Raw genomic sequence first — 1,153,433 nt, 5'->3', positions numbered from 1 at the left:
TTCCATTCTATTCCACGTTTCATTCCATTCCACATTCCATTCCATTACACTTCCCATTCCATTCCACTACACATTCCATTACATTAGATTCCACCTTCCATTCCACTTTACATTCAATTCCATTCCACATTCCATTCCACATTCCATTCTATTCCATTCCACATGCCATTCCATTACATTCCACATTGCATTCCAAATTCCATTCCATTCCATTCATATTCCTTTCCACGATCCACACGATTCCACATTTCCTTCCACATTCCATTCCATTCCATTGCACATTCTTTCCACATTCCATTCTATTGTATTCCACATTCAATTGCATTCTCTTCCATTCCACATTCCATTCCACATTCCATTCAATTCCATTCCACATTCCATTCCATTCCATGCCACTTTCCATTCCTTTCCATTCCACATTAAATTCCATTCCATTCCACACTGCATTCCATTCCATTCCTTTTCACATTCCATTCCATTCCATTCTTCATTCAATTCCATTTCATTCCACATTCCATTGTTTTCCATTCCACATTGCCTTCCATTCCATTCCATTCCACTTTCCATTCCATTCCATTCCACAACCCATTCCACATTCCATTCAATTGCATTCCACATTCCTTTCCATTCCATTGCATATTCCATTCCACGTTCCATTCCATTCCATTCCATTCCGAATTCCATCCCATTCCAATCCATTCCGTTCCTGATTCCTTTCCATTCTGTTACACATTCTATTCCATATTCCATTCCATTCAATTCCACATTCCATTCCACATTCCATTCCATTCCATTCCATATTCCATTCCATTTTGTTCCATTCTATGTTCCATTCCACGTTCCATTCCACATTCCATTCCAGGTTCCATTCCAGGTTCGATTCCAAGTTCCATTCCCCGTTTCATTCCATTCCATTCCGCGTTCCATTCCACATTGCATTCCACTTTCCATTCCACATTCCCTTCCACATTTCATTCAACATTCCATTTCACATTCCACTCTGTTCCATTCCACATTCCTTTCCACATTGTATTCCTTATTCCATTCCGCATTCCATTCGATTCCATTACACATTCCAATCCACATTGCATTCCATTCCAGTCCACATTCTAATTGGCATTCCTTTCCATTCCATTGCACATTCCACTGCTTTTCAGTCCACATTCCTTTCCACTTTCCTTTCCACGATCGATTCTATTGCATTCCACATTCCATTCCACATTCCATTCCAGAACCGATTCCACATTCCATTCCATTCCATTCCACATTCCATTCCACATTGCATTCCATTCCAGTCCTCATTCAATTCCACATTCAATGCCATTCCATTCCACATTCCATTCCATTCCAATCCATTCCGCATTCCATTCCATTCCATTCCACATTATATTTTACTTTCCATTCTACATTCCATTCCACCTTCCATTCCACATTCTATTCCAGGTTACATTCCAGATTCGATTCCAAGTTCCATTCCACGTTCCGTTCCATTCCATTCCACGTTCCATTCCACATTCCATTCCACGTTCCATTCCACATTCCTTTCCAAGTTCCTTTATACGTTGCATTCCACATTCCATTCGATTTCATTCCAAGTTCAATTCCATGTTCCATTCCATTCCATTCAACTTTCCATTCCATATTATATTGCACATCACATTCCACGTTCCATTCCATGTTCCATTCCACGTTACATTCCACGATCCATTCCATCTTCCATTCCATATTCCATTCCATTCCATTCCACTTTCCATTCCACATTTCATTCTCATTCCATTGCATTTCATTCCACATTGCATTCCACATTCCCTTGCATTCCAATTCACAGTCCATTCCACATTCCATTGCACATTCCATTCCGCAGTCCATTCCAAATTCCATTCCACATTGCATTCCACATTCCATTCTCATTCCATGGCATTTCTTTCCAGTTTCCATTCGACATTCCATTCCACATTCCATTTCATTCCATTCCACATTCCATTCCATTCCATCCCACATTCCATTCCATTCCATCCCACATTCCATTCCACATTCCATTCCACTTTCCGTTCCATTCCATTCCAAATTCCATTCCATTCCTTTCCATTCCATGTTCCATACAACTTTCCGTTAAATTCTATTCCACATTCCATTCAACATTCCAGTCCATTTCATTCCAATGTACATTTCATTCCACAATTCATTCCATTCCATTCCACATTCCATTCCACATTCCATTCCACATTCCATTCCATTCCACATTCCATTCAATTGAATTCCATTCCATTCCATTCCATGTTCCATTCCACATTCCATTCCATTCCATTCCATTCCACATTCCATTCCATACTCAGTTCCACATTCCTTTCAACATTCCATTCCAATCCATTGCACATTATATTCCACGTTCCATGCCACGTTCAATTCCAATTTCCTTTCCACGTTCCATTCCACGTTCCATTCCACTCGATTTCACTTTCCATTTCACATTCCATTCCACTATCCATTTCATTGCATTACATTCCTCGTTCCATTCCACGTTCCATTCCACGTTCCATTCCATTCCATTCCACATTCCATTCCATATTCCATTGCATTCCAATTGACATTCCATTCCATATTCCATTCCATTCCATTCCACATTCCATTCCGCAGTCCATTTTGCAGTCCATTCCACCTTCCATTCCACATTGCATACCACGTTCCATTTTCATTCCATTGCATTTCGTTCCACATTCCATTCCACAATCCATTGCATTCCAGTTCACATGCCATTCCAGATTCCATTCCATGCCACATTCCATTCCACATTCCATTCCACTTTGAATTCCGCAGTCCTTCCCTTTGCTTTCCACTTTACGTTCCTTTCCAATCCACATTCCTTTCCACATTTCTTTCCATTCCATTCCACATTCCATTACACATTCCATTCCACATTCCTTTCCATTCCATTCCACATTCCATTCCATTCCATTCCAGGTTCCATTCCAATTACCATTAAATGCCATTCCACATTCCATTTCAATCCATTCCACATTCCATTCGATTTCAATCCACATTTCATTCCACATTTCTTTCCATTGCCTTCCACATTCCATTCCACATTCCATTATTTTCCATTCCACATTGCATTCCATTCCATTACATTCCATGCCACGTTCCATTACATGTTCCATTCCATTCCACGTTCCATTCCACACTCAATTCCACATTCCATTCGACATTCCAGTCTGTTCCATTCCACATTTGTTTCCACACTGTATCCCACATTCAATTCCGCACTGCATTCCACGTTCCATTCCACATTACATTACACATTCACTTCCATTGCATTTCACTTTCCATTCCACAGTCCATTCCGTCCCATTCCAAGTTCCATTCCACATTCCATTCCACTTTCAACTCAATTCCATTCCACATTCCATTCGACGTTCCATTGCATGCCATTCCACGTTCCTTTCCACATTTCGTTGCATTCCGTTCCAAGATCAATTCCACACTCCAATCCACATTCCATTCCACATTCTATTGCTTTCCATTCCACATTCCTTTCCACAATCCACTCCACATTCTAATCCACTTTCCATTCCACATTCCATTTAAATCCCTGCCACATTCCATTCCACATTCCATTCCATTCCATTCCATTCCACATTCCATTCCACATTCCATTCCACATTCCATTCCATTCCATTCCACATTCCATTCCACATTCCATTCCACTTTCCATTCTGTGTTCCATTCGATTTCATTCCATGTTCCATTCCACATTACATTCCACTTTCCATTCCACATTCCATTGCAAATTCCATTCCACTTTACATTCCGTTCCATTCCAAATTGCATTCCACTTTCCATTCCATTCCGTTCAACCTTCCATTCCATTACCGTCCACATTTCACTCCTCATTCCCTTCCTTTCCATTCCACATTCTATTCCAATTTCCATTCCATTCAATTCCACGTTCCATTCCACGTTTCATTCCACATTTCATTCCACATTCCATTCCACATTCCATTCCGTTTCATTCCGCATTCCATTCCACGTTCCATTCCACATTCCAATCAATTCCATTTCATATTCCATTGAACATTCCACTCCTTTCCATTCCACAATCCTTTCTCATTCCATTGCATTACATTCCACATTCCATTCCACATTCCATTCCATTCCATTCCACATTTCATAACACATTCAATTCCATTGCATTCCACTTTCCATTCCATGTTCCATTCCACGTTCCATTCCACGTTCCATTCCACGTTCCATTCCACGTTCCATTCCATTCCATTCCACGTTTTACTCCATTGCATTCCATGTTCCATTTCATTCCGTTCCACATTCCATTCCACATTCCATTTCACAATCCGTTCCATATTCTATTTCATTTTCCATTCCATTCCATCCCATTCCTTTACACATTCCATTCTATTCCATTCCACATTCCATTCCATTCAATTGCACATTCCTTTCCACCTGCCATTCCACATTCCATTCCATTCCATTCTATTCCACATTCCATTCCATTGCACAATCCATTCCACATTCCATTTCACATTCCATTCCACGTTTCATTCCATTGCATTCCACATTCCAATCCATTCCATTCTTCACTCCACTCCATTCAATTCCACATCCCATTCCATTCCATTCCATTCCATTCCATTCCATTCCATTCCACATTCCATTCCATTCCATTCCATTCCATTCCATTCCACATTCCAGTTAATTGCATTCCGCAATCCATTCTATTCCATTTCATTTGATTCCACATTCCACTTCATCCAATTCCATTCCACATTCCATTCCATTCCACATTCCATTCCGTTGCAATCCACATTCAATTCCACGTTCCGTTCCACGTTGCGTTCCATGTTCCATTGCACATCCTATTTCAAATTCCATTCCTTTCCATTCCACATTCCATTCCATTCCATTCCACATTCCATTCCATTACATTCCACATTCCATTGCTCGTTCCATTCCATTCCATTCCATGTTCCTTTCCATGTTCCATTCCACATTCCATTCCACATTCCAATCCATTCCATTCCACATTCCTTTCCAAACAATTTCAAGTTCCATTCCATATTCCATTCCACTTTCCATTCCACATTCTATTTCACGTTCCATTCCACAATCCATTTCACATTAAATTCCACGATACATTGCACATACCATTCCACATTCCATTCCATTTCATTCCATTCCACTACACATTCCATTCCACATTGCTTTCCACATTCCATTTCACGTTCCATTCTACATTCCTTTCCGAGTTCCATTCTACGTTCCGTTCCCCATTCCATTCCATTCCATTCCAAGTTCTATTCCACATTCCATTGCATTCCATTCAATATTCCATTCCATATTACACTGCACATCACATTCCACATTCCATTCCACATTACATTGCACATTCCTTTTCCTTCCGTTCCACATTCCATTCCAAATTCCATTTCACATTACTTTCCCCGTTCCTTTACACTCCATTCCACATTCCATTCCACTTTCCATTCCATTCCATTCCACTTACCACCGCACATTCCATTCCACATTCCTTTCCACGTTCCATTACACATTACATTCCTCGTTCCTTTCCATGTTCCGTTCCACGTTTCATTCCATTCCATTCCATTTTCCATTCCTAATTTCATTCCATTCCATTCCACGATCCATTCCACATTCCATTCCACATTGCATTCCACATTCAATCCCGTTCCATAACACATTCGTTTCCACATTCAATTCCACATTCCATTCCGTTCTAATCCACATGCCACTTCACATTCCATTCCACATTCCATTCCACATTTTATTCCTCATTCCAGTCCACATTCCGTTCCATTCCATTCCACATTCCATTCTACATTCCATTCCATTCCACATTCCTTTCAAAATTCCATTCCATTCAATTCCACATTCTCTTCCACATTGCATTCCACATTTCATTCCATTATATTTCACATTCCATTAGACATTAATTCCATTCCATTCCACATTCCATTAGACATTCATTCCATTCCATTCCGCATTATATTCCACATTCCATTCCACATTCCCTTCCTCAGTCGATTCCATTCCATTCCACATTCCATTCCACCTTCTGTTCCATTCCTTTCCACGTTTGAATCCACCTTCCCTTCCACCATTTGTTCCATTTCTTTCCACGTTTGATTCCACCTTCCATTCCACTTTCCATTCCACGTTCCATTTGATGTTCCATTCCATTCCATTCCACTTTCCATTCCAATTTCCATTTCACATTCCATTCCATTCCGTACCATTCCAGTCCTCATTCCATTCCATTCCATTCCTTTCCACATTCTACTCCTTTCCATTCAACATTTCAATCCACATTCCATTCCACTTTCTATTCCACATTCCGTTCCACATTCAAATCCACGTTCCATTCCATTGCATTCTACATTCCATTCCACGATCTATTCCACAATCCATTCCACGTTCCATTCCATTACATTCCATTTTCCATTCCACATTGCATTCCATTCCATTCCAGACTGCATTCCACTATCCATTCCACATTACATTCCACTCCATTCCACATTCCATTCCACTTTCCATTCCATGTTCCATTCCACGTTCCATTCCATTCCATTCTACGTTCCATTCTACATTACATTCCAACCAATTCCACGTTCCCTTTACTTCCAATCAACGTTCCATTCCACATTACATTCCACATTCGATTCCACAATCTGTTCCATTCCATTCCATTCCATTCCACGTTCCATTCCACATTCCATACCACATTCCATTCCATTCCATTCCACAATGCATTCCACATTCCTTTCCACATTCCATTCCACATTCCATTCCATTCCATTCCATTCCATTCCACATTCCAATCCACATTCCATTCCACATTCCATTCCATTCCATTCCACGTTCCATTCCACATTCCATTCCTCATTCCATTCCATGTCCCTTTCCATTCCATTCCACGTTCCATTCCACTTTCCATTCCATTCCATTCCAAGTTCCATTCCACATTCCATTGCAGTTTCCATTCCGTGTTCCATTCCACGTTCCATTCCACGTTCCATTCCACGTTCCACTCCGTTCCATTCCACGATCCATTCCACATTCCATTCCATTCCATTACAATTTCCATTCCAGATTCCATTCCACTTTCCATTCCACGTTCCATTCCACATTGCCTTCCATTCCACGTTCCATTTCACGTTCCATTGCAAATTCCATTCCACATTTCACTGCGTTCCATTACACGTGCCACTCCACATTGCATTCCACATTCCATTACACATTCCATTCCATTCCATTCCTGATTCCATTCCATTCCATTCCACATTCCATTGAATTCCATTCCACATTCCATTCCGCATTCCATTCCATTCCATTCCACATTATATTCCACGTTACATTCCGTTCCATTCCACATTCCATTCCACATTCCAATCCATTCCATTACATATTCCATTCCATTCCATTCCACATTCCATTCCACGTTCAATTCCGTTTCATTCCACGCTCCATTCCACCTTCCATTCCACGTTCCATTCCAAGTTCCATTCCACGATCCATTCCATTCCATTCCACGTTCCATCCCACGTTCCACTCCATATTTCATTCCACATTACATTAAACATTCCATTTCACATTCCATTCCATTCCATTCAACATTGCATTGCTTTGCAGTCCACATTCCTTTCCAAATTCCATTCCATTCCATTTAAACGTTCCCTTCCATTCCATTCCACATTCCATTCCACCTTCCATTTCTTTCCACATTTCATTCCACATTCCATTCCACACTCCAGTCTGTATTCCTTTCCATTCCATTCCAAATTGTTTTCAACATTCTTTTCCATTCCTTTCCACATTCCATTCCTCTCTATTCCACATTCAAATCCATTTCATTCCAATAACATTCCATTCCTTTCCATTCCACATTATATTCCACTGTCCATTCCACATTCCATTCCACATTCCATTCTACTTTCCTATTCTACTTTCCATTCAATGTTCCATTTTACATTCCATTCCATTCCATTCCACTTTCCTTTCCATTCCACATTCCACTCCATTCCATTCCACATTCCATTGCATTCCATTCCTTTCTATTCCACATTACTTTCGACTTTCCATTCCATGTTCCATTGCACATTCGATTCCTCCTTCTATTCTACGTTCCCTTCCATGTTCCATTCTGGATTCCATTCCATTCCATTACACGTTCCATTGAACGTTCCATTCCACATTCTGTTCCACATTACACTCCACATTCCATTCCATTCCATTCCACGGTCCATTCCTCTTTCCATTGCATGTTCCGTTCCATGTTCCATTCCATAAAATTTCACATTCCATTCCACTCCCTTCCATTCCATTCCACATTCCATTCCACATTCCTTTCCATTCCATTCCATATTCCATTCCGTTCCATTCCACATTCCATTCCATTCCATTGCACATTACATTCCACTTTCCATTACCTTCCATTCCACATTCTTTTCCATTCCATTCCACATTCCATTCCACGTTCCATTCCGCGTTACATTTCGCTTTCCATTCCATTCCATTCCATCCTGGATTCCATTCCATTCCATTTGACATTCTATTCCACATTCCATTCCATTCCATTCCACATTCCATTCAACATTCCATTGCATTCCACTCCATATTCCACTCCGTTCCATTCCACATTACCTTCTTTTGCGTTCCACGTTACATTCCACATTCCATTCCAACTTCCATTCCACATTCCATTCAATTCGATTCCAAATTCCATTCCATTCCATTCCACATTCCATTCCACTTTCCAATCCATTATATTCCACGTTCCATTCCACATTCCATTGCCCATGTCATTCAACTTTCCATGCCCCTTGCCATTTCCATTTCCACGTTCAATTCCATTCAATTCCCCTTTCCATTCCACGTTCCATTCCACATTCCATTCGTTTCCATTCCTCATTCCTTTCCATTCTATTTCACATTCCATTCCGTTCCATTCCATTCGACATTCCATTCCACGTTCCTTTCCACGTTGTATTCCATCTTCCATTCCACGTCCTGTTCCATGTTCCGTGCCTTTCCATTCCACATTCCATTCCATTCCATTCCACATTCCATTCCATTCCATTCCACATTCCATTCCATTCCATTCCACATTCCATTTCACATTCCAGTCCTCATTCCATTCCATTCCACTTTCCAATCCATTCAATTTCACTTTCCATTCCATATTCCATTCCAAATTCCATACCACATTCCATTCCAGTTCCATTCCACGATCCATTCCACGTTCAATTACAGGAACCATTGCACTTTTCATTGCACATTCCATTCCTTTCCATTACATTCCATGCCACATTGCCTTCCACATTCCATTCCACATTCCATTCCACGTCCCATTCCACATTCCTTTCCATGTTCTATTCCACGTTCCATTCCACTTTCCATTCCATTTCATTCCACATTCCATTCAACGTTACATTCCTTTCCATTCAACTTTCCATTACACATTCCACTGCACATCCCATTCCTCTTTCCATTCCATGTTCCATTCCATGTTCCATTCCACCTTCCATTCCACGTTCCATTCCATTCCATTCCACGTTCCAATTCATTCCGTTCCACATTCCTTCCTCATTGCATTTCACATTTCTTTCCACATTCTACTTCACTTTAAATTCCATTCGTTTCCATTCCATTCCATATTCCATTCCATTCCGTTCCACATTCCATTCCATTCCATTCCACATTACATTCCACATTCCATTCCATTCCATTCTATTCCACATTCCTTTCAATTCCATTCCACATTCCATTGCACATTCCATTCCATTCCACTCCACATTCCATTCCACATTCCATTCCATTCCTTTCCATTTCACATTGCATTTCACCTTCCATTACACATTCCATTCCATTCCAATCCACAATCCATTCCACGTTCCGTTCCACGTTCCATTCCACATTGCATTCCACATTTCATTCCGTTCCATTCCACATTTCATTACACATTCCATTCCACATTCCATTCCAAATTCCATTCCACATTGCATTCCATTCCGTTTCACTTTCCATTCTCATTCCATTGCATTCCATTCCACATTCCATTCCACATTCCATTCCACATTACATTCCATTCCATTACACATTTCATTCCACTATCCATTCCATTCCATTCAACATTCCATTCCACATTACATTACATGTTCCATTCCATTTTCCATTCCACGTTCCAGTCCGCGTTCCATTCCATTCCATTCCTTTCCACGAACCATTTCATTCTGTTTCTCACTCCACATTCCATTTCACTTTCTCTTCCACATTCTATTTCACTTTCCATTCCACTCCATTACACATTCCAGTCCATTCAATTCCACATTCCATTCCACTTTCCATTCCACATTCCAGTCCCTTCCATTTCACCTTCCATTCCATGGCATTCCACATTCCATTCCACATTCCATTCCATTCCATTTCACTTTCCATTCCATTCCATTCAACATTCCATTCCACAATACTCTCCATTCCATTCCACATACCATTCTACATTCCATTGCATTTCATTCCACATTCCATTCCATTCAATTCCACATTCCTTTCCATTCCATTACACAATCCATTCCTCATTCTGTTCCACATTCCATTCCAGGTTACATTCAATTCCATTCCACGTTCCAATCCAATCCATTCCACTTTGCATTCCATTCAATTCCACATTCCATTCCATTACATTCCATCCCTTTCCACATTCCATTCCATTCCATTCCATTTGACATTCCAATCCATTCCATTCCACATTCCATTCCAAATTCCAATCCATTCCATTCCACATTCCATTCCATTCCACATTCAATTTCATTCCATTCCATTCCATTCCACATTCCATTCCATTCCATTCCACATTCTATCCCACATTCCATTCCATTCCATTCCACATTTCATTACGCATTACATTCCATTCGATACCAGTTTACACTCCATTCCATTCCACATTCCTTTCCATTCCATTCCAGATTACTTTCTGCATTCCATTTCGCAATCCATTCCAAATTCCATTCCATTCCATTCCACATTCCATTCCATTCCATTCAGCGATTCATACCACAATCCATTCCATTCCATTCCACATTCAATTCCACATTCCATTCCACTTTCCATTCCATGATCCATTTCACTTTCCAATCCAAGTTCCATTCCATTCCATTCCATATTCCATTCCGTTGCTTTCCACTTTCCATTTCATTCAGTTCCACTTTCCATTCTAAATTCCATTTCACATATTGTTCCACACCCTATTTCACTTTCCATTCCATTCCGTTACACATTCCATTCAATTCAGTTCCACATTCCATTCCATTCCATTCCACATTTCATTCCACATTCCAATCCATTCCTTTCTACGTTCTGTTCTACGATCCATTCCTTTCCATTCCACATCCCATTCCATTCCGTTCTACATTCAATTCCATTCTACTTTCCATTCCATTGTATTCGACATTCCATTCCATGTTCCATACCACGTTGAAATCCATGTTCTATTCCTTGTCCCATTCCACGTTCCATGACTTTCAATTCCACATTCCATTTCATTCCATTCCACATTCCATTCCATTCCATTCCACATTCCATTCCATTCCATTCCACATTCCATTACATTCCACATTCCATTCTTTTCCAATACACGTACCATTCGACATTTCGTTCCTCTGTCCATTCCATTCCACTCCACGTTCCATTCCACTTTCCCTTCCATTCCATTCCACGTTCCATTCCACTTTCCATTCCATTCCATTCTGCAATGCATTCCACATTCCATTGCACATTGCATTCCACATTCCATTCCATTCCATAAAGAGTTCCATTCCACATTCCATTCCAAATTGCATTCCGTTCTATTCCACATGCCCCTCCAGATTCCAGTCCACATTCCTTTCCATACCATTCCACATTCCATTCCAGATTCCATTCCATTCCACATTCTATTCCACATTACATACCACATTCCATTCCACATTCCATTCCACATTCACTTCCACATTCCATTCAATTCCTCTCCACATTCCATTCAAAATTCCATTCCATTCCATTCCACATTCCATTCCACATTCCATTCCATTCCATTCCACATTCATTTCCACTTTCCCTTCCACATTCCATTCCATTCCATTCAAGATTCCTTTCCACATTCAATTCCATTTCATTCCACATTCCTTTCCACATTCCATTCCATTGCATTCCACGTTCCATTCCACTTTCCTTTCCACATTCCTTTCCACGTTCCATTCCGTTGCATTCCACATTCCATTCCACATTCCATTCCATAGTCCATTCCATTCCACATTCCATTCCACATTCCATTCCACATTCCATTCCATTCCATTCCACGTTCCATTCCACTTTCCATTCCATTCCATTCCACGTTCCATTCCACATTCCATTGCGCGTTCAATTCCACGTTCCATTCCACAGTCCATACCACGTTCCATTCCATTCCATTCCATCTTCCACTCCGTTCCATTCCACGTTCCGTTCTACATTCCATTCCATTCCATTCCACTTTCCTTTCAACATTCCAAACAGATACCATTGCACGTTCCATTCCACGTTCCATTCCATTCCATTCCAGGTTCCATTTCACTTTACATTCCATTCCACGTAGCATTTCACATTCCATTCCACATTACACTCCATTCCATTCTAAGTGCCACTCCACATTCCATTCCACATTCCATTCCATATTCCATTCCATTCCATTCCACATTCCATTCCATTGCATTCCACATTCCTTTACATTCCATTCCAGATTCCATTCCGCATTCCATTCCATTCCATTCCACATTCCATTCAATGTTAAATTCCATGGTCCATTCCATTCCATTCAAAGATCTATTCCACCTTCCATTCAACTTTCCATTCCATGTTCCATTCCACTCAATTCCACATTGCCTTGCATTCCATTCCACATTCCCTTCCACATTCCATTCCACATTCCATTACAATCCATTGCACATTCCATTTCACATGCCATTTCACAGTCCATTCCACATTCCATTAAACGTTCAATTCCATTCCATTCCACGTTCCATTACATTCCATTCCACGTTCCTATCCATTCCACATTCCATTACACATTGCCTTGCATTCCATTCCGCATTCCATGCCACATTCCATTACACATTCCATTTCAATCCATTCCATTTTCCATTTCACGTTCCATTCCACAGTCCATTCCACATTCCATTAAACATTCCATTCCATTCCATTCCACGTTTCACTCCAGTTTACATTCCTTTCAATTCCACGTTCCATTCCCCTTTACGTTGCACATTCCATTCCAAGATGCATTCTACTTTCCATTCCACGTTACATGCCATGTACTATTCGAAGTTCCATTCCATTCCATCCCACGTTACCTTCAACATTGCATTCCATCCCATTCCACATTCCATTCCATTCCATTCCATGTTCCATTTCACATTCTATTCCACATTCAATTCTACAATCCATTCCGTTCCATTCCATTCCATTCCACATTCCATTCCACCTTCCATTCCACATTCCATTCCGTTCCATTCCACATTCCATTCCACATGCCTTTCCACATTCCACTCCATTCCACTCCATTCCACTCCATTCCACATTCCATTTCACACTCCATTCCACTTTCCATTCCATTCTATTCCACATTCCATTCCACATTCCATTCCACATTAAATTCAATTCCATTCCACGTTTCATTCCACATTCCATGCCACATTCCATTTCATTCCTTTCCAGTTTCCATTCCACTATCCATTCCATTCGATTCCACGCGCAATTCCACGTTCCTTTCCACTTTCCATTCCTTTCCATTAAACGTTCCATTCGACATTCCATTGCACTATCCATTCCACGTTCCATTTCATTGCATTCCACGTTCCATTCCACATTCCATTTTACTTTACATTCCAAGTTCCATTCCACGTTACTTTCCACGTTCCATTCCAATTTCCATTCCACTCCATTCCGTGTTCCATTCCACATTCCATTGCACATTCCACTCCATCTTCCATTCCACATTCCATTCCATGTTCCATTCCACATTCCATTCCATGATCCATTCCATTCCATTACACGTTCCATTCCACATTCTATTCCATTGAATTCCAAGATCCATTCCACATTCCATTCCATGTTCCATTCCACATGCCTTTCCACATTCCACTCCATTCCACTCCATTCCACATTCCATTTCACACTCCATTCCACTTTCCATTCCATTCTATTACACATTCCATTCCACATTCCATTCCACATTAAATTCAATTCCATTCCACGTTTCATTCCACATTCCATGCCACATTCCATTTCATTCCTTTCCAGTTTCCATTCCACTATCCATTCCATTCGATTCCACGTGCAATTCCACGTTCCATTCCACTTTCCATTCCTTTCCATTAAACGTTCCATTCGACATTCCATTGCACTATCCATTCCACGTTCCATTTCATTGCATTCCACGTTCCATTCCACATTCCATTTTACTTTACATTCCAAGTTCCATTCCACGTTACTTTCCACGTTCCATTCCAATTTCCATTCCACTCCATTCCGTGTTCCATTCCACATTCCATTGCACATTCCATTCCATGTTCCATTCCACATTCCATTCCATGATCCATTCCATTCCATTACACGTCAAATTCCACATTCTATTCCATTGAATTCCAAGATCCATTCCACATTCCATTCCACGTTCCATTCCAGATTCCATTCCAAATTCTCTTCCACTTTCCGTTCCATATTGCATTCCACATTCCCTCTCACATTCCATTCCGTTCCATTCCAGTTTCCATTCCACATTCCATTGCATTCCATTCCACAACCCCTACCACATTGCATTCCATATTCCATAACAGTACATTCCACATTCCATACCACATTCCATTCCATTCCATTCCACCTTCCATTCCATTACATTTAACATTCCATTCCACTTTACATTCCATTCCACTTTCAATTACACGTCCCATTCCAATCCATTCCACGTTCCATTCTACGTTACATTAGAGGTTCCATTACATGTTCCATTCCGCGTTCCATCCCATTCCATTCCACGTTACATTTCATATTCCACTCCATTCCTTTCCGTGGAATGGAAAGTGGAATACAATGTGGAATGGAATGGAATAGAGTGTGGAAAGGAATGGGATGGAATATAGAATGAAATCGAGTGTGGAATGGATTCCATTCCATTTCACACTCCTTCCACACTCCATTCCACATTCCTTTCCACACTCCATTCCGTGGAATTGTATGGAATATGGAATGGAATAGAATGGAATGGAAAGTTGAATGGAATGTGGAATGGAATGCAATGGAATGAGGAATTGAAAGTAGAATGGAATGGAATGGAACGTGGAAAGGAATGTGGAATGGAATGGAAAGGAATGTGGAATGCAACATGTAATGGAATGGAGTGTGGAATAGAATGTGGAATGGAATGGAATGGAATGGAATGCAATGCAAAGTGGAATGGAATGGAATGGAATGTGGAATGGAAGGGAATGGAATGTGGAATGGATTAGAAAGGAATATGGAATGTGGAATGCAATGGAAAGAATGGGGAATGGAATGTGGAATGGAATGGAATGGAAAGTGGTACGGAATTTGTAATAGAATGGAATGGAATATGTAAAGGAAAGGAATGTGTAGTAGAATGGAATGGGATGAGGAATTGATTGGATTGGAGTGTGGAACGGAACGTGGAATGGAATGTGGAATATAAATGAATGGAATGTGGAATGGCCTGTGGAATGGAATGGAATGGAATGTAGAATGGAACGTGGAATGGAATGTGGAACGGAAGGTGGAATGGAACGTGGTATGTTATGGAATGTGGAATGGAATTGAATGCAATGAAATGGAATGTGGAATGGAATGGAAAGGAATGCGGAATGTAATGGAATAGAATGTGGAATGCAATGGAATGGAATGTGGAATGGAATGTGGAATGGAACACGGAATGGAATGGAAAGGAAGGTGTAATTCAATGGAATGGAATCTGGAATGGAACTTGGAATGGAATGGAATTGAATGGAATGGAACGTGGAATGGAATGGAATGGAATGTGGAATGGAATGTGGAATGGAATGGAACAGAACGTGGAATGCAACGTGGAATGCAATGCAAAGGAATGTGAAATTGAATGGAATGGAATGTGGAATGGAATACAAAGTGCAGTTGAATGGAATGGAATGTTAAAGGGAACATGGAATGGAATGGAATGGAATGTAGAATGGAATGTGGAATGGAGTTGAATGGAATGTGTAATGGAATGGAATGGAATGTGGAATGGTATGGAATGGAATGGAATGTTGAATGGAATGCGGAGTGGAAAGTAGTGGAATGTGGAATGAAATGTGGATCGGAATGGAATGTGGAATGGAGTGGAATGGAAAGGAAAGGAATGTATAGTGGAATGGACTGTGGAATGGAATGGAATGCAATGTGGAAGGGAATGGAATGTGGAATGGAATGGAATGAAATGGAATACGGATTGGAATTGAATGGAATGGAATGGAATGTGGAATGTAATGTGGAATTTAATCGAATCAAATGAGGAATGGAATGTGATATGGAATGGAATGGAACGGAATGGAATGGAATGAGGAATGGAGTGCAATGGAATGGAATGGAATGTGAAATGGAACTTAAAATGGAAAGCAATTGATTGTGGAATGCAATGGAATGGAATGGAATGTGGAATTGTGTGGAATGGAATGGACTGGAATTTGGAGTGGAATGGAATGGAAAGAAAAATGCAATGTGGAATGCAATGGAATGGAATGGAATGGAATGTGAAATGGAATGTGGAATGCAATGGTATGGAATGGAAATGAATCTGGAATGGAAGGTGGAATGAAATGGAATGGAATGTGGAATGGAATGTGGAATGGAATGTGGAATGGAGTGGAATGGAATGTGGAATGGAATGGAATGGAACGTGGAATGGAATGCGGAAAGGAATTTGCAATGGAATGCAATGAGTAATGGAATGAGATGGAATCTGGAATGTAATGTGGAATGGAATGGAATGGAATGGAATATGGAATGGAATGTTGAATGGAATGGAATGGTATGGAATGTGGACTCGTATGGAATTCAATGGAGTGGACTGCGGAATGAAATGGAATGGAATGTGAAATGGCATCGAATGGAATATGGAATGGAACGTGGAATGGAATGGAATGGAATCTGGAATGGAATGTGGAATGGAATGGACTGGAATGTGCAAGGGAATGTGGAATGGAATGGAATGTGAAATGGAATGGAATGGCATGGAATGTAGAATGGAATGTGCAATGGAATGGCATGGAATGTGGAAAGGAATGGAATTGAATATGGAATGGAATGGAATAGGATGTGGAATGGAATGTGGAATTGAATGTGGAATGTAATGGAATAGGATGTGGAATGGAATGTGGAATGGAATGTGGAATGGAATGGAATGAAATGTGGAATTGAATGGAATTCGGAATGGAATGGAATGGAATGTGGAATGGAATAGAATGGAATGTGGAAGGGAATGGAATTGAATGTGAAATCGAATGGAATGGAAAGTGGAATGGAACATGGAATGGAACGCGAAATGGAATATGCAATGGAATGTGGAATGGAATGGAATGGAATGTGGAATGGTATACGGAATGGAATGAAATGGAATGGAATGTGAAACGCAATGGAATGCAATGTGGAATACAATAGAAAGGAATCTGGAATGGAATGTGGAATGGAATGGAATGTAGAATGGATAGGAATGTGGAAAGGAATGGAAGGGAATGGGGAACGGAATGGAATGGAATGTGGAATGGGATGTGGAATGGAAGGAAATGGAAAGTGGAATGGAATAGGATAGAATGTGGAATGGAATGTGTACTGGAATGTAGAATGAAAGGAATGGAAAGTGGAATGGAAGGGAATGGAATGTGGAATTCAATGGAATGGAATGTGGAATGGAATGTGGAATGGATTGAGGAATGGAAAGTGGAAAGTAACGTTGAGTGGAACCTGGAAAGGAACTTGTAATGCAATGTGGAAAGGAACGTGGAATGGAACATGGAATGGAATGTGAAATAGAATTTGGAATGGAATGTGGAATGCAATCTAATGGAATGGAATGGATTGCTATGTGAAGTGGAAAGGAATGGAATGAGGATTACAATGGATGGAATGGAATCAAATCTGGAATGGAATGGAATGGAATTTCAAATGGAATGGAACGTGGAATGGAATGGAATGGAATGAAATGGAATGGAATGGAATGTGGAAAGGAATGGAATGGAATGTGGAATGGAATGGAATGAAATGTGGAAGGGAATGGAATGGAATTTGAAATGGTATGGAACGTGGAATGGAATGGAATGGAATGGAATGGAATGTGGAAAGGAATGGAATGGAAGGTGGAATGGAATGGAATCGAATTTGGAAAGGAATGGAATGGAATGATATGTGGAATGGAAAGGAATGTAACATGCAATGGAATGTGGAAAGGAATGGAATGGAAAGATATGTGGAATGGAAAGGAATGTAACATGCAGTGGAATGTGGAAAGGAATGGAATGGTATGTGGAATGGAATGAGGAATGGAATGGAACACAATGGAATGGAATGTGGAATGGAATGGAATGTGGATTGGAATGGAACTGATTGTGGATTGGAATGTGGAAAGGAATGTGGTATGAAATGGAATGGAATGTGAAATGGAATGAGGTATGGAACGTGAAATGGAATGGAATGGAATGTGGAATGGAACGCGGAGAGGAAAGTGGAATGGAACGTGGAATGGAATGGAAAGGAACGTGGAATGGAACATGGAATGCAATGGAATGGAATGTGGAATGTAATGGATTGGAATGGAATGGAATGGAATTTGAAATGAAATGGAATGGAATGTGGAATGGAATGGAATGGAAAGTGGAATGAAATGGAATGGAATGTGGATGGAAAGTGGAATGTAATGGAAAGGAATGTGGAGTGGTATATTAACTGGAATGGAATGGAACATGGAACGGAAATTGGAATGGAATGTGGAATACAAGGTGGAATGGAACGTGGAAAGTAATACAATGCAATGTGGAATGGAATGGAAAGGAATTTGAAACGGAATGTGGAATGGAATGGAATGTAAAGTGGAACGGAATGGAATGTGCAATGGAATGGAATGGAATTTTTAGTGGAACGTGAAATGGAATGGAATGGAATGCGGAATGGAATGTCAAATGGAATGGAATGTAATGAAATTTGAAATAGAATAAGGAACGGAATGTTAAATGCAACGTGGAATGGAATGGAATGGAAAGTGCAATAGAATGGAATGGAACGTGGAGTGGTATTGAAAGGAATTTAGAATGTAATGGAATTGAAAGTGGAATTCAATGCAATGTAACGTGGAATGGCATGGAATGGAATGGAATCTGGAATGGAATGGAATGGAAAGTGGAATGGAATGTGGAATGGAATGTTTAATGGAAAGGAATGTGGAATGTAGTGGAATGGAATGTGGAATGGAAAGTGGCATAGAAAGTGGAATGGGATGTGAAATGGAATGGAATGGAAGGTGGAATGGAATGGAATGGAATGTGGAAAGGAATGTGGAATGGAATGCAATGGAACGTGGAATGCAGCGGAATGGAATGGAATGGAATGGGGAATGGAATAGAATGTGGAATGGAACAGAATGGAATGTGGAATGGAATGTGGAATGGAAAGTGGAATGGAATGGAATGGAATTTATAATGGAATGGAAAGGAATGGTATGGAATGAGGAATGGAATGGAATGGAATGTGCAATGGAATGTCGAATGGAACGTGGAATGGAATGTGGAATGCAACGCGGAATGGAATGGAAGGGAATGTGGAATGGAATGTGGGATGGAATGGAATGGAATGTGGAATGGAATGTGGAATGGAATGGAATGGAATGTGGCATGCAATGTGGAATGGAATGTGGAAAGGAATGGAATGGAATATGGAATGGAATGTGAAATGGAATGGAGTGGAAAGTGAAATGTAATGTGGAATGGAATCTGAAATGGAATGTGGAATGGAATGTGGAATGGAATGTGGAACGGAATGTGGAATGGAATGCAATGGAACGTGGAATGGAAAGTTTAATGGAACATGGAATGCAACGTGGAATGTAATGTGGAATGGAATGGAATGGAATTGAATGTGGAATGGAATGGAATGCAAAGTGTAATGCAATGTGAAATGGAATGTGGAATGCAAGGTTGAATGGAATGGAATGGAATGTGGAATGGAATCAGGAATGAAATGTGGAATGGAATGTGGAGGGGAACATGGAATGGAATGTAATGCAATGTGGAATAGAATGTGGAATAGAACATAGAATGGATGTGGAATGGAACAGAATAGAATGCAATGTGGAATGAACTGTGAAATAGAATGTGGAATGTAATGTGGAATGGAATGCAATTGAATGTGGAATGGAATGGATTTGAATGTGGAAAGGAATGTGGAAGGGAACGCAATGCAACGTGTAAAGGAATGGAATGGAATGTAGAATGGAATGTGGAATGGAAAGAAATGGAATGTGTAATGGAAAGGAATGTAATGTGGAATGCAGTGGAATGGTATGGAATGTGGAATGGAAAGAAATGGAATGTGTAATGGAAAGGGATGTAATGTGGAATGCAGTGGAATGGTATGGAATGTGGAATGGAATGGAATAGAATGGAATGGAATGTGCAATGGAATAGAATGGAATGGAATGTTCAATGGAATGGATTGGAATGCGGAATGGAATAGAATAGAATGTGGAATGGAATGGAATGGAATGTGGAGAGGATTGGAATGGAATGGAATGTGGAATGGAATACAATGGAATAGAATGTAATGGAATACAATGTGGAATGGAATGTGGAATGGAATGGAATGCAATGGAATGTGGAATGGAATGCAATGTGGAATGGAACGTGGAATGCAACGTGGAATGGAATGGAATGGAATGGATTGTGGAATGGAATGTGGAATGGAACGTGGAAAACAACGAGGAATGGAATGGAATGCATTGTGGAATGGAATGTGCAATGGAATGGAATGCAATGTTGAACAGAATGTGGAATAGAATGTGGAATGGAATGGAATGGAATGTGGAATGGGAAGTGGATTGGAATGGAATGGAATGTGGAATCGAATGGAGTGGAATGTGGAATCAAATGTGGACTGGAATGCAATGGGATGTGCAATGGAATGTGGACTGAAATGGAATGGAATGTGGAATGGAATGTGGAAAGGAATGTGGAATAGAATGGAATATAATGTGGAATGGAATGTGGAATGGAACGGAATGGAAAGTGGAAAGGATTGTGGAATGGTATGTAGAATGGAATGTGGAATAGAACATAATGTAATGTGGAATGGAATGTTACATGGAACGTGGAATGGAAAGTGGAATGGAATGGAATGGAAAGTGAAATGGAACATGGAATGCAACATGGAATGGAACGTGGAATGGAACGTGGAAAAGAAAGTGAAATGGAATGCGCAATGGAATGTGGAATGGATCGTGGAATGGATCATGGAATGGAATGTGCAATGCAATCTGAAATGGAACGTGGAATGGAATGGAATGGAATGTGGAATGTAACGTGGAATGGAATGGAATGGAACTTGGAATTGAATGTGGAATGGAACATGGAATGGAATGGAATGAGAAATGGAATGGAAAGGAACGTGGGATGGAAAGGGGAATGAAATGTGGAATGCAACATGTAATTGAATGTGGAATGGAATGTGGAATGGAAAGTTAAGGAATATGGAAAAGAATGGAATGGAATGTGGAAAGGAATTTAATGGAATGCAGAACGGAATGTGGAATGGAATGGAATGTGGAATGGAATGGAATTTAATTGTATGGAATATGGAATGGAATGGAATGGAATGGATTCTGGAATGGAATGTGGAAAGGAATGTGGAATACAACGAAATGGAATGTGGAATGTAATGTGGAATGGAAACTAGAATGGAATGTATTGGATTGTGGAATGGATTATGAAATGCAATGTGGAATGGAAAGTGGAATGGAACGTAATGGAATGTGGAACGGAAAGGGGGATGGAATGTGGAATGGAACGTGGAATGGAACGTGGAATGGAATGGAATAGAACGTGGAATGGAACACGGAATGGAATGGAATGGAACATGGATTGGAATGTGGAATGGATCGTGGAATGGATCGTGGAATGGAAAGTGGAATGGAATGGAGTGGAACGTGTATTGGAAAGTGGAATGGAATGTGGAATAGAAAGTGGAATGGAATGTGGAATGGAAAGTGTAATTGAAAGGAACGGAAGGTGGAATGGAATGGAATGGAATGTTGAATGGAATGGAATGGAAAGTGGAATGGAATGAAATGGAATATGGAATGCAATGGAATGGAATGTGACATGGAATGTGGAATGGAGTGGAATGGAATGTGGAGTAGAATGTGGAATGGAATGGAATGGAATGCGGAATGAAATGGAATGCAATGATAAGGAATATGGAATGCAATGGATTGGAACGTGGAATGGAATGTGGAATGGAACGTGGAATAGAAGGTGGAATGGAATGGAATGGAAAGTGGAGTGGAACGTGGAATGGAATGTGAAATGGAAAGTGGAATGGAAATGAATGGAATGTGCAATGGAATGCAATGGAATATGGAATGGAATGGAATGGAATGTGGAATAGAATGTGGAATGCAATAGAATGGCATCTGGAATAGAATATGGAATGGAATTGAATGGAAAGCATTATGGAATGGAATGAGAGGGTATGGAATGTGGAATGGAACGGAAGGGAATTTGGAATGGAATGGAATGGAACGTGGAATGGAACGTGGAATGGAATGTGGAATGGAAAGGAATGGAACGTAGAATGCAATGCGGAATGGACAGGAATGGAATCCAACAGATGGAATGTGGAATGGAATGCGGAATGGAATGTGGAATCAAATGTGGAATGGAATGCAATGGAATGTGGAATGGAATGTGTAATGGTCTGCGGAATGGAATGTGGAAACGAATGTGGAATGGAACGGAATGGAATGTGAAATGGAATGGAATGAAATGTGGAATGAAATGTGGAATGGAATGGAATGCGGAATGGAATGTGGAATGAAATAGAATGGAGTGTGGAATGGAATATAGAATTGAATATGGAACAGAATGTGGAAAGCAATGTGCAATGGAATGTGGAATGGAATGTGGAAAGGAACGTGTAATGGAACAGAATGGAATCTGGAATGGAATGTGGAATGGAGTGTGCAACTGAATGTGGAATGGAATTTGGAACGGAATGAGAAATGGAATCTGGAATGGATTGAAATGGAATGTGGAATGGAACGTGAAATGAAATGGAATTCAATGTGGAATTGAATTCGTAATGCGATGCCATGGGACGTGGAATGCAACGTGGAATGGAACGTGCATTGGAATGGAAAGGAATGTGGAATGGAAAGTGGAATGGAATGTAGAAAGATATGGAATGGAATTTAGAGTGGAACGTGGAATCGAATGGGAAGGAATGGGGAATGGAATGGAATGGAATGTTCAATGGAATGTGGAACGTAATGTGGAATGGAATGTGGAATGGAATGTGGAAAGAAAAGTGTAATGGAACGGAATGGAATGTGAAATGGAATGGAATGGAATGTGGAATGGAATGTGGAAGGAAATGGAATGCAATTTGGAAAGAAATATGAAATGCAATGTGGAATGTAATGTGGAATTGAATGTGGAATGGAATGTGGAATGCAATGGAATGCAACGTGGAAAGGTATATGAAATGCAATGTGGAATGTATTGTGATATGTAATGTGAAATTGAATGTGGAATGTAATGTGGAATTGAATGGAGTGGAATGTGGAATGGAATGTGGAATGGAACGGAATGTTATGTGTAATGGAATGTGGAATGGAAAGTAATGGAATTGAATTTATTGTGGAATGGAATGTGGATTGGAAAGTGTGATGGAACGTAATCAAATGTGGAATGCAACGTGGAACGGAATGTGGAATGGGACGTGGAATGCAATGGAATGGAATCTGGAACGGAACTTGTAATGGTATGGAATAGAACGCGAAATGGAACGTGGAATGGAATGCGGAAAGGAACTTGGAATGGAATGTGGAATGGAACGTGGAAGGAAATGTGCAATGGAATGTCGAATGGAACTTGGAACGGAATGGAATGCAACATAGAATGGAAAGTGGAATGGAATGTGGAATGGAATGTGAAATGGAATGGAATATAACACGGAATGGAATGGGATGGAATGTGCAATGGAATGAAATGTTATGTGGAATGGGATGGTATGGAATGTGGAATGGAATGGAATGGAATATGGAGTACAATGTGGAATGGAATGAGGGACGGAATGTGGAATTGAATGGAATGGAAGGTGGAATGGAATGTGGGATGGAATGTTGAATTGAATGGAATGGAAAGTGGAAAGGAATGGAATGTAATGTGGAATAGAATGGAATGGAATGCGGAATAGATAGGAATGGAATGTGGAATGAAATGGATTGGAATGGAATGAGGAATTGAATGGAATGCAATGGAATAGAATATGGAATGAAAAGGAAAGGAACATGGAATAGAATGCGGAATGCAATGAGTTATGGAATGTGGAATGTAATTGAATGTAAAGTGATATATAATGGAATAGAATGTGGAATAGAATGGAATGGAACAGAATGTGGAACACAATGGAATGCAATGGAATAGAAAATGGAATGGAACGGAATGGAATGTGGAAGCCAATGTAATGGAATGGAATGTGGAATTGAATGGAATGGAATGTGTAATGCAATGGAATGGAATGTGGAATGGAATGGAATGGAAGGTGGAATGGTATGTGGAAGGGAATGTGTGATGGAATGCAATAGAATGGAACGGAAAGTTGAATGGAATGGAATGGAATGTGAAATGGAATGGAATGGAATGGAATGGAATGGAATACATAATGGTATGGAATGGAATTTGGAATGAAATATAATGGAATGGAAAGGAATGTGGAATGGAATGCAATGGAATAGAATGGAATTTGGAATGGAATGTGGAATGGAATGTGAAATGGAATTTGGAGAGGAGCGTGGAATGGAATATGGAATGGAATGGAACGGAAAGTGGAATGGAACGCCTAATGGAAGGTGGAATGGAATGTGTAATGTAATGGAATGGAATATGAAATGGAATGGAATGGAATGTGAAATAGAACGGAATGGAATTGAAGGTGGAATGGAATGTGGAATGGAATGAAATGGAATCTGGAATGGAATGGAATGGAATGTGGAATGGAATGGAATGGCAGTTGGAATGGTATGTGGCACGGAATGTGGAATGGAATGTGGAATGGAATGGAATGGAATGGAATGTGGAATGGAATGGAATGGAATGTGGAATTAAATGGAACGGAATGTAATGAGGAATGGAATGTGGAATGGAATGTGGAATGTAATGGTATGGAATATGGAATGGAACGGAATGGTATGCGAAATGGAATGGAACATGTAACGGAATGGTATGGAATGTGGATTGGAATGGAATTGAATGTGTAATGGAATGGAATGGAATGAAATGGAAAGTGAAATGGAATTTCAAATGCAATCTGAAAAGGAATGTGGAATGGATTGTGGAATGGAGGGAAATGGAACGTGGAATGGAATGGAATCGATCGAGGAGTGGTATGGAATGGAATGATGAATGGAATGTGGAATGGAAGGTGGAATGCAACGTGAAATGGAAAATGGAATGGAATAGAATGGAACGTGGAATGCAATGTGGAATGGAATGGAATGGAATGGAATGGATTGTGGCATAGAATGTGCAATGGAATGTGTAATGGAATGGAATGGAATGTGGAATGGAAAGTGGAGAGTAATGGAAATGTACGTGTAATGTAATGTGTACTGGAAAGGAATGGAATGTGGAATGGAACCCAATGGAATGTGGAATGGAATGTGGAATGGAATGGAATGGAATGTTGAATGGAATGTGGAATGGAATGGACTGGAATGTGGAATGGAATGTAGAATGGAATGTGTAATGGAATGGAAAGTAATATGGAATGGAATGTGGAAAGGAATGTGAAATGCAACCTGGAATGGAAATGAATGGAATAGAATGGAAAGTGGAATGGAATGGAAGGCATTGGAATTTAATGCAGAATGGTATGGAATGGAATGAGGAATAGAATGGAATGGAATGGAATGTGGAATTGAGTGGAATGGAATGTGGAATGGAATGGAATGGAAAGTGGAATGGAATGGAATACAACATGGAATGAAATGTGGAATTGAATAGAATGTGGAATGGAATAGCGAATGGAATGGACTGGAAAGTGGAATGGAATGGAGTGGAATGCAGAATGCAATGTAATGGAATGTGGAACGGATTGGAAGTTGGAATGGAATGCAATGTAACGTGGATTGGAATGGAATGGAATGGGATATGGAATGCAATGGAATGGAATGGAATGGAATGTGAAATTGAATGCGGAATGGAAGGAAATGGAACGTGGAATGTTATGGAATGGGACGTGGAATGGAATGGAATGGAAGGAGGAATAGAACGTGTAATGCAACGTGGAATGGAATGCGGAATGGAATGTGGAATGGAATGTGGAATCGAATGTGGAATGTAATGGAATTGAATGTGGAATGGAAAGTGGAAAGGAATGGAATGGAATGTGGAATGGAATATAATGGATTGTGGAATGCAATGTGGAATGGAATGCAATGGGACGTGGAATGGAAAGGAATGGAAGGAGGAATGGAACTTGGAATGGAATGGGGAATGGAAAGTGGTATGCAATGTGGAATGGAATGGAATGGAATGTGGAATGGAATGTGGAAAGTAATGTGGAATGGAAATTGGAAGGGAACGGAACGAAATGTGGAATGGAATGTGGAATGGAATGTGGCATGGAACATGGAGTGTAACGTGGAATGGAATGGAATGGGACATGGAATGGAAAGTCGAATGGAGTGGAATGAAAAGTGGAAAGGAACGCGGAATAGAACATGTAATGGAAAGTTTAATGGAATGTGGAATGTAATGGAATGTAATGTGGAATTGAAAGTGGAATGGAATGCAATGAAATGTGGAATGGAACGGAAGGGAATGTGGAATGGAATTTGGAATGGAATGTGGAATGGAATGAAAAGTAATGGAATGTGGAATGCAATGGAATATGGAATGGAATGGAATGTTCAATGGAATGGAATGGAAAGGAATGGAATGTGGAATGGAATGGAATGGAAAGTGGAATTGAATGGAATGGAATGGAATGTGGAATGGAATGGAAAGGAAAGAGGAATGGAATCGAAAGTGGAATGCAATATGGAATGGAATGGAATGGGGAATGGTTTGGAATAGAGTGGTATGGAATATGGAATGGAATTTAATGGAATGTGGAATGGAACTTGCAATGGTATGGAATAGAATGCGCAACGGAACGTGGAAGGGAAAGTGGAATGGAACGTGGAATGGAATGTGAAATGGAAAGTGGAAAGTAATGTGCAATGGAATGTGGAATGGAAAGTGGAATGGAAGGTGGATTGGAATGTGGAATGGAATGGAATGGAAGGTGGAATGGAACGTGGAATGGAAGGTGGAATGGAACCTGGAATGGAAGGTGGAATGGAACGTGGAATGGAATGGAATGGAACGTGGAATGGAACGTGGAATGGAACATGGAATGGAACGTGGAATGGAAGGTGGAATGGAACGTGGAATGGAATGTAATGGAACGTGGAATGGAATGTTGAATGGAATGTGGAATGGAATGGATTGGAATGTGTAAAGGAATGTAATCGAATGTGGAATGGAATGTGGAATGGAATGGAATGCAATGCGGAAAGGAATCTGGAATGGAATGGAATGGAATGTGGAAAGGAATGTGGAATAGAATGTGGAATGGAATAGGATGGAATATGGAATGGAATGTGGAATGGAATGTAATTGAAGGTGAACTGGAATGTGGAATGGAATGTGGAATGGAATGTGGAGTGGCATGTGGAATTGAACGGAATGGAACATGGAATACAATGTGGAATGGAACGTGCTATGGAACGGAATGGAATGTGGAATGGAACGTGTAATGGAATGTGGAAAGGATCGTGGAATGGAGTGGAATGGATTGTGGAATGGAACATGGAATGGAATGAGGAATGGATGGTGGAATGCAATGGAATGGAATGTGGAATACAACATAGAATGGAAAGGAATGGAATGTGGAATGGTACGTGAAATGGAATGTGGAATTGATCGTGGAATGGAATGGAATGGAATGTGTAATGGAACGTGGAAGGGAATGGAATGGAACGTGGAATGGAACGTGGAATGGAAAGTGGAATGGAATGTGCAATGTAATGTGGAATGGAACGTGGAATGGAATGGAATGGAAAGTGGGGTAGAACGTGTAATGTAACGGAAAGGAACGTGGAATGCAATGTGGAATGGAAGGTGGAATGGAATGTGGAATGGAATGGAAAGGAACGTGGAACAGAACGTGGAATGGAATCTGGAATGGAACAAGGAATGGAAGGGAATGGCACGTGGAATGGAATTTGGAATGGAATGTGGAATGGAATGTGGAATGGAATGGAATGGAATGGAATGTGGAACGGAATGTGGAAAGGAATGTTGAATACAAGGAAATGGAATGTGGAATGGAATGTGGAATGGAAAATAGAATGGAATGTATTGGAATGTGGAATGGAATGGGAAATGGAATGTGGAATGGAAAGTGGAATGGAACTTAATGGAATGTGGAACGAAAACGGGAATGGAATGTGGAATGGAATGTGTAATGGAATGTGGAATGCAATGGAATAGAACGTGGAATGGAACATGGAATGGAATGGAACAGAACATGGATTGGAATGTAGAATGGATCGTGGAATGCAAAGTGGAATGCAATGGAATGGAACGTGGATTACAAAGTGGAATGGAATGTGGAATAGAAAGTTGAAAGGAATGTGGAATGGAACATATAATGTTAAGGAATGGAAGGTGGAATTGAATGGAAAGGAATGTTGAATGGAATGGAATGGAAAGTGGAATTGAATGAAATGGAATGTGGAATGAAATGAAATGGAATGTGACATGGAATGTGGAATGGAGTGGAATGGAATGTGGAGTAGAATGTGGAATGGAATGGAATGGAATGCGGAAATAAATGGAATGCAGTGCTAAGGAATATGGAACGCAATGGATTGGAACGTGGAATGGAATGTGGAACGGAACGTAGAATGCAAGGTGGAATGGAATGGAATGGAAAGTGGAGTGGAACGTGGAATGGAATGTGGAATAGAACATGGAATGCAATGTGAAATGGAAAGTAGAATGGAAATGAATGGAATGTGCAATGGAATGTAATGGATTATGGAAAGGAATGGAATGGAATGCGGAATCGAATGCAATGAGAGAGTATGGAGTGTGGAATTTAACGGAATGCAATTTGGAATGGAATGGAATGCAATGTGGAATGGAATGCGGAATGGAATGTGGAATGGAAAGGAATGGAATGTAGAATGGAATGCGGAATGGACAGGAATGGAACGGAATAGAATGGAATGTGGGAAGGAATGCGGACTGGAATGTGGAATGGAATGTGGAATGGAACGGAATAGAATGTGGAATGGAATGTGTAATGGACTGTGGAATGGAATGTGGAAACGAATGTGGAATGGAACGGAATCGAATGTGAAAAGTAATGGAATGAAATGTGGAATGGAATGGAATGGAATGTTGAATGGAATGTGGAATGAAATGGAATGGAGTGTGGAATGGAATGGAATGGAATGTAGAATTGAATATGGAACAGAATGTGGAATGGAATGTGCAATGGAATGTGGAATGGAATGGAATGGAATGTGGAAAGGAACGTCTAATGAAACGGAATTGAAAGTGGAATGGAATGTGGAACGGAATGTGGAATGGAATGTGAAATGGAATGGAATGGAATGTGGAATGGAATGGAATGGTATATGGAATAGAATGGAATGCAATGGAAAGAGGAATGAAAAGTGGAATGGAAAGTGGAATGTAATGGTATGGAATGTGGAATGGAACGGAATGGAATGAGAAATGGAAAGGAACGTGGAAAGGAATGGAATGGAATGTGGATTGGAATGGAATTGAATGAGTAATGGAATGGAATGGAATGGAATGGAATGGAATGGAAAGTGAAATGGAATTTGGAATGCAATCTGAAAAGGAATGTGGAATGGAATGTGGAATGGAAAGTGGAATGGAGTCAAATGGAATGTGGAATGGAATGGAATGTATCGAGGAGTGGAATGGAATGGAATGTTAAATGGAATGTGGAATGGAAAGTGGAATGCAACGTGAAATGGAACATGGAATGGAATGGAATGGAACATAGAATGCAATGTGTAATGGAATGGAAAGGAATGTGGAATGGAATGTGGAGAGGAATGGAAATGTACGTGTAATGGAATGTGGAGTGGAAAGTGGAATGTAATGGAGTGGAACGTAGAATGCAATGTAATGGAATGTGGAATGGAATGGAACTTGGAATGGAATGAAAGTCATGTGGATTGGAATGGAATGGAATGTGGAATGGAATGGAATAGCATGTGAAATGGAATGTGGAATGGAAGGAAATGGAACGTGGAATGTTATGGAATGGGACGCGGAATGGAATGGAATGGAAGGAGTAATGCAACGTGTAATGAAATATGAAATGGAATGCAGAATGGAATGTGGAATCGAATGTGGAATGTAATGGAATTTAATGTGGAATGGAAAGTGGAAAGGAATGGACTGGAATGTGGAATGGAATATAATGGATTGCGGAAGGTAATGTGGAATGGAATGGAATGCGACCTGGAATGGAATGGAATGGAAGGAGGAATGGAACTTGGAATGGAGCTTGGAATGGAATGGGGAATGGAATGTGGAATGCAATGTGGAATGGAATATGGAATGGAATGCAATGCAATGTGGAATGGAAAGTGGAAAGTAATGTGGAATTGAAATTGGAACGGAAAGAAATGTAATGTGGAATGGAATGTGGAATGGAATGTGGCATGGAACATGGAGTGTAACGTGGAATAGAATGGAATGGGAAGTGGAATGGAATGTGGAATGGAAAGGAAAGTAATGGAATGTGGAATGTAATGGAATATGGAATGGAATGGAATGGAATGTGCAATGGAATGGAATGGAAAGGATTGGAATGTGGAATGGAATGGAATGGAAAGTGGAATGGATTGGAATGGAATGGAATGTGGAATGGAATATAAAGAAAGTGGAATGGAATCGAAAGTGGAATGCAATATGGAATGGAATGGAATGTGGAATTGTTTCAAATGGAATGGTATGGTATATGGAGTGGAATTTAATGGAATGTGGAATGGAACTTGGAATGGTAAGGAATAGAACACGCAACGGAACATGGAACGGAAAGTGGAATGGAAAGTGGAATGGAATGTGAAATGGAAAGTGGAAAGGAATGTGCAATGGAAAGTGAAATGGAAAGTGGAATGGAATCGAATAGAACGTGCAATGGAACGTGAAAAGGAAAGGAATGCAATGCTGAATGGAATGTGGAATTAAATGTGGAATGGAATGGAATTTGGAATAGAATGGAATGAAATGTGGAACAGAAAGTGGAACGGAACGAGGAATGGAACGTGGAATGTAACAAGGAATGGAACGTGGAATGGAAAGTTCAATGGAACGTGGAATGGAATGGAATGGAATGTGGAATGGAATGGAAAGGAATGTGGAATGGAAATTCGAATGGATTGGGAAAAGGAACGTGGAATGGGATGTGGAATGGAATGTGGAATGGAATGTAATGAAATGTGTAAGGGAATGGAATGGAAAGTGCAATGGAAAGGAATGGAATTTGAAATGGAAAGGAATGGAATGTGGAATGCAATGGAATAGTATGGAATGTGCAATGGAATAGTATGGAATGTGCAATGGAATGGAATGGAATGGAAAGGAACGTGGAATGGAATGGGATGGAATGTGGAATGGAAAGGAATGCAATGTGGAATGGAATGGAATGGAATGTGGAATGGAATAGAATGCAATGTGGAATGGCATGGAATGGAATGTGTTATGGAATGAAATGGAACATGGAATAGAATATGGAATGGAATATGGAACGGAATGTGGAATGCAATTTAATGGAATGTGGAATGTAATGGAGTGAGATGTGGAATAGAATGGAATGGAATGGAATGCGGAATGGAATGGAATGTGGAATGTATTGGAATGGAAAGGAATGTGCAATTGAACAGAATGTAATGTGGTATGGAATGGAATAGAATATGGAATGGAATGGAATGGAATATGGAAGAGAATGTGGAATGGAATCTGGAAAGGAATGTGGGATGTAATTGAATGTAATGTGGAAAGGAGTGGAGTGGAATGTGTAATAGAATGGAATGGAATGCAATGTGGAATACAATGGACTAGAATTGAATGGAATGCTGAATAGAATGGAATGGAATGTTTAATGCAATGTAATGGAATGGAATGTGGAATGGAATGTTTAATAGAATCTGATGGAATGTGGAATGCAATGTGGAATGGAATGGAATGGAATGTGGAATGGAATAGAATGCAATGTGGAATGGCATGGAATGGAATGTGGTATGGAATGAAATGGAACGTGGAATAGAATATGGAATGGAATATGGAATGGAATGTGGAAAGCAATGGAATGGAATGTGGAATGTAACGGAATGGAATGTGGAATAGAATGGAATGGAATGCAATGCAGAATGGAATGGAATGGAATGTGGAATGTATTGGAATGGAAACGAATGTGCAATTCAACAGAATGTAATGTGGTGTGGAATGGAATGTAATGTGGTGTGGAATGGAATGGAACATGGAAGAGAATGTGGAATGGAATGTGGGATGTAATTGAATGTAATGTGGAAAGGTATGGAGTGGAATGTGTAATAGAATGGAATGGAAGGCAATGTGGAATAGAATGGACTAGAATTGAATGGAATGCCGAATTGAATGGAATGGAATGTTTAAGGCAATGTAATGGAATGGAATGTGAAATTGAATGGAATGGAATGTGGAATGGAATGAAAAGGAAAGGGGAATGAAATGGAGTGGAAAGTGAAATGGAATGTGGAATGGAATGTGAAATGGAATGTGGAAGGTAATGGAATGGAATGTGTAATGGAATGAAAAGGAATGTGGAAAGGAATGTGGAATGGAACCGAATGGAATGTGGAATAGAATGTGGATTGGATTTTGGAATAGAATATGGAAATGAACGGAATGGAATGTGGAAAGGAATGTGGAATGGAATGTGAAATGGAAAGTGGAATGGAGTGTGGAATGGAAAGCGTAATGGAACGGAATGGAAGGCGAAACGGAATGTGGAATGAAATGTGGAATGGAATGTCAAATGTAATGAAATGGAATGTGGTATTCAAGCTGGAATGGAATATAATGGAACGTGGAATGGAAAGTGTGATTGAATGTTTGGAATGTGGAATGGATTGTGGAATGGAATGTGGAATGGAATGGAGTGGAATCATGAATGGAATATCAAATGGCATGGAATGGAATGTGGAATGGAAGGCGAAATGGTATGTGGATTGTAATGTGCAATAGAACGTGGAATGGAAGGTGAAATGGTATGTGGATTGGAATGTGCAATAGAACGTGGAATGAAACGTCAAATGGAAAGTGGAATGGAATGGAATGGAACGTGTAATGGAATGTGGAATGGAATGGAACGTGTAATGGAATGTGGAATGGAATGGAATGGAATGCGGAATGGAATGTGGAATGGAATGGAATGGAATGTGGAATGGAATGGAATTGAAAGTGGAAAGTAATGTGGAATGGAATGTGGAATGTAACGGAATGTAATGTGGAAAGTAATGTGGAATGGAATGTGGATAGGAAAGTGGAATGGAATATAATGTAATGTGGAATGGAACGTGGAAAGAATAGAATGGAACTTGGAAATGAACGTGGAAAGGAAAGTGGAATGGAATGTGGAATGTAATGGAATGCAATGTGGAATGCAATGGAAAATTAAGTGGAATGGAATGGTAAAGTCTGTGGAATGGAATGGAATGGAAATTGGAATGGAATGTGGCATAGAATGTGGAATGGAATGTGGAATGGAATGTGGAGTGGAACGGAATGGAATGTGGAATGGAATGTGGAGTGAAGTGTGGAATGGAAGGAGGAATGGAACGGAATAGAAAGTGGAATGGAACGTGGAATGGAATATGGAATGGAACGTAAAATGGAATGGAATGGAATGTGGAAAGGAACGTGGAATGGAATGTGGAAACTATTGGAATGTGGAAAGTAACAAAATGCAATGTTTAATGGAATGGAATGGAAAGTGCAATTGAATGAGGAATGGAATGGAATGGAATGTGAAATGGAATGTGGAGTTGAATGGAATGGAAGGTGGATTCGAACTTCGAATGGAATGTGGAATGGAACGGGGAATAGAACGTCGAATGGAATGGAATGGGATGTGGAATGGAATAGAAAGGAATGTGGAATGGAAGGTGGAAAGGAATTGACTGGAATGTGGAATGGAATGTGAAATGTAATGTGGAATGGAATGTGAAATGGATTGCGGAAGGGAATGTGGAATGGAATTTAATGGAATGTAGAATGGAATGTGAAAAGCAATGTGGAATGGAATGTGGAAAGAAAAGTGAAATGGAATGTGGAATGGAATGTGGAATGGAATGCTATGGAATGTAGAACGGAATGTGGAATGGAATGGAATGGAATGTGGTATGGAATGTGGAATGGAATGTGGAATAGAAAGTAATGCAATGGAATTAAATTGGAATGGAATGTGGAATGGAATGTGGAAGGGGACGCAATGGAATGTGAAATGGAATGTGGAATGCAAAGTGGAGTGGAAAGGAATGGAATGTGGAATGGAACTTGTAATGGTATGGAGGCGAACGTGCAATGGAAGATGGAATGGAACGTGAAATGAAACGTGCAATTGAGTGTGGAATGCAACTTGGAAAGGAATGTAAAACAGAATGCGGAATGGAAAGTGGAATTGAATGGAATGTGGAATGGAACGTGGATCGGAATGCAATGAAATGGGGAATGGAATGTGGAATGGAATATGGAATGGAACATGGAATGGCTTGGAAGGGAACGTTGAATGGAATGTGTTGGAATGTGGAATGGAATGTGTAATGGAATGGACTGTATTTTGGAATACATAGGATTGGAATGGAATGGAATGCGGAATGGAATAAATTTGAATGCAGAATGGAATGGAATGGAATGTGGAATGCAACTGAATGAAATGGAATGGAATATAGAATGGAATGTGGAATACATAGTGGAATAGAATGTGGAATGGAATGGAATGGAATGGAATGGAATGTGGAATGGAATGGATTGGAATGTAGAAAGTAATGTGGAATGGAATGGAATGGAATGCGGAATGAAATGGATTGGAATGTAGAAGGGAATGTGGAATGGAATGCAATGAAATGTGGAATGGAACGGAAAGGAATGTGGAATGGAATGTGGAATGGAATGGAATGTGGAATGGAATGGAATGGAATGGAATGTGCAATGGAATGGAACGGAATGGAATAGAATGTGGAATGGAATGGAAAGGAATGGATTGGAATGTGTAGTGGAATGGAATGGAAAGTGGAATGGAGTCGAAAGTGGAGTGGAATATGGAATGGAATGGAATGTGGAATGGTTTGGAATGGAATGTTATGGAATATGGAATGGAATTTAATGGAATGTGGCATGGAACTTAGAATGTTATGGAATAGAACGTGCAATGGAACGAGGAAGGGAACATGGAATGGAACGTGGAAAGGATTGTGGAAAGGAAAGTGGAAAGGAATGTGCATTGGAATGTGGAATGGAAAGTGGAATGGAATGGAATGAAAGGTGGAATGGAACGTGCAACCGAATGGATACCAACGTTGAATGGAATGTGGAATTGAATGTGGATTGGACTGGAATGTGGAATGGAATGGAATGAAACGTGGAAAGGAACGTGGAACGGAATGGAATACAAAGTGGAATGGAAAGTGGAATTCAATGTGGAATGGAATGGAATGGAATGTGTAATGGAATGGAATGAAACGTGGAACGGAACGTGGAATGGAATGAGGAATGGAAGGTGGAATGTAACGAGGAATGAAACTTGGAACGGAAAGTGCAATGGAAGGTGGAATGGAACGGAATGGAATGTGGAATGGAATGGAATGGAACGTGGAATGGAACATCGAATGGAACGTGAAATGGAATGTGGAAAGGTTTGCGGACTGAAAGGTGGAATGGAATGTGGAATGGAATGGAATTGAATGTGCAATGGAAAAGAATGGAATGTGTAATGGAAAGGAATGGAATGTGGATATCAATGGAATTGTATGGAATGTGGAATGGAATGGAATGGAATGGAATAGAACGTGGAATGGAATGGGATGGAATGTGGAATGGAAAGGAATGCAATGTGGAATGGAATAGAATGCTATGTGGAATGAAGTGGAATGGAATGTGGAATGGAATGCATTGGAACGTGGAATAGAATGTGGAATGGAATGGAATGGAATGGAAAGTGGAATGTAATGGAATGGAATGTGGAATAGAATGGAATGCAATGGAATGCTGAATGGACTGGAATGGAATGTGGAATGCAATGGAATGCAAAGTTATGTGTAATTGAATGGAATGCAATGTGGTATGGAATGGAATAGTGTATGGAATGGAATGAAATGGAACCTGAAACAGAGTGTTGAATGGAATGTGCAATGGAAAGAGGGATGTAATTGAATGTAATGTGGAAAGGAATGGAATGGAATGTGTAATAAAATTTAATGGAATGGAATATGCAATAGAATGGAATGGAATTGAATGGAATGACGAATCGAATGGAATGGATTGTGGAATGCACAGTAATGGAAAGGAAAGTGAAATAGAATGGAATGTAATGTGGAATGGAATGCAATTGAATGGGAATGTAATGGAGTGGAATGTGGAATGGAATTGAATGGAATGTTGAATTGAATTTAATTGAATGTGGAATGGAATGGAATGGAATGGCATGTGGAATGGAATGTGGAATGGAACTTGGGATATAATAGAATGGAATGTGGAATGCAATGGACTGGAATGTGGAATTGAATGGAATGGATTGTGGAACGGAATGGAAAGTGAAATGGAATAGAATGGAATGTGGAATGGAATGGAATGGAATGTGTAATGGAATGGAATGGAATGCAAAGGAAAGTGAAAAGGAATGTGGAATGGAATGTGAAATGTAATGTGGAATGGAATGTGGAATGGAAAGTGCAATGGAATGAAATGGAACGTGGAATGGAACGGAATGGAATGGAACGAGTAAAGGAACTTTGAATGGAACGTGGAATGGAATGTGGGATGTAATGTGGAATGGAACATAATGGAATGTGGAATGGAATGTGGAATGGAATGGAATGTTGAACGGAATGAGAAATGGAATGGAATGGAATGTGGTTGCAGTGTGGAATGGAATGTGGAATGGATAGTGGAATGAAACGTGAAATGGAATTTGTAATGGAACGGAAAGGAATTTGTAATGGAATGTGGAAAGGAACGTGAAACGGAATGTGTAATAAAATGGAACGTGGAATGGACTCTGGAATGGAATTGAAAGGCATGTGGAATGGAATGATTTGGAATGTGGAAAGGAATGTGGAATGGAATGCAAAGGAATGTGCAACGGAACGGAATGGAATGTGGAATGGAATAATGGAAAGTGGAATGGAACAGAATGGAATGTGGAATGGAAAGTGGAAAGGAAGGTGGAATGGAATATGGAATGGAACATAATGGAAAGTGGAATTGAATGCGGAATGGAGTGTGGAATGGAATGGAATTGATTGTGGAATGGAATGGAATGGAATGGTATTTAATATGGAATGTAATGGAAAGGAATGTGGAAAGGAACGTGGAAAGGAATGTGGAATGGAACGTGGAAAGCAGTGTGGAATGAAACGTGGAATAGAAAGTGGAATGGAAGGTGGAACAGAATGGAATGGAATGTTGAATGGAGTGGAATGCAATGTGGAATAGAATTGAATGGGATGTGGAATGGAACTGAATGGAATGTGGCATGGAATGGAATGAAATTTGGAATGGAATGTGGCATGGAACGGAATGGAATAAAATTTTGAATGGAATGGACTGGAATTTGGAATGGAATGGAATGCAATGGAATGGAATGTGGAATGGAAAGGAATAGAATATGGAATGCAATGTGGAATGGAACGGAATGCAATGTGCTATGTAACGGAATTGGATGCTGAATGAAATGGAATGGATTATGGAATGCAACGGAATGGAATATGGAATGGAATGGAATGAAATGTGGAATGGAAAGATATGGATTATGGAATGGAATGGAATGTGGAATGGAAAGTAGAATGGAACGTGGAATGGAATTGAAGGGAAAGTGGAATGGAACGTGGAATGGAACATGGAATGGAATGGAATGGAATGGAAAGCAATGGAACGGAATGTGGAATAGAATGGAATGGAATGGAATGGAATGTGGAATGGAATGTGGAATGGAATGTGGAATGGTATGTGGAAAGGAACGTGGAATGGAATGTGGAAGGGAAAGCGGAATGGAAGGTGCAATGGAATGTGGAATGGATTGTGGAACGGAAAGGAATGGAAAGTGGAATGAAATGTGGAATGGAATGCAGTGCAATGGGGAATGGAATGGGGAATGGAATGTGGAATGCAGTGTAAGGAAACTGGAATGGAATATGGCATGGAAAGTGGAATTCAATGGTTTGGAATGTGGAACGGACTGTGGAATGGAATGGAAAGGAATAAGGAATGGAAAGTTTAATGGAACGTGGAGTGGAAGGTGGAATGGTATGTGGAATGGAATGGAATGTAATTGAATGTGGAATGGAATAGAATGGAATGTGTAATGGAATGTGAAATGGAATGGGGAATGGAATGTTGAATGGAATGGAATGGAATGTGCAATGGAATGTGGAATGGAATGTGGAATAGAATGTGCAGTAGAATGTAGAATGGAATGTGGAATGGAATGGAATTCAACGGAATGTGGATTACAATGTGAAAAAACTGTGGAATGGAATGTGGAATTGAATGGATTTGAATTTGGAATGGAATGGATTTCAATGTGGAAAGGAAAGTGTAAGGGAATGCAATGCAATGTGGATTGGAGCGGAATGGAACGTGGAATAGAATGTGTAATGGAGAGTGGAAAGGAATGGAACGGAATGTGGGATGGAACGTGGAATGGTGTGTGCAATGGAATGTGGAACGGAACGGAATGGAATTTGTAATGGAACGTGGAGTGGAGTGTGGAATGGAATGTGGAATGGAATGGAATGGAATGTGGAATGGAACATGGAATGTAATGTGGAAAAGAACGTGGAATGGAAATTGGAATAGATTCGAATGCAACGTTAAATGGATTGGAATGCGATGTGGAATGGAACGTGGAATGGAACGTGGAATGGAACATGGAATGGACGTAGAATGGAACGTGGAGTGGAATGGAATGGAGCATGGAATGGAACGTGCAATGGAACGTGGAATGGAATGTGGAATGGAATGTGGAATGGAATGTGGAAAGGATCGGAATGTGCAAAGGAAAGGAATGGAATGTGGATTGGAAGGAAATGGAAGGAGAAATGGAATGTGAACTGGAATGTGACACGGAACGGAATGGAACGTGGAATGAAATGGAATGGAACGTGGAATGAAATGTGGAATGGAACGTGGAATGGAATGTCGGATGCAATGGAATGCAATGTTGAATGCAATGTAATAGAATGTGGAATGGAATGTGGAATGGAATGGAATGGAAAGTGAAATGGAATGTGGAAAGGAATGTGGAATGGAAAGGAGTGAAATGTCGAACAGAATGTGGATTTTAATTGAATGGAATTTGGAATGGAAAGGAATGGAAATTTGAATGGAATTTGGACTGGAATGCATTGGAATGTGGAATGCATTGTGGAATGGAATGCAATGGAATGTGGAATGGAAGGTGGAATGGATTGTGGAACGGAAAGTGGAATGTAATGAGGACAGTAAAGCATCGGAATGTGGAATCGAATGTGGAATGGAGTAGAATGGAATGTGGAATGGAATGTGGAACGGAATGTGGACAGGAATGCAATGCAAAGGGCAACGGAATGTGGAATGGAATGGAATGGAATGTAGAACGGAATTTGGAATGGAATGGAATGGAATGTGGAATGGAATGCGGAATGGCGTGGAATGGATTGTTGAATGGAGTGGAATGGAATGTGGAATGGAACGTGGAATGGAATGTGGAATGAAATGTGGAATGGAATGGAATCGAAAGTGGAATGGAACGTGGAATGACATGTAATGCAACGTGAAATGGAAAGTGGAACGGAAAGTGGAAAGGAATATGGAATTGAATGTGCAATGTATTGTGGAATGGAACGTGGAATGTAAAGGAATGGAAAGTGGAATGGAACGTGGAATTGAATGAATGGAATGTGGAGTGAAACATGGAATGGAATGTGTAATGAAACGTGGAATGGATCATGGAATGGAACGTGGAATGGTATGTAGAATGGAAGGTAAAGGAATGTTGAATGAAAGGGAATGGAATGTGGAATGGAATGTGGAATGGAATGTGGAAGGAAGGTAGAATGGAACGGAATGGAATTTAATGGAATACAGAATGGAATGTGGAACGGAAAGGAATGGAATATGAAACGGAATGTGGAATGGAATGGACTGTGTAATGGAATGTAATTTAATGGTAGGGAATATGGATTGGAATGGAATGTAAAGTGCAGTGGAATCTGGAATGGAATGGAAAGGAACGTGGAATGGAACGTGCAACAGAATGTGGGATGGAACGCAGAATGGAAAGTGGAATGGAACGAGGAAAAAAATGTCGAATGGAATGCAGTGGAATGTAGAATGGAAGGGAAAGTAATGTGTAATGGAATGTGGAATGGAAGATAATATAATGTGTAACGGAATGTGGAATGGAAAGGAATGAAATGGAATGGAATGTGGAATACAATGGAATGGAACATGGATTGGAATGGAATGGAATGTGTAATGGAAAGGAATGGAATGCGGAATGCCATGGAATGGTATGGAAAGTTGAATTCAATGGAATGGAATGGAATGGAATGTGCAATGGAACGGAATGGAATGTGGAATGAAATAGAATGGAATGTGGAACAGAATGGAATGGAATGTGGAATTGAATGGAGTGGAATCGAATGTGGAATAGAGTGGAGTGGAATGGAATGGAAAGTGAAATGGAATGTTGAATGCAATATGAAATGGAATGTGGAATGGAAGGTGGAATGGAAACTGGAATGCAATGAAATGGATCGTGGAATGGAATGGAATGGAACGTGGAATGGGACGTGGAATGGAAATTGGAATGGAATGTGGAATGGAAAGGGGTGGAATGTGGAATGGAATGTGAAATAGAATGTGCAATGGAATGTGGAAAGGAATGGATTGGAATGTGCAGTGGAATGTGGAACAGAATGCAATGGAACGTGCAATGGAACATGGAACCGAATGTGGAATGTATCGTGGAATGGAATGTAGAACGGATCGTGGAAAGAAATGTGGAATCTAAAGGAATGGAATGGAATGTGGAATGGAATGTTGAAAGGAAAGGAATGGAATGAGGAATGGAATGTGGAATGTAATGCAATGGACTGTTGAATGGAATGGAATGGAATGTGGAGTGTAATGGAATGGAAGGTGGAATAGAATGGAATGGAATGGAATGGAATGCGGAATAGAATGGAATGGAATGGAATGGAATGCGGAATTGAATGGAATGGAATGTGGAATGCAATGAAATGGAATGGAATGTAGAATTGAATGGAATGGAATGTGGAATGTAATGGAATAGAAGGTGGAATAGAATAGAATGGAATGGAATGTGGAATAGAATGGAAGGCAATGGAATGGAATGCGGAATGGAATGGAATGGAATGTGGAATGCAACAGAATGGAAAGAAATGTGGAATTAATTGCAAAGGAATGTGGAATGGATTGGAATAGAATTGTCAATGCAATGGAATGAAACGTCGATTAGAATGTGGAATGTCATGTGGAATGGAATGTGGAATGTAATGGAATGGAATGTGGAATGGAAAGTAATAGAAAAGAAGGTGGAGTAGAATGGAATGCAATGGAATGCAAAGCAGAATGGAATGGAATAGAATGTAGAATAGAATCTTGAGTGGAATGTGGAATGGAATGTGCAATGGAATGCGGAATGGAAAGGAATGTAATTTGGAGTGAAATGTGGAATGTAATGTGGAATGGAATGTGGAATGGAAAGTGGAATGGAATGGAACGGAATGTGGAATGGAATGGAACGGAATGTGGAATGGAATGTGGAATGGAATGAAATGGAACATGGAATGGAACGTGGAATGGAACGTGGAAGGGAACTTGGAATGGAATGAAATGTGGAATGGAATGTGGAATGGAATGCGAAATGGAATGTGGAAAGGATTGCTGAATGGAATGTGGAATGGAATGGAAAGGAATGTGGAATGGAATGTGGAATGGAATCTGGAATGGAATGTGGAATGGAATGTCAAAGTAAATATGAAATGGAATAGAATGGAATGTGGAAAAGTATGGAATGGGATGTGAAATTGAATGGAATGGAATGGAATGCGGAACAGAATGAAATGGAATGGAATGGAATGCGGAATGGATTGAAATGGAATGTGGAAAGCCATGTAAAGGAATGCAATGTGAAATGGAATGGAATGGTATGTGGAATGTACCAGAGTGGAATGTGGAATTGAATGGAATGGAAAGTGGAATGGAATGTGGAATGGAATGTGGAATGGAATGGAATGGAAGGTGGAATGGAATGGAATGGAATCTGAAACAGAATGGAATGGAATGGAATGTGGAATGGAATGTGAAAAGGAAGGTGGAATGGAATGGAATGCGGAATGGAATGGAATGGAATGTAGAATTGAATATGGAAAGGAATGCAATGGAATGTGGAATGGAATGTGGAATGGAATATGGAATTAAATGAGGAATGGAATGGAATGGAATGGAATGGAATGCAATGGAATCTATAGTGGAATGGATTGGAATGAAATTCGGATTAGATTTGAATGGAATGTGGAATGGAATTGAATGGAATTCAATGTGAAATTGAGTGTAATGGAATGAAATGGAATGTGGCATAGAATGTGGAATGGAATGGAATGGAATGGAATGTGGAATGGAATGGAATGGATTCTGGGATGGAATGGAATGAAATGGAATGTGGAATGGAATGGAATGGAATGTGGAATGAAATGGAATGGAATGTGGAATGGAATGCGAAATGGAATGTGGAATGGAATGTCAAATGGAATGTGGAAAGGATTGTTGAATGGATTGTTGAATGGAATGGAAAGGAAAGTGGAATGGAATGCGGAATGGAACCTGGAATGGAATGTGGAATGGAATGTCGAAGTGAATATGAAATGGAATGGAATGGAATGTGGAATGGAATGTGGAATGTAATGGCATGGAATGTGGATTGGAATGTGGAATAGAATTTGGAAAGTAATGTGGAATGGTATCGAATGCAGAATAGAATGGATTGGAATGTGGAAAGGAATGTGTAATGGAATGCAAAGGAATGCAGAATGCAAAGGAAAGGAATGTGGAATGGAATGTGGAATGGAATGTTGAAGGGAACGGAATGGAATGTGGAGTGGCATGGGGAATGGAGTGTGAAATGGAAAGTGGAACGGAAAGGAATAAAAAGTGGAATGGAATGTGGAAGGGAGTGTGGAAATGGAATGGGGAATGGAATGGAAAGGAATGTGGAATGGAATGTGGAATGGAATGTGCAATGGAATGGAGTGGATTGTGGAATGGAATTGAAAGGAATGGTATGAAATTGGAATGGAATGCAACGGAATGTGGAATGGACCTTGGAAAGGATGTGGAATGGAACATGGAATGGAAGATGGATTGGAATGCAATGGAACGTAGAATGGAATGGTATATGGAATGGTTTGGAATGTTTAAAGGAATGGGATGGAAAGTGGAATTAAAGTTGGAATAGAATGGAATGGAATGTGGAAAGGAATGTGGAAAGGGGTGTGGTGGAATATGGAATGGAAGGTGGAATGGAATGTAATGTGGAATGGAATGCAATGGAACACGGAATTGAAAGTGGAATGGAATGTGGAATGGAATGTATTGGATCATGGAATGGAACATGGAATGGAATGGAAAGGAACGTGGAATGGAAAGTGGAATGGAATGTGGAATGGAACGTGGAATGGAATGGAACGGAATGTGGAATGGAATGTGGAATGGAATGTCGAATGGAATGGAATGCAATATGGAATGGAATGTGGAATGCAACGTGGAATTGAATGTGGAATGGAATGTGGAATGGAAAGTTATGTAAAGTGGAAAGAATTCGAATGGAATGTGGAAAGGAATTTAATGGAATGCAGAATGGAATGTGGAATGGAATTGAATGGAATGTGGAAGAGAATGTGGAATGGAATGGAATGTGGAATTTAATGGAATTTAATGCTATGCAATATGGAATGGAATGGAATGTAGCATGCAGCACAATCTGGAAAGGAATGAAACGCAAAGTGGAATGGAAAGTGGAATTGAACGTGGAATGGGACGCGGAATGAAACGTGGAATGGAACGTGGAATGAAATGTGGAATGGAATGGAATGGAATGTGGAATGGAAGAGAATGTAATGTGGAATGGAAGGGAATGTAATGTGTAATGAAACGTGGAATGGAATGGAATGAAATGGAATGGAATGCGGAATGGAATGGAAAGGAATGTGAAATGGAAAGAAGTGGAATGTGGAATGGAATGCAATGTTACGGCATGTGGAAAGGAATTGAATGGAATGGAATGGAATGTGGAATAGAATGAAATGAAACGTGGAATGGAATGTGAAAGGGAAAGTGGAATGGAACGTGGAATGAAATGTGGAATGGAATGTGGAAAGGAATGGAAGGTGGAATGGAATGTGAAATAGAATGTGGAATTTAATGGAATGCAATGGGGAATGGAATGTGGAATGGAATGGATAATGGAATGAGGAATGTAACGGAATGCAATGCAGAATCGAATGGAATGGAATGCTGAATGGAATGTCAAATGGAATGGAATGGAATGTGGAATGTGTTGTGGAGCGGAATGTGGAATGAAAAGGAATAGAATGTGGAATGTAATGTGCAATGGAATTTGGAAAGGAATGGAACGAAACAGAATGGTATGTGGAATGGAATTCTACGGAATGTGTAATAGAAAGGAATGGAATGTGGAATTGAATGGAATGTTATGGAATGTGGAATGGAATTGAATGGTATGGAATGGAACGTGGAATGGAATGGAATGCAATGAGGAATAGAATGGAATGAAATGGGCAATGGAAAGTGAAATGGATTGCGGAAAGGAAAGTGGAATGGAATGCGGAATGGATTGTGGAATGGAAAGTTATGGGATGTGGAATGGAATGGAATGGGATGTGGAATGGAATGGAATGGAATGTGGAATGGAATGGAAAGGAATATGGAATGGAATGAAATGGAATGTTGAAAGGAATGAGGAATGCAATGTCGAAAGGAATGTGGAAAGGAATGGAATGGAATGTGGAATGGAATGGAATGCAATGTGGAAAGGCAGGGAATAGGATGGTATGTGGAATGGAATGGAATGGAACGGGGAATGGAATGTGGAATGGAATGTGGAATGGAAAGTGGAATGGAATGTATTGTAATGCAATATGGAATGAAATGTGAAATGCAATGAAAAGGAATGCGGAATTGAATGGAATGGAATGTGGAACAGAATGGAACGTAGAATGGAAAAGAATGCAATGTGGATTTTAATGGAATGGAACATGGAATGGAATCTGAAATGGAATGTATAATGGAATGTGGAATGGCATGAAATGGATCATGGAATGGAATGAATTGGAATGTGGAATGGAAAGGAATAGGAAGAGGAATGGAATGTTTAATGGAACGTGGAATGGCATGTGCAATGGAATGCTGAATGGAACGTGGAATGGAATGGAATGGAATGCGGAATGTAATGGAAAGGACGGTGGAAAGGGATGGATTGGAATATGGAATGTAACATGGAATGGAACGTCGAATGGAACGGAATGGAACGTATAACGGAATGTGGAATGGTAAGGAATTGAATGTGCAATGCTATGGAATTGAATGTGGAATGCAACGTGGAATGGAATGTGGAATGGTATGGAATGGAATGTGGAATGAAATGTGGAATGGAATGGAAAGGAATGCTTAACGGAATGTGGAACGGAATGGAATGGAATGTGGAATGGATTGTGGAATGGAATGTAATGGAATGCTTAACAGAATGTGGAATGGAATGGAATGGAATGTGGAATGGAATTTTGAAAGGAAGGTGGAATGGAATGTAGAATGAAATGTGGAATGGAGTGTGGAATGGAATGTGGAATGGAATGGAATGGAATGTGGAATGGAATGAGGAATGGATTGTGGAATGGGTTGTGGAATGGACAGGAATTTGATGTGGAATGGAATGTGAAATGGAATGTGCAATGGAATGGAATGGATTATGGAATGGAATGGAATGGAATGGTATGGAATATGGCATGGATTGTGGATTAGAACAGAATGGAATGGTAAGTAATATGAAATGGAATACATGGGAATGTGGAATTGAACGTGGAAAGGAACGGGGAATGGAACATGAAAAGGATCGTGGAATGCAAGGTGCAATAGAATGGAATGGATCGTTTAATGGAATGTGGAATGGAATGGAATGGAATGTGGAATGGAATGTGGAATGGAAAATGTAATAGAAAGTGGAATAATAAGTGGAATGGAACGTGGAATGTAATTGAATGGAATGTGAAATGGAATGGAACGGAATGTGGAATAGAATGGAATGGAATGGAATGTGGAATAGAATGGAATGGAATGGAATGCGGAATGGAATTGAATGGAATGTGGAATGCAATGTAATTGAATGGAATGTGAAATGGAATGGAACGGAATGTGGAATAGAATGGAATGGAATGGAATGTGGAATAGAATGGAATGGAATGGAATGCGGAATGGAATGGAATGGAATGTGGAATGCAATGTAATGGAATGGAACGTGAAATTGAATGGAATGAAATATGAATTTGAATGAAATGGAAAGTGGAATGGAATGGAATGGAATGCTTAACGGAATGTAGAATGGAATGGAAAGGAATGTGGAATGGAATTTTGAAAGGAAGGTGGAATGGAATGTGGAATGAAATGTGGAATGGAGTGTGGAATGGAATGTGGAATGGAATGGAATGGAATGTGGAATGGAATGAGGAATGGATTGTGGAATGGAATGTGGAATGGACAGGAATTTAATGTGGAATGGAATGTGAAATGGAATGTGCAATGGAATGGAATGGATTGTGGAATGGAATGTAAAGGAATGGTATGGAATATGGCATGGATTGTGGATTAGAACGGAATGGAATGGTAAGGAATATGAAATGGAATACATGGGAATGTGGAATTGAACGTGGAAAGGAACGGGGAATGGAACATGGAATGGATCATGGAGTGGAAGGTGCAATAGAATGGAATGGATCGTATAATGGAATGTGGAATGGAATGGAATGGAATGTGGAATGGAATGTGGAATGGAAAGTGTAATAGAAAGTGGAATAATAAGTGGAATGGAACGTGGAATGTAATTGAATGGAATGTGAAATGGAATGGAACGGAATGTGGAATAGAATGGAATGGAATGGAATGTGGAATAGAATGGAATGGAATGGAATGCAGAATGGAATGGAATGGAATGTGGAATGCAATGTAATGGAATGGAACGTGAAATTGAATGAAATGAAATATGAATTTGAATGAAATGGAAAGTGGAATGGAATGGAATGGAATGCTTAACAGAATGCGGAATGGAATGGAATGGAATGTGGAATGGAATTTTGAAAGGAAGGTGGAATGGAATGTGGAATGAAATGTCGAATGGAGTGTGGAATGGAATGTGGAATGGAATGGAATGGAATGTGGAATGGAATGAGGAATGGATTGTGGAATGGAATGTGGGATGGAAAGGAATTTAATGTGGAATGGAATGTGAAATGGAATGTGCAATGGAATGGAATGGATTGTGGAATGGAATGGTAAGGAATATGGCATGGATTGTGGATTAGAACGGAATGGAATGATAAGGAATATGAAATGGAATGCATGGGAATGTGGAATTGAACTTGGAAAGGAACGGGGAATGGAACATGGAATGGATCGTGGAATGGAAGGTGCAATAGAACGGAATGGATCATATAACGGAATGTGGAATGGAGTGGAATGGAAAGTGTAATGGAATGTGGAATGGAATGGAATGGAATGTGAAATGGAATGTGGAATGGAAAGTGTAATAGAAAGTGGAATAATAAGTGGAATGCAACGTGGAATGTAATTGAATGGAATTTGAAATGGAATGGAAAGGGATTTGGAATAGAATGGAATGGAAAGGAATGTGGAATAGAATGGAATGGAATGAAATGCGGAATGGAATGGAATGGAATGTGGAATGCAATGTAATGTAATGGAATGTGAAATTGAATGGAATGAAATATGAATTTCAATGAAATGGAAAGTGGAATGGAATGGAATGGAATGCTTAAAGGAATGTGGAATGGAATGGAATGGAATGTGGAATGGAATGTGGAATGGAGTGTGGAATGGAATGTGGAATGGAATGGAATGGAATGTGGAATGGATTGAGGAATGGATTGTGGATGGAATGCGGAATGGAAAGTAATTTAATGTGGAATGGAATGTGAAATGGAATTTGCAATGGAATGGAATGGATTGTGGAATGGAATGTAATGGAATGGTATGGAATATGGCATGGATTGTGGATTAGAACGGAATGAAATGGTAAGGAATATGAAATGGAATACATGGGAATGTGGAATTGAATGTGGAAAGGAACGGGGAATGGAACATGGAATGGATCGTGGAATGGAAGGTGCAATAGAATGGAATGGATCGTATAACGTAATGTGGAATGGAATGGAATGGAAAGTGTAATGTAATGTGGAATGGAATGGAATGGAATGTGCAATGGAATGTGGAATAGAAAGTGTAATAGAAAGTGGAATAATAAGTGGAATGGAGCGTGGAATGTAATTGAATGGAATGTGAAATTGAATGGAACGGAATGTGGAATAGAATGGAATGGAATGGAATGTGGAATGGAATGGAATGGAAAGGAAAACAATGTGGAATGGAATGTGGAATGGAATGTGGAATGGAATGAGGAATGGAATGGAATGTGGAATGCAATGGAATGGAATTGAATGTGAAATTGAATGGAATGAAATATGAATTTGAATGAAATGGAAAGTGGAATGGAATGGAATGGGGATTGGAATGGAATGGAATGTGTAATGGAAAGGAATGGAAAGTGGAATGGAATGTGGAATGGAATGTGGAATGGAATGGAATGTTATAGAATATGGAATGGAATGGAATGGAATGTCGAATGGAATAAGGAAAGGAATGGAATGGAATGTGGAATGGAACGTGGAAAAGAACGTGGAATGGAACGTGTAATGTAATGGAATAGGACGTGGAATGGAATGTGAAATGGAATGTAATGAAACGTGCAATGGAATGTGAGATGGAATGGAATGGAATGTGGAATGGAATGTACAATGTTATGTGCAAAGGAATGTGGAATGGAATGTTGAATGGAAAGTGGAATTGAATGGAATGGAATGTGGAATGGAATGGACTGGAATGTGAAATGGAATGTAGAATGAAATGTGGAACGGAATGTGGAATGGAACGTAGAACGGAAATTCGAATGGAATGGAATGGAACGTGTAATGGAATGTGGAAAGGAATGAAATGGAATGTGCAATGGCACGTGTAATGGAAAGTGGAATGCAATGGAATGGAATCAGGAATGTAATGTACAATGGAATGGAATGGAAAATGGAATGGAACGAGGAATGAAACATCGAATGGAATGGAATGGAACGTGTAATGGAATGTGGAATGAAATGGAAAGGATTTTGGAATGTAATGTGTAATTGAATGTGGAATGTAATGGAATAGAATGTGGAATGTGGAATAGAATGTGGAATGGAATAGAATGGAATGTGCAATGGAATGTGAAACGGACTGGAATGGTATGTGGAATGGAATGTGGAATGGACTGGAATGGAATCTGAAATGGAATTTTGAGTGAAAGGTGGAGTGGAATGTGGAACGGAATGGAATGGAGTGTGTAATGGAAAGGAATTGAATGTGCAATGGAACGTTTAACGGAATGTGCAATGGAATGGAACGGATTGTGGAATGGAATGGAATGGAATTGTATGGATTATGGCATGGAATGTGGATTGGAATGGAATGGAAATTTTTGGAATACGGAATGGAACTAAATGGAATGTGGAATGGAACGCGGAAAGGAACAGGGAATGGAATGAGTAATGGAACATAGAATGGAAGGTGGAATGGAAATTAATGGAACGTGGAATGCAATCTGGAATGGAATGGAATGGAAAGTGTAATGGAATGTGGGATGAAATTGAATGGAATGTGGAATGGAATGTGGAATGGAAAATGGAATAGAATTTGGAATGGTACTTGCAATGGAATGTGGAACGTAATTGAATGGAATGTGGAATGAAATGGAATGGAATGTGGAATAGAATCGAATGGAATGGAAAGCGGAATAGAATGGAATGGAATGGAATGGAAAACGAAATGGAATGGAATGGAATGTGGAATGTAATGGAATGGAATGGAATGTGAAATTCAATGAAACGGAATGTGGAATGGAATGGAATGGTATGGGGAAAGGAATGGAATGGAATGTGGAATGGAACGCAACGGAATGTGGAAAGGAATGTGGAATGGAATGTGGAAAGGAATGTGCAATGTAATGGAATGGAGTGTGGAATGGAATTGTATGGAATGTCGAATATAATGGAATGGAATTGAATATGTAATGTAATGGAATGGAATGTGGAATGGAATGGAATGTGGAACAGAATGGAACGTGGAATGGAATGGAATGCAATGTGAATTGGAATGGAAAGGAATATGGAATGGAATGCAATGGAAAGTGAAATGGAATGTTTAATTGAATGAGAAATGGAAGGTGGAATGGAATGTGGAATGGTATGTGGAATGGAACGCAATGGAATGCAGAATGGAATGTGGAATGGAATGAGGAATGGAACGTGGAATGGAACGTGGAAAGGAATGAAATGCAACATGGAATGGAATGTGGAATGGAATGGAATGGAACGTGGAATGGAATGTGCAAGGGAATGTGGAAAGGAATGGAATGAAATTTCGAATAGAATGTGGAGTGGAATGGAATGGAATGTAGAATGCAATGAAATGGAATCTGTAATGGATTCTTAAGTGGAATGTGGAATGGAATGTGAATTGGAACGAAATGGAATGTGGAATGGAATGTGGAATGTAATGTGGAATGGAAAGGAATGCACAGACATATGTAATGAGGAATGGAATGTGGAAACGAAAGTGGAATGGAATGGAATGGAATGTGGAATGGATCGTGGAATGGAAGGGAATGGAACGCGGAATGGAACTTGGAATGGAACGTGGAATGGAACATGGAATGGAGAGTGGAATGGAACGTGGAATGGAATGGAACATGGAGTGGAACGTGGAATGCACCGTGGAAGGGAACGTGGAATGTAATGAAATGTGGAAAGAAATGGAATGTGGAATGGAATGCTGAAAGAATTGTGGAATGGAATGGAATGGTATAGAATATGGAAAGGAATGGAATGGAATGCGGAATGGAACATGGAAAGGAACATGGAATGGAACATGGAATGGAATGGAATGGAACGTGGAATAGAAGGTGGAATGGAATGGAATGAAAAGTGCAATGGAAATGAATGGAATGTGTAATGGAAGCGAATGGAATGTGAAATGCAATCGAATAGTATGGATTGTGGAATGGAATGGAACGTGAAGTGGAATGGAATGGAATGTGGAATGGAATGGTTTGGAATGTGGAATTGAATGCAATGGAACATGGAATACAAAGTGAAATGGAATGTGGAAAGTAATGTGGAATGGAATGGAATGGAATGTGGAATCTAATGTAATGTAATGTGGAATAGAATGGAAAGGAATGAAATGGAATGGGGAATGTACTGGAATGGAATGTGGAATGCAATGGAATGGAAAGGAATGTGGAATTGAATGGAATGTAATGTGGTATGGAGTGGTATACTATATGGAATGGAATGGAATGAAACGTGGAATGAAAGTGGAATGGAATGAGGAATGGAATGGAATGGAATGTGTAATAGAATGGAATGAAATGGAATGTGGAGTAGAATGGAATGAAATTGAATGAAATGTGGAATCAAAAGGAATGGAATTTGGAATGCAATGTAATGGAACGGAATGTGAAATGGAATGGAATGGAATGTGGTATGGAAGAGAATGGAATGTGGAATGCAATGTAATGGAATATGGAATGGAATGGAGGGGAATGTGGAATGGAACGGAATGGAATGTGGAAAAGAATGGAATGGAAGGGAATGTGGAATGGAAAGAGGAATGGAACGTACAATGTAATTGAATGGAATGTGGAATGGAATGGAATGGAATGTGAAAAGGAATGGAAAGTGGAATGGAATGGAATGGAATGTGGATGCGAACGGAAGGGAATATGTAATGAAATGGAATGGAATGGAATGGAAAGTGAAATGGAATGTGGAATGGAATGTGAAATGTAATGTGGAATTGAATGTGGAATGGAAAGTGGAATGGAATAGAATGGTAAGTGGAAAGGAATAGAATGGAATGGAAAGTGAAATGGAATGGAAAGGAAAGAGAAATGGCATGGAATGGAATGTGGAATTGAATAGAATGTAATGTGGAATAGAATGCAATGGAAAGGAACGTTGAATGGAATGGAATGGAATGTGGCATTGAATGGAATTAAATGTGGAATGGAATGGAATGGAATGCAATGTGGAGTGGAATGGGGAATGGAATGGGATGGAATGTGAAATGGAATGTGAAATTGAATGTGGAGTGGAATGGAATGGAACTGGATGGAAAGGAATGTTTAATGCAATGGAAAGGAATGTGGAATGGAATGTGGAAGGGAATGTGGAATTTAACAGATTGCGTAATGGAATGTAAGGGTATGTGTAATGGAATAGAATGGAATGTATAATGGAATTGAATGGAATGTGGAATCGAAAGGAATGCAATGTGGAATGGAATGGAATGGAATGTGGAATGGAATGTTAAATGGAACGTGGAATGGAATGTGAAATGGAATGTGGAATGGAATGCAATGGAATGCGGAATGGAATGGAAAGGAATGTGGAATTCAATGGAATGGAATGGAATATGGAATGGAATGGAATTGAAAGGAACTGGGAATGGAATGGAAAGGATTGTGGAATGGAATATGGAATTGCATGGGATGAATTGTGGAATGGAATGTGTAATTGTAAGGACTGGAATGTGGAATGAAATGTGGAATGGAATGGAAAATGGAATGGAATGCAATGGAATGCAATGTGTTATGGAAAGGAATTGAATGGTATGGAATTTGGAAAGGAATGTGGAATGGAATGGAGTGGAATGTGTAATGGAATGTGGAATGGAATGGAATGGAATGTGGAATGGAATGGAATTGACTGAGAAATGAAAGTGGAATGGAAAGTGGACTATACCATGGATTGGAATGTGGAATGGAATGGAATGGAATGGAAGGGAATGTGGAATGGAAAGTTGAATGGAATGGAGTGAAAAGAGAAATGGAATGTGGAATGGAATGGAATGTGGAATGGAATGGAAAGGAATGGAATGTGGAATGGAATGGAATATGGAATGGAATGTGGAATGGAATGGATTGGAATGTGGAATGGAATGAGGAGTGGAATGGAAATGAATGTGGAAAGGAATGAGGGATGGAATTGAATGGAATTTGGAATGGAATTGAATGGAATGTGGAATGGAAAGGAATGGATCGTGGAATGGAACGTGGAATGGAACGTGGAATGGAATGGAATGGAATGTGGAATGGAATGTGGAATGGAATTGAATGGAATGTTGTAAGGAATGAGAAATTTAATTTAATGGAATGTGGAATGGAATATGGAAAGTAATGGATTGGAATGTACAATGGAAAGTGGAATGCAATGCAATGGAATGGAATGTGGAATGGAAGGGAATGGGATGTGAAATTCAATGGAATTGAGTGGAATGTGGAATGGAATGGAATGGAAAGAAACGTGGAATGGAATGGAATGGATTGTGGAATGGAATATGTAATGGAATGGGATTCAATGTGGAATGGAATGTGAAATGGGATAGAATGGAATGGAATGTGGAATGGAATGTGGAATGGAATGTGGAATGGAATGAGGAATTGAATGGAATGGAATGTGTTGGAATGTGCAATGGAATGGATTGGAATGTGGAATGGAATGTGGAATGGAATGGATTAGAATGGAATGTGGAATCCAAGGAAATGGAATGGAAAGTGTAATGGAAAGGAATTGAATGGAATGTGGAACGGAATGGAAAGGATTCTGGAATGGAATGGAAAGTAATATGGAATGGAATGGAATGGAATGGAATGTGGAATAGTACGGAATGGAATAGAATGGAATGAATTGAGGAATGGAATGGAAATTAATGTGGAAAGGAATGGAATGGAATGTTGAATAGAATTTGGAATAGAATGGGATGGAATGTGGAATGGAATGTAGAATGGAATGTGGAATGGAACGGGGAATAGAATGGAATATAATGGAATATGCAACCGAATGGAATTAAATGTGGAACGGAATGGAAATGAATGTGCAATGGAATGTAGAAAGTAGTGGAATGGAAGGTGGAATGGAATGTGGAATGGAAAGGAATGAAATGGAATGTGGAATGGAATAGAATGGAATGTGAAATGGAATGTGGAATGGAATGGAATGGAATGTGGAATGGAATGAAATGGAAACTGTAATGTAAAGGAAAGGAATGTGGAAAGGAATAGAATCGAATGTGGAATGGAATGGAAAGGAATGTGAAATGGAAGTGAATGGAATGTGGAATGAAATGGAAAGGAATGTGGAATGAAATTGAATGGAATGGAATATAATGTGGAATGGAATGTGGAATGCTAAGGAATGCAATGTGGAATGGATTGTGGAATGGAATGGAATGGAATATGGAATGAAATGTAATGGAATTGAATGGAATGGAATGTGGAAGGGAACGGAATGGAATGTGGAATTCAGTGGAATGGACTGTTGAATGGATTGGAATGGAAAGTGGAATGGCAGGTGGAGTGGAATTTGGAATGGATTGTGGAATGGAATAGAATTGAATGTGGAATTGAATGGAATGGAATGGAACGAAGATTAGAATGTGGAATGGAATGTGGAATGGAATGGAATGTGGAATTCAATGGAATGGAAATTAATGTGAAATGGAATGGAATGGATTTAGGAACTGAATGGAATTGAATGTGGAATGGAATGGAATGGAACGTGGAATAGGATGTGGAATGGAATGTGGAAGGTAATGTGGACTGGAAAGAGGAAGGCAATGTTGAATAAATAGGAATGGAATGTGGAATGGAATAGAATAGAATGGAATGGGTAATGGAATGTGGAATGGAATGGAATGTGGAATGCAATGGAATGGAATGTGGACAGAATGGAATGGAATGTGGAAAGGAATGGAATGTGAAATGGAATGTGAAACGGGATGTGGAATGGAATGTGAAATGGAATGAGGAATGGAATGTGAAATGGAATTTGGAATGGACTGTAAAATGGAATGTGGAATGGAATGAAATGGAAAGTGGAATGGAATGGAATGGAACGTGGAATGGAAGGGAATGGAATGCCGAATGGATTGGAATGGAACATGGAATGGAATGGAATGGAATGCCGAATGGATTTGAATGGAACGTGGAATGGAATGGATGGTAGCATGCAATGGAAGGGAACCTGGAATGAAATGGAATGGAATGTGGATTCGAATGGAATGGAATGTGGAATGCAATGAAATGTAATGCGCAATGGAATGTGGAATGTAATTGAATGCAATGAGGAATGGAATGTGGAATGGAAAGGAATATGGAATGGAATGGAATGGAATGAAATGCAATGTGTTATGGAATGGAGTTGAATGGAATGGAATTTGGAAAGGAATGTGGAATGGAATGGAATGGAATGTGGAATGGAATGTGGCATGGAATGGAATGGAGTGTGGAATGCAACGTGGAATGGAAAGTGAACTAGAACGTGGAATGGAATGTAGAATGGAATAGAATAGAAGGGAATGTGGAATGGAAAGTGGAGTGGAATGTAGTGCAATGATAAATGGAATGTGGAATGCAATGGAATGTGGAATGGAATGGAAAGGAATGGAATGTGGAATACAATGGAATTGAATGGAATGGAATGTGGAATGGATAGGAATGGAAAATGAAAGGGAAGGGAATGGAATGGAATTGAATAGAATGTGGAATGGAATGGAATGGAATGGAGTGGAATGGGATGTGGAATGGAATGGAATGGAAAGTGGAACGGAAGGGGATGGAATGGATTGTGGAATGGAATGGAAAGGAACGTGCAATGGAATGGAATGGAATGTGGAATGGAATGTGGAATGGAATGGATTGGAATACGGAATGGAATGGTATGGAATGTGGAATGGAATGGAATGGAATGTGGAATGGGATGTGGAATGGAAAGCAATGGAATGTGGAATTGAATGGAATGGAATGTGGATTGGAAAGGAATGGAATGGAATGTGGAATGGAATGCAAGGCAATGTGGATTGGAATGTGGAATGGAATGTGGAATGGAAAGTGTAATGAAATAGAATGGAATGTTGAATGGAACGTGGAGTAGAATGGAATGGAAAGTGGAATGGAACTTGGAATGGAACCTTGAATGGAACATGGAATGGAAAGTGCAATGTAATGTGGAATGGAAAGGAATGGAATGTCGAATGGAATGGAATGGAACATGGAATGGAATGGAATGGAATATGGAATTGAATGTGGAATAGAATGGAATGGAATGAGAGTAGAATGTGGAACGGGATGTAATGGAATGCGGAAGGGAACGGAATGGAAAGTTATGCAATGCGGAATGGAGTGGAATGCAATGGGGAAAGGAATTTATTGGAATGCGGAATGTAACCTGGAAAGGAATGTGGAATGGAATGGAAAGGAATATGGAATGGAAGGGAATGGAAAGAGGAATTGAATAGAATGGAAAGGATTGGAATGAGGAATAGAATGGAATGGAATGTAGAATGGAAAGGAATGGAATGTGGAGTGGAATGGAATTGTATGGAAGGTGGAATGGAACGGAAAGTAATGTGGAATAGAATGGAATTGTATGTAATGTGGAATGGAATGGAATGGTATGGAATGGAATGTGAAAAGAATTAGCATGGAGTGAGGAATAAAATGGAATGGAATATAGACTTTAATGGAATGGAATGGAATGTGGAATGGAATGGAAAGGAATGGAATGCGGCAAAGAATGGAATGGAATATGGAAAGGAAGGGAATGGAATGGAAACGAACGTGGAATTGAATGGAATTGTATGTGGAGTGGAATGCAATGGAAAGTGGAATGGAATGTGGAATGGAATGCAATGTGAAATGGAATGTGGAATGGAATGGAAAGAAATTGGAATGGAATGGAATGGAGAAAGGAAAGGAATGGAATTTGGAATGGAATGGAATGGTATGGAATGTGGAATGGAAAGGAATGGAATGGAATGGAATGTGGAATGGAAAGGAATGGAATGTGGAATGTCATGTAATGTAATCTGGAATTTAATGGAATGGAATGGAAGGTGGAACGCATTGGAATGGAATGGAATGCGCAATGTTATGGAATGGAATGTGGAATGTAATGGAATTGAATGGAATGCTATGGAATGTGGAATGGAAAGGAATGGAATGTGGATAGATGGAATGGTATGGAATCTGCAATGGAACGGAATGGAATGGAATTTGGAATGGAATGCAATGGAAGGTGTAAAGGAAGGGAATGGAAGGTGGAATTTAATGGAATGCAATGGAATGTGGAAGGGAGTGGAATGGAATTGAACGCGGAATGGAATGGAATGGAATCTGGAAGGAAAAGGAATTGAATGTGGAACTTAATGGAATGGAATGGATTGTGCAATGGAATGGAATGGAATTGAATGCAGAATGGAATGGAATGGAATGCGGAATGGAATGGCTTGGAATGGAATGTGGAATGGAAGGAATTGAATGTGGAATGGACTGTGGAATGGAACGTGGAATGCAATGTGCAATCGAATGTGGAATTGAAAGTGGAATTGAAAGGAAAGGAAAGTAGAGTACAATGTGGAATGGAACGGAATGGAACGTGGAAAGGAATGTGGAATGGACGGCGGAATGGAACGTGAAATGGAAAGTGGAATGGATTGGCATGGAAAGTGGAATGGAATGTGGAATGGATGGTGGAATGGAATGCTAGGCAATGTAGAATGAAATGTGATAAGGAATGTAATGGAATGTGGAATGGAATGTGGAATGGAATGCAATGGAATGAGGAATGGAATGTATTGGAATGTGGAAAGGAATGTAATGGAATGTGGAATGGAAAGGAAGGGATTATGGAATGCAATGTGGAATGCAATGTGGAATAGAAAGTGGAATGGAATGGAATGGATTGTGCAATGGAACGTCAAATGGAATGGAAGGTAACGTGGAATGGAACTTGGAATGCAACGTGGAATGGAACGTGGAATGGAATGTGGAATGCAGCATGGATTGGAATGTATAAGGGAATGTGGAATGGAATGTGAAAAGGAATGGAATGGAATGGAATGTGAAATGGAATCTGGAATGGAATGTGAAATGAAATGGAACGGAATGTGGAATGGAAGGGATTGGAACGTGGAATGGAATGTGGAAAGGAATGGAATGGAATGGGAATGGAAAGTGGAATGGAATGCAGAATGGAATTTGGAATGGAATGGAATGGAATGTGGAATGCAATGGAATGTGGAATGGATTGTGGAATGGTATGTGGTGTGGCACGTGGAATGGAACGCAGTGCAATGTGGAATGGAATGTGGAATTTAATGTGAAATAGAAAATGGAATGGAATGCAATGTGGAATCGAACATGGAATGAAATGGATTGGAGCGTGGAATGCATCATGGAATGCAACGTGGAATGGAATGTGGAAAGGAAAGTGGAATGGAATGGAATGAAATGTGGAAAGGAAAGCGGAATGGAATGGAATGGAACGTGGAATGGAATGTGGAATGGAATGGAATGTGGAATGGAAGGTGGATGGAATGTGGAGTGGAATGGAATGGAAAGTGGAATGAAATGGAATGGGATGTGGCATCTAATGTGGAATGGAACGTGGAAAGGAATGGAATGGAACGTGGAATGGAATGTGGAATGGAAAGGAATGGAATGTGGCATGGAATGTGGAATGGAACGTGGAATGAAATGGAAAGGAATGTGGAATGAAACATGGAAAGGAATGGAACGGAATGTGGAATGGGATGAGGAATGGAAAGTGGAATTTAATGTGGAAAGGAATGTTGAACGGAAAGGAAAGGAATGTGGAATTTAATGTGGAACGGAATGTGGAATGGAACGGAATGCAATGCGGAATGGAATGTGGAATAGAATGGAATGGAATGTTGAATGGAATGGAATGGAATGTGGAATGGAAGGGAATGGAATGCCATGGAATGTGGAATTGAATGGAATGGTTTAAGGAATGGAATGGAAAGTGGAATGGAATGTGGAATGGAATGAAATGTGAAATGGAATGAGTAATGGATTGGAAAGGAATTTGAAATGGAAGGGAATGGAATGTGGAACGGCATGGAATGGAATGGATTGGAATGTGGAAAGGAAATGAATGGAATGTAGAATGGAAAAGAATGGAATGTGGAATGGAATGCAATGGAATGGTATGGAAAGTGGAATGGAAAGGAATGGAATGTGGGATGCAATGGTATGGAATCTGGAATGGAAAGGAATGGAATGTGGAAGGCAATGGAGTGGAATGTGGAATGGAATGGAATGCAATCTGGAATGGAAGGTGGAACGGAATGGAATGGAATGTGGAATAGAATGAAGAATGGAAAGAATGGAATCTGGAAGGGAATGGAAAGGAATGGAGTGGAATGGAACGTGAAATGAAACGTGGAATGGAAAGTGGAATGGAATGAGGAATGAAATGGAAAAGAATGCGGAATGGAAGGTAATGGAATGTGGAATGGAATGCAAAGGAATGTGGAATGGAATGGAAAGGATGTGGAATGGAAGGTGATGGAAAGTGGAATGGAATGTGGAATGGAATGGAATGGAAGGGAACGGAATGTGGAATGTTATGGAAAGAAAACTGGAATGGAACATGTAATGGAATGGAATGGAACGTGGAATAGAAAGTGGAACGGAACGAGGAAGGGAATGGAACGCAACGTGGAATGGAACGTGGAATGGAATGTGGAATGTAAGGTGGAATCCAAGTGGAATGGAATGTAATCGAATGTGGAATGGAATGGAATGCATTGAGCAATAGAATGGAAAGGAGTGTTGAATATAATGTGGAATGGAATGGAAAGGAATCCAGAATGGAGTGGAACGGGATGGAATGGAATGCAATGCAATGGAAAGTGGAATGGAACGTGGAATGCAAAGTGGAATAGAATGTGGAATGGAAAGGAATCGAATGTGGAATGGAAGGGAATGGAATGTGGAATGGAATGTGTAATGGAATGGAATGGAATGTGGAATGGAATGTAACGGAATGTGGAATGCAATGTGGAATGGAATGGAACGGTATAGAAAGGGGAAAGGAATGGAATGGAATAGAATGCTATGTGGAAAGGAATGGAATGGAATGGAAAGTGGAATTGAATGCAATGGAAAGTGGCATGGAATGGAATGGAATGCGGAATATAATGGAATGGAAGGTGGAATGGAATTGATGGTGGCATGCAATGTTATGGAACCTGGAATGGAATGTAATGGAATGCGGAATATAATGAAAAGGAAGGTGGAATGGAATTGATGGTGGCATGAAATGGAATGGAACCTGGAATGGAATGCAATGTAACGTGGAATGGAATGGAATGGAATGTGGAAAGGAATGGAATGGATTGTGGAATGGAATGAAATGGAATGTGAAATGAAATGTGGAATGTAATTGAATGGAATGAGGAATGGAATGTGGATTGGAATGGAATGTGGAATGGAAAGCTATGGAATGAAATGTGTGATGGAATGGAGTTGAATTGAGTGGAATTTGGAGTGGAATGTGGAAAGGAATGGAGTGGAATATGTAATGGAATGTGGAATGGAATGGAATGGACTGTGGAATGCAATGTGAAATGGAATGGAATGGAGTGTGGAAGGCAACGTGGAATGGAAAGTGGACTAGAAAGTGGAAAGGAACATGGAATGGAATGGAATTGAAGGGAAAGTGGAATGGAAAGTGGAACGGAATGGAGTGTAATGATAAATGGAATGAGGAATAGAATGGAATGTGGAAAGGAATGGAATGGAATGTGGAATGGAATGGAATGGAATGTGGAATTGAATGTGGAATGGAATGGAATGGAATGTGGAATGGAAGTTGCAATGGAATGGAAATGAATGTGGAATGGAATTGAATGGAATGTTGAATGGAATGGAATGGACCATGCAATGGAACGTGGAATGGAACGTGGAATGGAATGTAACTGAATGTGTAATGGAATGTGGAACGGAATTGAACGAAATGTGGAATGCAAAGTGGAATGGAATGGAATGGAATCTGGAATGGGATGGAATCGAAGGTGGAATAGAATGTGGAATGGAACGTGGAATGGATTGAAATGGAATGTGACATGGAATTTGGAATGGAATATGAAATAGAACGTGGAATGGAAAGAAATGTGGAATGGTATGTGAAATTCAATGTGTAATGGAAAGGAATGGAATATGGAATGGAATGAAATGGAATGGAATGGGATATGGAATGGAATGGAATATGGAATGTAATAGAATGGAATGTGGAATGCAATGGAATGGAATCTGGAATGGAATGGAATGGAATGAGGAATAGAATTGAATGGAATGGAATAGAATGTGGAATGGAAATGAATGTGTAATGGAATTTGTAATGGAATGGAATGGAATGGTATGAGGAACGGAATGGAATGTAATGTGAAATGGAATGGAATGGAATGTGCAATGGAATGGTATGGAATGTGGAATGGAATGGAATGGAATGGAATATGGTAAGGAATGAAATGGAATGGAATAGAATTTGGAATGGAATGGAATGGAATGTAGAATGGAATGGAATGGAATGTTTAATGAAATGGAATGGAATGTGGAATGGAATGGAATGTAATGAGGATTGGGATGTGCAGTGGAATGGAATGAAATGGATTGGAATGTTGAATGGAATGCAATGGAATTTGCAAAGGAATGGTATATGGAATTGAACATGGAGTGGTATGGAATGTGGAATGGAATTGAATGAAATGTGGAATGGAATTGAATGGAATGGAGTGTGCAATGGAATGGAATGGAATGTGGAATGGAATGGAATTGAATGGAATGTGGAATGGAATAGAATAAAATGGAATGTAAAATGGAATGAAATGTGGAATGGAATGTGTAATGGAATGGAAATAAATGGAATGTGGAATGGAATGGAATGTTGAACGGATTGCAATTGAATGTGGAATGGAATGGAATGGAATGGAAAGTAGAACGGAATGCAATGGAATGGAATGGAATCTGGAATGGAATAGTATTGAATGAGGAAAGTAAAGTAATGCAATGAAATGGAATTAAATGGAATGTCGAAGGAAATGGAATGTGAAATGAAATGGTAAAGAATGTGGAATGGAATGTAATCAAATGGGGAATGGAATAGAATGGATTGCGGAATGGAATGTGGCATGGAATAGAATGGAATGTGGAATGGAATGTGGAATGGAATAGAATGCAATTTGGAATGGAGTGTGGAATGGAATGGAAAACAATATTCAATGTAATGTAGAATGAAATGGAAAGTGTAATGGATTGGAATCAAACGTGGAATGGAATCGAATGGAAAGAGGAATGGAGTGGAATGGAATGGAATGGTTTGTGGAACGGAATGGAACGTGGTACAAAATGGAATGGAACGTATTGTGGAATGGAACGGTATGGAACGTGGAATGGAATGGAATTGAATGAGGAATGGTATTTGGAATTGAATGAATAGTGGAATGGATTTGAATGGAATGGAAAGTGGAATGAAATGTTTATTGGAATCTGATGGAATGCGGAATTGAATGTGGAATGGAATGGAATGGAATGTGGAAAGGTATGTGGAATGGAATGTGATGGAATGTGGAATTGAATGTGGAATGGAATGGAATGGAATGTGGAATGGAATGTGGAATGGAATGGAATGCAAAGTGGAATTGAATGGAATAGAATGAGGAATGGAATGTGGAATGGAGTGGAATAGAAAGTGGAAAAGAATGTAGTAGAATGTGTAATGGAACGTGAAATGCAACGTGGAGTAGAACGTGGAATGAAATGTGGAATGGAACATGGAATGGAATGGAATGGAACGGGCAATGGAATGGAATGTGGAATGGAATGTAAAGGAATGGAATGTAGTTAAACAAGACGTGGAATGGAATGGAACGTGAAATAGAATGGAATGGAATAAGGAATGGAATGTAATGGAATGTGGTATGGAATGGAATGGAATGTGGAATGGAATGCGGAATGGAATGGAATGGAGTGTTTAATGAAATCTGGAATGGAATGGAATGGAATGTGGAATGGAATGGGGAAAGGAATGTGGAAAGGAATGTCGAATTGAATGGAATGGAAAATGGAATGCAATATGGAATGGAGTGTGAAATGTAATGCAGAATGGAACGCAATGGAATGTGGAATGGTATGTGGAATGGAAGGGAATGGAACGTAGAATGGAAAGTGGAATAGACTGCGGAAAGAAAAGTGGAATGGAACGGAATGGAAGGGGGAATGGAATGTGGAATGGAATGTAGAATTGAAAGTGAAATATATTGGAATTGAATGTGGACTGGAACGTGGAATAGAATGGAATGGGACGTGGAATGGAACGTGGAACAGAACGAGGAATGGAATGGAAGAGAACTTGGAATCATATGAGGGATGGAATGTGGAAACTAATGCAATGGAATGTGGAACGGAATGTTGTACAGAATGGAATGGAATGCGGAATGGAATGGAATGGAAAGTGAAATGGAATGTGGAAAGGAATGTGAAATGCAATGTGGAATTGAATGTGAAATTGCATGGAATGGAATGTGGAATGCAATCTGAAATAGAATGTGGAAAGGAATGTGAAATTGCATGGAATGGAAAGCGGAATGGAATGGAATGGAATGTGGAATAGATCTTGTAATGGCATAGCGAGGGTAACGTGGAATTTAACGTGGAATGGAATGGAATGGTAGGTGGAATGGAATGGAATGGAATATGGAATGGAATGTGGAATGGAATATGGAATGGAATGGAACGGAATGTGGAATGTAATGTGGAACGGAATGTGGAATGGAATGTGGAATGGAATGTGGAAAGAAATGTGGAATGGAACAGAATGCAATGTGAAATGAAATGGAACGCAATGTGGAATGGAATGGAATGGAATCAGTAATGGAATGCAGTAGAATGTGGAATGGATTATACAACGAAATGTGGAATGGAATGTGGAATGGAATGTGGAAAGGAATGTGGAATGTAACGGAAAGTAATGTGAAATTGAATGGAATGAAATGTGGAATGAAATATGGAATGGAATGGAAAGTGGAATGAAATGGAATGGAATGTGGATTGGAATGGAATGGAAAGTGGAATGGAATGTGGAATGGATTATGGATGGAATGTGGAATGGAATGTGGAATGGAATGGACTGCAATTTGGAATGAAATGTGGAATGGAATGTGGAATGAAATGTGGAGTAGAACGGAATGGAATGTGGAGTAGAACGGAATGGAATGTGGAACGGAATGTGGAGTAGAGTGTGGAATGGAATGTTGAACGGAACGGAATGGAAAATGGAATGCAATGTGGAATGGAATGTTGAATGGAACGTAAAATGGAATGGAATGGAATGCGGAATGGAACGTGGAATGGAATGTGGAAAGAATTGGAAAGTGGAAAGTAGTGGAATGTAATGTGGAATGGAATGGAATGGAATGGGCAAAGGAATGGGGAATGGAATGGAAAGGAATGTGCAATGGAATGTGGAAAGGAATGGGATGAAATGTGGAATGGAATGTGGAATGGAATGGACTGGTTGTGGATTGGGACGTGAAATGGAACGTGGATAGAAACGTCAAATGGAATGGAATGGAATGTGGAATGGAATGGAATGTAATGTGGATTGGAATGTGGAATGGAATGGAAAGTGGAATGGAATGGAATGGAACGTGGAATTGAATGCGATGGAATGTGGAATGTGGAATGGAATGGAATGGAATGTAGAGGGGAATGGAATGGAATGTGGAATGGAATGGAATGGAAAGTGGAAAAGAATGTGGAAAGAAATGTGGAATGGAATCTGGAATGTAAATGAAATGAATGTGGAAGTGTATGGAATCGAACGTGGAATAGAGTGGAATGGAATGTGGAAGCGAATGGAAAGGAATGGAAAGCGGAATAAAATGGAATGGAATGGAATTGAATGCGGAATGGAATGGAATGCAATGTGGATTGCAATCTACGGGAATTGAATGTGAAATTGAATGGAATGTTATGTGGAAAGAAACGGAATGGAATGTGCAATGGAATGGAATGCAATGCGGAATGGAATGGAATTGAATGTGGAATTGAATGTGTAATGGAATGTATAATGGAATAAAATGGAATGGAATGGAATGTGGAATGAAACCGAATGTAATGTGGAAAAGAATGGAATGGAATTCAATCAGGAAAGGAAAGTGGAAAGTAATCGAATGGAATGTGGAATGGAATGGAATGGAATGTGAAATGGAATGGAATGGAATGTGAAAGGGAATGTGGAAAGGAATGTTAAAAGCAATGGATTGGAATGTGTAATGGAAAGTGGAATGGAATAGAATGGAATGTGGAATCGAATGTGGAATAGAATGTGGAATGCAATGGAATGTGGACTGGAATGAGGAATGGAATGGAATGGAAAGTTTAAATGGAATGGAATGGAATGTGGAAGGAAATGTGGAATGGAATAGATTGGAATGTGGAAAGGAATGTGGAATAGAATGTGGAATGGAATGGAATGTGGAATAGAATGTGAAACGGAATGGAATGTGGAATGGAATGGAATTGAACGTTTAAATGGAATGTAATGGAATGTGGAGTGGAATGGAATGCAATGTGGAATGGAATGTCAAATGGAGTGGAATGGAAAGTGGAATGCAATGGAATCCAACGTGGAATGGAATGGAATGGAATGGAATGGAATGTGGAATGGAATGGAATGTGGAATGGAATGCAAAGAAATGTGGAATGGAATGTGGAATGCAATGCGGAATGGAAAGCAATGGAATGTGGAATGGAATGTGGAATGGAAAGTGTAGTGCAATGGAATGGAATGTGGAATGGAAGGTGGAGTGGAATGGAATGGAACATTGAATGGATCTTGGAATGAAACCTGGAATGGAACGTGGAATGGAATGTTGAATGGAATTTGGACTGGAAAGGAATGGAATGTGGAATGTAATGTGGAATGGAATCTAAAGGAATGTGGAATGGAATGGAATGGAATGTGGAATTGATTGTGGAATGGAATGGAATGGAATGAGAATAGAATATGGAATGGAATGTAATTTAATGCGGAATGGAACAGAAGGGAAAGTTATGGAATGTGGAATGGAGTGGAACTCAATGTGCAATGGAATGGAATGGAACGTGGAATGTAACGTGGAATGGAATGTGGAATGGAATGGAAAGGAATGTGGAATGGAAGGGAATAGAAAGTGGAATGGAATAGAATGGATAGGATTGGAATCTGGAATGGAATGGAATGGAATGTAGAATGCAAAGTAATGGAATGTGGAATGGAATGGTATTGTATGGAAAGCGGAATAGAAAGGAATGGAATGTGGAATAGAATGGAATGATATGTAATGTGGAATGGAAAGGAATGGAATGGAATTGAATGGAATGGAATGTGGAATGGAATGTGGAATGGAATGTAGAATGGAATGTAGAATGGAATGTGGAATGGAATGCAAAGGAATGTGGAATGGAATTGAAAGGATGTGGAAAGGTAGGTGAAGGAAAGTGGCATGGAATGTGGAATGGAACAGAATGGAATGGAATGGAATGGAATGGAATGGAATGGAATGGTATGTGGAATGCTATGGATAGGAACGTGGAATGGAACGTGGAATGGAATGGAATGGCACATCGAATGGAAAGGGAAAGGAAAGTGGAAGGGAATGGAACGGAACCCGGAATGGAATGTGGAATATAACGTGGAATGGAACTTGGAATGGAATGAAATGAAACATAGAATGGAACGTGGAATGGAACGTGGAATGGAACGTGGTATGGAAAGAGGAATGGAATGCGGAAAGGAAAGGAATGGAATGTGGAATGGAATGGAATGGAATGTGGAATTGAGTGGAAAGCAATGTGCAATGGAATGGAATGTAATTTCAATATAATGTGGAATGGAATGGAAGGGAATCCAGAATGGAGTGGAATGGAAAGGAATGGAATGGTATGGAATGGAAAGTGGAATGGACCGTGGAATGCAAAATGGAATGGAATGTGGAATGGAAAGGAATCGAATGTGGAATAGAAGGGAATGGAATGCGCAATGGAATGTGTAATGGAATGGAATGGAATGCATTGGAACGTGGAATGGAATGTAATGGAATGCCAAAAGGAATGTAATGGTATGGAATGTGGAACGGAATGGAATGGAATCGAATGCAATTTGGAACGGAATGGAATGAAATGTTGAATGGAATGGAATCGAATGTGTAATGGAATGGAATGAAATGGAATGCGGAATTTTATGGAATGGAATGCGGAATGGTAAGGAATGGAATGTGGAATGGAATGGAATGGTATGGAATGGAATGGAATGCAATGTGGATTTCAATTGAATGGAAAGTGTAATTTAATGGAATGGAATGTGGAATGGAATGGAATGGAATGGAATGGACGGTGTAATGGAATGTTGATTGGAATGTGGAATGGAACATGGAATGGAATGAAATGGAACGTGGAATGGAATGGAATTGAACGTGGAATGGAATGCGAAATGGAACGTGGAATGAAACGTTGAGTGGAACGTGGAATGGAATGGAATGTTGAATGGAATTGAATGGAAGTGGAATGGAATGGAATGGAATATGGAATGTAACGTGGAATGTAAAGAAACAGAAGGTGGAATGGAACGTGGAATGGAAACACTAAATGAACGTAGAGTGGAACGTGGAATGGAATGGAATGGAACGTCAAATGGAAAGTAGAATGGAACGTGGAATGGAATGAGGTAAAGAATGTGGAAAGGAATGGAATGGAATGTGGAATGGAAGAGTGTATTGGATGTGGAATGGAATATAATGGAATGTGGAATGGAATGTGGAATGGAATGGAATATGAAAGGGAATGTGGAAAGAAATCTGGAATGGAATGTGGAAAGAAATGTGGAGTGAAATGGAATTGAATGTGGAATGGAACATGGAAAGGAATGTGGAAAGGAATGTGGAATGTAATGGAATGGAAGATTGAAAGGAATGGAATGGAATGTGGTATGTAATGGGGAAAGGAATAGAATGGATTGTGGAATGGAATGTGATATGGGATGTGGAATGAAACGAAATTGAATGTAGAATGCAATGTGGAAAGCAATGGAATGGAATGTATAATGGCCTGCGGAATGAAATGTGAAAGGTAATGTCGAATGCAAAGTGGAATGGAATGTGAAATGAAATCGAATGTAATGTGAAATGGAATGTGCAATGGAATGGAATGTGGAATGGAATGTGGAATGGAATGGAATGGAATGTGGAATGGAATGTGGAATGCAATGCAATGGAAAGTGGAAGAGAATGTGGAATGGAATGTGGAATGCAATGCAATGGAATGTGGAACAGAATGTGGAATGGAATGCGGAATGGAATGTGGAAAGGAACCTGGAATGGAACGTGAAAAAGTATGGAATGGACTGGAATGTGGAATGCAAAGTGGAATGGAAGATGGAATGGAATGTGGAATGGGACGTGGAATGGAAGGTGCAATGGAATGTGGAATGGAACGTAGAATGGAACATGGAATGGAAAGTGGAATGGAATGTGCAATGGAATGTGGAATGGAACGTGGAATGGAAAGGAATGGAACGTGGACTGGAACGAGGAATGGAATGGAATGGAACGTGGAATCGAATGTGGAATGGAATATGAAATGGAACGTTGAATGGACTGAATTGGAAAGTGGAATGGAATGTGGAATGTAATGCAAGGCAGTGTGGAATGGAAAGTGGAATGGAATGGAAAGGAATTTCGAATAGAATGTGAAATGGAATGGAATGGAATGTGGAATGGTATGTGTAATGCAATGAAATGGAACGTGGAATGGAACCGAATGGAATGTGGAATGGAATGTGGAATAGAAAGTGGAATGGAATGGAATGGAATGTGCAACGGAACGTGGAATGGTATGGAATGGAACATGGAATGGAAATTTGAATGGAAATTGGAATGGAACGTGGAATGGAATGTGGAATGCAACCTGGAATGAAATGTGGAATGGATGGTGGAATGGAATGGAATGGAATGTGGAATGGAATGAAATTTTATGTGGAATGGAAAGTGGAATGGAAAGGAATGGTATGTGGAATAGAATGTGGAAGGGAACGGAATGGAACGGAGTGGATTTTCGAATGGAAGGTGGAATGGAATGTGGAATAGAACTTGGAATGGAATGTGGAATGGAAGGTGGAATGTAATGTGGAATGTAACGTGGAATGGAAAGGAATGCTATGTTTAATTGAATGTAGTGGAATGTGCAAAGGAATGGAATGGAATGTAGAATGGAACGTGGAAAGGAATGTGGAATGGAATGTGGAATGGTATGTGTAAGGTAATGGAATGGAATGTGGAATGGAAGGAAATGGAATGTGGAATGGAAGGAAATGGAATGTGGAGTGGAAAGTGCGATGGAAGGGAATGGAATGGAATGAAACGTAGAATGAAATGGAATGGAAAGTGGAATGCAATGGAATGGAATGTGGAATGGAAAGGAATGGTCTGAAATGTGGAATGGAATGGAATGGAATAGAATGGAATGGAATGAAATGGAACGTGGAATGGAAGGTGGAATGGAATGTGGTATGGAATGTGGAATGGAATGGAAAGGAATGTGGAATGGAAAGGAAAGGAACGTGGAATGGAATGTGTAATGGAAAGGAATGGAATGGAACGGAATGGAATGGAATGGAATGGAACGTGGAATGGAATGGAATGGACCATGGAATGGAATGGAATGGAATGTGGAATGGAATGGAATGCAATGTGGAATGTAATGGAATGTGGAATAGTATGCGGAATGCATTGTGGAATGGAATGGAAAGGTCTGAAATGTGGAAAGGATTGGAATGGAATGTGGAATGGAATGGAATCGAGGGTGGAATGGAATGGAATGGAATGGAATCCGGAATGGTAAGGTATGGAAGGTGGAATGGAATGGAATGGAATGGAATGGAACGTGGAATGGAACGCGGAATGGAACGTGGAATCAAACGTGAAATGGAATGGAATGGAATTTTGAACGGAATGCAATGGAATTTGGAATGGAATGGAATGGAATATGGAATGTAACGTGCAATGGAATGGAATGGAACGTGGAATGGAAAGAGGAATGGAACCAATAATGTAACGAAGAATGGAACGTGGAATGGAATGGAATGGAATGTCTCATGGAACGTAGAATGCAACGTGCAATGGAATGGAAAGGGACATGTAATTGAATGTGGAATGGAATGTGAATATAATGGAATGGAACGTGGAATTGAATGGAATGGAATTTGGTATGGGATGTGAAATGGAATGGAACGGAATGTGGAATGAAATGTGGAATGGAACAGAATGGAATGTAAAAGGGAATGTGGAATGCAATATGGAGTGGAAAGTGGAAGAGAATTGGAATGGAATCAGAAATGGAATGTGGAATGGATCTTGGAATGGAATGGAATAGAATGTGGAATAGAACGTGTAATGGAATGGAATAGAACATGGAATGGAATGTGGAATGGAACGTGGAATGGAATGTGGAATGGAACCTGGAATGGAATGTGCAACGGAAAGTGGGATGGAACATGGAATGGAATGTGGAATGCAATGTGGAATGGAACATGGAATGGAATTGAATGGAATGTGCAACGGAACTTAGAATGGAATGCAAAGGAATTTGGAATGGAACCTGGAAAGTAATGTGGAATGGAACTTGGAATGAAAAGTACAATGGAATGTGGAATGGAATGTGGAATGCAATGAAATGGAATTTGGAAAGGAATGTGCAATGGAATGTCAAATGGAACGTTTAATGGAATGGAAAGGAAAGTGGAATGGAAAGTGGAATGGAACGTGGAGTGGAACTTGGAATCGAATGGAATGGAAAGTTGAATGGAAACTGGAATGGAATGAAATAGAATGTGGCATGGAATGTGAAATGAAACGTGGAATGGAATGGAATGGAATGAGGAATGGAGTGGAATGGAATGTGGAATGCAATGGAATGGAATGGAACGTGGAATTGAATGGAATGGAATGGAACGTTGAATGCAATGGAATGGAATACAACGTGGAATTGAATGGAATTGAACAGGGAAAGGAATGTGGAATGGAAAGTGGAATGGAATGTGGAATGCAATGGAAAGGAAAGTGGAATGGAATGGAATGGAATGGAAAGTGGAATAGAATAGACTGGAATGGAATGTGCAATGGAATGTGGAATGGAATGTGGAATGCAATGGAATGGAATGTGGAAAGGAATCGAATGTGGAATGGAAAGGAATGGAATGTAAAGGGGAATCGTATGGAATGAAATTGAATGGAATGCAGAAAAGAATGGAATGGAATGTGGGAAAGAATAGAACGTGGAATGCAATGAAGTGGAATGGAATGCGGAATGGAATTGAATGGAAGGGAATGTGGAAAGGAATGGAATGAAACTGAATGGAATGTGGAATGGAATGCAGTGAAATGTTTAATGGAAGAGAATGTGGAATGGAATGAAATGGAATGGATTATGAAATGGAATAGAATGTGGAATGGAATGAATTGGAATGCAAAGTTTAACGGAATGGAACGTAATGTGTAATGGAATGGAATGGAACTGAATGGAATGGAATGTGGAATGGAATGGAGTGGAAATTGGAATGGAATTTTTAACAGAATGGAATGGAATGGAATGTGGAATGGAATGGAATGGAACTGAATGGAATGTGGAATGGAATGGAGTGGAAAGTGGAATGGAATAGAATATGGAATGGGAAGAAATGGAATGGGATGTGGAATGGAATGGAATGGAATGGAATGTGGAATGGAATGGAATGGAATATGGAATGGAATGGAAAGGAATGGAATCTGGAATGGAATGTGGAATAGAAAGGGATAGAATGGAATGGAAAGTGGAATGGAATGGAATCTAACCTGGACTGGAATGTGGAATGCAATGTGGACTTCAATGTGGAATGGAATGGAATGGAATGTGGAATGGAATGGAAGGGAATGTGGAATGGAAATTCGAATGGAATTTAACGGCATGTGAAATGGCATGTGAAATGGAAAGTGGAATGGAACGTTGAATGGAACATGGAAAGGAACATCGAATGGATTAGAATGGAACAAGAAATGCAATGGAAAGGAACATGGAATGGAATGGAACGGAATGTCCAAAGGAATGTGGAATGGAATGGAATTGAATGCGGCATGGAATGTGGAATGGAATGGAAAGGAATGTGAAATGGAAAGAAATTGAATGTGGAATAGAATGTTGACTGGAAAGGAATGGAATTGAATATGAAATGGAATGGAATGGAATGTGGAATGGAATGTGCAAAGGAATGGAATGGAGTGGAATGTGGATTGGAACGTGGAATGGAATGGAATGGAATGTGGAATGGAATGGAATTTGGAATGGAATGGAATGGAATGGGAAATTGAATGGGATGCAATATAGATTAGAATGAGGAATGGAATGGAATGGAATTGAAAGAGGAATGCAATGGAAAGGAATGTGGAATGGAATGGGAATGGAATGAAATGGAATGTGGAATGGAATGGAATGGAATGTGAAATGGAATTGACTGGAATGTGGAATTGAATGGAATGGAATGGACTGGAACCTTCAATTGAATTCAATTGAAAGGGGAATGGAATGTGGAATGGAATGGAATGGAATGAGGAATGGAAGAGTATGGAATTTCAAACAGAATGGAATGGAATGGAATGCGCAATGGAATCTAGAATGGAATGTGGTATGCAATGGAATGGAATGTGGATCGGAATTGAACTTGGAATGCAATGGAACGGAACGTGGATTGGAAAGGAATGGAATGGAATGTGGAATGGAATGGAAAGTGAAATGGAATTTGGAATGGAATGTGGAATGGAATGTGGAATGGAAAGTGGAATGGAATATGGAAAGTAATGTAGATTGGAATGTGGAAAGGAATGGAATGGAATGTCCAATGGAATGTGGAATGGGATGCAATTAATGTGGAATGGAATGGAAAGGAATGTGAAATGGAAAGAAATGGAATGTGAAATGGAATATGGAACGCAATGAAATGGAATTGAAAGTGAAATGGAATGGAAAAGAATGTGGAATGGAATATGCAAAGGAATGGAATGGAGTGGAAGGTGGATTGGAATGTGGAATGGAATGAAATGGACTGTGGAACGGAATGGAATGCTATGTGGAATCTAATGAAATGAAATGTGGAATGGAATATCAGATGGAATGGAATGCAATGTTGAATGCAATGGAATGGAATGTGGAATGGAATTTGTAATGGAATGGAATGTAAAACGGAATGTGCTAAGGAATGTGGAATGGAATGGAATGGAATGTAGAATGGAATGTGGAATGGAATGTGGAATGGAATTGAATGTAATATGGAACGGAATGTGGAATGGAATGTAGAATGCAATGGGATGAAATGTGCAATGGAATGTGGTTTGGAATTGAATGGAATGTGGAATAGAATGGAATGGAATGTGGAGTGGAATGTAGAATGGAACGTGGAACGGAATGTAGAATGGAATGTCGACAGCAATGCAATGGAATGTGGAACGGAATGTGGAATGGAATGGAATCGAATGTGGAATGGAATGAGGAATGGAATAGAATGGAATGGAATGTGGAACGGAGTGCAATGGAAAAGAATGAAACGTAAGGTAATGTGGAATGGACCGTGGAACGAAAGGTGGAGTGGAATGGATTGGATTGTGCAATGGAATGGAATGTAACGTGGAATGGAAAGGAATGGAATCTGTAATGGAAAGGAATGTAATACGGAATACAATGTAATGGTAAGGAATGTGGAATTGAATAGAATGGAATGGAATGGAATGTGCAACGAAACGGATTGGAATGTGGAATGGAATAGAATAGAATGTGGAGTGGTATGGAATGGAATGTGGAGAGGATAGGAATGTATTGGAATGTGGAATGGAATGCAATGGAATACAATGAAATGGAATGCTATGTGGAATCAAATGTGGAATGGAATGGAATGCAATGGAATGTGGAATGGAAAGGAATGTGGAATGGAACGTGGAATGGAACATGGAATGGAATGTGGAATGGATTGTGGAATAGAATGGAATGCAATGGAATGGAAAGAAATGGAATGCAATGCGGAATGTAATGTGGAATGGAATGGAATGCAATGGAATGTGGAATGGGATGGAACGTGGAATGGAACGTGGATTGGAGTGGAATGGAATGTGTACTGGAATGAAATGGAATGTTGAATGGAATGCTGAATGGAATGGAATTGAATGTGGAATGGAATGGAATGGAATGTGGAATGGAATGGAATGGAATGTGGAATGCAATGTTGAATGGAATGTGGAAAGGAATGGAATGGAATGTGGAATGGGATGGAATGGAAATTGGAATGGAAATGAAAGAAACGTGGAATGGAATGGAATGGAACGTGGTATGGAATGTGGAATGAAACGTGGACAAGAACATGGAATGTAATGTGGAATGTAATGGAATAGAATGTGGAATGGTATGGAATGTGGAAAGGAAAGTGGAATACAATGGAATGGAATGTGGAATGGCATGGAATGAGAAGTGGAATGGAATGTGGAATGCAATCTGGAAAGGTATGTGGAATGGAACAGAATGGAATGTGGAATGGAATGTGGAATAGAGTGTGCAACTGAATGTGGAATGTAATGTGGAATGGAATGTGAAAGGGAATCTGGAATGGAATGGAATGGAACGTGGAATGGAATGGAATGGAATGTGAAAAGGAATCTGGAAAGGAATGGAATGGAATGTGGAATGGAATGGAATGGAACGTGGAATGGAATGGAATAGAAGTTGGAATGGGATGTGGAATGGAATCTGGAAAGGAATGTGGAATGGAACGGAATGGAATGTGCAATGAAATGTGGAATGGAGTGTGGAATGGAATGTGGAATGCAACGGAATGGAATGTGGAATGGAGTGTGGAATGGAATGAGGATTGGATGGAATGGAAAGTGGAATAGAATGTGGAATGGAATGTAGCATGGAACGTGAAATGGAAAGGAGTTGACCGTGTAATTGAACGTGGAATGAAATGGAATTGGGCGTGGAATGGAACGTGTAATGGAACGTGGAATTAAGAGGAATGGAACGTTTAATGGAATGTGGAATGGAATGTGGAAATGAATGGAATGGAATGTGAAAAGCAATGTGGAATGCCATGGAATGGAATGGAATGTGGAATGGAACGGAAGGGAATGTGGAATGGAATGTGGAATTGAATGTGGAATGAACGTGGAATGGAACGGAATGAAATGTGAAATGGACTGTGGAATGGAATGGAATGGAATGTGGAATGGAATGAGAAACGGAATGTGGAATGGAATGTGGAATGGAAGGTGGAAAGGTATGTGGAATGGAAAGGAATAGAATGTGAAATGCAATTGAATGCAATGTGGAATGGAATGGAATGGAATGTGGAATGGAATGTGGAAAGGAATGGGGAATGGTACGGAATGGAATGTGGAATCGAATGTGGAATGCAGTGTGGATTGGAATATTGAATGGAATGTGGAATGCAATGCGGAAAAGAATGTGGAAAGGAATGTGGAATGGAACGGAATGGAATGTGCAATGGAATGTGGAATGGAGTGTGGAATGGAATGTGTAATGGAACGCAATGCAATGTGAAGTGGAATGTGGAATGGAATGTGGAATGGAATGTCAAAATAATGCAACGGAATGTGGAATTTAACTTGGAATGGAATTTAATGGAAAGTGGAATGGAATGTGGGATGGAATGTGGAATGCAATGTGGAATGGAATGGAAAGGAATGTGCAAACGAATATGGAATGTAATGTGGAATTGAATGCGGAATGGAACGCAATGGATTGTGGAATGGAATGTGGAATGGAATGTTGAACCGCATGAAATGGAAAGTAGAATTGAATGGAATGGAATGTGGAATGGAATGGAATGGAACGTGGAATGGAACGCGGAATGGATTGTGGAATGGAAGGTGGAATGGAATGTGGAATGGAATGGATTGGAATTTGCAATGGAATGTGGAATGGAATGGAAAGGATTGTGCCAAGGAATATGGAATGGAATGTGGAATGCAATGTGGAATAGAACGCAATGGAATGTGGAGTGGAATGTGGAATGGACTGTGGAATTGAATGTGGAATGAAAAGAGGAGTGGAATAGAATGGAAAGCGGAATGGAACGTGGAATGGAACGTGGAAAGGAAAGTGGAATGGAAAGGAATTGCAAGTGGAATGTAGTGTGGAATGGAATGGAAAGGAATGTGGAATGGAATGAAGAAAGCAAAATGGAATGGAATGGAATGGAATGGATTGTCAAATGGAATGTGGAATGGAATGTGAAATGGAATGTGGAATGGAATGCGAAATGGAATGTGGAATGGAATGTGAAATGGAATGTGGAATGGAATGTGGAATGGAATGAAATGGAACGTGTAATGGAACGTGGAATGGAATGTGGAATCGAATGGAATGGAATGTGGAATGGAATGTTGAATGTAATGGAAAGGAATGTGGAATGGAATGTGCAATGGAAAGGAACGGAAGGTGCAAAGGAATGTGGAATGGAATGTGGAAGGGAATGCTTGGTATGTCAAATGGAATGTAGAATGGAATGTGAAATGGAATATGGAAAGAAATGTAGAATGGAATGGAATGGAACGTGGAATGGAATGGAATGGAATGTGGAATGGAACGTGGCATGGAACGTGGAAAGGAAATTGGAATGGAATGGAATGGAATGTGGAATGGAATGATGAACGGAATGTGGAATGGAATGGAATGGAATGTGGAATGGAATGTGGAATGGAAAGTGGAATCGAACGTGGAATGGAATGGGATGGAACGTGGAAGGGAACGTGGAATGGTACGTTGGAATGGAACTTGGAATGGAAGCAGGAATGGAATGGAAAGGAATGTGGAATGGAATGTGGAATGGAATGTGAAATGCAATGTGGAATTGAACGGAATGGAATGTGAAACGGTACGTGAAATTGAATGGAGTGGAACGTGGAATGGAACATGGAATGGAATGGAACGAGACATGGAATGGAACGTGGAATGGAACATGGAATGGAATGTGGAATGGAATGTGGAATGCAATGTGGAATGGAATGAGGAATGAAATGTGAAATGGAATGGAATGGAATGTGGAATGGAATGGAATGGAATGTGGAATGGAATGTGGAACGGAATGTGGAACATTCTGTGGAATGGAAGGTGGAAAGGAATGTGGAATGGAAAAGAAGGGAATGTGAAACGGAATGGAATGGAATGTGGGATGGAATGTGAATGGAATGTAATGTGGAATGGAATGTGGAAAGGAATGTGGAATGGTATGGAATGGAAAGTGAAATGGACTGTGCAATGGATTGTGGAAAGGAATGAGGAATGGAATATTGAATAGAATGCGGAAAGGAATGTGGAAAAGAATGTGGAATGGAAAGGATTGGAATTTGGAATGGAACATGGAATGCGACGTGGAATGGAAAGTGGAATGGAATGGGAACGAAGTGTAATGGAATGAGAAATGGAAAGCAATGGAATGGAAAGGAATGGAATGTGGAATGGAATTGAATCGATCTTGGAATGGAACGTAAAATGGAACGTGGAATGGAATGGAATGTAATGAGGAATGGAGTGAAATGTGGCATGGAATGTAAGGGAAAGTGGAATGAAATGTTGAATGGAATAGAATGGAATGCAGAATGGAATGGAATGGAATGTGAAATGGAATGCTGAACGGAATGTGAAATGGAATGTGTAATGGAGTGGAATGGAATGTGGAACGGAGTTTTGAACGGAATGTGGAATGGAATGTATAATGGAATGTGGAAAGGAATGTGTAATGGAACGGAATGAAATGTGAAATGGAATGTGGAATGGAATGGAATGGAATGTGTAATGGAATGGCATGGAGTGTGGAACGGAATGTGGAACAGATTGTGGAATTGAGTGTGGAATGGAATGTGGAAAGGAATCTGTAATTTAACGGAATGGAATGTGAAATGGAATGGAATGGAATGTTTAATTGAATGTGGAATGAAATGGAATGGAATGTGGATTGGAGTGAGGAAAGGAATGTTGATTGGAACGGAATGGAATGTGGAATGGGATGTGGAATGAAAGGTAGAATGTAATGTGGAATAGAATGTGTAATGGAATGCGGAATGGAAAGTGGAATGGAATGCGGACTGGCGTGGGAAATGTAATGTGAAATACAACGGAATGTAATGTGTAATGGAATGTGGAATGGAACTCAACGGAATGTGAAATGGAATTTGGAATGGAATGTCTAATGTAATGGAAAGGAATGTGGAATTGAAAGTGGTATGGAAAGGAATGGAACGTGGAATGGAATGTGGCATGGAATGGAATGGAATGTGGAATGGATTGTGGAATGGAATGTGGAATGTATTGTGGAGTGGAATTTGGAATGGAATGTGGAATGGAATGTGGATTGGAATGTGGAATGGAAAGTGGAATGGACCGTGGAATGTAATGGAATGGAACGCGTATTGGAATGTGGAATAGAATGGAATGTGGAATGAAATGTGGAATGGAATATGGAATGAAATGTGGAAAGGAAAGGAATGGAATTTGGAATGGAATGTGCAATGGAATGGAATGGAATGGAGTGGAATGAGGAACGGCATGTGGAATGGCATGTGGAATGGAACGGAATGTAATGTGGAATGGAATGGGGATTGGAATGTTAAAAGGAAAGTGGAATGGAATGGAATGGAATGCGGAAAGGATCGTGAAAGGTTATCGAATGTAACCTGGAATAGAACGTTGAATACAATGTGGAAAGGAATGTGGAATGGAATGCAATGGAAAGTGTAATGGAATTTAATGGAATTTGGAATGGAATATGGAATGGAATGCGGAATGAAATGTGGAAATGAATATGGAATGCAATGGAATGGAATGTTGAATGGAATGTGGAATGGAGTGTGGAAAGGAAGGTGTAACGCAACAGAATGGAATGTGAAACGGAATGTGGAATGGAACGTGGAATAGAAAGTCAAATGTAATGGAATGGAATGTTTAATTGAACGTGGAATGGAATGGATTGGAACGTGGAATTGAATGTGGGATGGAATCAAATGGACTGTGGAATGGCTTGTGGAAAGCAATGTACTGGAATCTGCAATGCAATGTGAAATCGAGTGTAATGGAATGTGAAATGGAGTTTGGATTGCAATGGGGAATAGGAAATGGAATGGAATGGAGTGGAACGTATAATGGAATGTGGAATGGAATGCAATGGAATGTGGAATGCAATGGAATGGAATGAAGAATGGAATGTGGAAAGGAAAGTGGAATGGAATGGAGTGGAATGGGGAATGGAAAGTGGAATTTAATTGAATGGACCTTGGAATGGAACTTAGAATGGAACGTTGAATGGAATGTGGAATGGAATGGAATAGAATGTGGAATGGAATGGAATGGAATGTGGAATGGAATGGAATGTGGAATGAAAAGTGGAATGGAATGGAATGGAATGGGGAATGGAACAGAATGGAATGTGAAATGGAATGTGGAATGGAATGGAATGCAATGTGGAGTGGAATGGAGTTGAATGTGGAATGCAATGTGGAAAGGAATGTGGAATGGAACGGAATCGAATGTGTAATGGAATGTGGAATGGAAAGTAATGGAATGTAGAATGGATTGTGGAACGGAATTTGGAAAGGAATGTGGAATGGAAAGTATAAAGGAATCTGTAATGGAACGGAATGGAATGTGAAATTTAATAGAATGGAACTTGGAATGGAATGTTTAATGGAATGGAATGGAATGTGGAATGGAATGGAATGGAATGTGGAAAGAAATAGAATGGAGTGGTATGGAATGTGGATTGGAATGGAATGGAATGTGGAATGGAATGGAATGGAATGTGGAACGGAATGAAATGGAATATGGAATTGAATGGTATGGAATGTGGAACGAAATGGAATGGAATGTGCAATGGCATGTGGAATGGAATTGATTGGAATGTGGAATGGAACGTGGAATGGAACGTGTAATGGAACGTGCAATGGAAAGTGGAATAGAACGTGGAATGGAATGACTAATAGAATGGAATGGAATATTGAATGGAATGGAAATTAGTGGAATGTGGAATGGAATGGACTGGAAAGTGGAATATAATGGAATGGAAAACGGAATGGAATGGAAAGGAATGGAATGTGCAATGGAATGGAATGGAATTTGGAATTAAATGGAATGGAATGTGGAATTGAATGGAATGGAATATGGAATGGAATGGAATGGAATGAGGAATTGAATGGAATTGAATGTGCAAAGGAATGGAAAGGAATGTGGAATGGAATGGATTGGAATTGAATAGAATGTGGACTGGAAAGGAAAGGAATGGAACGGAATGTGGAATGGAATGGAATAGAATGGAATGGAATGGAATGTGGAATGGGATGGAATGGTTTCTGGAACACAGTGTAACGGAATGTGGATTGGATTACGGAATGGAATGTGGAAATTTATGTAGAATGGAATGAAATGGAATGTGGAATAAATTGGAATGGAATGTGGAATGGAATGGAATGGAAAAGAATGTGGACTAGATTGGAATGGAATGGAACTGAATGGGGATTGGAATGGAATGGAATGTGGAATGGAATGTGGGATGAATTGGAAAGCAATGTGGAATGGAATGGAATGGAATATGGAATGGAATGGAATGGAATGTGGAATGGAATTTTGAATGGAAGGTGGAATGGAATGTGGAGTGGAATGTGGAAAGGAAGGTGGAATGGAATGGAATGTGGAATGTAATTGAATGGAATGTGGAATGCAACGTGAAATGGAATGGAATTGAATGTGGAAATCAACGTGGAAAGGAATGGAATGGGACAAGGAATGGAACGTGGAATGTAACATGGAATGTAATGGAAGGGAATGTGGAATGGAATGTAGAATACAATGTGGAAAGGAATGGAATGCAACATGGAATCGAAAGTGGAATGGAAAGGAATGGAATGGGGAATAGAAAGGAATGGAATATGGAATGAAACGTGGAATGGAACATCGAATGGAATGGAATAGAACGTATAATGGAATGTAGAATGGAAAGAAATGGAACATGGAATGGAATGTTGAATGGAATGTGGAATGTAATGGAATGGAAAGTGGAATGGAATTTTGAATGGAAGGTGTAATGGAATGTGGAATGGAATGGAATGGAATGTGGAATGGAATGTGGAACTGAACGGAAGTAATGTGGAAAGGTATGTGTAATGGAATGTGGAAAGGAATTTAATGGAACGTGGAATGGAACGTGGAATGGAATGGTATGGAACGTGGAATGGAACGTGAAATGCAATGTGGAATGGAATGTTTAATGGAATGGAATGGAATGTGGAATGTAATGTGGAAAGAAACGTGTAATGGAACGGAATGGAATGCGGAATGGAATGGAAACTGGATTGGAATGTGGAATGGAACGTGCAATGGAAAGTGGAATGGAACTTCGAATGGAATGGAATGGAATGAGGAATGGAATGGAATGGAATGTGGAATGGAATGTGGAATGGAATGGAATGCAATCTGGAATCTAATATGAAATGCAATCTGGAATGTAATGTGGAAGGGAATGTGAAATTGAATGTGTAATGGAATGTGGAATGGAATGGAATGGGATTTTAATTAAATGTGAAATGGAATGGAATGAAATGAGCAACGGAATGTGGAATGGAATATGGAATGGAATGTGGCACAGAATGTAATGGAATCTAATTTATTGTGGAATGGATTGTGGAACGGAATGTTTAATGGAAAGTGTAATGCAACGTAATGGAATGTGGAATGCAATGAGGAATGGAATGTGAAATGTTACCTGGAATGGAATGGAATGGAAAATGGAAAGGAAGTTGGAATGGTACGGAATACAAAGAGCAATGGAACGTGGAATGGAACGTGGAATGGAACGTAGAATGGAATGTGGAATGGATTGTGGAAGGGAATGTGCAATGGAATGTGGAATGGAACGTGGAATGGAATGGAATGGAAAGTGGAATGGAACGTGGAACGGAATGGAATGCAACGTGGAATGGAATGCGGAATGGAATGTGGAATGGAAAGCGGAAGGGAATGGCATGGAATGTGGAATGGAATGGAATGGAATTTGAATGGATTGGAATGGAATTCGGAATGGAATGAATTGGAACATGGAAGAGAATATGGAACGCAATGCGGAATGGAATGTGGAATGGAAGGGAATGGAATGTAGTATAGAAATGAATGGAATGTAACGGAATGCGGAATGGAATGGAATTGAATGTGGAATGCAATGGAATGGAATGGAATGGAATGAGGAATTGAATGGAATGGAATGTGGAATGGAATGGAATAGAATGTGGAATGCAATGGAATGGAACGTGGAATAGAATGTGGAATGGAATGTGTAATGGAATGTGAAATGTATTTGAATGGAATGTGGAATGAAACTGAATGTAATGTGGAGTAGAATGGAAAGGAATGTAATGTGGAAAGGAAGGGAAAGCAGTGGAAAGGAATACGGAATGGAATGTTTGGAATGTGGAATTAAATGGAATGGAATGGAATGTGAAACTGAATGGAATGGAATGTGGTATCGAATAAAATGGAATGTAGAATGGAATGTGGAATGCAATGGATTGGAATGTGTAAAGGAATGTGGTACAGAATGTGGAATGCAATGGAATGGAATGTGGAATGTAATGTAGAATGGAATGGAAAGGAATATGTAATGTGGAATACAATGTGGAATGGAATGGAATGGAATGCAATGTGGAATGGAATGTGTAATAATCTGGATTGGAATGTGGAAGGGAATTTTGAATGGAAGGCGGAGTGGAATGGGGAGTGGAATGGAATGGAATGTGGAATGGAACGGAATTGAATGTGGGATGGAATGTGGAATGGAATGTGCCATGGAATGGAATGGATTGTGTTATGGAATGGAAAGGAATGCTATGGAATATGGCATGGATAGTGGATTGGAATGCAATGGAATTGTATGGAATACGGAATAGAATGGAATCGAATGTGAATGGGAATGTGGATAGGAACAGGGAATGGAACATGGAATGGAACGTGGAATGGAAGGTGGAATGGAATGGAATGGAATGTGGAATGGAATGTGGAAAGTAATAGAATGGAATGTGGAATGGAATGGAATGGAACATTGAATAGAATGGAACAGAATGGAACTTGGAATAGAAGGAATGGAATGGAATGGAATGCAGAATGGAATGGAATGGACAGTGGAATGCAAAGGAATGGAATGTGGAATGTAACGTAGAATGGAATGGCATGGAGTATAGAATGGAAGGTGGAATGGAAGGTGGAATGCAATAGAATGGAACGTGTAATGGAATGTGGGATGGACTGAAATGGAATGTGGAATGGAATGTGGAATGGAATGATGAATGGAAAGTGGAATGGATTGGAATGGAATGAGGAATGGAATTGAATGGAATGTGAAATGGAATGTGGAATGGAATGTGGAACGGAATGATGAATGGAATGTGGAATGTAACGTGGAAAGGAATGGAATGGAATATGGAATGGAACGTGGAATGGAATGCCGAATGGAATGAAATGGAAAGTGTAATGCAATGTGGAAAGAAATGGAACTGAATTTGGAATGGATTGTGGAATTGAATGTGGAATGTATTGGAATGGAATGTGGAATGTGCAATGGAATGTGGAATGGAATCGAATGGAATGAGGAATGGATGGTGGATTGGAATGGAATGGAATGTGGAATGGAATTTTGAATGGAAGGAGGGGTGGAATGTGGAATGCAATGGAATGCAATGTGGAATTGGATGTGGAATTGAAAGTGGAATGGAACGGAAGTAATGTGGAAAGGTATGTAGAATGGAATGAGGAAAGGAATGTGGAACGGAATGAAATGGAACATGGAATGGAACGTGGAAAGGAATGGAATGGATCGTGGAATGGAACGTGGAATGCAACATGGAATGTGATGTTTAATGGGAAGGAATGGAATGTGGAATGGAACGGAATGGAATGGAATGTGGAATGGTATGTAATGTAATGTGGAATGGAAGAGAATGGAATGTGGAATGGAATGGAATGGAAAGTGGAATGGAATGGAATAGAATGTGGAATGGAATAGAATGGAATGAGGAATGGAATGTGGAATGCAATGAAATGCAAAGGAATGTGGAATGTAATGGAATGGAATGGAATGTGGAATGTAAGTTGAAATGCAATGGAATGGAAGCTGAAGTGGAATGAGGGATGGACTGTGGAATGGATTGTGGAATGGAATGGAATGGAATGTGGAATGGAATGGAATGGAAGGTGGAATGGAAGGTGGAATGGAATGGAATTGAAAGTAGAATGGAATGTGAAATGGAATGGAATGGAACGTGGAATTGAGTGGAATAGAATGTGGAATGGAGTCGAATGGAATGTGGCATGGAATGGAATGGAATTGAATGGAATGTGGAATGGAATGGGATGGAATGTGGAATGCAATAGAAAGGTAAGTGGAATTGAATAGAACGGGATGTGGAATGGAATGGAATGGGATGTGGAATAGAATGTGGAATGGAAAGTAAAAGAATGTGGAATGGATTGTGGAATTGAATGGAATGGAATGTGGAATGGAATGGAATGAAACGTGGAAAGTAACGTGTAATGGAACAAGGAAGGTAATGTATAATGGAAAGTGGAATGGAAGGTGGAATGGAATGGAATTGAATGCATTGTGGAATGGAATGTGGAATGCAATGGAATGGTATGGAAGGTGGTATGTAAATGAATGGAATGGAACGGAATGTGCAATGGAATGGAATGGAATGTGGAATGCAATAGAAAGAATGTGGAATGGAATGGAATGGAATGTGGAATGGAATGGAATGGAATGGGGAACGCAATGGAAAGGAATAGAATAGAATGGAATGGAATGGAAGTTGGAATGGAACGTGGAATTGAACGTGGTATGGAATGTGGAATGAAACGTGGAATGGAATGGGAAATCGAATGTGGAAGGGAACGTGGAAAGGAATGGAATGGAACATGGAATAGAAAGTGGAATGAAATGTGGAATGGAATGGAATGGAATGCGGAAAGTAATGAGGAATGGAATGGAATGGAATGTGGTTGGAATGTGGAATGGAATGTGGAATGGACTGTGGAATGAAACGTGGAATGCAATGTGTAAGGGAAAGGAATGGAATGCGGAAAGGAATGCGGAATGGAATGGAATGGAAAATCGAATGGATTGTGGAATGAAATGAAATGGAATGTGGAATGTAATGTGCAAAGTAATGTGGAATGGAATGGAGTGGAAGATGGAACACAATGTGGAATGGAATGCAATGGAATGTGGAAAGGAATGCCGTGTAATGTGGAAAGGAATGTGGAATGGAATGGAATGGAATGTGGAATGCATTGTGGAATGGAATGTGTAAGGCAAAGGAATGAAATGTGGAATGGAATGTGGAATATAATATGTAATGGACAGGCGAATGGAATGGAATGGAATGTGGAATGGAACGTGGAATGGATTGGAATGGAAAGTGGTGTGGAACGTGGAATGGAACGTGGAATGGAACATGTAACGGAATGAGTAATGGAATGGAATGGAATGTGGAATGCAATGTGGAAAAAAGTGGAATGCAATGTGGAATGGAATGGAATGGAATGTGGAATGGAATGGAATGGAAAGGAATGCGGAATGAAATGGAAAAGATTATGGAATGCAATATGTATGGAATGGGATGCAATGTGGAATGGAATGTGGAACGGGATGGAATGGAATGTGAAACGGAAAGTCGAATGGAAAGAGAAACTGAATGGAATGGAATGTGTAATGGAATGTGGAATGGAACGTGGAATGGACTGGAGTGGAATTGAATGTGTAATTCAATGAAATGGAATGGAATGTGGAATGGAATTGAATTGAATGGAATGTGGAACAGAACGGAAAGGATTTTGGAATGCATTGCAATGTAATATGGAATGGAATGGAATGGAATGGAATGTGGAATAGAATGGAATGGAATGGAATGGAATGGAAAGTGTAATGGAATGGAAATTATTTCGGAATGGAATGGAATGGAATGTTGAATGGAACTTGGAATGGAACGGGAGGGAATGTGGAATGGAATGTGGAATAGAATGGGGAATGGAATGGAATATAATGGAATATGCAACCGAATGGAATTGAATGTGGAACGAAATGGAATGGAATGTGGAATGGAATGTAGAAAGTAAGGGAATGGAAGGTGGAATGGAATGTGGAATGGAATGGAATGGAATGTGCAGTGGAATAGAATGGAATGTGAAATGCAATGTGGTATGAAATGGAATGGAAAGCGGAATGGAATGACATGAAATGTGGAATGGAGTGGAATGGAACGTGGAATGAAATGGAAAGGAATGTGGAATGAAATTTAATTGAATGGAATGCAATGTGGAATGGAATATGGAATGCTATGGAATGGAATGTGGAATGGATTGTGGAATGGAATGGAATGGAATGTGGAATGAAATGGAATGGAAAGGAAAGGAATGGAATGTGGAATGGAATGGAACAGAATGTGGAATTCAATGGAATGGAATGTGGAATGGAATGGAATGGAAAGTGAAATGACATGTGGAATCGAATGTGGAATGGAATGTGGAATGGAATCGAATTGAATGTGGAATAGAATGGAATGGAATGGAACTAAGAATGGAATGTGGAATGGAATGCGGAATGGAATGAAATGTGGAATGCAATGCAATGGAATATAATGTGGAATGGACTGGAATGGAATGTAGAATTGATTGGAAATGAATGTGGAATGGAATGGAATGGAATGTAGAATTGATTGGAAATGAATGTGGAATGGAATGGAATGGAATGTAGAATTGATTGGAAAAGAATGTGGAATGGAATGGAATGGAACGTGGAATGGAATGTGGAATGTAAAGTGAAAAGATATGAGGATTGGAACGAGGAATGCAATGTTGAATGGAATGGAACGGAATGTGGAATGGAATGGAATAGAATTGCATGGGTAATGGAATGTGGAATGGAATGTGGAATGGAATGTAATCTGGAATGCAATGGAATACAATGTGGACGGCCTGGAATTGAATTTAGAATGGAATGGAATGTGCAATGGAATGTGGAATGGAATGTGAAATGGAATGTGGAATGGAATGTGAAATGGAATGTGGAATGGAATGTGCAATGGAATGTGGAAGGGAATGTAAAATGGAATGTGGAATGGAAAGTGGAATGGAATGAAATGAAACGTGGAATGGAATGGAATGGAAACTGGAATGGAATGGAATGGAATGTTGAGTGGAAAGTGGAATGGAATGGATGGTAGCATGGAATGGAATGGAACCTGTAATGGAATGGAATGGAACCTGTAATTGAATGGAATGGAACGTGGAATGGAATAGAATGGAATGCGGAATGGAATGGAAAGGAATCTGGAATGGAATGAAACGGAATGTGCAATGGAATGATTAATGGAATTGAATAGAATAAGGATTGGAATGTGGAATGAAATGGAATGTGGAAAGGAATGGAATGGAATGAAATGTGATATGGAATGGAGTTGAATGGAATGGAAATTGGAATGGAATGTGGAATGGAATGGATTGGAATGTGTAATGGAATGTGGAATGGAATCGAATGGAATGTGGAATGGAATGAAATGGAGTTTGGAATGCAAAGTGCAATGGATCGTGGACTAGAAATTGGAATGGAATATAGAATAGAATGGAATGGAACGGAAAGTGTAATGGAAAGTGGAATGGAATGTAGTGCAATGATCAATGGAATGTGGAATGGAATGGAATGTGGAATGGAATGGAAAGGAATGGAATGTGGAATGGAATGGTATGGAATGGAATGGAATGTGGAATGGAATGGATTGGAATGTGGAATGGAATGGAATGGAAAGTGAAATGGAAGGGAATGGAATGGAATGGAATAGAATGTGGAATGGAATGGAATGGAATGGAATGGAATGGGATGTGGAATGGAATTTAAAGGAACCTGGAATGGAAGGGAATGGAATGGACTGTGGAATGGAATGGAATGGAACATGGAATGAAATGGAATGGAATGTGGAATGGAATGGAATGGAATGTGGAATGGAATGGAATGTGGAATGGAACTGGAATGGAATGTCGAATGAAAAGTGGAATGGAACGGAATGGCATGTGGAAAGGAACGTGGAAAGGAATTGCATGGAATCTTGAATGGAATGGAATGGAATGTGGAATGGAATGTGGAATGCAATGGAATGGAATGCGGAGTGGAATGTGGAATGGTACTTGGAATGGAACCTGGAATATAATATAAAGTGGAATGGAATGGAAAGGAGTGGAATGTGGAATGGAATTGAAATAATGGAATGGAATGTGGAATGGAATAGAATGGAATGGAATGTGGAATGCAATGTGGAATCGAATGGAAAGGAATGTGGAGTGGAATGTGGAATAGAATGGTTTGGAATGTGGAATACAATGTGGAATGAAATGGAATCAAATGTGGAATGGAATGGTATGGAATGTGGACTGGAATAGAATGTGGACAGGAATGGAATGGAATGTGGAATTCAATGGAATGCAATGGCATTTGGAATGGAATGGAATGGAATGGCATAGAATGGAATGCGGGATCTAATGTAAAGCAATGTGGGATGGGATATGGAATGGAAAGTGATGCAATGCGGAGTGGAATGTGGAATAGAATGGAATGGAATGTGGAATGAAATGTTCAAAGTAATGGAGTGCGGACTGGAGTGGAATGTAAACTGGAAAGGTATGGAAAGTGGAATGGAATGGAATTGAAAGTGGAAGGAAATATGGAATTGAATGGAATGGAATGGAATGGAATTAGGAATGGAATGGAAAGGAATGTGGAATGGAATGGAATGGAATGTGGAATGGAATGCGGAATTGAATTGAATGGAAAGTGTAATGTAAAGGAATGCAATCTGGAATGGAATGCAATGGAATGTGAAATGCAATGGAACGTGAAATGGAATGGAATTGAATGTGGAATGTGAAATGGAATGTGGAATTCAAAGAGAAACTTAATGCGGAAAGGAATGTGGAATGGAAAGTGAAATAGAATGTGGAATGAAATGTGAAATGGAATGTGAAATGGAGTGTGAAATGGATTGTGGAATAGAATGAAATAGAACATGGAATGGAATGGAAAGGAAAGTGGAATGGAAAGGAATGGAATGTGGGATGCAATGGAACGGAACGTGGAAAGGAATGGAATGGAATGTGGAATGGAATGTGGAATCGAATGGAATGGAATTTGGACTGGAATCGAATCAAATGGTATGAAAAGTGGAATGTAATGGAATGTGGAATTTAATGTGGAATGGAATGGAATGGAACAGGAACTGGAACGTGGAATGCAACGTGGAATGGAACGCGCAATGGAACGAGGAATGGAATGAGAAATGCAATGGAATGGACTGTAGAGTGGAAGGGAAGGGAATGCAGAATGGAGTGTGGAATGGAGCGTGCAATGGAAAGTGGAATGGAATGGAATTGAACGTGGAATGGAATGGAATGGAAAGTGGAATGGAATGCAATGGAGTATGGAATGGAAGGGACTGTAATGCGGAATGGAATGTGGAATGGAATATGGAATGGAAAGTGGAATGGAATGGAATGGAACGTGCAAAGAAATGGAATGGAACGCGGAATGCAAGGGAATGGAAAGTGGAATGGATTGGAATGGAATGGAATGTGGAATGGAATGGAATGGAATGTGGAATTTAACATCGAATGCAACATGGAATGTAATTGAATGGAATGAGAAATGGAATGTAATGGTATGTAGAATGGAATGTGGAATGGGAAGTGTAATGGAATGGAATGGGATGTGGAATGGCACGTGGAATGGAACGTGGAGTGTAATGTGCAATGGAATGTGGAAAGTAACTTGGAATAAAATGGAATGGAATGCGGAATGAGACATGGAATTGAATGGAATGCAACGTGGAATGGAATAAGCAATGGATCGTTAAATGGAAAGTGGAATGGAATGCAGTGGAATATGTATTGCTATGTGTAACGGAATGTGGAATGGAAAGTGGAATGGAATGGGGAATGGAATGAGGAATTGAAAGGAATGGAATGTGGAAAGGAAAGGAATGGAATGTGTAATGGAATGGAATGGAATGAGGCCTGGAATGGTATTAAATGTAATGAATGTGGAAGGGAATGTGGCAAGGAATGTGGAATGGAATGTGAATGGAAGGGAATGGAATGTGGAATGGAAAGTGGAAAGGAATGGTATGGAATGTGGAAGGTAACGAGGCATGGTATGTGGAATGGAAAGTGGAATGGAATGGAATGGAATTTGGAATGGAATGTGGAAAAGAATGGAATGGAATGAAGAAAGGAATGTGGAATGGAATGTGGATTGCAAAGTGAAATGTAATGGAATGGAATGTAGAATGGAACATGGAATGGAATGGAATGGGATGTCTAATGAAATGTGCAATGGAATGGAATGGAATGTGGAACGCAAAGTGGCATAGAATGTGGAATTGAATGGAATGGAATTTTGAATGGAATGTGGAATGGAATGGAATGGAATGTGGAAGGGAATGTGGAATGGAATGTGGAAGGGAAAGTTGAATGGAATGGAATGCATTGTGCAATGGAATGTGGAATGGAATGGAATGGAATCTAATGTGGAATGGAACACGGAATGCAATGGAATGGAAAGTGGAATAGAATGTCGGATGGAATGGAATGCAATGTTGAATGCAATGGAATTGTATGTGGAATGGAATGTGGAATGGAATGGAATGGAATGTGGAACAGAATGTGAAATGAAATGTGGAAAGGAATGTGGAACGGGATGGAATGTTGAATGTAATGTGGAATGGAATGAAATGGAATGTGGAAGGGAATGTGAAATGGACTGTGAAATGGAAAGTGGAATGGAATAAGGAATGGTGTGGAATGGAATATGGAATTGAATGTCATGGAAGGTGTAATAGAATTTGGAGTGGAATGCAATAGAATATCGAATGGAATGGAATGCATTGTGGAATGGAATGGAAAGGAATGTAGAATCGAACGGGGAATGGAATGTGGAATGGAACGTGGAACGGAATGGAATGTGGAATGGAACGTGGAAAGGTATGGAATGGAAAGTGGAATGGAACATTGAATGGAATGAGGAATGGAACGTGGAATGTAATGTGGAATGGAAGATACAAAAGAAAGTGCAATGGAATGTGGAATGGAACGTGGAATGGAAAGAAATGGAAACTGGAATGCAACATGGAACGGAATGGAATGTAACATGGAATGGAATGGGGAATGGAATGTGGAATAGAACGTGGAATGGAATGTGGAATGGAATGTGGAATGGAATTGAACGGAATATGGAATGGAAAGTCTAATGGAATGTGGAATGTAATGGAATGAAATGTGGAATGAAATGTGGATTGCAATTGAATGGAATGCGGAATGGATTGGAATGTGGAATGGAATGTGGACTGGAATGCATTGGAATGTGAAATGGATTGTGTGATGGAACGGAATCGAATCTGGAAAGGAAAGTGGAAAGTAATGTGGACAGGAATGCAATGGAATGTGGAATAGAATGTGGAATGGAATGGAATGGAATGTGGAATGGAATATGGAACGGAACGGAATGGAATGTGGAATGGAATTTGGAACGGCGTGGAATGGATTGTGGAATAGAGTGGAATGGAATGTGGAATGGAATGTGGAATGAAATGTGGGATGGAATGGAATGGAAAGTGGAATGGAACGTGGAGTGGAATGAAATGGAATGTGGAATGGAAAATGGAATGGAAAGTGGAATGGATTATGGAACAGAAGGTGAAATGGAACTTGGAAAGCAATATGCAATGGAATGTGGAAAGGAACGTGGAATGGAATGGAATGGAAAGTGGAATGGAACGTGAAATTGAATGCATGGAATGTGGAGTGAAATTGGAATCGAATGTGAAAAGGAATGTGGAATGGAACGTGGAATGCCATGTAATGGAATTTGGAATGGAACGTGGAATGGAATGGAATGCAATGTGGAATAGATTGTGGAATGGAATGGAATGGAATGGAACGTGGAATGGATCGTTGAATGGAACGTGGAATGGAATGCGGAGTGGATAGGAATGGAATGTGGAATGGAAGGGAACGGTATGTTGAATGGAAAGAAATGGAATGTGGAATGAAATGGAATGGTATGGAATGTAGAATAGAATTAAAAGGAATGGAATGGAATGTGGAATGAAATGGAAAGGATTGTGGATGGAATGGAATGGATTGTGGAATGGAATGGAATGGAATGTGGAATGGACTGGAATGGACTGTGGAATGGAATGGAATGGAATGGAATTTGGAATGGAATGGAATGGAATGGAATGTGGAATGGAATGGAAGGGAATGTGGAATGGAATGTGGAAGGGAATGTGGAATGTATTGTGGAAGAGAATGTGGAAGGGAATGGAATGGAATGTGGAATGGAATGTCAAATTGTAGGGAATGGAATGTGGATTGCAATGTGGAGTGGCATGTGGAATAGAACGGAATTTAATGTGGAATGGAATGTGGAATGGAAAGTTTTATGGAACGGGATGGAATGTGGACTGCAATGTGCAACGGAATGTGGAATGGATCGTGGAATGGATTGGAATGGAATGTGGAATGGAACGTGGAATGAAATGGAATGGAATGTGGACTGGAATGTGGAGTGGCATGTGGAATAGAACAGAATGGAATGTGGAATGGAATGTGGAATGGAACGTGTTATGGAACGGAACGGAATGTGGAATGCTATGTGCAATGGAATGTGGAATGCATTGTGGAATGGAATGGCAAGGAATGTGAAATGCTATGTGCAATGGAACGTGGAATGCATTGTGGAATGGAATGGAATGAAATGTGGAATGGAACCTGTAATGGAACGGAAAGGAATGTGGAATGCAACTTGGAAAGGAATGGAATGGACAGGGGAATGGAATGTCAAACGGTATGTGTAATGGAAAACAATGGAATGTGGAATGGAACGTGGAATGGAATGGAATGGAATGTGGAATGGAATGTGGAATGGAATGGAATTGAAGGTGGAATGGAATAGATTTGAATGTGGAAAGGAATGTGGAAGGGTATACAATGGGATGTGGCATGGAATGGAATGGAATGTGGAATCAAACATGAAATGGAATGTGGAATAGAAAGTGGAATGGATTGGAATGGAACGTTAAATGGAATGGAATGGAATGTGGAATGGAAGGGAATGGAATGTGGAATGGAAAGTTGAACGGAATGGAATGCATTGTGCAATGGAATGTGGAATGGAATGGAATGGAATCTAATGTGGAATGGAACACGGAATGCAATGGAATAGAATGTGGAATAGAATGTCAGATGGAATGGAATGCAATGTTGAATGCAATGGAATTGTATGTGGAATGGAATGTGGAATGGAATGGAATGGAATGTGGAACAGAATGTGAAATGAAATGTGGAAAGGAATGTGGAACGGGATGGAATGTTGAATGTAATGTGGAATGGAATGAAATGGAATGTGGAAGGGAATGTGAAATGGACTGTGGAATGGAAAGTGGAATGGAATAAGGAATGGTGTGGAATGGAATATGGAATTGAATGTCACGGAAGGTGTAATGGAATGTGGAGTGGAATGCAATAGAATGTTGAATGGAATGGAATGCATTGTGGAATGGAATGGAAAGGAATGTAGAATCGAACGGGGAATGGAATGTGGAATGGAACGTGGAATGGAATGGAATGTGGAATGGAACGTGGAAAGGTATGGAATGGAAAGTGGAATGGAACATTGAATGGAATGAGGAATGGAACGTGGAATGTAATGTGGAATGGAAGATACAAAGGAAAGTGCAATGGAATGTGGAATGGAACGTGGAATGGAAAGAAATGGAAACTGGAATACAACATGGAACGGAATAGAATGTAACATGGAATGGAATGGGGAATGGAATGTGGAATAGAACGTGGAATGGAATGTGGAATGGAATGTGGAATGGAATTGAACGGAATATGGAATGGAAAGTCTACTGGAATGTGGAATGTAATGGAATGAAACGTGGAATGAAATGTGGATTGCAATTGAATGGAATGCGGAATGGATTGGAATGTGGAATGGAATGTGGACTGGAATGCATTGGAATGTGAAATGGATTGTGTGATGGAAAGGAATCGAATCTGGAAAGGAAAGTGGAAAGTAACGTGGACAGGAATGCAATGGAATGTGGAACAGAATGTGGAATGGAATGGAATGGAATGTGGAATGGAATATGGAATGGAACGGAATGGAATGTGGAATGGAATTTGGAACAGCATGGAATGGATTGTGGAATAGAGTGGAATGGAAAGTGGAATGAAATGTGGGATGGAATGGAATGGAAAGTGGAATGGAACGTGGAGTGGAATGAAATGGAATGTGGAATGGAAATTGGAATGGAAAGTGGAATGGAATATGGAACAGAAGGTGAAATGGAACTTGGAAAGCAATATGCAATGGAATGTGGAAAGGAACGTGGAATGGAATGGAATGGAAAGTGGAATGGAACGTGAAATTGAATGCATGGAATGTGGAGTGAAATTGGAATCGAATGTGAAAAGGAAGGTGGAATGGAACGTGGAAAGCTATGTAATGGAATTTGGAATGGAACGTGGAATGGAATGGAATGCAATGTGGAATAGATTGTGGAATGGAATGGAACAGAACGTGGAATGGATCGTTGAATGGAAGGTGGAATGGAATGCGGAGTGGATAGGAATGGAATGTGGAATGGAAGGGAACGGTATGTTGAATGGAAAGAAATGGAATGTGGAATGTAATGGAATGATATTGAATGTAGAATAGAATTAAAAGGAATGGAATGGAATGTGGAATGAAATGGAAAGGATTGTGAATGGAATGGAATGGATTGTGGAATGGAATGGAATGGAATGTGGAATGGACTGGAATGGACTGTGGAATGGAATGGAATGGAATGTAATTTGGAGTGGAATGGAATGGAATGGAATGCGGAATGGAATGGAAGAGAATGTGGAAGGGAATGTGGAATGGAATGTGGAAGGGAATGTGGAATGTATTGTGGAAGAGAATGTGGAAGGGAATGGAATGGAATGTGGAATGGAATGTCGAATTGTAGGGAATGGAATGTGGATTGCAATGTGGAGTGGCATGTGGAATAGAACGGAATTTAACGTGGAATGGAATGTGGAATGGAAAGTTTTACAGAACGGAATGGAATGTGGACTGAAATGTGCAACGGAATGTGGAATGGATCGTGGAATGGATTGGAATGGAATGTGGAATGGAACGTGGAATGAAATGGAATGGAATGTGGACTGGAATGTGGAGTGGCATGTGGAATAGAACGGAATGGAATGTGGAATGGAATGTGGAATGGAACGTGTTATGGAACGGAACGGAATGTGGAATGCTATGTGCAATGGAATGTGGAATGCATTGTGGAATGGAATGGCAAGGAATGTGAAATGCTATGTGCAATGGAATGTGGAATGCATTGTGGAATGGAATGGAATGAAATGTGGAATGGAACCTGTAATGGAATGGAAAGGAATGTGGAATGCAACTTGGAAAGGAATGGAATGGACAGTGGAATGGAATGTCGAATGGTATGTGTAATGGAAAAGAATGGAATGTGGAATGGAACGTGGAATGGAATGGAATGGAATGTGGAATGGAATGTGGAATGGAATGGAATTGAAGGTGGAATGGAATGTGGAATGGAATGTTGAATGGAATGGAATTAAAAGTGAAATGTAATGTGGAATGGAATGGGCTGGAATGTGGAACGGATTGTGGAATGGAATGTCAAATGGAATGGAATGAAATGTGGAATGGAATGGAATGGAATGGAATGTGGAATGGAATGGATTGGAATGTGAAATGAAATGGAATGGAATGTAATATGGAAGGGAATCGAATGGATTGCAATGTGGATCGGAATGGAATGTGCAATGGAATGGAATGGAATGTGTAATGGAATCGAACGGAATGGATTTGGAAAGGAATCGAATGGAATGGAATGTGGAATGGAATAGAATGCAATGTGGAATGGAGTATAGAATGCAATGGGGTGCAATGTGGAATGGAATGTGCAATGGAATGGAATGGAATGTAGAATGGAATGGAATGTGGAATAGAATGGAATGGAATGTGGAATGGAATGGATTGGAAAGGAATGTGGAATGGAATGGAATGGAATGGAAGGTGGAATGAAACTGAACTGAATGGAATTGAATGTGGAATAGAATTGAATTGAATGTGGAAAGAAATGTGGAATGGGAAGTGGAATGAAATGGAATGGAATGTGGAATGGAATGTGGAATGGAATGGAATTATATCTCGAAAGGAATGGAATGGCATGTGGAATGCAAAGGAATGGAATGGAATGGAATGTGGAATGGAATGGAATGTAATATTGAACGGAGTTGAATGGAATACAGAATGGAATGCAATGGAATGGAATGGAATGGAATGGAATGGAATGTGGAATGGAATGGAATTTAATTTAATGGAATTGAATGTGGAATGGAATTTAATGTGTAATGGAATGGAATGGAATGGAATGTGAAACAGAATGGAATGAAATGTGGAATGGAATGCGGTATGGAATGTGGAATGGAATCGAATGTGGAGTGGAACGGAATGGAATGTGTAGTGGAATGGAAAGGAATGTGGAATGGAAAGGAATGGAAAGTGGAATTGAATTGAATGGAATGGAATGTGAAATGGAATGTGAAATAGAAGATGAAAAGGAATGAGAAATGCAGTGGAATGGAATGTGGAATGGAATGTGGAAAATAATGGATAGGAATGTGGAAAGGAATGTGGAATGGGATGGAATGGAATTTAATGTGGAATGGGATGGGATAGAATGGAATGTGGAATGGAATGGAATGGAACGTGAAATGGAACGTGGAACAGAACGTGGAATGGAATGAGGAACATGGAATGCAATGGAATGTGGAATGGAATGGAATATAATGTGGAATGGAATGTGGAATGGAATGGAATTGAATGAAATATGGAAGGGAATGGAATGGATTGCAATGTGGATTGGAATGGAATGAGCAATGGAATGGAATGGAATGTGTAATGGGAACAAACGGAATGGAATTTGGAATGCAATGGAATGGAATGACGTGTGGAATGGAATGGAATGGAATGTGGAATGGAATATGGAATGGAATGGGATGCAATGTGGAATGGAATGTGGAATGGAATGGAATGGAATGTGGAATGGAATGGAATGGAATGTGGAATGGAATGGAATGGAATGTGGAATGGAATGGAATGTGGAATGAAATGGAATGGAATGTGGAATGGAATGGAATCCAATGGAATGTGGAGTGCACTTGAATGGAATAGAAAGTGGAATGGAATGCAATGGAATGGAATGTGGTATGGAATGGAGTGTGGAATGCAATGTGGAATGGAATGGAGTGGATTAGAATGGAATGGGGAATGTAATGAAATGGAATGGAAAGTGGAATGGAATGGGGTTAGTAATGAAATGGAATGGAATGGAATGTGGAATGGAATGGAATGGAATGTGCAATGGAATCTAATGAAATGTGGTGTGAAATGGAATGGAATGGAATGGAATGTGGAATGGAATGGTATGGAATGCAATGTAGAATGGAATGGAATCAAATGTGGAAGGGAAAGGAATGTAGTGTAATTTGGAAAGAAATGTGGAATGGAAAGAAATGAATGTGGAATGCAATAGAATGGAAAGTGGAGTGGAAAGGAGTGGAACGTGGAATGGAACACGGAATGAAACATGGAATGCATCGTGGAATGGAATGTGGAAGGGAAAGTGGAATGGAATGGAATGGAATGTGGAATGGAAGGGAATGGGAAGTGGAATGGAAAGGAATGGAATCTGGAATGGAATGCAATGGAATGGAAGGTGGAATGTAATGTGAAATGAAACGTGGAATGGAAGGTGAAATGGAATGAAAAGGATTGTGCAATGGAATGGAATGGAATGTGGAATGGAATAGAATGGAACGAGGAGTGCAAAGTGGAAGGGAACGTAGAATAGAATGGAATGCAACGTGAAAAGCAATGGAATGGAAAGTGGAATGGAATGGAATGGAATGTTGAATGGAATGGAATGGAACATGGAATGGAACGTGGAATGCAATGGAATGGAACGTGGAATGGAACGTGGAATGGAACGTCCAACGGAACATGGAAGGGAACGTGGAATGTAATGGAATGGAAAGTGGAATGCAATGTGTAAAGGAAAGTGGAATGTAATGGAATGGACTGTCAAATGGAATGGAATGGATTGTTTTATGGAATGTGGAAAGGAATGTGGAGGGGAATGTGGAAAGGAAAGTGGAATGAATGTGGAATGAAACAAGCAATGAAATGGAATGGAAAGTGGAATGGAACGTGGAATGGAAAGTGAATAGGAACGTGTAATGGAATTTGGCATGGAATGAAATGCAATGGAATGGAATGTGGAGTAGAATGTGGAATGGAATGTGGAATGGAATGGAATGGAATGTGGAATGAAATGTGGAATGGAATGAGGAATGGAATGTGGAATGGAATGCGGAAGGGAACTGGAAATGGAATGGAATCGAATGTGGAATGGAACGTGGAATGGAATGGAGTAGAACATTGAATGGAACGTGAACTGGAATGTGGAATGGAAAGGAAGTGAACGTGGAATGGAATGTGGAAAGGAATGGAATGTGGAAAGGAATGGAATGCAATGCAATGCAATGTGGAATGGAATGGAATGGTATGTGAAATGGAATGTGGAATGGAACGTGGAATGGAAAGAGAATGGAAAGTGGAATGGCATGGAATGGAACGTGGAATGGAATGTGGAATGGAATCAAATGGAATGTGCAACGGAATGTGGAATGGAATGGAATGTGGAATGGAATGTGGAATGCTGTCTGGAATGAAATTTTAGGATGGATGGGATGTAATGGAATGTGGATTAGAATGGAATGGAATGTGCAATGGACTGGAATGGAATGTGGATTGGAATCGAATGGAATGTGGAATGGAATGTGAAATCGAATGGAATGGAATATGGAATGAGGAAAGGAATGTGGAATGGAATGTGGAATGCAATGTGTAATGGAATGGAATGGAATGTTGAATCGAATGTGGAATGGAATGAAATGAAATGTCTAATGAAATGTGGAATGGAATGGAATTGAATGTGGAATGGAATGGAATGGAATGTGGAATGGTATTCAATGGTATTTCGAATGAAATGTAATGGAATGTGGAATGGAATGGAAAGGAATGTGAAATGGAAAGTAGAATGGATTGGAATGGAATGTGGAAAGGAATGGAATGGATTGTGGAAAGCAAGGGAATGGAATGGAATGGAATGTGGAATAGAATGGAATGGAATTGAATGGAATTGAATGTGGTGTGCAATGCAATGGAATGTGGAATGGTATAGAATGGAATCTGTAATGGAATGGAATTTGGAATGGAATGCAATGGAAAGTGGAATGGAATGGAATGGAACCTGTAATGGAATGGAAAATAATGGAATGTGGAATGGAACGGAATGGAAAGGAATGTAAAGTGGAATGGAATGTGGAATGGAAAGGAATGGAAATTGGAATGGAATTTGTAATGGAATGGAATAGAATGTGGAATGGAATGGAATGGAATGTGAAATAGAATGCGGAATGGAATGTGGACTGTAACAGACTGGAATGTTGAATGGAATGGAATGGAATGTGGAACAGAATGCAATGGAATGGAATGTGGAAAAGAGTGGAATAGAATGGAATAGATTTCGGAATGGAATGGTATGGAATGTGGAATGGAATGGAATGGAATGTGGAATGGAATGGAATGCAATGTGGAATGGAATGGAATTGAACGGATTGAGGAATAGAATGGAATGGAAAGGAATGTGGAATGGAATGTGGAATGCAACAGAATGGAATGTGGAATGGAATGTGGAATGAAATGGAACGGAACGTTGAATGGAATGTGGAATGGAATGTGCAATGGAAAGGAATGGAAAGTGGAACAGAACGGAATGCAAAGTGGAGCTGAATGAGGAATGGAAAGTTGAACGGCAAATAATGGACTGTGGAAAGGAATGGAAAGAAATGGTATGGAATATGGAATGGAATGGAATGGAATGTGGAATGGAACGTTTAAAGTAACTTGGAATGGAAAGTGCAATAGAACGTGCCATGGAAGGTGGAATGGAATTGATTGGAACGTAGAATGGAATGTGGAATGGAAAGGAATGGAACATGTAATGGAATGTGGGATTTAATGGAATGGAATGTGAAATGGAATGTCTAATGGAACGTGAAATAGAATGTTGAATGTAATGTGGAATGGAATGTGGAATGCAATTGAATGGAATGTGGAATGGAAAGTGGAATGGAACGTGGAATGGAGTATAATGCAAAGTGGAATGGAACGCAGAATGAAAGGAAGAATGGAATGGAAGGGAAAGGAATGTGGAATGGAATGCAATGAAATGGAATGAAATGTGGAATGGAATGTAATAGAATGTGGAACGGAATGGAATGAAATGTGGAATTCAATGGAAAGGTTCGTGGAATTTAATGTGGAATGGAACGTGGAATGGAACGTAGAATGGAGTATGATGGAAGCTGGAATGGAACGCAGAATGGAAGGTAGAATGGAATGGAATGGAAAAGAATGTGGAATGGAATGGAATGGAATATTGTGTGGAATGGAATGGAATGTGCAATGGAATTTGGAATGGAATTGTATGGAATGGAATAGAATGGAATATGGAATGGAACGGAACGCAATGTGGAATGGAATAGCATGGAACGGAATGGACTGGAATGGAATGGAATATGGAATAGAATGGAATGGAATGTGGAATGGATTGTGGACTGGAATGGAAACGAATGTGGAATGGAATGTGGAAAGGAATGGAATGGAATATGCAAAGGAATGTGGAATTTTATGTGGAATGGAATGTGGAATGGATTGGAATTGAATGTGGAATGGAACGTGGAATGGAATGTGGAATGGAACATGGAATGCAACGTGTATTGGAATTTAAAGGAACATGGAATAGAACATGGAATGGAATGTGGAATGGAATGTGGAATGGAATGTGGAATGCAATGGAACGGATTGTGGAAGGGAATGTGGAATGGAAGGGAATGGAACATGGAATGGAATGGAAAGAAACGTTGAATATAATGTGGAATGGAACTTGGAGTGTAATGTGGAATAGAATGTGGAATGGAAAGGTATGGAACATGGAATGGAATGGAATGGAATGTGGAATAGAATGAAATGCAATGTGGAATTGAATGGAATGGAATGTGGAATGGAAAGGATTGGAAGTTGGAATGGAAAGTGGAATAGAATTTGGAATTGAATGGAAAGGAAAGGAATGGGATGTGGAATGGAATAGAATGTGGAATGGAATTGAATGTGGAATGGAATGGAATGTGGAATGGAATGGAACGGAATGTGGAGTGGAATGGAATTGAATGGAATGTTGAATGGAATTTGGAATCGAAAGGAAATGAATGGAATGGAATGTGGAATGGAATGGAATGTGGAATGGAATGGAATGCAGAATGGAATGGAATGGAAAGTGGAAAGGAACGGAATGGAATTTGGAATGGAATGTGGAATGGATTGGAATGGAATGTAATAGAATGGAATGTGGAATGGAATGGAATGGACTGGAATGAGGAAAGGAAGAGAATGGAACGCAATGTGGAATGGAATGGACTGGAATATGGAATGGAAGGAAATGGAATGTGGAATGGAATGGAATGTGGAATGGAATTGAATGGAATACAGAATGCAGTAGAAAGCAATGCGGAATTCAATGGAATGTAGTGTGGAATGGAATGAAATGCAATGTGGAATGAAATGTGGAATGGAATGGAATGGAATGTGGAATGGAAGGTGGAATGGAATGGATTGCAATGGAATGAAATTTGGAATGGAATGGAAAGGAATGTGGAATGGAATGGAATATAGAATGGAATGCAATGCAATGTGGAATGGAATGGAATGGAATGTGTAATTGAATTGAATGGAAAATGGAATGGAATGGAATGGAATTTGGATTGGAATGTGGAATGGATTAGAATGGGCAGTGAATTGAATGGAATGTGTATGGAATATGGAATGGAATGGAATGGAATGGAATGGAAGGTGGAATGGAAAGGACTGGAATGTGGAATGGAATGGAATAGAATGAGTAGCGGAATGGAATGGAAAATGGAATTCAAAGGAAAGGATCTTGGAATGGAACGTGGAATGAAACATGGAACGGAAAATGGAATGGAAAGGAATGGAACTTCAAATGGAATGTGGGATGGAACGTAGAAAGGAATGGAAAGGAATGGAATGGAATGGAATGGAATGGAAAAGAATGGAATGGAATGTGGAACGGAATGGAATTGAATGTGGAGTGGAAACGAATGTAATGTGGAATGGAATTTCGAATTAAATGGAATGAAATTGAATGGAATCTGGAAAGGAATGGAATGTGGAATGTAATGGAATGCAATGTGGAATGGAATGTGGAATGAAATGGAATGGAATGTGGAATGGAAATGAAGGGAAGGTGAAAATTAATGTGGAATGGAATTTAAGGTGGATTGGAATAGAATGCAATGTGGAATGGAAAGGAATAGAATGTGTAATGGAATGGAATGGAATGTGGAATGGAATGGAATGCAACGTGGAATGGAATGTGGAATGGATTGGAGTGGAATATGTAATGGAATGTGGAATGGAATGGAATGGAATGGAATGTGGAATGGATGTGGAATGGATTAGAATGGAATGGAAATTAATGTGGAATGGATTGTGGAATGGATTGGAAGGGAATGTGAAATGGAGTGTGAAATGGAATGGAATGGAATGGAATGGAATGTGGAATGGAATGCAATGTGGAATGGATTGGAACGGAATTGAATTGAATGTAAAGTGGAATGGAATGGAATGGAATGCAATATGGAATGGATTGGAACGTAATTGAATGGAATGGAATGCGGAGTGGAATGGATTGGAATGTGGAATGGAATGGAATGTGGAATGGAATGTGGAATGGAATGGAATGGAATGTAGAATGGAATGCGTAATGGAATGGTTTGGAATGTGGAATGTAATGGAACGGAAAGTGGAATGGAATGCAACTGAATTTTGAATGGAATGGAATGTAAGATGGAATGTGATGGAATGGAATGAAATGTGGAATGGAATGTGATGGAATGCAATGTGGAATGGAATGGAATGGAATGCGGAATGAAATGGGATTGAATGTGGAATGGAACTGAATGGAATGGAAATTGGAATGGAATGCAATTGAATGTGGAGTGGAATGGAATGGAATGGAAAGTGGAATGGAATTTGGAATTGAATGGAAACGAATGGAATGCGATGTGGAACGGAATGGAATGTGGAATGGAATGTGGAATGCAACGGAATGGAATGTGGAATTGAATGGAATGGAAGGTGGAATGAAACGTGGAATGGAATGGAATGGAATGTGGAATAGAAAGTGGAAAGTAATGTGGAATGCAACGGAATGGATTGTTGAATGGAATATGCAATGGAATGCGGCATGTAATGGAATGTAAAGTGGAATGGAATGGAATAGAATGTGGAATAGAATGGAATTATGTACTATGATGTAGAATGGAATGTGGTATGGAATGTAAAGGAATGTGGAATGGAATGGAATGGAATGTGGAATGGAATGGAACGTGGAATGTAATTGAATGTAAGCTGGATTGGAATGGAATGGAAAGTGGAGTGGAATGGAGTGGAATGGAATGGAAAAAATTGCGAAATGGAATGCGGAATGGAACGGAACGTGGAAAGTTATTGAATGTAAGGTGGATAGGAATGGAATGGAATGTGGAGAGGAATGGAATGGAAATTAAAAGTTTTCAAAATGGAATGTGGAATGGAATGTTAAATGAAACGGGGAATGGATTGAAATGGAACGTGGAATATAATGGAATGGAACGTGGAATGGAATGCAATGGAATGTGGAATGGAACGTGGAATGGAATGTGCAATGGAATGTGGCATGGAATGGAATGGAATGTGGAATGGTATGGAATGGAATGTGGAATGGAATGCAATGGAACGTGCAAAGGAATGTGTAATGGAATGTACAAAGGAATATGGAATGGAAAGGAAAGGATTGTGGAATGCAATGTGAAATGGAAAGTGAAAAGGAACGTGGAATGGAATGAAATGGAAAGTGGAATGGAATGCAATGGAAATTAATGGAACTTGGAATGGAACATTGAATGGAATGTGCAATGGAAAGGAATGGAATGGAATATGGAATGGAATGTGGAATGAAATGGAATGGAATGTGAAACTGAATGTGGAATGAAATGGATTGGAATGTGGAATGGAATGTGGAATGGAATGGAATGGAATATGCAAAGGAATGTGGAATTTTATGTGGAATGGAATGTGGAATGGAATGGAATTGAACGTGGAATGGAACGTCGAATGGAATGTGGAATGGAACGTGGAATGCAACGTGGATTGGAATGGAAAGGAAAATGGAATGGAACATGGAATGGAATGTGGAATGCAACGTGGAATGGAATGTGGAATGGAATGGAACCGAATGTGGAAGGGAATGTGGAATGGAATGGAATAGAACATGGAATGGAATGGAATGAAACGTGGAATGGAATGTGGAATGGAACGTGGGGTGTAATGTGGAATGGAATGTGGAATGGAAAAGAATGGAATGTGGAATGGAATGGAATGGAATGTGGAAAGGAATGTGCAATGGAACGTAGAATGGAACATGGAACGGAACGTGGAATGGTATGTGGAATGGTATGTGGAATTGAATGTGGGATGTGGAATTGAATGTGGAAAGGCATGTGGAAAGGAATTGAATTGAATGTGAAGTGGAACGGAATGGAATGGAATGTGGAATGGAAGGTGGAATGGAATATTCAATTGAAAGGAAAGGAAACTGGAAATGAATGGAATGGAACGTGGACTGGAATGGTATGGAATGGATTGGAAAGTGGAATGGAAGTTGGAATGGAACATGGAATGGAATGGAATGGATCGTCGAATGGAAAGTGGAAAGAAACGTGGAAAGGAAGGTGGAATGAAACGTGGAATGGAATGGAACAGAATGTGGAATGGAATGTGGACTGAAATGTGGAATGGAAATTTGAATGGAATGGAAAGGAATGTAGAATGGAATGCGGAGTGGAATGTATAATGGAATGTGGAATGCAATTTAATGGAATGTGGAATGGAATCTGAAATGGAATGTAATGGAATGTGGAAAAGAATGTGAAATGGAATGGAATGTGGAATGGAAAGGAATGGAAAGTTTAAATGGAATGGAATGAAATGTGGAATGGTAAGTGCAGTGGAATGGAATGCACTGTGAAATGGAATGTGGAACTGAATGGAATGGAATATGGAATGGAATTTTCAATAGAGTGTGGAATGGAATGTGGAATGGAATGTACAGGAATGGAAAATGGGACGTGGAAAGGAAAGTGGAAAGGAACGTTGAATGCAACGGAATGGAATGTGGAATGGAATGTGGAATGGAACACGGAATGATATGAAACGGATTGTGGAATGGAACATGGAATGGAATGTGGAATGGAATGTGGAATGGAATTGAAGTTGGGAAGGAATGGAATGGAAAGTTGAGTGGAATGTGTAATGGAATGGAATGGAACATGGAATGGAAAGTGGAATGGGTCGTGGAGAGGAAAGTGGAATGTCATGTGGAATGGAATGTGGAATTAAATATGAAATGGAATGTGAAATGGAATTGTATGCAACATTAAATGGAACGTGGAATGTAAAGGAATGGAAAATGGAATGGAATGTGGAATGGAAAGTGGAATGGAACGTGGAATTGAACATGGAATGGAATGGAAAGGAATGTGGAATGCAATGTGTAATGGAATGGAATGGAATGTGGAATACAATATAGAATGGAATGGAAGGGAATGTGGAATGAATGTAGAATGGAAAGGAATGGAATGTGGAATGGACTGTTGAATGGATTGTGGAATTGAATGGAAAGGAATGTGGAATGCAACGTTGAATGGAATGTAGAATGTAATGGAATATAATGTGTAATGAAATGTGGAATGAAACAGAATGCAATCTGTAATGGCATGTGGAATGGAATGTGGAATGGAATGGAATGGAATGTGGAATGTAATGTGGAAGGGAACATGGAATGGAAATTAATGGAATGTGGAATGCAAGGGAATGGAAAGCGGAAAGTAATGTGGAATGGAATGACATGGAATGTGGAATGGAAAGGAATGGAATGTGGAATGGAATGTCAAATGGATTGGAATGGAACGTGGAATGGTATGTGGAATTGAATGTGGAATGGAATGTGGAAATGAATGTGGAATGTAATGGAATTAAACATGGAATGGAACATGGAATGGAATGGAATGCAATGTGGAGTGGAATGTGGAATGGAAACTGGAATGGAATCGAAAGGAATGTGGAATTGAATGGAATGGAACGTGGAATGCAATGTGGAATGGAATGTGGAATGGGACGATGAATGGAATGGAATGCAACTTGGTATGGAATGTCGAATGGAATGTCGAATGGAATGGAACAGAATGTGGAATGGAATGTGGAATGGAATGGAATGGAACGAGGAATGGAATGTGGACTGCAATGCAAAGGAATGTGGAGTGGAATGTGGAATGGAAGGTGGAATGGAAAGGAATGGAATTTGGTAAGGAATGTGGAAAGGAATGTGGAATCCAATGGAATGGCAAGTGGAATGGAATGGAATGGAATGTGAAATGAAATGGAATGGAATGTGGATTGAAATTTGGAATGGAATGTGGAGTGGGATGTGGAATGGAATGGAATGGAATGAAATGAACAATTGAATGGAATGGAATTTTGAATGGAATGGAATGGAATGTGGAATGGAATGGAATGAGGAATGGAATGGAATAGAACGTGGAATGGAATGTGGAATGGAATCGATTGGAATGTGGAATGAATTGGAATGGAACGTGGAATAGAAAGTGGAATGGAATGTGGAATGGAATGGAATGGAATGCGGAATGGAATGGAATCGAATATGGAATACAATGGAATGGAATGGAATTTAATGCAGAATGATATGGAAAGGAATGTGGAATGCAATGCGGAATGGAATCGAATGGAACGTGGAATCTAATGGAACGGAATGTGGATTGGAGTGGAATGGAAAGTGGAATGGAATAGAAAGTCAGAAGGAATGGAATGGAATGTGGATAGGAATGGAATGGAATGTGGAATGGAATGTGGGATGGAATGGAATGGAATGTGCAATGGAATGTGGAATAGAATGTTATGAATTGTGGAATTGAATGTGAATTTTAATGGAATGGAACGTGGAACATAATGCGGAATGGAACGTGGAATGGAACGTGGAATGGAAAGGAGTGAAATGTTGAATGGAATGGAATGGAAGCTACTGGAATGTAGATAGGAATGGAATGGAATATGGAATGGAACTGAATGGAATGGAATGGAATTTGAAATGGAATGGAATGGAATGTGGAATGCAATGGAATGGAATGTTAAAGGGAAGGTGGAATTGAAGGTGGAATGGAATGTGGAAAGGAACGTGGAATAGAACGTGGAACATAAAGTGGAATGGAAAGTGGAATCGAAAGTGGAATGGAATGGAAAGCAATGTTGAATTGATTAGAAAGGAAGCTGGAAAGGAATAAAATGGAATGTGGAATCGAATGGAATGGAAAGTGGAATCATATGTGGAAGGGAAGGGAATGGGATTTGAAAAGGAATGTGGAAAGGAATGGAATGGAATGTGGAATGGAATGGAATGGAATGTGGAATGGAATGTGGAATGGAATAGAATGCGAAATGGAATGAAATGGAATGTGGAATGGAATGCGACATGCAATGTAAACGAATTTGTAAGGGAATGGAATGGAATGGAATGTGGAATGGAAAGAAGTGGGATGGAATTGAATATAATGCAATGTGGAATGGAATGGAATGGAAAGTACAATGGAATGGAATGGAATGTGGAATGAAATGTGGAATGGAATGGAAAGGAATGTCGAATGGAATGGATTCAAATGTGGAATGGAATGTGGAATGGAATGGAATGTGGAATGGAATGGAAAGGAATGTGGAATGGAATGCAATGGAATGGAATGTGGAATGCAATGTGGAATGGAATGGAATGGAAAGTGGAATGCAATGGAATGGAATATAGAACGTAATGGAATGAAATGTGGAATGGAATATGGAATCTAAAGGAAGGTGAAAGGGAATGGATTGGAATGTGGAATGTAAAGTTAAATGGAATGGAATGAAATGTGCAATGGAATGCAATGTGGAATGGAATGTGAATTGGAATGTGAAATGCAATGGAATGAAAAGTGGAATAGAATGTGGAAAGGTATGGAATGGGATGCGAAATGTAACGGAATGTAACAGAATCTGGAATGGAATGGAATTGAATGTGGAATGAAATGCAATGGAATGTGGAATGGAATGGAATAGAATGGAAAGGAACATGGAATGGAATGGAATGGAATGGAATGGAACATGGAATGGAATGGAATGGCTAATGGAATGGAATGAAAAGGAAAGTGGAATGGAATGGAATGGAGTGGATTTCACAAAGGAATGAAATGGAGTGTGGAAAGGAATGGAATGGAAAGGAATGGATTGGAATGTGGAATGGAATGGAATGGAATGTGTAATGGAATGGAATGTGGAATGGAATGGAATGGAAAGGAATGGATTGGATTGTGGAATGTTATGGAATGGAATGTGGAATGGAATGGAATAGAATGTAATGTGGAATAGAATGGAATGGAAAGGAATGGAAAGTTGAATGGAATGGAAGGGAATGAGGAATGGAATGTGGAATGGAATGGAATGTGGAATGGAAAGGAGTGGAATTTGAAAAGCAACGGAATGGAATGGAATGTGGAATGCAATGGAATGGAATGTTGAATGGAATTTCAAATGGAATGTAATGGAAGGAGAAATGGAATGGAATGGAATGGAATGGAATGGAATGGAATGTCGTATTGAATGGAATGGAATGTGGAATGGAATGGAATGAAGTGGAAGGTGGAATGGAATGGAATGGAAAGTTAAATGGAATGTGGAATGGAATGGAATGGAATGGAAAGTAACGTGGAATTGAAGGAAATGGAATTGAAATGAATATTTAATGGAGTGAAATGGAATGGAATGTGGAATGGTATGGAATGTGGAATGAAATCTGGAATTGAATGGAATGGAAAGTGGAGTGGAATGGAATGAAGTGGAATGTGGACTCGAAAGGAATGGAATGGAATGAGCAGTGAAATATGGAATATATTGTAATGGAATGGAATGCGGAAAATAATGTGGAATGGAAAGGAATGGAATGAAGAAAGGAATGTGGAAAGGAATGGAAAGGAATGTGGAATGGCATGTGTAATGGAATGGAATGAAATGTAGAAAGGAATGCGGAAAGGATTGGAATGGAATGTGGAAAGGAAAGAAATGGAATGGAATTTGGAATGGAACGTGGAATGCAACATGGAATAGAAAGTGGAATATATCGTGGAATGGATCGTGGAATGGAATGAAATGGAAAGTGGAATGTAATGGAATGGAATGTGTAATGGTATGAAATGGAATGTGGAATGCAATGGAATGCAATGTGGAATGGAATTTAATGTAATGGAAATTGGACAGGAATGAAATGGAATGTAATGGAATGTGGAATGCAAAGGAATGGAATGTGGAATGGAATTGAATGGATTGTGGAATGTAATGTGGAATGGAAAGTGGAATGGAATGGAATGGAACGTGGAATTGAACGTGGAATGGAATGTGGAATGGAATGAAATGTGGAATGGAATGCAATGGTAAGTGGAATGGAAAGTGGAATGCAGAATAGAATGGACTGGAATGTGGAATGGAATCGGGAATGGAAGGTGGAATGGAAAGTGGAATGGAATGGAATGGAATGTGGAATGCAATGTGGAATACAATGTGGCATGGAATGGAATGGAATGTGGAATGGAATGGAATTGAATGTGGTACGCAATGGAAAGGAATGTGTTAAGGAATGGAATGCAGTGTGGAATAGAATTGAATATGCAATGAAATGGAATGGAATGGAATGTGGAGTGGAATGGAATTGAATGTGGAGTTGAATGGAATGGAATATGGAATGGAATGAAATGGGAGGTGGAATGGAAGGGAATGGAAAGGAATGTGGAATGGAATATGGAATGCAATGGAAAGAAATGTGGAAAGTAAAGGAATGGAAAGTGGAATGGAATGTGCAATGGAATGGAATGGAATGTGGAATGGAATGTGGAATGGAATGGACTGCAATGTGGTTTATAATGGAATGGAATGGAAAGTGGAATGGTATGTATAATGGAATGTGGAATGGAATGTGCAGTGGAATGGAATGGAATGTGGAAAGAAATGTGCAGTGGAATTGAATGGAATGTGGAAAGAAATGTGCAATGGAATGGAATAGAATGTGGAATGGAATGGAATGGAATGTGGAATGGAATCCAATGGAGTATGAAATGGAATGTGGAATTGAATGTGGAATGGAATGTGGAACGGAATGGAATGGAATGTGGAATGGAATGGAATGGAGTGTGGAACGGAACGGAATGGAATGGATTGTGGAACGGAATGGAATGGAATGTGGAACGGAACGGAATGGAATGGAATGGAATGTGGAAAAGAAAGTGTAATGTAATGTGGAATGGTATGTGGAATGAAAAGGAATGGAGTGTGGAATGGAATGTGGAGTGGAATGGAATGGATTGTGGAATGGAATGGAATGGAATGTGGAATGGAATAGAATGGAATGCGGAATGGTATGGAATGGAATGTGGAATGGAAGAGAATGGAATGTTGAATCGAATGTGGAATGGAATGGAATGGAATGTGGAATGGAATGAAATGGAATGTGGAATGGAATGTGGAATGGAATGTGGAATGGAATGGGTTGGAATGTGGCATGGAATGGAATGGAATGTGGAGTTTAGGAATGGACTGTAATGGAGAATGGAATGTGGAATTGAATGGAATGTGAAATGGAATGTTGAATGCAATTGAATAGAATTTGGAAAGGAATGTGGAATGGAAAGGAATGGAATGTGCAATGGAATGGAATGGAATGTGGAATGGAATGGAATGGAATGTGGAATGGAGGAATGGAATGGAATGTGAAATGAAATTTGGAAAGAATGGAATGGAATGTGGAATGGAATGGAATGGAATGTGGAATGGAATGTTTGGAATGTGGAATGGAGGAAAGGAAAGGAATGGAATGTGGAATGGAATGAAAGGGAATGGAATGTGCAATGGAATGGAATGGAATGTGGAATGGAATGGAATGGAATTGAATGTGGAATAGAGGAATGGAATGGATTGTGAAATGGAATTTGGAATGAATGGAATGGAATGTGGAATGGAATGGAATGGAATGTGGACTGGAATGTTTGGAATGGGGAAGGGAGGAATGGAACAGAATGGAATGTGGAATGGAATGGAAGGGAATGGAATGTGGAAGGGAATTGAATGGAATTTAGAATGGAATGAAAGGGAATGGAATGTGGAATTGAATCGGATGGAATGTGGAATCGAATGGAGTGGAATGTGGAATGGAATGGAATGTCGAATGGAATGGAATAGAATGGAATGTGGAAAGGAATGTGGAATGGAATGTGGAATGGAATGGAATGGAATGCGGAATGCAATGTGTAATGGAATGGAATGGAATGTGGAATGAAATGGATTGTGGAATGGGATGTGGAATGGAATGGAATAGAATGTGGATTGGATTGTGTAATGTAATGCAATGGAATGTGGTAAGAATGGAATGGAAGGTGGAACGTAGTAATGGAACGGAAAGTGGAATGGAATGTGGAAAGGAATTGAAAGGAATGTGGAATGGAATGTGGAATGGCATGGAATGGAATGTGAAATGGAAAGTGGAATTGAATGCAATGAAATGGAATTTGGAATGGAATGGAATTTGGAAAAGAATAGAGTGGAATGGAGCGTGGAATAAAATGGAATATCGAATGGAATGGAACGGAATATGGAGTGGACTGGAATGGAATCTGGAATGGAATGGAATGGAATGTCGATTGGAATGCAACAGAATCTGGAATGGAATGTGGAATGAAATGGAATGGAATCTGGAATGGAATGTGGAATGAAATGGAATGGAATGTGGAATGGAATGTGGATAGGGATGGAATGCAATGGAATGGTATGCGGAATGGAATGAAATGGGATGTGGAATGGAACGTGAAAAGGAATGGAATGGAACGTGTATTGGAACGTGGCATGGAATCTTCCGAATGTGGAATGGAATGGGATGGAATGTGGAATTGAATGTGGAAAGTATTGAAATGGAATGTGGAATATAATGGAACGTGGAATCGAATGGAATGGAATGGATTGTGGAATGTAACGTGGAATGCAATGGATTGGAACGTGGAATAGATTGGAAAAGAATGTGGAATGGAATGTGGAATGGAACGTGGAATGGAATGGAATGGAAGGTGGAATGGAATGCGTAATTGAACGTGGAATGGAACTTGGAAAGGATAGTGGAAATAAACGTGGAATGGAATGGAATGGAATATGGAATGGAATGTGGAATGGAATGGAATGGAAGGAGGTATGGAAAGTGGAATGGATCATGGAATGGAATGGAAGGGAATGTGGAATGGAATGCAATAGCATGTGAAATGGAATGTGGAATGGAATGGAATGAAATGTGGAATGGAATGTGGAATGGAACAGAAAGGAATTTGGGATGGAACGTGGAATGTCACGGAATAGAATGTGAAATGGAAAGGAATGGAATGTGGAATGGAATGTGGAATGAAATGTGGAATGGAGGGTGGAATGGAAGGGATTGGAATTGAATGGAATGGAAAGCGGAATGGAACGGAAAGGAATGTGTAATGGAATGGAATGGAATGTGGAATAGAAAGTGGAATGGAAAGGAATGGAATTTGAAATGGAATATGTAATGGAATGTAAAGGACTGGAATGTGGAATGGCATGTGGAATGGACGGGAAGGTTATTTGGAATGGAATGTGGAATATAATGGAATTTAATGGGCAATGAAAGGTGGAATGGAATGGAATATGGAATAGGATGTGGAACGGAATGGAGTGGAATGTGGTATGGAATGGGAAATGGAATGTTAAAAGGAATTGAATGGAATGTGGAATGGTATGTGGAATGGAATGGAATAGAATGAAGGTTAGAATGTGGAAAGGAATGGAATGGAATGTGCAATGGAATGGAATGGAATGTGGTATGGAATGTGGAATGGAAAGTGGAATGGAATGTGGAATGGAATAGAATGGAATTTGTAATGGAATGGAAGGGAATGTGGAATGTATTGGAATGGAATGTAGAATGGAATGGAATGGAATGTGGAATGGAATGGAATTGAATGTGGAATGGAACGGAAGGTAATGGGGAATGGTGGAATGGAATAGAATGGAATGTGGAATGCAATGAAAGGGAATGGAATGTGGAATGGAATGGAATGGAATGTGGAATTGAATGGAATAGAATGTGGAATGGAATGGAATGTCGAATGGAATGCAATGGACTGTGGAATGGAAAGGAATGGAATAGAATGTAGAATGGAATGTGGAATGGAAGGGAATGGAATGTGGAATGGAATGTAGAATGGAATGGAATGGAATATGGAATGGAAAGTGGTAAAGAAAGGAATGGAATGTTGAATGGAATGTGGAATAGAATGGAATGGAATATGGAATGGAATGGAATGGCATTTGGAATGGATTGGAATGTGGCATGGAATGGAATGGAATTTGGCATTTAGGAATGGACTAGAATGTGGAACGGAAAGTCGAATGCAATGGAATGGAATTTGAAATTGAATGTGGAATTGAATGGAATAGAATGTGGAATGGAATATGGAATGGATTGGAATAGAATGTGCAATGGAATGGAATGGAATGTGAAATCGAATGGAATGTGGAATGCAGGAATGGAATGGAATGTGAAATGGATTTTGGAAAGAATGGAATGGAATGTGGAATGGAATGGAGTGGAATGTGGTATGGAATGTTTGGAAAGTGGAATGGAGCAATGGAACGGAATGGAATGTGGAATGGAATGAAAGGGAATGGAATGTGGAATGGAATGGAATGGAACGCGGAATGGAATGCAGTGGAATGTGGAATGGAGTGGAACGTGAAATGGAATGGAATGGAATGTGGAATGTAATGGAATGTGTTATGGAGTGTGAATTGGAATGTGAAATGCAATGGAATGGAAGGTAGAATAGAATGTGGAAAGCTATGGAATGGGATGTGAAATGGAATGTAACGGATTCTGGAATGGAATGGATTTGAATGTGGAATGGAATGGAATAGATCATGGAATGAAAAGGAAAGGAATGTGGAATGGAATGGAATGGAGTGGTTTTCAGAAAGGAATGAAATGGAATGTAGAAAGGAATGGAATGGAAAGGAATGGATTGGAATATGGAATTGAATGGAATGGAATATGGAATGGAATGGAATGTGGAAAGGAATGGAATGGAATGTTGAATGGAATTTGAAATGGAATTTAATGGAAGGTGAAAAGGAATGGAATGGAAAGTGGAATGCAATGGAATGGAATGCAGAATTGAATGGAATGGAATGTGGAATGGAATGGAATGAAGCGGAAGGTGGAATGGAAAGGAATGGAATGTGGAATGGAATGTGAAATTTAATGGAATGGAAAGGAAAGGAAAGTGGAATTGAATGAAATGGAATAGAAAGGAATGTGGAATGGAGTGAAATGGAATGGCATGTGGAATTGTATGGAATGTGGAAAGAAATGTGGAATTGAATTGAATGTGGAATGGAATGGAAAGGAATGTGGAATTAAATGGAATGGAGTGGAATGTGGACTCGAATGGAATGGAGTGGAATGTGCAGGGGAACATGGAGTTTATTGGAATGGAATGGAATGTAGAAAGTAAAGTGGAATGGAAAGGAATGGAATGTAGAATGGAATGTGGAAAGGAATGGAAAGGAATGTGGAACGGAATGTGGAATGGAATGGAAGGACATGTAGAAAGGAATGCGGAAAGGATTGGAATGGAATGTGGAAAGGAAAGACATGGAATGGAATGTGGAATGAAATGTGGAATGGAACGTGGAATGGAACACGGAATAGAAAGTGGAATATATCGTGGAATGGAGAGTGGAATGGAATGAAATGGAAAGTGGAATGTAATGGAATGGAATGTGTAATGCTAAGAAATGGAATGTGGAATGCAATGGAATGGAATGTGGAATGGAATTTATTGCAATGGAAAGTGGACTGGAATGAAATGGAATGTAATGGAATGTGGAATGGAAAGGAATGGAATGTGGAATGGAATTGATTGGAATGTGGAATGTAATGTGGAAGGGAAAGTGGAATGGAATGGAATGGAATGGAACGTGGAATGGAACGTGGAATGGAACGTGGAATGGAATGTGGAATGGAATGGAATGTGGAATGGAATGGAATGGAAAGTGAAATGGAAAGTGGAAAGTGAAATATAATGGAATGGAATGTGGAACGGAATCGGGAATGGAAGTTGGAATTGTAAGTGGAATGGAATGGAATGGAAGGTGGAATGGAATGTCTAAAGAAATGTGGAATGGAATGGAATGGAATGTGCTATGCAAAGGAATGGAATGTGTTATGGAATGGAATGCAATGCGGAATACAAATGAATATGGAATGGAATGGAATGGAATGGAATGTGGAGTGGAATGGAACGGACTGTGTAGTTGAATAGAATGGAATGTGGAATGGAATGGAATTGAAGATGGAATGGAATGCGGAATGGAACGGAATGGAAAGGATTGTGGAATGGAATATTGAATGCAATGCAATGGAATGTGCAAAGGAATGGAATGGAATGTGGAATGGAATGGCCAATAGAACGGAATGGAATGTGGAATGGAATCTGGAATGGAATGGACTGCAATGTGGAATGGAAAGTGTAATGGACTGTGGAATGGAATGGAAAGGATTGAGAAAGTGGAATGGAATTGATTGGGGTGCAACGTTTAATGGAGAGGAATGGGTTGTGGAATGGAATGGAGTAGAATGTGGAATGGAAAGGAGTGGAATGTGGCATGGAATGGAATGGAGTGTGGAATATCATGTGGAATGGAATGTGTAATGGAATGTGTAATGGAATGCAATGGAATGTGAAATGGAACGGAATGGAATGTGGAATGGAATGTGGAATGGAATGGAATGGAATGTGGGATGTAACGGAATGGAATGGAATGTGTAATGGTATGTATAATGGAATGTGGAAAGGAATGTGCGGTGGAATGGAATGTGGAAAGGAATGTGGAATGTAATGGAATACAATGTGGAATATAATGGAATAGAATGTGAAATGGAATGGAATGGAATGTGGAATGGAATCGAATGGAGTATGAAATGGAATGTGGAATTGAATGTGGAATGGAATGTGGAACTGAATGGAATGGATTGTGGAATGGAATGGAATGGAATGTGGAATTTAGTGGAATGGAATGTGGAAAGGAATGGAATGGAATGGAATGGAATGTGGAATAGAAAATATAATGGAATGTGGAATGGAATGTGGAATGAAAAGGAATGGAGTGCAGAATTGAATGTGGAGTGGAATGGAATGGATTGTGGAATGCTGTATAATGGAATGTGGAATGTTATGGAATGGAATGTGGAATGGAAGAGATTGGAATGCTGAATGCAATGTGGAATGGAATGGAATGGACCATGGAATGGAATTGAATGGAATGTGGAATGAAATTGAAAGGAATGTGGAAGTAAATGGAATGGAATAGAATGCGGAATGTAATGTGGAAAGGAATGGAATGGAAAGTGGAATGCAAAGTGGAATGGAATGTGGATTGAAAGGTGGAATGGAACGGAATGGAATGTGGAACGGAAAGTGGAATTTAATGGATTGCAATGTGGACTGGAATGTGGAATGGAATGTGGAATGAAACGTGGAATGGAAAATAATGTAACGTGGAATGGAAAGGAATGTAATGTGGAATGGAATGTAGAATGGAATGTGGAAAGGAATGTGCAGTGCAATGGAATGGATTGTGGAACGGAATGGAATAGAATGTGGAAAGTAATGTGGAGTGGAATGGAATGGAATGTGGAATGGAATAGAATAGAATGTGGAATGGAATGTGGAATGGAAAGGAATGTAATGTAGAAGGGAATGTGCAATGGAATGTGGATTGGAAAGTTGAATGGAATGGAATGGAATGTAAAATGGAACGTGGATGGGAACAGAAAGGAATGTGGAATGGAATGTGGAATAGAGTGTGGAATGGAACGTGGAATGGAATGGAATGGATTGTGGAATGGAATGTGGAATTGAGTGTGGAATGGAACGTGGAATGGAATGGAGTGGAACGTGGAATGGAATGGAATGGATTGTGGAATGGAATGTGGAATTGAGTGTGGAATGGAACGTGGAATGGAATGGAGTGGAATGTGGAATGGAAAGGGGAATAGAATGTGGAATGGAATGCAATGGAATGTGGAATGGAAAGTTGAATGGAAAGAAATGGAATGTAATGAAATGTGGAATGGAATGGAATGGAATGTGGAATGGAATCTGGAATGGAAAGTGGAATGGAAAGTGAAATGGAATGTGGAAAGGAATGGAATGGAATGTGGAATGGAAAGTGGAATAGAGTGTGAAATGGAATGCAATGGAATGTGGAATGGAATGTGGAATGGATTTAATGGAATGTGGATTGGAAAGTGGAAAGGAAAGTGGAATGGATTGTTTAATGAAATGAGGAATGGAACGGAATGGAATTGGAATGGAATGTGGAATGGTGTGTGGAATGGAGCTTGGAATGGAATGCAATGGAAGATGCAATGCAACGTAGAATGGCATTGAATCGAACGTGGAAGGGAATGTGGAATTGACCGTGGAATGGAATGTAGTGGAAAGTGTAATGGAACGTGGAATGTATCTTGGAATGGAATGGAATGTGGAATGGAACGTGAAATGCAATGGAATAGAACGTGGAATGTAACGTGGAATGGAACATGGAATGGAATGTGGAATTGAACGTGGCATGGAATGTGGAATGGAATATGGATGGAACGGAATGGAATGTGGAATGGAATGTAGAATTGTGTGTGGAATGGAACGTCAATGGAATGGAATGGAATGTGGAATGGAACGTGTAATGGAACGTGGAATGGAATGGAATGCAATGTTGAATGGAACGTGGAATGCAAAGGAATGGAATGGAATGGAATGTGGAATGGAATGGAATGGAATGGAATGGAATGTGGAATGGAATGTGGAATGGAATGGAAAGGAATGAGGAAGGGAATGTGAAATGGAATGTGGAATGGAATGTGGAATGGAATGGAATGAAACGTGGAATGAAATGTGGATTGGAATGGAAAGTAATGTGGAATAGAATTTAATGGAAAGTGGAATGGAACGTGGAATGGAATCGAATGGAATGGAATGTGGAATGGAATGGAATGAAATGTGGAATGGAATGTTGATTGAAATGGAATGGAATGTGGAAAGGAATGGAACGGACTGCGGAATGGAATGTAGAATGGAATGTGGAATGGAATGTGGAATATAATGGAATGGAATTTGCAATAGAATGTTGAATTTCATGTGAATTGGAATGCAATGGAATGTGGAATGGTATGTGATATGAAATGCAATGGAGTGAGACTGGAATTTGCATTGGAATGTGGAATGGAATGTGGAATGAAACGTGGAATAGAACGTAATGTAATGTGGAATGGAAAGTTGAAAGGAATTTAGAATGGTATGTGGAATGGAACGGAAAGGAATGTAGAATTGAATGTGGAATTAAGTGTGGAATGGAACGTGGAATGGAAAGGAATGGAATGTGGAATGGAAAGTGGAATGGAACGTGAAGTGGAATGGAACGTTAAATGGAATGGAATGAAATGCGTAATGGAACGTGGAATGGAAGGGAATGGAATGAACAGGAATGTGGAATGGAATGGAATGGAATGGAATGTGGAAGGGAATGTGGAATGGAATGTGAACTCTAGTGTGGAATGGAATGGAATGAAAAGTGGAATGAAAGGTGGATTGGAATGGAGTGGAATGTGGAATGGAATGGACTGGAATGTGGAACGGAAGGTGAAATAGAATTTAATGCAAATTTGAATGGAACATGGAATGGAATGGAAAGGAATGGAATGGAATTTAGAATGGAATGGAATGGAATGTGGAATGGAATGGAATGGAATATGGAATGTAATGTTGATTGGAATGCAATGGAATGTGGAATGGAATGGAATGGACTTCGGAAAGGAATGTGGAATGGAATGTGCAATATAATGGAATGCAATTTGGAATAGAAAGTGAAATGGCATGTGAATTGCAATGCAATGGAATGTGGAAAGAAATGCAATGGAATGAGATTTTCATGTGGAATGGAATGTGGAATATAAAGTACAATGGACTGCAGAATGGAATGTGGAATGGAATATGGCATGGAATGTGGAAAGGAATGGAATGGAATGGAATCTGTAAAGGAATGTGGAAAGGAATGTGGAATGGAATGTGGAATAGAACGGAATGGAATGTGGAAAGGAATGTGAAAAGGAAAGCGGAATGGACTGTAATGGAATGTGGAATGCAATGCGAATTGGAATGTGTAATGGAAGGTGGAATGGAATGGATAGGAATGTGGCATGGAATGTGGAATGGAATGGAGTGGAATGTGGAATAGAATGTGGAATGGAATGGAATGGAATGCTGAATGGAATGGAATGGAACGTGGAATGGAATGTGGAATGGAATGTGGAATGGAACGTGGAATGGAATGTGGAATGGAATGTGGAATGGAACGTGGAATGGAAGGTGGAATTGAATGGAATGGAAAGTGGAATGGAACGTGGAATGGAATGTGGAAAGGAACGTGGAATGGAATGTGGAATGGAACGTGGAATGGAAATGAGTGGAATGTGCAATGGAATGGCATGGAATGTGGAATGTAATGTAATGTGGATTTGAATGTGGAATGGAATGGAATGGAATGAGGAATAGAATGTGGAATGCAATGGAATGGAATGTGGAATGCAATGGAATGGAATGGAATGTGGAATGGAATGGAATGGAATGTGGAATTGAATGTGGAAAGGAATGTAATGGAATCTGGAATAGAATACGGAATGGAATGGAATGGAATGAGGAATGGAATGAAATGGAATGGAATGCGGAATGGAACGAAATGGAATGAGGAATGGAATGAAATGGAATGGAATGCGGAATGGAACGAAATGGAATGCTATGGAATGTGGAATGGAATGGAATGCAGTGGGGAATGGAACGTGGAACGAAAAGGAATGGAATGTGTAATGGAAAGGAATGGAATGCGGAATAGTATGTGGAATGGACAGGAATGGAATGGAATGGAATGGAATGCGGAATGGAATGTGGAATGGAATGGAATGGAATGTGGAATGAAATGAGGAATGGAATGGAATGAATGTGGAATGGAAGGTGGAATGGAATGGATTGGAAAGTAGAATGGAGTGTGGAATGGAATGTGGAATGGAATGGACAGAAATGGAATGGAATGGAATGCGGAATGGAATGCTGAATGGAATTGAATGGAACGTGGAATGGAAGGTGGAATTGAATGGAATGGAAAGTGGAATGGAACGTGGAATGGAATGTGGAAAGGAACGTGGAATGGAATGTGGAATGGAATGTGGAATGGAAATGAGTGGAATGTGCAATGGAATGGCATGGAATGTGGAATGTAATGTAATGTGGATTTGAATGTGGAATGGAATGGAATGGAATGAGGAATAGAATGTGGAATGCAATGTAATGGAGTGTGGAATGCAATGGAATGGAGTGCGGAATGCAATGGAATGGAATGGAATGTGGAATGGAATGGAATGGAATGTGGAATTGAATGTGGAAAGGAATGTAATGGAATCTGGAATCGAATACGGAATGGAATGGAGTGGAATGAGGAATGGAATGAACTGGAATGGAATGCGGAATGGAATGAAATGGAATGCTTTGGAATGTGGAATGGAATGGAATGCAGTGGGGAATGGAACGTGGAACGGAAAGGAATGGAATGTGTAATGGAAAGGAATGGAATGTGGAATAGTATGTGGAATGGACAGGAATGGAATGGAATGGAATGGAATGCGGAATGGAATGTGGAATGGAATGGAATGGAATGTGGAAAGAAATGAGGAATGGAATGGAATGAATGTGGAATGGAAGGTGCAATGGAATGGATTGGAAAGTGGAATGGAGTGTGGAATGGAATGTGGAATGGAATGGACAGAAATGGAATGGAATGGAATGCGGAATGGAATGTGGAATGAAATGTGGATTGGAATGTGGAATTAAATATGGAACGGAATGGAATGGAATGTGGAAAGGAATGTGGAAAGTAATGGACTGGAATGTGGAATGGATTGTGGAATGCAATGTGCAATGGAACGCAATGGAATGCGGAATGGAAAGTGGAATGCAATGTGTAATGAAACGTGTAATGGATCATGGAATTGAATGGAATGGAACTTGGAATAGGATGTGGAATGGAATGGAAGGGAATGTGGAATGGAATGTGGATTGGAATGTGGAATTAAATATGGAACGGAATGGAATGGAATGTGGAAAGGAATGTGGAAAGTAATGGACTGGAATGTGGAATGGATTGTGGAATGCAATGTGCAATGGAACGCAATGGAATGCGGAATGGAAAGTGGAATGCAATGTGTAATGAAACGTGTAATGGATCATGGAATTGAATGGAATGGAACTTGGAATAGGATGTGGAATGGAATGGAAGGGAATGTGGAATGGAATCTGGAGTGGAATGGAATGGAATGTGGAATGGAATGTGGAACTGAACGGAATGTAATGTGGAATGCAATGTGGAATGGAAAGTGGAATGTAATGGAATTTGATGTGGAATGGAATGTGGATTGGAATGGAACCTATTGTGGAATGTAATGTGGAATTGAGTGGGGAAAGGAACATGGAATGGAAAGGAATGGAATGTGGACTAGAACGTGGAATGCAATGGAATAGAAAGTGGAATGGAAAGGGAAATGGAATGGAATGGAATGGAACGGAATGGAATGTGAAATGCTATGGAATGGAATGTGGAATGGTATGTCCAATGGAAAGTGGAATGGAAAGTGAAATGGAATGTTGAAAGGAATGAAATGGAATGTGGAATGGAATGTGGAATGGAGTGTGGAATGGAATGTAGAATGGACTTTAATGGAATGTGGATTGGAAAGTGCAATGGAATGTGGAATGGATTGTGGAATGGAATGTGGAGTTAAGGGAATGGAATTTGGAATGTAATGTGGAAAGGAGTGTGGAATGGAACTTGGAATAGAATGCAATGGAATGTGGAATGCAACGTGGAATGGCATGGAATGGAACGTGGAATGGAACGTGGAATGGAACGTGGAATGGAACTTGGAATGGAATTGAGTGGAAAGTGGAATGGAATGTGGAATGGAACTTGGAATGGAACTGAGTGGAAAGTGGAATGGAATGTGGAATGGAACTTGGAATGGAATGGAATGGAATCGGGAATTGAACGTGAAATGTAATGGAAAGGATAACTTAATGTAATGTGTAATGGAACGAGGAATGGAATGTGCAATTGAACGTAGCATGGAATGTGGAATGTAGTGAGGAATGGAACATGGAATGGAAGACAATGGAATGTGGAATAGAAGGTGGAATGGAACGTTTAAAGGACCGGAATGGAATGCAGAATGGAATGGAATGGAATGGAATGTCAAATGGAATGCAATGGAATTTGGAAGGGAATGTGGAACGGAATGTGGAATGGAATGTGGAATGGAATGTAATGAAATGTGGAATGAAATGTGGATTGGAATGGAATGGAATGTGGAATGGAATGGACTGGAATGTGGAATGGAATGTGGAAGAGGATTTATTGGAAAGTGGAATGGAACGTGGAATGGAATGGAATGGAATGGAATGGAAAGTGGAATGGAATGGAATGGAATGGGGAATGGAATGTGGAATAGAAAGTGGTATGCAATTTGGAAAGGAATGGAGTGAAATGTGGAATGGAATGTTGATTGGAATGGAATGGAATGTGGAATGGAATGGAATGGACTACAGATGGAATGTGGGATGGAATGTGGAAAGGAATGTGGAATATAATGGAATGGAACTTGGAATAAAAGGTGGAATGGCGTGTGAATTTGAATGCATTGGAATGTGGAATGGAATGTGCAATGAAATAAAATGGAATGAGCGTGGAATGTGGAATGGAATATAGAATGGAATGTGGAGTGGACAGCGGAATGGAATGTGGCATGGAATATAGAATGGAATGGAATTGAATGGAATGTGGAATGGAATGTGAATTGGAATGCAATGGAATGTGGAATGGAATATGGAATGAAATGCAATGGTATGAGAATGGAATGTGGACTGGAATGTGGAATGGGATGGAATGGAATGAGGAATGGAATGTGGAATGGAATGGAATGGACTACAGATGGAAGGTGGAATGGAATGTGGAATGGAATGTGGAATATAACGGAATGGAAATTGGAATAGAAGGTGGAATGGCATGTGAATTTGAATGCATTGGAATGTGGAATGGAATCTGCAATGAAATAAAATGGAATGAGCATGGAATGTGGAATGGAATATGGAATGGAATGTGGAGGCGACTGAGGAATGGAATGTGGCATGGAATGTGGAATGGAATGGAATTGAATGGAATGTGGAATGGAATGTGAATTGGAATAAAATGGAATGCGGAATGGAATATGGAATGAAATGCAATAGTATGAGAATGGAATGTGGAATGGAATGTGGAACGTGTTGGAATGGAATCAGGAATGGAATGTGGAATGGAAAGTGTAATGGAATGAAATGGAATGTGGAATGCAATGTGAAATGGAATATGTAATGGAATGGAATGGAATGTGGAAAGAAATATGAAATGGATTGTTTAATGGAATGGAATGTGAAATAGAATGGAATGGACTTGAATGTGGAATGGAATGGAATGGAAAGTGAAATAGAATGTGGAAAGGAATGTGAAATGGAATGTGAAATAGAATGGAATGGAATTGAATGTGGAATGGAATGGAATGGAAAGTGAAATATAATGTGGAACGGAATGTGAAATGGAATGTGGAATGGAATGTGGAACGGAAAGTAATGGAAGGTGGAATGGAATGGAAAGGAACGTGGAATGGAATGGAATGTGGAATGGAACTTGGAATGGAATGTGGAATGGATCATGGAACGGAAAGTGGAATGGAATGTGGAATGGAATGTGGAATGCAATGGAATGGAATGTGGTATGAAACGTGAAATGGAATGGAATGGAATGTGGAATGGAATGTGGAATGTAATGCCATGGAATGAGAATGGAATGTGGAATGGAATGAAATGGAATGTGGAATGGAATGTGGAATGGAAAGGAATAGAAGTTGGAATGGAACGTGGAATGGAACGGAATGGAATGTGGAATGGACTGGAAGGGAAAATGAAATGAAATGAAATGAAATGGAACGTGGAAAGGAATTGGATGAAACGTGGAAAGGAATGGAATGTGGAATGGAATGAAATGGAATGGAAAGAGGGATGGAATGCAATGGAACCGAATGAAATGGAATGTGGAATGGAATGGAATTGAATGTGGAATGGAAATTGGAATGGAATAGAAAGCAATGTGGAATGGAATGGAATGGAATGGAATGTGGAATGGAATGGAATGGAATGTGGAATGGAAGCGAAAGGAATGGCAAGGAATTTGGAATGGAATGTGTAATGGAATGAAATGGAATGCAACGTGGAATGGAATGGAATGGAATCTGGAATTGAATGGAGTAGAATGGAATGCGGAAGGGAATGTGTAGTAGAATGTGTAATGGAAAGTGGAGTGGAATGGAATGGAATATGGAATGGATACTGGAAAGGAATGTAATGGAAAGTGCAATGTAACGGAATGGAGTGTGGAATGGAATGGAATTGAACACAAAATTGTGGAATGGAATGGAATGCAAAGTGGAATGGAAAAGAATGGGTAATGGAATGGGATGTGGAATGCAATGTGGAATGATAAGAAATGGAATCGAATCCGGAATGGAAAGGAATGGAATGTGTAATGTAATGGAATGGAATGTGGAACGGAATTTGGAAAAGAACGGAATGGAATTCAGAATGGAACGTGGAATGCAATGGAATGTGTAATGGAACGTGGCACGGAATGGAATGGAATGTGGAATGGAAAGTGGAATGGAATGGAATGGACTGTTGAATGGAATGGAATGGAATGAGGAATGGAATGGAATGGAATGGCATGGAATGGATTGGAATCAAATGGGATGGAATCTGGTTTAGAATGGAATGGAATGTGGAAGGCAGTCGAATGGAATATGTAATGTAATATGGAATAGAATAGAATGTGGAATGGAAAGTGGAATGAAATGGAAAGGAAAGTGGCATGGAATGGAATACATTGTGGAATGGAATGGAATAGAATGGAATGGAAAGGAATGTGGCATGGAATCGAATGAAATATGTAATGGAATGGAATGCCATAGAATGTGGATTGGAATGGAATTGAATGTGGAATGGAATGGAAGGGAATATGGAATGGAATGTGGAATGGAATGGAATGGAATGTGGAATGCAATGGAATGAGGAATGGAATGGAAATGAATGGCATGGAATGCAATGCAATGGAATGTGGATTTGAATGGATTGGTATGTTTAATGGAATGGAATGGTATATGCAATGGAATGTGAAATGGAATGGAAAGTGGAATGGAACGTGGAATGAAATGGAAAGGAATGTGGCATGGAATGGAATGCATTGTGGAACGGAGTGGAATAGAATGGAATGGAATCGAATGGAATGTGGAATGGAATGGAATGCATTGCAATATGGAATGGAATCGGCTGGAATGGAATTGAACGTGGAATGGAATGGAAGGGAAAATAGAATGGAATGTGGAATGGAATGGAATGGAAGAGAAAGTGGAATAGAATGGAATAGAATGGAATGCCATGGAATGGAGTGGACTACAATGGAATGTGGAATGGAATGCAATGCTATGTTGAATGGAATGTGAAATGGAATGTGGAGTGTAATGGAATGAAATGGTATGTGTAATGGAATGGAATGGAAAGTGGAAATGAATGAAATTGACTAGAATGGAATGGAATGGAATGTGGAATGGAATGGAAAGGAATGTGGAATGGAATGGAATGGAATGGAATGTATAATGGAATGTGGAATGGAATGTGGAATGGAATGGAATGTGGAATGCAATGGACTGTAATATGGTTGGAACGGAATGGAATGTGGATTGGAATGTAATGTGGAATGGAATGGAATGGAATGGAATGTGAAAATGAATGTGCAATGGAATGTGAAATGGAATGTGGAATGGAATGTGGAATGGAATGAAATGGAACCTGGAATGGAATGGAATGGAATGTGGAATGGAATGGAATGGTACATGAAAGGGAACATGGAATGTAACGTGGAACGCAATTGAAAGGAATGTTGAATGGAATCGAATGGAATATGGAATAGAATGGAACGGAATGGAATGTGGAATGGAATGTGGAATGGAATGTGAAATGAAATGTGGAATGGAACGTTATGGAATGTGGAATGGTATCTGGAATGGAATGTTGAATGGAATACAATGGAACATGAAATGGAATGACGAATGCAACCTGGAATGGAATGCAATGGAACATGGAATGGAACACTGAAAGTAACGTGGAATGGAACGTGGATTGGAACGTGGAATGGAATGGAATGGAATGTGGAATGGAATGAGGAATGGAATGTGGAATGGAATTTAGTGGAATTTGGAATGGAAAGAGGGAAGCAACGTATAATTGAATTGAATGGAACGTGGAATGGAACGTGGAATGGAACGTGGAAAGGAATGTGGAATGGAATGGAATGGAATGTGGAATGGAATATGCAATGGAACGGAATGGAATGTGGAATGAAATGTGGAATGGAATGTGGAATGGAACGTGGAATGGGTTTGAATGGAATGTGGAATGAAATGTGGAAAGGAATGGGAAATGGAAAGTGGAATCAAATGTGGAAAGGAATGAGGAATGGAATGGAAGCGATTGTGGAATGGAGTGGAATGGAACGTGGAAAGTAACGTGGAAAGGAAAGTGGAATGGAATTGAATGGAATGTTGGATGGAATGGAATGGAATGTCGAATGGACTGTGGAATGGAATGAGGATGGGAATAGAATGGAACGTGGTATGGAATTTGGAATGGAATATGGAATAGAATGTGGAATGCAATTGAACGGAATGTGTAATGGGACATGAAATGGAATGTTTAATGGAATTGAATGGAGTATGGAATTGAATGGAATGGAATGTGGAATGGAATCTAATTAAATGTGGAAGAGAATGGAATGTAAAGGTAAGGAATGTGGAATGGAATTGAATGCAATGTGGAAAGGAATGTGTAATGGAATGGAATGGAACATGGAATGGAACGTGCAATGGAACGTGGAATGGAATGAGTAATGTAATGGAAAGGAATGTGTAATGGAAGTGAATGGAATGTTGAATGGAATGTGGAAGGAATGTGGAATGGAATGTGGAATGGAATGGATTTGAATGTGGAATGGAATTGAATGGTACGTGGAATGTAATGGAATGGAATATGGAATGGAATGGAATGGTACGAGGAATGGAATGGAATGGAATCTGGAATGGGAAAGACAGGAATGTGGAATGGAATGTGGAATGGAATATGGAATGGAATGTGGACTAGAATGGAATGGAACGAGGAATGGAATGGAATGGAAAGTTGAAAGGAATGGAATGGAATGTGGAATGGAATGGAACGGAATGGAATGTGGAATGGAGTGGAATGGAATGTGAAACAGAATGTAGAATGGAATGGGATGGAATTTGCAATGGAATATTTAATGGAATGGAATGAAATACGGAATGGAATGTGCAATAGAATGGGATGGAATGTGGAATGGAATGTGGAATGGAAAGGAATGCAATGTGGAATGGAATGGAAAGGAAAGTGGAATGAATATGATAGGAATGGTATAGATTGTTGAAAGGAATTGAATGGCATGTGGAATGGAATGTGGAATGGAAAGTGCAATGAAACGGAATGGAATGTGGAGTGTAATGTTCAATGAAATGGAATGGAATGTGGAATGGAGTGGGGTGGAATGGAATGGAACATGGAATGGAACGGAATGTAATATGGAATGGAATAGATTGCAATGGAATATGGAATGGAATGGAATGGAATGCAAAGTGGAATGGAGTGGAATGGAATTGAATGGAATGGAATGTGTAATTGAATGGAAAGTTGAATGGAATGGAAGGGAATCGAATGTGAAATGGAATGGAATGGGATGCCGAATAGAATGTGGAATGGAATGTGGAATGGAATGGAATGTGTAATGGAATGTTATGGATTGTGTATTGGAATGGAATGGAATGTGGAATGGGAACGAATGGTATGTGGAATGGAATGGAATGGAATGTGGAATGGAATGTGGAAAGGAATGGAATGGAATTGAATGGAATGGAATGTGGAATGGAATGTGGAAAGGAACAGAATGGAATGTGGAATGGAATGAGAAATGGAATGGAATGCAATGTGGAAAGGAATGTGGAATGGATTGGAAAGATATGTGGAATGGAATGTGGAATGTCATGGATTGGAATGTGCAATGGAATGTGGAATGGAATGTGGAATGGAATGGAATGGAATGTGGAATGGAATGAGTAATGGAAAGGAATGGAATGCAGAATGGAATGTGGAATGGAATGGAATGGAATGGAATGTGGAATGGAATGGAATGGAATGTGGAATTCAGTGAAATGGAATGGAATGGAATGTAGAATGAAATGGAATGGAATGGAATGTGAAATGGAATGGAATGGAATGTGGAAGGGTTTATGGAATGGAATGTGATGAAATGTGGAATGGAATGTGGAATGTGGAATGGAATGGAATGGAAGGGAATGTGGAATGGAGTGTGGATTGGAATTTGGAATCGAATGTGGAATGGAATGAAATGGAATGTGGAATTGAATGTGGAATGTAATAGAAAGGAATGTGGAATGTAATGTGGAATGGAATGTGGAATGGAATGGATTGGAATGTGGAATGGAAAGTGGAATGGAATGGAATGGAATGGAATGTGGAATGTTGTGCAATGGAATGTGGAATTCAATGGAATGTGGAATGGAATGGAATGGGTTTGGAATGTGGAATGGAATGGAATGGAATGTGGAATGGGATGGAATGTGGAATGGAATGGAATGGAATGTGGAATGGAATGGAATGGAATGTGGAATGGGATGGAATATGGAATGGAATGGAATGGAATGTGGAATGGAATGGAATGGAATGGAAGTGAATGTCTATCGAAGGGGAATGGAATGTGGAAGGGAATGTATTGGAATGTGGAATGGAATGGAATGTGTTAGGGAAAGTGAAATGGAAAGTGGAATGGAATTAAATGCAATGTGGAATGGAATGGAATGGAATGTGTAATAGAATGGATTGGAATGTGGAATGGAAAGGAATGGAATTTGGAATGGAATGGAGTGGAAAGTGGAATGCAACTGAATGGAATGTCATGGAATGTGGAATAGAATTGAATGGAATGAGGAATGGAATGTGGAATGGAGAGTGGAAAAGAATTGAATGCAATGTGGAATGGAATGTGGAATGGAATGGAATGGAATGTGTAATGGAATGAGAAATGGAATCAGAAATGAAACTAAAAGGAATGTAATGTGGAATGGATTGTTGAATGGAAAGGAATGGAATGTCGAATGGAATGTGGAGTGGAGTGGCTTGGAAAGTGGAATGGAATTGAATGGAATGTGGAATGCAATAGGGAAAGTAATGGAATGGAATGCGGAATGGAATGGAATGGAATGCGGAATGGAAAGGAATGGAATGGAACGGAAAGTGGAATGGAATGGAATGGAATGTAGAATGGAATGGAATGGAATGTAGAATGTAATGGAATGGAATATGGAATGGAATGTAGAATGGAATGGAATGGAATGTGGAATGGAATGTGGAATGGAATGGAATGAAATGCGGAATGGAATGTGGAATGGAATGGAATGGAATGTGTAATGGAAAAGAATGGACTGTGGAATGGATCTGAATGGAACGTGTAATGTAATGGAGTGGAATGTGGAATGCAATGGAATAGAAAGGAATGGAATGTGGAATGGAATATGGAATGGAAAGTGCAATGGAACGAAATGGAATGTGGAATGCAATGGGATGGAATGTGGAATGGAATGTGGAATGGATGGCAATTGAATGGAAAATGGAAGGGAAAGTGCAATGGAGTGGAATGGAATGTGGAATGGAATGGAATGGAAGATGAAATGGCAAGGAATGGAATGGAAAGGAAAGTGGAATGGAATTGAACGGAATGTGGAATGGAATGGAAATTGTAATTCAATGGAATGGAATGTAGAATGGAAAGGAATGGAATATGGAATGGAATGGAGGAGAATGTGGAATGGAATGGAATGGAATGTGGAATGCAATGGGATGGAATGTGGAATTGAATGTGGAATGGAATGGAATTGAATGGAATGTGGAATGGAATGTAATTAATGGAATATGGAATGGAATGCAATTGAATGTGGAACAGATTGGAATGAAAAGTTTAATGGATTGTAGACGGTAATGGAATGTAATGTGCAATGGAATTTGGAATGGAATGGAATGTAATGTGGAGTGGAATGTGGAATGGAATGTTATGGAACGTGGAAGGGAATTGAAAGGATGTGGAATGGAATGGAATGGAATGTGGAATGCAATGGAATGGAATGGACTTGAATGATGACTGGAATTTAAAGAATGTGGAATGAAATTGAATTGAATGGAATGGCATGTGGAATGGGATGTGGAATGGAATGGAATGGAATGTGGAATGGATTGTGTAATGGAATGTGGAATGGAATGGAATGGAATGTGGAATGGAATGGAATGGAACGAAATGTGGAATTTAATTTAAAGGAATGTGGAATGAAATTGAATGGAATGTAATGGAATGTGGAATGGAATGTCGAACGGAATGGAACGGAATGTGGAATGGATTATGGAATGGAAAGTGGAATGGAATTCTTGGAATGTGAAATGGCATGTAATGCAATGTGGAATGGAATGGAAAGAACGTGCAATGGAATGGAATGGAATTGAATGGAATATAGAATTGAATGCAACGTAATGTGGAATGGAATTGTGTGGAATGTGGAATGGAATGGAATGGAATACGGAATGGAATGGAATGGAATGGAATGTGGAAAGGAATAGAATGGAGTGTAATGTAATGGAAAGTGGAATGGAATGGAATGTGAAAAGGAATGGAATACAATGGAATGTGAAATAGAATGGAAGGGAAAGTCGAATGGAATGGAATGGAATGTGGAATGGAATGGAATGTGTAATGTAATCGAATGGAATGTGAAACGGAATGGAATGGAATGTGGAATGGAATGGAATGGAATACTGAATTGAAAGGTATGGAATGTGGAAAGGAATGTGGAATGGAATTTAATGGAAGGTCTAATGGAACGTGGAACGGAATAGTGTGTAATGGAATGTGGAATGGTAGGGAATGGAATGTGGAATTTAATGTGGATAGGAATGTGGAATTTAATGTGGAATGGAATGTGGAATTGAATGGACTGGAAAGTGGAATGGAAAGCCATGGATTTGTATGGAATGTGGAATGGAAAAGAATGGAATGTGGAATGCAATGTAATTGAATATGGAATGGAATGTGGAATGGTATGTGGAAACGAATGTGGAATGCAATGGAATGGAATGTGGAATGGATTGGAAAAGAATGGAATGGAATGAGGAATGGAATGTAATGGAGTGTGGAATGGAATGTGAAATGGAATGGAATGGAACGTGTAATGGAGCGTGCCACGGAACGTGGAATGGTACGTGGTATGGAACGTAAAATGGAAATTGGAATGGAATGAGGAATGGAATGGAATGGAATGTGCAATGGAATGGAATGGAAAGTGGAAAGTAATGCAATGGAAGGGAATGTGGAATGGAATGTGGAATGGAACTGAATGGAATGTAGATTGGAATTGAATGGAATGTGGAAAGGAATGGAGTGGAATGTTGAATGGAATGTAACCTGAAATGGAATGGAATGCAATTTGGAATGTGAAATGGAATGTGAAATGTAATGTTGAATGAAATGTGAAATGGAATATGGAATGGATTTTGGAATTTAATGTGGAATAGAATGTGAAATGGAATTAAGAGAAACGTGGAATGGAATGAAATAGAACGTGGAATGGAATGGAATGGAACGTGAAATTAACATGGAATGAAATGGAATGGAATGTAGAATGGAATGGAATGGAAAGTGGAATGGATTGGAATGGAATGTGGAATGCAATGGAATGGAATGTGAAAAGTAATTTGGAATGGAATGGGCAATGGAGTGTGGAATATAACGTGGAATGGAATGTCAAATGGAATGGAATGGAACATGTAATGGAATGTGGAATGGAATGAAATGGAATATATAATGGAATGTGGAATGGAATGTGGAATGTAAGGGAATGCAATGTTGAATGTAATGGAATGGAAGGTGGAATGGGATGGAATGGAATATGGAATATAACTCGGAATGGAACATCCAATGGAAAAGAATGGAACGTATAATGGGATGTGGAATCAAACGGAATGAAATGTGGAAATGAATGTGTCATGAAACGTGGAATGGAATGGAACGGAATGTGGAATTGAATGTGGAATGGAATGGAATGAAATGTGGAACGGAATGTGGAATGGAGTTTAAAGGAATGTGGGATGGAATTTTGAATGGAAGGTGGAATGGAATGTGGAATGGAATGTGGAATGGAGTGTGGAATGGAATGTGGAACGGAACGGAATGTAATGTGGAATGGAATGTGGAATGGATTCTGGAATGGAATGTGCAAAGGAGAGGAATATATTTTGGAATGGAATGTGGAATGGAATTTGGAATGGAATAGAATGGATTGTGGAATGGAATGGTATGGAATCTGGCATGGATTGTGGATTAGAAAGGAATGAAATGGTAAGGAATATGGAACGGAATGGAAGGGAATGTGGAATTGAGCGTGGAAAGGAACAGGGAGAGGAACATGGAATGTAACGTGGAATGGAAGGCGGAATGGAATGGAATGGTAAGTGTAATGGAATGTGAGATGGAATGGAAGGGAATGCGGAATGGAATATGGAATGGAAAGTGGAATAGAATGTGGAATGGTAAGTGGAATGGAATGTGGAATGTAATTGAATGGAACGTGGTATGGAATGGAATAGAATGTGGAATAGAATGGAATGGAATAGAATGTGGAACAAAATGGAATGGAATGGAATGTGGAATAGAATGGAATGGAATGCGGAATGGAATGGAATGGAATATGAAATGCAATGTAATGGAATGTAATGTGAAATTGAATTGAATGGAATATGAATTTGAGTAAAATGGAATGTGGAATGGAATGGAATGGGGAATGGAATGGAATGGAATGCGGAATGGAATGGAATAGAACGTGGAATGGAATGTGGAATGGAATATGCAACGTAATGGAAAGGAATGTGGAATGGAATGGAATGAATGTTGAATGGAATGGAATGGAATGGAATGTGCAATGTAATGGAACGGAATGTGGAATGGAATGGAATGGAATGTGGAAAGGAATGGAATGGAATGTGGATCAGAATGGAACATGGAATGGAATGGAGAGAATGTGGATTGGAACGGAATGGAATATGTAATGGAATGGAATGCAATGGGATGGAAAGTGAAATGGAATGTTTAATGGAATGTGAAATGGAAGGTGGAATGCAATGTTGAATGGAAAGCCGAATGCGATGAAATGGAACGTGGAATGGAAAGGAATGGATGGTGTAATGTAATGGAATGGAAATTGGAATGGAAGGTGGAATGGAACGTGGAATGAAACGCGGAACGGAATGTGGAATTGAGTGGAGTGGAATGCGGAATGGAATGGAATTTGGAATGGAATGAGGAATGAAATGGAAAGGAATGTCGTTGGAACGTGGAATGGAATATGGAATGGATTGTGGAATAAAATGTGGAATGCAATGTGTAATGGAACGGAATGGAATGTAGAATGGAATGTGGAAGGGAATGCGGAATGGAACGTCGAATAGAATGTGGAATGTAATGTGGAATGGAAAGTGGAATAGAAGGTGGAATGGAATGGAATGGAACATGGAATGGAATGTGTAATGGAAAGGAATGGAATGTGGAATGGAATGTGCAATGGAACGTGGAATGGAATGGAATGAAATGTCAAACGGAATGTGGAGTGGAAAGGAATGGAATGTGGAATGGAATGCAATGGCAAGTGTAATGGAATGTGAAGTGCAATGTGGAATTGAATGTGGATTGGAACGGATTGGAATGTGGAATATAATGCGGAATGGAATGGAATGCACTGTAGAAAGTAATAAGGAATGGAATGTGGAATGGAAAGTGGAATGAAATGGACTGGAATGCGGAATGGAACATGGAAAGGAATGCAATGCAACGTGAAGTGGAACGTAGAATGCATCGTGGAAGGGAAAGTGGAATTGAATAAAATGTGGAATGGAATGGAATGGAAAGTGGAATGGAATGTGAGATGGAATGTGGAATGGATTGTGGAATGGAATGGAATGGTATAGAATATGGAATGGAATGGAATGGAATGTGGAATGGAACGTGGAAAAGAACGTGGAATGGAACGTGGAATGTAATGGAATGGAAAGTGGAATGGAATGTGAAATGGAATGGAATGGTACGTGCAATGAAATGTGGGATAGAATGGAATGGAATGTGGAATGGTATGAAATGGAATGTGGAAAGCAATGTGGAATGGAATGTGGAAGGCAACGGAATGTAATGTGGAATGGACTGTGAAATGGAATGCGGAAATGTAAATGGAATGGAATGCAATGGAACGTGGAAAGGAATGTGAAATCGAATGTGGAATGGAAAGTAGAGTAGAATGGAATGGAATGTGAAATGGAATGGAATGGAATGTGGAATGGAATGTGGAATGGAATGTGAGGGAATGCGGACTGGAATGGAGAGGAATGGTATGGAATGTGGAATGGAATGGTATGGAATGTGGAATGGAATGAAATGGAGTGTGGAATGGAATGGAATGGAATGTGGAATGGAACGGGGAATGGAATGTAATGGAATTTGGAATGGAATGTTGAGTGCAATTGAATGGAACGTGGAATAGAATGGAATGGAATGTGGAATGGAATGCAACGGAATGTGTAATGGAATTTAAAGGTATGAAATGGAATTTGAAATGGAATGGAATGGAATGTGGAACGGTATGGAATGGAATGTGGAATAGAATGTGGACAGATATGGAATGGAACGAGGAATGGAATGGAACGCAATGGAACGTGCAATGGAATATGGAATGGAATGTGTAATGGAATATGGAATGGAATGTGAAATGAAATGTAGAATAGAATTTGTAATAGAATTGAATGGAATGCAATGTGGAATGGATTTTGGAATGGAATGGAATGGAATATGGAATGGAATGGAATGGGATGTGGAATGCAATGGAATGTGGAATGGAATGCAACGTGGAATGGAATGAAATGGAATATGGATTGGAACAGAATGGAATGCGGAATGGAATGGAATGGAATGGAAAGCGAAATGTAATGTGGAATGGAATGTGAAATGGAATGTGGAAGGGAATGTGGAATGTAATGCAATGGAACGTGGAATGGAATGGAATGAAATGTGGAATGGAGTGTGGAATGGAATGTGGATTGGAATGGGATGGAATGTGGAATGCAATGGTATGGAATGTATAATGGAATGGAGTGGAATGGAATGGAAAGAGAAATGCAATGGAATGGCATGTGAAATGGAATTCAATGGAACTTGGAATGGAATGGAATAGAATGCGGAATGGAATGGAAAGCAATGTTGAATGGAAATTGGTATGGAATTTAATGGAAGGTTGAATGCAATAGAATGGATTGGAGAATTGAATGGAATTTAATGTGGAAAGGAATGGAATGGAATTTAATGTGGAAAGGAATGGAATGGAAAGTGGAATGAAATGAAATGGAATGTGGAAAGGAAAAGAATGGAATGTGGAAAGCAATGGAATGGAAACGAATGGAATTTGGCATGGAATGGATGGGAATGTGGAATGGAATGTGGAATGGAATGGAATGTGGAATGGAAAGGAATGGAATGAGGAATGGAATGCAATGAAAGACGGAATGGAATGGAATGGAATGGAATGTGGAAAGGAAAGGAATTGAATTTGGAAACGAATGCAATGAAAGTCGGAGTTGAATGGCATGGAACGCATTGTGGAATGGAATGGAATGGAATGCAATGGAAAGAGGAAAGGAATGGAATGTGGAAAGGAATTTAATGGAATGTGGAATGGAATGGAATGGAATGTGAAATGGTATGGAATGCAATACGGAATGGAATGGAATTGAAAGGAGTGGAATGTGGAATGGAATGGAAAGGAAAGTGGAATGTAATCTGGAATGGAACGGAATGGAAATGAATGGAATGTGGAATGGAATGGAAGGGAATTTGGAAAGTAATGTGGAATGGAATGGAATGGAATGTGGAATGGAATGGAATGGAATTTGCAAAGGTATAGGATGTAATTGAATGTGGAATGGAATGCAATGGAATGGAATGTGGAATGGAATGTGATGGAATGGAAAATTTGATGCAATGTGGAATGGATTGGAACGGATTGGAATGGAATGTGGAATGGAATGGATTTTTAAATGGAAATAGAATGGAATGCTTAATGGAATGGAATGCAATGTGGATTGGAATCGAATGGAATGTGGAATGGAATGGAACACAATGTGGAATTCAGGGTGGAATGAAATGGAATGGAATGTGGAATGGAATGGAATGGAATGGAATGGAATCTGGAATGCAATCGAATGGAAAGGAATGGAGTGTTTATTGGAATGGAATTGAATGTGGAATGGATTGTGGAATGGGACAGGGAATGGAATTTAATGGAATCGAATGAAATTTGGAATGCAATGGAATGGAATGGAATGGAATGTGGAAAGGAATGGAATAGAATGGAATGTTGAATGGAATGGAATGGAATGTGAAAAGGAATGTGGAATGGAACGTGGAATGGAATGGAATGGAATGTAGAATGTACTGTGGAACAGGACGTGGAATGGAAAGCAATGTAATGCGTTGGAAAGTGCAATGGAATGGAATGGAAAGGAATGTGGAATGGAATGGAATGGAACGGAATGGAATGTGGAAAGGAATGTGTAATGAAATTGAATTGGATGAGGAATGGATTTTGGAACGGAATGAAATGAAACGCATAGTGGAATGTAATGGATCGTGGAATGGAATGTGGAAAGGAATGTGGAATGAAAGGGAATGGAATTTGGAATGGAATGAGGAATGGCACGTGTAATGGAATGGAATAGACGTGGAATGGTACATGGAATGGAACGTGGAGTGGAATGTGGAATAGAACGCAGAATCGAATGAAATCTAACGTGGAATAGAATGGAAGGTGGAATGGAATGGAATGGAACGTGGAATGGAAGGGAATGGAACGTTGAACGGAACGGAATGGAAAGTGGAATGAAACGGAATGTGGAATGGAGTGGAATGGAACGTGGAATTGAATTTGGAATGGAATGGAATGGAATGTGGAATGGAATGGAGTGGAATGTGGAATAGAATGTCGAATGGAATGGAATGGAACGTGGAATGGAATGAGGAATGGAACACGGAATGGAATGGATTGGAACGTGGAATGGAACGTGTAATGGAACCTGAATGGATGGTGGAATGTAATGTCTCACGGAATGGAACGTGGAATGGATTGGAATGGATCGTGGAATGCCATGTGGAATGCAATGGAATGGAATGTTGAATGGAATGGAATGGAATGTGAAATGGAATGTGGAATGGAATGTGGAACAGAATGGAATGGAATAGAACTTAATGTGGAATGGAATGGAATGTCGAAGGGAATGGAATGGAACGGAACAGATTGTGGAATGGAATGGAATGTGTAATCGAATGGAATGGAATGTGCAATGGAATGGAAGGGGATGTGGAATGGAATGGAATGGAAAGGAATGTGGAAAGTAATGGAATATGAAATGGACTGGAATGGAATATGGAATGGATTCGAATTGAATATGGAATGTAATGGAATTGAATGTGGAATGGAATGGAATGTGTAAAGGAATGCAATGAAATACGTAAAGAAATGTGGAATGGAATGCAACGTTAGGGAATGGAATGTGGATTGGAATGGAATGGAATATGGAAAGGTATGGAATGGAATGTAATGAGAAATGGAAATAGATTGGAATATGGAATTGAATGCAATGGAATGTGAAGTGGTATGGAATGGAATGTGGAATGGCATGGAATGAAATGTGGAATGGAATGGAATGGAATGGAACGTGAAATGCAATTGAATGGAATGGAATGGAAGGTGGAATAGAATGCAATGGAAAGTGGAATATAACGGAATTGAATGTGAAATGGAATGTGGAATGGAATGGAATGGAATGTGGAACTGAATGGAATGGAATGTAGAAGGGAACATGGAATGGAATGCACTGGAATTGAATGGAATGTGGAATGGAATGGAATGGAATGCGGAATGCAATGGAATTGAATGGAGCATGAAATGGAATGCAAAGGAATGTGGAATGGAATGGAATGCAGCGTGGTATGTAATGTAAAGCAATGTGGAATGCAACGTGGAATGGTATGGAAAGGAATATGGAATGGAATGGAATGGAATGTGAAATGCAGTGTGTTTAGGAATGGAATGGAATATGGAAAGGAACGTGGAAGGGAATGGAATGCAATGTGGAATGGAATGAAATGGAATGGAATGTGGTATGGAATGGAATGGAATGGAACAGAATGTGGAAAGGAATGGAATCGAATGGAATGTGGAACGAAATGAAATGGAATGTGGAATGGTATGGAATGGAATGTGGAAAGCAATGTATTGGAATGTGGAATGCAACGTGGAATGGAATGGAATGGAACGTGGAATGGAATGTGGAATAGAATGGAATGTGTAATGGAATGGAATGGAATGGAACGGAATGTAGAATGGAGAGGAATGGAATTCAATATGAAATGGAAATAGAATGGATTGTTTAATGGAATGGAATGGAAAGTGGAAAGGAATGGAATGGAATGTGGAATGGAATGGAATGCGGAATGGAATGTGAAATGGAATGTGGAATGGAAAGAATGTAATTTGGAATGGATTGGAATGGAATGTGGAATGGAATGTGCAATGGAATGGAATGGAATAGAAATTAATGTGGAATGGAATGGAATGTTGAAGGGAATGGAATGGAATGGAATGTGAAATGGAAAGTGGAATGGAATGTGGAATGGATTTGAAAGAAATAGAACGTAATATGGTATGGAATGGAATAGAATGGAATCTGGAATGGAATGGAATGGAACGGAACCGATTGGGGAATGGAATGGAATGTGGAATGGATCGGAGTGGAATGGTTTGGAATGGAATGTGGAATGGAATGCAATGGGATGTAGAATGAAATGGAAACGAATATGGAATGGAATTGAATACAGAATGGATTGGAATGGAATATGGAATGAAATGCGATGGAATGTGGAATGGAATGGAATCTGTAGAGGAATGCAATGAAATACGTAAAGAAGTGTGGAATGGAATGGAATGTGGAAAGGAATGGAATGGAATGTAAAGTGAAATGGAAATAGAATGGAATGTGGAATGGAATGAAATGGAATGTGCAATGAAATGGAATGGAATGTGGAATGGAATGCGGAATGGCATGGAATGGAATGTGGAATGGAATGCAATGGAATTTGGAATGTAATGGAATGGAAAGGAATGTGAAATGCAACTTAATGGAATGGAAATGAAGGTGGAATATAATGCAATCGAATGAGGAAAGGAATGTGGAATGGAATGGAATGGAATGTGGAATGGAATTGAAAGGAACGTATTATGGAATGTGGAATGGAATGTTGAATGGAATGCAGTGGAATTGAATGGAATGTGGAATGGAATGGAACGGAAAGTGGAATGCAATGGAATTGAATTGAGTGTGTAATGGAATGGAAAGGAATGTGGAATAGAAAGGAATGCAACGTAGAATGTCATGTAATGGAATGTGAAATGCAATAGAATTGAATGGAGTGTGAAATGGAATGGAAAGCAATGTGGAATTGAATGGAATGCAACGTAGAATGTAATGTAATGGAATGTGGAACGGAATGTGAAAGGGAAAGGAATGGAATGTGTAATGCACTGAAATGTAATGGAATGTGGAATGTAATGGAATGGAATGGAAGAGAATGTGGAATGGAATGGAACGGAATGGAAGGTGGAATGAAATGAAATGGAATGTGGAATGAAATGGAATGGAATGTGGAAAGCAATGGATTGGAATGTGGAACTCAATGTGGATTGGAATGGAAGGTGGAATGAAATGAAATGGAATGTGGAATGAAATGGAATGGAATGTGGAAAGCAATGGATTGGAATGTGGAACTCAATGTGGATTGGAATGGAATGGAAAGTGGAATGGAATGTGGAATAGAATGGAATGTGTAATGGAATGGGATGGAATGGAATGTGAAATGGAGAGGAATGGAATTTAATATGAAATGGAAATAGAAAGGAAATTTTAATGGAATGGAATGGAAAGTGGAATGGAATGGAATGGAATGTGGAATGGAATGGAAGGCAGAATGGAATGTGGAATGGAAAGGAATGGAATGTGGAATGGATTGGAATGGAAAGTGAAATGGAATGTGTAATGGAATGGAAGGGAATGTGAAATGGAATGCAATGGAATGTGAAATGGAATGGAATGGAAATTGCGATTGAATGTGGAATGGAATGGAATGGAAAGGAGTGGAATGTGGAATGCAATGGATTGTAATGGAATGTGAAATGGAAATAGAATGGAATGTTTAATGGAATGTGGAATGGAATGGAATGGAATGTGGAATGGAATGTGGAATGGAATGTGGAATGAAATGGAATGGAATGTGAATGGAATGAAATGGAATGTGGAATTGAATGGAATGTAATGGAATGCGGAATGCAATGAAATTGAATGGAATGGAATGGGGAATGGAATGGAATGGAATGTGCAATTGAATGTGGAATAGAAAGTGGAATGCAACGTGGAAATGAAAAGAGTGGAATGGAATGTCGAATGGAATACAATGGAATGGAATGTGGAATAGAATGGAATGTAAAGGAATATGGAATTCAATGGAATGGAATGGAATGTGGAATGGAATGTGGAATGAAATTGAATGGAATGTTAAATGGAACATGGAATGGAATGGAATGGAACGTGGAATGGAATGGAATGGAATGTGAAATGGAAAGTGTATTGGAATGTAAAGGAACACGAAATGGAATGGAATGGAACTTGGAATGGATAGGAACGGAACGTGGAATGGAATGGAATGGAATGTGGAATGCAAAGGAATTGAAAATGGAACGCAATGGAATGGAATGTGCAATGCAATGTAATGGCACAGAATCTGGAACGGAATGTGGAATGAAATGGCATGGAATGTGGAATGCAATGTAGAAAGTAATGGAATGGAATGTGGAATAGAAGGTGTCAGAGAAGGGAATGGAAAGTGGAATGCAACGAAATGCAATGGAATGTGGAATGGAATCGAGTGGAATGGAACGGAATGTGGAATGGAATGCAATGGAATTGAACGTGGAATGGATTTGAATGGAATGTGGAAGGCAGTGGAATGGAATGTGGAATGGAATGGAAGGGAATGGAGTGGGATAGACAATGGAATGCAATGTAATGGAATGCAAAACGAAAATAGAATATTTTGTAGAATGGAATTCAATGTTTACTGGAATGCAATGGAATGGAATGTTTATTAGAATGGAAGGGAATGTGGAATGGAATGCAATGGAACTTTGTATTGAATGTGGAATGTAATGGAATGGAATGTGGAATGGAATGGAATGGAATGTGGTGTGTTATGGAATGGAATGGAATGGAATGTGGAATGCAATGGAATGGAATGGAATGGAATGTGGAATGGAATGGAATGGAATGTGGAATGAAACGTGGAATGGAATTGGAACGGAATGGAATGTGGATTGGAAGGCAATGGAATGGAATGTGGAATAGAATGCAATGTAATGGAATACGGAACAGAATGAATAGTGGAATAGAATGTAGAAAGCAATAGAATGGAATGTGGAATGTAACATGGAATGGAATGTAATGCAACGTCGAATGGAATGGAATGGAAGATGAAATTGAACGTGGAATGTAATGCAATGGAACGCGGAATGGAATGGAATGGAACGGGAAATGCAATGGAAAGGAACTTGGAATGGAATGGAAGGGAATGTGGAAAGTAAGGGAATTGAAACTGGAATGCAATGGAATGGAAAGTGGAATGGAATAGAACCGCATGGAACATGCAATGGAATGTGGAATGGAATGGCATGGAATGTGGAATGGAATGGAATCTAATTTGGAATGGAAGGGAATGGAATGTGGAATGGAATGTGGAATGGAATGGTATGGAATGTGGAATGGAAGGGAATGGAATGTGGAATGGAGTGGAACGGAGTGTGGTATGGAAAGTGGAATGGAATGGAACGGAATGAATTGGAATTTAGAATGGAATGTGGAATGGAATGGAATGAAATGTGGAATGGAATGTGGAATGGAATGGAATGGAATGGAATGTGGAATGGAATGGAACGGATTTTAATGATATGGGGAATGGAATGGAACGGAATGTGGTATGCAATGCAATGGAATGTGGAATGGAATGCATTGGAATATGGAATATAATTTGGAATGGAATGGAATGGAATGTGGAATGCAATGTGGAATGGAATGGAATGGGATGGAAAGGAATGTGTAATGGATTGTGGAATGGAATGGAAAGGAATGTGGAATGGTAAATGGAATGGAATGGATTGGAATGGAACGCGGAGAGTAATGGAAAGGAATGTGGAATGGAAGGGAATGAAAAGTGGAATGGAATGGAATGGAATGTAGAATGGAATGGAACATAATGTGGAATGGAATGTGCAAAGGAGTGGAATGGAATGTGGAATGGAATGTGGAATTGAACGGAATGGTATGTGGAATGGAATGTAGAATGGAATAGAATGGAATGTGAAATGCAACGTGTAATGGATTGGAAACGTATGTGGAAAGGAACGCGTAATGGCATGTGGAATGGAAAGTGGAATGAAATGGAATGTGGAATGGAATGTGTAATGGAACGTTGAATTTAATGGAAAGTGTAACGGAGTGTTGAATGGAATGGAATGTGTAATGGATTTTGGAATGGAATGTGGAATGCAATGTTGAATGGAATGGAAAGGAATGTGGAATGGAACGTGGAATGGAATGGAATGCAATGTGTAATGGAATGGGGAATGGAATGTAATGGAATGAAAAGGAACGTGGAATGGAATGGAATGGAATGTGGAATGGAATGGAATGTGGAATGGAATGGAATGTGGAATCGAATTTAATGGAATTGAATGGAATGGAATGTGGAATGGAATGGAATGCAATGTGGATTGGAAACGAATGAAATGTGGAATGGAATTGAATGAATTGTGGAATGAAATGTGCAATGGAATTGAATGCAATGTGGAATGGAATGTGCAATGGAATAAAATGGAATTTGGAATGGAATGCAGAATGAAATGGAATGTAGAGTGGAATGGAATGTGGAATGGAAAGGAATGGAAAGTGGAATGGAATGTTGAATGGAACGTGGAATGGAATGGAATGGAAAGTGGAATGTATTGGAATGAATTGGAAAGTGGATTGCAATGCAATAGAATGTGGAATGGAATGGAATGGAATGGAATGGAATGGAATGGAAAGGAATGGAATGGACCGGAATAGAATTTGAAATGAATTGGAATGGAATGTGGAATGGAATGGAATGGAATGTGCAATGGAATGGAATGGAAAGTGGAATGGAATGGAATGGAATGCAATGTGGAATGGAATCGAATGGAAAGAGGAATGGAATGGAATGTTATGTGGTACGGAACAGAATGGAATGGAATGGAACGTGGAATAGAACGTTGAACGGAATGGAATGGAACTTGGAACGGAATGTGTAATGGAATGGAATGGAATGTGGAATGGTACGTCGAATATAATGTAAAATCAAACGTGGAATGGAAAGTGGAATGGTATGTGGAATGTGGAATGGAATGGAATGGAAAGTGTTATGCAATGGAATGGAATGTGGAATCAAAAGTGGAATGGAATGGAATGCAATGTGGAAAGGAATGTGGAATGGAATTGAATGGAATGTGAAATGAAATCGAATGGAATGTGGAATGGAATTTGGAATGGAATGTTTAATGCAATGGAATGGAATGCAACGTGGAATGGAATGGAATGGAATGTGGAATGGAATGGAAATGGAAGTAGAATGGAATGGAATGCTATGTTGAAAGCAATGTGGAAGGGAGTGGAATGGAAAGTGGAACGGAATGTGGAATGGAAAATTGATTGGAATGATATGCAATGTGCAATGGAATGTGGAATGAATTGGAATAAAATGTGGAATAGAATGGAATGGAATGTGGAATAGAATGGAATGAATTTGAATGTAATATGGAATGGAATGGAATGGAATGTGGAATTAAATGGAGTGGAAAGTGAAATGGAAGGTGGAATGCCATGGAATGGAATCTGGAATGGAATGTGGAATGGAATGGAAAGGAATGTGGAATGCAATATGGAATGGAATGGAATGTGGAACGGTAAGTGTAATGGAATGCAGAGGAATGTGGAAAGGAATGTGGAATGCAATGGAACATTGAATGGAATGTGGAATGGAATGTGGAAAGAAATGTAACGGAAGGTGGAATGGAACGTGGGAAGGAACGGGGAATGGAACGTGGAATGTAAAGTGGAATGGAATGTAGAATCAAACGTGGAATAAAAGGAGGAATGCAATGTGGAAATTGGAATGGAATGGAATGGAATGTGGTATGGAATGGAATGGAATGTGGAATAGAATGTGGAATGGAATGGAATGTACTGTGGAAAAGAATGTGAAATGGAATTGAATGGAATGTGGAATGAAATCGAATGGAAAGTGGAATGGAAATTGGAATGGAATGTGGAATGCAATGGAATGGAATGCAATTTGGAATGCAATGGAATTGAATGAGAATGGAATGGAATGGAATCTGGAATCGAATGGAATGGAATGTAGAATGGAATGGAATGCTAGGTGGAAAGCAACGTGGAAGACAGGGGAATGGAATGTGGAACGGAAAGTGGAATGGAATATGGAATGGAATGGAACTGAATGTGAAATGGAATGTGGAATGAAATGGAATAAAATGTGGAATGGAATGGAATGGAATTTGGAATAAAATTGAATGGAATGTGGAATGGAATGGAATGCAATGTGGAATGGAACAGAATGGTAAGTGGAATGGAAAGTGGAATGGAATGGAAGGTAGCATAGAATGTGGAATGGAATGTAATGGAATGTGGAATGAAATGCAGAATGGAAAACAAAGGAATGTGGAATATAATGTGGAAAGGAATGTAATGGATCGTGGAATGAAATGGAAAGTGGAATGAAACGGAACGTGGAATGGAATGCAATGGAATATGGAATGGAAAGTGCAATGGAAGGTGGCATGAAACATGGAATGGAACTTGGAATGGCATGGAATGGAACGTGGAATTGAATGGAATAGAACGTGGAGTGGAAAGGAATGGAACGTGGAATGGAATGGAATGAAATGCAGAATGGAATGGAATGCAATGGAATGTGGACTGGGATGGAATGGAAGCTAATGGAATGTGGATTGGAGTGGAATGGAATCTAGAATGGAATGTGGAATGGAGTGGAATCAAATGTGGAATGGAATTTTGAAAGGAATAGAATGGAAAGTGGACTGGAATATGCAATGGCATGGAATGGAATGTGGAATGAAATGGAATGGAACATGGAATGGAAAGTAGAATGGAATGGAATGGAATGTGGAATGGAATGGAATGTAACGCAGAATAGAATGGAAGCGAACATGGAATGGAATGGAATGCAATGCAGAATGCAGTGGAAAGGAATGGAAGGGAAGGTGGAATGGACCGGAATGGAACGTGGAATGGAATGTGGAACGTTGAATGGAATGGAATGTGGAATGGAATGCAATGGAATGTGAAATGGAATGTGGAATGGAATGGAATGCTACGTGGAATGGAATGTGGAATGTAATGGAATGGAATGGAACGTGGAATGGAATGGAATGCAGTGTGAATGGGATGGAATGTGAAGGAATGTGGAATGGAATGGAACGGATTGTGGAATTGAATAGAATGGAATGTTTCATGGAATGTAATGTAAAGTGGAATGGAATGGAATATGGAATGGAATGGAAAGGAATGTGGAGTGGAAAGGAATGGAAAATGGAATGGAATGTGGAATGGATTGGAATGGGAAAAGGAATGGAACGTGGAATGGAACCAGGAATGGAATCTGGAATGTGGAATGGCATGGAATGCTGTGTGTAATGGAAAGGAATGGAAGGTGGAATGGATTAGAATGGAATGTGGAAGAGAATGGAATGGAATATGGAAAAGAATGGAATGGAATGTGGAATGGAATGAAATAGAATGAGGAATGAAATGCGGAATGGAATGGAATTGAAAGGGGAATGGAATATAGAATGGAATGGAATGGAATGTGGAATGCCATGGAATGGATTCAAATGGATTGTGGAATGAAATGAAATGTATTGTGGAATGAAACGTGGAATGGCAAAGAATAGAATGTGGAATGGTATGGAATGGAATGTGGAATGGAATGCAGTGAAATAAGTAATGGAATAGAATGGAATGTGGAATGGAATGGAATGGAATGGAATGTGGAATGGAATGGAATGGAATGCGGAATGGAATGGAATGGAATGCAGAAGGGAATGGAATGGAAGGGAATGTGGAATGGAATGCAATGGAATGGAATGCAATGTGGAATGGAATGTGGAATGGAATGGAATGTGACATGGAATGGAAGGTAGAATGGAATGGAATGGAATGTGGAATAGAATTTGGAATGGAATGGAATTGAATGTGGTGTATAATGGAATGGAATTTGGAATGGAATGGAAAGGAAATTGGAATGGAATGGAATGGAACGTGGAATGGAATGGAATACAATCGTATTGAATGCAATGGAATGAGGAATGTTATGGAATGTGGAATGGAATTTGGAATGCAATGGAATGGAATGTGGAATGGAATGGAAAGGAATGTGGAAAGGAATGGAATGCAATCTGGATTGGAAATGAAATGTGGAATGGAATGTGCAAAGGAAAGGAGTGGAATGAGGAAGAGAATGGAATGGAGTGTGGAAAGGCATGGAATGGAATGGGGAATGGATTACGGAATGTAATGGAATGGAATGTAGAATGGAAAGTGGAATGGAATGGAATGGAATGTGGTATGGAATGGAATGGAATCGAATGGGATGTTGAAGGAAATGGAATGGAATGTACAATGAAACGTGGAATGGCATGGAATAGAATTTGGAATGGTATGGAATGGAATATGGAAAGGAGTGGAATGGAATGTGGAATGGAATCAATTGGAATGTGGAATAGAATGGAATGGAAAAGAATATGGAATGGAATGGAATGTGGAATGGAACAGAATGGAATGGAATGTGGATTGGAATGCAGAATGGAATGGGAATGGAATGGAATGGAATGTGGAATGGAATGGAATGGAATGGAATGTGGAGTGCAATGGAATGGAATGGAATGTGGACTGGAATGGAATGGAATGGAATGGATTGTGGAATAGTATATGGAAAGGAATGGAATGGAAAGGGGAATGGAATGTAGAAAGGAATGTGGAATGGAGTGTGGAATGGAATGGAATGTGGAATGGAATGGAATGCAACTTATAACAGAATGGAATGGAACGTGGAATGGAATGGAATGGAATGTGGAATGGAATGGAATTTAATAGCATGGATTGAAATGGAATGAGGAATGGAATGGAATGTGCAATGGAATGGAATGTGGACTGGAAAGGAATGGAATGTGGAATCAAATGGAATGCCATCTGGAATGGAGTGGAAAGTGCAATGGAATGGAATGGAAACTGGAATGGAATGGAATGGATTGCAAACACGTATGCGATAGAATGAAATGGAATGTTGAAAGGAATGGAATGGAAAGTGGAATGGAATGACGAATGGAATGTGGAATGAAATGTGGAATGGAAGGGAATGGAATGTGGAATGGTATGGAATGGAATGTGGAATAGAATGGAATAGAATGTAGAATGGAATGGAAAGTATAATGGAATGCACTGGAATAAGGAATGAAATCTGGAATCGAATGGGATGGAATGTTGAATGAAATTTGGAATGGAATGGAATGGACGGTGGAATGGAATGGAATGGAACCGAATGGAATGTGGAATGTAATGGAATGTAATAATGTGGAATGAAATGGGGAATGGCATGGAATAGAATGTGGGATGGTATGGAATGGATTGTGGAATGGAATGGAATGGAATGTGGAATGGTATCGGATGGAATGTAGAATGGAATGGAATAGAATGGAAGGTGTAAAGGAATGGAATGGAATGGGGAATGGAATGGAAAGGAATGGAATGTGGAATGGAATGCAATGGAATGGAATGGAAAGTGGACTTGAAAGTGGAATGCAATCTCATGGGAAGTGGAATGGAATATAGAATCGAATGGAAAGGAATGTGGAATGGAATGTGGAGTGGAATGGAAGTGGATGCGGAATGGAATGGAATGGAACTTGGAATGGAATAAAATTGAACGTTGAATGGAATGGAAAGGAAACTGGAATGGAATGGAATGTGGAATGGAACGTGTTATGGAAAAGAATGGAATGAGGGATGGAATGGAATGTAGAATGGAATTTGGAAGAGAATGGAATGTGGATTTGAAAGGAATGCAATCTGGATTGGAATGGAATGTAGAACGGAAAGGAATGGTATGTGGAGTGGAATGGAATGGATTGTGTAAGGGAATGCAATGGAACGTGGAATGGAATACAATGGAATGTTGAATGGAATTTAATGGAATGTGCACTGCAATGGAATGGAACATGGAATGGAATGGAATGGATTGTGGACTGGAATGGATTGGAATGGAATGGAATGTGAAATGGAATGGAATGGAATGTGGAAGGAAATGTGAAATGGCATGGAATGGAATGGAATGTGGAATGAAATGGAATGGAAAGTGGAATGAAATGGAAGTGAATATGGAATTGAATAAAATGTAATGTGGAATGGAATGGAATGGAATGGAATGTGGAATGGAATGGAATGGAATGGAATGGAGTTTGGACTGGAATGCAATGGAATGGAATGGAATGGAATGTGGAATATAATGTGGAAGGGAATGGAATGGAATGGAAGGGAAGGTGAAATGGAATGGTAAGGATTGGAATGCAATGTGAAATTGAATGGCATGGAATGTGAAATGGAATTGAATGGAATGGAATGTGGAATGTAATGGAATGGAATCTAGAATGCAATGTGGCATGGAATGGAAAGGAATGGAATGGAATTTGGAATGGAATGGAATGGAAAGTGGAATGGAATGGAATGGAATGTCTAATGGAATGGAATGGAATATGGAATGGAATGGAAGGTGGAAAGGAATGTGTAATGGAATGGAATGGAACGTGTAATGGAATGTGGAATGGAAAGGAATGGAACGGGGAATGGAAAGTGGAATGGGATGGAAGGGAATGTGGAATGGAATGTGATGTGGAATGGAATGGAATGTGAAATGGAATTTAATGGGTTGTTGAATGGAATGTGGATTGGAATGGAATGGAATATGGAATGGAATGTGAAATGGAATGTGGAATGGAATGTGAAACGGAATGTGGAATGGAATGTGGAACGGAAAGTGCAGTGGAATGGAATGGAATGTGGAAATGAATGTGGAATGGAATGCGGAATTGAATGGCATGGAATGTGAAATGGAATGGAATGGAATGGGGAATGCAATATGGAATGGAAAGGTATATGGAATGGAATGTGAAATGGAATGGAATGGAAAGTAGAATGGAATGTGGAATGGAATGGAATGGAATGTGGAATAGAATGTGGAAAGGAATGTGGAAAGGAGCAGAATGGATCGTGGAATGGAATGTGGAATCTACTGTGGAAAGGAAAGTGAAACGGAACGTAATGGAATGAGGAATTTAACGTGCAATGGAATGAAATGGAATATGTAATGGAATGGAATGGAATGTGGAATAGAATGGAATGGAATATAACGTGGAATGGAATGGAAAGGAATGTGGAATGGAATGGAATGGAATCTGGAATGGAAAGGAATCGAATGTGGAATGGAATGTGGAATGGAATGGAATGGAATGTGGAACGGAATGTGGAATGGAGGGTGGAATGGAATGTGTAATGGAACGGAATGGAAAGCGGAATTGAATGTGGAATGGAGTGTGGAAAGAAAAATGGAATGGAACGGAATGGAATGTGGAATTTAAAGTGGAAAGAAATTGAATAGATTGTGGAATGGAATTGAATGGTATGTGGAATGGAATGTGGAATGGAATTGAATGGAATGTGGAATGGAATAGAATGGAATGAAATGGCATGTGGAAGGGAATGTAAAATGGAATGTAGAGTAGAATGTTGAATGGAATGACATGGAACGTGGAATGCTATGGAATGGAATGTGGAATTGAATGGAAGGGAATGTGGAATGGAACATGGAATGGAAAGTGGAATTTAACGTAGAATGGAAAGTGGAAAGGAATGGAATGGAATTTAGAATGGAATGGAATGGAATGTGGAATGGAAAGTATTAATGGAATGCAATGTAACGTGGAATGGACTGTGGAATGGAATGGAATGGAATATAGAATGGAATGTTGAATGGAAAGGAATGGAATGGAAAGAATGTGCAATGGAATGCAATGCAGTGGAATGGAATGTGGAATGGAATAGAATGGAACGTGGAATGGAACATGGTATGGAATGTGCAATGGAACGTGGAATGGAAAGTGGAATGGAATGAGGAATGGAACTGAATGTAATGTGGAATGGAAAGGAATGGAATATAGAATGGAATGTGGAAAGGAATGGAATGGAAGGTAATGGAATGTGGAATGGAATGGAATGGAACGTGGAATGGAATGGAAAGGCATGTGCAATGGAATAGAATGGAATGGAATGAGGAATGCAAGGTAATGGAATGGAATGGAATGAGGAATGCAAGGGAATGGAATGTGGAATGGAAAGTGTAATGGAATGGAATGGAATGGAATGGAATGTGGAATGGAATGGAATGGAAAGTGGAATGGAATGCAATGGAATAGAATACGGAATGGAATGTAGAATGGAATTGAATGGAATGTAGTATGCAACGGAATGGAATGGGGAAAGGAATTGGGTGGAATGTGGAATGGAATGGAACCTGAAATGAAATGCAAAGGAAAGTGGAATATGAAATGGAATGTGGAATGCAAAGTGGAATGGAATGTGAAATGGAATATGGAATGGATTGTGGAGTGTACTATTGAATAGAATGTGAAATGGAATGTGGAATGGAATGAAGTGGAACGTGGAATGGAATTAAATGGCACATGAAATGGAATGGAATGGAACGTGAAATGGAATGTGAAATGGAATGGAATGGAATGTGGAATGGAATGGAATGGAATGTGGAATGCAATGGAATGTGGAATGCAATGGAATGGAATGTGGAATGGAATGGAATGTGGGATGGAATGGAATGGAATGTTGAATGGAATGGAATAAACGTGGAATGGAATGCAATGGAATGTGGACTGCAATGTAATTAAATGGAATGTGGAAAGGAATGAAATGGAAAGGGGAAATAAATGGAATGGAATAGAAAGGAATGGAACAGAATGTGGAATGGAATGTAAAGGAATGGAACGGAATGTGGAAAGTAAAGGAATGGAATTTAATGTGGAATGGAATGGAATGGAATGAGGAATGGAATGGAATGGAATGGAAAGTGTAATAGACTGTGGAATGGAATGTTGAATGGAACGGATTGTGGAATGCAATGGACTATAATGTGGATGGAATGGAATGGAATATGAAAGGAAAAGGAATGAAATTGAATGAGGAATGGTATGTGGAACAGAATGGAATGGAATGTGGAAAGGAATGTGAAATGGAATGTGCATTGGAAGGTGGAATGGAATGAAATGGAAAGTGGAATGGAATGGAATGGACTGTGGAATAGAATGGAATAGTACATGGAATGGAACATGGAATGCAATGTGGAAGGAATTCAATTGAATATGGAATGGAATGGAATGGAATATGGAATGAAATGGAAAGGAATGTGGAATGGAAAGTAACTGAAGGTGGAATGTAATTTGGAATGGAATGTGGAATGGAATGGAATGGAATGGAACATGGAATGGAATGGAATGTGGAATGGAATGGAATGGAATATGGAATGGAATGGAATGGAGTGGAACGTGGAAGAGAATGGAATGTAATGTAGAATGGAATGGAATTCAGAATGGAATGGAATGGAATCTGGAATTCAATGGAATGTATCGTGGAATGGAACGTGGAATGGAACGTGGAATGGAACGTGGAAGGTAATTGAATGGAACGGTGAATGGAACGTGTAATGGAATGGAATGGAATGGAATTGGGAAAGGAATGGAATTCAATGTGGATTGGAATGGAAAGTAATGTGGAATGCGATTTCGGATGGAATGGAATGGAATGGAATGGAATGTGGAATGGAATGGAATCTGGAATGTAATTGAAAGAAATCTGGATTGGAATGGAATGGAATGTGGAGTGGAATGGAATGGAATGGAAATGATTGAGAAATGGAATGTGGACTGCAATGTGAAATGGAATGTAAAATGGAACGCGGAATGTATTGAAATGGAACGTGCAGTGGAATGTGTAGTGGAATGCAATGGAAATTGGAATGGAACGTGGAATGGAACGTGGAATGGAATGTGCAATGGAACGGGGAATGGAATGGAATGGAATGTGGAATGGAAAATGGAGTGGAATGTGGAATGGAATGCAATGGAACGTGCAAATGAATGTGGAATGGAATGTGTAATGGAATATGGAATGCAACAGAATGGATTGTGGAATGGAATGGAATGGAATATGAAATGGAATGTTGAAAGGAATGTGGAATGGAATGAGGAATGGGATGTAGAATGGAATAGAACGGAAAGTGGATTGGAATGTGCAATGGAAATTGGAATGGAACGAGGAATGAAACATCGAATGGAATGGAATGGAATGTGGTATGTAATGGAATGGAATGTGGAATGGAATGGAATGTGGATGGAACGTGGAATGGATTCTGGAGTGGAATGTGGAATAGAATGTAATGAAATGGAATTTAATGTGGAATGGAATTTGGAAAGGAATGTGGAATGGAACGGAATGGAATGTGGAATTGAAGATGGAATGGAATGTGGAATGGGACGTTCAATGGAAAGTAATGGAATGTGGAATGGAACTTGGAATGGTATGGAATACAACCCGCAATGGAACGTGGAAGGGAAATTTGAATGGAACGTAGAATGGAATGTGGAATTGAACGTGGAAAGGAATGTGCAACGGAATGTGGAATGGAAACTGGAATGGAATGGAACGTGGAATGGAACGTGTAACGGAATTGAATGCAACGTGGAATGGAATGTGGAATTGAGTATGGAATGGAATTGAATGGAATGTGGAATGAAATGGAAAGAAACATGGAATGGAATGTAGAACGAAATGGAATGCAACATGGAATGGAATGTGGAATAGAATGTGGAATGGAATGGAATGGAACGTGGAATGGAATGGAATGCAACGTGGAATGGAACATGGAATGTAACGAGGAATGGAACGTGGAATGGAAAGTGCAATGGAGGGTAGAATGGAATGGAATGGAATGAGCAATGGAATGGAATGTATCGTGGAATTTAACGTGTAATGGAACGTGGAATGGAACGTGGAATGGGATGTGGAATGGAATGGAAAGGAATGTGGAATGGAATGGAATGGAACGTGCAATGCAAAGGAATGGAATGTGTAATGGGAATGTAAGGAATGTGGAATGCAAAGGAATACTATGGAATCTGAAATGGATTGGAATGCAATGGAAAGGAATGTGGAATCGAATGGAAAGGAATGTGGAATGGAAAAGAATGGAATGTGGAATGGAATGGAAAGCAATGTGGAACGGAATGCCATGGAACATGGAATAGAATGTGGAATGGAATGTGGAATGGAAGTTGGAATGGAATGGAATGGAATGTGTAATGTAATGGAACGGAATATGGAATAGAATGGAATGGAATGGAAAGCGAAATGCAATGGAATGGAAAGTGCAATGCAATGGAATGGAAACGAATGTGGAATTGAATGGAATAGAATGTCGTATGAAAAAGAATATTATATGGAAAGGAATGGAATGCAATGGAACGTGGAAGAGAATGTGGAATGGAATGTGCAATGGAATGTAGAATGTAATTGAATGGAGTGTTCAATGGAATGGAATGGAATGTGGAATAAATGGAATGGAATTGAATGGAATGCGGAACGGAAATGAATAGATTGTGGATTGGAATGGAATGGAATGGTGTGGAATGTGGAATGGAATGGAATGGAATGTTGAATGGAATGGAAGGGAATTTGGAATGGAATGTGGAATGGAATGGAATGGAATCTGGAATGGAATGGAATGGAATGGTATGGAATGTGGAAATGAATGGAATGGAATGTGAAATGGAATGTGGAATGGAATGGAATGTGGAATGGAATGAAATGAAAAGGTATCGAATGTGGAATGGAATGGAACGGAATGCGGAGTGGGATGTGGAATGGAATGGAATGGAACATGGAATGGATCATGGAATGGAATGGACTGGAAAGTGTAACGGAATGTGGAATTGGTCGTGGAATGGAATGTGGAATGCAATGGAAGGGAATGTGGAATTGAATGTGGAATGGAATGGAATGGATGTGGAATGGAATGTGCAAAGGAATCAAACGGAATGTGGAACGGAATGTGGGTTGGAATGGAGTGGAATGTGGAATGGAATGGAATGGAAAGTGGAATAGAATGTTGACAGGAATGCAATGGAATTTTGAATGGAATGTGGAATGGAATGGAATGTGGAATGTAATGTGTAATCGAAAGTGTAATGGAGTGGAATGGGACGTGGAATGTAATGTGGAATGGAACGGAATGGTATGTAGAATGGAATGTGGAATGGAAAGTGGAATGTAAATTGGAATGGAATGGAATGGAATGGAGTGGAATGTGGAGTGCAATGTGGAATGGAATGTGGAATGGAATGGAATGGAATGTGGAATGGAATGTGGAATGGAATGTGGAACGGAATATAAAGTGGAATGGAATGTGGAATGGAATGGAAAAGAATGTGGAATGTAACGGAATAGAATGAGGAATGGGATGGAATGGAATGTGGAATGGAACGTGGAATGGAATGAAGTGGAATGTGGATTGGAATTGAATTCAATGTGGAATAGAATGGAATGGAATGGAATGTGAAATGGAATGTGTAACGGAATGCAGAAACGAATGTGGAATGGAATGAAATGGAACGTGGAATGGAGTGTAGTGGAACGAGGAATGGAATGCAATGGAACGTGGTTAGGAAGGTGGAATTCAATGTGGAATAGAATGTGGAATTGAATCTAATGGAAAGTGAAATGGAATGTGGAGTGGAATGGAATGGAATGTCGAATGAAAAGTGCAATGGAATGGAATGGAATGTGGAATGAAACGGAATAGAACTTGGAATGGAACGTGGAAGGGAATGGAATGAAATGTGGAATGGAATATGGAATGGAACGTGGAGTACAATGTGGAATGGAATATTGTACGGAGTGGAATTGAATGTGGGATGGAATGTGGAATGGAATGGAATGGAATGTGGAACGGAATGGAATGAAATGTGGAATAGAATGGAATGGAATGGAATGCGTAAAGGAATGGAATGGAATGGAATGGAAACTGGAATGGAATGGAATGGAAATTGGAATGAAATGGAAGGGAATGTGGAATATAATGGAATGGAATGTGGAACGGAATTGAACGGTATGTGGAATGGAATGTTGAATGGAGTTGAATGGAATAGAATGAAATGAAATGGCATGAGAAATGGAATGTGGAATGGAATGTGAAATGGAACGTGGAGAAAAATGTGGAATGGAATGAAGTGGAACGTGGAATGGTATGGAATGGAACGTGAAATTGAATGGAATGGAATGTGGAATGAAACGTGGAATGGAACGTGGAATGGAACGTAGAATGGAACGTGGAAATTAATGGAATGGAAAGTGGAATGGAATGGAATGGAATGTGGAATGGAAAGTGGAATTGAATGCAATGGATTGTGGAATGGAAAGTGGAATGGAATGGAATGGAATGTGGAATGGAAAGTGGAATTGAACGCAATGGATTGTGGAATGGAAAGTGGAATGGAATGGAATGGAATGTGGAAAGGAATGGAATGGAATATGGAATGCAATGTGGGATGGAATGGAATGGAATGAGGAAAAGAATTTGGAATACAATGTAATGTGGATTAGAATGTGAAATGCAATGTGGAATCGAATGGATTGGAAAGTGGAATGGAATGTAATCGAATGTGGATTGGAATGGAATTCGTTTGTGTGGATTGTGCAATGGAATGGAATTGAATGTGGAATGGAATGGAATGGAACATCAAATGGAACGTGGAATGGAACGTGGAAGGGAACGTGGAATGAAACATGGAATGGAATGTGGAATGCAAAGGAAGGGAATGTGGATTGGAATGGAATGGAATGTGCTTCGGTATGGAATGGAATGTGAAACGGAATGTAGAATGGAATATGGAATTGAATGAAATGGAAAGTGGAATGGAATGGAATGGAACGTGGAAAGGAATGAAATGGGACGTGGAACAGAAGGTGGAATGGAACATGGAATGGAATGTGTAATGCAATGCGGAATGGATTGTGGAATGGAATGGAATGCAACATGAAATGGATCCTGGAATGGAGTGGCATGGAAAGTGTAATTTAATGTGGACTTTCTCGTGTAATGGAACGTGCAATGGAAAGTAGAATGGAACGTGGAATGGAATGACAAATTAAATGGAATGGAATGTGGAATGGAATGGAATTCAATGGAATGTGGAATGGAATGGAATTTAATGGAATGTGGAATGTAATGTGGAATGGCATGCGGAATGGAAAGTACTGGAAAGTGGAATAGAATGGAATGGAACGTGGAATGGAATTGAATGTGCAATTGAATGGAATGGAATGTGGAATTGAATGGAATAGAATGTGGAATGGAAAGGAATGGAATATGGAATGGAATGGAACGGAATGTGCAATAGAATAGAATTGAATGAGGAATGGAATAAAATTGAACGTGGAATGGAATGGAATGGAATAGAATGTGGAGTGGAATGGAATGGAATAGAATGGGATATGGAATGGAATGGAATGGAATGGAAAGTGGAATGAAATGTGGAATGGAATGGAATGGTATGGTTTGTGGAATAGAATGGAATGGAATGTGGAATGGAATATGAAATCGAATGTGGAATGGTATGTAGAATGGAATGTAATGGGACTTGGAACGGATTGGATTGGAATGTGGAATGTAATGGAATGGAACTGAATGTGGACTGCAATGGAATGGAATGGAACAGAATGTGGATTGGAATGGAATGCAGTGTGAAATGGAAAGTGGGATGAAATGGAAAGGAATGTGGAATGGAATGGAATGGAAAGTGGAATGGAATGGAATGGAATGTGATTGGAATGGAATGTGGAATGGAATTGAATGGATTTTGGAACGGAATGTGGAATGGAAAGTAATTTAATGTGGAATGGAATGTGGAATGGAAGATGGAATATTATGGAATGGAATGTGGAATGGTATGTGGAAAGGAATGTGGAATGGAAGGGAATGGAATGCGGAAAGGAATGTTGAACGGAATGTGGAATGGAATGGGGCATGGAATGCAATGGAAAGTGGAAAATAATGTGGAATGGAATGTGGAATGGCATGGAATGGAATGTGGAATGGAAAGTGGAATGGAATGTGTAATGGAATGTGGAATTGAACGGAATGGAAAGTGGAATTTAATGTGGAATGGAATGTCGTGGAATGTAGAATGGAAACGTATGGAATGTGGAACGGAATGTGGAATGGAATGGAATGCAATGTGGTGTGGAATGAGGAATGGAATGTGGAACACAATGGAACATGGAATGGAATGGAATGGAATGTGGAATGGAATGGAATGGAATGCAATATAGAATGCAAACGAAAGGAAATGAATGTGGAATAAAATGCGGAATGGAATGGAATGTGGAAAGGAATGTAGAATTTAATGAATTGTAAAGTGGATTGGAATTTTGAAGGGAATGGAATGTGAAATGCAATGGAATGGAAAGTGGAATTCAATTTATCGGAATGGAATGTGGAATGGAATGGAATAGAATGTAGTAGGGAATGTTTAATAGAATGCAAAGGAATGGGATGTGGAATGGAATGTAACGGAATGTGGAATTGAATGGAATGGAATGGAATGTTGAAAGGAATGGAATAGAATGCCAAGGAATGTAATGTGCAATGGATTGGAATAGAATGTGGAAAGTATATGAAATGGAATGTGATGCCATGTGGAATGGAATGTGGAATAGAATGCAATGGAATGTGGAATGGAATGTGAAATGGAATGGAATGTAAAAAGGAATGGAATGGAATGTGGATTGGAATGGAATGGCATCGAATGTGTAATGGAATAGAATGGAATGGAATGGAATGTGGAATGGAACCGAAGGGTATGTGGAATGGAATGGAATGGAATACGGAATGGAAAGGAATGGAATATGGAATGGAATGGAATGTAATGGAATGTGGAATGCAATGTAAAATGCAAAGGAATGGAATTTGGAATGTGAATTGGAATGTGGAATGGAGTGTGAAATGGAATGTGGAATGGAATGTGGAATGGAATGTGAAACGGAATGTGGAATTTAATGTGGAATGGAATGAAACGGAACCTGGAAAGGAATGGAATGTAACGTGGAATGTAATGGAATGTGAATGGAACGTGCAATGGAATGTGGAATGGAATTGAAAGGAAAGTGAAACGCAATGGAATGGAATGTGGAAAGTAATGGAATGGAATGGAACGTCAAAGGGAATGGAATGGAAGGAGGAATGTGAAACGGAATGTGGCATGGAATGTGGAATGGAATGTGGAATGGAGTCGAATGGAATGTGGAATGGGAAGGAATGGAATGTGGAATGGAATGAGGAATGGAATGTGGAACGGAATTGAACGGAATGTGGAATGAGAAGGAATGGAACGTGGAATTGAATGGAATGGAATGTGGAATGGAATTGAAGGGAAAGGAATGTGGTACAGAATGCATAATGGAACGCGGAATGGAATCGAATGCAATGTGGAATGGAATGGAACGTGAAATGGAATTGAAACGGAATGTGCAATGGAATATGGAATGGAATGTGAAATGGAACGTAGAATGGAATGTGAAAGGGAATGTGGAATGCAAAGTGAAATGGAATGAAACGAAAATAGGATTGGAATGGAATGCAACGTGGAATTCAATGGAATGGAACGTGGAATGGAACTTGGAATGGAACATGGAATGGAATGGAACGGAATGTGGAATGCAATGGAATGGAATGTGGAATGGAATGGAATGGAATGTGGAATGCAATGGAATGGAATGGTATGGAATGAGGAATTGAATGGAATGGAATATGCAATGTAAAGTGGAATGGAATGGAATGAAACGTGGAACAGAACTTGGAATGGAACTCGTAGTGTAACGTGCAATGGAACGTGGAATGGAATGTGGAATGAAACGTGCAATGGAACGTGAAATGGAACGTGGAATGGAATGAGTAATTGAATGGAATGGAGTGTGGAATGGAAGGGAATGGAATCCGGAATCGAATGTGGAATGGAATGTGGAATTGAACGTGGAATGGAATGGACTGGGACGTGTATTGGAATGCAATGGAATGTGTAATGTAATGGAAAGGAATGGAATGTGGAATGGAATGGAATGGAATGTGGAATGTGAAATGGAATGCGGAATGAAATGTGAAATGGAATGTGAAATGCAATGTGGAATGGAATGTGAAATGGAATGTGGAATGGAAACTGGAATGGAATGAAATGTAACGTGGTATGGAATGGAATGGAAGTGGAATGTAATGGAATAAAATGTGGAATGGGACGTGGAATGGAATGGAATGGAATGGAATGTGGAATGGAATTTGGAATGGAATGTGGAATGGAATGTGGAATGCAATGGAATGGAATGTGGAAAGAATGAAATGGAATGGTATGGAATGAAATGGAATGGAAATTAGAATGGAATGTGGAATGGAATGGAATGGAACGTGGAATGGAATGTGGAATGGAACATATAAAGGAAAGTGCAATGGAACTTGCAATGGAAAGTGGAATGGAACGAGTAATGGAATGGAATGGAATGTGGAATGGAATGTGGAAAGGAATGGACTGTAACGTGGAATGAAATGGGATGGAATGTGGAATGGAATGGAATGGAATGTGGAATCGAAAGTGGAATGGAATGTGGAAGGGAATGTGGAGTGAAATGGAAAGTGGAATGGACGGTGGAATGGAATCTATTTCAATGTGGAATTGAACGTGCAATGCTAAGGGATGGAATGTGGAAAGGAATTTGGAAAGCAATAGAATGAATTATGGATTGGAATGTGGAATCGAATGGAATGAAATGTGGAATGGAATGGGAAATGGAATGTGGAATGGAATGGAATTGAATGGAATGGAATGTGGAATGCAATGTGGAATGGAATGGGATGCAATTTGGAATGGAACGGAATGGAATAGAACAGAATAGAATGAAATGTGTAACGGAATGGAATGGAATGTGGAATGGAATCTGGAATGGGACGGAATGGAATGTGGAATGGAATAGAATGGAATGGAATGTGGAAAGGAATGGAATGGAAAGGAAAGTGGATTGGAATGGAATGGAAAGGAATGGAATGTGGAATGGAATGGAATGGAATGGAATGTGGAATGGAATGTGGAAAAAATGGACCGTAACGTGGAATGGAATGAGATGGAATGTGGAATGGAATGGAATGGAATGTGGAATGGAAAGTGGAATGGAATGTGGAAGGGAAAGTGGAGTGAAATGGAAAGTGGAATGGACTTTGGAATGGAATCCATTTCAATGAGGAATTGAACGTGCAAAGCTAAGGGATGGAATGTGGAAAGGAATTTGGAAAGCAATAGAATGAAATATGGATTGGAATTTGGAATCGAATGGAATGAAATGAGGAATGGAATGGGAAATGGAATGTGGAATGGAATGGAATTGAATGGAATGGAATGTGGAATGCAATGTGGAATGGAATGGGATGCAATTTGGAATGGAACGGAATGGAATCGAACAGACTATAATGGAATGTGTAATGGAATGGAATGGAATGTGGAATGGAATCTGGAATGGGATGGAATGGAATGTGGAATGGAATGGAATGGAATGGAATGTGGAAAGGAATGGAATGGAAAGGAAAGTGGATTGAAATGGAATGGAAAGGAATGGAATGTGGAATGGAATGGAATGGAATGGAATGTGGAATGGAATGGAATGGACTGGAATGGAATGGAATGGAATGGAATGGAATGGAATGGAATGGAATGGATTGGAATGGAATGGAATGGAATGGATTGGAATGGAATGGAATGGAATGGAGTGGATTGGAATGTGGAATAGAATTGAATGGAATGTGGAATGGAAAGTGGAATGGAATGGGATGGAATGTGGAATGGAATCTGGAATGGAATGGAATATAATGGGGAATGGAATGTGGAATTTAATATCTAATGGAATGCGGAATGGAATGTAACGGAATGTGTAGTGTAATGGAATGCAATTGTATTGAATGTGGAATGGAATGGAATCGAACATGGAATGGAATGCAATTCAATGTTGAATGGAATGTATAATGGAATGTGGAATGGAATGGAATGGAATGTGGAATGGATTGGAATGGAATGGTATGGAATTTGGCATGGAATGGAATGCAAGGTGGAATGGAATGTGGAATTGAATGGAACAGAATGTGGAATGCAATGTGGAATGGAACATGGAATGGAATGGAATGGAATGTGGAATGTATTGGAATGGAACGGGGAATGGAATGAGGAATGGATTAGAATGGAACATGAAATGAAACATGGCATGGAACGTGGAATGCAACGTGGAATGGAAAGGGCAAAGGAACGTGGAATGGAAGATGGGATGGAATGAGGAATGGAATGGAATGAAACGTGGAATGGAAAGGAATGAATGTGGAATGGAACGGAATGGAATGGAATTGAATGTGGAATGTAATGGAATTGAACGTGGAATGGAAAAGAATGGAATGTGGAATGGAACGTAATGGAATGGTATGTGGTTTGGAATGGAATAGAATGTGGAATGGAAGGTAATGGAATGTGGAATGGAATGCGGAATGGAATGGAATGGAATGGAATCGAATGTGGAATGGTATGGAATGGAATGTTTAATGGAATGGAATGGAATGGAATGTTCAATGTAATGTGGAGTGGAATATGGAACGGAATTGAATGGAAAGTTTAATAGAAAGGAATGGAATGTGGAATGGAATGCAATGGAACGTGAAATGAAATGGAACGTGAAATGGAATGGAATGGATTATGGACTGTGAAATGGATTGTGGAATGGAATGTGAAATGGAATGTGGAATGGAATGTGGAATGGAATGCGAAATGGAATGGGGAATGTTATGTGAAATGGAATGTGGAATGGAATGCGGAATTGAATGAAATTGAGCGTGGAATGGAATGGAATAGAATGTGGAATTTAATGGAATGGAAAGTGGAATGGAATGGAACGGAATGTCGAAAGGAATGGAATATGATGTGGAATGGAAAGGAATGGAATGTTGAATGGAATGGAATGGAAAGTGTAATGGAATGTGGAATGGAATGCAATGGAATGCGGAATGGAATGATATGGAATGTGGAATGGAATAGAATGGAATGGAATGTGGAATGGAATGTGGAATGGAAGGGAATGTGACATGGAACGGAACGTGGAATGAAACGTGTAATGGAAAGTGCAATGGAACGTGGAATTTGAAGTGGAATGGATTGCCTAATGGAATGGAATCGAATGTGAAATGAAAGAGAATGGAATGAGGAATGGAATGTGGAAAGGCATCTGGAATATAATGGAAAGGAAAGTGGAAATGAATGCAATGCAATGGAATGTAGAATGGAATGGAATGGAATGTGGAATGGAATGGAATAGAATGTGCAATTGAATGGAATGGAATGGAATGTGGAACAGAATGTAATGGAATGTGGAATGAAATGGAACGGAATGTGAAATTGAATGGAATGGAATGCGGAATAGAATGGAATGGAAAGTGGAATGGAATGGAATGGAATGTGGAATGGATTGGAATAGAATGGTTCGGAATGTGGCATGGAATGGAATGGAATGAGCAATGTAATAGAAAGGAATGTGGAATGGAATGAAATGGAATTGTATGGAATGAGGAATGGAATGGAATGGAAAGTGGAATGGAATGTGGAATGGAAAGTGGAATGGAATGGAATGGAATGTGGAAAGGAATGGAACGGTATGTGGAATGCAAGGTGAGATGGAATGGAATGGAATGTGGAATGGAAAGTGGAAGGTAATGAAATGTGGAATGGAATGGATTGGAAAGTGGAATGGAATGTGGAATCAATGGAATGGAATGTGGAATGGAATGGAATTGGTTTGTATGGAATGTGGAATGGAATGCAACTGAATGTGGAAGGGAATGTGGATTGGAATATAATGCAATCTGGAATGGAATGGAATGGAATGTGAAATGGAATGTGGAACGGAATGTGAAATGGAATGTAGAATGGAATGTGGAATGGGATGAAATGGAACGTGGAATGCAATGGAATGGAAAGTGGAATGGAATAAAATGGGAGGTGGAATGGAAGGTGGAATGGAATGTGCAATGGAAGGTGGAATGGAACGTGGAATGGAATGTGCAATGGAATGTGGAATGCAACATGGAATGGAATGGAATGGAACGTGGAATGGATCGTGGAATGGAATGGACTGGAAAGTGTAACGGAATGTGGAATTGGTCGTGGAATGGAACGTGGAATGGAATGGAATGGAATGTGGAATTGAATGTGGAATGGAATGGAATGGAATGTGGAATGGAATGTGCAAATGATTCGAACAGATTACGGAACGGAATGTGGATTGGAATGGAGTGGAATGTGGAATGGAATAGAATGGAAAGTGGATTGGAATGTTGACAGGAATGCAATGGAATTTGGAATCGAATATGGAATGGAATGGAATGTGGAATGTAATGTGTAATCGAAAGTGGAATGGAATGGAATGGGACGTAGAATGTAATGTGGAATGGAACGGAATGATATGTAGAATGGAATGTGGAATGGAAAGTGGAATGTAAATTGGAATGGAATGGAATGGAATGGAGTGGAATGTGGAGTGCAATGTGGAATGGCATGAAACGGAATGTGGAATGGAATGTGGAATGGAATGAAGTGGAATTTGGAGTGAAATGTGGAATGGAATGTGTAACGGAATGGAGTGGAATGTGGAATGGAATGAAATGGAGTGGAATGTGGAATGGAATGGAATGGAATGTAGAATGGAATGTGGAATGGAATGTTGAATGGAATTCAATGGAAAGTGGAATGGAATGGAATGGGATGTAGAATGGAATGTGGAATGGAATGGAATGGAATGTGGAATGGAATGTTTTATGGAATGGAATGGTATGTTGAATGGAATGGAATGGAATGGAATGGAATTGAAAGGAAAGAGGAGTGGAATGTGGAATGGAATGGAAAGGAATGTGGAATGGAATGGAATGTGGAATGGAATAGAATGGAATGTGGAATGGAATGGAAAGGAATGTGAAAAGGAATGGAATGGAATGTGGAATGGAATGGAATAGAATGAGGAATGAATCGTGGAATGCAGAGGGAATGAAAAGTGGAATGGAGCGTGGATTTGAACGTGGAATGGAATGGAATGGAATGTGGAGTGGAAACTGCAATGGAACGTGGAATGGAACGTTTAATGGAATGAAATGTAAGGCGGAGTGGAAAGTGGAATGGAACTTGTCATGGAAGGTGGAATGGACCGTGAAATGGAAGGTGGAATGGAAGGTGGAATGGAATGGAATGCAATGTGGAATGCAATGGAAAGGAAAGTGGAATGGAATAGAATGGCATGTGGAATGGAATGGAATATAATGTAATGGAATGTGGACTGGAACGTACAATGGAATGAAATGGAAGGTGGCATGGAATGCAACGGAATGTGAAATGCAATGGATGGAATGTGGAAAGGAAAGTAATGTAATGCAATTGAATGGAAATAAATGTGAAATGGAATGGAATGGAATCTTTAATGGAATGGAATGGAAGGGAATGGAATGTGTAATGGAAAGGAATGGAACGTGGAATGAAATGTGGAGAGGAGTGTGGAATGGAATGGAATGAAATGTGGAATGCAAAGGAATCGAATGAGGAATGGAATGGAATGGAATATGGAATGGAATGGAAAGTAATGCAATGTGGAATGGAATGGAATGGCATGGAAGGTGGAAAGGAATGTAATGGAATGGAATGGAATGTGCAATGGAATGGAATGGAATGTGGAATGGAATGTGAAATTGAATGGAATGGAATGGAATGTGAAATGGAATGGAATGCAATGGAATGTTGAATGGAATGGAATAGAATGTGGAATGGAAAGTCAAATGGAACGTGGAATGGAATGGAATGGAATGTGGAGTGGAAAGTGGAATGCAACGTCGAGTGGAACTTTTAATCGATTGGAATGCAATGTGGAAAGGAATGAAATGGAAGGTGGAATGTAATGGAATGGAATTTGGAATGGAATGGAACGGAATGGAATTGAATCGAAATTTGGATTTCATGGAATGGAATGTGTAATGGAAGGGAATGGAATTTGGAAAGGAATGTGGAATGAAATGGAATGGAATGTGGAAAGAAAAGGAATGGAACATGGAATGGAATGTGGAATGGAATGTGGAATGGAATCTGGAATAGAATGTGGAATGGAATGGAATGAAATGTGGAATGGAATGGAATGGAATGTGGAATGGAATGGAATGGAATATGGAATGGAAAGGAATGGAGTGCAATGTGGAATGGCATGAAACTGAATGTGGAATAGAATGTGGAATGGAATGAAGTGGAATGTAGAGTGAAATGTGGAATGGAATGTGGAACGGAATGGAGTGGAATGTGGAATGGAATGAAATGGAGTGGAAAGTGGAATGGAATGGAATGGAATATAGAATGGAATGTGGAATGGAATGAAACGGAATGTGGAATGGAATATGGAATGGAATGGATTGGAATGTGGAATGGAATGGAATGGAACGTGGAATGGAATGTGGAATCGAATGTGGAATGGAACGTGGATTGGAAGGAAGTAGAACGTTGAAAGAAATGGAGTGGAATGTGGAATGGAAAGGAATGGGGTGCAATGTGGAATGGCATGGAATGGATTGTGAAATGGAATGTGGAATGGAATGTGGAATGGAACGTGGAATGGAATGGAATGGAATGTGGAATGGAATGGAATGGATTGCAATGGGGAATGACATGGAATTGAATGTGGAATGGAACATGGAATGGAATGTGTAATGGAATGAGGAATGGAATGGAATGGTATGTGGAATGGAATGAGGAATGGAATGGAATGGAACGTGGAATGCAATGGAATGGAATGTGTAATGGAATGGAATGGAATGCAGTGGAATGTGGAAAGGAATGTTGAATGGAATTTGGAATGCAATGTGGAATGGTATGGAATTTGGAAAGGAATGTGGAATGGAATGTGGAATGGAATGGAATGGAATGGATTGTGGCGTTGAATGGAATTGAATGGAAGGGAATGTGTAATAGAATGAAATGGAATGTGGAAAGGAATGGAATGGAATGGAATGTGGTATGGAATGGAATGCAATGGAATGGAATGTGGATTGGAATGCAATGCAATGCAATTGAATGTGGAATTGAATGGAATGGAATGTGGATAGTAATCTTAAATGGCATTGAATGGAATGTGGATTGGAATATGGAATGGAAAGGAATTAAATTTTTAATGCAATGTGGAATGGAAAGTGGAATCGAATGTGGAAAGGGATGGAATGTAGAATGGAATGCAATGGAATGTGGAATGGAATGGAGTGAAATGCAGAATGGAATGTGGAATGGAATGGAGTGGAGTGAGGAATGGAATGGAAAGGAATGTGGAATAGAAGGTGGAATGGAAAGAAATGCAGTGTTGAATGGAATGTAGAATGGAATGCAATGGAGTATGGAATGGAATGGAGAGGAATGCAGAATGGAATGTGGGATGGAATGGAGTGGAGTGAGGAATGTAATGGAATAGAATGTGGAATGGAATGGAATGTGAAATGGAATGGAATGGAACGTCGAATACAATGGAATTGAATGTGGAATGCAATGGAATGAAATGTGGAATGGAACGTCGAATGGAATGGAATGGAACGTGGAATGGAATGGAAGGGAATGTTGAATGGAATGGAACGGAATGTGGAATGGAATGGAATGGAATGGAATGTAGAATGGAAAATAATGGAATGTGGAATGGAATGTGGAATGGAGTGGAATGGAATGTGGAATGGAATGGAATGGAAGGTGGAATGAAATCTAATGTAATGTGGAATGGAACGGAATGGAATGGAATGTACAATGGAATTGAAAGGAATGTGGTATGGAACGTGGAATGGAATGTGTAATGGAATGTGGAATGGAATGAAAGGCAATGTGGAATAGAATGCAATGGAATGCGGATTGGAATGGAGTGGAATTTGGAATGGAAAGTTAAATGGAATGGAATGGGATGTGGATTGGAATGAAATGGAATGCGGAATGGAATGGAGTGGAATGAGGAATGGAACGTGGAATGGAATGGAATGGAGTGTGGAATGGAATGGAATGGAATGGAATGTGAAACGGAAGGGCATGGAATGTGGAATGGAATTGAATGGAATGTGCAAAGCAATGGAATGGAATGTAGAAAGGAATGTGAAATGGAATGTGCAATGGAATTGAATGGAATGTGTAATGGAATGGAATGGAATGTAGAATGGAATATGGAATGGAATGGACTGGAATGTGGAATGAAAGGACGCATGGAATGGAATGGAATGTGGAATGGAATGGAATGGATTGTACAATGGGGTGGAATGGTATGGAATGGAATATGGAATGCAATGGAATGGAATGGAATGTGGAATGGAATGCATTCCACATACCATTCCATCCCTTTCCACCTTCCATTCCATTCCTTTCCACGTTCCATTCCATTCCACATTCCATTCCACATTCCATTCCAAATTCCGTTCCTCACTCCATTCACTTCCATTCCACATTCCATTCCATTCCATTACTCATTCCATTCCACGTTCCATTCCATTCCATTCCATTCCACATTACTTTCGAAGTTCCATTCCACGTTCCATTCCACATTTCATTCCACATTTTATTCCACCTTCCATTCCAATCCCTTCCACGTTCCATTCCACCTTCCAATTCCCATTCCATTCAACTTTCCATTCCATTCCAATCCATTACACATACAATTGCATTCCATTCCATTCCATATTCCATTCGAGTCTACAATCCATTCCATTCCATTCCATACCCCATTCCATTCCATTCCTTTCCATTCCACTTTCCATTCCATTCCAAATTACATTCAATTCCACATTCCCTTCCATTCCATTCCACATTCTGTTCCAAAATCCATTCCATTCCAATCCACATTCCATTCCATTCCATTCCACATTTCACTCCATTGCATTCCACATTCCATTCAATTCCATTCTACGTTATATTCCATTTTCCATTCCACTTACATTTCCACTCCATTCCACATTCCATTGTATTGCATTCCACGCTTCATTTCATTCAATTCCACATTTCATTCCACATTCCATTTCACATTGCATTCCAACTTACATTTCACATTCCATTCCTTTCCTCATTCCATTCCATTCCATCCAGATTCCATTCCATTGCATTCCACATTCCATTCCATTCCACATTCCATTCCACATTCCATTCCATTCCATCTCATTCCACATTCCATTCCTTTACATTCCACTTTGCATTCCACATTGCAGTCCACATTCTGTTCCACATTCCATTCCACATTCCATTCCCTGTTCCATTCCATTCCATTCCACCTTCCTTTCCATTCCATTCCACATTCAATTCCATTCCATTCCAAATTCCATTCCATTCCATTTCACATTCCATTCCATTCCATTGCATTCCACTTTCCATTTCATTCCACATTCCATTCCACATGCCGTTCTTCATTCCATCCCATTCCATTCCATTCCACTTTTCATTCCATTCCATTCCATTCCACATTCCATTCCACATTCCTTTAAACCTGCCATTCTACGTTCCATTCCATTCCATTCCACATTAAATTTCATTCAATTCCACATTCCATTCCATTCCATTCCACATTCCATTCCATTCCACTCCAAATTCCAATCCATTCCATTCCATTCCATTCCACATTTCATTCCATTCCATACCTCATTCCGTTCCATTTGATTCGACATTCCATTCAATTCCATTCCACGTTCCATTCCAATACACACCACGTTCCATTCCATTCCATTCCACATTCCATTCCACATTCCATTCCGTATTTCATTCCCTTACATTCCACATTCCATTCCATGTTCCATTCCACGTTCCATTGCACTTTCCATTCCATATAATTCCACATTCCATTCCACGTTGAATTTTGCGTTCCATTCCATTCCATTCCACATTCAATTCCATTCAATTCCACATTCCATTCCATTCCATTCCACATTCCTTTCCATTCCACTCCAAATTCCAATCAATTCCATTCCATTCCATTCCACATTCCATTCCATTCCATACCTCTTTCCATTCCATTTGATTCAATATTCCATTCCATTCCATTCCACGTTCCATTCCAGTACATACCACGTTCCATTCCATTCCATTCCACATTCCATTCCACATTCCATTCCGTATTTCATTCCCTTCCATTCCAGATTCCGTTCCATGTTCCATTCCATGTTCCATTGCACTTTACAGTCCATTTAATTCCGCATTCCATTCCACGTTGCATTTTACATTTCATTCCATTCCATTCCACATTCAATTCCACATTTCATTCCATTCCATTCTACTTTCCACACAATTCCTTTCCATTCCATTCCACATTCCATTCCATTGCATTTCACTTTCGATTCCACATTTCATTCCATTCCACTGCACATTACTTTCCATTCCATTCCACATTCCATTTCATTCCACTCCACATTCGATTCCACATTCCATTCCACATTCCATTTCACATTCCCTTCCACATTACATTTCACATTCCACATTCCATTCCATTCCATTTCACGTTCCATTCCTTTCCACATTCCATTCCACATTCACATCCATTCCATTCCTTTCCATTCCATTCCATTCCATTCACCATTCCATTCCATTCCAATCAATTCCACGTTTCATTGCATTCCATTCCACATTCCATTCCATTCGTTTCCATTCCATTCCCTTCCACATTCCATTCCATTCCATTCCATTCCGCAATCAATTCCATTCCACTAAACTTTCCTTTGCATTCCATTCCACTTTCTATTCCACATTCTTTTCCATTCCCTTCCACATTCCATTCCATTCCATTCCAAATTAGATTAAATTTCATTCCACTTTCCTTTCCATTCCATTTCACGTTCCATTCCATTCCATTCCATTCCATTCCAGGCCACATTCCAACCCATTACATTCCTAATTCCATTCCATTACTTTCCACATTCCATTCCACATTCCATTCTACATTCCATTCCACATTCCACTCTATTCCATTCCTTTCCTCATTCCTTTCCTTTCCATTCCACTTTCCATTCCATTACATTCCACATTCCATTCCATTCCACATTCCATTCCACATTCCATTCCATTCCATTCCACATTCCATTCCACGGTCCATTCCATGTTCCATTCCACATTCCTTTTAACTTTCCATTCCAAGTTCTATTCCATGGTCCATTACACGTTCTCTTCCATACCATTCCACATTCCATTCCATTCCTTTGCACATTCCATTCCACATTCCATTGCATTCCATTCCACATTCCATTCCTTTCCATTCCATTCCACATTCCTTTCCAATCCATTCCACCTTCCATTCCGCATTCCCTTCCATTCCATTCCATTCCATTCCAATCCATTGCATTCCACATTCCATTCCATTCCATATTCCATTCCAGTCCATTCCATTCCATATTCCATTCCATTCCATTCCATTCCACATTCCATTCCGTTCCATACCGCATTCCACTCCACATTCGATTCCATTCCACATTCCATTCCATTCGTTTCCATTCCAGTCCAAACTCCATTCAAATCCATTCCACATTCCATTCCATTCCTTTCCGCATTCCAGTCCATTCCATTCCACATTCCTTTCCACATTCCATTCCCTTCCATTGCACAATCCATTCCATTCCATTCCACATTGTATTCCATTCCATTGCAGATTCCATTCTACTTTCCATTCCACATTCCATTCCATACGTATCCACATTCGATTCCACATTCTATTCCACATTCCATTCCAAATTCCATTCCATTCCATTCCGCATTGCATTCCGCATTCCATTTTATACCATTTTACATCTCATTCCACTTTACAATCCATTCCATTACACATTTCATTGCATTCCATCCCGAATTTCATTCCATTCCTTTCCGCATTACATTCCATTCCATTCCACATTCAATTGCATTCCATTCTGCTTTCCATTCCATTCCATTCTGCATTCCATTCCATTCAATTCCATTCCACATTCCATTCCATTCCATTTCTTTCCACTTTCCGTTTCATTTCATTACACATTTGAATCCTTTCCATTCCATTCCATTCCACATTCCATTCCATTCCATTCCATTCCACATTCCATTCCATTCCATTCCAATCCATTCCACAAGCCATTCCACATTCCATTCCATTATATTCCATTCCGATCCACATTCCATTCCATATTCCATTCCATTCCACATTGCATTCCACATTCCATTCTTCCATCCATTCCACTTTCTGCTACATTCCTTTCCATTGAACAATCTATTCCATTCTATTCCACATTCCATTCCACATCCCTTTCCACGTTGCATTCCACTTTCCATTCCATTCCTTTCCACATTCCATTCCACATTGCATTCCATTCCATTCCACATTCCATTCCGCATTCCATTCCATTGCTTTCCACATTCCTCTGCATTCCATACCATTCCACTTTCCACTCCATTCCATTCCACATTCCACACCACATTCCACTCCATTCCATTCCTCATTCCATTCCACATTCCAGTTCATTCCTTTCCACGTGCCATTCGACATTGCATTCCAATTTGCATTCCACATTCCATTCCTCTCCCTTCCACCTTCGATTCCATTCCTTTGCATTCCGCATTCCATTCCATTCCATTCCACATTAAATTTCATTCCATTTCAATTTCAATTTCATTCCATTGCATTCCATTCCAATTTCCATTTCATACCATTCCATTCCACTCCACAATCCGTTGTATTCCATTACACATTCCATTCCATTCCATTCCTCGTTCCAGTCCATTACATTCCAAGTTCCATTCCATATTGCATTCCACTTTCCATTCCATTCCATGCCACATTCCATTCCACTTTCCATTCCATTCCATTCCACATTCCTTTCCAAACCATTCCACATTCCATTCCATATTCCATTTCATTCCATTCCACATTCCATTCCAAATTCCATCGCACATTCCATTCCATTCCACATTCCACTCCATTCCATTCCATTCCACAATCCACTCTATTTCATTCCACATTATATTCCCCATTCAACTCCACATTCCACTTCTTTCAATTCCGCATTCCACTCCACATTCCATTCCAGATTCCATTCCTTGACATTCCACATTGCACTTCATTCCATTCCATTCCATTCCACATTCCCTTCCAAATTCCCTTGCATTCAATTCCACATTCCGTTCCTTTCCATTCCATTCCATTCGATTCCATATTCCACTCCATTCCTTTCAATTCCATTCCATTCCACATTCCATTCCACATTCCCGTCCATTTCATTCCACATTCCATTCCTTTCCATTCCATTTTATTCCACATTCAATTGCTTTCCATTCCATTGAATATTGCATTCCCTTCCATTCCATTTGAAATTCAATTCCATTCCATTCCACATTCCATTCCATTCCTTTCCACATTCCTTTCCACATTGCCTTCCATTCCATTCCACATTGCATTTCTTTCAATTCTATTCCATTCTGTATTCCATTCCATTCCATTCCACATTCCATTCCAATCCATTTCACTCCATTATATTGCATTAGATTCCTTTCCACATTCCTTTCAACACCATTACATTCCACATTGCATTCCATATAATTTCATTTCATATTCCATTCCATTCCATTCCATTCCTCATTCCATTCCTTTCCATTCCACTTTCCATTCCTTTCCATTCCTTTCCATTCCACATTGCTTTCAATTGCATTCCATTCCACATTCCATTCCACATTCACATCCATTCAATTCCACATTCCATTCCTTTCAATTAAATTCCATTCCACATTCCATTCAATTCAATTCCGTTATATTCCATATTCCATTGCATTCCACCCCACATTTCATTTCTTTCGTTTCTATTCCATTCCCATCCACATTCCATTCCATTCCATTCCATTCTGCAATCAATACCATTCCATTCCACATTCCATTCCATTCCATTCCTCTTTCCATTCCACACTACTTTCAATTCCTTTCCACATTCCATTCCATTACATTCCAAATTGGATTCAATTTCATTCCACATTCCATACCATTCCATTGCACTTTCCCTTCCAATCCATTCCATTCCACTCCACATAGCAACTCATTACATTTCTAATTCCATTCCATTCCTTTCCACATTCCATAGCACATTCCATTCAAAATTTCATTCCATTCCACATTCGACTCTCTTCCATTCCATTCCACATTCCATTCCTTTCTACTCCACTTTCCACTCCATTCCTTTCCACATTCCATTCCACATTCCATTCCATTCCATTCCACATTCCATTCCATTCCATCTCACATTCCATTCCATTCCATTCCACATTCCATTCCATTCCATTCCACATTCCATTCCATTCCATTCCACATTCCATTCCATTCCATCTCACATTCCATTCCATTCCATTCCACTTTCCATTCCACATTCCTTTACATTCCATTCCAAATTCCATTCCACATTCCTTTCCATTCCATTCCAAATTGCATTCCACATTACTTTCCATTCCATTCCACATTCCATTCCATTAAATTGCAGTCCACATTCCATTCCTTTACATTCCACATTCCATTCCATTCCATTCCACATTGCATTCCATTTTCCATTCCACTTTCCATTCCATCTTCCATTCCACGTTCTTTTCCACGTTCCTTTCCACTTTCCATTAAATTTTGCAGTCCACATTCCATTCTGCGTTCCCTTGCATTCCATTCCACATTCCATTCTGCGCCATTCGACATTCCACATTCCACTCTATTCCACTCTACATTCCACTCTATTCCACATTCCACTCTATTCCGTTTCAAATTCTATTACATTCCATTACAAATTCCACCCCTTTCCATTCCATTCCACATTCCATTTCATTATATTCCTTATTCCTTTCCATTGCATTCCACAGTCCATTCCATTCCATTCCACATTCCATTCCATTCCGTTCCACATTCCTTTCCACATTTCATTCCACGTTCCACTCTACGATCCATTCCATTCCATTCTAAATTCCATTCCTCATTCCATTCCATATCAGTCCACATTCCAGTCCACATTCCACTCCTTGCCATTCCAGATTCCATTCCATTCCATTCCACACTCCACTGCATTACCTTCCACATTCCATTCCAAAATCCACTCCATTGCATTCCGCATTCCATTCCATTGCATTTTACCTTCCATTCCATTTGATTACACATTCCACTACATTCCATTCCCCTTTCCATTCCACATTCCATTGCATGTTCAATTCCACATTCCATTCCATTCCATTCCATCTGCCACTTCATTCCATTCCTTTCCACATTCCATTCCATTCCATTCCATGTTCCATTCCATTCCATTCCACATTCCATTTCACAATCCACTTCGTTCCATTCCATTCCACATTCCACTCCATTCCATTCCACATTCCAGTCAAATGCATTCCATTCCAAATTCCATTCCACATTCCATTCCATTCCATTCCACATTCAATTCCACTTTCCAATCCATTAAATTGAATTCCACATTCCACTACATTCCATTCCCCTTTCCATTCCACATTCCATTGCACATTCCATTCCATATTCCATTCCATTTCATTCCATCTGACACTTCTTTCCATTCCTTTCCACATTCCATTCCATTCCATATTCAATTCCATTCCATTCCACATTCCATTTCACAATCCACTTCGTTCCATTCCATTCCATATTCCACTCCATTCCATTCCACATTCCATTCCATATTGCATTCCATTCCACCTTCCACTTCATTCCATTCCATTCCACCTTACATTATAATTCATTTCAATTTCCATTCCATTACATTGAATTCCATTCCACATTCCATTCAACATTCCATTCCATTGCATTCCACATTCCATTCCACGGTCCATTCCATGTTCCATTCCACAATCCTTTCCACTTTCCATTCCACGTTCTATTCCATGATCCATTACAAATTCCATTCCATTCCATTCCACATTCCATTCCATTCCTTTGCACTTTCCATTCCACATTCCATTGCATTCAATTCCACATTCCATTCCTTTCCATTCCATTTCACATTCGTTTCCATTCCATTCCACCTTCCATTCCGCATTCCCTTCGATTCCATTCCATTCCATTCCATTCCATTCCAATCCATTGCATTCCACATTCCATTCCATTTATTCCATTTCAAATTCCATTCCAGTCCATTGCATTCCATTCCATATTCCATTCCAATCCATTCCATTCCACATTCCATTCCGTTCCATACCACATTCCTCTCCAAATTCCATTCCATTGCACATTCCATTCCGTTCCTTTCCATTCCAGTCCAAGCTCCTTTCAAATCCATTCCACATTCCATTCCATCCCATTCCACATTCCAGGCCATTCCATTCCACTGTCCTTTCCACATTCCACTCCATTGCATTGCACAATCCTTTCCATTCCATTCCAGATTGTATTCCATTGCGTTGCAGAATCCATTCTACTTTCCATTCCACATTCCATTCCATACGTTTCCACATGCGATTCCACATTCTATTCCACATTCCATTCCTCATTCCATTCCAAATTCCATTCCATTCCATTCCGCATTGCATTCTGCATTCCATTTTTAACCATTTTACAACCCATTCCACTTTAAAATCCATTCCATTACACATTTCATTGCATTCCATCCCGAATTTCATTCCATTCCTTTCCACAATCCTTTCCATTCCATTCCACATTCCATTCCATTCCATTCCACATTCCATTCCATTCCATTTCTTTCCACTTTCCGTTTCATTTCATTACACATTCCAATCCTTTCCATTCCATTCCATTCCACATTCCATTCCATTCCATTCCATTCCACATTCCATTCCATTCCATTCCACTCCATTCCACAATCCATTCCACATTCCATTCCATTATATTCCATTCCGATCCACATTGCATTCCATATTCCATTCCATTCCACATTGCATTCCACATTCCATTCTTCCATCCATTCCACATTCTGCTACATTCTCTTCCATTGAACATTCTATTCCATTCTATTCCACATTCCATTCCACATCCCATTTCACATTGCATTCCACTTTCCATTCCATTCCTTTCCACATTCCATTCCACATTGCATTCCACTTTCCATTCCATTCCATTCCACATTCCAATCCACTTTCCATTCCATTCCACATTCCTTTCCAATCCATTCCACATTCCATTCCACGTTCCATTTCATTCCGTTCCACATTCCATTCCACATTCCATTCCATTCCACATTCCACTCCATTCCATTCCATTCCACATACCACTCTATTTCATTCCACATTATATTCCCCATTCAACTCCACTTTCCACTTCATTCAATTCCACATTCTATTCCACATTCCATTCCAAATTCCATTCCATGACATTCCACATTGCAATCCATTCCATTCCATTCCATTCCACATTTCCTTCCAAATTCCCTTCCATTCAATTCCACATTCCGTTCCTTTCCCTTGCATTCCATTCCATTCCATATTCCATTTCATTCCTTTCAATTCCGTTCCATTCCACATTCCATTCCACATTCCCGTCCATTTCATTCCACATTCCATTCCTTTCCATTCCATTTCATTCCATTCCTTATTCCATTCCATTCCACATTCAATTGCATTCCATTCCATTGAACGTTGCATTCCCTTCCATTCCATTCCAAATTGCATTCCATTCCATTCCACATTCCATTCCATTCCTTTCCACATTCCTTTCCACATTGCCTTCCATTCCATTCCACATTGCATTTGTTTCTATTCTATTACGTTCCATATTCCCATCCATTCCATTCCACATTCCATTCCAATCCATTTCAATCCGTTATATTGCATTAGATTCCTTTCCACATTCCTTTCCACCCCATTCCATTCCACATTGCATTCCATACCATTTCATTCCATATTCCATTCCATTCCATTCCTCATTCCATTCCTTTCCATTCCACTTTCCTTTCCTTTCCGTTCCACATTCCTTTCCATTGCATACCATTCCACATTCCATTCCATTCCATTCCACATTCCATTCCATTTCATTCCACTTTCCATTCCGCATTCCTTTCCATTCCATTCCAAATTCCATTCCACATTTCTTTCCATTCCATTACAAATTGCATTCCACATTACTTTCCATTCCATGCCACTTTCCATTCCATTAAATTCCTGTCCACATTCCATTCTTTACATTCCACAATCCATTCCTTTCTGTTCCACTTTCCATTCCATTCCATTCCACATTCCATTCCATTTCATTCTACATTCCATTCCACATTCCATTCCACATTCCATGCTACATCCATTCCACATTCCATTCAATTCCATTCCACTTTCCACTCCATTCCATTCCATTCCACCTTCCATTCCATTCCAATACATATACCTTTCCATTCCATTCCACATCACAATCCATTACATTCCATTCCATTTCACATTCCATTTCATTCAATTCTATGTACCATTCCACATATCATTCCATCCCATTCCACATTGCATTATATTCCATTCCATTCCATTTCTCATTGCATTCCACATTCCATTCCATTCTATTCCACGTTCCATTACTTTCCATTCCACATTCCATTTAACATTCCATCCCATTCCTTTTTACATTCCATTTCATTCCATTCCATTCCATTCCACATTCCATTCCATGGTCCATTACACAATCCATTCCACGTTCCATTCTATTCGATTCCACATTCCTTTCCACATTAGATACCATTCCACATTCCATTCCATTCCATTGCAATCCATTCCACATTCCATTCCACATTCCATTCCATTCCATTCCACATTATATTCCATATTCCATTCTACATTCCATTCCACATTCCACGCCATTCCAATCCATTCCACATTCCTTTCCTTTCCATTCCTCATTCCCTTCCATATTCCATTACATTCATTCCAAATTCCATTCCACCTTCCATTCCAGATTCAATTCCGTTGCATTCCACTTTCCATTCAACATTAAATTCCATTCCATTCCATTCTACATTCCATTCCAAATTCCATTCCATTCCTTTCCACATTCCTTTGCTTTCCATACCATTCCACTTTCCACTCCATTCCATTCCACATTCCATTCGTCATTCAACATCATTTCTATGCACGTTTCATTCCACATTCCATTCCACATTCCATTTCATTCCATTCCAAATACCATTCCATTCCATTCCTTTCCTTTCCATTCCATTCCATTCCACGTTCCATTCCACTCCATCTCATATTACATTCCACGTTCCATTCCACGTTCCCTTCCACTATCCTTTCCACGTTCCAATCCCAGTTCCATTCCACGTTTCATTCCATTCCATTCAACGTTCCATTCCACGTTCCATTTCACCCTCCATTCCACGTTGCATTCCATTCCATTCCTCTTTCCATTTCACATTCCATTCCATTCCTTTCCATTCCCCTTTGGATTCCATTCCTTTCCTCTTTCCATTCCACATTCCATTCCAACTTCCATTCCATTCCAACTTCCATTCCATTCCATTCCATTCCACATTCCATTAAACATTCCTGTCCTTTCCATTCCACTTTGCGTTCAACATTCCATTCCATTCTGCATTCCATTAAACATTCCTTTCCTTTCCATTCCACTTTCCATTCGACATTCCATTCCATTCAATTCCACTTTCCATTATGCATTCCATTCCTTTCCATTCCATTCCACATTCCATGCCATTCCATTCCACATTGCATTCCACGTTCCATTCCATTCCTTTCCACATTCCATTCTATTCGATTCCACATTTCATTCCACGTTCCATTCCATTCCATTCCATGTTCCATTCCACATTCCTTTCCATTCCATATTCCATTCCATGCCACTCCATGTTCCATTCCAAACTCCATTCCATTCCATTTCACATTCCATTCCATTCCTTTCCAGGTTCCATTAAATTCCTTTCCACTTTCCATTCGACATTGTATTCCATTCCATTCCACATTCCATTCCGCATTCCATTCCTTACCATTCCATTCCACTTTCCATTCCAAACTCCATTCCATTCCATTCCACATTCCATATTCCATTCCATATTCCCTTCCATTCCATATTCCATTCCATTCCATTCTACATTCTATTCCGTTCCTTTCCCTTCCATTCCACATTCCATTCCATTGCACTCCCCATTCCATTCCTTTCCATTCCACAATCCATTCGACATTCCATTCCATTTCATACCACTTTCCATTCCGTTCCATTCCACCTTCCATTCCAGGTTCCATTCCACGTTCCATTCTACGTTCCATTCCATTGCATTCCACGTTCCATTCCGTTCCATTCCACTTTCCATTCCATTCCATTCCACGTTCCATTCCATTCCACTCCATTCCACGTTCCATTCCTCATTTCATTCCACGTTCCATTCTACATTTCACACCATTCCATTTCATGTTCCATTCCACATTTCTCACCATTCCATTTCATATTCCATTTCACATTCCTTTCCATTCCAATTCACATTCCATTCCGTTTTCCATTCCTCAATGCATTCCATTCTGTCGCACATTCCATTCCATTCCATTTGAAATTCCATTCCATTCCTTTCCATTCCATTCCACCTCCTTTTCCATTCCATTCCAAATTCCATACCATTCCATTCCATTCCACATTCCATTCCATTTCATTCCACGTTCCAGTCCACGTTCCATTCCACGTTCATTACACATTCCATTTCACATTCCATTCTATCCCATACCATATTCTCTTCCACGTTCCGTTCCTTTCCATTCCATCTTCGATTCCACATTCTATTCCATTCCATTCCATTTCACATTCCATTCCACATTCCCTTACCTTCCACTCCATTCCATTCCACATTCCATTCTGCATACCATTCCATTCCACATTCCCTTAAATTCCAACCCATTCCTGTCCACATTCCATTCCATGTTCCATTACTTTCCATGCCACTTTCTATTCCACATTCTATTCCATTCCATTCCTTTCCATTTCACATTCCATTCCACATTCCCTTCCATTCTATTCCATTCCATTCCACATTCCATTCCACATTCCATTGCATTCCATTCCACATTCCACTCCCTTTCATTCCACATTCCACACCATTCCCAGTCAAATTCCATTCCACATTCCACTCCATTCCATTCCACATTCCATTGCACATTCCATTCCACATTCCTTTCCACATTTCATTCCATTCTTTTAAACATTCCACTCCGTTGCATTCCATTTCACATTCCATTCTATTCCATTGCACATTTCATTCATTCCTTTTCAAATTTCATTCCATTCCTTTCAATTCCATTCTATTGCACATTCCATTCCATTCAATTCCACATTCCATTCCTTTCCATTCAATTCCGCAATCCGTTCCATTTCATTCCACATTCCATTCCGTTCCGTTCCCTTCCATTCCATTCCACTTTCCATTCCATTCCATTCCACATTCCATTACATTCCTTTCCACATTGCATTCCACATTGTGTTCCATTCCATTCCACATTCCATTCTATTCCATTCCACATTCCACTCTATTCCACTCTACATTCCACTCTATTCCACATTCCACTCTATTCCATTTCACATTCCATTCCATTCCATTACACATTTCACCCCATTCCATTCCATTCCACATTCCATTTCATTATATTCCTCATTCCATTCCATTCCACATTCCATTCCACAGTCCATTCCATTCCATTCCACATTCCATTACATTCTGTTCCACAGTCCATTCCATTCCATTCCACATTCCATTCCATTCTGTTCCACATTCCTTTCCACCTTCCATTCCACGTTCCATTCTACGATCCATTCCATTCCATTCCAAATTCCATTCCTCATTCCATTCCATATCAGTCAACATTCCCGTCCACATTCCACTCTTTGCCATTCCAGATTCCATTCCATTCCATTCCACACTCCACTGCATTAGATTCCAATTTCCATTCCACTTTCCACTCCATTGTATTCCGCATTCCATTCCATTGCATTCCACATTCCATTCCATTTGATTCCACATTCCACTAAATTCCATTCCCCTTTCCATTCCACATTCCATTGCACATTCCATACCATATTCCATTCCATTCCATTCCATCTGCCAATTCATTCCATTCCTTTCCACTTTCCATTCCATTCCATTCCATATTCCATTCCATTCCATTCCACATTCCACTCCATTCCATTCAACATACCAGTTGAATTACATTACATTCAACATTGCATTAAACATTCCATTCCACTTTCGATTCTATTCCATTCCACATTCCATTTTACATTCCATTCCACATTCCATTCCATTCCATTTCACATTCCATTCCATTATATTCCACATTCCATTCCATTACATTCCATGTTCCATTTCACGTACCATTAAACATTACATTCCACTTTCTATAAAATTTTCCTCTCCAATCCATTCCACATTGCATTCCACATTCCATTTCATTCCATTCCATTCCACATTTCATTCCATTCCACACCCCATTCACCTCCATTCCGCTCCACATTCCATTGCATTCCACATTCCATTCCAAATTCCATTCCTTTCCACATTCCATTCAACTTTCCATTCCATTCCTTTCCATTCAACTTACCATTGCATTACATTTCATTGCACATATTAAAATGCATTCCACATTCCATTTCATTCCGCTTTCCATTCCATTCCATTCCCCTCAATTCCATTCCACATTCCATTGCATTTCATTCCAGACAGCATTTCATTACTAATTCCATTCCAATCCATATTCCATTAAACATTATATTCCTTTCCATTCAATTCCATTTGACATTCCATTCCATTCCATTCAATTCCACATACCATTCCATTCCATTCCACATTCCATTCCATTCCATTCCATTCCAAATTTGATTCCATTCCATTTCACTGGAATGTGGAAAGGATTGTGGAATGGAATGGAATGGAATGTGGAATGGAATGGAATGGAATGGAATCTGATGTGGAGTGGAATGGAATGAAATGTGGAGCAGAATTGAATGGAAACTGGTATGTAATTAAATGGAATGTGGAATGTAATTTAATGTAATATGGAATGGAATGTGGAATGTAATGGAATGGAATCTGGAATGGAATGTTGATTGGAACGTGGAATGTTATGGAATGGAATGTGAAATGGAACAGAATGGAAAGGAATGGAATGTGGAATGGAAAGTGGAATGGAAGGTTGAATGGAAAGTGCAAGGGAATTTGGAATTCAATATAATGGATTGTTGAGTGGAATGGAATGGATTGGAATGGAAGGGAAAGTGGAATGCAATGCTATGGAATGGAATGGAATGTTTAATGGATGGTGCAATGGAATGCAATGGAAAATGGAATGGAATGTGGAATGGAATGGAATGTGGAATTGATTGGAATGTGGAATAGAATGGAATGCAATGTGGACTGGAATGTCATGGAATATAGAATGGAATTGAATGGAAATTGGAATGGAATGTAGAATGGAATGGAAAGGATTGTAGAAAGGAATATGGAATGGAAGGTAGAATGGAATGTGGAATGGAATGGAATGGAATGGGAAATGCAACGTGGAATGGAACGTGGAATGGAAAGTGGCATGGAATGGAATGGACTGTGGAATGGAAGGGAAGGGAATGAGGAATGGAATGGAAGAGAATGTGGAATGGAATGGGAGGGAATGGAATGTGGAATGGAATGGAATTGAATGGAATGTGGAATGGAACGGTAAGGAATGTGTAATGGAATACGAAATGGAATGAGGAATGGATTGGAATTGAATGAGGAATGCAACATGGAAAGTAATGGAATGGAATTTAATGCAAAGGAATATGTAACGGAATTATATGGTATGTGGAATGGAATTAAATGGAACGTGGAATGGAATGGAATGGAATATGTAATGGAATTGAATGGAATGTGGAGCAGAATGGAATGGAACGTGGAATGGAACATGGAATGGATCGTGGAATGGAATGGAATGCAATGAGGAATGGAATGCAATGGTATACGGAATGGAAAGGAAGGGAATGCTAAATGGAATTGAATAGAAGGGAATGTGGAATGGAAAGGAATTGAATGGAATGTGGAATGGAATGCAATGGAATGTGGAATATAATGGAATGGAACGTGGAATGGAATGGAGTGGAAAGTGGAACGGATAGTAATGGAATGTGGAATGGAATGGAATTGAATGTGGAACAGAAAGTGGAGTGGAACGTGGAATGGAACGCAATGGAAAGTGGAATGGAATGGAATGGAATGTGGAGTGGAATGGAATGGAATATGGAATGGAATGGAAAGGAATGTGGAATGGAAAGGAATTGAAGGGAATGTGGAATGGAATTGAATGGAATCTGATGTGGAGTGGAATGGAATGAAATGTGGAGCAGAATGGAATGGAATGGAGTGTGGAATGGAATGGAATGTGTGTTGTAATGGAATGGAATGTGTAGAGGAAAGGAATGGAATGTGGAATGGAATGCAATGGAAAGGAACGTGAAATGGAATGGAATTGAATGTGTAATGGAATGGAATGGAATGCGGAATGAAATGTGGAATGGAACGTGGAGCGGAATGAAATGTGGAATTCAATGTGGAATGGAATGGAGTTGAATGGAACGTGGAATGGAATGGAATGGAATGTGGAATGAAATGGAATGTTCAGTGGATTGTGGAATGGAAAGGAATGGAATGTGGATTGGAATAGAATGGAATAGAACGTGGAATGGAATGGAAAATAATGCGAAACGGAAAGTGGAATGGAATGGAATGTGGAATGGAATGGAATGAAATGGAGTGTGGGATGGAATGGAATGTGCATTGCAATGGAACGGAATCTGGAAAGGAATGGAATGGAATGTGGAATGGAATGGAATGGAATGGAATGTTAAATGGAATGGAATGAAAAGTGAAATGGAATCTGGAATGGAATGTGGAATGGAATGGAATGGAACGTTGAATGGAATGGAATGGAACGTGGAGTGGAACGTGGCATGGAACCTGGAATGGCTCATGGAAGGGTATGAAATTGAACGTGGAATAGAAGGTAAAAGAATGTGGAATGCAATGGATTGGACTGTGGAATGGAATGGAATGGAACATGGTATGGAAAGTGGCATGGAAAGTGGAATGGTAAGTGGAAGGGAATGCAATGGAATGTGGAATAGAATGGAATGAAACATAGAATGGAATGGAATGAAACACGGAATGGAACAGAAGTTGGAATGGAATTGAACGGAATATAAAATGGAATGGAATGGAATGTGGAATGGAATGGAATGGAACGCGGAATTGAGTGGAATTTAATGGGGAATGGAATGTGGAATGGAATGGAACAGAATGTGGAATTCAATGGAATGCAACAGGAATGGGATGTGGAATGGAATGTGGAATGGAAAGGAATTGAATGGAATGTGTAATGGAATGCGGACAAGAATGCAGAATGTAATGGAATAGAATGTGGAATAGAAAGGAATGGAATGTGGAATGGAACGTGGAATAGAATGTGGAATGGAATTTGGAAGAGAATGGAATGGAATATGGAATGGAAAGAGGAATGGAAAGGAATGGAATGTGGAATGGATTGTGGAATGCAATGTTAAAGAGAATGGAATGGATTCTGGAATGGAATGCGGAATGGTACGTGGAATGGAAAATTGAATGGATGGAATGGAAAGTGGAAAGGAAAGCGAATGGAATGGAATGGAATATGGAATGGAAAGTGGAATGCAATATATAGGAAGGCGGAATGCAACGTGGAATGGAATGGAATGGAAAGTTGAATGGAACATGGAATGGAACGGAATGGAACGTGGAATGGAATTTGGAATGGAACGTGGCCTGGAATGGAATGGAATGGATTTTGTAATGGAATGAAATGGAATGGAATGGAACGTGGAACTCAATGGAATGGAATGTGGAATGGAATGGAAAGAATGGAATGGAAATTGTAAAGGAATGGAGTGAAATGTGCAATGGAATGGAGTGGAATGGAATTTGTAATGGAAAGGAATGGATTGAAATGTGGAATAGAATACAAAGGAATGGTATGTGGAATGGAAGGGAATGGAAAGTGGAATGGAATCTGGAATGCAATGGAATGGAAGGGAATGGAATGTGGAATGGAATGTGTAACGCAATGGAATGGAATGTAGAATGGAATGTGGAATGGTAGGTGGAATGGAATGGAAAGGAATGTGGAATGCAATGTAGAATGGAATGTGGAAATGAATGCAATAGAATGTGGAATGGAAAGCGGAATGGAATGGAAAGTGGAATGGAATGGAATGAAATGAGGAATGGTATGAGGAATGGAGTGGAATGGAATAGAATGTGAAATGGAATGTGGAATGGAATGAGGTATGATATGTGGAATGAAATGTGGAGTGGAATGTGGAATGGAGTGGAATGGAATTTAATGTGCAATGGAATGTGGAATGCAACGTGGAATGGAATGGAATGGAATGTGTAATGGAATGAAATGAAATGTGGAATGGAATGTGAAATGCAATGCAAAGGAAAGTGGAACGGAACGGAAACCAATGGGGAAAAGAATGTGGAATAGAATGCAAAAGAATGTGAAATTGAATGTGGAATAGAATGTGGATTGGAATGTGGGATGGAATGGAATGGAATGGAATGTGGAATGGAATGTTGAATGCAATAGAATGGAGTGAGGAATGGAATGTGGAATGAAATGCAGAATGGAATGTGGAGTGGAGTGGAATGTAATGGAATGCAGAATGGAATGTGGAAAGGAATGAAGAACGGAAAGCGGAATGGAATGTGGAAAGGAATGAAGAACAGAAAGTGAAATGGAATGTGGAATGTAAAGGAAAGCAATGTGGAATGCATTGTGGAATTGAAGGTGGAAAGGATTGTAATGTAATGTGGAATGGAATGTGGAATGGAATTGAATGGAACACGGAACGGAACATGGAATGGAACGTGGAATAGAATGTGGAATGAAACGTGGAAAAGAATGGGCAATGGAATGTGGAATGTAACGTGGAATGTAATGTGGAATAGAAAGTGGAATGGAGTGGAATGGAATGTGGAATCGAATGTGAAATGGAATGTGGAATGGAACGTGGAATGAAATGGAATGAAACGTGGAATGCAATGGCATGGAACGTAGAATGGAATGTGGAATGGAATGTGGAATAGAACGTGGAATGGAACGTGGAACAGAATGGAATGTAATGAGGAATGGAATGTTTAAAGGATTGGAATGGATTGCGGAATGGAACGTGGAATGAAATGCCTAACGGAACGCAATGGAACGTTGAATTAAATGGAATGGAATGTGGAATATAATGTGAAATGGAATGTAATGCAATTTGGAATGGAATGTTAAATGTAATGGTATGGGATGGGGAATGGAATGTGGAATGGAATGTAATGAAATGCTGTATGGAATGTGCAAAGGAATGTGTAATGGAATGAGGAATGGAACGCAATGGAATGTGGAATGGAATGTGAAATTCAACGTGGAATGGAATGGAATGGAAAGTGGAATGGAATGGTATGCAATGTGAAATGTAACTTGTAATGGAATGGAATGGAATGTGGAATGGAATGGTATGGAGTTTGGAATGGAAAGGCATGGAATGTGGAATGGAATGGTATGGAATTTGGAATGGAAAGGAATGAAATGTGGAATGAAATGAGGAATGGAGTGGAAAGGGATGGAAAGTGGAATGGAATGTGGAATGGAATGAGGAATGGAATGTGGAATGGAATGTGGAATTGAATGTGGAATGGAATGCGGAATGGAATGCGGAATCGAATGTGGAAAGCAATTTGGAATGCAATGTGGAATGGAATAGAATTTAATGTGCATTGGAACGTGGAATGGAAAGGAATCTAACGTGGAATGGGACGTGAAATTGACTGTGGAATGGAATGTGGAATAGAATGTGGATTGGAAGGTGGAATGGAATTTAATGGAACGTAATGTGGAATGGAATGTGAAATGGAATGGAATGGAATGTGGAGTGGAATGAAATGGAATGTGGAATGGAATGTGGAATAGAATGTGGATTATAATGTGGAATGGAATGGATTGGAATGGAATAGAATGTGGAATGTAATGTGGAATGGAATGGAACAGAATTAGGAATGCAATGTGGAATGAAATGTGGAATGGAATGTGGAATGGAGAGGAATGGAATGTGGAATGGTATGACAAATGGAATGTGGAATGGAATATGGAATTGAATGTGGAATGGAATGTGGAAAGCAATGTGGAATGGAATGTGGAATGGAATGGAACGGAATGTGTAAAGTCACGTGGAATGCAAAGGAATGGAATGGGGAATGGAACGTGAAATGTAATCGGGAATGGAAGGAGGAATGCAAAGCACAATGGAAAGTGGAATGGAAAGTGGAATTGAATGGAATGGAAAGTGGAATATAACGTGGAAAGGAAAGTGGAATTGAACATGGAATGCAATGGAATGGAATTTGAAATGGAATGTGGAATGAATGTGGAATGGAAAGTGGAATGGAACGTGGAATGGAATGGAATGCAATGTGGAATGAAATGTGGAATGGCAAGTGGAATGGAATTTCGAATTGAATGGAATGGAATGTGGAATAAAACATGGAATGAAATTGAATGGAACCTGGAATGGAAAGTGGAATGGAAAGTGTAATTGAATGTGGAATGAAATGTGGAAAGGAATTGAATGGAATGTGGAATGGAATGTGGAATTGAGTGTGGAATGGAATCTAATGGAATGTGGAATTTAATGTGGAATAGAATTTAATGGAATGTAGAATGGAAAGTGTAATGAAATGTGGTACCCATTATAGAATGGAATGTGTAATGGAACGGATTGGAATGTGGTATGCAATGTGGAATGAAGTGTGGATTGGAACTTGGAATGGAATGCAATGGAATGTGGAATGGAATGTGGAATGGAATGGAATTGAACGTGGAATGCAATGTGGAATGGAACATGGAATGTAATGGAATGGAACGTGGAATGGAATGTGGAATGCAACTTTGAATGGAATGGAATAGAATGCAGAATGGAACGTGAAATGGTATGTAAAGGAAAGTGGAATGTACAGGGGAATGCAACCTGGAATGGAATGTTAAATTGAACGTGGGATAGAATGTGGAATGGAAAGTGTTATGGAACGGAATTGAATCTGGAATGGAATGTGGATTTGAGTGTGGAATGGAACTTGGGATACAATGTGGAATGGAATGTGGAATAGAATGTGAATGGAATGTGGAATGCAGTGTGGAATTCAATGTGGAACTGAGTGTGGAAGGGAACGTGGAATGTAATGGAATTGAGTGTGGAATGGAAAGTGTAATGGAATGGAATGGAATGTGGAATGGAATGTCGAATGGAATGGAAAGGAATGGAATGGAATGGAATGTGGAACAGAATTTAATTGAAAGTGGAATGGAACGTGGAATGGAATGGAATGGAATGGAATGGACTGTGGAATGGAATGTGGAATGGAATGGAATGGAATGCAAGGGAATGTGGACTGGAACGTGGAATGGAATGTGGAATGGAATGGAATGGAATTGAACTTGGAATATAAATTAGAATAGAACGTGTAATGGAATGTGGAATTGAACGTGGGATGGAATATGGAATGGTATGTGGAATGGAATGGAATGGAATGTGGAACGGAACGTGGAATTGAGTGTGGAATGGAACGTGGAATGGAATGGAATGTATCGTGGAATGGAATATGGAATCGAATGTGGAATGGTACCTAGAATGGAACGTGGAATGGAAAGGAATGGAATGTGGAATGGAATGTGGAATGGAATGGAACGGGATGTGGAACGAAATGTGAAATGGAAAGTATAATGGAATGGAATGGAAAGTGGAAAAGAATGGAACGAAATGTGGAATGGGATGTGGACAAGAATGGAATAGAATGTGGAATGGAAGGTGGAAAGGTTCCTAGAATGGAACGTGGAATGGAAAGGAATGAATGTGAAATGGAATGTCTAATGGAATGGAATGGAATGGAATGTGAAATGGAATGTGGAATGGAAAGTGGAATGGAATGGAATGGAATGTCAAATGGAACATGGAATGCAATGGATTGGAAAGTGGAATAGAAAGTAGAATGGAATGTGGAATGTAACGTGGAATGTAATGGAATGGAAAGTGGAATGGAACGTGGAAGGGAATGTGGAATGGAATATGCAATGGAATCGAATGACAAGTGGAATGAAATGTGGAGTGGAATGTGTAATGGAATGGAATGGAATGTGGAAAGGAATGGAATATAATATGTAATGAGATGTGGAATGGAATGGAATGCAATGTGGAATGGAATGTGGAATGGAATGGAATGGAATGGAATGTGTAATGGAAAGTGGAATGGAATGGAATGTGGAATGGAATGGAAAGGAACCTCTAATGGAAATTGGAATGGAATGGAATGGAAAGTGGAATGGAAATAATTGGAATGGAAAGTGGAATGCAACATGGAATGAAATGAGGAATGGAGCGTGGAATGGAAAGGGGAATGAAATGTGGAATGGAACACGGAATGGAATGGAATGGAATAGAATGTGGAACGGAATGCGGAATGGAATGTGGAACGGAACGTGGAATGGAACGTGGAAAGGAATGGAATGGAACTTCGAATGGAACATGGAATGTCATGGGGAATGGAACGTGGAATAGAATGTGGAATGGAAAGGAATGGAAAGTGGAATAGAATGTGCATTGGAATGGAAAGGAAACCGGAATGGAATGGAATGCAATGGTGTGGAATGTGGAATGGAATGGAATGGAACGTGGAATGGAACGTGGAATGGAAAGTAGAATGGAATGTGGAATGGAAAGTAATGGAATGTGGAATGGAAGGGAATGGAATGTGGAATGGGAGGTGGAAAGGAATGGAATGGAATGGGATGGAATGGAATGTGGAAGCAAATGGAATTGAATGTGGAATGGAAAGGAACGGATTGTGAAATGGAATGGAATTTCATGGAATGTGGAATGGAAAGAAATGGAATGTGCAATGGAATGGATAGTGCAATGGAATGGAATATGGATTGGAATGTCTTTCGAATGTGGAATGCAATGGAATGGAATGGAATGGAATGTGAAATGGAAAGCGGAATAGAATGTGTAATGGAATAAAATGGAATGAGGAATGGAATGAAATGGAAAGTTGAATAGAATGGAATGGAACGTGCATGGGAATTGAATGGAACGTGGAATGGAATGTGAAATGTAACGAGGAATGGAATGGAATGGAACACGGAATGGAGTGGAATGGAATGTTAAATGGAATGTGGAATGGAATGGATTGGAATGTAGAATGGAATGTGGAATGGAATGGAATGTGGAATGTAATGGAATGGAAATTGGAAGGCAATATTGAAGGGAATGTGGAATGGAATGGAATGGAATATGCAAAGGAATGTGGAATGGAATGTGCAATGGAATGGAATGCAACGTGGAATGTATTGGAATGGAATGTGGAAAGGAACGCAGAATGGAATGGAATGTAAAATGGAATGGAACGTGGAATACATCATGGAATGGAACGTGGAATGGAACGTGGAATGGAATATGGAATGCAACGTGAAATGAAATTGAATGGAACGTGGAATGTAATGGAATGGATAGTGCAAAGGAAAGTGGAATGGAATGTGGAATGGAACGTGGAATAGAACGTAGAAATGAATGGAATGGAATGTTGAATGGAAAATGCAATGGAATGGAATGGCGTGTGTAATGGAATCTGCAATGCAACGTGGAATGGACTGAAATGGAATGTGGAATGGAATGTGGAATGGAATGTAACAGAATGTGTTATGGATTGTTGAATGGACTGTGGAATGGAATGTGGAATGGAATGCAAAGGAATGTGGAAAGGAATGTGGAATGGAATTTGGAATGGAATGTGGAAAGGAACAAAATGCAATGTGGAACAGAATGTGGAATGGAATGTGCAAAGGAACGTGGAATTGAATGCAATGGAACGTGGAATGGAACGTGTAGCGGAATGGAATGGAACGTTGAATGGAACGTGGAATGGAACGTGGAATGGAACGTGAAATAGAACGTGGAATAGAACGTTGAATGCAATGGGCAATGGAATGTGGAATGGAAAGTGGGATGGAACGGATTGAAATCTGGAATGGAATGTGGAATTGAGTGTGCAATGGAACGTGGAATGCAACGTGGAATGCATTGTGGAACTGAACGTGGGATGGAATGCTTAATGGATTGTGGAATGCAACAGATTGGAATGTGGAATGGAATTTGGAATTTAGTGTGCAATAGAATGTGGAATGTAATGGAATGGAATGTGGAATGGAACGTGGAATGGAATGGAATGGAATGGAATGTGTAATGGAATGGAATGGAATGTGGAATGGAAAGTGGAATGGAATGGAATGAAATGTGGAATGAAATGTGGATTGGAATGCAATGGAATGTGGAATGGAATGGAATGGAAAGTGGAGCAGAATTTAATGGAAAGTACAATGGAAAATGGAATGGAATGGAATGGAATGGAGTGGAATGTGGAATGGAATGTGGAATGGAATGGAATGGAATGCAATGGAATGTGGAATGGAACGTGGAATGGATTGTGGAATGGAAGGTGAAATAGTATGGAAATGATCGTGGATTGTAACGCAGAATGGAACGCAGAATGGAATATGGAATGGAATTTGGAATGGAAAGTTATTGAATGTGGAATGGAATGTGGAAATGAGAGTGGAATGGAAAGTGGAATGTAATGGAATGGAATGTGGAATGGGACGTGGGATGGAATAGAATGGAATGTGGAATGGAAAGTGCAATAGAATGGAATGGAATGGAATCCAATTTGGAGTGGAATGTGGAATGGTGTGTGGAATGGAATATGGAATGGGACTTGGAATGGAATGTGGAATGGAGTGCAATGAAATGTGGAATGAAATATGTATTGGAATGGAATGGGTTGCCGAATAGACTGGAATGGAATGTGGAATGGAACGTGGAATGAAATGGAAAGGAAAGTGGAATGGAATCTGGAATGGAATGTGGAATGGAACCTGGAATGGAACGTGGAATGGAACGGAATGGAATGTGCAATGGAATGTGGAACGGAATGGAATGGGATGTGGAATGAAATGAGGAATGTAATTTGAATGCAATGTGTAACGGAATAGATTGGAATGTGGAAAGGAATGTAATGTAATGTGCAATGGGATGTGGAATCGAATGGAACGCAATGTGGAATGGGATGTGGAATGGAATGGAACGCAATGTGGAACGGAAAGTGTAATGGAATGGAATGGAATATGTAATGGAAAGTGGAATGCAATGGTACGGAATGTCGAAAGGAAAGTAGAATGGAATGGAATGGAAAGTGGAATGGAAATTGGAAAGGATCGTGGAATGGAACATGGAATGGAATGTGGAATTGAGTGTGGAATGGAATGTGAAATGGAAAGTGGAATGGAACGTGTAATGGAATGGAATGGAATTGAATGTGGAACGAAATGTTGAATGGAACGTGGAATGGAAGGTGGAATGTAATGTGGAATGGAAAGGAAAGGAATGTGGAATAGAATGTTGTTTGGAATGGAATGGAAAACGAAAAGCAATGGTATGGAATGTGGAATGGAAAGGAATGGAACGTGGAATGGAACGTGGAATGGAAGGTGGAATTGAACGTGGAATGGAATGTGGAATGGAATGGAATGGAATATGCAATGGAAGGGAATGGAATGTCGAATGCAATGTGGAATGGAATTTGGAATGGAATGTGGAATGGAATGTGAAATGGAATGTGGACAGGAATGCAATGCAATATGGAAAGGAAAGTACAATGGAATTTGTTATGGAATGGAATGAATTGTGGAATGGAATGTGGTGTGCAATGGAATGGCATATGGAAGGAAATGCCATGGAATGTGGAATAGAATGTGGAATGGAAAGTGAAATGGAATGGAAGGGATTGTGGAACGGAACGTGGAATGTAATGTAATGGAACGTGGAATGTAATGTAATGGAACGTGGGATGGAATGTGCAATGTAACGTTTAATGGAACGGGGAATGGAATGTGGAATTGAATGGAATGGAAAGTGGAACGGAATGGAATGGAATGTGGAATGGAATGGAATGGAATGTGGAATTGAATGTGAAATGGAATGTGGAAGGAATGTGAAATGGAATGTGGAATGGAAAGTGGAATTGAATGGAATGGTATCTGGAATGGAATGTCTAATGAAATGCAATGGAATGTGGAATGGAATGAAATGAAATGTGGAATGGAAAGTTGAATGGAACGTGGAATGGAACGTGGAATGCAATGTCATGGAATGTGAAATGGAATGTGGAAGGGAAAGTGGAATAGAACGGAACATATTGTGTAATGGAATGTGAAATGGAATATGGAACGGAAAGTGGAATAGTACGAAATATATTGTGTAATGGAATGTGGAATGTAATGTGGAAAGGAAAGTTTAATCGAACGGAATGGAATGTGGAATGGAACGTGGAATGGAATGCAATGGAACGTGGAATGAAACGTGGAAATGAACGTATAATGGAATGTGAAATAAAATGGAATGGAATGATGAATGGAATGGAATGGAATGAGGAATGAAGAGTAGAACGGAATGTGGAATGAAATGTGGAATGGAATGGAAAGGAATGTAGAAAGAAATGTGGAGCAGATTGTGGAATCGAAGGTGGAATGGAATGGAATAGAATGTGGAATGCTATGTAAAGGAATGTGGAATGGAATGTGGAATAGAATTTGGAAAGGAACGTGGAATTGAATGGAAAGGAATGTGGAATGGAATGGAATGGAAAGTGCAAAGGTATGTGGAATGTAATGCAATGGAATGTGGAATGGAATGGAATGGAATGTGGAAAGGAAAGTGGAAGGGAACAGAATGGCATGTAGAATGGAATATGGAATCGAAAGTGGAATGGAATGGAATGGATTGTTGAATGGTATGGAATGGATTGGTATGGATTGTGGAAAGGAATGGAATGGAATGTGGAATGGAATGTGGAATGGAACGTGGAATGGCATGTGGAATGGAATATGGAATGGAATGGAATGGATTGTGGCATGCAATGTAGAATGGAATGTGGAATGGAATGGAATGGAATGTGGAATGGAATGTGAAATGGAATGGAATGGAATGTCAAATGGAATGTGGAATGGAATGGAATGAAATATGGAATGGAATGTCGAATGGAATGTGGAATGGAATGTGGAATGAAAAGGAATGGAATGTGGAATGAAATGTTAAATGGAAAATGGAATGGAATGTACAACAATGTGGAATGGAACATGGAATGGAATGGAAAGGAACGTGCACTGAATAGAGGAATGGAACACAGAATGGAAAGTGGAATGGAATGTGGAATTGAATGTGGAATGGAATGGACTGGAATATGGAAAGGAATGTAGACTGGATTGTGCAATGGAATGTTATAGAACGTGGAACGACATAGAATGGAATGAGGAATGGAATGTGGAATGCAAAGGAATGCACTGTGGAAGGGAATGTGGAATGGAGTGGAATGTGGAAAGGAATGTGTTGGAAAGTGGAATGGAATGTGTAATGGAATGTGTAATGGAATATGGAATGGAAAGGAATGGAATATGTAATGCAATGTGGAATGGAAAGTGAAATTGAATGGAATGCAAAGTGGAATGGAACGTGCAATGAAATGGAATGGAACGTGGAAAGCAAATTGGAACAGAACGTGGAATGGAAGGTAGAATGGAATGAGGAATGGAGCGTGGAATGGAATGTGGAATGGAACGTGGAATGGAATGGAATGGAATGTGGAAAGGAACGTGGAATGTAATGGAATGGAAACTGGAATGGAATGTGGAAAGGAACGTGGAAAGGAAAGTGGAATGGAATCTGGAATGGAATGGAATGGAATGTGGAATGGAACATGGAATGGGTTGTGAAGTGGAACGTGGAATGAAATGTCAATGGCATGTGGAATGTACAGGAATGGAATGTGGAATGCAATGGAAAGGAATGTGGAATGGAATGAAATGGAATGTCTAATGCAATGTGGAATGGAATGGAATGGTATGGTTAATAGAATGTGGAATGGAATGTAATGGAATCCTATATGGAATGGAATGGAATGGTATAGAATGAGGAATCGAATGGAATGGAACGTGGAATGGAATGTGGAATGGAACGTGGAAGGGAACGTGGAATGGAATGTTTAATGCAATTTGGAATGGAACGGAATGGAATGCGGAATGGAATGGAATGGAATGGAATGTGCAATGCAATTTGGAATGGAATGGAATGGAATGGAATATGGAATGGAATGAAATGTTGAATGGAATGTGGACTGGAATGGAATGGAATATGGAATGGAAAGTGGAATGGAAAGTGGAATGAAACGTGGAATGGAATGGAAGAGAACGTGGAATGGAATGTGGAATGGAATGGAATGGAATGTGGAAAAGTATGCAATAGAATGTGGAATGGAATGTGGAAAGGAATGAATTGGAAAGTGGAATGGAATGTGGAATGGAATGGAAGGCAATGTGGAAGGGAATGTGCAATGCAATGTGGAATGTAATGTAGAATGGAATTGAATGGTACGTGGAATGGAAGGTGGAAATGAATTCCATGGAATGTGTAAGGGAATGCGGAAATCAATGTGGAATGGAATATGGAATGGAATGCAATGGAATGTGGAATGGAATGCAATGAAATGTGGAATGGAATGTGAGAATGAAGGGAAAGGAATGGAATGGAATTTGGAAAGGGACGTGGAATGGAACGTCGAATGTAATGGAATGGAAGGTGAAATGGAAGGTGGAATGGAATGGAATGGAATGTGGAAGGTAAAGTGGAATGGTATGTGAAATGGAATGGAATGGAATGTGCAATGGAATGTGGAGTGTAATGGAATGGAATGTGGAATGGAATGGAATAGAATGTGTAATGGAATGTGTATTAGAATGGAATGCAACGAGGAATGGAATGTGCAATGGAATGTGTAATGCAACGTGGAATGAAAGATCGAATGGAATGGAATGGAAGGTGGAATGGAATGTGGAATGGAATGGATTGCAACGTGGAATGGAATGGAATGTGGATTGGAATGTTAAAAGGAATAGAATGTTTAAATGGAATGGAATGGAATGTGGAATGGAAGGTGTACAGTAAAGGAATGCTATGTGGAATGGAATTTGGAATGGAATGGAAAGGAATGTGGAATGTAACGTTCAACTGGATGTGGAATGGAATGTGGAATGGAACGTGGAATGGAATGGAATGGAATGTGGAATGGAAGGTAATGGGATGTGGAATGGAATGTGCAATGGAATGTGAAATGGATCGCAGAATGGAATGGAATGGAATGTGGAATGTAATATGGAATGGAAAGTGGAATGGAACGTGCAATTGAACGTGGAAGGAACGTGGAAGGGAATGGAATGGAACGTGGAATAGAATGTGGAATGGAATGCAATGGAAGGTGGAATGAAACTTGGAACGGGACGTGGAATGGGACATGGAATGGAATGGAATCAAACGTGTAATTGAATGTGGAATGGAATGGAATGTGATGTGGAATAGAATGGAAGGGAATGTGGAATGGAAAGGAATGGAAGGAGAAGTGGAACATGGAATAGAAAGTGGAATTCAACGTGGAATGTAACGTGGAATGGAATGGAATGTGAAATGGAATGGAATGTGGAATAGAATGGAATGGAATATAGAATTCAATGGAATGGAATGTAATATCGAATGGAACGTGGAATGGAATGGAAAGGAACGTGGAATGGAATAGAATGGAATGTGAAATGGAAAGTGGAATGGAATGTTATGGAGCGTGAAATGGAATGGAATGGAAGTTGGAATGGATAGGAACGGAACTTGGAAAGAAATGGAATGGAATGTGGAATGGAAAGGAGTTGAAAGTGGAATGGAATGGAATGGAATGTGGAATGGAACGTAATGCCATGGAATGTGGAATGGAATGTGGAATGAAATGGCATGGAACGTGCAATGCAATGTGGAATGGAATGGAATGGAATGTGGAATAGAACGTGTAAGGGAAGGGAATGGAATGTGGAATGAAATGAAGTGGAATGGAATGTGGAATGGAATAGAGTGGAATGAAATGGAATGTGGAATGGAATGCAATGGAATGGAACGTGCAATGTATTGGAATGGAAAGTGGAATGGAATGCAGAATGGAAGGGAATGGAATGTGAAATGGAATGAACTGGAAAGTGTTACGGAATGTGGAATAGAATGGAAGTGAATGGAGTGGAATAGGGAAGGGAATGGAATATAATGGAATGTGATATGGAAATAGAATGGAATGTTTATTAGAATGGAATAGAATGTTTATAAGAATGGAAAGGAATGGAATGTTTATTAGAACGGAATGGAATGTGGAATTTAATGGAATGGAACTTTGTATTGAATGTGGAATATGAAGGGATGGAACATGGAATGGAATGGAATGGAATGTGGAATGGAAAGGAATGGAATGGAATGTGGAATGGAATGGAATGCAATGTGGAATGTAATGGAGTGGAATTGAATGGAATGGAATGGACTGTGCAGTGGAATACAAATGAATGGAAAGTGGAATAGAATGGAATGTAATGGCATATGCAAAGTAATGCAATGGAATGGAATGTGGAATGGAATGCAGAATAAAATGGAAAGGAATGTGGAATTTAACGTGGAATGGAATGCAATGCATCTTGCAATGCAATGGAATGGAAGGTGAAATGGAACGTGGAATGTAATGGAATGGAATGTGGAATGTAATGGAATCAAACGTGAAATGGAATGGAATGGAACTTGGAATGGAATGGAGCAGAACATGGAATGGAATGGAAGGGAATGAGGAACGTAAGGTAATTGAAACTGGAATGCAATCGAATGGAATGTGAAATGGAATGGAATGGCATTGAATGTGCAATGGAATGATGAATGGAATGGCATGGAATGTGGAATGTAATGGAATGGAATTTAGTGATATGTGGAATGCAATGGCAAGGAATGAGGAATGGAATGTGGAATTGAATGGAATGGAATGTGGAATGGAATGCATTGTAATGTGGAATGTATTGTGGAAAGGAATGGAATGGAATGTGGAATGCAATATGGAATGGAATGGAATTGGAAGGAAAGGAATGTGTAACGGATTGTGGACTGCAATTGAAAGGAATGTGGAATGGAAAATGGAATGGAATGAAAAGGAATGTGTAATGGAATGGAATGTGGAAAGGAATGGAATGTGGAAAGTAATGGAATGGAATGTGGAATGCAATGGAATGGAAAGTGGAATGGAATGGAATGGAATGTAGAATAGACTGGAATATAATGTGGAAGGGAATGTGGAAAGAAATGAAATGAAATGTGGAATGGAATGTGGAATTGAATGGAATGGTATGTGGATTGGAATGTGGAAAGGAAGAGAATGGAATGTGAAATGCAACGTGTAATGGAATGGAATGGTATGTGGAATGGAACGTGTAATGGGATATGGAATGGAAAGTGGAATGAAATGGAATGTGGAATGGAACATTGAATGGAATGGAATGTGGCATGGATTGTTGAATGGAATGTGGAATTCAATGTTGAATGGAATGGAATGGAATGTAGAATGGAATGTGGAATGAGATGAAAAGGAATGTGGAATGGATTGGAATGGATTGGAATGGAAAGTGTAATGGAGCATGGAATAGAGCACAATGAAACGTGGAATGGAGCCTAGAGTTGAATGTCGAATGGATCGTGGAATGGAATGAATGTGGAAGAATTGTGGAATGGATCATTGAATGGAATGGAATGTGGAAGGGATTGTGGAATAGAATGTGGAATGGAATGGAATGGCACATGGAATGGAATGTTGAATGTAATGGTACCAAAAGTGGAATGGAAATTTTTGTAATGTGGAATGGAATGTGGAATGGAAAGGAATGGAATCTGGAGTGGAACGAGGAATGGAATGTGCAAAGGAAATGTATGGATTGTGGAATGGTTTGCGGAATGGAATGGATTGGAATGTGGAATGGAAAGTGGAATGGAATTTGCAAAGGAAATGTATGGAATGTGGAATGGTTTGTGGAATGGAATGGATTGGAATGTGGAATGGAAAGTGTAATGGAATGTGGAATGGAATGTGGATTGGAACGTGGATTCCAATATGGAAAGGAATGGAATGTAATGCAATGTTGAACGGAATGGAATGGAATGGAATGGAAAGGAGTGGAATGTGGGATGGAATGGACTGGAATGTGGAAAGGAATGGAATGTGGAAAGGAATGGAATGGAATGAAATGTGGAAAACAATGTGGAATGGAACACAAAATATAATGGAATGGAAAGTGGAATGGAATGGAATGGAATGTGGAATGGAATGGAATGGAAATTGGAATGGAATGGCCTGCAGTGTGTAATGGAATGGAATGGAAAGTGGAACGGAATGCACTGGAATGTGGAATGGATTGGAATGGAATGTGGAATGGAATGGAATGTGGAATGAAAAGTAGAATACAATTGAATGAAATTTGGAAAGGAATGGAAGGGAATGGAATGTGGAATGGAATGGAATTGAATATGGAATGGAATGTAAAGGAATGTGTATTGGAATGGAATGGAATGTGGAATGGAATGCAAAAGAATGTGGAATGGGTTGTGGAATGCAATGGACTGGATTGGAATTGAACATGGAATGGAATGGAATGGAATTTGTAATGGAATGGAATGCAATGTGGAATGGACTGGAATGGAATGTGGAAGGCAATGTGTAATGGAATGGAATGGAATATTGTATGGAATGTGGAATGGAATGGAATGGAAAGTGGTACGGAATGTGGAATTCAATGGAATGGTAAGTGGAAAGGAACACAGAATGTAATGTGGAATGGAATTGAATGGAATGTGGAATGGTAAGTGGAATGCAATGGAATGGAATGTAGAAAGGAACGTGGAATGGAATGTGGAAAGATATGTGGAAGGGAACGTGGTATGGAATGGAATGTGGAATGGAATATAGAATTGAATGGAATGCAATACAATGTGGAATGCAATGGAATGGAATGTGGAATGGGATGTGGAATGGAATGGAACACAATGTGGAATGCAAAGTAATGGAATGTTGAATGGAATGCAGAATGGAATGGAACAGAATGTGGAATGGAATGTGGAATGGAATGGAACGGAATGTGGAATGCAACATGGAATGGAATGTGTAGTGGAATTGAATGGAATGTGGAATGGCATATGGAATGGAATGGAATGTAGAATGGAACGTGGAATGGAATGTGGAATGGAATGTGGAATGGAAAGTGGTATGTAAAGAAATGTGGAATGGAATGTGGAATGGAAAGCAATGGAATGAGTAATGGAACATGGAATGCAATGGAGAATGGAATTGAATGGAATATGGAATGGTATGAGGAATGGAATGGAATGGACTGTAGAATGGAATGTGGAATGGAATGTGGAATGGAAAGTGGAATGGAATGGAATGGGATGTGGAATGGAATGGAATGGAATGTTTAATGGAATGGAATGGAATATTGAATGGAATGGAATGCAACGTGGAATGGAATGTGGAATGGAATGGAATGTTGAATGGAATGTAGAATGGAATGGAGTTCAATGTGGAACAGAATGTTAGGGAATTGAATGTTGAATTGAAAGGAATGTAATCTGGAATGAAATGTTGAATGGAATGGAAAGGAATGTGGAATGGAATGTGGAATGGAATGGAAAGGAATGTGGAATGGAATGTGGAATGGAATGTGGAATTGAATGGAAAGGAATGTGGAATTGAATGGTATGCAATATGGAATGGAATGTGGAATGCAACGGAAAGGAATGTGGAAATAAATGGAATGGAATGTGGAATGGAATGCAATGGAAAGTGCAATGGAATGGAATGGAATGTGGAATGGAATGCAATGGAAAGTTCAATGGAATGGAATTGAATGTGGAACGGAATGTGGAATGGAAAGTGGAATGGAATGTGGAATGATACGTGGAATGGAATGGAATGTGGAAAGGAATGTGGAATGGAATGGAATGTGGAACGGAACGTGGAATGGAAAGTGGAATGGAATGTGGAATGATACGTGGAAAGGAATGGAACGTGGAAGGGAACATGGAATGGAATGGAAAGTAATGTTGAATGGAATGTGGAATGGAATATGGAATGGAACGTGGAATGGAATGGAGTGGAATGTGGAATGGAATGGACGGGAATTTAATGGAATGTGAAATGGAGTGGAATTGTATGTGGAATGGAATGTGGAATGCAATGGAATGGAATGTTTAATGGAATGTTTAACGGAATGGAATGCAATGGAATGGAATGTGGAAATTAATGTAATGGAATGGGATGGAACTGAATGGAATGAAATGTGAAATGGAATGGAGCGGAATGTGGAATGGAAAGTGGAATAGAAGGGCAAGGAATGTGGAATGGAACGTGGAATGGAATGAAATAGAATGTGGAATGGAACGTGGAAAGGAATGCGGAATGGAATACGGAATGGAATGTGGAATGGAACATGGAATGGAATGGAATGTGGCATGGAAAGTGAAATGAAACGTGGAATGGAATGGAATATGGCATGGATTATGGAATCGAAAGTGGAATTCAAAGTGGAATGGAATGGAATGGAATGTGCAATTGAATGTGGAATGGAATGAAAGGGAAAGTGCAATGGAATGTGGAATGGAATAGAATGGAATGTGGAATGAAAGGTGAAATGGAATGTGGACTGGAAGGTGGAATGGAATGGAATGAAATGTGGAATGGAACATGGAATCTAATGGAAAGCAACGTGGAATGGAAAGAGGGGTAGAGAGAAAAGGAACGTGGAATGGACATGGAATGGAACGTGGAATGGAATGTGGAAGATGGAATGGAATGGAATGGAATATGTAATGGAATGGAAAGGAATGTGGAATGGAATGGAATGGAACGTAGCATGGAATGGCATGGAAAGTGGAATACAATGTGGAATGGAATGGAATGCAATGTGGAATGGAATGTAGAAATGAAAGGAATGTGGAGTGGAATGGAAAGAAATATGGAGTGGAATGTGATGGAATGGGCAATGGAATCTAATGGAATGGAATTTGCAATTGACTGTCGATCAGAATGGAATGGAAGGTGGAATGGAATGGAGTGGAAAGTGGAATCAAACGTGGAATGGAAGGGAGTGCAAGGTGGAATGGAATGTGGAATGGAACGTCGTATGGAACATGGAATGGAATGTGAAATGGAAAGTGGAATGTAATGCAATGTAATGTGGAATGGAAAGAAATGGAATGTGGAATAGAATGGAATGGAATGTGAAACGGATTGGAATGGAATGTGGAATGGAATAGAATGGAATGTGGAAATGGAATGTCGAATGGAATGGAATGGAAAGTGGAATGAAATGGAATGCAAGGAAGAATCCAACGTGGAATGGAATGGAATGGAACGTGGAATGAAACGTGGAATGGAATGGAATGCAATGTGGAAAACACCATGGAATGGATTATGGAAGGCAACGTCGAATGGAAAGTGGAATGGAATGTGGAATGTGGAATGGAACAGAATGCAATTTGGAATGGAATGGAATGGAATATGGAATGGAATGGAATGGAACGGAATGTGGAATGGAATTGAAGGCAATGTAGAATGCAAAGTGAATTGGAAAGGAATGCCATGTGGAATAGAATGTGGAATGGAATAGAATGGAATGTGGAATGGATAGGAATGGAATGGAATGTGGAATGGAACTTGGAACAGAATGGAATGGAACGTGGAATGCAACCTGGAATGGAATGTGGAATCTAATGTGGATTGGAACGTGGAATAGAATGTGGAAAGTGGATTGGAATGGAATGGAATGCGGAATGGAATGAAATGGAATGTGGAATAGAATGCAATGGGATGTGGCATTGAATGGAATGGAAAGTGGAATGGAATGTGGAATGAAATGGAATGCAAATTGTAATGGAATGTGGAATGGAATGGAATGTGGAATGGAATGGAAGGGAATGTAGAATGGAATAGAATGGAATGTGGAATGAAACGTGGAAAGGAATGGAATTCAATATGGAAAGGATTGTGGATTGGAAGGGAATGGAATGGAATGGAACGTAGAATGGAATGGAAAGGAATGTGAAGTGGAAAGTGAAATGGAAAGTGGAATGGAAAGTGGAATGGAATGTAATATGGAATGAAATTTGGAATGCAACGTGGTATGGAGTTGAATGTGGAATTGATTGTGGAATGGAATGGAATGGAATGGAATGTGGAATGGAATGGAATGGAATGTGGAGTGGAGTGAATGGAACGTGGAATGAAATGGAATGGAATGGAATGTCGAATGGAATTGAAAGTGGAATGGAGTAGAATGTGGAATGCAATAGAATTGAATGTGTCATGGAATGGAATGGAATGCGAAATGCCATGGAATGGAATTCAATGTGGCATGGAATGGAATGTATTACGGAATGCCATGGAATGGTATGGAATGGAATGTGGAATGGAATGGAATGGAACATAGAATGGAATCTGCAATGTGGAATGGAATGGAATGGAGTGTTTAATGCAACGGAATGCAATATGGAATGGAAAGGAATGGAATGAAATGTGGAATGTCATGTGGAAATGAATAGAATCGAATGTAGAATGGTATGGAATGGAATGTGGAATGGAACTTGGAACGGAATGGAATGGAACGTGGAATGCACTGGAATGGAATGTGGAATGGAGTGAATGGAACGAGGAATGAAATGGAATGGAATGGAATGTCGAACGGAATTGAATGTGGAATGCAGTAAAATGTGGAATGGAATGGAACGGAATGTGTCGTGGAATGTAATGTAATGCAGAATGCAATGGAATGGAATTGAATGTGGCATGGAATGTAATGTAATGCGAAATGCCATGGAACGGAATGGAATGGAACGTGGAATGGAATGTGGAATGGAATGGAATACAACGTGGAATGGAAAGTGGAATGGAATGGAATGGAATGTGGAATGCAATGTGGAATGGAATGGAATGTGGAATGTAAAGCAATGGAATGTGGAATAGAATTGAGTGGAATGGAAGGTGAAATGGAATGGAATGGAATGTGGAGTGGAATGGAATGGAATGTGGAATTGAATGTGGAATGGAATGTGGAAAGCAATGTGCAATGGAAAGGAAAGGAATGTCATGGAAATTGAAATGGAATGGAATGAAACGTGGAATGGAATGGAATGGAATTTGGAATGGAAAGGAATGTGGAATGGAATGGAATGGAATGAAATGTGTAACGGAATGGAATGGAATGGATGGAATATGGAATGCAATTTGTAATGGAATGGAATGTGGAATGGAATATAATGGAATGGAATGGAGTCTGGAATGGAATGTGGAATGAAATGGAATGTGGAATGCAAACTGAAATGGAATGGAATGTGGAAAGCAATGGAAAGGTATGTGGAATGGAGTGGAATGTGGAATGCAATGGAATTCAAAGTGGAATGTAATGGAATGTGGAATGCAGTGGAATGGAATGTGGAAAGGAATATGGAATGGAATGTGGAATGGAATGGAATGCAGTGGAATGGAATGTGGAATGGAATATGGAATGGAATGTGGAATGGAATGAAATGTAATGTGGAATGGAGTGGACTTTAATGCAATGTGAAATGGAAAGGAATTCAATGTGGAATGGAATGTGGAATATAATGGAATGCAAAGTGGAATGGAACAGAATGGAATTGGGAATGGAATGGAATATGGAAAGGAATGTGGAAGGGAACGGAATGCAATGAAATGGGATGTGGAATGGAATGGAAAGTGGAATGGAATGGAATGGAATGTGGAATGGAATGGAATGGAATGTGGAATGGAACGGAATGGAATGTGGAATGGCATGTGGAATGGCATGTAGAATGGAATGTGGAATGGCATGGAAAGGAATGGATTTTGCAATGAAATGGAATGGAATGGAATTGAATGTGGAATGGAATGGAATGGAATATGGAACGGAATGGAAGGGAATGGGGAATGGAATGGAGTGGATTGGTATGGAATGTGAAATGGAGTGGAAGGGAATGTTGAATGGAATGGAATGGAATGTGGAATAGAATGGAAAGTAGAATGGATTGGATTGGAATGGAAGGTGGAATGGTATGGAATGGGACGGAATGTGGAATTGAAGGGAACAGAATGTAAAGGAATGGAATGGAATGGAATGTGCAATAGAATGGAATGGAAGGTGGAATGGAATTTGGAAAGGAAAGGAATAGAACGTGGAAAAGAACGGAATGGAATGTGGAAACGAACGTAGAATGGAATGGAAAGGAACTTGGAATGCAAAGTGGAATGGAATGGAATGTAACGTGGAATGCAACTTGGAATACAACGTGGAATGGAAAGTAGAATAGAATGTGGAATGTGGAATGGAAGGGAATGTCATGTGGAATGGCATGGAATGGAATGTGGATTGGAAAGGATTGAAATGTAAGGTGGAAGGGAATGGATTCGAATGTGGAATGGAATTGAATGGAATGTGAAATAGAATGTGCAATGGAATGGAATGCAATGTGCAATGGAATGTGGAATGGAATGGAATACTTTGTGGAATGGAATGGAATGGAAATTGAAATGGAATTGAATGGAAAGTGGAATGGAATGCAAAGGAAAGTGGAATGGAATGGAATGGAATGTCCAATGGAATTCGGAATGGAATGCGGAATGCAATGGAATGGAATGGAATGTGGAATGGAATGGAATATGGAATGGAAAAGAATGGAATGTGTAGGGGAATTTAACGGTATTTGGAATGGAATCTCTAATGGAATGGAATGGAATGGAATGTGGAATGGAATGGAATGGAATGTGGAGTGGAATGGAATGGAATGTTGAACGGAATTTCGAATGGAATGGAATGGAAAGTGGAATGTAATGGAATGCAACGTGGAATCTAACGTGGAATGGAATGGAAGGGAACGTGGAATGAAACGTGGAAAGGAATGGAATGGAACGTGGAAAGCACTGAGGAATGGATCATGGAAGGCAACGTGGAATGGAAAGTGGAATGGAATGTGGAATGCGGAATGGAACAGAATGCAATTAGGAATGGTATGGAATGGAATATTGAATGGAATGGAATGGAAAGGAATGTGGAATTGAATTGAAGGCAATGTGGAATGCAAAGTGAAATGGAATGGAATGCAATGTGGAATGGAAGGTGGAATGGAATGGAATGGAATGTGGAATGGATTGGAATGGAATGGAATGTGGAATGGAACCTGGAACAGAATGGAGTGGAACGTGGAATGCAACCTGGAATGGAATGTGGAATCTAACGTGGATTGGAACGTGGAATAGAATGTGGAATGTGGATTGGAATGGAATGGAATGAAATGGAATGTGGAATGGAATAGAATGGAATGTGGAATGGAATGGAATGGAATGTGAAATGGAAAGGAAAGGAATGGAAATTCGAATGGAAAGAAAAGGAATGGACTGGAAAGGAACGGAAATTCGAATGGAAAGAAAAGGAATGGACTGGAAAGGAACGGAGTGTCGAATGGAAAGGAAAGGAATGGACTGGAATGGAATGGAATGGAATGGAATGCAATAGAGAGTGGAATGCATTGGAATGGTACGTGCAATGGAATGGAATGGAATGAAACGTGGAATGGAATGGAATGGAAAGGATGGAATATGGAATGCAACTTGGAATGGAATGGAATGTGGATAGGAATATAATGGAATGGAAAGGAATCTGGAATGGAATGCGGAATGAAACGGAATGTGGAATGCAATGTGAAATGGAATGGAATGTGGAAAGCAATGGAAAGGTATGTGGAATGGAATGGAGTGTAGAATGCAATGGAATTCAAAGTGGAATATAATGGAATGTGGAATGCAGTGGAATGGAATGTGGAATGGAATATGGAATGGAATGTGGAAAGGAATGGAATGCAATGGAATGGAATGTGCAATGGAATATGGAATGGAATGTGGAATGGAATGGAATGGAATGTAGAATGGAGTGGAGTTTAATGCAATGTGAAATGGAAAGGAATTCAATGTGGAATGGAATGTGGAAAGTAATTGAATGCAATGTGGATTGGAATAGAATGGAATTTGGAATGGAATGGAATATGGAAAGGAATGTGGAAGGGAATGGAATGCAACGGAATGGAACGTGTAAAGGAATGTAATGGAATGGAATGGAACGGAATGTGGAATAGAATGGAATGGAATGTGGAATGGAACGGAGTGCAATGTGGAATGGAATGTGGAATGGCATGTGGAATAGAATGCGGAATGGCATGGATTGGAATGGAATTTGCAATCGAAAGGAATGGAATGGAATGGAATGTGGAATGGAATGTGGAATGGAATGGAATGGAATGGGGAATGGAATGGAATGGAAAGGGGAACGGAAGGGAATGGATTGGTATGGAATGCGAAATAGAGTGGAATGGACTGTGGAATGGAATGGAATGGAATGTGGAATAGAATGGAAAGTGGAATGGAATGGATTGGAATGGAACGTGGAATGGTATGGAATGGAACGGAATGTGGATTTGAATGGAACAGAATGTAAAGGAATGGAATGGAATGGAACGGAATGCAATGTGGAACAGAATGGAATATAAGGTGTAATGGAATATTTAAAGGAAAGGAATGGAACGTTGAATGGAACGGAATGCAATGTGGAAACGAACGTAGATTGGAATGTAATGGAACTTGGAATGTAACATGGAATGGAAAAGAACGTAACATGGAATGGAATGTGGAATACAACGTGGAATGGAAAGTAGAATGGAATGTGGAATGTGGAATGGAATGGAATGTCATGAGGAATGGCATGGAATGGAATGTGGATTGGAATGGATTGAAATGGAAGGTGGAATGGAATGGATTGGAATGTGGAATGGAATTGAATGGAATGTGGAAAGGAATGGAATGGAATGTGGAATGGAATAAAAACGAATTTCGAATTCAATGTGGAATGTAAAGGAGTGAAATGTGAAATGGAATGGAATGGAATGTGGAATGGAATGGAATGGAATGTGGAATGGAATGGATTGTAATGGAATGGAATGGAAAGTGGAATGTAATGGAATGGAATGTGTAATGGAATGGAATGGAATGTGGAATAGAAAGTGGAATGGAATGGAATGCAATTTGGAATGGAATGTGGAATGTATTGGAAAGGAATGGAATTTGAATGGAATGGAATGGAAGGCGGAATGGAATGGAACGTGGAATGGAATGGAATGGAATTTGAAATGCAACGTGGAATTAAAGGAATGGAATGTGGAATGGAATGTGGAATGGAATGGATTGGAAAGTTGTATGGAATAGAATGTGGAGAGGAATGGAATGGAATGTTGAGGGGAACGTGGAATGGAATGGAATGGAATGTAATGGAATGTGTAACTCAGTGGAATACAATGTGGAATGGAATGGAATGGAAACTGGAATGGAATCGAATGGAATGTGGAGTTGAATGGATTGGAATGGGGAATGGAATGGAATGAAATAGAATGGAATGTGGAATGTAATGCAATGGAATGGAATGGAATGTGGAATGGAATAGAAAGGATTGAAATGGAATGTGGAAAGCAGTGTAATGGAATGTGGAATGGAATGTGGATTGGAATGAAATTTGGAATGGAATGGAATGGAAAATATAATGGAATGGAATGTGGAATTGAATGTAATACAATTTGGAATGGAAGGGAATGTGGAATGGAATGTAATGCAATTTGGAATGGAATGGAATGAGGAATGGAATGGAATGCAACGTGGAATGGAATGGAATGTGGAATGGAAGGGAATTGAATGGAATATGTACTGGAATTGTATGGAATGGAATGTGGAATGGAATGCGGAATGGAATGGAATGGAATTGAATGTGGAATGGAATGGAATGGAATGTGGATTGGAATGGAATATGGAATTGAATGGAATGTGGAATGGAAAGTGGAGTTGAATGGAATGGAACGTGGAATGGAATGGAACGTGGAATGGAAAGGAACGTGGAGTGGAATGGAATGTGGAGTGGAATGGAACCTGGAATGAAATGGAATGGAATGCAACGTTGAATAAAATGGAATGTAGTGGAATGTGTAATGGAATGGAATGTGGAAGGGATTGGAATGCAATGGAATGGAATGGAAGGTGGAATGGGATGGAATGCAACTTGGAATTTAATGCAATGGAACATGGAATGGAATGCAATGGAAGGTGGAATGGAATGGAATGGAAAGTGGAATGGAATGTGTTTCAATGGAATGTCGAATTGAATAGAACGTGGAATGGAATGGAATGGAACATGGAATGCAATGGAATGGAACATGGAATGGAAACGAATGGAATGTGGAATGGAATGGAATGCAATGGAATGGAATGTGGATTTAAACGTGTAATGGAAAGTGGAAAGCAATGGAATGGAAAGGAATGGAATGAGGAATGGAATGTGGAATGGAATGGAATGGAACGGAATGTGAAATGGAATGGAATGTAACATGGAACGGAATGGAATGCGATGGAATGGAATGTGGAATGAAACGGAATTGAATGTGGAATGGAATGGAATTGAATGTGGAATAGAATGGAATGAAATGCAATGTGGAATGTAATGGAATACAATGTGGAATAAATGACATGGAAGATGGAATATAATGCTATGGAATGGAATGTGGAATAGAATGGAATGAAATAAATGTGGAATGTAATGGAATACAATGTGGAATAAATGAAATGGAATGTGGAAAGTAATGGAATGGAAAGGAATGTGGAATGGAATAGAATAGAATGAGCAATGGAGTGGAATGGAATATGGAATGGAATGGAATGGAATGTGGAATGGAAATTGGATTTGAATGGAAAGGAATGGAAGGGGATGTGGCATAGAATGGAATGTGGAAGCAAATGGAATATGGAATGGAATGGAGTGGAATGGAATGCGGAATTGAATGGATTGTAATGTGGAATGAAATGGAATGGAATGTGAAATGGAATGGAATGGAACGTGGAATGGAATGTGGATTGGAATTGAATCGTAAGTGGAATACAATGCAATGGAATGGTATGTAAGCTGAAACGGATTGGAAAGAAATATGTAATGGAATGTGGAATGGAACGTGGAACGGACTGCGAAATGGAACTTGGAATTGAGTAGAAAGGGATGTGGAATGGAAAGTGGAATGCAATGGAATAGAATGCGGAATGGAATGGAATGAAATGCAGAACGGAAAGTAATGCAATGTGGAATGGAATGCAATGCTATGGAATGTGGAAAGGAATGGAATGGAATGCAATGGAATTTGGAATGGAATGGAATGAAACTTGGAATGGAATGGAATGGAAAGTGGAATGGAATGGAATGGAACTTGGAATTGAATGGAATGGAATGTGGAATGGAATGAAATGGAATGTGGAATGGACTAGAATGGAATGTGGAAAGGAATGGAATGGAATGGAATTGAATGGAATGTGGAATGGAATGGAATGAAATATGGAATGCAATGGAATGCAATGGAACGTGGAATGGAATGGAATGGAATGTGGAATAGAATGGAATGGAATGTGGAATGGAATGAGGAATGCAATGGAATGGAAAGTAGAATGGAATGAGGAATGCAATGGAATGGAACGTGGAATGGAACTTGGAATGGATCGTGGAATGTAATGTGGAAGGAATGTGGAATGGAATGGAATGGAATGTGGAATAGAACGTGGAATGGACTGGAATGGACTGTGGAATGGGATGAGGACTGGAATGTAATGGAATGTGGATTGGAATGTGGAATGGAAAGTGGAATGGAATGTGGAATAGAGCGGAATGGAATGTGGAATGGAAAGTGGAATAAAATGTGGAAAGGAATGGAAAGCAACGAGGAAAGAAATGTGGAATGGAATGGAATTTAATCTGGAATGGAATTTGGAATGGAATGGAAAGGAATGTGGCATCGAATGTGGAGTGGAAAGGAATGGAATCAGGAATGGAATAAAATGGAATGAGGAATGGTATGTGGAACAGAATGGAATGGAATGTGGAATGGAAATTTGAATGGAATGGGGAATGGAATGTGGAGTGCAAAGGAATGGAATTTGGAATGGAATGCTGAATGGAAAGTGGAATTGAATGTAATGGAATGTGGAATTGAAAATGGAATGGAATGGAATGGAACGCGCAGTGGAAAGTGGAATGGAATGTGGAAACGAACGTGGAATGCAACGTGGAATAGGATGGAATGGAAAGTAGAATGGAATGGAATGGAAAGAGGAATGGAATGTACAATGGAATGGAATGGCATGTGGAATGGAATGGAATGGAACGTGGAATGGAATGAAACGTGGAATGGAAAGCAGAATGGAATGGAATGGAATGTGGAATGGAATGGAACTGATTGTGGATTGGAATGCAATGGAATGTGGAATGGAATGGAATGAAAAGTGGAATGGAATGGAATGAAATGTGGAATGGAAACGAATATGGAGTGGAATGGAATGGAATGTAATGTGGAATGCAATTTAATATGAGTGGAATGGAATGGGATGTGGAATGGAAAGGATTGGAATGTGGAATGGAAAGTGGAATGGAATGGACTGGAATGTGGAATGGAATGGAATGTGGAATGGAATGAAATGTAATGTGGAATGGAATGGGATGTGGAATGTAAAATGGAATGGAATGGAATAGAATGTGGAATGGAATGGAATTGAATGCGGATTGGAATGGAATGGAATGTGGAATGGAATGGAATGTAAAGTGGAATGGAATGCAATGCAAAGTGGAATGGAATTGAATGAGGAGTAGAATGGAATGGGATGTATAATGGAGTGGACTGGAATGCGGAATGGAAAGTGGTATGGAATGGAGTTGAATGTGGAATGGAACGGAATGTGGAATGGAATGGAATGGAAAGTGGAATGGAATCAATGTGGAATGCAATGGAATGGAATGTGGAATGGAATGGAATGGAATCAATGTGGAATGGAATGGAATGGAATGTGGAATGGAATGGAATGGAATGTGGAATGGAATGGAATGGAATCAATGTGGAATGGAATGGAATGGAATGTGGAATGGAATGGAATGTGGAATATAATGCAATGGAATGTGGAATGGATTGGAAGGGAATGGAATGTGGAATGGAAAGTGGAATGGAATTGAATGTGGAAAGGTATGTGGAATGAAAGGGAATGAAATGTGCAGTGGTATGTGGAATGGACTGGAATGGAATGGAATATGGAATGGAACGTGGAATGGAATTGAATGGAATGTGGAATGGAAGGGAAACGAATGGAATAGATTGTGGAATAGAATGGAATGGAGTGTGGAATTGAATGTGGAATGGAATGGAACAGAATGAAATAGAATGTAGAAAGGAATGTGGAATGGAATGGAATGAAATGTGGAATAGAATGTGGAATGGAGTGGAATGTAACGGAATGGAATTTAATGATATGTGGAATGGAATGGAATGGAATGTGGAATGGAATGTGGAATGGAATGGAACGGAATGTGTAATGGAATGCATTGGAATGTGGAATGTATTGTGGAATGGAATGGAATGGAATAGAATGGAATGGAATCGAATGGAATGGAATGTGGAATGGAATGGAAAGGAATTTGGAAAGTAATGGAATGGAATGTGAAATGGAATGGAATGGAAAGTGCAATGGAAAGGAATGTAATGTAGAATAGAACGGAATATAATGTGGAATGAGATGGAAGGGAATGTAGAATGGAATGGAATGGAATGTGTAATGGAATGTGGAATGGAAGAGAATGGAATGTGGAATGAAGCGTGGAATGGAACGTCGAATGGATCATGGAATGGAATAGAATATGGAATGGATTGCGGAATGGAACGTTGAATGTAATGGAATGTGCAATGAATAGTGGAATGGAATGTGGAATGGAATGTGGAATGGAAGGTGAAATGGAATGGAATGGAATGTGGAATGCAATGTGGAATGTAATGGTTTCAAAGGTGGAATTGAAATGATTGGAATATGGAATGGAATGTGGAATGGAATGGAATGGAATGTGAAATGCATTGTGGAATGGAATGGAATGAGATGGAAAGGAATGTGGAATGGATTGTGGAAAGGAAAGGAAAGGAATGTGAAATGGATAATGGAATGGAATGGAATGGAATGGAATGTGGAATGGAATGGAATGTTGAAATGAATGGAATGGTATGTGGAATGGAATGTGGAATGGAATAAATTGGAATGTGAAATGCAACGTGTAATTGAATGTAATGGTATGTGGAATGGAACGTTGAATGGAATGGAATGTGGAATGGATTGTTGAATGGAAAGTGGAATGCAATTTTGAATGGAATGGATTGGAATGCAGAATGGAATGTGGAATGAGATGGAAAGGAATGTGGAATGGAATGGAATGTGTAATGGAATGTGGAATGGAACGGAATGGAATGTGGAATGGAGCGTGGAATGGAATGTGGAATGGAAAGTGGAATGAAATGTGAAATGGAATGGAATGAAATGTGGAATGGAATGGACTGGAATGCGGAATGGAATGGAATTGAATGCGGAATGTAATGGAATGGAACTTGGAATGGATTGGAATGGAATGCAAGGTGGAATCGCTTGAAACGGACTGTGGAATGAAATGTGGAGTGGAATGGAATGGAAAGTGGAATGAAATGTGGAATGGAACAGAATGGAATGGAAAGGAATATGGAATGGAATGGAATGGATTGTGGAATGTAATGTGGAATGGAATGTGTAATGCAATGGAATGGAATGTGGAATGCAATGTGGAATGTAATTGCATCAAATGTGGAATAGAATTGATTGGAATGTAGATTGGACTGTGGAATGGAAAGGAATCGAACGTGGAGTGGAACGAGTAATGGAATTTGCAAAGGAAATGAATGGAATGGGCAATGAGTTGTGGAATGGATAGGAATGGAATGTGGAATGGAAAGTGGAATGGAATGTGGAAAGGAATGTGAAGTGGAACGGGGAAGGGAATGTGGATTGCAAGGTGGAAAGGAGTGGAATGGAATGCAATGTTGCACGGAATGGAATGGAATGGAATGGAATCGAATGGAATGTGGAAAGGAATGGAATGGAATGTGGAATGGAAAGGAATGTGGAAAGGAATGGAATGGAATGGAATGTGGAATGGAAAGTTGAATGGAACGTGGAATGGAATGGAATGGAATGGAATGTGGAATGGAATGAAATGGAATGTGGAATGGAATGGAATAGAAATTGGAATGGAATTGACTACAGTGTGTAATGGAATGGAATATCAAATGTGGAATGGAATGCAATGGAATGTGGAATGGAACGGAATGGAATGCGGAATGTAATGGAATGTGGAATGGAAAGTGGAATGGATTGGAATGGAATGTGGAATGGAATGGAAAGTTGAATGGAAGGTGGAATGGAATTGAATGGAATGTGGAGTGGAATGGAAGGGAAGGGAATGGAATGTGGAATTGAATGGAATTGAATATGGAATGGAATGGAATGGAAATGTGGAATGGAATGGAAGGGAATGGAATGTGGAATGGAATGGAATTGAATATAGAATGGAATGTAAAGGAATGTGGATTGGAATGCTATGGAATGTGGAATGGAATGTGGAATGGGATTTGGAATGCAATGGACAGGAGTGGAATTGAATGTGAAATGGAATGGAATGGAATCTTTAATGGAATGGAATGGAATGGAATGTGAAATTGACTGGAATGGAAAGTCTAAGGCAATGTGTGATGGAATGGAATGGAGTGTGATATGGAGTGTAGAATGGAATGGAAGGTAAATTACAATGGAATTGAAAGGAATGTAGAATGTAAAGTGCAATGGAATAGAATGGAATGTGTAATGGAATGGAATGGAATGTGGTATGGAATGTGGAATGAAATGGAATGGAATGTGTTATGGAATCTGGAATGGAATGTGCAATGGAATTGAACGGAATGTGGAATGGTATCGGGAATGCAATGGAATGGAATGTAGAATGGAACGTGGAATGGAATGTGGAATGATATGTGGAATGGAACGTGGTAAGGAATGGAATGTGGAATGGAATATGGAAATGAATGGAATGCAATACATTGTGGAATGCAATGGAATGGAATGTGGAATGGAAGGGAATGGAACGGAATGTGGAATGGAATGTGGAATGGAATGGAATGGAATGTGGAATGGAAAGTGGAATGGAATGTAGAATGGAATGGAATGGAATGTGGAAAGGAACGTGGAATGCAAGGCCGAGTGGAATTGAATGGAATGTGGAATGGTATGTGGAATGAAATGGAATGGAAAGGAATATAGAATGGAACATGGAATGGAATGTGGAATGGAATGTGGAATGGACAGTGGTATGGAAAGTAATGTGGAATGAAATGTGGAATGGAATGCAATGGAATGAGTAATGGAACACGGAAAGGAATGTGGAACGGAATTGAATGGAATGAGGAATGGTATGTGGAATGGAATGGAATGGACTGTAGAATGCAAAGTGGAATGGAATGTGGAATGGAACGTGGAATGGAATGGAATGGGATGTGGAATGGAATGGAATGTGGAATGGAATGCAATGGAATATTGAATGGAATGGAATGCATTGTGGAATGGAATGGAATGTGGAATGGAATGTAGAATGGAATGGAATGGAATGTGGAATGGAATGGAAGGGAATGGAATGTTAAATTGAAAGGAATTGAATGTGGAATGGAATGGAATGGAATGTGGAATGGCATGGAATGGAATGTGGAATGGAATGTGTAATGGAATATGGAATGGAATGTGGAAATGAATGGAACGGAATGTGGAATTGAATGGAACGGAATGTGGAATGGAATGTGGAATTGAATGGAATGTGTTAAGAAATGGAATGTGGAGTGGAATGGAATGGAATGTGGAAAAGAATGGAATGAAATGTGAAATGGAATGCAATGAAAAGCGGAATGCAATGAAATGGAATGTGGAATGGAACATGGAATGGAAAGTGGAATGGAATGTGGAATGAAACGTGGAATGGAATGGAATGTGGAAAGGAATATGGAATGTAATGGAATGTGGAATGGAACATGGAATGGAAAGTACAGTGGAATGTGGAAAGTTACGTTGAATGAAATGCAAATTGGAATGGAATGTATTGGAAAGTGGAATGGAATGGAATGGAATGTGGAATGGAACGTTTAATGTAACGCAATGGAAGGTGGAATGGAATGGAATAGAAGGTGGAATGCAATGCAAACGAATATGGAATGGAATCGAATGCAGTGTGAAATGGAATGGAATGGACTGTGGAATGGAATGGAATGGAATCTGAAATGGAACAGAATGGAATGTGGAATGGACTGGAATGTGGAATGGAAAGTGGAATGGAATTTAATGGAATGAGGAATTAAATGTGGAGTGGAATGGACTGGAATGAAATGTGGAATGGAATGGAAGGCAATATGCAATGCAATAGAGAATGGAAAGTGGAAAGGAATATGGAAGGGAAAGTGGAATGCAATGCATTGGAATATGGAATGGAATCTGGAAGGGAATGGAATGGAATATGCAATGGTATAGGAAATGAAATGTGGAATGGATTGTGGAATGGAAAGTGGAATGCAATCCATTGGAATGTGGAATGCAAGGTGGAATGGAATGGAAGGCAATGTGGAATGGAATGGAATGGAATGGAATGGAATGTGGAATGGAATGGAATGGAATGTGGATTGCAATGGAATGTAACGTTGAATAGAATCAAATGTAAAGGAAAGTGGAATGGAATGGAATGGAATGTGGAATGGAATGGAAAGTGGAGTGGATTCTGGAATGGAATGTGGAATGGAATGTGGAAAGGCATGTGGAATGGAAAGTAATGCGATTTTGAAAGGAATGTGGAATACAATGGAATGAAATGTGGAATGGAACGTGGAATGGGATGTGGAATGGAAAGTGGAAAGCAATGCAATCGAATGTGGAATGGAATGTGAAATGGAATGGAAAGGAATGGAATGGAATGTAGAATGGAATGGAATGGAATGTGGATAGGAGTGGAATGGAATGGAATATGAAATGGAATGGAATGGAATATGAAATGGAATGGAATGTGATTTGGATTGGAATGGCATGCAAATTGGAATGGAATGGAAGGGAATGGAATGTGGAATGGAATGGAATTGAATTTCAATTGGGACAGAAAGCAATGTGGAATGGAATGGAATGGAATGTATAATGGAATTGAATGGAACGTGGAATGGAATGGAATAGAATACAGAAAGGAATTTGGAATGGTATGTGGAATGGAATGTGGAATGGAACGTGAAATGGAATGGAATGTGAAATGGAATGAAAGGTGGAAAGGAATGTAATGGAATGCGGAATGGAAAGTGGAATTTAACGTGGAATGTAATGGAATGGAATGTGGAATGGAATGGAATGGAATGTGGAATGGAATGTGAAATGGAAATTGGAATGGAATGCAGTGTGAAATGGACTGGAATGGAATGTGGAATGGAACGCAATGGAATGTGGAATGGAATGAAATGGAATGTGGAATGGAAAGTGGAATGGATTTGAATGGAATGTGGAATGGAAAGTGGAATGGAATCTGTAATGGAATGGAATGGAATGGGGAAAGGAATGGAATGGAACGTGTAAATTAACAGAATGGAATGTGGAATAGAATGGAATGGAATTTGGAATGGAATGTGGAATATCATGGAATGGAATGTGGAATGGAATGGAATGGAATGAGGAATGGAATGTGAAATGGAAAGGAAAGGAACGTCGAATGGAAAGTGGAATGGAATGTGGAATGGAATGGAATGGATTGTGGAATGGAATGGAATGGAAGAGTGCAATGAGGAATGGCATAGAATGGAAATTGTAATGGGATGTTTAATTGAATGTGGAATGGAATGTGGAATGGAATGGATTGGAATGTGGATTGGAATGTGGAACGGAATGGAATGGAAAGTGGAATGGAATGTGGAATGCAATGTGAAATGTAACGTGGAATGGAAAATGGAATGGAATTCAATGAAACGTGAAATGGAAAGTGGAATGGAATGTGTAATGGAATGAGGAATTGAATGTGGAATATAATGTGGAATGGAAAGGAATGAGACATGGAAAGGAATTGAATGGAATTGGAATGGAATGGAATGGAATGTGGAATGGAGTGTTGAATGGAATGGAATGGAATCAGGAATAGAATTTGGAATGGAATGGAATTGAATATGGAATAGAATGGATTGGTATGGTATGGAATGTGGAATGGAATGGATTGCAATCTGGAATGGAATGTGGAATTGAGTTGAATGGAACATGGAATGGAAGGTGGAAGGGAATCGAATGGAATCTGGAATGGAAGGGAAGGGATGTGGAAAGGAAAGTGGAATGGAATGGAATGGAATTGAATGTGGCATCAAATTCACTGGAATGTGGAATGGAAAGGAATGGTGTTTGGAATGGAAGGGAATTATATGAAAAGTTGAATGGAGTGGAATGGAATGGTAAGCAAAGTGGAATGTAGTGGAATGGAATGGAATGCGGAATAGAATGGAATGTGTAATGGTACAGAATGGAAAGTGGAATGGAATGGAATAGAATGTGAAATGGAATGTAGAATGGAGTGAAATGGAATGTGGAATGGAATGGTTTAGATTTCAGAATGGAATGTGTAATGGAAAGTGGAATTGAATGTGGAATGGAATGGATTGGATTGCGGAATGGAATGTGGAATGGAATGTGGAATTGAACGGAATGGAACATGGAATGGACTGTGGAATGGAATGTGGAATGGAAAGTGGAATGGAACTTGTAATGGAATGGAAAGGAACTTGGAATGGAATGTGGAAAGTAATGTGGAATGGAACGTTGTATGGAATGTGGAAGGTAATGTGGAATGATAAGGAATGGAATGTGGAATGGAATGGAATGGAACATGAAATGGAATGGAATGTAACGTGAAAGGGAAAGGAGTGGAATGGAATGGAATGTGGAATGGAACATGGAATGGAACGTGGAAAGAAATGGAACGGAAAGGAATGGAATGTGGAATGGAATGTTGAATGGAATGGAATGGAACGTTAAGGAATGTGGAATAGAATGGAATATAATATGGATTGGAAAGGAATGCAAAGGAATGGAATGTGGAATGCAATGGAATGGAAATTGGAATGGAATGGAATAGAATGTGGAATGGAAAGGAATTGAATGTGGAATAAAATGGAATGGAATGCAATGTGGAAAGTAATGGAATGCAACGTGTAATAAATGAAATGGAATGTTGAATGTAATGGAATGGAAGGGAATGTTGAATGCAACTGTGTGTGGAATGGAATGGAATGTGGAACAGAATGGAACGGATAGTGGAATGGAATGTGGAATGGAATGGAATATGGAATGGAATGTGAAATGAAACGAGGAAAGGGATGGAGTAGAATATAGAATGGAATGTGGAAATGAATGGAATGAAATATTGAATGGAATGGAATGGAATGTGAAACTAAATGTGGAATGGAATGGAACGGAACTTGGAATGGAAGGTAACGTGGAGTGGATCGTGGAATGGAACGTGGAAAGGAACATGGAATGGAGCGTGGAATGAAATGGAATGGAACGAGGAATGGAACGTGGAATTGATTGTGGAATGGAAAGTGGAATTGAATGTGGAATGGAATGGAATGGAATGTGGAATGGAACGGAATATGACATGGAAAGGAACGTGGAATGGAATGGAAAGGATGGTGGAATGGAACGTGGAGTATAATGTGGAATGGAATGGAATGGAACGTATAATGGAACGGAATGGAATTGAATGTGGAATGGAATAGAATGGAAAGGAATGGAACGTGGAATGGAAGGTGGAAAGGAAAGGAATGGAACGAGGAATGGAATGTGGAATGGAATCTGGAACGGAATGGAATGGAATGGGGAATGCAAAGGAATGGAATGTGGAAAGGAATGGAATGGAATATGGAATGGAACGGAATGGAATTGGGAATGAAATGGAATGGAAAGGAATGTGGAAAGCAATGTAATGGAATGGAATGGAATGCAATGGAATGTGGAATGCAATGGAATAGAATGTGGAACATGGAATGGAAGGTGGAATGGTATGGAATGGAACATGGAGGGGAAAGTGTATGGAACGTGGAATGGAACGTGGAACGGAATGGAATGCAATGTGGAATGGAATGGAATGGAAGGAGGAATGGAATGGAATGGAAGTTGGAATGGAATGGAATGTGGAATGGAAAGGAATGTGGAAAGTAATGGAATGGAATGTGGAATGGAATGGAATGGAATATGGAATGGAATGTGGAATGGAATTGAATGTAATGTGGAATGGAATGCAATGGAATGTGCAGTCGAATGTGGAATGGAAAGGAATGGAACGTGGAATGGAAAGTAGAACATAATGTGGAATGAAATGTGGAATGGAATGTGGAATGGAATGTGTAAGGCAATGGAACGGAATGTGGAATGGAATGTAATGGAAGAGTGCAAAGTGGAATGGGATAGAATAGAATGAGGAATGGAATGTGGAATGGAATGTGAAATGGAATGAAGTGGCATGTGGAGTAGAATGTGGAATGGAATGTGGAATGGAATGGAGTGGAATGTTGACTGGAATGGAAAGGAGAGGAATTTGGAATGGAATGGAATATGGAATGGAATGTGGAATGGAATGAAATGGAATGTGGAATGAAATGTGGAATGGAATGGAATGGAATGGAAAGTGGAATGGAAAGTGGAATCGAATGTGGAATGGAACGTGGATTGGAACGAAATGACGCATGGTAGGGAATGGAATGGATTGTGGAATGGAATGCAGCGGAATGTGGAATGGAATGGAATGGAATGAAATGCATATTGAAGTAGAATGGAATGGAATTTTGAATGGAATGGAATGGAAAGGAATGTGGAATGGAACAGAATGGAATGTGGAAAGGAAGGCGGAATGGAATGAGGAATGGAAAGTGGAATGCAATGTGGAAAGCAATGAAGTGGAATGTGGAATGGAATGTGGAATGAAATGGAAAGGAACGTTAAATGGAATGTGTAATGGAATATGGAATGGAATGGAATGGAAGGTGGAATAGAACATGGAATGGAACGTGGAAAGGAACATGGAATGGAAAGTGGAATGGAACGTGGGATGTAATGTGTAATGGAATGTGGAAAGGAAAGAGGAATGGAATACAATTGAATTTGGAATTCAATGTGGAATGGAATGGAATACTATGTGGAATTTAATGGAATGAAATGAGGAATGTAATGGAATGGAACGTGGAATGGAATGGAATGGAAAGTGGAATGGAAAGAAATGGAATGTAGAATGGAATGGAATGGAATGTCGAATGGAATGGAATGAGGAAAGGAATGGAATGGAATGAAATGGAATGCAAAATCGAATGGAATGAAACGGAAAGTGAAATGGAATGGTACAGAATGTGGAATGGAATGGAATGGATTGCGGAATGGAATGCCATGGAATGGAATCTGGAATGGAATGGAAAGTGGAATGAAATGGAATGGAATGTGATAAGAAATAAAATGGATTACGCAATGTAATGGAATGGAATGGAACATGGAATGTAAAAGAATGTAACATAATTTAATGGAATGGAATGGAATGGAATGTGGAGGGGAATGCAATGGAATGTGGAATGGAATGTGGAATGGAATGCAATGGAAAGTGGAATGGAAATAGGAATAGAATGAAATGGAATGTGGAATGGAATGCAATGGATTGCAGAATGGACTGGAATCGAATGGAATGTGGAATGGAATGGAATGTAAACGAAAGGAATGTAATGTTTAACGGAATGCAATGGAATGTGAAATGGAATGGAATGGAATGGAATGTGGAATGGAATGGAATGGAATATGTAATGGAATGGAATGGAAAGGAATGTGGAATGGAATGGAATGGATAGGAATGGAATGTGGAATGGAATGTGGAATGGAAAGGAATGGCAAGTGGAATGGAATGTGGAATGCATTGAGGAATTGAATGTGGAATGGAATATAATGGATTGTGCAATGCAAAGGAATGGAATGTGGAAATGAATGGAATGGAATATGGGATGGAATGGAATGGAATGGAATGGAATATGGAATTGAATGGAACAGAATGTGCAATGGAAAGTGGAATGGAAGGTGGAATGGAAAGGAATGGAACGTGGATGGGAAAGTGGAATGGAACGTGGAACGGAACGTGGAATGGAATTGAATGCAATGTGGAATCGAATGTGGAACGGAATGGAATGGAAAGGAATGTGGAATGGAATGGAATGGAATTTGGAATGGAAAGTGGAATGGAATGTAATGGAATGTGAAATGGAATGGAATGGAATGTTGAATTTAATGTGGAATGGAAAGGAATGGAACGTCGAATGGAATGTGGAATGGATTGTGGAATGGAATGCGGAATGGAATGTGGAACGGAATGTGCAATGGAATGTGGAATGGAATGGAATGGAATGTGGAATGGAAAGAAATGGAATGTGGAATGGAATGGAATGTAATTTGGAATGGAATGGAAAGTGGAGTGGAATGGAATGGAATGGAATGTGGAATGGAATGTGGAACGGAATGCAATGGAATGTGGAGTGCAATGAAATTGAATGTGGAATGGAACGTGGAAAGGAATGGAGTGGAATGTGGAATGGAATGAAATGTAAGTTGGAATGGAATGCAATGGAACGTGTAATAGAATGGAATGGAATGGAATGTGGAATGGAATGGAATGCGGAACGGAATGGAATGTGGAATGGAAAGGAATGTGGAATGGAATGGAATGGAATGTGGAATGGAAGGGAATGGAATGAGGAATGGAATGTGGAATGGAAAGAAATGGAATTTGGTATTGAATGGAATGGAATGTTGTGTGGAATGTGGAAAGGAATGGAATGGAATGTGGAATACAATTGAACATGGAATATAATGGAATAGAATATGGAAAGCAATGGAATGGAAGGTGGAATGGAAAGTGGAATGGAATGGAATCTAATGTGGAATGGAATGCAATAGAATGTAAGGTTGAATATCATGAAATTGAATGTGCAATGGAATGGAGTGGAATGTGGAATGGAATGGAATGGAACATGGAATGGAATGGAATTGAATGGAATGTGGAATGGAATGGAATGGAATGTGGAATGGAATGTGGAATGGAATAGAATGGAAAGTGGAATAGAAAGTGGTAAAATAGAAGGTGGCATATAATGGAATGGAATGTGGAATGGAATTTAATGGAAGGTGGAAAGGAATGCGGAATGGAATGGAATGGAATGGAATGGAAAGTGAAATGGAATGGAGTGGAATGTGGAATGGAATGGAATAGAATGGAAAGTGGAATGGAATGCGGAATGGAATGTGGAATGGAAAGAAATGGAATGTGGAATGGAGTGGAATGGAAAGGAATGGAATGTGGAATGGAATTTGGAATGGAATGGAATGGAACATGGAAAGCATAGTACAATGGAATGTGCAATGGAATGTGGAATGGAATTGAATGGTATGTGGAAAGGAATGGAATGGAACTTGGAATGGAAAGGAACGTGGAATGGAATGGAATAGAACGTGGAATGAAATGGAATGGAATGTGGAATGGAATGGAATGCCATCTGGAATGGAACGGAATGTGGAATGGAATCGAATGGAATGGAATTAGGAACGGAATGGAATGGAATGTGGAGTGGAATGGAATGGAATCTGGAATGGAATGACATGGAATGTGGTACGGAATGGAATGGAATATGGAAGAGCAAGGAATGGTATGTGGAATGGAAAGGAAATTGGAATGGAATGGAATGGAATGTGGAACGGAAAGGAAAGGAATGTGGATTGGAATGGAATGAAATATGGACTGGAATAGAATGGAATGGAATGGAATGTGTAATGGAATGCGGAATGGAATGGAATGCAACTTGGAATAGAATGGAATGGAACGGAACGTGGAATTGAAAGGAATGGAATGGTATGGCATGGAATGGAGTGAGTAATGGTATGGAATGTTGAATCGAATGGAAAGGAATGTTGAATGGAATGGAATGGAAAGTGGAATGGAATTAAATGGAATGTTAAATGGAATGGAATGGAATGTGGAATGGAAGGGAATGGAAAGTGGAATGGAATGGAATGTGCAATGCAATGGAATGGAATATGGAACAGAATGGAATGGAATTGAATGTGGACTTGAATGGAATGAATAGAATGGAATGTGGAATGGTATGGAATGCAATGTGTAATGGAATATGGAATGGCATTAAATGTAATATTGAATGTAACGGAATGGAATTTGAGATGCAATGGACTGTAATTTGGTATGAAACGGAAGGGAATGTGGAATGGAATGTGGACGGGAAAGGAATGGAACGGAATGGAATGTGGAATGGACTGGAGTGGAATGTGGAATGGAATGGAATGGAATTTGTACTGGAATGAAATGGAATGTGGAATGGAATGGAATAGAATGAGGACAGGAATGGAATTGAATGGAATGTGGATTGGAATCTCATGGAATGCAATATGGGAAGGAATGGAATGTTTAATGGAATCTAATGGAATGTGGAATGGAATGTGGAACAGAATGTAATGGAAAGTGGAATGGAATGTGGAATGTAATGGAATGTAATGTGGAATTGATTGTGGAATAGAATGGAATGGAATGTGGACTGGAAAGGAAGAGAATGGAATGTAGAATAGAATGCAATACAATGTGGAATGGAATGGAATGAAAGTGTAGTGGAATGTGGAATGTAACGGAATGGAATGTGGAATGGAATGTGGAATGGAATGGAATGGAATATGGAACGATATGTGGATTGGAATGGAATGAAATGCGGAAGGGAATGTAGGGAAACGTGTAATGGAATGTAGTGAAATATGGAATGGAAAGTGGAATGTCTTCGAAAGAAATGTGGAATGGAATGTACAATGGAATGGAATGGAATGGAATGGAATGTGGAGTTGAATGGAATGGAATGGAATGTGGAACGGAATGGAATGGAATAGAATGTGGAATGGAATGCAATAGAATGTGAAATGGAATGTGGAATGGAAAGTGGAATGGAATGTGGAATGGAATGTAAAGTGGAATGGAATGTGCAATGGAATGGAATGGAATGTGGAATGGAATATGCAATGGAATGGAATGGAATGTGGAAGGGAATGTGGAAAGCAATGGAAATGAATGGAATGTGGAATGGAAAGGAATGGAATGTGGAATAGAATGGAAAGAAATGGAATAGAATGGAATGGAAAGGAATGTGGAATGGAATGGAATGGAATGGAATGGAATGGAATGGAATGGAATGGAATGGAATGTGGAATGCAAAGGACAGCAATTTGGAATGCAATGGAATGGAATGTGGAATTGAATGGAATTGAATTTGGAATGCAATTGAATGGAATGGAATATGGACTGGAATGGAATGGAAAGGAACGTTGAGCGAAATTTGGAATGGAATGGAATGGAATGGAAAGTGGAATGCAATGTGCAATGCAATGGAATGGAGTGGAATGTGGAATGGAATCTGGCATGGAATTGAATGGAATGTGGAATGGAATCGAAAGCAATGTGGACTATAATGGAATGGAATGAGGAATGGAATGAAATAGATTGTGGAATGTTATGTGGGATGGAATATGGAATGGAATTGAATGTAATGTGGAATGGAATGTGGAATTCAAAGTGGACTGGAACAGAATGGAATGTGGAATGGAATGGAATGGAATTTGGAATGGAATGCAATGGAGATTGGAAAGGAATCGAATGGAATGGAATGCGGAATGGAATGTGGAATGGAATGTGAAATGGAATGGAACATGGAATCGAATGTGGAATGCAATGCAAAATGGAATGGAATGTGTAATGGAATGGAATGTGGAATGGAATGTGGAATGGAATGGAATGGAATGTGGAATGGAATGCAATGGAATGTGGAATGGAATGGAATGGAATGTGGAATGGAATGGATTGGAACGTGGAATGGAAAGCGGAATGGAATGGAATGGAGAGTGGAATGGAATAGAATGGAACGTGGAATGGAATGTGGAATGGAAGGTGGCATGGAATATGGAATGTCACATGGAAGGGAATGGAATGGAACGTGGTAATGAATTGTACGGAATGTGGAATGTAATGGAAAAGAATGTGGAATGGAAAGGAATGCAATGGAATGTGGAATGGAATGGAAAGGAATAGAACGTGGATTGGAAAGTAATGGAACGTGGAATGGAAAGTGGCATGGAACGGGGAGTGGCAAGTGGAAGGGAATGTAATGGAACGTGGAATAGAATAGAATGGAACGTGGAATGGAATGGAATGGAAATTGGAACGGTATGGAATGTGGAAGGGAACAGAATGGAATGTGGAATGGAATGGAATGGAATGCGGAATGCAATACACAGCAGTTTGTAATGCAATGGAATGGAACGAGGAATGGAATGGAATTTAACGTGGAATGGAATAGAGTGGAATGTGGAATGGAATGGAATGGAATGGAATGTGGAATGGAAGGGAATTGAATGTGGAATGGGAAAAAATAGAGTGTGGAATGCAATGGGAATAGAATGGAATGTGGACTGGAATGGAATGGAGAGTGGATTGGAATGGAATGGACAGTGGCATGGAATGGAACGTAATGTGGAATGGAACATGGGATGGAATGGAATGGAATGTGGATTGGAATTGAAAGGAATGGAAAGGGGAGTGGAATGGAATTTGTAATTGAGTGAAACGGAATTTGCAATTTAATGGAATGAAATGGAATGTGGAACGGAGTGGAATGGAATGTGGAAAGGAATGTAGAATCGAATGGGATGGAATGTGGAATGGAATGTTTAATGGAATGGAATGGAATATGGAATGGAATGGAATGGAAAATGGAATAGAATGGAATGCAATGGAATGGAATATGGAATGGAATGGAATGGAATGCAATGTGGAATGGATTGGAATGGAATTGAATGGAATGGAATGTGGAATGGAAAGGAAAGTGGAATGGAATCAAATGGAATCGAATGTGAAATGATATAGAAGGGAATGTCGCATGGAATGAAGAACGGCATGTGGAATGGAAAGAAATTTGTAATGGAACGGATTGGAATTTGTAATGGAATGGAATTGAATGTGAAATGGAAAGGAATGGAATGTCCAATGGAAGGGAGTGGAATGGAATGGAATGCAATGGAATGTGGAATGGAATCTGGAATGGAATGGAATGGAATGTGGAAAGGAATGAGAAATGGAACGGAATGGAATGTGGAATTGAATGGAATGGAAGGTGGAATCGAATGGAAAGTGGAATGGAATGGAATGGAATAGAATGTGAAATAGAATGGTATGGAATGTCGAATGGAATGTGGAACGGAATGTGGAATGGAATTGAATGTGTAATGGAACGGAATGGAAAGAGTAATTGAATGGAATTGAATGTGGAATGGAAAGGAATGGAATGTCAAAAGGCATAGAATGGAATGGAAAGGAATGGGATGGAATGTGGAATGGAATGAAAAATGGAATGGAATGGAATGGAATGGAATGTGGAATGGGATGCAATGAAAGGTGGAATGGAGTGTGGAATGGAATGGATTGGAATATGGAATGGAATGTGGAATGGAAAGGAATGGAATGTGGAACGGAATGGAATGGAATGAGGAATGCAATTGAACGGAATGGTATGAAATGTGGAATGCAATGGAATGGAATGGAATGTTGAATGCAACGGAATGGAATATGGAATTCAATGGAATGGAATGGAATTTGGAATGGAATGGAATGGAATGTGGAGTGAAATGGAAAGGATTGTGGAATGGAATATGGAATCGAATGGGATGTAATGTGGCATGGAATGTGAAATTGAATGGAAAGGAATGTGAAATGTAATGTCTAAAGGAATGGATAGGAATGAGGAATGGAATGTGGAAAGGAATGGAATGGAATGGAATGTGGAATGGAATGGAATGGAAAGTGGAATGGAATGGAATGGAATGGAATGTGGAATGGAATGCAAAGGAATGGAATGTGGAAAGGGATGGAAAGGATTCTGGAATGCAATGGAATATAATATGGAATGGAATGGTATGGAATGAAATGTGGAATAGAATGGCATGGAATGGAATGGATTGGATTGGGGAATGGAATGGAAATTAAAGTGGATTGGAATGGAATGGAATGTTGAATGGAATTTGGAACGGAACGGGATTTAATGTGGAATGGAATGTGGAATGGAATGGAATGGAATGTGGAAATGAATGGAATGTGGAAAGGAATGGGATGGAATGTGGGGTGGAATGGAATGGAAAGTGGACTGGAATTGAAGAGAATGTGGAATGAAATGGAAAGGATTGTGGAGTAAAATTGAATGGAATGAAATGTGGAATGTGGAATGGAATGTGGAATGGAATGAAATGGACTGTGGAATGGATTGTGGAATGGAATGGAATGGAATGGAATGTGGAATCAAATGGAATGGAATGGAATGGAATGGAATTGAATATGGAATGGAATGGAATGGAATGGAATGGAACTTGGAATGGCATGTGGAATGGAGTGTGGAAAGGAATGTGGAATCTAATGGAATGGAATGTGGAATGTGGAATGAAGAATGGCATGCCGAATGGAAAGGAATGTGGAATTCCATGGAATGGAATGGAATGCGGAATGGAATGGAATGGAATGGAATGTGGAATGGAATGGAATGGAATTTGGAATTGAATGGAATTGAATGTGGACTGGAATGGAATGGAACATGGAATAGAATGCGGAATGGAACGTGGAATGAAATGTGGAATGGAATATGGAATGGAATGGAGTGGAATGTGGAATGGAATGGAATGGAAAGGAATGTGGAATGGAATTGAATGGAATTGAATGTAATGGAATGTGGAATGGAAGGGAATGGAATGGAATGTGAAATGGAATGGAAGGAAATGTGGATTGGAATGGAATGGAAAGGAATGGAATGTGGAATCAAATGAAATGGAATGTGTAATGGAACGGAATGGAATGGAGTGTGGAATGGAATGGAATGGAACATGGAATGTAATGGAATGGAATGTGGAATGGATTGGAATGGAATGGAATGTGGAATGGATTGGAACTTGGAATGAAATGGAATAGAACGTGGAATGGAATGAAATAGAATGTGGAATTGAACGCAAAGGAAATTGGAATGGAACGGAATGAAATTCAGAATGGAATGGAATGGAACATGGAATGGAATGGATGGTGGCATGGAATGGAAAGGAATGTGGAATGGAACGAAAAGTTAAATGGAATGGAATTGAATTCAACGTGTTATGGAATGGAATTGAATGGAATGGAATTTTGAATAGAATGTGGAATGGAATGCAGTGGAATGTGTAATGGAATGTGGAATCTAAAGGAATGGAATGTGGCATGGAAAGGAAAGGAATGTGAAATCGAATGGGGTCGAATGTGGCATGGAATGGAATGCAGTTTGGAATTAATGCGGTGGAATGTGGAATGGCATGGAATGGAATGTGGAATGCAGTGTGGAATGGGAAGTGGAAAGGAATGTGGAATGGATTTGGAGAATGGAAAGTGGAATGGAATGGAATGGAATGTGCAATGCAATTTGGAATGGAATGGAATGGAATGTGGAATGCAATGCAATGTGCAATGGAATGGGGAATGGAATGGAATGGAATGTGGAATGGAATGGAAGGGAACGTTGAAGGGAATGTGGAATGGAATGGAATTCAATGAGGAATGGAATGTGCAATGCATTGTGGAACGGAACGAGGAATGGAAAATGGAATGGATTGGAATGGAATGTGGAAAGAATTTGGAATGGAAGGGAATGGAAAGTGGAATGTAATGGAAAGTGGATTGGAATGTGGAATGGAATGGAATGATATGTGGAATGGAATGTGCAACGGAATGGAATGTGGAAAGGAATGTTCAGTGGAATGTGGAATGGAAAGTGGAATGGAATGGAATGGAATGTGGAATGGAATGTGGAATGGAATGGAATGGAATGTGGAAAGGAAAGTTGAATGGAAAGCGGACTAGAATGTGGAATCGAATGTGGAATGCGATGGAATGGAAGGGTATGTGGAATGAAAAGTGGAATGGACTGAAGTGGAATGAGAAATGGAATGTGGAATGGAATGGAATGAGGAATGGAATGGAAAGGAATGGAATGTGGAATGGAATGGAATGGAATGGACTGGAATGGAATATGGAATGGAATGTGGAATGGAATGGAATGGAATGTGGAATGGAATGTGGAATTTAATGGAAATGAGTGTGGAATGGAGAGCAAAATGGAATTGAATGGAATGTGGAATGGAATGGAATGTGGAATGGAATGGAGTGGAATGGAATGTGAAATGGAAAGGAAAACAATGTGGAATGGAATGTGGAATGGAATGAGGAATGGAATGGAATGTGTAATGGAACTTTATGGAATGTGTAATGGAAATTTATGGAATGTGTAATGGAATTGAATGGAATGTGGAATCGAAAGGAATGGAATGTGGAATGGAATGGAATGGAGTGGAATGGAATGGAATGTGGAATGGAATGGGGAATGGAATGTGGAATGGAAGGGAATGGAATGGAATGTGGAATGGAAAGGAAAGGAATGTGGAATTCCATGGAAAGGAATGGAATGTAAATAGGAATGGAATGGAATTGAATGGAATGGAATATGGAATGGAAAGTAATGGAATGGAATGGAATGTGGAATCTTATGGAATGGAATGTGTAATGGAATGGAAAGTAATGGAGTTTGGAATGGAATGGAATGGAACGTGGAATGGAATGGAATGGAATGTGGAATGGAATTGAATGGAATGGAATGTGGAATGGAGTGGAACGTGGAATGCAATGGAATAGAACATGCAATGGAATGGAATTGAAGGTGGAATGCAACGCAATGGGAAGTGGAATGGAATAGAATGAAATGCAGGATGCAATTTAATGGAACCGGGAATGGAAAGGAATGCAATGTGGCCTGGAATGGAATGGAATGGAATGTGAAATCGAACGGAGTGGAATGTGGTATGGAATGGAAAGGAGTTTGTAATTTAATGCACTGGAAAGTGGAATGCAATGGTATGGAATGTGGAATGGAATGGAATTGAATGTGGAATGGACTTGAATGTGGAAAAGAGTGGAATGGAATGTGGAGTGGAATGGAATGGAGTGGAATGGAGTGGAATGGAATGGAATATGGAATTCAGCGGAATGGAATGGAATGTGGAATGGAATGGAATGGAATTTGGAGTGGAATGTGAAATGGAATGCAAGGGAATGGAGAATGCAATGGAATGGAATGGAATGTGGAAGAGAATGCAATGTGGTATGGAAAGGAATGGAACGTGGAATGGAATGGAATGGAAAGGAACGTGGAATGGAATGGAATGTGCAATGGAATGGAATGGAATGTGGAATAGAATAGAATGGAATTGAATGTGTAATAGAATGCAATGGAACGTGGAATGGAATGGAATGGTATATGGAATGCAATGGAATGGAATATGTAATGGAATCGATTGAAATGTGGAAAGGAATGGAATGGAATGTGGAATGCAATGTGGAATGAAACGTGGAATGCAATGGAATGGAACACGGAATTGAACGTAGAATGGAAAGTGGAATGCAACATGGAATGGAATGTGGAACGTGGAATGGAATGGAATGGAAGGTGGATTGGAATGGAATTGAATGTGGATTGGAATGGAATGGAATGGAATGGAATATGGAATGGCATGGAATGGAATGTGCAATAGAATGGAATGGAATCGAAAGTGGAATGGAGGGAATGCAATGTGGAATGGAATGTGGAAAGGAATTGAAAGGAATGGAATGTGGAATAGAATGGAATGGAATGTGGAATGGAATTGAATGGAATGAGGAATGTAATGGAATGGAATGTGGAATGGAAAGTGGCATGGAATGGAATGGAATGTGGAATGGAATGGAATGGAATGTGAAATGGAATGGAATGCAATGGAATGGAATGCGGAATGGAAGGGAATGGAATGTGAAATGGAATGGAATGCAATGGAATGGAATTCAGAATGGAACAAAATGGAATATGGAATGGAATGGAATGTAATATGGAATAGAATGGAATGGAATGGAATGTGAAATAGAATGGAATGGAATGGAATGGAATATGAAATAGAATGGAATGGAATGGTATGGAATAGAATGAAATGTCAAATGTAATGGAAATTAATGTGGAATGCAATAGAATGGAATGTTGAATGGAATTTGGAATGGAATGGGATGGAATGTGGAATGAATGTAGAATGGAATCGAATGCAATGGAATGCGGAATGGAACGGAATATAATGGAATATGGGAGCGAATAGAAATGAATGTGGAAAGGAGTGGAATGGAATGTGGAATATAATGTAGAAGGTAATGGAATGGAATGTGAACTGGAATGTGGAATGGAATGGAATGGAATGTGGAGTGGAATAGAGTGGAATGTGGCATGGAATGTGGAATGGAAAGCAATGGAAAGTGGAATGGAATGGATTGGAATGTGGAAAGGAATGGAATGGAAAATGGAATGGACTGGAATGGAATGTGGAATGGAATGGAAAGGCATATGGAATGAAATTGAATGGAATGGAATGGAATGTGGAATGGAACGTGGAATGGAATGGAATGTGGAATGGATTGTGGAATGGAATGGAAAGGAATTTGTCATGGAATGCAGAATGGAAAGGAATGGAATGTGGAGAGGTAAGTGGAATGGAAAGTGGAATGGAATGGAATGGAACGTAGAATGGAATATGCAATGGAATGCAGTGGAATGAAATGTGGAATGGAATGTGGAAATGAATGTGGAATGGAACCTGGAATGCAAAGGAATGGAATGCGGAATGAAGCCTGGAATGTAACGTTTTGGAACGTGGAATGGAACGTGTAATACAACTTGGAATGGAACGGGGAATGGAATGGAAAGTGGAATGCAATGTGGAATGGAACGTGGAATGGAACGTGGAATGGAATCTAATGGAATGGGGAATGGAATGGGGAATGGAATTAAATGGAATATGGAATGGAATGTAGAATGGAATGGAATGGAATGTGGAATGGAATTCAATGGAATGTAAAATGGAATTTGGAATGGAATGTGGAATGGAATGTTATTGAATGTGGAATGGAATGGAACAGAATGTAGAATGGAATATGGAATGGAATGGAATGGAATATGGAATGCAATGTGGAATGGAATGGAATGGAATGGAATGTGGAATGGATTGTGGAATGGAATGGAATAGAATGGAACAGAATTTTTAAATGAATGTGTAATGGAATGTGTAATGGAATGTGGAATAGAACAGAATGGAATGTGGAATGGAATGTGGAATGGAATGTGGAAAGGAATGTGGAATGCAAAGGAATCTAATGTGGAATGAAACGTGGAATGGAATGGAATGGAAGGTGGAATTCAATGGAATGGAACGATGAATGGAATGTGGAATGGAATGTGGAATGGAAAATGGAATGGAAAGTGGAATGGATTGGAATGGAACGTGCAAATTAATGTGGAATGGAATGGAATGGAATGTTGAATGGAATGGAAGGGAATGTGCAATGGAATGTGGAATGCAATATGGAATCTAACGCGAAGGATTCTGGCATGGAATTTGGAATGGAATGTGAAATATAATGTGGAATAGAATGGAATGGAATATGGAATGGAATGTGAAAGAGAATGTGGAATGGAAGGGAATGGAAATTGGAATGGAATGGAATGGAATGTGGAAAGGAATGGAATGGAGTATGGAATGGAAAGGAATGCAATGTGCAACGGAATGGAATGGAAAGTGGAATGGAATTGAAAGGAATGTGGATTGAAATTGAAAGGAATGTGGAATGAAATTGCATTGAAAGTACTTGAATGTGGAGTGGAATGTGGAATGTTATGGAATGGAATGTGGAATGAATTGTGGAATAGAATGGCAAGGAATGGAATGTAATATGGAATGAAATGGAATGGAATGGAAAGTGGAATGGAATGGATAGGAATGCACAATTTAATAGAATTTAATGTGGAATGGAATGGAATGGAACATGGAATGGCATGTGTAATGGAATGTGGAATGGAATGGAATGCAATATGGAATGGAATGGAAGGGAATGGAATGAAGAATGGAATGGATTGGAATGGAATGAAGAATGGAATATGGAATGGAATGTGTAATGGAATGGAATGGAATGAGGAATGCAATTGAACGGAATGGTATGAAATGTGGAATACAATGGAATGGAATGGAATGTGGAATGCAATGGAATGGAATATGGAATTCAATGGAATGGAATGGAATTTGGAATGGAATGGAATGGAATGTGGAGTGAAATGGAAAGGATTGTGGAATGGAATATGGAATTGAATGGGATGTAATGTGGCATGGAATGTGAAATTGAATGGAAAGGAATGTGAAATGTAATGTCTAAAGGAATGGATAGGAATGAGGAATGGAATGTGGAAAGGAATGGAATGAATGGAATGTGGAATGGAATGGAATGGAATGTGGAATTCAATGGAATGGAATGGAATGTGGAATGGAATGCAAAGGAATGGAATGTGGAAAGGGATGGAAAGGATTCTGGAATGCAATGGAATATAATATGGAATGGAATGGTATGGAATGAAATGTGGAATAGAATGGCATGGAATGGAATGGATTGGATTGGGGAATGGAATGGAAATTAAAGTGGATTGGAATGGAATGGAATGTTGAATGGAATTTGGAACGGAACGGGATTTAACGTGGAATGGAATGTGGAATGGAATCGAATGGAACGGAATGTGGAATGGAATGGAATATAACGAAATATGGAACCGAATGGAATTGAATGTGGTACGGAATGGAATGGAATGTGGAATGGAATGCAGAAGGTAGTGGAATGGAATGTGGAATGGAATGAAATCAAGGCGGAATGGAATAGAACGGAATGTGGAATGGAATGTGGAATGGAATGGAATGGAATGTGGAAATGAATGGAATGGAATGTGGAAAGGAATGGGATGGAATGTGGGGTGGAATGGAATGGAAAGTGGACTGGAATTGAAGAGAATGTGGAATGAAATGGAAAGGACTGTGGAGTAAAATTGAATGGAATGAAATGTGGAATGTGGAATGGAATACGGAATGGAATGAAATGGAATGTGGAATGAATTGTGGAATGGAATGGAATGGAATGGAATGGAATGTGGAATCAAATGGAATGGAATGGAATGGAATGGAATGTGGAATGGAATGGAATGGAATGTGGAATGGAATGGAATGGAATGTGGAATTGAATGGAATTGAATATGGAATGGAATGGAATGGAATGGAATGGAATGGAACTTGGAATGGCATGTGGATTGGAGTGTGGAAAGGAATGTGGAATCTAACGGAATGGAATGTGGAATGTGGAATGAAGAATGGCATGCGGAATGGAAAGGAATGTGGAATTCCTTGGAATGGAATGGAATGCGGAATGGAATGGAATGGAATGGAATGTGGAATGGAATGGAATGGAATTTGGAATTGAATGGAATTGAATGTGGACTGGAATGGAATGGAATGTGGAATGGAACGTGGAATGAAATGTGGAATGGAATATGGAATGGAATGGAGTGGAATGTGGAATGGAATGGAATGGAGTGGAATGTGGAATGGAATGGAATGGAAAGGAATGTGGAATGGAATTGAATGGAATTGAATGTAATGGAATGTGGAATGGAAGGGAATGGAATGGAATGTGAAATGGAATGGAAGGAAATGTGGATTGGAATGGAATGGAAAGGAATGGAATGTGGAATCAAATGAAATGGAATGTGTAATGGAAAGGAATGGAATGGAGTGTGGAATGGAATGGAATGGAACATGGAATGTAATGGAATTGAATGTGGAATGGAATGGAATGGAATGGAATGTGGAATGGATTGGAACTTGGAATGAAATGGAATAGAACGTGGAATGGAATGAAATAGAATGTGGAATGGAACGCAAAGGAAATTGGAATGGAACGGAATGAAATTCAGAATGGAATGGAATGGAACGTGGAATGGAATGGATGGTGGCATGGAATGGAAAGGAATGTGGAATGGAACGAAAAGTTAAATGGAATGGAATTGAATTCAACGTGTTATGGAATGCAATTGAACGGAATGGAATTTTGAATAGAATGTGGAATGGAATGCAGTGGAATGTGTAATGGAATGTGGAATCTAAAGGAATGCAATGTGGCATGGAATGGAAAGGAATGTGAAATCGAATGGGGTCGAATGTGGCATGGAATGGAATGGAGTTTGGAATTAATGCGGTGGAATGTGGAATGGCATGGAATGGAATGTGGAATGCAGTGTGGAACGGGAAGTGGAAAGGAATGTGGAATGGATTTGGAGAATGGAAAGTGGAATGGAATGGAATGGAATGTGCAATGCAATTTGGAATGGAATGGAATGGAATGTGGAATGCAATGCAATGTGCAATGGAATGGGGAATGGAATGGAATGGAATGTGGAATGGAATGGAATGGAACGTTGAAGGGAATGTGGAATGGAATGGAATTCAATGAGGAATGGAATGTGCAATGCATTGTGGAACAGAACGTGGAATGGAAAATGGAATGGATTGGAATGGAATGTGGAAAGAATTTGGAATGGAAGGGAATGGAAAGTGGAATGTAATGGAAAGTGAACTGGAATGTGGAATGGAATGGAATGGTATGTGGAATGGAATGTGCAATGGAATGGAATGTGGAAAGGAATGTTCAGTGGAATGTGGAATGGAATGTGGAATGGAATGGAATGTGGAATGGAATGTGGAATGGAATGGAATGGAATGGAATGGAATGTGGAATGGAAAGTTGAATGGAAAGCGGACGAGAATGTGGAATCGAATGTGGAATGCGATGGAATGGAAGGGTATGTGGAATGAAAAGTGGAATGGACTGAAGTGGAATGAGAAATGGAATGTGGAATGGAATGGAATGAGGAAGGGAATGGAAAGGAATGGAATGTGGAATGGAATGGAATGGAATGGACTGGAATGGAATATGGAATGGAATGTGGAATGGAATGGAACGGAATGTGGAATGGAATGTGAAATTTAATGGAAATGAGTGTGGAATGGAAAGCAAAATGGAATTGAATGGAATGTGGAATGGAATGGAATGTGGAATGGAATGGAAAGGAATGCAATGTGAAATGGAAAGGAAAACAATGTGGAATGGAATGTGGAATGGAATGAGGAATGGAATGGAATGTGTAATGGAACTTTATGGAATGTGTAATGGAAATTTATGGAATGTGTAATGGAATTGAATGGAATGTGGAATCGAAAGGAATGGAATGTGGAATGGAATGGAATGGAGTGGAATGGAATGGAATGGAGTGGAATGGAATGGAATGTGGAATGGAATGGGGAATGGAATGTGGAATGGAAGGGAATGGAATGGAATGTGGAATGGAAAGGAAAGGAATGTGGAATTCCATGGAATGGAATGGAATGTAAATAGGAATGGAATGGAATTGAATGGAATGGAATATGGAATGGAAAGTAATGGAATGGAATGGAATGTGGAATCTTATGGAATGGAATGTGTAATGGAATGTAAAGTAATGGAGTGTGGAATGGAATGGAATGGAACGTGGAATGGAATGGAATGGAATGTGGAATGGAATGGAATGGAATGGAATGTGGAATGTAATGGAATGGAATGGAATGTGGAATGGAGTGGAACGTGGAATGAAATGGAATACAACATGGAATGGAATGGAATAGAATGTGGAATGCAACGCAATGGGAAGTGGAATGGAATGGAATGAAATGCAGGATGCAATTTAATGGAACCGGGAATGGAAAGGAATGCAATGTAGCCTGGAATGGAATGGAATGGAATGTGAAATCGAACGGAGTGGAATGTGGTATGGAATGGAAAGGACTTTGTAATTTAATGCACTGGAAAGTGGAATGCAATGGTATGGAATGTGGAATGGAATGGAATTGAATGTGGAATGGACTTGAATGTGGAAAAGAATGGAATGGAATGTGGAATGGAATGTGGAGTGGAATGGAATGGAATGGAATGGAATATGGAATGCAGCGGAATGGAATAGAATGTGGAATGGAATGGAATGGAATTTGGAGTGGAATGTGAAATGGAATGCAAGGGAATGGAGAATGCAATGGAATGGAATGGAATGTGGAAGAGAATGCAATGTGGTATGGAAAGGAATGGAACGTGGAATGGAATGGAATGGAAAGGAACGTGGAATGGAATGGAATGTGCAATGGAATGGAATGGAATGTGGAATAGGATAGAATGGAATTGAATGTGTAATAGAATGCAATGGAACGTGGAATGGAATGGAATGGTATATGGAATGGAATGGAATGTTGAATTTAATGTGGAATGGAAAGGAATGGAACGTCGAATGGAATGTGGAATGGATTGTGGAATGGAATGTGGAATGGAATGTGGAACGGAATGTGCAATGGAATGTGGAATGGAATGGAATGGAATGTGGAATGGAAAGAAATGGAATGTGGAATGGAATGGAATGTAATTTGGAATGGAATGGAAAGTGGAGTGGAATGGAATGGAATGGAATGTGGAATGGAATGTGGAACGGAATGCAATGGAATGTGGAGTGCAATGAAATTGAATGTGGAATGGAACGTGGAAAGGAATGGAGTGGAATGTGGAATGGAATGAAATGTAAGTTGGAATGGAATGCAATGGAACGTGTAATAGAATGGAATGGAATGGAATGTGGAATGGAATGGAATGCGGAACGGAATGGAATGTGGAATGGAAAGGAATGTGGAATGGAATGGAATGGAATGTGGAATGGAAGGGAATGGAATGAGGAATGGAATGTGGAATGGAAAGAAATGGAATTTGGTATTGAATGGAATGGAATGTTGTGTGGAATGTGGAAAGGAATGGAATGGAATGTGGAATACAATTGAACATGGAATATAATGGAATAGAATATGGAAAGCAATGGAATGGAAGGTGGAATGGAAAGTGGAATGGAATGGAATCTAATGTGGAATGGAATGCAATAGAATGTAAGGTTGAATATCATGAAATTGAATGTGCAATGGAATGGAGTGGAATGTGGAATGGAATGGAATGGAACATGGAATGGAATGGAATTGAATGGAATGTGGAATGGAATGGAATGGAATGTGGAATGGAATAGAATGGAAAGTGGAATAGAAAGTGGTAAAATAGAAGGTGGCATATAATGGAATGGAATGTGGAATGGAATTTAATGGAAGGTGGAAAGGAATGCGGAATGGAATGGAATGGAATGGAATGGAAAGTGAAATGGAATGGAGTGGAATGTGGAATGGAATGGAATAGAATGGAAAGTGGAATGGAATGCGGAATGGAATGTGGAATGGAAAGAAATGGAATGTGGAATGGAGTGGAATGGAAAGGAATGGAATGTGGAATGGAATTTGGAATGGAATGGAATGGAACATGGAAAGCATAGTACAATGGAATGTGCAATGGAATGTGGAATGGAATTGAATGGTATGTGGAAAGGAATGGAATGGAACTTGGAATGGAAAGGAACGTGGAATGGAATGGAATAGAACGTGGAATGAAATGGAATGGAATGTGGAATGGAATGGAATGCCATCTGGAATGGAACGGAATGTGGAATGGAATCGAATGGAATGGAATTAGGAACGGAATGGAATGGAATGTGGAGTGGAATGGAATGGAATCTGGAATGGAATGACATGGAATGTGGTACGGAATGGAATGGAATATGGAAGAGCAAGGAATGGTATGTGGAATGGAAAGGAAATTGGAATGGAATGGAATGGAATGTGGAACGGAAAGGAAAGGAATGTGGATTGGAATGGAATGAAATATGGACTGGAATAGAATGGAATGGAATGGAATGTGTAATGGAATGCGGAATGGAATGGAATGCAACTTGGAATAGAATGGAATGGAACGGAACGTGGAATTGAAAGGAATGGAATGGTATGGCATGGAATGGAGTGAGTAATGGTATGGAATGTTGAATCGAATGGAAAGGAATGTTGAATGGAATGGAATGGAAAGTGGAATGGAATTAAATGGAATGTTAAATGGAATGGAATGGAATGTGGAATGGAAGGGAATGGAAAGTGGAATGGAATGGAATGTGCAATGCAATGGAATGGAATATGGAACAGAATGGAATGGAATTGAATGTGGACTTGAATGGAATGAATAGAATGGAATGTGGAATGGTATGGAATGCAATGTGTAATGGAATATGGAATGGCATTAAATGTAATATTGAATGTAACGGAATGGAATTTGAGATGCAATGGACTGTAATTTGGTATGAAACGGAAGGGAATGTGGAATGGAATGTGGACGGGAAAGGAATGGAACGGAATGGAATGTGGAATGGACTGGAGTGGAATGTGGAATGGAATGGAATGGAATTTGTACTGGAATGAAATGGAATGTGGAATGGAATGGAATAGAATGAGGACAGGAATGGAATTGAATGGAATGTGGATTGGAATCTCATGGAATGCAATATGGGAAGGAATGGAATGTTTAATGGAATCTAATGGAATGTGGAATGGAATGTGGAACAGAATGTAATGGAAAGTGGAATGGAATGTGGAATGTAATGGAATGTAATGTGGAATTGATTGTGGAATAGAATGGAATGGAATGTGGACTGGAAAGGAAGAGAATGGAATGTAGAATAGAATGCAATACAATGTGGAATGGAATGGAATGAAAGTGTAGTGGAATGTGGAATGTAACGGAATGGAATGTGGAATGGAATGTGGAATGGAATGGAATGGAATATGGAACGATATGTGGATTGGAATGGAATGAAATGCGGAAGGGAATGTAGGGAAACGTGTAATGGAATGTAGTGAAATATGGAATGGAAAGTGGAATGTCTTCGAAAGAAATGTGGAATGGAATGTACAATGGAATGGAATGGAATGGAATGGAATGTGGAGTTGAATGGAATGGAATGGAATGTGGAACGGAATGGAATGGAATAGAATGTGGAATGGAATGCAATAGAATGTGAAATGGAATGTGGAATGGAAAGTGGAATGGAATGTGGAATGGAATGTAAAGTGGAATGGAATGTGCAATGGAATGGAATGGAATGTGGAATGGAATATGCAATGGAATGGAATGGAATGTGGAAGGGAATGTGGAAAGCAATGGAAATGAATGGAATGTGGAATGGAAAGGAATGGAATGTGGAATAGAATGGAAAGAAATGGAATAGAATGGAATGGAAAGGAATGTGGAATGGAATGGAATGGAATGGAATGGAATGGAATGGAATGGAATGGAATGGAATGGAATGGAATGTGGAATGCAAAGGACAGCAATTTGGAATGCAATGGAATGGAATGTGGAATTGAATGGAATTGAATTTGGAATGCAATTGAATGGAATGGAATATGGACTGGAATGGAATGGAAAGGAACGTTGAGCGAAATTTGGAATGGAATGGAATGGAATGGAAAGTGGAATGCAATGTGCAATGCAATGGAATGGAGTGGAATGTGGAATGGAATCTGGCATGGAATTGAATGGAATGTGGAATGGAATCGAAAGCAATGTGGACTATAATGGAATGGAATGAGGAATGGAATGAAATAGATTGTGGAATGTTATGTGGGATGGAATATGGAATGGAATTGAATGTAATGTGGAATGGAATGTGGAATTCAAAGTGGACTGGAACAGAATGGAATGTGGAATGGAATGGAATGGAATTTGGAATGGAATGCAATGGAGATTGGAAAGGAATCGAATGGAATGGAATGCGGAATGGAATGTGGAATGGAATGTGAAATGGAATGGAACATGGAATCGAATGTGGAATGCAATGCAAAATGGAATGGAATGTGTAATGGAATGGAATGTGGAATGGAATGTGGAATGGAATGGAATGGAATGTGGAATGGAATGCAATGGAATGTGGAATGGAATGGAATGGAATGTGGAATGGAATGGATTGGAACGTGGAATGGAAAGCGGAATGGAATGGAATGGAGAGTGGAATGGAATAGAATGGAACGTGGAATGGAATGTGGAATGGAAGGTGGCATGGAATATGGAATGTCACATGGAAGGGAATGGAATGGAACGTGGTAATGAATTGTACGGAATGTGGAATGTAATGGAAAAGAATGTGGAATGGAAAGGAATGCAATGGAATGTGGAATGGAATGGAAAGGAATAGAACGTGGATTGGAAAGTAATGGAACGTGGAATGGAAAGTGGCATGGAACGGGGAGTGGCAAGTGGAAGGGAATGTAATGGAACGTGGAATAGAATAGAATGGAACGTGGAATGGAATGGAATGGAAATTGGAACGGTATGGAATGCAATGGAATGTGGAATGGAATGGAATGGAATGGAATAGAACGTGGAATGGAATGGAATGGAACGTGGAATGGAAAGTGGCATGGAACAGGGAGTGGTACGTGGAAGGGAATGTAATGGAACGTGGAATAGAATAGAATGGAACGTGGAATGGAATGGAATGGAAATTGGAACGGTATGGAATGTGGAAGGGAACAGAATGGAATGTGGAATGGAATGGAATGGAATGCGGAATGCAATACACAGCAGTTTGTAATGCAATGGAATGGAACGAGGAATGGAATGGAATTTAACGTGGAATGGAACGGAGTGGAATGTGGAATGGAATGGAATGGAATGGAATGTGGAATGGAATGGAATTGAATGTGGAATGGGAAAAAATAGAGTGTGGAATGCAATGGGAATAGAATGGAATGCGGAATGGAATGGAATGGAATGTGGAATGCAAAGGACAGCAATTTGGAATGCAATGGAATGGAATGTGGAATTGAATGGAATTGAATTTGGAATGCAATTGAATGGAATGGAATATGGACTGGAATGGAATGGAAAGGAACGTTGAGCGAAATTTGGAATGGAATGGAATGGAATGGAAAGTGGAATGCAATGTGCAATGCAATGGAATGGAGTGGAATGTGGAATGGAATCTGGCATGGAATTGAATGGAATGTGGAATGGATTCGAAAGCAATGTGGACTATAATGGAATGAAATGAGGAAAGGAATGAAATAGATTGTGGAATGTTATGTGGGATGGAATATGGAATGGAATTGAATGGAATGTGAAATGGAATGTGGAATTCAAAGTGGACTGGAACAGAATGGAATGTGGAATGGAATGGAATGGAATTTGGAATGGAATGCAATGGAGATTGGAAAGGAATCGAATGGAATGGAATGCGGAATGGAATGTGGAATGGAATGTGAAATGGAATGGAACATGGAATCGAATGTGGAATGCAATGCAAAATGGAATGGAATGTGTAATGGAATGGAATGTGGAATGGAATGTGGAATGGAATGGAATGGAATGTGGAATGGAATGCAATGGAATGTGGAATGGAATGGAATGGAATGTGGAATGGAATGGATTGGAACGTGGAATGGAAAGCGGAATGGAATGGAATGGAGAGTGGAATGGAATAGAATGGAACGTGGAATGGAATGTGGAATGGAAGGTGGCATGGAATATGGAATGTCACATGGAAGGGAATGGAATGGAACGTGGTAATGAATTGTACGGAATGTGGAATGTAATGGAAAAGAATGTGGAATGGAAAGGAATGCAATGGAATGTGGAATGGAATGGAAAGGAATAGAACGTGGATTGGAAAGTAATGGAACGTGGAATGGAAAGTGGCATGGAACGGGGAGTGGCAAGTGGAAGGGAATGTAATGGAACGTGGAATAGAATAGAATGGAACGTGGAATGGAATGGAATGGAAATTGGAACGGTATGGAATGCAATGGAATGTGGAATGGAATGGAATGGAATGGAATAGAACGTGGAATGGAATGGAATGGAACGTGGAATGGAAAGTGGCATGGAACAGGGAGTGGTACATGGAAGGGAATGTAATGGAACGTGGAATAGAATAGAATGGAACGTGGAATGGAATGGAATGGAAATTGGAACGGTATGGAATGTGGAAGGGAACAGAATGGAATGTGGAATGGAATGGAATGGAATGCGGAATGCAATACACAGCAGTTTGTAATGCAATGGAATGGAACGAGGAATGGAATGGAATTTAACGTGGAATGGAACGGAGTGGAATGTGGAATGGAATGGAATGGAATGGAATGTGGAATGGAATGGAATTGAATGTGGAATGGGAAAAAATAGAGTGTGGAATGCAATGGGAATAGAATGGAATGCGGAATGGAATGGAATGGAATGTGGAATGCAAAGGACAGCAATTTGGAATGCAATGGAATGGAATGTGGAATTGAATGGAATTGAATTTGGAATGCAATTGAATGGAATGGAATATGGACTGGAATGGAATGGAAAGGAACGTTGAGCGAAATTTGGAATGGAATGGAATGGAATGGAAAGTGGAATGCAATGTGCAATGCAATGGAATGGAGTGGAATGTGGAATGGAATCTGGCATGGAATTGAATGGAATGTGGAATGGATTCGAAAGCAATGTGGACTATAATGGAATGAAATGAGGAAAGGAATGAAATAGATTGTGGAATGTTATGTGGGACGGAATATGGAATGGAATTGAATGTAATGTGGAATGGAATGTGGAATTCAAAGTGGACTGGAACAGAATGGAATGTGGAATGGAATGGAATGGAATTTGGAATGGAATGCAATGGAGATTGGAAAGGAATCGAATGGAATGGAATGCGGAATGGAATGTGGAATGGAATGTGAAATGGAATGGAACATGGAATCGAATGTGGAATGCAATGCAAAATGGAATGGAATGTGTAATGGAATGGAATGTGGAATGGAACGTGGAATGGAATGGAATGGAATGTGGAATGGAATGCAATGGAATGTGGAATGGAATGGAATGGAATGTGGAATGGAATGGAATGGAACGTGGAATGGAAAGCGGAATGGAATGGAATGGAGAGTGGAATGGAATAGAATGGAACGTGGAATGGAATGTGGAATGGAAGGTGGCATGGAATATGGAATGTCACATGGAAGGGAATGGAATGGAACGTGGTAATGAATTGTACGGAATGTGGAATGTAATGGAAAAGAATGTGGAATGGAAAGGAATGCAATGGAATGTGGAATGGAATGGAAAGGAATAGAACGTGGATTGGAAAGTAATGGAACGTGGAATGGAAAGTGGCATGGAACGGGGAGTGGCAAGTGGAAGGGAATGTAATGGAACGTGGAATAGAATAGAATGGAACGTGGAATGGAATGGAATGGAAATTGGAACGGTATGGAATGCAATGGAATGTGGAATGGAATGGAATGGAATGGAATAGAACGTGGAATGGAATGGAATGGAACGTGGAATGGAAAGTGGCATGGAACAGGGAGTGGCACGTGGAAGGGAATGTAATGGAACGTGGAATAGAATAGAATGGAACGTGGAATGGAATGGAATGGAAATTGGAACGGTATGGAATGTGGAAGGGAACAGAATGGAATGTGGAATGGAATGGAATGGAATGCGGAATGCAATACACAGCAGTTTGTAATGCAATGGAATGGAACGAGGAATGGAATGGAATTTAACGTGGAATGGAATAGAGTGGAATGTGGAATGGAATGGAATGGAATGGAATGTGGAATGGAAGGGAATTGAATGTGGAATGGGAAAAAATAGAGTGTGGAATGCAATGGGAATAGAATGGAATGTGGACTGGAATGGAATGGAGAGTGGATTGGAATGGAATGGACAGTGGCATGGAATGGAACGTAATGTGGAATGGAACATGGGATGGAATGGAATGGAATGTGGATTGGAATTGAAAGGAATGGAAAGGGGAGTGGAATGGAATTTGTAATTGAGTGAAACGGAATTTGCAATTTAATGGAATGAAATGGAATGTGGAACGGAGTGGAATGGAATGTGGAAAGGAATGCAGAATCGAATGGGATGGAATGTGGAATGGAATGTTTAATGGAATGGAATGGAATATGGAATGGAATGGAATGGAAAATGGAATAGAATGGAATGCAATGGAATGGAATATGGAATGGAATGGAATGGAATGCAATGTGGAATGGATTGGAATGGAATTGAATGGAATGGAATGTGGAATGGAAAGGAAAGTGGAATGGAATCAAATGGAATCGAATGTGAAATGATATAGAAGGGAATGTCGCATGGAATGAAGAACGGCATGTGGAATGGAAAGAAATTTGTAATGGAACGGATTGGAATTTGTAATGGAATGGAATTGAATGTGAAATGGAAAGGAATGGAATGTCCAATGGAAGGGAGTGGAATGGAATGGAATGCAATGGAATGTGGAATGGAATCTGGAATGGAATGGAATGGAATGTGGAAAGGAATGAGAAATGGAACGGAATGGAATGTGGAATTGAATGGAATGGAAGGTGGAATCGAATGGAAAGTGGAATGGAATGGAATGGAATAGAATGTGAAATAGAATGGTATGGAATGTCGAATGGAATGTGGAACGGAATGTGGAATGGAATTGAATGTGTAATGGAACGGAATGGAAAGAGTAATTGAATGGAATTGAATGTGGAATGGAAAGGAATGGAATGTCAAAAGGCATAGAATGGAATGGAAAGGAATGGGATGGAATGTGGAATGGAATGAAAAATGGAATGGAATGGAATGGAATGGAATGTGGAATGGGATGCAATGAAAGGTGGAATGGAGTGTGGAATGGAATGGATTGGAATATGGAATGGAATGTGGAATGGAAAGGAATGGAATGTGGAACGGAATGGAATGGAATGAGGAATGCAATTGAACGGAATGGTATGAAATGTGGAATGCAATGGAATGGAATGGAATGTTGAATGCAACGGAATGGAATATGGAATTCAATGGAATGGAATGGAATTTGGAATGGAATGGAATGGAATGTGGAGTGAAATGGAAAGGATTGTGGAATGGAATATGGAATCGAATGGGATGTAATGTGGCATGGAATGTGAAATTGAATGGAAAGGAATGTGAAATGTAATGTCTAAAGGAATGGATAGGAATGAGGAATGGAATGTGGAAAGGAATGGAATGGAATGGAATGTGGAATGGAATGGAATGGAATGTGGAATGGAATGGAATGGAACCTGGAATGGAATTGAATGGAAGGGAATGTGGAATGGAATGGAATGGAATGGAATGTGGAATGGAATGGAATGGAATGGAATTTAATGGAATGTTGAAAGGAATGGAAAGGAATGGAATGGAATGTGGAATGGAATGGGATGTGTAATGGAAAGTAAAGGAATGTGTAATGGAATGGAATGGAATGTATAATGGAATTGAGTGGACTGTGGAATCGAAAGGAATGTCATGTGGAATGGAAAGTGCAATGGAATGTGGAATGGAATTGAGTGGAGTGAGGAATGGAATGGAAAGTTCAATGGAATGGAATGCAAAGTGTTATAGAACGAAATTGAATGGAATGGAATTTGGAATGGAATGTTGAACGGAATGGAGTGGAATGTGTACTGGAATGTGGAATGGAATGGAATGAAATGTGGAATGGAATGGAATGCAGTGTGGAATGGAACATGGAATGGAAAGTGGACTAGAACGTGGAAATGAATGTGGTATGGAATGGAATGGAAGGGAATGTGGAACGGAAAGTGGATTGCAATGGAGTGGAATGAGAAATGTAATGTTGAATGGAATGGAATGTGGAATGGAATGGAAAGGAAATGAATATGGAATGGAATGGAATGGAATGGAATATGGAATGGAATGTGGAATGGAATGAATGGAATGTGGAATGGAATGGAATGGATCATGGAATGGAACGTGGAATGGCACGTGGAATGCAATGGAAAGGAATGTGGAATGGAATTGAATGGAATGTGGTATGGAATGATAAATTGAATGGATTGGAATGTGGAATGGAATGTGAAATGGAATGGATTGGAATGTGGAATGGAAAGTGGAATGGAATGGAATGGAATGTGGATTGGAAGGGAATTGAATATAGAATGGAATGGAATGGAATGGAATACGGAATGGCATGGAATGGAATGTGGGATGGAATGGATTGGAATGTGGAATGTAAAGTGGAATGGAATGGAATGTGGATTGGAAGGGAATTGAATGTGGAATGGAATGGAATGGAATGGAATAGAAAGTGGAATCGAATGGAAATTAATGTGGAATGGAATGGAATGCAAATTTGAACGGAATTTGAAATGTAATGCGATGGAATGTGGAATTCAATGTGGAATGGATTCGAACGGAATGGAATGTAGAATGGAATGGAACATAATGGAATACGGAACCGAATGGAATTGAATGTGGAATGGAAAGGAATGGATTGTGGGATGGCATGAAGAAGGCAATGGAATGGAATGTGGAATGGCATGTGGAATCCAGTGGAATGGAATGTGGAATGTAATAAAATGGAATGTGGAATGGAAAGAGGAATGGAATGGAATATGGAATGGAATGGAAAGTGGAAAAGTATGGAATGGAATGTGGAATGAAATTGAATGGATTGTGGAAAGAAATGGAAAGGAATGTCGAATGAAATTGAATTGAATGAAATGAAATGTGGAATGGAATGTTCAGTGGAACGGAATGGAATTTTGAATGGACTGTGGAATGGAATGGAATGGAATATGGAATGGAATGTGGAATGGAATGGAATGGAATGTGGAATGGAATGTCGAATTGAATGTGGAACGGAATGTGGAATGCAAAGGAATGGAATGTGGGTTGGAACGTGGAATGGAATGGAGTGGAACGTGGAATGGAACCCGGAATGGAATGGAATGGAAGTTTGAGAGGAATGTGGAATGGAATGTGGAATGGAACGCGGAGTAGACTGTGGAATGGATTGGAATGGAACGTGGAAAGAAATGTGGAATGGAATGTGTAATGGAATGGAATGGAATGTGGAATGGAATGCAATGTAATGTGGATTGAAATGGAATGGAATGAAATGTGGAATGCTATGGAACGAAATGCAATGTGGAATGGAATAGAATGGAACGTGGAATGGAATGGAATGAACGTGGAGTGCAATGGAATGGAATGGAATGTGGAATGGAAAGGAACTGAAAGTGCAATGGAATGGAATGGAATGGAATGTGAAATGGAATTTGGAATTGAATGGAAAGGAATGGAATGTCATGTTGAATGGAATGGAATATGGAATGGAATGGAATGGAAAGTGGAATGGAAAGTAATGGAATGTGGAATGGAATGGGGAATGGACCGGAATGGAATGCAATGTGGAATGGAAGGGAATGGAATGTAATGTGGAATGGAATGGAATGGAATGTGGAATGTAATGGAATGAAATGTGGAATGGAATGCAATGTGGAATGGAATGGATTGGAATGCAATGTTGAATGGAATGTGCAATGGAATTGAATGGAATGTGGAGTGGAATTGAAAGCAATGTGGAATTTAATTTGGAATGGAATGGAACGGAATGCGATGGAATGTGAAATGGAATGGAATGTGGAATGGATTGGAAAGTAATGTGGAATGGAATGGAATGGATTGTGAAATGGAATGTGGAATGGAATGGAATTGAATGTGGAATGGAATGGAACGGAATGTGGAATGGAATGTGGAATGGTATGGAATGTGCAGTGGAATGGAATGGAATGTGGAATGGAATAGGGAACGGAATGGAATACAATGGATTGGAAGGTGCAATGGAATTGAATGGAATGTGTAATGTAATGGAAAAGAATGTGCAATGGAATGGAATGGAATGTGGAATTCAATGGAAAGTATCGCGGAATGGAACGTGGATTGGATCATGGAATGGAACGTGGAATGGAATGGAATGGAACATGGAATGTAACTTGTAATGGAACGTAGAATGGATTGGAATGGAATGGAATGGAAAGGAATGGAGTGGATTGGAATGTCTAACGGAATGGAATGGAATATGTTGAGGAACGGAATGGAATGGAATGGAATGTGGAATGGAATGGAATGGAATGGAATGAGGAACTGAATGGAATATAATGTGGAGTGGAATGGAATGGAATCTGGAATGGAATGACATGGAATGTGGTACAGAATGGAATGGAATATGGAAGAGCAATGAATGGAATGTGGAATGGAAAGGAAATTGGAATGGAATGGAATGGAATGTGGAACGGAAAGGAATGGAATGTGGATTGGAATGGAATGAAACATGGACTGGAATAGAATGGAATGTTGAATGGAATGCCGAATGGAATGGAACGGAGTGTGGAATGGAATGGAATGGAATGTGGAAAGAATGAGGAATGGAATGGAATGGAAGATGGAATGGAATGGAATGGAAGGTGGAAAGGAATGGAGTGGAATGTGGAATGGAATGGAATTGAATGTGGAATTTAATGTGGAATGCAATGGAATGGAATGTAGAATGAATTAGAATGGAATCGAATGTAATGTGGAATGAAATGTGGAATGGCATGGAAAAGAATTTGGAATGGTCTGGAATGGAATGTGGAAAGGTGTGCAATCTGGAATGGAATGGAATGTGGAATTGAATGGAATAGAATGTGGAATTGAATGGAATGGAATTTAGAATGGAACCGAATGGAATGTGGAATTTAATCTGGAATGGAATGGAATGGAATGTGGAATGAAATGGAATGGAATCTAATGGAATGTGGAATGAAATGTGTAGTGGCATGGAATAGAAGGTGGAATGGTCTGGAATGGAATTTGATATGGAATGGGATGCAATGAGGAATGGAATCGAATGGAATGAGAAATGGATAGGAACGGAGCGGAATGGAATGGAATGTGGTATGGAATGCAATGGAATGCAGAATGGAACGGAATGGTTTGGAATGTGGAATGCAATACGGAGTGTGGAATGTGGAATGGAATGGAATGGAAAGTGCAATGCAGTGCAATGGAATGGAATATGGAACGGAATGGAATTGAGTGGAATGAGGACTGGAATGGAATGGAATATGGAATGTGGAATGTGGAATAGAATGGAATGCAACGTGGAATGGAATGTACAATGGAATGGAATGGAATGTGAAATGGAATGAGGAATGGAATGGAATTGAATGTGGAATGGAATGAAATGGAAATTGGAATGGAATGGAATGCAACTTGGAATAGAATGGAATGGAACGGAACGTGGAACTGAAAGGAATGGAATGGTATGGCATGAAATGGAGTGAGGAATGGTATGGAATGTTGAATTGAATGGAAAGGAATGTGGAATGGAATGGAATGGAAAGTGGAATGGAATTAAATGGAATGTTAAATGGAATGGAATGGAAAGTGGAATGGAAGGCAATGGAAAGTTGAATGGAATGGAATGGAATACTGAATGGAATGGAATGCAATGTGCAATGCAATAGAATAGAATATGGAACGGAATGGAATGGAATTGAATGTGGACTTGAATGGAATGAATGGAATGGAATGTGGAATGGTATGGAATGGAATGTGGAATGGAATATGGAATGGCATTAAATGGAATATTGAATGGAACGGAATGGAATTTGAGATGCAATGGAATGCAATGTGGTATGAAACGGAAGGGAATGTGGAATGGAATGTGGAAGGGAAAGAAATGGAACGGAATGGAATGTGGAATGGACTGGAGTGGAATCTGGAATGGAATGGAGTGGAATTTGTACTGCAATGAAATGGAATTTGGAATGGAATGGAATAGAATGAGGACAGGAATGGAATTGAATGGAATGTGGATTGGAATCTCATGGAATGCAATATGGAAAGGAATGGAATATTTAATGGAATCTAATGGAATGTGGAATGGAATGTGGAACAGAATGTAATGGAAAGCGGAATGGAATGTGGAATGTAATGGAATGTAATGTGGAATTGATTGTGGAATAGAATGGAATGGAATGTGGACTGGAAAGGAAGGGAATGGAATGTAGAATAGAATGGAATACAATGTGGAATGGAATGGAATGAAAGTGTAGTGGAATGTGGAATGGAATGGAATAGAATGTGGAATGGAATGGAATGGAATATGGAACGATATGTGGATTGGAATGGAATGGAATGTGGAAGGGAATGTAGGGAAACGTGTAATGGAATGTAGTGGAATATGGAATGGAAAGTGGAATGTCTTCGAAAGAAATGTGGAATGGAATGTACAATGGAATGGAATGGAATGGAATGGAATGGAATGTGGATTTGAATGGAATGGAATGGAATGTGGAACGGAATGGAATGGAATGGAATGGAATAGAATGTGGAATGGAATGCAATAGAATGTGAAATGGAATGTGGAATGGAAAGTGGAATGGAATGTGGAATGGAATGTGGAATGGAATGTAATGTGGAATGGAATGTGCAATGGAATGGAATGGAATGTGGAATGGAATATGCAATGGAATGGAATGGAATGTGGAAGGGAATGTGGAAAGCAATGGAAATGAATGGAATGTGGAACGGAAAGGAATGGAATGTGGAATGGAATGGAATGAAATGGAATAGAATGGAATGGAAAGGAATGTGGAATGGAATGGAATGGAACGCGGAATGGAATGGAATGGAATGTGGAATGCAAAGGACAGCAATTTGGAATGCAATGGAATGGAATGTGGAATTGAATGGAATTGAATTTGGAATGCAATTGAATGGAATGGAATGTGGACTGGAATGGGATGGAAAGGAACGTTCAGGGAAATTTGGAATGGAATGGAATGGAATGGAAAGTGGAATGCAATGTGCAATGCAGTGGAATGGAGTGGAATGTGGAATGGAATCTGGCATGGAATTGAATGGAATGTGGAATGGAATCGAAAGCAATGTGGACTATAATGGAATGGAATGAGGAATGGAATGAAATAGATTGTGGAATGTTACGTGAGATGGAATATGGAATGGAATTGAGTGTAATGTGGAATGGAAAGGGGAATTGAAAGTGGACTGGAACAGAATGGAATGTGGAATGGAATGGAATGGAATTTGGAATGGAATGCAATGGAGATTGGAAAGGAATCGAATGGAATGGAATGCGGAATGGAATGTGTAATGGAATGTGGAATGGAATGGAACGTGGAATGGAATGTGGAATTCAATGCAAAATGGAATGGAATGTGTAATGGAATGGAATGTGGAATGGAACGTGGAATGGAATGGAATGGAATGTGGAATGGAATGGAATGGAATGTGGAATGGAATGGAATGGGATGTGGAATGGAAAGCAGAAAGGAATGGAATGGAGAGTGGAATGGAATAGAATGGAACGTGGAATGGAATGTGAAATGGAAGGTGGCATGGAACGTTTAATGTCACATGGAAGGGAATGGAATGGAAAGTGGAAATGAATTGAACGGAATGTGCAATGTAGTGGAAAAGAATGTGGAATGGAAAGGAATGCAATGGAATGTGGAATGGAATGGAATGGAATGGAGTGGAATGGAATGGAATAGAATGTTGAATGGAAAGGAATAGAAGGTGGAATGGAAAGTGGCATGGAAAGGGAGTGGCACGTGGAAGGGAATGTAATGGAACGTGGAATAGAATAGAATGGAACGTGGAATGGAATGGAATGGAAATTGGAACGGTATGGAATGCAATGGAATGTGGAATGGAATGGAATGGAATGGAATGGAATGGAGTAGAAGGTGGAATGGAATGGAATGGAACGTGGAATGGAAAGTGGCATGGAACAGGGAGTGGCACGTGGAAGGGAATGTAATGGAACGTGGAATAGAATAGAATGGAACGTGGAATGGAATGGAATGGAAACTGGAACGGTATGGAATGTGGAAAGGAACAGAATGGAATGTGGAATGGAATGGAATGGAATGCGGAATGCAATACACATCAATTTGGAATGCAATGGAATGGAACGAGGAATGCAATGGAATTTAACGTGGAATGGAATGGAGTGGAATGTGGAATGGAATGGAATGGAACGTGGAAAGGAATGGAATGGAACAGGGAATGGAATGGAATGGAATGTGGAATGGAATGGAATTGAATGTGGAATGGGAAAAAATAGAGTGTGGAATGCAATGGGAATAGAATGGAATGTGGACTGGAATGGAATGGAGAGTGGATTGGAAAAGAATGGACAGTGGCATGGAATGGAAAGTAATGTGGAATGGAACGTGGGATGGAATGGAATTGAATGTGGATTGGAATTGAAAGGAATGGAAAGGGGAGTGGAATGGAATTTGGAATTGAGTGAAATGGAATTTGGAATTTAATGGAATGGAATGGAATGTGGAACGGAGTGGAATGGAATGTGGAAAGGAATGTAGAATCGAATGGGATGTAATGTGGAATGGAATGTTTAATGGAATGGAATGAAATGTGGAAAGGAATGTGCAATGGAATGGGCTGGAATGTTGAATGGAATGTGTAATGGAATGTGGAAAGTAATGTAATGGAATGTGGAATGGAATGGAATGGAAGGTGGAATGGAATGGCAAGGAAAGTGGAATGAAATTGAATGGAACGTAATAGAATGTGGAATGGAATAGAATGGAATGATGAATGGAAAGTGGAATGGAAAGTGGAATAGAACGAAATGGAATGTGGAATGTAATGTTGAATGGAGTGCAAGGGAATGTGGAATTTAATGGAATAGGATGGGGAATGGAATGGAATGGAATGTGGAATGGAATGTGGAATGGAATGGAAAGGAATGGAATGGAATATGGAATGAAATGGAATGGAATATGGAATGGAATGGAATGCAATGGAATGGAATATGGAATGGAATGGAATGGAATGCAATGTGGAATGGATGGGAATGGAATTGAATGGAATGGAATGTGGAATGGAATGGAAAGTGGAATGGAATCAAATGGAATCGAATGTGAAATGATATGGAAGGGAATGTCGAATGGAATGAAGAACGGCATGTGGAATGGAAAGAAATTTGTAATGGAACGGATTGGAATTTGTAATGGAATGGAATTGAATGTGAAATGGAAAGGAATGGAATGTCGAATGGAAGGGAGTGGAATGGAATGGAATGCAATGGAATGTGGAATGGAATCTGGAATGGAATAGAATGGAATGTGGAAAGGAATGAGAAATGGAACGGAATGGAACGTGGAATTGAATGGAATGGAAGGTGGAATCGAATGGAAAGTGGAATGGAATGGAATGGTATAGAATGTGAAATAGAATGGTATGGAATGTCGAATGGAATGTGGATTGGAATTTGTAAAGGAACGGAATGGAAAGCATAATTGAATGGAATTGAATGTGGAATGGAAAGGAATGGAATGTCAAAAGGCATAGAATGGAATGGAAAGGAATGGAATGGAATGTGGAATGGAATGAAAAATGGAATGGAATGGAATGTGGAATGGGATGCAATGAAAGGTGGAATGGAGTGTGGAATGGAATGGATTGGAATATGGAATGGAATGTGGAATGGAAAGGAATGGAATGTGGAATGGAATGGAATGGAATGAGGAATGCAATTGAACGGAATGGTATGAAATGTGGAATGCAATGGAATGGAAGGGAATGTGGAATGCAACGGAATGGAATATGGAATTCAATGGAATGGAATGGAATTTGGAATGGAATGGAATGGAATGTGGACTGGAATATGTAATGGAATGGAAGGGAATGTGGAATGGAATGTGGAAAGGAACGTGGAATAGAATGTGGAATAGAATGTGTAATGGAATGGAATGGAAGGTGGAACAGAATGAGGAATGGAAGGTGGTATGGAATGTGGAATAAAATTTGGAATGGAACGGAATGGAAAGTGGAAAGGAATGTGGAATGGAATGGCATGGAATGTGAAAAGGAATGGAATGGAATGTGGAATGGAAGGTGGAATGCGATGGAATGGAATGAGGAGTGGAATGTGGAATGGAACGTGGAATAGAATGAAACGTGGAATGGAATGGAACGAAATGGAATGTGGAATGGAATTGAATGGAATTTAATGGAATGTGGAATGGAGCGGAATGGAATGGAATGTGGAATGGTATGTGGAATGCAATGGAATGGAAAGTGGAGTGGAATGTGGAATGGAACGTGGAATAGAATGTAACGTGGAAAGGATTGGAATGTGGAATGGAATGTGGAATTCAATGTAATGGAATTTGGAATGGAATGGTATTAAATGTGGAATGGAATGGAATGGAATGTGGAATGGAATGTGGAATGGAATGGAATGGAACATGGACTGGAACGTGGAATGCAACGTGCAATGGAACGTGCAATGGAACGTGGAATGTAACGTGGAAAGGAATGAGTAATGCAATGGAATGTAATGTGGAACGGAAGGGAATGGAATGCGGATTGGAATGTGGAATGGAATATGGAATGGAAAGTGGAATGGAATGCAATGGAATGGTGAAAGGAATGGAATGGAAAGCAGTGTGGAATGGAAGGGACTGGAATGCGGAATGGAATGTGGAATGGAATATGGAGTGGAATGTTGAACGGAATGGAATGGAATGTGCAATGGAATGAATGCAACGTGGAATGGAATGCAATGGAATGTGGAATGGAATGGAATGGAATGGAATGTGGAATTGAATGGAATGAAAAGTGTAATTGTATGAAACGGAGTGGAATGTGGAATGGAATTGAATGGAATGTGAAATTGAATTGAATAGAATGTGGAATGGAATGGAATGGAATGCAGAACAGAATGTAATGGAATGTTGAATGGAATGTGGAATGCAATGGTATGGAGTGTGTAATGGAATGGAATGGAATGGTATGGGATTTGGAATGGAATGGAAGGGAATGTGGAATGGAATGGAAAGCAAAGAAATGTGGAATGGAATGGAATGAAATTTGGATGGAAATGTGGAATGGAATGGAATGGAATGAAAAGGAATGTGAAAGGGAATGGAATGGATAGTGGAAAAGATGTGAGTGGAAAGAGGCAAGGAATCGAATGGAATGCAATGGAAAGGAATGGAATGGGGAATGGTATGGAATGGAATGGAATGGAAAAGAATGTTGAATGGAATGGAATGAAATGTGGAATGGAATGGAATATCGAATGCAATGGAATGTGGAATTGAATCTGTAATGGATGGAATGGAATGGAATGTGGAATGGAATGCAATGTGGAATGGAACAGATTGGAACGTGGTATGGAACGTAGAATGGAACGTAGAATGAAACAACAATAGAACGTGGAATGGAACGTGGAATGTAATGAGGAATTGAAAGTAGTGGAATGTGGAATGGAAAGGAACGGAATGTGTAATGGAATGTGGAATGGAATCTGCAATGGAATGGAAGGCAGTGCGGAAGGTAATGGAATGGAACGTGGAAGGGAATGGAATGGAATTTGGAATGAAGGATAATGGAGTGGAAATTGGAATAGATTTTAATGGAATTAGGAATGGAAAGTAATGGAATGTGGAATGGTAAGTGGAAAGGAATGGAGTGAATTTTGGAATGGAATGGAAAGGAATGTGGAATGGAATGGAATGGAATGTGGAATAGAACGGAAAGGAATTGTAGGGAATGTGGAATGGAATGGAATGGAACGTAAAATGCAAAGCGGAATGGAAGGTAGAATGGAATGGAAAGGAACGTGCAATGGAATGTGGAATGGAACATGGATTGGAATGTGGAATTGAAGGGAATGAAATGCGGAATGGAATGTCAAATGGAATGTGGAATCGAATGGAATGGAACGCGGTATGTAATGGAATGGAACGTTTAATGGAATGGAATGGTACGTGGAATGGAATGGATGGAATGAGGAATGGAATTTACTTCAAGATGGAATGGAATGGAATGGAATGGATTGGAATTTGAATGGAATGGAATGGAATGGAATGTGTAGTGGAATGGAATGGAAGGGGGAATTGAATGCAATTGAACGTGGAAGGGAATGGAATGGAACTTGGAATGGCACATGGAATGGAATGTGGAATGGAATGTGAAATGCAATGTGGAATGGAATGTGGAATGGAATGGAATGTAAAGTGGAATGGAATGGAATGGAATGAAGATTGGAATGTGGAATTGAATGTGGAATGGAATGGAAAGTAATGGAATGGAAAGGAATTTGAAATGGAATGGAATGGAATGCGGAATAGAATGGAATTGAGTGGAATGTTGAATGGAATGGAATGTTGAATAGAATGGAATTGAGTGGAATGTTGAATGGAATGGAACGGAATGTAGAATGGAATGTGGAATGGAATGTGGAATGGAATGTGCAATGGAATGTGGAATGGAATGCAATGGTGTGGAATGTGGAATGGAATGGAATGCAATGCGGAATGGAATGTGGAATGGAAAGGAATAGAACGGAATGGAATGCAAAGTGGAATGGAATGGATTGGAATGGATGGAATGTGGAATGGAATGGAATGGAATGTGGAATGTAATTGAATGGAATGTGGACTGAAAAAGAATGGAATCGAATAGAAAGTGAAATGCAATGGAATAAAATTTGCAATGCAATTCAACGGAATATGGAATGGAATGGAATGGAATGTGGAATGGAATGTAAAGGAATGTGGAATGGAAAGTGGAATGGAGTGGAACGGAATGTGGAATGGAGTGGAATGTATTGTGGAATGGAATAGAAGGGAATGGAATGAGGATTGGAATACTATCGAAACGAATGAAATGGAACGTGGAATGGAATAGAATAGAATGGGGAATGAAATGGAATGGAATGCGGAATGGAATGGAATGGAATGGAATGTTGAATGGAATGGAATGGAAAGGAATTGAAGGTGGAATGGAATGAAAGGGAATGTGGAAATGAATGCGGAATGGAATGGAATGGAATCTGGAATGTAATGCAATGGAATGTGGAATGGAAGGGAATGGAATCTGGAATGGAATGTGGAGAAGGAATGGAAAGGAATGTGGAATGTAATGGAAAGGAAAGTGGACTGGAATAGAATGGAATCGAATGGAAAGTGAAATGGAATGGAATGGAATTTGCAATGCAGTTCAATGGAATATGGAAGGTAATGGAATGGAATGTAGAATGGAATGGAAAGGAATGTGGAATAGAAAGTGGAAGGGAATGGAACAGAATGTGGAATGGAGTGGAACGGATTGTGGAATGGAATGGAATGGAATGAAATATGGATTGGATTTTAGTGGAAACTAATGAAATGGAATGTGGAATGGAATAGAATGGAAAGGGGAATGAAATGGAATGGAATCTGGAATGGAATGAAGTGGAATGTAATGTGGAATGAAATGGAGTGGAAAGGAATGAAAGGTGGAGTGGAACGGAATGGGATGTGTAATGGAATGTGGAACGGAACGGAATGGAATGGAATGTGGAATGGAATGGAATGGAAAGGAATGGAAGGTGGAATGGAATGGAAGTGAATGTGGAATGGAATGTGGAATGGAACGGAATGGAATGTGGAATATAATGGAATGGAATGTGGAATGGAATGGAATGGAATGTGGAATGGGATGTGAATTGGAATGCAATGGAATGGAATGGAAGGTGGAATGGAATATGGGATAGAATGGAATGTGGAATGGAATGCAACGGAAAGGAATGGAATGTGAAATGGAATGAAAGGGAATGTGGAATGGAATTTAATGGAATGGAAATTGGAATGGAATGAAAGGGAATGTGGAATGGAATATAATGGAATGGTATGTGGAATGGAATGGAATGCAATGGAATGGAATGTGGAATGGAATGGAATGCGGAATGAAATGCAATTGAATGTGAAATGGAATGGAATGGAATGTGGATTGCAATGAGAAATGGAAATAAATGAAACGCGAATGGAATGTGGAATGGAAAGGAATGGAATTTGGAGTGGGATGTGGAAAGGAATGTGGAATCAATTGTGGAAAAGAATGGAATGCAATATGAAATGGAATGTAGTATGGAATGTGCAATGGAATGGAATGCAATGTGAAATTCAATGGAATGGATTGTCCAATGGAATGGAATGGAGAGTGCAATGGAATGGAATCGAATGTGGAATGGAATGGAAAGCAATGTGGAATGGAAAGGAACGGAATGTGGACTGGAGTGGAAAGGAATGGAGTGGAATGTGGAATGGAATTGAATGTGGAATGGATATGAATGCAATATGGAATGGAATGGAATGGAATGTAGAATGGAATGTGGAATGGAATGTGGAATTGAATTGAATGGAATGTGGAATGGAATGGAATGGAATGCGGAATGGAATGGAATGCAGAGTGTAATGTGGAATGGAATGGAATAGAATGTAGAATGGAATGTGGTATGGAATGGAATGGAAAGTAGAATGGAATGCAATGGATTGTGGAATGGAATGGAATGGAATGGAATGGAATACGGAATGGAATGGAATGGAATGAAATATAGGCTGGTATGGAATGTGGAAAGGAATGGAATTGCATGGAATGTGGAATGCAATGGATTGGAACGGAATGGAATGGAATGGAAAGGAAGGGAATGCAGAATGGAATGTGGAATGAATTGGAAAGGAATGTGGAATGGAATGGAAAGGAATGCAATGTGGAATGGAATGGATTGGAATGTGGAATGGAATGGAATGTGAAAAAGAATGGAATGGAATGTGGAAAGAAATGGAATGGAATGTGGAATGGATTGGAATGGAATGTGGAATGGAATTGAATGGTACGTGGAATGGACCGTGGAATGCAACGTGGAATGCAAAGTGGAAAGGAATGCGGAATGGAAAGTGGAATGGACCGTGGAATGGAAAGTGGAATGGAATGGAATCGAATCGAATGGAATGTGGAAAGGAATGGAATAGAATGTGTTATGGAATGTGGATTGGAATGTGGAATGTAATGGAATGGAAAGTGGAATGGAATGAAAAGGAATGTAGAATGGAATGTGGAATGGAAGGTAATGAAATGTGAAATGGAATGCAACTGAATGTGGAATGCAATGTGAATTGGAATTGAATGGAATGAAATGGAATGTGGAGTGGAATGGAATGATATGTGGAATGGAAGGTGGAATGGAATGGAATGGAATGTGAAATGGAATGGAATTGAATGGAATAGAATGAGGAATGGAATGGAATGGAATGTGAAATGGAATGGAATGCAAGGTTGAAAGGAATGCAATGGAGTGGAAAGTGGAATGGAATGGAATGGAATGTGGAATGGAATGTGGAATGGAATGTGGAATGGAATGGAATGATATGTGAAAAGGAAGAAGGAATGGAAAGGAATGGAATGTCAAAAGGAATGGAATGGTATGTAATGTAATGTGGAATGGAATGGAATGGAATGTGGAATGGAATACAATGGGAATTGAAATGGAATGGAATGGGGTGGGAAATGGAATGGAATCAAAGGTTGAATGGAATGGAATGGAGCAAAAAGCGGAATGGAATGGAATGGATTGTGGAATGTAATGTAGAATGAAATGGAATGGAATGTGGGATGGAATGGAATTGAATGCAGAATGCACTCGAATGGAATGTGGACTGGAATTTAATGGAATGGAGTGGAACATGAAATGGAATTGAATGCAATTTGGAATGGAATTCAAGGGCTTTGGAATGGAATGGAATGGAATGGAATGGAATGTGGAATGAGATGTGGAAAGGAATGGAATAGAATGTGGATTGGAATCGAATGCAATGTGGAATGTAATTGAAAGGAATGGAATGTGGCCTGGAATATAATGTGGAATGGAATAGAATGAAATGGAATGGAATGTGGAATGGAACGTGGAATGTAATGTGTAATGGAATGGAATGGATTGTGTAATGGAATGGAATTGAATGCGGAAAGGAATGTGGAATGGAATGGAATGGAATGTGGAATGGAATGGAATGGAATGTGGAATCGAATTTAATGGAACGTGGAAAAGAATTTGGAATGGAATGGAATTGAATGTAGAATGGAATGTGGAATGCAAAGGAATGGAATGTGGGAGGGAATGGAATTCAACAGGGATTGGGATGAGGAAAGGAATGTGGAAAAGAATGGAATGGATTTTGCAATGGAACGAGACATGGAACGTGGAATGTAATGGAATGGAACTTGGAATGGAAAGTAGAATGGAACGTGGAGTGGAACGTGGAATGTAACATGGAATGGAATGGAATGGATAGTGAAATGAAATGGAACGTGGAATGGAAGGGAACGTGGAATGGAATGGAATGGAAGGTGGAATAGAATGGAATGGAATGTGGAATGGAATAGAATGGAACGGAAAATGGACTGAAAGGGAATGGAATGGAATGAAAAGTGGATTGGAGTGGAATGGAATGTGGAATGGAATGTGAAATTGAATGGAATGGAATGTGGAATGGAATGGAATGGAATGTGGATTGGAGTGGAATAGAATGTGGAATGCAATGTGAAACGGAATGGGTTCGAATGTGGAATGCAATGTTGAATGGAAAGGAATGGAATATAGAATGGAATGTGGAAAGACATGTAATGGAATCTGGAATGGAATGTAGAAAGGAATGGAATGGAATATCGAATGGAATTAAATGTAACATAGAATGGAAAGGAATGGAAAGTGGAATGGAATGGAATGGAATGTGAAATGGAGAGGAATGGAAAGGAATGTGGACTGGAATGGAATAGAATGTGGAATGGCATGGAATGGAATGTGGAATGGAATGGAAAGTGGAAATTAATGGAATGAAATGTGGAATGAAATGGAATGGAATGGAATGTGGAATGGAATGAAATGGAATGTAGAATGGAATGTGGAATGGAATGGAAAGGAATGTGGAAAGAAATTGAATGGAATGTGGAATGGAAAGGAATTGAATTTGGAAAAGAATGGAATGGAATGTGGAAAGGAATGGAATGGAATGTGGAACAGAATGGAATGCAATGTGGAATGGAATGTGACATTGAAAGTAATGGAGTGGAATGGAACATGAAATGGAATGGTATGGATTTCAGAATGGAATGGAATGGAATGGAATGTGGAATGGAATGGAATGGAATGGAATGTGGAATGTAATGTGGAGTGGAATGGAATGGAATGTGAAATGAAATGGAAAGGAATGGAATGGAATTGAAAGAGAATTGGAATGGAATGGAATGTGGAATGGAATGTGTAATGGAATGGAATGTGGAATGGAATGTGTAATGGAATGGAATGGAATTTGGAAAGGAATGTGGAATGGAATGTAAAGGAATATGGAATGGAATGTGGAATGGATTGGAATGGAATGAGAAACGAAATGTGGAATGGAATGGAATGGAATTTGCAATGGAAAGTGGAATGGAATGGAATGGAATATGGAATGGATTTTAATGGAATAGAACATGGAATGCAATCGAATGGAATGTGGCATGGAATTTAGAATGGAATGTGGAATGCAGTGGAAAGGAATGCAATGTGGAACGGAATGGAATGGAATGTGGAAAGGAATGGAATGGAATGTGGAAGGGAATGGAATAGAACGGGGAAGGTAAAGGAATCCTATGTTGAATGCAATGTGGAATGGAATGGAATGGAATGTGGAATGGAATTGGGAATGGAATGGAATGGAACGTGAAATGCAACGTGGAATGGAATGGAATGGAATGTGGAATGGGATGTGGAAAGGAATGGAATGGAATATGGAATGGAATCGAATGCAATGTTGAATGTAATTGAAAGGAATTGAATGTGGACTGGAATATAATGTGGAATGGAATAGAATGGAATGGATTGGAATGTGTAATGGAATTTGGAATGTAATGTGTAATGGAATGGAATGGATTGTGTAATGGAATGGAATTGAATGCAGAACGGTATGTGGAATCGAATGGAATGGAATGTGGAATGGAATGGAACGGAATGTGGAATGGAATGTAATGGAATGTTAAATGGAATGTAGAATGGAATGGAATGTGGAATGGAATGTAAAGGAATGTTGAATGGAATGTGGAATGGAATGTAATGTGGAATGGAATGGAAAGGAACATGGAATTGAATGTGGAATGGAATGGAATGGAATGTGAAATCGAATTTAATGGAATGTGGAAATGAAGTTGGAATGGAATGGAATTGAATGTAGAATGGAATGTGGAATGCAAAGGAATGGAATGTGGGAGGGAATGGAATTCATCAGGGATTGGAATGTGGAAAGGAATGTGGAAAAGAATCGAATGGATTTTGCAATGGAATGAGACATGGAACGTGGAATGTAATGGAATGGAACTTGGAATGGAAAGTGGAATGGAACGTGGAATGGAACGTGGAATGGAATGGAATGGAACGTGGAATGGAATGGAATGGAACGTGGAATAGAATGGAATGAAATGTGGAATGGAATAGAATGGAATGGAAAATGGACTGAAAGGGAATGGAATGGAATGAAAAGTGGATTGGAGTGCAATGGAATGTGGAACGGAATGTGAAATTGAATGGAATGGAATGTGGAATGGAATGGAATGGAATGTGGATTGGAGTGGAATAGAAAGTGGAATGGAATGGAAAGAAAGGAGGAATGGAATGGAATGTAATGAGGAATGGAATCTGGAATAGAATGGAATGCAATAGAATGGTAAGGAATGGAACGTGGAATGGAAATGAGTGGAATATGGAATGCAGTGGAGTGGAATATGGAATGGAATGTAATGGAATGGAATACGGAATGGAGTGGAATGGAATATGGAATGCAATGGAATGGAATGGAATGTGGAATGGAATGGAGTGGAATGCTGAATGGAAAATAATAGAATGTTGAAAGGAAAATAATGGAATGGATTGTGGAATGGAATGTGAAATGGATTGTGGAATGGAATGAGTAATGGAATCGAATGGAATGTGGAGTGGAAAGTGTTGGAATGTGGAATGGAATGTGAAATGGAATTGAATGGAATAGAATGTGGAATGGAATGGAATGTGGAATGTAATTGACTGGAATGGAATGTGAAATGGAATGGAATATGTACTGGAATGTGGAATGGATTGTGGAATCGAATGTGGACTGAAATGGAAAGTGGAATGGAATGAAATGGAATGTGTAATGGAATTTAATGGAAAGTAGAATGGAAAGGAATGGAATGTGGAATGGAATGGAATGGAATGTGAAATGAAACGTGGAACGGATTGTGGAATGGAATGAGAAATGGAATGGAATGGAATGTGGTGTGGAATGGAATTGATTGGAATGTGGAATGGAATAGAATGTGGAATGGAAATGAATGGAATGTTAAATGGAACTTGGAACAGAAAGGGGGATGGAGTGTGGAATGGGAAAAGGAATGGAATGGAATGTGGAATGGAATGGAACGGAATGTGGAATGGAACGGAATGGAAGCTGTAATGGAATGGAATGGATTACCATGTGGAATGGAATGGAATTTCCAGTGGAATGGAATGGAATGTGAAATGGAATGGAATGGAACGAAATTTGGAATGAAATGGAATGGAAAAGAATGTGGAATTGAATGGAAAGGAATGTGGTGTATAATGAGGAATGGAATGTGATGCAATGTTGAATGAAATGTGGAATGGAATGGAATGGAATGTGGAATGGAATGGAAAGTGGAGTGGAATGGAATGGAACGTGGGACGTAACGGAATGGAATGGAACGTGCAATGGAAACGAACGAAATGAAATGGAATGTGGAATGGAATGGAATGGAATGGAGTGTGGAATGGAATGGAATGGAAAGTGGAATTGAATGTGGAATGAAATGGGATGAAATTTGGAATGGAATCTGGAATGTAGTGGAATGAATTGGAAAGTGGAATGGAATGGAATGGAGTGAAATGGAATGTGTAATGGAATGCAATGGAGTGGAATGAAATGTTGAACGGAATGGAATGGAATGGAAAGTGGAACAGAATGTAGTGGAATGTGGTATGGAATGTGAAATGGAATGTGATGGAATGTGGAGTGGAATGTGGAACGCGATGGAATTGAATGGAATGTGGAATGGAATGGAATGTAGTGGAATGTGGAACGGAATGTAACGGAAAATGGAACGTAATGGAATGGAATGTGAAATGGAAATTAGACGGTATTAGACTGGAAAGTGGAATGGAATGTGCAGTGGAATGGAATGGAATGTGGAATGGATTTGAATGGAATGGAAATTGGAATGGAATGGAAAGGAATGGAATGTGGAATGGAATGGAATGGAATATGGAATGGAATGCAATGTGAAATGGAATATAGAATGGAATGGGATGCAATGTGGGATGGAATGTGGAATGGAATGGAATGGAATGTGGAATGGAATGGAATCTGGAATGGAATGGAAAGGACTGTGGAATGGAATGTGGAATGGAATGTGAAATGGAATGGAATGGAATGTGGAATGGAATCTGGAATGGAATGAAATGGAATGGAATGTGGAATGGAGTGGAATGCAAGAATGAATTAAATGGACTGGAATTTCGAATGGAATGTAATGGAATGTGTAATTTAATGGAATTTGGAATGGAATGTTGAATGGAATGGATTGTCGAATGCAATGTAATGTAATGTGTAAAGGAATGGAATTTGGAATGGAAGGTAGAATGGAATGTGGAATGGAATGTGTAATGGAATGGAATGGAATGGAATGTGGAATGGAATGGAATGAAATTGGATGTTCAACGGAATGCAATGGCACGTGGAATGTAACGGAATGGAATGGAATGTGGAACGGAATGCAATGGAAAGTGGAATGGAATGAAATGTGGAATGAAGGGTAGAAGGTAATGGAATGGAAAGTGGAAAGGAATGGAATGTGAAATGGAGTGGAATGGAATGTGGAATGTGAAATGCAATGTGGAATGGAATGTGAAATGGAATGTGAAATAGAATGTGTAAAGGAATGTGGAATGGAATGAAAAGGAATGTGGAATGTAATGGAAAGGAACGTGGAATGGAATGTGGAATGTAATGGAAGGGAACATAGAATGGAAAGTGGAATGGAATGGAATGGAAAGTGGAACGGAACGTGAAATATAATGGAATTGAACATAGAATGTTCATGGAATGGAACATGGAATGGGATGGAATGGAATGTGGAATGGAATGTGTAATGGAATCTGTAAAGGAATGGAATGTAATCTGGCATGGAATTTCGAATGAAATATGGAATAGAATGTGGAATGGAATGGAATGGAATGTGGAATGGAATTTGAAATGGAATGTGGAATGGAATGGAATGGAATGAGGAACGGAACGGAATGTAATGTGGAAAGTAATGGAATGGAATATGGAATGGAATGGAATTGAATGGAATGCAATGTATTGGAAAGTGGAATGGAATGGAGTGCAATGTGAAATGGATTGGAATGGAATGTGAAATGGAATGTGGAATGCAATGGAATGGAATGTGTAATGGAATGGAACGGAATGGAATGTGGAATGGAATGGAATGAAATGTGGAATGGAATGGAACGGAATGGAATGTGAAATGGAATGGAATGGAAAGTGGAATGAAATGGAATGCAATGCGGAATGGAAAGTTGTAGGGAATCTCGAATGGAATGTGCAATGGAATGGAGTGGAATGGAATGTGGAATGGAATGGAGTGGAATGGAATGTGGAATGGAATGGAATTGAATGTGGAATTGAAAGGAGTGGAATGCAACGTGGAATGGAATTTGAAATGGAACTTGGAATGGAATGCAATGGAACGTGGGATGGAATGTGGAAAGCAATGGAATGGAATGGGGGTTGGAATGGAATGGATTGTGGAAAGGAATGGAATGGAATGTAGAATGGAATTTGAAATGGAATGGAATGGAATGTGGAATGGAATGGAATTGAATGGAATGGAATTGTATGGAAAGTTGAATGGAATGGAATGGAATGTCGCATGGAATGTGGAATGGAATGGAATGGAACGTGGAATGGAACGTAGAATGGAAAGTGGAATGGATCATGCAATAGAACGTGGAAGGGAATGTGGAATGGAATCAGTTATAGTATGGAATGGGGTGTGGACGGTAAGGGATTGGAATGCAGAATGGAATGCGGAATGGAATATGGAATGGAATGTGGAACAGAATGGAAGGGAACGTGGAATGGAATGGAAAGGAACTTGGAATGGAATGGAATGGAATGGAGTGGAACGGAATGGAATGTGCAATATAATGGAATGGAATGTGGAAGGGAATGGAATGGAATGCGGAGTGGAATTTAATGGAACGGAATGTGGAATGGAATGTAATGGAATGTGGAATGCAATGTGAAATGCTGTGAAATGGAATATGGAATTGAATGCAATGGAATGTGGAATGGTATGTGGAATAGAATGAAAAGGAATGTGGAATCGAATGTGGAATGGAAAGGAATGAGATGTGGAAAGGAATGTGGAATGGAACGGAATGTGGAATGTAATGTGGAATGGAAAGTGGAAAGGAATGTGGAATAGAATGGAATTGAATATGGAGTGGAATGGAATGTGGAATTGAATGGAATATAGAATGGAATAGAATGGAATGGAATGGAATTGAATGGAATGGAATGTGGAATGCAATGTTGAATGCAATCTGGAATGGAATGTGGCATGGAATGGAATGGAATTGAATAGAAATTGGAACGGAATTGAATGGAAAGTGGAATGGAATGTGGAATGGAATGGAATGTGGAATGGATTGTGGAATGGAATGGAATAGAATGTGGCATGAATTGGAATGGAATGTGGAAAGGACAGGATTGGAATGGAATGTGGAATGCAATGGAATGTAATGAAATGGAAGGTGGAATGAAACGTTGAATGAAATGGAGTGGAATGTGGAATGGAATGAGGAAGGGAACGGAATGGAATGTGGAATGGAATGCAATGGAATGTGGAAAAGAATGGAATGGAATTGAACGTGAAATGCAGTGGAATGGAATGGAATGGAATTTAATGTGGAAAGGAATGGAATAGAATGGGGAACGGAGTGTGGAATGGATAGTGGAATGGAATGGAATGTGCAATGTAATGTGGAATGGAAAGTGGAATGTAATGGAATCGAATGTGTAATGCAATGTGAAATGTATGGGAACGGCATGTGGAATACTATGCAATGGAAAGTGGAATGCAATGAAATGGAATGGAATGGAATGTGGAATGGAATGCAATGCAATGCGGAATGGAATGGAATGGAATGTGGAATGGAATGGAATTGCATGTGGAATGCAATGGAATGGAATGCAGTGTGGAATGCAATGGAATGGAATAGAATGGAATGTGGATTGGAATGGAATGTGGAAAGGAATGTGGAATGGAACGTAGAATGGAAAAGAGTGGATTGGAATGCAATGGAATGGATTGTGGAATGGAAAGGAATGTGGAAGAGAATTTGGAATGGAACGTGGAATGGAATGGAATGGAATGGAATGTGCAATGGAATTGAACGAAATCTGGAAAGGAGTGGTATGGAATGGAACGTGGAATGGAAACAAATGGAATGGAATGTAAAGTGGAATGGAATGGAATGTAAAGTGGAATGGAATGGAAAGTTTAATGGAATGCATAGTGGAAAGGAATGGAAAGTGGAATAGAATGGAACGTGGAAAGGAATGGAAGGGACGGGGGAACGGAATGGAAAGGAATGGAATGGGAAATGGAATGGAATGGACTGTGGAATGGAATGGAAAGGAATGGAATTAGAAATGGAATGGAATGGAATGTGGAAAGGAATCCTATGGAATGGAATGTGTAATGGAAACGAAAGGAATGGAATGGATAGTGGAATGGAACGGAATGTGCAATGGAATGGAATGCAATGTGAAATGGAATGGAATGCAATGTGAAATGGAATGGAATGAAATGTGGAATGGAATGGAATGGAATGAGGAATGGAAAGGAATTGAAATCGAATGGAATGGAATGAGGAATGGAATGGAGTGGAATGTGGAGTGGAATGGAATGGAAAGGAATGTGGAATGGAATGGAATGGAATGTGGAATGGAATGTGGAATGGAACGGAATGGAAAGGAATGTGGAATTGAATGGAATGGAATGGAATGTGGAATGGAATGGAATGGAATGGACTGGTATCTGGAATGGAATGGAAAGGTATGTGATGTGGAAACAGAATGCAATGTGAAATGCAAATAGAATGGGATATGGAATGAAATGGAATGGAATGTCGAATGGAAAGGAATGGAATGTGGAATGCAACGTGGAATGGAATGTGGAATGGAATTGAATGGAATGTGGAATGGAATATTAAATGGAATGTGGAATGGAATGGAATGGAATGTGGAATAGAATGCGGAATGGAATGCGGAATGGAACATGGAATGGAATGTGGAATGGAATGTGGAATGGAATGGAATGGAATGGAATGTTTAATGGAATTTGGAAGGGAATCTCGAATGGAAAGTGGAAAGGAATGGAATGGAATGCAATGTGGAATGGAATGTGGAATGGAATGTGGAAAGGAATGGAATGTGGAATGGAATGGAATGGAATTTGGAATGGAATGGAACGGAATGTGGAATGGAATGGAATGGAATTGAATATGCAAGGGAATGGAGTTGAATGGAATGGAAAGTGGAATTGAATGGAATGGAATGTGTAATAGAACGGAATGGAATGTGGATTGTAATGTGGAATGGAATGGGGAATTAAATGGAATCGAATGGAATTGAATGTGGAGTGGAATGGAATGGAATGTTGAATGGAATGTGGAAAGGAATGGAATGGAATGTGGAATGGAATGGAATGGAATGTTAAATTGAATGGAATGGAATGTGGAATGTAATTGAATGAAATGTGGCATGGAATGGAAGGGAATATGGAATGGAATGTGTAATGGAATGGAATGGAATCTGGAATGGAATCTAATGGAATGTGGAATGGAAAGGAATGGAATTTGGAATGGAATGGAATGGAATGGAAAGGAAGGTGGAATGCAATTGAATGGAAAGGAATGGAATGTTGAATGTAATTGAATGGAATATGGAATGGCATGCAACGTGGAATCGAATGGAATGGAATGTGGAATCGATTCTAATGGAATGTGGAATGGAATGGAATTGATTGTTGAATGGAAAGTGGAATGACATGGAATGGAATGTGGAATGGAATGGAATGCAATTTGGAATGGAACGTTTAATTGAACGTGGAATTGAATGGAATGGAACGTGGAATGGAAAGTGGAATGGAATGGAATGTAACGTGGAATGGAACTTGGAATGGAACGTGGAATGAAAAGTGGAATGGAAATGAATGGAATGGAATGGAATTGAAAGCGGAATGGAATGTGGAGTGGAACGTGGAATGGAATGGAATGGAATGAAATGGAATGTGGAGTGGAATATAGAATGGAATGTGGAATGAAAGGCAATGGAATGCGGAATGGAATGTGAAATGGATTGGAATTCAATGTGGAATGGAATGGAATTGAATGTGCAATGGAATGGAAAGGAATGGAATGTGGAATGGAATGAAATTGAATGGAATCTGGAAAGGAATGTGGCATGCAAAGGAATGGAACTTTGAATGGAATGGTATGGAAAGTGGAATGGAGTGGATTGGAACGTGGAATGGAATGTGGAATGGAATGGATAGGAATGAAATGCAAAGTGGAATGGAATGGAAGGTGGAATGGAATGGAATGGAATGTGGAATGGAATGCGGAATGGAATGGAACGGAAAGTGGAATGTAAAGTGGAATGGAACGTGGAATGGAATGGAATGGAATGTGGAGTGGAATGTGGAATTGACTGGAATGGAATGTGGAATGGAATGGAATGGAATGTGGAATGGAATGGAACAAGATGGAATGTGGAATGGAATGCGGAGGAATGGAATGGAACTGAATGTGGAATGGAAAGTGGAACGGAATAGAATGGAATGGAATGTGGAATGAAATGGAATGGAATGGAAGGTGGAATGGAATCGAATGGAAGGGAATGTGAAATGGAATGGAATGGTATGGAATATGGAATGGAATGAAATGGAAAGGAATGGAATGGAGTGGAATGTGGAATCTAATGGAATGTTGCAATGGAACGAAATGCAACGTGGAATGGAATGCAATGGAATGTGGAATGGAATGTGGAATGGAATGGAATGGACTGTGGAATGGAATTGAATGTGCAATGGTATGGAACGGAATGAGAAGTGGAAGTAGTTTGGAATGTGAAATGTAAATAGAATGGAATGCGGAATGGAATGGAATGCAATGTGGAATTGAATGGAATGGAATATGGAAAGGAAAGTGGAAGGGAATGGAATGGAACAGAATGTGGAAGGTAATGGACCGTGGAATGGAATGGAACGTGGAATGGAATGGAATGGAAACTGGAATGGAGTGGAAAGGAAAGTGGAATGGAATGGAATTTAACGGAGAGGAATTTGGAATGGAATATGGAATGGAACGTGGAATGAAATGCAATGGAGCAGAATGGAATGTGGAATGGAATGTGGAATGGAAAATGGAATGGAATGGAAAGCAATGGGATGAAATGTGGAATGGAATTAGGAATGGAACGTGGAATGGAATGGAAAGGAATGTAGAATGGAATGTGATATGGATTAGAAAGGTATGTGGAATCGAGTGGAATGGAATGTGGAATGGAACGTGGAATGGGCTGGAATGGAAAGTGGAATGGAATGTGGAATGGAATGGAATGGAATGTGCAATGGAATGGAAGGAAATGTGGAATGGAATGGAATGGAATGGAATGTGGAACGCAATGGAATGTAAAGAATGTTATAGAATGGAACGTGGAATGGAAAATGGAATGGAAAGGAATGGAATGTTGAATGGAAAGTGGAATGGAAAGTGGAATGGAATGGAATGGAATGGAATGTGGAATGGAATGGAATGCAAGGTGGAATGGAATGTCATGGAATGGAATGTAGTTAGTGTTAGAGTGGAATGTGGAATGGAAGGGAATGCAATGTGGAATGGAATGGAAAGTAAGTTGTAATGTATTGTGGAATGGAATCGAATAGGAATGTGGAAAGGAATGCGGAATGGGATGGAAAATGGAATGCAATGGGAAGGAATGTTTTATGCAGTGGAATGGAATGAGGACTGGAATGGACTCGAATGTGGAAAGGAATGCGGAATGGAATGTGGAATGCAAGGTGGAATGGAATGGAATGGAATGCGGAATGGAATGGAATGAGTAATGGAATGTGAAATGGAACGTGTAATGGAATTTGGAGTGGAATGTGGAGTAAAACGGAATGGAAAGTGGAATGCAATCTGGAATGTAATATAATGGAATGTGGAATGAAATGCGAAACTGAATCAAATGGAATGTGGAATGGAATGGATGTGTAATGGAATGGAATGGAATGTGGAATGGAATGGAATGGAATGTGAAATGGAAATAGAATTGAAGGTGGAATGGAATGGAATGGAATGTGGAATGGAATGGAATGGAATGTGGAATGGAACCTGGAATAGAATGGAATAGAATATCGAATGGATTGGAGTGGACTGGAAAGTAGAATGGAATGGAAAGGAATGTGGAATTGAATGTAGTATGGAATAGAATGGAATGTGCAATGGTATGGAATGGAATTTGGAATGGAACGTAGAACGGAATGGAATGAAATGTGGAATTGAATGTGGAATGGAATGGAATGGAAACTGGAATGGTATGGAATGGATTGGAATGTGGAATGCAAAGGAAAGGAATGGAATGGAATGGAATGTGGAATGGAAATTGGAACTCATTTGAGTGGAATGTAGAATGGAATGTGGAATGGAATGGAAAGGAATGTGGAATGAAATGTGAAAAGCGTTGGAAAGGAATGTGAAATGGAATTGAATGGAACATGGAATGGAACGTGGAATGGAATGGAATGGAATGTGGAATGGAATGGAATAGAATGTGGAATGGAATATGGAATTGAATGGAATGGAATGTGGAATGCAATGGAATGTGGAAGGAAATGGAATGGAACGTGGAATGCAATGGAATTGAAAGAAGAATGGAATGGAATGTTTAATGGAGTGGAATGGAACTTGGAATGGAATGTGGAATGCAATGGAATGGAATGGAATGTGGAATAGAATGGAATGGAAAGGAATGTGGAATGGAATGGAATGGAATGTGAAATGGTATGTGGAACAGAATGGATTGCAAGGTGGAATGGAATGTAATGATGGAATGGAATGGAATAGAAAGTGAAATGTAATGGAATGGAATGGAATGGGAAATGCAATGGAATGTGGAATGGAATGCAATGGAATGTGGAATCGAATTTGGAATGGAATGGAATGGAATGGAATGGAATGTGGAATGGAATGGAATGTGGAATATGGAATAGAATGGAATGTGGAATGGAATGGAATGGAATGGAATTGAATGGAATGTGGTTTGCAATGGAATTGAACGGAATATGGAATGGAATGGAATGGAAAGTGGAATGGAATGGAATGGAATGTGGTACGGAATGAGGAATGGAATGGAAAGCAATGGAATGGAATTTGAAATGGAATGGAATGGAATGTGGAATGGAATGGAATGGAATGCAATGTGAAATGGAATGGAATTGAAAGTGGAACGGAATGTAATGAAATGTGGAATAGAATGGAAAGGAATGGAATGGGAAATCTAAGGGAACGGAAGGTGAAATGGAGTGGAATGGAATGTGGAATGGATTGAAATCGAATTTGGAATGGATTGGAAAGGAATGTGGAATGTAGTGGAATTTAATGCAATGTGAAATGAAATGGAATGAAACGAGGAATGCAATGGAATGGAATGTGCAATGGAATGAAATGGAATGTGGAAGGAAGTGCGGATTGGAATGCGGTATGGAATGGAATTGAATGGGTAATGGAATGGAATGGAATGTGTAATTGAATGAAGAATGGAATGGAATGCAATGTGAAATTGAATGGAATGGATCTGGAATGGAATGGAATGTGGAATGGAAGGAAATGCAATGTGGAATGGAATGGAATGGAATTGAATGTGAAATGGAATGGAATGCAACTGAATGTTATGTGGAATGGAATGAGAAATGGAATGTAATGGAATGTGGAATTAAAGAAGAATGGAATGGAATGGAATGTGGAATGGAATGGAATGGAATGTGGAAAGGAAAGGTATGGAGTGAGACGTGGAATGGAATGGAATGGAATGTGGAATAGAATGGTATGGAATGGAAAGTGGAATGGAAGGGAATGGAATGGAATGTGGAAAGGAAGGGAATGGAATATGGAATGGATTGGGATGGAATGTAGAATGGAATGGAATGTAGAATGGAATGGAATGCAATGGAATGTGGACTGGGAGGGAATGGTATGTCAAATCGAATGCAATGGAATGTAGAATGGATCGGAATGCAAAGTGGAATAGAACGGAATGGAACGTAATGGAACGTAGAAGGGAATGTAACGGAATGTGTAATGGAAGAGAATGGAATGGAATATGGAATATAATGGAAGGGAATTGAATGGAATACGGAATGGAAGGGAATGGAATGTGGAATGGAATGGAATGGAATGCAGAATGGAACGTGGAATAGAATGGAATGGAAAGTGGAATGGAATAGAACGTGGAATGCAGTGGAATGGAAGGTGAAAAGGAAATTGGAATGGAATGGAAAGGAATGTGCAATGGAATGGAGTGAAATGTAGAATGGAAAGTGGATGATATGTGGAATGGTATATGGATTGGAATGGAATGGAATGTGGAATTGAATTTGGAATGGAATAGAACGGAATGGGGAATGGAATGGAATGGACTGGAATGTGGAATGGAATTGTATGGAAAGTTGAAAGGAATGGAATAGAATGGAATGTGTAATGAAAAGGAATAGAATGTGGAATGCAATGGAATGGAATTGAAAGGAATGTTCAATGGAATGGAATGGAATGTGTAATGGAATGGAATAGAAAGGAATACGGACTGGAATGGAATGGAATTTGGAATAAAATGTGTTGGAATGTGGAATGGAATGTGGAATGGAATGGAATGAAATGTGGAATGGAATGTGGAATGGAATGGAATGTGGAATGGAATGGAATGTGGACTGGAATGTGTAATGTAGTGAAATCGAATGTGTAATGGAAGGGAAAGGAATGGAATGTGAACTGGAAAGGAATGGAATGGAATAGAGTGAAACTGATCATGCAATGGAATGGAATGTTAAATAGAATGTGGAATGCAATGGAATGGAATGTGGAATTGAATAGAATGGAATGTGGAATGGAAAGGAATGGAATGGAATGGAATGTGGAATGGAATGGAATTTGGAATGGAATGGAATGGAAAGGAATGTAATATCGAACGGAATGGAAGGTAACGTGGAATGGAAAGTGGAATGGAATCTAATGTAATGTGGACTGAGACGGAATTGTTTCGAATGGAATGGAAAAGAATGTGGAATTGAATGGAAGGGAATGTGGAATGGAATGTGGAATGGAATGGAAAGGAATGTGGAATGGAATGGAATGGAATGTGGAATACAATTCAATGGAATATGGAATGGAATAGAACGGAATGTTGAATGGAATATGGAATGGAATGGAATGGAATGTGAATGGATTGGAATGTGAATGGAATGAAATGTGAATAGAATGGAATGGAATGGAAAGTGGAATGGATTGTGGAATGAAATTAAATGGATTATGAAGTTGAATGGAATGAAATGTGTAATGGAATGGAATGGAATGTGGAACGGAATGTGAAGTAGAATGGAATGGAATGTGGAATTGAATGGAATGGAATGTGGAATGGAATGTGAAATGGAAAGGAATGGAATGGAATGGATTCTGGATTTCAATGGAAAGGAAAGGAATGTGGAATGGAATGGAATGGAATGAAATGTGGAATGTGAAATATAATGGAATGTTGAATGGAATGTGGAATGGAATGGAAAGGAATGTGGAATGAAATGGAATGGAATGGAATGTGGAATGGAATGAAATGTGGAATGTGAAATATAACGGAATGCGGAAAAAAAAGGAATGGAATGCAACGAGACATGGAATAGAAGGTAAAGTGGAATGGAATGGAATGGAATGCGCAATGGAATGTATTGGAATGTGGATGGAATGGAAAGGAATTGAAAGTGGAATGGAAGGGAATGGGAACAGGAAGGGAATGGAGTGGAATATGGAATGGAATGCAATGTAAAGAAATGTGAGATGGACGCGAATGGAATGTGGAATGCAATAGAATGGAATATGCTATGGAATGCACTGGAAGGTGGAATGGAATGCAATGGAAAGTGGAATGGAATGGAATTGAATGGAATGGAATGGAATATGGAATGGAATGGAATGGAATGTGGAATGGAATGGATTGGAATGTGGAATCGAATGGAATGGAATGCGGAGTGGATTGTGGAATGTGGAATGGAATGTGGAATGGAATGGAATGGAACAGAATGTGGAATGTAATGGAATGGAATGGAATCAGAAATAGAATGGAATGTAATGTGCAATATAATGTGGAATGGAATGGAATGGAATGGAATGGAATGTGGAACAGAATGGAATGTAATCGAATGTGAAATGAAATTGAATGAGTAATGGAATGGAAAGGAATGTGGAATGGAACTGAGTGGAATGTGGAATTGAATGCGGAATGGAATGGAATGTGGAATGGAATGGAATGCAATGTGGAATGGAACGGAATGGAACGTGGAATGGAATGGAACGGAATACGGAATGGAATGGTATGGAATGTGGAATGGAATGGGATGGAATGAGCAACGGAATGTGGAATGGAAGGGAACGGAATGTGGAATGGAATGGAATGGAATGTGGAGTGGAATGGAATGCAATTGAATGAAATGTGGAATGCAAGTGAATGGTATGTGGAATGGAATGGAATGGAATGTGTAATGGAATGTGGAAAGGAATGTGGAATGAAATGTGGAATGGAATACAATGGAATGTGGAATGGAATGAGGAATAGAATGTGGAATGGAATGGAATGGAATGTGGAATGGATCGTGGAATGGAACGTAGAATGGAACTTGGAATGGATAGTGGAATGGAATTTAATGGAACGTGGAATGAATCGTGGACAAGAACGTGGAATTGAAACTGGAATGTAAAGGAATGGAACATGGAGTGGAACGTGGAACGGAACGTGGAATGTAATGGAATGGAATTTGGAATGGAATGGACAGTGGATTTCAATGTAATGTAAGGTGGAATGGAACGGAATCGAAAGTGGAATGGAATGGAACTTAGAATGGAGTGGAATGGAACATGGAATGGAAAGTGGAATGGAATGGAAGGAACGTGGAATGGAAAGGAATTTGGAAGGCGATGGAATGGAATGGAATGGAATAGAATGGAATGGAATGGAAATTGGAATAGAATGTAGACTGGGATCTAGAATGGAATGTGGAAAGGAATGGAATGGAATGGAATGGAATGTAGAATGGAACGTGGAATGGGATGGAAAGTGGAGTGGAATGGAATTCAGAATGCAATTTGGAATGGAATGGAATGGAATGGAATGTGGAATGGGATGGAATGGAAGGGAGTGGAATGTGGAATGGAATGGAATGGAATGAAAAGGAATCTGGAACGGAATGGAATGTGCAATGGAATGGAAAGAATGTGAAATGGAATGGAATGGAATGTGGAATGGAATGCGGAATCGAACGGAACCGAGTGTGTAATAGAATGGAATGGCATATAGACATCAATGGAATGGAAAGCAATGGAATGTGAAATGGAATGGAATTGAAAGTGGAAAGGAAAATGGAAATGAATGGAATGGAATGTGAAGTAGAATGAGGAATGGAATGGAATAAAATGTGGAATGGAATTTAATGGAATGTGGAATGGAATGGAATGAGGAAGGGAATGGAATGTGGAATGGAATGGAATGGAATGGAATGTGGAATGTAATGGAGTGGAAGGTTAAATAGAATGGAATGGAATGGAATTTGAATGGAATGGAATGGAATGGAAAGTGGAATGGAATGGAATGTAGTGTGGAATAGAATTGAATGTAATGTGGAATGCAATGTCGAATGGAATGGAATGGAAAGTGGAATGGAAGGTGTAATGGAATGGAATGGAATTTAGAATGGAATGTAGAATGCAATGGAATGGGATGTGGAATGGAATGGAATGGTATGAGGATTGCAATGTGCAATGGAATGTGGAATCTAACAGAATGGAATGTGGAATGGAATGGAATGGAATGTGGAATGGGATGGAATGGAAGGGAGTGGAATGTGGAATGGAACGGAATGGAATGAAAAGGAATCTGGAACGGAATGGAATGTGCAATGGAATGGAAAGAATGTGAAATGGAATGGAATGTAATGTGGAATGGAATGTGGATTCGAATGGAATCGAGTGTGTAATAGAATGGAATGGCATATGGACTTCAATGGAATGGAAAGCAATGGAATGTGAAATGGAATGGAATTGAAAGTGGAAAGGAAAGTGGAATTGAATGGAATGGAATGTGAAGTAGAATGAGGAATGGAATGGAATAAAATGTGGAATGGAATTTAATGGAATGTGGAATGGAATGGAATGAGGAAGGGAATGGAATGTGGAAGGGAATGCAATGGAATGGAATGTGGAATGGAATGGAGTGGAAGTTTAAATGGAATGGAATGGAATGGATAGTGGAATGGAATGGAATGCAGTGTGGAATAGAATTGAATGTAATGTGGAATGCAATGTCGAATGGAATGGAATGGAAAGCGGAATGGAAGGTGGAATGGAATGGAATGGAATTTAGAATGGAATGTGGAATGCAATGGAATGGGATGTGGAATGGAATGGAATGGTATGAGGATTGCAATGTGCAATGGAATGTGGAATCTAACTGAATGGAATGTGGAATGGAATGGAATGGAATGCAAAATGGAATGGAATGGAATGTGGAATGGAATCGAATGGAATGGATTCTGGAATGGAATGTGGACAGGAATGAGGAATGGAATGGAATGGAATGTGGAATGGAAAGGAATGGAATGTGGAATGGAATGGAATGCAATGTGGAATGGAATGGAATGGAACGTGATGTGGAATGGAATGGAAGGGAATCTGGAATGGAATGTGTAATCAAATGGAATGGAATGGAATGTGGAATGGAATGGAATGGAACGTGAAGTGGAATGGAATGGAAGGGAATCTGGAATGGAATGTGTAATCAAATGGAATGGAATGGAACGGAATGTTAAATGGAATGGAATGGAATGAGGAATGGAATGGAATGGAACATGGAATGGAAGTGAATGGAATGGAATGTGGAATGGAATGGAATGTAATGGAGTGTGGACAGGAAAGGAATGGAATGTGGAATGCAAAGTCGAATGGAATTGAATGGAAAGTGGAATGGAATGTCGATTGGAATGGAATGGAATTCCGAATGGAATGTGGAATGGAAAGGAATGGGATGTGGAATGGAATGGAATGTGGAATGGAACGTGCTATGAAATGTGGAATGGAAGAGAATTGAGTGTGGAATGGAATGGAATGGAATGGAATGCTGAATGGAGTGGAATGGAATGTGGAATGGAATTGAATGGAATGGAATATGTAATGGAATCTGGAAAAGAATGTGGAATGAAATGGAATGGAATGTGGAATGGAATGGAATGGAATGTGGAACAGAATGGCATGGAATGCGGAATGGAATGGGTTGGAACATGGAATGGAATAGAATGGAATGGAACGTGGAATGGAATGGAACGTGAAATGGAATGAAATGGAAAGTGGAATGGATCTTGGAAAGGAATTTGGAACGGAAAGTGGAAAGGAATGTTGAAGGTCGAATAGAATGGAATGGAATATGGAAGGGAAAGGAATGGAATATGGAATGGAATGGAATGGAATGTGTAATGGAATGGAATGGAATATGAAATGGAATGCAATGGAATGTGCGATGGAATGTGGAACGGAATGGAATACAAGGTGAAATGGAATGGAATGGAGTGTGGAATGGAACACAGAATGGTATGGAATGGAATGGGGAATGGATCATTGAAAGGAATTGAATGGAACGTGGCATGGAATGTGGAATGGAAGGTGAAATGGAACGTGGAATGGAAAGTGGAATGTGGAATGGAAAGGAATGAAAATTGGAATGGAATGTGCAATGGAATGGAATGGAATGTGGAATGGAATGTGCAGTGGAATGGAATGTGAAACGGAATGTGCAGTGGAATGGAATGTGGAATGGAATGCAATACAATGTGGAATGGAATGGAATGGAATGGATTGTGGAATGGAATGGAATGGAATGTGGAATGGAACGTTAAATGGAATGGAATGGAATGAGGAATGGAATGGAATGGAACGTGAAATGGAATGGAATGGAATGGAATGTGGAATGGAATGGAATGGAATGGAGTGTGGACTGGAATGGAATGGAATGTGGAATGCAATGTCGAATGGAATTGAAAGGAAAGTGGAATAGAATGTGGCTTGGAATGGAATGGAATTCAGAATGGAATGTGGAATGGAATGGAATTGGATGTTCAATGGAATGGAATGTGGAAAGGAACGTGCAATGAAATGTGGATTGGAACAGAATTGAGTGTGGAATGGAATGGAAAGGAATGCAAAATTGAATGGAAAGGAATGTGGAATGGAATCAAATGGAATGGAATGTGTAATGGAATCTGTAAGGGAATGAGGAATGAAATGGAATGGAATGTGGAATGAAATGGAATGGAATGTGGAACGGAATGGAATGGAATGTGGAATGGAAATTGGAATGGATTGGAAAGGAATGTGGAATGGAATGGAGTGGAATGATGAATGGAATGTTGAATCTAATGCAATGGAATTTGGAATGGAATGTGGAATGGAATGTGGAACGGAGTTGAATGGAATGTGGAGTGGATTGGAATTGAATGTGGAATGAGATGGAAGAGAATGTAGAATGGAATGGAATGTGGAATGGGATGGAAAGGAATGTGGAATGGAATGGAATGGAATGAAATGTGGAATGCAAAGGAATGAAATGGAAAGGAATGTGGAAAGTAAAGGATTTGAATGTGGAAAGGAAAGTGGATTTGAATGGAATGGAATGGAATGTGGCAAGGAATGGAATGGAATTTGGAATGGAATGTGGAATGTAGTGGAATCTAATGTGGAATGGAGAGTGGAATGGAATGGAAAGGAATGTGGAATTGAATGGAAATGAATCTGGAATGGAATCCAGTTGAATGGAATTTGGACTGGAATGGAATGGAATGGAATGTGGAATGGAATGGAATGGAATGTGGAATGGAATGGAATGGAATGTTTACTCAAAAGTGTAATGGAATATGGAAATGAATAGATTGGAATGTGGAATGGAATGGAATGGAATGGAATGTGGAATGGAAAGGAATGGAATGGAATGGAATGTTGAATGGAATGGAATTGAATGTGGAATGGAATGGAGTGGAATCTGGAATGGAATGGAATGGAATAGAATGGAATGTGGAATGGAATGTGGAAAGGAATGGAATGGAATGGAATGTGGAATGGAATGGAATGGAATGTGGAATGCAATGGAATATGGAATGGAATGGAATGAATGGAATTGAATGGAATCAAATGGAATGGAAGAGAATGGAATGGAATTGAATATAAATGAATGGAATGTGGCATGGAATGCGGAATGGAATCCTCAATGGACTGTGGAATGGAATGCAATGTGGAATGGAATGTGGAATGTAATGGAATGGAGTGTGCAATGGAATGTGGAATGGAATGGAATGGAATGTGGAATGGAATGGAATAGAATGTGAAATGGAGCGTGAAATGGAATGGAATGGAATGGAATGTGGAAGGGGATGTCGAATGGAAGGTGAAATGGAATTGAATGGAATTTATTGGAATGTGGAATGGAATGTGGAATGGAATGCGGAATGTAATGGAAAAGAACGTGGAGTGGAATGTGGAATGGATTCAAAAGGACTGTGGAATGGAATGGAATGGAACGTGGAATGGAGTGTGGAATGCATTGGAAAGGAATGTGGAATGCATTGGAATGGAACGTGGAATGGAATACAATGGATTTTATAATGGAATGGAATGCAAAGGAATGTGGAATGGTAAGGAATGGACTGGAATGGACTGTGTAATGGAAAGGAATGGAATGGAGTAGAATGTGGAATGGTATGGAATTGATTGGAATGCAATGTGTAATGGAAAGGAATGGAATGGAATGAAATGTGGAATGGAATGGAAAGGAATGTGGAATGGAATGTGGAATGGAATGGAATGGAATGGAATGGAATGGAATGGATTGTGGAATGGAATGGAATGGAATGGATTGGAATTGAATATGGAATGGAATGGAATGTGGATTGGAATGGATTGTGTAATAGAATGGAATGGAATGTTGAATGGTATGTGGAATGGAATGGAATTCAATGTGGAATTCAATGTGGAATGGATTGGAATGGAATGGAATGGAATCGATTGTGGAATGGATTGGAATGAAATGTGGTATGGAATGGAATGGAATGTGAAATGGAATGTGGAAAGAATGGAATGGAAGATGGAATGGAATGTGGAATGGAATGTGGAATGGAATGGAATAGAATGGAATGGAATGGAATGTGGAATGGAATTGAATTTAATGTTGAATGGAATGGAAGGGAATGGAATGGAATTTGGAATGGAATGCAATGGAATGTGGAAAGGAATGGAATGAAATGTGGAATGGAATGGAATGGAATGAAACGTGGAATCGTATGTAATGGAAAATAGAATGCAAAGTAATAGATTGTGGAATGCAATGGAATGGAATGAAATGTTGAATGCAAAGGAATGGAATGGAATGGAATGGGTAATGGAATGGAATTGAATGTGGAATGGAATTTCGAATGGAATGGAATGGAATGGAATGTGGACAGAATGCAATGGAATGCGGAATGGAATGTGGAATATAGTGGAATGGAATGTGGTATGGAGTGTGGAATGGAATGGAAAGGAATGTGGAATGGAATGGAATGGAATATGGAAGGGAACTGAATGCAATTGAATGTGGACTGAAATATAACGGAATGGAATGGAATGGAATGGAATGTGCCTTGGAATGTGAAATGGATTGTGCAATGGAATCTGGAAAGGAATGAGGAATAGAATGGAATGGAATGGAATGGAAAGGAATGTGGAATGGAGTGTGGAATGCAATGCAATGCGGACTGGAATTGAATGGAATGGAATGGAATACGGAATGGAATGCAATGGAATTTGGACTGGAATGGAATGGAATGGAATGGAATGTGGAAAGAAATGGAATGGAATGTGGAATGGAATGTGAAATGGAATAGAATGGAATGTGGAATGGAAGGGAATGGAATGTAATGGAATGTGGAATTGAATGGAATGGAACGTGGAATGGAAATTGGAGTGCAATGGAAAGGAATGTGGAATAGAATGGAATGCAATGTGGAATGCATTGGAATGTAATGGAATGTGGACTGCAATGCAATGAAACCGAATGCAATGTGGAATTGAATGGAATGTGGAATGGAATGGAATGGAATGGAATGTGGAATCGAAGGGAATAGAATGTAATACAATGTGGAATGGAATGGAAAAGAATATGGAATGGAACATGGAATGAAATGGAAAGGAAAGTGGGATGAAATGTGCAATGGAACGTGGAAACGAATGGAATGGAATATGGAATGGAATGGAATGGAAAGGAATGTGAAATGAAATGGAATGGAGTGTGGAATATAATGGAAAGAAATGAAGAAATGTGGAATGGAATGGAATGGAATGTCGAATGAAATGTGGAACGGAATTCAATGGAATAGGGAATGGAACATGGAATGGAAAGGAATGTGGATTGCGATGGATTGGAATTGAATGGAATGTGGAATGAAATAGAATGGAATGTGGAATGGAATGGAATGGAATGGAATGTAGAATGGAATGAAATGGAATTTGGAAAGGTATAAGAAAAGGATCGTGGAATGGAATGGAATGGAGGATGGAATGGAACGGAATGGATGATGGAATGGAATGGAATGGAAAGTGGCATGGAAAGGAACGTGGAATGGAATGGAATGGAAAGTGGAATGAAATGGAATTGAATGAAATGTGGAAGGGAATGGAATGGAAGGTGGAATGGAATGGAATGGAATGGAATGCGAATGGAATGGAATGTGGAATGGAATGGAGTGAAATGTGGAATGCAATGGAATGAATATGGAATGCAATGGAATGGAATGGAATGGAATGTGGACTGGAATATGGAATATAGTGGAATGTGGAACGGAATCTAATGGAAAGGATTGGAATTTAGTATTGAATGGAATGTGGAATGGAATGGAATTCAATGTGGAATGTAAAGTTGAATATAATGGAATGTGGAATGGAGTGGAATGCAAAGTGGAATGGAATGGAATTGAATGTGGAATGGAATGAGGAATGGAATGGAATGGAATGTGGAATGGAATGGAATGGAATTGAATGTGAAATGGAATGGAATGGCATGTGAAATGGAAACAGAGTGAAATGTGAAATTCAAATAGAATGGGATATGGAATGGAATGGAATGGAATGTGGAATGGAATGGAATGGAATGTTGAATGGAATATGATATGAAATGGAGTGGAATGTGGAATGGAATGTGAAATGGAATGGAATGGAAAGTGGAATGGAATGGAATGGAATGTCGAAAGGAATGGAGTGGAATGGAATGTGGAATGCAATGGAATGGAATTGAATGGAATGGAATGTGGAATGGAATGGAATGCAATGTGGAATTGAATGTGGAATGGAATGGAATGGAATGTGGAATTGAAAGTGGATTGGAATGGAATGGAATGTGGAACGGAATGTGGAATGAAAACGGGTATGGAATGGAATGGAACAGAATGGAATGAGGAATGCAATGTGGAATGTAAGATGGAATGGAACGGAATGGAATGGAATGGAATGTGGATTGGAATGGAAAGGAATAGAATGTGAAATGGAATTTGGAATGGAACGTGGAACGGAATTGAATGGAAAGGAATGTGGAATGGAATGGAAATCAATCTGGAAAGGAATGGAATGGAATTGAATGGAATGTGAAATGGAATGGAGTGGAATGGAACGGAAAACAGAATGGAATGCAGTGGAATGTGTAATAGAATGGAATGGAATGGAATGGAATGTGAAATGGAATGGAATGGGATGTGGAATGGAACGGAATGCAATGTGGAATGGAATGTGGGAAGGAATGGAAAGGAATGCGGAATGCAATGGAATAGAATGTGGAATGGAATGGAATGGAATGTGGAATGGAATCTAAAGGAATGTGGAATGGAATGGAATTGAATTTCGAATGGAATGCAATGGAAAGGAAAGGAAGGTGGAATACAATGGAATGGAATTTGGAATGTAATTGAATGGAATATGGAATGGAATGTAACGTGGAATAGAATGGAATGGAATGTGGCAACGAATAGAATGTAATGTGAAATGGAATTTCAAAAGGAATGGAATGGATCGTGGAATCGAATATTGAATGGAATTGAATGTGGAATTGAATGGAATGTGGAATAGAATGTAGAATGCAATGGAATGGGGAATGGAATGGAATGGAACATGGAATGGAATGGAATGGAACGTGGAATGGAAAGTGGAAACGAACGTGTAATGGAATGTGGAATGGAATGTGGAAAGGAAACTGGAATGGAATGAGGAATGGAATGTGGAATGGAACGTGGAATGGAATGTATAATGGAATGCTGAATGGAATGGAATGGAATGTGGAATGGAATGCAACATGAAATGGAAAGGAACGTGGAATGGAAAGGAAAGGAAAGTGGAATCGAATGCAATGGAATGTGGAATGCAATAGTATGGAAAGTGGAATGGAGTGGAATGCAACGTGGAATGGAATGTGGAATGGAATGGAGCGAACTAGAATGCAAATTGGAATGGAATGAAACGTGAAATGGAAAGGAAATGAATGTGGAATAGAATGTGAAATGGAATGGAATGTGAAATGGAAATAGAATGGAATGGGAAATGGAAATAAAATTGACTGTGGAAGAGAATGGAATGGAATGTGGAATGGAATGGAATGGAATGGAATGGGACATGGAATGGAATTGAATGGAATGTGGAAAGGAATGTGTAATGGAATGGAATGGAATGTTGAATGGAATGGAATGGAATGTTGAATGCAATGGACTGGAATGGAATGTGGAATGGAATCAAATGGAATCGAATGAAATGGAATGTGGAATGGAATGAAATTGTGTTAGGAATAGAATGGAATGCAATGTGGAATGGAAAGTGGAGTGAAACGGAATGGAATGTGGAACGGAATGTGGAATGGATAGTGCAATGCAATAGAATGGAATGGAATGGAATGTCGAATGGCATGTGGAATGGAACGTGTAATGGAATAGAATGTAACAGACTGGAATCTGGAATGGAATGCGGTATGGAAAGTGGATTGGAATGGATTGGAATGGAAAGGAATGTGGAATGGATTGTGCAATGAAACTTAGAATGGAATGGAAAGGAATGTAGAATGTAATGTGGAATAGAATGGAATGGAATGCAAAGAATGTAATGTGGAATGGAATGGTAAGGATTGTGGTATGGAATGGAATGTGGAATGGAAGGGAAATGAATGGAATCGAATGGAATGGAATGCAGAATGGAATGTGGAATGTAATGGAATGGAATGGAATGGAATGTGGAATGAAATGTGGAATGAAATCTGGAATGGAATGTGGAATGGTATGAAATGGAATTGAATGTGGAATGGAATGTGGATTGGAATGTGGAATGGAATGGAACGTGGAATGGAACGTGGAATGGAATGTATAATGGAACGTGGAAACGAATGGAATGCAATGGAATGGAAAGTGGAATGGAAAGAAATGCAATGGAATTTAATGTAGAATGAAATGGAATGGAATGGAATGTAGATTGTAATGTGAAATGGATTGGAATGGAATATGGAATGGAATGTGGAATGGAACGGAATGTGAATTGCAATGGAATGTAAACGAATGGAAAGTAATGGAATGTGGAATGGAATGGAATATGGAATGGAATGGAATATGAAATGGAATGGAATGGTATGGAATTGAATGTGGATTGGAATGGAATGTGGAATGGAATGGAATGGAATGTGGAATGGAGTGGAATGGAATGGAATGGAAAGGAATATGGAATGCAATGGAATGGAATAGAACGGAAAGTGGAATGGAAAGGAATGGAATGTGGAGTGGAAAGGAATGGAATGGAATATGGAATGCAATGGAATGGAATGGAATGGAAAGTTGAATGGAGAGGAAGGGAATGTGGAAAGTAATGGAATGTTGAATGGAATGGAATGTGGAATGGAATGGAATGTGGAATGGAATGGAATGGAATGTGGAATGGAACGGAATGGTATGTGGAATGGAACAGAATGGAATGGAATGGAATGTGGAATGGAATCGAATGGGATATGGAATGCAAGGGAATGGAAAGCAATGGAATGAGCAATGGGATGGAATGGAATGTGGAATGGAAGGGAATGGAATTGAATGGAATGTGGGTTGCAGTGGAACGGAATATGGAATGGAAGATAGGATGGAATGGAATGGAATGTGGAATGGAACATGGAATGCAATGAAATGGAACGTGGAATGGAATGGAAAGTAATGTGAAAAGAAATGATGAATGGAATTGAATAGAAATGAATGGAATGTTGATTGTAATGGAATGGAAAGTGGAATGGAATGTGGAAAGGAATGGAATGGAACGTAGAATGGTATGCGGAACGGAATGGAATGGAATGTGGAATGGAATGGAATGCAACGTGGAATGGAATGTGCAATGGAATGTGAAATGGAATGGAATGGATAGTGGAACGGAATGAGTAATGGAACATGGAATGGAATGGAATGAAACATGGAATGGAACGTGGAATGAAACGTAGAGTGGAACGTGTAATGGAAAGTGAAATGGATCATAGAATGGAATGCGGAATGGAACGTGGAGTGGAATGGAATGTAATGGAATGTGGAATGGAATGGAATGGATTGTGGAATGGAGTGGATATGGAATTTAGAATAAAATGAATTTTAATGTGGAAAGGAATAGATTGGAAGGGAACGAATTGGAATGTGGAATGGAAGGGAGTGGAACATGGAATGGAATGTGAAATGGAATGTGGAGTAGAATGGATTGGACTGTGGCATGGAATGCAAAGGAATGGAAAGTGAAATGGAAAGGAATGGACTGTGGAATGGAATTGTGTCGAATGTGGATTGGAATGTGGAACGGAATAGTATGGAATGTGGAAGGGAAAGGAATGGAACGTCTAATGGCATGTGGAATGCAATGGGGAAAGAAATGGAATGGAATGTGGAATGGAATGAGGAAAGGAACATGGAATGGAATGGAAAGGAACGTGGAATGGAACGTGGAATGGAGTGTGGAATATAATGGAATGGAATGGAACGGAATGTGGACTTGAATAGAGAGGAATGTAACCTAATTTGGAATGGAATGCTAAGAAGTGTGGAATGGAATGTGGAATGGAATGGAATGGAATGAAATGGAATGTGGAATGGAATGTGGAATGGACTGGAAAAGAATGTGAAATGGAAAGGAATGGAAGGTGGAAGGGAATGGAATGTGGAATGCGTTGAAATGGAAAGGAATGTGGATTGCAATGGAATGGAAAGGAATGTGGATTGCAATGGAATGGAAAGGAATGGAATGTGGATTGGAATGGAATGGAATGTAATATAAAAGGGAATGGAATGGAATGTGGAATAGAAGGGAATGGAATGGAAAGGAATGTGGAATGGAAAGGAATGAAATATGTAATGGAATGAGGAATGGAAAGGAAAGGAATGTGGAATGGAACGTGGAAAGGAATGGAATGGAACGTGGAATGGAATTGAATGGAATGTGTAATGAAAAGAGGAATGGAATGGTAAAGAATGGAATGGAATATGGAACGTAATGGAATGGAATGTGGAATGCTATGGAGTGGAATGTGGAATGGAATGTGGAATGTAGTGGAATCGAATGTGGAATGGAGTGTGGAATGGAATAGAAAGGAACGTGGAATGGAATGGAATGGAATCTGCAATGGAATGGAATGGAATGGAATGAGGAATGGAATGTGGATTGGAATGTTGAATGGATTTCAATGGAATGTGGAATGGAAGGGAATGGAAGGCGGAATGCAATGGAATGGAATGTGGAATTGAATGGAATCGAATGGAATGTGGAATGGAAGGGAATGGAATGTGGAATGGAATGGAATTTGGAATGGAATGGAATGGAATGGAAAGTGAAATGCAATTGAATCGAATGTGGAATGGAATGGAATAGAACGTGGAATGGAATGGAATGGAACAGAATGTGGAATGGAATGGAATAGAATGTGGAATGGATTAGAATGTAATGTGGAATGGAATGAAATGGAATGGAATATGGAATGGAATGGAATGGAATGGAATGTGCAAAGGAATGTGGAATGGAATGCAATTTGGAATGGAGTGGAATGGAATGGAATGTGGAATGGAATGGAATGGAATAGAATGTGAAATGCAATGGAATTGAATGTGAAATGCAATGGAATGGAATGTGAAATGGTAAGGAATGGATTGTGGAATGGAATGGAATAGAAGGTGGAAAGGAATTTGAAATTGAAGGCAATGGAATGTGGAATTGAATGAAGAATTGAATGGAATGTGGAATGGAATGGAATGTGGAATGGATAGGAATGGAAACTGCAATGGAATGGAATGGAATTCGGAATCGAATGGAATTGAATGGAATGTGGAATGGAATGGAAGGTAATGGAATAGAAAGGAATGGTATGTGGAATGGAAAGGAATGGAATATGGTATGTAAAGTGTAAAGGAATTGAACGGTATGTGGAATGGAACGTAGAAAGAATGGAATGAAACCTGGAATGGAATGGAATGGAATGTGTAATGGAATGAGGAATGAAATGGAATGGAATGGAATGGAATGTGGAATGGAATGGAATGGAATGTAGAATTGAATGTTGAGTGGAATGGAATGGAATGTTAAAAGGAATGTGGAACGGAACGGAATAGAATAAGGAGTGGAATGGAATGGAACGATTAATGGAATGTAGAATGAATTGTGGAATGGAATGGAATGGAATGTGGAATGGAATGTGGAATGGTATGTGGAATGGAATGCAATAGAACGTGGAATGGAATGAGGCATGGAAAGTGGAATGGAATGGAATGGAAAGTGGAATGGAACGTGGAATGGGACTTGGAATGGAAAGTGTAATGGAATGGAACGTGCAATGAAATGGAATTGAAAGCGGAATGTAATTGAACAGAGGCTGAAGTGGAGTGGAATGGAACGTGGAATGGAATGTGGAATGCAATGGAATGGAATGTTGAGAGGAATGGAATAGAATGTTGAAAGAAATGTTAAATAGATTGTGGAATGGAATGGAATGGAATGGAATGTGGAATGGAACCTGGAATAGAGAGGAATGGAATATGGAATGGAATATGGAATGGCAGGGAATGGAAAGTGGAATGGAATGGAATATGGAATGGAATGAAATGGAATGTGGAATGGAATGGAATGGAAAGTGGAATGGAATGTGGAATGGAATAGAATGGAAATGAATGTTGAATGGAATGTGAAATGGAATGGAATGGAATGTGGAATGGAATGGATTGGAATGGAAAGTTGAATGGAAAGGAATGGAATGTGGAATAGAATGGAATCGAAAGTGAAATGGGATTGAATGGAATGGAATGGAATGTAGAATGGAATGGAATGGAATATGGAATGGAACGGAATGGAACGTGGAATGGAATGGAATAGAATGAAAATTCGAATGGAATGGAAAGTCGAATGGAATGGAATTGAAAGTTCAATGGAAGGGAATGGAATGGAATGGAATGTGAAATGGAATGGAATGGAATATGGAAATGAATGTGGAAAGGAATGGAATGGTATGTGGAATGAAACGTGGAAGGGAATGGAACGGAACGTGGAATGGAATGGAATGGAATGTGTTATGGAATGAGGAATGGAATGGAATAGAATGGAAAGGAATTTGGAATATAATGGAATAGAATGTGGAATGGAAAGTGGAATGGAATGGAAAGGAATATGGAAAGGAATGTGGAACAGAATGGCATAGAATGTGGAATGGAATGGAAATTATCGTGGAACCGAATGTGGAATGAAAAGTGGAATGTAATAGAATGGAATGTGAAATGGAATGGGGAATGGAACGTGGAATGGAGTGGAATGGAAGGTGAAATGGAATGAGGAATGGAGTGGAATGCAATGTGGAATCGAATGCGGAATGGAATGGAATGAAATGTGGAATGGAATGTGGAATAAAATGCAATGGAACGTGGAATGGAATGAGGAATGGAATGTGGAATGGAATGAGGAATGGAACATGGAATAGAATATGGAATGGATCGTGGAATGGAACGTGGAATAGAATGAGGAATGGAACATGGAACAGAAGATGGAATGGATCGTGGAATGGAACGTGGAATGGAATGTGGAATGGAATGGAATGAAAAGTGGAATGGAAAGTGGAATGGAATATAGAATGGAATGGAGTGGAACGTGGAATGGAATGAGGAAAGGAAAGTGGAATAGAATGCAATGGAACGTGGAATGCATCATGGAAAGGAATGAGGAATGGAACGAGGAATGGAAGGTGGAATTGAAAGTGGAATGCAATGGAACGGATAATGGAGTGTAATGGATCCTGGAATGGAATGTGGAATGCAATGGAAAGGAATGGAATGTTTAAAAGAATGGAATGGAATGGAAAGTGGAATGGAACGGAATAGAATGGAATGGAATGTTCACTGGTATTTGGAATAGAAAGCAATGTAATGTGGAACAGAAGGCAATGATGGAATGGAATGGAATGGAATGTGAAATGTAATGGAATGGAATGGAATGTTTAATGGAATGAAATGTGGAACAGAATGGAATGGAATGTGGAATGGAATGGAATGGAATGGAATGTGGAATGGAATGGAATATGTAATGTGGAATAGAATGGAATGAGGACTGGCATGGAATAGAATGGAATGTGGAATGCAAAGGAATGGAATGGAATATGGAATGGAATGGAATGGAATGTGGGATGGAATGTGGAATGGAAAGGAATGGAATGTGAAATGGAATGTGGAATTGAATGGAAAGGAATGGAATGGAATTTGGTATGGAATGGAATGGAAAGTGGAATGGAATGGAATGCAATACAATGTGAAATGGAATGGAATTGAATGTGGAATTGAATGGAATTAAATATGGAATGGAATGGAAAGGAATGGAATGTGAAATGGAATGTAATGGAATGTGAAATGGAATGGAAAGGAATGTGGAATGGAATGGAATGGAATGTGGAATAGAATGTGGAATGGAATGTGGAATGGAATGGAATGGAAAGTCGAATGGAATGGAATGTGGAATATGGAATAGAATGGAATACAGAATGGAATGGAATGGAATGTGGAATGCAATGGAAAGCAACGGAATATGGAATGTGGAACGGAATGGAATGGAATGTGGAATGGAATGTGGAATGAAATGTGGAATGGAATGTGGAATAGAATGGAATGGAATGTGGAATGGAATGTGGAATGGAATGGAATGGAATGGAATGCAAGTGAAATGGAATGGAAAGGAATGTGGAATGGAATGAAATGTAATTTGGAATGGAACGGAATGGAATGTGGAATGGAGTGGAATTTAACGCAATGTGATATGGAATGGAACGAAATGTGGAATGGAATGCAATGGAATTTCCAATGGTATGAAATGGAATGTGGAATGGAATGCTGAATGGATTGGAATGGCATGTGGAATAAAATGGAATGGAATGTGGAATGGAAAGAAGAATGGAACAGAATGGAATGTGGAATGGATTGGAATGGAATCTGGAAAGGAATGGAATGGAATGGAATGTGGAATGGAAGGGAATGCAATATGGAATGGAAAGGAATGGAATTGAATGTGGAATGGAATCTTAAGCAATGTAATGGTATGTGGAATGCAATGAGGAATGGAATGTAATGACATGTAGAATTGGATTAAGAGTGCAATGGAATGGAATGTGGAATGGAATGGACTGGAATTTAGAAAGGAACGCTATGGAATGGAATGTGGAAAGGAAAGGAATGGAATGTAATATGGAATCGAATGGTATTGAATGGAAATTGTGATGGAAGGGAAAGGAATGTGGAATGGAATGGAATGGAATGTGGAATGCAATGGAAAGTAATGGAATGTGAAATGGAACGGAATGGAATGTGGAATGGAATTGAATGGAATTTTGCTTGGTATGGAATGGAATGGAATTGAAAGTGGAATATAATGGAATGTGGAATGGAAGGGAAGGGTATATGGAATCAAATTGAATGGAATTTGGAAGGGAATGAGGAAAGGATTGAAATGGAATGTGGAATGGAATGTGGAATGGAATGGAATGGAATGGAATGTGGAATGGAATGGAATGGAATGTGGAATGGAAGGGAGTGCAATGTGGAATGGAAAGGAATGGAATTGAATGTGGAATGGAATCTTAAGCAACGTAATGGTACGTGGAATGGAATGAGGAATGGAATGTAATGAAAAGTAGAATTGGATTAAGAGTGCAATGGAATGGAATGTGGAAGGGAATGGACAGGAATTTGGAAAGGAACGCTTTGGATTGGAATGTGGAATGGAAAGGAACGGAATGTAATATGGAATCGAATGGTATTGAATGGAAATTGTGATGGAAAGGAAAGGAATGTGGAATGGAATGGAATGGAATGTGGAATGCAATGGAAAGTAATGGAATGTGAAATGGAACGGAATGGAATGTGGAATGGAATTGAATGGAATTTTGCATGGTATGGAATGGAATGGAATTGAAAGTGGAATATAATGGAATGTGGAATGGAAGGGAATGGAATATGGAATCAAATTTAATGGAATTTGGAAGGGAATGAGGAAAGGATTGGAATGGAATGTGGAATGGAATGTGGAGTGGAATGGAATGGAATGGAATGGAATGTGGAATGGAATGGAATGGAATGTTTAATGGAATGTGGAATGGAATGGAATGTGGAATGAAACGTGGAATGGAACGGAATGCAAAGTGGAATGGAAAGAGGAAGGGAACATGGAAGGGAATGGAATGGAACGTGGAAACGAACGTGTAATGGAAGGTGGAATGGAATGGAATAGAACGTGGAATGGAATGTGGAATAGAATGGAATCTAATGGAATGAAATGCGGAATGGAAGGTGGAATGAAATTTGTAATGGAACATGGAATAGAATGGAATGGAAAGTGGAATGGAATGTGGAATGGAATGGAAGGTAACGTGGAATAGAATAGAATGGAATGTGGTGTGGAATGGAATGGAATTTGGAATGGAATGGAATTTCGAATGTTGAATGGAATGGAATGTAGAATGGAATGGAATGGAAGGTGGAAAGGAATGGAATGGAATGGAATGGAATTTGGAGTGGAATATAATGGAAAATGGAAATGAATGTTATGGAAATCAATGTCAAATTGAATAGAATGGAATGCGGAATGGAATGGATTGGAATGTGGAATGGAAAGGAATGGAATGGGGAAAAGTAAACAATGGAGTGTGGAATGCAATGTGGAATGGATTGGAAACGAAACCAAGGTGGAATGGAAAGGAATGGAACGTGGAATGGATTGGAATGGAATTTGGAATGGAAGGTGGAATGGAATGGTATGGTATAGGCAATGGAATGGAATGAAATGTGGAATGGAATGGAAAGGAATGGAATGTGGACTACAAAGTAATGGAATGGAAAGGAATGGAATGGAATGTGGATTGGAAAGTGGAATGGAATGGAAAGGAATGTGGAATTTAATGTGCTACGGAATGCAAAGGAATGTGGAATGAAATGGAATGGAATGTGGAACGGAATGGAATGGAATGGGATGTGGAATGCAATGAAAAGGAATGGAATGGAATGGAATGTGGAATGGAATGGAATGGGGAATAGAATGTGGAATAGAACGTTGAATGGAATGGAACGGAATATTATGGAAAGTTTAACGGAATGTGGAGCAGAAAGTGTAATGGAATGTAAAGGAATGTGGAATGAAAAGTGGAATGGATGGGAATGGCATGTGGAATGGAATGGAATGGAATGTGCAATGGAATGGAATGGAAAGTGGAATGGAATGGACTGCAAAGTGGAAAGGAATGGAATTGACTGCAAAGTGGAAAGGAATGGAATGGAATGTGGAACGGAATGCAGAGGAATGGGTAGTGGAATGTGGAATAGACTGGAATTAAATGGAATGGAATGTGGAATGGAATGGAATGGAATGGGGAATGGAATGGAATGTAATTTGAAATGGAAATACAATGGAATGTGGAATGGTATGGAATGAAGTGTGGAATGGAATGGAATGGAATGTGGAATATAATGAGGAATGGATTGCGGAATGGAATGGAATGGAACTTGGAATGAAACGTCGAATGGAACGTGGAGTGGAACGTGGAATGGAAAGTGGAATGGAATGTGAAATTGAATGTGGAATGGAACGTGGAGTGGAAAGTGGAGTGGAAAGTGGAATGGAATGGAGTAGAACATAGAATGGAAAGGAAGGTTGAATGGAATGGAATGGAAAGTGGAAAGGAATGGAATGGAACGTTGAATGCAATGGAAAGGAAAGAGAAATGGAATGGAACGTGTAATGGAATATGGAATGGAATGGAATGGCAGGTAGAATGGAATGTGGAATTGGAAGGAATGCAATGTGGAATGGGATAGAATGCAATGTGGAATGGAATGTGGAACGCAATGGAATGGAACGTAGAATAGAATGACGAATGGAACTTTGAATGGAAAGGAATGGAATGTGGAATGGAATGGAATGGAATGTCGAATCGATTAGACTGGAATTGAATATGGAATGCAATGGAATGGAAAGAAATGGAATGTGGAATGGAATGGAATGGAATGTGGAATGGAACGTGGAATGGAATGGAATGTAACATGGAATAGACTGTAGAACGGAATGGAATGGAACATGGAATGGAAAGTGGAATGGAATGTTGAATGGAAATTGGAATGGAATGTGGAATAGAAAGGAATGGAATGTGGAACGTAATGTGGAGTGGAATGGAATGGAACATGGAATAGACTGTAGAACGGAATGGAATGGATCGTGGAATGGAAAGTGGAATGGAATGTGGAATGGAAATTGGAATGGAATGAGGAATGGAATGGGATGTGGAATGGAATGGAATGGAATGTGGAAAGTCATGAGGAATGGATTGTGGAATGGCATGAGGAATGGAACGCGGAGTGGAATGTATTGGAACGTGGAATGGAACGTCAAATGGAACGTAGACTGGAACGTGGAATGGAAAGTGGAATGGAAACTGAAATGGAACGTGGAATGGAGCATGGAGTGGAACGTGGAATGGAAAGTGGAATGGAATGGAATGGAACACGGAATGGAATGGAAGGTGGAATGGAATGGAATGGAATTTGGAAAGGAATGGAATGGAATGTGGAATGGAATGGAAAGGAAAGAGAAATGGAATTGAACGTGGAATGGAATGTGGAATGGAATGGAATGGAATGTGGAAATGAATGAGGAATAGAAAGGAATGGAACGTGAAACGGAATGGAACGTGGAATGGAGTGGAATGGAATGTGAAATGGAACTTGGAATGGAATGGAATGGAATGTGGAATGGAATGGAGTTGAAAGTGGAATGGAAAGTGGATGGTATGTGGAACTGCACGTGGATTGGAATGGAATGAAATTTGTAAATGAATGTGGAATGTAATGGAATGGAATGTGGAATGGAATGGAATGCAATGTGCAATGGAAAGGAATGGAATGTTGAATGGAATGGAAAGGAATGGAATGGAATGGAATAGACTGTGGAATGGAACGGAATAGAATGTGGAATGAAACGGAATGGAATGTGGAATGGAATTGAACGGAATTTTCAATGGAATGGAATGGAATGAAACGCGTAATGGAATTGAATGGACTGTGTAATGGAATGGAATAGATTGGAATGTGGAATGGAATGGAATGTGGAATGAAATGTGGAATGGAATGGAATGGAATGTGGAGTGGAATGTGGAATGGAACGCGGAATGGAATGGAATGGAATGTGGAATGGAATGTGTAATGTAATTAAATCAAATATGTTATGGAAGGAAATGGAATGGAATGTTAACTGGAATGGAATGGAATGGAATGTGCAATGGAACGAAATTGAATGTGGAATGTAATATGGAATGGAATGGAATGTGAAATAGAATGTGGAATGGAATAGAATGGAATGTGGAATGGAATGGAATGTGGAATGGAATGGAATTGAACGGAATGTGGAAAGGAATGGAATGGAATAGAATGTGGAATGGAAATTAATTAAATGGGACGGAATTTGGAATGGAAAGGAATGGAATGGAATGTGGAATGGAATGGAATGGAAAGGTATGGAATAACGAACGGAATGGAAGGGAAGGTGGAATGGAAAGTGGAATGGAATCTAATGGAAAGTGGAATGGAATCTAATGGAATGTGGAATGGAATGGAATGTTTTGGAATGGAATGAAAAGGAATGTGGAATTTAAAGGAATTGAATGTGGAATGGCATGCGGAATGGAATGGAAAGGAATGTGGAATTGAATGGAATGGAATGTGGAATGGAATGGAATGGAATGTGGTATGGAATCGAATGGAATGTAGAATGGAGTGGAATGTGGAATGGAATGTGGAATAGAATGGAATGGAATGTGGAATGGAATGGAATGGAATTTGAAATGGAAATAGAATGGAAAGGAATGTGGAATGGAATGAAATGTAATTTGGAATGGAATGGAATGGAATGTGGAATGGAAGGGAATGCAATGTGGAATGGAAAGGAATGGAATTGAATGTGGAATGGAATTGAATGCAATGTAATGGTATGTGGAATGGAATGAGGAATGGAAAGTAATGGAATGTAGAATTGTATTAAGAGTGCAATGGAATGGAAAGTGGAATGGAATGGACAGGAATTTGGAAAGGAACGCTATGGAATGGAATGTGGAATGGAATGGAATAGAATGTAAAATGGAATGGAATGTTATTGAACGGAAATTGGGATGGAAGGGAAAGGAATGTGGAATGGAATGGAATGGAATGTGGAATGCAAGGGAAAGGAATGGAATGTGAAATGGAACGGAATGGAATGTGGAATGGAATTGAATGGAATTTGGCATGGTATGGAATTTAATGGAATGAAAAGTGGAATATAATGGAATGTGGAATGGAATGGAATGGAATATGGAATCAAATTGAATGGAATTTGGAAGGGAATGAGGAAAGGATTGAAATGGAATGTGGAATGGAATGTGGAATGGAATCTGGAATGGAATGGAATGGAATGGAATGGAATGGAATGTTTAATGGAATGAAATGGAATGTGGAATAGAATGTGGAATGGAATGGAATGTGGAATGGAATGTTGAATGGAATGGAATGCAACGTGGAATGGAATGTGGAATGAAATGTGGAATGGAACGGAATGCAACATGAAATGGAAAGAGGAAGGGAACGTGGAAGGGAATGGAATGGAACGTGGAAATGAACGTGCAGTGGAAGGTGGAATGGAATTGAATGGAACGTGGAATGGAATGTGGAATAGAATGGAATCGAATGGAATGAAATGCGGAATGGAATGTGGAATGGAATTGAACGTGGAATGGAATGTGGAATAGAATGGAATCGAATGGAATGAAATGCGGAATGGAATGTGGAATGGAATTTGTAGTGGAACGTGGAATAGAATGGAATGGAATGTGGAATGGAATGGAATGGAAAGTTGAATGGTATGTGGAATGGACTGGAATTGAATGTGGAATTGAATGAGGAATGGATTGGAATGGAATGGAATGGAATGGAATGTGGAATGGAACATGGAAAGAAATGGAAAGGCTAATGGAATACATCGGATTGTGATGTGTAATGGAAGGAGGAATGGAATGGAATAGAGTGGAAAGGAATGTGGAATGTGGAATGGAATGAAATGTGGAATGGAATGAGGAATGGAATTGAATGCAATGTGGAATGGAAGGGAGTGGAATGTGGAACGGAATGTGGAATGTAGTGGAATGCAATGTGGAATGGAGTGTGGAATGTAATGTACAGGAATGTGGAATTGAATGGAATGGAATCTGGAACAGAATGGAAAAAAATGGAATGGAATGTGAACTAGAATAGAACGAAATGGAATGGAATGTGGAATGGAAAGGAAAGGAATGTGAAATGGAATGTGGAATGGAATGTGGAATGGAATAGAATGGAATGTGGATTGGAATGGAATGGAATGTGGAATTGAATGGAATGGAATGTGCAATGGAACGTGGAAAGTAATGGAATGGACAGTGGAATGGAATGAAATGTAATGTGTAATGGAATGAGGAGTGGAATGGAATAGAGTGGAATGGAATGTGGAATGTGGAATGAAATGGAATGTGCAATGGAATGTGGAATGTGGAATAGAATGGAATGTGCAATGGAATGTGGAATGGAATTGAATGGAATGTGGAATGGTAGAGAGTCGAATGCGGAACGGAATGTGGAATGTAGTGGAATGGAATGTGGAATGGAGTGTGGAATGTAATGGACAGGAATGTGGAATTGAATGGAATGGAATCTGGAATGGAATGGAATGGAACGGAATGTCGGCTGGAGTGGAATAGAATGGAATGGAATGTGGAATAGAATGGAGTGGAAAGTGGAATGGAATCTGGTAAGGAACGTGTAATGGAATGGAATGGAATGGATTGGAACGGAAAGGAATGGGGAATGTATTGGAAAGGAATTTGGAAGGGAATGGAATTTAATGGAATAGAATGGAATGTGGAACGGAATGTAGAATGGAATGAAATGGGATGTGGAAAGGAATGTGGAATGGAATGGAATGTGAAATGGAATTTGGTATGGAATCTGGAATTTAATGTGCAATGGAATGGAAAGGAATGGATTGGAATCAGGAATGGAATGGAAAGTAATGTGGAATGTAGGGGAATGGAATGTGGAATGGAGAGTGGAAAGGAATAGAAAGGAATGTCGAAAGCAATGGAATGGTATCTGGAATGGAATTGAATCGAATGGAAAGGGGACTGGAATGGAATGTAATTGAATGTGGAATGGAATGGAATGGAATGTGGAATGGAATGAAATGGAATCTGGAATGGAAAGTGGAATGGAATGTGGAAAGGAATAGAATGGAATGGGAAAGAAATGTGCAATGGAATGGAATGTGATGTGAAATGGAATGTGGAATGGAATGGAATGGTATGGAACGTGGAATGGAAAGGAAAGGAATGGAATGGAATGTTGAATGGAATGGAATTTAAGGTGGAATGTATTGGAATGGAATCTGGAATGGAATGGAAAGGAAAAGAATCGAATGTGGAATGGAATGTGGAAACGAACGGAATGGAATGGAACACAAAGTGGAATGGAATGGAATGGAATGTGGAATGGAAAGGAATGTGGAATGGAATGGAATTGAATGGAATGGAATGGAATGGAATGGAAGAGGATGGAATGGAATGGAATTTGAAGGAATTGAATGTGGAATTGAATGTGAAATGGAATCCGGAATTGACTGTGGAATGGAATGTGGAAAGGAATGGAATGTGGAATGGAATGTGGAATTTAATGGAATGGAATGGAATGGAATGTGGAATGGAATGGAATGGAATGGATTGTGAAATGGAATGGAATGGAATGGAATGGCATGTGGAATGGAATAAAATGGAATGGAATGTAATTGAATGTGGAATGGAATGGAATGTGAATTTGAATGGAATGGAATGTGGAATGGAATGGAATGGAATATGGAACGGAATGTGGAGTGGAAAGGAATGGAATGTGGAATGGAATGGAATGGAATGGAATGTGGAACGGAATGTAATAGAATGTGGAATGCAATGGAGTGGAATGAAATGTGGAATGCAAAGCAATGAGGAATGGAACGTTTAATGGGATGGAATGGAAGATGGAATACAACATGGAATGGAACATAGATCGGAACGTGGAATGTATCATGGAATGGAGTGGAATGGAAAGTGGAATGGACTGGAACGTGGACTGGAATGGAAAGGAATGTGGAATGGAATGGTTTGGAACGTGAAATGGAATATTATGGAAATTGGAATGGATTGGAATGGAACGTGGATGGAATGTGGAATGGAATGGAACAGAATGGAATGCAAAGTGGAAAGGAATAGATTGTAAAATGGAATGGAAGTGAACGTAGAATGGAATATGGAACGTAATGGATTGGAATGTGGAATGGAATAGTATGTGAAATGGAAGTAGAATGGAATATGAAATTGAAATAAAATGGAATGGAATGGAATGCAGAATATAATGCAATGGAAAGTGGAAAGGAACGTGGAATGGAACGGAATGGAATTTTGAATGGAAGGAATGGAATGCCAATGGAATGTCGAATGGAATGGACTGAAATGGAATGAGGAATGCAATGGAATGGAATGGAGTGGAATGAAATATGGAATGGAATGGAATAGAATGTGGAATGGAATGTGGAATGGAATGTGGAATGGAATGGAATGGAATGGAAAATGGAATGGAATGGAGTGGAATGGAATGGAATGGAATGTGGAACAGAACGGAATGGAATGTGGAATGAAATGAGGAATGGAATGCAATGGAATGTGGAAAGGAATGGAATGGAATGGAATGGAATGTGGAATGGTATGGAATGGAATGTGGAATGGAATCTGGAATGGAATGGAATGGAATGTAGAAAGGAATCTAGAATGGAATGGATTGGAATGTGGAATGAAATGGAATGGAATGAGGAATCGAATGTGCAATGGAATGGAATGTGAAATGAAAATAGAATGGAATGTGAAATAGAAATAGAATGGAATGTGGAATGGAATGGAATTGAATGGGGAAAGGGATGCAATGGAATGTGGAATGCAACATGGGATGGAATGGAATAGAAAGTGGAAAGGAATGTGTAATGGATTTGAATGGAATGTGGAATGGAATGGAATGGAATGTCGAATGGAATTGACTGGAATGGAATGTGGAATGCAATGGAATGGATTGGAATGGAATTTAAAGTGGAATGGAATGGAATGGAAAGAGGAGTGGATTGTGGAATGGAAGGTGGAATGGAATGGCATGGAATGGAATGTGGAATGGAATGGAATTGAACGGAAGTAGGAATGGAATGGAATGGAACGTGGAATAGAATGGAATGGATAGTGGAAGTCAAAGGAAAGGAAAGTGCAATGGAATGGAATGGAACGTGGAATATAATGGAAATGAATGTGGAATGGAATGGAAAGAAATGGAATGTGGACTGGAATAGCACGTGGAATGTAATGGAATTGAAGGTGCATTGGAATATGGAATAGAACGGAACGCCAGGTGGAATGGAATGTGGATTGGAATGTGGAATTGAATGGAACAGAATGTGGATTGGATCGTGGAACGGAACATGGAATGGAATCTAATGGAATAGAATGGAATGTGGGACGGAATGTGGAATGGAAACTGGAATGGATTGTGGAATAGAATGGAATTTAATGGAATGTGGACTGGAATGGAATGGAATGAGAAATGAAATAGAATGTGGAAAGGAATTGAATTGAAAGTAATGGTATCTGGAACGGAATGTGGAATTGAATGGTATGGAAGGGAATTGAGTGGAAGGGAATGTGCAATGGAATGTGGAATGTAACATGGAATGGAATGTGGAATGGAATGGAATGCAATGTGGAATGGAATGGAATGGAATGTGGAATGGAATCTGGAATGGAATCTGGAATGGAATGTGGAATGGAATGGAATGAAATGGAATGTGGAATGGAATGGAATGGAATGTGGAATGGAATGGAAAGGAATGTGGAAAAGAATTGAATGGAATGTGGAATGGAATGGAATGGAATGTGGAATGGAATGGAATGGAATGGATTATGCAATGGAATGGAATGGAATGGATTGTCGAATGGAATGGAATGCAATGGAATGGAATGTGCAATGGAATCTGCAATGGAATGTGGAATGGAATGGAATGTGGAATGGCATGGAATGTAATGGGATGGAATTTGGAATGGAACGTGGAATGGAATGTGGTATGGAATGGAATGGAATGGAATTGAGTGGAATGGAATGTGGAATGGAATGGAATGGAATGTGGAATGGAATGTAACGGCATGTGGAATGGGATGCGGAGTGGAACGGAAAGGAATATGGAATGGAAAGTGGAATGGAATGGAATGTGGATTGCAATGGAATGGAATCGAGTGGAATGTGGAAAGGAATTGAATGGAATGTGGAATGAAATGGAATGGAATGGAATGTAGAATGGAATGTGATGGAATGTAGAATGGAATGCGGATTGGAATGGAATGTGGAATGGAATGGAATGGAACGTGGGATGGAATGGAGTGGAATGTGGAATGGAATGTGGAATGGAATGGAATGGAATGTTGGAATGGAATAAAAAATTGAAAGTGGAATGGAATGCAATGGAACGTGGAATGGAAAGTGGAATGCAAGACGGAATGGAACTTGGAATGGATGGTGGAACGGAATGGAATGGAACGTGGGATGGAATGGAACGTGGAATGGAATGGAATGGAACGTGGAATGGAACGGAACGTGGAATGGAATGGAATGGGACGTAGAATGGAATAGAATGTGAAATGGAGTGGTATGTAACGTTGAATGGATTTTGTAATGGAATGGAATGGAAGGTGGAATGGAATGAGGAACGGAATATGGAATACAATGGAATGGAACATGGAATATAACGTGGAATGGAACATGGAATGGAACGTGGAATGTATCGTCGAATAGGATGGAATGGATCGTGGAATCGAATGGAACGTGGAATGGAATGCATTGGAATGTGGTATGGAATGTGGAATGGATTGGAATGGAATGTGGAATGGAATTGAATGGAATGTGCAATGGAAAGGAATGGAATGCAATGTGGAATGGAATGGAATGGAATGGATTGTGGAATGGAATGTTGCATGGAAAGGAATGGAACGTTGAATGGAATATTATGGAAAGTGGAATGTAGTGGAAGGCAACTTGGAATGGAATGTGGAATGGAATGCAACGGAATGGAAAGCAAAGTGGAATGCAATCGAAAGTGTAATGGAATGGAATTTAATGTGGAATGGAATGTGGAATGTAATGGAATGGAAAGTGGAATGGCATGTGGAATGGAACCTGGAATGGTATGTAATGGAATGTGGAATGGAATTTGGAATGGATTGGAATGGAAAGTGGAATGGAATGGAATGGAATGGAATGGAGTGGAATGTGGAATGGAATGCAATGGAATGGAATGGAATGGAGTGTGGAATGGAATGTGGAATGAAATGGAATGGAATGGAATGTGGAATGGAATGGAATGGAATGCTATGGAATGTGGAATGGAGAGGAATGGAATGGAATGGAATGGAATGTGTAATGAAATGAAATGTGGAATGGAAAGGAATTCAATGTATAATGGAATTCCATTCCATTCCATTCCAGTCCGAATTCCATTCCATTCCATTCCATTCCACATTCCGTTCCACATTCCATTCCATTCCGTTTCACATTCCATTCCATTCCATTCCACATTCGGTTCCACATTCCATTCCATTCCGTTTCACATTCCATTCCATTCCATTCCACATTCCATTCCACTCTCCATTCCATTCCACATTCCATTCCACTTTCCATTCCTTTCCATTCCATATTCCATTCCACTTTCCATTCCAATCCATTCCACATTCCATTCCACATTCCATTCAATTTCATTTCACTTTCAATTCCGTTCCATTCCACATTCCATTCCACATTTAATTCCATTCCATTCCGTATTCCATTCCATTCCATTCTGCAGTCCATTCCTTTCCATTCCACTTTGCATTGCATTCCATTCAATTCCACATTCCTTTCAAATCCATTCCACATTCCATTCCACCTTCCATGCCATTACATTCCGATTTCCTTTCCACATTCCATTCCTTTCCATTCCACAATCCATTCCTCATTTCATTCCATTCCATTCCTCATTCCATTCCACATCCCATTCCATTCCATTCCACATTGCATTCTTTTCCATTCCAGATTCCATTCAATTGCATTCCACGTTCCATTCCACATCCCATTCCATTCCATTCCACTTAGCGTTCCACATTTCATTCCACATTTCCTTCCACATTCTATTCCACATTCCCTTCCAGTCCATTCCACCTTCCATTCCACATTGCATTCTATTCAATTCCACATTCCTTTCCACATTCCATTCCACATTCCATTCCATTCCATTCTATTCCACATTCCTTTCCATTCCATTACACATTCCATTCCATTCCACATTCCACTCCATTTCATTCCACTTTCCATTCCATTTCACTCCACATTCCATTCCAGTCCATTCCACATTCCATTCCTCATTCCATTCCACATTCCATTCCACATACCATTCCAAGGCATTCCACATTCCATTCCATTCCATTCCACATTCTATTCCACGTTCCATTCCACGTTCCATTCCACGTTCCATTCCACCTTCCATTCCACATTCCATTCCATTCCATTCCACATTCCATTCCATTCAATTCCATATTTCATTCCATTCCATTCCTTTCTGTTCCATTCCACATTCCGGTGTACATTCCATTCCATTGCATTCCACATTCCATTCCATTCCATTCCACATTCAATTCTATTCCACTCCACATTTCATTCCACTTTCCATTCCATTCCATTCCACATTCCATTCCACTTTTGATTCCATTCCATTCCACATTCCATTCCACTTTCTGTTATATTCAATTCCATTCCACATTCCAATCCACATTCTATTCCATTCTATTACATTCCATTCCGCATTCCATTGCACATTCCATTCCGTTCCATTCCGCATTCCATTCCATTCCATTCCATTCCACATTCCATTCCATTCCACGTTGCATTCCATTCCACATTTCATTCCATTCCATTCCACAATCCATTCAACATTCCATTCCATTGCATTCCACATTGTATTCTAGATTCCATTCCACGTTCTATTCCACATTCCATTACGTTCCATTCCAAGATCCATTCCACATTCCGTTCTACAATCAATTCCACGTTCCATTCCACTTTCCATTCCATTGCATTCCACTATCCATTCCATATTACATTCCATTCCTTTCCACTTTTTATTCCACATTCCATCGCACATTCCATTCCACGTTCCATTCCTCATTCAATTCCATTCCATTCCACATTCCATTCCATTGCATTCCACATTCCATTTCACATTCCATTCCATTCCATTCCATTCCCCATTCCATACCACATTCCATTCCATTCCATTGCACATTCCATTCCACTTTCCATTCCATTCCATTCCTCATTCAATTCCACATTCCTTTCCAAGTTCCAGTCCATATTCTATTACACGTTCCATTCCATTCCATGTTGCATTCCACATTCCATTCCACATTCCATTCCACATTCCACTCCATTCCATTCCAGATTCCATTGCACTTTCCATTCCATGCTACATTACATTCCACATTCCATTCCACATTTCATTTCACATTCTATTCCATTGCATTCCGCATTCCATTCCATTCCATTCCACATTCCATTCCATATTCCGTTCCATTCCTTTCCACATTCCTTTCCACATTCCATTCCACGTGCCATTCCATTCCAAACCACGATCCATTCCACGTTCCCTTCCATGATCCATCCATTTCATTCCACGATCCATTCCACTTTCCATTCCATTCCATTTCACTTTGCATTCCACATTCTATTCCACATACCTTTCTGTTCCATTGTGCATTCCATTCCAAACTCCATTCCACATTCCATTCCTCTTTCCATTCCATTCCATTACACATTCCATTCCACATTCTATTCCACATTCCATTCCGTTCTATTTCACGTTAGTTTTCACATTCCATTCCACATTCCGTTCTATTCCTTTCCACATTTCTTTCCATATTCCATTCCACTTTCCATTCCACTTTCCATTCCATTCCATTCCATTCAACATTCCATTCCATTCCATTCCACGTTGAATTCCATTCCATTCCTTCCAATTCCATTCCACATTCCATTCCATTCCATTCTATTCCACATTCCTTTCCATTCCATTCCACATTCCATTCCATTCCACATTCCTTTCAACATTCCATTCCACATTCCATTCCATTCCGTTCTATTCCACTTTGCCTTGCATTCCACGTTTTATACCATTTCATTCCACATCCCATTTCGATCCATTCCACATTCCATGCCATTCAATTGCTTATTTCATTCCATTCGTTTGCATTCCACATTCCATTCCATTCCATTTCCTTGCCATTCCATTCCATTGTATTCCACTTTCCATTTCACATTCCATTCCACATTCCATTTCATATTCCAGTGTGCATTCTATTCCACGTTCCATTCAATTTCATTCCACTATCCATTCCATTCCATTCCACATGCCATTTCATTCCATTCCTCATTCCATTCCACATTCCATTCCACATTACATTCCATTCCATCCCACATTCCTTTCCATTCTATTCCACATTCCATTCCTTTCCATTCCACATTGCATTCCACATCCCATTCCATTCCATTCCACATTCCATTCCACATTTGATTCCTTTCAATTCCACTTTCCATTCCACATTCCATTCCACTTTCCATTCCACATTCCTTTCCATTCCATTCCACATTCCATTCCATTCCATTTCACATTCCATTCGACATTCCATTCCTTCCCATTCCATTCCACATTTCATTCCATTCTATTCCATATTCCATGCCATTCCATTCCACATTCCATTCCATACCATTCCACTTTCCAATCCACACTCCTTTCCACATTCCATTCCATTCCATTCCTTTCCATTGCACGTTCCATTCGACGTTCCATTCCACATTATCTTCCATTCCGTTACACATTCCATTCCACATTCCTTTCGATTCCATTACACTTTCCATTCCACATTCCATTCCACATGACATTGGGTTCCATTCCACATTCCATACCACATTCCATTACACATTCCTTTCCATTTCATTCCACATTCCAATCCACATTCCATTCCATTGCATTCCACATTCCAATCCATATTCCATTCCATTCTATTCCACATTACCTTAAATTCCATTTCACTTTCCATTCCATTCCATTGCTTTCCTCATTACAGTCCATTCCATTCCGCATTCCCTTCCATTCCATTCCACTCCATTCCATATTCCATTCCATTCCATTCCTTTCCACATTACATTTTGTTCCATTCCACATTCCATTCCGTTACTTTCCAATTTCCATTCCATTCCACTCCACATTCCATTTCATTCCATTTCATTCCATTCCACGTTCCATAGGATTCCTTTCCTTTCCACATTCCATTACTTTCCATTCCGCATTCCTTTCCACTTCATTCCACATTTCATTCCACATCACTTTCCATTCCAGTCCACATTCAATTCCATGCTCCATTCCACGTTAGTTTCCAGGTTCCATTCTATATTCCATTCCACATTCCATTCCTTTCCACATTCCATACCTTTCCATTGAATTCCATTCCACTTTCCATTCCATTACATTCCACATTCCATTCCATATTCCATTCCACTTCAGTCCACATTCCATTCCACATTCCATTGCATTTCATTCCACATTCCATTCCACATTCCATTCCATTCCACTCCACATTCCTTTCCACATTCCATTCTATTCTTATACACATTCCATTGTATTCCATCCGACCTTCCATTCCATTCCACATTCCATTCCACATTCCATTCCACATTCCATTCCACATTCGATTACATTCATTTCCACATTCCATTCCATTTCATTCCACATTCCATTCCATTTCATTCCACATTCCATTGCACATTCCATTCCATGTTCCATTCCATTCCATTCAGCGTTGCATTCTACCTTCAAATCCACGCTCCATTCAACGTTACATTCCACGTTCCATTCCATTCCATTCCACCTTCCATTCCACATTCCTTTCCATTCCACTCCACATCCCATTTCACATTCCAGTCCAGCACATTCCACATTGCATTCCTCATTCCATTGCATTCCTTTCCACTTTCCATTCCATTCCCCTCCACATTCCATTCCACATTTCATTCCATTGAATTCCATTCCATTCCACGTTCTATTGCACGTTCCATTACATTCCATTCCACTTTCCATTCCACTTTCCATTCCATTCAATTCCACATTCCTTTCCACATTCCCTTCCACATTCCATTCCACTCCACATTCCACTCAATTCCATTCCACTCAACATTACACTACATTCTACAACTTTTCTCATTGCATACCTTTCCATTCCACATTTCATTCCACGTTCCGTTACACTTTCCATTCCACATTCCATTCTACACTCCATTCCATTCGTTTCCACATTCCATTCCACATTTCATTCCACATTCCATTGCAGGTTGCATTCCACATTTCGACCGCATTCCATTCCACTATATTTCTTCTTCCATTCCACATTCCTTTCCATTCCATGCCACATTGCATTCCACATTCTATTTCATTCCATTCCACATTTAATTCCACGTTCAATTCTACATTCCACTCCACGTTCCATTCCACATTCCTTACCACGTTCCAGCCCATTGCTTTCCACATTCCACTGCACATTCCAATACATTCCATTCCACATTCCATTCCACATTCCATCTCACATTCCATTCATTCCATGCCACATTCCATTCCAAATTTAATTTCACATTAAATTCTTTGTTCCACTCCAAGTTCCATTCCACGATTCATTCCACGTTCCATTCCATGTTCCATCCCATTGCATTCCACATTCCACTGCACATTCCAATACATTTCATTCCACATTCCATTCCACATTCGATCTCACATTCCATTCCACATTCCAATAAATTGCATTCCTCATTCCATTCTACGTTCCATTCCACGATCCTCTCCACGTACCATTCCATTCCATTCCACTTTTCATTTCATTCCATTCCACATTCCATTCCACATCCCATTTCACATTCCATTCCACATTCCATTTCACTTTCCATTGCAATTCATTACATTCAATTACATATTGCATTCCATTACAGTCCACATCCCTTTCCGTTCCCTATTCCATTCCTTTTCATTCCACATTCCATTCCACATTTCATTCCATTCCATTCTTTTCCACATTCCATTCGATTCCACTCCACATTCGATTCCATTCCATTCCACGTTCCATTCCACATTCCATTCCACGTTCCATTCCACCTTCCATTCCATTCCATTCCATTCCACATTCCATTCCATTCCATTCCACATTCCATTCCATTACATTGCATTCCACATTCCATTCCATTCCATTCTACATTTCATTCCTTTCCATTCCATTCTATTCCACATTCCATTCCATTCCATTCTTTTCAACATTCCATTCCATTCCATTCCACTTTCCTTTCAATTACATTCCACATTCCATTCCGCATTCCATTCTACATTCTCTTCCACATTCCGTCCGACACTGGATTCCACATTCCATTCCTTTCCATCCCACATTCCATTACATTTTCCTTTCCATTCCTTTCCACATTCCATTCCACAATCCAATCCATTACTTTCCACCTTCCATTCCGTGTTCCATTGCATTGTCCATTCTACGTTACTTTCCACGTTCCATTCCAATTTCCATTACATTCCATTCCATATTCCATACCATTCCATTCCATTCCTCATTCCATTCCACATTCCTTTCAACATTCCCTTCCACATTCGATTCTATTCCATTCCACATTCCAATCCACATTCCATTGCATTCCATTACACATTCCATTCCATTCCCCTCCACATTCCATTCCACATACCATTCCATTCCTCTCCACATTCCATTCCAGATTCCATTCCATTCCATTCAAAATTCCATTCCACATTCCATTCCATTCCATTCCACCTTCCATTCCACGTTTCATTCCATATTCCATTCCACATTCCATTCCACATTCCATTGTGTTCCATTCCACATTCCATTCCTCATAACTTTCCACAATCCATTCCACATTCCATTCTATTCCATTCCACATTCCTTTCCATTCCACTCCACATTGCATTTCACATTCCAGTCCAGCACATTCCACATTGCATTCCACATTCCATTGCCTTCCTCCCCACTTTCCATTCCATTCCACTCCACATTCCATACCACATTCCATTCCATTCCATTCCATTCCATTCCACGTTCTATTGCATGTTCCATTAGATTCCCTTCAATATTCCTTTCCACATTCCTTTCCACTCAATTCCACATTCCATTCCACATTCCATTCCACATTCCATGCCATTCCACTCCTCATTCCACTCAACTCCATTCATTTCACATTACATTGCATTCTACACCATTTCACATTCCATTCCATTCCATTCCTTTCCATTCCACATTCCATTCCACATTACGCTCCACTTTCCATTCCACATTCCATTCTACACTCGATTCCATTCGTTTCCACATTCCATTCCACATTTCATTCCACAGTCCACTGCACGTTCCATTCCACATTCCAACCACATTCCATTCCACTATATTCCTTCTTCCATTCTACATTCCTTTCCATTCCATGCCACTTTCCATTCCACATTCCATTCCATTCCATTCCACATTTAATTCCATGTTCAATTCCATGTTCCACTCCATGTTCCATTCCACGATCCATTCCACTTTCCATTCCACGTTCCATCGCATTGCATTCCACATTCCGCCGCACATTCCAATACATTCCATTCCACATTCCATTCCACCTTCCATCTCACATTCCATTCCACATTCCAATCAATTCCATTCCGCATTCCATTCTAAGTTGCATTCCATGATTCATTCCGCGTTCCTTTCCACGTTCCATTCCGTTCCATTCCACTTTCCATTACACATTCCATTCCACATTCCATTTCACATTCCATTCCACATTCCGTTTCACTTTCCATTCCATTCCATTCCATTCCAATACACGTTGCATTCCATTACAATCCACATTCCTTTCTGTTCCATTCCACATTCCATTCCGTTCCACTTTCCATTCCTTTCCTTTCCATATTGCAATCCATTTCATTCCACATTCCATTACACATTTCATTCCATTCCATTCTATTCCACATTCCATTCGATTTCATTCCACATTCCATTCCATTCCATTCCACGTTCCATTCCACATTCCATTCCATGTTCCATTCCACAATCCATTCCATTCCAATCCACATTCGATTCCATTCCATTCCACTTTCCATTCCATTGCATTCCACATTCCATTCCATTGAATTTCACATTCCATTACATTACATTGCATACCACATTCCATTGCATTCCATTCTGCACTCCATTCCTTTCCGTTCCATTCTATTCCACATTCCATTCCATTCCATTCTATTCCACATTCCATTCCATTCCCTTCCACTTTCCATTCAATTACATATCACATTCTATTCCACATTCCTTCTACATTCTATTCCACGTTCCATCCCACATTGAATTCCACATTCCATTCTTTTCCATCCCACATTCCATTACATGCTCCATTCCATTCCATTCCACATTCCATTCCACTTTCCATTACATTACATTCCACCTTCCATTCCATGTTCCATTGCACTTTCCATTCCACCTTACTTTCCACGTTCCATTCCACATTCCATTCCATATTCCATACCATTCCATTCCATTCGTTTCCACAATCCATTCCATTCCATTCCTCTTTCCATTCCACCTTCCGTTCCATTCCACGTACCATTGCACTCTCCATTCCGCATTCCATTCCACATTCCACTCCGTTACATTCCACATTCTATTCCACACTGCATTCCACATTCCATTCCACATTCCATTCCTTTTCATTCCACATTCCATTCCACATTCCATTCCGTTCCATTCCAAATTCATTTCTACATTCCAATCCATTCTCTTATATATTCCATTCCATTCCATTCCATATTTCATTCGACATTCTATTCCACATTCCATTCCACATTCCATTCCATTCCGTTCCACATTCTATTCCACATTCCATTCCACATTCCATTCCGTTCAATGCCGTGTTCCCTTCCACATTCAATTCCACATTCCATTCCACATTCCTTTCCACATTCCATTCCACATTCCATTCTACGTTCCATTCCATTCCATTCCAAATTCCATTCCATTCCATTCCACTTTCCATTCCATTCCATTCCACATTCTATTCCATTCCATTCCATTGTCTTCCATATTCGATTCCATTTCATTCCACATTCCATTCTGTTACATTCCGCATTGCATTCCACATTCCATTCCACATTCTATTCCACGTACCATTCCACTCCATTCCACATTCTATTCAATTCCATTCCACATTCCATTCCATTCCATTCCACATTCCATTCCATTCCATTCCATTCCACATTCCATTCCATTCCATTCCACATTCCATTCCACGTGTCATTTCATTCCAATCCACATTCCATTTCACATTTCATTCCACATTGCATTCCACATTGCATTTCACATTCCATTCCACTTTGCATTCCATTCAATTACACATTCCATTCCACATTCCATTTCATTCCATTCCACATTCCATTCCATTCCCATCGACATTTCATTGAACGTTCCATTCCGCGATGCATTCGATGTTCCAATCCGCTTTCCATTCCATTCCATTCCACATTTCATTCCATATTCCATTCCATTCCATTCTACATTCCGTTGCAAATTCCATTCCATTCCATTCCAGATTCCATTCCATTAATTTCCACATTCCAATCATTTCCAAATTCCATACCAAGTTTCATTGCACAATCCATTCCACTTTCAATTCCGTTCCATTCCACAATCCATTCCACATAGCACTCCACATTGCATTCCACATTCCCTTCCACATTCCCTTCCGCATTCCATTCCATTCCATTCCACATTCCATTCCATTCCATTCCACATTCCATTTAACATTCCATTCCGTTCCATTCCACATTCCTTTCGAGATTCCGTTCCACATTGCATTCCACATTCCGTTCCACATTCCTTTCCATTCCATTCCTTATTCCATTCCATTCCATTCCACATTCCATTCCATTCAATTCCACATTCCATTTCATATTACATTCCATTCCATTCCACATTTCATTCCAGATTCCATTCCTCTTTCCATTCCACATTCCGTTCCACATTCCACTCCATTGCATTCCGCATTCCATTCCATTCCATTTCATATTCAATTTCACTTTCCATTCCGCTTTTCATTTCACATTCCATTCCATTCCATTTCCCATTAAATTGCATTCCATTCCACATTCCATTCCACTTTTCATTCCATTCCATTCCACATTCCATTCCTCTCTACATTCCATTCCACATTCCATTCCATGTTCCATTCTGCATTTCATTACACATTCCATTCTACTTTCTATTGCGCTCCATTCCACATTTGATTCCACACTCCACTCGACATTCCATTCCACATTCCATTCCACATTCCGTTCCACATTCCATTCCATTCCATTGCACATTCCATTCCACTTTCCATTCCATTTCATTTCACATTCCATTCCCTTCTATCCCACATTCCATTAAATATTCCATTCCATGTCCCATTCCACGTTCCATTCCACGTTCCATTCCATTCCATTCCTCATTCCATTCAACATTGATTTCCATTCCATTCCACTTTCCTTTCCAAATTCCATTCCACATTCCATTCCACATTACATTCCGTTCCATTCAACATTCCATTCCACATACCATTATATTCCATTCCACATTCCATTCCATGTTCCATTCAACATTCCATTCCACATACCATTATATTCCATTCCACATTCCATTCCACGTTCCATTCAACAATCCATTCCACTTTCCAGTCCATTTCATTCCACATTCAATTCCACATTCCATTCTGTTTGATTCCACATTGCATTAAAGATTGAATTCCACATTCCATTCCATTCCATTCCTCGTTTCATTACAGGATCCACTCCATTCTATTCCACTTTCCATTGCACTATCCATTCCACATTCCATTCCACATTCCATTCCACATTCCATTTCACAATCCATTCCACATTCCGTTTCACATTCCATTCTATTCCATTTAACATTCCATTCCACATTCCATTCCATTCCACATTCCATTCTACATTGCATGCTACATTCCATTCCATTCCATTCCACATTCCACTCCAATTTCCATTCCACATTCCATTCCATTCCATCTAACATTCCATTCCACATTCCATTCCATTCCATTCTGGGTTGCATTCCACGTTGCATACCACATTCCATTACATGTTCCTTTCCACATTGCATTCAATTCCGTTCCACATTCCATACCATTCCATTCCATTTCATTTCACAATCCAGTCCATTCCATTCCACATTCCATTCCATATTCCATTCCACATTCCTTACTGTTGCATTACACACTGCATTCCGCACTCCATTCCACATTCCATTCCACATACCATTCTTTTCCACTCCACATTCAATTCCACATTGCATTTCAGTTTCTGTTGCATTCCATTCCACATTACTTTGCATTCCATTCCACATTCCTTTCCATTACATTCCACATTCCGTTCCACATTTTATTCCATCTTTCTTTCCACTTACCATTCCGTTGCATTCCACATTCCATTCCACTTTCCATTCCACTTTCCATTCCATTCTATTACACATTTCATTCCATTCCATTCCACATTCAATTACACGCTCCAGTCCACGTTACATTCCATTTTCCTTTCCACTTTCCATGGCATTCCACTTCACGTTCCATTCCACTTTGCATTACATTACATTCCACTTTCATTTCCACATTCAATTCTACATTTCATTCCACTATATTTTCCGTTCTATTCCACATTCCATTCCACATTCCATTCCACATTTCATGTCATTCCATTCAACATTGCATTCCACATTCCATTCAACAGTCCATTCCACATTTTATTCCATTCCATTCCACATTCCTTTCCACATATGATTCCATTCCATTCCACATTCCATTCCACATTCCGTTCCACATTCCATTCCACATTCCATTCCATTCCTATTCCATTCCTATTCCATTCCATTCCATTCCATTCTATTGCACATTCCATTCCATTGCATTCCACTTTCCATTCCATTCCATTCCACATTCCACTCCACATTACAGTACTTTTCATTCCACATTTCATTCCACATTCCATTACATTCCAGTACGCATTACATTCCACATTCCATTCATCATTCCATTCCACATTCCATTCCATTCCATTCCACATTCCGTTCCACATTTCATCGCATTCCATTCCACATTCCTTTCCATTCAACTCCACCTTCCATTCCACATTCCTTTCCACTCCATTCCACATTCCATTGCACATTCCATTCCACATTATATTGCATTCCACATTCCATTCCACATTCCATTCCATTCCATTTCACATTCCATTTCATTCCATTCCACATTCCATTCCAAATTCAATTTCTCTTTCCATTCCATTCCATTCAAATCCACATTCCATTCCATTCAATTCCACATTCCATAACATTCCATTCAATTCCATTCCACATTCCATTCCATTCCACTCCACATTCCATTACACATTCCATTGAAATTTCCATTCCATTCTATTCTATTCCACATTGCATTCCATTCCATTCCACATTCCATTCTATTCCACATTGCATTCCATTCCATTCCACATTCCATTCCATTCCATTAAGCATTCCATTCCACATTTCATTCCACGTTCCATTCCACATTCTATTCCTTTCAAATTCAGGTTCCATTCCTTTCCATTGCATTCCACATTGCATTCCACATTCCATTCCATTCCATTCCACATTCCATTCCACATTCCATTGCATTCCATTTCACATTCCTTTCCATTCAACTCCTTCTTCCATTCCACTTTCCGTTCCATTGCATTCCAGATGCCATTCCACATTACATTCCACATTCCATTCAATTCCATTCCACATTTCATTCCACGTTCCATTCCATTCCTTCCCAAGTTCCATTGCACTTTTATTTCCACTTTCCATTCCACATTCCATTCCGTTCCATTCCACATTCCCTTCTGTTCCATTCCACATTCCATTCTACATTCCGTTCCATATTCCATTCCACATTCCACTCCACATTCCATTCCACACTCCATTCCATGATCCACTCCATTCCTCTTTCCATTCCACATTCCATTCCACATTCCATTCCATTCCATTCCACATTTCATCCCATTCCATTCCAATCCACATTGCTTTCCATTCCTTTCCAAGTTCAATTCTGTTCCACATTCCATTCCATTCCATTCCACATTCCATTCCACATTCCATTGCACATTCCATTATATTCCATTCTATTCCTACTTCCATTCCATTCCATTCCACATTCCATTCCATTCCCTTCCACATTCCATTCCACATTCCATTCCTTTCCATTCCACATTCCATTTCACATTCCATTCCACATACCATTCTCCGTCCATTCCATTTCATTCCACATTGCATACCATTCCATTCCAATCCAAATTCCATTCCTTTCCATTCTACATTCCATTCCATTCCTTTCCACATTCCATTCTTTCAATTGTGCATTCCATTCCATTATATTGCATTCCAGTTTCCATTCCATTCTATAGTGCATTCCATTCCATTGCATTCCATTCCATACCACATTACATTCCACATTCCCTTCCAAATTCCATTCCACGTTCCGTTCCATTCTATTCCACATTCCATTCCATTCCATTCCCATTCCATTCCACATTCCATTCCATTGCATTCCACGTTCCATTGCATTCCATTCCATTCCACGTCCCATTCCATTCCATTTCACACTCCATTCCATTCCATTCTACATTCGATTCCATTCTATTCCACTTCACATTCCATTCAATTCCACATTGCTTTCCATTCCATTCCATTCCATTCGATTCTACATTCCATTGCATTCCATTCTACATTCCATTGCATTCCATTCCACATTCCGTAAAATTCCATTCCACATTCCATAAAATTCCATTCCACTGCGAATTCCATTCCTTTTCATCCACATTCCATTCCCTTGATTGCATATTCCATTCTACGTTCCATTTCACAATCCTTAACTTTCCATTCCAATTTCATCAATTTATATTCCATTCCACTCCAGATTCCATTCCTTTCCCTTCCAAATTCTATTCCACATTACATTCCTTTCCATTCCACATTACATTCCACATTCCATTGCACTTTCCATTCCTCTTTCAATTCCACATTCCATTCCACTTTCCATTACATTCCATTACACTTTCATTTGCACGTTCCATTCTACATTACCTTCCACATTCCATTGCACGTTTAATTCCATTCTATTCCATGTTCCATTCCACGTTCCATTCCAAGTTCAATTTCACGTTCCATTCCATTCCATTCCTCGTTCCTTTTGACATTCCATTCCTTTCCGTTCCACTTTCCATTCCAAATTCCGTTGTACATTCCATTCTAGTTTCCATTTCGCTCCATTCCACATTCCATTCCACATTCCATTCCAAATTCCATTACATTCCTTTCCACATTCCATTCCATTCCATTCCACTTTCCTTTCCATATTGCATTCCATTCCAGTCCACATTCCATTCCACATTCCATTCCATACCATTCCACATTTCATTCCATTCAATTCCACTTTACATTACATTCCATTAAACATTCCATTTCCACATTCCATTACTTTCCATTCCACATTCCATTCCACATTCCATTCCAGATTTCATTCCACGTTCCATTCCATTCCATTCCATGTCCCTTTCCACTTTCCATTCCTTTCTATTCCACGTTCCATTGTATTTTAAATTGCCCATTGCATTCCACGTTCCATTTTATGTTCCATTAAACTTTCCTTTCCATTCCACTCCACGTTCCATTCCGTGTTCCATTCCATTCAACTCCACTTTCCTTTGCACATTGCATTCCACGTTCTATTCCACATTGCATTCTGTTCCATTCCACATTCCATTCCAAATTCCCATCCACATTCCATTACACATTCCTTTGCATTCCTTTCCACATTCCATTACACATTCCATTCCACACTCCATACCACATTCCATTGCATTCCCTTCCGTATTCCATTCCACATTCCATTTCATCCATTCCACATTGCATTCCACATTCCTTGCCACATACCAGTCCGTTCCATTGCACATTCCATTCCACATTCCATTCCATTCATTCCACGTTGCATTCCACGTTCCATTCCTCATTCCATTCCGTATTCCTTTCCACGTTCCATTCCATTACATTCCATGTTCCATTCAACGTTCCATATAATTCTATTTCACGTTGCATTCCATATTCCATTCCTCATTCCTTTCCACATAACATTCCACGGTCGATCCCACTTTCCATTCCACGATGCATTCCACGTTCCATTCCACGTTCCATTCCATTCCATTCCACATTCCTTTCCAAATTCCATGGCACCTTCCATTCCCTTCTATTCTATTCCACGTTCCCTTCCTTTCCATTCCACATTCCACTGCATTCCATTCCACGTTCCATTCCACTTTTCATTCCACATTCCATTCCACGTTCTACTACACGTCCCATTCCTTACCATTCCATGTTCCATTCCACGTTCCATTCCATTCCATTCCACTTTTCATTTCAAATTCCATTGCAATTTCCATTCCATTCCATTCCACATTCCCTTCCACATTCCCTTCCACATTCCATTCCATTCCATTCCACATTCCATTCCATTCCATTCCACCTTCCATTCCATTACATTCCACGTTACATTCCGCTTTAAATTCCACGTTTCGTTCCATTCCAATCCACGTTCCATTCCATTCCATTTCACGTTCCATTTCATTGAATACCACGTTCCATTTCATTCCATTTCACATTCCATTCCACATTCCATTTCACATTCCTTTCCATTCCATTCCATTTTATTCCACATTCCATTCTATTGCCATCCATATTCCATTCCATTCCTATCCACGGTCCATTCCATTACACTTTCCATTCCATTGCTTTCCACGTTCCCTTCCATTCCATTACACTCTCCATTCCCAATTTCATTCCACCTTCCATTCCATTCCATTCTATTCCACATTCCATTGCATTCCATTACATTCCACATTCCATTCCACATTTCATCCCACGTTCCATTCCATTCCATTCCACGTTCCATTCCACGTTCCAGTAGGCAGTCTATTCCACGTTCCGTTCCATTCCTTTCCATGTTCCGTTTCATATTCCATTCCATTCTATTCCACATTCCATACCACTCCATTCCATGATCAGTTTCATTACATTCCACGTTCCATTCCACATTCCATTTCACATTCTATTTCACATTCCTTTCCACCTTCCATTTCATTCCATTCCATTCCATTCCACATTTCATTTCATTCCATTCCACTTCACATTCCATTCAATTCCACTTTGCATTCCATTCCGTTACATTCCATTCCACATTCCGTTCCATTCCAATACATTACATTACACATTCCATTACTTTCTGTTACATTCCATTCCACACTCCATTTCATACGATTCTGAGTTCCCTTCCATTCCATTCCATTCCACATTCCATTTCATTCCATTCCATCTTCCATTCCATTGAAATTCACTCCATTCCACATTCCATAATATTCCTTTCCATTCCGCATTCCATTCTCTCTAAATCCACATTCCATTCCGTTTCCTTCCACATTCCATTCCAGTCCTTTCCGTTCCATTCCATTCCACATTCCATTCCACAGTCCATTGTCTTCCATTGCACATTCCATTCCATTCCATTCCACATTCCATTCCACGTTCCATTCCAAGTTCCATTCAAACTTCCATTCCACGTTCCATTCCATTTCATTTCATGTTCCACTCGACATTCCATTCAATTCCATTCCACTTTCCATTCTACATTCCAACGCACATACCATTCAATTCCATTCCACATTCTATTACACATTCCATTCCATTCCATTCCACTTTCCATTCCTTTCCATTCCATTCCAGATTCGATTCCATTGCATTCCACAATCCATTCCACATTCCATTACTCCTTACATTCCACGTTCCATTCTGTTGCATTCCACCTTCCATTCCAGATTCCATTCCTCATTAGTTTCCATTCTATTCCATTCCACATTACAATCCATTCCACTCAACATTCCATTCCATTTATTTCCACCTTCCTTTCCATTCCATTCCGCATTCCATTACATTCCATTTCACATTCCATTCCACTTTCCATTCCATTCCATCCCACATTCCATTCCACTCCATTCCACATTGCATTCCATTCCATTCCAAAACATTCCACATTCCATGCCATTCCATTCCACATTCCTTGACATCCCATTCCATATTCCATTCCATTCCATTCCATTCCTCATTCAATTCCATTGCACATTCCATTCCCTTCCAATCCACGTTCCATTCCATTCCATTGCATTCCATTCCTCATTCGATTCCATTCCATTCCACATTCCATTGCATTCCACATTCCATTCCATTCCATTCCACATTCCATAGCATTAGATTCCACATTCAATCCACATTTCGTTCCACATTTCTTTCCGTTCCATTCCACATTCCATTCCTTTCACTTCCATTTCATTTCACATTCCATTCCCCTTGCCCTTCCACATTCCACTACATTCCATTCCATCTTCCTTTCCGTTTAACTTTCCATTCCACATTCTCTTCGATTTCATTCCACATTCCATTCCATTCCACATTCCGTTTCATTCCATTCCAGTACGCATTCCATTCCATTCCATTACACATTCCACTTCATTCTACATTCCAAACCATTACGTTCCACATTCAGTGCACATTTCATTCCACATTGCATTCTATTCCATTCCTCATTCCATTCCACTTTCCATTCCATTGCATTCCATTCCTTTCCACATTCCATTCCATTCCATTGCATTCCATTCCACATTCCCTTCTACATTCCATTCCACTTTCCATTCCATTCCATTCAATATTCCATTGTATTCCATTTCACATTCCTTTCCATTCCACATTGCATTCGTTTCCATTCAGCATTCCCTTCCACTTTCCATTTTGAATTCCATTGCACATTGCATTTCACATTCCATTTCACATTCCATTCCTTCCTGTTCCACTCCACATTCCATTCCATTCATTCCTTTCCACTTTCCATTCCGTTTCATTCCACATTCCATTTCACATTCCATTACGTTTCAATCCACATTCCTTTCCACCTTGCATTCCACTTTCTCTTCCACATACATTCCTTTCCATTGCACATTCCATTCCATTTCATTCCACATTCCATTCCACATTCCATTCCACATTCTCTTCCACGTTCCATTACATTTCATTCCACATTCCATTCCACATTCCATTCCATTCCTTTCCACATTCCATTCCACATTCCATTCCACATTCCATTCCATTCCTTTCCACATTCCATACCACTTTCCATTCCATCCTATTCCACATTCCATTCCATGACATTCCACTTTCCAGTCTATTCCACATTCCATTCCATGACATTCCACATTCCATTCCACATTCCATTCCACATTCCATTCCATTCCATTCCAAGTTCCTTTCCACGTTCCATTAGACGTTCCGTTCAACATTCCATTCCACGTTCCATTCCATTGCATTCCACATTCCATCCCATTTCATTCTAATTTCCTATCCATTCCATTCCGCATACCATTCCATTCCATTTCACATTCAATTCCACATTCCATTCCACATTCCATTCCACATTCCATTCCACATTCCATTCCACATTACATTCTTCTCCATTCCACATTCCATTCCATTCCATTCCATTCTGCATTCCATTGCATTCCATTCCACATTCCATTCCATTCCATTCCATATTCCATTCCATTGCATTCCATTCCACATTCTGTTCCATTGCACATTCCATTCCTTTCCAAGCCACATTCAATTCCATTCAATTCCATTACATTCCCCATTCCATTCCATTCCATTCCACATTCGATTCCGTTTCATTCCATTCCAGTTACTATTCCATTCCACATTGCATTCCATTCAATTCCACTTTCCATTCCGATCCATTCCATTCCAGTTCACATTGCTTTCCATTCCGTTCTCTTCCACATTTTATTCCATTCCGCATTCCATTCCATTTCATTCCACATTCAAATCCATTTCATTCCCTTCCATTGCACATTCCATTCCTTTCCACATTCCTGTTCATTCCATTCCATTCCAAAATCTATTCCATTCCACATTCCATTCCACATTCCATTCCACATTCCATGAGACGTTCCATTCCACGTTCCATTCTCCATTCCTTTAAATGTTGCATTCCACGTTGCATTCCACATTCCATTCCTCTTTCCATTCCATGTTCCATTCCAGTTTCCATTCCCTGCCGTTCCACATTCCATTCCATTCCAGTCCATATTCCATTCCACATTCCATTCCATTCCATTACACATTCCTTTCCAATTTCCTTTACATTCCATTCCACATTCCAACCCATTCCATTCCACTTTCCATTTCACTTTCCAGTCCATTCCATTCCACATTCCATTCAACATTCCATTGCATATTCTATTCCATTGCATTCCATTCCACAGTGCATTCGGCATTCCATTCCACTTTCCGTTTCACATTCCGGTCCATTCCATTCCACATTCCTTTCCACATTCCATTGCATATTCTATTCCATTCCATTCCATTCCACATTGCATTCGGCATTCCATCCCATTCCACATTCCTTTCCACATTCCATTCGATTCCACATTACATACACCATTCCACTCCATTCTATTCCACATTCCATTCCATTGCATTCCACTTTCCATTCTAATCCATTCCACCTTCCATTCCACGTTCCATTTCACATTCCATTCCACATTCTATTAACCATACCATTCCATTCCATTCCACGTTGCATTACACATTCCATTGCAATCCATTCCACATTGCAGTCTACCTTCCATTCCCAATTCCAGTCCACATTCGAATACAATCCATTCCACGTTCCTTTTCACATTGCACTCCATTCCATTCCACTTTCCATTCCACACTCAATTCGACATTCCATTACACATTCCATTCCATTCCATTCCACTTTTCATTCCATGTTCCATTCCACATGCCATTCCATTCCTTTCCACATTCCATACCATATTTCATTCCATTCTATTCTACATTCCATTCCATGACATTACACTTTCCTTTCCATTCCACATTCCATTCCATGATATTCCACATTCCATTCCACATTCCATTCCAGATTCCATTCCATTCCATTCCAAGTTCCTTTCCACATTCCATTATACGTTCCATTCAACGTTCCATTCCACGTTCCATTCCATTCCATTCCACATTCCATCCCATTTCATTCCAATTTCCTATCCATTCCATTCCACATTCCATTCCACTCCATTCCACATTCCTTTTCAAATTCTATTCCATTGCATTCCACATTACATTCCTCTCCATTCCACATTCAATTCCATTCCACTCCATTCTGCATTCCATTGCTTTCCATTCCACATTCCATTCCATTCCATTCCATATTCCATTGCATTGCATTCCATTCCACATTCTGTTCCATTCCACATTCCATTCCTTTCCAATCCACATTCAATTCCCTTCAATTCCATTACATTCCTCATTCCATTCCATTCCATTCCACATTCAATTCCATTTCATGCCATTGCAAATTCTGTTCCATTCCACATTGCATTCCATTCAAATCCACATTCCCTTCCAATCCATTCCATTCCAGTTCACATTGCTTTCCATTCCATTCTATTCCACATTTTATTCCATTCTGCATTCCATTCCATTTCATTCCAGATTCCAATCCATTTCATTCCTTTCCATTGCACATTCCACTCCATTACATTCCACATTCCAGTCCATTCCATTCCATTCCACAATCTATTCCATTCCACATTCCGTTCCACATTCCATTACACGTGCCTTTCCACGTTCCATTCTGCATTCCTTTCCACGTTGCATTCCATGTTGCATTCCACATTCCTTTCCTCTTTCCATTCCATGTTCCATTCCAGTTTCCATTCCATTCCATTCCACCTTCCATTCCATTCCACTCCATATTCCATTCCACATTCCATTCCATTCCATTCCACATTCGATTCCAATTTCCATTACATTCCATTCCACATTCCATTCCATTCCAATCGACTTTCCATTTCACATTCCAGTCCATTCCATTCCACATTCCATTCCACATTCCAGTGAACATTCTGTTCCATTCCATTCCATTCCACATTGCATTCGGCATTCCATTCCCTTCCACATCCCTTTCCACATTCCATTCCATTCCGCGTTACATAAAACATACCATTCCGTTCCATTCCACATTCCATTCCATTGCATTCCACTTTCCATTCTAATCCATTCCACCTTCCATTCCACGTTCCATTCCACGTTCCTTTACACGTTCTATTAACCATACCATACCATTCCTTTCCACTTTACATTACACATTCCACTGCAATCCATTCCACATTGCATTCCACTTTCCATTCCAAATTCCAGTCCACATTCCGTTCCATTCCATTCCACATTCCATTTCACATTGCATTCCATTCCATTCCACGTTCCATTCCACACTCTATTCGACATTCCATTCCACATTCCATTCCATTCCATTCCACTTTCCATTCCACCTTCCATTCCACATTGCATTCCCTTCCATTCCACATTCCATTCCGCATTCCATTCCATTGCGTTCCACATTCCATTCCATTCCACTCCACATTCAATTCCACATTTCCTTCCATTCCATTGCACATTCTATTGAAAGTTAAATTCCATTCAATTCCTCGATCCATTCCACGTTTCATTACACATTCCATTCCACATTACATTGCATTCCATTCCACATACCATTCCATTCCATTCCACATACCATTCCATTCCATTCCACATTTCATTCCACATTCCTTTCCACATTCCATTTCGCATTCCATTCCGTATTCCATTCCATTCCATTCCACATTCCATTCCACCTTGCATTCCATTCCATTCCACATTCCATTCCACAGTCCATTCTGCATTCCATTCCATTCCATTCCACATTGCATTCTGCATTCCATTCCATTCCATTCCATTCCTGTCCATTCCGCATTCCATTCCACATTCCATTCCTTTCCATTAAACATTCCTTTCCATGTTCCATTCCACGTTCCTTTCCATTCCATTCCACATTGCATTCTGTTCCATTCCACATTCCATACAATTCCATTCCATTCCATTCCTCATTCCACTCCATTCCATTTCATGTTCTCTTCCAGACTGCATTCCATGCCATTCCATATTCAAATACACATTCCATTCCATTCCATTCCACATTTCATTCAATTCCATTCCATTCGGCATTCCATTCCATAGCATTCCACATTCTATTTCTCATTCCATTCCATTCCATTCCACATTTAATTCCAGATTCCATTCCATTCCATTCCACATTCCCTTCCATTCCATTGCACTTTCCATTCATTTCCATTCCACATTCAATTCCACATTCCATTCTACGTTCCATTCAACTTTCCATTACATGTTCCATTCCACTTTCCATTTCACGTTCCATTCCACGTTCCATGCCATTCCATTCCATATTCCTTACCAATGCATTCTGTTGCATTCCGCATTCCATTCCATTCAATTCCACATTGTCCTCCACTATCAATATCATTCCCTTCCACATTCCACTTCATTCCATTCCACATTCCAGTCCATTCCATTCCACTTTCCATACTTTTCAATTATAGATTCCATTTCACATTCCATTCAACTTTCTATTCCACATTCCATTCCTCATTCCAATCCAAGTTCCATTAAATTCCATTCCACTTTCCATTCCACGATCGATTCCACAGTCCACTCCACAACTCATTCCATTCCATTCCATGTTCCATTCTACGTTCCATTGCACTTTCCATTCCATTCCATTCCACGTTCCATTCCACATTCCATTCCACATTCCACTACACGTTCCATTCCACTTTCCATTCCACATTCCATTCTACGTTTCAATCCAAGCTCCATTTCACGTTTCATTCCATTCCATTCCACGTTCCATTCCACAATCCATTCCATTCCATTACACTTTCCATTCCACATTCCAATCCACATCCCATTCCACATTCCAATACGTTCCATTCGACATTCCATTTCACATTCCATATCACATTATATTACATTCTTTCCACATTACGTTTCACATTACATTCCACATTCCATGCCGTTATATTCCACATTCCATTCCACATTGCTGGCCACATTCCATTCCACGTTCAATTCCACATTCCTTTCCACATTCCATTCCATTCTATTCCACGTTCCATTCCACCTTCCCTTACACATTCCATTCCACATTCCATTCCACTTTCCATTCCACTTTTCATTCCATTCCATGCCACCTTCCATTCCGCATTCCATTGTACATTCCACTTCAAGTTCCTCTCCACATTGCATTCCAAGTTCCTTTCCATGTTCTATTGAACGTTCCATTCCATTCCATTCCATGGAATGGAATGGAATGTGGAATGGAACTGGTATGGAATGGAAAGTGGAATGTAATGGAATGGAATGTGGAATGGAATGTGGAATGAAACGGAATGGAAATGAATGTGGAATGGAATGTGGAATGCAATGGAATGTGGAATGCAATGTGGAATGGAACGGAACGGAAATGAATGTGGAATGGATTGTGGAATGCAATGGAATTGAATGTGGAATGGAATGTAATGGAAAGTGGAATGGAATGTGCAATGCAATGTGGACTGGAATAGGATGGAATGTGGACTGGAATAGAGTGGAAGGTGGAAGGGAATGGAATGGAATGTGAAAAGGAACATGGAATAGAACGTCGAATGGAATGTGGAATGGAACATGGAATGCAATGTGGATAGGAATGGGGAATGGAAGGTGGAATGGAACGTCTGATGGAATGTGAAATGGAATGTGGAATGGAATGTGGAATGGAATAGATTGTGGAATGGAATGGAATGGAATGTGGAATGGAATGTAATGGAATGGAATGGAATGGATTGGATTGTGGAATGTAATTGAATGGATTGGAATGTAGAATTGAATGGAAAGGAATGTTGACTGGAATAGAATGTGGAATAGATTGGAATGGAAGGCAAGTGAAATGGTATGGAATGGAATGGAATGGAATATGGAATTGAATTGTATGGAATGTGTAACGGAATAGATTGTGGAATGGTATGAAATGGAATCGAATGTGGAGTAGGATGGAATGGAATGAGGAATGCATTGTAATGGAATGGAATGGAACGTGGATTCGAATTGAGTGGAATGTGGAATGGAACAGAATATGGAATGGAATGGAATGGAATGGAATGTGGAATGGAATCAAATGGAATGTGGAATGGAATGCAATTGAATGCGGAATGGAATGGAATGTAATGGAATGGTGAATGGAGTGGAATGGAATGTGGAATGGAATATGGAATGGAATGTAAAGGAATGGTGAATGGAGTGGAATGGAATGTGGAATGGAATATGGAATGGAATGGAATGGAACGTGGAATTGAATGGATAGGAAATTGGAATGAAATGGGAAGGAATGTGGAATGGAATGGATTCTAATGTGGAATGAAAAGGAATGGCAAGTGGAATGGAATGTGGAATGTAATGGAATGGATTGGAATGTGGAATGGAACATGGAATGGAATGGAATGAAACGTGGAATGGAATGAACAATGAAATGTGGAATGTCATGAAATGGAATGTGGAATAGAATGGAAAGGAATGTGATATGGATTGTGGAATGGAATGGAATGGAATCTGGAATGGAATGTGGAATGAAATGGAATGGAATGTGGAATTGAATGTGTAATGGAATGGAATGGAATGTGAAAGGGAATGTGGAATGGAATGTGGAAAGGAATGTGGAATGAAATGTAATGGAATGTGGAATTAAATTGTGGAATGTAATGGAAGGGAATGTGGAAAGGAAAGGAATGGAGTGTGGAATGGATAGGGATGGAATGGAACTTGAAATGGAATGTGAAATGCAATGTGGAATGGAATTTGAAATGGAATGTGGAATGGAATGTGCAATGGAATGTAATGCAATGTGGAATGGAATGGAATGTGAAATGGAATGCAAAGAATTATGGAATGGAATGGAATTAAAGGTGGAATGAAATGCAGAAGGGTATGCGGAATGGAATGGAATGCAATGTGGAACTGTATGGAATGCAATGGAATGGAATGTGGAATGGAATGGATTGGAAAGTGTAATGGAATGGAATGTGGAATGGAATGTAATGGAATGTGAAATGGAATGGAATGCAATGGAATGTGGAATGGAATGCAATGTGGAATGAAATGGAACGGAATGTGGAATGGAAGGTTAAATGGAAAGGAATGTTTAATGGAATGCAGTGGAATGTTGAATGGAATGGAATGGAATGTGGAAGGGAAACTGGATTTGATTGTGGAATGGAATGAAACGGAATGTGGAATGAAACGGAATGGAATGTGGAATGAAAGGTGGATTGAATGTCGAATGGAATGGAATGGAATGTGGAATGGGATGGAATGGAATGTGGAATGCAATGGAGTGTGGAATGGAATAGAATGGAATGGAAAGAGGAATGGAATGGAATGGAAGGTGGAATGGAATGTGGAATGGAATGTGGAATATAATGGAATGGAATGATGAATGGAATGTGGAATCGATTGAAATGGAACGTGGAATGGAATGGAATGCGGAGTTGAAAGAGTAATGGAATGGAATGGAAGGTGGAATGGAATCTGGAATGGAACATGGAATTTAACGTGGAATGGAACGTGGAATGCAATGGAATTTAATGCAAGTGTTATGGAATGGAATGGAAAGGAATGTGGAATGGAATCGAATGTGGAATGGAACGTGGAATGGAATGTGGAAGGGAATGTGCAGTGGAATGTGGAATGGAATGGAATGGAATGTGGAATGGAATAGAATGTGGAATGGAATGGAATGGAAATTGGAATGGAATGGAACTGAATGGAATGGAGAATGCAATGGAATGGAATGTGGAATGGAAAGGAATGTGGAATGAAATAGAATGGAATGGAAATTGAATGGAATGGAATGGAATGTGGAATGGAGTGGAATGGAAATGATTGGAAAGGGAATGGAATGGAATGGAATGTGGAATGGAATGGAATGGAATGTGAACTGGAATGTGCAATTGAATGGATTGGAATGGAATGGAATGTGGAATGAAATGGAATGGAAAGTGGAATGGAATGGAATGGAATGTGTAACGTAACGGATTGGAATGCAATATGGAATAGAATGCAATGGAATGTGGAATGGAACGTGGAATGGAATGTAATGGAAAGCGGAATGGAACGTGGAATGGAACGTCTAATGGATCGTTGAATGGAACTTGGAATGGAATGGAATAGAACGTGGAATGGAATGTGAAATGGAATGTGGAATGTAATGGAATGGATTGTGGAAAGGAATGGAATGGAATGTGGTATGCAATGTGGAATGGAATGGAATGGAATGTGGAATGGAATGTGGAATGTAATTTAATGGAATGTGAAAGGGAATGTGGAATGGAATGTGGAATGGAATGTGGAGTGGAATTGAATGGAATGTGGAATGAAATGGAATGGAATGTTGAATGGAATGGATTGTAATGTGGAATGAAATGGAATGGAATGTGGAATGGAAGAGAATGGAATGTGGAATGGAATGGAATGGAATGGAATGGAATGTGGAATGGAATGGAATGGAATGGAATGTGGAATGGAATGGAATGTGGAATGGAATGTGGAATGGAATGCAATGGAATGTCGAATGGAATGCGGAATGGAATGTGGAATTGATGGAAAGGGATGTGAAATGGAATGGAATGGAATGTGAAATGGAATGTGGAATGGAACAGAATGGAAAGTAATGTGGAATGGAAAGTCGAATGGAATGGAATGTGGAATGGAAGGTGGAATGAAACGGAATGGAATGTGGAATGGAAGGAGGAATGGAATGTGCAATGGAATGTGGAGTTGAATTTAATGGAATGTGGAATGCAATGTGGAATGGAATGGAATCAAATGTGGAATGGAATGTGGAATGGAATGGAATCGAATGGAATATGTAATGGAATGGAATGGAAGGGAAAGTTGAATGGAATGGAATAGAATGTGGAATGGAAAATGGAATGTAATGGAATGGAATGTGGAATGGAATGTGGAACGGATTGGAATGGAAAGTGTTGTGGAATGGAATGTAATGCGGAATTGAACGTGGAATGGAATGAATTGGAAGGTGGAATGGAATGTGGAATGGAACGTGGAAAGAAACGTTGAATGGAACGTGGAATGAAATGTTGAATGGAACGTGGAACGGAATGGAATGTAAAGGAAAGTGGAAAGAAATGGAATGGAAAGGAATGTGGAATGGAATGGAATAGAATGTGGAGTGGATTGGAATGGAATGTCGAATGGAACGTGGAATGCAACGTGTAATGGAAATTGGAGCGGAATGTGGAATGCAATGTGTAATGGAACAGAATGGAATGGAATGTGGAATGGAAAGGAATGTCGAATGGAATGGAATGTGGAATGGAATGGAATTGAATGGAATGTGGAATGGAATGGAATGGAATGTGGAATGGAAAGGAATGTGGAATGGAATAGAATGGAAAGGGAAAGAAATGGAATGGAATGGAATGTGGAATGGAGTGGAATATGGAATGGAGTGGAATGGAATGGAATGGAAAGAGTATGGAATGTAATGGAATGGAATGGAATGTGGAATGGAATGGAAGGTGGAATGGAATGGAATGGAATGTGGAATGGAATGTGAAATTGAAAGAAATGGAATGGTATGGAATGTGGACTGTAATGGAATGGAATGTGGAATGGAATGGAATGTCATGTGGAATGGAATGGAATGGAATGTGAAGTAGAATGGAATGGAATGCAATATTGAATGGAATAGAAAGGAATGTGAAATAGAACGTGGAATGGAATGGAATGGAACGTGGAATGGATCGTGGTAAGGAACGTCTATAAGAAGGTGGAATGGGCCTTGGAATGGAATGGAATGGAAAGTGGAATGGCATGTAGAAAGGAATGTGGAATGGAATGGAATGGAATGTGGGATAGAATGGAAGGGAATGTGGTATGGAATGTGGAATGTAATGGAATGGAATGTGTAGTGGAATGCGGAATGTAATTTTTTGGAATGTGGAAAGTTTTATGGAATGGTATGTGTAATTAAATGGAATGGAATGTGGAATGGAATGGAAAGGAATGTCAAATGGAAAGAAATGGATTGTGGAATGGAATATAGAAGGGAATGCAATGGAACGGAATGTGGAATGGAATGGAATGGAATGCAGTATGGAATGTGGAATAGAATGGAAATGAATGTCAAATGGAAAGAAATGGACTGTGGAATGGAATATGGAAGGGAATGGAATGGAATGGAATATTGATCGGAATGTGGAATGAAATGGAATGGAATGTGGAATAGAATGGAATGGAATGGAATGGAATGAGGAATAGAATGTGCAATGGAATGTGTAATGTAATGCAGTGGAATGTGGAATGGAATGGAATGGAATGTGGAAAGGAATGGAATGGAATGGAAGGTGAAATGGAATGTGCAATGGAATGTGAAATGGAATGTGGCATGGAATGTTTAACGGAATGAAATGGAACGTGGAATGGAATGGAATGGAAGATGGAATGGAATGGAATGGAACGTGCAATGGAACCTGGAATGGAACATGGAATGGAAGTTGGAATGGAATGTGGAATGGAATGTAGAAAGCAATGGAATGGAATGTGGAAAGAAATGTGGAATGAAATGGAATTGAATGCGGAATGGAATGTGGAACGGAATGCAATGTATTGCGGAATGGAATGTGGAAAGAAATGGAATGGAAGGTGGAATGAAATAGCAAGTGGAATATAACGGAATGGAAAGTGGAATGGAACATGAAATGGAACGTCTAATGGAACGTGGAATGGAAAGTGGAATGGAATGTGGAATGGAGTGGAATCCAATGTGTAATTGAATGTGAAATGGAGTGGAATGCAATGTTTAATGGAATGGAATGGAGTGTGGAATGAAATTTGGAATGCAATGGAATGGAATGGGGAATAGAATGTGGAGTGGAATAGAATGGAATGTGGAATGGAATGTTGAGTGACATGTGGAATGGAAAGTGGAATGGAATGGAAGGGAATGTGGAATGGATTTTGGAATGGAATGTGAAATTGAGCAGATTGTAATGTGGAATGGAAATTGGAATCAAATGTGGAAAAGAAAGTGGAATGGAATGGATTTGAATGGAATTTGGAATGGAATGTGGAATGGAATGTTAAATGGAATGTGAAATGGAATGTGGAACTGAATGTGGAATGGAATGTGGAATGCAATATGGAATGGAATTTAATGGAATGTGGAATGGAATGGTATGGAATGTGGAATGGAATAGAATGTGGAATGGAATGAAATGGAATGGAATGTAGAATGGAATGGAATGGAATGGAATGTTGAGTGGAATGGAATGGAATGGAATGGAATGTGGAATGGAATGGAATGGAATGGGATGGAATGTGGCATGCACTCATCCCAAAGAAGTTTTTATGTGAAGATATTTTCTAGACAGAAGCATTCTCAGAAACTTCTTTGTCATTTGGGTTTTGAACTCACAGAGTTGAAACTTCCTTTTCATAGAGTAGTTCTGCAACACTCTTGTTGTGGAAACTGCAAGTGGATATTTAGTTCGATTACTGCATCTAGTGGAAAAGCAAATACATTCAGATGAAAACTAGATAGAACCGTTCTCTAGAAACTTCTTTGTGATGTGTGCATTCTACTCACAGAGTTGAACCTTCTTTTTGATAGAACAGTTTTGAAACACTCTTTTTGTGGAGTCTACAAGTGGATATTTGGAGCGCATTGAAGCCTATGGTGGAAAAGGAAATATCTTCATATAAAAACTAGATAGAAGCATTCTCAGAAACTTCTTTGTGATGTGCGCATTCAACTCACAGATTTGAAGCTTCCTCTTGATATAGCTGTTTTGAAACACTCTTTCAGTAGAATCTGCAAGTGGATATTTGGAGTGCTAAGAGGCCAACACTGGAAAAGGAAATATCTTCACATAAAAACTAGACGGAAGCATTCTCAGAAACTTCCCTGTGCATTATGCATTCAAGTGACAGAGAGGAATCTTCCTTTTGAAAGCACAGTTTTAAAACACTATTTTTGTAGAATTTGCTAATGTATGTTTGGAGCGATTTGAGGCCTATGCTGGAAAACGAAATATCTTCTCATAAAAACTAGACAGAAGCATTCTCAGAAACTTCTTTGTGATGAGTGCATTCAACTCACACACTTGAACCTTCATTTTGAAAGAGCAGTTTTGAAAAACTCTTTTTGTAGAATCTGCAAGTGGATATTTTGAGCGTTTTCAGGCCTTTGCTGGGAAATGAAATATCTTCACCTGAAAACTACACAGAGGCATTCTCAGAAACTTCTTTGTGATGTGAGCATTCAACTCACCGAGTTGAACCTGCCTTTTGATAGAGCAGTTTGGAAACAATCTTTTTGTAAAATCTGAAAGTAGATATTTGGAGCCATTTGAGGCCTATGCTGGAAAAGGAAATATCTTCACAGAAACCCTAGACAGAAGAAGTCTCAGGAACATCTGTGTGATGAGTGCATTCAACTCAAGGAAGTGAACCTTCCTTTTGATAGAACAGTTTTGAAACACTCCTTTTGTAGAATCTGCAAGTGTTTATTTGGAGTGCTTTGAGGTCTATGATGGAAAAGTAAATATCTTCACATAAAAACGAGACAGAAGCATTCTCAGAAGGTTCTGTGTGATGAGTGCATTCAGCTCACACACTTGAACTTTCCCTTTGATAGAGCAGTTTTGAAACACTCTTTTAGTAGCATCTATAAGTGGATATTTGGAGGGCTTTTATGCCAATGTTGGAAAACGAAATATCATCACAGAAAAACTAGGCAGAAGCATTCTCAGAAACTTCTTCGTGATGAGTGCATTCAACTCACAGAGTTGAACGTTACTTTTGATAGAACAGTTTTGAAACACTCCTTCTGTAGGATCTGCAACTGTTTATTTGGAACGCTTTGAGGCCTATGTTGGAAAAGGAAATATCTTCACATAAAAGCTAGACAGAAGTATTCTCAGAGACTTCCCTGTGCTATGTGCATTCAACCCACATAGATGAACCTTCCTTTTGATAGAGCAGTTTTGAAAATCTCTTTTTGTAGAATCTGCAAGTCAAAATTTGGAACGCGTTGAGGCCTATGCTGGAAAAGGAAATATCTTCACATAAAAACTACATAGAAGCATTCTCAGAAATTTATTTGTGACATGCACATTCAACTCACGGAGTTGAAGCTCCCTTTTGATATAGCTGTTTTGAAACACTCTTTTACTAGAATCTTCAAGTGCATATTTGGAGTGTTAAGAGGCCAACACTGGAAAAGGAAATATCTTCACATAAAAACTAGACAGAAGCATTCTCAGAGACTACCCTGTGCTTTCTGCATTACACCCACATATGTGAACCTTCCTTTTGATAGAACAGTTTTGAAAATCTCTTTTTGTAGAATCTGCAAGTCTACAGTTGGAACGCTTTGAGGCCTATGCTGGAAAAGGAAATAGCTTCACATAAAAACTAGATGGAAGCATTCTCAGAAACTCCTTTGTGAGGTGCACATTCAACTCACAGTGTTGAAGCTTCCTTTTGATATAGCTGTTTTCAAACACTCTTTTAGTAGAATCTTCAAGTGGATATTTTGAGTGTCAAGAGGCCAACACTGGAAAAGGAAATATCTTCACATGAAAACAAGACGGAAGCATTCTCAGAAACTTCCCTGTGCTTTATGCATTCAAGTCACAGAGAGGAACCTTCCTTTTGAAAGCGCAGTTTTGAAACACTCTTTTTGTACAATTTGATAGAGGACGTTTGGAGCGATTTGAGGCCTATGCTGGAAAATGAAATATCTTCCCATGAAAACTAGACAGAAGGATTCTCTGAAACTTCTTTGTGCTGTGTGCATTCAACTCACAGAGTTGAACCTGCCTTTTGAGAGAGTAGTTTGGAAACAGCCTTTTTGTAAAATCTGCAAGTGGATATTTGGAGCGATTTGAGACCTATGCTGCAAAAAGAAATGCCTTCACATGAAACCTAGACAGAAGGATTCTCAGAAACTTCTTGGTCATTTGGGGATTGAACTCACAGAGTTGAACCTTCCTTTTCATAGAGCAGTTCTGCAACACTCTTTTTGCGGAAACTGCATGTGGATATTTGGTGCAATTTTGGCATCTAGTGGAAAAGGAAATACATTCAGATGAAAACTAGATAGAACCGTTCTCAGAAACTTCTTTGTGATGTGTGCATTCTACTCACAGGGTTGAATCTTCCTTTTGATAGAACAGTTTTGAAACACAATTTTTGTGGAGTCTGCAAGTGGATATTTGGGGCGTTTTGAAGCCGATGCTGGAAACGGAAACATCTTCACCTAAAAACTAGATAGAAGCATTTTCAGAAACTTCTTTGTGATGTGCACATTCAACTCACAGAGTTGAAGTTTCCTTTTGATATAGCTGTTTTGAAACTCTCTTTCAGTAGAATCTGCAAGTGGATATTTGGAGTGCTAGGAGGCCAACACTGGAAAAGGAAATATCTTCACATAAAAACTAGATGGAAGCATTCTCAGAAACTTCCCTGTGCTTTATTCATTCAAGTCACAGAGAGGAACCTTCCTTTTGAAAGCACAGTTTTGAAAAACTATTTTTGTAGAATTTGCTAGTGGATGTTTGGAGCAATTTGAGGCCTATGCTGGAAAACGAAATATCTTCCAATAGAAACTAGACAGAAGCATTCTCAGAAACTTCTTTATGATGAATGCATTCAACTCACAGAGTTGAACCTTCATTTTGAAAGAGCAGTTTTGAAACACTCTTTTTGTAGAATCTGCAATTGGATATTTTGAGCGTTTTGAGGCCTTTGCTGGGAAATGAAATATCTTCACCTGAAAACTACACAGAAGCATACTCAGAAACTTCTTTGTGATGTCTGCTTTCAACTCACAGAGCTGAACCTGCCATTAGATAGAGCAGTTTGGAAACAGTCTTTTTGTAATACCTGCAAGTGGATATTTGGAGCGATTTGAGGCCTACGCAGCAAAAGGAAATATCTTCACAGAAACCCTAGACAGAAGCATTCTCAGGAACTTCTGTGTGATGAGTGCACTCAACTCACGGACTTGAACCTTCCTTTTGATAGAACAGTTTTGAAACACTCCTTTTGTAGAATCTGCAAGTGTTTATTTGGAGCACTTTGTGGCCTATGATGGAAAAGGAAATATCTTCACATTAAAAATGAGACAGAAGCATTCTCAGAAACTTCTGTCTGATGAGTGCATTCAACTCACACATTTGAACTTTCCTTTTGATAGAGCAGTTTTGAAACACTCTTTTAGTAGCATCTGTAAGTGGATATTTGGAGAGCTTTTATGCAAATGCTGGAAAACGAAATATCATCACATAAAAACTAGGCAGAAGCATTCTCAGAAGCTTCTTCGTGATGAGTGCATTCAACTCACAGAGTTGAATGTTCCTTTTGATAGAACAGTTTTGAAACACTCCTTTTGTAGGATCTGCAACTGTTTATTTGGAGCGCTTTGAAGCTTATTTTGGAAAAGGAAATATCTTCACATAAAAACTAGACAGAAGCATTCTCAGAAACTTCCCTGTGCTTTCTGCATTCAACTCACATAGTTGAACCTTCCTTTTGATAGAACAGTTTTGAAACACTCTTTTCATATAATCTGCACGTCGACGTTTGGAACGCTTTGAGGCCTATGCTGGAAAAGGAAATATCTTCACATAAAAACTAGATAGAAGCATTCTCAGAAACTTCTTTGTGATGTGCACATTGAACTCACAGAGTTGAAGCTTCCTTTTGATATAGCTGTTTTGAAACACTCTTTCAGTTGAATCTTCAAGTGGATATTTGGAGTGTTAAGAGGCCAAAACTGGAAAAGGAAATATCTTCACATAAAAACTAGATGGAAGCATTCTCAGAAACTTCCCTGTGATTTATGCATTCAAGTCACAGAGAGGAACCTTCCTAATGAAAGCACAATTTTGAAACACTCTTTTTGTAGAATTTGCTAGTGGATGTTTGGAGCGATTTGAGGCCTATGCTGGAAAACGAAATAGCTTCCCATAAAAACTAGACAGAAGCATTATCTGAAACTTCTTTGTGCTGTGTGCATTCGACACACAGAGTTGAACCTGCCTTTTGAGAGAGTAGTTTGGAAACAGCCTTTTGGCAAAATCTGCAAGTGGATATTTGGAGTGATATGAGACCTATGCTGAAAAGAGAAATATCTCCACATAAACCCTAGACAGAAGCATTCTCAGAAACCTGTTGGTCATTTGCGGGATTGAACTCAGAGAGTGGATCCTTCCTTTTCATAGAACAGTTCTGCAACACTCTTGTTGTGGAAACTGTAAGTGGATATTTGGTGCGATTGCGGCATCTTGTGAAAAAGGAAATACATTCAGATGAAAACCAGATAGAACCATTCTCAGAAACTTCTTTGTGATATGTGCATTCTACTCACAGAGTTGAACCTTCCTTTTCATAGAACAGTTTTGAAGCAGTCTTTTTGTGGAGTCTGCAAGTAGATATTGGAGCGCTTTGAAGTCTATGGTGGAAAAGGAAACATCTTCACCTAAAAACTAGATAGAAGCATTCTCAGAAACTTCTTTGAGATGTGCACATTCAACTCACAGAGTTGAAGCTTCCTTTTGATATATCTGTTTTGAAACACTCTTTCAGTACAATCTGCAAGTGGATATTTGGAATGTTAAGAGGCCAACACTGGAAAAGGAAATATCTTCACATAAAAACTAGAAGGAAGCATTCTCAGAAACTTCCCTGTGCTTTATGCATTCAAGTGACGGAGAGGAACCTTCCTTTTGAAAGCGCAGTTTTGAAACAATCTTTTTGTACAATTTGATAGGGGACATTTGGAGTGATTTGAGGCCTATGCTGGAAAATGAAATAGCTTCCCATAAAAACTAGACAGAAGCATTCTCTGAAACTTCTTTGTGCTGTGTGCATTCAACTCACAGAGGTGAACCTGCCTTTTGATAGAGTAGTTTGGAAACAGCCTTTTTGCAAAATCTGCAAGTGGATATTTGGAGTGATATGAGACCTATGCTGAAAAAAGAAATATCTCCACATAAACCCTAGACAGAAGCATTCTCAGAAACCTGTTGGTCATTTGGGGGATTGAACTCACCGAGTTGATCCTTCCTTTTCATAGAAGAGTTCTGCAACACTCTTGCTGTGGAAACTGTAAGTGGATATTTGGTGCGATTGCGGCATCTTGTGGAAAAGGAAATACATTCTGATGAAAACTAGATAGAACCATTCTCAGAAACTTCTTTGTGATATGTGCATTCTACTTACAGAGTTGGACCTTCCTTTTCATAGAACAGTTTTGAAACAGTCTTTTTGTGGAGTCTGCAAGTAGATATTGGAGCGCTTTGAAGTCTATAGTGGAAAAGGAAACATCTTCACATAAAAACTAGATAGAAGCATTCTCAGAAACTTCTTTGAGATGTGCGCATTCAACTCACAGAGTTGAAGCTTCCTTTTGATATATCTGTTTTGAAACACTCTTTCAGTAGAATCTGCAAGTGGATATTTGGAGTGTTAAGAGGCCAACACTGGAAAAGGAAATATCTTCACATAAAAACTAGACGGAAGCATTCTCAGAAACTTCCCTGTGCTTTATGCATTCAAGTGACAGAGAGGAACCTTCCTTTTGAAAGCGCAGTTTTGAAACACTCTTTTTGTACGATTTGATAGGGGACGTTTGGAGCGATTTGAGGCCTATGCTGGAAAATGAAATATATTCCCATAAAAACTAGACAGAAGCATTCTCAGAAACTTCTTTGTGCTGTGTGCATTCAACTCACAGAGTTGAACCTGCCTTTTGATAGAGTAGTTTGGAAACAGCCCTTTTGTATAATCTGCAAGTGGATATTTGGAGCGATTTGAAACCTATGGTGCAAAAAGAAATGTCTTCACATAAACCATAGACAGAAGCATTCTCAGAAACTTCTTGATCATTTGGGGATTGAACTCAAAGAGTTGAACCTTCCTTTTCATAGAGCAGTTCTGCAACACTCTTGTTGCGGAAACTTCATGTGGATATTTGGTGCAATTTTGGCATCTAGTGGAAAAGGAAATACATTCAGATGAAAACTAGATAGAACCGTTCTCAGAAACTTCTTTGTGATGTGTGCATTCTACTCACAGGGTTGAAACTTCCTTTTGATAGAACAGTTTTGAAACACTCTTTTTGTGGAGTCTGCAAGTGGATATTTGGGGCTCTTTGAAGCCGATGCTGGAAACGGAAACATCTTCACCTAAAAACTAGATAGAAGCATTTTCAGAAACTTCTTTGTGATGTGCACATTCAACTCACAGAGTTGAAGCTTCCTTTTGATATATCTGTTTTGAAACACTCTTTCAGTAGAATCTGCAAGTGGATATTTGGAGTGCTAAGAGGACAAAACTGGAAAAGGAAATATCTTCACATAAAAACTAGACGGAAGCATTCTCAGAAACTTCCCTGTGCTTTATGCATTCAAGTCCCAGAGAGGAACCTTCCTTTTGAAAGCGCAGTTTTGAAACACTATTTTTGTAGAATTTGCTAGTGGATGTTTGGAGCGATTTGAGGCCTATGCTGGAAAACGAAATATCTTCACATAAAAACTAGACAGAATTATTCTCAGGAACTTCTTTGTGCTGTGTGCATTCAACTCACAGACTTGAACCTTCATTTTGAAAGAGCAGTTTTGAAACACTCGTTTTGTAGAATCTGGAAGTGGATATTCTGAGCGTTTTGAGGCCTTTGCTGGGAAATGAAATATCTTTACCTGAAAACTACACAGAAGCATTCTCAGAAACTTCTTTGTGATGTGTGCATTCAACTCACAGAGTTGAACCTGCCTTTTGATAGAGCAGTTTGGAGACAGCCTTTTTGTAAAATCTGCAAGTGGATATTTCGAGCAATTTGAGGCCTATGCCGCAAAAGGAAATATCTTCACAGAAACCCTAGACAGAAGCATTCTCAGGAACTTCTGTGTGACGAGTACATTCAACACACGGACTTGAACCTTCCTTTTGATAGAACAGTTTTAGATCACTCCTTTTGTTGAATCTGCAGGTGTTTATTTGGAGCGCTTTGAGGCCTATGATGGAAAAGGAAATATCTTCACATAAAAACGAGACAGAAGCATTCTCAGAAACTTCTGTGTGATGAGTGCATTCAATTCACACATTTGAACTTTCCCTTTGATAGAGCAGGTTTGAAACACTCTTTTAGTCCCATCTGTAATTGGATATTTGGAGGGCTTTTATGCCAATGCTGGAAAACGAAATATCATCACAGAAAAAGTAGGCAGAAGCATTCTCAGAAACTTCTTCATGATGAGTGCATTCAACTCACAGAGTTGAACGTTCCTTTTGATAGATCAGTTTTGAAACACTCCTTTAGTAGGGTCTGCAACTGCTTATTTGGAGTGCTTTGAGGCCTACGTTGGGAAAGGAAATATCTTCACATAAAAACTAGACAGAAGCATTCTCAGAAACTCCCCTGTGCTTTCTGCATTCAACCCACATAGTTGAACCTTCCTTTTGATAGAACAGTTTTGAAAATCTCTTTTCGTAGAATCTGCAAGTCGACATTTGGAACGCTTTGAGGCCTATGCTGGAAAAGGAAATATCTTCACATAAAAACTAGATAGCAGCATTCTCAGAAACTTCTTTGTGATGTGCGCATTCAACTCACAGAGCTGAAGCTTCCTTTTGATATAGCTGTTTTGAAACACTCTTTTAGTTGAATCTTCAAGTGGATATTTTGAGTGTTAAGAGGCCAAAACTGTAAAAGGAAATATCTTCACATAAAAACTAGACGGAATCATTCTCAGGAACTTCCCTGTGCTTTGTGCATTCAAGTCACCGAGAGGAACCTTCCTTTTGAAAGCACAGTTTTGAAACACTCTTTTTGTAGAATTTGCTAGTGGTTGTTTGGAGCGATTTGAGGCCTATGCTGGAAAACGAAATATCTTCCCATAAAAACTAGACAGAAGCATTCTCAGAAACTTCTTTGTGCTGTGTGCATTCAACTCACAAAATTGAACCTGCCTTTTGATAGAGTAGGTTAGAGACAGCCTTTTTGTAAAATCTACAAGTGGATATTTGGAGCGATTTGAGACCAATGCTGCAAAAAGAAATATTTCCACATAAACCCTAGACAGAAGCATTCTCAGAAACTTCTTTGTCATTTGGGGATTGAACTCACCGAGGTGAACCTTCCTTTTCATAGAGCAGTTCTGCAACACTCTTGTTGTGGAAACTGCAAGTGGATATTTGGTGCAATTGTGGAATCTAGTGGAAAAGGAAATACCTTCAGATGAAAACTAGATAGAACCATTCTCAGAAACTTCTTTGTGATGTGTGCATTCTACTCATAGAGTTGAACCTTCCTTTTGATAGAACAGTTTTGAAACACTCTTTTCGTGGATTCTGCAAGTGGACATTTGGAGCGCTTTGGGGCCTTTGCTGCGAAATGAAACATCTTCACCTGAAAACTAGACAGAAGCATTCTCAGAAACTTCTTTGTGATGTGTGCATTGAACTCACAGAATTGAAGCTTCCTTTTGATAGAGCTGTTTTGAAACACTCTTTCAGTAGAATTTGCAAGTGGATATTGGGATTGTTAAGAGGCCAACACTGGAAAAGTAAATATCTTCACATAAAAACTAGACGGGAGCATTCTCAGAAACTTCCCTGTGCTTTATGCATTCAAGTCACAGAGGGGAACCTTCCTTTTGATAGCACAGTTTTGAAACACTCTTTTTGTAGAATTTGCTAGTGGATGTATGGAGCGATTTGAGGCCTATGCTGGAAAACGAAATATCTTCCCATAAAAACTAGACAGAAGTATTCTCAGAAACTCCTTTGTGGCGAGTGCATTCAACTAACAGACTTGAAACTTCCTTTTGAAAGAGCAGTTTTGAAACACTCTTTTTGTATAATCTGCAAGTGGATATTTTGAGCGTTTTGAGGCTGGGAAATGAAATATCTTCACCTGAAAACTACATGGAAGCATTCTCAGAAACTTCTTTGTGATGTGTGCATTCAGCTCACAGATTTGAACCTGCGTTTTGATAGAGCTATTTGGAAACAGCCTTTTTGTAAAGTCTGCAAGTGGATGTTGAAGCAATTTGAGGCCTATGCTGTGAAAGGAAATATCTTCACAGAAACCCTAGACAGAAGCATTCTCAGGAACCTCTGTGTGATGAGTGCATTCAACTCATGGACTTGAGCCTTCCTTTTGATAGAACAGTTTTGAAACACTCCTTTTATAGAATCTGCAATTGTTTATTTGGAGTGCTTTGAGGCCTATAATGGAAAAGGAAATATCTTCACATTAAATACGAGACAGAAGCATTCTCAGAAACTTCTTTGTGCTGTGTGCATTCAACTCACGGAGTTGAACCTGCGTTTTGATACAGTGGTTTGGAAACAGCCTTTTTGTAAAACCTGCAAGTGGATATTTTGAGCGATTTGAGACCTATGCTGCAAAAAGAAATATCTCCACATAAACCCTAGACAGAAGCATTCTCAGAAACTTCTTTGTCATTTGGGGATTGAACTCACAGAGTTGAACCTTCCTTTTCATAGAGCAGTTCTGCAACACTCTTGTTGTGGAAACTGCCAGTGGATATTTGGTGCGATTGCGGAATCTAGTGGAAAAGGCAATTCATTCAGATGAAAACTAGATAGAACCATTCTCAGAAACTTCTTTGTGATGTGTGCATTCTACTCACAGAGATGAACCTTCCTTTTGATAGAACAGTTTTGAAACACTCTTTTCGTGGTGTCTGCAAGTGGACATTTGGAGCGTTTTGAGGCCCTTGCTGGGAAATGAAATATCTTCACTTGAAAACTAGACAGAAGGATTCTCAGAAACTTCTATGTGAAGTGCACATTCAACTCATAGAGTTGAAGCTTCCTTTTGATATAGCTGTTTTGAAACACTCTTTCAGTAGAATCTGCAAATGGATATTTGGTGTGTTAAGAGGCCAACACTGGAAAAGGAAATATCTTCACATAAAAACTAGATGGAAGCATTCTCAGAAACTTCCCTGTGCTTTATGCATTCAAGTCCCAGAGAGGAACCTTCCTTTTGAAAGCGCAGTTTTGAAACACTCTGTTGTAGAATTTGCTAGTGGATGTTTGGAGCGATTTGAGGCCTCTGCTGGAAAACGAAATATCTTCCCATAAAAACTAGACAGAAGCATTCTCAGAAACTTCTTTGTGATGAGTGCATTCAACAAACAGACTTGAAACTTCGTTTTGAAAGAGCAGTTTTGAAACACTGTTTTTGTAGAATCTGCAAGTGGATATTTGGAGCGTTTTGAGGCCTTTGCTGGGAAATGAAATATCTTCACCTGAAAACTACACAGAAGCATTCTGAGAAACTACTTTGGGATGTGTGCATTCAATTCAGAGAGTTGAACCTGCCTTTTGATAGAGCAGTTTGGAAACAGCATTTTGTGAAATCTGCAAGTGGATATTTTGAGGGTTTTGAGGCCTATGCTGCAAAAGGAAATATCTTCACAGAAACCCTAGATAGAAGCATTCTCAGAAACTTCTGGGTGAATAGTGCATTCAACTCACGGACTTGAACCTTCCTTTTGATAGAACAGTTTTGAAACACTCCTTTTGTAGAATCTGCAAGTGTTTATTTGGAGCGCTTTGAGGCCTATGATGGAAAAGGAAATATCTTCAAATAAAAACGAGACAGAAGCATTCTCAGAAACTTCTGTGTGATGAGTTCATTCAACTCACACACTTGAACTTTCCTTTTGATAGAGCAGTTTTGGGACACTCTTTTAGTAGCATTTGTAAGTGCATATTTGAAGGGACTTTATGCCAATGCTGGAAAACGAAATATCATAATTAAACTAGGCAGAAGCATCCTCAGAAACTACTTCATGATGAGTGCATTCAACTTACAGAGTTGAAAGTTCCTTTTGATAGAACAGTTTTGAAACACTCCTTTTGTAGGATCTGCAACTGTTTAATTGGAGGGCTTTGAGGCCTATGGTGGAAAAGGAAATATCTTCACATAAAAACTATACAGAAGCATTCTCAGAGACTTCCCTGTGCTTTCTGCATTCAGCTCACATAGTTGAATCTTCCTTTTGATAGAACAGTTTTGAAAAACTCTTTTCGTAGAATCTGCAAGTCGACATTTGGAAAGCTTTGAGGCCTAGGCTGGAAAAAGAAATATCTTCACATAAAAACTAGATAGAAGCATTCCCAGAAACTTGCTTGTGATGTGCACATTCACCTCACAGAGTTTAAGCTTCCTTTTGTTATAGCTGTTTTGAAACACTCTTTTAGTAGAATCTTCAAGTGGATATTTGGAGTGTTAAGAGGTCAACACTGGAAAAGAAAATATCTTCACATAAAAACTAGATGGAAGCATTCTCAGAAACTTCCCTGTGCTTTATGCATTCAAGTCACAGAGAGGAACCTTCCTTTTGAAAGTGCAGTTTTGAAACACTCTTTTTGTAGAATTTGCTAGTGGATGTTTGGAGCGATTTGAGGCCTATGCTGGAAATTGAAATATCTTCCCATAAAAACTACAAAGAAATATTCTCAGAAACTACTTTGTGATGAGTGCATTCAATTCACAGACTTGAACCTTCATTTTGAAAGAGCAGTTTTGAAACATTCTTTTTGTAGAATCTGCAAGTGGATATTTGGAGCGTTTTGAGGCCTTTGCTGGGAAATGAAATATCTTCACCTACAAATTATACAGAAGCATTCTCAGAAACTAATTTGCAATGTGTGCATTCAACTCACAGAGTTGAACCTGCTTTTTGATAGAGCAGTTTAGAAACAGCCTTTTTGTAAAGTTTGCAAGTGGATATTTGGAGCGATTTGAGGCCTATGCTGCAAAAGGAAATATCTTCCCAGAAACCCTAGACAGAAGCATTCTCAGGAATTTCTGTGTAATGAGTGCATTCAACTCACGGACTTGAACCCTGCTTTTGATAGAACAGTTTTGAAACCCTCCTTTTGTAGAATCTGCAGGTGTTTATTTGGAGCTTTTTGACGCCTGTGATGGAAAACGAAATATCTTCACATAAAAATGAGACAGAAGCATTCTCAGAACCTTCTGTGTGATGACTGCATTCACCTCACACACTTGAACTTTCCTTTTGATAGAGCAGGTTTGAAACACCCTTTTAGTAGCATCTGTAAGTGGATATTTGAAGGGTTTTTATGGCAATGCTGGAAAAGGAATTATCATCACATAAAAACTAGGCAGAAGCATTCTCAGAAACTTCTTCATGATGAGTGCATTCAACTCACAGAGTTGAACATGCCTTTTGATAGAACAGTTTTGAAACACTCTTTCAGTAGAATATGCAAGTGGATATTTGGAGTGCTAAGAGGCCAACAATGGAAAAGGAAATATCTTCACATAAAAACTAGACAGAAGTATTCTCAGAAACATCCCTGTGCTTTCTGCATTCAATCTACATAGTTGAACCTTCCTTTTGATAGAAAAGTTTGGAAAATCTCTTTTCGTAGAATCTGCAATTCGACATTTGGAACGCTTTGAGTCCTATGCTGGAAAAGGAAATATCTTCACATAAAAAATAGATAGAAGCATTCTCAGAAACTTCCCTGTGCTTTATGCATTCAAGTCACAGAGAGGAACCTTAATTTTGAAAGCACAGTTTTGAAACACCCTTTTTGTAGTATTTGCTAGTAGATGTTTGGAGCGATTTGAGGCCTATGCTGGAAAACGAAATATCTTCCCATAAAAACTAGACAGAAGCGTTCTCAGAAACTTCTTTGTGATGAGTGCATTCAACTCACAGACTTGAACTTTCGTTTTGAAAGAGGAGTTTTGAAAACACTCTTTTTGTAGAATCTGCAAGTGGATATTTTGAGCGTTTTGACACCTTTGCTGGGAAATGAAATATCTTTACCTGAAAACTACAGAGAAGCATTCTCAGAAACTTCTTTGTGATGTGCACATTCAACTGACAGAGTTGAAGCTTCCTTTTGATATAACTGTTTTGAAACACTGTTTCAGTAGGATCTGCAAGTGGATATATGGAGTGTTAAGAGGCCAACACTGGAAAAGGAAATATCTTCACATAAAAACTAGATGGAAGCATTCTCAGAAACTTCCCTGTGATTTATGCATTCAAGTCATAGAGAGGAACCTTCTTTGTGAAAGTGCAGTTTTGAAACACTCCTTTTCCAACATAGGCCTCAAAGAGCTCTAAACACTTGCAGATTCTAAGAAAACAGTGTAGAGTGGATTGGAGATTCCAATCCATTCCATTCCATTGCATTCTACTCACAGAGTTGAACCTTCCTTTTGATAGAACAGTTTTGAAACACTCTTTTTGAACAATCTGCATGTGTTTATTTGAAGCGCTTTGAGGCCTAAGTTGGAAAAGGAAATATCTTCCCATAAAAACTAGACCGAAGCATTCTCCGAAACTTCTTTGTGATGAGTGCATTATTCTCACAGAGTTGAACCTTCCTTTGATAGAATAGTTTTGATACACTCTTTTTGTAGATTCTGCAAGTGGATATTTGTGCGCTTTGAAGCCTATGTTGGAAAAGGAAATTTCTTCCCATAAAAACTATATCGAAGCATTCTCAGAAACTTCTTTGTGATGAGTGCATTCTACTCACAGAGTTGAACCTTCCTTTTGAGAGAACAGTTTTGAAACACTCTTTTTGGAGATTCTGCAAGTGTTTATTTGGAGCTCTTTGAGGCCTATGCTGGTAAAGAAATTATCTTCACATAAAAACTAGACAGAAGCATTCTCAGAAACTTTTTCTGATGTGTGCATTCAACACACCAAGTTGAACCTACCCTTTGGTATAGCAGTTTTGAAACACTCTTTTTCTAGAATGTGCAAGTGGATATTTGGATTGTTAGGGGGCCAACACTGGAAAAGGAAATATCTTCCCATAAAAACTAGACAGAAGCATTCTCAGAAACTTCTTTGTGATGAGTGCATTCAACTCACAGACTTTAACTTTTCTTTTGAAAGAGCAGTTTTGAAACACTCTTTTTGTAGAATCTGCAGGTGGATATTTTGTGTGCTTTGAGGCCTAAGGACCAAAAGGAAATATCTTCACATAAAAACTAGACAGAAACATTCTCCAAAACCTCTTTGTGATGTGTGCATTCAAATAACAGAGTAGAACCATCCTTTTGATAGTGCAGTTTTGAAACACCCTTTTTGTAGAATCTGCAAGTGGATATTTGGAGAGATTTGAGGCCTATACTGAAAAAGGGATATCTTCACATAAAAACTAGAGAGAAGCATTCTCAGAAACTTCTCTGTTCTTTATGCATTCAACTTACAGACTTTAAACTTCCTTCTGAAAGAGCAGATTTGAAACACTGTTTTTGTAGAAACTGCAGGTGGATATTTGGAGCGCTTTGAAGCCTATGTTGGAAAAGGAAATTTCTTCCCATAAAAACTATATCGAAGCATTCTCAGAAACTTCTTTGTGATGAGTGCATTCTACTCACAGAGTTGAACCTTCCTTTTGAGAGAACAGTTTTGAAACACTCTTTTTGGAGATTCTGCAAGTGTTTATTTGGAGCTCTTTGAGGCCTATGCTGGTAAAGAAATTATCTTCACATAAAAACTAGACAGAAGCATTCTCAGAAAATTTTTCTGATGTGCGCATTCAACACACCAAGTTGAACCTACCTTTTGGTATAGCAGTTTTGAAACACTCTTTTTCTAGAATGTGCAAGTGGATATTTGTATTGTTAGGGGGCCAACACTGGAAAAGGAAATATCTTCCCATAAAAACTAGACAGAAGCATTCTCAGAAACTTCTTTGTGATGAGTGCATTCAACTCACAGACTTTAACTTTTCTTTTGAAAGAGCAGTTTTGAAACACTCTTTTTGTAGAATCTGCAGGTGGATATTTTGTGTGCTTTGAGGCCTAAGGAGCAAAAGGAAATATCTTCACATAAAAACTAGACAGAAACATTCTCCAAAACCTCTTTGTGATGTGTGCATTCAAATAACAGAGTAGAACCATCCTTTTGATAGTGCAGTTTTGAAACACCCTTTTTGTAGAATCTGCAAGTGGATATTTAGAGAGATTTGAGGCCTATACTGAAAAAGGGATATCTTCACATAAAAACTAGAGAGAAGCATTCTCAGAAACTTCTCTGTGCTTTATGCATTCAACTTACAGACTTTAAACTTCCTTCTGAAAGAGCAGATTTGAAACACTGTTTTTGTAGAAACTGCAGGTGGATATTTGGAGCGCTTTGAGGCCTATGCTGGAAAAGGAAATATCCTCACATAAAAACTAGACAAAAGCATTCTCTGAAACTTGTTATGATGAATGAATTCAGCTCACAGAGTTGAACCTTCCTTTTGATGGAACAGTTTTGAAACCCTCTTTTTGTGGAATCTGCAAGTGGGTATTTGGAGCGCTTTGTGGCCTATGTTGGAAAAGGAAATATCTTCACATAAAAACTAGACGGAAGCATTGTCAGACACTTCTCTGTGATGAGTGCATTCAACTCACAGAGTTCAACCTTCCTTTTTGTAGAACAGTTATGGAACACTCTCTTTGTAGAATCTACAAGGGATCATTTGGAGTACATTGAGGCCTATGCCGGAAAAGGAAGTATCTTCCCATAAAAAAATAAGCAGAATCATTCTGAGATACTTTTTTGTGATGAGTGCATTCGACTCACAGACTTGAACCTTCCTTTTGATAGAGCAGTTTTGAAACACTCTCTTTGTAGAATCTGCAGGTGGATATTTGGAGCACTTTGAGGCCTGTGCTGGAAAAGAAAGTATCTTCCCATAAAAACTAAGCAGAATCATTCTTAGAAACATTTTTGTGATGAGTGCATTCAACTCACAGACTTGAACATTCTTTTTGATAGAGCAGTTTTTAAACACTCTTTTTGTAGATTCTGCAAGTGGGTATTTCAAGCGCTTTGAGGTCAAAGATGGAAAAGGAAATATCTTCATATAAAAACTAGACAGAAGCATTCTCAGAAATTACTTTGGGATGAATGCATTCAACTCAAAGAGTTGAACCTTCCTTTTGATAGAACAGTTTTGAAACACTTTTTTTTGTAGAATCTGGAAGTGGATATTTGGGGCAACTTGAGGCCTATGCTGGAAAAGGAAATATCTTCACATAAAAACTAGATGGAAGCATTCTCAGAAATTTCTTGGTGATGAGTGCATTTAACTCACAGGTTTGAACTTGCCTTTTGATAGAAGAGTTTTGAAACACTCTGTAGAATTTGCAAGTGGATATTTGGAGAGATTTGTGGCCTGTGCTGCATAAAGGGAATATCTTAACTTAAGAACTAGACAGAAGCATTCTCAGAGACTTCCCTGTGCTTTATGCATTCAAATCACAGGCTTGAACCTTCGTTTTGATAGAGCAGTATTGAACCACTCTTTTTGTATAATGTGCAAGTGGATATTTTGAGCGATTTGAGGCCTATGATGAAAAAGGAAATGTCTTCACCTAAAAGCTAGACAGATACATTCTCAGAAACTTCTGTGGGATGAGTACATTCAACCAACAGAGTTGAACCTTCCTTTTGATAGACTAGTTTTGAAACACGCTTTTTGTAGAATCTGCAAGTGGATGTTTGGAGGGCTTTGAGGCCTATGCTGGAAAAGAAAATATCTTCACCTAAAAACTAGACAGAAGCATTCTCAGAAATTTCTTTGTGATTAGTGCATTCAACTCACAGGGTTGAAAGTTCCTTTTGATAGAGCAATTCTGACACAATCTTCTTGTAGAATCTGCAAGTGGATATTTGGATCGCTTGAGGCCTATGCTGGAGTAAGAAATAATTTCACATAAAAACTATATTGAAGCATTCTCAAAAACATCTTTGTGATGTGTGCCTTCAACTCAAGAATTGAAACTTCCTTTTGATAAAGCAGTTTTGAAACACCATATTGTAGAATCTGCAAGTGGATAGTTTTAGCACTTTGAGGCCTAGCCTGGAAAAGGGTATATCTTCACATAAAAACCAGACAGAAGCATTCTCAGAAACTTCCCTGTGATTTATGAATTCAACCCACACACTTGAACCTTCCTTTTGATAGAACAGTTTGGAAACACACTTTTTGTAGAATCTGGAAGTGGATATTTGGAGCGCTTTGAGGCCTATGCAGGAAAAGGAAATACCATCACATAAAAACTAGACAGAAGTATTCTCAGAAACTTCTTTGTGATGTGTGCATTCAACTCACAGAGTTGAACCCTGCTTTTGAAAGAGCAGTTATGAAACACCCTTTTTGTAGGATCTGCAGGTGGATATTTTTGGTGCTTTGAGGCCAATGCTGGAAATGGAAATATGTATTCATAAAAACGAGACAGAAGCATTCTCAGAAACTTCTCTATGTTTTATGATTTCAACTCAGAATGTTGAACCTTCCTTTTGATAGCGCAGTTTTGAAACACTCTTTTTGTAGAATCTGCAAGTGGATTTTTGGAGTGCTTTGAAGACTCTGCTGCAAAAGGAAACATCTTCATAAAAAATTGGACAGAGGCCTTCTCGGAAACTACTTTGTGATGAACGCATTCAGCTCACAGGGTTGAACCTTCCTTTTGATAGAACAGTTGTGAAGCACTCTTTTAGTAGAATCTTCAAGTGGATATTTCGAGTTCTTTGAGGCTTATGATGGAAAAGGAAATATCTTCACATAAAACCTAGACGGAAGTATTCTCAGAAACATCATTATGATGAGTGAGTTCAACTCACAGAGTTGAACCAACCTTTTGATTGAACAGTTTTGAAACACTCGTTTTGTAGAATCTGCAAGTGGATATTTGGAATGCTTTGAGGCCTATGCTCGAAAAGGAAATTTCTTCATATAAATATTAGACAGAAGCATGCTCAGAAACTTCTTTGTGATGAGTGCTTTGTACTTATAGACTTTAAATTTCCTTTTGATAGAGCAGTTTTGAAACAGTCTTTTTGTAGAATATGTGAGTTTATATTTGGTGCGATTTGAGGGCTAAGCTGGAAAAGGAAATATCTTCACATAAAAACTGGACAGAAGTATTCTCCTATCTTCTTTGTGATGTGTGCATTAAACTAACAGAGTAGAACCTTCCTTTTGATAGAGCAGTTTTGAAACACCCTTTTTGTAGACTCTGCAAGTGGATATTTGGAGCGATTTGAGGCCTATGGTGAAAAAGGGGATATCCTCGCATAAAAACTAGATAGAAGCATTCTCAGAAACTTCCCTGTGCCTTATGCATTCAACTCACAGATTTAAAACTTCCTTTTGAAAGAGCAGATTTGAAACACTTTTTTTGTAGAAACTGCAGGTGGATATTTGGAGCGCTTTGAGGCCTACGCAGGAAAAGGAAATATCCCCACATAAAAAGTAGACAAAAGCATTCTCCGAAACTTCTTTGTGATGAATGCACTCACCTCACAGAGTTGAACCTTCCCTTTGATGGAACAGTTTTGAAACACTCTTTTTGTAGAATCTGCAAGTGGATATTTGGAGGGCTTTGAGGCCTATGCTGGAAAAGGAAATATCTTCACATAATAACTAGACGGAAGCATTCACAGAAACTTCTCTGTGATGAGTGCATTCAACTCACAGAGTTCAACCTTCCTTTTGGTAGAACAGTTATGAAACACTCTCTTTGTAGAATCTACAAGAGATTATTTGGTACTCATTGAGGCCTATGCTGGAAAAGAAAGTATCTTCCCATAAAAACTAAACAGAATCATCCTCAGAAATATTTTTGTGATGAGGGCATTCAACTCACAGACTTGAACCTTCCTTTTGATAGAGTAGTTTTGGAACACTCGTTTTGTAGAATCTGCAAGTGGATATTTGGAGCACTTTGAGGTCTATGCTGGAAAAGGAAATATCTTCACATCAAAACTAGACAGAAGCATTCTCAGAAATTTCTGTGTGATGAGTGCATTCAACTCACAGACTTGAACATTCCTTTTGATAGAACAGTTTTGAAACATTCTTTTTGTAGAATCTGCAAGTGGGTATTTGGAGTGATTTGAGGCCTATGCTGCAAAAAGTGAAATCTTCACATAAAAACTAGACAGAAGCATTCCCAGAAACTTCCCCATGCTTCATGCATTCAACTCACATACTTGAACCTTCCTTTTGATAGAGCAGTTTTGAAACACTCTTTTTGTAGAATCTGCAATTGGATATTTGGAGCGATTTGAGGCCTATGATGAAAAAGGGAATACCTTCACCTAAAAACTAGACAGAAGCATTCTCAGAAACTTGTTTGTGATGAGTTCATTCAACCCACAGAGTTGAAACTTCCTTTTTTTAGAACAGTTTTGTAACACTCTCTTTGTAGAATCTGAATGTGGATACTTGGTGCACTTTGAGGCCTATGCTGGAAATGGAAATATGTTCTCATAAAAACTAAGCAGAAGCATACTCACAAAGTTCTTCGTGATGAGTGCATTCAACTCAGAGACTTAAACCTTTCTTTCGATATAGCAGTTTTGAGACACTCTTTTTGTAGAATCTGCATGTGGATATTTGGAGAGCTATGAGGCCTACGCTGTAAAAGGAAATATCTTCACATAAAAACTATACAGAAGCATTCTCAGAAACATCTCTATGATGAGTGCATTGTACTCACAGACTTGAACTTTCTTTTTGATAGAGCAGTTTTGAAACACTCCTTTTGTAGAATTTGCAAGTGAATATTTGGTGTGCTTTGAGGCCTAATCTGGAAAAGGAAATATCTTCACATAAAAACTAGACAGAAGCATTCTCTGAAACTTCTTTGTGATGCGTGCATTCATCTAACAGACTAGAAACTTCCTTTTGATAGAGCAGCTTTGAAACACCCTTTTTGTAGAATCTGCAAGTGGATATTTGGAACGATTTGAGGCTTGTGGTGTAAAAGGGAATATCTTCACATAAAAACTAGATGGAAGCATTCTCAGAAACTTCAGTGTGCTTTATGCATTCAACTCACAGACTTGAACCTTCCTTTTGAAAGAGCAGATTTGAAAAACTCTTTTTGTAGAAATTGCAAGTGGATATTTGGAGCGCTTTGAGGCCTATGCTGGGAAAGGATATATCCTCACATAAAAACTAGACAAAAGCATTCTCCGAAACTTCTTTGTGATGAATGCATTCAGCTTACAGAGTTGAACCTTCCTTTTGATAGAACAGTTTTGAAACGCTCTTTTTGTAGAATCTGCAAGTGGATATTTGGAGTGCTTTGAGACCTATGCTGGAAAAGGAAATATCTTCACATAAAAATTAGACAGAAGCATTCTCAGACACTTCTCTGTGATGAGTGCATTCAACTCACAGAAATCAACCTTCCTTTTGGTAGAAAAGTTTTGAATCACTCTCTTTGTAGAATCTACAATAGATTATTTGGAGCGCTTTGAGACCTATGATGGAAAAGGGAATATCTTCCCATAAAAACTAAGCAGAATCATTCTCAGTAACATTTTTGTGACGAGTGCATTCAACTCGGAGACTTGAACATTCCTTTTGATAGAGCAGTTTTGAAACACTCTTTTTATAGAATCTACAAGTGGATATTTGGAGCAATTTGAGGCCTATGCTGGAAAAGGGAATATCTTCACATAAAAACTAGACAGAAGCATTCTCAGAAATTTCTTTGTGACGAGTGCATTCAACTCACAGGGTTGAACTTTCCTTTTGATAGAACAGTTTTGAAACACTCTGTTTGTAGAATTTGCAAGTGGATATTTGGAGCAATTTGAGCCCTATGCTTCAAAAAGGGAATATCTGAACATAAGAACTAGACAGAAGCATTCTCAGAGACTTCCTTGTGCCTTATGCATTCAACTCACAGGCTTGAACCTTCCTTTTGATAGGGCAGTTTTGAAACACCCTTTTTGTAGACTCTGCAAGTGGATATTTAGAGCGATTTGAGACCTATGGTGAAAAAGGGGATATCTTCACATAAAAACTAGATAGAAGCATTCTCAGAAACTTCCCTGTGCTTTATGCAGTCAACTCACAGACTCGAAACTTCCTTTTGAAAGAGCAGATTTTAAATACTCTTTTTGTAGAATCTGCAAGTGGATATTTGGAGCGCTTTGCGGCCTGTGCTGGAAAAGGAAATATCTTCACATAAAAACTAGTCGGAAGCATTCTCATACACTTCTCTGTGATGATTGCATTTAACTCACAGAGTTCAACATTCCTTTAGATAGAACAGTTTTGAAACACTCTAGTGGTAGAATCTGCAAGAGATTATCTGGAGCGCTTTGAGATGTGTGCTGGAAAAGGAATTATCTTCCCATAAAACATGAGCAGAAGCATTCTCAGAAACATTTTTGTGATGAGTGCATTCAACTCGCAGACTTGAACCTTCTCTCTGATAGAGCAGTTTTGAAACACTCTTTTGGTAGAATCTGAAAGTGGATATTTGGAGCACTATGAGGCCTTTGTTGGAAAAGGAAATATGTTCACATAAAAACTGGACAGAATCATTCTCAGAAACTTCTTTGTGATGTGTGCATTCAACTCACAGTGTTGAACCTTTCTTTTGAAACAGCAGTCTGAAACACACATTTAGTAGAATCTGCAAGTGGATATTGGGAGCGCTTTGAGGCCTTTTATGGAAAAGGAAATATCTTCACATAAAAACTAAACAGATGCATTCTCAGGAACTTCTTTGTGACGTGTGCACTCAACTCACAGAGTTGAACATGACTTTTGATAGAGCAGTTTTGGAACATCCTTTTTGTAGAATCTGCAAGTGGATATTTGTAGCGCTTTGAGGCCTCTGCTGGAAAAGGAAATATCTTCACATTAAAACTACAGAGAAGTATTCTGAGAAACTTCTTTGTGATGAGTACATTCCGCTAATGCAGTTGAACCTTCCTTTTCATAGAACTGTTTTGAAACACTCTTTTTGTAGAATCTGCAAGTGGATATTTGGAGAGCTTTGAGGCCTATGATGGAAAAGAAAATATCTTCACATAAAAACTAGACAGAACCATGCTCAGAAACTTCTCTGTGATGAGTGCATTGAAGTCAAAGAGTTGAACCTTCCTTTTGATAGAGCAGTTTTGAAGCACCCTTTTTGTAGAATCTGAAATTGAATATTTGGAGCTCATTGAGGCCTATGCTAGAAAAGGGAATACCTTCACATAAAAACTAAAGAAAAGGATTCTCAGAAAATTCTTTGTGATGTGTGCATTCAATTCACAGAGTTGAACAGTATTTTTGATGGAGCAGTTTTGAAACACCCTTTTTTCAGAATCAGCAAGTGGATATTTTGAGCGCTTTGAGGCCTATGCTGGAAAATAAAATATCTTCACATAAAAACTAGACTGAGGCATTCTCAGAAACTTCTTAGTGATGAGTGCATTCAACTCACGGATTTGAACCTTCGTTTTGATAAATCGGTTGTGAAGCACACTTTTTGTAAAATCTGCAGGTGGATATTTGGAGTGCTTTGAGGCCTACACTGGAAAAAGGAATATCTTCACATAAGAACTTGACAGAAGCATTCTGAGAAACTTCCCCGTGCTTTATGCATTCAAATCAAAGAGTTGAACCTTCCCTTTGATAGCACAGGTTTGAAACACTCTTTTTGTAGAATCTACAGTTGGATATTTTGAGTGCTTTGAGGTCTATCCTGGAAAAGGAAATAACTTCACATAAAAACTAGATTGAAGCATTCTCAGAAACTTCTTTGTAATGTGAGCATTCAACTCATAGAATCGACCAGTCCTTTTGACAGAGCAGTTTTGAAACACCCTTTTTGTAGAAACTGCAAGTGGATATTTGTAGCCCTTTGAGGCTTATGCTGTAAAAGGAAATATCTTCACATAAAAACTAGACAGAAGCATTCTCAGAACCTTCTTTGTGATGATTGCATTGAACTCACTGAGTTGAAACTTTCTTTTCATAGGACAGTTTTGAAACACTCTTTTTGTAGAATCTGCAAGTGGATTTTTGGAGCGCTTTGAGGCCTACCCTAGAAAAGGAAATATCTTCACATAAAAACTAGACAGAAGAATTCTCAAAAACATCTAGGTGATGAGTGCATTCAATTCACGGAATTGAACTTTCTTTTCAATAGAGCAGTTTGAAATACTCTTTTAGTGGAATCTGAAAGTGGATATTTGGAGTGCTATGAGGCATTTGCTGTCAAAGGAAATATCTTCACATAAAAACTAGACAGAAGCTTTCTCAGAAACTTGTTTATGATGCCCGCATTCAACTCACAGAGTTGAAACTTCCTTTTGAAACAGCAGTTTTGAAACACACTTTTAGTAGAATCTGCAAGTGGATATTTGAAATGCTTTGAGGCCTGTGCTGGAAAAGGAAATGTCTTCACAGAAAAACTAAACAGAAGCATTCTCAGAAACTTCTTTATGATGTGGGCCTTAAACTATCCGATTTGGACCTTCCTATTGATAGAACAGTTTTGCATCACTGTTTTTACAGAATCTGCAAGTGTATATTTGGAGCGCTTCGAGGCTTATGAGGTAAAAGGAAATAACTTCACATAAAAATGAAACAGCAGCATCCTCACCAACTTCTTCATGATATGTGCATTCAACTCACAGAGTTGAACCATACTTTTGATACAGCATTTTTGAAACACCCTTTTTGTAGGCTCTGCAAGTGGATATTTTCAGTGCTTTGAGTCCTATACTGGAAAAGTAAATATCTTCACATAAAAACTAGATGGAAGCATTCTCAGAAACTTCTTTGTGATGAGTGAGTTGAACTGACAGAGTTTAACTTTGCTTTTTAAGAGCAGTCTTGAAACACCTCTTTTATAAAATCTGCAAGTGGATATTTGGAGTGCTTTGATGCCAATGATGGAAAAGGAAATATCTTCACATAAAAATTAGACGGAAGCATTCTGATAAACTTCTATGTGATGAGTGCATTCAAATCTCAGAGTTGAACCTTCGTTTTGAAAGAACAGTTTTGAAACACTCTTTTTGTAGAATCTGCAGTTGGATATTTGGAGCAATTTGAGGCCTATCCTGGAAAGGGTTATATCTTTATATAAAAACTAGACAGTAGCATTTTCAGAAACTTCTTTGTGATGAGCACATTCATCTCACAGACGTGAGACTTCCTTTAAATAGAGAAGTTGTGAAACACTCTTTTTGTAGAATCTAAAAGTGTATATTTGGAGTGCTTTGAGGCCTATGCTGGTTAAGGAAATATCTTCACACAAAAATTAGACAGAATCATTCTCAGAAACTTCTTTGTGATGAGCTCATTCACCTCGCAGAGTTAAGCCTTCCTTTTGATAGAGAAGTTTGAAACACTCTTTTTGTCGGATCTGCAAGTGGATATTTGGGGTGCTATGAGGCTTACGCTGGAAAAGGAAATATCTTCACATAAAAACAAGACAGAAGCATTCACGAAAATTTCTTTTTTATGAGTGCATTCAACTCACAGAGTTGAACCTTCCTTTTCATAGAACAGCTTTGAAACACTCTTTTTGTAGAATCTGCAAGTGGATATTAGGAGCATTTTGAGGCCTATGATGGAAAAGGAAATATCTTCACATAATAACTAGACAGAAGTATTCTCAGAAACTTCTCTGTGATGAGTGCACTGAACACCCTGAGATGAAACTTTCTTTTTATAGAACAGTTTTGAAACTCTCTTTTTGTAGAATCTACAAGTGGATATTTGGAGCCCTTTGAGGCCTATGCTGGAAAAGGAAATATCTTCACATAAAAACTAGACAGAAGAATTCTCAGAAATATCTTTGTGTTGAGTGCATTCAACTCACAGACTTGAACTTTCCTTTTGATAGAGCAGTTTTGAAAAATTCTTTTGGTAGAATCTGAAAGTGGATATTTGGAGTGCTATGAGGCTTATGCTAGAAAATTGAATATCTTCAAATAAAAACTAGACAGAGGCATTCTCAGAAAATTCTTTGGGATGTGTGCATTCAACTCACAGAGTTGAACCTTACTTTTGAAACAGCAGTTTTGAGACACACTTTTAGTAGAATCTGCAAGTGGATATTTGGAATGCTTTGAGGCCTATGCTCGAAAAGTAAATATCTTCTCATAAAAAATAGGCAGATGCATTCTCAGAAAGTTCTCTGTGATGAGTGCTTTCAACCCACAGAGTTGAGATTTCCTTTTGATAGAACAGTTTTCAAACACACTTTTTGTAGAATCTGCAGGAGGATATTTGGAGTGGTTTGAGACCTATGATGGAAAAGGAAATATTTTCTCATGAAAACAAAACAGAAGCATTTCAGAAACTTCTTTGTTATATGTGCATTCAACTCACAGAGGTGAACCATACTTTTGATAGAGCAGTTTTGAAACACCCTTTTTGTAGTATCTGCTAGTGGATATTTGGAGTGCTTGGAGGCCTATACTGGAAAATTAAATATCTTCAAATAAAAACTAGACAGAAGCATTATGAGTAACTTCTTTGTGATGAGTGCATTCAACTCACAGAGTTTAAAATTCCTTTTCATAGAGCAGCTTTGAAACACCCTTTCTGTAAAATCTGCAAGTGGATATTTGGAGCTCTTTGAGGCCTATGCTGGAAATGGAAGCATCTTCACATAAAAACTAAACAGAAGGATTCTGGGAAACTTCTATGTGATGAGCCCATTCAACTCTCAGATTTGAACCTCCTTTTGATAGGACAGTGCTGAAACACTATGTTTCAATAATCTGCAAGTGGATATTTGGAGCACTTTGAGGCCTATGCTGGAAAAGGAAATATCTTCACATTAAAACTAGACAGTAGCATTCTCAGAAACTTCTTTGTGATGAGCACATTCAACTCACCAATTTGAGCCTTCCTTTTGATAGAGCAGTTTTGAAACCCTCTTTTTGTAGAATCTGCAAGTGGATATTTGGAGGACTTTGAGGCCTATGCTGGAAAAGGAAATATCTTCACATAAAAACTAGACAGAAGAATCCTCAGAAACTTCTTTGTGATGAGCACATTCAATTCACAGAGGTGAGCGTTCCTTTTGATAGAGCAGTTTTGAAACACTCTTTTTGTAGAATCTGCAAGTGGATATTTGGAGCGCTTTGAGGCCTATTCTAGAAAAGGAAATATCTTCACATAAAAACTAGACAGCAGTATTCTAAGAAACTTCTCTGTGATGAGTGCATTGAACTCCCTTAGTTGAACCTTTCTTTTGATAGAACAGTTTTGAAGCTCTCTTTTTGTAGGATCTGCAAGTGGATATTTTGAGCGATTTGAGATCTAAGCTGGAAAAGGAAATATGTTCACAAGAAACTAGACGGAAGAATTCACAGAAACATCTTTATGATGAATGCACTTAACTCACAGACTTGAACTTTCTTTTAATAGAGCAGTTTTGAAACACTCTTTTGGCAGAATCTGAAAGTGGATATTTGGAGCGCTATGAGGCCTGTGCAAGAAAAGGAAATATCTTCACATAAAAAGTAGATGGAAGCATTCTCAGAAACTTCTTTGTGATGTGTGCATTCAACTCACAGAGTTGAAACTTCGTGTTGAAACAGCAGGTTTGAAACACACTTTTTGTAGAATCTGCAAGTGGATATTTGGAATGTTTTGAGGCCTATGCTGGAAAAGGAAATATCTTCACATAAAAACTAAACAGAAGCATTCTAAGAAACTTCTTTGTGATGTGTGCATTCAACTCATAGGTTTGAACCTTACTTTTGATAGAGCAGTTTCGAAACACCCTTTTTGTAGTATCTGCAAGTGGATATTTGGAGCGCTTTGAGGCCTATGCTGGAAAAGGAAATATCATGACATAAAAACTAGACGGAAGCATTCTCAGAAACTTCAATGTGATGAGTGCATTCAACTAATGGAGTTGAACTTTCCATTTGATATAGCAGTTTTGAAACACCATTTTTGTGGAATCTGCAACTGGATATTTGGAGTGCTTTGAGGCCTATGCTGGAAAAGGAAATATCTTCACATAAAAACTAGAGAGAAGCATTCTCAGAAACTTCCCTCTGCTTTATGCATTCATCTCACAGACTTGAACTTTCCTTTTGATGCAGCAGTTTTGAAACACTCTGTTTGTAGAATCTACACGTGGATATTTGGAGCGCTTTGAGGCCTATGATACAAAAGAAAATATCTTCACATAAAAACTCAATGGAAGCATTCTAAGAAACTTCTTTGTGATTACTGAATTCAACAGACAGACTTGAACCATCCTTTTGATAGAGGAAATTTGAAACACTCTTTTTTTAGAATCTTCAAGTGGATATTTGGAGCAATTTGAGGCTTATGATTGAAAAGGAAATATCTTCACATAAAAACTAGACAGAAGCATTTTCAGAATCTTCTCTGTGATGAGTGCATTCAACTTACACTGTTGTACTTTTCTTTTCATGTAACAGTTTTGAAACACTCTTTTTATAGAATATGCACGTGGATATTTGCAGCTTTTTGAGGCCTATGCTGCAAAAGGAAATATCTTCACACGAAGACTAGGCAGAAGCATTCTGAGAAATTTCTTTGTGATGTGCACATTCAACTCACAGAGTTGAACCTTCCTTTTGATAGAACACTTTTGAAACATTCTTTTTGTAGAATCTCCAAGTTATTATTTGGAGTGCTTTGAGGCCTTTGCTGGAAAAGGAAACAACTTCACATAAAAACTAGATTGAAGCATTCTCAGACACTTCTTTGAGATGTGTGCATTCATCTTACAGGCTTGAACCTGCCTTTTGATAGAGCAGATTTGAAACACTCTTTTTGTAGAATCTGCAAGTCGATATTTGGAGCACTTTCAAGCCTATGCTGGAATAGGAAATATCTTCACATAAAAACAAGACAGAAGCTCTATCGGAAACTTCTTTTAGATGAGTGCATTCAACTCACAGAGTTGAACCTTCCTTTTGATAGAACGGTTTTGAACCACTCTTTTTGTAGAATCCGCAAGTGGATATTTGGAGGGCTTTGAGACCTATAATGGAAAAGGAAATATCTTCACATAAAAACTAGACAGAAGAATTCTCATAAACTTCTCTGTGATGAGTGCATTGAAATCCCTCAGTTGAAATTTTCTTTTGATAGAAAAGTTTTGAAATACTCTTTTTGTAGAATCTGCAAGTGGATATTTGGAGCGCTATGAGGCCTATGCTGGAAAACGAAATGTCTTCACATAAAAGTTATACAGAAGAATTCTCAGAAACAACTTTGTGATGAGTGCATTCAACTCACAGATTTGAACTTTCCTTTTGATAGAGCAGTTTTGAAAAACTCTTTTGGTAGAATCTGAAGGTGGATATTTGGAGCGCTATGAGGCCTATGCTATAAAAGAAAATATTTTCACATAAAAACTAGACAGAAGCATTTTCAGAAACCTCTTTGTGATGTGCACATTCAACTCACAGAGTTGAACCTTGCTTTTGAATCAGCAGTTTTGAAACACACTTTTAGTAGATTCTGCAAGTGGATAGATTGAATGCTTTGAGGAATAAGCTGGAAAAGGAAATATCTTCACATAAAAACTAAACAGAAGCATTCTCAGAAACTTCATTGTGATGTGTGCATTCATCCACAGAGTTGAAGCTTACTTTTGATAGAGCAGTTTTTAACCACCCTTTTTGTAGAATCTGCAAGTGGATATTTGGAGCACTTTGAGGTCAATGCTGGAAAAGGAAATATCTTCACATAAAAAATAGACAGAAGCGTTATCAGAAACTTCTTTGTGATGTGTGCATTCAACTAACACAATTGAAACTTCCTTTTGATAGAGCAGTTTTGAAACACCCTTTTCGTACAATCTGCAAGTGTATATTTGGAGCGCTTTGAGGTCTATGCGGGAAAAGGAAATATCTTCACATAAAAACTAGACAGAAGCATTCTCAGAAAGAGTGCATTAAACTGACAGAGTTGAAACTTCCTTTTGATAGAATACTTTGGAAACACTGTCTTTGTAGAATCTGCAAGTGGATACTTAGAGTGCTTTGGGGCCTATGCTGGAAAAGGAAATCTTCCCACAAAAACTAGACAGAAACATTCTCAGAAACTGCTTTGTGATGAGTGCATTCAACTCGCAGAGTTGAACCTTCTTTTTGATAGGACAGTTTTGAAACAGTCTTTTTGTTCAATCTGCAAGTTTATATTTGGAACGCTTTGAGACCTATAATGGAAAAAGAAATATCGTCACATAAAAACTAGACAGATGCATTCTCAGAAAGTTCTCTGTGATGAATGCGTTCAACTCACAGAGTTGAACTTTCCTATTGATAGAAGAGGTTTGAAACACACTTTTTGTAGGATCAGCAATTTATATTTGGAGGGCTTTGCGGCCTATGCTAGAAAAGAAAATATCTTCACACAAAAACTAGACAGAAGTATTCTCAGAGACTTCTTAGTGATGAGTGCATTCAACTCACACAGTTGAACCTTCCTTTTCGTAGAAGTGTTTAGAAACACTCTTTTTGTATAATCTGCATGTGGATATTTGGAGCGCTTTAAGGCCTATGATGGAAAAGGAAATATCTTCACATAAAAACTAGAAAGAAGCTTTCCAAGGAACTTCTCTGTAATGATTGTATTCAACTCACAGATTGAACCTTCCTTTTGATTGAGCAGCTTTGGAACACCATTTTTGTAGAATCTGCAAGTGGATATTTGCAGCAATTTGAGGCCTGTGCTGGAAAAGGAAATATATTCACATAAAAACTAAACAGAAGCATTCTCAGAAACTTCCTTGTGATGTGTGCATTCAACTCACAGAGTTGAACCATACTTTTGATAGTGCAGTTTGGAAACACCCTTTTGTAGAATCTGCAAGTGGATATTTGGAGCGCTTTGAGGCCTATACTGGAAAAGTAAATATCTTCACATAAAAACTAGACAGAAGCATTCTCAGAAACTTCTTTGAGATGAGTGCATTCAACTCACAGAGTTTAAACTTTCTTTTGATAGAGCAGTTTTGAAACAACCTTTTTTAAAATCTGCAAGTGGATACTTGGAGCACTTTCCGGCCTATGCTGGAAAAGGAAACATCTTCACATAAAAACTAGACAGAAGCATTCTCAGAAACATCTTTGTGATGAGTGCATTCAACTAACGTAGTTGAACCTTCCGTTTGATATAGCAGTTTCGAAACACCATTTTTGTGGAATCTGCAACTGAATATTTGGAGCACTTTGAGGCCTATGCTGGAAAAGGAAATATCTTCACATAAAAACTACAGAGAATCATTCTCAGAAACTTCACTGTGCTTTACGCATTCAACTTACAGACTTCAACTTTCCTTTTAATAGAGCAGTTTTGAAACACTCTTTTTGTAGGATCTGCAAGTGGACATTTGGAGCACTTTGAGGCCTATTCTGGAAACGGAAATATCTTCACACAAAAAATTAATGGAAGCATTCTAAGAAACTTCTTTGTGATGAGTGAATTCAATCACAGGCTTAAACCATCCTTTTGATAGAGCAATTTTCAAACACTCTTTTAGTAGAATCTGCAAGTGGATATTTGGAGGGCTTTGAGGCCTATGCTGGAAAAGGAAATATCTTCACATAAAAAATAGACAAAAGGATTTTCAGAAACTTCTTTGTGATGAGTGCATTCAACTCAAAGAGTTGCACCTTCCTTTTGATAGAACAGTTTTGAAACACTCTTTTTGTAGAATCTGTAAGTAAATATTTGCAGTGCTGTGAGGCCTATCTTGCAAAAGGAAATATCTTCACATAAACACTAGACAGAAGAATTCTCAGAAACTTTTTGTGATGTGTGCATTCAACTCACAGAATTCAACCTTCCTTTGATAGAACAGTTTTGAAACACTCTTTTTGTACAATCTGCAAGTTGATATTGGAGAACTTTGAGGCCTGTGCTGGAAAAGGAAAGAACTTCACATAAAAACTAGATGGAAGCATTCTCAGAAACTACTTTGGGATGTGTTCATTCAACTCACAGGTTTGAACCTTTCTTTTATTAGAGGAATTTTGAAACACTCTTTTTGTAGAATCTGCAAGTGGATATTTGGAAAACTATGGGGCTTATGATGGAAAAAGAAATACCTTCTCATAAAAACTAGACAGAAGAATTCTCAGAAACTTCTCTGTGATGACTGCATTCAACTCATAGAGTTGAACCTTCCTTTTGACAGAACGGTTTTGAAACACTCTTTTGAACAATCGGCAAGTGGATATTTGGAGTGCTTTGAGGCCTATGCTGGAAAGGGAAATATCTTCACATAAAAACTAAGCAGAAGCATTCTCAGAAACTTCTTTATGATGAGTGCATTCAACTAACAGATTTGAACCTTCCTTTTCATAGAGCAGTTTTGAAACACTCTTTTTGTAGCATCTGCAAGTGAATATTTGGAGCGCTTTGAGGCCTAGGCTGGAAAAGTAAGTATCTTCACATAAAAACTAGATAGGAGCATTCTCAGAAACTTCTTTGTGATGTGTACATTCAACTCACGGAGTTGAACCTTGCCTTTGATAGAACAGTTTTGAAACACTATTTTTGCAGAATCTGCAAATGAATATTTGGAGTGCATTGAGACCTACGATGGAAATGGTAATATCTTCACATTAAAACCAGACAGAAGCATTCTCAGAAACTTCTCTGTGATGAGTGCATTCAACTCACAGAGTTGAACCTTCCTTTTGATATAACAGATTTGAAACACTCTCTTTGTAGAATCTGCAAGTGGATATTTGGAGCTCTTTCAGGTGTACACTTTAAAAGGATATATCTTCACATAAAAAATAGACAGAAGCATTCTCCGAAACTCCTTTGTGATGAGTGCATTCAACTCACAGATTTGAACCTTCCTTTTGATAGAGCAGTTTTGAAACACTCTTTTTGTAGAATCTGCAAGTGGATATTTGGAGCGCTTTGAGGCCTATGCTGGAAATGGAAACATCTTCACATTAACAATAGTCAGAAGAATTCTCAGAAACTACCTTGTGATAAGTGCATTTCACTCACAAATTTGAACCTTCCTTTTGATAGAACAGTTTTGAAGCACTCTTTTTCTAGAATCTCCAAGTGGATATTTTGAGCACTTTGAGGCCTATGCTAGAAAAGGAAATATCCTCACATAAAGACTAGTCTGAAGAATTCTCACAAAATTCTTTGTGATGAGTGCATTCAACTCACAGAGTTGAAACTTCCTTTTGATAGAAAAGTTTTGAAACACTCTTTTTGTAGAATCTGGAAGTGGATATTTGGAGCACTTTGGGGCCTATGATGGAAAAGGAAATATCTTCACATAAAAACTAGACAGAAGCATTCTCAGAAACTTCTCTGTGATAAGTGCATTCATCTCACAGAGCTGAAACTTCCTTTTGAAAGAACAGTTTTGAAACACTGTTTTTGTACAATCTGCAAGTGGATACTTGGAGCACTCTGAGGCCTATGCTGGAAATGGAAATATCTTCACATGAAAAATAAACAGAAGCATTCTCAGAAACTTCTTTGTGATGAGTGCATTCAACTCCCAGACTTGAACCTTCCTTTTGTTAGAGCAGTTTTGAATCACTCTTTTTGTAGAGTCTGCAAGTGGACATTTGGAGCGCTTTGAGGCCTATGCTGGAAAACTAAATATCTTCACATAAAAACTAGACAGAAGTACTCTCATCAAATTCTTGGTTATGAGTGCTTTCAACTCACAGAATTGAAACCTCTTTTTAGTAGAACAGTTTTGAAACCCTCTTTTTAAAGAATCTGCAGGTGGATATATAGAGTGCTTTGAGGTCTATGATGGAAAAGGAAGTATCTGTGATGGGTCCATTCAACTCACAGACTTGAAGCTAACTTTTCATAGAGCAGTTTTGAAACACTCCTTTTGTAGAATTTGCAAGTGCATGTTTGGAGCGCTTCGGGGCCTATGCTGGAAAAGGAAACATCTTCTTACAAAAATTAAGTAGAAGCTTTCTCCAAAACTTCTTTGTGATGTGTGCATTCAACTCACAGAGTTGAACCTTCGTTTCGGTAGAACAGTTTTGGAAAACTCTCTTTGTAGAATCTGCAAGTGGATATTTGGAGCGCTTTGAGGCCGATGCTGGAAAAGGAAATATCTTCACATAAAAACTAGACAGAAGCATTCTTAGAAACATCTTTTGATGAGTGCATTAAACTCACAGACTTGGATCTTCCTTTCCATAGAGCAGTTTTGAAATACTCTTTTTGTAGAATCTGCAAGTGGATATGTGGAGCACTTAGAGGCTGATGTTGGAAAAGGAAATATTATCACATAAAAACAAGACAGAATCATTCTCAGAAAATTTTCTGCAATGAGTGCATTCAACTCACAGAGTTGAACCTTCCTTTTGAGAGAACAGTTTTGAAACATTCTCTTTGTAGAATCTGCAAGTGTATATTTGGAGAGCTTTGGGGACTATGCTGGAAAAGGAAATATTTTCACATAAAAACTAGACAGAAGCATTCTCAGAAACTTCTTTGTGATGTGCACATTCAACTAACAGTGTTGAACCTTCCTTTTGATAGAGCAGTTTTGAAACACCCTTTTTATGGGATCTGCAAGTGGATATTTGGAGAGCTTTGAGGCCTATGTTGGAAAAGGAAATATCTTCACATAAGAACTAGACAGAGACATTCTCAGAAACTACCCTGTGCTTTACGAATTCAACTCACAGACTTGAACCTTCCTTTTGATAGAGCAGTTTTGAAACACTCTTTTTGTAGAATCTGCAAGTGGATATTTGGAGCGCTTTGAGGCCTATGCTGTAAAAGTGAATATCTTCACATAAAATCAAGACAGAAGCATTATCAGAAACTTCCTGTGCGTTGTGCATTTATCTCACAGACTTGAACCTTCCCTTTGATAGAGCAGTTTTGAAACACTCTTACTGAAGAAACTGCAAGTGGATATTTGGACCGCTTTGAGGTCTATGCTGGAAAAGGTAATATCTTCACATAAAAATTAAGCTGAAGCATTCTCAGAAACTTCTTCATGATGAGTGCATTCAACTGACAGACTTGAACTTTCCTTTTGATAGAGTCGTTTTGAAACACTCTTTTTGTGGAATCTGCAATTGGATATTTGGAGCGCTTTGAGGCCTATGCTGGAAAAGGAAGTGTCTTCACATAAAAACTAGACAGAAGCATTCTCAGAAACTTCTTTGTGATGTGTGCACTCAACTCACAGAATTGAACCTTCCTTTAGGTAGAGAAGTTTTGAAATACCCTTTTTGTAGAATCTGAAAGGGGATATTTGGATCGCTTTGAGGCCTATGATGGAAAAGGAAATATCTTCACATAAAAACTTGACAGAAGCATTCTAAGAAATTTCCCTATGCTTTATGAATTCAACTCACAGACTTGAACTTTCCTTTTGATTGAGTAGTTTTGAAACACACTTTTTATAGAATCTGCAAGTGGATATTTGGAACATTTTCTGGCCTTTGCTGGAAAAGGGAATATCTTCACATAAAACCTAGACAGAAGCATTCTAAGAAACTTTCCTGTGCTTTATGAATTCAACTCACAGACTTGAAGTTTCCTTTGATAGAGCAGTTTTGAAACACACTTTTTGTAGAATCTGCAAGTGGATATTTGGAGCACTTTCTGGCCTATGCTGGAAAAGGGAATATCTTCACATAAAATGTAGACAGAAGCATTCTCAAAAATTTCACGTTGCTTTAGGCATTTAACTCACAGATTTGAACCTTCGTTTTGATACAGCAGTTTCAAAAAACTCTTATTGTAGAATCTGCATGTGGATATTTGGAGCGATTTGAGGCCTATGCTGGAAAAGGAAATATCTTCACATAAAAACTAGACAGAAACATTCTCAGAAACTTCTTTATGATGAGTGCATTCATCTCACAGAGTTCAACATTACTTTTGATAGAACAGTTTTGAAACACTCTTTTTGTAGAATCTGCAAGTGCATATTTGGAGCATTTTGAGGCCTATGATGGAAAAGGAAATATCTTCATATAAAAACTAGACAGAAGCATTCTCAGAAATTTCTCTGTGATGACAGCATTGAACTCACAGAGTTGAACTTTCCCTTTTAAAGAACAGTTTTGAAACACTCTTTTTGTACAATCTGCAAGTGGATATTTGGAGCGCTTAGAGGCCTATGCAGGAAAAGGAAACATCTTCACATAACAGCTAAGCAGAAGCATTCTCAGAAAGTTCTTTGAGATGAGTGCATTCAACTCACAGACTTGAGCCTTCCTTTTGATAGAGCAGTTTTGAAACCCTCGTTTTGTAGTATCTGCAAGTGGATATTTGGAGCGCTTTGTGGCCTATGCTGGAAAAGGTAATATCGTCACATAAAAATTAAGCTGAAGCGTTCTCATAAACTTCTTCATGATGAGTGCATTCAACTGACAGACTTGAACCTTCCTTTTGATAGAGCCGTTTTGAAACACTCCTTTGTGGAATCTGCAATTGGATATTTGGAGTGCTTTGAGGCCTATGCTGGAAAGGGAAATATCTTCACATAAAAAATAGACAAAAGCATTCTCAGACAGTACTTTGTGATGAGTGTATTGAACTCGCAGAGTTGAACCTTTCTTTTCATAGAGCAGTTTTGAAACACTCCCTGTGTAGAATCTGCAAGTGGATATTTGGGTGCATTGAGGCCTATGATGGAAAAGGAAATATCTTCATATAAAAACTAGACAGAAGCATTCTCAGAAACTTCTTTGTTATGAGTGCATTCAACTCACAGACTTGAACCTTCCTTTTCATACAGCAGTTTTGTAAGACACTTTTTGTAGAATCTGCAAGTGGATATTTGGAGCGCTTTGAGGCCTATGCTGGAAAGGGAAATATCTTCAAATAAAAACTAGACAGCAGTATTCTCAGAAACTTCTCTGTTATCAGTGCATTGAACTCACAGAGATGAATCTTCCTTTTGATAGAAGAGTTTTGAAAAACTCTCTTTGTAGAATCTTCAAGGGGATATTTGGGGTCCTTTGAGACCCATGCTGTAAAAGGAAATATCCTCACATAAAAACTAGACAGAAGCATTCTCAGAAACTTCTTTGTAATGTGTGCATTCAACTCACAGAGTTGAACATTCGTTTTGATAGAGCAGTTTTGAAACACACTTTTTGTAGAAACTGCCAGTGGATATTTGGAGATATTTGAGGACTATGCTGGAAAAGGGAAAATCTTCTCATAAAAGTATTAAAGAAGCATTCACAGAAACTTACCTGTGATTTATGCATTCAACTCACAGACTTGAACCTTCCTTTTGATAGAGCAGTTTTGAAATACTGTTATTGTAGAATCTGCAAGTGGATATTTGGACAGCTTTGTGTTCTATGCTGAAAAAGAAAATATCGTCACGTAGAAACTAGACAGAAGCATTCTCAGAAACTTCTTGGTGATGAGTGCATTCAAATCACAGAGTTGAAACTTCCATTTGACAGAACACTTTTGAAACACTCTTTTTATGGAATCAGCAAGTGGATATTTGGAGGGCTTTGAGGCCTACGATGGAAAAGGGAATATCCGTGATGAGTGCCTTCAACTCACAGACTTGAACATTCCTTTTGATAGAGCAGTTTTGGAACACTCCTTTTGTAGAATCTGCAAGTGGATATTTGTAGCACTATGAGGCCTACACTGGAAAAGGAAATATCTTCACATAAAAACTAGACAGAAGTACTCTCAGAAACTTCTTTGTGATGAATGCATTCAGCTCACAGAATTGAAGCTTCCTTTTGATAGAATAGTTCTGAAACATTCTTTTTATAGAATCTGCAAGTGGATGTTTTGAGGGCTTTGAGGCCTATGCTGGAAAAGGAAATATCTTCATATAAAAAATAGACAGAAACATTCTCAGAAAATTCTTTGTGATGAGTGCATTCAACTCAAAGACTTGAACCTTCTTTTGATAGAGCAATTTTGAAACACTTTTTTGTGGAATCTGCAAGTGGATGTTTGGAGCAATTTGAGGCCTATGCTGGAAAAGGAAATATATCCACATAAAAAGTAGACAGAAGCGTTCTCAGAAACTTCGTTGTGATGTACGCATTCAACTATCAGAGTTGAACCTTTCTTTTGATAGAGAAGTTTTGAAACACCCTTTCTGTAGAATCTGCAAGTGGATATTTGGAGCGCTTGAGGCCTATGCTGGAAAAGGAAATATCTTCGCATAAAAATTAGACCAAAGCATTATCAGAAACTTCCCTGTGCTTTATGAATTCAACTCACAGACTTGAACATTCCTTTTGATAGCTCAGGTTTGAAACACTCTTTTTGTAGTGTCTGCCAGTTGATATTTGGAGAGCCTTGAGTGCTATGCTGGAAAAGGAAATATCTTCACAGAAAAACTAGACAGAAGCAATTTCAGAAACTTCTTTGTGATGAGTGCATTCAACTCAAAGACTTGAACCATCTTTTGATTGAGCAATTTTGGAACACTCTTTTGTAGAATCTGCAAGTGGATATATGGAATAATTTGAGGCCTATGCTGGAAAAGGAAATATCTTCACATAAAAAGTAGACAGAAGCGTTCTCAGAAACATCTTTGTGATGTATGCATTCAACTCACCTTGTGGAACCTTCCTTTTGATATAGCAGTTTTGAAACACCCATTCTGTAGTATCGGCAAGTGGATATTGGGAGTGCTTGAGGCCTATGCTGGAAAAGGAGATATTTTCCCATCATAATTAGACAGAAGCATTGTCAGAAACTTCCTTGTGCTTTATGAATTCAACTCACAGTCTTGAACATTCCTTTTGATAGTTCAGTTTGAAACACTCTTTTTGTAGTATCTTCAATTTGATATTTGGGGCGTTTGAGTGCTGTGCTGGAAAAGGAAATATCTTCACATAAAAACTAGACAGAAGAATTCTCAGAGACTTCTTAATGGTGAGTGCATTCAACGCACACAGTTGAACCTTCCTGTTGATGGAACAGTTTTGAAACACTATTTTTGTAGGATCTGCAAGTGGATATTTGGAGCGATTTCAGGTCTATGATGGAAAAGGAAATATCTTCACTTATAAATTAGACAGAAGCATTCTCAGCAACTTCTCTGTGATGAGTGCATTCAACTGATAGTGTTGAACCTTCGTTTTGATAGAACAGTTTTGAAACTCTCTCTTTGTAGATTGTGGAAATGGTACTTGGAGCGCTTTGATGCCTATGCTGGAAAAGGAAATATCTTCACATAAAAAATAAACAGAAGCATTCTCAGAAACTTCTTTGTGATGAGAGCATTCAACTCATGGATGTGAACCTTCCTTTTGATAGAACAGTTTTGAAGCATTCTTTTTGTAGAATCTGCAAGTGGATATTTGGAGCGCTTTGAAGCCTATGCCGGAAAAGGAAATATCTTCACATAAAAACCAGACAGAAGCATTCTCAGAAACTTCTTTTCGATGAGTGCATTCAACTCACAATGTTGAACCTTCCTTTTGATAGAAGAGTATTGAAACACTCTTTTTGTGGAATCTGCAAGTGGATATTTGGAGCCCTTTGGGGCTTATACTGGAAAAGGAAATAAATTCACATAAAAACTAGATTGAAGCATTCTCAGAAACGTCTTTCTTATGTGTGCATTCAACTCACAGACGTGAACCTTCCTTTTCATAGAGCTGTTTTGAAACACCCTTGCTGTACAATCTACAATTGGATATTTGGAGCGATTTGAGGCTTATGATGGCAATAGAAATATCTTCACATACAAACAAGTCTGAAGCATTCTCAGAAATTTGTTTTTGATGTGTGCATTCAAATCGCAGTGTTGAACCTTCCTTTTGATAGAGCAGTTTTGAAACACACTTTTTGTAGAATCTGCAAGTGGATACTTGGAGCGATGTGACGCCAGTGCTGGAAAAGGGAATATCTTCACATAAAAACTAGACAGAAGCATTCTCAGAAACTTCTCTGTGCCTCATAAATTCAATTCACAGACTTGAAACTTCCTTTTGATAGAATAGTTTTGAAACACTCTTTTTGTAGAATCTGCAAGTGATTTGACTGATTTGAGGCCTATGCTTGAAAGCGAAATATCTTCACATGATAAGCAGACAGAAGCATTCTCAGAAACTTCTTTGTGATGTCTACATTCAACTTACAGAGTTGAACATTCCTTTTGATAGAGCTGTTTTGAAACACCCTTTCTGTACAATTTGCAATTGGATATTTGGAGCGATTTGAGGCCTATGATGGAAATAGAAATATGTTCACATACAAACAAGACAGAAACGTTCTCAGAAACTTCTTTGTGATGAGTGCATTCAACTCATGGTGTTGAACCTTCTTTTCGGTAGAACAGATTTGAAACACTCTCTTAGTAGAATCTGCAAGTGGATATTTGGAGAGTTTTGAGGCCTATGCTGGAATAGGAAATACCTTCACAAAAAAACTAGACAGAAGCATTCTCAGAAACTTTCTGTGAAGAGTGCGTTCAACTCACAGATTTGAACTTTCCCTTTTGATCAAACAGTTTTAAAAAAACCCTTTTGGGGAATCTACAGGTGGATATTTGGAGTGCTTTCAGACCTATGCTGGAAAAGGAAATCTCATCACATAAAAACTAGACAGAAGCATTATCAGAAACTACTTTGTGATGGGTGCATTCAACTCACAGTGTTGAACCTTCCTTTTGATAGGACAGCTTTGAAACACTCTTTTTGTAGAGTCTGCAAGTGGGTATTAGGAGCGCATTGAGGCCAATGGTGAAAAAGGCAATACCTTCACATTAAAAGTAGACAGAAGCATTCTCAGAAACTTCTTTGTGATGAGTGCATTCAGCTCACAGAGTTGAACTTTATTTTTGATAAGGCAGTTTTGAAACACTCTTTTTGTAGAATCTGCAGGTAGATATTTGGAACACTTTGAGGCCTTTGCTGAAAAAGGAAATATCTTCACATAAAAACTGGACAGAAGCATTCTCGGAAACTTCTTTGTGATGAATGCATTCAACTCACAGAGTTGAACCTTCCTTTTGATAGAGCTGTTTTGAAACACCCTTTCTGTACAATCTGCAATTGGATATTTGGAGCGATTTGAGGCATATGCTGGAAAAGGGAATATCTTCACATAAAAACTAGACAGAAGCATTCTCAGAAACATCTTTGTGATGCGTTCATTCAACTCACATAATTGAACATAACTTTTCATACAGCAGTTTTGAAACAGTCTTTTTGTAGAATCTGCAAGGGGAGAAGTGGACCAATTTGAGGCTTTCATTGGAAAAGGGAATATCTTCACATAAAAACTTGACAGAAGCATTCTCAGAAACTTCTTTGTGATGTGTGCATTTAGCTCAAAGAGTTGAACCATCCTTTTGGTAGAGCAGTATTGAAACACTCTTTTTGTACAATCTGCAATTGGATATTTGACCTATTTGAGGCCTTCATTGTAAACGGGAATGTCTTCACATAAAAACTAGACAGAAGCATTCTCAGAAACTTCATTGTGATGTGGGCATTTAACTCACAGTGTTGAACCTTTCTTCTGATTGAAGAGTTTTGAAACACTCTTTTTGTAGAATCTGCAACTGGATATATGGACTGCTATGAGGCCTTCATTAGTAATGGGAATAATTTCGAATAAAAACTAGATGGAAGTATTCTCAGAAACTACTTTGTGATGTGTGCATTCTACTCACATAGTTGAACCTTCCTTTCAATAGAGTAGTTTTGAACACTCTTTTTGTAGAACCTGCAAGGGGATATTTGGAGCGTTTTGAGGCCTTCGTTGGAAATGGGAATATCTTCACATAAAAATTGGACAGAAGCATTCTCAGAAAATTCTTTGTGATGTGTGAATTGAACTCACAGATTTGAACCTTCCTTTGGATAGACCAGTTTTGAAACACCTTTTTTGTAGAATCTACAAGAGAACATTTGGAGTGCTTTGAGGCCTACACTGGAAAAGGGAATATCTTCACATAAAAACTAGACAGAAACTTCTATGTGATGTGTGCATTCAACTCACAGAGTTCAAATTTCCTCTTGATATAGCAGTTTTGGAACACTCTTTTGTGGATTCTGCAATTGGATATTTGAAGCATTTTGAAGCTTTAGTTGGAGAAGGGAATATCTTCAAATAAAAGCTAGACAGAACAATTCTCAGAAACTACTGTGGGATGTGTGTATTCAACTCACAGAGATGAACCTTTCTTTTGAGAGAGTAGTTTTGAAACATTCTTTTTGTGGAATCTGCAAGTGGACATTTGTAGTGCTTTGAGGGCTATGGTGGAAAGGAAATATCTTCAAAATAAATCTAGACAGAAGCATTCTCAGAAACTTCTTTGTGATGTTTGCATTCAACTCACAGAGTTGAACATACCTTTTCACAGAGCAGTTCTGAAACACTCTTTTTGAATAACGTGCAAGTGGATATTTAGACCGAATTGACACCATCTTTGGAAAAGGGAATATCTTCACATAAAAACTACACAGAAGCATTCTCAGAAATTATTTTGTGATGTGTGCATTCAACTCACGGAGTTGAACCTTCCTTTTGATAGAGCAGTTTTGAAACCCTCTTTTTGTATAATCTGCAAGGGGATATTTTGACCGTGTAGAGGTGTTCGTTGGAAACGGGAATATCTTCACATAAAAACTGCACAGAAGCATTCTCAGAAACTACTTTGTGATGTGTGCATTCTACTCACAGAGTTGAAACTTCCTTTAGATAGAGCAGTTTCGAACCACTCTTTTTGTAGAATCTGCAAGGGGATATTTGTAGCGTTTTGAGGTCTTTGTTGGAAACGGGAATATCTTCACATAAAAACTGGACAGAAGAATTCTCAGAAATTCCTTTTGATGTGTGCATTCAACTCACAGACTTGAACATTCCTTTTGATACAGCAGTTTTGAAAGAACTCTTTTTTGGAACCTGCAAGAGGACATTTTAGGCGCTTTGAGGCCTTCGGTGGAAAAGGAAATATCTTCTCATAAAAACTAGACAGAAGCATTCTCAGAAATTTCTTTCTGATGTGCACATTCAACTCACAAAATTGAACCTTCTTTTTGATAGAGCAGTTTTGAAACACTCCTTTTGTAGAATCTGCAAGGGGATATTTAGACCGATTTGAGGCCTTTGTTGGAAATGGGAATATCTTCACATAAAAACTGTACAGAAGCTTTCTCAGAAACTTCTTTGAGATGTGTGCATTCAACTCTCAGAGTTGAAGCTTCCCTTTTATAGAGCAGATTTGAAACTCTCTTTTTGTACAATTTGCAATGGGATATTTGGACAGTTTTGGGACTTCTTTGGAAACGTGTATATCTTCAAATAGAAACTAGACAGAAGCATTCTCAGAAGCTTCTTCATGATGAGTGTATTCAACTCACAGAGTTGAGCCATCCTTTTGATAGTGCAGTTTTGAAACACTCTTTTTGTAGAAACTGGAGGTGGTTATTTGGAGTGCTTTGAGACCAATGGTACAAAAGGAAATATCTTCACATAAAAACTAGACAGAAGCATTCTCATAACTTCTTTTTGATGTGTCCATTCAACTCACTGAGTTGAACCTTCCTTTTGATAGACCAGTTTTGAAACACTCTTTTTGTAGAATCAGCAAGTGTATATTTTGAGTGCTTCAAAGCCTTCACTGGAAATAAAAATATCTTCAAATAAAAACAAGACAGAAGCATTCCCAGAAACTACTTTGTGATGTATGCATGCAACTCAAAGAGTAGAACATTTCTTTTGATAGAAGAAATTTGAAACACTCTGCTTTTAGATTCTGCAAGTGGACATTTGTAGAGCTTTGAGGGCTGTGGTGGAAAATGAAATAACTTCAAATAAAAACTAAACAGAAGTATTCTGAGAAACTTCTTTGTGATATTTGCATTCAGCTCACAGACTTGAACCTTCCTTTTGATAGAGCAGTTTTGAAACACATTTTTTGTAGAATCTGCAAGTGGACATTTCGGGGGCTAGGAGGCCTTCGGTGGAAAAGGAAATATCTTCACATAAAAACTAGACAGAAGCATTCTCAGAAACTTCTTGGAGATATGTGCATTCAACACACAGATTTGAACCTTCCTTTTGATAGAGCAGTTTTGAAACACTCTTTGTAGAATCTACAAGTGGATATTTCGAGCACTATGAAGCATTTGCTGGAAAAAATATCTTCAAATAAAAAGTAGACAGAAGCATCCTCAGAAAGTACCTTCTGATGTGTGCATTCAACTCACTGAGATGAACCTTCCTTTTGATAGAGCAGTTTAGAAACACTCTTTTTGTAGAATCAGCAAGTGTATGTTTTGAGCACTTCAAAGCCTTCATTGGAAATGACAATATCTTCAAATAAAAACAAGACAGAAGCATTCTCAGAAACTACTTTGTGATGTGTGCATGCAACTGAAAGAGTAGACCATTTCTTTTGATAGAATAAATTTGAAACAGTCTGCTTTTAGAATCTGCAAGTGGACATTTGTAGAGCTTTGGGGGCTGTGGTGGAAAATGAAATAACTTCAAATAAAAACTAGAAAGAAGAATTCTGAGAAACTTCTTTGTGATATTTGCATTCAACTCACAGACTTGAACTTTCCTTTTGATAGAGCAGTTTTGAAACACTTTTTGTAGAATCTGCCAGTGGACATTATGGGCGCTTTGAGGCCTTCGGTAGAAAAGGAAATATCTTTACATAAAAACTAGACAGAAGCATTCTCAGAAACTTCTTGGCAATGTGTGCATTCAGCACACAGAGTTGAACCTTCCTTTTGATAGAGCAGTTTTGAAACACTCTTTTTCTAGAATCTGCAAGTGGATATTTGGAGCACTATGATGCATTCGCTGGAAACGGGAATATCTTCAAATAAAAAGTAGATAGAAGCATCCTCAGAAAGTACCTTGTGATGTGTGCATTCAACTCACTGAGATGAACCTTCCTTTTGATAGAGCAGCTTTGAAACACTCTTTTTATAGAATCTGCAAGTGCATATTTGGAGTGAATAAGCCTATTCTGGAAAAGGAAATATCTGCCTATAAAAAGTAGAGAGAAGCATTCTCAGAAAAATCTTTGTGATATGTGCAATCAACTTTCACTTTTGAAACCTCCTTTTGATAGAGCAGTTTTGAAACACTGTTTTTGCAGAATCTGCAAGAGGATATTTGGAGCGGTTTGAGGCCTATGCTGGAAAAGGATATATCTTCCCATAAAAAGTAGAGAGATGTATTCTCAGAAACTTCATTTTGCTGCGTGCATTCAACTCACAAAGTTGTACCTTCCTTTTGATAGAACAGTTTTGAAACACTCTTTTTGCATAATCTGCAACTGGATATTTGAAGCCCTTGAAGGCCTATGCTGGAAAAGGAAATATCTTCACATAAAAACTATACAGAAATATTATCAGAAACTTCTTTGTGATGTGTGTATTAAATTCACAGAGTTGAACCTTCTTTCTGATAGAGCAGTTTTGAAATACTCTTTTTGAAGAATCTACAAGTGGATATTTGGAGCAACTGTGGCCTTTGGGGGAAAAAGAAATATCTTCATATAAAAACTAGACAGAAGCGTTCTCAGAAACTAATTAGTGATGTGTGCTTTCAAATCACAGACTTGTACCTTCCTTTTGATAGAGCTGTTTTGAAAGACTCTTTTTGTAGAATTTGCAGTTGGTTATTTGCAGCACTTTGAGGCCTATGCAAGAAAAAGAAATATCTTCACATAAAAACCAGACAGAAGCGCTTTCAGAAACTTCTTTGTGATGTGTGCCTTCAGCTCACAGAGTTGAACATTCCTTTTGATAGGGCAGTTTTGAGACACTCTTTTTTAGATTCTGCAAGTAGATATTTGGATCTCTTTGATGCCTATGATGGAAAAGGAAATATCTTCACATAAAAACTAAAGAGAAGTGGTTTCAGAATCTTCTTTGTGATGTATGCGTTCAACTCTCAAAGTTGAATCATCCTTTGTATAGCGAAGATTTGAAACACTCTTTTTGTATTATCTGCAAGTGGATAGTTGGAGTGCTTTGAATCCTAAGCTGGAAAAGGCAATATCTTCACATAAAAACAAGAGAGAAGCATTCTCAGAAACTTCTTTGTGATGTGTGCATTCAACTCACAGAGTTGAACCTTCCTTTTGATAGTGCAGTTTGGAAGCACTCTTTTTGTAGAATCTGCTACTCGATACTAGGGGCATCTTGAGGCCTATGCTGTAAAAGGAAATATTTTTCCATAAGAACTAGACAGAAGTATACTCAGAAACTTCTTTGTGGTGTGTGCATTCAAATCACAGAGATGAAATTTCCTTTAGATAGACCAGTTTTGAAATACTATTTTTGAAGTATCTGCAAGTGGATATTTGGAACGCTATGAGGCCTGTGCTTGGAAAAGGAAATATCTTCACATAGAAACTAGAAAGGAGCATTCTCAGAAACTTATTTGTGATGTGTGTGCTTTCAACACACAGAGTTGAACCTTCCTTTTGATAGAGCAGTTTTGAAACACTCTTTTTGTAGAATCTGCCAGAGGATATTTTCAGCGCCTTGAGGACTGTGCTGGAAAAGGAAATATCTTCACATAAAAACTACACAGAAGCATTCTCAGAAACTTCTTTGTGATGTCTAAATTCAAGTCATAGAGTTGAACATTCCTTTTGATGGCGCAGTTTTGAAACACTCTTTTTATAGAATCTGCAAGTGGACATTTGGAGTCCTTTAAGGACAATGCTTGAAAAGGAAATATCTTCACCTAAAAACTGGACAGAAGCGTTCTCAGAAACTTCTTTGTGATGTGTGCCTTCAGCTCACAGAGTTGAACCTTCCTTTTGATAGAGCAGTTTTGAAACACTCTTTTTTTTTCGAATATGCAAGTGAATATTTGGAGTGATTACAGATTCTGGGGGAAAATGAAATATGTTCATTTAAAAACTAAACAGAAGTTTTCTCAGAAACTAATTTTTGATGCGTGCTTTCAACTTCCAGATTTGTACCTTCCTTTTGACAGAGCAGTTTAGAAAGACTCTTTTTGTAGAAATTGCAAGTGGTTATTTGCAGCGCTTTAAGGCATATCGTGGAAAAGGAAATATCTTCACATAAAAATTATACAGAAGCATTCTCAGAAACTTCTTTGTTATATGTGGCTTCAACTCACCGAGTTGAACAATACTTTTGATAGAGCAGTTTTGGAACACTCTTTTTGTAGATTATCCAAGTGGATACTTTGATCCCTTAGATGCCAATGATGGAAAAGGAAATATCTTCACATAAAAATTATACTGAAGCGTTTTCAGAAACATCCTTGAGATGTGTGCATTCAACTCACAGAGTTGAACTTTCCTTTCAATAAAGCAGTTTTGAAACACTATTTTTGGAGAATTTGCAAGTGCATATACGGAGCGCTTTGAGGTCAATCCTGAAAAAGGATATATCTTCACAAAAACTAGACAAAAGCATTCTCACGAACTTCTTTGTTATGTGTGCTTTCAATACACTGAGTTGAACGTTCCTTTTGAGAGAGTAGTTTGAAACACTCTTTTTGTAGAATCTCCATGTGAATATTGCGAGCAGTTTAAGGTCTAAGCTGGAAAAGGAAATATCTTCACATAAAAAGTAGATAGTAGCATTCTCAGAAACTTCTTCATGATATATGCATTCAACTAACGGAGTTGAACCCTTTTATTGATAGAGCAGTTTTGAAACACTCATTTTGTGGAATCTGCAAGGGGATATTTGGAGCGCTTTGAGTTCTAAGCTGGAAAAGGGAATATCTTCACATAAAAACTAGACAGAAGCATTCTCAGAAACTTCTTTTTGATGTGTGCATTCAACTCACAGAGTTGAACATTCTTTTTGATAGAGCAGTTTTGAAACAGTCTTTTTTAAAATCTGCAAGTGGATATCTGGAGCGCTTTGAGGCCTATGCTGGAAAAATAAATATTTCTCATAAAAAGTAGAAAGAAACATTCTCAGAAACTTCTTTGTGACGTTTGCATTCAACTCACAGAGTTGAACCTTCCTTTTGATAGAGCAGTTTTGAAACGCTCTTTTTGTAGTATCTGCAAGTGGATATTTGAAGCCCTTTAAGGTCTATGTTGGAAATGGAAATATCTTCACATAGAAACTAGACAGAAGCATTCTCATAAACTTCTTTGTGATGTGTGCATTCAATTCACAGAGCTGAAACATCCTTTTGAAAGAGCAGGTTTGAAGCACTCTTTTTGCAGAATCTGCAAGTGGTTATTTTGAGCGCTTTGAGGCCAATGCTGTAAAAGGAAATATCTTCAACTAAAAACCAGACAGAAGCATTATCAGAAACATCCATGAGATGTGTGTATTCAATTCACAGAGTTGAACCTTCCTTTCGATAGAATAGTTTTGAAACACTCTTTTTGTAGAACCTGTAAGTGGATATTTGGATCGCTTTGCGGCCAATGCAGGAAAAGGAATTATATTCACATAAAAACTAGACAGCAGCATTCTCACAAACTTCTTTGTTCTGTGCACATTCAACACACAGAGTTGAACCTTCTTTTTGGTAGAGCAGTTTTGAAACAATCTTTTTTCAGAATCTCCAAGTCAATATTTGGAGCGCTTAGAGGCCTATTCTGGAAAAGGGAACAGCTTCATTTAAAAACTAGAAAGAAGCATTCTCAGAAATTTCTTTGTGATGTCTACATTCAAGTTATAGAGTTGAAACTTCATTTGATAGAACAGTTTAGAAACACTCTTTTTTTAGAATCTGCAAGTGGATATTTGGAGCAATTTCAGGCCAAACCTGGAAAAGGAAATATCTTCACATAAAAACTAGACAGAAGCATTCTCAGAAACTTCTTTGTGATGCATGCATTCAACTCACAGAGTTGAACCTTCCTTTTGATAGAGCAGTTTTGAAACACTCTTTTTGCAGAATTTGCAAGTATATATGTGTTGCGCTTTGAGGCCTATGCTGGAAAAGGAAATAACTTCCCATAAAAAGTAGAGAGAAGCATTGTCAATAACTTCTTTTTGATGTGTGCATTCAACTCACAGAGTTGAACCTTCCTTTTGATAGAGCAGTTTAGAAACCCTCTTTTTTTAGAATCGGCAAATGAATATTTGAAGCCCTTTAAGGCCTATGCTGTAAAAGGAAACATCTTCACATAAAAAACTAGACAGAAGCATTCTCAGGAACTTCTTTGTGATATGTGCAGTCAATTCATAGAGTTGAACCTTCCTTTTGATAGAGCAGTTTTCAAACACTCTTTTTGTAGAATCTGCAAGTGGATATTTGGAGCGATTGCGGCCTCTGGTGAAAAAGGAAATATCTTCATATAGAAACTAGACGGAAGCCGTCTCAGAAACTAATTTGTGGTGTGTGTTTTCAACTCACAGACTTGTACCTTCTGTTTTGTAGAGCAGTTTTGAAACACCTTTTTTGTAGAATTTTCAATTGGTTATTTACAGTGCTTTGAGGCCTATGCTGGAAAAGGAAATATCTTCACATAAAAACAAGAGAGAAATGTTTTCACAAACTTCTTTGTGTTGTGTGCATTCAACTCCCAGAGTTGAACTTTTCTTTTGATAGAGCAGTTTTGAAACACTGATTTTAGAGGATCTGTAAGTGTATATATGGAGCGCTTTGAGGACTATGCTGGAAAAGGAAATATCTTCACATAAAAACAAGACAGAAGCATTCTCAAAAATTTCTTTGTGACATGTACATTCAACTTATAGAGTTAAACCGTCCTTTTGATACAGCAGCTTTGAAACACTCTTTTTGAAGAAGTTGCATGTGAATACTTAGAGCACTTTGATGCCTAAGCTGGAAAAGGAAATATCTTCACATAAAAACTAGAGAGCTGCATTTTCAGAAACTTCTTTGCGATGTACGCATTCAAATCACAGAGCTGAACCACCCTATTCATACAGCAGTTTTGAAACACTCTTTTTGCAGAATCTGCAAGTGGATATTTGGAGCGCTTTGATGCCTAAGCTGGAAAAGGGAATATTCTCACATACAAACAAGAGAGAAGCATTCTCAGAAACTTGTTTGTGATGTGTGCATTCAATTCACAGTGCTGAACATTCCTTTTGATAGAGCAGTTTTGAAACACTCTTTTTCTAGAATCTGCAGGTGGATATTTGGAGCACTTCGAGGCCTATGCTGGAAAACGAAATATCTTCACTTAAAAACTATACAGAAGCATTCTGAGAAATTGCTTTGTGATGACTTCATTCAATTCACAGAGTTGAATCTTCCTTTTGATAGAGCAATTTAGAAACACTATTTTTGTAGAATCTGCAAATGAATATTTGGAGCGCTTTGAGGCCTATGCTGGAAAAGCGAATATCTTCACCTTAAAACTAGACCGAAGCATTCTAAGAAACTTCTTTTTGACGTGTGCATTCAACTAACAAAGTTAAAACTTTGTTTTTATAGAGCAGTTTTGAAACACTCTTTTTGTAGAATCTGCAAGTGGATATTTGGAGTGTTTTGAGGCCAATGCTGGAAAAGGAATTATATTAACATAAAAACTAGACAGCAGCATTCTCACAAACTTCTTTGTTCTGTGTGCATTCAACATGCAGAGTTGAATCTTCCTTTTGATAGAGCAGTTTTGAAACAATCTTTTTGCAGAAACCCCAAGTCAATATTGGGAGCGCTTGGAGGCCCATTCTGGAAAAGGAAACATCTTCATATAAAAACTAGACAGAAGCATTCTCAGAAACTCCTTTGTGATGTCTACATTCAAGTCATAGAGTTGAACCTTCCTTTTGATAGAGCAGTTTTGAAACACTCTTTTTGTAGAATCTGTAAGTGGCTATTTGGAGCGATTGTACCTCTTGTGGAAAAGGAAATATCTTCATATAGAAACTAGACGGAAGCCTTCTCAGAAACTAATTTTTGATGAGTGTTTTCAACTCACAGACTTGTACCTTCTGTTTTATAGAGCAGTTTTGAAACACCTTTTTGGTAGAATTTTCAATTGGTTATTTGCAGCGCTTTGAGGCCTATGCTGGAAAAGGAAATATCTTCACTTAAAAACTACAGAGAAGCGTTTTCTCAAACTTCTTTGTGATGGGTGCATTCAACTCCCAGAGTTGAACTTTCCTTTTGATAGAGCAGTTTTGAAACACTGTTTTTAGAGGATCTGCACGTGTACATATGGAGTGCTTTAAAGACTATGCTGGAAAAGGAAATATCTTCACATAAAAACAAGATAGAAACATTCTCAAAAATTTATTTGTGACGTGTGCATTCAACATATAGAGTTATATCGTCCTTTTGATACAGCAGCTTTGAAACACTCTTTTTGTAGTATTTGCGTGTGAATACTTACAGCACTTTGAGGCCTAAGCTGGAAAAGGGAATATCCTCACATAAAAACAATAGAGAAGCATTCTCAGAAACTTCTTTGTGATGAGTGCATTCAATTCACAGTGCTGAACTTTCCTTTTGCTAGAGAAGTTGTGAAACACTCTTTTTCTAGAATCTGCAAGTGGATATTTGGAGCACTTTGAGGCCTATGCTGGAAAAGGAAATATCTTCACTTAAAAACTAGACAGAAGCATTCTCAGAAACTTCTTTGTGATGTCTGCATTGAATTCACAGAGTTGGACCTTCCTTTTGATAGAGCAGTTTTGAAACACTATTTTTGTAGAGTCTGCAAGTGAATATTTGGAGCGCTTTGAGGCTAATGCTCTAAAAGTAAATATCTTCACCTAAAAGCTAGACAGACGCATTCTAAGAAAATTCTTTTTGATGAGTGCATTCAACTAACAAATTTGAACTTTTTTTGATAGAGCAGTTTTGAAACACTCTTCTAATAGAATCTGCAGGTGAATATTTGGAGTACTTTGAGGCCAGTGCTCCAAAAGTAAATATCATCAAATAAAAACTAGACAGAAGCATTGTCAGAAACAACTTTATGATGTGTGCATTCAACTCACAGAGTTGAAGCTCCTTTTTGATAGATTAGTTTTGAAACACTCTTTTTGTAGAATCTGCAAGGGGATATTTGGACTGATTTGAGGCATTCGTTGGAAACGGGAATATCTTCACTTAAAACTAGACAGAAGCCTTCTCAGAAACTTCTTTGTGATGTGTGCAATCAACTCACCTAGTTGAACCTTCCTTTTTTGATAGAGCAGTTTTGAAATACTCTTTTTGTAGAATATGCAAGTGGACATTGGGAGCACTTTGAGGCCTTCTGAGGAAAAGGAAATGTCTTCACATAAAAACTAGACAGTAGCGTTTTCAGAAACTGGTTTGTGATGTGTGCATTCAATTCACTGAGTTGAACTTTCCTGTTGATCAGCTGTTTTGAAACACTCTTTTTGTAAAATCTGCAAGTGGATATTTGGAGTGCTTTGAATCCTTCATTGGAAAAGGGAATATCTTAAAATAAAACAAGACTGAAGCATTCTCAGAAACTTCTTTGTGATGTGCACTTTCAACTCACAGAGTTGAACCTTCCTTTTGATACAGCAGATATAAAACACTGTTTTTCTAGGATCTGCAATGGACATTTTTAGTACTTTGAGGGCTATGTTGGAAAATGAAATATCTTCAAATAAAACCTAGACAGAAGCGTTCTAGAAATATCCTTGTGATGTTTGCATTCAACTGACAGAGTTGAACATACCTTTTAATAGAGGAGTTGTGAAACACTCTTTTTGAGAAACCTGCAAGTGGAAATTTGAAATGATTTTAGGCCTTTGTTGGAAACGGAATATCTTCACATAAAAACTAGACAGAAGCATTCTCATAAACGTCTTTGTGATGTGTCCATTCAATTCACAGAGTTGAACTTTTCTTTTGATAGAACAGTTTTGAAACAATGTTTTTGTAGGATCTGCAGTAGGATATTTGGACATATTTGAGGCCTTCTTTGGAAACTGGAATATCTTCACATAAAAGCTGGACAGAAGCATTCTTAGAAATTTCTTTGTGATATGTGCACTCAACTCACAGAGTTGAACCTTACTTTTGCTATATCAGTTTTGAAACCCACTTTCTGTAGATTCTGCAAGAGGACATTTGGAGGGCTTTAAGGCCTTTGGTGGAAAAGGAAATATCTTCACATACAAACTAGACAGAAACATTATCAGAAACATCTCTGAGATGTGTGCATTCAACTCAATGATTTGAGTCTTCCTTTTGATAGAGCAGTTTTGAAACACTCTTTTTGTAGAATCTCAAAGTGGATATTTGGAGCTGTTTGAATCCTTCATTGGAAACGGGAATATCTTCAAATAAAAACAAGACAGAAGCATTCTCAGAAACTACTTTGTGATATGTATATTCAACTCACAGAGTTCAACCCTTCTTATGATAGAGTAGTTTTGAAACGCTCTTTTTGTAGAATCTGCAAGTGGACATTTGCAGCTCTTTGAGGGCTCTGGTGTAAAAAGAAATATCTTCACATAAAAACTAGACAGAATCATTCTCAGAAACTTCTTTGTGATGTTTTCATGCAACACACAGAGTTGAACATATCTTTTCATAGAGCAGTAGTGAAACACTCTTTTTCAAGGACTTGCAAGTGGTTATTTGGACAGATTTGAGGCCTTCATTGGAAACAGGAATATCTTCACAGAGAAACTAGACAGAATCATTCTCAAAAACTTCTTTCAGATGTGTGCATTCCCCTCACAGAGGTCAACATAACTTTTCATAGAGCAGTTTTGAAACACTCTGTGGAATCTGCAAGTGGATATTTAGACCTCTTTGACGCCTTCTTTGGAAACGGGAATATCTTCACATAAAAACTAGACAGAAGCATTCTCAGAAACTTCTTTTTCATGTGTGACTTCAACTGACAGATTTGAAACCTCCTTTTGATAGAGCAGTTTTGAAACATTTTGTGTAGAATCTGCAATTGGACAGTTTGAGGGCTTTGAGGCCTTTGGTGGAAAGGGAAATATCTTCACATAAAACTAGACAGAAGAAATCTCAGAAACTTCTCTGTGATCTGTGCATTCAACTCACAGAGATGAACCATCCTTTTCATAGAGCAGTTTTGAAACACTCTTTTTGTAGAATCTGAAAGAGGACAATTTGTAGGACTTTGAGGGCTGTAGTGGAAAAGGAAATATCTTCCAATAAATACCAGACAGAAGCATTCTCAGAAACTTCTTTGAGAAGTTTGCATTCAACTCACAGAGTTGAACATTCCTTTTGATAGAGCAGTAGTGAAACACTCTTTTTGAAGAACCTGCAAGTGGATATTTGGACAGATTTGGGGCCTTAATTAAAAACAGGAATATCTTCACATAAAAACTGGACAGAAGCGTTATCAGTAATTTCTTTGTGATGTATGCTTTCAATTCATGGAGCAGAACATAAGTTTCCATGGAGCAGTTTTGAAACCCTCTTTTTGTATAATCCACAAGTGGATATTTGGACCATTTCAGGGCTTCATTAGAAACGGAATTATCTTCCCATAAAAACTACACAGAAGCATTCTCAGAAACTTCTTTGTGATGGGTGCATTCAACTCACAGATTTGAACATAACTTTTCATAGAGCAGTTTTGAAACAGTCTTTTTGTAGAATCTGTAAGGGGATATTTGGACCGATTTGAGGCCTTTGTTGGAAACTTGAATATCATCACATAAAAACTAGACAAAAGCATTGTCAGAAACTTCTTTGTGATGTGTGCATTCAACTCAAAGATTTAAACCTTCATTTTGATAGAGCAGTTTTGAAATCTTTTTTTGTGGAATGTGAATGTGGACAATTGGAGCGCTTTGAGGCCTTCAGTGGAAAAGGAAATATCTTCACATAAAAACTAGACTGAGCATTCTCAGAAAGTTCTTTCTTTTGTGTGCATTCAACTTACAGAGTTGAACCTTCCTTTTGATAGAGCCGTTTAGATACAGTTTTTTGTGGTATCTGAAAGTGGACATTTGGAGCACTTTGAGTTCTCTGGTGGAAAAGGAAATACCTTCACATGAAAACTAGACAGAAGCATTCTCAGAAACTTCTTTGTGAAGTGTGAATTCAACTCACTGAGTTGAATCTTCCTTTTGATAGAGTAGTTTTGAAACAGTTTTTTGTAGAATCTGCAAGCGGATATTTAGAGGGCTTTGAAGCCTTTGTTTGAAACGGGAATATCTTCAAATAAAAACTAGACCGAAGCACTCTCAGAAACAACTTTGTGATATGGCCATTCAACTCACAGAGTTGAACCTTTCTTTTGATAGAGCAGTTTAGAAACTCTCTTTTTTGTAGAATCTGAAAGAGGACCTTTGTAGCACCTTGAGGGCTATCGTGGAAAAGGCAATATCTTCAACCAAAGACTACACAGAAAAATTCTCAGAAACAACTTTGGAATGTTTGCATTCAACTCACGGAGTTGAACATACATTTTCTTAGTGCAGTTGTTGAACACTCTTTTTGAAGGACCTGCAAGTGGATATTTGGAAGGATTTGAGGCCTTCATTGAAAATGAGAACGTCTTCACATATAAACTAGACAGAAGGATTCTCAGAAACTACTTTGTGATGTGTGCATTCAACTGATGGAGTTGAACATAACTATTCATAGAGCAGTTTTGAAACACTCTTTTTGTAGAATCTGCAAGTGGATATTTGCAGTGCTTTGAGGAGTATGGTAGAAAAGGAAATATCTTCATATAAAAACTAGACAAATCATTCTCAGAAACTTCTTTGTGATGTTTGCATTGAACTCACAGAGGTGAACAAATCTTTTCATAGAGCAGTTGTGAAACATGCTTTCTAAGAACCTGCAAGTGGATATTTGGACCGAATTGAGGCCCTCTTTGGAAACGGGTATATCTTCACATAAAAACTAGACAGAAGCATTCTCAGAAACAACTTTGAGATGTTTCTCACAGAATTGAACATAATGTTTCATAGAGCAGTTTTGGAACACTCCTTTTCTAGAATCTGAAAGTGGATATTTGGAGTGCTTTGAGGCCTATGGAAGAAAAGGAAATATCTTCTCATAAAAACTAAACGGAAGCATTCTCAGAAACTTCTTTTTGATGTGTGCATTCAACTCACAGAATTGAACCTTCCTTTTGATAGAACAGTTTTGAAACACTCTTTTTGTATAATCTGCAAGTGGATATTTGGAGCGCTTTGAGGCCTGTGGTAGAAAAGGAAATAACTTCACTTAAAAACTACACAACAGCATTATCAGGAACTTCTTCTTGATGTGTGCATTCTACTCACAGAGTTGAACCTTCCTTCTGATAGAGCACTTTTAAAGCACTCTTTTTGTAGAATCTGCAAGTGGATATTTGGAGTGCTTTGAAGCATTCTTTGGAATCGTGAGTATTTTCAAATAAAAACTAGGCAGATTCATTTTCAGAAACTACTTTGTGATGTGTGCATTCAACTCACAGTGTACAGCCTTCTTTTTGATAGAACAGTTTTTAGCAATCTTTTTGTGGAATTTACAAGTGGATATTCAGAGCGTTTCAAGGATTATGGTGGAAAAGGAAATGTCTTCAAATAAAAACAAGACAGAAGCGTTCTCAGAAACTTCTTTGTGATGTGTGCATTCAACTCACAGTGTTGAACCTTCCTTTAGATACAGCAGTTTTGAAAAACCCTTTTCGTAGATTCTGCAAGGGGATATTTAGACCTATTTGAGGCCTTCCTTGGAAACGAGCAGATCTTCACATAATAACTAGACAGAAGCATTCTCACAAACTGCTTTGTGATGTGTGCATTCAACTCATAGATTTGAACATAACTTTTCATAGAGCAGTTTTGAAACACTCTTTTTGTAGAATCTGCAAGTGGACAATTGGAGCACTTTTAGGAATTCGGTGGAATAGGAAATATCCACATAAAAAGTAGACAGAAGCATTATCAGAAACTTCTTTGTGATGTATGCATTTAACTCACAGAGTTCAACATAATTTTTAATAGAACAGCTTTGAAACACTCTAGTTGTAGAATCTGCAAGTGGACATTTGGAGCACTTTTAGGCATTCAGTGGAACAGAAAACATGTTCACATAAACACTAGACAGAAGCATTCTCAGAAACTTCTTTGTGATGTGTGCATTCAATTTACTGAGCTGAAACTTCCTTTTGATAGAGCAGGCTTGAAAGTCTCTTTTTGTAGAATCTGCAAGTGGATATTTGGAGCACATTGAATCCTTCCTTGGAAACGGGAATATCTTCAAATATAAACTAGACAGAAGCATTCTCAAAAACTGCATTGTGATGTGTGCATTCTTCTCACAGAGTTAAACTTTCCTTTTGATAGAGCAGTTATGAAACACTCTTTTTGTATAAACTGCAGGATGCTGTTTGCACCATTTTGAGGCCTTCATTCGAAACGCATATACATTGACATAAAAACTAGACAGAAGCATTCTCAGAAACTTTTTGTGATATGTGCATTCAACTCACAGATTTTAACATTCCTTTTGATAGAGCAGTTTCAAAACACTTCGTTTGTAGAATCTGCAAGTGGACATTTGGAGCGCTTTGAGGCCTTCTGTGGAAAAGGAAATATCTTCACATAAAAACTAGACAGAAGCATTCTCAGAGACTTATTTGTGATGTGTGCATTCTGCTCACAGAGTTGAACATACCTTTTCATAGAGCAGTTTTGTAACACTCTTTTTGTAGAGTCCGCAAGGGGATATGTGGATCGATTTGAGGCCTTTTTTGGTAACGAGAATTTCTTCACATAAAAAATTGAGGGAAGCATTCTCAGAAACTGCTTTCTGAAATGTGCATTCTACTCACAGAGTTTTACCTTCCTTTTGATACAGCAGTTTTGAAACCCCCTTTTTGTAGAATCTGCAAGTGGATATTTTGAACGCTATGGTTCCTTCATTGGAATCCGGAATATCTTCAAATAAAAAATAGACAGAAGCATTCTCATAAACTACTTTGTGATATGTGCATTCAACTCACAGAGTTCAACCTTTCTTTTGATGGAGCAGTTTCAAAAAACTCTTTTTACAGAATCTGCATGTGGACAATTGTAGTGCTTTGAGGGCTATGGTGTGATAGGAAATATCTTCAAATTAAATCTAGACAGAAATATTCTAAGAAACTTCTTTGTGATTTTTGCATGGAACTCACTGAGTTGAACATTCCTCTTCATAGAGCAGTTGTGAAACACTGTTTTTGAAGAACCTGCAACTGTATACTTAGACAAATTTGAGGCCCTCATTGGAAACGGGAATATCTTCACATAAAAACAAGACAGAAGCATTCTCAGAAATGTCTTTGTGATGTGTGCATTCAACTCACAGAGTTGAACCTTCCTTTTGATAGAGCAGTTTTGAGACACTGTTTTTGTAGAATCTGCAAAGCGATATTTGGACTGATTGCGTTCCTTCATTGGAAAGGGGAATATCTTTACAAAAATCTAAGCAGAAACATTCTCACAAACTCCTTTGTGATGTGTGCATTCAACTCACAGAGTTGAAAATACCTTTTCTTGGAGCAGTCGTGAAACACGCTTTTTGAAGAATCTGAAAGTGGATATTTGGGCCAATTTGAGGCCCTCATTGGAAACGGGAATACCTTCACACAAATACTACACAGAAGCATTCTCAGAAATGTCTTTGTGATGTGTGCATTCAACTCACAGAGTTGAACCTTCCTTTTGATAAAGCAGTTTTGAGACACTGTTTTTGTAGTATATGCAAAGTGATATTTGGACCGGTTGCATTCCTTCGTTGGAAAGGGGAATATCTTCATAAAAATCTAAGCAGAAACATTCTCACAAACTCCTTTGTGATGTGTGAATTCAACTCACAGGATTGAGAATACCTTTTCATAGAGCAGTTGTGAAACACGCTTTTTGAAGAACCTGCAAGTGGATATTTGGGCCAATTTGAGGACTTCGTTGGAAACGGGTATATCTTCACATAAAAACTAGACAGAAGCATTCTGAGAAACTTCTTTGCGATATGTGCATTCAACTCACAGAGTTGAAACTTCCGCTTGATAGAGCAGTTTTTAAACACTCTTTTTGTAGAATCTGCAAGGGGATATTTGAACTGATTTGAGCCCTTCGTTGAAAACGGGAATATCTGCACATAAAAACTGGACAGAAATATTCTCAGAAACTTCTTTCTGATGACGTCATTCAACTCACAGATTTGAACCTTCCTTTTGATAGAGCAGTTTTGAAACAATTTTTTGTAGAACCTGCCAGTGGACATTCGGAGTGCTTTGAGGACCTCAGTGGAAAAAGAAATATCTTCATATAAAAATTAGACAGAAGCATTCTTTGAAACTACCTTTTGATGTGTGCATTCAACTCACAGAGTTGAACATTCCTTTTGATACAGCAGTTTTAAAACACTCTTTTTGTACAATCTGCAAGTGGACATTTGGAGCGGTTTGAAGCCTTCTTTGGTATCGTGAATATCTTCAAATAAAAACTAGACAGAAGCATTCTCAGAAAGCCCTTTGTGGTTTGTACATTCAACTTACAGAGTTGAGCTTTCCTTTTGATAGAGCAGTTTTGAAACAATGTTTTTGTAGAATCTACACGTGGGTATTTGGAGCGCTTTGAGGCCTATGTTAGTAAAGGAAATAACTTCACATAAAAACTAGACAGAAACATTGTCAGAAACTTCGTTGAGATGTGTGCATTCAACTCACAGGGTTGAATGTAACTTTTCATAGAACATTTGTGAAACATTGTTTTTGAAGGACCTGCAAGTGGATATTTGGACTGATTTGAGGCTTTCATTGGAAACGGAAATATCTTCACCTAAAAATTCCCCAAAAGCATTCTCAGAAACTTCTTTGTGATGTGTGCATTCAACTGACAGAGTTGAACATAGATTTTCATAAAGCAGTTTTGAAACACTCTTTTTGTAGAATCTGCAAGTGGATATTTGCACTCCTTTGAGGCCTTCATTGGAGACGGGAATATCTGCACATAAAAACTAGAGAGACACATTCTCAGAAACTTCTTTGTGGTGTGTGCATTCAATTCACAGAGTTCAACCTTACTTTTGATAGAGCAGATTGAAACACTCTTTTTGTAGAATCTGCAAGGGGATATTTGGACCGTTTTGAGGCCTTTGTTGGAAAGGGGAATATCTTCACATAAGAACTACACAGAAGCATTCTCAGAAACCTCTTTGTGATGTGCGCATTCAACTCACAGAATTGAACCTTCCTTTTTATAGAGCAGTTCTGAAACACTTTTTGTGTAAAATCTGCTAGTGGATGTTTGCAGAGCTTAGAGACATTCAGTGGAAAAGGAAATATCTCCACATAAAAACTGGACAATAGCATTCTCAGAAACTTCTTTGTGATGTGTGCATTGAACTCACAGAGTTGAATCTTCCTTTTGATAGAGCAGCTTTGAAACTTTCTTTTTGTGGAATCTGCAATTGGACATTTGCAGCACTTTGAAACCTTCATTGGAAACGGGAATATCTTCCACTAAAAACAAGACAGAACCATTCTCAAAAACTGCTTTTTGATGTGTTCATCCAACTTACATAACTGAATGTTACCTTTCATAGATCAGTTTGGATACACTCTTTTTGTCAAATCTGCAAATGGACATTTGTAGTGCTTCATGGGCTATGGTGGAAAATGAAATATCTTCAAAGAAAATTAAACAGAAGTATTCTCAGAAACTTCTTTGTGATATGTGCATTCAGCTCACAGAGTTGAACATAACTTTTCATAGAGCAGCTTTGAAACCATTTTTTGTAGCATCTGCAAGTGTACATTTGATCACTTTGAGGCCTTCAGTGGAAAAGGAAATATCTTCACATAAAAACTAGACTGAAGCAGTCACAGAAACTTCTTTGTGTTGTGGGCATTCAACTGACAGAGTTGAACCTTCCTTTAGATAGAGCTGTTTTGAAACACTGTTATTGTAGGATCTGCAAGTGGATATTTGGAGGGCTTTGAGTCCTATGCTGGAAAAGGAAATATCCTCACATAAAAACTAGACAGAAGCATTCTCAGAAACTGGTTTGTGATGTGTGCATTCAACTCACAGAGTTGAACCTTCCTTTTGATAGAGCAGTTTTGAAACACTCTTTTCGTAGAATCTGAAAGTGGATATTTAGAGAGCTTTGTGACCTATGCTAGAAAAGGAAATATCTTCACATAAAAACTAGACAGAAGTGTTCTCAGAAACTTATTTGTGATGTGTGCATTCAACTTACAGAGTTGAACTTTCCTTTAGATAGGGTAGTTTTGAAACACTGTTTTTGTAAAATCTGCAAGTGGATATTTGGCAGGCTTTGAGGCCTTTCCTGGAAAAAGAAATATCTTCACATAAAAACTGGACAGAAGCGTTCTCAGAACCTTCTTTCTGATGTGTGCATTCAACTCACAGGGTTGAATCTTACTTTTGATAGAGCAGTATTGAAACACACTTTTGGTAGAATCTGCAAGTGGATTCTTAGAGCACTTTGAGTCCTGTGATAGAAAAGGAAATATCCTCACATAAAAACTAGACAGAAGCATTCTCAGAAACTTCTTTGTGATGTGTGCATTAAACTCACTGAGTTGAACTTAACGTTTCATAGAGCAGTTTTGAATCACTCTTTTTGTAGAATCTTCAAGTGGACATTTTGAGTGCATTGACGCCTTAGGTGGAAAAGGAAATATCTTTACACAAAAACTACAGAGTAGCATTCTCAGAAATTTATTTATGATGCATGCATTCAACTCATGGGGTTGAACGTTCACTTTCATATAGCAGTTTTGAAACTCTCTTTTTGTAGAATTTGCAAGGGGATATTTGGAGTGCTTTTAGGCCTAAGGTAGAAAAGGAAACATCTTCATATTAAAACTACACAGAAGCTTTCTCAGAAACTTCTTTGTGATGTGTGCATTCAACTGACACGGTATAACCTTCCTTTTTATAGAGCAGTTTTGAAACACTCTTTTTGTAGAATCTGCAAGTGGTTATTTGGAGTGCTTTGAAGCCTTCATTGGAAACGGTAATATCTTCAAATAAAAACTAGACAGAAGCATTCTCAGAAACTACCTTGTAATGTGTACTTTCAACTCACCAAATTGAGCATTTCTTTTGATAGAGCAGTTTTGAATCTCACTTTTTGTAGAATCTGCCAGTGGATATTTGGAGTGCTTTGAGGCCTACATTAGGAAAGGAAATATCTTCACATAAAATCTAGAGAGATGCATTCTCAGGAACTTCTTTGAGATGTGTGCATTCAACTCACAGGGTTGAACCTTCCTTTTTATAGAGCAGTTTTGAAACACACTTTTTGTAGAATCTGCATTTGGCTATTTGGAGAGATATGAAGCCTTCTTTGGAAACGGGAATTTCTTCAAATAAAGAAGAGACAGAAGCATTCCCAGAAACTGTTTTGTGACGTGTACATTCAACTCACAGAGTTGAACCTTTCTTTTGATAGATCAGTTTTGAAACACTCTTTTTGCAGCATCTTCAAATGGTTGCTTGTAGTGCTTTGAGAGCTGTGGTGGAAAAGGAAATATCTTCAAATAAAAACTACACAGAAGTATTCTCAGAAATTTCTTTGTTATGTGCACATTCAACTCACAGAGTTGAACACACCTTTTCATAGAGCAGTTGTGAAACTCTTTTTGAAGGACCTGCAAGTGGATATTAGGACCGATTTGAGGCCTTCATTGGAAATGGGAATGTCTTCACATAAAACTAGACAGAACCATTCTCAGAAACTTCTTTGTGATGTGTGAATTCAATTCACATTGTTGTGCATAACTTTTCATAGAGCAGTTTTGATACACTCTTTTTGTAGAATCTGCAAGTGGATATTTAGATGACTTTGAGGCCTTCATTGGAAAAGGGAATATCTGCAGATAAAAACTTGACAGAAGCATTCTCAGAAACTTCTTTGTGATGTGTGCATTCAACTCACAGAGTTGAAGCTTCCTTTTGATAGAGCAGTTTTGAAACACTCTTTTTGTCGAATCTGCACGGGATATTTTGACCGTTTTGAGGCTTTCAATTTAAACGGGAATACCTTCACATAAAAACTAGAGAGAAGCATTCTTAGAAACATCTTTGTGATGTGTGTATTCAACTCACGGAGTTGAACGTTTATTTTGATAGAGCAATTTTGTAACACATTTTTGGTAGAATCTGCAAGAGGACATTTCGAGCCCTTTGAGACCTTTGGTACAAAAGGAAATATCTTCACATAAATACTAGACAGAAGCATTGTCAGAAACTTTTTTGTGATGTGTGCATTCAAACTCACAATGATGAGCCTTCCTTTTGATAGAGCAGCTTTGAAAGACTCTTATTGTAGAATCTCCAAGTGGATATTTGGAGCTCTTTGAATCCTTCATTGGAAACAGGAATATCTTCAAATAAAAATTAGACAGAAGCATTCTCCAAAACTACTTTGAGATGTACGCTTTCAATTCATGGAGTTGAGCCTTTCTTTTGATAGAGCAGTTTTGAAAAATCTTTTTGTAGAATCTGCAAGTGGATATTTGGACCTCTTTGAGGCTTTTGCTGGAAACGGGAATAATTTCACACAGAAACTAGACAGAAGCATTCTCAGAAACTACTTTGTGATGTGTGCATTCAACTCACATATTTGACCCTTCCTTTTGATAGAGCAGTTTTCTAACACGCTTTTTGTAGAATCTGCAAGTGGATATTTGGAGTGCCATGAAGCCTATGGTAGAAAAGAAAATGACTTCACATAAAAATTGGACAGCAACATTCTCAGAAACTTCCTTACGATGTGTGCGTTCCACTAACAGAGTTGAACCTCTCCTTTGAGAGAGCACTTTTGAAACAGTCTATTTGTAGAATCTGCAAATGGACATTTCTAGCACTTTGAGAGCTATGTTGTAATTGGAAATATCTTCATATAAAAACTAGGCAGAAGCATTCTCAGAGACTTATTTGTGATGTGTGCATTCAACTCACAGAGGTGAATATAACTTTTCATAGAGCAGTTTCAGAGCACTCTTTTTGTAGAATCTCCAAGTGAATATTTGGACCACTGGGAGGCCTTTGTTGGAAACTGGAATATCTTCACATGACAACTAGACAGAAGCATCCTCAGAAACTTCTTTGTGATGTGTGCACTCAACTCACAGAGTTGAACGTTCCTTTTGATGGAGCAGTTTTGAAATACTCTTTTTATAGAATCCGCAAGTGGATATTTGGAGCACTTTGAAGCCTTCGTTGAAAACGGAAATATCTTCAAATAAAAACCAGACAGAAGCACTCTCAGAAACCACTTTTTGATGAGTGCATTTATCTCACAAAGTTGAAACTTGTTTTAATAGAAAAGTTTTGAAACACTCGTTTTGTAGAATCTGCTAGTGGACATTTGTAGAGTTTTGAGGGCTATGTTGGAAAAGGAAATATCTTCAAATAAAAACTAGATAGAAGCATTCTCAAAAAATAATTTGTGATGATAGCATTGAACTCACAGAGTTGAAAATACCTTTTCATACAGCTTTTGTGAAACACTCTTTTTGAAGATCCTGCAAACAGATAATTTGAACGCTGTGAGTCCTTCGTTGGAAACTGGAATACCTTCACATAAAAACTAGACAGAAGCATTTTCAGAAACTTCTTTGTGATGTGTGCATTCAACTCACAGAGATGAACATTCCTTTTAATAGAGCAGTTTTGAGACACTCTTTTTGTAGAATCTGAAAGAGGACATTTCTTGGACTTTGAGGGTATGTTGGAAAAGTAAATACCTTCAAATAAAAACTAGAAAGAAGCATTCTCAGAATGTACTTTGTGATGCGTGCATTCAACTCACCGAGTTGAACATAACTTTTCATAGAGCAGTTTTGAAATCCTCTTTTCGTAGAATATGCAAGTGGATATTTCGACTGATTTGAGGCCTTTGTTGCAAATGGGATTATCTTCACATAAAAATTAGACAGAAGCATTCTCAGAAACTTCTTTGTGCTGTGTGCATTCAACTTATGAAGTTTAACCTTACTTTTATTAGAGCAGTTTTGAAACGTTTTTTTGTGGAATGTGCAAGTAAACAATTGGAGCACCTTGAGGCCTTTGGTGGAAAAGGAAACGTCTTCACATGAAAACTAGACAGAAAAATTCTCTGAAACTTCTCTGTGATGTGTGCCTTCAACACACAGAGTTGAACCTTCCTTTTGATAGGGTAGTTTTGAAAAACTTCTTTTGTAGAATCTGCAAGTTTACATTTGGAGAGTTTTGAGGCCTTCGGTGGAAAAGGAAATATCTTCACATAAAAAGTAGACAGAAGCACTCTCAGAAACTTCTTTGTGATGTGTCCATTCAACTCACAGAGTTGAAACTTCCTTTTGATAGAGCAGTTTTGAAAAACTTTGTAGATTCTGCAAGTGGATATTCGGAGCGTTTTGAAGCCTATGGTAGAAAAGGATATATCTTCACATAAAAACTAGACAAAACATTCTCAGAAACTTCTTTGTGATGTGTGCATTCACCTGACAGAGTTGAACCTTCCTTTTGATAGAGCAGTTTTGAAACACTCCTTTTGTAGAATCCGCAAGTGTATATTTGGAGTGCTTTGAAGCATTCGTTGGAAACGGGAATATTTTCAAATAAAATCTAGACGGAAGCATTCTTAGAAACAACTTTGTGATGTGTCCATTCAACTCACAGAGTTGAACCTTCCTTTTGATAGAGCAGTTTTGAAACACTCCTTTTGTAGAATCTGCAAGTGTATATTTGGAGTGCTTTGAAGCATTCTTTGGAAACGGGAATATTTTCAAATAAAATCTAGACAGAAGCATTCTTAGAAACAACTTTGTGATGTGTGCATTCAACTCTCAGAGCCGAAATTTTTTGTTGATAGAACAGCTTTGAAACACTCTTTTTGTAGAATCCCAAAGAGGACATTTGTAGCACTTTGAGGGCTATAGTGGAAAAAGGAATATATTAAAATTTAAACTAGACAGAAGCATTTTCAGAAACCTCTTTTTGATGTTTGCATTCAACTCACCGTGTTGAACACACCTTTTCATAGAGCAGTTGTGAAACACTGTTTTTGAAGAAACTGCAAGTGGCTATTTGGACCGATTTGAGGCCTTCATTGGAAACGGGAATATCTTCATATAAAAACTAGACAGAAACATTCTCCAAAACTTCTTTCTGATGTGTGCATTCCACTCAAATAGTTGAACATTCTTTTTGATACAGCAGTTTTGAAACACTCTTTTTGTAGGATCTGCATGGGGATATATGGACTGTTGTGAGGCCTTCGTTGGAAACACGAATAACTTCACATAAAAACTAGACAGAAGCTTTCTCAGAAACTTGTTTGTGACGTGTGCATTCAACTCACAAAGTTGAACCATTCTTATCATAGAGTAGTTTTGAAAACTCTTTTTGTAGAATCTGCAACTGGATATTTTGACCACTTTGAGGCTTTTGTTGGAAACGGGAATATCTTCACATAAATACTAGACAGAAGCATTCTTAGAAACTACTTTGTGATGTGTGCATTAAACTCACAGAGTTGAACCTTCCTTTTGATGGAGCAGTTTTCTAACACTGTTGTACAATCTGCAAGTGGATATTTGAAGCACTGTGAAGCCTACGATAGAAAAGAAAATAACTTCACATAAAAACTAGACAGAAGTATTCTCAGAAACTTCTTTGTGAGGTGTGCATTCCACTCACAGAGTTGAACCTTTCCTTTGATAGAGCAGTTTTGAAATACTCTTTTTGTAGAATCTGCAAATGGACATTTCTAGTGCTTTGAGTGCTATGTTCTAAATAGAAATATCTTTTAAAAAAACTAGACAGAAGCATTCACAGAAACTTTTTTGTGATGTGGGCATTCAACTCACAGAGTTGAACATACCTTTTCATAAAGCAGTTATGAAACACTCTTTTTGAAGAGCCTGCAGGTGGATATTTGGACCAATTTGAGTCCTTCGTTGGAAGCGGGAATATCTTCACATGAAAACCAGACAGAAACATTCTCAGAAACATCTTTGTGATGTGTGCATTCAACTCACAGTGTTTAACATAACGTTTCATAGAGAACTTGTGAAACACTCTTTTTGTAGAATCTATAAGTGGATATTTGGACCTCTTTGAGGCCTTTGTTGGAAACGGGAATATCTTCACATAAAAACTAGACAGAAGCATTCTCAGAAACTTCTTTGTGATGTGTACATTCGACTAACAGAGTTGAACATAGCTTTTCATAGAGCAGTTTTGAGACACTCTTTTTGTAGAATCTGTAAGTGGATATTGGGACCACTTAGAGGCCTGTTTTGGAAACGGGATTATCTTCACATAAAAATTAGACAGAAGCATTCTCAGAAACGTCTTTTTGATATGTGCATTCAACTCACAGGTTTGAACAAAACTTTTCATAGAGCAGTTTTGAATCAATATTTTTGTAGAATCTGCAGGGGGATATTTGTACCATTTTGTGGCCTTTGTTGGAAATGGGAATATCTTCACATAAAAACTAGACAGAAGCATTCTCAGAAACGTCTTTGTGATGTGTGCATTCAACTCACAGAGTTGAACCTTCCTTTTGATAGAGCAGTTTTGAAACACTCTTTTTGTAGAATCTGCAACTGGATATTTTGAGTGCTTTAAGGCCTTTGATAGAATAGGATATATCTTCACATAAAAACCAGACAGAAGCATTATCAGAAACTTCTTTGTGATGTGTGCATTCAAATCACAGATTTGAACCTTCTTTTGATAGAGCAGTTTTGAAACACTTTTTGCAGAATCTACAAGTGGACATTTGTAGTGATTTGAGGGCTGTGGTGGAAAGGGAAATATCTACAAATATAAACTAGACAGAAGCATTCTCAGAAACTTCTTTGTGATGTTTGTGTTCAACTCACAGAGTTGAAGATACCTTTTCATAGAACAGTTGTGAAACACTCTTTTTGAAGAACCTGCAAGTGGATATTTGTTCTCATTTGAGGTCTAGGTTGGAAACGAGAATATCTTCACATAAAAATAGACAGAAACATTCTCAGAAAATACTTTGTGATGTGTGCATTCAACTCACAGAATTGAACACAACTTTTCCTAGAGCAGTTTTGAAACACTCTTTTTGTAGGATCTGCAAGTGGATATTTGGATCGCTTTGAGGCCTTCGTTGGAAACGGGAGTTTCTTCACATAAAAACTAGACAGATGCATTCTCAGAAAAATCTTTGTGATGTGTGCATTCAACTGACAGTGTTGAACCTTCCTTTTGATAGAGCAGTTTTGAAAACCCCATTTGTAGAATGTGCAAGTGAGTATTTAGAGTGCTTTGAAGACTTCGTTGGAAACCAGAATATCTTCAAATAAAAACTAGACATAAGCAGTCTCAGAAACTACTTTGTGATGTGTGCATTCAACTCACAGAGTTGAAACTTTCTTTTGATAGAGCAGTTTTGAAACACTATTTTGTTAAAATCTGCAAGTGGATATTTGGAGTGCATTAAATCCTTCATTGGAAACGGGAATATCTCCAAATACAACTAGTCAGAAGCCTTCTCAGAATCTGTTTTGTGATGTATCCATTCAACTCACACAGTTGAACCTTTTTTTTGAGAGAGCAGTTTTGGAACTCTCTTTTTGTAGAATCTGCAAGTGGACCTTTGTAGCGCTTTGAGGGTTATGGCGGAAAAGGAAATATCTTCAAATAAAAACTAGACAGAAGAATTCTCAGAAACTACTTGGTGATGTTTGCATTCAACACACAGCGTTGAACATACCTTTTCTTAGAGCAGTTGTGAAACGCTCTTTTTGAAGAATCTGCAAGTGGATATTTGGACTGATTTGTGGCCTTCATTGGAAACAGGAATATCTTCACATAAAAACTACACAGATGCATTCTCGGAAACTTCTTTGTGATGTGTGCATTCAACTCGCAGAGTTGAACATTCCTTTTGATTCAGCAGTTTTGAAACACTCTTTGTAGAACCTGCAGGTGGATATTTGCACCGTTTTGAGGCCTTAATTAGAAACGGGAAAATCTTCACTTAAATATTAGACAGAATGATTCTGAGAAACTTCCTTGTTGTGTGTTCATTCTACTCACAGAGTTGAACTTTTCTTTTGATAGGGCAGTTTTGAAACCCTTTTTTTGTAGAATCTGCAAGTAGACATTTGGAGTGCTTTGAGGACTTCTGTGGAAAATAAAATATCTTCATATAAAAACTAGACAGAAGCATTCTCAGAAACTTCTTTGTGATGTGTGCATTCAAATCACAGAGTTGAACCTTCATTTTGATAGAGCAGTTTTTAAACACTCTTTTTGTAGAATCTCAAAGTGGATATTTGTAGCACTTTGAAGACTTCATTGGAAACGGGAATATCTTCAAATAAAAACTAGACAGAAACATTCTCAGAAACTACTTTGTGATGTGTGCATTTAACTGACAGCGTTGAACATTTCTTTTGATAGAACAGTTTTAAAACACTCTTATTTTAGAATCTGAAAGGGACATTTGAAGTGCTTTGTGGGCTATGGTGGAAAAGGAAATAACTTCAAACAAAAACTAGAGAGAAGCATTCTCAGAAATTTCTTTGTGATGTGTGCATTCAAATCACGAAGTTGAGCATATCTTTTCCAAGAGCAGTTTTGAAACACTCTTTTTGGAGAATCTGCAAGTGGATATTTGGACCGCTTTGAGGTCTTCATGGAAAAGGGACTATCTTCATATAAAAACCGGACAGAAGCATTCTCAGAAACTTCTTTGTGATGTTTGTATTCAACTCACAGTATTGAACCTTCCTTTTCAGAGAGCTGTTTTGAATCACTCTTTTTAAAGAATCTGCAAGGGGATATTTGACCGATTTGAGGCCTCTGTATAAAAACTATGAGGCCTTCGTTAGAAACGGGAATATCTTCACATGAAAACTAGACAGAAGCATTTTCAGAAACTTCTTTGGGATGTGTTCATTCAACACACGGAGTTGCACCTTCCTTTAGATAGAGCAGTTTTGAAACACTCTTTTTGGAGAATCTCCAAGGTGATATTTGGAACTTTTTAAGGCATTGGTTGTAAACGGGAATATCTTCCCATAAAAACTAGGCAGAAGCAGACTCAAAAACTTCTTTGTGATGGGCGAATTCAACTCACAGAGTTGAACCTTCCGTTTCATAGAGCAGTTTTGAAACATTTGTAGAATCTGAAAGTGGACATTTGAAGCACTTTGAAGATTTGGTTGGAAACAGGAATGTCTTCAAATAAAAACTAGATAGAAGAAGTCTCAGAAAACTCTATGCTATGTGTGCATTCAAATCACAGAGTTCAACCTTTCTTTTGATAGAGTAGTTTTGAAACACTCTTTTTGTGGATTCTGCAAGTGGACATTTGTAGCGCTATGAGGGCTACAGTGGAAAAGGGAATAACTTCAAAAAAAAAACTATACAAAAGCCTTCTCAGAAACTACTTTGTGATGCATGCATTGCACTCACAGATTTGAATATAATTTTTCATAGAGCAGTTGTGAAACACTCTTTTTGTAGAATCTGCAGGTGGAAATTTGGACTGCTTTGAGGCCTTCGTTGGAAACGGGAATATCTTCACATGAAAACTAGACAGAAACATTCTCAGAAACTTCTTTGTGATGTATACATTCAACTCACAGAGTTAAACTTTCCATTTGATAGACTAGTTTTGAAACACTCTTTTTGTAGAATATGCCGGTGGATATTTGGAGTGCTTTGAGGACTATGGTAGGAAAGGAAATATCTTAACAAAAAAACTAGGCAGAAGCATTCTCAGAAACTTCTTTGTGATGTGGGCATTCAACTCACCGGGTTGAATCTTCCTTTTGATAGAGCAGTTTTGAAACACTCTTTTTGTAGAATCTGCAAGTGGATATTTGGAGCGCTTTGAAGCCTTCATTGGAAAAGGGAATATCTTCAAATAAGAACTAGACAGAAGCATTCTCAAAAAGTACTTTGTGATGTGTGCATTCAACTCACAGAATTGAGCCTTCCTTTTGATAGAGCAGTTTCGAAAAACTCTTTTTGTGGAATCTGCAAGTGGATATTTGGATCGCTTTGAGACCTATGGTAGAAAAGGAAATACCTTCACATAAAACCTAGACAGAAGCATTCTCAGAAACTTCTTTGTGATGTTTGCATTCAACTCACAGAATTGAATATACCTTTTCTTAGAGCAGTTGTGAAACACTCTTTTTGAAGAACGTGGAAGTGGATATTTGGACCAATTTGGGGCCTAGTTTGGAAACAGAAATATCTTCACATAAAACTAGACAGAAACATTCTCCGAAAAATGTCTGTGATGTGTGCATTCAACTCATGGAGTTGTGCACAACTTTTCATAGAGTGGTTTTGAAGCACTCTTTTTGTTGAATCTGCAAGTGCATCAAGTGCATATTTGAACTGCTTTGAGGCCTTCGTTTGAAGTGGGAGTTTCCTCTCATAAAAAATAGACAGAAGCATTGTTAGAAACTTCTTTATGTTGTGTGCATTCAACTCATGGAGTTCAACCTTCCTTTTGATAGAGCAGTTTTGAAAACCCCATTTGTACAATGTGCAAGTGGATATTTGGAGTGCTTTGAAGACTTTGTTGGAAACGGGAATATCGTCACATAAAAACTTGACAGAAGCATTCTCAGAAACAACATTGTGATGTGTGCGTTCATCTCACAGAGTTGAAACTTCCTTTTGATAGAGCAGTTATGAAACACTCTTTTTGTAGAATCTGCAAAGTGATGTTTGCACCATTTTTAGGCCTTCATTGGAAACGAGTATATCTTCACATAAAAACTAGACAGAAGCATTCTCAGAAACTTCTTTGTGATGTGTGCATTCAGCTCACAGAGTTGAACATTCCTTTTCATAGAACAGTTGTGAAACAATCTTTTTGAAGAACTTGCAAGTGGATATTTGGACCGACTTGAGGCTCTCATTGGAAACGGGAATATCTTCCCATAAAAATTAGACAGAAGCATTCTCAGTAATTTCTTTGTGATGTGTGCATTCAACTCCCAGATTTGAACGTAACTTTTCATAGAGCAGTTTTTTGCCACTCTGTTTGTAGAATCTGGAATTGGAAAGTTAGGCCGCTTTGAGTCCTTCGTTGGAAACTGGAATATTTTCACATACAAACTAGACAGATGCATTCTCAGAAAATTTTTTGTGACGTGTGCATTCAACTCACAGATTTGAGCCTTCCTCTTTGATAGAGGATTGTTGAAACACTCTTTTTGTAGAATCTGCAAGTGGATATTTGGAGCACTTTGAGACCTATGATTGAAAAGGAAATGTCTTCAAATAAAAACTAGACGGAAGTGTTCTCAGAAACTTCTTTGTGATGTGTGCATTCAACTCAGAGTGTTGAAATTTCCTTTTGATAGAGCAGCTTTGAAACACTCTCTTTGTAGAATCTGCAAGTGAATATTTGGAGTGCTTTGAAGACTTCATTGAAAACGGGAATATCTTCAAGTAAAAACTAGAGAGAAGCATTCTCAGAAACTACTTTGTGATGTGTACATTCAACTCACAGAGTTGAACTTTTCTTTTGATAGAGCAGTTTTGAAACACTTTTTTTTTTCAGAATCTGCATGTGGACATTTATAGCATTTTGAGGGCTATGGTGGGAAATATCATCAAATAAAAACTAGATAGCAGCATTCTCAGAAACTTCTTTGTAATGTGTGCATTAAACTGACAGAGTTGAACATTCCTTTTCATAGAGCATTTGTGAAACACTCTTCTTGAAGGAACTGCAAGGGTATATTTGGACGGATTTGAGGCCCTCGTTGGAAACGGGAATATCTTCACATAAAATCTAAACAGAAACACTCTCAGAAACTCCTTTGTCATGTGTGAATTCAACTCATAGGGTTGAACATACGTTTTCATAGAGCAGTTGTGAAATACGCTTTTTGAAGAACCTGCAAGTGGATATTTGGACTGGATTTGTGGTCTTCATTGGAAACGGGATTATCTTCATCTAAAAACTAGACAGAAGCATTCTCAGAAACTTCTTTGGGATGTGTGCGTTCAAATCACAAAGTTGAACCTTCCTTTTGATAGAGCAATTTTGAAACACTCCTTTGTAGATTCTGCAAGTGGACATTTGTAGCCCTTTGTGGGCTTTGGTGCATAAGGAAATATCTTGAAATAAAAACTAGGCGGAAGCATTCTCAGAAACTTCATTTTGATGTTTGCATACAACTCACAGCGTTGAACATACCTCTTCATAGAGCAGTCGTGAAACACCCTTTTAGAAGAAACTGCATGTGGATATTTGGACCCTTTTGAGGCCTTCGTTGGAAATGGGAATATCTTCGCATAAAAACTAGACAGAAGCATTCTCAGAAACTTCTATGTGATGTGTGCATTCAACTGACAGAGTTGAACTTTCCTTTTGATAGAGCAGTTTTGAAACACTCTTTTTAGAATCTGCAAGTGGATATTTGGACCACTTTGAGACTCTTCATTGTAAATGGGAATATCTTCAAATAAAAACTAGACAGAAGCATTTTCAGAAACTTCTTTGTGATGTGTGCATTCAACTTACAGAGTTGAACCTTCCGTTTGATAGAGCCTTTTGAAAAACTCTTTTTGTAAAATCTGCAAGTGGATATTTGGACTGCTTTGAAGCCATCATTGGGAATATCCTCACATAAAAACTCGACAGAATCATTCTCAGAAACTTTTTTGTGATGCGTAAATTCAACTAACGGAGTTCAACTTTCCTTTTGATAGAGCAGTTTTGAAACACTCTTTTTGTAAGATGTGCAAGTGGATATTTGCACCGTTTTTGAGACCTTCGTTGGAAAGGGGAATATCTTCATGTAAAAACTACAGAGAAGCCTTCTCTGAAATTTCTTTGTGATATGCACATTCAACTCGCAGAGTTGAACCTTCCCTTTGATAGAGCAGTTTTGAAACCCTCTTTCTGTAGAATCTGCAAGTGGACATTTGTAGCTCTTTGAGGCCTTCCTTGGAAAAGGATATATCTTCATATAAAAACTATACAGAAGAATTCTCAGAAACTTCTTTGTGATGTTTGCATTCAACTCACAGAGTTGAACATAACTTTTCATAGAGCAGTTTTGAAATTCTATTTTTGTAGAATCTGCAAGTGGAAATTTGAAGCCCTTTGAAGCCCTCATTGGAAACGGAAATATCTTGGAATAAAAACTAGACAGAAGCATTGTTAGAAACTACTTTGTGATGTGTGCATTCAACTCAGAGAGTTGAACATTTCTTTTGATAGAGCACTTTTTAAACCCTCTTTTTGTAGAATCTGCAAATGTACATTTGTAGTGCTTTGAGGGCTATGGTGGAAAAAGTAATATCTTCTTATAAAAACTAGACAGAAGCATTCTCAGAAACTTATTTGTTATATTTGCATTCAAGTCACAAAGTTGAACATACCTATTCATAGAGAAGTTGTGAAACACTCTTTCTGTAGGATCTGCAAGTGGATTTGGACCGCTTTGAGGCCTTCATTGGATATGTGATTATCTTCACATAAAACTAAACAGAAGCATTCTCAGAAAATTCTTTGTGATGTGTGCTTTCAACTCACAGAGTTGAACATAACTTTTCATTGAGCAGTTTTGAAACACTCCTTTTGTAGAATATGCAAGTGGACTTTTGAAGCGCTTTGAGGCCTTCAGTGGAAAGGGAATTATCTTCACATAAAATCTGGTCAGAAGAATTCTCAGAAACTGCTTTTTGATGTGCACATTCAACTCACAGTGTTGTAACTTTCTTTTAATGGAGCAGTTTTGAAACACTCTTTTTGTAGAAACTGCAAGTGGATATTTGGTGCTCTTTGACCTCTATGATGGAAAAGGAAATATCTTCACATAAAAACAAGACAGAAGTATTCTGAGAAACTTATTTGGGATGTATGCATTCAACTCAAAGCATTGAGCCTATCTTTTTATTGAGCAGTTTTGAATCTCCCTTTTTGCAGAATCTGCAAATGGGTGTTTGGAGAGCTCTGAATCTTACTGTGGAAAAGGAAATATCTTCACATAAATACTACACAGAAGCATTCTGTAAACTTCTTTGTGAGCTGTGCGTTCAACTCATAGACTTGAACTTATCTTCTCATTAAGAAGTTTTGAATCTCTCATTTTGTAGAATCTGCAAGTGGATATTTGGAGCCCTTTGCATAATATGGTGGAAAAGGAAATATCTTCAAATAAAAACTACATAGAAACAATCAGAGAAACTACTTTGTGATGTGTGCATTCAGCTCACTGTGTTGAACCTGTCTTTTGATTGAGTAGTTTTGAATCTCTCTTTTTGCAGAATCTGCAGGTGGATATTTGGAGCCCTTTGAGGCTTATAGTGGAAAAGCAAATATCTTCACATAAAAATTACACAGAATGATTCTGAGAAACTTCTTTGTGATGCGTGCATTCAACTCCCAGAGTTGAACCCATCTTTAGATTGAGCAGTTTTTAATCTGTCTCTTCCAGAATCTGCAAGTGGATATTTTTAGCCCTTTGTGGCCTATGGTGGAAAAGGAAATATCTTCAAATAAAAACTACACAGAAACTTTTGGAGAAACTTCATTGTCATATGTGCATTCATCTCACAGGGTTGAAGCTAACTTATGCTTGAGCAGTTTTGAAAGTCTTTTTGTACAGTCTACAAGTGGATATTTAGAGTGCTATGAGGCCCACCGTGGAAAAATAAATATCTTCAGACAAAAACTACACAGAAGAATTCTGAGAAACTTCTTGGGATGCGTGCATTCATCTCACAGAGTTGAAATTTTCTTTTGATTGAGCAGTTTTGGAACACTCTTTTTGTAGAAGCTGCAAGTGAATATTTGCAGTCCTTTGTTGCCTATGGTGGAAAAGGAAATCTCTTCACATGAAAACTGCACAGAAGCATTCTGAGAAACTTCTTTGTGATGTGTGCATTCATCTCACAGAATTGAAACTTTCTTTTGATTGAGCAGTTTTGACACACTCTTTTCGTAGAATCTGCAAGTGGATAATTGAAGCCCTTTGAGGCCCACTGTGGAATAGGAAATATCTTCACATAAAAACTACTCAGAAGCATTTTGAGAAACTTCTTTGTGATGTTTGCATTCAACTCACAGAGTTGAATCTATCTTTTGATGGAGCAGTTTAGAATCTCTCTTTCTGTAGAATCTGCAAGTGGATATTTAGAGCACTTTGTGCCCTGTGATGGAAAAGGAAATAACTTCAAATAAAAACTACACAGAAGCATTCTCAGAAATTTCTTTGAAATGTGTGCATTCAATTCACAGAGTTGAACTTATCTTCTTATTGAGCAGTTTTGAATCTCTCTTTTTGAAGGATCTACAAGTGGATATTTGGAGCCCTTTGCGACCTATTGTGGAAAAGGATATATCTTCAAATGAAAACTACTCAGAAGCATTCTAAGAAACTTTTCATGATGTGTGCATTCAGCTCAATGAGTTGTTCCTACCTTTCTATTGAGCCGTTTGGATTTCTCTGTTCATAGAATCTGCAAGTGGATATTTGGAGCGCTGTGACTCCTACTGTGGAAAATAAAATACTTTCAAATAAAACCACACAGAAGCATTCTGAGAAACTTCTTTATGATGTGTGTATTCAACTCACAGAGTTGAACCAATCTTTTGATTGAGAAGTATTGAATCTCTCTTTTTGGAGAATCTGCAATTGGATGTTTAGAGAGCTTTGAGGCTTTGTGTAAAAGGAAATATATTCACATAAAAAGTACACAGAAACATTCTGAGAAACTTCTTTGCAAGGTGAACATTCAAATCACACAGTTGATCTTATCTTCCCATTGAGCAGTTTTGAATCTCTCTTTTTGGAGAATCTGCAAGTGGATATTTGGAGCCCTTTGTGCCGTATGGTGGAAAAGGAAATATCTTCAAATAAAAAGTACAGAAAATCATTCAGAGAAACTTCCTTGTGATGTATGCATTGAACTCATAGAGCTGAACCTGTCTTTTGATTTAGTCATTTTGAATCACTAACTTTGCAGAATCTCCAGGTGGATATTTGGAGACATTTGAGGCCTAATGTGGAAAAGCAAATATCTTCTCATAAAAACTACACAGACGCATTCAGAAAAACTTCTTTGGGATGTGTGCAATCAACTCACAGAGTTGAACCTTCCTTTTGATTGAGCAGTTTTGAATCTCTCTTTTGCAGAATCTCCAAGAGGATATTTGGAGCCCTTTGTGGCCTATGGTGGAAATGGTTATATCTTCAAATAAAAACTGCACAGAAACATTCTGAGAATCTTTTTGAGGAGTGCACTCATCTCACAGGGTTGAACTGATCTTATCATTGAGAAGTTTTGAAACACTCTTTTTGTAGAATCTGCAAGTGAATATTTGGAGCCCTTTGAGGCCTACCATGGAAAACCAAATATCTTCAGATAAAAAAATACACAGAAGCATTCTGAAAAACCTCTTTGTGATGTGTGCATTCAACTCACTGAGTTGAAACTTTGTTTTGATTGAGCAGTTTTGAAACAATCTTTTTCTAGAATCTGCAAGTGGATAATTTGAGCCCTATGAGGCCTATTGTGGAAAAGGAAATATCTTCAGATAAAAACTATTCAGAAGCATTCTAAGAAACTTCTTTGTGATGTGTGCATTTAACTCACAGAGTTGAATCTATCTTTTGGTTGAGCATTTTAGAATCTCTCTTTTTGTAGAATCTGCACGTGGATATTTGGAGCCCTTTGGACCCTATGGTGGAAAAGGAAATATCTTCAAATAAATGTTACACAGAAGCATGCAGAGAAACTTCTTTGTGATGTATGCATTCAACTCACAGACTTGAACCTATCTTTTGATTGAGCAGTTTTGAAACTCTTTTTGCACAATCTGCAGGTGGATGTTTGGAGGGCTTTGAGGACTATTGTGGAAAAGGAAATATCTTCACATAAAAACTACACAGAAGCATTCTGAGAAACTTCTTTGTGAGGTGTGCATTCAACTCACACTGTTGAACTTATCTTCTCATTGAGCAGTTTTGAATCTCTCTTTTTGCATAATCTGCAGGTGGCTATTTGGAGCCCTTTGAGGCCTACTGTGGAAAAGCAAATATCTTCACGTAAGAACTACACAGAAACATTTTGAGAAATTCTTTGGGATGTGTGCATTCAACTCACAGAGTTGAAACTATCTTTTGATAGAGTAGTTTTGAATCTCTCTTTTTGCAGAATCTGCAAGTGGATATTTTGTGCCCTTTGAGGCCTATTGTGGAAAAGTAAATATATTCACATAAAAACTGCACAGAAGCATTCTGAGAAACTTCTTTGTGATGTGTGGAGTCATCTCACATAGTTTAACCTTTCTTTTGTTAGAGCAGTTTTGATTCACTCTTTTTGTAGAATCTGCAAATGGATAGTTGGAGTCCTTTGAGGTGTAATGTCGAAAAAAAAATCTTCACAAAAAAACTACACAGAAGGATTCTGAGAAACATCTGTGAGATGGGTGCATTCAACACACATAGTTGAACCTATCTTTTGATTGAGCAGTTTTGAATCTCTCTTTTTGTAGAATCTGTGAGTGGATATTTGGAGTGCTGTGAGGTCTACTTTGGAAAATCAAATATGCTCATATAAAAACTACACACAAGCATTCTGAGAAACTTCTTTGTGATGTGTGCATTCAACTCAAAGAGTTGAAACTACGTTTTGATTGAGCAGCTTTGAATTTCTCTTTTTGCAGAATCTGCAAGTGGATGTTTGGAGAGCTCTGAGGCCTGTTGTGGAAAAGGAAATATCTTCACATGAAAACTACACAGAATAATTCTGGGAAACTTCTTTGTGAGGTGTGCATTCAACTCACAGAGTTGAACTTATCTTCTCATTGAGCAGTTTTGAATCTATGTTGTTGTAAAGTCTGCAAGTGGATATATTGAGCCCTTTGAGCCCTATGCTGGAAAAGGAAATGTCTTCAAATAAAAACTACACAGAAGCATTCAGGGAAATTTCTTTGTGAGGTATGCATTCAACTCACAGTGTTGAACCTATCTTTTGATTGAACAGTTGTGAATCTCTCTATTTGCAGAATCGGCAGGTGGATGTTTTGCGCCCTTTTAGGTCTACTGTGTAAAAGAAAATATCTTCACATAAAAACTATCCTGAAGCCTTCTGAGAAACTTCTTTGGGATGTATGCATTCAACTCACAGAGTTGAACCTTTCTTTTGACTGAGCAGTTTTGAATCTCCCTTCTTGCAAAATCTGCAAGTGGATATTTGGAGCCCTATGCACCCTATGGTGGAAAAGGAAATATCTTCATATAAAAACTACACAGAGACATTCTGAGAAAGTTCTTTGTGATGTGTGCATTCATCTCACAGGTTGAACCTATCTGATGATTGAGCAGCTTTGAAGCACTCTTTTTGTGGAATCTGCAAATGGATATTTGGAGGGCTTTGAGGCCAACCGTGGAAAAGCAAATATCTTCAGATAAAAATTACACAGAAGCACTCTGAGAAACTTTTGTGTCATGTGTGCATTCAACTCACAGAGTTGAACCTATCTTTTGATGGAGCAGTTTTGAATGTCTCTTTTTGCAGAATCTGCAAATGGATGTTTCGAGATCTTTGAGGATTGTGGTGTAAAAGGAAATATCTTCACATAAAAACTACACAGAAGCATTCTGAGAAACTTCTTTGTGAGGTGTGCATTCAACTCACAGAGTTGAACTTATCTTCTAATTGAGCAGTTTTGCATCTCTCATTTTGTAGAATCTGCATGTGGATATTTGGAGCCCATTGTGACCTATGGTGGAAAAGGAAATATGTTCAAATAAAAACTACACAGAAGAATTCAGAGAAACTTCTTTGTTATGTAGGCATTCAACTAACAGGGCTGAACCCATCTTTTCATTGAGCAGTTTTGAATCTCTCTTTTTGTAGAATCGGCAAGTGGATTTTTGGAGACCTTGGCGCCCCATAGTGGAAAAGGAAATATCTTCAAATAAAAACTACACAGTACTATTTAGAGAAACTTCTTTGTGATGTATGCAATCAACTCTCAGAGTTGAACCTATCTTTTGATAGAGCAGTTTTGAATCTCTCCTTTTGCAGAATATGCAGGTGGATATTTGGAGCCTTTTGAGGCCTACAGTGGAAAAGCAAATCTCTTCACATAAAAACTACACAGAAGCATTCTGAGAAACTACTTTGGGCAGTGTGCATTCAACCCACAGAGTTGAACCTATCTTTTGATTGAGCAGTTTTGAATCTCTCTATTTGCAGAATCTGGAAGAGGATATTTGGAGTCCATTGGTCCCATGGTGGAAAAGAAAATATCTTCAATTAAAAACTACGCAGAAACATTCAGAGAACCTTCTTTGTGATGTGTGCATTCATCTGATAGGGTTCAACCTATCTTATGATTGAGGAGTTTTGAAACACTCCTTTTACAGAATCTGTGAGTGGATATTTGGTGCGCTTTCAGGCCTATCTTGGAAAAGCAAAAATCTTTAGATAAAAACTACACAGAAGCATTCTGAGAAACTTCTTTGTGATGTGTGCATTCATCTCACAAAGTTGAACTTTTCTTTTGATTGAGGAGCTTTGAAACACTATTTTTGTAGAATCTGCAAGGGGATATTTGGAGCCCTTTGAGGTCTATTGTGGAAAAGGAAATATCCTCACATAAAAACTACACAGAAGCTGTCAGAGAAACTTTTTTGTGATGTGTGCATTCATCTCACAGAGTTGAACATTCCTTTTGATTCAGCTGTTTTGAAACACTCTTTTTGTAGAATCTACAAGTGGATAATTGGAGCCCTTTGCGCCCAATGGTGGAAAAGGAAATATCTTCAAATAAACCCAGAAACTTTTTCGTGATGTGTGCATTCAACTCACAGAGTTGATCCTATCTTTTGATTGAACAGTTTTGAATCTCACTTTTTGTAGAATCTGCAAGTGCGTATTTGTATTCCTTTGTGCCGTATGGTGGGAAAGGAAATATCTTCAAATAAAAAGTACATAGAAGCATTTTCAGAAACTTTTTCTTGATGTGTGAATTCAACTCACAGAGTTGAACCTATCTTTTGATTGACCAGTTTTGAATCTCTCTTATTGTAGAAACTGCAAGTGGATATTTGGACCTCTGTGAGGCCTATGGTGGAAAATCAAATATGTTCACATAGAAACTTCACAGAAGCATTGTGAGAAACTTCTTTGTGATGTCTGCATTCAACTCAGAGGATTGAGCCATCTTTTGATTGAGCAGTTTTGAATCTCTCTTTTTGAAGAATCTGAAGAATCTGCAAGTGGATGTTTGCCGAGCTTTGAGGCCTATTATGGAAAAGGAAATATCTTCACATAAAAACTACACAGAAGCATTCTGAGAAACTTCTTTGTGATGTGTGCACTCTTCTCACAGAGCTGAGAATTTATTTTGATTGAGCAGTTTTGAAACACTCTTTTTGTAGAATCTGCAAGTGGATAATTTGAGCCCTTTGAGCTTTACTGTGGAAAAGCAAATATTTTCAAATTAAAACTAACCAGAAACATTCTGAGAATCTTCTTTAGGATGTCTGCATTCAAATCACAGAGTTGAATCTATGCTTTGATTGAGCAGTTTTTAATCTCTCTTTTTGCAGAATCTGTTAGTGGATATTTGGAGCCCTTTGCAGCCTATGGTGGAAAAGGAAATATCTTCAAACAAAAACTACACAGAAATAGTCTCAGAAACTTCTTTGTGATGTGTGCATTCATCTCACAGGGTTGAACCTATCTTACGATTGAGCAGTTTTGAAACACTCTTTTTGTAAAATCTGCAAGTTGATATCCGGAGCGCTTTGAGGCTTACCGTGGAAAAACAAATATCTTCAGATAAAAACTACACAGAAGCATTCAGGAAAACACTTTGTGATGCGTGCATTCATTTCACAGAATTGAAACTTTCTTTTGATTCAGCAGTTTTGAAACACTGTTTTAGTAAAATATGCAAGAGGATATTTGGAGCCTATTGAGGACTATTGTGGAAAAGGAAATATTTTCACATAAAAACTACACAGAAGCATTCTGAGAAACTTCTCATTGATGTGTGCATTCATCTCAGAGAGTTGAAACTTTGTTTTTATTGAGCAGTTTTTAAACACTCTTTTTCTAGTATTTGCAAGCGGATAATTGGAGCCCTTTGATTCCTACTGTGGAAAAGGAAATATCTTACCATAAAAACTACTCAGAAGCGTTCTGAGAAACTTATTTGCGACGTATGCATTCAACAGACAGAGTTCAACATATCTTTTGATTGAGCAGTTTTGAATCACTCTTTTTTTAGAATCTGCAAGTGGATATTTGGAGCCCTTTGAGACATATTGTGGAAAAGGAAATATCTTCACATAAAAACTACACAGAAGCAGTCAGAGAAACTTATTTTTGATGTGTGCATTGATCTCACAAGGTTGAACCTATTTCATGATTGAGCAGTTTTGAAACACTCTTTTTGTGGAATCTGCAAGTGGATATTTGGATCGCTTTCAGGCCTACCATGGAAAGGCAAATATCTTCAGCTAAAAACTACACAGAAGCATTCTGAGAAACTTCTCTGTGATGTGTGCATTCAATTCACATATTTGAACCTCTCTTTTGAATGAGCTGTTTTGAATCTCTGTTTTTGCAAAATCTACAAGTGGATGTTTGGAGAGCTTTGAGACCTATTGTGGAAATGGAAATATCTTCACATAAAAACTACACAGAAGCATTCTGAGAAACTTCTTTGGGATGTGAGCACTCAACTCACAGAGTTGAACTTATCTTTTGATTGAGCAGTTTTGAATCTCTCTTTTTGCAGGATCTGCATGTGGATATTTGGAGCCGTTTGTGGCCTATTGTGGAAAAGGAAATTTCTTCAAATAAAAACTACTCAGAAGCATTCTGAGAAACTTCTTTGTGATGTGTATTCATCTCACAAGGTTGAACCTATCTTATGATTGAGCAGTGTTGAAACATTCTTTTTGTGGAGTCTGCAAGTGGATATTTGGAGTGCTGTGAGGGCTTCTAGGGAAAATCAAATATGTTCACATAAAAATTACACAGAAGCATTCTGAGAAACTTCTTTGTGATGTGTGCATTCAACTCACAGAGTCGAACCTATCTTTTGATTGAGCAGTTTTGAATCTCTCTTTTTGCAGAATCTTCAAGTGGATGTATGGAGAGCTTTGAGGCCAATTGTTGAAAAGGAAATATCTTCACATACAAACTAAAAAGAAGCATTCTAAGAAACTTCTTTGTGAGGTGTGCATTCAACTCACAGAGTTGAACTTATCTTCACATTGAGCAGTTTCAAATCGCTCTATTTGTAGAATCTGCAAGTGAATATTTGGAGCGTTGTGAGGCCTGCTTTGGAAAATCAAATATGTTCACAGAAAGACTACACAGAAGCATTCTGAGAAACTTTTTCTGATGTGTTCATTCATCTCAAAGTGTTGAACCTATCGTTTGATTGAGCAGTTTTGAATCTCTCCTTTTGCAGAATCTGCAAGTGGATGTTTGCGGATCTTTGAGGCCTATTGTGTAAACGGAAATATCTTCACAAAAAAACTACATGGAAGCATTCTGAGAAACTCCTTTGTGAGGTGTCCATTCAACTCACAGAGTTAAACTTATCTTCTCATTGAGCAGTTTTGAGTCTCTCTTTTTGTGGAATATGCAAGTGGATATTTGGAGCCCTTTGCACCCTATGGTGGAAAAGGAAATATCTTCAAATAAAAGCTACACAGAAGCATACAGAGAAACTTTCTTGTGATGTGTGCTTTCGTTTCACAGAGTTGAACCTTTCTGTTGATTTAGCAGTTTTGAAACACTCTTTTTGTAGAATCTGCAAGTGGATAATTCGAGACCTTTGAAGCCTATTGCAGAAAAGGAAATATCTTCATATAAAAACTACTCAGAAGCATTTTGAGAAACTTCTTTGTGATGTGTAGATTCAACCCACAGAGTTGAACCTATGTTTTGATTGAGCAGTTTTGATACACTCTTTTTGTAGAATCTGCAAGTGGATATTTGGAGCGTTGTGAGGCCTACTGTAGAAAATCAAATATGCTCACATAAAAACTACACAGAAGCATTCTGAGAAACCTGTTTGTGATGTGTGCATTCAACTCACAGAGTTGAAACTTTCTTTTGATTGAGCAGTTTTGAATCTCTCTTTTTGCAGAATCTGCAAGTGGAAGTTTGGAGAGCTATGAGGCCTATTGTGGAAAAAGCTATATCTTCACATAAAAACCATACAGAAGCATTCTGAGAAAGCTCTTTGTGATGTGTGCATTCAGCTCACAGTGTTGAACTTATTTTCTCATTGAGCAGTTTCGAATCTCTCTTTTTGTAGAATCTACAAGTGGATATTTGGAGCCCTTTGTGCCCTATGGTGGAAAAGGAAATATCTTCAAATAAAATCGACACAGAAGTATTCAGAGAAACTTCTTTGTGATGTATGCATTCATCTCACAGAAGTGAACTTATGTTTTGATTGATGAGTTTTGAATCTCTCTTTTTGCAGAATTTGCAGTTGGATATTTGGAGCACTTTGAGGCCAATGGTGGAAAAGCAAACATCTTCACATGAATACTACACAGAAGCATTCTGAGAAACTATTTTGGGATGTGTGCATTCAACTCCCTGATTTGAAACTTTCTTTCATGGAACAGTTTTGAATCTCTCTTTTTGCAGAATCTGCAAGTGTATATTTGGAGCCCTTTGCAGCCAATGGTGGAAAAGGAAATATCTTCAAATAAAAACTACACAGAAACATTCTGAGAAACTACTTCCTGTTATGTGCATTCATCTCACAGGGTTGAACATATCTTATGATTGATCAGTTTTCAAACACTCTTTTTGTAGTATGTGCAAGGGGATATTTGGAGCGCTTTGAGGCCTACCATGGAAAAGCCAGTATCTTCAGATAAAAACTACACAGAAGCATTCTGAGAAACTCCTTTGTGATGTGTGCATTCATCTCAGAGTTGAACTTTTCTTTTGATTGAGCAGTTTTGATACACTCTTTTTGTAGAATCTGCAAGTGGATAATTGGAGCCCTTTTTGACCTATTGTGGAAAAGGAAATATCTTCACATAAAAAGTAGACAGAAGCATTCTGAGAAACTTCTTTCTGATGTGTGCATTCAACTCACAGAGTTGAATCTTTCTTTTGATTGAGCAGTTTAGAAACTCTTTTTGCAGAATCTGCAGGTGGATATTTGGAGCCCTTTGAGGCCTACTGTGGAAAACCAAATATCTTCACATAAAAACTACACAGAAGAATTCTGAGAAATTTCTTTGGCATGTGTGCATTCACTCATAGGGTTCAACTTATCTTTTGATTGAGCAGTTTTGAATCTCTCTTTTTGCAGAATCTGCAAGTGGATATTTGGAGCCCATTGCGGCCTGTGGTTGAAAAGGAAATATCTTCAAATAAAAACTACACAGAAACATTCTGAGAAACTTCTTTGGGATGTGTGCCATCATCTCACAGGGTTGAACCTATCTTCTGATTGAGCAGTTTTGAAACAATCTTTTTGTATAATCTGCAAGTGGATATTTGGAGCACTTTGAGGCCTACTGTGGAAAAGCAAATATCTTCAGATAAAAACTACACAGAATCATTCTGAGAAACTTCTTTGTGATGTGTGCATTCATCTCAGAGCTGAACTTTTCTTTTGATTGAGCAGTTTTGAAACTCTCTTTTTGTAGGAACTGCAAGTGAATATTTGCAAATTTTTGAGGCCTGGTGTGGAAAAGGAAATATCTTCCCATAAAAACCAGATAGAAGCATTCTGAGAAACTACTTTGTGATGTATACATTCATCTCACAGAGTTGAAAGTTTCTTTTGATTGAGCAGTATTGAAACATCCTTTTTGTAGAATCTGCAAGTAGATAATTGCAGCCCTTTGAGGCCTATTGTGGAAAAGGCAATGTCTTCACATAAAAACTACTTAGAAGCCTTCTGAGAAAGTTTTTGTGATGTGTGCATTCAACTCACAGAGTTGAAAATATCATTTGATTGAGCAGTTTAGAATCTCTCTTTTTGTAGAACCTGCAAGTGGATATTTGGAGCCCTTTGCACTCTGTGGTGGAAAAGGAAACATCTTTAAATAAAACCTACACAGAAGCATTCTCAGAAACTTCTTCCTGATGTGTGCATTCAACTCACAGAGTTGAACCTAATTTTTGATTAAGCTGTTTTGAATCTCTCTTTTTGTAGAATCTACAAGTGGATATTTGGAGTGCTGTGAGGCCTTCTGAGGAAAATCAAATATGTTCACAGAAAAATTACACAGAAGCATTCTGAAAAACTCCTTTTTGATGTTTGCATTAAACTCACTGAATTGAACCTACCATTTCATTGAACAGTTTTCAATCTCTTTTTGCAGAATCAGCAAGTGGATGTTTGGAGAGCTTCGAGGTCTATTGTGGAAAAGGAAATATCTTCACTTAAATACTAAACAGAAGCATTCTGAGAAACTTCTTTGTGAGGTGTGAATTCAAAACACAGTGTTGAACTTATCTTCTCATTGAGCTAATTTGAATCTCCCTTTTTGTAGGATCTGCAAGAGGATAGAAAAAATATATCTTCCAATAAAAGCAACATAGAAGCATTCAGAGAAACTTCTTTGTGATGTATGCATTCAACTCAAAGGGTTGAACCTATCTTGTGATTGAGCAGTTTTGAATCTCTCTTTTTGTAGAATCTGCAGGTGGATATTTGGAGCCCTTTGAGGCCTACTGTGGAAAACCAAATACCTTCGCATAAAAATTACACAGAAGAATTCTGAGAAACTTCTTTGGGATGTGTGAATTCAACTCACATTGTTGAACCTATCTTTTGACTGAGCAGTTTTGAGTCTCTCTTTTTGCAGAATCTGCAAGTGGATATTTGGAGCCCTTTGTGGCCTACGGTGGAAAAGGAAATATCTTCAAAAAAAAAACTACACAGAAACATTGTGAGAAACTTCTTTGTGATGTGTGCATTCATCTCACAAGTTTGAAGCTATCTTATGATTCAGCAGTTCACACTTTTTTAAATTAATTTATTTATTATTATTATACTTTAGGTTTTAGTGTACATGTGCACAATGTGCAGGTTAGTTAAATATGTATACATGTGCCATGCTGGTGCACTGCACCCACTAACTCCTCACCTAGCATTAGGTATATCTCCCAATGCTGTCCCTCTCCCATCCCCCCACCCCACAACAGTCCCCAGAGTGTGACGATCCCCTTCCTGTATCCATGTGTTCTCATTGTTCAATTCCCACCTATGAGTGAGAATATGCAGTGTTTGGTTTTTGGTTCTTGCGATAGTTTACTGAGAATGATGATTTCCAATTTCATCCATGTTCCTACAAAGGACATGAACTCATCATTTTATATGGCTGTATAGTATTCCATGGTGTATATGTGCCACATTTTCTTAATCCAGTCTATCATTGTTGGACATTTGAGTTGCTTACGTGTGCATGTGTCTTTAGAGCAGCATGATATATAGTCCTTTGGGTATATACCCCATAATGGGATGGCTGGGTCAAATGGAATTTCTAGTTCTAGATCTCTGAGGAAATGCCACACTGACTTCCACAATGGTTGAACTAGTTTAGAGTCCCACCAACTGTGTAAAAGTGTTCCTATTTCTCCACATCCTCTCCAGCACCTGTTGTTTCCTGACTTTTTAATGATCGCCATTCTAACTGGTGTGAGATGGTATCTCATTGTGGTTTTGATTTGTGTTTCTCTGATGGCCAGGGATGGTGAGCATTTTTTCATGTGTTTTTTGGCTGCATAAATGTCTTCTTTTGAGAAGTGTCTGTTCATGTCCTTTGCCCACATTTTGATGGGGTTGTTTTTTTTCTTGTAAATTTGTTGGAGTTCATTGTAGATTCTGGATATTAGCCCTTTGTCAGATGAGTAACTTTGAAAATTTTCTCCCATTTTGTAGGTTGCCTTTTCACTCTGATGGTAGTTTCTTTTGCTGTGCAGAAGCTCTTTAGTTTAATTAGATCCCATTTGTCAATTTTGGCTTTTGTTGCCATTGCTTTTGGTGTTTTAGATATGAAGCCCTTGCCCATGCCTATGTCCTGATTGGTAACGCCTAGGTTTTCTTCTAGGGTTTTTATGGTTTTAGGTCTAACGTTTAAGTCTTTAATCCATCTTGAATTGATTTTTGTATAAGGTGTAAGGAAGGGATCCAGTTTCAGCTTTCTACATATGGCTAGCCAGTTTCCCAACACCATTTATTAAATAGGGAATCCTTTCCCCATTGCTTGTTTTTCTCAGGTTTGTCAAAGATCAGATAGTTGTAGATATGTGGCATTATTTCTGAGGGCTCTGTTCTGTTCCATTGATCTATATCTCTGTTTTCGTACCAGTACCATGCTCTTTTGGTAACTGTAGACTTGTAGTATAGTTTGGAGTCAGGTAGCGTGATGCCTCCAGCTTTGTTCTTTTGGCTTAGGATTGACTTGGCGATGTGGCTCTTCTTTGGTTCCATACGAATTTGAAGTAGTTTTTTCCAATTCTGTGAAGAAAGTCATTGGTAGCTTGATGGGGATGGCATTGAATCTGTAAATTGCCTTGGGCAGTATGGCCATTTTCACGATATTGATTCTTCCCACCCATGAGCATGGAATGTTCTTCCATTTGTTTGTATGCTCTTTTATTTCCTTGAGTAGTGGTTTGTAGTTCTCCTTGAAGAGGTCCTTCACGTCCCTTGTAAGATGGATTCCTAGGTATTTTATTCTCTTTGAAGCAATTGTGAATGGGAGTTCACTCATGATTTGGCTCTCTGTCTGTTGTTGGTGTGTAAGAATGCTTGTGATTTTTGTACATTGATTTTGTATCCTGAGACTTTGCTGAAGTTGCTTATCAGCTTAAGGAGATTTTTGGCTGAGACAATGGGGTTTTCTAGATATACAATCATGTCGTCTGCAAACAGGGACAATTTGACTTCCTCTTTTCCTAATTGAATACCGTTTATTTCCTTCTCCTGCCTAATTGCCCTGGCCAGAACTTCCAACACTATGTTGAATAGGAGTGGTGAGAGAGGGCATCCCTGTCTTGTGCCAGTTTTCAAAGAGAATGTTTCCAGTTTTTGCCCATTCAGTATGATATTGGCTGTGGGTTTGTCATAGATAGCTCTTATTATTTTGAGATACGCCCCAACAATACCTAATTTATTGAGAGTTTTTAGCATGAAGCGTTGTTGAATTTTGTCAAAGGCATTTTCTGCATCTATTGAGATAATCATGTGGTTTTTGTCTTAGGTTCTGTTTATATTCTGGATTACATTTGTTGATTTGTGTATATTGAACCAGCCCTGCATCCCAGGGATGAAGCCCACTTGATCATGGTGGATAAGCTTTTTGATATGCTGCTGGATTCGGTTTGCCAGTATTTTATTGAGGATTTTTGCACCAATGTTCAACAAGGGCATTGGTCTAAAATTCTCTTTTTTGGTTGTGTCTCTGCTCGGCTTTGATATCAGGATGATGCTGGACTCATACAATGAGTTAGGGAGGATTCCCTCTTTTACTATTGATTGGAATAGTTTCAGAAGGAAGAGTACCACCTCCTCCTTGTACCTCTGGTAGAAATTGGCTGTGAATCCATCTGGTCCTGGACTTTTTTTGGTTGGTAAGCTATTGATTATTACCACAATTTCAGCTCCTGTTATTGGTCTATTCAGAGATTCAACTTCTTCCTGGGTTAGTCTTGGGAGAGTGTATGTGTCATGGAATGTATCCATTTCTTCTAGATTTTCTAGTTTATTTGCATAGAGGTGTTTGTAGTATTCTCTGATGGTAGTTTGTATTTCTGTGGTCTCAGTGGTGATATCCCCTTTATAATTTTTATTGCATCTATTTGATTCTCCTCTCTTTTTTTCTTTATTAATCTTTCTAGCGGTCTTTCAATTTTGTTGGTCCTTTCAAGAAACCAGCTCCTGGATTCATTAATTTTTTGAAGGGTTTTTTGTGTCTCTATTACCTTCAGTTCTGCTCAGATTTTAGTTATTTCTTGCCTTCTGCTAGCTTGTGAATGTGTTTGCTCTTGCTTTTCTAGTTCTTTTAATTATGATGTTAGGGTTTCAATTTTGGATCTTTCCTGCTTTCTCTTGTGGGCATTTAGTGCTATAAATTTCCCTCTACACACTGCTTTGAATGCATCCCAGAGATTCTGGTATGTTGTATCTTGGTTCTCGTTGGTTTCAAAGAACATCTTTATTTCTGCCTTCATTTTGTTATGTATCCAGTAGTCATTCTGGAGCAGGTTGTTCAGTTTCCATGTAGTTGAGCGGTTTTGAGTGAGATTCTTAATCCTGAGTTCTAGCTTGATTGCACTGTGATCTGACAGATAGTTTGTTATAATTTCTGTTCTTTTACATTTACTGAGGAGAGCTTTACTTCGAAGTATGTGGTCAATTTTGCAATAGGTGTGGTGTGGTGCTGAAAAAAATGTATATTCTGTTGATTTGGGGTGGAGAGTTCTGTAGATGTCTATTAGGTCCGCTTGTTGCAGAGCTGAGTTCAATTCCTGGGTGTCCTTGTTGACTTTCTGTCTCGTTGATCTGTCTAATGTTGAAAGTGGAGTGTTAAAGTCTCCCTTTATTAATGTGTGGGAGTCTAAGTCTCTTTGTAGGTCACTCAGGACTTGCTTTATGATTCTGCGTGCTCCTGTATTGGGTGCATATATATTTAGGATAGTTAGCTCTTCTTGTTGAATTGATCCCTTTACCATTATGTAATGGCCTTCTTTGTCTCTTTTGATCTTTGCTGGTTTAAAGTCCGTTTTATCAGAGACTAGGATTGCAATCCATGCCTTTTTTTGTTTTCCATTTATTGGTAGATCTTCCTCCATCCTTTTATTTTGAGGCTATGTGTGTCTCTGCACATGAGATGGGTTTCGTGAATACAGCACACTGTTGGGTCTTGACTCTTTATCCAATTTGCCAGTCTGTGTCTTTTAATTGGAGCATTTAGTCCATTTACATTTAAAGTTAATATTGTTATGTGTGAATTTTATCCTGTCATTATGATGTTAGGTGGTTATTTTGCATGATAGTTGATGCAGTCTCTTCCTAGTCTTGATGGTCTTTACATTTTGGCATGATTTGCAGTGGCTGGTACTGGTTGTGCCTTTCCATGTTTAGCACTTCCTTCAGGAGCTGTTTTAGGACAGGCCTGGTGGTGACAAAATCTCTCAGCATTTGCTTGTCTGTAAAGTATTTTATTTCTCCTTCACTTATGAAGCTTAGTTTGGCTGGATACGACATTCTGGGTTGAAAATTCTTTTCTTTAAGAATGTTGAATATCGGCCCCCACTCTCTTCTGGCTTATAGAGTTTCTGCTGAGAGATCCACTGTTAGTCCGATGGGCTTCCCTTTGTGTGTAACCTGACCTTTCTCTCTGGCTGCCCTTAACATTTTTTCCTTCATTTCATCTTCGGTGACTCTGACAATTATGTCTTGGAGTTGCTCTTCTCGAGGAGTATCTTTGTGGCGTGGCATTCTCTGTATTTCCTGAATCTGAATGTTGGCCTGCCTTGCTAGATTGGGGAAGTTCTCCTGGATGATATCCTGCAGAGTGTTTTCCAACTTGGTTCCATTCTCCCCGTCATTTTCATTTACACCAGTCAGACATAGATTAGGTCTTTTCACATAGTCCCATATTTCTTGGAGTCTTTGTTCATTTCCCTTTATTCTTTTTTCTCTAAACTTCCCTTCTCGCTTCATTTCATTAATTTCATCTTCCATCACTGATATCCTTTCTTCCATTTGATCACATCGGCTCCTGAGGCTTCTGCATTCTTCACGTAGTTCTGGAGCCTTGGTTTTCAGCTCCATCAACTCCTTTAAGCACTTCTCTGTATTGGTTATTCTAGTTATACATTCTTCTAAATTTTTTTCAAAGTTTTCAACTTCTTTGCCTTTGGTTTGAATATCCTCCCATAGCTCAGAGTAATTTGATAGTCTGAAGCCTTCTTCTCTCAGCTCATCAAGGTCATTCTCCATCCAGCTTTGATCCATTGCTGGTGAGGAACTGCGTTCCTTTGGAGGAGGACAGGCACTCTGCTTTTTAGAGTTTCCAGTTTTTCTGCTCTGCTTTTCCCCATCTTTGTGGTTTTATCTACTTTTGGTCTTTGATGATGGTGATATACAGATGGGTTTTTGGTGTGGATGTCCTTTCAGTTTGTTAGTTTTCCTTCTAACTGACAGGACCCTCAGCTGCAAGTCTGTTGGAGTACCCGGCCGGCTGTGTGAGGTGTCAGTCTGCCCCTACTGGGGGGTGCCTCCCACTTAGGCTGCTCAGGGTTCAAGGGACAGGGTCCCACTTGAGGAGGCAGTCTGCCCATTCTCAGATCTCCAGCTGCATGCTGGGAGAAACACTGCTCTCTTCAAACCTGTCAGACAGGGACATTTAAGTCTGCAGAAGTTACTGCTGTCTTTTTGTTTGTCTGTGCTCTGCCCCCAGAGGTGGAGCCTACAGAGGCAGGCAGGCCTCCTTGAGCTGTGGTGGGCTCCACCCAGTTCGAGCTTCTCAGCTGCTTTGTTTACCTAAGCAAGCCTGGGCAAAGGCAGGCGCCCCTCCCCCAGCCTCACTGCCACCTTGCAGTTTGATCTCAGACTGCTGTGCTAGCAATCAGTGAGACTCCACGGGTGTAGGACCCTCTGAGCCAGGTGCAGGATACAATCTCCTGGTGCGCCATTTTTTAAGCCCTTCAGAAAAGCACAGTATTCGGGTAGGAGTGACCCGATTTTCCAGGTGCCGTCTTTCACCCCTTTCTTTGTGTAGGAAAGGGAACTCCCTGACCCCTTGTGCTTTCCGAGTGAGGCAATGCCTCGCCCTTCTTCAGTTCACGCACGGTGCATGCATCCACTGACCTGCGCCCACTGTCTGGAACTCCCTATTGAGATGAACCTGGTACCTCAGATGGAAATGAAGAAATCACCTGTCTTTTGCATAGCTCACGCTGGGAGCTGTAGACCAGAGCTTTTCCTATTCGGCCATCTTCAGTTCACACTTTTTATAGAACCTGCAAGTGGTATCTTGTGTGCTTTTTGCCCATGGTGGAAAAGGAAAGATCTTCAAATAACAAAATTAACAGAAGCATTCTCAAAAACTTCTTCATTATGTGTACATTCAACTAAGAGTGTTGAATCTATCTTTTGACTGAGCAGTTATGAGTCTCTCTTTTTGTAGAATCTGCAAGTGGATACTTGGAGCACTGTGAGGCTAACTGGAAAATCAAATATGTTCACATAGAAACTACACAGAAGCATTCTGACAAACTTCTTTGTGATGTGTGCATTGAACACACAGAGATGAACCAATCTTTTGATTGAGCAGTTTTGAATCTCTCTTTTTGTAGAAATTACAAGTGGATGTTCAGAGATCTCGGATGCCTATTGTGGAAAAGGGAATATCTTCAAATAAAAACTACACAGAAGCATTCTGAGAAACTTATTTGTGAGGTGTGCATTGAACTCACAGAGTTGAACCTATCTTTTGATTGAGCAATTTTGAATCTCTCTTTTTGCAGAATCTGCAAGTGGATATTTGGCACCCTTTGCAGCCTATGGTGAAAAAGGAAATATCTTCCAATTAAAACTACAGAAAAAATTCTGAGAAACTTCTTTGTGATGTGTGCATTCATCTCACAGATTTGAAACTTTCTTTTCATTGAGCAGCTTGGAAATACTCTTTTTGTAGAATCTGCAAGTGGATATTTGGAGCCCTTTGAGGCCTATTTTGGAAAGGGAAATATCTTCACCTAAAAATTAGACAGAAGCATTCGTAGAAATTTCTTTGTGAAGTGTGAATTCAACTCACAGAGTTGAACTTATCTTCTCATTGAGCAGTTTTGAATATCTCTTTTGTAGAATCTGCAAGTGGATATTTGGAGCACTTTGCACCCTATAGTGGAAAAGGAAATGTCTTCAAATAAAAACTACACAGAAGCATTCTCAGAAACTTCTTTGTGATGTGTGCATTCAACTCACATGGTTGAATCTGTCTTTTGATGAGCAGTTTTGAATCTCGCTTTTTGCAGAATCTGCAGGTGGATATTTGGAGCCCTTTGTGGCCTACTGTGGAAAAGCAAATATCTTCACCTAAAAACTACACAGAATAAGTCTCAGAAACTTCTTTGTAATGTGTGCATTCATGTCACAGGGTTGAACCTATCCTTTGATTGGGTAGTTTTGAATCTCTCTTTTTGCAGAATCTGTAAGTGGATATTTGGAGCACTTTGCAGCCTACCGTGGAAAAGGAAATATCTTCAAATAAAAACTACACAGAAACATTCTGAGAAACTTCTTTGTGATGTGTGTAGTCATCTCACAGGGTTTAACTTATCTTAAGATTGAGCAGTTTTGAAACACTCTTTTTAAAGTATTTACAAATGGATATTTGGAGTGCTGTGAGGCCTACTGTGGAAAAGCAAATATCTTCAGATAAAAACTACACAGAAGCATTCTCAGAAACTCCTTTAGAATGCATGCATTCATATTACAGGGTTGAACCTATCTTATGATTGAGCAGTTTTGAAACGTTTTTTTCCTAGGATCTGCAAGTGGATATTTGGAGTGCTTTTTGCCCTGTGGTGGAAAAGGAAATATCTTCAAATAAAAACTACACAGAACCTTTCTCAAAAACATCTCCATGATGTGTGCATTCAACTCACAGAGTTGAATCCATCTTTTGATTCAGCAGTTTTGAATCTCTCTTTTTGTAGAATCTGCAGGTGGATATTGGGAGCGTTGTCAGGCCTAATGTGGAAAATCAAATATGTTCACGTAAAAACTACACAGGGGCGTTCTCAGAAACTTCATTGTGATGTGTGCATTCTACTCAGAGCTGAACCTATCTATTGATTGAGCAGTTTTGAATCTCTCTTTTTGCAGAATGTGCAAATGGATATTTGGAGCCCCTTTTGGCCTATGGTGGAAAAGGAAATATCTTCAAATAAGAACTACACAGAAACATTTTGAGAAACTTCTTTGCAATGTGTGCATTCATCTTACAGAGTTGAACCTATCTTTTGATTGAGCTGTTTTGAATCTCTCTTTTTGCAGAATATACAGGTGGATATTTTGAGCCCTTTGAGGCCTACTGTGGAGAAGCAAATATCTTCACATAAAAATTACACAAAAGCATTCCAAGAAACTTCTTCATGATGTGTGTATTCAACTCATAGTGTTGAACCAATCTTTTGATTGTGCAGTTTTGAATCTCTCTTTTTGCAGGATCTGCATGTGGATATTTGGAGCCCTTTGCAGCCTATGGTGGAAAAGGAAATATCTTCAAATAAAAACAACCCAGAAACATTCTGAGAACTTCTTTTTGATGTGTGGATTCATCTCACAGTGTTGAAACTTTCTTTTGATTGAGCAATTTTGAAACAGTCTTTTGGTAGAATCTGCATGTGCATATTTGCAGCTCTTTGTGGCCTATTGTTGAAAAGGAAATATCATCACATAAAAACTACAAAGAAGCATTCTGAGAAACTTATTTGTGATGTGTGCATTCATCTCACAAGTTTGAACTTATTTTATGATTGAGCAGTTTTGAAACACTCTTTTTGTAGAATCCGAAAGTGGATAATTGGAGCCCTTTGAGGCCTATTGTGGAAAAGGAGATATCTTCAAATAAAAACTACTCAGAAGCATTCTGAGAAACTTCTTTGTGATGTGTATTCATCTCACAGGGTTGAACCTATCTTATGATTGGGCAGTTTTGAATATCTCTTTTTGTAGAATCTGCAAGTGAATATTTGCAACACTTTGAGGCCTACCGTGGAAGAGCAAATATCTTCAGATTAAAAATACACAGAAGCATTCTGAGAAACTTCTTTGTGATGTGTTCATTCATCTCACACAGTTGAACGTTACTTTTGATGGAGCAGTTTTGAAACTCTGTTTTTTTAGAATCTGCAAATTTATATTTGGAGCCCTTTGAGGCCTATTGTGGAAAAGGAAATATCATCATAAAAACTACACTGAAGGATTCTGAGAAACTTCTTTTTGATCTGTGCATTCATCCAACAGAGTTGAATCTTTCTTTTGATTGACTAGTTTCGAAAGAGTCTTTTTGTAGAATCTGTAAGTGGATAATTGGGGCCCTTTGAGGCCTATTTAAAAAAAATAGTTTCATATAAAAACTACTCAGATGCATTCTGAGAAACTTCTCTGTGATGTGCGCATTCAACTCACAGAGTTGAACCTATCTTTTGTTTGAGCAGTTTAGAATCTCCCTTTTTGTAGAGTCTGCAAGTGGATATTTGGAACCGTTACACCCTATTGTGGAAAAGGAAATATCTTCAAATAAAAACTACACAGAAGCATTCAGAGAAACGTTTTTGTGATGTATGCATTCAACTCACAGAGTTGAACCTATCTTTTGATTGAGCAGTTTTGAATCTCTCATTTTCGGAATCTTCAAGTGGATGCTTGGAGAGCTTTGAGGCCTATTGTGGAAAAGGAAATGTCTTCACACAAAAACTACACAGAAAGATTCTGAGAAACTTCTTTGTGACGTGTGCATTCAACTCACGGAATTGAAATTGTCTTCTCATTGAGCAGTTTTGGATTTCTCTTTTTGTAGAATCTGCAAGTGGATATTTGGAGCCCTTTATGCCCTATGGTGGAAAAGGAAATATCTTCAAATAAAAACTACACAAAAGCATTAAGAGAAACTTCTTTGTGATGTATGCTTTCAACTAAGAGAGTTGAACTTATCTTTTGAATGAGCAGTTTTGAATCTCTCTTTTTGGAGAATCTGCAAGTGGATATTTGGAGCCCTTTGCAGCCTATGGTGGAAAAGGAAATATCTTCAAATAAAAACTACACAGGAGCATTCTCAGAAACTTCTTCGTGATGTGCGCATTCAACTCACCGTGTTGAACCTATCTTTTGATGGAGCAGTTTTTAATCTCTATTTTTGTAGTATCTGCAAGTGGATATTTGGAGCGCTGTGAGGTCTACTGTGGAAAATCAAATATGTTCACCTAACGACTACACAGAAGCATTCTGAGAAACTTCTTTGTGATGTGTGCATTCAACTCAAAGGGTTGAACCTATATTTTGATTGAGCAGTTTAGAATCTCTCTTTTTTAGAATCTGCAAGTGGATATTTGGAGTGCTGTGAGGCCTACTGTGGAAAATTAAATATGTTCACATAAAAACTATACAGAATCACCATGAGAATCTCTTTTGATGTCTACATTCAACTCACAGAGTTGAACTTATCTTTTCATTGAGCAGTTTTGAAACACTCTTTTTATCCAATCTGCAAGTGGATATTTGGAGCCCTTTGCACCCTATGGTGTAAAAGGACATATCTTCAGATAAAAACTACCCAGAAGCATTCTCAGCAACATCTTCGTGATGTATGCATTCAAGTCACAGAGTTGAAACTATCTTTTGATTTTGCTGTTTTTGAATCTCTCTTTTTGTAGACTCTGCAAGTGGATATTTGGAGTGCTGTGAAGCCTACTGAGGAAAATCAAATATGTTCTCACAAAATCTACACAGAAGCATTCTGAGAAACTACTTTGGGATGTGTGCACTGAACTCACAGAGTTGAACCTATCTTTTGATTGAGCAGTTGAGCAGTATTGAATCTCTCTTTTTTCAGAATCTGCAAGTGGATGTTTGAAGAGCTTTGAGGCCTATTGTGCAAAAGGAAATATCTTCACGTAAAAACTACACTGAAGCATTCTGAGAAAATTTTTGGGAAGTGTGCATTGAACTCTCAGAGTTGAACTTATCTTCTCATTGAGCAGTTTTGAATCTCTCTTTTTGTAGAATCTGCAAGTCGATATTTGGAGTGCTGTGATGCCTAATGTGGAAAATCAAATACGTTCACATAAAAACTACACAGAAGTATTCTGAGAAACTTCTTTGTGATGTGTGCATTCAGCTCACAGAGCTGAACTTATCTTTTGATTGAGCAGTTTTGAATCTCTCTTTTTGCAGAATGTGCATGTGGATATTTGGAGCCCTTTTTGACCTATGGTGGAAAAGGAAATACCTTCAAAGAAGAACTACACGGAAACATTCTGAGAAACTTCTTTGTGATGTGTGCATTCATCTCACAGAGTTGATCCTATCTTTTGATGCAGCTGTTTTGAATCTCTCTTTTTGCAGAATCTACATGTGGATATTTTGAGCCCTTTGAGGACTACTGTGGAAAAGCAAATATCTTCATACAAAAACTACACAGAAGCATTCTGAGAAACTTCTTTGGTATATTTGCATTCAACTCATAGAGTTGATTGAACCTATCTTTTGATAGAGCTGTTTTGAATCTCTCTTTTTGCAGGATCTGTATGTGGATATTTGAAGCCCTTTGCAGCCTATGGTGGAAAAGGAAATATCTTTAAATAAAAACAACACAGAAATATTCTGAGAAACTTCTTTTTGAAACTTTCTTCTGATTGAGCAATTTTGAAACCGTCTTTTTGTAGAATCTACATGTGGTATTTGGAGCCCTTTGTGGCCTATTGTGGAAAAGGAAATATCTTTACATAAAAACTACACAGAAGCATTCTGAGAAACTTCTTTGTGATGTGTGCATTCATCTTACAGAGTTGAACCTTTCTTTGGATTGGCAGTTTGGAAACACTCTTTCTGTAGAATCTGCAAGTGGATATTTGAAGCGCTTTGAGTCCTATAGTAGAAACGGAAATGTCTTCACATAAAAACTACACAGTAGCATTCTCAGAAACTTCTTTGTGATGTTTGCATTCAACTCAAAGAGTTGAAACTATCTTTCAATTGAGCAGTTTTGAATCACTCTTTTTGTAGAATCTGCAAGTAGATATTTGGTGTCCTTTGCAGCCTATTTTGGAAAGGGAAATATCTTCACATAAAAACTACACAGAAGCATTCTCAGAAACTAATTTATGATGTGTGTATTCATCTCACAGAGTTCAATCTTTCTTTTGATTGAGCAGTTTTGAAACACCGTTCTTGCAGAATCTGCAAGTGAATTTTTGGAGCACTTTGTGGCCTGTTGTGGAAAAGGAGATATTTCCACATAAAAACTGTACAGAAGCATTCTGAGAAACTTCTTTTCAATGTGTGCACTAATCTCACAGAATTGAAACTTTCTTTTGATTGAGCGGTTTGGAAACACTTTTTGGAGAATATGCACGTGGATATTTGGAGCGCTTTGAGGCCTATGTTGGAAAAGGAAATATCTTCACACAAAAGCTACACAGAAGCATTCTGAGAAACTTCTTTGTGATGGGCGCATTCAATTGATGGAGTTGAACCTATCTTTTGAATGAACAGTTTTGAAACTCTGTTTTTTGTATAATCTGCAAGAGGATATTTGGAGCCCTTTGTGACCTATGGTGAAAAAGGAAATACCTTCATATAAAACTACACAGAAGCATTCTGAGAGACAACTTTGTGATCTATGCCTTCATCTCACAGAGTTCAAATTTTCTTTTGATGTGCAGTTTTTAAACACTCTTTTTGTAGAATCTGCCAGTGGATATTTGCAGCCCTTTGAGGCCTATTTCCGAAAAGGAAATATCTTCCTATAAAAACTACACAGAAGCATTCTGAGAAACTTCTTTGTTATGTGTGCATTCATCTCACTGAGTTGAACATTTCTTTTGATTAAGCAGTTTGGAAACACTATTTTACAGAATCTGCAAGTAGATATTTGGAGCTCTTAGAGGCCTATTGTGGAAAAGGAAATATCTTTAAATAAATACACAGAAGCATTCTGAGAAACTTCTTTGTGATGTGTGCATTCATCTCACAGATTTGAACCTTTCTTTTGATTCAGCAGTTTGGAAACACTCTTTTTGTAGAATGTGCAAGTGGATATTTGGAGTACTTTGATGCCTATTGTCTAAACGGAAATATCTTCACATAGTAACTACACAGAATGATTCTGAGAAACTTCTTTGTGATGTGTGCAATCAACTCACATTGTTGAACCTATCTTTTGATTAAGCAGTTTTGAATCTCTCTTTTTGTAGAATCTGCAAGAGGATATTTGGAGTCCTATGTGGACTATTTTGGAAATTGAAATATCTTCACATAAAAACCACACAGAAGCATTCTGAGAAACTCCTTTGTGATGTGTACATTCATCTCAGAGAGTTGAAATTTTCTTTTGATTGAGCAGTTTTGAAGCACTCCTTTTATAGAATCTGGAAGGGGATATTTTGAGCAATTTGAGGCCTACAGTGGAAAAGGAAATATCTTCCCATAAAAGCTACATGGAAGCATTCTCAGAAACTTCTTTGTGATGTGTGCATTCGTCTCACAGAGTTAAAGCTTTCTTTTGATTGAGCAGTTTTGAAACAATCTTTTTGTAGAGTTTGCAAGTGGATATTTGGAGTGCTTTGAAGCCTATTGTAGAAAAGGAATTATCTACTCATAAAAACTACACAGAAGCATTCTGAGAAACTTGTTGTGATGTGTGCCTTCATCACACAGAATTGAAACTTTCTTTTGATTGAGCAGCTTTGAATCTCTCTTTTTGTAGAATCTGCAAGTGGATAACTAGAGCCCTTGCGGCCTATTTTGGAAGGGAATTATCTTCCATAAAAACTACACAGAAGCATTCTGAGAAACTTCTTTGTGATGTGTGCATTCATCTCACAGAGTTAAACCTTCCTATTGATTGACCATTTTGGAAACACTCTTTATGTAGAGTGTGCAAGTGGATATTTGGAGCGATTTGAGGCCTATAAGGAAAAGGAAATATATTCACATAAAAATTACACAGAAGCATTCTGAGAAACTTCTTTGTGATGTGTGCCTTCATCAAACAGGGTTGAACATTTCTTTTGATTGAGAAGTTTTGAAACACTCTTTTTGCAGAATCTGTAAGAGGATATTTGGAGCAGTTTGAGGCCTAATGGGAAAAGGTAATATCTTCACATAAAAACTACACAGAAGCATTCTGAGAAACTACTTCATGGTATCAGCATTCATCTCACAGAGTTGAACGTTTCCTTTGATTGAAGAATTTGGAAACCCTCTTTATGTAGGATCCGCAATAGGATATTTGGAGTTATTTGAGTTCTATTGTGGAAAAGGAAATATCTTCAAATAAAAACTAGAGAGAGCCATTCTGAGAAAATTCTTTGTGATGTGTGCATTCATCTCACAGAGTTGAAACTTTGTTTTGATTGAGCAGTTTTGAAACATCCTTTTTATAGAATCTGCAAGTGGATATTTGAAGGGCTTTGAGGCCTACTGTGGAAAAGGAAATATCTTCACATAAAAACTACACAGAAGCATTCTGAGAAACTTAGTTGTGAGGTGTGCATTCATCCACAGAGTTGAAGTTTTCTTTTGATTGATCAGTTTTGAAACACTGTTTTTGTATAATCTGCAAGTAGATATTTGGAGCACTTTGAGGCCTATCGTGGAAACGGAAATATCTTCACATAAAAACTACACAGAAGCATTCTGAGAAACTTCTTTGTGATGTGTGTATTCTTCTCACAGAGTTGATCTTTTCTTTTGATGGAGCAGTTTTGAAACACTCTTTTTTTAGTATCTGCAAGTGGATATTTGAAGCGCTTTGAGGACTATTGTGGAACAATAAATATCTTCACATAAAAACTACAAAGAAGCATTCTGAGTAACTTCCTTGTGATGTGTGCATTCATTTCACAGAGTTGAACTTTTCTTTTGATTAAGCAGTTTTGAAACACTCTTTTTGTAGAATCTGCAAGTGGATATTTGGAGCACTTAGAGGCCTATGGTGGAAAATGAAATTTCTTTACATAAAAGCAACACAGAAGCATTCTGAGAAACTCATTTTTATATGTGCATTCATCTCCAGGAGTTGAATTTTTCTTTTGATTGGGCAGTTTATAAACACTCTTTTTGTAGAATCTGCAAGTGAATATTTGGAATGCTTAAATACCTGTTGTGGAAAAGGAAATATATTCGCATAAAACTACACAGAAGCATTCTGAGAGACATCTTTGTGACGTGTGCATTCATCTCACAGAGTTGAACTTTTCTTTTGATTGAGCAGTTTTGAAACACTCTTTCTGTAGAATCTGCAAGTGGATATTTGGTGCGCTTTGAGGCTTATGGTGTATAAAGAAATATCTTCACAGAATATCTACAAAGAAGCATACTGAGAAACAACTTTGAGATGTGTGCATTCAACTCACAGAGTTGAACTTATCTTTTGACAGAGCAGTTTTGAAACTCTCTTTTTGTAGAATCTGCAAGTGAATATTTGGAACCCTTTGCAGCCTATGGTGGAAAAGGAAATATCCTCCAATGAAAACTCTACAGAAACATTCTGAAAAACATCTTTGTGATGTGGGCATTCATCTCACGGAGTTCATGCTTTCATTTGATTGAGCAGTTTTGAAACATTATTTTGGAGAATCCAGAAGTGGATATTTGGAACTCTTTGAGGCCCATTGTGGAAGAGGAAATATCTTCACATGAAAACTACACAGAAGCATTATAAGAAATTCCTTTGTGATGTGTGCATTCATCTCACAGAGTGGAAGTTTTCTTTTGATTGAGCAGCTTTGAAACACTCTTTTTGTAGAATCTGCGAGTCAATATTTGGAGAAATTTGAGGCCTATTGTGGAAAAGGAAATATCTTCACAAAAAAATACACGCAAGAATTCTGAGAATCTTCTTTGTAATGTGAGCATTCAACTCACAGCGTTGAAACTAACATTTGATAGTGTAGTTTTGAAACTCTTTTTTTGCAGAATCTACAAGTGGATATTTGGAGCCATTTGCAGCCTATGGTGGAAAAGGAAATATCTTCACATACAAACTACACAGAAGCTTTCTGAGAAACTTCTTTTTGATGTGTGCATTCATCTCACAGAGTTGAAACTTTCTTTTTGTGGAGCAGTTTTTAAACGCTCTTTTTGTAGAATCCCCAAGTGGATATTTGGAGCGCTTTGAGCTACACTGTGGAAAAAGATTTGTCTTCAAATAAAAACTACACAAAATCATTCTGAGAAACATCTTGTGTTGTGTGCATTCATCTCACAGAGTTGTAACTTTTATTTGATTAAGCAGTTTTGAAACACTCTTTTTGTAGAACTTCCAAGTGGATATTTTGAGTGCTTTGAGGCCTATGGTGGAAAGGGAAATATCTTCACATAAAAATTACACAGAAGCATTCAGAGAAACTTCTTGGTGATGTATTCATTCATCACACAGAGTTGAACCATTCTTTTGATTGAGTAGTTTTGAAAAACTTTTTTGTAGAATCCGCAAGTGGACATTTGAAGTGCTTTGAGGCCTATTGTGGAAAAGGAAATATCTTCACATAAAAATTACACAGAAGCTTTCTGAAAAACTTCTCTGTGATGTGTGCCTTAATCTTGTGGAGTTTAAATTTTCTTTTGATTAAGCAGTATGGAAACACTTTTTTTGTGGAAACTGCAAGTGAATATTCAGAGCACTTTGCGGCCTATGGTGGAAAAGGAAGTATCTTCACATAAAAACTAGACAGAACCATTTGGAGAAACTACTTTGTGATGTGTGCACACATCTTCCAGAGTTGAACCTTTCTTTTGAATGAGCAGTTTTGAAACACTTTCTGTAGAATCTTCAAGTGGATATTTTGAATACTTTGAGATCTTTGTTGGGCTAGGAAATATCTTCACATAAAAACTAGACAGAAGAATTCTGAGAAACTTCTTTGTTACATGTGCATTCAACTCACAGGTTTGAGCGTTTCTTTTCATTCAGCAGCTTGGAAACAATCTTTTTGTAGTATCTGCAAATGGATATTTAGAGGGCTTTGAGGCCCACAGTGGAAAAGGAGATATCTTCACATAAAAACTAGACAGAAGCATTCTGAGAAACTTCTTTGTGATGTGTGCATTCATCTCGCAGATTTGAACATTTCTTTTGATTGATCAGTTTTTAAACACTCTTTTTCTAGGATCTGCATGTAGATATTTGGAGTGCTTTGAGGCCTTGGGTGGAATAGGAAATGTCTTCACATAAAAAGTAGACAGATGCATTCTGAGAAACTTCTTTTTTTTAATTGTACTTTAAGATTTATGGTAGATGTGCACAATGTGCAGATTAGTTACATATGTATACATGTGTCATGCTGATGTGCTGCTCGCATTAAGTCCTCATTCAGCATTAGGTATATCGCCTATTGCTATCCCTCCACCCTCCTCCCACCGCACAGCAGTCCCCAGAGTGTGATGTTCCCCTTCCTGTGTCCTTGTGTTCTCATTGTTCAATTCCCACCTACAAGTGAGAACATGCGCTGTTTGGTTTTTTGTCCTTTCAATAGTTTACTGAGAATTATGATTTCCAATTTCATCCATGTCCCTGCAAAGGACATGAACTCGTCATTTTTTATGGCTACATAGTATTCCATGGTGTATATATGCCACATTTTCTTAATCCAGTCTATTACTGTTGGACATTTCGGTTGGTCCCAAGTCTTTGCTATTGTGAATAGTTCCACAATAAACATATATGTGTGCATGTGTCTTTATAGAAGCATGATTTATATTCATTTGCATATATACCCAGTAATGGGATGGCTGGGTCAAATGGTATTTCTAGTTCTAGATCCCTGAGGAAGAGCCACACTGACTTCCACAATGGTTGAATTCGTTTACAGTCCCACCAACAGTGTAAAAGTGTTCCTATTTCTCCACATCCTCTCCAGCACCTGTTGTTTCCTGACCTTCTAATGCATGCCATTCTAACTGGTGTGAGATGGTACCTCATTGTGGTTTTGATTTGCATTTCTCTGATGGCCAGTGATGGTGAGCATTTCTTCACTTTTTTTGGCTGCGTAAATGTCTTCTTTTGAGAAGTGTCTGTTCATGTCCTTTGACCACTTTTTGATGGGGTTGTTTCTTTTTATCTTGTAAATTTGTTTTAGTTCATTGTAGATTCTGGATATTAGCCCTTTCTCAGATGAGCATGTTGTGAAAATTATCTCCCATTTTGTAGGTTGCCAGTTCACTATGATGGTAGTTTCTTTTGCTCTGTAGAAGCTATTTAGTTTAGTTAGATCCCATTTGTCAATTTTGACATTTGTTACCATTGCTTTTGGTGTTTTAGACATGATGTCCCTGCCCATGCCTATATCCTGAATGGTAATGCCTATGTTATCATCTAGGGTTTTTATGGTTTGGATTCACAGCCGAATTCTACCAGAGGTACAAGGAGGAACTGGTACCATTCCTTCTGAACCTATTCCATTCAATAGAAAAAGAGGAAATCCTCCCTAACTCATTTTATGAGGCCAGAATCATCCTAATACCAAAGCTTGGCAGAGACAGAACAAAAAAAGAGAATTTTAGACCATTATCCTTGATGAACATTGATGCAGAAATCCTCAATAAAATACTGGCAAACAGAATCCAGCAGCACATCAAAAAGCTTATCCACCATGATCAAGTGGGCTTCATCCCTGGGATGCAAGGCTGGTTCAATATACACAAATCAATAAATGTAATTCAGCATATAAACAGAACCAAAGACAAAAACCATATGATTATCTCAATAAATGCAGAAAAGGCCTTTGACAAAATTCAACAACGCTTCATGCTAAAAACTTTCAGTAAATTAGGTATTGAAGGGACGTATCTCAAAATAATAAGAGCTATCTATGACAAACCCACAGCCAATATCATACTGAATGGGCAAAAACTGGAAGCATTCTCTTTGAATACTGGCACAAAACATGGATGCCCTCTCTCACCACTCCTATTCAACATAGTGTTGGAAGTTCTGGCCAGGGCAATTAGGCAGGAGAAGGAAATAAAGGGTATTCAATTAGAAAAAGAAGAAGTCAAATTACCCTGTTTGCAGAGGACATGATTGTATATCTAGAAAACCCCATTGTCACATCCCAAAATCTCCTTAAGCTGATAAGCAACTTCAGCAAAGTCTCAGGATACAAAATCAATGTACAAAAATCACAAGCATTCTTATACACCAATAACAGACAAACAGAGAGCCAAATCATGAGTGAACTCCCATTCACAATTGCTTAAAACAGAATAAAATGCATAGGAATCCAACTTAAAAGGGACGTGAAGGAACTCTTCAAAGAGAACTACAAACCACTACTTAATGAAATAAAAGAGGAAACAAACAAATGGAATATCATTCCATGCTCACGGGTAGGAAGAATCGATATTGTGAAAATGGCCATATTGCCCAAGGAAATTTATAGATTCAATGCCATCCTCATCAAGCTACCAATGACTCTCTCCACAGAATTGGAAAAATCTACTTAAAAGTTCACATGGAATCAAAAAAGATCCTGCATCGCCAAGTCAATCCTAAGCCAAAAGAGCAAAGTTGGAGGCATCATGCTACCTGACTTCAAACTATACTACAAGGCTACAGTAACCAAAACAGCATGGTACTGGTACTAAAACAGAGATCTAGATCAATGGAACAGAACAGAGTCCTCAGAAATAACACTGCATATCTACAAATATCTGATCATTGACAAACCTGAGAAAAACAAGCAAAGCTGAAAGGACTGCCTACTTAATAAATGATGCTGGGAAATCTGGCTAGCCATATGTAGAAAGCTGAAAATTGATCTCTTCCTTACACCTTATACAAAAATTAATTCAAGATGGATTAAAGACTTAAACGTTAGACCTAAAACCATAGAAACTACTTTTTGATGTGTGCATTAAAATCACAGTTTTGAACTTTTCTTTTAAATGAGCAGTTTTGAAACAGTCTTTTTGTAGAATCTGCAACTTGATATTTGGAGCGCTTTGAGGCCTATGGTGGAGAAGGAAATATCTTCACATAAATACTAGACAGAAGCCTTCTGAGAAACTTCCTTGTGATGTTTGCATTCATCTCACACAGTTGAAACTTTCTTTTGATTGAGCAGTTTTGAACAACTCCTTTTGCAGAATCTGCAATTGGATATTTGGAGCACTATGTGGCCTATGGTGGAAAAGGAAATATCTTCGCATAAAAACTAGACACAAGCATTAAGAGAAACTTCTTCATGATGTGCACATTCAACGCACAGAGTTGAACCTTTCATTTGATTGAGCAGTTTTGATATACTCTTCTAGAATCTGCAAGTGGCTATTTGGAGTGCTTTGCAGCCCATAGTGGAAAAGGAAACATCTTCACATTAAAACTACACAGAAGCATTCAGAGAAACTTCTTTCTGATGTGAGCATTCAACTCACAGAGTTGAACCTTTCCTTTTATTGAGCAGTTTGAAAACAGTCTTTTTGTAGTATCTGCAAATGGATATTTGGAGCGCTTTGTGGCCTACAGTTTAAAAGGAAATATCTTCACATAAAAACTAGACAGAAGGATTCAGAGAAACTTCTTTGTGATGTGTGCATCCATCTCACAAATTTGAAACTTTCTTTTTATTGAGCAGTTTAAACACTGTTTTTGTAGAATCTGCAAGTGGATATTTGGACAGCTTTGCGACCTATAGTGGAAAAGGAAATATCTTCTCATAAAAACTACACAGAAGCATTCAGAGTAACTTCTTTGTGATATATGCATTCATCTCACGGAGTTGAAACTTTCTTTTGATTCAGCAGTTTTGAAACACTCTTTTTGTGGAATCTGCTAGTGGATATTTGGAGCGCATTGAGACCTAGGATGGAAAAGGAAATATCTTCATTTAAAAACTAGACGAAAGCATTCTGAAAAACTTCTTTGTGATGTGTGCATTCATCTCAGAGAGTTGAACATTTCTTTTGATTGAGCAGTTTGGAAACAGTCTTTTGGTAGTATCTGCAATTGGATATTTGGAGCGCTTTGAGGCCTATGGTGGAAAAGGAAATATCTTCACATAAAAACTAGACAGAACCATTCTGAGAAACTTCGTTGTGATGTGTGCATTCAACTCACAGAGTTGAACGTTTCCTTTGATTGCACAATTTGGAAACAGTCTTTTGTAGTATCTGCAAATGGATATTTGGAGAGCTTTTAGGCCTATGGTGGGAAAGGAAATATCTTCAAATAAAAACTAGATAGAGGCATTCTGAGAAACTTCTCTGTGATGTGAGCATTCATCTCACAGAGGTAAACATTTCTTTTGACATAGCAGTTTTGAAACACTCTTTTGGTCAAATCCGCAAGAGGTTATTTGGAGCACTTTGAGGCCCATGGTGGAAAAGGAAATAACATCACATAAACACTAGACAGAAGCATTCTGAGAAAATACCATGTGATGTCTGCATTCCTCTCAAAGAATTCAACATTTCTTTGGTTTGAGGACTTTTGAAACACTCTTTTTGTAGAATCTGCAACTGGATACTTGGAGAGCTTTGAAACCTATGGTGGAAAAAGAAATATCTTCACATAAAAACTAGACAGAAGAAATCTGAGAAACTTCTTCGTGATGTGTGCATTCCACTCACAGGGTTGAACCTTTCTTTTGATTTAGCAGTTTGGAAACAGTATTTTTGTAGTATATGCAAATGGTTATTTGCGGTGATTTGAGGCCTATAGAGGAAAATGAAATATTTTCACATAAAAACTAGACAGAAGAATTCTGAGAAACTTCTTTGTGATGTGTGCATTCAATTCACAGAGATGAAACTTTCTTTTGATTGAGCAGTTTTGAAATCCTTTTTCATAGATACTGCAAGTGGATATTTGGAGCTCTTTGAGCCCTTTGGTGGAAAAGGAAATATCTTCACATAAAAATTAGACAGAAACATTCTGAGAAATTTCTTTGTGATGTTTGCGTTCATCTCACAGAGTTGAACTTTTTTTTGATTGAGCAGTTTTGAAACACTCTTTTTGTAAAATCTGCACGTGGATGTTTGGAGTGCATTGGGGCCTATGGTGGAAAAGGAAACATCTTCACATAAAGACTACACAGAAGTAATCTGAGAAACTTCTTCCTGATGTGCGCATTCAACACACAGAGTTGAAACTTTCTTTTGATTGAGCAGTTTTGAAGCACACTTTCTGTAGAATCTGCAAGTGCATATTTGGAGCGATTTGAGGCCTACAGTGGAAAGGGAAATACCTTCATATAAAAACTTGACTGAGGCTTTCTGAGAAGCTGGTTTTAATGTATACATTCATCTAACACAGTTGAACTTGTCTTTTGTTTAACCAGTATTGAAACACTCTTTTTGTAGAATCTGCAGGTGGATACTTGGAGGGCTTTGAGGTCTATGGTGGAAAAGGAAATATCCTCACATAAAAACAAGACAGAAGCATTCTGAGAAATTTCCTTGTGATGTGTGTATTCAACTGACACAGTTGAACCATTCTTTTGATTGAGCAGTGTGGAGACAATCTTTTGGTAGTTTCTGAAACTGGATACTTGGAGCACTTTGAGGCCTATGGAGGAAAAGGAAATATCTTCACATAAAAACTAGACAGAACCATTCTGAGAAACTTCGTTGTGATGTGTGCATTCAACTCACAGAGTTGAACGTTTCCTTTGATTGCACAATTTGGAAACAGTCTTTTGTAGTATCTGCAAATGGATATTTGGAGAGCTTTTAGGCCTATGGTGGGAAAGGAAATATCTTCAAATAAAAACTAGATAGAGGCATTCTGAGAAACTTCTCTGTGATGTGAGCATTCATCTAACAGAGGTAAACATTTCTTTTGACATAGCAGTTTTGAAACACTCTTTTGGTCAAATCCGCAAGAGGTTATTTGGAGCACTTTGAGGCCCATGGTGGAAAAGGAAATAACATCACATAAACACTAGACAGAAGCATTCTGAGAAAATACCATGTGATGTCTGCATTCCTCTCAAAGAATTCAACATTTCTTTGGTTTGAGGACTTTTGAAACACTCTTTTTGTAGAATCTGCAATTGGATACTTGGAGAGCTTTGAAACCTATGGTGGAAAAAGAAATATCTTCACATAAAAACTAGACAGAAGAAATCTGAGAAACTTCTTCGTGATGTGTGCATTCCACTCACAGGGTTGAACCTTTCTTTTGATTTAGCAGTTTGGAAACAGTATTTTTGTAGTATATGCAAATGGTTATTTGCGGTGCTTTGAGGCCTATAGAGGAAAATGAAATATTTTCACATAAAAACTAGACAGAAGAATTCTGAGAAACTTCTTTGTGATGTGTGCATTCAATTCACAGAGATGAAACTTTCTTTTGATTGAGCAGTTTTGAAATCCTTTTTCATAGATACTGCAAGTGGATATTTGGAGCTCTTTGAGCCCTTTGGTGGAAAAGGAAATATCTTCACATAAAAATTAGACAGAAACATTCTGAGAAATTTCTTTGTGATGTTTGCGTTCATCTCACAGAGTTGAACTTTTTTTTGATTGAGCAGTTTTGAAACACTCTTTTTGTAAAATCTGCACGTGGATGTTTGGAGTGCATTGGGGCCTATGGTGGAAAAGGAAACATCTTCACATAAAGACTACACAGAAGTAATCTGAGAAACTTCTTCCTGATGTGCGCATTCAACACACAGAGTTGAAACTTTCTTTTGATTGAGCAGTTTTGAAGCACACTTTCTGTAGAATCTGCAAGTGCATATTTGGAGCGATTTGAGGCCTACAGTGGAAAGGGAAATACCTTCATATAAAAACTTGACTGAGGCTTTCTGAGAAGCTGGTTTTAATGTATACATTCATCTAACACAGTTGAACTTGTCTTTTGTTTAACCAGTATTGAAACACTCTTTTTGTAGAATCTGCAGGTGGATACTTGGAGGGCTTTGAGGTCTATGGTGGAAAAGGAAATATCCTCACATGAAAACAAGACAGAAGCATTCTGAGAAATTTCCTTGTGATGTGTGTATTCAACTGACACAGTTGAACCATTCTTTTGATTGAGCAGTGTGGAGACAATCTTTTGGTAGTTTCTGAAACTGGATACTTGGAGCACTTTGAGGCCTATGGAGGAAAAGGAAATATCTTCACATAAAAACTAGACAGAAGCATTCTGAGAAACTTCTTTGTGAAGTGGGCATTCAATTCAGAGAGTTGAAACTTTCTTTAGGTTGAGCAGTTTTGAAACACTCTTTTTGTAGAATCTGCAAGTGGATATTTGGAGAACTTTGTGGCCTCTAGTGGAAAACAAAATATCTTCACATAAATACTACAAAGAAGCATTCTGAGAAACTTCTTTGTGATGTGCACATTCATCTCACAGAGTTGAACCTTTCTTTTGATTGAGCAGTTTTGAAACACTCCTTTTGTAGAGTCTGAAAGTTCATATTTGCAGCACTTTGAGTGCTAAGATGGAAAAGAAATATCTTCACATAAAAACTAGACAGAAGCATTCACAGAACCTTGTTTGTGATGTGTGCATTCATCGCACAGATTGGAACCTTACTTTTGATTGAGCAGTTTTGAAACACTCTTTTTGTAGAATCTGCAAGTGGATATTTGGAGCGTTTTGAGGCCTAAGGTGGAAAAGGTAATATCTTCACATAAAAACTAGATAGAAGTATTCTGAGAAACATCTTAGTGACGTGTGCATTCATCTCACAGAGTAGAAGCTTTCTATATATTGAGCAGTATAGAAACCCTCTTTTTATGGATTCTGCATGTGGGTATTTGGGGTGCTTTGCAGCCCATGGTGAAAAAGGAAATATCTTTACATAAAAACTAGACAGAAGCATTCTGAGAGACCTCTTTGTGATGTTTGCATTCATCTCACAGAGTTGAACCTTTCTTTTGATTGAGCAGTTTTGAAACACTCTTTTTGTAGAATCTGCAACTTGATATTTTTAGCGATTTGTGGCGTATGGTGGAAAAGGAAATAACTTCGCACAGAAACTAGAAAAAAGTGTTCTGAGAAACTTCTTAGTGATATGTGCATTCAACTCACAGAGTTGAACCTTTCTTTTGATTGAGCAGTTTAAAAACACTCTTTTTGTAGAAACTGCAAGTGGATATTTGGAGAGATTTGCAGCCTATGGTGGAAAAGGAAATATTTTAACATAAAAACTAGACAGAAGCATTCTGAGAAACCTCTTTGTAATGTGTGCATTCATCTCACAGAGTTGAAACTTTCTTTTGATTCAATAGCTTTGAAACACTCCTTTGTAGAATCCGCAAGTGGATATTTCAAGTGCTTTGAGGTCTATGATGGAAAAGGAAATATCTTCATTTAAAAGCTAAACAGAAGCATTCTGAGAAACTTCATTGTGATGTGTGCCTTCGTCTCACAGAGTTGAAACTTTCTTTTGATAGAGAAGTTTTCAAACACTCTTTTTGGAGAGTCTGCAAGTGGATATTTGGATCGATTTGAGGCCTACGATGGAAAAGGAAACATCTTCACTTAAAAACAAGACAGAGGCATTCTGAGAAATTTCTTTGTGATGTGTGCATTCATCTCACAACGTTGAACACTGCTTTAGATACAGCAGTTTTGAAGCACTCTTTTTGTAGAATCTGCAAGTAGATAGGGGCCTAAGGTGCAAAAGAAATATCTTCACATAAACACCAGATAGAAGCATTCTGAGACACACCTTTGAGATGTGTGCATTCATCTCACCGGGCTGAACTTTTATTTTGATTGAGCCGATTTGAAACACTGTTTTTGTAGAACCTGCAAGTGGATATTTGGAGGTCTTTGTGGCCTTTAGTGGAAAGGGAAATATCTTCACATGATAATTAGACAGAAGCATTCTGAGAAACTTCTTTGTGATGTGTGCATTCATCTCACAGATTTAAACCTTTCTTTTGATTGAGCAGTTTTGAAATACTCTTTTTGTAGAATTTGCAAGTGGATATTTTGAGGGCATTGAGACCTATGGTGGAAAAGGAAATATCTTCACATAAAAATTAGAAACATTCTGAGAATCTGCTTTGTGATGTGTGTGTTCATCTGACAGAGTTGAAGATTTCTTTTGACTGAGCAGTTTTGAAACACTCTTTATAGAAACTGCTGGGGATATTTGGAGCACTTTGGGGCCAATGGTGGAAAATGAAATATCTTCACATAAAAACTACACAGAAGCTTTCTGAGAAACTTCTTTGTGATGTGTGCATTCATCTCACAGAGATGAACCTTTCTTTTGATTGAGTGGTTTTGAAAAACTCTTTTTGCAGAATCTGCAAATGTGTATTTTGAGGGCTTTGTAGACTATTGTCGAAAAGGAACTATCTTCACATAAAAACTAGACAGAAGCATTCTGAAAAACCTCTTTGTGATGTGTGCATTCAACTCACAGAATTGAACCTCTCTTTTCATTGAACAGTTTTGAAACACTCTTTTTGTGGAATCTGTAAGTGGATATTTGGAGCGCTTTGAGGCCTATGGTAGAAAAGAAATATCTTCACATAAAAACTTCACAGAAGAATCTGAGAAACTTCTCCATGATGTGCACTTTCATCTCGAAGAGTTCAAACTTTCTTTTGATTGAGCAGCTTTTAAACACTGTATTTGTAGAATCTGCAATTGGAGATTCTTTGAGTTCTTTGAGTCATATGGTGGAAAAGGAAATGTCTTCACATAAAAACTACACAGAAGAATTCTGAGATACTCCTTTGTGATGTGTGCATTCATCTTACAGTGTTGAACCTTTCTTTTGATTGAGCAGTTTTGAAACACTCTTTTTGTAGAATCTGCAAGTGGATATTTGGAGTGCTTTGAGGCCTATGGTAGAAAAGGAAATATCTTCACTTAAAAATGACACAGAAGCATTATAAGAAATATCTTTCTGATGAGTGCATTCAACTCACAGAGTTGAACCTTTCTTTAGATTGAGGAGCTTGAAACACTCTTTCTTTAGAGTCTGCAACTGTATATTTGGAGCGTTTTGTGGCCTATGTTGGAAAAGGAAATTTCTTCAAATAAAAGGTAGACAGAAGCACTCTGTGAAACTTCTTTGTGATGTATGCATTCATCTCACAGATTTCAACCTCTCTTTTGATTGAGAAGTTTTCAAACACTCTTTTTGTTGAATCTGCAAGTGGATATTTGGAGCGCTTTGAGGCCTATGGTGGAGAAGGAAATATCTTCACATAAAAACTAGACAGAAACATTCTCAGAAACTTCTTTGTGATGTGTGCATTCAACTCACAGAGTTGAACTTTTCTTTTGATTGAACAGTTGTTAAACTATCTTTGTGTAGAATCTGCAATTGGATATTTGGAGCCTTTTGAGGCCTATGGTGGAAAAGGGAACACCTTCACGTAAAAACCAGACAGAATCATTCTCAGAAACTTTTTTGTGATGTATGCATTCACCTCACAGAGTTGAACCTTTCTTTTGTTTGAGGAGTTTTGAAACACTCTTTTCGTAGTACCTGCAAGCAGATATTTTGAGTGATTTCTGGCCTATGGTGGAAAAGGAGATACCATCACATAAAAGCTAGACAGAAGCATTCTAAGTAGCTTCTTTGTGATGTGTGCATTCATCTCACAGAGTTCAACCTTTCTTTTGATTGAGCAGTTTTGAAACACACTTTTTGTGCAATCTGAAAGTGGATATTGGGAGCCCTTTGGGGCCTATGGTGGAAAAGGAAATATCTTCCCAATAAACTAGACAGAATCATTCTGAGAAACTACTTTGCTATGTGTGCATTCATCTCTCAGAGTTGAATCTTTCTTTTGATTTAGCAGTTTTGAATCACTCCTTTTGTAGAATCTGCAAGTGGATATTTGGAGCACTTTATGTACTATTGTGGAAAAGGAAAAATCTTCTCATAAAAACAAGACAGAAGCATTCTGAGAAACTACATTGTGATGTCTGGTTTCAACTCACAGAGTTGAAACTTTCTTTTGTTTGAGCAGTTTTTAAACACATTTTTTGTAGACTCTGCAAGTAGTAATGAGGAGCACTTTGTGGCCTAAGGTGGAAAAAGAAATATCTTCACATAAAAACTGGACAAAAGCATTCTGAGAAACTTCTTTTTGATGTGTGCATTCATCTCACCAACTTGAAAATTTATTTTTATTCAGCATTTTTGAAACATTCTTTTTGTACAATCTGCAAGTGGATATTTGGAGAGCTTTCAGACCTATGTCGGAAACGGAAATATCTTCACATAAAAACTAGACAAAAGCATTCGGACAAACATCTATGTGATATTTGCCTTCATCTCACAGAGTCAAACCATTCTTTTGATTGAGCAGTTTTTAAACAATCTATTTGACGAATCTGCAAGTGGATATTTGAAGATCTCTGAGGTCAATGCTGAAAAAGGAAATATCTTCATATAAAGATCAGAAAGTAGCAGTCTGGGAAACTTCTTTTTCTTGTGCGCATTCATCCCAAAGAGTTGACCATTTCTATTTATTGAGCAGTTTTGAAACACTGTTTTTTTAGAATCTGCAAGTGGATATTTGGAGCACTTTGAGTCCTTTGGTGGAAAAGGAAATATCTTCACATAAAAATTAGACAGAAGCATTCTGAGAAACTTCTTTGTGATGTTTGTGTTCATCTCACAGAGTTGAACCTTTCTTCTGATAGAGCAGTTTTGAAACACTCTTTTTGTAGAATCTGCAGGTGGATATTTGGAGCACATTGGGGCCTATGATGGAAAAGGAAACATCTTCAAATAAAAACTACACAGTAGTAATCTGAGAAACTTCCTTGTGCTGTTCGTATTCAACTCACAGAGTGGAAACTTTCTTTTGATTGAGCAGTTTTGAAACAGTCTTTTTATAGTATCTGCAAATGGATATTTGAAGTGGATTGAGGCCTATGGTGGAAAAGGAAATATTTTCACGTAAAAACTTGACAGAAGCATTCTGAGAAAGTTTTTGGGATGTGTGCATTTATCTCACAGAGTTGAAACCTTCTTTTGATTGAGTAGTTTTGAAACAGTCCTTTTGTACAATCCACAAGTGGATGTTTGGAGCGCCTTAGGGCCTATGGTGAAAAAGGTAATATCTTCCCATAAAAACTAAACATGAGAATTCTGAGAAACTTCTTTGTGATATTTGCATTCATCTCTCAGTGTTGAATCTTTTTTTTTAATTGATCAGTGTTGAAACAGTCTTTCTCTACAATCTGCAATTGGATATTTGGAGCGCTTTGAGGCCTATGCTGGGAAATGAAATATCTTCACATGAAAACTAGACTGAAGATTTCTGAGAAAGTTCTTTGTGATGTGTGCATTCAACCCACAAGTTTGAACATTTATTTTGATTGAGCAGTTTTAAAACACAGTTTTTGTTGAATCTGAAAGTGGATATTTTGCATGATATGCAACATTTACTGGAAAAGGAAATATCTTCACATAAAACCTTGACAGGAGCATTCAGAGAAACTACTTTGTGATGTGTGCATTCATCTCACACAGTTGAACCTTTCTATTAATTAAACAGTTTTGAAGCACTCTTTTTGTAGAATCTGCAAGTGGTGATTGGAGCACTTTGAGGCCTATGTTGCAAAAGGAAATATCTTCACGTAAAAACTAGACAAAAGCATTTTGAGAAAGTTCTCTGTTATGTGCCCATTCATCTCACAGAGTTGAAACTTTCTTTTGATTGAGCAGGTTTGAAACACTCTTTTTGTAGAATCTGCAAGTGCATTTATGGATCACTTTGAGTCCTGCAGTGGAAAAGGAAATATCTTCACATAAAAACAAGACAGAAGCATCCTGAGAAACTTCTTCGTGATGTGTTCATTGATCTCACAGTGTTGAACCTTTCTTTTGATTGACCAGTTTTAAAACACTCTTTTTGTAGAATCTGCAATTGGATATTTAGAGCATTTCAGGCCCATGGAGGAAAAGCAATTATCTTCACATAAAAACTAGAGAGAAGTATTCTAAGAAATTTGTTTGTGATGTGTGCATTCATCTCACAGAATTTAACCTTCCTTTTGACTGAGCAGTTTTTAAACACTCTATTTGTAGAATCTGCAAATGGATATTTGGAGCACCTTGAGGTCAATGGTGGAAAAGGATATATCTTCATATAAAAATTAGACAAAGCATTTTGAGAAACTTCTTACTGATGTGTGTGTTCATCTCACAGAGTTGAAGATTTCTTTTGGTAGAACAGTTTTGAAACACTCTTTGTTGAATCTGCCTTTGGATGTTTGGAGCGCTTTGGGGCCTGTGATGGAAAAGGAAATATCTTCACATAAAAACTACTCAGAAATAATCTGAGAAACTTCTTTGCGATGTGTGCATTCAACTCACAGAATGTAGCATCTTCAAATGGATATTTGGTGCGGATTCAGGCATACGGTGGAAAAGGACATATCTTCACATAAATACTAGACAGAAGCATTCTGAGAAACTTATTTGTGATGAGTGTATTCAACTCACAGAGTTAAAACTTTCTTTTGATTGAGCAGTTTTGAAACACTCTTTTGCAGAATCTGCCTGTGGATGTTTGCAGATCTTTGGGGCCTATGGTGGAAAAGGAAATATCTTCAGAAAAACTAAACAGAAGCATTCTGAAAAACTCCCTTTTGATGTGTGCATTCAATTCACAGAGTTGAACATTTCTTTTGATTGAGGAGTTTTGAAACACTCTTTTTGTAGTATCTGCCAATGGATATTTGGTGGAGATTGAGGCCTATAGTGAAAAACGACATATCGTCACATAAATACCAGAAAGAAGCATTCTGAGAAACTTATTTGTGATGTGTGTATTTAACTCACAGGGTTGAAACTATCTTTTGATTAAGCAGTTTTGAAGCACTCTTCTTGTAGAATCTGCAGATGGATATTTGGAGCGCTTTGAGGCCTATGATGGAAAAGGAAGTATCTTCATATAAAAACTTGACAGAAGCATCTGAGAAACTTCTTTTTGATGTATGCATTCATCTCACAGAGCTGAACCCTTCTTTTGATTGAGCAGTTTTGAAACAGTCCTTTTGTAGGATCTGCAAGGGGATGTTTGGTGAGCCTTGGGGCCTTTGGTGGAAAAGGAAATATCTTCACATAAAAACTAAGCAGGAGCATTCTGAGAAACTTCTTTGTGATGTTTGCATTCATCTCACAGAGTTGAATCTTTCTTTTAATTGACCTTTGTTGAAACACTCTTTTTGTACAATCCGCAAGTGAATACTTGGAGCGCTTTGAGGCCTATGGTGGAAAAGACATATCTTCACATACGAAGTAAACAGAAGTACTCTGAGAAACTTCTTTGTGATGTGTGCATTCACCTCACAGTGTTGAACCTTTCTTTTGGTTGAGCAGTTGTGAAACACTGTTTTTGTAGAAACTGCAATTGGATATTTGGAGTACTTTGAGACCTATGTTGGAAAAAGTTAATATCTTCACATAAAAAAGAGACAGAAGAATTCTGACAAACTTCTTTGTGATGTGTGCATTCATCTCACAGAGTTGAATTTATCTTTTGATTGATGAGTTTCGAAACACTCTTTTTGTAGAATGTGCAAGTGGATATTTGGAGCACTTTGCGGCTTATGGTGGAAAAGAAATATATTCACATAAAAACTAGAAAGAAGCATTCTGAGAAACTTCTTTGTGATGTGCACAGTCATCTCACAGAGTTGAACCTTTCTTTTTATTGAGCAGTTTTGCAACACTCTTTTTATAAAACCTGCAAGGGGATTTTTAGAGCGCTTTGAGGCCTATGGTGGAAAAGGAAATATTTTCCTATAAAAATTACACAGAAGCATTCTGAGAAACTTCTTTTTGATGTCTGCATTCTACTAACAGAGTTGAAGCTTTCTTTTGACAGAGCAGTTTTGAAACACTCTTTTTGTAGTTTCTGCAAGTGGATATTTTGAGTGCTTTGCCACCTGTGGTGGAAAGGAATATATCTTTACATAAAAACTAGACAGAAGCATTCTGAGAAACTACTTTGTGATGTGTGCATTCATATCTCAGAGTTGAACCTTACTGTCAGTTGAGCAGTTTGGACATACTGTTTTTGTAGAATCTGTAAGTGGGTATTTGGAGCCCTTTGCTTCTTACAGTGGAAAAGGAAATATCTTCACATAAATCTAGAAAGAAGCATTCTGAGAAACTTCTTTGTGATGTGTGCATTCATCTCACAGAGCTGACCCTTTCTTTTGATAGAGCAGCTTTGAAAAACTCTTTTTGTAGAATCTGCAAGTGGATATTTGGAGCGCTTTGTGACCTGTAGTCGAAAAGGTGATATCTTCACATAGAAACTAGACAGAAGCATTCTAAGAAACTTCTTTGTGATGTGTGCCTTCATCTCCAGAGTTGAACTTTCTTTTGATTGAACTGTTTGGAACCAGTCGTTTTGTAGAATCTGTGAAGGGGTGTTTGTGAGCCCTTTGAGGCCTATGGGGTAATAGGAAATATCTTCAAATAAAAACTAAACAGAAAATTTCTGAGAAAATTATTTCTGATGTGTGCTTTAATCTCACAGTGTTGAAACTTTCTTTTGATTGGGCACTTTGGAATCAGTCTTTTCGTAGAATCAGCAAGTGGATATTTGGAGCGCTTTGAGACCTATGGTGAAAAAGAAATATCTTCACATAAAAAATAGAAGCATTCTGAGAAACTTCTTTTTGAAGTGTGCATTCATTTAACAGACTTGAACCTTTGTATTGATTGAGCAGTTTGGACACAGTCGTTTTGTAGACTCTGTAGAGGGATATTTTTCAGACCACTGAAGCCTCTGGGGAAATAGGAAATATCTTCAGATAAGAACTAGACAGAAACATTCTGAGAAACTGCCTTCCGATGTGTGCATTCATCTCACAGAGTTGAACCTTTCTTTTGATTGAGCAGTTTGGAAACTGTCTTTCTGTACTATCTGCAAATGGATATTTGGAATGCTTTGAGACATATGTTGAAAAAGGAAATATATTCACATAAAAACTTGACAGAAGCATTCTGAGGAACTTCTTTTTTATGTGTGCATTCATTTCACAGTGTTGAACCTTTCTTTTGATTGAGTAGTTTTGAAACACTCTTCTTGTAGTATCTACAAGTGGGTATTTGTAGTGTTTGGGACCTATAGAGGAAAGGATATATCTTCACCTAAAACCTAGACAGAAGCATTCTGAGAAACTTCTCTGTGATTTTTGCATTAATCTCACCGAGTTCAACCTTTTTTTTGATTGAGCAGTTTGGAAACCCTCTTTTTATAGAATCTGCACGTGTATATTTGGAGTGCTTTGTAGCCTATAGTGGAAAAGAAATAACTTCATGTAAAAACTAGACAGAAGCATTCTGAGTAACTTCTTGTGACTTGTGTGTTCATCTCACAGGATTGAATCTTTCTTTTGATTGAGCAGTTTGGAAACATTCCTTTTGTAGAATTTGCAATTGGATATTTGGAGGGCTTTGCAGACTACAGTGTAAAGGGAAATATCTTCACATTAAAATTAGACAGAAGCACTCTGAGAAACTTCTTTGTGATGTGTGCATTCATATCACAGAGGTAAACCTTTCTTTTGATGGAGCAGTTTGGAAACAGTCGTTTTGTACAATCTGCAAAGGGACATTTGTGAACCTATTGAGGCCTCTGGGACAATAGGAAATATCTTCACATAAAAACTAGACAGAAACTTTCTGAGAAACCTCCTTGTGTTGTATGTGTTCATCTCACAGAGTTGAAACTTTCTTTTGATTGAGAAGTTTTGAAACACTCTTTTTATATAATCTGCAAGTGGATAGTTGGAGTGCTTTGCAGCCTATAGTTGAAAAGGAAATATCTTCACGTAAAAACTAGACAGAAGCATTCAGATAAACTTCTTTGTGATGTGTGCATTCATCTCACAGAGCTGAACGTTTCTTTATTTTGAAAAGTTTTGAATAAGTCGTTTTCTAAAATCTGCAAAGGGATATTTTGGAGCCCTTTGTGGCCTCTAGGGAAACCGAAAATAATTTCACATAAAAAATAGACAGAAACTTTCTGAGAAATTTCTTTGTGATGTGCACCTTCTTCTTACAGAGCTGAAACTTACTTTTGATTGAGCAGTTTGGAAACAGTTTTTTGCAGAATTGGCAAATGGATATTTGGAGTGCTTTGTGGCCTCTGGTGGAAAAGGAAATATCTTTACATAAAAACTAGAGAGAAGCATTCTGAGAAACCTCTTTGAGGTGTGTGCATTCAACTCACAGAGTTGAACCTATCTTTTGATTGAGCAGTTGGAAACTTTCTTTTTGTAGCATCTATAAATGTATGTTTGGAACGCTTAGAGGACTATATTTGAAAAGGAAATATCTTCACATAAAAACTAGACAGAAGCATTCTGAGAAACTTCTTAGTGATGTGAGCATTCATCTGGGGGAGTTGAAAGATTCTTTTGATTGAGCAGTTTGGAAACAATCTTTTTGTAGTATCTGCATGTGGATATTTGGAGCGCTTTGTGGCCAATGGTGGAAAAGGAAATATCTTCACACAAAAACTAGACTGAAGCATTCTGAGAAACTTCTGTGTGATGTGTGCATTCATCCCTCAGAGTTGGACTTTTCTTTTCATTGAATAGTTTCGAAACACTCTTTCTGTAGAATCTTCAAGTGGATATTTGGAGAGCTTTGCAGCCTCTTCTGGAAAGTGAAATATCTTCACATAAAAATTAGACAGAAACATTCTGAGAACCTTCTTTTTGGTGGGTGCGTTCATCTCACCAAGGTGAATGGTTCTTTTGATTCAGCAATTTTGAAACACTCTTTTTGTAGAATCTGCCATTGGATTTTGCAGCACTTTGAGGCCTACGTTCAAAAGGAAATATCTTCACATAAAAACTAGACAAAAGCATTCTGAGAAACTTCATTGTGATGGATACATTTTTCTCAAAGACGTGAAGCATTCTTTTGATTGAGTAGTTTTGAAACACTCTTTTTGTAGAATCTGCAGGTGGACATTTGGAGCGCTTTGAGGCCTATGGTGGAAAAGGAAGTACCTTAACATAAAAATTAGACAGAAGCATTCTGAGAAACTTCTTTGTGATGTTTGCATTCATCTCACTGAGTTGAACCTTTCTTTTGATTAAGCAGTTTTGAAACATTCTTTTTGTAGAATCTGCAAGTGGATATTTGGAGCGATTTGTGGCCTACGATGGAAAAGGAAATATCTTCACATAAAAACTAGACAGAAGCATTCTGAGAAACTTCTTTCTGATGAGTTCATTCAACTCACAGAGTTGAACAACTGTTTTGTTTGAGCAGTTTGAAAATAGTCATTTTGTAGTATCTGCAAATTGATATTTGGAGTGCTTTAAGGCCTGTGGTGGAAAAGGAAATATCTTCACGTAAAAATTGGACAAAAGCATTCTGAGAAACTTCTTTGTGATGTGTGCATTTCCCTCACAGATTTGAACATTTCTTTTGATTTAGCAGTTTTGAAACACTCTTTTTGTGGTATCTGAAATTGGATATTTCGAGTGCTTTGCAGATTCCAGTGGAAAAGGAAATATCTTCACATAAAAACTCGACAGAAGCATTCTGAGAAACTGCTTTGTGATGTGTGCATTCATCACACCGAGTTCAAACTTTCTTTTTATTGACCAGTTTTGAAATACTCTTTTTGTTGGATCTGTAAGTGGATATTTGTTGTTATTAAAGGCCTTTTTTGAAAAAGGAAATACCTTCATATAAAAACTAGACAGAAGCATTCTGATAAACTTCTTAGTGATGTGTGTATTCATCTCAAAGAGTTTAACCACACTTTTGATTGAGCAGTTTGGAAACAGACTTTTTGTGGTATCTGCATGTGGATATTTAGAGCACTTTGATGCATATGGTGGAAAAGGAAATATCTTAACATTGAAATTAGAAAGAAGGATTCTGAGAAACTTCTTTCTGTTGTTTGCATTCATCTCACAGGGTTGAACCTTTTCTTTGATTGAACGTTTGTGAAACACTCATTTGTAGAATCTGCAAGTGGATATTTGTAGTGCTGTGAGGCCTATGGTGGAAAAGGACATATCTTCACATAAGAACTGTAAAGCAGGTTTCCTAAAAACAGCCTTGTGATGTGTGCATTCATCTCACAGAGGTAAGGGTTTATTTTCTCTGTTCAGTCTGGAAAATCTGTTCTTGTACAATCTGAAAAGGGGTATTTTGAGCAATTTGAGGCCTATGTTGACAAAGGAAATATCTTCACATACAAAGTAAAAAGAAAGTTTCTCAGATACTTCTTTGAGATATGTGCATTCATCTCACAGAGTTGAACCTCTCTCTTGATTGAGCAGTTTGGAAATGGTATTTTTACAGAATCTGCAAATGGATATTTTTGAGCACTTTGAGGCCTAGGCAGAAAAATAAGTATCTTCAAAGAAAACTATAAAGAAGGTTTCTGAGAAACTGTTTTGTGATGTCTTCATTCATCTCACAGAGGTAAATGATTCTTTTCTTTAATCAGTTGGGAAACTGTTTTTTTAGAATCTGCTAAGGGATATTTGTGAGTGCATAGAGCCTCATGGTGAAAAAGGAATTGTCTTCACATAAAAACTAGACAGAAGCCTACTGAGAAACTTCTTAGTGATGTATGCATTCATCTCACAGAATTGAAACTTTCTTTTGATTGAGCAGTTTGGAAACATCTTTTTGTGGAATCTGCAAAGGGATATTTCTGAGCACTTTGAGGCCTATGGTGAAAGAGAAAATATGTCCACATAAAAACTAGACTAAAGAATTCTGAGAAACTGCCTTGTGATGTATGCATTCATCTCACAGATTTCAACAATTCTTTTGATTGAGCAGTTGGGAAACCGTCTGTTTGTAGAATCTGCAAAGGTATATTTGTGAGTGCTTTGAGGTCTATGGTTAAAAGGAAATATCTTCACATAAAAACTATAAAGAAGATTTGTGAACAACCTCTTTGTGATGTGTGCATTCATCTCACAGAGTTGAACCATTCCTTTGACTCAGCAGTTTGGAAACAGTCTTTTTTTAGGATCTGTAAAGGGATAATTTTGAGCACTTTGAGGCCCGTGGTGAAAAAGGAAACACGTTCACATTAAAACAAGATAGAAGCTTTCTGAGAAACAACTTTTTGATATATGTATTCATCCCAGAGAGGTGAACCTTTCTTTTGATGAGCAGTTTGGAAACAGTATTTTGTAGAATTTCCAAATGGTTATTAGTTAGCACTTTGTGTCCTACGTTGAAAAAGGAATTATCTTTACATAAATACTAGACAGAATATTTCAGAGAAACTGCTTTGTGATGTGTGATTTCATCCCACAGAGTTAACCATTTCTCTTCATTGAGCAGATTGGAAATTCTGTTCTTGTAAAATCTGCAAAGGGATATTTGACAGCGCTTTGAGGCCTATGGTGAAAAAGGAATTATCTTCATGTAAAAATTGGACAGAAGCTTTCTGTGAAACATCTTGGAGATGCGAGAATTCATCTCACAGAATTGAAACATCCTTTTGATTGAGCAGTTTGTAAACAGTATTTTGGTAGAATCTGCAAAGGGATATTTGTGATGCTTTGATGCCTATGGTGAAAAAGGAAATATTTTCACATGAAAACTAGAGAGAAGCATTCTGAGAAAACTCCTTGTGATGTGTGCATTCATCTCACAGATTTGAACCTTTCATTGGATTAAGCAATTTGGATACAGTATTTTTGCAGAATCTGTTAAGGCATATTTTTGAGAGCTTTGAGGCTTATGATGAAATAGGAAATATCTTCACATAAAAACTAGACAGAAGCTTCCCAAGAAACTTCTTTGTGATGTGTGCATTCATCTCATAGAGCTCAACCATTTTTTTGATTGAACAGTTTGGAAACAGTCTTTTTGTAGTATCTGCAAAGGGATATTTATGAGTGCTTTGAGGCCTATGGTGAAAAAGGAAACATATTCACATAAAAAGTATAAACAAGGTTTCTCAGAAACAGCTTTGTGATGTAAGCATTCATCTCACAGAGGTAAACTTTTCTTTTCTCTGGTCAGTCTGGAAACTGTTCTTGTAGAGTCTGCAAAGGGATATTTATGAGTCCTTTGAGGCCTAAGGTGAAAAAAGAAATATCTTCACATAAAAATTAGAGAGAGGCTTTCTGAGAAACGTCTTTGTGATGTGGGAATTCATCTCACAAAAATGAAACTTACTTTTGATTGAGCAGTATGGAAACTATCTCTTTGTGGAATCTGCAAAGGGATATTTATGGGCATTTTGAGGCCAATGGTAAAAAAGGAAATGTATTCATATAAAAGGTATAAAGAAGGTTTCTTAGAAACAGCTTTGTGATGTGTGCATTGATCTCACAGAGGTAAATGTTTATTTTCTCTGATTAGTCTGGAAACTCTGTTCTTGTAGAATCTGCAAAAGGATATTTGTGAGTGCTTGGAGGCCTATGGTGAAAAAGAAAATATCTTCACATAAAAACTAGACAGAAGCTTTCTTAGTGGCTACTTTGTGATGTGTGCAATCATCTCACAGAGTTCAACCATTATTTTGATTGAGCAGTCTGGAAACTGCCTTTTTGTAGAATCTGCAAGGGATATTTTTCAGGACTTTGAGTGCTGTGGTGAAAAAGGAAATATCTTCACATAAACAATGGACAGAAGATTTCTGAGAAACCTCTTTGTGATGTGTGCATCCATCTCACAGAGTTCATACATTTATTTGGTTGAGCAGTTGGGAAGACGTCTTTTTGCAGAATCTGCAAAGGGATATTGCTGAGCACTTTGAGGCTTATGGTGAAAAAGGAAATACCTTCACATAAAAACTATAAAGAAGGTTTCTGATAAAATTCTTTCTGATGTATGCATTCATCTCATGGAGTTGAACTATTTTTTTGATTGAGCTGTTTGGAAAAAATCTTTTGTAGAATCTCCAAAGGGATATTTTTGAGCGCTTTGAGTCCTAGGGAGAAAAAAGAAATATCATCACATAAAAAGTATAAAGAAGGTTTCTGAGAAAGAATTTTGTGATGTGTGCATTCATCTCACAGAGGAAAACATTTGTTTTCTGTGATCAGTCTGGGAAATTCTGTTCTTGTAAAATCTGCTAAGGGATATTTGTGAGCAGATGGAGGCCTATGGTGAAAAAGGAAATGTCTTCATATAAAAATTAGAGAGAAGCCTCCTGCAAAACTACTTAGTGATGTGTGCATTCATCTCACAGTTTTGAAACTTTCTTTTCTTTGAGCCGTTTGGAAACAGTCTTTTTGTAGAACCTGCAAAAGGCTATTTGGAGCACTTTGAGGCCTATGGTGAAAAAGGAAATATATTCACATAAAAACTAGACTGAAGGTTTCTGAGAAACTTCTTTGAGGTGTGTGCATTCATCTCACAAAGTTCAATAATTCTTTTTATTGAGCAGTTTGGAAACAGTCTTTTTGCAGAATCTGCAAAGAGATATTTGTGAGGGCATTGAGGCCTATGGTTAAAAAGGAAACATTCACATAAAAACTTAATAGAAGCTTTCTGAGAAACTTCTTTTTGACATGTGCATTCATCTCACAGAGTTGAAACTTTCTTTTGATGAGCAGTATGGAAACAGACTTTTTGTAGAATCTGAAAAGGAACAATTTTGAGCACTTTGCATCCAGTGGTGAAAAATGAAATACCTTCACATGAAAACTAGACAGAATGTTTCTGAGAAACTGCTTTGTGATATGTGCACTCATCTCCCAGATGTTTCTGTTTCTTTTCATTGAGAAGATTTGAAACTCTTTTCTTGTAAAATCTCCAAAGTGATATTTATGAGCCCTTTGAAGCATATGGTGAAAAAGGAAATATCTTCATATAAAAACTACACAGAAGCTTTCTGAGAAACATTCTGGTGATGTGAGCATTCATCTCACAGAGTTGAAACATTCTTTTGATTGAGCAGTGTGTGAAGAGTCTTTTTGTAGAATCTGCAAAGGAATATTTGTGAACCTTTTGAGGCCTATGGTGAAAAAGGAAATATCTTCACATAAAAACTAGAGAGAAGCTTTCTGAGAAACCTCTTTGTGGTGTGCATACATCTCACAGAGTTGAACCTTTCTTTTGATTAAGCAATTTGGTAAAAGTATTTTTGTAGAATCTGTAAAGGGATATTTGTGAGTACTTTGAGGCCAAGGGTGAAAAAGCAAGTATCTTCACTTAAAATCTAGACAGAAGCATTCTGAGAAACTTCCTTGTGATGTGTGCATTCATCACACAGAGTTAAACCTTTGTTTTGGTTGAGCAGTTTGGAAACAGTCTTTTTGTAGAATCTGCAAATGGATATTTGGAGCGCTTTGAGGCCTATGGTGAAAAAGGAAATATATTCACATAAAAACTAGACTGAAGGTTTCTGAGAAACTTCTTTGAGATGTGTGCACTCATCTCACCATGTTCAATAATTATTTTTATTGAGCGGTTTGGAAACAGTCTTTTTGTAGAATCTGCAAAGGGACATTTGTGAGGGCTTTGAGGTGAGGCCTATGTTGAAAAAGGAAATATCTTCACAGAAAAACTATAAAGAAAGTTTCTGAGAAACTTCTTCATGATGTGTGCATTCATCTCACAGAGTTGAAACATTCTTCAGATTGAGCAGTTTGAAAACAGTCCTTTTGGTACAAACTGCAAAGGGATATTTAGGAGCACATTGAGGCCTATGGTGAAAAAAGAAATATCTTCACATAAAAACTAGAAAGAAGCATTCTGAGAAGCTGCTTTAAGATATGTGTATTCATCTCACAGAGGTAAATATTTCTTTTCATTGAGCAGTTTGTAAACTCTGTTATTCTAGAATCTACAAAGGGATATTTTTGAGTGCTTTGAGGCCCACATTGAAAAAGGGACTATCTTCACATAAAAACTAGTGAGAAGCTTGCTGAGAAACTACTTTCTGATGTGTGCATTCATCTAACAGAGTTGAAACTTTCTTTTGATTGAGCAGTTTGGAAAGTCTTTTTGTAGATTCTGCAAAGGTATATTTGGGAGCACATTGAGGACTATGTTCAAAAAGGGAATATCTTCACATAAAAAACGAGAAGGAGGTTTTCTGAGAAACTTCTTTGTGATGTGCACATTCGTCTCACAGTGTTGAACCACTCTGTTTATTGAGCAGTTTGGAAACATTCTTTTCATAGAATTTGCAAAGGGATATCTGGGAGCACGTTGAGGCATATGGTGAAAAAGGAAATATCTTCACATAAAAAGTATAAAGAAATTTTCTGAGTAACTCCTTTCTGACATGTGCATTCATCACACAGAAGAAAAGTTTCCTCCCATAGAGCAGTTAGTTTTTATGTGAAGATGTTTCCCTTTTCACCATAGACCTCAAACTGCCTATATATATCCCTTTGCAGATTCTACAAAAAGACTCTTTCCAAATGGCTCAAAGAAAGTTTCCACTCTGCGAGATGAATGCACACATCACAGAGAAGTTTCTCAGAAAGTTTCTGTCTACTTTTTATTTGTTGATACTCCCTTTTTCACCATAGGCCTCAAACCACTCATAAATAACCCTTTGCAGATTCTACAAAAAGACTGTTTCCAAACTATTCAATCAAAAGAAAGGTTCAACTCTGTGAGGTGAATGCACACATCACAAAGAAGTTTCTCAGAAAGCTTCTGTCTAGTTTTTATTTGACGATGTTTCCTTTTTCAATATAGGCCTCAAAGTGCTCACAAGTGTCCCTTTACAGAATTTACAAAAAGACTGTTCCCAAACTGCCCAACCAAAACAAAGCTTCAACTCTTTGAGATGAATGCACACATCACAAAGAAGTTTCTCAGAAAGCTTCTGTCCAGTTTTTATTTGAAGGTATTTTGTTTTTCACCATAAGTCTCAAAGCATTCAAATTATCACTTTGCAGATTCTACAAAAACATTTTCCAACCTGCTCTATCTAAAGAAAGGTTCAAAGCTGTGAGAAGAAAGCACACATCAAAAAGAAGTTTCATAGAATGCTTCTGTCTAGTTTTTATGTCTAGACATTTCCTTTTTCACCATAGGCCAAAAAGGGATCCCAAATATCCCTTTGTACATTCTACAAAAGGACTGTTTCAAAACTGCTCAATCCAAAGACAGTTTCAACCCTTTGGGATGAATGCACACGTCACAACGAAGTATCTCAGAAAGCTTCTGTCTAGTTTTTGTGTGAAGATATTTCTTTTTTCACCATAGGCTTCAAAGAGCTCACAAATATCACAAAGCAGGTTCTACAAAAAGACTCTATCCAAACTGGTCAATGAAAAGAACACTTGAAATCTGTGAAATGAATGAGCACATCACAAAAAATTTTCTCAGAAAGCTTCTGTCTAGTTTTTATGTGAAGATATTTCCATTTTCACCATAGACCTGAAATCACCTACATACGTCAATTGCAGATTCTACAAAAAGATTGTTTCCAAACTGCTCAATCAAATAAAGCTTTCTACTCTGTGAGATGAATGCACACATCACAGAGAAGTTTCTCAGAAAGTTTCTATCTAGTTCTTGTTTGTCGATACTCCTTTTTTCACCATAGGCCTCAAACTGCTCATAAATAACCCTTTGTAGATTCTACAAAAGGACTGTTTCCAAACTGCTCAATCAAAAGAAAAGTTCAACTCTGTGTGATGAATGCACACATCACAAAGAATTTTCTCAGAAGTCTTCTGTCTAGATTTTATTTGTGGATATTTCCTTTTTCACAACAGGCCTTAAAAAGCTCACAAATATCCCTTTGCATATTCTACAAAAAGACTGCTTCCAAACTACTCAATGAAAGAAAATTCAACTCTGTGAGATGAATGCACACATCACAAAGTGGTTGCTCAGAATACTTCTGTCTAGTTTTTATATGAAAATATTTCCTTTTTCACCACATGCCTCAAACCACACAAAAACATCCCTTTGCAGATTCTCCAAAAAGACTGTTTCCAAACTGCTCAATCAAAAGAAAGATTCAACTCTTTGAGATGCATACACCCATCACAAAGAAGTTTCCCAGAAAACATGTGTCTAGTTTTTATGTGAAGATATTTCCTTTTTCACTATAGGCTCAAAGCCTTCACAAATATCACTTTGCAGGTTCTATGAAAAGACTGTTTCCAAACTGCTCAATCAAATGAAAGTTTCAACCCTGTGAGACGAATGCACGCATCACAAAGAAGTTTTTCAGAAAGCTGCTGTCTACGTTTCATTTTTCGATATTTCCGTTTTCACCATAGGACTCAAACCACTGAAACATATCACTTTGCAGATTCTACAAAAAGACGGTTTCCAAACTGCCCAATGAAAAGAAAGTTTCAACTCTCTGAGACGAATGTGCACATCATGAAGAAGTTTCTCAGAATGCTTCTCTCTAGGTTTTATGTGAAAATATTTCCTTTTTCACTGCAGACCTCAAACCACTCATAAATATCCCTCTGCACATTCTACAAAAATACTGTTTCCAACCTGATAAGTCAAAAGAAAATTTCAACTCTGTGAGATGAATGCACACATCACAAGGAAGTTTCTCAGATTGCTTCTGTCTACTTTTTATGTGAAGGTATTTCCTTTTTCACCGTATGCCTCAAAACGCCTTCAAATATCCCTTTACAGATTATACAAAAAGAGTCTTCCCAAGCTGCTCAATCAAAACAAAGGTTCAACTCTGTGAGATGAATGCACACATCTCAGAGAAGTTTCTTTGAAAGCTTCTGTATAGTTTTTATGTAAAGATATTTCCTTTTACACTATAGGCCTCAAAGAGCTCAAAAATGTCTCCTTACAGATTCTACAAAAATACTGTTTTTGAACTGGTGAATCAAAATAAATGTTCAACTCTGTGAGATGAATGCACACATCCTAAGGAAGTTTCTCAGAAACCTTTTTAATAGGTTTAGGTGAAGATATTTCCTTTTCCACCATAAGCCTGAAAGCATTCACAGATATCTCTTTGCAGATTGTACAAAAAGACTATTTAAAAACTTCTCAATCAAAACAAAAGGTCAACTATGTGAGGTGAATGCACACATCACAAAGAAGTTTCTCAGAAAGCTTCTGTTTAGATTTTATTTGTAGATAATTCCTTTTTCACCATAGGTTTCAAATTGCTCACAAATATTCCTTGCAGTTTCTAAAAAAGACTGTTTCCAAACTACTCAATCAAAAGAGAGTTTCAACTCTGTGAGATGAACACACACATCACAAAGAAGTTTCTCAAAAACCTTCTGTCTAGTTTTCATGTGAAGATAACTCCTTTTTCAACATAGGCCTCAATGGGCTCACAAATATCCCTATGCAGATTCTACAAAAAGACTGTTTCCAAACTCCTCAATCAAAAGGAAGATTCAACTCTGTGAGATGAATGCACACATCACAAAGAAGTTTCTCAGAGAGCTTCTGTCTAGATATTATTTGTGGCTATTTCCTTTTTCACCATAGGCCTCAAAGGGCTCACAGATATCCCTTTGCAGATTCTATAGAAACACTGTTTCCAACCTGCTCAATCTAAAGAGGGGTTCAACACTGTGAGCTGAATGCACACATCCCAAAGAAGTTTCTCAGAATGCTTCTGTCTAGTTTTTATGTGAAGATATTTCCTTTTTCACCATAGGCCTCAAATCGCTCACAAATGTCACTATGCAGATTCTACATAAAGACGGTTTTCAAACTGCTCAATGAAAAGAAAGGTTCAACTCAGTGAGATGAAAGCACACAACATGACGAAGTTTCTCAGAATGCTTCTGTCTAGTTTTTGTATGAAGATATTTACTTTTTCATCATAGGCCTCAAAGGGTTCACAAATATCACTATGCAGATTCTACAAAAAGAATGCTTCCAAATAGATCAATCAAAAGGAAACTTCAACTCTGTGAGATGAATGCACACATCACAAAGAAGTTTCTCAGAAAATTTCTGTCTAGCTTTTTTGTGAGGATGTTTCTTTTTTCACCATAAACCTCAAATTGTTCACAAATACAACTTTGCAGATTATACTAAAAGCTCCCAAACTGCTCAATCAAAACAAATGTTCAACCCTATGAGGTGAATGCACACAGCAAAAGGAAGTTTCACAGAAAGCTTCTTTCTAGCTTTTATTTGTGGATATTTCCTTTTTCACCTTAGGCCTCAAACTGCACACAAATATATTTTTGCAGATTCTCCAAAGAGACGTTTCCAAACAGCTCAATCAAAAGACAGGTTCAACTCTGTGAGATGAATGCACACATCACAAAGAAGTTTCTCAGAATGCTTCTCTATAGTTTTTTTTTGCGAATACATTACCTTTTTCACCATATGCCCCAACATTTTCACAAATATCCCTATGCAGATTCTATAAAAAGACTGCTCCCAAAATTCTGAATCAAAAGGAAGCTTCAAATCCGTGAGATGAATGCATACACACCAAAGAAGTTTCTCAGAAAGATTCTGTTTAGTTTTCATGTGCATATATTTCCTTTTTCACCATATGCCTCAAAGCGCCCAGAAATATCACTTTGCAGATTCTACCAAAAGACTACCAAAAGACTACCAAAATTCTACCAAAATGCTCAATCAAAAGAAAGGTTCAAACCCATGAGATGAATGCACCCATCACAAAGAAGTTTCACAGAAAGATTGTGTCCAAATTTTATTAGTGGATATTTCCTTTTTCACAATAAGCCTGAAAGGGCTCACAAAAATCCTTTGGCAGAATCTACAAAAAGGCTGTTTACAAACTTCTCCATCAAAAGAAAGTTTCAACTCTGTGATGAACGCACACATCACAAAGAAGATTCTCAGAAAGATTCTGTCTAGTTTTTATGTGAAGACATTTCATTTTTCACCATAGATGTCAAACCTCCTTCATATATACCTCTGCAGATTATTCAAAAAGCCTGCTTCCAAACTGCTCAATCAGAAGAAAGGTTCCACTCTGTGAGATGAATGTACACGTTACGAAGAAGTTTCTTAGAATAGTTTTGTCTAGTTTTTATGTGAAGACTTTTCCTTTTTCACTGTAGGCCAAAAATGGATCGCAAATATCCCTTTGCAGATCCTACAAAAAGATTGATTCAAAACTTCTCAATCAAAACAAAGGTTCAACCCTGTGAGACAAATGCACACATCACAAAAAAGTTTCTCAGAAAGCTTCTATCTAGTTTTTATGTGAAGATATTTCCTTTTTCACCATAGACCTCAAAGCTCTCTCAAATGTCTCCTTGCAGATTCTACAAGAAGACGGTTTCCAAACTTCTCAATCAAAAGGCAGGTTCATATCTGTGAGGTAAATGCACACATCACAAAGAAGTTTCTCAGAAAGCTTCTATCTAGTTGTTATGGGATGATATTTCCTTTTTCACCATAAGCTTCAAAGCCTTCAGAAATATCAGTTTTCAGATTCTACAAAAAGTGTGTTTCCAAACTGCTCAATGAAAAGAAAGGTTCAACTCTGAGAGATGAATGCACACATCACAAAGAGGTTTCTCAGAAATCTTCTGTCTGGTTTTTATGTGAAGATATTTCGTTTGTCACCATAAGCCTCCTATCACTCACAAATATCCCTTTGCAGATTCTACAAAAAGACTGTTTCCAAACTGCTCAATCAAGAGAATGGTTCAACTCTGTGACATGAAGGCACACATCACAAAGAAGTTTCTCAGAAATATTCTGTCTAGTTTTTATGTGAATATATTTACTTTCTCACCATATGCCTTAAGACACTCTCAAATATCTCTTTGGAGATGCTCCAAAAAGATGGTTTCCAAACTGCTCAATCAAAAGAAAAGTTCAACTCTGTGAAATGAATGCACACATGACAAAGATGTTTCTCAGAAAGTTTCTGTGTAGATTTTATTTGTAGATATTTCCTTTTTCACCATAAGCCTCAAACTGCTCACAAATATCCCCTTGCAGAATCTACAAAAAGACCGTTTCCAAACTGCTCAATCAACAGCAATGTTTAAATCTGTGAGATGAATGCACACATCACAAAAAAGCTTCTCAGAAAGGTTCTGTCTATTTTTTATGTGAAGATATTTCCTTTTTCAACATAAGTCTCAAATCGTTCACAAATATCATTTTGAAGATTCTACAAAAAGACCGTTTCCAAACTGCTCAATCAAAAGAAAGGTTCAACTCCGTGAGATGAATGCAGACATCACAAAGAAGTTTCTCAGGAAGATTCTTTCTAGTATGTATTTGCAGACATTTCCCTTGTCACCATAGGGCTCAAACCGCTCACAAATATCCATTTATAGATCTACAAAAACTCTTTCCAAACAGCTCAATTAAAAGAAAGGTTCAACTCTTGAGATGAATGCACACATCAAATAGAGGTTTCTCGGAAAACTTCTGTCTAGTTTTTATGTGAATGTATTTCCTTTTTCACCATTAGCCTCAAAGCTTTCACAAATGTCCCTTTTCAGATTTTACAAAAAGACTGTTTCCTAACTGCTCAATCAAAAGATCAGTTCCAAACTGTGAGATGCATGCTGACATCACAAAGAAGTTTCTCAGAAAGATTCTGTCTAGTTTTTACCTGAATATATTTACTTTCTCACCTTAGGCCTCAAACTGCTCACAAATATCCCTTTGCAGGTTTTCCAAAAAGACACTTTACAAACTGCTCAATCAAAAGAAAGTTTCAACACTGTGATATGAATGCTCACATCAAAAAAATAAGTGTCTCAGAAATCTTCTGTCTAGATTTTATTTGTGGATATTTCCTTTTTCACCATAAGCCATAACCTGCTTAAAAATATCCCTTTGCAGATTCTACAGAAAGACAATTTACAAACTCCTCAATCAAAAGAAAGTTTCAACTCTGTGAAATGAATGCTCACATCACAAAAAAGTGTCTCAGTAAGCTTCTGTCTAGATTTTATTTGTTGATATTCCCTTTTTCACTTTAAGCCATAAATCACTTAAAATATCCCTTTGAAGATTCTACAAAAAGACTGTTTCCAAGCTGCTCAATGAAAATAATGGTTCAACTCTGTGAGTTGAATGGGCTCATCACAAAGAAGTGTCACAGAAAGATTCTGTCCAGATTTTATTAGTGGATATTTCCTTTTTCACCATAAGCCTGAAAGGGCTCACAAATATCCTTTGGCAGAATCCTTAAAAAGACTGTTTACAAACTGCTCAATCAAAAGAAAGATTCAGCTCTGTGTGATGAATGCACACATCACAAACAAGGTTCTCAGAAAGATTCTGTCTAGTTTTTATGTGAAGATATTTCCTTGTTCACCATAGGCCTCAAAGCGCTCCAAATATCCAATTGCACATTCTACTAAAAGACTTTTTCCAAACTGCTCAATCAAAAGAAAGGTTCAACTCTATAAGATGAAAGTGCACATTACAAAGAAGTTTCTCAGAAATATGTGTCTAGTTTTTATGTGAAGATAGTTCCTTTTTCACCATAGGCCTCAAATGGCTCACAAACATCCCTTTGCAGATTATACAAAAAGACATTTTCCAAACTCCTCAATCAAAAGAAATGTTTAAATCTGTAAGATGAATGCACACATCACAAAGGAGACTCTCAGAATGCTTCTGTCTGCTTTTTATGTGAAGATATTTCTTTTTCAGCATAGGCTTCAAACCACTCAGAAATATCCCTTTGCAGATCGCACAAAGAGACTGTTTCCAAACTGCTCAATGAAAAGAAACTTCAATTCTGTGACGTGAATGAAAACACTACAAAGAAGTTTCTCAGAATGCCTTGGTCTAGTTTTTATGTGAAGATATTATCTTTTTCACCATAGGCCTCAAACTGCTCACAAATATCCCTTTGCAGATTCTACAAAAAGACTGTTTGCAAACTGCTCAATGAAAAGAAACCTTCAACTGTGTGAGACGAAAGCACACATCCCTAGAAGTTTCTCAGAATGTTTCTGTCTTGTTTTTATGTGAAGATATTTCCTTTTTCTCCATAGGCCTCAAATTCTCCCAAATATCCATTTGCAGATTCCACAAAAAGATTGTTTCCAAACTACTCAATCAAAAGAAAGGCTCAACTCTGTGATATGAAAGCCCACATCACAAAAATTTCTTAGAAAGCTTCTGTCTAATTTTATGTGTAGATATTTCCTTTTTCAGATTAGGCCTCAAAGTGCTCAGAATTACCCCTTGCAGATTCTACAAAAAGACTGTTTCAAAACTGCTCAATCAAAAGAAAGGTTAAACTCTGTGAGAGGAATTTTTTCACCACTTGCTTCAAAGTGCTACAAATATCCATTTGCATATTCTATGAATAGACTGTTTCCAAACTGCTCAAAATCAAAACAAAGTTTCAACTCCGTGATATGAATGCACACATCACAAAGAATTTTCTTAGAAATCTTTTGTCTAATTTTTATGGGAAGATATTTCTTTTTCACCATAGGCCTCAAAGAGCTGCAAATATCCACTTGCAGATTCTACAAAAATACTGCTTCTAAACTGCTAAATCAAAGGAAAGTTCAACTGTGTGAGATGAATGCACACATCACAAAGAAGTTTCTCAGAAAGCTTCTGTCTAGTTTTTATGTGAAGATATTTCCTGTTTCACCATAAACCTCAAAGGGCTCACAAATATCCCTTTCTGGATTCTACAAAAAACAGTTTCCCAACTGCTCAATCAAAAGAAAGTTTCAACTCTGTGAGGGGAATGCACACATCCCAAATAAGTTTCTCAGAAATCTTCTATCTAGTTTTTATGTGAAGATATTTCCTATTTCACCATAAGCCTCAATGGGTTCACAAATATCCCTATGCATATTCTAAAAAAAGACTGTTTCCAAACTGCTCAGTCAAAAGAAAGTTTTAACTCCATGAGATGAGCACACACATCACAAAGAAGTTTATGAGAATGCTTCTGTCTAGTTTTTATGTGAAGATATTTCCTATTTCACCATAGGCCTCAAAGTGCTCACAAATATCCCTTTGCAGATTTTATAAAAAGACTTTTTCCAAGCTCCTCTGTCTAAAGAAAGTTTCAACACTGTGAGATAAATGAACACATCACAAATACGTTTCTCAGAATGCTTCTATCTAGGTTTCATGTGAAGATATTTCTTTTTCACCATAGGGCTCAAACCGCTCAGAAATATCCCTTTGCATATTGAACAAAAACACTATTTCCTAACTACTCAATGAAAAAAAAGATTCAACTCTGTGAGGTGAATGCAAACATCACAAAAAAGTTTCTCAGAAAGCGTCTGTCTAGTTTTCATGTGAAGATATTTCCTTTTTCACCATAGGCCTCAAAGCTCACGAAATATCCATTTGCAGATTATACAAAAAGACTGTTTCCAAACTGCTCAATCCAAAGAATGGTTCAACTCCTGAAATGAAAGAACACATCACAAAGGAGTTTCTCAGAAAGCCTCTGTCTTGTTTTTATATGAAGATATTTCCTGTTTCACCATAGGCCTCAAAGTGCTCTCAAATATCCCTTTAAAATTCTGTGAAGAAAGTCATTGGTAGCTTGATGGGGATGGCGTTGAATCTATAAATTACCTTGGGCAGTATGGCCATTTTCATGATATTGATTCTTCCTACCCATAAGCAAGGAATGTTCTTACATTTCTTTGTATCCTTTTTTATTTCATTGAGCAGTGGTTTGTATTTCTCCTTGAAGAGGTCCTTCACGTCCCTTGTAAGTTGGATTCCTAGGTATTTTATTCTCCTTGAAGCTATGCAGCCATAAAAAATGATGAGTTCATGTCTTTGTAGGGACATGGATGAAATTGGAAATCATCTTTCTCAGTAAACTATCGCAAGAACAAAAAACCAAACACTGCATATTCTCACTCATAGGTGGGAATTGAAAAGTGAGTACACGTGGACACAGGAAGGGGAACATCACCCTCTGGGGACTGCTGTGGGATGTGGGGAGGGAAGAGGGATAGCATTAGGAGATATACCTAATGCTAAATGACAAGTTAATGAGTGCAACACCTCAGCATGGCACATGTATACATATGTAGCTAACCTGCACATTGTGCGCATGGACTCTAAAACTTAAATTATAATAATAATAAAATAAAAATAAATATAAAAATAAATAAAAAAAGAAAAAAATATCCCTTTGCAGATTCTACAAACAGACTGTTTCCCAACTGCTCAATCAAAAGAAAAGTTCAACTCTGTGAGATGAAAGCACACATCCCAAAGTTGTTTTGCATAAAACTTCTGTCTTGTTTTTATGTGAAGATATTTCCTATTCCACCGTAGGCCTCAAAGGGCTCACAAATATCCCTTTGCAGATTCCAAAAAAATACTGTTTCCAATTGCTCAATCAAAAGAAAGGTTAAGCTCTTTGGGATAAATGCACACATCACAAAAAACTTTCTCAGAATGCTTCTGTATAGTTTTTATGTGAAGATATTCCCTATTTCACCATAGTCCTCAAAGGGCTCAAAACTATCCCTTTGCAGATTCCACAAAAATACCGTTTCCAAACTGCTTTATGAATAGTAAGGTTCAACTCTATCAAATGAATGGAAAAAATCACAAAGAAGCTTCTCAAAAAGTTTCTGTCTAGTTTTCATATGAGGATGCTTCCTATTTCACCATAGGCCTCAAAGGGCTCAAAAATATCCCTTTGCACATTCTACAAAAAGACTGCTTCCAAACTGATCAATCAAAAGAAAGCTTCTACTCTGTGAGAAGAAAGCACACGTCATAAGGAAGTTTTTCTGAATGCTTCTGTCTAGTTTTCTGTGAAGATATTTACTTTTTCACCATAGGCTGCAAACTGCACACAAATATCCCTCTGCAGATAGTACAAAAAGACTGTTTCTGAATTGTGCATTCATAAGGTTCTACTCTGTGAGATTAATACACACGTCAGAAATAAGTTTCTCAGAATGCTTCTGTCTATTTTTTATGTGAAGATATTTCTTTATCTCCATAGGCCTCAAAACGCTCAGATATATCCCACTGCAGATACTACAAAAAGACTGTTTCCAATCTGCTCAATAAAAAGAAAGCTTCTATTCTGTGACAAGAAAGCACACATCATAAGGAATTTTCTCAGAATGTTCTGTCTAGTTTTTAAGTGAAGATATTTCCTATTTCACCTTAGGCCTCAAAGGGCTGACAAATATTCCTTTGCAGATTCTACAGTAAGATGGTTTCCAAACTGATCAATGAAAAGAAAGTTTCAACTCTGTGCAAGGAATGGACACATCACAAAGACGTTTCTCAAAGTTCATCTGTTTAGTTATTATGTGAAGACATTTCTTTTTCAACGTAGGCCTCAAACCACTCAGAAATATCCCTTTGCAGATTTTATAAAGAGACAGTTTCCAAACTGCTCAGTCAAAACAAAGGTTCAGCACTGAGATGAATGCACACATCACAAAGACGTTTCTCAGAACGCTTCTGTTTAGTTTTTATGTGAAGATATTTCCTTTTTCACCATAGACCTCAAAGCACTCCAAATATCCATTTGCAGATTCTACAAAAAGAGTGTTTCCAAACTGCTCAATCAAAAGAAAGATTAAACTCTGTGAGATGAATGCAAACATCACAAAGTAGTTTCTCAGAATGCTTCTGTCTAGTTTTTATGTGAAGATATTTCATATTTCAACATAGGCCTCAATGGGCTTAGAAATATGCCTTTGCAGATTGTCCAAAGAGACTCTTTCCAAACTGCTCAATCAAAGGAAACGTTCAACATGTGAAATGAAAGTGCACATCACAAACAAGTTTCTCAGATGGTTTCTTTCTAGTTTTAATGTGAAGATATTTCCTTTTTCACCATACGCTTCAGTGGGCTCAAAAATATCTCTTTGCAGATCCTACAAAAGGCCTCTTTCCAAACTGCTCTAACAAAGGAAAGTTTCAACTCTGTGAGGGGAAATCACACATCACAAATAAGTTTCTCAGAAAGCTTCTGTCTAGTTTTCATGGGAAGATATTTCCTATTTCACCTTAGGCCATAAAGGGATAAAAAATATCCCTTTACAGAATCTACAAAAAGACTCTTTCCAAACTGCTCCATCAAAAGAAAATTTCAACTGTATGAGATTAATGGATGCATCACAAAGCAGTTTCTCAGAAAGCTTCTGTCTACTTTTTATGTGAAGATATTTCTTTTTCACCATAGGCCTCAAACGTCTAAGAAATATCCCTTTGCAGATTGGACATAAAGACTGTTTCCAAACTTCTCAATCAAAAGAAATTTTCAACTCTGTGTGATGAATGTACACATCACAAAGAACTTTCTCAGAATGCTTCTGTCTAATTTTTATTTGAAGATATTCACTTTTTCACCATAGTCCTTAAACCGCTCCCAATTATCCCTCTGCATATAATACAAAAAGACTGCTTCCAAACTGCTCAATGAAAACAAAGTTCAACTCTGTGGGATAAAAGCACACATCACAAAGACGTTCTTCAGAAAGTTTCTCACTAGATTTTATGTGAAGATATTTAGTTTTTCACCACAAGCCACAAAGCGCTCCAAATATCCATTTGCAGATTCTTCAAAAAGACTGTTTCCAAACGGATCAATCAAAAGAAAGGTTCAACTCTGTGAGATGAATGCAAACATCACAAAGAAGTTTCTCAGAATGCTTCTGTCTAGTTTTTCTGTGAAGATATTTCCTATTTCACCATGGCCCTCAATGGGCTCACATATATCCTTTTGCAGATTCTACAGAAAGACTGTTTCTGAACTTCTCAATGAAAAGAAATGTTCAACTCTGGGAGATGAATGCACACATGAAAAAGAAGTTTCTCAGAATGCCTCTGTGTAGTTTTTATGCTTAGATATTTCTTTTTCACCATAGACCTCAAACCACTCAGAAATATCCCTTTGCAGATTGTACGAAAAGATGGTTTCCAAACTGCTCAATGAAAAGAAAGGTTCAACTCTGTGACATGAATATGCACATCACAAAGAAGTTTTTCAGAAAGCTTCTGTTTAGTTTTTAAGTGAAAATATTTCCTTTTTCACCATAGGCCTCAAAGCCCTCCAAATATCCTTTTGCAGAATCTACAAAAAGAGAGTTTCCACACTGTTCAATGAAAAGAAAGATTCAAATCTGAGAGATGAAAGCACACATCACAAAGAAGTTTCCCATAATGCTTCTGTCTACTTGTTTTGTGAAGATATTTTCTATTTCAATATAAGCCTTTGCAGACTCTACAAAAAGACAGTTTTCGAACTGCTCCATGAAAAGAAAGTTTCAACCCTGTGAGACGAATGCACAAATAATAAATTAATTTCTCATAATGCTTCTGTCTAGTTTTTATGTGAAGATATTTCTTTTTCACCATAGGCATAAAACCGTTCAGAAATATCCCTTTGTAGATTCTACAAAAAGACTGTTTCCAAACTGCTCAATCAAAAGAAAGGTTCAACCCTGTGAGATGAATGCACATATAGCAAAGAAGTTTCTCAGAAATATTCTGTCTTGTTTTTATGTGAAGATAATTCCTTTCTCAACATAGGCCTCAAAGTGATCCAAACATCCATTTGCAGATTCTACAAAATGACTGTTTCCAAACTGATCAATCAAAACAAATTTTTAACTCTCTGAGATGAAAGCACACATAACAAAGAAGTTACTCAGACAGCTTTTCTCTAGTTTGTATGTGAAGATATTTCCATTTCACCTGAGGCCATAAAGGGCTCACAAATATTCCTTTGAAGCTTCTACAAAAAGACTGTTTCCCAAGTGCTCAATCAAAAGAAAGGTTCAACTCTGTGAGATGAATGCACACATCACAAAGAAGTTTCTCAGAATACTTCTGTCTAGTTATTATGTGAAGATATTTCCTTTTTCACCACAGTCTTTAAACTGCTCAAAAATATCCCTCTGCAGATACTACAAAAAGACTATTTCCAAACTGGTCCATCAAAGAAAGTTTTAACTCTGTGAGATGAATGGACTCATCACAAAGAAGTTTCTCTGAATTCTTCTGTCTAGTTTTTATGTGAACATATTTCCTTTTTCACCGTAGGACTCAAATTGCTCCAAATATCCATTTGCAGATCCTACAAAAAGAATGTTTCCAAACTGCTCAATCAAAAGTTAGGTGCAACTCTGTGAGACAAAAGCACACATCACAAAGAAGTTTTTCAGAAAGCTTCTGTCTACTTTTTATATGAAGGTATTTCCTTTGGCACCATAGGCCTTAAACTGCTCACAAATATAACTCCACTTATACTTCCAAGAGACTTTCTCCAAATTGCTAAATCAAAAGAAACGTTCAACATTGTGAGATGAATGCACACATCACAAAGAAGTTTCCCAAAATGCTTCTGTCTAGTTATTTTGTGAAGATATTTCCTTTTTCACTATAGTCTTTAAACCACTCAAAAATATCCCTCTGCAGATACTACAAAAAGACTGTTTCCAAACTGATCCATCAAAGAAAGTTTCAACTCTGTGAGATGAATGGACTCATCACAAAGAAGTTTCTCAGAATTCTTCTGTCTAGTTTTTATGTGAACATATTCCCTTTTTCACCATAGGACTCAAATTGTTCCAAATATCAATTTGCAGATTCTACAAAAAGAATGTTTCCAAACTTCTCAATCAAAAGAAAGGTGAAATTTTGTGAGACAAAAGCACACATCACAAAGAAGTTTCTCAGAAAGCTTCTGTTTACTTTTTATATGAAGGTATTTCCTTTTGCACAATAGGCCTTAAACTGCTCACAAATATAACTCCGCTTATACTTCCAAGAGACTTTCTCCAAATTGCTAAATCAAAAGAAACGTTCAAATTTGTGAGATGAATGCACACATCACAAAGAAGTTTGTCAAAATGCTTCTGTCTAGTTTTCATGTGAAGATATTTATTTTTCACCATTGGCCTCAAACCACTCTGAAACATCCCTTTGCAGTTTGTACAAAAAGACTGTTTCCAAACTGCTCAATGAAAAGAAATGGTCAACTATTAGAGATGAGAGGAAATGTCACAAATAGTTTTCTCAAAAAGCTACTGTCTAGTTTTTATATGAAGATATTTCCTTTTCCACTACAGGCCTCAAAACGCTCCAAATATCCATTTGCAGATTCTACAAAAAGACTGTTTCCAAACCGCCCCATAAAAAGAAAGGTTCAACTCTGTGAGAGGAAAGTGCACATCACAAAGAAGTTTCTCAGAAAGCTTCTATCTAATTTTTATGTGAAGATATTTCATATTTCAACATAGGCCATAAGGGGCTCACAAATATCCATTTGCAGATTCTAAGAAAATACATGTTCCAAACTGCTAAATCAAAAGAAAGGTTTAACTCTGTGAGATGAGTGGGCACATCACAAAGAAGTTTCTCAGAAAGCTTCTGTCTAGTTTTTATGTGAATATATTTATTTTTCACCATAAGCCACAAAAGGCTAAGAAATTTCCCTTGGCAGCTTCTACAAAAGACTGTTTCCAAACTGCTCAATCGAAAGAAAGGTTGAATTCTGTGACATGAATTGACACATCACAAAGAAGTTTCTCAGAAATCTTCTCTCTAGTTTTTATGTGAAGATTCTTCCTTTTTCACCATTGGCCTCAAATAGCTCCAAATATCCATTGGCAGATTCTACAAAAAGACTTTCCAAACTGCTCAATCAAAAGAAAGGTTCAGTACTGTGAGAAGAAAGCACACATCACAAAGAAGTTTCTCAGAAATCTTCTGTCTAGTTTTCATGTGAAGATATTTCATATTTCATCACAGGTCATAAAGAGCTCACAAATATCTCTTTGCAGATTCTACAAAACGACTGTTTCCAAACTGCTCAATCAAAAGAAAGGTTCAACTCTGTGACATGAATGGACACATCACAAAGAAGTTTTTCAGAATGCTTCTGTCTAATTTTTTATGTACAGATATTTCGTTTTCACCGTAGACCTCAAATGGCTCAGAAATATCCCTTTGCAGATTTTACAAAAAGACTATTTCCAAACTGCTCAAACAAAAGAAAGATTCAACTCTCTGAAATGAAAGCTCACATCACAAAGAAGTTTCTCAAAATGCTTCTGTCTAGTTTTTATGTGAATATATTTCCTTTTTGACCTTAGGCCTCAAAGCTCCCCAAATATCCATTTGTAGACTCTTCAAAAAGACTGTTTCCAAAGTGATCAATCAAAAGAAAGGTTCAACTGTGTAGGATGAAAGCACACATCACAAAGAAGTTTCTCAGAAAGATTCTCTCTAGTATTTATGTGAAGATATTTCCTATTTCTCCATAGGCCTAAAGGGGATCACAAATATCCCTTTGCAGATACTACAAGAAGACTGTTTCCAAACTGCTCAATGAAAAGAAAGGATCAACTCTGTGAGGTGAATGCACAGATAAAAAAGAAGTTTCTCAGAATGCTTCTGTCTAGTTTTTATGTGAAGATATTTCTTTTTCACCACAGGCCTGAAACCACTCAGAAATATTCCTTTGCAGATTGCACAAAAAGAATGTTTCCAAACTCTTCAATGAACAGAAAGTTTCAACTCTTTGATATGAATGCAAACATCACAAAAAGTTACCTCTAAAAGCTTCTGTCTGGTTTTTACGTGAATATTTACTTTTTCAGCATAGGCATCACCCCGCTCACAAATATACATTTGCAGATTCTATACAATGACTTGTTCCCAAACTGCTCAATGAAAAGAAATGTTCAAATCTGTGAGATGAAAGCATGCATCACAAAGAAGTTTCTCAGAAAGTTTCTGCCTAGTTTTTAGGTACAGATACTTCCTTTTTCACCTTATGCCTCAAAGCGCTCCAAATATCCATTTACTGATTCTACAAAAAGAGTGTTTCCAAACTGCTCAATCAAAGGAAATGTTCAACTCTGTGAAATGAAAGCACACATCACAAAAAGTTTCTCAGAATGCTTCTGTCTAGTTATTATGTGAAGACATTTTCTATTTCACTATAGGACTCAAAGAGCTCAGAAATATCCCTTTGCAGATTCTACAAAAGGACTGTTTCCAAACTGCTCAATCAAAAAGAAGGTTCGCAAGCATCACAAAGAAGTTTCTCAAAAATCTTCTGTCTAGTTTTTATGTGAAGATATTTCCTATTTCATCATAGGTCTCAAAGGGCTCAGAAATATCCCTTTGCAGATTCTATGAAAGGACTCTTTCTGAACTACTGAATGAAATGAAAGTTTCAAATCTGTGGGATGAATGCACACATCACAGAGAAATTTCTCAGAATGCTTCTGTCTGATTTTTATGTGAAGACATTTCTTTCTCACCATAGGCCTCAAACCACTCAGAAATATCCCTTTACAGATTGTGCAAAAAGACTGTTTCTAAACAGGTCAATGAAAAGGAAGATTCAACTCTGGGAGATGAATGCAAACTTCACAAAGAAGTTTCTCAAAAAGCTTCTGTCTGGTTTTTATGTGAAGGTATTTCCTTTTTCACCATAGGCCTCAAACTGCTCACAAACACCTCTTTGCAGATTCTACAAAAAGACTGTTTCCAAACTGCACAATGAAAAGAAAGGTTAAACTCTGTGAGATGAAAGCACACATCACAAAGAAGTTTCTCAGAATGCTTTTGTATAGTTTTATGTGAAGAAGTTTCCTTTTTCACCATAGCAATCAAAAGAACGGTTCAAATGTGTGGGATGAATGCACACATCCCAAAGAAGTTTCTCAGAAAACTTCTGTTTAGTTTTTTGTGAAGATATTTCCTTTTTCACCATGGGCCTCAAAGTGCTCCAAATATCCAGTTGCAGATTCTACAAAAAGAGTGTTTCCAATCTGCTCAATCAAAAGAAAGGTGCAACTCTGTGAGGTGAAAGCACACGTCACAAAGAAGTTTCTTAGAAACCTTCTGTCTAGTTTATATGTGAAGATATTTCATATTTCAAAATAGGCCTCAAAGGGCTCAGAATTATACCCTTGCAGATGCTACAAAAAAGAGTGTTTCCAAACAGCTCAATCAAAAGAAAGATTTAACTTGGTGAGATGAATGCACACATTACATAGAAGTCTCTCATGATGCTTCTGTCTAGTTTTTTTGAGAAGCCATTTCCTTTTTCACTATAGGCCTCAGTCTGCTCATTAATAGCCCTCTGTAGATACTAGAAAAAGAGTCTTTCCAAACTGCTCAATCAAAATAAAGGTTCAAATCTTTGAGATGAAAGCCCACGTCACAAAGAAGTTTCTCAGAAAGTTTCTGTCTAGTTTTTATGTGAAGATATTTCCTATTTCACCTTAGGCCTCAAAGGGATCACAACTATCCCTTTTCAGATTCTACAAAAAACTCTTTCCGAACTGCTTCATCAAAGGAAAGGTTCAATTCTGTGAGATGAATGCACACATAAAAAATTAGTTTCTCAGAATGCTTCTGTCTTGTTTTTATGTGAAGATATTACTTTTTCACCATAGGTCTCAAACCGCAAACAGATATTCCTTTGCAGATTGCACAAAAAGTATGTTTCCACACTTCTCAATGAACGGAATGTTTCAACTCAGTGAGATGAATGCAAACATCACAAAGAGTTTTCTCAAAATACTTCTGTTTAGGTATTATGTGAAGATATTTACTTTCTCACCATAGGCCTCAAACTGCTCACAAATATCCCTTTGCAGATTCTACAAAATGACTTGTTGCCAAACTGCTCAATGAAAATGAAGGTCCAAATCTGAGATGAAAGCACGCATCACAAAGAAGTTTCTCAGAAGTTTCTGTCTAGTTTTTATGTGCAGATATTTCCTTTTTCACCATAGGCCTCAAAGCATTCCAAATATCCATTTGCAGATTCTACAAAGAGTGTTTCCAAACTGCTCAATCAAAAGAGAGGTTCAACTCTTTGAGATGAAAGCACACAGTACAAAGAAGATTTTCAGAAAACTTTTGTGTAGTTTTTATGTGAAGACATTTCCTATTTCACCATAAGCCTCAATGGGCTCACAAATATCCCTTTGCAGATGCTACAAAAGGACTCTTTCCAAACTGCTTAATCCAAGGAAAGTTTCAACCCTGTGACATGAATGCACACATCACAAAGAAGTTTCTCCTAATGCTTCTGTCTAGTTTTTATGTGAAAATATTTCCTATTCACCATAGGCATAAAACGTTGCAAATATCCATTTGCAGATTCTACAAAAAGACTGTTTCCAACCTGCTCAATCAAAAGAAAAGTTCAACTCTGTGAGATGAAGGCACACATGACAAATAAGTTTCTCAGAAAGCTTCTGTCCTGTTTTTATTTGAAGATTTTCCCTATTTCACCATAGGCCTGAAAAGGCTCACAAATATCCTTTTGCATATTCTAAAAAAAGACTGTTTCCAAACTGGTCAATCAAAAGAGAGGTTCAAATATGTGTGATGAATGCACACATCACAAAGAAATTTCTCAGAATGTTTCTGTCTAGTTTTTATGTGAAGATATTTCTCTTTCACCATAGGCCTCAAATGGCTCAGAAATATCCCTTTGCAGCTTGTACAAAAAGACTGTTTCCAAACTGCTCAATCAAAAGAAAGTTTCAACACTGTGAGATGAATGCACACATCACAAAGAAGTTTCTCAGAAAGCTTCTGTTTAGCATTCATGTGAAGATATATCCTTTTTCACCATAGGCCTCAATGGGCTCAGAAATATCCCTTTGCAGATTCTACAAAAGGACTGTTTAGAAAACTGCTTCATCCAAAGAAAGGTTCAACTCTGTGAGTTGAATGCATACATCTCAAAGAAGTTTCTCACAACGGATCTGTCGAGTTTTTTTTTGTGAAGATATAACCTTTTTAACCATAGGTCATAAACTGCTCATGAATATCCCTCTGCAGATACTACAAAAAGACTGTTTCCAAACTGCTGCATCCAAAGAAATGTTCAAATCTGTGAGATGAATACACCCATCACAAAGAAGTTTCTCAGAATGCTCCTGTCTGGTTTTTATGTGAAGATATTTCCTTTTTCACCATGGGTCTCAAAGTGCTCCAAATATCCATTTACAGACTCTACAAAAAGAGTGTTTCCAAACTGCTCATTCAAAAGAAAGGTTCAACTCTGTGAGATGAAAGCACGCATCACAAAGTAGTTTCTCAGAAAGCTTCTGTCTAGTTTTATGTGAAGATATTTCCTATTTCACCGTAGGCAATAAAGAGCTCAAAAATATTTTTTGCAGATTCTTCAAAAAGATTGTTTCCAAACTTCCCAATCCAAAGAAAGGTTCAACTCTGTGAGATGAATGGACACATCACAAAGAAGTTCCTCAGAATGCATCTATCCTGTTTTATGTGAAGATATTTCTTTTTCATCCTAGGCCTCAATGGGCTCAGAAATATCCCTTTGCAGATTCTAAAAAAGAACTGTTTCCAAACTGCTCAATCTAAAGAAAGGTTCACCTCTGTGAGTTGAATGCACACATCACAGAGAAGTTTCCCAGAATGCTTCTGTCCACTTTGTATGTGAAGGTATTTCCTTTTTCACCATAGGCCTCAAACCGTTCACAAATATCCCTCTGCAGATACAACAAGAGGACTGTTTCCAATCAGCTAAATCAAAAGATAGGCTCAACTCTGTGAGATGAAAGCACACATCCCAAAGAAGTTTCTCAGAAAGCTTCTGTCTAGTTTTTATGTAACAATATTTCCTATTTCACCACAGGCCTCAATGGACTCAAAAATATCCCTTTCAGATTCTACAAAAAGAGTGTTTCTGAACTTCTCAACGAAATGAAAGTTTCAACCCTGTGAGGTGAATGCACACATAAAAAAGAAGTTTCTCAGAATGCTTCTGTCTAGTTTTTATGTGAAGATATTACTTTTTCACCATAGGCCTCAAACTGCTCAGAAATATCCCTTTGCAGATTGAACCAAAAGACTCTTTCCATACTGCTCAATGAAAAGAAATATTCATCTGTGTGAGATGAATGCACATATAAAAAAGAAGTTTCTCAGAATGCTTCTGTCTAGTTTTTTTGTGAAGATATTTCCTTTTTCACCATAGTCCTTAAACCATTCACAATTATCCCTCTGCAGATACTACAAAAAGACTGTTTCCAAACTGCTCTATGAAAAGAAAGGTTCAACTCTGTGAGATGAATGCACACATCAGGAAGAAGTTTCTTGGAATGATTCTGTCTAGTTTTTATGTGAAGATAATTCTTTTTCACTACAGGCATCAAACGGCTCAGAAATATCCATTTGCAGATTGTACAAAAATACTGTTTCCAATCTGCTCAATCAAAAGAAAGGTTCTGCTCTGTGATATGAATCCAGGCATCACAAAGACGATTCTCAGAAAGCTGCTTTTTAGTGTTTTTGTGAAAATATTTCCGTTTTCACCATAGGCCTAAAAGCGCTGCAAATATCCATTTGTGGATTCTACAAAAAGACTGTTTAGAAACTGCTCAATCAAAAGAAAAGTTAAACTCTGCGAGATGAAAGCACACATTGCAAAGCATTTTCTCAGAAAGATTCTGTCTAGTTTTTATGTCAACGTATTTCCTGTTTCATCATAGGCTGTGAAGGGCTCACAAGTATCCATAAGCATATTTTAAAAAAAGACTGTTTCCAAACTGCTCAAACCAAAGAAAGGTTCAACTCTGTGAGATGAATGCACACATCAGAAAGAACTTTCTCAGAATGCTTCTGCCTAGTTTTTATGTGAAGATATCTCTTTTTCACCTTAGGTCTCAAATGGCTAAGAAATATCCCTTTGCAGATTTTACAAAAAGACTGTTTCCAAACTGCTCAATAAAAAAAGTTTCAACACTGTGAGATGAACACACACATCAAAAAGAAGTTTCTCAGAAAGCTTCTGTTTTCTTTTTGTTCGAAAATATTTCCCTTTTCACCATAGGCCTCGATGAGCTCAGAAATATCTCTTTGCAGATTCTACAAAATGACTGTTTAGAAAACTGCTGGATCCAAATTACTCCATTATGGCTCACACACTGCAGCCTTAACCTCCCCAGGGTTAAGCTATTCCTCAAGGGATCCTACAGCCTCGGCCTGCCAAAGTGTTGGGGTTAAAGGCGTGAGCCACCAGCACCCGGCCTGAGTTAATACATCTGGTCTCACTACGTCTTAACCACACACCCATGAAGAACTCAAGTCAAGAGAGAGTTGGCAAAAGACTCTCAGCATTCTTTCCCAAAAGCAGTGAGGTGGATGGCAGATGTGTGTCCCGAGCTCCTGGGGTTTTAGGTGACCATGTGTAGAGGAGAGATTTCCAATGTTTCCAGAGAGGCACGAGCCACAGTTATTCAGGGCATCCGAACACGAGATGGGGTTTCTGACAGAAACTTAAGGGCCAGGAAGGGCCAGAATCTGCCAAGACCCATGTCCCAGGGTGAGGCCAATGGAACCCAAGGTAGAGGGAGTCAGCGGTCCTCACAGAGAGGACTCCAGCCCTAGGCCCCGCTGTGCAGACCAAATCAGAAGGAAGAGAGTCCTTTGTCCTACATGCCACATCCCTCCACTGAATTTGGGAGTGGATCTGTTTCCCAAACATGAGGTGACATTCGCTTTGCAATGGATCACAAGGGGCCGGGCTTTCCAGAGTCGGCAGGATAAAGAAGTCATTCTGGCTCGGCCACCCCCATCCCCCAGTAACTGGTGAATTTAAATGAGCCGAGGCTGGCCGGGCCGGAGCAGCTACAGGGGGGAGGGGGGTGGGTGGGGTGGGGGTTTCCTGAGGCACTGCAGAAATTGGGCCTTTGCCTCGAGGATGACAGTGCTGCAGGAACCCTTCCAGGCTGCTATATGGCAAGCACTATACCACTATGCTTACCGAGATGGGGTTTTCCTCACAGAACGCCTTTATGCAGAAGTACACTCAGAAGAAGCCTTGTTTTTAATGGCGACCTGTTCTTACCTCCCAGGAAAGGGCTATAAAGCATATAGACTCTTGAAAAGACACAGTTGTCCTACACCACAATGCAAATACCTGCTTGCAAAATGTTGTGTTGATCTCAGTAAGCTTGCAGACTGGGAACAAATCTTATCTGGTGGAGTGTTTAATAAGGAGAAAAGCCATGATGATATTGCTAGTGAGTTTGGTGATTCAGTTTGCTTTCCCCTTCCATTGTTGGGATGTGTATATTGCAAGACAATATACAATTGCAAGATGTGTATATTGCAAAGGATAAGAATGTTTCCAAAAGAGACTTAGTTTAAATCCTTTCCTCTGTTATCCCTTTGAATCATTATGTGAAATAGGTGAAAAGCCAGATCCTGACCAAACATGTAAATTCACATCTTTACAGAACTTTAGCAACTGTCTGCCCAACTTTGCACAACACAAGTACCTAACCACAGTTTATGTCACAGACAGCCCGAGACCATTCTTATGGAAACACCCCAGGACACAATTGAATTAAACAGAGTCAATTTAGAATCTTCCAATTCAAAGTACTCCTTGAATACAGATTCCCCAGTGTCTTTTATTGATTCAGCTGTAATTTCACCTGAAACTATCCCACTGGGAACAGGAAGTTCCATATTATCTAAACAGGTTCAAAATAAACCAAAAACTGGTCGAAGTTTATTAACAGGACCAGCAGCTCTTAGTCCATTTACCCCAAGTTTTGGGATTTTGCCATTAGAAACCCCAAGTCCTGGAGATGGATCTTATTTACAAAACTACACTAATACACCTTCTGTAATTGATATGCCATCCACTGGAGTCCCTTCAAAAAAGTCTGTTGCCAGAATTGGCCAAACTGGAGCAAAATCTGTCTTCTCGCAGAGTGGAAATAGCCGAGAGGTAACTCCAATTCTTTCACTAACAGAAAGTTCTGGTCCATAAATAACTACAACAACTCAGGTAATGAGCCCCACTATGACATCTCCCCCAAATGAACTGCATCGAAGAAGTTCATGACTCTTTACTAGTGACAGTTCCACAACCAAGGAGAATAAGAAGAAATTAAAAATGAAGTGTCCACCTAAAATCCCAAACAGAAAAACAAAAAGTAAAACTAATAAAAGAGGAATAACTCAATCTAATATAATTGACAACCTGGAAATTACAAAATTGGACTCTTCCATCAATTCAGAAGAGGAAATATCCACAATCACACCTCAGATTCAGGCTTTTAATCTACAAAGAGCAGCAGCAGAAGGCTTGATGAGCCTTCTTCGTGAAAGGGGGAAAGGTTATTTAGCTTTATGTTCATACCACTGCAAAGAGGCTATAAATATTTTGAGCCATCTACCTTCTCACCACTTCAATACTGGTTGGGTACTGTGCCAAATTGGAAGGTCCTATTTTGAACTTTCAGAGTACATGCAAGCTGAAAGAATATTCTCAGAGGTTAGAAGGATTGAGAATTATAGAGTCGAAGGCATGGAAATCTACTCTACAACACTTTGGCATCTTCAAAAAGATGTCGCTCTTTCATTTCTGTCAAAAGACTTAACAGAGATGGATAAAAATTCGCCAGAGGCCTGGTGTGCTGCAGGGAACTGTTTCAGTCTGCAACGGGAACACGATATTGCAATGAAATTCTTCCAGAGAGCTATCCAAGTGGAACCAAATTATGCTTATGCCTATACTTTATTAGGGCGAGGGTTTGTCTTAACTGAAGAATTGGACAAAGCATTAGCTTGTTTTTGAAATGCTTTCAGAGTCAATCCTAGACATTACAATGCATGGTAAGTGGTAATGAATTGTAAAGACAAAGTCTTGTTGATGGTGCTGCTAGTAACTAATTTTTCTTGTTAGATAGCTCTTTATTGTCATGAATTTGGTTACTAATACTTACGAATGGTACATACTGGTCAATAACTTCAAACTAACTTTTTTTATGAAATGTATGTCTTTAACAAACTCTTCAGTTAACTAATGATAATAGAATACGAGATGCTTATACTCAACAGTTTCAGTCTTCTACAAAACTTTTGCAGATACTGTAGTTGTGTTTTGTTTGTTTGCTTGTTTAGTTTTGTTACTTGATTTGTTACATTTTCTTCGAACACAAAAATGGTGATTGGGACAAAAAGTGCTTGGGAAATTGCAAAGGAATAGCATAATTCACTTATTGGATAATAGAAAAAAACACTGAAAAAGTTCACCGGTTGCTTTTTGAAAATGTTCCAGTTTATTGAGTTACTATTAAGAACTTAATGTATCCTTTATTTAGCAGTATCTCTGTTTTACTTTTTTGTATTTGTGTATAAGTAGACACATAGGAAATTACTACCCAGGTCATATTGTTATCAACTAAATAACATATGAAAAAGTTTGGTCCTACTTCTGCCTCAACAGCATACTTACTGTTGGCATTTATTGTATTTCTCTGGACTGACTTAAAAGTTTAAATATCAAGAGAAGGCAAGGCATGGTGGCTCATGCCTGTCATCCCAGCACTTTGGGAGGCCAAGGTGGGCAGATCACAACGTCAAGAGATCGAGAACATATGGTGAAACCCCGCCTATATTAAAAGTATAAAAATTAGCTGGGCATGGTGGCAGGCGCCTGTAGTCCCAGCTATTCAGGAGGCTGAGGAAGGATAATCGCTTGAACCTGGGAAGTGGAGGTTGCAGTGAGCCAAGGTTATGCCATTGCACTCCAGCCTGGGCGACAGAGTGAGATGCTGTCTCAAGAAAAAAATAAAATAAAAATAAAATAAAATAAATATCAAGAGAAAGTATAATTCTGAAGTAGTAACTCTGCAGAAGCTTTTTTGTCAGATACAGTTATCTTTGGGGTTAGTTATTATAGCAGTTGAGTTTTAACACTTGATTTGCTTCTAAATCTGAAGTATTATATTACTAAAATATTTTTTGATTTGTGATTATGTTGTTTAATGGATTATATATCATTTTGCAGTAGTAGTTGCAGTGCCTGAAAGATTGCCAGAAAAATAGTGCTAGCTATTGCTAAACAATGTAACAATCAACTTGCCAATATTGCCATCTCTTCCAATAGCTATGTTCTCCATAATATTTTAAGAACTCAGTTCTTCATAAGGCTTGTGTTGTTTTTGATTTTTTCCCAAGTCTGGTGGATGCTTGTGCTGTTCTTTTTTAAATGTGTATTGTCTGTCCAGCTATTCCGCAGGAGTCACATTCTTAAAAACCTTAACCATATCAAAATTGTGTTTAAAGGAGGACTATTCAGACTGGCAAGCTTTTAGTAGTAGGAGTTTAAATGCTGACGTATTTAGGTAACTCTAAATACTGAGCAACTTTATTCTATCTACAAAATAGGTAGTCTTTCTTTTCTTTTCACTTTCACTATCATTAGCACCATGTTTAATACCTTTTCTTCATCTATAACACAATTATAACGATATACACAGCCACTCAAATAAAGCAGATATATTGTGCTTTAAAAAAAAAGAAGTCATTATATGGCACACAATGAGGTGTGACTCAAATCTAGAATCTCCAGTGAAAACCAATGAAACAGGGTCAAATCACGTGTCTACTAAAAATAAAAAAATGAGCCAGGTGTGGTGGTGCTGAGGCAGCAGAATCACTCTAACCCAGGGGACAGAGGTTGCAGTGAGCTGAGATCACGCCACTGTACTCCAGCCATGGGGGTACAGAACAAGACCCCATCTCAGAAGCAAACAAACACAGAAAGCCAATAAAGGTGTTTAATTCAACGTGTCAGGCTCAGGTCTCTTGACAGGATACATCCAGTACCCGGGAAAACGTTGATGGGTGGGGTGGATTCTATTTTGTGGCCTCAAGGAAGGGTTTGAGAGACAGTCCCACAAACGTTGACGGCAAACCTGACGGCCTAAAGAAGCCCCTCCGCCCAAGAAGTGATATTCATTTGTATCCTGTAGCCACTCACGAGGGAGAATCGGGCTCTCTACAGACCCCCAACCCCCACCCCACACCACCCCAACCCCCCCCCAGCTTCGTGAAATGAGCTCTCGCTCCGTCAGGCTCTATTCAGGCCGTGTGGTTTTGTAACCTCCAGTGTGTGTGCCTGGGTTGTGGGGTGGGGTTGGGGCGGCTGTGTACAGAGGAGGGGATAAAGCGGTGGTGTCCCGTGGGTGCCCAGTACATGGGACGTGAGTGGGGTGGCCAGAGCCTAGGGAACTCATTGCCTGTCAGGACGTCTCCTCTCTTGATCCCCTCTCTGACCTACGCTCCACATCTTTGCAGTTCAGTGGGGACCTTGTGGGTGGAAGTCACCATCCCTTTGGACTTTAGCCGAGGAAGGCCAGGCTCCCAAGAGTCTCCCCGGAGTCAGGGCCTTGGCCAGGCTCACAAGGATGCTGAAGGTAACGGTTGGTGACAGTGATGTAAGTTGGAGGCCTCGGCCCAATGCAGAGGTATCCATTTGACCTCGGTGGGACAGGTCAGCTTTGTGGAGTCCCGTGCATCCTTCCAGAGACTCATCCAGAGCTAGCAAGCATGGTCCTGAGGATCCCAGCTCCCATCAGAAGCACTTTTGTTCACACAGAATCCTGGGCAGGAAAGTTCTCAGCAGGTTTAGACCTCCTAGCCAAAAAGCCAAAGCCACTTCTGGGATTTTTTTTCAAAGAGCCAGTGGTTCCACAATGGGCCGTGGGTAGTTGTGGAAATGGAGAGAAGTGTTTGCAGATACATATTTCAGACAGAACGGACAGGGCTTGGTCAAAGGTCATGAAGGACATGAGCAGATGCACATTGAGAAAACCCTCCCAGCATCCTAGGTGAAGAGAGGTATGATTCTTTGAGACAGCCAAGCTAGATGCAACCCCAGATTTTAGGGTTGGATCTTTATTAATATGTACTATCTATAAGGTATCCAAGTACAGAAATCAACTCTCCAGTTCTGTACAGTATTTTGTACGGAGATCAAATCTGGGATGTCTAAAGTTAAGAATTCAGACCATGGTAATGGATTAGATTAGATGTACTTGAACTTATTTTGCCAAGAAAGAGAGGGCGGGAGATAGAAAGAGCCAGAGAGTGAGCGAGCAAGAGAGAGAGACACACACAGAGACAGAGACAGAGAGACAGACAGAGAGAAACAAAGATACACAAAGAGAGAAAGACAGAGAGAGACAGAGAGATAAAGACACAGAGAAAGACACAGATGGAAAGAGACAGAGAGAAACTGAAAGAGAGACAGAGGCAGAAAGAGAGAGAGATAGAGAGAGACAGACCGACAGGCCGACAGACAGGCAGAGAAAGAGAGTAAGACAGAAAGCAGACACACACACACACAGAGACAGAGACAGTTGGGGAGACAGAGAGAAAGAAAGAGAAAGACAGACAGAGGGAAAGAGACAGAGAGAGAAAGAGACAGAGAGAGGGGGAGACAGAAACAGACAGAGAGAGAGACAGACAGGAAGAGAAAGACAGTAAGACAGAAGACAGACACAGAGAGAGAGAGACAGTAAGACAGAAGACAGACACAGAGAGAGAGAGACAGAGAGACAGAGACAGAGAGACAGACAGGCAAAGAGAGAGAAAAAAACAGACAGACAGGGAGAGAGAGAGACAGACAGACAGGGAGAGAGAGAGAGAGATACTGACAGACAGGCAGAGAAAGAGAATAAGACAGAAGATAGACACAGTGAGAGAGACAGAGACAGCGAAACAAAGAAAGAAAGAGAGATACAGACAGACAGACAAAGAGACAGACAGAGAAAGGCGAGACGGACAGAGAGAGACAGAGAGAGAGAAAGAGAGAGAGAGAGAGAGAGGCAGGCAGAGAAAGAAAGAAAGAAGACAAACACCGTGAGAGAGACAGGCAGAGAGAGAGTCACACAGAGACAGAGAGACAGAGAGAAAGAAAGAGAGAGACAGAGATAAAGACAGAGATGAACAGAGAGAAACAGACAGACAGGGAGAGAGAGAGACAGACAGACAGGCAGAGAGAGAGAGACAGAAAGGCAAAGAAAGGGATTAAGACAGAAGACAGACACAGTGAGAGAGACAGGCAAAGAGAGAGAGAAAAAAATAGACAGACAAGCAGAGAGAGAGAGACAGAGAAAGAGAGACAGAGAGTCAGAGACAGGAGGAGGAATGGCGTGGTCAGGAAATAATTACACATATTTTATAACGCTTTTGATTCCGTAAAGGGTGGCCAGGGTGTGCTTTGAAAACAACAACAACAGCAACAAGAGCAGCAGCAGCAGCAGCAAGAGCAGCAGCAGCATTCGCTTATGGATTTCTAGAAAATAAGATGTTCTGAAGTAAACAACCGGCTCTCACTACACGTTGAGAGATTCACAAAAGCGCTAGTTAACAACAGGAGAAAACAGCAGCTAACATGTCTTAAGGAAAAGATACGTCTTCCTGAAAATTGGGGATTTCTACTTCACCTGAAAAGAAATACATACGAAAAAGGAAAAACACGAACAAAACAAAACAAAACAACAAACATGGGCCAAGGCGCCGTCCCTGGAAATCTTAAGTGAGCAAAGTATTAGTTTTCAGAAAACGTTTCTATTATGGGCAAATACTAACAACGCCCAGACTATAGCTGTGATGCCATTCCCATTGTGAAACTACTGGCTGATGGGCGGAGAAACTAAAACATCATGATAAAAGGTGATGGAGACCCAGCCAGGGTGAAGCTTTCGTAGGGAGGGAGGCCTGAGGAGGGAAGTGGGGGGAAAAAACCCCACAACAGCAGACCCGCCCGCTTGCCCACGCGGGTCAAGGGCTATGCCATCGGCCCGAGCTCCCTCCAGGGAAGTGGGACCGTGCCACCCCCATCTTCAAAAATGGTGGCCACCGAGTGAGGCCTGATGCCCACCGTTGCAAATGTCAGCCTGGCAAGAATGAGATTGCCGGTAAGGGGTGGGGGAAGGGGAGAGAAGACGGAGGCACACCGGGGTGGCTCTGGAAGGTTTCCAAGCGGGGTGTTGGGAGGCGGTGGGTGGGGGGTTTGGGGGGAACCCACCTAACTGACTCACTAAATGAAGGTAAAGGGACGTGGGTAGTGGGGGGAGCCAGGAGGCAACTTGAAAATTAAAGTGACCCCTCCTAAAACCCAAGTAGAAGAGTCTATGCGCATGAAAGAAACCAACACACAAAGAAAACTAAAGCGCTGATCAAAGAACAATAGGGCCCCCGCCAGGGCGGAGGTTCCCTAGGCAACCAGGGAGAGAGGGAGGGACCTCCAGAAGGGAGAGAGAGAAACCCGTTGCCCAGGCTCAGTGAAGTAAGCAAGAACTCCCTCCATGTCACCTAGACTTTCAAGAACAGTGGCCGCTAGATGATGCCCGAAGACAACCGATGCCTGCAAGTGTCAGTCAGCATGGAAAAGAATGTATTTATTTATTTATTTATTTATTTATTTATTTATTTATTTGTTTGTTTAGGGACAGAGTCCTACTCACTCTACAGCCTGGGCTGTAGTGCAGTGGCACGATCTCGGCTCACTGCAGTCTCCGCCTCCCAGGTTCAAGTGATTCTCCCACCTCAGCCTCCCGAGTAGCTGGCATTACAAGCGCGTATCCCACCGTGCCTGACTCAGTTTAGTATTTCTTGTAGAGACGGGGTTTTACCGTGGTGGCAAGGCTGGTCTCGAACTCCCAACCTCACATGATCCCCCGCCTCGGCCTCCGGAAGTTCTGGGATGACAGACATGAGCCACTACGCCTGGCCTTAACCATGTATTTTTGAGTCGAGGAGCTTATCAGGGAAATACGAGAAGTAGGGATGCCACATGTGACAGAGAGAAAAGTCTGAAAATACCCCTTCCATCCAAGTGGGGACCCGGCCTCGACCTCCCAAAATCATACACCAAGTGGTGAAGCGTAGCAAGGCCCGTCTGTCTCGATTCCTCTCGGCCTCTCTAAGCAGGTCCTTCTCACTTTCGTGGAAGGGGCAGGGCCCTCTCCGTCATGGGGGGTCTGACAGACTGACAGAGAAAGAGACAGACATAGAAAGACAGAGATGGACAGAGAGAGACAGAGAGAAACAGACAGAAAGAGAGAGAGACAGAGACAGAGACAGAGAGAAACAGACAGACAGGGAGGGAGAGAGACAGAGAGAGAGACAGACAGACAGACAGAGACAGACGGAGAGGAAACAGAGAGAGAGACAGAGAAAGACAGAAACAGACAGACACACAGAGACAGACAGAGAGAAACAGAAAGAGAGAGACAGAGAGAGAGAGAAAGGGTGGGAAAGAGAGACAGACAGACAGGTAGAGAAAGAGAGTAAGACAGAAGACAGACACAGTGAGTGAGACAGGCAGAGAGAGAGAGAAAGAGACAGAGAGAAAGAGAGAGACAGACAGAGAAATAGACAGACAGAGAAAGACAGAGATGGACAGAGAGAAACAGAAAGAGAGAGACAGAGATAGAGAAAGAGACAGAAACAGACAGACAGGGAGGGAGAGAGACAGAGACAGACAGAGAAAGACAGAGACAGAGAGAAACAGACAGAGAGAGACGGAGAGAGTGAGAGATATATAGAGAGAAACAGAAAGAGAGGGGGAGAGAGAGACAGGCGGGCAGAGAAAGAGAGTAAGATAGAAGAGAGACACAGTGAGAGAGACAGGCAGAGGGAGAGAGAGACAGAGACAGAGAGAAAGAAACAGAGAGACAGACAGAGAAAGAGACAGACAGAGACGGACAGAGAGAAACAGCAAGAGAGAGAGACAGAGAGAGCGAGAGTGAGAGAGAGAGAGAGAAACAGACAGGGAGGGAGAGAGACAGACAGAGAGAGAGAGATCGACAGGCAGAGAAGAGAGTAAGACAGAAGATAGGCACACAGAGAGAGAGAGAGTGAGGAAAGAAAGAAAGAGAGAGACAGGCTGGGCGCGGTGGCTCATTCCTGTCATCCCAGCACTTTGGGAGGCTGAGGCGGGTGGAACACGAGGTCAGGAGATCGAGACCATACTGGCTAACTCGGTGAAATCCCGTCTTTACTTAAAATACAAAAAATTAGTCGGCCTTGGTGGCAGGCGCCTATAGTCCCAGTTACTCGGGAAGCTGAGGCAGTAGAATGGCGTGAACCTGGGTGGTGGAGTTTGCAGTGAGCCGAGATGGTGCCACTGCACTCTAGCCTTGGCGACACAGTGAGACTCCATGTGAAAAAAAAAGAGAGAGAGAGACAGACAGACAGAGAAAGAGACAGACAGAGACAGACAGAGAGAGACAGAAAGAGACAGAGCGAGAGAGAACAGAAAGGCAGGAAGAGAGAGAGACAGACAGGCAGAGAAAGAGAGCAAGACAGAAGACAGACACAGTGAGAGAGACAGGCGGAGAGAGACAGACAGAAAGAGAGACTGACAGAGATGAGACAGAGAAACAGAAACAGACAGAAAGAGAGACAGACAGACAGAAAGTGAGGGAGAGAGGGAGAGAGACAGAAAGGGAGGAAGAGGGACAGACAGAGAGAGAGACAGACGGGTAGAGAAAGACAGTAAGACAAGATAGGCACAGAGAGAGAGAGTGAGAGAGACAGACAGAGAGACTCAGAAAAAGAAAGAAAGAGACAGACAGAGAAAAACAGAGACAGACAGAGAGAGACAGAGAGAAACAGAGACAGACACAGAGAGAGAGAAACAGACAGAAAGAGAGAGACAGAGAGAGAGAGAAACAGACAGGGAGGGAGACAGAGAGAGATAGACAGGCAGAGAAAGAGAGTTAAACAGAAGACAGACACAGTGAGACAGGCAGAGGGAGAGAGACAGAGATAGAGAGAAAGAAAGAGACAGACAGACAGAGAAAGAGACAGATAGAGAAAGACAAAGACAGACAGAGAGAGACAGAGAGAAACACAGAGAGAAGGTCCTAGACGAGTAGCAATATAATGCCTGTTCTTTCATTTTCTCTTTCTTTTCTGGTTTTCTTTTCTTTTCTTTTTTCTTTTCTTCTCTTCTCTTTTCTTTTCTTTTCTTTCTTTCTTTCTATTTATTTATTTAGAGACCGAATCTCACTCTGTCGTCCAGGCTGTAGTGCAGTGGCGCCATCCCGGGTCACTGCAACCTCCGCCTGCCAGGTTCAAGTGATTATCCTGCCTCAACCTCCAGAGTAGCTGGGATTACAGGTGCCTGCTCCACCGTGCCCGACTCAGTTTCGTATTTTCAGTAGAGACGGTGTTTCACCATGTTGGCTAGGCTGGTCTTGAACCCTTGAATTCGTGACCCACCCAACTCGTCCTCCCAAAGTGCTCAGATGACAGACGTGAGCCACTGCTTTCAGTGTACAGTGCCATTTATTAGAAATCACTCATGGGAACACGCACTTATAGGTCACGTGTAGATATTTTATTTATTTACTTATTTATTTATTTATTTTTTGCACTGGAAGGTGGGGGGATGGAGTTTCGCTCTTGCTGCCCAGGCTAGAGTGCAATGGCATAGGGGACTCAAAGAGTCAACCTATGGCAGAGAGGACACGTCATTCTGAGTGTAAGGGCCGCAGTGAAAGGTGGCAGGGCCGGCACTTTTAAAGGCTGAAATCCCTGCGGCTCAGGCCTGTCGTCCCAGCACATTGGGAGGCCCAGGAGGGCAAATCACTTCAGGTCAGGAGTTCAATACCAACGCAGCCAACATGGAGAAACCCCATCTCCACTAAAAATAGAAAAATTAGCCTTCTGTCATGGTGCGCATCTGTAATCCCAGCTACCGAAGAAGAATCACTGGAACCCGGAAAGCACAGGTTTCAGTGAGCCAAGACAGCGCCACTGCACCGCAGCCTGGGTGACAGAGCGAGAGAGACTCAGTCCAAAAAAAGAAACGAAGAAAAAAAGAAAGAAGAGGCCCAAATACTACATTGTCGCTGAATGTTCCCCCAAAAGGCCGGAAACCCCCTGACTCAGGTCAAGGAGGTGGTGTTTCGTTTCACTTCTCTCTCTCTCTCTCTTTCCTTCTCTCCCTCTCTCTCTCTTTCTCCTCTAACTTTCATTTCTTGTTCAAGCATACATGTGCAAGATTGTTACATAGGTAAATTTCTGATGGGAGATTCAGTGTGCAAATGATTTCATCACCCAGACACTGAGCGCAGTACTCGACAGTTTTCATGCTTCGTTTTGTTTTGGTTTCTCCTGAAGCTGTCTCTCCTTCCACCCCTGCTCCCTCAAGTAGGCTCCCGCGTCTCTCGTGTCCCTCGTTCTGCCCACGCAGAACTCTCATCTATAAGTTCCCACTTATGGATGAGAACACGCGGTATTTAACTGATTGTTGCTTTCATCTTCGGTGGTGGTGGTGAAAGAGGCATGACACTAAATCGACCCTTAGGACGTTCCCCTCTGTCCCCACCCCACTCCCCCTCCCCCTACACACCCTCATTCCTGCACACACTCCTCAAACGCAGGAAAGGAAGAAAGACAGAAATTAAAGTAAGAGGTCAGCCTCCAAGGTGGTGGAGGGAGGGGATTTCAAAGGGTGAGCAAGCGATGGGGGTCAGGGGATATCTTGGCTGAGCTTGCAACAATAGGGGAAAGAGTTTCCAGCCCCACCACATCCCGTAATCCTCAGCCGTAGCCAGCCTCTGTGTGGGGTTGTGCCTGTAAAAGCTTCTGAATGGAGAGAAACCCAAGGTAATGGAAGGCATCAGCTCCAAGTCCAGGAAGCGAATAGGGCTTTGTGCATTTGAATGGGGCTTTAGAAGGCAGTGCTGCGGCTTCCAAAGCATTGCACCTCGCCTTGCCTCATCTCGCCCAGAGCGAGACTCCGTCTCAAAATCAATCAATCAATCACTAATAAAAAATTCATCAATGAAAGAAAGAAAGAAAGAAGAAAGAAAGAAAGAAAGAAAGAAAGAAAGAAAGAAAGAAAGAGAGAAAGAAAAAAGAAAGAAAGAATCAGTACAGTGGTCGTGGTCGTGAATCATTCCCCAGAGTCCAGGCGCAGTGGCTCACGCCTGTCACACCAGCACTTTGAGGCACCGGGTCAGGAGGGTTGCAACAAAATGATGAAACCCTATCTGTGGTAAAACATTGAAAAATGAAGGCCAGGCTCGTTGGCTCATGCCTGCCATCCTAGCACTTCGGGAGGCCAGGGAGGGCAGATCACCTGAGGTCGGGAGTTCAAGACTAGCCTGACCAACATGGAGAAGCCCCGTCTGCACTAAAAATACAAAGTCAGCCAGACGTGATGGCGCATGCCTGCAGTCTCAGCTGCTGGGGAGGCTGATGCAGGGGAATCACTTGAACCAAGGAGGCAGAGGTTGTGGTGGGCCAAGATCGTGCCATTGCACTCCAGTATGGGCAACCAGAGAGAAATTCTGTCTCGGGAAAAAAAATAAATAAATAAATAAAAATTATCTGAGCACAGTGGCACGTGCCTGTGGTCCCAGGTACTCTACTCTGGAGGCTGAGGTGGAGGGATTGCTTGAGTCCAGGAGCGTCCACACTGCAGTGAGTGAGTTATGGTGGCACCACTGCCAGGTTGACAGAGTGAGATGCTGCCTCTAAATCGGTCAATCAATCAATCAGATCACTGGAAGGTACTGTCTGTGTCTTATTTTCAAAGGGTGTCTCTTTAGGCCAAGCAGGCATGGTGCCTCACGCTAGTAATCCCAGCACATTGGGAGGCTGAGGCAGGAGGAAAGAAGGAAGGGAGGAAGGGAGGAAAGAAAAAAGGCAGGAAGGCAGTCAGGCAGGAAAGGAAGGAAGGAAGGAAGGAAGAAACAAAGAAACAAAGAAACAAACAAAGAAATAAGAAGGAAAGAAAGAAAGAAAGAAAGAAAGAAAGAAAGAAAGAAAGAAAGAAAGAAAGAAAGAAAGGGAGGGAGGGAGAAGAAGAGAGAAGAAAAGAGAAGAAAAAGAAAAGAAAAGAAAACGGGGAGGGGCATATCTCCTTGACTGGTGACTGCCCAGGATACAGCTGACTGAAGCCTCGACCTGTGGGGCCTCAAGTGTTCTTCTCCTTATCTCAGCCTCCCGAGTAGCTGCGACTACAGGCAGGTATTACCACGCAAAACTAATCTTATAAAAATATTATAATTATTATTGAGAGAGAGTCTTGCTCTGTCTCAATAATTGCCATGGCATGATCTCAGCTCACTGCAACCTCGGCCTCCCCAGTTCAAGCAACTCGCCTGCCTCAGTCTCCTGAGTAGTTGTGATTACAAGCCTATGCCACCAGAACTGGTAATTGTTCTATTTTTCATAGAGATGGGGTTTCACTATGTTGGCCAGCCTGGTCTTGAATTCCTGGCCTCAAGTGATAAACCCACCTTGGCCTCCCAAAGTGCTGGAATGACAGGCGTGAGCCACTGTGCCCAGCCCAGATGGTCTTTTTTATAAATTGTAGAGAAGGAGTTTTGTCAACCACAGGGTGGAGGGTGGGGTGGGTTTTACTCAGACTGCGTACTGTGAAAAGGGTAAATTAGTGTGGTTTGTGAACTAGATGTGGAAATTGTGTGTGTGTATGAGAGACAGAGACCAATCCCACCATGAGGACGCGGAAATGGTGTTTGATTTGGGTACCTGTCTATTCACCTGTCTGTGTGTAGATGACTGAAGATTCCACAAATGAAGGTCAGCAGTATCTATTGAGCTGTTTCTCCCTCTCATGCATCTCATGTATGTGGTGGAGAAAGGAAAGAAAAGAGGTTCTGATGGGAAGTTGTCTTCATGCCTGAGGAAGCTGAAGGCAGGCTGACGGGACGGAGGACATCCTATGTGACATTTCCATACCTGGACACCCTTTACAATGCTGGGGCTGCCAGTCCACCCTGTATGTCAACATACCCCCAAGAACAGCATGGTCCGGGGTGGCCCAGTCTCATCCCATCCGGCCCACCCGGGGTATCTGGTGGAAGTCTTCACTGGAGGATTCGACACCATGGAATACTATGCAGCCATAAAAAATGATGAGTTCATGTCCTTTGTAGGGACATGGATGAAACTGGAAACCATCATTCTCAGCAAACTATCGCAAGGACAAAAAACCAAACACTGCATGTTCTCACTCATAAGTGGGAATTGAACAATGAGAACACATGGACACAGGAAGGGGAACATCAAACACTGGGGACTGTTGTGAGGTGGGGGAAGGGGGGAAGGATAGCATTAGGAGATATACCTAATTCTAAATGACGAGTTATTGGGTGCAGCACAACAACATGGCACACGTATACATATGTAACAAACCTGTACGTTGTGCACATGTACCCTAAATCTTAAAGTATAATAATAATAAAATTTAAAAAAAAGAAAAAAGAAAGCGTCATCGCAGTTCCCTTGGGGTCACCAGGCAACGGCCAGCCGGGAGAGGGTGGTGGGACATGAAGGGGGACGGGGCATTAGCCTCAGAGCTCGCTGGAAGGTGGCAGGTAGCCAGTGGGGGACACTGAGCCAGAGACGTCTGGCAGGATACAGATCTGGAAGGTGCATCAGTCCTCTCCCATACTTCTCCCACGGAAAATCCCACAGCGGCGGTGGGAGCCTTGGCTGGGGGAGAAGCAGGGACAAGGGGGAGAGGGAAGGAGGCCCCCGGGAGGATTTAGCACAGAAAACCCACCCAGGCAAGCTCCCTCCGTCCTATCGGGTCCAAGGTACACCCTGGGAGGTGGCAAGAGAAACGTTCACCCCATACTTTTTGTCTTTCTCTTTATTTTTTTTTGTCTTTTCCATTTTACAAGAGATGCTCATTTCAACAACCAGGCGGTGGATGTGACGGGAGAAGTGTCAAGGCCAGGAGACCAACCTGATCAACTGAGCAACACAAGTAGGAGAGCCCAGCTGAAAAAAATGAAAAAAAAGGGGGAGGAGGAGGAAAGAAAAGAAAAGAAAAAAGAAAAACAATCACCAAGAAAGTTAAAATTCTCTAATGGTGTAGGCACAAAAAAGAGTGATTTCACGTCTTTTCCCACAACATGGATAGAGCTGGAAGCAAGTATGTACCCAGTGAACTGCCTTCTGCTTAAAAGTGGGAGGTAAACAGTGGGTACGCACACGGTCATCAAGATGGAAATAACAGACACTCCAAAAGGGAGGAGGAGGACAACAGGGGGACGAGGGATGAATAAATCGCCCGTAAGAGACAACGTTCGCCACGTGGGTATCGGATACACTGGAGGTCCACTTCTACATCCGGAGGCAGTAGTATGCTGATCTAACAAACAAGTAGGTACACCCCCTAAGTCTGTAAAATACCAAAACAACGACGACAGCACCAGCAGCAGCAGCAGCAACAACAACAGCAACAGAACAGAAGCTGGAACACAAAACCACCACCACCACCACCACAATCACCAGTTGGGGGTTGGGGGAGGGTGGCCGCGCTCCAGGCCTTCAGGCTCAGTCCCCTTGGGTTTAAAAAACAAAACAGCAGACTCATTCCTGCCTGTAGGCAGGAAAAATCCAATCAAAGTTCTCCATTGCTAGAAAGGGAAGTAGAATACGGAGAAGGGCTTATTGATCTTGTGATCGATCGCGGCCATACATGTAGGAAAAAATTAAATACAGACAGCAACACTTTCTACACTGTTCAAAAGCATCGTAGATCAGACGCACCACACTCCATGGGGCTTGTGCCACTAGAAAGAAAAGACAGGCTGGGCGCGATGGCTCATTCCTGTCATCCCAGCACTTTGGGAGGCTGAGGCGGGTGGATCACGAGGTCAGGAGATCGAGACCGTCCAGGCTAACACGGTGAAACCCTATCTCTACTAAAAATGCAGAAAATTAGCTGGGCCTGGGGTGGGCGCCTGTATTCCCAGCTACTCGGGAGGCTGAGGCAGGAGGATGGTATGAACCCGGGAAGCGCAGCTTGCAGTGAGCCAAGATAGAGCCACTACACTCTGGCCTGGGCTAAAGAGCAAGACTCCGTCTCAAAAAAAAAAAAAAAAAAAAAAATCCAAGCATATTGCTGCATGCCTGTAGTCCCAGCTACTCAGGAGGCTGTGGTAGAACAATCACTTCACCCAGCAGTTTGAGGCTGCAGTGAGCTATGATCATGCCACTGCACTCTGGCCTGGGTGACAGAGAGAAACCCCTTCTCAAAACAAAGAACAACCAAAAACTTTCAAGAATACTCAGAGATAGTGTAGGTTTGGTTCCAGACAACCACAATAAGGCAAATGTTACAATCAAATTAGTCACATAAACATTTTGTTTCCCAGTATTTATAAAAGTTGTGCTTAAACTGTGTTGTAGTCTAATGAGTATTTAATAATTATTAATTAATTAATTAGTAATCACATTATGTCTAAAAATCCATGTACATACCTTAACTTAAAATATCTCATTGCTGAAAAATACTAATGAATATCTGAACCTTACCAAGTCATAATCTTTTTGCTGGTGAGTGAAGGGGCGGCCTGCTCCTCCACACTTGTGGGTATTTCTAGTCAAGTGGGAAGAGAAACTGAGAAAATAATTAAGACACAGAGACAAAGTATAGAGAAGCACTAGCAGGCCCAGGGGACCAGCACTCAGCATACCAAGGACCTGCACAGGCACCGGCCTCTGAGTTCCTTCAGTTTTTATTGCTTATTATTTTCATTATTTGAGCAAAAAGGAATGTAGTAGGAGAGCAGGGTGATAATAAGGAGAAGTTTTTATTGCTTATTATTTTCATTATTTGAGCAAAAAGGAATGTAGTAGGAGAGCAGGGTGATAATAAGGAGAAGATTTTATTGCTTATTATTTTCATTATTTCAGCAAAAAGGAATGTAGTAGGAGAGCAGGGTGATAATAAGGAGAAGGTCAGCAAAAACATGTGAGCAAAATAATCTATGTCAATTAAGTTCAAGGGAAGGTACTATGACTGGACGTGCACGTAAGCCAGATTTATGTTTCTCTCCACCCAAACATCTCAGTGGAGTAAATAATAACAAAGCAGCATTACTGCAAACATGTCTGCCCTCCCATCATAGGGCGGATTTTCTCCTATCTCAGAATTGAACAAATGTACAATCGGGTTTTATACTGAGACATTCAGTTCCCAGGGGCAACCGGGAGACAGTGGCCTTCCTCTATCTCAACTGCAAGAGGCTTTCCTCTTTTACTAATCCACCTCAGCACAGACCCTTAACGGGTGTCAGGCTGGGGGACAGTCACGTCTTTCTCATCCCATGAGGCCATATTTCAGACTTTCACATGGGGAGAAACCTTGGACAATATCCCGCTTTCAAGGGCAGAGTTCCCTGCGACTTTCTGCAGTGCATTTTGCCCCTCGTTTATTAAGATTAGAGAATGGCGATGACTTTTACCAAGTATACTGCTTGTAAACATTTTGTTAACAAGGCACGTCCTGCACAGCCCTAGATCCCTTAAACCTAGATTTCATACAACGCATGTTTTTGTGAGCTCCAGGTTGGGTCTGAGTGGCTGGGGCAAAGTGGCTGAGGCAAAGCGGCTGGGGCAAAGCTACAAATTAACAACATTTCACCAAAGCAATTGTTTAAAGTACAAGTCTTTTTCAAAATGGAGTCTCTTATGTCTTTTCTTTCTATATAGACACAGTAACAGTCTGATCTCTCTTTCTTTTCTCTACAGTGAGGGTCTTGCCTCTATGTTGATGGCTGCTGACTGATCAGTATGGGGGCTGCTGAAGTTTGGGTACCTGTGTCAATTTCTTAAAACAATGAAGTTTGTTCCTTTCACAAAAGATTTCCCTATAGCATGTGATGCTGTTTGATAACATTTTATCCACAGCAGAACTTCCTTCAAAATTGGAGTAAACCCTCTCAAACCCTGCTGCTGCTTTATCCACTAGGTTTATGGAATATTCTAAATCCTTTTTTGTTATTTCAACAATGTTCATAGCATCTCCACCTGGAGTAGATTCCATCTCAAGAAAATATTTTCTTTGCTCATCCATAAGAAGCAACTCGCCACTTGTTCAAGTTTCATCATGAGTTTACAGCAATTTAATCTTATCTTAAGGCCCTAATTCTAATTCTGATTGTCATGCAATGTCTACCACATCTGTAGGGACTTCTTCCACTGACATCCTGAGCCCTCAAAGTCATCCATGAGGGCTGGAATCAACTTCTTCCAAACTCCTTTTAATGTTGATATTTCAACCTCCTCCCATCAAACACAAATGTCCTTAATGGCATTTGCTATTAAGGACATTTGTGATTCACAGGAGGAGTTTGAAATATCATGAAGGGATTAATGGTGAAACCTTTCCAAAAGGTTTTCAATTCAGTTTATCCAGACTCATCAAAGAAATTACTATCTATGACAGCTATACCTTTACAAAATGCATTTATTATTTAATAAAAACACTTGAAAGTCAAAACCACTCTTTGATCCACAGGCTGAAGGATAGATATTGTCTTAGCAGTCAGGAACATAACATTAATTTCCAAGTACATCTCCATCTAAGCTTCTGGGTAGATAGGAGAATTATTAATAAGCAGCAATCTTTTTTCCTTTTTTCTTTTCTTTCCTTTTTTTTCTTCTTTATATAATTTCCCTCTTGTTGCCCAGGATGGAGGGCAGTGGCGTGGTCTTGGCTCACTGCAACTTCCGCCTCCAGGGTCCAAGCCATTCTTCTGTGTCAGCCTCCCAAGTAGCTGAAATTACAAGTACCACCACCATGCCCGGCTAATTTTTTTGTATTTTTATTAGACATGGGGTTTCATAAATTTCGCCAGGCTGGTCTCCAACTTCTGACCTCAGGCGATCCAACCACCTCGGCCTCCCAAAGTGCAGGGATTATAGGTGTTAGCCACTGCACCAGGCCAAGCAGCAATCCCTTTAAAGGACTCGTTTTTTTTTTTTTTTTTTTCTGAGCAGTAGGTCTCAATAGTGGGATTAAAATATTCAGTAAACCATCCTGTTAACAGTTGTGTTGTCACTCAGACTGTGATGTTCCATTTCTAGAGCACAGAAAGGATAGATTTTGAATAATTCTTAAGAGCCCTGAGATTTTCAGAGTGGTCAATGAGCATTGGCTGTAACTTAAAGCCACCAACTGCAGTGGTCCTCAAAGACAGTCAGCCCATCCTTTGAAGTTTTGAAGCCAAGTGTTGACGTCTCTCTAGTGATGAAAATTTTACATCTTCAGTAAGCTTAATCATTTCTAGCTCTTTACTTAAAGTGAGAGACGTGCAATTCTTCCTTCCATTTGAGCTCTTTGAGGCCACTGTGGTTACTAATTAACACCCCCAGTGGGTGTCATCCTCCTCCCTCCTCAATAGAGTTCACCCACAGCTCTGCGTGGGGAACGGGGCTTTCTGCACCACACACGCCCTGCATGCCTGGGGCTCTCCCACAGTGGGCTTTCATGAGCCAGGGAGCAAGGGCCGTCCCCCCGCTCCAGCCCAGCCAGGCTGTGCAGGCAGAAGGAATCTCTCAACCTGCCATTGCACGTGGGAATTTTTGTGTTCACTGCCCTGGCTCCTCTGGAAGTAGGACTGTCTCACCCTCAGACACCTCGGTCGCCTCCACATCCCAACAAATGCCAGGAGGACAAGGATCCACAGCACGGCAGCCTGCTGGGCGCGTGCTCAGTGGGACAGCTTGGGCCCCCTCAAGCTGAGTCACAAGGGCAAGGTGTGTTTGCACCACCCACGTCCCACCGGAGTCCACGGTGGGTCTGGAGCCCCAGGTCGCCAGGGCGGGATGGGAAACCAAAGACGGGGCACCTCCACCTCCGAAGCTAGCGACCCCGGACGCCTCCGCATCAAGCACAGATGCAAGCCATCCAGGCACCTCTCAACCGCTCCGGGAGCCGGGGCGCTCCTCTAAACTCACCTCCAGCCTGTTAGATGAGCTCCTGTCAACCCCAGAGTTTCAGCAAAAGGCACAACCTTTCCTAGGTCCGGCGCCACTGGGGAAGCTGAAGGAAGTGGAAGAGCCCGTTCCGCTGGAACCACTCCTCAGCCAGGAAGAAGACCGGGCTCTGCTGGAGAAGCTTTAGGACGCGGGGTGGGGGCGGGGTGGGGGCAGGGCGGCCGCCTCTCTTTCGCGGTGAACCTCTGACTCGGTATGGAGAGGCATGTCTTCCCTTCCAGCTGACCTGCCTAGGATCGCTGAGTTCCAGGTCCCATGAGAGACTCCACTCAGAGGAGGGCTGTCATTCTTTCCTGAGCATCCCGGGGATCCCAGGGCCCGTCCAGGTACTGGGAGGTAGAGTGTCTACTGCTCATGCGCGGGTGAGCAGGCAGCAGCCTACGTTTTCTAACCAGCTCAGGCGGAGCTCTCATCCCTTCCCTCTTGCGCCCCCGCCGCGTTCTTCACTGGGGCGGGCGGAGACCTCCATCCCGGGAAACACTGGCCTGGGTAGGTGCCAAGCCTACTCTTCTTTCCGCGTCTCGCCACCTCTGTCTCCCCGCCCCACCGTCACTCGCCTACCCTTGCCCAGCCAGCTTCCTCGGCATCACCGTGGAGTGCCTGATGGCTAAATGCAGACCCGAGACCCCGCGCAAACCGGGTTGCTGCCCTTTATACGCGGGAGGGAACTCAGGCAGAGATGGGGAGAGGAATGGAGACAGAGAGGGAGGGAGCGATGGAGGGAGAAAAGAACGGATGGACCCAGGGACCTTAGAAGGTTTGGAAGGATAGGAGGGAGAGAGGGAAGGAGGGAGGGAGGGAGGAAGGGAGGAACTGAGGGAGGGACGGAGGGAAAGAGGGAGGGAGGGTGGGAGCAAGAAACAAAGAGGGGAAGGCAGAGAGAAAAGCGGTCTTCTTCCTCCAGGACCAGCAGGATCTTGCACTCCGGGAAAATGTTGGGTGCCCAGGGCAGGCTAAGTGCTCAGCCCACAGCCGCGTCAGCCTGTGGGGCTCTCACCGGCCCTCTGGATCGCCAGCCTGGGTTACTTCATCTGGTAGCGATTCAGACGAATTTCGTCTCCAAAGGAATAAGCGAACTACCCAGAGAGCAATGAGCCGAGACTCGGGTGATTGTCCATTTTTCATCCACATGGTTCACAGATGAGATAGCCCCACGTTGAGCCTGCAACGGAGCGCGAGGTGGATAGTCCCGCCCACACAGGAGTCACACTCAGGCCGACTGAAGCATGGTTTCGGGTTCCACGTTCCTTTGTCTTCTGCAAGGGGGCCTGTTGCTCATGTGTCTCTAGCCCACTAAAGCGTGACCATTTTGACTGTTTGTTTCCCGAGCTCTGTGGGGACACAGAAACCTCCAGAGAATAGTGGAAAAGCAGCATCGTGTTTTTGCTCTCCTTTCCAGTTTCCTCTTTGGAAACAGGTCATAGTGGAGACTCCCCATTTCTTACGAAACAGGAAACCATCGTCAGGCCGTGATGCACTGAGCGTTTCTTTTCTCTGTAGTTTCGCTCTCGTTTTCTACATGAAAACGAGCGAGATTCGTAAGGAATCAGAAAAGAATTTATGGTACACAAGTCTTGACTACTGTTGCATTCCACTTTGAAATCACTTTGAGCTAAAACAACAGTTTTCCAAGATTTAAAGAAAAATAGATTTTATAAAAGGGATTCTTTTATTCACTCAATACATAATTTAAGTTACTGAGAGTAACAAGTGATATTTTTTCCACTATAATTTGCTCTGATGAAAGAAATAATTCTTTTAACTCCTCACAAATGCTACATTTTCAGGACTAAAGGAATAATCAGTAGGCATTCTTTCTTCTTGATCTAAGTTATTTGTCTCTAGAATATGTCAAGTAAGCTTTTAAAGATTCAGGGAGGGGCAGTTTCATGATTTTTTTCACTCAGAAAATTTTGAGGTGGCTCCTCTGGCTTCATCGCTTCACTGTGATCTTTTTCTTCCTCTTCTTTGCTATCTTCTTCCATTTTTTCACCCTCCTCACTGTCTAGAGGCTGAAGAATAAGCTGATTACCCACAAATACATAAGTGGTAATTCTCTGTTTAACTATTTCTTTTCCTTTTGGGTGGAGCCCTTTGAGGAATCCCTTTGGCCTGCATCTCATCATTTATGAAATTTCTAAGTGTGGGTCGAATGTAAATACAAGCCGAGTCCTATAGATTCCTGACAGTGATTCCTTACCGATTTATAGTGGTGAGGGTTAGATTTAATTTTATATAAGGGTTAAATAATAGTTAAGCTTATGTAACCTGATCTGAATTTGCATTTCCTCTATGAAAACTTCATTTATCTAATAAGGAAATCAAATGATTGTAGACCTATTTACCTTACTTTTGTTGCCATCACTGTTGCTGTGTTGCTGTATATATATTCTGGGCAATAAATGAGTGTAATAACAATACAAAATATTGAATAATTTAGATTTTAAAAGTCCCAAAAACTTTATGAAATTTTACAGCACTGCTACTTTTGCTTTTGAATCTCTTTCCAAAAGACTTGAGTAAAATATCGACTTCTCTCATATAGATTTTAAGAGCAAAGCAAGTGAATTATTAAAATAGGAAGTATGTACTTAATGCAGCTTTTTATATGGACCCTTTACAATTTCAGTATTTTTAAAAATGAGGTTATCTTAACTCTCTAGAATTTTTTTTTATTATTATACTCTAAGTTTTAGGGTACATGTGCACAATGTGCAGGTTAGTTACATATGTATACATTTGTAATGCTGGTGTGCTGTACTCATTAACTTGTCATTTACAAGTAGGTAAATCTTCTAAAGTTATCCCTCCACCCTCCGCCCACCGTACGACAGTCCCCAGAGTGTGATGTTCACCTTCCTGTGTCCGTGTGTTCTCATTGTTCAGTTCCCACTTATGAGTGAGAACAAGTGGTGTTTGGATTTTTGTCCTTGCAATAGCTTACTGAGAATGATGATTTCCAATTTCATCCATGTCCCTACAAAGGACATGAACTCACCATTTTTTATGACTGCATTGTATTCCATGGTGTATATGTGCCACATTTTCTTAATCCAGTATATGATTGTTGGAAATTTGGGTTGGTTCCAAGTCTTTGCTATTGTGAATAGTGCCACAATAAACATACGTGTGCATGTGTCTTTATAGCAGCATGATTTATAGTCCTTTGGGTATATACCCAGTAATGGGATGGCTGGGTCAAACGGTATTTCTAGTTCTAGATCCCTGAGGAATCGCCACACTGACTTCCACAATGGTTGAAATAGTTTACAGTCCCACCAACAGTGTGAAAGTGTTCCTATTTCTCCACATCCTCTCCAGCACCTGTTGTTTCCTGAATTTTTAATGATCGCCATTCTAACTGGTGTGAGATGGTATCTCATTGTGGTTTTGATTTGCATTTCTCTGATGGCCAGTGATGGTGAGCATTTTTTCATGTGTTTTTTGGCTGCATAAATGTCTTCTTTTGAGAAGTATCTGTTCATGTCTTTCACCCACTTTTTGATGGGATTGTTTGTTTTTTTCTTGTAAATTTGTTTGAGTTCACTGTAGATTCTGGATATTAGCCCTTTGTCACATGAGTAGGTTGCGAAAATTTTCTCCCATTTTGTAGGTTGCTTGCTCACTCTGATGGTAGTTTCTTTTTCTGTGAAGAAGCTCTTTAGTTTAATTAGATCCCATTTGTCAATTTTGGCTTTTGTTGCCATTGCTTTTGGTGTTTTAGACATGAAGTCCTTGCTCATGCCTGTGTCCTGAATGGTAATGCCTAGGTTTTCTTCTAGGGTTTTTATGGTTTTAGGTCTAAAGTTTAAGTCTTTAATCCATCTTGAATTATTTTTTGTATAAGGTGTAATGAAGGGATCCAGATTCAGCTTTCTACATATGGTTAGCCAGTTTTCTCAGAACCATTTATTAAATAGGGAATCCTTTCCCCATTGCTTGTTTTTCTCAGGTTCGTCAAAGATCAGATAGTTGTAGATATGTGGTGTTATTTCTGAGGTCTCTGTTCTGTTCCATTGATCTGCATCTCTGTTTTGGTACCAGTACCATGCTGTTTTGGTTACTGTAGGCTTGTAGTATAGTTTGAAGTCAGGTAGCGTGATGCCTCCAGCTTTGCTCTTTTGGCTTAGGATTGACTTGTTGATGTGAGCTCTTTTTTGGTTCCATATGAACTGTAAACTAGATTTTCCAATTCCGTGAAGAAAGTCATTGTTAGCTTGATGGGGATGGCATTGAATCTATAAATTACCTTGGGCAGTATGGCAATTTTCACGACATTTATTCTTCCTAACCATGAGCTTGGAATGTTCTTCCATTTGTTTGTGTCCTCTTTTATTTCATTGAGCTGTGGTTTATAGTTCTCCTTGAAGAGGTCCTTCACATCCCTTCTAAGTTGGATTCCTAGGTATTTTATTCTCTTTGAAGCAATTGTGAATGGGAGTTCACTCATGATTTGGCTCTCTGTTTGTCTTTTATTGGTGTATAAGAATGCTTGTGATTTTTGTACATTGATTTTGTATCCTGAGACTTTGCTGAAGTTGCTTATAAGCTTAAGGAGATTTTGGACTGAGAAAGTGGGGTTTTCTAGGTATACAATCGTATCATCTGCAAACAGGGACAGTTTGACTTCCTCTTTTCCTAATTGAATACCCTTTATTTCCTTCTCCTGCCTAATTGCCCTGGCCAGAACTTCCAACACTATGTTGAATAGGAGTGGTGACAGAGGGTATCCCTGTCTTCTGTTAGTTTTCAAAGAGAATGCTTCCAGTTTTTGCCCATTCAGTATGATATTGGCTGTGGGTTTGTCATTGATAGCTCTTATTATTTTGAGATACGCCCCATCAATACCTAATTTATTGAGAGTTTTTATCATGGAGGGTTGTTGAATTTTGTCAAAGGCCTTTTCTGCATCTATTGAGATAATCATGTGGTTTTTGTCTTTCCTTGTGTTTATAGGCTGGATTAAATTTATTCATTTGTGTATATTGAACCAGGCTTGCATCCCAGGGATGAAGCCCACTTGATCATGGTGGATAAGCTTTTTGATGTGCTGCTATATTTTGTTTGCCAGTATTATATTGAGGACTTTTGCATCAATGTTCATCAAGGATATTGGTCTAAAATTCTCTTTTTTGGTTGTGTCTCTGCCCAGCTTTGGTATCATGATGATGCAGGCCTCATAAAATGAGTTAGGGAGGATTCCCTCTTTTTCTATTGATTGGAATAGTTTCAGAAGGAATGGTACCAGTTCCTCCTTGTACCTCTGGTAGAATTCGGCTGTGAATCCATCTGGTCCTGGACTCTTTTTGGTTGGTAAGCTATTGATTTTTCCTCAATTTCAGAGCCTGTTATTGGTCTATTCAGAGATTCAACTTCTTCCTGGTTTAGTCTTGGGAGGGTGTATGTGTCGAGGAATTTATCCATTTCTTCTAGATTTTCTAGTTTATTTGTATAGAGGTGTTTGTAGTATTCTCTGATGGTACTTTGTATTTCTGTGGGATCGGGGATGATAACCCCTTTATCATTTTTTATTGCGACTTTTTGATTCTTCTCTATTTTCTTCTTTATTAGTCTTGCTAGTGGTCTATCAATTTTATTGATGTTTTCAAAAAACCAGCTCCTGGATTCATTGATTTTTTGAAGGATTTTTGTTTCTCTATTTCCTTCAGTTCTGCTCTGATTTTACTTATTTCTTGCCTTCCGCTAGCTTTTGAATGTGTTTGCTCTTGCTTTTCTAGTTCTTTTAATCGTGATGTTAGGGTGTCAATTTTGGATCTTTTCTGCTTTCTCCTGTGGGCATTTAGTGCTATAAATTTCCCTATACACTGCTTTGAATGTGTCCCAGAGATTCTGGTATGTTGTGTCTTTGTTGTCATTGGTTTCAAAGAACATCTTAATTTCTGCCTTCATTTCGTTATGTACCCAGTAGTCATTCAGGAGCAGGTTGTTCAGTTTCCATGTAGTTGAGGGGTTTTGAGTGAGTTTCTTAATCCTGAGTTCTAGTTTAATTGCACTGTGGTCTGAGAGACAGTTTGTTATGATTTCTCTTTTTTACATTTGCTGAGGAGAGCTTTACTTCCAACTATGTGGTCAATTTTAGAATATGTGTGGTGTGGTGCTGAAAATAATGTATATTCTGTTGATTTGTGGTGGAGAGTTCTGTAGATGTCTATTAGGTCCGCTTGGTGCAGAGCTGAGTTCAATTCCTAGGTACCCCTGTTAACTTTCTGTCTCGTTAATCTGTCTAATGTTGACAGTGGAGTGTTAAAGTCTCCCGTTATTATTGTGTGGGAGTCTAAGTCTCTTTGTAAGTAAATCAGGACTTGCTTTATGAATCTGAGTGCTCCTGTATTGGGTGCATATATATTTAGGATAGTTAGCTCTTCTTTTTGAATTGATCCCTTTACCATTATGTAATGACCTTCTTTGTCTCTTTTGATCTTTGTTGTTTTAAAGTCAGTTTTATCAGAGAGTAGGATTGCAACCCCTGCCTTTTCTTGTTTTCCATCTGCTTGGTATATCTTCCACCATCCTTTTATTTTGAACTTATTGTGTCTCTGCACGTGACATGGGTTTCCTGAATACAACACCCTGATGGGTCATCACTCTTTATCCAATTTGCCAGTCTCTGTCTTTTAATTGGAGCATTTAGTCCATTTACATTGAAAGTTATATTGTTATGTGTGCATTTGTTCCTGTCATTATGATGTTAGCTGGTTATTTTGCTCGTTAGTTGATGCAGTTTCTTCCTAGCCTCGATGGTCTTTACAATTTGGCATGATTTTGCAGTTGCTGGTACTGGTTGTTCCTTTCCATGTTTAGTGCTTCGTTCAGGAGCTCTTTTAGGGCAGGTCTGGTGGTGACAAAAATCCCTCAGCATTTATTGTCTGTAAAGTATTTTATTTCTCCTTCACTTACGAAGCTTAGTTTGGCTGGATATGACATTCTGGGTTGAAAATTCTTTTCTTTAAGAATGAGGAATATTGGCCCCCACTCTCTTCTGGCTTGTGGAGTTTATGCTGACAGATCTGCTGTTAGTCTGATGGACTTCCCTTTGTGCGTAACCCGACCTTTCTCTCTGGCTGCCCTTACCATTTTTTCCTTCATTTCAACTTTGGTGAATCTGAAAATTATGTGTCTTGGAGTTGCTCTTCTCGAGGAGTATCTTTGCAGCGTTATCTGTATTTCCTGAATCTGAATGTTGGCCTACCTTGATAGATTGGGGAAGTTCTCTTGGAAAATATCCTGCAGAGTGTTTTCCAACTTGGTTCCATTCTCCCCGTCACTTTCAGGTACACCAATCAGATGTAGATTTGGTCTTTCCACATAGTCCCATATTTCTTGGAGGGTTTGTTTGTTTCTTTTTATTATTTTTTCTCTAAACTTCCATTCTCGCTTCATTTCATTCATTTCATCTTCCATCACTGATACCCTTTCTTGCAGTTGATTGCATCGGCTCCTGGGACTTCTGCATTCTTCACCTAGTTCTCGAGCCTTGGATTTCAGCTCCATCAGCTCCTTTAAGCACTTCTCTGTATTGTTTATTCTAGTTATACATTCGTCTAAATTTTTTTTCAAAGTTTTTTAACTTATTTGCCTTTGGTTTGAATTTCGTCCTGTAGCTCAGAGTAGTTTGATCATATGAAGACTTCTTCTCTCAACTCATCAAAATCATTCTCCGTCCAGCTTTTTTCCATTGCTGGTGAGGAACTGTGTTCCTCTGGAGGAGGAGAGGCACTCTGCTTTTTAGAATTTTCAGTTTTTCTGCTCTGTTTTTTCCCCATCTTTTTGGTTTTATCTATTTTTGGTCTTTGATGATGGTGATGTACAGATGGATTTTTGGTGTGGATGTCCTTTCTGTTTGTTAGTTTTCCTTCTATCAGACGGGACCCTCAGCTGCAGGTCTGTTGGAGTTTGCTAGAGGTCCACTCCAGACCCTGTTTGCCTTTATAGCAGCAACAGTGGCTGCAGAACAGCGGATTTTCGTGAACCGCGAATGCTGCTGTCTGATCGTTCCTCTGGAAGTTTTGTCTCAGAGGAGTACCCGGCCGTGTGAGGTGTCAGTCTGCCCCTACTGCGGGGTGCCTCCCACTTAGGCTGCTTGGAGGTCAGGGATCAGAGACCCACTTAAGGAGGCAGTCTGCCCGTTCTCAGATCTCCATCTGCATGCTGGGAGAACCAATGCTCTCTTCAAAGCTGTCAGACAGGGATATTTAAGTCTGCAGAGGTTATTGCTGTATTTTTGTTTGTCTGTGCCCTGCCCCCAGAGGTGGAGCCTACAGAGGCAGGCAGACCTCCTTGAGCTGTGGTTGTCTCAACCCAGTCCGACTTCCCCGGCTGCTTTGTTTATCTAAGCGAGCCTGGGCAATGGCGGCACCCCTCCTCCAGCCTCGCTGCTGCCTTGCAGTTTGATCTCAGACTGCTGTGCTAGAAATCAGCGAGACTCCATGGGTGTAGGACCCTCTGAGCCAGGTGCAGGATATAATCTCCTGGTGTGCCGTTTTTTAAGCCTGTCAGAAAAGTGCAGTATTAGGGTGGGAGTGACCCGATTTTCCAGGTGCTGTCTGTCACTCCTTTCTTTGACTAGGAAAGGGAACTCCCTGACCCCTTGCACTTCCCATATGAGGCAATGCCTAGCCCTGCTTTGGCTCACACACGGTGCACTGTACCCACTGTCCTGTGCCCACTGTCTGGCAGTCCCTAGTGAGATGAAACCGGTACATCAGATGGAAATTCAGAAATCACCCATCTTCTGTGTCACTCACCCTGGGAGCTGTAGACCTCAGCTGTTCCTATTTGGCCATGTTGGCTGCCCCCACTCTCTAGAATTTTAAAATTATATTTAGAAATGTTTTCTCTATAGTTCACTGTATAAAGTATTTGGTTTTTTTAGAAAAGCAAAATCATCATTATGTGTGACTCTTGATAGGCCACAGAACGAGTGAATGAGCATGAGTGAGGCCACTTTCTTAGATGTCTGTAAGTAGAAGGGCCATGGTAGACCTGGTCAGCAGATGCACTTTAGCAGACGGAACTTCTAGTTTCCCTGAATGTTCATCCTTGACAAGGTAGGGCTGAGCCTACATTTGCTTTGGATCTTTCTAGTACAAGAAATATTCACAGAAATTGTATGTAGATAGATTTTTTTTTTTTTTGGAAAATCCTGTTCAGAATCATAATGTAATCTTTGGGACTCATGCCATGCTCATTTGACTTCTTCCCATATTTTTTATGTTTCTTTTGGTAAAACTATAATGGTTTTCATTTTTTACTTAATATCACACAATTAAACTGTCCATATTTGAGGTTTATTGTAGCTTATCAGTGATAAAAAACAGGTAGTAACTGCCATTGTTTGTTTGTTTGTTTTCCTAATAAGGCCTGAAAACAGCCATTCCTTATTAAGAAAGTGTGCAATGTAATATATTTGCTAGAGTTACATGGATTATATATTTCTTAAAGGGAAAAATTTGAGAGTATCATGGATTGCCACCAGGATTATTATTACAGTAGTTGCTCAGATCAGGTTAAGGAAGCCCAATCAATGTATAGTGAAAGGATTATTATCTCTCTGCTAAGATTCAGATACAGTTTCAAAAATCTCAGCCCCAGTAATTCCACAACATCTGAAAACAAGTGTTTGTGATCATGTGTAAGCATGAAATTGTTCCAAGTAATTGAGGATATTTTAGTTATGTGAAAGACAGTATCAATGGAAGGTTATTTGTTTTATACCAGTGGCTAGGATGGTGGAATTGGGGTTATTTCTACAGTTATTCTTAGATGATTAGTAAACTGTTAAGAAATGTCCCATATCATTTGTATCTAGGAAAGAAAAAAATCAGTATCATACTGTTGTCATCTGTCAGAAATGTTCACTTTATTCTGAATTAAATGTGGCTTTTGAAGTTACCTTGAATTCCTGGTGACCACACGTTTTTATCTGGAAAACCTGGGGAAAGTTGTCTGTCCCATCTACCCTGCTTTTTTTTTTTTTTTTTTTCTCGGTTGGAACTGCTGTTTAGATGATGCTTTTACTATTTAGGACAGAGTTTTTGTTAAGAATATATTTGAAGATAGGCTTTTCCGTATTGTCTTTCATTCTTTGACTTTGGCAAAGTGTACAGTAGATTTTCATGATCATTGCATACTTCTTGTAACTGAAATGTATTTTTATATTTTTAAATGCATTCATTTTGCACTTGTGACTTTATTATTGACTTTAAGAGGTAGAAATAAAAAATGAAAATTTAAAAATACGAAAATGAATGAGATCCACACACCTGCCTGTGTGAGACTATCACGGCAACAGCGACACCCACAGGCATTGCTGCCTTCATGGAGTGGGCATGGAAAACTCAAGACTATCATGGAGGTTCAGTTCTACACGCCACCCTTCCAAGGTGGTTTCTCCCTGAAATCGTGTGTGAGCCCAGAGAGAAACTTCCAGTTTCTGTAGAATTCTGGAGAACTCAGAGAGCCAGCCCCGGAAGCCCCCCTTTCACGGCTGATCTGGCCCCACCTTCACCTACCACACAAGGCCCTGGTCTGTGGTTTCTGGCTTCAGAGGGCCGGTTACCCAGGGCCCTTAGGTGCTCATGCGTATTCGTGAAGGGGTGAAGCTGGTGGGTCTTTATAAGGGCCACTGGCGGTGTTGGACTCCTGACTGGCCTGTGTGCAGTACAAAGGCCAACTGAGGCACGTGGGAGCCGCCAGCCACTCTCTGCCCATGTCTGTCCATGAAATTCTGGCCAGGTGCCCTCGCGATGGCTCTCCCGACACCTTCTGACAGCCCCTTCCCTCCAGAAGCCTGAGGACGAGGACAGCAAAGGAGACTCGTTTGTAACCTGAACAAAAAAGATGACCTGCCAGCATGCTTTGAGCATAACCCTTACCCGAACTGGCCAGAGATACCTGTCTTTTAGAGTCCAGGATTCAGATTTCGTGTCAGAATCGAAAGTTCAGGCATCCAGGCCAGGGTGGCAGGGAATCCGTGCATGCAGGCAGCCTGTGCAACATGGCCCACCAAGATGCCACCCTCCCTCCTTTGTCACCTTCACCCCCACCAGGGCGTGGGGAACAGGGGGCTTTCGTGAGCCAGACAGCAAGGCTCGCCCCTCTGTTGCAGCCCAGTGAGGCTTTGCAGGCAGAAGGAATCTCCCAACCTGCCGTGGCACACGGAGATTTTGGGTTTGCTGCCCTGCCTTCTTCAGAAGTGGCGCTGTCCCACCCTCAGACACCTGGGTGACCTCCGCACCCAAACTGATGGCAGGGGGACCAGGATCCGCACTACTGTGGCTTTCTGGGTGTGTGCTCCATGGGACAGCTTGGGCTGCTCACGTTGAGTCAAACAGATGGCAGGGGTACCAGGACCCGCAGCAAGGTGGCCTTCTGGGTGCCTGCTCAGTGGGACAACTTGAGCCACTCAGGCTGAGTCACAGGAGCAAGGTGTGCTTGTACTGCACACGTCCCAAGTGAGTCCATATTGGGGCTGGGGCCAGGGTCTCCAGGTCGCCAGGGTGCTTGGGGACACGAAGCCGAGGCACATCTACCTCCGCAGCTGATGCCCATGGAGGCCTCTGCATGTCAGAAGCAGATGTAAGCCATCCAGGCACCCTCCCAACCGCTACAGGAGCTGAAGCATTCATCTGCACTCACATCCACCCTGTTATATGAGCTCCTGTCGACCCCAGAATTTCAGCAAAAGGCACATCCTTTCCTAGCAACAGAGCCACTGGGGGAGTTGAAGGACGTGGAAGAGCCCACATTTCTGTAACCACTCGTCAGCCAGGAAGAACACTGGGCTCAGCTGGAGGAGCTTTAGGACGCGGAAATGGGACAGGATGGGGGAAGGGGGGTGGCCCTCCTTTTGCGGTGAATCTCTGGCTCGGTATGGAGACCTGTGTCTTCCCTTCCAGCTGACTTGTCTAGGATCCCTGAGTCCAGGTCCAGCGAGAGACTCCACAGAAAGGAGGGCTGTCATTCTTTCCTGAGTATCTCAGGGATTTCAGAGCCAGCACAGGTACTCAGAGATGGGCCGTCTACTGTGCATGCGTGGGCCCGCAGGCAGCCGGCTAGGGTTTGGGACCAGCCCAGGCAGGGCTCTCCTCCCTTCCCCACCCCCCCACACCATATAACCCCCCTGCCCCCGCGTCCTTCAGTTGTGTAGGCGGAGATCTCCACCCTGGGAAACACCGGCCGGGGCAGCGGCCAGGCCTGCTCTCCTTTCCGCAGCTCAACTCCACTGCCTCCCTGCTCCACCATCACTCACCCACACGTGCCCTGCCATCTTCCCCGGCATCACGTGGAGTGCCTGGCAACTAAATGTAGACCCCGAGATCTCGCACAACCTGTGGTTCTGCCCTTTCTAGGCGGGAGGGAAGCCAGACAGAGTTGGGGAAAGGAATGGAGACAAAGTGAGTGGGAGTGACAGAGGGAGGAAAGGGCGGATGAACAGAGGGACCTTGGAAGGGATGGAGGGAGGGAAGGAAAGTAAAAGAGAAAAAGGGAGGGAGGGAAGGAGGGAGAAAGGGAGGTATGGATGGAGGGAGAGAGGGAAGGAGAGAAGAACAGAGGGAGGGAGGGAGAGAGGGAGAGAAGGAAGAATAGAGGGAAGGATGGACAGAGGGAGAAAAGAAGCAAGAAACAGAGAAAGGAAGGCAAAGAGAAAAGCCGTCTTCTGCCTCCAGGACCAGCAGGACCTCGAACTCCGGGAAAATTTTGGGTGCCCAGTGCAGGCTGAGTGCTCGGCCAAAGGCCGCGTAGGCCGACAGTGCCCTCAACGGCCCTCAGGATTACCAGCCTGGGTTAAATCAACTGGGAGCGATTCAGACGAATTCCGCCTCCCAAGGAATGAGTGAATTCCTGAAAGAGCAGAGCTGAGACTCGAATGGTTGTATGTTTTTCATCCACATGGTTCACAGATGACATATCCCCACACTAAGCCAGCAACAGAGTGCGAGGCAGATACTCCCATCCACACAGGAGTCACACTCAAGCCGAGTGAACCATGATTCCGGATTCCACGTTCCTTTGCCCTCTGCAAAGTGGTCTGTTGCTCACTGGCCTCTGGCCCCCGAAAGCATGACCATGTTGACTGTTTGTTTCCCGAGCTCTGTGGGGATACAGAAACCTCCAGCGAAGCATGGAAAAGCGGCATCGTGTCTTTGCTCTCCTTTCCAGTTTCCAAACAGGCCATTTTGGAGACTCCCCATGTTGCAGGAAACAGGAATCTGTCGTCAGGCTGTGATGCCGCAGTCCCCTGCCCTGGCTCCAGGCCCACCAGGCGGCCTCCCTTTCACTGACCCTCCAGGCCTTCCACTGGCTCACGAGCTCCCAAGATTACAACACATGGGTCCGGCTCAGGAGAGGGTGTATTTGGAGGCGTTAGGGCTCAAGGCCCACAGTCCTGGGATCACCTCTGGTCCTCTGCCTTACCGCGGAAAAATTGTTTTGGATCCCTCGCTGCCCCTCCTGCAAGGCCCGCTCTTGCCCCACACACCCAGAGCCGCCAGGGCTGCCCAGGGTCGAACAGCCTGCTCAGCCCTTTTTCTCACAATGCCCACACCATCATCACTTGTCCCGAAGAGGACCTGCCTGTGGCCAACGGGACTAGAAGGCCCTGCTTTGCCCCAGCTGGCACTAGAGCCCCAGCAGCCTGATCCCGGGAAAGAGGGGCTGACAGATACCCAGACACACCACACCAACAGCACGAGCAAACCCACCGTGACACACACACAGATACACACAGGTGCACGTGCACAGGCACACATGCACACACTCGGACACACACACAAGGACATACAGACAAAGACACAGACACAGCTTGAAAGAGAGCTAGGGAGACCGGGATGGAGAGATAGGAATGTGGGGAGAGAGAGAAAGGTGGAGGAGGAGAGAGACAGAAGGTGACAGAAGAGTGAGAGGTGGAGGGGGAAATAGAGAAAGGGAGATGGTGAGGGAGTTGTAGAGCAAGAGAGACAGAGCCTTGGAGAGGGAGGCTCTGCTCAGGTAGACAGGGCACCTTTGAGCAGGCCGGGGTGAGGTGGAGGGTGCTTGGGCCAGGCTAGAACAGGGGGTCAGGACTGCCCAAGCGGGAAAACCAACGGAGCCCTGAGACGTGTTTTTTTTTTTTTCTTGGATTGATTGGTTGCTTTGGGGATGCATTTCGTAGGGTCCTTCTGCCTCCTTGGTGTGGTGGTCCCTGAGATTTGTAGAGTGCACCCGTCCATCTGGTGGAAGCAGTGGCTCTGAGCATGTCCATGTGGTCAGGCCTGGGTCTCTCTCGTGTCCTGAGGACTAGAGTTTACACAAAGTCGGTGGCAATGGGAAATAGGGTGCACAGGGACGGATTTCTTCGTGGCCGGTAAAGACAATGTCCTTCCCTCGGGGAAAGCAGCCCACGTGTTCTGGAGCGGAGGTCTTGGCTAGCGACTGTGGGACCTGCTGCCCCAGCTTGGATGGTTGCAGTGGCGCTTGATCAATGAATTGAATTGCCTGGGGTCCGGGGAGTGGGAAGACACCCCAGAGGGCAGTAAACCCTAGCCTGTGCCTTCAGGGTCTAGTACTTGCCACAGCGCCCCGGCTGGAGCCGGGATCCTGGTGGGGCTGTAGCCAGGCGGAAGAGGTGGGATGCTGCCCCCTGGCGGTATTGCAGCTGCGGATCCCCACGAGGAGGTTTCATCTCGACATAAATCTTTTTCTTTCTTCAGCTGATATGTATCCTTAATTTTAGATTAGTGGTAACTGCACAAATTTAGAGGCACAAAATATGATTGCCCACACCTTATAATCGCATTACCACTTCGCATTACCATCACCTTTCCCCCTCCTCACCACCCTCAACCCGTAGACTAGGTCTCGCCATGTTGCCCAGGCTGGCCTCAAACTCCTGGGCTTAAGTGATATGCCTGCGTTGGCTTCTCAAAGTGCTGGGATCAGAGGTGTGAGTCCCCATGGACAGACAACCACCAACAAGTTTTGATTCAGCAGCACTGTGTCGTGGAGCTAAGGACCCACAAATTTAGAAAAGTTTTTAAATATCATAATTTTTCTGTGAGGAAATAGTATTTGGTATTACATTTTTAGACTCTTTTATAATGTTCTGTTTTTTCCACTGAGCACAGGACTAAGTAGTAATTGGAAAATCACAGCATAAGTCATATTACTTTTTCTAATACATAGTCCTTGGCTGTTCTCTAAGCTAAACCTGATCACCTATATTGAGAAAAAGAAAAAGCCTCAGAGTGTGAGGAGACAGGAGATAGTAGCCAAACATCCAAAGAGGTGGGAGTGAATAAGGCAGATGACACGGATGAGATGTCCAAAGGTCAAGGAGAAAGTCAGATCTTAAAGTGTGGTTTGCGAAGTTTTGCTCCAATGGAAATCTTTTCTGAGAAGCCCTGATTTCTTTCTCTTGCTTTCATTAGAGACAAACATCTTCTGACCCATGCTCTTCAATTTTCTAGGACTGGACTTCCCCTTCAATGATCATTCATCTAAGTTACAAAGAAAATCAAACTCTTTGCATGGCTTGCAAGTGACTGGAGGACCTGACTGCTTGCTCTTTTATTGCTTTTGAGGACATGGGACCATCTGTGATCTTTAAGGAACTCTATGTTAAACATTTTCTAATTTCCATTTTGAATCTTGTCTAAAATGTGTAAGAGTAGTGGAGATATTGGGATTTGGTTTAGAAATTGCAGAGACACCACATCCAGGTGTCATATGTTTTCTGCTTTATAATTTCATACCTGTGAAGGTTTCAAATGTGATTCTATGGAAATTCATACTCAATAATTTTATCAGAACACTAAGCATCTGCGCCATATAATAAAACCTAATGTTATTTTACTTCAAAATTTTAAGTTTTTGGTATGTATTGAGGCTAAAACTGTAAACACTCTGTGCCATAATTCCTAAACTGTAATATGGTTTAATGTATCTACTTTCTACATTTAAAACATGTACTTTGCCATTGAGTAACTTAGAATATTGCTGAGCATGTATTAAATACCCATTTGTTTCCTGATTTTTAAATAGTTAACATTTTATAATTTTCTCTTGTTTAGTTTGAAGCTTGCTAGGATTTTGTCATTGATATGTATGTGTGTGTATATATATATATATAAACACACACAAGTATATACACAACAACTTATGTAATTGATATATATGTATATGTTTTATATATGTGTATACACACACTTATGTGAATATATGCATGTGTACATAACATTAATTTTTTGACCAATAAAAATTGCATAATTATGTTTTGACTACATTATAATAATTTGATATGTATATATATTGTAAAAGGTTTAATACAATTAAGTTGATGAAAATTATGTCACCTCACATGGTTATGATTTTGCAGTGAGAGCATTTGAGGTCTCCTACTGTTGTAGCAAATTATAAGCATAAAAAACACTGTTATTAACTACATTTTAAAGCTATACATTAGACCCCCAAAACTTATTTATCATATAACTGAAAGTTGGTACTCTTTGAACACCTTATCATTTTTTCTACCTCCAGGCCTGGTCTTTACCATTGTACTCTCAGCTTCTGTGAGTTCAGGCTTTTTAAATTCTCAATTTAAGTGAGAACATACAGTGTTTGTTTTTCTGTGCCCTACTTATTTTGTGTAGCATAATGTACTCAGGTCCATTCATGTTGTTGAAATAGCAGAATTTCATTCTTTTTTATGGGTGAATAATATGTGGTTGTCTATTTATACCACATTTTCCTTATCCATTCATCATCTACAGATAAGTCATTTTTTTAAAAAATACTACCCTTGACAGTTGTGAATAACGCTTCATTGAATAGAGGGGTGCAGATTATTTTTGAGATGCTGATTTTATTTTGTTTATAGACAGAAGTGGAATTTCGGGATTGTATGATAGTTCAATTTTTGAAAATAACCTGCATACTAATTTTCATAATGACTCTTCCAGTTTACAACTCATTAAGACTGTACAGAAATATTTTGTCACATCCTTGTTAACACTTGTCATATTTCTTTTTTTGATATTAGCCATTCCAACTGCTGTAAAGTGATATCTTTTGATTTGCAATTTTCTCATGAATGGTAATGTTTAGCATATTTCTACACACCTTTTGGACATTTGAATATGTTTGTAAAAAATATTTAGTCTTGGTCGGTGGAGCCAAGATGGCTAAATAGGGACAGCTCCAGTCTACAGATCCCAGCTTGAGTGACGCAGAAGATGGGTGATTTCTGCATTTCCAACTAAGGTACCAGGCTCACCTCACTGGGGAGTGCTGGTCAGTGGGTACTGGACAGTGGGTACAGTGCGCCACACATAAACCAAAGCAGGGCGAGGCATCGTGTCACCTGGGAACTGCAAGGGGTCAGGGAATTCCCTTTCCTAGTCAAAGAAAGGGGAGACAGATGGCACCTGGAAAATTGGGTCACTCCCACCCTAATACTGCACTTTTCCAACCGGCTTCACAAATATCACACCAGGAGATTATATCCTTCACCTGGCTCAGAGGTTCCTACATCCACAGAACCTCGCTTATTGCTAGCACAGCAGTCTGAGATCAAACTGCAAGGTGGCAGTGAGGCTGGGGGAGGTGTGCCTGCCATTGCTCAGGCTTGAGTAGGTAAACAAAGTGGCTGGGAATCTCGAACTGGGTGGAGCCCACCAGAGCTCAAGGAGGTCTGCCTGCCTCTGTAGGCTCCCCCTCTGGAGGCAGGGCACAGACAAACAAAAGACAGCAAAAACCTCTGCAGATATTAATGTCCCTGTCCCACAGCTTTGAAGAGAGTAGCTGTTCTGCTAGCATGCAGCTTAAGATCTGAGAATGGGAAGATTGCCTCCTCAAGTGGGTCCAAGACCCCTGAGTAGCCTAATTGGGAGGCACCCCCCAGTAGGGTTGGGCTGACACCTCACACGGCCAGGTACTCCTCTGAGACAAAACTTCCAGGGGAAAGATCAGGCAGCAGCATTTTTGGTTCAACAATATCCGTTGTTCTGCAACTACCACTGCCAATACCCAGGCAAACAGGGTCTGGAATGGACCTCCAGTAAACTCCAACAGACCTGCAACTGAGGGTCCAGACTGTTAGAAGGAAAACTAACAAACAGAAAGGACATCCACACCAAAACCCCATCTGTACATCACCATCATGAAAGACTAAATGTAGATAAAGCCACAAAGATGAGGAAAAAAAGAGCAGAAAAACTGGAAACTCAAAATCATAGTACCTCTCCTCCTTCAAAGGAATGCAGTTCTTCACCAGCAATGGAACGTAGCTGGATAGAGAATGACTTTGACGAGTTGAGAGAGGAAGACTTCAGAAGATCAAACTACACCAAGCTAAAGGAGGAAGTTCAAACCAATGGCAAAGAAGATAAAAACTTTGAAAAAAATTAGACAAACGGATAACTAGAATAACCAACGCAGAGAAGTCCTTAAAGGACCTGATGGAGCTGAAAACCATGACACCAGAACTACGTGATGAATAAACAAGCCTCCGTAACCAAAGCGATCAACTGGAAGAAATGGTATCAGCGATAGAAGACGAAATGAATGGAATGAAGCGTGAAGAGAAGTGTAGAGAAAAAAGAATAAAAAGAAAAGAACAAAGCCTCCAAGAAATATGGGACTATATGTAAAGACCAAATCTACATCTAATTGGTGGAGCTGAAGGTGACGGGGAGAATTGAAACAAGTTGCAAAACAATCAGCAGGATATTATACAGGAGAAATTCCCAAATCAAGCAAGGCAGGCCAACATTCAAATTCAGGAAATACAGAGAACACCACAAAGATACTCCTCGAGAAGTGAACTTTAAGACACAACATTATCAGATTCACCAAAGTTGAAATGAAGGAAAAAATGTTAAGGGCAGCCAGAAAGGTCGGATTACCCAAAAAGGGAAGCATATCAGACTAACAGCAGATCTGTTAGCAGAAACTCTACAAGAAAGAAGAGAGTGGAGGCCAATGGTCAACATTCTTAAAGAAAAGAATTTGGACCCAGAATGTCATATCCAGCCAAACTAAGCTTCAGAAGTGAAGGAGAAATAAAATCCTTTACAGAAAAGCAAATGCTGAGAGATTTTGCCAGCACCAGAAATGCCATAAAAGAGCTCCTGAAGGAAGCACTAAACATGGAAAGGAACAACCGGTAACAGTCACTGCAAAAACATGCCAAATTGTAAAGACCATGCAGGCTAGGAAGAAATTGGATCAACTAATGAGCAAAATAACCAGCTAACATCATAATGATAGGATCAAGTTCACACTTAACAATACTAAACTTAAATGTAAATGGGCTAAATTCTTGAATTAAAAGGAACAGACTGGCAAATTGGAAAAGAGTGAAGACCCATCAGTGTGCTGCACTCAGGAAACCCATCTCACGTGCAGAGACACACATAGGCTCAAAATAAAAGGATGGAGGAAGATCTACCAAACAAATGGAAAACAAAAAAGGCAGGGGTTGCAATCCTAGTCTCTGATAAAACAGACTTTAAAACAACAAACATCAAAAGAGACAAAGAAGGCCATTACATAATGGTAAAGGGATCAATTCAAAAAGAAGCGCTAACTATCCTAAATATATATGCACCCAATACAGGAGCACCCAGATTCATAAAGCAAGTCCTTAGTGACCTACAAAGAGACTTACACTCCCACACAATAATAATGGGAGATTTTAACACCCCATTGTCAACATTAGACAGATCAACGAGACAGAAAGTTAACAAGGATACCTAGGAATTGAACTCAGCTCTGCACCAAGCGGACCTAATAGGCAACTACAGAACTCTCCACCCCAAATCAACAGAATATACATTATTTTCAGCACCACACCACACCTATTCCAAAATTGACCACACAGTTGGAAGTAAAGCACTCCTCAGCAAATGTAAAAGAACAGAAATCATAACAAACTGTCTCTCAGACCACAGTGCAATCAAACTAGAACTCAGGATTAAGAATCTCACTCAAAACCGCTCAACTACATGGAAACTGAATAACCTGCTCCTGAATGACTACTGGGAACTTAACGAAATGAAGGCAGAAATAAAGATGTTCTTTGAAACCAACGAGAACCAAGACACAACATACCAGAATCACTGGGACACCTTCAAAGCAGTGTGTATAGGGAAATTTATAGCACTAAATTCCCACAAGAGAAAGCAGGAAATATCTAAAATTGACACCCTAACATCACAATTGAAAGAACTAGAGAAGCAAGAGTAAACACATTCAAAAGCTGGTGGAGGGCAAGAAGTAACTAAAATCAGAGCAGAACTGAAGGAAATAGAGACACAAAAAACCCTTCAAAAAATTAATGAATCCAGGAGCTGATTTTTTGAAAAGATCAACAAAATTGATATACCGCTAGCAAGACAAATAAAGAAGAAAAGAGAGAAGAATCAAATAGACGCAAAAAAAAAAAAATGACAAAGGGGATATCACCACGGATCCCACAGAAATACAAGCTAGCATCAGAGAATACTATAAACACCTCCACATAAATAAACTAGAAAATCTAGAGGAAATGGATAAATTCCTCAACACATACACCCTCCCAAGACTAAACCAGGAAAAAGTGGAATCTCTGAATACACCAATAACAGGCTCTGAAATTGAGGCAATAATTAATAGCTTACCAACCAAAAAAAGTCCAGGACCAGATGGATTCAGAGCCGAATTCTACCAGAGGTACAAGGAGGAGCTGGTATCATTCCTTGTGAAATTATTCCAATCAATAGAAAAAGAGGGACTCCTCCCTAACTCATTTTATGAGGCCAGCATCATCCTGATACCAAAGTCGGGCAGAGACACAACCAAAAAAGAGAATTTTAGTCCAATACCCTTGATGAACATGGATGCAAAACTCCTCAATAAAATACTGGCAAACCAAATCCAGCAACACGTCAAAAACCTTATCTACCATGATCAAGTTGGCTTCATCCTTGGGGATACAAGGCTGGTTCAACATACGAAAATCAATAAATGAAATCTAGCATATAAACAGAACGAAAGACAAAAACCACTTGATTATCTCAATAGATGCAGAAAAGACCTTTGAAAAAATTCAACATTTCATGCTAAAAACTCTCAATAAATTAGGTATTGATGGGACTTTTCTCAAAATAACAAGAGCTATCTATGACAAACCCACAGCCAATATCATACTGAATGGACAAAAACTGGAAGCATTCCCTTTGAAAACTGGCACAAGACAGGGATGCCCTCTCTCACCACTCCTATTCAACATAGAGTTGGAAGTTCTGGCCAGGGCAATCAGGCAGAAGTAGGGAATAAAAGGCATTCAATTAGGAAAAGAGGAAGTCACACTGTCCCTGTTTTCAGATGACATGATTGTATATCCAGAAAACCCCATCATCTCAGCCCAAAACTTCCTTAAGCTGATAAGCAACTTCAGCAAAGTCTCAGGATAAAAAATTTATGTGCAAAAATCACAAGCATTCTTATACACCAATCACAGACAAACAGAGAGCCAAATCATGAGTGAACTCCCATTCACAATTGATTCAAAGACAATAAAATACCTAGGAATCCAACTTACAAGGGATAGGAAGGACCTCTTCAAGGGGAACTACAAACCACTGCTCAATGAAATAAAATAGGATACAAAAATGGAAGAACATTCCATTCTCATGGGTAGGAAGAATAAATATTGTGAAAATTGCCATACTGCCCAAGGTAATTTATAGATTCAATGCCATCCCCATCAAGCTAATAGTGACTTTCTTCACAATATTGGAAAAAACTACTTTAAAGGCCATATGGAACCAAAAAAGAGCCCGCATCACCAAGTCAATCCTAAGCCAAAAGAACAAAGCTGGAGGCATCACACTGCCTGACTTCAAACCATACTACAAGTCTACAATCACCAAAACAGCATGGTACTGGTACCAAAACAGAGATATAGACCAATGGAACAGAATAGAGCCCTCATAATGCCGCATATCTACAACTATCTGATCTTTGACAAACCTGAGAAAAACAAGCAATGGGGAAAGGATTCCCTATTTAACAAATGGTGCTGGGAAAACTAGCTAGACACATGTAGAAAGCTGAAACTGCATCCCATCCTTACACCTTATACAAAAATTAATTAAAGATGGATTAAAGAGTTACATGTTAGACTTAAAACCATAATAACACTAGAGGAAAACCTAGGCAATACCATTCAGGACATAGGCATGGGCAAGGACCTCATGTCTAAAACACCAAAATGAATGACAACAGAGGCCAAAATTGGCAAACAGGATCTAATTAAACCAAAGAGCTTCTGTACAGCAAAAGAAACCACCATCAGAGTGAACAGGCAGCCTACAGAATGGAAGAAAATTTTTGCAATCTACTCATCTGACAAAGGGCTAATATGCAGAATCTACAAAGAACTCAAACAAATTTACAAGAAAAAAACAAACAACCCATCAAAAAGTGGGTGAAGGATATGAACAGACACTTCTCAAAAGAAGACGTGTTTGCATCCAAAAAACAGATGAAAAAATGGTCATCATCACTGGCCATCAGAGAAATGCAAATCAAAACCACAATGAGATACAATCTCATGCCAGTTAGAATGGCGATCATTAAAAATCAGGAAACAACAGGTGCTGGAGAGGATGTGGAGAAATAGGAACACTTTCACACTGCTGGTGAGACTGTAAACTAGTTCAACCATTGTGGAAGGCAGTGTGGCGTTTCCTCAGGGATCTAGAACTAGAAATACCTTTTGACTCAGCAATCCCATTACTGGGTATATACTCAAAGGATTGTAAATCATGCTGCTATAAAGACACATGCACACGTATGTTTATTGCGGCACTATTCACAATAGCAAAGACTTGGAACCAACAGAATGTCCAACAATGATAGAGCGGGTTAAGAAAATGTGGCACATATACACCATGGAGTACTATGGAGACATGAAAAAGGATGAGTTCATGTCCTTTGTAGGGACCTGGATGAATCTGGAAACCATCATTCTCAGCAAACTATCTCAAGGACAAAAAACCAAACACCGCATGTTCTCACTCATAGGTGGGAATTGAACAATGAGAACACATGGACACAGGAAGGGGAACGTCACACACCGGGGACTGTTGTGGGGTGGTGGGAGGGGGGAGGGATGGCATTAGGATATATTCCTAATGCTAAATGACGAGTTAATGGGTGCAGCACAACAACATGGCACATGTATACATATGTAACAAACTTGCAAATTGTGCACATGTACCCTAAAAGTTAAAGTATAATAATATTAAAAAATAATGTTTAGTCTTTTGCCTATTTTTTAGTTGGGTATTATAATTATTATTGTTTAGTTTCTGATTTATATGAGTTTCTGCTGTATTTTGAATGCTATCCTCTTATCATATATGGTTTGCAAATATTTTATCCCATCTTAAATGTTTTCTTATTTTTTGCTGTGCACAATTGTTTAATACACTACAGCTTTATGTCTGGTTTTATAGCTATACTTTTGATATCATATTTAAAAAAATTGCCAAGGACAGTATCATGGAGGCTTTTCATATGCTTTTTTAAAGATTTTCTTTTAAGAATTTATGTATTAAATTTAAGTCAATTTTTGTGTCTGGCGTAAGAAATATGATCAAGTTTTATCATTGTGCTTGTGAGTATCCAGTTTTCCCAGCACTAAGTATTGAAAAGGCTACACTTTTTGTATTGCTTATTCATAGGGCTCTTGTCAAAAATTAACTTTAGATGCATAGTTTTACTTCTGGGCTCTGTATTCTGTTCCATTGGTTTTTGTGTGGGTTCCTATAAACATACCATTCTATTATGTTTACTGTAGTCTTGAAATGTAGTTTTAAATAATAAAGTATAATGTCCCCAGTTTTCGTTTTATTCCTCATGATTGCTTTGGCCTTTCAATATTTCTGATAGTTTTATATACATTGCAGAATTTATTTTCTATTACTGTAAAAAGTGGCACAGGAATTTTGATAGGAAGTTGAATTAATCTACAGATTGATTTGGATAATATGGCTCTTAGACAATATTCTTCTAATCCATAAACATGCAATATATTTACATTTATTTGTGTTTTTTTAATTTTTTTCATCAACATATTTTATTTTTTATTGTAAAGATCTTTCACCACACTGGTTAAATTTACTGCTGAGAAATCTATTATTTTGTTGCTATTGTAAATGAGATATTTTTTCTTTTTTATTGGTTTGTTGCTAGCATATAGAAACAAAACTGATATTTGTATGTTAATTGTATATTCTGCTTATTTACTGAGTGCATTTATTAGATGCACTATTTATATACAGATGCACTAAATGCACTATTTAAATGTATTATTTATGTTTTTTATATATAATATTATGTCATCTACAAACAGTGACGTTATTTCTTCTTTTCAATTCGGATCTTTTAGCTTTTCTTGCTTAATTTTTTGACGTAGGACTTAATTAGTCTATGTTGGACTTCCAGTTCTATGTTAAAATAGAACCGTTAGAATGGTCATAATATAGACTTGCATTGGTGTTTGTGCATTTGAAGGAGCAAACACCTCTTTTCATTTTTTTGTTGTTGTTATTTTGTTTTTCAGATGGAGTCTCGCTTTGTCACACAGGCTGGAGCACTGTGGCACGATCTTGGCTCACTGCAATCTTCACCTCCTGGGTTCAAGCAATTCTCTGCCTCAGCATCCCGAGTAGCTGGGATTACAGGCGCCAACCACCATGTCTGACTAATTTTTGTATTTTTAGTAGGGACAGTGTTTCACCATCTTGTCCAGGCTGGTCTTGAACGCCTGACCTCGGCCTCCCAAAATGCTGGGATTACAGGTTTCGGCCACAGTGCCCAGCCACCTCTTTTCATTTTTATAAACTGGTTTTAGTAGGTAAATATCTTCATCTGTCGGGTCTCAAGGCTGATGAGATCTTTACTGGGTTTGCAGTAAAAAGTCTTGTAGCTGCGTCACAAGGTGGCTGCCGAATCTGAAGTGAGTTTTACCTTTAGTGGGTTTGTTGCCCGGAGCACGTGTGGTTGTGAGTTCTGTCATGTTTTTGGGCAGGCTGGATTGTTTTCAGGGTTTTGTTCTGTGGAGCAGGCACTAGGGCAGGTTCTGCTATATGCTGGGCCTAATAGCAGATGTGTGGGTGAGTGTGGCTCCCACTGAGTACCTAGAACGGTTTCCTCAGTTTATCTACAAACAGTGATTTTTGAACTGTTTTGTGTGAGTCACGAGTATGACGTCCCCAGCTTTTTTCTTATTCCTCATGATTGGCTTGGCCGTTCAGCCTACATTGTAGGCTTACATTTTCTATTACTATAAAAAGTGGGACAGGGATTTTGATAAGGATTTGAGTTAACTTACAGATTGCTTTGGATAATATGACACCTTATTAACCAAAGGGCCTGCCTTCTCAAAATGACCCTTTTTGATCTTGAGTTTTAGCAAGGTTTCATAATGCCCTGTATCCCAAAGCTCACTATATTGCCCAGGCTGTTCTTGAACTCCTGGCGTGGCAGTCCTCCCACCTCAGGCTCCTGAATGGAGGAGATTACTGTCATGAGCCACTGTGCCTGGATCTCTCATAAAGTTACTTTGGTTGATGGATGGCTGACTAGTTTTTATTGCTGCAGGAGAATACAAAAGTAGGGACCTCCTATTCCACCACCTTGATAATGTCACTGTCTCCATACATTTCTTCCTAATTTTGTTCTCTTGTATGTTTTTGTGTTATTTTAGGTTCAAATATTAAGACCAATAGGCTAGGACTTATACATTGTGTGAAAAGTAAATTAGATAGCCAGTAGGAACCCTATATATATTATAATATTATAATATTCTCCTATAAGATTAAGTTTAGTGCAGGCAAAAAGGGCTCCTTAAAATTTTCATTCACTTTTTTCATCCTCTATCCAAACTATAATGTAATTTGTGCCCCAATTTTTATTTTATCAATTACTTTTAACAATATTTCATAAAATTTATATTTTTTCTTTATTTAGAAATGTAAGGCTATTATTTGCTTTTAAAGGCTGTAATACAGTTTTTTTATTTTGTGAAATAATAGCACCAATATTATAAATATTTATAGTGTAAATACTTATTCATTAAAATCTTCCCATTAGAGAATTTCATTAATTATTGTAGTGTGTTTCTGTAAAATTGTACTGCCACACACTACAGGGCAATGATTCAAAATGCCTGGTCTTCACAGATGCACAGTCACAGTTGAACATTGTAGTTATTTACAAAAAATATTTTCTAGTGTTATATCAATGTTCCAAACAAGTTTTTATGGGTAAATATTTCTCCCATTCTAGTTTTGCAATTGCATGTTAATTGTATTTTTATTTTAGGGTAGGTTCATTGACATTGGTTTATAGTATTTTTGATTTTAACTAAGTATTATTGTGGATGACTGTGTGCAGCAACTTTTAATGTATAGTTTATGTCAATGTGCAGTTTAATTACAATATTAATCAGCCATATATTTATTCACAATTCAAGTTTAACAAACTTAATGAAAACTAAGCAAACTAGCATTACATGATAATGCCCCAATCAGCTATCTTATACTTAAGCAAATTCACCAAAAAATAGTTTGTAGCTTTATTGCTGCTTTTGTTCAAACTATGGTTTATATTCCCTATGACCAAGGAAATTTCTGATATTTTCCTACCACGCTAAAGAAACAGACAAAAAGACAGTGATCATACTTTGAAGTAGCAGTTTGTGTAGAGCCCCAGATATTCCATCTGTAAACCACTATGCTCATATTTCTTTGTTTTAATAAGGCTGTAGCCCAAAACCTTACATTTTTGTGGAAATTAAAGCTTTTCATTTCCATACAAAAGACAGGACAGCCCCATGATCTAAATCCAAGGGTGATGGCTTAGAGTGAGGACCATTTCTTGTTGACATGGAGATGGTTGAGTTGGTCTACAATAAATCTATCGGAGAGGCAGGTTGTGGTAAGTTGGAAGTGTTGGCTGCCTTCATGGTCTCAAAGTTCCCTGTCAAGTTCACCTCAGCACTGCTGTACTCCTGTTCTGATGTCAGGTTGGGAATGCTTGGCCAGTAGTGGTTCTCCACATGGTCCTCAACTGCCAGTGATTACCTGATCCACTGCCTGCCAGAAATGCAACTGTAGCAGAGGAGGCTGGTAAGGGGACAGAAGCCAGAGATAGTAACAGGCCCACTGCCTGGTGGGGGAAGACAGCAGTGGGCTCTCAATCCTAGCTCACATGCCAAGTGCCATTCTCATCCCAGCACCCAGTTGTGTCTCCCATAATGTGCACTGCCTGGCATGAGGTAAATGGAGAGCCCAGCTAAGGCCTAAAGTTGAAAAGGGGCTTTCCAGAGACCCACGTGTGCTGGACATCTCACCAGCCCTGGAAAGAGTCTTTGTCCTTGTGGCCACAGATAGACAATGATGGGAGCCTGCCCACATTTCAGGGCCTTCTGGAGTCTTCACTTGAGAGTTCAGCTCTGGCAACAGAGGACACTTCTGGTGTCCAGAGAGTCTCAGTGCCTGGCGGAAGTAAAACCGATTGATGGCATCTGTTGGTTTCTGGGAGCACTGCTTGGCCATCCTTATCTGTGGGCCCCAGCCAAGGCACTGCAGGAAGCCTGGTCTCTGGCTAGCATTCTGGACTGTGAAACAGCATGGCTGCAGCTAGCACTGGATGGAGAGAGTACAGTGTGGTGAAGTGGGGATAGTGGGCATTCTGCCACATGGCCTAGGGTTTCTCGTGACTCTGGACTGCCCAGGTGCAGTGAACAGAAGGGAATCAGGGAGTGGAGACCATTTCTAGGCCACAGCTCAGGGAGAGAGAACCCAGGCTGAGCCTGGTGATGGTCCTGAGTTGAGGAGATAACCTCGGAGTCCAGGGAGACCAAAGAAGCTCAGATAAACTCTGCAGGGCAGAGTATTCAGGGCATGAAAAGGACAAAGTCACAAAATGAAAACGCTCCAGAATCTTCAGTTAAATACTGATCAGCACATGTACGTGTGTAAACTACAAGTCTGGGGGAAAAATACCTGAAGGAAACAGAAAGAACAATGCTTGAACCTCCCACAGAACCAGGCATATTTGGTGTTCCCACCAGCAAGAGTGGACAAATCTTATACTTCCCGGACGATTGGATGGAACACTCAGAAAAGAATTGCCTCAGCAGTGTGAAAGATTAGATCTAGGCCGAGGCTGCTAAGGTCCTAAATAACAAGACCTGAAAGAAAACCCTCAAAGAACCAAAATTTTCCAGATAATTTAACTGCATCCTAGAACATAGCTCAATAATATTTATAGGAACCCAACAATATCCAACACACAATAAGATATATTTCATGTTGTCTGCCATCCAGGTGAAAATTACCAGGCATGTGAAGAAAAAGGAAATGTCTCAATAATGAGAAGAAAACTTGATCAATAGATGCAGAAATTGCAAATAGGATGTAATTAGTAGGCAACGATATTAAAACAGTTATTGTAATGATAACATTCCACAAGAAGAAAGTAAAGGGAAGCTACAACATGGAAGTAGAGACATGGAAGACCCAGCTTGAACTTCTAGAGATGAAAAATACAATGTCTGAGATGAAAAATATACTAGATGGCATTTAAAATAGAATAGATGTTATAGAAAAAAGGATTAGTCAACTGGAAGATGTAGCAGTAGAAACTATCAAAAAATGGAACATGGAGAAAATAATGGAAAAAATTGAACAGAAAATCAGCACCAACAGGACTAATATATGTGTAATTGCAGTTCCTGAAGAAGGTGGGGAGGAGTAGGAGAAAAAATATTTGAAAAAACTGTGGCTGAAAAATTTTAAATTTGAGAATAACTGTAATCCCAGAGATCTGAGAACCAATGGACCCTTAGCACAAGAGACATGAGGATGACACACTAAAGCACATCATAATCAATTTGCCCCAAACCAGTGACAAAGAGAAAATCTGAAAAGTTACCAAAGGGAAAAGGACATTATACAGAGAGGAACAAGGATGAAAATGGGCTGAGCGTGGCGGCTCACACCTATAATCCCAGCACTTTGGGAGGCTGAGACAGGATGATCACTTTAGCCCAGGAGTTCAAGACCAGCCTGGGCAACATGGCAAAACCCCGTCTCTACTAAACACACAAAAATTAGCAGGGCATGGTGACACGCATCTGTAACCCCAGCTACTCAGGAGGCTGAGGCAACGAGAATCGCTTGACCCTGTGAGGCAGAGGTTGCAGTGAGCTGAGATGGTGCCATTGCACTCCAGCCTGGGCAACAGAGCGAGATTCTGTCTCAAAAAAAAAAAAAAAAAAAAAGATGGCAGATTCTGCTTAGAAACAACGCAAGGCCAGATGTGGTGGTGCATGCCTGTTATCCCAGCAATTTGGGAGGCCAAGGCAGGATGATCACTTGAGCCCAGGAGTTCTAGACCAGCCTGGGAAATATGGCAAAACCTGGCCTCTACATAAAATGCAAAAATTAGCTGGGTGTGGTGGCGCATGCCTGTAGTCCCAGCTACTTGGGAAGCTGGGGTGAGAGGATTGCTTGAAACCAGGAAGTAAAAGTTTCAGTGAGCTGAAATCATGCCACTGCGCTGCAGCCTGGGTGACAGAGCGAGACCCTGTTTCAAAAAAAAAAAAAAAAAAAAAAAAAAACAGAAACAATGCAAACCAAAGGATTGTAGAGTGACTTCTATAAAATACTTAAGGATAAAACGATTGTCAGTCTAGAATTCTACACCCAGCAAAAATATTTTTCAAAGATGATAGTGCAGTAAAGACTTTCAGACATTGAAAAGCTTGAAGAATACATTACCAGCAAGTCCTCACTGCAAGGAATATTAAAGGAAATCCTTCAGGCAGAGGGAAAGTGAAACCAGATGGAAGTCCAGATGTACACCAAAGAATGTAGAGCACCAGAGATGGCAAATGTTTGAGCAAAAATACAACATTAAAAAGCATTTTTAAAAGATAATTGACTGTCTAAGGCAAAAAATGATAACAAATTAATGTGAGTTTACAGCACATATAGAAGTAAAATGCATGAAAACAATAACACAAAACCCAAAAGGAGGGAAATGAACGGGCACTCTTTTAAGTTTCTTATCTGCTATGTGAAGTGGTATAATGTAGATGGCAGCCAATGCTAAGTTAAAAACATATACTCTATTATTCTGTTCTTGCACTGTTATAAAGAAATGTCTGACACTTCTCAAAATAAGACATTTATGCAGCCAAAAATCACATGAAAAATTGCTCATCATCACTGGCCATCAGAGAAATGAGAATCAAAACCACAATATCATCATTGGCCATCAGAGAAATGCAAATAAAAACCACAATGAGATACCATCTCACACCAGTTAGAATGGCGATCATTAAAAAGTCAGGAAACAACAGGCGCTGGAGAGGATGCGGAGAAATAGGAACACTTTTACACTGTTGGTGGGACTGTAAACTAGCTCAACCATTGTGGAAGTCAGGGTGGCGATTCTTCTAGAAATACCATTTGACCCAGCCATCCCATTACTGGGTGTATACCCAAAGGATTATAAATCATGCTGCTATAAAGACACATGCACACGTATGTTTATTGCCACACTATTCACAATAGCAAAGACTTGGAGTCAACACAAATGTCCAACAATGATAGACTGGATTAAGAAAATGTGGCACATATACACCGTGGAATACTATGCAGCCATAAAAAATGTTGAGTTCATGTCTATTGTAGAGACATGGATAAAGCTGGAAACCATCATTCTGAGCAAACGACTGCAAGGATAAAAAACGAAACTCCACACGTTCTCACTCATAGGTAGGAATTGAACAATGAGAACACATGGACACAGGAAGGGGGACATCACACACCGGGGACTGTTGTGGGTTGGGGTACTGGGGGAGTAATGGCATTAGGAAACATACCTAATGCTAAATGACGAGTTAATGGGTGCAGCAAGCCAACATGACACATGTATTCATATGTAACAAACTTGCACATTGTGCACATGTACCCTAAAACTTAAAGTATAATAATAATTAAAAAATAAATAAATAAACTAAAAAAAAAAGAAATGTCTGAGACTGGGGCTGGGCATGGTGGTTTACGCCTGTAATCCCAGCACTTTGGGAGGCTGAGGCAGGTGTATTATGAGTTCAAGAGATTGAGACCATCCTGGCCAACATGGTGAAACCCTGTCTCTACTAAAACTACAAAAAAAATTAGATGGGCTTGGTGGCATATGCCTGTAGTTCCAGCTAAGCCACTTGGGAGGCTGAGGCAGCAGAATCACTTGAACCAGGGAGGCAGAGGTTGCAGTGAGCCAAGATCGCACCACTGCACTGCAGCCTGGGCGACAGAGTGAGACTACGTCTCAAAAAAAAAAAAAAATCTGAGACTGGGGAATTTATGATGAAAAGAGGTTTAATTGGCTCACAGTTCTGCAGGCTGTACAGGAAACGTGATTCTGTCATCTGCTTGGCTTCTGGGGAGGCCTCAGGGAGCTTACAATCATGACAGAAGGCAAAGGGGAAGCGGGCGCATCTTATGTGACTGGAGCAGGAGGAAGAGAGAGAGGAGGAGTTGCCACACACTATTAAACAACCAGATCTTGTGAGAACTCACTTGCTATGTGGTACCAAGCGGGGATGGTGTTAAACCATGAGAAACTGGCTCCATAATGCAATCACATCCCTGCAGTCCCCACGTTTGGCATTGGGGATTAGATTTCCACATGAGATTTGGGTAGGGACACAGATCCAAACCATATGATATACCATAAACCATAGAGTAATGATTAAAACTCAAAACCAAACCAAGCAAAAATAGTTATATGTAAAAGGCCAACAAAGAAGATTAAATGAAATAAAAATACTCAACAAATTCAAAAGAGGTCAGAGAAAGAGGAAAAGGACAACAAACTACAGATGGGACAAATAGAAAGCAAACAGGAAAATGACCAATTAAAACAAACTCTCCGGCATTCCACCAGTTGCGTGTGGTTATTTAGCAACTCTCTACCTCTGACAACAATACCTGTCACACAGGGTAGTCATCAGAACTTGCCACATGTGATATGGAAACCCTGCCTTTTGCAGACCTGCAATCATTATACATTAGCTCGTAATGTTGGTAGGAGAGACACAGGTCTCTGTGTTGGTCATGCTGAGAGCTCCCTTCTCATTGCTCTGTTTTCCTCCTACTTTGGTCCCTTCCTGTACTTCCACACCCCACACCATCTAGTTGGAGAAGATTCTCAGCCTCCCAGTCTGCAAATGTTCAATGTCCATGAACCAAATAGCCAACAAATGTACTTCTGTACGTTTATCTGCTACCCAGGGATCCAGGAGAAATGCTTTCCTTCCTGCAAGAAGTCCGTGGTTGCTGATGCCAAGAATGTGCTCTCTCTGTCCTCTTCTCTTTTCTGATCTGCATATTCTCAGCTGTTCTGCATTTCTGGGAAGACTTTACACGGGGACAACTATGAGTTTTTGTAAGAAGATGAGAAGTCACCACTTTGGGAACCATCCATTAGACGTTCCAATATTGCTGCAGACAGGGACTCTAGCATGTTCTCTTCTTCTCTGACACCCACCCCTTCCCCCATTGGCCACAGCAACTTGGGCTTGCTCTTCAGTTATGGCAGTACCTACCCCTGGGGAACTGTGAATTGTTTTACACCCTATCTAATAACACAGTGTGTCCTTATACAAAGTAAGTATTCAATATACATCTATTGAAGGGATTTCATCACAGTTAAATCTGTGGAGAGTTCAGCAGATAAGTGAGTTGCTCAAGATGGTCAGAGGCTCTCTTATTCCATTTGGGCTACCGTAACAAAATACCTTAGCCTAGGGGGCTTATAAGCAGCAGAAATATATGTCTCATAGTTCTGGATGCTGGCAAGTGGAAAGTCAAGGTAGTGGCAGATTGGGTGTCTGTTGAGGGCCTGTTCCTTATGGAGGGCACCTCCTAGCTGTGTCCTCACATGGTGGAAGGAGAGAACAAGCTCCCTTGGTTCCCTTTTACAAGGCCACTTATCCCATTCATGGGGTCTTTGCTTTCATGATTAAATCACTTCCTAAAGTCTTTGCCTCCTAATTCAAACCTAACCTATCAGGGGTTAGGTTTCAACACACGGATTTTAGGGGCACAAAAACATTGACTATAGCAAAGAAATAGATGTACCTGGGTCTGGGACCTTCTGGGTCCAGCTCCATTATGACACCCACACTGCCCATGGTCTCCCACATGATGTAATTCTGTCCTGTGACATTGTGCCCATGAGGCAGGGATGCAGTAGAGGCCTCTGCAGACATGGCTTGTTCTTGGGACTTCGGCCTGGCTTTGTGCTGCCAGCCTGGAAGGAATCCACCAGCTGCCCACTCTCATACCTGATTCAGGTTCTTGGGTCCCTCCAGGCACATGTCAGATAGTCCACTCAATTTTTTACTTGCCCCACCTCCATGGGTTCCCTTCTGAACTCAGGGACCATGGAGGGAGGTGGGAGTCTCTGTTTTTAGTTGATGCTCTTGTCTCCTATTTGGGAACAATGCCCAGGCAAGGGAATCTCTTTCCTACTGTTTTCTAAGAACATCAGGGGCTTCCTCCAAACTCTTCACCTACTCCCTCCACTAATCCTTTCTCCCTCAGGGACACAGGGCACAAGCCCACTTCCTGTGTGAAGATCCTGCCACAGGGTGGCTCTTTGGTTTTCTGCAGACATCCAGACAAGAAGCTAAAGGTGAATGCACTCCGGAATCCAGGAGCACTGGCGATTTTCTCACCTTAGCTCAGAGAACATCCCCACAGATACCCCTCGCCCCACCACAGGCCCCCTGAATCCATACCATAAAATGTATGTCATTTTGTTCAAATAAGGACCCAGCTGAGTATTTAATCCCTATTTAAAGATGATGTTTATTTTATTTTTGAGTTTAAATTAGTCAGCCTCAGGAAACAGAATTAGATAAGGCTGGGATTTAGCTCCCCTGGAATAATTCATTTCACATCAAGCCTTCTTAACTCTTTGGCTGCAGAGGGAAAGTGTCTGTGTCTTTCTCTACAGAGTTTCCCAGGGCTGGCCAGGTGAACAGACATGCTCCCTCCTCCCCGTCCTGTCAGCCAGGGCACGGTGTGTGCTTATGATGCATGGAGTTAGAATACTAGCCTTTTCATCACAACAGTCTTAAATCCTCACACAGGGAAATAGAGATAATATACAAGTAGGAAAAAAAAGAAAAATAAGCAGTCTTGAATTCTGCTACCTAAAGATAACCATTGTTACCATGTAGGCAAGCTTCCTTTCATGCTGTGTCAATTGTTTAAAAAATATGGCTCAATATTACAAACACACAGAACTATGTAGAGGATAATGACATCAAACTTTCATGTACCTCCCAGTTAAAATTCAAACGTGGTAGTTTTGGATGCATTTGCTCCAGAGTTTAAGGGAAGAAAACTACGGATTCAGCCTTGTTTATGCTGACTCTGGAGTTATATGTCCCTTTTCTAGTCCATTTACCGCCTCCTTCCCCACTATCCTGAAGTCAATGTGTGTCTTTGCATCCATGTTTAATACCTAGTGTGCCTGTCCATGAAGAATAGATAGTGCTCTTTGGTCTGTTTTTGCAATTTTATACAAATATCTGTCCGTACGTACTCTCCTGAAAGTTGCTTTTCCCTTCAACAATGTCTTCCAGATGAATCTAGAATTCTGCATTTCTCATGAGGAGAGGACGAGCGACCCCCCCTGCAACCCCCACCCCAAGGTGATGCTGATGTTCTGGTCCAAGGCCTGCACACAACCTGGTGAGGCTTGGAGTCTTGGGACAGGTCTGTTGTCAGCCCTTCCTTCCTAGGAAGCACAGCCAGATGACCTTGGGGCTGGAGACCTCACTAGGCCCCTCGCCAGCAGTGCGCACATCCGTCTTCACTCATCTTCATCAATATTTGTTATCACACTTTCTGATATTGTCTGTGGATTTTGCTGTGCAGCTGAATGCCTGCCTTGTTTTTCCCAGCCTTTTGGGTCTCCTCCTCTGTGAATTGCTCCTGTCCCATATGTCTGTTGGGTTTTGGCTTCTCTTTCCTGACTTGTAAGTGCTTTTTTTTTTTTTTTTAGGTGGTGTTTTGCACTTGATGCCTAGGTGGGAGTGCAATTTCATGATTGCAACTCACCACGACTTCTGCCTCCTGGGTTCAAGCGATTCTCCTGCCTCAGCCTACTGAGTAGCTGGGATTACAGGTAAGTGCCACCACGCCCGGCTAATTTTGTATTTTTAGTAGAGACAGGGTTTCTCCACGTTGGTCAGACTGGTCTTGAACTCCCGACCTCAAGTGATCCAACCGCCTCAGCTTCCCAAAGTGCTGGGATTACAGGCATGACCCACCACGTCTGGCCAATTTTGATTTTAATGATCTGGATATTAATGCTTTTTTGGCCAAATACCTTACAAATATGTTTTCCCTTTTGGTGCACTATATTAGTCCATTTTCACACTGCCAATAAAGAGATACCCCAGACTGGGAAGAAAAAGAGGTTTAATTGGACTTACAGTTCCACATGACTGAAGAGGCCTCAGAATCATGGTGGGAGGTGAAAGGCACTTCTTACATGGCGGTGGCCAGAGAAAAATGAGGATGATGCAAAAGTGGAACCCCCTGATAAAACCGTCAGTTCTCATGAGACTTAATCACTACCAGGAGAACAGTATGGGGGAGCCGCCCCCATGATTCCAATTATCTCCCACCAGGTCCCTCACACGACACAGGAGAATTGTGGGAGGACAATTCAAGATGAGATTTGGGTGGGGACACACAGCCAAACCATATCATGCACTGTCTTTGTCTTTTAACTTTATTCATTGCCTCTTTTGTCACATCAAAGCTTCTACATTTAATACGATTGAATTTATCAGTAATTTCTTTTATGGTATCTGTGTTTTGTGTCATATTAAAAAAGCTTTTCTCTGCTTAGTGTCATAAAATCTGTCCTCTGTTTTCTTCTAAAAATTGGAAATCTGCTTTTCACGTTTTGTTTTATTTCCTTTGTTCTTTGATTCATAGGGATATGAGGTAGAAATCTCTATTACTTAACTCTCGTTTTGTAACAAATAACCCCACAACTCAGAGGCCTACGACCATAGGTCACCATTTCTCACTCATGGGCATGGGTTTCTTGGGAGGTTTCAGCTCGAACTGTGGTGGCTGAGCTGGATCTGCTCCAAGTGTCTCTGATCCTCCTGGGTTTGGGGCCTGCCAGGGTGCCTTATTCTCATAGCAATGGCAGGAGTGCAAAGAACAAAGGGAAATGTGAAGGTCTCTGATCTCACCACCCAGGCTGAGAATGGGCAGACTACCACTTTACCACATCCACTGGCCAAAGTGAATCACGTGGCCAAACCAGAAGTCAAGGGCAGGAAGTTTACGTATGAATCCCATCTCCACGTGCTATGATTTCCTGGGCTTTCAACTTCTTAAGGCTGAATTGTTTTATTCTCACCTCCCCAGACTGCAGAAAACACATTTTCTCCAGGACTCGTTGAGCCATAGGGCAGCATGATTGTAGTTGATAAGGACTAGACGGAACTCAAGTCTCCAGCCTCTGTGCAGTGGGCAGGTGCCATTTGGCCACTGAGGCCACTTCCTTCCCCTTGTCCCCATTTAGGTCCTCTGTTCTGCTCCAATCTCCCTGTCATTCTTCCCAGGCCTTCCAGGCATCAGCCTCTTAATAGTTCCTGGCTTTGTTCCCTCTCTATTATGTGAGGGTTTCCATCTTTATTTGGTGTAGGAGGACTGGACTGAGTCAACTCAGCCTGTCATGTCCCCACTCTCAGCACCTGGGTACCCCTGAGTGCTCAGCATAAGTGGTGTCCCTTGGTGCCTCCCTCCATGGCATGTTCTGAAGGCATAGGAGCTGGACTGATATTCGGGACACCTAAACCTTTGTTCCACTTCAGCCATGACAACTTCATTGGTCTAGGCAAATCATGGCAGCTCTCTATGCCTCATTTATTTATTCCTCACACAATGGAATGACATAACCCTCAGTGCTTACCTAAAGGAGGATAAATGATTCCCCTGCCTTCTCCCCATTTCTGCATTTGCCAGAGCATCAGATTTTTGTGTCTGGACAAAAATATAGGGAAGGAAGAGCAGGTAAGCTTTGAGCACAAAGAGGGCGTTTAGGGATTTCACTTAAGGAAAGAAAGCCAGGGGGCAGAGAGGGGTGGTGGAGCATGATCTTGGGCCAATGGTGAAGAACCAATGAAGTGCAATTGCATGGGTTAAGTTGTGTAGCAGCCTGGGTTCCATCAAGAGATAGAAACCACATAGTGGGTCTAAAGGGGAAATGTAGTATAAAGGATTGCAACTATGATAAAAGAGTCACGGTAAGACATAAAGCAACTCTGCCTTGTGCCCTAGTGCAGAGGGAGGTATCCAAGGAAGTACAGATTTGAAAGGTGTTTGGACGTCATAAAATATGGTTCAGCCACCACATAAGAGACGTTTGTGGATTTGGGCAGGCTGGAGCTCGTCAGCAGCTTTTGCACAAGCACTAGGCCACCCACTGGAGTGCAGGTGAGGGAGCCTGCTGTCAGCCACTGGTGCAGGTGAGGGAGCCAGCTGTGAGCTGCTGGAATGCAGGGGAGGGAGCTGGCCATGAGCCGCTGTTGTACAGGGGAGGGAGCAGGCCATGAGCCGTTGTGGCAGATGAGGGAGCTGGCCACGAGCCACTGGAGTGCAGGTGAGGGAGCTGGCCGTGAACCGCTGGTGCACGGATGCATGGCGGGAGTCTGGCTGCCTTTGTAGGGAAGGAAGCCTCCAGAATGCGTGAGTCCCGCAGGGTCTGGCAGAAGAAATGGCAGCTTTGTGTGCACCCTCTAGAATACAGGTCACTGTGTGCAGATTGCACAAGGGGTACTAGAGGGGGTCTGGGAAAATTTCAGGAACTTTCTGATCACATGGTCCCTGCTGCGTTTTGGTTTCCATGTCAAGATATTGCAAGCCAAGGCTACAAGGTGGCTGAGGGACCACGCCTAGGTCTGTGGTTGGGGCTTGAATATGATCAAGGCCCAGCCAGAGAGCTCCTGACACCTGCAGTCTCTCCATCCTCTACCTAGATGCCTGCAGAATGTTCATTTCCAGAGGGTATATTGAACGGTGTTTCCCAGTTTATCACAGTGCACTTATTGAAACGTGCACTAGGAGCTGGGAGGCAACAGACTGAAAACTGACACTGGAGACGCTGGCTCATAGCAACGAAGAGAAGCTGAAAAGGAGTGGGAAGGAACTAACTGTAATTTTACATCAATGATCTGCATCTTTGTTTCGATGGTTTGGGGCAACCGAAATGACTATTCTTTCTACCTTGCTAGTTCAGACACAGCCTTTTTTTTTTTTTTTTTTTTGAGATGAAGTCTCACTCTGTCACTCAGGCTGGGGTGCAGTGGCCTGGTTTCGGCTCATTGAAATCTCTGCCTCCCAGGTCCAAGTGATTCATCTGCCTCAGTTCCAGAGTAGCTGGGGCTAACAGGCACCCACCACAATGACCGGCAAACTTTCGTATTATTGGTAGAGATAGGGTTTCTCCATGTTGGTCAGACTGGTCTTCAACTCCTGACATCAGGATATCTGCCCGCCTATGCCTCCCAAAATGCTGAGATTACAGATGTGAGCCACTGTGCCCGGCCACCTGAGACATTTTGGGCAACAGCTGTGACAGAAGAAATGTGTATCCCTTCCGGGCAGGGGATTTAAGAAGTGGTTCATGGCTGTTTGTGTTTTCTTTGCTCTGTTTCTGGAACTGTGGGAGCATCTTCTGGGATAAGGTCTATCTGTTTGAGTCTCTGAATGACTACGACCACCAGAGCCCCCTTGTTGACCCGTGATGGATGTGAAATTAATTGAGAAGTCAAGGCCGGGTGCGGTGGCTCACACCTGTAATCCCAGAACCTTGAGAGGCTGAGGTGGGCAGATCATAAGGTCAGGTAATCAAGACCATCTTGACTAAGACGGTGAAATCCGGTCTCTACTAAAAATACAAAAAAATTAGCCAGGTGTGGTGGCAGGCGCCTGTAGCCCCAGCTACTCAGGAGACTGAGGCAGGAGAATCTCTTGAACTCAGGAGGTGGAGGTTGAAGTGAGCTGAGATTGCACCACTGAACTCTAGCATGGGCGACACAGCGAGACTCCATCCACTGCACCACACCCCCTGAAAAAAAAAAAAGAAAAGAAGTCAACTTTGCTGTTGAAGCCACTGAGGTTTGGGGGCTTTTTTGTCACACTGCGTCACCTGTCCTGACGAATGCATGACTCATTTCATCCTTGCCACAGCCCCTGAGAGAAGGGGCTTCATCCTCATTTCACAAATGAAGAGTCAAGTCTCAGAGAGGTTAGGAGCATGAGCAAGGTCACACAGTGAGGGGTGGAGCTTGGATTTGAATCCAGGTCTGTCTAACCTCAAAGACTGAAGTGGGATGAAAATAAGTTGCCATTGTTGTTTGCCTGTCACCCAGGTGATGTAACTCTTGTCTAGGCTCTGCCTACGGGGGCTTTGTGACATATCTCTGCACTGATCACCTAGGTGATGGGACTCTTTTCTAGGCTCTTCTATCCTTGGATTGTAAACTTGCAGGATCTTGGACTCATATCCTTTCAGGGATCATAGAAGTGAACACATCAAAGCTGCCATGATAAAGTTGTGGAAAAGTGGGCAATATTGCCAAATGCAAAATATCTGGGCTATATTTTGGTCTGAGATAACCATTTGAGATTCCTGGAAGTTAGGGAATGTGGAGGCCAACTCCCATAGGGATGTCGTATAAGACTCCAATTCCTAAGTCAATGATCTCAACACTGTGGATCAGCACTCTCCCTGTAATTGGACATCTTCACTCATTTTGTGCTGCTATAACAGAATACCATAGACTAGAGAATCTATAAAGAAAATAAATTTATTTCTTAGAGTTCTGGAGGCTAGGAAGTCCAAGGATGAGGGCTCTGCATCTGGTGAGGGCCTTCTTGCTGTGTTATCTCATGGCTGAAGGCAGCTGGGCAAGACTTTGAGAAAGAAAGAGAGCAAAAGGGGCTGAACTTGCTTTTTATACAAGCCCACTCCCAAGGTAACTAACCTACCTCCAAGATAACTAACTTATTCCTGACATAGTGACATTAATCCATGCATGGGGACTGAATCTCATAAACCAATCACTCTTATTAGGGCCCACGTCTCAACACTGTTACATAGAGGATTAAGTTTCCAAAAATTGAGCTCTGGGGGACAAATGCAGACCTTACATGGGGGATTGATGAGTATATGGGAGGGACCAGTCATGAATATTTTGGCTGAGAGTTGTGTTTGGGAGCTGAAGCCATGCTCCATCATGGCAGGGCACACATAGACCTTTGAATGCTCTGAGGAATGAATATTGAACAGTGTAACTCACGGCAGAAGGTGGAATATTTAAAAAGCAGAAATGCCTGGGTCAACTAAAAGAGTGAACAAACAGCCTGTAGCCTGTGGCTGGCTCCTCTTCTCTTCCCATCTCCACCTTTCACCTTTCTCTCTTTCCCTCCCTCCCTCTCATTCTCCCTTCCTTCCGTTCCTCATTCCTTCCTTTCTTCCTTCCTCTGCCTTCTTCTTTCTCTCCCTCCCTGCTTCCTTGTTTCTTTCCTTCTTTCCGTTTCCCTGTTTCTCTCCCTCCTTCCTTCTTTCTCTCTCATTTCCCTCTCTCTTTCTTTCTCTCTCTCTCGATCTTTCTCTTCCTCCATCCTTCCTTCTCTCATTCTTTCCTTCCTTCTCTCTTTCCTTCTTTACCCCCTTATTTCCTTCCTTTCTTCCTTCCTCCTTCCTGCCTTCCTTTCTTCTCTCTTTCTTTGACTGATGTGTTCTGAGCCCAAGCACCCTGTGGGGTAGTAAGTGGTACCAAAATTGACTCAATAATCAAGAAGAAATAGAAAACCTAAGAAGTACTATAACATGAAGAACATAAAACCTCTAGTAAAATAAAATCTTTCAGAAAGGAAGGACAAGGCCCAGATGATTGTATGAGCAAATTTTACAGACTTTCAAAGAATGGATCATTCTAATTATGATGCCCCAAACAACTGTAGCTAGGAATATTAATGCTTGATTTTTCAAGAGCTTCATTTCCTAAAATCTGTAGGATCAAAGGTAGATTGGCATGTGTTGGAAATTCTCAAATGTTGTGCAGTTCCTTGGAGTCTTAGCATTAAAAAAGAAAGGCCTTGCTTGCATTAACTTTGAATTTTGTAACAGTTACCAGTTAATAGAGATACTCTATGAATTTATATACATTCTGATTTTATAGGAATGGAGGCATATCAGACAATTGCCACTGCACCCAGATTTTTTACTTTGTAACATATCTTGGACATCATTTTTGAGCATCCTTTTAAAATTTATTTTTTCAAATAGCGGCATAGTATTCTATCATATGAATAACCATAATTTCAATAAACAGTAAGGTGATAATCATTAATGTGATTGATAAACATTAAGGTGATTTCTAGACTTTTGTTAATTAAAAAGATGGTATAATACTTTCTCCCATTCATACATAATTCCAGGCATCATGAGTATGTCTGTAGGGTAAATTTCTGGAAAGGAAATTGCTGAATCAGAGGGTATTTCCATTTATAATTTTGTTATATATTGTTTAATCACAATTGATATAGTTTGTACTAATTTATAATCACAGTAACAAGATGTGAGTAACACTTCAAACTCCACAAATTCACTGCCAGTGCTTGAAGTCTTGATGCATATTGCCAGCCTTCCTTCAAGTAAAATTCTATAAATGGCAGACGTTACATTTCCAGATAGCTTTGTGGTAACCAAAAAAGAATTGATTTATTAGCAATTTGTGTATCACATTGAGACAAAATACATTTGTAATAAATATCATTATTGTTACGTACTTAAAACATCCCATGTATTGCAAAATCATACTTTACATGGGGCCAAGCTGGCCGATTAGAAGCAGCTGTGGCCCGTGGCTTTCACAGAGAGCAATGAAAACCGTGAGTGAATTCAGCACCTTCAATTGAGGTATTCAGGTTCTTGCATTGGGACTGACAAGGCAGACAGCTCGACCCACAGAGAGTCAGGAAAAGAAAGTGAGTCAATGATCCACCCAGGTGTGGCACGGAGCTAGCTGAGCCCTCACTCGCAGGCAAGGGAGGCTATGAGTAATTGTGTGACTCTGCCCGGGAAACCATGCTTCTGCAATGGATCTTTGTAACCTGCAAATCAGGAAGTCCCTTCATGAGCTCAGCCACCATGGCCTCGGGTCTGAAGCAAAGAGCTGTGTGGAGTCTCAGCAGCATGCTTGCTGGCTTACTGGGGCATGCATGGAAACCCAGGAATTGTGTATACTCTGCCCTGAGAATTCCAGCAAAGCGAGAGATATATCTGTGCATTCCCTTAGGAAGGGGGCTGAATCCAGGGAGCCAGGTGACATCATTCTGAGGCCCCACTCCCACAGCACCTCGCAAGACCCATTGGCTTGGAATCCCACTTGGCCAGTCGCAGCAGGATGGAGAAAGCCAGAGGTAGACCGAGTTTGCAGGGGGAGAGGCAGCTGCTCTATCTTTGGTTTGAGTTTACCACTCTAGCCTGCTGGCACCAGGGAACAGGAAGAGTCCCCTATAACATAGTACAGCTGTTGTGACTGATCGTGGCCAGGCTGCTTCTTTAAGTGAGACCAAAATCCATCCCTCCTCACTGGACAGGGCCTCCCCATAGAATTTTAGCAACTCCAGCCAGAGTTCTATGGACAGAACTCTAATTTTTCCCTGGGATGAAGTCCACAGGGAGAGGGGTAGCTGCTGTCTCTCCAGTTCAGCCAACTGAACTTTTCCAGCCTGCTGGCTCTGAAGAGTCCTGGGGGTCAGAACAACACACCTGCTCTGCCAAAGGTCAGCCAGACTGCTTCTTTAAGCAGTCCCTGATCCTGTTCCTTCCTCCTGACTGGGTGAGACCTCCCAACCGGGGTCTCCAGACACCTCCTACAGGAGGGTTCCAGCTGGCATCAAGTCAGTAATCCCTTGGACTGGTGCTTCCAGAGGAAGGAACAGGTTGCCATCTTTGCTGTTTTACAGCCTTCACTGGTGATACCTCCAGGTGCAGGAGAGACTGATGTGACTAGGGTCCACAGTGGACCCCCAAAAACCACAGCAGCCCTAGCCCTAGGGAAGAGTGGTCTGACTGTTAAAAACAAACAGAAAACAACAACAACATCAACAAAACGACCCCATGAAAAACTCTGTACAAGTCAGCAACGTCAAAGACCAAAGGTAGATAAGCCCACAAAGATGAGAAAGCATCAACACAAAAACGCTGAAAACTCAAAAAGGCAGAATGCCTCTTCTCCTCTAAATGACAACAACACCTCCCAAGCAAGGGCACAGAACTGACCCGAGGCTGAGATGGCTGAATTTACAAAAGTAGGCTTTAGGAAGTGGGTAATAACATACTTCTCTGAGCTGCGGGAGCGCGTTCTAACTTAATGCAAGTAGCTAAAAATCATAAAAGAACACAGTAGCTGATAACCAGAATATTCAGTTTAGAGAGGAACATAACTCACATGATGGAGCTGAAAAACACAACATGAGAACTTCACAACACAACCACAACTATCACTCACAGAATAGGCCAAGTGGAGGAAAGAATCTCAGAGCTTCAAAACTATCTTTCTGATATAAGACAGGAAGAGAAGAATAGAGAAAGAAGAATAAAAAAGAACAACAAAACCTTCAAGAAATATAAGATTATGTAAAAAGACTGAACTTAAGACTGATAAGGGTAACTTGACCCACCATGATCAAGACGGCTTCATCCCTGGGATACAAAGTCGGTTCAACAAAGGCAAATCTATAAATGTAATTCATCACGTAAACAGAACTAAACACAAAAACAACACGGTTATCTCAATAGATGCAGAAAAGTCCTTCAAAAAATTCAACATCCCTTCATGTTAAAAACTCTCAATAAGCTAGGTATTGAAAGATCACTACTCAAAATAATAAGAGCCATATATGACAGACCCACAGCCAATATCATACTGAGTGAGCAAAAGCTGGAAGCGTTCCCCTTGAAAACTGACACAAGAAAAGGATGGCCTCTCTCACCACTCCTATTCAACGTAGTACTGGAATTTCTGGCCAGGGCAATCAGGCAGGAGAAAGAAATAAAGGTATTTAAATAGGAAGAGATGAAGTCAAATTATCTTTGTTTGCAGATGGCATGATCCTATATCTAGAAAACCCGATCATCTCAGACCAAGAGCTTCTTAAGCTGATAAACCACATCAACAGAATCTCAGGATACAAAATCAGTGTGCAAAAATTGCTAGTATTCCTATAAACAAACAATAGGCAAGTAGAGAGCCAAATCGTGAATGAAATTCATTCACAATCGCTACAAAAAGAATAAAACACATAGGAATACAGCTAACAAGAGAAGTGAAGAACCTCTTCAAGGAGGACTACAAACCACTGCTCAGAGAAGTCAGATAGGACACAAACAAATGGAGAAGCATTCCATGATCATAGATAGGGAAGAATTCATTCCTGAAAATGTCCATACTGCCCAAAGTAATTTATAAAAGAATTCAATGCTATTCCCATTAAACTACCAATGAAATTCTTCACAGAATTAGAAGAAAGTATTTTTAAATTCTCATGAACCAAAAAAGAGCCCAAATAGCCAAGGCAATTCTAAGCAAAAAGAACAAAGCTGGAAGCATTACACTACCCAACTTCAAACTACACTATAATGCTACAGTAACCAAAACAGCATGGTACTGGTACAAAAACAACCAATGAAACAGAATAGAGAACTCTGAAATAAGACCATACACATACAACTATCTGATCTTTGACAAATCTGACAAACACAAGCAATGGGGAAATGATTCCTTATTTAATAAATCATGTTGGGAAAACTGGCTAGCTATATGCAGAAACTGAAACTGGACTTCTTCCTTATACCTTACACAAAAAATAACTCAAGTTGGAATAAAGACTTAAACATAAGACCTAAAACCATAAAAACCATTGAAGAAAACCTAGGCAATACCATTCAGGACATAGGCATGGGCAAAGACTTTGTGACTAAAACACCAAAAGCAATGGCAACAAAAGCCCACATTGACAAATGGGATCTAATTAAACTAAAGAGCTTTTGCACAGCAAAATAAACTATCATCAGAGTGAACAGACAACCTACAGATTGGGAGAATATTTTTGCAATCTATCTGTCTGACAAAGGGCTAATATCCAGAATCTACAAAGAACTTAAACAAATTTACAAAGAAAAAAAAGCCCCATCAAAAAGTGGCCAAAGGAAACAAGCAGACACTTCTCAAAAGAAGACAGTTATGTGGCCAACAAACATGAAAAAAAGCTCATCATCACTGGTCATTAGATGAATGCAAATCAAAACCACAATGAGATACCATCTCACGCCAGTTAGAATGGCGATTGTTAAAGTCAGGAAACAGCAGATGCTGATGAGGCTGTGGAGAAATAGGAATGCTTTTACACTGTTGGTAGGAGTGTAAATTAGTTCAGTCATTGTGGAAGACAGTGTGAAAATTCCTCAAAGATGTAGAACCATAAATACCATTTGACCCAGCAATCCCATTATAGGGTATATACCCAAAGCATTATAAATTATTATAGTATAAAGACACATGCACTTTATGTTTATTTCAGCACTGCATATTTATTTCAGCGCTATTCACAATAACAAAGACTTGGAACCAACCCAAATGCCCATTAATGATAAACTGGATAAAGAAAATGTGGCACATATACACCATGGAATACTATGCATTTATGTCTTTTCCAGGGACATGGATGAAGCTGGAAACCATCATTCTCAGCAAACTAACACAAGAAAAGAAAACCAGGCCAGGAGCACTGACTCATGCCTGTAGTCTCCGAACTTTGGGAGGCTGAGGAGGTGAGTTTGAGATCAGCCTGATCAACATGGAGAAGCCCCGTCTCTACTAAAAATACAAACAATTAGCCAGGCATGTTGGCACATACCTGTAATCATAGCTACTTGGGAGGCTGAGGCAGGAGAATCGCTGGAACCCAGGATGCAGAGGCTGGGTTGAGCCGAGATCATGCCATTACACTCCAACCTGGGCAACAAGAGTGAAACATTGTCTCAAAAAAAAAGAGAGAGAGACAGAGAGAAAGAAAAAAAAAAAGAAAAGGAAACCAAACACTGCATTTTCCCACTCATAAATGGGAATTGAACAATGAGGACACATGGACAAAGGGAGGGGAACATCACACACTGGGGCCTGTCATGGGGTGGGAGGCTAGAGGAGGAATAGCGTTAAGAGAAATACCTATGTAGATGACGGGTTGATAGGTGCAGCAAACCACCATGGCACTTGTATAACTATGTAACAAACCTGCATGGTCTGCCAATATATCACAGAACATAAAGTACAACAAAGAAAACTTTACATAAATACATAAAGTCTAGAACAGCTAATACATTATAATGAAAAGTCAACAATAATCTCAGCTCAAAGAGAACACCATAAAATTATGAAGAGCTCTCAACAAATCTCTAAATTTATGTCCTCATAAGATTACATTTCTATTTCTTCTTGAATAATTTCCCCATTTTAGCTATGATTTGGTGATAGTAAGATGGTAATTCTGAAGAGAAAATTCTCCTAACCCTTCATTGAGAAAATTCTGCCTCATTTCACCACACACCTGAGTCTTAAGCAGTCACTTCTAAAGTAGCTGAATAATAGATCCTCACCCAGCTGAGTCTATGAGTTGAATCCATGTACGTGAGATAAGGCCCCCAAGGAGAGGTAATAAGCTGTGAATGCCATCAGTTCATCTTTCCTCAGGCCTATATTTGTCATTGTCACTTGTAGTAGCAGGACAGCCCTGGCATTGGGATTTGTAGTAACAGAGAGTATCGAAGGGAAAACTGAACTTCCCTAATTTTTGGAGAAAAGCAGATTGGAAGCAGATGAGTTCCAACGTTTTCCATGTGTGAGGTCATTGTCCCAGGTAGTCTTGCTCAGCACATTTCTTGTCAGCAAAACAGAAGTCAAACGATATTTCTACCTTCCAAGAGAATAGAACATAATGTCAGATTTTCTCATGGATTCCCACAAGTTCAAGAAACTTTCATGGCCTTATTTAACTGCTTAAGCATTTCAACTAAAAAATTGTCTTTCAAATACACAGGAATATGTTTGGAAAAATTTTAACCAGAAAAAGTTGGAATTCTAAAGTAAAAAATTCATGAGGCCATAAAAATTTTTACATCTTTTAATTTATATGTCAACTGGGGAAAGAAAAACATTCTTTGAAGTTTCCTTTTATACCATTAAAGACTTATTCTTTATTTCAGCAATACAGGGTGACTTATTCAGGTTGAATCTTGAAGGTAAACTTTAACTTAATTTTAAGTTCTGGCTAATTTTTAAGCATTTCTCAGTCACCTACCATGATTTCATCTCAGAAACCAAAATCTCAATTTCATTTAGACCTTTGAAATATTAAAACAAAAGGTTAAATGCTTCAAAATAATATTCATGTAGAGACTTACATATGTGGACCAGGAATCTCCAGGTATTACAAAGTTTATGAGAACATAACAAATGTTGATACACACACTTAATTCTGAAATAAAAACTTACAACAAATAAAATTAACAAATCAAGAAAATTTTGTAGGTTACACATTTTATGTCTAAAAATATAGGTATGAAACACTCAAGGATGGATAAAAGAAGAAATCACAATAGAAAATAGAAAATATCTAGAGACAAATTAAAAACATGAAATCCCAAAAGTTAAGAAATACATCAAAAACAGTACCATAAGGGAAAAATTTATAGCTATAAGTGATTATAAAAAATAAGATACCGAATCAACAACTTTACTCCTAAGGAACTAAAAACAGAGGGAAAAAGAGGGACTATTAAAGAGGGACAACTAAAAGCTAGCAAAATTAAAAAAATGATAAAGATAACAGTGGAAACAAGTGAAATAGAGAATAGAAAAACAATATCAAAACTCAACAAAACCTAGTTTTTTCTCTGAAGAAGATCAAAACTGACAAAATTTTATCTAGATTGAGTAACAAAAAAAGGCAATATTCAAATTATTAAACTCAAAAATAAAATGAGTACATTACTAACAAATTTTTGGAGTAAAAAAGGGATGTAGGAGAGTACCATAAGGAACTATACATTAAAAAATTGAATAGTCTAAATAAAATGAACAAATTCCTAGAAACAAAAAACCTACTAAGACTGAATCAGAAAAGTTGAATAAACCTAAACCTATTCAGCAAGGAGATTCAGCAGGAAGATTGCATCAGTAATCAAAAACCCAGCAACAAAGAAAAGCCTGGAGCAGAGGGCTTCACTGTTGAATTCTACCCAATGTTTAAAGCAGAATTAACACCACTTTTTCAGAACTTTGAAGACGAGATAATTTTTTCTAACTTATTCTATAAGTCCAATATTACCCTGACACCAAGCCAGACAAAGGCACCATAAGAAAACTACAAACATCCCTTATAAATGCTGATGCAAAAATCCTCAACGAAATACCAGCAACTCAAACTTAGCAGTACATTAAAAGGATTATACACTATGAATGAGTATAATTGACTCCTGAAATAAAAGTATGTTCCAACACATGAAAATCAGCATAATATCACATTAACATAAAGAAGGAAAAAATCCTCATGTCATCATCTTAATCAAAGAAGAAAAATCATTTGTCAAAATTTAACCCACATTCATGATAAAATATAAACTATAAAAAGAAAGAAAACACCTTAACATAATGCTATACAAAAAACAAAACAAAATAAAAAAACACAGGTAACATGGTGAAAGACTGAAAGCTTTTACCCTAAGAGCAAAAACAAGGATGACTGGTTTTACTACTTCTATTTAATATAGTACTGAAGGTTCTGGTTAGTTAAAACAGTAAGGTGAGTAAAATAATTAAAGACATTCCAATTTTTTTAAAAAGTAAAATTATCTGTTTGCAGATGACATAACTTTATATATTAAAAATCTTTTAGTTTCTGTGAAATAAACTGTCAGATGCAATAAATAAAATTCAGCAAAGCTGCATGATACAAAATAATACACAAAAATCAGTTGTATTTCTACAATAACAATAAACTATCTGAAGAATAAATCAAGACAACAGTATCCTGTATGATAGCATCAAAAGAATAAAATACTGAGAAACCCATTTAACCAAGGAAATGAAAAACCTGTGCAACAAAAACTATAAACATGGCATGAAAGTATTAAAGATGACACAAATAACTGAAAAGACATCATGTGTTTATGGACTGGAAGACAAAATCTTGTCAAGGTGCCATTGTTATCTATAGTCTTCTACAGATTCAATAAAATCACTACAAAAATTCCAATATTTGTAAAAATAGAAAAACCTATTCTAAAATTCAGATGAAATCTCGAAAAACCCCAAGCGGCCAAATCAGTCTTAAAAACTAACAAAGTTAGAGGACTAACACCTCCTGGTTTCAAACTTCAGTAAGCAAAACAATGCTGTAACAGCATAGAGACGGACACAAAGACGAATGCAATAAAAATAAAGAAAAAAATATATAGTCACGATTTTTAACAAGGGTGTCAACACTGTTCAATGGGGAAAGGACGATACTTTTTTAAATGGTGTTAAAAACAGATATTTACATCTATCTATCTATATATTTATATGTATATATATACATATCCCAAATTAGCTTTTTGTCTGTCATGTACGTTGCAGATATGTTTTCCCAGTCTGTTGACTTTTGACTTTGAGGCAGTTTTCTCTCATACAAAATTTTAATTTTTTGGAGTCAAATACAACCTTGGCGCCGATCTGGTTCCCGTACTGCCCGGCCTGCGTGAGCACGTTTTCCCTCATGGCCAAGGCGGGATTAGAGCGGCAGGAGAAACGCGAGAAGGTGGAGCAGACGCACAGCTACCCAGCCCGCCCTCCATCAACGCTGAAATAGCCCCGCACCCACCTCCCTCAGCCTTGGATTTGGCTCCCAGAATAAGCAAAAGCTTTACTTCCACACAGGTGTACCCACCTGTTCCCTTGGCGTTGAACGTCTGTTGGAGAGCTCAGCTGTCCTGCTGTGGTCCTTTCCACGTTGGGGAAAGCTGGTCAGCTGGAGAACTTCCTCCCACATCTTTAGTAAGACTAAATCCCTAGCTGAGCTGAAACTGAATTTTCCTCCCATGTGGGAGGAGAAGACTCTTGTTTCCATATTCACAGAGTGCCTTTGCACCTGTCATAGATTGATGACGTATTGTTGTAATTGATGAGTCTTTTCATCTATTAGGAGATCTATGCTTAGGAAAGGTCTTCCGAATGTTAACTCAACAGGATTTAATTATAAGTTTTACTTTGGAGCAGTCCAAATCCGCAGTAAGCTATGGGTGTTAGAGATAGTCAGGCGTCTGATTTAGCTGGAGTCTTCTTTAGAGTAGCATTAGCCCTTTCACCTTTTCAGAGGACTGCATTCTGCACACAGAGTGAAGGTAATATTGGATTCTTAAAGCTGAGGATAGGTGTTGGGATACACCTGCTGTGAAAGACAGGCCATTGCCACTTTGCAGGCTTTTAGATTACCCAAACTGAGGAGTTATTTCTTCTGGTAAACATTTTTCAGATGGGGTGGGGAATGCCTCGATCTAACCAGTGAAGTTATCAGTAAGCATTAGCAAATATTTGAATCTCCTGCAGAAAGGTATCTGAGTAAATTAGAGTTGCCAGTTCTTACCTGAATAGGTTCCTCAATTTTGCACAGGTTTACCTGGAGAAGGAGAAAATTGCTGGCCGTTTGGGTCATGTCAGGCACAGAGATCACAGGGCTGAATCACCTGTTTTGGTGTCCTGAAAAGATTTTCCCCTATAAACAAATGAGACATTAACAGAAGCCAAGAATCCCTTCGAGGGTGAAAAGAATCATGAAAGTGCTGAATTATATTCCTATGATTGGTACTTGGCATTAGCAATTTATTACCATCATTCAGCCAGCCAGAGGGGCCCTGGACTGAAGTGCAAACCCTGGCCCATTTTTGTTCTTCTTCAGAGTGTTCTGGCCCAGTTCTACGTATGCTGTCCAGCACGCCCATAAGCTTCATTGGCCCTTTCAGTGCAGGGGCCTTGGCTGTGGCATCTACAAGGGCATTTCCTTTTACATAGTCAGTCTCTCTTTTGATGTCCTCTGCAATTAATTATAGTCACTTTTTGGCAGCAAAGCAGCATTCTAACAAGCTCAAAATTTGAATGATATTGTATGGAAAAGCCCTTGGGGGTCAGGAGTCCCTACCCATTCCAAATTGCAGCATAAGCATGAAGCACTAAAAAGTCATACTTGGAATCAGTGTAAATGAGAACTTTTAAATCCTTTCCCAACTGCAGGGGCTGAGTAAGTTCAATTAACTCAGCTTTTTGAGCTGAGGTCGAGGCCAGCAATGCTTGTGCCTACTACTAATAGCATATCTACCCCTCCCGTTTTCCTGATGCATAAAACAACTTACATCTGTTAACCAACCTTCCTTGGGATGGTCAAGGGGCTCATCCTTCTTAAGTCTGGCCTGCTAGAATAAGTTTGTTTCATAACCTGTGACATGCTTTGACTGTGTCCCGAGTCAAATCTTATCTTGAATTGTAGCTCCCATAATTCCTATATATCATGGGAGGGACCTAGTGGGAGGTAATCAAATCGGGGGATGGGTCTTTCCCATGCTGTTCTCGTGACAGTGAATAAGCCTCATGAGATCTGATGGTTTATTTATTTATTTTTTAGACATAGTCTTGCTCTGTTGCTGAGCTGGAGTGCATTATCATGACCTTGGCTCACTGCAACCTCTGACTCCTGGGTTCAAGCGATTCTCCTGCCTCAGCCTCCCGAGTAGCTGGGATTACAGGCGACTACCACCATACCTGTCTAATTTTTGTACTTTTAGTATAGATGGGGTTTCACCATGTTTGTCAGGCTGGCCTCGATCTCCTCACCTCAGATCATCCACCGCATTGGCCTCTCAAAGTGCTGGGATTACAGCTCATGGTTTTATAAAGGGGAGTTTCCCTACACAAGCCCTTTTGCCTGCTGCCATGTAAGAGATGTGACATGGCTCCTCATTTGCCTTCTGCCATGAGTGTGAGGCTTCCCTGACCATGTGGAACTGTAAGTCAATTAAACCTCTTTTCTTTATAAATTAACCAGCCTCAGATATGTCTTTATTAGCAGCATGACAACAGACTAATACAACCTGTATGCCAGAAAGGCTAGAAGCACCTGTGGACTCTGGCAGATAAGTAGCTGGGTTTATGATTTGGCAGGCTTTAAGGGTTATGTCTGGAATATCTAGCAATAAGGCCTGATACTTTCGTAAATGTTCTCTTATTATCCACTGCTGCCCTTTAGCTTCTAGGACCACCTTCCATTGGTGTGGAGTCAAAAACCTGTAGGTGCTGTTCTAATGTTAATTTATTAGCTTTGCCTGCTAGAAAAGTGGTAGCAGCAATAGCTCTAAGACATCAAGGCCACCCTGAGTCCACCTGGTCTATCTGCTTAGAAAATTAGGCTACTGTCCTTGGAATGTCCCCCAGTTTTGGGACAAGATTACCGAAGGCCTATGCCTTGCTTTTTGGTCACATAAAGAACACATGGTTCATCCAACTTGGGGACTCCCATGGCTGCAGCAGAGCCCAATTTCTCTTTGAGAGTATTGAAGGTTTGCTTGCAGTTCTCATTACATTCTAGGAGCTCTAAATCTTTCCTTTAGTGTATCATATAAAGGCTTGGCTACATGCCCAAATCTGGGCACCCATAAGCAGCAGTATCCAGCCGTCTTCTAAAAAAGCCCACAGTCATTTTTTGGACAGGGACTCTTGGGTGACTAAAATAACTTTTTTATCTTCTAGGGATGTTGTTCAGTTCCAGAGGTTAAGACAGATTCGAAATATTTAAGTCTTTCAGTCAAAATCTGAGCTCTGTGTGGTGATGCCCTATATCTGCAAGTTCCCAGGAAATTTACCAACTTAACATTATTATTATGAGTCTTCTTTAGTTGGGCTAGCAATGAGCAAGTCACCTACATACTGAATAATTGTGTCCCTTTCCAATTGTAGATTTTTAAGTCCTTAGCTAGAGCATTTTCAAATAAGTGGGGGCTATCTCAGAACCCTTCAGAGATGACTGTCCAGGTTAGTTTTGAGGCTAAATGCATATCTGGATCAGTCCATTCAAAGGCAAACATATTATGAATTTGGATGCATTGAGATCCAGAAAAGTGCATCTTTCAGATTTAGGAATGTAAACCAGCTTGCATCCCCTGGAACTTGGTAAGTATTGGGGACAATGAGGTGTATGGAGACAACTGCATTTCTTAATGCTCTAAGGGTTCTGACAAATCTGTACTTGCCATTAGGCTTTTTATCTGGTAACATGAGAGTATTGTAAGGAGACTCTCATTGCCTTAATAACTCATATGGCAAGAATTTGGCAATAAGGGGTTGAATTTCCCCTCATGCTTCTTGCCTTAAAATGTATTGTCTCTTCTGAGGTCGAGGAGAACTAGGCTGAAGTTGGATTTGAATGGGTGAGGTGTTTAGTGCGTTTCCCAGAGCCTGTGTGGACCAAACCTCAAGATTTATTTGAGACAACACCTCAGGTGGTAATTGTGACAGCTCATTCTTAACTTCTTTCTTCCCCTGAGGGGTCAGGAACAAAAGTAACAGTTTATATGCTTTATGATCTGTGAAGGTGACAATGACTTGGTCCCCTGAGTCAATAAACCTCTCCCCAGTAAGAGGTCAGGCAATCAGACAGTACTAAAAAGGCAGGCGAGAAACCTAGAGGCTCTGGAGGACAACTTAGAAGATACAAGAAGGAGTGTTTTGGGGCTTGTCCATAATGAGAAGACAGGAGCCCATTGTATTAAATCAGGATAGAGTAATCTGCTCCCACACATAATACGAAGTTAATACTCCTACTTGCTACTTCAAGAGTCATCTGAGGCTCCTCCATCTCTCAATAGCTAGTAGTCCAATGGAAGCGGAGATAGGAAATATCAGGCCCTGCCACTTTTGAGTCTGCTGGGCTCTGATGATGGCTCCTTTGCAAGCACAGTGCATTCCTTCGGCAGTGGCTGACCTTCCTACAGAAGACACATTGATTTATATCCAAGGTGCAGTGGCCCAAAGGTACAGACTGGGACTTTCACATTCTCACTTCCTCTGTGAGGGCCAGGGGTTAAGGGGCTGCCTCTGAAGTGGTGGAGAGCACAAGGCTGCAGCTAGAAGCTGGGCGTCTTGGAACATTTGCTTTATTTTTTGTTTTCTTTGCCCAATTCCTGTGATGGAAAACTGCAAAATCCAAGTCTAAAATCTGATCCATGGGAGTCTGGAAGCCTACGGCTGCTTTTGGCAGCTTCCTGCAGATATCAGAAGGAGACCGCGCTATAAATTAAACTCCTGGCAATGCCTGTCCCTTTTTGGAGTCAGGGTCAGTGTTAGTGTATTCCCTCAAGGTCTAAATTATCCACCTTTGTAATAAGGCAAGTTTTCATCTTTTCCCTGAGTAATTTTCCAGACTTTATAAAAACTAAAAAGCTGTATCACACTTTTTTATTATTCCTTCACAGAGTCAAACGATCATAATTTTTTCTCTATATATCCCACTTTCTTCCTAATTCATTTGTTTTTTCTAGATTCTAGTTCTTTTGGGTCCTAGTAAGGCACTGCTGTGCCTCCTACTTGATAGGTGTCAGGCCCCTGTTTGCAGGCTGCCACCCTATTAGCATGTGCTCTAGCCACTCCCATAATGCACTGCTTTTCTACCATGCAGCAGATAAAGATAAATATATGCAAATCCTTCCTGGTCAGATCATACTTCAAGGTTAGCCTTTTAAATTTGTCTATGAATTTTCCTAGAACCTCTGAAAACTGTTTTAGTTTTTCCTTGCACATGGCTACTTCAGATATAGAAAAGTGTACATATACATATATATTGTGGGGAAAAGAAAGATAGATCAGACTGTTACTGTGTCTATGTAGAAATAAGTAGACATAAGACACTCCATTTTGTTCTGTACTAAGAAAAATTCTTCTGCCTTGAGATGCTGTTATTCTGTAAACTTAGCCCCAACCCTGTGCTCACAGAAACATGTGCTGTGTCGACTCAAGGTTTAATGGATTTAAGGATATGCAGGGTGTGCTTTGTTAAACAAATGCTTGAAGGCAACATGCTTGTTAAAAGTCATCACCACTCACTATTCTCAAGTACCCAGGGACAAAAAACACTGCGGAAGACCACAGGGACCACTGCCTAGGAAAGCCAGGTATTGTCCATTGTTTCCCCCCATGTGTTAGTCTGAAATATGGCCTCATGGGAAGGGAAGGACCTGACCATCCTCCAGCTCGACACCTGTAAATGGTCTGTGCTGAGGAGGATTAGTAAAAGAGGAAAGCCTCTTTGCAGTTGAGATAAGACAAAACCATCTGTCTCCTGCTCGTCCCTGGTCAATGGAATGTCTCAGTGTAAAACCCAGTTGTATATTCCATCTACTGAGATAGGAGAAAGCTGCCTTAGGGCTGGAGGTGATACTGGAGGCAATACTGCTCTTTAAGGAATTGAGATATTTATGTATATGCACATCAAAAGCACAGCACTTTTTTCTTTACCTTGTTTATGATGCAGAGACATTTGTTCACATGTTTTCCTGCTGGCCCTCTCTCCACTGTTACCCTATTGTCCTGCCACATCCCCCTCTCTGAGAAATGCCTGATAATGATCTATAAATACTAAGGAAACTCAGAGACTAGTGCCGGCGCGGGTCCTCCGTATGCTGAGCACTGGTCCCCTGGACCCACTTCTTCTCTGTACTTTGTCTCCGTGTCTCTTTTCACAAGTCTCTCGTTCCACCTGATGAGAAACGCCCACAGGTGTGGAGAGACAGGCCACTCCTTCAACATAGTGTCCCTATTATCATTTGTCACTTCCCAGAGAGGGCAAACATTCAACTTTGCCAGCTGATAAGAGGCCGCACTGCATGTTGTTCTGGTGAAGCTCGGGTGTTTCGAGAGTGGGGTATGTACGTAAGACAGAACTCAAAGGGCAGGGAGAAGATGATGACTGGACACTAGATAACCCTGGAAAACTAGAAGAAATTAATAACATGTTGCACACCTCACTAGAATTGGAAGGAGTCTGACTGTGTTCTTATGGGGTTCTTGGACTGGCAGGGGGAGTTCAGCCCCAGCTAAGAAAAGCCTAATATTAAGAGTAACTTGCATTAAAAGGGTAATCAATTATGTGCCATCCCTATTTTGTCTTTTCCTCCATCAAACATATAGAAGCCCATTTTAATTTTTATCCTGACCAAGCATCAGAGAAGCCTGTATATAATGTATTTCCTCCCTCTTAGTTTCTCTTCTATAAAACCAATGAAGCTGCAAAATAGGAGTTAGATAAAACAGGGGAAATGGGAAGGCTGCAACTTGTATATTGTAATGAATTAGTCCACTTTTCTTTTTTTTATATTCTTTAAGTTTTAGGGTACATGTGCACAATGTGCAGGTTAGTTACATACGTATACATGTGCCATGCTGGTGTGCTGCACCTGTATTCCACTCCGCTCCACTCCAATCCATTCCATTCCACTCCTTTCTATCAACAGGACCTCCCTCTGTCACACAGGCTGAAGTGCAGTGGCACAATCTCAGAACAAATTTCTCTATTCCATTCCATTCCATTCCGTTCCTTTCCATGCTCTTCCTTTCTGTTCCATTCCACTCCACTCCTCTCCACTGTATTCCATTACAGCCGTTTCCATTCCACTCCATTCCACTCCTCTCCACTCCACTGCACACCACTCCACTCCATTCCACTCCATCCCATTCCATTCCACTCCATTCCACTGCACTCCACTCCAACCCACTCCACTCCAGTTCATTCCATTCCATTCCATCCCATTCCATTCCTCTCCATTCCGCTCCACTCCACTTCACTCCACTCCACTCCAGTCCACTTCTTTCCATTCCATTCCATTCCATCCGATTCCATTACTCTCCATTCCACTCCACTCCATTTCACTCCACTCCACTCCAGTCCACTCCTTTCCATTCCATTCCATTTCATTTCATTTCATTTCATTCCATTCCATTCCATTCCATTCCACTGCATTCCATACCATTGCTTTCTTTCGAGAGTGTCTCACTCTGTCACACAGCCTGTAGTGTAGTGGCACAATCTCAGCTCCCATTACATTATTCCAATCCTTTCTATTTCATTCCATTCAATTCCATTCCATTCCACTACATTCCATTCCATTGCATTCGATTTCATTCCATTCCTTTCAATTACATTCCTTACCATTCCATTGCATTCCATTCCACTCTACTCTGCTTCACTCCACTAAACTCCATTCCATTCAATTCCATTCCACGCTACTCCATTCCACTCCACTCCACTCCATACGATTCCAATCCATTCCATTCCATTTCATTTCATTGCATTGCTCTCCATTCCATTCCACTCCACACCATTTCATTCCACTCCACCCCAATCCATTCCACTCCACTCCACTACATTCCAGTCCACTCCACTTCATTCCATTCCATTCCACCCCACTCCATTCTACTCCACTCCACTCCATTCCCCTCCATCCATTTCCATTCCGCTCCGTTCCACTACAGTCCACTTCACCCCACTCCACTCCACTCCATTTCACTCCACTCCACTCCAGTCTACTCCTTTCCATTCAATTAAATTCCATTCCATTCCACTGAATTCCATTCCATTCCTTTCTTTCGAGAGTAGCTCACTCTGTCACCAGCCTAGAGTGCAGTGGCACAATCTCAGCTTGCATTCCATTCCATTCCATTCTGTTCTGTTCCATTGTTTTCTGATCTTTTCTGCTTCGCACCACTCTGCTCCCCTCCCATCCACTCAATTCTATTCCATTCCATTCAATTTCATTTCATTTCATTCCATTCCATTCCATTCCATTCCATTCCACTCAATTCCATTCTGCTCCACTCCATTCCATTCCATTCCATTCTATTCCATTCCATTCCACTCCTTTCTTTCAAAAGGATCTCCCTCTGTCACACAGGATGTAGCACAGTGGCACAATGTCAGCACACATTTCACCATTCCATTCCATTCCTTTCAGTTATTTTCCCTTCCGTTCTGTGCCGTTCCACTCTGTTCCACTCCAATCCACTCCACTCCACTACAATTCGTTACATCCGATTCCATTCCACTGCATTACGCTCCTCTCCACTCCACTGCACTGCACTCCACCCCATTCCACTCGATCCCATTTCATTCCACTAAATTCCACAGCACTACACTCCACCCCATTCCACTCCACTTCTTTCCATTCCATTCCATCCCATTCCATTCCTATCCGTTCAACAACACTGCACTGCACTCCACAGCAGTCCACTCCATTCCATTCCGTTCAATTCCATTTCACTGCATCCCATTCCAATACTTTCTTTCGAGAGAATCTGACTCTGTCACCCAGCCTGTGGCACAGTGGCATAATCTGAGCACACATTTCATTATGCCATTCCTTTCCATTCAATTCCATTCCATTCCAATCCATTCAATTTCATTCATTTCAATTCAATTCCATTCCATTCTACTGCATTCCATTCTATTCCTTTCTTTCCAGAGTATCTCAATCTGTCACCCAGCCTGAATTGCAGTGGCACAATCTCAGCTCACATTCCATTCCATTCCATTCCATTTTGTTCCATTCTGTTTTGCTCCGCGCCTCTCCACTCCACTCCAAACCACTCCCCTCCATTCTATTCCATTCCATTCCATTCCATTCCATTAAACTCAATTCCACTCCGTTCCACTCCAGTTCATTCCATTCCATTCCATTCCATTCCAGTCCTTTCTTTTGAAAGGATTTCCATCTGTCAAACAGGCTGCAGCGCAGTGGCAGAATCTCAGCACACATTTCTCCATAAAGTTCTGTTCCACTCCGTCTGTTCCGTTCTGATGCATTCCATTCCGTTCTGTTCCACTCCGTTCCACTCCACTCCACTACTTTCCATTACATCCTATTCCATTCCACTCCATTCCACTCCCCTCCACTCCACTGCATGCCACTCCATTCCACTCCATCCCATTCCATACCACTCCATTCAACTGCACTCCACTCCATCCCACTCCATTCCACTTAATTCCGTTCCATTCGATCTCATTCCACTCCTCTCCATTCCACTACACTCCACTTCACTCCAAACCACTCCAATCCACAAAATTCCGTTTCATTTCATTCCATTCCATTCCATTCCACTGCATTCCACTCCATTGCTTTCTTTCGTTAGTATCTCAAACTGTCACCCAACCTGGAGCACAATGGCACAATCTCAGCTCACATTTCATTATGCCATTCCATTCCATTCCGTTCCGTTCTGTTCCAATCCATTGCATTCCATTCCTTTCCGTTCCATTCCACTGCATTCCAATACACACATTTCCTTTCCATTGCATTTCATTCCATTCCTTTCTTTTGAAAGTTTCTCACTCTGTCACCCAGCATGGAGCACAGTGGCACAATCTCAGCTCACCTTTCTTTATGCCATTCCATTCCACTACATTCCTTTCCATTCCATTCCACTGCATTTCTTTCCATTCCATTCCATTCCATTCCATTCCACTACATTACATTACATTCCCTTCTTTCGACTGTATCTCACTCTGTCACCCAGGCTGCAGTGCAGTGGCACAATCTCAGCTCACATTCCACTCCGTTCTGTTCCATTCCTAACCGTTACATTCTGTTCTGTTCCATTCCTAACCGTTACATTCCGTTCTGTTCTGTTCCGCTCCACTCCACTCCAATCTGCTCCATTCCATTCCATTCCATCCCACTCCACTCCGTTGCATTATATCCCATTCGATTCCACTCCATTCCACTCCAATGCACTACACCCCACTCCACTCCAATCCACTTCACTGGATTCAACTCCATTCCCTCCATTCCATTCTGCCCCATTACATTCAACTCCATTTCACCCTACCCCATTCCATTCCACTCCACTCCACTCCACTCCATTCCACTCCACTCCATTCTATTCCATTCCATTCCATTCCACTCCACTACATTCCATTCCACTCTACTCGACTCCACTCTAATCCACTCCATTCCATTCCATTCCACTCCACTCGATTCCATTCCATTCCATTCCACTCCATTCCATGCCACTCTATTCCATTCCACTCCACTGCACTCCACTCCAATCTACTCCACTCCGTTATACTCCACTCCATTCCATTTCATTCCATTCCATTCAATACCAGTCCTCTGCACTCCACTCCAATCAATTACATTCCACTTCAGTGCACTCCACTCCACTACACTACTTTCCACTCCACGCCATTCCATTCCACTCAACTCCCCTCCAATCCACCACACTCAATTCACCTCCAGTCCACTCCATTCCACTCCATTCCATTCCATACCACTTCACTCCACTCCACTCCACTCCATTCTACTCCCTTCTATTCCATTCCATTCCATTCCATTTAATTCCATTCCTTTCTATTTCAATCCACTCCACTCGACTCCACTCTGATCTACTCCATTCCCCTCCACTCCACTCCATTCCATTCCACTCCACTCCTCTCCATTCCAATTCATTCCATTCTATTCCATTCCACTCCACTCCACTCCATTACAATCCACACCACTCCACTCCACTCCTTTGCATTCCACTCCACTCCACATCACTCCACTACAGTCCTTTCCATTTCACTCTATTCAACTTCACTCCACTCCATTCCACTACGCTCCAATCCATTCCATTTCTTTCCACTCCTATCCACTCCACTTTATTCCATTCCACTCCACAGCTCTCCATTCCACTCCACTCCACTCCATTCCTCTTCTCTCCACTCCTCTCCACTCCAATCCACTCCATTCCTCTCCATTCCATTCCACTCCTCTCCACTCCATTCCACTCTGTTCCATTCAATTCCTTTCCAATCCACTCCATTCCATTAAATTCTTTTCTTTCCGTAGGGTCTCACTTTGTCACAAAGGCTGGAGTACAGTGGCTAAATCTCAGCTCACATTTCTTTTCACATTTCCATTGCATTCCATTCCATCCCTTTCCATGCCATTCTATTTCACTCCACTTCACTCCACTCCACTCCATTCCATTCCACTCTATCGCAATCCATTCGAGTCCCCTCCATTCCACGTGATTCCATTCCATTCCTTTCCACTCCACTCCCGTCCACTCTATTCCATTCCACTCCATTCCACTTAACTCCATTCCACTCCAATCCACTCCATTCCATTCCAATCCATTCCACTCCACTCCCCTCCATTCCACTCCACTCCATTCCACTCCACTCCATTCTATTTCATTCCACTGTACTCCACTCCACTCTACTCCACTCCACTCTGTTCCATTCCATTTCATTCCATTCCACTCCATTCCATTCCACTCCACTCCTTTCCAGTAAATTCCATTCCATTCCACTCCACTCCACTCAACTCCATTCTATTCCATTCCTTTCCACTCCAGTCCATTCCATTCTGCTCCACTCCATTCCATTTGATTCCATTCCACTCCAATCCAGTCCATTCTCCTCCACTCTAGTCCACTGTACCCCACTACATTGTACTGCATACCACTCCTTTCCTTTCCATTCCATTCCATTCCATTCAATTCCATTCCACTCCACTGCATTCCATTCCGTTCCACTCCACTACATTCCATTCCATTCCATTCCTTTCCATGTCACTTCATTCCTTTCCATTTCACATCATTACGCACCACTCCACTCCACTTCATTCCACTCCACTGCACTCCACTCCATTCGACTCCATTCCACTCAACTCCATTCAACTCCAATCCTCTCCACTCCACTACACTGAATTTCATTCCACTCCATTCCACTCCATTACATTCCATTCCACTCCAATCCACTGCGCTCCAGTCCACTCCACCGTATTCTATTCCACTCCATTACATTCACCTCCATTCTACTCCACTTAACTACGTTCCACTCCACTTCATTCCATTCCTTTCCATTCCATTCCACTCCACTCCATTCCATTCCACTCCATTCCACTACTCTCCATTCCATTCCACTCCACTCCACTTCGTTCCATTAGACCACTCCGCCCAACTCCATTCCACTCCACTGCATTCCATTCCATTCCACTCCTTTCCACTACATTCCGTTACACTCCATTCCACCCCACTTCATTCCCTTCCACTGAATTGATTCCATTCCATTCCCCTCTACTGCACTCCATTCTGCTCCACTCCACTCTAATAAACTCCATTCCATTTCATTCCACTCTACTCCTTTCCATTCCATTCCATTCCACTCCATTCCACTCCACTCCATTCCACTCCATTCCACTCCATTCCAGAAAACTCCATTCCATCCCACTCCACTCCACTCCACACCATTCCATATCAATCCATTGCACTTCACTCCACTCCATTCCACTCCATTCCATTCCATTCGATTCCATTCCATTCTACTCCACTCCACTCAACTCCACTCCATTCCACCTCACTCCCTTCCATCTCATCCCAATTCTTGCCACTCCATTCCATTCAATCCCGTTCCCCTCCACTCCACTCCATTTCCTCCATTCCAATCCATTCCACTCCATTCCACTCCACTCCATTCCAATCCATTACACTCCATTCCATTCCATACAATTCCATTCCACTCCGTTCCTTTCCACTCCAATACTTTCCAGTTCACTGCACTCCATTTCACTCCACTCCACTCTTCTCCCCTCCACTGAAGTACATTCCATTCCTTTCCAGTGCATTCCATTCCAGTCCATTCCACTGCACTCCACTCCACTCCCGTCCATTCCACTGCATTCAATTCCACTCCATTCCATTCCACTCAATTCCACTCTATTCCAATCCATTCCACTCCACTCCTCTCCATTACATTCCACTGAACTCTACTCCACTCCTCTCCATTCCACTCCACTCCACTTGCATTCCACTCCACTTCATTCCATTCCGTTCTACTACACTCCACATCACTCCATTCCATTCGACCCCGATCCATTCTACTCGATTGCACTCCACTCCACTCCACTCTACTCTACTCCACTCAACTCCATTGCATTCCACTCCACTCCATTCCATTCCACTCCACTACATTCCATTTCATTCCATTAAACTGCACTCCACTCCACTCCATTTCAATCCATTCCATTCCATTCCAATCCATTACTTTCCATTCCATTCCATTCGACTCCACTCCCCTCCATTCCACTACACTCAATTCCCCTCCACACCATTCTATTCCATTCCACTAAACTGCACTCCATTCCACCACAGTCCACTCCATTCCACTCCACTCTACTCCATTCCATTCCATTCCACTCCATTCCATTCAACTCTACCCTTTTCCACCCCACTCCACTCCATTCCACTCCACTCCACTCTACTCAACTCAACTCCATTCCACTCCGTTCCATTCCACTCCATTCTATTCCACTCAATTCCATTCCTCTGCATTCCAATGCACTCACGTCCATTCAACTCTATTCCACTGTATTCCATTCCACTCCATTCCATTCCACTCAATTCCACTCCACTTCATTCCATTTCACTCCACTCCATTCCATTCCATTACACTCCACTCCACTACATTCCACTCCACTCCACTCCACGCCATTGTACTTCACTCAACTCCTTTCCATTCCATTCCATTCAACTACATTCCACTCCACTGCAATTCATTCCACTCCACTCCATTCCATTCCATTCCATTCCATTGCATTCCATTCCACTCCATTCCATTCCATTCCACTCGATTTCATTCAATGCCACTCCATTCCTGTCCACTCCACACCACTCCACTCCACTCCATTTAACTCCATTGCACTCCATTCCGTTCGACTGCATGGCACTCCACTCCATTCCATTACATTTCTCCCCATTCCACTCCAGTACAATGCATTTCATTCCTCTAGACAACACTCAATTCCACTCCATTCCATTCCACTCCAATCCACTCCATTCCGTTACATTCCATTCCATTCCACTCCACTCCATTCCTATCCATTCCACTGCATTCCACTCCACTCCCTCCATTCCATTCCATTCCACTCCTTTCCACTAGACTCCATTCCAATAACTTCCACTCTACTCCATTCCATGCCATCTAATTCCATTACAATCCATTCCATTTGAATCCACTCCATTAAATTCCATTCCATTCCATTCCATTGCACCCCAGTCCACACCATTCCTGTCCATTCCCCTCCATTACCCTCCACTACACTCCATTCCATTCCTCTCCATTACACTCCACTCCACTCCATTGCACTCCATTCCACTCCATTCCATTCCACTCCACAGCCTTCAAGTCTGCTCCATTCCATTCTACTCCACTCCATTCTACTCTACTGAACTCCATTCCAGTCCATTCTGCTCCACTACACTCCATTGTATTCCACTCCTCTCCATTCCACTCCATTCCTCTGCATTCTGCTTCATTCCATTCCACTCCATTTCACTCTTCTCTAATCCATTCCATTCCATTCCACTCCCCGCCACTAAATTCCACTCCTCTCCTGTCCATTCCATTCCACTCCATTCCATTCCATTCCACTAAACTCGGTTGCACTCCATTCCTTTCCAGTCCACTCCTTTCCAGTCCATTCCATTAAACTCCATTCATATCCATCTTCATCAGTCCACTCCACACCACTTCATTTCATTCTATTCCATTCCACTCCAGTCCATATCTCTCCATTCCTCTCCATTCCACTCCAATCCACCCCATTCCATTACAAGGTATTCCTTTCCACTCCATTCCATTCCACTCCATTCCAGTCCACTCCACTCCATTCCACTCCACTCCACTCAACTCCTTTCCATTCCACTCCACTCCATTCCATTCCACTCCAATCCATTCCACTCTACTCCATTCCAGTCCACACCACTCGATTCCACTCTGCTCCACTCCATTCCACTCCTCTCCACTCTATTTCAATCCATTCCATTCCATTCCCTTCCCTTCCACTCCATTCGAAGCCATTCCACTCCAATCCATTCCACTCCATTCCATTCAATTCTGCTCCATTCCACTCCACATTATTCCACTCCATGCCATTTCCTTCCATCCCATTCCACTCCATTCCTTTCCATTCCACTACATTCCACTACATTACACTGCTCTCCACTCCATTCCATTCCATTCCATTCCACTCCGCTCCATTTCCCTCCATTCCATTCTAATCCACTCCATTCCATTCCATTCCACTCCACTCCACTCCACTCCACTCTATTCCACTGCACTCCACTCCATCACATTCTATTCCTTTCCACTCTATTTCATTACACTCCACTCCATTCCATTCCACTCCACTATATTCCACTCTACTCCACTTCACTCAACTCCATACCATTCCTCTCCACTCCATTCCGTTATACTCCACTACATTCCATTTCATTCTATTCCACTGCACTCCACTCCAATCCAATCCATTCCCTTCCAATCCATTCCATTCCACTCCAATCCTTTACACTACACTACAACCCACTGCACCCCACCTCCCTCCACTCCATTTCTCTGCATTGCAATCCAATACATCCCATTCCATTGTATTCCATTCCATTTCACTCCACTCCACCCCACTCTATTCCATTCTACTCTACTCCATTCCGTTCCATTCCATTCCATTCCATTCCACTCCATTCCATTCCATTCCACTCCACTCCATTCCATTCCATTCTACACCACTCCACTCCACTCCATTTCATTCCACTCCGTTCCATTATCCTCGATTCCACTTCACTCCATTCCTCTCCACCCCATTCTATTCCATTCCAATAAAATCCACTCCATTTCTCTCCACTCCACTCCGTTCCACTCCACTCCACTCCATTCCCTTCCATTTCATTCCATTCCACTCCATTCAATTCCACTCCACTCGTTTCCAATCCACTCCACTCCATTCAACTCCACTCCAACCCACTCCACTCCATTCCATTCCATTCTATACCACTCCACTCCACTCCATTCCATTACACTCCATTCCATTTTCCTCGATTCCACTTCACTACATTCCTCTCCACCCCATTCTATTCCATTCCAATAAAATCCACTCCATTCCTATCCACTCCACTCCGTTCCACTCCACTCCACTCCATTCCCTTCCATTTCATTCCATTCCACTCCATTTAATTCCACTCCACTCGTTTCCAATCCACTCCACTCCATTCAACTCCATTCCAACCCACTCCACTCCATTCTATTCCATTCCATTCCATTCCACTCCTCTCCATTCCAATCCATTCCACTGCATTCCACTCCACTCCAGTCCATTCCACTCCACTCCACTGCATTCATTTCCAATCCATTCCTTTCCACTCATTTCCACTCCACTCCCTTCCGTTCCACTCCATTCCATTCCATTCCATTTCATTCCACTACACTCAACTCCATTCAACTCCACTCCACTCCATTGTACTCCACTCAACTCCATTATATTCCATTCCATTCCATTCAACTCCGTTCCACTCCACAGCATTCCATTACACTCCACTACTCTCCTTTCAATTCCAACCCATTCCACTCCATTTCATTAAATGCCACTCCATTCCAGTCCTTTCAACTTCATTCCACACCACTCCACTCTACTCCATTCCACTCCATTGCAGTCTATTCCATTCAACTGCATTCCATTTCCTCCATTCCATTCCATTACTCTCCACCCCACTCCACTCCATTATATTCCATTCCATTGCAATCCATTCCATTCCATTCCATTCCTCTCCACTCCACTCCATTCCACTCCAGTACATTCCATTCCATTCCAGTAAATTCCATTCCATTCCACTCTACTACATTCCACTCCACTCCTCTCCGCTACATTCCTTTCCATTCCACTGCCCTATATTGCACTCCAATCCATTCAATTGCATTCCACTGCATTCCATGCCTTTGCATTCCACGCCCCTCCGTGCCACCCCACTAGATTCCACTCCCATCCATTCTATTCCAATCCATTCCATTCCATTCCATTCCACTAAACTCTGCTTCATTCCATTCCAGTACATTCCATTCCATTCCAGTAAACTCCACCCCATTCCATTCCTATCCAATGCAATCCACTCCACTCCTTTCCCTTCCAATCCATTCCACTGCAATCCATTCCATTCCACTCCTCTCCACTCCACTCCATTCCACTCCTCTCCACTCCAATCCATTCCACTCCTCTCCACTCCACTCCATTCCACTCCTCTCCACTCCACTCCATTCCACTCCAATCCACTCCACTCCACTCCACTCAACTCCATTTCATTCCATTCCATTCCATTCCACTCTACTCCATTCCACTCCAATCCATTCCACTCCACTCCATTCCATTCCCTTCCGTTCAACTCTATTCCACTCCACTCTACTACATTCCACTCCACTCCACTCCACTACATTCCTTTCCATTCCACTGCACTCTATTGCACTCCAATCCATTCCATTGCATTCCACTGCATTCCATGCCATTGCATTCCACTCCCCTCCATGCCACCCCACTAGATTCCACTCCCATCCATTCTATTCCAATCCATTCCATGCCACCCCTCTAAATTCCACTCCACTCAACTCCATTCCACTCCACTCCCTTCCTTTCTACTCCATTACATTCCATTCCAGTCCACTCCATTCTATACCATTCCACTCCAGTTTATTCCACTCCATTCCATTCCATTCCATTCCACTCTAATCCATTCCATTCCATTAGACTCCATTCCACTTCTCTCCACTCCTCTCCATTGCAGTCCATTCCTCTCCACTCCATTCCGCTTCATTCCACTCCACTTCATTCATTTCCATTCCTCTCCATTCCACCCCTCTCCAACCCATTCCATTACACTGAATTCCACTGCATTCCACTCCATTCTAATCTACTCCACTCCATTCCACTCCACTCAATTTCATTCTATTCCTTTCAATTCCATTCCATTCCACTCCACTCCACTCCACTCAATTTCCTTCCACGCCCCTGCCCTCCACTCCACTCCATTCCACTCCACTCCGTTGCGTTCCTTTCCACTCCATTCCACTGCAGTCTAATCCAATCCACTCTACTCCATTCCATTCTATTCCGCTGCATTCCATTCCATTCCACCCCACTATAATACACACCATTCTACACAATTTCATATCCTTAAATTTCACTCCACTCCATTCCATTCCATTCCACTGCATTCCATTCCATTCCATTGTATTCCACTCCACTGCCCTCAGATCCACTCGATTCCATATGATTCCATTCCACTAGAACACATTCCATTCTATTGCATTCCATTCCACTCCACTCCATTCCATTCCACTGCACTCCACTCCATTACATTCCACTCCATTCCATTCATTTCCAATCCATTCCATACCACTTCATTCCATTCCATTCTTCTTTACTCCTGTCCACTCTACTCTACTCCACTCCACTCCATTGCTTTTCATCCTTTCAAGTCCATTCCTATCCACTCCACTCCATTCAACCCCAATCAACCCCATTCCACTTCACCCCCTTCATTCCATTCCTTCCCACTCCTTTGTATTCCATTCCAGTCCACTCTATTACACTCCACTCCATTTCACTCCATTCCAGTCCATTACCCTCCATTCTGTTCCACTCCATTCCACTTCACTCCACTACATTCCACTCCACTCCAGTACATTAAATTTCATTCCATTCCCCTCCACTCCACTCATTCCAAGACCATTCCGTTCCATTCCACTCCATTCCACTCCACTCCATTCCATTCCATTCTGCCCAACTCCATGCCACTCCATTCTTTGCCCTTCTTTCCACTCCACTCCATTCTACTGCACTCCATTCCATTCCATTCCACTCAATTCCATTCCATTCCACTCCACTCGTCTCCATTAAATTCTACTCCAATCCTCTCCTTTCCACACCACTACACTCCACTCCATTCCACCCCACTCCATTCCATTCCACTCTACTCTATTCCATTCCATTCCATTCTAATCGAATCCACTCCATTCCATTCCACTTCTTTCCACTCCATTCTGCTCCATTCCACTCCACTCCACTTCATTCCATTCCATTTCATTCCACTGTACTCCAGCCCACTCCTTTAAATTTCACTCCATTCTAATCCACTCCTTTCCATCCCACTCCATTCCATTGCATTCCACTGCATTCCATTATACTCCACTCCACTCCATTCCATTCCACTCCACTCCATTCCTTTTCACTCCACTCCACTCCATTCCAACCCACTCTACTCCATTCCATTCCATTCCTCTCCATTCCACTGCACTCCATTCCACTCGATTCCACTACATTCCTTTCCCTTCCAGGCCAATCCACTCCACTGCTCTCCATTCCATTTGATTCCTCTGCACTCCACGCCACTCCATTCCATTACAAACCATTCCACTACACTCCATTCCATTCCACTCCACTCTGCTCCTTTCCAATCCACTCCATTCCATTCCACTCCATTCCATTCCACTCCACTCCACTCCACTGCTCTCCATTCCACTGCATTCCATTGCACTCCACTCCATTCCATTCCTCTCTCCTCCATTGCATTCCATTAAATTCCGCTCCATTCCACTCCACTCCATTCCACTCCATTCCACTAAATTACACTGCATTCCAGTCCACTCCACTTCATTCAATTCCAGTCAATTCCACTGCACTCGACTCCATTCCATCCCAATCCATTTCACTCAAATCCATTCCATTTCACTCCACTCCACTCCATTCCAATCCATTCCACTCCATTCCACTCCAGTCCACTGTATTCCGTGCCATTCCATTCCATTCGAACACATTCCATTTCATTCCACAACATTCCATTCCATTCCACTTCATTCAAGTCCATTACACTCTTTCTACTCCACTCAACTCCATTCAAATCCATTCCCATGCATTCCACTCCATTCCATTCCACTCCATTCTATTTCACTCCATTCCATTCTATTATACTCCACACCAATCCACTCCATTCAATTCCACTATTTTCCACTCCACTCCTTTCCATTCCTCTCCACTCCACTACACTCCATTACATTTCTTTCCATTCCACCCCATTCCACTCGTTTCCATTCCATTCCACTGTATTCCATTCCACTAAAATATTTTCCATTCCTATCCATTTCATTTCATTCCACTCTCCTCTATTCCATTCCATTCCACTCCAATGCACTCCACTCCACTCCATTCCACTCCACTCCCCTACATTCCATTCCATTCCACTCCATTCCATTCCATTCCACTGCATTCCATTCTATCCCATTCCATTCCACTGCATTCCATTCTATTCCATTCCACTCCACTCCACTCAATTGCACTCCTTTCCATTTCATTCTATTCCACTCCACCCCATTCCATTTCATTCCATTCCATTCCATTCCACTCCATTGCACTCCACTCCATTCCTTTCCATACAACTCTCTTCCACTCCATTCCATTCCACTCCACTTCATTCCAGTCCACTGCACTCCATTCCACTCCACTCCACTTTAATACATTACATTCCTCTCCACTTCACTCCATTCTATTTCATCCCATTCCATTCCATTGCATTCCATTCCACTCCTCTCCATTCCAGTTCACTCCATTCCATTCCACTCGACTACTGTAAATTCCATCCCACTCCACTCCACTCCTTTCCATTCCATTCCACTGAATTTCACTCCATCCACTTCACTCCAATCCATTCCACTCCATTCCATTCCACTCCACTCCATTCCATTTGATTCCATTTCACTGCATTCCACTCCACCCACTCCTCTCTGCTCCATTTCTTTCCATACCATTCCACTACACTCCACTCCACTCTATTCCATTTAATTCCACTCCACTCCATTCCACTCCACTCTGCTACATTCCATTCCACTCCACTGCACTCCAGTACACTCCAATCCATTCCACTCCATTCCACTCCACTCCACTCCATTCAACTTCACTCCATTCCGTTCCTCTCCACTCAACTCCACTGCTCTCCATTCCACTCCATTCCACTACACTCCACTCCATTCCATTCATCTCTACTCCATTGCATTCCATTGAATTCCACTCCATTCCACTCAATTCCATTCCACTCCATTCCACTCCATTACACTGCATTCCAGTCCACTCCATTTCATTCAATTCCATTCCATTCCACTGCACTCCACTCCATTCCATTCCAATCCATTCCACTCAGCTTCATTCCATTTCACTCCACTCCATTCCATTTCACTCCACTCCATTCCATTCCAACCCATTCCATTCCGTTCCACTCCAGTCCACTGCATTCCATGCCATTCCATTCCATGCGAACCTATTCCATTTCATTCCACAACATTCCCTTCCATTCCACTCTATTCCAGTCCATTACACTCTTTCCACTCCACTCAACTCCATTCAACTCCTTTCCCATCCATTCCACTCCATTCATTTCCACTCCATTCCATTCCACTCCATTCCATTCTGTTATACTCCACGCCAATCCACTCCATTCAATTCCACTCTTTTCCACTCCACTCCTTTCTATTCCTCTCCACTCCACTCCACTCCACTCCGTTCCTTTCCATTTCACCCCATTCCATTCGTCTCCATTCCACTCCACTGTATTCCATTCCACTAAAATCTTTTCCATTCCTATCCATTTCTTTCCGCTCCATTCCCCTGCATTCCACTCCAATGCACTACACTCCGATCCATTCCACTCTACTCCATTCCACCCCAATCCACTCCATTCCACTCCACTCCACTACATTCCATTCCATTCCATTCCATTCCATTCCATTCCATTACACTCCATTCCATTCCATTCCACTGCATTCCATTCTATTCCATTCCAGTCCACTCCACTCAATTGCACTCCTTTCCATTACATTCTATTCCACTCTACCCTATTCCATTCCTTTCCATTCCATTGTATTCCGTTCCACTCCACTCAATTCCACTCCACTCCACTCCCTTCCATTCCATTCCATTCCATTCCACTCCATTGCACTCCACTGCATTCCTTTCCATACAACTCCATTCTCCTCCATTCCATTCCACTCCACTTCATTCCAGTCCACTGCACTCCATTCCACTCTGCTCCACTTCAATACACTTCATTCCTCTTCCCTCCACTCCATTCTATTTCATTCCATTCCATTCTATTCCTCTCCACTCCACTCCAATCCACTCCACTGCACTCCCTTCGATTCCTCTCATCTCAATTCCACTCCACTCCATTCGATTCCATTATTTTCCTCTCCACTCCACTCCACTGCAATCCATTCCATTCTGCTCCTCTCCACTCCACTCCATTCGATTGCACTCCAATCCACTCCACTATATTCCATTCCACTCCACTTCATTCTCTTCCAATCCATTCAATTCCATTCCTTTCCAGTCAATTCCATTCCACGCCACTACACTACACTCCTCTCCATTCCACTTTACTCCACTCCTTTCCCCATCACTCCACTCCACTCCACTTCACCCCACTCCATTCCATTTCATTCCACTCCTTTCCATTCCATTCCACTCGACTCCACTGCACTCCATTATATTCCTTTCCACTCCATTCCCGTCCACTCCACTCCATTCCATTCGATTCCATTGCACTGCACTCTACTTCACTCAATTCCTTTCCACTCCATTGCACTTCATTCCTTTCAATTCCAATCCATTCCATTCCAATCCATTCCACTCCGTTGCATTCCACTCCACTCCACTCCATTTCATTCCAATCCACTGCACTCCATTACACTCCACTCCACTCAATTGTAGTCCACTCTACTCCATTCTATTCCACTCCATTCCATTCCACTCCACTACATTTAACTCGATTCCACTCCATTCCACTCCATTCCACTACACTCCACTCCATTCCATTCCATTCCACTGGACTCCACTATACTCCATTCCATTCCAAACAATTCCGCTCCACTCCATTCCACTCCACTCCACGACAACCCATTATATCCCACTCCATTCCGTTCCACTCCATTTCACTCCACTCTACCTTATTCCACTCCACACCATTCCATTCCATTCCACTCAACTCCAATCCATTCCGCTCCACTCCATTCCACTCCACTCCGCTCCAATCCACTTAAATCTATTCCATTCCACTGCACTACACTCCATTCCAATCAATTCAAGTCCATTCCACTCCACTCTACTCTTTCCAATTCCACTCAATTCCATTCCACTCCATTCCACTCCACTCCATTCCATTTACTTCCAATCCACTCCACCCCACTCCATTCCATTTCCCTCTATTCTACTCCACTCCATTACATTACACTCCATTCCATTTCATTCCACTACATTCCGTTCCATTCCACTCCATTCCATTCCTTTCCGATTTGCTCCATTCCAAACCATTCGATTCCACTCCACTCCATTGTATTCCATTCCATTCAAATCCATTCCACTCTACTCCACTACATTCCACTCCACTCCATTCTATTGCAATCTGTTCCATGCCACTCTACTAAATTCCACTCCACTCCACTCAATTCCACTCCACTACATTCCTTACAACTCTATTCCATTCCACTCCACTACACTCCATTCTATTCCATTACACTCTATTTTATTTCATTCTATTCCATTCCATTCCAATCTATTCCTTTCCATTCCAATCCATTCCTTTCCCTTCCACTCCATTCCACTTCACTCCACTCTACTCCAATCCACTCCATTCCACACCATTCCATTCCACTCCATTCCACTCCACTCCACTCATTTCCATTCCTCTGCACTCCACTCCACTTCATTCCCTTCCAGTCCATTGCATTCCATAACACTACTTACTTATTAACTAAACTTGAGTCCACTCCATTGCACTCCACTCCACTCCCTTCCATTCCATGCCACTTCACTCCATTACAATCCACTAAATTCCATTCCATTATTTTCCGCTCAATTCCATTCCACTACACAACACTACACTCCGTTCCATTCCACTACAATGCACTCCTTTCCACACCACTCCACTCCACTCAAATCCACCCCACTCCATTCCACTCTACTCCATTCAATTCCATTTCATTCCAGTCCACTCCACTCCACTCCACTGCATTCCTTTCATTCAACTGCAGTCCACTCCACTCTATTCCATTGCACTCCATTGAACTCCACTCCTTTCCACTCCACTCCATTCCACTCCATTCCACTCCATTTCATTCCCCTACACTCCACTCCATTCGATTCCACACAACTCCAATCCACTCCATAACAGTCCATTCTACTCCTTTTCATTCCATTCAATTCCATTCTACTCCATTACACTAAACTACATTAAACTCGATTCCACTCCATTCCACTGCCATCCAGTCCACTCCACTCCACTCCATTCCTTTCCACTCCACTGCACTCCACTCCACTCCATCCCATTCCAAACCATTCCACTCCACTCCATTCCATTCCACTCCACTCTACTACAACCCATTACAACCCATTACATTCCAGTCCATTCCATTCCACTCCATTCCACACCATGCTACTCCATTCCACCCCACTCGATTCCATTCCACTAAACTCCACTCCATTCCACTGCACTCAATTCCACTCCACTCCACTTCATTCCGTTCCATTCCACTCCCATCCAATCCATTCCAATCCATTCCACTCCATTTCACTCCAGTCCCCTCATTCCTATTCCATTATATTCCATTCCACTCCACTCCATTCCATTCCATTCTGCTCCACTCCACTACACTCCATTCCATTGCCCTGCCTTTCACTCCACTCCTTTCCATTCCAATCCATTCCACTCAATTCCATTCCATTCCACTCAACTCTGCTCCTTTCTACACCACTCCACTCCATTCCACCCCACTCCATTCCATTCCACTCCAGTCCACTCCACTCCATTCCACTCCATTCCACTGCATTGCATTACAAACCAATCCATTCCATTCCATTGTCTTCCATTCTCCTCCATTCCACTCCATTCCACTCCAATCCACTCTATTCCACTCCACTCCATTCCATTCCACTTAATTCCATTCCATTCTATTCAATTGCACTCCATTCCTTTGCATTCCAGTATATTCCATTCCACACCACTCCATTCCACTTCACTCCATTCGATTCCATTCCATTCATCTCCATCCCACTCTACCCCACTACATTCCACTCCACTCCTTTCCGTTTTATTCCATTCCATTCAACTGCACTCCATTCCACTCCAATCAATTCTTTGTATTCCAGTGCATTCCATTATATTCCATTCCACTCCACACCACTGAATCCCACTCCATTCCATTCCATTCCATTCCACTCCATCCCACTGCATTCCATTCCATTCCACTCCACTCCATTCCACTCTACTCCAATCCACTCCTTTCCATTTCATTCAATTCCATTCCATTCCTATCTACTCCACTGGAATCCACTGCATTCCTTTCCACTGAGCTCGAGTCAACTCCATTCCACTCCACTCCATTCCATACCACTCCTCACTATTCCATTCCATTCCATTTCATTCCTTTCTACTCCATTGCACTCCATTCCACTCCATTCCATGGCATTCCATGCCATTTCACTCCTTTCCATTCCATTCCACTGCACTCCATTCCAGTCCACTGCACTCCATTCCACTCCACTCCACTACTCTCCATTCCATTCCACTCCACTCAATTTCATTCCATTCCATTCCACTCCATTCCATTCATCTCCACTCCATTCCATTCCATTTCTTTCCAGTATATTCCACTCCACCCCACTAATCTCCACTCCTATCCATTCCACTTCACTCCATTTCTTTAGACATCACTCCACTCCACTCCATTTCATTCCAATCTTCTCCATTTCATTCCAGTCCATTCCACTAGAATCCATTCCACTCCATTCCACTCCATTACAGTGCACTCCACTCCACTCCATTCGATTCCATTGCACTGCACTCCACTCCACTCTATTCCATTGCACTCCATTACACTCCACTCCTTTCCATTCCAATCCATTCCATTCCAATCAATTCCATTCCATTCCATTCCATTCCACTCCACTCCGTTTCATTCCAATTCAATGCACTCCATTTCACTCCACTCCACTCCATTCCAGTCCACTCTACTCCATTCCATTGCATTCCATACCATTCCACTCCACTATATTACACTCGATTCCACTCCTTTCAGCTCCATTCCAGTCCACCCCACTCCACTCCACTCCATTGCATTCCATTCCACTGGACTCCATTCCACTCCATTGCATTCCAAACCGTTGCATTCCACTCCATTCCATTCCACTCCACTCCACGCCACACCGCCCCAATACATTCCACTCCATTTCATTGCACTCCATTCCGCTCCACTCTACTTCATTCCAATCCATTCCTTTCCATTCCATTCCATTCCATTCCATTCCATTCGACTCCACTCCACTCCATTCCACTCCACTCCATTCCACTTCTCTCTGCTCCATTCCATTTAAATCCATTCCATTCCACTACACTACATGCCATTCCAATCCTTCAACTCCATTCCACTCCACTCCACTCTTTTAAATTCCATTCCATTCCATTCAAATCCATTCCTCTCCACTCCATTGAATTCTTTTCTGATCCACTCCACTCCAATCCATTCCATTGACCTCCATTCCATTCCACTCCACTCCATTCCATTCCATTCCATTCCACTGAATTCCATTCCATTCCACTCCACTCCTCTACTTTCGATTCCACTCCACTCCACTCCTTTACACACCACTCCACTCCATTCCACTCCACCCCACTTCATTTCATTCCAATCTACTGCACTCCATTACACTCCACTCCACTCCATTCCAGTCCACTCAACTCTTTTTCATTCCATTCTATTCCATTCCACTCCACTACATTAAACTCGATTCCACTCTATTCCACTCCATTCCAGTCCTCTCCACTCCACTCCATTCCATTCCATTCCACTGGACTCCACTCCACTTCATTTCATTCGAATCCATTCCACTCCACTCCATTCCATTCGACTCCACTGCACGCCACCCCATTACATTACACGCCATTCCATTCCACTCCATTCCACTCCACTATACTACATTCCACTCCACTCTATTCCATTTCACGCCACTCTATTCCATTCCATTCCACTCCACTACACTCCATTCCACTACACTCCATTCCACTCCTCTCCACTCCATTCCATTTAAATCCATTCCATTCCACTCCACTACACTCCACTCCAATCCATTCAACTGCATTCCACTCCACTGAACTCTTTCCAATTCCATTCCATTCCGTTCCACTCCATTGCACTCCACTCCCTTCCATTCCCTTCCAATCCACTCCACTCCATTCCATTGCCCTCCATTTCAGTATATTCCATTCCATTACACTAATTCCATTCCATTCCATTCCACTCAATTCAATTCCATTACACTCCACTCAACCCCACTCCATTCCATTCCTTTCCATTCCACTCGACACCACACCACTCCTTTCCGCTCCTCTACATTTCATTCCAGTCCACTGCACTCCACTCCACCCCATTCCACTCCAGCCCATTCCATTCCAATCCACTCCATTCCATTCCATTCTCCTCCACGCCACTCCATTTCAATCCAATGCACTCCATTCCACTCCACTCCACTCCATTCCATTCCATTTCATTCCGCTCCATTCCATTCCATTTCATTCCACTCCATTCCATTCCATTCCACTCCATTCCATTCCATTCCACTCCATTCCAATTCATTCCACTCCATTCCATTCCATTCCACTCCATTCCATTCCATTCCACTCCATTCCATTCCATTCCACTCCATTCCAATTCATTCCACTCCATTCCATTCCATTCCACTCCATTCCATTCCATTCCACTCCATTCCATTCCATTCCACTCCATTCCATTCCATTCCACTCCATTCCATTCCATTCCATTCCACTCCATTCCATTCCATTCCACTCTACTCCATTCCAAACCATTCCATTCCACTCCACTCCATTCCATTCCTTTCCATTCAACTCCATTCCACTCCACTCCTCTACATTCCACTCCACTCCACTCTCTTCCAATCCATTCCATGCCACTCCGCTATATTCCACTCCACTGCACTCCATTCCACTCCACTACGTTCCTTATAACTCTATTCCATTTCACTTCACTCCACTGCATTCTATTCCATTCTACTACATTTTATTCCATTCCATTCCATTCCATTCCAATACATTCCTATCCATTGGAATCCATTCTAGTCCATTCCACTCCATTCCTCTTTACTCCACTCTACTCCAATCCACTCCATTCCACACCATTCCATTCCACTCCATTGCACTCCACTCCATTCCTTTCCATTCCTCTGCTATCCACTTCACTCCATTCCCTTCCACTCCATTGCATTCCATAATACTACTTACTCATCCACTCAACACGAGTCCACTCCATTGCACTCCACTCCATTCCATTCCATTTCATTCCAGTCCACTCCACTCCACTCCACTACATTCAAGTCCATTCCACTCCATTCCAGTCCACTCAACTCCACTCCACTCCATTCCTTTCATTCAACTGCACTCCACTCCACTCCTTTCCATTGAACTCCATTCCACTCCTCTCCTTTCCATTCCACTCCTTTCCATTCCATTCCAATCCATTACATTCTACTCCACTTCACTCCATTTCATTCCACTATACTCCACTACATTTGATTCCACTCATCTCCAATCCACTCCATTGCAGTTCACTCTACTCCTTTTCATTCCATTCAATTCCATTCCACTCCATTCCACTAAACTACATTAAACTTGATTCCACTCCATTCCACAGCCTTCCAATCCACTCCACTCCCCTCCTCTCCATTGCATTCCACTGCATTCCACTCCACTCCATCCCATTCCAAACGGTTCCACTCCATTCCATTGAACTCCACTCTACTACACTGCACTCCACTCCACCCCATTACATTCCACTCCTTTCCATTCTACTCCATTACACTCCTTGCTACTCCATTCCACTCCAGTCCATTCCATTCCAATCCACTCTACTCCAATCCATTCCACGCCAATCCATTCCACTCCATTCCCTTCCATTCCATTCCACTGCACTCCTTCCCATTCCAAACCATTCCACTCCACTCCATTCCATTCCACTCCACTACACACCACTCCACCCCATTACATTCCACTCCATTCCACTCCACACTACTCCATTGCACTCCAGTCCATTCTATTCCATTCCACTCCAGTGCACTCCATTCCACACCACTCCATTCCACTCCCTTCCACTCCATTCCAATCCATTCGTCTTCATTTCACTCCGCTCCCCTCATTCCAACTCCATTCTATTCCATGCCACTCCATTCCATCCCATTCTGCTGCACTCCAATACACTCCATTCCATTTCCCTGCATTTCACTCCACTGCATTCTATTCCACTCCATTCCATTCCAATCCATTCCACTCAATTCCATTCCATTCCATTCCACACTTCTCAATTCCATTCCACTCTACTCTACTCCTTTCAACACCACTCCACTCCACTCCACCCCACTCCTTTCCATTCCACTCTACTACATTCCATTCCTTTCCATTCCACTCGAATCCACTACACTCCATTCCACTCCTTTCCACTCCACTCCATTCCATTCCAGTCCACTCCACTCCTTTCCACTCCATTCCACTCCATTCCCTTACACTCCAATCCATTCCATTCCATTGTCTTCCATTCTATTCCACTCCACTCCATTCCTCTCCAATCCACTCCATTCCACTTCACTCCACTCCATTCCATTCCATTCCACTCCATTCCATTCCATTTCATTCCATTCCACTCCACTCCATTCCATTCCATTCCAGTATACTCCACTCCACACCACTCCATTCCCCTCACTCCATTCCATTCTGGTCCATTCAACTCCATTCCACTCGACTCTACTACATTCCACTCCACTCTGTTTTATTTGATTCCATTCAAATCCACTCCATTCCACTCCACTCCATTCCATTGTATTCCACTGCGTTCCATTCTATTCCATTCCACTTCACTCCACTCAATTCCACTCCATTCCATTATATTCCATTCCACTCCACCCCATTGCATTTCATTCCAATCCACTCCACTCCATTCCACTCCAATCCACTCCACTCCACTCCATTCCATTCAATTCCTTTCCATTGCAGTCCACTCCAATGCACCCCTCTCCATTCCTTTGCATTCAACTCGAGTCCACTCCATTCTACTCCACTCCATTCCATACCACTCCACCCGTTTCTGTTCTATTCCATTGCATTCCATTCCATTCCACTCCTTCCTAATCCATTCCACTCCATTCCACTGCACTACACTGCATTCCATGCCATTTCACTCATTTCCATTCCATTCCACTCCACTCCATTCCAGTCCATTGCATGAAATTTCATTCCACTCCACGCCTCTCCATTCCATTCCATTCCACTCCACTCCATTCCATTCCATTCCTCTCCATTCCATTCCATTCCACTGCATTCCAGTCCACTCCATTCCATTCCACATCATTCCACTTCAGTCCACTCCATTCCATTCCACTCCACTCCATTCTATTCCATTCCATACCACTGCAGTCCACTCCGTCCACTCCACTCCACTCCATTCTATTCCATTCCACTCACATTTATTCCATTCCATTCCGTTCTATTCCATTCCTTTCCAGTCCATTCCACTCCATTCCACTTCACTCCACTCTACTCCATTCCACTCCATTCCACTCCATTCCATTCCATTCAATTCCTCTCCACTGTATTCCTTTTCATTCCTCTGCACTCCACTCCACTTCATTCCCTTCCACTCCATTGCATTCCATGTCACTACTTACTAATCCACTCAATTCGAGTCTGCTCCATTGCACTCCACTCCACTCCACTCCATTCCATTCCATTCCATTCCACTTCATTCCATTCCAATCCACTCTTTTCCATTCCATTCCACTGAATTCCATTCCAATCCACTCTTCTACACTCCATTCCGTTCAACTACACTACACTCCTTTCCACACCACTCCACTCCACTGCACTCCATTCCACTACTTTCCAATGCACTGCACTCCATTCCATTCCTCACTACTCCATTGCAGTCCATTAAATTCTACTCCATTCCACTCTACTCCTTTCCACTCCATAACACTGCATTTCTCTGAATTCCAGTCCACTCCACTCCACTCAAATCCATTCTATTCCACTGCATTCCACTCCGTTCCATTTCAATGCATTCCACTCCACTCCATTCCATTGAAATCCATTCCACTCAACTCCATTCCATTCCACTCCACTCCACTCCATTTCATTCCACTACACTCCACTACATTCGATTCCACTCATCTCCAATCCACTCCACTGCAGTTCACTCTACTCCTTTTCATTCCACTTAATTCCATTCCACTCCATTCCACTATACTACATTAAACTCGATTCCACTCCATTCCACAGCCTTCCAATCCACTCCACTCCACTCCTCTCCATTCCATTCCGTTCCACTGCACTCCACTCCACTCCGTCCCATTCCAAACTCTTCCTCTCCACTCCATTGCATTCCACTCCACTCCACTGCACGGCACTCCACCCCATTATATTCGACTCCATTCCACTCCATTCCATTCCACTCCATTCCACTCCACGCTACCCCATTTCACGCCACTCCATTCCATTCCATTCCACCCCACTCCATTCTTCACCAATCCACTCCACTCCACTCCACTCCACTCCCTTCCATTCCATGCCACTGCACTCCACTACACTCCATACCATTCCAAACCATTCCACTCCACTCTATTCAATTCCACTCAACTCCACTCCACTCAAATCCACCCCACTACATTCCACTCCATTCCATTCCACTCCATTCCACTCCACGCTACTCCATTGCACTCCAGTCCATTCCATTCCATTCCACTCCACTGCACTCTATTCCACACCACTCCATTCCAGTCTACTCCACTCCATTCCATTCCATTCCACTCCCCTCCACTCCATTCCAATGCATTCCAATCCATTTCACTCCACTCCACTCATTCCAATTCTATTCCATTCCATTCCACTCCATTCCATTCCATTCCACTGCACTCCAATACACTCCATTCCATTGCACTGCATTTCAGTCCACTCCATTCCATTCCACTCCATTGCATTCCAATCCATTCCACTAAATTCCACTCCATTCCACTCCACACTTCTCAATTCCATTCCACTCCGATCTACTACTTTCCACACCACTCCACTCCACTCCACTCCACCCCACTCCATTCCACTCCACTCTACTACATTCCATTCCTTTCCATTCCAGTCGACTCCACTACACTCCATTCCACTCCTTTCCACTCTATTCCATTCTATTCCAGTCCACTCCACTCCATTCCACTCCATTCCACTCCACTCCATTACACACCAATCCATTCCAATCCTTTGTCTTCCATTCTCGTCCACTCCACTCCATTCCACTTCAGTCCACTCCATTCCGCTCCATTCCATTTCACTCCATTCCACTCCATTGCATTAGATTCCATTCCATTCCATTCCATTCCATTCCACCGTAGTCCACTCCACACCACTCCATTCCCCTCCACTCCATTCCATTCCGTTCCATTAAACTCTATTCCACTCGACCCCACTACATTCCACTCCACTCCGTTTTATTCGATTCCATTCTACTCCACTCCATTCCACTCCACGCAATTCTATTGTATTCCACTGCATTCCATTCTATTACATGCCACTGCAAACCAATCAATTCCACTCCTTTCCGTTACATTCCATTCCACTCCATCCCTTTACATTCCATTCCACTCCACTCCACTCCATTCCACTCCACTCCCTTCCATTCCATTCAATTACATTCCATTGCATTCCACTCCATTGCACTCCACTCCATTCCTTCCATTCAACTCGAGTCCACTCCATTCTACTCCACTCCATTCCATACCACTGCACTGCTTTCCATTCCATTCCATTTCATTCCTTTCCATTCCACTCCTTTCTAATCCACTCCATTCCACTCCATTCCACTCCATTCCACTCCACTCCACTCCATTCCATGCCATTCCATGCCATTTCACTCCTTTCCATTCCATTCCACTCCACTCCATTCCAGTACACTGCACGACGTTTCACTCCACTCCACTCCTCTCCATTCCATTCCAGTCCACTCCATTCCATTCCACTCCATTCCATTCCTTTCCACTATACTCCACTCCACACCACTCCATTCACCTCCACTCCATTCCATTCCGCTCAATTCAACTCCATTCCACTCGACTCCACTACATTCCACTCCACTCCATTTTATTCGATTCCATTCAACTCCACTCCATTCCATTGTATTCCACTGCATTCCATTCTATTCCATGCCACTGCACTCCAATCAATTCCACTCCATTCCATTACATTCCATTCCACTCCATTCCATTCCATTCAATTCCATTCCACTGCATTCCACTCCATTGCACTCCACTCCATCCCTTTCCATTCAACTCGAGTCCACTCCATTCTACTCCACTCCATTCCATACCACTCCACTGCTTTCCATTCCATTCCATTTCATTCCATTCAATTCCACTCCTTTCTAATCCATTCCACTCCATTCAACTCCCCTACACTCCATTCCATGCCATTCCATGCCATTTCACTCCTTTCCATTCCATTCCCCTCCACTCCATTCCAATCAATTTCATGACATTTCACTGCACTCCTCTACATTCCATTCCACTATACTCCATTTCATTCCATTCCATTCCATTCCATTTCATTCCACTTCTTTCCATTCCACTTCCCTCCATTCCAGTGCACTCCATTCCATTCCACATCATTCCATACCACTCCACTGCTTTCCATTCCATTCCATTTCATTCCATTCAATTCCACTCCTTTCTAATCCATTCCACTCCATGCAACTCCCCTACACTCCATTCCATGCCATTCCATGCCATTTCACTCCTTTCCATTCCATTCCACTCCACTCCATTCCAATCAATTGCATGACATTTCACTCCACTCCTCTACATTCCATTCCACTATACTCCATCTCATTCCATTCCATTCCATTCCATTCCACTTCTTTCCATCCCACTTCACTCCATTCCAGTACACTCCATTCCATTCCACATCATTCCACTCCACTCCACTCCTTTCCATTCCACTCAACTTCATTCCATTCAATTCCATTCCATTCCACTGCAGTCCACTCCATCCACTCCACTCCACTCCATTCTATTCCATTCCACTCCATTTTATTTCATTCCATTCCAATCTTTTCCAGTCCATTCCACTCCATTCCACTTCACTTTACTCTACTGCAATCCACTCCATTCCACTCCATTCCATTCCACTGAATTCCTCTCCACTGCATTCCTTTCCTTTACTCTGCCCTCTACTCCACTCCCTTCCCTTCCACTCCATTGCATTCCATTCCACTACTTATTAATCCACTCAATTCGAGTCGACTGCATTGCACTCCACTCCACTCCATTCCATTCTATTCCATTCCACTTAATTCCATTCCAATCCACTCCATTCCATTCCATTCCACTGAATTCCATTCCAATCCTTTCCACTACACCCCATTCCATTCCACTACACTACACTCCTTTCCACACCACTCCACTACACTGCACTCCATTCCACTGCACTGCACTCCATTCCATTCCTCACTACTCCATTGCAGTCCATTAAATTCTACCCCATTCCACTCCACTCCTTTCGAATCCATGACACTCCTTTTCACTGCATTCCAGTCCAATCCACTCCACTCAATTCCAATCCATTACACTCCATTTCACTGCATTCCAGTCCACTCCACTCCACTCAATTCCATTCTATTCCACTGCATTCCACTCCATTCCATTCCAATCCATTCCACTCCAATCCATTCGATTCCAACCCATTCCACTAAACTGCATTCCATTCCACTCCACTCCACTCCATTCCAATCGATTCCACTCCATTCCACTCCACTCCACTGCATTCCATTACATTGCATTATATTCCATTCAACTCCTTTCCACTCTACTCCACTCCATTCCATGCCATTCCGTTCCATTCAAAACCATTCCATTTCATTCCACACCATTCCGGTACATTTCACTGCATTCCAGTCCATAACACTCTTTCCACTCCACTCAACTCCATTCAACTCAATTCCCCTCCATTCCACTCCATTCCATTCCACTCCGTTGCATTCTATTATACTCCACGCCACTCCTCTCCATTCCATTGCTTTCCATTCCACTCTACTCATTTCCAATGATCTCCACTCCACACCAATGCGCTCCATCCCTTTCCATTCCACCCCATACCATTCATCTCCTTTCTACTCCACTCTATGCCATTCCACTCCAATCTTTCCCATTCCTATCCATTTCAATCATCTCCACTTCCCTCAATTCCATTCCATTCCACTCCAATGCACTCCAATACAATCCATTCCAATCCACTCCTTTCCACACCACTCCATTCCAATCCAATACACTCCATTCCACTCACGTCCACTACATTCTATTCCATTCCATTCCACTCCATTCCATTCGATTCTACAGCATTCCATTCTATTCCATTCCACTCCACTCCTGTCAATTCCACTCCTTTCCATTACATTCTATTCCACTCCACTGCATACCATTCCATTCCATTCCATTCTATTCCACTCCTCTCCACTCCATTTCACTCCACTCCACACCCTTCCATTCCATTCCATTCCATTCCACTGCATTGCACTCCATTCCATTCCTTTCCACTGAACTCCATTTCACTCCATTCCATTCCATTCCACTCCACTCCATTCCAGCACATTCCACTCCATTCCACTCCACTCTCATCCACTCCATTCCACTCCACTCCATTCTATTTCATTCCATTCCATTCCACTCCACTCCACACCAGTCCACTGCATTCCATTCCACTCCATTCCACCATACTCCTCTAAATTCCATTCCACTCCATTCCATTCCATTCCATTCGATTCCACTGCATTCCACTCCATACACTCCACTCCACTCCATTCCACTCCATTCCATTCCACTCCACTCCATTTCTTTCCATTCCATTCCACTCCACTCCACTCTTTTCCAATCCATTCCACTCCAATCCTCTCCACTGTAATCCATTCCATTCTATTCCACTCCATCCATTCCTTTCCACTCAACTCCATTCCTCTCCACTCCATTCCACTCCACTTTATTCCATTCCATTCCTCTCATCTCCATTCCACTCCACTCCATTCCTTTGATTCTATTCCAGTGCACTCCACTCCACTCCATTACACTCCATTCCATTGATTCCCATTCTCCTCCACGCCACTCCATTCCACTCCACTCTACTCCATTCCATTCCATTCCATTCCATTCCATTCCATTCCACTCCATTCCATTCCATTCCATTCCACTCCATTCCATTCCATTCCATTCCACTCCATTCCATTCCATTCCATTCCACTCCATTCCACTCTACTCTATTCCAAAACATTCCATTTCACTCCACTCCATTCCATTCAACTCCATTCCACTCCACTCATCTACATTCCACTCCTCTCCATTCTCTTCCAATCCATTCCATGGCACTCCACTAAATTCCATTCCACTACACTCCATTCCACTCCACTACATTCCTTACATCTCTATTCCATTCCATTCCACTCCACTCCATTCTATTCCATTCCAATCCATTTTATTCCACTCATTCCATCCCATTCCATTCCATTCCAATACATTCCTTTCCATTCCAATCCATTTTATTCCACTCATTCCATTCCATTCCATTCCATTCCAATACATTCCTCTCCATTCCAATCCATTCCAGTACATTTCACTCCATTCCAATTCACTCCACTCTACTCCAATCCACTCCATTCCACTCCATTCCATTCCATTCCACTCCATTCCTTTCCATTCCTCTGCACTCCAGTGCTCTCCATTCCCTTCCAGTCCATTACATTCCATAACACTACTTCCTCATACACTCAACTCGAGTCCACTCCATTGCACTCCACTCCACTCCGTTCTAAGCCATTCCATTCCACTCATTCTACTCCAATCCACTCCATTTCATTCCATTCCACTCAATTCCATTCCACCCCACAACACTAAACTGCATTCAATTCAACTCCACCACACTCCTTTCCATACCACTCCACTCCACTCAAATCAACCCCAGTTCATTCCACTCTACTACATTCCATTCCATTTCATTCCAGTCCACACTACTCCACTCCACTATATTCCACTCCATTCCACTCCACTCCACTCCATTCCAGTCTACTCCACTCCACTGCAGTCCATTCGTTTCATTCAACTGCACTCTATTCCATTGCACTCCATTCCACTCCACTCCTTTCCATTCCACTCCATTCCATTCCATTCTATTCCAATCCATTCCATTCTACTCAACTCCACTCCATTTCATTCCACTCCACTCCACTCCATTCCATTCCACTCAACTCCAATCCACTCCATTCCAGTCCACTCTACTCCTTTTCATTGCATTCAATTCCATTCCACTCCATTCCACGCCACTACATTAAATTCGATTCCACTACATTCCACTGCCTTGCAGTCCACTCCACTCCACTCCACTCCATTCGATTCCATTCCACTGCACTCCAATCCACTCCATTCCATTCCAAAAAATTCTACTCCACTCAATTCCATTCCACTCCACTCCACTACACTCCACCCCATTGCACTCCACTCCATTCCAATCCACTCCATTACACTCCACGCTACTCCATTCCACTCCACTTCATTCCTTTCCATTCCACTCCACTCCACTCTATTCCTTTCCAGTCCATTCCACTCCCTTCCATTCCATTCCATTCCGCTCCATTGCATTCATTTCCATTCTTCTGCGCTCCACTCCGCTACATTCCATTCCACTCCGTTCCATTCCAATGCATGCCACTCAATTCCATTCCATTCCTCTCCACACTTCTCCATTCCCTTTCACTCCACTTTACTCATTTCCGCACCACTCCACTCCACTCCACCCCAGTCCATTCCTTTCCACTCTACTCCTTTCCATTTATCTCAATTGCACTCGATTTCACTGCACTCCATCCACTCCTCTCCCCTCCATTCTATTACTTTCCGCTCCATTTTATTCCATTCCATTCCATTCCATTCCATTCAATTCCATTCATTCTATTCCACTCCATTGCACTTCACTCCACTCTCCTCCATTCCACTCCATTCCATTCAATTCCATTCATTCTATTCCACTCCATTGCACTTCACTCCACTCTCCTCCATTCCACTCCATTCCATTGGACTACATTCCACTCCACTGCATTCCTTTCCATTCCTCTGCACTCCACTCCACTCCATTCCCTTCCACTCCACTGCATTTCATTCCACTACTTAGTAATCCACTCAAATCGAGTCCATTCCATTGCACTACACTCCACTCCAGTCCATTCTGTTCCACTCCATTCTGCTTCATTCCATTCCAATCCACTCCAATCCATTCCATTTCACTCAATTCCATTCCACTCAACTACACTACACTCCATTCCATTCCACTCCAATCCACTCCTTTCCACCCCACTCCACTCCACTAAACTCCACCACAATCCATTCCAATCTACTCCATTCCATTCCATTTCCTTACATTCCACTTCACTCCACTCCACTATATTCCACTCCATTCCACTCCATTCCACTCCATTCCAGTCCACACTACTCCACTTCACACCATTCTATTCATTCAACTGCACTCGTCTCAACTGCATTCCATTTCGCTCCATTCCACTCCACTCCTTTCCATTTCACTGCTTTCCATTCCATTCCATTCCATTCCACTCCACTCAACTGCATTCCACTCCAATCCATTCCAATCCACTCCGCTCCATTCCTTTGCTTTCCATTCCACTCCACTCTTCTCCATTCCAAATCATTCCACGCCATTCCTCTCCACTCCACTTTCCAATTACATTCCAATCCATTCCACTGCATTGCACTCCACTCCATTCCATTCCATTCTGCTCCACTCCACTCCACTCTGTTCAGTTGCCCTCCATTCCACTACACTGCATTCCATTCCACTCCATTCCTTCCATTCCATTCTACTCAATTCCATTCCGTTCCACTCCACTCCACTCCTTTCCACACCACTCCATTCCACTCCACTACACTCCATTCCATTCCTTCCCATTCCACTCGACTCCACCCCACTCCATTCCACTCCTTTCCACTCCATTCCACTCCATGCCAGTCCAGTGCACTCCACTCAACTTCATTCCACTCCACTCCATTCCATTGCTATCCGCTCCATTCCTTTGCATTGTATTCTCCTCCTAGCCACTCCATTCCTCTCCAATCCACTCCATTCAACATCACTCCACTGCAATCTATTCCATTTCAGTCCACTCCATTCCTTTCTATTCCATTCCACTGCACTCTATTCCAACGCAATCTACTCCATTTCAAACCATTCCATTCCACTCCACTCCATTCCATTCGGTTCCATTCAACTCCATTCCACTCCACTTCCCTACATTCCACTCCACACCATTCCATAACCATCCATTCCATGCCACTCCATTAAATTCCACTCCACTCCATTCCACTCCACTCCATTCCTTACAAATCTATTCCATTGCACTCCACTCCACTCCATTCTATTCCATTCTGCTCCATTTCATTCCATTCCATTCCACTCCATTTCATTCCACTCCATTCCACTCCACTCCATTCCTTTCCATTCCTCTGTACTCCCCTCCACTCCATTCCCTTCCACTCCATTGCATTCATTTCAATTAATTGCTAATCCACTCCACTGCATTCCACTCCACTCCATTGCATTCCATTCCGTTCCATTCCAATCCACTCCACTCCACTCCATTCCACTCCACTCCACTCCATTACACTTCACTCCACTCCATTCCACTCCAGTCTATTCCATTCCATTCCATTCCATTCCACTCATCCATTCCATCCAACTCCACTCAAATTCGCTCCAATGCGCTCCACTCCATTTTATTCTGTTATATTCCATTCCACTGCATTCCATTCCATTCCACTCCATTCCAGTTCACTACACTACATTCTACTCCACTCCACTCCACTTCACTGCATTCCATTCCATTCCGTTGATTTTCACTCCACTACTTTCAATTCCAATCTACTGCATTCCATTCTATTCCATTCTATTCCACTCCACTCAATTCCACTCCATTCCATTCCATTCCATTCCACTCCACCCAATTCCTTACCATTCCACTGCACTCCACTGCATTCCACTCCACTCCACTCCACTCCATATCATACCATTCCATTCCATTCCAGTCCATTCCATTCCATTCCATTTCATTACACTCCATTGCACTCCACTCTATTCCGTTCCATTCAACTCGAGTCCACTCCATTCCACTCCACTCCATTCCATACAACTTCACTGCATTCCATTCCATTCCATTTGCTTCCATTACATTCCACTCTTTTCTACTCAATTCCACCCCATTCCACTCCACTCAACTCCATTCCATGCCATTCCATGCCATTCCATTCCATTCCATGCCATTCCATGCCATTCCATTCCATGCCATTCCATGCCATTCCATTCCATCCCATTCTATTCCACTTCACTCCATTCCATTCCACTACACTGCATTCCACTGCACTCCGCTCCACTCCACTCCCCTCCAACCCTTTCCATTCCATTCCACTCCACTTCACACCTGCCCACTCGATTCCATTCAACATCATTCATCTCCACTCCACTCTATTACATTCCAATCCACTCCATTCCATTCCGTTCCATTCCACTGCACTCAACTCCATCCACTCCACTCCACTACATTCCACTCCACTCCATTCTATTCCATTCGGCTCCACTCCACTCCATTCCGTTGCCCTCCATTCCCCTCCATTCCATTCTACTCCATTCCAATCTACTCCACTCCACTCCAATTCATTCCACTCCACTCCACTCCATTCCAGTCCACTCTACTCCATTCCATTCCATTCCATTCCACTCCGTTTCACTCCATTGCACTCCACTTCATTAAACTTGATTCTTCTCTATTCCACTCCATTCCCGTCCCCTCCACTCCACTCCATTCCATTCCATTCCTCTGCACTCCACGCCAATCCATTCCATTACAAACCAATCAACTCCACTCCATTCCATTCCACTCCATTCGTCTCCAGTCAACTCCATTCCACTCCACTACATTCCCTTCCATTCCACTCCACTCCACTGCATTCCACTCCATTCCATTCAAATCCACTCTGCTTCATTCCTTTGTATTCCATTCCACTCCACTCCACTCCATTCGAATTCGTTCCACTCCATTCCTCTCCACTCCACTCTTTCCAATTCCATTCCATTCCATTCCACTGCGTTCCACACCACTCCATTCCATTCCACTGCACTCCATTACATTCCAATCTGCTCCACTCCACTCCACTCCATTCAGTTGCCCTCGATTCCTCTCCATTGCATTACAATCTCCTCCAAGCCACTCCATTCCATTCCACTCAATTCCATTCCATTCCACTCCACTCCACTCCGTTCCATTCCATTCCACTCCACTCCACTCCTTTCCACACCGTTCCATTCCACTCCAACCCACTCCATTCCATTCCTTCCCATTCCATTCGTCTCCACCCCACTCTATTCCCCTCCTTTCTACTCCATGCCAGTCAACTGCCATCCACTCCACTCCTTTCCACTTCTCTCCTTTCCATGGCAATACACTCCATTCCATTGCATTCCATTCTCCTCTAAGCCACTCCATTCCTCTGCAATCCACTCCATTACAGATCACTCCACTGCATTCCATTCCATTTCATTCCACTCCATTCCGTTCTATTCCATTCCACTCCATTCCATTCCAATCCACTCTACTCATCTTCAAACCATTCCGTTCCACTCCACTCCATTCCATTCCATTCCATCCAACTCCATTCCACTCTACTTCCCTACATTCCACTCCACACCATTCTATACCAATCCATTCCATGCCACTCCTCTAATTTCCACTCAACTCCACTCCATTCCTTACAAGTCTATTCCATTCCACTCCACTCCACTCAATTCTATTCCATTCCACTCCATTTTATTCCATTCCATTCCATTCCATTTCATTCCATTCCATTCCATTCCACTCCATTCCATTCCATTCCACTCCATTCCATTCCATTCCACTCAATTCCACTCAACTCCATTCCTTTCCATTCCTCTGTACTCCACTCCATTCCCCTCCACTCCATTGTATTCTTTTCCACTAATTGCTAGTCCACTCCACTCCATTCCATTCCATTCCATTCCATTCCACTCCATTCCATTCCATTCCACTCCATTCCACTCCACTCCACTCCATTCCACTCCATTCCATTCCACTCCACTGCATTACACTCCACTCCACTCCATTCCACTCCATTCCACTCCATTCCATTCCATTCCATTCTGTTCCGTTCCGTTCCATTCCATTCCATTCCATTCCAATCTTATCCATTCCATCCAACTCCACTCCACTTCGCTCCAATGCACTCCACTCCATTATATTCCATTCTATTCCATTCCGCTGCATTCCATTCCATTCGACTTTATTCCAGTCCACTACACTCCATTCTACTCCACTCCACTCCGCTCCACTCCATTCCATTCCATGACATTGATTTTCACTCCACTCCTTTCAATTCCAATCCACTGCATTCCATTCTATTCCATTCAACTCCACTCCACTCAATTCCAGTCCATTCCATTCCATTCCACTGCATTGCACTCCAATCCATTCCATTCCATTGCATTCCACTCCACTCCATTCCACTCCACTCCACTCCATTCACTTGCCCTTCTTTCCACTCCATTGCATTCCATTCTTAAAGCCACTCCATTCCATTCCACTCAATTCCAATCCTTTCCCCTCCACTCCACTCCATTCCATTCCAGTCCACTCCATTCCACTCCTTTCCACACCACTCCATTCCACTACACCCCACTCCATTCCACTACACCCCACTCCATTCCATTCCTTCCCATTCCACTCGACTCCACCCCACTGTATTCCACTCCTTTCCACTCCATTCCACTCCATGCCAGTCCACTGAACTCCACTCCACTCCATTCCACTTCACTCCTTTCCATGGCAATACACTCCATTCCTTTGCAGTCCATTCTCCTCCAAGCCACTCCATTCCTTTCCAATCTACTCCATTCAACATCACTCCACTGCATTCCATTCCATTTCATTCCACTCCATTCCATTCCATTCCATTCCGTTCCACTTCAATCCACTCCACTCCTCTCCATTCCACTCCACTCCACTGTATTACACTCCACTCCACTGTATTACACTCCATTCCACTCCATTCCACTCCATTCCATTCCATTCTTCTCCATTCCATTCCATTCCATTCCAATCTTATCCATTCCATCCCACTCCACTCCACTTCACTCCAATGTGCTCCACTCCATTATATTCCATTCTAATCCATTCCGTTGCATTCCATTCCATTCGACTCCATTGCAGTCCACTACACACCATTCTACTCCACTCCTCTCCATTACCCTCCTCCATTCCATTCCATGACATTGATTTTCACTCCACTCCTTTCAATTCCAATCCACTGCATTCCATTCTATTCCATTCAACTTCACTCCAATCAATTCCACTCCATTCCATTAAATTTCATTCCACTCCTACCCATTCCATTCCATTCCACTGCACTCCACTCCATTCCACTCCACTCCACTCCACTCCATAACATTCCATTCCATTCCTTTCCATTTCATTACACTCCAATCCCTTCCTTTCCATTCAACTCGAGTCAACTTCATTCCACTCCACTTCATTCCATACCACTTCACTGCATTCCATTCCATTCCATTTACTACCATTACATTCCACTCCTTTCTACTCAATTCCACTCCATTCCACTACACTCAAATCCATTCTATGCTATTCCACTCCATTCCGTTCTATTCCACTCCACTCCATTCCATTCCACTGCACTCCATTCCACTCCACTCCCCTCCACTCCATTCCATTCCATTCCATTCCATTCCACTCCAATCCATACCAGCCGACTCCATTCCATTCAACATCATTCTACTCCACTCCACTCTATCAAATTCCACTCCACTCCATTCCATTTCATTCTATTCCTCTGCACTCAACCCCATCCACTCCACTCCACACCATTCCACTCCATTCCATACCACTCCACTTCACTCCATTCCAATCCATTCCACTCCACTACACTCCACTCTTTTCCACACCACTCCATTCTATACCATTCTGCTGCATTCCAGTCCACTGCACTCCATTCTAGTCCACTCCAATCCACTACACTCCATTCCATTTCATGCCATTGATTTTCACTCCACTCCTTTCAATTCCGCTGCATTCCATTCTATTCAACTCCACTCCACTCCTTTCCACTCCATACCATTCCATTCCATTTCATTACACTCCATTGCACTCCACTCCATTCCTTTCCATTCAGCTCGAGTCCACTTCATTCCACTGCACTCCTTTCCATACCACTTCACTGCATTCCATTCCATTTCCTTCCATTACATTCCACTCCTTTCTACTCAATTCCACCCCATTCCGCTACACTCAACTCCATTCCATGCCATTCCATGCCATTTCACTCCATTCCATTCTATTCCACTCCACTCCATTCCATTCCACCGCACTACATTCCACTCCACTCCACTCCACTCCATTCCATTCCACCGCACTACATTCCACTCCACTCCACTCCACTCCACACCCCTCCACTCCATTCCATTCCTTTCCATTACATTTCACTTCACTCCATACCAGTCCACTCCATTCCATTCAACATCATTCCACTCCACTCCACTCTATTACATTCCACTCCACTCCATTCCATTCCGTTCCATTCCACTGCACTCAACTCCACCCACTCCACTCCATTCCACTCCATTCCTTTCCACTCCACTCCACTCCATTCCAATCCATTCCACTCCATTCCACTCCACTCCACTCCATTCCGTTATAGTCCATTCCATTCCACTCCATTCCATTCCAAACTTCTTCATTCCTCTCCTCTCCATACCACTCCACTCCATTCCATTCCATTCCTCTCCACTGCACTCCACTCCATTACACTTCATTACATTCATCTCCACTCCACTCCATTCCTTTCCATTCCCCTGCACTCCACTCCAGTCCATTCAATTCCAAACCAATCTTCTGCACTGTATTCCATTCCACTCCACTCCACTCCAATCTAATCCACCCCATTACATTCCACTCCATTCCATTCCACTCCATTCGATTCCAGTCTACTCCATTCCACTCCACTCCTTTCCATTCCATTCCTCTAGTGCATTGCAATCCACTCCATTCCAATGGTCTCCACTCCATTTCTTTCCATTCCATTCCACTCCACTCCATTCCAATCCATTCCACTCCAATCGTCTCCACTCCACTCCTTCCAATTCCATTGCATTCCATTGCAGTGCATTCCATTCCACTCCACTACATACCATGCCGCTCCACTCCACTCCATTCAATTGCCCTCCATTCCACTCCACTCCGTTCCACCGAACTCCATTCCTCTCCATTCCACTTCACTCCATTTCTCTCCACTCCATTACATTCCATTCCATTCCTTTTCACTCCGCTCCACTCCTTTCCACGCCACTCCACTCCACTCCAACCCAGTCCATCCCATTCCTTTCCATTCCTCTCGACTCCACTCCACTCCATTCCTCTCCATTCCAGTAAACGGCACTCCACTGCACTCCATTCTACTCCACTCCATTCCACTCCAATCCACTGCATTCAATTAGATATCAAACCATTCCACTCCGTTCCATTCCACTGCATTAAGCTCGATTCCACTCCATTCCACTCCATTCCAATCGACTCCACTACAGTACACTCCATTCCATTCTATTTCACTTCACTCCACTCCACTCAACTCCATTCCATTCCAAACCCTTCCGCTTCACGCCATTCCTTTCCTCTCCCCTGCAGTCCACTCCACTCCACCCCATTAAATTCCATTCCTCTCTATTCCACTCCACTCAACTCCATTCCAATCCAATCCAATCCACTCCACTGCGTTCCACTCCACTCTGCTCCATTCCGTTCCATTCCATTCTAATCCACTACACTCCATTCCAATCCATTCCACTCCATTCCACTCCACTCCAATCCTTCCAATTCCATTGCATTCCATTCCACTCCATTAAACTCCACTACTTTCAATTCCATTCCACTCACCTCCACTCCACTCCACTACACTACATCCCATTGCCCTCCATTCCAATCCACTCCATTCCATTCCTCTGCATTCCATTCCGTGCCATTCCACTCAATTTCATTCCACTCCACTACACTCCTCTCCATTTGATTCCACTCCTCTCCACTGCCTTCCACACCACTCCACTCCACAGCATAACACTCCACTCCATTCCACTCTACTACATTCCATTCCATTCCACTCGAATCCACTCCACTCCATTCCACTCTAATCCACTCCATTCCACTCCATTCCAGTCCACTCCACTCGACTCCACTCCATTCCATTCCATTCCACTGCACTCCACTCCACCCCATTCCGTTGCACTCCATTCCACTTAACTCCTTTCCATTCCACTCCATTCCATTCCATTCCATTCCATTCCACCCAGTTCCATCTCACTGCACTCTACTCCATTTCATTCCTCTCCACTCCACTCCATTACGTTCCATTCCACTGCACTCCACTCCATTCCATTCGACTCCACTCCACTACGCTCCAATGCACTCCACCCCATTCCATGCCACTCCATTGCATTCCACTCCATTCCACTCCACTCTAATCCATTCCATTCCACTCCATTGCATTCCATTCCACTCTACTCCACTCCATTCCCCTCCACTCCATTCCATACCACTCCACTCCATTCCATACCACTCCTCTCCATTCCATTACATTCCTTTCCACTGTACTCCATTTTAGTCCATTCCACTCCATTCCATTCAACTCCACTGTTTCCAATTGCATTCCATTGTAGTCCACTCCGTTCCACTCCACTCCATTCCATTCCATTCGGCTCCAGTCCACTCCACTCCATTCCGTTGCTCTCCATTCCACTCCACTCCTTTTCATTCCACTCCACTCCACTCCACTACATTCCATTACATCCAATTATATTCCATTCCATTCCATCCCTGTCCACTCCACTGCACTCACTCCGTTAAAACCCATTCCATTCCATTCCGCACCATTCCCCCACAATCCACTCCACCCCACTCCGCTTCCTTCGATTACATTCCCTCCCATTCTATTCCTCTCCATTCCACTCTACTCCACTTCAGTCCACTCCACTACTGTCCACTCCATTCCATTACATTTTATTCCACTGCATTCCATTCCATTCCTTTATTTCGAGTATATCTCACTCTGTCAACAAGCCTTGAGTTCAGTTGCACAATCTCAGCTCACATTCCATTCTGTTTCATTCTGTTCCATTCCGTTCTGCTCCACTCCGCTCCTATCCTCTCCATTCTATTCCCTTCCTTTCCATTCCATTCCACTCAATTCCACTCCTCTCCACTACAATGCATTCCTTTCTTTAGGGAGTATCTCATTCTGTCACACAGGATGCAGCGCAACGGTCCAAACTCAGCACACATTTCTCCACTCCGTTCCATTCCTTTCCGTTCTGTTCTATTGTCTTCTGTTCTGTTCCATACCGTTACACTCCACTTCACTCCATTCCATTCCACTCCATTCTACTCCACTCCACTCCATTCCATTCCATTCTATTACATTCCATTGCACTCCATTCCACTCCATGACATTCCACTTCATTCCATTCCATTCAATTCCTCTCCATTCCATTCCACTCCACTCCAATCCATTCCGCAACACTCCAGTCCATTCCATTCCACTCCACTCCATTACATTCCACTCCACTCCACTCCATTCCACTCCACTCCATTCCATTCCACTCCATTCCATTCCACTCCACTCCACTTCATTCCACTCCACTCCATTTCATTCTACTGCATTCCAATCCATGCCTCTCCACTCCACTCCATTCCACTTCACTCCATTCCATTACTTTCCACTCCATTTCACTCTATTCCATTCCATTCCACTCAACTCCATTCGACTCCACTACATTCCACTCCAGTGCATTGCATTCCATTCCACTCCATTCCATTCCATTCTTTTTTTCCACAGGATCTCACTGTGTCACAAAGGCTGGAGTGCAGTGGCACATTCTCAGCTCACAGTCCTTCACACCATTCCATTGAATTGCATTCCATTCCATTCTATTTCTCTCCACTACACTGAACTCCAATCCATTCCATTCCACTCCATCCCATTCCATTTGAGTCCGTTCCAGTCCACTTCACTCCACTCCATTCCATTCCTTTCCTTTCCATTTCACTCCACTGCATTCAATTCCTTTCTTTCGACAGTATATCACAGTGTTACTGAGGCTAGAGTGCAGTGGCAATATCAAACCTGACATTATATGCCAACTTTACATTGCATTTCACTGTAGTCCATTGCAATCCGTTGCATTCCATTCCATTACATTACATTCCAATCGATTCCATTCCATTCCATTACATTCCAATCGATTCCATTTACTTCCATTCCATTCCACTCCGTTCTACTCCACTCCAATCCACTACATTCCATTAGATCCTATTCCATTCCACTCCATTCTACTCCTCTCCACTCCACTGCACTAAACTCCACTCCATTCAACTGAATCCCATTCCATTTCTCTCTGTTTGACTGCACTCCACTCCATCCCACTCCACTCCACTTCATTCCATTCCTTTCCTCCCATTCCATTCCTCTCCATTCCACTCCACTCCACTTCACTCCACTCCAATCCACTCCAGTCCACTCCATTCCAGTCCATTCCATGGCATTCTATTCCATTCCTTTCTTTAGAGAGTATCTCATTCTGTCACACAGCCTGAAGTGCAGTGGCACAATCTCAGCTCTCATTTCATTATTACATTGCATTACATTGCTTTCCATTCCATTGCATTCCCATCCATTCCATTCCATTCAGGTCCATTCCATTGCACTTCATTGATTCTGAGCATTCTGTTACATTGCATTGCATTCCATTCCATTCCATTCCACTTCAAGAAACTCCACTCCACTCCATTCCACTCCACTCCACGCCACACCACTCCACTCCTTTTCATTCCACCCCATTCCATTCCACTCCAGTTCACTCCAGTTCACTCCACTCCACTCTATTCCATTCCATTCCATTCCATTCCATTCCATTCCATTGCACTCCACTCCATTCCAATCCACTGCACTCCGTTCCACTCCACTCCATTGCATTACGTTCCATTCCTTTCCATTTCTCTCCATTCCCTTCCACTCCACTTCATTCCATTCCACTCCACTCCATTCCATTCCACTTCACTCCATTTCATTCCATTCCACTGCATTCCAGTCCATCCTACTACATGCCATTCCACTCCACTCCACTCTGCTACATTCCACTCCACTTCACTCCACAACTTTGCACTGTATTCCATTCCATTAAATTCCATTCCATTCCACTCCACTCCATTTCACTTCATAACACTCCAATCTGCTCCACTTCACTCCACTCCACTCCATTCCATTCCACTCCACTCCACTCCACTCCATTCCACTCCTCTCCATTCCATTACATTACATTCCACTCCACACTATTCTACTCCTCTCCAATACATTCCACTCCATTAAACTCCATTCCATACCATTCCATTTCTTTCCACTCCATTCCAAGCCATTCTACTCCATTCCAGTCCTCTCTACTCCACTACACTACACTGAACTCCACACCATTCCATTCCATTCCACTCCATACTTTTCCATTCAATTCCACTCCAATCCACGCCACTCCATTCCACTCCACTGCATTCCAGTCCACTACACTCCTCTACATTCCATTCCATTCCATTCCACTCGTCTCCATTCTACTCCACTTATCTGCATTCCATTCCATTTCACTCCATGCCATTCCATTCCACTCCATTCCAGTCCATTCCACTCCATTCCACTCCACTCCACTCCACTCCATTCCACTCCATTCCATTCCACTCCAGTCCACTCTACTCCATTCCATTCCATTCAACTTCATTGTAATCAACTCCACTCCATTCCCCTAATATCTATTCCATTCATTTCCATTAATTTCTACTGCATTCCATTCCGCTCCATTCTTTTCCACTCCATTCCACTCCACTCCATTCCATTCCACTTCAATCCACTCCACTCCAATCCAATCCATTCCACATCACTCCATTCCACACCATTCCACTAAACTCCATTCATGTCCATTCCATTCCACTCCACTGTACTCCATTCCACTCCACTCCACTCCGTTCCACTCCACTCCACTCCCTTCTTTTCCTTTCCATTCCACTCCGTTCCATTCCATTCAACTAAGTTCCATTCCATTCCACTCCAATCAACTGCACTCCAGTACTCTCCACTCCTTTCGATTCCACTCCAATCCCCTCCACTCCACGCCATTACACATCACTCCATTCCATTCCATTCCGTTCCACTCCACTTCATTCCACTCCATTCCACTCCATTCCACTCCACTCCACTCCATTCCACTCCACTCCACTCCATTCCATTTCATTCCACTCCATTACATTCCATTCTACTCCATTGCACTTCACTCCACTCCATTCCATTGCACTCCCTTCCATTCCAATCCATTCCATTCCACACCACTCCACTCGCCTGCACTCCACTCCACCCCATTCAATTCCAATTCACTGCTTTCCAATCCACTCCACTTCATTACACTCCACTCCATTCCCTTCCATTCCATTCCATGCCACTCCACTCGATTCCACTCCACTCCACTCCACTCCTTTCCAATCCATTACACTACATTCCATTCTGCTACATTCAGTTCCACTCCATTCCACCCAACTACACTCCATTCCAGTCGACTGCATTCCATTCCATGCCATTCCATTACACTCCAATTCAATCCACTTCACTCCACTGCACTCCATTCCATTCCACTAAACTCCACTCAATTCCACTCCACTCCATCCGGTCCATTCTATTCCATCCCACTCCATTCCACTCCATTAAACTCCAATACACTGAATTCCACTCCACTCCATCCTGCCCATTCTATTCCATTCTACTCACCTACACTCCATTCCACTCCTCTCCATTCCACTCCACTCTGCTGCGTTCCATTCCATTGCATTCCAGTCCACTCCACTCCTTTCCAATCCATTCCACTCCATTCCATTCCACTCCACTCCATTCCACTCCATTCCATATTGTTCCATTCCATTCCAGTCCACTGCACTCCACTCCATCCACACTTCTCCACTCCATTCCATTCCATTCCATTCCACTCCATTTCAGTCCACTCCATTAAATTCCATTCCACTCCATTCTACTCCACGACATTCCATTCCACTCCGCTTCACTCCTTTTCACACCACTCCACTCCAATCCACTACACCCCAATCCATTTCATTCCACTCGACTCCACTCCATTCCAATCGACTTGAATCCACTCCACTACATTCCACTCATTGCAGTCCAGTCCACTCCATTCCAGTCCTCTCCGCTCCACTCCAGTCCATTCCATTCCATTACACTGCACTCCAGTCCACTTCATTTCACTGCACTCCATTCCACTCCACGCCTTTCCATTCCATTCCATTCCACTCCACTCCTTTCAACTCCACTCCACTCCATTCAATTCCACTCAAAACCACTCCACTCCATTCCAGTCCACTCTACTCCAATCCATTCCATTCCATTCCATTCCACTCCTCTACATTAAACTGGAATCCACTCCATTCCACTCCATTTCAGTACACTCCACTCCACTTCACTCCATTCCATTCCATTCCACTGCACTCCACTCCACTCCATTACATTACAAAACATTCCAGTCCACTCCATTGCATTCCACTCCATTCCTCTCCACTCCTACCCATTACATTCCACTACAATCCATTTCACTCCACTCTACTCCTTTGCAATCCACTGCATTTAATTCCATTCCACTCCACTCCACTTCACTCCATTCCACTCCAATCAATTCCACTCCACTCCACTCCACTCCATTACATTCCATTTCGTTCTATTCCACTCCACTCGATTTCAATCCATTCCACTCTATTCCACACCACTCCACTCCTTCCAATTCCATTCCATTCCATTACAATCCATTCCACTCCAGTACATTCCATTTCATTCCTCTTCACTACACTACACTCCATTCCTTTGCCCCCATTCAACTGCACTCCATTCCTTTCCACTGCATTCCTTTCCATTCCATTAAACTCAATTCCATTCCATTCCACTCCACTCCTCTTCATTCAATTCCACTGTAGTCCACCCCTTTCCACACCACTCCACTCAACTCCACTCTACCCCACTCCATTCAATTCCACTGCATTGCATTTAATTCTTTTGCATTCCACTCGAACCCACTCCAATCCATTCCTCTCCTTTCCACTCCATTCCACTCCATTTTAGTCTACTCCAATCCACTCCATTCCATTCCATTCCACTGCAATCCAGTCCACTCCTTTCCATTACTCTCCATTCCTCTCCACTCCTTTCCATTCCATTCCATTACAATCCATTACACTCCATTCCTTTCCACTCCAATCCACTCCATTTCATTCCGCTCCAATTCACTGCATTCCACTCCACTACACTCCTTCCAAGTCCATTCCATTCCATTCCTTTCCATTCCAATCCATTCCATTCCACTCCATTTCATTCTATTCCTCTCTACTCCATTCCACACAACACTATTCCACTCCACTCCGTTCCATTCCATTCAACTCCTTTCCACTCCACTCCACTATATTCCACTGCAATCCACTCCATTTTATTCCATTGCATTCAACTCCACTCCATTCAACTTCACTCCACTCCTTTGTATTACAATCCATTCCATGCCATTGCATTCTACTCCTCTCCATTCCACTCCACTCTGTTCTAATCGCCTCCATCCCACTCCACTCCATCCTATTCCAATCAATTCCACGCCACTCCACTAAATTCCTATCCACTCCACTTCATTCCACTCCACTCCATTGCATTCAACTCTGTTCCATTCCACTCCATTCCGTTCCATTCCATTCGATTACTTTCCTTTGCATTTCATTGCAATCTTTTCCAGTCCATCACCCTTCATTCGACTTCACTCCATTCTACTTCATCCCTCTTCATTCCACGCCATTGCATTCCACTCCATTCGACTCCACTCCCTTCCTTTCCATTCTTCTCCCGTCCTATCCACTCCATTCCATTCCACTCCATTCCGTTCCATTCCACTCCTTACTAATCCACTCTACTCCATTCCTCTTCACTCCATTCCACTCCATTCCATTCCATTCCACTCGACTCCACCCCATTCCATTCCACTCGACTCCACCCCATTCCATTCCACTCCACTCCACTCCATTCTTCTCCACTCCACTTCACTCCAATCCACTCTGATCATTTCCATTCCATTCCATTGCACTGCACTCCATTCTATGCCACTCCTTCCCAGTCCATTGCACTCTATTCCAATCCATTCAATACCATCCTATTCCACTCTGCAACACTCCACTACATTCTATTTCATTCCACTCCACTCCATTCCATTCCTTTCCACTACACAGAATTCCATTCCGTTGCATTCCATTGAATTCTGTTCCATTCCATGCCTATCCATTCATGTCCACTCCATTCCATTCCTCTTCACTCCACTCCATTCCACTCCACTTCACTCCACTCCACTCAATTCCATTCCATTCCAATCCACTCCAATCCACTGAACTCCACTCCATTACACTCCAATCCATTCTATTCCATTCCATTGTATTCCACTCCACTCTGTTCCATTGCACTCCACTCCATCTCCATTCTGCTCAACTAGACTCCATTAAATTCCATTCCATTCCGCTTCATTCCATTCAATTCCAACCCATTCCAGTCCACTACACTCCATTCCACTACAATCAAATTCACACCACTCCATTCCATGCCATTGCATTCCACTCCACACCATTCCATTCCATTCCACTGCATTTTTTTCAATTCCATTCCACTCCCCTCCACTCCACTACACTCCAGTCAATTCCACTCCATTCCATTCAATTCCACTGCACTTCACTCCATTCCATTCCATTCCACTCCTCTCCATTCCATTTCTTTCAATTCCATTCCACTTCGCTCCGTTCCATTCCACTCCACACAACTCTTCTACATTCCATTCCACGCACTTATATTCCTCTCCATTCCACTCCACTCCATTCCATTCCACTACATTTCATTTCATTCCATTACATTGCACTGCAATCCACTCCACTCCACTCCATTCATCACCACTCCACTCCATACTTTTCCACTCCATTCCATTCCACTCTATTCCATTCCGTTCCACTCCAATCCATTCCACTGCACTCCCTTCCGCTCCAATCTCCTCCTTTCCTTTCCATTCCATTCCACTCCACTCCCTTCCATTCCTTTCCATTCCATTCCATTCAACTCCATTCCATTCCATTCCACTCGACTACATTCCACTCAACAACATTCCACTGTACCCCATTCCATTCCATTCCATTGAACTCCATTCCATTCTACTATATTCCATTCCACTCCACTCCACTCCCTTCCATTGCATTCCATTCCACGCCACTCTATTCCACTCCACTCCACTACATACCTCTCCACTCTACTCCATTCCATTCCATTCGATTCCATTAAATTCGTTTTCATTCCACTCCACACCATTCCATTCCATTCCACTCCACTCCATTCCACACCACTCCACTCCAGTACATTCCTTTCCAATCCATTCCATTCCTCTTCAGTCCATTCCACTACACGACACTACAATACACTACGATCGAATCCATTTTATGCCATTGCATTCCACTCCACTCCTTTCCATTCCATTCCACTGAATTCTATTCCATTCCATTCCACTCCACTGCTATCCCCTCCACTCACGTCCAATATATTTCATTCCTTTCCATTCCATTCCACTCTACTCCACTCCATTCCACTTCATTCCCTTCCACTCTATTCCATTCCATTCCTTTCCTCTGCGTTCCACTCCACTCCATTCCAATCCATTGCACTCCATTCCATCCCAATCCTCTCAACTCCACTCCATTCCATTCCATTCCATTCCATTCCATTCCATTCCATTCCATTCCATTCCACTCCATTCCATCCCATTCCATTCCATTCCATTCCATTCCACTCCACTCCATTCCATTCCAACCCTTTCCACTCAAATCTACTCCATTCCACTCCACGGCACTCCATTCCTTGCCATTCCATTACGTTACCCTCCATTCCGTTCCATTCCAACCTATTTTATTCCAATCCACTCCATTCCAGTCCATGCCATTACATTCCTTTCCTCTCCAATCCACTTCATTCCACTCCACTGCACTCCATTCCTCGCCATTCCATTCCATTCAACTCCATTCCATTCCATTCCAATCCATTCCATTCTATTCCACTTCATTCTATTCCATTCCACTCCACAACACTCAATTCCATTCCATTCCATTCCATTCCATTCCATCCCACTCCAATCCACACTATTCCACTCCACTCCACTCCATTCCTTGCCATTCCATTCCTTTCCAACCCAATACATTTCATTCCAATCCATTCCACTCCATTCCACTCCATTCCAGTCCATTCCACACCTCTCCACTCCATTCTATTCCATTGCATTCCACTCCATTCCAGTCCATTCCACACCCCTCCACTCTATTCTATTCCATTCCATTCCACTCCATTCCAGTCCATTCTACTCAATTACACTGCACTCCAATCCATTCTACTGCATTCCATTTCATTACCCTCCATTCTGTTCCACTCCATTTGACTCTATTCCATTCCATTACATTACACTCCACACCACTGCACTCCATTCCATTCCTCTGTTTTCAACTCTACTCCATTTCATTACACTCTACAACACTCCACTACGCTGCACTGCATTCCACTCCACTCCATTCCAATGCATTCCATTCAACTCTAGTCCTCTCTATTCCTCTACTTTCCAATCCATTCCATTCCACTATATTTCTTTCCATTCCCCTGCACTCCGTTCCAACCCTCTCCATTTCACTGCACTCCATTCCATTCCATTCCATTCCATTACACACCACTGCATTCAAATCCATTCCATTACACTCCATTCCATTGCAATACATTCCATTCCATTCCATTCCATTCCATTCCACTCCATTCCACACCACTCCGTGCAACTCCATTCCATTACACTCCACTCAATTCCATTCCGTTACACTCCATTCCAGTCCATTCCACCCAACTCCACTCCATTCCATACCATTCCATTCAATTCCACTCCATTCCATTCCTTTACACTCCATTCCATTCCACTCCACTCCATTCCACTCCATTCCCCTCCATTGCACTCCATTCCATTCCTCTCTATTCCACTCCACTCCTTTCCATTCCATTCCATTACACTACATTCCATTCCATCTCATTACAATCTTCTCCACCAAATTACATTTCACTTAATTCCTCTCTACTCCATTCCATTCCAATCCACTCCACTCCACTCCATTCCATTCTATGCAACTCCATTCAATTCTTCTCCATTCCACTCCACTCCATTCATTTCCACTCCAGTCCACTTGTTATCGTTCATCTCCACTCCACTCCACTCCACCACTTTCCTAAGCTCTCCACTGTACTCTATTCCTCTCCATTCCACTCCATGCCACTCCATTCCACTCCACTCCATTCCATTTCACTCCTTTCCATTATATTCCATTTCACTCCAATCCACTACATTCCACTCCACGGCACTCCATTCCACTTCACTCCATTACTTTCCATTCCATTCCATTTTATTCCATTCCACTACATTCCATTCCATTCCGATACATTCCAGTTCAATCCACTCCATTCTACTGCACACCACGCCCCTCCACTACACTCCGTTACTTTCCATTCCACTCCACTGCACTCTATTCCATTCCATTCCACTCCAATCCACTTTACTCCATACCTCTCCATTCCACTCTATTCCACTACACTCCATTCCACTCCACTCCATTCCATTCCACTCCACTCCACTGCTTTCCACGACATTCCATTCCACTACATTCCACTCCACTCCACTCCGTTCCCTTCCATTCCATTCCTTTCCACTCCATTCCATTCCATTCCATTCAAATCCATTCCATTCCACTCAATTCCACTCCATTCCAGTCCTCTCCATTCCACTCCACTCCACTACCCTCCACTTCATTCCATTACATCCTATTCCATTCCACTCCAATCCACTCCTCTCCACCACACTGCACTCCATTCCACTCCATTCCAATCCATCCCATTCTATTCCACTCCATTCCAGTGCACTCCTCTACACCACACTCCACTCCACATCATACCATTCCATTCCATCCCTTTCTATTCCTCTGCATTCCACTCCACTTCACTCCACTCCACTCCTCTCCAGTCCACTCTATTCCATTTAATTCCATTGCACTGCATTCAATTCCAATCCTATCTTTCGATAGTATTTCAGTCTGTCACTGAGCATGGAATGCAGCTGAAATATCTTAGCTTCCATTCCATTCCATTCCATTCCATTCCATTCCATTCCATTCCATTGGGCTGTATTCCACTCCATTCCATTCCACTCCACTCCACTCCACTCCATTCCACTACACTCCATTCCACTCCATTTCATTCCATTGGGCTGTATTCCACTCCATTCCATTCCACTCCACTCCACTCCACTCCATTCCACTCCACTCCATTCCACTCCATTTCATTCCATTCCACTCTACTGCATTCCATTCCGTTCCATTCCCTTCCACTCCATTCCACTCCTCTCCATTCTATTCCACTCCACTCCCATCCACCTCATTCCACTCCACTGCATTCTATTCCATTCCAATCCATTCCAATCCACTCCATTCCATTCCATTCAATTCCACTCCACTCCATAAAATTCTACTCCATTCCTTTCCATTCCATTCCACTCCACTCCACTCCATTCCTTTCCTCTCCAGTCCACTCCTTTCCACTCCACTCCACTACAATCCTCTATACTCCACTCCATTTCATTCCATTCCACTCTTCTCCATTCAATTCTATTCCACTGCCCTCCATTCCACTCAATTCCATTCCACTCCAATGCACTCCACACCACTCCATTCCAGAAAACTCCATTATACTCCACTACTATCCATTCCATTCCTCTCCACTCCACTCCACTCCATTCCACTCCATTCCATTCCACTCCATTCCATTCCACTCCATTCGACTCCACTCCCCTCTATTCCACTCCACTCAATTCTATTCCATTTGATTCCACTCAATTCTATTCCTCTATACTCCACTGAATTCCACTACACTCCACTACATTCTATTACATGCAATTCCATTCCACTCCATTCTATTCCACTCCAACCCTTTCCAGCCCACTCCACTCCATTCCAATCCTCTCCACTGCACTCCTCCCCATTCCACTCCATTCCACTTCACCCCACTCCACTCCACTGCACTGCATTGCACTCTATTCCACTCCACTCCACTGCACTCCTCTCCATCCCACAACATTCCAATTCACTCCACTCCACTTCACTCCATTGTATTCCATTCCATTCCATTCCACTCCAATCCAATCCAATCCATTCCACTCCACTACAGTCGCATCCATTCCGATCCACTCCATTTCACTCCACTCTACTCCATTCCATTCCACTCCATTCCGCTCCACTCCACTCCAATCCACTGCATTACCTTAAACTCCATTCCATTCCACTCAATTCCACTCCACTCCACTCCATTCCACTCAACTTCGTTCCATTCCATTGCAGTCCATTCCAATCCATTCAACTCTACTCCACTCCATTCCTCTAATGTCTATTAGAGGGGAATGGAATGGAATGGAATGGAGGTGAGTGGAGTGGAATGGAGTAAAATGAAATGGAGCGAAATGGAGTGGATAGGAGAGGAATGGAGTGGATAGGACCGAATGGAGTGGAAACTCCACACAATTCCATTCCATTCCATACCACTCCTTTCCATCCCACTCCATTCCACTCCATGCCAGTCTACTCCATTACACTCCACTCAATTCCATTCTATTCCACTCCTCTCCACCTCACTACATTCCAATTATTTCCACTCTGCTCAATTCCATTCCACTCCACTCCACTCCATTCCTCTCCACTCCATTCCACTCCTTTCCTCTACACTCCACTCCATTCGAATTCACTCCACTCCGTCCTATTCCATTCAATTCTGTTCCACTCCATTCCATTCCATTCGAGTCCATTCCATTCCATTCCACTCGACTCCATTCCATTCCATTCCACTCCATTCCACCATTACTGCACAAGACTACATTCGAGTCCATTCCATTCCATTCCACTCGACTCCATTCCATTCCATTCCATTCCATTCCACCATTACTGCACAAGACTACATTCCACTCCATTCCATTCCACTCCATTCCATTCCACTCCATTCCATTCCACATCATTTCACCCCACTCCACTCCATTCCTCCAAATTCCGTTCCATTCCATTCCATTCTATTCCACTCCACTCCACTCTTCCCCATTGCATTCCCCTCCTCTTCTCTCCATTCCTCTCCATTCCCCTCCAAGTCACTCCATTCCATTGTACTCCTTTCCATTCCACTCCATTCCGTTCCATTACACACCAATCCACTCCACTCCATTCCATTCCACTCCACTCCATTCCATTCCACTCCACTCCTCTGTCCTCCATTCCAATCCACTCCACTCCTCTCCATTCCTTTAAACTACATTCCATCCTCTCCATTCCACTCCAATTCACTCCATTCCATTCTACTCCATTACATTACATTCCCCTTCATTCCAATCATCTCCACTCCATTCCACTCCATTCCTTTCCACTTCACTCCACTCGACTCTAATCCACTCTATTCCACTCCACTCCATTCCATCCCACTGCACTCCTTTCCTTTCCACTCCATTCCACTCCATTCCATTCCATTCCATTCCATTCTACCCTACTACATTCCACTCCAATCCATTCTACTCCACTCCATTCCACTCCATTCCGTTCCATTACACACCAATCAACTCCACTCCGTGCCATTCCACTCCACTCCTCTGTACTCCATTCCAATCCACTCCACTCCTCTCCATTCCATTACACTACATTCCATTCCTCTCCATTCCACTCCAATTCACTCCATTCCATTCTACTCCATTACATTACATTCCCCTTCATTCCAATCATCTCCACTCCATTCCACTCCATTCCTTTCCACTTCACTCCACTCCACTCTAATCCACTCTATTCCACTCCACTCCATTCCATCCCACTGCACTTCTTTCCTTTCCACTCCACTCCACTCCATTCCATTCCATTCCATTCCATTCCACCCTACTACATTCCACTCCAATCCATTCCACTGCACTCCATTCCATTCCATTCCATTCCATTCTATTCTATTCCTCTCCTTTCTACTCCTCTCCACTTCACTCCACTCAACTCCTTTCCAGACCATTCCATTCCATTCCACTGCATTCCATTCCTTTCCACTCCAATCCATTGCAATCCTCTCCATTCCAGTGCATTCCATTCCACTCCACCACATTCTATTCAAATCTGTTCCAGTACACTGTATTCAATTCTACTCCACTCCACTAAAATTCATTCCACTCCACTATATTCCATTGTATTCCATTTCTTTCCACTCCACTCCACTCCTTTCCTCTCCACTCCACTCCACTCCACTCAATTCCAATGCACTCCATTCGACTCAACTCCATTCCATTATATTCCGTTTCATTCCACTCCACTCAACTCCATTCCACTCCACTCCATTGCGCTCCACTCCATGTGTTTCAATTCTAACCTATTCCATTCCATTCCACTGCATTCCATTCCATTCCACTCTACTCCATTCCACTCCACTACATTCCACTCCACTTCATTCCCTTCCATTCCATTCACCTCCATTCAACTCTAGTCCACTCCATTCCATTACACTCTTCTCTGTTTCTTTCCACTCCTCTCCACTCCTTTCAACTCCATTACCCTCCAATTAACTCCATTCCATTCCAATCCATTCCATTCCATTACACATCACTCCTCTCCACTCCATTCTAACATAATCCATTCCACTCTACTCCATTCCATTCCACTCCACTCCACTCAACTCCATTCCATTCCACTATATTTCATTCCTCTCCGTTTTACTCCAATCCCCTTCATTCCACTCCACCCCTTTAAATTACATTCCCTTTCATTCCAATCCTGTCCACTCCATTCCACTCCATTTCATTCCACTCCACTCCACTCTATTCCACTCTATTCCACCCTACTCCACTCCGTTCCATGCCACTCTACTCCATTCCAATCCACTCCACTCCACTCCATTCCAATCCACTCAATTCCACACCATTCCATTCCATACCTGTCTACTACATTGCCCTCCACTCCATTTCACTCCTCCTCATTCCATTCCTTTACATTCTTTTAAATTGCACTCCATTCCATTCCACTCCATTACATTCCATTACATTTCTTTGAATGGTACTCTACTCCACTCCACTAGATTCCACTCCATTCCACTGCATTCCACTCCATTCCACTGCATTCCATTCCCCTACATTCCACTCCAATCCATTCTATTCCATTCCAATATATTCCACTCCACTCTATTCCATTGCACTCCATTCCACCCCAAACCAGTCCATTCCACTCCATTCCTTTGAATTCTTTTCCACTCCATTCGATTTCGTATCACTCCACTCCACTCCATTTCATTCCTCTCCACCACTCTCAATTCCACTCCACTCCACTCGACCCCACTCCAGTCCACTCCATTATATTCCACTCTACTTCATTCCATTCCATTCCTTTCCTCTCCATTCCAATCCAATTCATTCCCCTCCACTCTATTCCTTTCCACTCCACTCCACTCCACTCTATTCCATTCCGTTCCACTCCATTCCACTCCACTCCATTCCATTCAGTTCCCCTCCACTCCACTATATTCAACTCCACTCCATTCCACTCCACTCCACTGCGTTCTATTCCATTCCATTAGAATCCACTCCACCCCATTCCTATCCACTTACTCCATTCCACTCCACTCCGTTCCATTCCATTCCATTCCACTCCACTCCACTCCATTCCAAGCCACGTCATTCCATTCCACTCCACTCCACTACATTGCATTCCCTACCACTCCATTTCACTCCTTTACTCTCCACCCGACTCCATTCCAGTCCACTACACTTCATTCCATGCCATTCCATTCCTTTCCACTGCATTCCATTACATTGAACTCTATTCATATCCATTCCACTCTATTACAGTCCATTCTACTCCACTCAATTCAAATCCATTCCATTCCGTTCCATTCCATTCCATTCTATTCCATTCCATTCCATTCCACTCCATTACACTCCACTCCATTCCATGGCATTCAATTCCGCTCCACTGCATTCCATTCCATTAAACTCCATTCCATTTCATTCCACTCTATTCCATTCCACTCCACTCCACGTCACTGCATTCCACTACACTCCACTTCGTTTTTCTCCATTCCATTCCATTCCACTCAACTCCATTCCATTCCATTCCTATCCATTCCATTCCACTTCTCGTCACTACATTTCACTTCATTCCCCTTCATTCCTCTGCATTCCATTCCACTGCACCCCACTGCATTCCATTCCACTCTACTCCTCTCCATTCCTCTCCACTCCACTCCACTCCAATCCATTCCACTGCATTCCATTCCATTCTATTCCATTGCATTCCACTTCATTCCATTCCATTCCATTCCATTCCACTCCATTTCTCTCCTTTCCATGCCAATCCATTCCTCTCCATTCCAATCCATTCCAGTACACTCCTCTCCATTCCATTCTATTGCCCTCCACTCCACTGCACTACATTCCATTACATTCCTCTGTACTCCATTCTATTCCACTACACTCCATACCAATCCATTCCATTCCATTCCTCTCCACTCCACTCAATTCCAAATCACTCCACTACATTCCATTCCATTCCATTCCATTGCATTCCATTCCACTCCATTCCAGTCCATTATAATCCATTCCACTCTTCTCCACTCCACTCCATTCCACTCCACTCCCCTCCATTCCCTTCCACTCCATACCAATCCACTCCATTCCATTCCACACCATTCCACCTGATGTCACTCAGTTCTACCACACTCCATTCCATTCCATTCCATTCCATTCCATTCCATTCCATTCCATTCCATACCACAGCAATCCATTCCAATCCACTCCTCCGCATTCCACTCCAGGCCACTCCACTCCACTCAACTCTATTACATTCCTTTAAATTCTACTCCACTCCTTTCCGTTCCAATCGAATCCACTGCACTCATCTCCTCTCCATTCCACTCGACTCCATTCCACTCCATTCCATTTAAATCCATTCCACTCTGCTCCTTTCCATTCCATTCAACTCCACTCCACTCCACTCCACTCCACTCCACTCTATTCCATTACACTCCATTACAATACACTCCTTATAATCCCATTCCATTCCATTCCACTGCACTCCACTCTATTCCTTTCCACTCCACTCAACTCCACTCCATTCAACTCCACTACATTCCATTGCATTCCATTTCATTCCATGCCTCTCCACTCCACTCCATTCCACTCCACTGCAGTCCACTCCACTCCATTCCACTGCACTCCATTCCATTTCACTGCTTTCTAATCCACTATATTCCATTCCATTCCATTCCACTCCACTCCAATCCACTACATTCCATTCCACTCCTTTTCATTACACTCCATTCCATTGCACTCCTTATAATAATATTCCATTCCATTTCACTGCACTCATCTCTTTTCAATTTCACTCCACTCCACTCCACTCCACTCCACTTCATTCCACTCCACTACATTCCGTTGCATTCCATTTCATTCGAATCCACTCCACTCCATTCCACTCCGCTGCACTCCTCTCCACTCCATTCCACTGCACTCCATTCCAGTCCACTGGATTCCATTCTGTTCCATTTCATTCCAGTACACTCCACTCAATTCCAATAAACTCAACTCCATTGAACTCCACTCCACTCCATGTGATTCGATTCGATTTCATTCCATTCCATTCCACTCTACTCCATTGCACTCCACTACATTCCACTCCATTCTTTTCAATTCAATTCACCTCCTTTCCACTCCACTACACTCCATTCCACTCCAATCCTCACTGTTCCATTCCACCCCTCTCCACTCCATTCCTCTCCATTCCCCTCCAATTCACTCCATTCCATTCCACTCATTTCCATTCCTCTCCATTACATTCCATTATACACCACTCCACTCCACTCCATTCCATTATAGTCCATTCCTCTCTACTCCATTCCATTCCACTCGACTGCACTCAACTCCATTCCATTCCACTACATTCCATTCCTCTCCATTTCATTCCAATCCCCTGCAATCCCCTCCACTCCTTTCCTTTACATTCCCATTCATTCCAATTCCCTCCAATTCATTCCACTCCATTTCATTCCACTCCACTCCACTCTTTTCCACTCTATTCCACTCTACTCCACTCCATTCCACGCTACTCTTCTCCATTCCGCTACACTCCTCTCCACTCCATTCCACTCCACACCATTCCACACCATTCCATTCCATTCCAGTCTACCGCATTGCACTCCACTCCATTCCACTCCACTCCCTTCCATTCCTTTACATTCTTTTCCATTCCACTCCATTCCATTCCACTCCAGTATTTTCCGTTACATTCCATTGAACGGAACTCCACTTCCATCCACTAGACTCCACTCCATTCCTCTGCATTCCATTCCTCTCCGTTCCACTCCAATCCATTCCATTCCATTCCAATACACTCCACTCTACTCTATTCCATTGCACTCCATTCCACCCTACTCCATTCCTTTCCACTCCATTCCTTTCCATTCCATTCTACTCCATTTCATTCCGCACCACTACACTCCACTACATTCCTTTCCTCTCCACTCCTCTCCATTCCACTCCACTCCTCCCCACTACATTCCACTCCATTTTATTCCACTCTACTCCATTCCATTCCATTCCATTCCTTTTCACTCCATTCCAATCCAATCCATTCTTCTCCACTTTATTGCTTTCCACTCCACTCCACTCCACTCCATTCCCTTCCACTCCATTCCACTCCTCTAAACTCCATTCCAATCCACTCCATTCCATTCCATTCCTCTCCACTCCATTACTTTCCACTCCACTCTATTCCATTCCTCTCTACTCCATTCCATTCCATTCCACTAGAACCCACTCCACTCCATTCTAATCCACTTCACTCCATTCCACTGCACTCCACTCCGTTCCATTCCATTCCTTTCCACTCCATTCCATTCCAATCCACTTCATTCCATTCCACTCCACTCCATTGCATTCTCTTCCACTCCATTCTACTCCTTTACTCTCCACCCTACTCCATTCCACTCCATTCCATGCCATTCCATTCCTTTCCACTGCATTCCATACCTTTGAGCTCTATTCAAATTCATTCCACTCCATTACAGTCCAATCCACTCCACTCCAGTCGACTCCATTCCATTTTATTCCATTCCATTCCATTCCATTACACTCCAATCCCTTCCATGCTATTCAATTCCATTCCGGTCCATTCCATTCCATTGAACTCCATTCCATTCCATTCCACTCTATTCCATTCCATTCCACTCCACTCCACTTCATTCCATTCCATTCCTTTCCATTCCATTTCACTCCACGCTACTGCGTTCCACTACACTCCACTTCATTCCTCTCCATTCCATTCCATTCCGCTCAACTCCATTCCATTCCATTCCTATCCATTCCTTTCCACTCCACGTCCCTACATTTCACTTCACTCCAATTCGTTCCTCTCCATTCCATTCCATTCATTTGCACTGCACTCCATTCCATTCCACTTCACTCCATTCCTCTCCACTCCACTCCACTCCAATACACTATGCTCCATTCCATTGCATTCTATTCCATTGCATTCCACTCCTCTCCATTCCATTCCATTCCATTCCATTTCTCTCCTTTGCATGACAATCCATTCCACTCCATTCCACTCCATTCCAGTTCACTCCACTCCATTCCATTCTATTCCTCTCCACTCCACCTCTTTGCATTCCATTCCACTGTACTCCATTCCATTCCGCTCCACTCCATTCCATTCCATTCCATTCCATTTCACTGCATTCCTGTCCACTCCACTCCATTCCAATTCAATCCAATACATTCCATTCCATTCCATTCCATTCCATTCCATTCCATTCCATTCCACTCAATTCCATTCTATTCCATTCCACTCCAATCCAGTCCATTCCACTCCATTCCACTATTCTCCTCTTCCCTCCATTTCACTCCACTCCAGTCCACTCCATTCCCTTCCTCTCCATTCCATTCCACTCTATTCCATTCCATATAATTCCCCAAACTTTGCTCAATTCTACCACATTCCATTCCCTTCCATTCCATTTCTTTCCATTCCGTTCCACTCCATTCCACAGCACAGCACTCCATTGCAGTCCACTCCTCCCCATTCCACTCCAGGCCACTCCACTCCAGGCCACTGCACTCCACTCCACTCAACTCTTTTACATTCCTTTCCCTTCAAATCCACTCCATTCCATTCCATTCCATTCCACTGCATTAGTCTCCACATCATTCCTCTCCACTCCATTCCCCTCCATTCCAGTTCACTCCATTCCTCTCCATTCCATTCCATTCCATTGCATTCCACTCCAATCCACTCCACTCCATTCCATTACACTCCATTCCATTCCATTCCATTCCATTACACTCCTTATAATACGATTTCATTCCATTCCACTACACTCCACTCTATTCCATTCCACTACACTCCACTCTATTCCATTCCACTACGCTCCACTCTATTCCACTCCATTCCACTGCACTCCATTCCTTTCCTATCCACACCACTACATTTCACTCCACTGCATACCATTCCAGTCCACTCCATTCCATTCCAATCCCCTCGATTCCATTCCAATCCACTTCACTCCAATCCACTCCTCTCCATTCCATTCCATTCCATTCCACTCCACTCCTTTACTCTCCACCCTACTCCATTCCACACACTCCACTCCATTCCATGCGATTCCATTCCATTCCAATACATTCAAGTCCATTCCACTCCACTCCAGTCCACTCCTTTCTATTTCATTCCTTTCCATTCCTTTCCATTTCGTTCCACTCCTCTCCACTCCATTCCGTGCCATTCAATTTCATTCCCCTCCATTCCGTTCCATTAAACTCCATTCCATTCTTTGCAGTCTATTCCAGTATATTCCTCTCCAATCCACTGCATTCCATTCCCTTTCATTCCATTCCTTTCGATTCCACTCTTTTCCAGACAATTCCCTCCATTCCACTCCTCTCCACACCATTCCACTCCTTTTTCCTCCATACCACTCCTTTCCATTCCACTGCATTCCACTGCACTCCATTCCATTGTATTACATTCAACTCCTGTACTCTCGATTCCATTGCACTCGATGCCACTGTACTCCATTCTATTCCACTCCACTCCATTCCACTCCACTACCTTCCATTCCATTTCACTCCATTCTATTCCTCACCAATCCAATCTACTCCAATCTTTCCACTCCACTCTATTCCATTCCTTTCCTTTCCATTCCCTTGCACTCCACTCCTCTCTACTCTACTAAATTCCATTCAACTCCACTCCACTCCAGTTCATTCCATTTCACTCCAGTCCATTAGATTTTATTGATTTCCTCTCCATTCCTTTCCTCTCCATTCCACTCCACTGCACTTCTTTCCACTACACTTCATTACTTTTCATTCATTTCAATTCCATTACATTCCTCCCCACTCCATTCCATACCACTCAACTCCTCTCCATTCCACTCCGTTTGCTTCGAATCCACTCCACTCCACTCCATTCCATTCCACTCCATTCCATTCCATTCCATTCCATTCCATTCCATTCCATGCTGTTCCACACCATTCCATTCCATTCCACTTTATTCCATTCCACTCCACTCCATTCCACTCCATTCCACTCCATTCCATTCCATTCCATTCAACTCCATTACAATCCACTCCACTCCATTCCACAACACTACACTCCATTGCATTACAATCCATTCCACTCCACTACATTCCACTCCATTCCACTCCACTCCATTACATTACACTCCAGTCTGCTCCATTCCATTTCATTCCATTCCATTCCACTCCACTGAATTCCATTCCACTCCATTCCATACCAGTCCACTTCCTTCCTTTCCACTAATTGCCACTCCACTCCACTCAACTAGCCCCCATTTGATTCCTTTCAATTCCTCTCCATTCCGTCCCACTCCGTTCCATTCCAATCAACTCCACTCCAATCCACTCCATTCCATTCAACCCTATTCCACTCTACTCCAATCCATTCCACTAAACTCCACTCCAGTTCATTCCATTTCCCTACATTCCATTACTCTTCATTCCATTCCAATCCACTCCATTCCAGTCCACTCCATTCCCTTCCCTTCCCTTTCATTCCATTCCACTCCACTCCATTCTAATCCACTCCACTGCATTCCACTCCATTCCCATCCATTCCACTACATTCCACTACATTCTGCCCCATTCCTCTCGATTCCACTCCACTCCACTCATTTCCAATCAATTTCATGCCATTTCATTCCACTCTACTCCATTCCATTCCACTCCACTCAACTCCATTCCACTCCACTACACTCCATTGCACTCCATTCCACTCCAATCCACTCCATTTCACTCCACTCCACTCCAATCAACTCCACTCCATTCCATTTCATTCTATTAAACTCCAATTCAATCCACTCCATTTTACACCACTCCACTCCATTCCACTCACCTCTATTTCATTACATTCCATTCAAATCCATTCCATTCCAATCCACTCCATTCCAGTCCACTCCTCTAAATTCCATTCCATTCCACTCCACTCCCCTCAACTTCATTCCATTCCATTCCACTACATTCCATTCCACTCCATTCCAGTCCTCTCTTCCATTCCACTCCATGCCACTCCATTGCACTCCACTAAACTCATTTCATTCCATTCAATTCCTCCCCATTCCACTCCACTCCACTCCATTCCATTCCACTCCATTCCATTCCACTCCATTCGATTCCACTCCACTCCATTCCAGTCCTCTCTTCCATTCCACTCCACGCCACTCCACTGCACTCCACAAAACTCATTTCATTCCATTCAATTCCTCCCCATTCCACTCCACTCCACTCCATTCCATTCCACTCCATTCCACTCTACTCCATTCAATTCCATTCCATTCCACTCCACTCCACTCCACTCCATTCCGTTCCACTCCATTCCACTCTACTCCATTACATTCCACTCCACTGTGATCCACTTCATTCCATTGTACTCCATTCCATTCCTCTCCACTCCTTTCCAATCCACTCCATTCTACTCCACTCCATTCCATTCCTTTCCCTTTCATTCCACTCCACTCCACTGCATTCCATTCCACTCCACTCCACTCTACGCCATTCCACTCCATTCCAATCCATTCCTCTCCACTACTCTCGATTCCCCTCCAGTCCACTCCATTCCATTCCATTTCTGTCCATTTCATTCCACTCCACTCCATTCCATTCCACTCCGCTCCACTCCATTATACTCTACTCCACTCCATTCCACTCCAGTCCATTAGATTCCATTCCATTCCAGTGAATTTCATTCCACTCCAGTCCATTTTACACCCCTCCACCCCTTTCCACTCAACTTCTTTCCATTCCATTCCATTCAAATCCACTCCATTCCAGTCCAATCCTCTCCATTCCAGTCCATTGCACTCCACTCCATTACACTCCCTTTTATACCATTCCATTCCATTCCATTCCATTCTACTCCACTCCACTCCATTCCACTGCACTCCCATCTATTTTACTCCACTCCACTCCATTCGATTCGATTCCATTCCATTCCACTGCACTCCACTCCATTCCATTCCACTCTTCTCCAATCCATTCCACTCCTCTCCACTCTACTACATTCCACTCCACTCCATTCTACTCAACTCCACTTCTTTCCATTCCCTTCCATTCCAATCCACTCCCCTCCATTCCAATCCACTTCACTCCTTTCCTCTCCACTCCTCTTCTTTGCACTCCACTCCATTCTATTCCATTTCATCCACTCCACTCCACTCGACTACACTCCACTCCATTCCATTCCACTCCACTCCACTCAACTCCATTCCACTCCACTCTATTTCACTCCACTCCATTCCATTCTATTCCATTCCACTACACTCCACTCCTTTCCACTCAACTCTACTCCATTCCACTCCTCTCCACTCCATTCCATTCCATTGCATTACACTCTAATCCTTTCCACTCCTCTCCATTCCGCTCCACTCCATTCCATTCCATTCCATTTAACTACATTCCACTCCACCCCACTCCATTCCACTCCACTCCACTCCATTCCATTCCATTATACTCTGTTCTACTCCATTCCGTTCCATTCTTCTCCATTCCATTCCATTCAACTCCATTCCACTTCTCTCCACTTCACTCCACTCAACTCCACTCCACTCCAATCAATTCCATTTCATTTCATTCCATACAAATCCATTCAATTCCTTTCAACTCCAATCTATTCCATTTCACAGCACTCCATTCCACAGCACTCCACTCCACTACTCTCCACTCAATTTCATTCCATTCCACTCCATTGCATTCCATTCCTTTCTTTCCACTGGATCTCACTCCGTCACAAAGCTGGAGTGCAGTGGCACAATCTCATCCCATATTTCTTTTCACCATTCCATTGTTTTCCATTCCATACCATTCCATTCCATACTATTTCACTCCACTCTACTGCACTCAACTCCATACCACTCCATTCCATTCCATTTCACTCCATTGCTTTCCATTACTTTCTTTCGACAGGATATCACTGTGTCATCCTCTCTGGAGTGCAGTGGCACAACCTCAGCTCATATTACATGTCCTTTACATTGCATTCTATGCCATTGCATTGCATTCTATTCCATTCCATTCTATTCCATTCCATTCCATTCAATTCCATTCCATTGCATTCCACTCCTTTCAACTCCACTTCACTCCACTCATCTACATTCCATTACATCTGATTCCATTCCATTCCATTCTACTCCTCTCTCCAACAATGTACTCCACTCCATTCCACTGCAAACCATCCATTCTGCTTCATTCCACTGCACTCCACTCCTCCCCACTCCACTACACTTCATTCCATTCAATTACATCCCATTCCATTCCATCCCATTCCATTCCTCTCCATTCCAATCCACTCCACTTCACTCCACTACAATCCAGTCCATTCCACTACACTCTAGTCCTTTCGATTCTACTGCATTCAAATCCGTTCTACTCCACTACACTACACTCCATTGCTATCCGCTCTGCTCCATTCCAGTCCATTTCATTGCACTCCAATCCATTCCATTCCATTCCATTCCATTCCACTCCAATATGTTCCACTCCATAACACTACATTCCATTCCATTCCATTCCATTCCTCTCTTTTCCACTCCACTGCACTCCATTCCTCTCCCCTCAACTCCATTCCATACCATTCCATTCCACTTCATTCCAATCCATTTAACTCCTCCGTTCCATTCCATTCAACTCCCTTCCAGCCCATTCCTCTCCACTCCATTCAGTGCCATTCCATTCCATTCCATTCCATTCCATTCCACTCCATTCCAGTCCATTCCACTCCAATCCACTCCACTCTACTCAACTCCATTCCACTCTGTTACCCTCCATTACACACCGTTCCATTCCACTCCATTCTACTCCACGATTTTTCATTCCATTACACTCCACTCCAGTTCACTGCATTCCATTCCATTCCATTCCATTCCACTCTACTCCATTCAATTCCATTCCACTGTACTCCATTCCATTCCACTCCACTCCATTCGACTACTCTCCATTGCATTCCACTCCATTCCATTCCACTCCACTCCACTCCACACCACTCCATTCCTCTCCACTCAATTCCACTCCACTACATTCCCTTGAACTGCATTCCTTTCCACTCCACTCTACTCCATTCCACTCCTCTCTACTCCATACAACTCCTCACCACTCCATTCCATTGCATTCCATTCCACTCTTATCCATTCCATTCCACTCCATTCCACTCCACTACATTCCATTCCATTCCTTTCAACTCCATTCCTCTCCACCCCTCTCCATTGCACTCCAGTCCACTCCATTCCATTCCATTCCAGTGCATTCCACTCCATTCCATTACATTCCACTCCATTCCATTCCATTCAACTCCTTTCCTCTCCACTCCACATCACTCCACTCCACTCCACTACCATCTGCTCCATTCCTTTCCATTCCATTCTATTCCATTCCTTTCAACTCCAAACTATTTTATTCCACACCACTCCATTTCACACCACTCTACTCCACTCCACTCCACTCCACTTCTTTTAATTCCATTAAACTCCATTCCATTCCATTCCTTTCTTTCCACAGGTTCTCACTCTGTCACATAGCTGGAGCGAATTGACACAATCTGAGCTCACATTTATTTTTAACATTCTATTGCATTCCATTTCATCTCATTCCTTTCCATACTATTTCACTCCACTCCACTGCACTCCACTCCATTTCATTTCACTCCATCCCATTCCATTCGACTCTATTCCAGTCCACTCCACTTCACTCCATTCAACACTACTCCATTCCATTCCATTCCATTCCATTTCACTCCACTGCATTCCATTTCTTTCTTTCGAGAGGATATCACCGTGTCAAACAGGCTGGGAAGCAGTGGCACAATCTCAGTTCACATTACACGTCATTTTCCGTTGCATTGCATTCTATGCCGTTGTATTCCATTCCATTCCATTCCATTCCATTCCATTCCATTCCATTCCATTCCATTGCATTTCACTCCTTTCCACTCCACTTTACTCCACTCCACTGCATTACATCTGATTCCATTCCGCTCCCTTCCCCTCCTCTCCACTCCACTGCAATCCACTCCACTCCATTCCACGCCATCCCGTTCCAATCTGCTCCATTCCACTGCACTCCATTACACCCCACTCCATTACACCTCACTCCACTCCAGTGATTTCCACTCCACTCCAATCCACTCCAATTCCACTCCTATCCGCTCCACTCTATTCCATTCCATTCCACTTCATTCCATTCCATTCCATTCCACTCAATTCGTTTACACTGCACTCCATTCCATTCCATTCCACTCCATTCCATTCCATACCATTCCACTCAATTCGTTTACACTGCACTCCATTCCATTCCATTCCACTCCATTCCATGCCACTCCATTCCTCTCCATTTCACTCCATTCCAGTCCACCCTATTCCACTGCACTGCATTCCATTTTATTCCATTCCACTCCACTCCAATACATTCCATTCCCTTCCATTCTACTAACCTCGATTCCATTCCACTCCTCTCCACTCTAAACCACTTCACTCCAGTACTCTCTAATCCATTCCATTCCATTCCACTCCAATCCATTCCAGTCCACTCTACTCCACTCCATGCCATTCCATTCATCTCCATTCCATTTCATTCTATTCCACTTCATTCCATTCCATTCCAATCCACTCCACTCCATTCCATTCCGCTCCACTCAACTCCATTCCTTACCACTCCACTAAAATCCACTATGCTCCATTCCATTCCATTCCATTGCTTTCCAATTCACTCCATTCCATTCCATTCCATTCCACTCCTTTCCATGCCACTCCATTCCAATCCATTTCCCCACACATCATTCCACTCCACTACATTCCATTCTATTCCATTCCACACCAATCCAATCCATTCCATTCCATTCCATTCCACTCCACTCCACTCCATTGCATTCCACTCCACTCCACTCCATTCCATTCCACTCCACTCCACCTCATTCCATTCCATTCCATTCCACTCCATTTCTCTCTACTCCACTCCATTCTAGTTCACTCCATTCCATTGCACTCCATTCAATTGCATTCCACTCCATTCCATTCCATTCCACTCCATTCCAGGCCATTCCACTCCATTCCATTATATTCTACTCTACTCCATTCCACTTCATTCCATTCCACTGCATTCCACTCTTCTCCATTCCTTTCCACTCCACTCCACTCCACTGAATTCCATTCCACTCCAATCCATTCCAATTCTTTCCACTCCAATCAACTCCACTAAATTCCATTACACTCCATTCCAATTCTCTGCATTCGAGTCCATTCTATTCCACCCCATTGCACTCCATTCCACCACACTCCATTCCATTCAATTCAATTCCATTCCACTCCACGCCACTCCGATCCACTCCACTCCTCTCTATTCAATTCCACTCCACTCCACTCCACTCCAATCCACTTCACTCCTCTCCATTCTATTCCACTCCACTCCACTTCATTCCACTCCATTCCCCTCAATTCCACTCCATTCCATTCTACTCCATTCCATTTCAATCCATTCCATTCCTTTCAACTCCATTCCATTCCACTCCATTCCATTCCATTACACTCCACTCCACTCCATTCCATTCCACTCCATTCCACTCTATTCCATTCCTTTCCACTCCACTCCACCGAATTCCATTGAACTCTATTCCATTCCTCTCCATTCCATTCCAATCCACTCCATTCCTATCCACTCCAATCAACTCCACTAAACTCCATTCCACTCCACTGCAATCCTCTCCATTCCATTCCGCTTGACTCCTCTCCATTCCATTCCATTCCACTCCACTCCATTCCAATCCATTGCTCTCCATTCCACTCCACTCCACTCCTCTCCTTTCCATTCCATTCCATTCCTCTCCTTTCTACTCCATTACTCTACATTCAAGTCCACTCCACTCCATTGCAGACCATTCCATTCCACTCCATTCCATTCCATTACAATCCATTCCATTCTATTCCACTCCTTTCCAGTCCTTTCAACTTCACTCCATTCCATTCCATTCCATTGCAGTCCATTCCATTCCATTCCATTGCATTCCATTCAATTCGATTCCATTCCATTCCATTCCCTTCCATTCCATTCCACTCTACTCTATTCCACTCCACTCCATTCCTCTCCACTCCATTCCATTCCATTCCGTTCATCTCCATTCCACTCTACTCCCCTCCATTCCACTCCCCTCCTCTCCATTCCATTCCATTCCATTTCACTCCACTCCATTTCCCTCTACTCCACCACATTCCATTACATTTCATTGTATTCCACTCCATTCCATTCCACTCCACTTTTCTCCACTCAAATCCAATCCACTCCATTCCATTCCACTCCATTACACTCCACTCCATTACACTGCACTCCATTCCATTCCATTCCTCTCCACTCCACTCCAATCCATTCCATTGAACTCCATTCCACTACACTCCATTCAATTCCACTCCACTCCTTTGCATTCCATTCCACTGTATTCAATTCCATTCCACTGCAATCCATTCTGTTCAGTTACACACCACTCCACTCCATTCCACTGCACTCCACTCTACTAGACTCCATTCCATTATATTCCACTGTACTCCATTCCATTCAACTTCATTCCACTACAATCAATTAAAGGTCATTCCACTCCATTCCACTTGATTCCAGTCCACTCCACTTCACTCTTCTTCTCTCCATTCCATTCACTTGCACTGCACTCCACTCCAGTCCGTTCTATTCCTATGCATTCCACTCCACTCTATTCCACTCCACTCCAGTCCACTCTCCTCCACTCTGCTTCATTCAATTCTACTACATTCCATTCCACACCACTCCATTCCACTATACTCCATTCCACTCCACTCCATTCCAATCCTTTCCTCTCCACTCCACTCCATTCAACTCCACTCCACTGCACTCCATTCCATTCCAATGCACTCAACTCTTTTCCAATCCAGTAGACTGCATTCTACTCCACTCCACACCATATCATTTCATTCCATTCCATTCCACTTCTTTCCAATACACTACACTTCTTTCCACCCCACTCCACTCCATTCCACTCCGTTCCCCTCCATTCCACTCTTTTACATTCCACTTCTTTCCTCTCCAATGCATTCCACTCCATTCCACTTCACTCCATTCCACTCCACTCCATTCCATTCCATTCCACTCCACTCCATTCCACTCCACTCCATTCCATTCCATTCCTCTACCCAGCACTGCACTCCAATCCATTCCACTTCACTCCATTCCACTCCACTCCATTCCATTCCATTCCTTTCCACTCCATTCCACTCCACTCCTTTCCACTCCATTCCTTTCCATTCCATTCCACTTCACTCCACTCCATTCCACTCCACTCCTCTCCATTCCACTCCTCTCCAATCCATTCCATTCTCTGCCACTCAATTCCATTCCTTTACACTCCACTACATTCCACTCTATTTCATTTAATTCCATACTACTCCTCCCCACTGCATTCCACTCTACTGAACTCCCTTCCATTCCATTCCACTCCATTCCACTGTATTCCACTCCATTCCATTCCATTCTACAACATTCCTTTCCTTTCCATTCCATTTCACTACACTCCATTTCACTCCAGTCCACTCCACTCCAATCCATTCCCTTCCATTCCATTCCATTCAATTCAAAACCAAACCATTCCATTCCATTCCACCACACTCCATTCCACAACACTCAACTCCATTCCACTCCACGCCACTCAACTCCTTTCCATTCCATTCCATTCCACTCCAATCCATTCCATTCTACACCACTCCATTCTACACCACTCCACTCCACTCCACTCTACGCTGGTCTTCTCCATATCATTCCATTCCACGGCACACCATTTCATTCCACACCATTCCATTCCATTCCTTTCCATTCCACTGCACTCCTCTCCACACCACTCCACTCCATTCCACTCCACTCCACTCCATTCCACTCCGCTTTACTCCACTCCATTCCATTCCATTCCGCTCCATTACACTCCACTCCATTCCATTCCATTCAACTCCACTCCAAGCCACTCCACTACATTCCACTATAATCCATGTTTTCCATTTCACTCCATACCTCTCCACTCCACTCCATTCCTGTCCACTCCATTCCATTCCACACCACTCCACTCCATTCCATTCCAGTCTAATCCATTCCACTCCATTATACTCCATTCCATTCCAAACTAATGCATTCCACTCCATTATACTCCATTCCATTCCTATCCACTTCATTCCACTCCATTCCATTCCATTCCATTCCACTACATTCCTTTCCACTCCACAATATTCAAGTCCACCCCACTCCATTCCATTGAACTCCACTCTACTCCACTCAACTCAAATCAAATCCATTCCATTCCATTCCTCTCCATTCCATTCCACTTCATTCCATTCCATTCCATTACACTGCACTCCTCTTCACTCCAATCCATTCCACTCCACTCCATTTCATTCTACTCTGTTACTCACCACTCCATTCCATTCCACTCCATTACTTTCGATTCCATCCCACTCCATTCTAATCCATTCCACTCTGCTCCAATCCATTCCACTCCACTCCACTGCATTTCACTCTACTCCACTCCGCTCCATTCCATTCCACCCAACTCTATTCCACTCCTTTCCACGCTACTCCATTCCATTCCATTCCACTCCATTCCAGTCCACTCCATTCCAGTCCACTCTATTCCATTCCACTCCACACGACTCCACTCCACTATTTTCCATTCCACTCCACTCTACTCTGCTGCATTCTACTAGATTCCATTTAATTCCACTCCATTCCATTCCACTCCATTCCACTCCTCTCCACTCGATTCCACTCCACTCTATTCAATTCCATTCCCCTACTCTCCACTCCATTGCACTCCACTCCACTCCAATCCTCTCCACTCCATTCCACTCCATTCCAGCCCACTAGACTCCACTCAACTCCATTGCATTCCATTCCACTGCACTCCACTCCACTAAATTCCATTCCAATCCATTCCACTCCTCTCTATTCTATTCCTCTCCACTGCAGTCCATTCCAGTCCATTCCATTCGACTCCATTCCACTCAAATCCACTGCATTCCACTACACTCCATTCCACTACAATCCACTCCATTCCACTCTAATCCACTCCACTCCAATCCACTCCATTTCCTTCCATTCCATTCGTCTCCAATCCACTCCATCCCAATCCGTTCCACTACATTCCAATCCACACCACTCCATTTCATTCCATTCCATTCCCCTCCTTTACACTCCACTCCACTCCGATCCACTCTATTCCATGCCATTCCATTCCATTCCAGAACATTCCATTACATTAAACTACATTCCATTCCATTCCACTCTATTCCAGTGCATTCAACTCCACTCCACACCTCTCCACTCCATTCCACTCCATTCCATTCCTCTCCTATCCACTCCACTCCTATCCATTCCACTCTATTCCTTTCCTTTCCATTCCATTCCTTTCCACTCCATTCCATTCTTCTCCTATCCACTCCATTCCATTCCTTTCCACTCCATTCCATTCTTCTCCACTCCACTCCATTCCACTTCACTCCACTTCCCTCCATTCCATTCCACTCTACTCCGTACCTTTTGATTCCATTACACTGCATTCCATTCCATTCCACTCCATTCCAGTCCGCTCTACTACACTCCACTCCATTCCTTTCTATTCCACCGCTTTCCACTCCATTCCATTCTATTCCATACCACTCCACTCCACTCCACTCCACTCCTCTCCACTCCTGTCCATTCCATTCGACTTCATTCTAAGCCCCTCCGTTCCACTCCAATCCGTTCCAGTCCACTCCACTCCACTCCATCCCATTCCACTCTACTCCTTTCCTTTCTTCCCCATTCCACTCCATTCCACTCCATTCCATTCCATTCCACTGCACTCCACTCCATTAAATTGCAATACATTCAACTCCACTCCATTCCATTTCACCTCACTGCACTCCACTCCATTCCATTTAATTCCACTCATTTCCATTCCACCCAGTCCACTCCAATCCTCTCCATTCCACTCCACTCCATTCCTTTCCATTCCACTCCACTCCACTATATTCCACTCCATTCCATTCCACTCCAACCCAATCCACTCAATTCTATTCCACACCACTACACTCCATTGCAGTCCATTAAACTCCATTCCCCTTCACTCCACTCCATTCTATTCAATTCCATTCGATTCCACTCCTTTCCACTCCACTCCACTCCATTCCATTCAACTCTCCTCCATTCCTTGCCATTCCATTCCATTCCTCTCCATTCCATTTCATTCCACTTCTTTCCTTTCCATTCCACTCTATTCCATTCTATTCCACCCCATTCCCTTCCATTCCACTCCAAACCCCTCCATTCTATTCCACTCCTCTCCAATGCAATTTATTCCAGTCCATTCCATTCCACTCCACTCCATTTCTCTCCATAACCCTCCATTCTACTCCATTCCATTCCACTCCATTCCACCCCTTTCAATTCCATTTCATGACTCTCCACTCCACCCAATTCCATAACACTCCATTCCACTCTACTCCATTCCACTAAACTGCATTGCACTCCACTCCACTCCATTCCATTCAATTCCATTCCACTCCATTCCACTCCTCTCATTTCCACTCCACTCCTCTCCCTTCCACTCCACTCCCTTTCACTCCACTCCATTCCATTCCATTCCATTTTATTCCACTGCACTTTACTATTCTCCGCTGAACTCCATTCGAATCATCTCCACTACACTCTATTCTACTTCACTCCATTCCATTCCTCTCCATTCCATTCCATTCCATTCGACTCCACTCCACTCCAATCGATTCCACTCCACTACATCCCAATCCAATCCACTCCATTCCATGCCATTCCATTCCATTCCGTTCTATTCCATTCCATTCCACTCTACTTCATTCCACTCCACTCCTTTCCACTCTACTCCGTTCCAGTTCATTCCATTGAACTTCATTCCACTCCACTCCACTCCATTCCACTCGATTCCATTCTATTCCATTCCATTCCACTCGATTCTACTCCACTCCACTCTATTGCATTCCATTCCACTCCATTCCACTTCACTCCACTCCATTCCATTCCACTCCACTGCATTCCTTTCCACTCCACTCCATTCCATTCCATTCCATTCCATTCCACTCCATCCCATTCCACTCCACTCCATTCCATTCCATTCCATTCCATTCCACTCCATTCCATTCCATTCCACTCCATTCCATTCCACTCCACTCCATTGCAGTCCACTCCACTCCATCCCACTCCATTCCACTCTATTCCGTTCCATTCCTCTCCATTCTTCTCCAGTCCACTCTATTGCATTCCATTCCACTCCATTCCACTTCACTCCTCTCCATTCTATTCCACTCCACTGCATTCCATTCCACTCCACTCCATTCCATTCCATTCCATTCCATTCAAATCCATTCCATTCCTTTCCATTCCACTCAATTCCATTCCACTCCATTCCCTTCCACTCCACTCCATTGCAGTCCACTCCACTCCATTCCACTCTACCCCATTCCAATCCATTCCACTCCACTCCATACCATTCCATTACATTCCAGTCCATTACACTAAACTCCATTCCACTCCATTGCTCTACATTCAAGTCCAGTCCACTCCACTTCATTCCTTTCCATTCCACTGCACCACACTCCAATCCATTGCACTGCATTCCAATCCACTCCACTCCATTCCCCTCCACTCCATTCCATTGCATAGCACTCCACTCCCCTCCTTTCCATTCCATTCCACTCCATTACATTGCACTCCAATCCACTCCATTCCATCCCATTCCAGTCCATTCCATTCAATTCCTTTCAACTCCATTCCATTCCATTCCACTCTACTGCATTCCACTCCATTCCATTCCACTCTACTCTGTTCCATTCCATTCATTTGAACTCCATGCCCCTCCACTCCACTCCATTCCAATAAACTCCACTCTATTCCATTCCATTCCACTCCATTCCATTACACTCCATTCCGTTACACTCCTTTCCATTCCAGTCCACTCCCTACATTCAACTCCACTCCACTCCATAACATTCCATTCCATTCCATTCCATTCCATTCCATTCCATTCCATTCCATTCCCCTGCACTGCGCTCCACTCCACTGCACTCCACTACATTACATTCCACACAATTCCATTCCATTCCATTTCATTCCACTCCATTCCACTCCTCTCATTTCCACCCAAGTCCACTCCATTCCAGTTCACTACACTCCTCTCCACTCCATTCCATTCCAATCCATCCACTTTTCTTCATTCCATTCAACTCCACTCCACTCCATTCCAATCTACTCCACTCCACTCACTCCATTCCTTTCCACTGCATTCCACTCCACTCCACTCCATTCCTCTCCCCTCCGCTCCATTCCATTCCACTCCAATGCATTCCATTCCATTCCATTCCATTCCACTCCACGTCATTCCATTGTAATCCATTCCAGTCCGTTTCACTCCACTCCAAATCATTCCATTCAATTTCATTAAATTTCTCTCCTTTCACCACCATACCACTGCATTCCACTCCTCCCCACTCCATTCCATTCCACTCCATTAAATTCCACTCCACTCAATTCCATTCCCTTGCTGTCCACTCCACTCCACTCCATTCCATTCCTCTCCATTCCACTCCAGTCCACTCCATTCCCCTCCATTCCTTTCCATTCCATTTCACTCCACTCTATTTAATTTCACTCCACTCCACTCCATTCTATTCTATTACACTGCCCTCCAATCCATTGCATTCCAATCCATTCCGCTAAACTCCATTCCATTCCAATCCACTCCGCCCCAATCCAACTCACAGCAATCTTTTATTTCCTCTCCATTCCATTACAATCCATTCCACTCCTCTCCTCTCCATTCGACTCCTCTCCATTCCATTCCATTCCCGTCCACTCTACTGCATTCCACTCCACTCCATTGCACTCATCTCCACTCCTTTCCATACCATTTCACTACACTCCAATCTATTCCAATCCCTTCCATACCATTCCCTTTCACTCCATTCCATTCCATTCCACTCCTTTCCACTTCACTTCACTCCCTTCCACTCCACTCCATTCCAATCCATGGAATTTCATTCAACTCAATTCCACTTAAATGAACTCACTCCACTCCACTCCACTCCATTCACCTCTTCTACACCCCATTCCATTCCATTCTATTCCACTCTACTCCATTCCACTCCACTCCATTCCAGTCGCCTCCATTCCATTCCATTCCATTCCTCTCGACTCAACTCCATTGTACTCTACTCCATTCCATTCACTCCATTATATTCCACTCCATTCCACTCCACTCCATTCCATTTACTCCATTCCATTCCACTCCATTCCACTCCAATCCATTCCACTCCACCCCATTCCATTCCACTCCATTACCTTCCACTCCATTCCATTCCACTCCATTACTTTTGTTTCCATCCCACTCCATTCTAATCCATTCTACTCCACTCCACTCCATTCCATTCCACTCCACTCCACTCTATTCCACTCCACTCCACTGCACTTCACTCCACTCCACTCCACTCCGCTCCATTCCATTCCACTCATCTCTACTCCATTCTATTCCACTCTACTCCTTTCCATTCCATTGTACTCCATTCCACTCCACTCCATTCCAGTCCATTCTATTCTATTCCACTCCACACAACTCCACTCCACTCTTTTCCATTCCACTCCAATTCGCTGCATTCTGCTAGATTCCATTTCATTCCACTCCATTCCATTCCACTCCATTCCACTCCTCTCCACTCCATTCCACTCCACTCTATTCAATTCCATTCCCCTACTCTCTACTCCATTGCACTCTACGCCACTCCAATCCACTCCACTCCTTTCCATTCCACTCAACTCCATTCCATTCCATTCCATTCCAATCCACTCCGTTCCTCTCCACTCCATTCCACTCCATTCCAGTCTAATCCACTCCACTCAACTCCATTCCATTCCGTTCCACTGCACTCCACTCCGCTAAATTCCATTCCAATCCATTCCACTCCCCTCGATTCCATTGCTCTCCACTGCACCGCTCTCCAGTCCATTCAATTCGACTCCATTCCACTCCAGTCCACTCTATTCCACTACACTCCATTCCACTACACTGCACTCCATTTCACTCCAATCCATTCCACTCCAATCCACTCCATTTATTTACTTTCCATTCCTCTCCAATCCACTCCATTCCAATCCGTTCCACTCCATTCCAATCCACACCTGTCCATTCCATTCCATTCCATTCCATTCCTTTACACTCCACTCCACTCCGATCCACTCCACTCCACTGTATTCCATGCCATTACATTCCACTGCACAACATTCCATTACATTACACTAAATTCCATTCCATTCCACTCCTTTCTAGTCCGTTCAACTACACTCCACACCTCTCCAATCCATTCCACTCCTTTTCCTTCCACTACATTCCACTCCACTCCATACCAATCCATTCCAGTCCACTCCAATCCACTCCATTCCATTCCTCTCCTTTCCACTACACTCCAATCCATTCCACTCTATTCCTTTCCATTCCATTCCTCTCCACTCGATTCAATTCTTCTCCACTCCACTCCATTCTACTCCACTTCACTCCAATCCCCTCCATTCCATTCCACTCCACTGCATAACTTTTGACTCCATTCCACTGCATTCCATTCCACTACATTCCACTCCATTCCAGTCCGCTCTACTGCACTCCACTCCATTCCTTTCTATTCCACTGCACTCCACCCAATTCCATTCTATTCCAAACCATCCCACTCCTTTCCACTCCACTCCGCTCCACTCTTGTCCATGCCATTCGACTTCATTCCAAACCCCTCCATTCCACTCCAATCCATTTCACTCCACTCCACTCCACTCCACTCCATCCCATTCCACTCTACTCCTTTGTTTTCGTCTCCATTCCACTCCATTCCACTCCATTCCATTCCATTCCACTTCACTCCACTCCATTAAATTTCAATCCATTCAACTCTACTCGATTCCATTTCACTTAACTCCACTCCACTCCACTCCATTCCATTTAATTCCACTCCTTTCCATTCCACTCCATTCCACTCCAATCCTCCCCATTCCACTCCACTCCATTCCTTTCCATTCCACTCCACTCCACTATATTCCACTCCACTCCAACCCAAACCTTTCATTTCTATTGCACATCACTACCTTCCATTGCAGTCCATTCCACTCCATTCCCCTTCATTCCATTCCATTTTATTCAATTCCATTCCATTCCACTTCTTTCCACTCCACTCCACTCCATGCCATTCAACTCCACTCCATTACATGCCATTCCATTGCAGTCCACTCCATTCCATTTAATTCCACTTCATTCCTTTCCATTCCACTCCATTCTATTGTAATCCACCCCATTCCATTCCATTCCACTCCACACCCCTCCATTCCATTCCACTGCACTCCATTGCAATCCATTCCACTCCATTCCATTCCACTCCACTCCATTCATCTCCAAAAGCCTCCATTCCCCTCCATTCCTCCCCATTCCATTCCATTCCATGACACTCCGCTCAATCCAATTCCATAACACTCCATTCCACACTACTCCATTCCATTATACTGCATTGCACTCCATTGCATTCCATTCCATTCAATTACATTCCACTTCATTCCATTCCTCTCCTTCCCACTCCACTTCACTCCCTTCCACTCTACTCGCTTTCACTCCACTCCATTTCATTCCATTCCATTTCATTCCACTGCACTGCAGTCTTCTCTGCACCACTCCACTCGAATCATCTCCACTCCACTCTATTCTACTTCATTCCATTCCATTCCTCTCCATTCCATGCCATTCCATTCGACTCCACTCCAGTCCACTCCACTCCACTCCACTACATCCCAATCCACGCCAACCCATTCTATTCCATTCCACTCTACTTCATTCCACGCCACTCCTTTCCACTCTACTCTGTTCCATTCCATTCCATTGAACTCCGTTACACTCAACTCCACTCCATTCCACTCTATTCAATTCCATTCCACTCAATTCTACTCCACTCCACTCTATTGCATTCTATTCCACTCCATTCCAGTTCACTCCACTCCATTCCATTCCACTCCACTGCATTCTATTCCACTCCACTCCATTCCCTTCCATTCCATTCCATTCCATTCCATTCCATTCCGTTCCATTCCGTTCCGTTCCATTCCATTCCATTCCACTCCATTCCATTCCACTCCACTCCATTGCATTCCACTCCACTCCGTTCCACTCCACACCATTCCTCTCCATTCCACTGCACCACACTCCATTCCATTCCACTGCATTCCAATCCACTCCACTCTACTCCCATCCACTCCATTCCATTGCATTCCACTCCACTCCACTCCCCTCCTTTCCACTCCATTCCACTCCACTACGTTGCACTCAACTCCACTCCACTCCTTTCCATTCCATTCCGGTCCATTCCATTCAATTCCTTTCAACTCCATTCCATTCCACTCTACTGCATTCCACTCCATTCCTTTCCAATCTATTCTGTTCTATTCCATTCATTTGAACTCCATGCCACTCCACTCCACTCCATTCCAATCCACTCCACTCTATTCCATTCTATTTCACTCCATTCCACTTCACTCCACTCCATTCCATTTTACTCCACTGCATTGCAATCCACTCTACTCCATTCCATTCCACTCCATTCCATTACACTCCACTCCATTCCAGTCCACTCCCTCCATTCCACTCCACTCCACTCCATACCACTACGTTACATTCCATTCCATTCGATTCCATTCCCCTTCACTGCGCTCCACTCCATTCCACTCCACTGCACTCCACTACATTATATTCCACACAATTCCATTCCATTCCATTTCATTCCACTCCATTACACTCCAGTCAGTTACACACAATTCCACTCCATTCTACTCCACTCCTCTCCACTACATCCCATTCCAATCCATCCACTCTTCTTTATTCCTTTCCACTCCACTAAACTCAACTCTACTCCATTCCATTCACTCCATTCCATTCCACTCCATTCCACTCCACTCCATTCCTCTCCACTCCGTTCCATTCAATTCCACTCCACGGGATTCCATTCCATTCCATTCCATTCCACTCCACGTCATCCCATTGCAATCCATTCCAGTCCGTTTCACTCCACTCCACATCATTCCATTCCATTTCATTAAATTTGTCTCCTTTCACCTCCACACCACTGCCTTCCACTACTCTCCACTCCATTCCATTCCATTCCACTCCATTAAATTCCACTCCACTCAATTCCATTCCCTTGCTGTCCACTCCACTCCACTCCATGCCACTCCATTCCTTTCCACTCCATTTCACTCCACTCTATTTAATTCCACTTCACTCCACTCCATTCTATTCCATTCCACTGCACTCCAATCCATTCCATTCCAATCCATTCCACTCCACTCCATTCCATTCCAATCCACTCCACTCCAATCCACTCCACTCCACTCCAATCCACTCCACTGCATTCCTTTTAATTCCACTCCATTCCATTCCAATCCATTCCACTCCTCTCCTCTCCATTCCACTCCACTCCATTCCATTGTGTTCCCATCCACTCCACTGAATTCCACTCCACTCAATTCCACTCAGCTCCACTCCATTCCATACCATTCCACTACGCTCCAATCTATTCCAATCCCTTCCATACCATTCAATTTCACTCCACTCTATTCCATTCCATTCCATTCCACTCCTTTCCACTTCACTTCACTCCCTTCCACTCCACTCCATTATAATCCATGGAATTTCATTCAACTCAATGCCACTTAAATGCGCTCACTCCATTCCACTCCACTCCACTCGACTCCATTCCCCTCTTCTACACCCCATTCAATTCCATTCTATTCCACTCTACTCCATTCCACTCCACTCCATTCCACTCTCCTCCATTGCATTCCATTCCATTCCACTCGACTCCACTCCATTCCACTCTACTCCATTCCATTCACTCCGTTCCATTCCATTCCACTCCACTGCACTCCATTCCTCTCCACTCCATTCCACTCCATTCTACTCCACTGCACTCCATTCCATTCCATTCCATTCCACCCCACGCCACTCCATTCCAATCCATTCCACTCCATTTCACTCCACTGTACACCATTCCATTCCATTCCATTAATTTCCTCTTTCCCCTCCACACCACTACATTCCGCTCCACTCTACTCCATTCCATTCCATTCCACTACATTCCATTCCACTCCACTCAATTCCATTCCCTTGCAGTCCACTCCACATAACACCGTTCCATTCCACTCCACTCCAGTCTATTCCAATCCGTTCCTTTCCATTCCATTTTACTCCACTCCATTTAATTCCACTCCACTCCACTCCATTCTATTCAATTCCACTGCACTCCACTCCATTCCATTCCAATCTATTCCACTCCACTCCATTCCATTCTTATCCATTCCACGCCAGTCCACTCTACTCCTCTACATTTTACTCCAGTCCACTCCACTCCATTCCTTTTTATTCCACTCCATTCCATTCCACACCACTCCATTCAACTCCACTCGATTCAATTCCATTCCACTCCACTCCACTCCATTCCAATCTAATACATTCCATTCCATTTCAGTCCACTTCACTACACTCCATTCCTCTCCACTCCACTCCATTCCATTCCACTCCACTCCACTCCACTCTACTCCACTCCATTCCACTCCATTCCACTTCATTCCACTCCATTCCATTCCATTCTATCCCACTCCACTCCACTGCACTCCATTCCACTTCATTCCACTCCATTCCATTCCATTCTATCCCACTCCACTCCACTGCACTCCATTCCATTCCATTCCCTCCCACATCACTCCACCCCATTCCCATCCATTCCACTCTTTTCCACTCCACTCCATTCCATTGCATTCTATTCTATTCTGTTCTGCTCCTATCCACTCCACTCTACTCCACACCACTCCATTCCATTTCACTGCATTCCATTCCTCCCCATTTGATGCCACTCCAATCCAATCCACTCCTCTCCCTTCCATTCCATTCCATTTCATTCCATTCCACTCCACTCCACTAAACTCCATTCCATTCCACTAAATTCCACTCCACTCCACTCGATTCCACTCCACTCCATTACCCTCCACTCAATTCCAGTCCACTCCTTTCCATTCCATTCCACTGCATTCCATTCTACTCCATTCCATTGCACTCCAGTCCACTCCAATCCACTCCATTTCAATCAACTACTCTCCGTTCCAGGCCATTCTTTTCCATTACATTACTTTACATTCCATTTCACACCATTCCATTCCAGTACACTCCATTAATGTCTATTCCACTCCACTCCACATCATTCCATTCCATTCCATTCCACTCCATTGCACTCCTTTGCACTCCGTGCCACTCCACTCCAATCCATTCCACTTCATTCCACTCTACATCATTCCTTTCCATTACACTCCATTCCACTCCAATCCATTCATTCCACTCCATTCTCCTCTCCTCCATTCCATTCTCGTCCATTCCAATCCACTCCTTTCCATTCCACTGCATTCCATTTATCTCCATTCACCTCCATTCCACTCCATTCAACTCCACTCCATTCCATTCCATTTCATTCCACTCTACTCCACTCCACTCCACTAGACTCCACTCCATTCCATTCCACTCCACTTCACTCCACTCCTTTCCACTCCACTCTACTCCACTCGACTCCATTTCCCTCCATCCCATTCTAATCAACGTCTCTCCACTCATTTACATTCCATTCCACTCCCTGCAACCGCATTCCTATCCACTCCATTCCATTCCACTCCACTATACTTCATTTCATTTTATTCCATTCCATTCCATACTATTCCATTCCATTCCATTGCACTCCATTCCATTCCACTCCACTCCATTCCAGTCCACTCCACTGCATTCCACTCCACACCATTCCACTCCATTCCACTCCACTCCATACCATTCCGTTACATTCCAGTCTATTACACTAAACTCCATTCAACTCCATTCCACTACATTCAAGTCCAGTCCACTCCATTTCATTCCATTCCATTCCACTGCACCACACTCCATTCCATTCCACTGCATTCCAATCCTCTCCCCTCCATTCCCTTCCACTCCATTCCATTGCATTCCACTCCAGTCCACTCCCCTCTTTTCCATTCCTTTCCACTCCAGTACATTGCACTCCACTCCATTCCATTCCACTCCATTCTTTTCCACTCTACTCCGTTCCATTCAATTCATTTGAACTCCATGCCACTCCACTTCACTCCATTCCATTCCACTCCAGTCTATTCCATTCCATTCCACTCCATTCCACTTCACTCCACTCCATTCAGTTTTACTCCACTGCATTCCATTCCACTCTACTCCATTCCATTCCACTCCATTCCATTACTCTCCTTTCCATTACACTCCACTCCATTCCAGCCCACTCCCTCCATTCCACTGCACTCCACTCCATACCATTCCATTCCATTCCATTCCATTCTATTCCATTCCCCTCCACTGCGCTCCACTCCATTCCACTCGACTGCACTCCACTACCTTACATTCCATGCAATTCCATTCCATTTCTTTCCACTCCATTACACTCCACTCAGTTCCACACAATTCCACTCCATTCCAGTCCACTCCACTCCTCTCTTCTCCATTCCATTCCAATCCATCCACTTTTCTTCATTCCATTCCATTCCAATCCACTGCATTCCACTCTCCTGTATTCCATTCACTCCATTGAATTCCACTCCATTCCACTCCACTACACTCCTTTCCTCTCCATTCCGTTCCATTCCGTTCCACTCCATTGCATTCCATTCCATTCCATTCCATTCCACTCCACTGCATTCCATTCCATTCCACTCCACGTGATTCCATTGCAATCCTTTCCAGTCCGTTTCACTCCACTCCACAACATTCCATCCCATTGCATTAAATTTCTCTCCTTTCACCTCCACAGCACTGCATCCCACTCCTCTCCACTCCATTCCATTCCATTCCACTCCATTAAATTCCACTCCACTCAATTCCATTCCCTTGCTGTCCACTGCAATCCAATCCATTCCATTCCACTCCATTCCACACCATTCCTTTCCATTCCATTTCACTCCACTCCATTTAATTCCACTCCACTCCACTCCATTCTATTCTATTCCACTGCGCACCAATCCATTCCTTTCCAATCCATTCCACTCCACTCCACTCCATTCCAATCCACTCCACTCCAATCCACTCCACTGCATTCCTTTTAATTCCACTCCATTCCATTCCAATCCGTTCCACTCCTCTCCTCTCCATTACACTCCACTCCATTCCATTCCGTTCCCACCCACTCCACTGCATTCCACTCCACTCCATTGCACTCAGCTCCACTCCGTTCCATACCCTTACACTACACTCCAATCTATTCCAATCCCTTCCATACCATTCCATTTCACTCCACTCCATTCCATTCCATTCTATTCCATTCCACTCCTTTCCACTTCACTTCACTCCCTTCCACTTCACTCCATTCCAATCCATGGAATTTCATTCAACTCAATTCCACTTAAATGCACTCACTCCACTCCACTCCATTCCACTCCATTCTCCTCTTCTACACCCCATTCCATTCCATTCTATTCCACTCTACTCCATTCCACTCCACTCCCTTCTACTCGCCTCCTTTCCATTCCATTCCATTCTTCTCGACTCCACTCCATTGTACTCTACTCCATTCCATTCACTCCATTCCATTCCACTCCATTCCACTCCACTGCACTCCATTCCTCTCCACTCCATTCCATTCCATTCTACTCCATTGCAGTCCATTCCATTCCATTCCATTCCACCACATGCCACTCCATTCCAATCCTTTCCACTCCATTTCACTCCAGTACACACCATTCCTTTCCACTAAATTCCTCTCCTTTCCCCTCCACACTACTACATTCCACTCCACTCTACTCCATTCCATTCCATTCCACTACATTCCATTCCACTCCACTCAGTTCCTTTCCCTTGCAGTCCACTCTACAACACTCCATTCCATTCCAATCCATTCCACTCAACTCCAATCTACTCCACTCCATTCCACTCCACTCAACTGCATACCTTTCCATTCCATTCCATTCCATTCCATTGCCATCCATTCCTTTCCACTCCATTCCATTCCACTCCACTCCACTCCATTACATAGCATTCCACTCCACTCCACTCGATTCGAATCCATTCCAATCCATTTCAATTCACTCCATTCCATTACAATCCATTCCATTCGATTCCACTCCTTTCCCCTTCACTCCACTCCCTTCCACTATACTTCATTCCATTCCATTCCATTTCATTCCACGTCACTCCACTCCCCTCCATTCCACTACACTACACTCCACTTTACTCCATTCCACTCCTCAACTCCTCATTCCATTCCATTCCAATCTACTCCATTCCAGTCGATTCCATTCCACTCCCCTCCATTCCATTCCATTCCATTCAATTCCATTCCAATCTACTCCACTCCATTCATTTCCACTATGCTCCATTCCACTCCATTCCATTCCATTCCTTTGCATTACTTTCCATTCCACTCCATCCGCTACACCCTGCTTCAATCCACTCCACTCCACTCAACTGCATTCCTTTCCATTCCATTCCATTCCATTCCATTCCATTCCTTTCAACTCCATTCCATTCCATTCCACACCACTGCATTCCATATGACTCCACTCCACGCCACTCCATTTCTTTCCTCTCCATTCAATTCCACTCCATTCCACTCTATTCCATTCCATTCCTTTCTTTCCACAGGATCTCACTCGTACAAAAGCTGGAGTGCAGTGGCACAATCTAAACTCATATTTCTTTTCTCCATCTTTTGCATTCCATTCCATCCCATTCCATTCCAAGCTATTTCACTACACTCCACTCCACTGGACTCCACTAAATTCCATTCCACTCGATCCCTTTCTACTCTACTCCATTCCAATCTACTCAAATGCATGCCACTGCACTCCACTCGATTCCACTCCATTCCATTCCACACCACTCCATTCGACTCCACTCGATTCCATTCCATTCCACTCCACTCCATTCCAATCCAATACATTCCATTCCATTCCATTCCATCTGCTTCATTCCATTCCATTCCTCTCCACTCCATTCGACTCCACTCCACTCCATTCCATTCCACTCCACTCCACTCCATTCTACTCCAATTCATTCCACTCCATTCCACTCCATTCCAATCCATTCCATTCCATTCTATCCCACTCCACTCCACTGCACTCCATTCCTTTCCATTCCCTCCCACTTCACTCCACTACATTCCCATCCATTCCACTCAATTCCACTCCACTCCATTCCACTCCACTCCATTCCATTCTATTGCATTCCGTTCTGCTCCTTTCCAATCCACTCTACTCCACTCCACTCCATTCCATTTCACTGCATTCCATTCCTCCCCATTTGATGCCACTCCACTCCATTCCACTCCTCTCCCTTCCATTCCATTCCATTTCATTCCGTTCCTCTCCACTCCACTAAACTCCGTTCCATTCCACAAAACTCCACTCCACTCCACTCAATTCCACTCCACTACATTCCCCTCCACTGCATTGCGGTCCACTGTTTCCATTCCATTCCATTCCATTCCACTTCACTCCATTCTATTGCACTCCAGTCGACTCCACTCCACTCCATTCCAATCCATTCAACTACATTCCACTCCAGTCCACTCTATTCCATTCCATTCTATTTGGCTCCTTTCCACTCCAATACACTCCATTTCAATCCACTCCTCTCTGTTCCAGGCCATTCTTTTCCATTCCATTCCATTACTTTCCATTTCACACCATTCCGTTCCAGTCCACTTCATTAATGTCCATTCCACTCCACTCCACATCATTCCATTCCATTCCATTCCATTCCATTCCATTCCACTCCATTGCACTCCTTTGCACTCCATGCCACTCCAATCCACTCCATTCCACTCCATTCCTTTCCATTCCACTCTATTCCATTCCACTCCACATCATTCCTTTCCATTACACTCCATTCCACTCCAATCCATTCATGCCACTCCATTCCCATCTCCTCCATTCCATTCTAGTCCATTCCAATCCACTCCTTTCCATTCCACTGAATTCCATTTATCTCCATTCACCTCAATTCCACTCCATTCCACTCCACTCCATTCCATTTCATTCCATTCCACTCCACTCCACCCCACTAGACTCCACTCCATTCCATTCCACTCCACTCCACTCCTTTCCACTCCAGTCCACTCCACTCGATTCCATTTCATTCCACTCTACTCCAATCAACTTCTCTCCACTAATTTCCATTTCATTCCATTCCATTCAACCACATTCCTATCCACTCCAATCCATTCCACTTCACTCCACTCCATTCCATTGTATACCATTCCATTCCATACCACCCCATTCCATTCCATTACACTCCATTCCATTTGATTCCACTCCATTCCAGTCCATTACACTCCATTCCGCTCCTTTCCTTTCAACTCAATTCCACTCCACTCGCCTCCAATCCATTCCACTCCATTCCCCTCCACTCGATTCCACTACATTCCATTCCATTAAATTGCACTTCACTCCACTCCCCTCCTTTCCATTCCATTCCATTCCATTCCATTCCACTTGTCTCCATTACATTCCATTACTCTCCATTCCTCTCCAATCCACTCCTCTCCTTTCCACTCCACTCCATTCGATTCCATTCAGTTCAACTCCACTCCACTCCATTCCACTCAACTCCACTCCAATCCAGCCCACTCCACTCCACTCCGTTCCATTCCATTCCATTCCACTCCATTCCCTTCCACTACACTCCATTCCAGTCCATTCCACTGCTTTCCATTCCACTCCATTATGCTCCATTCCACTGCTGTCCATTCCACTCCACTCCATTCCATTACACTCAATTCCACTCCATTTCATTCCATTCTATTCCATTCTTCACCACCTCTCCATTCCACTCCACTCCACTTCATTCCATCTCATCCCATTCCATTCCATTCTATTAAACTCCACCACAGTGCAATCCTCTAAATCCCATTCCATCCCATTACATTCCTCTGAACTGCACTCCACTTCACTCTCCTCCATTTCACTTCCCTCCATTTCGTTCCATTCCTTCCCATTCTATTCCAATACACTCCTCTCCACACCATTCCATTACATTCCAAACCATTCTATTCCATTCCATTCCATTCAACTGAATTCCACTCCACTCCACTCCACTCCATTCCATTACATTCCACTCCATTCCATTCCACTCCATTCCACTGCATTCCACTTCATTCCAGTCGACTCCATTCCACTCGACTCCATTCCATTCCATTGCACTCCACTCCACTCAATTCCATTCCACTCCTCTGCATTCAATTCCATTCCTTTCCATTCCACAGCACTCCACTCCACTCTACTCCACTCCATTCCACTCCATTTCACCACACTCCACTCAACTCCACTGCATTCCACACCACTTCATTCCACTCCATTTCATTCCACTCCATTCCACCCCACTCCATCCATTCCATTCCACTCCAATCTACTCTAAGCCATTAAATTTCACTCCATTCCAGCCCAATCTATTCCATTCCATTCCAATCCATTTCACTCCACTCCAGTCAACTCCACTCCACTCCACTGCATTCCATTCAACTCCATTCCACTCCATTCCACTGCATCCATTTTCATTCCATGCCATTCCACTCCAATCCCCTCCACTCCACTCCACTCAATACTACTCCATTCCATTCCTCTCCATTCTAATCCACTCCATCCCAATCCCCTATATGCCATTAAACTCTATTTAACATCTCTCCACGCCAGTCCACTCAACTTCAGTGCATTTCATTCCCCTCCATTCCATTCCTCTGCATTCCACTCCACTCCACTCTATTCCACTTAACTCCATTCCATTCCATTCCACTCCTCTCTGCTCCACTCCATTGAAATGCTCTCCATTCCATTCTCCTCCAATAAACTCCACTCCATTCCACTCCATGGCTTTCCTTTCCAATTCACTCCATTCCATTATATTCCATTCCAATCCACTCCATCCCACTCCATTCCACTCTTCTCCACTCCAATTCCATTCCACTCCATTCCACTCCTTTCCATTCCACTTCACTCCGTTCAAGTCCCCACCACTCCATTACACTCCAATCCACTCCACCCCAGTCAACTCCATTCCATTCCATTTCATTCAACTCCACTGTACACCATTCCATTCCACTACACTCCATTTCATTCCATTCCATTCCACTCCTCTCCACTCCATTCCACTCTACTCCACTCCTTTCAACGTCACTCCACTCCTTTCCATTCCATTCCATTCCATTCATCTCCATTCCCTTCCACTCCATTCCATTCCACTCCACTCCATTTCATTTTTCTCAACTCCATTCCATTCCACTCCATTCCATTCCACTCAACTCCATTGCATTCCACTCCATTCAATTCCGATCCATTCCCATCCACTCCTCTCCTTTCCTCTCCATACCATTCCATTCCATTCCACTGCACTCCACTCCATTCTTCTCCACTACACTCCACTGCAAAACATTTCATTCCTTTCCATTCTACTCCACTCCACTCCATTCCAAACCATTCCACTCCATTCCACTCCACTCCACACCATTCCATTCCATTTCATTAAATTCCTCTCCTTTCTCCTCCACACCCCTGCATTCCACTCCACTCGACTAAATTCCATGCCATTCCTTTCCATTACACTCAATTCCATTCTATTCCACTGCATTCCATTCCACTCCACTCAATTCCATTCCCTTCCATTCCACTCCACTGTACTCCATTCCATTTCAATCCAATCCAGGCTACACCAATCGATTCCACTTCATTCCTTTCCATTATATTCCACTCCACTCCATTGAATTCCAGTCCAATCCACTCCATTCTATTCCATTCCACTGTAAAGCACTCCATTCCTTTTCAGTCCTTTCCAATCCACTCCATTCCAATCCATGCTACTCTTCACTCCACTCCTCTCCATTCCTTTTAATTCAACTGCATTACATTCCAATCCATTCCACTCCACTCCTCTCCATTCCACTCCACTCAATTCAATTCCATTCCAGTAAACTCCACTGAATTCCACTCAACTCCATTCCACTCCACTCCACTGCACTCCACTCCTCTCCACTCCATTCAATTTCTCTCCATTCCATTCCATTTCTCTCTACTCCATTCCACTCCCTTCCATTCCATTCTATTCCATTCAACTCCATTCCACTCAACTCCATTCCACTCCACACTACACCATTCCACTCTACTCCACTCCATTCAATGCCATTACACTCCATACCACACCATCCCATTCCATTCCACTCCATTCCATTCCATTCCACTCCATTCCACCCCACTTCCCTCCACTTCACTCCACTGAACTGCTATACATTCCATTCCATTCCATTCCAGTCCATTCAATTCCATTCCTTTCAACTCCAATCCATTCCACTCCACACACACCACTCTGTTCCACAGCACTTGACTCCAATCCGTTCCATTCCACTCAATTCCATTCCATTCTTCTCAAATCCAATCCATTCCATTCCGTTCCTTTCTTTCCACAGGATCTCACTCTTTCACAAAAGCTGGAGTGCAGTGGTACAGTCTCAACTGACATTTCTTTTCAACGTTCCATTGCATTCCTCTACACACCATTCCATTCCATGCTATTTCACGCCACTCCACTGCACTCCACTTCATTCCATTCCACTGCATCCCATTCCACTCTTCTCCATTCCAATCCACCTAAGTGCACTCATCTCCACTCCCTTCCATTCCATTTCATTTAACTCCATTCCACTCCTCTCCACTCCTTTCCACTATACTCCATTCTTTTCCATTCCACTCCAATGCATTGCACTCCACTACCATCCACTCCACTACACTCCATTTAACTACAATCCATTCCATTACATTCCATTTCATTCCGTTACACTCCAATCCACTCCATTGCGCTCCATTCTATTCCACTCCGCTCCACTACACTCCACTCCATGCCACTCCTCTCCATTCCACTCCACTCCATTCCATTCTATTCCTTTCCATTCGATTCCACTCCACTCCACTCCATTCCACTACAGTCCACTACAATCCACTCCTCTCCACTCCATTCCTTTCCCTTCCACTTACTTCCATTCCATTCCACTCCACTACCTTCCACTCCAGTACATTCCATTCCATTTCATTTAACTCCTTTCCAATCCACCCCAGTCCATTCCACTCCAATGAACTCTCTTCCATTCCATTCCACTCCATTCCACTCCATTCCGTTACATTCTTATACATTTCATTCCTTTCCACTCGATTCCACTCCACTCCACTTCACTCCACTCCACTCCACTCCAATCCATTCCATTCCATTCCACTCCATTCCATTCCATTCCTTTCAACTCCAGTCCATTCCATTCCACACCACTCCATTCCAAACCACTCCACTTTACTCCACTCAACTCAACTCCATTCCATTCCGTGTCATTGCATTCTAGTCCATTCTATTCCACACCACTCCATTCCATTCCAGTACATTATACTGCCCTCCACTCCACTCCACTCCATTCCACTCCATTCCACTGCCCTGCAATCTAATCCACTCCACTCCACTCAATTCCACTCCATTCCATTCTACTCCATTCTACTGCACTCCATTCCTTTCCATTCCACTCCACTCCACTGCACTCCATTTCATTCCTCTCCATTCTGCTCCACTACACTACATTACATTCCACTCCATTACACTCTACTGCATTCCGTTCCATTCCACTCCACTTCACCCCATTCCACTAGACTATAATCCACTATACTCTATTCTTTTCCATTCTTCTCCATTCCACTCTACTACACTCCTTCCAGTCTACTCCACTCCATTCCCCTCCACTCCACTCCATTTCATTCCATTCATATGCCATCCATTCCACTCCATTCCACTCCATTCCCTTCCTTTCCATTCTACTCCATTCCATTTCATTCCATTCCACAGCATTCCACTCGATTCCATTCCACTCCAACTCCATTGAAATCCACTCCACTCCATTCCAGTGAACTCCACTCCACTCCACTAAACTCGAATCCATTCCTTTCCTTTGCACTCCCCTCAATTCCTTCCCACTCCACTCCATTCCACTCCGATGCACTCCACCACACTCCATTCGATTCCACTACACTCTATTCCACTCCATTCCATTTCACTCCATTCCACTCTAATCTATTCCATTCCAGTCCATTTCTGTCGACTCCATTCCCCTCCATTCTAATTCGTTTCACTACACACCTCTCCATTCCTTTCCTCTCCACTCCACTGAATTCCACTCCACTGCACTACACTTCATTCCACTCCACTCCACTCCATTGAATTCCACTGAAATCTACTCCATTCCATTCCAATCTACACCATTCCATTCCACTCTACTCCATTCCATTCCTTTCCCTTCCACTATATTCCATTCCACAAAATTCCACTCCATTCCACTCCACTTCATTCCACAACACTCCATTCCATTCCACTCCACGCCACTCCAGTGCACTCTATTCCATTCCACTCCACTCCGCTCAACTCCATTCCATTTAATTCCTCTCCATTTAATTCCACTCCATTCCACTCTACGGTATTCAATTCCATTCCACTCCACTCCACTCCATTCCACTCCACCCCATTCCACTCCACTCCACTCCATGCCTTTCCACTCAACTCCATTTCATTCAATTCCATTTCTTTCCATTCCATTCCATTTCACTCCATTCCTCTCCACTCCATTCCACCCTATTCCAGTCCACTCCACTCCACTCCACTCCATTCTATTTAGATCCACTGCACTCCATTCCACTAAATTCCATTCCAATCCATTCCACTCCACTCTATTCGATTCCACGACACTCCAATCCACTCCATTCCTTTCCATTCGACTCCATTAGAATCCATTCCATTCCACTTCAATCAACTCCATTCCAGTACACTCGTTTCCATTCAATTCCACTCCACTCCACTCCATTCCACTCCAATCCATTCCAATCCTCTCCACTCCATTTGATTCTATTCCATTTCTCTCCACTCCACTCTATTACAATCCGTACCACTCTATTCCACTCCACACCAATCCATTCCATTCCAATCCTTTCCACTCCCCTCCACTGCGTTCGACTCCACTCCACTCCCTTCCATGCCATTACATTCCATTCCACACCATTCCATTATATTAAACTCCATTCCATTCCATTCCACTCTATTCCTTTCAATTCCACTCCACTCCACTCCTCTCCACTCCATTCCAGTCCCTTCCCTTCCACTCCATTCCACTCCATTCCATTCCAATCCATTCCAGTCCACTCCACTACACTCCAATCCATTTCACTCCATTGCATTCCTCACCATTCAAATTCACTCTACTACTTTCCACTCCACTCCATTACATTCCATTCCATTTCATTCCACTGCACTCCACTCTTCTCTTCTCCACTCCATTCAATTCAACTCCACTCAACTCCACTCCAATCCACTTCACACCATTCCACTGCACTACATTCCATTCCATTCCATTCCACCGCAATCCACTCCATTCCACTCATCTCCATTCCATTCCCTTCCATTCCATTCCGTTCAACTCAACTCCATTCCATTCCACTCTACTCCATTCCATTCCACTCATTTCCAATTTCCTCCATTCCATTCCATTGAACTGTATTCCACTCTACTACCCTCCATTCCACTACACTCCACTTTTTTCCATTCCATTTCACTCCATTCCTCTTAACACCACTCCATTCCATTCCACTCTACTTTATTCCATTCCACTCCACTCCATTCCAGTCCATTCCATTCCATTCCATTCCACTGCATTCCATTCCACTCCATTCCATTCCATTCCATTCCTTTCCACTCTATTCCATACCATTCCACTCCACTTCATTTCACTCCACTCCATTCCATTCCGTTTCATTTAACTCCATTCCACTCCAACCCAATTCATTCCACTCCACTGAAGTCCATTCCATTATTTTCCACCCCATTCCACTCTATTCCATTACATTCTACTACATTCCATTCCATTCCACTACATTCCACTCCACTCCACTTTACTTCACTCCATTGAACTCCAATGCATTCCATTCCATTCCATTCCATTCCATTCCTTTCAACTCTAACCCATTGCATTGCACACCACACCACTCCTCTCAACACTACTCCACTCAACACCATTCCATTCCCTTCCATTCCACTCCACTCCATTCCCTTCCACACAACTCCTTTCCATTACATTCCATTCCATTCTACTGCACTCCACTCCACTCCACTTCACTCTACTGGCCTCCACTCCACTCCACTACACTCCATTCCACTCCATTCCACTCCTTTCCATTCCACTGCATTCCGCTCCTCTCATTTCCATTCCACTCAAATTCACCACTCTCCATTCCATCTCATTCAACTGAACTCCATTCCATTCTAATCCATTCCACTCCACTCCACTCCATGAAATACCGTTCGACTCCACTCGACTCCACTGCACTCCATTCCACTAAACTCCATTATTTTCCATTCGACTCCATTCCATTCCACTCCACTCCACTCCATTGCACTCCACTCCATTCCAATCCAATCCATTCCAGTCCAATCCATTCCAATCTAATCCATTCCACTCCAATCCATTCCATTCCAATATAATCCATTCCATTCATTTCCACTCCATTCCACTCCAATCCACTCCATACCACTCCATTCCATTCCACTCAATTCCACTACATTCCATTCCACTCCACTCCATTCACATCCACTCCACTCCTTTCCACTTAACTCCCCTCCTTTCCACTAAACTCCAATCCATTCCATTCCATTCCACTCCCCTGCAATCCAATCCGCTATACTTCATTCCATTCCATTCCATTCAACTGCACTCCACTCCACTCCAATCCACCCAATTGCCCCCCACTCCACTCCATTACATTCCACTCCACTCCACTCAATTCCATCCACTCCATTCATTTTGATTCCATTACACTCCATTCCAATCCATTCCACTCCACTCCACTCCATTCCATTACACTCCTCTCCATTCCATTCCATTCTACTCCACTCCACTCATCTCCTTTCCATTCCATTCCATTCCATTCCAATACATTCCATTCCATTCCACTACAGTCCTCTCCTTTCCACTACACTCCATTCCATTCCATTCAATTTCATTCCACTCTACTCTACTCCACTGCACTCCATTCCACTCCACTGCACTCCACTCAACGCCATTACACTGCACTCCATTCCACTCCACTCCTTTCCATTCCATTCCAGTCGATTCGATTCCTTTCCATTCCACTGAACTACACTGCATTCCACTTCACTCCACTCCAATTGATTTGACTCCACTCCAATCCATTCCATTAAATTCCATTCCATTCTATTCCACACCATTCCATTCCTTTCCTGTTTACTCCATTTCATTCCTAACCATTCCATTCTATTCCATTCCATTCCATTCCATTCCATTCCCTTCAACCCCATTACACTCCACTTCACTACATTCCACTGCACTCCACTCTATTGCATTCCATTCCATTGCACTCCACTCCGTCACACTCCACTCCACTACATTCCACTGCACTCCACTCCATTACACTCTATTCCATTGCACTCCACTCCATTCCACTCCACTCCAATGCATTACACACCACTCCGCTCTATTCAATTCCATTCCATTCCACTCCAATGCATTGCATTCCACTCCACTCCATTCCAGTCCTCTCTCTTATATTCCACTCCACTCCATTCCACTCCACTAAACTCCATTCCATTCCATTCAATTCCTCCCCATTCCATTGCCCTCCGTTCCATTCCATTCCACTCCACTACACTCCACTCCATTCCATTCCACTCCATTCCACTCTACTCCATTCCATTCCACTCCACTGCACCCCACTTCATTCCATTGCACTCCATTGCATTCCTCTCCATTACTTTCCAATCCACTCCATTCCACTCCACTCGATTCCATTCATTTTGCTTTCATTCCACTCCACTCCACTCCACTGCATTCCATTTAACTCCTCTGCACTACAATCCATTCCACTCTATTCCACTCCATTCCAGTCCATTCCTCTCCACTCATCTCGATTCCACTCCACTCCACTCCATTCCATTCCATTCCATTCCATTCCTTTCCACTTCATTCCACTCCACTCCATTCCATTCCACTCCACTCCACTCCATTATACTCTACTCCACTCCATTCCACTGCACTCCATTCCATTCCATTCCATTCCAGTAAACTCCATTCCACTCCACTCCGTTTTATACGCCTCCAATCCATTCTACTCAACTCCAATCCATTCCATTCCATTGAAATCCATTCCATTCCAATCCATTCCATTCCAGTCCACTTGTCTCCATTCCAGTCCATTCCACTCCACTTCTCTCAACTCCATTCCATTCCATTCCAGTTCACTACTCTCCATTCCATTCCACTCCACTCTACTCCATTCCACTCCCCTTCATACCATTCCATTTCATTCCATTTTATTCCACTCCACTCCACTCCACTCTACTCCACTCCATTCCACTCCACTGCACTCCACTCCACTCCTTTCCACTCCAATCCATTCCATTCCTTTCCATTCCATTCCATTCCATACCACTCCACTCCATTTCACTCCACGCCAGTCCATTCCACTTCACTCCAATCCATTCCACTCGCCTCCATTCGATTCGATTCCATTCCATTCCACTCCACTCCTTTCCACTCCACTCCATTCGATTCGATTCTATTGCATTCCACTCCACTCCACTCCATTCCATTCCACTCAATTGCATTCCACTCCACTCCATTTTACTGCACTCCTTTCCATTCCCTTCCATTCCAATCCACTCCCCTCCATTCCAATCCACTTCAATCCATTCATCTCCACTCCTCTTCATTTCTATCCACTCCATTCAATTCCATTTCATTACACTCCATTCCACTTGATTCCATTCCACTCCACTCCCCTCCACTCCACTCCATTGCACTCCACTCCATTCCATTCCACTCCATTCCATTATATTCCATGCCACTCCACTCCACTCCATTCCACTCAACTCTACTCCATTCCACTCGTCTCCACTCCATTCCATTGCATTCCAAACCACTCCATTCCACTGCACTCCACTCCATTCCATTCCACTTTATTCTACTTCATTCCATTCCATTCCACTCCATTCCACTACATTCAACTCCATTCCACTCCTCTTCACTTTACTCCACTCAATTCCACTCCACTCCAATCAATTCCTTTCCATTCCATTCCATACAATTCCATTCCATTCCTTTCAACTCCAGTCTATTCCATTCCACACCAATCCATTCCACACCACTCCACTGCACTCCACTCGTGTATTCTCCACTTAATAACATTTCATTCTACCGCATTCCATTCCTTTCCTTTTTTTCCACATGGTCTCACTCTGTCACAAAGCTGGAGTGCAGTGGGACAATCTCAGCGCACATTTCTTTTCCCCTTTCCATTTTATTCCATTCCATCCCATTCCATTCCATAATATTTCACTCCACTCTACTTCACTGAACTCCATACTACTCCATTCCACCCCATTCCATTCCATTTCACTCTATTGCTTTCTGTTACTTTCTTTTGACAGGATATCACTGTGTCATCCACTCTGGAGTGCAGTTGCACAACCTCCGATCATATTACATGTAATTTTCCTTTGCAGTGTATACTATGCCGTTGCATTGCATTCTGTTCCATTCCTTTCCGTTACATTGAATTGCATTCCGCTCCTTTCAACTCCACTTCACTCCACTCTTCTACATTCCATTACATCTGATTCCATTCCATTCCATTCTACTCCTCTCCACAGCACTGTACTCCACTCCATTCCACTGCAACCCATTCATTCTGCTCCATTCCCCTGCACTCCACTCCTGCCAACTCCACTCCACTTCATTCCATTCCGTTACATCCCATTCCATTCTTCTCCTTTCCAATCCACTCCACTTCACTGCAGTCCAATCCAGTCCATTCCACTACACGCTATTCCATTCCATTCCACTCCATTCCAATCCATTCCACTCCACTCCACTGCACTCCACTCCACTCTATTACTATCCGTTCTGATCCATTCCATTCCATTTCATTCCATTGCACTCCAATCTATTCCATTCCATTCCATTCCATTCAACGGCATTTGATTGCTCTCCACTCCGTTCCACTCCACAACACTCCATTCCATTCCATTCCTCTCTTTTCCACTCCACTACACTCCATTTCTCTCACTCCATTCCAGGTCATTCCATTCTATTCCACTCCATTCCAACATATTCCCCTCCTCCATTCCATTCCATTCCACTCTATTTCAGTCCATTCCTCTCCATTCTATTCCATTCTATTCCATTCCACTCCATTAAACTCCATTCCACTCAATTCCTGTCCACTCCACTCCGTTCCACTCCACTCAACTCCATTCCACTCCATTCCGCTCCATTACACACCATTCCATTCCACTCCATTCTACTCCATGATTTTTCAAACCGTTACACTCCACTCCACTCCATTCCATTCTATTCCAATCCACTCTACTCCATTCCATTCCACTCCACTCCACTCCACTACACTCCATTGCATTCCACACCATTACATTCCTCTCCACTCCACTCCACTCCACTCCATTACTCTCTAGTCAATTCCACTCCACTCCCTTCCATTCAACTGAATTCCATTCGACTCCACTCCACTCCATTCCACTCCACTCCACTCCATACCACTCTCCATCACTCCATTCCATTCCATTCCATTCCATTCCATTCCATTCTACTCCATTCCACTCCAATACATTCCATTCCATTCCTTTCAACTCCCTTCCTCTCCACCCCACTCCATTCCAATCCAGTCCACTCCATTCCATTCCATTCCATTCCAGTGCATTCCACTCCATTCCATTCCACTCCATTCTGCACCACACCACATCACTCCACTCCACTCCACTCCAATCCGTTCATTCCTTTCCATTCCATTCCATTCCATTCCATTCCATTCCATTCCATTCCATTCCATTCCATTCCATTCCATTCCATTCCATTCAACTCCAATCCATTGTATTCCACACCACTCCTTTTCATACCACTCTACTCCACTCCACTCCTTTTAATGCCATTAGCATGCTTTCCATTCCATACCTTTCGACAGGATCTCACTTTGTCACAAAGCTGGAGCAAAGTGGCACAATCTCAGCTCACATTTCTTTTTACCATTCTATTGCATTCCATTTCATCTCATTCCTTTCCAAACTATTTCACTCCACTCCACTGCACTCCACGCCATTTCATTTCACTCCATCCCATTCCATTTGACTCTATTCCAATCCACTCCACTGCACTCCACTCAACACTACTCCATTCCATTCTATTCCATTCCATTCCATTCCATTTCACTCCATTGCATTACATTCCTTTCTTTCGACAGGATATCACTGTGTCACCCATTCTGGGAAGTAGAGGCATAATCTCAGCTCATATTACACGTCATTTTCCATTGCATTGCATTCTATGCCGTTGCATTCCATTGAATTCCATTCCATTCCATTCAATTCGCTACATTACATTGCGTTCCACTCCTTTCCACTCCACTTCACTCCACTCCACTACATTCCATTACATCTGATTCCATTCCACTCCCTTCCCCTCCTCTCCACTCCCCAGCACTTCAGTCCACTCCATTGCATCCCGTTCTATTCCACTCCATTCCACTGCACTCCATTACACCCCACTCCACTCCACTCCATTCCATTCCACTCCACTCCATTCCACTTCACTCCAATCCACTCCACTTCCACTCCTATCTGCTCTGCTCCATTCCATTCCATTCCTCTCCATTCCATTCCATTCCATTCCTTTCCAGTCATTTCGGTTCCACTGCACTCCATTCCATTCCATTCCATTCCATTCCACTCTATTCCATGCCACTCCATTCCTCTCCATTTCACCCCACTCCTGTCCACCCTATTCCATGCACTACATTCCATTCTATTCCACTCCACTCCACTCCAATCCATTCCATTCCCTTCCATTCTACTAACCTCGATTCCATTCCACTCTACTCCACTCTATTCCACTTCCTCCAGTGCACTCCAATCCATTACACTGCATTCAATTCCAATCCATTCCAGTCCAGTGCACTCCATTCCACTCCACTCCACTCCATGCCATTCCATTCGTCTCCTTTCCATTCCATTCCATTCCACTTCATTCCATTCCATTCCAATCCAATCCACTCCATTCCATTCCACTCCACTCAACTCCATTCCTAACCACTCCACTAAAATCCACTACACTCCATTCCATTCCATTGCATTCCAATCCACTCCATTCCATTGCATTCCATTCCACTCCTTTCTATGCCACTCCATTCCACTCCATTCCAGTGCACACCATTTCACTCAACTCCATTCCATTCTATTCCATTTCACTCCACTCCACTCCAATACATTCCATTCCATTCCACTCTACTCCATTCCATTCCACTCCACTCCATTACATTCCACTCCACTCCACCTCATTCCATTCCATTCCATTCCTCTCCATTCCTCTCTACTCCACTCCATTTTAGTTCAGTCCATTCCATTGCACACCATTCATTTCCATTCCACTCCATTCCATTCCATTCCATTCCACTCCATTCCAGTCCATTCCACACCAATCCATTATACTCCACTCCATTCTATTCCAATCCATTCCATTCCATTCCGCATCAATACATTATACTCCACTCCACTCCATTCCAATCCATTCCTTTACACTGCATTCCATTCCACACTATTCCACCCAATTCCACTCCATTCTACCACACTCCATTCCACCACACTCCATTCCATTCAATTCCATTCCATTCCACTCCATTGTACTCCACTCTACTCCATTCTACTCCATTCCCCTCCATTCTATTCCAATCCATTCCATTCAACTCCATTCCATTCCACCCCTTTCCATTCCATTACATTCCACTCAACTCCACTCCATCCTATTCCATTCCATTTTACTCCAATATTTTCCACTCCACTCCACTCCTCTGAATTCCATTCCACTCCAATCCATTCCATTCCTTTCCACTCCAATCAACTCCACTAAACTCCATTACACTCCACTCCAATCCTCTGCATTCCATTCCTCACTATTCCAACCCATTCCAATACATTCCACGACACTCCATTCCATTCAGTTCCATTCCATTCCACTTCACTCCAATCCACTCCCCTCCTCTCCATTCCATTCCTCTCCACTCGACTCTATTCCACTCCATTCCCCTCCACTCCATTCCATTCCATTCAACTCCATTCCATTTGATTCCATTACACTCCACTCCACTCCATTCCATTGCACTCCATTCCACTCTACTCTGTTCCTTTCCACTCCACTCCACTGAATTCCATTCAACTCCATTCCTTTCCTCTCCATTACACTCCAATCCACTCCAATCCTTTCCACTCCAATCCACTCCATTCCTTTCCACTCCAAACAACTCCACTAAACTCCATTATACTCCACTCCAATCATCTGCATTGCATTCCACTCTTTTCCACTCCACTCCACTGTATTCCCCTTCACTCCACTCCATTCCATTCCATTATACTCCACTCCATTCCAATCCATTCCACTCCATTCCACTCCACTCCACTCCTATCCATTCCGTTCCATTCCATTCCATTCCTCTCCTTTCCACTCCATTCCTCTACATTCCACTCCACTCCACTCCATTCCATACCATTCCATTCCATTCCACTCCATTCCATTCCACTCCATTCCATTCCACTCAATTCCATTCCATTCCACTCCATTCTAGTCAATTCAGTTTCACTCCATTCCATTCCATTCCACTCCATTCCATTCCATTCCATTGCATTCCATTCCACTCTACTCCATTCCACTCGACTCCATTCTACTCCACTCCATTCCATTCAACTCCATTCCACTCCATTTCATTCCTCTCCTCTCCATTCCATTCCATTCCCTTCCACTCCACTCCTCTCCATTCCATTGCACTCCACTCCATTCCACTCCACCCCATTCCATTACATTCTATTACATTCCAGTCCATTCCGTTCCACTCCACTCCACTCCACTCAAATCCAATCCACTCCATTCCATACCACTCCATTACAATCCACTCTTTTCCATTCCATTCCACTCCACTCCACTCCACTCCATTCCATTGAACTCCATTCCACTACACCCCATTACATTCTAGTCCATTCCATTCCATTCCACTGCAATCCACTCTATTCACTTACACAACACTCCACTCCATTCCACTCCACTACGTTCCATTATATTCCACTCTACTCCATTCCATTCCATTCCACTCCACTTCTTTCCACTCCAATCAATTAAAATTCATTCCCGTCTATTCCATTTCATTCCAGTCCACTTCACTCCACTCCTCTCCATTTCATTCTATTCCATTCCGCTCCACTCCACTCCATTCTATTCCTATCCATTCCACTCCACTGTATTCCATTCCGCTCCACTCCACTCCTCTCCACTCTGCTTCATTCCATTCGACTCCATTCCACTCCACAGCACTCCACTGCAGTATACTCCATTCCACTCCAATACTTTCCATTCCCTTCCTCTCCACTCCACTCCATTCAACTCCACTCCACTCCACTCCATTCCATTCCAATCCAATCAACACCTTTACAATCCGGTCCACTGCATTCCACTCCACTCCACACCATTCCATTTCATTCCATTTCATTCCACTCCTTTCCAATCCACTACACTCCCTTCCAGTCCAATCCACTCCTTTCCATACCGTTCCATGCCATTCCAATCCATTTCATTCAATTAAACCCAATTCCAATCCATTCCACCCTATTCCAGTCCATTCCACTCCACTCCACTGAATTCCATTCCATTTCACTTCGTTCCATTCCACTCCATTCCACTCCACTCCACTCCTTTCATGCCGTTCCAATCTATTCCACTCCTTTTCTTTCCATTCAATTCCATTCGACTCCATTCCACTCCAGTCCACTACACTCCACTCCATTCCACTCTATTCCCCTCCATTCCACTCTTCTACATTCCACTTCATTTCACTCCACTACATTCCACTCCATTCCATTTCACTCCTCTCCATTCCTTTCCATTCCATTCCACTCCACTCCGCTCCACTCCATTCCACTCCACGCCATTCCTTTCCATTCCATTCCACTCCATACAATTCCATTCCATTCCACTCCTTTCCATTCCATTCCACTGCACTCCACCCTTTTCCATTCCATTGCACTCCATTCCTTTCCGCTCCACTCCACTCCACTTTACTGCAGTTCATTCCATTCCACGCCAATCCACTCCACTCCACTGCAGTTCATTCCATTCCATTCCACTCCACTCCACTCTTTTCCATTACACTCCCGACCATTCCATTCCGTTTCACTCCATTCCATTCCATTACACTGTGATCCACAGTTTTCCATTCCACTCCACTCCACTCTACTCCTCTCTATTCCATTCCACTGCTTTCCAATCCAAACTATTTCATTCCACTCCCTACCATTCCCTTACATTCCAATCCATTTCATTCCATTCCACTACTCTCCATTCTATTCCATTCCACTCCACTTCACTCCATTCCACTCCACTCCACTTCATTCCATTCAATTCCATTCCTCTCTGATCCATTCCTTTCAATTCCATTCCACCCCACTCCATTCCACTCCAATCCATTGCATTCCACTCCACTTCACTCCATTGCATTCCAATCCATTCCATTCCACTTCACTCCGTTCCATTCCACTCCATTCCATGCCATTCCATTCCATTCCACTCCATTCAATGCCATTCCATTCCATTCCACTCCATTCCATGCGATTCCATTCCAGTCCACTACATTCCATTTCGTTAAATTCCATTCCATTCCATTCAACTCCATTCCAGTCCATTCCTCTCCACTCCTCTCCTCTGCACTGCACTACACTCCATTCTTTTCCACACCATGCACTCCACTCCACTCCACTCCATTCTATTCCATTCCACTGCGCTCGTCTCCATTCCATTCCTATCCATTCCATTCCACTCCACTCCACTCCACTCCATTCCTTTTAACTCCACTCCATTCCATTCCAATCCATTCTACTCCACTCCTCTCCATTCCAATCCACTCCATTCCAATCCATTCCACTCCAACCGCTGAATGGGACTCCACTCCAATCCACTCCACTCCACTGCATTCCACTCTTCTCCACTCCGTTCCTTTCCATTCCATTCCACGCCATTCCATTCTATTCCACTATACTCCGTTCCACTCCACTTCACTCCACTCCACTCCATTCCAATCAATTCCATTCCATTCCATTCCATTCCATTGCATCCCTTTCAACTCCAATCCATTCCATTCCACACCACTCCATTCCACAGCACTGCACTCCTCTCCACTCCATTCCATTCCATTCCATTCCATTCCATTCCATTCCATTCCTTTCCACTCCATTCCATACCCTTCCTTTCTTTCCAGAGGTTGTCACTCTGTCACAAAAGCTGGAGTGCAGTGGCTCAATCTCAGCTCACATTTCTTTTCACCATTCCATTGCATACCATTCCATCCCATTCCATTCCTTACTATTTCACTCTTATCCACTGCACTCCATCTCTTTCCATTGTATTTCATGCAAGTCCACTACACTGCAGTCCAGTTCACTCCACTCCATTCCACTCCATTCGATTCCACTCCACTCCATTCGATTCCACTCCACTCAGATCCACTCCATTTCATTCCAGTCCATCCCACTCCAATCCATTCCATTTCACTCCATTCCTTTCATTTCCATTCCACTCCATTTCCTTCTACTCCCCTTCACTGCACTCCATTCCATTCCACTCTACTCCAGTCCATTCTACTCCATTCCACTCCTCTCCACTGCACTTTATTCCAATCCATTCCACTTCATTCTACTCTTTTCCATTTAACTCCATTCCACTCCCCTCCCCTACATTCCATTCCACGCCATACGAATCCACACCATTCCACTGCACTCCACTTCACACCATTTCACTCCACTCGATTCTACTCCAGTCCGTTCCATTCTATTCCAGTCCATTCCTCCCGAATCCACTCAACTCCTTTCCACTCCACTCCATTCCATCTCATCACATTCCATTACACTCTATTCGACTCCACTCCACTCCAGTCCACTGAATTCCTTCCCATCCCATTCCATCCCATTACATTCCTCAGCACTCCACACTACTTCACTCTTCTCCACTCCACTTCTCTCCATTCCGTTCTTTTACATCCCATTCCATTCCAATACACTCCACTTCACTTCATTCCAATTCATTCCAATACATTCCTTTCCATTCCTTTCCATTCAACTCCATTCCACTACAATTCAATGCATTCTATTCAAGAAAATTCCACTCCATTCCAGTCCACTCCACTTCATTCAACTCCATTACACTCCATTGCAATCCGAGCCACTCCACTCCACTCCATTCCACTCCATTTAACTCCAGTTTATTCCATTCCACTACATTCCATTCCTCTCCATTCAACTCCACTCCACTCAGTTCAACTCCACTCCATTCCATTCCTTTCCATTTCATTCTATTCCTCTCCCCTCCACTCCAGTCCACTCCACTCCATTCCATTCCATTCCTTTCAACTCCAATCCATTCCATTCCACACCACTCCATTCCACGGAACTCCACTCCACTCCACTCCATTCCATTCCATTCCATTCCATTACATTTCATTCCTTTCTTTCCACACGATCACACTCTGTCACAAAAGTTGCAGTGCAGTGGCACAATCTCAGCTGACATAACCTGTCACCATGCCATTGCATTCTATTCCATCCCATTCCATTCCATGCTATTTCACTAAACTCGACTGCACTCCACTCCATTCCATTCCACTCTATCTCATTCCACTCTACTCCATTCTAATCTACTCAACTGCACTCCACTCCACTCAATTCCACTCCATTCCATTCCACTCCTTTCCATTCCACTCCATTCCATTCCATTCCTGTCCACTTCATTCCATCCCACTACTCTCCACTCTATTCCATTATATTAAACTGCACTGCACTCCATTCTACTTCACTCGATTCCACTCCATTCCATTCCATTCCATTCCATCCCACTCCACTCCTCTGCACTCCATTCCATTCCAATTCATTCCACTCCTCTCCACTCCATTCCAATCCATTCTACTCCATTGTATTCCACACCACTCCATTCCATTCCATTCTGCTACTTTCCACTACACTTCGCTTTACTCCACTCCACTCCATTCCATTTCACTTCGTTCCATTCCTCTCCATTGGAATCCACTCCACGCCATTCCTCTCCACTCCATTCCATTCCATTCCATTCCAAACCACTCCACTCCAATCCTTTCCATTCCACTTCACTCCACTCCACTCCATTCCACTCCATTACACTCCATACCATTCCATTCCATCCCACTCCAATCCACTGCACTCCTTTCCATTCCATTCCATCCCACATCACTCCACTCCATTCCAATCCATTCCACTCCATCCCCCTCCACTCCACTCCATTCCATTCCATTCTATTCCATTCTGCTCCTTTCCACTCCACTCCACTCCATTCCATTTCACTGCATTCCATTCTTCTCCATTCGATTCCACTCCACTCCATTCCACTCCTCTCCATTCCAGTCCTTTCCATTTCATACGACTCCATCCACTCCACTAAATTCCATTCCATTCCACCAATCTCCACTCCACTCCACTCGATTACACTCCACTCGCTTCCAATCCACTCCATTCCACTCCACTCCATTCCATTCCATTTCATTCCACTCCACTCCATTCCATTCCATTTCATTCCTTTCCACTCCACTCAATTCCATTTCACTCCATTCCAATCCACTCCACTCCATTGCAATCCATTCGGCTACATTCCACTCTATTCCACTCCATTCCATCCCTTTCCATTTCATTCCGCTCCTTTCCACTCCATTCCACTCCATTCCAATCCGCTCCACTCAATTCCAGGTCATTCTTTTCCATTCCATTCCATTCCAATCCATTGAACTCGATGCCCCTCCAGTCCTCTCCATTCCACTCCATTCCATTCTATTTCAATCCATTTCATTCCACTCCATTTCACTCCACTTCTTTTCACTCCACTCCATTTCACTCCACTTCTTTTCACTCCACTCCATTCCTTCACATTACTCTTCACTCCAGTCCACTCCATCCCATTCCACTCCATTCCCCTCCCCTCCATTCCATTCCACTCCACTCCTCTCCATTCCTTTCCATTCCGCTGCATTCCATTCCTCTCCATTCAACTCCATTCCACTCCACTCAACTCCACTGCATTCCATCCCATTCCATTTCATTCCATTCCACTCTACTCCACTCCACTCCATTCCACTCCAGTCCACTCCACTCTATTGCTTTCCACTCCACTCCATTCCAATCCACTACATTCCATTCAATTCCATTACATTACCTTCCACTCCACTCCACTCCTCACTTTAGTTTTCAGCATTCCATTGCATTTCATTCCATCCCATTCCATTCCATTATTTTTCTCTCCAATCCACTCCACTCCACTCCATTGCATTCTACTCCGTCCCATTCCATTCGACGTCATTCCACTCCACTTCACTCCACTCCATTCCACTCCATTCCATTCCATTTTACTCCAGTGCATTTCATTTCTCTCTTTCGACTGGATATCACTGTATCACCTAGTTTGGAGTGCAGTTGCACAATCTCAGCTCACATTACATGTCAACTTTCCTTTGCATTGCATTCTATTGGAATGCATTCCATTGTGTTCCATTCCATTCCATTCCATTCTATTCCATTCCATTCCATTCCATTCCATTCCATTCCATTCAATTCCGTTCCATTCTATTCTATTGCATTCCATTCACTTCAAATCCATTCCACTCCTTTCCACTCCACTGCACTCTGCTACATTCCATTACATCCGATTCTATTCCACTCCATTCCACTCCTCTCCACTCCTTTGTACCCAACTCCACTCCATTCCACTCCATCCCATTCCAATCTGCTCCATTCCACTGCACTTCTCTCCATCCCACTCCTCTCCACTTCATTCCATTCTATTCCACTCTATTTTACTCCACTCCACTTCACTCCACTCCACTCCAGTCTACTGTATTCCATTCCATTCCTGTCAATTCCATTCCACTCCATTCCACTCTATTCAATTCCACTCCATTCCATTCCATTCCATTCCATTCCATTCCATTCCATTCCTCTCCTTTCCACTCCACTCCACTCCAATTCATACCACTCCACTACAGTCCATTCCATTCCATTCCACTCATTTACAATCCACTCCATTCCACTCCACTCCATTGTACTCCACTTCAATCCACTCCTTTCCACTCCACTCCCATTCATTCCACTCTATTCCATTATACTCCACTCCACTCCACTCCTTTCCACTCCACTCCAATTCATTCCACTCCTCTCCATTCCATTCAGCACCACTCCACTCCATTCCATTCCATTCCATTCCACTCCACTCCATTTCATTCCATTCCATTCCACTCCACTACACTCCATTCCATTCAACTCCTCTCCACTCCATTCCATTCCACTCCACTGCATTCCACTAGACTCTAATGTATTCCACTCCACTGTTTTCCATTCCACTCCACCCGATTCCATTCCATCGCACTCCATTCCATTCCATTCCACTCCAGTCCTCTCCAATCCTCTCCATTACACTCCTCTCCATTCCACTCCACTGCACTCCACTCAACTCCTTTCCTTTCCTTTACATTCCATTCCATTCCTTTCTTCTCACAGGATATAATCCAGTCACAAAAGCTGGAGTGCAGTGTTAGTATCTCAGCTCACTTTTCTTTTCACCATTCCACCGCATTCCGTTCCATTTCGTACCATTGCATTCCATCACATTCCATTCTATTTCACTCCACCCCACTCTACTCCATTCCATTCCACTCCATTCCACTGCATTCCACTCCACTTTTCCCCACTCCACTTTTCCCCACTCCACTCCATTCCACTGCACTCAACTCCCCTCAACACCACTCCATTCCACTTCACTCCATTCCAATGCAGTAAAGTCCACTCCATTCCATTCCATTCCACTCCACTCCACTCCACTCTAGCTCACTCCTCTCCACTCGATTCCTCTCAACTCCACTCCATTCCACTCCACTTCACTGCATTCTATTCCATTCCACTCCATTGCCTTCCACTCCAATGCATTCCACTCCATTTCCACTCCACTTCATTCCACTGCACTCTTCTCCATTCCACTCCGTCATACTCCATTCCACTGCTTTCCATTCCACTCCACTCCACTTATTTCCACTCCACTCCATTCCATTCTACTCCATTCCACTCCACTCCACTCCTTTCCACTCCATTCCCTTCCATTCCAATACACTCCATTCCACTCCGCTCTACATTCCACTCCACTACGTTCCATTCCATTCCACTCCATTCCATTCTGTTCCACTCCTATCCTTTCCATTCCACTCCATTCCATTCCATTTCACTCTCTTCCATTCCACTGCACTCCATTCCACTCCACTCCATTCCACTCCACTCTAATCCACTCCACTCTACTCCAGTCCCTTCCATTACACTCAACTCCATTCCATTACACTCAACTCCATTCCATTCCTTTCTTTCCACAGGATCTCACTCTCTCACAAAGGCTGGAATGCAGTGGCACAATCTCAGCTCACATTACTTTTCACCATTCCGTTTCATTCCATTCCATCCCATTCCATTCCATTCTATTTCACTCCTCCCCACTCCACTCCACTGCACTCCATTCCATCCTCTTCCATCGTATTCCATTCGTCTCCATTCCCCTCCACTCCACTTCACTCCAATCCACTCCACTCCATTCCATTCCATTCCATTCCATTTCATTCCATTGCATTCCATTCCTTTCTTTCGACAGCATATCACTGTGTCAAACAGGCTGGAGTGCGGTGGCACCATCTCAGCTCTCATTTCTTGTCAACTTTCCATTGCACTGCATCCTATCGCATTGCGTTCCATTTCATTCCATTCCATTCTATTCTATTCCTTTAAATTCCATTCCATTACACTTCATTCCACTCCACTCCACTCCACTACATTCCATTACACCCGATTCCATTCCACTCCATTTCTCTCTTCTCCACTCCAATGCACTCCACTCTACTGCTTTCCATTCCAACCCATTATATTCCGCTCCATTCCACTGCACTTCACTCCATCTCCTTCCACTCCACTTCATTCCGAACCATTCCATTCCCTTCCATTCCTCTCCATTTCACTACACTCCACTTCACTCCTCTCCACTCCATTCCATTCCATTCCATTCCATTACATTCCACTGCATTCCATTCCATTCCTTTCTTTACAGAGTATCTCACTCTGTCACCCAAACAGGAACGCAGTGGCAGAATCTCAGCTCACATTCCATTCCGTTTTATTCCGTTACATTCCCCTCCGCTATGCTCCAATCTGCTCCATTCCATTCCGTTCCATTTCTTTGCATTCCAATCCATTCCATTCCATTTCATTGCATTCCATTCCATTCCATTGCATTCCATTCCATTCCATTGCATTCCATTCATTTGCATTCCACTCAATTCCACTCCGCTCCACTCCAATCCATTCCCTTCCATTCCATTCCATTCTATTCCCTTCCAAGCCTTTCTTGGGACAGGATCTCCCTTTATCACACAGGCTGTAGCGCAGTGGCACAGTCTCAGCACACATTTCCCCATTCCTTTCCATTCTGTTCCTTTCTGTTCCGTGTCCTTGCGTTCCATTCCAGTACGTTTCACTGCACTCCACTCCACTCAACTACATTCCATTACATCCGATTGCATTCCACTCCATTCTATTACTCTCCACTCCACCACACTCCACTCCATTCCATTCCACTCCATCCCATTCCAATCCACTCCATTCCACTGCACTCCAATCCACCCCACTCAACTCACTTCATTTCTTCCTTTCGATCCCATTCCATTCCTCTCCATTCCACTCCAGTCCACTCCACTCCATTCCATTCCATTCCATTGCATTCCCTTCCATTCCTTTCTATCGAGAGGATTTGACTCTGACACCCAGCCTGGAGCTCAGTGGCACAATCTCAGCTCGCATTTCGTTCTTCCATTCCATGCCATTCCAGTACATTGCTTTCCATTCCATTGCATTCCATTCCATTGCAATCCAATGCATTCCACTGCATTCTGTTCCATTCCTATCCATTCCATTCCATTACACTCAATTCCACTCCACTTCACTCCACTCCACTCCACTCCATTGCATTCCATTCAACTCCACTAAACTCCACTTCTCTCCATACCATTCCACCCTACTCCAATCCACTCCAATCTAATCCATACCATTCCACTCCACTCCACTCCTCTCCACTCGACTCCACTCCATTCCATTCAATTCCATTCCATTCCACCCCACTCCATTCCACTCCACTCCATTACATTCCAGTGAATTCCATTCCATTCCTCTCCATTGCATCCCATTCCAGGCAACTCCATTGCATTCCTCTCCATTCCATTCAATTCCACTCAATTCCATTCCACTCCACTCTATTTGATTCCATTCCATGACATGTCATTCCACTCCATTCCATTACATCCCATTGCACTCCATTCCATTCCTCTCCACTCCCTTCCACTCCACTCCACTGTATTCAAATTCATTCCATTCCATTCCAATCCCCTGCATTCCACTCTACTCCATTGCACTCCATTCCACTAGACTCCACTCAATTCCATTCAATCCCATTCCATTCCACCCCACTCCATTCCTCTCAACTCCATTACATTCAATTCCATTCCATTCCACGCCACTCCATTCCACTCCACTCCATTACATTCCAGTCCATTCCATTCCATTCCTCTCCATTCCATTCCATTCCAGTCCATTCCATTCCATTCCTCTCCATTCCATTCCATTCCCGTCCATTCCATTGCATTCCTCTCCATTCCATTCAATTCCACTCCGTTCCATTCCACTTCACCCCATTTCATTCCATTCCACTACATGTCATTCCACTCCACTCCATTACATTCCACTGCACTCCATTCCATTCCATTCCTCTCCACTCCCTTCCACTCCACTCCACTGTATTCAAATTCATTCCATTCCATTCCACTCCCCTGCATTCCACTCTACTACACTGCACTCCATTCCACAGGACTTCACTCAATTCCATTCAATTCCATTCCATTCCAACCCACTCCATTCCACTCCGCTCCATTACATTCAATTCCATTCCATTCCACCCCACTCCATTCCACTCCACTCCATTACATTCAATTCCATTCCATTCCACCCCACTCCCTTCCATTCCAATCCATTCCATTCCATTCCATTCCTATCCATTCCATTCCACTCCATTCCAGTCCATTCCATTCCACTCCATTCCATTCCACTCCATTCCAGTCCATTCCATTCCACTCCATTCCATTCCACTCCATTCCATTCCGTTCCACTCCACTCCATTCGTTATCTCTCCACTCAACTCCATTCGACTCCACTCCACTGCATTCCACTCCACTCCATTCCCTTCCACTCCACTCCACTCCATTCCACTCCACTCCACTCCATTTCATTCCATCGATTCCATTCCACTCCACTCCATTCCTCTCCACTCCACTCCATGTCATTTCACCCCACTCTACTCCATTCCAATCCACTCAACTCCATTCCACTCCACTCCACTCCATTCCACACCTTTCCATTCCATTAGTCTACACTCCATTCCATTACGTTATATTGCATTCCATTCCATTCCATTCTAATACATTCAACTCTGCTACATTCCAATCAACTCCATTCCTCTAAAATCCACGCCACTGCACTCCACACCACTGTACTCCATTCAATTCCATTCCACTCCATTCCATTCCATTCCACTCCATTCCATTGCATTCCTTTCTTTCCACAGAATCTCACTCTGTCAGAAATGCTGTACTGCAGTGGACTATCTCAGCACTGATTTCTTTTCACCATTCCATTCCATCCCATTCCATTCCATTCTAATTCACTCCACTCCACTCCATTCCACTCCATCTCATTCCATTCGACAACATTCCACACCACTCCAATCCAATCCACTATAGTCCAGTCTATTCCATTCTATTCCATTCCTTTCCATTTCACTCCATTGCATTCCATTCCTCTCTTTCGACAATATATCACTGTGTCACCCAGGCTGGAATGTAGGGGCACACTCTCAGCTCACATGACGTATCAGCTTTCCATTGCTTTGCATTCTATTCTGTAGCATTCCAAAACATTCCATTCCATTCCCTTCCATTCCACTCCGTTTCACTCCATTCCACTCCACTCCTCTACATTCCATTATATCCTATTCCATTCCACTCCATTCCACTCCTCTCCACTCCACCTCAATACACTCCACTCCATTCCACTCCGTCCAATTCAATTCTGCTGCATCCCACTGCACTCTGCTGCATCCCACTCCACTACACTTCCTTCCATCCAATTCCATTCCTCTCCATTGCAATCCATTCCAATTCATTCCACTCCACTCCACTCCAGTTCAATCCACAACAATCCATTCAATTCCATTCCATTCCACTCCAGTGCATTCAATTCCATTCCTTTGTTTCAAGAGTATGTCACTGTCACCCAGACTGGAGGGCAGTAGCACAATCTTAGCTCATATTTCATTATTCCTTTGCATTGCATTCCATTCCATTATTTTCCATTCCGTTCCATTCCGTTCCACTACACTCCACTCCATTCCATTCCTTTCATTCCATTCAATTCCCTTCCATTCCGCTGCATTCCACTCCACTTTTCTCCAATACACTACACTCCATTCCACTGCACTCCACTCCACTCACCATCACTTATTCCACTCCACTCCATTCCAGTCCAGTAAACTCCACTCCACTCCATTGCATTCAATTCCACTCCACTCCTGTCCAGTCCACTTCTCTCCATTCCCTTCGATTCAACTCCAATCCACTCCACTCCACTCCATTCCATTGCACTTCACTGCACTCCATTCCATTCCACTCCATTGCATTCCAATCCATTTCTATCCATTCCAATCCACTCCACTCCATTCCACTCCACTCCATTCGATTCCACTCCACTTCATTCCCTTACCCCCCACTCCATTCCATTCCACTCCACTCCACTCCATTCCATTCCACTTCACTCAATTCCATTCCATTCCACTCCATTCCTCTCCACTCTACTTCATTCCACTCCACTCCATTCCATTCCACTTCACTCAATTCCATTCCATTCCACTCCATTCCTCTCCACTCTACTTCATTCCACTCCACTCCATTCCATTCCACTCCACTCCGTTCCATTCCGTTCCACTCCATTCCTTTCCATTCCACTCCACTTCACTACATTCCACTCCATTCCACTCTATTCCATTCCATTCCAATTCTTTCCACTCCGTTCCATTCCATTCTACTCCATACCAGTCCACTCTACTGCACTCCACTCCACTGCACTCCATTCCACTGCACTCCAGTCCATTCCATTCCATTCCACTCCACTCCTTTCCATACAATTCCCTCCTTTCCATGCCGCTCCATTGCACCCACTCCTTTCCAGTCCACTCCATTCCACTCCACTCCATTCCATTCCATTCAATTCCACTGCACTCCAATCCATTCCACTCCACTCCACTCAATTCCACTCCACGTCTCTCCATTCCATTCCATTTCACTCCATTACATTCCACTTCACTCCATTCCAGTCCATTCCACTCCATTCCACTCCACTCCACTCCAGTCTTCTGCATTCCATTCCACTCCAGTCCACTCTACGCCTTTCCATTCCATTCCACTTCATTCTACTCCACTCCACTCCATTCCTGTCCAATATATTCCATTCATTTCCATTAATTTCCACTACATTCCATTGCACTCCATTCCTTTCCACTCCTTTCTTACCCACTCCACTCCATTTCAGTCCTCTCCATTCCATTGCACTCCACTCCACTCCTCTCCACTCCACTCCATTCCATTCCACTCCTCTCCACTCCACTCCACACCATTCCTCTCCACTCCATTTCAGTCCATCCCATTCTACTCCACTATACTACATTCCACTCCACTCCACTCCATTCCACTCTACTGCCCTCGGTTCCGTTCCATTCCATTCCATTCCACTCCATTCCATTCCATTCCAATCCAATCCACTCTACTTCATTACACTCCAATCCATTCAATTCCACTCTACTCCAGTCCTCTCCATTCCATTCCACTCCACTCCATTCCAATCCATTCCACTCCGCTCCACTCCACTCCGTTCCACTCCACTGCACTCCATTCCACTCCACTCCACTCCAGTCCATTCCATTCCATTTCTTTCCACTCAATTCAAATCCATTTCACTCCATTGCACTCCACTCCACTCCATTCCACTGCACTACATTCAATTCCTATTCATTCCATTCCACTCCACTCCACTTGCCTGCACGCCATTCCACCCCATTCAATTCCACTTCACTCCTTTCCAATCCACTCCACTCCACCTCACTCCAGTCCGCTCTATTCCATTCCATTCCATTCCACTGCATTCCATTCAATTCTTTTCTTTCGAGATTATCTCACTCTGTCACCCCGCCTGCAGTGCAGTGGCTCATTCTCAGCTCACATTCCATCCCGTTCTGTTCCGTTCCATTCCATTCTATTCAGTTACACTCCGCTCTGCTCCACTCAAATCCACTCCGTTCCATTCCATTCCTTTCCCTTCCATTCCATTCCACTCAATTCCCCTCTGCTTCACTCCAATCCATTCCTTTCCATTCCACTCCTTTAGTTCGGGAGGATCTCCCTCTGTCACACAGGCTGTAGTACAGTGACACAACCTCAGCACACATTTCTTCAATCCGTTCTGTTCCATTCTTTTCTGTTCCTTTCTGTTCGATTCCATTCCACTCCACTACGTTCCATGACATCCGATTCCATTCCATTCCATTCCATTCCAGTCCACTCCACCCCACTCCACTCCACTTCATTCCATTCCATTCGTTCCCATTCCATTCCTTTCCACTCCACTCCGCTTCACTCCACTGCAGTCTACACCATTCCATTCCGTTAAATTGCGTTCCATTCCAACGCATTTCATTCCATTCCTTTCTTTTGAGAGTATCTCACTCTGTCACCCAGCCTGGAGCACAGTGACGCAATCTCACCTCACATTCCATTCCGTTCCATTCCGTTCCTTTCCATTGTGTTCCACTTCGCTCCTCTCTGCTCTGCTCCAATCCGCACCATTCCATCCCATTCCCTTCCATTCCATTCCATTCCATTCCACTCAATTCCACTCTGCTCCACTCAAATCCATTCCATTCCGCTGCATTCCATTCCATTCCATTCCACTCCTTTCTTTTGAAAGGATCTCCTTCTGTCACACAGGCTCTAGCGCAGAGGCACCATCCCAGCAAATATTTCTTCACTCATTTCCATTCCATTCCGTTCAATTCCATTCCGTTCCGTTCCATTCCATTTCACTCCCATCGACTCCAATCCGCTCCGTTCCATTCCATTCCATTCCGTTCCATTCCGTTCCATTCCAATAAATTATACTCTGTTCCACTCCAATCCATTCCATTCCATTCCATTCCGTTCCATTCCATTCCATTCCATTCCGTTCCACTCCATTCCATTCCATTCCATTCCACTCCTTTCTTTTGACAGGTTCTCCCTGTGTCACTCAGGGTGTAGCACTGTGGCACAATCTCAGCACACATTTCTGCATTTCATTCCTTTCCGTTCCATTCCGTTCAGTTCTGTTCCATTCCGTCACGTTCCGTGTACTCCGTGCCACTCCACTCTACTCCACTCCACTACATTCCATTACATCTGATTCCATTCCACTCCTCTCCACTCGACTCCATTCCACGCCATCCCATTCCATTCTGCGCCATTCCACTGCACTCAACTCCACCCCACTCCACTCCATTGCTTTCCATTCTGTTCTATCCAATTCCATTCCTCTCCACTCCTCTCCACACCACTTCACTCCACTTCAGTCTGCACCATTCCATTCCACTCCATTCCATTTCACTGCATTTCATTACATTCCTTTCTTTAGAGAGTATCTAACTTTGTCACCCACACTGGAGTGCAGTAGCACAATCTCAGCTCACTTTTCATTATTCCATTCCATTCCATTCCATTCCACTGCATTTAATTCCATTCCTTTCTTTCCACAGGATCTCACTCTGTCAGAAAGACTGGCGTGCAGTGGCACAATCTCAGCTCACATTTCTATGCACCTTTCCGTTCCATTCCATTCCATCCCATTCCATTCCATTCTATTTCACTCCACCCCACTCCACTTCATTTCATTCCATTCCACTCCATTCCATTCCATTTCTTTCTTTCCACAGGATAGCACTCTGTCACTAATGCTGGAGTGCAGTGGCACAATCTCAGTTCACATTTCTATTCACCATTGCATTGCATTCCATTCCATCCCATTGCATTCCATTCTAATTCACTCCACTCCACTCCCCTCAACCCCACTCCACTCCAATCCATACCATTGCATTCCAAGGCATTTCACTTCATTGCATTCCATTCCTTTCTTTCTACAGGATATTAGTGTGTCACCCATCTGGAATGCAGTGGCACAATCTCAGCTCACATTACGTTTCAACATTCCATTGCATTGCGTTCTATTCCAATGCATTCCATTCCGTTCCATCCGATTCCATTCCACTCCGTTCCACTCCACTCCCTTCCACTCCACTCCACTCCATTCCATTACATCTGATTCCATTCCTCTCCATTCCACTACCCTCCACTCCACAGTACTCCACTCCACTCCATTCCACTCCATCCGATTCCATTCCGTTTCATTCCATGGCACTCCAATCCATCCCACTCCACTGCACTTCATTCTGTTCCATTCCATTCCATTCCTCTCCATTCCACTCCACTCCACTTCACTCCACTCCACTCCAGTTCACTCCATTCCATTCCATTCCATTCCATTCCATTCCATTCCATTCTTTCCTTTCGAGAATATCTCACTCTCTCATCCAGCCAGGAGTGCAGTGGCATTATCTCAGTTCACATTTCATTACTCCATTCCATTCCATTCCATTCCATTTCATTCCATTATATTACATTACACCAAATTCCACTCCATTCCACTCCAATTTATTTCAATCCATTCCATTTAATTCCACTCCTTTCTTTCGACAGGATCTCCCTCTGTCACACAGGCTGTAGCCTAGTGGCACAATCTCAACACACGTTTCACCATTCGGTTCCCTAACGTTCTGTTCCATTCCGTTCCGTTCCTTTCTATTCCGTTCCATTCCGTTTCACTCCACTCCACTCCACTACGTTCCATTACAACCGATTCCATTCCACTTCATTCCACTCCTCTCCAATCAAACGCACTCCACTCCACTCCATTCCACGCCATACCATTCCATTCTGCTCCATTCCACTTCAGTCCACACCACACCACTCCACTCCACTTCATTTCATTCCATTCCATCCCATTCCATTGCTTTCCATTCCACTCCACTCCACTTCACTCCACTCCACTACGGTCCGCTCCATTCCATTCCTTTCCACTACATTCAAATGTTTAGAGAGAATGCCACTCTGTCACCCAGCCTGGAGTGCAGTGGCACTATCTCAGCTCATATTTCATTATCCCATTACCTTCCACTGCATTTCATTTCATTGGATTCCGTTCAATTGCATTTCCTTCCATTCCATTCCATTACCTTCCATTACATTCCATTGCTCTCCATTCCATTACGTTCCACTCCACTCCATTCAATTCCATTCCACTCCACTCCAATCCATTAAACTCCACTCCACTCCATTAAACTCCACTCCACTTCATTCCATTCCATTCAATTCCTCTTCATTGCATTAAACTCCAATGCATTCCATTCCACTCAACTGCATTCCATTCCACTCTACTCCATTCCATTCCACTCCAATCCATTCCATTCCATTCCACTCCACAAGATTTCACTCCACTCCACTCCATTGCACTAATTCCCATTCTATTCCACTCCATTCCACTGCACTCCACTACATCCCACTCCACTCCACTTCATTCTATTCCATTCCATTGCATTCCATTCCTCTTCATTCCACTCCACTCCACTCCACTTCACTGCAGTCTAGTCCATTCCATTGCATTCCATTCCATTCCGTTGCATTCCATTCCATTCCTTTCCATTACTTTCCATTCCATTCCATTCCATTCCATTCCACTCCATTCCACTCCACTCAACTCCCCTCCACTCCACGCCATTGCATTCCACGCCACTCTTCTAAATTGCACTCCACTCCACTCCTTTCCACTCCATTCCAATCCACTCCACTCCAATCCATACCATTCCACTCCACTCCACTCCTCTCTACTCCTCTCCACTCCACTCCATTCCATTCCATTCAATTCCATTCCATTCCTCTCCACTCCTTTCCATTCTACTCCACTACATTCAATTTCGTTCCATTACACTGCACTCCGCTGCATTCCACTTCACTCCACTGCACTCCTTTCCACTAGACTCCACTCCATTCCACTCTACTCCATTCCATTCCACTCCACTCTATTCCTTTCAACTCCACTCAACTCCATTCCATTCCACTCCACTCCATTCCACTCCACTCCACTCCATTCCTCTCCACTCCACTCCATTGCATTCCATCCATTCCATTACACTCCTCTCCATTCCACCCCACTCCATTCCATTCCATTCCAGCCCACTCCATTCCATTAAACTCCACTCCACTCCATTCCATTCCACCACACTCCACTCCATTCGAATTCACGCCACTCCATTCCACTCCCCTCTACTCCTTTCCACACCATTCCATTCCATTCTTCTCCGCTCCGTTCCATTCCGTTACACTCCATTCCATTACATTCCACTCCAATCCGTTCACATCCGCTAAATTCCAATCCACTCCATTCCTCTAAACTCCACTACACTGCACTCCACGCCACTGTACTCCATTCCATTCCATTGCACTCCATTCCATTCCATTGCACTCCATTCCATTGCATTCCTTTCTTTACGCAGGATCTCACCCTGTCACAAATGCTGTAGTGCAGTGGCACTATTTCAGCTCACTTTTCTTTTCACCGTTCCATTGCATTCCATTCCATCACATTCCATTCCATTCTAATTCTCTCTACTCCACTCCACTCCATTCCATTCCACTCCATCCCATTCCATTCGACATCATTCCACTCCACTCCAATCCAATCCATTCCAGTCCACTCCACCCCATTCCATTCCATTCCATTCCGTTTCACTCCATTGCATTCCATTCCTTTCTTTCGACAGGATATCACTGTGTCACCCAGGCTGGAATGAAGGGGCACAATCTCAGCTCACATAACGTATCAGCTTTCTATTGATTTGAATTCTATTACATAACATTCCATAGCATTCCATTCTATTCCATTCCATTCCATTCAATTCCATTCCATTCAACTGCATTCCACTCCATTCCACTCCACTCTTCTACATTCCATTACATGCTATTCCATTCCTCTCCATTCAACTCCACTCCACTCCACCTCACCACACTACACTCTATTCCACTCCATCTCATTCAATTCCTCTGCATTACACTGCACTCCACTGCATCTCACTCCACTCCACTTCATTCCATTGCATTCCATCCCATTCCATTCCTCTCCATTCCAATCCACTCCACTTCATTCCACTCCACTCCACTCCAGACCACTCCATTCCAATCCATTCCATTCCATTCCACTCCACTGCATTCCTTTCCATTCATTTTTTTTGAGAGTATGTCACTCTGTCACCCAGCCTGGAGCGCAGTAGCACAATCTCAGCTCACATTGCATTATTCCATTGCATTGCATTCCATTCCATTACAATCCATTCCACTCCATTCCATTCCATTCCATTTCACTCCATTCCATTCCATTCCATTTCACTCCATTCCATTCCATTCCATTCCATTCCATTGCATTCCATTCCATTCTTTTAAGTTGTGTACCATTCCGTTCCATTCTCTTCCACTCCACTCCACTCCATTCCATTCCATTCCATTCCACTGCATTCCACACCAATTTTCCCCACTCCACTACACTTCATTCCACTGCACTCCACTCCACTCAAAACCACTCCATTCCACTCCACTCCATTCCAATGCAGTAAACTCTACTCCACTCCATTCCATTCCACTCCACTCCAGTCCATTCCACTTCACTGCATTCCATTCCATTCCACTTCATTGCCTTCCACTCCAAACCATTTCACTCCATTCCACTCCACTTCATTCCACTCCACTTCACTCTATTCCACTCCATCACACTCCATTTCATTGCTATCCATTCCACTCCACTCCACTTAATTCCACTGCACTCCATTCCATTCCACTCCACTCCATTCCACTCCATTCCTCCTCGTTCCATTCCACTCCATTCCATTCCACTCCACTCCATTCCACTCCACTCCACTTCATTCCACTCCACTACATTCCATTCCACTCCACTCCATTCCATTCCATTCCACTCCTATCCTTTCCATTCCACTCCATTCCATTCCGTTTCACTCTCCTCCATTCCACTGCACTCCATTCAACTCCTCTCCATTCCACTCCACTCCAATCCACTCCACTCTACTCCAGTCCATTCCATTCCACTAAACTCCTTTCCATTCCTTCCTTTCCACAGAATCTCACTCTGTCACAAGGCTGGAATGCAGTGGCACAATCTCAGCTCACCTTACTTTTCACCATTCGGTTACATTCCATTCCATCCCATTCCATTTCATTCCATTCCATCCCATTCCATTCCATTCTATTTCACTCCATTCCACTCCACTGCACTCCATTCGATTCTCTTCCATCCCATTCCATTCGACTCCATTCCCCTCCACTCCACATCACTCCAATCCATTCCACTCCATTCCATTCTATTCCATGCTATTTCTTTCCATTGCATTCCATTCCTTTCTTTCGACAGCATATCACTGTTTCAAACAGGCTGGAGTGCGGTGGCACCATCTCAGCTCTCATATCTTGTCAACATTCCATTGCACTGCATCCTATTACATTGCATTCCATTGCATTCCATTCCATTCTATTCCATTCCATTACATTTCGTTCTACTCCACTCCACTCCACTACATTCCATTACACCCGATTCCATTCCACTCCATTCCTCTCCTCTCCACTCCAATGCACTCGACTCTACTGCTTTCCATTCCAACCCATTATATTCCGCTCCATTCCACTGCACTTCACTCCATCTCCTTCCACTCCGCTTCATTCCAAACCATTCCATTCCCTTCCATTCCTCTCCATTTCACTACACTCCACTTCACTCCTCTCCACTCCAGTCCACTCCGTTCCATTCCATTCCATTCCATTCCATTCCATTCCATTCGTTTCTTTTGAGAGTATCTCACTCTGTCACCCAAACAGGAACGCAGTGGCAGAATCTCAGCTCACATTCCATTCCGTTTTATTCCGTTACATTCCCCTCCGCTATGCTCCAATCTGCTCCATTCCATTCCATTCCATTCCATTTCTTTGCATTCCAATCCATTCCATTCCATTCCATTGGATTCCACTCCATTCCTTTGCATTCCACTCAATTCCACTCCGCTCCACTCCAATCCATTCCTTTCCATTTCATTCCATTCCCTTCCAATCCTTTCTTGCGACAGGATCTTCCTTTGTCACACAGGCTGTAGCGCCGTGGCACAGTCTCAGCACACATGTCTCCATTCCATTCCATTCTGTTCTGTTCTGTTCCATTTCATTCCGTTCCATTCCACTCCGTTTCACTGCACTCCACTCCACTCAACTACATTCCTTTACATCCGATTCCATTCCACTCCATTCCAATACTCTCCACTCCACCACACTCCACTCCATTCCATTCCACTCCATCCCATTCCAATCCACTCCTTTCCACTGCACTCCATCCCCCCTACTCACCTCACTTCATTCCATTCCATTCCATCCCATTCCATTCATCTCCATAACACTCCAGTCCACTCCATTCTATTCCATTCCATTTCATTCCAATCCACTCTACTCCACTCCATTCCTTCCCTCTCCATTCCACTCCACTCCACTCCACTTCACTCCACTGCACTCCAGTCCACTCCATTCAATTCCATTGCATTCCATTCCATTCCTTTCTATCGAGAGAATTTGACTCTTACACCCAGCCTGACGCTCAGTGGCACAATCTCAGCTCATATTTCGTTATTCCATTCCATTGCATTCCAATACATTGCATTCCATTCCATTCCATTCCATTGCATTCCAATGCATTCCACTGCATTCTGTTCCTTTCCTATCCATTTCATTCCATTCCACTCTATTCCACTCCACTTAACTCCACTCCAATCCACTTCACTCCTCTCCACTTCACTCCAATCCACTCCATTGCATTCCATTCAACTACACTAAACTCCACTTCACTCCAAACCATTCCACTCCGCTCCAATCCACTCCAATCCAATCCATACAATTCCACTCCACTCCACTCCTCTCCACTCCACTCCATTCCATTCAATTCCATTCCATTCCACCCCACTCCATTACATTCCACTCCATTACATTCCAGTCCATTCCATTCCATTGCTCTCCATTCCATTCCATTCAAGTCCATTCCATTCCATTCATCTCCATTCCATTCAATTCCACTCCTTTCCATTCCATTCCATTCCATTTCATTCCATTCCACTACATGTCATTCCACTCCACTCCATTCCATTCCACTGCACTCCATTCCATTCCATTCCTCTCCACTCCCTTCCACTCCACTCAACTGCATTCAAATTCATTCCATTCCATTCCACTCTCCCCCATTCCACTCTAGTCCACTGTATTCCATGCTACTAGACTCCACTACATTCCATCCAATCCCATTCCATTCCAACCCACTCCATTCCACTCCACTCCGTTACATTCAACTCCATTCCATTCCACCCGACTCCATTCCACTCCACTCCATTCTTATCCACTCCACTCCATGTCATTGCACCCCACTCCACTCCATTCCAATCCACTCAACTCCATTCCATTCCACTCCACTCCATTCCACACAATTCCATTCCATTACTCTCCACTCCATTCCATTACATTATATTCCATTCCATTACATTCCATTCTAATTCATTCAACTCTGCTACATTCCAATCAACTGAATTCCTCTAAACTCCACTACACTGCACTCCACGCCACTGCACTCCATTCAATTCCATTCCGCTACATTCCATTGCCTTCCTTTCTTTCCACAGGATCTCACTCTGTCAGAAATGCTGTAGTGCAGTGGACAATCTCAGCTCTCATTTGTTTTCACCATTCGATTGCATTCCATTCCTTCTCATCCCATTCCATTCCATTCTAATTCATTCCACTCCGCTCCACTCCATTCCATTCCACTCCATCTCATTCCATTCGATATCATTCCACACCACTCCAATCCAATCAACTGTAGTCCACTCCACTCCGTTCTATTCCATTCCTTTCAATTTCATTCCATTGAATTCCATTCCTTTCTTTCGACAATATATCACTGTGTCACCCAGGCTGGAGTGTAGGGGCACAATCTCAACTCTCCTGACGTATCACTCCATTCCATTCCATTCCATTCCATTCCACTCCACTTCATTCCATTCCGTTGCAATCCATTCCACTACATTCCACTCCGTTCGACTCCATTATATTCCATTCCAATTCTTTCCACTCAATTCCATTCCATTCTACTCCATACCAGTCCACTCTACTCCACTCCACTCCACTGCACTCCATACCATTCCATTCCACTCCACTCCTTTCCATGCATTTCCACTCCTTTCCACGACACTCCATTCCACCCACTCCGTTCCAGTCCACTCCATTCCATTCCATTCCATTCCATTCCACTGCACTCCAATCCATTCCACTCCACTCCACTCGATTATTTTACACTTCTCTCCATTCCATTCCACTCCACTCGATTCTTTTACACTTCTCTCCATTCCATTCCATTTCACTCCATTCCATTCCATTTCACTCCATTCCAATCCATTTCACTCCATTCAAGTTCATTCCACTCCATTCCACTCCACTCCACTCCATTTCACTCCATTCAATTTCATTCCACTCCATTCCACTCCACTCCACTCCAGTCCACTCCATTCCATTCCACTCGAGTCGATTCTATGCCATTCCATTCCATTCCACTCCATTCTACTCCACTCCATTCCTGTCCAATATATTCCATTCATTTCCATTAATTTCCACTCCATACCATTGCGCTCCATTCCTTTCCACCCCTTTCCTCCCCACTCCACTCCATTTCACGCCACTCCATTCCATTCCACTCCACTCCACTCCATTCCATTTCATTCCACTCCACTCCACTCCACACCGTTCCTCTCCAGTCCATTTCTGTCCATCCCATTCCACTCCACTATACTCCTTTCCATGCCACTCCACTCCATTCCACTCTACTGCACTCGATTCCATTCCATTCCATTCCGTTCCATTCCACTCCGTTCCATTCCATTCCACTCCAATCCACTCTAATCCATTAAACTCCAATCCAGTCAATTCTACTCTACTCCACTCCTCTCCATGCCATTCCACTCCACTCCATTTCATTCCATTCCATTCCACTCCACTCTACTCCATTCCAGTCCACTCCACTGCACTCCATTCCACTTCACTCCACTACATTCCACTCCACTACACTCCATTCCACTCCACTCCATTACATTCCATTCCATTCCATTCCATTCCATTCCATTTCATTCCACTCAATTCCATTCCATTTCACACCATTGCCCTCCACTCCACTCCATTCCACTGCACTCCATTTCATTCCAATTCATTTCGTACCACTCCACTCCACTCGCCTGCATGCCACTCTACCTGATTCAATTCCACTTCACTCCTTTCCAATCCACTCCACTTAATTACACTCCACTCCATTCCTTTCCATTCCATTCCTTGCCACTTCACTCCACTCCATTCCACTGCACTCCATTCCACTCCATTCCAATCCATTCAACTACATTTCCTTCCACTGCATTCCATTCCACTCCATTCCACTCAACTCCATTCCATTACAATCCTCTTCATTCCATTCCATTCCATTCTATTCCACTCCAATCCAATCCATTTCACTCCAATGCACTCCATTCCATTCCACTCCACTCCACTCAATTCCACTCCACTGCATTCGGTCCATTCCATTCCATTCCACTCCACTCTATTCCATTCCACTCCACTCCATTCCACTCCACTCCACTACATTCCATTCCATTCCATTTCTTTCCACACCACTCCATCCCGTTCTATTCCATTCCAGTCCCCTTTACTCCTTCCATTCCACTCCACTACCCTCCAATCCATTCCATTCCATTCTACTCCACTCAATTCCATTCAATTCCACTCCATTCCACTCCTCTCCCTTCCACCGAACTCCATTCAACTCCGCCATTCCATTGCATTCCTTTCCACTTCACTCCAATCCATTCCACTCCAGTCTTCTCCATTCTACTCCACTTCATTTCCTTCCATTCCATTGCATTCCTATCCATTCTATTCCAGTCCATTCCAGTCCATTCCAATCCATTCCATTCTATTCCACTCCATTCCTTCCCACTCCTCTCCATTACACTCCTCTCCTCTCCTCTCCATGTCACTCCATTACACTCTATTCCTTTCTACACCAATGCACTCTAATCTCTTCCATTCTATTCGAATCCGTTCTACTCCACCCCACTCCTTTCTTCTCCACTCCATTCCTTTCCATTCCATTCAATAGCATTCGATTTCACTCCACTCCACTCAACTCCTCTCCATTCCATTCCACTCTTCTCCCACTCCATTCCACTACAGTACAATCCATTCCATTACACCCAACTCCATTCTACTCCACTCCACTGCTTCCACTCCAATCCATTCCACTCCACTCCCTTCCACTCCACTCCGTTCAACTCCACTCCATTCCATTCCATTCCAGTCCATGCCACTCCACTCACTCAATTCCACTCCACTCCACACCACTCAATGCCATCCATTCAATTTCGTTCCATTCCATTACACTCCACTCCATTCCATTCAACTCCACTCCACTCCTTTCCATTCTACTCCACTCTACTCCTCTCCACGCCATTCCACTTCTCTCCATTCTTTTCCATTCCATTCCACTCCACTCCAGTCCACTCCACACCATTCTAGTCCATTCCCCTCCATTCCATTCCACTGCATGCCACTCCATTCCATTCCATTGCACTCCACTCCATTCCATTCCATTCCTCTCTACTCCATTCCATTCCAGTACAGTCCACTCTACTCCAGTACACTCCACTCCATTCGATTCCACTCCACTCCATTCCATACCACACCATTCCAATCCACTCCATTCCATTCCACTCTACTCCACTTCATTCCACTCCACTCCACTCTATTCCTCTCCACTCCACTCTACTCCACTCTATTCCTCTCCACTCCACTCTACTCCATTCCATTCCATTCCACTCCATTTCATTCCATTCCAGTCCATTCCAGTCCACTCCACTCCATTCCACTCCATTCCTTTCCATTCCATTCCACTCCACTACATTCCATGACACTCCTTTCCACTTCACTTCATTCCACTCCACTTCATTCCACTCCACTCCATTCCATTCCTTTGAATTCCATTCCATGCCACTCCACTACAGTCCACTCCACACCATTCCGTTCCACTTCACTCCACAACACTCCAATCCACTAAATTCCGTTCCATTACATTCCATTCCGTTCCAGTGTATTTGTTTCCATTCTTTTCTTTCGAGAGTATCTCACTCTGTCACCCATCTTGGAGCACAGTGGCACAATCTTAGCTCACATTTCATTATGCCATTCAATTCCGTTCCATTCTATTCCATTCCATTCCACGGCAATCCTTTACATTCCTTTCTTTCTGGAGTACCTCACTCTGTCACCCAACCTGGATCGCAGTGGCACAATCTCAGCTCACATTCCATTCCGTTCCATTCTGTTGAATTGCGTTACGTTCCTTTCCCTTTCGGGCAGTTCTGCTCCAATCCACTCCATTCTATTCCACTCCATTGCATTCCGTTCCACTCAGGTCCACTCTGCTGCACTCCCATCCATTCCATTCCATTCCATTCCATTCCATTGCATTCCATTCCATTCCATTCCATTCCATTGCATTCCATTCCATTCCATTCCATTCCATTCCTTTCTTTTGACAGGATCTGCCTCTGTCACACAGGGTGTAGCGCAGTGGCACAATTTCAGCACACATTTCTCCCCTCCGTTCCGTTCCGTTCCGTTCCGTTCCATTCTGTTCCATTCTGTTCCATTCTGTTCCGTTCCTTTCCACTCCACTACACTACACTACATTCCATTTCATCCGATTCCATTCCACTCTATTCCACTCCTGTCAACCCCACTGCACTCCACTCTGCTCCATTCCACTCCATCCCATTCCATTCCTCTAATTCCACTGCACTCTACTCCACCCCACTCCACTCCAATTTGTTCCATTCCATTCCATCCCATTCCCTTCTTCTACATTTCACTCCACTGAACGTCAGTCCATTCCTCTCCATTCCATTCCACTCCATTCCTCTCCATTCCATTCCATTCCATTCCACTCCATGCCACTTCACTACCCTCAAATCCATTCCATTCCCTTCAAAAAACTCCACTGAATTCGATACCATTGCATTCCATTCCATTGGATTACATTCCAGTCAAATCCACTCCACTCCTCTCCCCTCCACTCCACTCCTTTCCACTCCTATCCACCCCATTCTGCTCCATTCCATTCCACTACATTCCACTCCCATCCCCTCAATTCCATTCCACTCAATTCCACTCAACTCCATTCCTCTCCACTCCATTCTATTACATTCCACTCCACTCCATTCCCCTAATTTCCACTCCATTTCACTCCATTCCACTCCTCTCATTCCATTCCATTCCACTCCATTCCTCTCCAATCCTCTCCATTCCTTTCCAATCCACTCCATTCCATTCCATTCCATTCCTTCCATTCCACTCCATTCCAGTCCACTCCACTCCACTCCACTACCCTCCATTCCTCTCCATTCCACTCGTCTCCATACCATTCCAATCCACTCTATTCTTCAATCCACTCCACTCCTTTACACTCCACTTCATTCCATATAATTCCATTGCACCCGATTGCACTCCACTCCATTCCAATCCACTCTACTCCATTCCACTCCACTCCACTCCATTCCACTCCACTGCATTCCATTAAATTCCATTTCATTCCTCTCCACTCCTTTCCTCTCCACTGCACTCCATTCCACTTCACTTCACTCCTTTCCATTCCATTCCATTACATTACACTCTATTCTTTTCCATTCCACTCCATTACAGTCCATTCCACTCAACTCCTTTCCAACCCATTCCACTAAAATCCACACCATTCCAGCTCACTCCATTCCATTCCATTCCACTCCACACCACTACCATTCATTCCATTCCACTCCATTCCATTCCTTTCCGCTCTACTTTCCTCCACTCCATTCCACTCCACTCCACTCCATTGCATCTCATCCCTTTCCATTCCATTGCATTCCACTCCACTCCACTCCACACCACTGCAAACCTCTCCATCCCATTCTGTCCCATTCTTTTCCTCCGCACTCCACTCCACATCAGTCCCATCCTCTTCTATCCTCTCCGTTCCATTCCATTGTAATACATTCCATTCCATTCCATTCCATTCCATTCAACTCCATTGCACTTCCATATAGTACTCTACATTCCATTAAATCCTTTTCCATTCCACTCCTTTCCACTCCTCTCCATTCCACTACCCTCCATTTCACTCCATTCCACCCCACTCCATTCGATTCCATTTCACTACACTCCACTCCACTCCTTAACATTCCACTCCACTCCATCGAATTCGACTCCATTCCATTCCATTCCACTCCACTCCAATCCATTCAACTCCAGTGCACTCCATTCCACTCCACTCCATTCCACTGTTCTCCTCTCTACTCCATTTCCTTCCACTGCACTCTACTCCATTCCATTCCATTCCACTTCATTCTATACCACTCCATTCCATTCCACTCCATTCCATTCCAATACATTCCATTCCACTCCATGCCAGTCCATTCCACTACATTCCACCCCACTCGGCTTCAATGAGCTCCACTCCCTTCCACTACATTATATTCCACTCCATCCCACTCCACTCCATTCCATTTCACTCCATTCCACCTGACTACATTCCATTCCAATCCATTCCTTTTCATTCCATTCCACTCCATTCCATTCCACTCCACTGCACTAAAGTGCACTCCATTCCATTCCACTCCACCTAAGCCATTCCATTCCACTCCATTCCTTTCCATTCTAATCCACTCCTTCCCATTCCTTTCCACTCTACTCCACTATGTTCCCTCTAATTCCACTCCACTCCACTCCATTCCATTCCGCCACACTCTACTCCATTCCATTCCACTCCTTTCCTCTCGAATACACTCCATTCCGCTCCATTCTATTCAGCTCCACTCCTCTGCCTTCCATTCCATTACATTCGACTCCTATCCACTCCATTCCACTCCATTCGACTCCACTCCATTCCATTCCATGCCATTCCATTCCAATCAACTCCATTGCATTCCACTCCATTCCATTCCACTCTGTTGCATTACATTCCAGTCCACTCCACTCCATTCCATTCCACTCCAATCCACTCCACTCCATTCCACTCCATTTCACTCAACTCCAGTCCACTACACTCTAATCCATTCCATTCCACTCCACTCTACTCCATTCCCTTCCATTCCGTTCCACTCCATTCCATTCCATTCCACTCCTTTCCAGTCCATTCCACTACATTCCATCCCACTACACTCCACTGCATTCCACCTCATTCCATTCCATTCCTTTCCATTTCATTACACTCCATTCCATTCCATTCCACTCCACTCCACTCCATTCCACTCCACTCCACTCCATTCCACACCACTCCACTCAACTCCACTCCACTCCCCTCCATTCCACTCCATTCCTTTCCTCTTCACTTCATTCCCTTCCTCTCCATTCCATTCAATTCCATTTCACTTCATTACATTAAACTCCACTCCTTTCCATTCCATTCCACTCCACTCCACTCCATTCCATTCCATTCCACTCCATTCCTCTCCAATACTCTTCAGTACTTTCCACTCCACTCCATTCCATTCCATTCCACTGCATTCCACTCCATTCCATTCCATGCCATTGCACTCCACTCCACTACCCTCCAATCCATTGTATTCCACTCCACTCCATTCTTCTCTAATCCCCTCTATTCCATTCCATTTTTCTCCACTCCGTTCCATTCCATTCCATTCCAATCCACTCCATTCTTCTCCATTCCACTCCACTCCATTCTATTCCATTCCATTACATTCCACTGCATTCCATTCCATTCCTTTCTGTCGAGAGTATGTAAATCTGTCATTCAGCCTGGAGCACAGTGGCACAATCTCAGATTCCATTCCATTGCATTCCATTCCAATCCATTCCTCTGCACTACATTCGAATCCACTCCACTGCATTCCACTCCATTCCATTCCACTAAATTCCACTCCACTCCATTCCTTTCTATTCCACTCCACTCCACTGCACTCCACTGCATTCCACTCCATTCCATTCCAATCCACTCTTTTCCATTCCACTCCATTCCAGTTCACTCCACTCTACTCCACAGTACTCCATTCCATTCCACTCCATTCCATTCCAATCCATTCTGGTACACTCCACTCCACTCCATTACAATCCATTCTTTTCCATTCCATTGCATTCCATTCAACTCCATTCGATTCCATTCCACTCCAATCCAGTCCATTCCCTTCCACTGCACTCCACTCTATTCGTCTCCACTCCAATCCACTCCAATACACTCGACTCCACTCCAATCCATTCCATTCCATTCCATTCCATTCCATGCCTTTCTATGCCACTCCATTGCGATCCGTTGCACTCCATTCCAATCCACCCCTTTCCAATGCACTCCGTTCCATTCTATTCAACTGCGCTCCACTCTACCACTTTACATTCCATTCCACTCCACTCCACTCCATTCCATTCCATTCGATTCCATTCCATTCCACTCTAATCCACTCCATTCCTCTCCACTCCACTCCATTCCACTTCACTCCACCCTATTCCATTCCATTCCATTCCATTCCTCTTCATTCCATTACGTTGCACTCCATTCTAGTCCATTCCCCTCCATTCCACTCTACACCACTCAATTATATTCCACTCAATTCCACTCCATTCCATTCCACACCATTCCATCCGACTCCACTCCATTACACCACATTGCATTCACTTTCATTCCATTCGATTCCACTCCACTCCACTCCACTCCACTCCTCTCTGTACCATTCCACTCTACTGCACTGCACTCCACTCCATTCCATTCCATTCCATTCCGCTCCTTTCTATTCCATTCCACTCCATTCCAGTTAACTACACTCCTTTCCAATCCACTCCACTCCACTCCCCTACACACCACTCCATTCCATGCCATTCCATTCCACTCCCCTCCATTCCATTCCACTGCATTCCATTCTATTCTGTTCCATTCCGCTCCACTCCACTCCTTTCCACTCCATTCCATTCCACTCCTTTCCTCTCCATTTCATTCCATTCCATTTCTTTCCACTCCACTCATCTCCACTCCATTTCACTCCAGTCTATTCCACTCCCCCCATTCCATTCCACTGCATTCCTTTCCATTCCATTCCACTCCATTCCATTCCATTCCACCCCACTCCACTTTATTCTGTTGCTCTGTACTCCATTCTGTTCCAATCCATTCCACTCCATTCCACTCCTCTCCAATCCACTGCATTCCACTCCATTCCAGTTCAACCCACTCCAATCCTCTCAACTCCATTCCATTCCATTCCACTGCACTATAGTCTTCTGCATTCCATTCCATTTAATACCAACCCACTCCATTGCACTCCACTCAACTCCACTCCACTGCATTCTATCCATTCCATTCCACTCCATTCCAATCAAATCCATTCCATTCCACTCCACTCATCTGCATTCCATTGCAATCCATTCAATTCCATTACATTCCTTTCCATTCCAGTCCACTCCACTTATTTCTATTCCATTCCAATCCATTTTATTGCATTCCATTCCATGAACTTCCATTCCATTCCAACCCATTCAAATCCATTCCATTCCGTTCTACTTCACTCCACTCCACTCCATTCTATTCCATTTCATTCCATTTCATTTCACTCCATCCCAAATCACTCAATTTCTCTCCATTTGATTCCACTCCTTTCTACTCCACTCCACTTAATTCCACTCCATTCCATGCCATTCCATTCCTCTCCATTCCATTCCATTGCACTCCACTCCACTGCACTTCACTACATTCCATTTCATTCCATTCAGCTGCATTCCATTCCATTCCACTCCATTCCAGTCTACTACACTCCATTCCACTCTACTACACTCCAATGCCATACAATCCAATCCATTCCATCCCATTACATTCCACTCCATTGCATTCCTTTCCAATGCATTTTATGCCATTCCATTCCACTCGACTCCACTCCACCACATTCCACTGCATACCATTCCACTCCATTCCTCTCCCTTCCATTCCGTTCCATTCCACTCTGCTCCACTCCACTCCACTCCACTCCATTCATTTCCAGTCCATTCCACTCCACTCCATTCCATTCCACTGCATTCCTTTCCATTCCTTTCCACTCCATTCCATTCCACTCCACTACCCTCCACTCCATTCCACTTCACTCCACGCAAATCCTCTCCATTCCACTTCTCTCAACTCCACTCCACTCCATTCCACTCTACTCCATTTCATTGCATTCCATTTCATTCCACTCCATTCCACTCCACTCCAATCCACTCCATTCAACTCCACTCCACTCCACTCCATTCCATTCAATTACACTGCACTCCACTCCTCTCCATTCCATTCCAATTAATGCCTCTCCACTCAATTGCACTCCACTCCACTCCACTCTATTCCATTCCATTCCACTCCATTCCATTCCACTCCTTTCTAATCCAATCCACTCCCTTCCACTCCACTCCTCTACAATCCATTGCATTCCACTTCATTCCAGTCCATACCACTCCACTCCACTCTATTCCACTCCACTCCATTATATTTCATTCCACTCCGTTCGAGTCCTTTCCACTCTACTCCATTCAACTCAATTCTATTCCGTTCCATTCCATTCCATTCTACTCCATTCCAGTACATTCCACTACATTCCACTACACTCCACTAGATTCCTCACGATTCCTCTCCATTCCAATCCATTCCTCTCTTCTACATTCCAATTCATTGTATTCCATTCCATTACACTCCACTCCATTTCATTCCATTCCGTTTCACTGCAATCCACTCCATTGCATTCCACTCCGTTCTATTCCACTCCACTCCACTCCACTCCATTCCATTCCATTCCACTACGCTCCACTCCACTCTTTTGCATTTAACTCCATTCCACTCCACTCCATTCCATTCCACTTCATTCCATTCCTTTCTACTCCTCTGAACTCCACTCCATTCCACTAAACTTCACTCCAATCCACTCCATTCCAATCAACTCCATTCCAATCTACTCCACTCCATTCTATTCCACTACATTCCGTTCCATTCAACTCCACTTAACTCCATTCCATTACAGTCCACTCCATTCAACTCCATTCCACTCCTTCCACTCAACTCCAGTCCACTCCACTACATTCCATTCCAATCTGCTGCATTCCATTCCATTCTATTCCATTACATTTTATTTCATTCCACTTCATTCCCTTCAATTCCGTTCCATTCCAGTCCATTACACTACATTTGAACACACTCCACTTCACCCCACTCCACTTCATTCCACTCCATTCCATTCCACTCCATTCTACCCCACTGCTTTCCATTCCTTTCTACTACGCTTCAGTGCACTCCATTCCATTCCACCTCACTTCAATCCATTCCATTCCATTGCTTTCCATTCCATTCCACTCCATTCCATTCCATTTCCCTCCACTCCACTCCATTCCATTCCACTCAACAGAATTCTGCTCCATTCAACTACACTCTACTCCATTCCATTTCACTCCTTTCCACTCGACTCCTCTCTATTCCACTCCAATCCATTCCACTCCACTCCATTCCACTCCACTTCTCTTCATTTCATACCATTTCATTCAATTCCATTCCATTCTATTCCATTCTACTCCTTTCCACTCCAATCCACTCCATTAACACAACTCCACACTTTCCATGCCATTCCATTCCACTCCAGTCCTTTCCATTCCACTGCATTTCATTCCATTCCACTCCACTCCACTCCATTACATTCCACTACAATCCATTCCAGTCCTTTCCACTCCACACCACTCAACTTCACTCCGCTCCACTCCACTCCACTCCATTCCATGCCACTTCACTCGACTCCACTCCATTCCACTCCACTCCATTCCACTCCAGTCCTCTGTATTCCTTTCCATTTTATTCCGTTCCATTCCATTGCATTCCATTCCATACTACTCCTTTCCACTCAACTCCAATCCGTTCAACTCCACTCCACTCCATTCCATGCCATTCCATTCCACTACACTTCATTCCATTCCACTCCATTCCATTCAACTCCACTCCACATCATTCCGTTCCACACAAATCCACTCCACTCCATTCCACTCCACTCCACTTCACTCCACTCCACTCCACTCCACTCCATTCCATTCCACTCCTTTCCTTTCCATTCCAATCCATTCAACTCCATTCCTTGCCACTGCATTCTACTACATTCCTTACTACTGCACGCCTCTCCATACCTCTATATTCCACCTCTCTCCGTTCCATTCCACTCCCTTCCTTTCCACTCCATTCTTCACCATTCCATTCCATTCCATTCCACTCCATTCCATTCCATTCCTATCCATTCCATTCCAAGCCATTAAAGTCCATTCCAGAACATTCCATCCCACTCCACTTCACTCCATTCCACTCCTTTCCACTCCATTCCATGGCACTCCATTCCACTCCACTCCATTCCATTCCATTCCACTATGCTCCATTCCACTCCTTTCCATTCAAATCCATTCCACTCCACTCCATTCGATTCCACTCCATTCCATTCCACTCCACTCAACTCCATTCCATTCCCCTGCATTCCAGTCCACTCCATTCCCCTCAACTCCACTCCACTCCATTCCATTCCACTCTACTCCATTTCATTCCATTCCATTCCATTCCATTTCATTCCATTCCAGTACATTCCATTCCATTCCAATCCATTGCATTCCACTCCTTTCCAGTCCTTTCCACTGCATTCCACCCACTCCACTTCACTCCACTCCACTCCATTCCACTCTGTTACATGCCACTTCATTGGACTCCACTCCATTCCATTCTATTCCACTATGCTCCAGTGCAATCCATTCCATTCCACTCCATTCGACCTCACTCCATTCCATTCCGCTCTATTCCTTTCCATTCCATTCCACTGCATTCCATTACAATCTACTCCACTCCACTCCATTCCATTCCACTCCACTGCACTCCACTCCATTCCTCTCCAGTCTATTCCATTCCATTCCACTCCTTTCTACTCGACTCCACTCCATTGCACTCTACTCCATTTCACTCCACTCCATTCGGTTCCAATCCTCTGCATGACTTTCCGTTCTATTCCATTCCATTCCATTCCATTCTATTACATTCCATTCTATTCCTTTCCACTCCCCTGCACTCCACTCAACTGCTCTCCCCTCCATTCCATGCCATTCTATTCCGTTCCACTCCATTCCCTTCCACTCCATTCCATTCCATTCGACTACACTCCACTCCATTACATTCCACTCCAATCCACTCCACTCCACTCAACTCCACTCCATTCCAATCCAGTTTACTCATTCCAATCCAATTCAGTCCTTTCTATTCCATTCCATTCCTTTCTATTCCACTCCACTCTATTCCAATGCTTTCCATTCCTCTCCTGTCCAGTCCATTCCACTACATTACATCCCACTCCACTACACTCCATTCCACTCCATTCCATGACACTCCATTCCACTCCATTCAATTCCATTCCATTCCACTCAACTCCACTCCATTCCTTTCCAATCCATTCCACACCATTCCATTCCATTCAACTCCACTCCACTCCATTACATTCCAATCCAAACCACTCCACTCCATTCCACACTGCTCCAATCAACTCCACTTTCCTCCACTCCACTCCAATCCATTCCTTTCCCCTACACTCCACTCCACTCCTCTCCATTCCCTTCCTCTCCGTTCCATTCAATTCCATTGCACTCCATTACGTTAATCTCCACTCCTTTCCATTCTAGTCCATTCCACGCCAATCCATTCAATTCCACTCCATTCAATTCCATTCCACTCTATTCTACTCCATTCCACTCCACTGCACTCCACTCCACTCCACTTCATTCCACTCCCCTCTACTCCATTCCAATCGATTCCATTCCATTCCATTCCACTCCCTTCCATTCCATTCCATTCTAATCCATTCGATTCCACTCCATTCCAGTCCATTCCAATAAATTCCACCCCACTCCACTTCACTCCATTCCACTCCATTCCACTACATTCCTTTCCACTCCATTCCCCTCCACTCCATTCCATTCCACTATGCTCCAGGGCACTCCATTCCATTCCACTCCATTCCACTCCATTCCCCTCCACTCCATTCCATTCCACTATGCTCCAGGGCACTCCATTCCATTCCACTCCATTCCACCTCACTTCATTCCATTCCACTCCATTACTTTCCATACCATTCCACTCCATTCCATTCCACTTCATTCCATTAAATTCTATTCCATTCCATTTCTTTCCATACCTTTCCACTCCATTCCATTCCATTCCATTCCACTTCATTCCATTCAATTCTATTCCATTCCATGACGTTCAACTCCATTTCGTTCCATTCCATTCTATTTCATTCCACTCCATTCCATTTCATTCTGTTCAATTCCATTCCACTCCATTCCCCTCCTTTCCATTCCATTCCATTCTATTCCACTCCATTCCTCTCCAATCCATTCCGTTCCATTCCACTCTGCTCCACTCAACTACACTCAATTCCAATCCAGTCTATTCCACTCCACTCCATTCCAATCCGCTTCATTCCTTTCCATTCCATTCCACTCCTTTCCATTCCATTCCACTCCACTCCACTCTATTCCATTCCACTCTACTCTATTCCATTGCATTCCTTTCCACTTCATTCCACTCCTCTCCAATCTACTCCATTCCACTCCATTCCACTACATTCCAGGCCAATCCACTCTACTCTACTCAACTCCATTCGATTCCATTCCACTGCTCTCCACTCCTCTCCATTCTATTCCAATTTATACCAGTGCACTCCATTGCACTCCACTCCGCTGCACTCCATTCTTTTCCATTCCTTTCCACTCTATTCCATTCCAATGCATTCCATTCCAATCCCCTCCTCTGCATTCAATTACATTCCATTCCATTCCATTCTACTCCATTCCATTCCAGTCAAGTCCACTCATTTCTATTCCATTCCAATTCATTTTATTCCTTTCCTTTCCATTAACTTCCATTCCATTCCAATCCATTCCACTCCATTCCACTTCACTCTACTCCACTCGATTCCACTTCACTCCACTCCACTCCATTCCATTCCATTCCGTTCCACTCCATTCCATTCCAATCTATTCCACACCACTCCATTCCACTCCATTCCATTCCACTCCTTTCTACTCTACTCCACTTATTTCCACTACATTCTATGCCATTCCATTCCATTACACTCCACTTCAATCCATTCCAATACACTACACTCTACTTTACAACATTCCCCTTCACTCCATTCCATTCCATTCCATTCCGCAGCCTTCCATTCCATTCCACTACTTTCTAGTCCACTACACTCCATTCCACTCCACAAGATTCCACTCGCCTACACTCCACTCCATTCCATGCCATTCCCTTCCAATCCACTACATTACATTACATTCCTCTGCCTTCCCTGTCATTCCAATCCACTCCACTCCATTCCACCCCATTCCACTGCATACCATTCCACTACATTCCTCTCCATTCCATTCTGTTTCATTCCACTTCGCTCCACTCCACTCCACTCCATTCCATTCCAGTCCATTCCACTCCACTCCATTCCATTACACTGCATTCCTTTCCATTCCAGTCCATTCCACACCACTCCGCTCCATTCCATTCCACTCCATTCCACACTACTACATTCCACTCCATTCCACTGCATTCCATTCCACTCTTTTCTTCTCTACTCCAATTATTTCCACTCCATTCTATGCCCTTCCTTTCCATTCCACTCCACTCCACTCCATTCCATTACACTCCACAACAATTCTCTCCACTCCACTTCACTGCATTCCATTCCATTCCATTCCGCTGCATTCCATTCCATTCTACTTCCTTCCAGTCCACTACACTCCATCCCACTGCACTCCACTCCACTCCACTCCACTACACTCCATTGCATTCCATGCCATTCCATTCCAATCCACTCCATTCAATTCCATTCTTCTGCATTCCATGCCATTCCTTTCCACTCCACTCCACCCAATTCCACTGCATACCATTCAACTACATTCCTCTCCATTCCATTCCGTTCCATTCCACTCCGCTCCACTCCACTCCACTCCACTCCACTCCATTCCATTCCAGTCCATTCCACTCCACTCCATTCCATTCCAATGCATTCCATTCCATTCCACAGCACTCCACTCCATTCCATTCCAATCCACTCCCTCCACTCCATTCCACTCCACTCCACTCCACTCCACTAAACTCCATTTCATTCCACTCTACTCCATTCCATTCCATTCCATTACACTGTATTCCTCTCCACTTCAATCTGCTTCATTCCACTCCATTCCAGTACACTGCACTCAACTCCACTCCACTCCATTCCATTACACTGCACCCCTCTCCTCTCCATTCCATTCCAATTAATTACTCTCCACTCCATTGCACTCCACTTCACTCCACTCCACTCTATTCCATTCCATTCCACTCCATTCAATTCCACTCCATTCTAATCCAATCCACTCCATTCCACTCCACTCCTCTGCATTCCATTCCATTCCACTCCATTAAAGTCCATTCATTTCCATTCCACTCAATTCCATTCCATTCCATTCAATTCAAATCCATTCCAGTACATTCCACTTCATTCAACTCCACTCCACTCCACTCGATTCCCCTCCATTCCATTCTATCCAATTCCTCTACATTCCACTCCATTCTGTTCCATTCCATTACACTCCCCTCCATTTCATTCCATTCCATTCCACTGCAATGCACTCCACTCCGCTCCACTCTACTGCACTTCATTCAACTGCATTCTATTCCACTCCATTCCACTCCACTCCATTCCATTCTATTCCACTACCCTCCACTCCACTCCTTTCCATTCTACTACATTCCACTCCACTATATTCCATTCCACTCCATTCCATTCCATTCCACTCCACTCAACTCCATTCCATTCCACTCCACTCCACTCCACTGCATTCCACTCCATTCAACTCAACTCCACTCCACTCCACTCCTTTCTACTCTTCTCCATTCCATTTCTTTCCATTCCATTCCATTTTGTTCCATACTACTCCATTCCATACCACTCCAATCCATTCCTTTCCACTCCATTCCAGTCCATTCCACAACATTCCACCCTACTCCATTTTACTACACTCCACTTCACTCCACTCCACTCTATTCCACTCCTTTCCACTCCATACCATTCCACTGCATTCCACTCCACTCCATTCCATTCCATTCTACTATGCTCCAGTGCACTCCATTCCTTTCCATTCGATTCCACTTCACTCCGTTCAATTCCACTCCATTCCTTTCCATTCCATTCCAGTACATTCCATTCCATTCCACTCCATTCCACTCCATTCTATTCCACTCCACTCCACTCCATTCCACTCAAGTCTACTCCATTCCATTCCACTTCTTTCCACTCGACTCCACTCCATTCCACTCCACTCCATTCCACACCACTCCTCTGCATTCCATTCCATTCCATTCTACTCCTCTCCACTCCACTCCCCTCCTTTCAACTCCACTCCACTCAATTCCATGCCATTCCGTTCCAATCTACTCCATTCCATTACACACTCCATTCCATTCCACTCCACTCCACTCCATTATATTCCAATCCAATCCACTCCACTCCATTCCACTCCACTCCACTCCACTCCACTCCACTTCAATCCATTCCATTCCACTACCCTCTATTCCATTCCATTCCATTCCACTCCATACAATTCCATCCCAGTCCATTCCATTCCACTACATTCCAGTCCATTCCACTACATTCCGTCCCACTCCACTCCACTCCATTCTGCTACAGTCCATTTAATTCCATGCAATTTATTCCACTCCTATCCATTTCATTTCATTCCTCTCCACCTCACTCCATTACCTTCCATTCCACTCCACTCGACTTCATTCCACACCACTCCACTCAATTTCACTCCACTCCACTCCATTCTGTTCCATTCCACTCCACTCCACTTCTCTCCATTCCATTCCATTCAATTCCATTCCACTCCATTGCATTCAACTCCACTCCACTATATTCCATTCCATTCCATTCCACTCCATTACCCTCCATTCCATTCCATTCCACTCCATTCCTCTCCCTTCCATTCCACTCTGCTCCAATCAAATCGACTCCATTCCATTCCAGTCCATTCCGCTCCACTCCACTCCAATTCACTGCATTCCTTTTCAGTCCATTCCATTCCGTTCCATTCAAGTCCAACCTACTCCACTCCATTTCATTCCACTCTACTCCTTTCCATTCCATTCCATTGCACTCCATTCCACTCCATTCCAATCAACGCCATTCCACTCCTTTCCTGTACAATCCACTCCACTCCAGTCAAATCCATTCCCTTCCATTCCACTGCAATCCATTCTTCTCCATTCCATTCCAATTAATAAAACTGCACTCCATTGCTCTCCACTCCACTCCACTCCGTTCAATTCCATTCCAGTCCACTCCATTTCAATTCAATCCATTCCATTCCACTCCACTCCTCTGCATTCAATTGCATTCCATTCCATTTCAATTCACTATATTCCACTCCAGTCCACTCCACTCATTTCTATTTCATTCCAATCCATTTCATTCCATTCCATTCCATTAACTTCCATTATATTCCAATCCATTCCACTCCATTCCACTTCACTCCACTCCACTCCAATCCATTCCATTCCACTCCATTCCATTCCACTCCATACCACACCACTCCATTCCACTCCGTTCCACTCCATTCCATTCCATTCCTTTCTACTCCACTCCACTTATTTCCACTCCATTCTATGCCATTCCATTCATTCTACTCCACTCCACTCCATTACATTACCCTCCACTCCACTCCACTCCAATTCAATCCATTCCATTCCGTTCCATTCCGCTGCATTCCATTCCATTCCACTCCACTAAACTCCACTCCAGTCCCCTCCATTCCACTGCCCTATATTCCACAACATTCCTTGCCATTCCACTCCTCTCCACTCCATTACATTCCATTCTACTGCGTTCCATGCCATTCAATTCCACACCACTCAACTCCACCCCATTCCACTGCATAACATTCCACTCCATTCCTCTCCATTACTTTCTATTCCATTCCACTCCACTCCACTCCACTCCACTCCGTTCCTTTGCAGTCCATTCCACTCCACTCCATTCCATTCCACTGCCTTCCTTTCCATTCCATTCCTCTCCATTCCTTTCCACTCCACTCCACTCCAATCTATTCCACTCCACTCCACTCTATTCCACTCCACTCCACTCAATTCCACTCCAATCCTCTCCATTCCATTCTCTGTACTCCATTCCATTCCATTCCATTCCATTACACAACATTCCATTACACTCCAATCCTCTCCATTCCACACCATTCCAGTCCACTCAACTCCACTCAACTCCATTCTATTACGTTGTACTGCACACCACACCTCCCCATTCCATTCCAATGAATTCCTCTACACTCCATTGCAGTTCACTCCACTCCACTCTACTCTATTCCATTCCATTCCACTCCATTCCAATCCAATCCACTCCATTCCACTCCACTTCTCTGCATTCCACTTCCTAACACTCCATTCCAGTCCATTCCACTCCACTCTACTCAATTCCATTTCATTCCTTTCCATTTGACTCCATTCCAGTAGAATCCACTCCATTCCACTCCACTCCACTCCATTCCACTCGATTCCCCTTCATTCAACTCCATGCCATTCCTCTACAATCCACTCCATTCTATTCCACTCAATTCCACCTCACTCCATTTCATTCCATTCCATTCCACTGCAATCCACTCCACTACAATCCACTCCATTCCACTCTATTTTATTCCACTCCTGTCCACTCCATTCCATTCCATTCCATTCCACTACTCTCCACTCCACTCCTTTCCATTCCACTCCATTCCACTCCACTCCATTCAATTCCAGTGCATTCCATTCCATTCCACTCCATACCATTCCATAACACTCCACTGCACTGCACTCCACTACACTCCACAGCATTCCATTCCACTCCACTCTGCTCCATTCCATTACATTACATTCCACTCCATTTCATTGCAATGCAATCCATTCCATTCCACTGCATTCCAATCCTTTCCACTACATTCCACTCGAGTCCACTTCACTCCACTCCACTCCATTCCACTATTTTCCATTCCACTCCATTCAACTCCACTCCATTCCATTCCATTCCACTATGCTTCAGTGCACTCCATTCCATTCCACTCCATTCCACCTCATTCCATTCCACCTCACTCCATTCCTATCCATTCCATTCCACTCCATTCCATTCCATTACTCTCCAGACAACACCTTTCAATTCCACTCCACTCTACTCCTTTCCATTCCACTCCTTTCCTCTCGACTCCACTCCATTCCACTCCACTCCATTCCCCTCCACTCCTCTGCAATCCATTCCATTTCATTCCATTCCACTCCACTCCAATCCATTCCACCCCATTCCATTCCATTAGACTTCACTCCATTCCATTCCACTCAAATCCCCTCCATTCCATTCCACTCCACGCCAGTCATCTCCACTCCACTCCATACCATTTCATTCCATTCCATTCCATTCCACTCCATTACAATCCATTCCTTTCCACTCCATTCGAATCCATTCAGCTACATTCCATCCCACTCCACTCCACTCCATTCCACTATATTCCACTGCATTCACTGCCACTGCTTTCCAATCCAATCCAATCCATTCCATTCCACTCCACTCCACGCCTCTCCATTTTTCTCCATTCCAACTCTCCATTCATTTCCTCTCCATTACTTTCCATTCCACTCCGTTCCATTCCATTCCATTACACTCTACTCAAATTCACTCCTTTTCAGTCCACTCCATTTCCTTCCATTCCATTACACCACAGTACATTCCATTCCACTCCACTCCACTCCATTCCACACCACTCCACTCCACTCCCCGCCACTCCATTCCATTGCATTCCACTCCACTCGACCATTTTCCATTCAATTATTTCCATTCCATTCAATTCTATTCCCCTAAATCACATTCAACTCCACTCCTTTCTATTCCATTGCATTCCACTACACTCCTCTCCATTCCATTCCACTCCATTCCCTCCATTCCATTCCATTCCATTTCGTTCCACTCCCTACCACTCCACTTCCCTCAAATCCATTCTATTCCGTTCCAAACATCCCCACTGCATTCGATACCATTACATGCCATTCCATTCCACTCCACTCCATTTCATTCCACTTCATTCCAGTCAATTCCACTCCATTCCACTCCACTCCACTCCTATCCACCCCATTCCACTCCACTCCATTTCACTACATTCCACTCCAATCCCCTCCATTCCACTCCACTCCATTCCTCTCCACTCCATTCTATTCCATTCCACTCCACTCTACATCGCTTTTTTCCACTCCATTCCACTCCATTCCCCTCCTCTACATTCCATTCCATTCCACTCCATTCCTCTCCAGTCCTTTCCAATCCACTTCATTTCATTCCATTCCACTCCATTCCACTCAACTCCGTTCCATTCCATTACAATCCACTCCACTACCAACAGTTCCTCTCCATTCCACTCCATTACACTCCTCTCCATTCCATTCCAATCCACTCCATTATCCAATCCACTCCATTATCCAATCCACTCCACTCCTTTGCACTCCACTTCATTCCATTCCGTTACACTCCGTTGAACTCCACTCTATTCCACTCCACTCCGTTCCATTCCACTCCTCTGCACTCCATTAAATTCCATTTCATCCCTCTCCACTCCATTCCACTCCATTCCACTCCATTCCACTCCACTCTACGCCTTTCCAATCCTTTCCATTAAATTCCACTCCATTCTCGTCCATTCCACTCCATTCCAGTCCAATCCACTCCACTCCATTCCACTCCATTCCACTCCATTCTGCTACATTAAAATCCACTCCATTCCAGCTCACTCCATTCCATTCCATTCCACTTCACTCCAGTACCATTCTTTCCATTCCACTGCATTCCACTCCATTCCATTCCTTTCCGTTCTACTCCTCTCCACTCCATTCCCCTCCACTCCACTCCATTTTATCTCATCCCTTTCCATTCCATTCTATTCCACTCCACTCCACTCCACTGCAATCCTCTCCATCCCATTTTGTCCCATTCTATTCCTCTGCACTCCAATCCTTTTCATTCCTTTCCATTCCATTCCATTCTGTTCCATTTCACTCCACACCAGTCCATTCCATTTCATTCTAATCCTTTCCATTCCATTTCATTCAAGTCCATTCCAGTTCCCTCCACTACGCTAAATTCCATTAAATCCAATTCCATTCCACTCCTTTCCACTCCTCTCCATTCCACTACCCTCCATTGCACTCAATTCCACTCCACTCTATTCCATTCCACTCCACTATGCTCCACTCCACTTCTTAACATTCTACTCCATTCCACTCTACTCCATTCAATTCCGCTCCATTCCTTTCCATTCCACTCCACTCCACTCCATTCCACTCCACTGCACTCCATTCCACTCGACTCCATTCCAATATACTCCACTCCAATCCTTCCATTCCACTCCAATCTATTCCATTCCATTTCATTCCATTCAATTCCAGTCCATTCCACTACATTCCACCCCCATGCACTTCACTCCCCCCCACTCCATTCCACTACATTCCACTCCACTGCATTCCTCTCCATTCCATTCCATTGTATTCCACTATGCTCCAGTGCACTCCATTCCATTCCACTCCATTCCACCTAATTCCATTTCATTCTACTCCATTTCCTTCCATTCTATTCCACTCCATTACATTCCATTCCACTCCATTATTTTCCATTCTATTCCACTCCATTCCATTCCATTCCTTTCCGCTCCATTCCATTCCACCCCAGTCTACTCCATTCCATTCCACTCCTTTCCACTAGACTCCACTCAATTCCACTCCACTCCATTCTGCTCCACTCCTCTGCATTTCATTCCATTCCATGGCTTTCCATTCCATTCCATTCCATTCTACTCCTTTCCACTCCACTCCACTCCATTGATCAACACTCCACTCCATTCCATACCATTCCATTCGACTCCACTGCATTCCATTCCACTCCATTCCACTCCACTCCATTCCATTGAACTCCAATCCTCTTAACTCCATTCCACTCCACTTCACTCAACTCCACTCCACTCCACTCCATTCCATTCCACACCACTCTATTCCATTCCATTACGTTCTACTCCATTCCATTCCATTCCAATCCATTCCATTCCAGTCCATTCCAGTCCATTAGACTACACTCCATCCAACTCCACTCCACTCCATTCCACCCCATTCCACTCCATTCCATGCCACTCCATCCCACTCCACTTCATTCCATTCCACTCCACTCCATTCCATTCCACTTCATTCCTTTCAATTCCATATCACTCCATTCCTTTCCATTCCATTCCACTCCACTCCATTCCATTCCACTCCATTCCTTTCCATTCCATTCCTTTCCATTCCATTCCTCTCCACTCCTTTCCACTCCACTCCATTCCACTCCATTACATTCTGATCCTCTCCACTTCACTCTACATCACTCCACTCAAAAACACTCCACTCCACTCCATTCCATTCCATTCCACTCCACTCCTCTTCATTCCCTTCCTCTCTATTCCATTCAATTCCATTCCACTCGATTATATTATACTTCACTCCTTTCCATTCCATTCCATTCCATTCCATTCAACTCCACTCCATTCCATTCCATTTCATTCCATTCAATTCCACTCCATTGCATTCTATTCCATTCCACTCCATTCCTCTCCAATCCTCTCCACTCCTTTTCACTCCACTCCATTCCATTCCATTCCACTCCTTTACACTCCACTCCCTTCCATTCCATTGCACTGAACTCCACTACCCTCTGATTCGCTGCATTCCACTCGACTCCATTCCTGTCTACTCCCCTCCATTACATTCCATTCCTCTCCAATCCTTTCCATTCCATTCCACTTCAATCCAGTCCATTCACTTCCACTCCACTCCACTACGTTCCTCTCCATTCCCCTCCATTCCACTCCATTCCACTGCATTCCATTCCATTCCTTAATTTCGAGAGTATCTAACTCTGTCATTCAGCCTGGAGCACAGTGGCAGAATCTCAGATTTCATTCCATTGCATTCCATTCCACTCCATTCCTCTCCACTGCACTCGAATACACTCCACTCTATTCCACTCCATTCCATTCCACTCCATTCTACTCCATTCCATTCCATTCCAATCTACTCCACTGCACTCCACTACATTCCATTCCATTCCATTCCACTCGATTCTTTTCCATTCCACTCCATTCCAATGCAATCCACTCCACTCCACACCACTCCATTCCATTCCACTCCATTTCATTTCAATCCATTCAGGTCCACTCCACTCCATTCCATTCCACTCCACTTAATTACACTCCATATTTTTCCATTCCATTGCATTCCATTCGACTCCCTTCTATTCCATTCCACTCCAATCCAGTCCATTCTCTTCCACTCCACTTAATTACACTCCATTTTTTTCCATTCCATTGCATTCCATTCGACTCCCTTCTATTCCATTCCACTCCAATCCAGTCCATTCTCTTCCACTCCACTCCACTCTATTCCTCTCCACTCCACTCCACCAAAATCCACTCTGCTGCATTCCATTCCATTCCACGCCTTTCCATGCCACTCCATTTCACTCCATTCCAATCCATTCCAAGCCACTCTTTTCCAATGCACTCTGTTCTACTCTATTTCATTCCTCTCCACTCCAACACACTCCATTCCATACCACTCTACTTCACTCCACTTCACTCCATTCCATTCCACTCTATTCCATTCCTTTCCACTCCGATCCATTCCTCTCCATTCCACTCCATTCCACTACACTCCACTCTATTCCATTTCATTCAATTCCATTCCGCTCCATTCCACTCCACTCCATTCCAGTCCATTCCCCTCCATTCCATTTTACTCCACTCAATTCTATTCAACTCAGTGCCACTCTGTTCCATTCAACACCATTCCACCACACTCCATTCAATTTTCCTTGCCTTCCATTCCACTCCAATCCACAGCTCTCTGTACCATTCCACTATTCTGCACTCCACGGCACTCCACTCCATTCCATTCCATTCCGATCAATTCCACCCCATTCCACTCCATTCCAGTCAACTACACTCCATTCCATTCCAGTCCAATCCACTTCACTCCCCTACATACCACTCCATTCCATGCCATTCCATTGCGCTTCACTCCATTCCATTCCATTCCACTGCATTACATTGCATTCCATTCCACTCCACTCTACTCCACATCCTTTCAACTCCATTCCATTCCACTCCATTCCTCTCCATTCCATTCCATTCCATTCCATTCCATTCCATTCCATTCCACTGTGCTCCAATCAACTCCATTCCGTTACGTTCCAGTCCATTTCACTCCCCCCATTCCATTCCACTGCATTTCTTTCCATTCCATTCCATTCCACCCCACTCCACTTCATTTCATTGCACTCTACTCCATTCCATTCCATTCCATTGCTCTCCATTCCACCTCACTACAATCCACTCCATTCCACTCCATTCCAGTCCAATCCACACCATGCCACTCCACTCCACTCCTCTCAGTCCAATCCACTCCACTCCTCTCAGTCCAATCCACTCCACTCCTCTCAACTCCATTCCATTCCATTCCACTGCACTCCACTCTTCTGCATTCCATTCCAATTAATATCAATCTACTCCATCGCACTCCACTCAACTCCACTCCACTCCATTCTATTCCATTCCGTTCCATTCCATTCCACTCCTTTACAATCCTATCCATTCCATTCCACTCCACTCCTCTGCCTTCCATTGCATTCCATTGCATTCCATTCCATTCCACTGCACTTAATTCTATTTCATTCCAATCCATTTTATTCCATTCCATTCCAACCCATTCCAATCTGTTCCACTTCATTCCACTTCACTCCACTCCACTCCATTCCATTCCATTTCATTCCATTCCATTCCACTGTATTCTACACCACTCCATTCCACAGTATTCTACACCATTCCATTCCACTCCTTTCTACTCCACTACACTTAATTCCACTCCATTCCATGCCATTCCATTCCATTCCACTCCACTCCCGTCCCTTCCATTACACTCCACTCCACTCCACTTCACGTCATTCCATGCCATCCAATCCATGCCACTCCACTCCCCTCCATTGCTTTACACTCCATTCCACTTCACTCCATTCCATTCCATTCCATTCCGCTGCATTCCATTCCATTCCACACCATTCCAGTCCACTACACTCCATTCTACTCCATTCCACTCCAATCCCATACACTCCATTCCATTCCATGCCATTCCATTCCACTCCACTCCATTGCATTCCATTCCACTGCATTCCATGCCTTTCCATTCCACTCCACTTCACTCCGCCCCATTCCACTGAATACCATTCTACTCCATTCCTCTCCATTCCATTCCATTCCACTCCGCTCCACTCCACTCCATTCCATTCCAGTCCATTCCACTCCAGTCCAATCCATTCCACTAAATTCCTTTCTATTCCATTCAATTCCACACCACTCCACTCCATTCCATTCCACTCCACTCCCCTCCACTCCACTCAACTTCACTCCACTCCATTCCATTCCACTCTACTCCATTCCATTCAATTCAATTTGATTACACTCCATTCCACTCCACTCCAATCCACTCCATTCCACTCTATTACAGTCCACTCCACGCCATTCCACTCCATTCCATTCCATTTCACTGCACTCCACTCCTCTCCATTCCATTCCAATTAATTCCTCTCCAATACATTGCACTCAAATGCACTCCACTCCACTCTATTCCATTGCCTTCCACTCCATTCCATTCCACTCCATTCCAATCCAATCCACTCCATTCCACTCCACTCATCTACACTCCATTCCAGTCCATTCCAGTCCCACTCCACTACACTCCATTCCACTCCACTCCGCTCCATTAAATTTCTTTCCACTCCATTCCAGTCTATTCCACTCCTGTCAACTCAATTCTATTCCATTCCATTCCATTCGACTCCATTCCCGCACATTCCACTCCATTCCACTACACTCCACTCCATTCCACTCGATTCCCCTCCCTTCCACTCCATTCCGTTCTTCTAAATTCCACTCCATTCTATTCCATTCCATTACACTCCACTCCATTTCATTCCATTCCATTCCACTGCAATCCACTCCACTACACTCCACTCCTCTCCATGTCATTCTACTCCAATCCATTCCTCTCCATTTGACAGCACTCCATTCCATTTCAATTAATTCCTATCCACTCCACTACACTCCACTACACTCGACTCCATTCTATTCCATAGCCTTCCACTCCATTCCATTCCACTCCATTCCAATCCAATCCAATCCATTCCCCTCCACTCCTCTACATTCGATTCTACTCCATTCCAGTCCATTCCACTCCATTCCACTCAATTCCACTCCACTCCATTCCACTCTACTCCACTCCATTCCACTCCACTCCATTCCACTCCACTCCATTAAATGCCATTCCACTGCATTCCAGTCCATTCCACTCCAGTCACGTCAATTCTATTCAATTCCATTCCATTCTACTCCATTCCAGTACATTTCACTCGATTCCACTACACTCCACTCCATTCCACTCGATTGTCCTCCATTCCACTCAATTCTATTCTTCCAAATTCCGCTCCATTCTATTGCATTCCATTACACTCCACTCCATTTCATTCCATTCCATTCCAATGCAAACCACTCCACTCTACTCCACTCCATTCCATTCCACTCCTTTGCACTCCACTCCTTTCCACTCCACTCCATTCAAATCCATCCCACTACTTTCCACTCCACTCCTTTCCATTCAACTCCATTACACTCCACTCGATTCCATTCCACTCCATTCCATTCCATTCAACACCAATCAACTCCATTCCTTTCCACTCCACTCCAGTCCACTCCATTCCTCTCCATTCCACTCAGCTCAAATCCAAACCACTCCACTCCATTCCATTCCACTTCACTCCATTACATTCAAATCCACTCAACTCCATTTCATTCCAATCCATTCGACTCAACTCCTTTAAATGCCATTCCAATCCATTACCGTCCATTCCACTCCAGTCAACTCAATTCTATTCTATTCCATTCCATTCTATTCCATTCCAGTACATTCCACTACATTCCACTACACTCCACTCCATTTCACTCGATTCCCCTTCATTCCACTCCATTCCATTCTTCCAAATTCCACTCCATTCTATTCCATTCCATTTCACTCCACTCCATTTCATTCCATTTCATTCCAATGCAATCCACTCCACTGCACTCCACTCCAATCCATTCCATTCCATTCCATCCACTCCACTCCAATCCATTCCATCCCACTACGTTCCACTCCATCCCTTTCCATTCAAGTCCATTACACTCCACTCCATTCCATTAAACTCCATTCCATTCCATTCAACTCCATTTCGCTCCATTCCTTTCCACTCCACTCCAATCCACTCCATTCGTCTCCATTCCTCTCTACTCAAATCCAATCCACTCCACTCCATTCCATTACATTCAACTCCACTCAACTCCATTCCATTCCACTCCACACCACTCAACTCCATTCCACTCAATTCCACTCAACTCCAGTCAAATCCACTCCACTCCATTCCATTCAAATCTACTGCATTCCATTCCATTCTATTCCATTCCATTTCATTCCATTTCACTCTATTCCATTCCATTCAATTCCATTGCATTGCATTTGATTCCACTCCATTCCATTCCATTCCAATCCATTCCATTCCACTCCATTCCAGTCCATTTCACTACCTTTCACCACACTCCACTGCACGCCTTTCCACCCCATTCCATTACACTCCATTCTACTACCCTCCTTACCATTCCATTCCACTCTATTCCACCTCACTCCAATGCATTCCATTCCATTCCTTTCCTATCAATTCCATTCTGTTCCCCTCCACTCCACTCCATTCCATTCCACTGAACTGCCCTCCACTCCATTCCACTCCACTCTACTCCATTCTATTCCCCTCCTTTCCCCTCGACTCCACTCCATTCCAATCCAATCCATTCCACTCCACTCCTCTGCATTCCATTCCATTTCATTCCATTCCTTTCCATTCCATTCCACTCCACTCAATTCCACTCCACTCCTCTGAATTCCATTCCATTCCATTCCATTCCATTCCATTCCATTCCATTCCATTCCATTCCATTCCTTTCCATTCCATTCCATTCCATTCCTTTCCATTCCATTCCAATCCATTCCTTTCCATTCCACTCCTCTCCACTCCACTCCTTTCAACTCTACTCCACTCCGTTCCATGCCATTTCTTTCCATTCCACTCCATTCCATTCCACTCTATTCCATTCCATTCCACTACACTCCACTCCATTGCATTCCACTCCAATCCACTCCACTCCATTCCACTCCACTGCACTCAACTCCACTCCTTTCCACTCCACTCTACTCTATTCCATTCCACTCTTCTGCATTCCCTTCCATTCCATTCCATTCCATTCCACTCCTACATTCCACTCTATTCCACTACACTGCCCTGCATTCAACTCCAGTCCACTCCATTCTGCTCCATTCCATTCCACCTCAGTCCACTCCATTCTATTGCATTCCACTCCATTTTACTCCATTCTATTCCATTCAATTAAATTCCCTTTCTTTCCGTTCCATTCTGCTCCACTGCATTCCAGTCCACTTCATTCCACTCCACTCCACTCAACTCCAATCCACTCCACTCCACTCCATTCCATTCGGCTCCATTATACTCCATTCCATTCCATTCCATTCCATACCATTCCATTCCAATCCATTCCATTCCACGACATTCCAGTCCATTTCACTACATTCAGTCCCACCCGTCTCCATTCCATTTCACTCCTTTCCATTCCATTCCATGCCACTGAATTCCACACCAATCCATTCCATTCCACTTAACGCCTCTCCATTGCTGTCCATTCCATTCCACTCTTTTCCACTCCATTCTTTTGCATTCCACTGCACTCCATTCCTTTTCATTCCACTCCACTCCAATCCTTTACATTCCAATCCACTCCACTCCACTCCATTCCACACCACTTCACTCAACTCCACTCCATTCCTCTCCATTCCATTCCATTCCACTCCTCTCTACTTCTCTCCATTCCATTCCTTCCCATTCCGTTCATTTCCTTTCCACTCCATTACATTCAACTCCACTCCTTTCCATTCCATTCCATTCCACTCCATTCCACTCCATTCCATTCCATTCCATTCCTCTCCATTCCATTCAATTCCATTCCACTCCTCTCCACTCAACTCCAATCTATTCCATTCCAGTCCATTCCACTCCACTCCATTCCAATCGACTGCATTTCTTCCCATTCCATTATATTCCATTCCGTTCCATTCCATTCTATTCCACCCCATGTCATTCCATTCCATTCCACTCTACTCCATTCCATTCCATTCCAATCCATTTCACACCATTCCAATCCAATCCATTGAACTCCATTCCTGTCGAATCCACTCCACTCCTCTCAACTCCATTCCATTCCATTCCACTGCACTCAACTCTTCTCCATTCCATTCCAATTAACACTACTCCACTCTATTTCACTCCACTCCATTCTATTCCATTCCATTCCACTCCATTCCAATCAAATCCATTCCATTCCATTCCACTCCACTGCATTCCATTGCATTCCATTCCATTTCAATCCACTAGTTTCCACTCAAGTCCACTCCACTCATTTCTATTCCATTTTATTCCATTCCATTCCATTAACTTACATTCCATTCCAATCCATTCCAATCCATTCCACTCCATTCCACTTCACTCACTCCACTCCAATCCATTCCATTACACTCCATTCCTTTACACTCCTTTCTACTCCACTCCACTTATATCCACTCCATTCTATGCCATTCTATTCCATTCCACTCTGCTCCACTCCATTCCATTACCCTGGACTCTATTACACTCCATGTCATTTCAATTCAATCCATTCCATTCCATTCCATTTCGCTGCATTCCATTCCATTCTTCTGCATTCCATTCCATTCCATTCTGCTGCATTCCATTCCATTCCTCTGCATTCCTTTCCATTCCACTCCATTCCAGTCCACTACACTACACTCCCCTATATTCCAAAACATTCCATGCCATTCCATTCCACTCCACTCCATTGCATTCGATTCCAATGCATTCCAAGCCATTCCACTCCACTCCACCCCACCCCATTCCACTGCATACCATTCCACTCCTCTCCACCCCATTCCACTGCATACTATTCCACTCCACTCCTCTCTATTACATTCCGTTCTATTCCAGTCCATTCCACTCCACTCCATTCCATTCCACTGCATTTCTTTCCACTCCGTTCAATTGCATTCCACATCACCCGATTCCATTCCATTCCATTCCATTCCCTCCCCTCCACTCCATTCCACTCCACTCCACTCAATTCCACTCCACTCCACTCCATTCCATTCTCTCTACTCCATTCCAATCCATTCCATTCCATTACACACCATTGCATTCCACTCCCACCCACTCCATTCCATTCCAGTCCAGTCCACTCCACACCACTCCACTCCATTACATTCCACTCCACTACCCTCCACTCCATTCCACCCAACTCCACTCAATTCCACTCCAATCCACTCTATTCCATTCTCTCTACTCCATTCCAATCCATTCCATTCCATTACACACCATTCCATTCCACTCAAATCCACTACTTTCCACTCCATTCCAGTCCACGTCACTCCATTCCACTTCATTCCATTACATTACACTCCACTCCACTCCTCTCCAATCCTTTGCAATTTATTCCTCTCCACTCCATTGCAATCCACTCCACTCCACTCCACTCCATTCCATTCCATTGCACTCCACTCCATTCCACTCTCTTCCAATACAATCCACTCCATTCCACACCACTCCTCTGTATTCCATTTCATTCCACTGCATTCCAGTCCATTCCACTCCACTCCACTCAATTCCATTCCTTTTCATTCTATTCTACTCCATTCCAGTACATTCCACTCCATTCCACTCCACTCCACTCCAATCCACTCGATTCCCCTCCATTCCACCCCATTCCTTTCCTCTACAGTCCAGTCTATTCTATTCCATTCCATTCCACCTCACTCCATTTCGTTCCATTCCATTCCACTGCAAACCACTCCACACCACTCCACTCCAATCCATTCAACTCCATTCCATTCCACTTCTTTCCACTCCACTCCATTCCATTCCATTCCACTACACTCCATTCCTCTCCTTTCCATGCAACTCCATTCCACTCCACTCCATTCCATTCCACTCCATTCGACTCCACTCAACTCCCTTCCATTCCACTCCACTCCACTACACTCCACTTCATTGCCCTCATCTGCACTCCACTCCACTCCTCTTTATTCCATTTCACTTTACTCCATTCCATTCCATTCCATTACACCTCACTCCATTTCACTCTGCTCCACTCCATTCCACTCAATCCATTCCACACCATTCCACTCCACTCCACTCCATTCCATTCCATTCCACTACGCTCCAGAACACTCCATTCCATTTTATTCCACACCACTCTACTCCATTCCATTCCACTCCATGGCATTCTACTCCATTCCTCTCCACTTTACTCCAATACATTCCACTCCTTTCCACTCGACTCCACTCCATTCCTCTTCATTCCATTCCACTCCACTCCATTCCACTCCACTCCTCTGCATTCCATTCAATTCCATTCCATTCAGTTCCATTCCATTCCACTCCTTTCCACTCCACTCCACTTCATTGAACTCCATTCCATTCTAAGCCATTTCATTCCACTCCACTGCATTCCATTCCACTGCAAGGTATCCCATTCCAATCCACTCCACTCCGTTATATTGCACTCCAATCCACTCGCATCCATTCCACTCCACTCCAATAACCTCCACTACACTCCACTACATTCCATTACACTCCTCTCTACTCCATTCCATTCCATTCCATTCCATTCCATTCCACTCCATTCCATTACATTCCAACCCATTCCATTCCAACCCATTCCTTTTCACTCTTTTCCAGTCCATTCCACTATATTCCATCCCAATCCGCTCCACTCCACTCCATTCCATTCCACTCCATTCTTTTCAATTCCTTTCCACTCCATTCCATTCCATTCCACTCCACTCCATTACATACCAATCCAATCCACTCCACTCCATTCCACACTACTTCACTCCACTCCACTCCACTAAATTCCATTCCATTCCATTTCACCCCACTCCTCTCCATTCCCTTCCTCTCCGTTGCATTCAATTCCATTCCATGCATTACATTTAACTCGTCTCCTTTCCATTCCATTACTTTCCACTCCATTCCACTCCATTCCATTCCATTCCATTCCACTAGATTCCTCTCGAATCCTCTCCACTCCTTTCCACTCCACTGCATTCCATTCCGTTCCCCTCCATTCCACTGCACTGCATTCCATTCCATTACACTCCACTCCACTTTCCTCCATTCCATTCCATTCCACTCCACTCCATTCCTTTCCATTCCACTACTCTCCAATCAAATCCTATCCATTCCACTCCATTCTAGTCCATTCCACTACGCTCCAGTGCACTCCATTCCATTCCACTCCATTCCAACTCACTCCATTCCAGTCCATTCCATTGCTTTCCATTCCATTCCACTCTATTCCATTCCATTCAACTACACTCCACTCTATTCCATTCCACTTCACTCCACTCCACTCCATTCCACTCGACTCTATTCCATTCCATTCCATTCCTTTCCACTCGACTCCACTTCATTCCCCTTAACTCCATTCCACTGCACTCCTCTGCATTCCATTCCATTCCATTCCATTCCATTCCATTCCATTCCATTCCATTCTACTCTTTTCCACTCCACTCCACTCCATTCAACTCCACTCCCCTCCATTCCATGCCATTCATTTCCTCTCCACTCCATTCCATTCCACTCCTTTCCGTTCCATTCCACTCCACTCCACTCCATTCCATTCCACGACAATCCACCCCACTCCATTCCACTCCATTACACTCAATTCCACCCCACTCCACTCAATTCCACCCCACTCCACTCCACTCCATTCCATTCCATACCACTCTACTCCTTTCCATTCCATTCCATTCCACTCCAATCCAGTACATTCCACTACATTCCATCCCACTCCACTCCACTCCATTCCATTCCATTCCACTGCATTCCAATCCATTCCATTCCATTCCATTCCACTACACTCTATGCCTCTCCATTCCTCTCAATTCCACCTCTCTCCATTCCAATTCGCTCCATTCCACCCCACACCACTCGAATCCTCTCCACTCCACTCCACTCTCTTCCATTCCCTTCTGTTCCACCCCACTCTCTCCATTCCATTGCTTTCAATTCCATTCAGTTCCATTCCACTTCATGCCATTCAATTCCACTGCTTTCCATTCCATTGCATTCCAGTCCACTCCACTCCACTCCATTCCATTCCCCTCCATTCCACTCCACTCCAATCCACTTCATTCCACTCCATTCTAGTCCAATCCACTCCATTCCTCTCAACTCCATTCCATCCGATTCCACCGTACTCCACTCCTCTCCATTCCATTGCAATTAATACTACTCCACTCCTTTGCACTCCACTCCACTCCACTCCATTCTATTCTATTCCTTTCCACTCCATTCCAATCCAATCCATTCCATTCGAATCCACTCCTCTGCATTCCAACGCATTCCATTCCATTCCATTCCAATCCATTCCCTTCCAGTCCACTCCACTCATTTCTATTCCATTCCAATCAATTTTATTCCATTCCTTTCCATTAACTTCCATTACATTCCATTCCATTCCATCGCATTCCATTCCATTCCATTCCATTGCATTACATTCACTTCCCTTCCCTTCCCTTCCCTTCCATTCCACTCCACTCCCCTCCTCTCCACTCCACAACATTCCATTTCATTCTTTCCATTCCATTCCATTTCATTCCATGCCCCTTCATTTCACTCCACTCCACTACACTCCACTACACTCCATTCCAGTCCGTCTCATACAATTCCACTCCATTCCACTCCACTCCACTCCACTCCAATCCACTGCACTCTACTGCATTCTATTGCATCCCATTCCATGCCACTACATTCCACTCCACTCCATTCCATTCTACCCCACTCCACTGCACTACAGTCTACTGCACTCCACTGCATTTCTTTCCATTCCATTCCATTCCACTGAATTCCATTCCATTCCTTTCTTTGACAGGATCTCACTCTGTCACCCAGGATGGAGTGCAGTGGTACAATCTCAGCTCACATTTCATTTCATCATTCGTTTCCATTCAATTCCATTCCATTCCACTCCCCTCCACTCCTCTTATCTCCATTCCTTTCAAATCCATCTCTTTCCATTCCTCCCCATTCCAATCCACTCCATTCCACTCCACTCCTCTACACTCCAATCCATTGCACTCCATTCAGTTGCATTCCATTCCATTCCATTCCACTCCATTCCACCCCAGTCCACTCAACTCCACGTCATTCCAGTATGTTCTATTGCATCCCATTGTATTCCACTTTATTCCACTCCACTCCACTCCATTAAATTCCATTCCACTCCATCAAATTCCACTCCACACCACTCCAATGCACCCCACTCCACTGCACTGCACTCCACTCCACTCCATTCCATTGCTTTCCATTCAATTCCACTCCATTCCATTCCATTCCTTTCCTTCAACAGGATGTAATTCTGTCACACAGGCTGGATTGCAGTTCACAATCTCAGCTCACATTTCATTTCACCATTGCATTCCACTCCATTCCACTCCTCTCCACTCCACTCCATTCCACTACTCTCCACGCCACTCCACTACTCTCCACGCCACTCCATTCCATTCCTTTCCAATAGTGCAGTGGCACAATTTCTGCTCACATTTCATTTCTGCATTCCATTCTATTCCATTCCAGTCCATTCTTTCCATTCCAGTCCAGTCCAATTTATTCAACTAAACTGAACTCCACTCCACTCCACTCCGCTCCACTCCAATCCATTCCATTCTGTTCCAATCCATTGAGCTCCACTCCACTCCACTCCACTCAACTCCAATCCATTCCATTCCACTCCATTCCACTCCATTCCACTCCACTCCACTTCACTCCATTACTTTCCTTCCAATTCCATTCCACTTCACTCCACTCCACTCGTCTCCACTCCACTGCAGTCGACTCCACTCCACTCCAATCAATTTCATTCTTTTCCATTCCACTCCATTCCATTACATGCCTTACTTTTGACAGGATCTCTCTGTCACACAAACCGGAGTGCAGTGGCACAATCTCAGGTCACATTTCATTTCACCATTGCATTGCATTGCATTCCATTCCATTCCATTCCAATCCATTCCATTCCTTTCTATTCCATTCCATTCCATTCCATTCCTTTCCATTCCATTCCATTCCATTCCATTCCTTTCCATTTCATTCCATACCAATCCATTCCATTCCATACCAATCCATTCCATTCCATTCCATTCCATTCCACTCCACTCCTCTCCACTCCATTCCATTCAATCCCATTACATTCCACTCCTTTCCACCCCAGTCCACTCTTCTCTGCACCACTACACTCTATTCCATTCCATCCCATTGTACTCCACTTCATTCCACTCCACTCGACTCCACTCCATTAAATTCCGGCTCACTCCACCCCACTCAACTGCACTCCACTCCACTCCATTCCATTGCATTCTTTTCTTCAGAAGTATGTCTCTGTAACCGAGGCTAGTGTGCATTGGAACAATTTCAACTCACATTTCATTTATCCATTGCATTCCATTTCATTCCATTCCATTCCATTCCTTTCCATCCCATCCGATTAAACTCCTTTCCACTCCTCTCCACTCAATTCCACTCAACTACTCTCCACTCCATTCCATTCCATTCCATTCCAATGCATTCCACTCCTTTCTTTAGACAACAACTCACTCTTTCACACAGGCTGGAGTGCAGTGGCACAATCTCTGCTCACATTTCATTTCTGCATTCCATTACAATCCATTCCATGCCATTCCATTCCATTCCATTCCTTTCCATTCCAGTCTAGTCCATTTTATTCAACTCAACTGCACTCCACTCCTCTCCACTCCACCTCACTCCACTCCAATCCGTTCCTTTCCATTCCACTCCATTCCACTCCACTCCTCTCCACTCCACTCCACTCCATTCCATTCCATCCCATTACATTCCACTCCATTCCACACCAATGCACTCCAATCCACTCCACTGAATTCGATTAGTTTCCATCCCATTCCATTCAAGTCCATTCAACTCCTCTCGAATCCACTCGACTCCACTTGACTACACTCCACTCGATTCAATTCCATTCTATTCCATTCCACTTCATTCCATTGCATTCCTTTCTTTCGACAGGATCTCACGCTGTCACCCAGGCTGGAGTGGAGTGGCACAATCTCAGCTCACATTTCATTTCACCATTCCATTCCATTTCATTTCATTCCATTTCACTCGACTCCACTCCACTCCTCTAAAATCCATTCCATTCCACTCCACTCCACTGCACTCCACTCCATTCCTCTCCACACCTCTCAATTCTATCCCTTTCCTTTCCACTCCATTCCACTCCACTAAACGCCACTAAATTTCATTCCACTATATTCCATCCACTCCTGTCCACTCCACTCCATTCCATTCCATTGCATCCCATTCCATTCCTCTCCATTCTATTCCACTCCATTCCACTCCATCCCATTCCACTCCACTAAATGCCACTAAATTTCATTCCACTATATTCCATCCACTCCTATCCACTCCACTCCATTCCATTCCATTGCATCCCATTCCATTCCTCTCCATTCTATTCCACTCCATTCCACTCCACTCGAATCCACTCCACTCCATTCCATTCCATTCCATCGCATTCCAATAAACTCCATTGTATTAGATTCCTTTCTTTCAACGGGATCTCACCCTGTCACCTAGACTGGAGTGCAGTGGCACAATATCAGCTTACATTTCATTTCACCATTCTATTTCTATCTGTTACATTACATTACATTACATTACACCCCAGTCTACTACACTACACTCCATTCCACTCCACTCCACACCACTCCACTCCATCCCATTCCATCCCTTTCCATTCCACTGCAATCCACTCTGCTCCATCCACTCGTCTCCTGTCCACAACACTCCATGTCCATACCATCCCATTTCTTGGAAAGGGAAGGAGTGGAAAGCAAGGGAATGGAATGGTGAAATGAAATGTGGCCTGAGATTGTGCCACTGCCCTCCAGCCTGTGTGGCAGGGAGAGATCCTGTCAACACAAAGGAATGCAATGGAATCGAGTGGAATGGAAAAGAATGGAATTGAATGGAATGTAGTGTAGCCCAGTGCAATGGAGTGGAGTCAAATGGAGTGGAATGGAGAGGAATGGAATGGGATGGATTGGAATGGAATGGAATGGAGTAGAGTGGAGTGGAGTTCAGTGGAGTAGACTGGAGGAGAGTGGAGTAGAATGCAGTTTAATGGAATGGAATGGAATTGAGTCTAGTGGATTGAAGTGGAATGGAATGGAATGGAATGCTCCGGAATAGAATGGAATGGTGAAATGAAATGTGAGCTGAGATTGTGTCACTGCACTTCAGCTTTGATGACACAGTGAGATCTGGTCGAAAGAAAGCAATGGAATGGAATGGAGTGGAATAGAATGGAATGGAATGGAATGGATTGGAATGGAATGGAATGGACTGGACTGGAGTAGAGTGGGTTGGAATGGAGTAGAGTGGGGTGGAGTGGAGTGGAATCGCATGGAGTGGAATGGAATGGAATAGAGTGGAGTGGAGTGAAGGAGAGTGGAATGGAATGGATTGGAATGGAATGGAATCGAAAGGAATGCAATGGAAAGGAATGGAATGGAATGGAATGGAAAGCAACGGAATGGAACGGTGAAAGAAAATATGAGCTGAGATTGTGCCACTACACTCCTTCCTGGGTGACAGTGTGAAATTCTCCAGATTGAAAGGAATGGAAAGGATGGAGTGGAACGGAATGGAATGGAATGCAATGGAGTGGACTGGAGAGTAGGGGAGTAGAGTAGAGTGGAGTGGAGTGGAATGGCTAGAGTGGAATGAGATGGAATGGAATGGAATGAATTGGAGTGGAGTTGAGTGAAGTGGAGTGTCGTGGAATGCAGTGGAATGGAATTGGACGGAATGGGACAGAGTGGGGTGGAATGGAGTGCAGCGGATTGGAATTCAAGTGAATTGAATGGAGTGGAATAGAGTGGAGTGGAGTGTAAGGGACTGCAATGTAAAGGAATGGAATTGAATGGAATGGAATGGAATGGAATGGAATGGAGGGAGGTGGAGTGGAATGGAATCAAATTAACGGAATGGAAGGGAATGGTGAAATGAAATGTGAGCTGAGATTGTTCCACTGCACTCCAGCCTGCATGACAGAGTGAGATACTGTCGAAAGAGAGGAATGGAACGGAATGGAGTGGAATGAAATGGGATACAAAGGAATGGGGCGGAGTGGATTGGGGTGGAATGGAGTGGAATGGAAGGGGATGGAATGGAATGGAGAGGAGATGAGTGGTGTGGAGTGGAGTGGAGTGGAGAGGAAAGGAATGGAATGGAATGGAATGGAATGGAATGGAATAGAATGAAATGGAATGGAGTGGATAGGAGTGGTGTGGAATGGAACGAAATCAAGTGGAATGGAATGGAATGGAGAGGAGTGGAGTGGACAGGAATGGAGTGGAATGGAGTGGAATGGAGTGAGATGGTGTGAAATGGAATGGAGCGAAAATGAGCAGAGTGGAGTGGAATGGAGTGTAATTGAATAGAATGGAATGGAAAGGAACGGTGAAAGAAATGTCAGCTGAGATTGTGCCACTGCACTCTACATTGGGTGACAGAATGAGATCCTGTCAAAAGGAAGGAATGGAATGGAATGGAGTGGAATGGAGTGGAATGGAAAGGAAGGCAGTGGAGTGTAGTAGAGTACAGTGGAGTGGAGTGTAGTAAAGTGTGGAGTGGAGTGGAATGGAGTGGAATGGAATGGGACAGAATGGAATGGAGCAAAGTTTAGTGGAGAGGAGTGCAGTGAAATGAAGTGGAATGGAATGGAGGGGAAGGGAATGGAATGGAATGGAATCAAATGGAATGGAGTGGAGTGGAGTGGAGTGGAATGTAATGGAATGGAATGGAAAAGAATGGAATGAAATGGAATGGAATATCATGGAATGCAATGGAATGGAATGGTGAAATGAAATATGAGCTGAGGTTGTGCCACTGCACTCCACCCTGTGTCACAGAGTGAGATCCTCTCGATAACAAGCAATGGAAAGAAATGTAGTGGAGTGCATGGAATGGAATGGAATGGAGTGGAGTGGAGTGGAATGGATCATAATGGAACTGGATGGAATGGAATGGAATGGATTGGAGTGGAGTGGTGTGGAGTGGAGTGGAGTGGAGAGGAAAGGAGTGGAATGGAATGGAATGGAATGAAATTGAGTGGAATGGAGTGGATTGAAGTGGAGTGGAGAGGAGTGGAATGGAGTGGAATGTGTCGAGATGGAATGGAATTGCGTTGAGTGGAGTGAAGTGGAATGGAGTGGAATGGAATTGGATGGAATGGAAGGGATTGGAGTGAGGTGGAGTGGAGTGGAGTGTAACGGAATGGAATGAAAGGGAATGTAATGGAAAGGAATGGAGTGTAGGTCAGTGGAGTGGAAGGGAAGGTAATAAAATGGAATTGAATGGTGAAATGAAATGTGAGCTGAGATTGTGCCGCTGCACTCCAGCCTGTGTAACAGACTGAGACTCTTTTGAAAGAAAGGTATGGAATGGAATGGAATCGAATGTAATGGAATGAAATGAAATGAAGTGGAGTGGAGTGCAGTGGAGTCGAATGGAGTGGAAAGAAATGGGATGGAATGGAATGGAATGCAGTGGAGTGGAGTGGAGTGGAAAGGAGTGGAGAGGAATAGAGTGAAAAGGAATGGGATTGATTTCAATGGAGTGGAGTGGAGTGGAGTGGTGTGGAATGTAACGGAATGGAAAGGAACGGAATGGAAAGGAATGGAATGGAATGGAGTTGTGAAATGAAATGTGAGCTGCGATTGTGCCGCTACACTCCAGCTTGGGTGACAGGGTGAGATTCTCTCGAAAGAAAGGTATGGAATGGAATGGGGTGGAAGGGAATGGACTGCATTGCAGCAGAGTGAAGTGGAGTGCAGTGGAGTGGAGTGGATTGGAGTGGAATGGAGTAGAATGGAATGTGCTGGAGTGGTATAAAGTAGTGTGGACTGGAGTGAAGTAGAGTGGAGTTGAATGGAGTGGAGTGGAGTGGAGTGGAGTGGAGTGGAAAGGAAAGGAGTGAAATGGAATGGCATGCCATGGAATGGAATGGAGTGGAGTGGAGTGGAATGGAGTGGAATGGAATAGGATGGAATGGAATGGAGTGGAGTGGAGTGTGGTGGAGTGGAGTGGAGGTGATTGAAGTGGAATGGAGTTTAATGGAATGGATTGGAATGAAGTACCGTGGAGTGGAGTGGAGGTGATTGAAGTGGAATGGAGTTTAATGGAATGGATTGGAATGAAGTACAGTGGAGTGGAGTGGAGTGGCATGGAATGGAATCGAGTGCAGTGGAGTGGAATGGAGTGGAATGGAATGGGATGGAGTGGAATGAAGTGGAGTTGCCTAGAGTCGAATGGAGTTGAGTGGACTGGGGTGGAGTAGAGTGGAATGGTGAAATGAATTGTGAGCTGAGATCTTGCCACTGCACTCCAGCCTGTATGACTGAGTGACATCCCATCGAAAGAAAGGAATGCAATGGAATAGAGTGTACTGGAATGGAATGGAATGGAATGGAGTGGTGTGGAGTGGAGTGGAGTTGATTGGAAAGGAGTGGAATTGATTGGGATGTAATGGAATGGATTGGAGTGGAGTGGAGTGAAATGGAATGGAATGGAATAGGATCGAATAGAGTGAACTGGAGTGGAGAAGAGTGCAGTGGAGTGGAATGGAATGGAATGAAATGGACTGAAGTGGAGTGGAATGGAATGGAATGGAATATAATGGAGTGGAATGGTGAAATGAAATGAGACCTGAGATTGTGCCACAGCACTCCAGCCTGTGTGACAGAGAGAGATCTGTCAAAAGAAAGGATTAGAATGGAATGGAGTGGAATGGAGTGAAATGGAATGGAAAGAAATGGAATGGAATGGAATGGAATGGAATGGAATGGATGGGAGCAGACTAGAGTGGAGTGGAGTGGAGTGGAATGGAATGGAATGGAATGGAATGGAAGGGAGTGGAGTGTATCAGAGTGGAGTGGAATGGAGAGGAATGGAGTGGAATGGAATGGAATGGAATGGAGTGGAATGGAAAGGAATGGAATGGGGTGGAGTGGAGGGGAGTGGAGAGGAGTGGAATGGAATGGAGTGGAATTGAAAGGAATGGAATGGGGTGGAGTGGAGAGGAGTGGAATGGAATGGAGTGGAATGGAATGGCATGGAATGGAGGGGAGTTGATTGGAAGGAGAGGACGTGAGTGGAGTGGAATGGAATGGAACCGAATTGAGCGGAGTGGAGTGGAGTAGCGCGCACTGGACTGGAATGGAATGGAACGGAATTGAATGGTGATACTACATGTGAGCTGAAACTGAAACTGCACTCCAGCCTGCATGAGAGAGTGATATGCTGTCGAAAGTCAGAAATGGAATGGAATGGAGTTGAAAGGAATGGAATGGAATGGAATGGAATGGAATGGAATGGAATGGAGAGGAGAGGAGTGGAGTGGAGTCGAGTGGAGTGGACAGGAGGGTAATGGAATGGAATGGGATGGGATGGTGTGGAATGGAATGGAGTGGAATGGAAAGGCATGGAATGGAGGGGAGTGGATTGGAGTGGAGTGGAATGGAGTGTATTCTAATGGAATGGAATTAAATTGAGTGGAGTGGAGTGGAATGGTGTGGAATGGAATGGCATGGAATGGAATGGAATGGAATTAAATGAGTGGAGTGGAGTAGAGTGCACTGAACTGGAACGGAATGGAATAGAATGGAATGGTGAAATGAAATGAGAGATGAGATTATGAAACTGCACTGCATCCTCGGTTACAGAGTGAGATGCTGTCAAAAGATATGAATGGAATGGAATGGAATGGAATGGATAGGAATGGAATGGAATGGAATGCAATGGAATGGAATTGAGAGGAGAGGTGTGGAGTGGAGTGGAGTGGAATGGAGTGGAGTGAAGTGCACAGGAGTGTAATAGATTTTAATGGGATGGGTGGAATGGAATGGAAAGGAGTGGAGTGGAATGGAGTGCAATGGAATGGGATAGAGTGGAATGGAGTGAATTGCCGGGGAGTGCAATGGAGTGGAATGAACTATAATGTAATGGAATGGAATGGCGTGGAGTGGAATGGAATGCAGTGTAGTGGAGTGGATTGGAGTGGAATTAAATGGAATAGAATTGAATGAAATGGAACGGTGAAATGAAATGTGAGATGACATTGTCCCAATGCACTCCGGCAGGGGTGACAGAGTTAGATCCAGTCGCAGGAAAGTAATGGAAAGGAATGAGGTGGAATGGAACGGAATGGAATAGAGTGCTGTGGAGTGGAGTGGAGTGGAGTGAAGTGGAGTGAATGGGAGGGAGTGGAGTCTACTAGAATGGATTGGAGTGGAATGAAGTGAAATAGAATGATATGCAAAGGAATGGAATGTAGTGGAGTGGAATAGAGTGGTGTTGTTTGCAGTGGAATGGATTGGAATTTAATGTGATTGAATGGAATGGAGTTGATTGGATTGGAGTGGATTGGAGTGGTAAGGAGTGGAGTGGAGAGGAATGGAGTGGAGTGGAGGAGAGTGGAACGGAATGGAAGGGATTCGAATGGAATTGAATGGAATTGAATGGAATGGAATGCAATGGAATGGAATGGAATAGAATGGAGTGCAATGGAATGAAATGGTAAAATAAAATGTGAGCTGAGATTGTGTCCCTGCACAACATCATGGGTGACAGAGTGAGATCGTGTCAAAAGAAAGTAATGGAATGGAATGGAGTGGAATGGAAATGACTGGAATGGAATGTAGTAGAGTGGACTGGAGTGCTGTGGAGTGGAGTGGAGTGGAGTGGAGTAGTGTGGAGTCCAATGGACTGGAGTAGAATGGAGTGGAATGGAATGGGATGGAATGAAACGGAATGAAGTGGAGTGGTGTGTAGTGGAGTGGCTTGGAGTGTAGTGGAATGGAGTGGAATGGAATGGGATGGAACGGAATGGAAAGGAGTGGAGTAGGGTGGAGTGGATTGGAGTGGAAATGAGTGGAATAGAAAGGAATAGAGTGGAATGGAGTGGAGTGGAGTGCAATTGAATGGAATCGAGTGGAGTGGTGTGGGGTGTAGTAGAGTGGAAAGGAGTGGAAGGAAAAGGGATGGAGTGGAATGAAGTGGAATGGTCTGGAGTCTAGTGGAGTGGCATGGAATGAAATGGAATGGAACGGAATGGAATGGAGCGGAATGGAATGGAAAGGAATGGAATGGTGAAATGAAATGAGAGCTGATATTGTGCCATTGCACTCCTGCCTGTGTGACAGAGTGAGATCCTGTCAGAAGTACAGAGTGGAATGAAATGGAGTGGAATGGAATAGAATGGAATGGAGTGGATTGGAGTGGAGTGGATTGCAGGGGAGTGGAGTGGAGTGGAATGGAATGGGATGAGGTGCAATGAATTGGTGTGGAATGCAGTGAAATGGAGTGGAGTGCAATGGAGTGGAGTGAAATGGGATGTAATTAAATGCAGTGGAGTGAACAGCAGTGGGGTGGGATGGAGTGGAATGGATTTGAATGGAATGGAGAGCAGTGTAGTGGACTGGAGTGGAGTGGAATGGAGTGGAATGGATTTGAATAGAATGGAGTAGAGTGTGGTGTAGGGAGTGCAATGGAATTTGATGGAATGGAATGGAATGGAGTAGAGTGGAGTGGAGTGGACTCGAATTTAATGGAATGGAATCAAATAGAGAACTGAAAATCGAGCTGAGATTTTGACACTGCACTTCAACATTTGTGACAGAGTGACATCCTGTCAAAAGGAATGGAACGTAATCAAGTGTTATGGAATGGAATTGAATGGAGTGGAGTGGAGTGTAGTGGAATGGAATGGAATGGAATGGAATGCTATGGAATTGAATGGAATGGAACGGAATGGTGAAATGAAATGTGAACTGAGATTGTGCCACTGCACTCCAGCCTCGGTGGCAGTGTGAGATCCTGTCAAAAGAAAGGAATGGAATGGAAGGGAGTCGAATAGAATGGAATGGAGTCGAATGGAATAGAATGGAACGGAGGGGAGTCGAGTGGAGTGGGGTGCAGTGGAAAGGATGGGAATGGAATTGGATGGAATAGAATGGTGTGGACTGGAGCAGAGTGGAGTGGAATGGAGTTCAGTGAATTGGAATGGAATGGAATGCAATGAAATAGAATGGAAAGGAATGCAACGGAATGGAATGGTGAAATGAAATTTGAGCTGAGATTGTGCCACTGCACTGCAGCCTGGGTGACAGCGTGAGATCCTCTGGAAAGAAAAGAATGGAATAGTATATTGTGGAAAGGAATGAAAAGGAATGGAATGGATTGGAATGGAATGGAATAGATGGAGCACAGTGGAGTGGATTGGAGTGGGGTGGAATGGATTTTAATGGAATTGGATGGAATGGGATGGAATGGACTGGAGTGTAGTGGAGGGGAGTGGAATGGATTGGAATGTAATGGGATATAATGGGATCAAGTGGAGTGGAGTTGAGTGGAGTGGAATGGAGTGTAATGGAATGATATGAAATGGAATGGGGTGCAGTGCAGTGGAGTGTAGCAGAATTCATAGGAATGGAATTGGATGGAATAGAAGGGAGTGGAGTGGAGTGCAGTGGAATGGAGTGGAGTGGAATGGTGTTGAATGGAATGGAATGGAAAGGAATGCAATACAATGGAATGGAATGGAATGGAATTCAACAGAATGGAATGGTGCAGTGAAATGTGAGCTGAGATTGTGCCATTGCACTGCAGCCTGGGTAACAGCGTGAGATCCTGTGAAAAGAAAGGAATGGAATGGTATGGTGTGGAAAGGAATGGAATGGAATGGAATAGAATGGAATTGAATGGAGTGGAGTGGAGTGGAGTGTTGTGGAATGGGGTTTAATGGAATGGGATGGAATGATATGCAATGGAGTGCAATGGAGTGGAGTAGAATAGAGTGGAAAGGAATGGGGTGGAATGGGATGGAATGGAATAGAGTGGAATCGAATGGGATGGAATGGGATGGAATGGAATAGAGTGGAATCGAATGGGATGGAATGGAATGTATTGGATTGGAGAAGAATGCAGTGGAGTGGAGTGTAGTGGAATGGAGAAGAAAGGAGCGTGATGGTGTGGAATGGAGTGGAGTAGAGTGGATTGGAGTGGAGTGGTGTGGAACGGGTGGGATTGAGTGGAGTGGAATGTTGTGGAATGGAGCGAAGTGGAAAGAAATGGAATGGAATACAGTGGAATAGAATGGGAAGGAATGGAATGGAATGGTGAAATGAAGTGTTAGCTGAGATTGTGCCACTGCACTCCCGTCTGGATGACAGTGAGATCATGCTGAAAGAAAGGAATGTAATGGCATGAAGTGGAATGGAATGGAATGGAAAGAAACGGAATGTAATGGAGAGAAGTGGAGTGGAGTGAAGTGGATTGGGGTTGAATGGAGTTTAATGGAATAGGATGGAATGGGATGGAATTGGAAGGAATGTAGTGGAGTGGAGTGGATTGGAGAGGAGGGGAACGGAGTGGAAAGGAATGGGATAGAATGCGATTGAGTGGAGTGAAGGCGAGTGGAGTGGAATTGAGTGGAATGGAATGATAGGAAACGGAAAGAAGTGCAGTGGTGTAGTACGGAATGGAATAGAGTGGAATGGAATTAAATGGAATGGAATGGAATGGAATGGAATTGTGAAATGAAATGTGAGCTGAGATTGTGCCACTGCACTTCAGCCTGTGTGACAGAGTTATATAATGTACAAAGAAAGGAATGGAATATAAAGGAGTGTAAAGGAATGGAAAGGAATGGAATGGAGTGGATTGGAAAGGGGTAGAGTGGAGTGGAGTGGAGTGGACAGGAGTGGAATGCAATGTGATTGAACGGAATGGATTCAAATGTAGTGGAGTTGAGTGGAGAGGAGTGGAGTGGAATGGTACGGTATGGAGTGGAAGGGGGAGGAGTGCAGTGGAGACAAGTGGAATGGAATGGAGTGGAATGGAGTGGAGTGGAGTAGAGTGGAGTGGAATGGAGTGGAATGGAATGGCATGGAGTGGAATAGAATGTAGTGGAGTGGAATTGGATGGAATGGACTGGAGTGGAATGGAAAGATATGAAGTGGAGTGGAGTGGAGTTGAGCGGAGTGCAGTGGAATGGAGTGGAATGTTATAGGATGGAATGGAATGGAATGGTGTAATGAAATGTGAGCTGAGATTGTGCCACTGTACTCCAGCCTTGGTACAGTGTTAGAAGCTGTTGAAAGAAAGAAATCGAATGGAATGTAGTGGAATGTAACATAATGGAATGGAATGGAGTAGAGTGGAGTGGAGTGGAGTGGAATTGAATGGAGTGGAATGGAGAGGAATGGAATGGAATACAAACTAATAGAGTGGAATGGTGTGGGGTGGATTGAAGTGGAGTGGAGTAGAGTTGAGTGGAATGGAGTTCAAGGGAGTGGAAAGGAATGGAAGGGAATGGAATGCAATTTAATAGAATGGGATGCAATAGAATGGAATGGAATGGAATTGAATGATAAAATGAAATGTGAACTCAGATTGTGCCACTGTACTCCAGGCTGGGTTACAGATAGAGATCCTGTTGAAAGGAAGAATGGAATGAAATGAGTGGAAAGGAATGAAATGGAGTGGAATGGATTAAAATGGATTGTAATGGAGTGGAGTGGAATGGAATGGAGTGGAGTGGAATGGAGTAGAGTGGACTGGACTGGATTTGAGTTGAGTGTACTCGAATGGATAGGAATGGAATGGGATGGAATAGAATGAAATGGATTGGAGTGGACTGGAATGCATTGGAAAGAAATGGAGTCGAGTGGAATGATGTGGAAAGGAATTGGATGGAATGGAATGCAGTGGAGTGAAGCGGAGTTGAGTGAAGAGGAGTGGAGCAGAATGTAGTGTAGTGGACTGGAGTGCAGAGGAATGGAATTTAATGTAGACGAACATAACGGAATGGAATGGAATGGAATGGAATGGAATGGAATGGAATGGTGAAATGAAATGTGAAGTAAGATTGTGCCACTGAACCCCAGCCTAGGTGACAAAGTGAAATACTTTTGAAAGAAAGGAACGGAATGGAGGGGAAAGCAATGGAATGGAGTGCAGTGGAGTGGAGTGGAGTGAAATGGAGTAGAAAGGAGTGGAATGGAATGGGATTGAAGGGAGTGTAGTGGAGTGGAGAGGAGTGGAATGGAATGGAGTGGAATGAAATGGAATGCAATGGAAAGGAATGGTGTAATGAAATGTTAGCTGAGATTGTGCCACTGCACTCCAGTCTGGGTGACAGAGTAATATAATGTAGAAAAAAAGGAATGGAATGGAATGGAGTGGAATGCAATGGAATGGAATGGGATGGGATGGAATGGAGTGGAGTTTAGTGGAGTGGAGTGGATTGGAGTGGATTGGAGTGGAATGGAAGGGAATGGAATGGAGTGGAGTAGAGTGGAGTCGAATGGAGTTTAGTGGAGTGGATTGAATGGGATGGAATACAGTGGATTGTAGTGGAGTGGAGTGGAATGGATTGGAATGTAATGGAGAGGAGTGGAGTGGAGAAGAGTGGAGTGGAATGGAGTGGAAAGGGATTGGATGGAATGTAATGGAGTGGAGTGCACTGGAGTGGAGAGGAGTGGAGTGGCATGGAGTTGAATGGAGTGGAATGGAATGGGATGGAATGTAACCGAATGGAGTGGAGTGGATTGGAGTGGAGCGGAGTGAAGTGGAATGAAATGGAATTTAGTGGAATGGAATGGAATGGAGTTTGTTGGAGTGGAGTGGATTGGAATGTATTGGAGTGTAATGGAAGGGGATGGAATGGAATGGAGTTGAGTCGAGTGCACTCGAATGGAGTGTAGTGGAGTGGATGGAATGGGTTGGAATACAGTGAATTTTAGTGGAGTGGAGGGGAATAGAGTGGAATATAATGGAGAGGAGTGGAGTGGAGAAGAGTGGAGTGGAATGGAGTGGACAGGGATAGGATAGAATGGAATGGAGTGGAGTGGACTGGAGTGGAGAGGAGTGGAGTGGCATGGCGTGGAATGGAGTGGAATGGAATGTCATGGAATGTAATCGGATGGAGTGGAGTGGATTGGAGTGGAGTGGAGTGCAGCGGAATGGAATGGGATGGAATGGAATGGAGTGGAGTGGAGTGGATTGGAGTGGATTGGAGTTGAGTGGAAATGAACAGAATGGAATGGAATGGAGTGGAATGGATTGCAGTGGAGTGGAGTAGAGTGAATGGATTTGAGGGGAATGCAATGGAATGGGGTGTATTGGAGTAGAGTGGAATGGAAAGTAGTGGAGTGGAATGGAGATTAGTGGAGTGGAATGGAGCGGAATGGATTGCTTTGGAATGGTATGGAGTGGAGTGGAGAGAAGTGGAGTGGATATGAATGGAATAGAGTGGAGTGGAATGAAGTGGAATGGATTTGAATGGAACTGAATGGAATGGCATAGAACGGTGTAATGAAATGTGAGCTGAGATTGTGCCAATGCACTCCAGCCTGGGTGACGGAGTGAGATCCTGCAGAAAGAAAGGAATGGAATGGAGTGGTATGGAATGGAATGTAGTGGAGTGGAGTGGAGTGCAGTGGAGTGGAGTGGAGTGGAGAGGAGTAGAATGGAATGGAAAGGAAAGGGATAGAATTGAAGGGAGTGGAGTGGAGTGGCGTGGAGTGGAGTGGAATGGAGTTGAATGGAATGAGATGAAGTGGAATGGAGAGGAGTGGATTGGAGTGGAATGGAATCGAGAGGAGTGGGATGGAATGGAATGGAATGGAATGAAATGGAATGGTGAAATGAATGTGAACTAAGATTTTGCCACTGCACTCCAGTCTGGGAGATAGAGAGAGATCCTGTCTAAATAATGGAATGGAATGGAATGGAGTGAATAGGAATTCAATGGAATGGAGTGCAGTAGAGTGGAGTGGAGTGGAGTGGTGTGGAGTGGAATGTAGTCTAATGCAATGGAATGGAGTGGGATGGAATGGAACAGAGTGCAGTTGAGTGGAGTGTATTGGATTGGAGTGTAGTAGAGTGGAATGGAATGGAGTGGAGTGGAATGGAATGGAATGGAATGGAATGAAATGAAATGGAATGGAGTAGAGTGGAATGGAATGGAGTGGAGTGTTGTGGAATGGTGTGGAGTGGAATGGAATGAAATGGAATGCAGTGGAGTGTAGTGGAATGCAGTGGAGTTTAGTGGAATGTAGTTGAATGGAATGGAATGGAATGGAGTGGAATGGAGTGGAGTACAATGGAGTAGAGTGGAATGGAATGGAATGGAATGGAGTGGAATGGAATAGAATGGATTGTAATGGAATGGAAAGGAATCGAGTGGGGTGGAGTGGAATGGAGTGCAGTGGAGTGTAATAAAGTGGAGTACACTGGAATGGAGTGGAATAGAGTGGAATGGAGTCGAGTGGAGTTGAATGGAATGGAGTGGATTGGATTGGCATGGTGTGGAGTGCAGTGGAATGGAATGGAAAGGAGTGGAATGGAATGTTGTGGAGTTGAGCGGAATGGAAAGGAATTGAATGGAGTGGAATGGAATGAAGTGGAGTGGAATGGAATTGAGTAGAGTGTAATGGAGTGGAATGAAATGGAGATGAGTGGCATGGGGTGGAGTGGAATGGAATGGAGTTGATTGGACTGGAGTGGAGTGGAGAGGTTTGAAGTGGAGTGGACTGGTATGGAGTGGAGTTTACAGGAATGCAGTGGAATGGAATGGAATGTAATGGATTGGAGTGGATGGATTGAAGTTGAATGGAGTATAGTGGAATGAAATGGAGTGGTATGGAATGGAATGAAATGGAATTGAATGGAATGGAATGGAGTGGAGTGTAGTGGAAAGGAATGCAGTGGAGTGGAATGGAGTGGAGTGGAATGAAATGGAACGGATGGAATGGAATGGAGTGGATTGCAAAGGAGTGAAGTGGAATGGAGTGGAGTGGAGCACAGAAGAGATGAATGGAATGGAGTGGAGTGGAGAGGATTGGAATGAAATGGAATGGAGTGGAGTGGAATGGATTGGAGTGGAATGGAGTGGAATGGAAAGGAATGGAATCGAGTGGAATGGAATGGAGAGGAGTGGAGTGGATTGTAAAGGAGTAGAGTGAATGGAGTGGATGGGAATGGAGTGCCGTGCAGTGGAGTGTAATGGACTGGAATTGGGTCGAGTTGAATATTGTGGAATGTAAGGGAGTGGTGGCGAATGGAGTGTAATGGAGGGTAATGGATTCGAATGGAGTGGAATGGTGGTGAATGGAGTGTAATGGAGGGTGGTGGATTGGAATAGAGTGGAAAGGACTGGAAAGGAATGGAATGGCATGGAAAGGAAAAGAATGGAAAGGAATGGATTGGAATAGAGTGGAATGGAATGGAATGGCATGGAAAGGAATGGAACGCATTGTAGTGGAATGGAGTGGAGGGGAAGGGAATGGAATGGAGTGGAGTGGAATGGAGTGGAGTTGAGTGGATTGGAGAGGAATGGAATGGATTGCAATGGAATGGAGTGGACTGGAGTGGAGTGGAATGGAGTGGAGCAGAATGATTTGGAGTGGAATGGAGTGGAGCTGTGTGCAGTGGAATGGAATGGAGTGGGGTTTAGTGGACTGGAGTGGAGAGGAATGGAGTGAAATGGAGTGGAATGGAGTAGAATGGATTGGAGTGGAATGGAGTGGAATGGAATGGAATGCAATGGAATGGAATAGAGTGGAATGGAATGCAGTGGAGTGCAGTGGAGTGGAGTGGAATGGAGTGGAATGTAGTGGAAAGGAGTGGAATGGATTGGAATGCAATGGAGTTGAGTGGAATGGAGTGTAGTAGAATAGAGTGGAATGGAGTGGAATAGATTGGAAAGGAGTGCAGTGGAAGGGAATGGAAAGGAATGGAGGGGAGCGGAATGGAATGGAGTGGAGAGGAATGGAATGGAATGGAATGGATTTGAGTGCAGTGAAGTGGAGTGGAATGCAGTGGAGTGGATTGGAATGGAGTGGAATGTAATGGAATGGAGTGGAATGGAACGGATTGCAACGGAGAGGCGGGAAATGGAATGGAATGGATTGGAGTGGAGTGCTATTGAATGGAGTGGTGTGGCGAGGAATGGAGTTAGATGGAATGTAATTTAATGGAGTGGAGTGGATTGGAGTGGAATAGAATGGAGTAGAATGGAATGGAATGGAGTGGAATGGAATAGAATGGAATGGAGTGGAGTGGAATGGCATGGAATGGAGTGCAATGGAGTGGAGTGGAGTGGAATGCAATGGAATGGGATGGAAAGGACTGGAGATGATTGGAATGGAAAGAAATGAAATGGAGTGGATTTCAGTGTAGTGGAGTGGAATGGAATGGAAAGGGATATGGTGGAATGGAATGGAATGGAGTGCAGTGGAATGGAATGGCATGGAGTGTAATGGAGTGGAGTGGAGTAGAGATGAGTGGAATGTATTTCAGTGGACTGGGGTGGAGTACAATGGAATTTAATGCAGTGGAATGGAATGGACTGCAATAGAATGGATTGTAATGGAGTGGAGTGGAGTTGAATGGAATGGAGTGAGGTGGAATGGAATGGAATGCCATGGAATGGAGTGCAGTGGAACGGAAAAGAATGTAATGGAATGGAGTGGAATGGACTGGAGTGGAGTAAACTGGAGATTAAAGGAATGCAGCCGAATGACCTGGAGTGGAGTAGAAAGGAGAGGAAATTAATGGAGCGGAATGGAATGGAGTGGAGTGGAGTTGAGTGGAATGGAACGGAATGGAGAGGAGTGGAATAGAGTGGAATAGAATGGAGTGGAATGGAGTGGAATGTAGTGATATTGAGTGAAGTGGAAAGGACTAGAATGGACAGGAATGGAGTGGAATAGAAAGAAATGGAGTGGAAAGTAATGGAATGGAGTGGAGTGGAGTGGAGTGGAAAGGAATGGAATGGAATTGAATGGATCGGAGTGGAAAAGAGTTTAGTGGAGTGCAGGAGAGTGGAGTGGAACGGAGAGGAGTGGAGTGCAGTGGAATACAATGGAATATATTGGAGTGTGGTGGAATGGAGTGGAGAGGAGTCCAGTGGAAAGGAGAGAAGTAGAATGGAGTCGAATGTAATCGGATGTAAAAGAATGTAGAGGACTATAATGGAGTGGAGTGGAAAACTTTTTAATGGAATGGAGTGGAATGGAATGGACTGGAGTGGAGTGGAGTGGAGTGGAGTAGTGAGGAGTGGAGTGGAGTGGAGTAGTGAGGAGTGGAGTGGAATGGAGTGGAGTGGAGTGGAATGGTATAGAGTCGAGTGGAATGGAATGGATCGGAATTGAATGGAGCAGAGTGGAATGGAATGGAAAGGAATGGAGTGGATTTGAATGTAGTGGAGTGGAATGGAGTGGATTTGAGTGTAGTCGAGTGGAATGAAATGGAATGGAATAAATGGAATGGAATGGAGTGTAGTGCAGTGGCATATAATGTTCTGGAATGGAGTGGAGAGGAGTGGAGTGGAATGGAATGGAATGGAATCGAGTGTAATGGTTTGGAATGGAATGACGTGGAAAGGATTGGAGTGGAGGGGAGTGGTGTGGAGTGGAGTGCTGAGAATGGAATGGAATGGTGTGTAGTGGAATGGAATGGAGTGAAGGGGAATGGAATGGAATGGAGTTGAGTGGAGTGGAGTGGAGTGGAATGGAGTGGATTGAACTTTAATGGATTGGAATAGAATGAAATGGAATGGAATAGAGTGGAATGGAATGGAATGTCATGGAATGCATTGGAAATAAGTGGATTGGAATGGAATGGTGTGCAGTGTAGTGGAATGCAGTCGAGTGGAGTTGAATGAAGTGTAGTGGTGTGGAGTGGAATGGAGGGCAGTGCTGTGTAATGGTGTGGAATGGAGTGGAGTGGAGTGGAGAGGAATGGAGTGGAGTGGAGTGGAGTGGAATGGAATAGTATGGAGTGGAATGGAATGGAGTGGAGTGGAGTGGAATGGTGTTGAATGGAACAGATTGAAATGGAATGCAGTGGATTGGAGTTGTGTGGACTGGATGTGAGTGGAGTGGGATGGTGTGGAATGGACTGGAATAGAGTGTAGAGGAGTGGAATGGAATGGAATGCAGTGGAATGGAGTGGAATTTAGTGGAATCTACCGGAGTGGATTGGAGTGGAGTTGAATGGACCGGAATGGAGTGGAGTGGAATAGATTGGATAGGAATGGAGTGGAATGGAGTGGAAAGGAGTGGTGTGGAGTGGAGAGCAATGGAATGGATTGGAATGGATAGGAGTGGAGTGTAGTGCAGTGGAATGAAAAGGAAAGGAATGGAGTGGACTGGAGTGGAATGGAGTGGAGTGGAATGGAATGGAGTGGAATGGAGTGGAGTGGAATGGAATTGAATGGAATGGAGTTGAGTGAAGAAGTGTGGGTTGGAGTGGAATGGAGTGGAGTGGACTGGAAAGGAGTGAAGTGGAGTGGAATGCACTGTAATGGAGTAGAATGGAATGGAATGGAGTGTAATAGAATAGATTGGAGTGGAGTGGAATGGAATGACAATGAATGGAGAGTAATGGATTGGAATGCACTGGAGTGGTGTGTAATGAAATGGAATGAAATGGATTGGGGTGCAGTGGAATGGGGTGGAGTGGAATGGAGTGGAATGGAGTGGAGTGGAGTGCAGTGGAAATAAACGGAATGGAATGGAGTGGAGTGGAATGGAGTGGAGAGGAATAGAAAGGAATGCAACGGAGTTGAGTGCAGTGAAGTGGAGAGGAATGCAGTGGATTGGATTGAAGTGGAGTGTAATGAAATGGATTGGAATGGAATGCAATGCAATGAAGGGGAGTGGAATGGAGTGGAGTGCAATGGGGTGGAGTGGAATGGAATGGAATGGATTGGAGTGGAGTGAAGTTGAATGAAGTGAAGTGGCGAGGAATGGAGATTGATGGAATGTAATGGAATGGAGCAGAGTGGATTGGAGTGTAATGGAATGGAGTAGAGTGGAATGTAATGGAATGGAGTGGAGTGGATTGGAGTGTAATGGAATGGAGTAGAGTGGAATGGAATGGAATGGAGTGTAATGGAATAGAATGGAATGGAGTGGAGTGGAATGGAGTGGAGTGGAGTGGCATGGAGTGGAGTGGAGTGGACTGGAATGGAGTGGAATGGAATGGGATGGAATGGAAGGGAATGGAGATTAGTGTACTGGAGTGGTGTGGAGTGGAATGCCCTTGAGTGTAATGCGATGTGACTGGATACAGTGAAGTGGAGTGGAGTGGAATGTAACGGAATGGAATGGAAAGGAATGGTGAAATGTAAAGTGAGCTGAGATTGTGCCACTGCACTCTATCCTGTGTGACAGAAGGACATACTGGAGAAAGAAAGGAATGGAATGGAATGGAGTGGAATGTTATGGAATGGAAAGGTTTGCCGTGGAGTGCAGTACAACGGAGAGGAGTGAAGTGGAGTAGAGGGGAGTGGTGTGGAGTGGAATGGAGTGGAATGGAATGGGATGCAATGGGATGGAATGGAGTGAAGTGGAGTAGACTGGAGTGGAGTGGAGTGGAAAGGAGTGGAATGGTATGGGATGGAATGGAATGGAGTGAAGTGGAGTGTAGTGGAGTGGAATGGGATGTAATGGAAAAGAATGGCATGGCATGGCATGGAATGCAGTGGAGTGGAGTGGAGTGGAATGGAATGGAATGGAATGCAATGGAGTGGAATGGAATGGAATGGAATGCAATGGAATGGAATGGAATGGAATGGAAGGCAACTGAATGGAACGGTGAAATGAAATGTGGGCTGAGATTGTGCCACTGCACTCCAGCCTGGGTCACAGAGTTAGATACTGTTGAAAATAAGGAATGGAATGGAATGGATTACAATGGAATGGAAACGAATGCAATGGAGTGTAGTTTAGTGGAGTGGTGTGGAGTGGAGTGGAGTGGAATGGAGTAGAGTGGATTGGAGTGGAATGGACTGGAATGGGATGGGATGGAATGAAATGGAATGGAATGGAGTAGAGGGGAGTGGAGTGGAATGGAATGGAGTGGAACGGAATGGGATGGAATGGCATGGAGTGGAGTGTAGTGGAATGAAGGTGAGTGGACTGGATTGGAGTGGAATGTAGTGGAATAGAATGGGATGGAAAGGCACGGAGTGGAGTGGAGTTGAGTGGAGTGGAATGGACTGGATTGGAATGGAATGAAATGGAATGGAAGGCAATGGAGTGGAGTGCAATGGAATGGAAAGATGAAATGTAGGGTGAGCTGACAGTGTGGTACTGCACTCCATTCTGGGTGACAGAGTGTGATCTTGTGGAAGGAAAGTAATGGAATGGAATGGAGTGGAATGGTACAGAACCGAAATGAATGGAGAGGGCTGGAGTGGAGTGCAATGGAATGTGATGCAATAAAATGGAATATAGCTTAGTGGAGTGGAGTTTAGTGGACTGCAGTGGAATGGAGTGGAATGGAAATGGATAGAGTGGAGTGGAATGGAGTGGACTGGAATAAAGTGGAATGGAATTGAATGCAATGGAATGGAATGGAGTGGATTGGAGTGGAGAAGAGTTGAATTAACTGGAATGGAGTGGAATGGATGGAATCGAAGGGAATGGAAAGGAATGGACGGGAATGGAATGTGGAAATGAAACGAGAGCTGATATTGTGTCACTGCACTCCAGCCTGCGTGAAACAGAGCGATCCTGTTGAAAGAAGGGAATGGAGTGTTATGCAGTGGAATGGAAAGGAATTTAGTGTAGTGGAATGCAGTGCGCTGGAGTGGAGTGGATGAGAAAGGAGTGGAATTGAATGCTGAAATTAAATGTGAGCTGAGATTGAGCTACTGCACTCCAGCCTGAGTGAAAGAGTGAGATTGGGTCGAAAGAAGGAATGGAATGGAATAGAGTGGAATGTAATGGAATGGAATGGAATGGGATGGAATGGAATGGAATGGAGAGGAGGGGAGAGGAGTGGTGTGGATTGGAGTGGAATCGAATGTGATGAAATGGAATGTAGTTGAGTGGAGTGGAGAGGAGTGGAGTATAGTGGAGTGGAATGGAATGGAAAGGAATGGAGTACAGTGGAGTGGAGTGCAGTGGAGTTGTATGGAATGGAATGGAATGCAACGGTGAAATGAAATGTGAGCTTTGATTCTGCTACTTCACTCCAGCGTGGGTGACAGAGTGAGATGCTGTAGAAAGAAAGAAATGGAAAGGAATGGAGAGGAAAGGAATGGAATGGATTGGAGAGTAGTGGAATGGAATGGAGTGGAGAGGAGAGGAGTGGAATGGAGTACAATGGGATGGGGTGGAATGGAATGGAATGGAGTGGAGTGGAGTGGAGTTGAGTGGAGTGAAGTAGAATGGGCAGGAATGGAATGGGATAGAAAGGGATGGAGTGGAGGGGAGAGGAATGGAGTGGAATAGACTGGAATATAATGGAATGGTATGGCATGGAGCAGAGTGGAATGGAGTGCAGTGGAATTAAATGGAATGGTATGGAATGCAATGGAAGGTTGAAATAAAATGTGAGCTGATATTGTGCCACTGCACTACAGCATGTGTGACAGAGTGAGATCTTGTTGAAGGAAAGAATGGAATGGAATGCAGTGGAATGGAATGTAGTGGAGTGGAGGGGAGTGGAGTTGAGTGGACTGGAATGGAACGGGATGGAGTGGAATGGAATGTAGTTGAGTGGAGTGCATTGTAGTGGATTTGAGGGGAATGCAGTGGAATGGAATGGTAAGGAACGGAATGGAGTGCAGTGGTGTAGTGTGGAGTGGAGTGGAGTTGAGTGGAATGGAGGGGAATGGAATTGGATGGAATGTAATGGAATAGAGAGGAGTGGAGTGGAATGGAATAGAATGGAATGGAATGGAAAGGAATGGAATGCAACAGAATGGAATGGTAAAACGAAATGTGAGGTGAGAGCAGCCACTGCACTCCAGCCTGGGTGACAGAGTGAGTTCCTCTCGAAATAATGGAATGGAATGGAATGGAATGGAGTGCAATGGAATGGAATGGAATGGAATGGAATGGAATGGAGTGGAGTGGAGTAGAGTGGAGTGGAGTGGAGTGAAATGGAATGGGATGTAATGGAATTGAGTGAAGTGGAGGGGAGTGGAGTGGAATCAATAGGAATGGAATTGGATGGAAAGGAATGGAGTGGAGTGGAGTGGTAAGGAGTGGAGTGGAGTGGAATGTAGTGGAGTGGAGTTGAGTGGAGTGTAATGGAATGGACGGAAATGGAATAGAATGGATTGCAATGCAATGGAATGGAATGGAACGGAGTGCAATGGAATGCAATGGTGAAATGAAATGTGAGTTGAGATTGTGCTACTGCACTCCAGCCTGGGAGACAGAGTGAGATCCTCTCGAAAAAATAGAATGCAATGGAAAGGAGTGCAATGGAATGGAATGGAGTGGAATGTAGTGGAATGGAATGGAATGGAGAGGAGTGGAGTGAAGTCCACTGGAGTGGAGTGGGGTGAAGTGGAATGGAGAGGAATGGATTGGATTGAAATAGGATGGAATGGAATGGAGTGGAGTGAGGTGGAGTGGAGCTGAGTGGAGTGTAGTGGAGAGGAATGGAATGGAATGGAGTGGAGTGGAGTGGAATGGAGTGGAATTGAGTAGAATGGAATGGGATGGAATGGGGTGGAGTGGATTGGAGTGCACTTGAGTGGAATGAGATGGAATGGAATGGATTGAAATAGAGTGGAGTGGAGTGGCGTCGAGTGGAATGGAGCAGAATGAAATGGGATGGAATGGAGTGGAGTGGAGTGGAGTGGAATGGGGTGAAGTGGAATGGAGAGGAATGGAGTGGAATGGAATGGGGTGGAATGGAACGGAGTGGAGTGGGGTGGAGTGGAGCTGAGTGGAATGAAGTGGAGAGGAATGTAATGTAATGGAATGGGATTTAATGGAGTGGAGTGGAGTGGAGTGGAATGGAGTGGAATTGAGTGGAATGGAATGGGATGGAATGGGGTGGAGTGGATTGGACTGGGGTGGAGTCGATTGGACTGGAGTGGAGTGGATTGGAGTGCACTTGAGTGGAATGGGATGGAATGGAATGAATTGGAGTAGAGTGGAGTGGAGTGGAGTGCCGTCGAGTGGAATGGAGCAGAATGAAATGGGATGGAATGGAATGGAGAAGAGAGGAGTGGAAAGGAATGGAATTGAATGGAATGGAATGGAGCGGAGTGGAGTGGAGTGGACTGTAATCGAGTGAAATGGAATGAGATGGAATGGGATTGAGTGGAGTGGAGGGGTAGGGTGCGGAGTGGAGTGGAATTTAGTGAAGTGGAGTTGAGTGGAGTTTAATGGAATGGACGGGAATGGAATGGAACGGAATGCAATGGTATGGAATGGAACGGAGTGCAATAGAATGGAATGGTGAAATGAAATGTGAGCTGAGATTGTGCTAGCACACTCCAGCCTGGGAGACAGAGTGAGATCCTCTCGAAAGAATAGAATGGAATGGAATGGAGTGCAATGGAATGGAATGGAGTGCAATGGAAGGGAATGGAGTGGAATGGAATGGGGTGGAGTGGAGTGGAGTGGACTGGAGTGCACTTGAGTGAATGGGATGTGATGGAATGGAGTGAAGTGGAGTTGAGAGGAGTGGAGTGTAGTGAAATGGAATGGAAGGGAATAGAAAAGATTGGTGAAATGAAATGTGAGCTGAGATTGTGTCACTGCACTCCATCATGTTTGACAGTGTGAGATGCTGGCAAAAGAAAGGAATGGAATGGAATGGAGTGGAATGTTACGGAATGGAAAGAATTGCAGTGGAGTTCATTAAGGCCAAGCGGAATGGAGAGGAATAGAGTGGAGTGGTGAGGAGTGGAATAGAGTGTAATTGAATGGATGCAATGGAAAGGAATGCAGAGCAGTGTTGTGGAGTGGAGTGGATTGGAGTGGAATGGAGTGGAATGGAATGGGATGGAATGGAATGGACTGAAGTGGAGTGTATTGTAGTGGAGTGGAATGGATTTGAAATGATTGGAATGGAATGGAATGGAATGGCATGGAGTGGAGTGGAGTGGAATGGAATGGAATGGATTGGAATGGAATGGAATGGAATGTTATGGAATGGAATGGAATGCTATGGAATGAAATGGAATGGAATGCAATGGAATAGAATGATGAAAAGAAATGTAAGCTCAGATTGTGCCATTGCACTCCAGTCTGGGTAGCAGAGTGAGATTCTTTCGAAAACAAAGAAAGGAATGGAATGTAGAAGAATGGAATAGAAAGGAATGCAATAGAGTGTAGTGTAGTGTAGTGTAGTAGTGTAGTGTAGTGCAGTGTAGTGTAGTGGAGTGGAGTGGAGTGGAATGGGATGGGATGGAATGGAATAGAATGGAGTGGAGTGGAGTGGAATGGAGTGGAAAGGAATGGGATGGAATTGGAAGAAGTGGAGTGGAGTGGAGTGAAGTCTGGGGGACTGAAGTAGGGTTGAATGGATTGGAATGGAATGAAATGGAAAGGGATGGAGTGGAGCGGAGTTGAATGCAGTGGAATGGAGTGGATTGGAATGGAATAGAATGGAGTGGAGTGGAGTGGATTGGAGTGGAAAAGAATGGGAGGGTGAAATGAATCATGAGCTGATATTGTGCCACTGCACTCCAGCCTAGGTGACAGAGTGAGAGCCCCTAGAAAGAAAGAAATGGAATCATATGGAGTGGAATGGTACGGAATACAAATGAATGGAGAGGAGTGGAGTGGAGTGCAATGGAATGTGATGGAATGGAATGGAATGTAGCTTAGTGGAGTGGAGTTTATTGGAGTGAACTGGAGTGGAATGAATGGAATGGAAAGTGATGGAGTGGAGTGGAATGGAGTGGAATGGAATGGAATGCAATGGAATGTCATGGAATTGAGTGTTGTGAAGTGGAGTGGATTGGAGTGGAATGAAGTGGAATGGAGTGGAATGAAATGGAATGGAATGGAATGAAATGGACTGGAGTTGATTGGAGTGGAATGAAATGGAATGGAATGGAAAAGAATGGATTGGAATGTAATGGTGAAATGAAATGTAAGCTAATATTTTGTCACTGCAATCCAACCTGGGTGACAGGGTGATATCCTGTCGAAAGAATGGAATGGAATGGAACGGAATGGAATGGAATGGAATGGATTGGAATGGAGTGGAGTCGAGTTGACTGGAGAGGAGTGGAGTGGAGTGTAATGGAGGGAGACGGGATGGAAAGGAATGGAGTGGCGTTCATTGGATGGGGTGGACTGGAGTGGAGTGGAGTGGAATGGGATGGGATGGAATGAAATGGAGAAAAGGGGACTGGAGTGGAGTGAAATGGAATGGGAGGAAATTAAATGGAGTGGAGGAGAGTGGAGTGGAGTTTAGTGGAATGGAGTGGAATGGACTGGAATGGAATGGAATGGAATAGAGTGGTGAAAAGAAATGTGAGCTGAGATTGCTCCACTGCACTGCGGCCTGGGTGATGGAGTCAGATCCGGTCAAGAGCAAGTAATGGAATGGGATGGAGTGGAATGCAGTGGAATGGAATGGTGAAATGAAATGGGAACTGAGATTCTGCCACTGCACTGCAGCCAGGGTGATGTAGTGAGATGCTGTCGAAAGCAAGAAATGGAATGGAATGGAATGGAGTGGATTGCAATGGAATGGAATGGAGTGGAGAGGAGTGGAGTTGAGTGTAGTGCAGTGGAGTGGATTGGAGGGGAGTGGAATGGGATGGAATGCACTGGACTGAAGTAGAGTGCAGTGGTGTGGAGTGGAGTGGTGTGGAGTGGAGTGGAGTGGAATGGAGAGGAATCAAATGGGATTCAACAGGATGGAGTGGAGTTCAGTGGAGTGGAGTGTAATGGAATGGAATGGAATGGAAAGGAGTCGAGTGTAATGGAATGCAATGTTACGGAATAGAAGGGAATGGATTGGAATGGTGGAATGAAATGTGTGCTGACATTTTGCAACTGCAATACAGCCTGGGTGACAGAGTAAGATTCTGTCAAAAGAAAGGAATAGAATGGAATAGAGCGGAATGGAATGAAATGGAATGGAGTGGACTGGAGTGGGGTGGAGTGGAGTTTAGTTGAGTGGAATGGAGTGGAACGGAATGCGATGCAGTAGAATGGAAATGTGTGGATAGATTGTAGTAGAGTGGAGTGGAGTGGAATGGAATGGAACAGAATTGAATGGAATGGAATGGAATGGAATGGTGAAATGAAATCTGAGCTGAGATAGTGCCACTGACCTCCAGCCTATATAAAACAGTGAGATATTGTCGAAGTATTGAAATGGAATGGAATGGAATGGAATGGAATGGAATGGAATGGAATGGAGAGAAGTGGAGTGGAGTGGAATGAAATGGATTGGAATGGAATGTGTTGTAATAGAATGGAATGGAGTGGAGTAGAGTGGAGTGCAATGGAGTGGAATGGAAAAGGATGGATTGGATAGGAAAGATTGGAGTGGAGTGGGCTGGAGTGGAATGGAGTGGAATGGAATGGGATGAAATGGAATGGAGGAGAGGGGAGTGGAGCAGAAAGGATTGGAATGGAATGGGATGGAAAGGAATGGAGTGTAGTGTACTGGAGTGCAGTGGAGTGGAATGGAATGGATGGGAATGGAGTGCAATGACATGGAATATAATGTAATGGAAAAGAGTGGAATGGAGTGGAGTGGAGTGGAATAGCAAAGAATGGAAAGGAATGGAACGGAATGGAATGCAATGGTGAAATGAAATGTGAGCTGAGATTGTGCCACTTCACTCCTGCCTGGGTGACAGAGGGAGATCCTGTCGAATTTAATGAATGCAATGGAATAGAGTGGAATGGAATGTAATGGAATGGAGTGGAGTGGAGTGGAGTTGCCTGGAAAGGAGTGCAGTGAAATGGAATGGAGTGGAATGGAATGGGATCTAATGGAACGTAATGGAGTGGTGTGGAGTAGAGTTGATCAGAGTGGTATGGAGAGGAATGGAATGGAAGGGAATGGAGTGGACTGGAGTGGACTGGAGTGGAGTAGAGTGGAATGGAGTGGAATGGAATGGAGAGGATTGGAGTTGAGTTGATTGGAGTGGTGTAGAGTTAAATGGAATGGAATTTAATCGAATGGGATGATGAAATGAAATGTGAGCTGAGATTGTGCCATTGTACTCCAGCCTGTTTGACAGAGGGAGACCCTGTCGAAAGAAAGGTATGGAATGTAATGGAGATGAATAGAAAGTAACGGAATGGAATGGAGTGTAGTGTAGTGGAATGCAGTAGAGTGGAATGGAATTAAATGAAACAGGATTGAAAGGAATAGAATTGAGTGGAATGGAGTGGAATAGAGAGTACTGCAGTGGAGTGAAATGAAGTGAAATGGAATGGGATGGATTTTAATGGAGTGGAGGGGTGTGTACTGGAATGGAATGGAATGGAACGGAATGGATTGTGAAATAAAATGTGAGCTGAGATTGTGCCGCTGCACTGCAGCCATGGCAACAGAGTGAGATCCGGTCAAAAGAGAGGAATGGAATGGAATGGAGTGGAATGGCATGGTATGGAGTGTAGTGGAGTGAAGTGGAGTGGAGTGGAGTGGAGTGGATTGGAGTGGAATGGAGTGGTATGGAATGTGATGTAGTGGAAGGAAGTGGAGTGGACTGGTGTGGCATGGAGTGGAGTGCAGTGGAGTGGTATGGAATGGAATTTAATGGAAAGAAACGGAATGGAATGGAATGGTGAAATGAAATGTGAGCTAAGGTTGTGTCACTGCACTCCAGCCTAGGTGACAGAGTGTGATCCCGTTGAAAGAAAGGAATGGAATGGAATGGAGTGAATTGGAATGCAATGGAAAGGAGTGGAGTGAATTGGAGTGGAGTGGAGTTGAATGGAGTGGAATGGATTGGAATCGAGTGGAGTGGAGTGGAATGGACTGGAATGGAATGTGATGGAAAGGAGAGGAGTGGAGTGGAGTGGAGTGGAGTGGAATGGAATGGAGTGGAGTTGAGTAGATTGGAGTGGAGTGGAATGCAATGGAATGGAATGAAATGCAATGAAATCCTGAAAAGAAATGTGATCTGCAATTGTTTCCCTGTACTGCAGCCTGGGTGACAAAGTTAGATCCTGTTGAAAGAAACGAATGGAAAGGAATGGAGTGGAATAGAATGCAATGGAATGGAAAGGTGTGGAGTGTAGTGGAGTCGACTTCAGTGGAAATGGATTGGAATGGAATGGGATGGAATGCAGTGGAGTGGAGAGGAGTGGAATTGAGTGGAATTTAGTGGAGTGGAGTGGAGTTGAGTGAAGTGGAGAGGTGTGCAGTAGAATGGAATGGAATAGAATTTAATGGAATTGAATGGTGAAATGAAATGTGATCTATATTGTGCCATAGCACGCCAACCAGTGTGACAGACGGAGATCCTGTCGAAAGAAATGAATGGAATGGAATGGAGTCGAAAGGAAAAAAATGGAATAGAACGGAGTGGAGTGGAGAGGAATGGAGTGGAGTGGAGAGGAATGGAGTGGAGTAGAGTGGAATGGAATGAGATGGATTGAAATGGAATGGAGTGGAGTGGAGCGGATTTGAGAGGAGTGGAGTGGAATGGAGTGGAATGGAGTGGAATGGAATAGGATGGAGTGGAATAGAGTGGAGTGGTTTGAATTGGAGTGGACTGGAGTGGAATGGAGTGGAATGGAATGGGATGAAATGGAATGGAGTGGAGTGGAGTAGAATGGAATGGAGTGGAGTGGAGTAGAATGGAATGGAATGGAATGGAAAGGAATGGATTCGAATGGAATAGAATGGTGAAATGAAATATGACCTGAGATTGTGCCACTACACTCCAGCCTGGGTAACAGAGTGAGATCCTTTCAAAAGAAAGGAATGGAATGGAATGGATTGGTATGCAATGTAATGGATTGGAATGGAATGGAAAGAAGTGGAGTGGAGTGTTGTTGAGTGGAGTGTAAAGGATTGGAATGAAATGCGATGGAATGGAATGCAATGGAGTGGAGTGGTGTGGAGTGCAGTGGAATAGAGTGCAATGGAATGGGATGGAATAGAATGGAATGGTGACAAGAAATGTGAGCTGATTGTGCAACTGCACACCAGACTGGGGGACAGAGTGAGATACTGTCAAAAGAAAAGAATGGAATGGAATGGGGTGTAATGGAATGGAAAGGAGTGGAATGGAGTGGAATTCAGTGGAGTGGAGTGGAGTGGACTGGAGTGCAGTGCACTGCAGTGGAGGGGAATGGAGTGGAAGGAAATGCGATGGAGGGGAATAGAGTGAGTTGGAGTGGATTGGAGTGGAGTGGAGTGGAACGTAGTGCAATGCAACGGGATGGAATGCAATAGATTGGAGTAGAGTGGAGTGGAGTGGATTGGAGTGGAAAGAAGTGGAATGGAATGAAACGGAAAAGAATGGAATGAAAAGGAGTGGAGTGTAATGGAGTCGAGTGTAGTGTAGGGGAATGTAATGTAATGTAATGTAATGGAATTGAATGGAATGGAATGGAATGGAATAGAATGGAAGGCAAGGGAATGGAATGAAATGGAATGCAATGGAATGGAGTGCAACTGCACGCCAGCCTGGGTCACAGAGTGAGATCCTGTTGAAAGAAAGGAATGGAATGGAATGGAGTGGAATGGAACGGAATGAAATAGAGTGGAATGGAATTTCATGGAATGGAGTGGAGTGGAATGGAATAGAATTTAAAGGAGTGAAATGGAGTGTAGTGTAATAGAGCGGAGTGAAGTGTAATGGAATGGAATGCAATTCAATAGAATGTAATGGAATACAATGGAATGAAATGGTGAAAGAAAAGTGAGCTGAGATTGTGCCATTGCACTCCAGCCTGTGTGTAATAGTGAGATCCTGTTGAAAGAAAGGAAAGGAAGGGAATGGAGTGGAATGGAATGGAATGGAATGAAATGGGATACAATGGATTGGAGTGGATTGGAGTGGAGTGGAGTGGAGTGAATTGGAGTGGAGGCAAATGGAGTGGAATGGAATGTGATGGAATAGAAAGGAGTGGAGTGGACTTGAAAGAAATGGAATAGAATGGAGTGGAAATAAATGGAACGGAGGTGAATTGAAAGGAATGTAGTGGAGTGGAGTGGATTGGAGTGGAATGGAATGGAATGAGATGGGAAGGAATGCAATGGAATGGTGTGTATTGGAATGGAGTGGAATCGAATGGGATAGAATGGGATGGAGTGGATTTGAGAGGATTAGAGTGGAGTGGAATGGAATGGAATGGAATGGAAGAGAGTGGAATGGAGTGGAATGGAATGTAATCGAATTGAATGGAAAGGAATGCAGTGGAATGGTAAAAAGAAATGTGAGCTGAGATTGTGCCCCTGCACTCCAGCCTGTGCAACAGAGTGAGATCGTGTCTAAAGAAAGGAATAGAATGGAAAGGAGTGGAATGGAATGGAATGGAATGGAATGGAATGGAATGGAATGTGGTGGAGTGAAGTAGAGTGGAGTAGAGTGGAGTGGAGAGGAAAGGACTGGAATGGAATGGGATGGAATGGTGAGGAGAGGAGTGGAGTGGAGTGGTGTGGAGTTGAGTGGAATGGAATGTAGTGTAGGGGAGTGGAGTGGAGTGGAATGAAAGGGAATGGAATGGAATGCAATGCAATCATAAAATAAAATGTGAGCAAAGATTGTGCCACCGCACTCCAGCTTATGTGACAGAGTGAGATCCTGTCGATAGAAATGAATGGAATGGAATTGATTGGAGTGGAGTGGAGTGGAGTGGATTGGCGTGGTCGAAATGGAGTGGAAGTGGAATGGAATGGGATGCAATAGAGCTGAGTGGAGTGGAGTAAAATGGAAGGGAATGGAATGGAATGGAGTGGAATGGAATGGAATGGAGTGCAATTGAACGGAATGAAGTGGAGTGGAGTGGAGTGGAGCGGAATGGAGTGGAATGGGATAGGAAGGAATGAAATGCAATAGATTGGAATGGATTGGAATAGAGTGGAGTGGAATGGAGTGCAATGGAATGGGATGAAATGGAATGGAGACGAGTGGAGTGGATTGGAGTGGATTAGAGTGGAGTGGAATGCAGTGGAATGTAATATAATATAATGGAATGGAATGGAAAGGAATGGAGCAGAGTGGAGTGGAGTGGAGTGGAATAGAATGGAATGCAATGGAATGGTGAAATGAAATGTGAGCTGAGATTCTGCCACTGCACTCCGGCTGTGTCACAGAATGAGATCATGTTGAAAGAACGGAATGGAATGGAAACGAGTAGAATGGAATGGAATGGAATGGAGTGGAGTGGAGTGGATTGGATTGGAATGTAGTGGGATGTAATCGAAAGGACTGGAGTGGAGTGCAGTGGAATGGAGTGGAATGGAATGGGGTGGAGAGGAGTGGAGTGAAGTGGAGTGGAGTGGAATGGAAAGGAATGGTATTTATAGGAATGGAATGGAATGGAATGGAATAGACTGGTGAAATGAATTGTGAGCTGAGATTGTTGCACTGTAATCCAACCTGGGTGACAGAGTGAGATCACGTCGAAAGAAAGGAATGCAATGGAATGAAATGGAATGGAGGGTAATGGAATGCAATGGAATGGAATGGTGTAATGAAATGGAGCTGAGATTGTGCCACTGCACTGCCGCCAGGGTGACAGAGTGAGATACTGCCAAAAGAAAGGAATGGAATGGAAGGGAGTGGAAAATAAAGGAATGGAGTGTAGTGGAGTGAAGTAGAGTGGAGTGGAGTGGAATGGAGTGGAATGGAATGGGATGGAGTGGAACGGAATGGAGTGGAGTGGAGTGGAGTATAATGGAGTGGAGTGGAATGGAGTGGGAAGGAATGGGATGGAGTGGAGTTGTGTGGAGTGGTGTGGAGTGAAAAAGAATCGAATGGAGTGCAGAGGAGTAGAGTGGAGTGGAGTGGAATGGAATGGAATGTATTGGAATGGATTGGAATGTTGAAATGAAATGTTAGCTGAGATTGTGGCAATGCACTCCAACCTGGGTGACAGAATGAGATCCTGTTGAAGAAATGGAATTGAATGGAGTGGAATGGAATGGAGAGGAATGGAATGGAGTGGAATGGCATTGAGTGGTGTGGAGTGGAGTGGAATGGAGTGGAATGGAATGGTGAAATGAAATATGATATGAGATTGTGCTACTGCACTACAGCCTGTTTGACATAATAAGATGCTGTTGAAAGAAGGGAATGGAATGGAATGGAGTGGAATGAAATTTAATCGAATGGAATGGAATGGAAAGGTGAAATGAAGTGTGAGCTGAGATTCTGCCACTGCACTCCTGCCTGGGTTACAGAGTGAGATCCAGTTGAAAGAATGGAATGGAGTGTATTGGAAAGGAATGGAATGGAGTGCAGTGTAGAGCAGTTGAGTGGATGGGAGTGGAGTGGAGTTGAATGGAGTGGAATGGAATTTGATGCATTGAAGTGGAATGGAGTGGAGTGGAGTAGAGCGGAATGGAGTGGAGTGGAAAGGATTTGAATGGATTGGGATGGAATGGAGAGGGGTGGAGTGGAGTGGACAAGACTGGAGTTGAATGAAATGGAATGGAGTGGAGGGGAGAGGAGTGAAGTGGAATGAAATGGAATGGTAAAATGAAATGAGAGCTGAGACTGTGCCACTGCATTCCAGGCTGTGTGACAGAGTCAGATTCTGTTGAAAGAAAGGAATGGAATGGAATGGAATGGAGTGAAATGGAATAGAATGGAATTGAAGGGAGTAGAGTGCAGTGTAGTGGAGTGGATGGAGTGGAATGGACTGGAGTGGAATGGAATAGAAAGCAATGGAAGGAAGTGGAATAGAGTGGAGTGGAGTAGAATGCAGTGGAATGGAATGGGATAGAATGGAGTGTAGTGTAGTGGAATGGAGTGGAGTGGAGTGGAATGGAATGGAATGTAATGTAATGGAATGGAATGATAAAATGAAATGTGAGATGAGATTGTGCCACTGAACTCCAGCCTGGGAGACAGAGTGAGATCCTGTCAAAAGAAATGAATTGAATGGTATGAAGTGGAATGGAATGGAATGAAATGGAGTGTAGTAGAGTGGAGTGGAGTTGAGTGGTGTGGAGTTTAGTGGAATGGAGTGGAATGGAATAGGATGAAATGGAATGGAATGGAGTGGAGTTGTGTGGAGTAGTGTGGAGTGGAGTGGAGGGGAATGTAGTAGAATAGAATGGGATGGAATGGAATGGAGTAGAGCGGAATGGAGTGGAAAGGACTGGAAATAAAAAGAGTGGAATGGAGTAGAATGGAGTGGATTGGAGTGGAATGGAGAAGAGGGGAGTGGAGTGGAATGGAATGGAATGGTGAAAGAAAATATGAGCTGAGATTGTGCCACTGCACTCCAGGCAGGGTGACAGAGAGATCTCATCGAAAGGAAGGGAATGGAATGGAGTGTAATAGAATGGAATGGAATGGAGTGGAGTGAAGTGGAGTGGAATGTAATAGAATGGATTGCAATGGAATGGAATGGAATGGAGATGAGTGGAGGGTAGTGGAATGTAATGGAATGTAATGGAGTGGAATGGAGTGGAGTGGAGTGGAATGGAATGTAATGGAGTGGAATGGAGTGGAGTGAAGTGGAATGGAGTGGACTGTAGTGGAGTGGAATGGAAAGCAATGGAATGGAATGGAATGCAAGGGAATGCAATGGTGTGGAATGGTGAAATGAAATGTGAGCTGAGATTGTGCAACTTTACTACAGTCTGCGTGACAGACTGAGATCCTGTCAAAAGAAACGAAAGGAATGGAATGGAATGGAATGGAGTGCAACGGATTGTAAAGGAATTGAATGGAGTGGAGTGGAGTTGACTGGAGTGGAGTGGAGTGGAATGGTATGGCATGGAATGGGTTGGAGTGGAATGGAATGGAGTGCAGTGGAGTGGAGTGGAACTGAGTGAAATGGAATGGGATGGAATGGAATGGAGTGGAATGGAGTTGAGTGGATTGGAATGTAGTGGAATGGAATGGAATGGAACGGAAAGGAGTGGACTAAGGTGGTGTGGAGTGGAGTGGAGTCGAATGGTATGAAATGGAAAGGAATGCAATAGAATGGAACGAAATGGAATGCAATGGAATCTAACAGTGAAATTAAATGTAAGCTGAGATTGTGCCACTGAACTCCAGACTGTGTCACAGAGTGAGATCTTGTCAAAGAAAGGAATGGAATGGAATGGAATGGAGTGGAAAGGAGTGGAGTGGAGTGAAGTGTAGTTTAGTGGAATGGAGTGGAATGGCGGGGAATGGAATGGGATGGAATGGAATGCGGTGGAGTGGAGTGGAATCGAGTGGAATGGAATGGGATTGAGTGGAATGGAGGGGAGGGGTGTGGAATTGATTGGAATGAAATGAATGGAATGGAATGGAATGGAATGGAATGGAATGGAATGGAATGGATTGTAGTGCTGTGGAGTGGAAAGGAATGGAATGGAAAGGAATGGAATGGAATGGATAGGAAAGGAATGGAATGGAATTGAATGGAAAGGAATGCTGAAATGAAATGTGACCTTAGATTGTTGTACTACACTCCAGCCTGAGTGACAAAGTGAGAACCTGTCGAAAGAAAGGAAAGGAATGAAATGGAGTGGAATGGAGTGGAATGGAATGGAATGGAATGGAATGGAGTGAAGTGGAGTGTAGGGGAGTGGGGTGGAGTGCATTGGAGTGGAATGGAGTGGTATGGAATGGGATGTAATGGAATGGAATGGAGTGGAGTGGAGTTGACTGGAGTACAATGGAGTAGAATGAAATGGGATGGTATGGAGTGGGGTGGAGTGGAGAGGACTCGAGTTGAGTGGAATGGAATGGAATGTAGTGGATTGGAGTGGAGTGGGTTGGAATGGAATGAAAGAGAATGGAATGGAACGGAATGGTGAAAAGAAATGTGAACTGACATTGTGTCACTGCACTGCAGCCTCAGTGACAGAGTGAGATCCTGTCGAAAGAAAGGTATGGAACGGAATGGAGTTGAACAGATTGGAATGGAGTGGAGTGCAGTGTACTGGAGTGCAGTGGATTTGAGTGGAATGGAGTGGAATGGAATCGGACAGAATGAAATGGAATGGAGTGGTGTGCAGTGGAGTGGTGTGGAATAGAGTGGAATGGAATGGGATTGAATCTAATGGAGTGCTGTAGTTGAGTGTAGTGGAGTGGACTGGAATGGAGTAGAATGGAATGGAAAGGAGTGGAGTGAGTGGAGTGGAGTGGAGTGGAATGGAATGGAATGGACTGGAATGGAATGGAATGGAATGATGAAATGTAATGTGAACTTAGATTGTTGTACTACACTCCAGCCTGGGTGACAGAGTGAGATCCTGTCTAAAGAAAGGAAAGGAATGAAATGGAGTGGAATGGAATGGAATGGAATGGAGTGGAATGGAATGGAATGGAATGGAATGGAGTGGAATGGAATGGAATGGAATGGAATGGAATGGAAAGGAATGGAGTGAAGTGGAGTGGAGGGGAGTGGGGTGGAGGGCATTGGAGTGGAATGGAGTGGAATGGAATGGGATGTAATGGAATGGAATGGAGTGGAGTGAAGTGGAGTCGAGTGGAGTAGAATGGGGTAGAATGAAATGGGATGGTATGGAGTGGAGTGGGGTGGACTCGAGTTGAGTGGAATGGAATGGAATACAGAGAAGTGGAGTGTAGTTGAGAGGAGTGGAGTGGGTTGGAATGGAATGAAAGAGAATTGAATGGAATGGAATGGTGAAAAGAAATGTGAGCTGACATTGTGTCAGTGCACTCCAGCCTCAGTGACAGAGTGAGATCCTGCCGAAAGAAAGGTATGCAACGGAATGGAGTTGAATGGAATGGTGTCGACTGGAGTGAACTGGAGTGTAGTGGAGTGGAGTGGAATGGAGTGGAATGGAATGGAAATGAATGGAATGGAATGAAGTGGAGTAGAGTGGAGTGGAGTGGAGTGGTGTGGAATGGAGTAGAATGGAATGTTATTGAATTTAATGGAGTTGACTGTAGTTGAGTGGAGTGGAGTGGACTGGAATGGAGTGGAATGGAATGGAATGGAGTGGAGTGGAGTGAGTGGAGTGGAGTGGAGTGGAATGCAATGGAAGGGACTGGAATGGAATGGAATGGAATGGTGAAATGAAATAGAGCTGAGATTGTGCAGCTGTACTCCAGCTTGGTTGACAGAGTGAGATCCTGTCGAAAGAAAGGAATGGAATGGAATGGAACAGAATGAAATGGAACGGATTGGAATGCAGTGGAGTGGAGTGAAGTGGAGTGGAGAGAGTGGAGTAGAGTGTAATCGAGTGGAATGGGATGGGACGGGTTGGAATGGAATGGAGTGGATTGGAGTGGAATGGAGTGGAATTGAATGGGATTGAATGGGATGGAGCGGATTGTACTGGAGTGGAGTGGAGTGGAATGGACTGGAATAGAATGGAATGGAATGGATTGTAGTTAAGTGGAGTTTAGGGGAGTGGAGTGCAGTGGAGACGAATGATGTGGAATTGAATGGAATGCAATAGAATGCAACAGAATGGTGAAATGAAATGGGAGCTGAGCTTGTTCCACTGCACTCCAGCCTGGGTGACGGAGTGACATCCTATAGAAAGAAAGGAATGCAATGGAATGGAGTGGAATGGAATGGAATATAATGGAATGGAGTGGAGTGAATTGGGTTTGAGTGGAGTGGAGTGGTATGGAGTGGAATTGAATGGGATGGAATGGACTGGTGCGGAGGGGAGTGGAGTGGAGTGGAGAGGAGTGCAATGGAGTGGAATGCAATGGGATGTAATGGACTGGAGTGGAGTGGAGTGGAGTGGAGTGGAATGGAATGGAATGGAAGGGAGTGGAATGGAGTGGAGTGGGGTGGAGAGGAATCTAATGGAATAGATTGGAATGGAATAGAATGCAATGAAATGGAATGATGAATTGAAATGTGAACAGAGATTGTGCCACTGAACGCCAGCCTGGGTGAAAGAGTGAGATCCTCTCGAAAGGAAAGAATGGAATGGAGTGGAGTGAAATGTTATGGAATGGAATTGCATGGAGTGAAGTGGATTGGATTGGAGTGTAGTGGATTGGAATGGAGTGGTGTGGACTGGACTGAAATTAGGTGGAATGAAATGTGATGGATTTCAAAGGAATGGAGTGGAGTGGAGTATGGTGGATTATAGTGGAATGGAATGGGATGGAATGGAATGGTGTTGAATGGAGTGGAGTGGAGTGAAACGGAATTGAATGGAGTGGAGTGGATAGGAGTGGAGTTAATTGGAGTGAAAAGAAATGGAATGCGATGGAATAGAATGGAATGGAAAGGAGAGCTTAAATGAATTGTGAGCTGTGATTGTGCCACTACACTCCACCCTCCTTGAAAGAGTGAGAGCCTTTCGAAAGAAAGGAATGGAAAGTAATGGAGTGGAATGGAATGGAGTGGGATGGAATGGAGTGGAGTGGAGTGGAGTTGTGCGGAATGGAGTGTAATTGAATGGTGAAATGAAATGTGGGCTGAGTTTGCGCCACTGCACTCCAGCTTGTGTGATGGAGTGAGATCCTGTGAAAAGAAAGGAATGGAATGGAATGGAATGGAATGGAATGGAATGGAATGCAATGGGATGCAATGGAACGGAATTCAGTGGAGTGGAGTGGAGTGGAGTGGAATGGCATGTAGTGGAGTGGAATGGAATGGAGTGGTGGAGTGCAGTGGAATGGAATGGGAGGGAGTGGAATGGAATGGAGTGGAGTGGGTGGAGTTGAATGGAATGGGATGGATGAAATGGAGTGGAGTCGTGTGGAGTGTAGTGGACGGGAGTGGAATGGAGTGGTGTGGAATAGGACGCAATAGAGTGGACTGGAATGGAGTGGAGTGGAGTGGAATGGAAAGCAATAGAATGCAATGGAAAGGAGTGGAAATGAATGGAATGGAATGGAATGGTGAAACGAAATGTGACCTGAGACTGTGCCACTACACTTCAGCCTGGGAGACAGACTGAGATACTGTTAAAAGAAAGGAAATGAATGGAATGGAGTGCAGTGGAGTGGAGTTGAGTGGAGTGGAGTGGAATTTAGTGGAATGGAATGTGTTGGAATGTAATGGGGTGGAGTGGGGTGGTGTGGAGTGGAGTGGACGGGAATGTAGTGGAATGGAATGGGATGGAATTGAATGGAGTGGTGTGGAGTGTAGTGGAGTGGAATGGACTGGAATTGGAAAGACTGGAATGGGGTGGATTGGAGTGGAGTTGAATGGGGTGGATTGGAGTGGAGTTGAATGGAGCGGAGTGGAGTGGAGTGTAATGGAATGGAATTGCATGGAATGTAATGGAAAGGAATGGAGTGGAAAGGAATGGAGTGGAAAGGAATGGTGAAAGGACATTTGAGCTGAGATTGGGCCACTGCACTCCAGCATGGAGACAGAGAGAGATCCTGTCAAAAGAAAGGAATGGAATGGAATGGGGTGCAATAGAATGGAATGGAATGGAATGGTATGGAATGGAATGGAATGCAATGGAAAAGAATAAAATGGAATGCAATGGAATGGAATAGTGAAATTATATGTGAGCTGAGATTGTGCCACTGCACTCCAGCCTTATCAAAGTGTGAGATTCTGTCAAAAGAAAGGAATGGAATGGACTGGAAAGGAATGGCGTGGAAAGGAGTGGAGTGGAGTCGAGTTTAATTGAGTGGAGTGGAATGGAGTGGAGTGGAATGGAGTGAAATGGAATGGGCTTGAGTTTAATGGAGTGGAGTAGAGTGGAGTTGAATGGAGTGGAAATGAATGGAGTGGAGTGGAGTTTAATTGAGTGGACTGGAATGGAGTGGAGTGGAATGGAGTGAAATGGAATGGGCTTGAGTTTAATGGAGTGGAGTAGAGTGGAGTGGAACGGATTGGAATGAAATGCATTGGGGTGGAATGGAATGGATTGTAGTGGAGTGGAACGGAATAGAATGGAATGGAATGGAATTGAATGGTGAAATGAAATGTTTGCTGAGATTGTTGTACTACACTCCCGCCTGGGTGACAGAGTGAGATCCTGTCGGAAGAAAGGAATGGAATGGAATGGAATGGAGTGGAATGGAATGGAATGGAATGGATTGAAGTTGAGTGGAGTGGAGGGGAGTGCAGTGGAGTGGAATGAAGTGGAATGGAATGGGTTGTAATGGAATGGAATAGAGTGGAGTGGCATCAAGTGGAGTGGAATGGGGTGGAATGGAATGGGACGGTATGAAGTGGATTGGAGTGGAGTGGACTCGAGTGGCGTGGAATGGAATGGAATGTATTGAGGTGGATTGGAGTTGGGTGGATTTTAATGGAGTGGGTTGGAATGGAATGAAATTGAATGGAATAGAAGGGAATGGTGAAATGAAATGGGAGCTGAGATTGTGTCACTGCACTCTGGACTCTGTGACCGAGTGATATCCTGTTGAAAGAAAAGTATGGAATGGAATAGAGTTGAATGGAATGGAATGTAATCGAATGGAGTGGAGTGGAGTGGATTAGAGTGTAGTGGTGTGAACTGGAATGGAGTGGAAAGGAATGGCATTGAATGGAATTCAATGGAGTGGAGTAGAGTGGAGTGGAGTGGAGAGGAGTGGAATGGAATGGAATGAAATGGAATTGAATCTAATGGAGTGGAGTGGACTGTAGTGGAGTGAAGTGGACTGGAATAGAGTGGAATGGAATGCAAGGGAATGGAGTGAAGTGGAGTGGAGTGGAATGGAAAGGAATTGATTGAAATGCAATGCAATGGAATTGAATGGAATGGAATGGAATGGAATGGAATGGTGAAATTACATGTGAGCTGAGATTGTGCCTTTGAACTCCATCCCAGTGACAGAGTGAGATCCTTTTGAAAGAATGGAATGGAATCGAATTTAGCGGAATGAAGTGGAATGGAGTGGAATGTAGAGGAGTAGAGTGAAATGGACTGGAGTGGAATGGATTAGAGTGGAATGGAGTGGAATGGGATGGGATGGATTAGAATGAAATGGAGTGGAGTGGAATAGAGTGGAATTGAATGGGATGGAATGGGATCGAGTGGATTTTACTGTAATGGAATGGAGTGAAATGGAGTTGAATGGAGTGGAGTGGAGTGGAGGGGAGTCGAATGTTATGGAATGCAATAGAATGCAATAGAATGCAACAGAATGGTGAAATGACATGTGAGCTGAGATTGTTCCACTGCACTCCAGCGTGGGTGATGTAGTGAGATCCTGTGAAAAGAAAGGAATAGATAGGAATGGAGTGGAATGTAATGGAATGGAATGGATAGGAATGGAGTGAAGTGGAGTTGAGTGGACAGGATTGGAGTGGAATGGAATGGAATGGAATAGGATGGAATGCAATAGCGTGGAGGGGAGGGGAGTGGAGTGGAGTGCAATGGAGGGTAATGGAAGGGGATGTAATTGAATGGATTGCAGTGGAGTGGAGTTGAGTGGAGTGTAACGGAATGGATTGGAAAGGGGTGGAATGGAGTGGAGTGGAGTGGGATGGAGTGAAATGGAATGAAATGGAATGGAATGGAATGAAATGGAATGAAATGGAATGGTGAAGTGAAATGTGAGCTGAGATTGTGCCACTGCACTCCAGCCTGTGTAACAGATTTAGATAATGTCGAAAGAAAGGAATGGAATGGAAAGGAGTGGAATGGAATAGAAAGGAATGGAATGGAATGCAATGGAATGCAATGGAATGCAATGGATTGGAGTGGAGTGGAGTGGAGTGGTTTGGAGTGGAATGTAATGGGATGTGAAGGAAAGGAGTGGAGTGGAGTGGAATGAAGTTGAGTGGAATGGAGTGCAATGTAATGGGATGGAATAGAATGGGGTGGAGCAGAGCGGAGTGGAGTGGAATGGAAAGGAATGGAACTTAATGTAATGTAATGGAATGGAATGGGATGGAAAGGAATGGAATTGACTGGTGAAACGAATTGTGAGCTGAGATTGTTGCACTGTAATCCAACCTGGGTGTCAGAGTGAGATCCTGTCGAAAGAAAAGAATGGAATGGAACGGAGTGGAGTGGAATACAGTGGAATGGAATAGAGTGGAGTGGAATACTGTGGAATGGAATGGAGTGGAACAGGATACAGTGGAATGGAATGGAGTGGAATGGAGTGGAGTGGACTGCAGTGCAGTGGAGTGGAGGGGAATGCAGTGGAATAGAATGGGATGCAGTGGAATGGGATGGAGTGGAATGGAGTGCAGTCGAATGGACTGGTGTTTAATGGAGTGGAATGGAATGGGATGGAATGGAATTGAGTGGTGTGCTCTGGAGTGGAGTAAAATCGATGGGAATGGAATGCAATGGAATGGGATGGAATGGAGTGGAATGGAGTGGAGTGGAGTGGAATGGAGTGGAGTTTAGTCGAATGGAATGGAATGGAATGCTATGGAATGCAATGGAATAGAATAGTGAAATGGAATGTGAGGTAAGATTGCACCACTGCACTGCAGCCAGGGTGACAGAGAGTGATCCTGTTGAAAGAAAGGAATGGAATGGAAGGGAGTGGAAAGAATGGAATGGAGTGGAGTGGAGTGGAGTGGAACAGAGTGGTGTGGAATGGGATGGAGTGGAACGGAATGGAGTACAGGGGAGTGGAGTGGAGTGGAATGGAATGGGATGGAATGCAAGGGAGTGGAGTGGAGTGGAATCGAGTGGAAAGGAATGGGATTGAGTGGAATGGAGTTGAGTGGAATGCAATGGATTGGAATGAGAGAGAATGTAATGGAATGGAATGGATTTTAGTGGAGTGGAGTGGACTGCAATGGAATGGAAAGGAATGCAATGGAATGGAAAGGAATGGTATGGAATGGAATGGAATGGTGAAGTGAAATGTGAGCTGAGATTGTTGTACTGCACTGTAGCCTGGGGGACAGAGTGAGATCCTATCGAAAGAAAGGAATGGAGTTGAATGGAATGGAATGGAATGGAATGTAGTGAAGTGCAGTGGAGTGCAGTGGAGTGGAATGGAGTGGAATGGAATGGAATGTAATATAATGGAATGGAGTGGAGTGGAGTCGAGGGGAGTGGAATGCAGTGGAATGGAATGGGATGGTATGGAGTGGAGTCTAGTGGAGTGGAATGGACTCCAGTTGAGTGGAATGGAATGGAATGTAGTGCAGAGGAGTGGAGTGGAGTGGGTTGGAATGGAATGAAATAGAATGAAATAGAATGAGATGGTGAAATGAAATGTGAGCTAAGATTGTGCCACTGCACTCCAGACTCTGTGAAATAGTGACAAACTGTTGAAAGAAATGTGTGGAATGTAATGGAGTTGAATGGAATGGATTGGAATAGGTTGGAGTTTAGTGGAGTGGACTGTAGTACAGTGGAGTGGAGTGGAATGGAGTGGAAAGGAATGGGATTGAATGGAATGGAATGGAGCGGAGTGGAGTGGAGTGGAGTGGAATGTAGTGGAAAGGAATGGGATTGAATCTAATGGAGTGGAATGTAGTGGAGTGGAGTGGACTGGAATGTAGTGGAGTGGAGTGGACTGGAATGGAGTTCAATGGAATGAAATGGAATTAAATGGAGTGGAGTAGAGACGAGTGGAGTGGAGTGGTGTGGAATGGAGTGGAATGGAATGGAAAGGCATGGAATGAATGGAATGGCCAAATGAAATGTGAGCTGAGATTGTGCCGCTGCACTCCAGCCTGGGTGAAAGAGTGAGATCCTCTGGAAAATAGTAATGGAATGGAATGGAGTGGAATTGAATGGAATGGAATGGAATGGAGTGAAGTGCAGTGGATTGGAGTGTAGTGGATTGGAGTGGAGTGGTGTGGAGTGGACTGGAATGAGTTGGAATGGAATTTGATTGATTGGAATAGAATGGAGTGGAGTGGAGTAGGGTGAATTAGAGTGGAATGGAATGGGATGGAATGGAACGGTGTTGAATGGAATGGAGTGGAGCGAAAAGGAATGGAATGGAGTGGAGTGGATTGGAGTGGAGTCGTTTGGAGTGGAAAGGAATGGAATGTGATGGAATGGAATGGAATGGAAAGGAATGCTTAAATGAAATGTGAGCTGTGATTGTGCCACTGCACTCCCACCTGCATGAAAGAGTGAGATACTTTCGAAAGAAAAGACTGGAAAGTAATGAAGTGGAATGGAATGGAGTGGGATGGAATGGAGTGGAGTGGAGTTGTGAGGAATGGAGTGTAATTGATTGGTGAAATGAAATGTGAGCTGAGATTGCGCCACTGCACTGCAGCCTGTGTGACAGAGTGAGATACTGTCAAAGAAAGGAATGGATTGCAATGGAATGGAACGGAATGGAATGGGATGGAATGGAATGGAATTCAGTGGAGTGGAGTGAAGTGGAGTGGAATGAAATGGGACGGAATGGAGTGGAGTTTAGTGGAGGAAAGTGGAGTGGATTGGAGTGGAATGAGGTAGAATTGAATGGGATGGAATGGCATGGAGTGGAGTGGAACGGAGTGGAATGGAATGGAATGCAATGCAATGGAATGGTGAAATTAAATGTTTGCTTAGATTGTGCCACTGCACTGCAGCCTGCGTGACAGGGTGAGATCCTCTCAAAAAAAGAAATGGAAGGGAAAAGAGTGGAATGGAATGGAATGGAGTGAAGTGGGGTGGGCTGGAGTGGAGTTGTGTGGGTTGGAATGGAATGGAAAGGAATGGAATGGAATGGGAAGGAATGGGATGGAATGGAATTGAGTGGAGTGGAGCAGAGTAGAGTGGAATGGTGTGGAATGGTATGGGATGGAATGGAAAGGAATGTAGTGTAGAGGAATGAAGTGGAATGGAGGGAAGTGGAGTGAAGTGGAATGGAGTAGAATGGAGTGGGATGGAGTGGAATGGAGTTGATTGGACAGGAGTGGAGTGGAATGCAGTGCAATGGGATGGAGAGGAGTGGAATGCAGAGTAAGGGAATGAAATTTAATGCAATGGAATTTATTGGAATTTAAAGAAAATTAAAGTTCAACTCTGTTAGATGAATGCACACATCACAAAGAAGTTTCCCAGAATGCTTCTGTGTAGTTGTTTTGTGAAGATATTTCCTTTTCCGCCATAGGCATCAAATCACTCCAAATGTCCATTGCAGATAGGACCAAAAGGGTCTTCCAGATCTGCTGAATCAAAAGTAAGGTTAAACTCTGTGAGTTGAATGCACATTTCACAAAGAAAGTTGTCAGAATGCTTCTGTCTATTTTTAATGTGGCGATATATCCTTTTCCACCAAAGGCCTCAAAGCGGAACAAATGTCCACTTGCAGCTTCTACAAAAAGAGTGTTTCAAAGCTTCTCAATCAATAGAAAGGTTCATCTCTGTGAGATGAATGCGCACATCACAAAGAAGTTTGTCAGAATGCCTCTGTATAGTTTTTATGTGAAGATATTTCCTTTTCCACCATAGGTCTGAAAACATCACAAATATCCACTTGCAGATTCTACAAAAAGAGTGTTGTAAAGCTGCTCAATGAAAAGTAGCGTTTAACTCTGTGAGACTAACGCACACATCATAAAGAAGTTTATAAGAATTCTTCTGTCTCGTTTTTATGTGAAGATATTTCTTTTTCCACCATAGGCCTCAAAGCAATCCAAATGTCCACTCGCAGATTCTACAAAAAGGGTGTTTCTGAGCTGTTCAAAAAAAAAGAAAAATTCAACTCTGTCAGATGAATGCACACGTCACAAAGAAGTTCGTCAGAATGCTTCTGTCTAATTTTATGTGAAGATATTTCCTTTTCCACCATAGGCCACAAAGCGCTCCAAATGTCCACTTGCAGATTCTACAAAAAGAGTGTTTCAAAGCTGCTTAATCAAAAGTAAGGTTCAACTCCGTGAGATGAATGAACACATCACAAAGAAATTTCTCATAATGCTTCTCTCTAGTTCTTATGAGAAGTTATTTCCTTCTCCACCATAGGCATCAAATCACTCCAAACGATGACTTGCAGATAGTACAAAAAGGGTCTTTCAAAACTGCTCCATCAAAAGTAAGGTTCAACTCTGTGATACGAATGCACACATGACAAAGGAATTTGTCAGAATCTTTCTGTCTCCTTATTATGTTAAGATAATTCCTTTTCCACCATAGGACTAAGAGCGCTCCAAATGTCAACTTGTAGATTCTACAGAAAGAGAGTTTCAAAACTGCTCAATGAAAAGTAAGGTTCAACTCTGTGAGATGAATTCACACATCACAAAGAAGTTTGTCAGAATGCTTCTGTATAGTTTTCATGTGAAGATAATTCCTTTTCCACCATAGGACACAAAGCACTCCAAGTGTCCAATTTCAAATTCTACAAAAAGAATGTTTCAAAGCTGCTCAATAAAAAGAAATGTCCAAACCTGTGAGATGATTGCACACATCACAAAATGTTTGTCAGAATGCCTCTGTCTGGTTTTTATGTGAAGATATTTCCTTTTCCACCATAGGCCTCAAAGCGCTCCAAATGGCCACTTGTAGATTCTACAGAAAGTGTTTTTCAAAACTGCTCAATGAAAAGTAAGGTTCAACTCTCTGAGATGAATGTACACATAACAAAGAAGTTTTTCAGAATGCTTCTGTCTAGTTTTTATGATAAGATATTTGCTTTTCCACCATAGGCCACAAAGCGCTCCAAATGTACACTTGAAGATACTACAAAAAGAGTGATTCAAAGCTGCTCAATCAAAAGAAATGTTCAACTCTGTGAGATGAATGCACCCATCAGAAAGTAGTTCCTCAGAATGCTTCTGTCTAGTTATTATATGAAGATATTTTCTTTTCCACCATTGGCATCAAGGCACTCCAAATGTCTACTTGCAGATTATATGAAAAGAGTGTTTCAAAACTGCTCAATAAAAAGTAAGGTTCAACTCCAACTCTTTGAGATGAAAGCACACATTACAAAGAAGTTTGTCAGAATGCTTCTCTGTAGTATTTATGTAAATATATTTCCTTTTCCAACACAGGTATCAAAGCGCTCCAAATGTCCACTTGCAGATTCTACAAAAAGAGTGTTTCAAGACTGTTCAATCAACAGAAAGGTTCGACTGTGTGAGATGAATGTACACATCACAAAGAAGTTTGTGAGAACGCTTCTGCCTAGTTTTTATGTGAGGATATTTCCTTTTCCACCATAGACCTCAAAGCACTCCAAATGTCCACATGCAGATTCTACAAAAAGAGTGTTTGAAGGCTGCTCAATCAAAAGAAAGTTTGCACTTTGTGAGAAGAATGCACACATCACAAAGAAGATTGTCAGAATGGTTCTGTCTAATTTTCATGTGAAGATATTTCCTTTTCCATCATAGACCTCAAAGCGCTCCAAATGACCACTTGCAGATTCAACAAAAAGAGTGTTTCAAAACAGCTCAATGAAAAGTAAAGTTCAACTCTGTGAGATGAAAGCACACATCACAAAAAAGTGTGTCAGAATGCTTCTCTCTAGTTATTATTTGAAGATACTTCGTTTTCCAACATAGGCCTAAATGTGCTCCAAATATTCATTTCAGATTCTACAAAAATAGTGTTTCAAATCTGCTCAATCAAAAGAAAGGTTCAACTCCGTGAGATGAATGCACACATCACAAAGAACCTTGTCAGAATGCTTCTGGGTGTTTTTTAGGTGAAGATATTTCCTTTTACACAATAGGCCTCAAAGCACTCAAAATGTCCACTTGCAGAGTCTATAAAAAGAGTGTTTCAAACTGCTCAATCAAAAGAAAGGTTCAACTCTGTGCGTTGAATGCATAGATCCCAAAGAAGTTTGTCAGAATGCTTCTGTCTACTTTTTGTGTGAAGAAATTTTCTTTTCCAACATAGGCCTCAAAGCGCTCCAAACGTCGACTTGTAGATTCTACAAAAATAGGGTTTCAAAACTGCACAATGAAAAGTAAGTTTCAACTCTGTGAGATGAATACATGCATCACAAAGGAGTGTGTCAGAATGCTTCTGTCTAGTTATTATCTGAAGATAGTTCCTTTTCCACCATAGGCCTAACTGTGCACCAAATGTACACTTGCAGATTCTACAAAATTAGTTTTTCAAAGCTGGTCAATCAAAAGAAAGGTTCATCTCTGAGAGACGAATGCACACATCACAAAGAAGTTCGTCGGAATGCTTCTGGCTGGTTTTTATGTGAAGATATTTTCTATCCTACCATAGGCCTCAAAGTGCTCCAAATGTCCACTTGCAGATTCTGCAAAAAGAGTGTTTCAAAGCTGCTCCATCAAAAGACAGGTTCACATACGTGAGATGAGTACACACATCACAAAGAAGTTTATCAGAATGCTTTTGTCTAGTTATTATATGAAGATACTTTGTTATACACCACAGGCCTCAAGGCGCTCCAAATGTCTACCTGCAGATTCTATAAAAATAGGGTTTCAAAACTGCTAAATGACAACTGAGGTTCAACTCTGTGAGGTGAATGTACACAACACAAAGAAGTTTGTGAAAATGTTTTTGTCTAGTTTTAATGTGAAGATATGTCCTTTTCCACTGCAGGCCTCAAAGAGCTCCAAATATCCACTTGCAGATTCTACAAAAAGAGGGTTTCATAGTATTCCATGGTGTACATGTGCCACATTTTCTTAATCCAGTCTATCATTGTTGGACATTTGGGTTGGTTTCAAGTCTTTGCTATTGTGAATAATGCCGCAATAAACATACGTGTGCATGTGTCTTTATAGTAGCATGATTTATAGTCCTTTGGGTATATACCCAGTAATGGGATGGCTGGGTCGAATGGAATTTCTAGTTCTAGATCCCGGAGGAATCGCCCCACTGACTTCCACAAGGGTTGAACTAGTTTACAGTCCCACCAACAGTGTAAAAGTGTTCCTATTTCTCCACATCTTCCCCAGCACCTGTTGTTTCCTGACTTTTTAATGATTGCCATTCTAACTGGTGTGAGATGGTATCTCATTGTGGTTTTGATTTGCAAAAATGATGAGTTCATGTCCTTTGTAGGGACATGGATGAAATTGGAAATCATCATTCTCAGTAAACTATCGCAAGAACAAAAAACCAAACACCGCATATTCTCACTCATAGGTGGGAATTGAACAATGAAAACACATGGACACAGGAAGGGAAACATCACACTTTGGGGACTGTTGTGGGGTGGGGGGAGTGATAGCATTGGGAGATATACCTAATACTAGATGACGAGTTAGTGGGTGCAGAGCACCAGCATGGCACATGTATACATATGTAACTTACCTGAACATTGCTCACATGTACCATAAAACCTAAAGTATAACAATAATAATAATAATAATTAATAAATAAAGAGGGTTTCAAAACTGCTTAATGAAAACTAAGGTTCAACTCTGTAAGATGAATGCACACATCACAAAAGGATTGTCAGAATGCTTCTGTCTAGTTTTTATATGAAGATATTTCCTTTTCCATGATAGGACTCAAAGCGCTCCAAATGACCCCTTGCAAATTCCACAAAAAGAGGGTTTCCAAACTGCTCAATCAAAAGGAAGCTTCATCTCTGTGGGATGAATGCACACATCACAAAGAAGTTTCTCAGGATTCTTCTGTCCAGTTTTTATGTGAACATACTACCTTTTACACCATAAGCCTCAAAGCGTTCCAAATGTTCTCTTGCAGATTCTACAAAAAGAGTGTTTCGAAACTGTTCAAACAAAAAAAAATGTTTAACTCTGGGAGATGAATGCACACATCAAAAAGAATTTTCTCACAATTATTCTGTGCAGTTTGTAGGTGAAGATATTTACTTTTCCATCATTGGCCTCAAAGCTCTCCATATGTCCAGTTGCAGATTCTACAAAAACAGTGTTTTAAAACTGCTCAATGAAAAGAAAGTTTCAACTCCATGAGATGAATGAACACAACACAAGGAAGTTTGTCATAATTTTTCTGTATACTTTTTATGTGGAAATATTTCCTTTTCCACCATAGGTCTCATAGCGCTTCAAATGTCCACTTGCAGATACTACAAAAAGAGTTTTTCAAACCTGCTCATTCAAAAGAATGTTTAAAATCTATGAGGTGAACGCACACATCACAAGTAAGTTTCTCAGAATGCTTGTGTCTAGTTATTATGTGAAGATATTTCGTTTTCCACCATAGGCCTCATAGCATTCCTGATCTCCGATTGCAGATTCTACAAAAGAGTGTTTCCAACCTATGCAATCAAAAGAAAGGTCAAATCTGTGTGATGAATGCACACGTCACAAAAAGTTTCCCAGAATGCTTGTGTCTATTTCTTGATTGAAGATATTTCCTCTTCCACCACAGGCCTCCAAATATCCACTTGCAGATCCTACAAGAAGAGTGTTTAAAACTGCTCAATCAAAGGAAACTTTCATCTCTGTGAGATGAATGCACCCATCACAAAGAAGTTTCTCAGATTGCTTCTGTCTAGGTTTATATGAACATATTTCCTTTTCCACCATAGGCCTCAAAGCACTCCAAATGTCCACTTGCAGACAGTACAAAAAGGGTGATTCAAAACTGCTCAATCAAAAGTAAGGTTCAACTCTGTGAGACGAATGAACATATCACAAAGAAGTTGGTCTGAATGCTTCTGTCTAGTTTTTATGTGAAGATATTTCCTTTTCCACCATAGGCCTCAAAGCACTCCGAACGTCCACTTCAAGATTCTTCAAAAAGATAGTTTTCAAAATACTCAATCAAAATAAAGTTCAAATCTGTGAGGTAAATGCACACATCACAAAGAAGTTTCTCAGAATACTTCTATCTAGTTATTATGTGAAGATATTTCCTTTCCCACCATAGACCTCAAACGCTCCAGTTGTCCACTTCCAGATTCTGCAAAAAGAGGGTTTCAAAACTGCTCATTCGTAAGTAAGGTTCAACTCTGTGAGATGAATGCATATATCACAAAGAAGTTACTCAGAATGCTTCTGTCTACTTAAGTGAAGATATTTCGATTTCCACCATAGGCCTCAAAGCACTCCAAATGTCCACTTCCAGATTCTACAAAAAGAGCGTTTCAAAACTGCTCAATCAAAAGAAAGGTTCAAATCTGTGAGATAAATGTACACATCACAAAGAAGTTTCTCAGAATGCTTCTGTCAAGTTTGTAAGTAAATATACTTCCTCTTCCACAATAGGCCTCAAAGTGCACCAAATACCCACTTGCAGATTTTAGAAAAAGAGTTTTTCCAAACTGCTCAATATAAAGAATGTTTCAACTCTCTGAGATGAATGCACCAATCACAAATAATTTTCTCTTAATGATTCTGTCTAGGTTTTAAGTGAAGAAATTTCCTTTTGCACCATGGGCCTCAAAGCGATGCAAATGTACACTTGCAGGTTGTACAAAAAGAGTTTTTCCAAACTGCTCAATCAAAAGAAAGGTTCAATGCTGTGAGATGAATGCAAACATCGCAAAGAAGTTTGTCAGAAAGTTTCTGTATAGTTTTTATTTGAAGATATTTCCTTTTCCACCATCAGCCTCAAAGCACTTCAAATGTCCAATTGCAGATTCTACAAAAAGAGTTTTTCAAAGCTGCTCAACAAAAAGAAAGTTCAAGTGTGTGAGATGAATGCACACATCTTGAAGAAGTTTCTCAGAATCCTTTTGTCTTGCTATTATGTGAAGATATTTCGTTTTCCACGTTGGCATCAAAGCACTTGCAGATTCCACAAAAAGAGTGTTTCAAAAGAGCTCAATCGAAAGTAAGGTTCAACACTATGAGATGAATGCACACATCACTCAGAAGTTTCTGAGAATGCTTCTGTCTAGTATTTATGTGAAGATATTTCCTTTTCCAGCATGGGCTGCAAAGCGCTCTAAATGTCCACTTGTAGATTCTGCAAAAAGTCTTTCAAAACTGCTCAATCAAAAGAAAGGTTGAAGTCTGTGGGATGAATGCACACATCATAATGGAGTTTCTCAGAATGCTTCTGTCTAGTTCTTAAGTGAGGATACCTCCTTTTCCACCATAGGCCTCAAAGTGCTCCATACATTCAATTGCAGATTCTACAAAAAGAGAGTTTCCGAACATCTCAGTCAAAGAAAGTTTCAACTCAGTGAGAGGAATGCACAAGTCACAAAGAAATTTGCACGATTCTTCTGTCTAGTTATTATGAGAAGATACTTCCTTTTCCACCATAGGCCTCAAAGCACCCAAAATGTCCACTTGCAGATAGTACAAAAAGGGTGTTGAAAAACTGCTCAATAAAAAGTAAGGTTCTATTTTGTGAGATGAATGCACATATCACAAAGAAGTTTGTCAGAATGCTTCTGTCTAGTTTTTATGTGAAGATATTTCCTTTTCCATCTTAGGACTCAAAACACTCCAAATGTCCCCCTGCACATTCTACAAAAAGAGTGTTTCCAAACTGTTCAATCAAAACAAAGGTTCCACTCTTTGAGAGGAATTCACACATCACAAAGAAGTTTCTCAGAATGTTTCTGTCTAAGTTTTGTGTGAAGATATTTCGTTTTCCACCATAGGCCTCAAAGCCCTCCAAATGTCCACTTGCAGATTCTACAAAAAGAGTGTTTCCAAACTGCTCAATGAAAATAAAGGTAAAACTCTGTGAGATAAATGCACACATCATAAAGAATTTTCTCAGAATTATTCTGACTAGTTTTTATGTGAAGATATTTCCTTTTCCACCATAGGCCTCAAAGCGCTAAAATTGTCCACTTGCAGATTCTATAAAAAGAGTGTTTCAAAATTTCTCAATCAAAGCTAAAGTTCAACTTCATGAGATGAATCCACCCATCAAAACGAAGTTTGTCAGAATGTTTCTGTATAGTTTTTATGTAAAGATATTTCCTTTTCCGCCACAGACCTCAAAGTGCTCCAAATGTTCGTTTGCAGATTCTACAAAAAGAGTGTTTCAAAGCTGCTCAATCAAAAGAAAAGTTCAACTCCGTGAGATGAATGCACACATCACAAAGAAATTGCTCAGTATGCTCTTGTCTAGATTTTATGTGTAGATATTTCCTTTTGCACCATAGGCCTCAAAGCACTCCAAAAGTCCTCTTGCAGATAGTACAAAAAGGGTGTTTCAAAACTGCTCAATGCAAAGAAAGTTTCAATTCTGTGAGATGAATGCATGCATCACAAAGGAGTTTGTCAGAATTTTTCTGTTTAGTTTTTATGTGACGATATTTCCTTTTCCACCATAGGCCTCAAAGCACTCCAAAAGTCCACTTGCAGATAATTAAAAAAGGGTGTTTCAAAACTGGACAGAAACATTCTGACAAACTTCTTTGTGATATGTGCCTTCATCTCACAGAGTTGAACATATCTTTTGATTGAGCAGTTTTAAAACAGTTTTTTTGTAGAATCTACAAGTGTTCATTTGGAGCACCTTGAGGCCTATGGTGGAAAAGGAAATATCTTCACATAAAAACTAGACAGAAGCATTCTGACAAACTACCTTGTGATATGTGCGTTCATCTCACAGCGTTTAACCTCACTATCAATTGAGTAGCTTTGAAACACTCTTTTTGTAGAATCTGCATGTGGACATTTGGAGCGTTTTGAGAACTATGGTGGAAAAGGAAATATCTTCACATAAAAATTGCACGGAAGCATTCTTAGAAACTTCTTTGTGATGTGTGCATTGATCTCACAGAGTTGAACCTTTCTTGGATTGAGGAGTTTGGAAACACTCTTTTTGTAGAATCTGGAAGTGGACATTTGGAGCACTTTGAGGCCTATGGTGGAAAACGAAATATCTTTACATAATAACTAGACAGAAGCATTCTGAGAAACTTCTTTGTGATGCGTGCATTCATCTCAGAGATTTGAAATTTTCTTTTGATTGAGCAGTTTTGAAACACCCTTTTTGTACTATGTACAAGTGGACATTTATAGGGCTTTGGGGCCTGTGGTGGATAAGGATATATCTTCACATAAAATCTTGACAGAAGCATTCTGACAGACTTCTTTGTGATATGTGGATTCAACTCACAGAGTTGAACTTGCTTTTGCTTGCACAGTTTTGAAACACCCTTTTTGTACTATCTGCAAGAGGATATTTGAGTGTTTTGACATCTATGGAGGAAAAGGAAATATCTTCAAATAAAAACTATACAGAAGCATTCTGACAAACGCCTTTGTGATGTGCGCATTCATCTCACAGAGTTGAACATTTCTTTTGATTGAGTAACTTCGAAACTCACTTTTTGCAGAATCTGCAAGTGGACATTTGGAGTGCTTGTAGGCCTATCGTAGAAAAGGAAATATATTAATTAAATAACTAGAGAGAAGCATTCTGAGAAACTTCTTTGTAATGTGTTTTTTCAAAACTTTGAGAAGTTTTGAAACACCCTTTTTGTACAATCTGCAAGTGGACATTTGGAGCACTTTCAGGCCAATAGTGGAAAGGAAATATCTTCACATAAAAACTGTACAGAAGAATTCTGAGAAATTTCTTTCGGAAGTGTGCATTCATCTCACAGAATTGAACCTTGCTTTCGATTGAGCACTTTTGAAACACACTTTTTTTTGTATAATCTCCAAGCAGACAGCTGGAGCGCTTTGAGGCCTATGGTAGAAAATGAAATATCTTCACATAATAACTAGACAGAAGCATTCTGAGAAAGTTCTCTGATATGTGCATCCATCTCACGGAGTTGAACCTTTCTTTTGGTTTAGCAGCTTTAAAACACTCTTTTTGTATAATCTGCAATTGGACATTTGGAGCGCTTTGAATCCTAAGGTGGAAAAGGAAATCTCTTCACATAAAAACTATACAGAAACATTCTGACAAACTTCTTTGTAATGTGTGCATTCGTCTCACAGAGATGAACTTTTCTTTTCATTGAGCAGTTTTGAAACACTCGTTTTGTAGAATCTGCAAGTGTACATTTGGAGTGCTTTGAGGCCTATGGTGGAAAAGGAAATATCTTCACCTATAAACTAGACAGAATCATTCTGAGAAAATTCTTGGTGATGTGTGCATTCATCTCACAGAGTTGAACATTTCTTTTGAATCAGTAGTTTTAACACACTCTTTTTGTAGAGTCTGCTAATGGACATTAGGAGCGCTTTGAAGAATATGGTGGAAAAGGAAATATCTTCATATAAAAATGAGACAGAAGAATTCTGAGAAACTTCATTGTGATGGTTGCATTCAGCTCACCAAGTTGAAACTTTTTTTTGACTGAGCCATTGGGAAACACTCTTTTTGTAGAATCTGCAAGTGGATATTTGGAGCGCTTTGAGGCCCATGGTGGAAAAGGAAATATCTTCACATAAAAACTAGACAGAAGCATTCTGACAAACTTCTTTGATATGTGCATTCATCTCACAGAGTTCAACCTTACTTTTGATTGAGAAGTTTTGGAACACCCTTTTTGATTTAGGTGTAAGTGGACATTTGGAGTGCTTTTTGGTCTATGGTGGAAAAGGAGATATCTTAACATAAGAACTAGACAGAATCAGTCTGAGAAAACTCTTGGTGTTGTGTGCATTCATCTCTCAGAGTTGAACCTTTCTTTTGGTTGAGCAGTTTGGAAACACTCTTTTTCCAGAATCTGCAAGTGGACATTTGGAGGGCTTGAGGCCTATGTTGGAAAAGGAAATATCTTCACATAAAAACTAGACAGAAGCATTCTGACAAACTTCTTTTTGATATGTTCATTCACCTCACAGAGTTCAACCTTACTTTTTATTGAGCAGTTTTGAAACACCCTTTTTGAACTAGTTGCAAGTGGACATTTGGAGTGCTTTGTGGCCTATGGTGGAAAAGGAGATATCTTTACATAAATACTAGACAGAATCAGTCTGTGAAAATTCTTGGTGATGTGCACATTCATCTCACAGTCGTGAAACTTTCTTTTGATTGAGTAGTTTGGAAACACCCTTTTTCCAGAATCTGCAAGTGGACATTTGGTGAGCTTTGTGTCCTATGGTGGAAAACGAAATATCTTCAAAGAAAACCTAGACAGAAGAATTCGGAGAAACTTCTTTGTGATGTGTGCATTCTTCTCACAGAGTTGAATCTTCCTTTTTATTGAGCAGTTTGGAAACACTTTTTCTGTAGAATCTGTAAGTGGACATTTGGAGCGTTTTGAGGCATATGGTGAAAAAAAAATCTTCACATAAAAACTAGATAGAAGGATTCTGACAAACTTCTTTGTGATATATGCAGTCATCTCATAGAGTTGAACCTTACTTTTGATTGAACAGTTTTGAAACACCCTTTTTGTACTCTCTGCAACTGGACATTTGGAGTGTTTGAGGCCTATCTTGGAAAAGGAAATCTCTTCCCAAGAACTAGACAGGAGCATTCTGACAAATTTCTTTGTGATGTGTGCATTCATCTCACAGGGTTGAACCTTTCATTTGATTGAACAGCTTTGAAACACTTTGTACAATCTGCATGTGGACATTTGGGGCGCTTTGAAGCCTATGGTGGAAAAGAAAGTATCTTCACAAAAAAATATACAGAAACATTATGACAAAATTTTTTGTGATGTGTGCATTCATCTTACAGATTTGAACCTTTCTTTTCATTGAGCAGTTTTGAAACACTGTTTTTGTAGAATGTGCAAGTGTATATTTGGAGAGCTTTGAGGCCTATGGTGGAGAAGGAATTATCTTCACATAAAAACTAGACAGAAGCATTTTGAGAAACTACTTTGTGATGTGTGGATTCACCTCAGAGACTTGAACTTTTATTTTTATTGAGAAGTTTAGAAACACTCTTTTTGTAGAATCTGCTAGTGGACATTTGGAGCACTCTGAGGCCTAGTGTGGAAAAGGAAATATGTTCATATAAAAACTAGACAGAATCATTCTGACAAACTTCTTTTGGATGTGTGCATTCATCTCCTAGATTTGAACCTTACTTTCGATTGAGCAGTTTTGAAACACTTTTTTTGGAGAATCTGCAAGTGGACATTTGGAGCACTTTGTGGGGTATGGTGCAAAAGGAAATATATTCACATGTAAACTAGACAGAATCATTCAGACAAACTTCTTTGGGATGTGTGCATTCAATTGACAGTGTTGGACTTTCTTTTGATTGATCAGTTTTGAAACACTCTTTTTTTAGAATCTGCAAGAGGACATTTGGAGCGCTTTGAGGCCTATGGTGGAAAAGGAAATATCTTCACTTCAGAGCTAGACAGAAGCTAGACAGAAGCATTCTGAGAAACTTCTTTGTTATATGTTCATTCATCTCACAGAATTGAACCTTTTTATTATTATTATTATACTTTAAGTTTTAGGGTACATGTGCACAATGTGCAGGTTAGTTACATATATGTACATGTGCCATGCTGGTGTGCTGCCCCCATTAACTCGTCATTTAGTATTAGGTATATCTCCTAATGCTATTACTCCCCCCTCCCCCCACCCCACAACAGTCCCCAGAGTGTAATGTTCCCCTTCCTGTGTCCATGTGTTCTCATTTTTCAATTCCCATCTATGAGTGAGAACATGCAGTGTTTGGTTTCTTGTCCTTGCGATAGTTTACTGAGAATGATGATTTCCAATTTCATCCATCTTCTTACAAAGACATGAACTCATCATTTTTTGTGGCTACATGGTATTCCATGGTGTATATATGCCACATTTTCTTAATCCACTCTATCATTCATGGACATTTGGGTTGGATCCAAGTCTTTGCTATTGTGAATAGTGTCACAATAAACATACGTGTGCATGTGTCTTTATAGCAGCATGATTTATAGTCCTTTGGGTATGTACTCAGTAATGGGATGGCTGGGTCAAATGGAATTTCTAGTTCTAGATCCCTGAGGAATCGCCACACTGACTTCCACAATGGTTGAACTAGTTTACAGTTCCACCAATAGTGTAAAAGTGTTCCTATTTCTCCACATCCTCTCCAGCACCTGTTGTTTCCTGACTTTTTAATGATTGCCATTCTAACGGTGTGAGATGGTATCCCATTGTGGTTTTGATTTGCATTTCTCTGATAGCCAGTGGTGATGAACATTTTTCATGTGTCTTTTGGATGCATAAATGTCTTCTTTTGAGAGGAGTCTGTTCATATCCTTTGCTCACTTTTTGATGGGGTTGTTTGTTTTTCTTCTTGCAAATTTGTTGGTGTTCATTGTAGATTCTGGATATTAGCCCTTTGTCAGATGAGTAGGTTGCGAAAATTTTCTCCCATTTTTACGTTGCCTGTTCAATCCAATGGTAGTTTATTTTTGCTGTGCAGAAGGTCTTTAGTTTAATTAGATCCAATTTGTCAACTTTGGCTTTTGTTGCCATTGATTTTGGTGTTTTAGACATGAAGTCCTTACCCATGTCTATGTCCTGCATGGTAGTGCCTAGGATTTCTAGGGATCAATTCAACCAGAAGAGTTAACTATCCTAAATATATATGCACCCAATACAGGAGCACCCAGATTCATAAAGCAAGTCCTGAGTGACCTACAATGAGACTTAGACTCCCTCACAATAATAATGGGAGATTTTAACACCCCACTGTCAACATTAGACAGATCAACGAGAAAGAAAGTTAACAAGGATACCCAGGAATTGTACTCAGCTCTGCACCAAGTGAACCTAATACACATCGACAGAACTCTCCACCCCAAATCAACAGAATATACGTTCTTTTCAGCACCACACCATACCTATTCCAAGACTGACCACATAGTTGGAAGTAAAGCTCTCCTCTGCAAATGTAAAAGAACAGAATTTATGACAAACTGTCTCTCAGACCACAATGCAATCAAACTAGAACTCAGGATTAAGAAACTCATTCAGAACTGCTCAACTACATGGAAATTCAACAACCTCCTCCTGAATGACTACTGGGTACATAAAGATTTGAAGGCAAAATTGAACTTTTCTTTTGATTGAGCTGTTTTGAAACACTCTTTTTGTGGAATCTGCAATTGGATATTTGGAGCGCTGTGTGGACTAAGGTGGAAAAACCAATATCTTCATATAAAAACTAGACAGAAGATGTCTGACAAACTTCCTTGTGATGTGTGCATTCATCGCACAGAGTTGAAAACTCACTTGCAATTGAGCAGTTTTGATACAATCTTTTTGTAGAACCTGCAGGTGGACATCTGGAGGGCTTTGAAGCCTATGTTGGAAAATGAAATATCTTTACATAATTAATGGAAGCATTCTGAGAAACTTCTTTGTGATGTGCGCATTCATCTCACAGAGTTGAAACTTTGTTTTGATTGAGCAGCTTTGAAACACTCTTTTGTAGAATCTGCAAATGGACATTATGAGCGCTAAGAGGCCTATGTTGGAAAACTAATTGTCTTCACATAAAAACTATACAGAAACATTCCGACAAACTTCTTTGTGATGTGCGCATTCGCCTCACAGAGTTGAAACTTTCTTTTAATTGATCAGTTTTGAAACATTCTTTTTGAAGAATCTGCAAGTGTCTATTTGGACAGTTTTAAGGACTAGGGTGGAAAGGAAATATCTTCACATTAAAACTAGACATAATCATTCTGAGAAAATTCTTTGTGATATGTGCATTTATCTTAGAAAGTTGAACCTTTCTTTTCATTGAGCAGTTTTGACACAGTCTTTTTGTAGAATCTGCAAATGGTCATATGGAGCGCTTTGAGTCCTATGGTGGAAAAGGAAATGTCTTCTCATAAAAACTAGACGGAAGCATTCTGAGAAACTTCTTTGTGATGTGTCCATTCATATCACAGACTCCAACTTTTCTTTTGATTGAGCAGTTTGGAAACACTCTTTTTGTAGAATCTGCAAGTGGATATTTGGAGTGCTATACTGACTGTAGTGGAAAAGGAAACACCTTCACATAAAAACTGGACAGAATCATACTGAGAAACCTTCCTTTTGATTGAGCAGTTTGGAAACACGCTTTTTTAGAATGTGCAAGTGGACATTTGGAGAGCTTTGGGACCTCTGATGGAAATGCAAATATCTTCCCATAAAAACTAGGTAGAAGCATTATGACAAACTTCTTTGTGATATGTGCATTCGTCTCACAGAGTTTAACCTTACTTTGGATTGTTCAGTTTTGAAACATCCTGTTTGTTCTATCTGCATGAGGACAGTTGTAGTGTTTGAGGTCTATGGTAGAAAAGGAAATATCTTCACATACAACTAGACAGAAGCATTCTGAAGAATGTCTTTGTGATGTGAGCATTCATGTCACTGAGTTGAATCATTCTTTTGATTGAGTAGTTTGGAAACTATCTTTTTGCAGAATCTGCAAGTGGACATTTGGAGGGCTTTGAGTCCTATGGTGGAAAAGGGAATATCCTCACACAAAAACCAGACAGAAGCATTCTGACGAACTTCTTTGTGATGCATGCATTCATCTCAGAGAGTTGAACTTTTCTTTTCATTGAGCAGTTTTGAAATACTCTTTTTGTAGAATCTGCAAGTGGGCAATTTGTGCATTTTGAGGCCTATGGTGGAAAAGGAAATATTTTCACATAAAAACTAGACAGAAGCCTTCTGAAAAATTTCTTTGTGATGTGTGCATTCATCTTACAAAGTTGAACATTTCTTTTGGTTGAGCTGTTTTGAAACACTGTTTTTGTAGAATCTGCGTGTGGACAATTGAAGTGCTTTGAGTCCTATGGTGGAAAAGGAAATATCTTCACTTAAGAACTAGACAGATGCATTCTGACAAATTTGCTTGTGATGTGTGCATTCATCTCACAGAGTTGAACCTGATTTTCGATTGAGCAATTTTGAAACACACTTTTTATAGAATCTGCAAGTGGACATTTGGAGTGCTTGAGACCAATGCTGGAAAAGGAAATATCTTCACATAAAAACTAGGCAGAAGCATTCTGACAAACTTATTTGTGATGTGTGATTTCATCTCACAGGGTTGAACCTTATTTTTCATTGAGCAGTTTTGAAACACTCTATTTGTAGAATCTGCAATTGGACATTTGGAGTGCTTTGAGGCCTGTGGTGGAAAAGGAAATATCTTCACATACAAACGAGACGGAAGCATTCTGACAAACGTATTTATGATGTGTGCATCCAACTCACAGTGTTGACCATTTCTTTTGATTGACCAGCTTTGAAACACTCTTTTTGTAGAATCTGCAAGTGGGCATTTAGAGTGCTTTGGGGCCTATGGTGGAAAAGGAAATACCTGCACATAAAAACTAGACAGAAGCATTCTCAGAAACTTCTTTGTGATGTGTGCATTCATCTCACAGCGTTGAACCTTACTTTAGATTGAGCAGTTTGAAACACTCGTTTTGTAGAATCTGCAAGTGGACATTTGGAGTGCTTTGAGGTATATGGTGGGAAAGGAAATATCTTCAAATAAAAACCAGACATAAGCATTCTGACAAACTACTTTGTGATGTGTGCATTCATCTAACAGATTTGAAATTTACTTTTCATTGAGCAGTTTTGAAACACTCTTTTTGTAGAATCTGCAAGTGGACGTTGGAGGGATTTGAGGCCTATGGTGGAAAAGGAAATATCTTCACATAAAAACTAGACAGAAGCCTTCTGAAAAATTTATTTGTGATGTGTGCATTCATCTTACAGAGTTGAACGTTTCTTTTGTTTGAGCAGTTTTGAAACACTCTTTTTGTAAAATCTGGAAGTGGACATTTGGATTGCTTTGAATCCTATGGTGAATAACGAAATAACTTCATATAATAACTAGACAGAAGCATTACGAGAAACTTCTTTGTGATGTGTGCATTCATCTCACACGGAGTTGAATCTTTCTTTTGATTGAGCAGCTTTGAAACACTATTTTTGTAAAATATGCAAGTGGACGTTAGGAGCGCTTTGAGGCATATGGTGGAAAAGGAAATATCTTCACATGAGAACTAGACAGAATCATTCTGAGAAAATTCTTTGTGATATGTGCATTCACCTTATAGAGTTGAAACTTTCTTTTCTTTTTTTTTTTTTTAGACATGAAAGTGTTTATTTTTCTTTATTTCCTGTTTCATTGAGCAATTTTGACAAAGTATTTTTGTAGAATCTGCAACAGGTCATTTTGGGCACTTTGAGGTCTATGGTGGAAAAGGAAATATCTTCGCATAAAAACTAGACAGAAGCATTGTGAGAAACTTCTTTGTTATGTGTGCATTCATCTCATGGACTCGAACCTTTCTTTTGATTGAGCAGTTTGGAAACACTCTTTTTGTAGAATCTGCAAGTGGATATTTGGAGTGCTATACTGCCTCTAGTAGAAAAGGAAATATCTTCACATAAAAACTAGACAGAAGGATTCTGAGAAACTCCTTTGTGATGTGTGCATTCATCTCACAGAATTGAACCTTTCTTTTGATTGAGCAGTTTTGAAACACTCTTTTTGTAGAATCAGCAATTGGACATTGGAGCCCATTGAGGCCTATATTGGAACACGAAATAACTTCACATAGTAGCTAGACAGAAGCATCCTGAGAAACGTCCTTTTGATGTGTGCATTCATCTCATGGAGGTGAAACTTCCTTTGATTGAGCAGTATTGAAACACTCTTTTTGTAGAATATAAAATTTGACATTTTTAGCTCTTTGACGCCTATGGTGGAAAAGGACACATCTTCACTTAAAAACTATATAAAAACATTCTGACAAACTTCTTTGTGATGTGTGCATTCATCTCACAGAGTTGAAATTTCTTTTCATTGAGCAGTTTTGAAGCACCCTTTTGTAGAATCTGCAAGTGTACATTTGCAGCGCTTTGAGGCATATGTTGGAATAGGAAATATCTTTACATTAAAACTAGACAGAAGCCTTCTGAAAAACTTCTTGTGATGTGTGCATTCAACTTTGAGGGTTGAACCTTTCTTTTGATTGAGCAGTTTTGAAACACCCTTTTTGTAGAATCTGCAAGTCAACAATTGGAGTTCTTTGAGGATTATGATGGATAATGGAATGTCTTCGTATTATAACTAGAAAGAAACAGTATGAGAACCTTCTTTGTGTTGTCTGCATTCTTCTCACAGGGTTGAGCCATTCTTTTGGTTGAACAGGTTTGAAAAACTCTTTTTGTAGAATCTGAAAGTGGGCATTTGGAGCACTTTGAGGCCTATGGTGGAAAAGGAAATATCTTCCCATAAAAACTAGACAGAAGCATACTGAAAAACTTCTTTGTAATGTGTGCATTCATCTCACAGTGTTAAACCTTACTTTCAATTGAGCAGTTTTGAAACACTCTTTTTGTAGAATCTGCAAGTGTACATTTGAAGCGCTTTGAGGCCTATAGTGTGTAATGAAATATCTTCATATAATAACTAGACAGAAGCATTATGAGAAACTTCTTTGTGATGTGTGCATTCATCTCACACTGAGAAGAACCTTTCTTTTGATTGAGCAGCTTTGAAACACTCTTTTTGTAGATTCTGCATGTGGACATTTGGAGTGATTTGAGGCCTATGGTGGAAAAGGAAATATCTTCACATTAAAACCAGACAGAAGCATTCTGAGAAACTTCTTTGTGATGTGTGCATTCATCTCACAGGGTTGAACCTTCCTTTTTTTGAGCAGTTTTGAAACCCTCTTTTTGTAGAATCTGCAAGTGGAAAATTGGAGCACTTTGAGGCCTACAGTGGAAAAGGAAACATCTTCACATAAAAACTAGACAGAAGCCTTCTGGAAAACTTGTTTGTGATGCGTTCATCCATCTTAGAGTGTTGAAACTTTCTTTTGATTGAGCTGTTTTGAAACTCTATTTTTGTAGAATCTGCAGGTGGACATTTGGAGCACTTTGAGGATTATGGGGGACAACGAAATATCTTCATATAATAACTAGAGTGAAGCATAATCAGAAATTTCTTTGTGTTGTGTGTATTCATCTCATACTGAGTTGAATTTTTCTTTTGATTCAGCAGCTTTGAAACACTCTTTTTGTGGAATCAGCAAGTGAACATTTGGAGCGCTTTGACACCTATGGTGGAAAATGAAATATGCTCACATAAAAACCAGACAGAAGCATTCTGACAAATTTCTTTATGATGTGTACATTTGTCTCACAGAGTTAAACCTTACTTTTCATTGAGCAGTTTTGAAACACTCTTTTTGTAGAATCTGCAAGTGGATAATTGGAGCTCTGTGAGGCCAATTGTGGAAAAGGAAATATCTTCACATAAAAACTGGAGAGAAGTATTCTGACAAACTTCTTTCTGATGAGAGCATTCATCTCATAGAGTTGAACCTTTCTTTTTGTTAAGCAGTAGAACCTTTCTTTTTGTAGAATCTGCCAGTGGACATTTGGAGACCTTTGAGGCCTATGATGGGAAAGGACATATCTTCACATGAAAACTTCACAGAAGCATTCTGACAAACTTCTTTGTGATGTGTGCATTCATCTCACAGAGTTGAACCATTCTTTTGTTTGAGCAGCTTTGAAACACTCTTTTTGTACAATCTGCAAGTGGACATTTGTAGTGCTTTGAGGCCTGTAGTGGAAAAGGACTTATCTTCACTGAAAAACTAGACAGAAGCATTCTGACAAACTTCTTTGAGATGTGTGCATTCAACTCATAGAGTTGAACTTTACTTTTCACGGAGCAGTTCTGAAATACCCTTTTTGTACTGTTCACAAGTGGATATTTGGAGTTCTTTGGGGCCTATGATGGAAAAGGAAATATCTTCACTTAAAAACTAGACAGAAGCATTCTGACAAATTTGCTTGTCATGTGTTCATTCGCCCACAGAGTTGAACCTTACTTTCAATTGAATAGTTTTGACATACTCTTTTTGTAGAATCTGCAAGTGGACATTGGGAGCGCTTTGAGGCCCATGGAGGAAAAGTTGATATCTTCACATAAAAAATAGACAGAAGAATTCTTATAAACTTCTTTGTGATGTGTGCATCCATCTCACAGATTTGAAACTTACTTTCCAATGAGCAGTTATGAAACATTGTTTTTGGATAAATTGCAAGTGGACATTTGGAGGGCTTTGAGGCCAATGGTGGAAAAGGAAATATCTTCACATAAAAACTAGATAGAAGAATTCTGACAAACTTCTTTGTGATTTGTGCATTCATCTCACAGGTTTGAACCTTACTTTTGATTGAGCAGTTTTGAAACAACCTTTTTGTACTATCTGCAAGTGGATATTTGGTTTGCTTTGAGACCTATGGTGGAAAGGAAATATCTTCACATAAGATCTGGACAGAAGCATTCTGAGGACTTTCTTTCTGATGTGTGCATTAATCTCACAGAGTTGAACCTTACTTTCGATTGAGTACTTTTGAAACACTCTTTTTGTAGAATCTTCAGGTGGACATTTGGAGCATTCTGAGGCCTATGGTGGATAAAGAAATATCTTAATATAATAAGTAGACAGAAGAATTATGAGAAACTTCTCTGTGATGTGTGCATTTATCTAACAGAGTTGAACTCTACTTTTTATTGAACAGTTTTGAAACACTCTTTTTGTGGTATCTGCAGGTGAACAATTGGAGAGCTTTGGGGATTAGGTTGAAAAGGAAATATCTTCACATAAAAAGTTGACAGAAATTTCTGACACACTTCTGTGATTTGTGCATTCATCTTACAGAGTTCAACCTTTCCTTTGATTCAGCATCTTTGAAACCCTCTTTTTGCAGAATCTTCAAGGGGACGTTTGGAGCGCTTTGAGACCTACGGTGAAAAAGGAAATATCTTCATATACTAACTAGACAGAAGCATTCCAAAAAACTTCTTTGTGATGTGTGCATTCATCTCACAGATTTGAACTTTTCTTTTGATTGAGCACCTTTGAAAAACTCTTTTTGTAGAATCTGCAAGAGGACATTTGGAGCGTTTTGAGGCCTATGGCAGAAAAGGAAATATATTCACATAAAAACAAGACAGAATCATTCTAACAAACTTTTTTGTGATGTGTGCATTCATCTCACAGAGTTGAATCTGTCTTTTGATTGAGCAGTTTGGAAACAGTCTCTTTGGAGGATCTGCAAAGGTATATTTGTGAGCAGTTTTATGCCTAAGGTGAAAAAGGAAATATCCGCAAATAAAATCTAGACAGAAGCTTTCTGTGAAACCTCTTTGTGATGTGTGCATTTATCTCACAGAGCTGAACCTTTGTTTTGATTGAGCAGTGTGGGAGCTGTCTTTTTGTATAATCTGCAAAGTGATATTTGTGAACAATTTGAGGTTTATGGTGAAAAAGGAAATATCTTCACAAAAAAACTAGACAAACATTATGAGAAACATCTTTGTGATGTTTGCATTCATCTCACATAGTCGAAGCTTCCTATTGATTGATCAGTTTGGAAGCATTCTTTTTGTACAAGCTTCATAGGGATATTTGTGAACCCTTTGAGGTAGGTCTATGGTGAAAAAAGAAACATCTTCATATAAAAACTAGACAGAAGCATTCTGAGAAACTTCCTCATGTTGTGTGCTTTAATCTCAGAGTTGAATCTTTCTTTTCATTGAGCAGTTTGGAAACAGTCTTTATGTAGAATCTGCACAGGGACATTTGTGAGTAATTTGAGGCCTATGGTGAAAAAGGAAATATCTTCACATAAAAACTAGACAGAAGCATTCTGAGAAACTTCTTTGTGATGTGTGCATTCGGCTCACAGTGTTGAGCACCTCTTTAGATTGAGTAGTTTGGAAACAGTGCTTTTGTAGAATCTGCAAAGGGATATCTGTGAGCCCTTTGAGGCCTATGGTGAAAAAGGAACTATCCACAAATAATATCTAGACAGAAGCTCTCTGAGAAACTTCTTTGTGATGTGTGCATTCATCTCACAGAGTTGAATCTTCCTTTTGATTGAGTAGTTTGGAAACAGTCTTTTTGTAGAATATGCATAGTGATATTTGTGAGCCCATTGAGGTCTATGTTGAAAAAGGAATTATCTCCACATAAAAACTAGACAGAAGCTTTTTGAGAAACTTCTTTGTGGTGTGTGCATTCATCTCACAATGTTGAACCTTTCTTTTGATTGAGCAGTTTGGAAACAGAACTTTTGTAGAATCTGCAAAGGGATATTTGTGATCCCATTGAGGCGTAAGGCAAAATAAGATTTATCTTGAGATAAAAACTAGACAGAAGATTTCTGAGAAACTTCTTTGTGATGTGTGCATTCATCTCACATAGTTGAACTTTTATTTTGATTGAGCAGTTTTTAAACAGTCTTTTTGTACAAACTGCAAAGTGATATCTGTGAATGCTTTCAGACTTATGGTGAAAAAGGAAATATCTTCACCTAAACCTATAAAGAAGCTTTCTGAGAAACTTCTTTAGGATGTGTGCATTCATCTCACAGAGTTGAACATTTGTTCTGATTCACCAGTTCAAAAAAGTCTTTTTGTAGAATCTGTAAGGAGATATTTTTGAGCTCTTTGAGGCCTATGGTGAAAAAGGAAATATCTTTACATAAAAACTATACAGAAGCTTTCTGAGATACTTCTCTGAGATGTATTCATTCATCTCACAGAGTTGAACCTTTGTTTTGATAGAGAAGTTTGGAAACAGTCTTTTTGTAGGATCTGTAAAGGGATATTTGAAGGCATTTTGAGGCATATGGTGAAAAAGGAAATATCTTCACATAAAAACTAGACAGAAGCTTTCTGAGAAACTTCCTTGTGATGTGTGCATTCATCTCACAGAGTTCAAACTTTCTTTTGACTTATCAGATTGGAAACAATCTTTTTGTAGAGTACACAAAGGGATATTTATGAGTGGTTTGAGGTCTGCAGTGAAAAAGGAAATATCTTCACATAAAACCTAGAGAGAAGCATTCTGAGAAACTTCTTTGTGATGTGTGCATTCATCTCAGAGAGTTGAACCTTTCTTTTCATTGGGCAGTTTGAAAACCATCTTTTTGTAGAATCTGCAAAGCGATATGTTTCAGTGGTTTGAGTCCTATGGTGAAAAAGGAAATATTGAAAATAAAATGTAGACAGAAACTTTCTGAAAGACTTCTTTGTGATGTGTGCATTCATCCCACAGGATTGAAACTTTCTTTTGATTGAGCAGTTTGGAAACAGCCTTTTCATAGAACCTGCAAGGTGATATTTTTGAAAGCTTTGAGGCTTATGGTGAAAAAGGAAATATCTTCACATAAAAACTAGACTCATGTTTCTGGGAAACTTCTTTGTGATGGGTGTATGCATCTCAAAGAGTTGAGTCTTTCTTTTGATTGAGCAGTTTGGAAACAGTCTTTTTGGAGAATCTGCAAAGCAATATTTTTGAGTGGTTTGAGGCATGTGGTGAAAAAGGAAATATATTCATATAAAAACTAGACAGAAGCATTCTGAGAAACCACTTTGTGATTTCTGCATTTATCTCACAGAGTTGAATTTTCTTTCATTGAGTAGTTTGGAAAGAATCTTTTTGTAGAATACGCAAAGGGATATTTGTGAGTTTTTTGAGGCCTATTGTGAAAAAGGAAATATCCACAAATAAGATCTAGACAGAAGCCTTCTGAGAAACTTCTTTGTAATGTGTGCATTCATCACACAGAGTTGAACTTTTCTTTTGATTGAGCAGTTTGGAAACAGTCTTTTCGTAGAATCTGCAAAGGAAAATTTGTGAACGCTTTGAGGCTTATGGTGAAAAAGAAGTTTCTTCACATAAAAACTAGACAGAAACGTTCTGAGAAACTTATTTTTATGTGTGCATTCATCTCACACAGCTGAACTTTCGTTTGAATGACCAGTTTGGAAACGGTCCTTTTGTAGAATCTGCAAAGGGTTATATATCAGCGGTTTGAGGCCTATGGTGAAAAAGGGAGTATCAACAAATAAGAACTAGACAGAAACTTTATGAGAAACTTTCCTGTGACGTGTGCATTCACGTCACATAGTAGAAAGTTTTCTTTGATTGAGCAGTTTGGAAACAGTCTTTTTGTAGTATCTGCAAAGGGATATATGTAGGCGATTTCAGGTCTATGGTGAAGATGGAAATATCTTCACATTAAAAACTAGACAGAAGCTTTCTGAGAAAATCCATTGTGATGTGCTCATTCATCTCACAGATTTCAAGTGTTATTTTCACTGACCAGTTTGGATAGAGTCTTTCTGTAGACTCTGCTTTGTGATATTTGTGAGCCCTTTGAAGCCTATGGTGAAAAAAGAAATATCTTCACACAAAAACTAGACAGAAGCTTTCTGAGAAACTTCGTTGTGATGTGTACATTCATCCCAAAGAGTTGAACCTGTCTTTGGATTGAGCAGTTTGGGAACGTCCTTTTGTAGAATGTACAAAAGGATATTTGCGATCCTTTTTTGGCCTATGGTGAAAAAGGAAATGTCTTCACATAAAAAGTAGACAGAAGCATTCTGTGAAACTTCTTTTAATGTGTGAATTCTTCTCACAGTGTTGAACCTTTCTTTATATAGAGCAGCTTGGAAAATGTCTTTTTGTAGAATCTGCAAAGTGATAATTTGAATGCTTTGAGACTTACGGTGAAAAAGGAAATATCTTCACATAAAAACTGGACAGAATGTTTCTGAGAAACTTCTTTGTGATGTGTGCATTCATCTCAAAGAGTTGAAGCTTTTTTTTTGGTTCAGTAGTTTGGGAACAGTCTTTTTGTAATATCTGTAAAGGGACATTTTTGAGCACTTTGAGACCTATATTGAAAAAGGAAACATCTTCAAATAAAAACTAGACAGAAGCTTTCTGAGAAACTTCTTTGTGATGTGTGCATTCACCTCACAGAGTTGAACCTTTCTTTTGATTGAGTAGTTTGGAAACAGTCTTTTTGTAGAATCTGCAAAGGGTTATTTATGAGTGGTTTGAGGCCTATGTTCAGCAAGGGAGTATCAACAAATAAGAACTAGACAGAAACTTTCTGAGAAACTTCTCTATGATGTTTGCATTCATCTCACAGAGTGGAAGCTTTGTTTTAGCCGTTTGGAAACAGTCTTTTTGTAGAATCTACAAAGGGATATATGTAGGCTGTTTGAGGTCTATGGTGAAAACGGAAATATCTTCACATAAAAACTAACTGCTCAATGGGAAGAAACATTTACTTCTGTGTGATGAATGCACATGTCACAAAGGCATTACTCAGAAAATTTCTTTCTACTTTTTATGTGAAGATATTTCCTTTTTCACCATATGCCTCAACGTGCTCCCAGATATCCCTTTGCAGATTCTATGAAAAGACTTTTACCAAACTGCTCAATAAACAGAATGGTTCAACCCTGTGAGGCGAATGTGCACATCACAAAGAAGTTTCTCAGAACACTTCTTTCTCATTTTTATGTGAAGATATTCCCTTTTTGAACATAGGCCTCAATGCACTCCCAAATATACCTCTGCAGAATATACAAAAAGACTGTCTCCAAACTGTTCAATCAAAAGAAAGTTTCAACTCTGTTAGATGAATGCATACATCAGAAAGTAGTTTCTCAGCAAGCTTCTCACTAGTTTTTATGTGAAGATAGTTCCTTTTTCAACCTGGGTCTCAAAGCACTCAAAATATTCCTTTGTAGATTCTAGAATAACAGAGTTTACAAACTGCTCAATGAAAAAAAAGTTTACCTCTGTGAGATGAATACACATATCTTAAAGCAGCTTCTCAGAATGCTTCTTTCTAGTTTTTATGTGAAGATATTTCCTTTTCCACCATAGGCCTCAACGTGCTCCTAAATATCCCTTTGCAGATTGTACAAAAAGACTGTTTCCAAACTGCTCAATCCAAAGAATGTTTCAACTCGGTGAGATGAATGCACACATCACAAAGAAGTTTCTCAGAAACTTTCTTTATAGTTTTTCTGTGAAGATATTTCCTTTTTCACTATAGGCCTCACCTCAAAGCCCTCACAAATATCCCTTTGCAGATTCTACAAAAAGACTGTTTCCAAACCACTCAGTAAAAGAATTATTGAATACTGTGAGATGGATGCACACACCTCAAAGAAGTTTCTCAGAAATCTTCAGTCTAGTTTTTATGTGAGTATATTTCCTTTTTCACCATAGGTCTCAAAGCGCTCAAAATTGTCCCTTTTCAGATTCTACAAAAAGTCTGTTTCCACACTGCTCATCAAAAGAAAGGTTCAACTCTGTGAGATGAATGCCCATGTCAAAAAGAAGTTTCTCAGAAGGCTTCTATTAAGTTTATATGGGAATATTTCCTTTTTCACCATGATCCTCAAAGTGCTCACAAATATCCACTTGAAGAATATTAAAAAAGACTGTTTCCAAACTTCTCAATCAAAAGAAAGGTTGAACTTTGTCAGATGAATGTACACATCACAAATAATTTTCTCAGAAACCTTCTTTATTGTTTTTCTGTGAAGATATTTCCTTTTTCACCATAGGTCTCAAAGCCCTCACAAATATCTTTTTGCAGATTCTACAAAAAGACTGTTTCCAAACTGCTCAATAAAAAGAATTATTGAACTTTGTGAGATGAATGCACACATCTCAAAGAAGTTTCTCAGAAACCTTCAGTCTAGTTTTTATGTGAATGTATTTTCTTTTTCACCATAGGCCTCAAAGTGCTCCAAATAGCCATTTTCAGGTTCTACAAAAAGACTGATTCCAAATGGCTCAATGAAAAGAAAGTTTCAACTCTGTGAGATAAATGCACATATCACTAAGAAGTTTCGCAGGAAGCTTCTGTCTAATTTTTATATGAAGACATTCCCATTTTCACCATAGGCCTCCATCTGCTCACAAATATCCCTTAGCAGATTCTACAAGAACAGAATTTCCAGACTGATCCAAAAAAACAAAAGTTTTACTCTGTGAGATGAATGCACACATCACAAAACTGTTTCTCAGAAACCTTCTTTATACTTTTTTATGGGATGATGTTTTATTTTCTCCCTAGGACTCAAAGCGCTCAAAAATATCCCTTTGCAGATTCTTCAGAAAGATTATTTCCAAACTGCTCAAACAAAAAAATCATTCAACTCCGTGAGATGAATGCATACATCACAATGAAGTTTATCAGAAACCTTCTTTATAGTTTTTATGTGAAGATATTTCCTTTTTCACCATAGGCCTCAAAGTGCTCAGCAATATCCCTTTGCAGATTCTACAAAAAGATGGCTTCCCAACTGCTCGATCAAATAAATGTTTGAACTCTGTGAGATGGATGCACACAACACAAAGAGGCTTCTCATAAATATTCTGTTCATTTTTTATGTCAAGATATTTCCTTTTTCACCATAGCACTCAAAGTCCTGAAAAATATCCCTTGCAGATTCTACAAAAAGATGGTTTCCAGACTGCTCAATCAAAAAAATGGTTCAACTCTGTGAGATGATTGAACACACCACAAAGAAGCCACTAAGAAAGCTTCTGTCTAGTTTTTATGTGAAGATATTTCCTTTTTCACCATAGGCCTCAAAGCACTCACAAATATCCCTTTGCAGATTGTACAATAACAGAGTTTCCAGACTAATCAGAGAAAATAAACGTTTACCTCTGTGAGATCAATGCACACATCACAAAGCTGTTTCTAAGAAACCTTCTTTATTCTTTTATATGAATACATTTCCTTTTTCACCACTGGCCACAAAGTGCTCATAAATATCCCTTTGCCGATTCCACAAACAGACAGTTTCCATACTGCTCAATCAAAAGTAAGTTTCATCTTTGTGAGATGAATGACCACATCACAAAGAGGTTTCTCAGAAAGCCTCTCTCTAATTTTTATGTGAAGATATTTCCTTTTTCTTTTTTATTTTATTTTATTTTTATTTATATATTTTTTCTTTTATTATTATTATTATTATCATTATTATACTTTAGGTTTTATGGTACATGTGAGCAATGTGCAGGTAAGTTACATAAGTATACATGTGCCATGCTGGTGCGCTGCACCCACCAACTTGTCCTCTAGCGTTAGGTATATCTCCCAATGCTATCCCTCCCCCCTCCCCCCACCCCACAACAGTCCCCGAACCGTGATGTTCCCCTTCCTGTGTCCATGTGTTCTCATTGTTCAATTCCCACCTATGAGTGAGAATATGCGGTGTTTGGTTTTTTGTTCTTGCGATAGTTTACTGAGAATGATGATTTCCAGTTTCATCCATGTCCCTACAAAGGACGTGAACTCATCATTTTTTATGGCTGCATAGTATTCCATGGTGTATATGTGCCACATTTTCTTAATCCAGTCTATCATTGTTGGACATTTGGGTTGGTTCCAAGTCTTTGCTATTGTGAATAATGCGGCAATAAACATACGTGTGCATGTGTCTTTATAGCAGCATGATTTATAGTCCTTTGGGTATATATGCAGTAATGGGATGGCTGGGTCGAATGGAATTTCTAGTTCTAGATCCCTGAGGAATCGCCACACTGACTTCCACAAGGGTTGAACTAGTTTACAGTCCCACCAACAGTGTAAAAGTGTTCCTATTTCTCCACATCCTCTCCAGCACCTGTTGTTTCCTGACTTTTTAATGATTGCCATTCTAACTGGTGTGAGATGGTATCTCATTGTGGTTTTGATTTGCATTTCTCTGATGGCCAGTGATGGTGAGCATTTTTTCATGTGTTTTTTGGCTGCATAAATGTCTTCTTTTGAGAAGTGTCTGTTCATGTCCTTCGCCCACTTTTTGATGGGGTTGTTTGTTTTTTTCTTGTAAATTTGTTGGAGTTCATTGTAGATTCTGGATATTAGCCCTTTGTCAGATGAGTAGGTTGCGAAAATGTTCTCCCATTTTGTAGGTTGCCTGTTCACTCTGATGGTAGTTTCCTTTGCTGTGCAGAAGCTCTTTAGTTTAATTAGATCCCATTTGTCAATTTTGGCTTTTGTTGCCATTGTTTTTGGTGTTTTAGACATGAAGTCCTTGCCCATGCCTATGTCCTGAATGGTAATGCCTAGGTTTTCTTCTAGGGTTTTTATGGTTTTAGGTCTAACATTTAAGTCTTTAATCCATCTTGAATTGATTTTTGTATAAGGTGTAAGGAAGGGATCCAGTTTCAGCTTTCTACATATGGCTAGCCAGTTTTCCCAGCACCATTTATTAAATAGGGGATCCTTTCCCCATTTCTTGTTTTTGCCAGGTTTGTCAAAGATCAGATACTTGTAGATATGTGGCATTATTTCTGACGGCTCTGTTCTTTTCCATTGATCTATATCTCTGTTTTTGTACCAGTACCATGCTGTTTTGGTTACTGTAGCCTTGTAGTATAGTTTGAAGTCAGGTAGTGTGATGCCTCCAGCTTTGTTCTGTTGGCTTAGGATTGACTTGGCAATGCGGGCTCTTTTTTGGTTCCATATGAACTTTAAAGTAGTTTTTTCCAATTCTGTGAAGAAAGTCATTGGTAGCTTGATAGGGATGGCATTGAATCTGTAAATTACCTTGGGAAGAATGGCCATTTTCATGTTATTGATTCTTCCTACCCATGAGCATGGAATGTTCTTCCATTTGTTTGTATCCTCTTTTATTTCCTTGAGCAATGGTTTGTAGTTCTCCTTGAAGAGGTCTTTCACATCCCTTGTAAGTTGGATTCCTAGGTATTTTATTCTCTTTGAAGCAATTGTGAATGGGAGTTCACTCATGATTTGGCTCTCTGTTTGTCTGTTATTGATCTATAAGAATGCTTGTGATTTTTGCATATTGATTTTGTATCCTGAGACTTTGCTGAAGTTGCTTATCAGCTTAAGGAGATTTTGGACTGAGACAATGGAGTTTTCTAGATATACTATCATGTCATCTGCAAACAAGGACAATTTGCCTTCCTCTTTTCCTAATTGAATACCCTTGATTTCCTTCTCCTGCCTAATTGCTCTGGCCAGAACTTCCAACACTATGTTGAATAGAAGTGGCGAGAGAGGGCATCCCTGTCTTGTGCCAGTTTTCAAAGGCAATGCTTCCAGTTTTTGCCCATTCAGTACGATATTGGCTGTGGGTTTGTCATAAATAGCTCTTATTATTTTGAGATACGTCCCATCAATTCCTAATTTATTGAGAGTTTTTAGCATGAAGGGTTGTTGAATTTTGTCAAAGGCCTTTTCTGCATCTATTGAGATAATCATGTGGTTTTTGTCTTTGGTTCTGTTTATATTCTGGATTACATTTATTGATTTGTGTATATTGAACCAGCCTTGCATCCCAGGGATGAAGCCCACTTGATCATGGTGGATAAGCTTTTTGATGTGCTGCTGGATTCTGTTTGCCAGTATCTTATTGAGGATTTTTGCATCAATGTTCATCAAGGATATTGGTCTAAATTTCTCTTTTTTTGTTGTGTCTCTGCCAGGCTTTGGTATCAGGATGATGCTGGCCTCATAAAATGAGTTAGGGAGGATTCCCTCTTGTTCTATTGATTGGAATAGTTTCAGAAGGAATGGTACCAGCTCCTCCTTGTACCTTTGGTAGAATTCGGCTGTGAACCCATCTGGTCCTGGACTTTTTTTGGTTGGTAAGCTATTGATTATTGCCACAATTTCAGCTCCTGTTATTGGTCTATTCAGAGATTCAACTTCTTCCTGGTTTAGTCTTGGGAGGGTGTATGTGTTGAGGAATTTATCCATTTCTTCTAGATTTTCTAGTTTATTTGCATAGAGGTGTTTGTAATATTCTCTGATGGTAGTTTGTATTTCTGTGGGATTGGTGGTGATATCCCCTTCATCATTTTTTATTGCATCTATTTGATTCTTCTCTCTTTTTTTCTTTATTAATCTTGCTAGCGGTCTATCAATTTTGTTGATCCTTTCAAAAAACCAGCTCCTGGATTCATTAATTTTTTGAAGGGTTTTTTGTGTCTCTATTTCCTTCAGTTCTGCTCTGATTTTCGTTATTTCTTGCCTTCTGCTAGCTTTTGAATGTGTTTGCTCTTGCTTTTCTAGTTCTTTTAATTGTGATGTTAGGGTGTCAATTTTGGATCTTTCCTGCTTTCTCTTGTGGGCATTTAGTGCTATAAATTTCCCTCTACACACTGCTTTGAATGCATCCCAGAGATTCTGGTATGTTGTGTCTTGGTTCTTGTTGGTTTCAAAGAACATCTTTATTTCTGCCTTCATTTCGTTATGTACCCAGTAGTCATTCAGGAGCAGGTTGTTCAGTTTCCACGTAGTTGAGCGGTTTTGAGTGAGATTCTTAATCCTGAGTTCTAGCTTGATTGCACTGTGATCTGAGAGACAGTTTGTTACAATTTCTGTTCTTTTACATTTATTGAGGGGAGCTTTACTTCCAAGTATATGGTCAATTTTGGAATAAGTGTGGTGTGGTGCTGAAAAAAATGTATATTCTGTTGATTTGGAGTGGAGAGTTCTGTAGATGTCTATTAGGTCTGCTTGGTGCGGAGCTGAGTTCAATTCCTGGGTATCCTTGTTGACTTTCTGTCTCATTGATCTGTCTAATGTTGACAGTGGGGTGTTAATATCTCCTTTTTCACCATAGGCCTCAAAGCACTCACAAATATCACTTTGCAGACTCTACAAGATCAGTTTCCAGACTGACCAGAGAAAAGAAACGTTTACCTCTGTGAGATGAATGCATACATCACAAAGCTCTTCCTGAGAAACCTTGTTTATACTACTTATGTGAATATATTTCCTTTTTCACCATGGGCCTCAAAGCACTCATAAATATCCCTTTGCAGATTCTACAAATAGACGTTTCCAAACTGTTCAATCAAAAGAATGGCTGAACTCTATGAGATGAATGCACACATCACAAAGAAGTTTCTTGGAAAGCTTCTGTCTAGTTTTTATGTGAAGATATTTCCTATTTCATCATAGGCCTCAAAGCTCTCTAAAATGTGCCTTTACAGAGTCTACCAAAATACTGTATCCACATTACTCAATCCAATGAAAGTTTCAAATCTGTGAGATAAATGCACACATCCAAGGAGGTTTCTCAGAAAGCTTCTCTCTTGTTTTCATGTGAAAATATTTCCTTTTTCACCATAGGCTTCAACACATCACAAATATCCCTTTGCAGATTCTACCAAAATACTGTTTACAAACTGCTCCATCAAAAGAATGTTTCAACTCTGTGAGATGAATTCTCGCATCTCCAAGATGTTTCACAGAAAGCTTCTGTCTAGTTTTTACGTGAAGATAATTCTTTTTTCACCATATGCCTCAAAGCACTGACAAATATCCCTTTGCAGATGTTACAAGAACAGAATTTCCAATCTGCTCAATGAAAAGAAATGGCTACCTCTGTGAGATGAAAGCACACATCACAAAACAGTTTCTCTGAAATATTCTGTCTAGTATTTATGTAAAGATAATTCCTTTTTCAACATAGGACACAAAGCGCTAAGTAATAAACATTTGGAAATTCTACAAAATACTGTTTCCAAACTGATCATCAAAAGAAAGGTTCACCTCTGTGGGATGAATGCATATATCAAAAAGATGTTTCTCAGAAAGCTTCTATCTTGTTTTTATGTGAGTGTGTTTCCTTTTTCACCATGAGCCTCAAAGTGCTCAAAAGTATCCCTTTGCAGATCCTAAAAAAAGACTGTTTCAAAACTGCTGAGTCAAAGGAATGGTTCAACTCTTTGAGATGAATGCACACATCATGAAGAAGTTGTTCACAAACCTTCTTCACAGTTTTTATGTGAAGATATTTCCTATTAACCATAGACCTCAAAGCGCTCACAAATATACCTTTGCAGGTTCTACAAAAAGACGGTTTCCCACCTGCTCAATCAAAAGAATTTTTGAATTCTGTGAGATGAATGCATACATCACAAAGCAGTTTCTCAGAATTCTTTAGTCTAGTTTTTATGTGAAGATATTTTCTCTTTCACCATAGGCTTCAAATTGCTCAGAAATATCCCTTTACAGATTACACAAAAAGACGTTTCCAAACTGCTCAATCAAAAGAAAGTTTCAATTCTCTGAGATGAATGCACATATCATGAAGAAGTTTCTCAGTATTCTTGTGTCTAGTTTTTATGTGAAGACAATTCCTTTTTCACCATCGGGCTCTATGCACTGACAAATGTCCCTTAGCAGATTCTAAAACAACAGAGTTTCCCAACTGACTAAAGAAAAGGATTGTTTACCTCTGTGAGATGAACGCAGATATCACAAAACAGTTTCTCAGAAGGCTTCTTTATAGTTTTCTGTGAAGATACTTCTTTTTCTGCATAGACCTCAAAGTGCTCACAAATATTCGTTTACTGATTCTGCAAAAATACCATTTCCAAACTGCTGAATCAAAAGAGAGGTTAAACTCTGTGAAATGAATGCACATATCACAAAGAAGTATCTCAGAAAATTTCTTTATACTTTGTAAGTGAAGGTATTTCCTTTGCCAACACAGGCCTCAAATTGCTCAAAAATACCCCTTTTCAGATTGTACAAGAACAGAGTTTCCTGACTGATCAGAGCAAAGAAATGTTTATCTCTGTGAGATGAATGCACACATCACAAGGCTGTTTTTAGGAAAACTGCTTTACAGTTCTTAAGTGAAGATATGTCCTTTTCAAACATAGGCCTCACAGTGCTCCAAATATCCACTTGCAGATTCTACAAAAAGAGTGTTTCAAAACTGCTCAATCAAAGGAAAATTTCAACTCTGTGAGATGAATGCAAACAACACAAAGAAGTTTCTCAGAATGCTTCTGTCTAATTTTTATGTAAGGTATTTCCTTTTCCACCATAGGCATTAAAGTGCTCCAAATATCCACTTGCAGACACTACAAAAAGAATGTTTCAAAACTGCTCAATCAAAGGAAATGTTCAAATCTGTGAGGTGAAGCACACATCACAAAGAAGTTTCTCAGAGTGCTTCTGTCTAATTTTTATGTGAAGATATTTCCTTTTCTACCATAGGCCTTAAAGCGCTCCAAGTATCAATTTGCAGATACTACAAAAAGACTATTTCTAAAATGCTTCTGTGTAGTTTTTATGTGAAAATATTTCCTTTTCCATTGTATGCTGCCAATCACTCCAAATATCCAATTGCAGATTCTACAAAAAGAGTGTTTCAAAACTGGTCAATCAAAAGAAAGTTTGAACTCGGTGAGATGAATGCACACATCACAAAGCAGTTTCTCAGAGTGCTTCTGTCGAGTTTTTATGTGAAGATATTTCCTTTTCCACTGGAATCTGCAAAGCACCCCAAATATCCAATTTCAGATCCTACAAAAATAGTGTTTCAAAACTGTTCAAACAAAAGAAAGGTTCAACTCTGTGAGTTTAATGCACACAGCCCAAAGAAGTTTCTCAGATTGCTTCTATCTAGTTTTTATGTGAAGATATTCCCATTTAAACCATAGGTCCCAGGCACACTAAATATCCACTTGCAGATTCTACAAAAAGTGTGTTTCAAAACTGCTTAATCAAAAGAATGGTTCAACTCTGGGAGGTGAATGCACACATCACAACGAAATTTCTCAGAATGCTTCTTTCTAGTTTTTATGTGAAGATATTTCCTTTTCCAGTAGAGGCTGCCAAGCACTCCAAATATCCACTTGCAGATACTACAAAAAGAGTGTTTCAAAACTGCTCAATCAAAAGAAATGTTCAAATCTGTGAGGTAAAGCACACATCACAAAGAAGTTTCTCAGAATGTTTCTGTCTAATTTTTATGTGAAGATATTTCCTTTTCTACCATAGGCCTTAAAGCACTCCAAATATCGATTTGCAGATACTACAAAAAGACTATTTCTAAAATGCTCAAACAAAACAGCTGTTCAACTCTGTGAGTTGAATGCACACATCAAAAAGAAGTTTCTCAGAATGATTCTGTCTAGTTTTTATGTGAAGATATTTCCTTTTCCATTGTAGGCTGCCAATCACTCCAAATATCCAATTGCAGATTCTACAAAAAGAGTGTTTCAAAGCTGCTGAATCAAAATAAATGTTCAACTCTGTGTGATGTATGCAAACATCACAAAGAAGTACCTCGGAATGTTTCTGTCTAATTTTTATTTTAAGGTATTTCCTTTTCCACCATAGTCCTCAAAGCATTCCAAATATCCACTTGGAGATTCTATAAAAAGAGTGTTTCAAAACTGCTCAATGAAAAGACAGGTTCAATTCTGTGAGAGAAATGCATACATCACAATGAAGTTTCTCAGAATGCTCTGTCTAGTTTTTATGTGAAGATATTTCCTTTCAAATGTAGGCCTCAAAGCACGCCAAATATCCCTTGCAGATTCTACAAAAAGTGTGCTTCAAAACTGCTCAATCCAAAGAAAGGTTTAACTCTGTGAGTTGAATGCACACGTCACAAAAAAGTTTCTCACAATGCTTCTGTCTAGGTTTTATGTGAAGATGTTACGTTTTCCACTTTAGGCGGCAAAGCTCTCCAAATATCCACTTGAAGATTCTACAAAAAGAGTGTTTCAAAACTGTTCAATGAAAGGAAAGGTTCAACTCTGTGATATGAATGCACACATCACAAAGAAGTTTCTCAGAATGCTTCGGTCTAGTTTTTGTGTGAAGATATTTCCTTTTCCACCGTTGGCTGCAAAGAGCTCCAAATATCCACTTGCAGATACCACAAAAAGACTGTTTCCAAACTGCTCAATCAAAAGAGTGGTTCAACTCTCCCAGATGAATGCACACATCACTAAGAAGTTTCTCAGAATGCTTCTGTCTAGTTTTTATGTGTAGATATTTCCTTTTCAAATATAGGCCTCTAAATGCTCCAAATATACATTTGTAGATGCTACAAAAAGAAAGTTTCCAAACTGCTCAATCAAACGATAGGTTCAACTCTCTGAGTTCAATGCACACATCTCAAAGAAGTTTTTCAGAATGCTTCTCTCTAGTTTTTATGTAAAGATATTTCCTTTTCCACCAGAGGCCACAAGGCACTCCACATATCCATTTGTGGATTCTACAAAAAGACTGTTTCCAAACTGCTCAATCAAAAGTAAGTTTCAGCTCTGTAAGAAGAAGGTGCACATCACAAGGAAATTTCTTAGAAAGTTTCTGCCTAGTTTTTATGTGAAATTATTTTCAGTTTCCCTAGAGAACACAAAGGGCTCTGAAATATCCCTTTGCAGATTCTAGAAAACGACTGATTCAAAACTGTTCAATCTAAAGAAAGGTTCAACTCTGTGAGATGAATGCACACATCACAAAGAAGTTTCTCAGAATGCTTCTGTCTAGTTTTTACGTGAAGATATTTCCTTTTCAACTATAGGCCACAAAGCACTTCAAATATCCACTTGCAGATTCTATAAAAAGAGTGTTTCAAAACTTCTCAATCAAAAGAAAGTTTTAACTCTGTGAGATTAACACACACAACACAAAGAAGTTTCTCAGAAAGTTTCTTTCTAGTTTTTATGTGAAGATATTTCCTACTGACTCAGAGGCCGCAATAGGTTTACAAATATCCCTTTGCAGATTGGGCAAAACGACTGTTTCCAAACTGCTTCATCAAAAGAAAGGTTTATCTCTGTGATATGAATGCACACATCACAAAGAAGTTTCTCAGAATGCTTCTGTCTAGTTTTAATTTGAAGATGTTTCCCTTTCCACTGTAGTCCACAAAACACTCTAAATATCCACTTGCAGATTATACAAAACGACTGTTTCCAAACTGCTCAATCAAAGGAAAGATTCAAATCTGTGATATGAATGCACAAGAAACAAGAAGTTACTCAGAATGCTTCTGTCTAGTTTTTATGTGAAGTTATTTCCTTTTCCACTCTAGGCCACAAAGAGCTCCAAATATACACGTGCAGATCTTATAAAAAGAGGGTTTCCAAACAGCTCTATGAAAAGAAAGGTTCAATTCTGTGACAGAAATGCATACATCACAACGAAGTTTCTCAGAACACTTCTGTCTAGTTTTTATGTGAAGATATATCCTTTTCCTCTATGGACCACAAAATGCTACAAATATCCACTTGCAGATATTACAAGAAGAGTGTTTCAAAGCTATTCAATCAAAGGAAAGGTTCAACTCTGTGAAATGAATGCACACATAAAAATGTCCTTCTCCAGAATGCTTCTGTCAAGTTTTTATGTGAATATATTTCCTTTTTCAATGTATGTCTCAAAGCGCTCCAAATATCCATTTGCAGATAGTACAGAAAGACTGTTTCCAAACTGCTCTATCAAAACAAAGGTTCAACTCTGTGAGATGAATGCACACATCAGAAGGTAGTTTCTCAGAATATTTCTGTCTAGTTATTATCTGAAGATATTTCCTATTTCCCCAGAGACTTCAGTGGTCTGACAAATATCCCTCTACAGAGTCTACAAAACGACTGTTTCCAAACCTCTCAATCAATACAAAGGTTCAAGTCTGTGAAATGAATGCACACATCACAAAGAAGCTTCTCATAATGTTTCTGTCTAGTATTTATGTGAAGATATTTCCTTTTCCACCAAAGGCCTCAAATTACTCCAGTTATCCTCTTGCAGATTGTACAAAAGAGTGTTTCAACACCACTCAATTAAAAAAAAAGGTTCAACACTGTGAGTTGAATGCAAACATCACAAAGAAGTTTCTTAGAATGCTCTTGTTTAATTTTTATATGAAGATATTTCCTTTTCCACCATAGGCCCCAGGGAGCTCCAAACATAAACTTGCAGATTCTACAAAAGGACTGTTTCAAAACTGCTCAATCAAAAGAAGGGTTCAACTCTGTGACATGAATGCACGTATCACAAAGAATTTTCTCAGAATGCTTCTGTCAAGTTTCAATGTGAAGATACTTCCTTTTCCACCATAGGCCTCAATGCACTCCAAGTATCCACTTGAAGATACTACAAGAAAAGTGTTTCAAAACTGCTTAATCAAAAGAAAGTTTCAACTCTGTGAGTTGAATGCACACATCACAAATAAGTTTCTCAGAATGTTTCTGTCTAGCATTTATGTGAATATATGTCCTTTTCCACCATAGGCCTCAATCTGCTCAAAGTATCCATTTATACATAATACAAAAAGAGTGGTTCAAAACTGCTCAATCAAAAGAAAGTTTCAACTCTGTGAGTTGAATGCACACATCACAACTAAATTTCTCAGATTACTTCTGTGTAGTTTTTATGTGAAGATATTTCATTTTCCACCATAGGCCCCAAAGCGCTCCAATCATCCACATGCAGATTCTACAAAAAGAGTGTTTCAAAACTGATCAAACAAAAGAAAGGTTCAGATCTGTGAGGTGAAAGCAAACATCACAAAGAACCTTCTCAGAATAGTTCCCTCTAATTTTATGTGACGATATTTCCTTTTCCACCATAGGGCTCAATGCGCTCCAAATATCCAATTGAAGAGTCTGCAAAAACAGTGTCTCAAAACTGCGGAATCAATAGAAAGGTTCAGCTCTTCCAGTTGAATGCATACATCAAAAAGAAGTTTCTCAGAATGCTTCTGTCTAATATTCATGTGAAGGTAATTCCTTTTCTAGCATTGGCCTCAAATCGCTCCAAATATTCACCTTCAGATTCTACATAAAGAGTGTTTCAAAACTGCTCAATCAAAAGAAATCTTCAACTCTGTGAGATGAATTCACACGTCACTAAGGAGTTTCTCAGAATGCTTCTGTCTAATCTTTATATAAAGATATTTCCTTTTCCACCATTGACTTCAGAGTGCTTCAAATATCCACTTGCAGATTCTACAAATAGCGTTTTTAAAAACTGCTCAATCAAAAGAAAGGTTCAACTCTGTGAGATGAATGCACACATAGCAAAGATGTTTGTCTGAATACTTCTGTCTAGTTTTTATGTGAAGATATTTCCGTTTTCAACATAGGCCACAAAGCTTTCCAAATATCCACTTGCAGATTGTACAAAAAGTGTGTTTCAGAAATGCTAAATCAGAAGAAATTTTCAACTCAGTGAGATGAACGTACACATCAAAAAGAAGTTTCTCAGAATGCTTCTGTCTAGTTATTATATGAATATATTTCTTTTTCCAACTTAGGCCACAAAGCGCTCCAAATATCCATTTGCAGATTCTACAAAGTGTTTCAAAACTGCTGAATCAAAAGAAATGTTCAACTCTGTGAGTTGAATGAAGACATCACAAAGAAGTTTCTCAGAATGTTTCTGTCTAGTTTTTATGAGAAGATATTTCCTTTCCCACAATAGGCCACAAAGCACTTCAAATATCCACTTGCAGATCCTACAAAAGGAGTGATTCAAAACTGTTCAATCAAAAGAAAGTTTCAACTGTGTGAGATGAATGCATACATAACAATGTAGTTTCTCAGAATGCTTCTGTCTAGTATTTATGTGAAGATATTTCCTTTTCTACCATAGGCCACAAAGAGCTCCAAATATCCACATGCAGATTCCCCAAAAAGTGTGTTTCAAAACTGCTCAATCAAAAGAAAGGTTCAAATCTGTGAGCTGAATGCACACATCATAAAGAAGCTACTCAGGATGTTTCTGTCTAGCTTTTATGTGATGATATTTCCTTTTCCACCATAGGCCCCAAACTGCTCCAAATATCTGCTTGCAGATACTACAAAAAGAGTGTTTCAAAACTGCTCAAACAAAATAAAGATTCAACTGTGTGAGATAAACGCACACATCACAAAGAAGTTTCTGAGAATGCTTCTGTCTAGTTAATAATTGAAGGTATTTCCTTTTCCACCATAGGCCTCAAAGGGCTCCAAATATCCACCTGCAGATTCCACAAAAAGATAGTTTAAAAACTTCTCAATCAAAAGAAAAGTTCAACTCTGTGCAGTAAATTCACACATCACAAAGAAATTTCTCAGACCTCTTCTGTCTAATTTTTATGTGAAGATATTTCCTTCTCCACTGTAGGCCTCAATGCACTCAAAATATCCACGTGCACACTGTACAAAAAGAGTGTTTCAAAACTTCTCAAACAAAAGAAAGCTTCAACTCTGTGAGATGAATGCACTCATCAGAAAGAAGTTTGTCAGAATGCTTCTGTCTTGTTTTTAAGTGAAGATATTTCCTTTTCCACCATAGGCCTCAAAGTGCTCCAAATATCTATTTGCAGATTCTACAAAAAGAGTGGTTCAAAACTGCTCAATCAAAATAAAGGTTCAAAAGTGTGAAATGAATGTGCACATCACAAAGAAGTTGAGTTGAGTTGAATGCACTTATCATACAGAAGTTTCCTGGAATGCTTCTGTCTAGTTTTTATGTGAAGATATTTCCTTTTCCACCATATGCCACAGAGCACTCCAAATACCCACTTGCATATTCTACAAAAAGAGTGTTTATAAATTGCTTAATCAAAAGAAAGGTTCAAATCTGTGACTTTAATACACACATCATAAAGAAGTTTCTCAGAATGCTTCTGTGTAGTTTTTATGTGAAGATATTTCTTTTTCCAACATTGGCCCCAAACCAATCCAAATATCCACAGGCAGATCCTACACAAAGAGTGTTTCAAAACTCCTCAATCAACAGAAAGGTTCAACTGTGTGAGAAGAACGCATACATCATGAATTTTCTCAAAATGCTTTTGTCTAGTTTTTATTTGAACATATTTCCTTTTCCTCCATGGGACTCAAAACGCTCCAAATATCGACTTGCAGATTCCAACAAAAGAGTGTTACAAAACTGCTCAATCAAAAGAAAAGTTCAACTCTGTGAGATGAATGTATACATCACAAAGAAGTTTCTCAGAATGCTTCTGTGTAGTTTTTATGTGAAGATATTCCCTTTTCCACCACAGGACGCAAAGTGCTCCTAATATCCACTTGCAGATTCGACAAAGAGTGTTTTCAAGCTGCTCAATCAAAATAAATGTTCAACTCTGTGAGATGAATTCACATCACAAAGAAGTTCCTCAGAATGCTTCTGTCTAGTTTTTATGTGAAATTATTTCCTTTTCCAACTCTGGCCTCAAAGCACTCTAAATATCCACTTGCAGATTTTACAAAAAGAGTGTTTCAAATGTGCTCATTCAAAAGAAAGATTCAACTCTGGGAGATATATACACACATCACAAATAATTTTCTCAGAATACTTCTGTTTAGCTTTTATTTGAAGATATTTCCTTTTGACCATGGGCTCCAAAGCGCTCCAAACATCCACATACAGATTTCTACAAAAAGAGTGTTTCAAAACTGCTTAATCAAAAGTAAGGCTCAACTCGGAGAGAGCAATGCACACATCACAAATAACTTTCTCAGAATGCTTCTGCCTAATTTTTATGTGAAGATATTTAATTTTCCACCATAGGCCTCCAAGCACTTCAAATATCCACTTGCAGATTCTACAAAAAGAGTGTTTCAAAACTGCTCAATCAAAAGAAAGTTTCAATTCTGTGAGATGAATGCACACATCAGAAAGAACTTTCTCAGAATGCTTCTGCCTTGTTTTTATGTGAAGATATTTAGTTTTCCATAACAGGCCTCAAAGCACTCCAAATATTCATGGGCGGATTCTACAAAAAGAGTGTTTCAAAACTGCCCAATCAAAAGGAAGGTTCAACTCTGTGAGATGAATGAACACATCACAAAGAAGTTTCTCAGAATACTTCTATCTAGTTTTCATGTGAAGATATTTCCTTTTTCACCATAGGCCCCAAATCGCTCCAAATATCCACTTGCAGATTCTACAAAGAGTGTTTCAAAACTGCTTAATGAAAGGAAAGGTTCAACTCTGTGAGATGAATGTACACATCACGAAAAGTTTCTCGGATTGCTTCTGTCAGTTTTGATGGGAAGTTATTTCCTTACCCACCACAGGCTGCAAAATGCTCCAAATGCCCATTTGCAGATTCAACAAAAAGAGTGTTTCAAAACTGCCCAATCAAAAGGAAGGTTCACCTCTGTGAGGTGAATGCACACATCACAAAGAAGTTTCTCAGAATACTTCTGTGTAGTTTTATGTGAAGATATTTCCCTTTCCACCATAGGACACAAAGTGCTCCAAATACCCACTTTCAGATTCTGCAAAAAGTGTGTATCCAAACTGCTCAATCAATACAGAAGTTCAACGCTGTGAGATGAATGCACACATCACAAAGAAGTTTCTCAGAATGCTTCTGTCGAGTTTTTATGTGAAGATATTTCCTTTTCCACTATAGGCCACAAAACGCTCAAAATATACTCTTTCAGAATATACGAAAAGATTGTTTTGAAACTGCTAAATCAAAATGAAGATTTAGCTCTGTGAGTTGAATGCACATATCACAAAGAAGTTTCCCAGAATGCTTCATTCCAGTTTTTATGTGACGATATTTCCTTTTCCACCATAGGCCCCAAAATGCTTCACATATCCAATTGCAGATACTACAAAAAGAGTATTCCAAAACCACTCAATCAAAAGAAAGCTTCAATTCTGTGTGTTTAATGCACACATCACAAAGAAGTTTCTTAGAACCTTTCTGTGTAGTTTCTATGTGAAGATGTTACCTTTTCCACCATAGGCCCCAAAACGCTCCAAATATCCACATGCAGATTTCTAAAAAAAGAGTGTTTCAAAACTTCTACATCAAAAGAAAGCTTCAACTCGGTTTGAAGAATGCAAACGTCACAAAGAAGTTTCTCAGAATGCTTCTGTCTACTTTTTATGGGAATATATTTAATTTTCCACTAAAGGCCTCAAAGTGCTCCAAGTATCCACTTGCAGATTCTACAAAAGTGTGTTTCAAAACTGCTCAATCAAAAGAAAGATTCAACTCTGTGAGATGAATGCACACATCACAAAGAAGTTTCTCAGAATGCTTCTGTCTAGTTTTTATGCAAAGATATTTCCTTTTCCAAAATAGGCCATAAAGCACTCCAAATATTGACGTGCAGATTCTACAAAAAGAGTGTTTTCAAGCTGCTCAATAAAAATAAAGGTTCAACTCTGTGAGATGAATGCACATATCCAAAGAAGTTCCTCATAAAGCTTCTGTCTATTTTTTATGTGAAGATATTTCCTTTTACACCATAGGCCACTAAGCGCACAAAATATCCACTTGCAGATTCTACAAAAAGAGTGTTTAAAAATTGCTCAAGCAAAAGAAAGTTTCACCTTTGTTAGATGAATGCACACATCACAAAGTAGTTTCTCAGAATGCTTCTGTATAGTTTTTATGTGAAGATATTTCCTTTTCCACCATAGGCCACAAAGAGCTCCAAATATCCACTTGGAGATTCTACAAAATAGCGTTTCAAAACTGCTCAATCACGACAGGTTCAACTCTGTGAGATGAATGCACACATCACAAAGAAGTTTCTCGGATGCTTCTGTCTAGTTTTTGTGTGAAGATATTTACTTTTCCACCATAGGCCTAAAAGCACTCCAAATGTCCACTTGCAGATTCTACAAAAAGTGTTTCAAAACTGCTCAAACAAAAGAAGGGTTCAACTCTGTGAGATGAATGCACACATCAGTCAGAAATCTCTCAGAATGCTTCTGTCTAGTTTTTGTGTGAAGATTTTTCCTTTTCCACCATAGGCCACAAAGGACACCAAATATCCACTAGCAGATACTAGAAAAAAGAGTTTCAAAAATGCTCAATCAAAAGAAAGGTTCAAGTCTGTGAGTTGAATACACACATCACAAAGTCATTTCTTAGAATGCTTCTGTCTAGTCTTTATGTGAAGATAACTCCTTTTCCATGATAGGCCTCAAAACACTCCAAATATCCACTTGCAGATTCTACAAAAAGAGTTTCAAAACTGCTCAATCGAAAGAAAGGTTCAACCCTGTGAGATGAATGCACACTAAAAATAGTTTTGTCAGAATGCTTATTTCTAGTATTTATGTGAAGATATTTCTTTTCCACCTTAGGCCTCATAGCACCCCAAATATACACTTGCAGATTCTGCAAAAAGAGTGTTTTGAAACTGCTCAATCTAAAGAAAGTTTCAACTCTGTGAGATTTATGCACACATCAACCAGAAATTTCTCAGAATGCTTCTGTCTAGTTTTTATTTGAGGATATATCCTTTTCCATCATAGGCCGCAAAGCGATCCAAATATCCTCTTGCAGATGCTACAAAAAGAGTGTTTCAAAACTTCTCAATCAAAAAGAAAGTTTCAACTCTGTGAGTTGAATGCACACATGGCAATGACGTTTCTCAGAATGTTTCTGTCTAATTTTTACATGAAGATTTTTCCTTTTCCTCCATAGGCCACAAAGCGCTCCAAATATCCACTTGCTTATTCTACGAAAACAGTGTTTCGAAATTGCTCAATCAAAAGAAATTTTCCACTCTGTGAGATGAATGCACACAACACAAAGAAGTTTCTCAGAATGCTACTGTCTCTTTATGTGAAAATATTTCTTTACCACCATAGGCCTCAAAGCGCCCCAAATTTCCCTTTACAGATTATACAAAAACAGTGTTTCAAAACTGCTGAATCAAAAGAAAGTTTCAACTCTGTGAGATGTATGCCCACATCAGCAAGGAATTTCTCAGAATGCTTCTCTCTAGTTTGTATGTGAAGATATTTCCTTTTCCACCATAAGCAGCAAAGTACTGCAAATATCCACTTTCAGATTCTACAAAAAGTGTGTTTCAAAACTGCTGAATCAAAAGAAAAGTTCAACTCTTTTAGTTGAATGCACACGTCACAGAGAAGTTTCTCAGAATGCTTCTGTCTAGTTTTTATGTGAAGACATTTCCTTTTCCATCATAGGCCCATAAGCACTCAAATATCCACTTGTAGATGCTATAAAATAGTGTTTCAAAACTACTCAATCAAAAGAAAGTTTCAAGTCTGTGGGATGAATGCACACATCACAAAGAAATTTCTCAGAATGCTTCTGTCCAATTTTTATGTAAAGATATTTCCTTTTCCACCCTAGGCCTTAAAGCACTCCAAATATCCACTTGAAAATTCTGCAAAAAGAGTGTTTCAAAACTCCACAAAGAAAACTTCAACTCTGTGAGATGAATGGAGACATCACAAAGAGGTTTCTCAGAATGCTTCTGTATAGTTTTTATGGGAAGATATTTGTTTTTCCAACATTGACCACAAAGTTCTCCAAATATCCACTTGCAGATTCTACAAAAAGAATGTTTCAAAACTACTCCATCAAAAGAAAGTTCCAACTCTGTGAGATGAATGCACACATCACAACGAAGTTCCTCAGAATTCTTCTGTCTTGTTTTTATGTCAAGATATTTTCTTTTACACCATAGGCCACAAAGCTCTCCAAATATCCACATGCAGATTCTAAAACAAAGAGTGTTTCAAAACTGCTCAATCAAAAGAAAGTTTCAACTCTGTGACGTGAATGCACACATCACAAAGAAGTTTCTCAGAATGCTTCTGTATAGTTTTTATGTGAAGGTGTTTCCTTTTCCACTGTACACCTCAAATCACTCCAAATATCCACCTGCAGATTTTACAAAAAGAGTGTTGCAAAACTTCTCAATCAAAAGAAAGTTTCAACTGTGTGAAAAGAATCTACACATATCAGAGAAGTTTCTTAGAATACTTCTGTCTAATTTTTATGTGAAGATATTATTTTTCCACCGTCTGCCTCAAAGAGCTCCAAATATCCACCTGCAGATTGTACAAAAAAGTGTTTCAAAACTGCTCAATAAAAAGTTAGGTTCAACACTGTAACATGTATGCACACATCACAAAGAAGTTTCTCAGAATGCTTCTGTCTAATTTTTTTGTGAATATATTTCCTTTTCCACCACATGCCTCAAAGCACTCCAAATATCCAATTGCAGATTCTACAAAAAGAGTGTTTCAAAACTACTAAACCAAAAGAAACATTCAACTCTGTGCGATGAACGCATCCATCACATAGAAGTTTCTCTGAATGCTTCTGTCTAGTTATCATGTGAATATATTTCCTTTTCCACCATAGGCCTTAAAGCGCTCCAAATATCCACTTGCAGATTCTACAAAAAGAGGGTTTCAAATCTTCTCAATCAAAAGAAAGCTTCACCTCTGTGAGATGAACGCACACATCACAAAGTACTTTCTCAGAATGCTTCTGTCTTGTTTTTATGTGAAGATATTACCTTTTCCACCATAGGCTGCAAAGCACCAATAATATCCACTTGCAGATACTACAAAAAGAGTGTTCCAAACTGTTACATCAAAGAAAGGTTCATCTCTGTGAGATGAATGCACACATCACAAAGAAGTTTCTCTGTATGCTTCTTTCTAGTTTTTATGTGAAGATATTTCCTTTTCCACCATAGTCCACAATGCACTCCAAATATCCACTTGCAGAATCTACAAAAACTGTGTTTCCAAACTCCTGAATCAAAAGAAAGGTTCTCCTCTGTGAGTTGAATGCACACATCACAAAGAAGTTTCTCAGAATGCTTCTGTCTAGCTTTTACATGAAGATATTTCCTTTTCCAATATAGTCCACAAAGCTCTCCAAATATCACCTGCAGATTCTACAAAAATAGTTTTTCAAAACTGCTCAATCAATAGAAAGGTTCAATTCTGTAAGATGAATGTTCCCATCACAAAGAAGTTTCTCAGAGTGCTTCTGTCTAGTTTTTATGTGAAGATATTTCCTTCTACACTTTAGGCCTCAAAGCACTCCAAATATTGATTTGCATATACTGCAAAAAGACTGTTTCCATACTGCTCAATAAAACGAAAGTTTTAACTCTGTGAGTTGAATGCTCACATCAGAAAGGAGTTTCTCAGAATGCTTCTGTCTAGTTTTAATATGAAGATATTTCCTTTTCCACTATAGGCCACAAAGCACTCAAAATAGCCACTTGCAGATGCTATAAAAAGAGTGTATCACAACTGCTCAATCAAACGAAAAGTTCAACCTGTGAGTTGAATGCTCGCATCCTAAAGAAGTTTCTCAGAATGCTTCTGTCTAGTTTTTATGCAAAGATATTTACTTTTCCACCCTAGGCCACACAGCACTCCAAATATTCATTTGCAGATTCTACAAAAGGAGTGTTTCAAATCTGCTGAATCAAAGGGAAGGTTCAACTGTGTGAGATGAATGTAGACATCACAAAGAAGTTTCTCAGAATGCTTCTGTCTAGTTTTTATGTGAAGATATTTCCTTTTCCACCTTAGGCCACAAAGCCCTCCAAATATCCACTTGCAGATACTACAATAAGAGTGTTTCAAAACTGCTAAATCAAAAGAAAGTTTCCTCACTGTGAATTGAATGCACACATCAAAAAGTAGTTTATATGGTTTTAGGTCTAACGTTTAAGTCCTTAATCCATCATGAATTAATTTTTGTATTAGGTGTGAGGAAGGGATCCTGTTTCAGCTTTCTACAAATGGCTAGCCAGGTTTCCCAGCACCATTTATTAAATAGGGAATTCTTAGCCCATTACTTGTTTTTCTCAGGTTTGTCAATGATCAGATACTCTTAGATATGTGATGTTATTTCTGAGGTTTCTGTTCCGTTCCATTGATCTATATCTCTGTTTTGGTACCAGTACCATGCTGTTTTGGTAACTGTAGTCTTGTAGTATAGTTTGAAGTCAGATAGCGTGATGTCTCCAGCTTTGTTCTTTTGGCTTAAAATTGACTTGGCGATGCGTGCCCTTTTTTGGTTCCATGTGAACTTTAAAGTAGATTTTTCCAATGCTGTGAAGAAAGTCATTGGTAGCTTGATGGGGATGGCATTGAATCTGTAAATTACCTTGGACAGTATGGCCATTTTCATGATATTGATTCTTCCTACCCATGATCATGGAATGTTCTTCCATTTGTTTGTATTCTTTTTTATTTCATTGAGCAGTCGTTTGTAGTTCTCCTTGAAGAGGTCCTTCACGTCCCTTGTAGGTTGGATTCCTAGGAATTTTATTCTCTTTGAAGCAATTGTGAATGGGAGTTCCCTCATGATTTAGCTCTCTGTTTTTCTGTTATTGGTGTATAAGAATGGTTGTTATTTTTGTACATTGATTTTGTATCCTGAGACTTTGCTGAAGTTGCTTATCAGCTTAAGGAGATTTTGGGCTGAGGCTATGGGGTTTTCTAGATATAGAATCATGTCTTCTGCAAACAGGGACAATTTGAATTCCTCTTTTCCTAATTGAATACCCTTTATTTCCTTCTCCTTCTTAATTGCCTTGGCCAGAACTTCTAACACTATGTTGAATAGGAGTGGTGAGAGAGGGCATCCCTGTCTTGTGCCAGTTTTCAAAGGGAATGCTTCCAGTTTTTGCCTATTCAGTATGATATTGGCTGTGGATTGGTCATAGATAGCTCTTATTATTTTGAGATAAGTCCCATCAATACCTAATTTATTGAGAGATTTTAGCATGAAGCATTGTTGAATTTTGTCAAAGGACTTTTCTGCCTCTATTGAGATAATCATGGGGATTTTGTCTGTGTTTCTGTTTATATGCTGGATTACATTTACTGATTTGCATATATTGAACCAGCCTTGCATCCCAGGGATGTAGCCCACTTGATCATGGTGGATAAGCTTTTTGATATGCTGCTGAATTCGGTTTGCCAGTATTTTATTAAGGATTTTTTCATCAATGTTCATCAAGGATATTGGTCTAAAATTCTCTTTTTTTATTGTGTCTCTGCCCAGCTTTGGTATCAGGATTATGCTGGCCTCACAAAATGAGCTGGGGAGGATTTCTTCTTTTTCTATTGATTGGAATAGTTTCAGAAAGAATGGTACCAGTTCCTCCTTGTACCTCTGGTAGAATTCGGCTGTGAATCCAAACCATAAAAACCTTAGAAGAAAACCTAGGCTTTAGCATTCAGGACATACGCATGGGCAAGGATTTCATATTTAAAACACTAAAAGCAATAGCAACAAAAACCAAAATTGACAAATGGGATCTAATTAAACTAAAGAGCTTCTGCACAGCAAAAGAAACTATCATCAGAGTGAACAGGCAAGCTACAAAATGGGAGAAAATTTTCGCAACCTACTCATCTGACAAATGGCTAATATCCAGAATCTACAATGAACTCAAACAAATTTACAATGAAAAAACCAAAAACCCCATTCAAAAGTGGGAGAAGGACATGAACAGACACGTCTCAAAAGAAGACATTTATGGAGCCAAAAAACACATGAATAAATGCTCATGATCACTGGTCATCAGAGAAATGCAAATGAAAACCACAATGAGATACCATCTCACACCAGTTAGAACAGCAATCATTAAAAAGTCAAGACACAAGAGGATGTGGAGAAATAGGAACACTTTTACACTGTTGGTGGGACTTTAAACTAGTTCAACCATTGTGGAAGTCAATGTGGCGATTCCTCAGGGATATAGAACTAGAAATACCATTTGACTCAGCCATCCTATTACTGGGTATATACCCAAAGGATTATAAATCATGCTGCTATAAAGACACATGCACAAGTATGTTTCTTGCGACACTATTCACAACAGCAAAGACCTAGAACCAACCCAAATGTGCAACAATGATTGACTGGATTAAGAAAATGTGGCACATATACACCATGAAATACTATGCATCCATGAAAAATGGTGAGTTCATGTCCTTTGTAGGAACATGGATGAAATTGGAAATCATCATTCTCAGTAAACTATCCCAAGGACAAAAAACCAAACACAGCATGTTCTCACTTATAGGTGGGAATTTAACAATGAGAACAAATGGACACAGGAAGGGGGATATCACACTCTGGGAACAGTAGTGGGGTGGTGGGAGGGGGGAGAGATAGCATTAGAAGATATAGCTGATGCTAAATGACGAGTTAATGGGTACAGCACACCAGCATGGCTCATGAATACATATGTAACTAATCTGCATATTGTGCACATGTACCCTAAAACTTAAAGTATAATAATAAAAAAAAAGTAGTTTCTCAGAATGCATCTGTCAAATTTTTATGTGAAGATATTTTCTTTTCCACTCTAGGCTGCAAAGTGCTCCAAATATCCACATGCTGATCCTAGAAAAAGAGTGTGTCAAAACTGCTCAATCTAAAGAAAAGTTCAACTCTGTGAGATGAATGCACACAACACAAAGAAGTTTCTCATAATACTTCTGTCTAGCTCTTATGTGAAGATATTTCTATTTCCACTATAGGCCTCAAAGCACTCCAAATATCCACTTGCAGATTCTACAAAAAGTGTGTTTCAAAACTGCTCAATCAAAAGAAAGGTTCAAATCGATGAGATGAATGCACACATCACAAATATGTTTCTCTGAATGCCTCTGTCTAGTTTTTATGTGAAGATATTTCCTTTCCCAACATAGGCCTCAAATAGCTCCAAATATCCACTTGCAGATTCTACAAAAAGAGTGTTTCAAAACAGCTCAATCAAAAGAAAGTTTCAACTCTGTGAGATGAATGCACACTTCACAAAGAAGTTTCTGAGAATGCTTCTGTGTAGTTTTTATGTGAAGATATTTCCTTTTTCATAATAGGCCTCAAAGTACTTCAAATATCCAATTGCACTTTCTATAAAAAGAGTGTTATAAAACTGCTCAATCAAAGGAAAGTTTCACCTTTGTGTGATGAATTTACACATCACAGAGACGTTTTTCAAAATGCTTCTTTGTAGTTTTTATGTGAAGATATTTTCTTTTCCACAATAAGCCTCAAAGCACTCCAAATATTCACTTGCAGATACTAAAAAAAGAGTGTTTCCAAACTGCTTAATCAAAAGAAAGGTTCAACTGTGTGAGATGAATGCACACATCACAAAGAACTTTCTCAGAATGGTTCTGTGTAGTTTTAATGTGAAGATATTTCCTTTTCCAACATAGGCCTCAAAGTGCTACAAATATTCACTTGCATAATCTACAAAAAGGGTGTTTTTCAACTGCTCAATCAAAAGAAATTTTCAACTCTTTGAGATGAATGCACACATCACAAAGAAGTTTCTCAGAATGCTTCTGTGTAGTTTTTATGTGAACATATTTCCCTTTCCAAAATAGGCCGCCAAGGGCTCCAAATATCCAATTGCAGATTCTACAAAAAGAAAGATTCAAAACTGCTCAGTCAAAAGATATGTTCAAATCTGTGAGTTGGATGCACACATCACAGAGAAGTTTCTCAGAATGCTTCTGTCTAGTTTTTATGTGAACATATTTAGTTTTCCAACATAGGCCTCAAAGGGCTCCAAATATTCACTTGCAGATTCTACAAAAAGAGTGTTTCCAAACTGCTCAATCATAAGAAAGTTTCAACTCTGTGAGTTGAATGCAAACATCAAAAAGAAGTTTCCCAGAATGCTTCTGTCTACTTTTTATGTGAAGATATATCCTTTTCCACCAAAGGCCTCAAAGAACACCAATATCCACTTGCAGATTCTACAAAAAGAATGTTTCCAAACTGCTCAATCAAAAAATGTTTGAAGTCTGTGAGATGAATGCACATATTACGAAGAAGTTTCTCAGAATGCTCCTGTGTAGTTTTTAAGTGAATTTATTTCCTTTTCCAAAATAGGCCACAAAGGGCTCCAAATATCCACTTGCAGATTCTACAAAAAGAGACATGGAAAACTGCTCAATCAAAAAATAGGTTCAACTCTGTGAGATGAATGCACACATCAAAAAGAAGTTTCTCAGAATGCTTCTGTCGAGTTTTTATATGAAGATATTTCCTTTTCCACCATAGGCCTCAAAGCGCTCCAAATATCCACTTGCAGATTCCACAAAAAGTGTGTTTCAAAAGTGCTCAATCAAAAGAAGGGTTCAACACTTTGAGATGAATGCACACACCAGTAAGAAGTTTCTCAGAATGCTTCTGTGTAGTTTTTATATGAAGATATTTCCCTTTCCAAAATAGGCAGCAATGGGCTCCAAATGTCCACTTGCAGATTATTCAAAAAGAGAGATTTAAAACTGCTCTATCAAAAGATAGGTTCCACTCTGTGAGTGGAATGCACACATAACAAAGAACTTTCGCAGAATGCTTCTGTGTAGTTTTTATGTGAAGATATTTCCTATACCACCATATGTCTCAAAGCGCTCCAAATATCCACTTGCAGTTTCTGCAAGTAAGAGTCTTTCCAAACTTCTCAATCAAAAGAAACGTTCAACTCTGTAAGATGAATGCACACATCACAGAGAAGTTTCTGGGACTGTTTCAGTGTCGTTTCCATGAAAAGATATTTCCTTTTAAAATTAGTCCGAAAAGGGCTGCAAATATCCACTTGCAGATTCTGCAAAAAGAGAGACGCAAAACTGCTAAATCAAAATAAATGTTCAACTCTGTGAGATTAATGCACACATCACAAATAAGTGTCTCAGAATGCTTCTGTGTAGTTTTTATGTGAAGATACTTCCTTTTCCACTATAGGCCTCAAAGCGCTCCCAATATCAATTTGCAGATTCTACAACAAGGGTATTTCCAAAGGCTCAATCAAAAGAAAGGTTCAACTCCGTGAGATGAATGCACACTTCACAAAGAAGTTTCTGAGCATGGTTCTCTGTAGTTTTTATGTGAAGATATTTCCCTTTCCACAATAGGCCTCAAAGTGCTTAAAATATACACTTGCAGATTGTATAAAAATAATGTTATACAACTGCTCAATCAAAGGAAAGGTTCAACTCTGTGTGATGAATGTACACATCACAGAGAAGTTTTTCAGAATGTTTCTGTGTAGTTTTTATGTGAAGATATTTTCTTTTCCACAATAGGCCACAAAGCGCTCCAAATATCCACTTGCAGATTCTACAAAAAGAGTGTTTCCAAACTGCTCAATCAAAATAAACGTTTAACTCTGTGAGTTGAATGCACACATAACAAAGGAGTTTCTCAGAATTCTTCTGTATAGTTTTAATGTAAATATATATCCTTTTCCACCAAAGGCCTCAAAGTGCTCCAATATCCACTTGCAGATTCTACAAAAAGAGTGTTTCCAAACTGCTCAATCAAAAGAAAGTTTCAAGTCTGTGAGATGAATGCACACATCACAAAGAAGTTTCTCCTAATGCTTCTGTCTAATTTTTACGTGAAGATATTTCCTTTTCCACAATAGGCCTCAAAGCACTCTAAATATCCATTGCCAAATTGCACAAAAAGAGTGTTTCAAAACTGCTCAGTCAAATGTAAGTTTCAAGTCTGTGAGATGAATGTATACATCACAAAGAAGTTTACCAGAATGATTCTGTGTAGTTTTTATATGAATATATTTCCTTTTCCACCATAGGCCACAAAGGGCTCCAAAAAACCATTTGCAGTTTCTACAAAAAGAGAGTTTCAAAACTGCTTTATCAAAAGATAGGTTCAACTCTGTGATTTGAATGCACACTCACAAAGTAGTTTCTCAGAATGATTCTGTGTAGTTTTCATGTGAAGATATATCCTTTTCCACCATAGACTTAAAAGTGCTCCAAATATCCACTTGTAGATTTTACAAAAAGAGTGTTTCCAAACTGCTCAATCAAAACAAAGGTTAAATTCTGTGAGATGAATGCACACATCACAAAGATGTTTCTCAGAATGCTTCTGGGCAGTTTTTATGTGAAGATATTTTCTTTTCCACCACAGGCATCAAAAAGTTCAAAATATCTACTTGCAGATTACACACAAAGAGCGTTTCCAAACTGCTCAATCAAAAGAAAGTTTCAACTCTGTGAGATGAATGCACACATCACAAAGAAGTTTCTCAGAATGCTTCTCTGTATTTATTTTTTATGCGAAGATATTTCCTTTTCCACCATAGACCTCAATGTGCTCAAAATATCCACTTTCAGATTCTACAAAAAGTGTTTCCAAACTGCTCAATCAAAAGAAAATTTCAACTCTGTGTGATGAATGCACATAACACAATTAAGTTTCTCAGAATGCTTCTGTGAAGTTTTTTTGTGAAGATATTTTCTTTTCCACCATAGGCCTCAAAGCACTCTAAATATCCATGGCAGATTGTACAAAAAGAGTTTTCCAAAACTCCTCAATGAAAAGAAAGTTTCAACTCTGTGAGATGAATGCACACATCACAAAAGTGTTTCTCTGATTGCTTCTCTGTAGTTTGTATGTGAAGATATTTCCTTTTCCCCAATTAGCCTCAAAAGGACTCCAAATATCCACTTACAGATTCTGAAAAAAGAGTGTTTCCAAACTGCTCAATCATAAGAAGGGTTCAACTCCGTGAGATGAATGGACACATAACAAAGAAGCTTCTCAAAATGCTTCTGTGTAGTTTTCATGTGAAGATATTTCTTTTTCCTATATAGGCAGCAAAGGGCTACAAATATCCAGTTGCAGATACTACAAAAATAGAGGTTCAAAACTACTCTATCAAAAGATAAATTCAACTGTGTGAGTGGAATGCACACATCACAGAGAAGTTTCTCAGAATACTTCTGTGTAGTTTTTATGTGAAGATATTTCCTTTTCCATCTTAGGCCTCAAACCGTTCCAACTATCCACTTGCAGATTCCACAAAAAGAGTGTTTGCAAACTGCTCAATCAAAAGAAAGGTTCAACTCTGTGAGATGAATGCACACATCACAAAGCAGTTTCCCAGAATGTTTCTGTGTAGTTTTTATATGAAGATATTTCCTTTTCCACCATAGGCCTCATAGCGATCCAACTATCCACTTGCAGACTCTACAGTGTGTTTCAAAAATGCTCAATCAAAAGAAATTTTCAACTCTGTGAGATGAATGCACACATCAAAAACAAGTTTCTCAGAATGCTTCTGTGTAGTTTTTATATGAAGATATTTCCTTTTCCACCATAGGCTTCAAAGGGCTCCAAATAACAATTTGCAGATTCTACGAAAAGAGAGTTGCAAAAGTGCACATTCAAAAGATAAGTCCAACTCTGTGAGATAAATGCATACATCACAAAGCAGTTTCTCAGAATGATTCTGTGTAGTTTGTATATGAAGATACTTCCTTTTCCACAATAGGACTCAAAGCACTCCAAATATCAGCTTCCAGATTCTAAAAAATGAGTGTTTCACAACTGCTCAAGGAAAATAATGATTCAACTCTATGAAATGAATGCACATATCTACAAGAAGTTTCTCACTATGCTTCTTTGCAGTTTTTATGTGAAGATATATCCTTTTCCACAATAGGCCTCATATCTCTCCAAATATCCACTTGCAGATTCTACAAAAAGAGTGTTTCAAAACTGCTCAATCAAAAGAAAAGTTCAACTATGTGAGATGGATGCACATATCTCAAAGAATTTTCACACAATGCTTCTGTGTAATTTTTATGTGAATATATTTCCTTTTCCACCGTAGGCCTCAAAGCACTCCAAATATCCACTTGCAGATTCTACAAAAAGAGTGTTTTGAAACTGCCCAATCAAATGAAGGGCTCAAATCTGTGAGATGATTGCACACATCACAAAGTAGTTTCTCCGAATGCTTCTGAGTAGTTTTTATGTGAAGATATTTCCTTTTCCTCCTTAGGTCCCAAAGCACTCCAAATATCCACTTGCAGATTCTACAAAAATGGAATTTCAAAACTGCTCAATCAAAAGAATATTTCAACTCTGTGAGATGAATGCACACATCACAAGGAAGTTTTCCAGTATGCTACTGTGTAGTTTTTATGTGTAGATATTTCCTTTTCCACCATAGGCCACAAAGGGTCAAAATATCAATTGGAGATTCTGCAAAAAGAGAGCTTCAAATCTGCTCTGTCAAAAGATAAGTTCAACACTGTGAGTTCAATGCACACATCCAAAGAGGTTTCTCAGAATGCTTCTGTATAATTTTTATGTGAAGATATTTCCTTTTCCACAGTAGGCTGCAAAGAGCTCCAAATATCCACTTGTAGGTTCTACAAAAAGAGAGTTTAAAACTGCTCATTCAAAAGATGGGTTCAACTCTGTGAGTTGAATGCACACATCACAAAGAAGTTTCTCAGAATGCTTCTGTGTAGTTTTTATGTTAAGATATATCATTTTCCACAGTAGGCCTCAATGCGCTCAAAATACCAACTCGCAGACACTAAAAAAAGAGTGTTTCAAAACTGCTCAATCAAAAGATAGGTTCAACTCTGTGAGAAGAATGCATACATCACAAAGTAGTTTCTCAGAATGCTTCTGTGTAATTTTTATGTGAAGATATTTCCTTTTCCATCATAGGTCTAAAAGCGCTCCAAATATCCACTTGCAGATCCTACAAATATAGAATTCCAAAACTGCTCCATCAAGAAAATATTTCAACCCTGTGAGATGAATGCACACATCACAAAGAAGATTCTCAGAATACTTCTGCATAGTTTTTATGTGAAGATATTTCCTTTTACACCATAGGCTAGAATGCCCTCCAAATGTCCACTTGCAAATTCTACAAAAGAGAGTTTCAAAACTGCTCAATCAAAAAAAAATGTTTAACTCAGTGAGATGGATGCACACATCACAAAGAAGTTTCTCAGATTGCTTCTTTCTAGATTTTATGTGAAGATATTTCCTTTTCTACCTTAGGCTGCAAAATGCTCTAAATGTCCCCTTGTAGATTCTACAAAAAGAGTATTTCCAAACTGCTCAATCAAAAGAAAGTTTCAAATCTCTGAGATGAACACACGCATCACAAAGAAGTTTCTCAGAATTCTTTTGTCTAGTTTTTATGTGAAGGTATTTCCTTACCACAGTATACCTCAAAGTGCTCAAAATGTCTACTTGCAGATTCTACAAAAAAAGAGTTTCAAAACTGCTCAATCAAAAAAAGGGTTAATTCTGTGCAATGAATGCACACATCACATAGATATTTCTGAGATTGCTTCTGTCTAGATTTTACATGAAGATATTTCAATTTCTACCATAGGCTGCTAAGCAATACAAATGTCCACTTGCAGATTCTGCCAAAAGAGTGTTTCCAAACTGTTCAATCAAAAGAATGGTTAATATCTGTGAGGTGAACGCACACATTACAAAGAAGTTTCTCAGAATTCTTGTGTCTAGTTTTTATGTGAAGGTATTTCCTTTTCCACCACAGGCCTCAAGGTGCTTGAAATGTCCACTTGCGGATTCCACAAAAAGATTATTTCAAAACTGGTCCTTCAAAAGAAGGATTCAACTCTGGGAGATGAATGCACACATCACAAAGTATTTTCTTAGAATATTTCTATCTAGTTTTTATGTCAAGACATTTCCTTTTCCACCATAGGCCTCAAAACGCTCCAAATTTCCACTTGCAGATTCTACAAAAGCAGAGTTTCAAAACTGCTGAATCAAAAGAAAGGTTTAACTCTGTGAAATGAATGCACATATCACAAAGTAGTTTCTCAGATTGCTTCTGTCTAGGTTTTGTGTGAAGATATTTCCTTTCTAACATAGGCCACAAAGAGCCCCAAATGTCCACTTGCAGAATCTACAAACAGAGAGTTTCAAAACTGCTAAATCAAAAGAAAGGTTTAACTCTGTGAGATGAATTCACACATCACAAAGTAGTTTCTCAGATTGCTTCTGTGCAGTTTTTATGTAAAGATACTTCCTTTTCCTTCATAGGCCTCAATGCACTCCAAATGTCCACTTGCAGATCCTACAAAAAGAGAGTTTGAATACTGCTCAATCGAAAGAAAAATTTAACTCTGTGAGATGAATGCACACATCACAAAAAGTTTCTCAGATTTCTTCTATCTAGATTTTATGTGAAGACATTTCCATTTCTACCACAGGATGCAAAGTGCTCCAAATGCCCACTTGCAGATTCTACAAAAAGAGTGTTTCCAAACTGCTCAATGAAAAGTGACTTTCAACTCTTTGTGATGAACGCACACATCACAAAGAAGTTTGCCAGAATGCTTCTGCCTAGTTTTTATGTGAAGATATTTCCTTTTCCAACATAGGCCTCAAAGCGCTCCAAATGTGCACTTGCAGATTTTACAAAAGTTTTTCAAAGCTGCTCAATCAAAAGAAAGGTTCAAGTCTGTGAAATGAATGCACACATCCAAAGAAGTTTGTCAGAATGCTTCTGTCTAGTTATTATATGAAGATATTTCGTTATCCACCATAGGACTAAAAGTGCTCCAAACGTCCACATGCAGATTCTACAAAAAGTGTGTTTCAAAGCTGCTCAATCAAAAGAAAGTTTCAAATCTGCGAGATGAATGGACACATCACAAAGTGGTTTCTCAGAATGCTTCTGTCTAGTTTTTATGTGAAGATATTTCCTTTTCAATCACAGGCCACAAAGTGCTTCAAATGTCCACTTCCAGATTCCACAAAAAGAGTGTTTCAAAACTACTCAATGAAAAGTTTCAACGCTGTGAGATGAATACACACATCATAAAGAAGTTTGTCAGAATGCTTCTGTCTAGTTTTTATGTGAAGGCATTTCCTTTTCCACCATAGGCCTCAAAGCGCTCCAAATGTCCACTTGTGGATTCTGCAAAAAAAGTGTTTCAAAACTGCTCAATGAAAAGTGAGGTTCAACTCTGTGAAGTTAATGCACATGTAAGAAAGAAGTTTGTCAGAATGCCTCTGTCTAGTTTTTATGTGAATATATTTCCTTTTCCACCATAGATCTTGAGGTTCTCCTAATGTCCACTTGCAGATTCTACACAAAGAGTTTCAAAATTGGTCAACAAAAGAAAGGTTCAACTCTGTGAGATGATTACACACATCACAAAGAAGTTTGTCAGAATGCTTCTGTCTAGTTTTTATGTGAAGCTATTTCCTTTCCCACCATAGGCCTCAAAGTGCTACAAATGTCCACTTGCAGATTCTACAAAAAGGGTGTTTCAAACTGCTCAATCAAAAGTAAAGATCAATTCGAAGAAATGAATGCACACATCAGGAAGATGTTTGTCAGAATGCTTCTGTTTAGTTATTGTATGATGATATTTCGTTATCCACCATAGGCCCCAAAGCGCTCCAAATGTCCACTTGCAGATTCTACAAAAAGTATGTTTCAAAGCTGCACAATCAAAAGAAAGTTTCAACTGTGTGAGATGAATGCATGCATCACTTAGAAGTTTTTCAGAATGCTTTTGTATAGTTTTTATGTGAAGATATTTCCTTTTTCACAGAGGCCACAAAGCACTTCAAAATTCCATTTGCAGATTCTACAAAAAGAGTGTTTCAAAACTGCTGAATGAAATGTAAGTTTCAAAGCAGAGAGATGAACACAAACTTCCAAAGAAGTTTATCACAATGCTTCTGTCTAGTTTTTATGTGAAGATATTTCATTTTCCACCATAGGCCTCAAAGCTCTCCAAATGTCCACTTGCAGATTCTACAAAAAGAGTTTCTCAAAGCTGCTCAATCAAAAGAATGTTTCAATTCTGTGAGATGAATGCATACATCACAAATAAGTTTGTCAGAATGCTTCTCTCTAGTTTTTATATGAAGATATTTCCTTTTCCACCATAAGCCTTAAAGTACTCCAAATGTCCACTTACGGATTCTACAAAAAGAGCATTTCAAAGCTGGTGAATCGAAAGAAAGGTTCGGCTGTGTAAGATGAATGCACACATCACAAAGGAGATTGTCAGAATGCTTCTGTCTAGTTTTCATATGAAGATATTTCCTTTTCCACCATAGGCCACAAAGCGCTCCAAATGTCCACTTTCAGATTCTACAAAAAGAGTGTTTCAAAACTGCTCAATGAAAAGTAAGTTTCAACTCTTTGAGATAAATGCACACATCACAAAGAAGTTTGTAAGAATGCTTCTATCTAATTTTTATGTGAATATCTTTCCTTTTCCCCTATGTATAGTGAGGATCAACTCTGTGAGATGAATGCACACATCACAAAGAAGTCTGTCAGAATGCTTCCGTCCAATTTTTATGTGAAGATATTTCCTTTTCCACAGTAGGCCTCAAAGCGCTCCAAACCTCCACTTGCAGTTTCTTCAAAAAGAATGTTTCAAAGCTCCTCGATCAAAAGAAAGTTTGAAGTCTGTGAGATGAATGCACAATCAAAAAGTTTGTCAGAATGGTTCTGTCTAGTTTTTATGTGAAGATATTTCCTTTTCCACCATAGGCATCAAAGCACTCCAAATGTCCACTTGAAGATTCTACAAAGAGTTTTTCAAAGTTGCTCAATCAAAAGAAAAGTTCAGTTCTGTGAAATGAACGAGCACATCACAATGAAACTGGTCAGAATGCTTCTGTCTAGTCATTATATGAAGATATTTTGTTATCCACTGCAGGCCTCAAAGAGCTCCAATATCCAATTGAAGACTCTACAAAAAGAGTGTTTCAAAACTTCTCAATGAAAAGTGAGGTTCAACTCTGCGAGTTGAATGCACACATCATAAAGTAGTTTGTCAGAATGCTTCTGTCTAGTTTTTATGTGAAGATATTTCCTTTTCCACCATAGACCACAAAGCTCTCCAAATGTCCACTTGCAGATTCTACAAAAAGATTGTTTCAAAACTGCTCAATGAAAAGTAAGTTTCAACGCTGTGAGATGAATGCACACATCACAAAGAAGTTTGTCAGAATGCTTCTGTCTAGTTTTTATGTGAAGATACATCCTTTTCGAAGATATGCCTCAAAGAGCTCCAAATGTCCACTTGCAGATTCTACAAAAAGAGTCTTTCAAAGCTGCTCAATCAAAAGAAAGTTTGAACTCTGTGAAATTTGGAGAGCTTTAAGGCCTATGGTGGAAAAGGGAATATCTTCACATAAAAACTAGACAAAATGATTCTGAGAAAATTATTTGTGATGTGTGCATTCATCTCACACACTTCAAACTTTCTTTTGATTGAGCAGTTTTGAAATACTCTTTTTGTAGAATCTGCAAGTGGACATTTGGAGCGCTTTGAGGCCTATCGTAGAAAAGGAAATATCTTCACATAAAAACTAGACAGAAGAATTCTGACGAACTTCTTTGTGATAAATGCATTCATCTCACAGAGTTGGACCTTACTTTTGATTGAGCAGTTTTGAAACACCCTTTTTGTACTATCTGAATATGGACATTTAGAGTGCTTTGAGGCCTACGGTGGAAAAGGAAATATCTTCAAATAAGAACTAGACAGAAGCATTCTGAAAAACTTCTTTGTGATATGTGTATTCATGTCACAGAGTTGAACCTTTCTTTTGATTGATCAGCTTTGAAACACATTTTTTCTGGAATCTACAAGTGGACATTTGAAGCACTGTGAGGCCTATGGTGGAAAAGGAAATATCTTCACTTAAGGACTAGACAGAAAGATTCTGAGAAACTTCTTTGTGATTTGTGCATTCATCTCACAAAGTTGAAACTTTCCTTTGATTGAGGTGTTTTGAAACCCTCTTTTTGTAGAATCTGCAATTGGACATTTCGAGGGCTTTGCTGACTATGTTGGAAAAGGAAATATCTTATCATAAAAACTGGACAGAATCATTCTGATAAAATTCTTTGTGATGTGTGCATGCATCTCACAGAGTTGAACCTTTCTTTCAATAGACCAGTTTTGAAACAGTCATTTTGTAGAATTTGCAAGTGTACCTTTGGAGCGCCTATTGTCCATTGGTGGAAAAGGAAATATCTTCACAAAAAACTAGACGGAATCATTCTGAGAAAACGCTTTGTGTTATGTGCATTCATCTCACAGAGTTGAACGTTACTTTTGATTGAACAGTTTTGAAGCACCCTTTTTGTACTATCTGCAAGTGGACATTTGGAGTGCTTTGAGGCCTATGGTGGAAAAGGAAATATCTTCATATAAAAACTACACAGAATGACTCTGACAAAATTCTTTGAGATGTTTGCCTTCCTCCCCCTGAATTAAATCTTTCTTTTCATTGGAGTAGTTTGGAAACTCTCTTTTTCTAGAATCTGCAGGAGGACTTAAGGAGCGCTTTGAAGCCTATGGTGGAAAAAGAAATATTTTCACTTAAGAACCAGACAGAAGCATTCTGAGAAGCTTCTTTGTGATGTGTGCAGTCAACTCACAGATTTGAACCTTTCTTTTGTTTGTGGTGTTTAGGAAAACACTTTTTGTAGAACCTGTAAGTGGACATTTGGAGTGCTATGAGGACTTCAGTGGAAAAGGAAATATCTTCGCATAAAAACCGAACATAAGAATTCTGAGAAATCTCTTTCACTGTGTACATTCATCTCACAAACTTGAACCTTTCTTTTTTTTGAGCAGTTTGGAAACACTCTTTTTATAGAATCTGCAATTCGACATTTGGAGGGCTTTGAGGCCTATGGTGGAAAAGGAAATATCTTCACATAAAAACAAGACAGATGCATCCTGAGAAACTTCTTTGTGATGTGTGCATTCATCTCACAGAGTTGAACCTTTCTTTTGTTTGTGGTGTTTAGGAAAACACTTTTTGTAGAACCTGTAAGTGGACATTTGGAGTGCTATGAGGACTTCAGTGGAAAAGGAAATATCTTCGCATAAAAACCGAACATAAGAATTCTGAGAAATCTCTTTCACTGTGTACATTCATCTCACAAACTTGAACCTTTCTTTTTTTTGAGCAGTTTGGAAACACTCTTTTTATAGAATCTGCAATTCGACATTTGGAGGGCTTTGAGGCCTATGGTGGAAAAGGAAATATCTTCACATAAAAACAAGACAGATGCATCCTGAGAAACTTCTTTGTGATGTGTGCATTCATCTCACAGAGTTGAACCTTTCTTTTGATTGAGTAGCTTGGAAACCCTCTTTTTGTAGAATCTGCAAGTGGACATTTGGAGCACTTTGGGGCCTATCGTGGAAAAGGAAATATTTTCACATAAAAACAAGACAGAAGCATTCTGAGAAATTTCTTTGTGATGTGTGCATTCATCACACAAAGCTGAACCGTTCCTTTCATTGAACAGTTTTGAAACACTCCTTTGTAATACATGCAAGTGGATATTTGGAACTCTTCGAGGCCTACTGTGGAAAAGGAATTATCTTCACATAATAACCAGACAAAAGCATTCTGAGTAACTTATTTGTGATGTGTGCATTCACCTAACAGGGTTGAAAATTTCTTTTGATTGAACACTTTGGAAATTGTCCTTTTATAGAATCTGCAGAGGGATCCTTTGATTGCATTGCGGTCCCCTGTGGATACAGAAATATCCTCTCATAAAAAGTGAACAGAAGCATTCTGAGAAATAACTTTGTGATGTGTGTGGAATGGAGTGGAATCGAATGGAATGGAATCAAATGGAATAGAGTGGAGTTTACTGGAGTGGTGTGCAGTGGAATGGAATGGGATGGAATGGAACGGTGATGAGTGGAGTGGAGTGGAGAGGAGAGGAGTGGCATGGAATGCAATGGAATGGACTGGAGTCGAGTGAATTGGAGTGGAATAGAATGGAATATAATGAAAGGAATGGAACGGGATCGAATGTATTGGTATGGAATAGAATGAAATTGAATGGTGAAATGAAATGTGAACTGAGATTGTGCCACAGCACTCTAGCCTATGTGACAGTGTCAGACCCTGTTGAAAGGAAGGAACAGAATGGAATGGAATGGAACGGAATGGAATGGAATGCAATGCAATGGAATCGAAAGAAACGGAATGCTGTGAAGTGCAGTGGAGTGGAGTGGAATGAAGTGGAATGGAATGGGGTGGAATGGAAATGAATGGAGTAGAGTGGAGTGGAGTGGAATGGAGTGGAGTGGAATGGAATGGGACGGAATGGAATTGAATGGAGTGGAGTGGAGCGGAGTGTAATAGAATGCAATGGAATGGAATGGAATGGAACGGTGAAATGAAATGTGAGCTGAGATTGTGCACCACTCTAGAGCCTGGGTGACAGAGTGAGATTCTGTCGAAAGAAAGGAATGGAATGGAATGGTTTTAGAATGTTATGGAATGGATTGGAGTGGAGTGGAGTGGCATGGCGTGGAGTGGAGTGGACTGGAGTGGAATCGAGTGGTATGGATTGTTATGGAATGGAAAGGAATGGAATGGAGTGAAGTGGGATGGAATGGAGTGGAATGAAATGGAATGAAATAGAATGGGCTGGAATGGAATGCAGTGGAATGGAGTGGAGTGGAAAGCTGTAGTATAGAATGGGAAGGAATGGAGTAGAGTAGAGTTTAGTAGAGTTGAGTGGAGTGGATTAGAGTGCAGTGGAATGGAGTGGAACAGGGTGAAGTGGAATGGAGTGCAGTGGAGTGGAGTGGAATGGAATGGAGTGGAATGAAGTGGAGTGGAATGGAGTGAAGTGGAATGGAATGAAGTGGAGTGGAGTGGAATGGAGTGGAGGGGAATGGAGTTGAGTGTAGTGCAGTGGAATGGAATGGCATGGAGTGGAATGGACTGGAATGGAGTGTAGTGGAATGGAATGGCATGGCGTGGAATGGAGTGGAATGGAGTGTAGTGGAGTGTAGTGGAGTGGAATGGAATGGAGTGCAGGGGAATGTAATGGACTGGAATGGAATGGAGTGGAATGGAGTGCAGTGGAATGGAATGGAGAAGAGTGGAATGGACCAGAGTGGAGTGGAATGGACTCGAATGGAGAGGAGAGGACTGGAGTGGAATGGAATGGAGTGGAGTGGAGAGGAATGCCATGGAGTGAAGTGGAATGGAGTGGAGTGGAGTGGCGTGGCATGGCATGGCATAGCATGGCCTGGCATGGAATGGAATAGAATGGACTGGCATGGAATGGAATGTACTAAAGAAATGTGTGCTCAGATTGTGCCACTGCACTATGGACTGTGTGCCAGAGGGAAATCCTGTCGAAAGAAAAGAGTGGAATGGAAGGGATTGGAATAGAATGGAATGGAATGGATTGGAGTGGAATTCAGTGGATTGGAATGCAGTGGAATGGTATGGAATGGAATGGAATGGAATGGAATGGAATGGTGAGATAAAATGTGATCTGAGATTGTGCCATTGCACACCAGCCTGGGTGACAGAATGAGATCCTGTCAAAAGAAATGAATGGAATGGAATGGAGTGTAATGGAATGGAATGGAGAGGACTGGAATGGAGTGGATTGGAGTGGAAAGGAGTGAAATGGAATGGAATTTAATGGAATGGAATTGAATGGAATGAAATTGAATGGAATGAAATGGAATGGAAGGGAATGCAATGGAATATAATGGAATAGAATGAATGCAATGGAAAGTTGACATATAACGTGAGCTGAGATTGTTCCACTGCACTCCAGCCTGGGTTACACAGTGACATCCTGTCGAAAGAAAGGAATGTAATGTACTGTAGTGAAATGGAATGCAATGGAATGGAATGCAGTGGAGTGGAGTGGAGTAGAGACGAGTGGATTGGAATGGAGTCGAATGGAATGGGATGGAGTGGAATGGAACGGAGTGGAGTGGAGTGGAGTGAAATAGAGTGGAATGGAATGTGATGGAATGGAATGCAATGGAATGTTGAAAAGAAATGTGAGCTGAGATTGTGCCACTGCACTACAGCATTTGTGACAGAATGAGATCCTGTGGAAAGACATGAATGGAATGGAATGGATTGGAGTGGAGTGGAGTGGAGTGGAGTGGAGTGGAATGGAATGGAATGGAATGGAGTGGAGTGGAGTGGAGTGGACTGGAGAGGAGTGCAGTGGAGTGGAATGGAATGGAGTGGAGTGGAGTGGAGTGGAATGGAGTGGAGTGGGGTGGAATGGAATGGAGTGGAGTGGAATTGAATGGAGTGGAGTGGAGTGGAATGGAGAGGAGCTGAGTGGAATGGAGTGAAGAGGAGTGGTTTGGAATGGAATATAATGGAGAAAAGAAATGTGTGCTGCGATTGTGCCACTGCACTACAGGCTGTGTGACATAGGGAGATCCTGTCAACAGAATGGAGTGGAGTGGAATGGAAGGGAATGGAATGCAGAAAAGTAATGTGTGGCGAGATTGTGCCACTGCACTATATCCTGTATGACAGAGGGAGATCCTGTCAAAAGAAAGGATTGTAATGAAAGGGATTGGAATGGAATGGAATGCAATGGATTGGAGTGGAGTGGAGTGGTATTGAGTGGAGTGGAGGGCAGTGGAATGAAATGGAATGGAATGAAGTGGAGTGAAGTGGGGTGGAGTGGAGTGCTGTGAAATGGAGTGGAGTGGAATGGACTGTAGTGAAGTGCAGTGGAGTGGAGAGGAGTGGAATGGAATGGAATGGAATCGGATGTAATGGAATGTTGTGGAATGGAGTCGAGTGAATGGAATGAAATGGAACGCAATGGAAAGGAGTGCAGTGGAGCGGAGCAGAACATAGTGGACCGGAGCAGATCGGAGTGGTACGGGACGGAATGGAACAAATGGAATTGGAGCTGAGATAGTGCTACTGCGTTCCAGGCTGGGTTTCAGAGTGAGATACTCTCAAAAGAAAGGAAGGAATGGAATGCAGGGGGATGCAGTGGAATGGAATGGAATGGAATGGAATGGAATGGAATGGAATGGAATGGAATGGAATGGAACGGAATGCAGTGGAGTGGAGTGGAGTGGAGTGATGTGGAGTGGAGTGTAATGGTGAGGAATGGAATGGGATGGAATGGAATTGAATGAAGTGGAGTGGAGTGGGGTGGAGTAGAGTGCAGTTGAATGAACAGGAATGGAATGAAATGGAGTGGAATGGAGTGAAGTGGATTGCAGTGGAGTGCAGAGGAGTGGAATGGAGTGGAGAGGAATCGGATGTAATGGAATGCAGTGGAGTGGAGTGGAGTGAAGTGGAACCGAGTGCAATGGAATGGAATGGAATGGAATGGAAAGCAATGTAATGCAATGGAATGCAACGGAATAGAATGTAATGCAATGGAATGTTGTCATGTAATGTGAGCAGAGATTTTGCCACTGCACTCCAGCCAAGGTGACACAGTGAAATCCTGTCGAAAGAAAGGAATGGAATGCAACGGAGTGAAATGAAAAGGAATTGAATGGAATGGAGTGGAGTGGAGTAAATTGGAGTGGAGTGGAGCTGAGTGGAGTGTAATGAAGTCGAATGGAAAGGGATGGAGTGGAATGGAAAGGAGTTGAGTGGAGTGGAGTGAAATAGAATGGAATGGAATGCAATGGAATGGTGAAAAGAAATGTGAGGTGTGTTTGTGCCACAGCACACCAGCTTTCGTGACAGAGTGAGATCCTGTGGAAAGAAAGGAATGGAATGGAACAGAGTAGAGGCAAATGCAATAGAGTAAAGGCAAATGAAGTGGAGTGGAGTGGAAAGGTCTGAAAAGAATGGAATGGAATGGAATGGAGTGGAATGCAATGTAGTAGATTGGAATGAAGTGGAAAGGAATGGAATGGAAAAAGGTAGAGTAGAATGGAGTGGAGTGGAGTGGAATGGAGTTGAAAGGAGTGGATTGGAATGCAGTGGATGGAGTAGAGTGGAAGGGAGTGGAACTATAAGGAATGGAATGGATTGGATTGTAGTGGAAGACAGTGGAGTGGAGTGGAATGTAGAGGAATGGAAAGGAGTGGAAAGGAGTGGACTGGAGTGGATTAGAGTGAATTGGAATGGAATGGAGTTCAGAGGAATGTTTTGGAAATGAATGGAATGGAGGGGAGTGGAATGGAACGGAATGGAATGGAATGTCGTGGAATTGAGAGGGGTGGAGTGGAGTGGAGTGGAATCGAATGGACTGTACTGGAGTGGAATGCATTGGAGTGGAGGAGAATGGACAGGAATTGAGTGGAATGGAGTGGAGAGTAATAATTCAGAATGGAATGGAATTGAATGGAATGGAGTGGAATGGAGTGGAGTGGAGCCGATTGGAGTGGTGAGGAATGGAATGGAGCAGCATGGAGTGCAGTGCGGTGGAATGCAATGGAGTGGAGTGGATTGGAAAGAGATGGAGTGGAGTGACGATGAGTGAAATGGAATGGAATGGAGTGGAGTAGAGTGGAGTGGAGTTCAGAGGTTTCACATGGAATGGAATGAAATGGAATGCAATGGAAGCTGAGATTGTGCCACTGCACTCCAGGATGGGTGACTGAGAGTGATACTCTCAAAAGAAAGTAATGGAATGGAATGGAATGGAATGGAATGGAATGGGATGCACTGGAGTGGAGTGGAGTGAAGTGAAGTGAATTGGAGTGGAATGGAGAGGAATGGAATGGGACGGAATGGAATAGAATGAAGTGGACTGGAGTAGGGTGGAGTTGAGTGCAATGGAATGAAGCATAATCGAATCGGATGGGGGGGAATGGAGTAGAGTGGAGTGCAGTGGAGTGGAAAGAAGTGCAATGGAGTGGAATGGAATCGGAAGAAATGGAATGTAGTGGAGTGGAGTGGAGTGGAACAGAATGGAATGGAAAGGATCAGAGCGGAGTGGAACGGAATGGAACGGGAGGTGAGATGGCGCCACTGCACTCCAGACTGGGTGACTGAGTGAAATATTCTTGAAATAAAGGAATGGAATGGAATGCAGTAGAATGGAATGGAATGGAATGCAGTAGAATGGAATGGAATGGAGTGGACTGGACAGGAATCCAGTGAACTGGAGTGGAATGGAATGCAGAGGAATGGAATGGGATAGAAGGGAATTGAATGAATTGGAGTGGATTTGGGTGGAGTGCGTTGCAGTGGAATGGAGCAGAATGGAATGGAAAGGAGTGGAATGGAGTGGAGTGGAGTGCAGTGGAGAGGAGAGGATTGGAATGGAGTGTAATGGAACTGGATGTGATGGAATGTAGAGGAATGGAGTGGAATGCAGTGGACAAGAGTGGAATGGAATGGAATGGAATGGAAAGGAATGGAATGGAGTGGAATGGAATGGAATGGAATGGAATGGAATGGAATGGAATGGAATGAAATGCAGTGGAGTGGAGTGAAATGAAATGGAGTGGAGGAGAGTGGAGTGGAATGTGATAGAATGGAGAGGAGGGGAATGAAACAGAATGGAATGGAGTGGATTGGAATGGAGTGGAGTCGAATGGAATCAAATGGAGTGGAGTGGAATGGAGTGGAATGGAATGGAGTGCAATAGACTGTAATGGAGTGGAGTGGAGTGGAGTTTAGTGGAATGGACTGGAATGGAATGGAATTGAGAGGAATGGAATGGAAGTGAATGGAATGGAATGGAATACAGTGGAATGGAATGGAATGGAAAAGAATGGAATGGAATGGAGTGGAGTGGAGTGGAGAGGATTGGAGAGAAGTGGAATGAAATGGAGTGGAGTGGAGTGGAGTTTCGTGGAGTGGCATGGAATGGATTGGAATGGAATAGAATGGAGTGGAGTGGAATGGAAAGGAATGGAATTGAATTGAATGGAATGGAATGGCATGGACTGGAGAAGAATGTAGTGGAGTGCAGTGGAATGGAGTGGAGTGGAGTGGATTGGAATGGAATTGAGTGGAATGGAAAGGAATGGAGTAGAGTGGAATGGTATGGAATGGTGTGCAGTGGAATGGAGTGGAATGGAATGGAGTGGAATGGAGGGGAGTGGAGTGCAGTGGAGAGGAATGGAGTGGAGTGGAGTGGATTGAAGTGGAGAGAAGTGGAGTATGGTGGATTGGAGTTTACTGGAGGGGATTCTAATGGAATGGAGTGGAATGGAATTGAATGAAATGGAATGGAGTGGAGTGGAGTGGATAGGAATGAACAAGAGTGGAATGGAACTGAATGAAATGGAATGGAGTGGACTGGAGTGGAGAGGAATGGAAAGGAGTAGAATGGAGTGGAGAGGAGTGGAATGCAGTGGATTGCAGTGGTGTGGAGAGGATTGGAGTGGAGTGGAGGGGGTTGAGTGGAGAGATGTTAAGTGAGGTGGAGTGGAATTTACTGGTGTCGAAAATAATTGAAAGGAGTGGAATGGAATGGAGTGGAGTGGAGTGGAATGTAATGTAATGGAGTGGAGTGGAGTGGAGTAAAGAGGAATGGAGTGGAGTGGAATGGAGTGTAGTGGAGTGAAATGGAGTGCATTGTATTGGAGTGGAGTGCAGAGGAGTGGCATGGAATGGGATGGAATGGATAGAAGAGGAGTAGAATGGAGTGGAGTGGAATGGAAACAAGTGGAATGGAGTGGAGTGGAGTGAAATGGAAGAGTGGAGTGGAATGGTTTGGAATGGGATGGACTAGAAAGGAATGGAATAAAATGGAATGGAGTGTAGTGGAATGGAGAGGAGTGGAAAAGGAGTGGAGTGGAGAGGATTGTTGTAGAGTGGAGAGGGGTTGAGTGGAGAGAAGTGGAGTGGGGTGGAGTGGAGTTTGCAGGAGTGGAAGGTAACGGAATGGAATGGAATGGAATGGAATAGAGTGGAATGAAATGGAGTGGAGTGGAGTGGAATGGAATGGAGTTTAGTGGAGTGGAGTAAAGAGGAATGGAGTGGAGTGGAATGGAGTGCAGTGGAGTGGAATGGAGTGCAGTGGAATGGAGTGAAGTGTATTGGAGTGCAGACGGATGGCATGGAATGGAATGGAATGGATTGTAGTGGAGTGGAGTGGAGTGCAGTGGAGTGTAATGGCGTCGAATGGAAAGGAGTGGAGTGGAATGGAGTGGAGTTGAAAGGAATGGCGTGGAGTGCAATGGTGTGGAATGGAGTGGAGTGGAATGGAGTGGAGTGGAATGGAAAGGAATGGAATGCAGGAGAGTGGAATGGAAGGGAGTGGAGTTCAGTGGAGTGGAGTGGGGTGGAGTTGAGTGCAGTGGAATGGAGATGAATGGAATGGGATGGAGTGGAATGGAGTGGAATGGAATGGAATGGAGTGGAATGGAGTGGAGTGCAGTGTAAGGGAATGGAATGACATGGATTGGAGTGGAACGGAATGGAATGGAGTGAAGTGGAGTGAAATATAATGGAATGGAATAAGATGCAATTGAATGCAATCGTAGGCTGAAGAGAAATATGAGCTGAGATGGTGACACTGCAATCCAGCATTTGTGACAGAGTGAGATCCTGTGGACAGCAAGGAAATTAATGGAATGGAATTGATGGAATGGAATTGAATGGAGGGCAGTGGAATGAAATGGAATGGAAAGGATTGGAGAGGAGTGGAGTGGAGTGGAATAGGTTTGAGTGGAGAGAACTTAAGTGTGGTGTAGTGGAGTTTACTGTAGCCGAAAGTAATGCTATGGAGTGGAATGGAATGGAACAGAGTGGAAAGGAATGGAGTGGAGTTGACTGTTATGGAATGGATTGGACTAGAGTGGAGTAAAGAGGAATGGAGAGGAGAGGAATGGAGTGTATTGGAGTAGAATTGAGTGGAGTGTATTGGAGTGGTGTGCAGAGGAGTGGCATGGAATGTAATTGAATGGATTGTAGTGGAGTGGAATGGAGTGGAGTGGAATGGGATGGAACGGAATGGAGTGGGATGGAATGGAATGGAGTGGAGTGGAATGGAATAGAATGGAATGGAGTGGAGTGGAGTGGAGGGGACTGGAATGGAGTGGAATGAGTGGAATGAAGTGGAGACAAATGGAGTGGAGTATAATGGAATGGAATGGAGTAGAGTGGAATGGAAGGGAGTGGAGTAGAGGGGTGGAGTGGAGTGCAGCGGAATGGAACTGAATGTAATGGGATGGAGTGGACAGGAGTGGAATGGAATGGAATGGAGTGGAATGCGGTGGAATGAAATGGAATGAAGCGTAGTGGAGCGGAATGAAGTGTGGTGGAGTGGAATGCGGTAGAATGGAATGGAATGGAATGGAATGGAGAGGAATGGAGAGGAGTGGAATGGAGCAGACCGGAATTGAATGGAATGGAGTGGAATGGAATGGAATGGAATGGAATGCAGAGGAGAGGAGTGGAATAGAATGGAGTGGAGAGGAGTGGAAAGAAGTGTAGTGTAGTGGAATGTAGTGGAGTGGAGTGGAATGTAGTGGAGGGGAGTGGAATGGAATAGAATGGAATGGAGTGCAGTGGTATGGAGTGGAGTGGAATGGAGTGGAGAGGAGTAAAGTGGAGTGGAGTGCAATAAAATAGAATGCATGGAGTGGAGTGTAATGGAGTGGAATGGAGAGGAATGGAATTGAGTGGAATGGAATGGAGTGGAGTGGAGTGGACTTAAGTGGAGTTGAATGTAGTGAAATGGAAAGGAGTAGAGTGGAATTAAGTGGAATGCAATGGAGTGGAATGGAATTGGAGTGGAATGGAAGGGAATGGAGTGGAGTGGACTGAATTGGAGTTGAGTGCAGTGAAATGGAAAGGAGTAGAGTGGAATTAACTGGAATGCAATTGAGTGGAGTGGAATTGGGGTGTAATGGAAGGGAATGGAGTGGAGTGGAATGGAGTTGAATGGAATGGAGTGGAATAATGGGGAATGGAGTGGAATGGAGTGGAGTGGAGTGGAATGGCTTGGAATGGTCTGGAATGGAGTGGAAATGAATGGAATGCAATGAAGTGGAGTGGAGTGGGAAGTACTGGAATGTAGTGAGGGAACTGAGTGGAGTGAAATGGAATGGCATTGAATGGAGTGTGGTTGAGTGGAACGGACTGGAGTGGATAGGAAATGAGAAGAATAGAATGGAATGAAATGGAATGGAGTGGAGAGGAGAGGAAAGGAGTGGAAAGGATTGGAATGGAGTGAAATGGAATGGAAAGGAATGCAATTCAAAACAATGGAATGCAATGGAATATAAAGCAATGCAATGGAAAGTTGACATGTAATGTGAGCTGAGATTTCACCACAGCACTCAAGCCTTGATGACAAAGTGATATCCTGTCAAAAGCAAGGAATGGAATGCTATTGATTGAAATGGAATGGAATGGAGTGGAGTGGAGTGGAGTGGAATGGAGTGCTGTGGAAGGGAGTGGATTAGAGATGAAAAGAATGGAATGGAAAGGAACGCCATGGATTGGAGTGTAGTGGAGGGGAGTGGGGTGGAGGGAACTGGAATAGATGGGAATGGAGTGGAATGGAATGGAAAGGAGTGGAGTGCAGTGGAAGGGAGTGGAGTGGAGTGGAGTAGAGTGGAATGGAGTTGAATGGAATATAATGGAATGGAATGGAATGGAGTGAAGGGGAATAGAGTTTAGTGGAGTGAAATGGAGTGGACTGCAGTGAAATGGAATGGAATGGAAAGGAATGGTGTACAGTTGCATGGAGTGATGTGCAGTGGAGTGGAGTGGAGTGGAATGGAATGGAGTAAAGTCGAGTGGAGTGGAGTAGAGCGGAGTGGAATGGAATGAATGGAATGGAATGGAGTGGAGGGGAATGTAGAAGACTGAAATGGAAAGGAAAGGAGTGGAATGGAGTGGAATGGATTGGAGTGGGGTGGACTGGAATGGAGTGCAGTGCAATGGAAAGGAATGGAAAGGAATGGAGTGGAAATGAATGGAGTGGGATGGAATGGCAGGGAATGGAGTGTAGTGGCGTGGTGTTTAGATGAGTGGAGTGGAGTCGAGTGGAGTGGAAAGAAATGGAATGGAAGGGAATGGAGTGGAGGCGAGTGGAGTGTAATGGAATGGAGTGTAATGAAATGGAATGGAATAGACTGTAATGGAAAGGATTGGAGTGGAGTGGAGGGGAGTGGAGTGGAGTGCAGTGCAGTGGAATTTAGTTGAGTTGAATGGAGTGGAATGGAGTGGAGTGGAGTTAAATGGAATGGAGTGGAGGGGAATGGAGTCAAGTGGAATGGAGTGGAATGGAAGGGATTGGAGTGAAGCATAGTGGAGTGGAATGGAATGGAGTGGAATGGATTGGAATGGAGTGGAATGGAATGGAATGGAGTGGAATTGAGTGGAGTGGAGTGGAATGGAGTGGAGGGGAATGGAGTGGAGTGGAGTGGAGTGGAACAGAGTGGCATGGAAAGGAATTTATTGGAAAGGAATGGAATGGAATGGAATTGAATGCAATGAAATGCAATGGAACAGAATGCAGTGTAATGGAAAGTTGACATGTAATGTGAGCTGAGATTGTGCCTCTGCACTACAGCCTGGGGACACAGTGATATCTTGTTGAAAGAAAGGAGTGGAATGCAAGTGTGTGAAATTGAATGGTTTGGAATGCAATGGAGTGGAGGGGAGTGGAGTGAAGTGGAGTGGAGTGGAGTGGAATGGATTCGAATGGAATGAGATGGAGTTCAATGGAATGGAGTGGAATGAAGTGGAATGGAGTCGAATGGAGAGATGTGGTGTGGAGTTGCGTGGAAAAGAGTGGAGTGGAGTGAATAGAGTGCAGTGGAATGGAGTGGAGTGGGGAGGAGTGGAGTGGAGTGGACTGGAGTGGAATAGAGTGGAGTGGATTGGAATGGAGTGCAGTGGAATGGAGTGGATTGGAGTGGAATGGAAAGAAATGAAGCGGAGTGTAGTGGAATGGAGTGGAGTGGAGTGGAGAGGATTGGAGTGGAGTGGAATGGAATTGCAGGGAATGGAGTAGACTGGAGTGGAGTAGAGTGCAGTGAGGTGGCATGGAATGGAATGGAGAGGACTGGAATAGGACATAATGGAATGGAATGAAGCGGAGTTTACAGGAGTGGAGTGGGGTGCAGTGGAAAGGAGTGAAATGCAATGGGATGGAGTGGAATGCAGTGGAGTGGACTGTAGTGGAGTGGAGAGGAGTGTAATGGAGTGGAATGGAATCAAATGTAATGGAATGTATTCGATTGGAGTGGAGTGGGAAGGAACGGTATGGAATGGAACAGAATGGAACGGCAACTGAGACTGCCACCGTTCTCCAGGATGGGTGACAGAGTGAGATACTCTTGAAAGAAACGAATGCAAAGGAATGCAGTAGAATGAAACGGAATGTAATGGAGTGGAGTGAAGAGTAGTGGAGTGAAGTGGAGTGGAATGCAGATGAATGGAATCGGATGGAATAGAGAGGAATGGAGTGAAGTGGAGTGGGTTGTAGTTGACTGCAGTGTAATGTAATGGAATGGAATAGGATGGGGTGTAATGGAGTGTAGTGGAGTTCAGTGGAGTGGAGTGGGGTGCAGTGGATCAGAGTGGAGTGGAATGCATTGGAATGGAATGGAGTGGAGTGGAGTGCAGTGGAATGCAATGGAATGGATTGGATTGGAGTGGAAAGGACTGGAATGGTGTGGAATGGAGTGGAAAGAAGTGGAATGAAGTGGAATGGATTGTAATGGAAAGGAATGGAATGGAATGGAATGGAGTAGAGTGGGATGGAATAGAGTGGAGTAAAGTGGAGTGGAGTGGAGTGGATTGCAGTGGAGTGGAATGAACTGGAGTGGGGTGGAGAGGAACGGAATGGAATGGAGTGTAGTGGAGTGGAATGGAGTGGATTGGAATGGAGTGGAGAGTTGTGGAGTGTAATGGAATGTAAAGGAGTGGAGTGGAAAGCAACGGAGTGAGGTGAAGTGGAATGGAATGAAATGCAGTGTAGTGGAATGGACTGGAATAGAATGGAGTGGAATGGAGTGGAATGGAGTGGAATGGAATGGAGTGGAATGGAAAGGAGAGGAGTGGAGTTGAATGGAGTGGAGTGCAATGGAGGGGAGAGGAATGGAGTGGATTGGAAAGAGTGGAGAGTAGTGAAGTGTAATGGAATGTAATGGAGTGGAGTGGAATGGAACAGAGCGGAATGGAGGGAAAGGAGTGGAATCGATTGGAGTGAGTGGAAGCGAGTGGAATGGACAAGAATGGAGTGAAATGGAATGGAATGGAATGAAGTGCAGTGGAGTGGAATGGACTGGAATGGAGTGGTATGGAAGGTATCCGAGTTTTATGGAATGGGATGGAGTGGAATGGATGGAATGGCGTGGAATGTAATGGAATGTCATGGATCGGAGTGGAATGGAGTGGAATGGAGTGGAAAGAGGGGAACGGAATTGAATGCAAAGGAATGGAGTGGAGTGGAGAGGAATAGAATGGAATGGATTGGAATGAATGGAAGTTGAATGGAGTGGATTTGAGTGGAATGGAGTGGAATGGAATGGATTGTAATGAAACTGAGTGGAGTGGAATGGAGTGGAGTGCAATGGAATAGAGTGGAATGGAATGGATTGGAATGGAATAGAGTGGAGTGCAGTGTAATAAAGTGAAGTGTAGTGGAATTGAATAGAGTGAAGTGGAGTGGAAGGGAATGAAATGGATTGGAATGGAATGTAATGGAATGGAATAGAATGGAATGGAGGGAATGGAGTACAGTGGAATGCAACGGAATGGAGTGGAGTGGAATGGAGTGGAATGGAGTGGAGTGGAGCGGAGTGGAGTGGAGGGCAGTGGAATGGAATGGACTGGAATGGAATGGAATAGAGTTCAGCGGAGCGGAGACGACGGGAGTAGAATTGAGTGGAGAGTTCTGGAATGGAGCAGAGTGGAATGGAATGAAGTGGAATGGAATGTAATGGAATGGAGTGGATTGGAGATGAATGAATTGGAGTCGAGTGGAATGGAGTATAGTGGAATGCAATGGAATGGAATGGAGTGTAGTGCAGTGCAATGGAGTGAATTGAAGTTGAATGGAGTTTTATGGAATGGAATGGATTGGAGTGGAGTGGAGAGGAATGGAGTGGAATGGAATGGAGTGGAGAGGAGTTGAGTGGAATGGAATGGAATGGAAAGGAGTGGAATGGAATGGAGAGGAGTGGATAGGAACGGAATGGAATGGAATGAAGTTAGGTGGAACGGAGTGGTATGGAATGGAATGGAATGGAGTGGAATGGAATGCAGTGCATTGCAGTGGAATGGAGAGGAGTTGAGTGGAATGGAATGGAATGGAATAGAGTTGAGTGGAATGGAGTGGAATGGAATGGAGTGGAGTGGAGAGAAGTGGAGTGGCATGGAGTGGAATGGAATGAAATGTAATAGAATGGAATGGATTGGAGTGGAATGGAGTGGAGGGAAGTGGAATGGATAGGAAAGGAATGGAGTACAATGGACTGGAGTGGAGTGGAGTGGTGTGGAATGAAATGTAATAGAATGGAATGGATTGGAGTGGAATGGAATGGAGGGAAGTGGAATGGATAGGAAAGGAATGGAGTAGAATGGACTGGAGTGGAGTGGAGTGAAATTAATAGGAATGGAATGGTGTAGAGTGGTATGGAGTTGAATAGAATGGAGTGGAGTGGAATGGAGTGAGATGGAATGGAATGGAGAGGTGTAGAATGGAATGGAAGAGAATGGAGAGGAATGCAGAAGAGTTGAATGGAGTGGAATGGAGTGTAGTGGAGTAGAGTTGAGTGGAGTGGATTGGAGTGCAGTGGAATGGAATGGAATGGAAAGGAATGCAGTGGAGTGAAAACAAATGGAGTGGAATGGATTGGAATGGAATCAATGGAGTTCAGGGGAATGGAATGGAATGGAATGCAGTGGTGAGGAATGGAATGGAGAAGAGTGGAATTCAATGGAATGGAATGGAATTCAGAGGAGTAGAATGGAAAGGAGAGTAGTGGAGTGGAATGGGGTGGAGATGAACGGAATGAAATGGAATGGCGTGGAATGGAGTGGAATGGAGTGGAATGGAGTGGATTGGAGTAGAATGGAGTGGAATGGAATAGAATGGAATGGAATGGATGGAATGGAGTGGAGTGGAATAGAGTAGAGTGTAATGGAATGCAGTGGAATGGAATGAAATGGAGTGGAATGCAGTGGAGTCGAATGGAGAGGAGTGGAGTAGAATGGATTGAAATGCAATTTAGTGGAATGGAATGTAGTGGACTGGAGTGATGTGGAGTAGAGTTCAGTGGAATGGAATGGAATTGAATGGAATGGAATGGAGAGGAATGTTGTGGAGTGGATGGGAATGGAGTGAGATGGAATGAAGTTAAGTGGAGTGGAATGGAATGGAATGGAGTAGAGTAGAATGGAGTGGAATGGAATAGACTGGAAATGAGAGGAGTGTAGTGGAATAGAGTGGAGCGGAATGGAATGGAATGCAATGGAATGCAGTGGAGTGGAAAGGAATGGAGTGAAGTGGAATGGAATGGAACAGAGTGGAGTGGAGTAGAATAGGGTTTGCTGGAGTCAAATGGAGTCAAATGGAATGGAACGGAATGGAGTGGAGTGGAATGGAGTAGAGTGGAATGAAATGGAATGGAGTGGAATGAAAAGGAATGGAATGGAGTGGAGTGGAGTGGAGTGGAATAGAGTGGAGTGGGCTGGAATTGATTTGAGTGGAGTGCAGTGGAATGTAATGTAATTGAATGGAATGCAGTGGAGTGGAGACGACTGGACTGGAAGAGAATGGTGTGGAGTGTAGTGGAATGGAGTGGGGTGGAGGGGAGGGCAGTGGAGTGGAACGGACTAGAAAGGAAATGAATGGAATGGAATGGAACAGAACGAAATGGAGTTAAATGGCATGGAATGGAATGGAGGGGAGTGGAGTGTAATGCAGTGGAATGGAATGGACTGGAGTGAACTGGAGTGGAATGGAATGGAATGGAATGCAGTGGAATGGAATGGAGTGGAGTGCATTGTAATGGCAAGGAATGGAATGGAGTGGAGTGGAGTGGTGGGCAGTGGAGTGGAATGGAGTGGAATGGAAAGAAATGGAATGGAATGGAACTGATTGCAGTGAAATGGTATGGAATGCAATCGAATGGAGTGGAGTGGAGTGTAATGTAGTGGAATGGAATGGACTGGAGTGTAGTGGAGCGGAATGGAATGGAATGGAATGCAGTGGAATGGAATGGAATGTAGTGGAGTGGACTGGAATGAGAAGGAATGGAATGGAGTGGAGTGGAGTGGAGAGGAATGGAGGGATGTGGACCAGAATGGAGTGGAATGCAATGGAATGGAGAGGAATCGAATGAAATAGAATGGAGAGAAGTGGAGTGGAATGGAATGGAGTGGAATTGAGTGGAGTGGAGTGGAATGCAATGGATAGGAATGGAATGGAATGGAATGGAATGGAGTGGAGTGAAATGGAGTTGAGAGGAGTGGAGTGGAGTGTAATGGAATGGAATTGAATGTAATGTAATGGAGTGGAATGTTGTGGAGTGGAGTGGAGTGGAGTTGAGTAGAATTGAGTGGAATGGAAAGTAATTGAATGGAATTATACAGAGTGGGATTTTGTGGAGTGGAATGGATTTGAGGGCAGTGGACTGGAGTGTAAGGGAGTGGACTGGAGTGGAATGGAATCGAATGTAAAAGAATGGAAGCTGAGATTGGGCCACTGCGCCGCAGGCTGTGTGACAGAGTGAGATACTCTCCAAAGAAGGGAATGGAAGGGAATGCGGTGGAATGGAATGGAATGGAATGGAGTGCACTCGAGTGGAGTGGAGCAGATTGAAGTGGAATGGAATGGGCAGGAATGGAATGGGACGTAATGGAATGGAAATAAGTAGAGTGGAGTGGAGTGCAGTGGAATGGAGTGAAATGGAGTGCAATGGAGTGGAAAGGAGTGGAGTGAACAGAAGTGGAGTGGAGAGGAATGGAATGGATTGGAGTGGAGTGGACTGGAATCGAATGTAATATAATGTATTCGATTGAATTAGAGTGGAACAGAACGGCACGGAAGGGATCAGAACGGAAAGGGAGATGACACTGTGAAACCGCCCTCCAGACTGGGTGACAGATTGAGATACTCTCAAAAGAACGGAATTTAAACGAATGCAGTGGAACAAAATGGAATGGAATGGAGTAGAGGGGAGTTGGGTGGAGTGAAGTTGAGTGGAATGGAATGCCGAGGAATGGAATCGGATGGAATGGAGTGGAATGGAGTGAAGTAGGGTGGGATGAAGTGGAGTGCAGAGGAATGGAACGGAATGGATTGGGATGGAGTGGAATGGAGTGTAGTCGAGTACAGTGGAGTGGACAGGATTGTAATGGAGTGGAATGGAATCCGATGTAGTGGAATGTAGTGGAGTGGAGTGGAGTGGGGTTGAGTGGAGTGGAATGGAATAGAATGTAACGTAATGGAATGAAATGGAATGGAAAGACTGAAGTGGAGTGGAGTGGAGTCGAATGGAGTGGAGTGGAATGCAGTGGAGTGGAGTGGACTGGAATGGAGTGGAAATAAATGGAACAGAGTGGAATGGAATGGAACGGAATGGAGTGAATTGCGGTGGAATGGAGTGGAGTGGAGTGGAATGGAGTGGAGTGGAATGGAATGGAATGGAGTGGAATAGAGTGGAATGGAATGGAATAGAGTGAAATAGAATGGAAAGGAATGGAATTGAGAAGAGTGGAATGGAGTGGAGTGGAATGGAATGGAATGGAGTGGAATAGAGTGGAATGGAATGGAATAGAGTGAAATAGAATGGAAAGGAATGGAATTGAGAAGAGTGGAATGGAGTGGAGTGGAGTGCAAAGGAACGGAATGGATTGGAGTGGATTGGAGTGGAGTGGATTGGAATGGAATGGAATGGAGTGGAGTTGAATGGAGTGGAGTGAAATTTAGTAGAGTGGAATGGAATGGAAAGGAGTGGAAAGAAATGGAATGGAATGGAAAGGAGTGGAGTGGAGAGGAATGGAGTGCAGTGGAGTGAAATGGAGAGGAGTGGACTGGACTGGAATGGAATGGAGTGGAATGGAATGGAATGGAATGGAGTGGAATGGAGTGGAGTGGACTGGAATTCAGTTGAAAGGAATGGAGTGGAGAGGAGTGGAGTGGGGTGCAGTGGAATGAACTGGAATGGAATGGAGTGGAGTGGAGTGGAATGGAGTGGAGTGGAGTGAATAGGAGTGAAATGGGCTAGAATGGAGTGGAATGGAATGCAATGGACGGAATGGAATGGAATGGCGTGGAGTGGAGTGGAATGGACTGGAATGGAGTAGAATGGAATGAAACGGAGTTTTATGGAATGGAATGGAGTAGAATTTAATGGAAATTCATGGAACGACTGAAGTGGATTGGAATGGAGTGGAATGGAGTTTAAAGGAGTGGAATGGAATGGAATGGAAAGGAATGGAGTGGAATGCAGTGGAATGGAGTGGAATGGATTGGAATAGAGTTGAGTGGAATGGAGTGGCATTGTGTGCTATGGAATGGAAAGGAATGGATTGGAATGGAATGGAGGGGATTGGATTTTAATGGAACAGAGAGGAGTGGAATGTATTGCAATGAAATGGAGTGGAGTGCAGGGGAATGGAATGGAATGCAGTGGAGTGCATTGCAGTGGACTGAAAAGGAGTGGAATGGAGTACAGTGGAGTGGAGTAGAGAGTAATGGAATGGAATGGAATGGAATAGAGTGGAATCAAATCGTGTGGAGTGGAGCAGAGGGGAATGAATTGGGGTGGAGGGGAATGAAATAGAATGGAGTGGAATAGATTGGAAAGAATGGAGTGGAATGGAAAGGAGTGGACAGGATTGGAGTGCAATGGAATGAAGTGGAGTGGGGTGGAGTAGAAGGGAATGGAGTGGAGGGGAATGGAGTGGAATGGAATGGAGAGGAATGAAGTGGAGTGGAGTGGAGTGCAGTGCATTGGAATGCAATGGAATGGGATGAAGAGGAGTGGAATGGAATAGAATTCAGTGAAGCAGGTTGAAGTGGAGTGGAATGGAGTGGAGTGGACAGTAATGGAGCAGAATGGAATGTAACGGAGTGGAATGGAATGGAATGGAATGCAAAGGAGTAGAGTGGAGTGGAATAGATTGGAAAGAATGGAGTGGAATGGAAAGGAGTGGACAGGATTGGAGTGCAATGGAATGAAGTGGAGTGGGGTGGAGTAGAAGGGAATGGAGTGGAGGGGAATGGAGTGGAATGGAATGGAGAGGAATGAAGTGGAGTGGAGTGGAGTGCAGTGCATTGGAATGCAATGGAATGGGATGAAGAGGAGTGGAATGGAATAGAGTTCAGTGAAGCAGGGTGAAGTGGAGTGGAATGGAGTGGAGTGGACAGTAATGGAGCAGAATGGAATGTAACGGAGTGGAATAGAATGGAATGGAATGCAAAGGAGTAGAGTGGAGTGCAGTGGAATGGAGTGGAGTGGAGTGAATTGAAGTGAAGAGAAACGAAACGGAGTGGAATGGAGTGGAGTGGAATGGGTTTTAGAGGAGTGGCATGCTATGGTTTGAAACAGAATGCAGTGGAGTGGAAGGGAGTGGAGTGGAATGGAGTGGAGTGGAATGGAATGGCGTCCATTATGGGCAATGCAATGGAATGGAATGCAGTGAAATGGAATGGAGTGGAGTGGAGTGGAGTGGAGTGGAATGGAATGGTATGGAATATAATGGAATGGAGAAGAGTGGAATGGAGTGGACTGGACTAGAATGGAGTGGAATGAAATTGAATGGAATGGAATGGAATGGAGTAGAGTGGATTGGAATGTAGTGGAGTGGAGTGGAGTGCAATGGAGTGGGGTGCAGTGGAATGGAATGGAATGGAGTGGAGTACAGTGGAATGGCATAGAATGAAGTAGAGTTGAATGGAATGGTATGGACGGGAATGGAAAGGAGAGGAGTGGAATGGTGTGGAATGGAATGGAGTGGAGTGGAGTGGAGTGGAATAGAATGTTATGGAGAGGAATGGAATGGAATAGAATGGAATGGAATCGAAAGGAATGTGGTGGAGTGGATTAGAATGTAGAGGAGTGGAGTGGAATGGAGTGGAGTGGAATGGAATGGAATGGAATGGAATGGAGTGCAGTGGATTGGAATGGAATGGAGTGGAGTGGAATGGAGTTGAATGGTATGCAATGGAGTGGAGTGGAATGGAGAAGTGTGTGATGGAATGGAATGGAGTGGAATTCATTGGTATGGAATGGAAAGGATAGGAGTGGAGTGGAATGCGGTGGAGTGGATTGAAACGGAGTGGAGTGGAGTGGAGTGGAATGCAATGGAGTGGAATGGAATGGAATGGAATAGAATGGAATGGAATGGAATGGAATGGAATGAAAAGGAGTGCACTGGAGTGAAATGCAACGCAATGGAGTGGAATGGAGTGGAATGGAGTTTGATGGAAAAGAAGGGAGTGGAATGGAATGAACGGGATGGAATGGAGTGTAGTGGAATGGAGTGGAAAGCAATGCAATGGAACGGAGTAGAGCGGATTGGAGTGGAGTTGAATCCAACGGAGGGGAATGGAATGGATTGGAATGGAATGGAGAGGAGTGGAATGCAGTGCAGTGGAATGGAACAGAGTGTAGTGGAATTGACTGGAATGGAATGGAGTGGAGTGGATTGCAGTGGAAAGGAAAATAATGGATTGGATTGGAGTGGAGTGGATTGGAATGGAGTGGAACGGAGTGGAGTGGAACGGAGTGGAGTAGAATGGAACGGAATGGAGAGGAGTGGAGTGGAGTGAAGTGGAATAGAGTGGAGTGTAGTGGAATGGATTGGAGTGGAGTGGAGTGGAATGGAATGGAATGGAGTGGAATAGAGTGTAGTGGAGTGGCAATGAGTGGAATGGAATGGAATGGAGTGGAATGGCGAGCAATGGGATGGAGTGGAGTGGAGGGGAGTAGAATGCAATGGAATGTAATGGAGAGGAATGGAGTGGAGAGGAGTGGAATGGAGTGGAATGGAATGGAGTGGAGAGTAATGTAGTGGATTGGAATGGAGTGGAGAGGAGTGGAGGGTAATGGAATGGAATGGAATGGAGTGGAGTTGAATGGAGTGGAATGGAATGGAGTGGAATGGAGAGGAATGGAGTGGAATGGAGTGAATTGGAGTGGAATGGAGTGCAATGGAGTGGAATGGAAAGGAATGGAAAGGAGTGGAATGGAGTGGAGTGCAGGGGAGTGTAATGGAATGGAATGGAGTGGAATGGAATGGAATGGAGTTTGATGGAATGCAATGAAGTGGACTGGCATGGAACGGCATGGAATGGAGAGGAGTGCAGAAGAATGGAGTGGAGTGGAGTGAACAGGATTGGAATGGAGTTGCGTAGAATGGAGAGGAATGGAATGGAATGCAATGGAGTAGAGTGGAATGGAGTAGAGTGTAGTGCAACAGAATGGAATGGAATGGATTGGAATGGAATAGAGTGGAGAGGAATGCAGTGGACTGGAATTGAAAAGAGTGGAGTGAATGAAATGGAATGGAATGGAGTGGAGTGGATTGCAGTGCAATGGAAAGTAATGCATTGGATTGGAGTGGAGTGGATTGGAATGGAGTGGAATGTAGTTGAATGGAGTGGATTGGAACGCAGTGGATTGGAATGGAATGGAGTGGAGTAGAATGGAATGGAATGGAGAGAAGTGGAGTGGAGTGGAGTGAAGTGGAATAGAGTGGTGTGCAGTGGAATGGATTGGAGTGGGATGGAGTGGAATGGAATGGAATGGAGTGGAATAGATTGTAGTGGAGTGGCAGGGAGTGGAATGGAATGGAGTGGAGTGGAATGGCGTGCAATGAAATGTAGTGGAGTGGAAGGGAGTGAAATGGAATGGAATGGAGTGGAGGGGAATGGAGTGGAGATGAGGGGACTTGAGTGGAATAGAATGGAGTGGAGAGGAATGTGGTTGATTGGAATACAGTGGAGACTAGAGGAGTTTAACAGAATGTAGTGGAATGGAGTGGAAAAGAGTGGAATGGAGTGGAATGGAGTGGAATGGAGTGGAATGGAATGGAATGGAGTGGAATGGAATGGAATGGAATGGAAAGGAATAGAACGGAATGGAATAGAGTGGAGTGGAATGGAATGGAATGGAATGCATTGGAATGGAATGGAATGGAGTTTAACGTAATGGAATGGAGTGGAATGTAATGGAATGGCAAGGAACGGTGTGGAGTGGAGTGGAATGGTGTGGATTGGAATAGAAAGGAGTGGAATGGAAAGGAATGGAAAGGAATGGAGTGGAATGCAGTGAAATGGAGTGGAACTGATTGCAATGGAGTGGAGTGGAATGGAGAGGAGTGGAGTGGAATTTAGTGGAATGGAATGGATTGGAATGGAATGGAGTGTAGTGGAGTGCAGTGGAATGGAAAGGAACGAAGTGGATTGGCATACACTGGACTGGAATGGAGTGGAATGGAGGAGAATTGAGTGGAATGCAGTGGAGTGGAATGGAGTGGAATGCAGTGGAGTAAATCGAGTGGAATGGAGTAGAGGGGAATGGAGTGGAGTGGAGTGGAGTTCAGTGGAATGGAGTGGAACGGAATGGAGTGGAGTGGAATGGAATGGAAAGGAGTAGAATGGAATGGGAAGGAATGGAGTGGAATGGAATGGAGTGGAGTGAAATAGATTGCAAAGGAATGGAGTGGATTGGAGTGGAGTGTAACGGAATAGAGTGGAGTGGAATGGAGAGAAATGGAATGGAGTGGAATGGAGTGGAGTGGAGTGGAGTGCAGTTTAATGGAATGGATTGGAATGGAGTCAAGTTGAATGGAATTAAGTTTACTGGAACAGAGTGGAGTGGAGAGGAATGGAGTGGAGTGGAATGGAATGGAATGGAATGGAGAGCAGTGGATTGTAATTGTATGTAGTGGAGTGGAATGGAGTTGAATGGAAGGGAATGGAGCAGAGTGGAACGGAGAAGTGTGCAATGGAAAGGAATGGAGTGGAATTCACAGGAATGGAATGCAAAGGATTGGAGTGGAGTTGAATGCAGTGGAGTGGAATGAAATGGAGTTGAGTGGAGTGGAATGGAGTGGAATGGAATCGAGTGGAGTGGAATGGAGTAGAGTGGAGTGGAATGGAGTAGAGTGGAATAGAATGGAAAGGAGTGGAGTTGAGTGGAGTGGAATATAGTGGAGTGGAGTGAAATGGAGTGGAGTGCAGTGGAATGAAATCGAATAGAACGAAAAGCAGAGGAGTGGGAGGTGTGGAGTGGAATGCAGAGGAATGGATTCGAGTGGAATGGACTGGAGTGGAGTGGAATGGAAAAGAATGGAAAGGAGTGGAATCCAGTGGAAAGGAGTGGAATGGAATTGAAAACAATGGAATGGAATGTAATGTAATGGAATGGAATGGAAAGGAATGGAGTGCAGTGGAGTGAAATGGAATGGAATGGAGTTGAATGGAATGCAATGGAGTTTGATGGATTGGAATGGAGAGGAATGCAATAGAACGGCATGGAATAGAATGGAGTGCAGTAGAATGGAGTGGAGAGGAGTGAACAGGATTGTAATGGAGACGTGTGGAACGGAATATAAAGGAATGGAATGGAATAGAGTAGAATGCAATGGAGAGAAGTGGCGTGCAACGGATTGGAATGGAATGAATTGGAATGGAATGGAGTGGAGTGGAATGCAGTGGAGTGGAATGGAACAGAGTGGAGTTGAATGGATTGGAATGGAATGGAGTTGATTGGATTGCAGTGGAATGGAAAGTAATGGATTGGATTTGAGTGGAGTGGATTGCAATGGAGTGGAATGGAGTGCAGTGGAATGGAGTGGAGTGGAAGGGAGTGGAGTGGAGTGAAGTGGAAAAGATTGGAGTGTAGTGGAATGGTTTTGAGTGTGGTGGAGTGGAATGGAATGGAATTGACTGGAATAGAGATTAGTGGAGTGGCAGGGAGTGGAATGGAATGGAGTGGAGTGGAATGGAGTGCAATGGAATGGAGTGGAGTGGAATGGCGTGCAATGGAATGGAGTGGATTGGAGGGGAGTGGAATGCAATAGAATGGAGAGGAGGGGAATGGAGTGGAGAGGAGTGAAATGAAGTAGAATGGAATGGAGTGGAGACGAATGTAGTGGATTGAAATGTAGTGGAGAGGAGTGGAGTGTAACGGAATGGAATGGAGTGGAATGGAATGGAGTGGAATCCAGTGGAATAGACTGGAATGGATTGGAATGGAGTGGAGTGGAGTGGAATGGACTGGAAAGTAATTCAATGGAATGGAATAGAATGGAGTGGAGTGGAGTGGAATGCAATGAAATGGAGTGGAATGGAATTTAATGGAATTTAACGAAATTGAATGGAGCGGAATGGAATGGAATGGCATGGAGCGGTGCGGGGTGGAGTGGAATAGAAGGGAATGGAAAGGAATGGAGTGGAGTAGAATGCAGTGGAACGGATTGGAATGGAGTGGAGTGGAATGGGGTGGAATGGAGTGGAATTTCTTGGAATGTAATAGATTGGAATGAAATGAAGTGGAGTGGAGGGCAGTGGAATGGAATGGAATGGAGTGGAGTGGCGTAGAGTGGACTGGAATGGAGTGAAATGGAGGGGAATGGAGTGGAATGCAGTGGAGTGGGATGGAGTGAAATGGAGTGCAGTGCAGTTGAGTACGATGGAGTTGAATCGGATGGAGTGGAAGGGAGTGGAATGGAATAGAGTCGAGTTGAATGGAGTGGAATGGAATGGAGTGGAATGCAGTGGAATAGAGTGGAATGTAGTGGAGTGGAGTGGAATGGAGAGGAATTTTCTGGAATGGAGTGGAATGGAATGGAATGGAATGGCATGGAATAGAGTGGAGTGGAGTGGAACGGATTGGAATGGACTGGTATGCAATGTAATGAAGTTTAACGGAATGGAATGGAGTGGAATGCAAAGGAATGGCCTGGAATGGTGTGGGGTGTAGTGGAATGGAGTGGAGTAGAGTGGAATGGAGTGGAACGGATTGGAATGGAGAGGTGTGGAATGGAGTGGAGTGGAGTAGAATTTAGTGGAATGGAATGAATTGGAATGGAATGGAGTGGACTGGAGTGCAGTGGAATGGAATGGAACGGAGTGGAGTGGTGTACGGTGGACAAGAATGGAGTGGAATGGAGGAGAACGGAGTGGAATGTAGTGGAGTGGAATTGAGTGGAATTGAGTGGAATGCAGTGGAGTGGAATGGGGTGGAATGGAGTGGAATGCAGAGGAGTAGGATGGAGTGGAATGGAATGGAGTCGAGTGGAATGGAATGGAAAGGAAAGGAGTGGAATGGAATGGAAAGGATTGGAGTAGAATGGAATAGAGTGGAGTGGAATGGAATAGAATCAAAAGGACTGGAGTGGAATGGAAAGGAATGGAGTAGAATGGAATGGAGTGGAGTGGAATATAGTGCAACGGAATGGAGTGGATTGGAGTTAAGTGCAATGGAGTGGAGTGGAGAGGAGTGAAGTGCTGTGGAATGGAATGGATTGGAATGCAGTGGAGATGAATGGAATGAAGTTCACTGGAACTGAGTGGAGTGGAGTGGAATGGAGAGGAGTGGACTGCAATAGAGTGGATTGGAATGGAAAGGAATGGAATGGAATGGAATGGAAAGTAATGGAATGGAGTGGAGTGGAATGGAGTGGAATGGAGTGGAGTGTAGTGGAATGGAGTGGAGTGGAGAGGAATAGAGTTTAGTGGAATGGAATAGAATGGAGTGGAGTGGAGTGGAATGGCATAGAATGAAGTAGAGTTGAATGGAATAGTGTGGACGGGAATGGAAAGGAGAGGAGTGGAATGGTGTGGAATGGAATGGAGTGGAGTGGAGTGGAGTGGAATAGAATGTTATGGAGAGGAATGGAATGGAATAGAATGGAATGGAATCGAAAGGAATGTGGTGGAGTGGATTGGAATGTAGAGGAATGGAGTGGAATGGAGTGGAGTGGAATGGAATGGAATGGAATGGAATGGAGTGGAGTGGAGAGCATTAGGGTGGACTGGAATGGAGTCGAGTGGAGTGGAGTCGAGTGAAGAGGAATGAAATGGATTAGAATGTAATGGAGTGTAATGGAATGGATAGGAGTGAAGTGGAATGGAGGGGAATGGGATGGAGTGGAATGAAATGGAGTGCAGTGGAGTAGATTGGAAAGGAATGGAAAGGAATAGAGTGGAAGGGAATGGAGTGGAGTGGAAGAGAGTGCAATGAAACTGAGTGGAGTGGCGTGGAGTGGAATAGAATGGAATGGATCGGAGTGGAATGGAGTGAAATGGAATGGATTGGAATTCAGTGGAGTGGAGTGGAGAGCAGTGGAATGGAAAGGAATGGAGTGGAGAGGAGATGAATGGAATGGAGTTCAGTGGAGTGGAGTGGAGTGCATTGGAATGGAGTGGAGTGGACTGGAATGGAGTGGAGTGGAAAGGAAGGAGTGGAATGGAATGGAAAGTAATGGAATGGAGTGGAGTGAAATGGAGTGGTGTTGAGGGGAATGGAGTTTAGTGGAATGGCATGGAATGGGATGGAATGGAGTGGAATGGAGTGAATTGGAGGGAAGAGGGGTGGAATGGTGTTTTATGGAAAGGAAGGGAGTGGAGTGGAGTATAGTGGAATGGATATGATTGGAATGGAATGGAATGGAATGAAATGGAATGGAATAGTGTGGAGTGGACTGGAGTGAGAGTAGAGTGCAGAGCATTGGAGTGGAATGGAATGGAGTGGAGTGGAGTGGAGTTGAGAGCAATAGGGTGGAATGGAAAGGAGTGGAGTGAATTGAAGTAGCGTGAAGTGGAATTGAATGGAGTAGAGTGGAATGCAGTGGAATGGAAGAAGGGGAGTGAAGTTTAGTGGAGTGCAAAGGAATGGACTGGATTGCAATGGAGTGGAGTGGAATGGAATGGAGTTACGTTGAGCGGAGTGGAGTGGTGTGGAATGGAGACAGTGAATTGTAATGGACTGGATTGAAATGGAAAGGTGTGGAATGGAATAGAAATTAGTGGAATGGAGTGGAGTGGAGTGGAATGGAGAGGAGAGGAGTGTTATGGAGTTTAGTGGAACAGAATGGAATGGGATGGAATGGAGTGGAGTGGAGTGGAGTGGAATGGAGTGGAGTGGAAAGGAAGGAGTGGAATGGAATGGAAAGTAATGGAATGCAGTGGAGTGAAATGGAGTGGAGTTGAGGGGAATGGAGTTTAGTGGAATGGCATGGCATGGGATGGAATGGAGTGGAATGGAGTGAATTGGAGGGAAGAGGGGTGGAATTGTGTTTTATGGAAAGGAAGGGAGTGGAGTGGAGTATAGTGGAATGGATATGATTGGAATGGAATGGAATGAAATGGAATGGAATAGAGTGGAGTGGACTGGAGTGAGAGTAGAGTGCAGAGCATTGGAGTGGAATGGAATGGAGTGGAGTGGAGTGGAGTTGAGAGCAATAGGGTGGAATGGAAAGGAGTGGAGTGAATTGAAGTAGCGTGAAGTGGAATTGAATGGAGTAGAGTGGAATGCAGTGGAATGGAAGAAGTGGAGTGGAGTTTAGTGGAGTGCAATGGAATGGACTGGATTGCAATGGAGTGGAGTGGAATGGAATGGAGTTACGTTGAGCGGAGTGGAGTGGTGTGGAATGGAGACAGTGAACTGTAATGGACTGGATTGAAATGGAAAGGTGTGGAATGGAATAGAAATTAGTGGAATGGAGTGGAGTGGAGTGGAATGGAGAGGAGAGGAGTGTTATGGAGTTTAGTGGAACGGAATGGAATGGGATGGAATGGAGTGGAGGGGAGTGGAGTGGAATGCAGTGGAGTGGAACGGAGTGGAGTGGAGTGGAATGGAATGGAGTGGATTGGAATGGATTGGATTGTAAAGGAATGTAATATAAAGGTATGGAGTTGAGTGGAGTGGAATGGAGTGGAGTGGAGTGGAATGGAGTGCAGTGGAATGGAGTGGAGAGGAGTGGAATGGAATGGAGTGGAGTGGAATGGAATGGGGTGGAAAGGAATTGAACGGAATGGACTGGAGTGGAGTGGAATGGGGTGGAGTGGAATGCAGTGGAGTTGAATGGAGTAGAGTGGAATGGAATGAAATGGAGTGGAATGGACAGAATAGAATGAACTGGATTGGTTTGGCCTGGAGTGGAGCGAAGTGGAATGGAAAGGAGTGGAGTTGAATGGAATGGAATGGAATAGAGTGAAGTGGAGTGGAATGGAGTGGAGTGCAGTGGAGATCAATGGAGTGGAGTGGACTGGAATGGAGTTGAGTGGAAAGGAATGGAGTGGAATGGAATGGAATGGAATGGAATGGAATGCAGTGGAGTGGAGTGGAAATGAATGCAGTGGAGTGGAGTGAATTGGAGTCCATTGGAGTGGAATAGAAATGAATGGAGTGGAATTGGATGGAAAGAAAGAGAGGGCAATGGAATGCAGTCGAGTGGAATGGAATGGAATGGACTGGATTGTAGTGGAGTGGAGTGGATGCGAATGGAACGGAGTGGAGAGGAATGGAGTGGAACGGAATGGAGTGGAAAGGAGTGGAGTGGAGTGGAGTGCAGTGGAATGGAATGGAATGGAATGGGAAGGAAATGGAGTGAAGTGGAATGGAATGGAGTCGAGTGGAATGGTACGGAATGGAATGGTGTTCAAGAGGGTGGATTGTAGAGGAGTGGAATAGAGTGGAGTGGAATGGAATGGAGAGGAGTGAAGTTGAGAAGAGTGGAGTGTATTTGAGTAGAGAGGAGTAGAGAGGAGTGGAGTGGAGTGGAATAGGGTGGAGTAGACAGGAATTGAGTGCAGTGGAATGGAATGGAGTGGAATGGAATGAAATGGAATGTAGTAGAATGCAGTGTAGCGGAATGGAGTACAGTGGAATGGAATGGAATGGAGTGTAATGGAATGAAATGGAGTGTAATGGAAAGGAATGGCATGAACTGGAATGGATTGGAATGGAGTGGAGTGGAGTGGAATGGCAATAAGTGTATTGGAATGGAATGGAATGGAATAGAGTGGAGTGGAGAGGAATGGAGTGGAGTGGAATGGAATGGAGTGGAGTGGACTGTAGTGGAGTGGAATGGAGTGGAATGTAATGGAAAGCAATGGAATGGAATGGAATGGAATGGAGTTCAGTGGAATGGAATGGAGTAGAGTAGAATGGAGTGAAATGGAATGCAACGGATTGGAATGGTGTGGAGTGGAGTGGAAGGGAATGGAATGCAATGAAGTGGAGAGGAATGGAGTGGAATGAAATGCAGTGGAAGGGAGTGAAATGAAGTGGAGTGGAGTGACGTGTAATTGAATAGAATTGATTGGAATGGAGTGCAAAGGAATGGAATGGAGTGGAATGCAATGGAATGGAATGGAGGGGGATGGAATGGAGTGGAGTGGAACGGAGTGGAGTGCAGTGAGTGGGAGTGAAGTGAAATGAAATTCAATGGAGTGGAGTGGAGTTTAGAGGAGTGGCATGGAATGGATTGGAATGGAATGGAATGGAGTGGAATGCAGTGGAGTGGAATGGAGAGGAGTCGAAAGGAATGACAAGGAATGGAGTGCAATGCAATGCATTAGATTAGAGAGGACTAATATGGAATGGAGAAGAGTGGAGTAGTGTGGGGTGGATAGGAATGGTATGGCTTGCAGGGGACTGGAGTGGAATGGAATGGAATGGAATGGAATATAATGGAATGGAAAGGAGTGGAATGGAGTTTACTGGAGTGGAATGGAGTGGAATGGAATGGAATGGAATGCAGTAGATTGGAATGGAAAGGAGTGGAGTGGAGAGGAGTGGAATTTAGTGGAATGAAATTGAGTGGACTGGAATGGAGTGGAGTGGAATGGATGAAGTGGAGTGGAATGGAAAGGAATGGAGTGCACTGGAATGGAGTACAGTGGAGTGGAAAGAATTTTAGTGGAATGGAATGGAATGGGATGCAATGGAGTGGTGTGGTGTGCAATGGAGTGAAGTGTAGTGGATGGATTTGTATGGAATGGAATGGAATGGAGTGGAGAAGAGTGGAATGGAGTGGAATGGAATGGAATGAAATGGAATGGAATGGAGTGGAGTGGAATGGAATGGAGTGGAGTGGAGTGGAACGGAGTGGATTGGAGTGGAATGGAATGAAATGGTGTGGCATGCAGTGGAATGGAGTGGAGTGGGGTGGAGAGGAATGGAGTGGAATGGAATGGCATGGAATGGAATGGAATGGAACGGAATGGAATGGAGTAGAGTGGAATGCAATGGAGTGGAGTTCATTGGAGCTTAGTGGAATGAAGTGGAGTGGAGTAGAGTGGAATGGAATGGAGTGGATTGGAGTGGATTGGAGTGGAATGGAGTAGAATGGAATGGAAAGGAAAGGAATGGAGTGGAATGGAATGGAGTGCAATGCAATGGATTGGATTGGAGTACAGTGGAATAGAATGGAATGGAGTGGAGTGGAATGTAGTGGAGTGGAATGGAGTGGAATGGAATGGAGTCGAGTGGATTGGAGTGGAGTGCAGTGCAGTGTAATACAAGGAATGTTATGGACTGTAGTGGAATGTAATGGAGTTTAGAGGAGAGGAATGGAATGAGGTGGAGTGGAGTGGAATTTAGTGGAAAGCAGTGGAATTAAACGGAGTGGAGTGGAGTGAAATGGAACGGAATTGACTGGAATGGAATGAAAATGAATGGAGTGTATTGGAAGAAATTGAAGTGGAATGGAGTGAAATGAAATGTAGTAGAGAGGAGTGGAGTGGAATGGAATGGAGAGGAGCAGAGTGGAATGGAGTTGATTGGAACTCAGTGGAGTGAAGTGGACTGGAGAGGAGTGGAGTGGAGTGCAGTGGAATTGAATGGACTGGTAAGGAGCGGAGCAGAATGACATGGAGTTGAGTGGAGTGCAGTGGAGTGGAGTGAAGTGGAATGGAGCTTAGCGAACTGGAAGAGAGTAGAGTGGAATGGAATGGAGTGGAATGGACTGGACTGTAATGAAATGGAGTACAGTGGAGAGGATTGGTGTGTAATGGTAGGGAGTGGAATGAAAAAGAATGGACTGGAGTGAAATGGAATGGAACGGAGTCGATTGGAATGGAGTTTTATGGAATGGAAAGAATGGAATGGAGAGGAATGGAGCACAGTGGAATGGAATGGAATGAGATGCCATAGCCTGGAGTGGAATTTAGTGGAGTGGAGTGTAATAGAGTGAAGTAGAGTGGAATGAAGTGGATTGTAGTGGAATGGAATGGAATGGCTTGGAATGGAATGGAATGGAACGGAATGGAATTGAATGGAATGGAATGGAGAGGAGTGTATTGGAGTGGAATGGAAAGGAATGGTGTGGAGTGGAATGCGGTGGAATGGATTGGAGGGGAGTGGATTGGAGTGGAAAGGAATGGAGTGTAGTGGAGTGGAATGGAATGGAAAGGAATGGAGTGGAATGGAGTGGACTGGAATGTAATGGAATGGAATGGAATGGAGGGTAATGGAATGGAATGTAATAGAGTGGAATGGAATGGAGTGGAATGGAATCATATGGTGTGGAGTGGAATGGAGTGGAGTGGAGTGGAGTGGAATGGGATGGAATGTAGTGGAGTGGAGTATAATGAAGTGGAATAGACTGTAATGATATAGAATGGAATGCAATGGACTGGAATGGACTGCAATGATATAGAATGGAATGGAGTGGAGTGGAATGGAATGGAAAGGAATGGAGTGGAGTGGCGTGGAATGGAGTGGAGTACAGTGGAATGGAGTGGTGTGTAATGGAATGGAATAGAATGGAAAGGAATGCAGTGGCGTATAATGGAATGCAGTGGAGTGGAATGGAGTGGAGTGGAGTGGAATAGAATGGAATGGAATGGCATGGAATGGAATGGAATGGAATGGCATGGAATGGAATGGAGTGGAATAGAATGGAGTGGAGTTGAAAGGAGTGGAATGGAATGAAGTGCAGTGGAAAGGAGTGGAATGGAATAGAGTGGAGTGGAGAGGATTGGAGTGGAATTGAATGGTGAAGCATGTAATATATTGGAGTGGAATGGAGTGGATTGGAACGGAATTGAATGGAATGGAGTACAATGTAGTAGAATGGAGTGGAATGGAGAGGAGTGGAATGGAGTGAATTGGAATGGATTGAAATGGAGTGGAGTGGAAAGGAATGCAGTGGAATGGAGTGTAATGGAGTGGAATGGAGTGATGTGGAGTGGAATGGAGTGGAGGGGAGTGGAATGGAGTTGAGTGGAATGGAATTGAGTGGAATGGAGTGGAGTTGAGTGGAATGGAGTGCAGTATAATGGAGTGGAGTGGAGTAGAATGGAATGCAAGTGAGCAGAGTGGAGTCGAATGGAGTGGAGTGAAGTGCAGTGGAGTGTATTGGAATGGAATGAAATGGAGTGGAATGGAGTGGAGTGGAGTGGAATGGAGTGGAATGGAATTGAGGGGATTGGCATGGAATGCAATAGAGTGGCATGGAATGGAATGGAGTGGAGTGGAAAGTAGTGCAATGGAATGGAGTGGAGTGGTATGGAGTGGAATTGAATGGAGTGGAGTGGAGTGAAACGAGGTGGAATGGAGTGGAGTGGAGTGGAATGAAATGGAATGGAGAGTAGTTGAATGGAGTGGAAAGGAATGGAGTTAAAAGGAGTGGAAAAGAGTGGTTTGGAGTTGAGTGTAATGGAATGAAATGTCCTGGAATGGAGTGGAATGGAGTAGAGTGGAGTGTAATGGAGTGAAATGGACTTTAATAGAATGCAATGGAATGGAATGGGGTGGAATGGAATTGAATGTAATGTATTGGAATGTAATGGAATGGATTGGAGTGGAATGTAGTGTAGTGGAATGGAGTAGAGTGGAATGGATTGGCGTGGAATGGAAAGGGGTGAAGTGGAGTGAATTGGAGTGGAATGGAGTTGAATGGAATGGAATGGAATGGAATGCAATGGAGTGGACTAGAGTGGAGAGGAATGCAGTGCAGTGGAGTGTAATGGAGTGGATTGGAGTGGATTGGAATGCAGTGGAGTGGAGTGTAATAGAGTGGATTTGAGTGGAATGGAATGGAATGGAGTAGAATGTAATGGAGTGGAATGGAGTGGAGTGAGGTGGAGAGGAGTAGAGGGCAATGGAATGGAGTGGAGTAGAGTTGATAGAATGGAATGGAAGGTAATGTAATGGAATGGAGTGGAGTGGATTGTATTTGTATTTGAGGGGAATAAAGTGAAGTGGAATGGAGTGGAACGGAATGGAATGGACTCGATTATTATGGAATGGAATGGAATGGAATGGAGTAGAGTGGAGTGGAATGGAGGGAAGTGGATTGTAATGGGATGGAGTGGAATGGAAAGAAATGGAATGAAATTGAGTAGAGTGGATTGGAATGGAGTGGAATGTGATGGAATGGAGTGGAGTGGTGTGAAATGGGGTTGAATGAAATGAAGTGGACCGGAGTAGAATGGAAGGGAATGGAGTGTAGTGGAATGGAGTGGATTGGAATGGAGTTGAATGGAGTGGCATGGAGTGGAATGGGGTGGAGTGGAGTGGAGTGGAAAGGAGTGGAATGTACAAGAATGTTATTTAATGGAGTAGAAAGAAGAGGTTTGGAGTGTATTGTAGTGGAGTGGACTGTAATAGAATGGAATGGAATGCAAAGGGGTGGAATAGAATGGAATGTTGTTATGGAGAGGAATGGAATGGAATGGAATGGAGTGTAGTGGAATAGAGTGAAATGGAATGGAGTACCATGGAGTGGAATGGAATGGGGGGGAATGGAATGGAATGGAATGGAATGGAGTGGAGTGGAATGGAGTGGAATGGAGTGGAGTGGAATGGAATGGAGTGGAGTGGAGAGGAGTGGAATTAAATGCAATGGAATGGAATTAAGTGAAGTGGAATGGAGTGGAGTGGAGTATAATGGAGTGGAATGGAATGGAGGTGAGTGGAGAGGATTGGAGTGGAATGGAATGGAAAGGGATGGAATGGAAAGGAATGGAATCGAGTGGAGTGGAATGGAATGGGCTGGAATGGAGTGGAATGCAGTGGAATGGAGTGGAAAGGGTTGGAGTGGAATGGAGTGGCTTGGAATGGATTGATATGGAGTGGAGTGCAAAGTAGTGGAGTGGAATGGAATGGAATAGAATGAAGTGGAAAGGAATGGAGTGGAATGGAGTGGAATGGAGTGAAGTGTAGTGGAATGGAGTGACGTGGAGTGGAATGGAGCGGATTGAAGTGGAGTGGAATGGAATGGAGTTGAGTAGAATGGAGTGGAGTGGAATGGAGTGCAATGTAATGGAATGGAGTGCAGTGGAGTAGAATGGAGTGGAATGGATGCAATGGAATGGAATGGAATGGAAAGGGGTGGAGTGGTGTTGAGGGAAGGGGAGTGCCATGGAGGGGAGTGGAATGGAGACGAGTGCAGTGAAATGGAACTGAGTGGAGTGGAGAGAATGGTGTGTAATGGAATGGAATGGATTGGAATGGAATGGAGTGTAATGGAATGGATTTGAGTGGAAAGGAGTGGAATGGAATGGAATGGAATGGAGGGGAATGAAGTGAAAATGAATGCAGTGGATTAGAGTGAAATGTATTGGAATGGAGTGGAGTGTAGTAGAAAGGAGTGGAATGAAGTGGAGTAGAGAGGTGTGCAATGGGATGGAGTGGATTTGTGTGGAAAGAAGTGGAATTGAATGGTGTGGAATGGAATGTAGTGGAATGGCATGGAATGGAGGGAATGAAATGGAGTGGAATTGAATGGAATGGAATGCAGTGGAATGGAATGGAGTGCAGTTTAATGGAATAGAATGGACTGGAATGGAATGGAATGGATTTAAATGGAATGGAGTGGAGTGGAGTGGAATGGAATGGAGTGGATTGGAGTGGAATGGAATGGAATGGAATGGAATGCAATGGAATGGAATGGAATGGAACCGAATCTGAGATTGTGCCACTGTGCTCCAGGCTTGGTGACAGAGTGAGATACTCTTGAAAGAAGGAAATGGAATGGAATACAGTGGAATGGAATATAGTGGAATGGGATGGACTGGAGTGGAGAAGAGTGGAGTGAAGTGGAGTTGAGTGGAGTGGTATTTGGAGTAATGTAATGGGATGGAATGGAATGAAATGAAGTGGGGAAGAGTGGGGTGGAATGGAGTGCAGTGGAATGGAGCAGATTGGAATGAGATCAACTGGAATGCAGTGGAGTGGAGTGGTGAAGAGTGGAATGGAGTGGAGTGGAATCAGATGTAATGGAAAGTAGTGGAGTGGAGTGGAATGGAACGGAAAAGAACTAAGCAGAGCATAGCAGAACGGAAGGGAATGCAACGGAACGGAACGGCATCTGAGATTGTGCTACTGCGCTACAGGCTGGATAACAGAGTGAGATAATCTAAAAAGAAAGGAACGGATTGCAATGAAGTTGAATGATTTGGAATGGAGTGGAGAGGAGTGGAGTGGAGTGGAGTGGAATGGAGAAAAATGGAATGGAATGGAATGGAATAGAACGGAATGGATTGAAGTGGAGTGTAGTTCGGTGGAGTGGAGTGCAGTGGACTGGAGAAGAATGGATTTGAATGGAGTGGAATGGAGTGGAGTGGAGTGCAGAGGAATGGAGATAAGTGGAAGGGACTAGAATGGAATCAGACGTAATGAAATGTAGTGGAGTGCAGAGGAGTGAAGTGGAATGGAGCGAAATGGAATGGAATTGATTGGAATGGAATGGAATGGATGGAGCGAAGCGGAATGGAGTGGAGTGGATTGTAACGGAATGGAGTGGAGTAGAATGGAGTGGAACGGAATGGAGTGCTATGGAGTGGAACGAAGGGGAATGGAGTGGAATAGAGTGGAATGGAGTGGAATGGAGTGGAATGGAGTGGTGTGGAGCGGAATGGAGTTGAGTGGAGTGAAATGGAATTGAATGAAATGGAGTCGAGTGGATTGGACAGGGGTGCAGTGGAGTGGAATGGAATGGAGTGGAGTGGAGGGGTGGGGAGTGGAGTGGAATGGAATGGAATGGAATGGAATGGATAGGATTGGAATGGAGTGGAGAGCAATGGAGTGGAGTGGAGTGGAATGGAGAAGAATGGAATGGAAAGGAATGGAGTGCAATGGATTGGAGTGCAGTGGAATGCAGAGGAATGGACAGGAATGGAGTGGAATGGAATGCAATGGAAAGAAATGGAGTGGAGTGGAATGCAGTGGAGTGGAATGAAGGTGAGTGGCATGGAATGTAATGGAATGTAGTGGAGTGGAAATGAGTGAAGTGGAATGCAGTGTAGTGTAATGTAGTGGGATGGAATGTGGTGGAATGGAATGGAAGGTTGTGGAGCTGAATGGAATGGAGTGGAGTGGAGTGGTGTGGAGGGTATTGGAATGGACTGGAGTGGAATGGAATGGAATGGGGTGGATTGGGGTGTAATGGAGTTGAATGGAATGGAGTGGAGTGGAATGGAGTGGAGTGGAGTAGAATGGAATGCAATGGAATTTAAGGGAGAGGAGTGAAATGGATTGGAGTGTAGTCGAGTGGACTGCAATTGAGTGGAGTGGAGTGGAGTGGAGTGAATTGGAGAGGAATGGAATGGTATGGAATGGAATGGAATGGAATGGAATGGAGGGGAATGGAGTGGAGTCGGATGGAATTGAGTTGAATGGAATGGATTGGAATAGAATAGAGTGGAATGGAGTTTAATGGAGTGGAGTGGAATGGAGTGGAATGGAGTGGTATGGAAAGGAATAGAATGCAGTGGAGTGGAATGGAGTAGGTTGGAATGGAGTAAAGTAGAATGGAGTGGAGTGGAATGCAATGTAATGGAATGGAGTGGAGTGGAATGGAGTGGAGGGGAGTAGATTGGAGTGGAGTGGAATGGAATGGATTGGAGAGGAAGTGAATGAAATGGAGTTCAGCGGAATGGAGTGAAGTGGAATGGAGTGGAGTGGACAGGAATTGAGTTGAGTGGAAAGAAAAGGAGAGGAATGGAATGGAAAGTAATAGAATGGAGTTTAGTGGAGTGGAATAGAGTTTTGTGGAATGAAATGGAATGGGATGGAATGGAGTGGAATGCAGTGAATTGGAGTTAAGTGAGGAGGAATGGAGTGGAGTGGAGTTGAGTGGAATGGAATGGAATAGAGTGAGTGGACAGGAAAGGAGTGGATTGGAATGGAATGGAGAGGAATGGAATGGAAATTCGTGGATTGGATTGGAGTGGAGTGGAGTGGAATGCAGTGGATTGCAGTGTAATGCAGTGTAGTGGAGTGTAATGTAGTTTAGTGGAATGGAATGGAATGGGATGGAATCGAGTGGAGTTGAGTGGAGTACAATGGACTGGAGTGGAGTTGAATGAAATGGAGTGACGTGGAATGGAATGGATTGGAAAGGAATGTAATGTAATGGATTGGAGTGGAGTGTAGTGGAATGCTGTGTAGTGGAGTGTAATGGAGTGCAGTGGGATGGAGTAGAGTGGACTGGAAGGGAGTGGAGTGGAATGGAATGAAGTGGAAAGGAATGGAATGGAATGGAATGGAGTGGAATGGAATGGAGTGGAATGCAGTGGAATGGGCTGCAATGGAGTGGAGTGGAGTGGAACGGAATAGAGTGGAGTGGAATGGAATGGATTGGAAAGGAATGTAAATTAATGGAAAGGAGTGGAGTGGATTGGAATGGAGTGGAGTGGATTGGATTGCAGTGGAATACAGTACAATGGACTACAATGGAGTGAAGTGGAATGGAATGGAGAGGAAAGGAATGGAATGGAATGGAGTGGAGTGGAATGGAGTGGAGTGGAATGCTGTGGAGTGGAATGGAGTAGTGTGGAATGGAATGACATGGAGTGGAATGGACAGGAATGGAATGAACTGGAGTGGTATGGAATGGAGTGGAGCGAAGTGGAATGGAAAGGAGTGGAGTTGAACGGAATGGAATGGAATAGAGTGGAGTGGAGTGGAATAGAGTGGAGTGGAATGGAGTGCAGTTGACTGGAATGGAGTGGAGGGGTGTGGCATGGAATGGAGTGGAGTGGAATTGAACGGAAAGAAATAGACTGGAATGGAATGGAGTCGATTGGAATGGAATGGAATGGACTGGATTGGAGTGGAGTGTAGTGGAGGCGAATGGGATGGAGTGGAGGGGAATGGAGTGCAATGGAATGGAGTGGAAAGGAGTGGAGTGGCGTGGAGTGCACTGGAATGAAATGGAATGGGAAGGAATGGAGTGCAGTGGAATGGAATGGAGTCGAGTAAAATGGAATGGAATGGAATGGTGTTGAGAAGGGTGAATTGCAGAGGAGTGGAATAGAGTGGAATGAAATGGAATGGAGTGGAGTGGAATTGAGAGGAGTGGAATGGATTTGAGTTGAGATGAGTAGAGTGGAGTGTAGTGGAGTGGAATAGAGTGGAGTGGACAGGAATTGAGTGCAGTGGAATGGAATGTAGTGGAATGGATTAGAATGGAAAGGAATGTAATTGAATGGAATGGAGTGGAATGGAGTGCAGTGGAATGGAATGGAACGGAGTGGAATGGAATGGAATTTTGTGGAATGGAAAGGAATGGAACGAACTGGAATGGATTGGAATGGAGTCGAGCGAAGTGGAATGTAAATGAGGCGAGTGTAATGGGATGGAATGGAATAGAGTGGATTGGAGAGGAATGGAGTGGAGTGGAGTGGAATTGACTGCAGTGTAGTGTACTGTAGTGGAGTCAAATGGAATGGAATGGAATGGAATGGAAAGGAGTGCAGTGGAATGGAGTGAAGTAGAGTAGAATGGAGTGGAATGGACTCGAACGGAATGCAATGGAGTGGAGTGGAGTGGGGTGGAATGGAAAGGAATGCAATGGAGTGGAGACGAATGCAGTGGAATGAAATGGACTGTAAGGGAGTGGAATGGAGTGGAGTGGAGTACGGTGGAATCAAGTGGAATGGACTGCAATGGAGTGCAATGAAATAGAATGGAGTGGAATGCAATGGAATGGAATGGAGTTGGATGAAATGGAGAGGAGAGGAATGGAGTGGAGTCGAGTAAGTGTGAGTGAATTGAAATGAAATTCAATGGAGTGGAGTGGAGTTTAGAAGAGTTGCATGGAATGTTTTGGAATAGAATGGAGTGGAGTGGAATGGAGTTGAGTTGAATAGAGAGGAGTGGAAAGGAATGACAAGGAAAAGAGTGCAATGCAATGCAATGGAGTAGAGTGGAATAATATGGAATGGAGTGGAGTGGAGTGGTGTGGAGTGGATTGGAATGATGTTGCATGGAGTAGAGTGGAGTGGATAAGAATGTAATGGAATATTCTGGAATGGAGAGGAGTGGAATGGAGTGGAATGGAGAGGAATAGAGAGAAATGGAACGGAATGGAATGCAGTAGATTGGAATGGAATGGAGTGGAGTGGCGTGGAGTGGAATTTAGTGGAATGAAGTAGAGTGGACTGGAATGGAGTGGAGTGGAGAGGAATGGAGTGGTTTGTAATGGAATGGAGAGGAATGGAGTGGAATGGAATGGAATGGAGTGGAGTGGACAGGAATGGAGTAGAGTGGAATGCAATAGGATGCAATGGAGTGGTTTGGACTGGAATGGAGTGAAGTGTAGTGGATGGAGTTGTAAGGAATGGAATGGAATGGAGTGGAGTAGAGTGGAATGGAGTGGAATAGAAAGGAATGCAATGGAATGGAAAGGAGTGGAGTGGAGTGGAATGGAGTGGAGTGGAATGGAGTGGAGAGGAGTGGAATGGAGTGGAATGGAATGTAATGGACTGGAGTGGAATGCAGTGGAATTGAGTGGAGTGCAGTGGAGTGGAATGGAAAGAAATGAAATGGAATGGAATGGAGTAGAGTGGAATGAAATGGAGTGGATTGGAGTGGAATGTAATGGAATGGAGTGGATTGGAGGGGAATGGAATGGAATGGAGTGGAATAGAAAGGAAAGGAATGGAGTGGAATGGAATGGAGTGGAATGGACTGGAGAGCAATGCAATGGAGTGGATTGGAGTAGTGTGGAATGGAATGGAATGGAGTGGAGTGGAATGGAATGGAATGGAATGGGGTGGAATGGAGTGGAGTTGAGTAGAGTGCAGAGGAATGGAAGTAATTTTATGGAGTGTAGTGGAATGGAATGGCATTGAGAGGAATGGATTGAGGTAGAGTGGAGTGGAATTTAGTGGAGAGGAGTGCAATGAAATGGAGCGGAGTGGAGTGAAATGGAAAGGAATAGAGTGGAATGGAATGAAAATGAATGAAGTGGAATGGAATGGATTGGAGTGGAATGGAGTACAATGGAAAGTAGTAGAGTGGAGTGGAATGGAGTACAATGGAATGTAGTAGAGTGGAGTGGAATGGAATGGAATTGAGCGGGGTGGAATGGAGTAGAATGAAAGGCAGTGGAGTGGAGAGGACTGGAGAGAAGTAGAGTGGATTGCAGTGGAATTGAATGGAATGGTAAAGAGTGGAACAGAATGGAATGGAGTTTAGTGGAGTGTAGTGAAGTGGAGTGGAGTGGAAGGGAGTTTAGTGGTCAGGAATGGAGTAGAGTGGAATGTTATGGAGTGGAATGGTCTGAACTGTAATCCAGTGGAGTAGAGTGGAGTGGAATGTATTTGATTGGTGTGTAATGGTAGGGAGAGGAATGGAATGGAATGGAGTGGAGTGGAGTGGAATGGAATGGAGTGAAGCGGAATGTAGTTTTATGGAATGGAATGGAATGGAGTGGAGTGCAATGGAGCAGAGTGGAATGGAATGGAATGGGATGGAGTGTTGTGGAGTGAAATGGAGTGGGTTGGAGTAGAATGGAGTGGAGTGGAGTGGAATGGAGCGGATTGGAGTGTAATGGGATAGAATGGAATGAAGGGGAATGGAATAGAATGGAGTGGAGAGGAATGGAATGGCATGGAATGCAGTGGAGTGGAGTGGAGTGGAGTGGAGTAGAGTGGAAAGGAGTGCTGCGGACTGGAATGTAGTGGAATGGAATCTAATGCAGAGGAATGGAGTGGAATGGAATAGAATGGAATGGGATGGACTGGAGTGGAGTGGAATGGAGTGGAGTGGAGTGGAATGAAACTGATTGGAGTGGAATGGAATGGAATGAAAGGAAATGGAGTGCAGTGGAATGGATTGGGGTGGTGTGGAAAGGAATGGCATCGAACTGAATGGAGCAGAATGAAATGGAATGGATTGGAGTGAAGTGGATTGGAACAGAATGGAATGGAGTCGAGTGGAATAGATTGGAATGGAGTGCAGTGGAATGGAGTGGAATATGATTGAGTGGAGTTAGTGGAATGGAGTGGAATGTACGGGAACGGTGTGGAATGGAATTGAATGAAGTGAAATGGAATGGAGTGGAATGGAATGGAATGGAATGGAGTGGAATGGAATGGAATGGAATGGAGTGGACTGTAGTGGAATCTAATGGAGTGGAATGGAAAGGAGTGGGGTGTAATGGAGTGGAGTTGAGTGGATTGGTGTAAAGTGGAAAGAAACAGAGTAGACTGGAGCAGAATGGAATGGAGTGGAGTGGATTTGAGTGGAGTGCAGTGGATTGGAGCGAAATGGAATGAAATGGATTGGAATAGAGTGCAGTGGAGATTGGTGGGGTGTCATGGAATGGATTTGATGGAATGGAGTTGAGTGTAATATAGTGGAGTGGAATGGAGTGGAGGGAAAAGGAAAGTCATGGTATGTAGTAGAAGGCAACGGAATGGAGTGGAGTGGAAAGAAATAGAATGGAGTGGAGTGCAGTGCAGTGGAGTGGAGTGGATTGGACTGGAATGGAGTGCAATGGATTGGATTGGAGTGTAACGGAGTAGAGTGTAATGGAATAGAGTGGAATGGAATCGAATGTAATGGAATGGAGTGCAGTTGAATGGAGTGGAGCAGAGTAGAATGGAGTGGAGTGGAACAGAATGGAATGGAATCGAGTGGACTGGAGTTGAATTGAGTGGAGTGGAAAGGAATGAAGTTGAACGGAAAGAAATGGACTGTAGTGGAATGGATTTGACTGGAGTAGAATGGAGAAGAGTATAATGGAATGGAATGGAGTGGAACGGAGTGGAGTGGAGTGGAAAGGATTGGAATGGAATGGAGTTGAACGGAAAGGAATGGAATGGAATGGAGTGGATTTGAGTGGAGTGAAGGCGAATGGAACGGAATGGAATGAAGGGGAAAGGAATAGAATGGAGTGAAGGGGAAAGGAATAGAATGGAGTGGAGTGGAATGGAATGGCATGGAATGGAGTGGAGTGTAGTGGAGTAGAGTGGAAAGGAGTGTTGCAGACTGGAATGTAGTGGAATGGAGTCTAATGCAGAGGAATGGAGTGGAATGGAATAGAATGGAATGGAATGGAGTGGAGTGGAGTGGAATGGAGCGGAGTGGAGTGCAGTTGAGTGAAAATGAGTGGAGTGGAATGGAATGGATGGAAGGGGAATGGAGTGCAGTGGAATGGATTGGAGTGACGTGGAGAGAAATGGCATCAAACTGAATGGAGCAGAATGAAATGGAGTGGATTGGAGTCGAGTGGATTCGAATGGAAAGGAACGGAGTCGAGTGGAATGGAGTAGAATGGAATACAGTGGAATGGAGTGGAATATAATTGAGTGGAGTTAAGTGGAATGGAGTGGAAAGTACGGGAACGGTGTGGAATGGAAATGATTGAAGTGAAATGGAACGGAATGGAATGGAGTGAAACAGAACGGAATTGCATGGAGTGGAATGGAATGGAATGGAGAGGACTGCAGTGGAAACTAATGGAGTGGAATGGAATGGAGCGGGGTGAAATGGAGTGCAGTTGAGTGGATTGGAGTAAAGTGGAAAGAAACGAAGTAGAATGGAGTGGAATGGAATGGAGTGAAGCGGATTTGAGTGGACTGCAGTGGATTGGAGCAAAATGGAATGAAATGGACTGGAATGGAGTGGAGTGGAGATTGGTGGGGTGTCGTGGAATGCATTTGATGGAATGGAATTGAGTGTAATAGAGTGGAGTGGAATGGAGTGGAGTGGAATGGAATGGAGTGGATAGGAATGTCTTGGAGTGGAGTAGAAAGCAATGGAATGGAGTGGAGTGCAAAGGAATAGAATGGAGTGGAGTGCAGTGGAATCGAGTGGAGTGGAGCAGACTGGAATGGAGTGCAATGGAATGGACTGGAGTGGAATGGAGCCGAGTGCAATGGAATGGAATGGAGTTGAGTGGAGAGGACTGGAGTGGAATGGAGTGAAATGGATTGCAGTGGAATGGTATGGAGTGGAGGGTAATGGAATGGAGTGGAATGGAATCGAACGTAATGGAATGGAGTGGAGTTGAATGGAGTGGAGTCGACTAGAATGGAGTGGAGTGGAATATAATGGAATGGAATGGAGTGGAGTGGAGTTGAATTGAGTTGAGTGGAGAGGAATGGAGTTGAATGGAAAGAAATGGAATGTAGTGGAATGGATTTGACTGGAGTAGAATGGGGAAGAGTGGAATGGAATGGAATGGAGTGGAATGGAATGGAGTGGAATGGAGTGGAATGGAGTGGAGTGGAGTGGAAAGGATTGGAATGGAATGGAGTTGGGTGGAAAGGAATGGAATGGAATGGATTGGATTTGAGTGGCGTGAAGTGGAATGGAGCGGAATGGAATGAAGGGGAATGGAATAGAATGGAGTGGAGTGGAATGGTGTGGCACGGAATGTAGTGGAGTGTAGTGGAATAGAGTGGAGTAGAGTTGAAAGGAGTGTTGTGGACAGGAATGTAGTGGAATGGAATCTAATGCAGAGGAACGGAGGGGAATGGAATAGAATGGAATGGAATGGAATGGATTGGGGTGGAATGGAGTGGAATGGAGTGGAATGAAACTGAGTGGAGTAGAATGGAAAGGAATGAAAGGGAATGGAGTGCAGTGGAATGGATTGGAGTGGCGTGGAGAAGAATGGCATCGATCTGAATGGAACTGAATGAAATGGAATGGATTGGAGTGTAGTGGATTGGAACGGAATGGAATGGAGTCGAGTGGAATAGAGTGGAATGGAATGCAGTGGAATGGAGTGGAATATAATTAAGTGGAGTTAAGTGAAATGGAGTGGAATGTACGGGAATGGTGTGCAATGGAATTGAATGAAGTGAAATGCAATGAAAAGGAATGGAGTGGAATGGAATGGAATGGAGTGGACTGGAGTGGAATCTAATGGAGTGGAATGGAATGGAGTGGGGTGTAATGGAGTGGAGTTGAGTGGATTGGAGTAAAGTGGAAAGAAAGGGAGAAGAAGGGAGTAGAATGGAAAGGAGTGTAGTGGATTTGAGGTGAGTGCAGTGGATTGGAGCGAATTGGAATTATATAGATTGGAATGGAGTGGACTGGAGATTGGTGGGGTGTCATAGAACGGATTTGATGGAATGGAGTTGAGTGTAATAGAGTGGTGTGGAATGGAGGGGAGTGGAATGGAGTGGAGTGGAAAGGAATGTCATAGAATGGAGTAGAATGCAATGGAATGGAATGGAGTGGAAAGGAATAGAATGGATTCGAGTGCAGTGGAGTGGAGTGGAGTGGACTGGAATGGAGTGCAATGGAATGGATTGGAGTGGAATGGAGTGGAGTGCAATGGAATGGAATGGAGATGAGTGTAGTGGAGTGGCTTGGAATGTAGTGAAATGGAGTGGAATGGAACGGAGTGCAGTGGAAAGGAATGGAGAGGAATGGAATCGAATGTAATGGAATGGAGTGGAGTGGAGTGGAGAAAAATGGAGTGGAGTGGAATAGAATGGAATGGAATGGTGTGAGTGTAGTGGAGAGGAATGTAGTTGAAAGGAAAGAAATGGAATGTAGTGGAATGGATTTGACAGGAGTAGAATGGAGAAGAGTGGAATGGAGTGGAATGGAGTGGAGTGGAGTGCGAAGGACTGGAATGGAATGGAGTTCACTGGAAATGAATGCAATGGAAAGGAGTGGATTTGAGTGGAGTGAAGTGGAATGGAAAGGATTGGAATGAAGGGGAATGGAATAGAATGGAGTGGAGTGGAATGGAATGGCATTGAATGGAGTGGAGTGGAGTAGAGTGGAAAGGAGTGTTGCGGACTGGAATGTAGTGGAATGGAATCTAATGCAGAGGAATGGAGTGGAATGGAATAGAATGGAATGGAATGGACTGGAGTGGAGTGGAATGAAACTGAGTGGAGTGGAATGGAATGGAAGGAAAGGGAATGGATTGCAGTGGAATGGATTGGAGTGGCATGGAGTGGAATGGCATCCAAATGAATGGAGCACAATGAAATGGAATGGATTGGAGTGGAGCGGATTGGAACGGAATGGAATGGAGTCGAGTGGAATAGAGTGGAATGGAAGCAGTGTAATGGAGTGGAATATAATTGAGTGGAGTTAAGTGGAATGGAGTGGAATGTACAGGAACGGTGTGGAATGGAATTGAATGAAGTGAAATGGAATGGAATGGAATGGAGTGGAATGGAATTGAATGGAGTGGACTGGAGTGGAATCTAATGGAGTGGAATGGAATGGAGTGGGGTGTAAGGGAGTGGAGTTGAGTGGATTGGAATAAAGTTTAAAGAAACGGGGTAGAATGGAGTAGAATGGAATGGAGTGGAGTGGATTTGAGTGAAGTGCAGTGGATTGGAGAGAAATGGAATGAAATGGATTGGAATGGAGTGGAGTGGAGATGGGTTGGGTGTCATGGAATGGATTTGATGGAATGGAGTTTAGTGTAATAGAGTGGAGTGGAATGGAGTGGAGTGGAATGGAGTGTATTGGAAAGGAATGTCATGGAATGGAATAGAATGCAATGGAATGGAGTGGAGTGGAAAGGAATAGAATGCAGTGGGGTGCAGTGGAGTGGAGTGGAGTGCAGTGGACTGGAATGGAGTGCAATGAAATGGATTGGAGTGGAATGAAGTGGAATGGAGTCGAGTGGAAAGGAGTGGAGTGGAAAGGAGTGAAATGGAATGGAGTGGATTGGAATGGAGTGGAGTGTAATGGAATGGAGTGGAATGGAATTGAATGTAATGTAATGGAGTGGAGTTGAATGGAGTGGAGTCGAGTAGAATGGAATGGAGTGGAATAGAATGGAATGGAATGGAGAGGACAGGAGTTGAATTGAGTGGAGTGGAGAGGAATGGAGTTGAATGGTAAGCAATGGATTGTAGTGGAATGGATTTGACTGGAGTAGAATGGAGAAGAGTGGAATGAAATGCAATGGAGTGGAATGGAATGGAACGGGATGGAGTGGAATGGAGTGGAGTGGAGTGGTAATGATTGGAATGGAGTGGAGATGAATGGAAAGGAATGGAATGGAATGGAGTGGATTTCAGTGGAGTGAAGTTGAATGGAACGGAATGGAGTGAAGGGGAATGGAATAGAATGGAGTGGAGTGGAATGGAATGACATGGAATGGAGTGGACTGGAGTGGAGTGGAGTAGAGTGGAAAGGAGTGTTGTGGACTGGAGTGTAGTGGAATGGAATCTAATGCAGAGGAATTGAATGGAATGGAATGGAATAGAATGGAATGGAGTGGAGTGGAATGGAGTGAATTGGAGTGGAATGAAACTGACTGGAGTGGAATGGAATGGAATGAAAGGGAATGAAGTGCCGTGGAATGGATTAGAGTGGTGTGGAGGACATTGGCATTGAACTGAATGGAGCAGAATGAAATGGAATGGATTGGAGTTGAGTGGATTGGAACGGAGTCTAATGGAGTTGAGTGGAATAGAGTGAAATGGAATGCAGTGGAATGGAGTGCAATATAATTGATTGGAGTTAAGTGGAATGGAGTGGAATGTATCGGAATGGTGTGGAATGAAATTGAATGAAGTGAAATGGAATGGAATGGAATGGAGTGGACTGGAATGGAATGGAGTGGATTGCAGTGGAATCCAATGGTGTGGAATGGAATGGAGTGGGGTGTAGTGGAGTGCAGTGGAGTGGATTGGAGTAAAGTGGAAAGAAACGAAGTAAAATGGAATGAAGAGGAGTGGATTTGAGTGGAGTGCAGTGGATTGGAGCGAAACAGAAGGAAATGGGTAGGAATGAATTGGAGTGGAGATTGGTGGGGTGTCATGGAATGGATTTGATGGAATGGAGTTGAGTGTAATAGAGTGGAGTGGAATGGAGCGGAGCGGAAATGAATGTCATGGAATGGAGTAGAATGCAATGGAATGGAGAGGAGTGGAAAGGAATAGAATGGAGTGGAGTGGAATGGAATGTTAAGGAATGGAGTAGAATGCAATGGAATGGAGTGGAGTGCAGTAGAGCGGAGTGGAGTGGAGTGGACTGGAATGGAGTGCAATGGAACGGATTGCTGTGGAATGGAGTGGATTGGAATGGAAAGGAATGGAATTGAGTGGAGAGGAGTGGAGTGGAAAGGAATAGAATGGAGTGGAGTGCAGTGTAGTGGAATGGAGTGGAGTGGACTAGAATGGAGTGCAATGGAATGGATTGGATTGGAATGGAGTGCAGTGGAATGGAATGAGGTTGGCTGGAATGGAGTGGAATGGAGTGAAATGGAGTGGAGTGGAATGAAATGGAGTGGTGTGGAATGGAATGGAATGGAATGGAATCGAATGTCATGGAATGGAGTGGAGTTGAATGGATTGGAGTCGAGTAGAATGGAGGGGAGTGGAATAGAATGGAATGGAATGGAGTAGACTGGAGTTGAATTGAGTGGAGTGGAGAGGAATGGTGTTGAATAGAAAGAAATTGAATGTAGTGGAATGGATTTGAATAGAGTAGAATGGAGAAGAGTGGAATGGAATGGAATATAGTTGAATGGAATGGAGCGGAATGGAGTGGATTGGAGTGGAAAAGATTGGAATGGAATGGAGTTGAGAGGAAAGGAATGGAATGGAACGGAGTGGATTTGAATGGAGTGAAGTGGAATGGAACGGAATGGAATGAAGGGGAATGGAATAGAATAGAGTGGAGTGGAATGGAATGGCATGGAATGGAGTAGAGTGGAGTGGAGTGGAGTGGAGTGGATTAGAGTGGTAAGGAGTGTTGCGGACTGGAATGTAGTGGAATGGAATCTAATGAAGAGGAATGGAGTGGAATGGAATACGATGGAATGGAGTGGAGTGGAGTGGAACGATACTGAGTGGAGTGGAATGCAATGGAATGAAAGGGAATGGAGTGCAGTGGAATGGATTGCGATGGCATCGAGAGGAATGGCATCGTACTGAATGGAGCAGAATTATATGGAATGGATTGGAGAGGAGTAGAATGGAACGGAATGGACTGGAGTGGAATCTAATGGAGTGGAAAGGAATGGAGTCGGGTGTAATGGAGTGGAGTTGAGTGGATTGGAGTAAAGTGGAAAGAAACGGAGTAGAAAGGAGTAGAATGAAATGGAGTGGAGTGGATTTGAGTGGAGTGCAGTGGATTGGAGCGAAATGTAATGAAATGGATTGGAATGGACTGGAATGGAGATTGGTGGGGTGTCATGGAAGGGATTTGAAGAAATGGAGTTGAGTGTAATATAGTGGAGTGGAATGGAGTGGAGTGGAAAGGAATGTCATGGAATGGAGTAGAATGCAATGGAATGGAGTGGAGTGGAAAGGAATAGAATGGAGTGGAGGGCAGTGGAGTAAAGTGGAGTGGAGTGGAATGGAATGGAGTGCAATGGAATGGATTGGAGTGGAATGGAGTGTAGTGGAATGGACTGGAATGGAGTTGAGTGGAGAGGATTGGCGTGGAATGGAGTGAAATGGAGTGGAGTGGAATGGAATGGAGTGGAATGGAATAGAATGGAATGGAATGGAGTGGAGTTGAATGGAGTGGAGTCGAGTAGAATGGAATGGAGTGGAATAGAATGGAATGGAATGGAGTGGACTGGAGTTGAATTGAGTGGAGTGGAGAGGAATGGAGTCAAGTGGAAGAAACGGAATGTAGTGAAATGCATATGACTGGAGTAGAATGCAGAAGATGGAGAAGAGTGGAATGGAACGAGGCGGAGTGGATTGCAATGGATTGGGATGGAGTAGAATTGAATGCAGTGGAGTGGAAAGGATTGGAATGAAATGGAGTTGATTGGAAAGGAATGGAATGGAATGGAGTGGATTTGAATGGAGTGTAGTGGAATGGAACGGAATGGAATGAATGGGAATAGAGTAGAATGGAATGGAGTGGAATGGAATAGCACGAAATGGAGTGTAGTGGAGTGGAGTGGAGTGGAGTAGAGTGGAAAGCAGTGTTGCAGACTGGAGTGTAGTGGAATGGAATCTAATGCAGAGGAATGGAGTGGAATCGAATAGAGTGAAATGGAATGGACTGGAGTGGAGTGGAATGGAGTGAAGAGGAGTGGAATGAAAGAGAGTGGAGTGGAATGGAATGGAATGAAAGGGAATGGAGTGCAGTGGAATGGATTGGAGTGACGTGGAGAGGAATGACATCGAAATGAATGGAGCAGAATTAAATGGAATGGATTGGAATGGAGTGGATTGGAACGGAATGGAATGGAGTCTAGTGGAACAGAGTGGAATGGAATGCAGTGGAATGGAGTGGAATATAATTGAGTGGAGTTAATTGGAATGGAGTGGAATGTACAGGAACGGTGTGGAATGAAATTGAATGAAGTGAAATGCAATGGAATGGAGGGGAATGGAGTGGAATGAAGTGTACTGGAGTGGAATCTAATGGAGTGGAATGGAATGGAATGGAGTGGGGTGTAATGAGGTGGAGTTGAGTGGATTGGAGTAAAGTGGAAAGAAACAGAGTAGAATGGAGGAAAATGGAAAGGAGTGTAGTGGATTTGAGTGGAGTGCAATGGATTGGAGTGAAATGGAATGCAATGGAATGGAATGGAGTGGAGTGGAGATTCGTGGAGTGTCATGGAATGGATGTGATGGAATGAAGTTGAGTGTAATAGAGTGGAGTGGAATGGAGTGGAGTGGAATGGAGTCGAGTGGAAAGGAATGTCACAGAATGGAGTAGAATGCAATGGAAGGGATTGGAGTGGAAAGGAATAAAATGGAGTGGAGTGCAGTGTAGTGGAGTCTAGTGGAGTGGACTGGAATGGAGTGCAATGGAATGGATTGGAGTAGAATGGAGTGGAGTGGAATGGAATGGAATGGAGTTGAGTGGAGAGGAGTGGCGTGGAAGGGAGTGAAATGGAGTGGAGTGGAGTGGAATGGAATGGAGTGGAATGTAGTTGAATGTAATGGAATGGAGTGGAGTTCAATGGAGTAGAGTCGAGTAGAATGGAGTGGAGTGGAATAGAATGGAATGGAATAGAGTGGACTGGCATTGAATTGAGTGGAGTGGAGAGGAATGGAGTTGAATGGAAAGAAATGGAATGTAGTGGAATGGATTTGACTGGAGTAGAATGGAGAAGAGTGGAATAGAACCGAATGGAATGGAATGGAATGGAATGGAGTGGAATGGAGGGGAGTGGAGTGGAAAGTATTGGAATGGAATTGCGTTGAGTGGAAAGGAATGGAATGGATTGCAGTGGATTTGAGTGGAGTGAAGTGGAATGGAATGGAATGGAACGAATGGGAATGGAATGCAATGGAGTGGAGTGGAATGGAATGGCATAGAATGGAGTGGAGTGCGGTAGAGTGGAGTGGAGTAGAGTGGAAAGGAGTGTTGCAGACGGGAATGTAGTGGAATGGAATCTAATGTAGATTAATGAAGTGGAGTGGAATACAATGGAATGGAATGGACTGGAGTGGAGTGGAATGGAGTGGAGTGTAGTGTAAGGAAACTGAGTGGAGTGGAACGGAATGGAATGAAGGGGAATGGAGTGCAAAGGAATGGATTGGAGTGGAGTGGAGAGGAATGGCATCGGACTGAATGGAGCAGAATGAAATGGAATGGATTGGAGTGGAGTGTATTGGAACGGAATGGAATGGAGTTGAGTGGAATAGAGTGGAATGGAATGCAGTGGAATGGAGTGGAATATAATTGAGTGGAGTTAAGTGGAATGGAGTGGAACGTACGGGAACGGTGTGGAATGGAATTGAATGAAGTGAAATGGAATGGAATGGAATGGAGTGGAATGGAATGGAATGGAGTGGACTGGAGTGGAATTTAATGGAGTGGAATGGAATGGAGTGGGGTGTAATGCAGTGGAGTTGAGTGGATTGGAGTAAAGTGGAAAGAAATGGAGTAGAATGGAATGGAGTGGAGTGGATTTCAGTGTAGTGCAGTGGATTGGAGCGAAATTGAATGAAATGGATTGGAATGCAGTGGAGTGGAGATTGGTTGGGTGTCATAGAATGGATTTGATGGAATGGAGTTGAGTGTAACAGAGTGGCGTGGAATGGAGTGGAGTGGAATGGAGTGGAGTGTAAAGGAATGTCATGGGATGGAGTAGAATGCAACGGAATGTAGTGGAGTGGAAAGCGATAGAATGGAGTGGAGTGCAGTGGAGTGGCGTGGAGTGGATTGGACTGGAATGGAGTGCAATGGAATGGATTGGAGTGGAATGGAGTGGAGTGGAATGGAATGGAGTTGAGTGGAGAGGAGTGGAGTGGAATGGAGTGAAATGGAGTTGAGTGGAATGGAATGGAGTGGAGTGGAATGGAATGGAATGGAGTGGAATGGAATGGAATGGAGTGGAATGGAGTGAAGTTGAAAGGAGTGTAGTCGTTCAGAACGGAGTGGAGTGGAATAGAATGGAATGGAATGGAGTGGACTGGAGTTGAATTGAGTGGAGTGGGGAGGAATGGAGTTGAATGGAGAGAAATGGAATGTAGTGGAATGGAATTGCCTGGAGTAGAATGGAGAAGAGTGGAATGTAATGGAATAGAGTGGAATGGAATGGAATGGAATGGAGTACAATGGTGTGGAGTGGAAAGGATTGGAATGGAATGGAGTTGAGTGGAAATGAATGGAATGGAACGGAGTGGATTTGAGTGGAGTGAAGTGGAATGGAACGGAATGGAATGAAGAGGAATGGAATATAATGGAGTGGAGTGGAATGGAATGGCATGGAATGGAGTGGAGTGGAGGGGAGTGGAGTGGAGTAGATTCGAAAGGAGTGTTGCGGACTGGAAAGTAGTGGAATGGAATCTAATGCAGGGGAATGGAGTGGAATTGAATAGAATGGAATGGAATGGAATGGAGTAGAGTGGAGTGGAATGAATTGGAGTGTGGTGGAATGAAACTGAGTGGAGTGGAATGGAATGAAATGAAAAGGAATGGAGTGTAGTGGAATGGATTGGAGTGGCATGGAGAGAAATGGCATAGAACTGAATGGAGCAGAATGAAATGGAATGGATTGGTGTGGAGTGGATTGGAGTGGAATGGAATGTAGTCGAGTGGAATAGAGTGGAATGGAATGCAGTGGAATGGAGTGGAATATAATTGAGTGGAGTTAAGTGGAATGGAGTGGAATGTACGGGAATGGTGTGGAATGGAATTGAATTAAGTGAAATGTAATGGAATGGAATGGAGTGGAATGGAATGGAATGGAGTGGAATGGAATGGAATGGAGTGAACTGGAGTGGAATCTAATGGAGTGGAATGGAATGGAGTGAGGTGTAATGGAGTGGAGTTGAGTGGATTGGAGTAAAGTGGAAAGAGATGGAGTAGAATGGAGTAGAATGGAATGGAATGGAGTGGAGTGGATTTGAGTGGAGTGTAGTGGATTGGAGCGAAACAGAATGAAATGGTTTGGAATGGAGTGGAGTGGAGATTGGTGGGGTGTCATGGAATGGATTTGATGGAATGGAGTTGAGTGTAACAGAGTGGATTGGAATGGAGTGGAGTGGATTGGAGTGGAGTGGAAAGGAATGTCATGGATTGGAGTAGAATGCAAAGGAATGGAGTGGAGTGGAAAGGAATAGAATGGAGTGGAGTGCAGTGGAGTGGAGTGGAGTGGACTGGAATGGAGTGTAATGGAATGGTTTGGAGTGGAATGGAGTGGAATGGAACGGAATGGAATGGAGTTGAGTGGAGAGAAGTGGAGTGGAATGGAGTGGAATGCAGTGGTGTGGAATGGAATGGAGTGGAGTGGAATGGAATGGAGTGGAATGAAATGGAATGGATGGGAGTGTGGTTGAATGGAGTGGGGTGGCGTACATTGGATTGAGGAGGAGTGGAATGGAGTTGAATGGAATCGGATCTAATAGATTTTAGTGGAGTATTGTGGAGTGGAGTGGAAAAGAGTTTAATGGAATGGAGTGGAAAAGAATATATGGGAGTGGATTGGAGTTGAGAGGCGTGAAGGGGTATGCAGTGGAATGGAGTGGAATAGAATGCAGTGGAATTCAATGGAATAGAAAGGATGGGAATGAAGCAGAGTGGAATGGAATGGAATGGAATGGAGGGGATATGAGTTTATTAGAGTCGAAAGGGGTGTAATGGAAAGGAATGGAGAGGAATGAAATTGAATGGAATGGAGTGGAATGCAATGGAATATAATGGAGTGGAATGGAATGGAGTGAAGTGCAATCCAGTGTAATGTAATGGAGTGGAGAGGAGTGGAGTGGAATGGAATGCAATGTTATGCAGTGTATCGGAATTTAATGGAATGGAGTTGAGTGGAGTAGAGTGGTGTCGAGTGAAGTGCATTGGAATGGAGTGGATTCGACTTGAATGGATTCTATTGGAGTGGAGTGGAATAGAATGGAATGGAATCGATTTTAGTGGAGTGAGGTGGAATCGAGTGGAATGCATTGGAATTGAATTGATAGGAATGCAACGCAATGTACTGGAGTGCAGTGGAGTGGAATGCAGTGGAGTGTAGTGGAATGGAGTGGAGTGGTGTGGAATGGAATGGATTGGAATGGAGTTAACAGGAATGGAGAGGAGTGGAGATGAATATAGTGGAATGGAATGGAGTGAAATGGAATGCAGTGGATTGGAGTGGATTGGAGTTCAGTTCAGTGGAATGGTGTGGAATTGAGTGCAGAGGAGTGTAGAGCAGTTTAATGGAATCGAATGGAGTGCAGTGGAGTGGAATGGAGTGGAATGGACTAGACTGGAGTGCAGTGGATTGGAATGGAATGAAATGGAGTGGAGTGCAATGGAGTGGAAAGAAATAGAATGGAGTGGAGTGGAGTGCAAAGGAATGTAGAGGAATGGAGTGGACTGGAATTGAGTCCAGTGGAATGAAATGGAATGGAATGGACTGGTGTGGACTGGAATGGAATGAAGTAGACTGGAATGGAGTGGAATGGAATGTAATGGATTTGAGTGAAGTGGAGTGGAGTGGAATGGAGTGGAATTGAGTGGAGTGGAATGGGAAGGAGTGGAGTGGAATGAAATGGAATAGAATAGAATGGAATGCAGTGGAATGTAATTGAATGGAGTGGAGTGGAGTGGAATAGCACGGAATGGATTGGAGTGGAATGGAATTGAGTGGAGTGGATTGGAATGCATTGGAGTGAAATAGAGTGGAATCGAGAGGAGAGGAATGGAGTGGAGCAGAGTGGATTTTAGTGGAATGGAATGGAGTGCAATGGAATAGAGAGGGGTGGAGTAGAGTAGAGTGGAGTGGAATGGAATGGAAGGAATAGAATGCAGTGGAGTGGAGTGGAATTGAATGGAATGGAGTGGAATGGAAGGGAATGGAAATGAGTGTAATGGAATGGAATGGAGTGGAATGGAAAGCAATGTAATGGAATGGAGTGGAGTGGAGAGCAATGAAATACAGTGGAATAGAGTGTACTGCAGTAGAGGGGACTGGATTGCACTGGAATGGAGTGTAACGGAGTGTAATGGAGTGTAATGGAATTGATTGGAACGCAGTGGAATTGAATAGAATGTAATGGAGTATAGTGGAATGGAATGGAGTGGAGTGGAATGGATGGGAATGGAGTGGAGTGGAATGTAATGCAGTCGCCTGGAATGGAATTCAATGGAGTGTAGTGGAATGGAATGGAGAGTAGTGGAATGTAATGGAATGCAGTGGAAAGGAATGGAATGGAATGAAGTGGATTGGAATAGAATGGAATAAAGTGGAATGTAATGGAGTGGACTGGAACGGAATGGGCTTTATTGGAGTGGAGATGAGTTGAATGGAATGGAGTGGAGTGGAGTGCAGTGGAGTGCAGTGCAATTGAATGGAAAGGAGTGGAGTGGAATGGAGAGGAATGGAATGGTGTTGAATGGAATAGGGAGGAGTGGAATGGAATTGAATAGAGTGGAATAGAGTGAAATGGAATGGACAGGAGTGGAGTGGACTTGAGTGGAATGGGATGGAGTTGATTGGAGAGAACTGGCTTTGATTGGAGAGAGTGGAGTGGTATGAAGTGGAGTGTACTGGATTGGAATTGAGTGGAATGAAAGGGAGTGGAAAGGAATGGAATGAATGGAATGGAGTAGAGTGGATGGAGTGGAGTTTAATGGAGTAGAGTGGAATGGAATAGAGTGGAATGGAATGGAATAGATTGAAGTGGAGTGGAATGGAATGGATTTGGATTGGAGTGGAGTGGAGTGGAACGTGTTGGAATGGAATGAAATTGAAAGAAATGGAATGGAATGAAGTGGAATGGAATGGAATGGAATCGAATTGAATGGAATCGAATGGAATGAAATGGAAAGGAATGGAATGGAGTGGAGTGAAGTACAATGGAGTGGCATAGAATGGAATGGAGAGGAGTGGAGTGTAATGGAGTGGAATGGAAAGGAGTGGAGTGGGGTGGAGTGGAATGAAATGGAATGGAGTGGAGTGGAATGGAATGGAATGGAGTGGATTGGAATGGAATGGAATGGAATCCAGTGGAATTGATTGGAGTAGAGTGGAGTGGAATGGAATGGAATGGAATTCAGTGGAATGGAATTGAATGGAACGGAATTGAAGGGAGTGGAGTGGAGTGGAATGGAGTGGAGTGGAGTGGAATGGAGTGGAGTGGCGTGGAATGGAATGGAGTGGAGTGGAATGGAATGGAATGGAATGGAGTGGAATGGAATGTAATTTAGTGGTGTGGATTGGAGTGGAACGGAATGGAGTGGAGTGGAATGGAATGCAATGTAGTGGAGTGGAGTGGAGTGGAAAAAATGGAATGCAGCGGAGTTTAATGGATTGAAATGGAAAGGAATTAAATGGAATGTACTTTAATGGAATGTAAAGGAAAGGAAAGGAATGGAGAGGAGAGGAATGAAATAGAATGGAATGGAATTGAGCAGAGTGGATTTGAGAGAAGTGAAGTGGAGAGGAATAGAGTGGAGTGCAGAAGAATGGAATGGAGTGAAGTGAAGTGGAATAGAATGGGATGAAGAGGAATGGAATGGAGAATAATGGAATGGAATGGAGTGGACTTCAGTTGAATGAAGTGGAGTGGACTCGAATGAACTGGAATGGAATGGGATGTAATGGAAATTAGTGGACTGGAGTGGAGTGGAGCAGAGTGGAGTCGAATGAATTTGAGAGGAATTGAATGGAAAGGAATGGTGTGGAGTGGAATGCAGTGGCATTAATTGGAGTGGAGGGGAGTGGAGAGGAGAGGAGTGTTGTGCAATGGAATGTAGTGGAATGGAAAGGATTGGAAAGGAATGGAATAGAGTGGAATGAAATGGAATGCATTTGAATGGAAAGGAATGCAATGGAATGGAGTGTAGTGGAATGGAGTGGAATGGAATGGAGTGAAGTGGAGTGGAGTGGCGTGCAGTGGAATGGAATGAAATATAGTGGAATGGAACGAAATGGAGTGGAACTGAATGGGGTTGAGTTGAGTGGAGTGGATTAGAGTGGAGTGGAATGGAGTGGTGTGGACTGTAATGGAGTGGAGTGGAATGGAATGGAGTGGAACAGAATGGAATGGAATGGAATGGAGTGGAGTGGAATTGAGTTGAAAGGAAAGAAATGGAATGCAGAGTTGCAGAATGGAGAGGAGTGGAATGGATTTGAGTGGAGGGGAGTGAGGCTGATTGGAGTGGAATGGAGTTGAGTGAAATGGAGTGAATGCAATGGAGTGGAATGGAGTAGAGTGGAGAGCAGTGGAGTGGACTGAGGTGGAATAGAATGGAATTGAGTGGAATGGAAAGGAAAAAAATGGAATGGTGTGGAATGAAGTGGAGAGGAATGGAGTACATTGGAATGGAATGGAATGGAGTGGAAAAGAATGGAATGGAATTGAATGGGTGTAGAGGAGTGGTTTGGGGTGGAATGGATTGGAAAGGAGTGGAGTGGAAGGAAATGGAATGGATTGGAGTGGACTGGATTGGATGGAGTGGAGTACAGAGGAATGGAGTGGAGTGGAATGGTATGGCAGGGAATGGAGAGGATTGGAGTGGAGGGGAGTGGAGTGGAGTGGAATGGAGTGGAGTGGAGTGGAGTGGAATGGAATTGAATGGAGTGGAGTGGAGTGGAACATAGTGGAATCGAGTTGAAGGGAATGGAGTGGAGTGGAGTAGAGTTGAGTGGATGAAGTGGAGTGCAGTGTAATGGAATGGAATGGAGTAGAGTGGAATGGAATGGAGTGGAGTGGAATGAAATGGAGTGGTATGAAATGCATTGAAATTGAATTGAGTGGAGTGAAGTTGAATGGAGTATAATGGACTGGAATGGATTGGAATGGAATGGAATGGAATGGAATGGATTGGAATGGAATAGAATGGAATGGAATGGAATGGAATATAATAAAATGGAGTGGAATGGAATAGAATGGAATGGAGTGGAGTGGAATGCAATGGAGTGGAATGGAATGGAGTGGAGTGGAATGGAGTTAAGTGGGGTGGAATTTGGTGGAGTGGCATGGAATGAATTGGAATAGAATGGAGGGAAGTGGAAAAGAGTGGAGTTGAATGGAGTGGAATGGAATGCAATGGCATGAAATGGAGTGGAATGCAAAGCAATGTAGTGGAGTGGAATGGAGTACAGTGGAATTGAATGGAATGGAGTGGAGTAGATCAGAGTGGATTGTAGTGGAGTGGAGGGGAATGGAGTATAATGGATTGGAATGGAATGTTGTGGAATGGAATGGAGTGGAATGGAATGGAGTGGAGTGGAATGGAGAAGAGTGGAATGGTGTGGAATGGAATGGAATTGAAAGGAGTAGAGTGGAACGTAGTGGATTGGATTGGAATGGAGTGGAGTGGAATTGAATGGAATGGAATGCAACGGCAAGAATTGCAGTGGAATGGAGTAGAATGGAATGGAATGGAATGCAATAGAATGGAGTGGAGTGGATTGAAAGAGAATAGAGTGGATTGGATTGGAATGGAATGGAATGCAATGGAATGGAAAGGAATAAAATCGAGTGGAATGGAATAGAATTTAGTGGAGTAGAGTTGAATGTAATGGACAGGAATTGAAAGGAGTGGAGTGGAACGGAGTGGAGTGGAGTGGAAAATAGTGGAGTGGCATGTAATAGATTGGAATAGAATGGAGTGGAGTGGATTGGAGTGGAGTGGAATGCAGTGGAGTGGAATGCCATGGCATTGATTGGAGTGGAATGCAGTGGAATGCAATGGTATAGATTGGAGTGGAGTGGAGTGCAATGCAGTGGATTAGAGTGAAAACGAATTGAATGGAATGGAGTAGAGTGGAAGTGAATGAAGCGGAATCGAGGGGAGTGGAATGGAATGCAGTGGAGTGGAGTGGAATGGAATGGAATGGAATGGAATGGAATTGAATGCTATTGAATGGAATTGAATGCAATGGAATGGAGTGGATTGCAGTGGAGTGCAATGGAGCAGAGTGGGGTGGAAAGACAGGAATGAAATGAGGTGGAATGGCATAGAGTGGAGAGGAATGGAATGGAGTAGAGTGGACTGGATTGGAATTGAATGGAATGAAGTGGAGTGGAGTGTAATATAATGGAAGGGAGAGGAGTGGAATGCAGTGAAATGGAATGGAATGCAGGGAAATGGAGTTGATTGGAGCAGAGTGGAGAGGAATGGATTATAATGGACTGGAATGGAATTGAATGGAATGGAATGGAGCGGAGTGGAGAGGAATGGACTGGAATGGAGAGGAATGGAATAGATTGGAGTGGAATGAAATGGAATGGATTGGAATGGAATGAAATTTTATGGAATGGAGTGGATGGAGTGGAATGGAGTGGAGTGGAGTGGAAAACAGTGGAACGGAATGGAATGGGGTGGAGTGGAGTGGAAGGGAATGGAATGGAGTGGAGTGAATTGGACGGGAATGCAGTCGAATGGAGTGGAATGGAGTGGAATGGAGTGGAGTGGAATCAAGAGGAATTGAATAGAATGGAATGGAGTAGACTGTAATGGAATGGAGTCTATTGGAATTTATTGGAGCGAAGCGGAGTGGAATGCAGTGGAGTGGAGTGGAATGGAACGGAGTGGAGTGGGATGGATAGTAATGGAATGTAGTGGAGTGCAGAGGAAAGGAATGGAATGGAGTGGAGTGGAATGGAGTGTAATGGAATGCAGAAGAAAAGAATGGAGTGGAATGGAATGGAGTAGAGTGAAGTGAATTGTAATGGAATGGAATGGAGTGGAGTGCAATGGAGTAGAATGGAACGGACTGGAAAGGATTTGATAGGAGAGGAATGGAATGGAATGGACTGGAATGGAGTGGAATGGAATGGAATGGAATGGAATGGAATGGAGTGGAATGCAATGGAATTTAATAGATTGGAGTGGAATGGCCTGAAATGGAGTGGAATGGAATGGAAAGGAATGGAATGTCATGAATGGACTGGAATGGAATGGAATGGCAAGGATTGGAGTAGAGTGGAGTGGAATGGAGTGGAGTGGTGTGGACAGGACTGGAATGGAAAGGAATGGAATGGTACGGAGTGCAGTGGAATGTAGTGAAATGGATTAGAATGGAGTGGAGTGGTTTGGAAAGGAAAGGAAGGGACTGGAGTGGATTGGAGTGGAATGGACTGGATTGGAATGGAGTACACTGGAGTGGAAAGGAATGGAATGGAGTGGGGTGGAATGGAGTTGTGTGGAATGGAATGGAGTGGAATTAAATGGAGTGGATTGAAGTAGAGTGGAGTGGAGGGGTATGTATTGGAGTGTAGTGAATTGGATTGGAGTGGAATGAAGTGAAATGCATTGGAATGGAAAGCACTGGAGTGGAGTGCAGTGGAGAGGAATGGAATGGAGTGGAACGGAGTGGAATGTAGTGGACTGGAGTGGAGTGGAATGGAGTGTAATGGAATGAATGGAATGGAGTAGTGTCGAATGGAATGGACTGCAGTGGAGTTGAAAACAGTGAAGTGGAGTAGAATGCAATGGAGTGGAGTGCAGAGGAATTGAATGGAATGGAGTGGAATAGAAAGGAAAGGAATGGATTGGAATGGAATGGAGTAGAGTCTAATGGAGGGCAATGTCGTGGAGTGGAGTTGAGTGGAATGTAATGGAAAGGTGTGGAGTAGAATGGAGGGGAATGGAACACAGAGGAATGGAATGGGATGGAGTGGAGTGGAATGGAGAGGAGTCAAGTGGAATGGCGTGGAATGGAATTGAGTGCAATTAAATGGAATGGAGTGGATTGGAGTGGAGCTGACTGGAATTGAATTGAGTAGAATGAATTGGAATGGAGTGGAGTGCACTGGAATGCCATGGAATAAAGTGGAGTGGAGTGAGTGGACTGGAATCGAGTGGAATGGAGTGGAATAGAGTGGAGAGGAATGGAGTGGAATGGAATGGAATGAAATGGAGTAGAATGGAATGGAATGGAGTGGAGTGCAGTGGAATGGAGTGGAGTGGAGTGTAATTATATGGATTGGAGTGGAGTAGAATGGAATGGAATGGAGTGGAATGGTATGAAAGGAATGGCGTGGAATGGAATCGAGTGGAGTGGAATGGAATGCAATGGAGTGGAGTGGAGTGAAGTGGAGTTTAGTGGAATGGAATGGAAGGGAGTGGAGTGGAATGGAATCGAATGGAGTGGAATGGAATGTAGTGGACTGGAATGGAGTGCAGTGAAGTGGAATTTGGTGGAGTGGCATGGAATAGATTGGAATAGTATGGAGAGGAGTGGAATAGATTGGAGTGGAATGGAGTGGAGTAGAATACAATGACATGGAATGTAGTGGAATGCAATGCAATAGAGTGTAGTGGAATGGAGTGCAGTCGAATGGAATGGAATGGATAGGAGTGCATCAGAGTGGAATGTAGTGGATTGGCGTGGAATGAAATTGAATGGAGTGGAGTGGAAAGGATTGGAGTGGAATGGATCAGAGTGGAATGGAATGGAATGGAGTGGAATGGAATGGAATTGAAAGGAGTGGCGTGGAGTGGAATGGACGGGATTGCAGTGGGAAGGAGTGGAGTGGAGGGGAATGGAATGGAATGGAATGGAATGGAATGGACTGAAATGCAGTGGAATGGAGAGGAATGGAATGGAGTGGAAAATAGGGGAATGGATTGGAGTGGAGTGATGTGGAATGGAGTGGAATGGATTGGAATGGAATGGAATGCAATGGAATCGAATCGAATAAAATGGAGTGGAATGGAAAGAGTGGAGTGGAGTGGAGTGGAATCGAAAGGGGTGGAATGGAATGAGAGGAGTGGAGTGGAATGGAATAGAGTGGAATGGAAAGCAGTGGAGTGGAACGAAGTGGAGTGGAGTGGAATATAGTGGATAAGCATGGAATGGATTCGAATAGAATGGAGAGCAGTGGAACTGAGTGGAGTAGAATGGATTAGAGTGGAATGCCACGGCATTTAATGGAGTGGAATGCAATGGAATGAAGAGGAGTGGAATGGAGTGCAGTGGAACGGAATGGAAGAGAATGGAGTACAGTGGATTGGAATGGAGTGGAGTCCAGTGAAATGAAGTGGAGTGGAGTGGAATGGAGTGTTGTGGTTTGGAATGGAGTGCAGTGTCATGGCATGGAGGGTAATGGAATGGAATTAAATGTAATCGAGTGGACTGCAAAGGAATGGAGTGGAGTGGAGTGGAGTGGAATGAAGTGGAATGGAGTGGAGTGGAGTGGAATGGAATGAAGTGGAATAGAATGTAATGAAATGGAGTAGAGTGGAGTGGAATTAAGTGGAGTGTAGTGGAATGGAGTTGAGTGGAATGGAATGGAATGGAGTGGAGAGTAGTGGATTGGAATGGAGTGGAATGGAGTAGATTTGAATTGATTGGAATGGAGAAGAATGAAATGGAATGGAATGCAGTGGAGTGTAGTGGAATGGATTGGATTCGACTGGATGGATTGGAGCGGAATGTACTACAATGAAATGTGCAGGAGTGGAATGGAGTGGACTGGAATGGAGAGGAGTGGAGTGCATTGCAGTGAAATGCAGTTGAGTGGAGAGGAGTGCAAGGAAATGGAATTGAGTGTAATGGATTGGAATGGAGTTGAATTGACAGGAATAAAAAGGTGGAACAGATTAGAATGGACTGGAATGAAGAGGAATGGAATGGAATGGAGTGCAGTGGAGTTCAAAGTCTTGGAATGGGGTAGAATGGAAAGGAATGCAGAGAAATAAAATGCAATAGTTGGAATGGAATGGAATGGTATGGCATGGAATGGAGTGGAGTGGAGTGGAATGGAGTGGATCGGAGTGTAAAGGAGTGGAATGGAATGGAATGGAATGGAATGGAATGGAATGGAATGGAATTCAATGGAATGGAGTGGATAGGAGGGCAATGTAGTGGAATGGATTGTAATGTAGCGGAGTGGTGTGGAATGGAGCGGAGAGGAGTGGAATGGATAGGAATCGAGTGGAATCGGTTGCAGTGGAATGGAATGTTACGGAGTGGAGTGGAGTGGACTGTAATGGAGTGGAATGGAGTGGAATAGAGTGGAATGAAGTGGAGTGGAGTGTGTTGGAGAGGAATGAATTGGAATGGAATAGAGCAGAGTGCAGCGGAATGGGGTGGAATGGATTGGAATGTAGTGGAGTGGATTGGAATGTAATGGAGCTGAGTGGTGCAGAAAGCATTGGAGTCACATAGAGTGGAGTGAAGTGGAATTGAATGGAATGGAGTGGAGTGGAATGGAGAGGAATGGCATGCATTGGAACGCAGTGGAGTGGAGTGGAATGGAGAGGAATGGCATGCATTGGAACACAGTGGAGTGGAGTGGAGGGTAGTGGAAGAAAAATGAATGGAATGGAGTGGAGTGGAATGGAATGGAGTGGCGTGGAATGTAAAGGAATGGCATGGAATGGAGTGGAATACACAAGAGTGGAGTGGAACGGAGTGGAATGGAATGGAGTAGGGTGGAGTGGAATGGAATGGAGTGGAGTGGAATGGATTGGATGGAATGGAATGGAATGGAGTGAATTGTAGTGAAATGCAAAACACTGGAGTGGAGTGGAGTGGATTGAAATGGAGTGTAATGGTGTGGAATCGAGGTGAATGGAGTGGAATGGAATGGAACAGAATGGAGTCGACTGAAGTGGAATGGAATAGAGTGGAGTGGAGCAAAGTGGAGTGGAGTAGAGTGGAGTGAAATGAAGTGGAGTAGTTAGAGTGGAACGGAATGCAGTGGAAAGGAAATGAAAGGAGTGGAATGGAAATGAAAGGAATGGAATGGAATGGAAAGGAGTGAAGTGGAATGGAATGCAGTGGATTGGAGGGGAGTGGAGTGCAGTAGAATGGAATGGAATGGAGTGGAGTGGAGTCTAATGGAGTTGAATGGACTTGAATGGAGTGGAATGTAGAGTAATGGACTATAATGGAGTGGAGTGGAGTCGAGTGGAATGGAATTGAATGCAATGGAATGGAGTAGAGTGAAATGGCATTGAGTGGGGTGGAGTGGAGTGGACTAGAGTGGAGTGGAGTGGACTAGAGTGGAGTGGAAAGGAGTGGTGTAAAGTGGAATGGAACGAAGTGGAGTGGAGTTTTACTGAAAGAAACGGAGTGGAATGGAAAGGAATGGAATGAAGTGGAATGGAATGGAGTGGAGAGGAATGTAGTGGAATGGAACGGAGTGGATGGAGTGGAGTGCAGTGGAGTGGAGTGGAGTGTATGGAATGTATTGGAATGGAATGGAATGGAGTAGGGTGGAATGGAATGGAATGGAGTGGAGTGGAATGGAGTGTAGAGGAATGGCATACAGTGGAGTTGAATGGAATGGAGTGGTATACAATGGAATGTAATTAAATGGAGTGGAGTGGAGCGGACTGGGTGTAACGGATTGGCATGGAATGGATAGGATTGGAATGGGATGGATTTGTGTGAGGTTGAGGGGAAGGACGGGAGTGTAGTGGAATGGAAAGGAATGCAAAGGAGTGTAGAGGAATAGAATGGAGTGGAGTGGAATGGAATGTGGTGCAGTGGAGTTGAGTGGAGTGAAATAGAGTGGAATGGAGTGGAATGGAATGGGGGAATATATAATGTAATGAAATGTATTGGAAGGGAGTGGATGGGAGTGGAATGGAGTAGAGTGAAGTGGAATGGAATGGAATTCCAATGCAGTGGAGTGGAGTGGAATGCAGTCGAGTGGAGGGGAACAGAGTGCAGTGGAGTGAAATGGAGTGGAATAGAGTAGAATGGAGTGGAATAGAATGGAGTGAAATGGAACTGAATGGAGTAGAGTGGAATGGAATGGAGAAGAATGGAGTGAAATGGAATGGAATGGAGTAGAGTGTAATGGAATGGAGCGGAGGGGAGAGGAATGGAGTCGAGTGGATTGGAATGCAATGGAGTGGAGTGGAGTGAAATGGAATGGAATGTAGTGGAATGGAACGGAAAAGAATGGAGTGGAAAGGAACGGAGTAGAGTGGAATGGAGTGCGATTGACTGGAGTGGAGTTGAGTAGATTGGAACGGAGTGTAATGGCGTGGATTGCAGTGGATTGCAATAGAGTGGAATGGAATGGAATAGAATGGAGTGCAGTGGAATGGAATGGAGTGGGGTAGATTGGAGTGGAGTGGAGTGGAATTCAATGGAGTGGAATGGAATAGAGTGGAGTGGAATGGAATGGAATGGAAAGGAATGTAATGGAATGGAGTAGAGTGGAATGGAATGGAGTGGAATGGAGTGAAGTGGAGAAGAATGGAAAGGAGTGAAGTGAAATGATACGGACTGGAGTGGATTGGAATGGAATGGAGTGGAATGGAAAGGAATGGAATGGAGTGGAATAGAATGGAGTGGAGCGGAAAGCAGTGCAATTGAATGGATTGGAGTGGAGTGGATTGGAGTGGAATGCAGCGGATTCGAGTGGAATGGAGTGGAATGGAACGGAATGGATTTGATTGAAGTTGAGTGGATTGGAGTGCTGTGCAATGGAATGGAATGGAATGCAGTGGAGTGGAATGGAATGGAGTTTAGTGGAATGGAAAGGGGTGGAGTGGAGAAGACTGGAGTGCATTGAAATGGAGTGGAGTTGACTGGAACGGAGTGTGCTGGAATTGAATGCAGTGGAATGGAATGCATTGGAATGTAATGTAATGGAGTGGTGTGGCATGGAGTGGAGTGGAGTGGAGTGGCGTGGAATAGAATGGAGTGGAAAGTAATGGAATGGATTAGAGTATTGTGGAGTGCAATGCAGTTGAGTGCAGTGGAATGGAGTTGAATGGAATGGAATGGAATGGATTGGAGTGGAATTCAGTGGAACGGAATGGAGTAGAGCAGAATGTAATGGAATGGTGTGGAATGGAATGGAATGGATTGGAGTGGAGTGGAGTGGAATGAGATGGAGTGGAGGGGAAAGGAGAGGAATTGAATGGAGTGGAAAGGAATGGAGTGGCATGGGGTGGAGGTGAGTGGAGTGGAATGAAATGGAGTAGACTGGAATGGATTGGAATGGAATGGAGTGGACTGGATTGGAGTTTAATGGAATGGAGCGGACTGGATTGGAGTTTAATGGAATGGAGTGGGGAGGAGTGGAGTGGAATGGAGTGGAGTGGAATGGAGTGGTGTGGAGTGGATTGGAATTCAGAGGATTGGAGTGAAGTGGAGTGGCATATAGTGGTATGGACTGGAATGGAGTGGAATGGAATGGAATGCAATGGAATGCAATAAAGTGGAGTAGATTGGAATGGAGTGGAATGGATTGGAATGGAGTGGAGTGGACAGAAATAGAATGGTATAGATTAGAGTGGAGTGGAGTGCAATGGAGTGAAGTGGAGGAGAGAGGAGTGGAGTGGAATGGAATGTAATGGAGAGGAGTGGAATGGAGTGGAGTGGAATGGAATGTAATGGAGAGGAGTGGAATGGAGTGGAGTGGAATGGAGTGGAAGTAAATGGAATGGAGTGGAGTGGAGTGGAATGGAATGGAGTGGAGTGTAAGGGATTAGAATCAAATGGAATGTATTGAAGTGGGATGGAATGGAATGGAGTGGATGACGTGGAGTGGAATGGAATGGAGTGGACAGCAAGAGACAGGAATCGAATGGATTGGAGTGCAGTGGAATGGAATGAAAGATATTGGATTGGAGTATACTGGAATGGAGTGGAAGGGAGTGCAAGGAGTGGAGCGCAATGGAATGTAATGGAATGCAATGGAATGGAATGCAGTGGAGTGGAATGGAGTGGAGTGCAATGGAGTGTAAGGAATGGAATGGAATGGAATGGAATGGAATGGCGTGGAGTGGAGTATAACGGAATGGAATGGAATGGAGTGGAATGCACTAGAAAGGAATGGAATAGAATGGAGGGAAATGGAGTGGAATGGAGCAGAGTGCAGTGGGATTGAGTGGAATGGGCTGGAATGGAGTGTAAAGGAATGGAATGGAATGGAATGGAGTGGAGAGGAGTGGAACGGACTGGAATTGATTGGAATGGAAAGCAATGGAGTGTAATGGAATGGAATGGAGTGGAATATAATGGAATGACGAGGAATAGGGTGGAATGGAGTTGAAAGGAGGGGATTGGAGTGGAGTGGAGAAGAATGGAGTGGAGTGGAGTGTAATTGTATGGAGTGAAAAGCAATGGAATGGAATGGAATGGAGTGCAGTGTAATGGAGTGGAATGGAAATGAGTGGAGTGGAGTGGAATGGAATGGAGTGGAGTGGAATGGATTGAAATTGAGTGGAGTGGAATGGAGTGTAATGGAATGGAATAGAATGCAGTGGAATGGAATGGAATGGTTTGGGGTGTAATGCAATGGCATGGAATGGATTAGAGTGGAGTGGAGTGAAGTGGAGTGTAATGGAGAGTAGTTTACTGGAATGGATTGGAATGGAATGGAATAATGTGGAATGGAATTAAATGGAATCGAGTGGAGTGGAGTTGAGTGGAGTGGAGTCTAGTTTAGTAGAGTGGTATGGAATGGAGTGGAATGCAGTGGAGTGGAATGGAATGGAGTGGAGTGGAGTGGAATGGAATGGAGTGGATTGGAATGAATTGTAATTGAATGGATTGGAATTGAGTGGAGTGTAATGGAGTGGAATGGAATGCAGTGGAATGGAATGGAACGCTTTGGAGTGGAATTCAATGGCATGGAATGGATTTGAGTGGAGAGGAGTGGAGTGGAGTGGGGTGGAGTGTAATGGAGTGTACTTTATTGAATGGATTGGAATGGAATGGAATGATGTGGAATGGAATGCAATGGAATGGAGTGGAGTGGAATGGAGTGGAGTCTAGTTTAGTAGGGTGGTATCGAATGGAGTGGAGTGCAATGGAGTGGAGTGGAATGGAGTGGAGTGGACTGGTATGGAATAGAGTGGAGTGGAATGGATTGGAATTGAATGGATTGGTATTGAGTGGAGTAGAGAGGAGTGTAATGGAATGGAATGTCGTGGAATGGAATGGAATGGTTTGTAGTGGAATGCAATGGCATGGAGTGGATTGGAATGGAGAGGAGTGGAGTGGAGTGGAGTGTAATGGAGTTTACCTTATTGAATGGATTGGAATGGAATGGAATGTTGTGGAATGGAATGGAATGGAATGGAGTGGAGTTAAATGGAGAGGAGTGGAGATGAATCAGGTGGAGTGGAGTGGACTGGAATTGATTGGAATTGAATGGAATGGAGTTTCATGGAATGGAATGGAATGGAATGGAATGGAGCTGCAGTGCAGTAACACAATCTCTGCTCACATTTCATTTCAGCATTCCATTCCATTCCATTCCATTGCATTCCATTCCTCTCCATTCCATTCTGTTCCATGCCACTCCATTCCGTTCCAATCCATTCCATTCTACTCCATTGCATTCCACTCCACTCTAGTCAATTCCATTCCACTCCACTACACACCACTCAACTCCAATACACTCCATTCCATTCTAGTCCATTCCACTCCACTCCATTCCACTGCAATCCATTCCATCTGATTCTATACATCTCCATTCCACTCAACTCCACTCAACTCCACTCCACGTGTCTCAACTCCATTGCATTCCATTCCATCCCATTCCATTCCTCTCCATTCCACTCCACTGCAATCCACTCCCCTCCACTCAGCTCCACTCCATTCCATTGCATTCTATCCCATTCCATTCCACTCCTTTCCACTCAATTCCTCTCCACTCCACTCCTCTCCATTCCATTCCATTCTTTTCTTTCAACAGGGTCTCACTCTGTCACCTAGGCTGAAGTGAAGTGGCAGAATCCCTGATCACATTTCATTTTACCATTCCACTCCATTCCATTCCATTCCATTCCACTCCACTCCACTCCATTGCATTCAATTCCATCCCATTCTATTCCAAAGCATTCAGCTCCACTCCACTCCACTCCATTCCATTCCATCATGTACCATTCCAATCTATTCCACTCCACTCCACTTCGCTCCACTCCAATCCATTGTATTCCGTTTCATTCCGTTCCACTCCATTATTTTCCATTCCTTTCTTTCAGAAGGATCTCTCTGTCACCCAGGTTGAAGTTCAGTGACACAATCTCAGCTCTGATTAAATATCACCATTCATTCACTTCCCTTCCTTTCCACTACATTCAACCCCACTCCACTTCTCTCCATTCCATTCTTCTCTATTACACTCCACTCCACCTCACGCCACTCCACTTCATTCCATTCCATCCCATCCCATTCCCATCCACTCCATTCCACTCCACTCTACTCCAATCCCCTCTACGTCACTCCACTCCATACCTCTCCATTCTAAACCATTCCATTCCACTCCATTCCACTCCACACCACTCCATTCCACTCCACACCACTCCAGTCCACTCCACTCCACTGCATTCTATTCAATTCCATTCCATTCCACTCCTCTCCACTCCATTCCACTCCATTCCGTTTCATTACACTCCAATCCATTACATTCCTTTCTTTCCACAGGATCTCACTCTATCATCCAGGCTGGGGTGCAGTGGCAAAATCTCAGCTCACATTTGATTTCACCATTCCATTCAATTTCATTGCATTGCATTCCATTCCATTCCATGCCACTCCACTCAATTCCGTCCCCCATTCCATTCTATTGCTTTCCATTCCACTCTATTCCATTCCTTACATTTCTTCCGACATGATCTCACTCTGTCACCCAGGCTGGAGTGCAGTGCCACAATTTCAGCTCAGATTTCATTTCACCATTCAATTCCATTCTATTCCTTTCCCTTCCATTCCTTTCCATGCCTTTCCATTCCATTCCTCTACACTCCAACTCACTCTACTCCCCTCCACGCCACTCCACTCCATTCCATTCCAATCCTGTCCACTCCAATCCACTCCACACCACTACCATCAAATCCATTCCATTCCATTCCATCCCATTCCATTCCACTCAATTCCATTCCACACGACTCCACTGCACTGCAATCCATTCCACTGAACTCCATTGCAGTCCAGTACTTTCCATTACATTCCACTCCATTCCATTCCATTTCTTCTTTCCACAGGATCTCACTCGGTACCCAGGCTAGAGTGCAGTGGCACAACCTCAGCTCACATTTCATTTCACAATTCCATTCCATTCCATTCCATTCCATTCCATTCCATTCCATTCCATTCCACTCCATTCCACTCCACTCCTCTTCTCTCCACTGCATTCCATCTCATCCTATCCCATTCCACTCCACTCCACTCCACTCCGTCCCACTCCACTGAACTCCATTCCATTCCACTACATTCTATTCCATTCAATCCCATTCCTTTGCACTCCATTCCACTCTGCTACAGTCCACTCTACTCTCCTACACTCCACTGCATTCCATACCATTCCACTACATTCCACTCCACTCAATTGCTTTCCACTCCATTCCATTCCATTCCTTTCCACTCCACTCCACTATACTAAAATGCACTCCATTCCACCCCATTCCACTCCATTCCACTCCACTCCAATCCCCTCCTCTCCATTTCACTCCATTAAATTCCATCTCTTTCCATTCCATTCCTTTCTTTCAACACGATTTAACTCCGTCACCCAGGCTGAAGTGGAGTGGCATAATCTCAGCTCACATTGTATTTCACCTTTCTATTCCATTCCATTCCATTCCACTCCACTATACTGCATTCCATTCCATCCCAACTAATTCCAATCCGCTCCACCTCACTGACGTCCATTCCACTCCATTCTATCCCATTCCAATCCACTCCATTCTGCTCCACCCCACTCCTCACCACTCCTCTCTGTTCCATTCCATTCCACTCCTTTCCATTCTTTCAACAAGATCTCACTCTGTCACACTAGCTGCAGCACAGTGGCATAATCTCAGGTCAGATTTCATTTCATCATTCCATTCCAGTCTTTTCCATTCTGTTACATCCATTCCACTAAACTCCACTCCACTCCACTCCACTCTACTCCAATCCATTCAATTCCATTCTAGTCAGCTCCTCTCCGCTCTGCTACACTCCATTCCATTCCATCCCTTTCCATTACACTCCATTCAACTCCTCTTCACTCTACTCCACTCCATTCCATTCCACTCCATCCCATTCCACTCCACTCCATTAAAGTCCCCTCCACTCCACTCCACTCCTCTCCACTCCACTCCATTCCATTCTATTCCATTCCTTTCTTTCGACAGGATCTCACTCTGTTACCCAGGCTGGAATGCAGTGGCACAATCACAGCTCACATTTCAATTCACCATTCCATTCCATTGCCTTTTGTTGCATTCCATTCCATTGCATTCCATTCCATTACTGTCCATTCCATTCCTTTCCATTCCATTCCATTCCATTTGATTCCACTCAAATACACTCCATTCTACTACATTCCTTTCCATTACATTCCATTCAACTCCACTCCACACCATTCCATCCCTTTCCATTCTACTCCATTCCACTCCACTCCACTCCATTCCATTCTGTTGAATTCCAATCCACTCCACTCCACTCCATTCCATTCCATTACATTCCATTCCACTTCATTGCACTTCATTCCACTCCACTCCCTTCCATTCCATCCCTTTGAATTACACTCCACTCCACTCCACTCCATTCCACTCCCCTCCATTCCATTACACTCCATTCCATTCGATTTCACTACATTCCAATCCAATCCACTCCACTCCATTGATCTCCACTCCATTCCGCTGCACTCCAATCCACTCCTTTCCATTCCATTCCACTCCAGTCCATTCCATTGCATCCCATTCCATTCCACTCCATTCCATTCCACTCCACTCCAATCCAATCCACTCCATTTCATTCCACTCTATCCCATTCCATTCTACCATATTCCACTCCAATCCACTCCACTCTGCTCCACCACTCCTTTCCTTTCCATTCCACTCCTTTCTTTCAACAGGAAATCACTCTGTCACACAGGCTGGATTACAGTGGCAAAATCTCCGATCACATTTCATTTCACCATTCCATTGCATTCCATTTCATGCCATTCCATTCCACTGCAGTCCACTCCTCTCCACTGAACTCCATGCTATTCCATTCCATTCCATCCCATTCCTTTCCAATCCATTCTATCAACTCTATTCATCTCCACTCCTCCAATCCACTCCATTCCAATCCATTTCAATCCGTTCCATTCCACTCCTTTCCATTCCACTCCTTTCTTTTGATAGCATCTCACATTGTCACCCAGGCTGCAGTGCAGTGGCACATTATCAGCTCACATTTCATTTACCCATTTCATTCCATTCCTTTCCATTCTATTTCACTCCACTCCACTGCACTCCACTACATTCCATTCGCCTCCACTTCACTGCAGTCCACTCCACTCCATTCCATTTCATCTCATTCCATTCAACTCCATTCCACTTCACTCCGCTCCACTCCAATTCACACCACTCCATTCCTTTCCATTCCATCCCATTCTGTTCTACTCCATTCCACTCCAGTCCAATCCACTCCACTCCAATCCATTCCATTCCATTCCATTTCCATTCCACTCCATTCCACTCCACTACACTCCAATAAACTCCCCTTCCTCCACACAACCCCACTCCATTCCATTAAATTCGACACCATTCCATTCCATTTTTTCGATAGGATCTCACTCTGTCACCCAGACTGCAGTGCAATGGCACAATCTCAGCTCACATTTCATTTCACCATTCCATTCCATTCCAATCCATTGAATTCCACTATATTCCACTCCATTCCATTCCACTCCACTCCACTCCATTCCATTCCGCACCATCTCATTCCATTCCATTCCACTTCATTCCATTCCATTCCTTTCTTCCAACAGGATCCATTTAATTCCACTTGATTCTACTCCACTCCATTCCATTCCATTCCTTTCTTTTTACAGAATGTCACTCTGTCCATTCCACTCCACTCCACTGTATCCCATTCCGTACCATTCCATTCCACTCCACTCTACTCCACTCCACTCCACTCCATTCCCATCCACTCCACTCCACTTCATTCTAATCCATTAAATCCCATTCCTTTGCAATCCATCTGCTCCACTCCACTCCACTCCTCTCCAAACTTCTCCACTTAGCTCCATTCCATGCCATTCCATTCCAGTGCATTCCTTTCCGTTCCATTCCACCTCATTTCATTCCTTTCCTTTCTGTGGACAGGATCTCACACTGTCACCCTGGCTGGAATGCAGTGGCACAATCTCAACTCAAATTTCATTTCACCATTCCATTCCATTCAATTCCATTCCATTCCATTCCACTAAATTCCACTCCACTCCAATCCACTCCACTCCAATCCACTCCATTCCATTCCATTCCATTGCACTCCATTCCACTCCAAACTTCTCCACTCCCCTCCACTCCACTCGATTCCATTTAATTATATTCTTTTCCATTCCACTCCATTCCACTCCACTCCACTCCACTCCAGTCAATTCCACTCCACTCCTATCCACTGCACTGCACTCTTCTCCACTCTATTCCTTTCTATTTCATTCCATTCCACTCCATTCCTTTCCATTCCTTTCTTTCGAAAGAATCTCACTTTGTCACCAAGGCTTGAGTGCAGTGACACAGTCTCAGCTGACATTTCATTTCACCATTCCATTCCATTCCGTTCCACTCCACTCTGCTCCACTTCATTCCATTCCACCCCATTCCACTCCACTCCTCTCCACTCCATTCCAACCCACTCCACTCTATTACACTCCATTCCTTTCCATTCCACTCCCTTCCACTCCACTTCATTCCACTCTACTTCTGCCCACTCCATTCTACTCCAATCCACTCCATTCCATTCCAATCCATTCCAATCCATTCCATGCCATATTTTCTTTCAACAGGATCTCACTCTGTCACCCAGGCTGAAGTGCTGTGGCACAATCTCAGGTCACATTTAATTGCAACATTCCAATCCATGCTTTCCATCCCATTCCATTCCATTCCATTGCTTTCCATTCCATACCATTCCATTCCACTCCATTCCACTCCACTGCATTCCATTCCACTCCCTTCTATTCCTTTCCAATCCATTCCCTTCCATTCCAATCTTTTGACATGATTTCACTCTTTCACCCAGGCTTGAGTGCAGTTGCACAGTCTCACCTCACATTTCATTTCACCATTCCATTCTATTCCATTCCATTAAATTCCATTCCATTTCACTCCACTCTACTCCTTTCCACTCCACTCAACTCCATTCCATTCAATTCCATTACACTTCATTCCATTCCACACCACTCCAATTCAACCTCTTCCATCCCTTTCCATTCCACTCCATTCCACTCCACTCCACGGCATTCCACTCTACTCCACTCTGTTCAATTCCATTCCTTCCCATTACATTCCACCCCATTTGACTCCACTCCACGCCATTCCATTCCATTCCATTGCATTCCAATCCATTCCATTCGAATTTTTTCTTTCAACTGGATCTCATTATGTCAAACAGGCTGGAGTGCAGTGGCACAATGTCAGCTCAAATTTCTTTTCACCATTCCATTCCATTCCATGCTGTTCCACTCCATTCCATTCCATTGAACTGCATTCCTTTGCACTCCACCCTACTGCACTCCACTCCGCTCCACTGCACTCCACTCCACTCCATTCCATTCCACTGCACTCCACTCCACTCCACTCAATCACATTCCATCCCATTGTATTTCAGTCAATTCCACTCCACTCCAGTCCTCTCCACCCCACACCAGTCCACTCCTTTCCACTCCATTAAATCCTACCCCATTCTACTCCTTTACACGTCATTCCACTCAACTCCACTCCACTCAACTCCACTCCATTCCATTCCATTCCATTCCATTCCATTCCATTCCATTCCATTCCATTCCACTCCATTCCATGCCACTCCACTCCACTACATTCCATTCCATTCTATTACACTCCATGCCACTCCACTCCACTACATTCCATTCCATTCTATTACACTCCATTCCACTCCACTCCAATCCACTCCACTATACTCAACTCACCCCGATTACACTCCATTCCATTGCATTCCACTCCATTCCACTCCACTCAACTCCACTATACTCCACTCCAGTCCACTCCACTCCACTGCATTCCATTCCACTCCATGCTATTCCATAACACTCCATTCCATTCCATTCCTTTGTTTTGACCGGATCTCACTCTGTCACACAGGCTGGAGTCCAGTGGCACAATGTCAGCTCATATTTCATTTCACCCTTCCATTCCACTGCATTCCATTCCATTCCATTCCATTCCACTCCTTTCCTACCCATTCCATTCCACTCCACTTCACTTCACTTCACTCCAGTCCACTCCACTCCATTCCGTTCCACTCCATGCCATTACATTACATTCCACTGCACTCCATTCCTCTCCATTCCACTCCTTTCCATTCCATTCCATTCCGTTCCATTCCACTTCGTTCCATTCCATTCCTTTCTTTGACAGGATTTGACTCTGACACCCAGGCTGGAGTGCAGTGGCACAATCTCAGCTCACATTTCATTTCACCATTCTATTTCCTTCCTTTCCCTTCCACGGCATTCCTTTCCATTCCATTCCCGTCCATTCCACTACACACCAAACGATTCCATTCCACTCCATTCTTTACACTCCATTACACTGCACTCCACTCCACTCCACTAAACTCACCTCTACTCCATTCCATTCCTTTCCATTCCAACCCATTTGATTCCATTCCATCAGTCTCCATTCCACTCCACTCCACTCCACTCCCCTGAATCCCATAACATTCCATTCCATTCTACTCCACTCCACTGCACTCTAGTCCACTCCACTCCTCTGCATTCCAGTGCATTTCAACCCCTTTCTTCCCATTCCATTTCACTCCACTCCCCTCCACTCCACTTCACTCCATTCCATTCAAACCCATTGCATTCCACTTCTTTCCACTCCACTCCTCTCCACTACCCTCCAATCCACTGCACTCCATTCCATTCCATTGCATCCCATTCCTTTCCACTCCATTCCACTCCACTCCACTCTACTCCAACCAGGCTGGTGTGCAGTGGCACAATCTCAGGTCACATTTCATTTCACCATTCCATTCTATTCCATTCCACTCCACTCCATTCCATTCCATTCCAACCCATCAATTCCACTACACTCCATTCCATGCCACTGCATTCCATTCCATTCATATCGTTTGACATGATGTCACTGTGACACACAGGCTGGAGTGCAGTGGCACATTCTCAGCATACATTTCATTTCACTGTGCCATTCCATTGCATTCTATTCCATTCCATTGCATTCAATTGCATTCTATTTCATTCAATTGCATTTCATTCCATTCCATTCAGTTCCAACCCATTGCATTCCAGTCCACTCTGTTCCGTTCCTCTCCACTCCATTCCCTTCCATCAAATACCATTCCACTACATTCCACTCCACTCCCCTCCACTCCCCTCCATTCCATTCCATCCCATGCCATTACACTCCATTCCACTCCAATCCACACGACTCCACTCTACTCCACTCCATTCCATTCCATTCTATTCAAATCCATTCCATTCCATTCCTTTCTTTCGACAAGATCTCACTCTGTCACCCAGGCTGTAGTAAAGTGACATAATCCGAGCTCACATTTCATTTCACTATTCCATTCCATTCCATTCCATTCCATCCACTCCACTCCACTGCACTCCACTCCACTCCACTCCATTCCATTCCATCCCATTCTATTCCACTCTATTCCACTCCATTACACTGCACTCCTCTCCACTCCACTCCATTCCATTCCATTTCAAACCATTCCTTTCCACTCCATTCCACTCCACTCCACTCCATTTCATTACACTCCATTCCGTTCCACACCATTCCTATCCATTCCTTTCTTTCCACAGGATCTCACTCTGTCACACAGTCTGGTGTGCAGTGGCACAATCTTCGCTCACATTTCATTTCAGCATTCCATTCCATTCCATTCCATTCCGTTCCATGCCCCTCCATTCCATTCCAATGCATTCCTTTCTACTCCATTGCACTCCACTACACTCTAGTCAATTCCATTCCACTCCACTACACACCACTCAACTCGAGTCCACTCCTTTCCATTCCAGTCCATTCCACTCCACTCCATTACACTGCAATCCATTCCATCCCATTCCATACATCTCCATTCCACTCAACTCCACTCAACTCCACTCCACGTGTCTCAACTCCATTGCATTCCATTCCATCCCATTCCATTCCTCTACATTCCACTCCACACCACCCCACTCCAATCCACTCCATTCCATTCCATTCTACTCCATTCTAATCCATTCCCTTCTTTCAAAAGGATCTCAATGTGTCACCCAGGCTGGAGTGCCATGGCTGAATCACAGCTAACATTTCATTTCACCATTCCATTCAGTTGCATCTTTCCATTCCATTCCATTGCATTACATTACATTCTATACCATTCCATGCAATTCCACTCCATTCCAATCCACTCCACTCCACTCCACTCCATTCCATCCCATTCCATTCCTCTCCATTCCACTCCACTGCAATCCACAACACTCCATTCATCTCCACTCCTTTCCATTCCATTCTATCCCATTCCATTCCACTCCTTTCCACTCGATTCCACTCCACTCCTCTCCATTCCATTCCATTCCATTCCATTCCATTCTTTTCTTTCAACAGGATCTCACTCTGTCATCTAGGCTGGAGTGAAGTGGCACAATCCCTGATCGCATTTCATTTTACCATTCCACTCCGTTCCAATCAATTCCATTCCACTCCACTCCGTCCACTCCACTCCATTGCATTCAATTCCATCCCATTTTATTCCACAGCATTCAGCTCCACTCCACTCCACTCCATTCCATTTCATCACATACCATTCCAATCTATTCCACTCAACTCCACTTCACTCCACTCCAATGCATTGCATTCCGTTTCATTCCATTCCGCTACATTCTTTTCCATTCCTTTCTTTTGGAAGGATCTCACTCTGTCAACCAGGTTGGAGTTCAGTGGCACAATCTCAGCTATTATTAAGTTTCACCATTCCATTCCGTTCCCTTCTTTTCCACTCCATGCCACTCCACTCCACTCCACTCAGTTCCATTCTGCTTTTTTCCACTCCACTCCACACCACTCCACTTCATTCCATTCCATCCCATTCAAATCCACTCCATTCCACTCCACTCCACTCCACTCCAATCCCCTCCACATCACTCCACTCCATTCTTCTCCATTCTAACCCATTCCATTACACTTCATTCCAATCCACACCACTCCACTCCACTCCACTCCATTCCATTCCATTCCATGCCATTCCATTCCATTCCATTCCATTCCATTCCACTCCTCTCCACTCCATTCCAGTCCATCCGTTGCATTCTAGTCCAATCCATTACATTCCTTTCTTTTGATAGGATTTTACTCTATTACCCAGGCTGGAGTGTCGTGGCAAAATCTCAGCTCACATTTCATTTCACCATTCCATTCCATTGCACTGCATTCCATTCCATTCCATTCCACTCCATTCAATTCCATCCCATTCCAATACACTCCACTCCACCCCACTCCACTCCACTCCACTCCATTCCATTCCATTCCATTCCATTCCATTCCACTCTATTCCATTCCCTTCCTTTCTTCCAACATGATCTCACTCTGTCACCCAGGCTGGAGTGCAGTGCCACAATTTCAGCTCAGATTTCATTTCACCATTCCATTCCGTTCTATTCCTTTCCCTTCCATTCCTTTCCATGCCTTTCCATTCCATTCCTGTACACTCCAATTCACTCTACTCCACTCCACGCCACTCCATTCCATTCCAATCGTGTCCACTCCAATCCACTCCACACCAATCCCGTCAAATCCATTCCATTTCATTCCATCCCATTCCATTCCACTCAATTCCACTCCACACGACTCCACTCCACTGCATTCCAGTCCACTGGACTCCATTCCATTCCAGTCCATTCCTTTCCATTCCACTGCATTCCATTCTATTTCTTCTTTCCACAGGATCTCACTCTGTACCCCGGCTGGAGGGCAGTGGCACAACCTCAGCTCACATTTCATTTCACCCTTCCATTCCATTCCATTCCTCTCCTTTCCACTCCACTCCATTGCATCTCATCCCATCCCATTCCACTCCACTCCACTCCCATCCACCCCACTCCACTCCATTGCATTCTATTCCTTTCCACTCCATTCCACTCCACTCCACTCCACTCCACTCCTTTCCATTCCCTTCCATTCCATTCCATTCCATTCCATTCCATTCCACTCCATTCCATTCCATTGCATTCCATTCCATTCTTTCTACTGCATTCCATTCCATTTCTTTCTTTTGACAGGAACTCACTGTGTCACCCAGGATGGAGTGCAGTACCACAACATCAGCTCACATTTGATTTCACCATTCCGTTCCATTCCATTCCATTTCATACCATTCCATTCCATTCCATTCCATCCCATTCAATTCCACTCCATTCTATTCCACTCCACTCCATTCCACTCCACTCCATTTCATCGCATCCCATTCCATTCCACTCCATTCCACTCCTCTCCTCTCCACTCCACTCCATCCCACTCCACTCCATTCCATTTCACTGCATTCCTTTCCTTTCCACTCCCTTCCACTCCACTTCTCTCCACTCCACTCCTGCCCATTCCACTCCACTCCACTCCAATCCACTCCATTACATTCCATTGCAAACCATTCCATGCCATTTTTTCGTTTGAAAGGATCTCACTCTGTCAACAAGGCTGGAGTGCTGTGGCACAATCTCAGTTCACATTTAATTTCACCATTCCAATCCATGTAATCCATGGCATTCCATTCCATTGTATTCCATTCCATTCATTCCATTCCGTTCCATTCCACTTCACTCCAATCCACTCCATTTCACTCCATCCCATTCCGTTCCTCTCCACTTACTCCTCTCTGCCCCACTCCACTACATTCCATTCCGTTCCATTCCTTACTTTTGACAGGATCTCACTCTGTCACACATGCTGGAGAGCAGTGGCACAATCCAAGCTCATATTTCATTTTACCAACCCATTCCATTTCATTCCATTCCATTTCATTCCATTCTATTCCATGCCATTCCACTCCACTCCACTCCTCTCCACTCCGTTCCAGTCCACTACAGTGCACAACACTAGACTTCTTTCCATTCTATTCAATTTCATTCTATTCCATTCCACTCCACTACTTTCCACTCGATTGCACTCCACTCCACTCCACTCCATTGAACTCCACTGCACTCCACTCCACTGCACTCCACTCCACACTATTCAATTCTATTCCATTCCAATCCATTCCATTCCGTTCCTTTCTTTCAACAGGATACCACTCTGTCATCCAGGCTGGAGTGCAATGGCACAATCACAGCTCACATTACATTGCACCTTTCCATTCCATTCCATTCCACTCCACTCCATTACACTCCATTCCACTCCACTCCACTCCACTCCACTCCACAACATACCATTCCACTCCATTCCACTCCACTCCACTCCACTCCCCTCCATTCCATTCCATTATTTTCCATTCCACTTCATTCCATTCCATTCGATTCTCTCAATAGGATTTCACTCTATCACCCAGGCTGGAGTGCAGTGGCACAATCTCAAGCCATGTTTCCTTTCAACATTCCATTGCATTCCATTCCATTCCATACCATACTACTCCATTCCATTCCATTCCATTACCCTCCATTCCACTCCACTACACTCTTCTCCATTCCTTTCCATTCCACTCCATTCCATTCCATTCCTTTCTTTCAAAAGGATCTCACTCTGTCACACAGGCTGGAGTGCAGCCCATATTGCATTTCAACATTCCTTTCCATTCCATTGCATTCCATTCCATTCCATGCCATTCCACTCCACTCCATTCTATTCCATTCCATTCCGTTCCACTCCATTCCACTACACTCCACTCCACTCCACTCCACTCAACTCCATTCCATTCCATCTCTTTCCATTCCACTCCATTCCACTCCACTCTTCTCCACTCAACTCGACTGCACTCCAGTCCACTCCATTCCATTCCATTACGTTCGTATCTTTCCATTCCACTCCATTCCACTCCAATCCACTCCACTCCACTCCACTCCATTCAACCCCATTCGTTTCCATTCCATTCCATTCCACTCAATTTCATTACATTCATTTCTTTCGAGAGTATCTCACTGTGTCACGCAGCCTGGAGTGCAGTGGCACAATCTCAGCTCAATTTTCATTTAACCATTCCATTCCGTTCCTTTCCACTCCACTCCACTCCCCTCCACTCCTTTCAACTCCACTCGTTTCCATTCCAATCCATTCCACTCAATTTCATTCCATTCATTTCTTTCAACAGTATCTCACTCTGTCACGCAGCCTGGAGCGCAGTGGTATAATCTCAGCTCACTTTTCATTTAACCATTCCATTCCATTCCATTCCATTCCACTCCACTCCACTCCCCTCCACTCCTTTCAACTCCACTGGTTTCCATTCCATTCCATTCCACTCAATTTCATTCCATTCATTTCTTTCGACAGTATCTCTCTAAGTTACCTGGGCTGGAGTGCAGTGCACAAACTCAGCTCACTTTTCATTTCACCATTCCATTCTATTCCACTCCACGCCATTACACTCCACTCCATTCCATTCCATCCAATTCCTTTCCACTCCATTCCACTCCACTACATTCCATTACATCCCATTCTATTCCACTCCACTCCACTCCACTCCATTCCATTCCATTCCATGCCATTCCATTGCACTCTATTCCACTCCAATCCACTCCACTGCACTCCACCCCACTCCATTCCATTCCAATCCACTCTAATCCATTGCATTCATTTCTTTCGACAGGATCTCACACTGTCACCCAGGCTGGAGTGCAGTGGCACAATCTCAGCTCACATTTCATTTCACCATTCAATTGCATTCTATTCCATTCCATTCCATTTAATTTCACTCCACTCCACTCCACTATACTCCACTGCACTCCATTCCATTCCATTCCATTCCACTCCACACCACTCCAATCACCTCCATTCCATTCCATCCCATTCCATTCCACTCCTTTCCACTCCACTCCACTCCACTCTATTTCCCTCCATTCCATTCCATTCCATTCCATTCCATTCCTTTCCACTACATTCCATTCCAATCCTTGCTTTCGACAGGATTTCGCTCTGTCACCCTGGCTGGAGTGCAGGGGCACAATCTCAGCTCACATTTCTTTTCACCATTCCGTTTCACTGCATTCCATTGCTTTCAATTCCATTCCATTACATTCCACTGCATTTGATTCTATTCTATTCCATTCTATTACATTCCATTCCACTCCACTGCAGTCCACTCCATTCCATTCCTTTCCATTCCATTTCAATACCATACAGTCCACTCCATTCCATTCCTTTCCTTTCCATTTCAATACACACCAGTCCACTCCATTACCTTCCATCCCATTCCCCTCCACTCTATTCCACTCCACTCCAATCCACTCCACTCCACTCCACTCCATTCCATTCCATTCCATTCCACTCCAATCCACAAACCTCACAAAGTTGTTTCTCAGCATGGTTCTGTTTAGTTTTTATGAGAGGATGTTTCATTTTCCACAGGAGGTCGCAATGCACTCCATGGATCACTCTGCAGATTCTATAAACAGACAATCTCCAAACTACTCAATGAATGAAACTTTCAACCCTGTGGGATGAATGCACACATTGCAAAGAAGTTTCTCAGAATGGTTCTGTCTGGTTATTATGAGAAGATTCTTCCCTTTCCACATAGGCCTCAAAGAGCTCCAAATATCGACTTGCAGATTCTACAAAAAGAGTGTTTCAAAACTGTTCAATCAAAAGAAATTTCAATTCTGTGGGAGATGAAGATATTTCTTTTTCCATAATAGGCCTCAAAGGGCTCCAAATGTCCACTTGCAGATAATACAAAAAGATTGTTTTCAAACTGCTCAATCAAAAGAAAGGGTCATTTCTGTCAGATGAATGCACACAGCACAAAGAAGTTTCTCCTAATGCTTCTGTCTAGTTTTTATGTCAAGATATTACCTTTTCCAACATACGACTCTAAGCGCTCCAAATGTCCACATGCAGTTGCAAAAGAAAAAGAGTGTTTCAGGCCTACTCAATCAAAAGGAAGGTTCAACTCTGTGAGATGAGTGCACACAACACAAAGAATTTTCTCAGAACGCTTCGGTGTAGTTTTTATGTGAAGATGTTTCCTTTTCTTCCATAGGTTGTAAAGCTCACGAAATGTAGTCTTGCAGATTCTTCAAAAAGAATATTTCAAAACTGGTCAATCAATAGAAAGTTTCAAACCAGTGAGATTAATGCACACATCAAAAAGAATTTTATCTTAATGCTTCAGTCTGTGTTTTATATGAAGATACTTCCTTTTCCACCATAGGCCTGAAAGTGCTCCAAATATCAACTTGCACATGCTACAAAAACAGTGTTTCAAAACTGCTCAATCAAAATAAAAGTTCAACCCTGTGAGATGAATGCACATATAACAAAGAAGTTTCTGAGAATGCTTCTGTCTAGATTTTCTGTGAAGATATTTCCTTTTCCATGATAGGCCTCAAAGTGCTCTAAATATCCACTTGCAGATTCTACAAAAAGATTGTTTCAAAACTGCTCAATGAAAATGAAGGTTCAAATCTGTGAGATGAATTCACTCATCACAAAGACGTTTCTCAGAATGCTTCTGTCTTCTTTTTATATGAAGATATTTCCTTTTCCACTATAGGCCTCAAAGTGTTTCAAATGTCCACCTGCAGATCCTACAAAAAGAGTGTTTCAAAACTGCTCAATCAAAAGAAAGGTTCAACTCTATGAGATGAATACACACATAAGAAAGAGATTTCTCAGAATGCTTCTGTCTAGTTTTTATGTGAAAATATTTCCTTTTCTACCATAGGCCCCAAAACGCTCCAAATGTCCACTTGCAGATTCTACATAAAGAGTGTTTCAAAACAGCTCAATACAAAGAAAGATTCAACTCTGTGAGATGAATGCACACACCACAAACAAGTTTCTCAGAATGCTTATGTCTAGTTTTTACGTGAAGGTATTTCCTTTTCCACCATAAACTTCAAAGCTGTCCAATAGTCCACTTGCAGATTCTACAAAAATAGAGTTTCAAAACTGCACAAACAAAAGAAAGGTTCAACTCTGTGAGATGAATGCACCCATAACAAAGAGGTTTGGCAGAATTCTTCCATCTAGTTTTTATGTAAAGATATTTCCCTTTCTACCATAATCCCCAAAATGCTCCAAACGTCTACTTGCACATTCTACAAAGGAGGGTTTCCAAACTGCTCAATCAAAAGAAAGGCTCAGCTCTGTGAGAGGAATTCACACATCACAAAGAAGGCTCCCACATTGGTTCTGTGAAGTTTTCATGTGAAGGCATTTCCTTTTCCATCATAGGCCATAAAGCGCTCCAAATATCCTCTTGCAGATTCTTCAAGAAGCGTACTTCAAAACTGCTCTGTCAAAAGAAAGGTTCAACTCAGTGAGAAGAATTCACACATCACAGAGTATTTTCTAAGAATGCTTCTGTCTAGTTTTTTGTGAAGATACTTCTTTTTTCACCATAGACCTCAAAGGGCTCCAAATGTCCACTTGCAGATACTACAAAAAGAGTGTTTCAAAACTGCTCAATCAGAAAAAAGGTTCAACTCTGTGAGACTAATGCACACATCACAAAGAAGTTTGTCAGAATGTTTCTGTCTAGTTTTTATGTGAAGATATTTCCTTTTCCACCATAGGCAACAAAGCACTCCAAATGTCCACTTTCAGATTCTACAAAAAGAGGGTTTCAAAACTATTCAATAAGAAGGAAGGTTCAACTCTGTGAGAAGAGTGCACACGTCACAAAGTAGTTTCTCAGAATGCTTCCGTCTAATTATTGTGAGAGGATATTTATTTTTCCACAAGAGGCTGCAAAGGGATCCAAAGATCCCTTTGCAGATTCTATAAATAGGCAGTTTCCGAACTGCTCATTCAAATTAAAGTTTCAACTCTGTGAGGTGAACACACGGATAACAAAGAATTTTCTCAGAATGCTTCTGTTTAGTTTTATGTGAAGATATTTCCTTTTCCTGCATACGCATAATAGCACTCCAAATATCCACCTGCAGATTCTACAAAAAGAGTGTTTCAAAACAACTCCATCCAAAGAAATGAGCAAGTCTGTGAGATGAATCCACACATCACAAAAACAGTTTCTCAGAATGCTTCTGTCTAGTTTTTATGTGAAGATACTTCCTTTTCCAACATAGGCTTCAAAGCATTCCAAATGTCCACTTGCAGATTCTACAAAAAGAGGGTTTCAAAACAGCTCCAATCAAAGAAACGAGTAACTCTGTGAGATGAATGCACACATCACAAAAAAGTTTCTCAGCATGCTTTTGTCTAGTTTTTATGTGAAGATATTTCCTTTTCCAACATAGACTTCAAAGCGTTCCAAATGTCCACTTGCAGCTTCTACAAAAAGAGGGTTTCAAAACACCTCAATCAAAAGAAAGGTTCAACTCTGTGAGATGATTGCACACATAACAAAGTAGTTTCTCAGCATGCTTCTATCTAGTTTTTATGTGAAGATATTTCCTTTTCCACTGTAGGCCAGAAATCGCCTCAATTGTCCACTTGCAGATCCTACAAAAAGAAGAGTCTTTCAAAACTTCTCAATCAAAAGAAAATTTCAACTCTGAGATGAATGTACACATCAGAAAGGAATTTATCAGAATGGTTCTGTCAAGTTTTTCTGTGAAGGTATTTCCTTTACCCTCATTGGCCACAATGCGCTCCAAATGTTCTCTTGCAGATCCTTAAAGAAGAGTATTTCAAAACTGCTCAATCAAAACAAATGTTCAACTAAGTGAGATGAATGCACACATCACAAATAAGTTTCTCAGAATGCTTCTGTCTAGTTTTCATTTGAACATACTTCCTTTTCCAACATAGGCCACAAAGTGCTCCAACTGTCCACTTTCAGATCCTACAAAAAGAGTTTCAAAACTGCTTAATCAAAAGAAAGGTTCAACTCGTTGAGATGAATCTACATATCTCAAAGAAGTTTCTGAGAATGCTTCTGTCTAGATTTAATGTGACATTATTTCCTTTTCCACCATAAGCCCCAAAGTGCTACGAACGTCCACTTGCAGATTCTACAAAAAGAGTGTTTCAAAACTGCCGAATCCAAAGAACGGTTCAACACTTTGAGAAGAATGCAGACATCACAAACTAGTTTCTGGGAATGCTTTTGTCTAATTTTTACGTGAAGATATTTCCTTTTCCACTATAGGCCACAAAGCTCTCCAAATATCCACTTGCAGATTCGACAAAAAGGGTGTTTAAAAACTGCTCAACCAAAAGTAAGGTTCAACTATGTTAGTTGAATGCACACATAACAAAGAAGTTTCTCAGAATGCTTTTGTCTAGTTTTTATGTGACGATATTCCCTTTTACATTTTATGCTGCAAAGTGCTCCAAATATACTCTTGCAGATTCTACAAAAAGAGTGTTTCAAAACAAATCCATCCAAAGAAATGAGAAACTCTGTGAAATGAATGCACACATCACAAAAGTTTCTCAGAATGCTTCTGTCTAGTTTTTATGTGAAGATATTTCCTTTTCCACCATAGGCTTCAAAGCGTTCCAAATGTCCACTTGCAATATCTACAAAAAGAGGGTTTCAAAACGGCTCAATCAAAAGAAAGGTTCAACTCTGTGAGATGAATGCACACATAAGAAAGAGATTTCTCAGAATGCTTCTGTCTAGTTTTTATGTGAAAATATTTCCTTTTCCACCAAAGGCCTCAAAGTGCTACAAATGTCCTCTTGCAGATCCTACAAAAAGAGTGTTTCAAAACTGCTGAATCTGAAGAAAGGTTCAAAACTTTGAGAAGAATGCACACATCACAAACTGGTTTCTGAGACTGCTTCTGTCTAGTTTTTATGTGAAGATATTTCCTTTTCCACCATAGGCCCCAAAGTGCTACAAATGTCCACTTGCAGATGCTACAAAAGGAGTGTTTCAAAACCGCTCAATCAAAAGAAAGGTTGCACTCTCTGAGTTGAATGCACTAATCAAAGAAGTTTTTCAGAATGCTTTTAAGTAATTTTTACATCAGGATATTTCTCTTTACACAATGGGCCAGGAAGCTCTCCAAATATCCAATTGCAGATTCTACAAAAAGATTGTTTTAAAACTGCTGAATCAAAAGGAAATTTCAACTTTGAGAGATGAATGCACACATCTCAAGGAAGTTTCTCAGAATGCTTCTGTGTAGTTTCTATGTGAAGATATTTCCTTTTCCTCAATAGGCCACAAAGCCCTTTTTATATTCTCTTGCTCATTTTACAAAAAGTGTGTTTCAAAGCTGCTCAATCAAAAGAAATGTTGAAGTCTGAGAGATAAATGTACACATCACAAAGAAGTTTTTCATAATGCTTTTGTCTATTTTTTATGTGAAGATATTTCCTTTTCCAGCATAGGCATCAAATGCTCAAAATATCCACTTGCACATTCTACAAAAAGAGTGTTTCAAAACTGCTCAGTCAAAAGAAAGGTTCAACTCCATGAGTTGAATGCACACATCATTAAGAAGTTGTTCAGAATGCTTCTGTCTAGATTTTATGTGAAGATATTTCCTTTACCAGCATAGACACAATTCGTTCCAAATATCCTCTTACAGATTCTACAAAAAGAGTCCTTAAGAACTACTCAATCAAAAGAAAGATTCAATGCTGTGATATGAAAGCACATATCACAAACAAGTTTTTCAGAATGCTTCCGTCTAGTTTCTATGTGAAGATATTTCCCTTTCCACAATAGACCTCAAAACACTCCAAATATACACTTGCAGATTCTACAAAAGGTGTGTTTCAAAACTGCTTAATGAAAGAAAAGTTCTCCTCGGTGAGATGAATGCACACATTACAAAGGAATTTGACGGAATGTTTCTGTATACTTTTTAAGTGAAGATATTCCCTTTTCCCCCATAGGCTTCAAAGTACTCCAAATGTCCACTTGCAGATTCTACAAAAAATGTGTTTCCAAGCTTCTCAATCAAAAGAAATGTTCAACACTTTGAGATGAATGCACATATCACAAAGAAGTTCATCAGAACGCTTCTGTCTAGTTATTATGTGAAGATATTACCTTATCCAACATAGACGTCTAAGCACTCCAAATGTCCACTTGCAGATTCTACAAAAAGAGTGTTTCAAAACCGCTCAATGGAAAGTAAGATTCAACTCTGTGAGATGAATGCACACATCACTAAGAAGTTTCTCAGAATGCTTCCGTCTGGTTTTTATGTGAAGATATTTCCTTTTCCACCATAGGCCTCAAAGCACTCTAATTGTGCAGTTGCAGATTCTACAAAAAGAGTGTTTCAAAACAGCTCAGTGAAAAGAAAGGTTCAACACAGCGAGGAGAATGCACACATAACAAAGAAGTTTCTCAGAATGCTTCTCTATAGTTATTAGGTGAAGATATTTCCTTTTCCACCATAGGCCTCAAAGCGCTCAAAATGTCCACTTGTGGATTCTACAAAGAGTGTGTTTCAAAACTGTTGAATGGAAAGTAAGTTTCAACTCTGTGAGATGAATGCACACATCACAGAGAAGTTTTTCAGAATGCTTCTCTCTAGTTTTTATGTGAAGGTATTTCCTTTTCCACCATAGACCTCAGAGCACTACAAATGTCCACTTGCAGATTCTGCAAAAAGAGTGTTTCAAAGCTGGTCAGTCAAAAGAAGGTTTCAACTCTGTGTGAGACGAATGCACACATCTCAAAGAAGTTTCTCATAATGCTTCTGTCTTGTTATTATACGAAGATATTTCATTTTCCACCATTGGCCTCAAGAGCTCCAAATGTCAACTTGCAGATTCTACAAAAAGAGTGATTCAGTCTTTTCATACTAAAGAAAGATTCAACTCTGTGAGATGAATGCACAATCTCAAAAGAATTTTCTCAGAATGTTTCTGTCTAGTTCTCATGTGAAGATATTTCCTTTTACACTATAGGCCACAAAGCACTTCCAATGTCCCCTTGCAGATAGTAGAAAAAGGGTCTTTCAAAACTGCTCAATGAAAACTAACGTTCAATGCTGTGAGATGAATGCACACATCAGAAAGAAGTGGGTCAGAACGCTGCCGTCTAGTTTTTATATGAAGATATTTCCTTTTCCACCTTAGGCCTCAAAGCTTTCCAAATGTCCACATGCAGATACTACATAAAGAGTGTTTCAAATCTGTTCAATCAAAAGAAAGGTTCAACTCTGTAAGATGAATGCACACATCACAAAGACGTTTGTCAGAATGCTTCTGTCTAGTTTTTATGTGAAGATATTTCCAATTCCACCATAGGTCTCAAAGTGCTCCAAATGTCCACTGGCAGATTCTACAAAAAGAGTGTTTCAAAACTGCTCAATGGAAAGTAAGGTTCAACTATGTGAGATGAATGTACACGTCACTAAGAAGTTTGTCAGAATGCTACTATCTAGTTCTTATGTGAAAATATTTCCTTTTCCACCATGGGCCTAAAAGCGCTCCAAATGTCCACTTGCAGATTCTACAAAGAGAGTGTTTCCAAACTGTTCAATCAAAAGAAATATTCATCTCAGTGAGATGAATGCACACATCACAAATAAATTCCTGAGAATGCATCGGTCTAGTTTTTATGTGAAGTTATTTCTTTTTCTACCATAGCCTTAAAACACTCCTAATGTCCACTTGCAGAGTCTACAAAGATTGTTTCAAAACTGCTCATGGAAAAGTGAGGTTCAACTTTGTGAGATGAATGCACACATCAAAAAGAAGTGGGTCAGAATGCTGCTGTCTAGTTTTTATATGAAGATATTCCCTTTCCCACCATAGGCCTCACAATGCTCCCATTGTCTTCTTGCAGATTCAAGAAAAAGAGTGTCTCAAAGCTGCTCAATTCAAAGAAAGGTTCAACTCTGTGAGATGAATGCACACATTAAAAAGGAGTTTGTCAGAATGCTTCTGTCTAGTTTTTATGAAGATATGTCCATTACCACCTTAGGTCTCAAAGCACTCAAAATGTCTTCTTGCAGATAGTGCAAAAAGGATGTTTCAAAACTGCTCAATAAAAAGTAAGGTTCAACAACATGAGATTAATGCACATGTCACAATGAAGGTTGTCAGAATGTTTCTGTGTAGTTTTTGTGAGAAGTTATTTCCTTTTCTCCCACAGGCATAAAAGCGCTCCAAATACCCAATTGAAGATTCTGCAAAAAGAGTGTTTCCAAACTGCACAATCAAAAGAAAGGTTCAACTCTGTGAGATTAACGCACACATCACAAAGAAGTTTCCCAGAATTCTTCTGTATAGTTGTTTTGTGAAGATATTTCCTTTTCCACCAAAGATCACGAAGCTATCAAAATGTCCACTTGCAGATTCTTCAAAAACTGTTTCCAAACTGCTCAAGCAAAATAAGGGTTCAACTCGGTGAGATGAACGCAAACGTCAGAAAGAAGTTTCTCAGAATTCTTCTGTCTTGTTTTCATGTGAAAATATTTCCTTTTCCACCATAGGCCTCAAAGCGCACCCAATGTCCGCTTGCAGATTGTACCAAAAGAGAGTTCCAAAACTGCTCTATCAAAAGATTTATCTCTGTGAGATGAATGCACACATCACAAAGAAGTTTCTCAGATTGCTTCTGTCTAGATTTTATGTGAACATACTTCCTTTTATACCATAGGCCACAAAGCGATCCAAATCTCCACTTACAGATTTTACAAATAGTGTGTTCCCAAACTGCTCAATCAAATCAAAGATTCAACTCTGTGCGATGAAGGCACATATCAAAAAGTAGTTTCTCAGAATTGTTCTGTCTAGCTTTTATGGGAGATATTACCTTTTACACCATAGGCCTCAAAGCGCTCCAAATGTCCACTTGCAGATTCTACAAGAAGAGAGTTTCAAAACTGCCCTATCAAAAGATAGATTTAACTCTGTGAGATGAATGCACACATCACAAAGAAGTTTATCAGATTGCTTCTGTCTAGATTTTATGTGAAGATATTTCCTTTTCCACCCTAGGCCTCAATGTGCTCCAAATGTCCATTTGCATGTTCAACCAAAACAAAAGAATGTTTCAACTCTGTGAGATGAATGCACTCATCACAAGGAAGTTTGTCAGAATGCTTCTGTCTAATTTTTATGTGAAGATATTTCCTTTTCCACCATAGGCCCCAAGGCGCTCCAAACGTCCACTTGCAGATTCTTCAAGAAGAGTGTTTCAAAGCTGCTCAATCAAAAGAAAGTTTCAAGTCTGTGAGATGAATGCACACATCACAAAGAAGGTTGCCAGAATGGTTCTGTCTAGTTTTTATGTGAAGATATTTCCTTTTCCACCATAGTCATCAAAGCACTCCAAATGTCCTCTTGCAGATTCTTCAAAAAGAGCGTTTCAAAACTGCTCAATGAATAGTGAGTTTCAACTCTGTGAGATGAATGCACGCATCACAAAGAAGTTTGTCAGAATGCTTCTCCCTAGTTTTTATACGAAGATATTTCCTTTTCCACCATAGGCCTTAAAGCACTCCAAATGTCCACTTACAGATTCTACAAAAAGAGTGTTTCAAAACTGCACAATCAAAAGAAATGTTCAGCTCTGTGAGATGGATGCACCCATCAAAAAGGTGTGTGTCAGAATGCTTCTGTCTAGTTTTCATATGAAGATATTTCCTTTTCCACCATAGGCCACAAAGCACTCCAAATGTCCACTTTCAGATTCTACAAAAAGAGTGTTTCAAAACTGCTCAATGAAAAATAAGTTTCAACTCTTTGAGATGAAAGCACACATCATAAAGAAGTTTATAAGAATGCTTCTCTCTAATTTTTATGTGAAGATCTTTCCTTTTCCCCTGTGAATAATGAGGTTCAACTCTGTTAGCTGAATGCACACCTCACAAAGGAGTTTGTCAGAATGCTTCTAATTTTTATGTGAAGATACTTCTTTTTCCACCGTAGCCTCAAAGCGCTCCAAATTCCACTTGCAGATTCCTCAAAAAGAGTGTTTCATAGCTGCTCAATCAAAAGAAAGTTTCAAGTCTGTGAGATGAATGCACACATCACAAAGAACTTTGTCTGAATGGTTCTGTCTAGCTTTTAGGTGAAGATATTGCCTTTTCCACCATAGGCATCAAAGCACTCCAAATGTCCACTTGCAGATTCTACAAAAAGAGTATTTCAAAGGTACTCAATGAAAAGTAAGTTTCAAAGCTGTGAGATGAATGCACACATCACAAAGAAGTTTGTCAGGATGCCTCTGTCTAGTTTTTATGTGAAGATACTTCCTTTTTGAAGATAGGCCTCAAAGCGCTCCAAATGTCCTCTTGCAGATTCTACAAAAAGAGTGTTTCAAAACTGCTCAATGAAAAGTGAGTTTCAACTCTGAGGATGAATGCACACATCACAAGGAAGTTTGTCAGAATGATTCTGTCTAGTTTTTATGTGAAGATATTTCCTTTTCCCCAATAGGCCTCAAAGCACTCCAAATGTCCATTTGCAGACGCTGCAAAAGGAGTGTTTCAAAGCTGCTCTATCAAATGAAAATTTCAACTGTGTGAGATGAATGTATACAACTCAAAGAAGCTTGTCCTAACGCTTCTGTCTAGATTTTATGTGAAGATACTTCCTTTTCCACCACATGCCTCAAAGCAGTCCAAATGTCCACTTACAGATTCTACAAAAAGAGTGTTTCAAAGCTGCTCAATCAAAAGAAAGTTTGAACTCTGTGAAATTTGGAGGGCTTTGAAGCCTATGGTGGAAAAGGAAATATCTTCACATAAAATCTAGACAGAAGCATTCTGACAAATTACTATGTGATGTGTGCATTCGTCACACAGAGATGAACCTTTCTTTTGAATGAGGAGTTTCGAAACTCTCTTCTTGTAGAATCTGCCAGTGGACATTTGGAGCGATTTGAGGACTATTGGGGAAAAGGAAATATCTTCACTTCAGAAGTAGACAGAAGCATTCTGATTACCTTCTTACTGATGTGTGCATTCATTTCACAGAGTTGAACATTTCTTTTGCTTTAGCAGTTTTAAAATACTCTTGTTGTAGAATCTGCAATTGGACATTTGGAGGGCTTTGCTACCTATGGTGGAAAAGGAAATATATTCACATAAAAACTATACAAAAACATTCTGAAATACTTCTTTGTGATGTTTGCATTCATCTCACAGAGTTGAACATTTCTTTTCATTGAGCAGTTTTCAAACACTCTTTTTGTAGAATATGCAAATGTACATTTGGAGCACTTTGAGACCAATGGTGGAAAAGGAAATATCTTCACATGAAAACTAGTCAAAATGATTATGAGAAAATTATTTGTGATGTGTGCATTCATCTCACAGACTTCAAACTTTCTTTTGAGTGAGCAGTTTTGAAACACTCTTTTTGTGGAATCTGCAAGTGGATATTTGGTGCACTTTGAGGCCTATGGTTGAAAAGGAAATATCTTCACATAAAATCTAGACAGAAGAATTCTGATGAACTTTTTTGTGATACATGCATTCATCTCACAGAGTTGGACCTTACATTTGATTGAGTAGTTTTGAAACACCTTTTTTGTACTATCTAAATATGGAAATTTGGAGTAGTTTGAGGCCTTTGATGGAAAACGCAATATCTTCAAATAAAAATTAGACAGAAGCATTCTGACAAACGTCTTTTTGATATGTGTATTCATGTCACAGAGTTGAACCTTTCTTTTGATTGATCAGCTTTGAAACACATTTTTAGTGGAATCTGCAAGTGGACATTTGAAGCACCGTGAGACCTATGGTGTAAAAGGAAATATCTTCACTTAAGGATTAGACAGAAGAATTCCGAGAAACTTCTTTGTGATGTGTGCATTCATCTCACATAATTGAAACTTTCTTTTGATTGAGGTGTTTTGAAACCCTCTTTTTTAGAATCTGCAATTGGACATTTCAAGGGCTTTGCCAACTATGTTGGAAAAGGAAATATCTTCACATAAAAATTCGACAGAATCATTCTGAGAAAATTCTTTGTGATGGGTGCATGCATCTCATAGAGTTGAACCTTTCTTTCGATAGAACAGTTTTGAAATACTCTGTTTGTAGAATCTGCAAGTGTACGTTTGGAGCACCAAACATCCATTGGTGGAAGAGGAAATACCTTCACTAAAAAATAAAAGGAATCATTCTGAGAAAATGTTTTGTGTTATGTGCATGCATATTACAGAGTTGAACCTTACTTTTGATTGAGAAGTTTTGAAGCACTCTTTTTGTACTATCTGCAAATGGACACTTGGTGTGCTTTGAGGCCTATGGTGGAAAAGGAAATATCTTCACATGAAAACTACACAGAAGCATTCTGAGAAACTTCGTTGTGATGTGTGCATTCATCTCACAGAGTTGAACCTCTCTTTTGATTGAGTAGCTCGGAAACACTCTTTGTGTAGAATCTGCAGGTGGACATTTGGAGCACTTTGATGCCTATTGTGGAAAAGGAAATATCTTCAAATAAAAACAAGAAAGAAGCATTCTGAGAAACTACTTTGTGATGTGTGCATTCAACTCCCAGAGCTGAACCGTTGTTTTGATTAAACAGCTTTGAAACACTCTTTTTGTAGAATCTGCATGGATATTTGGAGCTCTTTGAGTCTTATTGTGGAAAAGGAAGTATCTTCATATAATAACCAGATAGAAACATTCTGAGAAATTTATTTGTGATGTGCGCATTCATCTAACAGGGTAGAAACTTTCTTTTGATTGAGCAGTTTGGAAATTGTCTTTTTATAGAATCTAAAGAGGGATGCTTGGAGTGCATTGCAGCCTCCTGTGGATAAGGAAATATCTTCTCATAAAAACTAAACAGAAGCATTCTGAGAAATAATTTTCTGATGTGTGTGGAATGGAGAGGAATGGAATGGAATGGAATGGAATGGAATGGAATGGAGTGGAGTGGAGTGGAGTGGCGTGGAGTGGAATAGAATGGAATGGAATGGAATGGAGTGGAGTGGAGAGGAGTGGAGTGGAGTGGAATGGAATGCAATGGAATGATATGGAATGGAATTTAACTGAATGGAATTGAATAGAATGGAATGGAGTGGAGTGGAGTGGAGTAGAGTGGAGAGGAGTGGAATGGAATGGAATGGAATAGCAAGAATGAAATGGAATACAATGGAATGTAAGGCAATGGATAAGAATCCAAAGGAATGCAATAGAATGTAATGGTGAAAAGAAATGTGAGCTGAGATTGTGCCACTGTACTCCAGCATGGTTTACAGAGTGAGATCCTGTCGAAAGAAAGGCATGGAAATAAATGGAGTGGAATGGAATAGAACAGAATGGAATGAACGGGAACGGCTTGGAATGGAGTGCAGTGGAGTGGATTGGAGAGGAGTGGAATGCAGTGGAAAGGAGTGGAATAGAATGGGATGGAAGGGAATGAGGACGAGTGGAGTGGAGTGGAGAGGAGTTGAATATAATACAATGGAATGGAGTGGAGTGGAGTCAATTGGAATGGAATAGAATGGAATATAATGGAAAGGAATGGAATGGAATCGAATGCAATGGTATGGAATAGGATGGAATTGAACGGTGAAATGAAATGTGAACTGAGATTGTGCCACTGCACTCCAGGCTGTGTGACAGGGTCAGATCCTGTCGAAAGGAAGGAACATAATGGAATGGAACGGAATGTAATGAAATGGAATGTGGTGAAGTGGAGTGGAGTGGAATAGAGTGGAATGGAATGGGGGGGAATGGAATTGAATGGAGTGGAGTTGAGTGGAGTGGAATGGAGTGGAGTGGAACGGAATGGGAAGGAATGGAATTGAATGGAGTGGAGTGGAGTGGAGTGGCATGGAATGCAATGGAATGGAATGTTGAAATGAAATGTGAGCTAAGACTGTGCACTGCACTACAGTCTGGGTGACAGAGTGAGATCCTGTCAAAACAAAGGAGTGGAATGGAATGGATTTAGAAAGGAATGGAATGGAATGGAGTGGAGTGGAGTGGAGTGGCGTGGAGTGGAGTGGACTGGAGTGGTATGGAGTGGTTTGGATTGTTATGGAATGGAAAGGAATGAAGTTGAGTGGAATGGCATGGAGAGGAGTGGAGTGGAGTGGAATGGTGTGGAATGGAATGGGTCAGAATCGAATGGAGTGGAGTGGAGTGGAGTGGAAAGCTGTAGAATGGATTGGAATGGATTGGAATGGAATGGAATGGAGTGGAGTGGAGTGGAGCTGAGTGGAGTGGAGTGGAGCTGAGTGGAGTGCATTGGAGTGCAGTGGAATGCAGTGGAATGGAGTGGAGTGAAATGGAATGGAGTGGAGTGGAGTGGAATGGAATGCAACGGAATGGAGTGGATTGGAGTAAAATGGAGTAAAGTGGAACGGAATGGAGTGGAGTGGAGTGGAGTGGAATGGAATGGAGTGGAGTGGAGTGGAATCGAGTGGAGCAGAGTGGAGTGGAGTGGCATGACGTGGCATGGCATGACGTGCCATGGAATGGAATCGAATAGAATGTAATGGATTGCAATGGAGAAAAGAAATGTGTGCTGGGATTGTGCCACTGTGCTACAGCCTGTGTGACAGAGAGAAATCCTGTCAAAAGAAAAGAGTGGAAAGGAAGATATTGGAATAGAATGGAATGGAATGGATTGGAGTGGAATTGAATGGAGTGGAGTGCAGTGGAACGGAATGGAATGGAATGGAATGCAATGGTGAAATGAAATGTGAGCTGAGATTGTGCCACTGCACACCAGCCAGGGTGACAGAGTGAGATCCTGTCAAAAGAAAGGAATGGAATATTGTGGAATGGAATGGAATGGAGAGGAGTGGCGTGGAGTGGAGTGGAGTGGAAAGGAGTGGAATGGAATGGAATGGAATGGAACAGAATGGAATTAAACGAAACGGAACAGAATGGAGAAATTTGTGCTGAGATTGTGCCTTTCCACTACAAACTGTGTGACAGAGGGATATCCTGTCGAAAGAATAGTGTGGAATGTAATGTAATGGAATGGAATGGATTGCAGTGGAGCAGAGTGGAATTGAGTGGAATAGAATGGAAAGGAATGGAATGGAATGGAATGGAATGGAATAGAATGGAATGGCATGCAATGGAATGCAATGGAATAGAATGCAATGCAATGGAAAGTTGACATGTAATGTGAGCAGAGATTGTGCAACTGCACTCCAACTTGGGAGACACAGTGATATCCTCTCGAAAGAAAGGAATGGAAAGCAATGGAGTGAAATGGAATGGAATGGCATGGAATGGAGTGGAGTGGAGTGGAGTGGAATAGAGTTGAATGGAATGGGATGGAGTGGAATGGAATGCAGTGGAGTGGCGGGCAGTGGAGGGAAACAGAACGGAATGGAATGGGATGGAATGGAATGCAATGGAACGGTGAAAAGAAATGTGAACTGAGATTTTGCCACTGCACTCCAGGCTTTGAGACAGAGTGAGATACCGTGGAAAGAAAGGAATGGAATGGAATGGAATGGAATGGAGTGGAGTGGAGTGGAGTGGAATGGATGGGAGTGAAATGGAATGGAGTGGAATGGAGTGGAGTGGAACGGGATGGACAGGAGTGGAATGGAATGGAATGGAGTGGAATGGAATGCAATGGAGTGGAGTGGAATGGAAATGAATGGAGTGGAATGGAGTGCATTGGAGTGGAATTAAATGGAGTGGAGTGGAGTGGAATGGAATGGAGTGGAGTGGAATATAGTCGAGTGGAGTGGAATGGAATGTAGTGAAAAGGAATGGAATGGAGTGGAGTGGAATGGAGTCGAGGGGAGTGGAATGGAGCTGAAGGAAGAGGAATGGAGTGGAGTGGATTGGAGTGGAATGGAATGTAGTGGAGAGGAATGCAATGGAGTGGAGTGGAGAGGAGTTGAGGGGAGTGGAATGGAATGTAGCGGAGAGGAATGGAATGGATTGGAGTGGAATGGAGTCTAGAGGAGTGGAATGGAGTGGAGTGGTTTGGAGTGGAATGGAATGTCGTGGAGAGAAATGGAATGGAGTGGAGTGGAATGGAGTCGAGGGGAGTGGAAAAGAGTGTAGTGGAGTGGAATGGAGAGGAGTGGAATGAAATGGCGGGCAGTGGAATGGAGTGGAGAGGAGTGCAATGGAGTGGAGTGGATTGAAGTGGAATGGAACTGAGTGGAGTGGAATGGATAGGAGTGGAAAGCAATGGAGTGGAATGGAGTGGAGTGGAATGTAATGCAGCAGAGTGGAATGTAATGGAATGGAAAGGAATGCAGCAGAGTGGAATGCAATGGAATGGAAGGGAGTGGAGTGGAATGGAATGGAGAGGAGTGGAATGAAATGTAATGGAATGGAATGGAAAGGAGTGGAATGGAATTGAGTGGAGTGGAATGGAATGGAGAGTAGTGGAATGTAATGGAATGGAATGGAAAGGAGTGGAAAGGAATTGAGTGGAGTGGAATGGAATAGAGTGGATTGGAGAGGAGAGGTGAGGAGTGGAGTGGAATGAACTGGAGTGGAATGGAGTGGAATGGAGTAGAGTGGAGTGGAGTGGAATGGAATGGAGTGGAATGGAGTGAAATGGAATTTAATGGAGTTGACTGGAATGGACTGGAATGGAATGGAATGGAATGGAGTGGAATGGAGTGGAGTTGAGTGGAGTGAAATGGAATGGAGTGGAATGGAGTGGAGTAGAGTGGAGTGGAATGGAATGGAGTGGAATGGAATGGAGTGGAGTGGAATGGAATGCAATGGAATGGAATGTAGTGGAATAGAATGGAATGGAATGGAATAGAATGGAATGGAATGGAATGGAATGGAATGGAATGGAGCGGATTGGATTGGAGCGGAACGGAATGGTACGGAATGGAATGGAACAGAATGGAATGGAACGGAATGGAATGTGAGCAGAGATTGTGCCACTGTGCTACAGGATGGGTGACAGAGTGAGATACTCCCAAAAGAGAGGAATGCTATGGAATGCAATAGAATGGAATGGAATGGAGTTGAATGGAGTGCAGTGGAGTGGAGTGAAGTGGAGTGGAGTGGAATGGGGAGAAATGTAATGAGATGGAATGGAATAGAATGAGGTTTAGTGGAGTGGGGTGGAGGGCAGTTCAGTGGAATGGAGTGGAATGGAATGGGATCGAGTGGAATGGAGTGGAGTGGAGTGCAGTGGAGTGGAGAGGAGTGGAATGGAGTTGAGTGGAATCGGATGTAATGGAATGCAGTGGAGTGGAGCAGAGTGGAATGGAACGGAATGGAATGCAATGGAATTGAATGAATGGACGAGAATAGAATGCAATGGTATAGAATGCAATGCAATGCAAAGTTGACATATAATGTGAGCTGAGATTGTGCCACTGCACTCCAGCCTGGGTGACACTGTGATATTCTCTCGAAAGAAAGGAGTGGAATGCAATGGAGTGAAATGGAATGGAATAGAATGGAATAGACTGGAGTGGCGTGAAGTTGAGTGTAATGGAATGGGGTGGATAGGAATGGAATGGAGTGGAGTGGAGTGGATTAGAATGAAATAGAATGGAATGGATTGGGACGAAAAGGAATGCAATGGAATGGTGAAAAAGTGAGAGCTGAGATTGTGCCACTGCAATCCAGTATTTGTGACAGAGTGAGATCCTGTGGAAAGACATTAATGGAATGGAAAGGAGAGGAATGGAATGGAATGCAGTGGAGTGGAGTGGAGTGGAGTGGAATGGAGTGGAGTGGAACAGAGTGGAGTGGAATTGAATGGAATGTAGTGGAATTGAATGGAATGGAATGGAATAGAATGGAATGGAGTGGAACGGAACGGAATGGAGTGGAGTGGAATGGATTGGAGTGGAGTGGAATGGAGTTGAGTGGAGTGGAGTGGATTCATTGGAGTGGAGTGGAATGGAATGGAGTGGAATTGCGTGGAGTGGAATGGAGTGGAGTGGAGTGGAGTGGAATGAAATGGAGTGGAATGGAGTGGAAAGGAATGGAGTGGAGTGGAGTGGAATGGAATGCGATGGAACAGAAAGGAATGAAGTGGAACATAATGGAATAGAATGGAGTGGAGTGGAATAGAATGGAGTGCAGTGGACTGGAATGGACTAGAGTGTAATGGAAGGGAATGGAATGGAATGGAATGGAATATAGTGGATTGGAATGGAATTGAGTGGAGCGGTATTGAATGGAATGGAGTGGATTGGAGTGGAGTTGATTGGAAGTGAGTGGCGTGCAGTGGAGTGGAATGGAGTGAAGTGAAATGGAATGGAGTGGAGTGGAGTGGTGTGGAATGGAATGGAAAAGAGTGGGGTGGAATGGAGTGGACGGGAATTGAATGGAATGGAGTGGAAAGGAGTGGAGTGGAATGGAACAGAATGGAATAGAATGGAATGGAGTGGAGTGGAGTGGAATGGAACGTAATGGAATGGAATGGAATGCAATGGAATGGAATGGAACTGACTGGAATAATTAAATGTGAGCTGAGATTGTGCCACTGCACTCCAGGATGGTTGACAGAGTGTGATCCTCTCAGAAGAATGGAATGGAAATTAGTGGAAAGGAATGAAATGGAATGGAGTGGAATGTAATGGGATGGAGAGGAATTGAGTGCATTCTGGTGGAGTGACAAGGAGTGGAATGTAATGAGATGGAATGGAAATGAGTGGAGTTGACTGGAGTGGAGTGGAGTGCAGTGAAGTGGAACAGATTTGAGTGGAATGGAGTGGACTGTAATGGATTGGAGTGGAGTGGAGTGGAGTGGAGTGGAGTGGAGTGGAGTGGAATGGAATGGAATGGTGAAAGGAAATGTGACCTGAGATTTTGCCACTGTGCTCCACACTGAGTGACAGAGAGATACTCTAGAAAGAAAGGCATGGAATTGATGCTGTGGAATAGAATGGAATGGAATGGAGTTGACTGGAGTGGAGTGGAGTGAAGGGGAGTGGAGTGGAAGGGAGAGGAATGGAAAGGGATTTATTGGAATGGTAAGAAGTGGAGTGGAGTGGATTGAACTGGAATGGAGAGGAATGGAATGTGATGGATTGGAATGGAATGAAGTGGAGCGGAATGGATTGGAGTGGAGTGCATTGGAATGGAGAAGAATTGAATGGGATGGAGTGAAATGGATTGGATTGGAGTGCAGTGGAGTGGAGAGCAGTGGAGTGGAGAGAAGTGGAATGGAGTGGAATGGAATCAGATGTAATGGAATGGAGGGGAGTGGAGTGGAGTGGGATGGAACGGAACGGAACAGAGCAGAACAGAAAGGAACGGAACAGAATGGAATGGAGAAATATGTGATGAGATTGTTCTACTGTGCTGCAGCCTGTGTGACGGGGGAGATCCTGCCAAAAGAAAGGAATGGAATAGAATGGATTGGAGTTGAGCAAAGTGGAATTGAGTGGAATGGAAGGGAATGGAATGGAATGGAATGGAATGGATTGGAATGGAAGGAAATGGAATGGAATGGAATGGAATGGAATGGAATGGAGCGGATTGGAGAAGAGTGCAATGGAAAGGAACAGAATGGAATGGAATAGAAGGGACTGGAATTTGATCTGAGTTTGTACCACTGTGCTCCAGTGTGGGTGACAGAATGAGATACTCTCCAAATAAAGGAATGGAATGGAATGCAGTGGAATAGAATGGAATGGAATGAAATGGAGTGGAATGGAATAGACTTTAGTGGAGGGAAGTGGAATGGAGTGGAATGGAGAGAACCGGAATGGGATGGAATCTAATGGAATGAAGTGGAATGAAGTGGGGTGGACTGGAGTGGAGTGGAATGGAGCTAAATGGAATAGGAAGGAGTGGAATGGACTGGAGTGGAGGGCAGTGGAGTGGAGTGGAATGGAATGGAATGGAATAGGATGTAATGGAATTTATTGGAGTGGAGTGGAGTGCAGTGGAACTAAGTGGAATGGAATGGTATTGAAAGGAATGGACTGGAATGATATGGAATGCAATGGAAGAAAATGGAATAGAAGGCAATACAAAGGAAAGTTGACATGTATTGGGAGCTGAGATTGTGTCACTGCACTCCAGCATGGGTGACACAGTGATATCATGTCGAAAGAAAGGAATGGAATTCAATGGAGTGAAATGGAATGGAATGGAATGGAGTGGAATGGAGTGGAGAGGAGTGGAGTGGAGTGGAATGGATTCGAATGGAATGGGATGGATTGGAATTGAATGGAGTGGAGTGGAGTGGAGTGAAACAGAATAGAATGGAATGGGATGGAATGGAATGCAATGGAACAGTGAAAAGAAATGTGAGTTGTGATTTAGCCAATGCACTCCAACGTTTGTGAAAGAGTGAGATCGCGTCAAAAGAAAGGAATGGAATGGAAAGTAGTGGAATGGAACGGACTGGAGTGGAGTGGAGTGGAATGTAGTGTAGTGTAGTGAAGTGGAGTGGAATGGTGTGGAGAAGAATGGAGTGGAATGGAATGGAGTAGAGTGGAATGGAATGGAATAGAGTGGAATAGAATGGAGTGGAGTCGAATGGAAGGGAGTGGAGTAGAAGGGAGTCGAGTGGAGTGGTGTGGATTGGAGTGGAATGGAGTGGAATGGAATGGAATGGAGTGGACTGGAATGGAATGGAATAGAATGGAGAGGAGTCGAGTGGAATGGAGTGGAGTATAATTTACAGGAGTGGAATAGAATTGAGAGGAGTTTAGTGGAATGGACTGGAGCGGAGTGGAATGGAGTAGAATAGAGTGGAAGGGAATGTAATGGATTGGAACGTAATGGAATGGAATGGAGTGGAATGGAGTGGATTGGAGTGGATTGGAGTGGAGTGGAATGGGATGGAGTGTAGTGGAGTTGAGTGGAGTTGAGTGGAATGCAATGGGATGGAGCTTAGTGGACAGAATTGGTGTGGAGTGTAATGGAATGCAATGGAATGGAATGTATTGGAGTGGAATGGATTGGAGTGGAATGGAATGGAATAGAGTGGAATAGGATGGAGTGTTGTAGAGTGGAGTGGAATGGATTGGACTGGAATGGAGTGGAATGGAATGGAATGGAGTAGAGTAGAATGGAATGGAATGGAATGAAATGGACTGGGTTGGAAAGGAGTCGAATGGAATGGAATGGAATGGCGTTTAATGAAGTGGAAGGGAATGGAGTGGAATGGAATGGAATGGAATGGAATGGAATGGAGTGGAGGGTAATGGAGTGGAGAGAAGTGGAGTGAAATGGAATGGAACGGAATGGAATGGAATGGAATGGAATGGAATGGAATGCAATAGAAAGGAATGGAATAGAATAGAATGGAATGGAATGGAATGGAATGCAAAGGAATGGAATGGAATGGAATGGAATGGAATGGAATGGAATGGATTGGAAAGGAATGGAAGCTGAGATATTACCACTACATTCCAGGCTGGGTGATAGAGTGAGATACCCTCGAAAGAAAGGAATGCAATGGAATGCAGTGCAATGGAATGGAATGGAATGGATTGGAGTGGAGAGGAGAGGAGGGGAGTGAAGTGAAACGGAGTGGAATGGAGAGGAAAGGAATAGGATGGAATGGAATGTTATGAAGTGGAGTTGAGAGGGTTGGAGTGGAGTGCAGTGGAATGGAGTGGAATGGAATGGGATCCAGTGAAATAGAGTGAAGTGGAGTGCAGTGGAGTGTACAGGTGTGGAATGGAATCTGATATAACGGAACATATTGGAGTGGAATGGAATGGAACGGAACAGAAGGGAGCAGAGTGGGACACAATGGAATGGACTGGGAGCTGAGATTGTGCCACTACGCCACAGGCTGGGTGGCAGAGTGAGATACTCTTGAAAGAAAGGAATGAGATGGAATGAAGTGGAATGCAATGGAATGCAATGGAGTGGAGAGGATGGAGTGGAATGGAGTTAAGAGGAGTGGAATTGAATGGAGAGGAATGGAATGGGATGGAATGGAATGGAATGAAGTGGAGTGGAGTGGGGTGCTGTAGAATGCAGTGGAATGGTGTGGAATAGAATGGGATGGAGTGGAATGGAGTGGAGTTGATTGCAGAGGAGTGGAGAGGAGTGGAATGGAGTGGAGTGGAATCAGATGTAATGAAATGTAGTGAAGTGGAGTGGAAAATATTGGAGTGGAATGGAGTGGAATGGAATCGAAAAGAATGGAATCTAATTCATTGGAATGCAATGGATTAAAATGCAATGAAATGGAAACTTCACATGTAATGTGAGCTAAGATTGTACCACTGCACTCCAGCCAGGGTGACACAATGATATCCTGTTGAAACAAAGGATTGGAGTGCAATGGAGTGAAATAATGGAATGGAATGGAATGGAATGGAAAGGAATGGAATGGAATGGAATGGAATGGAGTGCAGTAGAGTGGAGTGGAGTGAAGTAGAGTGGAAGGGAGTCGAACAGAATAGGATGGAGTGGAGTGGAATGGAGGGGAGTGAAATGGAGTGCAACAAAATAGAATGGAATGGAATGGGATGGAATGCAAATCAGAGGAATGGTGAAAAGAAATGTGAGATGAGATGGTGCCACTGCACTCCAGCCTTTGTGACAGAGTGAGATCCTGTGGAAAGAAAGTAATGGAAAGGAATGGAGTGGAATGGAATGGAATGCAGTGGAGTGGAGGGGAGTGGAGTGGAATGGAGTGTAGTGGAATGGTGGGGAGAGGAGAGGAGTGGAGAGGAATGTAGTGGAATGGAATGGAGTGAAATGGAAAGGAGTGGAGTGAAATGGAGTGGAGTTCAGTTGAGTGGAGTGGAGTGGACTTGAATGGAGTGGAGTGGAATGGAATGGAATGGAATGGAATGGAATGAAGAAATGTGTGCTGAGATTGTGCCACTGCGCTACAGCCTGTGTGACAGAGGGAGATCCGGTAGAAAGAAAGGAGTGGAATGGAAGGGATTGGAATGAAATGGAATAGAAAGAATTGGAGTAGAGTGAAGTGGAATTGAGTGGTGTGGAGTGCAGTAGAATGGAATGGAATGGAATGGAATGGAAAGGAATGGAATGGAATGGAATGGAATGTTGAAATGAAATGTGAGCTGAGATTGTGTCACTGCACACCAGCGTGGGTGATAGAGTGAGATCCTTTCAAAAGAAAGTAATGGAATGGAATGAAATGGAATGGAGTGGAGTGCAGTGGAATGGAGTGGAGTGGGGTGGAAAGGAGTGGAAAGGAATGGGATGGAATGGAAAGGAGTGGAGTGGACAGGAATGGAATGGAGTATAGCGGAATGGACTGGAGAAGAGTGGAGTGGAATGGATTTGAGTGGAGTGGAGTGGAGTGGAATGGAATGGAAAGGAATGGAATGGAATGGTGAAATGAAATGTGAGCTGAGATTGTGCCACTGCACTCCAGGCTGGGTGATATTGTGATATTCTGTCGAAAGAAAGGAATGGAATGCAATGGACGGAACTGGAATGGAACGGAATGGTATGGACGGGAGTGGAGAGGAGTGAAGTGGAATGCAGGGGAAAGGAAAGGTATGTAGTGGAATGGAGTGGAGTGGAGGGCAGTGGAGTGGATTGGTGTGGAATGGATTGGAATGGAACAGAATGTAATGGAATTTAGTGGAGTGGAGGGGAGTGGAGTGCAGTGGTACTCAGTGGAATGGAATGGAATGGAATGGAATGGAATGCAATGGAGTAGAATACAATGCAATGGAAAGTTGACAAGTAATGTGAGCTGAGATTGTGCCACTGCATTCCAGGGTGGGTGACACAGTGATATCCTGTCGAATGAAAGGAATGGAATGCAATGGACTGAAATGGAATGGAACGGAGTGGAATGGAGTACAGTGCAGTGGAGAGGACAGGAATGGAGTGGAGTGGAATGGATTGTAATGGAAAGGGATGGAGTGAAATAGAATGTAGTGGAGTGGAGTGGAGTGAAACAGAATGGAATTGAATGGGATGGAATGGAATGCAATAGAATGGTGAAAAGAAATGTGAGTTGTGATTTCGCCACTGCACTCTAGCCTTTGTGAAAGAGTGAGATCGTGTGGAAAGAAAGGAATGGAATGGAAAGCAGTGGAAAGGGATGGAGTGAAGTGGAGTGAAGTGGAGTGGAGTGGAATGAATTGAAGTGGAGTCTAATGAAGTGGAATGGAGTGGAGTGGAAAGGAGTGGAGTGGAATGGAGCGGAATGGAATGGTATAGAGTGGAATGGAATGAAATGGAGTGCAGTCGGGAGGAATGGAGTGGAGTGGAGTGAAATAGAGTGTAATGGAGTGGATTGGAATGGAGTGAAATGGAATGTGGTGGATTCAACTCGAATGTAGTGGAGTGGAATGGAGTGGAGAGGAGTGGAGCAGAGTGGAATGGATTGGAGTGGAGTGGAATGGAGTGGAAAGGAATGGAGTGGAGATGAGTGGAGTGGAGTGCAGTGGAATGGAGCTGAATGGAATGGTATGGAGTGTAATGGAATGGAATGGAATGGTGTGCAGTCGAACGCAATGGAGTGGAGTGGTGTGGAATAGACTGGAGTGGAGTGGAATGGAGTGAAATGGAATGTAGTTGATTGGAGTCGAATGTACTGGAGTGGAATGGGATGGAGTGGATTCGATTGGAAAGGAATGGAATGGAATGGAGTGGATTGGAATGGGGTGGCGTGGATTGGAGTGGATCAGAGCGGAATGGAATGGAATGTAATGAGTGGAGTGGAATGGAGTGGAGTGGAATGTAGTGGAGTGGAGTGGAGTGGAGTGGAATGGAATGAACTGGAGCAGAATGGAGTGGAATGGAATGGAGTGGAGTGGAGAGGAATGGAACGGAGTGGAGTGCAGTGGAATGCAGTGGACTTGAATGGAGTGGAATGGAGTGGAATGCAGTGGAATGGAGTGGAGTGGAATGGAGTGCAAAGGAATGGAATGGAATGGAGTGGATTGTAATGGAACGGAGTGGAAAGTAATGGAAAGGAATGGCATGGAATGAAATGGAATTGAATGTAATGGAGTGGAGTGGGGTGTAGTAGAGTGGAGTGAAATGGAATGGAGTGGAGTGGAATGGAATGGAATGCAGTGAAAGGAATGGAATGGAATAGAGTACTATAGAGTGGAGTGGAGTGTAATGGAGTGGAATGGAATGGAGTAAAGTGCAGTGGAGTGGAATAGAAAGGAATGGAGTGGAAAGGAATGGATTGGAATGGAATGGAGTGGAATGAAGGGGAGTGGAGTGATGCAGAATGACGTAGATTGGAGAGGAATGGAGTAGAGTGGAATGGAGTGGAGGGTAATGGAATGGCATGGGGTAGAGTGGAATGGAGTGGAGTGGAATGGAATGGAGAGGAGTGGAATGCAATCTAATGCAGTGGAATGGAATTTAATGGAATGGAATGGAATGGAATGGAAGGTGAGACTCTGGCACAGCGCTCCATATTGGATGAGAGTGAGATACTCTCAAAAGCAATGAATGGAATGGAATGCACTGGAATGGAATGGAACGGAATGGAGTTGAGTTGACAGGAATCGAATTGAGTGCAGTGGAATGAAATGGAATGGAATGGAATGGAATAGAATGAAATGGAATGGAATGGTGAAAAGAAATATGACCTGAGATCTTGCCACTGCACACCAACTTGGGTGATAGAGAGAACCAGTTAAAATAATGGAAATGAATGGAATGGAATGGCATGGAATGGAATGGATTCGAGTGGAGAGGAGTGGAGTGGATTGCAGTGGAAAGGAGTGAAATGGAATGGGGTGGAATGAAAAGCAGTGAAGTGGACTGGAATGGAGTGGAGTGGAATGGAATGGATTGGAGTGGACTGGAGTGGAGTTCAATGGAGTAGAATGGAATGGAAAGGACTGGAGTGGAGAAGAGAGGAGTGGAGGGTAGTGGAATAGAGTGGAGTGGAATTCAGTGAAGTGGAATGGAGTCGAGTGGAATGGTACGGAATGCAGCGCAAAAGACAGGAATGGAGTGGTATGGAATAGAATGGATTTCAAAGGAATGGAATGAACTGGAGTGGAATGGAATGCAGTGGAGTGGAATAGTTTGGAGTGGAGTGGAATGGAATGGAGTGGTTTGGAATGGAGAGGACAGGAGTGGTATGGAGTCGAGTGGAGTGGACAAGAATGGAGTGGAGTAGAATGGAATGGTGTGGAGTAGACTGGAGTGGAGTGGAGTGGAATAGAGTGGAGTGGAGTTGAATAGAGTGGAGTGGAGTGGAATGGAATGGAATGGAGTGGAATGGAATGGAATGGAGTGGAATGGAATGGAATGGAGTGGAATGGAATGGAGAGGAATGGATTGCAGTGGAATGGAATGGAATGGAGTGGAGTGGAGTGGAAAAGAGTGGAATGGAAGGGGATGGAATGGAAAGGAGTGGAGTGGACTGGAATGGAATGCAGTAGACTGGAGTGCAATGGATTGGAATGGAGTGGAATAGATTGGAATTGGAATGAAATTTGAGCTGAGATTCTGCCACTGCACTCCAGGCTGGGTGGCACTGTGATAACCTGTCAAAAGAAAGGAATGGAATACAGTGGAGTGAAATGGAATGGAATGAAATGGAATTTATCGGAGTGGAGTGGAGTGAATTGGAGTGGAATGGAGGGGAAAGGGATGGGATGGAGGAGTATGGACTGGAGTGGACTGCAGCGGAGTGGAGTGAAGTGGAATGGAGTGGAATGGAATCGGATGTAATGGAATTTAGTGGAGTGGAGTGGAGTGGAGTGGAGGGCAGTGGAACTGAGTTGAATGCAATGGAATTGAATGGAATGGAGTGGAATGGAAGGCAATGGAAAGCAATGGAATACAATGCTATGAAATGGAAAGTTAAGAAGTAAAGTGAGCTGAGATGGTGCCACTGCACTCCAGCCTGGGTGACACAGTGATATCCTGTTGAGTGAAAGGAATGGAATGCAATGGACTGAAATGGCATGTAATGGAATGGAATGGAGTGGAGTGAAGTGGAGGTGAGGGGAGTGGAGTGGAGGGGATTGGAGGTGAATGGAATGAGAAGGAATGGAATGGAATGGGAATGGAGTGAAATAGAATGGAATGCAATGGAACGGAATGGAATGCAAAGGAATGGTGAAAATAAATGTGAGTTGTGATTGTGCCAATGCACTCCAGCCTTTGTGACAGAGTGAGATCCTGTGAAAATAAAGGAATGGGATGGAAAGTAGTGGAATGGAATGTAGCGTAGTGTAGTGTAGTGCAGTGGAGTGGAGTGGAGTGGAGTGGAAAGGAATGGATTGGAATAGCGTGGAGTGCAGTGGAATGGAATGGAATGGAATGCAATGAAATGAAACGGAATGCAGAGGAGTGGAATTGACTGGAGTGTAGTGGAGTGGATTGGAATGGAGGTGAATGGAATGGAATGAAGTTGAAAGGAGTATAAAGGAGTGGAGTGGAGTGTAATAGCGTGTCGTGGAGTGGAATGGAGTGGAATGGAATGGAGTGGAGTGGAATGGAATGGAAAGGAATGGAATGGAATTGACAGGAATGGAGTGGAATGGAATGGAGTGGAGTGGAATGGAGTGGAATGGAATTTCATGGAGTGGAGTAGAGTGGAATGGAATTTTATGGAGTGGAGTGGAATGGAGTGGAATGGAGTGGAATGGAATGGAGTGGAATGGAGCGGAATGGAATGGAGTGGAATGGAGTGGAGTGGAGTGGAGTGTAATGCATTAAAATGGAAGGGAATGGAATGAAATGGAATGGAGTGGAATGGAGTGGAGTGGAATGGAATGGAATGGAATGGAGTTGAGTGTAGTGGAGTGGAATGGAGTAGAATGCACTGGAGTGGACAGGAATGGATTGGGGTGGAATGGAATGCAGTGGAATGGAATGGAATGGAGATGAGTGCAGTGGAATGGAGTGGAGTGGAGTAGAATGGAGTGTCGTGGAATAGAATGGAATGGGAGGGAGTGGAGTAGACTTGAATGGGCTGCAGTGGAGAGGAATAGAGTTTAATTGGTTGGAATGGAATGAAATGGAGAGGATTGGAGTGGAGTGGAATGGAGTAGAGTGGAATGGAACGGAAAGGAGTGGAGGAGAGAGGAGTGGAGTCGAGTGGAATGGAATGGAGTGGAGTGCACAGAATGGAATGGAATGGAATTTAGTGGAATTTAGTGGACGGGAGTGGAATGGAATGGATTGCAGTGGAATGCAATTTAATGGAGTGGAGTGGAATGGAAAGACATGGAATGGAGTGCAGTGTAGTGGTGTGGAGTGGAGTCGAGTGGAATGGAGTGCAGTGGACTGCAAAGGAGTGGAATGGAATGGAAAGTAGTGGAATGTAAGGGAATTGAATGGATTGAAGTGGAGTGTACGGGAACTGAGTGGAGTGGAGTGGAATGGAATGGAAAGGATTGGAATGGAGTGGAGTGGAATTGAATGGAGTGGAGTGGAGAAGAGTGGAATGCAATGGAATGGAATGGAGTGCAGTTGAGTGGAATGGACGGGAGTGCAGTGTAATGCAGTTGAATGCAACTGAATGGAATGGAGTGGAGCGGAATGGACTGGGGGGCAATGGAGAACAGTGGAATGGAATGGAATGTAGTGGAATGGAATGGAAAGAAATTGAATGGAATGGAATGGAATGGAACGGAGTAGAGTGGGGTGGAATGGAATGGAGTGGAGGGGAGTGGAGTGGAGTGAAGTGGAGTGGAGTGGAGTACAATGGAGTAGAGTGGAGTGCAGTGGAATAGAATGGAGTAGAATGGAATGGAATGGAGTGGAATGGAATGGAATTGAGTGGAATGGAAAGGAATTGAGTGGAATGGAATGGAATTGAGTGGAATGGAATGGAATGCAGTGGAATGCAATGGAACAAAATAGAGTGGAATGGAAAAGAATGGCGTGGATTTGAGTGGAATGGAGTGGCGTGGAGTGGAATTTACTGGAGTGGCATGGAATTGGAAAATAACTGAGGGAAGTGGAATGGTGTGGAGAGGAAAGGAATGGAGTGGAATGGAGTGGAGTGAAATGCAATGGCATGAAGTGGAGTGGAATGCAATGGAATGGATTGGAGTGGAATGGAATGGAATGGAGTGGAGTGGAGTGGATTGGAATGGAGTAAAATGGAAAAGAATGGAGTTTAATGATATCAAAAGGAATGGAATTGAATGGAGTGGAGTGGAGTGTAATGTAATGGAATGCAGCAGAATGGAGTAGAATGGAATGGAATTGAATGAAATGGACTGGAGTGGAAAGGAGTGAGGTAGAGTGGATTGCAGTGGATTGGAATGGAACGGATAGGAGTGGAGCGGGGTGGAGTAGAGTTGAGTGGAATGTAATGGAATGCAAGGGATTGGAGTGTAGTGGAATGGACTGGAGTGGGGAGGAATGGTGTGGAATTAAATGGAGAAGAATGGAATGGTGTATAATGGAGTGTAATTGAGTGGAGTGGAGTAGAGTGGAATCCAGTGTAATGTACTGGAATGGAGTGGAACTAAATGGAATGGAGTGAAATGGAATGGAATGAAATGTAATGGAGTGAATTGGAGGGGAATGGAATGGAATGGCAAGCAATGGAGAGGAATGGAATAAAGTGAAGTGCAGGGGGTGGAGTGAAATTTTATAGAAAAGATTGGGATGGAATGGAATGCAATGGAATGTTGAAAAGAAATGTGAGCTGAGATTGTGCCACTGTACAAAGGAATGGAATGGAATGGAATGAAATGGAATAGAATGGAGTGGAATGGAATGGAATGGAGTGGAGTGGAATGGAGTGGAGTGGAATGGAATGGAATGGAGTGGAGTGGAATGGAGTGGAGTGGAATGGAATGGAATGGAATGGAGTGGAGTAGATTTGCATGAAGTGCAGTGGAGAGAAATGGAGTTTAATGGAATGGAAAGGAATGAGGTGGAGTTTATTGAAGTGGAGGGAAATGGAGAGGAGTGGAGTGGAATGGAGTAGAGAGGAATGAAATGGAAGGCAGTGGAGTGGAGGGGGTGGAGAGGAGTCGAATGGAATGGAGTGAAGTGGAAAGGAATGGAATGGAATGGAGAATAATTGATTGTAATGGAGTGGAGTGGAGTGGACCACAATGTATGGGAATGGATGGAGTGGAATGGAATGGTGTAGTGTGGAGGGGAGTCGAGTGGATTGGAATGGAGTGGATTGGAATGGAATGGAATGGAAAGGAATGTATTGGAGTGGTGTGGAATGGAAGGGAATGGATTAGAGTGGAATGGAGTGGAATGGAATGGAGCGGAGTGGAGTGGAGTGCAGTGGAGTACAATGAAGTGGAGACAAGTGGAGTGGAATAGAATGGAGGGGAATGGAATGGAACGGAGAGGATTAGAATGGAATGGAATGGAGTGGAATGGAATGGAACAAAACAGAGTGCAATGGAAAATAATGGGGTGGAGTGGAATGGAATGGAGTGGCGTGGAGTGGAATTTAGTGAAGTGTCATGGAATGGATTGGAATAGAATGGAGTGAAGTGGAAGGGTGTGGAGTGGAAAGGGAATGGAGTGGAATCAAGTGGCATGGAATGCAATGGCATGGATTGGAGTGGAATGCAATGGAATGGAATGGAGTGGAATGGAGTGAAGTGGAGTGGACTGGAATGGAGTGGAATGGAATGGATTGGATTGTAATGAAATGGAAAGGAATGGAATTGAATGGAGTGCAGAGGAGTGGAATGGAGTGGAATGTAGTGGAGTGCAGTGTAATGGGATGGAATGGGATGGAATGAAATGGAATGGAGATGATTGGAGAGGAGAGGAGAGGAGTGGAGTGGAGTGTGGACGAATAGAATTGGAAGGAGAGGGATGGAGAGCATTGGAGAGGAGTGGAGTGGAGTGGAGTGATGTGGAATAGAGTTGAATGGAATGGGATGAGATGGAATGGAGTGGAGTGGAGTGGACTGAAGTGGAGTGGAGTAGATTTGAATGGAATGCAATGGAGTAGAATGGAGTGGAATGGAATGGAGGTTAGTTGAGTGGAGTGGAATGAAATGGAATGGAATGAGATGGAAAAGAGCGGAGTGGAATGTAGCAGAATGGAGAGGAATGGACTGGAATGGAGTGGAGTGCAATCGACTGAAATGGAGTGGAATTGAAGGGAATGGAGTGGAATGTAATGCAATGGAATGCAGAGGAGTGGAGTGGAGTGTAATGGAGTGGAGTGGAGTGGAATGGAGTGGAATTTAAAGGAATGCAATGGAATGGAACGGAATGCAATGGAATGGAATGCAATGGAGTACAGTGGAGAGGAATTGAGTGGAGTGGACTGGAATGGAGGGCAGTGGAATGGAGTGGAATGCAATGGAATGGAATGGAATAGAGCAGAGTGGAAAAAGGGGAGTTGATTGGAATAGAATGGAGTGGAATGGAATGGAAAGTGAGGTGTGTTATAGAGTGGATTGGAGTAGAATGGAGGGGAGTGGAGAGGAGTTTAATGGAATGGAATAGAGTGGAGTGGAATGGAGTGGAGTGGAATGGAATGGAATGGAATTAAGTGGAGTGGAATGGAGTGTAGTGGAATGGAGTGGAATGAAGGGGAGTGGAGTGGATTGGAATCGAATGGAAGGGAGTAGAGTGAACTGGATTGGAGTGCACTGAAGTGAAGTGGAATGGAATTGAGAGGAATGGAATAGCGTGGAATGGAATGGAATGAAGTGGAAAGGAGTAGGGTGGAGAGGAGTACAGTGGAATGGAGTGGAATGGAATGAAAATGAGTGGAATGGAGTGGAGTGGAATGCAGTAGAGCAGTGAAGTGGAGTGGAATGAAATCAGATGTAATGGAATGTAGTGGTATGGTGTGGAGTGAAAGGGAGTTAGATGGAATGGAATGGATTTGAATAGAATGGAATGGAATGGAATGGAATGGAATGGGATGGAATGGAATGGAGAGGAGAGGAAAGGAGGAGAGAGGAGTGGAATGGAGTGCGGAGGAATATAATTGGATGGAATGGGATGGGGAGGATTGGAGTGGAGTGGAGAGGAGTGGAGTGGAATAGAGTTGGAGGGAATGTGATGGGATGGAAAGGAGTGGAGAGGAGTGGAGTAGAACGGAATGGAATGGATTGGAGTGGAATGGAGTGAAGTGGAATGGAGTGGAATGGATTGGACTTAAATGGAATGGAATGGAGTAGAGTTGAAAGGAGTGCAGAGGATTGGAGAGGAATGGAGTGGAATGGAATGGTATGGAGAGGAGTGGAATTCAGGGGAAAGGAGTGGAAACAACAGCAGTGGAGTGGGTTGGAATTGATTGGAATGCAGTGGAGAAGAATAGATTGGAGTGGAATGGAGTGGAGTGGAATGAAGTGGAATGCATTGTAGGGGAGTGGAGTGGAATGTACTGGAACGGAATGGAGCGGAATGGGGAAGATACGAGTGGAATGGAGTGGAGTGGATTGGAGTGTAATAGAGTGAAATTGACTGGAATGGAGTGGAAGGGAATGGAATACAGTGGAATGGAATGGAATGGAATCAAATGTAGTGGAATTTTGGGGAATGGAATGGAATGGATTGGAGGGAAGTAGAGTGGTATGGAGTGTAATGGAACGGAATGGAATGGAATGGAGGGGAGTGGAGTGGAATGGAATGGAATGAAATGAAATGGAGTGGACTGGAGTGGAATGGAATGGAATGGAGTGGAGTGGAGTGGAATGGAGTGGAATTGACTTGAATGGAGTGGAATGGAATGGAATAGATTGGAATGGAATGGAATGGAAAGGAATCGAATGTAATGGAATTTTGGGGAATGGAATGGAACAGATTGCAGTGGAGCGGAGTGCTACGGAGTGTAATGGAATGGAAGAGAATGGAACGGGTGGAGTGGAGTGGAACAGAATGGAATCAAAAGGAATGGAGTGGAATGGAATGGAGAGGAGTGGAGTGGAGTGGAATGGAATGGACTGGTGTGGAGGGGATTGGAGTGGCATGGAATGGACAGGTGTGGAGTAGATTGGAGCGGCATGGGATGGACTGGAATGGAGTGGAATGGAGTGGAGTGGAGTGGATGGGAATGTTGTGGAATGGACAGGAATGGAGGGGAATGGAATGAATTGGAAGAGAATGGAACGGAGTGGAATGGAATGGAAAGGAATGGAATGAGTGGAGTGGAATGGTAAGGAGTTGAGTGGAGTGGAGTGGAATGGAGTGGAGTGGACTGGAATGGAGTGGAGTGGAATGGAATGGAGTGGAATGGAATGAGTGAAGTGGACTGGTGTGGAGTGGAATGAAGTAGAGTGGAATGGAATGGAATGGAAAGGAGAAGATTGGAAGGGAATGGAATGGGATGGAGTGGAGAGGAGTGGATTGGAATTGAGTGCAGTGTAGTGGAATGGACTGGACAAGAGTGGAATGGAATGGAATGGAGTGGAGTGGAATGGAGTGGATTGAAATGGAGAGGAGTGCAATGCAGTGGCGATGAATAGAATGGAGTGGGCTTAAGTGGAGTGTCATGGAGTGGAACTAAATCGAATGGAATAGAATGGAGTGGAGTGGAATGGAGTGGATTGGAATGGAGAAGAATGGAATGGAGTGGAGTGGAGTGGAATTCAGTAGAGTGGCATGGGGTGGAATGGAATGGAGTGGAATGGAGTGGAGTTTAATGGAATGTAATGGAGTGGAGTGTAACGGAGTGTGATGGCATGGAAAGGAATGGAGGGGAGTGGAGTGGAATGGAATGGAAGGGAATGTAGTGGAGGGGATGGAGTGGAATAGGAAGGAATAGAGTGTATTGGAATGGAGTGGACAGCAATGGACTGGAATGGAGTGGGATGGAAAGGAGTGGAATGGAAAGGAATGGAATTGAATGGAAGGAAATGGAATGGAGTGGAGTGGAGTGTAGCGGACTGGAGTGGAGTGGAGTGGCATGGAATAGATTGGATGTGAGTAGACCGGAATGGAATGGAGTGGAATTGAATGGAAAGGAATGGAGAGGAATTGCACGTAATGGAGTGCAGTGGAATAGAATGGAGTGGAGTGGACCACAAAGTATTGGAATGGATGGAGTAGAATGGAATGTAGTAGTATGGAGTGGAGTGGAGTGGACTGAAATGAAGTGGAATGGAATGTAGTGGAGTGGAAAGGAATGGAAAAAAATGTAGTGCAGTGGTGTGGAGTGGATTGGAAGGGAATGGAGAGGAGTGGAGTGGAATGGAATGGAGTGGAGTGAAATGGAGTGGAACAGAATGAAGTGGAGTGGAGTGGAGTGGAGTGGAGTGGAATGGAATGGAATTGAATGGAAGCTGAGATTATGCCACTGCGCTACAGGCTGAGTGACAGAGTTAGATAGTCTCCAAAGAAAGGAATGGAATGGAATGCAGTACAATGTAATGGAATGGAATGGAATGGTTGGAGTGGACTGGATTGGAGTGCGCTGAAGGGGAGTGGAATGGAATTGAGAGGAATGGAATAGCATGGAATGTAATGGAATTAAGTGGAATGGAGTAGGGTGAGAGAAGTACAGTGGAATGGAGCGAAATGGAATGAGATTGAGTGGAATGGAGTGGAGGGGAGTGCAGCAGAGTGGAGAGGAGTGGAGTGGAGCGGAATGGAATCAGATGTAATGGAATGTAGTGGAATGAAGTGGAGTGGAAGGGAGTTGGATGGAATGGATTTGAATGGAATGGAATGGAATGGAATGGAGCGAAGTGTAAAGGAATGGAATGGAATGGAGTGAAGTGTAAAGGAATGGAATGGGATGGAAATGAATGGGATTGAATGGAATACAATGGATAGGAGTGGAAAGGAGGGTAGAGGTGTGGAATGGAGTGTGGAGGAATAGAATAGAACTGAATGGGTTGGAGAGGATTGGAGTGGACTGGAATGGAGTGGAGTGGAATAAAGATGAATGGAGTGGGATGAGATGCAATGGAGGGAGTGGAGTGGAATGGAGGGGAGTGGAGTACAAAGGAAGGGAATGGAATGGAGTGGAATGGGATGGAGGGTAGTGGAGTGTAATGAAATGGAGTGGAATGCAGTGGACTGGAATAGGGTGGAATTGAAAGGAATGGAGTGGAATGGAATGGAATGGAATGGAATGGAATGGAATGGAATGGAGTGGAGTGGAGTGGAATGAAATGGAGTGGAGTGGAATGGAGTGGAATGGAAGGGAATGGAATGGAGTGCAGTGGAGTGAAATAGAGTGGAGTGGAGTGGAATGGAGTGGAGTGGAATTGAGTGGAATGGAATCGAAAGGAATGGAGTAGAGTGGAACAGAGTGGAGTGGATTGGAGGAGAATGGAGTGAAATGGAATGGAAAGTGAGGAGTGTAATGGAGGGGAAAGGAGTGGAACGGAGGGGAGAGGAGTGGAGTTAAATGGAATGGAAGAGAGTGGCGTGGAATGGAGTGGAATGGAATGGAGTGGAGAGGGAGGGAGACGAAAGGAATGGAATGGAGTGGAGTGGAATTTAGAGGAGTGGAATGGAGTGGAGGGTAATGGAGTTAAATGGAATGGAATGGAGTGGATTGGAAAGGATTGGAGTGGATTAGAGAGCAATGGAGTGGAATGGAATGTTATGAAGTGGAGTGAAAAAGACTGGAATGAAGGGAAGTGTCTTGCATTGGAATCGAATGCAATGGAGAGGAGTGGAGTGGAGTCAAGTGGAATGGGGTGGAATATAATGGAGGGGAGTGGAGTGGAATGCAGTGGAATGGAATGGAGTGGAATGGGGTGAATAGGAGTGGAATGCAGAAGAGTGGACTGGAGTGGAATGGAGTGGAACTAACAAGAATGAAGTGGAAAGGAATGGAATAGAGTGGAATGGAATGGCATGGAACGTAAAGGAATGGAATTGAATGCAGTGGAGTTTTGGGGAGTGGAATGGATTGGAGTGGAGTGGAGTGGTATGGATTGTAATGGAATGGAAGGGAATGGAATGGAACGGAGAGGAATGGAGTGGATAAGAATGGAATGGAATTGAATGAAGAGGAGTGGAAAGGAATGTAATGGAATGGAATGGAGTGGAGTGGAGTGGAATGGAATGAAGTGGAATGGGAATGAATAGAATGGAGTGGCATGGAATGGAGAGGAGTGGAGTGGAGTGGAATGGAATGGAATGGAGTGGAGTGGAATGGAGTGGCATGGGAAGGAGTGGAATGCATGGAATGAAGTGGAGTAGAGAAGTGGAAAATGTAGTGGAATGGACTGGAAAGGAGTGGAGAAGAATGGTTTGGAATGGAATGCAATGGTGTGGAATGGAATGGAATGGAATGAATGGAGTGAAAGGGAATGCAGTTGAGTGGGGTGGAGTGGAGTGGAGAGGAATGGAGTGGAGTGGACTGGAATGGAGTGGCATGGAATGGAGAGGAGTGGAGTGGAGTGGAGTGGCATGGAATGGAGTGGAGTGGTATGGAATGGAATGGAATGGAATGCAGTGGAGTGGACTGCAATGAAGAGGAGAGGAATGGAATGGAATTTAATGGAACGGAATGGAATGACATGGTGTATAGTGGAGTGGAATGGACTGCAGTATAATGTAATGTAATGGAGTGGAGGGGAGTGGAGTAGACAGGAATGGAGTGAAATGGATTGGAATGGAGTGGAACGAAGTTGAGTACAGAGGAGTGGATTGGACTGGAGTGCAGTGGAATGAATTTGAGTGGGGTGGAGTGGAATGCAATCTAATGGAGTTCAATGGAATGGACAGGAATGCAGTGGAATGGAATGGACTGTAGTAGAATGGAGTGGCAGTGGAATGGAATGGAACGGAGTGCAGTGGAATGGAGTGGAACGGAGTGGAGTGGAGTGGAGAGCAGTGGAGTGCAGAGGAATTGAAAAGAATGGAATGCAGAATAGTGGAATGGAATGCAGAATAGTGGAATGGAATGGAGTGCAGTGGAATGGAAATGAATGGAATGGAGTTGAGTGCAGTGGAGTGGAATGTAGTGGAGTGGACTGGAATGGAGTGGATAGAAATGCAACGGAGTTTAATGGAATGGAATGGAATGGAAAGGAATGGAATGGAGTAGAATGGAGTGGAATGGACTGGAGTGGAGTGGATTTGAGTGGAGTGGAATGGAATGGAAAGGAATGGAATGGAGTGGAGTGGAGGGGAATGAAGGGGAGTAGAGTGGAATGGAGTTGAAGGGAATGGAAGGGATTCGGGTGGAGTTGAAAGAAATGGAATTGAAAGGAGTATAGAGGAAAGGAATGGAAAAAAGTGGAATGGAATGGAATGGAATGGAAAGGAATGGAATGGAATGGAATAGAATGGAATGGAGTGGAGTGGAATGGAGTGGAGTGGAGTCGATTGGGATGGAGTGGAATGGAAATGAATGGAATGTTATGGAGGGGTAGGTAGTGGAGTGGAATAGAGTGGAGTGGAGTGGAATGGAGTGGAATGGAAAGGAGTGGAGTGGAAAGAATTCAAGTTCAGTGTAATGGAGAGGAATGTAATGGAGTGGAATGGATTGGAGTGGAATGAAAAGGAATAGAATTGAATGGACTGGATTGGAGTCTTATGCAGTGGAATGGAAAAGAGTGGAGAGGAGTGGAATGGTAAGGAATGGAGTGTAGTGTAATGGAATGGAATGGAATGGAATGGATAGCAATTGAGTGGAGTAGAGTGGAGTGGAGTTGAGAGGAACGGAATGGAATGAAATACAGTGGAATGGAATAGAACGGAGTGGAGAGGAATGCAATGGCATGAAACACAGTGGCGTGGCATGGAATGGAAAGGAATGAGGTTGCATGGAATGGAGTGGAGTGGAATGGAATGGAATGGATTCAAATGGAATGGAGTAGAGTCGAATGCAATGGAGTGGAGTTGAATGGAATGGAGTTTAATGTAAGGGAATGTAATGGAATGAAGTAGAATGGAGTGGAATGGATTGGAGTGGAGTGAAATGGAATAGAGTGGAATGGAGTGGAGTGGAGAGGAATGGAGTGTAGTAGAGTGGAATGGAGTTGAACAGGATGGATTGGAATTGGGTGGAGAGGAATGGAGTGGAGTGGAATGGAGTAGAGTGAAATTGAATGAAATGGAGTGGAATGGAATGGAATGGAATGGAGTGCAGTGGAGTGTAGTGTAGTGGAGTAGAGTGGAATGGAAAAGAATGGAGAGGAGTGGACTGCAATGGAGTACCGTGGAGTGGAGTGGAGTGGATTGGAGTGGAGTGGAATGGTGTGCAGTGGAGTGGAGTGTAGTGAAATGGAGTGGAATGGAATGGAATAGAATGAGGTGGAGTGCAGTGGAGTGGATTGGAATAGAATAGAGTATAGTGGAATGCAGTGAAGTGGAGTGGAATGGACAGGATTGCTATCGAGTGGAATGGAATGGAGTAGAGAGGAGTGGACTGGAGTTGAGTGGAACAGAGTGGAATGGAACGTAATTGAAAGAAATGGAATGGAATGGAGTGGAGTGGAATGGAATGGAAAGCAATGGAGTAGAGTGGAGTGGAGTGCAATGGAGTGGAATGGAGTGGAGTGGAGGGGAGTGGAATGGAATGGAATGGAGTGCACTGGAATGGAATGGAGTGGAATTGGCTAGGGTGGAGTGAAGGGGAGTAGAGTGGAATGGAATGGAATCTAATGGTATGCAGTGGAATGGAATGGAATGTTGTGGAGTGTAATGCAATGACACAGAATGGAGTGGAGTGGAGTGGAGTAGTGTGTAGTGGATTGCAGTGTAGTGGACGGCAATGGATTGGAATGGAATGCAAAGGAGTGCAGTGGAGTGCAATGGAGTGGATTGGAATGGAGTGGAGTGGAGTGGAGCAGAATGGAGTGGACTGCAGTGGAATGGAATGTACAGGAGTGGAATGGAGTGGAGTGGAGTGGAATGGTGTGGAGTGGAGTGGAGTGCATTGGTTTGGAATGGAGTTGAATTGAATGGAGTGGAATGGATTGGAGTGCAGTGGAGTGGAGAGGAATGGAGTGGAATGGAATTGAATGGAGTGGAGTGGAATGGAATACAATTTAGTGGATATGAGTGGAGTGGAGTGGAGAGGAATGGAGTGTAGTGGAGTGGAATGGAACAGAGTGGAGTGGAGTGGAATGGAGTGGAATGGGATGGAGTGGAAAGGAGTGGACTGTAGTTGAGTGGAGTGTATTGGAGTGGAGTGGAGTGTATTGGAGTGGAGTGGAGAGGAATGGAGTGGAATGGAGTGGAATGGAGTCCAATTGAATTGAAAGGAATGTAGTGGAGTGAAGTAGATTGGAAAGGAGTGGAATGGAGTGGAATTTAGTGGAGTGGAGTGGATTGGAGTGGATTGCACTGGAATGGAATGGAATGGAGTGGAATGGACTGGAATGGAGTGGAATGGAATGGGATAGAATGGAATGGAGTTGAGTGGAGTGGAATGTACTGGAATGAATTGGAATGGAATGGAGTGGAGTGGAATGGAATGCAGTGGAATGGACTGGAATGGAGTGGAATATAATGTAATGGAATGGAATGGAGGTAAATGGAGTGGATTGTACTGGAAGGGAGTGGAATGGAATGGAATGGCATGGAGTGGATAGGAATGTACTGGAACGAATGGAGTTGAATGGATGGTAATGGAGTGGAGTGAATTGGAAAGGAGTGGAATGGAATTGAATGGAGTGAAGTGCAGTGGAGTGTCCTGAATGGAGTGGAATGGAGTGGAATGCAGTGGAGCGGAGTGGAGTGGAATGGAATGGAGTGGAATGGAATGGATTAGAATGGAGTGGAGAGGATTAGAGAGGAATGGAATGGAGTGGAGTGAAAACTATTGGAGTGGAGTGCAGCGAAATGGCATGGAGTGGAGTGGAATGAAGTAGAGTGGAGAGGAACGGTTTGGAATGGAATGCAGTGGAATTAAATGGAATGGAGTGGAGTGGAGTGGAATGGAGAGGAATGTAATCAAGTGAAATGGAATGGCGTGGACTGGAGCTGAGTGCAGTGGAAAGGAGTGGAATGGAATAGAATTGAAAGAAAGGGAATGGATTGGAGTGGAATGGAATGGAATGGAATGGAATGGAGTGGAGTAGAGTGGAATGAATTGGAATGGAATGGAATGGATTGGAGTGGAATGGAATGGCGTGGGATTGACTAGAGTGGAGTGAAGTGGATTAGAATGGAATGGAATGGAATTCAGTGTAATGGAATGGAATGGTGCGCAGCAGAATGCAATGGCATGGAATGGAGTGGAGGGGAGTCGAGAGGCGAGTAGTGGAATGGAGTGTAGTGGACTGGAACGGATTGGAATGGAATGGAATGGAACGGTAAGGAGTGGAGTGGAGAGGAGCGGAATGGAGAGGAGCGGATTGGAATGGAATTCAGTGGAGTGGATTTTAATGGAATGGAGAGGAGTGGAAAGGATTGGAGTGGAGAAGAATGCAGCAGAATGGAGTGGAGTGGAGAGAAGTGGAGTGGATTGGAATGGAATTGAATGGAATGGAGTTGAGTAGACTGGAATTTAGTGGAGAGGAAAGGAATGGAGTGCAATTGAACGGAAGGGAATAGCATATAATGGAATGGTTTGGAGTGGAATGGAACTGAATGGAGTGGAGTGGAAAGTAACAGAATGTAGTGGAGTGGAGTAGAGTGGAATAGAGTGGAATGGAGTGGAGTGGGATGGGGAGGACTTGAATGGAGTACAATGGAGTAGAATGGGGTGGCATCGAAAGGAGTGGAATAGAATGGAAAGGAATGGAGTTCAATGGAATGGAGTGGAAGGGAGAGGAGTGGAATGGAGTGGAGTTGAGTGGAATGGAATGGAATCGAATGGAATGGAGAGGAGTCAAAAGGAGTGAAGTGGAGTGCAGTACAGTGGAGTGGAATGGAACGGAAAGGAGTGAAGTGAGTGGAGAGGAATGGAATGAAATGGAATTGAATGGAGTGTGGTGGATGGAGTGGAGTGGGGTGGAATGGAATTTTATGGAATGGAGAGGAGTGGAATGGAGTGGAATGGAGTGGAATGGAGTGCATTGTAGTAGAGGGGATTGGACTGAAATGGCGTGGAACGGAATGGAATGTAGGGGAATGGAATGAAAAGGAATGGAATAGAGTGGAGTGTAGTGGAATGAAGTGGAGTGGAGAGGAATAGGGTGCAAAGGAAAGCAATGAAATGGAAGGGAATGGAATGGAATGTAATGGAGTGGAATGAGATGGAATGGAGTGGAGTGGACTGGAATGTCATGGAGCGGAATGGATTAGAGTGGACTGGAAGGGAGTGGAAGGGAGAGCAATGGAGTGGCATGGAAAGGAGTGGAATGGAATGGAATGGACTGGATTGCAGTGGATTGGAGTGGAGAGGAGTCGACAGGAATGGAGTGTAGTGGGGTGGAATGCAATGGAGTGGATTCGAGTGGAATGGAATGGAATGGAGAGGAAAGGAAGGGAATGGATTGGAGAGGCATCGAATGTAATGGAGCGGAGTGGAGTGGAATGGAGTGAAGTCGACAGGAATGGATTGGAATGGAGTGGAGTGGAATGGAACTGAGTGGTGTGGAAAGGAGTGGAGTGGACTGGAATGGAGTGGAATGTAATGGAGTGGAGTGGAATGGAATGGAGTGGAATGGACTGGAGTGAAGTGGAAACGAGTGGAATGTAATGGAGAGGAATGGAGTGGAGTGGAGTGGAGTGGAATACGATGGAACGGAATGTAGTGGAGTGGAATGGAATGGAATACATTGGAGTGGATTGGAATGGAATGGAGTGGAGAGGAGTGGAATGGAGTGCAGTGGACTGAAAGGGAATGGAGAGGAATGCAATGGAGTGGAATGGAAAGGAATGGAAGGCAGTGGAGTGGAGTGGAGAGCAGTGGAATGGAGTGGAATACAATGGAGTGGAATGGAGTGGAGTGGAGAAGAATGGAATGGAATGGAGTGGAATGGAATGGAATGGAGTGGAATGGAATGAAATCTCATGGAACGGAGTACAGTGGAGTGGAATGGAATAGTGTGGAGTGGAAAGGAATGGAACGGAATGGAATGGAATGGAATGGAATGGAATGGAATGGAATGGAATGGAATGGAACGGAATGCAGAGGAGTGGAGTTGAATGGCGTGGAGTGGACAGGAATGGAGTTGAATGGAATGGAATGGAAAGGAGTGGATTGGACTGCAGTGGAGAGGATTGCAACAGAGAAGAAAGGAATGGAATGGAATGGAACTGAACGGAATGGAGTGGAGTGGAATGGTGTGGAATGGAGTGGAATGGAGTGGAGTGGAGTGGAATGGATTGGAGGGGAGTGGAGAGGAATGAAATGAAATGGAATGGCATGGAATGCAATGGAGTGGAATGGAACGAAATGGCATGGAGTGGAAATGAGTGGAGTGGAGTGGAATGGAATGGAATGGAACATTGTGGAATGGAATGGAATGGAGTGGAGAGTAATGGAATGTCATAGAATGAACTGGAGTGTAGTTGTGTGGAGTGGAGTGGAATGGAATGGAGTCGAGTGGAGTGGAAAGGAGTGACGTGGAGTGGAACGGACTGTAATGGAATGCGGTGGAATGGAATGGAATGCAGTGGAGTGAAATGGAGTGATGTGGAGTGGAATGGAGTGTAATGGAATGTAGTGGAAATCAAAGGAATGTAGTGGAGTCGAGTTGAATGGAATGGAGTGGTGTGGAATGGATTGGAATGGAATGGAGTGGAGTGCAGTGGAATGGAATGGAAAGGAGTGGAGTGGGGAGGACTGGAATGGAGTGGAATGGAGTGAAATTGAGTGGAATGGAGTGGAGTGGAATGGAGCGGAATGGAATATAATGGAATGAAATGGAGTGGATTGGAGTGGAATGTTGTGGAAAGGATTGGAATGGAGCGCAGTGGAGTTGAATGGAGAGAAGTGGAATAAAGTGGAGTGGAGTGGAATGCAGTGGAATTGAATGGAGGGGAATGGAATGGATTGGAGTGGAGGGGAGTGGATTAGAGTGGAATGGAATGGAATTGTGTGGATTGGAATGGACTGAAATGGAATGGAGGGGAGTGGAGTGGACTGGAATGGAGTGAAATGAATTGGAATGGAGTTTAATGGAGTGGAGTGGAATGGAGAGGAATGGAATGGAATGGAACGAATTAGAGTGGAATGCAACGGAGTGGAGTGGAGTGGAGGGGAATGAAGTGGAGAGGAATGGAGTGGACTGGAATGGAATGAAATGTAATGCAGTGGAGTGGAATGAACTGCGATGGATTGGAATGAAATGGAATGGACTGGAATGAAATGGAATGGGCTGGAGTGGTGTACAAAGAAATGGAATGGAATGGAATGAAGTGGAGTGGAATGGCGTGGCGTGGGTACAATGGAGGGGAATGGAGTGGAGTGGAATAGATTGGAATGGAAAGTAGAGGAGTGGAGTGCAGTGGAATTTAATGGAATGAAGTGGAGTGGTGTGTCCTCGAATGGAGTGGAATGGAGTGGAATGCAGTGGAGCAGAGTGCAATGGAATGAAATGGAGTGGAGTGGAATGGATTGAAATGTAGTGGAGAGTATTAGAGTGGAATGGAAAGGAGTGGAATGGCAAGGAGTGGAGTGGAGTGGAGTGGAATGGAATGGAATGGACTGCAATGGAATCGAGTGGAGTGGAGTGGAACTGCTTCGAATGAAATAGAGTGGAATTAAATGGAATGGAGTGGAGTGGCATGGAGTGGAGTAGAACAGAACAGAGAGGAATGAAATCGAGTGGAATGGAATGGAGTGAAATGGAGTGGAGTGGAGTGGAGTGAAGTGGAGTGGAGTGGGTTGAAGTGGGATGGAGTGTAATGGACTGGAATGGATTGGAATGGAATGGAATAAATTGAAGTGGTATAAAATGGAGTGGAATGGAATAGAATTTAGTGGAGTGGACTGAAAGGGTATGGAGTGGAATTCAATGGAGTGGAGAGAAATTGAATGGAGTTTAGTGGTATTTAGAAGAGTGGCATGGAATGGATTGGAATAGAATGGAGTAGAGTGGAATGGAGTGGAGTGGAGTGGAGTGGAATGAAGTTGAGTGAAGTTGAATGAAATGGGATAGAATGGAGTAGAATGCAATGGAATGGAGGGTAGTGAAATGGAATGGAATGGAGTGGAGTAGAGTGGAGTGGACTGGAATGGAGTGGAATGGAATTTATTGGAGTCGAATGGAATGGAACGGAATGGAATGGAGTGGAGTGGAGTGAAACGGAATGGAATAGAGTGTAGTGGAGAGGAAAGGTGTGGAGTGGGTTGCAGCGGTGTGGAATGGAAAAGAGAGAAGTGGAGAGGAGTGAATTGGAGTGGAATGGAATGGAATGGAATGGAATGCAGTAGAGTGGAAGAGGGGAGTGGAGTGGAGTGCAACAGAGAGAAATGGAATGGCGAGTTATGGAGTGGAGAGCAATGGAATGGAATGGAATGGAATGGAATGGAATGAAATGGAGGGTGGTGGAATGGAGAGGAGTGGGGTGGAATGGTGTGGAATGGAATTGAGAGGAATGGAATGGAGTGAAATGGAATGGAGTTGAGTGGAGTAGAGTGGAATGGAGAAGAATGGACTGGAATGGAGTAGAATAGAATGGAATTGAGTGGAATGGAATGGAATTGAATGGAATAGAGTGGAGTGGAGTGGAATGGAGTGGAGTGGAGTGGAATGGAGTGGAGTGGAGAGGAATGAAATGGAATGGAATGAAATGGAATGGATTAGAGTGTGGTGGATGGAATGGAGTGGGGTGGAATGGAATGGACTTGAATGGAATGGAGTGGAGTGGAATTTAGTGGAGTGGGAAGGAATGGAGTGGAAAGGGATGGAATGAAATAGAATGGAATGGAGTGGAATGGGATGGAATGGTTTGTAGTGGAAAGGAATTGAATGAAGTGGAGTTTAATTGAATATAATGTAGTGGAGTGGAGTGGAATGGAATAGAATGGAAAAGTGAGGAATGAAATGCAGAGGACTGGAATGGAGTGTTAAGGAGTGGAATGGAGTGCCAAGGAAAGGAGTGGAATAGAATGGAATGGAATGGAGCAGAGTTGAATAGAAAGGAATGGAACGGAACAGAAGGGAGTGGAGTGGAGTGGAGTGGAATGGAATGGAATTGAATGGAATGGAGTGGATTCGAAAGGAGTGGAGTGGAGTGCAGTGGAGTGGAATAGAATGCAGAGGAGTGGGGTGGAGTGGAATGGAGTGGAGTGGACTGAAATGGATTGGAGAGGAATGCCATGGATGTGGAAAGGAAAGGAATGGAATGTACTGGAGTGGAGTGGAATGGAGTGGAATGGAGAGGAATAGAATGGAAAGGAGTGAAGTGTAGTGGAGTGGAGTGGAATGGAAAGGGATAGAGCGGAAGTGCATGGAATGGCATGGAATAGAGTGGATTGGAGTGTAATGGAGTGGAACAGGGTGGAATAGAGTGGAATGGAATGGAATGAAATGGAATAGAATGCAAGGGATTGCAGAGGAGTGGAGTGGAATGGAGTAGAGTGGAATGCAGTGGAGTGTAGTGGAATGGATTGGAGTGGATAGGAATGGAGTTCAATGGAATGGAATGGAAAGGAGTGGAGTGGATTGAAGTGGAGTGGATTGGAGCTGAGAAGAATGGAATGGAATGAATTGGAATGGAATGGAATGCAACGGAATGTAATGGAGTGGAGTGGAATGGAGAGGAGTGGAGTGGAATGCAGTGGAGGGGAGAGGAATGGAATGGAATGGAATTGAATGGAATTGGATTGATTGGAATGGAATGAAATGGAATGAAATGGAACTGAGTAGAGTGGAGTCGAATGGAATGGAATGGAAGGCAGTGGAATGGAATGGAATTGAGTGGGGAGGAAAGGAATGACATGGAATGCAGTGGAGTGGAGTGGAGTGCAGTGGAGTGGAATGGGGTGAAGTGGACTGGAATGGAGTGAATGGAATGGAATGCAACGTAATGGAATGGAATGAAATGGAATGGAGTGGAGTGGATTGGAGTGTAATTGTATGGTGTGGAGGGAATGGATTTAATTGGAATGGAATGGAGTCGAGTGGAATGGATTGGATTGGACTGCAGTGTAATGGAGTGGAATGGAGTGGAGTGGAATGGAATGGAATGGAATGGAATGGAATTCAATAGAATGGAATGGAACGGGGTGTAGTGGAATGGAGTGAAGTGGAGTAGAAAGTTGTGTAATGGAATGGAGTGGAATGGAGTCGAAAGGAGTGGAGTGAAATAGAGTGGAAAAGAATGGAATGGAATGGAGTGGAGTGGATTGAAGTGGAATGGAGTGGAATTGACTGGAATCGATTGGAATGGAATGGAATAAAATGGAATGGAATAAAATGGAGTGGAATGGAACAGAAAGGAGTGGAGTGGACTGGAATGGAATGGAGTGTAATTCAATGGTTTGAAGTGGAACAGGGTGGAATGGAGTTGAAATTACTGGTGTGGCATGGAATGGATTGTAATAGAATGGAGTGGAGTGGGATGGATTGGAGTGGAATGGAGTTGAGTGGAATGGAGTGGAGTGGAATGAAATGGCATTTAATGGATTGGAATGCAATGGAATGGAATGGAATGGAGTGGAGGGGAGTGTACTAGAATGGAGTCGAATGGAATGCAGTGGAGTGGAATGCAATAGAAAGGAATGGAATTGAACGGAGTGCATTGGGTTAGAATGGAATGGAATGGAATGGAACAGAGTGGAGTGGAGTGGAATGGAATGGAAAGGAGTGGAGTGGAAAAGAGTGGAGTGGCGTGCAGTGGAGTGGAATGTAACAGAGAGAAATGGAGTGTGGTGGACTGGAATGGAATGGAATGGAATGGAGTGGAATGGAGGGGAGTGGAGTGGATTTCAATGGAGTGGGATAAAACGGTGAGGAGTGGAGTGGAAGGTAGTGAAATGGAATGGAATGGAATGTAGTGTGGTGGAATGTAGTGGAGTGGGGTGGAATGGTGAAGAATGGAAAAGAGTGGAATGGAATGGAGTGGAATAGATTGGAATCGAGTGGAGTGGAATAGAGTGGAATGGAGTGGAATGGACAGGAATGGAGTGGAATAGAATGGAATGAAGCGGAATGGAACGGAATAGAGTGGAGTGGACTTGAATGGAGTGGAGTGGAGAGGTATGGAGCGGAATGGAATGGAATGGGATGGAGTGGAATGGAACGAAGTGTAGTGGAGTTGAAGGGAATGGAGTGGAGTGGTAAGGAATGGAATATAGAGGAGTGGAGTGGAGTGGAACAGAATGGAATGGAGTGGATTGGAATGGAATTGACTGGAGTGGAGTGGAATGGAGTGCAATGGAGTGGCATGGAAATGAGTGGAATGAAATGAAATTGAATGGAATGTAATAGAGCCTAGTGGTTTGCAGTGGAGTGGAGTGGAGAAGAATGGAATGGTTTGGAGTAGAGTGGAATTGAATGGAATGGAATGGAGATGAATGGAATGCAATGGATTGGAGTGGAGTGGAATGGACTGGTGTGGACCAGCTTGGATTGGAAAAGAATGGAATGGAATGGAATGGAGTAGAGTGGAGAGCAATGGACTGTAATGTTATGGAATGCAGTGTATTGGAATGTAATGGAGTGGAATTGACTACATTGGAGTGGCGTGGAGTGGAGTGGATTAGAATGGAATTTAATGGAATGCAGTGGAATGAAATGGAATGGTGTGCATTGGAATGCAATGGCATGGAATGGAGTGGAGTGCAGTCGAGTGTAGTGTAGTGGATTGGAGTGTAGTGGACTGGAATGAACAGGAATAGAATGGAATGCAGTGAAATGCAAAGGAATGGAACTCAATGGAGTGGAGTGGAGTGAAATTGTGTGAAGTTGATTGGAATGGAATGGAGTGGAGTGGAATAGAATGGAATGGAGTGGAATGCAATGGATTGGAGTGGAGTTGAGTGCAGTGGAATGGAGTGGAGTGGATTGAAGTAGAGTGGATTGGAATGGAATTGAAGGGAATGGAGTTTAGAAGAGTGGAATTTAGTGGAGTGAAGAGGAATGGAATGGAATGGAACGGTGTGAAGTGGAATGGAATTGAATGCAGTGGAGTGGAATGGAAAAGAATGTAGTGGAGTGTAGTGCAGTGGAACAGAATGGAATGGAGTGAATTGGAATGCAATGGACTAGAATGGAGTGGAATGATGCGCAATGGAGTGACAAGGAAATGAGTGAAATGGAGTGGAATTGATTGGAATGGAATAGAGAGTAGTGGTTTGGAGTGGAGTTCAGTGGAGAGGAATCGAGTGGAGTAGAATGGAATGGAGTGCATTGGAATGGAATGGAATGGAATGGAGTGGAATGGAATGGAAGGGAATGGAATGGAGAGAAATGGAATATAATGGAGTGCAGTGGAGTGGAATGCAGTGTAGTGGACTGGAATGGATTGGAATGGAATGGAGTGGAAAGGAATGGAGTGGTGTGGAGTGGAGTGGAGTGGAGTGGAATGGAGTGGAATGGAAAGGAGTGGAGTGGAATGGAATGGGATGTAGTGGAGTGGAATGGAATGGAGTGTAGGGGAGTGGATTGGAATGGAATGCAGTGGAATGGCCTGGAGTGGAGTGGAGTGGAGTGGAGCGGAATGGAGTGGAATGGAAAGGAATGGAATGGAATCTGTGATTGTGCCACTGCGCTCCAGGGTCAGTGACAGAGTTAGATACACTCGAACGAAAGGTATGGAATGCAATGCAGTGGAATGGAACGGAATGGATTGGAGTGGACTGGAGTGGATTGTAGTCGAGAGGACTGGAATTGAGAGGAATGGAATTGCATGGAATGGAATGGAATGAAGTGGAGTGGAGCCTGGTGGAGAGCGGTACAGAGGAATGGAACCTAATTGAATGAGATGGAGTGGAATGGGGGGATTGGAGTGGAGTGCAGTGAAGTGGAGAGGAGTGGAATGCAGTGGAATGGAATCGGAAGTAATGGAATGAGGTAGAGTGGAGTGGAGTGGAATGGTGTTAAATGGAATGCAAAGGATTGGAATGGAATGGAATGGAATGGAGTGGAGTGGAGTGTAATGGAATGGAATGGGAAGGAATGGAATGAAATGGAGAGGACTGCAGAGAAGAGGAGTGGAGTGGAGTGCGGAGGAACAGAATGGGACGGAATGGAATGGAGAGTATTGCAGTGCAGTGCAGTGGAAAGGACAGGAATGGAATGCAAAGGAGTGGAATAGAGTGGAATGGAATGGAGGGTAGTGGAGTGGAGTGAAATTGAATGGAATGAAGTGAGGTGGAATGGGGTGGAGTGGAATGTGGCGGAATGAAGTGGAAAGGAGTGGATTGGAATGGAATGTAATGTAGTGGAATGGAAGGGAATTGAGTGGAAAGGAATGGAATGAAATGGAATGGAGTGCATTAGAGTGGAATGGACTGGAGTGGAGTGGAATGAAATGGAATGGAGTGCAGAGGAGTGGAAAGGACTGGAGTGGAGTGGAATGGAGTGGAGTGGAACGAAGTGGAATGGAATGGAACAGAATGGAATTGTGCGGAATGGAAAGAAGAGGAGGAGATTGGAGAAGAATGGAGTGGAACGCAATGGAATGGAGAGTAGTGGAACGGAGTGGAATGGAGGGGAGTGGACTGGAGTGAAATAGAATGTCATGGAGTGGAGTGCAATGAAGTGGAACGGAATGAAATGGAGTGGAGTGGAATGGAGTGGAGTTGTTTGGAGAAAAATGGAATGGAATGGAATGGAATGGAATAGAATGGAATGGAATGGAATGGAATGGAATGGAATGGAATAGAATGGAATGGAATGGAATGGAATGGAATGGAATGGAATGGAATGGAAAGGAATGGAAAGGAATGGAATGGAGTGGAATTGAATGGAATGGAGTGGAGTGGAATGGAGTGGAATGGAATGGAACGGAGTGGAAAGGAATTGAATGGAAAGGAGTGGAATGGAATGGAGAACAGTGTAGTGGACTGGAACGGAATGGAATGGCGTGGAGTGGAATGGGTTGTTATGGAATGGAGTGGAATGGAGCAGAATGGAGTGGAGTGGAGTGGAGTGCAATGTAGTGACATGGACTGGAATGGAGTGGAATGGAATGAATTGGAATGGAATGGAATGGAATGTAGTGGAATGGAATGGAATGGAATGGGATGGAGTAGAGTGGAGGGCAATGGAGTGGAATGGAATGGAGTAGAGTGGAGGGCAATGGAGTGGAATGGAATGGAGTGGAGTGGAATGGAACAGAATGGAGTGGAATTTACTAGAGTGGAGTGGAGTGGAGTGGAAAGGAATGGAATGGAATGCAATTCAGTGGAATGGAATGGAAGGATGTGTAGTAGAAAGCAATGGCTTGGAACGGAGTGGAGTGGAGTCGAGTGGAGTGTAGTGGAATGGAGTGTAGTGTATTGGTATCGATTAAATGGAATTGAATGGAGTGGAAGGGAATTCAATGGAATGGAATGGAATGGAAAGTACTGGAGTAGAGTGTAGTGGAATGCAGAGGCATGGATTGGAATCGAATGGAGTGGAGTGGACTGGAGCGGAATGGATTGGAGTGGAATGGACTGGAGTAGAGTGGATTGCAGTGGAATGGCGTGGAGTGGAGTGGAGTGAATTGGCATGGAAATGAATGGAGTGGAGTGGAGTGGAGTGGAATTTAGTGGAGTGGAGAGGAATGGAGTGGAATGGAATGGAATTCAATGGAATTGAAAGGAATGGTGTGGCATGGAATGGAATTGATTGGAGTGGATTGCAATGGAATAGAAAGTAGTGGATTGGAGAGGAGTGTAATAAAATGGAAAGGAGAGGAGTGGAATGGAAAGGAATGGAATGGAGTGCAATGGAGTGGAATGGAGTGGTTCAGAAAGGAGTGGAATAGAAAGGCATGGAATGGAGTGGAGTGGAATGGAATTGAATGGAAAAGAACGCAGAGGAGTGGAGTGGAGTGGAATGGAATGGAATCCAATGGAATGGAGTGGTGCCGAAAGAAGCGGTGTAGAGTGGAGTGCAGTGGAGTGTAATGGAACGGAGAGAAGTGGAGTGGAGTGGAGTGGAATGGAATGAAATGGAATGGAAAGAAGTGTGGTGGATGGAGCAGAATGAGGTGGAATGGAATGGAATGGAATGGAGTGGAGTGGAATTTAGTGGAGTGGAGAGGAACAGAGTGTAATGGAATGGAATGGTGTTGAGTGGAATAGAATTGAATGAAGTGGAGTGGAATGGAATAGAATGTAGTGGAGTGGAGTGGAGTGGAATAGAATGGAAAGGATTGGAATGGAATGGAGAGAACTGGAAAGGAGTGCAAAGGAGTGGAATGGACTGGCAAGGAAAGGAGAGGAATAGAATGGAATGGAACGGAGGTGAGTGGAGCGGAGTGGAATGGCATGGAATTGAATGAAATGGAGTGGAGTCGAAAGGAGTGGAGTGGAGTGCAGTGGAGTGCAATGGAACGGAGAGGAGTGGAGTGGAATGCAGTGGAGTGGACAGAAATGGAGTGGAGAGGAATTCAATGGAGTGGAATGGAAAGGAATGGAATGTAATTGAGTGGAGTGGAATGGAGTGGAATAGAGAGGAATAGAATGAAATGGAATGGAGTAGTGTGGAGTGGAATGGAATGGAAAGAAGTGGAATGGAATGGAATGGAGTGGAATGGAATGGAATGGATTGGAATGGAATGGAATGATAAGGAATGGAGTGGAGTCGAGTGGAATGGAGTGGAAAGGAGTGGAATGGAGTAGAATGGAATGGAATGGAATGGAACTGAATGGAGTGGAGTGGAGTTCAGCGGAATGGAGTGGAGTGAATTGGAATGGAATGGACTGGAGTGGAATGGAATGTAATGGAGGGGAGTGGAATGGATTGGAGTGGAGTGGAGTACAGTGGAATAGAGTGGAGTGGAGTGGATTGGAATGGAATTGAATGAAATGGAGTTTAGTGGAGTGGAATTTAGGGGAGTGAAGAGGAATGCAGTGGAATGGAATGGAATGGAATAGAATGGAATGGAATGCTGTTTAGTGGAGTGGAATTGAATGGAGTGGAGGGGAATGGAATGGCATGTAATGGAGTGGAGTGGAGAAGAACAGAATGGAGTGGAGTGAATTGGAATGAAATGAACTGGAATGGAGTGGAATAAACTGCAATGGAGTGGCATGGAAATGAGTGAAATGGAATGGAATTGAAAGGAATGGAATGGAACGTAGTGGTTTGGAGTGGAGTGGATTGGAAAGGAATGGAGTGGAATGGAGTGGAGAGGAATGGAGTGGATCGAAGTGGAATGGAATGGAATGGAGGGGAAAGGAATGGAATATATTGGAATGGAGAGGAATAAAATGTAATGAGTGTAGTGGAGTGGAATGGAGTGGAGTGGACCAGAATGAATTGGAATGGAATGGAGTGGAATGGAGTGGAATTGATTGGAGTTGTGTGCAGTGGAGTGGAGTGGAGTAGAATGGAGTGGAATGCAATGGAGTGTAGTGGAATGGAATGGAATGGGAAGGAGTAGAGTGGAATGGAGTGGAATGGAATGGAGTGTAGTGCAGTGGAGTCGAATGGAATGGAGTGGAATAGTATGGACTGGAATGTAGTGGAGTGGAATGGGGTGGTATGGAACAGAATGGAATGGAGTGGAGAGGAGTGGAGTGGAGTGGAATGGAGTGGAGTGGACTGAAATGAAGTGGAGAGGAATGCAATGGAGTGGAAAGGAAAGGTATGGAATATAGTGGAGTGGAGTGGAGTGGAATGGAGTGGAAAAGAATAGAAAGTAGTGGAGTGGAATGGAATGGAGTGGAGTGGAGTGGAAAGGAGTGGAATATAATGTAATGTAATGGGATGGAATGGAATGGAATGGAATCGAATGCAGAGGAGTAGAGTAGAATGGAGTGGAGTGGAATGTAATGGAGTGGAGTTGAATGGAGTGGAGTGGATAAGAATGTAGTTGAATCGTATGGAATGGAAAGGAGTGGAGTGGATTGCAGTGGAGTGGATTGGAGTAGAGAAGAATGGAATTGAATGGAGTGGAATGGAGTGGAATGGAATGGAATGGAACTGAATGGAATGGAGTGGAGTGCAATGGAGTGCAGGTTAGTGGAATGGAGTGGAGTGGAGTCGAATGGAATGGAATGGAATGGAGTGGAATGGAATGGAATGGAATGGAGTGGAACGGAATGAAATGGAATGAAGAGGTATTGAGTGGAGAGGAGTGGAATGGAATGGAATGGAAGGCAGTGGAATGGAGTGTAATGGAGTTGAGAGGAATGGAATGACATGGAATGGAATGGAGTGGAATGGAGTTGAGAGGAATGAGATGACATGGAATGGAGTGGAGTGTTGTGGAGTGGAGTGGAGTGGAATGGAGTGTAGTGGACTGGAAAGGAGTGGGATGGAATAGAATGCAGCGTAATGGAACTTAATGGAAGGGAATACAGTTTTGTGGAGTGGAATGGAGTGTAGTGGACGGGAATGGAGTGGGATGGAATAGAATGCAGCGTAATGGAACTTAATGGAGTGGAATGGAGTGTAGTGGACGGGAACGGAGTGGGATGGAATAGAATGCAGCGTAATGGAACTTAATGGAATGGAATGCAGTGGATTGGAGTGTAATGTAATGGAGTGAAGTGGAATGGAATGGATTGGAATGAAATACAGTCGAGTGGAATGGATTGGAATGGAGTGCAGTGGAATGGAGCGGAATGGAGTAGAGTGAAGTGGAATGGAGTGGAATGGAATTGAATTCAATGGAATGGAATGTAAGTGAGTGTAGTGGAATGGAGTGGAGTGGAGAAGAAAGGAGTGTAATGGAATGGAGTGGAAAGGAGTCGAATGAAGTGGAGTCGAATGTAGTGGGTTGGAATGGAGTGGAATGGACTGGAATTGAGTTGAGTGGAGTGAAGTCTAATGGAGTGGAATGGACTGAAATGTATTGGAATGGAATGGATAAGAATGGAATGGAATAAAACAGAGTGAAAAGGAATGGAATGGAGTGGAGTTGACTGGAATGGAAAGGAGTGTAATTCAATGGATTAGGGTGGAAAAGAGTAGAGTGGAGTGGAATTTAATTGAGTGGCATGGAATGGATTGGAATAGAATGGCGTGGAGTGGAATGGAGTGGAGTGGAATGTAGTTGAGTGCAATGGAGGGGAGTGGAATGAAATATCATGGAATGGAGTGGAATGCAACGGAATGGAGTGGAGTGGAATGGAAAGGAATGGAGTGGGGTGGAGTGGAGGGGACTGGAATGGAGTCAAATGAAATGGAATGAAGTGGAATGGAATGGAAAGGAATGCAATTGAAAGGACTGGAGTTGGTTGGAATGGAATGGAACGTAATGGAATGAAGTGGAGTAGAATGGAATGGAATGGAATGGAGTGGAAAGGAGTGGAGTGGAGTGCAGTGGAGTGGAATTGAACACAGAAAAGGGGAGTGGCCTGGAGTGGAGTGGTATGGAATGGAAGGGAATGGAGTGGAGTCGAAAGGAGGTGAGTGGAGTGGAGTGCAGTGGAGTGGAATGGAATGGCGACGAGTGGAGTAGAGTGGAGTGGAATGTAATGGAATGCAATGGAGTGTGGTGGAATAGAGTGTAGTGGGTTGTAATGGTGTGGATTGGAATGGAGTGGAATGGAAGACAGTGGAATGGAGAGGAATGGAGTGGAGTGGAGTAGAGTGGAATGGATTGGAAAGGATGGCAATAGAGTGGAATAGAATGGAATGGATTGGACTGGAATGGAATAGAGTGGAGTGGAATGGATTGGAGTGGAGTGGAGTGGAGAGGAATGGAGTGGAATGGAATGGAATGGAATGAGGTAGAGTGGAGTGGAATGGAATGGAGTGGACTGAAATGGAATGGAAGGTAGTGGAGAGGAGTGGCATAGAAAGAATGGTATGGAGTGGATTAGGACGGAATGGACTGGAATGGAGTGCAATGGAGTGGCATGGAAATGAGTGGAATAGAATGGAATTGAACGGTATGGAATGGAGCGTAGTGGATTGGAGTGGAGTGGAGAGAAGAGAAACGGTGTGGAGTGGAGTGGAATGAAAGGGAGTGGATTTGAGTGGAATGGAATAGAATGGAGGGGAATGGAATGGAATGGAACTGAAAGGAAAGTAATGGATTGGATTGGAGTGGAATGGAGTAGAATGGAGTGGAATGGAATGGAGTGTTGTGGAGTGGAGTGGAGTGGAGTGGAGTGGAATGGAGTGGAATGGAATGGAGTGGAGTGGAATGGAATAGAATGGAAATTAGTGCAGTGGAGTTTAGTGGATTGGAATGGAGTGGAGTGGAGTGGAATGGAATGGAGTGTAATGGAAAGGAATGTAAAGGAATCTGAGATTGTGCCAGTGTGCTCCAGGCTGAGTGACAGACTTAGATACTCTCGAAAGAAAAGTATAGAATGTAATGCAGTGGAATGGAATGGAATGGAATAGAATGGATTGGAGTGAAGTGCAGTGTAGTGGACTGAAGAGGAGTGGAGCGGAATTCAGAGGAAAGGAATGGCATGGAATGGAATGGAATGCAGTGGATTTGAGACGGGTGGAGAGGTGTACAGTTGAATGGAGTGGAATGGAATGCGATGGAGTGGAATGGAGTGGAGTGGATTGCAGTGGAGTAGAGAGGAGTGCTATGCTGTGGAAGGGAATCGGATATAATGGAATGTAGTGGAGTGGAGTGGATTGAAATGGTGTTGAATGGAATGGTAAGGATTGGAATGGAATGGAATGGGGTAGAGCAGAGTGTAATGGAATGTAATGGGATGGAATGGAACGGAATGGAGAGGAATGGAGAGGAGAGGAGTGGAGTGGAGTGAAGAGGAACAGAATGGGAAGGAATCAATAGAGAGGATTGGAGTGGAGTGGAGTGGAATAGACTATAATGCAATGGAATGGAGTGGAATGGAGTGTAATGGAATGGAGGGTAGTGGAGTGGAGTGGAATGGAATGGAATGGAGTGAGATGGAATGGAGTAGAGTGGAATGCAGTGGAATGGAGCGGAAGGGAGTAGAATGGAGTGGAGTGGAATGGACTGGAATGGAGTGGAATGGAAGGGAATGGAGTGGAATAGAATGGAATGGAATGGAGAGGAATGGAGTGGAGTGGAACGGACTGGAGTGGATTGGAATGGAGTGGAATGCAATGGAGTTGTGTGGAGTGGAAAGAAGTGGAGTGGATGGGCGAAGAATGAAGTGGAGTGGAATGGAATGGAGAGGAGAGGAATGGAGTGGAATGGAGTCAAATTGAGGGGAGTGGTGTGGAGTATAATGGAATGGAATGTTGTGGAGTGGAACGGAGTGGAGTGCAATGTACTAGAGTGGAACGGAGTGGAATGGAGTGGAATGGAATGGAATGGAATGGAGTGGATTGGAATGGAATAGAGTGGAGTGGAAAGGAGTGCAGTAGATCAAATATGAATGAAATGGAATGGAATGGAATGGAGTGGAGTGTAGTGGAATGGAGTGGAGTGGAAAGGAGTGGAGTGGAATGGAGTGGAAATGAATGGAGGAGAGTGGAGTGTAATGGAGTGGAATGGGATGGAGCGGATTTGGGTGGATAGGAGTGGAATGGGGTGGAGTGGAGTGGTGTAGAATGGAGTGGAATTGAGTGGAATGGAGTAGCATGGAATCAAATGGAGTTCAATGGAATGGATTGTAATGGAATTGGATGCAGTGGAGTTTTGTGGAATCGAATGGATTGGAGTGGAGTGGAGTGGTTAGGAGTGGAATGGAATGGAATGGAATGGAATGGAGTGGAATGAACTGGATTGGATTGCATTTGAGTGGAGCGGCATGGAATGGAATGGAAAAGAATGGAGTGGAGTGGAATGGAATGGAGTAGAATGGAACGGAATGGATTGAAGTGTAATTGAATGGAGAGGAGTAGAGTGGTCTGGAATGGAATGAAATGGCGTGAAATGAAATGGAGTGCCATGGAATGGAGTGGAATGGAGTGGAATGATTGGAGTCGGGTGGAGTGGAATGGATTGGAATGGACTAGAATGGGGTGGAAAGGAATAGAATGAAATGAAATGGAATGCAATGGAATGGAGATGAGAGGAGTGGAATGGAGTGGATTGGAGTGTCATGGAATGGAATGGAATGGAGTGGAGTAGAATGGAAAGGAGTTGAGTGGAGTGCACTGGAGTGGACTGGAATGGAAAGGAGTAGAGTGGAATGGAGTGGAATGCAATGGAGTGGGGTGGTGTGGAGGGCAATGTAATGTAATGTAATGGAGTGTAATGGCGTGGAACACAATAGATTGGTGTGGAGTGTAATGTAATGTAAAGAAATGGAGTGCAATGGAGTGGAACAGAATGGAGTGGAATGGAGGGGAATGAAGTGGAGTGCACTGGAATGGAATGGAATGGATTAGAATGGAGTAGACTGGAATGTAACGTAATGGAATGGAATGGAGTGGAGTGGAGTGGACTGTAATGATGTTGAATGGACTGGAATGGATTGGAGTGGAGTGGAATGGATTGGATTGGAGTGGAAAGGCCTGGAATGGAATGGAATAGAATGGAATAGAAAGGATTGGAATGGAGTGGAGTGGAAAGGAGTGGAATGGAGTGGAGTGGAAAGGAGTGGAATGGAGTGGAATGGAGTGGAGTGGAAAGGAATAGAGTCGAGTAGAGTGGAATGAAGTGTAGTGGAGTGCAGTGGAATAGAAAGGAATCAAGTAGAGCAGAGTGGAGTAGCCTGGAATGGAGTGGAATGGAGTGAAGTGGAATGAAGTGGAATGGAATGGATTGGAGTGGAATGGAATGTAGGTCAGTGGAGTGGAGTGGAATGGAGTGGAGTGCAGTTTAAAGGAGTGCAGTGGAGTGGAATGGAATGGAGTGGTGTGGCGTGGAATGGAATGGAATGGAGTGGATTGGAATGGAATGGAACGCAGTGGAATGGAATGGAGTGGAGTCGAATGGAGTGGGATGGAATGGAATGGAGTGGAATAGAAAGGAGTATACCTGAGTATAATGTAGTGGAATGCAATGGAGCAGAATGGAATGGAGTGCTGTATTGTAGTGCAGTGGAAAGGAATGGAATGTGGAGGAATGGAATGCAATGGAGTGGAGTGGAGTGGAATGCAATGGAGTGGATTGGAGTGGAATGCAATGGAGTGGAGTGGAGTGGAATGTACTGGAATGGAGTGGAATGGAATGGAATGGAGTGTAATGGAATGGAAGGCGGTGTAATGGAACAGAATGGAATCGAGTGGAGTGGAGTGGAATGTGCTGGAATGGAGTGGATTATAAGGGAATGGAGTGGAAAGGAAAGGAATGGCATGGAAAGGATTGGAGTGGAGTTGAATGGAGTAGAGTGGAGATCAAAGCAGAGGAATGGAATGGAATGGAATGGAGTTGAGTGGAATGGAATGGAGTGGAATGGAGTAGAGTGGAATGAAATGGAATGCATTGGAATGAAATGGAGTGGAGTGCAGTGGAATGGAATGGAATGGAATGCAATGGAGTGGAAGGGAATGCAGTGGAGTGTAATGGAGTGGAGAGGAGTGGGGTGGAATGGAATGGAGTGGAGTGTAGTGGAGTGGAGTGGAAAGAAATGGAATGGAATGGGGTGGAGTGGAGTGGAATGGAGTGTAATGGACAGTAATGGAATGGAGTGGAATGGAACTGAATGGAGTGGAGTGGACTGGATTGGAGTCAAATGGTATGGAGCGGAGAGGTATTGAGTGTCATGGAATGGAATGGAATGGAGTGGAAAGGAGTGTAGCGTAATGGAGTGGAATGGAGGGGAATGGAGTGGAATGGAGTAGAGTGCAGTACAATGGAGTTGAATGGACTGGAATGGAGTGGAATGATTGGAATGGAATGGAGTGTTGTGTAGTGAATTGGAATGGAATGGAGAAGAATGGAATGGAATCGAGTGGAACGGAATGGAATGGAATGGAATGGAATGGAATGGAATGGAATGGAATGGAATGGAATGGAATGAAATGGAACGGAATGGAACGGAACGGAACGGAACGGAACGGAATGGAATGGAATGGAATGGAATGCCATTGAATGAAGTGGATTGCAGTGGAATGGAGTGGATTGGAGTGGAAAGTAGTGGAATGGAATGGAACGGAGTGTAATGGAAAGGAATGGATTGGAGTGGAATTGAATGTAATGGAATGAAGTGGTATTGAGTGCAGTGGAGTGGAGTGGAAGGGAGTGAAATGGAGTGGAATGGAATGGATTTTAGTGGAGTGGAATGCAATGAAATGCATTGTAGTGTAATGGAGTGGAGTGGAGGGGAGTGGAGTGGAGTGGAATGGAATGGAAGGGAATGCAGTGCAAAGGAATGGAATGGAGTGAAGTGGAATGCAATGGTATGGAATGGAGAAGACTGGAGTGGATTGCAGTGGAATGGCGTGTAGAGGACTGGAATGGATTTCAATTTAATGGAATGGAGTAAAATGTAAACGAATGGAATGCAAGGGAGTGGAGTAGAGTAGAATGGTGTGGAGTGGAGTTGAAAGAAATGCAACGCAATGGAATGGACGGGAGTAGAATGGATTGGAGTTGAGTTGACTGGAGTGGAGTGGATTGGAGTGGAATGGAATGGAATGGAGTGTACTGGCATGGAGTGGAATGGAATGGAGTGGAATGGTGTGGACTGGACTGGACTGGAGTGGAGTGGAACGGAGTGGAATGGACTGGAATGGAGTGGAATGGAATGGAATGGAATGGAGTGGAATGGAATGCAATGGAGTGGAGTGGAATGGAGTCGAATGGAGTGGATTGGATTGAAATGGAATAAAATGGATTGAAGTGGAGTTTTGTCGAGTGTCATGGAATGGATTGGAATAGAATGGAGTGGAGTAGAAGGAGTGGAGAGGAATGGAGGGGGAGTGAAGTGCAGTGCAGAGGAATGTAATGGAAGGAAATGGTGTAGAGTGGAATGGAATGGAGTGGAGTGGAATGCAATGCAATATAGTGGCATCGAATGGAGTGGAATGGAATGGAATGGAGAGGAGTTGTGTGGAGTGGTGTGGTGGGTAGTGGAATGGAATGCAATGGAATGGAGTTGAGTGGAATGTAATGGAGAGGAGTGGAATGGAATGGAGTTGAGCGAAGTGCAGTGGAGTGTAGTTGATTCGAGTGAAGTGGACTGGAATGGAGTGGAGAAGAATTCAATGGAGTGGAATGGAGTAGAATGGAATGGAGTGGAGTGGAGTGGAATGGATTGGAGTGCAATGGAGTGGAGTGGATTTGAATGTACTGGTGTGGAATGAAATGGAATGGAGTGGAGTGGAGTGGAATGGAGTGGAGTGGAGTGGAATGGATTTGAATGGAATGAAATTGAATGGAGTGGAGTCTAATGGAGAGGAGAGGAATGGAGTAGAGTGGAATGGAATGGAATGGGGTGGAGTGGAATGGAATGGAAGGAAATGGAATGGAGTGGAGTGGAATGGAGTGGAGTTAGTGGAATGGAATGAAGAGGATTGGAATGGAATTGAATGGAATAGAATGGAATGGAATGGAATGCAGTGGAATATAGAGGAGTGGAGTGGAATGGAGAGGAATGGAATGGAGTGAAATGGAATGGAGTGGAGTGGAGTTAGTGGAGTGCAGTGGAAAGCAATAGACTGGAGTGTAAGGGAATGTAATGGAATGAACTATAATGGAGGGGAATTGAGTGGAATGGAGTGGAGTGAAATGAAATTTAGTGGAATGTACTGGCATGGTGTGGAATTGAATGCAATGGAGAGGAATGTAATGGAACGGTGTGCAATAGAATGTAATGGTGTGGAACGGAGGGGAGTGGAGTTGAATGGAGTGGATTGAAGTGGAAAGAATTGGAATGGAATGGATTGGAATGGAATTGAATGGAATGGAGTGGAATGGAGTGGAGTGGAATGGAATGGATTAGAGTGGAAGGGAATAGAATTAAGAGGAATGGAATGGAAAGGAAGGGAGTGGAGAGGAGTGGCATGGAATGCAGTGGAGAGGAATGGAAAGGAATGGAATGCATTGGAGTGGAATGGAGTGCAATGGCATGGAATGGAGTGAAATGGAATGGAATGGAATGGAAAGGGGTAGAGTTGAATGGAATGGAGGGAGTGGAGGGGAGTGGACTTGAATGGAGTGGAATAGAATGGAGTGGAATGGAGTCTAATGGAATGGAATGGAGTCGAGTGGAGTGGAATGGAATGGGTTAGAATGGAATGTAGTGGAGTGCAATGGAGTGGAGTGGAGTGGATTGGAGTGAAGTGGAATGAAATGGAGTGGAGTGGAGTGGAATTTAGTGGAGTGTCATGGAATGGATTGGAACAATATGGAGTGGAGTGGAATGGAGTGGAGTAGAATGTAATGGCGTGCAATGGTGTAGAGTGGAATGGAATGCAGTGAAGTGGAATGGAAACTAATGGAGTGGAGTGGAAAGCAGTGGAATGGAATGCAGTGGAATTGAGTGGAGTGCAGTGCAGTGGAATGGAATGGATTGGAATGGAGTTGTGTGGAATGGAATGGAATGGAGTGGATTAGAGTGTAAAGGAATGGAAATTAGTGTAATGGAATGGAAAGGAATGGAGTGGAGAGGAGTGGAATGGAATGGAGTGGAGAGGAATGAAAAGGAATGGAATGCATTGGAGTGGAATGGAGTGGAGTGGAATGAAAACGAAGGGAGTGGAGTGGAGTGGAAAGGAGTGGAACAGAGTGGAGTGGAATGGAGTGGAATGGAATGGAATGGGATAGAGTAGAATGGAATGGAGTGGAGTGGAGGGTAGTGGACAGGAATGGAGTGGAAGTGAATGGAATGGAATGGAGTCTAATGGAAAGGAATGGAGTGGAGTGGAATGGAATGGGGTGGAATGGAATGCAGTGGAGTGCAATGGAGTGGAGAGGAGTGGATTGGAGTGAAGTGGAATGAAATGGAGTGGAGTGGAGTTCAGTGGAATTAAGAAGAGTGTCATGGAATCGATTAGAATAGTATGTAGTGGAGTGGAATGTAGTGGAGTGGAATGTAGTGGAGGAATGGAGTGGATGGAATGTAATGGCTTTGAATGGTGTAGGGTGGAATGGAATGGAATGCAGTGGAATGGAATGTAACGGACTGGAGTGGAATGCAGTGGAATGGAATGGAGTGGAATGGAGTGGAGTGTAGTGCAGTGGAATGGAATGGACTGGAATGGAGTTATGTGGAATGGAATGGAGTGGGGTGGAATGCAATGGCGTTGAGTGGAGTGGACTGGATTGGAGTGGAGTTCACAGGAATGGAGTGGATTGGAATGGGATGGAGTTGAATGGCATGGATTGGATTGGAATTGAGTGGAGTGGGGTGGAATGTAGTGGAGTGAAATGGAGTGGACTGGAGTAGAAAGGAGTGTAGTGGAATGGAGTGGAGTGGAATGGAGGGGAATGGAGTGTAATGGACTGGAATGGAATGGAATGAAATGAAATGAACCAAAATGGACTGGACTGGAATGGAATGGAATGGAACGGAATGGAATGGAGGAGAGTGAATTTGAATGGACTGGAACGGAGAGGAATGGAATGGAATGGTGTGGAATTGAATAGAATGGCAAGAAATTGAATGGAGTGGACTTGAATGGAGTAGAATGGAATGGAATGGAATGGAATGGAAGGGAATGGAATGGAGTGCAGTGGATTGGAATGGAGTGGAGTGGATTGGAATGGAGTGGAGTAGAATGGAATTCAAAGGAGTGTAAAGAAATGGAATGGAAAGGATTAGAGAGGAGAGGAATGGAGTGCAGTGGAGTGGAATGGAATGGAATAGAATGGAATGGAATGGAATGGAATGGAATGGAATAGAATGGAGTGGAGTGGAGTGTAATGGAGTGGAATGGAGTTTAGTGGATTTTGGAGGAAAGGAAGGGAATGGAGTGGAGTGGAGTAGAGTGTAATGGAGAGGAATGGAATGGAGTGGAATGGAATAGAGAGGAGTGGTGTGGACTGCAGTGGAGTGGAATGGAATGGAGTAGAGTGGAATGGAGTGGAATTGAATGGAGTGGAGTGGAGTGGAATGGAGTGAAATGGAGTGGAATGGAATGGAATGGTATGGAATGGAATGGAATGGAATGGGATAGAGTGGAATGGAATGAAATGGAATGGAGCGGAATTGAGTGGACTGGAATGGGATGGAATGAAATGTAAGGCAGTGGAATGGAAAGGAATGGAGTGGAGAGGAACGGACTGAAATGGAATGTATTGGAGTGGAGTGGAGTGGCGTGGAGGGGAATGGCGTGTAGTGGACTGGAATGGAGAGGAATGGAATGGAAAGCAGCGTAATAGAATGGAATGGAATGGAATGGCGTGCAATTGAGTGGCATGTAATGGAATGGAGTGGATTGGAATGGAATGGATTGGAATGGAATGGTGTCGAGTGGAATGGACTGGAGAGGAGGTGAGGGGAATGTAGTGGAATGGAGTGGAGTGGGGTGCAGTGGAGTGGAAAGGAATGGAATTCAATGGAATGCAATGGATTGGAGTGTAGTGGAATGGAGTGGAATGGAGTAGAAAGGAGCAGAATTGAATGGAGTGGAATGGAGTCGAATGGAGAGGAATGGAATGGAATGCAATGGAAAGGAGTGGAATGGAGTGGACTGGAGACAAGTGTAATGGAGTTGAATGGACTGGAATGTATAGAAAAGGAATGGAATGGAATGGAATGGAATAAAATGGAGTGGAACGGAATAGAATGGAGTGGAGTGGACTGGAATGGAATGGAGTGTAATTCAATGGATAGGAAAGGAATACAGTGGAGAGGAGTGGAATTTACTAGAGTGGCATGGAATGGGTTGGAATAGAATGGATTGTAGTGTATTGGAGTGGAGGGGAATGGAGTGGAGTGGAGCAGAGTGGAATAGAATGAAATGGCATGGAATTAAGTGGAAAGCAATGGAATGGAGTGCAGTGGAATGAAATGTAATGGAGTGGAGTGGAGTGGAGTTGACTGGAGTGTACTGAAAATTAGAGGAATGGAATGGAGTGCAATGGAATGGGAAGGAATTTAATTGAATGGAGAGGAGTGGAGTGGAATGGAATGGAATGAAATGGAATGGAGTGGAGTGGAGGGGAATGGAAGGGAATGGAATGGAATGGAGTGGAATAGAATGGAGTGGAGTGGAAAGAAGTGTAGTGGAGTGCAGTTGAGTGGAATGGAACAGAGAGAAGTGGAGTGGAGTGGAATGGAATTGAATAGATTGGAGTGGCATGGAATGGAGGTGAATGGAGTGGAGTGCAGTGGAGTGGAATGGAACGGGGAGGAATAGAGTGGATTGGAGTGGAATGGAATGCAATGGTATGGAATGGTGCGTGGTGGAATGGAGGGTGTGGTGTGGAATGGTAGGGAATGGAATGCAATGGTATGGAATGGTGCGTGGTGGAATGGAGGGTGTGGTGTGGAATGGTGTGGAATGGAATGGATTGGAATGGAAAGGAGTGAAATGGAGTGGAATGGAGTGGAGTGACGTAGAGTGGAATGCAGTGGAATGTACTGCAATCCAGTGGAATAGAATGGAATGGAGAGGAATGGAACGGAATAGAATTGAGTGGAGTGGTATAGAGTGGATTGTAGAGGAATGGAGTGGAATGGAATGGAACGGAATGGAATCGAATGGAATGGAGAGGAATGAAGTGGTGTGGAGTGGAATGGAATGGAGTGCAGTGGAATGTAATGGAGTGGAATGGAGTTTAGTGGATTTTGGAGGAAAGGAAGGGAGTGGAGTGGAGTGGAAAGGAGTGAAGTGGAATGGAGAGGAATGGAATGGAGTGGAATGGAATGGAGTGGAGTGGATTGGCCTGCAGTGGAGTGGAATGGAATGGAGTAAAGTGGAATGAAGTGGAAATGAATGGATTGGAGTGGAGTGGAATGGAGTGGAGGGGAGTGGAATGGAATGGAACGGAATTAAATGGAATGGGGTGGAGTGGAATAGAATGAAATAGAATGGAGCGGAATTGAGTGGACTGGAGTGAGATGGAATGAAATGGAAGGCAGTGGAATGGACTGGAGTGGAGTGGAGAGGAATGGACTGACATGGAATGGATTGGAGTATAGTGGAGTGGAGTGGAGGGGAATGGCGTGTAGTGGACTGGAGTGGAGAGGAATGGAATGGAATTCATTGTAATAGAATGGAATGGAATGAAATGGTGTGCAACCGAGTGGAGTGTAATGGAATGGGGTGGATTGGAATGGAATGGATTGGAATGGAACGGTGTCGTGTGGAATTGAATGGACTGAAGGTGAGGGGAATGCAGTGGAATTGAGTGGAGTGGAGTGGAGTGGAATGGAATGGAATTCAATGCAATGGGATGGATTGTAGTGTAGAGGAATGGAGTGGAGTGGAGTAGAAAGGAGTGGAATGGAATGGAGTAGAATGGAGTCAAAAGGAGAGGAGTGGAATGGAGTTCAATGGAAAGGAGTGGAATGGAGTGGAATGGAGTGAAGTGGAGACAAGTGTAATGGAGTGGAATGGACTGGAATGGATAGCAAAGGAATGGAATAAATGGAATGGAATAAAAGGGAGTGGAATGGAAGAGAATGGAGTGGAGTGGACTGGAATGGAATGGAGTGTAATACAATGGATGGGAAAGGAATACAGTGGAGTGGAGTGGAATTTACTGGAGTGGCATGGAATGGATTTGAATAGAATGGAGTGTAGTGGAATGGAGTGGAGAGGAATGGAGTGGAGTGGAGTGGAGTGGAATGGAATGAAATGGCACGGAATGGAGTGGAAAGCAAGGGAATGGAGTGCAGTGGAATGGAATGGAATGCAGTGGAGTGGACTGGAGTGGAGTGGACTGGAATGGAGAGGAATGGAATGGAATGGAGTAGAGTGGGGTGGAATGGAATGGAATGAAATGGAATGCAGTGGAGTGGAGTGGAGTAGAATGGAATGAAATGGAATGGGATAGAACGGAGTGGAGTGGAAAGAAATGTAGTGGAGTGCAGTGCAGTGGAATGGAACAGAGAGAAGTGGAGTGGTGTGGAGTGGAATGTAATTGAATGGAATGCAGTGGCATGGAATGGAGGTGAGTGGAGTGGAGTGCAGTGGAGTAGAATGAAACGGCGAGGATTAAAGTGGAGTGGAGTGGATTGGAATGGAATTGTGAGGATTGGTGTGTGGTGGAATGGGGGGGTGTGGTGTGAAATGGTGTGGAATGGAATGGATTGGAATGCAGTGGAGTGGAATGGAGTGGAGTGACGTAGAGTGGAATGGAGTGGAATGTACTGCAATGCAGTGAAATAGAATAGAATGGAGAGGAATGGAATGGAATAGAATCGAGTGGAGTGGAATAGAGTGGATTGTAGAGGAATGGAGTGGAATGGAATGGAATGGAATGGAATGGAATGGAATGGAATGGAATGGAATGGAGAGGAAATAAGTGGATTGGAGTGGAATAGAGTGGAGTCGAATGGAATGGAATGGAGAGGAGTGGACTGGAGTGGAAAAAAATGGAATGGAGTGGATTGGAATGGAATGGAATGGATGGTAGTGGAGTTTACTGAAATGGAATAGAATGGAGTGAGGTGGAATGGAGTGGAGTGAAATGTAATGGAATGGAGTGGAACGAATTGGAGTGGAATGGACTTGAATGGAGTGGAATGAAAGGAAGTGGAGTGGAATAGAATGGAATGAAATGGAGAGTAGTGGAGTTGAGTGGAGTGGAGTGGAATTGAGAGGAATGGAATGGAAGGGAATGGAATTGAATGGAGTGCAGTGGAGTTGAATGGAGTGAAGGGGAGTGGAATGCAGTAGAGTGGAAGGGAGTGGAATGGAATGGAATGGAATGGAATTCTTTGGAGTGGAAAGAAGTGGAGTGGATTGGGGAAGAATGGAGCGGAATTGAGTGGAATGGAGTGGAATGAAGTGGAATTTAGGGGAGTGGAGTAGAGTGTAATGGAATGGAATTGAGTGGAGTGGAACGGAGTGGAGTGCAATGGAATGGAGTGGAATGGAGTGGAATAGAATGGAATGGAGTGAAGTGGTAAGGAGTTAAGCGGATTAAAGAGGAATTTAATGGAATAGACTGGAGTGGAATGGAGTGGAGTGGAAAGGAGTGGAATGAAATGGAGGGGAGTGGAGTGGAATTGAGTGGAAAAGAATAGAGCCGATTGGGCTGGATAGGAGTGGAATAGAGTGGAGTGGAGTCGAGAGGAATGTAGTGGAATTGACTGGAATGGAGTGGCATGGAATCGAATTCAGTGGAAAGGAATGCATTGGAATGGAATCGAATGCAGGGAAGTTTTGTGGAACGGAATGGAATGGAATGGATTGGAGTGGAGTGGAGTGGTATGGAGAGTAATGGAATGGAAAGGAATGGAATGGAGTGGATTGGAGTGGAATGGAATGGAATGGTAGGCATTGGAGTGGAGTGGATTGGCATGGAATCGAGTGGAAAGGATTGGAGTGGAGTGGAATGGAATGGATTGGAATGGAATGGAAAAGAGTGGAATGGAATGGAGTGGAATGGAATGGAATGGAGTGGAATGGAATGGAATGGAGTGGAGAGGAGTGGAATGGAGTAGATTAGAGTGGAATGGAATGGAGAGGAGTGGAATGGAGTAGATTAGAGTGGAATGGAATGGAATGGAATGGAGTAGAATGGAATGTTGTGGAGTGGAGTGTACTGGAGTGGAGTGGAATGGAAAGGAGTACAGTGGAATGGTGTGGAATGGAATGGAGTGGAGTGGTGTGAATTGTAATGTATTGTAAAGGAATGAAGTGGAATGGAGTAGAACGGAATGGAGTGGAACCAGGGGAGTAGAGTGGAGTGCTGTGGAATTGAGTGCAATGGACCAGAATTTAGTTGACTGCCATGTAATGGAATGGAATGGAATGGAGTGGAATGCAATGGAATGGAATGGAATGGATTTGAGTGGAATGGAGTTGATTGGAGTGGAATGGAGTGGAATGGAATGGAACGGAATGGAATGAAATGCAATGGAATGGAATGGAATTGAGTGGAGTGGAGTGGAATGGAGTGGAATGGAGTGAAATTGAATGGAATGGAGTAGAGTGGAAAGGATTGGAATCGAGTGGAGTGGAGTGGATTGGAATAGAGTGGAATGGAATGGAATGGAATGGAGTGGAGTGCAGTGGAATAGAAAGGAATCAGGTTGAGTGGAGGTGAGTAGACAAGAATGTGGTGGAATAGAATGGGGTGGAATAGAGTGGATTGGAATGAAGTGGAATGGAATGGATTAGAGTCGAATGGAATGGAGGGCAGTGGAGTGGAGTTGATTGGAGTGGAGTGCAGTGGAATGGAGATGAGTGGAGTGGAATGAAATGGAGTGGTGTGGAGTGGAATGCAATGGATCAGAGTGGATATCTGTTGAAAGGAATGGAGTGGAATTGAATGGAGTGCAGTGGAATGGAGTGGGATGGAATGGAGTGGAGTGGAGTGGAGGGGAATGGAAAGGAATTGAGTGAAGTAGAATTTAGTGGAGTGGAGTAGAATTGAGTGGAATACAATATAGCAGAAAGAAATGGAGTGGTGGAGTGGAGTGGAGTGGACTGGAATGGAATGCATTGTAGTGGAATTCTATGGAATTTAATGTAATGGAGAGGACTGGAGTGGAATGTACTGGAATGGACTGAAATGGAATGGAATGGAGTGGAATGGAATGGAATGGAAGGTAGTGAAATGGAATGGAATGGAATGGAGTGAAGTGGAGTGGCATGTACTGGAATGGAGTGGAATGTAATGGAATTGAGCGGAAAGGAAAGAAACGACATGGAATGAACTGAAGTGGTGTTAAACGGAGTAGAGTGGAGTTCAAAGGTGTGGAATGGAATTGAATGGAATAGAATGGAATGGAATGGAATAGAGTGGGTTGGAGTGGAATCGAACGGAATGGTATGCAATGGAGTGAAGTGCAGTGGCATCGAATATAGTGGAATTGACTGGAGTTGAGTGGAGAAGAATGTAGTGGAATAGACAGGAATGGAGTGCAAAGGAATGCATTGGAATGGAATGGAAAGGAGTGGAATGGAATGGAATGGAGTGGAGAGAAGTGGAATGGGGTAGAGTGGAGTGGAATGGTATGGAATGGAATGAAGTAGAATGCAATGGAGTGGAGTGGAGTTCAATGGAGTGGAGTGGAACGGAAAGGAGTACAGTGGAATGGAGTGGAATGGAATGGAGTGGAGTGGTGTGAATTGTAATGTAATGTAATGGAATGGAGTGGAATGGAGTGGAACGGAATGGAGTGGAATGGAGGGGAATAGAGCGGAGTGCAGTGGACTTGAGTGGAATGTACCGGTTTTAGTTGACTGCAATGGAGTGGAATGGAATGGAATGGTGTGGAGTGGAAAGGAATGGAATGGAATGGAATGGATTGGAGTGGAATGGAATGGATTGGAGTGGATTGGAGTGGATTGGAGTGGAAATGAGTGGAATGGAATGGAATGGAATGGAATGGTATTCAGTGTAGTGGAGTGCAGTGGAGAGGAATGGAAGGGAGTGAAATGGAATGGAATGGAACAGAGTGGTGGGGAGTGGAAACGATTGGAGTGGAGTGGAATAGAGATGAATGGAATGGATTGGAATGGAGTGGAGTGGAACGGAGTGGAGTTGAATGGAATGGAATGGAGGAGAGTGGAGTGGCATGGAGTGGAGTTGAGTGGAATGGTGAAGAGTGGAATGAAATGGAAAGGAATGGAATGGAATGGAGTGGAATGAAGTTAAGTCGAATGGACTGGAGTGGAGTGCAGTGTATTGGAATGGAATGAATTGGAGTGGAGTGCAGTGGAATTAAATGGAATGGAATGTAATGGGATGTAGTGGAAAGCAGTGGAGTGGAGTGGAATGTATAGCAATCGAATGGAGTGGAATGGAATGGAGTGCAGTGGAGTGGAGTGAAATGGAGTGGAATGGAGTGGTGTAATGGAGTGGAGTGGAATGGTGTTGAGTGGAATAAAATGGAATTCAATGGAATGGAATGGAGTTGAATGGAATGGAATGGAATGGAATGGTATGGAGTCGATTGAAGGGACATGGAGTGGAGTGGATTAGAAAGGAATGGAATGGAGTGGAGTTCAGTGGAATGGAGTGGAGTGGAATGGAGTGGAGTGGAGTGCAGGGGAGTGGAATGGAACGGAATGGGGTGGAGTGGAGCGGGATGAAATGGAATGGAATGGAATGGGATGAGGTGGAATGGAGAGGAGAGGAGTGGAATGTAATGGAATGGAATGGAGTGTAGTGGAATGGAAAAGAGTAGAGTGGAATGGAGTCGTTTGGCATGGAATCGAATGGAATGGAATGGAGTGGAATGGAATGGAATAGAGTGGAGTGGAATGGAGTGTGGTGGTGTGGATTGGAGTAGAGTGGACTGCAATGGAGTGGAGTGAATGAATGGAGTGGAATGGAATGGAATTGAATGGAACAGAGAGGAGTGAAATGGCGTGGAGTGAAATGGAACGGAATGGAACGGAGTGGAGTGGAGTGGAATGGAATGTAGTGTAGTGTAGTGGAATAGAGTTGAATGGATGGAATGGAATGGAGTGGAGTGGAATGGAGTAGAGTGGAATGGAATGAAATGCAGTTAATGGAATGGAGTGGATTGGAGTGCAGTGGAGGAAAATGGAATGGAGTGGAATGGAATGGAGTGGAATGGAGTGGAGAAGAGTAGATTGGAGTGGAGTGGAGTTGAAAGGAATGGAATGGAGTGCAGTGGAGTGGAATGGAGTGGAGTGAAGTGGAGTGGAATGTTATGGAATGGAGTGCGTTGGAACGGAGTTTAGTGGCGTGGAATGGAGTGCAAAGGAATGGAAAAGAATTAAATGGCATGGAGTGGAGTGGAGTGGAATGGAAGGGAGTGTAGTGGAATGGATTGGTATGGAATGGAGTGGAATGCAGTGGAATGGAGTGGAATGCAGTGGAATTGAGTGGAATGCAGTGGAATGGAGTGAAATGGAGTGGGGTGGAATGGAGTTCACTGGAATGGAGTGTAATGGAATGTAATGGAATGGAGTGGAATGGAATGGAATGGAGTGGAGTAGAGTGGAATGGAAGAGAGTGGAGTGGAGTGGAATGGAGTGGAGAGAATTGGAACGGAAAAGATTGCATTTGAGTGGAGTGGAATGGAATGGAGTCGAACGGAATGGAAAGGAATGGATCAGAAAGGAATGGAGTGGAGTGGAATGCATTGCAATGTACTGCAGAGGAATGGAATGGAGGGGAATGGAATGGAGTGGAGTGGAGGGGAATGGAATGAAAAGGAATTAAATGGAATGGAATGTAGCAGAACAGAATGGGATAAAAAGTAAAGGAGTGTGTTGGAGTGGAATGGAATGTAGCGGAACAGAATGGGATAAAAAGTAAAGGAGTGTGTTGGAGTGGAATGGAGTAGAGTGGACTGGAATGGATTGGAGTGAAATAGAATGGAATGGAATGGACTCAAGTTGAATGGACTGGAGTGGACTGGAATGGAGTGGAGTGGAGTGGAATGCAGTTGAATGGAAAGGAATGGAATTTAGTTTAGTAAAATGCATTGGAATGGAATGGAATGGAATGGAATGGAATGAATGGAGTGGAGGAGAGTGCAACGGAATGGATTGTAGTGGAATAGAATGGAGCAGATTGGAGCAGATTGGAGTGGAACGGAGTGCAGTGGAGTGCAACGGAGTGCAGTAGAATGAAGTAGCGTGGAATGGAATGGAATGGAGTGGAATGGATTGGAAAGGAATGGAGTGGAATGTAACGGTGTGGAGGGGAAGGGAGTGGTTTGGAATGGAATGGCATGTAACGGAGTGGACTGGAGTGGGGAGGGGTGGAACAGAGTGGAGTGAAGTGGAGTGGAGTGCAGTAGAATGGAGCAGTGTGGAATGGAATGGAATAGAGTGGAGTGGAGTGCAGTGGACTGGAATGGAATATAGTAGAGTGGAATGGATTGGAGTGATGAGGAGTGGAGTGGAATGAAATGGAATGGAGTGGAGTGGAATGGAGTGGAGTGGATTGGAAGGGAGAGGAATGGAATAGAGTGGAACAGAATGGAATGGAGTGGAATGGAGTTTAATGGAATGGCATGGAGAGGAGTGGAATAGAATGGAATGGAAAGGAGTACAGTGGAGTGGAATGGAGGTGAGTGGAGTGGAAATGAAAAGAATGGAATGGAATGGAAAGGAACAGAGAGGAGTGGAGAGGAATGAAGTGGAGTGGAATGAAGTGGAGTGGAATGAAATGGAGTGGAGTGGAATGCAATGGAATTGAATGGAAAGGAGCATAGTGGAGTGGAATGGAGCAGAGTGGAATGGAGTGGAGTGGAATGGAATGGAGTGTTGCAGAATTGAGTGGAATGAAGTGGAATATTGTGTAGTGGAGTGGAGTGGAGTGCAGTAGAATGGAATGGATTACAGAAGAGTGGAGTGGAAAGGAATGGAGTGGAGTAGAATGGAATGGAGTGGAGTAGAATGGAATGGAGTGGAGTGTAGAGGAGTGGGCTGTATTTGAAGGGAGTGGAGTGGACTGAAATGAAGTGCAGTGGAATGGAGTGGGGTGGAGTGGAATGGACTTGCATGGAATGGAATGGAATAGAGTGGAGTGGAATGGAGTAGAGTGGAATGGAATGGAGTGGAGTGGAATGGAATGGAGTGGAGTGGAGTGGAGTGGAGTGGAATGAAATGGAATGGTAAGTAATGGAGTGGCGTTCAGTGGAGTGCACATGAGTGGAAAGGAGAGGAACGCAATACAGTGGAAAGGAATGGAGTGGCGTGGATTGGAATAAAGTGGAGTGGAAAGGAATGGAGAAGAGAGGAATGGAATGGTATGGAATGGAGTGGATTTGAGTGGAGTATAATGGAATGGAAGGGAGTTGAGTGGAAAGGAGGGAAATTTAATGGAGTTCAATGGAAGGGATTAGAGTGGAATGGAGTGTAGTGGAGGGGAATATAGTGGAACGGACTGGAATGGAGTGTAATGGAATGGAATGCAATGGAATGGAATGATGAGTAGTGGAGTGGAATGGAGTGGAGTGGAATGGGAAGGAGTGGAGTGAAATGGAATGGAATGGAGTGCTGTGGAGTGGAGAGGCATGGGGTGGAGGTGAATAGAGTTTAATAGAATGGATTGGAGTGGAATGGAATGGAATGTAGCAGAGTGGAATGAAGTGGAATGCCATTGAATGGAATACAATGGAATGGAATGCAATGGAATAGAATGGAATGCAATGGAATGGAATGAAATGGAATGCAGTGGAATGGAATGGAATGGAATGGAATGGAATGCAGTGGAATGGAACTGAAAGGAATGGAACAGAATGGACGGGAATGCAGTGGATTGGAATGACATGGAATGGAATAGAGTGGAGCGGAGTGGAATGGAGTGGAATGGAGTGGAATAATATTTAATGGAATGGCATGGAATGTAATGGAATGGAGTGGAAAGGAGTGGAGTGGAGTGCAATGGAGAGGAGTGGAATGCAATGGAATCTATTGGAATGGAGTGGAGTGGAATTGAGTGGAGTGGAATGGAGCATACTGGACTTTAGGGGAGTGAAATGCAATGGAAAGGAGTGTAGTTGAGTGTAACGAAATGGAATTGAATGGAAAGGGAAGGAGTGGAAAGGAGTGGACTAGAATGGGATGGAGTGGAATGCAATGGAGTGGAATGGAATGGAGAGGAATGGAAACGAATGGAATGGAGTCGAATGGAATGAAAAAGAACGGAGTGGAATGGCATGGAATGGAGTGGAATGGTGTGCAAAGGATTGGAGTGGAGTGTAGTTGTGAGGAATGAAATGGAGTGAAATGGAATGAAATATACAGGAACGGAGTGGAGTGGAGTGGAATGGAGTAGAGTATAGTGGAATGGAGTGGAGTGGAATGGAATGGAATGGAGTGGAGTGGAGAGGAGTGGAGTGAAGTGGAGTTGAGTGGAATGGAGTTGAATGGAATGGAATGGAATGGAATAGAGTGCAATGGAGTGGAGTAGAATGGAAAAGAGTGAAATGGAATGGAATGGAGTGGTATGGTATGGAGTGGAATGGATAGAATGGAGTGGAGTGGAGTGGAGTGGAATGGAGAGGATTGGAGTGGAGTGGAGTGGAATGGAGTGGAGAGGAGTGGAATGAAGTGGAGTGTAATGGAGAAGAGTGGAATTGAAAGGAATGGAGTGGATTGGAATGGACTGGAGTGGAATGGAGTGAAGTGGATTGGAATGGAGAACGAAGGAAATGCAGTGGAGTGGAATGCAATGGAATGGAAAGGAGCAGAGTGGAGTGGAATGGAATGGAGTGGAATGATGTGGGGTAGAGTGGAATGAAGTGGGGTGGAGTGGAATGAAATGGAATAGAGTGGAGTGGAATGGAGTAGAGTGGAAAGCAGGGAATGCAATGGACTGGAGTGGAGTGCAGTGGAATGGAATTGAATGGAGTAGAGTAGAGTCGACTGGAATGGAATGGAATGGAGTAGAATGGAATGGCAAGGAGTGGAGTGGCATGCAATGGAATGGAATGGAATGCAATTCAATGGAGTAGAGTGGAATGGAATGGAGTGGGCTGAAGTGGAGTGGAGTGGAGTGGATTGGACAGGAGTGGAGTTGAGTGGAATGTAATCTAGTGCAGTGGAGTGGAATGGAAAGGAATAGAGTTGAATGTAATTGAAGGGAATGAAGTGGAATAGAATGGAGGGGAGTCGAATGTAGTGCAATGGAACGGAGGGGATTGGAGGGGAGTGAAAAGGATTGGAATGTCATGGAGTGGGAAGGAGTAGAATGGAATTGAGTGGAATGTAGTGGAGTCGAGTGGAGTGGAGTTAAGTGGAGTGGAGAGGAGTGCAGTGCATTGGAATGGAGTGGAATGGAATGGAGTTGGGTGGAATGGATTGGAGTGGAGTGGAATGGAGTGGATTTGAGTGGAGTGAAGTGGAGTGGAGTGGACTGCGATGTAGTGGATTGTAATGGAATAAAGTGGAATGGAATGGAATGGAGCAGAGTGGAGTGGAAAGGAGTGTAGTGGAATGAAGTGGAGTGAAGTGCATGGAATGGAAGAGAGAGGGGTGGAATCGAGTGGACTGGTGAGAAATGAAGTGGAATGGAATGGACTGGAGTGGAATGCGGTGGAATGGCCTGGAATGAGGTGCATAGGAATGGAATAGAGTGGAGTGGAGTGGACTGGAATGGAGAGGAATGGAGTGGAAAGGAGTGAAGTGGAATGGAAGGGAATGTAATGAAGTAGAGTGGAATGGAATGTAGTGGGGTGGACTGGAGTGGTGTGCAGTGGAAAAGAGTGGAGTGGACGGGAATGGTAACGAGTGGAGAGGAGAGGAATGGAAGGGAATGGAGAGGAATGTAATGGAATGGAATGGAGACGAATGGAATGGAGGGGAGAGGAATGTAGTGCAATGGAATGGAGTGGAGTGGATTGGAGCAGAATGCAATAGAATGGAGTTGAATGGAATGGAGTGGAATGGAATGCATTGGAATGGAGTGCAGTAGAGTGGAGTGGAGTGAAGTGCAATGGAGTGGAATGGAATGGAATGGAGTGGAATGGAATGGAGTGCAGTGGAATGGAATGGAGTTGAGTGGAGTGGAAGTGAGTGGAGAGGAATGGAGTTGAGTGGACTGGGAGGGAGTGGAGTGGAATGGAATGGAGTGGAATAAAATGGAATGGAATGGAGTGGAATTAAATTGAATGGAGTGGAATGTAATGGAATGGAATGTAAAGGAATGGAGTGTGGTAGAGTTGAACGGAGTAGATTGGAGTGTAATGGAGTGGAGTGGAATGGGATGGAATGCAATGAAATGGATGGAGTGGAATGGAATGAATTGCAGTGGAGTGGATTGGAGTTGAATGGAATGGAAGGGAATTGAGTGGAGTGCAATGGAGTGGAGTTGAATGGAGTAGAGTGGAATGCAATGAAATGGAGTGGTATGGTATGGAATGGAATGGAATGAATGGAGATGGAGTGGACTCTAGTGGCATGGAATGGAGTGAATAGCAGTGGAATGGAGTGGAGTGGAGTAGAGTGGAGTGGAATGGATTGGAGTGGAGTGGAATGCAGTGGAGTACAATGGAAAAGAGTGGAATGGAATGGAATGTAGTGGAGTTCAACGGAATGGAGTGGAATGGAGTGAAGTGTAGAGCAGTTGAGTGGAATGGCATGGAGTGGAGTGGAGTGGAATGGAGTGGTGAAGAGTGGAGTGGAATGAAATAGAATGGAATGGAAAGAAGTGGACTGGAATGGAATGCAGTGGATTGGAATGGAGAGGAATGTAATTGCAGTGGTTTAGAAAGGAGTACAGTGAAATGGAATGGAGTGGAGTGGAGTGGAATAGAGAGGAATGAGATGGAATTCAATGGAATGGATTGGAATGGAATGGAGTGGAGTGGAGTGGACTGGAGTAGAATGGAATGGAGTGGAACGGAGTTTAGTGGAGTGGAGCAGAATGAAATGGAATGGAGTGGAGTGGAGTGGAATGTAGTAGAATGGAATGGAAAGGAATGCAGTGGAATGGAATGGAAGGGAACGGTGTGGAACGGAATGGAATGGTATGGAGTGAAGTGAAGGGGCATGGAGTGGAGTGGAGTGGAAAGGAAACGAGTGGAACGCAATGGAAAGGAATGAAATGGAGTGGAATTCAGCGGAATGGAGTGAAGTGGAATGGAATGGAACGGAAAGGAATGGCGTGGAATGGAATGGAGTGGAGTGTAGAGGACTGGAGTGTATTGGAATGCAGTGCAGTGGGCTGGAATGGAGTGGAGTCGAATGGAGTGGGGTGGAGTGAAATGCAGTTGAATGGAATGGAATGGAATGGAATGGAAAGGAGTGGAATGGATTACAGTGGAATGGAATGGAATGGGGTGGAGTGGATTGGAGTGGAATGAAAATGAATGCAGCGGAGTGGAGTGGAGTAGAATGAAATGGAGTGGTATTGAATGGAGTGCAGTGGAGTGGAGTGGAATGAAATGGAATGGAATGGAATGGAGTGGAAAGAAATGGAGTGAGTGGAGTGGAGTGGAATGGAATGGGGTGGAACGGAATTTAGTGGAGTGGAGTAGAATGAAATGGAATGGAGTGGAGTGGAGCGGAGTGGAATCGAATTCAATGGAGTGGAGGGGAATGGAGTGGAATGGAATGGAGTGGAATGGAGTGGAGTGGAGTGGAGTGGAATGGACTTGAATGCAGTCCAGTGGAAGGGAGTGCAATGGATCGGCATGTAGTGGAATGGAATGGAGTTGGGTAGAATACAATGGAGTGAAATAGAATGCAATGGAACAGAGTGGAGTTGAGTGGAATGGAGTGAAGTTGAGAGGACTACAGCTGAATGCAATGGAATGCAATGCAGTCAATGGAATGGAGTAGAGTGAAACGGAGAGGAATGCAGTGGAATGGAATAGAATGGAGTGGAATGGAAAGGAATGTTATGGAATGGAATGCAGTGGAATGGAATGGAATGGAGTGGATTGGAGTGGAATGGAGAGGAGTGTAGTGAAATGGAGTGGAGTGAAACGGAATGGAAAGGAACGGAGTGGAGTGCAGTGGAATGGAGAGGATTGGAGTGGAATAGGTTTGAATGGAATGGAATGGATTGGAGTGGAGTGCAGTGAAATGGAGTGGAGTGGAGAGGAATGGAGAGATTTGGAATGGAATGGAACAGATTAGAATGGAGTGTAGTGGAATTGAGTGTAGTGGAATGGAGTGGACTGGAGGGCAGAGGACTGGAATGCAATGGAATGGAGTGGAGTGGAGTGGAATGTCATTGAACTGAATGGAATGGGTTGGAGTGGAGTGGAGTGGAATGTAATTGAACTGAATGGAATGAGATGGAGTGGAATGGAGTGGAGTAGAACGGGAGGGAGTGGAATGGATTGGAGTGGAATGGAATGTAGAGGAATGGAATGGAGTGGAATGGAATGTAGAGGAATGGAAGGGAGTGGAGTCAAATGGACTGGAGTGCAGTGGAGTGGAGTGGAGTGGAGACGAGTGGAGTGGAATGGAATGGAATAAAGTGGAGTGGAATGGAGAGGAGTGGGGTGGAAAGGAGTGGAATGGAATGGAGTGGTATTAAATGATATGGGGTAGAGTGGACTGGAGTGGAGTGGAATGGATTGGAATGGAATGGTGTGGAGTGCAGTGGAATGGAATGGAATGGAGTGGAGTGGACTGGAATGCAGGGGAATGGAGTGGAATGGGTTGGAGAGGAATGGAGTGGAGTGGAATGGATTACAATGGAATGGAATGGAGTGCAGAGTAATGGAATGGAATGGAGTGGAGTGGAGTGGAGTAGAGCGGACTGTAATGCAGTGGAATGGAGTGGAATGGAGTGGGGGGGAATGGAATGGAATGGAGTGGAGTGGAACGGATTCGAATGGAATGGAGTGGAGTGCAATGGCATGGAACGGAATGGAGTGGAATGGAGTGGAATGGAATGGAGTGGAGTGGAGTGGAGTGGAGTGTAGTAGAATGGAGTGGAATGGAGTGGAATGGAATGGAGTGGAATGGAATGGAATGGAATAGAATGGAGTGGGGTGTAGTGGAAACGTGTGGAATGGATTGAACTGGAGTGGAGAAGTTTGGAATTGAAAGTAATGGAACGGAGCAGAGTGGAGTGGAATGGAGTGCAGTGTAATGAAGAGGAGTGGAGGGCAATGGAAAAGAATGAAATGGAGTGGAATGGAATGAAGTGCAGTAGAATAAAGTGGAATGCAATGGAGTGGAGTGGAGTGCAGTGGAATAGAATGGAATGGAATGGAGAGGAGTGGAGTGGACTGGAATGGATTCGAATGGAGTGGAATGGAGTGAAAAGTGGAGGAGTGGAATTGAGTGGAATTGAATGGAATTGAATGCAATGCATTAGAGTGGAATGGAATGGAGTGTGGTGTAGTGGAGTGGAGTTGTGGGGAAAGGAGTGGAGTGGAGTGGATTGCAACCTAATCAAGTGGAGTGGAGTGGAATGGAATGGACTGTGTTGTAGTGGTGTGGAGTTGTGGGGAAAGGAGTGGAGTGGAGTGGATTGCAACCCAATCAAGTGGAGTGGAGTGGAATGGAAGGGAATGGAGTGGAATGGAATATAATGGAATGGAGTGGAATGGAATGGAGTGGAGTCGAATGGAGTGGAGTGGAGTGGAGTGAAGTGCAGTGGAATGGAGTGGAATGGAATGGAGTGGAGTGGAATGGAATAGAGTGGAGTGGAATGGAATGGAGACGAGTGGAGCGGATTGGGGTGAAGAGGAGTGAACTGCAATGAATTGGAGTGGAAAGGAATGGAGATGAGAGGAGTGGAGTGGGATGGAGTGGAGAGGAAAGGAGTGGAGGGGAGTGGAGTGGACTGGAATGGAGTGGACTTGAATGAAATGAAGAGGAATGGATTGGAATGGAGGGAATGGAGTGGAATGCAGTTGACTGCAATGGATTAGAGCGTAATGGAATGGAACGGAGAGGAGTGAAGTGGAGAGGAATGGAGAATAGTGGAATGGAATGGAAAAGAATGGAATGGAAAGGAGTGGATTGGAAAGGAGGGAAGTGGAATGGAATGGAGTTGAGGGGATTGGAACGTAATTTAATGGAGTGGAGTGGAGTGGAGAGGAATGGAGTGTAGTGGAGTTGAAAGGAGAGGAATAGAATGGAATGGAATGAAATGGAATGTAATGGAATGGAATGCAGAGGAATGGAGTGGAATGGAGAGGAGTGGAATGGGGTGGAGTGGAGTGGAATAGAATGTAGTGGATTGGAAAAGAATGGAATGGAATGGAATGGATTGGAGTGGAGTGGAGTGGAGTGGAATGGAATGGAATGGACTGGAGTGGAAAGGAGTGGAATGGAATGGAGTGGAATGGTGTGGAGTGCACTGGAATGGAATGGAGTGGAAAGGAGTGGAGTGGAAAGGAATGGAGTGGAGTGGAATTGAATGGAGATGAGTGGAGCGGAGTGGGGTGAAGAGGAGTGGACTGGAATGGAGTGGAGTGGAATGGAATGGAGATGAATGGAGTGGAGTGGGATGGGGTGGAGAGGAAAGGAGTGGAGGGGAGTGGAGCGGACTGGAATGGAGTGGACTGGAATGAAATGAAGAGGAATGGATTGGAATGGAGGGGAATGGAGTGGAATGGAGTTGACTGCAATGGATTAGAGCGTAATGCAATGGAACAGAGTGGAGAGAAGTGGAGAGAAATGGAGAATAGTGGAATGGAAAGGAAACGAATGGAATGGAATGGAGTGGATTGGAAAGGAGAGAAGGGGAATGGAGTGGAGTTGAGGGGATTGGAACGTAATTTAATGGAGTGGAGTGGAGTGGAGAGGAATGGAGTGTAGTGGAGTTGAAAGCAGTGGAATAGAATGGAATGGAATGAAATGGAATGTGATGGAATGGAAAGCAGAGGAGTGGAGTGGAATGGAGAGGAGTGGAATGGAGTGGAGTGGAGTGGAATAGATAGTAGTGGTTTGGAAAAGAATGGAATCGAATGGAATGGATTGGAGTTGAGTGGAGTGGAATGGAATGGAATGGAAAGGACTGGAGTGGAAAGGTGTGGAATGGAATGGAGTGGAATGGTGTGGAGTGCACTGGAATGGAAAGGAGTGGAAAGGAGTGGAGTGGAAAGGAATGGAGTGGAGTGGAATTGAATGGAGTGGAGTGTAGAAGAGTGTTGTGTATTGGAATGGATTGGAGTGGACTGAAATGAAGTTTAGTGGAATGGAGTGGAGTGTAGTGGAATGGAGCTGAATGGAATCTGATAGAATGAAGTGGAGTGGAATGAAGAAGAGTGGAATGGAATGGAATGGAGTGGAATGGAATGGAGTGGAGTGGAGTTGAGTGGAGTGGAATGAAATGGAATGGTATGGAATGGAGTGGCATGGAATGGAGTTGAGTGGAGTGGAAAGGAGAGGAATGCAATAGAGTGGAATGGAAAGGAATGGCGTGAATTGGAGTGGAGTGGAGTGGAATGGAATGGAGAAGAGTGAAAGGGAGTGGAAAGGAATGGAGTGGAATTGAGTGGAGAGTAAAGGAATTGAATGGAGTAGACTGGAAAGGAGGGGAATATAATGGAGTTGAAAAAGGGGATTGGAGTGGAATGGACTGGAGTGGAGAGGAATATAGTGGAATGGACTGGAAAGGACTGTAAAGGAATGGAATGCAATGGAATGGAATATAGTGGAGTGGAGTGGAGTGGAATGGAGTGGAGTGAAATGGAATGGAGTGGAGTGCAGTGGAGTGGAAAGGAGTGCAGGGAAATAGAATAGAGTTGAATGGAATGGAGTGGAGTGGAATGGAAAGGAGTGGAATGGAGTAGAGTGGAATAGAGTGGAAAGCAGTGGAATGGAAAGCATTGGAATGGAATAGAATTTAATGGAATGGACTGGAATGGAAAGTAATGGAGTGGAGTGGAGTGGAGTGGAATGGACTGCAGTGCAGTGGAATGGATTTGAGAGAAATGCAATGGAATGGAAATGAGTGGAGTGGAGAGGAATGAGCTACAGTGGAATGGAATGGATTGGAATGGATTCCAAAGGAATGGAATGGAGTGGAGTGGAGTGGAATGGAGTGAACTGGAGTGGAGTGGAGTGGAGCGGAATGTAGTAGAGTGGAGTGGAATGGAGTGGAATGGAATGGAGAAGAGTCAAATAGAATGGAATGGAGTGGAGTGGCATGGAGTGGAATGGAGTGCAGTGGAGTGGAATGGAATGGAATGGAGTGGAAAGGAATGTAGTGTAGTGGAATGGTGTGGAATGGAATGGAGTAGCATGCTGTGGAGTGGAGTGGAGTGGAATGCAGTGGAATGGAATTGAGAGTAAAGCAGGGGAGTGGAAACGAATGGAGTGGAGTTTAATAGAATGGAGTGGAAAGAAGTGGAGTGGAATGGAGTAGAGTGTAGAGGTATGGAGAGTATTGGAATGGAATGGAGTGTACTGCAATGGAGTGGAATGGAATGGAGTGTACTGCAATGGAGTGGAGTGGAATGGAGTGGAGTAGAGTGGAATGGAGTTGAATGGAATGCATTGGGATGGAATGTTTTACAGTGGTATGGAATGGAATGGAGAGTAATGGAACGGAGTGGAGTGAAGTGGAGTGGAATGAAATGGAATGGTATGGAATGGAGTGGAGAGGAGTGGAGTTTAATGAAATGGAATGTAATGGAATGGGATGCTTTGAAATGCAGTGGAGTGGACTGGAATTGATGGGAGTGGAATTGAGTGGAAAGCAACGGAATGGAGTGGAGTGGATTTGAGTGGAGTGGAATTGAATGGAGTGGAACGGAGTTTAGTGGTGTGTAGTAGTATGAGGTGGAATGCAGTTTAGAGGAATGGAATAGAATAGAATGCAATGGAATGGAGTGGAGTGGAGTGGAGTAGAATGCAGTGGTATGGTATGGAATGGAATGCAATGAATGGAGTGGAGTGGAGTGGAATGGAGTGGAGGGGAGTGGAGTGGAGTGGAGTGGAATGCAATGGAGTGGAGTGCAATGGAGTGGAGTGGAATGGAGAAGAGAAGAATAGAATGGAATGCAGTGGAGTGGAATGGAGAAGAGTGGAGTGCTGTGGACTGGAATGGAATCGAGTGGAGTGTAGTCTGTTGGAGTGGCGAAGACTGGAGTGGAATGAAATGGAATGGAATGATATGGAGTGGAGTGGAATGGTGTTTAACGGAATGGCGTGGAGTGGAGTGGAGTATAATGAAATGGAATGGAGTGCAGTGGAGTAGAATGGAATGGATTGGAATGGAAAGGATTGGAATCGAATGGAATGGAATGGAGCAGAGTGGAGTGGAATGGAGTGGAGTGAAATGGAGTGGAGTGGAATGGAGTGGAGTGAAATGGAGTGGAGTGGAGTGGAATGGAATGGAGTGGAGTGTAATGGTGTGCAATGGAATGGAGTGGAAAGTTGAGGAGTAGAGTGGAGTAGAGCGAACTGCTGTGGAATGGAATGGAGAGGAAAGGATTGTAGTGGAATGGAATGGAGTGGAGTTTAATGGAATAGAGTGGAAAGGAGTGTTGTGGAATGGAATGGAGTGGAGTGGAATGGAATGGAGTCGAGTGCCGAGGACTGGATTTGAATGAAATGGAATGAAGTGGAGTGGAATGGATTACAGTGAAATGGAATGGAATGGAGTGGAATTGAATGGACTGGAGCGGAGGAGTGGATTGGAATGAAGTGGAATAGAAACGAATATTATGGAGAGGAATGGAGTGGAGTGCAGTGGAATGGATGAGAATGGAATGGAGTCGAACCGAATGGAGTGAATTGCAGTGGAGTGTAGTGGAGTGGATGGAAGTGGAGTGGACTGAAATGGAGTGGAGTGGAAGGAATGGAGTAGAATGGAATGGAGCGTAATGGAATGGAGTGGAGTTGAGTGGAATGGAGTGTATTGGAGTGTGATGGTGTGGAGTGAAATAGAATTGAATGGAAGGGATTGGAGTTGATACGAATGGAGTGAAGTGGATTGGAATAGACTTGAAAGTAATGGAATGGAGTGGAGTGTAATGGAGTGGAGTAGAATGGATTGGAGTGTAATGGAATAGAATGGAAAATATTGGAGTGGAATGGAATGGAATGTAATGGAATGGAATGGATTGCACTGGAATGTAATGGAGTGTAGTGTTGTGAAATGGAGTGGAGTGTTGTGGAAATGAATGGAATGGAATGGGGTGTATTCGAATGCAGTCAAGTGGAATGGAGTGGAATGGAGTGGTGTGCAGTGGAGAGGAATGGAATGGACTTTAGTGGAGTGGCGTGTAGTGGAGTTAAAAGAAATGGAATGGAATGAAATGGAGTGGAGGGGAGTGGAATGGTGAGTAATGGAAAGGAGTGGAATGGAATACAGTGGAGTGGACTGGAGTGTGGTGGAACGGAGGGGAATGGAGAGGAATGGAGTATAGTGCAGTGAAATGGAGTGGAATGGACTGGAATGCATTGGAATGGAATGGAATGGAATGGAATGGAATGGAGTGGAATGGAATGGAATGGCAGGGAAAAGAGTGAATTGGAGTAGAATGGAGTGGATTGGAGAGGAAAGGTATGGAATGGAATGGAATGGAATGGAATGGAATGCAGTGGATTGGAGTGGAATGGATAGGGGTGGAGTAGAGTGGAATGGAATGGATTGCAATGGAGTGTGACATAGTGGAATGGAGTGGCATGGAAGGAAACGGAATGGAGTAGAGTGGAATGCAATGGAGTGGAGAGGAGAGGAGTGGAATGGAATGGAGTGGAGTTGAGTGGAAAGGAATGTAACAGAGTCGAATGGAATGGAACGGAATGGAGTGGAATGGAATGGAGTGGAGTGGAATGAAGTGCAATGGAATGGAGTGGAGTGGAGTGGAATGGAATGAAGTGGATTGGAATGGAATGTAAAGGATTGGATTGTAGTGGACTGGAATGGAGTAGAGTGAAGTGGAGTGGAGTGGACTGAAATGGAGTGGAATGGAGTGGAGTGGAGTGGAATCGAATGCACCGGAATGAATGGAATGTAAGGGATGGGAGTGTAGTGGATTGGATTGGAGTAGAGTGGAGTGGAGAGGAGTGGACAGCAATGGAATGGAATTTAATGTAGTGGAATGGATTGGAATGGAGTGGAAGGGAGTGGAATGGACGTGAATGTAATGGGATGGAATGCTGTGGAGTGGAAAGGCGTGGAGTGGAATGGAGTACAGGGAATTTGAAATGGAATGCAGTGGAATGGAATGGAATGGAATGAATAGAGTGCGGTGAAGTTGAGTGGAATGGAGAGGATTTGAGTGGAATGGAGTGGAGTGGAGTGGAATGGAATGCAGTGTAGTGGAGTGGAATGGAAGGGAGTGAAATAGAGTAGAGTTGAATGGAATTGAATGCAGTGGAGTAGAATGGAGTGGAGTGGAATGGAGTGGAGTGGAGTGCAGTGGAATGGAATGGAATGGAGTGGAATACAGATGAGTGAGAAGGAGTGGAGTGGAATGAAACGTAATTGAGTGGAGTGGAATGGAGGAGAGGGGAATGGAATGGAATGGAGTGGAATGGAATGGAATGGAGGAGTTTGGAGGTACCGAAATGGAATGGTATGGAATGGAGTCTAGTGGAATAGAGTGGAGTGGAGTGGAAAGGAAAAGAATGGATTAGAGTGGAATGGAATGGATTGACGTGGAATGCAGTGGAGTGGAGTGGAATGGAATCGAAAAGAGTGGAATGGATTGTAGAAGAATGGAGTAGAGTGGAATGGAATGGAATGGAGTCGAATGGAATGGAATGAAATGTAATGGAGTCGATTGAAGTGGAATGGATTGGAATGCTTTGGAATGGATTGGAATGGAACGGAGTGGAATGGAGTGGAATGGAGGGGATTGGAGTGTAACGGAATGGAATGCAATGGAATGGAATGGAATGCAATGCAATGGAATGGAATGGAGTGGAGTGGAGTGGAACGGAGTGAAATGGATTGGAATGGAGTGGAGCAGAGTGAAATTGAATGGAATGGAATGGAGTGGAGTATACTGTGATGGAGTAGAATGGAATTGAATGGAGTGGAGTGAAGTGCAAGGAAATGGAATGGAAAGGGATGGAGAGGAGTGGAGTGGAAGGGATGGGAATGGAATGGAGTGGAACGGTATGGAGTGGAGTGGAGTGGAGTGGAATGAAATGGAGTGGAACTGAGTTTATAGGACTGGAACAGAACAAAATGTAGTGGAGTGGAGTGGAGTGCAATCGAATGGAATGAAGTGTAGAGGAATGGTGTCGAATGGAATGGAGTGGAAAGCAGTGGAGTAGAGTGGAGTGGAGTGGACTGGAATGGAGTGGAGTGGAAGCAATGGAGTGGAATGCAACGCAATATAATGCAATGTAGTGGAGAGCAGTGGAATAGAGTGGAGTGGAGAGGAATGGAGTGGAGTGAAATGGAATAAAATGGAACAGAGAGGAGTTGAATGGAATAGAGTTGAATGGAATGGAATGGAATGGAGTGGAGTGGAATGGATTGTAGTGGAATGGAGTAGAGTGGAATGAAATGGAATGCAATGAAATGGAATTTTACAAAGTGGAGTGAAGGGGCATGGATTGGATTAGAGTGGAAAGGAGTGCAGTGGAATGGAATGTAAAGAAATGGAATGGAAGGGAGTTCAGTAGAATGGTGTGAAGTGGAATGGAGTGGAGTGCAGAGGAGTGGAATGGAATGGAATGGGGTGGAGTGGATTGGAGTGGAATGAAATGGAATGGAATAGAATGGGATAGAGTGGAATGGAGTGGAGTGGAATGGAATGGAATGGAGTGGAGTGGAATGGAATGGAGTGTATTGGAATGGAATGGAGTGGAGTGAAATGGAATGGAGTGGAGTGTAGAGGAGCAGAGAGTATTGGAATGGAGTGGAGTGGACTGGAACTGAGTGGAATGGAATTTAGTGGATTGGAGTGGAGTAGAGTTGAACGGAATGGAATGAAGTGAAGAGGAATGGATTAGAGAGGAATGGAATGGAATGAAGTGGAATGGAATGGATTGGAGTGGAGTGGAATGAAACGGAATGCTATGGAATGGAGTGGAGTGGAAGGGAGTGGGGTGGAATGGAAAGAAGAGGAATGGAATAGAGTGGAATGGAATGGTTTGGTGTGTATTGGAGTGGAGTGGAATGGAATGGAGAAAAGTGGAATGGAGTGGAATGGAATTTAGTGGAGTTCAGTGGAGAGTAATTATATGGAATGGAGTGGAGCGGAATGGAGTGGAGTGGAATGGAGTGGAATGGAGGATGTTGGAGTGGAATGGAGTGGAGTGGAGTGGAATACAGTGGAATGGAAAGGAATGGAGAGTAACGGAATGGAAGGCAATGGAATAGTATGGATTGGAGTGGACTGTAATGGAGTGGAGTAGAGTGGAACGGATTGGAGTGAAATGGAATGGAATGGAAAGGTGTGGAGTGGATTCGAAAGGAGTGGAGTGGAGTAGAATAGAATTGAATGGAATGGAGTGGAGTTGAATGGAATGGAGTGGAATGGAGTAGGGTCGAATGGAGTGGAATGCCGTGGAATGGATTGAAATGCAATGGAATGGAATGGAATGGAATGGAATGGAATGGAGTAGAATGCAGTGGAATACAGTGGAGTGGAATGGAATTGAATGGAGTGAAATGGAGTGGAATACAGTGGAATGAAATGGAATGGAATTGAATGAAAGGGACAGGAGTGGAGTGTAATGAAGTGTAGTGTAGAGGAATGGATAACAGTGAAACGGAATGGAATGGAATGGAGTGGATTGGAGTGGAGTAAAGTTGAGTAGAATGGAATGGAAAGGATTGGAGTGCAGTGGAATGGAGTGGAATGAATTGGAATGGAATGGAGTGGAATGGAATGGAATGGGATGGAGTGGAATGGAGGGCCTTGGAGTGTAATGGAGTGTAGAGAAGTGGAGTATAATGGAATGGACTGGAATGGAGTGCAATGGAATTGAATGCAATGGAATGGAATGGATTGGAGTGGAGTGGAATGGAGTGGAATGAAATGGAATGGAGTGGAGTGGAGTGGAATTGAATGGAGTGGAATGGAGTGGAGTGGAGTGGAAAAGGGTGGAGTGGAATGGAGTGGAGTGGGATGGAATTGAATGGAATGGAATGGAAATAAATGGAGTGGAGTGGAGTGGAATGGATGGGAATGGAATGGACTGGAATGGAATGGAGTGGAGTGGAGTGGAGAGGGGTGGAATCAAATGGAGTGGAAAGGAGTTTAGTAGAGTGGAGTAGAATGAAATGGAATGGAGTGCAGTGGAGTGGAATCGAATAGAATGGAGTGTAGTGGAAAGGAGTGGAATGGAATGGAGTGGAAAGGAGTGGAGTGGAATGGAATGCAATGTAATGCAATGTACTGGAGTGCAGTGAATGGAGTGGAGTGGAATGGAGTGGAGTGAAATTTAATGGAATGGAACAGAGTGGAGTTGAGTGGAATGGAGTAAAGTGGAGTGGAATGAAGTTGAATGGAATGGAATGAAATGGAGTGGAGTGGAATGAAATGGAATGATATGGAGTGGAGGGAAGGGCCATGAGTGGAGTGTAGTGGACGGGAGAGGAGTGGAATGGAATGGAAAGGTATGGAATGGAACGGAGTTCAGTGGAATGGTGTGGAGTGGAATGGAGTGGAGTGGAGTGCAGGGGAGAGGAATGGAATGGAATGGGGTTTAGTGGAGTGGAGTGGGAAGAAATGGAATGGAATGGAATGGGATGTAGTTTAATGGAGTAGAGTGGAATGGAATGGAATGGAGTGGAATGGAATGGAATGGACTGGAATGGAATGAAGCGTAGTGGAATGGAATGGAATGGAGTGAAATGGAATGGAGTGGAGTGTAGAGGAGTGCAGAGTATTGGAATGGAGTGGAGTAGCCGGGACAAAGTGGAACGGAATGGAGTGGAATAGATTAGAATTGAGTTGAATGAAATGGAATTGAATGGAGTGCAGTGGGAAGGATTAGAGTGGAATCAAATGGAATTTAATGGAGTGAGGTGGAGTGGAATCGAGTGGAATGGAATGGAGTGGAGTGGAATGTAATGCAATGGAATGGAAAGGAGTGGAGTGCAGTGGAAAAGAATGAAATAGAAGGGAATGGAGTGGCGTGGATTGGAGTGGAATCGAAAGGAATAGATTGGAGTGGAATGGAGAGGAATGAAATGGAGAGGAAAGGAGTGGAGTGGAGTGGAGTGCAGTGGAGTGGAATGGAGTTGAGTGGAAGGAATGGACTGGAAAGGAACGCAATGTAATGTAATGGAGTGGGGTGTAGTGGAATGGAGTGGAGCTGAGTTGAATGGAGTGTAGTGAATGGAATGGAATGGAACAGAGTGGAGTTGAGTGGAATGGAGTGAAATGGAGTGGAATAGAGTTGAATGGAATGGAATGGAATGAAGTGGAGTGCAATAGAGTGGAGTGGAATGTAGTAGAGTGGAAAGAAATGGAATGTAGTGGAATAAAATGGAACGGAAAGGAATGGAATGGAGTGGTACGGAGTGGAGTGAAGGTTCATGGAGTGGAGTGGGGTGAAAAGGAGCGGAGTGGAATGGAATACATAGGAGTGGAATGGAATGGAGTTCATTGGAATTGTGTGGAGTGGAAAGGAGTGGAGTGGAATGGAATAGAATGGAATGGAATCTAATAGAATGGAGTGGAGTGAAGTCGGATGGAGTGGAATGGAACGGAAATGAGTAAAGTGGAATGGAATGGAATGGAAAGGAGTGGAATGGAGTGGAATGGAGTGGCGGGGAATGGAGTGATGTGGAGTGGAATCAAACGGAGAGGAGTCGAATGGATTAGAATGGAGTGGAGTGGAATGGAGTGTATTGGAGTGCAGTGGACTGAAATGGAGTGGAGTGCAGTGGAATGGAGTGCGGTGGAACGGAATGGATTGGCATGGAATGTACTGTCGTGGAGTGGAGTGGAATGGAGTGGAGTGGACTTGAATTGCATGGAGTGGAATGGAAAGGTCTGGAATGGAATTTAATATAATGGAATCGAGCAGAGTGGAGTGGATTGCAGTGGAGTGGAGTGGAAAGGATTGAAATGGAGTGGAATGGAATGGAATGGTATGGAATGGAATTGAATGGAACTTAGTGGATTGGAGTGAAAAGGAGTGGAATGGATTGGAAAAGAGTGGAGAGTAGTGGAATCGAATAGAATAAATTGGAGTGGAGTGGAAAGGAGTTGAGTGGAGTGGAATGAAGTGGAGTGGAATGAAGTCGAATGGAATGAAGTGGAATGGACTTGAGTGGAATTAAATGGAATGGAGTGGAGTGGAGTGGATTGGAATGTAATGGAGGGGAGTAAAATGGTTTGGAATTGAATGGAGTTCAGTGCAGCGGATTGGAGTGGAATAGAATGGAGTGCAGTGAACAAGAATGTAGTGGAATGGGCTGGAATGGAGTGGAATGGAATGGAATGGAATGCAGTGGAATGGAATAGAATGGAATAGAATGGATTTGGGTGTAGTGGCATGGAGTAGAATGGACTGGAAATGAGTAGAGTGGAATGGAATGGAATGGAGTGGAGGGGAGTGGAACGGAGTGGAGGGGAATGGAGTGAAGTGGAGTGTAATCGAATGGATGGAGTGGCGTGGAAAGGAGTGGAATGGAATGGAGTGGAATGGGGTGGAGTGGTGTGGAGTGCAGTGGAATGAAATGTAGTCAAGTGGAGTGGAATGGAGTGGAGTGGAGTTTAATGAAGTAGAGTGAAATGGAATGGAATGGAACGGAGAGGAGTGGAGTGGAATCGAGTGGAGTGGATTGGAATAGAGTTGAATGGAGTGGAATGGAACGAAGTGGAGGGGAGAGAAGTGCAGTGGAATGGAGTAGAGTGGAATGGAATGGAATGGAATTGAAAGGAATGGAATGGAAGGGATTTGAATGGAATGGAGTGGATTGGAGGGAAGTGGCATGAAGTGGAGTAGAGTGGAATGGAGAAGAGTGGAATGGAATTGAAAGGAATGGAAAGGAACGGAGTGGAGTAGAATGGAGTGGAAGGGAATGGAGTTGATTGGAGTGACGAGGAGTGGAACGGAATTTAATGGAGTGGAGTGGAGTGGACTGAAGCGGAGGGGAATGGAGTGGAGTGCAGGGGAGTTGAATGGAATTTAATGGATAGGAGTGGAGTGGAGTGGAATGAAATGGAATAAAATGGAATGGGATGGTGTGGAATGGAGTGGAGTGGAGTGGAATGTATAGGAATGGAATTTAGTGGAAAGGAATGGAGTGGAGTGGAGTGGAGTGGAATGGAATGGAGATGAATGTAGTGGAGTGGAGTGTAGTGGAATGAAATGGAATGGAGTGGAGTGGAATCGAATGGAATGGAGTGGAGTGGAATGGAGTTGAGTGGACTGGAGTGGAGTGGAGTGGACTGGAATAGAGTGGAGTGGAAGGAATTGAGTGGAATGGAACGGAATGTAATGGAAGGGAGTGGAGTAGAGTGGTATGGAGTGGAGTGCAGTGGAATAGAGCTGAATTGAATGGTATGGAATGCTGTGGAGTGCAATGAAGTGCAATGGAATGGAGTAGAGTGGAATGAAATAGAATGAATGGAATGGAATGGTATGGAGTTGTTCAAAGGGGTATGGAGTGGAGTATAATGGAGAGGATTGGAACGCAATGGAAAGGAATGAAATGGAAAAGAGTTCAGTGGAATGGACTGGAGTGGAATGCAGTGATGTGGTGTGCAATGGAGTGGAATGGAATGGAATGCGGTGGAGTGGAGTGGAATGAAATGGAATGGAATGGAGTGTGATGAAGGGGAATGGAGTGGAGTGGACTGGAATGGAATGGAGTGGAGTGCATTGGAATGGAGTGGAATGGAGTGGGGAGGAGTGGAGTGGACTGGAATGGATTGCAATGGACTGTAATGGAGTGGAATGGAGAGTAGAGGAATGGAGTGGAGTGGAGTGCAGTGGACTGAAATGGAGTGGAGTCGAGTGGAATGGAGTGGGGTGGAATGGAGTGGGGTGGAACGGAGTGGAGTGGCAAGGAATGTAGTGAAGTGGAGTGGAGTGGAATAGAGTGGAGTGGACTTGAATGGCATGGAGTGGAATGGAAAGGTATGTAATGGAATGGAATGGAATGGATTCGAGTGGAGTGGAGTGGATTGGAGTGGACTGGAGTGGAACGGATTGGAATGGAATGGAATGGAATGGAATGGGATGGAATATAGTGGATTGGAGTGCAAAGGAGTTGAATGGATTGGAAAAGAGTGGAGAGGAGTGGAATCAAATGGAATGGACTGGAGTGGAGTGGAGTGGAATGGAGTGGAGTGGAGTGGAATGATGTGGAATGGTATGGAATGAAGTGGAATGGAATGGAGTGGAATTATTTTGAATGGAGTGGAGTGGAGTGGAATGGAATGGAGGGGAGTAAAATGGTTTGGAATTGAATCGAGTGGAGTGCAGTGGATAGGAATGGAATAGAGTGGAGTGGAGTGAACAAGAACGGAGTGGAATGGACTGGATTGGAGTGGAATAGAATGGAGTGGAATGGAATAGAATGGAATAGAATGTAGTTGGGTGAAGTGGCATGGAGTGCAATGGATTGGAAATGAGTGGAGTGGAATGGATTGGAAATGAGTAGAGTGGAATGCAATGGAATGCAGTGGAGTGGAGTGGAATGGAGTAGAGGGGAATGGAGTGAAGTGGAGTGGAATCGAATGGATGGAGTGGTGTGGAATGGAGTGGAATGGAATGGAGTGGAATGGGGTGTAGTGGAGTGGAGTGAAGTGGACTGAAATGTAGTCAGGTGGAGTGGAATGGAGTGGAGTTGAGTTTAATGGAGTGGAGTGAAATGAAATGGAATGGAACAAAGAGGAGCAAAGTGGATCAGAGTGGAGTGGACAGGAATAGAGATGAATGGAGTGGAATGGAATGGAGAGGAGTGGAGACTAGTGGAGTGGAATGGAGTAGAGTGGAATGGAATGGAATGCAATGGAAAGGAATGGAATGGAATGGAATGGAAAGCAATGGAGTGGATCGGAGGGGAGTGGCATGAAGTGGAGTTGAGTGGAATGGAGAAGATTGTAATGGAATGGAAAGGAATGGAATATAATGGGTGGAGGAGAATGGAGTGGAGGGGAATGGAGTGGATTGGAGTGACTTGTACTGGAATGGAATTTCATGGAGTGGAGTGGAGTGGATTGGATTGGAGGGGAATGGAGTGGAGTGTCGGGGAGTGTAAAGGAATTTAATGGATTGGAGTGGAGTGGAGTGGAATGAAATGTAATAGAATGGAATGGGATGGAGTGGAATGGAGTGGAGTGGAGTGGAGTGGAATGAAATGGAATGGAATGGAAAGGAATGGAGTGGAGTGGAGTAGAGTGGAGTGGAATGGAATGGAGTCAAACATAGTGGAGTAGAGTGGCGTAGAATGAAATGGAATGGAGTGGTGTGGAGTGGAATCGAATGTAATGGAGTGGAGTGGAATGGAGAGGAATGGAATGGAGTGGAATGGAGTTGAGTGGACTGGAGTGGAGTGGACTGGAATGGAGTGGAGTGGAAAGATTTGAGTGGAATGGAAGGGAATGTAATGCAATGGAGTGGAGTAGAGAGGTGTGGAATGGAGTGGAATAGAGCTGAATGGAATGGAATGGAAGGCAGTGGAGTGGAAAGAACTGGGGAGGCATGGAGTAGAGTGCAGTGAAAAAGAATGCAGTGGAATGGAATGGAATGGAAAGGAATGGAATGCAATGCAATGGTACGGATTTGAGTGAAAAGGCACGGAGTGGAGTGGAGTGGAAAGGATAGTAGTGGAATGCAATGGAAAGGAATGTAATGGAATTGAGTTCAGTGGAATGGATTGGAGTGGAATGGAGTGATGTGGTGTGCATGGGAGTGGAATGGAATGGAATGGGGTGGAGTGGAGTGGACTGGAATGAAATGGAATGGAATGGAGTGGGATGGAGTGGAATGGAGTGGAGTGGAGTGGAAGGGAATGGAGCATAGTGGAAATTAACGGAGTGGAGTGGAGTGGAGTGGAATCTCACAGAATCGAGTGTACTGGAATGGAATGGAATGGAAAGGAGTGGAATGGAGTGTAGTGGTATGGAGTTGAGTGGAATGGAATGGAATGGAGTGGAAAGGAAAGAAAGGAGTGGAATGGAATGGAATGGAACAGAGTGGAGTGCAGTGGAATGAAGTGGAATGTAGTGGAAGGCAGTGGACTGAAATGAAATGGAATGGAATGAAAGGAGTGGAGTGGAGTGGAATGAATGGAGTGGAGTCAAATGGAGTGGAGTCAAATGGAATGGAATGGAACACAGTGGAGTGGAGTGGAACTGAGAGGAGTGTGTTGGAATAGAGTTGAATGAATAGAATAGAATGGAGTGGAGTAGAATGGATTTGAGTGGAATGGAGTACAGTGGAATGGAATGGAATGCCGTGGATTGGAATGCAGTGGAATGGAATACAGTGGAATGGACTGGAATGGAGAAGAATGGAATGCACTGGAATGGAATGTAGTGGAGTCTCCGGAGTGGAGAGGAGTTGAGTGGAGTGTAGTGGTATGGAAAGGAACGGAATAGAGGAATGGAGTGGAATGCAGTGGGATGGAATGGAATGGAATGGAGCAGAGGTGTATGGAGTTTAGTGGAGTGGAATGCAGATAATGGAATGGAGTGGAATAAAACCCAATGGAGTGGAATGTAGTGGACTGGAAGGGAATGGAGTGGAGTGAAGTGGAATGGAGTGGAATGGAGTGGGGTGGAGTGGAGCCGACTGGTTTTGATTTCAATGGAGTGTAAAGGAGTGGAGTGGAATCGAGGGAAATGGAATGGAAAGTAATGGATTAGAGTGCAATGGAATGGAATGCAGTGGAGGGGATTGGAGTGGCATTGAGTGGAATGGAAAGGAATGTGTCGAATGGAAGGGAAAGGAATACAGTGGAACATAATGCAGTGGAGTGAAATGGAGTGCAATGTAATGGAGTGGAGTGGAGAGGAATGCAATGGAGTGGAATGGAATGGATGTAAAGAAATGGAGTGTGGTGCAGAGGAATGGAGTAGAATGGTGGGGAATGGAGTGGAGCGGAAAGGAATAAAATGGAATGCAGTGGAGTGAAGTGGAAACGAGTGGAATGGAGTGGAATGGAGTTGAATGGAATGGAATGGTAAGGAGTGGAGAGGATTGGAGTGGAGTGGAGAGGAGAACAGTGAAATGGAATGGAATGGAGTGGAATGGTATGGAGTGGTTGGAATGAATGGAGTGGAGTGAATTGAAGTGGAATACAGAGGATTGGAGTGGAATGGAGTGGTACGGAGTGGAGTGGAGTTGAATGGAGTGGAGTGTAGTGGAATGGAGTGGTGTGGAATGGGGTAGAGAGGAATGGAATGGAGTGGAATGGAGTTGAGAGGAGTGGTGTGCAGTGGAGTGGAATGGAATGGACTGGAGTGGAGTTGACTGGAGTGGTGAGCAGTGGAGTGGAATGAAATGGAATGGAATGGATGGGAGTGGTTTGGAATGTAGTGGAGGGAATTGGAATGGAGAGAAAAGGAAGGAGCGAAATAGAATGGAGTGGAGTGGAATGGAGTTTAATGGAATGTCGTGGAGTGGATTGGAGTATAATGGAATGGTATGGAGTGAGGTGGAGTGCAATGGAGTGGAGTGTAGTGGAAATGAGTGCAATGGAACGGAATAGAATGGAATGGAGTGGAGACGAGTGGAATGGAGTGGGGTGGAATGGAATGGAATGGAGTGGAGTGGAATGGAGTGAAATGGAATGGAGAAGGAATGGTGTGGAGCGGAAACGAGTGGAGTGCTGTAGAATGGATTGGAGTGGAAAGGAGTGGAGTGGAATGGAATACAGTGGAAGGGAATGGAATGTAGTGGAATGGAATAGAGTGGAAAGGAATGGAATGTAGTGGAAAGGAGTGTTGTGGAATGGAATGGCGTGGAGTGGAATGGAATGGAGTGGACTGTACAGTAGTAGAGTGTATTGGAATGGATTAGAGTGGAAGGCAATGGAGAGGAGTGTAATGGAGTGGAGTGGAGAGGAATGGAGCTGAATGGAAAGCTGTGGAATGGAGTGGAGTGGAATGGAGTGGAATGGAACGGAATGGAATGGTGTAGACTGGAAAGGAGTGGAGAGGAGTGGAAAAAGTGGAATGGAGTGGAGTTTACTGGAGTGGAATGAAATGGTGTGGAGTTCAGTGGAATGGAATAGAATGGAGTCGAATGGAAAGGAAAGGAATGGAGTGGAATGGAATGGAGTTTAGTGGAATGGAGTGCAATATAATGGAGTGAGGTGGACTGGAATTGATTGGAGGTGAATGGAATGCAATGTAAAGGAATGTAGTGCAGTGGAGTGGAATGGAGTAGAGTGGAGTGGAATGGAGTGGAGTGGAATGGGAAGGAATGGAATGGGGTGTAGTGGAGTAGAATTGATTAGAGTGGAATGGAACGGAATAGAGTGGAATGGAGTGGAGTACATTGGAGTGGAGTGGAATGAAATGTAAAGGTATAGAATGGAGAGCAGTGGAATGCAGTGGCGTGGAGTGGAAAGGAAGGGAATTTAATAGAGTGGAATGCAATGGAGTGGTGTGGATTGGAACGGAGTGTAGTGGTATGGAATGGAGAAGAGTGGAATGGAGTGCAGTTGAATGGAGTAGACTGGAATGGAATGGAATGGAGTGGAATGTAAAGGAATGAAATGGAATGCAGTGGAGTGGAGTGCAATCGAGTGGAATGTATTGGAATGGAGTGGAATGGAATGGAGTGAAACGGAGTGGAACGGAATGGAGTGGAATGGGAGTGGAATGGAGTGTAGTAGATTGGAAAATACTGGAATGGACTGGAATGGAGTGTAATGGTATGGAATGCAATGGATTGGAAGGGAGTGGATTTGGAGTGGAATGGAGTGGAATGGATTGGAATGAATTAGAGTGGAGTGTAGTGGAACTGAATGGAAGGGAATGGAGTGGAGTGGAATGCAGTGGAGTGGAATGGAGTTGATTGGAGTGGAATCAACTGGAATGCAATGGAGTGGAATGGATTGTAGAGGAGTGGAATGGAGTGGAATGGAATGGAGTCGAATAAAAAAATAGAGTAGAGTGGAGTGGAGTGCAATGGAATGGAGTGGAGTGGAGTGGAATAGAAACGAGTGGAATGGAATGGTATGAAATGGCATGGAGTGGAGTGGAGTGGAACGAATTGGAGTGGAAATTAGAAGAGTACAGTTGAATGGAGTGGAGTGGAAGGGAAGGGAATGGAGTGGAGAAGAGTGAAATGGAGTGGAATGGAGAGGAATGGAGATGAATGGAATGAAATGGAATTGAGTGGACTGGAATGCAGTGGGGTGGAATAGAGTAGAGTGGAATGAAATGGAATGGAGTGGAATGGAATAGAATGGAATTGAATGTAATGGAATGGAAGTTAGTGGAGTGGAGTGTTATGGAGGGGTGTGGAGTGGTATGGAGAGGTATGTAGTGGAATGGAATAGAATGGATTCGAATAAAGTGAAGTGGCAGGTAGTGGAGGGGTGTGGAGTGGTATGGAGAGGTATGTAGTGGAATGGAATAGAATGGATTCGAATAAAGTGAAGTGGCAGGTAGTGGAGTGGCATGCAGTGGAGAGGAATGGAATGGACTTCAGTGGACTGAAGTGGAGTGGAGTGGAATGAAATGGAATGGAATGCAACGGAGTGGAGTGGAATGGAGTGGAGTGGAGTAGAATGGAGAGGAAAGTAATGGAGTGGAAGGAAATGGAGTGGAGTAGAGTGGAGTCGACTGGAGTGGAATTGAATGAAGCACAGTGGGATGGAGTGGAATGGAATCTGGTGGAGTGGATAGTAGTGTAATGGAATGGAAGGGGGTGGAGTGGAATGGACTGGAAAGGAATGTAGTGAAAGGATGGGAATGGAGTGGAATGGAGTGGAGTGGAATGCAATGGAGTGGAATGGACTTGAATGGGGTGAAATGGAATGGAATGGAATGTAGTGTAGTGGAGTGTAATGTACTGGAATTGAGTGGAATGGAATGGAATGCAGAGGAATGGAATGGAATGGATTTGCATAGAATTGAGTGGAGTGGAGTTGAATGGAGCGGAGTGGAGGGGAAAGGACTGGAATGAACTGGAATGGAATGGAGTGGATTGGAATGTAGTAGAGTGTAATGGAATGGAATGGAGTGGAATGGAATGGATTGTACTGGAGAGCAGTGGAGTGGAGTGGAGAAGAGTGGAATGTAGTGGACTGGAATGGAGTGGAGTGGACTGGTGTGCAATTGAACAGAATGGAATGGAGAGGATTGGAGTGGACTGGAGTGGAGTGGAATAAAATAGAATGGAATTGAATGGAGTGGTGTTAAATGGAGTGCAGTGGAGTGGAATGGAGAGGAATGGAATGGAGTGGAAAGGTATGGAGTTGAGTGGAGTGGACTGGAGTGGAGTGGAAGGGAGGGAAATGGAGTGGAATGGAGTGTAGTGCAAGGGAATGTAGAGGAATGGTTTGGAATGTAGTGGAATAGAGCGGAATGGAATGGAAAGGAATGACATGGAATGGAATGGAATGGAATGGTTTGGAGTGGAGTGGAATGGAATGGAATGGCACGGAATGCAGTGGATTGGAGTAGAATGGAGTGGAATGGAATGGAATGGAAGGGATTGGAGTGGAATGGAATGAAGTGGAAAGGACTGGAATGAAATGGAATGGAGAAGAGTGGAATGGAATGGAATGGAAAGGAGCGGATTGGAGTGGAGTAGAATGGAGTGGAGTGCAGGGGAGTGGAATGGAATTTAACGGACTGGGGTGGAGTGGAGTGGAATAAAATATATTAGAATGGAATGGGATGGAGTTGAATGGAGTGGAGTGGAATGGAGAGGAATGGAAAGGATTGGAAAGGAGTGGAGTGGAGTGGAGTAGAGTGGAATGGAATAGAGTGCAATATAGGGGAGTGGAGTGGAGTAGAATGAAATGGAGTGGAGTGGAGTGGAATCGAACGGAATGGACGTGAGTGGAATGGAGTGGAACTGAATGGAGTGGAATTGAGTTGAGTGTAGTGGGGTGCAGTGGAGTGGAAGGGAATGGAGTGGATTCGAAGGAATTGAGTGGAATGGAACGGAATTGAATTTTATGGCGTGGAGTAGGGTGGAATTGAGTGGATTGGAGTGGAATAGAGCTGAATGGAATGGAATGGAATGGAATGGAATGGAATGGAATGGAGTAGAATGAAGTGGAGTGGAATGGAGTAGAGTGGAAAGAAATAGAATGCAGTGGAATGGAATGGAATAGAACGGAGTGGAGTGGAGTGGATTAGATCTGAATGGAATGGGATGGAGTGGAGCGGAGTGGAAGGAAGTGGTGTGGAATGGAGTAGAGTGGAATGAAGTAGAATGCAGTGGAATGGAATGGAATGAAATGCTATGGAGTTCAGTGAAGGGGCACGGAATGGAGTGGAGAGGAGAGGAGTGGAATGCAATGGAAAGGAATGAAATGGAATTGAGCTCAGTGGAATGGACTAGAGTGGAACACAGTGAACTTGTGTGCATGGGAGTGGAATGGAATGGAATCGGGTGGAGTGGGGTGGAGTGGAATGAAATTGAATGGAATGGAGTGGAATGGAGTGGAATGGAATGGAGCATAGTGGAAACTAATGGAATTGAGTGGAATGGAGTGGAGTGGAATCTCATAGAATGGAGCGTAGTAGAATGGAATGGAATGAAAAGGAGTGGAATGTAGTGGAGTGGTATGGAGTGCAGTGGAGAGGACTGGAATGGAGTGGATTGGAATGAATGAAGTGGAATAGAATGGAATGGAACGGAGTGGAGTGGAGTGAAATGAAGTGGAGTATAGTGGAAGGGAGTGGAGTGAAATGGAATGGAATGGAACGGAGTGGAGTGGAGTAGAATGAATGGAGTGTAGTGGAATGGAGTGGAGTCAAATGGAATGGAATGGAACAGAGTGGAGTGGAGAGGAACGGAGTGGAGTGTGGTGGAATACAGCTGAATGAATGGAATAGAATGGAGTGGAGTGGAATGGAGTAGAGTGGAAAGGAATGGAATGGAGTGGAGTGGAGTGGAAAGGAGAGGAATGAAACAGAGTGGAAAGGAATGCTGTGGAGTGGATTGGAGAGGAGTGGAGTGGAGTGGAATGAAAAGTAATGGAATGGAGTGGAATCGAGTGGAGTGGAGTGGAATGGAATGGAATGGAATGGAGTGGAGGGGCATGGAGATTAGTGGAGTGGAATGGAGAGGAATGGAATGGAGTGGAATTAAAAGGAATAGAGTGGAGTTGAGTTGAAGGGAATGGAATAGAGGTGAATGGAAAGGAAAGAAATGGAGTGCAATGGAATGGAGTGTAGTGGAATGCAGTGTAATATAATGGAGTGGAGTGGAGTAGAGTGGAGGGGAATGGAACGCAATGTAAAAGAATGGAGTGGAGTGAAGTGGAATGGAGTGGAGTGGAATGGAGTAGAGTGGAGAGGCATAGAGTGGAGGGGAATTGAAAGAATGGAATGAAGTGGAGTGGAGTGGAGTGGAGTGGAATGGAATGGAGCGTAGGGGCTTGGAGTTTAGTGGAGTGGAATGGAGTGGAATGGAATGGCATGGAATTAAATGGAATGTAGTGGACTGGACTGGAATGGAATGAAGTGGAGTGGAATGGATTGGAATGGAAAGGAGTGCAGTGCAGTGCAGTGGAATGGTGTGGAATGTAGAGCAGTGGAGTAGAGTGGACTAGAATGGATTGCACTGGAGTGTAAAGAAAGGAATGGAGAGGATTGGAATGAAGGGGAATGGAATGGAAGGGAATGGAGTAGTGTGATATGGAATGGATTTGGGTAGAGAATATTGGAGTGGGGTTGAGTGGTATGGAATGGAATGGGGTCGAAAGGAATGGAAAATAATGCAGTGGAATGGAAGGCATTGGAGTGGAATGGAGTGCAATGTAATGGAATGTAGTGGAGTGGAGTGGTATGCAATGGAGTGGAATGGAATGGATTGTAAAGAAATGGAGTGTGGTGGAGAGGAATGGAGTAGAATGGAGGGAAATGGAGTTGAGTGGAGTGGAATAGAATGGAATGGAGTGCAGTGCAGTGGCAAGGAGTGGAATAGAGCTGATGGAGTTGAATGGAATGGAATGGAAAGGTGTGGAGTGGAATGGAGTGGAGTGGAATGCAGTGGAGTGGAATGGAATGCAATGGACTGGAATGGTATGGAGTAGTTTCGAATGAAAGGAGTGGAGTGGATAGAAGTGGAATGGAGTGGATTGGAGTGGAATGGAGTGGAACAGAGTGGAGTGGAGTGGAAAGGAGTGGAGTGGAGTGGAATGGAGTGGAGTGGAATGGGATAGAGAGGAATTGAATGGAATTGCGTGGAGTGGATTGCAGTGGTAAGGTGTGGAGTGGAATGAAATGGAATGGAATGGAATGGAGTGGAGTGGAATGGAGTGAACTGGAATGGAAAGGTATGGAAGGATTGAAATAGAATGGAGTGCAGTTGATTGGAATTTAATGGAATTTCATAGAGTGTAGTGGAGTATAATGGAATGGAATGGAGTGCAGTGGAGGGGAGTGGAGATGAAATGAGTGGAATGGAATGGAATGGAATGGAGTGCAGTGGAGTGGAGTGGAGATGAGTGGAATGGAATGGAATGGAACGGAATGGAATGGAACGGAGTGTAGTGGAGTGGAGTGGATTGGAATGGAGTGGAATGGAGTGGAGTGGAGTGGAGTGGAATGGACTGGAAAGGAATGGAGTGGAAAAGTGTGCAGCAGAGTGGAGTGGAGTGCTGTTGAATGCAATGGAGTGGAAAGGAGTGGAGTGTAATGGAATAGAGTGGAGAGAAATGGAATGTACTGGAAAAGAGTGTTGTGGAATCGAATAGAGTGGAGTGGAATGGAACGGAGAGGAGTGTAAAGTAATGGAGTGTATTGGAATGGAGCGGAGTGGACTGGAAAGCAGAGGAGTGGAATGGAGTGGAGTCGAGTGGAAAAGAGTTGAATGGAATGGAGTGGAATGTAGTGGATTGGAATGGAGTGGAATGGAATGGAATGGAGTAGAGTGGAATGGAATGGAGTGGAATGGAGTGGAGTGGAGTGAAGTGGAATGGAGTGGAGTGCAGTGGATTGGAATGAAATGGTGTGGAGTTGAGTGGAATTGAATGAAATGCAGTTGAACGGAAAGGAAAGAAATGGAGTGGAATGGAATGGAGTGGAGTGGAATGGAGTGTAGTATAATGGAGTGGAGTGGAGTTGAGTGGACTGGAATGAAGGGGAATGGAATGGAATGTAAAGGAATGGAGTGTAGTGGAATGGAATGGAGTAGACTGGAGTGGAATGGAGTGGATTGGAATGGAAAGGAATGGAATGAAGTGTAGTGGAGGGTAATGGGGTAGAGTGGAATGAAATTGTATGGAGTGGAATGGAGTGGTGTAGAGTGGAGTGGAGTGGAATGAAGTGGAATGGTATAGAATGGAGTGGAGTGGAAGGGAGTGGAGTGGAGTGGATATGAGAGGAATTTAATAGATTGGAATGGAATGGAGTGGCGTGGATTGGAGTGGAGCGCAGTGGAATGGAAGGCAGAAGAGTGGAATTGAGTGGAGTTGAATGGAGTAGAGTGGAAAGGAATGGAATGGAGTGGAGTGTAATGGAATGAAACGGAATGCAGTGGAGTATAGTGCAATGCAGTGGAATGGATTGGAATTCTGTGGAATGGTATGCAGTGGAGAGGACTGGAACGGAAAGGACTGGACTGGTAGGCATGGGATTGCAACGGATTGTAGTGGAGTATAAAATAGTAGAATGGACTGGAGTGGAGTGTAATGTAATGGAATTCAATGGAATGGAATGGAGTGGATTGGAGTGGAATGGAGTGGAATGGATTGGAATGGAGTGGAGTGGACTGGAATTGAATGGAATGGAATGGAGTGGAACGGAAGGGAATGAAATGGAGTAGAGTGGAATAGAATGGAGTGGAGTGGAGTGGAATGGAGAGAAGTGGAATGGACTGGAGTAGAGTGAAATGGAATAGAATGTGATTAAGTGGAAGGGAATACAATGGAGTCGAATATAATGGAAAGCAATGGAGTGGAATGGAGTGGAGTAGAGTTTAATGGAGTGCAATGGAATGGACTGGAGTAGAGTGGAATAGAAAGGAGGGGAAAGGAATGGAATGGAATTGAATGGAATGGAATGGATTGTAACGGAATGCAATGGAGTAGAATGGAATGGATTGGAATGGAATGCAATGGAGTGGAATGGAAAGGAATGGAGTGGAGTAGAGTGGAACGAAATGGAGTGGAAATTACTGGAGTACAGTTGAATGGAGTGGAATGGAATGGAAGGGAATGGAATGGAGAGGAGTGAAATGGAGGGATTGGAGTGGAATGGAGTTGAATGGAATGAAGTGCAATGGAGTGGAGTGGAATGGAGTGGGGTGGAATTTAGAAGGGTGGGATGAAATGGAATGGAATAGAATGGAATTGAACGTAATGTAATGGAACGGAGTGGAGTGGCATGGAGTGGAGTGGAGTGGAATGGAGTGGAAGGTGGTGGAATGGAATGGAGTGCATTCCAATGCAGTGAAGTGGAATGGAGTGGAGTGGTGTGCAGTGGAGAGGAATGGAATGTACTTGAGTGGACTGGAGTGGAGTGGAGTGGAATGAAATGGAATGGAATGCAATGGAGTGTAGTGGAATAGAATATAGTGGAGAGGAATGGAAAGGAACGGATTGGAGTGGAATGGAATGGAGTGGAGTGGATTGTATTCGAATGGAGTGGAATGAAATGAAGCAGAGTGGGATGGAGTGGAATGGAATCGGGTGTTGTGGATTGCAGTGTAATGGAATGGAATGGAGAGGAATGGAATGGAGTGGAACGGAATGTAGAGGAATGGAAGGTAATGGAGAGGAATGGAGTGGAGTGGAATGGAATGGAGTTGAATGGACTAGAATTGCATGGAATGGAATGGAATGCAGGGGACCGTAGTGGAATGGATTGGAATGGAGTGGAATGGAAATGAATGGAGAGGAATGGAATGGAATGGCATGGACTGTAGTGGAGTGAAGTTCAATGGAGCGGAGTGGAGAGGAAAGCAGTGGAATGGAATGGAATGGAATGGAGTGGAGTGGAATGGAGTGGAGTAGAATGTAGTAGAGTGTAATGGAATGGAATGGAGTGGAATAGAATGGAATGGAGTGGAGAGGAGTGGAATGGAGAGAAGTGGAATGTAGTCGAGTATAATGGAGTGGAATGGACTGGTGTAGAATAGAATGGAATGGAATGGAGTGGATTGGAGCAGACTGGAGTGGAGTGGAATAAAATGGTTTAGAATGGAATGGAATGGAGTTAAATGGAGTGGAGTGGAATGGAGAGGGATGGAATGCACTGGAATAGAACGGAGTTGAGTGGAGTGGAGTAGAATGGAGGGAAATGGAGTGGAATGGAGTGTAGTGCAGTGGAATGTAGTGGAATTAATTGGAATGGAGTGTAATGGAGTGGAATGGAATGGAATGGACTGAAATGGAATGGACTGCAATGGAGTGGAATGGAATGGAATGGAACGGATTGTTATGGAGTGAAATGGAATGGAATGGCAGAGAATGGCGTGGATTGGAGTAGAATGAGGTGGAATGGAGTGGAATGGAATGGCATGGAAGGGAATGGAAGGGAGTGGAGTGGGGTGGGATGGAGTGGGGTGAGATGGAGTGGATTGGGGTGGAATGGAATGGAATGGAGTGGGGTGGAATGGAATGGAATGGAATGGAGTGGAATGGAATAGAATGGAATGGAGTGGAATTGAGTGGTGTTGAGTGGAGTGGAGTAGAGTGGAGTGGAATGGAATGGAATGGAATGCAGTGGAATGAAATGGAATGGAGTGGAATGGAATGGAATTGAATGCAGTGGAATGAAATGGAATGGAGTCGAATGGTATGCAATGGCATGGAATGGAGTGGAGGTGAGGGATGTGGAGTGGAGTGGAGCGCAGTGTATTGGAGTGTAGTGGACTGTAATGGATTGGAATGGAATGGAATGGAGTGAAATGCAAAGTAATGTTACTGAATGGATTGGAGTAGAGTAGAATGCAGTGTTGTGGAGTTGAATGGAATGGAGTGGTGTGGAATGGTTTGGAGTGGAATGGAATGGAGTGCTGTTTAATAGAATGTCATGGAATGCAATGGAGTGTAGAGGAGAGGAGTGGAGAGGAGTGGCGTGGAGTGGAGTGGAATGTAGTTGAGTGGAATGCGGTGGACTGTCGTGGAAGGGAATGGGATGCAGTGGAGTGGATTGGAGTGTACTGGAGTGGATTGCATTAAAATATAGTGGAATGGGATGGAGTGGAGTGGAATGGAGTGGAGTGGAGAGGAATAGAGAAGAACGGAATGGAGTGGGATGGAATGGAGTGGAGTGGAGTGGACTGGAGTGGAGTGGAATGGAGGGAAATACAGGGGAATGGAGTGTAGTGCAGTGGAATGTAGTGGAGTGAATTGGAGGGGAGGGGAATGGAGTGGAATGGAATGGAATAGAATGGAACGGAATGGAATGGAATGGAATGGAGTGGAATGGAATGGAATGGATTGGAATGGAGTAGAATTGAGTGGATTGGATTGGGAAGGAGTGGAAGGGAATGGAATGGAAGGGAGTGGAGTGGAATGGAGTGGAATGGAGTGAAAGGGAATGGAATGGAGTGGAATGGAATGGATGGGAATGCAGTGGACTGCAGTGGAGAAAAGTGTAGTGTAGTGGAGTGGAGTGCAATGGAATGGAAGGTGATGCAGTGGAATGGAATGGAGTGGACTGCAGTGGAATGCAATGGCATGGAATGGAGTGGAGTGAAGGGAAGTGAAGTATAGTGGAGTTTAGTGCAGTTTAATGGAGTGTAGTGGACTGTAATGGATTGGAATGGAATGGAATGGTGTAAAATGTAATGGAATATAACAGAATGGATTTGAGTGGAGTGGAATGGAGTGTTGTGGGGTAGAATGGAGTGGAGTGGAATTGTGTGGAGTTAAATGGAATGGATTGGAGTGGAATGGAATGGAATGGAGTGGAGTAGAATGGAGTGGAATGGAGTGGAGTGGAGTGGAGTGCAGTGGAATGGCGTGGAGTGGAGTGGAGTGAAAGGGAATGGAATGGATTTGAATGGAATTGAATGGAATGGAGTAGAATGGAGTGGAGTGGAGTAGAACAGAAGGGAATGCAATGGAACGGAATGGAATGGAATGGAGGGGAGTGGAGTGGAATGGATTGGAGTAGATTGGAATGGAATGGAGTGGAGTGGAATGGAATGGAGTGGAGTGGAATGGAATGGAATGCAGTGGATTGGAAAGGAGTGGAATGGGATGGAGTGGATTGGAATTGAATTGCGTGGACTGGAGTGGAGTGGAATGGAGTGGAACGGAATGGAATGGAGTGGAAAAGAATGGAATGGAATGGAATGGAATGGAGTGGAATGGAGTGGAATGCAGTGGACTGGATGGAAGTGTAATGGAGTGGAACGGACTGGAATGGAGTGCAATGGAATGGAATGGAATGGAGTGGAATGGAATGGAATGAAATGGAGTGGAAGGGAACGAAATGGAGTGAAGTGGAATAGAATGGATTGGAACGAAATGTAGTGGAGTGGAAAGGAGTTGAGTGGAGTGGATTGGACTGAAGTGGAATGAAATGGAGTGGAGTGTAGAGGAGTTGAGTGGAGTGTCATTGAATGGATTGGAAAAGAATGAAGGGGAGTGGAATTGAATGGAGTGGAATAGAGTGGAGTGAAATGGACTAAATGTACTGGAGTGGAACGGAAAGGCTTGGAATGGTGTAGAGTGGATTGGAGTAGAATGGAGTGGATTGGAGTGCAAAGGAATGGAATGGAATGGAATGGAAATGAGTGCATTGTAGTGGAATGGAGTGGAAAGGAGTGGAATGGAATGAAACGGAGTTCAGTGGAAAGGAATGGAATGAAATGGAATGGAATGGAGTGGAATTGAGTCAAGTTGAGTGAAGTGGAGTGGAATGGAATGGAATGGAATGCAGTGGAATTGAATGGAATGTAGTTGATTGGAAAGCAATGGCAAGGAAAGAAGTGGAGTGGAGGGAAGTGGAGTGCAGTGGAATGGAGTGCAGTGGACGGGAATGGATTGGAATGGAATGAAATGGAGTAAAATTGAATGGAATGGAGTGGAATGGAATGGAATGGAATGGAGTGGAATGGACTGGAATGGCGTGGAATGGAATAGAATGGAGTGCAATGTAATGGAATAGAAAGGAGTGGAAAGGAACAGAATGCATTGGAGTGAAGTGGAATGGAATGGAGTGGAATGAAATGTAGTGGATGGGAATGGAGTTGAGTGGAGTCGATTGGACTGCAGTGGAAAGAAATGGAGTGTTGTGGAGTTTAGTTTAGTGGAGTGTCACGGAATGGATTTGACAAGAATGAAGGGGAGTGGAATTGAGTGGGGTGGAATAGAGTGTAGTGAAATGGGCTAGAGTGGAATGGAATGGCATGGAATGGTGCAGAGTGGAATGGAATGCAGTGGGGTGGAATGGAATGCAACGGAGTGGAGAGGAATGGAATGGACTAGAATGGAGTGGAATGGAGTGGAGTGGAGTGGAGTTCAGTGGAATGGAATGGAATGGAATGGAGTTGAGTGGAGTGGAGTTGAGTGGAGTGGACTGAAATTGAGTGGTGTAGAGTGGAATGGAATGGAGGGCATTGGAATTAATTGGAATGGAATGCAGTGGAGTGCAGCAGAATGGAAGGGAAAGGAGTGGAGTGGAATGGAGTGGACTGAAATGGAGTGGAATGGAGTGGAATGGTGTGGAATGGGTTGGAGTGGAATGGAGTGGAATAGAATGGAATGGAAAGAAGTTGAATGGAGAGGTGTGGAGTGGAATGGAGTGGAGTAGACTGAAATGGAGTGGAGTGGAATGGAATGGAGTGAAGTGGAATGGATTGGAGAGGAATTGAGTAGAGGGGAATGGAATGGAGTGGAATGGAATGGAAACGAATGGAGTGGAGTGGAGAGGAATGGAACGGATCAGAGTGGAGTGGAGTGGAATGGAGTAGAGTGGAAGAAATGGAATGGAGTTTTGAGGAATGGAATGGAGCAGAGTGGAGAGAAATAGAGGAATGGAATTCTGTGGAGTGGAATGGAATGGAATGGAATGGAGTGAAGTGAAATGGAGTGGAATGGAATGGAGTGGAGTGGAGTAGAAGGAGTGGAGTGCAATGGAAAGAAATCGAATGGAATGGAGTTAAGTTCAATGGAATGGATTGGATTTGAATGGAATGCAGTGGAGAGGAGTGGAGTAGAATGGAGTGGAGAGGACTGGAATGGAGTAGAGTGGAATGGAATGGAATGAAATGGAGTGGAGTGGAGTGGAAAGGAGTGGAGGGCAATGGAATGGAATGGAATGGAATGGAGCGGAAGGGAGTGGAGTGGAGAGGATTGGAGTGGAGAGGACTGGAACCTACTGGTGTGGAAAGGAGTGGAGTGGACAGGTGTGGAACGGAAAGGAATGCAGTGGAGTGGAGTGGACGGCACTGGAGTGGAATAAAATGGAATGGAATGGAGTGGAGTGGACTGGAGGGGAGTGGAATGGAATAGAGAGTAATGGAACGCAGTGGAATAGAATGGAATGGAGCAGAGAGGACTGCAGTGGAGTGGAATGGAGGGAAATGGAATGGAATGGAGTTTAATGCAGTGGAATGGAAAGGAATGGATTGGAATGGAGTGGAATGGAATGGAATGGCTAGGAATGGAGTGGATTGGAGCGAACTGGTGTACAAAGGAGTGGAATGGAATGGAATGGAATGGAATGGAATGGAATGGAATGGAATGGAATGGAATGGAATGGAATGGAAGGGAGTGGAGTGGAGTGGAATGGAGTGGAATGGAATGGAATGGAGTTGAGTGGAATGGACTGGAATGGAATGCAGTGGAATTGAGGGGAGTGGAGTGGACTGCAATGGCACGGAATGGAGTGGAGTGGAAGGAAATGAAGTGGAGTGGAGTTTAGTGCTGTGGAATTGAGTTTAGTGGACTGGAATGCAAAGGAATGGAATGGAATGGAGTAAAATGGAATGGAATATAATAGAATGCATTGGAGTGAGTAGAATGGAGTGTTGCAGCACTGAATGCAATGGAGTGCTGTGGAGTGGTGTGGAGTGAAATGGAATGGAGTGGAGAGGGATGGAATGGAACGGAATGGAGTGGAGTATAATGGAGAAGAATGGAGTGGAGAGGAGTGCAGTGGAATGGAGTGGAGAGCAGTGGAGTGGAATGGAATGGAATTGAATGGAATGGAAGGGAGTGGAGTAGAATGGAAGGGAATGCAATGGAGGGGAATGGAATGGAATGCAGTGGAGTGGAGTGGATTGGATTGGAGTAGAGAGGAATGAAATGGAGTGGAGTGGAATGGAGTGGAATGGAATTGAGTGGAATGGAGTGCAATGGAGTGGAATGGAATGGAGTGGAATGGCGTGGAATGGAGTGGACTGGAGTGGAGTGGAATGGCGTGGAATCGAGTGGACTGGAGTGGAGTGGAATGGAGTAGAATGGACTCGAATGGAGTGGAAAAGAATTGGAATGGAGTGGACTAGATGGAAGTAGAATGGAGTGGAATGGAATGGCATTGAATGGAATGGAGTGGAAGGTAACAGAATGGAGTTGAGCGAAGTTGAATGGAATGGAGTGGAATTATATGTAGTGTAGTGGAATGGAGTTGCGTGGAGTGGATAGCAGTGAAGTGGAATGAAATAGAGTGGAGTACAGTGGAGTTTAGTACAGTGACATGGAATCGATTAGAATAGAATGAAGGGGAGTGGAATCGAGTGGAGTGGAATGGAGTGGAGTGAAATGGACTGGAGTGGAACGGAAGAGCAGGGAATGGTGTAGAGTGGATTGGAGCAGAATGGAGAGGACTGGAGTGGAAAGGAGAGGAATTGAATGGAAAGGAAGGAAATGGAGTGGAGTGGAATGGATTGGATTGGAGTGGAATGGAATGGAGAGTAGTGGATTGAAGTGGAATGGAGTGGATTGGAGTTGAATGGAATGGAATGGAATGGAGTGGAGTGGAATGGAATGGAAAGGAATGGAGTGGAATTGAGCTGAGTTGAGTGTAGTGTAGCATAGTGAAGTGGAATGGAATGGAATGGAATGGAATGCAGTAGAACTGAATGAAATGTATTTGCGTGAAATGCTATGGCATGGAATGGAGTGGAGTGGAGGGAACTGAAGTGTAGAGGAGTGGAGTGCAGTGGAATGGAGTGCAATGGAATGGAATGGATTGGAGTAAAATGCAATGGAATGGAGTGGAATGGAATGGAAAGGAATGGAATGTAATGGACTAAAATCGAGTGCAATGGAATGGAATGGAGTGGAATGGAATAGAGTGGAAGGGAACGGAATGTAGAGGACCAGAATTGAAAGAAATGTAACGGAATGGAGTGGGATGGAGTGGAATGTAGAGGAGTGGCTTAGAAAGGAGAGGAAGGAAATGAATGAAATGGAGTGGAGTGGAATGGAGTGGACTGGAGTGGATTGGAGTAGAATGGAATGGAATGGAGGGGAATTAAATGGTGTGGAGTTTAGTGGACTGGAGAGGAATGGAATGGAGTGGAGTGGAATAGTTTGGAATGTAATGTTGTGGAGGGCAGTGAATTCGAATGGAATGGAGGGGAGTGTAGTAAGAGTAGAATGGAATGCAGTGGAATGGAGTGGAATAGAATGAAAAAGAAGGGAGTAGAGTGGAGTGGAATGGAGAGCCCAGGACTGTAGTGTAGTGGAGAGGAATGGATTGGATTAGAGTGGAATCGAATGGAGTGGAGTGAAATGGATTCGAATGGAATGGAGAGGAGTGCACTTGAATGGAATGGAATGGAGTGGAGTGGAGTGGAGTGGACTGGAATGCAGTGGAAAGGAGTGGAATGGAGTGGAGAGTAATAGTGTGGAATGGAATGGAATGGAAAGAAGTTGAGTGGAGGGAAGTGGAGTGCAAAGGAGGGGAGTAGACTGGAAAGGAGTGGAGTGGAATGGAATGGAGTGGAATGGAAAGGAATGTAATGGAGTGGAATGGAATGGAGTCAACTGGAATGGCGTGGAATGGATTAGAATGGAGTGTACCGGATTTGAAAGTAATGGAGTGGAATGAAGAAGAGTGGAGTGGAATGCAGTGGAATTGAATGGAGAGGTTTGGAGTGGAATAGAAGGGAGTGGAGTGGAATGTAGTGGAGGAGAGACAAATGGAGTGCAATGGAATGGAGTGGAGTGGAATGGAGTGGAACAGAGACAAATGGAGTGGAATGGAATGGAGTGGAGTGGACTGCAGTGGAATAGAGTGGAATGGAGTGGAAAGGAGTGGAGTGGAGTGGAATGGAATGGAATGGAATGGAGTGTGGTGGAGTGGAGTGGATAGGAGTGGAATGGAAAGGAGTGGATTGGAGTGGAATGGAATGTAGTAGAGTGGAGTGGAATGGAATGGAATTGAATGGAATGAAATGGAGTGGAATGGAATGTGATGGAATGGAGTGTAATGGAATGGAGTGGAATGGAATGGAGTGCAGTGGAGTGGAATGGAAAGGAATGGAGTTGAATGGAATGGAGTGGAATGGAGTGCAATGGAATGGAGTGGATTGGAATTGAGTGGAATGAAATGGAGTGGAATGGATTGGAATGGAGTGCAATGGAATGGACTGGAAAGGAGTGGAGTGGAATGGAGTGTAGCGCACTGGAATGAAGTGGAATGGAATGGAGCGGAGTGGAATGGAATGGAGTGGAATGGAATGGAATGGAGTTCAGTGGATTCGAGTGGAGTGGAGTCGAATGGAGTGGAGTGGACTGAAATGGAGTGGAGTGGAATGGAATGGTGTGGAATAAAATGGAATGCAGGGGAATGGAGAGGCATGGAGTTGAGTTGAATGGAGTAGAATGGAATGAAATGGAATACAGTAGAAAGGAATGTAATGAAATGGAAAATAGTGGAGTGAAGAGCAACGGATTGGAATGGACTGGAATGGAGTTGACTGGACTTGAATGGAATGGAATGGAGTAGAGTGGAGTGGAATGCAGTGTAGTGGATTAGAGTAGAATGTAATGGAATGGAATGGAGTGGAGTGGAGTGGATGGAGTGGAGAGCTGTGGAATGGAATGGAATGGAATGGAATGGAAAGGAGTGGAGTGGAATGGAATGTAGCAGAGTGGAGTGGAATGGAGGGGAGTAGAGTTGAATGGATTTGAGTGGAATGGAATGGAGTGCAATGGAATGGAATGGAATGGAAAGGAGTGGAGTGTTATGGAATGGAGTACAGAGGAGTGGAAGAATTGGAAAGGAATGGAATGGAATGGAATGGAATGGAATGGATGGAGGGGAATGCAATGGCATGGAATGGATTAGAGTGGAGGGGATTGGACTGGAGTGGAGTGGAGTGAAGTGGAATGGAGTGTAGGTGATTGGAATGGATTGGAATGGAAAGGAATGGAGTAAAATGTAATGTAAAGTAATAAAATGGATTAGAGTACGTGAGAATGGAGTGGAGTGGAACGGAATGGAAAGAAGTGGAATGGAATTGTGTGGAGTGGAATGCAATGGAGAAGAGGGGAATGGAATGGAATGGAATGGAATGAAGTGTAGTAGAATGGAGTGGAATAGAGTGGAGTGAAGTGCAGTGAAATGGAGTGGAGTGGAGTGGAGTGGACTGGAAAGGAATGGAATAGAATGGAATGGAATGGAATGGAATGCAGTGGGGTAGAATGTGGTGGAGTGGAGTAGAATGGAAGGGAATACAATGGAGCGGAATGGAATGGAATGTAGTGGAGTGGAGTGGAATGGATTGGAGTAGAGCGGAATGGAATGGAACAGAGTGGAATCGAATGGAATGGAGTGGAGTGGAATGGAGTGGAATGGTATGGATTGGAATGCAGTGGAATGAAGTCGACTGGAGTGGAGTGCCATGAAGTGGAATGGACTGGGCTGGAGTGGAATGGAAAGGAATGGAGTGGAATGGAATGGAATGGAGTGGAATGGAATGGAATGGAATGTAGCACAAGGGAATAGAATGGAGTGGAGTGAAGTGGAATGGCATTGAGTGAAATGGAATGTAGTGGAGTGGAATGGAATTGAGTGGAGTGGATTGGAGTGAAGTGGAATGAAATGGAGTGTAGTGGAGTGGAGTGGAGTTTAGTGGAATGTCATGGAATGGATTGGAATAGAATGAAGGGGAGTGGAAATAAGTGGAGTGGAATGGAGTGGAGTGAAATTGACTGGAGTGGAATGGAATGCAATAGAATGGTGTAGAGTGGAACGGAATGGAGTGGGAAGGAATGGCACGGGATGGAGAGGAGTGGAAAGGAGTGGAAAGGAATGGAGTGTAGTGGAGTGGTGTAGAGTGGAGTGCAGTGGGTTGGAAAGGAATGGATTGGAGTTCAGTGGAGTGGACTGGAATGGAGTGCAGTGGAGTGGAATGGAATGCAGTGGATTGGAATGGATTGGAATGTAATGGAGTGGAGTGCAGCAGAATGGATGAGAATGGGGTGGAGTGGAGTGGAGTGGACCAGAATGGAATGGAATGGAGTGGAATAGTGTGGAATGGGGAGGAGTGGAATGGATTGGAATAGAATGGAATGGAATGGAAAGAAGTTGACTGCAGTGCAGAGGAGTGGAATGGAGTGGAGTAAACTGGAATGGACTGGAGTGGAATGGAATGGAGTGGAAAGGAAAGGAATAGAATGGAGTGGAGTGGAATGGAGTAGAGTGGAACGGAATAGTGTGGAATGGAACGGAATGGAGTGTAATGGAAGGGAATGGAATGGAATGCATTGGAGTGGAGTGGAATGGAGTGGAATGGATTGGAATGGAGAGAAGTGGAGAGGAATGGAATGGATCGGATCGAAGTGGAGTTTAACGAAGTAGAGTGGAATGGAACGGAATGGAGTGGAGAGGAATGGAATGGAACAGAATGGAGAGGAGTGGAGTGGAATGGAGTGAAGTGGAATGCAGTGGAGTGGCGTAGAATGGAATGGAATGGAGTGGAGTGGAATGGAATGGAGTGAAGTGGATTGGAATGGAGCGGAGTGGAAGGGTAGGATTTCAGTCGAATGGAATGAAATGGAATGCAGTTAAGTAGAGTGGAATGGAGTGGTGTGAAATGGAATGCTTTCTTGTGGAGTGGTGTAGAATGGAGTGGAGTGGGCTGAAATGGAATGGAGTGGAAAGGAATGGAGTGAAATGCAGGGGAATGTAATAGAATGGAGTGGAATGTAATGGAATGGTGTGGAGTAGAGTGATACGGAATGGAATGGAATAGAATGGAATGGAATGGAGTTTCGTGGAGTATAATGGAGTGGTATGGATTTGAATGGAGTGCAGTGGAGTGGAATGGAATGGAATGAAATGAAGTGGAGTGGAGTGGAGTGTAGTGGAATGGACTGGAATGGAATGCAGTGGAGAGGAATGGAGCGGATAAGAATGGAATATAGTGGAATGAAATGAAGTCGAATTAAATGGAATGTAGTTGAGTAGAGTGGAGTCAAACGGAATGAAGTGGAGTGGAATGGATTGGAATCGAATGGAGTGGAGTCCAGTCGAATGGAATGGAATGGAGTGGAGGGGAGCTGAGTGGACTGGAATGGAGTTGAGTGGACTGGAATGGAGGGGAACGGAGTGGAGTATAATGCAGTTCAATGGAATGAATGGAATAGAATGCAGTGAAGTGGAATGGAGTGGTGTGGAATGGAGTCTAGTGGAGTGCAGGGTGGGGGAATCGAATGGATTGGAGTCGAGGGGATTGGAGTGGAAAGAAATGGAATGGAATGTATTGGGTTAAAGTGGAAAGGAGTGGAATACAGTGGAGTGAAGAGGAATGGAATGAAGTGTAAAAAAAGGAGTGGAGTGTATTGGAATGGAGTGGAGTTGAATGGAACGGAATAGAGAGGAGTGGAGTGGAATGCAATGGAATGGAGTGGAGTGGAAAGGAGTGGAGTGCAGCGGAATGGATTGGAATGGAATGGAGTGGAATGAAATGGTTTGGAGTGGAGTTGACTGGAGTGGAATGGAATGGATTGGTGTGGAATGAATTGGAATGAAATGTGGAGTGCAGTGCAATGGAATGGAATGGATTGGAGTGGAGTGGAGTGGACTGGAATGCACTGGAATGTAGTGGAATGGCATGGAATGGAATGGAGGGAAATGGAGTGGAATGGAATGGAATGGAAAGGAATGGAGTGGAGTGCAGAGGAGTTGAGTGGCCTCGAATGCATTGGAATAGAGTGGAATGCAGTGGAACGGAACGAAGTGGAATGGATTGGAATGGAATTGAATAGAATGGAGAGGAGTGGAGTGGAATGCAGTGGAATGGAATGGAATGGAGTGGAGTGGAGAGGAATGGAATGGAATGGAGTAGAGTGGAGTGGAATGGAGTGGAGTGGAATTGAGTGGAGTGGAGTAGAATGGAATGGAATGGAGTGGAGTGGATTGTAATGGAATGGACTGGAATGGAGTGGAATGGAGTGGAATGGAGTTGAATGGAATGGAATGGAGTGGAGAGGAAAGGAAAGGAGTGGAATTGGGTGGAGTTGAGAGTACTGGATTGGAATGGAGTGGAATGGAATGCAGTGGAATGGAATTGAATGGATTGGAGTGGAATGCAATGGCATGGAATGGAGTGGAGTGGAGGGGATTGGAGTGGAGTGGAGTGCAATGGAATGGAGTATAGTGGATTGGCATGTATTGGAATGAATGGAATGGAGTAAAAAAGAATTTTATGTAATAGAATGGATTGGAGTGGAGTATAATGGAGTGGTGTGGAATGGAATGGAACGGAGTGTAGTGGAAAGGTCTGCAGTGGAATGCAATGGAGTGGAGTGGAATGGAATGGAATGGAAAGGAATGGACTGAAGTGGAGTGCCATGGAGTGGAATGCAGTGGAGTGGAGTGCATTGAAACGGAGGGAGTGGAGTGGACAGGAATGGAATGGAATGGAGTGGAGTGGAGTAGAATCTGGAGGAGTGGAGGAGAATGGAAGGGAAAACAATGGAGCGGAATGAAATGGAATGGAGTGGAGTGGAGTGGAATGGAAAGGATTGGAGTAGAGAGGAATGGATTGGAGTGGAGTGGAATGGAATGGAGTGGAGTGGAAAGGAGTGGAATGGAATAGAGTGGAATGGAGTGGAATGAAATGGACAGGAGTGGACTGGAAATGAGTGGAATGGAATGGAGTATAAACGAATGGAGTGGAGTGGAATTGAATGGAATGTAATGGAGTGGAATGGAGTGGACAGGAGTGGAGTGCAATGGAGTGGAATGGACTGGAATGGATGGTATGGTTTGGAATGGAGTTGAAAGTAATGGAATTGGAAGGAGTGGAAGGGAACGGAATGGAGTGAAGTGAAGTGGAATATAATGGAATGGAATGTAGTGGAGTGGAATAGAGTGGAGTGGAGTGGATAGGAGAGAAGTGGAATGAAATGGATTGGAGTGGAGTGGAGCAGAGTTCAGTGGAGTGTCATTCATTTGATGGGAATAGAAGGAAAGGGAGTGGAATTGAGTGGAGTGAAATGGAGTTGAGTGAAATGGATTGGAATGGAATGGAACGACAAGGAATGGTTTAGAGAGCAATGGAATAGAGTGAGGTGGAATGGAATGGAATGGAATGGATTGGAATGGAGTGGAAGGGAGTGGAGTGCAGTGGAATGGAAGGGAATGGAATGCAATTGAGTTTAGTGGAGTTCAGTGGAGTGGACTGGAACGGAGTGGAGTGGAGTGGAATGGAATGCAGTGGATTGGAAAGGATTGGAATGGAACGGAGTAAAGTGGAGCAGAAAGGAAGTTCTTGGAGTGAAGTGGAGTGGAGTGGACAGGATTAGAGTGGAATGTAGTGGAATGGAGTGGAATGGGGTGTAGTGGAATGTAGCGGAATGGAATGGAATGGAATGGAAAGAAGTTGAGTGGAGTGGGGTGGAGTGGAATGGGGTGTAGTGGAATTGAGTGGAATGGAATGGAATGGAATGGAAAGAAGTTGAGTGGAGTGGAGTGTAATGGAGTGGAGTAGACTGGAATGGAGAGGAGTGGAACGGAATGCAGGGGAATGGAATGGAATGGAATGGAAAAGAATGGATTGGAGTGTAGTAGAATAGAATGAAGTGGAAAAGAGTGGAATGGAGTGGAGTGTAATGGAGTGGAGTGGAATGGAGCAGAGTAGAATGGACTGGAATGGAATGCAGTGGAGGAGAATTGAGTGGAGTGGATTGGAAAGGAATGGAATGGAATGGAGTGGAACGGAGTTAAGTGGAGACAAATGAGGTGGAGCGGAATGGAGAGGCTTGTAGTGCAGTGGAGTGGAGTGGAATGGAGTGGAATGGAGTAGAGCGGAATGGAATGGAGTGTGGTGCATTGGAGTGGAGTGGAAGTGGTCAATTGGAGTAGAATGGAATGGAGCAGAGTGGAGTGGAATGGAATGGAATGGAGTGGAATGGAATGGAATGGAATGGAGTGGATTTGAATGGAGTGCAATAAAATGGAGTAGAGTAGAGTGAAGCGGAAAGGAATGGAATGGAGTGGAGTGGAATGGAGTAGAATGGAGTGGAGTGGAGTGCAGTCCAGTGGAATGGAGTGGAATGTAATGGAGTGGAGTGGAAAGAAATGAAGGTGAGTGGAGTGGAGTGGAATGGAGTGGAGTGGAATGAAATGAAGTGGAGTGGAATGGAATTGTGTGGAGTGGAATTGAATTGAGTGGAATCGAGTGGAATGGAGTGGAGTTGAATGGAGTAGAGTAGGGTGGAATGAAATGAGATGGTATGGAGTGGATTGGAGTGGAGTGGACTCGAGTGGAGTGGAATGGAATGGAATGCATTGAGGTGGATTGGAGTTGGGTGGATTTTAATGGAGTGGGTTGGAATGGAATGAAATTGAATGGAATGGAAAGGAATGGTGAAATGAAACGGGAACTGAGATTGTGTCACTGCACTCTGGACTGTTTGACTAAGTGATATCCTGTCAAAATAAAGGTATGGCGTGGAATAAATTTGAATGGAATGGAAGGGAATGGAATGGAATGGAGTGGAGTGGAGTGGAGTGGATTAGAGTTTAGAGGTTTGGAGTGGAATGCAGTGGAATGGAACGACATTGAATGGAATTCAATGGAGTGGAGTAGAGTGGAGTGGAGTGGAATGGAATGGGATTGAATCTAATGGAGTGGAGTGGACAGTAGTGGAGTGGAGTGGAGTGGACTGGAATGGAGTGGAATGGAATGGAAGGGAATGGAATGGAGTGGAGTGGAGTGGAATGGAATGAAGTGTAATGGAATGGATTGGAGTGGAATGGAATGGAATGGAGTTGAGTGGAGAGGAGTGGAGTGGAATGGAGTGAAATGGAGTGGAGTGGAATGGAACGGAGTGCAGTGGAATGGAATCGAATGTAATGGAATGGAGTGGAGTTGAATGGAGTGGATTTGAGTAGAATGGAGTGGAGTGGAAAAGAATGGAATGGAATGGAGGCGACTGGAGTTGAAATGAGTGGAGTGGAGAGGAATGGAGTTGAAAGGAAAGAAATGGAATGTAGTGGAATGGAATTCACTGGAGTAGAATGGAGAAGATTGGAATGGAATGGAATGGAGTGGAGTGGAAAGGAATGGAATGGAATGGAGGGGATTTGAGTGAAGTAGAATGGAACGGATTGGAATGAAGGGGAATAGAATAGAATGGAGTGGAGCGGAATGCAATGACATGGAATGGAGTGAAGTGGGGTGGAGTGGAGTGGAGTAGAGTGGAAAGGAGTGTTGTGGACAGGAATGCAGTGGAATGGAATTTAATGCAGAGGAATGGAGTGGAATGGAATAGAATGGAATAGAATGGACTGGATTGGAGTTTAGTGGAGTGGAATGAAACTGAGTGGAGTGGAATGGAATGGAATGAAAGAGAATGGAGTGCAGTAGAATGGATTGGAGTGGCGTGGATTGGAACGAAATGGAATGGAGTCGAGTGGAATACAGTGGAATGGAATGCAGTGGAATGGAGTGGAATATAATTGAGTGGAGTTAAATGGAATGGAGTGGAATGTACGGGAACGGTGGGGAATGGAATTGAATGAAGTGAAATGGAATGGAATGGAATGGAGTTGAATGGAATGGAATGGAGTGGACTGGAGTGGAATCTAATTGAGTGGAATGGAATGGAGTGGGGTGTAATGGAGTGGAGTTGAGTGGATTGGAGTAAAGTGGAAAGAAACGGAGTAGAATGGAGTAGAATGGAATGGAGTGGAGTGGATTTGAGTGGAGTGCAGTGTATTGGAGCGAAATGGAATGAAATGGATGGGGATGGAGTGGAGTGGAAATTGGTGGGGTGTCATGGAATGGATTTGATGGAATGGAGTTGAATGTAATAAAGTGGAGTGCAATGGAGTGGAGTGGAATGGAGTGGAGTGGAAAGGAATGTCATGGAATGGAGTAGAATGCAATGGAAAGGAGTAGAGTGTAAAGGAATAGAATGGAGTGGAGTACAGTGGAGTGGAGTGGACTGGAGTGGAGTGGACTGGAATGGAGTGCAATGGAATTGATTGGAGTGAAATGGAGTGGAGTGGAATGGAATGGAATGGAGTTGAGTGGAGAGGAGTGGAGTGGAATTGAGTGAAATGGAGTGGAGAGGATTGGAATGGAGTGGAGTGGAATGGAAAGGAATGGAGTTGAGTGGAGAGGAGTGGCGTGGAATGGAGTGAAATGGAGTGGAGTGGAATGGAATGGAGTGGAATGGAATCGAATGTAATGGAATGGAGTGGAGTTGAATGGAGTGGCATCGAGTAGAATGTAGTGAAGTGTAATAGAATGGAATGGAATGGAGTGGACCGGAGTTGAATTGAGTGTAGTGGAGAGGAATATAGTTGAATGGAAAGAAATGGAATTTAGTGGAATGGATTTGACTGGAGTAGAATGGAGAAGAGTGGAATGGAATTGAGTGGAGTAGAATGGAATGGAGTGGAATGGATTCTAATGGAATCGAGTTGAGTGGAAAGGAATGGAATGGAATGGAGTGGATTTCAGTTGAGTGAAGTGGATTGGAATGGAATGGAATGAAAGAGAATGGAATAGGAAGGAGTGGAGTGGAATGGAATGGCATGGAATGGAGTGGATTGTAGTGGAGTGGAGTGGAGTATAGTGGAAAGGAATGTTGTGGGCTGGTATGTAGTGGAATGGAATCCAATGCAAAGGAATGTAGTGGAATGTAATTGAATGGAATGGAATGGACTGGAGTGGAGTGGAATGGAGTGCAGTGGAGTTGAATGAAACTGAGTAGAGTGGAATGGAATGAAAGGGAATGGAGTGCAGTGGAATGGTTTGGAGTGTCGTGGAGAGGAATGGCATCGAACTAAATGGAGCAGAATGAAATGGAATGGATTGTAGTGGAGTGGATTGGAACAGAATGGAAGGGAGTAGAGTGGAATAGAGTGGAATGGAATGAAGTGGAATGGAGTGGAATAGAATTGAGTGAAGTTAAGTGGAATGGAGTGGAATGTAAGGGAATGGTGTGGAATGGAATTGAATGAAGTGAAATGGAATGTAATGGAATGGAGTGGAATGGAATGGAGTGGACTGGAGTGGTGTTGACTGGATTGGAGTAAAGTGGAAAGAAGTGGAGTAGAATGGAGTAGAATGGAATGGAGTGGAGTGGATTTGAGTAAAGTGCAGTAGATTGGAGCAAAATGGAATGAAATGGATTCGAATGGATTGGAGTGGAGATAGGAGGGGTGTCCTGGAATGGATTTCGTGGAATGGAGTAGAGTGTAATAGAATGGAGTGGAATGGAGTGGATTGGAATGAAGTGGAGTGGAAAGGAATGCCATGGAATGGAGTAGAATGCAATGGAATGGAGTGGAGTGGAAAGGAATAGAATGGAGTGGAGTGCAGTGGAGTGGAGTGGACTGGAATGGAGTGCAATGGAATGGATTCAAGTGGAATGCAGTGGAGTGGAATGGAGTGGATTGGAATGGAGTGGAGTGGAAAGGAATGTCATGGAATGCAGTAGAATGCAATGGAGTGGAGTGGAGTGGAAAGGAAAAGAATGCAGTGGAGTGGAAAGGAATGTCATGGAATGCAGTAGAATGCAATGGAGTGGAGTGGAGTGGAAAGGAATAGAATGCAGTGGAGTGCAGTGGAGTGGAGTGGAGTGGAGTGGACTGGTATGGAGTGCAATGGAATGGATTGGAGTGTAATGGAGTGGAGTGGATTGGAATGGAATGGAGTTGAGTGGAGAGGAGTGGAGTGGAATGGAGTGAAATGGAGTCGTATGGAATGAAATGGAGTGGAGTGGAATGCAATGGAGTCGAATGGAATCGAATGTAATGGAATGGAGTGGAGTTGAAGGGAGTGGAGTCGAGTAGAATGGAGTTGGGTGGAATAGGATGGAATGGAATGGAGTAGACTGGAGTTGAATTGAGTGGAGAGGAGAGGAATGGAGTTGAATGGAAGGAAATGGAATGTAGTGGAATGGATTTGACTGGAGTAGAATGGAGAAGAGTGGAATGGAATGGAATGGAGTGGAATGGAATGGAATGGAATGGAGTGGAATGGAATGTAGTAGAATGAAGTGGAGTGGAGTGGAAAGGATTGGAATGGAATGGTGTTGAGTGGAAAGGAATGGAATGGAATGGAGTGGATTTGAGTGGAGTGAAATGGAATTGAACGGAATGGAATGAAGGGGAATGGAATAGAATGGAGTGGAGTGGAATGGAATGTCATGAAATGGAGTGGAGTGTAATGGAGTGGAGTGGAGTAGAGTGGAAAGGAGTGTTGCAGACTGGAATGTAGTGGAATGGAATCTAATGCAGAGGAATGGAGTGGAATGGAATAGAATGCAATAGAATGGACTGGAGTGGATTGGAATGGAGTAGAGTGGAGTGGAATGAAACTGAGTGGAGTGGAATGGAAAGGAATAAAAGGGAAAGGAGTGCTGTGGAATGGATTTGAGTGTCGTGGAAAGGAATGGCAACGAACTGAATGGAGCAGAATGAAATGCAATGGACTGTAGTGGAGTGGATTGGAAAGGAATGGAATCGAGTCGAGTGAAATAGAATAGAATGGAATGCAGTGGAATGGAGTGGAAAATAATTTAGTGAAGTTAAGTGGAATGGAGAGAAATGTATGGGAACGGTGTGGAATGGAATTGAATGAAGTGAAATGTAATGTAAAGGAATGGAATGGAGTGGAATGGAATGGAATGGAGGGGACTATAGTGGAATCTAATGGAGCGGAATGGAATGGAGTGGGATGTAATGGAGTGGAGTTGAGTGGATTGGAGTAAAGTGGAAAGAAACGGTGTAGAATGGAGTAGAATGTAAAGGAGTGCAGTGGATTTGACTGTAGTGCAGTGGATTGGAGCGAAATGGAATGAAATGGATTGGAATGGAGTGGAGTGGAGATGGTTGGGGTGTCATGGAATGGATTTGATGGAATGGAGTTGAGTGTAATAGAGTGGAGAGGAATGGAGTGGAGTGGAGAGGAGTAGAGTGGAAAGGAGTGTTGCAGACGGCAATGTAGTGGAATGGAGTGGACTGAAAGGGAGTGCAATCGATTGGATTGGAGTAAAATGGAGTGGAGTGGAATGGAATGGAGTGGAGTGGAAAGGAATGTTGTGGAATGGAAGCGAATGTAATGGAATGGAGTGGAGTTGAACAGAGTGGACTCGAGTTGAATGGAGTTGAGTGGAATAGAATGGAATGGAATGTAGTGGACTGGAGTTGAATTGAGTGCAGTAGAGGGGAATGGAGTTGAATTGAAAGAAGTGGAATGTAGTGGAATGGATTTGAGTGGAATAGAATGGAGAAGAGTGGAATGGAATAGAAAGGAGTGTAATGGAATGGAATGCGATGGAGTGGAATGGAGTGGAGTGGAGTGGAAAGGATTGCAATGGAATGGAGTTGAGTGGAAAGGAATGAAATGGAATAGAGTGGATTAGAGTGGAGTGAACTGGAAAGTAATGGAATGGAATGAAGGAGAATGGAATAGAATGGAGTGGAGTGGAATGGAATGGCATGGAATGGAGTGGAGTGGAGTGGAGAGGAGTAGAGTGGAAAGGAGTGTTGCAGACGGCAATGTAGTGGAATGGAATCTAATGCAGAGGAATGGAATGGAATGGAAAAGAATGGAATGGAATGGACTGGAGTGGAGTGGAATGGAGTGGAGTGGAGTGGAATGAAACTGAGTGGAGTGGAATGGAATGGAATGAAAGGGAATGGAGTGCAGTGGGATGGATTGGAGTGGCGTGGAGAGGAATAGCATCGAACTGAATGGAGAACAATGAAATGGAATGGATTGAATTGGAGTGGATTGGAAAGAAAGGAATGGAGTCGAGTGGAGTAGAGTGGAATGGAATGCAGTGAAATGGACTGAAATATAATTGAGTGGAGTAAAGTGGAATGGAGTGGAACGTACGGGAACAGTGTGGAATGGAATTCAATGAAGTGAAATGGAATGGAATGGAATGGAGTGGAATGGAATGGAATGGAGTGGACTGGAGTGGAATCTAATGTAGTGGAATGGAATCGAGTGGGGTGTAATGGAGTGGAGTTGAGTGGATTGGAGTAAAGTAGAAAGAAACGGAGTTGAATGCAGTAGAATGGAATGGAGTGGAGTGGATTTGAGTGGAGTGCAGTGGATTGGAGCGAAACGAAAAGAAATGGATTGAATTGGCGTGGAGAGGAATGGCATCAAACTGAATGGAGCAGAATGAAATGGAATGGATTGTAGTGGAGTGGCATGGAATGGATTTCATGGAATGGAGGTGAGTATGATATAGTGGAGTGGAATTGAGTGGAGTGGAATGGAGTGGAGGGGAAAGGAATGTCATGGAATGGATAAGAATGCAATGGAATGGAGCGGAGTGAAAAGAAATAGATTGCAGTGGAGTGCACTGGAGTGGAGTGGAGTGGAGAGGACTGGAATGGAGTGCAATGGAAGGGATTGGATTGGAATTCAGTGGAGTGGAATGGATTGGAATGGAGTTGAATGGAGAGGAGTGAAGTGGAATGGAGTTGAATGGAGAGGAGTGAAGTGGAATGGAGTGAAATGGAGTGGAGTGGAATGGAATGGAGTGGAGTGGAATGGAATGGAGTGGAATGGAATCGAATGGAATGGAATGCAGTGGAGTTGAATGGAGTGGAGTCGAGTAGAATGGAGTGGAGTGGAATAGAATGGAATGGAATGGAGTGGACTGGAGTTGAATTGAGTGGAGTGGAGAGGAATGGAGTTTAATGAAAAGAAATGGAATGTAGTGGAATGGATTTGACTGGAGTAGAATGCAGAAGAGTGGAATGGAGTGGAATGGAGTGGAATGGAATTTAATGGAATGGAGTGGAATGGAGTGGAGTGGAGAGGAAAGGATTGGAATGGAATGGAGTTGAGTGGAAAGGAATGGAATGGAATGGAGTGGATTTGAGTGGAGTGAAGTGGAATGGAATGGAATGGGATGAATGGGAATGGAATAGAATGGAGTGGAGTGGAATGGCATGGCATGGAATGGAGTGGAGTGGAGTAGAGTAGATTGGAAAGGAGTGTTGTGGACTGGAATATAGTGGAATGGAATCTATTGCAGAGGAATGGAGTGGAATGGAATAGAATGCAATGGAATGGACAGGAGAAGAATGGAATAGAGTGGAGTGGAGTGGAATGAAACTGAGTGGAGTGGAATGGAATGGAAAGAAAGGGAATGGAGTGCTGTGGAATGGATTAGAATGGCATGGAGCGGAACGGCATCGAAATGAATGGAGCAGAATGAAATGGAATGGATTGGAGAGGTGTGGATTGGAAGAGAATGGAATGGAGTGGAGTGGAAAAGCGTGGAATGGAATGCAGTGGAATGCATTGGAATATAATTGAGTGGAGTTAAGTGGAATATACGGGAATGGTGTGGAATGGAATAAAATGAAGTGAAATGGAGTGGAATTGAATGGAGAGGAATGGAATGGAATGGAGTGGACTGGAGGGGAATCTAATGGAGTGAAATGGAATGGAGTGGGGTGTAATGGAGTGGAGTTGAGTGGATTGGGGTAAAGTGGTAGAAAACGGAGTAGACTGGATTATAATGGAGTGGATTGGAGTGGATTTGAGTGGAGTGCAGAGGATTAGAGGGAAATGGAATGAAATGGATTGGAAAGGAGTGGAGTGGAGATTGGTGGGGAGTCATGGAATTAATTTGATGGAATGGAGGTGAGTGTAATAGAGTGGAGTGTAATGGACTGGAGTGGAATGGAGTGAAGTACAAAGGAATGTCATGGATCAGAGTAGAATGCAATGGATTGGAGTGGAGTGGAAATTAATAGAATGGAGTGGAGTGCAGTGGAGTGGAGTGGACTGGACTGGACTGGAATAGAGTGCAATGGAATGGATTGGAGTGGAATGCAGTGGAGTGGAATGGAATGGAATGGAGTTGAGTGGAATGGAATGGCATGGAATGGAATCGAATCTAATGGAATGGAGTAGAATTGAATGGAGTGGAGTCGAGTAGAATGGAGTGGAGGGGAATAGAATGGAATGGAAAGGAGTGGACTGGAGTTGAAATGAGTGGAGAGGAATGGAGTTAAATGGAAAGAAATGGAAAGTAGTGGAATGGATTTGACTGGAGTAGAATGGAGAAGAGTGGAATGGAATGGAGTGGAATGGAATGGAATGGAATGGAGTGGAATGGAGTGGAGTGGAAAGGATTGAATTGGAATGGAGTTGAGTGGAAAGGGATGGAATGGATTGGAGTGGATTTGAGTCAAGTGAAGTGGAATGGAATGGAAAGGAACGAAGGGGAATGGAATAGAATGGAGTGGAGTGGAATGGAATGGCATGGAATGGAGTGGAGTGGAGTGGAGTGGAGTGGAGTAGAGTGGAAAGGAATGTTGTGGACTGGAATGTAGTGGAGTGGAATCTAATACAGAGGAATGAAGTGGAATGGAATAGAATGGAATGGAATGGACAGGGGTGGAGTGGAATGGAGTGGAGAGAAGTGCAATGAAACTGAGTGGAGTGGAATGGAATTTAATGAAAGGGAATGGAGTGCAGTTGAATGGATTGGAGTGCCATGGAGATGAATGGCATCAAAGTGAATGGAGCGGAATGAAATGGAGTGGAGTGGAGTGGAACAGAATGGAATGGAGTGGAGTGGAATAGAGTGGAATGGAATGCAGTGGAATGGAGAGGAACATAATTGAATGGAGTTAAGTAGAATGGAGTGGGATGTACGGGAACAGTGTGGAATGGAATTGAATGAAGTAAAATTGAAAGGAATGGAATGGAGTGCAGTGGAATGGAATGGAGTGGACTGGTGTGGAATCTAATGGAGTGGAATGGAATGGACTGGGTTGTAATAGAGTGGAGTTGGGTGGACTGGAGTAAAGTGGAAAGAAACGGAGTAGACTGCAGTAGAATAGAATGCAGAGGAGGGTATTTGAGTGGAGTGCAGTGGATTGGAGTGAAATGGAATGAAATGGATTGCAATGGAGTGGAGTGGAGATTCTTTGGGTGTCATGGAGTGGATTTGCTGAAATAGACTTGAATGTAATAGAGTGGAGTGGAATGGAGTGGAGTGGGAAGGAATGTCATGGAATGGAGAAGAATGCAATGGAATGGAGTGGAGTGGAAAGGAATAGAATGGAGTGGAGTGCAGGGGAGTGGAGTGGACTGGACTGGAATGGAGTGCAATGGAATGTATCGGAGTGGAATGGAGTAGAGTGGAATAGAATGGAATGAATTCGAGAGGAGTGGCTTGGAATGGAGAGAAAAGGAGTGGAGTCGAATGGAATGAAGTGGAGTGGAATGGAATGGAATGGAATTGAATTTAATATAATGGAATAGAGCAGAGTTGAATGAAGAGGAGTCGAGTAGAATGGAGTGGAGTGGAACAAATTGGAAAGGAATGGAGTGGACTGGAGTCGAATTGAGTTGAGTGGAGAGGAATGGAGTTGAATGGAAAGAAATGGAATGTAGTGCGATGGATATGACTGCATTAAAATGGAAAAGAGTAGAATGTAGTGGAATGGAATGGAATGGAATGGAGTGTAATGGAGTTGAGTGGAGTGGAAAAGATTGGAATAGAATGGAGTTGAGTGAAAAGGAATGGAATGGAATGGAGTGGATTTGAGTGGAGTTAAGCGGAACGAAATGGAATGGAATAAAGAGGAATGGAATAGAATGGAGTGGAGAGGAATGGAATGGCATGGAATGGAGTGGAGTGGAGTGTAGTGGAGTGGAGTAGAGTGAAAAATAATGTTGCGGACTGGAATGTTATGGAATTGAATCTAACGCAGTGGTATGGCTTGGAATGGAACAGGATGGAATGCAATGGACTGGAGTCAAGTGCAGTGGAGAGGAGTGGAGTGGAAAGAAACTGAGTGGAGTGGAATGGAATGGAATGAAAGGGAAAGGAGTGCAGAGGAATGGACTCGAGTGGCATGGAGAGGAATGGCATTGAACAGAGTGGAGCAGAATTAAATGTAATGGATTGGAGTGCAGTGGATTTGAACGGAATGCAAAGGAGTCAAGTGGAATACAGTGGAATGGAATGCAGCAGAATGCAGTGGAATATAATTCAGTGGAGTGAACTGGAAAGGAGTGGAATGTATGGGAATGGTGGGGAATGGAATTGAATGAATTGAAATGGAATGGAATGGAACGGAGTGGAATGGAATGGAACGGAGTGGATTGGAGCGGAATCTAATGGACTGGAATGGAATGGAGTGGGGTGTAATGGAGTGGAGTTGAGTGGATTGGAGTAAAGTGGAAAGAAACGGAGTAGAATTTAGTACAATGGAATGGAGTGGAGTGGATTTGAGGGGAGTGCAATGTATTGGAGTAAAATGGAATGAAATGAATAGGAATGGAGTGGAGTCGAGATTTGAGGGGTGTCATGGAATGGATTTCATGGAACGAAGCTGTGTGTAATAGAGTGGAGTGGAATGGAGTGGAATTGACTGGAGTGGACTGGAAAGGAATGTCATGGAATTGAGGAGAATGCAATGGAATGGAGAGGAGTGGAAAGGAATGCAATGGAGTGGAGTGCAGTGGAATGAAATGGAATGTGGAATGGAATGCAAGGAAATGTGGAAAGGAATGGAATGGAATGTGGAATGGAATAGAATGGAATGAGGAATGGAAGGTGGAATTGAGTGGAATGGAATGGAGGGTGGAATGGAATGTGGAATGGAATGTGGAATGGAATGTGGAATGGAATGGAAAGCAATGTGGAATGGAATGGAATGAAATATGGAATGGAATGGAATGGAATGGAATATGGACTGGAATGGAATGGAGTGGAATGAAATGTGGAATGGAATGGAATGGAATGTGGAATGGAAAGTAGAATGGAATGGAATGGAATGGAATGTGGAATGGAAAGTGGAATGGAATGTAGAATGGAATGGAATGGAAAGGGGAATGGAACATGGAATGAAATGGATTGGAATGGAATATGGAATGGAAAGTGGAATGGAATGTGGATTGGAATGAAATAGAATGTGGAAAGGAATTGGGAATGGAATGGAATGTGGAACGAAATGGAAAGGACTGTGGAAAGGAATGGAATGGAATGTGGAATGGAATGGAATGGAATGGCATGGAATGTAGAATGGAATTGAATGGAATGTGGAATGGAATGTGGAGTGGAAAGGAATGTGGAATAAAATGTAGAATGGAATGGAATGGAATGGAATGTGGAATGGAAAGTGGAATGGAAAGGAATGTGGAATAGAATGTGGAATGGAATGGAATGGAACGGAAAGTGGAATGGAATGTGGAAAGCAATGGAATGGAAAGGAAAGGAAAGTGGAATGGAATGTGGAATGCAATGGAATTGAATGTGGAAAGGAACGTGAAATGGAATGGAATGGAATATGGAATGGAATTTAATGGAATGTGGAATAGAAAGGAAAGTAACGTGGAATGGAATGTGGAATGGAATGGAATGGAAAGTGGAATAGAATGGAATAGAATGAGGAATGGAAGGTGGAATGGAAAGTGGAATGGAATGGAGTGGAATGTGGAAAGGAATGGAATGGAAAGTGCAAAGGAATGTAGTGGAATGTGGAATGGAATCGAATGGAAAGTGGAAGGAAATCGAATGCAATGTGGAATGGAATGGAATGGAGTGTGGAATAGAACGGAATTGAATGTGGAATGGAATGTGGAATGGAATGGAATGGAAAGAAATGTGGAAAGGAATGGAATAGAATGTGCAAAGGAATGTAATAGAATGTGGAATGGAATGGAATGGAATGTGGAAGGAAATGGAATGCAATGTGGAATGTAATGGAAAGGCAGGTGGAATGGAACGCGGAATGGCATGTGAAATGCAACGTGGAATGGAATGGGGAATGGAATGTAATGGAACATGGAATGGAATGGAATGGAATGTGGAATGGAATGTATTGTAATGGAATGTGGACAGGAATGGAGTGGAATTGAATGGAAATAAAATGGAATGGAATGGGACATGGAATGGAATGGAAAAGAATGTGGAATGGAAAGTGGAATGGAATCGAAAGGAATGTGGAATGGAATGGAATGGAATGTGGACTGGAATGTGAATTGCAATATAATGTGGAATGGAATGTGGAATGGAATGGAATGGAAAGTGAAATGGAACGTGGAATGGAATGTGGAATGGAATGTGGAATGGAATGGTTTGGAATGTGAAATGGAATGTGGAAAGGAAATCAAAGTGGAATGGAATGGAATGTGGAATGGAATGTGGAATGCAATGGAATGGAACGTGGAATGGAAAGGAATGAGGAGTGGAAAGAAATGCAAAATGAAATGGAACGTGGAATGGAATGTGGAATGGAATGTGGAAGGGAATGGTTTGGAATGTGAAATGGAATGTGGAAAGGAATTCAAAGTGGAATGGAATGGAATGTGTAATGGAATGTGGAATGCAATGGAATGCAATGTGGAATGGAATGGTATGTGGAATGGAATGGAATGGAATGGGAATGGAATGTGGAATGGAATGGAATGGAAAGTGGAAAGTAAAGTGCAATGGAATGGAATGGAAAGTGGAATGGAATGGAAGTGAAAGAAAAGTGAAATGGAATGGAATGGAATGTGGAATGGAATGGAATTGAATGGAATGTGGAATGGAATGAAATGGAATGTGGAATCGAATGGAATGGAATGTGCAATGGAATAGAATGGAATGAGGAATGGAATGGAACGGAATGGAAATGGAATGTGGAGAGGAATGTGGAATGGAATGTGGAATAGAAAGGAGTTCAATGTTGAAGTGAATGGAATGGAATGGAATGCAACGTGGAATGGAATGTGGAATGGAATGTGGAACGGAATGGAAAGGAATATGCAACAGGATTTGAAACGGAATGGAATGGAAGGTGAAAAGGAAATGAATGGAATGTGGAATGGAATGGAATGGAATGTGGAGTGGAATGGAATGGGGAATGGAATGGAATGGAAAGTGGAATGGAATGGAATGGAATGTGGAATGGAATGGAATGGAATGTGGAATGGAATTTACAATGGAAGGGAATGGAATGTGGGATGGAATGGAATGGAATGTGGGAAGGAATGTAATGCAAAGTTGGATGGAATGGAAAGGAGTGGAATGTGGAATGGAGTGGAATGGAATGTGGAATGAAATGTGGAAGGGAATGCAGTAGAATGTGGAATGGAATGTAGAATGGAATGGAGAGGAATGTGGAAAGGAATTGAAAGTAATCTGGAGTGGAATAGAATGCAATGTGCAATGGAATTTGGAATGGAATGGAATGGAATGTGGAATAGAATGTGGAATGAAATGTGGAATGGAATGGAATGGAATGTGGAAAGGAAAGCAATGGAATGGAGTGGAACATTGAATGGAATGTAATGAAACATAAAACGGAATGGAATGGAAAATGGAATGGAATCTAAAGGAATGTGAAATGGCATGGAATGCAAAGGAATAAGGAATGGAATGGAGTGGCATGTGGAAAGGAATGGAATGGAATGTGTAATGGAATGTGGAATGGAATGGAGTGGAGTGTGGAATGGAATGGAATGGAAAGTGGAATGGCATGGAATGGAATGTGGAATTCAAAGTGGAATGATATAGAATGGAATGGGAAATGGAATGTGGAATGCAAAGGAATGGAACGTGGAAAGGAACATGGAATGGAATTCGAAATGGAATGAAATGGAATGTGGAATGGAATGGAATGTGTAATGGATTGGAATGGAGTTGAATTTGGAATGGATTGGAATGGAATGGAATGGAATTTGAAATGGAATGGAATGGAATGTGGAATGTAAAGGAGTGGAATGTGGAATGGAAAGGAATGGAATCTTGAATTGAACGCGGAATGGAACGTGGAATGGAACTTGGAATTGAACGTGCATTGGAATGTGAAATGGAACGTGTACTGGAACGTGGAATGGAATGTGGAATGGAATGTGGAATGGAACTTGGAATGGAAAGGGTAATGGAACGTGGAATGGAAAGAGGAACGGAAACGAAATGGAAAGTGGAATGGAACGTGGAATGGAATGGAATGCAATACGGAATGGAATGCAATGGAAGGTGTGACAGAATGGAATGGAATGTGGAATGGAGAATGGAATGGAATGTGGAATGGAACGGAATGGAATGTGGAATGCAATGAAATGCAACGTGGAATGGAATGGAATGGAATGACGAATGGAGTGGAATGGAATATGGAATGGACTGGAAGGAAATGTGGAATGGAATAGAATGAAATTCAATGGAATGTGAAATGGAATGGAATAGCATATGGAATGGAATGTGGAATGGAATCGAAAGGAATGGAATGGAATGTGTAATGGAATGGAATGGAATGGAATGTCAAAAGGAATCGAATGGAATGTGGAAGGAATGGAATGGAATGGTACGAGGAGTAGAATGGAATGCAATGCAATGTGGAATGCAGTGGAATGGAATGGAAAGGAAACGAATGGAATGTAGAATGGAATGGAATGCGGATTGGAATCTAATGGAATGGATTCTGGAGTGGAATGGAATGGAAAGTAATGAAATGTGGAATGGAATGGAAAGTTATGAAATGTGGAATGGAATGGAATGGAAAGGAATGGAATTTGGAATGGAATGGAATGCAGTGTGGAATGGAATGCAACATGGAATGGAATGGAATTAAACTTTCAATGGAATGGAATAGAAACAGGAATGGAATCGAACGGAATATGGAATGGCATGGAATGGCATGGAATGCAATGGAATGAGGAATGGAATGGAGTGGAATGTGGAATGGAATGGAATGGAATGTTGAATGGAATATGGAATGGAATGAAATGGAATTTGGAAAGGAACGTGGAATGGAAGGTGAGATGGAATGTGGAATGGAACATGGAATGGAATGTGGAATGGAAAGTAATGGGATGCGGAATGGAATGGAATGGAATGGAATGTGGACTGGAATGGAATGGAATGCATTTTGGAATGCAATGCAATGGAACGTGGAATGGAACGTGTAATGGAATGTGGAATGAAATGGAGTGGAATATGGAATGGATAGATGAATGGAATGGAATTGAATGTGGAAAGAAATTGAATGGGGTGGAATGTGGACTGAAATGGAATGGAATGGAATCCGGAATGGAAAGGAATGGAATGTCGAATGGAATGGAATGGAATGGAATCTGGAATGGAATGGAAAGAATGTCTAATGAAATGGAAAGTAATGGAATGTGGAATAGAGTGGAATGGAATGTGGAATGGAATGAAATGGAATGTGGAATAGAGTGGAATGGAATGCCGAATGGAATGTGCAATGGAAGGGAATGGAATTTGGAAAGGAATAGAATGGAATGTGGAATGGAAAGGAATGGAATGTGGAATGGATTGTGGAATGCAATGTGGAATGGAAAGTGGAATGGAATGTGAAATGGAATGGAACGGAAAGTGGAATGGAATGGAATGTGGAAGGGAATGGAATGGAATGTGTAATGGAAAGGAATGGAATCTGGAATGGAAGGGAATGGAATGCAATTGAAAGTGGAATGGAATGAAATGGAATGTTTAATGGAGTGTGGAATTGAATGGAATGGGACGTGGAATGGGTTTGAATGCCATTTCGAATGGAATGCAATTGAATGTGGAATGGAAAGTGGTATGAAATTGAATGGAAAGAGGAATGGAATGGAATTAGGTTTGTAATGGAATGGAATGGAATGTGGAATGGAACGTGGACTGGAATGTTATGGAATGCGTAATGGAATGTGTAATGGAATGGAATGCAAAGTGGAATGGAAAGGAATGTGGAATGGAATGGAATGGAAAGTGGAATGGGAAGGAATGTGGAATGGAATGTGGAAACGAATGGAATGGAATGTGGAATGGAATGGAATGTGGAATGGAATGTGGAAAGAAATGGAATGGAATGTTGAATGGAATGTGAAATGGAATTGAATGTAATCTGGAAAGGAATGGAATGGAATGTGCAAAGGAATCTAATAGAATGTGGAATGCAATGGAATGGAACATGGAAGGAAATGGAATGCAATGTGGAATGCAATGGAATGGAATGTGGAATGGAATGGAGTGGAATGGAATATTGACTGGAATGGAATGAAATGCAATGTGGAATGGAATGGAATGGTATGTGGAAAGGAATTTGGAATGGCATGTGAAATTGAAAGTGGATTGGAATGGAAAGGAATGTGAAATGGAATGTGGAATGGAGTGTGCAATGGAATGGAATATGCAATGGAATGGAATGGAATGTGGAATGGAATTCAATGGAATGTGGAATGGAATCGAATGGAACTTGGAAGGGAGTGGAATGAAAAGTGTAATGGAATGTATTGTAATGGAATATGGACTGGAATGGAGTGAAATGGAATGGAAAGTGGAATGGAATGGAATGTGGAATGGAATGGAATGGAATGTGGAATGGAATGTGGAATGGAATGGAATGGAATTTGGAATGGAACGTGGAATGGAATGGAATGGAATGTGGACTGGAATGTGTATTGCAATATAATGTGGAATGGAATGTGGAATGGAATGGAATAGAAAGTGAAATGGAACGTTGAATAGAATGTGGAATGGAATGTGGAACGGAATGGCTAGGAATGTGGAATGGAATGTGGAAAGGAATTCAATGTGCAATGGAATGGAATGTGGAATGGAAAGTGGATTGGAATGTAATGGAATGTGGAATGGAATGTGGAATGGAATGGAAGGAACGGGAAGGGAATGGGATGGAATGTGGAATGGAATGTGGAACGTGATGGAAAGGAAAGTGGAATGTAAAGGGTAATGGAATGGAATGGAAAGCGGAATGGAATGGAATTGAAAGGAAAGTGCAATGGAAAGGAATGGAATGTGGAATGGAATGGAATGGAATGGAAAGTGGAATGGAATGGGGTGGAATTTGGAATATAATGGAATGTAATGTGGAATGGAATGGAATGGAATGTGGAATGGAATGAAATGGAATGTGAAATAGAAAGTGGAGTGGAATGTGGAATGGAATGTGGAATGGAATGGAATGCAATGTTTAAATGAAAGGAATGGAATGGAATGCAATGTGGAATGGAATGTGGAACGGAATGGAATGGAATATGGAATGGTATTTGAAATAGAATGTAATGGAAGGTGGAATGGAATGTGGAATGGAATGGAATGGAATGTGGAAAGAAATTGAATGGAATGTGGAATGGAATGGAATGGAATGTGGAGTGGAAGGGAATGGGGAATGGAAAAGAATGGAAAGTGGAATGGAATGCAATGGAATGGAATGTGGAATGCAATGGAATGGAATGTGGAGTGGAATGTGGAACAGAAGGGAATGGAATGTGGAATGGAATGAAATGGAATGTGGTATGGAATGAAATCGAAAATGGGATGGAATGTAAAAAGGTGGAATGTGGAATGGAATGGAATGCAATGTGGAATGAAATGTGGAATGGAATGCAGTAGAATGCGGAATGAAATGTAGAATGGAATGGAGAGGAATTTGGAATGGAATGGAAAGGAATGTTGAGTGGAATGAAATGGAATGTGCAATGGAATTTGGAATGGAATGGAATGGAATGTGGAATAGAATGTGGAATGGAATGTGGAATGGAATGGAATGGAATGTGTAACGGAATGCAATGGAATGGAATGGAATATGGAATGGAATGGAATCAAAAGTTCATTGCAATGGAATGGAAAATGGAATGGAATCTAATGGAATGCGGAATGGCATGGAATGCAATGGAAGGAGGAATGGAATGTAAGGGATGGTGGAATGGAATGGAATGCAATGTAGAATGGAATTTGGAATGGAATGAAATGGAATGTGGAAAGGAACACAGAATGGAATGTGTAATGGAATGTGTAATGGAACTTGGAATGGAATGTGGAATGGAATGGAACTTGGAATGGAATGTTATGGGACGTGGAATGGAATGGAATGGAATGGAATGGAATGTGGACTGGAACGTGGAATGGAATGTGGAAAAAAATGGAGTGGAATGAGGAATGGAAAGGAATGGAATGCGGAATGGAATGCAATGGAAGGGAATGTGGACTGAAATTGAATGGAATGGAATGTGCAATGGAATAGAATGCTATGTAGAGTGGAAAGGAATTAAATTTAATGGAATTGAATGTGAAACGGAATGGAATGTAATGTATAATGGAATTTGGAATGGAATGGAACGGAATTGAATGGAATGCGGAATGGAATGGAATGGAAAGTGGAATGGAATGGAACGGAATGTTGAATGGAATGGAACGGAATGTGGAATTAAATGGAATGTAATGGAATGTGGAATGGAACGGAATGTGGAATGGAATGTGTAATGGAATATGTAATGGAATGGAATGGAATGTGGAATGGAATGTGGAATGGAATTTGGAATAGAATTGAATGGAAAGTGGAATAGTATGTGGAACGGCCTGGAATTGAATGTGGAATGGAGTGGAATGGAATGGAAAGGAATGGAAAGAGGCATAGAATGGAATGGAATGTGCAATGGAATGGAATGGAATGTGGCATGAAATGGAATTTAATGGAATGGGGAATGGAATGGAATTTGATGTGGAATGGAACGGAATGGAATGTGGAATGGAATGCAATGTGGAATGGAACCTGGAATGGAATGGAATGGAAAGTTGAATGTAATGTGGAATGGAATATAGTGGAACGTGGAATGGAAAGAAATGGAATGTGGAATAGAATGGACTGGAATGTCGAAGGGAATGTGTAATGGAAGGGAATGGTATTTGGAAAGGAATGGAATGGAATGTGGAATGGAAAGGAATGGAATGTGGAATGCAATGTGGAATAGAAAGTGGAAAGGAATGTGGAATGGAATGGAATGGAATGTGCAATGGAATGGAATGCGGAATGGAATGGAATGGAATGGAATGTGGAGTGGAAGGGAATGGAATGTGAATGGAAGGGAATGGAATGGAATGGAAACTGGAATGGAATGGAATGTTATGTTTAATGGAATGTGGAATGGAAAGGAATGGAAAGTGGAATGGGGTGAAATGCAATGTGGAATGGAATGCAATGGAATGTGGAATGGAAAGTGGTATGAAATGAAATGGAACGTGGAATGGAATGGAAATGAACGAGATTTGAAATGGTATGTAACGGAATGTGGTATGGAATTTGGACTGGAATGGGATGGAATGTGGAATGGAATGTAGAATGGAATGGAACAGGAAGTGGAATGGAAAGGAATGAGGAATGGAATGTGGAAAGGAATGGAATGGAATGTGGAATGGAATGGAAAGAATGTGGAATGGAATGTGGAAAGAAATGCAATGGAAGGTGGAATGAAATGTGGAATGGAATGAAGTGGAACGAGGAATGGAATGGAATGGAAAGTGGAATGGAAGGGAATGGAATGTGGAATGAAATGGAATGGAATGTTGAATGGAATCTGGAATGGAATGCAATGGAATTTGAAAAGGAATGGAATGGAATGTGGAATGGAATGGAATGGAACGTGGAATGGAATGGAATGGAATGTGGAATTGAATGTGGAGTGGAGTGGAATGGAATGTGGAATGGAATGGAACTTGGTATGGAATGGAATGAAATGTGGAATGGAATGTGGAATGGAATGGAATGGAATGTGGAATGGAATGGGATGGAATGCGGAACAGAATGTGGAATGGAATGGAATGGAATGTAGAATTGAATGGAATGGAATGTGGAATGGAATGTGGAATGATATGTGGAAAGGAAATTGTAATGTAATTGGACAAAGAGTTGAATGTAGTGTGGGAGGGAATGGAATGGAATGTGGAGTGGAATGGAATGTGGAAGGGAATGGAATGGAATGTGGTATGGATGTCAATGGAATGGAATTGAACAAGGAATGGAATAGAATGGCAAGTTTAATGGAAAGTAAAATGGAATGGAATGGAATGGAAAGTGGAATGGATTGGAATGGAATGTGAAGTATAACATGGAATGGAATGGAATGGAAGGTGGCATGGAATGGAATGCAATGTGGAATGGAATGGAATGGAATGTGGAAAGTAATCGAATGGAATGTGGAATGGAATATGGAATAGAAGGGAATGGAATGTGGAATGGAATGGAAAGGAATGTGGGGTGGAACGGAATAGAATGTGGAATTGAATGGAAAGGAGTGGAGTGTGCAATGGAATGGAATGGAATGTGGAATAAAATTTGGAATGGAATGGAGTAGAAGGCGGAATAGAATATAGAATGGAATGGAGAGGAATGTGGAATGGAATCGAATGGAATGTGGATCGGAATGCAATGGAATGGAATGGAATGTGGAATGGAAAGGAATGAAACATTTAATGCAATGGAAAGGAATGGAAAGTGGACTGGAATGAAATGGAATTTGGAATGGCATGGAATGTAATAGAATGTGGAATGGAATGGAATGGAATATAATGCACTGCAATGTGGAATGGAATGTGGAACGGAATATGGAATGGAACGGGGAATCGACTGGAATGGAATGTGGAATGGAGAGGAATGGGTTGTGGAATGAAATGGAATGGAATGGAATGTGGACTGGAATGGAATACAATGCAGTTTGGTATGGAAAGGAAAAGAACGTGAAATAGACACTGGAATGGAATGTGGAATGAAATGGAATGGAATGTAGATTGGAGAGGAATAGAATACGGAAAGGAATGGAATGGAGTGGAATGGAATGTGGACTGAAATTGAATGCAATGGAATGTGGAAAGAAATGGAACGGAATCTGTAATGGAATGTTGTGGAATGCGGAATGGAATGAAATGGAGTGTGGAAAGGAGTGGAAAGGAATGTGGAATTGAGTGGAATGGAATGGAATTTGGAATGGAATGTAATGGAACATGGAATAGAACGTGGAATGGAATGTGGAATGGAATGGAATGGAATGTGGAAAGGAAAGGAATTGAATGTGTAATGGAAAGGAATGGAATGAAATGTGGACAGGAATGGAATGGAATGGAATGTAAAATGGAATGGAATGGAATGGAAAGTGACCTTGAATGGAATAGAATGGAAAGGAAAGTGGAATTGAATGGAAAAGAATGTAGAATGGAATGGAACGGAATGTGGAATGGAATGTTGAAGGGAATAGAAGGGAATGTGGATGGGAATGGAAAGGAATGTGGAATGGAATGTGGAAGGGAATGGAATGGATTGTGGAGTGGAATGAAGTGTAAAGTGGAAAGGAATGAAATGAAATTGAATGTGTAATGGAATGGGATGGAATGTGGAATGGAATGAAATGGAGTGGAATGTGGAATGCAATGGAATGGAATGGAATCTGAAATGGAATGGAATGGAATGCACTATGGAATGCAATGGAATAGAATGGAATGTGGAGTGGAATGCAATGCAATTGAATGTGCAATGGAATGGAATGTGGAAGGGAATGCCATGGAATGTGGAATGGAAAGGAATGCAAAGTGGAATGCAATGGAACGAAATTGGGAATCAAATGGAATGGAATATGGAATGGAATGGAATGGAAGGTGCAGTGGAATGTGGAATGGAATTTGTAATGGAATTGAATGGAATGTGTAATGGAAAGTGGAAAGGAATGGAATGGAACTTAATGGAATGTGGAATGGAATGGAATGGAATGTCAAATGGATTTTGGATTGGAATGGAATGAGGAATGGAATGTGGAATTCAGTGGAATGGAATGGAATGGAAAGTGAAATGGAAAGGAATGTAAGGAGGAAAGGAATGTGAAATGGAATGGAATTGTATGTAGAATAGATTGGAATGGAATGGAATGGAATGGAATGTGAAATGGAATGAGATGGAATGGAGAAGGGAATGTGGAATGGAATGCAATGGAAAGAAAAGGAATGTGGAATGAAATGGTATGGAATGTAGAATTGAATGTGGAATGAAATGGAATGGATTGTGGAATGGAATGTTGAATGGAACAAAATGGAATTTGGAATGAATGGAATTGAAGGGAATGTGGAAGGGAATGGAATGGAATGGAATGGAATGTGGAATGGAATGTGGAATACAATGTGGAATGGAAAGGAATGGAATGTGGAATGGAATTGAATATTGAATGGACTATGGAATGGAATGTGGAATGGAATGGAATGTCGAATGGAATGTCAAATGGAATGGAATGGAATGTGGAATGGAATGTGGAATGGAAAGGAATGGAATGGGGAACGTAATGGAAGGGATTGGAATGGAAAGGAAAGGAATGGAATGAGGAATGTAATGCAATGGAATGTGGAATGGAATGGAATGGAATGTGGCATGAAATGGATAGGACTGGAATGGGCAACGGAATGAAATGGATTGTGGAATGGAATGAAATGCAATTTGGAATGCATTGTGGAATGGAGTGGAACGGAATGGTATGTGACATGCCATGGAACGGAATGGAATGGGCAATGGAATGGAATGTGAAATGGAATGGAATGGAAAGTGGAATGGAAAGCAATGTGGAAAGGAATGTGAAATTGAATATGGAATGCAATGGAATGGAAAGTGGAATGGAAACTGGAATGAAATGGAATGGAAAGTGGAATAGAATGGAATGGAATGTGGAATAGAATGTAGTGGAATGTGGAATGGAATGGAAAGGAATGGAATGTTGAATGGAATGGATTGGAATGTGCAATGTAATGCAATGGAATGGAATGTGGAATGGAATTCAATGGAATGTGGAATGGAAAGTGGAATGCAATGGAATGGAATGAAATGAGGAAAGGAATGCAAAGGATTGGAATGTGGAATGGAATGTGGAATGGAAAGCGGAATGCAATGGAATGGAATGAAATGAGGAAAGGAATGCAAAGGATTGGAATGTGGAATGGAATGTGGAATGGAATGGAATGTGGAATGGAATGGAATGCAATCTGGATTGGAATGTGGAATGGAATGGAATGGAATGAAAAGTTAAATGTAAAGCAAGGTGGAAAGGAATGTGGAATGCAATGGAAAGGAAAGTGGAATGGAATGTGGAATGCAGTGAAAATGAAAGTGGATTGCAATGGAATGGGTTGTCAAATGGAATGCAGTGGAATGTGGAATGGAACGGAATGTCGAATGGAATGGATTGGAATGTGGAATGTAATGGAATGGAATATCGAATGGAATGGATTGGAATGTGGAATGGAATGGAATGGAATGTGGAATGGAAAGGAATGGAATGTGGAATCGAATACAAAGGAATGTGGAATGGAAAGTGGAATGCAATGGAATGGAATAGAATGTGGAATGGAATGCAAAGGATTGGAATGTGGAATGGAATGCAATGTAATGGAATGTATTATGGAATAGAATGTGGAATGGAAAGGAATGGAATGTGGTTTGGAATATGGAATATGGAATGAAAAGTGAAATGGAATGGAATGGAATGTGGAATGGAAAGTGGAATGGTATGGAATGGAATGGAATGGAAATTGGAATGGAATGAAATGGAATGTGGAACGGAACGGAATGGAATAGAATGTGGAATGGAATTGAATGTGGAAAAGAACGGAATGGAATGTGGAATGGAAAGGAATCGAATGTGGAATGGAATCTAGAATGGAATGGAATGGAGTGCGGAATGGAATGTGCAATGGAAATTGGAATGGAATTGAATGGAATGTGGAACGGAGTGTGGAATGGAATGGAAAGGAAAGTAATGTGGAATGGAATGGAATGGAATGTGGAATATATTGTGGAAAGGATTGGAATGGGGAATGAAATGTGCAATGGAATGGAATGGAATGGAATGGAATGTTATGGAATATGAAATGGAATGAAATGGAATGTGGAATGGAATGGAATGGAAAGTAAAATGTAATGGAATGTAATGCAATTCAATGGAATGTGAAATCGAATGGAAAGGAATGTAGAATGGAATGTCGAAAAGATTGGAATGGAATGGAATGGAACACCTAATGGAATGGAATGGAATGTGGAACGGAATTGAAAGGAATTGAATGTGGAATGGAATAAAACGGAATGTGGAATGCAACGGAATGTGGAATAGCATGGAACGGAATGCGAAATGAAGCAGAAAGGAATGTGGAATGGAATGGAATGGAATGTGGAAAGGAATGTGGAATGGAATCGAATGTGGTATGGAATATGGAATGGAATGGAATGTGGAATGGAAAGCGGAATGGAATGGAATGGAGTGTGTAAGGGAATAGAATGGAATATAATGGAATGAGGAATGGAATTGAATGGATTGTGGAATGGAAAGTGCAATGGAATGGAATGGAAAGTGGAATGGAAAGTGGGATGGAATGGAATGGAATGTGCAATGGAACGTGCAATTAAATAGAATGGAACGTCAAATGGAACATGGAATGCAACGTAGAATGGAATGTGGAAAGGAAAATGGAATGGAAAGTAGATTGGATGTGCAATGGAAGAGAATGTAATGTGGAGTGGAATGTTGAATGCAATGGAATGCAATGTGGAATTGAATGTGGAATGGAATGGAGTAGAATGTGTAATGGAATGAGTAATGGAACGTGCAATTGAAACTGGAATAGAACATGGAACGGAACGTGGAAAGGAATGTTGAATGGAATGTGGAATGGAATGTGGAATGGAATGGAATGGAATGTGGAATGGAATGGAATGGAATATGGAATTCCATTTGAAATGGAATGGAATGGAATGCGGAATGGAATAGAACGGAATTTGGAATGGAAAGTGGAATTGAATGGAAAGGAATGTGGAATGGAACGTGGAATGGAATGGAATTGAATGCAATGTGGAATGGAACGTGTAATGCATCGTGCAATGGAACGTGGAATGGAATGGAATGGAATGTGGAATGGAATGTAATGGAATGTAATGGTGAATGGAATGGAATGGAATGTGGAATGGAAAGGAATGGAATGGGATAGAATTTGAAATGGAAAGGAATGGAATGTGGAAGGGAATAGAATGGAATGTGGAATGGAATTGAATGGAAAGTGGAATGGAATGTAATTGAGTGGAATGTGGAAAGGTATGTAATGCACTGTTGAATGGAAAGTGGAATGGAAAGTTGTATGGAATGGAGTGGAATGTGGAATGGAATGTGGAATGCAACGGAGGGTAATGTGGAATGGAATGGAATGGAATTTGAAATGGAATGGAATGGAATGTTGAATAGAATGGAATGGAATGTGGAAAGGAATGGAATGGATTGTGGAAAGGAATGGAATGGAATGGAATGGAAAGGAATGTGAAATGGAATGGAATGGATTGTGGAATGGAATGAAATGGAATGGAAGGTTGAATGGAAAGGAATGGAATGGAATGTGAAATGGAATGGTATGGAATGGAATGTGGAATGCAACAGAATGGAATGGAACGGAATGGAATGGAATGGAATGGACTATTGAATAGAATGGAATTTAATTAAAAGTTGAATGGAAAGTGGAATGGAATGGAATGTGGAATGGAATGGAATGGAATGTGGAATGGAATGTGGAAAGGAATGGAATGGAATGTGGAAAGGAACGTGGAATGGAAAGGAATGGAATGTGGAATGGAATGGAATGGAATGTGGACTTTAATGTGGATTGCAATATAATGTGGAATGGAATGTGGAATGGAATGGAATAGAAAGTGAAATGGAACGTTGAATAGAATGTGGAATGGAATGTGGAATGGAATGGCTAGGAATGTGGAATGGAATGTGGAAAGGAATTCAATGTGCAATGGAATGGAATGTGGAATGGAAAGTGGATTGGAATGTAATGGAATGTGGAATGGAATGTGGAATGGAATGGAAGGAATGGGAAGGGAATGGGATGGAATGTGGAATGGAATGTGGAACGTGATGGAAAGGAAAGTGGAATGTAAAGGGTAATGGAATGGAATGGAAATTGGAATGGAATGGAATTGAAAGGAAAGTGCAATGGAAAGGAATGGAATGTGGAATGGAATGGAATGGAATGGAAATTGGAATGGAATGGGGTGGAATTTGGAATATAATGGAATGTAATGTGGAATGGAATGGAATGGAATGTGGAATGGAATGAAATGGAATGTGAAATAGAATGTGGAGTGGAATGTGGAATGGAATGTGGAATGGAATGGAATGGAATGTGGAATGGAATGGAATGGAATCGTATGGAATGCAGAAGGGAATGGAATGGAATCTGGAATGGAATGGAATGGAACATGGAAAGGAATGGAATATGGAATGCAACGGAATGGAATGGAATGGAATATGGAATGGAATGGAATGGAATGGAATGGAATGTGGAATGGAATGTGGAATCAAATGGATTGCTATGTAGATTCGAATGTGGAATGTAAAGGATTGTAAAGGAATGTGGAATGGAACGGCATGGAATGTGGAATTAAATGGAATGGAATGTAATGTGGAATGGAATGGAATTGAATGTGGTATGGAATGTGGAATGGAACGTGGAGGGGAAAGCAATGGAATGGAATATGCAATGGAATGGAATGGAATGGGGAATTCAATGGAATGGATTGGAATGTGGAATCGAATGGAATGGAATGTGGAATGGAATGTAGAAGGTATTGGAAAGAAATGTGGAATGGAATGCAACGGAATGTGGAATTGAATGGAATGGAATGTGGAATGGAAAGGAATGGAATGTGGAATGAAATGGAATGCAATGTGTAATCTAATGTGGAATGGAATGGAATGGAATGCAATATGTAGTCTAATGTGGAATGGAATGGAATGGAATGGGAAAGGAATGGAAGGGAATATGGAATGGAAAGGAATGGAATGTGGAATTGAATGTGGAATGGAATGAAATTGAATGTGGAATGGAATGTGGAATGGAATGTGGAATGGAATGAATGTTGAATGGAAGGTGGAATTGAATGGAATGGGATGTGGAATGGAATGTGGAATGCAATGGATAGGAATGTGGAAAGGAATGTGGAATGGAACGTGGAATGGAATGTGAAACGAAAAGGGGAATTTCACAGAATGGTAGGTGGAAAGGAATGTGGAATGGAATGGCATGGAATGAGGAATGGATTGGAATGTATTGCGGAATGGAATTTGGAATGCAATGGAATGGGATGTGGAGTGGAATGTGGAATGGAACTTGGAATGGAACCCGGAATATATAATTACGTGGAATGGAATGGAATAGAATGGAATGTGGAATGGAATTGAATTTAATGGAATGGAATGGAATGTGGAATGGAATGGAATGTTGAATGGAATGGAATAGAATGCAATGTGGAATGCAAGATGGAAAGGAATGGAAAGGAATGTGGAATGGAATGGTATGGAATCTGGAGTGAAATGTGGAATGGAATGGAATGGAATGTGGAATGGAATGGAAAGGAATGGGGTTTTCAATGGAACGGAATGGAATGTGGAATGGAATGGAATGGAATGGCATGTAATAGAATGTGGAATGGAATGGAATGCAATGTGGAATGGAATATGCAATGGAAAGTGATTGAATATGGAATGGAATGTGATGCAATGTGGAATGGAATGTGGAATAGAATGGAATCGAATGTGGAATGGAATGGAATGGAATGTGGAGTGTAATGGTATGGAATGTGGAGTTTAATGGTATGGAATGTAGAATGGAACGGAATGCAATGTGGAATAGGTTGTTGAATGGAATGTGGAATGGAAAGGAATGGATTGTGGAATGAAATGTGGAATGGAGTGTGGAATGGCATGTGGAATGGAATGGAATGAATTGTGCAATGGAATGGAATGGAATGGAATGTGGATAGGAACGTGGAAAGGACATGGAATGGAACGTGGAATGGAACGTGCAATGGAACGTGGTATGGAATGGAATGGAACCTTGAATGGAATGTGGAATGGAATGCAATGGAAGGTAGAATATAATGGAACGGAATGGAATTTGGAATAGAATGGAATGGAGTGGAATGGAAAGTGGAATGGAATGGAATGGAAAGTGGAATGCAATGTAATGGAATGCAATGAGAAAATGAATGAAATGGAATGTGGAACGTAATAGAGCAGAATGTGGAGTATAATGGAAAGGAATGGAAGGAGGAATAGAATGGAATGGAACAGAATGGAATGCGGAATGGAATTGAATGGAATGTGGAACACAATATAATGGAATGGAATGTGAAATTCAATGGAATAGAATGTTAATGGAATGGAATGGAATGTGGAATAGAATGGAATGGAATTTCGAATGGAACATGGAATGGAATGTGGAATGGAATGTGGAATGGAATGGAATGGAATGGAATGTCGAATGGAATGTAATGGAAGCTGGAATAGAATGGAATGGAATGGAATGTGGAATGGAATGTGGAATGGAATGGAATGAAATGTGTAATGGAATGGAATTAAAACTGGAATGGAATGGAATGAACTGTGTAATGGAATGGAATTAAAATCGGAATGGAATGGAATGGAATGTGAAACGGAATGCAACATGGAATGGAATGGAACGAAATGTGGCTTTGAATGGAATGGAATGTGGAATGAAATGGAATGGAAAGTGAAATGGAATGTGGAATGGAACGTGAAATGGAAAGTGAAATGGAATCTGGAATGGAAAGAGGAATGGATTGAAATGAAACGAGGAATGGAATGGAATGGAAAGTGGAATGGAACATCGAATGGAAAGTGGAATGGAAAGTGTAATGGAATGTGTAAAGGAATGGAATGGAATGTGGAATGGAATGCGGAATGGAATCGAATGGAAAGTGGAATGGAATGAGGAATGGAATGGAATGGAAAGAGGAATGGAATGTGCAATGGAATGTGGAACTTAATGGAACGGCATGACAAATGGAATGTGGAGTGGAATGGAATCGAATGTGGAATGGAATGCAAAGGAATGTGGAATGTAATGTTGAAAGGAATGGAATGGAATGTGGAAAGGAATGGAAATAAATGGTAGGGAATATGGAATGGAATGGAATGGAATGTGGAAAGGAAGGTGGAAAGAAACGTGGAAGTGGAATGGAACGTAAGGTGTAATTGATTCGAATTTAATGTGTAGTGGAATGGAATGGAATGAGGAATGCAATGGAATGGAATATGGAATGGAATGGGATGGAATGTGGAATGGAATGTGGAATTGAATGAAACGCAATGTGGAAAGGATTGTGGAATGGAATATAATGGAAGGTGGAATAGAACGTGGAAGGGAATGGAATGCAATGGAATGTGAAATGGTAGAGAATGGAATGTGGAATGGAATGTGGATTTTAATGTGGAATTTAATGTGTAATGGAATGTGGAATTGAGTGGAAAGGAATGTGGAATGGAATGGAATGGAATTTTATTGAATGTCTAATTGAATAGAATGGAATGTGGAATGGAATGGAATGGAATGTGGAATGGAATGTGGAATGGAAGGGAATGGAATGGGGAATCCCATGGAAAGGAAAGGAATGGAATTTGGAATGGAAAGGAATGTGATGTGGAAAGGAATGTGGATTAGAATGGAATGGAACGTGGAATGGAACTTGGTAAGGAAAGTGCAATGGAACGTGGAATGGAAAGTGGAATGGAATGAGGAATGGAATGGAATGGAATGTAGAACGGAATGGGATGGAAAGAGGAATGGAACGTGGAATTGAATGGAATGGAATGTGGAATGTAATGGAATAGAAAGTGGAATGAAATGGAATGGCATGTGCAATGGAATGGAATGGAATGGAACGTGGAATGGAATGGAATGGAATAAGGAATGGAACGGAAAGGAATGTGTAATGGGATGTGTAATGGAATGGAATGGAATGGAATGGAATGTGAAATGGAATAGAATGGAAGGTGGAATGGAATGCAATGGAATGGAATGTGGAACGGAATGTGGAATGGAATTGAATGGAATGTAGAATGGAATGAAATGAAATGTGGATAGGAAGGGAGTGGAATGTGCAGTGGAATGGATCCTGAAATTGAATGGAATGGAATGTGGAATATGAAATGGAATGTGGAATGGAATGTGGAAAGGAATATGAAATGGAATATGGAATGGATTGCGGAATGGAATGTGCAATAGAATGTGAAATGGAATGTGGAATGGAATGAAGTGGAACGTTTAATTGAATGAAAAGGAACGTGGAAAGGAATGGAATGGAAATTGAAATGAAACGGGGAATGGAATGGAATGGAATGTGGAATGGAATGGAATGTGGAATGGATTTGAATGCAATGTGGAATGGAATGGAATGCAATCTGGAATGGAATGGAGCGCTTAACGGAATGGAAAGGAAATTGAAATGAAAAGAATTGAATGTGGAATTGAAGGGACTGTAATGCGGAAAGGAATGTGGAATGGAATATGGAATATGGATATGGAATGGAATGTGGAATGGAATGGAATGGACTGTGGAATGGAATGGAATGGAACATGGAATGGAATGAAATGGAATATGGACTGTAATGTAATCAAATGGAATGTGGCTTGGAATGTAATGGAATGGAATGTGAAAATGAAGGGAATGGAATAGAATGAAATGGAATGGAATGTGGAATGCAATGGAAAGAATTGAAGGGAATGTAGAATCGAAAGGAATGGAATGGAATGCGGAATGGAATGGAAAGGAATGTGGAATGGAATGGAATGGAATGGATTATGTAATGGAATGTGGAATAGAATGTGGAATGGAAAGGATTGCTGAATGCAATGGACTGTCATGTGGATGGAATGGAATGGAATGTGGATTGGAATGTAATATGGAATGGAATGGAATGGAATTTGGAATGAAATGGAATGGAATGGAATGGAATGTGAAATGGATAGTGGAATGGAATGTGAAAAGCACTGTGGAATGGAATGTGAAATGGAATGAAATGGAAAGTGGAATGAAATGGAAGGGAATGTGGAATGGAATGGAAAGGTACGTGGAATGGAACATGGAATGTAACATGGCATGGAATTGAAAGGAATGTGAAATGGAATGCAATGGAATATGGAATGGAATGGAATGGAACGAGGAATGGAAAGGAATTGAATGTGGAATGGAATGTGGAAAGGAATGGAATGGATTGTAGATTGGAAAATGCAACGGAATGGAATGGAATGTGGAATGGAATGGGTAAGGGAATGTGGAAAGGAAAGTGGAACGGGTTCGAATGGAATGGGAATGAAATGAGGAAAGGAAAGGGGAATGGAACGTGGAATCGAATGTGGAATGACATGGAATGGAATGTGAAATGAAATGGAATGGAACGTGGAATAGAACGTTGAAAGGAACGTGGAAAGGAATGGAATGGATTGTGGAATGTAATGTGGAATGAAGTTGAATGGAATGTGGAATGTAAAGGAATTTAACGTGGAATGGAACGTGGAATGGAAAGTGGAATGGAATGGAATGGAATGTGGAATGGAATGTGGAATGGAATGTGGAATGGAATGGAATGGAATGTGGAATGGAATGTGGAATGGAATGGAATGGAATCTGGAATGGAATGGAAAGGTTAGAATTAAATGTAATGTGGAATGGATTGGAACTTGAAATGGAATGGAATGGAATGAGGAATGGAATGTAACGGAGTGTTGAATGAAATGGAATGGAATGTGGAATGGAATGGAATGGAATGGAAATAAATGAAACGTGGAGTGGAATGGAATGTGAAACGGAACATAATGGGATGAGGAATGGAAAGTAATGGAATGTGGAATGGAACGTGGAATGGAAGGGAATGGAATGTGGAAATTAATGTGAAATGGGATGGAATGGAACGTGGGATGTAACGTCATGGAATGTGGAGTGGAATGGAATGGAATGTGGCAAGCAACGTGGATTGGAATGGAATGGAATATAATGGAATGGAATGTGGAATGGAATGTTTAATGGAATGTGGAATGGAATGTAACGGAATTTGGAATGACATGTTGAATGGAATGGAATGGAATGTGGAATGGAAAGGAATGCAATGTGGAATGGAATGTGGTATGGAATGTGGTATAGAATGGAATGGAAAGTATTATGGAGCATGCAATGGAATGGAATGGAATGAGGAATGGAATATGAAATGAAAATTATACTCTCATGTGGAATGGAAAGGAATGGAATGGAATGGAATGGAATGGAATGGAATGGAATGTGGAACGGAATGTAATAGGATTTGGAAATGAATGGAAAGTAATGGAATGTAGTTTACTGGAACGTGGAATGGAATGGAATGAGAAATGGAATGGAATGGAATGAAGAATGCAATTTAATGGAAATTGAAATGAAATGGAATGTAATGTGGAAAGGAAAATGGAATGAAATGGAATGGAATATGCAATAGAATATGGAATGGAATGGAAATGGAATGGAATTGCACGTGGAATGGAATTTAATGGATAGTGGAATGGAACGGAATATAATATGGATTGGAATGATGAATGGAACGGAATGTAATATGGAATGGAATGTGGAATGGAATGGAATGGAATGTGGAATGGAATGGAATGGAATGGAATGCGGAATGGAATGTGGAATGGAATGGAATGGAATGCGGAATGGAATGGAATGGAAAGTGGAATGCAATGTGGAATGGAACAGAATGAAATGTGGAATGGAATGGAATGCAACGTACAATGGAATGGAATGGAATGTAGAATGGAATTTGGAATCGAATGGAATGGAATTTGGAATGGAATGGAATGTGGAATGGAATGGAATGGAATGGAATGAGGAATGGAATGGAATGGAACGTGGAGTAGAATGGAATGGAATGGAATTGAGTGGAATGGAATAGAACGCAATGGAATAGAGTGCGGAATGGGACGCAGTGGAAAGTGGAATGGAATAGAATGTAATGCGAATTGGAATGTAATGAAACGTGGAATGGAATGGATGGTGGCATGGAATGGAAAGGAATGTGGCATGTAATGGACTGGAAAGTGGAATGGAATGGAATGGAATGGGGAATGGAAAGTGGAATGGAATGGAAAGTGGAATGGAATGGAATGGAATGCAATGTGGAATGGAGTGAAATGGAATGTAACAGTGGAATGTGGAATGGAATTGAATGGAATGAGGAATGGAATGTGGAATGGAATGGAAACTTAAATGGAATGGAATGGAATGCAATGTGTTATGGAAGGGAATTGAATGGAATGGAATTTGGCATGGAATGTGGAATGGAATGTGGAAGGGAATGGAATGGAATGGAATGTGGAATGGAATAAGTAATGGATCGTGGAATGGAATGGAATGGAAAGTGCAATAGAACATGTAATGGATCGAGGAATGTATTGGAATGGAAAGTGAAATTGAAAGGAATGTGGAATGGAAGGCAATGGAAAGTGGAATGGAAAGGAACGTGGAATGGAATGGAATGGAATGTGGAATGGAAAGGAATGGAAAGTGGAATGGAATGAGGAAGGGAACGTGGAATGGAACGTAATAGATCATGGAATCGAACGTGGAATGGAATTCGGAGTGGATCTTGGAATGTAATGGAATGGAACGTGGAATGGAATGGATCATGGAATGGAATGGATTGGAACGTGGAATGGAATGGAATGGAACCTGGAATAGAATGGAGTGGAAAGCTGAATGGAATGGGGAATGAAATGGAACGGAATGGAACGCAAAGTGTTATGGAATAGAAAGTGGAACGGAATGTGGAACCCAATGGAATGGAATGTGGAATGGAATGGAACGGATTGTGGAATGGAATGTGCAATGGAATCGAAAGTGGAACGGAATGGAATGGAATGTGGAATGAAAAGTGTAATGGAATGGAATGGAATGTGGAACGGAATGGAATGGAATGTGGAATGGAACGTGGAATGGTATGGAAGGGAATAGGATGGAATGTGGAATCGAATGTGGAATGGAATGTGGAATGGATTCGAATGGATTGTGAAATGGAATTCAAAGGAACGTGGAATGGAATGGAAGGTGGAATGGAATGGAATGGAATTGAACGTGGAATGGGGAGGAATGAAAGTTGGAATGGAATGTGGAAAGGAATGGTACAGAATGGAATGGAAAGTGAGATGGAATGGAATGGAATGGAATGAAAACTGGAATGGAATGAAACGTGGAATTGAATGTGGAATGAAATGGAATGTGGAATGGAACGGAATGTGAAATGGAATATAATGGAATGTGGAATGGAATAGAATGTGGAATGGAATGGAATGGAAAGCGGAATGGAATGGAATGTGGAAAGGAACATGGAATGTAATTGAATGGAATGGAATGGAAAGTGGAATGGAATGTGGAACGGAACATGGAAAGGAACGAAATGCAATGGAATGTGGAAGGAAACGGAATGCAATGGAGTGCAATGGAACGTGGAATGGAATATGGAATGGGATGGAATGTGGAGTGGAAAAGAATGGAATGGAATGAGTAACGAAATGGAATCTGTATTGAAATGGAATGAGATTCAATGTGGAACGGAAAGGAATGGAATATGGAAAGGAATGTAATACAATGGAATGTAATGGAATGGAATGTGGAATGGAATGGAATGGAATATGGAATGGAATGTGGAATAGAATGGAATGGAACGTAATGAAATGGAATGTGGAATGGAATGGAATGGAAAGCGGAATGGAAATGAATATGGAATGGAATGTAGTTGAATGAAATGGAATGGAATGGAATGTGGAATGGAATGTGGAATGGCATGGAAAGGAATGGAATGGAATTGAATGGAATGGAATGCAAGGGAATGTGGAAAGGAATGTGGAATGGAATCTGGAATGGAATGTGGAATGGAATGAAAGCGAATGGAATGGAATGTGGAATGGGATAGAATGAAATGTGGAATGGAATGGAAAGGTAAGAATGGTGGAATGGAATGGAATGTATTGGAATGGAATGCGGAATGCAATGTGGAATGGAATGTGGAATGGAATGGAAAGTGAAATGAAAATAGAATGGAATGTGAAATGGAAATAGAATGGAATGTGGAATGGAATGGAATGGAATGTGGAATGGAATGACGAATGGAATGGAATGGAGTAGAATGGAACTCAATTTGGAATCGAATGGAGTGAAATGTGGAGTGGAATGGAATGTGGAATGGAATGGAATGGAATGTGGAATGGAATGTGTAATGGAATGTGGAATGCAATGGAATGGAACGTGGAATGCAAAGTGGAATGCAACGTGGAATGGAAAGTGGAATGGATCGTGGAATGGATTGGAATGGAACGTGGAATGGAATGGAATGCGGAATGGAGTGGAATGGAACGTTGAATGGAATTTGAAATGGAATGGAATGGAATGTGGAATGGAATGAGGAATGGAACGTTTAATGGAATTTAATGTAACATGGAATAGAACGTGGATTTAACGTGAAATGGAACGTTGAATGGATCGTGGAATGGAATGGAATGAAACGTGGAATGGAATGGAATGTGAAATGGAATGGAATGGAAAGTGTAAGTTAATGGAATGGAACGTGGAATTGTAAAGTATGCAAAGTGGAATGGCATGGAATGGAACGTGGAATGGAATGTGAAATGGAATGGAACGGAATGGAATGCAAATTGGAAAGGAATGGAAAGTGCAATGGAATGGAATGGAATGTGGAATGGAATGGAATGCAATTGAAAGCAGTGTGGAATGCAATGGAATGGAATGTGCAATGGAATGTGGAATGGAATGGAATGGAAAGTGGAATGGAATGTGGAATGGATTGGAATGGAATGTGAAATTTAATGTGGAATGGAAGTGAATGGAAACTGGAATGGAATGGACTGAATATGGAATGGTATGTAATGGAATGGAATGTGGAATGGAACGTGGAATGGAATGGAATGGAAGGTGGAGTGGAATGGAGTGGAACGCACAATGGAAAGGAGTGGAATGGAATGAGGACTGGAATGGAACGTGAAATGGAATGGAATGGAATGTGGAATGGAATGGAAAGGAATGTGTATTGGAATGTGTAAAATAATGGAATGTGGAATGGAATGCAAAACAATGTGGAATGGAATGGAATGAAATGTGGAACGGAATGGAAAGGAACGTGGAATGGAATGTGGAATGGAATGGAATGGATTGTGGAATGGAATGGAATGGAATTTGGAATAGAATGAAATGGAATGTGGAAAGGAAAGGAATGGAATGGAATGGAATGTGGATTCCAAAGCAATGGAATGTGTAATTGAATGGAATGGAATGTGAAATGGAATTTGGAATGGAATGCAATCAATTTGCAATGGAATGTGGAATGGAATGCAATGTGAAATGGAAATACAATGGAATGTGAAATGGCAATAGAATGGAATGTAAAATGGAAATAGAACTGAATGAGTAATGGAATGGGATGGAATGTGGAATGGAGCAGAATGTCAAATGGAATGGACTGGAATGGAAGTGGAATGCCATGGAATGGAATGAAATTTAATGGAATGTGTAAAGGAATGGAATGGAATGGGGAATGGAATGGAATGGAATGTGAAATGGAACGTGGACAGGAATGGACTGGAATGTGGAATGAAATGTGGAATGGAACGTGGAATGGAATGGATTGGAACGGAATGGAATGTGGAATGGAATGTGGAATGGAACGTGGAATGGAATGGAATGGAATGGAATGGCACGGAATGAAATGGAATGTGGAGTGTATTGTTTGAGGGAACGTGGAATGGAATGAAATGGAAAGTGGAATGGAATGTGAAGTAGAATCTAATGGAATCGAATGGAATGGAATGTGGAATGGAAGGGAATGCAATAAGGAATGGCATGTGGAATGAAATGCGGAATGGAACGTAATGGAATGCGGAATGGAATAAGTAATAGAAAGTGCAATGAAATGGAATGGAACATGGAATGGAAAGTGGAATGCAAAGTGGAATGGAAAGTGGAATGGATCGTGGAATCGAATGGAATGGAACGTGGAATGGAATGGAATTGGACGTGGAATGGAAAGGAATGGAACGTGGAATGGAATGGAATGGAACGTAGAATGGAATGGAATGGAATGTGGAATGGAATGGAATGGAATGTGGAATGTTATGTGGAATCGACTGTGGAATGGAATGTGGACCGGAATGGAATGGAATGTGGAATAGAATGGAATGAAATGGAATGGAAAGCAGAACGGAATGGAATGCAACTTGGAATGTCATGGAATAGAATGTGGAATGGAATGGATTGGAATGGAATATGGAATGGAATGGAAAGTGGAGTGGAATGGAATGTAAAGGAATGCAATGGAAAGGACAGTGGAATGGAATGGAATTGAATGCAATGTGGAATTTAATGGAATGTGGAATGAAATGGAATGGAATGTGGAATAGCCCGGAATTTAATGTGGAATGGAATGGAATGGAATATGAAATTGAATGGATTGGAATGTGGAATGGAATATGGAAGGGAATGGATTGCAATGTGGAATGGAATGTGGAATGGAATGGAATGTCAAACGGTATGGAATGTGGAATGGAATGTGGAAGGGAATGGATTGCAATGTGGAATGGAATGTGGAAGGGAATGGAATGTGGAATGCAATGTCGAAAGGAATGGATTGGAAAGTGGAATGGAAAGTGGAATGGAATCGAATGTAACGGAAAGTTGAATGGAATGTGGAATGGAATCTGAAGTGGAATGGAATGGAACGTGGTATGGAATGTGGAATGGAATGAAACGCAGAATGGAATTTGGGATGGAATTGCATGTGGAATGGAATGTGTAATGCAATGGAATGCTACGTTGAATGGAATGTGGAATGAAATGGAATGCGGAATGGAATGTGGAATAGAATGTAATGGATTGTGGAATGGAATGCAATGGAATGAGGAATGGAATGGAATGGAATTTGAAATGGAATGTAGAGTGGAATGCAATGGAACATGGAATGGAATGGAATGGAAGGTGAAAAGGAATGGAATGCAACGTGGAATGGAACGGAATGGAGTCGAATGTGGAATGGAAAAGAATATGGAATGGAATAGAATGTGGAATGGAATGGAAAGTGGAATGGATTGGAATGGACTGTGGAATGGATTGGAATGGATTGTGGAATGTAGTGGAATGGAATGTGGAATGGAATGGAATGTGGAATGGAATGGAATGTCAAACGGAATGGAATGTGGAATGGAATGGAATATGGAATGGAATGGAATGGAACGAGGAATGGAATGGAATGTAACGTGGAACCGAATGTTATGGAACGTGGAATGGAACGTGTAATGGAATGTGTAATGGAACGTGGAATGGAACATGGAATGGAACGTGGAATGGAATGTGAAAAGGAATGTTGAGTGGAATGGAATGGAATGTGGAATGGAATTGAATGGAAGGCAATGGAATGTGGAATGGAGTGGAAAGGAATGTGGAATGGATTGGAAAGGAATGTAGAATGGAAAGTGGAATGGATTGGAATGGAATTGAATGGAATGGAATGGAATGTGGAATGGAATGGAATGCAATGCAGAATGGAGTGGTATGTGCAATGTAATAGAATATATTGGAATGTGGAATGGAATGTGGAATGGAATCTGGAATGGAAGAGAATAGACTGTTGAATGCAATGCGGAATGTAATAGGATTGAATGTGGAATGGAATGGAATGGAAAGCAGAATGGAATTGAATGGAATGTGGAATGGAATCGAATGGAAAGGAATGTGGATTAAATGTGGAATGGAAGGTGGAATGGAAAGGAATGGGATGTCAAATTGAATGTGGAAATGAATGGAATGTGGACTGGAATGGAATGGAATGGAATGTGGAAAGGAATGGAATGCGGAATGGAATTGAATCCAATGTGGAATGGAATAGAAAGGTAAGCGTAATGGAATGCGTAATGGAATCGAATGGAATGTGGAATGGATTGGAATGGAATGTGGAATGGAATGGAACGTGGAATGGAATAGAATGGAATGGAATGGAATGTAGAATGGAATGGAATGGAAAGTGGAATGGAATGGAATGGAACGGAATGGAATGTGCAATGGAAATTAATGGAATGGAATGCAGTGGAAAGTGTAATAGAATGGAATGGAATGGAATGTGGAATGGAGCGTACTGGAACGGGGAATGTAATGGAATGGAATGTGGAATTTAATGGAATTGAATGTGTAATGGAATGTCGAAAGCAATGGAATGGAACGTGGAAAGGAATGAGGAATGGAATGGAATGGAATGCGGAAAGGAATGTGGAATGCAATGATATGTGGAATGGAATGGAATGGAATGTCGAATGGAATGGAATGGAGTGCAACTTGGAATGCAAAGGAATGGGAATCGGAATGGAATGTGGAATGGAATGGCATGGAATGGAATGTGGATTCGAATGCAATGTGGAATGGAATGGAATGGAATGGAAAGCAATGTGGAATGAAATGTTATGGAACGTGGAATGGAATGGAATGGAATGTGGAGGGAATGGAATGCAATATTATGTGGAATGGAATGGGGAATGGAATGGAATGGAATGGAACGTGGAATGGGACATGGAATGGTACGTGGAATGGAATGTGGAATGGAACGTGGAATGGAATGTGGAATGGAATGTGGAATGGAACGTGGAACGGAACGTGGAATGGAATGTGGAATGGATCATGGAATGGAACGTGGAAAGGAAGGTGGAATGCAACGTGGAATGGAATGTGGAAAGGAATTTAATGGAATGGAAAGGAATGTGGAAAGGAATTGAATGGAATGGAATGTGAAATGGAATGTGGAACGGAGTGGAATTGAATGTGTAATTGAATGTGGAATGCAACGGAATGTGGAATGTAATGCAGGATGGAACATGGAATGGAATGTGGAATGGAATGTGGAATGGAACGTGGAATGGAACGTGGAATGAAACGAGGAATGGAATGTGGAATGGAATTTAGAATGGAATGGAATGGAATGTGGAATGGAATTGAATGGAATGGAATGGAATATGGATAGGAATGGAATGCAACCGATTGGAATGTGGAAAGGAATGTGGAATGGAACAGAATGTAATGTGGAATGGAATGTGGAATGGAATGGAATGTGGAAGGGAATTGAATGGAGTGGAATTTGGACTGGAATTGAAAGTGGAATGGAATGTGGAATGGAAAATGGAATGCAACGTGCATGGAATGTGGAATGGAATGTGGAATGGAATGGAATGGAATGTCGACAGGAATGGAATGGAATGCAATGGAATGTGGAATGGAATGTGGACTAGAATGGAATGTGGAATAGAATTTAACGGAATGGAATGTAGAATGGAATTGAATGCAATGTGGAATGGAATAGAATATTACGTGGAATGGAATGTGGAATGGAATCGAAAGGAATATGGAATGGAATGGAATGGAATGTGGAATGGAATGGAATGGAATGTGGAATGGAATGGAATGGAATTTGGAATGGAGTGGAAAGTAATGTAGAATGGAACGTGGAATGGAATGTGGAATGGAGTGGAATGTAATGTAGAAAGGAAGGTGGAATGGAATGGAATGGAGTGGAAAGGAATGTGGAATCTAATGTAGAATGGAATAGAATGGATTGTTGGATGGACTGTGGAATGGAATAGGATCTAATGTGGAATGGAATGGAACGGAAAGAAGAATGGAATGGAAAGGAAAGTGGAATGGAATCGAATGGAATGGAATGTGGAATAAAATGTGGAATGGAATGTAGAATGGAACGGAATTGAACGTGGAATGGTACGGAATGGAATGTGGAATGGAATGGAATGGAATGGAATGTGGAATGGAATGGAACGAACGGAATGGAATGGAATATGCAATGTATTGTAATGGAATGGAATGTGGAATGGGATGGAATGCAATGTGGAATGGAACGTGGAATGTATGGAATGGAATGGAATTTAATCTGGAATGGAAAGTGGAATGGAAAGTGGTATGAAATGGAATGGAATGTGGAATAGAATGTGGAATGGATTGGAATGGAATGTGGAATGGAATGGAATGGAATGGAATGTCAAATGGAATGGGATGGAAAGTGGAATGTAATGTGGAATGGAATGTGGAATGGAATGTGGAAAGGAATGGAATGGAATGGAATGTGGAATGGAATGGAATGTGGAATGGAAGGGAATGGAATGTCGAATGGAATGGAGTGAAATGGAATGTGGAATGCAATGGAATGGAAAGGAATGGAATGTGGAATGGAATGGAATGGAATGTGGAATGGAATGCAAAGGAATGTGGAAGGGAATGTGGTATTGAACGTATAATGGAAAGTACTAGAAGAGAATGGAATGTGGAATGGAATGTGGAACGCAAAGTGGAATGTAACGTTGAATGGAATGGAATGGAATGTGGGACGGAATGTGGAATGGAATGGAAAGGAATGTGGAATGGAATGGAATCGAATGTGGAATGCAATGGAATAGAATGGAATGTGGAATGGAAGGGAATGGAATGTGGAATGGAAGGGAATGGAATGTGGAATGGAATGGAATGGAATGTGGAATGGAATGGAATGGAATGTGGAATGGAAAGGAATGGAATGGGGAATGGAATGTGGAATGGAACGGAATGCAATGCAATGTGTAGTGGAAAGGAATGGAATGTGGAATGGAATTGAAGGAAATATGGCATGGAATGGAATGGAATGTGGAATGGAATGGAATGCAATGTGGAATGGAATGGAATTTAACGTGGAATGCAATGGATTGCAATTTGGAATGGAATGGAATTGAATGTGGAATGGAATATTGAATGGATTGGAATGAAATGGAAAGTGGATTGGAATGGAAAGGAATGTGGAATGGAATGCAATGGAATGAAATGTGGAATAGAATGGAATGGAATGTGGAATGGAAGGGAACAGAATGAAATGCAATGTGGAATGGAATGGAATGGAAAGTGGAATGGAATGTGGAATGGAACTTGGAATGGAATGGAATGGAAAGGAATGGAATGTGGAACGGAATGTGGAATGTTACGTGGAAAGGCATGGGTTGGAACGGAATGGAACGTGGAATGGAAAGTGGAACGGAAGGTGGAATGGAATGGAATGGAATGGAATGGAATGCAATATCGAATGGAATGCAATGTGGAATGGAATGGCATGCAATGTGAAATGGAAGGTGGAGTGGAATGGAATGTGGAATGGAATGGAATGCAACGTGGAATGGAGTAGAATGGAATGTGGAATGGAATGTGGAATGGAATAGAATAGAATGTGGAATGGAACGGAATGGAATGGAATGTGGAGCGCAATGGAATGGAATGTGGAATGGAATGGAAAGGCATGTGAAATGGAAACAGAATGTAATGTGAAATTCAAATAGAATATAGAATGGAATGGAATGGAATGTGGAATTCAATTGAATAGAATGGAAGGAGGAATGGAATGGAATGTGGAATTGAACGTGGAAGGAAACGTAGTGGAATGTGGAAAGGAATGTGAAATGGAATGGAATGGAATGTGGAATGGAAAGGAATGGAATGTCGAATGGAATGGAGTGAAATGGAATGTGGAATGCAATAGAATGGAAAGGAATGGAATGTGGAATGGAGTGGAATGGAATGTGGAATGCAATGTGGAATGGAATGGAATGGAATGTGGAAGGGAATGTGGTATGGAACGTATAATGGAAAGGACTGGAAGAGAATGGAATGTGGAATGGAATGTGGAATGCCAAGTGGAATGTAACGTTGAATGGAATGGAATGGAATGTGGGACGGAATGTGGAATGGAACGGAATGGAATTTGGAATGGAATGGAATCGAATGTGGAATGCAATGGAATAGAATGGAATGTGGAATGGAAGGGAATGGAAAGTGGAATAGAATGGAATGGAATGTGGAATGGAATGGAATGGAATGTGGAATGGAATGGAATGGAATGCGGGATTGATTGAAATATAATGTGGAATGGAATGGAATGTGGAATGGAATGGAATGGAATAGAATGTGGAATAGAATGCTTAATGGAATTTAATGGAAAGTGGAATGGAACGTGGAATGGAACAGTATGGAAAGTGGAATAGAGAAGAATGGAACGTGGAATGGAATATGGAATGGAATGGAATGGAAAGGAACGCAAATTGGAATGGAATGGAACGTGTAATGGAATGGAATGGAATGAGGAATGGAACGTGGAATGGAAAGTGGAATGAAATGGAATGGAATTGAATGGAATGGAGTGGAAAGTGGAGTGGATTGTGGAGTGGATTGTGGAATGGAACAGAATGGAATGTGGAATGGAATGTGGAATGTAACGTGGAATGCAATGGAATGGAATGGAATGGAATATTGAATGGAAAGTGGAAAGGAATGGAATGGAATATGGAATGGAATGGAATGGAATTTGGAATGGAAAGGAATGGAATGGAACATGGAATGGAAGGGAATGGAATGTGGATCGGAATGCTTGGAATGTGGAATGGAATGGAATGTAGTGTGGAAAGGAATGGAATGGAAATTGGAATTGAATGTAATGGAATGTGGAATGGAAAACAGAATGGACTGGCATGGAATGGAAGGTGGAATTTAATGGAAAGGAATGTGGAATGGAATGGAATGGAATGGAATGGAATGAAATGTGGAATAGAATGGAATGGATTTTGGATTGGAAGGGAATTGAATGTAATGGAAAGTGGAACGGAATGGAATGGAATGTGGAATGGAATGTGGAATGGAATGGGGAATGGAATGTGGAATGGAATGGAATGCAATGCAATGTGTACTGGAAAGGAATGGAATGTGTAATGTAATTGAATGAAATATGGCATGGAATGGAATGGAATGTGGAATGGAATGGAATGGAATGTGGAATGGAATGGAGTTTAACGTGGAATGAAATGGATTGCAATTTGGAATGGAATGGAATGGAATGTGGAATGGAATATTGAATGGATTGGATTGAAATGCAAAGTGGATTGGAATGGAAAGGAATGTGGAATGGAATGCAATGGAATGAAATGTGGAATAGAATGGAATGGAATGTGGAATGGAAGGGAACGGAATGAAATGCAATGTGGAATGGAATGGAATGGAAAGCGGAATGGAATGTGGAATGGAATGTGGAATGTTACGTGGAAAGGCATGGGTTGGAACGGAATGGAACGTGGAATGGAAAGTGGAATGGAAGGTGGAATGGAATGGAATGGAATGGAATATAGAATGGAATGGAATGTGGAATGGAATGGCATGCAATGTGAAATGGAAGGTGGAGTGGAATGGAATGTGGAATGGAATGGAAGGCAACGTGGAATGGAGTAGAATGGAATGTGGAATGGAATTTGGAATGGAATAGAATAGAATGTGGAATGGAATGGAATGGAATGGAATGGAATGTGGAGTGCAATGCAAGGGAATGTGGAATGGAATGGAATGGCATGTGAAATGGAAACAGAGTGGAACGTGAAATTCAAATAGAATGGAATATAGAATGGAATGGAATGGAATGTGGAATTCAATTGAATGGAATGGAATGGAATGTGGAATTGAACGTGGAAGGAAACGTAGTGGAATGTGGAAAGGAATGTGAAATGGAATGGAATGGAATGTGGCATGGAACGGAATGGAAAGTCGAATGGAATGGAGTGAAATGGAATGTGGAATGCAATGGAATGGAAAGGAATGGAATGTGGAATGGAATGGAATGGAATGTGGAATGGAATGTGGAATGGAATGGAATGGAATGTGGAAGGGAATGTAGTATGCAACGTATAATGGAAAGGACTGGAAGAGAATGGAAAGTGGAATGGAATGTGGAATGCAATGTGGAATGTAAAGTTGAATGGAATGGAATGGAATTTGGGACGGAATGTGGAATGGAATGGAATCGAATGTGGAATGGAATGGAATCGAATGTGGAATGCAATGGAATAGAATGGAATGTCGAATGGAAGAGAATGGAATGTGGAATGGAATGGAACAGAATGTGGAATGGAATGGAATGGAACGTGGAATGGAATGGAATGGAATGCAGAATTGAATGAAATTTAATGTGGAATGGAATGGAATGTGAAATGGAATGGGTTGGAATAGAATGTGGAATAGAATGTTTAATGGAATGGAATGGAAAGTGGAATGGAACGTGGAATGGAACAGTATGGAAAGTGGAATGGAGAGGAATGGGACGTGGAATGGAATGTGGAATGGAATGGCATGGAAAGGAATGCAAAGTGGAATGGAATGGAATGGAAAGAGGAATGGAATGTGGAAAGGAAAGTGGAATGGAATGGAATGGAATGGAATGCAATGGAATGCAATGGAATGTGGAGTGGATTGTGGAATGAAATGTGGAAAAGAATGGAATGGAAAGGAATGGAAAGGAATGAAGAATGGAGTGGAATGGAATGTGGAATGGATTGGAGTGTGTACTGGAATGTAATTGAATGGATAACAATGCAATGGAACGCGGAAGGCAATGTGGACAGGAATGGAATGGAATGGAATGGAATATGGAATGGAATGTGTAATGGAAAGGAAGGGAATGCAATGTGGAATGGAATGTGGAATGGAATGCAACGTGGAATGGAATGGAATGGAATGTGGAATGGAATGGAATGGAATACAATGGAAAGTGGAATGGAATGGAGTGGAATGGAATGGAATGTGAAATGGAATGTGGAATAGAATGGAATGGAATGAGGAATAGAATGTGGAATGGAATGGATCATGGAATGGAATGTGAAATGCAATGGAAAGTGGAATGGAATGGGGAATGGAAGGGAATGTGCAATGGAATGTTGAATGGATTGGAATGGAATGTAGAATGGAATGGACTGGAATTTGGAATGGAATCTGGAATAGAATGTTGAATGTAACGTGGAATGGAATGGAATGGAACGTGGAATGGAAAGTGGATTGGATAGTGGAATGGAATGTGGAATGGAATGTGGAATGTAGAATGTAATGGAACGTGGAATGGTATTCAATGGAATGTGAAATGGATCGTGGAATGGAATGGAATGCAATGTGGAATAGAATGGAGTGGATTGGAATGTGGAATGGAATGGAATGGAATTTGGATTGTTATGGAATGGAATGGAAAGTGGAATGGAATGGAATTGAAAGTGTATAGGAATGTGGAATGTAATGGAATATAAAATGGAAATAGAATGGAATGTGAAATGGAAATGGAATGGAATGTGAATGGAATGCAATGGAATGTGGAATGGAATTGAATGGAATGTTAAATGGAATGTGCAATGGAATGGAATGGAATGTGTAATGGAATGTGGAATGGAATGGAATGGAATGGAATGTAGAATGATATGGAATGGAAAGGAATGTAATCTGGAATGGAATGGAATGGAATATGGAATGAAATGTGGAAAGGAATGTCATGGTATGTGAAATGGAAGGTGGAATGGAATGGATCGCAACGTGGAATGGAATAGAAGGGAATGTGTTATGGAATGAGGAACTGAATGGAATAGAATTGAAATGAATTTGGAATGAAATGTAGTGGAATGAGAAATGGGAAGTGGAATGGAATGGAATGGAATGTGGAAAGTAATGTGCAACAGAATGGAATGGAATGTGGAATGGAATGGAATGGAACGTGGAACACAATGTGGAATGGAATGTGGAATGGAATGGAATGGAATATGTAATGGAATAAGGAATGGAACATGGAATGGAGTGGAATGAATCTTTTAATGGAATGTGGAATGGAAAGGAATGGAATGTGGAATGGAATGTGTAATGGAATGGAGTGGAATGTGGAATGGTATGGAATGGAATGTGGAATGGAATGTGGAATGGAATGGAATGGAACGTAGAATGGAGTGAGCAATGGAACGTGGAATGGAATGTAATGGAAAGTGGAATGGAACATGAAATGGAAAATGGAATGGAAATTGAAATGGAAGGTGGAATGGAATGGAATGGAACGTGGAATGGAATGAGTTCTGTATTGTGGAATGGAATGGATTGGATCGTGCAAAGGAATGATTAAAGGAACGTGGAATGGAATGGAATGAAACGTGGAATGGAACGTGGAGTGGTATGTGTACTGGAATGTGGAATGGAATGTGAAATGAAATGGAATGCAATGTGGAATGGAATGGGCAATGGAACGTGGATTGGAATGCAATGGAACGTGGAATGGATCATGGAATGGAACGTGGAATGCAACGTGGAACGGAATGCAATGGACGTGGAATGGAATGAGTTATGGAATGTGGAATGGAATGGAGTGGAACGTGGAATTGAATGAGGAACGGAAGGTGGAATGGAATAGAATGGAATGTGGAATGGAACTTGGAATGGAACGTGGAATGGAACGTGAAATGGAATGGAATGGAAAGTGGAATTGAATGGAATGGAACGTGGAACAGAATGGAATGGTATGTGGAACGGAATGTGGAATGGAATGTGGAATAGAATGGAATGGAATTGTATGTGGAATGGAATGGAATGGTATGTGGAATGGAATGGAATGGAATGTGGAATGGAAGGGAATGTGGAATGGAATGGAATGGAACGCAATGCGGAATGGTATCGAAGCAAATGAGGAATGGAATGGAATGGAATGGAAAAGAATGTGGAATGGAATGTTTAATGAAATGGAATAGAAATTGGAATGGAACGTGTAATTGAATAGTATGGAAAGTGGAATGGAGGGAAATGGAACGTTGAATGTAATGTGGATTCGAATGGAACGGAAAGGAATGCAAATGGGAATGGAATGGAAGGTGGAATGGAATGGAATTGAATGTGGAATGGAATGTGGAATGTAATGTAATGGAATGCGGAATGGAATGGAATGTGAAACGGAAATAGAATGAAATTTGAAATGGAAATAGAATGGAATTTGGAATGGAAAGGAATGGAAACAGGAATGGAATCGAATGGAAAGGAATGTGCAATGCAATGGAATGGAATGGTGTAGAATGGAATGTGGAATGGAATGGAATGGAATGTGGAATGGAATGTGGAATGGAAAGTGTAATGGAAAGAATTTAATGGAATGGGATGATGAATGGAGTGTGGAATGGAACGTGTAATGGAATGGAATGGAACGGAATGGATTATGGAATGGAATGCGGAATGGAAAATGGAATGGAATGGAATGGAATGTGGAGTGGATTGTGGAAAGTAATGTGGAAAAGAATTGAATGGAATGGAATGGAATGCAATGTAGAATGGAATAGAATGGAATGTGGAATGGAATGGAATGTGGGCTTGAATGTAATTGAATGGATAATAATGGAATGGAAAGCGGAACGCAATGTGGAATGGAATGGAATGGGATGGACTGGAATAGAATATGGAAAGGAATGGGGAATTGAATCTGGAATGGAATGTGTAATGGAAAGGAAGGGAATGCATTGTGGAATGGAAGGTGGAATGGAATGCAATGTGGAGTGGAATGGAATGGAATGTGGAATGAAATGGAATGGAATAGAATGGAAAGTGGAATGGAATGGAGTGGAATGGAATGGAATGTGGAATAGAATGTGGAGTGGAATGGAATATGGAATGGAATGTGAAATGGAATGGAAAGTGGAATGGAATGTGGAATGGAAGGGAATGTGCCTTGGAATGTTGAATGGTTTGGAATGGAATGTAGAATGGAATGGAATGGAATTTGGAATGGAATCTGGAATAGAACGTTGAATGTAACGTGGAATGGAATGGAATGGAACGTGGAATGTAAAGTGGATTGGATAGTGGAAGGGAATGTGGAATGGAATGTGGAATGTGGAATGGAATGGAACGTGGAATGGAAATCAATGGAATGTGAAATGGAACATGGAATGCAATGTGGAATAGAATGGAATGGATTGGAATGTGGAATGGACTGGAATGGAATTTGTATTTTTATGGAATGGAATGTAAAGTGGAATGGAATGGAAATGAATGTGGAATGCACTGGAATGCTACGTGGAATCCAATGTGGAGGGGAGTGGAATGGAATGAGAAATGGAATGCGGAATGAAATGAAATGTTATTTGCAAAGGAATGTGGAATGGATAGGAATAAAATGTGGAGTGGAATGGAATGGAATTTGGAAAGGAAAGTGGAAAGGAAGGGTGAATGAAATGGAATGGGAAGTACAATGGAACGTGGAATGGAACACGGAATGTAATGGAATGTAATGTGGAATGGAAAGTGGAATGGAACGTCGAGTGGAAAGTGGAATGTAATGGAATGGAAAGTGGAATGGAAGGTTGAATGCAACGTGGAATGGAATGGAATGGAACGTGGAAAGCAATCGAATGGAATGGGGAATGGAATGGTATGGAATGTGGAATGGAATGGAATTTGGAACGGAATTCAAAGGAATGTGGAATGGAATGGAATTGAATATGTAATGTAATGGAATGGAATGTGGAATGGAATTGAAAAGATTGGAATGCGGACTGGAAGTGAATGAAATGGAATGGAATGTGGATTGGAATTGAATGGAATGTGGAATGGAAACTGGAATGGCATGGAATGGAACGTGGAATGGAATGGTATGGAATGTCTAATGGAAAGAAATGCAATCTGGAATGGAACATGGAATGGAACGTGAAATGGAATGCAATAGAACGTGGAATGGAACGTGGAATGGAATGGAATAGAATGTGGAATGGAACGTGGAATTGTACGTGGAATGGAACGTGCAATGGAATGAGGAATGTGGAATTGAATGGAATGGAATCTGGAATGGAATGAAATGGAATGTGGATTGGAATGGGATGGAATAAGGAACAGAATGGAATGGAACGTGGAATGGAATTGAATGGAATTTGGAATGGATTGTAGAATGCAGTGGAATGCAATGTGGAATGGAATATGGAATGGAATGGAATGTGGAATGGAACGGAATGGAATGGGGAATGCAATGGAATGCAATGTGGAAAGGAATGTGGAATGAAATGGAATGGAACGTGGAATGGAATGTGGAATGGAATGGAATGGAAAGTGGCATGGAACGTCGAATGGAATGGAATGGAACGTGGAAGGGAACGAGGAATGGAATGGAATGGAACATGGCATGGAACGTGGAATGGAATGGAATGGAACATGGAATGGAACGTGGAAAGAAATGTGGAATCGAACGTGGAATGGAAAGTGGAATGGAATGTGGAATGTGGAATGGAATGGAATGTGGAATGGAATGCAATGGAATGCCTTATGGAATGGAGTTCAATGTGGAATAGAATGTGGAATGGAATGGAATGGAATGTGTAATTGAACGTGGAATGGAATGGAATGAAATGTGAAATGGAATGTGGAATGGAATGGAATGGAATGGATAGGAACGTGGAATACACTGGAATGGAAAGTGGAATGCAACATTTAATGGAATGCAATGGAATGTGGAACGGAACGTGCAATGGAACGTGCAATGGAACGTGGAATGGAATGTGGAATGGAACGTGGAATGTAACGTGGAATGGAATGGAATTTAACATGGAACAGAAAGTGTATTGGATAGTGGAATGGAATGTGGAATGTAATGTGCAATGTGGAATGGAATGGAATGTGGAATGGAATTCAATGGAATGTGAAATGGAATGTGAAATGGAATGGAATTCAATGTGGAATGGAATTAAATGGATTGGAATGTGGAATGGAATGCAATGGAATTTCCAGTGTTTTGGAATGGAATGGAATGGAATCTGGAATGGAATGGAATTGAATGTGGACTGGAATGGAATGGAATGTTGAATGGAATAGAATGCTATGTGGAATGCAATGTGGAAGGGAGTGGAATGGAATGGATTCTTGAATGGAATGGAATCCTATGTGGAATGCAATGTGGAAGGGAGTGGAATGGAATGAGGAATGGAACGTGTAGTGGAATGGAATGTTATTTGCAATGGAATGTGGAATGGAAAGGATTAAAATGTGGAGTGGAATGGAATGGAATGTGGAATGGAAAGTTGAAAGGAAGATGGAATGGAATGGAATGGAAAGTGCAAAGGAATGCGGAATGGAACACGGAATGGAATGGAATGTAGCGTGGAATGGAACGTGGAATGGAAAGTGGAATGGAAAGGGGAATGTAATGGAATGGAAAGTGCAATGGAAAGTGGAATGGAACGTGGAATGGAACGTGGAATGGAATGCAATGGAACGTGGAATGGAATGGAATGGAATGTGTAATTGAATGGTATGGAATGTGGAATGCAATGGAATGGAATTGAATTTGGAATGGAATTGAATATATAGTGGAATGTATTGGAATTGAATGTGGAACGGAATGGAATGTGGAATGGAATGTGAACTGGAAGGGAATGAAATGGAATGGAATGTGCATTGGAATGGAACGGAATGTGGAATGGAAACTAGAATGGCATGGAATGGAAGGTGGAATGGAATGGGGAATGGAATGTGGAATGCCATAGAATGGAATGTGGAATGGAAAGGAATGGAATGTGGAATGTAAAGGAATGCAATGTGGAAAGGAACATGGAATGGAACGTGGAACGGAATGGAATAGAACGTGGAATGGAACGTGGAATTGAACGTGGAATGGAACGTGGAATGGAATGAGGAATGTGGAAAGGAATGAAATGGAATCTGGAATGGAATGAAATTGAATGTGGATTGGAATGGGATGGAATGCGGAATGGAATGGAAAGGAATGTGGAATGGAATTGAATGGAATGTGGAATGGAATGTTGAATGGAATGGAATGCAATGTGGAATAGAATGTGGAATGGAATGGAATGTGGAATGCAACGGAATGGGACGTGCAGTGGAAGGAAATGGAATGTGGAAAGGAACGTGTAATGGAATGTAGAATGGAATGGAATGGAAAGTGGCATGGAACATGAAATGGAATGGAATGGAATGTGGAATAGAACGTGGAAAGGAAGGTGGAATCGAATGTGGAATGGAACTTGGAAAGGAAGGTGGAATCGAATGTGGAACGGAAAATGGAATGAAATGTGGAATGGAATGTGGAATGGAATGGAATGGAGTGGAAAGGAACGTAGAATGCAATGGAATGGATCGTGGAATGCAACGTGGAATGGAATGCAATTGAACGTGGAAAGGAACGTGGAATGGAACGTGGAATGGAACGTGGAATGTAATGGAATGGAACGTTTAACGGAAAGTGGACTGGATAGTGGAATGGAATGTGGAAGGGAATGTGGAATGTGGAATGGAATGGAATGTGGAATGGAATGCATTGGAATGTGAAATGGAAGGTGGAATGGAATGGAATGCCAAGTGTGATGGAATGGAATGGATTGGAACGTGGAATAGAATGGAATGGAATTTGGAGTGTTATGGAATGAAATGGTATTTAATGTGGAATGGAAAGTAATGCAATCTGGAATGGAACATGGAATGGAACGTGGAATGGAATGGAATAGAACGTGGAATGGAACGTGGAATTGTACGTGGAATGGAACGTGGAATGGAATGAGGAATGTGGAATGGAATGGAATGGAATCTGGAATGGAATGGAATGGAATCTGGAATGGAATGAAATGAAATGTGGATTGGAATGAGATGGAATGTGGAACGGAATGGAATGGAATGTGGAATGGAATTGAATGGAATGTGGAATGGATTGTAGAATGCAGTGAAATGCAATGTGTAATGGAATGTGGAATCTAACGGATTGTGGAATGGAAAGGAATGGAATGTGCAATGCAATGGAATGGACGTGGAAAGGAACGTGGAATGGAATGGAATGGAACGTGGAATGCAAAGTGGAATGGAATGGAATGGAACATGGCTTGGAACGTGGAATAGAATGGAATGGAATGTGGAATGGAACCAGGAATGGAATGGAATGGAACGTGGCATGGAACGTGGAATGGAATGGAATGGAAGGTGGAATGGAACGTGGAAAGAAATGTGGAATCGAACGTGGAATGGAAAGTGGAATGGAATGTGGAATGTGGAATGGAATGGAATGTGGAATGGAATGCAATGGAATGCCTTATGGAATGGAATGGAATATGGAATGGAATGTGGAATGGAATGTGGAATGGAACGGAATGCAATGTGGAATGGAATGTGGAATGGAATGGAATTTGGAATGGAATGGAATGTAATATGGAATGGAATCGAATATAATGGAAAGTGGAATGGAATGCGGAATGGAATGGAATGGAATGTGGAATGGAATGGAATGAAATGAGGAATTGAACGTGGAATGGAATGGAATGAAATTTGGAATGGAATGTGGAATGGAATGGAATGGAATGTATAGGAACGTGCAATACAATTAAATGGAAGTGCAAAGGAACGTCCAACATATGCACAATGTTGGAGGTTCCATTCCATTGCATTTCACATTCCACTACTTTCCATTCCATTCCTTAGTCCATTCCATTCCATTTCAAATTCCATTCCTTTCAATTCCATTCCACAGGCCATTCCATTCCATTCCATTCTACTTTTCATTCCATTCCAGTTTCCATTCCATTCCATTCGTTTCCATTCCACATTCCATTCCATACCATTCCTTTCCACATTCCATTCCATACCATTCCACATTCCAATCCATTCCATTCCATACCATTCCACATTCCAATCCATTCCATTCCATTCCACGTTCCATTCCAAATTCCATTCCACATTGCATTCCATTCCATTCCATTCCACATTCCATTGCATTCAATTCCATTCCATTCCATTCCATGTTCCATTCCACATTCCATTCCACATTCCATTCCATTCCATTCCACATTCCATTCCATTCCATTCCACATTCCTTTCGACATTCCATTCCATTCCTTTTCACATTCCACTCCACAATCCATTCCATTCCTTTGCACATTCCACTCCATTCCACTTTCCATTCCATTCTATTTCATTTCATTCCACATTCCATACCATTCCCTACCAATCCGCAATCCATTCCATTCCATTCCATATTCCATTGAATTTAATTCCACATTCCATTCCATTTCATTCCTATCAATTCCCTTCCATTCCAGATTCCATTCCATTCCCTTCCACATTCCATTCCACGTTCCATTCTACGTTCCATTCCACGTTCCATTCCATTCCATTATACATTCCTTTCCAGATTCCATTCCACTCCATTCCGTATTCCTTTCCATTCCATTTCAGATTGCATTCCACATTCCATTCCATTCCATTCCACATTCCATTCCATTTCATTCCACATTCCATTCCATTCCATTCCACATTCCATTCCATTCCATTCCACATTTCCTTCCTTTCCCTTCCACATTACATTCCAAATTCCATATAACGTTTCATTCCACATTCCATTCCACTTTCCTTTCCACGTTCCTTTCCATTCCATTCCACGTTCCATTCCACATAACTTTCCACAGTACATTCCACGTTCCATTCCATTCAATTCCACATTCCATTTCGCATTCCAATCAATTACATTCAACATTCCATTCCACATTCCATTCCATTCCATTCCACATTCCATTCCACATTCCATTCCACTCCATTCTACATTCAATTCCACATTCCATTCCACTCCATTTTCCATTCCATAACATTCCACATTCCGTTCCATTTCACATTCCATTCCATTCCACATTCCATTCCATTCCATTCCACATTCCTTTCCACTCCATTCCACTCCATACCACATTCCATAACATTCCCTTCCATTCCACCCACTATTCCTATCCATTCCCCATTCCATTGAAGTTCATGCCACATTCCATTCCATTCCATTCCAAATTCCATTGAACATCCGTTCCCCTCCATTCCAGGTTCCATTTAATTCCCTTCCAGATTCCATTCCACGTTCCATTCCACGTTCCATCCCACGTTCCATTTTTTTCAATTCCGCATTCCATTCTAGATTCAATTCCATTCCATTCCACATTCCATACCATACCATTCCATTCCATTCCGTATTCCATTGCATTCCATTCCAGATTCTATTCCAGATATCATTGCATTCCATTCCTCATTCCATTCCACATTCCATTCCAATCTATTCCACATTCCATTCCACATTCCATTCCATTCTATTGCCCATACTGTTACACATTCCATTCCACATTCCATTCCGTTCCATTGCACATTCCATCCCACGTTCCATTCCCTTCCCTTCCACGTTGCATTCCACGTTCCATTCCACATACCATTCCAGGTTCCATTCCACGTTCCATTCCACATTCCATTTCACATTCCATTCCACGTTCCATTCCACATTCCATACCACTTGCCATTCCACTTTCAATTCCACGTTTCATTCCACGTTCCATTACATTCAAATCCACATTCCATTCCAAATTCCATTCCATTCCCTTCTATTTCATTGCATTCCATTCTACATTCCGTTCTTTCCGTTCCATTCCACATTCCATTTCATTCCACTCCATATTCCATTCTACTCCATTCCACATTCCATTCAATTTCATTCCTTGGTACATTCCATTCCATTCCATTCCATTCCACATTTCATACTATTCCATTCCATTCCACATTCCATTCCATTCCATTCCACATTCCATTCCATTCTATTCCTCATTTCATTCCACCTCCCATTCCACGTTCCATTTCACCTTCTATTCCAAGTTCCATTCCACGTTCCATTCCATTCCGTTCCACCTTCCATTAAAAGTTCCATTCCATGTTCCATTCCTTGTTCCGTTCCACGTTGCATTCGACATCCCATTCTACATTCCATTCCATTCCATTCCACATTCCATTATATTCCATTCCAACTTCCATTCCACATTGTACTCCATTCAATTCCACATTCCATTCCACATTCCATTCCATTCCATTCCACCTTCCATTTCACATTCCACTCCATTCCATTCCATTCCACATTGCATTCAATTCCATTCCACATTCCATTCCACATTCCAGTCCATTCGATTCCACATTCCATTCCATATTCCGTTATATTCCATCCGAACTTCAATTCCACATTCCCCTACATTTCATTACATTCAACATTCCATACCACATTACATTACATTTCATTACAGATACCATACCATTCCATCCCACATTCCATTCCATTCCATTCTAACTTCAATTTAACATTCCATTCCATTCCATTCCACATTCCCTTCCACAGTCCGTTCCATTCCATTCCACATTCCATTCCATTCCTTTCCAAATTCCCTTCCATTCCATTCCATTCCGCATTCCATTCTATTCCATTCCACATTCCATTCCAAGTTCCTTCCACTTTCCGTTTCAAGTTCCATTCCATGTTCCATTCAAAATTCCATTCACATTACATTCAACATTCCATTCTAGATACCTTTCTATTCTGTTGCCCATTCCATTCTACACTCTTATTCATTCCATTCCACATTCCATTCCATTCTACTCTGCATTCCATTCCACATTCCATTCCATTCCATTCCACATCCCATTCCACGTTCCATTCCATTCCAATCCACTTCCCATTCCACATTGCATTAAATATTCCATTCCACATTCCATTCCACATTCCATTCCTTTCTATTCCATGTTGATTTCCACATTCCATTCCACATTCCATTTTACATTCCATTCCATTCCATTGCATAATCCTTTCCACATTCTAATCCATTCTATTCCACATTCCATTCCAAAATCCATTCCACATTCCAGTCCATTCCATTCCACATTCCATTCAACATTCCATTACACTCGTTTCCACATTCCATTCTATTCAATTCCACAATCCATTCCGCATTCCATTCCACATTCCTTTCACCATTGCATTCCATTCAATTCCACATTCTATTCCACATTCCATTTAACATTCCATTACACATTCCGTTCCATTCAATTCCACATTCCATTCCATTCTACATTCCATTCCATTCCATTCCACATTCCATTCCATTCCATTCCATTCCATTCCATTCTACATTCCATTCCATTCCATTCCACATTCCATTCCTTTCCATGCCACTTCCATTCCATTCCACATTTCATTCCATTCCATTCCACATTCCATTCCATTCCATTCCTCCTTCAATTCCACAACCCATTACATTCCATTGCATTCCAAATTCCATTCTATGCCTTTCCTCATTCCATTCAGCATTTCATTCCATTCCATTCCACTTTCCATTCCACATTCCATTACATTCCAGTCCTTATTCCATTCCCTTCCATTCCACCTTCCTTTCCACATTCCATTTCTATCCATTCCATTCCACATTGCATTCCATTCCATTCCACATTCCAGTCCTTTCCAATACACATTCCATTTCGTATTCCATTATATTCCATCCCAATTTCAATTCCACTTTCATCTACATTATATTTCATTCCACATTCCATACCACATTCAATTACATTCGATTACAGATACCATTCCATTCCATTCCACATTCCATTCCTATCCATTCCACATTCCATTCCATTGCAAATTCAATTCCACATTCCATTCCATTCCATTCCACATTCCATTCCATACCATTCCACATTCCATTCCACATTCTATTCCATTCCATTCCATTCCACATTCCATTCCAAATTCCATTCTATTCAATTCCATTCTACATTCCATTCTATTCCATAGCACACTCCATTCCACGTTGCATTCCATGTTCCGTTTCACGTTCCATTCCAGGTTCCACTCCAAATTCCATTCACATTCCATTCAACATTCCATTCCAGATACCTTTCAATTCTGTTCCCCATTCCATTCCACATTCTGTTTCATTCCATTCCACATTCCCTTCCATTCTACTCTACATTCCATTCCAAATTCCGTTCCATTCCATTCCATATTCCATTCCACATTCCACTCCATTCCAATTAACATTCCATTCCACGTTGCATTCCAAATTCCATGCCACATTCCATTCCACATTCCATTCCGTTCTATTCCACATTTCATTCCACATTCCATTGCACATTCCATTTCACACTCCATTCCATTCCATTGCACACTCAATTACACATTCTAATCCGTTCCATTCCACATTCCATTCCAAAATCCATTCCACATTCCATTCAACATTCCATTCCACTCCTTTCCACATTCCATTTCATTCCATTCCACATTCCATTCTGCATTCCATTCCACATTCCTTTCACCATTGCATTCCATTCCATTCCGAATTCTATTCCACATCCCATTCCATTCAATTCCACATTCCATTCCATTCCATTCCATTTCATTCCGTTCCACATTCCATTCAATTCCATTCCATTCAATTCCACATTCCATTCCATTCCATTCCACATTCCATTCTATTCCATTCCACATTCCATTCCATTCCACATTTCGTTCCATTCCATTCCATTCCACATTCCATTCCTCCTTCAATTCCACATTACATTCCCTTCCATTCCATTCCAAATTCCATTCTATGCCTTTCCACCTTCCATTCTACATTTCATTCTATTCCATTCCACATTCCATTCCACATTCCATTCCATTCCACTCCATATTCCATTCCACATTCCATTCCACATTCCATTCCACGTTCCACTCCAACTTCCATCCATTCAATTCCACGTTCCATTACACGTTCCAGTCCATTACATTCCCCGTTCCATTCCACATTCCACTGCACATTCCATTCCACGTTCCATTTCACATTCCATTCCATGTTCAATTCCACATTCCATTCCACATTCCATTGCATTCCTTTCCACATTACTTTCCAAGTTCCATTCCACAATCCATTCCACATTCCAATGCAATCCAGTCCACATTCCATTCCACATTCCATTCCATTCCATTCCACATTCCATTCCATTCCATTCTACATTCCATTACATTCCATTCCACATTTCATTTCATTGAGTTTCACAATCCATTCAATTACATTGCATTCCACATTCCATTGCTTTCTATACCACTTTCCATTCCATTCCTTTCTATTCCACATTCCATTCCATTCCATTCCTCTTTCCATTCAATTACTTTCCACATTCCACTCTACAATCCTTTCCGCTTTCTCTTCCACGATCCATTCAACCTTCCATTCCACATTCCATTGCATTCCATCCCACATTCCACTACAAGTTCCATTCCATTACATTCCAGATTCCATTCCACGTTCTGTTCCATTCAATTCCATCTTCCATTCCACGTTCCATTGCATCTTCCATTCCACGTTCCTTTCCACGTTCGATTCCACATTCCATTCCATTCCATTCCATATTACATAAAATTCCATTCCTTTCCATTCCACAATGCATTCCATTCCATTCCACATTCCATTCCACGTTCCATTCCACATACAATTTCGTTCAATTCCACATTCCATTCCACACTCCATTCCACATTACATTCCACATTCCATTCCTTTACATTCTGCATTCAATTCCACACTCCATTACTCATTCCATTCCACATTCCTTTCCACATTACATTCCGTTCCATTCCGCATTCCATTGCATTCCATTCCACATTCCTTTCCACAATCCAATCCATTCCATTCCACATTACATTCAATTTCATTCCACATTAAATACCACATTCTTTTACACATTCCATTCCACATTCCATTCCATTCCATTCCACATTCCATTCCACATTCTATTCCCCATTCCATTCCACATTCCAGTCCATTCCATTCCATGTTCGCTTACACATTCCATTCCACATTCCATTCGAAAATCTTTTCCACATTCCATTCAACATTCCTTTCCATTCCATTCCACATTTCTTTTCAAATTCCATCTAACTTTCCATTCCACATTCCATTTCTCATTCCATTACACATTCGTATACATTCCATTCTACTTTTCATTACATTCCACATTCCCTTCCATGTTCCATTCCACGTTCCAATCCACTTTCCATTCCATTCCATTCCACGTTCCATTCCACATTCCATTCCATTCCATTCCACTTTAAATTCCACTTTCCATTAAACATTACATTCCACATTACATTCCTTTCCATTCCACATTCCATTCCATTCCATTCCACTCCACATTCAATTCCACACTCCATTCCATTGCTTTCCGCATTCCATTCGACATTCCTCTCAACATTCCATTGCACATTCCATTCCATTCCATTCCATGTTCCATTCCACATTCCATTCCTTTCCATTCCACATTCCATTCCACGTTCCATTCTATTCCTCTCCACATTGTATTCCACATTCCATTCCACATTCCGTTCCTTTCCATTCCACGTTGCATTCCACGTTCCATTTCACGATCCATTGTATTCCATTCCACGGTCCATTTCATTCAGTTCCACTTTCCATTCCACATTCCATTCCTCATTTCATTTCATATTCCATTCCACAGTCCATTTCACTCTCCATTCCATTCCCTTGCATTCCATTACACATTCCATTGCATTCCATTCCACGTTCCATTGCCTTCCATTCCACGTTCCATTCCTTTTCACATTCCATTCCATTCCGTTCCTCATTCCATTCCATTCCATTCCATTCCACATTCCATTCCATTATATTCCACATGCCATTCCGTTACATTCCACTTTCCATTCCAGGTTTCATTCCATTCCATTGTATGCCACATTCCATTGCATTCCATTCCACATTCCAAACCATTCCATTGCGCATTCCATTCCACATTCCATTCAATATTCCATTCCACATTCCATTCCACATTCCATTGCACATTCCATACCTTTTCATTCCACATTCCATTCCACATTCCAGTCAACTTTCCATTCCATTCCACATTCCTTTCCAAATTCCATTGCATTCCATTCCACATTCCATTCCATTCCATTCCATATTCCATTCCATTCCACTCTACATTCCACTATACATTCCATTCTATTCCATTCTATATTCCGTTGCACATTCCATTCGGCATTCCATTCCGTTCCATTCGACATTCCATTCCACGTTCCATTCCATTCCATTCCACAATACATTCCATTCCATTCCACGTTTCATTTCATTCCATTCCACGATCCATTCCACTCCATTCCACATTCCATTTCATTTCATTGTACTTTAAATTCCACTTTCCATTCCTCCTTCCATTTCACTTTCCATTCCATTCCATTCCATTGCATTCCATTGCACAAGCCATTCGATTCCATTCCATTCCATTCCATTCCACATTCCATTCCATTCCATTCCATTCCTTTCCACTCCACGTTCCATTCCACATTCCATTCCATTCCTTTCCGCATTCCATTCCACATTCCATTCCACGTTCCATTCCACATTCCATTCCACAATCCATTCTATTCATTCCACGTACCATTTCATTATATTCCACTTTCCATTCCACATTCCATTTCACATTCCATTCAGCAGTCCATTTCACTCTCCTTTCCATTCCATTCGATTCCATTACACATTCCATTGCATTCCAATCCACATTCCATTCCATTCAATTCCACGTTCCATTCCGTTGCACATTCCATTCCATTACGTTCCACATTCCATTCCATCCCATTCCACCTTCCATTCCATTACATTTCACATTCCATTCCTGGTTTCATTGCATTCCATTCTATGCCACATTCCATACCAGATTTCATTCCATTCAAGGTTTCATTCCATTCCATTCTATGCCACATTCCATTCCATTACATTCCACATTCTATACAATTCTATTGCGCATTCCATTCCACATTCCATTCAACATTCCATTCCACCCTCCATTCCACATTCCATTCCATTCCATTCTACATTCCATTCCACATTCCAGTCAACATTCCTTTCCATTTCACATTCCTTTCCAAATTCCATTGCATTCCATTCAAAATTCCATTCCATTCCACATTCCATTTCATTCCACTCTACATTCCATTCCACATTCCTTTCCATTCCATTCAACATTCCGTTCCACTCCTTTCCACATTCCATTTCATTCCATTCCACATTCCATTCTGCATTCCATTGCACATTCCTTTCACCATTGCATTCCATTCCATTAAACATTCTATTCCACATTCCATTCAACATTCCATTCCACATTCCATTCCACATTCCATTCCATTCCACATTCCATTCCATTCCATTCCATTCAATTCCATTCCACATTCCCTTCCATTCCATTCCATTCAATTCCACATTCCATTCCATTCCATTTCGCATTCCATTCTATTCCATTCCACATTCCATTCCATTCCACATTCCATTCCACTCCATTCCTCCTTCAATTCCACATTCCATTCTATTCCATTCCATTCCAAATTCCATTCTATGCCTTTCCACGTTCCATTCTACCTTTCATTCCATTCCATTCCACATTCCATTCCACATTCCATTCCTTTCCACTCCATATTCCATTCCACATTCCATTCCACATTGCATTCCATTCCATTCTACCTTCCATTCCATTCCATTCTACATTCCATTCCATTCCATTCCACATTCCATTTCATTCAGTTTCACAATCCATTCATTTACATTGCATTCCACATTTCATTGCTTTCTGTACCACTTTCCATTCCATTCCGTTCTCTTCCACATTCCATTCCATTCCATTCCACTTTCCATTCAATTACATTCCACATTCCACTCTACAATCCTTTCCGCATTCTCTTACACAATCCATTCAACCTTCATTTCAACATTCCATTGCATTCCATCCCACATTCCACTACAAGTTCCATTCCATTACATTCCAGATTCCATTCCACGTTCCGTTCCATTTAATTCCATCTTCCATTCCACGTTCCATTGCATGTTCCATTGCACGTTCCTTTCCACGTTCGATTCCACATTCCATTCCATTCCATTCTATATTACATAAAATTCCATTCCTTTCCATTCCACAATGCATTCCATTCCATTCCACATTCCATTCCACGTTCCATTCCACATACCATTTCGTTCAATTCCACATTCCATTCCACACTCCATTCCACATTCCATTCCACATTCCATTCCTTTACATTCTGCATTCAATTCCACACTCCATTCCTCATTCCATTCCACATTCCATTCCATTCCATTCCACATTCCATTCCATTCCATTCCACATTCCATTCCACATTCCATTCCGTTCCATTCCACATTCCATTCCACATTCTATTCCCCATTCCTTTCCATATTCCGTTCCTTTCCATTCCATGTTCCCTTCAACATTCCATTCCACATTCCATTGGAAAATCGTTTCCACATTCCATTCAATATTCCTTTCCATTGCATTCCACATTTCTTTTCAAATTCCGTTTAACTTTCCATTCCACATTCCATTTCACATTCCATTACACATTCGTATACATTCCATTCCACTTTTCATTACATTCCACCTTCCCTTCCATGTTCCATTCCACGTTCCAATCCACATTCCATTCCATTCCGTTCCACGTTCCATTCCACATTCCATTCCATTCCATTCCACTTTAAATTCCACTTTCCATTCCACATTACATTCCACATTACATTCCTTTCCATTCCACATTCCATTCCATTCCATTCCACTGCACAATCAATTCCATGTTCCATTCCATTCCTTTCCACATTCCATTCGACATTCCTCTCAACATTCCATTGCACATTCCATTCCATTCCATTCCACGTTCCATTCCACATTCGATTCCACGTTGCATTCCATTCCGTTAAACATTGTATTCCACATTCCATTCCACGTTCCGTTCCATTCCATTCCACGTTGCATTCTACGTTCCATTCCACGATCCATTCTATTCCATTCCAAGTTCCATTTCATTCCGTTCCACTTTCCATTCCACATTCCATTCCTCATTTCATTTCACATTCCATTCTACAGTCCATTTCACTCTCCATTCCATTCCAATCCATTCCACATTCCATTGCATTCCATTCCACATTCCATTCCTTTCCATTCCACGTTCCATTCCGTTTCAGATTCCATTTCACATTCCATTTCATTCCGTTCCGCATTCCATTCCATTCCATTCCACATTCTATTCCATTATATTCCACATTCAATTCCATTACATTCCACTTTCCATTCCAGGTTTCATTCCATTCGATAGCATGCCACATTCCATTCCATTACATTCCACATTCCAAACCATTCCACTGCACATTCCATTCCACATTCCATTCAATATTCCATTCCACATTCCATTCCACATTCCATTGCACATTCCATACCATTTCATTCCACATTCCATTCCACATTCCAGTCAACATTCCATTCCATTCCACATTCCTTTCCAAATTCCATTGCATTCCATTCCATTCCACTCTGCATTCCATTACATATTCCATTCCATTCCACTCTACATTTCATTACATATTCTATTCCATTCCATTCTATATTCCATTGCACATTCCATTCGGCATTCCATTCCGTTCCATTCGACATTCCTTTTCACGTTCCATTCCATTCCATTCCACAATACATTCCATTCCATTCCATGTTTCATTTCATTCCATTCCATGATCCATTCCATTCCATTCCACGTTCCATTTCATTTCATTCTACTTTCAATTCCACATTCCATTCCACATTCCATTTCACATTCCATTCCACATTCCGTTTCACTTTCCATTCCATTCCTTTAAATTGCACATTCCATTCGATTCCATTCCATTCCACATTCCATTCCATTCCATTCCATTACATTCCTTTCCATTCCACGTTCTATTCCTCATTCCATTCCATTCCTTTCCGGATTCCATTCCACATTCCATTCCACGTTCCATTCCACGATCCATTCTATTAATTCCACGTTCCATTTCATTACATTCCACTTTCCATTCCACTTTCCATTTCACATTCCATTCCACATTCCATTGCACATTCCATTCCATTCCATTCTATTCCATTCCGTAACACATTCAATTCCATTCTATTCCATTGCGTAACACATTCAATTCCATTCGATTTCATTCTACATTCCTTTCCATTCCATAGCACATTCCATTCCATTGTGTTCCATATTCCATTCCACTTTCCATTCCAAATTCCATTCCACATTCTGTTACAATCCATTCCATACCAATCTCTTCCACTTTCCATTCCACATTCCATTCCACATTGCAATCCATTCCATTACATTACATTCCACATTCCATTCCACATTCCATTCCATTCCATTCCCTTCCTTTCCACGTTCCATTCCACATTCAATTTCACTTTCCATTCCAGTGCACTACACATTCCATTACATTCCATTCCACATTCAATTCCACATTCCATTACATTCCACGTTCCATTCCACTTTCCATTCCACATTCCATTCCATTCCATTCCATTCCACGTTCCATTCCACAATCCATTCCATTGGTTTCCACATTCCATTCCATTAAATTCCACATTCCATTCCACGTTACATTCCATTCCACATTACATTCCACATTCCGTTTCGTCACATTCCACATTCCATTCCACATTCCATTCCATTCCATTCCACATTCCCTTCCACGTTCCATTCCATTCCATTTTGCATTAGGTTCCGTTCCATTCCATTCCACATTCCATTCCACGTTCCATTCCACTCCATCCGACGTTCCATTCCATTCCACTGTCCATTCCAATCCTTTCCAAGTTCCATTCCTTTCCATTCCACGTTCCATTCCATATTCCCTTCCCCAATCCATTCCATTCCACATTCCATTCCATTCCATTCCATTCCAGATTCCATTCCAGATTCCATTATACTTTCCATTCCAGATTCCATTCCACATTCCATTCCATTCCATTATACTTTCCATTCCAGATTCCATTCCACATTCCATTCCATTCCATTCCATAGCATTTCACTTTCCATTCCATTCCATTCCGTTCCACATTCCATTCCATATTCCATTCCACATTCCATTCCATTCCACATTCCATTCTATTCCATTCCATTGCATTCCACATTGCATTCCGTTCCATTGCTTTCCACATGCAATTCCAATCCATTACAAATTCCATTCCATTCCATTCCACATTCTATTTCAGATTCCATTTCATTCCATTCCACTTTCCATTCCATTCCTCTCCACGTTCCATTCCACATTGCATTCCAATCCATTCCACATTCCATTCCATTCCATTGCATTGCATTCCACATTCTATTCAATTCGATTCCATATGTCATTCCCATCCATTCCACATTGCATTCCACATTCGATTCTATTCCATTCCACTTTCCATTCCACATTGCATTGCACATTCTGTTCCATTCCACATTCCATTCCACATTCCATTCCACGTTCCATTCCACATTCCATTCCCCATTCCATTCCATTCCGTTCCACTTTCCATTCCATTCCATTCCATTCCATAGCATTTCACTTTCCATTCCATTCCATTCCATTCAACATTCCATTCCACATTCCTTTCCAAATTCCATTGCATTCCATTCCATTCCACTCTGCATTCCATTACATATTCCATTCCATTCCACTCTACATTTCATTACATATTCTATTCCATTCCATTCTATATTCCATTGCACATTCCATTCGGCATTCCATTCCGTTCCATTCGACATTCCTTTACACGTTCCATTCCATTCCATTCCACAATACATTCCATTCCATTCCATGATTCATTTCATTCCATTCCATGATCCATTCCATTCCATTCCACGTTCCATTTCATTTCATTCTACTTTCAATTCCACATTCCATTATACATTCCATTTCACATTCCATTCCACATTCCGTTTCACTTTCCATTCCATTCCTTTCCATTGCACATTCCATTCGATTCCATTCCATTCCACATTCCATTCCATTCCATTCCATTACATTCCTTTCCATTCCACGTTCTATTCCTCATTCCATTCCATTCCTTTCCGAATTCCGTTCCACATTCCATTCCACGTTCCATTCCACGTTCCATTCCACGATCCATTCTATTAATTCCACGTTCCATTTCATTACATTCCACTTTCCATTCCACATTCCGTTTCACATTCCATTCCACATTCCATTGCACATTCCATTCCATTCCATTCTATTCCATTCCGTAACACATTCAATTCCATTCTATTCCATTGCGTAACACATTCAATTCCATTCGATTTCATTCTACATTCCTTTCCATTCCATAGCACATTCCATTCCATTGTGTTCCATATTCCATTCCACTTTCCATTCCAAATTCCATTCCACATTCCGTTACAATCCATTCCATACCAATCTCTTCCACTTTCCATTCCACATTCCATTCCACATTGCAATCCATTCCATTACATTACATTCCACATTCCATTCCACATTCCATTCCATTCCATTCCATTCCATTCCTTTCCACGTTCCATTCCACATTCAATTTCACTTTCCATTCCAGTGCACTACACATTCCATTATATTCCATTCCACATTCAATTCCACATTCCATTACATTCCACGTTCCATTCCACTTTCCATTCCACATTCCATTCCATTCCATTCCATTCCACGTTCCATTCCACAATCCATTCCATTGGTTTCCACATTCCATTCCATTAAATTCCACATTCCATTCCACATTACATTCCATTCCACATTACATTCCACATTCCGTTTCGTCACATTCCACATTCCATTACACATTCCATTCCATTCCATTCCACATTCCCTTCCACGTTCCATTCCATTCCATTTTGCATTAGGTTCCGTTCCATTCCATTCCACATTCCATTCCACGTTCCATTCCACTCCATCCGACGTTCCATTCCATTCCACTGTCCATTCCAATCCTTTCCAAGTTCCATTCCTTTCCATTCCACGTTCCATTCCATATTCCCTTCCCCAATCCATTCCATTCCACATTCCATTCCATTCCATTCCATTCCATTATACTTTCCATTCCAGATTCCATTCCACATTCCATTCCATTCCATTCCACATTCCATTCCACTTTCCTTTCCACATTCCGTTCCACATTCCATTCCATATTCCATTCCACATTCCATTCCATTCCACATTCCATTCTATTCCATTCCATTGCATTCCACATTGCATTCCGTTCCATTGCTTTCCACATGCAATTCCAATCCATTACACATTCCATTCCATTCCACATTCTATTTCAGATTCCATTTCATTCCATTCCACTTTCCATTCCATTCCTCTCCACGTTCCATTCCACATTTAATTCCATTCCATTCCGCATTCCATTCCATTCCATTCCAAATTGCATTCCATTCCATTCCACATTCCATTCCATTCCATTGCATTGCATTCCACATTCTATTCAATTCGATTCCATATGTCATTCCCATCCATTCCACATTGCATTCCACATTCGATTCTATTCCATTCCACTTTCCATTCCACATTGCATTGCACATTCCATTCCATTTCACGTTCCATTCCACATTCCATTCCCCATTCCATTCCATTCCGTTCCACTTTCCATTCCATTCCATTCCATTCCATGGCATTTCACTTTCCATTCCATTCCATTCCGTTCAACATTCCATTCCACATTCCATTCCATTCCCTTCCTCATTCCATTCCACATTCCATTCCATTCCATTCAACTTTCCATTCCACATTCCATTCCATTCCATTCAACTTTCCATTCCACATTCCATTCCATTCCATTCAACCTTCCCTTCCACATTCCATTCCATTCCATTCCATTGCATTCCACATTCCATTCCAGGCCATTCCATTCCACGTTCCATTCCTTTCCATTCCACGTTCCATTCCACTTTCCATTCTATTCCTTTCCACATTCCATTCCCATCCATTCTACATTCCCTTCCACATTCAATTCCATTCCATTGCACGTTCCATTCCACATTGCATTCCACATTCCACTCCATTCCATTCTTTTCCATTCAGTTCCATTTCACCTTCCATTACACATTCTATTCCACATTCCATTCCTTTCCAAGCCATTCCATTCCACATTCCATTCCACATTCCGTTCAATTACATTCCACATTCCATTCCATTCCACATTCCATTCCACATTCCATTTCTCAGTCCCTTCTATTCCATTCCTCATTCCTTTTAATTCCACATTCTGTTTCGCATTCCATACCTTTCCATTCCATTCCATTCCACATTCACTTCACTTCCATTCCACGTTCCATTCCACATTCCATTCCACTTTCCATTCCATTCCACTACATTGCATTCCATTCCATTCCACATTCCATTCCATTCCATTCAGTTCCATTCCACATTACCTTCCATTCCATTCCACTTTCCATTCCCTTTCATTCCACATTCCGTTCCACATTGCGTTCCACGTTCCGTCCCACTCTCCATTAAATGTTGCATTACAGAATCCTTTCAATTCCATTTGACATTCCCCTCCATTCCATTCCTTTCCACATTTCATTCCATTGCTTTCCAGATTCTAATCCATTAAATTCCATATTCCATTCCATTACACATTCAATTATATTCCCCATTCCATTCCATTCCATTCCACATTCCATTCGATTCCATTCCATTCCACATTCCATTCCATTGCATTCCAAATTGCATTGCATTGCATTCCCTTCCATTCCACATTCCGTTCCACATTCCATTCCACATTTCCTTGCATTCCATTCCACATTCCATTACATTCTAATCCACATGGCTTTCCATTCCATTTAACATACCATTCCATTCCATTGCATTCCCATCCATTCCACATTCCATTTCATATCATTTCACGTTCCATTCTACGCTCCGTTCCACGTTCCATTCCACGTTCCATTCCACGTTCCATTCAACGTTCCATTCCATTTTCCATCCCTCATTCCTTTCCACATTCCATTCCCTTCTATTACATATTCCATTCCATGCATTACACATTCCATTCCACATTCAATTCCATTCCATTCCACACTCCATCCATTCCTTTCCACATTAAATTCCCTTCCATTCCAGATTCCATTCCATTGCACATTCCGTTCCATTCCATTCCATTCCACATTCCATTGCTTTCCTTTCCACATTCCATTCCATTCCATTCCACATTTCATTCCATTCCACATTCAATTCCATTCCCCATTCAATTCCTTTCCATTCCACATTACATTACATTCCACATTCAATTCCATTCCCCATTCCATTCCATTCTATTCCACATTCAATTAGATTCCTTTCCATTCCACATTCCATTCCTATACATTCCACATTCCATTCCATTCCACATTCCTTTCTACATTCCATTCCACTTTCCATTCCATTCCATTCCACATTCCTTTCCATTCTAATTCACACTCCTTTCCATTCTAATCCACATTCCTTGCCATTCCATTTCACCTTCCATTCCACTGCATTCCATTCCATTCCATTCTATTCCATTCCACATTCCATTGCATTCCATTTCACTTTCCATTCCACATTCCATTCCACATTCCATTCCATTCCATTCCATTTGATTCCATTCCATTCCACATTATATTCTGTTCCGTTTCTTTCCGTTCCACATTTCCTTCCATTCCATTCCACTTTCCATTCCCTTCCGTTCCATATTCCATTCTAAATTCCATTCCACGTTCCATTTCACTTTCTATTCCACGTTCCTTTCCTCTTTCCTTTCGATTCCATTCCACATTCCATTCCAAGTTCCATTGCGTTGCATTCCACATTCCGTTCAATTCCGTTTCACATTCCATTACATTCCTTTTCATTCCACATTCCATTCCATTGCTATCCAGATTCTATTCCATTCCATTCCACATTACATTGCATTCCACATTCAATTCCATTCCCCATTCCATTCAATTCCACTCCACATTCCATTCGATTCCATTCCATTCCACCTTCCATTCCATTCCATTCCACATTCCATTCCGTTCCTTTACATTCCATTCCACATTCCGTTCCATTACATTCCATTCCATTCCACATTCCGTTCCACATTCCATTTCGCATTTCCTTGCACACCATTCCACATTCCATTCCATTCTAATCCACATTCTATTCGTTTCCATTTCACATACCATTCCATTCCATTCCATTTCCTTCCATTCCACATTCCATTTCATTCCGTTCCACATTCCATTCCACGATCCATTCCACCTTCCATTTCTCTTTCCGTTCCACATTCCACTCAATGTTCCTTTCCACGTTCCCCTCAACTTTCCGTTCCACTTTCCATTCCTCATTCCATTCCACATTCCATTCCACATTCCATTCCATTCAACATTCCATTCCCTTCCTTTCCACATTCCATCCCAAACTCCACTCCATTCAATTCCTCCTTCCATGCCCTTCCATTCCACGTTACATTTCATTCCACATTCCATTACATTCCATTCCATTCCACATTGCATTGCATTCGTTTCCACATTCCATTCCATTCCATTCCACATTCCACTCCATTGCACATTCAGTTCCATTCCCAATTCCATTCCACATTCCTTTCCATTCTAATCCACATTCCCTTCCATTCCAATTCACATTTCATTCCATTCCATTCCATTCCACTTCATTTCAATCCTTCCCATTACGCATTCCATTCCATTCCATTCCATATTCCTTTCCACGTTCCTTTCCACATTCCATTCAACTTTCCATTTCACTTTCCATTCCTCATTGCATTCCACATTCCATTCCACATTCCATTCCATTCCATTCCACATTCCATTCCCTTCCATACCACATTCCATTCAATTCAACATTTCATTCCACATTCCATTCCATTCCATTACACATTCCATTCCCTTCCATTCCACTTTCCTTTCCTCATTCCATTCCACTTTCCCTTACATGTTCCGTTCCACATTCCACTCCATGTTCTGTTCCACGTTACATTCCATGTTACATTTTACGTTCCATTCCATTCCATTCCAACTTCCATTCCACATTCCATTCCATTCCGTTCCACCTTCCATTCCACTCTCCATTCCACTCCACGTTCCATTCCACTTTCCATTCGACATTCCATTCCACGTTCCAATCCATTACATTCCACAATCCGTTCCACATTACATTCCATTCAATTACACATTCCATTACACATTTCTTTCCTTTCCATTCCACATTCCATTCCCTTCCATTCCACTTTCCCTTCTACGCTCCACTTCACGTACCATTGCACTTTCCATTCCACGTTCTGTTCCCCTTTCCATTCCATTCCATTCCAATTTCCATTCCACATTCCATTCCATTCCATTCCACATTCCATTCCTTTCCTTTCCACAATTCATTCCATTCCATTCCACATTCCATTCCATTCCACATTCCAGTCCATTCCATTCAATTCCAAATTCAATTGCATTCCGTTCCATTCCACATTCCATTCCACATTCCTTTCCATTCCATTCCATTCCACATTCCATTCCATTCCATTCCACATTTCATTCCACTCCATTTCACATTCCATTCCACATTCCATTTCTAATTTCATTCCACTCCATTCCACATTCCATTCCACATTCCATACCATTCCATTCCATATTCCATGCCAAATTAAATTCCATTCCATTCCACATTTCTTTCCAAATTTGATTCCATTGCATTCCACCTACCTTTCCACATTCCACTCAATTCCACTGCACTATCGATTCCTTTCCTTTCCACTTTAAATTCCATTCCTTTCCACATTGCATTGCATTCCTTTCCACGTTCCATTACACCTTCCATTGCACATTCCATTCCACGTTCCATTGCACGTTCCATTCCATTCCATTTCATATTCCATTCCACATTCCATTCCACATTCCATTGCATTCCATTTCATATTCCATTCCATTCCATTCCATTCCATTGCATTCCACATTCCATTCCACATTCTATTCCATTCCATTCCATTCCACATTACTTTCCACGTACCACTCCATTCCATTCCTCATTCAATTGCACTTTCCTTTTCACGTTCCATTCCACGTTAAATTCCACATTCCGTTCCACGTTCCATTCCATTCCACTCAACATTCCATTCCATTCCATTCCATTCCACATTCCTTTTCATATTTCATACTATTCCATTCCAAATTGCGTTCCATTCCATTCCACATTACATTACATTCCATTCCAAATTCCATTCCATTCCAATCCACATTCCGTTCCATTCCATTTCAAATTCCATTCGGTTCCATTCCATTCCATTCCATTCCATTCGACATTCAATTCCACATTTTATTCCATTCCACTAAATTCCTTTAAACTTACATTCCACATTCCATTCAATTTCTTTCCGCATTCCATTGCACTTTCCATTTCACGTTCCATTCCACATTAAATTCCACGTTCCTTTCCACGTTCCATTCAATTCCATTCAACAGTCTATTTCATTCCATTCCACATTCCTTTCCATTCCGTTCCAAATTCCATTCTATTCTATTGCATATTCCATTCCATTCCACATTCCATTCCATTCCATACCAAGTTCTATTCCATTGCATTTCACGTTCCATTCCACATTAAATTCCACGTTCCTTTCCACGTTCCATTCAATTCCATTCAACAGTCTATTTCATTCCATTCCACATTCCTTTCCATTCCGTTCCAAATTCCATTCTATTCTATTGCATATTCCATTCCATTCCACATTCCCTTCCATTCCATACCAAGTTCTATTCCATTGCATTTCACATTCCATTCCATTCCATTTCACGTTCCATTCCGTTCCATTCCATGTTCCATTCCATTCCATTACACATTCCATTTCACATTCCATTTCTTTACATTCCACGTTCCTTTCCATTCCATTCCAAGTCGCATTCCACATTCCATTCCATGCCATTCCACATTCCATTCCATTCCATTCCCTTCCATATTCAATTACCTTCCATTCTATTCCACATTCTATTTCATTGCATTCCATTCCAGATTCCATTCCATTCCTTTCCATTCCACGTTCCATTCCACATTCCATTGTATTCCATTCCACTTTCCATTCCATTCCATTCCACATTCCATTCCATTCCATTGAATTCCACATGCCATTCCATTCCATTCCTTTCCACATTCCATTCCACATTCCAGTCTATTCCATTCCACATTCCTTTCCACGTTCCATTCCATTGCATTCCACATTTTATTCAATTCCATTCCACATTCCATTCCATTCTATTAAACATTCCATTCTATTTCCATTTCACATTCCATTACATTCCATTTCATTCCACATTCCACTCCAGTTCTTTCCATTCCATTCCACTTTCCATTCTATTCTATTTCACATTCCATTCTAATCCAATCCACTTTACAGTCCACATTCCATTCCTTTCCTTTCAACATTCCATTCCATTGCATTCCTCATGCTTTCCACGTACCATTCCACTCCATTCAATGTTCCATTCCATTTCACGTTCCATTCCATAACGTTTCATTCCATTCTACATGTCTTTTCATATTTCATTCCATTCCATTCCACATTTCATTCCATTCCATTCCACATTCCATTCCATTATATTCCACATTCCATTCCATTCCATTTCTTACCATTCCACATTCCATTCCATTTCATTATATTCCAATACAGATTCCATTTCATAACATTCCAATACAGATTCCATTTCATTCCATTCTGCATTCCATTCCATTCCATTCCATTACACATTCCATTCCATTCTATTCCATATTCAGTTCCATTCACTTCTATTCCATTCCACATTCTATAACATTCCATTCCACATTGCATTCCACGTTCCATTCCACTTTCCATTCCATGTTCCATTCCATGCCATTCCACATTCCATACCATTCCATTCAATTCCATTCCATTCCTGATTCCATTCCATGCCAATCCACCTTCTATTCGACATTCCATTCCTTTCCTTTCCACATTACTTTCCACATTCCATTCCATGTTTCATTCCACGTTCCATTCCACGTTCCACTCCACGATCCATTCCTTTCCATTCCACGTTCCATTCCACAATCCATTCCACCTCCCGTTCCACGTTCCATTCCATTCCATTAAACGTTCCATTCCACATTCCAATCCATTCACTTTCACGTTCCATTAAACTTTCCATTCCATATTCCATTCCATGCTCCATTCCATATTCCATTCCACGTTCCATTCAATGTTCCATTGCAAGTTTCATTCCATGTTCCATTCCATTCCATTCCATGATCCTTTCGACATTCCATTCCATTACATTCCACTTTCCATTCCATATTCCATTCCACATTCCATTCCATTGCATTCCACGTTCCATTCGACATTCCATTCCTTTCCATTACACTTTGCAAGTTTCATTCCACGTTCCATTCCATTCCATTCCACGATCCATTTGACATTCCATTCCATTGCATTCCACTTTCCATTCCATATTCCATTCCACATTCCATTCCATTGCATTCCACTTTCCATTCGACATTCCATTCCTTTCCATTCCACTTTCAATTCCACATTATATTACACATTCCATTAATTCCCATTCCACATTCCATTCCGTTGCATTCCACATTCCATTCGTCATTCCATTCCTTTCCATTCCACTTTCAATTCCACATTATATTACACATTCCATTAATTCCCATTCCACATTCCATTCCACATTTCATTCCACATTCCATTCTACATTCCATTGCTTTCCATTCTACATTCCATTCCATTCCATTCCACATTCCATTTCACATTCCTTTTCATTACATTCCACATTCCATTCCACATTGCATTCCATTCCAGTCTACACCCCATTCCACATTCCATTCCTTTCCCTTACACATTCCAATCCAGATTTCATTCCATATGCCATTCCATTCCATTCCACATTTCATTCCATATTCCATTCCGTTCTATTAAACGTTTCATTCCAAGTTCCATTCCACATTCCATTCCAGGTTCCATTCCACGTTCCAATGCATTCCATTCCACTTTCCATTTCACTTTCCATTCCATTACATTCCACATTACATTCCACATTCCATTGTCCATTCCATTCCACGTTCCATTCCAGTGTCCATTTCACTTTCCATTCCACGTTCCCTTCCACGAAACATTCCATTGCATTCCACGTTCCATTCCACGTTCTATTCCATTACATTCCACATTCCATTCCACATTCCCTTGCACATTCCATTCCACATTCCATTCCGTTCCATTCCACATTCCATTCCTCATTACATTTCTCGTTCCATTCCGTGTTCCATTCCACGTTCCATTCCATGTTCCATTCCCTGCAATTGCACGTTCCATTCCACCATTCAATCCATTCCATTCTACATTCCTTTGCATATTCAATTCCACGTTCCATTCCATATTGCATTGTGTTCCATTCCACACTCCATTCAACATTCCATTCCACATGACCTTCCACGTTCCGTTCCATTACTTTACATTCCATTCCACATCCCATTCCACTTCATATTCCATTCCATTCTACGTTCTATTCCACATTCCATTGCCCATTCCATTCCACGTTCAATTCCACGTTTCATTCCGTTACATTCTACGTTCTATTTCACTTTCCTTTCCATTCAATTCCACGTTGCATTACACTGCATTCCACCTTTCATTCCACATTCCATTCCATTGCATTCCAAATTCGATTCCACATTACATTCCATTCCATTCTACAATGCTTTCCCATTCCATTCCATTCCATTCCACGTTGCATTCAACATTCCATTCCATTCCATTCCACTTTCCTTTCCACATTCCATTCCATTGCATTCCACCTTTCATACCACATTCCATTCCATTCCATTCCACATTGCATTCCACGTTTCCTTCCATTCCACTCAACTTTCCGTTACACATTCCCCTCGACATTCCATTCCATTCCATGCCACTTTCCAGTGCAAATTCCATTCCATTCCGTTTCACAGACCATTCCAAATTCCCTTCCGCATTCCATTCCATTCCATTCCACAATGCAATACACGTTCCATTCCACTCCATTTGAAGTTCCAATCCACATTCCATTCCACATTCATTTTCATTCCATTCCACATTCTATTCCACATTGAATTCCACATTCCCTTCCACATTCCATTCCATTCCATTCCATCTTCCATTCCTCATTCCAACCCATTCAATTCCGCATTCCATTCCACATTCGTTTACATTCTTTTCCATGTTCCATTGCATTCCATTCCACATTCCATTCCACATTCCATTCCATTCCACTCCACATTCCATTCCACTTTCAATTCCAATCCTTTCCACTTTCCATTCCACATTCCATTCAATTTCATTCCACCTTCCATTCCTTTCCATTCCACATTCCATTCCATTCCGTATTCCATTCCATTCGATTCTGCAGTCCATTCCTTTCCATTCCACTTTGCATTGCATTCCGTTCCATTCCACATTCCATTCCATTCCATTCCACGTTCCATTCCACTGCATTCCATTCCATTCCAAATTCGATTCCACTTTCCTTTCCAATCCATCCCACATTCCATTCCATATACCATTCCATTTCATTTCACTTTCCCATCTGTTCCATTACATATTCCATTCCATTCCATTCCACATTCCATTCCATTCCATTACACATTCCGTTCCATTCCTTTCCCCTTTCTATTCCATTCCATTCCAGATTCCATTCCACTTTCCATTCCACATTCCATTCCTCACTACGTTCCACATTCCATTCCATTGCATTCCACATTGCATTCCACATTCCATTCCATTCCACATTCCATTCCACATTCCATTCCATTACATTCCACATTCCATTCCACGTTCCTTTACACATTAAATTCCATTCCTTTCCATTGCATTCAACTTTCCATTTCATTCCATTCCACATTCCATTCCAGATTCCTTTTCACATAACTTTCTACATTCCATTTCACATTCATTCCATTCCACTCCAGTTTCCATTCCACGTCGATTCCCTGTTAAATTCCATTCCATTCCTTTCCATTACACACTCCATTTCATTCAATTCCATATTCCGTTCCATATTCCATTTCACATTCCTTTCCACATTCCATTTCACATTCCATTCCATTACATTCCACATTCCATTCCAGTTTCCTTTCCATTCCATTCCACATTCCATACCACATTCCATTCCATTCCATTCCACATACCATTCCACATTCCATTCAAAATTCCATTCTACGTTCCATTACACGTTGCATTCCATTCCATTCCACTTTCCAATCCATTCAATTTCCACGTTGCGTTTCATTCCATTTCACATTGCATTCCGCTTTCCATTTCACATTCCATTCCAAATTCCATTTCACATTCCATTTCGCATTCATTCCATTACTTTGCATTACAATCCACATTCCATTCCATTCCATTACACATTCCATTCCTAGCCATTCCTCATTCCATTACATTACATTTTATACTCCTTTCCACATTCCATTGCACGTTCCATTGCATTCTTTTCACATTCCATTCCATTCCATTCCACTTTCCGTTATTCTCAATTGCATATTGCATTCCATTCCCTTCCACCTTCCATTCCATTCCATTCCATTTCACTCCATTTCTTTCCATTACCCATTCAATTTCATGGTCCATTCGACGTTAATTTCCATTCCATTACACGTTCCATTGCACTTTCCATTCCACGATACTTTCCATTGAATTCCACATTCCATTCCATTCTATTCCACATTCAATTCCATTCCGTTCCACTTTCCATTGTGTTCCATTCCATATTCCATTCCATCCCATTCCACTTTCCTCTCAATTCCATTCCACAATCCATTCCACATTCCATTCCGTTCCATTGCATATTCCATTCCAAATTCCATTCTATTCCATACCACTTTCCGTTACATTCCACTACTCGATACGTTGTAGTCCACATTTCATTCCACATTCCTTTCCATTCCATTTCACATTCCATTCCACATTCCATTCCATTCCATTCCACATTCCATTCCATTCCATTCCATTAAAAATTCCATTCCATTAAAAATTCCATTCCACATTCCATTGCATTCCATTCCACATTTTCTTCCATTCCATTCCACATTCCATTCCATTACATTCCACATTCCATTCCATTGCCTTCCACATTCCATTCGATTCCATTGCACATTCTATTCCATTCCATTCCACATTCAGTTCCATTCCATTCCACTCCAAATTCAGTTCCATTCCATTCCACATTGCATTCGATTCCATTCCGTTCAATATTGCATTCCATTCCATTCCACATTCCATTCTATTCCATTCCATTGCATTCCACATTCCATTCCACATTCCATTCCATTCCATTCCACATTCCATCTTCCATTCCATTCCATTCCATTCCATATTCCATTCCAATCCATTCCACATACGATTCCATTCCGTTCCACATTCCATTCCTTTCCTTTCCACATTCCATTCCATTCCAATCCATTCCACATTATATTCCACATTCCATTCCATTATGTTCCACATTACACTCTATTCCATTCCACATTCCTTTCCATTCTATTCTGCCTTCCATTCCAGTCCATTCCACATTCCATTCCATTCCACTATCCATACCATTGCATTCCACATTCCGTTCCACGTTCTATTCCGTTGCTTTGCACATTCCATTCCATTCCATACACCATTCCGTTCCATTCCACATTCCATTAAACATTCCATTCCATTCCATTACACATTCCGTTCTTTCCATTCCACATTCCATTCCATTCCATTCCACATTGCATTCCATTCCATTCCATTCCATATTCCATTCCATTACATTCCATTACACATTCCATTGCATTCCATTCCACATTGAATTCCATTCCATTCCATTCCAAATTGCATTCCATTACATTCCTTTCCACATTCCACTCCCTATCAGTCTGCATTCCGTTTTATTCCATTCCACTTTGGATTCCTTTCCATTCCATTCCAAGATCCATTCCATTCCAATCCATTCCATTGCACCTTCCATTCCATTACATTTTCCATTCCACATTCCATTACATTCAATTCCACATTCCATTCCATTCCATTCCACATTCCATTCCAATCCACCTTCCATTCCATTCCACATTCCATTCCATTCCTTTCCATTCAAATCCAAACTCCATTCCACTTTCCATTCCTTTCCATTCCACGTTGCATTCCAAAATTCTTTCAACATTCCATTCCACATTCCTTTCCACATTCCATTCCGTTCATTTTCACATTCATTTCCATTCCCTTCCACATACCATGTCACATTTCATTCCATATTCCATTCCACATTTCAATCGTTTCCATTTCACATTCCATTGCACATTTGATTCCACATTCCATTACATATTCCGTTCCATATTCCATTCCACGTTCCATTCTACATTCCATTCCATTCTATTTCACATTCCATTCCATTCCATTCCACATTTCATTCCATTCCATTCCGCATTCAATTCCATTCCGGTCCTTCTATTCCAAATTCCATTCCATTCCATTCCACATTCCATTCCAAATTCTATTCTAATTTCCATTTCATTCCGTTCCGCATTCCATTCCATTCCATTCCAGATTCCAATCCATTCCATTCCACTTTCCATTCCATTCCATTCCACAATGCATTCCATTCCATTCCACATTCCATTCCATTCAAGTCCACATTCCATTCAATATTCGCTACCACATTGCATTCCATTCCATTCCATTCCACATTCCATTCCATTCCATTCAACCTCCCATTCCGTTCCATTCCACATTCCATTCCACAGTCCATTCCACATTACATTTGTTTCCATTCCGCATTCGATTCCATTCCATTCCACATTCCATTCCATTCAATTACACATTTCCTTCCTTTCCATTGCAATCCACATTCCATTCCATTCCATTCCACTTTACGTTCTATATTTCATTCCACATTCCGTTCCACATTCCATTCCATTCCATTCCATGTTCCATTCGACATTCCACTGCATTACATTCCACTTTCCATTCCACATTCCATTCCACTTTCCATTCCACATTCCATTCCGATCCATTCCATGTTCCATTCGACATTCCTTTCCATTCCATTCCACTTTCCATTCCATATACCATTCAGTTCCATTCCAGATTCCATTCCATATACCATTCTACATTCCATTCTATTCCATTCCACATTCCATTCCATTCCATTCCACATTCCATTCTACATTCCATTCCATTCCATTCCACATTGCATTCCATTGCAGTCCACATCCCATTCCACATTCCATTCCATTCATTTCCACATTCCATTCCATTCCATTACACATTCCATTCCAGATTTCTTTCCACAAACCATTGCATTCCATTCCACTTTCCATGCCGCATTCCATTCCATTCCATTCCACGTTCCATTCCAGTTTCCATTCCACATTCCATTCGGGGTGCCATTCCACATTCCAATACATTCCATTCCACTTCGCATTCCACTTTCCATTCGATTACATTCCGCATTACATTCCACATTCCATTGCCCATTCCATTCCATGTTCCAATCCACGTTCCATTCCACATTCCATTACCCATTCCATTCCAGGTTCCATTCAACGTTCCATTCCAAGTTGCCTTCCACTCTCCAATCCATTCCATTAAACGATACTTTCCACTTTCAATTCCATTATATTCCACCTTGCATTCCACATTCCATTGAACATTCCATTCCACATTCCATTCCCTTCCATTCCACGTTCCATTCCACATTCCATTCCATTTCCTTCCACATTCCATTCCATTCCATTCCACTTTCCTTTGCACATTCCATTGCACATTCCATTTCACGTTCCATTCCGTGTCCCATTCCATGTTCCATTCCACCTTCCTTTCCACGTTCCAAGACACATTCCATTCCATTCCATTCCACATTCCATTCCACATTCCATTCCACATTCCATTCTGTTGCATTCCTCCTGCCATTCCACATTCCATTGCACATTCCTTTCTGCATTCTCTTCCATTACATTCCACATTCCATTCCACATTCCATTCTCATTCCATTGCACTTCATTCTACATTCCATTCCGCATTCTGTTGCATTCCAATTCACATTCCATTCCACATTCCATTCCATTCCATTCCACATTCCATTCCACCTTCCATTCCGCATTCCATTCTGCTGTCTATTCAACATTCCATTCCACATTCCATTGCACACTACATTCTTATTCCATTTCATTTCATTCCACATTCCCTTCCGCATTCCATTGCATTCCAATTTGCATGCCTTTCCACATTCCATTCCATTCCATTCCATTCCAATCCACATTCCGTTCCACATTCCATTCCGCGGTCCATTCCATTCCGTTCCATATTCCATTCCATTCCAATCCACATTCCAATCCACATTTCATTCCATTCCACTCCAGATTGCATTCCACATTCCATTCTCATTTCACTGTGTTGGATTTCACATTCCATTCCACATTGCATTGCATTCCAATTCACATTCCATTCCACATTCCATTCCATTCCATTCCATTCCACATTCTATTTCACCTTCCATTCCGCATTCCATTCCACTCCATTCCACATTGCATTCCATTCCATTCAATTCCATTCCACTTTCCATTCCAATTTCCATTAAATTCCATTCCACATTCCATTTCATTCTATTCCACAATCCATTCTATTCCAATACATATTTCATACCACATTTCATTGCACACCATTCCACATTCAATTGCACATTCCATGCCACATTCCATTCCACATTCCATTCCATTCCATTCCACATTCCATTCCATTCCATTCCACGTTCCATTGCACACTCAATTCCACATTCCATTCCACATTCCATTCGGTTCCATTCCACATTCCATTACACATTCCATTGCACGTTCCATTCTTTGTTAAATTCCACGTTCAATTACTTTCCATTTCACGCTCCATTCCACATTCCATTCCACGTTTCATACCACATTCCATTGCATTCCATTCCATTCCATTGCTCATTCCATTCCTTTCCATTCCATTCCATTCCACGTTCCATTCCTCTTTCCATTAAATTCTGTTCCACATTCCATTCCATTCCATTCCACATTCAATTCCATTCCAACCCACATTTCATTGCTCATTTGATTGCATTCCTTTCCACTTTCCATTCCATTCCATTCCATGTTCCATTCCACTTTCCATTCCATTACATTCCACGTTCCATTCCACACTCAATTCCACATTCCATTCCACATTCGATTCCATTGCATTCCACATTCCATTCCACATTCCATCCCACGTTCAATTCCACATTCCATTCCACGTTGCATTCTACGTTCCATTCCACACTGAATTCCACATTCCATTCCAGATTCCATTCCGTTCTTTTCCACTTTACATTCCACATTCCATCCCACATTCCATCCCACGTTCAATTGAACGTTCCAGTCCAGGATGCATTCCACTTTACATTCCACGTTGCATTACATTCCATTTCACGTTCCATTCTATATTCTATTCCATTCCATTCAAAGTTAAATTCCTCATTCCATTCCATGTTACATTCCATTCCATTCCAAGTTCCATTCCACGTATCATTCCACGTTCCATTCCAATCCATTCCACGTTCCATTCCACATTCAGTTGAATTCCATCCCAAATTCCATTCCACACTCCATTCCACATTCCATACCACATTCCAATAAGTTCCATTACACATTCCATCCTACAATGCATACCACATTCCTTTCCATTTTCCATTCCACATTCCATTCAATTCCATTACACTTTCAATTCCACATTCCATTCCATTCCATTCCACACTCCATTTCACATTCCATTCCACATTCCATTCAATTCCACATTCCATTCCATTTCATTCCACACTCCATTCCACATTCCATTCCACATTCCATTCAATGCCTTTCCACATTCCATTCCACATTCAATTACACATTGAAATCCACTTTCCATTCCACGTTCCATTCTATTTCATTCCATGTTCCATTCCACATTCCATTCCATTCAATTCCACATTCCATTCCACTTTCCATTCCACATTCCAATACTCATTCCATTCCGTTCCATTTCACATTCCATTCCACATTCCTTTCCATATTACAATCCATTCCATTCCATTCCTTTCCACATTAAATTCCATTAAATTCCAATCCATATTTCATTCCATTCTATTCCTCATTCCATTCCTTTCCTTTCCACATTCTTTTCCATTCTATTCCACATTCCATTCCTCATTCAAATCCGTTCCATTCCACATTCCATTCCACATTCCGTTCCTTATTGCATTCCATTCCTTTACACAATAAATTCCACATTCCATTCCACATTCCATTTCACGTTCCATTCCATTCCATTCCACTTTCCATTCCACATTCCATTCCACATTCGATTCCATTCCATTCCACATTCCAATCCATTCCATTCCATTCATTTCCACATTGCATTCCATTCCATTCCACATTGCATTCCATTGCATTCCGCATTCCATTCAATTCCATTCCTTTCCATATTCCACTCCATTCCATTGCTTTCCAGATTTCTTTCCATTGCATTCCACATTCCATTCCATTCCATTCCATATTCCACTCCATTCCATTACTTTCCAGATTTCTTTCCATTGCATTCCACATTCCATTCCATTCCATTCCACCTTCCATTCCACACTCCATTCCACGTCACATTCCATGTTCCATTCCACGTCCCATTCCAGGTTCCATTCTTTCCATTCCGCATTCCATTCCATTCCTTTCCACATTCCTTTCCATTCCATTCCACATTCCATTCCATGTTCCATTCCATTCCAATCAACATTCAATTCCGTTCCATTCCACATTCCATTCATTTCCATTCCATTCCACATTCCATTCCACATTCTATTCCACATTCCATTCCACATTCCATTCCATTGCATTCCTCATTCCATTCTATGTTCCATGCCAAGTTCCATTGAACGTTCCACTTCATGTTCCATTCCATTGAATTCCACGATCCATTCCACTGTACATTCCACATTCCTTTCCAATCATTTCACATTACATTCCACATTACTTTACATTCCATTACACGTTCCATTCCATTCCATTCCACATTCCATACCACCTTTCATTACACTCCATTCCTTTCCATTCCACATTCCATTCCATTCCATTCCACCCCACCTTCCATTCAATTCCATGCCACTTCCAATTCCTTTTATTTCCACATTCCTTTCCACTCCATTCCATTCCATTCCACATTCCATACCATTCCATTCCTTTCCACATCCCATTACTTTCCATTCCACGTCCCATTCATTTCCATTAGACATTCCATTCCACATTCCATTCCATTAATTTCCACTTTCCATTCCACTTTCCATTCCACATTCCATTTCTTGTTCCTTTCCATAGTATTCTGCTTTCAATTCCACCTTCCATTCCACATTCCATTCCACTTTCCATTCCATTCAATTCCACTTTCCATTCCACATTCAATTGCCCTTTCCATTCCACCTTCCATTCCCCATTGCTTTCCACGTTCCATTCCACGTTCCATTCCTTTTCATTCCACGTGCCTTAGCATATTCCTTTAAATTCCATTCCACATTGCATTCCACATTGCTTTCCACATTCCATTCCACATTCCATTCCACATTCCATTCCACATTAAATTCCACATTCCATTCCACGTTTCATTTGTCATACCATTCCACAATCCATTCCACATGCCATTCCATTCCTCTCCATTCCACATTACATTCCACATTTCATTCCACATTCCATTCTTAATTGCATAGTATTCCACTCCACTTTCTATTTCATATTCCATTCCATTCCATTCCATTCCACATTCTAATCCACATTCGATTCCACATTCCATTCAATTCCATTCCACATTCCATTCCATGCCATTGCACATTCCTTTCCACATTCCCTTGCACATTCCTTTTCATTCCATTCCATTCCACATTCCGATCCACATTCTATTCCACATTCCATTCCATGTTCTATTTCACGTTCCATTCCACATTTCATTCCTTTCCATTCCATGTTCCATCGCACATTCCATTCCATTCCTTGTTTCATTCCACATTGCTTTCCACATTCCAAACCACATTACATTCCTCATTCGATTCCACATTCAATTCCACATTCCATTTCACATTCCATTCCTCATTCCATTCCACATTCCATTCCAATTTCCATTCCATTCCACTCTATTCCTCATTACATTCCACATTCCATTCCACTTTCCATTCCATTCCACTCCATTCCACATTCCATTCCACCTTTCATTCCACATTACATTCCTTTCCATTCCACATTCCATAATATTCCATCCCACATTCCATTTCACTCCATTCCACGTTGCATTTCACATTCCATTCCACATTGCATTCTGTTACATTCCACATTCCATTGCACATTTCTTTCCATATTCCATTCTGCAATCCATTACATTCCATTCCACGTTCCATTCCGCATTCCATACCATTACATTTAACATTCCAATCCACATTGCATTCCATTCCAATCCACATTCCTTTCCACTTTCCACTCCATTCAATTCCACGTACCATTGCATTCCACTACATATTCCATTCCACTTTCCATTCCGCAATCCATTTCATTCCGTTTCACATTCCATTCCTCATTACACTCCATTCCTTTACACGTTCCATTCCATGTTCCAGTCCACGTTGAATTCCACACTCCATTCCACGTTCCATGCCTTTGAACTCCACGTTTTATTTCATTACATTCCACATTCCAATCCACATTCTATTCCACATTCCATTCCACATTCCTTTCCATTCTAATCCACATTCCTTCCCCATTCCATTCAATTCCATTCCACATTCCCTTCCATTCCATTCTACATTCCTTTCCACATTCCATTCCACATTGCATTCCACATTCCATTGCACATTCCATTCCATCACACTCCATTCCACTTTCCACTCCACATTTCATTCCACATTCCATACATCATTCCATTTCACATTCCATTCCACATTCCATTCCCTTCCACTCCATTCCACATTCCATTCCACATTTCATTCCACATTCCATTCCTCTTTCCATTCCTTTCCATTCCACAATCCATTCCATTCAACATTCCATTCCACATTCCATTCCTTTCCATTCCAGATTCCATTCCATTCCATTCCATTCCATTCCACATTCCATTCCACCTTCTATTCCATTCCATTCCATTCAACATTATATTCCACATTCCATGCCATTCCATGCTCCATTCCAGTTTCCATTCTGTTCCATTCCACGCTTCATTCCACGTTGCATTCCACTTTCCATTCCACTTTCCATTCCACATTACTTTCCACATTCTATTCCACATTCCATTCCATTTCGTTTCATATTCCATTCCGCATTCCATTCATTTGCATTCCACTTTCCATTCCATTCCATTCCAAATTGCATTTTCCGTTCTTCTCAACATTCCATCCACGTTCCATTCCAAGTTCCATTCCATTACATTCCTCGTTCCTTTACACTTTCCTTTCCATTCAAAACACAGTCCATTCCACATTCCATTGCATATTCCATTCCACGTTCTTTTCCACGTTCCTTTCCGCGTTCCAATCCATGTTCAATTCCATGCTGCATTCCAGTCCATTCCATGCTACATTCTATATTCCATTCCATAATATTTCATTCCATTCCTTTCCCTTCCACATTCCATTCCATTCAATTTCACATACAATTCCATGCAATTCCACATTACATTGCATTCCAGTACACATTCCTTTCCACTTTCATTAACTTCCATTCCACATTCCATTCCATTCCATTCCATATTCCATTTCACATCCCATTTCACATTCCCTTCCATTTTCCATTCCATTATATTCCACAATCCATTCCATTACATTCCACATTGCATTCCACGTTCCATTAAACATTACACTCCATGTTCCATTCAACATTCCATTCCATTCCAATCCACGTTTCATTCTTCATTCCATTCCTTTCCATTCCACATTCCATTCCACATTCCATTCCACATTCCATTACATTCCATTCCACATTCCATTCTGATCCACGCTCCATTCACTTCCGTTCCACTCCACATTCCATTACATTACACATTCCATTACACATATCATTCCATTCCAATTTCCATTTCACATTCCATCCCATTCCATTCCATTCCACTTTCCATTCCATTCAATTCCATTGCATATATCATTCCTAAGCATTCCACAATCCATTCCATTCCATACCATTGCATTCCATTCCATTCCATTCCTTTCCATTCCATTCCACATTCCGTTCAAATCCATTCCATTACAGATTAAATTCCATTCCCTTCCATTCCACATTAAATTCCATGCCATCTTCCATTCTACTACATTCCACATTCCATTCCAATACATTCAAGATTTCATTCCATTACATATTCCATTCCACTCCACGTTCCATTAATCATTCCATTCCTTTCCATTGCGTTCTAATCCACATACCATTACATTCAATTCCATTCCACATAACATTCCATTCCATTCCACATTCCATTCCATTCCATTCCATTCCTCTTTCCATTCCATTCCATTCCATTCCTCTTTCCATTCCATTGCATTTCACTGGAATGTGGAATGGATTGTGGAATGGAATGGAATGGAATGTGGAATGGAATGGATTTGAATGGAATGTGGAGGGGAATGGAATGGAATGTGGAGTGGATTGGAATGGAAACTGGAATGTAATGGAATGGAATGTGGAACGGAAAGGAAAGGAATGTGGAACGGAATGGAACATGGAATGGAATGGAGTGGAAAGTGGACTGCAATTGAATGGAATATATAATGGAATGGAATTGAATGGAACGGAAATTGAAATGGAATATTTAATGGAATGTGAAATGGAAGGTGGAAAATAATGTGGAATGGAATGTGGAATGGGATGTGGAATGGACTGTGGAAGGGAACACGGCATGGAATGGAATGGAGTGTGGAATGGAATATGGAATAGAATGAGGAAGGGAATGTGGAATGGAATGGAACGGAATGTGGAATGGAATGGAATGGAAAGAGGAATGGAAAGTGGAATGTCACGTGGAAAGGAATATATTGGAATGTGGAATGGGACGTGGAATGGAATGGAATGGAATGTGAAATGGAACATGCAATGGAAAGATGAATGGAATGGAATGGAAAGTGGAATGCAATGGAATGGAATGTGGAATGGAATGGAATGGAATGTTGATTGGAAAGGAATGGAATTTGGAACGGAATCTGGAAAGGCATGGAATGGAATGTGGAATGGAAAGTGCATGGAGTGGAGTGGAATGTGGAATGGAAATTAATGTTGAATGGAAAATGGAATGGAATGGAGAGGAATGTGGAATGGAAATGATTGTGGAATGGAACGGAATACAAAGTGGAATGGAATGGAATGGAATGGAATATGGAATGGAATGTGGAATAGAATGTGGAATGGAAGCAATTGGAAGGTGAAATGGGAAGGTATGGAATGTGGAATGGAAGGTGGAATTGAATGGAATGGAACATAAAGTGGAAGGGAACGGAATGTGGAAAGGAAATTCGAATAGAATGTGGAATGGAACGTGCAATGGAAAGTGAAAGGGAATGTGTAATGTGTTATGGAATGGTATGGAATGTGGAAAGGAATGGAATGGAATGAGGAATGGAATGGAAGGGAATGTGGAATGGAATGGAATGGAATGTGGAATGGAATGTGGAATGGAACAGAATGGAAAGTGGGATGGAATGGAATGGAATATGGAATGGAATGTAGAAGGGAATGGGATGGAATGGAATATAATGTGGAATGCAATGGAATGGAATGTGGAATGGAGTGGTATCTAATGGAATGGAATGCTATATGGACTGGAGTGTAGTGGAATGTAGAATGTAATGGAAAGGAATGTGGAATGGAAACTGGAAAATAATGAAATGGAATGGAATATGGAATGGAATGTGGAATGAAATGGAATGGAATGTAGAAAGGAATGTGGAACGGAATGGAATGTAATGTGAAATGGAACGGGGATTTGGAACATTTATTGGAACACGTAACGGAATGCGAAATTCAACTGGAATGGAACGTGGAAAGGAACGTGGAATGAAACGTGGAATGGAAAGTGGTATGGAACGTGGAATGGAATGGAATGGAACGTGGAATGGAATGGAATTGAATGTGGAATGGAATGGAATGTGGATTGGAATGTAATGGAATGCGGAATGGAATGCAATGGAATGTGGAATGGTATGGAATGGAATGCAATGTGGAATGAAATATGGAACGGAATGGAATGGAACGTGGAATGAAACGTGGAATGCAATGGAATGTAACATGGAATGGACAGTGGAATTGTACGCGGAATGTAATGGCATGGATAGTGCAATAGAACGTTGAATGGAACGTGCAATTGAAAGTGGAATGGGACGTAGTGGAACGTGGAACAGAATGTGGAATGGAAAGTAGAATGTAATAGAATGGAACGTGGAATGGAATGTGGAATGGAACACGGAATGGAACGCAGATTGCAATGGAATGGAACGAGAAAAGAAATGGAATGAAATGTGGAATGGAATGGAATGGAATGTGGAATGGAATGGAATGGAATGGAATGGAACGTGCACTGCTATGGAATGGAATGGAATGAGGAAACGAAGGGAATTGAAAGTGGAATGGAATGGAATGGAATGCGGAATGGAAAGTGGAATGGAATGGAATAGAATATGGAATGGAATTGAATGGAATGTAATGTGGAATGGAATGGAATGGAATGGAATGGAAAGTGGAGTAAAAAGGAATGGAATGTTGAATGGAAACTCGAATGGCATGGAATGGAAAGTGGAATGGAAAGTGGAATGGAATGGAATGGAATGTGTTATGGAATATGGAATGGAATTAAATGGAATGTGGAATCGAATTGAATGGAATGTGGAATGGAAAGGAATGGAATGTCGAATGGAATGTGGAATGGCATGGAATTGAATGTGGAATGGAATGTGGAATGGCATGGAATTGAATGTGGAATGGAATGTGGAATGGCATGGAATTGAATGTGGAATGGAATGTATTGGACCATGGAATGGAACGTGGAATGCAACTTCGAATGGAAAGTGGAATGGAATGGAAAGGAACGTGGAATGGAATGTGGAATTGAATGGAATGGAATGAGGAATGGAACATGGAATGGAATGTGGCATGGAAAGTGGAATGGAACCTGGAATGGAATGGAAAGGAATGTGGAATGGAATGGAATGGAACGTGGAATGGAATGGAATGGAACGTGGCATGGAACATGGAATGGAATGTGGAATGTGGAATGGAATGGAATAAAATGTGGAATGGAATTGAATGGGAAGTGGAATGGAATAGAGAATGGAAAGGAATGCAATGTGGGATGGAATGTGGAACGGAATGGAAAATAAAATGAAATGGAATGGAATTTAGAATGTAAGGGAATTGAAAGGCTTATGGAATGGAACTTGGAATGGAATGGAATGGAACGTGGAATGCAACGTGGTTTGGAAATTAGAATGTAATGTGGAACATGGAATGGAATGGAATGGAATTTGGAGTGGAATGGAATGGAATGTGCAATGGAGTGGAATAGAATGGGGAATGGAGTGGAATGGAATGTGGAAAAGATACGAATGGAAGGTGGAATTGAATGGGGAAAGGAATGTGGAATGGAAAGGAATGGAATGGAAGGGAATGTGAAATGGAATGGAATTGAATGGGGAATGGAATGTAATGGAGTGGTAAAAGGAATGGAATGGAATGGAATATGTAACGGAGTTGAAAGTGGAAAGGAAACGAATGGAAAGGAATGTGGAATTGAATGGAATGGAATGTGGAATGGAATGGAATGGAATGGAATGGAATGGAAGCCGGAATGGAATGGAATGGAATGTGAAATGGAAAGTGGAATGGAATGGAATGCAATGTGGAATGGAATGTGGCATGGAACGTGATGGAATGGAATGGAACGTGAAATGGAATTGTATGGAATGTGCAGTAGCATGGAATAGAATGTGAAATGGAATGGAATGGAATGGATTCTGAAATGGAATGGAATGAAATGAAATGGAATGGAATGTGAATCGGAACGGAATAGAATGGGGAATGGATTGGAATAGATTGTGGAATAGAAAGGGGAATGGAATGTGGAATGCAATGGAATGGAATGCAACGTGGAATGGAATGGAAACAAATGAGGAAAGGAATAGAATGGAAAGTGGAGTTGAGTGGAATGGAATGTGGTATGGAATGTGGAATGGAATGGAACAGAATGGAATGGAAAGTAAGGTGGAATAGAATGGAATGGAATGGAATGTGGAAAGGAATGGAATGGAAAGTGGAATGGAATGGAATGTGTAACGGAATGGAAAGGAATGTGGAATGGAGTGGAATGGAATGAAAAGGCATGGAGTGGAATGTGGAATAGAACGTGGAATGGAATGGAATGGAATGTGCAATGGAATGTTTAATGGAATGTAATGTGCTGTGGAACGTGGAATCAAATGGAATGGAAAGCGAATTGTAAAGTGGACAGAAACGAGGAATGTAATGGAAAGTGGAATCAAATGTGGAATGGAAAGTGGAATGGAGTGGAATGGAATATGGAATGGAATGGAATGGAATGGGGAATGGAATGTGTTGCAATGTGGATTGGAATGTGGAATGGAATGGAATGGAATGGAATTTAAATTGGAATGGAATGGAATGGAATGTGGAATGGAATGGGAATGGAATGGAATGGAATGCGGAATGGAATGGAATAGAATGTGGAATGGAATGGAATGGAATGTGCAATGGAATTCACTGGAACGTGGAATTGAATGGAATGGAAAAGAATGGAACGTGCAATTGAATGGAATAGAATGGGGAATGGAATGTGGAATTGAATGGAATGGAATGTGGAATAGAATAGAATGGAAGTGAATGTGCAATGGAATGTGGAATGGAATGTGGAATAGAATGGAATGGAATGTGGGAAGAAATTGAGATTGGAATGTAATGGAATTTAATGTGGATTTTAATAGAATGGAATGGAATTTGGAATGGAATTGAAAGGAATTCAACAGGGAAATAAATGTGGAATGGAAAGTGGAATGGAATGTGGAATGGAATGGACTGGAATGTGGAATGGAATGGAATGGAATGTGGAATAGTATGGAATGGAAAAGAATCCGGAATGGATTGGAAAGGAATGGAATGGAGTGTAATGGAATTGAATGTGGAATGGAAATTGGAATGGAATGCGGAATGGAATGTGGAATGGAATGGAATGGAAGATGGAATGGAAGGGAATGGAATGGAATGGAATATGGAATGGAAGGTGTAATGGAATGTGGAATGGAATTAAATGGTATCGAATGTGGAATGGAATGGAACGGAATGTGCAATGGAATGGAATGGAATGTGCAATGGAATGGAATGGAAAGTGGAACGGAATGGAATCGAATGTGGAATCGAATAGAATGGAATAGAATGTGGAATGGAATGGAATTTAATGGAATGGATTGTGGAACTAAATGGAATGGAAAGTGGAATTGAATGGAATGTAATGTGGAATGAAATGGAATGGAATGTAATGGAAGGTGGAAAGGAATGAGAAATGGAATGTGGAATGGAAAGTGGAAGGGAATGAACTGCAATGTGGAATGTAATGGAATGGAAAGTGGATTGGGTTTGAAAGGAACGTGGAATGGAAGGGAAAGGAAAGTGGAATGGAAAGTGGAATGTATTGGACGGGAACGTGGAATGGAACGTGGGTAGGTACGCGGAAGGGAAAGTGGAATGGAATGGGCAATGCAATGCAATGGAATGTTGAATGGAATGGAATGGAAAGTAGAATGAAATGGAATGGAATATGGAATGTAACGTGGATTGGAATGGAAAGGAACGAGGAAGTGAACGTAGAAAAGAACCTCTAATGGAACGTAGAATGGAACGTGGAATGGAATGGAACAGAACGCCTAATGGAAAGTAGAATGCAACATGGAATGGAATGTAACTGAACGTGGAATGCAATGGAATGGAATGTAGAAGGGAACGTGGAATGGAAAGTAGAATGTAACGTGGAATGGAATGTGGAATGGAACGTGGAAAGGAAAGTGGAATGTAATGTGGAATGGAAAGGAATGGAATATGGAATGGAATGGAATGGAGTATAGAAAGGAATGGAATGGAATGTCGAATATAATTTGGAATGGAGTGCAAAGGAATTCAGAATGGAATGGAATGGAATGTAATGAAATGGAAAGGAATGAGGAATGGAACGTGGAATGGAACATGGAATGGAATGTGGAATGGAATGGAGTTGAATGTGGAATGGAAGGGAATGGAATGCGGAACGGAATGGAATGGAATGTGGAATGGAATGTAGAATGGAATGGAAAAAGGAATGGAATGAAATGGAATAGAATGTGGAATGGAAAGGAATATGTAATCGAATGGAATGCAATTTGGAATGGAATGGAATGGGAGGTAGAATCGAAAGGAATGGAAAGGGAATGGAATGCCATGGAATGCATACGGACTCGAATGGAATTTAACTGAATGTGTAATGGAATGTGGAGTGGAATGCAATGGAATGGAATGTGGCATGGATTGTGTAATGGAATGGAATGGAATGTAGAATGGAATGTGGAATAGAACAGAATGGAAAGTGGAACGGAAAATCGAATAGAACGTTTAATGTAAAGTGGAAAGGAAAGGAATTGAACGTGGATTGGAATGCAATGAAAAGTGGAATGGAATGGAATGGAATATTGAATGGAATGGAATGGAGTGTGCAATGCAGTGGAATGGAATGTGGAATGGAATTGAATGGAATGGAATGTGGACTGGAATGTAAAGGAATGGAATGGAGAGTGGAATGGAATGGAATGGAATGTGCAATGGAAAGTAATGGAATGTGGAATGGAATAGAATGGAGTATAGAATGTGGAATTCAATGGAAAGAATGTGGAATGGAATGTGGAGTGGAATGTAATGGTATGGAATGTGGAATGGAACATGGAATGGAATGGAATGGGGATTAGAATGGAATGGGATGTGGAATGGAATGGATTGGAATGTGGAATAGAACGTGGAATGGAATCAGGAATGGAATTGAATGGAATGCGCAATGGTATGTGGAATGGAATGGAATGGAATGTAAAATGGAACGTGGAATGGAATGTGGAATGGAAAATGATATGTTATTGAATGTGGAATGTAATGGAATGCAATGAAATGAATGGAATGTAAAATGGAATGGAATGGAATGTGGAATGGAATGGAATGGAATGTGGAATGGATTATGGAATGGAGGAAAGGAATAAAATGGGGAATGAAATGTGGAATGGAGGAATGGAATGGAATGTCGAATGAAATGTGGTATTGAATGGAATGTGGAATGGAAAGTGGAATGCAATTCGGAATAGAATTTGGAATGGAACGTGGTATGGAATGGAATGTGTAATAGAAAGTGGAATGGAAAGTGGAATGGAATGGAATGAAAGAGAATGTGGAATGGAATGGAATGTGGAATGGAATGGAATGTGAAATGGAATGGAATGTAATGTGGAATGGAATGGAATGGAATGTGGAATGGAATGTGGAATGCAACGGAATATAATGTGGAAAGAATTTGGAATGGAATGGAATGGAATGTGGATTGGAATACGAAACGGAATGGAGTGGAATGGAATGAAATGTGGAATGGACTGGAGTGGAATAGAATGGAATCGAATGTGCAATGGAATGTAGTGGAATGGCATGCAATGTGGAAAATAATGGAATGTGGAATGGAATGGAATGTGGAATGCAATGTGGAATGCAATGAAAGGGAATGTGGAATGGAATGTTGAATACGAATGTGGAATGGAAAGGAATGGAATGTGGAAAGGAATAGAAAGGAAAGTGGAATGGAATGTGAAATGGAAAGTTAAACTAAATGGAATGGAATGCGGAATGGAACCTGCAAAGTGTGTAATGGAATGTGGAATGGAATGGAATGGAATGTGGAATGGAATGGAATGGAATTTGAAATGGAATGGAATGCAATGGAAGGTGGAATGGAATGGAATTGAATGCCGAAAGGAATGCAATGATATGTAGAATGGAATGGAATAGAAAGTGTAATGGAATTGAATGAAATGTGGAATGGTATGGAAAGGAAACTGGAATGGCACGGAACGGAATGTGGAATGGAATGGAATGGAATGTGGAATGGAATGTGGAATGGAATGAAGAATGGAATGGAATGGATTGTGGAAAGGAATGTGCAATGGAAAGGAGTGGAATGGAATGGAATGTGGAATGGAATATGGAACGGAATTGAGTGGAATGGAATGGATGTGGAACGGATTGTGGAATGGAATGTGAATGGAATGCAGTGGAATGTGGAATGCAATGGAATCGAATGGAATGTGGAATGGAATGTGGAATGGAAAGTAATGGAATGTGGAATGGAAAGTGTAACGGAATGGAATGGAATGTGTAATCAAATGGGATTTAATATGAAATGTAATGGAATAGAATGTAGAATGGAATGGAATGGAATGGAATGGAATGGAATGGAATGGAATGGAATTTGGAATGGAATGGAATGGAGTGGAGAATGGAATGGAATGGAAAGTGGAATGGAATGTGGAATGGAATGGAATGAATTGTGGAATGGAAAATGAAATGGAATGAAATGAAATGTGGAATGGAACGTGGAATGGAGAGTGGAACGGAACGTTGAATGGAACGTGGACAGAAAAGTGGAATGGAATGGGAAGAGAATTTGGTAGGGAATGCAACGGAATTTAATCGAATGTGAAATGGAGTGGAATTTCTTGTGGAATGGAATGTGGAATGAAATGGAATGGAATGGAATGGAATATGGAATGGGATGGAAAGGAAAGTGGCATGGAATGGAATGGAATGAAATCTGCAATGGAAGGTGGAATTTAAAGGAATGGAATGTGCAGTGGAATGTGGAATGGAATGGCATGTGATGTGAAATGGAAAGGGCAATGAAACGTGGAATGTAATGGAATGTAACATGGAATAGAAAGTGGAATGTAAAGTGGAAATTAATGGAATAGAACGTGGTATGGAACGTGGAATGCAACGTTGAATGGAACGTGGATAGGAATGTAATGGAATTTGGAAGGGAACGTGGAATGGAAAGTGGAATGTCAGGGATTGGAATATGGAATTGAAGGTGGAATGGAAAGTAGATTACAAAGGAGAACGTTATGGAATGGAATGAAATGTGGACTGGTATGTAATGGAATGGAATGGAAGGTGGAATGGAATGGAATCGAATGTGGATTGGAATGGAATGTGTAATGGAATGGAATAGAATGTGGAAAGGAATGTGGAATGGAACGTGGAATGGAGTGGAATGTGGAATGGTTTTTGGAATGGAATGGAATGGGATGGAATGTGGAATGGGTTGGAAGGGAATGTGCAAAGGAATGCAAAGTGGAATGGAATTCAATGGAATGTGGAATGCAATGGAATGAAATGGAATGTGGAATGCAATGGAATGGAATGTGGAATGGAATGGAATATGGAATGGAATGGAATGAAATCTGGAATGAAATGGAATGGAATGCAATGTGGAATTCAATGGAATGGAATGTGGAATGGAATACGAAATAGAATGGAATGAAATGTGGAATGGAACATGGAATAGAACGTGGAATGGAACGTTGAATGGATCTTGGAATGCAACGTGAAATGTAATTGGAATGGAATGTGGAATTGAATGGAATGGAATTTAAGGGAATGTGAAATGGAGTGCAATGGAATGTGGAATGGAATGGAATGGAATGTGTAGTGGAATGTGGAATAGAATGGAATGGAATGTGGAAAGAAAGTGGAATGGAATGTGGAAAGAAAGTGAAATGGAATGGAATGGAATGTGGCGTGGAATGTCATGAAATGTGCAATGGAACGTGGAATGAAATGGAATGCAATGTGGAATGGAACGTGGAAGAGAATGCAATGAAGTGTGGAATGGAATGGAATGGAATGTGGAATGGATCGTGGAATGGAACGTGGAATGGAATGGAATGGGGAATGGAATGTGAAATGGAACGTGAAATAGAATGGAATGTGGAATGGGTTGTGGAAGGGAATGTGGAATTCAACGTGGAATGGAATGGAATGGAATGTGCAAAGGAACGTGGAATGGAATGTGCAGTGGAACGTGGAATGGAATTGAATGAAGTGTGGAACGGAACGTGGAATGGAAAGTGGACTGGAACGTGGAGTGGACTGGAACGTAGAATGGAGTGGAATGTTGAATGGAATGTGGAATGAAAAGTGGAATGGACTGGAATGTGGAGTGGAATGTGGAATGGAATGGAATGCAAAGGAATAGAACGTGGAATGGATTGGAATCGAATGTTAAATGGAATGGAATGCAGCGCCAAATTGAATGGAATGGAACGTGGAATGGAATTGAGTGGAAAGGAATGCGGAATGGAATGGAACGTAATGTGGAATAGAATGGAATGGAATGTGGAAAGGAATGTGGAAGGGTGTGGAAAGGAAGGCAGAATGAAATGGAATGGAATGTGGAATGGAATGGAATGGAATGGAACGTGGAATGGAATGGAATGGAATGGAAAGTGGAATGGAATGGAATGCAATGTGGAATGGAATGGAATGCAACTTGGAAATTAGCGTGGAATGGAATGGGGAATGGAAAGGTATGAAAAGTGGAATGGAATGCAGAATGGACAGGAATGGAATGGAATAGAATGTGGAATGGAATGTGGAATGGAATGGAATGCAACGTGGAATGGAATGCGGATTGGAATGGGGAAAGAAATGTTGAATGCAATGGAATGGAATGCGGAATGGAACGGAATGGGATGTGGAAAAGAATGTGGAATTGAATATGGAATTAAATGTAGAATGTAATGGAAAGGAATGTGTAAAGGAATGTGGAATGTAATGCATTCGAATGTGGAATGGAATTTGGAATGGAACGTGGAATGGAATGTGGAATGGAATGTGGAATGGAATGTGGTATGAAACGTGGAATGTATCGTGGAATTGAATGAAATGGATCTGGGAATAGAATGTGGAATGGAATGGAAGGGAAAGTGGAATGAAAAGAAGAGTGGAAAGTAATGGAATGTAAAACGGAATGGAATGGAATGTGGAATGTAATGTGGAATGGAACGGAAGGTAATGTGGAATGTAATGTGGAATGGAATGTGGAATGCAAAGTGCAAATTAATGGAACGGAATGTGGAATAGAATGTGGATTGGAACTGAATGGAATGAGGAATGGAATGTGAAATTGAGTGTGGAATGGAACGTGGAATGGAATGGAATGGAATGTGGAACGGGAGGTGGAACGGAACGTGGAATGGAATCGAATGGAATGTGGAATGGAAAGTGCAATGCAATGGAATGGAATGGAGTGGAATATGGAATAGAATGGAAAGGAATGTGGAATGGAATGTGGAAATGGTGTGGAATGGAATGGAATGGAATGTGGTATGGAATGTGGAATGGACTTTAATGGAATGTAGAATGGAAAGTGGAATGGAATCTGGAATGGATTGTGGAATGGAATGTGGATTGGAATGGAATGGAATGTGGAATTGAAAGAGGAATGGAACGAGGAATGTAATCTGGAATTGAATGGGCAATGGAATGAGGAATGGAACATGGAATGGAATGGAATGGAAAGTGGAATGGAACAAGGAGGAACAGGAATGCAATGTGGAATGGAATGTGGAATGGAAGGTGGAATTCAACGTGGAATGAAATGGAATGGAATGTGAGATGCAATGGAATGGAATGTGGAATGGAATGGAATGGAATGGAACGTGGAATGGGATGTGGAAAGGAACATGGAAAGGAACGTGGAATGGAATGTGGAATGGAACATTGAATGGAATGTGGAATGGAATGGAATGGAATCTGGAATGGAATGGAATGGAATGTGGAATCGAATGGAATGGAACATGGAATGGAATGCGGAATGGAAAGAGGATTGGAATGTGGAATGAAATGGAATTGAATGTGGAATGGAATGGAATGGAATCCGAAACGGAAATTAATGGAATGTGGAAAGGAATTTAATGCTATGGAATGTGGAATGGAATGGAATGGAATGAAATATAATGTGGAATGGAATGGAATGGAATTTGGAATGGAACGGAATGGAATGTGGAATGGAATGAAACTCAATGTGGAATAGAATGGAATGGAATGGAATGGAATGTGGAATGAAATGGAACGGAATGGAATGTAATACGGAAGGGAATGGAATGAAATGCAGAATGAAATGGAATGAAATGCAATGTGGAATGGAATGGAATGGAATGTGGATTGGAGTGTGGAATGCAATAGAAGGGAATGTGGAATGAAATGTGGAATGCAATGGAACGGAAAGTGGAAATGAATGTGTAATGGAATGTGTAAAGGAATTGAATGGAATGTGTAATGCAAAGTGGAATGGAAAGGAAAGTAATTTGGAATGGAATGTGGAATGGAAAGTGTAATGGAATGGAATGGAATGTGGAATGGAATGTGTAATGGAATGGAATGGAATGTGGAATGAAACATGGAATGGAAAGTGGAACGGAATGTGGAACAGAAAGGAATGGAATTTAATGGAATGTACAATGGAATGGAATAGAATGTGGAATGGAACGGAAGGCAATGGAATGTCGAACGGAAGGGAATGGAATGTGTAATGGAAAGAATGGAATGAGGAATGGAATGGAATGCTATGGAAAGTGGAATGGAATGGAATGGAATGGAACGTGGAATGCAATGGAAAGTAATGGAATGGAACGTGAAATGGAACGTGGAATGGAATGCAAAATGCAACGTGGAATGGAATGTGAAAGGGAATGAAAATGAACGTGGAATGGAATGGAATGGAACATGGATTGCAATAGAATGGAATGTGGAATGGAACGTGGAATGGAATGTGCAATGCAATTTGGAATAGAATGGAATGGAATGTTGAATGGAATGGAATGTGCAATGCAATGTGGAGTGGAATGGAATGGTATGTAGAATGGAATGGAAGGTGGAATGAAACGGAATGTGGAATGGAATGTGGAATGGAATGGAATGGAATGTGGTATGGAGCGTGGAAGGGAAAGGGGAATGAAACGTGGAATGGAATGGAATAGATCATTGAATGGAATGTGGAATTGAAAGAAATGGAAAATGGAAAAGAAATTAATCAAATGTGGAATGATATGTGGAATCGAATGGATTGGAATGTGGAATGGAACGGAATAGAATGTGGCATGGAATGTGGAATGTAATGCGGAATGGAATGTGGAATGCATTGTGGAGTATAATGGAATGGAACGTGGAATGGAACTTGTAATGGAAAGGGAAATGGAATGTGGAATGGAATGTGGAATGCAACGCGGAATGGAACACAATGGAATGTGGAATGGAATGTGAAATGGAATGTGGAATGGAATGGGAAATGGAATGTGGAATGGAATGGAATTGAATGTGGAAAGGAAAATGGAATGATGAATGGAATGTGGAATGGAATGTGGAATTGAATGTGGAATGGAACGAAATGGAATGTGGAATGTAAAGCGGAATGGAATGTGGAATGGATCGTGGAAAGGAATGTGGAATGGAATGGAATGGAATGCGGAATTGAATGTGGAATGCAACGTGAAATGGAAAGGAATTGAATGGATTATGGAAGGGAATATCGAGTGGAATGGAATGGAATGTGCAATGGAACATGGATTGGAAATGAATGGAATGTGGAATGCAATGTGGTAGGGAATGGAATGGAATGGAATGTGGAATGGAATGGAATTGAATGTGGAATGGAATGTGGAATGGAATGGAATGAAATGTGGAATGCAATGTGTAATGGATTTGAATGAAATGGAATGTGGAATATAATGGAATGGAATGTGGAATGGAATGGAAGGGATTGTGGAATAGAATGTGGAATGGAATGAAATGGAAACTGGAATGGAATGGAAAGGAATGTGGAATGCAATGGAATGGAAAGTGGAAAGGAATGGATTGGAATGTGGAATGGATTTGAATGGAATGTGAAATGGAATGTGAAAAGGAATGGAATGGAATGGAACGTGGAATATAGTTTGGAATTGTTGGAATGGAACGTGCAATGGATTGCAATGGAATGTGCAATGAAACGTGCGATGGAATGAAACGGAATGTAATGTGGAAAGGATCGTGGAAAGCAATGGAATGGAATGTGGAATGTAATGGTATGTGGAATGGAATGGAATGGAATATTGAAGAGAATGGAATGGAAAGGAATGTGGAATGGAATGGAATACAATACAGTGGAATGGAATGTGGAATGGAATGGAATGTGAAATATAGTAGAATGTGCAATGGAATGAAAAGGAATGGAATGAAATGGATTTCAATGGAATGTGGAATGGAATCGAATGGAATGGAAAGATATGTCAAATGGAATGGAATGGAATGAGGAATGCTATAGAATTTGGAATGGAATGGAATGGAATGGGGAATGGAAAGGAATTGAACGTGGAATGGATTAGAATGGAACATGGAATGCAATGGAAAGGAATGTGGAATGGAATGGAATGGAATGTCCAATGGAATGTGTAATGGAATGGAATTGAATGCGGAATGCAATGTGGAATCTAATGGAAAGGAATGTGAAATGGAAAGAAATGGAATTTGGAATGGAATGTGGAATGGAATGTGCAATGCAATGTGGATTGGAATGTGGAATGGAATTTGCAGTTGAATGTGTAATGGAATGTGGAATGGAAAGTGGAATGGAATGGAATAGAATGTGGAATGCAACATGGAATGGATCGTGGAATGGAACGTGGAATGTATCGTGGAATGCAACATGGAAAGAAATGTAGAATGGAATGTGGAATGGAAAGTGGAACGGAATGGAATGGAATGAGGAATGGAAAGTGGAATGGAACGTGGAATGGAACATGGAATGGAACATGGAATGGAAAGTGGAATGGGATGTGCAATGGAATGTGGAATGGAAAATGGAATGGAAAGGAATGTAACGTGGAATGGAATGTGGGATGAAATGGAATGGAAAGTGGAATGGAACGTGGAAGAGAACAAGGAAAGGAAAGTGGAATGAAGCGTGGAATAGAATGTGGAACGGAATGTTGAAGGCAATGGGGCATGGAATGGAATGGAATGGAATGTGGAATGGAACGTGCAATGTTTCCTGTAATTGAAGGTGGAATGGGTTGTGGAATGGAACTGGAATGGAATGTGGTATGGAATGTGGAATGGAATATGGAATGGAACGTGAAATTGAATGGATTGGTAGGTTGAATGGAACGTGGAATGGAATGGAATGGAATCAGGAATGGAATGTGGAATGGAATGGTATGGAATGTGGAATTGAATGGAATGGAATGTGGAATGCAAAGGCAAGGAACGTGGAATGGAACGTGCTATGGAAAGTGTAATTGAATGGAATGAAACGTGGAATGTAATGTGGAATGGAATGGAATGGAACGTGGAATTGAATGGAACGGAACGTGGAATGGAATGTGGAATGGAATGCGGAATGGAATGGAATGGAATGAGGTATGGACTGTGGAATGGAATGTGGAACAGAACGTGGAATGGAATGTGGAATGGAATGTGGAGTGGAATAGAATGGAATTGAATGGCATATGAAATGGAATGGAATGTAATGTGAAATGGAATGGCAAGGAATTTGGAATGGAATGTGTACTGGAATGTGAAATGGAATGGAATGGAATGTGAAATGGAATGGAAGGCAATGTTGAATGGAATGGAATGGAATGTGGAATGGAATGTAGAATGGAATGGAAAGGAAAGTGGAATGCAATGTGGCATCGAATGAAATGGAGTGGAATGTGGAATGGAATGTGGAATGGAATGTGGAATGGAATATGGAATGGAATCTGGAACGGAATAAAATGGAATGTGGAATGTAAAGGGATGGAATGGAATGTGGAATGAAAAGGAATGGAATATGGAATTGAATGGAATACAATGTGGAATGGAATGGAAAGGAATGTGGAATGGAATGAAAAGGAATGTGGAATGGAATTAAATGGAATGTGGAATGGAATTTAATCGAATGTGGAATGGTATGTGGAATGGAACGGAATGGAATGTGGAATATATGGAATGGAATTTGAAATGGAATGGGAAGTGGAATGGAATGGAACGTGGAAAGGCAGGTGGAATGGAATGGGAACTGGATCGTGGAAAGGATCGTGGAATGGAAGGTGGAATGGAACATGGAATGCAATGTGGAATGGAATGTGGAATGGAATGCAATGGATAGTGGAATGGAATGGAATGGAATGTGGAGTGGAATGTGGAATGGAACGGAATGGAATGTGCAATGGAATGTGGAATAGTGTGGAATGGAACCTGGAAAGGAACGTGGAATTGCACGTGGAATGGAATGCAATGGAATGGAATGGAAGGTTGAATGGAATAGAACGGAATGGATAGTGGAATGGAATGGAATGGAATGGAATGTGGAATGGAAAGTAACGGAACCTGGTATTTAATGTGGAATGGAATGGAATGGAACGTGGAATGGTACATGAAATGGAATGGAATAAAATGTGGAATGGATCGTGGAATGGTACATGAAATGGAATGGAATAAAATGTGGAATAGAATTTGGAATGGAACTTGGAATGGAAAGTGGAATGGAACGTGGAGTAGCACGTGGAAAGGAATGAGCAATGGAATGGAATGGAATGTAGAATTGAATTTGGAATGGAATGTAAAGGACTGTGGAATGGAATGGAATGTGAAATGGAATGTGGAATGGAATGTAATGGAATGCGAAATGGGATGCAATGGAACTTGGAATGGATTGCAACGGAACGTGGAATGGAAAGGAATCAAATGAGGAATGGAATTGTATTGACTCTGGAATTCAATGGCATGGAAAGTGGAATGGAATGTAATGGCATGGAATGTGGAATTGAATTTGGAAGGGAATGGCAATGCTTTATGGAAAGCAATGCAATGGAATGTGGAATAGAATGTGTAAGGGAAGGGAATAGAATATGGAATGCAATGGAATGGAATGGAATATGGAATGGAAGTGAATGGAATGGAACGGAATTTGGAATGGAATGCAATTGAACGGAATGAGGAGTGCAATGGAATGGAAAGTGAAACGGAACGGGCTGGAAAGTGGGATGGAATGCGGAACGGAATGGAAGGGAATGGAGTGGAATGGGGAATGGAATGGAATTATATGGAATGTGAAATGGAAAAAGAATATAATGTTTATTAAAATGGAATGGAATATTTATTGTAATGGGATGAAATGGAATATTTATTTGAATGGAATGGAATGGAATGTGGAATCGAATTGAATGGAAAGTGGAATGGAATGGAATGGAACATTGTAATGAAGGTGGAATATAATGGAATGGAATGTGGAATGGAATGTGGAATGGAATGGAATGCAACGTGGAATGGAATGGAAAGAAGGGAATGTGGAATGGAATGAAAAGTAATGGAATATGGAATAGAATGGAATGTAATGGCAAATGAAATGGAATGGAATGGAAGGAATGTGGAATTTAGTGTGGAATGCAATACAACGGAATGTGGAATGGAACGTGGAATTGAATGTAATGGAACGTGGAATGGAATGGAATGCAAGGTGAAGTATAACGTGGAATGGAAAGGAATGGAACGTAGAATGGAATGGAAAGGAACGTGAAATGGAATGGAATGGAACTTGGAATGGAATGGAACGGAACATGGAATGCAATGGAATGGAATGTGGAATGTAAGGGAATTGAAACTGGAATGCAATGTAACGTAAAGTGGAATGGAATGGAATGGCACGGAATGTGGAATGGAATGTGGAATGGAATGGCATGGAATGTGGAATGGAATGGAATGGAATGCCGAATGGAAAGTGGAATGGAATGGAATGAAACGTAGAATGCAAAGGAAAGTGGAATGGAAAGGAATGGAATCTGGAATGGAATGTGGAATGTTATGGAATGGAATGTGAAATGGAATAGTATGGGATCTGGAATAGAATGTTGAATGGAATGGAATGGAAAGTGGAATGGAATGGATTAGAACGTAGATTGGAAAATTAATGGAACGTGGAATGGAAAGTAAAATGGAACCTGCATTGGAATGTGGAATGGAATTTAATCGAATGTGGAATGGAATGTGTAATGGAATGGAATTGAATGGAATCGAATGCAGAATGGAATGCGGAATGGAATGTAATGGAATGGAATTTGAAATGGAATGGAATGGAATGTGGAATGGATTGGAATGGAATGCAATGGAAGGTGGAAAGGAAATGAATGAAATGTGGAATGGAATGTAAAATGGAATGTAATGGATCGTGGAATGCAACGTGGAAGGGAACGTGGATTGGAAGGTGGAGTGGAACTTAGAAAGGAATGCAATGCAACGTGGAATTAAATGGATTGAAAGTGCAACGGAATGGAATGGAATGTGCGATGGAATTGAACAGAATGTGGAATGGAATGGAATGGAATTTGGAATGGAATGTGGAATGGAATGGAATGGAATGTGGAATGAAATGGAATGGAATGTGAAATAGAATGGAATGCAACTTGGAATGGAATGGAATGGAACATGGAATGGAATGGAATGGAACATGGAATGGAATGGAATGGAATGTAGAATGTAAGGGAATTGAAACTGGAATGCAATGTAATGTAAAGTGGAATAGAATGCAATGGCATGGAATGTGGAAAGAAATGTGGAATGGAATGGCATGGAATGTGGAATGGAATGGAATGGAATGCCAAATGGAAAGTGGAATGGAATGGAATGAAACGCAGAATGCAATGGAAAGTGGAATGGAAAGGAATGGAATCTGGAATGGAATGTGGAATGTTATGGAATGGAATGTGAAATGTTAAGGTATGGTATCTGGAATAGAATGTTGAATGGAATGGAATGGAAAGTGGAATGGAATGGATTAGAACGTAGATTTGAAAATTTAATGGAACGTGGAATGGAATGTAAAATGGAACCTGCATTGGAATGTGGAATGCAATGGAATGGAATGTGCAATGGAATGTGGAACGGAATGGAATTGAATGGAATGGAATGCGGAAGGGAATGTGGAATGGAATGGAATGGAATGGAATTTGAAATGGAATGCAATGGAATGTGGATTGGATTGGAATGGAATGGAATGGAATGTGGAATGGAAACAAATGAAATGTGGAGTGGAATATAAAACGGAATGTAATGGATCGTGGAATGCAACGTGGAAGGGAACGTGGATTGGAAGGTGGAGTGGAACTTGTAAAGGAATGCAATGCAACGTGGAATTAAATGGAATTGAAAGTGGAACGGAATGGAATGGAATGTGTGATGGAATTGAACGGAATGTGGAATGGAATGGGGAATGGAATGGAATGGAATTAGGAATGGAATGTGGAATGGAATGGAATGGAATGTGGAATGGAATGGAAAGGCAATTGGAATGGGCTGTGGAATGGAAGGGAATGGAATGTGCAATGCAATGTGGAAAGGAATGGAATGGAATGTGGACTGGAATTTGGAAGGGAATGGAATGGAATCTGGAATGCAATGGACTGGAATGTAATGTGCAATAGAATGGAATGGATAGCAACAGAATGTGTAATGAAATTGAATGGAATGGAAGGTGGAATGGAATGGAATGGAAGGTGGAATGGAATGGAATGGAATGTGGAATGGAATGGAATGGGATGTAGAAAGCAATGGATTTCAATGTCGCCAGCAAAGTGGAATGGAATAGAATGGAATGCAGAAAGGAATGGAATGGAACGGAACGGAAAGTGGAATGGTATGGAATGGAATGGAATGTGAAGTGGAAGTACAATGGAATGTTTAATGGAATGGAAAGTAATGTGGACAGGAATGGAATGGAATGTGGAATGGAATGGGATGGAATGTGGAACTGAATGGAATTGAATGTGGATTGGGATGTGGAAAGCATTGTGTAATGGAATGGAATGGAAAGTGGAATGGAATGAGGAATGGAACATGGAATGGAATGGGGAATTGAATTGAACGGAATATGCAATGGAATGTGTCATGAAATGAAATGGAATGTGGAGTGGAATGTGGAATAGAATGTGAAATGGAATGGAATGGACTGTGTCACGGAATGTGGAATGGAATGTGGAAAAGAAGGTGGAATGGAATGGAAAGGAATATGGAATGTAATGGAATGGAATGTAGAATGGAAAATGGAATGGAATGGAATGGAATGTGGAATGGAATTTGGAATGGAATGTGGAATGCAATGTGGAATGGCATGGAATGGATTATGGAGTGGAATGGAATGGAATGTGGAAACGAATGTGGAATGGAAAGGAATGGATTGTGGAATGGAATGTGGAATTCAATGAGGAATGGAACTTGGAATGCAAAGGAATGGAATGTGAAATGGAAAGTTGAATGGCAGAGAATGGAACGTGGAATAGAATAGAATGGAACAATGAATGGAATGAGGAAAGGAACGCGGATAGGAACGCGGAATGGAAAGAGCAATGGGTTGGAATGGAATATGGAATGGAAAGTGGAATGGAATGGAATGTGAAATGGAATGGAAAGAATTGTGGAATGGAATGGAATGGAATGGGGAATGGAATGTGGAATGGAAAGGAATTGATTGTGGCATGGAATTTGGAATGGAATGTGGAATGGAATGGAATGGATAGTGCAATGGAATGGAAAGGAATGGAATGGAATGGAATGGAATGGAATGGAATGGAATGGAATTTGGAATGGAATTTGGAATAGAATGGGATGGAAAATGGAATGGAATGTAAAAGGTAATGGAATGGAATGTGGAATTGAATGTGGAATGGAATGGAATGGAAAGAAATGTGGAATGGAATAGAATGGAATGTGTAATGGATTGTGGAATGGAATGGAATGGAACGTGAAAAGAAATGGAATGGAATGTGGTAAGGAATGGAATGGAATCTGGAATGGAATGGATTGGAATGTGGAATGGAATTGAATGGAATGTGGATTGAAGTGCAAAGGAATGTGGTATGAAATGGAATGGAATGGAATGGAATGTGTAATGGAATGGAATGGAATACGGAATGGACTGTGGAATGGAATGGAATGGAATGTGGCAAGTTACGTGTAACAGAAATGAATGGAAGGTGGAATGGAATGTGGAATGGAGTGGAATGGAAAGTAGAATGGAATATGCAATGGAATGGAATGGAATGGAATGTGGAATGGAATCTGGAATTCAAAGTGGAATGGAACGTGAAAAGCAAAGGAAAGGAATGTGAAATGGATCGAGAAATGGAAAGGAGTGGAACGTGGAATGGAACGCGGAATGGAATGGAATGGAAATTTGAGGGCAATGTGGAAGGGAATGTGGAATGGAACGTGGAATGGAACGTGGAATGGACTAGAATGGAACGTGGAATTAAAAGAGGATTGGAATGTGGAATGGAATGTGGAATGGAATGTGGAAAGGAAAGTGGAATGGAATGGAATGAAAAGTGGAATGGAATGAAATGGAACGTGGAATGGAACGTGGAATGGAACTTGGAATGGAATGGAACGGAATGTAGAATGGAATGTGGAATGGAATTTAATGGAATGTGGAATGGAATGCAACGGGATTGTGGAATGGAATGGAATGGAACGTGGAATGGAATGTGGAATGGAACATGGAATGGAATATGGAGTGGAATGAAATGGAATGTGGAATGCAATGTAATGGAATGTGGAATGGAATGGGGCATGGAATTGAATGGAATATGGAATGGAATGTGGAATGGAATGTGGAATGGAATGAAATGGAATGTGGAATGGAATGGGGCATGGAATTGAAAGGAATATGGAATGGAATGTGGAATGGAACGGAATGGAAAGTGGAATGGAAGAGAATGGAATGTGGAATGGAATGGAATGGAATGTGGAATCGAATGGGGCCTGCAATTGAATGGAATATGCAATGGAATGTGGAATGGAATGGAATGGAAAGTGGAAAGGAAGAGAATGAAATGTGGAATGGAATCTGGAATGGAATTGGAAATGGAAAGTGGAATGGAATGGAATGGAATGATTAATGGAATGGAATGGAATGTAGAATGGAATATGGAATGGAATGGAATGGAATGTTGAATGGAATGTGGAATGCAATTTGGAATGGAATGGAATTGAATGAGGAATAGAATGTGGAATGGAATGGGAAGGAATGGAATGGAATTTTTAATGGAATATGAAAAGGAATATGGTATGGAATGTGGGATGGAACGGAATGGAATATGGAATGCAATGTGGAATTCAATGTGGAATGGAACGTGGAATGGAAATGAATGGAATGTGGAATGGAACGTGCAATGGAATGGAATGGAACGTGGAATGGAATGGAACGGAACGATGAATGGAATGTGAAATGGAATGTGGAATGGAATGTCGAATGGATAGTGGAATGGATTGGAATGCAACGTGGAAAGGAATGTGGAATGGAATGGAATGTATTGTGGAATGCAATGGAATGTATTGTGCAATGGAATGTGTAATGAAAAGTGGAATGGAATGGAATGGAACATTGCATGGGGTTTGGAATGGAATGTGGAATATAAAATGGAAAGAAATGGAATGTAATGTGGTGTGGAATGGAATGGATCATGGAGTGGATTTGAATGGAATTTTGAATGGAATGGAATGGAATGGAAGGTAGAATGTAACGGAATCTAAAGTGGAATGGAATGTGGAATGGAATGAAGTGGAATGTGGAATGGAATGGAATGGAATGTGGAAAGGAATGGAATGGAATGATTAATGGAGTGGAATGGAATTTGGAATGGAATTGAAAGGAATGTGGATGAAATTGAAATTAACGTGGAATGAAATTGAATGGATTGGAATGGAATGTGGAAAGGAATGTGGAATGGAATGGAATGGAATGTGGAATGCATTGTGGAATGGAATGGAATGGAATGTGAAATGGAATGTGGAATGGTAAGGATTGGAATGTGGAATGGAATGTGGAATGGAAAGTGGAATGGAATGGAATGGAATGTAGAATGGAACATGCAATCTAGTGGAATGGAATTGAATGGAATGTAGAATGGAACATGCAATCTAATGGAATGGAACATGCAATGGAATGTAATGGAATGTGGAATGGAATATGGAATGCAATGTGGAATGCAATGTGCAATGGCATGGAATGGACTGAGGAATAGAATGTTGAATGGATTGGAATTAAATGGAATTGAATATGGAATGGAACGTGGAATAGAATGTGGAAAGAAATGTGGTATGGAAAGGAATGGAATGTGGAATGGCATATGGAATTGAATGTGGAATGATAAGGGGAATGCAAAGGAATGGAATGTGGAATGGAGAGTCGAATGGAATGGAATGGAACATGGAATAGAAAGCGGAATTCAATGGAATGGAATGTTGAGTGCATTGTGGAAAGTAATGTGGAATGGAACGTGGAATGGAAAGTGGAATGGATTGGAATGGAAAGTGGAATGAAATGTGGAATGGAATGTGGAATGGAACGTGGAATGGAATGGGAAATTTAATTGAATGGAATATGCCATGGAATGTGGAATGGAATGGAATGCAATGTGGAGGGGAATGTGGAATAGAATGTGGAATAGAATGGAATGGAATGTGTCATTGAATGTGGAATGGAATGTGGAATGTAATGTAGAATGGAATGAAATGGAATGTGGAATGGAATGGAATAGAATGTAGAATGGAAAATGCAATGGAATGGAAAGGAATGTGGAATGGAATTTGGAATGGAATGTGGAATGCAACGTGGAATTGAATGGAATGGAATGTGGAATGGAATGTGGAATGGAACGGAATGGATTGTGTAAAGGAATATGGAAATCAATGAGGAATGGAACGTGGAATGCAAAGGAATAGAATGTGAAATGGAAAGATGAATGGGTGAGAATTGAACGTGGAATGCAATGGAATGGAATGAAATGATGAATAGAATGAGGAATACAATGCGGATTGGAACCTGTAATGGAAAGTGGAAAGGGTTGCAAAGGAACATGGAATGGAATGTGGAATGGAATGGAATGGAATGAGAAATGGAAAGGAATGGAATGTGGAATGGAATGGAATGGAATGAGGAATGGAATTGAGTGGAATGCGGAATCGTATAGAATGGAATGGAATGTGGAATGGAATGTGGAATGGAGTGGAATGGAGTATGGAATGGAATGTGGAATGGAATGGAATGCAAAGTTGAACGGAAGGGAATGGAATGTGGAATAGAATAGAATGGAATGGAATGTGGAATGGAATGTGGAATGGAATGTGGAATGCAATGGAAAGCAATTTGGATCGGAATGGAACGGAATTTGGAATGGTATGGAATAGAATATGAAAAGGAATGGAACGTGGAATGGAATGGAATGTGTATTGGAATGGAATGGAATGTGTAATGGAATGGAATGTCATGGAATGGGAAGGGAAATGGAATGTGGAATGGATAGTGAAATTGAATGTGGAATGGAATGTGGAATGGAAAGTGGAATGGAAGGATGTGGAATATCATGCGGAATGGCATGGATAGTGGAAAGGAATGGAATGGAACGTGGAATGGATCGTGGAATGGAACGTGGAATGGAATGTAGAATGGAAAGTGGAAAGGAATGGAATGGACTGTGGAATGGAATGTGGAGTGGAATGGAATGCAATGTGGAATGGAATGAGGAATGGAAAGGAATGGAATGTGGATGGAATGTGGTTGGAATGTGGAATGGATTGTGGAATGAAATGTGGAATGGAATGTGTAATGAAACGGAAATTAATGTGGAATGTAATGTCGAACGGAATGTGGAATGGAACGTGCTATGGAACGTGGAATGGAATGGAATAGTACATGCAATGGAATGTGAAATGGAATGGACTGGAATGTGGAATGGAATGTGGAGTGGAACGTAATGGAATGTGGAATGGAATGTGTAATGGAATGGAATGGAATGTGGAGTGGAATGTTGAGTGGACTGTGGAATGGAACGTGGAATGGAATGAAATTGTATGTGGAATGGAATGTGGAAAGTAATGTGGAAAGGAAAGAAATGTAATGTGGAATGGAATGTGGAATGGAAAATGGAATAGAATGGAATGGAATGTTTAATGGAACGTGGAAAGGAATGGAATGTAACATGGAGTGGAACGAGGAACGGATCGTGTAACGTGAACGGATCGTGGATTGTGAACGGATCGTGAACGAGGAAAGGAATGTGTAATGGAATGTAGAATGGAAAGTGGAATGGAATGTGGAATGGAATGTGGAAAGGAAAGTGGAAGGGAACACACTTTGTCAAATGTAGTGTGGAATGGAAAGTGGAATGGAGCGGAATGGAATGTGGAATGGAATGTGGAATGGATAGTGCCATGGAATGTGCAATGGAACGGAATGGAATGTGGAAAGGAATGTGGAATGGGGTGTGGAATGGAATGTGGAATTTAACCGTATTGAATGTGGAATGGAATGTGGAATGGAGTGTGGAACGGAATGTGAAATGGAACGGAATGGAATGTGGAATGGAATGCAGAATGGAAAGAAATGGAAGGTGGAATGGAATGTGGAATGTAATGGAAAGGATTGTGTAATGTAATGGAATGGAATGGCATGGAATATGGAATGGAAAGGAATGGAATGGAATGGAATGTGGAATGGAACATGGTAAGGAACGTGGAATGGAACGTGGAAAGGATATTGAAATTGAATGAAATGCAAAGTGTAGTGGAATGTGGCATTGAATGGAACGGAAAGTGTAATGGAATGTGGGTTGAAATGGAATGGAATGTGGAATGGAACGTTGAATGGAACGTGGAATAGAATGTGGAATGGTATGTGGAATGTAATTGAATGGAATGTGGAATTCAATGGAATGGAATGTGGAATAAAATAGAATGGAATTGAATGTGGAATAGAATGGAATGGAATGCAATGGAATGCGGAACAGAATGGAATGGAATGTGGAATGCAATGTAATGGAATTGAATGTGAAATTGAATGGAATGTAATGTGGAATGGAATGTAGTGCAATGTGGAATGGAATGGTAAGAAATGTGTAATGGAATGGAATGTAACATGGAATGTAACATGGAATGGAATACGGAATGGAATTGAATGGAATGTGTAATGGAATGGAGTGGAATGTGGAATGGAATGGAGTGGAATTTGGAATAGAATGGAATGGAATGGAATGTGTAATGGAATGTAGCATGTAATGGAATTGAAACTGGGAGGGAATGCAATGGAAAATGGAACGGAGTGGAATGGAATTTGGAAAGGAATGGAACTTGGAATGGAATGCAATGGAATGTGGACTGGAATGGAATGGAAGGCGTAATGGAATGGAATGGAATGGAATGGAATGGAAAGTGAAATGTAATGAGAATTGAATGTGAAATGGAATGTGGAATTGAATGTGGAATGGAAAGTGGAATGGAATGAAATGGAAACTGGAATGGAATGGAATGGATCGTGGACTGGAAGTTGGAATGCATCGTGTAAGGAAACGTGGAATGTGATGAAACATAGAATGGAATGGAATGGAATGCGGAATGGAATGTGAAATGGAATGTGGAATGGAATGCTGAATGGAATGTTGAATGGAATGATTAATGGAATGTGGAATGGAATGCTTAATGGACTGTGGAATCTAATGAAATGGTAAGGAGTATGTAAAGGAATGGAATGGAATGTGGAATGGAAACTGGAAGGGAACGTGGAATGGAACGTGGAATGGAACGTGGAGTGTAATGGAATGGAACGTGGAACGGAACGTCGAATGGACTGGAATGGAAGGTGTAATGGAATGTAAAATGAAATGGAATGGAATGTGGAAAGGAATGTGGAATGTAATGGAATGGAATGTGGAATGGAATGTGGAATTGAATGGAATGCAATGTGGGAAGGAATGTGGAATGGAATGTTGAATGGATTGATTAATGGAATGTGGAATGGAATGTGGAATGGAATGCGGAATGGAACGTGGAATGGAATGGAAGTAATGTGAAATGGAATGTGGAATGGATTGTGGAAGGGAAACTGGAACGGAATGGAATGGAATGTAGAACGGAGTGTGGAATGTATTGGAATGGAACGTGCATAGGAACGTGGAATGGAACGTGGAATGCAACGTGGAATGGAATGTGGAGTGGAATGGAATGGAATGGAGAATGGAATGGAATGTCATGTGGAATGAAATGTGGAATGGAATGTTGAAAGGAATGTGGAATGGAATGGAATTGAATGTGGTATGGAATGTGGAGTGGAGAGTGGAATCAAATGTGGAACGCAAAGGAATGGAAAGTGTTATGGAATTTGTAATGGAATAGTGGAATGGAACGTGAAATGAAATGGAATTGGACATGAAATGGAACGTGGAATGGAATGGAATAGAACGTGGAATGGAAACTGGAATGGAATGTGGAAAGGATAGGAATGTGGAAGGGAACATGGAATGGAATGGAAAGGAATGTGGAATAGAATGTCGAATAGAATGTGGAATGCATTGTGGAATGGAATGGAATGGAATGGAATGTGGAATCGAATGTGGAAAAGACTGTGGAATGGAATGTGAAATGGAATGGAATTGAATGTGGAATGGAATGGAATTGAATGTGGAATGGAATGTATTTGAATGTGGAAAGGAATGTGGAAGAGAATGCATTGGAATGTGGAATGGAACTTAATGGAATGTGGAATGGAAAGTGGAATGGAATGTGGAAAGGAATGGAGCGCAATATGGAATGGAATGTGGAATAGGGTGAGTAATGGAATGTGGAAAGGAACGGAATGGAATGTGGAATGGAACGGGGAATGGAGTGTGGAATGGAATGCAATGGAATGTGGAATGGAATGTGGAATGGAAGGTGGAATGGAATGTGGAATGTAATGTGGAATGGATTGGAATGGAATATTAAATGGAATGGAATGGAACAAGGAACGGAACGTGGAATGGAATTGAATGGAACGTGGAATGGAATGTGGAATATAATGTGGAAAGTATTGGAATGTGGAAAGGAATGGAATGGAATGTGGAAAGGAAGGGAATGCAAGGTGACATTGAATGTCAATTGAAATGTGGAATGGAATGGAATGGAACATGGAATGGAATGGAATAGAACGTTGAATGGAATGTGAAATGAATGTGGTATGGAATGTAATTGAATATGGAATGGAATGGAATGGATTCAGGAATGGAATTAAAAATGGAATGTGGAATGGACTGTGGAATGGAAAGGAATGGAATGTGGTATGGAATGGAAAGGATTCTGAATTGGAATGGGGAATGGAATGTGGAATGGGAGGTGGAACGGAATGGAACGGAATGTGGAATAGAACGTGTAATGACGTGGAATGGATCGTGGAAAGGAACTTTGAATGGAACTAGGAATTGAACGTGGAATGTAATGTGTAATAGAAGGTATAATGGAATGTGCAATGGAATGTGGAATGGAATGTGGAATGGAACGTGGAATGGCATGTGCAATGGTATGAAATGGAATGTGGATTGGAATGTGGAATGAAATTGAATGGAATATGGAATGGAATGTTGAATGGAATGTGGAATGGAATGGAATGAAATATGGAATGGAAAGTGGATTGGAATTGAATGGAATGTGGAATGGACTGGAAAGGTATGTGGAATGGAATGTGGACTGGAAGGCATTCTAATGCATTCCTTTCCATTGAATGTATTCTATTCCATTGAATGCATTCCATTCCATTGAATGTATTCCATTCCATTGAATGCTATGGAATGGAATGTGGAATGGAATGGAATGAAATGTGGAATGGAATGCAAAATGGAACGTGGAAAGGAATGTGGAATGGAATGGAAATGAATGTTGAATGGAATGGAATGGAATGTGGAAGGGAATGTGAAATTGAATGTGGAAAGGAATGTGGAATATAATATGCAATGATGTGGAATGGCATCTGGAATTGAATGGAATGGCATGTAGAATGGAATGTGGAATAGAATGTAATTGAATATGGAAGGGAATGGTATGGATTGAAGAATGGAATGTGGAATGGAATGTGGAATGGACTGTGGAATGGAATGGAATGGAAGGTGGAATGGAATGTGGAATGGAATGTGGAATGGATTGTGGAACGGAATGGTAAGTAATGTGGAATGGAACATGTAATGGTATAGAACGGAACGTGGAATGGAACGTTGAATGGAAATAAGAATTGAACGTGGAATGTAATGTGGAAAGTAAGGTACACTGGAATGTGGAATGGAACATGGAATGGAATGTGCAATGGAATGTAATGGAATGCAGAATGAAATGTGGAATGCAATGCGGAATGGAATGTGGAATGGAATGCAATGAAATGTGGAATGGAAAGTGGATTGGAATTGAATGTAATGTAGAATGGAATGGAATGGAATGTGGAATGGAATGTGGACTGGATTGCATTGGAATGTGGAATGGATTGTGGAATGGAACTTGGAAAGTAATGTGGAAAGGAATGCAATGGAATGTGGAATGGAATGTGGAATTGAACATGGAATGGAATGTGAAATGGAACGTGGAATGGAATGTGCAGTGGAATGTGGAATGGAACGGGGAATGTAATGGACTGGAACGTGTAATGGAACGTGGAATTTAATGGATGGAAGTTGGAGTGGAATGTGGAATGGAATGTGGAATGGAATGTGGAATGGAATGGAAAGGAAAATGGAATGGATCGTAGAATGGAAAGTGGAATTGAATGTGGAATGGAATGGAATGCAATGTGGCTTGAAAGGCAATGGAATGTGGAATGGAATGCGGAAAGGAATCGAATGGAATGGCATGTGGAAAGGAATGGAATGGAATGTGGAATGGAGAGAACGGAATGTGGAATGGAATGGAATGGTATGAAATGTAGAATGGAATGGAATGCAACGGAATGGAATGTGGAATGGAATGGAAATTAGTGTGGAATGCAAAGGAATGGAATGCGAATTGGAAAGGAATGGAACGTGGAATTGAATGGAATGTAATGGAATTGAACGTGAAATGAACGTGGAATTGAAGGTGAAAGGGAATGTGGAATGGAAAGTGCAACGGAATTAAATAGAACATGGAATGGAAGGGAATGGAATGTGGAGTGGAATGGAATGAAAGCTGGAATGGGACGTGGAATGGAACTTGGAATGGAACGTGGAATGGAATGTGGAAGGAATGTAGAATGGAATGGAAAAGAATGTGGAATGGAACTTAATGGAATGCAGAATGGAATGTGGAATGGAATGGAATGGAAAGTGGAATGGAATGATGAATGTAATGGAATGTCGAATAGAATGGAATTTAATGGTATGGAATCTGGAAACTAATGAAAGGGAAAGTGGAATGGAATGTGGAATTGAAAGTGGAGTGAAATGTGGAATGGAATGTAACGGAATGTGGAATGGAAGGGAATGTAATGTGAAATGGAATGTGGAATGGATTGGAATGAAATGGAATGGAATGTGGAATGGAATGGAATGGAATGGAATGTGTAATGGAAAGGAATGGAATGTGCAATGGAATGGGATGATATGGAATGTGGAATGGAATTTAATGTAATGAAAAGTAAAGTGGAATGCAATGGAATGGCATGTGGAAGAGAATGGAATGAAACGTGGAATGGAATGGGAAATGGAATGTGGAATGGAATGTGGAAAGGAAGGTGGAATGGAACAGACTGGAACGTGGAGTGGAACGTGGAATGGAACGTGGACAGCAAAGTGGAATAGAACATGGAATGGAATGAAATGGAATGTGGAATGGAACGGAATGCAATGTGGAATCAAATGTGGAATGGAATGGAATGCAATATGGAATGGAATGTGGAACGGAATGTGGAATGCAATGGAACGAAATGTGAATTGGAATGGAACGGAATGTGGAATGGAATGTGGAATGGAATGTGGAATGGAATGGAATGGAATGTGGAATGGAATGTGGAATGGAATGTGGAATGGAATGGAATGGAATGTGGAAGGGAATGTGGAAGGGAATGTGGAATGGAATGGAACGGAATGTGAAATGTTACGGAATGGACTGTGGAATGGAATGTGGAATGGAATGGAAAGGAATGTGGAATGCAATGTGGAAAGGAATGCGGAATCGAACGGAATGGAATGTTTAATGGAATGTGGAATGGAATGGAATGGAATGTGGAATGGAATGGAATGTAATATGGAATGTAAATGGAATGGATTGAGGAATGGAATTAAAAATGGAATGTGGAATGGACTCTGGAATGGAAAGGAATGGAATGTGGAATGGAATGTGGAATGGAATGTTGAATAGAATGGAAAGGACTGTGGATTGGAATGGGGAATGGAATGTGGAATGGGACGTGGAACGGAATGGAATGGAATGTGGAATGGAACGTGTAATGATATGGAATGGATTGTAGAATGGAACTTTGAATGGAACTAGGAATTGAACGTGGAATGTAATGTGAAATGGAAGATTCAATGGAATGTGCAATGAAATGTGGAATGGAATGTGGAATGGAACGTGGAATGGCATGTGCAATGGAATGAAATGGAATGTGGATCAGAATGTGTAATGAAATTCAATGGAATGTGGAATAGAATGTGGAATGGAATGGAATGAAATATGGAATAGAATGTGGATTGGAATTGAATGGAATGTGTAATGGAATGGAAAGGTATGTGGAATGGAAAGTGGACTGGAATTCATTGGAATGTATTCCTTTCCATTGAATGTGGAATGTGGAATGTGGAATGGAATGGTAAGGAATGTGGAATGGAACGGAAAAGAGTGTGGAATGGAATGGAATGGAATGTAATACGAAATGAAATGTGGAATGGAACGTGGAACGGCATGAAATGGAACATTAAATGGAATGGAATGGAACGTGGAATGGAACGTGGAATGGAATGGAATGGAATGTGGAATGAAAAGTGCGATGGAACGTAGAATGGAATGTGGAATGGAATGTGGAATGGAATGGAATGAAATGTGGAATGGAATAGAAAGTAATGTGCAAAGGAATATGGAATGTAATGTGGAATGGAACGCAATGGAATGTGGAATGCAATGTGGAATGGAACGTGGAATGGGAAATGAAATGGAATGGAATGGAACCTGGAATGGAATGAAAAGGAAAGTGGAATGGAATGTAGAATGGAATGGAATGGAAAGGAATGTGAAATGGTATCTGGAAAGGAATGGGAAATGGAACGTGGAAAGTAATGTGGAATGAAATGAAATGGATCATGGAATGGAACATGGAATGGAATGTGGAATAGAATGGAATAGAAATTGGAATGGAATGTGGAATGGAATGGAATGTAATTTGGAATGGAATGTGCAATGGAATGGAATGGAATGTGCAAAGGAATGTGGAATGGAATGTGGAAAGGAATGCAATGGTATGTCAAATGGAATGTGAAAAGCAATGTGAAATGGAATGTGGAAAGAAATGTGGAACGGAATGGAAAGAAAGGTGTAATGTAATAGAAAGGAACGTGGAATGGAACGTGGAATGGAACGTGGAATGGAATGTGGAAAGGAAACTTGGAAAGGAATGCAATGGAATGTGGAAGGGAATGTGCAATGGAAAGTGGAATGGAACGTGGAATGGAATGGAATGAAATGGAATGGAACGTGGAGTGGAATGTGGAATGGTTTGGAATGGAATGTGGAATGGAATGTGAAATGCAATGCGGAATGTAATGGAATGGAATGTGGAATGGAACGTGGAAATGAATGGAATGGAAAGTAGAATGGAACGTTTAATGGAATGGAATGAAACGTAGAATGTAACGTGGAATGGAACATGGAATGCAAAGTGGAATGGAATGTGGAATGCAACGTGCAATGGAATGTGAAATGTAATGGAAGGGAATGTGGAATGGAATGTGCAATGGAAGGTGGAATTGAATGGAATTTAATGTAGAATGGAATGTATTGGGTTGTGGAATGGAATGTGGAAAGGAATGGAATGGAATGTGGAATGGAATGTGAAATGGAATGTCGTAAGGAATGTGGAATGGAATGGAATGGAAAGTGCAATGGAATGTGGAATGGAGTGCGGAATGGAAAATGGAATGGATTGGAATGGAATGTGGAATGGAATGTGGAATGTAATGTAGCATGGATCGCAAAATGGAACAGAATTGACTGTGGAATTGAACGTGGAATGAAATGGAATGGGACATGGAATGGAACGTGGAATGCAAAGTGGAAGTTAAAGGAATTGAACGTTAAAATGAATGTGGAATGGAATGTGGAAAGGAATGGAATGGAATGTGGAACTGAAAGCGGAATGGAATGTGAAATGGAAAGTGGAATGAAATGGAATGTAATGGAATGTGGAATGGAATAGAATGCAACGTGGAATTGAATGTGGAACGGAATCTGAAATGGAATGTGGAATGGAATGTGGAATGAATGTGGAATGGAACGGAATGGAATGTGAAATGGTATGTGGAACAGAATGGAATGAAATGTGAAATGGAATGTGGAAAGAAATGTGGAATGGAATGTGGAATGGAATGCGGAAATGAATGTGGAAAGAAATGTGGACTGGAACAGAAAGGAATGTGGAATGGAATGTGGAACGGAGTGTGGAATGGAATGTGGAATGAAACTGAATGGAATGTGGAGTGGAATGTGGAATGGAATATGGAATGGAGTGCGGAATGCAATATGTAATGGAACGGAATGCAATGTGAAATGGAAAGTGGAAAGGAATGTGTAATGGAATGTCAAGTGTAATGCAATGGAACGCGGAATTGAACGTGGAACGGAACGGAAAGGATCGTGTAATGGAATGTGAGATGGAATGTGGAATAGATTGTGGAATGGAATGTGGAATGGATTGTGGAATGGAATGGAGTGAAATGTGGAATGGAATGTGAAATGGTGTGGAATAGAATGTGAAATGGAATGTGGATTGGAATTTGGAATGGAAAGTGGAATGCAACGTGGAATGGAAGGTGGAATGGAATGGAATGGAACGTGAAACGGAATGTGGAGTGGAGTGGAATGGAATTTGGAATGGAATATAATGGAATGAGGAATGGAATGGAATGGAATGTGGTATGGAATGTGGAAAGGAAACTGGAATGTAATGGAATGTAATGTGGAATGGAACTTGGAAAGGAATTGAATGGAAGTTGGAATGTAACGTAGAACGGAGTGGAAATTGGATTGGAATGGATAGGAATGGTATGGAATGGAAAGTGGAATGGAATGGAATGGAATGTGGAATGGAATATGGAATGGAATGGGTTGCAGTCTGAAATGGAATGTGGAATAGAATGGAATGGAAAATGGAATGGAATGTGGAATGGAATGTAATATGGAACGGAAAGGAATGGAATGCGGAATGGAATGGAATGGAATGGTATGTGGAATGGAATAGAATGGAATGGAATGGAATGTGGAATGGAATGGAATCGAATGGAATGGAATGTGGAATGGAATGGGGAATGGAAAGGAATGGAATGTGGGGTGGAATGGAAAGGAATGAAATGTGGAGTGGAATTGAATGGAATGGAATGTGGAATGAAATGGAATGCAATGGAATGTGGAATGGAGAGGAATGGAATGTGTAAAGGAACTGAATGGAATGTGGAATGGAATTTGGAATGCAATGGAATGAAATGTGGAATGGTATGTATTGGAATGTGGAATGGAATAGAATGTGGAATGGAATGGAATGCAATGTGGAACGCAAAGGAATGGTATGTGGCCTTGAATGGAATGGAATGTGGAATGGATTTGAATGTGGAATGGAATGGAATGGAATGTGGAATGGAAAGGAATGGTATGTGGCCTTGAATGGAATGGAATGTGGAATGAAATTGAGTGGAATGTGGCGTGGAATGGAAAGGATTGTGGTATTTAATGAAATAGACTGTGGATTGGAATGGAATGCAATGTGGAATGGAATGGAATGGAATATGGAATGGAATGGAATCGAAAGTGGAGCAGTATGGAATGGAATTTGTAATGGAATGTGGAATGGAATGGAATGGAATCTGGAATGCAATGGAATAGAAAGGAATGTGGAATGGAATGGAAAGTGGAATGGAATGTGAAATGGAATGGAATGGATTGGAATGCAATGGGGAATGCAATGGAATTGAATGGAATGTGGAATGGAATGAAATGGAATGTGAAATGGAATGTGGAGTGGAACGGAATGGAATGTGGTATGGAAACTGGAATTCAAAGAGGAATGGAACGTGGAATGGAAAGGAATGAAATGTGAAATGGAAGGTTGAATGGGTGAGAATGGAACGTGGAATGTAATGGAATGGAACGACGAAGGGAATGAAGAATGGAATGTGGATTGGAACGTGGAAAGGAAAGTCGAATGGGTTGGAATGGAACGTGGAATGGAATGTGGAATGGATTGGAATGGAATGTGAAATGGAATGGAATGGAATGTGGAATGGAATGGAATGTGGAATGAAATGGAATGGAAAGTGGAATGGAATGTGGAATGGAAAGGAATGGAATGTGACATTGAATATGGAATAGAATGTGGAATGGAATGGAATGGATAGTGCAATGGAATGGAATGGAATGTGGAACGGAATGGGATGTGGAATGGAATGGAATGGAATGGAATGTGGAATAGAATGGAATGGAATGTGGTATTCATTGGAATAGAAAGGAATGGAATCTGGAATGGAATGGAATGGAATTGAATGAAATGTGGAATGGAATGTGGAATGGAATGGGATGCAATGTGGAATGGAATGTGGAATGCAACTGAATGGAATATGGAATGGAATGTGTAACGGAAAGTGGAATGGAGTGGCATGGAATGTGGACTTGACTGGAATGGAATGGAATGAAATGGAATGGAATATGGAATGGAATGCAATGTGGGATTCAATACAATGCAGTGCAAAGTGGAATGGAATGGAAAGGAATTATATGGAATGTAATTTGGATTGGAATGGAATGGAATGGAATGGAAAGGAATATGGAATGTAATGGCATGCAATTTGAAATGGAATGAGGAGTAGAATGGATTGGAAAGTGGAATGGAATGTGGAACGGAATGGAATGTGGAACGGAATGAAATGGAATGTGCAATGGAATGGAATGGAATGGAAACTGAAATGGAATAGAATAGAATGAAATGGAATGTGGAATGGAATGGAATCGAACGGAATGGAATATGGAATGGAATGGAATGGAATTGGGAATGGAAAGGAATGGAATGTGGATTGGAATGCAATGGAATGAAATGTAGAGTGGAATGGAATGGAATGGAATGCGGAATGGAATGGAATGTGGAATTGAGTGGAATTGAATGTGGAATGGAATGTAGAACAGAATGGGATTGAATGTGGATAGGAATGTTTAATGGAATGGAATGAAATGTGCAATGGAATGGGATGGAATGTGGAATGGAATGTGGAATGGAATGGAATGGAATGGAATGTGGTATGGAATAGAATGGAATGTGGAATGGAATGGAAAAGCAAGTGGAAGGAAATTGAATGAAATGGAATAGAATGTGGAAAGGAATTGAATGGAATGTGGAATGGATTGTGGAATGGAAAGTGGAATGGAACGGAATGGAATGTGGAATGGAATGTTGAATGGAATAGAATGGAATAGAATGAAGAATGGAATGTAAAGTGGAACGGAATGGAATGGAATGGAATGTGAAATAGAACGGAATGGAACGTGAAATGGAATGTGGAACGGAATGTGGCATTGAATGGAATGTATAATGGAATGGAATGGAATGTGGAATGGAATGGAATGCAATGGAATGTGGAATGGGATGTGGAATGAAAGGTCGAATGGAATGTTGAATGGAATGTGGAATGGAATGTGGAATGGAATGGGATGTGGAATGGAATGTGTAATGGAATTTAATGAAATGTGGAATGGATTCTTTAATGGAATGGATTGTAATGTGGAATGGAATGTGGAATGGAATGTGGAATGGAATGGAATGGAATGTGGAATGGAATGGAATGGAATGTGGAATGGAATGGAATGTAATTGACTGAGTAATGGAATGGAATGCAATGGAAATTAATGCGGAATGCAATGTGGAACGGAATGGAATGGAATGTGGAATGGAATGGAATGGAATGTACAATGGAATGGAATCGAATGTGGAATGGAATGTAGAATGGAATGGAATGGAATGGAATATGGAATGGAATGCGGAATGGAATGGAATGGAATTGGAATGGCATTTGGAATGGATTGGAATGGACTGTATAATGGAATGCCATGGAATATGGAATGGAATTGAATGGAATTTGTAATGGAATGGAGAGGAATGTGGAATGGAATGCAATGGAATGGAATACAATGTGGCATGGAATCGGGAATGGAAAGTGCAATGGAGAGGAATGGAATGTGTAATGGAATGGAATGGAAGGGAATGGAATTTGTAAAGCAATATGGAATGGAACGTGGAATGGAATGGAATGGATTGTGGAATGCAATGGGATGGAATGTGGAATGGAACGTGAAATGGAATGGAATTGAACTGAATATGGAATGGAAAGAGGAATAGAATGGAATGGAATGTGGTATGGAATGCTTGGAATGTGAAATTGCATGGCATGGAATGGAAGGGAAAGTGAAATGGAATGGAAAGGAATACGGAATGCAATGAAATGGAAGATGGACTGGAATGGAATGGAATATGGAATGGAATGGGATGTGGAGTGGAATGGAAAGGAATTGTGGAAGAGAATGGAATGGAAGGTCGAATGCAATGGGATGGATTGTGGAATGGAATGTGGAATGGAATGGAATTGAATGGAATGTGGAATGGAATGGAATGGAATGTAATATGGAACGAAATGGTATTGAATGTGGAACAGATTGGAAAGGAATGTGGAATTGAATGTAGAAGGTAATGGAATTGATTGTGGAATGGAATGTGGAATGGAATAGAATGGAATGCCGAATGGAATGGAATGGAATGTGGAATGGAATGGAATGGAAGGTGGAATGGAATGGAAAGGAATGTGGAATGGAAAGAAATGGAATTTGGAATGGAATGGAATGGAATTTGGAATGGAATTTAAAGGAATGTGGAAGAAAATTGAATGGAATGGAATAGAATGTGGAATGCTATGGAAAGGAATGTGGAATGGATTTTGGAATGGAACGAAATGGAACGTGGAATGGAATGTGGAATGGAATGGAATGGAATGCGGAATGGAATGTTAGGGAATGTGGAACGGAATGTGGAATGGAATGGAATGGAACGTGGAATGGAATGGAATGGAATGGAAAGGAATGTGGAATGGAATGTGGATTGGAATGGAATGGAATGTGGAATGGAATGGAATGGAATGTGCAATGGAAAGGAATTAAAATTGGAATGGATTGTAAAGAATGTTCAATGGAAAGGAATGCAATGTAATGGAATGTAGAATGGAATAGAATGCAATGTGGAATGTAACTTAATGGAATATGGAATGGAATTGAATGGAATGGAATGTGGACTGGAATAGACTGGTTTTGATTGGAATAGAAAGTGGAATGGATTAGAAAGGAATGTGGAATGGAATGGAATAGAATGCAACGTGAATCGGAATGGAAGGGAAGGTGGAATGGGATGGAATGGAATGTGGAATGGAATGGAATGTGTAATGGAGTGGAATTGAATGTGGAAAAAATGGAATGCAATATGGAATGGAATGGGATGGAATGTGAAATGGAATGTGTAATGCAATGGGATGGAATGTGGACTGGAATGGAATGGAATGTGGAATGGAATGGAACGGAATATGGAATGGAATGGGATGGAATGTTGAATGGATTGTGCAATGGAATGTGATGCCATGTGGAAAGGAATGTGCAATGGAATGTAATGGAAGTTGGAATGGAAGTTGGAATGGAAGTTGGAATGGAAGTAGAATGGAATGGAATGGAATGTGGAATGGTAGAGAAAGGAATGTGGAATGGAATGTGGATTGGAATGTGGAATTTAATGTGTAATCCAATGTGGAATGGAATGGAACGTAATGTGAAATTGAATGGAATGGAATGTGGAATGGAATGTGGAATGGAATGAGAATGGAATGGAATGCAATGTTTAGTGGATTGGAAAGGAATGGAATGAAATGTGGAATGGAATGGAATGGAATGGAATGGAATGGAATGGAATGGAACGTGGAATAGAAATGAATGGAACGTGGAATGGAACGTGGCATGGAACGTGGAATGGAACGTGTATGGAACGTGTAATTGAACGTGGAATGGAAAATGAAATTGAATGAGGAATGGAATTGAATATAATATGGAATGGAGAGAAATGGAATGTGGAATGGAATGTGGAGTGGAATGGAATGGAATGGAAAGGAATGTTTAATGGAATGGAATGGAAATTGGAATGGATTAGAATGGCATGTGCAATGGAATCCAATAGAATTTAATGTGGAATAGAATGGAATTCAATCAGAAATTGAAGGTAATGGAATGTGGAATGGAATGTGTAATAGAACGGAATGGAAAGGAATGGAATGTGGAATGGAATGGAATGCAGTGTGGAATGGAATGGAATGGAATATGGAAAGAATGGAGTGGAAGTTGGAATGGAATGGAACCTGAAATGGAATGGAATGGAATGTGGAATGTGGAATGGAATGTGGAATGTGGAATGTGAAATGGAATGTGGAATGGAATGTGGAATGGAATGTGAAATGGAATATGGAATTGATTGTGGAATGGTATGTGGAATAGAATGTGAAATGGAATGTGGAATGGAATGAAATGGAAAGTGTGATGGAATGAAATGGAACGTGGAATGGAATCGAATGGAACGTGGAATGGAATGTGGAATGGAATGGAATGGAATGTGGAATGGAAGGTAATGGAATGTGGAATGATTTGGAATGCAATCTGGAATAGAATGGAACGTTTAATGGAATGTAATGGAAAGTGCAATGGAAATAACGGAATGTAGAAAGGAAGGGACTGGAATGCGGAATGGAATGTGGAAAGGAATATGGAATGGATTGTGGAATGGAGTGGAATGGACCGTGGAATGGAATGGAATGGAAAGTGGAATTTAATGGAATGGAATATGGACTGTAATAGAATGAAATGGAATGAGGAATGGAATGGAATGGAATGTGGAAATGAAAGGAAGGGAAAGTCGAATATAATTTGGAATGGAATGGAAAGGAATTCAGAATGGAATGGAATGGAATGTAGTGGAAAAGTACGTAGAATGGAACGCGCAAAGGAATGTGGAATGGAATGTGGAATGGAATGGGTTGCAATGTGAAATGGAATGTGGAATGGAATGGAATGGAATGTGGAATGGAATGTGGAATGGAATGGAATGGATCGTGGAGTGAAATGGAATGGAATTGAATGGAACGTGAAATGGAATGGAATGGAATGGAAAGGAATGTGGAATGGAATGGAATGGAATGGAATGTGTAATGGAATGGAATGGAATGTACAATGGAATGTGGAATTGAATGGGATGGAATTTGGAATGGAATCTGGATGTAATGGCATGGAATGGAAGGTGGAATGGAATGGAATGGAATGGAATGGAATGGAATGTGGGTGGGAATGGACTGGAATGAGGAAGGTAATGTAATGGAATGTGGAATGGAATGGAATGGAATGTGGAATGGAATGGAACGGAATTGAATGGAATGGATTGGAATGGAATGTGTGTGGGAATGGACTGGAATGTGGAATGGAATGGAATGGAAGGCGGAAAGGAATGGAATGTGGAATGGAATGGAATGGAATGGAATCTGGAATAGAATGGAAAGGAATGCAGTGAGGAATGGAATGTGGAATGCAATGGAATGGAATGTGGAATGGAATGGAATGTAATGTGGAATGGAAGGGA

The sequence above is a fragment of the Pongo pygmaeus genome, chromosome 15, assembly GCF_028885625.2.
Source record: "Pongo pygmaeus isolate AG05252 chromosome 15, NHGRI_mPonPyg2-v2.0_pri, whole genome shotgun sequence".
Lineage (NCBI taxonomy): Eukaryota > Metazoa > Chordata > Mammalia > Primates > Hominidae > Pongo > Pongo pygmaeus.
This window is presented reverse-complemented; position numbering follows the sequence as displayed.